The 1,128,996-nt window shown below is 43.5% G+C and overlaps 6 protein-coding genes, 2 long non-coding RNA genes, 1 other non-coding gene and 1 pseudogene across 48 annotated transcripts; 6 read left to right on the top strand and 4 right to left on the bottom strand.

Moving 5' to 3' along the window:
• Window positions 1-38,078: 38,078 nt before the first annotated feature.
• Window positions 38,079-38,151, top strand: TRNAG-UCC (transfer RNA glycine (anticodon UCC)). Its single transcript has one exon. It is a non-coding gene; the product is annotated as a tRNA-Gly (tRNA).
• Window positions 38,152-39,131: 980 nt separating this feature from the next.
• On the top strand, window positions 39,132-66,204 carry MUC13 (mucin 13, cell surface associated). The gene is made up of 12 exons (XM_070788758.1): window positions 39,132-39,201; window positions 40,969-41,949; window positions 45,896-46,018; window positions 47,274-47,380; window positions 51,153-51,208; window positions 54,766-54,929; window positions 57,505-57,630; window positions 57,944-58,073; window positions 58,721-58,758; window positions 60,380-60,464; window positions 63,051-63,246; window positions 65,283-66,204. The coding sequence occupies exons 1-11, from the start codon at window positions 39,150-39,152 to the stop codon at window positions 63,244-63,246; spliced, it is 2,058 nt and encodes a 685-aa protein (XP_070644859.1). The 5' UTR covers window positions 39,132-39,149; the 3' UTR covers window positions 65,283-66,204.
• A 17,079-nt stretch (window positions 66,205-83,283) lies between these two features.
• Window positions 83,284-198,863, top strand: ITGB5 (integrin subunit beta 5). Of its 2 annotated transcripts, XM_019956879.2 has the most exons (15): window positions 83,286-83,775; window positions 94,065-94,150; window positions 101,996-102,200; window positions 112,164-112,413; window positions 124,125-124,293; window positions 147,876-148,037; window positions 149,822-149,917; window positions 151,835-151,924; window positions 158,577-158,711; window positions 167,894-168,323; window positions 189,733-189,955; window positions 193,758-193,861; window positions 196,146-196,265; window positions 197,571-197,737; window positions 198,367-198,863. In XM_019956879.2, the coding sequence occupies exons 1-15, from the start codon at window positions 83,706-83,708 to the stop codon at window positions 198,460-198,462; spliced, it is 2,403 nt and encodes an 800-aa protein (XP_019812438.2). In that variant the 5' UTR covers window positions 83,286-83,705; the 3' UTR covers window positions 198,463-198,863. The 2 variants fall into 2 exon arrangements, with proteins under 2 accessions (XP_070644858.1, XP_019812438.2); XM_070788757.1 differs by lacking the exons at window positions 197,571-197,737; window positions 198,367-198,863 and adding an exon at window positions 196,357-197,542 and having other exon boundaries at window positions 83,284-83,775.
• A 19,026-nt stretch (window positions 198,864-217,889) lies between these two features.
• UMPS (uridine monophosphate synthetase) lies at window positions 217,890-268,093 on the bottom strand. The gene is made up of 6 exons (XM_019956859.2): window positions 267,866-268,093; window positions 249,769-249,922; window positions 247,259-247,930; window positions 245,695-245,870; window positions 243,799-243,913; window positions 217,890-218,420 (listed from the first exon to the last, which is right to left on the bottom strand). Exons 1-6 carry the CDS (start codon window positions 268,019-268,021, stop codon window positions 218,251-218,253), a joined length of 1,443 nt encoding a protein of 480 aa, XP_019812418.2. The 5' UTR covers window positions 268,022-268,093; the 3' UTR covers window positions 217,890-218,250.
• A 4-nt stretch (window positions 268,094-268,097) lies between these two features.
• LOC109555951 (uncharacterized) lies at window positions 268,098-268,745 on the top strand. The gene is made up of 2 exons (XR_002180331.2): window positions 268,098-268,498; window positions 268,654-268,745. It is a non-coding gene; the product is annotated as an uncharacterized lncRNA (long non-coding RNA).
• Window positions 268,746-269,706: 961 nt separating this feature from the next.
• Window positions 269,707-959,350, bottom strand: KALRN (kalirin RhoGEF kinase). 35 transcript variants are annotated; one of them, XM_070800327.1, is made up of 60 exons: window positions 958,935-959,347; window positions 755,671-755,745; window positions 748,578-748,692; window positions 719,410-719,602; window positions 714,889-715,401; window positions 688,066-688,188; window positions 660,452-660,643; window positions 656,754-656,885; window positions 653,429-653,659; window positions 635,846-635,968; window positions 598,710-598,901; window positions 585,867-586,075; window positions 582,381-582,555; window positions 564,778-564,973; window positions 555,144-555,310; window positions 547,204-547,323; window positions 542,169-542,387; window positions 538,810-538,959; window positions 536,363-536,477; window positions 531,821-531,936; window positions 531,205-531,327; window positions 518,210-518,392; window positions 516,857-516,975; window positions 514,009-514,075; window positions 513,336-513,445; window positions 498,849-498,918; window positions 496,204-496,293; window positions 491,728-491,820; window positions 486,164-486,275; window positions 484,159-484,349; window positions 483,628-483,729; window positions 481,892-482,034; window positions 478,800-478,902; window positions 409,748-409,994; window positions 351,446-351,729; window positions 349,930-350,034; window positions 346,531-346,626; window positions 336,910-337,040; window positions 332,161-332,227; window positions 330,130-330,233; window positions 329,884-329,953; window positions 329,477-329,563; window positions 328,529-328,621; window positions 327,718-327,768; window positions 326,787-326,864; window positions 323,677-323,862; window positions 323,139-323,310; window positions 319,330-319,568; window positions 317,317-317,570; window positions 313,631-313,754; window positions 312,491-312,550; window positions 298,299-298,326; window positions 297,503-297,674; window positions 296,063-296,184; window positions 295,270-295,401; window positions 293,598-293,762; window positions 291,453-291,531; window positions 282,839-283,039; window positions 276,964-277,102; window positions 269,707-276,420 (listed from the first exon to the last, which is right to left on the bottom strand). In XM_070800327.1, the coding sequence occupies exons 1-60, from the start codon at window positions 959,005-959,007 to the stop codon at window positions 275,875-275,877; spliced, it is 8,967 nt and encodes a 2,988-aa protein (XP_070656428.1). In that variant the 5' UTR covers window positions 959,008-959,347; the 3' UTR covers window positions 269,707-275,874. The 35 variants fall into 35 exon arrangements, with proteins under 35 accessions (XP_070656428.1, XP_070656474.1, XP_070656664.1 ...); XM_070800373.1 differs by having other exon boundaries at window positions 349,930-350,031; XM_070800563.1 differs by having other exon boundaries at window positions 542,169-542,360.
• Window positions 823,876-840,952, bottom strand: LOC139183026 (uncharacterized). Its single transcript, XR_011566501.1, has 2 exons — window positions 826,468-840,952; window positions 823,876-826,195 (listed from the first exon to the last, which is right to left on the bottom strand). It is a non-coding gene; the product is annotated as an uncharacterized lncRNA (long non-coding RNA).
• A 49,181-nt stretch (window positions 959,351-1,008,531) lies between the features above and the next one.
• Window positions 1,008,532-1,043,644, top strand: ROPN1 (rhophilin associated tail protein 1). The gene is made up of 6 exons (XM_019956762.2): window positions 1,008,532-1,008,755; window positions 1,032,584-1,032,711; window positions 1,036,472-1,036,589; window positions 1,037,857-1,038,018; window positions 1,042,734-1,042,909; window positions 1,043,436-1,043,644. Exons 2-6 carry the CDS (start codon window positions 1,032,596-1,032,598, stop codon window positions 1,043,500-1,043,502), a joined length of 639 nt encoding a protein of 212 aa, XP_019812321.2. The 5' UTR covers window positions 1,008,532-1,008,755; window positions 1,032,584-1,032,595; the 3' UTR covers window positions 1,043,503-1,043,644.
• LOC139185376 (U4 spliceosomal RNA) lies at window positions 1,032,253-1,032,332 on the bottom strand (annotated as a pseudogene).
• Window positions 1,043,645-1,060,989: 17,345 nt separating the features above from the next.
• Window positions 1,060,990-1,103,273, top strand: CCDC14 (coiled-coil domain containing 14). 5 transcript variants are annotated; one of them, XM_070788746.1, is made up of 14 exons: window positions 1,060,990-1,061,307; window positions 1,068,572-1,068,627; window positions 1,068,967-1,069,039; window positions 1,069,288-1,069,357; window positions 1,069,452-1,069,574; window positions 1,082,815-1,083,051; window positions 1,083,164-1,083,258; window positions 1,084,141-1,084,639; window positions 1,086,899-1,087,040; window positions 1,087,399-1,087,494; window positions 1,090,879-1,090,961; window positions 1,097,322-1,097,540; window positions 1,097,613-1,097,745; window positions 1,101,970-1,103,273. In XM_070788746.1, exons 1-14 carry the CDS (start codon window positions 1,061,134-1,061,136, stop codon window positions 1,102,889-1,102,891), a joined length of 2,922 nt encoding a protein of 973 aa, XP_070644847.1. In that variant the 5' UTR covers window positions 1,060,990-1,061,133; the 3' UTR covers window positions 1,102,892-1,103,273. The 5 variants fall into 5 exon arrangements, with proteins under 5 accessions (XP_070644847.1, XP_070644846.1, XP_070644843.1 ...); XM_070788745.1 differs by having other exon boundaries at window positions 1,086,902-1,087,040; window positions 1,097,322-1,097,745; XM_070788742.1 differs by having other exon boundaries at window positions 1,097,322-1,097,745.
• The last annotated feature ends 25,723 nt before the right edge of the window (window positions 1,103,274-1,128,996 follow it).

Here is a 1,128,996-nt window from a genome sequence, read left to right as displayed (position 1 = left end):
GTTATGTAACCTCTCTAAGATCCAAGTGTTTGGTCTGTAGAAACTTACCCACAGACTTGACTTCACAGAATTAAATTAAGAGAGCCAGTGGAGGTAATTTCAGCTCAGCACCAGGAAAGAGCTCCGGAAGATGATGGTTGGTGCCCTCCTCATCGAGGTCAAGTCTCATGGTCCTTCCAGGAGGTGGAAAGTGAGCTCTCGTCCCTCTGTCCATCTTCAGAATGCTTTTGGATATGTCATGCTCCTACCTTGTGAGGGAGGACCTGTTCCCAGTGGGCTGACTGCACTCATGAGCATGGGTTGGCCAACTACAGCCCTAGGCTGAAGTCAGTCAGCTGCCTGTTTTGTAGGACCCACAAGCTAAGAGGGATTTTTACATTTTTTTTTTAAACTGGAAAAAATTAAAAGAAGAATCGTATTTTGTGAAATGTAAAGATTATGTGGAATCCAAATTTCAGTGTCACAGGGTCTTATTGGAACAGAGCCACCTTCATCTGTTTGTATGTTGTCTATAGCTGCTTACATGCTATAGTTGCAGGGTCATTTACTCATAAGAGGTTATGGTGACATGACGACACTCTGATCGCTTCACACTGCTACTCAGCACACTAAACACCGTAGTGATACAGGTATAACCCAGTAGTGTTTCAGATGCCATATGTAGTAATACTATGGCATTTTGTGAAACGTAATTGATGTACAATCTTATGTTAGTTTCAGGTGTACCTCATAATGATTTGACATTTGCATTCCCCAGTGGCTCTGCAGTAAAGAATCTGCCTGCAATGCAGGAGTCACAGACAATGTGGGTTTGATCCCTGGGTTGGAAAGATCCCCTGGAGGACGGCATGGCAACCCACTTCAATATTCTTGCCGGGAGAATCCCATGGACAGAGGAACCTGGCAAGCTACAGTTCATGGGGTTGCAACCAGTCAGACACAGCTGAAATGACTTAGCTGCTGTTGTTGCTAAGTCGCTTCGATCGTGTCCGACTCTGTGCAACCCCATAGACAGCAGCCCACCAGGCCCCCCCGTCCCTGGGGTTCTCCAGGCAAGAACACTGAAGTGGGTTGCCATTTCCTCCTCCAATGCATGAAAGTGAAAAGTCAAAGTGAAGTCGCTTAGTCATGTCCGACTCTTAGTGACCCCATGGACTACAGCCTACCAGGCTCCTCTGTCCATGGGATTTTCCAGGCAAGAGTACTGGAGTGGGGTGCCATTGCCTTCTCCAATGATTTAGCTAAGTCATGGTAAAATGATAACCATAAGTCTAGCAATCATTTGTCCTCATACAAAGTTATTAATACAATGTTATTAACCATATTCCTTATGCTGTATGTTATATCCTTGTGACTTACTTATTTTGTTACTTATGTGATTGGAGTTTTGCAACTCTTAATCCCTTTTACTTGTATCCTTCATCTTCCACCCTATTCCTTTCTGTCAACCACCTATTCAGGCTCTGTGTCTATGAGTCTCTTCTCATTTTGTTTTATTTGTGTGATTGCTTTTTTCATTCCATATATAAGTGAGATGATGTGATATTTGTCTTTGTATTGCTTATTTCACTTAGCATAATTGCTAAGATCCATCCATGTTGTCACAAATGTCAACATTTCTTTTTTTATGGCTGAATAATAATACACTGTATATGTACACCACATCTTCTTTATCTATTCATATATAAATTGGACATTTAAGGTGCTTCCATATTTTCTCTATTGTAAATAATGCTGCAAACAGCATAGCATTTCCATACCCACTCACCCCTGGGCACTGTTTAGGACTAAAAGTGGTAGGACTTTCTGCTGTCCACCTACAAGCTGGCCTGAGGGCTTGTCCTACCTGAATGTTGGTCATTGCAACAACCAATGCAAGATTGGTCATTCCGAGAATCTTGAACCTCCATATCAGAACTTGATTTGCCATTAGTAAAAATCTAAAAAAATAATTTTAGATCTTTAGACTTAAAGAACTCCAACAAGACATGCTCATTTTCCAATTGTTTGAGAAGTAATGAAAGATAAGGGGCACAAGATAGAGATTACATTAGCCAGAGTCCTCCTGTCTTGGCTACTGCTCAGTCAGGACAGTTTTAAACCCTCAAAATCGAATGACACGAAGTCGCCTGATGCAGCACATATGAACTTTAGATCAGAAAGCTACAAGAGAGAGATACCAAGAGAAAGAAATGCAGGTGGATATTTATTGACCTCATAAAAACTTACAGCATTATCAGAAGGCTTAGGCTCTAACCAGCTGGTACGAGACACTCCCTCATGGTTTCCTGGCTGTTTTTCCCAGGTTGTGATGTCAGGCCTAAGAGTCTGCTCATCTCCCAGAGCCTCAGTGTCCTGACGTGATCAGGGAAGTGGGGATAATAATCCCCACTTGTGTTGCCTCCCAGAGTTGTGAGGATGAAAAGGGTAAATTCATATGAAAACACTCTGTAAACTACAAAGAAACATAACACAGGTTCTCTTCAGTAGGGCCATCCTGTCACCAGAAGAAAGACAAGCAATTACAGGATTAATGTATCACTTCAAAGCTGACTCACTAGTAACTTGGACTTGCCATCAGAGCATTGCTGTCATTTCTCCTTCACTCCTTCTCCCACCTGCTCCCCCTATCATAGAGGGGTTAATTGGCTAAACAGTGTAAGCTCTGTAAGGTATGAATTAGTGCCTGGCACCTAGTAGGCATTCACTAAACAAAGAATTGGTAAGTGGATGGATGAATCATCCAGTGGAAGAAGTATATGGAAGTTAAATTCCTGGAGACCTACCCTCTCTGGTAGCAGCAGGCTGATGACTGGCTGATGATAGAAAAATATATAGCTATGACATGTAACTGAACAGGAACTCAGCAAAGATCTCTGGTAGCAAACAAGGCTCAAGCAGGCATTTGTGGACCCCCAAAATTGAAAGATATTCTAGAAAGCCCTTCACCTGATGAATTATGGAACAACTATAAAGTGAAATATCACTCAACAAATAAAAGGAAGAAAGATAATAGATATCTGTGTATTAATTCTATATCCTGAAACTTGGTGAATTTTTTAGTTCTAATAGTTTTTTGATAACATCTTTAAGATTTTCTATGTATTATAATGTCATCTGCAAACAATGACAGTTTTACTTCTCCCTTCCAAATTGAATTCCTCTTATTTTTCTTGTCTGATTGTGTGGCTAGAATTTTCACTATTATGTTGAATAAAGATGACAAAAGTGAGTATCTTTGTATTGTTTCTGATTTAGTGGAAAGGCTTTCAGCTTTTCACCACTGAGTATGATGCTGGCTCTAGGGTATCATATACAGGATTTATTATATTGAGGTATGTTCCCTCTATACCCACTTGATTGAGAATTTTTATCATAAAAGGATGTTGAATTTTGTCAAAAAGTTTTTCTGTATCTATTGAGATGATCATATATTATTCTTCAGTTTGTTAATATAGTATATCACATTGATTGATTTAAAGATATTAAACCATCCTTGCCTCCCTGGGAAAATCCCACTTAATCATGGTATATGATTCTTTTAATGTATTATTGAATTGTTTTTGCTAATATTCCATTGAAGACTTTTGCATTGATGTTCATCAGTGATATTTGCCTGCAATTTTCTTTTTTTGTGTGGTACCTTTGTCTGATTTTATTATCAAGGCAATGCTAGCCTTGTAGAATGTTTGGAAGCATTCCTTCCATTTCAAAACTTTTAGAATAGTTTGAGAGGGATGGGTGTCAATTCTTCTCTAAATATTTCATAGAATTTACCTGTGAAGTCACCTGATATCAGACATTTGTTTGTTGGGCTTTTTAAAAAAAATTACTGATTCTGTTTTATGACTGGTAATTGATCGGTTCATATTTTCTATTTCTTCCTGTGAGAGTGTACATTTCCAGGAATTTCTCCATTTCTTCTAGGTTGTGACTTTATTGTCATAGAGTGTGCATAATCTCTGCAGTGTCAGTTGTAACTTCTTTTTCATATCAAATTTTATTGAAATGGGCCTTTTTTTGCCTCATGAGTCTGTCTAAATGTTTATCAATTTTTGTTTATATTTTCAAAGAACCAGCTCTTCATTTCAATGACCTTTTCTATTGTCTCTTTAGTATCTATTTTATTTATTTCTGTTTGATATTTATTGTTCCTTTGTTTCTATAAAACTTGAGTTTTGTTTCTTCTTTTTCTAGTTACTTTAGATGTAAGGTTAGGTTGCTTGAGATTTTTGCTTGTTTCTTGAGGTAGGTTTGTATCACTATTAACTTCCCCCTTAGAACTGGTTTCTCTGCATTCCACAACTTTTGGATCATTGTGTTTCATTTTAATTTGTCTCCAGATTTTTATTGATTTCCTCATTTCTTCAGTGACCCAGTCATTGTTTAATAGCATCTTGTTTAAGCACCGTGTGTTTATGTTCTTTTGGAGTTTTTCCCTGTAGTTGATTTCTAATCTCATACTGTTGTGGTTGGAAAAGATGTTTCTTATGATTTCAGTCTTCTTAAATTTATCAGCACTTGTTTTGAGCCTAGCAAATAACCTATCCTAGAGAATATTCTATATGCACTTGGGAAAAATGTGTTATTCTGTTCCTTTCATTTTTGTTTTTGTTGAAGTATAGTTGATTTACAATATTGAGCTAGTTTCTGTTGTACAGCAAAGTGATTCAGTTACATATTTTTTTTCTGTGTCTACTATATATATATATATTCTGATTCATAGACTTTTCCCTTATGGTTTATTACAGGATATTGAGTATAGTTCCTTGTGTTATACAGTATGTTATACTTGTTGTTTATCTATTTTATATATAGTAGTTTGCATATGCTAATCCCAAACTCCCCCACTCCTTTCCCCTTTGGTAACTATAACTTTGTTTTCTATGTCTGTGGGTCTATCTCTATTTCATAAGTAAGTTATTTTGTATTATCTTTTATATTTCACATATAAGTGATATCATATGATATTTGTCTTTCTCTTTCTGACTTAGTTCATGTAATGTGATAATTCTAGATCCATTTATGTTGTTGCAAATGTCATTATTTCATTCTTTTTTATGACTGAATACTATTCCATTGTGTACATATACCACATCTTTTTCCATTCATCTGTTGACGGACAGTTAAGTTGCATCCATGTCTTGGCAATTGTAAATAGTGCTGCTATAAACATTGGGGTGCACATATCTTTTCAAATTGGGGTTTTATCCATATATATGCCCAGGAATGGGATTCCTGGATCATATGAAACTCTCTTTTTAGTTTTTTGAGGACCCTCCATACTGTTTTCCATAGTGGCTGCACAAATTTATATTCTCATCAACAGTGTAGCAACATTTGTTATTTGTAGATTTTTTAATGATGACCAGTTTGACTGATGTGAAGTGGTACCTTATTGTAGTTCTCATTTGCATTTCTCTAATAATTAGCAATGTTGAACATCTTTTCATGTGCCTATAAGCCTTATTATTTTCTTAGTGAGCCTGGCCAGAATTTTGTCAATTTTGTTTACCCTTTCAAAGAAACAGCTCTTCATTTTATTGAATTTTTTTCTATTTTTAAAATCTCTATTTTATTTCCTTTCTGATCTTTATTATTTCCTTCCCTCTGCTGACTTTAGGCCTGTTCTTTTCTTTCTAATTCTTTTTAGCAGTAGGTTACGTTGTTTATTTGAGATTTTTTCTTGTTTTTTGAGGAAAGCCTGCATTGCTATGAACTTACCTCTAAAAATTGGTTTTGCTGCATCCTATAAATTTTGTTTGGTCATTTGTCTCAAGGTATTTTTATTTCCTTTTTGATTTTATTATTGATCCATTAGCTTTGTAATACCATGTTGTTTAGTTTCTATGTAATAATCTTTTCTTTTTCTGTGACTGATTTATAGTTTCATGCCATCAGGAAAGATGCTTGAATTTCTATCCTCTTAAATGTGTTGATGCTTGTTTTTTGTCCTGGTATGTAGTCAATCCTAGAAAATGTTCTATGTGCACTTGCAAAGAATGTGCATTCCGGGTTTTTTGGATGTAATACACTGAAAATATCAAGTCTAACTGTTGTGTTGTATTATTAGGATCTCTGTTGCCTGATTGATTTTCCCTCTGAAAGATCTGTCTATTGATGTGAGTGGGCTGTTATAGTCTCTTACTATTATTGCATTCTCATCAATTTCTCCCTTTATGTTTGTTAGTATTTTTTTGTGTATTTAGGTACTCCTATATTGGGTGCATATATGTCAATGAGTTTAATATCCTCTTCTTGTGTTGATCCTCTTATCATTATATAATGTCCTTCTTTACCTTTATTTATAGCTTTTCTTTTAAAGTCTGTTTTATCTAACATGAGTATTACTAATTATTTCTTGTCATTTCCATTTGCACGAAATATCTTTTTCCATCCCTTCACTTTCAATCTATGTGTATCTTTTGCCCTAAAGTGGGTTTCTTGTAGGCAGCTTATTGTAGGCTCTTCTTAAAATATTTAATCTGCCACTCTATTTTTTTTGATTGGAGCATTTAGTTCGTTGACGTTTAAGGTAACTGATAGATATTGATAGATATGTATTTATTGCCACTTTAAACCTTGTTTTCCAGTTGCTTTTATATTTCTTCTTTGTACTTTCCTTTTTCTTTTTTGTTTTTCCTTTTGTAGTTTGAGGTTTTTCTATTATGCTATGGTCTCTCTTTTTTGGTTTTGCGAATCTGTTGGCCACCTGATGCAAAGAACTGACTCATTCAAAAAGACCTTAGTGCTGGGAAAGATTGAAGGCAGGAGGAGAAGGGGATGACAGAGGATGAGATGGTTGGATGGCATCATCAACCTGATGGACATGAGTTTGAGTAAGCTCAAACAGGAATCCTGGTGTGCTTCCTGTCTATGAGGTCACAAAGAGTTGGACACGACTGAGTGACTGAACTGAACTGTGTGTTTTTTATTGTTTGTTACCCTGTTTTTCAAGTATGTTAAGGCATCGCCATATCTATTTGCTTTAGACTGGTAATCATATAGGCTCAAACACATTCTTTTTTAAAAATCTATATTTTCTTACTTTCCCCACAACATTTTATGATTTTTATGTCTTCTTTTACATCTTCATGTTTATCCTTTTGCTGTTCATTGTAATTATCATTGCTTTTACAAGTTTTTTAAAAATTTGTGTACTGGCTAAATTATCTACTTTCCAATTATGATATTCTCTTTCCTATAGATTCTTGCTTCTCTGTTTAGAAAAGAACTTTCAATATTTCTTTTATTTTAAAAGAATAAACTAAAAGGTTTAGTCTTCCTGTATTCTTTAGATTTTGGTTATCTGAGAAATTCTTTATCACTACTTCTTTTTTAAATGATAATCTTGCTGGGTAGATTAAGTTGCAAGCTTTTCCATTTCAGGACTTCAAATATATCTTGTTACTCCCTTCTGGCTTGCAAGGTTTTTAGAGAGTAATCAACTTATGGAGATTTCCTTGTAATTAACTTTGTTTTTCTCTTGTTGCCTTTAGAATCCTCTCTTCATCCTTAACTTTTGCCATTTTAGTTATTATATGTCTTGGTATAGATCTTCTTGGGTTCACCTTGTTGGGGACCCTCTGTTCCTCCTATACCTGGTTATCGGTTTTCTTCTTTAAGTTTGGGAAATTTTCAGCCATAATTTTTAAAAATACATTTTTGACCCCCTTTTCTCTTTCTTCTCCTTTTGGGATCCCTATTGTTCATAGATTGGGATGCTTTATATTCCCATAGGTCTCATATATTGGTTTCATTTTGTGTGTGTGTCTTTGTCCGCTCTTTTGATAGAGTGATTTCCATTATTCTACCTTCCAGCTCACTTATTCACTATTCTGCATTACCAGTTTGCTATTTACTGCCTTTAGCTCAGCATTTGTCTCAGTGGGTGATTTTTCCGCTGAGTATGAGAACATTACATGAACCGAGAACTTCCAGATGTTCAAGCTGAATTTAGAAAAGGCAGAGGAACCAAAGATCAAATTGTCAACATCCACTGTATCATCAAAAAAGCAAGAGAGTTCTACTTCTGCTTTATTGACTATGCTAAAACATTTGACTGTGTGGATCACCACAAACTGTGGAAAATTCTTCAAGAGATGGGAATACCAAACCACCTTACCTGCCTCCTGAGAAATCTGTATGCATGTCAGGAAGCAACAGGTAGAACTGGACATGGAACAACAGACCGATTCCAAATTGGGAAAGGAGTATGTCAAGGCTATATATTGTCACCATGCTTATTTAACTTTTATGCAGAGTACATCATTGGAAATGCTGGGCTGGATGAAGCACAAGTTGGAATCAAGATTGCCAGGAGAAATATCAATAACTTCAGATATGCAGATGACACCACCCTTATGGCAGAAAGTGAGGAAGAACTAAAGAGCCTCTTGATTAAAGTGAAAGAGGAGAGTGAAAAAGTTGGCTTAAAGCTCAACATTCAGAAAACTAAGATCATGGCATCTGGTTCCATCACTTCATGGCAAATAGATGGGGAAACAATGGAAACAGTGATGGACTTTATTTTCTTGGGCTCCAAAATCACTGCAGATGGTGACTGCAGCCATGAAATTAAAAGACGCCTGATCCTTGGAAGAAAAGCTATGACCAACCTGGACAGCATATTAAAAAGCAGAGACATTACTTTGCCAACAAAAGTCCATCTAGTCAAAGCTATGGTTTTTCCAGTAGTCATGTATGGATGTGAGAGTTGGACCATAATGAAAGCTGAGCGCCGAAGAATTGATGTTTTTGGTTTTTGTTTTTGTTTTTTTTTTAATTTTATTTTTAAACTTTACAAAATTGTATTAGTTTTGCCAAATATCAAAATGAATCCGCCACAGGTATACATGTGTTCCCCATCCTGAACCCTCCACCCTCCTCCCTCCCCATACCATCCCTCTGGGTCGTCCCAGTGCACTAGCCCCAAGCGTCCAGTATCGTGCATCGAATTGATGTTTTTGAACCATGGTGTTGGAGAAGACTCTTGAGAGTCCCTTGGACCTCAAGGAGATCCAACCAGTCAGTCCTAAAGAAATCAGTCATGAATATTCATTGGAAGGACTGATGCTGAAGCTGGAACTCCAATACTTTGGCCACCTGATGTGAAGAACTGACTCATTGGAAAAGACCATGATACTGGGAAAGATTGAAGACAGGAGGAGAAGGAGATGACAGAGGGTGAGATGGTTGGATGGCATTACTGACTTAATGGACATGAGTTTGAGCAAGATCTGGGGATTGGTGATGGGCAGGTAAGGCTGGCATGCTGCAGTCCACGGGGTCACAATGAGTCGAACAAGACAGAGTGAGCGACTAAAGTGAACTGAATTGTGTCCTCTTTATAATGAAGGGATGGAACCAAAGCAAAAAGAATACCCAGCTGTGGATGTGACTGGTGATAGAAGCAAGGTCCAATGCTGTAAAGAGCAATATTGCATAGGAACCTGGAATGTCAGGTCCATGAATCAAGGCAAATTGAAAGTGGTCAAACAAGAGATGGCTAGAGTGAATGTCGACATTCTAGGAATCAGAGAACTGAAATGGACTGGAATGGGTGAATTTAACTCAGATGACCATTATATCTACTACTGCAGGCAGGAATCCCTCCGAAGAAATGGAGTAGCCATCATGGTCAACAAGAGTCCGAAATGCAGTACTTGGATGCAATCTCAAAAATGAGAGAATGATCTCTGTTCATTTCCAAGGCAAACCATTCAATATCACAGTAATCCAAGTCTATGCCCCAACCAGTAATGCTAAAGAAGCTGAAGTTGAATGGTTCTATGAAGACCTACAAGACCTTTTAGAACTAACACCCAAAAAAGATGTCCTTTTCATTATAGAGGACTGGAATGCAAAAGCAGGAAGTCAAGAAACACCTGGAGTAACAGGCAAATTTAGCCTTGGAACACGGAATGAAGCAGGGCAAAGACTAATAGAGTTTTGCCAAGAAAATGCATTGGTCATAACAAACACCCTCTTCCAACAACACAAGAGAAGACTCTATACATGGACATCACCAGATGGTCAACACCGAAATCAGATTGATTATATTCTTTGCAGCCAAAGATGGAGAAGCTCTATACAGTCAGCAAAAACAAGACCAGGAGCTGACTATGGCTCAGACCATGAACTCCTTATTGCCAAATTCAGACTTAAATTGAAGAAAGTAGGGAAAACCACTAGACCATTCAGGTATGATCTAAATCAAATCCCTTATGATTATACAGTGGAAGTGAGAAATAGATTTAAGGGCCTAGATCTGATAGAGTGCCTGATGAACTATGGAATGAGGTTCGTGACATTGTACAGGAGACAGGGATCAAGACCATCCCCATGGAAAAGAAATGCAAAAAAGCAAAATGGCTGTCTGGGGAGGCCTTACAAATAGCTGTGAAGAGAAGAGAAGTGAAAAGCAAAGGAGAAAAGGAAAGATATAAACATCTGAATGCAGAATTCCAAAGAATAGCAAGAAGAGATAAGAAAGCCTTCCTCAGCGATCAATGCAAAGAAATAGAGGAAAACAACAGAATGGGAAAGACTAGAGATCTCTTCAAGAAAATTAGAGATACCAAGGGAACATTTTATGCAAAGATGGGCTTGATAAAGGACTGAAATGGTATGGACCTAACAGAAGCAGAAGATATATAAGAAGAGGTGGCAAGAATACATAGAAGAACTGTACAAAAAAGATCTTCACAACCCAGATAATCACAATGGTGTGATCACTCACCTATAGCCAGACATCCTGGAATGTGAAGTCAAGTGGGCCTTAGAAAACACCACTACGAACAAAGCTAGTGGAGGTGATGGAATTCCAGTTGAGCTATTTCAAATCCTGAAAGATGATGCTGTGAAAGTGCTGCACTCAATATGCTGGCAAATTTGGAAAACTCAGCAGTGGCCACAGGACTGGAAAAGGTCAGTTTTCATTCCAATCCCAAAGAGGGGCAATGCAAAGAATGCTCAAACTCCCACACAATTGCACTCATCTCACACACTAGTAAAGTAATGCTCAAAATTCTCCAAGCCAGGCTTCAGCAATACATGAACCGTAAACTTCCAGATGTTCAAGCTGGTTTTAGAAAAGGCAGAGGAACCAGAGATCAAATTGCCAACATCCGCTGGATCATCAAAAAAGCAAGAGAGTTTGAGAAAAACATCTATTTCTACTTTATTGACTATGCCAAAGCCTTTGACTGTGTGGATCACTACAAACTGTAGAAAATTCTGAAAGAGATGGGAATACCTGACCACCTGACCTGCCTCTTGAGAAACCTGTATGCAGGTCAGGAAGCAACAGTTAGAACTGGACATGGAACAACAGACTGGTTCCAAATATAAAAAGGAGTACATCAAGGCTGTATATTGTCACCCTGCTTATTTAATTTATTTGCAGAGTACATCATGAGAAATGCTGGACTGGAAGAAGCACAAGCTGGAATCAAGATTGCCGGGAGAAATATCAATAATCTCAGATATGCAGATGACACCACCCTTATGGCAGAAAGTGAAGAGGAACTCAAAAGCCTCTTGATGAAAGTGAAAGAGGAGAGTGAAGAAGTTGACTTAAAGCTCAACATTCAGAAAACTAAGATCATGGCATCTGGTCCCATCACTTCATGGCAGATAGATGGGGAAACAGTGAAAACAGTGTCAGCCTTTATTTTTGGTGGCTCCAAAATCACTGCAGATGGTGACTTCAGCCATGAAATTAAAAGACACTTACTCCTTGGAAGAAAAGTTATGACCTACCTAAATAGCATATTCAAAAACAGAAACATTACTTTGCCAACAAAGGTCCGTCTAGTCAAGGCTATGGTTTTTCCAGTGGTCATGTATGGATGTGAGAGTTGGACTGTGAAGAAAGCTGAGCACCAAAGAATTGATGCTTTTGAACTGTGGTCCTGGAGAAGACTCTTGAGAGTCCCTGGAACTGCAAGGAGATCCAACCAGTCCATCCTAAAGGAGATCAGTCCTGGGTGTTCATTGGAAGGACTGATGCTGAAGCTGAAACTCCAGTACTTTGGCCACCTCACGCGAAGAGTTGACTCATTGGAAAAGACTCGGATACTGGGAGGAATTGGGGGCAGGAGGAGAAGGGGACAACAGAGGATGAGATGGCTGGATGGCATCACTGACTCGAAGGACATGAGTTTGGGTAAACTCCGGGAGTTGGTGATGAACAGGGAGGCCTGGCGTGCTGCAATTCATGGGGTCGCAAAGAGTAGGACACGACTGAGTGGCTGGACTGAACTGATAGTACACTGGAGAGTTCTGTTTCATTGTTCTTTCAGGGAAGTTCTCCTGATCTTTTAATTGGGAGTGGTTCCTCTGCTTCTTCATTTTACTTATACTTCTCTGGCTTTATGAGTTTTGGAGAAACAGTTATCTACTGTGGTCCTGAAGGGTTTTTTAATGTGGGAATGTTCCTGTGTGGCGTCCATGAGTCTCATGTTTTTTGTGTGAGGGCTATTTTTAGTATGGATGCCTGCCACATCTTTCCTCAGTGTATGTTGGCCATTATCCCCCTGACAGGAGATTGTGATTGCTGTTGTGGTGACCAGAACCTGCACTGAATGTTGAATGGGACCTCCTCTGTGGTTGTCACAGCCCTATTAGGGGTGGGATCTGCTCCCCAGATGTTGGAGTAGACATCCCCCAGATCTATTTCTGAACTGCAGTGTGCAGTAGGCAGGACTGGAGCACTCCCACTGAGAGATGAGCCACTGTGGATTCCTCTGTAGAAACTACATTCTGGGAAGTGCTCTCCATGGTGTCGCCTGTCACCCATTGTGCAGGCTCACAAAATACAGTTTGGGGCACTGCCCTCAGCCCCACTTCAACCATGGAAATTCAGGCGGTTGGCCTGGGTGTCCCTTAGGCACTGAGCTCACAAAGCCATTAGCGCGGACCCACTGGTTCAGAACCGCTGAGGTCAGGCACCAGAATTGCTGTAGTCATACATCTGGACTCACCACGGGAGCTATTGAGTTAGCCCAGACCTCAGCCCTACCTCTACATGTTCCCACAGAGCCTTCAGCCGCTATTGCTGGACCCAACCTACCCACCGGAGCTCCAGTAATCTGATTGGATATCCCCCAGGCACCAAGTTTACAAAGCTGCCAGTGGCACATAAATCTGCAGATCACACAGCTGCTGGGACACAGCTCAGATTTTAGCCCTGCTTTTGAAGTCACGTGGCCCTTGAGGATCAGCTTGGATTTTAGCCCCGGCTACATGTGTGGACAACCTGCCAATGCTTGCATGCTCTCAGAGCTTGTAAAGGTGGAGCTGTACCCACCATAAGAATGAGGCTGCTATGATGGGCCCTGCCTCTCCCTTCAAGTACGCACATTAACAATGGGGCTTCAATGGCAGACACAAGCTCCTTCCAGTGTACATCCCCAGTTGCTGCTTGGACCACATTCCAGCCTTTTCAGGCTATCTCTGTATAGCCAACCCCAGTGCTCTTCCCAGGTCTGTCCTTTGAAACCCAAGTTTTAGCACCCAGCCCCTACACACAGTAGCAGATTTATTTTTTGGACTGGGGGGTGCAGGGAGGTGACCAGGATCCCCTATACTGGTCCCTGTTCGCCTACCATAAGCTGACTGCTGTGCTCTTCTCTGAGCCTCTGAAGTTCCATTTCTGTCCCAGCTGATCTCCCAGTTGAAGGAGGTTTCCAGGATGAAGGAACCTTTCCTCTTTCACAGCTCCCTCCCAGGGTTGCTGGTCTCATCCCTTTTTTTTTTTTTTTCCTTTATTTCATCCTTCTTGGTTACATGGTGATCTTTCTTGTGATTTTGGTTTCATGAGATCTTCTGCCAGCATTCAGCAGTTATTCTGTGAGAATTGTTCCCACATGCAGATGTATTTTTGATGTATTTGTGGGAGGAGGTGAGCTCCAAATCTTTCTATTCCACCATCTTGATCCAGCCCCCCTCAACTCTTTTCCTATTCTGTTTCTTTTGGATGGAAGTAACTAAACAACAACAATATATAAAATCCATCTGGTCTAATGTGCCATTTAAGGCCAGTTTCCTTAATGATTTTCTGTCTGGATGATCTGCCCGTTGATGTAAGTGGGATGTTAAAAGTTCACTATTATTACTGTGCTACTGCCAGTTTTTCCCTTTGGGTTTGCTAATATTTGTTGGATATATTTTAGGTGCTCTTTTGTTGGGTCATATATATTTATAATTATTATACCTTCTTATTGGATCGGTCCCTTTGTCTTATGTATTGTCCTTTGTCACGTGTTACAGTCTTTGTTTAAAAGCCTATTTTGACTGACATAAATATAGCTACCAGCTTTATTTTAGTTTCCATTTGCATAGAATACCTTTTCTGTCCCCTCACTCTGTTTGTCTTTTTTTTTGTTTGCGTCTCTTTATTTTTTTTTTAATTTTATTTTTAAACTTTACATAATTGTATTAGTTTTGCCAAATATCAAAATGAATCCATCACAGGTATATTTAGATCGAAGTAAATCTCTTGCAGACAACAAATAAATGGTTCTTCTTTCCCATCCTTTCAACTACTCTATGTTGTTTGGTGCATTTAGTCTATTTACATTTAAAGTAATCATTGATGGGTATGTACTTTTTACCGTTTTGTTCATTTGTTTTTTTTTATTTTTGTAGTTTTTTGTTCCTTTCTTCTTTTGCTCTTTTCCCTTGTGACTTGATGACTATCTTTAGTGTTATGTTTGGATTCCTTTCTCTTGTGTGCATGTGTATCTATTATATATTTTTGATTAGCAGTTGCCATAAGGTTATATATAACAACATATTTTTTTAAGTTGATGATCTCTTAGGTTCAAATACATTCTAACAACCCTGCATTTTCACTCCTTCCCCACAACATTGAACAGTTTGGTGTCATATTTAACATTTTTTTATTTTGTACATCCCTTTACTATGTATTGGTATATAAATGATCTTACTACTTTTGTCTTTTAATCTTCCTACTAGCTTTATGAGTGGTTGGTCTACTACCTTTACTCTATGTTTGTCTTTACCAATGAGATTTTTTCCCTTTGTACTTTTCAAATTTCTGGTTGTGGTCTTTTCTACTTAGAGAAGTCCCTTTAACTTTTCCTGCAAAGCCAGCTTAATGGCAATGAACTCTTGTAGGTTTTGCTTATCTGTAAAACTCTTTGTCTATCCTTCAAATTTGAATAATAACCCTGCCAGCTAGAATATTCTTGGTTATAGGTGTTTTCCTTTCATCACTTTAAATATACTGTGCCACTTCCTTCTGGCCTGCAAAGTTTCTGCTGAAAAGTCAAGCTTATTGTCGTAGGAGAGTTCCCTTATGCATAAGTAGTTGCTTTCCTTTTGCTGCTTTTGATATTCTATCTACATCTTTAATTTTTGCCATTTTAATTATAGTATGTGTTTCTGTAGACCAGTTTGGATTCATCTTGTTGAGGACTCTCTGTGCTTGTTAGATCTGAATTATCTTTTTCCTTTCCCAGGTTAGGGAAGTTTTCAGTTATTATTTCTTCAGATAAGTTCTCTGTCCCCTTCTGTCTCTTTTCTCCTTCTGGGACATCTACAATACAAATTTTAGTATGCTTTATGTTGTCCCAGAGATTTCTTAAACATCCCTCATTTTTAAAAAATGTTTGTTTTTCTTTTTGGCTGTGCTATGCATGGGCTTTCCTCTAGTTGCAGCAAGTGGGGGCTGCTCTCTAGTTGCGGTGCACAAGCTTCTCATTGATGTGGCTTCTCTCGTTGCAGAGCACAGGCTCTAGGGCCTTTCAGTAGTTCAGGCTCCTGGGCTCTGGAGGGTCAGTTCAGTAGTTGTGGCACTTGGGCTTAGTTGCCCCTTGGTATGTGGGATCTTCCCAGATCAGAGGTCAAACCTATGTTTCCTGCTTTGACAGGCAGATTCTTTACCACAGAGCCACCAGAGAAGTCCACACTCCTCATTTTTTAAGAATTCTTTTTTGATTTCCACTACTGTCTTCCACTGATCTGTTCCTCTGTAGCATCTAATCTACTGTTGATTCCTTCTAGTATGTTTTTTATTTTGGTTATTGTATTCTTCAGCTCTGTTTGTTTCTACTTTGTATCTTCTAACTGTTGAAATCTCACTGTGTTCATCCATTATTCTCCTGAGTTCACTGAACATCTTTATGATCATTAGATTGAATTCTTTATCAGGTAGATTGCATATCTCCTCTTAGTTCTTTTACCGAGGTTTTGTCTTGTTTTTTTTTTTTTTTTTTTTCTCATTTGCAACATATTCCTCTGTCTCCTCATTTTGCCTAATTCTCTGTTTATTTGTGTGTATTAGACTGGTCACTCCTCAGTCTTGGAGAAGTGACCTTATGTAGGAGACATCCTTTGGGGCCCAGCAAGACATTTCCCTCTGATCATTAGAGTTCTATACGCTAGGGGTGCCTTATATGTGGGCTCTTCTGTTGTAGAGAGGCCAACTGCTATGGGCACATGGTAGGCAAGCCTGGCCCTTAGCCTGGTTGGCTGCCAGGCCTTGCCTCATGCAGAGGCTGCTGGCCCATTGGTGAGTGAGACTGATTCCTCGGGCTGCTGACTACAGGGTCCAAGGAGTTCCAAGGGTGGTTCTGGCCAGCTGTTGGGCAGGGCTCGGTCTTGGGGCTGTGTCTGTCCACTGGTAGGCAGGTAAAGCTGTGATGCTAATAAGCTAGAGAAAGGACACCAATATGGCACTCACCAGCACCAGTGTCCTCCTGGTAGAAGGAGTTCCCCCAAATGGCTTCTGCCAGCATCTGTGTCCCCAGAGCATTTCCCCTTTGCTTTCTGCCTCTCTGGGAGGTACTGTAAGATCAACAAGTGTGTCTGACCCAGGTCCCTTTCAATGTATTGCCTCTGTACTGGGACTTGGAGCATGTGAGATTTTGTGTGAGACCTTTAAAAGTGGAATTTCTGTTTCTTTGAGCCCTCCAGCTCTCCTAAACATAAGCTCTGCTGGTCTTCAAAGCCAGACATTCTGGAAATTCATCTTCCCAGTGCCAGACCCCTAGGCTGGGGAACCCAGTGCAGGGCTTAGACTCCTTGCTCCTTGGGAAGAATCTTGAAGATTGTGTTTATCCTCCTGTTTGTGGGTTGTCTCTCCAGGTGAGTGAATCTTGAGTATACTGCATCCCTGCCCCTCCTACCTATCTCATTTTGGTTTCTTCTTTATATCTTTAATTATAGAAAATCATTTCTGCTGGTTTTCAAGTTATTCTAATCAAATAGTTGCTTTGCAAATAGTAATTTTGATGTGTCCATGGGAGGAAATGAGGTCAGGCTTTTCCTACTCCCCGCTGTTGGCTTCACCTAATAGCAGACTTTGTATTAGCAATGGGAAATGAGTTCTGTGTCCCCTCTGGTCCCTAAGGACATGCCAATGCTTCAACATTTTCATTTTAAAATCACCAAAGCATATTCATCATGTCAAAAAAAAAGGGGGGGGGAGAAAAGTTGACTTCAAATGCCATACTTTAAAATCCCAGTATGGATTATTTTGGAGTATGGACTATGGATTATTTTGTTATCAAATTCAATGACAAGGCATTTCTTATTATACAGTGACACTATTGGTGGGCTAAAATAACAGATTGTTTTAATTAACAGATTGTTTAAATTAACAGACTAAGGATGTATCCTAGTATTCCCAACTCACAGGAAAGCAACCATCAGGAAAAATAGAAAATTTTAAATGAATTATCTCATTATGGAAAAATTTCTTCATGAAATTAAATAATGAAAATGAGTCTGCAATCAAAGCAAGTTTTCAAGTGGCTCATGTGTTAGCCAGGCAAGGAAAACCATTTAGGGATGAGTTAATTAAGTTGTGTTTGATTGTAGCAGCCAGAGAAATGTGCTCAGATGAAATAAGCTTATTTAAGACTGTTTTAGCCGAACAGTTGTTCAGAGAGTTGAGAACATTGGGAACAGTGTCATAGTCAATTAATAAGCAAGGCAAATAATTTTGAGTGTTTTCTCTTGAATCTTGATGAGTTAGTTGATGGATGTTATCAATACTGCTCAGTTGTGGTTTATTCAAGGAGTCAGTTACAAGATGGAAATGACTGAATAATTAGCCTCTCTGAGTAGCTTCTATGGCAAAACCTGTAAGAAATAATATTTTCAAAATGAAATTATACACTTCAAATGGGTGAATTATATAATAGATGAGTTGAATCTCAATAAAGCTATTTCATAAAAAAATTTTCAAGGTAATTGTGAAAAACAGTATGAACAGAATAAGGATCTCCTCGGGTATGTTATTGCTCTTTACAGCATTGGACTTTACTTCCATCACCAGTCACATCCACAACTGGGTGGTGTTTTACTTTGGCTCTGTCTCTTCAGTCTTTCTGGAGTTATTTCTCCACTGATCTCTAGTAGCATATTGGGCACTTACCGACCTGGGGAGTTCATCTTTCAGTGTCCTATCTTTTTGCCTTTTCATACTGTTCATGGGGTTCTCAAGACAAGAATACTGAAGTGGTTTGCCATTCCCTTCTCCAGTGGACCATGTTTTGTCAAAACTCTCCACCATGACCCATCCATCTTGGGTGGCCCTACACAGTATGGCTCATAGTTTCATTGAGTTAGACAAGGCTGTGGTCCATGTTATCAGATTGGTTAGTTTTCTGTGATTGTGGTTTTCATTTTATCTGCCCTCTGATGGAGAAGGATAAGAGGCTTATGGAAACTTCCTGATGGGAGAGACTGACTGAGGGGGAAACAGGGTCTTGTTCTGATGGGCAGGGCCATGCTCAGTGAATCTTTAAACCAATTTTATGTTGATGGGTGGAGCAATAATGGATGCTGTAAAGAGCAATATTGTATAGGAACCTGGAATGTTAGGTCCATGAATCAAGGCAAATTGGAAATGGTCAGACAGGAGATGGCAAGAGTGAACAATGACATTCTAGGAATCAGCAAACTAAAATGGACTGGAATGGGTGAATTTAACTCAGATGACCATTACTTCTATGACTGTGGGCAAGAATCCCTTAGAAGCAATGGAGTAGCCATCATAGTCAACAAAAGAGTCTGAAGTGCAGTACTTGGATGTGATCTCAAAAACGACAGAATCATCTCTGTTCATTTCCAAGGCAAACCATTTAATATCAAATTAATCCAAGTCTATGCCCCAACTACTAATGCTGAAGAAGCTGAACAGTTCTATGAAGACCTACAAGACCTTCTAGAACTAACACCCAAAAAAGATGTCCTTTTCATTATAGGGGACTGGAATGCAAAAGTAGGAAGTCAAGAAACACCTGGAGTAAGAGACAAATTTGGCCTTGGAGTACAGAATGAAGCAGGGCAAAGGCTAATAGAGTTTTGCCAAGAGAATGCACTGGTCATAGCAAACACCATCTTCCAACAACACAAGAGAAGACTCTACACATGGACATCACCAGATGGTCAACACCGAAATCAGATTGATTATATTCTTTGCAGCCAAAGATGGAGAAGCTCTATATAGTGAGCAAAAACAAGACCAGAAGCTGACTGTGGCTCAGATCATGAACTCCTTATTGCCAAATTCAGACTTAAATTGAAGAAAGTAGGGAAAACCACTAGACCATTCAGGTATGACCTAAATCAAATCCCTTATGATTATACAGTGAAAGTGAGAAATAGATTTAAGGGACTAGATATGATAGACAGAGTACCTGATGAACTATGAATGGAGGTTCGTGACATTGTACAGGAGACAGGGATCAAGACCATCCCCAAGAAGAAGAAATACAAAAAGGCAAAATGGTTGTCTGAGGAGGCCTTACAAATAGCTGTGAAAATAAGAGAAGCAAAAAGCAAAGGAGAAAAGGAAGGGTATACTCAGTTGAATGCAGAGTTCCAAAAAATAGCCAGGAGAGATAAGAAAGCCTTCCTCAGTGTTCAGTGCAAAGAAATAGAGGAAAACAATAGAATGGGAAAAACTAGAGATCTCTTCAAGAAAATTAGAGACACCAAGGGAACATTTCATGCAAAGATGGGCACAATAAAGGACAGAAATTGTATGGATCTAACAGAAGCAGAAGATATTAAGAAGAGGTGGCAAGAATACACAGAAGAACTATACAAAAAAGATCTTCACAACCCAGATAATCATGATGATATAATCACTCACCTAGGGCTAGACATCCTGGAATGTGAAGTCAAATAGGCCTTAGGAAGCATCACTATGAACAAAGCTAGTGGAGGTGATGGAACTCCAGTTGAGCTATTTCAAATCCTAAAAGATGATGCTGTGAAAGTGCTGCACTCAATATGCCAATAAATTTGGAAAACTCAGCAGTGGCCACAGGACTGGAAAAGGTCAGTTTTCATCCCAATCCCAAAGAAAAGCAATGCCAAAGAATCCTCAAACTCCCGCACAATTGCACTCATCTCACATGTTAGTAAAGTAATGCTCAAAATACTTCAAGGCTTCAACAGTACATGAACTGTGAACTTCCAGATGTTCAAGCTGGATTTAGAAAAGGCAGAGGAACCAGAGATCAAATTGCCAACATCTCTTGGATCATCAGAAAAGCAAGAGATTTCCAGAAAAATATCTACTTCTAGTGTTTATTGACTATGCCAAAACTTTTGACTGTGTGGATCACAACAAACTTTGGAAAATTCTTAAAGAGATAGGAATACCAGATGACTTTACCTGCCTTTTGAGAAATCTGTATGCAGGTCAGGAAGCAACAGTTAGAATTGGGTATGGAACAACAGACTGGTTCCAAATAGGAAAAGGAGTACATCAAGGCTGTATATTGTCACCCTGCTTATTTAACTTCTGTGCAAAGTACATCATGAGAAATGCCAGGCTGGATGAAGCACAGGCTGGAATCAAGATTGCCAGGAGAAATATCAATAACCTCAGATATGCAGATGACACCACCCTTACGGCAGAGATCGAAGAAGAACTAAAGAGCCTCGTGATGAAAGTGGAAGAGGAGAGTGAAACAGTTGGCTTACTCAACATTCAGAAAACTAAGATCATGGCATCTGGTCCCATCACTTCATGGCAAATAGGTGGGGAAACAGTGGAAACAGAGACAGACTTTATTTTCTTGGGCTCCAAAATCACTGCGGATGTTGACTGCAGCCATGAAATTAAAAGACGCTTGCTCCTTGGAAGAAATGTTATGACCAACCTAGACAGCATATTAAAAAGCAGAGGCATCACTTTACCAACAAAGGTCCATCTAGTCAAAGCTATGGTTTTTCCAGTAGTCATTTATGGGTGTGAGAGTTGGACTGTGAAGAAAGCTGAGTGCCAAAGAATTGATGCTTTTGAACTGTGGTGCTGGAGAAGACTCTTGAGAGTCCCTTGGACTCCAAGGAGATCCAACCAGTCCATCCTAAAGGAAATCAGTCTTGAATATTCATTGGAAGGACTGATGCTGAAGCTGAAGCTCCAATACTTTGGCCACCTGATCCAAAGAACTGACTCATTGGAAAAGACCCTGATGCTGGGAAAGATTGAAGGCAGGAGGAGAAGGGGATGACAGAGGATGAGATGGTTGAATAGCATCACTGACTTGATGGATGCGAGTTTGAGTAATCTCCAGGAGTTGGTGACAGGGAAGCCTGGTGTGCTGCAGTCCATGGGGTTGCGAAGAGTCAAACACAACTGAATGACTGAACTGAACCGAACTGAACAGGTATGTTATAAACGAAGGTGGTAGAAATATGTGTGGAGCAGAAAAAGCTATAGTTGGATTAATTTGCAAAGCTTATGAAAATGTTGCACATTTAAAGCCTATGTCAAAGATAAGGTGTCCATAGGTGCGTGGATTTATCTCTGGGCTTTCTATTTTGTTCCATTGATCTATATTTCTGTCTTTGTGCCAGTACCATACTGTCTTGATGACTATAGCTTTGTAGTATAGTCTGAAGTCAGGCAGGTTGATTCCTCCAGTACCATTCTTCTTTCTTAAGTTTACTTTGGCTATTCGAGGTTTTTTGTATTTCCATACAAATTGTGAAATTATTTGCTTGATAGGTACTGCATTGAATTTATAGATTGCTTTGGGTAGTATACTCATTTTCACTATATTGATTCTTCCAATCCAGGAACATGGTATATTTCTCCATCTATTTGTGTCATCTTTGATTTCTTTCATCAGCGTTTTATAGTTTTCTATATATAGGTCTTTTGTTTCTTTAGGTTGATTTATTCCTAAGTATCTTATTATTTTTGTTGCAATGATGAATGGAATTGTTTCCTTAATTTCTCTTTCTGTTTTCTCATTGTTAGTGTATAGGAATGCAAGGGATTTCTGTGTGATAACTTTGTATCCTGCAACTTTACTATATTCATTGATTAGCTCTAGTAATTTTCTGGTGGAATCTTTAGGGTTTTCTATGTAGAGGATCAAGTCATCTGCAAACAGTGAGAGTTTTACTTCTTCTTTTCCAATCTGGATTCCTTTTATTTCTTTTTCTTCTCTGATTGCTGTGGCTAAAACTTCCAAATTCAAGTACTAAGTTGAGTAGTAGTGGTCAACCACTTGTAAAAGAATGAAACTAGAACACTTTCTAACACCATACACAAAAATAAACTCAAAATAGATTAAAGATCTAAATGTAAGACCAGAAACTATAAAATTCCTAGAGGAAAACATAGGCAAAACACTCTCTGACATAAATCACAGAAGGATCCTCTATGACCCACCTTCTAGAGTAATGGAAATAAAAGCAGAAATAAACAAATGGGACCTAATTAAACTTAAAAGCTTTTGCACAACAAAGGAAGCTATAAGCTATAAGGTGAAAAGACAGCCTTCAGAATGGGAGAAAATAATAGCAAATGAAGCAACTGACAAAAAATTAATCTCAAAATTATACAAGCAGCTCCTGCAGCTCAATTCCAGAAAAATAAATGACCCAATCAAAAAATCAGCCAAAGAACTAAACAGACATTTCTTCAAAGAAGACATACAGATGGTTAACAGACAAATGCTCAACATCACTCAAAGACTTGGTAATGCTTCTTAATGAATTCAACTTAACAATAACAAGGTAAAACAGCAAATTTTATACTACGGTTAAGTCATCTTAACAGCAATTTAATAGTGTTGTATAATTTACAAGTGTTGTCAAACTAGTTTCTATATGACCCATGTAGCCAAAATTTAAAATGAGAAGCAAGACCTTCCTATCTGGCCCATTACTGAAAAACTTTGCTGACCCAGATCCAAGTCACAGTCCTAACTGTGCTTCAGAGTCCTAGCTATAATATATGTATTATAATGGTAAATCTTCTTCATGATTTTGAGTAAATTAGTGTGAAGTAAATTGTGTAGAATAGTGACACATGGTAAGTGCTTTTACAGTTTAAGTTGTTGTTAATAACTATATTTCTATAGCTCTTCTGAACTATACAGAGTTGTGGTCATTATAAAAGATTATCTGTAGGCAGAGGTAGGTCTTTGGTGAATAGAAATTTCCTTTAAAAGACAGTCCTCTTTAAAATTACTGGAGGAATTTCTACCTTGTCCATCCCTTGCTTTTTTATGTTTTGGTAGCAGCTTTATTGAGATATAATTCACATACCAGATAATTCACTGATTTAAATTCAATGCATCATCACAACCAATTTTAGAACATTTACATCATCCCAGAAAGAAATCCATACTTCTTAACCATCATTCCCTAATCCTATTTGCCTATTTTGGACATTTAATATAAATGGAATTATACTGGGCTTCTCTGGTGGCTCAGATGGTAAAGAATCTGCCTGCAATCCAGGAGACCTGGGTTCGATCTCAGGGTTGGAAAGATTCCCTGGAGAAAGGAATGGCTACCCACTCCAGTATTCTTGCCTGGAAAATCCCATGGACAGAACAGTTTGGCAGGCAACAGTCCACGGGCTTGCAAAGAGTCAGACATGACTGAATGATAACACTTTCGCTTTCATATGAGATGAGGTCTTTTGTGACTGGTTTGTTTCGTTTAGCATATTATTTTCAAGTTTTAAACATATTGTACTTTATTCCTTTTTATGGAGGAATAATGTTCCATTTATGAATATACCACATTCTGTTAAACCATTCATCAGATGATGGAGTTAGGTTGTTTCTATCTTTTGGCTATTGTGAATAATGAATGAACTGTCATGTACAAATTTTTATGTGGACATTTTTTTCACTTCTCCTAGGAATGTATCTAGAAGTAAAATTGCTGCATGAAATGGGAACTTTGCATGAAACGGGACCATACTTTTGTCCAAAGTGGCTATACCATTTTACATCCCTGCCAGCAGTATATGAAGATTCCAGTTCCCCCATATCCTCACCAACACTTGAAATTACCTGTCTTCTTTATTATAACCATTTTAGTGATGATAAAGTGATATCTGGCTCACTTTTAATTCTCTGGGATGATGTATTGGGGAAAACTACTCTTCTCACCACTCCACGCTGGGTTCATGAGGGGACAACACCCTGAGGGCCCAGCCCTGCAAGAGCATCAGGATATTTCCACTAAAACTTAAGTTTTTCTCAGAGGAGAAAAGATTCCCAGAGATTGTGCTCAACTGGTAATTAGTTTCCAATTCACAGACTCACACATTCATACTGCCCTCAGAGGGGGCATTATTGAAAAATGAGGAAATATTTTTCAAGGTATGGCAAAAGAGTTACAGGGCATGTATGCTCAGTCACTTCAGTCATGTCCAACTCTTTGTGACCCTATGGACTGTAGCCCGCCAGGCTCCTCTGTCCATGGGATTCTCCAGGTGAGAATACTGGAGTGGTTGCCATGCCCTCCTCCTCCAGGGGATCTTCCTGACCCAGGGATCGAACCCAAGTCTCTTATGTCTCCTACACTGGCAGGCAGGTTCTTTACCACTAGTGCCACCTGAGAAGCCCAAGTTACAGGGCAGATGATCACAAAGCATCTTGACTCAGCAGAAGCCAGAACAAGCTCGCTTCCAGAGAGAAGTTCTATGGACATTGCTGCCCAGCCCCACCTCCTACCATCTGCTCCCCATCTCTGCAATTTCCAGAGACACCAAGGAGCCTTCTGGGGAGAAGGATCAGGGCTACTGGGAGATAGTTACCATAAAGGAAAGTGGAGTCTCCCTGAAGAGGCAGACCCTGCACCACAGCAGGACATCAGAGGGTGCCGGGGTCCAGCCCCAGCAGGATCCAGGGGTACCCTCAGGATGACGGCCTAGGCGAAAGGATTGCAAAGCAGAGAGAGAGGCTTGATCTTCCTTGATTAACACAGAAAGCCAATAAAGCTCCTGTGTTCCAAGGAGTCATCCTGAAAGAAGAACAGAGAGAGGAAAGGAGCGAAAAGGAAAAACGAATGACACGGGGAGACCAAGCTTCACTGAGCGAGGCCCATAACTTTATTTTCAAAAGGAACTTTTATACTTTGACTTGTACATAGAGGGAAATGAAAGATGCAAAGTAATACAGAGTCAGCCCAAACATTACATCTGTTTTGTCTTTATCAAAACCAGGATTTTTTCTGCACACCTTTCCCATAAACAATGTTGTGTACAATATCTTCTGGCCTTGGAGGCCTGTGGACATTTTATGACCCTTTTTTGATAAAGGCTGCTCAACCAGAAAACTTGTTTTCCCTTAAAGTGTTTCTTCTTTATTTCTCCCAGCCTCAGAAAGTACTAAACAGAGTTACATTCTCACGGAGCAAAGGTGCAGTGAGTTACAACAAAGAAAGAACCAATTAGCTCAAAGGTCTGATGTGGCTAATTCCAAGGCTGCTACTTGTTTTTCTTACATTCCAGCTATGTTAACCAATGCACTCCCAGGTGCCCAATGGATAAGGGATATGGGCACTTGGCAGCAAGCATTGGCCCAATAATGAAGCCCTTTACCAGTACTATCTATTCTAATAATTTTTCATCCCTTAAAGGACTCTATGCTCATTAGGACTTTTAGAATGTTTTGGCTTCCCGTGCCTTTCAAGGTTGGGGAGTTGTGAACAATCATGTGTGTTAATTGCAAGAGTATGGATAAACATGTCAGGCAAGCTAGAATGCCAACAGAGGGGTTTGAATTGAAACACTCCTATCATGCCCATTAACGAAAGCCCTAAGTTGATTTTTTCCAGAGAAAGGTGGTCAGGGATAGCCCCCTGTTAATGTCAGAAGAGTTGGTGAAAGGCACAAAATAGTAAGACAGACAGATTTTGGTTTTGGGGTGGATGCTTGAGCAGATTCAGGGGGTCCCTTGAGGCCTGATCCACCTTTGCCTGTCAGGTCTCTTCCACATGACCTTTGTCATGGGTGGAATCTCCTGTGGTGGCTCCCAGCAAGAGGGGAGGGTGGTTTCTGGTCCTGCCCTGTATGGCAACTGCTGCCCAGGGTGGAGAGATTTGCCCCCAGAGGAAGTCTGCCGATTGGTGGCTGTTTACTGCACGCCTGCATGCACTGGCCTCTGCTGGGTGTTGTGCTTACTGGGTGCACTTTGCAGAAAGTGTTTCAGGGTAAGGTTTCCTCTTTACGTGCTCCTGCCACCCCCCAAGTGTGTCCTGTGTAGCACTTTCACAGTTACCGCAGAAATGTAAATTTCAGTACATTGCTCTGTTCTCTAGGGTCGGAAATAACACCTGACATTTGCAGATTCTCTAAAGTATTTGCTGAATGAGGATAAAAACTGAAGTCGACACTGGCTCCTTGAACCCAAGCATAGTACCTCACTGTATATATTGTTTTGTAGTTTATTTATGCCTAGTAATCATGAGAAACGCTGGACTGGAAGAAACACAAACTGGAATCAAGATTGCCAGGAGAAATATCAATAACCTCAGATATGCAGAAGATACCACCCTTATGGCAAAAAGTGAAGAGGAACTCAAAAGCCTCTTGATGAAAGTGAAAGAGGAGAGTGAAAAAGTTGGCTTAAAGCTCAACATTCAGAAAACAAAGAACATGGCATCTGGTCCCACCACTTCATGGGAAATAGATGGGGAAACAGTGGAAACAGTGTCAGACTTTATTTTTCTCGGCTCCAAAATCACTGCAGATGGTGACTGCAGCCATGAAATTAAAAGACGCTTACTCCTTGGAAGGAAAGTTATGACCAACCTAGATAGCATATTCGAAAGCAGAGACATTACTTTGCCAACAAAGGTTCGTCTAGTCAAGGCTATGGTTTTCCCTGTGGTCATGTATGGATGTGAGAGTTGGACTGTGAAGAAGGCTGAGCGCCAAAGAATTGATGCTTTTGAACTGTGGTGTTGGAGAAGACTCTTGAGAGTCCCTTGGACTGCAAGGAGATCCAACCAGTCCATTCTGAAGGAGATCAGCCCTGGGATTTCTTTGGAAGGAATGATGCTAAAGCTGAAACTCCAATACTTTGGCCACCTCATGCGAAGACTTGACTCATTGGAAAAGACTCTGATGCTGGGAGGGATTGGGGGCAAGAGGAGAAGGGGACGACAGAGGATGAGATGGCTGGATGGCATCACTGACTCGATGGACATGAGTCTCAGTGAACTCTGGGAGTTGGTGATGGACAGGGAGGCCTGGCGTGCTGTGATTCATGGGATCGAAAAGAGTCGGACACGACTGAGCGACTGATCTGATCTGATCTGAAATATAGTATTGTTGAAAATTTCCTTTGTCCTAGCGACTATGTAGTATTCTTCTCACAAACTCCCCAAATTTGTCTTGAGCAGGCTCTAGGTTTTGGACATTTACATAGTTGAAAATTTGTAAGCATAGGCTGTAGGTGAGCAGGCTGCGGTAGTTGCAGCACATGGGCTCGGTAGTTGCTACTTGTGGGGTCTAGAACATTCAGGCTTCAGTAGTTGTGGTCTGTGGGATTGGTTGCTCTTCGGCACATGGAATCTTCCTGTACCAAGGATTGAACCCATGTCTCCCTCATTGGAAGGTGGATCCTTAACCAGGGAAGTCCCACTATTATTTTTGAGCACAAATCTCACTGTTTCTTAGGATAAATTCTTAGAATGGAATGGAACATTGCTGGGTGGAACGATAGGTCTGTTGTTAAAGTCTGCAATGCATATTGCCAAGTTTCCCTTCCCCCAAAGACTGTGTGTGAAACCTATTTCTCACACACATTGTCCTTGGCAAGCGCCGTCATTCTCTTCATCTTTTCAGTGAACTAGGCCCACAGAGTATCTCATTGATTCCTGAAGCTATGCAGCCTCTCAGGAGATTGCTTATGAATGCCTTCCCAAGTTTTATTTAAAATTTGTCGTAAAGAAAACTGTTCCCAAGAAAACCAGATCAAAGATTCCTTCTTAAAAGAGACATTTTATAGGTGACGAAGAAAAACAGCAACCAAAATGAATGTCCGGTGAAAGATCACCGGGAAAGTTGAAGGTCGAGTTCGAGCCTTGAATGTCAGGTTAAATGTCATTACATTCTCCCTAGACTGACAGTCAGCTGGGGGGCAACTTCCCTGGAACAGGTGCTTATCTGAAAATAACTCAGTTATCAGAAAGTAACTCAGAGTTCAGCTCCAATGCAGGCTTGGTGCAGTCTTCTCTTTTACTACTTTCATGTGACATTTGTCATGTTATTGATATTTGATATTTCTTTTTCAGTTCATTTACCTGTTTGCTTCCCCCACTACCCTACTTTTAAAAACCATTTTCCTCAACATGCATGCAGTGATGTGTCCTAGAGTTGTGTGGGTTCTTGACAAACCATATATCATCTCTACTTTTGTCTTCCGTAATCTGTCTTCTTGAAACTGACTTATTTTTTTCAAGACCTAAATAAATTTAGTTCTAAAATAAACTTTACATCACCTGAAATAAAAAAAACTAGTTTCGTTTTCCATGAATAGAAAGTCCCCATAAAATAAATACAATTAAAATAAAGTGTGATTGGATTCTGGGTGGGTATCTATGATTGTCAAAGGCTCTTTGAGCAATTCTCTTCCTTGTAATGGGAAACAATGCAAGAAAGAGATATGCTAGCAATGGATGAGATTTCACAATCAGAATGACTGAAATAAATTTGAGAATGCAGTTACCTCTCCCCTCTAAGTAAACCAATGTTCTCCAGTACTGTGTCCACAGATGACTTAAAATCATCTGTTTACCATGGGCACAGTGGCTGTCACACCCGAGCATGCATCAGCGTTTCCTGGAGTCTTGTTAAAACACAGACCACTGATTCATTAAGTCTGGGCTAGCACTTGAAATGTGCATTTTTAAAAAGGTCCAAGCCATGCTGGTGCTTCAGGTCCAGATCACAGACTCCAAGAAGCACAGGCCTCACTGCATCACCTCTCACTTTAGGAAAAACTGGCTGGAGAAGGCCAGCAGGTGCAAGCCTACTCCATTCATTGTGACTATTTTCCTCTTAAAGTACAACAAGCCCAGGTCCAGCTATAGCATCCAGAGAGCAGTGCTATCGTCTCTCTAGAACCACTCACTTCCTCTAGAAGGAAAACTGAATTACAATGTGTGACCAGAAGAGAGATTTATGGCCTTCATAAAACCTCCCCACAATCAAGGAGCAGAGGAGGAAGTAGGTGAGAAGCCTTCCTTGGGAAAGCCCCTCTCTATGACTTCTCCCAGAGCTGAATTTCCTGAAGACTGATAATCAAATGGAATTAAGGAGTTCACAAAATTTGACTCTCCATGATGCAAAAAAAATTTTTTTTGAGAACTGACTAAACTCAGTGAGATGAGTAGGTAAGTGATTGTGGAATTTTACAAGCCAACCTTCTAAAGTTAATGCCTCCCTCTTTTGAAGGCCAAGGTGTTTGAAACTTAGCTCCAGTGATAGAATGCCCATGTGTCAGCATTGGAACCTTCCTCTGAGCCCTTGACATCAACTGTGTGTGAGAATAGAAAATCTCGAGAGAGCTCAACCATAATACTGCCTCCCAACAATTCAAAGCACATTAATTGGTCCATGTTTCCCTCTAGGGTTGGCCCTGCTGCTGCTGCTGCTGCTAAGTCGCTTCAGTCGTGTCCAACTCTGTGCGACCCCATAGACAGCAGCCCACCAGGCTCCCTCATCCCTGCGATTCTCCAGGCAAGAACACTGGAGTTGGTTGCCATTGCCTTCTCCAGGGTTGGCTCTAGAGGGGACCATTTAAAAAAGTTTATTGAAGTACATGAAGCATAGTTAATTTACAATGTTGTGTTAATTTCTGGTGTATCACAAAGTTATTCAGTTTTATGTGTATTTATATATTTTCCATATTCTTTTCTATTACGGTTTATTATAGGATATTGAATATATTTCCCTGTGCTCTACAGCAAAACCTTGTTGTTTATCTAATTTATATACAGTAGTTTATTAATCCCAAACTTCTACTATATCCCTTTCCACCCCTTTCTCCTTTGGTAACCATAAGTTTGTTCTCTATGTCTGTGAGTCTGTTTCTATTTTGTAAATAAGTTCATTTGTGTCTCATTTTAGATTCCACATGTATGTGATATCATATTAGTCTTTCTCTGTCTGACTTATTTCACTTAGTACAATAATATCTAGGTTCATCCATGTCGCTGCAAGTTACATTATTTGACTTTATGGCTGAGTAATATTCCATTGTCTATGTATACCACATCTTCTTTATCCATTCATCTGTTGATGGACATCTAGGCTGCTTCCATGTCTTAATTATTATAAATAGTGCTGCTAATGAACTTTGGAGGTGCATGAATCTTTTGGAATCAGTGTTTTCTCCAGACATATGCCCACGAGTGGGATTAGTTGGGTCATATGGAAATTCTATTTCTGTTTTCTAAGGAACCTCCATACTCTCCATAATGGCTTGACCAATTTATATTCCCACCAACAGTGTAGGAAGGAGAACCCTGCTTTTTTTCACACACTGTCACAGTAGAAGAAATGCTCTCCTTTACTGCTATATCTAGGCTTCTCTCATGCCATGTATCATTCGCTTCATCAAGGATAGTCACCACAGTTATTGCTCTGTTCTTTGATTTATTTGACTGGAATGGGTCTTAGTTGCAGCACTCAGGATCTTTGTTGCATCCTGTGGGATCTTTCATTGGGGGCACATGGCCTGTCTAGTTACAGCTCACAGACTCTGGAGCAGGCAAACTCAGTAGTTGTGGGGTGTGGGCTTTAGTTGCTCCAAGACGTATGGGATTCCCTGACCAGGGATTGAACCGGCATCCCTGCATTGCAAAGCAGATTCTTAACCATTGGACCACTGGGAAAGTCCGTATTCCTCTGGTCTTGACTATAAAATGTTCCTTTTAATTTTTTATAATAAACATAGTAGTGCAACAAATGTATTTGCACATATAATTTTCCCTTCAGTTGAAAATATTTCCTTAGGATACATGCCTAGAAGTGGATTTCTCAGTCAAAAGCTAAGGATATTTTGAGGGCTCTTAATATTTGCTGCTAAATTGCTTTTGGGTATGGACCTAACAGAAGATATGAAGAAGAGGTGGCAAGATTACACAGAAGAACTATACAAAAAAGATCTTCACAACCCAGATAATCATGATGATATGATTACTCACCTAGAGCCATTCCTGGAATGTGAAGTCAAGTAGGCCTTAGGAAGCATCACTATGAACAAAGCTAGTGGAGGTGATGGAACTCCAGTTGACCTATTTCAAATCCTGAAAGATGATGCTGTGAAAGTGCTACACTCAATATGCCAACAAATTTGGAAAACTCAGCAGTGGCCACAGGACTGGAAAAGGTCAGTTTTCATTCCAATCCCAAAGAAAAGCAATGCCAAAGAATCCTCAAATTATTGCACTCATCTCACATGTTAGTAAAGTAATGCTCAGAATTCTCCAAGCCAGGCTTCAACAGTATATGAACTGTGAACTTCCAGATGTTCAAGCTGGATTTAGAAAAGGCAGAGGAACCAGAGATCAAATTGCCAACATCTCTTGGATCATCAGAAAAGCAAGAGATTTCCAGAAAAATATCTACTTCTGGTTTATTGACTATGCCAAAACTTTTGACTGTGTGGATCACAACAAACTTTGGAAAATTCTTAAAGAGATAGGAATACCAGATGACCTTACCTGCCTTTTGAGAAATCTGTATGCAGGTCAGGAAGCAACAGTTAGAATTGGGTATGGAACAACAGACTGGTTCCAAATAGGAAAAGGAGTACATCAAGGCTGTATATTGTCACCCTGCTTATTTAACTTCTATGCAGAGTACATCATGAGAAATGCCAGGCTGGATGAAGCACAGGCTGGAATCAAGATTGCCGGGAGAAATATCAATAACCTTAGATATGCAGATGACACCACCCTTACAGCAGAAATCGAAGAAGAACTAAAGAGCCTCGTGATGAAAGTGAAACAGTTGGCTTAAAACTCAACATTCAGAAAACTAAGATCATGCCATCCAGTCCCATCACTTCATGGGAAATAGATGGAGAAACAGTGGAAACAGTGACAGACTTTATTTTCTTGGGCTCCAAAATCACTGCAGATAGTGACTGCAGCCATGAAATTAAAAGACACTTGCTCCTTGGAAGAAAAGCTATGACAAACCATATTAGACAGCATATTAAAAAGCAGAGACATCACTTTGCCAACAAAGGTCTGTCCAGTCAAAGCTATGGTTTTTCCAGTAGTCATGTGTGGATGCGAGAGTTGGACCATAAAGAAAGCTGAGTGCTGAAGAATTGATGGTTTTGAACTGTGGTGCTGGAGAAGGCTCTTGAGAGTCTCTTGGACTGCAAGGAGATCCAACCAGTCCATCCTAAAGGAGATCAGTCGTGAATATTCATTGGAAGGACTGATACTGAAGCTGAAACTCCAATACTTTGGCCACCTGATGCGAAGAACTGACTCACTGAAAAATACCCTGATGCTGGGAAAGATTGAAGGTGGGAAGAGAAGGGGACAGCAGAGGATGAGATGGTTGAATGGCATTACTGACTCGATGGACATGAGTTTGAGTAAACTCTGGGAGTTGGTGATGGACAGGGAAGCCTGGCGTGCTGCAGTCCATGGGGTCGCAAAGAGTTGGACACGACTGAGTGACTGAACTGAACTGAATATTGGCTGCTGAATTGCCTTCGGGGGAGGGGGGATGTAGAACTGACCAGCATGTTAAATTATGTATACCCTCACCAGAAATGACTATTATCAATGTGAATATTTTAAACAGACGCATGTCATTTCATTTCTGTTCTGGTTAGCAGCATGTCTTTAAAATGAGTGTAAAGTTGAGTACTTTTCCCACATTTCTTAACTAATTTTATTTTCCCTTTCTGAATAATTTGATTATGTCAGCCAACTTTTGGAAAATAAATTATGGTGAGTCTGAAGACCCAGAACAGTATCTTATTTACTTGCTTTCTGTGCTCCCTGAACCTTCAACAAACTGGATGACATTTGTCCATTCTTTCCTTTAATCCATAAATATTTGCTGAGCACTGGCTGTATGCCAGTGTTCTGGCTGCTGGAGATGGAGGAGTGAACAAGGCAGGGAAGCTCTTGTGGACAACTAACACTCAAACCAACAGAGACAAAGTCATTTCATACATGGTGAGGACATGGAGGAAATGAACTGCAGATGGATAGTTAGGTGGCTCTCTCAGAGGAGACCACAGAGAAGCCCCCTGTCATTCACCTGTTAAAAAAAAAAAAAAAAGCCATCTCTACGGCTTCCTGTTTTGCACTTAGAATAAGATCTGCACTCCTGCAGAATCAGGCCCCAGTCTGCCTCTCTGACATCACCTCCTTCCAATCTCCTCCTAAATGACAGTGCTCCTCAAACACCAGACTTGTTCTCATTGCTCCTTCTGGCTTCAAAGTTCTTCTCCTATGTTTGAATGGCAAGCTCTTTCTTAATATCGAGTCTGAGTTCAGATATCAACTCCCATGAGAAGATTCTGCTTACTGTCCTATATAAAGAAGTACCTTCTAACCCACCAGTCACTATCCTCTTGTGTTTTATTTTCTTCATAGCATTTATCTCTCTCTGAAATTAATTGTTTGCTGCCCAGCCCTTTGCCTCTATAAACTCCAGGCATGTAGGAACCATTGCCATCTTGTCCACTGCTTCAGTGATGTGTCTGATAGATACACAGAACTGCCCCAGACATCTGATATCAATCACCTGACTTTATTCCTGTAAAGTATCCATTAGGTGAAAAGTTAATTTCAGTAGATAAGAATGCCAAGATTGGCAATGGTTTTTTTCAAAACGTCAGCAGTTAAACACTTGAGTTGGGAATATTGCTTTTCCACAAGGCATTTCTCTGGGGATGGTTTACTAAAATAGGAAAATAACTGATAACTTTATTATCCAAATAGGATATTAATAGTATTAGTGAATCTGAGAAGACTATATATCAAGGGACTAGAATTAGTGAGCAGTAGTTAAGGGCAGTTAAAATTTCTTGCAACATTTGATCCTGTAGGCAAAAAATTCAGTGGGCCAGTTATTTAATCCTGATAGAGATTTTTGGTTTCTAATGATTCCCCAAAGCCTTGGAGTATTGATGCTGTGGAATCAAAGTAGCTGAAGAGGGGCTCTTGACGAATCAGATTCAAATCCTAAATGTCTTTGACTCAGCACTCTTCTGTTTGCCCTATGTCTGAATATTCAGATATAATTTTAAATTAATGAACACGTCCTGTCCATCTCTATAGACAATAGATCATTGATAAGGCCTCTGCTGAAGTATAGTTCTGTGGTAACCAAGTAAATACAGGTAAACTTAACTCTTTTTAGCTGATTCTGTGACATCACCTACGTATCACATTGTTTTTATGGGAAAGTGGAATCTGTGTTTTTTACTTATAGGTAAATACAAAAAATATAGCTGGTGTGGTGCTAATATCACCCCTTTTCCTTGCCCAGGAAACATGTGAGAAATGAGACAGAATATGGCAAATGGAGACAAATATCACTTGCAATAGGAGCTTATTTTGGAGATTTTGATTTGGGGGCCTCCTTATTTAAAATATTTTTTTATTTATGACCGTGTTGAGTCTTGGTTGCATCAGGTGGCCTCTTCATTGCAGTGCTTGGGCTTCTCTCTAGTTGTGGCCTGCAGGCTCCAGGGCACATGAACTCTGTAGTTTGCAGCACGTGGGCTCTCTAGTTGAGGCATGTGAACTCAGTAGTTCTGGCCCATGGGCTTAGTTACTCCATAGCATGTGGGATCTCTGTTCCCTGATCAGAGATCAAACTCTGTCCCCTGCATTACAAGGCAGATTCTTAACCACTGGACCACCAGATAAGTCCCTGATTTAGGGCTAATACTGAATCCTGACCCTCCCTGTTACAACTGTCCTAAGTGGGACTCTGGGAGAGTCCAGGTGCTCTCCCAAAAGGGAAAGGCAGGATCAGAGGTTAGTATTCCTGGTTTATTCTTCTGAGATAAGTCAGTACACCTCACTTGGGACAGAGTGAATAAGGGCTCTGAGAGGCCAGGAGCATGGCACTTATTGAGCTGCTCCACATGGAAGGAAATATCAGCAATGAGCAAGAAGCATTTCCCCTCCTGAGAAGGTCTATGGATTTGTCTCTGTAGTCCTAGAGTGTTGCCAGCTGGTGTGGCCTGGGTTCAAAAAGGCCTAAGAAAGGATGACTGTGGATTCATGCTTTCAGGACTGCCTGACCTTCTTGTTGCTCATGTTTTGCCACGGAAGAGTCAGGAAGGCAGATGCCTAGCAGATCTGCATCTTTTCCTGGTCACACTTTCTTGTGTCCTCAGTAGGGAATTGGAGTAGAAAGCCACGGCAGATACTGACACTGTTGTAGTAGAGTTTCATTAGCAGACATTGGCAGTAGGACTCTGTGTACAGTACAATCTTGATGTCTTGAACCCAGGAAAAGGTAGAGCAGTGGGCTCTTCCTGTTTACGAAACAGGATTTGAGACGCAGCAGCTAATTATGTGACCTCAGGCTACTTTCTTAATTTTCTTAAAATCCTGGTTAGCCTTTTGTAAAGTGGATGTATTATGTAGAAATGCCATGTAAAAATGGTGGAAAGGGAGAACATATTTGTGAGATGTATATAAAGAACACTGACAACTCAAAAATAAGGAGACAAACTGGTCCACTAAAAATGGACAAATGATTGATTTGAAGCAAGTATTTTTAAGAGACATGAGTAGCTAATAAGCACATGATAAAAGGCTCCATATCATTTGTCATCAGGAAATGCAAATTAAAACCGAAGTGAGATACCACTACATACCCTTTAGAATGGCTAATATTATAAAAACTGGTAATAACCAAGTGTTGGCAAGGCTGGAAGCAACTGGAACTTCTATGTTACTGATGGGAATGTAAAATGGAACAAGTCTGGAAAACAATTTGATATTTATTAAAAGTTAAACACATACCTATCATATGATGTGGCCTTTCCACACCTAAGTATTTACCCAAGAGAAATGAAAGCATATGACCACACAGAAACTTGTGTATAAATACTCATAACATCTTTATTTGTAATAGTCAAAAACTGGAAACAACATAAATGTCCATCAACAGGTGAATAGATAAACCATGGTATGTCCAGCATATCTACACAATGGAATATTATTCAGAAGTAGAAAAAAAACCAAACTATGAAATATATACAATCATATGGATGAATCTCAAAATAATCATGCCAAGTCAAAGAAGCCAGATCAAAAAATAAACCCTTCCAAACCCAGTACTTTGGCTCCAATATTTTGGCCACCTGGTGCAAAGAGCTGACTCATTGGAAAAGACCCTGATGCTGGGAGGGATTGATGGCAAAAGGAGAAGGGGGCAACAGAGGATGAGATGGTTAGATAGCGTCAGTGACTCAATGGACATGAATTTGAACAAACTCCAGGAGATAGTGAAGGACAGGGGAGCCTGGTGCGTGCTGCAGTCCAGGGGGTCACAAAGAGCTGGACACAACTTGGCGGCTGAACAACAGCAACAAACCCAGTACATCTGTATGACTCCATTTGTATAAAATTCTAGAAAATACAAATTAATCTGTAGTGACAGAAAGCAGATCAGTGGTTACGTTAGACTGCAGGTATGGGAAAGGTTGAACACAAGAAAACTTTTGGGAATTATAAGAATGTTTGATATCTTGATTGTGCTGATGGTTTCATGGGTGTGTATACATGTCAAAAGGCTTCCCAGGTGGCTCTAGTGGTAAAGAACCTGGCTGCCAGTGCAGGATATGTAAGAGACATGAGTTTAGTCCCTGGGTCGGAAAGAGCCCCTGGAGGAGGTCATGGCAACCCACTCCAGTGTTCTTGCCTGGAGAAGCCCATGAATACAGGAGCCTGGCGGGCTACAGTCCACAGTGTCGCTAAGAGTTGGACACGACCGAAACAAGTTAGCATATACACGCACACATGTCTAAGCTTTAAACATGTTCCATTTACATAAAGTATACCTCAATAAAATTGTAAAAGAAAGCAAAAGAAGTAGGGAAGGAAGAAGAACTGATACACAGTAATAAGGAAGAATTTCACAGTGTGCTGAGGGTGAGAAGCCAGACACTAAAATAGCACATGTCGTATGACTCCATTTATATACAATTCCAGAAAAACCAAACTAATCTCCAGTGACAGAAAGCAGGTCTGTACTTGCCTGGGTTAGAGGGTGGAGGAAAGAATGGACTGCAAAAGGGCAAGAGGGAACTTTTGGATGTGATAGGAAGGTTCCGTATCTTGATTGTATTGGTTGCACATGAATATACATCTATCAAAGCTCATTGAGTTTTATACTTTAAATGGATTCATGTATTGGAGTAAATTATATCTACCTCAATAAAGTGAGTTTAAAAAGAATTTTAAAATGCCTTTGTTTAACTCTCGCTTCCAGGAATCATTCAAGCTGAGAATAACACAAAACATAAGGGCCTGAGAGGTATCTTTGCTTGGGAAAAATACTTAAACGGGCCTCTCTGCTATGTAAGAGTTAATCCCAAATCCTATTCCTGAATGAAGACTTTAGGGACAACAGGGAACTCACCTGCTGTGTAATAACATAAAAATTTTTGCTTTCACTAAGGTTAGAGTTAACATTCTGGCTAATATTCACGAGGTGTTACTGGCTTCATTCCTCTGCCTGGGGCCAAATTGCAAAGGGAGTTGGGGTCCTGGACTTCTAAAGAGGGAAGATTGGATTAAAAAGACCCTCATCCAGGACTTCCCTGGTGGTCCAGTGGCTAAGACTCTGTGCTTCCAATGCAGGGGGCGCAGGTTCGATCCCTGGTCAGGGAACTAGATCCCACATGCCACAACTGAGTTTGAAACCCACAACTAAAGATCCCACATGCCACATCCCAAGTGTCACAACTAAGACCTGGCACAGCCAAATATATATATATATATATATATTTTTTTTTTTTTAAGAGTTAGCAAAGTTAAAAAAAAAAAAAAAAGACTCTCATCCGAGAGATAAACTGGTTCCTGAAACGTGAGAGGTCAGGGGCTAAGGAACAAGAGGTGAGCAGGGAACCTTCGAGGCGGGACATGGCTTGTGAACAAGCAGGAGTCACGATATCAAGTAACCTTTTTTGAGTTGTTCTCTTTCTTTCCCTCCTTGACCTGTTATCCACAAGCTCTCAGTAAAGTTAAATACTACAACATTATATTAACTGCTTTTGAGAACATTAGGGGGGGCCATGTCCAGTTACAGTGATATGTGGGGAGCCAGGGAAACTTGGAGACATGAATACACAGTTGTTGGAAGTGGTCATCAAAGAGACCCACAGTAGTGATCCACAGCAAAAGGTGATAAAAGCTCAGCAACAAACAGTCTGGGGAAACACATGAGGACACCTCAGGGATTCTCAGAACTACAGTTGGAGGAAACTGGATTTCCTGCACTCCATCGCAGCACGAGGGGCCCAGACTCTATTACTGGGTGTTTAGAGAAATGTGACCTCCTAAAATGTGATAACTTGGGGATGTTTGGGATATAAAGACATTAACATTCCCCCCTCCACTCCATAATCTCCCAAGGACGTTTGGATGGACTGTCCTGAGTTGTTTTGGACTATGAGACAGAAAAAATAATCCGTAAGGTCTGGTTCACCTCTTTGATCTCAAAACCTCGAGAGAGACCTATGTTATACGACCAAACCCTAACTAGTAATTGCCTCTGTTGGGTTTGACGTCAGTTGATGACTGGACTTTGAACCCGAGACAGAGTTTAAAAGAAAGGTAGCTGGAGGCAAATCATTTCCTTCCTGGATTACCTAGCGAGAACATCCAAAATGAAAGCCTTCGCTCACCTCGCTGTTCTTGTCCTCCTTTTTCCAGCCTTAGGTAAGGAACCCTTAAAATTTTTTCATTCCTTTAATCATGTTTGTTGTCTCTGAGATAGAATCAGCAGGTTTAAGCTACTAATTCCCACCGCCCCATTAGGTGGACTGTGTTGTGGATGAAGTTTCCTAGGGGCTCAAAGACACAAGGCATTTCAGTCTGTGACGAAGGCAGATAGAACAGTAGTGAAAAGAAATTTCTGGACTAGGATTTGGGGTTCAGAGAGCCTGAGATTTGCCCTTGAAAGTCCTGAGGCCAAGTAGTTCCAAGAGCTCAGTGTCCTAGAATCTCCTTCTGTTTAATGCCCAAATGTCATTTGGGTCCTAATGCAGAGCATGGACCTGGTTTAATCCCTGAATGTGGCATCAAGAGTTTTCTGCCCCTTATACTTGGGAATTAGCGTTTATCTCTAGGCAAATCCCTTAATCCTCTGAGTATTGGTGGCACTTCTGTCAAATGTTGATGCTCATATCTGTTCCACAGACACAGTTGGGCACAGGTAAGCCCTTGATAAGTGAGGGTAGCAGCAGGAGCAGGGTAGCAGCAGTCAAAATGGCCAGAGCTGGTCAACTGTTCTCTTGTTCCTGGAAGGACACTTGCCTATGACTGACTGGTTAAACCAGGCCTTGTTCAAGGTGAAGAGCCAGATTCTACCATCCAGGGGTGTCCAAGACCCAAGGGGAAATCTGGTAGCATCTTCAGCAGTTTTCTATATCCAAAGGTTTAGGAATAGCTTCCTCACTAAAACTTTTCTTTTAATTATTTCTTTTAAACTGACCATCATTCTCAGAGCTCTTGGAGACAATTAAGTGTTCTAGAAAAGTGATTATGGGATTACTAAGAGTTTACTACTTCATGTGTCCAGGGGTTCCTAAGAGTGGAAAAAAGATGACTTTGATGATTACCATAGCCTTTAGGGCAAAGATCATCTCTGTTCATCTTACTCTTTAAAAAGTTCCTGTGTTTAGAATTAAGAATTGGGTACACATCACTAGAAAACATCTTGAAAGAAGTTTGATACATTAAATACCTTAATGGGGATATTTTTTATCATTGTTTAAACATACCCCCTTCTCTACCATCCCTCAACTAGTATGTCCTGTAATGGAAAATTAGGGTAATTGCCATGAACTGTAAGGACAAAAAGGAAGCCACTTACAGGTGGTAAACAGTGTCCCCTGGTGGCATTTTCAATTGTCCTCACTGAGAACTACTCTGAGGAATATTAAACTCAGATTGATAGTTTTGCAACTACAGACATAAATGCTATTACATCTCATAATAATATATGTTGATATTAATGTATAATTATATTTCAAATTGTAGTAATAAATTATAATTAATAGCAATTAATAAATGATATTAACTTCATATTTTTCTAACCAGCTGAGCTAACAGGCCAACTGCCGTCATCGTACTTTTCAGTAACTTTTTTTTTTTTTTTTGCCATGATGCACAGCTTGTAGGATCTCAGTTCCATGATAAGGAATGGAACCCAGGCCACGGCAGTGAAAGCCCGGAATCCTAACCACTAGGCCACCCACCAGAGAACTCCCCAGTAACATTTTTCCAGTTTTGTCTGTTCAATATTTAATTTCATTTATGTCAGGTTTTTTTAGAAGTAGTCATGTATTTTTATTTTTAATATAGTCCACTGCATTTATTTTTCAGGAAAAAATGGATTAGGTACTAATTAGTATTAAATAATAGCAACTGCCATTATATGTTCAGTGTTTTGTTTTCTGAAACTTGATATCTTTATTCTTCCAGCCACGAACCAAAACGATACCTCAGATACCCCTTCAACCACAAATACTGCAACTACTACCATCACAAGTCCAACTACCACAGATACTACCGCCTCTACTGCCACAAACACACCTGCTACCACAGATACTACAGCCTCTACTGCCACAAACACACCTGCTACCACAGATACTACAGCCTCTACTGCCACAAACACACCTGCTACCACAGATACTACAGCCTCTACTGCCACAAACACACCTGCTACCACAGAGAGTACAGCCTCTACTGCCACAAACACACCTGCTACCACAGATACTACAGCCTCTACTGCCACAAACACACCTGCTACCACAGAGAGTACAGCCTCTACTGCCACAAACACACCTGCTACCACAGATACTACAGCCTCTACTGCCACAAACACACCTGCTACCACAGAGAGTACAGCCTCTACTGCCACAAACACACCTGCTACCACAGATACTACAGCCTCTACTGCCACAAACACACCTGCTACCACAGAGAGTACAGCCTCTACTGCCACAAACACACCTGCTACCACAGATACTACAGCCTCTACTGCCACAAACACACCTGCTACCACAGAGAGTACAGCCTCTACTGCCACAAACACACCTGCTACCACAGATACTACAGCCTCTACTGCCACAAACACACCTGCTACCACAGATACTACAGCCTCTACTGCCACAAACACACCTGCTACCACAGATACTACAGCCTCTACTGCCACAAACACACCTGCTACCACAGAGAGTACAGCCTCTACTGCCACAAACACACCTGCTACCACAGAGAGTACAGCCTCTACTGCCACAAACACACCTGCTACCACAGAGAGTACAGCCTCTACTGCCACAAACACATCTGCTACCACAGAGAGTACAACTCCTAACACTGCTACGAGTACACCTACTCCCGCAGGTGGTATAGTTCCTACTCCCTCCTCGAATACGTCTACTTCTACCATACATACTCCAGGTAAGAGCAAGTTCCTCAAATCTCCTCACTAAGGAGTCACAGTATTGTGAAGGATGGTAAGTATGTGCGTTCTGCCAGAGAAGGGAAGTGTGTGTAAAGAAACCCAAGGTGTCCTTGGATATAAAACCCTGGAATTAAAAAGTCTGGGTCACACAGGCTAATAGTGATGGCAGAGATGCTAAAAGATTACCTGCAGTTCCATTCTATTCTTTCCTCAAGCTACTTGCCAGATGTGGAAAATTTTTTAAACTTGGACTTTGTGAAAGCTACTTTTGCAGCTTCCCTCTCCCTAGGAGATTTTTAGAAATAGTCTCTTTTCTCTGAGGTCAGGTGCTAATAAGCACTGATGAGATCCCCACTACTAGATCCTCGGTCTACTGAAGAAAGGAGCCAGTTCTACCCTGATTCTTCATCAAATGTTATTGAAAACATGTGACATTACCAGAGTCATGATCCAAAGGACAGATGTTTAGGGATACTGTCTAAGAGATGAAGATTGACCTCCGGCCTAAGTTATTGAGACAGGAAACACTTGCTTCTTTTCCCAAAGTTTGGTATAGAATAGAGGTCAGTAATGGAGAAGGAAATGGCAACCCACTCCAGTGTTCTTGCCTGGAGAATCCCAGGGACGGGGGAGCCTGGTGGGCTGCCGTCTCTGGGGTCGCACAGAGTCAGACATGACTGAAGCGACTTAGCAGCGGAGGTCAGTAAACTTTACCAGTGAAGGCAAACTAATAAATATTTTAGGTTTTGTGGGCCATAGTAAGATCTGTTAAACAACTACCCCACTCAGTCATATTAACATCAAAGTAGCCATGGACAATATACACATGAATGTGCTGATTGTGTACTGATAAAACTTAGTTTACAAAAACAGAGGAGGACTGGCAAGAATTGGCTTATGACATAGTTTTCCAACCCCTGGTCTAAAAGAGTTCTCAAACCTATGTTTAAAGGATCTAGATAAACCCTGTTATTCTCAGTTAGGGAGACTGAGGCTCAGTGAGGGCAGCCACTTGCCCAGGGTCAAAGAGCAAGTTGATGTCTTCCTATACATTCTTCTTTTGGCTTCCTCAGTAATCTTTGGTAGATCTAAGAAATAACTGATTAACGAAATGGAGCCAGAGGGTGCACTCCCAATCTTCTTTCATGTTTGGAACAGCTATACAATCAGTTCTCCTGTAGTCAGGAAAGGGAGCTTTTCCATGCCATTTCTGCTTCCCTAGACCCTCTGTCAGAGTAAGAAAGCCTTCTTGTGTTCTGGCCCTATACTAACTGTGAGGCATGGGCCAAACCAATTCTCTTTTGGCTTCAACATACTCACCTGTAAAAAGAGATGATTGAACTAAATAGCCACAAAATCCTTTTCCCACTGTAACATCCTGTGACTTTATTCCTGGCACACAGAAATGCTACCGAGTCTGTCCTTTATTGCCAAGGAGAAAGCCACACTGGGAGTCATCTGACCAGTATATCCAAAATGGTGCTGCACTCGACTTCTTCCCTAGGCTTTTCCAAATCATCCTTGCAATGTGGTTAGGCTTTCTTAAAAAGCCATTTACTTTACTTAGAATATTGGTTAACACCCTGTTAGAGGGCTGGCCCTTATTGTTTGTGAGACACTGCATGCATTATGCCTCCTACGTCCAGGTAGCCTGTTTTGTTTTTTTCTTTTACTCTTAAAAATATTCTTTTTAGATAGAATTTATTTTTTAGAGACGTTTTAGAGTCACAGCAAAATTGAGAGAAATGTAGAGAGATTTCCATATTTCCCTGCCCCCATACCTGCACGGCCTCCCTTATTATCAACATTCCTCATCAGAGGGTACATTTGTGACAGCTGATGAATCTACACTGACACGTCACAGTCCAGTTTACTGAGGGTTTACTCTTGGTGTTGTATATTCTATAGGTTTGGACAAATGTGGAATGATATGTATCCATCATAAAGACCATTTTCACCTTCCTAACAATCTGCTGCGCTCTGCCTATTCACCCCTCTTTCCCTGCTAACCCTTGGCAACTGCTGATCTTTTGTTGCCAGAGTTTTGCCTTTTTCAGAATGTCATGTTGTTGGAATCACACAGTATGTAGCCTTTTCAGATAGGCTGCTTTCATTTAGTAATATGCATTTAAGATTCCGCCATGTTAATTGTCAAGGCTTGAACATGAATAATATTCCATTGTCTGGCTGTACAAGTTTGTTTATTCACTTACCTACTGAAGGACATCTTGATTGCCTCCAAGTTTTGGCAATTATGAATAAAACTGCTCTAAGTATTCATTTGCAGGGTTTTGAGTGGAAAAAGGTTGGTAAATACTAAGTGAATGTTTAGCATTTATATTGGGTAAATACTAAAGCTTGCACTTGCTGGGTCATATATTTAGTTTTGTAAGAAACTGCCAACCTGTCTTCTGAAATGGCTATGCTTTATATTTATATTCCCACCAGTATGAGCATTCCTCACTAGCACTATTTTATTTTTTAGTAAAAGTGAATTAGGCCCATAGTTATAGAAAAAATAGCTTAAATGGGGTTAAAGTTTATGCTGCTGCTGCTGCTGCTAAGTCACTTCAGTCGTGTCCAACTCTGTGTGACCCCATAGACGGCAGCCCACCAGGCTCCCCGGTCCCTGGGATTCTCCAGGCAAGAACACTGGAGTGGGTTGCCATTTCCTTCTCCAATGCATGAAAGTGAAAAGTGAAAGTGAAGTCGCTCAGTCATGTCTGACTCTTAGCGACCCCATGGACTGCAGCCCACCAGGCTCCTCCGTCCATGGGAGTTTCCAGGCAAGAGTACTGGAGTGGGGTGCCATCGCCTTCTCCAAACCACCAAAGGGGAGGGGGACAAATTAGGAATATGGGATTAACAGATTCAAACTACTATGTATAAAAGAGATAAGCAACAAGGATATATTATATAGTACAGGGAATTATAGCCATTATTTTGTAATAACTTCTAATGTAGTATAATCTGCAAAAATACTGAATCACTATACTGTACACTTGAAACGAACATTGTAGATCAACTATACTTCAATAAAAAAGAGACCATGTTATATACATTGTACCTTATATGTAGTTTTTTTTTTAAGCAACGATTTCCACCTATGGAACCATAAGAATTTTAAGACAGCTCTGAAGTTTGTCAGTCATTCAACCTATTCTGAAATCAAAGCTCAGAATCATTTCATTTGACAGAGGGAAATGGCTAGCCAAGATCGCCATTTGGCTAACTGGTGATTTCTCTTCTCGGATCCCGTCAGTTTTCCAAAGATAGAAAAGATGCTGCACGCTGTCTGATCTAGGAATCCTCAGCAGTGGTGTAGAAACCATGGTAATATTCTTCTCACCATTTATTCAGTCATCCACTCGGAAAGCCAGAAAGTAGAGTGGCCCTTCATCACTTCCTCTTAGAATTTTTACTGAGTTAATCCACGTTGTTCCCTTCCCCTTCCTATACCATGTATGTTAACCAGAGTATAATATCTAGTTTTGGGTGGCAGGTAGTTTTTTGCCTGGTCCTCCCTGTAAGTCAGTCATTCATATCTTCCGAAAAAAATATGGTGCTTTCTCTAAAATGATTTTGGAGCACCCCACCTAGTATTAGAGGAGCGGACATCAAAGTTCTGGAGGATCTGTGAAATCCAAAGTATTTCCTTACTCCTTGGAATTAGAACACTGGGATCTCTTTCTGAGCAGACTGTTACTCACCAACCTCTGACCTTTACTATTGACAAGTGCTTGGCTCTAGAATTTTAGCAACAATCTTCCTAGAGACATAAGAAAATATGTGTTTGTTTCTAGCTGTTCTAAGGGTATACCATGGCGTAACAGCCAAGTAATAGAAAGTGCCCAGGAGGGAGACGTGAAGATTTAAAAGTATATTTCCAGGTGTTATTTGTTGTCACTCGTAGATTTTTAATCTCTTTCTACTGTATCTCAGGTCCCAGCACACCTTGCAAAGAGGATTCATGTAAGGATGGTTCTTTGTGTGTTAATCTGCTCAGTGATTATTTTTGCCTGTGTTCAGAAGGATATTACTATAAGTCTTCCACATGCAATAAAGGTGAGTTACAAAGGCTGAACAATGGGAATGTGCATCTCAGGCCTAAAGGGAATAGAAAACTTAAAATAATGATGAAAAGAGCTTCTGGAATATTAAAAGGAGAAGAAAATGTGCAGGCAACAAAGGCCAGCCAAGCAGAAAAAAAGTTTGCCTTTATCTCAGTGGAACCTAGTGGGAGAGGAGATGGACCAATTCAGATATGTGAACTAGTTCTAGAAGTATGGCAGGGAATGGGTCCCTTCACTTTATCTGGTTGAAGGATCAGTGCCATGGGGTCAAAATGAAAATGATAGGTGTAGAAAGGTACGTGTGTAAAATGAGAGATGTGGGTGTGTAAAACCACAAAGACTGCAGGAATACAAAGCAGTGCTGTTACATGGGGACACTGATGCAAGACGAGGTGGTTTCCTAAAGCTACAGAGTCAGACAAGCCAGGAACCTGGTCTCTGATTTTGGATTCGTTTTTTTTTTTTTTTTTTGTCATAGGATTTGCTTGTACCATAACACCAAATCTTAGTTTTGGAGACTTAAGAACTTCTCAGCTCTGGAAATGGACTTTAAGAGCAAATTGACACTACACTTTTTTGGTTAGATCAGCTGGGTGCTATAAAAGTCCAAGGCTGTTTCCTGAGCTATATGTTTTTGTCTGTTTCATGAAAAAGAAATATCCCTTCTTGCCAACTGGACTGGAAATGAATGTATTGTGTTGGCACAGGGATTAGAGATATCCCCAAGGCCAAATGGCTGTTCCTGTTGTTAGCATGAGTAATCTCATTTTGGGGATCCACTGTAAGTGAATGACCCCAAAAATAGAAAAGTTTTGTGCATTGAGATGTTTGTGCAAACTTTGTTTCCTTTTGAATAATTAAAAGCATTGAAAACAAAGAGTGACTCCATCAATGAAGGAAAGATGTGTTTCATAGAATATTATATAGCATTTAAGAGGATAATTATGAAGACTTAGTAATGATTTGGAAAAATGTTTACTATTAAGAGTCAGTAAAGAAGACTCATGATATAAACTTGCAATTATAATGATACAAACTAGACACCTACACACACACAAAAGAGCTGGGAGAAATATACCAAAATGAGAATAATTGTGATAGGTTAGGTTGGGTTTGGGGTAATGTTTTTCATATTTCCAGAATTACTGTAGCATCAAAATGTTTAGAATTTAAAAACAATCTATGCTTTAAGCAAAATGGACCTTATTTGCATTGAATATCACAGAAGGATTCTGCTTAAATTTCAGGAAAGATATTCCCTGGTACAATTAAGGTCAAAATATCATACACATCTGAACTTGAAAATAAAGCTTCTGAGGCATATCAGAATTTATACATTCAAGTTACTACATTTGTAAGTATTTTCCAAACATCCTTCCTCTATAAATATTCTTTATTCTAACACTGACTTGTATAGACTGGCGTTTGGGTGGTACAGGCTGGTACAGCTATCCCAGTGTTTCAAACAGTGAAATGTACCCTTATTGGTCTGTAAACAGTAGCTGTTCCAAATTCCCAGTGTCACTGCTTCCTTGGTGCCTGGGCTCTTCCTCTAGGACCTGGGGGCCTCCCTGTGATCCCGCAACCAGAGGTAATACGAGGCACGGCCAAGGGCCTTCAAAGCCACTTCTAGCCATGCCATACTCTTTCTTACAGAGGCTGATTAAATGGGCAGATAAATGTAATGCTCTTTTAAAATAAATTATTTCCATAGAATTGAAGAGAAAAAAATTGAAAAATTGTATTTTTTCCTTTGGCATACATAGTCTGGCTTCTTTAATGTCTGGAGGAGAAACTCCATCTGAATTAATAAACATTACTTCTTTATCCCGTTGTCAAAAAGGTCAAAGTGAACAACAATTTCATTTCATGTTGATTACTGTGAGTGAGTGTGTAGACATGGAGGAGATGGAGATCTCTATTCTGGAACCACATATGTCAGGAAGGTCTGGAAGGTCTCAGAGAGGGTGTCCAGCCAGTGTTTCTCAAAATTTAGTTTTGAAAGGAAAAATATTAGGTTGGGAATATATCTCAGAACTCTAGGTGGAGAAAGACTTTAAAAAACGAATGTCTTAATGGGGGCCCACGAAGCATGGTGGCATGAAAATGGACCACAAAGTACAGAATAACAGCATCTAGCGACAGATTAAAAATTATGTAAAGAAGATAAACACACCTCTTTTAAGTCAAAAATCAAAAGATGTCAAAGATCCTTGGAGTACGGCATGAGGATGAATGTGAGGTTTGTCAGAGTTGTGTGTTTTATTAGTAGTGTGTGCTTTTGGCATGATGCTTTAACTCTTAATCTTGTCTTCTCAGTTTTCAAATGAAATTTGATTAGATTAGAGGCTCTACAGTAGAAGCTACCGCGCTTTATGGTTTTTGTGTTTTTAAAGAAACCAATAAAGCATTTTATACAAATTTGAAAAAAAATTAACGTTTTACTCTATGACAGTGTGTTTACATTTGAAATTACGTAATTATAAAAGAGTTTTGTTATTAGAAGTTAAAACATGAAAAAATATTATCCAAATGATCTTACAGATAGTCCAGGGAGAGCACGTGCTCATGACCAAACAGCCGGTGGCTGGCACTGCTGTGATAAAAGCTGTGTCTGCTGTATCCCAGGCTTGCCTGAGCCCCTTTGCCTTACCTCTTGTGCATGAGTGGCCTGCTGGCTGTGACTTAGCTTCTTACCCTGGATCTATAGTCCAATTTCCTGTTCAGATGATATTTGGCACATTGAGGATAAGCAACACCAGTGTTTCCATTTCTAGGAAATCCTTCAGCTGTCTCATGTGGCTTTACTGAGCACTGGCCACTGTGGCCACTGCATTTCCCAACATGATTTGGGTATATGAGTGTCCAGAAGCCTTTCCTGCTACAGATCTAGGCCCCTGGTCTTCAGAGACTAGTTTAGTGACTTGTGCAGTCAGATCTTGATGGTCCCAGAGGTGCCAGGGAGGGGATAGAGCACTTTATAATATCCAAGAAACTTTTAATCTTAAAGGGATACACCAGAACTCCTTTGCAACTCCTGGAGATAGGATAAGAAAGACAGTTTACTTTCTTTAATGTCCTCTTAGCAGACCATGTAGCCGGGGCAGTGCCAGCTCAGGCCCTGAGAAGCCTCTCAGGGTCTATTTTGTCCCCAGCTAGATCCAAGTGGACAGGCTGCATAGGGATTTGAAGTTTCCCTGTTATGCTGTACCTGGCATTTTATGTATATTTCTAATTCGCAAAGTAGCCACATGGGGAAGATGGTACTATGATACTGTTTAGCAGATGAGGTAGGTAGTCAAGGATCAGGAAGGCTAAATAAACTGACCGAAGGTCACCCAGCTGATGAGTGAGGACGAGGAATTTGAACCCAGTCCTGCCTGACCCTCAGGGCTGCTGCTTCTCCCCTGCTGGCTCTGTTGTGCAGTGGGGGCCTGGCAGGCCTGTTTGCATAATTCCTGCCACCATGCCCAGCCTTTTGGCCCTTCAGATCAATAAGTGTATATCCTCAAATCCTCGAAGGATGACCTGGAAGAAGGAAAAAAGAAAAGGAAAGCCTTTTTCCTATGCCAGATGCTAATTTTGCAATCTTTTTTTTTTTTTTGAGATTTAAGAAATGTAAATGGCCAATGGTCAACAGTGGAGCTGGATAGAACCTTGGAGGTCATCCAATGAACTTGATCCTACGTAGACTCGCAGTGCTCTGATGGTTTACAGAAATACTAGCTCTTTCTGATATTTAAAAGAATTAAAAGGAATAGAGACATATTCTGGATACAAGGCTGCTCAGCCTTAACTAGAGTATCAAATTTATTTGAATTTGACTAGAATAAGAGAAATGTTTTAATATCTCTTAAAATTACACCGGTGCCATGATCTTTTAAAGTGTGGGGGAAAATAATAAAATTCTTGAATTATAAAAAGTTGCACCAACCCAGTTCAACATTCATGTAATAAATATCAAGACTGGGGTCCAAAGAGAGGAAGACATGTCCAAGGTTATGATTTCACATTTAATTTCTTCAATCATCAGTCAGCTTGTGTTTGTTGAGTGTTTCCTGGAGATGGCCCTATGCTGAGTGCTATGGGATGGAAGTTGGGGATGGGCAGGTATCGGTGGTATCATAAGAGGAAATGAACCCATTCTTGGCATCAAATAACTTACCTTCTAGCTGGGACCTCCAGCCTACCTCCACCTCACCCCTGCCAGAGGTCCCAGTTTCTTTTACAAGTATCTAAAGTTGTCTGCTCTTAGAACACAACTCAGGCCTAATAAGATCTACCAGTGCTGGAGCCCTTCCAGCTCACAAAGCTATGTATCATGTATTCCATCTCATTTTCTACACATTAGAGCCCTATTCGGTGGGAATTACTGCTGTCTCAAATTTCCCAGTGAGAAAGTGAGGTTCAAAGAAGTTAAAATTTGCAAATGCTGACAAATGGAGAAACTTGACCCTTCAGCTGTCTTCTGAGCCACACTGCTCCCAAGCATTGGTGTGAGCTATTCCTTCCTCTGTCTACTTCCTGGACCCGTGCCACCTACTGAAATGCTTTATGGCCCGTTTCCTTTATGAAGCCCTGTCTTGCGCTCTGAGACTGGAAGAGCGTTTCTTTGAACTTCCATGGAAGATTGTATTATCTCTGGCACTTAACCTCTGTCAGCTTCATGGTATAATCTGAGGTTACATGGTGTAACTTGATCATAGGCTGGGTCTGCCCATCTTGGTAATCTATGTCTCTGGCATAATGCCTTGGGAAGGTAAGCATTTAAGTCTTCCTTGGGTAAATTGATGAGTGTATGAAGTATGCATATAGAAAAGTCTAACAAAGATGCAAAACTTCACATGACTTCAAAAAGAGAAAACAAGTCAGTCACGCTATATTTAAGAGTATTGATTTGACTGAGCACTTCAGGTTTCCATCTTTTTCCTGGGTAGCTCTGACTTATAGCAGAATCACCCTATTTTAAAGCAGAAATTACTGAAAGGTGTTAGAGCACATGTAAAGAATAAATTTGCTGTGTTACATAAATGAGTTTAGAAATGGGTTTATATTAAAAATCTAGATATACTATTACTTTTCCCCCTTGCTGTAGTTGTTATTAAATCTGTTCTTCTTCTCCACAGTTTAAAGATACATTTAACAATTCTGAATACGGACAGACTGTAATTGTTAAAGTAAGGTAAGTTTGCTGTGGACAGAGTACTTTGGAAGCAGGCTGTGTTCCCTAACTTTTAGTCTCCTCTTGCATTCCCCATATGGCACTGAAGTCCTAGGGTGACCAGTCACAAGTCAAGAAGAGGTGGTCAGTCTGAGTACCACAAAGGGCCCTGACTCAGATGCATATTGACCCTGGCCTGGGTGGGCAGAGTGTAGCCTGGGGATAGCAAGATGTTCCCTGTGATTGGCTACTTAGCAACTTGCTCACATGGTCCAGGACATCACCTGAATCTGTTTGTTCTGTTTGATCCCTTGGCTACAAACCACACCTGGCCATTCCCTGGAATGTGCATCCCAGGGGGCCTGGAGGAGAATGAATGGTTCATGGCCATCTCTTCCTTCAAAGGGGGAAATGAGGCAGACAGGAAGTCCCCAGTCACACGACTGGTCACTGAAGGGCCTGTCGTGAGCTCTTTCTACAGTAAGAACAGGCATGCAATGAGCGTATCAGCATGTGGTGACCAGGGCTGTGTGCTATTTGGAAACCCAAAGAGGTAGAGGATTCTCAAGAAATTAGTGATTCCATCTTGGCCTTCTCTGAAGCATATCGATACACAAGTGCTACAGGCTGAGGAAAGAACTCTCTAAGGTAAACAGAATCGTGCAGAACAAGCAGCTCTAATGTATTTATATTTCTGTGGTTTTGTTATCACATCTATCTTCATAAACATTGTCAAATCCTTTGTGGAAAAAGATGAATTAAGAGAAGATCCCCTAAAAGTCGTGAGTTGTGATCTTGGCGATGAGCAAGGGGCACGTGTGACTGGTAGCCAGGAGGCAGTCTAACGGGAGGCACGGTACAGGCAGCAGGCAGAGAGGCTGGGCCCCAACACAGTGGCTGGAAGCTGGAGACACAGCAGACAATACTGAAGGCTATACATCATTGAAGGGTGTTAGGCTTGCTTTAGGGGACAACAGGGAGTTCATGCATCAGGATGACTGGATAAAAGCAGGAACAGTGAGGTATGACAGTAGTAGGTAGTAGGCAAACCTCTTCTTGAATCCCAGTCTTGGCACCTTATTTCTGTGTGACTGGGTGGGTGTTTTAACCTCTCTGAATTTTGTTACCTAATCTGTATATCTGGTTTACTCTGATCAACTTTCCCAGAACCCTGTGGGGAGCAAATGAGATACTGTTGGAAAGCTTCCCTGTGCAAAGTACCTGGCATGTAGTCAGTTTCAACATGTATTGGTTCCCATCTGTTTGCCTTCCAGAATAGGGGACCCTGCAAGTGTGATGGAGAGCTGGTCCCACGGAGTCATTTGGTGGGGAGTGGTTCCCTGAAACTGTGGCACTCCTTCCATTTTTAGGAAGTTACTGAAAGGGAGCCAGGGGTGTTTGGTGACAACACCTTACCTGTGAACTCAGTGTCCTGAGAGGAGCAACTCCCCCAGCTTGGGGGCAGTGGCGGGCAGATGGACCTCAGTCTCACTTCAGAGGGCATTTCTTAGGCTCCAGACCAGTGCTCTCTCCTCGTAATCCCCAAGCTCTTTATTTACTGCCCGAATGTTGGAATTGGAAGGATCCCCAGAATTCCTCCTACACTCCAATCTCTCTTTGGACAGAGGAGGACACTCAGGCTGAGGGAAGTTAGGACTGGTCTTGGGCCACAGAAGATGGTGGCTCCCCTGGGTCTAGATCTCTGGGTTCTTAACTTGGAAGCTAGCGCCCTGGTTCTGTATGCTGCTGCTGCTAAGTCGCTTCTGTCATGTCCGACTCTGTGCGACCCCATAGACGGCAGCCCACCAGGCCCCGCCATCCCTGGGATTCTCCAGGCAAGAACACTGGAGTGGGTTGCCATTTCCTTCCCCAATGCATGAAAGTGAAAAGTGAAAGTGAAGTCACTCAGTCGTATCTGACTCTTAGTGACCCCATGGACTGCAGCCCACCAGGCTCCTCTGTCCATGGGAGTTTCAAGGCAAGAGTACCGGAGTGGGGTGCCGTTGCCTTCTCCCCTGGTTCTGTATACGACAACCTTTTGTCACTTGAGTGCATGGCCACTCCATCCTTTCCTTGAACTCGTCCATGAGTAATGTCTTGCCTCCTGAGCTGTATGCTAGTAGGTTCTTCAGATGATGAATGAATTATGGATGGCATTTCTTTCCTAGCCCCACTGCAAAATTATACCATAGATCTCTGGTCATCTTTCAACTGATAAAGACGAGTTTGTACCAGGTACCCCTTTCTCACTGCCTGGTACCTCCCTTTGTTACCTCTGAGTTCTACCATGAACAAATCATGAAACTTTAAGATTCTAAAGCCCACTTTGCTTTTTGGACTCCTTTTTTTGAGGTGATCATTCCTAAAAACAGAATTTGGTTCATGTTTTGGATTTTCTGAATTGTTCCACAGAACCCATATAGCAGCAAACATTATCTAAGTAGGGTTGGCTGTGTTTTCCAACTTCTGTATTTATTCAAAAGTCAGAATGGAGTATAGAAAAACAATAGGACTGCAAAAATATATCCTGAGTCTTAAAAACACATGGACACAAATCAGAGAGGGAAGAAGTTTTTTAAAGTCTTCTTTTTTCTCTCTCAGTGGTTTTATCACTTGATTTTTTTTGGATAAATGAAAGAATTAGAACTTGGCACAGCCGATCTCAGGACCCCAACTGTAGTGTTAGTTAGAGAGAGGGAAAGACCCTTAGGATGGCTTGCAGCAAGGTGATGTGATTTGGTATTACATTCTGATGCTTTCTGGGCTTCCCAAGTGGTGCTAGTGGTAAAGAACCCACCTGGCCAATGCAGGAGACCTAAAGAGATGCTGTTTCCATCCCTGGGTTGGAAAGGTTCCCCTGGAGAAGGGAATGGCAACCCACTCCAAATTCTTGCCTGGAGAATCCCATGGACAGAGGAGCCTGGTGGGCTACGGTACACAGGATCACAAAGAGTTGGACACAACTGAAGCAACTTAGCACGCGTGCATGTCTGATGCTTCCCACGGCCCCTCCTTTCTTGAGATCAGTTCTCCTCTGGGTCAGGTGTGCCCAGGCCTAGTCACACACACACACTTTGAAGCTGCCTGCTGGCTTTCTGGGCCCTTTCTGGGCATGATCCAGACTCAATATGGTTGATTACTGCTCTCTCTGTGTGCAGAAAAGAATACATATCCCTTTGTCTCTCTCAAGGCAGAAATCTGAGATTTTGCAGCTCATCGGGAGATCTACTCTTGATTTTCTAAAGAAAATGGCAGCTTACTGTTTCACATGTCACTGATTCTACTTCTGGTTCAATCCAGGCACTTAGTAATGATTGTCCACAATTTTTCTAAGTGCCTTCCACTAGGACCTTACTATAGTCCTAGATTTCCTCTGAATGCATATTGAGTAGAGATCTCTAAGTCTATAAATGGCCATCTTATAGCAACCCCAGGCCTCCCTCTTTGAGCCTCAACTGTGGATATAAAAAAATGGGTTGGGACTAACTCTGAGAGATTTGAGAGTCTGGGAGGTCTGAAGACCAATTTGGTGATGCTTTAGTTCAATTCATCAAGTGATGGATTCATTTCATTTTTAGCGCATCCACTTCAGCAAGATCTGAAATGCGTGCTGGTAACCAGGGTGTTGACGTAGCAGTAGTAAACATTTTTACAGAAAGTACAAAGGAAAATGAGACAACCATATCAAATGCCATTATAAAGGCGATTAATGCACCCTCAAGTAACTTTTCAGGATATGACCGTAAGTATTAAATAATTTTATTCAACATTTACCTGAAGACCTATCTACATTTTCTATTATAAATAAATAGAAGTAAATTTTTTACTTTCCTTGTGAAGGGGGCCAGAAGAACTGGATAATTGAATCCACAGACATCTCTGAGTTTTCTTTGAACCATCCTTTCTTCCTCCCTCCCTTTCCCCAGTCACTTGACTTCTGCTCATTTATAACCATCCCCTAAGTCATCAAACTGACTAGTTTCTTCCTCTTCTTCGAAGGTAGCCTTGGATAAATAGCCTCTGGACTGGGAAAGATGAAGAAAGGTGGAAACAGGAGTGCTCTGTACCAAGTTACAGCTTTCCAAATGCTTAAAGAAAATTTTACTTCCACGGTTTCCCCTTTAGGCAGATGCACATGCCCGCAGGAGAGCTGTAACAGTTCACTTTTGCTGTTTTATAAACACACCAACCAGGGCTGGCCTTTTCCATGAGCCCCTGTGACATGGAAAACACACACACTCTTTATTTGCTCATTTTTTATTTTTAACCCTTTGCTCTTTGTAATTGGATTTTTGTTGTCGTTGTTTGGGGTTTTGCTTGTAACAAGCCTGAGCTCATTTGGGACTCTGGACTGTCATACTTCTAATTTTCCACCTTTGGTTTCAGGACTTTCTTTTTATATTTTGTTTATATCTCTCCTCTGAGAACTTCCTGTGCAAACCATGCCAGTTTCTTTAAATTACCTGGCCTTCTCCCACTTTTTTTTTTTTTTTAATAGCTCATTGAGGGTCATTTACAGCTACACAGTTAGGATTACATTTTCAAAGCTTCTTACTTTCCTGAACTGTTTTCATCTTCCAGAGTCTCATACCATGGAACTACACCTTAGCGTTTCTGAACATTACAACATTTACTCTCTCAAAGTCATACTCCTGTTTCTGGCTATCACTTGGTCCTTGTCTTCCAAGGAGCCAGTCACTTCTACCTGCCAATAAACTTCTCCTTGGGGGTCAGAATTTGGTCCAGAGTAGCAATTCATGTAGTCAGAATAGCTATACCCGCCTGGAAGATGAAATTGTCAGCAGGGCAAGACAAAACCTTACTATACACCCTGCTTTTGGCTAGATGAGATTTCTAGCAAGTGTGAGGAAGTTGAGAGTCCCGATCAGCTTGGGGATGGACCACTCATAATGGTCATCAAATGAATATATCCAGTGCATTCTTCAAGATAAAGTTAGGGTTCCCTTTGCAGTTCTCCCATTTGGCTGTACTTGAACTGCCTTAGCTCTGAGCCTGGCCAACTTGAAACCATTTGGCCTCAGCTCTAAGAACTGCTCTTTTTGACAACTCCTCTCAGCATCTCTCCACTCTGAGACCAGGCATGTGCTCTCAGATACATTAACAGAGTCTCAAATGATCCCAGCTGGAGATGGCCACAGGAGCACGAACTGCCCAGCATGTGGAAGGGAGAGCTCAAAACTTTTAGAGAAAAGTTGTTGCTCTCTCATTTCAGCTGCAAAGACAGGGTCTGTCTTCTATGTCAACAGTTGTAAAATCTCTTTCTCTGAGTTTTTATTTAGAGGCATTTTCAAACAGCAGGTGGTAAAGGAAGGTTAGTTACAGGCTTGGGATGTTTGGAAGAGAGTAACCACATCTCTTCTACCTGCTCCTATTCTCTCCCCCTAATCTATTTCAGATTCATCTTTTTGTCCTTAATGCCTTCCAGTCTTTTTCTAGACTAACATTCTTAAAAGGTGGTTTTCTCATGGCCATGCTTCTGCTTAGAATCTACAATGGATTCTCAGACTTGTAGGATAAAAGTCAGTGGCCTTAACCTAGCCTTCTAACCCTGCTATACCAATGAATGAACCACGGGACGATTATTTGTTGAGTCTCCTATAGTAGACACTTGCATTAGCCCCATTTCACAGGTGGAAGACACCTTGAACCCACCAAAACTCAAATGATTGAACAAAAAGCCTCCAGACAATCAACTGCAGAGCCAAGAATTCTACTTTCTTCCACCTCACCTCCCTGCCTCTCCCCTGCCCAAGTACAGTCCCATCACTCCCAGACAACAATCCTTTCCTTCTTTCCATCCCTTGTTTACTGCACTTAGACTTTGCCTCGGACTATTAAAATCTTTCCTCTCTTTCAAGACTTAGCCCAATTTCCACCTTCTCCATGTTATCTTTAGCTATCTGAGCCCCTGAATTCCCACTGTACTTAAAATCCGTGTTACAAGTTGCTGGTCGCAACTTCCTAAGGGTATAAACATGTAACTTTCCGAAGATGGGGTCCAAAACTTATGCAGCTACTGTGTCCTTCGTGGAACCCAGCAAAGAGCTAGGTACAAAAGAGAATTTGAACAGAATTCTATTGCATGGGATTGAATTAATTTTAATTGAATTATATAAGGAAATATTTACAGAAGAGACCCACTGGGGAGCTGAATTTCAGAATCTTGGATTTTCATTGGTTGAATCCCAAAATGTGTTAAAAGGCAGTGATGACCACAATGGAATGGGGTGTTTTCACAAGTTAGCTTATCCATATTGTCTTGCTAAGTATGTCTTTGAATTATTTGTGCCTCTCAGAGCAAGATCAGTGTGATTACTATGGTTGTAAAAAACCGAATGACCAAAATTATTGTGACAATGGCTTACTATGTGAGTGCAAAGACGGGCTGGTGAGACCAAAACCACAGATGCCTATGTGTGTTGGTAAGTGTTCCATCTGCTTCAAATGGTTCACCTCTTTCCCCTTTCCTTCTGCATTCTCACGAAGTACACACTTTCCTGCTCAAGCCTCCATGTGCATTTCAGTCTGAGGGATGTGAATTTTGGCTTTCATCCTACGGGCCTGGAGGGGGCCTTGAGTAAGAGCTGGTGAAGAGGTCCACGTACCACTTCACAGCCACTGAGCGCCTAGTTTCACCCAGAAAAAGCAATGTGAAAAATTGTATTCTATGATGTGTCACTTTGGGGTTGAAGAGGCTGTTTCTGAAAATTACCCAGAAATCACTCTCTTTTGAAGCTTTGGGTGCAACGTGTTCCGATACCTGCAATGCACAGAGCAAGAGGCAATGCCTAGTGAGGAGCAGCGTGAAAGCTGACTGCATATGCCTGCCAGGCTACAAGGAAGATAAGCAAGGGATTTGTCAAGAGTAAGAGAAATCACCCCCTTTTCGTCTTTTCATAGCTAAGGCTAGGTGAAAAGGACAGAGCTTGTAATGTACATATGAGTTTAGGTTTGGGAAGTTGGTTCACTGGCAGAAGGTTCAGAGCAGCAGCACCACCACCACCAATTTTTGAACGTTTATCTGTGTGCTGGGAACTACAGTAGGTAACGCTTCTCAAATAACAACTTCAGGAATGTATTCATTCCCCCATTTTCAAGTGACAAAACTAAAGCTCAGAGAATATAAATGGCAAGTCCCTGCTCACAGGGCAGCAAATAAGTAATAGAGTGAGCCATGTGGTCTCCCAGCTTGAGGGGTCCCACTAAGTGCTAGGCCTCTGGGACTCATCTTCACCCAAACCAATGAATCCTCCCAGTGCTCTGAAGATGGAGCATTCAGCTGGTAGCCAATGGAACCACACAGCATTGTATGCCCCCTCAATCTTCCCGAGAGCCATGAAAGGTACTTACCTGGAAGATCGGGGTGCATAAGGAAGAAAAGAGAAAGAGGAGACAGAACGGGGAGAAGACAATGAAAGAAGGATGCACAGAAGACATGGAGGTTGGGTAGGAACTCTGACCTGCTTTCATAAGGTTCTTTACCACAGTTTCCTTTTCCTTCTTGTATTTTAGGTGTCCATTTGGCTACAGTGGAATCAACTGTGAAGACTGTGAGTAGAAAAGTCTTCCTTTGTTATTAAGCTTCTGAGAAACAGACATTGACCACACTCAAAATTCTGTCCAGTCCCCCAAAGTCTCTGACATGAAGAGAAAGAAAATCTGCCTGGAGTTTGTCTTCTGGGTCAGGCCAGTCCATGCCCACCCTTAGGTCATAGGTAGAGCCTCTCAGCTATGGGAAACAATAGAACTCAGCCCAAGAGATGGGCTGGAACCCCTGGACTTGTCCCAGGCCAAAGAAGGTTGTCCCAACATTGTATTCATTTCCTGCATTAGATTAAATATTCATTGTCTGCTACTAGAAAGGATAAAGACCAGTATATTCCAAAAATGTTTACATTCATAGTGGAGCAAAACTGGAAACCAGACATTTAAGTACTCAAATCATCTTTTTGTTCTACTAGTGTTTTTTAACAATTTTTTCCCTTTTTCCAAGTTTGGGATATGTTGTTGTAAATTCAGTTGCTTTGTTCCCTCCCATGCCCTACCCTCACCAGACTGGGACAATACTAGCTGTATTATATTTAAAATTTTATATAATGAACTAAAGATCAATGACCCAAGGTGAAGGAAATATTTCTGTTAGTTTCCCAGCCAGCCACAAAGTTAGTGATTAGAAATGCTCTTCTTTTCTACTGTATTTTGTTGTGAACCTGGGTTTGATAAGTCATTTCTTCCTTCTGGGCTTTCAGTGTCTCTACCTATAACATGAGAAGTTTGGCTCAGATGACCTTTGAGGCTTTTTTCCAGACTTAATGATCAATGGCCCCATGCATCCTGGTTAGTTAGAGGTGGCATAAAGGGGAGTCATGGAGCAGGAAGAATCAAAGGGATCTAGAGCAGCACTGACCAATAAAAATACAACATGAACTTCAAACTTAATTTCAGATTTTAAAAATTCTACGTAAAATTTTAAAAGTAAAGAGAAATAAGTGATTTTTAATGAAATTTTATTTCACTTACTATATGGAAAATAGTATCATTCTAGCAGGCAATCAATATAAGAATTATTAGAGATATTTTACATTTTTCTTCATACCATGTGTTTGAAATCCACTGTGTACGTTACACTGACATGCCACATCAGGACGACATTTTAAGTGCTCAGGAACACTAAACAGACCAGATCTAGAGGAGACTGAGTGGGAATGAACCTCCAGACTCTTCCCTCACCAATCCCATCCAGTCTTTACCTGGCTCCTCTATTAGGGACGAATTTAACTCCAACCTAGTTCCCCTAAGTTTATCAGCAAAATCAGTTATGGCGGCAGGCAAAGGCAGCAGAGGTAAGGAGGTAGAGTGGACCTCAGGTGAGATCCCACTCCCTACAAGCCCAGGAAGGCCTGCCACCATGGCCTCCTTTGGGTTTATGGCCTTCTTTCTTCTGGCAAGTTTGTCTCTTCTGACTGAGTTCTGAAGACACAGTTGGGGGTGACGGTGGACACAGGGTTAAAGGAAGTGAGCCCCCACTCATCCTGGCCCTGGAAGGGGGGTCACAGACCACAGCCCCATTGTGTTCTTGGCCAGAAACCACTGGGAATACTGGTACCTGTGCAGTAGACAGGGGCGTCTGCTTGGGGGAAGCTGTTCCTACTCTTCTCTTTTCCCTTTCAGCATTTCAGCTGATCCTCACGATCGTGGGCACCATTGCTGGCATCGTCATTCTTGGCATGGTGATTGCACTCATCGTCTCAATGAGGTATGGGACAAAGTGTCCCTTTCTTGGGTCACAGCGCCGTCAGCACTACACTCTGGTTTCCAAACACATTCAGCCTTTCCCAGGCAACAGAAGGAAAATAAGGCGAGACCTCTCTAATACCATTGACCTTTTATCATCAGAACTTTCTTCTGATTCTATGAGCTACACATGATTCACTGAAGAAAATAGAACATGTGTAAGGGAGCAGAATAAAAAAATCACCCATAAAACCCACCACCCTGAAACAACCAACATTTTGGCATACATCCTTCTAGGTTTTTTGACTACTGTTTAAAATCAATTTTGTATCTTTTGTGCTTTTAAATTTTTTGTTGAGATTTGTTTTTGCTTAATACTATAAAGTGACATCAGTGTTAGTTGCTCAGTAGTGTCTGACTCTTTGTGACCCCATGGATTGTAGCCCGCCAGGCTCCTCTGTCCATGGGATTCTCCAGGAAAGAATAATGGAGTGGGTAGCCATTCCCTTCTCCAGGGGATCTTCCCAACCCTGGGACTGAACCCAGGTCTCCTGCATTGTAGGCAGATTCTTCACCATCTGAGCCACCAGGGAAGCCTATAAAGTGACATAGCAACCGTTTTCTGATGTCATTAAAAATGCTTTGGGTAGTTTGGGTTTTTTTGAGCATGAGCCACTCATTCTCCTTGTTTGCCCTACAATAAACCTTTATTTGCTCAAAAAAAAAAAAAATCAAACAAAAAACTATTTTGTTAGCAATATTTAACTCCATTGATATTGTCAAATATAATTTTCATCAAGTCACCCCTGCCCAGAATCTCACGGCAAATAGCCTAACATCCCTGGTGGCTCAGATGATGAAGAATATGCCTACAATGCAGGAGACCTGGGTTTGATCCCTGGGTCAGGAAGATCCCCTGGAGAAGGTCATGACAACCCACTCCAGTATTCTTGTCTGGAGAATCCTATGGACAGAGGAGCCTGGCAGGCTGCAGTCCATGGGGTCACAGAGTTGAACGTGATGGAGTGACTAACACTAGGACAAGGACACCTCAGCTGAGCCTCCTGGGTTTTAAGTAGAAACATTATCTCTGCATGGTGTTTTTCAGTTTGGTGCCTTAAGTGCCCTTTTTCAAAACTTAAGTAGGATCCATTCATTCACTCCACATTTAGATAAAGTTCCCTCCATTAACAGGGATGGAATGCTATCATCTATTCCATTCTAGATGTGCCACGTGAGGAGTCACTCTGATTAAAAAAAAATGAAAAGCTACTTTTTAAAAGCAGTATTTGGCTCATAGCTTATATTTTGGCAAATAGGTTTTCTTGCACTGTAATGTGAGAGGACAAATAGTTTTCATTCCTAAAATATTTTGTTTCTTCTTTTTTTTTTTCCTTTTCACTCCGTTTTGTTATTAACTCTTCCCCAGAGACTTGATTGCAAGGATGCCAAGCTGGGAACTGGGAACATGGCCTTCCCTTTCCCAGGGGGAGGGGGGCCAGGACATTCAGCTCCGGAGCAAGGCTGCCTCCTCCATGGTGGACTGGCTCACTGCCATGGTCTCCAGGGCCCTCAGGGGCTGCAATAGAGCTGTGTCCCGGAACAGCCTTGGTTCTCAGTTCCCTCTTCCTGCTGCAGAGCCTGGTTTTGCTCTTAGCTCAGCCTTGGATTCATTTCTCCCGAAGCCCTCCAAGAATTAGAATTTCTTGCCCACTCCCAAGGGAAGGGAGCCTCTTCTCAGCCACCATAGACAGGAGTGTTGTCACAGGGAAGAACTCTGTGCTGGCTATCGGGGTCAGCAGGTGAATGGGTCTTCCTTTACAACACCCCAGTGTCTGAGAGTCACCCTTGGACTGCCCTGTGGCCTTTATGGATGCCTCTGGCCCTACCACCCACTCTAACAGAGCAGCACTGTGGGTGACTGTGGGCCAGAAGGAAAGAAGGGTAATGATCAGAGTAACTGGCAGGGAGGCAAGTGCCTCCCTCACCTCAAATCCTTCCACTTGGCACTGAATGCTTACATTTGAGGTTCTTGAGGGCTCGCAGCAGATCCTGGGAAACTTCTATTTCTCCTTAAGACCTTCATGCCTTGAACTCATCTTATTCATTGAGGTGCTTCTATAGAATTGACTTTGCTTGAATGAAAAACTGTATCACAAATCATCCTTTTTCTTTAACATTTACTATCATTTCCATAAGTAATTCAAAGGCACACTGAAGAATACTAACATTATTAGCAAAATGTAATATGACAGGCAGAATTATTAATAGATGGTAATGTTGGATCAGGATAATGTTCTGGTTTTGATGGTTACATGGAGCTTATGCGGAGAGTCAGGGAATCTACACTGAATGAAGTACTGAAGTATTACCAGTAATGGACATCAGGTCTGTAGCTTATTCTTAAATGGTTCAGGAATGTTAACAGTTGAGGACTCTGGGTGATAGATGTATGGGAGCTTTGTGTAATTTTTTTGGGGGGTGGGGGTAACTTAGGATGTAAATTTGAAATTATTAAAAAAATTTAAATATTGAAAAAAGAATATTAACATTTGCTTCAAGGAACTTGCCACCATTGTCAGATCCTAATTTCTGTTACCAATTACAGGTTAAAGAACAAAGGCATGAATGTGGAAGAAGAGACCTTGATTGAGAAGGACTCAAGAAATCTGAGACTCAAGGAGACTGGCTTTAGCAATCTAGGAGCAGAGGGGAGCATCTTCCCTAAGATCAAGGTGAACCTGCCCAGAGACAACCAGCCAGAGAACCCCTACACAAGGCACATACCCCGACCAGACTATTAGGTGAGTATTATATGCTTTCTATTTGCCTTTGTTAAGTGAAATGCCCCAGGGCAGACTTGGGACTGGGCTACTATATCAGCAGCAGGCCTGGCTTCCCCATAGACCTTTTTTATTTTTCATCAGGAAGCTATTATAATTAGCCACCAGTTGGTCCCTAACACTGACCATCTATGTGACTTTAGTTCAGTTCAGTCGCTCAGTCGTATCCGACTCTTTGCGGCCCCATAGACTGTAGCCTACCAGTCTCCTCTGTCCGTGTGATTTTCCAGGCAATAGTACTGGAGTGGATTGCCATTTCCTTCTCCAGGGGATCTTCCCAACCCACGGCTCGAACCTGGGTCTCCCGCATTGTAGACAGATGCTTTGCCATCTGAGCCACCAGGCAAGTCCCATATGTGACTTTAGACACACCACTTAATTTCTCTTACCATCTATTTCCTCAGCTGTAAAAAGGGAAGCTTAATTCAGATACCCTTAAGGTCTCTTTATACATTTCTTGGGCTATAACTCCAGTGGTTGTGATGGTAATTCCTAGACTGCTGAAGGCCCTAGGACCCAATGTAGGTCTGGCCTGGGAAGGACTATTGGTTGTAAGCATGGAACCATGTTTACATGGGTCCTTTCCAGCCAGCCCACATAAAGGCAAATCTCTCTTCTCCTTCCCACCCAGACCACAAGGCAACCTGGTCAATTTCTAAAGTAACAAGTGAGGCTGGTAATATTTTCTTTCCCTTGGGAGGACTTTCAAGGTGAATAGCTTGTTCTCCTGAGATTTGTATTAGAGAATTGTAGCTGGCATTGCTCAGTGTGACCGAATGAAACACTGAAAGGAGAAAGCCTGCCAGAGGAGACTCCTGCAAGGAGGAGTGACAAGACAGAAGGCAAAGGAGAAGGGCCGGAGACGAGGAGGGGGAAACCCAAGAGGCAAGGAGAAAAAAGGCTTGTTTAAAAGAGGAAGAGCGCGGAGACAGAGGAAGCAGGAGGGGTGAGGCATCGCAGGAGAGAAGAAAAGTAAAGAGGCTGAGGAGAAGGAGGGCCTAGGAAGTTGGGGGAAGGGCCAGGGAAGGGGTCACAGCGTCCCCGCTTCCCAGGTTTGAGCTCAGCTTCTGTGGGTGGCCCGGGTGAATGGGCCATCCTTTGAGAGTCTTAACGCACTTTGAATATTCTGGGAAAATCTGAGTCGTTTTATTTTCAAATCTCATGGTTGATTTTCCTTTAGTCACAGACTCTAAGTGTTTCATGTGTGCATGAAGGGGTGATTTGCACAAAGTGTGCCATGTGGGGTTGGACACAGGGTCCAGTTAGCAGTAGTCGAGAATGGATGTCTCATGGACGCCTGTTGGTCCTACCTGGGGTGAACCTTCCATTGAACTCACCTCAAGCCTCCCTTTCTCACACTGGTGGAATGCTTACTTCAAGTATTGCCTCTGAAGAAAGGCCTTTAGTGGCTCAGTTTGGAGAAGGCAATGGCAACCCACTCCAGTACTCTTGCCTGGCAAATCCCATGGATGGAGGGGCCCAGTGGGCTGCAGTCCATGGGGTCGCTAGGAGTCAGACACGACTGAGCGACTTCATTTTATTTTTTCACTTTCATGCATTGGAGAAGGAAATGTCAACACACTCCAGTGTTCTTGCCTGGAGAATCCCAGGGACAGGGGAGCCTGGTGGGCTGCCGTCTATGGGGTCGCACAGAGTCAGACATGACTGAAGCGACTTAGCAGTAGCAGCACGCATGGGATTTAAAATCTGACAGACCTGGTTCACAGTCTGGCCCTTCCTGCTCTGAGCTGTGTGATCTCTGACAGGTTATTTGACTTCTCTGGGTTAGTTTACTCATCTGTGAAATGAACTAAATGAAGCCTACTTCAGAGGATAAAGATCAAATAAGCCAAAGTGCATAAAGAGCTATTTGAATAATATTATTCAAATAATATTTTAAAACAGTGTTAATCATTTATGAAACTAAATTTTTTTATGCATTTCTGTCGGGATACTTCTTTTCTAAGAGTTCCCCTCCCCTCTCTCATTTTGTCTAGAATTTTGTAAGAATTTGGATCCATCTACAGCCCCTCAACTCATATGAGCTTTTATTTTGAATGTTCAAAAGACTGATGGAGAAGGGAGCAGCCTTGAAGATCTGGCCTTTGGTACTTCTCTTCCATCCAACATCTAGCCTCTCCAAATGGAAGTTGTGACTATTTACAATGAATACAGCTTGTTTGCCAACCAAGTACCTATGAAATTAAATGCATATAGATACTGTGAGCATTTGCAAGATAGTTGATTTGCTCCAGTCAGGACAGTGGTTAGTTTTTCTTCCTGGTGGGGCAACAATAACAATTTCCTATCTAGAAGGAAGCTCCCTGGGATTATTCACTCCTGGAAGAGTCTAGAAGAATGTTGCTTGGAGTTGATACACTGCAGATAAGTGGCCTAATTTTGGAAGACTCTTACACACCAGCTATGGAGGTCCCGGCAATGGGAGGAGATACCATCCTTCAAGGTGCTCAGGTTCATCCTCTAGCAAGTTAAAACAGAGATGCTACTTCTGTTCCTCAAATATAGGGATTTCATTTCCCTGCTGGGAGTTTGTGACCTGGCCTCACACCCAGGGGACAGAAAAAGAGACATATGTCTTAGTTTTTGAGGAGCAGTTACTGGCAATGCAGGACCTTCTTAATGTCAACTAGAAGGCCTGGACTGGAAATGTCCCTCGAGCCTTGTGATACAGATTCCAGAGGTACTTCACCAAAGCATCAGCCTTCCCTCAGAGGCTCAGCAGCGGCCACCAACATACACACAGCCAAGAATGGGGGCAGTCACCTCGAGCACAGTCTTTCTTTAACGTTAACAGTATCCTTGCTTGTGTCTAATGTCCTGTCTCCGTGCAAGTTATTTTTAATTATTTTTTTTCTTGGCTGTGAAATATAAAAGATAACAAATAAAATGTCTTTAATAGATGGTGTCCTTCCTTGTGTTTGGGACTTGGGGTGATGCAAATGGTGGTTAAGTTTCACTTTTAATAGCAAACCTGACATGTGGTAAACCGAATTGATTAACATCTGGTCATTAGGTGCAGTTGGATTACCCACGGTAATTTAAAAATAAAACATTTGGCTGCCCTGGGTCTTCATTGCGGTGCGTGGGCTTCTCTTGTGGAACGCAGGCTCTAGAGCACGTGGGCTCAGTAGTTGTGGTGCGCTGGCTTAGTTTCACTGTGATATGTGGGATTCAATTCCCCAACCAGTCGAACCTTCATCCCCTGCATTGGAAGGCAGATTCTTAATCACTGAACCACCAGAGAAGTCCCTACCCAAGGTAATTTTTTTTTATCATAGAGTAGACATTTCTGGCTTCTTCCCCTGCATATCCCACTACTCTTCCATTATGAAGCAACCAAGCATTTTGAATGGGACTGATCCAACCCCCCGACCCTCAGCTTCAAATGTAGGCCTTGGTTGGCCCAAGCCTTTCAGTGGAATCCCATGCCCCCTTGCCACAGTGATTGACTTAGTGAATGTCGATTGTATGGCCTAAGTGCATAAATTGGAACAAAGCTTAAATGTTGGTAAGAGACTTGTGGGAGGAGAGAGTTCTGGAGAGGGGTGTTGAGGTATGAGGCCTTGAAATGCTTCAGTTTTGCTGAACTGACACATAGAGGGAAAAACTCAGAGAATCATGGGAAAATGGAGCTGGTGCTCTGATCAGACCATACCTGAAGGCTTTAGATTTTACTTAGAGGCCAGTTTGAGTAATTATTTCTCTTTTTGCAGGTGAAAGCAGCCTTACCGATACAGCTTGTGTTTACTCTTGTGTTCTCAAGGCTAACTGGTAAACAGAATAAAAGAACCACACTCATGTGAGCTATTAATGCCCACAGTAAAGACATCTGTTATCAATCAATGAGTTTTGACTGACCACTGTAACTTGTCAAACTACCGTACAATTGCGCTCATTTCACATACTAGCAAGGTAATGCTCAAAATCCTTTAAGCTAGGCTTCAACAGTACATGAAGAGAGAACTTCCAGATGTTCAAGCTGGATTTAGAAAAGGCAGAGGAACCAGAGATCAAATTGCCAACATCCTCTGGATCCTAGGAAAAAGCAAGAGAATTCCAGAAAAACATCTGCTTCATTGACTACACTAAAACCTTTGACTGTGTGGATCACAACAAATTGGGGAAAATTCTTAAAGAGATGGGAATACCAGACCATCTTACCTGCCTCCTGAGAAATCTGTATGCAGGTCAAGAAGCAACAGTTAGAACTGGACATGGAACAGCAGACTGGTTCAAAATTGGGAAAGGAGTACATCAAGGCTGTATATTGTCACCCTGTTTATTTCACTTATATGCAGAATACATTATGCAAAATGCCAGGCTGGATGAATCAATAGAGGGAATCAAGATTGCCGGGAGAAATATCAACAACCTCAGATATGCAGATGATACCACCCTAATGGCAGAACTCGAAAAGGAACTACAGAACCTCTTGATGAAGGTGAAAGAGAAGAGTGAAAAAGCTGGCTTAAAACTCAACATTCAACAAATGAAGATCATGGCATCCGTTCCCATCACGTCATGGTAAATAGATGGGGAAGAAATGAAAAAAGTGACAGACTTTATTTTCTTGGGGGCCAAAATTACTATGGACGGTGATTGCAGCCATGAAACTAAAAGACGCTTGCTATTTAGAAGAAAAACTATGACAAACCTAGACAGGATATTAAAAAGCAGAGACATCACTTTGCCAACAAAGGTGTGTATAGTCAAAACTATGGTTTTTCCAGTGAGAGTTGGACCATAAAGAAGGCTGAGCACCGAAGAGTTGATGTTTTTGAACTGTGGTTCTGGAGAAGACTCTTGAGAGTTCCTTGGACAGCAAGGGGATCAAACCAGTCAATTTTGAAGGAAATCAACCCTGAATATTCATTAGAAGCACTGATGTTGAAGCTGAAGCTCCGATACTTTGGCCACCCAATATGAAGAACCAACTCATTGGATATGACCCTGAAGCTGGAAAAGATTGAGGGCAAGAGGAGAAGAGGGCAACAGAGGATGAGATGGTTGGATATCATCATCGACTCAATGGACATGAGTTTGAGCAAGCTCTGGGAGATAGTGAAGGACAGGGAAGCCTACTGTGCTGCAGTCCATTGAGTTGCTGAGAATCAGACACGACTTAGTGACTGAACAACTGTAACTTGTCATCTCAGACTCTAGTTCTGACATGCATGTTACCTCCTTTACATTTGAAGAGGATTCTGGATTTAGTGCTAAAAAGTAGGCTATTTGAACTTCTTCTCTAAGAATCTCACCTGTCTCATACCCCTCTTCACTACACTATGTCAGTTTCCATCACTTCTCAAAGGTCCTGGGCCATTCAAAACTCTGGGCTTCATGGAGCAGAGTACATTCATTCTTGGGAGACTTTCATTGCTATTGTGTGAATAAAAATAATGTTCTAAATATATATAATGTTCTAAATATATATAATAAATGTATAATGTTTATGAAAATGGCTCTTACCTCCAAAGTTGCTTTTGATTCTTATATAATATGCTGTAATTCATTTGCTTCTGCTCACTGGGCCTTCTGCAAAGGTCTTCTAACTGACTGTCCTGCAACACTAGAGGGTTGTCGGAATGAACTTTCTAAGATGTGAGTCTGATCATGGCACTTCCTTGCTTAGGGCTCTCAGGGGCTCTGCACTGAGAAAATGAAGCTCAGAGAATCCAGTCAGACTCCTTGTGGCTCCTTTCATCACTCCTGCTATGGCACCAACAGCTCCAGCTTTGCCACTCCTCCCCACCCCATGCCTCTCCCCATCCCCAGCAATGTACTAACACTGGTACACCAGCTGCTCCCTAAACATGCCACCTCTTTCTGCCTCTCCTTTTGGCCTATGCTGTGTCCTACGCTTGACACACCCCTTTCCTTCAACTGCCTAACATACACCTCCATCTGTCGAGAACAGCTAAACCACCATCTCCTCTGACCAACTTTCTCTAATCCTCCTCTTCTCTACACAGCCCTCTTAAGTAGCAGTATCACCTCCCTTGTGTCAGCTGAGACCTGGAACTCGCTTCCCCAGGAAAGAGGTCCTGCACTAGGTAAGTCTGTGTTTCTTTCTCACCCAGCACAATGCCTGGCATAGAATATCAAATAGTTATGAAACGGTATAAAGCAGGAGTCTCTCAGTTCAGCCTCGAAGAGTATGCTCATTATCTTGATGGTGGTGAAGGTTGCACGGGTATTTGTTGTTGTTCAGTAGCTCAGTCATGGCCAAAGTATTGGAGCTTCAGCTTCAGTATCAGTCCTTCCAATGAATATTCAGGGTTGATTTCCTTTAGGACTGACTCATTTGATCTTCCACTCTCAAGAGTCTTCTCCAACACCACAGTTTAAAAGCATCAATTCTTCGGTGCTCAGCCTTCTTTATGGTCCAACTCTCACACCCATACATGGCTACTGGAAAAACCATAGCTTTGACTGTATGGATACACTGTCTAGGTTTGTCATAGCTTTTCTTCCAAGCAGCAAAGCTATGACAAACCTAGACAGTGTATTAAAAAGTAGTCCCATCCATACATGACTATTCATGGATATCAGTTCAGTTGGGTCACTCAGTCGCATCTGACTCTTTGCAACCCCATGAACCGCAGCACGGCAGGCCTCCCTGTCCATCACCAGCTCCTGGAGTTCCCTCAAACTCATGTCCATCAAGTCGGTGATGCCATCCAGACATCTCATCCTCTGTTGTCCCCTTCTCCTCCTGCTCCCAATCCCTCCCAGCATCAGAGTCTTTTCCAATGAGTCAAATCTTCACATGAGGTGGCCAAAGTATTGGAGTTTCAGCTTTAGCATCATTCCTTCCAAAGAGCACCCAGGACTGATCTCCTTTAGGATGGACTGATTGGATCTCCTTGCAGTCCAAGGGACTTTCAAGAGTCTTCTCCAACACCACAGTTCAAAAGCATCAATTCTTCGGCCCTCAGCTTTCTTCACAGTCCAACTCTCACATCCATACATAACCACTGGAAAAACCATAGCCTTGACTAGATGGACCTTTGTTGGCAAAGTAATGTCTCTGCTTTTGAATATACTATCTAGGTTGGTCATAACTTTCCTTCCAAGGAGTAAGCGTCTTTTAAGCAGTCAAAACCCAGATCACATCATTTTTCCATTCCTTCTCCAGAAATTCTGGAGATCAGGAGTTTTTTATGAACAAGAAATCTTCAGTGGGCTCTGAGCCTCTTTATGGAGAAGGGACTTACCATCCAGGTGGCTTCAACACCAAAACAGCTGGAAACTTAAATCTTTGGGGCAGTTTTACCCCTGAATTAATCACCACCCTCTTTCCCCTTCTTAAGTGAAAGTGAATTTGCTCAGTCGTATCCGACTCTGTGCAACTCCATGGACTGTAGCCTACCAGGCTCCTCCATCCATGGGATTCTCCAGGTGAGAGTACTGGAGTGAGTTGCCATTTCCAACCCCTGGGCAAATTACGTGGCCAGTAGGTGGTGCTGTCTCCTGTGGTTTGCAAAAAGCAACTTCGGGTGAGATAGTTCTTTTAAAAGCCTTGTTTGAAATTGCTCACTTTTAATGCAACAATTCTAAATAATTCCCCCTTGACTTTTTCTTGGTCTCTTCATTCCTTCCTCTTGTGCCAGGTAAACATGGATATTATCGGGTCACTCTTGTTACAATATTTGAGTAATTTTGACTGGATCATTAGAGATCATACATTGTTTCTAGTGGGCCTATAATACCTTGAGAATTGAAGTAATGTCAGTGTCATCTTAATGATGCATAAAATTTGCATCATTATCCAGATAATCAATGTTTTATTTAATGGCTTTCCAAAATAAAAAAAAAAAAGGAGAAAAATCCATTTCCATGGAAAAATTCATCATTTTGTGTTAAAAAAGAAATGCCACGAGAGGGAAGTTTCTGTCTTTCATCAGCTTTCATGAGGTGAACAAGGTCTGGTTGGATTCCTGGGGCACAGTATGGGAATCTTCTCTTCAACCTCCAGGTTGTAACATGTACATACTTTTATTCAAAAATGAAGCTTGGGGCAAACCATCAAAAGTTTCATTATTCATGCAGTCTCAGTTAACATCTTCTGAGCCAACAATCATAACATGTGGTCTAACAAAAGAACTCTCCTGCTTCCAGATGACAGTCAGTTTGAAAAAACAATAAAAATAGTAAATATATTAGGGAGTATTTAATATATGCCAGGCACAATTCTTAAATTCTCACAATAACTGTGAAGTCATGCTGTTATTACCCTTGTTCACTAGTTGAGGAAATAGAGGCCAGAAACATGCCCAAAGCTGTACGGGTAGTAATTAGTGCTGTGTTAGCACTGCTGTGCTGTGTGTAGTCACTCAGTTGTGTCTGACTCTTTGCAACCCCATGGACTACATGGAGCTCGCCAGGCTCCTCTGTCCATGGAGATTCTCCAGGAGAGAATACTGGAATGGGTTGCCATGCCCTCCCCCAGGGGATCTTCCCAACCGAGGGATCAAACCCAGGTCTGTGTGACTTTATGGATTGTAGCCTGCCAGGCTCTTCTGTCCATGAGGAGTCTCCAGGCAAGAGTACTGGAGTGGATTGCCATGCCCTCCTGCAGGGGATCTTCTCAACCCAGGGATCAAACCCAGGTCTCCCTCATTGCAGGTGGATTCTTTACCCCCTGAGCCACCAAGGAAACTCAAGAATACTGGAGTGGGTAGCCTATCCCTCCTCCAGCGGATCTTCCTGACCCAGGAATTGAACCAGGGTCCCCTGCATTGCAAGTGGATTCTCTACCACTTGAGTGGTGGTGAAGAATCCACTTGGTGATTCTCTACCACTTTACCTGGTGAGCTACCAGGAAAGCCCAGCTGGGTTCAAATCCCAGGTACTCTGACTCCAGAGTCTACCTTTCTGTCATTAATGCCAAAATATTAACATAGGGGCTTCCCAGGTGTAGCTGGTGGTAAAGAACCTGTCTGCCACTGCAGGAGACTTACAAGACATGGGTTCAGTTCCTGGGTCAGCAAGATCCCCTGGAGGAGGAAATGGCAACCTACTCCAGTATTCTTGCTGGGAAATTCCATGGACAGAGGAGCCTGGTGGGCTACTGTCCAGGGGGTCGCAGAATTGGACATGACTGAAGCAACTTAGCATGCATGCAATATTAACATATGTAGGCTGTTTCGGTGATTCATACACATAGTATTTGAAACTGAGAGTGTCCTATATTTACTAGGTCTGGTGCCAGATACAAACAGGACTTCCTGGAGCATATGGGTTAATGGGCCTTTATTATAAAAAATGAAAATTTTATCCTTATGCAATTGTTCAGATTTCAGAAAGTATTCTCTCCATTAAAGTAATTCATCTAAAACCACATACAAAATGCCTGCTGTGGATTACTGATGACCCCAGCTGTGGCTGTGGCCTCACACTCTGGGCACAGGGGCTCAAGTTTCTCTCCAGTGAAAACTCTGTGCACTCTCTCTGCCCAGCTGTGGTATCCTGCCCATCTGTGGTGATGGAGGAGTCTTTGAGGCGTCTTTCCTTATGCTGGAAACAATAACCTCTTGACGAGGTCCCAGCCCCCACTGGATTGACACTGAACACCGCTATCCCCACCCGCCCCTTAGTACCACCTTTATCAGCCAGTCCTTCTTTGCTCCTGAGCTTCTGGGGAAAAACCCTCTGTCTTGTTTCTCTGGTGTGTAGAAGGTCCTCAACAAAACTGACTGAGTGAAAGAATGAAGCCCCTATTTCAGTGAACTAACATCCTAGAGCAAAGAATATACTGGACTACGGAAGAAAAGAATAGAATTAGGGAAAAACATCAGGAGAAGTCTCTGGATTATAATAGGGTTGATTGTCCAAATGTCTGTTTGTAATGACACTTTCGAGGTATTTGATTTTTTTTTTTTTTAAAAAGCTTAGGCCATAACAGAAAGCCTCTCTTAACTAGCCCTAACTAACCAGCTTTACCATTTTCTTGAGAATTAACTTATACAATACCCTCTAAATGGTACATAATTCTCATTCCACAATAGAACATCTATCATTTTAAACTAATGCTTTAAATTTTTCTATTGATATTAAGTCTCATGCTTTTAAAAAAACACACCTTAAAAGGGTCAACACAAATAGACTCTTGGACCGAGAACTGCCTGATAGCCCAGAGGCATCTATTTTTGCTCCTGGGGCTCCTGTGAGCCCTCTCTACTCTCCTCTAAGCAGTGATCCAGGCTCCTTCCTGCTATGGCTCATTTTGAATACTTCTCAAGGTCACGCCATACTCATCTGCATCAATGTTCTGGAAAGGGAAAGAGTGTGAAGGATGATGCAACAGAGATTTTCATGGGTCGGGTCTGGTGTTAATACCTTTCATTTCTTCCCACATCACACTGGCTTAGAACCCAGTCACATAACTACACTCAACACACCAAGGGAGACAGAGGAACATAGCAGAGCTACACAGGCAAGAAGACGAGGAAATGGGTGCTTTGTGAACAGCTAGCCTGCCTCTGTTCCTCTCCCTCCCTTTACTGTACATTTTCTCACCCTTCAGGATTCTTCATAAATATCACCATTCCATCCTTAACCTAGAACAATATCTGGCACAAGGTATACACTCAATAAATATTTGTTAAATTAATGAGTCATTCCACAAATAATTTTTTACATTTTATTAAATTATAGTGGATTTACAGTGTTGTGTTAGTTTCTGCTGTATGGCAAAGTGATTTTCTTTTACACATTCTTTTCCATTATGGTTTAGTACAGGATATTGAATATAGTTCCCTATGCTCTTCACCTTGTTTTTTATCCCACAAATACATTTTAAGTGCCTACTCTTAATTCTCAGTTAAGGCAGAGAGTCAGTCATGCCATATGCAAAAATTTCGAATTCAACTCATCTGATGAAGCAAGGACCAAACCCTTTGAGAACATGGAGGAAAACATTCTTACAAACATCAGTTCTGGAAGGTTTGAACTGGGTATGGAAAGATGAGTCGGTTTATTAGTTGGGAAGATCAAGGATACAGCCTTCTAGGAGAAGAAGCCTGGTGTGCGAAGGTGAGAATGTGCTTATGAGGGCGAGTGTCAGGGCCAGGTTATGATGGGTCTTCTTTGTGTTGCTTAATCATCGATTCCTGGTGTGATGACCTTTCAGTTACACCAACTATGTTCCCTGCCTGCTTTTCTTGAAGAGAAGGCTGAACAGCGATACCTACTAAGGCGTTCACTCAAGTCCTTCTTGTGTGGAGACACTTACAAGCCTTCTCGTGTGGAGTCACTTACAATGCCCTCCCTGGTCCCTTGGAAGGAGGGAGCCCAGCCAGCTTGTTATAGCTCGTGGGTTTCCTGCTTTGCGTCTGGTTGGCTTTGTCTTTCAGCGGCACTTGGGAAACATGGTTTGGGTGGCCTAGTCTGGGAGACGCAGATCTCCACAGCTAACTACACTGCAGCCTCTTGACCTACGGGCAGAAGACCCTGTGCTTGCTGTTAGTTGTTGTTTGGGAATGAACCTTATTAGGGTAGTTATAAAGTATGGAGCTCCATGTAATGAAAAGTTTGCTGTGACCCTGGATGGCCACCCTGTGTAACATGACTCAGGAGACTAGTGGGTCAAAACTGTGGTCCTAAGAAATCATGTGGGGACCCAATTTAGGAAGTACAAGACAGATTCAATGAACATTTATTGAAAGCCCGCTGTGTGCCAGGTGTTTTCAGATGTATTTGCTAATTTAACCTGCATGTAAATACTTCCTGAAATGATCACAAATAAGACCAATTATGAGATAACACTGGGCTTCCATGGTGGCTCAGATAGTAAAGAATCCACCTTCAATGCAGGAGACCTGGGTTTGATCCCTGGGTTGAGAAGATCCCTTGGAAGAGGGCATGGTAACCCACTCCAGTATTCTTACCTGGAGAGTCCCCATGGACAGAGGAGCCTGGTGGGCTACAGTCTATGGAGTTGCAAAGAGTCAGACATGACTGAGTGACTAAGCACATGAAATTACATTGCACTTCAGAAAATATTAAGATATATTTCTTTTAAGCACACTCAAATTAAGACTAGGCCATCGTCATAGTGAAGATCAGAGTTTCATTCAAATGAGGCAGCTGTGATAGAATAGAAGGAACTATGGCCCTTGGAGTAAGGCGATCTTGGCTCTATCACTTATCATTACTTCTCCAAAGCCCCAGTGTCCAAATGGGGGAGAATGAGGTATGTTTTACAACATTGATTTGTTCTATAAATACCTAACTATAAATACTTGATTGGGAGCCATTCTTCAGGCCTCTCTGAATGTGGTGACTTTTTGAATTGTGCTTGTCTTTGGGAGCAACCTAGAAACTATTCTCCTGGAATTACTACAAAGTATAATGTCTTCTAAGTTGGGGAGGCACCTACATCTGTGCAACCATGCTCTTCTCTCCTGCACCCGAGATGAGTGCTATGTTAGACTGAGGGCTGAGTTCCCATGAGATGAACCCTTGATGCTGCCAGGCTGGCTAGCTCTTCCCTACATCTTCTTGACTAAAGCTACATGTGGCCTCAGAAGGCTTGTGAGTCTGAATACTGAGTTGACCCTTGGAGGAACCTCTGGTGGGTACTGCAGGCATTGTGTTTTATTGTATGGTCTCTGAAATGTTGGAGCAGATAGTGACCAATCTCTAGCGAGGCTAGGGAAGAAATTACCAAAGAAGGAACTTGGGTTACATGGCCCGAAGAATGTGCTGTGATTGATGATTAAATAACCAGAGTAGATTAGCCAGGGAGCTGGTGGGGGGCTATCCCTTAAAGAGGTAAAGTGGTCCTTTTCAGAGTGCCCTCTCAAAATAGGTCCTCACGATCTTCCCATGTAAAGAATGTGTTCAACTGGGTCCTGCATCCTGTTAAAGGGCAGTGGTTTTTCTGCAGGACAATTTTTAGTTGGTAGAACAGGTTATGTAAACCAGAGCCTGCTGCCAAGTGCCAAACACATGTGAGTTCACAAGCAGTAATTATAGAGCCAGCGCTGGCATGGATCAGATCCTTTGCTTTCCAAGTGAGCAAACTGAAGTCCAGGGAGGGGCAGGTGATCGCACAGTTGCCCAGCTAGTTGATGGCACTGAGGATTGGAACTGAATTCTTATAAGTTCAGATTTATAGTTTTGCTCCACTAGCAATTAAATATGAAGAGCTATAGTCTACCAAAGGGGCAGTAGCCCCGTACATGGTCAAAGCTGGGTCCTGGGCTGGAGGCTTCTTGCAGGGCTGCTGGCTGTTGACTTCTGCAGACCCGGTCGTTGAGTAGCAGCTCAGCCTCCACTCCCCATCATACCCCTGAACTTGGCCCCCAGAAAGGGGTAGGGGTCAAAAGTCCTACCTTTTAAAAAGTGGCTGAATTCCTAGCTCCAGCATTGCCTGAAGGACCACTGATAGAGCTAAAACAAGGCAGAAGAGAAAGGCAAGATGGAGGTGGGGGATGGCAAGGATGGGACTGTAGGAGAAAAGGAGGATTTAAAAAAAAGGTGGTCCTCTACTGGCCAAGGCAGAAAGCTGGATGGGCTTCCAAGAGCGTTCCCAAGTTCACTTGGGAACGCATTGGTGTTCACTGCCCTCTATCCTATACCCTCATTTTGTCGCATTTCTTCCCAGGCCACATCTGCATGGACCATTACCTGTTCTGTGCCCCTTCCCAATTCCTTACTCACTCCTTTTTTCCTGGCATTTATACTAGAAGTCTCTAGATATGACTAATTAAAAAGGAGTCTGTGTGCATGTGTGTGTGTGTGTGTGTGTGTGTGTGTGTATTTGTCTTTATTCATTGTAGTTTTAAGTAACTGGAAAAGCATCTGTGCCCTTTAGGTGGTGTGAGATAACTTCTAGGAAAACAGAAACAAATTGTAATGGCTTTGCTAGAGTGGAAAAGGGGCATTTATAGAAAGACTCCAGCAGTCTCCTCTGGGTCTAAGCTCTACAACAGACATGTCAAAATTCATTGAAAAATATCACAACTTTTACTGTAACTAAACTAATGGATATTGTTTTCAAATATCTCAGTTCATGAAAGCTGGAAAACATACATTCCCTCTGGAATATATAATCTTAAAAATATTTTCAAAACTAACCTTCAAAAAAATGCTCACAGAAAGATATAATAATTCATGAGCATTTTCAGAATTGATAATTCCATGAACAGAGAGGTTGAAAAAACATGACTTATGTATCTAGGGTGTGCTATATTCTCCTTAAATAAGTTTAAAAAAAGTTTCTTAACGAATTCCGACAATTTGATGTTTCTATGCCTTACAACTATATTTGTACATTAAAAGCAACAAGAAACAGAAACTTAGCTCACTGCTGAAATTTCCATCAAGACTGTTTTGTTTTCTGTCTCTCAATATGAAATTCCACCCATCTGAGCCTTGGCATAACCACAATATGTGTCCTTAACCTCAAAATAAACAAACAAAAATTACCGAGATCAACTACATGCCAATTAACATAATAGGCTATTTTCACCAAAATGGAACTTGCTGTGCGTCTCATGGCCTGTCATTTGCCCATCTCCTTTGTTCATTTTTTACGTGGACGGTGCCTTTAGGTCTGTCCTTGGCAGTCCTGTATGCGCTGCCATGGGGAGTGCTTTTGCCTAACCAGGATCGTGTCACATAGAAGTAGAAAAGTCTATAAAGAACATTTTCTTATATAAAGGAATATAATTTTATATTTTTAAAACAAAAAGTTAGGGAATTCCATGGTAATCTAGCTATTAGGATTCCGGCCTTTCACTGCCATGGCCCGGTTCAATCCCTGGTCAGGAAACTGAGATCCCACAAGCCGTGCAGCATGGACCAGAAAAAAAAAAAAAAACAGTTAATTATTAGGTTGATGCAAAGTAATTGTGGTTTTGCATTGTTGAATTTTGCTGTTTGATATTGGAATACATTCTTAAATGCGGTCATGTCATACATCATTTTAATGCACATTTCTTGTGTTTTATTTTTTTGCTAATGACTTATTACTTGCTGTTTATTTTATATTATTTTAGACTAGGGAAATAATGTTAGAAAAAAGCAAATTTAAGCAATCTTTTTATTTGAGTTCAAAATGGGTCGTAAGGCTGTGGAGACAACTTGCAATATCAACAATGCATTTGGCCCAGGAACTACTAATGCACGAAGTTTTGCAAAGGAGACAAAAAGAGCCTTGAAGATGAGGAGGACAGTGGCCGACAGAGGCCGGCCATCAGAAGTTGATAACGACCAACTGAGACCCATAGTCAAAGCTGATCCTCTTACAACTACATGAGAAGTTGGCGAAGAACTCAACATTGACCACTCTGAGGTCATTCAGCATTGGAAGCAAATTGGAAAAGTGAAAAAGCTTGATAAGTGGGTGCCTCATGAGCTGACTGCAAATTCAAAAAAATTGTTTTGAAGTTTTGTCTTCTTATTCTATAGAACAACAATGAACCATTTCTCAACTGGATTGTGGCATGCAATGAAAAAGTGGATTTTATACAGTAACCTGTGACGACCAGCTCAGGTTGGACCAAGAAGAAGCTCCAAAGCACTTCCTGAAGCCAAACTTGCACCAAAAAAAAGGGTCATGGGTCACTGTTTGGTGGTTTGCTGCTGGTCTGAGCCACTACAGTTTTCTGAATCCTGGCAAAATCATTATACCTGAGAAGTATGTTCAGCAAATTGATGAGATGCATTGAAAACTGCAATGTCTGCAGTGGTCAACAGAATGGACCCAATTCTCTCCCACAATGCCCAACTGCACATCACAATCAATGCTTCAGAAGTTGAATGAATGGGGCTATAAAGTTTTGCCTTATCTGCCATATTCACCTGACCTCTCGCCAACAAACTACTACTTCTTCAAGCATCCTGACAACTTTTTGCAGGGAAAATGCTTCCACAACCAGCAGGAAGCACAAAATACTTTCCAAGAGTTTGTCAAATCCTGAAGCATGGATTTTTATGCTACAGGTATAAACCAAACTTATTTCTCATTGGCAAAAATGTGTTGATTGTAATGGTTCCTATTTTGATTAATAAAGATATGTTTAACCCTAGTTATAATGCTTTAAAATTCATGGTCTGAAAGCACAATGACCTTTTCACCAACCTAATATTAACATTAAAGAAAATTTTATACATGTTTCATAGTCCTATCAATTGCTACAAAAGAATTTGATAACATTCTGTCATCAAGGTCATTCATTTCTAGCACTGTGACAAGCCCCAGGCATGACTATTATAAAAGCAGAGTAAATTAAGCATATTATCTAAAGTAAGGTGAAAACTGTAGGGTTGTTCTTTTCCCCCTTGGACTTCTTTTCCCTGCATATTACAATGTATCTATTTATCAGTGAAATATTTTTGACCTGGATTATAGATTGAATTACACAATAGGACAATTTACCCGTGGGAGTAAGTTAGCATGGAAATCTGAATTTCAAAATACAAAATTTTCTTTTTAATGAATTAATTTTATTTTTGACAATGCTGGGTCTTCATTGCTGTGAGGGCTTTTCTCTAGTTATGGCGAGTAGGCTTCTCATTGCAGTGGCTTCTCTTGTTGCAGAGCGTGGGCTCAACAGTTGCAGCTCCTGGGCTCACAGGCTCAATAGTCGTGGTGCACAGGCTTAGTTGCTCCATGGCCATGTGGGATTTTCCTAGACCAGAGATCAACCTTGCATCTCCTGAATTGGCAGGCAGACTCTTTCAGGGAAGCCCCAAAAGTCTTAATTGATTTCAAGTTTTTTAAAAAAAATATTATAAGATATAGATAACACAAAAGTTGTTGTTCAGTTGCTCAGTCATGTCCGACTCTTTGCGGCCATGTGGACTGTAGCACGCCAGGCTTCCCTGTCCTTCACTATCTCCTGGAGCTTGCTCAAACTTGAGTCTATTGAATTGAATTGGTGATGCCATCCAGCCATCTCCTTCTCTGTCATCCCGCCCCCTCTCCTCCTGCCTTCAATCTTTCCCAGCATCAGGGTCTTTTCTAATGAGTCAGCTCTTCCAATCAGATGGCCAAAGTATTGGAGGTTCAGCTTCAGCATTAGTCTTTCCAATGAATATTCAGGGTTGATTTCCTTTAGGATTGACTGGTTTAAGTGGACAGCTCAGTAGTAGTAAACGTTCTCATGTTGTGCAACCATCACCATGATCCATTTTCAGAACTTTCCCATCATACAAACTGAAACTCTGTACCATTAATAACTTCCCATTCACCCCTCTCTCCAGCCTCTGGTAACCTCTATTATCCTTTCTGAAGCTATGCATTTACTTATTCTAGGTCTCTTTTATTACTAGAATTCTACATTTGTCCTTTTGTGTCTTGTTTATTTCACTTACCACAATGTTTTCAAGGTTCATCTGTGTATAATGTGTCAGTATTTAATTCCTTTTTAAGACTGAATATTTCATTGTATGTAGATATATTTTATTTATCCATTCATCTCTTAACAGATATTCAAATTATCTCCACCTTCCTGCGATTGTGGATATTGCTGCTATGAATGTGGGTGTATAACTATCTGTTTGAGGCCTTGCTTTCGATTCATTTGGGAGTTGGAGTTGCTGGATAATATGGTAATTCCATTTTTAACTTTTTGAGGATTTAATCTTATTTTAAAACTAATAACAAACATAAAATTCCTCTGGGTTATCTATGTTCAAACTTTGAGACTCAAACTCAATCCAACCAGCAGCCTCCTTTGGATCCAGAAGCTCAGCAATGATTAGAAATGGGATGTTGTGGAGGCAGCCATAAGAACTATTAATATTCCAGTGGCTGGGGGAAGCACGGCCTTGTCTCCTGCCTGAGAGGGACCATCAGTGCACGCTGACTTTGTTCGTCAGAGGAAGTCAAAGCATTTGAAGGGCACTTCCACTCTCCCTGATGCCTCAGATGGTAAAGAATCTGCCCAGGTTCAACCCCTGGGTCAGGAAGATTCCCTGGAGAAGGAAATGGCAACCCACTCCAGTATTCTTGCCTGGAAAATCCCATGGACAGAAGAGCCTGGCAGGCTATAGTCCATGGGGGAGCAAAGAGTCAGACATGACTACAACTGAGAGACTAACATGTCAAGCTTTACTTGTCCACTCTAGCTAATAAAAAGAATGAAGGGTGACTGGACAAGAAAAAGCCACACAACAGAAAACAAAAGCTTGGGAGGAATTAGAAGAGGCACCTACCTCCAAACTAGTTCTGAGATAATGGAACACGGAAGAATGTTGTCAACACTTGGGATTCAGTGGTTTATGGCAGGTCTGGGCAGGTTGGAAACCACCAGGGTGGGACTGGAGGAGTGCAGATTTGGTTGCAGGTTTTTCCAGGTGCAGTCCAGGTAAACAGGGGTGTGTGTTGGGGCTGAACAGTGAAGGGCCATGTGGGGTGGGGGAGGTGGTGCACATACCAGACCCCACAGGGTATAAACTTAGAGGATGCTTGATAAATGCAAGTTTTTAATTGTACTTAACAATGCAATACTTGCTCAATTTCTGCAACTTTCCTTCCATCTAATCTATCCATCACATCCTTACCATACAAATCTTTGAAAATCACCACTTGGCATTGACACCTCTCAGTTCAAATTCTTTTACTGGCTGCCCATTAATTATAATCATTGCCTCTCAAGCTTGGATAAGAGTAGTCCCAAGGTCATTCAGCTGAGGCAGAAAGACCTAAGATAAACCTGGAGAAGCTCTGGCAGCACCAATTTTACTGGAAAAAGTTTAAGGACAAGCATGACTCTTACATCAGAATAAACACTGGGAATATTTAGAGTACAGTGATATTTACATGCAATTTATGGATGAAACCCTCTTTCAAGTGGAACTTGGAGCTTGGCCTCTATAGGCACACTGTACCACAAGAATAAATTGACTTCCTCTGGCATCAGGCCACCATCTTGGTAGCATGTGGGGTGGGAGGGCACAATTAAACTCCAAACTCCCTAATCTGGTTAGTTAGAACTGCTCCCCCTCCCCCGCCCTCCCCAGAGCCATCTGTCCGACTGGTTCCTGACCTGCAAAGGTCATATCACTTTGCTTTTTGTTTTGCTGCTTCTGCTTCTAGTCAAAGGCACTCTGAACTTTTGGACAAGGCATCCAGCTCTGTCGCTTTTGGCACGTTAATCCCTTTGCCTCAGTTTTCTCACCTGGTTAACAGTAGGGTTGTGGGAGAGGATTTCAAGAGTTAACAGGGTATTTACATTTCAGTGTCTGGCTAGCCATGGGCTCTTTCTGCTCTACGTGTTAGGCTGCTCTACTGTTATCTCCTTCTACGTGAAGACCACCTCTTCTTCTCTGGCCTACAAACCATTCCGGTCTTAACCCCCTCAACGTGGCGCAGCCCAAGCCCACCTGGTCCTTTACACATGCTGTTAGAAGCTCCCCACCCCATCCCTTACAGTCAATTTTAGAACCAGCTCTCAGATATAAAGAATAAGGTGAAAGGTTGAGCATCTGTTTTTGTTTCGCTTTATGGAAACCGCCAGCGTATCGAGATAAGAAAAACGCATAATAGCGACATATCGACCAATCTCAAATCCGCGTAAGGGGCAAAACTTTAAAGAGAGGACAGTGTGTTTCAGGTGTGCTTCCACGCCCCACGTTCCCCATGGAGCGACTCTCCTCGCGTTAACACGCACGGTGCCTTCGTCTCTCGGGCGAGCGCTGCTTTGGGAAGGTAGACCAGACTGCCGCTGCACGATTCCCCCCGCCCCCTTAAATTCAGCAATCCCAAGTAATCTCTGCTCTCGGATGGAGCGTGCCCTGCCGCCTTCCCGCAGGTCCACGCTGCTAGGAAAGCCCGGCAGACCCCACCCCGGGATTTAGACCCCCATTCCGGCCTCCAGGTGCGCCGGAAGCGACTTCCACCTGGATGCCCCCGGCCTCCCGTTTCGGGCCGGTCCCCGCGAGGGGCGGAGCTCGGCCCGCCCCGCCTTGCCGTCAGCGGACCGTGTGGCAGCCGGGCGGGGGCCGGGAAGGGGAGAGAAGGGGAGGAGTGAGGAGAGGAGGAAAGTGGAGCCCGGCGGGCCGGAGCGAGGAAAGGAAGGGAAGGGGTGGAGGCGACTGGCAAGAGTTTGCCGGCGCGCGGGGGAGCCTCCGCCCGGGACGCGTCCCGGAGCCAGAGTCGCGGCCGCAGCGCGGAGCCTGCTGTCCCGCCTCTGACCAGACCGCCCGCCGGGGCCGTCCCGAGCGGCGACACCCCGGGCGTCCTGGCCGGCGAGCCGGCGCAGCGGCGGCCCCGGGACTCGGCGGCGAGCGCTGCGGGAGGGATGGTGGCGGCGGGGCGCGGGCCAGAGCAGCCGCCCCCGCCTCCCGTCCGGCCGAGGCCCCCGGCCCTCCGCCCCCGCTCCCCGGCCGCACGCCCCCGCGGAGTCCGCCGCCCGCGCAGCCGCTGAGCCGGGCGCCCCACCATGCCGCGGGCCCCCGCGCTCCTGTTCTCCTGCCTCCTCGGGCTTTGCGCGCTCGTGCCCCGGCTCCCAGGTAAGCTACGCCGTCCGCTGTGCAGAAAGAAACTTCGTGGCCCCCCGAGCCGCCCGCTGGCGTCTTGGAGGGGCAGGGGCCAGGGCAGTTGTTTGAAGGTGGGAGGCGTCCTCGGGGACACCCCCAGGTGGCGAGCCGCCCGGAACGACCGGGTAGGGGGCTTTCAGACTGCGTGCGCCACCCCGTGCGCGGCCCGCCGCAGCCCCGCTGGGCTGTCGTCGGCCCCTGGTCCCCTCCCGGGCGAGGAGGAGCCTTCCTGTGTAAACAGCCCTGCCCGTCTGCTGACCTAGCCCGCGAGCGCCCGCTCCCAGTGCGCGGGGAGGGCCGCCGCCAGCCCCGCGTCGGGATCCGGGCTCTGCAACTCCCGGCACAAAGCGGCCCTTGTGGCCGGCCCGGGGCGGCCGGGCTGCTGGGAGGCGCCGGGTGATGCAGCCGGTGCCCCGATCGCGGGGAGCGCGGGGTAACTGGAGGCGCGTGACCCGGAGCCAAAGCGTGGGGTTCACGGCTACTTTCGAGGGCTAGACTCTTGCAAGCGTGGATGCCCAGGGTCTCCTGGCGAATCCTATAGTTTCACCCCACCTAGGCCAGCCGCCTTTCTTTAAAGATGTAAATACCCCTTCCTCCCCCAAGCTCCCGCATACCCGAGGGGAGACCCGCGTCCGAAACCACAGCCCCACCTGGGGACCAAACCCCACCTAGGATCTCGCGATCTACTTCCTTCTGCCTGGCTTTATGTCGGAGTTTACAAACACCCCGTGCAGCGTACTCCCCCTGATTCTGAAGGATTCTGGAGCAGGGGATGTGCAGTTGCACTCGCGCGATCCTGCTCTGGGCTGGCGTCTGTGTGAGGACCCTCAGTTACCTGCTTTAAGTTTTCAGAGTTGGGAGACTGCTGAGGAAGGATGCTGTGTTGCCGCTGGGGTTGCCAGGCAGAAGGAGCTACCCCCACCCCGTCCCCTCTAAAAGCAGGAAGCTCCAGACTTTCTCTTTTCCGGTAGGAGATAATTGTGTTGAGGTTCTCCGCTCACTTTCAAGCCTAAAATTCTTGATTGCTGTTCCGAACCTTGTGTCTGGCCAAGAGGGAGGGGAGGACGGTCCCCTGCAGAGTTTCATATACATGAAGGCAGTGAAGGTTGCTGTCTGAGAGAGAGGAGAGGTCTAGACAGACAAAAACTTTTTTAGGCGATATTTCAGACTTATTAGTGTAACAGGTTTCTTTCATCAGTCCAGAGCTTGGAGTGGATCACTGGTTTCCAGACACCCATCTGGCACCCAGTGCCCATTGCTCATGGGTCCCCAGGGAAGGGCAAAGAGAGGGATATAGCCTGTGTCATACACAGGAATATATTATTGCCAACAGCCCCCTGCTTCACAAGGACTGTCCTTTAATTCGAAATTCTTTTTTATTTTTAGGAAAACTTTTTTTTTAAATAATTTGTAGTGATAAATCCCATGGATGGAAGGGCCTGGAAGGCTGCAGTCCATGGGGTCGCTGAGGGACGGGATAGGACTGAGCGTCTTCACTTTCACTTTTCACTTTCATGCATTGGAGAAGGAAATGGCAACCCACTCCAGTGTTCTCGCCTGGAGAATCCCAGGGATGGGGGAGCCTGGTGGGCTGCCGTCTATGGGGTCACACAGAGTCGGACACGACTGAAGTGACTTAGCAGCAGCAGCAGCTTCAGCAGTGATAACAGGGTGGTTTTTCGTTTTGAGCAAACCAAAAAATCGGCAATCCTATATAAATTTTACCTTCTCTTTTTGTTTTCTTTTTAAATCATAATCTGTGCAATACAAAAGTTTAGGAACTGCTGAAGGAGATGTTTTTTTAGTTTCCTTACAGGTTGACATCCTGGTTCTGATAAAAACTTAAATACTTCCAGTGGCGAATAATTCTTTCAATCCATTATTTTCCATTTGCATTGTGATTTCTGCTTTTCAAAGTTCATATATTTCTTCTTAATGATCTCCATTTTGGGGGTTGGCCCAGGATAGTGAAGTGATTTGCCCACTCTCCTTGTCCATAGGCCTCATAACTTTTTGGTTTAGGGCCCTTTGTCCTGCATGACACAATTTAGGTAGGGAAAAAAGCTTTGAGCCCACAGAGGTTTATTTCCAGTGCTGTCTCTTCTTCTGCAGTTGCCTTAGAGCTCAGCCATCCCTCCATGGATCAGCAGAGCAGTGAGAGAGCAAGCCCATCACTGGCTTCCAGACCTGGCCACCTCCCTCTTAATGCCCTGGAGCTTCTCAAGGTTACCAGGGACTGATACATATCTGTGTGACTTCTCCTAGTTTGCCAGTGTTGCTGAGCCAACTGAAAGCTTTCACACTGCAAGTCTGAAACAGCTTTTCTTTTCTCTTCCTTCCCTTGTCTTCTCTTTTTCTTGAAGCACTACAGGTACTTTATCCAATTTGTGTTTTGCTACTAGGACAGAATTTGACAGAAAAACCTTCATTACCCACTAAGAGAAAAAAGTGATCTGCAGGGTCCTGCCTGCCTGGGTGTCCCTGGATCAGTGGTTAAGTTACCAGTCTATTGCTTTGCACCACTTTCGTCTGTGTGTTTAATCCAGCAGGAAACAGACTTTTAATTTAAGGGGGCTCACTTCAAACAAGTCCCCAGCAGGCTGACAATCCCCCGTCCCAGAGTTCTCTGCTCTCCTTATTAGCAAAGACCTGCAGACAGGACCTGAGGAAGGGTTTCTCTTCGGGGAGGCCCTTGCTCTCTACTAAGGAGGGAGGGGTATGGCATTGACTGGGCTGCAGAACTGGAGTCATGTTTGCCATCATAGTTTATTAAAAGGAAAAAAAAAATCAAATGTTCTTTTAGTGAATGCCCTGCACATTAGAATGCTCTAAATCCTAGGCGAGCCCTTTATCCTATTTACTGGACTCCTGTTGGCAGCACTTCCCCACCACCACGATTGCCGTGGTCTGTGATGGGGCTGTTGGAATTTGGCCTTGGGTTTGCAGCTCTCAGGTAACCAGGCAAAGGTTTAGAAATGCAAACCAGGGGGCTTGGTGGGTCGGCTGCTGTTTACCCTAGGTATTTACACTTTAGCGCCATCATCCTTGAATTAGGGGGACTTTTAATAAAGGAGATTGAGGCAAAAGAGGGCAGGGTCTAATTAGCTCTAATTAGTATTCCTCTCCTGCTTGTTCTCCATGCTTATTTAGCTACTGAGGCAACGGAGAATGAATATATCTAAGTAGTTGGCAAAAGGCCCTTTGTGCCTGCCTACCCTGGTAACTACTTTTTCTTCTCCAGCCAGCTCACGGAAATATTCTGAAGTTTTAATGTAATGTGGGGTGATTACCTAGTGCTTAGATGATAATACCCCATTCACGTGGCAGTGAGCAGCCGGGTTAATGGCGGTGGGGTCGCATCGCAGGTATTTTCAATACACTGGGACTGAGGGCTGTGGTGTGTTTCTTCTTTCAAGCTGAAATGAGATTAATGGCCTTTATGAATGTAAAGGAACACTTTATAGGCACCCATTTGTTTGTGAGGCTGCTGCTTCTATTGATTGCTGGGTTTGATTCCTGGGCCACATGGTGAAAAGTTTGCTTCCAGGGAAGGCCGGGACACCTTCTCTGTGGTCGATGCTAGTTCCCGCCCCCACCAGTTTTTCAGAAACAGTTGCTTGTCTCTTGTAGAGTTAAACTCAACTCTTACTCAGAATGATCCTGTCAAAACTCAACTTAGATTGTGTTACTCTACCTAAAGTCCTCCACTGGCTTCCAGAAGTCCTGCCAGGGTCCTGCCAGGCTCTGCATGAACACCCCCTGACCGCCCCCTCCCCCGCCCCACCTAATGCCTCTCACTGCTCCCCCTCCCCCACTTCAGTCCCATCACTGTTCTAAGGGCTGGATCACAGGCCTTCCCTCTGCCTGGAATGTTCGCCCTGCCGATCTCTGCACAGCAGGCCTCCGCAGCCTTTTCTCAGCGCGTCCTACTCAGGCAAACTGCAACCTCCTGCCTCACGTTCTTCCTATCTTCCTTGATTTTTATCCTTAGCACTTACAACCATCTAGTGTACTTGCTTATCTGGTTTATTGTTCATCTTCTCCTCTGAGCATTCAACCCCCAATCAGGACATAAGGTCCATGAAAGCAGGGAGTTTTGTTGGTTTTATTTGTCCTTGTATTCATCTGTGGTTAGAACAGTGCCTGACTAATACTTGTTGAATGAATGGATGGACACAAGTTTTGGTACTCTGTGTGTGTGTGTGTGTGTGTGTGTGTGTGTGTGTTGGAGGCAGAGTGGCCCATCCTCACTTCCTTGCCACCTTCTACAACTAGCTTTGAGGTCAGAGACTATGCATGTAGCTTGTTAGGAAGAAACAGTTGCATGCGAGAGAACTCATTTGAGTCTGTCAAGATTTTTTTGAACTGGCACCTATGATACAGCTTGTTTTTATCACCCCTGAATTGTTTGCAGGGGGATGCTAAGGCCAGGAAAAGTGACTTGTTCAAGGTCATGTAGCCAATAAGTGACAGAACAAGTTCTTGGGTCTTTCATGCCAGGGCGTCCTCTCCTTATCACATGACTCCAGCCCAAATGTTCTGTCTTCTGTGAAGCCTGGTCTGCCTCCCTTGGGTGGAGCAGAGTGGGCCCCTCCTTCCCTCCCTCTCATTGCATATTCTTTTAGAGGAGGCTGGAAGTTGGAGGGGCTCTGCCTCACCTGCTATAAGGTGAATTGCCCGGCTCTCTCAAAACAGCAGCAAAAACAACACTTACCTTTGGGTCCCTGATATGGACAGAATGATTGGTACTGGGTTGATTCCTACCCCCCTCCCCACTCCCACCATGATTTCAATGATCTTTAAAACAAACCACAAAACCCTCAACTTTTTAAATATGTAAAACAGTTTTAGACTTACGGGAAAACTGAGACTTTAGTTTGGGAGTTCTCATGTGCCCCAATTCCAGCTTTGCCTGTGGTTTGCATCTTGCATTCATATGGCGTATTTGTTACAATTCATGAACCACATCAATAAGTTGTTATTAACTAAAGCCATACTTAGATTTTCTTAGTTTAAGTCTGATGTTCTTTTTCAGTCCTAGGAGCCCTTGCAGGACACTGTATTACATTGAGTTGTCATGTTTCCATAGGCTCTTCTTGGTTGTGACAGTTTTTCTATCTTTTAATGACCTTGACATTTTTGAGGAGGTATTTTGTAGATAGTCCCTCCACTGGGATTTGTCTGGTTTTTTTTTAATGATTAGACTGGAGTTATGAATTTTTAGAGGAAGATCATATAAGTAGTCATTTGTCTTTTTAAAAATAAATTTTAAATAGGTAATAGCTTCACATACTTTTTAAAAGCATATCCAGTGTAGGGTGAGAGATTGCTCTTTCATTCTTGTTGGTGGTTAGTCTGGGACATTACCCGGACCTGCTTCCCTGCTCAGACCATCCCTGACAGTTTCTTATGGGTCCATCGTGTTTTTTATATGTTTACTACAAATCTCCCTCCCCCAGTTTTATTGAAAGGCAGCACTAAACACACTGTTCTGCACCTTGCCTTTTATGTTAACTTGGTGATAACTATCTCAGAGTGAGCATCATACCAGCATGCAGGCAACAGAGAGCATGCACATTCTTTTTTAAAGCTGCATAGTATCCTATATATGAACTGAGGTTTTTCAAACAACAAGTCGTGTCTGTAAACGTGATGTTGTTGAATGTTCTGCAGATGTCTGGTGTTCAGAAAGGCAGTAAAGATACGAATGAGACAGATCCTTTCTAGGGTGTATTTACACTTTGTGGTAACATCTTTAGACCGATGACTATTTAATTGCTAGATTCAGCACTGGAAAGACTTTGTCTATCATGTGACACATGAGTGGCTGTGGTTCAGGGCATGGATGGGGAGAAGCAGTCCAGTGCCTTACCATTTTTTCCCCCCAACAACAATGATGAGATGTTTTTATTTTCTGTTGTCTTGAAAACAATGAGTAAAATGTAATTCAGGATTGGGTTTCTCTCGCTGGCTTCTCAGTTGTATCTTGAAGGTGGTTGCACAGACATTAACGGCAGGGTCTGTTCTCGTCTGTGTGCTTTCCAGGATGAGTGCACACCCTACTTGCTCGCTGTGTGTTTCCCACTATTCCCAGTGAGTAGTGTCGTGTCTCCTCTCTCCCTGCCATTAGGGCTGCTCCATCTTGGGACTCACCTCTATTATCCCATGGAGTGTTTTAGATCAGGAAATTCCAACTGCTGGAGGTGTGCGTCGGTGGGTGCTGAGTGACCTTGGCCACGTCGGGTAGGTAGACAGAGGTTTGGAGAGGCTGAATGGAGGGAGACCAGCCAGGAGGTGACCACAGAAACCTGCGGAGGGCCTGGCTTGGGCTGTGTGGGGCTGGAGGAGGGTGCAGGCAGGAGGGTTGGATTAGGAGAAACATTTCATGCATGTTGAAGGAAAGATCGGCCTGGATAAGACTGATAACAGGGAGGGATGAGTCATTGAGTTTCGGAAGGAGAGTGTATTTTCAGATGATGGTTTGCAGTAAACCCCTGGCTTCAGAGACATTAAGGGCTGCAGGCAATTGACACTGAGCTGGGAGTAGTCACCGTGCAAACAGTAACCAAGAAAAGTTGTGGCCACTGTCTGGGCCTCTAGCACCTATTACTATGACCTAGACACAACACTCTGACATTTGTGAACTGCAGCTGTTTAAGGTTTTATTCATTACTTCCTTCCTTTCAGAGTGCTGTTGGTGCCGAATGACTCATCCGGCCAAATCCAAACTCACTGCAATATTAATAGGTGGAGGGAGGGGAGATGCCAGAGGAGTAGCACTGGCACTGGGGCACATGTCAGCACACGGTCTATGCTTTTGGTTCCCAGAGTGCCTGGGGGGACTGGCATGACCTGTCCCTGGCAGCTGTGAGCTCCCAGGGAGCACAGCCTGGGTCATTCATCTCTGTGTCTCTAGCATCCCCTAGTCCAGTACTTGGCATTTAGGACTTGCGTAGAGCAGGGTTTCTTGAATTTGAATTTGTCTCAACAGCAACCTAATTTTATTTTTATATTTTAAAATTATTTTTTATACGGTTTTTAAAGGTTACTTTCCATTTCGTTATTACAAAATATAGCAACCTGATTTTAGTGGAATCATTGTCGGTGCAGTGAGACCACTATTGCATGTGAATATGTAAGAAGTAACAGAAACGACTAAGAATGGAGTATGACAGATATTTTACAGTTGTTCAATATGTTTTCATACTGGATGCTTGTCACACCTGTGGAGCCTCTTCAGGATTTTGTCCAAGGTCTTTTAGGCTAACAAAGCAGAAGACCAGAGACCAGTGTGATATGGGTTGGAGAGGAGCCCTTAATGCTCTGAACTTGAGGTCTCTGATCCAAGGTCCCAGAGCTCACTGATGAGGCCCTGGTAATTAGAAAGTGGTGTTTGTGAATTAATGTGAGCTGGGGCAGAGACGTAAATGAGACATCCAACCTCAAATTCCTTTCTGACTGAGGGCCTGTTGAACATCTCCTTCAGAGGACCCTGGAACTCACTGGTCACATGGCCCGTGTCTGGGTGGCACAGAGACCCCATATGGGTACTTGCGTGCAGGTTCCCCTTCTGACCTCTTACTGGAAGACTGGGCTCCTTGTTATTTTTTTCAAGTTGTTGTTGTTTTCTCAGGTTTTCAGCTGTAAAATGAGATGATTTAGTGAGCTGATCCTAAAGCATTTCTAGCTCCAAGGTTCTGTACTTCCATGATTTTATAGAAATGATTTATAGGGATGATTTTATGCATCCTTTATAGAAATTATTTTCTATGTCAAAGCAGATGACATGCCACAAGAGCCTGAATGTGTATTTGATAAGGTGGAGGAGAACAGGAGAAAAGTTACTTTCAGTCTAGGTTTGATTCTGTCCCCTGCACAGCTAGAGGTTTCTGTTAGATGAGGAGTTTTTTGTTTTTTTTTTTTAATTTTAGTTGTCCACGTCTGTTTATTTTTCTAAGTTTATTTATTTTTGGCTGTGCTGGGTCTTCGTTGCTGCATACAGACTTTCTCTAGTTACAGAGAGCAGGGACCACTCTCCGATTGCCACGCGAGGGCTTCTCATTGTGGTGGCTTTTCTCGTTGCAGAGCAGGAGCTCTAGGGTGCACAACGTCAGTAGTTGTGGCTCCTGGGCTCAGTCGTCGTTGTGGCTCACGGGCTTAGTTGCTGCACAGCATGTGGGATCCTCTTGGATCCAACTCATGTCCCCTGCATTGGCAGGTGGACTCTTAACCACTGGACTGCCAAGGAAGTTCCCATATCTATTTATTTAATGTCAACTTTAAGCTAAATATTCCGGGAAATATTTTTTTTTTCAATTGTAGTATAGTTGGTTTACAGTGTTATGTTAATTTCTGCTGTACAGCAAAGTGATGCAGTTAAGGAGATTTAACCAAACAATGAAACTGACAGTTTGAAACTTTTCCTGCAATCATTTCTCTTTTCTAATAGGCTCAGGTACCTATTTGAAAGTCTCCAAGTGATTAGATTCATTTTAAAGTGAGAAAGGAGGTTGTCAGTGTAAGCAGGTGGACGGCAAGCCCAACTTCCCTGTGGGCTGAATTCTGATACCTTCTTGGTGAATGTTTGGACCTGCGAAGGACTCTTCCTCCTGAAGTGAGGCATGCAGGGTGATTGGTCCTGGCTTTGTTTCTCCTATAAAATGCATTCTGAGTCCAACGTTGTACCCAGGAGGTCCCACTGCAGGCCTGGCAGTGACACTGGGGTCCCCAGCTCTGGTGGTATGAGGTGGAGTCCCAACAGGGTGGCAGTTGGTGGAGATGAAGTGCCGAGGGTTCCACGTTGGGGTCTCTGGCTGGGGAAAGCCATCATTCTCGCCCTCTGTGGGCTCCCAGAGTCACCTCTCTTTCTTCCCAGCCCCTCAGCTCCTGCCAGTTTCTCCACTTTCATTGCCTGAAAGTGGGAATGAGCTGCCATTCTCATCCCAAATGGTTTTCCCTCTAGTGCCTCAATGCAGTGACTCAGTGCAGCCTCCTGCGTCACCCGATTTCTGTGGGTTTTTTTCTGCTAGTGACAAAGAAGAATCAAGGAGTTAAAATGACCAAATTAGAGAAATGTTATAGTTTTAAGATGTCTTACAACCAATATTGTTATGTTGTTTGGCGAAGCTGGGGAAGAGTCTCAACCTCCCCATTTTCTCCTCCACACTCTCTTGTTAATCTTATTGCCTCTGTTTTTCCCCTTTATGATCTGAGCCCTTCTTCCTAGGGCTAGTGCCCCTGGGTTTTTCTTTTTCCCATTTATCCAGTGAGCCTCTAAGCAATGACCAGAAGAGACCAGTGGGTCTGTTAGTGCTGTGAGGACCAAATAAAGTTACATCTGTTTAGAGAGAAGCCAGTAAGTATTGCTCTTGGTCAAAAGAAATCTGTCCCAGAAGGAAAAGACTTGAGTGATGATAAATTTCACCAAGGATGCCTTTGCTGTTGGGGATGGTAGTGGGAGGGGCATACAGTGGAGAAAGGAGATGGGGGAGGAGGGGGACAATGGATTTAACCTGAATACCACACTTGAGTTTGCTTCAGGAGACCCCTCCACAGATTAATGGGATGGGGACAGAGGGTGGAGAGTAAATAATTTTTACAAGGACGTTTCCTTCTAGTCTTCGTTTCTGATCTTTTTTTGAACATCAGGGATAGACTTTGAATGGGTGGTTTTTTAATGTGATCAAATACCTTTTTATTATCTCCCCAGATGGTATGTATTTTCTTGATCTATTAGTAGATATATTGAATTAATAGATACCCTGTATCTTAAGCTGGCATTGTATTCCTCGGCCACATTCTTCTTTAAGGACTTTGCTGCTGTCTTTCGGTACACCATGTATTTGGTGCGACAGTACCTGATTTAGGATTTTCTTATGTCTGAAGAAGATCAATCAGTTCTTTTTTTGATTTGCTTTTTGTGCTATTTATGATATTTTGTCTGGACTGAGCATAGAGGGGCCTTGTTCTCGATGAGCCAGGACCTGCTGTGTCAGGAAGAAGGCAGTGGGACCCCTGTAGGCACAGTGGAAGTGATGGGAGTTGCTGACGCAAGTGTGCATGCGGTGGGTGCTTCAGAAACCGACAATGTTTAGTTTCTGCCAGTGAGCAGAGGCCTGCGATCAGCACAGGGGCCTGCACCCTTCAGCTTCAGGGAGGCCCCTGTTAGAGACGAAAGTGACTCCTCCTCCCGCCCATTCAAAAGCCCATTAATGGAGGTTATGGCTGGAAGCTAATGGCTGCATCTTCATCTTTCTTTGAAGGTCTCAACATATGCACCAGTGGAAGTGCCACCTCATGTGAAGAATGCCTGCTAATCCACCCAAAATGTGCCTGGTGCTTCAAAGAGGTGCGTAGGTGGGGGAGGGGAGGAGTGCTCTGAGGGGCGGGTGGGGGAGGGGTGGGCTTCACCTCGGCATCCAGGCAGAAAAAGAGTGTGCAGGTTCTGTGAGCTGCCTCTTCCTTTCTCCCAGGGCGGAGACAAAAGAAAAGCTGCATTTTTAGGTGTTAATCCTGTTGTAGGGAAACAAGATCTTCTTTCCCTTTTGTAGGGGAACCAGTTATGATTCTTGTACAGTTTTCTGCTATGTGGTAAAAGACCTGAGCTTGTGAAGTGAGTCTTTTGCCTAACGATATAAAACATGCCTGGGTGGTTGGCCTGTTGGCGGATGCCGGTCATTGTTCAGTGGCTTATCTGAGGATGAATATTATGAATTGGCCTTTATGGAATGATTTTACTTGAAAAGAATAGCTGCTGTTTCTTTAGACTCTGTAGGAAGGGATGTAAGTTTGGGATGGTGATAGGCATATTGCTCTCGTAAAGCAATACAAATATCAGTGCTTGGTTGGCTAATCAGGAAATATTCAGTTTCTAAACCTATACTGCCTCTTCCAAGTGACTGTTCTAGATTTTTTTTTTTCCTAGTAAAGAGTAAGATTACTAAACAAGCTACTTTGAAAGAGGACTCTTCCCAACATATGAACCCCTCATTGTATTTGGGGCTTAATGGTACTGTTTTGTTATCAACTTTAAAATCTTTCACGGATTCCTTACAACCTGCATGACAAATCCAAGTTCCATGGCCCCTGCTTGCTTCCCTACCTTCATCTCTTGCTTGCCGTCAACACTTTAGCCCCAGGGGATGACCCGAGCGAGGATCCCCAAAGAGCCCTGACTGATGAACACCCTCATGGTTTTCTCATTGCTGTTTCTCCTAAAGAGCTTCCCAGATTTCCCCTCCTTCTCCTGACCAATGCCTTGTCTTCAGTTTTTAAGAGATTAGTTCAAGACTCATCTACTCCATGAAGACTTTGATGGTTTTCCCCAGACACATCTGTCTGTCCACCCAACCATGTTTCCGTCATCTATCCATCTATCTGCAATAAGAATGTCAGCTTCCCCCACCAGAAATTTAGGGCAGGGGTTTTATCTGTTTTCTTCACTGTTGAACCTCCCATACCCAGAGTAGTGCCTGGCTCATAGTATTAATAGCTGCTCAGTAAGATTGATGAAGGATTTCATTGGGTGGCTGTTTATTACACATCTGCATGTACAGCCCATGACCGACCACCTTTCTGTCTCCCTGTAGTTAGTCCTCCAGCAATAGCACTTGTAACCTCTTACTCTGTGCATTTGTTTTCATGCCTGTTTCCAATTACATCATTATTTCCTCGAGAATCTGTGTCTTCCTCATCTTCAAAATTGGCCAAGAATCCGTCAGGAATTCATATTTGATAAAAGAGGCCAGCTAAAAAGACACCTTGTTTAGAAAACCAAAGTTGAAATCTCAGTTTCACCATAATTTACTGTTTCTTGGTATGTAAAATGAAGATGACAATTCCCACCCTCCCACCCTGGAAGTACAAAACAAGGTCAATTCATGAGAGGGCTTGTGGATGGAACTGCTAATTAACTGAGCCTCCTGTACCTTATAGATATTTTCTAGTGGAATGTGAGCCATGGTTTCTGGAAGTTGGGCTGGATTGTCAACTTTAGGTCTCTTCCTTTCCCCAAGTCTGATGTCCTGATACTGGTCGTATCTGATGACACTTTTTTATGTTCTTATTTTTGGCTGAGAAGCACAACATATCTTAGTTCCCCAGCCTGTTCAAGTCCATGTCCCCTGTGTTGGAAGCGTGGAGTCAACCACTGGACCACCAGAGAAATCCCGACTGATATCTCCAGGAGTAAATCATTGTCCTGGTCCACACCTGGGTCCCCTCTGTAGCTTACTGGGCTCTGTCTGTGCTTATGGCCTTAGTCTTGGGTAATGAACCTCCTGTGATACCTGCGTGGGAATGCAGCTTCCCATCCCCTTTGGGGGTGAACTTTCTCCAGGGCCTGAGTAGTCTCAAAGCTGAGTTTGGGGCTTTCTAGACTGCCCCTTAACAGGGTGAGTGTGGCTGAGTGCCATAATCATGAATCCTGGGACATCATCAAAGAGGTGAGGTTATCTGCAGAGAGCACATGATGTGGAGGGGCTGGTACCCAGTAGGGGGCTGGGTCCCTAACCAGTGTGTTCTTGTGGATTCCGGGCTGCATACCACCGAAGATTAACCCCCAAACACATTCCATTGAGCACTTCTGCTTCAGATCCTACAATGGCTTTCTTGTTTACCTGGGGTGGGGGTGGGGATGCCTTACTCTGCATTTAACAAACTTGTAACCTAATTCCATCTCCCAGGTCCCCCTCCCATTGCTCTGTTCTCCCACAGGTGTGGCGTTTGAGTCAGCCAGTGCCCTTGCCACCCTTCCCCGCCCCCACTTCATGCTACTCTGTCTGCCTGGTTCTGCTGCTTGCCTGGCCCTGTTAACCTGGCTGGCCCTGTTAACCTGGCTCTCCTGTCTTCATCTTTCAACTGTGGCTTCATTTTCTCTGGTAGCTACAGATCTTACCCTCTGGCTCTAAGGTCAGAGTCTCCAGACTCTCCCCTACCCTAGTTGAGGATGTGGCATGGGGCAGGGAGACTGCCGGTCCTTATCACACAACTCAACCCCTGTCCCTTGCCCTTTGTCAGAGCCCGGGGCTGTTCTCCACCAGCTTGAACTCTCCCAGTGCTGTTTGTGCTGCACGGCCTAAGACATACAACAGACTGCGGTGGCTTATTACCTATTTTTCTATTTTGTCCTTCACGTTTCTGAAGTAGACATTTGCCTCTGCTCTAAGAGAGTAAGTTTCACAACCCAGCTGGCTGTGAAGGGGTGTGTGCGTGTAAGAATGTGCACGGGTGCTTTTATGGCAAGGCCTCGGGGCAGCCCACGTGATTTCCACTCACATTTTCTCATCTAAAACCAGTCACAGCACTCAGCCTAAGTGCATAGGGAGCTGGGAGACTTCATGTAGCTGTGTGACCGGGAAAAAGGGGGAAGGGGCTTTGTGGATCAGCAGCCTGTGCCGGAAGCAGGGAGGCCAGCGTACTGGACAGAGGACAGTGTTTGGGGAGAAGTGGGCGGGGCTGAAGCAGCGGTGCTCCCCCAGGACAGAAAGCAGGGTTATGGGAGCTGGAAAGGAGACAGGCAGGCTAGGCGATGGTGCTGAGGCTGTGGGGAGACGGGAGGCTGTTGGGGTGTGAAGGTGAGACACCCTCAGGAGATGTGGCTGGGAGTAGTTCAGACTGCCATGCAGCCAGAGGGAGAAGGGCCCAGGCTGCCAAGGCTACCCTGTGGATCCTGGACGGAATCCCACCGGGACAAGAACAGGGAGGCCTGGGGCACGTCTATGGTGGCTATAGGGGCAGACGTGGGAGAAGGCTGGGGCACCTGGGCTGCGGGGACCAGTCTTTCTCTTGGAGGTGGACATGGAGAGAAGGAATGAAGGGGTCAGTAGGACTGGAGGCGGGAACGTGAGGAAGGAGACAGATTAGAGGCTGGGAAACAAGACCAGCTGACTGGATCTTCTGGGAGATTACTGTGCTGGGGAAAGTAGAGCGGAGGGGTCATGACCTGTATTCTCCTTTGAGCTGGGAAGGTGTGAAACACATGAGTGTCTGCTCCAGCTCACAATGAAACACAGATCTGTGGAGAACATCTCGGTGTGGTCGTGAAAGGGAAGCGTCTCAGCCCATTGTGCATGCTCCATGAACAGCCATCCAGCGCGTTAAGTGCAGCAGCCCTGACGGGACTCGCCCGTCTCCCAGCAGCCGGGCCACGCGGCGGTGTGCTGACGGGGCACGGATTTTAGTTTGTCATCACTTACCTTCGGCCTCCCCTCCCCTCCCCCAGATCCATGAGGGCTCCAGTGGAGCCAGGGCCGCAGCCACAGAGGGCCCCAACTTCCTGCCCCTGCCCAAGTCTCTGCCAGACCCTCTCCCTGTTCACCAGTTTGCATTTGCTTCCCCCTCTTACCAGGATCAGGGTGTCTGCCCATGGTCCGTACCCCCCGACCCCGCCCTGTTCCTGCTTGGGTTCCTCTTTCCCCAGGTCTGCAGTTTCTCAGCTCTTCACCCTGCTGTTTCAGAAACAAACCAAAACACATCTTTTCACCCTGAATACCACCCACATCTTTTTTGAGTTTTGGCTTTCCGCAGCAGGCAGTGAGGCGCACAGGGGATGTGATGACCGGAGTGGTGCAGGCGGACAAGCTGAGTGCCCTGGCCGCTGTGCCCGACCGCTGAAAGCCTGCTGAGCGCTGGTCTTGGCTGCAGGAGGGAGTTTTTTGATTAACAAAATGTATGAGAATTAAGTACTATTTAGGTGAGCAGTAGACCTCATTATATCCTCCGTGTGACAGGTGACAGAGGCAGTGCAGAGGGTCAGATTGTAACAACTCTGAGCACCAGTGTTAGAACAAAGTAAAAGTCATCTAGGTTTGGTACGCCTGCTTCTTATGTTTTTCTTTCTTATGTAATTACCGTTTAGTGACTAAAAGCCATGAAAGATATTTCGAGTTCCAGTGTGCCTTCTGTTGCTTCTCTTAGTGGGTTGCCTGTCATACAGTTACCTTCCCTGAGCCCTTTGGAGGGTTGGAGACAGTGTTTCTGGAGACTGTGTGGACAGATGCTTCCTTCATGAACTGAAACTTCTTCCACCACAGAGCTGTGGCGCTAGTGGTAAAGAACCCGTCTGCCAGTGCAGGAGACTTAAGAGACACTGGTTCAATCCCTAGGTCGGGAAGATCCCCTGGAGGAGGGCATGGCCACCCACTCCAGTATTCTTGCCTGGAGAATCCCATGGACAGAAGACCCTGGCAGGCTATACAGTCCATGGGGTCGCAAAGACTCGGACATGAACTCAAGCAGCTGAGCGTGAGAGACCATTCTGAAACTAGTTTCCATTTTTCCATGTTGAGATGAAGTCTCATGCCTGTTTTTCTGCATCAAGTGGATAGTTATCCTCCAAGTTTGATAGGTGGCAGAAGAGTTCGGCACCTGGAGCAGCTAAATTCAGGGGGATGGAGTCTGGGGTCACAGAGTTAGTTTCCTGCTCTGGAATTCAGCAGTGACCTTGACCAAGAAGGGCGGCAGATGATGCAAGGAACACTGAGCTTGTGTTCACAAAGCTGAGGCTGGAGAAACTTAAACTCCTCAGGTGAACATAGGCATGAACTTAGGTGTGTGGACCTCAGACTCGTCATCTGTAGAAGCGAGGGGCTGGACCAGGTGATGCATCCGAGGTCCCGTCTCCCTGGAAATTGCTTTGTTCTGACACCTGGCAGAGGCTCTTGGCACATCAGACTTCAGGATGTCACTCATGTGAGGAGGATTTTTTAACCATGAGTCCTCCTTTCCTTCAAGAGTTTATAATTTGGGGCATCTGCATTCATTGAATTTAAAGCTTAGGAATGGAGGTATTGAGACATTGTCTTTATAACATTTGTGCCACCTGGCAAGATCATAACTCTCATAACATATGCCCTGGTCTTTGTGATTTTGGTTTCTTCTCTTTTAATGTGCATCTGCCCTTATTCAAAATTAAAATATCGAGTGAGGATCTCAGGGGAAGAGAGCAGAAGCTTGTGGAGGGTTTGTCACTCGCTGCTGGGTCTGCAGTGCTGTCTGTCCCTTTCTTGGGCAGCAGGAGCCTATGCTAGAAATCAGGCATGGCTATCTTCAGATTCCATGCCAGAGAGAACTTCAGCTATTGTGGGCATCCGTGATAGACTTCAAGAAAGCCACGTTATCCTCAAAGGGTTCTCCAGACCTGCATGCCCAGAGGTGCCTCAGCAGGTGTCATTGAGGCCCTAAAGGTCTGGAATAATGACAGGACTTGATTCTATAGATAAAGGTATCTTCAAAGGATGTCAAGCACAGGAGAGAAGCCACTGGGACTGCCCCAAATAGCAAGAAAACCAAACTCTGAAACAGGAGACGGTTGACAGACATGGTAGATTTGATGGCCCCGAGGCGAGGTCTGGGTTTGGTATGCGTGTCGTGGTAGGCTGTCCAGTGCTGCCCGTGAAGCTGGAGCTGCTGAGCGGGGCCCCCTGTACTGTCACGTTGCTGACGCGTTTGGCGCTTGTAAAGTCATCCTGCAAGTGGCAGTTTTTATGTGGTCAGTGGTGGTGCTTGTGCTGGCCGACTCCAGGAGTTCGTGGTCTTTCCTGCTGGCGCAGCAAACTTCAAGGAGGCCTTGTGCATTGGAGTGAAGGTTTGCCACAACCTTGAAGAATGTCATTAAGGAGAAATAAAGCTGTTACCAATGAAGGGAATGAAGAGGGCTTTGCTCCTAACAACCTGGAAAATAAAGAAGCCCCGAGCAGTCAGGAAAGCCAGCTACACAAACAAGGCTGTAATGGGCTGTCTGTGGCTGCCCGTCAGTTCTTCAGGTCTGGGAAGTGTGTCCTGGACCTGGAAGTCTCCTGATGAACCCAGCAGGGGAGCAGCAGGTGGCTCTGTACTTGTCCTCCCTCGGGGACTGATAGTGTCTAGCAAAAGCAGCCTTTGAGCAGATTGACTGGGCAGCTCGGACGAAGTTCATTGCTGGTGCTGGTGTCCATGCATCACAGGATGATCTTGCTGACGTAAATGGCTGAGGCTGTGGATGAGGAATCATGCAGCTGCTTCCCACTTAGGGTGAAGCAGTTTGATTCTGTGACATTGTCTGTTCCAGAATGCAGGCTGTACCAGGCCAAGGGGAGGGGTGTTGGGGTACTCATCACTCTGGGGAGACCGAAGATGCTTTCCTCACCAGCCTGGTGGTGGGGATGTGCACGGGTCTGCTCAAGACATGTGCACTTTGACAATCAGAACTGGGTGGAGGACAACCAGTTCCTTAGGATTCGAGGAGCTGGCAGCAAGGCCCAGTGTGCTGGCAAGAAGTTCAGAAATTCCTTAGCCAAGTAAGCTCTGAGCAGCCCCTGAGCCCTTTCAGCTCTGGACAGCTATTCAGTAATGCAACCTCTGCTTCCCACAGCTTAGGACAGCAGATCCATACCTGTAAGGCCCTTAGGACGGTACCTCTCCTTTCCCCTATTGCTGTGATTTTTTGTTTGTTTGTTTTTTTAACTGCTTCATCAGAATTGCTTTATCAGAGCCTAGCTTGACTGTACAGAACCCAGCTTTGGACTCTTGTAATTTCTAGAATAATCATTTTTCTCAGCTTGTTCCACAAGTGTTTTTGGAGACATTTATATGTATATTTATTGTGGCGTCCCTGAGGTTGTTGACAGGCAAGATCTCCTGTTATGTCAAGAGTTCAATATACAAAATTAAAAAAAAAAAAAAAAACAGTTACAAACAAAATCACAGAAGCTCAGAACAACACATCTGGTTTCACTTACTTAAAAATACTTCAAAGTCTCCTTGACTTCCTGGTCTTGACTCTTGCAGAGGCCCTACTGGGCACCTACTGGCCTTGGGATATTGTCTGAGTGACGGCTACTCGGCCACTTGTATCTTTCAAAATTTTTAGTTATGCAACTTTTGACCATATCAGTTGTTTTCTTCTGCTTATCAGGTAGACAGGCACATTTTTTTAAAGAAGCATTTTGACCATTAAAATAACAGTGCGGCCAAATATTTTACTGTGTGTGTTTACAACTTACAAAATGCCTCCGTGTCCAGCACGCCAGTTCATTATTTAATTCTCGTAATACTCCCGTGAGGCATTTGGGGTGGGGGTGACCATCTTGTCCACTTTTGGGAAATGGACCATAGGGGGTCCATGGTCGAGGGGTGATGATGAATCCACAGCCTGAGGTGCTCTGGAGCCATCCTGACTGCCCCCTGCCCTCTTCCCCTGTTTCCGTGCCTCCAGGACTTCGGCAGCCTGCGGTCGGTCACCTCCCGGTGTGACTTGAAGGCGAACCTGATCAGGAATGGCTGTGGTGTCGAGTTCGAGAGCCCGGCCAGCAGCACCCAGGTTCTGCGGAGCCTGCCGCTCAGCAGCAAGGGCTCCAGCCCAGCGGGGTCCGATGTCATCCAGCTGACACCACAGGAGGTCACGGTGACCCTGAGGCCCGGTGAGTGCCCTGGGGTGGGCCAGTTCAGGATGGTGGGAAGAGAAGCCTGGCAGGGGAGGGCGATGGGAGGCATGGCCGAGACCCCGGGAAGGGAGGGCCAAGGCCTTTGGGATAATAAGAGTATCTTTGCTATTTTAAAAATTGTGAAATATGCGTAATATAAAATTTGCCATTTTAACCATTTCTAAGTGTGTAGGTCAGTGCCATTAATTGTACTCCCCGTGTTGTCTAACCATCACCACTGTCCATTTCCAGAACTTTTTTCTTATCCCAGACTGAAACTCTGAACCCATTAAATGCTAACCCCTCAGTCCCTCTCCCCCTCCTCACTGCCCCCCAGTCCCTGGTAGCCACCATTCTACTTTCTGTGTTGTGAATTTGACTACTCCACATACCTCATACAAGTGGACTCCAATACATTTGTCTGTTTGTGACTGGAGCATTTCATTTAGTATAACACCCTCCAGCTTCATCCATGAGGTGGCACGTATCTATTTCCTCCATTTTCAAGCTGAATAGTCTTCCATTGGCTGTGTAGACGCAGTTGTTTATCCATCCACCCATGGATGGGCTCTTCAGTTGTTTCCACATCTTGATTGTTATGAGTAATGTTCTTATTTTCGATGGGAGGATGCTGGTATGTTTACTCCTTAGTCCATGCAAGTTTCTAAGGGAACGTGCTACCTCCGGGAGAAAGTATTTTTTCCTGTCAGCAAATTTGAATCAGCGGCATTCTGAAGTGACAGACTTGCAGAGTAGAGGTATTTTTTTCTTTATGACCTTGGAACCTCTGCCTTGGAGTTGATGGTGGCATAAGGGGACTAACAGTTTGCACACATACTATGTGCTAATTACTTGACCTACCCAAAGGTAGCAGACATAATTTTACACCCGAGGAGCTGTGTGCTCAACGGCTCGCAGGCAGAGCAGCAAGCCTCGTTCAGCGTTGGGTCTTGTGGTTGCACAGCTCACCACTTTTCTCGCCTCATATTCCACACATGAGGTCCCTTGTGATATCAAGGGAGGATGTGAACATGGCCAAATTAGAAAGTATCACTTGTTGAGAGAAGGCAGCCTTTTCCCCCCGAATCCCGTTGACTTTTAGCCTCTTGTCCTTTCTCATTGTCTAGGAAGCCACTCGCAATAACCATTTCCAGATGGTTCGTTGAGACTTCGGGGTGGCTGGGGCTGTGGGAAGATGAGGGATCTGGTTGGCTGTCCGGGCTTGGGTTCTGGCTCTGTTTCTAGCTCGGGGCCCTGGGCAAGTGGCCCCACTCCTTAGCATCTCAGGGTCTTTGTCACCTTCATTCCTCATAGCCCTATTCAGAGGCTTAAATGAGACTTTCTGTTTAAATACACTGTAAGAACTTTAAATTACTGTTTTCAGAGAGTCATGGCCAAAGATGCAGATTTTGGAGACAGCCACATCTCTATTTGGATAGAGATTCTCATATCTCAGAAACAATCTAGTGTGGCCCTGCACATCATAAGCATTCAGTCACGCTTCTTCCAGTTGTTAGAAAGGACTCTGAGTCACTGTGTGTTTGAGAATGTCTCATTTCACCTACTGACTTGTCTTGGAAATAAGAAACAAAAGAAGGTGTCAGTGGCCCTGCTGGACATAGAGCAGTGTGAACTGCTGCACAGCCCAGGGCTTAGTGCTGGGGTTAGCTCAACATACTCTTCTTACAAGTCATCTGCCTGGAAGGGACACTCGGAACCTTTAGTGAGGTTCCGAGCTGAGAGAGAGAAGGGAGCCCTTACAGAACTGTGCGAGTGGGTAGAAAAGAGGAAGCCGAGTGGGCAGATGTTTGATGGTGTCCTCTGGGGAAAGACGAACGCCTCTCCTCACGTTAATCTTTGATTCAGACTCAAGGTCAAGGGCTCTGACCTAGAAGGGGACATAGGCATCCTTGTAGATTAGTAAGTTATCAGAGCACAACGTATGATAAAAATGGTTATTGGCTAACATAAGTGGTGTATTTTCCTTTTTATCTTAAAAACTGTGTAACAGGCACTTCAAGAAAAGCCTTGAAAAATCATCCGCTTTAACACTGTTTTCATTTTTGCTAGGTTTTCTGTCTGTATTCATGTATTCGTATTGTTCATATGTTTATGATGTATATATTACTGTGTACCGTTTTCAGTAAGTTTTTGAAAACAAAGACCAAAATTAACACCTCTAAAAGAGTTTGAGGGTCATCATTGAGGGACGTTTTTATTTTGGGAACTCCTCATCAAGAATTGCTCTGAGCCTGTGCTGCTTTCTCCAAGAAATATTCTTCATGGGGGTGAATCCTTATTCTTGAGGGTAGATTTAGTTTAGGGAGAAGCTGGAGGTCACACAAAGCCAAAGATGTCGCAGTTTCAATTCCAGTTTTTAAAATGAGAATTAAGGTGTGGCTCTAAGGCAGAGAGACTGTTGTTTGGTTTGAGTTATCAATTAGCTTTTGAAGCAGCCCCCAAAGAAATGACTTGAATAAGGGGATCCTCCTTGTGCAAAGTCCTCATAACATTCAGTTTATGTGCAATGCTTATTTATGCACGAAGCTCAACATACACTCAGTTAAAGAAAGAAAGCAGTCTTGTTTGGTATAGTTACATCTCTCACTAAGCATTGTGATTCAGTTTCCAATATTGAAAATAAAAATCCCTGATTCTGTGTTTATACAATATCATGATGTGAGGACTGTGTGCAGCTCTGGTCCTACAGAAGGTGCAATAATGGAGAGCCCATTGCAGCCTATAGAGATGAAGATAGAGAATTGGAGAAGAAAATTAGTGAAAAGTGAGGAGGAGACCTGATGAAAATCTGAATTCCTAGAGGCCTAGAATCTCATGAACACGTTTCTTTCTCAAATATAGAAACATGTGATGCCAATGATGCCTCTTAAAATTTTGAAAATTTCAGTATTAATAAAGAGAAATACAGGCAAACCCCAAAAGCAAAACATTTTCAAGATTCATTGATGCTGTAGCATGTATTAGGACTTCATTCCTTTTTATGGCCAAAAAATGTTCCACTGTATATGTATAGATATACCACATTTAGTTGTTTGGGGGAAGAGAAGAATAGTGTGTTGTAATTAGCAACATTTTCAGGTTACCAGGTGCATACTTATTTCAAGGTAATGCCCCTCTGACTCTGGGGAAGGCATTCAGGTATGCAGTGATTGATTTCTCCATTGTGTATTTTCAGAAATGCTTTTGTGTCTCCTTTGCCCAGCTCCCCCAGACCTCATGATAGGTGTTTGTTGAGTGAAATGTGTAGCACTTTATTAGCTTTATGCCAGACTAGTCAAGGACAGGCTTCAGCGCTATATGTGAGGCACTTCACCTAGGCAAGGTTATTATTCCAGAATAAGCCTGGAAGAAAAAGAACAATTTTCCCTTTTTTTAAGTAGAATTTTAAAATTTTTATTTTGTTTCTTAATTGAGAGATAACTTGCATACTGTATAATTTACCATTTTAAAGTATACGATTCAGTGGTTTGTAGTGTATTTGCAAAGTGGTACAGCATCACCACTATATGAATCCAGGACGTTCTCATCACTACAAATAGAAAACCCTGTAGCCTTTAATACTCCTTATTCTCTCCCTCCCCACCACATGCACTCAGCCCTTGACAACCACTAATCTGTTTTCAATCTCTGGGGTTTTGCTTACTTTTCATTTCATTTAAATCACATAATATGTGGTCTTTTATGTCTGGCTTCTTTCACTTAAGCAAAATATTTTCAAGATTCATTGATGCTGCAGCATGTATCAGGACTTCATTCCTTTTTATGGCCAAATAATGTTCCACTGTATATGTATAGATATACCACATTTTAGTTGATGAATATTTGGGGCTGTTTTCACTTTGGGACAATTATGACTAATGCTGCTGTGAACATTTATGTACACATTTTTGTATGGACATATGTTTTCAATAATCTTGAGTGTATAGCTAGGAGTGGAATTGCTGGGTCATATGGTAATTCTGTGTTTAACTTTTTGAGGGACTGCCAAACTTCAAGCAAGATTTTGTATAAACACAAGATCATGTTTTCCATTCTGTTTCCAATCCTGGAAACTGTATGTCAGGATAACAATCTTAAAAAAACCTTAATGAAGAACATAAAATCCCTAAGAAAGAACATAAACTTTAGAATAAAGCATACTGAAATGGTGAAAAGCTAGGGGTAGAGCAATTAGAAAGGGTTTACTCAAGTCTTGATTTGCCTCAGTCCATTAGTCTCTTAAAAAATGACCTCTGATTGGCAGCTTTAAAGCATTTTTTTTTTAATGTTTTATTTTGAAGTAATTTTAGAGTCACAAGAAGTTGCAAAAATAATAGAGAGTCCCTGTGTACCCATCTCAGCTTTCCCCAAGGATAACTTGTTACGTAACTGGAGTGCATTATCAGAGCCAGGAAACTGCCCTGGGACTGTACTGTTAACTGCAGAGGATGGGTTGCTTTTGAGATGGGCTTCTTTCCATCCCTGTGTACACTGCCTCTCTCCCCTCTCTCACATTCTGATTGGAGGTGGCACGTGCCTGACTTGGATATTGCGTCTGCTCCCCAGACTGACAGTGCACACACTTAAAAACACTTGATGATGGGTGGATAGTGCTTCGCTGTGGGCTGAATGTTTGTATCTCCAACATTCATATGTTGAAATCCTAACCCTCTAATGTGATAGTATTAAGAAGTGAAGTGGGGCCTTTAAGAGATGATTGGGTAATGGGCTGGAACCCTCATGAATGAGATTCGTGGTATAAAAACAAACCCCCCAAATCCCAGAGGGTTCTTCTGCTTGCTTCGGCAGGAAGTCTGTAGTCTGAAACCCAGAAGAGGGCTCTCATCAGAACCCAGCCACACTGGCCTAGTCTTGGTCTTACACTGTTGTTAATTGTGAGAAATAATTTATGTTGTTTATAAGCCACTTGGTCCATGGTACTTGTTATAGCAGCCCAAACTAAGATTATTTTCAAGGAAACTAAAAATGCTGAGCCCTAATTGCTTGGCGTCAGGTACCGTAAAGGTTAATAACATCTTCTGATGGTTCCATCTGTCAAGTCAGAATTCTGAGGAGGGGGAGTAGCGTTTGGTGCAGCACCCAGCCTTGTTCTGGGCCAAGGAGGCAATTCTTCATTATGGGTCTGGATTTAATTCTGAGTCTTAATTGCCTTCTGCTTCAGTGAGCAGAGAGCTGGGTGATAGTCTTAGAAGTTATGTGCTGGGGCCCTAATTCCCTGTTCAGCTGTAGTCCATTTATAATGTAGCTGATTTTAACGTTTCTTTCAATTTCTAGCACAGAAGTATAATTTTAAGGAATCAAAAACTACTTGCAATGGGGATAGTGAGAGTGTTTATCTGTTAGATGCAACTTTGTCTAAAATATTTGAACACGAGTCAGTTTTAGGGAAACCAGAAGTTGTTGCTAGAATTCTCTACGTTCATTTTCTGGGAATGTTTGTCATCTGGTATATGTTCCCAGGAAAAATAACTTTTCACTTTTTGTTGGAGGGAAGACAGAAGAAAGCTTTAAAAGTACATTTCAGAGGCAATGCTGGTAGATACTTGATTATGGAGGGAGAATCTACACTGAGGAGCCAAGCAGTGGCATGAGTTCTGTGCAGAAACAGCTGAGGCTGGCTGAACTGGAAACTGGAGGAACCAGAGGGGCTGCAGGAGTAGCCGTGTCCTCACAGGTGTGAGGTGATCAGCTTTACTTTGGGGTTTGTTTTATCCTATTTCTCTGATTCTGCTGCTGGGCCCAAGGCGGGGATTTTGTGGACTGGCCCCAGAGAAGAGGGTGACAGCCACACAGGGAGAAGAACCTGTAGGGGTCTTATGGGGAGAGGGAGGAGGGGGACGTGTGGGCTGGGCTGGTGTCACCAGAGACAGGCACAGACTGAGTGCTCACAGTGGAGGTGAGCCCGGCTCTCAGCCTCCTGGACTCACAGGAGGTGGCGACTGGTTTAACGTCTCGGGTGGTGCCAAACTGGGCGGCTGGATGTATTATTGAGTGTGTCTCAGTGGCTCAGATGGTAAAGTGTCTGCTTGCAATGCGGGAGACCAGAGTTCGATCCCTGGGTTGGGAAGATCCCCTGGAGAAGGAAATGGCAACCCACTCTGGTATTCTTGCCTGAAAAATCCCAGGAACAAAGGAGCCTGGTAGGCTCCATTTCATGGGGTCGCAAAGAGCTGGACACGACTGAGTGACTTCACTTTCCCTTTCAAGTGTACTTGGTTCCAGAAGTGTACTCAAAGATGGAGAAGGTGCCCCAGACCCTCTCCTGGCAGGAGGTGCCCCTGGCCTGCAGCAGCAGTTTCACCTTCAGTCAGCTAACCCTGGGGCTCCCTCATCAGGGAGTTGGGACACTGTAGCTTAACTCCCACACTTAGCACCCACGCTGAGAACTGGTCCAGAAGTGTCAGTCCCTCCAAAATCTGCTGTTAATTGAGTCCAAGCTTATATTGCTTGCTGTGTAACAGGCCAGTAAATCAAGAGACAAGTTGTTGGGACAAGGAATAATGACTTTATTCAAAAAGCCAGCAGACCAAGGAGATGGTGGACTAGTGTCCCAGAGAAGCATCTTCTCTGAATTAGAATTCAGGCTTCGTCCCTAATGGCTCAGCTGGTAAAGAATCCGGCTGCAATGCGGGAGACCTAGGTTGGATGCCTGGGTTGGGAAGAGCCCCTGGAGAAGGGAAAGGCTATCCACTCCAGCATTCTGGCCTAGATAATTCCATGCACTGTATAGTCCATGGCGTCGCAAAGAGTTGGACACTACTGAGCGACTTTTGCTTTAACTTTTATACTAAAAGGAGAGGAGGCAAAGGCTTAGTTCCCAGCAGGCTTCAAAGGAGATGTTTTAATTTCTTCCTTCCTGCAGCCATTCACAGGTAAGCCTGGTTGGGATGTTTCTTTCGAGCAGATAAGCAATGGTACCTGGGAGGCAGGGTTCCCTGAGATGGGCCAATATGTGTAATTTAAGTTTATAGACAACATCCCTTTTAATTTGTGACAAAGGTTCTTCCTCGATTACATTGACAGAAATTCCATTATTGTCAAGGACTAGTGAGGAGTTTGTAGCATTTAAAATCCAGCATAGATAAGATAGCTGTAAACCCTTATTTTGAACATTAATGATTTAACCCTTTTTCATATATTCCTCCATTTTTGGAAAACTTGGAGAGAAATTTTTTTTTTTTTTTTTTAGCATTTGCAGCCTCCCTTTGGGGAGGGGTGTGTGTGTGTGTGTGTGTGTGTTTTAGTGATCAGCTTCTCTTAGAATTTACTGGCAATAGATTTCTTACTTCAAAATAGAGAACCTCTTGCATACAGAGAGACCTATGTATCACATCTTGTTTCTCTGTTTGCCTTCATGTCTGGAAAATTTGGAGTTAAGTATAATACCGAAGGCTGTTAGCCATTCACACTCAAGTTTTTGGCAGAATGTTCTGTCTCTCTTTTTAGCCCCACAGGAAATTGCTTTAATAATTGACTTTCAGGGGACCTGGGGTTGAAGTTTTTCTTGCATAGAAGCATTTGTACAGTGTTTATATATATGTGTGTGTATATATATAGAGAGAGAGTCTCCTCCACACACACAGTAATGAACATCTTCCCCATTTTACTGATCTAGAAACTGGGCAGCAAGTTTAAAGGAGCCTGAGGTCTGGAATCCTTGGTGACAAGGTCTGGATTCCAACCTGGCTCTTGCTCTCCAAGGCTAGTGTCTACTTCTCTCCCGTGGATGCCTCCCAGCCTCCATGAATCCAAGCTGGTTCCCTGTTTCCTGGTCCTAAAGTGCTCATCTGTTAACTGGTCATAATCCCCCCAAAGGTGGAAGCAGATTCTGGATTAAAGAAGATGTAGCTGGGAACTTGGGGGAAGGGCACAGGTCAGAAAACCAAAGAAGACCCTGCAAAGAGGTCATAGGCTTGGATGGAGGGGACATGTTCGCAGGCCGCCGCCCCTCCCCGACTGTGGTGTGGCATCCAGGGATGGGAGGGGCCGTGTGCTGAGAGCTGCTCTCTCTGCCTCATGGGAACCAGAGACAAATACTGTAGCAGTCCGGAATTCATTCTGGAAGAAATCTCGAACATTCCTCTGAGTCAGACTCCAGTGGTTTTTTAAAAATAGACTCATACCAACAGGCAGCCCAAACTACATCAATCTCCAGGTGGCTTGAGCAGCACATGCAAGGACAAGTCAGGGGAAGCAGGCTGGGCTCCGCCACTCAGGCTACAGTGGTAATTATAGTAATCATTCTGCATTTGGGCAGGCCTTCACTGCTTGCAAGACTCCTTCCCACGCGAGTGCTTCATAGACTTAATGCTGGGTGCCGTTATTGCCATTTTACAGTTAAGGAAATGGAGATTTGAGTGGCATCCCTAGTTGAGGGGCAAAGCTGGAATTTGGACTAAAATCTTTGGGTCCTTAGATTCTTCACAGTCTAATTAATGAAGTATGCCTCGTCTGGGATGGGAGGAGGGGAGGGAGAACAGACCACTGGGTCTCCCATCCTGCAAGTTCAAGAAGGCTTCAACCCACTGGTTGTCAGCTAGAGGTGAAAGATTGGTTCCTCTGAAATGTCTCTGTGGGCGTATGAGGTGTGGACCCTCATGTGGGAGCAAAGTCACCTTCGACATTGCACCTCTGAACACAAGAGAGTACATCCACATTTCAAACGTGTGTGGGCAGTTCTACGCAAAGAGTTCAAAGACATCTCTTGGTGTCTCTGGGAGGCTAATAATTTTGATGGCAGATAGAATCACCTGGTAGGATTTACTTCTTGAAATTATGTCTGAACAGTGTGTTTTTAGAGGTTATGAAATGATGAAGAATCATTGTCCTGGCATGCATTCCCCAGTTACTGCGCTGACTTGGGCCTTTCTGCACAGCCCGTGGGGCAAGCTTGCAGAGGCCACGCCTCCCAGACACTGCCTTTTTCTCTTTGTTCTTTTCCTCTGAATCAATTTCTTTTTCCTTTGTCTGTTGACTGTCTTATTATAGAACCAAAAACCGTTTTCTCTCTTATAGCTGTAGATAAATCTAATAGTTTTTTTTTTTTTCCTTTTCTTTTTGATGGTGCTAAAATTTGTAATACTCTCCTATTTATAGATAATTTATGATAATGGTTTGTGTCTGCAATGTCAAATATGCCCTAGAACTAAATACTATTGTTTGCTAAATGGCTAGAGAGGTAGAAATAGGTGACACAATGTAAGCGTAAACATTTTTGCCCTTGTGGGGGTATTTTAAGTAACCACCTTTGTTTTCCCCCTTTCTCTTGCCTTCTCCTCTCTCTTGCCACCTGAGTTCTTATATCTGTACCCTTCTTTTGTTCATTTCTTCCCTGTTTTCTGTTTCACACACACCTTTATAGTCTCCTGGCCATACTCCCACCCATGTGGTAGGTGGACTACTTCCACCCAGTTTGTGTCCATGGAATTGTCTGATTCACTATCCACCAGTTACCTAAAGTCGTTTTTGCTGAGAAAACAGAACACTGCTAAGGAGACTCATTCTTAAAGAGTTTCCTTAAAAATTGCTGAGCCCTGTGTGTGAAAAGAGTGGCTTCCCTAGTGGCTTAGATGGTAAAGCATCTGCCTACAATACGGGAGACCTGGGTTCGATGCCTGGGTGGGAAAGATCCCCTAGAGAAGGAAATGGCAATGCATTCTAGTACTCCTGCCTGGAAAATGCCATGGATGGAGGAACCTGGTAGGCTGTGGTCCGTGGGGTCACAGAGACCCCATGTGAGCAAGAGGAGAACCTAGAGCTGCATCCTTAGCACCCGTATTCCATCAGTCACTGCTTCCAGGAAAAAGATGTCTTCCAAGAGGCACACGGTCACTAAAGAAAAGTCGCAGGTGGACCGGCTTTGAAAGCAAAACCCATCCCTTCCGCCCCAGCAAACTGGATGACCTACCTCTAACACGCATGGTCTCTCGGTTGGCACAGGTGACAAGACTGCATTCCAGCTGCAGGTTCGCCAGGTGGAGGATTATCCCGTGGACTTGTACTACCTGATGGACCTCTCTCTGTCCATGAAGGATGACCTGGAAAACATCCGGAGCCTGGGCACCAAGCTAGCTGAGGAGATGAGGAAGCTCACCAGCAACTTCCGGTTGGGGTTTGGGTCTTTCGTAGACAAGAACATCTCTCCTTTCTCCTACACAGCGCCGAGGTACCAGACCAACCCATGCATTGGGTGAGTGACAACCACCCTTCAGTTGGGTATTTAAGGATGGAGAAATGGTTCAGCAGGAAGACTGACCCTAAAGAAAGGCCTAGGGAGGTCATATCTGGGTGGGGGAGGGAACCTGGCTTAGGTGTCAAATTTGCTGAAGGATGTTCTGGCTCTGTTCTCCCTCTGCTTGAGAAGAAAGAAGTTGTTACAAGGTTGTGTAACACTACAGTGATGATAGCTCATTTGTTTTCCTGCCTGCCTGACACAGCAGTGTTTTCTACATTAGTAGATTTTAGAGAGTGTTCTCAGGAAGTGATGGACACCGATAATCCGGAGCAGGCAGAATAATTTAAACTTTCCCCTTGTTTAGAGTAACTCAGGTGTTTGGAATGAGTGAATTCAGTCTGTTCCTATTGTTTATATAAATAACTATAATTACCTTGACAAAACAAAATGAAAACCCTGCCCTTTATAAGTGTGATTTTTTTTTTTTCTAACATAAGTACTTGAATTAGAAAAGATTTGACACATTATTAGAGAACAGCAGTTTCTAACTACGGCAATGAACAAATCTAAAAAATTATGTAGTGACTCAAGCTTGATGGAAGTTTATTTTTTGAACTCATCTAAGGGCAAATGGGTCTCCTGATCAGTGGGTACCTGTCCTCTAAGCAGTGACTTGGGACCCAGGCTCCATTGGTTCATGTGTGGCTTGTAAGGTCATCGTGCCTCGAGGATTGCTCCTAGGAGGATACTCTGGACCAGAAGAGAGTGGCCTCTGCTCCTACATTCGTTTCTGTAGTACTGGGTTCTACAGGGAGGCTGGGAGCTAGGTTAGCTGTGCACAGTAGAGGAGATAAATGAGTTGATGAATAGGTTTCTGCCCTGGTACATTTGTGTATTGGAGGTGGAGGATCTCTTCCAAACACAACCTCTGTGAGGTGGGTTTGTTCAGATGGCAAGACTATGTGGTGTGACAACAATGAGTGATAACCTTCAACTTTTTCTTATCTCTTCTCCATATTCAGCTTTGGTTAGGCTTTGGCATCTGAGGCCCCAAAACAGTTACTAGATAAGGAATAGGTAAGACTTAAGTTCTTACTAAGTGTCAGGCACCCACTGTACTTCATACCTTATATGGATTGTCTCATTTAAATTTCCTAGCAATCTTTTGAGGTTTCTAAAGTAGAAATGAGCTGTAGTTTTAAGATAAGGAAAGTGAGGCTTAAAAAGAATAAATAACTTACCCAAGATTATACAAATAGTAAGGGGCTTCCCTGGTGGCTCAACCAGTAAAGAATCTTCCTGCAGTGTGGGAGACCTGGGTTCAATCCCTAGGTCAGGAAGATCCCCTGGAGAAGCGAATGGCAACCCACTCCAGTATTCTTGCTGGAGAATCCCATGGACAGAGGAGCCTGGTAGGCTACAGTCCATGGGGTTGCACAGAGTCGGACATGACTGAGGGACTAGCACTATCTATCCACACTTGGAATATGAATCAAGATGAACTACTTCCAGAGTCTGTTTCCATTAATGCTTATTTTTACCCCGTCCAAATCACACCACTGCACAGTTGCTTTATTTGAGTTTCAGTAATAATACAGTGAAGATCGCTCAGTAGTGTCCGACTCTTTGCGACCCCATGGACTGTCTACCAGGCTCCTCTGTCCATGGGATTTTCCAGGCAATAGTACTGGAGTGGATTGCCATTTCCTTCTCCAGGGAACTTCCCAACCCAGGGATCGAACCTGGGTCTCCCACATTGTAGACAGACGCTTAACCGTCTGAGCCACCAGGGAAGTCCAATACCCATTCCCAAACCACCCAGCCTTCAGGGCACTTGCATAAGGGTCATGTTATCTATGCTGCAGTAATAAGCAATCAATCCCCAGATCTCAGTGGCTCAACACAATGAAAGTTTATTTCTTGCTTGTACAGAATCTCGGAAGAGCTGCTTTCTGTTGCAGCTCTTCTTCAAGGGGTGACTCAGGGATTCAGGCATCTTGTGATGTCTTTTGATTCTTTGTTTCCTTGACTTTCCCTGAAGGGAAGGGGCTGTTCTTAAGCCCCTGAGCCTGTCTGTCCTCTTGGCTCCCGTTCGGCAGCCTCAACAGTTTTCAGGTCTGGTTTGGGCTGGGTGGGGGAAGGGCCGAGGTGATAGTTATGCTGGTATTGTGTGTTCTGAAACCTTCATCCCTCTGTACATTCTTCTGGAAGTTAGCTTCCAGATCTTCTTAGATCTTCTCTGGGGATTGCAATAACACAGTGGTGGAGAAAACAAAAACAAATTTTAGATACAGATGAAATTCTGAGCGCCTTAACCATGAAGAGGTACTAGGTGTCCTCATTTGCGGGGTTTGGCTTCCTCCTGGCCACTGCTGGCTGTGGTGTTATTGTTACTTTGGTCCTCTCCCCGAGTCCCCTGCGCCACATCTTTTTGTTGGAGTTCTGTTACTTGCCAGGAGCAACAGCATCTTAATCAAAAGTTTTTTCAGTTCATCCGGAATGGTGATTCTTTCTGTTGCTTTTCCTCTCTGCCCTCTGGCTGGGCCCTGTCTCTGGACAGGCAGGGTGTGTCTGTACTTCGATTTTTCTGGGGACCATCGGCGAACTGTCAGATGCTAGATTGGAAGCTGGCAGAGGATGAAGGGCTGGCTCGGGGCCCTCAGCATTGAGTATTCAAGGTTATTACACTCTCATTCAGAGCTGCTTCTCCAAGCCCTAGAAGGCAGAACCAACTGCAGACAGTAGAAGTTTTGACAGTGAGTACAAGGCACACTGACAGGCTGCTTGGGAGACAGGAAATCCGGTGAAAGAATGGGGGTTTGAAAGGAAACATCAGATCTGAGCTATGCAGATCCCTCCTGCCTAAGCTGGGCAGCACTTGAGGGAGTTGCTCCCTGAATCAGTGAGCAGGCTGAGATAGATGTCCTGCATCCAGGCAGTGGACTCTGCTGTCGCCTGGGTGTCCTCGGAGATCTCCCGCCACCTCTCGGAGAGAACAGAGCGAGAGGATGTAGGCAGCTGTTTCTGCCCTTGATCCAGCCTGTACATGGGCTTTGTTTGCTTTCCTAAGTGTCAATGGCACTGTGAATTAGTTACCAACAGTTAAGATAAAAGATTTAACAAAGAATGGCCAGGATTTCTAGGTTTTCTCCAAAAACTAGGAGGTCTGGTAAAGCAGGCTGGTTTCACATGTTATTGGCTGCCACAGTCCCTACCTCTCCCTCTTGTCTCCCAGCTGGTCTCATTCACTGGTTCTGTTACTGGGCCCTCTCTAGATTCTTGGATAGCAATGCCATAGAAACAAATGTTGCTCCCATAAGACTCTTAGACAAGCAGAGCTTTTTATTGAAAGGATAGCTTATGCATAAGAAAGAAGGTGGAAAAGAATGTCAGTTCCCCAAAGACTGTCTGATAAGGGGTTTTAAAGGCAGTGTGAGGGAAGAGGGGCTGTGGTTTGCCTGATGAGCTTGTGCTCAGTTCTTAGATTGGTTGGCATCAGGGTGAAGTTTTGAGCATCATCACCCTCTGTGTGCCTGCAGTCAGCAGTTTTCGGCTTGTGGAGGGGGCGGGGCGGGCCTGCTTCCTGCAAAAACAACTTAGGAATGTGTGTCAAGGTTTTATCTATATCTTTTGGGGAACTGGGAGTTTGGCAATTCTGCTAGGTGGTGGTTTTATGGTTCCACTTTTGTCTTTTGGAAGCCATGTACAGACAATCTCATGTACAGAGATGGAGCTCGTCTTTTATGCCTGTGGGTCTTTAGTTGTTGTCTCAGAAGCCCAAGCTTTTAGGCGCTGTTCCTGGTCTGTGAAGCCCACTTGCTCAAGGCCTTTCGCTCAGTTCTGTTCCAGAATGGCTGTACTCTTGTCTCCCTGTCTCATCTTGAGTTCTGTGCTTGGCTCTGTAGATGCTGTCTGGGATCCTTGTCTGTTCTTTTCCTTCCACTCACGTGGAAAGAAGATCACAGTGTTCTCCCCCAGTGGTACATTCTGTAGGTTTTTCTCCCTATGATGCTGGAAGCAGCAGTAGTAGCCCCTGGGAAGTTCTGGGGAGATGGGGGTCAGGAGGAACGATCTGACCACCTGTGCAGGACATCTCAGAAGAGAACCAGTTTCTCATGGGGCTTTCCTAAGGTGTGTCCCTCCTCCTGCTCCAGATGTTTCTGCCAAAGGATGAAAATCCTAGACTTATCTTCTCCCATCTTAGAATGAACCAGAAATGCCAGAACTGAAGTCAGTAGTACTAGGGCTGCCATAAGAAGAAAAAACAAAAAATAGTTTAATCATCAGATTAAAGAACTGTTTAATTCTTTAATCAGAGTTTCTGAATTTAATCAGCAGCTCTGGGTATTAGCAATACTGTGTTCCTATACTATTCTGGGTAATAGGAATAGTGTCCTTGGGAAGAGTCACATCATATTCACTGATACAGGATTTGACGGATTAATCCAGCCTGGTATTTCTGGTTCTGAACCTTTTTCTTTTGTTAGAGGTATAGAAGCAGCTCATAGAAACAGACTATAGAGTGGCGGTTGCCAGAGGCTGGGGATTTGGGGGTGGGGGAAAGGGGGAGAAGTTGGTCAAAGGGTGCAGACTTCCAGTTATAAGGTGAATACATTCTGGAACTTTAATACACAGTGTGGTGGTGGTAGTCAACAATACTGTATTTGAAATATATAATTGTATACTTGAAAGTTGTGAAAGAGTTGTTAAATGTTCTCACGCCCACGCACAAACAGGGGAAGTACATATCTAAAAATCTTTGCAAATGAGATAAGACATTTTGTCTTTTATCGTTTATATTTTTTTCCTTAACCCTTTGTATTTCTTCCAAGAGGTCATGGTACTCCTTTACCACCTCGAAGGCATTATTTTATCATCTTCTGGAATGTTCTGTGGCTGGTGAGAAGTCTGCTGTCCATCTAATGGTTTTCCTTCTCTCTGGTAACTTTTAATATTTCCCTGTTTTTTCATGTCCTATACAGATAGGCACTCCAGTGTGACTAGGTTGGATTCAAGTACTTTTATTTGCGTTGTATAGAGCTTGCTCTGCTTGTTTAATTCTAGAGTACAGCTCTGTTCTTGAAGGTTTTCGGACATCTGATTGCCTCCTCTGATGCTCTTCGTTTTCTTTCTGACACTGCTAGATGTGTGTTGGAGCCACTCATTCTAAACATCATGTTTCTTAAGTTTTCTTCCATAATTTCTCTCTCTTTCTTTCCTTTAGCTGCATAATAGAAAATGTCTTCCAGTTTACCATTTTGTTCTTCAATTTTTTAAAAAATCTTTATTTTATATTGGAGGATAGTTGAGTACCAGTGCTGTGTTAGTTTCAGGTGTACAGAACAGTGCTTCAGTTATATCTATACATGCATCTCTTCTTTTTCAAATTCTTTCCCATTTAGGTTATTACAGAATATTGAGCAGCATTCCCTGTGCTATACAGTAGGTCCTTGTTGGTTATCTATTTTAAATATAGCGGTGTGTACATGTCAGTCCCAAACTCCCAATCTACCTTTTCCCCCTCTCCCCCCTTCCCTGGAACCATAAGCTCCTACTCTTAAGTCTGTGTGAGTCTGTTTCTGTTTTGTAAGTAAGTTCATTCATATGTTTTTTTTTTGAGATTCCACATATGTGCCATGCTGCTGCTGCATATGCAATTTGTCTTTCTCTGTCTCACTTCACTTCGTGTGATAATCTCCAGGTCCATCCATATGGCTGCAAATGGCATTATTCCATCTTTTTAATGGCTGAGTAATATTCCATTATATATATATGCACCACACATCTCTTGATGGACGTGTGGGTTGCTTCCATGTCTTGTCTATTGCAAACAGCGCTGCAGTGCACATTGGGGTGCCTTCATCCTTTCAAACCATGTTTTTCTCTGGATTATGCATAGGAGTGGGAATCCTGGGTCATAGGGCATGGCAACCCTCTCAGTATTCTTGCCTGGAGAATCCCCATAGACAGAGGATCCTGGTGGACTACAGTGCATGGGGTCGAAAAGAGCAGGATACGACTGAGTGACTAAGCACAGCACAGCACATAGTGTTTCTATTTTTAGTTTCTTAGGGAACCTCTATACCATTCTCCATAGTGGCTGTACCAGTTTGTATTCCCATCAGTAGTGTAGGGGGGTTCCCTTTTCTCCACATCCTCTCCAGCATTTATTGTTTGTAGATTTTTTGCTGATGGCCATTCTGACTTATGTGAGGTGATATCTCATTGTAGTTTTGATTTGCATTTCTCTAATAATTAATGATGTTGAGCATCTTTTCATATGCTATCTCTTGGCCATCTGTATGTCTTCTTTGGAGATATGTCTGTTTAGGTCTTCTCTCTCTCTTTTAAATTTATTGGCTATGCTGGGTCTTCGTTGCTACTTCGGCTTTTCTCTAGTTGTGGTGAGCAGGGACTACTCTCTAGTTGTGGTGTCCAGGCTTCTTTTGCCGTGGAATGTGGGCTTCAGCAGTAGTGGCACTTGGGCTTGGTAGTTTTGGTTCCCAGGCTCTAAAGCATGGGCTCAGTAGTTGTGGCATAGAGGCTTAGTTTTTCCGAGGCATGTAGGATCTTCCCAGACCAGGGATCGAACTCGAGTCTTCTGCATTGGCAGGCAGATTCTTTACCACCAAGCCACCAGGGAAGCCCCAAAGTCTTCTCATTTTTTGATTGAACTGTTTGTTGTCTTATATTGAGCCACATGAGCTGTTTGTAAATTTTGAGACTAATCCCTTGTTGGTCACATCATTTGCAAATATTTTCTCCCAATCCATGGGCTGACTTTTCATTTTATTTATGGTTTCCTTTGCTGTGCAAAAAAAGCTTTTGAGTTTAATTAGGTCCCATTTGTTTATTTTTGTTTTTATTTCCATTAATCTGGGAGACAGCTCAAAAAAGATACTGCTGCAGTTTTATGTCAAAGAGTGTTCTGCCTATGTTTTCCTGTAAGAATTTTATGGTGTCTGGTCTTATATTTAGGACTTTAATCCATTTTGAGTTTATTTTTATGTGTGGAGTTAAAGAATGTTCTAATTTCATTTTTTTACATGTTGCTGTCCGGATTTCCCAGCACCGTTTATGGAAGAGAGTGTCTTTTCTTCATTGTATAGTCTTGCCTCTTATGTTGTAGATTAATTGACCATAGGTGCATGGGCTTATTTCTGCACTTTTTATGCTGTTCCATTGATGTATATTTCTGTTTTTGTGCCAGTGCCTTGTTCTTTAGTTTTTAAATCCATGCACCGAAGTTTCATTTTTGAATTTGAGTGACAATATTTTTTCTTTTTTTCAGACTTTTGCTTTTTTATAATATTTTTTCATAACCTTCTGATTATTTTTTCTCCCTAATACTATCCCATTCTAGTCTTTGGTATTTATTCCTTCTTCTCCTCAGTGTTTTAAATATGTTTGTTTTAAAGTGCTTTAGATCATTGTGCTATCTGTTTCTTGAAGATCCTTCAGTTGGTTGCATTTGCTACATTCCTTCATGGTGGTTCATTTCTCATAGGGTCTGTAACATTTTCCTTAGCTCCTCTTTAGAAGAGGTTGTTTTCCATCAGGGGATCCTATGTCCCAGGTATGCTGGCTTCCCTGCAGGGTGGTTTTTTGTTCCCTGCTTCCAGGATCCTCCAAGTCTCACTGTGGGACTAGTTCTCCTGTTTTGTTTCTCAGCAGGGGGGTTCCTTCCTTGTACAAGTAATGAATTCTGACTTGTTCAGGCCTGGGGTTACAATCTTTGTGGGTGATTCATCCCACCCTGGCCCTGGAGTGCATCTTCCTTGCTTCTTTCCCAAGCCAGGGGCTGGAATTTTTCTGGTTTTAATTTTAGTGACAGGGCAACTCTTCGTGGCCCACAGCTTTATGCAGAGAACCCTGTTCCGATGCTTGACCCTGCGTGGCTGAAGTCCATCATCCCTGATAGAACCTGGCCCCAAGCCCCAGATTCTCATATTGAAAACATTGAGGAGAAGAAGGAAGAAATACCAAAGACTAGAATGGGATATTATTAGGGAGAAAAAACAATCAGAAGGTTATGAAAAAATATTATAAAAAAGCAACCCAGTGTAACCAACTAGGGTTCTTGGCCTCCTTAAGCAATAGAAATTAATCAAAGGCCAGACGAGAAATTCAGGCAAAGCTTTATTGAGGTCTCTGCTGCAGCAGGGGCAAGTAAGAACGATCAACAGGTTCTCTTGCTTGCTTGCTTCCCGTCCCCCCACACCACCCCCCGCCCCGTTGGAGCCGGGAGTGGTGGTGAGCTTGTTCTTATATGGGCTGAGGGTAGGGGAGCATCCAGGGGTTGGGCTGGAGGGGGCTTAGGTGGTCTGCCCATCCCTTCAGTGCTATTGCATGCAAGGGGGCATGTGCAGTACCCTGCTTTTGCTCCTGACCCTCTGCTTTTTTACTCCAGGCTCTTCAAAAGTGGCAGATGGGTTTTTTGGACTCTTATATCTTTTGTCCAGTCTGCCCCAGCTGCACATGCGCTCCGTCTTGCACAGTTTCTTTGTATTTTGTTGCTTGAGGAGAGATGTGTCCAGGTGCAAGCATTGCAGCACTACAGCAAAGGGGCCCAGGTCCCAGCCTGTCTGACAACATGCCATGGTGGGGCGGCAGAGGGCCCCTTTGCCACGAGATCCCTGCTCACTGCTTTTCCTGCTCACTACTTCCCACCTACTCTTAAGTCCATTCATTTGTGCAGTGCTTTCTTCTCAGTTCCTGGCACCTGGGATTTCCCTGCGAAGCTTCCAGTCTTGGCTACATATTAACATTTTTCAAGATTAGATTTTTATACAGCAGTTCTCTTTGTTTAGAAGAAGAGGGGAGGTCTTTCTCTGTCAGCTCCAGGGTCCACAGTATTATTGTTCTGAAGCATTAGACTGTTTTCTGGATTTGCCTAGATTTAATGTCTTCAAATGGGATTCACTTTTTATACACACATGCGCCCCCAAGCTCTTTAAGCATATATATTTTATTCATCTTCCTGGTTCATCATCCTTAATTTAGTAACAATTTAGTAGGCCCTAAATCTGGGGTCCTACAGCAGAGACACAGGTTTGGGGGGTGGGTGGGCTTCCTGACACAAGATCATCGAACACCCAGATCTTCAGGTTCCTCAGTCAGCTCTCCCAGGGGGAAAATAACTAGTCACAGGTGACATTATTTTCCAGTGACTGCAGAGACGTTCAACAGAGCCTGTGTGACAACGCTGTTTTCCTCTCTAAGAGGTGCCTCTGATTTGTTTGTAATAAAGTTCTCTGCGGTGAAGACTTCTCTCTGGTAAATGCATTCTCTAGTTCCTGATTATTAATAGTAATTCTCTGCAGTAAAAATATATCTATTTAACTGTCCTTTGCAGGAAGGGAAGGGAAAGGTGAAAAATGCTGATTTAGCTGAGCTTTTCTGGTTTTCTCATTGAACAGCAGTTGCTGTTCTGTTCTCCTCCCTTCCTCAACCAACCCCATCAGCCATAGCAGTAAATACCCGTAGTCCACAACCATGGGCCAGCACAGCACAGGGTGAAGTTGCTTCAAGGGCGAGGAAGAGTCTGTGTACATTTTTTCTCTCCTGGGTCCCTCTATTTGCCAGATCACCACAGTGGGACTCACTTCCTATTTCTCAGCTCACTTCCTATTTCCAGCTGGGAAATTTTCTGTGACCTTTCTCTTTATGGCCAGCTGAGAATGGGAATATAAAGTTTGGATGGCCTGGAGTCATGGGTTATAGACAAGCTTGATCTGTGCAAACACAAGGGGTGGGGAAAGATTTAGGTGGAAGGAAGAGGGAGTAAAACAAAGGAAAGGCAAACAGGGACAGCCTCTGATGGTTCTCATCCGGGAGGCACCACAGCCATTACAGCAGTGGGGTTGACCATCCACAGCTGGCTTGCAGCTGGTGACTGATGGAGCAGGTACTGAAGGACCTGAGAGGAATGGGGCAGCCTCTTAGAAAGCCCAGGGTTGCCTCTTGTGGAGGAGGGGAGCCTCTCAGACCTGCCCTGGCTGCCCTTCAAGGTGCAATTAGGCAGGAGCTGCTAGGTCCTGAGCCGGCTTCCCTTCCCATGCACATGGCTTGGATTGGGTTATGAAGCCATCCCCTTGTGCCTGTCTGTTAAGTTTGGTTTTCATCTTTATTCTGAAAGAGAAGCTTCCTTAGCATGGCCACAGACCTGCACAATCTGTCCAGCTGGCCGCCCAGCTGCCTCACTGCCCATCTTTGCTCTTACTCCCAGCCCTACGGTCTCGCTGGCCGCCCTCCGCCCTTGGGCTCACCTCTGCCGCAGGGCCTTGTATTTACTCTTCCCTCTCCCCCTGTATCTAGTGGACCTTCCTGGAAGCGGTGTCAAGCCTCTCACCCTATTCTGTTGGCTGTGTGCCCAACTGACACTCCTGCAGCTATGGTTGGGATCTAACTTCCTCCAGGAATGGGGCCACTTGGGATCTCTACTGTGGACTGAAGATGAGAACACCCAACACTCCGGAGAGTTGTTTTTCGTTATTGTTCAGTCACTAAGTTGTGTCTGACTCTTTGCAATCCTGTGGACTGCAGCACGCCAGGCTTCCCTGTCCTTCACCATCTCCTGGAATTGGCTCAAACTCCCTGGTGGCTCAGACGGTAAAGTGTCTGTGTACAATGCAGGAGACCTGGGTTCGATCCCTGGGTTGGGAAGATCCCCTGGAGAAGGAAATGGCAGCCCACTCCAGGACTATTGCCTGGAAAATCCCATGGACCGAGGAGCCTGGTAGGCTACAGTCCATGGGGTTGCAAAGAGTTGGACACGACTGAGCGACTTCACTTTCACTTTCATGTCCATTGAGTCAGTGATGCCATCCAGACATCTCATCCTCTGTTGCCCCTTTCTCCTTCTGCTCTCTATCTTTCCCAGCATCAGGGTCCTTTCCCACAAGAGGGCTCTTCCCATCAGGTGGCCAAAGTATTGGAGCCTCAGCATCGGTCCTTCCAATGAATATTCAGGAGAGAGATATGGCATTAGCCTTCTATTGAGATGTGATACTTCCCTCTTTCCAAATTTCCAGATAGAATATTCCATTTCAAGATGATTTGCTTCTAAATGATTTCTCTTTGCATGCATCTGGGAGAGCTGACAGTTTATCATTCCAATATTTATAAATGAATGAGGAGGCAGGAAGGGCATTTTCATTCCTGTTGCATTTAGTGTTTGCTCATGTGCCAGCGTGTCCTGGTTGTCTCTGAGTGGGTTGACAGGAGAGGTTATGTGATCTTTTATCATGTGACAGCAGCAAAGTGGATGTGAGAAGCTGGTTTTGTAAAGTCACTCTGCCATCCCTTGACACTGCCCGCCTTCGCCAGCCCCAAAACGCCCCCACCCCCTTCCTTAGGCACTGCTGAGGCTATGATGCCCGTGCTCCAGGCCCTTGCCTCTTCAAGGCGCATGTCAGGGCTCCTCTGTGGCATCTTCCTCAGACTGCAGAAGCCCATCGTTACCTCCGCTTCTTTTGACCTGTTTGTCCATTTCATGCATTTACAGCCTAATGCATGCTGTCTTTCCTGCCGATTAGGACTTGTGTTTGGGAGGTAGGAGCTGTTACTGCTCTGCTGTCCCCCGCGTATCTGTCCCAGGGACACTTGGTAGGCGGCTGAGTATTCGTTGGTGCCACTCAGGGCACTCAGTAAAGGCACAGAGTATGTTGTTGTTTAAGATTTTAAGATAATGAAGGAAACGTGACTCTTGTCCTCTTTCTCTCTAGTTACAAGCTGTTCCCAAACTGTGTCCCCTCCTTTGGGTTCCGCCACTTGCTGCCTCTCACGGACAGAGTGGACAGCTTCAATGAGGAAGTTCGGAAACAGAGGGTGTCCCGGAACCGCGATGCCCCGGAGGGTGGCTTTGACGCAGTGCTCCAGGCGGCCGTCTGCAAGGTAACCTTCCCTTCTGTCCCGTCCCCGCATGGGAAGTCAACAAAGAGGCATCAGTGTGGGTGTTGGCATTGCCTGCGTATTTTAAGCCACCCCAGCCCGTGGGCTCCCGTCCGCTGTTGCATCAGAGGGTGAGCTCAGTGGGCCCCTGGGGAAATCTGCAGCCATCAAACCAGCTGGAGTGCAGGGATAACTGGGGGCTGGTGCGTGTCTGTGTCAGGGTGTGGCTGTGTACAGTGGGAAGCCGTCTTTGCCAGCAGACAGCTGTTCTGTGTTTCTGCATTTGACTCTTTCGTCTCTTTTTTGGGGGCGGGGGGAGGGAAGGGGTGGAGTCAAGCCATACGCATAGAACCTTGTAGAGCTTTATGACCCAATTTTCGTAAAGATTGCTCTCTTGGGGAAATCCAGTGAAAAAAGAAATTGCTTGTCATCTTTGGTTTTGTTTGTTTGTTTGTCTTTCTCCTGTTTCTCTATAATATATGAATCCAGAGGGAGGACACAGACTTAGGTCAGAAATGAACTCAGGCTTTGAGAGGTTCCAATCTCAGCAAAATATATAAATGGAATGTTGGTAATAATTTATTCTTAAAATAATTTTCTACTGTCAAAACAACCCAATAACATCAACAAAAGATAAAAATAAATGTCACTCTTGAATTTTGCTATCCCAACACATACTTCAGAATTTTTTCCAGAGTGGTCATCACAGACTATGCATAATTGGTAGCACTTTCTTGAACGTTTCAGTGGGCTCAGCAGCAGGGCGGTGGTCGGGACACCCATGTCTGGGGGAGGAGGGCTGGGTAGGGAGGTTAGCATTCAGTTTGGGGAGGCCGCATAACTGATCTCAGAGAGCCTGTGTCTAGTGCTTCAGAGACTCACTTCTTCTCTCAGTCCTTTACAAAATGGTAAGAGAGCCATGGTTGTCCTTCCTGAAATATTAATAAAACCCCAAATGGTAGACAGGGGGAATAAGGGGAAAGGAAAATGTGAAGGAAGCACAGCCTTCTCAGTCTTCTTCTTGGTCCCACTGGCATTCTGCCCATCCCTGTTCCTTGGGGCCGCCCTGGAGAGGAAAGTCTCACAGTGGCCCCTGCCCAGCTGCTGGCCAGAGGTGAATGGTTTGATTCAGAGGCCCCTGATGCTTCATAGCAGCCCAAGAAAGGCAGACAGGACCCAGCTAGATTAAGCTCTGAATCTTTCAAGTAAGTCACAAAGTAGTTCATGGATTTGCCTCAGGAAGAAAAATTATGACTCTCATTCAGGTTTTGACTCTCGTTCAGATACTGACTGTATGGGGTGCCATCTTTAGAGATGTTCTGCCAAATCCACTGCTTGGCTGAAGAAAATAGTGCAGGGAGAACACAGGATCCCTCTCGTCGCCCCATCCTGGGAATATTGTGGGTTTTCTTTTTGAGGGGGAAAGTCATCTTTAAGGCTTAGGGGGAAGAATCCAGTAACAGGCCTGTACACTGTCCAGTTATATTAATTCTGTTTGATTAGATGAATCAGAGTGGCGTGATGGAATGCTGGAGGTTTGGTGGTCTGTGGGAAGCTATTTGATTTGTTCTTTGCCCAACAGTACCTTCCCTTATTGTCCCAGACCCATGACAGTATCCTTCCCTTTGAAAATGTAGTATTTTAAGACTCGGGTATTGAGTGGAGATGCTAACAGATTTCTTAAACTCATTGCCTGCACCTGGTTGTGAATTGTTGGCTAAGAGGCATTTTAGTCTGTGTTTCGGTTTCATATCTTTTGGCGTTTTTTCTTTATTCCCCACCCTGCCCTTTGCTGTGGGGAGTCTGTGGAAAGTTACTTAATTGCTTGGAACTAGGCAGCTTGATGAGACCCCAGCTTTTCTCTTCGCCATTCCTTCTCCGTTGTGCTGTGTCACTCTTTGAGTACCGATCAAGCAGTTTCTTTCTCAGTTGAAATCACCTGTTTATAACATGTCATCTTTCCTGGTTGACCACAGGCTTATTTATAGTAGCTGAATATTGGAAATAGATTACGACCTGTCTGTTGATGAAAGGCTGTAACAATCATACCCTATAAGAATATTTGAGCACTTGAATAATTCTTAAGATAAATTAAGAGAAGAAAGAAAAGCAAGTGATAAAACAGTGTAGAGGTATGACTGTATTGTGCAAACAAAAAAGAAAAATAACAGAAAAGATTGGAAATAAGTAGACCAAAGTGTTAACAGCAGTTGACTCTAGTGATAGGATTATGTGTGGCTTTTTTTCTCTGTGTTTTTTTAATTTCATATTTTACTTAAATTTTCACAATAACTAACATGTGATTTTTAAACTTTGTAATGGAACATTTCAAACATGTGAGAGTAGAGAAAATAGTGAAATAAAACCCCATGTACCCATGGTCCATTCTTAGGCAGTTACCAATCTGTAGCCAGTCTTGTTTCATTTGTATTCCTAACCACTTTATTTTCATTATTTGATGTAAATCCTAGATATCATTTGTTTCAGTGATATTTAGATTTTTAATGTTAATTAGATTTCAGTGATAATGAGGTTTTTAAAGTTCTTTTAAAAGCCCTAAGCATGCCTTATCTTGTTGACTATATTTTCTGCCTCCTCCTGATTTGCCCAGATTAAAGGCCCTTCCTTTTAATCCTACAACCCGAATGTGACAGCACCAGCAGGCCTGTGATCTCTGCAGTTGGAGAGAGGCTCCTGCAGGCTGGAGTTGACTGGGCAGCCCCAGCGCTGTCTTCCTCTGACCCCATGCCCTGGAGATGGAGCTGATAACAGGCCTACTCCCAGCCCACAGGGGCGGGTGCTTTGTTCTGATTTCATTCTCACTCTGGCTTCCCTAGGATGGACTGATAGTTACCAACTAGAGAGACTTAGGGGTGTGGAATGCTCACATGACTGGTCTTGAATCCCACCCTGACCACCGACTTTACATTTCTTGGGAAGCTGCTCTTTGCAAAAAGAAGGAAACAGTCTGTTTCTACTTAGGACTGTATTTAGGTTAAGTAGAATTCTGCTTTTATGAGTGGACATTCTGAGTTGCCATCTCTGCCCCCTGCAGGTCACATTGTTAGGAGAGGCCATGGACCAGCAGCCACAGCTAAGGAACCCCTCTGTCACCCGTGCAGGCGTGTTTCCCAAGACTCTACTGGCCTGGGCTGGACGAGGGAGGGCCACTACCCCCAATTTCTTATCTTTACCTAGAGACCTGTTATTAAACTTGTTATGCTTTTTCTTGGTCTGAATAATGGTTTCACCCTTTACTGCTTCTGTTGCTCTCTGGGGACTTCCTAGAAGTTGACTGTAAGTTGTTTATTCTGAAATTGAGTAGGTGGAAGTGTGATGAGTGGTTCAGGTTGGAACCATGGCTGCTTTCCTGCTCTCCCCAAATAGGGAGAGCTGGTGCCCCGGGGAAACAAAGGATGGAGGGGGTTGCCCAGGCGCTCTGAGTTGTCAGTCTCAGCTCTGCTGTTCTCTGTGACTCTCAAGTCAAACCAGTTCCCTGCAAAGTTATGCCTGGCTGGGTGTGTCCCAGCTATGTGGATTCTGTGGGCTGCTTTCTCCCGTCAGACAGAAAAATCAGATCTCTGCAACCCAGCCTGTTTCCCTTTGGCCTCACCTTCTAGCCCCCTAACATTTATCCATCTTACCCTTTAGACAGATTTTCTGTTCTAATCTCAATTACCTAATTTTGCATTATTTTTTTAAGCATTGTATGCCTTCTCAGAAATAGGTTAATAAGTGTGTCTCAAAGCCAACAAAGTAAGTTTGCATGTAAACAGTCTTGGTGTGGTGTGGATCCTTTATCCCTTGACTACTGAGAGAATCCTAATGTAAAGTGGGGACCACAGCCCCAGAGAGGCTGGAGGGACAGCTTCCTCTGATAAGACTTCCTGCAGGAATGCAGATTCTGTGGGTCTCTGGAAGCAAAACAGTGGCTGCCCTTGCCCCACTATCGTCCTTGCTCCAGGTGTTTAGTATACATTAGCTCAGATTCTCACAACAGCTCTGTAGTGTATTGGTGGTGTTGGTGCACAGTTTGGGGGCTCAGTGGTAAAGAATCTGCCTGCCAGTGCAGGAGATGCCAGAGGCACGAGTTCAGTCCCAGGGGCAGGAAGATCCCCTGGAGGAGGAAACGCAGCCCACTGCAGGATTCTTGCCTGGAGAATCCCCATGGACAGAGGAGCCTGGCGGGCTACAGTCCTAGGGTTGCAAAGAGTTGGACACAACTGAGCACGCATGCCGTAGTGCCCAGTTTACAGGTGAGGAAACTGAGTATCCCGAGGTTCATTATACTGACTGTTGGTGACAGGTAGAGCCAGGTTTGAACCAGTTCCAGTTCCTCCTAAAGCCCAAGCCCTGTCTATTTCCTGGTACTGGGCACTTTGGGAAGTATCGATAGTGCCATGCAGAGCAGAGAGGACTTGATTTAGAGTCCTCTTGTCCCGATTCAAGCTGTGTCTCTTCTGCTACTAATGGCTCCATGGTGGTCTGGGTGCTCGGCTGGAGGGGAGGAAGTCCAGGGTGCCCTCCAGCTGTGCTGTCAGCGCCCCTTTTCACAAAGGCCGTGTCATAGCCTTGTTTGTGCCCCTTGCCCAGAGCCTTTGATTTTGCTTTTTGTCTCTCCTGGTTCAGTTTTGAGCCCAGGCCAGGCAGTGGCTGCTGTGGATACAGCAGAGGGTGGAGAATTCCCCAGTCCTGGAGGCAGGCTCAGCTCCGAGAGGTTTTCACTCTGCCCAACCTCCCCTGGAGTTGATTTGGCTTCTTTTGACTGTTGTCTGATTTCTTTTAGACCTGAGACTTGTCATTCTTCCAAGTGCGAACTGAGAAATGTAGACAATTGCCTTTCTTTCTGAGTTATCTGTCTCAGCGTGTGTGAGCTGTTTCTGCTAGCAGATCACACAGTGGTTTCTGGGGCCTAGCTCAACCCACCCTGCTTGCTCTTCCCCTGGTCTTTGTGAAGCCCGGGAAAGTATTGGATTTCCCTGTGGTCCATGGAGGCTGTGGGGCTGTGTGGCCTGCCCCACACGGGCCCTCTGTCCATGCTTATAGGTGTTTTTGTTGGAGGTGGTACAGGTTCTCCTTGGCTTTCTGTTTTGCAGATGGTTGTGGTTTAACGTGGGGCTTCCCTGGTGGCTCATACAATAAAGAATCCACCTGCAGTGTGGGAGACCCAGGTTCGATCCCTGGGTTGAGAAGGTCTCCTGGAGGAGGGAACAGCAACCCACTCCAGTATTCTTGCATGGAGAATCCTATGGACAGAGGAACCTAGTGGGCTGCAGTCCATGGGGTCTCAAAGGCGGCGGGGCGGGGGCATGACTGAGCAACTAAGCATGCATACATGGTTTAATGTGAACTTTTGAATCACTCAACTGTCTTGGTCCCTCGAGTGATATGTCCTTGTTCTGCCTCCTGCCTGTGAGCTGTGCTGTAGGCCTCACTGTCCTGCTCACAGCTGCTGGTTCTACACGAGGGGTAAGAACAGACAGAGTTACAACTCAGAGTTATCAACAGGGCACAAGTGAAGAGTTTGTGTCTCACTTTTAAAAATAATTAATTAATTCATGGCGGCTCTGGGTCTTCATCCTTGCGTGGGCTTTTCCCTAGTTGTGGTGAGCGGGTGCTCCTCTGTAGTTGCGGCGTGTGGCACACACACTCATCGCAGTGGCTTCTCTGGCTGTGGAGCACAGGCTGTAGGCGAGTGGGCTTCAGTAGTTGTGGCTCATGGGCTTAGTTGTCCTGTAGCATGTGGGATGCCCCCAGACCCAGGGATCCCCCCAGGGATCAAGCCCATGTCCCCTGTGTTGGTAGGCGGTGTCTTTACCACTGAGCCACCAGGGAGGCCCATGTCTCAGTTGCCTGCATAGCTGTCCCCACAGCTTGGCTCCTTGGGTGACGATGGCAGGGAGGACTCAAGCTGGGAAAAGTTAGAAGGCCCCTTCAGTGAATGCCTGGTATTGTTTCAGATGACGGGCTCATTTTTGCTCTATTTGAGGAAAAGGGGGAAAGTGACAAGGGTTTATTCTTGGGCTCTCCTGACACTGCTCTTCCTAGCCTCCATCCTGGCCTCTGCATTCCAGTCACAGTGACCTTCAGTCCATTACTCTGACTCATGGGAGGCCCTTTGCACCTGCTGTTTCTTCTGCTTGGAATACTCCTCCCCTGTATTCTTGCATTTCTTTCAAAAATTAAAAACAATTAATAGACTATATTTTTTTAAGAGCAGTTCTCTGTTCATAGTGAAATTTAACAGGAAGTACACAGAGTTCCCATATACCCTCCTCCCATACGCAGCCTCCCCCAGCAGAATGACACATCACTGTCTCTCAAGGCCTGTAGTTGATGCAAGGTATTTCTTGGTGGTTCTGTGGGTTTGGACAGATATAACGACATGTGTCCCCCAGTGTCATATCATGCAGAGCATTCCAGTGCCTATGCATCCCTCCCTCCTCTGCCCACGAACCCTCTTTTAATGTTTGTTCTCTGCCTACTTGGGACCTCTGCTTGCTTGCCTTATGTCAAGGAAGCCTTCCATGATCCTCCTGGAGAGGTTGGGGTCGCTGTGCACCAGGCCCTTGGTCATGTCAACGACAGTTACTTTTATTTGAGCTACTCCTTGAGTGATGTCTGCCTCCCCTGTGAGACTGGAAGCTTTCTAAAGGCAGGGAACCATGTCTGTTTTCACACACCTGGTTCTGCAGCACCAAGCTCATTGGCTGCACACAGCAATTTCTTCTTGAACATTGGGCAAACAAGGAGATGCTTTGTCCTCACTGGTTCCTTCATGCTTCTGAAGTTTAGGATGCCCAAGTCTATGCTCCCGAGTACTCCGTGTCATTCACACATACTTCACACGTCCTCTAAAGCAGAGCCAGAAGTACTGTTACTGGACCATGCTTTCCAACTTAGGAGTGTTTATTGTGTGCCCAGTAAGTGCTCAGTGACAGGTATGGTGAAGGAAATTAAAGAAAGATGAGAAAAAGTCCTCATCCTCCGAGATTTGATCTGAGCTTGCAGATCCACTCAAAGGAAATAGAACAACCTACTTGTAAACATTAAATAGAACCATGTAAAATCATGGACATTTTACTATCAATGAAATTTGATATTTGACTATTGATAGTTTCTCCTACAAAAATTGAAAATGCATATAGTTCAGCTTCATATACTACTAGTGTTGTCTTTAGTTGAGGTTGGACTCAACATAAGAGTCTGCATTATACACGTTCCACTGTGAGTTGTTAGGGCTTGGGCTGCAGATGAATGTCTAAATCCTGAGTCATGGGCTGAGATTTCCTTTCCCTGAGGAATGAAATGAAACATTTTTACCTGTAAGTTGAACCACAGACAGATTTTTTAAAAAGATTTTTCATTGCAAAGCATGGACAGAAACAGGAGGAACAAACATCAGTAGCATCAGTAGGAATGCTACTGATGAGAGCATGTTTACTGTTACAAAGTGACAAAAGTAGGCTTAAATGTCCACATGATTGGGGAAGTGAATCAGGGAGAATCCAGCCTTGATTTTCCTCATGTGCATCGTTGGAATTGAGACTCCTTGGTCCCCAAGCTCAGCTCTGCTATGGGTTCTGCGCCTTGGCTGGTCAGGTCTGCCTTCTTCCCATCCTCATTTCCTCCCTCAAACCTATTCTCTCTCTGTGCTTGCCTGAAAGGTCAACACACAGAGTGTTTCAATTGTGACTTTGAAAATTTGTTGGGCACTTACTTGTCTGCAGGATGCCCCATTAGCTGCTGTGAGAGATACACAGATGATGAAGCCACAGCTCCCGCCCTGGGGAGCATCTTTCCAGTTGGACGACAGATGCCTATATGACAGTCTAAAGTACTGGTGGAATGCACAGACTCTGTCGAAGGTCTGGCTTAGGGGACCCAGTAGTTAACTAAGTGTTCTTTCCCTTCAAGTGATCACCTTTGTCTCTTTGCCTCCCTGTATTGTTTCTGAGGCTATGATGCTGATGATGTTATTGATTACCATTGGCTGAGAGCCAGGCTTCTATGCCACGTACTTCATGGGGCTTGTTTTACCTAATCCATTGAAAAGAAAGTGAAAGTGAAGTCCCTCAGTCGTGTCCGACTCTTTGTGATCCCTTGGACTGTAGCCTACGAGACTCCTCCATCCATGGAATTTTCCAGGCAAGAGAACTGGAGTGGGTTGCCATTTCCTTCTCCAGGGGAACTTCCCGACCCAGGGATTGAACCCGTGCCTCCCGCATTGCAAGCAGATGCTTTTATCACCTGAGCCACCAGGGAAGCTATATTATATTGTCCCATTTTGATGATCAAAACAAGCCTGGAAAGGTTGAGTAGCATTAGAAGGTCTTACAACTGGAAATGACAGAGCCAGAGATGGAACTGTTCCCACTCTCCCAGCTCCTGAGACAGAGTTCTTAACCTTGACCTTAGAGAGCCTGCGGCTTTTTGTGGCCACACAGGAGCAGAAAGGTGGGAGGGGTGTGCTTCCAAAGAGGGCGGGTCCTGGTCTCAGGAAGCATTTTGGTTTCCTGTGTGACTCAGTTCACCAGCAGAAGAGCCAGGACCAAGTCTGTCCCTGGGGAGACAGCTGCACATGCTGCTGCCCTCTGGAGCACAGAGCTTCCTGTTTACCAGAAATAGTTATAAGGAGGCTCCAGCAGCCTCTGAGTTTGCTAGGGAAACCTCAAGTACCATGCCAAGGTCCGTGTGCTGCCGGAGCCCAGCCCTTGGGGTGATGCACATCTTTGCCCTTGGCTTCCCCATCTGTGAGATGGGAACTCTGAATCCCCTTTTGCATTTATAATTTCCAGCATCTGGGAACCGTGGCTCTGCTGTTTGGCTCTCCCACATAGCGCTATGGAGATACTTTCTCAGATGGTACGTCCTTCCCAGCAGTGAGGGAGTGTGTTCCATGACAACTGAGGCCCGTGGCTGTGTCGACACCTGGCTGGAGGCCCCAGGTGTTTGAGTGACCATTGCTTTTACTTAGATAGGCTCATGTTGAGAACAGAGAACCCCATGATTAAAGCTGGTGTTTCTGTCCTTGCAGAAACTGCTAGCTACACGGCATCCTGACCTAAGGCCTCCCCTGTATTGAACTGTGTCTACCAGAGAGAGTACTGTGGGCTTGTCTCCGAACAGGGACAAGCTGAGTTGAACAAGGCAGCCTGCCTTTGGGTGGCCCAACCCATGTCCTCTAAGGCTGTTGGGTGGGGTGTCAGCTTTTCTCAGGTTCCTAGAGATCGATGTGCCAGGCCCTCCTCCACCCTCCCACAGGGCATATCTGAGACTCCCTTTCACACTTGCCATGCTCTGATGTGGTCCCTGCGTGTGAGAAGGTCATTGGGATGTGAGCATCAGGACCCACAGGCTTCCGTGAGCCAGTCAGAAGACCCAGCCACTTGCAGTCCCAGCCCCTCCTTCCTCTGCAGCCAGGCTACATCCCAGGACCTGAATGTGCCTCTGGGCCTGTGTTTAAGACAGACATTGATCCTGGAGAACAGAGAGGGTGAGTGGATGGTGCTGGGGTTGGAAACCACACCCCTGAGGAGTGGTTAAAGGTTAACTAGGAGGAGAGACACCACCGGAAGAAGTGTGTTTCCCGACCTCAGACATCACTACGGAGGAGGGCTGTTCCAGGGAACGTACCTGGGTGGCCACAGAGAAACAGGTTCGTGTTCAAGGCAGGGGAGAATTGTCTAACAAAGACCTGTGTTTGGCGTGGAACAGGCTGCCAGGTGTGACAGTGGGTCTGTATGGGGACCCCAGGCCCATATGCTTGGGGTGCCATTCAAAAGGTCCCTGCCCGGGGCAGAGCATGGTTGAGCCAACCTCTAGGGTCCTTCCAGCTCCAGGCGCTGGGTATTCCCTCTGAAGTGGCTGTTCTGCCCAGTAACCCGCCGGTGCTTCTGTTCCGTAGTGACCTCTTCTAGCCTGTTTCCTTTGGGCCTCACTGCACCCTTTTGAGCTGCATTTGTATTCAGTCACTGTGACTATGAACTCTGCCTGCACACTCGTTTTGTGTGCCAGGCACAGCTAGCCTGAAGCTAATGCCCGGAAAAGCTTTCTGCTCCCGATGGCTTCCCCATGGAGCCACCTTGCCCAGTGGGCAAAAGTCCAGGTGACGTGGGCAGCTGATCAAGGGGACCCAGGGACAGTCTGGAAGTGGACAGGGAGGATGGAAGCCTGTTCTGGGTCCTTTGAGTGACCTTTCTCCTTTGTTAGACCTCGTAGCCCCTTGCGTGTGACTTGTTCCAACCCCAGAAACCAAAGCCTCACAGGCCAGAGCTTCATGTCATCAAATAGAGAAACTACACCCTTACTCCCTAGCCCTTATTTTTCCCCCAGTCCAACCCTGGAGCCAGATGTTGGAGATGAACAAGCCTGCAAGTTTGTCTTCACTCTTGGGAGGATCCAGTTTCTATTTATTTTCTCAAAGGCTGTAAGACCGGGTATTCTGTCTCCAGTCTGCTTCCTCTTTAATGAACTGCTGCTCCCTCTTCACCATTTCAAGGTCCCAGGTCCCCCCATTCCAGGCCTGGCTGCCCGGGGCTTCCAATAACGATCCCACTGCCACCCACCCACCCTCCCCGCTCCTGCAGCTTGTACTGGGGGATCCCCTGGCCCTGCAGCCACTTTTTCTGCAATCCCCATTAGTTTTCTCGGATCCCAGTGTATAACAGGTGATTGGATGTAACATTTTTCAATTAGCCCCTTAATGCTTCCCATATTTATATGATTAAAAGAAGGTGTTTGTTGGATTCCAAAGCATATTAAATAGTTGGTGGAATAGGGAGTGACGTGAGTGAACACTTGTAGACATTGTGAGGGAGGTTTCTTGTTGCACAGCCCCGATCTTATTCATGTGTCCCCTTACGACTCATTCCTCACTGAACACAAAGTATGTGCCAGGTGCAATGCTCTTTGTTGTTTTGGGCCCCACACCCCTTTCTCTCTTCTCTCAGCTCTAGATTGCTACTGCTTTTTAAGGACAGAGCAGAGTGTTGGTAAGTTCTCTACTGAGCTTCCAACTGGTGAAGTCATCTCCAGCCCCAGCACAGAGGAGACTATTCAGTACCCAGAAAACCAGAGGGTTTGCCTCCTGGGACCTGGACAGAGTCAGAGATTCTGGGTTTGGTGACAGGTCCCCCCAGCTCGTGTGTCTGGAGTCTGTGGATTGCTGCTTTTCACATAGCATGGTCTCCTATGCACATGTGTGCCTCACCTGGAACAGCTGGAGTAAACGTGAGTCACAGAATGCATCACCTTCTGGTGGCGGGATGCAAGCTGGTGGCCTGGAGAGGGGTGGGCCTGGGACCTTGGCTGCTTACACAGAGTGGGCTTAGGAAAAGGAGGGTGAGACATGCTGCACTGCCCAGAGGTTCTGGCTCAACACAGGTCATGGGAATGGATTATAAGACAGAATGGACAGTTTGGGACTGGACAGGTGCTGTTGGGGGACCAGGAAGGTAGGATGAAAGAGACACCTTTAAGTTTTCTAGATAAGACATTTGATGGTCCCTTTGTCAGAAATGGGGAAGAAGGTGCCTCAACTTTGGAGTAGTTGAGTTTTAGGTGATGGCAGACACATCTGGCTTTTGATGAAGACCCGGGACTAAAACTCCAGAAAGAGGTCGGTGGGGGGCGGGGGTGGGGGTGGCGGGGACGTAATTGTGTGCTGTTCAAGCAGATGTACGGAACTTGGGTAAATCTCCCCAGAGGACAGTCTTACCTTTGACCTCATCCAGTGCCTGGAGAGGAAGTGGAATCTGCAAGCAGCGGAGGGGAATGGGGCACTGGACAGTGTAATGTCCAGGACACCAAGGGCAGGAGAGCTCGAGGGAGGCCCTGGTTGGCAGCAGAGAGGCGGGAGAACAAGATGAGAGGATCGCTGTGGGGCTGGCGACAGGACCTCAGCATGGGGTTCTCCACCTTGGCTGCACTGGAGTCTCACCTGGGAGCTGGAACCTGGCCTACAGACCACAGGAGAGCCGCTGGGCATTAGCATCATTAGAGTACCCTCAAGTGCAGCCAGGGCAGAGAACCACTGTGGGGAGCAGCTAGAACCATCTGTGAAAGAGGGAGTGGGGGCATGTGAGGAGACTGGGTTATACAGAATTGGGGAGAGAGTGGAGGCAACCTGTCTGCTAGTCTTAGAGACAGGTGATGAGAGATGCTGGGTCAAAAGCAGGGTATTTATTTTAAGTGGGTCATGAGCATATTTTTAGGCACGAGGAAGGAAGCAAAGGAAATTGACTAATGGAACAGTGCCCAGAGAGAGTGGAATTTGGGAGCTGCGTTTCCTAGGGGAGGGAGAGCACTCCTACCTTCAGGGCAGTCAGACCAGAAAAGAAAGCAGGAGGATGCCCCATTTATTTATGATGGAGAGACATCCTTGAGCTGTGGAGGCAGACTCTGAGTGCCTGGAGTAGACGAGCCCTGTTCCGTCTTCCCTGGATGCTCCTCCTGAGTGCGTGGGAACCGGGAGTTGGGAGGATAGAACAGACCTTATGTGGCTTTGATGCAGACTTGACCAAAGAGAAGGCAAGTGAACTGCAGTCTTGGCCAGATACTGGGTTTCTGACTTCTGAGTCCAGTGCATTTCCGTCCCGCCCACCCCTGACATTTTCATCTGAGGGCAGACCTCTATCATGTTGGAGGAGATTGGCTTTTAAAAATCTTGTTTTTACCCAGAGACTTGGAGAAAAGTTTAGCTAAACAAATAAATCTTTTTTTTTTTCCCTCTTAAAATAGTTTTGTATAAAAAACAGAATATATTCAATTTAAAAATTTAGAAAATGCAGAGAGCCAAAAGGAGATAAACATCATATCCCTACAATCCAAAACCAAGATTGTGCATTTCTGGATTTCAGTCACAGATTTTCAGCCTCATGGAAATACCAAGGACAGTCACTGTCAGTTCTTCTCTCTTTACATCATGCAAGTACTGAACTGACTGCTCCTTGTGTGTGGATTTTGTTTTAATCCTCTCAACAGCCCTATTCTATCAATACTATTATTATCTCCATCTTATAGCTGAGAAGCTGGGACTGGAAAAGATAAAGTAACTTGCCCAAGGTCACAAAGAAAAGCTGAGGGAAGGTGCGGGCATGAACCAAGATTTGCCACTCATCCATTCATTGGAGCCCACGCACTCAGCTACTTCTGTGGACACTGCCACCAGACAAAGGAATACTCATAACTGGTGTTCCAGTGCAGTACTGACGTCAAGTCTGGTCACCTAAATTTCTGTATTTGAGTGAATTTCTGAGCAAACTAAGCCCTCTTTTTCAAAAAGAAAAACTTTATTGAGGTATAATGGATGTATGGGCTTCCCACGTGGCTCATCCACCAATGCAGAAGACGCGTGAGATACGAGTTCGATCTCTGGGTCGGGAAGATCCCCTGGAGGAGGAAATGGCAACCCACTCTAGTGTTCTTGCTTGAAAAATCCCATGGACAGAGGAGCCTGGTGGGCTACAGTCCACAGGCTCAAAAGAGTTGGACACAACTGAGCTTGCACACTTAAGTTTATTATATATCCATCGGGTGTGTGCTCAGACGTGTCTGACTCTTTGCAACTTCATGGACTGTAGTCTGCCAGGCTTCTCTGTCCATGGGATTTTTCCAGGCAAGAATAATGGAGTGGGTTGCCATTTCCTCCTCCAGGGGATCTTCCTGACCCAGGGATTGAACTCATGTCTCCTGTGTCTTCTGCATTGGTAGGCGGATTCTTTACCACTGAGCCACCTGGGAAGCCCCTAGTATAATAAATTACATGTATTGAAAGTGTACAATTTGACAACTTTTGACCTTTATACGTACCCGTGAGATATATATGCACTGCAATCAAGACGACAAGCACACATCCTTCTCCCCACAACGAGTGCTTTTGCTCTTTTGTCATTTCTCCCTCCTGCATCTCCTGCCCTCTTTCCCCAGGCCCTCACTACTTTGCTTTCTATCACTACATTTGACTTTGCATTTGTTAAAACTTTATGAATCCAGTATATACTCTTTTTTTTTTGTCCTGGTTTATTTCAGAACCATTGTTTTGAGATTCATCTGTGCTGTTGAGTGTCTCTCTTCCTTCCTTTTGTTACAGAGTAGTATTCCATTGTATAGATCCACCACAGTTTGTCCATCCACCATTGATGGATATCTGGGTTGTTTGGATATTTGGTAGTTTTTGCCTATTATAAATGGAGCAGCTATAATGTAAATGTGCTCAAGTCTGTGTGGACCTATAGCCACGCTGGTGTGATCACTCACCTAGAGCCAGATATCTTGGAATGCAATGTCAAGTGGACCTTAGAAGCATCACTACGAACAAAGCTACTGGAGGTGGTGGAATTCCAGTTGAGCTATTTCAAATCCTAAAAGATGATGCTGTGAAAGTACTGCACTCAATATGCCAGCAAATTTGGAAAACTCAGCAGTGGCCACAGGACTGGAAAAGGTCAGTTTTCATTCCAATCCCAAAGAAAGGCAATGCCAAACAATGCTCAAACTACTGCACAATTGCACTCATCTCACACCCTAACCAAGTGATGCTCAAAATTCTCCAAGCCAGTCTTCAACAGTATGTGAACTGTGAACTTCCAGATGTTCAAACTGGATTTAGAAAAGGCAGAGGAAACAGAGATCAAATATCCAACATCTGTTGGATCATTGAAAAACCAAGAGAGTTCAAGAAAAACATCTACTTTTGCTTTATTGATTATGCCAAAGCCTTTGACTGTGTGGATCACAAAAAACTGTGGAAAATTCTTCGAGATGGGAATACCAGACCACATGACCTGCCTCCTGAGCAATCTGTATGCAGGTCAAGAAGCAACAGTTAGAACTGGACATGGAACAAGAGACTGGTTCCAAATAGGAAAAGGAGTACGTCAAGGCTGTATATTGTCACCCTGCTTATTTAACTTCTATGCAGAGTTGCTGCTGCTGCTGCTGCTGCTAAGTCGCTTCAGTTGTGTCCGACTCTGTGCGACCCCATAGACGGCAGCCCACCAGGCTCCCCCGTCCCTGGGATTCTCCAGGCAAGAACACTGGAGTGGGTTGCCATTTCCTTCTCCAATGTGTGAAAGTGAAAAGTGAAAGTGAAGTCACTCAGTCGTGTCTGACTCTTAGCGACCCCATGGGCTGCAGCCTACCAGGCTCCTCCGTCCATGGAATTTTCCAGGCAAGAGTACTGGAGTGGGGTGCCATTGCCTTCTCCATCATGACAAATAGATGGGGAAACAATGGAAACAGTGACAGACTTTATTTTTGGGGGCTCCAAAACCACTGCAGATGGTAACTACAGCCATAAAATTAAAAGACACTTGCTTCTTGGAAGGAAAGTTATGATCAACCTAGACAGCATATTGAAAAGCAGAGACATTACTTTGGCAACAAAGTTCTGTCTAGTCAAAGCTATGGTTTTTCCAGTAGTCATGTATGGATGTGAGAGTTAGACTATAAAGAAACCTGAGTGCCAAAGAACTGATGCTTTTGAATTGTGGTGTTGGAGACGACTCTTGAGAGTCCCTTAGATTGCAAGGAGATCCAACCAGTCCGTCCTAAAGGAGATCAGTCCTTAATATTCATTGGAAGGACTGATGCTGAAGCTGAAACTCCAATACTTTGGCCACCTGATACGAAGAGCTGACTCATTTGAAAAGACCCTGATGCTGGGAAAGACTGGGGGCAGGAGGAGAAGGGGACGACAGAGGATGAGATGGCTGGATGGCATCACTGACGTGAGTTTGAGTGAACTCCGGGAGTTGGTTTTGGACAGGGAGGCCTGGCGTGCTGCAGTCCATGGGGTCGCAAAGAGTCGGACACGACTGAGCAACTGAACTGACGCTTTTATTTCTCATGGGTCAGTCGTTTGGAGTGAAATGGCTGGGTCATATGGAAGATGTTTAACTGTTTAAGAAACTATCCAACTGTTTTCCAGAGTACATGTATCACTTTACATCCCTAGCAGCAGTGTATGTTGGTTACATTTTCTCCCTCAGCATTTGATATGGCCAGTCTTTTTAATATTTAGCCATTAGGTGTGTGGTAGGATATCAGTGGTTTTTATTAACAGGAGGCTTTTAAACTTCCTGGTTTGCAATTCTTCATTGTCCCTGTGGCAACTGTGGAGCCTCATACATTAGGTAGTAAAAGGAGAAGATGTAAAAGTTATTGCTAGTCTGAGAGTAATAACCATAGATCCTTTTTTAAGTCCATCATATGTACTAAATACTTGTTAACCTAGCAACCACCCTGCAAAATAGGATTATTTTCATTTTACAGATGGAGAAACTGAGGCTTAGAGAGACGACATGACTGACTTAGTGTCTCAGAAAGCAAAGACTTGAACTCAGCCTTGCCTCTGCCGACACTCTCATACACTGGCCCCCATGCCACACTCCATTTTGTATTATAGTTATTCCTTAAAAAAAATCCACTTTCCCAATACTGCTCTCTGTCCTAAATGTGGATACAAAGCTTAAGCCTTCAAAATAGTCCAGGCAGACAGTGGGAAAATTATTTCTATTGTAAATTCTCTTTGGAGTCAGCGCTTGTATAATCTCCCAGCCCCAAAGCCTGGGTGAATGAATAAGCACGTCATTCTCCACAGCCCAACCTCTTGGCCAAGTTTGTTAACATCACTTACACAGTGAGAGTCCACTTCAGAGAAGACAGAATTAATATTATTATGCTACACTACTCTTCATTTGTGGAACTATTTCTTTTTCAGATGCCATTTTCCAATTCAGCAAACCTTTATCTTGGACCCAGCAGTCATTAATTGAGAGCCTACCATGCACTTTGAATTATTGCAGTTATCACACGCCCTCCTGTCTCCCTATGTGAGTGGATAGTTCAGCTTTGTGTGTAGAGGCAGATCATCTGAATCTGACTTCTGTGGTCCTTACTGGTTCAGTGACCTTGGGTTGGTTTCTTAATGTCTGAACACCAGTGTCCTCATCTGCAAGATGACAATATGTTACCTCCTTCATAAAGTTTGCAGTGAAGATGGAATGGAACAGTGGACGTGATCAATAAACTTTAATAAACTATTTTCCTTCTTACTAACATGAAAAAATGTAGAGGGTTAAATAATGTGGTCAGATCTACACAGGTAATTGCTAATGGCATAAACCTCCCATGCCCACCTTCAAGCTCCCAAGTTTCACGTTATTCTCACTGCTTGTTGTCACTCTCCTGTAGGTTTCTGCATGCCACTTGAGAAGCTGGTGTGGAATAAAGGAGGCAAATGACAGAGCCAACATTGAAGTCTTTTAAAGTTGCACTTGGATATTAAAGATAGTTTGAGGGAAAAAAGGGGAAGATTATTGCCTCTAATCTCAACCCCAGTGATATTCTGGTGTATTTTGTTTCAAACTCTTCTCTTTTTAATAGAAAGTGATGCTGGTTTCTTACTTGGTTTGTTCAGTCGCTCAGTCGTGTCTGACTCTTTACAACCCGATGAATCACAGCACGCCAGGCCTCCCTGTCCATCACCAACTCCCGGAGTTCACTCAGACTCACGTCCATCGAGTCAGTGATGCCATCCAGCCATCTCATCCTCTGTCATCCCCTTCTCCTCCTGCCCCCAATCTTTCCCAGCATCAGAGTCTTTTCCAATGAGTCAGCTCTTCGCATCAGGTGGCCAAAGTATTGGAGTTTTAGCTTCAACATCAGTCCTTCCAGTGAACACCCAGGACTGATCTCCTTTTGGATGGACTGGTTGGATCTCCTTGCAGTCCAAGGGACTCTCCAGAGTCTTCTCCAACACCACACTTCAAAAGCATCAATTCTTCGGCACTCAGCCTTCTTTATAGTCTAACTCTCACATCCATACATGACCACTGGAAAAACCATAGCCTTGACTAGACGGACCTTTGTTGGCAAAGTAATGTCTCTGCTTTTTAATATGCTGTCTAAGTTGGTCATAACTTTCCTTCCAAGCAGTAAGCGTCTTTTAATTTCATGGCTTCAGTCACCATCTGCAGTGATTTTGGAGCCCAGAAAAATAAAGTCACCCACTGTTTCTACTGTTTCCCCATCTATTTCCCATGAAGTGATGGGACCAGATGCCATGATCTTAGTTTTCTGAATGTTGAGCTTTAAGTTAAGTTTTTCACTCTCCTCTTTCACTTTCATCAAGAGGCTCTTTAGTTCTTCACTTTCTGCCATAAGGGTGGTGTCATCTGCATATCGGAGGTTATTGATAGTTCTCCTGGCAATCTTGATTCCAGCTTCTGCTTCTTCCAGCCCAGCGTTTCTCATGATGTACTCTGCCTAGAAGTTAAATAAGCAGGGTGACAGAATATAGCCTTGATGTATTCCTTTTCCTATTTATAACCAGTCTTTTGTTCCATGTCCAGTTCTAACTGTTGCTTCCTAACCTGCATACAGGTTTCTCAAGAGGCAGGTCAGGTGGTCTGATATTCTCATCTCTTGCAGAATTTTCCACAGTTTATTTTGATCCACACAGTCAAAGGCTTTGGCATAGTCAATAAAGCAGAAATAGATGTTTTTCTGGAACTCTCTTGCTTTTTCAATGATCCAGTGGATGTTGCCAAAGAAGGCAATGGCAACCCACTCCAGTACTCTTGCCTGGAAAATCCCATGGATGAAGGAGCCTGGTAGGCTGCAGCCCATGGGGTTGCGAAGAGTTGGACACATAAGCGACTTCACTTTCACTTTTCACTTTCATGCATTGGAGAAGAAAATGGCAACCCACCCCAGTGTTCTTGCCTGGAGAATCCCAGGGATGGGGGAGCCTGGTGGGCTGCCGTCTATGGAGTTGCATAGAGTCTGACACAACTGAAGCGACTTAGCAGCAGCAGCAGCAGCAGCGGATGTTGGCAATTTGATCTCTGGTTCCTCTGCCTTTCCTGTAACCAGCTTGAACATCTGGAAGTTCACAGTTCACATATTGCTGAAGCCTGGCTTGGAGAATTTTGAGCGTTACTTTACTAGCGTGTGAGATGAGTGCGATTGTGCGGTAGTTTGCGCATTCTTTGCATTGCCTTTCTTTGGGATTGGAATGAAAACTGACCTTTTCCAGTCCTGTGACCACTGCTGAGTTTTCCAAATTTGTTGGCATATTGAGTGCAGCACTTTCATAACATCATCTTTCAGGATTTGAAATAGCTCAACTGGAATTCCATCACCTCCACTAGCTTTGTTAGTAGTGATGCTTTCTAAGGCCCACTTGACTTCACATTCCAGGATGTCTGGCTCTAGGTGAGTGATCACACCATCATGATTATCTTGGTCGTGAAGATCTTTTTAGTACAGTTCTTCTGTGTATTCTTGCCACCTCTTCTTAATATCTTCTCCTTCTATTAGGTCCCTACCATTTCTGTCCTTTAGTGTGCCCATCTTTGCACGAAATGTTCCCTTGGTATCTCTAAATTCTTGAAGAGCTCTCTAGTCTTTACCATTCTGTTGTTTTCCTCTATTTTTTTGCATCACGCTGAGGAAGGCTTTCTTATCTCTTCTTGCTGTTCTTTGGAACTCTGCATTCAAATGGGTATATCTTTCCTTTTCTCCTTTGCTTTTCGCTTCCCTTTTTTTCACAGCTATTTGTAAGGCCTCTTCAGACAGCCGGTTTGCTTTTTTGCATTTCTTTTTCTTGGAGATGGTCTTGATCCCTGTCTCCTGTACAATGTCACAAACCTCCGTCCATAGTTCATCAGGCACTCTATCAGATCTAGTCCCTTAAATCTATTTCTCACTTCCACTGTATAGTCATAAGGGATTTGATTTAGGTCATACCTGAATGGTCTAGTGGTTTTCTCCACTTTCTTCAATTTCAGTCTGAATTTGGCAATAAGGAGTTCATGATCTGAGTCACAGTCAGCTCCCAGTCTTGTTTTTGCTCACTGTATAGAGCTTCTCCATCTTTGGCTACAAGGAATCTAATCAGGCTGATTTCAGTGTCGACTATCTGGTGATGTCCACATGTAGATTCTTCTCTTGTGTTGTTGGAAGAGGGTGTTTGCTCTGACCAGTGCATTATCTTGGCAGAATGCCATTAGCCTTTGCCCTGCTTCATTCTGTACTCCAAGGCCAAATTTAATCACACTCTAATTACAGTACTGTATTCTTTTCCACTGTTATAAATGTTTACAATAATTTCATACTTTTTATGAACACAATTTCTAATGGCAGTGAGGAGAGATCTCAGTTGACTTAACTGTTCCCAAGTAGTAGGGTATTCACCTGTTTCCCGTTTTGTCACTATTAGTAAGAACACTGCTATGTGTGTTTCAGAATACTTCTTGCAGATAGTCTCCTGAAGGAGATAGTCATTGAGTCAAAAGATGTGTACTTCTTCAAGGGTTTTTTTCAAGTCAGGTGTACTGAGGGATAATTTACATAGAGTAAAATTCACCCTTTTATATATATAAAGTCTTAAAGCCACCCCAAGAATTAAGATATAAATGAAGAAAAAAATTGATGAAAAAAGAGATGTAGATGATTTCTTTCGCCTGAGGAAGTTTTCTGGTGGTGTCTCTTGTTGACTCCTGTCTTTGGCCTCAGCCTTTGGCCATCACTGATCTGTTTTCTATCCCTATATACTTGTCTTTCCATGAATGTCTTCTGAATGAAGTTAGGCTCAAGTTTCCCTTTGAGGGTTTTTTTTTTTAGGCTTTTTCCACTTAAATCTGGAGCTTTGGAGATTCATCTGAGTTGTGTGTATCTGCAGTTTGTCCCTTATTATTGCTGAATAGTATTCCATTTAGAGATGTATGACGGTATGTCTATGTGTTCTCCACTTGATGGACATCTGGATTGTTTCTAAATTTTGGTAATCATGAATAGCTGCTATATAAATATTTGCATAGTAGTTTTTATGTGAGCAAAAGTTTTCATTTCTCTTGGATAAATACCAAAGGGTGAGATTGCTGAGTTGATGGTCAGTGTGTATTTAACTTTATAGGAATATGCCAAACTGTTTTCCAAACTTGCCAAAACATTTTGTATTCTCACTAGCAATTTATGAGAGTTCTAGTTGTTCCACCTTCTTTCCAGCACTTGGTATCTTCAGGGCTCTTTTTTTTTTTGGCATAGCTATCCAGTGGCATTTCATTGCGAATTTAATGTGCACTTCCTTAATGACTAAGGATGTTGAGGATCCTTTTGTGTGCTTATTTCCATCCATATCTCTTCTTCGGTAAAATGTCTATTCAAGTTTCTATTTTTAAAAATTCAGTTGTTTGTGTTGTTACCAACCTACGAGAGTGCTTGGTACATTCTGAGTACAAGTCCTTTATCAGATTTTTATTTTTTGCCAAACATTTTCTCCCAATCATGCCTTGTCATTTCATTTTCTCAATGAGAAACCATTGAGAAAGAGAAGATGGTTTTAATTTTGGTGAAGTCTTGCTTATACCAAGATTACAAACCAAGATTATAAAGCTTTTTCTCCTTTCTTTCCTTTGGACATATTATAGTTTTAGGTCTATGGTCCTATTTGAGTTCATTTTTGTACATAGTGAGAGGTATGGGTTAAGCTTCATTTTTTTTCAAATAGATGTCTAATTATTCCATTAAATTGACCACATGTGTGTGGGCCTATTTCTGGTTTCTGTTGTGTCCCACTGGTCTGAGTGTCTTTCCTTTTGTCAGCAGCACGCTGTCTCAATTACTGTAGCTTTTAGTAAGTCTTGGCCTTATTGAATGAATTCCACAACTTTGTTGTTGTTTTTCAAAATTGTTTTGAGTTTTCATTGTTGAGTTCTCATATATGCCAGTTATTAGCCCTCCTAACATATTCTCAGTCTTGCCACCAAGGGGACCCACTCCTCTCCACTTCTAATCCCTTAAATTAGATTTGTCACAATTTAGGATTTCATGGCTGTAAGGGACTTTCTAGGTTTCTTCCTCAGGGTTTTGAAAATGTGCCCGGCCTCCTCATCGTGCCTTTACTGGGCTTCCTAGTGGCTCAGATGGTTAAGAATCTGCCTGCAAGGCAGGAGACCTGGGTTCGATCTCCGGGTTGGGAAGATTTCCTAGAGAAAGGAATGGCAACCCACTCCATTATTCTTGGCTGACCATTATTCCATGGACAGAGGAGATTCTGTCCTCTGTACCTGGCCTTCTTATTGAGCCTTTAGTAGTGCCTAGGATACCTCCCCATCCCCAGCTTCTGCCTTCCCCCTCATGTCTTCTTCCAGCTTCCTGGAAGGATCCTCCTGACCTTTAGCTCAGTTTATGTTTCCTCTGCCCTGGGAAGACTTTCTTGCTTCTTCCCCCAGTTTCTGTTGAGAGTGTATTTACCTTTTTTAGCACACTTAGCCTGATATGTTGAAGTTGTATTTCTGCTTGACTGCAAGCTTTTTGAAGTCCGGAACAGATGATTTCATAGACCCAGTGCCTTCCATGGAGCCTGCTCGAGGTCAGAGGTCAGTAATTGTTGGCTGAATGTTGGGCATCTGGGAAACCGATTCCCCAGAGGTAGATTCCTTGCTCACAGCTGGTATCCTGGCTTTCAGTCCTCGCTAGCTTCCTTTCAAACCACCTTTTCTTCCTTGTATTACTCTTTTTGTGACTTATTTCCATGCTGCTTTTCGAGTAAATAAGAAAATGTCATAGCTCTTAAAGGCTGTTTTGTCCATCATTTTGGTGATAAGAAAGGATGATACCCTCATCCCCTCATCTGCCATAAGGTGATAGCTTTTAACTTGTGAAGTCTATGAATCCGGTCTCCTATTTCAGTGTCAAGTGTTCGTGTGCAAATAAGTCAGCAGTGTTTAGACCCTTCCTGTGTTCGTCCTGCTACCATGTATTTTCTTTCACTACTGCTATGAAAGCACCCCAATCCCAGATTTTGTTGCCCTGTATCAGGATCTAGCTGCTCCTAACGGTAATGACTAGGAGTGCTTTGTGTAATGTCAGGGCCACAGTGGTTAAAGATTTAAAACAGAGTCCTTCCCTGACACTATAGCCTGTATTGAGCCATGCTACTGTCTGAAGCGTGGACATATTCCATACAGGGAAGCAGTTAAAGGGAGAAGAGAGGTTATCTGATTGACCTTAATCACTGGAGTAGTTCAATTAATGATTGAAGTGGTTTGCATCTACCAGAAAGATGGCAGATTTTACCAAATTCTCCAAAGACAGATCCATCTGTTGGTCATTTGGGTGCTCTGTTCTGAGTGATTTGTGTCTTAATTGGGGGACTGAAGTGGTCACTTACCGGTCGGTCACCTTAGACTGTGGCAGCCAGCCGAGTGTGTTGGAGTGTGGGGAAGTTGGGGTAGGCTAAAGGCTATTCTGTGCAAGGAATACTAGGGGAGACTCAAAGGGGAGGCCTCCAGGAGTGGCTATCAGGTAGAGAGTGGGAGCAGCGAGGGCAGGGTGGCCTGCAGCGAGGGGTTCCAGGCACAGGTGAACCCCGCGGTGGAGATTCACCTCTGCCCTTTGGCTTTCCCCATCAGCTGGCTCTCTGTGATCCCACAGTGCTTGTAGAGTGATCCCCCAGCTGTGCACGCAGAGGATCACCTGTGATCCGCACCACAACCCCTGGTTAGGGCCAGTGCCCCGTCTGATGCCCCAGGGCAGCCAGGAAGCCTTTAAACCCGTCAACTTCTGTGCCTCAGGAGAAGATCGGCTGGCGAAAGGATGCGCTGCACTTGCTGGTGTTCACCACGGACGACGTGCCCCACATCGCACTGGACGGAAAGCTGGGGGGCCTGGTGCAGCCGCACGATGGCCAGTGCCACCTGAACGAGGCCAACGAGTACACGGCGTCCAACCAGATGGTAAGGGCTGGACCCCCAGCACCGCCCTTGCGACCTTGCCTGTGGTCTGAGGCCTCACCCAGCCTTGACCACCTTCCTCCGGACTTCTCCTCACTGACTTCCCCATCCTTTCTTGGGACTGGGTTTCTATTCCATCTCCTCCAACTGGGCTTCCAGAACTCCTGCTCATCATTACCTTAGAGCATTTCTCAAGGATTTCTGTAGCTGGTTCAGCTTTCTGCTGTTGTGCACCCACATGAGAAATGTTTAGTTGAAGGAAGAGGTGGGTGAGACAGGATAGATGTCAAAGGGAAGAGGCGATTTTACACGAGAGAGAGGACTGTGTTCCGCAGAGGAAAAAAACTGGGACAGAAGTTATGAGGCAAGACCAGCAAAGATGAGACTTCCTGGTTTCTAGAAATGGGTTTCCTGAGGCCCTGCGTTCCATCAGTGTTGGGGCAGGTGGCAGGTGTCCTGTACTGGCTGAGAAGCCCCAGGGACTTGCCACTTTCAGTAGTCTGTCACTGTGGTTGTGCAGTTAAATAGAATTTATGCAGAATTTCAAACATATAATAGGCCAGTAAATGAACTTCTACCTACCTGTCACCCAGACCCAACAATTAAGATTTTTTTCACACTTGCTGTACAAAGTTTGTTTTTTCTTCCCAAATATCCTCTTCGTTCCCAGATGCGCTTTCCAGAGTGCATTTGGTAGAGTGGGTGACTATAGAGAAATTCTTTCTAAATCTTGCTGGACTAACCCATTTTCTCCAGTTTTAAGAGGTGGTCAAAAATAATGGAGTCCAGAGAAAGAACTCCTAACTATACTACCTGATAACTGTAGAACCTCACTGGAGTGGTTCTGGAGGAGTCCTGGACCCATTCAGTTCAGTTCAGTTCAGTCTCTCAGTCATGTCCAACTCTTTGCGACCCCATGAATCGCAGCACGCCAGGCCTCCCTGTCCATCACCAACTCCCGGAGTTCACTCAAACTCACTTCCATCAAGTCAGTGATGCCATCCAGCCATCTCATCCTCTGTCATCCCCTTCTCCTCCTGCCCACTTCCCTCCCAGCATCAGAGTCTTTTCCAATGAGTCAACTCTTCGCATGAGGTGGCCAAAGTACTGGAGTTTCAGCTTTAGCATCATTCCTTCCAAACTCATTATCGGCCCTTAAAATCCTTCAGGACTTTGTTAAGCTGCCTTGCAGCATCCTTCAGGGAGCATTCTCCATCCCTCCCTCCCTCCTCTGTACCCCTTCCCACACCACAGCCCAACTTGTCCAAATGTCAGCAGCCTTTTCTGCCCATTCTGAGCCGTGAGAGGACTGAGCAGAACCTGTGCAGGACATTGGCAGGCCCAGCACTGGGCATGGGAAAAGGAAAATAGGGCAAGGAGATCAGGAAGAAAGTCTTAGGGGAGAGAGGACAGATAAGCAGGTGCTGATGGCAGGATGTGGTCACTGCTGTCCTGCTGGCTTCCCCACTCTGCCGCATTCCTGCAGAAGGGATGGAAACATGGACCAAGTGTGGGAGACCTCCACTCATCACTTCTGCATTCTGGGTTGAGAGGGGCAGGAGGAGTGAGTCTGGTTTGGTGGGTTCCAGAGGGTCCTTTCCTGGAGAATCTTCCCTACATAGTTTCTCAGTAAGGAGCTGCCCAGGGGGCTTAGCTGTTAAGGGGCTGCTAGGGGAAGATGCTTATTATCTGCACAGGTGCTGAGTTACTGAGTGCATGCTAGAGCCAGGTGCTAGTGTCTCTACTTGCAAGAAATGTTACAGCCTTGACTTTTGCCTTGGCCCTAGGACTATCCATCCCTTGCCTTGCTTGGAGAGAAATTGGCAGAGAACAACATCAACCTCATCTTTGCAGTGACAAAAAACCACTATATGCTCTATAAGGTACACCTGAAAGGGAGCAAGGGAGGCTGGTGGACTGAACCTGGGGGCCCTGCTGACTCTGAGATGATTGGGAGAATGGAATGTGGGGCCATGTGAAGTGTGGGGCGGCTGCATGAGGAGTGTTAACAGCCCTGCTCTGTGTGGGCAGATATCCAAAGGAGCGTGGAGTATAGTCCTGTCTTGATCTAGTAGAAAATGATGGTATTGAGGAAGCTCTTAAGTATTCATATAGCAGAGCATACCAAGCGAGTTAAACATATGGTTTCTAATTTGATAATGAGGGAAACAGTATCAATTCCTGTTTTTCAGATGATGAAATGGAAACACCCAGGGAATAGGGAAGGAAGATATAAAAGGAAGATGTGCAGAGAGAAAACTAGGCGTACATGTAGACAGGCTGCATGCAGAGTCTGTGTGCCTTCCCGCAGAGTGTGGGAGACCAGTGGGTTAGTCTGGGGCAGGAATTTCCAAAGAAAACAGTAAGTGTCTTGAGTGCACAGAGCAGTCTGTATGAGTCTGTTACAAGACTTTCCCCAGTCATCCCACGGGCCACCGCTCTACTCTCCCCTCATGAATGTGCTTCTCCCCCACAATCATGGGCAAATCGCCTTTCACTAGAACTCTCCTGCGAGCTGCTCCCGGAGTGTTCGTGTCAGTTGGTGTGAAGCCCAGCTCACCTCTGATATCCTTTGAAATGAGAGGTCATGAGAAGTTCATCCCCACCTCCAGAACGGTCAACCCCAGTCCCCTCTCTCTGCTGCTCTTAAATATCCGCAAGAGAACCTTTGTCTGAAGGTGTGTTTCTACTGTACCTGCCTGAGATGATCATTGATAAAACGCCACTTATATCTTCTTAAGTTCTTACCTTCTTTTAGTCTGAATCAATTTTAGATGAAAACAAGAGAAAGAGATTTTTTTTTGTCTTTGTTTAGTGAAGATAGCAGGATAGGACATGGCCATTTACAGGGATCAGTTTTGGAGAGGCGGTTGCACGGGCTGTACTCCAGATGCTTCAGGAAGGAAGAGACCCACCTTGGCTTAAGCCAGCCTTGCTCAGAACCAAGTACACCTCACTCAGGGAGGAAGCATGTCCAGTCCAAGGCAGGCTGAGGGTGGTGGCTATTTCTAGATGTTTCTGTCACTTTAGTAAGTGACATACACAGGCCTTGGTACCAGTGAAAGAAGAAAGGCAGCCACGTCAAGGCAGCCTGCTTTGCCAAGGACTTCACCCAGAGATACCAGACCTCCTTGGAAGGCACCATTCCCATTCAGTTCCCTGCTAAGGAAAGAGACTGTCTTGGAGACCACTGGCAGAGTTTCCTCTTTCACTCTTCCTGGACAGGTTGAGGGCATCTTTGAACGGAAACTGGGAATACCTACGTAGTCTAGAAGAGAGGACAAGAACATTGAGAATATATTGATTCTGGTGGTGGTGGTGGTTTAATCACTAAGTCGCATCCAACTCTTGCAAACCCATGGACTGTAGCCTGCCAGGCTCTTCTGGCAGGCGAGAATCCTGCCAGAGATCAAACCTGCATCTCTTGCATTGCAGGAGGATTCTTTACCATTGAGCCACCAGGGCTCCCTATATTGACACTAGAGGATGGAATTTCAGAGCGTTTTCCAGTACATGCCAGAGAGGAGGGGTCTCCAGGAAGAAGCCTGATGTTGTACTTTAGAAACACATCTTGTCAGACCCTTCTCACTCAGACCTTGCAGAACCGAGATTCCACAGCCTACTGCAACAGCTCCATTCCCTTGTGCTTGGTGTGGCATCTCTGAGTTCTGGTGCCAGTGAGTGGCAGAAGCAGTGCGGAGGGCCCTGACCATTCTAGCTCAGTAGGGCAGTGTTCACTGTTGGACAGGATGGAAAGGCAGAGTGGGCTCATTTATTTTCTTTTGTTTTTTTCTCGCAAGAATTTTACAGCCCTGATACCTGGAACAACAGTGGAGATTTTACATGGAGACTCCAAAAATATTCTTCAACTGATTATCAATGCGTACAACGTAAGTCACCGATTTCTTCTCCCACCTTCACCCCCACCCTCTCCCCTTGGGGCTCCAGGAGCTGGTGCAGACTCGGGTTGGAAGGGCGCCATTGTGCTGGGGTGCTTGGTTCCATGTGTTGCCTCCTGCCTCTTGAGTTTAGCACCTTCCTCCTCCGTTTGGATTCGGGGTAGAGAAGGCATCCTGCCTGTGCATCGGTCCCCCCTCACCCCTGCCACACCTTGACTCACATTGTAAGCGGATCCCAGTGAAGCAGCAAATGGCTCAGTCAGTCTCTGGCTGGTGGCCCTGGGATGTGCTTGGGTTCTGACTTTGTGGTAACCCCGGTCCCCGTTAGGGCACCACGCTTGGGTGGTGGGTACTGCTCTTCATCCATCCAGGTGCCTGGGCCATCATGCCACTGTGTTCCCTGTGGCAAGAAGTGAGAAGCACGCTCACTGCTCGCCTCCCAGCAGGACTGAAATTCCCCAGGCTCCTGGAGCTCCACATTGAGCCATAGACTAAAATGGATCAGAAGAATCCAACAAGAGTCCACAATAGTTCTTTTGCCTACTTGCGTAGGCTCTAATTGTATTCAAGTCCTTTTCAAGGGAGCCTGCGGGGCTGTTAAATACTGTGCTGTTGTAGCTCCATTAGCCTGACTCTGCTGTAGTATTAAGTATGGTGCTTAAGGACATGATTTAGGGGGTCACTGCTGCATCCCAAGCCAGTCATCTGCGATTCCCAAATCTCTCTCCATCCCACCCCCTTCCCTCCATTCCTAACACCCAAAAAGTGCTTGACGCAGACCTCCTCTCCTCGGGGAAATGACGAGCCCGGATTCTTGTGCTGGCACATATGTGCCCCTCCCTGTGAAGCCTCTAGTGCCCACCCAGCCCCTCATGAGGCCTGGTGGTTCCCGAGCTGGAATTCAGAGTGCATCTGCCTATTAAAAACAAAGTTCTACATAGAGTAAGTGTAGTTTAGCTGGCTCTATTATGTAGACTAGACCCATGGGCTAACCTAGGAATACAGTCAACTGCACTGGCATCACACGCTATTAGAAAAACCGTCTTACTTTCCCATGAATGATTTACACATGCACATTTGGACCTCTGTCTTTCCAGCTGAATTTGTTTCCTACTGTGGTAGCCTTATTTGGGGTCACAGAATGCTGCTGTGCTAGACCAGGGGCTGTAGGTAATACCCTTGTTACCGAGGTCCTGGAGCATAGGGTGCCAGCCCTCTCCTGGTCCTGAAGGCGGTGAGTGGGTGGCAGTAAGGAGTTGGGGCAGGTTTTCCCGCCTGCCCGTACCTGTCCCCTGATTCTGTGCAGCTAAGGGTCCTCTTTCTCTCATACATACTCTGATCCTCATTCTTGAAACTTCCTGTTGAGAGAAACTGGATTTCCTTCTCCTTCCTAACTCACTCCTCTCACACTAACATCCTCTTTTCTGATCTCTGACCTTTAATCTTCATCATGTCCAGCACAGAGCCCAGTGAGACCAGGTCTCCAGGTTAGCTACGCTTTGTGGTTTTCAGATTCCTGCAGTGTGTGGAGGCGTAATGTAGTGAGGGAGTCTGAGCAGGGTGTGTGTGAGGGAGGGCCCAGGCCTGCCCCACGTCACCTCTGTCCTAAGGGCCCCCCTCACCGTGATACCCAGGGTCTCAAGCTCTGAATATGAACAGGAGGGTCAGAACGAGAGCCAGAGGCCTGCCCTGGACTGATTGCCCCATCCTGCTGGAGTCCTAAGGCTTGAAGACCCCTGGGTTAGCAGGGGGACTGTTGCTGACCGGCTCTCAACCGTGGAATGACCACTGCTTACCTCTTGCCAGGCCAGAGCCTTTGGGGAAGAAATGGCTGAAAGGTGACTATGTCCTGAACTCCGGCATGGGGTGCAGGTTTCTCCTGGGCTTCTGGGGAGGAGCCGTCTCCCAGCACCTCCATCCTCAGTCAGCTCCTGAGTTCTGACATCCTGGGTAGCTGGCAGCCAGCTGCTCTCCCTCTGAGGCACGGTGCAATGACCTGAGCAGGACTCACGACAGATGAATTCGCTTTCTTAATGGAAACCCAGGGGCCTGGGTTAGGCAGAGTTCTGGAGGGGAGCAGGGAGCCCTCTCTGTGGCTGAGGATTCTGGAACAGGCAGAGTAGAGAGAAGATCTATTCCAGGCAGGGGCTACATTTGGAACCCGGAGTGAGCCCCCAAGGACCTCTATGGGTCCAGTACTATAGCTGCTCCCTGAGTTAGATTGGTGTGTCTGAAAGGAAACATGTCAGGAAACCAGACTCTGTGACTCCAGAGTGAGTGTGTGAAACCCGCCCTTTAAAATGGGCATTTCTGGAATACGATCCAAAGTAGCTATTCAAATTCAGTGGAAAAAGAAAACAGCTTTCTTGAGAAGTAATTAACAAACTATAATTTATAATGCACTGTACAGATTTAAAGTGCATGCTTTGATAAGTTTTTGACAGTTGTACACACCTGTAAAATCATCACCCCAGTGAACGTGTCAGTCACCCTGAAAAGTTGGGACCCTTGGTCGCTCCCTACTTCTGCTCTTTCCTTCAGTGGAAATTTTAAAGAAATACATTAACTATAGAAATGTGAAACAGCAAGGTGTTCAGAGCCAAGTCTAGCTGGTGGGAGCTGTGTTGGGGGGCACGTTGGTGTTCCGTGTTCATTAGCACCTGATTCGTTGGCTGCGGTCCTCTCTGGTAAGGACTGGCCTCGGCCGCCCACACGTCTCCTGGATTTGAGCCTGCACGGGTCCCTGTGTATGTGTGTACTTTGGCCTGTGGTGGGGGCTCTGGTTATCCTTTCACCTGCTCCTCTGCCCGGTCAGGGTCAGGGCATGGCTCTAACTGGACTGTTTGCGTTTCTCGGCGTCACCTTCCCGCCTCCGCACTTTGTGGTGGATTTCCTATGAGTCACACAGGCATGACTAAGTGTGGTGTGGACGCCTGCCTCCCCCAGTGCTGGCACACCATCTGTGGGGACATCCTGAAGGGACTGCAGCGGAACACACGTATCGGACGAGGTGGTGTGACTCGAGGCTGGGGAGGGAGTGCAGCAGGAAGGGTGTGTCTAACGTATCGTCTCGCAGAATCGAGTCTGTTGTTCTCAGCTTTCATGGTGGGACGTCTGCACCTCTGGGCTCTGATTGCTACATTTTTTCTCGCTATGCCAGATTCTTCATTGTAAGGGATCCCCGGTGTGGAGCTTTGCGCTACAGTTCTGGGTTCCCTTCCAGAGCTCGGAGGTAGGGCACTCGGTGCACGAATGTGCGTACACACGACACCAAGCATTGTGTCACATAGACAAAGGGAGGGTCGAACTCGGGGAGAAATTCTGGGGGTCCCTTTTCAGGATGAGCAAGAACAGGGTGTGCTGGACGCCACTAGAGCTGCACGTGGAGGGTGACGTCAGAGGCCTCCTCACCCAGCACATGGTTTTCTTTTCTCTGTTGCCATACGGTCTGCTCTTCCCGCTCCACAGCTGGCCTGCCTTAAAATGATAGCAGATGTCACCTAGCCTGGGTATTTAACAGCCTTTAAACTTCTTGACGTTGTCTACTCGTTCTAGGCTGTGAGGAATAAGGAATCATATTCAGAAACAAATTTGGGAGGAGTTCATTGAATTTCAGGAGTGACAAATAATGTTTTCATACATCACAACTGCATTGGCTGTGGCTTTGAGTTTCTACTGTATCCTGTACCCCAGCCACTTCTTCCTTCCTTCATTCATTCAACAAACAGAGACAGCTTAACGTGTGGCAGGCGTCATGCTACCTCCTGGGGATAAAACTGAACAGAACACAGTGCTACCCTCCAGAAACTCATAATCTTTGAGGGGAGACTGACTCAACCAGGATACGCCCTAAGCATCCACCTCCCTGAGGTCAGAGCCAGTTTCCAGTTAAGAAGTGTATAACTGCAGAGAGCACTGCAGGGGGACCCAGAAGGCCCGGTTCTGATCCTGCCTGCCCCTGCCAGCTAAGTGGGCTCAGTTCCCACTTCATAAAATGGGAAGTTTGAACTGAATAATCTCCACAGTTCCTACCCTTGCTAACATCTTAAAGCGTTTCTCATTCCAGAGACTACATGGGGATCGAGAATAATACACACTGTGGATCTGAACACAAAGCTTAGGGGTCTTGTGGCCAGAGTAGGACATAAGATTCCGTGTCCATCTGCTACAGTTACCCATGCATCGACTAGGAGTTCAGTCCTCAGAGTCCCCTTCCTCCGCCAGATTCCCCGTTAATTCTTCCAGGCAGTAGCTTCAGGAGATCTTGATGGCAAGTACTGATGCTTCTTCCCAATGTCTTGTTTGTGAGCCATGGGGCCTTCGCATTTCATGGGACTGAGCCTAAGGAATTTAAATAGCTCCAGTCTACCTAGCCCTTTAATGATAAACTGCTTTGCCTCATCCTCACTTACTCACAATTAAAATATACAATTTTAATTTACCTCATCTTCCAAAAATTTTCTTCCGCTAAGCCTGAGCTGCCTAGCACAGCTGTTGTTAAAAATATCCATCTTTCCCTCCATCCATCCATTCAATAAAAGTTTATGTTCAGTCCTAGAGAGAAATATGCTATGGTCCTTGGAATTCACAGCTCAGTGCGGAGAACAGATTTGTAAAAAAAACTGACCACATTTAGCAGGGCTTCCCTGGTGGCTCAGCAATAAAGAATCCACGTGCAATGCAGCAGATGCAGGTTCGATCCCTGGGTTGGGGAAGATTCCCTGGAGAAGGAAATGGCAAGCCACTCCAGCATTCTTGCCTGGGAAATCCCATGGACAGAGGAGGCTGACAGGCTACAGCCCATGGGGTTGCAGAGAGCAGGACATGGCTGAGCAACTGAACAGCAACAGATTGCGTTCAGCAAAGCTGTGCGTGCTGAGTGGCACTCTCGCAGTCCTCCGCCAGTGGAGGCTGGCACTACCAAGAGAAGAGGAAGTGGATTTAAGAGAGAATATTTTTAGAGTTGTAGAAGCACTTAGACAATTTGTGGCAAAGGGAGAGACTATTTTTTGCAGAGAGTGTTTTCAATAAGCTGTTAATGTGTTGGGAAAACTGCATATTTAACTAATGCAGGTTTAACACTTCATGCTCAGCAGGAAAAAAAAAAAAAAAAAAAGATAAGCAGCCCTAGGAGAGCAGGAAGCACTTCTGCCTTCCTCTGCCCAAAGCCTTGTTGCTGGAGTGCACCCGAGGAGGGAGATAGAGGCTGAAGGGCCGTCAGCTGATCTGGGGAGGGAGATCCATGTGTCTCTTGGAATGTGTGTGCAACCTGCTATTCTGAGTGTATTTAGTGTATAAAAAATCCTTTTTGTAAGATGTACCGTAATTACAAGTTAGTTCATTTGGCCTCTGTCTTCAAAGTATATCCTCCTTAGAGATTTTCAGTGGCGATTTTTAAAACTTGGAGACGTACAGACAATTGTGTAGACTTTTCACAAACTAAATACACCCCGAGTATTGAGCCACCCAGGCCAAAATGGAATATTACTATTATTGACTCCAGAACTCCTATGTCCTCTTCTATTACTATCCCCCAGGGGATAGTATAAATAAGCAGAATCATAGATTGTATGCTGTGCACATCTGGTTTCTTTTGGACTATGTGATATTTATGAGATTCATCTGTGTGGCAACAGGCAGTCATGTTTCATTCATTCTTGTACTGTATGGTATTCTACATGAGCACACCATAATTTGGAACAAAAATTCTGTTCTATCGATAAGCATTTGGCTAGTTCCAGTTTCTAGCTGTTACAGACAGTGTTGCTGTGAGCATTGTTGTATGTGTCTGCTGGTCAGTACACATCTCTGTTGGATATGATCCTGATGTGAATTGCTTGTCTAAGGTTGACCTAAGCATTAGTAGGTACCAACTGATGTTTTTCTTGAGGGTTGTACCAGTGCACACTCCCACCAGCAGGGTTTGAGAGCCCCAGTTGCCCCAACTCCGTTCCAACATTTGGTGTTTTTAGTCTTTTATCTTTTCTATTCTGATGGATAATTTTAACTTGATTTTGGTTTCATCTATTGTCTTGAGGACATATCCACACATAAGATGTTATGTTCTCTCAGAAAGTAGTTGAGAGCTCATGAATGTGGACCTCATCTGATGGGGGATGGATGTGATGGTGAGCAGTGGAGGGTGGGTTCCAGGAGAAAGTGCCTGCTGAGCTGATGGGAAGGGATGATAAGGAGCTGGTCAGGGGAGGAGAGAGAGGAGCAGTTGAGCAAAGGACCATAACCCCAGGCATGTGCAAGGCCCATAGTCTAGGGAGCACCTGGCAAGATATGAAGAGCTCCATGTCTAAAGCTGAGGGTGGGGATGAGAGATGGCTCTGCAGAGATGAGCAGGGACAGTTCATCACCCTTGGAATCAGATGAGGTTATCGTGCGGCAGGTGGACCACTAGCCACTTCTCTGAGCTCCCAGAGGGAGACCTCAGGCCCAGCCTAGTACGATGGTGTGTGGGTGTGGAGAGGAGGAAAGGGATGAGGGAGGAGCAGCGAACCTAGCTCACTGGCTCTCACCTTGGCTTGAGACCCCAGAGTCAGAGGAAGCCATGTGGGCATCAGAGGACCAGTGTGGAGAGCATCTCAGCTGTAGCCTTGACTGAGTGGTTCCGGCTTCTTCTCTCTCTGTTCAGAGCATCCGGTCTAAAGTGGAGCTGTCTGTCTGGGATCAGCCTGAGGATCTTAATCTCTTCTTCACTGCTACCTGCCAGGACGGTGTATCCTACCCTGGTCAGAGGAAGTGCGAGGGCCTGAAGATCGGGGACACGGTAAGTTCTCACCTCCTCATATGCTTAGACTTGTTAACATTGGTCATTGTGCTTTGGCTTCTGATAACTTTTGTGACTTACTAGAGGCCTTTGGGAGTTTGTATTCTGTCTTCCAGCTCAGCCTTCTCTGTGCTGTGCCTTCAAGATGCAGGTGGACTTCTTAAAAACTCCAGTCGGTACACAGCCCTCAGTATATTGGCTTCCTCAAGTTGACATGGTACCTTTGGTGCCTTTAACTTATTATTATTACCTTTGTTTGACAAGGATTAAATTGGGTTGGGGGAGTGTAAGTGGAAACCTAAAAGCCCCTGCCTTCATTCCTCGTCTCCTGGAGCTTGCTCTGTGCCTTGGGTAGTCTGATCTTCACTTTCCCCTTCTATAAAATATGAAGAAAACCTTTCACCTCTTCTGATCTGATCAGATGGAATGGATAACTCTGTCACAATGGAGGGAGCATGGATTGCCTTGTCTGAATTTAAGTGGATATAATCAAACGGTGGGGAAGAAATATCGCATATGAAGATACATTCCAAGCTAAGGACTTGACGGGGGGAGGAAGATGTACAAGTGATGAGAACAGAGATGAAACACTGGCTCAGAGGCAGGCAGAGCGGTGATGGAGAGCCAGCCACACTTCTAGAGACTTCTGCCACCAGAAGCACCAGACAGACTGTGAGATGCATTCTTTGCTTTACTGTCACTGTCGATGCTCAGAAAATGGGAAGGCAGTGAGGGTAAGTTCTCCTCTGTAATGAAAGAATCTGATTGGAGCCGGAAAAATTAGAGGGATCTTAAAGATCCATGACTGTATCTTCTGGGCTTTCACAAGCACTAATGATGGCCAAGGTGGAGATTAGCAGACATATCCTGGACTCCAGGGAAATGGCTCAGAAAGACATGGGTGGGGTCACACAGTTGCTTACACTGCAGTCTGGTCTTTTGGAGTTTCCTCATGTTCTGTAATTGATTCTGTCCCTCCTTCACCTTCCCAACTGCTCTTCACCCACTTTATGACCCACAAGCATACATCTCACCCATTCTAAATCTTATAGGGGTGCCTTACCCCAGCAAAGGGACAGTTCAGAATGTGGTATGAAAGTTCAGAAAGTGAAGGACTCTAATAACCAGATAACAAATCTTTTTCTAACTCAGGTTTTTTTTCCAAGTGTCTTTTTGATCTTAAAAAAAGGAGAGGGGGAGATTGAGCTAATCAAGTTGTCAGATAGTAAATTATTAAAATTTAAAAATGCTTATTTATGGCTTTTAGCTCAGAAGATATTCATAGAATAAGGTGATGTTGCTGTAACAGACTCCTATTCCCATCTTCCTATTGACATGAATAAATTTTGGAGAGAGTGGTTTAGTCTATACAAATAAAATATAGGAGTAGAATTGATGCTAATCCCTGTCTTATTTAGTAATAAGTCAAATTTTTAATATACATGGACTATTTGGGTAGAGAAAGCCCCATCTCATTAAAGTTGTACACCCAATAAAATTTTAATACTTGTCATATTTTGTAATATATTTATGTTGTTTTGATCAGTTGCAGTGATTAGTCAAATCCATATGGTGTTTTTAAAAACATAAAAGCCTTACAGTCACCGAGTTTAAAGAGGCAATTATGAAATGTAGGAGGAGTCAGAACTAACCAGAAAAAATACATGTAAGTGGGTTCTGTAGATCTGTGGTGCAAGGGGTGTTTAGTGCAGCGTGTCAGGAAAGCCAACGAAGGATGCATGAGACACACCCAAGGAACCCTTTGCTTGGAGAAATAGGTGCCGTGAAACTGAGGAGGCGAGGATGTACAGCACACACCAGGTGCCTGGGTGTCAAGATGTCTCTTGACGGTTTCTAATGCCTTCCTAATCCAAAGGTAACATAGGTTGGCAATAGCGTAGCTGGGCAGACGCATAGCTGAGTGAGTCTGCTTGCTAGGAGTGTTGATGACATCAGCTGGAGGAAGGCTTGACTGAGGTTCCTACTGTCTCCTGTCTGTGTTTACTACTGGTTTGAGGTTAACTCGTGGGAGAACTGCTTATCAAAGGTGGGAAGGTCACAGAGCTGGAGAAAATAGATTACTTACAAAGCAGGAAAACCAAGATTTAAGAACATTTTTCAAAATGAAGTGGAGTTGAAATCATCAGGATTAGTATCTTGCATTTAGTTCAGAATATTAATAAAATAGAGGGAACTTGGTTTGATAGTAGCTTTTAAGTAAAGGATCTGGTAGATTCTAATTCTCAAAGGCTCCACGTGAATAACTAGTGTTGCTTTAAAAAAAATACAATGCCAACTGAGGCTGCCTTAATGGAACCCCGAGATAACGGTTTCACTTTTCTCTGTGCAGGTCAGATCGCATCTGGAGTTCTTTGTTCAGGGAAAGTTCTTCGACAATGTCAAAGCAATGTCACGATGAGGTATCTGGAAACCAGGAAGGTCAAAAGAGCTAGTTTGTTGATAATAAAGTTGAAATAGCGGATGCAAGAAACTGAAGCTAGTTTATGCTGCCATATCAAGAAAGGGAAATTTATTGTAAGAATATTGGGTTCCTGATGGTCCATGCAGGAAGGGGGCCATGCAGTTAGTCTTGGAAAGGACTGAGAAGTGACTGGACAGAGTTAGCTCCATGTTCCTCACTGGGTTCCCTGTAAGGAAGGTAGTTATTCACGTTGACAGATGAGAAAAGCTGAAGCACAGACTTCAGTCAGTTCCTCAGGTAAGCAGCCAGTAAGTAGCAGGGCAGAAGTTCAAGGCTCAGACCTTCTGGCTCTGGCACCAGTACCAGTGCTCCTCCCTACCCCCACCACCTTCCCTTGGTACTCGCTGCCCATCACTGTGTTCCATCACACCTGTCGCACCTGTCCAGAGGGCTCGCCTCAGTATGATCTCAAGGGCCAGCCTCTAGCAAGAGAGTACCTCCCCATGTGCTCTGCACACCCGCTGTGGCTCAGTGCTGCCAGGCACCCTGAGATGTGAGATCACCCACAGACGGGCAGTGGACTTGCAACACTCTCCTAACTGAGTCCCCTCACTGCTCATAGCATCCTGACCGTGGGAATAGTGACTCGAGCTACCGTTTCCTGGGAATTTATAATGCACTCCATGCTGTGCTAGGGCTTTGCTGCCGGGTCTCTGCTGCTTGCAGCACCTGGGTCAGGTGCACGTTACGTCTCCATTTTATGTGAGAAAGACTGAGACTCCGGGGTGGGGTTGTGGGGCGGCGCTGAGGGACTTGCTGGAAGTCTGACTGCTGGTGAGCACGCACTCTAAGAGACAGCTGCAGCCACTGATGCCATAGTCCAGGTTTTTCCCTTAAACCTTGTGCACTTTGGAAAGTTTCAGAGAAGCGAAAGGTGTTATCAGCACCACTTCCATGTGGTCACTCTAGTGTACAGATCTTGTTTTTGCTAGGATATGTCAGCAAGAAAAGAACATTGTCCAGAAGACAGGACAGGATTCTAAGCGGCATTTTTCTCACAAACGTGAACAATGTCAGATGTATTTGGATGGTTTCAGGAGCATTTGAAGCAGAAGAAGGAAGGGTGCTTCTCCCACACTCTCCATAGCATATCTATCACAGCAGGTGAGCTGGAGCCTCCCTTGAGCTCCGAGGGGCCTTGACCCTGTTGAGACAGCGGCCCAAAGGCAGGCCTCCCATACTGGCTCCCTGTTTCCTCTCTCTGTCCAAGAGGCTACAGCCATGTGGCCCCTGGCTCTGCTGCCAGGGCTGTTAAGTTTTGTTTTCTGTGGAAGGAGACAGGCTGGCACAGAGCAGCAGCCACTCACCCATCATAACCGGACCAAGTGGTGCTGGCCAGGCCACCAGAGGTGAGCTCCTTGAGGGCCCTGGAGGCAGCAGAGGACAGAACCCAGGGCAAAATGGAAAGGTGGGGTCCTTGTTCAGAAATAACTTCAGATAGCAGAGTATTACACCTAAGCATGGGTTGTTCTGAGTGTGGGGTCCACCATGCTGGTGTGGCATGGAAACTGGGGGCCTCCCCTCAGCCCCCTTTTTGCTGATGGAGCCCCAAGGAAGAAAGGCCCCTCATCACAGGGGCTGCTATTTCAGCTGAGGCTTAGAGTTTTCCAGACATAGAAGAAGGTTTAGAGAATTGAAAGAGACACGTGTACCCCAATGTTCATCGCAGCACTGTTTATAATAGCCAGGACATGGAAGCAACCTAGATGTCCATCAGCAGATGAATGGATAAGAAAGCTGTGGTACATATACACAATGGAGTATTACTCAGCCATTAAAAAGAATACATTTGAATCAGTTCTAATGAGGTGGATGAAACTGGAGCCTATTATACAGAGTGAAGTAAGCCAGAAAGAAAAACACCAATACAGTATACTAATGCATATATATGGAATTTAGAAAGATGGTAACAATAACCCTGTATACGAGACAGAAAAAGAGACACTGATGTATAGAACAGTCTTATGGACTCTGTGGGAGAGGGAGAGGGTGGGATGATTTGGGAGAATGGCATTGAAATACGTATAATATCATATATGGAACGAGTCACCAGTCCAGGTTCAATGCACGATACTGGATGCTTGGGGCTGGTGCACTGGGATGACCCAGAGGGATGGTATGGGGAGGAAGGAGGGAGGAGGGTTCAGGATGGGGAACACATGTATACCTGTGGCAGATTCATTTCGATATTTGGCAAAACTAATACAATATTGTAAAGTTTAAAAATAAAAAAAAATAAAGAAGGTTTAGGAGGCCCCATTAGTGGTGAGTCCATGAGGGTATTGCCCTTTTGCAGGTGGGAAGCAGCTGAGGGGAGTGGGCTGGGGACGGAGGGGAGAGTGGTAGGGCCCACGTTCCAGTACGGTGTCTGGCTGTTATTCGGTAGGTGTTTCCTATTCCTTAGCACCACAAGTTGGGAGGGCTGTGGGCAAGTCAGAAAACGGCGAGGAGGTAGGCAGGGGCACAGGGCACAGCGGAGAGGCGCTGGGTATCAACCGGAGAAGAGGAATTAGGGAGCGCAGACGGGTTATCACTACCATCAAGTGTCTCGGGGCCTGGCCTGTGGATAAGGACATGGCCCATGGGTTGTGGGGAGCCATGAGACAGCTGAGTTCAAGTGGCTTCCGTTTGGGTCTTGCCTCTGTAACCAGAATTTCCTGCAGGGGTCAGGGTGGTCAGGCAGCAGCTCCGTGGTTCCTTCCAACCAGAGGTTGTGGTTCCCTGACTGTCCTGTGTTCTCTGGGTAAGGGGTCTATTCAGAAAAGCAGGTGGTAGGGTTGTTGTTATTCAGTTGCTAAGTTGTGTCCGACTCTTTGCCACCCCATGGACTGCAGCTCACCAGGCTTCCCTGTCCTTCACTGTCTCCCGGAGTTTGCTCAAACTCATGTCCATTGATGGTGCTGTCCAACCATCTCGTCTTCTGTCGCTGCCTTCTCCTCCTGCCCCCAATCTTTCCCAGCATTGGGGTCTTTTCCAGTGAGATGGCTCTTTGCATCAGGTAGCCAAAGTATTGGAGCTTCAGCATCCGTCTTTCCAATGAATAGTCAGGGTTGATTTCCTCTAGGAGGTGTAGGGGGTAAGGGTCAAAGGTGGTCCTCAGAGAAATAATCCTTAAATGAAATCTTGAAGTCCCGAATCTAGTGATTTCCATTTTTCCTCCCAACATCAACCAAGGCTGACTGAGTGGGCCTGGCTGCTGGAAGTTGGTTTTCTCGTGAACGGGCTTTGACACATCAGTATGCAAGTGGCCTGCTGAGCGGCCAGCACTAATGCCTGGTACAAAGGACCCTGTGAGCCTGTCACAGGCTTCCCACGGCGTCCCCTCTACTGTCCCCTCCCCTGGGGCTCTCCACCTCGTGTCCGGGCCCATTGTCTCAGTGAGCTCCTAGGAGCCTTGGCATCTGCACAGCCTGGATTTGGTGGGCCTGAGTGGGGGTTGGGCAGCCCCTGGGAAAGGATGAATCAGGCCAGCAGCCCCAAGGCGGGAACCAGGAGCATCTCAATGAGGTTCAGATAACAAGGCTGGGCAGAGGAAGGGCTGCTGTGCGCGTGACCATCCTCTGGAACCTCAGAGTGGAAAGCAGAGAATCTCCAGAACTGGGGGCCTTCACTGTCAGTCCACAGTGGTCGCAGAAGAGGAGCCTCATTCCGGCCACCTGACAGGCTCGCTGGATTCTTCCTGATCCTTCTGGGAAATGGACTCTGAGGGGAGGGGTGGCAGAACAGATTGACTCTCTGTTCCCAACGTGCTTTTTATAGCATTCCTGTGCCCAGCAGGACCTGAAGCTTGGCTGAAACTGAGCCATTCTCTGGTTATCAGGTGGCCAGGCAGACATTAGGCCGCGTGGGGCCCGACAGTGAGGGCCTTGGTTGGACCAGAGCTTGGCTGGGGAAGGCCAGCGGGACCTGCTGAGAAGCCAGGCCTTCCTGCTCCTCCAGCCGGGCAGCCTGGGCAGACAGCAGGTGAGCATTTCTGAATCCTGGGTGGTTGGCTGCCAGCACTCATTGAGGGGCTTCACCTTTCCACTTCCTCCTGGTAAGTCCCAGGAGATTTAATCCCCTCTCTTGCTACTTAATTCCATGATGCAGGCAAGTTTTCCTGGGGGAAGGTTATGCTTACAGATGGACACTACCCACAGTCTTGCAATAATTAAATGCCTTGGACTCTTGGTCCAGGCTGTTTCTTTGTAACTTTTTTCATTTCTGACCCCCAGCTGCCTTTGCAGGGAGCAGAGCTTTCCTTTACTAAGTCCAGCAAAGTTGTTCCCCTGGGAAGCACTAGGCTTCTCTCTGAGCCTCAGAAGGAGGGATGTTCACCTCCACATTCTTGGTGCCCTTGGCGCCTTGGTCAGGTGCAGCCTCCTTGTCCTTCCATTAGCACTCAGCTTACCCCTAGCCCAAGGCTGGGAGATTTAAAGAAACCTCTGGTCACCCCTTGGGGGGTCCCCACCTATGGTCCCTGTGTGAGCTGGGCCTCTCCCTCTGAACCCAGCTCTGGACACCCGACGCCTGCCTCATTCTCTCCTTCTAGGAGGTCATGTGCCAAGGTGAGCACAGGCCTAGCCCCACCCCTCCCCAGCTGTGTGAGCATCACTAAGCCCCCTGGGCCCATCAACCAACCCCGCTTTCTCTCTGGTAAATGAGGATGCCTCCTCCTAGGGCGTGTAAATGAGATGCTCATGGAAATACCAAGCACGGTGCCTGGTACGTGTAGTACTCAGCAGCTGGTAAAAGTTAGGCAGATTGCAGTATCCTGGGTGGGTCCCCATCTTAATTCCTTACCTGGAGAGCCCCGCTGTACCTGAGGGCCTTGGAAGTTACTCTTGAATTTGCTTTCGTCAGTCTTTCCCTTTGCCCCTCCCACTGCCCACGTGGAAGTGGGGGTGGGCCAGTCCCAACTATCTGCAGCTGGCTTGGTCCTCCCAGCTTCCTGACCCTGGCTCGTGGCCATTGTCCTCAATTCACGTGTCCGGCAGCATGTCCTGTGACACCCCTTTCCTGGTGCTGACTCCTGCTGTCTTGTTGCCAGCAGGACCCTCTCCAGGGCCTGGGGAGCTGGGTCTCCTGCTCAGTCTCACACTCTCCCCCTCCCACCCTGGGGGGCTCCCTGGGTGTCACGGAATCTGAGGGGAGGCCTTTTAGAATTAGTAATGGTCCCAAAGTAAAAGGGATCCATAGAACGTTAAGAAAACTATATTTTGAGAGTTTTCCGAAAATATACCTAAAGAGTACGGAGTAAAGCAGGTAATTGATGACTTTTTAAAGAAATCAGTTCTTTTCCAACCCAGATAGTAGAATTAACAACAACAGTAGCTAAAAGTGGTTCCTAACTTGTTTTGAGCTTCCAGAATGTTCTGAGGAGCCTTTTGAAAAAGAAAGACATCTGGGCCAGGCAGTGGGTCAGTTTCTGGAGTGGGTCCAGGCCTCTGTCCATTTAAGGGAGAAGGACTCAGGGTATTGTCTGGCCAGGTGTGCCAGCTACCTGTCTGGAGATTTCTGCAGCGCCACGCATGGAGGGCAGTGCTAGATGGTTCTCACCACACATCTTGAGAGGGGAAGTGGTGTCATGCTTGACTTCCTGGGAGAAACACAGCGAGCAGTGTCTTTCCTTTCCTCACATCCCAGCAGTGTGGGCAGCTAACAGGCACCTTTCCTCCATTGTGATCTGCCACCAAGGTCCACCTTCCTACCTGTTTCCATGGCAACTCATAAGCAGCTCAGGAGTTGGCAACATGCTTTGCATGCTTTGTTTAATAAGAAAAGGTCTGTCCACATGTATCCCTGGTGACTCAGATGGTAAAGAATCTGCCTGCAGTGCAGGAGACCTGATTTTGATCCCTGGGTCAGAAAGATCCCCTGGAGAAAGGAATGGCTACCCACTCCAGTATTCTTGCCTGGAGAATCCCAGTGGACAGTGGAGCCTGGTGGGCTAAGTCCATGGGGTCACAAAGAGTTGGACATGACAGAGCGACTAACCCTCTCACTTTTTCTTTCACTTCTAAATACAACCTCAGGGCCGTGGGCTGATTGTGAAAGACACGGTTGTGGGCACCACGCAGAGAGAAACTGGGATGAAGGGAGGCTCAGGTGTGTGTGTGAGGAGACAGCTAAGCTGGAAGGGACCCAGGGGTCATCTGTCCCTTCTCCAGCAGGGGAGGAGGCACCTCTGCGGGAGAGTAGGCAGCTGCCAGGGCTGCTGGGCCCCAGGGCCCCGTGTGCTCAGGTGGCATGTCTAGCTTGGCCCAGACGAGGTGCCTGGTAAATTGTTGAATATTTTGTTGACTTTCAAGATGGAGATGAGGAGAGGATAGGATAGAAGTGAAAAGAAAGGGGAGAAAGAGAACCATGTAACCTTGAGTGAATCTTTCTACCTTCCTGTGGAAGCCTTTTTCCTCCAGGGTGTGAGGATTCAAAGAGATAATGAACATTAACGAACCAAGCACAATGCCTGTCAGATGCTCGTGCCTGAACACACCCTTCCTGGGTAAAGGGAAGGGCTTGCTGACTTGGGGCCTCATCCTCCTCGGGTGGCTGGAGTGGCCTCCCTGCGTGTGGGCAGGGGCCAGATTTGATCCCAGCTCTGCACTGAGGGCCTTGGAGGAACTGTGCTCAGGCCCCTGGGTGATGGGGAGGCCAGTACAGGGAGCGGGAGGCCCAGTCACGCCACGGCCACAGCATCCCCTCTCTTTCTCCTGCCCAGGCGTCCTTTGAGGTGTCGGTGGAGGCCCGGAGCTGCCCCAGCAAGCACGTGCAGCACACGTTCACCCTGCGGCCCGTGGGCTTCCGGGACAGCCTGGAGGTGGGGGTCACCTACAACTGCAGGTGCGGCTGCAGCGCGGGGCTGGAACCCGACAGCGCCAGGTGCAGCAGCAACGGGACTTACGTCTGCGGCCTGTGTGAGTGCAACCCCGGCTACCTGGGTACCAGGTGCGAGTGCCAGGAAGGCGAGAGCCAGAGCGGGTACCAGAACCTGTGCCGGGAGGCGGAGGGCAAGCCACTGTGCAGCGGGCGCGGCCAGTGCAGCTGCAACCAGTGCTCCTGCTTCGAGAGCGAGTTTGGCAAGATCTACGGGTCCTTCTGCGAGTGCGACAACTTCTCCTGCGCCAGGAACAAAGGTGTCCTCTGCTCAGGTAGGTGCCCCCGCAAGCACTGTTGCTCTGAGCCAAAGCGTGCCTTTTACTGATTGCCATGGTTCTGCTGGGAGCAAGCGAGGGCCAGCCTTGGGGTGGCACCAGCATGTTGAATACAAAAACAAGAGACAGCGCTGCTGCGTTGTCTGAGGGACTCTCAGGGTTGGCGGGGTCTGCGGTGCGTCCTTCAGGACTCACCCACACAGCATTCCTGACTTGTAGATTATCAGCCTCTTCTTGATCGCCCTGGGGACAAGGAGCTCCCCGGAGATGGTAGTGATTATTCCTTTATTAGACATCCATTCATCACCTATGGGCTTCCCTGGGCTCAGCTGGTAAAGAATCTGCCTGCAATGTGGGAGACCTGGGTTCAATCCCTGGGTTGGGAAGATCCCCTGGAGAAGGGAACAGCTACCCACTCCGGTGTTCTGGCCTGGAGAATTCCATGAACTATACAGTCCATGAGGTCAGACACGAGTGAACAACTTTAACTTATCATCTCCTATGGCTGCTCTAACAAGTTTCCATAGACTTAGTGGCTTAAAACAACCCAAGTTTATTCCATTCCTGTTCTGGATGTCAAAAGTCTGAAGTGGGTGTTATTTGGCTAAAATCCAGGTGTCTTCAGGGCTGCATTCCTTCTCAAAGTTCTAAGGGAGAATCTGTTCCTTGGCCCTCTCCAACTTCCAGAAACCCATCTGCATTCCTTGGCTTGTAGCACCTTCCTCTGTTTTCACAGCCAGCAGTGTAACATCCTCACATCTCTCTCTGACCTCTGTTTTGCTCGGATGCTCTTTGCCTCCCCCTTATAAGGAGCCCTGCAGCTGCATTGGACCCACCAGATAGTCCAGACCAGTCTCCTCATCTCAGGATCCTTGACTTAATCACATCTGCAGGGTCCCTTCTACCCTGTAAAGTAACACTGATACAAGTTCCAGGGATTAGGCTCTGCATATCTTTGAGGGCCATCCTTCTGCCTCCTACAGGTATGATTTGAAAGTTTTCTTTTATATCAAACAAAAAATTGTTTCTTAGTCACTTCCACTGGTGGGTCACATTTTAGGCTTCCCTTTTCCATATGGCAACCTGCTAAAACATCTGAGAACTTCTTTGTGTTTCTCTGTTCTCTTTTCTTTTTTAATTTTCAAAATATTACAATTTTTTGTTCTCTTTTCTTAACCCAAACTAGATACCAGGTCTCTTCCTGCTTTGAGGCTCTGTCATTTTGTTCAGCACGCTTCTCAGAATCAGGCAGGTTACTTGTCATCTGGGTAACAGGGGCTCAGCCCCAGGTTCAACTAACATTTGCTGCCTGTGACCTGAACTTTCCACTTTCATAAACACCTCCTAACAACGCTCACCTTTTCTTTTCTATTAAACAATCACATTGTACAGTTGAACTTAATTTTAACTTGACTACCAAAAGTTGAAGATTAATATTTGAATGAACTGTAGCAAAGCCAAGTTTCTGTTGTGTCACATCTGAGCACTTAAGTGTTTGAATCTAAGCAAAGGACTTTACATGGATTGCAGTTAAGTGGAAGTTTGGCAGTTCCCATTCTGGGAGTGGCACTCTGGTGAAACACTGTGTCCTTTAACATGTCTCTTAAAGGTCAGTCTGTCCAACACCATGCCACCTACAGATCGAGTGAACAGAACAGTTTTGGGCAAGATTATAGTTTCTTCTACTACCTCTTATTCTCTTATACGTTCTGTTGCTTCCAGGATCCCTTCTTTGTGAATGGTCTCCCGGTGGTGAAGTGTTGATTTAGAAGGAACATGGAGTGTGGCAGGGAAGATGAAGCACAAACATGTGAAGCGAATCAGATCATAGAAATCATCTGTCCCTGTGGGAGGAGTAACCCCCATTCTGTCCACAGGAGAAACAAGTGCAGATGGTACAACAGGGAAGGATAAGCCAGTGAGGTCTCCAGGGGCAGACCACACTGTGAGACACATACATGGGTGTGGCATGCTCAAAATTGGAAATGTTCTAGAAAGTGCAGGACGTATGGTGTTGTAGAAGAGTCAGCTAACTGATAGGGTCTGGATTTGATGTGCTGAACAGGCAACAGGGATCCGCTCTTCCTGAGGGGTTGGATGGTTCCCCTGGATCAGCAGAAAAGTGCTTAGGATCAGGCAGGCCTGGGCCTGACTCCAGCACCACCATGGGCTGCTTGTGTCCCTCTGGGCACAGGACTTTAGTGAGCAGTAAGAGAACGTGTCTAAGCACCTAGCACATTGCCTTGCTGACCACCAGCTCCTCTAAGAATCAGGGCCACACACTCCTGGGAGCTGTAGCCGCTCCCAGTGTGCGCACGGGGCCACCTTCCCCATGAGTCCTGCATGGCGGGATGGACAGACTGCCGCCACAAACACTCTAAGATACCTGACTGTGTCTGTAATTGGCTTTCAGCAGTTTTTTTTTTTTTTTTTAAACAAATTAGCAAGTATCATGGAATGCTGTCCTTTCCCCTCAAGTGCCAAAAATGCGCCGGTGGGAGACTCTCACGTGTCCCCGAGTGAGGAAACAGGAGGTTAGAGATGCTTTGGGGCTCCTGCCTGTGTGGTATGTTGAGTCACTAACTCCTCTGGGTTGCTGAGCTGGATGTCTTCTGTTCCCTCATAGGAAAATTTGAAAAATACAGGGGAGTCGATGGAAGTGTGGTCAGTCTGAGCTGTCTGTCTCCTTCTTGGTGACCACGATTAATTTGGACCATCTGGTGAAACAGACAAGAAACTTCTTTTACCCTCTGTGTCCTCAGTCAAGAGAATGATTCCAGCTAGCTGGAGGATTATTCTTAGGTCTAGAATATTCTGAAGGGAAAGAAAGAAGTTGTTCATCATTCCAGCATTCTTACTTTAAGAGGTCTCCCATCTAAATTTTTTTCTAAATGTATATGTGTATGCACTTTTGTATCTTGCTTTTTTTTTCCTTATATTATATCCTAAGAAGCACCTGAAGTTGAATTACTTGAACACAGCAATGATTAGAAGAACATTTGGCTGTCTTTCCACTGCATCTCCAATTAGCCACCTCCATCCCTTCACTTTCTGGCTCAGACAATAAAGAATCCCCCTGCAATTCAGGAGACGTGGGTTCAATCCCTGGGTCGGGAAGATCCCCTGGAGAAGGAAATGGCAACCCAGTCCAGTATTCTTGCCTGGGAAATCCCACAGACAGAAGAGCCTAGCGGGCTACAGTTTATGGGGTTGCAAGAGTTGGACCGACTTAGCAACTAAACCACCACCCCTTCACTTTGAAAGCAATAGCTAGTTGAAGCTATCCAAGTCTTTCTGGAGACAGTAGTTTGTAGGTCAGGAGTGTGGGTGATGTGAGGTCATCCAGGAAGGATGCCCAGCTCCAGGCAGGACCCATCCGCATGCATGCAACCCTGCCTGCCCATCCATGTACCGCCCAGCTCCTCGTTGCTTGTCTCACAAGCACTCCAGCTTATTCAGGAGGCGGCAGCGGGTGGGTGAGGGGTCCACCCACAGTTCTTGTTCCCGAGGTCAGCTTGGGGCTCCCGCTCTGAAATTGAGTCCTTTGGTTTCAAGCTCTCAGATCACTGTTATGTTTGGGGTTTTGTGGGGGAGAAGTCTTATTTCTCAACAGCCGTTCTGGTCTTGAAGATGCTGACTCAGAGACTCACAAGCAGCTGACTTCAGCATTCTCTCAGCCCTTCCCCCTGCAGCCAGGCCTGTGGGGGCCGTGAGGTTGTGATCCACCTTCAGACACGGCCTGAGGCAGAGCCAGGCCAGAGCCAACGGGGACGTCCTGGAGAAGTTCTTCCACTTCTCCCAGGTCTTTTCACCTGTAAGAGGCTTCTGGTCCTTACCCCCAACCAAGACACAGGACCGAGGGTCAGGCAAGAAGTTACAGGTTTGAGACGTGTTATACGTCACAGAAGTTAGTAGTGAAGGAAACTGGACTAAGGTCTGGAAGCAATTGAACATCTTGGTTATTACTTTTGTGACACACTGTCATGGGAATGTGTGTGGATCCAGGGCTGCTATTCCTCCCTCTGGTTTCTAGAGGCAAAATAACTCAGAGTGGTTCTGTCCACAGACCAATCCTGTGAGTACAGAGAGAGCCACAGGGCCATTGTGAGGGTTTCTGTTCCTTTGAGTCTCCTTAAGTGTTGACCCTTCAGAATCGCTCTGTTAATAGAACATGTGGACATGGTCTATTTAGTTGTTTTCAGTGTGATTAGAGGTTATTGTGCAAACTTTGTTATTCTTTGCTGGTTTCTGTACCCAAACAGTGCATTTCCTGGGATTTGAGTTACTCTGCTGTGGTAAGCTGTTGAAATCATCCCAACCCTAGTGCTTTCAGCAATCTCTGTTCTTAAAATGCCTGCACTGCTGAGTCGCTCAGTAGTGTCCGACTCTTTGAGATCCCATGGACTGTAGCCCGCCAGTCCATGGGATTCTGCAGGCAAGAATACTGGAATGGGTTGCCATTCCCTCCTGCAGGGGATCTTCCCAACCCAGGGATCGAACCTAGGTCTCCCACGTTGTAGATGGATTCTTTACTGTCTGAGCCACCAGGGAAGCCTGCACTGGGATATGTGGAATAATTTACTGAAAGCTTACTTCTTGGGTTTCATATACTGAGAAAATTTATATCAAATAGGATATAGAATTTTGAACAGAATGCTTTTGGTCTTGTGATTGTGAGATCATAGAAGTATATCTAAGTATTTTACTTCATATTTTACTTCATCTAATAGGTTATTTGGGCAATTAAGGCAAGTAGAGGTCAAGGGGCAATTGCATTATTCTTCCAGACATAAAAAAATGGAGAGTTGCATCATTCTGAGTGGCCAGAACCAGTGTCCAAACAGAGATTCCTGGTCTGGGCTGATGGTTTCCAGAAGGTTTCACAAGGTTGTATTAAACCCTTCCTGTTAAAAGCACCTCTGACATTATGGCCTGCTTCTAGACTTATTGATTCTTGCCAAATGAAACACCTCCCATGGCAACAGTTATCCGGATATGTTTATAAAGTGCTTCTCCCTCTGTTTATACTATTTTCTTTAGAAATATAATTTTCACACTCAGAGTAAGTGTCCTAGTGGCCATCTCTGGAGCTGTGGTCCCAGCTCTACCTTCTGTCACTGCATTGCAATTTCAATTTCCATAAATGACTTATAGGATCTTCTGGAATGTGGCTCCATGACAGAGGCCTCAAAAAGTACCTTTTGAATGAGCCCAGATTTGACATATTTAATTTCTCAAGAAGAAAGGGGCTCTTGGTGGGATTACTACCACTGCGTGCCTCAGGTGGGACAGCCTAGAAAATTCTTCACATCTTTTCATGTGTATTAGCCTCTATTCAGTTTCTTGATGGTTACCTGGATGCTTTTTGCAAATACGAGGAGGCACTATATATGAGTGTGAAAATTCCATCCTTATCTTGCTCAAGTTCATTTGAAAAAACAGCAAAATGTAGGGCTCAGTCAGTCATATAAGCAAATGATGTACCTTTCAGACTGGCCAGGTGAAGCAGATGAGCTGGACTGCTCAGCTCTGGAGTCATCCAGCATCTTGCAGCCTGAGGCTGGAGAAAGCTCTTTCAAAAACTGTCATGTAGAAGTATCCGATCTTAGTGCAGCTGCAGACACTGAGGCGGTGATCTCTCACTGAGGTCGTTTCATTTTGGGTAGAGTGCTGCATTCATCCCATTGAGGAGCTCAGTGAGCATTCCTCACGTGCCAGGTTTTTACCGGGTGCCAGGGGTACAGAGTTGGAATTGCTCACAGTACTGAATTAATTTTTAAATGTTTGTTCTCACTAGAATTTTCCACTCCTCAGAAATTTTCTGGGTTAGAGGAGTGAGGATATGAACCGCTTAAGCTTCTACCTTCACCGTCCAGACTTGTGTGAGATGTTGAAAATTAAGCATGTCGGCAGGCCGTGTGGAGAACCTGCCTTGTTCCATGCTCTGGGCTCTTGTTCCAACTCTGGGAATTGAGTTTTCTTACTGCTGTTCTCACTGCTCAGTTCGGTTCAGTCGCTCAGTCATCTCCGACTCTCTGCGACCCCATGAATCGCAGCACGCCAGGCCTCCCTGTCCATCACCAACTCCCGGAGTTCACTCAAACTCATGTCCATCGAGTCGGTGATGCCATCCAGCCATCTCATCCTCTGTCGTCCTCTTCTCCTCCTGCCCCCAATCCCTCCCAGCATCAGAGTCTTTTCCAATGAGTCAGCTCTTCGCATGAGGTGGCCAAAGTACTGGAGTTTCAGCTTCAGCATCATTCCCTCCAAAGAACACCCAGGACTGATCTCCTTCAGGATGGACTGGTTGGATCTCCTTGCAGTCCAAGGGACTCTCAAGAGTCTTCTCCAACACCACAATTCAGAAGCATTAATTCTTCGGCGCTCAGCTTTCTTCACAGTCTTAACTTTCACATCCATACATGACCACTGGAAAAACCATAGCCTTGACTAGACGGACCTTTGTTGGCAAAGTAATGTCTCTGCTTTTGAATATGCTATCTAGGTTGGTCATAACTTTCCTTCCAGGGAGTAAGCGTCTTTTAATTTCATGGCTGCAGTCACCATCTGCAGTGATTTTGGAGCCCAAAAAAATAAAGTCTGACACTGTTTCCACTGTTTCTCCATCTATTTCCCATGAAGTGATGGGACCAGATGCCATGATCTTCGTTTTCTGAATGTTGAGCTTTAAGCCAACTTTTTTACTCTCCACTTTCACTTTCGTCAAGAGGCTTTTTAGTTCCTCTGCACTTTCTGCCATAAGGGTGGTGTCATCTGCATATCTGAGGTTATTGATATTTCTCCCAGCAATCTTGATTGCAGCGTGTGCTTTATCCAGCCCAGCGTTTCTCATGATGTACTCTGCATAGAAGTTAAATAAGCAAGGTGACAATATACACCGTTGACGGACTCCTTTTCCTATTTGGAACCAGTCTGTTGTTCCATGTCCAGTTCTAACTGTTGCTTCCTGACCTGCATACAGGTTTCTCACTGCTCAGATCCCAGAAATATCTGAGGCAGCAATTTACCAGTGACTGTGAAAACTGGAGTAATCTGGACATTGGACCTCACCTTACTACCCTTGTCTCTCTACTTAGAAAGGGAAGTGTGCAGACAGGGGAGCCTGTGATGTGGACTCTGCACATGCTTTTGAACTTCAGGCCTAATCCAAGGTCATGGAATTTGGCTTGTGAAGGAAATAATGAAACTTTAAAAACAAAGGAAAAGCCTAAGAAAACCATGAAAATGCCAAAGATAAAATCTTAATCATGTATAGAATTGGGTGGCATTAACTTTTTGATATTATGGAATAACACATTAGGAAATTTTCTGTTCTTAGTTAAGTTGAAAACAATGAGAGACCTCTGGTGACTAACATAGTTATTCTTAGAGCTACTTTGGTTTCCTTTCTTCAGTGTTGAGCTGTCACTTTTGAGTTTAGTCTTGATTTGGGAAACTGTTATATAACTGATGGTAAGTCTCTGCTGCTCAGTGCTTTGGGTGGGGTGTGGCAGGATTGGATGGAGCCCTGTTTTCCTTTGGGGTAAGTGTTCTTAACTGTCAAACACTGACCTAAGAACTCCACCCAGATCCAGACTCTCCCTGCTGTCTGGAAGTTGCTCTAAGTGAGTTCAGCCTCCTGAAATTTTGTGTCTTGTTAATGAAAGGTCGACCAGGGTCTGTTAGTCTGACTTCCATCAAAGCCATTCGACTGACACTGTGTTGCGGTGAAGGAAAGCACAGTGTTTATTGCAGGTGCCAGGCAAGGAGACTAGGCAGCTCATGCTGGAAAGACCCTTAACTCCCCAAGGACCGTCACAGAAGAGTTTTTAAAGGCCACGTTAGGGGTGATGGTTGCAGGGAGCCTGACCAGCTTGTGAACATTCTTCTGATTAGGTTATGGTGAAGTAGTAGCATGAATTTTTTTTTGAATTTCAACTAGTCTGGCGTCTACCATCATCATGCAGTCAATTTTCTCTACTTGGTGGGGGCTTTAGTTTCTGCAAAACAGCTCAGGGATATGACTCAGGATGTCAGTAGCCCTTGAGAAGGAGCTAAGGGTCCTTGACTTGGTTTTATGCCTAAGCTGTTATTTTGCTTTTCTTGACTGCATTTCTTTGTTTCTGCATTTTCTCACTTCTCTGATTAAATTTCCTCTTTGGAACTTGGGGGAGGCCTCAGAGGAGGCTAAAGCTTTTCTACAAACAAGAGTCAGAGGACACAGGGCAGGAGGAAGGTCTATCCCTGGAAGGCCCCTCGGACTTGTTGTCTTCTGGACATCTTCCTGAGCCCTTGCCTATTGCCCTCTGACCCAGCGGGACGGGACCTCCTATCACCCCAGTCCACAAACCCCAGCGCCAAAGTCTTGATCAGGTGACCCATCATCCTTAAGCTAAAGGAATATACTTCTCAGGTTGCTATTTTATGTTGTTTGACATTGCAGTATTGGCCTTTAGGCAAACATTGTAACAATGCAAGGAGAATCTACTTTAACACACTTTTTAGTATCTTGAGGTGTTTTTCCTTGGAAACACACTGAGGCTAATTTGTACTCTCCATAAGCAAGCATGAAATAGTAGGATTATTTGCATCTCCTGCGTTTCCTGCCACCACCAGACACACACACACACACACACACACACACACACACACACACAGCTGCCTATTACCTGCACTGACCGTTTGCATTGTGGGAAACCGAGGCCCAGAACCTGGACTAAATCACTTTATGATTCTTGGTTATAGATTCAGACTTGGGGAACCTTGCAAGTAAATAGTTAACCTTGTTTCTAGTGAATTTTGCTCATTTTGACTAGCTTGAGACCCTTCCCAAATCTATTACCAGTTCAGCCCTTCCTGCCACCACTCAAGCATGTAGCCCACAATTTTCCAAGTCTTCCCTAATAAGTACGCTTTATTTTGGTCAAAATTTTAGGAAACATTTAGTCTCTGTTTTGCTCAGTGAGTTTTCTCTGGGTTGCATAAGGAGAGCACACACCAGGCTAAAGGACACTCGTGGACCAGGAGGCCAGCCGAGGCGCCCGGTTTTATGACTGTTACTCGAGAGGCACAGACCATTCCCCTTAGTAGCCATTGAGTGTCTGGCTATTGTTATTGATTAGACTGGACCCACTTTTCCTTAAATGAGCCTTTGTTAGCCTGTTTTAATTTATAAAATGCTCTTGATGTGAATGATCTCATTTGGTTGTTTTCCTCTACCGGGAGTTGGAGATGGCTGTTACTGATCAGGCCTGTGGGGGAGACTGTGGCCGAGAAGATTGGCATGTTGGCCATGCTCCCCACTGGTGGTGGTTGGCCCAGAGCCTTGACCTAAGAAAAGCCCACCTACCCTAACCCTCAGGGGATTCTCTTCTCTTGGCAGCTGCTTCCTGCCATCTTGTGGCTTGGCTGGGCTTCTGGCAGCCAGGCTTCAGCGTGGCCCACTCTTGTCACATGCCACACCGACTCTGTCTATCAAGAGTGCTACTCCAGGCTCTGAACAGTGGCCAGCTGAGGATGGAATATGGCACCTGTTCACCAGCCACAACAACATGACAGCTTTCCAGGTTGAAAATAGTCACCCTCTCATCCTGTCGCAGTGACCAGAGGAAAGGGGAGAGAATTCACGTCTCCCCAGATGCGGTTGGCATTTCCCCACAGTGCCTGCCAGGCAGATCGGGCAGATTAAGCCAAACTTGAGAAGTTGATCTGGGGCACCTCTGTTTCTCTTGGCCTCAGGCCTTCTGTTTTTCTTTCTGAGTCAGCATTCTTGGGGGCCTGTGAGGACTCTGGTTCATTGCATTCAGCTGATTACATACTCCTTTGAAACTGGAAAGGTGAGTTCATTAAGGAACTCGGGATTTTCCATCTTCTCTCCATGGCCTGAATCTCCCTGTAATCGATAGAGTTGGGTCAGACACCAAGGCCTTTCCTTGGTGCCCTCGTGTGAAATGCAGCAGTAATAAGAGGGACTTGGCAGCTGGGCACCAGCATGGAGAAGTCAGGTGCTAGGACCAGAAAGGCAACGATGTCCTTTGAGAGGGCTCTGCTGCCTTTGACAGTGGAGTCTTGACTTTCTAGCCAGTGAAAGTGAAAGTCGCTCAGTCATGTCTGACTCTCCGCAACCCTGTGGACTATACAGTCCATGGACTTCTCCAGGCCAGAATACTGCAGTGGGTAGCCTTTCCCTTCTCCAGGGGATCTTCCTAACCCAGGGATCAAACCCAGGTCTCCCACATTGTGAGCATGTTCTTTACCTGCTGAGCAACAAGAGGAGCCCAAGAATACTGGAGTAGGTAGCCTGTCCCTTCTCCAGAGGATCTTCCTGAGCCAGGAATCAAACCGGGGTCTCCTGCATCGCAGGCAGATTCTTTACCAATTGAGCTATCAGGGAAGCCCTGTCCAGCCTGAGCTATCCTCTTTAAGTAATCTTGAGGTTTGGGAAAGTTTAGCTTAAAGCAGCAGTGCCTTGTTTGCTTAGTAGTGGTTGCATTTCACCGCTCATATGCAGAATGCAGCATGCAGTCCAGCAGATGTGGGCAAAGGGTGAGGGGCTTATCAGGGCCTCGCCTATTGGGAAGCAGCGTCAGCTGAGCTTGTCAGGGCTGGTTAATTGACACTAAGCCAAGGACAGAGGAGCAGCCGATCCCAGGACTGAGGATGCATCATTGTTCACATCTCCGAAGAGCCTTTTGCTGGAGAAATCTGAACAATGTGCAGTCACGGTAGTGAGTGCAAAGCCTGTGACTTCTGCTTGACCACGGCCATGTGTTGCCACAGGAAAGAGTTTCTCATTTTTATTTCTCGTGTCATCCTGCAGTCTCTGTTTTTCTTGGGCATTTGTTGAGAATTTGAAATATTTTGAGAGTGATGTTTAAACATCAGTAATACTCCTTTTCCTTTTCTAATTTCCAGTATCAGATATCTTCTCCAGGGTTTCAGGCTTGTCCTGATGGCGTTCACAGCCTCCAAGAGCCAACAACATATTCTGAGCATCTACTGTGTACCTGACACCATGCTAGGCATTGGGCAAGCAAAAATAAAACACCGCCTTTGATTTTGTATGGGTTTGCAGGCTAATGAGATGCGTCACATGGGGAAACAAATGCATCTGTGTGATAAGTGATGTGTACTATACTCTCCCTGTTAACTATTCTAGTTGACTTGAGAACATGCTCAGGACTCTAAAGAAAAAAAAAAATAGAGAAAGAGAAACCCTTAACCCCTGATCCCCCTCACTGTGAGCTCCTCTCCTCCATTCTCACAGCCGTATTCCTCAGAACATTCGTCTGCACCCACCGACTACATGAACTACCTCCCAGGCAGCCCTCACCTCAGTCCAGTTCAGATTCAGCCCCACGATTCCGCCAGAGCAGGTCTTCCAGGCCCCATATGGCTGTGTCCTGCTATGTCTAAGGCTTATCAGCCCTCGTCTTGACCTGAGTGTTGAATAGCAGCTGAACGCCTTTCAGTGCTGGGATTGTCTGCGGCACGGCTTAGCCATCTGCTCCTCTAGAGTGTCCCTCGGGCATTTCGCTGTGCCCACACCTTCAGTCACCCTTAAGTTGCTCGGTTGCTCAGACCTGCTTCCAAGCTCCCTTCAGCTTTGTATGTCTTAAATGCACCTCAATCTCAGGACGTTTCAGACTGATTTTATGATCTTCCTCCCAGCCGTGGTTCTCTCCTGATTTTCCTTATCTCCCCCTTTCATCCACCTGTACAAGCCAGAAACCTGGAAATCATCCTTTTTCCTACCATCTCCTCAACTCCTGCATTCCTTCTACTATCAAGTCTTGTGCACTCCCCTCTTCTGTCTGAAATCCGTCTTCTCCCCATCTGTGCTGCCACTGTCCTAGTTTTTCTACTCCTGATACTGCGGCCAAAGTAGTTGTTTAAAAACAAATATATGCTCCAGACATATAAAAAAACAAATATATACTGCAGCCAAAGTAATTGTTTCAAAACAAAGATACGCTAAAGTTCAGCATGTTTCAGAAGCTTGGAGTGGTTTGGAATGGCCAGAACTTGGGGTGCCTGGGGGCACAGGGGCAGCTGAACAGACTCGAGAGGTAGGCCTCAAACAGCCCCGTGTGTTGGGGACAACAGTTTAAATGTGGAAGCTGTGCTTTTGGTGGTGAGGAGCTGTTGAGTTTTAAGCGAAAGGGTGTCATGACATAGTTGACAATTTAGGGAAGTGATGGAGGAGGCCACGTGGACACTGACCTGGGGAAAGGGCAGACTGTAGTGTGAGGACTCAACCAGGAGAGCGCTGCAGTGTCCAGCTGAGGCACTCAGCCTCCCTCTCGGGAAGGGAGTTTATTGTCCAGCCATCTGGGGGCTATGGGATAAATTCACGCTCCTCAGTCTAGCCCTCAGGCCCTCCTTCCTCCACAGTCGGCATCCCGCCCTCTTTCCCTTCCTTCCCTTCTGTTGGTTTCTATACACACTTGCCTGCAAACATGTACGCCTACAAACACACATGCAGACAAACAGATCCATGTCTAGCCCCTGGGTGGCCATTCTCATCCACCTCTCCTTTTCAAATACTTCCCTCCAGGCTGCCCACTCTCTCTATTCATCCTCACAAAGGAATGCATCCCATTTTTTGCACCCCAAATGCCTTCTGTCCTCTACTATTCCAAAACCTGTAGCTTAGCCTAGAGCCTGTCCCAGTCTCTCTCCCCTCTGACCTGGAATAGCAAGTGCCAGTGTGGAGGAGGGGAGAGCCCACCTAGTTACCGCCCTTACTGTTCACACAGGAAACGGAGGCCAAGAGGGATTTAATGATCAGTGATTAAAAGGACCAGCCTTGGGCATGGGTCTGTTGCACATTTTTAAGCTATAAAATACCCTGGGTCACCTTGAACATTTATCCTGTGTGTTGTTTTGTTATGACTTAGTCATGACTAAGTCACGACTGGGCTGGAGAGGCAGTACATGTAGTGGTTAAGGCTCCAGAGTTAAACAAATGTGGTTCCAATCCCAGCCCTGACTCCTACCTGCTTTGTGACTTTGGATAAATTACGTGGCTTCTCTAAGCCTCATTTTCCATACTTGCAAAAATTAGGGTAATAATTATATCAGCACATAGGGCGATTGGGACTATTAATGAGAACATTCAGATTAAGTGCTTAGAACAATGCCCGTCCTGTTGTAAGTACCCCAAAAAGTTTCTCTATTAAGAGACTTTAATGACTTGATGTCTCAGTGAAATTAGAAATTCCTTAAAGGCAGTACCTGATACAGTTCCTGTAGTGCACATTAACAGAGAATTCCCCCAGTCCTGTGAGATAGACAAGCCACTGCGCCTTTTTTATTGATGAAGAAGCTGGACCGCTGCCAGAGCCAGCAGGTGGCTGGGAGAGATTGCACGGTAGGTAGCTCCGTCCAGAAGAGGTGCCCCCAGCTGAGGGGTTCCAAGTCGAGTGGCAGGGTAGGGCCGAGTGGGTCTGAGGAGAGTCTCTGTAGAGCTGGTGTCCAGGTTGGCGTGGAGCAAGGAGCGCTGTGCTGTCTTTGGGAGGGGCAGCCCTTAGTTGGCAAGTTCTCCAGTCAGTAACTCATCCTTGGCAAGAGCAGGCTGTGTTTACAGGCTCAGGAAGCCCGTGGTGAGAAGGACACAACCCTTCAAGAGCAACTTCTCTCCTGCCCCTGGAGATTTATTTAGTTTCCGCTGAGGCGTCCGGAGCCGGGCCGAGATCGCTCTCACAGGAACTGAGGAGATGTCCTGTGCATTTCCCTGTTCTCTGTTTTTTCTAGCACCAAAAGCCAGTGCATGGAAGGGAACACTGAGACAGGGAGGGGCCCTTCCCATGGGGACCAGACTCACGACACGAGAACACTCGGCTGTTATGTAATCCTAACCTGCTCCTGGGCCAGGCGCCAGGAAGAGTGCCTCTCAGGAGGGTTTTCCCCTTCCCAGCCCCGGACACAGACACGGACCCTTTAGAAGCCTGTGTGTGTGTTTGGCCACAAGGAGGGCAGCCCAGATCCGGCTGTGGTTCACCATGGAGACTGTGTGAGTGCCAGGATGTCTGTGACCATGCCCTTCTGTCTGCTGTTGTGTCCACAGGCTCAGAGAGCGGCTCTGAACACTGGCTGATGCTAAGGAGGGCAGGGCTGTGCACTGTCTCTGCCTCAGCAGTGGCTTGGGATCCCCGAGTCACACAGACATCGGGGGACTGGAGGCACACAAAGCTCTGAGTTGGTTTTCCTGCTTTTTTTAAAGACGGCTGTTAGAGAGTTCTAGAGGCTGTGCCCCGGGTGTCACCCAGAGGTGTCCACACCGCAGACAAGGCCTGACTTCTGTGGCAGGGAAATCACCCAGATGAACAGAGGTTTTCCAGCCCACATCCCTTCTTTTTCTTTTCTCTCTTAACCACTTCCTGTTTACATGCTGCCCGTCCTGGGAAGAGTGGGAGAGAGAGGAGGAGGAGATGACGGGCAGACAGAGGGCTGTGGGAGAAGTGTTGGGGGCTGTGAGGGAGGCAGAAGCTGGAGTATATACTTGCATGAGAGAGGGATGCTGCCAGTGGGAGAGGAAGAGACGGGAGTGAGGGACGCACCCTTCCAGTCCAGGGAGCGACGCGCAGCCCTCCACTCCTCAGCCTGGAGAGGAAGGGCCGCAAGCTGATCAGTGACGGAAGCGAAGTGCGTTCCCAAGCTGGATGGAAACTATTTTTGGACCAGCTGTGGAGAGAGATGATTTGTACCTGAAGCATCTGACGTTTGTGGTGACCCTTGTTCCTGGGCTGGGCCAAGATGGGGAGAAGACACCCACTTCTGTTTCTGCCCCGTCCCAGGCTGGCTCGCTCCTTCTTCCAGCCCCAGGGCTCTCACTCAAGTTCCCTGAGGTCACCCCAGGGCCCTCTTGGGTCTCTGCAGACCATCGTCCAGCTGGGAGCCGAGGGCCACATATGCTCTGCCTCAGACGTCCTGCTCTCCCTGCTGAGGCTGGAACCCTGCCCCCCACACTCCCCTCCTCCAACACACACACAGAACAGGGCCTCCGGCACCACTGGGTGTCAGCCTCCACAGCAAAGCTCTGGGGTCCAGCGAGCGGTCCAACCAAACCCTGAGTGTTCTCTCTTTGGGCTGGATGTGGATTAAGTCACTTTCCGGGAGCTTGTAACTCTGGAAGTCTGTTTTTTTTTTTTTTTTTTCTTGGCTGTACCATGCAGCTAACCAGATCTTAGTTCCCCAACCAGAGATTGAACCTGGGTCCCGGCGGTGAAAGCGCTGAGTCCTAACCAGTGAGCCTCCAAGGAGTTCCCTAACCTTGGAAGTCTTTGATCCAAGCTCCCAGAAAGTGTTTCCTCTCCGAACTCTGAGATCATCTGCTCCAAGCTTCCCTTCCCTCACCCTCCCTCTAATGTGACAGTGACAACGATGGAGCTAGCTAGCATTAACTCAGCACTTTTGTCCTTTAGTTGCTAAGTTGTGTCTGACACTTTTGTGACCCCCATGGACTTTAGTCCACCAGGCTCCTGTCTGTGGGATTTCCCAGGCAAGAATACTGGAGTGGGTTTCCATTTCCTTCTGCAGGGGATATGCCCAACCCAGAGATCGAACCTGAGTCTCTTGCTTGGCAGGCAGCGTCTTTACCACTGAGCCACCAGGGAAGCCCACATGTCAGACACAAGTGCTTTATACAGGTTAAGTGATTGAACTCATAACAGCAAGCCTACAAGGGAGGCATCTTTATTGGCCCTATTTTATTTTTTTAAAGAGTGTTCTAGATTTTATTTGAAGTTACAGTTTATTGAATTTTTATTTTTTGGCTATGCTGCATGGCATAAATGCAGGATCTTAGTTTTCCAACCAAGGATGGAACCCATTCCCCCTGCAGTGGAAGCACGGAGTTTTAACCACCGGACTGTCAGGGAAGCCCCTATTGGCCCTCTTTTAAAGTGAAGAAACCAACATGCAGAGGGGTTAAACATCAGTCACTTCTGGCAAATAGCAGAATCAGGAGGCGACCCAGGCTCCCTGATTTCAGAAGCCCTGTGTTAGCCACCACTCTACCGCCTCAGTTTCTGAATGTTTCCTGTATCCCTGCTCTGTTGCCCATCACCCATGTTCTGTGGTGTGTTTACTCCCCTTCACCCTTTGCCTCATGCAGGAATGTCCACCCCTCCTTTTCCTGAGGACAGGGGGCCTGGCTGTCTCCTATCTGAGTCAGTCACCCCTCGCCTGGCAGATCCTTGCTTTCCACTCCCTTGAACTCCCCCCGTTTGAAGTTGTGTCCTTCCACGGCACAGTCCCATACTTTTTCTCATCCCTGTCTTCTCATCACCCCGGAACAGTGCTGTGACCACTGTCCAGAGCACTGATCCTTGCTTGCTCCGCTCCAAGGGCAGTCCTGTGTCAGCTGCTGCACTAGGGGCTTGATTTGCAGTAACATCAGTATTTCTGAAGACACTCCCATGAGGAAGGCATTGTCCTCATGGACAGATAAGGACGTGATCATCAGTCAGGTTTAGAGATTTGCCCAAGGTAACATAGCCAGTGGTGCAGGATACACTTGAACATGGTTCACACACTTGAACAAGTATGCACAGCCCCCAGCCCTTCATGCAGCTGATCAGGGTTATCCTGAGCTCCTCCGGCCACAGCCCTCACCCCAAGCTGTTCAGTCTGCCTTCGCCACCCCCCACCACTTCCTCCCCACCTCAGTCTCTTTCTGCTGTGATCTCTTTAGAGTTTGTTCTTCCCTTGATCCCTCCACTTGCCACCAGATTTTCTCTTTTCTGTATCTTTCTCTTTAATCAGAAGGATGCTTAAATATCCCCTTTTTAAAATCCCCAGCCTCCTTCCTCCCCATCTCTTCCTTTCCCTGAACAACCGGATTCCTTGTGGGAGCTGCCATGCTGTCTGTGGCCACTGCCTCACCACTTTGTCACTGGATTCCACCCTCACATCCCACTGCACTGTAGAATTTGCCCTTGTTGGCCTCTGCAGAGCACTGGTTCTGGCTGGGCTTCCTCACAGCCCCCCATCCCTCCTCTCCAGCAGCTCCTTCCTGCCGGCTTCCACGGCACCCCTGCCTCTGAATAGCCCGCATTCTACTTTATCAAGGGAGGCAGGGGGCTGCGTCTTGGCCCGTGGCCCACACAAGCACCGTTTTGCTGATGGAAAGCTGTTGAATTCTGTAGAGCTGAAATTCTGTATAAATAGACACATTTACAACTTCCTGTCCATTTAACTATCAATCATTCCAACAAAGGTACTAATAATAACTTGCACATGTAGCAATTCACAGCTTACAAAGTGCTTTCACATGCCCTTCAGTATCCCTATCTGTATGTAATGAAAATATTTTTTATGTCTGCAGAGTATTAAACAGGCATCATGAAATTCAGCACACTCTGCCAAGGTGCTGGGGAAGCATTATAAATGAGCTCTGTTATGATGAGGACTCCTTGCTTCGGCCCTCTGGGTGTTCCCGTTCCCCATGCAGCTCTCCTGGTAATAGATGGGTTATTGAGCCTGGGGACGGGACCCAAGTGGCCCTTGTCATTTTAATAACACATGGTCCTCCTAGGACATTAGGGCATTAGGAGAGGCCCTAGGGCTGACCAGAGGATGTGGAAATCTGCATGTGTGGGTCGAGGGAAAGGCAGGTTGAGGCCCAACTGCAGGGTCTGAGATGTTTGGGTTAGGATACATTGTGACCAGATTTACATGCTTGGTGACACTCTGAAGAGGTCACGCTTTCTGGAGGAGACATGGAAGCTTAGGCTGAGATGGCGCGTGGCTGTGCCTTATTGCCAGCTCCTCTGGTTGGGAGGCCGTCCTTGGAGGACGGTGTTGAGGGTGATTCTGAGGCTAATCCCAGGCTCCCTGGCAGAGACTCCCCTGATTAGACGGTAGGATCTGCGTGAGAGTGAAGGAGGGCAAGGTGCGTGCGCCCCGCGTGCACCCCTCTCTGCTGTAGCTTCTTTCCACTGTCTTGGGAGGCAGTGGATCACCTGACGGACAAACTGGGGCCATCCAGGGAGTCCCTGAGGACAGCCCTTAGGCGGATTCAGCCACTCCACCAAGCGTGGCTTCTCTCTAGTGTGACTTGCTGGGACTTTGCATTGGAACTGGCAACTGTTAGAAGCCGAAGAGCCCCATGGATGAGGACTTTCCAGTCCTGTGGCCTCTGTGCCTCCCACCTGCTGCCCCCACTAATGGCACAGCTCTTGTGTCCTCACTCACAGGCTCTTTGCACAGCGTTTCCTTCTCTCCATGTCCTCGCTGCTCAGGTGCTGGGGGCGCGGCTTCCAGGGATGGCTTACATCTCTGGCCATGAGTCCTGCCCCTCACCATGGAGCCACATTGGTGACCACTGACCCCTAGTATCTCCTGCCTGTGACTCCTAACTCTGCTCACACCCCAGATCCAGGACACATTCAACTGCTTTGACCTTGGGCTGGGTTTTGGAGCTCTTGGGTTCTCATGGGTCATATGTGCCCGAGGCAGCTGGGTTTACTTGCCAGTCAACAATCATGGGGGAAAGTACGAGCAGTTGGCAACTTTGCTATCTTCTCATTGAGCAGATCTTTTCACGTGAGATGCTCAGTCACAATGGGGAGCAAGTTCTTCTTTCAACACACACATACCCACACTTCACCACAAAAAATAATATACTACCTCTTCTCCAAACCACTGACAGTCTGGAATAGTTGTCAGGTTACATCTGGTTCATTGTACATTGCTGCCAAATACAGAGTAAGAGGGAAAACAACACTCATCCAGGTCAAACAAAGCAGTCCCTCTGGCTGAGTAGTGTCTTTGCTGCATGTAAATATGGCACCAGCCATGCCTCTTCTGATATTTTTGCTTTATGAGATGCTGCTATGTACAAGCCATTGGAGAGGCCAGAGCTAATGAAAAACCTACCCCTGAAGTGCACTCACTTTGAGATGCGTTTAAAAATATATGGATGGATGGAAGGAGGGAGGGATGTGTGATGGAGCAGGTAACACGCTGGCAGTGGGAGAGCTGGTAAACAGGCGGATGTTCACACCACAGTCTTTTCATCTTGGCTGCAGGTTTGGAATTTTCATAATAAAATGTTGGGGGGGGGGGTGGAAATTACCCTGACAGTGAACCATTTTAATCTAAAACAGGCTGCTGACCAATGTGGTCCCAAGGTCGAGAGTGAGGGAGCTAGCTATGTGGATTGGATCCATTTCATTTGGGAAGACTTCCCTGTGGAGGGTGGTTTCCTGCCTGCCACGGCTGTTCGAGGACTGGTGGAGAGGAGGGGTGTGCAGGCCTGCCTCCCTGGAGTGGCTGTGTGCTCTGCTCCCCCCCTAACCGTAACCCTTGAGCCAGGGGTGCTGCTCTCTCCTGTGGCCCACAGACCGCATGCCAGCTTCCAGGCAGTTAAACTGCATTCCGCAGCCTCCTCCTGGCTGGGCCTGGCTTTCCTCACCTCTCCCAGAGGGCTGCCATATGCCTCGACGCTGCCTGTGAAGTGGGGAGGCTGTTGCCCAGCGCAGTGTCTGCCAGGGCTCTGCGTCCCTGGGCTGTGGTCCATGTGTGGGGGGTTTGGTGGGGGAGGCTTGTTGGCTCCAGATGGCCACCCTTGCGTCCCGCAGGTCCCAGGCACTATAGTGAGGACTGGGCAGAGAGGGGGACAAGAAGGAAGTAGGGGTGAAGCGGCGCTCTGAAGTTAGGTCCTGACCTGAACTGTGGATCACACTCGCTGGGGGCCTCATAGAAGGTGCTGAGACCCAACTATCAGGACAGCTGACTCAGGAGTGGGAGTAGAATGCAAGCCCTCCCCCGACATCTGACACCATCCCCTGTCTGTCTGGTCTCCTGCTAGTGTGTCTGTGGGTTCTCAGTAAATACAAATTCTTGGTCCTTTTGGTATCAGTCTTAGAAGAATGGCATGAGAAAGGAAAGTATGCTACAGTAGTAGTGTAAGGAAGACTTTAAAAAACTGCCATTTGGAGCACTGCTTTCCACTGTATTAGCACAGAGAACAGGAGATCCATGAACAGTCAGACCCCCCTGGAAGCTGGCACTCCCCATGCGCCTCACTGCCCAGCAGGTGCACGCATGTGCCTGGTGCACACACAGTCCTCTGAGCCCAGCAGCCCCCCTTCCCTTGATGCCCGCAGAGCTTGGAGGGGATGCCCGGCCCCTCTTCCCTTGGAGGCTGTGGAGCAAACAGGTCCCTCCTGCACGGGGGAGCTGGGGGACCCTCAGCTGGTTCTCCTCATGATTAGGGCCTACTCTGTCTCCTGAGAGGCTACAGGTCCTCAAGTTCAGACTGTGGGTCCTTGAGCCATGCTCTGGGTTTGGGTCCTGGCGCTGTGGCCACCCTCAAGCTGCTCTGTCCTTCCGTGTGTCGTTTTCATCACTTGTGAGCAGGGGATGGTTGTAAGAGTTCCGTGAGCCCACGCTGTAAAGCCTGACACGTTCGTAGTGAGTTCAGTGTTAGCTGCTGGCGCCCTTGGCCCCTGCTCCTGAATCGTCCCGCTCTGGCCACAGCTCCGGAGTCAGCATCCCCCTGAGACTCGGGGACAGTGCCTGTGTGCGTTTCCATTGCGGCTGTGGCAGGTTACCACAAATTGGTGACTGAAGACGACTCCAGTGTGTTCTCTTACAGCTCTGGAGGTCAGAGTCTGCCATGGTTCTCCCTGGCTACAGTGTCGGTACCAGGAGGGCCACAGTCCCTGCCAAGGCTCCAGGGAGGGTCCTTCCCTCACCTTTTCCATCTTACAGAGCTGTGCTCCTTGTGTTCCTGGCTCCTTGAGGCCGCTGCCCATGTCTTCAGAGCTGGCAGCACAGCATCTTGCTTCTCTTGGCCGTGGCCACCACCTTCTGCAGTCAGATCTCCCTTTGCCTTACTCCTACACGGAACCTTGTGATGGCACTTAGGGTCCCAGGATAATCTGGGAGAATCTCCCCTGTCTCAAAATCCTTCACTTTACCACGTTGCAAAGTCTCCTTTGCTACAGGGGGGTCACATCCACAGGCCCTGGGGCTGTTAGTCACATAACCGGGGAGACAGGAAGAAGTCCTCTGGGGTCCTGGGTCCAGGGCACAATAGTCACATAACCGGGGAGACAGGAAGAAGTCCTCTGGGGTCCTGGGTCCAGGGCACAATAGTCACATAACCGGGGAGACAGGAAGAAGTCCTCTGGGGTCCTGGGTCCAGGGCACAACTTGGCCAAGTTCTGGACCGACTTGGAGCAGCATCCAGCCCCGGCGGACGACATGCACCGCCTGGGCGCCTGGGTGTCACCTTGTGGTGGCACCAGGCCCTCTTTGTCTGCCCGGTCAGAGTCTGAGGGCACAGTCCGTGTCTCATTGTTACATTTCCAGGGCCCAGCACGTGGCAGGCACCAGCTTGGTTGTGTGTTCGTGCAAGCAGGCTGGCACTGATGTGTGGTGTGTGTCCTTCTAGGCCATGGCGAATGTCACTGCGGAGAATGCAAGTGCCACGCAGGTTATATTGGGGACAACTGTAACTGCTCAACAGACATCAGCACATGCCAGGCCAGGGATGGCCACATCTGCAGCGACCGTGGGCACTGCGTCTGCGGGCAGTGCCAGTGCACAGAGCCAGGGGCCTTTGGGGAGACATGTGAGAAGTGCCCAACCTGCCCCGATGCCTGCAGCACAAAGAGGTAAAGCCCCCACCCCAGCTTCTCCCCCAGACCATCCTGCCCTCTGGCCAGTCAGCCTCCAGGGCCACCAGGCTCTCACTCCCCATCTCCCACACCTTGCCCATGCAACCTTGTAGGGCAATGAAACTCTTACTCGCATGAACTAGAATAGGGCCTTTGAAGCTCTGGTTCCATGGAGATTTTGTAAAAACAACACAAAAGCAAAACAGAACAACAAAAAGCAAAGACTGTTATTCAAGTTTAGAAATTACCAGATTACTAGGTTAAATGAATTGATTTTGGTACCAAAATAGCATCTTCTTGAGCCCTTACTCTGTCACTGAGTATTTCAAAAGGACATTCAGCATGCATGTTTTTTCCAAATAAATTTGACCCTCCCCATTAACATCTCCCAGTGTTTCACAGGCCACCTTCCCTGTATAGAAAATACTGCTTTAAACAAAACATCATCAGAAGGTAGATTGGACAGGAGGGCACCTGACCTAGATAAGGCATGCCAGGAACAAACTGCAGTGGCTTTTGAATTTTCTGCTCCATTTGCACAGATAATGGAGCGGGTCTCCGTGCTGCTGCTGAATGCAGAGATTGTCCAGATACAGGCTCCAGGCCTCCACTGACCCAGCCACAGGGTCGCGTTCCCCAGTTGACCTCGCAGCTCTGCCTCCACATTCTGACAGAGCACGAATGAGAGGGAATGAAGGAGAGCAGGGAGTTACGGCGTCGGGAGAGCTAGAGTGACAGCTTTCCTTGATTTTGCTAGAGAAGCAGCTGCGCCATCGTCATCCTCGTGCTGAGGGGCCAGGAGGGAGGGGCACAGATAATCAGAAACAAGTAATAATACAGACGTTGTTTCCTTTTGGCTGGGAAATGCAACTGTGCAATTTTTTTTGGCAGATATCCCTTCCAAATGCCTGGCCCAGGCTCCTAATGAGAGGAGGTCATGCTCCCCGAGTGGCTGGGGCTGCCGGTCAGTCTGAACTCAGAAACGTTCTGGGTGGCAGAGCCCCTGTCTGGACGTTTGCCACAAATAATCCAGGCGTGGGTAATTGAAAGCTGGCCGCAGATGGAGAGACAAGATAGACAGGGCCAGATTTTATTTTGTGTAATTAGAGAGAAGCCAGGCAGAGTAAGGGAAAAGAAACACAGATCCACTGTAGACCTGCTAAGAGTGGAGAAACAGCAGAAATGCAAATGGAAACATCCCAGGGGAGGAGGTTAGGATCCTGGGTCTGGAGCCCAAATAGCTGTGGCCATCTGAGCCTGGACTCTCAGCCATTATCAACATGTAATGCCTGAGGGAGGCACCCTCCCCCCAGCTCCCACCAGCACAACCCTTTGGAGTCTGTGCTCCCAGACCTTGGGGCATGTGAGGCTGTTGGGAGGTGGGGATGAAGCCAGGACAATACACGTGGAGCAATAAAAGCTGATAAGACCTGTTTCTTTGCCTTCCTCTGGAGTAGCAGGGCAATAAAGGGTTGGCTTAGGTCAGTTAAAAGGCCGCTTGGGAAGACAGCCTTAGCTTTAAATGTTTAAAGCATTCATTTCCAAGAAGACATGGATTTTTTTTTTTTTTTAATCCATTAAACAACACCAAAGGAGCAAGGAGAGCAAAGAGATGCCATCAAGGAACCTCACTATTCCTTCTTACTTGTCTCTGGGCCACACTGACACTGCCTCTTTCACAGCCTACTTGTAACTTTAAAAAAAAAACAGCAACAAAAATGAAGTCCTTTTGATAGTGCCTCATTTCAGGCTGTTTTTCTACTCACCGCTTTGCTGAGAACCACCGGACTTCCAATGCCTTATGTCCTTTTTTTCCCCCTCTGGTACTTCAGAGCAGGCAATCTCCACTTTCTAGAACTAACCAAACACACCCTTCACCTTGGGTGAGTTCATATTCAGCCTCAGCTGATTTCAATTAACAGACTCCCTGCGCAGAGTCTGTCTCAGCAGCTTGTTTGTTTAAAGGCCAGACTTATGTTAATACGTGACTATAATAAATCACAAGTTTCAACCCAGTGCGAGGAGCACGTGGGTTAAACTGATTTGCCAGTGTGGATGATGAGGGAATGTTCCCTGGAAGCAGGCCTGTCCTTTCCTGACTGCAGGGCCTGCAGGTGGAGGCCCCCGTGGTGAATCCTAGTGGAGACCAGAACCAGACACCTTTCTTTGCAGTGTGTTAATTGTGGGGAGGGGGGAGGACAGCGGAATTAGTGAGAAGGACCAGAGGAGGAGCCACCCCTTCCTGGTGCCCAGCCAAGTCTCAGTACCCGCCCACTGGGCTCTGCCTCAGGGGAAATGCAGCAATTCCGACTTGTTTAACTCGGGAATGTTTCCATGAAGTCATTCCGGGAGAGAGGAATTTGGTGGCCCATCCTGGAATGGTTGAATTCTTCAAACTATTAGAACCCTAGTAAGAAAGTCTTATCTGCTTTCTCTCCATGATCTACTCACTTGCGCAGTCCTCCTCAATGTTCAGAAAGCAGAGGAAGGACTTGGGAAGGGACTTGACGGAGTGGCGGGGGTCCTGGGTGCTAAGCCCTGCTGCCTTTGAGTCCGCATTTCCCTCGCCTGTAAAATAGAGCGACTTAATGAAACGCTCCCAGCTCCCTTCAGGCCTGGCATCTACTGCACAGGTTTTGTCCTGGAAATGTAGTAACTGGTTCCTCCATCCCAAGGAATTTAAAAATGAAAATGAGAAACCTAATGCGTGGCAGTTATATTTCCTGCCATGTTTTTCCCAGAGAGCCTTCCGGACACACAGCCCTGTTGGCCCCCATAGGCCTGTGGGGTACGGACTGCTGTTCCCTGTGTCGTTGAGGCTCTGTAAGCTTCCCCCTCACCCCTGCCACACTCTGGTGCCAGGACACAGCTGCAAGGAGGCAGTGGCCTGCCCCACATGCTTAACTCTGGAGTCCTCACCCCATTTCCTGGAGAAGCCCCTGTTTGGGGGATCTCTTTCCTCCCTGCAGGTCACCGAGCACCATAAGCTGCAAGTGGACAGTCCGCTGGCAGTTTTGTTGCAACCCACTTCTCCCTGGAGTTGAGTTCTTGCCACCCCATTTATGCACCTCCCCACAGTCCCCCAGAGGGGTTAGGGACCCTGTCTCCCCTCCACAACAATCTTAATGAACCGTTAGAGCTTGGCTCCCATGCCACGTGGGCTCTGTCTGGGAGGGAGAAGGGGAAAGGGCCGAGTCTCCAGGACAGTGGTCCTTAGCCCTCACCTTTTTGCTCAATCCCTGGAAGACCAGGCTCTAGCCCTAGAGATCCAGATTCTGTGGGTGTGGCTGGGCCCCTGCAGAGATGTCCTAAAAGCCCACCCAGAGAGGTTAAAGTGCAGGAGGGCTGAGAGCCCTGCCTGCGTGATGGTCTCCTGGTGGGGATCTTGGGAGTTGGGCCACGGGGGTGTGAGAACCCCTCCTCAAGGCCAGGAATATATTTTTTTTAATCATCAGAAGCTCCCTGTGTTGGGCAGACTCCTCAGGGAGGCATTTGACACAGCGGAGTGCAGGTGGATGTGGCTCCTGGTGTCAGAATTTGAAAGGCCTCCAGCCTGCAACTTGACATGGGGACCAGACACGTCTCTAAACTCACCTAGGCTCCTCCAAGGACCTTCAGGCTTCCCTGCATGAGGGCAACAGCGGGGACAGTAGGGCTAAGCAACTGGAGATGGCAGAAGTTAAAGCTTCAGGGGCCTAAAGGAGGGCTGGGATCTGCACTCTTGGGGCATGTACTCGGTTACATGTGTGGAGCTGATCCACAGCATTTAACACCCACATTTATCGCCTCTCTTCCAAAGAGACTGTGTCGAGTGCTTGCTGCTTCACTCAGGGAGCTCAGCTGACAACCAGACCTGCCAAAACCTGTGCAAGGACGAGGTGATCACACGGGTGGACACCATCGGTGAGTATGCCTAGTGGCCTGGGCAGCTGGCCCCTTTTGGATCCTGGCAGTAGATGTAGAGACGTAGAGACTCTATCCTGTGGGGATCTTCAGGGCTGCCTGGCAGACAGGACGCTAGTTTTAGCCTTGAGTTAGGAAGTAGCCTCAGGTCCTTGGCCAGTCCTTGCTGGCTCCCCAAGAGGACTTGGGGTACCTGGGCTAGGGCACAGGTTCCAGGCTCTCCCTGTTCATCGGTGTCTATCCTGTCCCTGGGCCCAGTCCCTTCCTAGCCACATCTTCTCCCAGGCTTCCTGAGAAGTTGGGGTATTAGAATAAGTACTGTCAGCTGCCACAACAAACAGGCCCCGAACCTCAGTGACTTAACAAAACAGAAGTTGGTTTGTCACTCACTGAAAGTGAAGATGTTCCTGGTTGACAGAGCCTCCATTGGTCCTTCATGAGCCCAGATACCCTCTCAGTTTTGGTTCCACCCTCCCCCACGCCCTCAGAAGCCTCTCCACTGAGTCTACAAATGGGGAGGACAGAGGGAAGGATTGGATGGGAGGTTTACATGGGCTGGACCTGGAAGGGTACATGTAATTTCCCCCCAGAATTCAGTCACCCGGCCACATTTACTGCAGGAATGGTGGGAAATGCCATCCAGGAAATGCAGGAAGCTGGGAAACCATGTTTGGTGACCAGCTAGCCAGTCTCTGCCCCATTTGGCCTCAGCCCAGCACAGCTCTCTTGATGCTGCTGGCATCAGACAAGGCAGAGCTTGCATTCTGTCCAGGTGAACCCAGGATAGAATTCCTGCAGGTCTCTCTGCTCCCTGTTCCTGCCTCCCTGGTCTTGATTGATGCTCTGGCCAAATCATGGCAACCAAGTCATGAATGCCATCAGCGCATAGTCACTGAGCACCTACTGTGTGCCAGGGCTTGTACTGCACCTGGGAGCCAATGGGGAGCCCCCCACCCTCCCCAGCCTGGCCTCATTATGCCAGTTTTCCTGCCCTACTTCTGTCCTGTGACTTGAGACCTGGCTCGCAGCAAGTTCTGCCTGCAGACCTGGGCCATTGCCTCATGACTGGACACCCACAGAAAGACAGGGCAATGCCTCTCCTGACCCACTGACTACTCTGTCGCTCTGGAGCAAATGTTGCTGTTCATGCACAGCTGTGACCTGAATCAGCTGCTTCACAGAGAAAGTTTCTGTTCGAATTCAGCAGTTATCCTTCCTTCCCCCAGGCTCACACACACACACACACACACACACACACACACACTTGCTCACACTCAGCCAGACTGGGCTTACGGTTGGGGTTTGAGAGGAAAAGCCCAGTTTCTATTCGAATTCAGCAGTTATCCTTCCTTCCTTCCTTCCCCCAGGCTTTCACACACATACACACACACACACACACACTTGCTCACACTCAGCCAGACTGGGCTTATGGTTGGGGTTTGAGAGGAAAAGCCCAGGCCTCTGCATCTGATAACCACTCAAAACTGTCTGGTCCCAGGTAGAGCCCCCTTTGAGCCACAGGCTTCCAGAGGGTGGAGCTGGAAGGCGTTCCATGTCACAACATAACCTGCAGTTGTTACTCAGGACCTGTGGGTCATTCTCTTATCACCGGCCTCCCTCTTACTTCACACTCTTCCGGGCTTCCTTCCCCCTAAGAAATCAGTCTAACCCCGACCCAGGGAAGCCTTGGACTGTGGATAATGCCTTGGGGGTGGGGACTGGAGGGGGTGGGGAGGGTGGCGCCTTCACCTCAGGTGACAGCCGTGTGGGGACAGCAGGTGTGAGGCAGTGTGAGGAAAGGAGCTTCTTCGCACGGGGAGCAAGGCAAGCAGTGTGCACCATGCTGGGGGCTGGGAGTCTCTCTCTCGCCTCATGGCCTGGCGTGCTCATTTCACGTCTCAGGACAGCACTGCCAACTCTCGTCCCCCTGCAGCTGGCTTTCGGCAGGGGGCTCGAGTGCGAGCTCTCACTCAGGCCTCCGCGGGCAGCCGGACAGCCTCTTCTTTCTCCAGTTCCATTGTCCTGCCCGCCTGGCCATAGTGCTTCCTTTCCTCCCACATCCCCACAGTGAGTGCTGCAGAGGTTCCCTCACGTGGAGGGGAGTTGGCATCCCTGGGGCAGTCTAACTCAGTGCTGGGCCTGCATTCTTGATATGAGAGACTCCCAGTCGGCCCCTCTGCACCCCTTTTCTTTGGGGGCAGGATTTGGCTCTTCACCCCATCCCTCGGTGGCTCCGCGTTACTCAAAGAGATACTTAGGACATCTCTGCTTGGTTTTCTTACAGTGAAAGATGACCAGGAGGCTGTGCTTTGTTTCTACAAAACAGCCAAGGATTGTGTGATGATGTTCACCTACTCAGAGCTCCCCAGTGGGAAGTCCAACCTCACGGTCCTCAGGGAGCCAGGTGGGTGAGGCCTGGCCCTGTCTGCTCCCCCGGGCCGCTTGGTTTCTGATGTGTCACCCATCCTCTCCTCACCATCCTTTCCAAACTCCAGAGAGGGGAGGGACACAGTTCCCTGTGAAGATCAGGATCCAAGGCCTCCTCTACCTGACTGCTGTAGTTCAGAAGAAAGATGAGTGTTCATCTGGGGACCATCGCTGGGGCGGAGCTGGGGGGCTGTGACTGGAGGGAATGGGAGTTATAGGAGGATAGGGCCCTGCCCTGGGGGAGTGTCTCATCTCAAAGGAAGGGGTACAGGGGTGATGGTAAGCACAAAACACAATTAACCTACATGGCCGGCGGCAGTGCAAGTGTGCAGGGCAGGGCCGGACCATCAGGGCCAGGCATCAGGGAGCTCTGGTACATGCATGGCCCTGGCTGGGCTGCCGCTTCCTGGAGTGGAGTCCAGGAAGGGCAGAGCGCTGGGTTAACATTCCCACAAGTGCTGTGCCCAGCCACTGAGGACGGCACGCTCTGACCCTACATGGACATTTCTGCCTCATGCTCCGGGCCTGGGGACCAGTAGCCCTTTTCCTTGGGATAATTAGGGTTTCTGGTATGACCCCTTTTATTCTTTGGAGGAGGTTGGAGCGGGGGTGAGGGCGCAGGAAAAGATCTGCTCTCTTGAGTTCACAGCATTGCAAACTGCTTCCACTTGAGGCCAGACCACATAACATGCCTTCCCGAGGCAGAGGCAGAGGGAAGGGTTGTGGTCTCAGCCCAGGATGCACGCCTGAAGAATGAGGCTTTGTTTCCAAGCACTGTCTTTGTGGTTCTTTGAAAATAAGCACATTTGCTCCAAAGGCTGCACACTAAGGGCTTACAAATGTTGGCTGGCCCCCAGCCCAGCCCTTGTGGAATGGCTTCATGAAACCTCCTGCCGCCTGGTCTACTCCCGAAACCATTTATGTGAAAGTTGAGACATGGTCCAGCATCCTGCGTGGGCGGCGGGGCCGGGCTGGAGCGCGGGTGCTTCGAGTTGGGGGTTGCAGCCGTGCGGAGGGTGTGTGGGGAAAAAGTGGAGCAGCCTCCAAGTTCTCCTGGACTTTGCCCTCGATTTGCTGTGTGGCCTTGGGACAGTCACCAGCCTTCTTTGAATCTTTTACTTCATGTGCATTGGAGAAACCCACCTGCCACCCACACCTCCCAGAAGCCATGTGAGGGTCTTATGAAGCACAGGAGGGCCTCTGGGGAGAGCTGGTGGGCCTGAGGTTGGAGGGGGGGGCATGGTGATGCCGGCAGCTTGCTCACCGTGCCCTGGTCCTCCAGAGTGTGGGACCGCCCCCAGTGCTATGACCATCCTCCTGGCTGTAGTCGGCAGCATCCTCCTGACTGGGTTTGCACTTCTGGTCATCTGGAAGCTGCTCGTCACCATCCACGACCGGAGAGAGTTCGCCAAGTTCCAGAGTGAGCGATCCAGGGCCCGCTACGAAATGGTACGCCAGTGGGAAGCTGGAAGTGGGAAACATGTCAAGCTTAGGGGTCTAGTTGAGTTCAGGCAGAGGCCCCCTCACACCTTTAGCATTCAGAACAAAGAAGTGAAGCCTGAGGGGTGGTGTGTACCCAGTTCTGAACACTCTGCACAGAGCCCCACACCACATCCAGGTCAGGAGGCTCACGAGCAGAGGTGCTGGGCACAGCCTGAGCAGGGGGAGTCTGGACGGTCTGGACACAGCCCAGGAGGGGATCCCCTTACCCACAGTCTATCGCAATGTCTGTGTGTGCCTTGCTTCCGAAAGCAGACTGCGAGTCACCCAAGGACAGAGCACAGTGAGTGCCCCCTGAAGTCCTAGTTAGTTTCTGTTAAAACTGGAAGGGACTTTAGAGACCATCTGATGGACAAGGTCCCTCATTTCAGAGAAGGAGAGAGAAAGTTCAGGGAAGGGCGGGGCCCTTCCAGGCCAGTGGGTTGGAGGAGCAAGTCTTGCAGCACAAGGCAGGCACCTCCACCCGCACGCTGAGCCTGCTGCCCTCCTGGTGACTGACCCTGGAAGGGCCTCCAACCCTGTGTGTTCGAATGAGTGAATGAACTAACACGTGTCCTTTTACCCTCTGTGTTCTCTAGGCTTCAAACCCTCTGTACAGAAAGCCCATCTCCACGCACACTGTGGATTTCACCTTCAACAAGTTCAACAAATCCTACAATGGCACAGTGGACTGACAGCTCCTTCCCCTCAGAGGGCTGGAGGGGGCGAGCTGTCAAGCCAGAGACTGACACGCTCTGGACAGCTGCTCGGCTTGATCGCTGCTCCCTGCTCCACCGAGCGCAGAGACCTTCCGGCAAGCCCGGGCAGGGAGCCTGTGCAGGAAGGCGCCTGGCTGTGCCGGCTGGCCACCCCTCCAAGCCTGGCCGCGGTACTCTCGGCTCTCCTCAGCACATCCAGCTTGTCGTCTCAATGAACTACTGAGACGCGGGCCACATCCTCCTTCCGGGAGGGCTGGGCCTCAGATCTGGCCCCACGAGAGGGCTCTTGGGAGTGTCAAGAGTGTGTAAAATCCAGTCTGGCTTCGCTCATGTTGATCATGTTTGTATGAAATAAAATGATCGTGCATTTATGTATAGTTCTGATTCCCGAGAATTACCTGCCTGTTGTCTCTGCCTCGCACGTGGGTGTTGGTGACGGGATCGAGATTCCTGTTGGAGGCATGTAGTTTGCAGAGGTCAGCTTTTTTCTGTCCATGTTCATCTAGTACTTTTGTAATGAAAAGGAAAGAGATTGTTTGGGATTGAAAGTAAAGATTAAAACCAAAAGATTTTGTGTCTGACACTCTTCATGACATGCACTTACCTTTCTGAAGTCCCCAGCAGGGACACCACACAAGCCAGTCCAATACTCCAGACCAGGGCTCATCACACAGAGCTCCATGCAGTACTCGGGGCATTTGGCGGGGGCAGGGAGGCACTCCAGGGAGGGCTGAGCAGATGTCTTTGGACACTCCCAGCTTTTCCTTAGGTTCTAAACTGTGATGATCACCTCTTTGGCTATTTTCCCGTGTCCCAGGTGTTAGGCTGCGAATTGTGCAGATGAAGAAGGGTCAAGATGTGGCTTCCACATAAAGTGACTTCTTACACATTATAACAAGTTTCCTGTCGGCTGTCCTTCCTGCAGGGCCCTTTAAGGCCTCTCTCTTTCCATATCTGAGTCAAATTATCTGATCCTATCCCCTGTTTATAGACAAGGAAACTGATCGCTGGAGAAGGGATGGGGCTTTCCTAGGTGTCATTAAGTGTAACTAATGACAAGCTGGTACAAAGAGCAGGCCTCACAAGCAAGGTACCTGCTCCTTTTTGTAACATCTCTTTCACTAATCACTTAGCTGCTGCTGGCATCACTTCAAGGCTATTGGGCTTTCATTCCAGATTCATCTGTTCTCAGCCTTGGACCAAATTCCCTTTACTTCATTTCAGCAAATGCTAAGACAAATGTCTATTAATAAACAGCCGTATTTATGACCTGGGGAAAATATGAACAGATTCGTGTTTCCTTTGTCCTGTGTAATTAGGATGAAACAGACCTTGCGGCTTGGTGAAACTGCCTTCAATCCTTTTTGGAATAAAGCCAAATGTAGGTAAATATACAAAATAGACACAGGATGGTCTTGTGACTTTTCCAAACTGAGAAAAATATGATTTCAGAAGAAACGTTGGATTTCTCTTTTGATTGTGGGTTTCCTGATGACATGGTTAACTTGTTCAAAGTCTAATTTTCTACCAGGTGGCTCTGTAAGGGCACAGCATTCTTGAGCCAGGGACAGAAAGGATGAATTGCTCCAGGCTTCCACCTGATGTGGAAGTTCGGGCTATTTCCTCGGTGACGCCAATGGCTGTTGCTCACAGTGCCCTGCTGCCCCCTGCTGGAGGCTCTGGGGACAGCTGTTCAGAGACCTGACGAGATTCTGACCCAGTGTGTGATCCCCTTCCTTTCTTTTGGTGATTTGGCCAGGTCCTCACTGCCTCCTGTTAACACAGATAATGGAGCAGGAGCTGAGGGTGCTCTGGACCTTTGCTCTGCCAAGCTCTCTCAAACCGAGGGCCCATTGTTGCTGGGCTGTGGAAGCACTCAGGTGAGAGTGAGCTGCAAAAGGACCTGCTGCTGTGTGGCCACTGGAGCACCTGCAAGGAGCACATGCCTGGTGGCCTCTGGAAAACTTTACTGTTATCTGTTTGGACAGGTAATTAGTAACGTGTTTGTTGGAAAGGAAGAGTGGAGGTGCTATTTACCTTTGTAATCAATCTTTGTTGACTTAATAGAGATTTCCAAATGGTACTTTATTCATTTTTAACAAGTTTTCTAATTGCAAAAGTAGCACATGGGAAAAATGAAAAAGAGATCAGAAGGAAAGTAAAAATCTTTTACAATCACAGCACACAGAGGCAACAACTCTTATCCTTTTTGTGGACGACATCTCAGTCTTTTCTCCCGTGCATGTATGTGTGATTTTAACCAAATCTGAATTACGCTGTCACTTTTCAAGAGGACTGGGGATTCTCATTCCACTTGGTTGACTAGTACTTAAATTAAAGTAACTAACAGCTGCCTCTTCTGAGGTGATATTTTTTTAAACTTGCTTAATCAGGTTCAAAGCTGGCGGTGATTATTGTGAAACTCGTGGGATGAATTTCAGGTAACAGCAAACAGATGGGGAGATCAGAAGGGCGGAGAGACGGCCCTTTTTTCTGTTCACGTGACATCTCAATTGAATAGCTCCTCCCTCTCTGGAGGGCTCTCGTCGTGTGGGGCTCCTGTTGCTTCTGAGAAGGGCAGCCTGGCGAGCTCAGCTTGCACGGGCCTTTGTGACTGGCTGGGATGGGGCAGTGGAGTGGAGGACACTCAGGAGGAGGTAAGAGCCTCTGCAGCATCCTTGTGGACGTGTGGGGCCTGTGTGAGGCTGGGTGAGGTCTCTCCTGAGCTGACTTCTGTTTGCACCCAGCTCAGGGGCTCCAGGCTTCCCAGGAAGGACGTGGTTCCATTCTGATCCTCAGAGAAGGATGTAAGTGAAGGCAGGACAATGAGGGAGACAGTTGAGCTCAGCTTGTGAGCTCCCGCTCACAAGCAAGCTCCCGCTGAGCTTGTGGCTTTAGGGATGGTCACTGCCCAGCCGGCCCCAGCTGACAGCGCCGCCTCCAGGACAGGCTGGTGATGTGTCACAGTGAGACAGATGGTCATCGCATCCAGTTTGTGTCTCTGGAGTTCAGTGCCAGGACATTCAGAGCCTCCTTTTGTCATACCATGGGAATGTATAATCTAGCTTCGGTGTCTGGAATTTTTGCTTTTGGTTGTAGTCGGTATCTTGAGCATCAAGAGGCTGGGAACTAAATGTCAGGAAATGGAACCTACCTCCAGTTACTGAAATCTCCATCTTCTCCAATGAACCCCACCCCCTCCACGACCCCCTCAATCCTTGGCTGTCTCCCCTTCCACACACGCTTTCTGATCCTTCTGATGTCCTGCTCTGTAGTACTTCGTTTTAAGTGGCCTTGAATTCTTGTTGCAAACAGGCAAGCTCTAACCTGTAGGTAACCATAGGGCTGTGTGCTGCGGTGACCTTCTAGGAGAGGAGTTCTTGGTCATATTGTGTTGGGGACACTTTTGGTGTTCTAGTGAACCTTTATTAGAATAAGGCTAATACATGTGTAAACAGGGGTCATACTAAAAAGCCTGGACCCGTTTATCAGGGCAGCTGGTTACTATTTACCAGCTTAGTTTGACTTCAGAAACCCCTTGGAATACTCATCAATTACAGCCTCATTGGTTCCACGTGCATCGCATATCAAATGCTTGCAGCGAAAAGCAGCCTCTCTCCACGTGACCCTCACAGTAGTGGCACCTGGTGTTCAGGGAAGGTATTTCCTGTCTTCCTAAGGAGCGAGTTGAGACCAGTCACTCTGGGAGAGGGTTGGCACATGAGACTCCGCCTCTAATTCGATGCTTTCTCCTCTGTGTTCACCTTCTGGGAAAGAAGGGCTGTCAGTTCTTATCTCAGAACTCTGTCGTGTGACTGGAAGGCACACATGTCTACTGAAATTAAGTGAGTGTGGATGAAGAGATTATGTCCCTTCCCCTCCCTCTTGCATCTTTTTCTCCCATCTCCATCTCATCAGCAATCTCTGGTATGTGTGTATTCACCGGAAATCGAGGTGCTTTTACTATTTAAAACTTGAGGGAAGATGACAACTGACACACGTTTCATGGTTCCTGGCACCAAAGTTCAGCAGTTTAAAGACTTTTCTGTGGAGGAGACCACAGATTGGTGCAGACGCTGGTTCAGGGCTCACCTCCCTGCTGGTTCAGCCAGCCCGATGGGAATAGACTATTTGTATGAGTGGTTGTGTGTGCTGGTTGATAGTCACATCCTCGCCTGTGTCCATACAACAGTATTTCTAAGAAGCCTACGGTGAACGGAACACACCGTCAACTGAGGGTTGTGGGTGGCACCCCATGTGAGGACCCCACGTGGGCAGCAGAGCTGGGCAGAGGTCCCAGGAGAGGCGGGGAAGCCAGGGCTGCCTGACTGCCTGCCAAATGTCCCTGAGGGCTTGTTCCTGCTCAAGTCTCGGGGATTGTAGGCTTGAGGTGGGAGACGTCCCGTATCTGACTCCCGTATCTGACGGACCCAGAGAAGAAGGCAACAGGGAGGGAGGGAGAGGGGAACACTCTGGCCCAAAAGGAAGCCACAGGGGCTTGGGGAAGTCAGGGCAGCAGGATGTTGGGGGTGAGAGTGGAAGAGGAAGTTGTAAAGGAGGAGGGAGAGCAGAGACTGATGAGGCTATTTTTCCCTGAGCTAGTTCTTTTTGTTTGTTTGTTTTTTGGCTGTACTGGGACTTCGTGGCTGTGTGGGCTTTTCTCTAGCTGCGGCGATCGGGGGCGGCTGTCTAGTGTGGCACACGGGCTTCTCCCGGCAGGGGCTTCTCTTGTTGCGGAGCACAGGCTCGCGGGCGCACAGGCTCCGGTAGTACACGTACCGGAGTACCTCCGTGAGGTACACGGTCTCAGCAGGTGTGGCTCGTAGGCTCTAGAGCGTGGGCTTAGCAGTGGTGCACGTGGGCTTCATTCCTCCGCTGCGTGTGGAGTCTTCCTGGACCAGGGGTTGAACCTGCACTGGCCCGTGGATTCTTACTGTATAACCAGGGAAGTCCCCCCTAAGCAAATTCCATGAGGTCATCATTCAAGTGTGCAAAAAACATTATTTTTTAAAAACTTATCACCTCTACTTCAAGTGTCTGTTCAAGTGATGGGAGAAAACAAAGCCACTAAGTAAAGAGAGACAGTGTCTTGTTAAGCACAGTCGTTCCAGGGTCTTCCGAGCCCCAGCCTGGAGGCTCAGTGCAGCATCATGACGTTGGAGGCAGGTCCACAGAGCTGTCTGCGCACGTGATGCCTGCTAAGAGGTCACTGGCCTCATCAGGACCACGTTCCTGCATGGCGGTGGAGAGAGCCTTCAGGTCCACCAGGCCTGTTTCTCAGTTAACTTCCAGGCCCTTTTCAGGGAAACGCGGCTTCTCCCTCACGTTATCTGGAGCCACAGGCCACCTCAGGCTCTGCCCCAGCCACACCTGGCCTCCAGGTCCACTGTCCTGCTCCGTGCCGGGGTCTCTGGCATCGCTGCTCTCCTGGGCCCCTCCTGGAAAGCGAGGCCCAGAGCTCCTCTGCTGGCTGCGTGTCGATTTCCCTCCCTCCCTCCCTCCCTGGAGTGGGATGCCTGTGCCACAGCCTCCCCCAGGATCTGACTGTGCCCACCCCTGCACCTTCTTTTCCTCTCCCCAGGTCAGAACACTCCTCCCCGCTCCCTTGGTGGGAAGGGGAGAGGCAAACGTTCTTCCAGACCAGTCCTTCTGCCAAGACCTTGAACTTTAAAAGTTAAAAAAATACTCTAATTGTTTTGTTTCTCTTTGTATTTCCATTGTGGCATTACTTTCCTGTGGCTCAGAGGCCAAGTGTGGGCTTGGAAGGGCTGTGGAGAAAACAGACTGTGGAGCAAAAAAAAAACAAAAAATCACTTGATAATTCATACAAGGCCGGATTATGAACTTTAAATGCCCTAAGCCCTAAAAAAGATATGGCACCTCATGTTCTATAATCTAAAATAAAAGCAGCATTTAACAAGACAGCAGCTACTATTAAATAAAGAACCTCAAGGAGTCCTGATTTGCACCTCCCCCCTTTTTAAAAAAATACCAGATTCCTTCAAAAAACGTGTTTCGGTATCCTTGCTCCCTGGGCCTCTTAGCCCGTGCCTCAGTCAGGTGATGGTGTGCCCCAGCGCTGATGGCAGGTATCACGTCCTCTGCTAAGGGGTGGAGGAAGCAGATGGCAGAGCCCATGGGTGACACACCGATTGATGGCGGCTTCTCTGCTGAAGCACAGCAGTCACGCGAGAGCCAAGTGGCTGTTTGTTTCGGAGAGGTCACTGACTGCAGCCGAAGGTGAAGGCTGAAGGCAGGCAGGAAGCCTGAGTCTTGGTGGAATCAAGCTTCTGTCTTCCTGGCCACCAGGGCTAGACGTGGGGGAGCTGCAGCACGCCGTTGCATGTGTTAGTCGGCTGCTGCTGCACAAGCAGCTCCGAGCCCCCAGTTCCATGGCATACAAGGATGCGCATTTACTACATGCTCACAGGCTTGCGGACCACGTGAGGCCCCTGTGCATCGGGCGTGGAAGGCTGGTTTGGGCTCTGCTCCGTTTTTATTCTCCTGGGATGTGTGGGCTACTCGGGGCGTGTTCTTCTCATGGTGGTGGCAGACATGAAGGGTGAGCGGAAATACAAGTCTAGGCTCAGAACTGGGACCCTGCCCCCTTCCCCCACATTCCACCGGTCAGAGAAGGTTACACAGCTGAGCCCTCCAGTGGGGAGTGGAAATACTCTCCACCTCAAATGGGAGGAACTGATGAGTCATAAGGGAAGGTGTGTGGATTCAGGGAGGAAGGAAGGATGGGAGTATCAGTAGCACTGTCCCTTGTCTTGGCACTTAGTGCTGAATCTTGGTAGCAGGGAAACATGAGTCTCCGAGTTGTGACTGATGGTGTTACCGACCAGGGTTGTTTGGCTTCCTTAATCAATAGAAGGTGACCAGAGGCGAGACAAGAAATTCAGGCAAGGCTTTACTGGGGGCCTCTGCTGTAGCGGAGGGGAGCAAGAACAAACAACTGGGGAGTGAGCTTGTTCCTTATATGGGATGAAGGTAGGGATGTGTCCAGGGGGTTGGGTCAGAGAGCTGTTGTTGTTCAGTCACTCAGTTGTGTGCGACTTTTTGTGACTCCATGGAATGCAGCACACCAGGCTTCCCTATCTTTCACCATCTCCTGGAGTTTACTCAAACTCATGTCCATTGAGTCAGTGATGCCATCCAATCATCTTTTCCTCTGCCACCCCCTTTTCCTCCCGCCTTTGATCTTTCCTAGCATCAGAGTCTTTTCCAATGAGTTGGCTCTTTGCATCAGGTGACCAAAGTATTAGAGGTTCAGCATCAGTCCTTCCAGTGAAATATTCAGGGTTGATTTCCTTTAGGATTGATTGGTTTGATCTCCTTGCTGTCCAAGGGACTTTCAAGAGTCTTCTCCAGCACCACATTTCAAAAGCATCAATTCTTTGGTGTTCAGCCTTCTTTATGGTACAACTCTCACACCCACATATGACTACTGGAAAAACCATACCTCTGACTAGATGGACCTTTGTTGGCAAAGTGATGTCCCTGCTTTTTAATATGCTGTCTAGGTTTGTCATAGCTTTTCTTCCAAGGAGGAAGCATCTTTTAAGAATACACAGAAAAACTGTACAAAAAAATATCTTACTGACCCAGATAACCACAATGGTGTAGTTACTCACCTAGAGCCAGACATCCTGGAGTGTGAAGTCAAGTGGGCCTTAGGAAGCATTACTATGAACAAAGCTAGTGGAAGTGGTGGAATTCCAGCTGAGCTATTTCAAGTCCTAAAAGATGATGCTGTTAAAGTGTTGCACTCAATATGCCAGCAAATTTGGGAAACTCAGCAATGGTTTTATAGGACTGGAAAAGGTCAATTTTCATTCCAGTTCCAAAAGCCCACCCCTTTAGGGGGTTATGTGCAGCAGGGCATGCATAGGACCCTGCTTTTGAATCTCTGCTTTTGCTCTAGGCTCTTCAAAAGCGGAAGTTGGTTTTTTGGAGTCTCTTTGTATCTTTTGTCCGTAATTTTGCCCCAGCTACACATTCGTTGTGCTTAGTCATTCAGTCAGATCTGACTCTCTGAGACCCCGTGGACTGGAGCCCACCAGGCTCCTCTGTCCATGGGGACTCTCCAGGCAAGAATACTGGAATGGGTTGCCATGCCCTCCTCCAGGGGATCTTCCCCACCCAGAGACTGAATCCAGGTCTCCCACGTTGCAGGCGGATTCTTTACTGTCTGAGCCACCAGGGAAGCCCCATGCATGCAGTTATTTTTAGTCCCATATGGTTTTTTTGTATTTTGTTGCTCAGGGATAAGTGTGTCCGGGTGCAAGCATTGCAGCCCTGCAGCAAAGGGTCCCAGGTCTGTCTCATTCCCGCCTGAGAGACTCCACACACTTATTCTTAGGGGCTAAGGAGCTGAAGATCTCTTCTGAAACTTCTTCCTGCTGGACAGAGGCTGCAGTCCCTAGCCTGCCCTAGAGGTGTAGAAGTCCCTCACTTAACTGTTCCAGGGACCTCTAGGGAACTGAATCGTTTTCTTCTTGTAATGGACTGAATTCCTTAAGCCATCATGATCCTTACTTCAAACTACTGGAACCTGAAAGATGCAAACTTAACCAAAAGGTTAAACAAGGGCTAAAAAGAACAACAACAATAGCTATTAAAGAGCTTAGAAAGGGAAGGAGCCAGGTGAATTTTGGACTTCCTTAGCTGTTGACCAGACAAAGCTATTAATAAAATTGCCAAAATTATGAAGCCACTCTGTCTGAGCATATATTTCCTTAACATTAACTTTCATCTGTCCTGTCCCATTGATCCAAATGCAGCAGGAAGTATTCGTTATTGTGCAAACTCTGCTTTGTTCTGCCAGAAGGCAGTCAAGGGCAGGGTGATTGTCAAGAACCACATCATCCAAGGAAACGAGAGGTCCCAAGTCCCATTAAGGCTTCAACTAGGAGCCAGCCCGCTACATCATTTTACTTGTGTGTTGTTGGTGCCTGCCTTTTGAACAGCTGTCTCAGGTCTTTCACTGGCTCACAGGTATACTGTTCTTCAGTTGTGATTCAAGGGGTTTCTGGGTGAAAAAGCTTTAGTCTGGACAAATGTGCACAGCTAGATATCCCTTGCGGAGAAGGGCATGGCAACCCACTCCAGTATTCTTTCCTACAGAATCCCATGGATGGGGGGTGCCTGATGGGCTGCTGTCCATGGCGTCGCACAGAGTCGGCCATGACTGAAGCGACTTAGCAGCAGCAGATATCCTTTGCAGTTTAACAGCAGTGGGGGTGGTTAAAAGTACTTTATAGGGACCTTCCACTTTGGCAATAGCTAATCTTCAGGAGACCCCTCTTTCTAGGTTTAAAGAACTTGGTCCCTGGGTTTATTTGTGCAGAAACTCCTCCTCCTCTGTAGTTTAGTGGGAGCTGGAAGTGTTTTGTGGGCATAGTCCTGGACTGCCTTCTGAACTTGTCCTAGGTTAGTAATATATCTCAGGGCCTGATTCACATCCTCATCCAATAGAATGGCAGTAGTAAGACAAGGTCTCAGACCACTCCTGGGGGTGACATGGACCCTGAGGAGTGCAATAGGAAGCAAGTTGGTCCAGGGTTCATGAGTTTCTTGGCAGAGGTTTGCTAAGGTTTTCTTTAAAGTACGGTTCGTTTTCTCAATTTTCCATGAGGACTAGAGATGTCAAGAGGTTTGTGGCTCAGTCTCTCCCTAGGACTGTTGTGAGCCCCTGTGTGATTTTTGCTGTAAGAGAAGACCCGCTGTCACTCTGGAGGGACTTTGGAAATCCAAACTGAGGAACTATTATCTTTTAAAAGGGACTTGCCAGGGCTTTCCCGGTGGCTCAGTGGTAAAGAATCCACCTGCCAATGCAGGAGACACAGCTTCAATCCCTGATCTGGGAAGATCCCACATGCCTTGGAGAAACTAAGCCCGTGCGCCACAACTATTGAGCCTGTGCTCTGGAGCCACAGCTGCTGAAGCCTGTGTGCCTAGAGCCTGTGCTCCGCAACGAGAAAAGCTGCCACAATGAGAAGGCTGCCCGCCACCACTGGAGTAGTCCTCGCTCTCCACAACTAAAGTCCACGCAGCAATGAAGACCCAGCACAGCCAAAAATGAATGAATAATTTTTTTTTAAAGGGACTTACTGACTTCCATAGCCTTTTCAAGTGAGGTGGGGAAGGCTTCAACCTATTCTGTGAAAGTATCAACAAACACCAGAGGATATCTGTATACAGGTTGTGGGGGCATGTGAATGAAATCTGCCAGTCTTCCCCCAGATATGTCCCTTGGCATTGAATTGCCCTGACTTACAAAGAGCAGACTGGATACGTCTGTGGGTTATTACGGGCATAAATCATAGGAAGCATTACTTGTTTTACTGTTCTTTTAAGCCCCTTCCCTTCTCTTCCCTTAAGCTTTTTGCATCAAGTTCCATAGTGCGTCCCTCCCATAGTGGCTGGCATCATGTAAGCTCTTAGTGAATTTCCATTGTTGAGTTTCAGGGATTAGAACCTTATCCTTCTTTTTATACCAACCTGTGCTTCTCTTCTCATAACCCCATTTTTTTGCCATTTTCTTTTTCCTGTGGGAAATACTAGGGAAGGCCAAGGAGTTCAGGGGGACCAATCACTAGAGCTGTAACTTGTTCAGGTTCCTGCAAATTGCCTGTTTTGCAATTTGATCACCTTTGCTGTTCCTTTGGCTCACAAAAGATCCATCCCTCTATACATCCCACTGTGGGGTTACAGAAGCTACACTGCCTCTAAAACAGCCAGATCCAAATCTTTGTGTTTCATGGAGGAATTTCTAGCAGTTAACATTCCTCTTTATTTCCAAATGGCAGCATGAATCTGTAACATGTGATAGAGTCAGTAAAAATATTTAGAGTCTGTAAAATATTTAGAGTCACATTTAGAGTCAGTAAAAATATTTAATTTATCTTTCCCCAGTGGAAAATTCCCATTAGTGCATTTAGTTCAGCCTTCTGGGCTGATTTCTAGGTTGGCAGACCCTTGGCTTCTATGACTTCATCTAGGCTAACTATGGCATACTCTTGCCTTTTGGGTTCCCATTTCTACAAAACTGCGCCCATCATTAAACAATTTGATCTCAAGGCTGTCAAGAGGCTCATCTATAAGATCAGACTTGCTGGAGTAAGTTTGTTCTAGGGTCTCCATACCAGTCTCCTCTCTTGACTGCTGGAAGCAGAGTTGCTGGGTTGGGATCTTGCACACTTTGAAGGTAATGTTGGGGGTGTCCATCAGGAAGGCCTGCTATCTTATTAACCTTCTTCCAGTCAACCAATGATGTCCTTTGACTTCCAGCCCAGATTGTACCTGATTAGGGGTTAGCACATCTGAGTGTTGTCCCAGGGTGAGTGTGGAAGCCTCATTAACCAACAGGGTTGTGGCTGCTACTACACACAAGCAGCTTGGCCAGCGCAGGGCCACTGAGTCCAGTTGTTTAGAAAAGTAAGGCAGTGGCCACTGTCTGGTCCCAGCTTTGGGGCCAGGACTCCTAGTGCCATCCCTGTCCTCTTGTGAATGTGTTGCGTCAAGGGCTTGTCCAGATTTGGAAGCCCCAGTGCTGGTGCTCTACTCAGCTCTGTCTTTAGTCTCAAAGGCCCGCTGGTGATCTTCATTCATCAAAGTTGTTTGTTTCTCCTCCTTTTAAAGCCTCATACGGGTTTTGCTCTAAGGCCATAATTTGAAATCCAGATAAAACAGCCAGCCTTCCCAAGAAAGTCTCGGAGTTGCCTCTTTGTGGTTGGAAATGGTAATGCACTAATTGCTGTTTTTTGATCAATAGCCAGGGCTCATGCTTCTGGGATCAAAACAAATCCTAAGTATTGAACCCCCTGCTGTGAGATCTGAGCCTTGGTTTGAGAGACTTTATATTCCTTTTTATACCAGAAAATTTAGGACCCTAAGAGTATTTTGACCTAAATCTTGTTTGGTCTCACTACTTATCAATAAATCTCAATAGACTGTAGCAGAGTTCCCTTGCTAATGCATTTCCAGAAACATGGGAACTGTCTCAAAAACCTTCTGGAATCACTGTCCAGTATATTGGATAGCCTCCAGGGTGTCAGGGTCCCTCCATTTAAAGGCAAAAAGGTAGTGAGAGTCTGAGTGCAGGGGAATACAGAAAAATGCATCTTTGAGGACCAAAACAGAAATACTGGGCGCTCCCTGGCACTTGGATGAGGAGGGTGAATGGGTCTGGCACCTGTGGCTCATTCAACTGCTTGTAAGTCTTGCACAAACTGATACTCCTATTAGGCTTGTAAACAGGGAGGATGGTGTTACAAGGGCAGGATGCAATGAGTCTGTGTTTTAGGAATTTGCTGAATGGCATTTGGACTCCCCTCAGGGCCTTAGGCTTTTAAAGGGCATTTTCTGTTCCAGGGGTATTTTTCCTGAGGCCCTAACCTTATTTTTATTAGGGGAACTTATCTTGCCCTTCCTGGCACCAAAGTATCCCAAACTGCAGGGTCTACTTGTTCTCTGATTTCCTGGAGAATATTTTAATACCCAATAGTAGGTCATCTGGGGTTACTAATAGATGAATTTTCAGTTCAGATACTTTACCCCTTGGACTTGACCCTGCCCTAAGAATATACTAGTTCCTAACTTATCAGCAGACCTCTCCCGAGGAGGGGCACAGGGCATTCCGGCATATACAAAAAGGCATGAGTAATAATAATGGACCCAACTCCTCAGGCAAGGAAGAGGAGATGTAAATCACCCTCCCATTGGCTGCCCGTCAGCTCCTGCCACAGTACAGTCCACGGATGGAGAAGGGGCTGGCTGGTCAAGTCAGAACAGAGCAGGCACCTCCAGTGTCTACAGGAAATTCAGTTCTTCTGCCTGCCACATCGAGGGTGACCTGAAGCTCCCCTGGGATAATTGGGTTGGATCGGGTGGAATCTGGAGCTGGTGCCACTTGGGCCCTATCAGTTGGTGTTTGAGAATCTCTCATCCAAGGGATTCACAAGGAACTGGGGCCAGTCAGGGTTGCCCCTTGGGCATCCCACAGGAGGGAGCTCAGGCCATTCTCCTTCCAGCGGCCCCCTTTCTGACAAAGATGCACAATGGTTCGGGCCCCGGCAGCTCCTTGGTGGTCTGTCCAGCCAACTCAGCCCCCCAGGGTGCTCTCGAGGTGGTGGGTGAATCAGAGCAGCCAGAAACTGTTTCATTAGCCTCTTATCCTTATTGTCCATTAAGTCTTGGTTGTTGCAGACTTTGAAGGCCTCCTCTACCAAGGCTGACAGTGGGGTTTGAGGTCCCATTGAGGCCCCTCAAGCTTCTGTAATGTTCTCCGGATACCTGGAGGAGCTCGGTGGTAAAATGCATGGCCAGTAGTGTCCTCCCTGTGGCAGACTCGGGGTCTGTGTTGGTGTATGTCCTGACTGCCTCTTTCACCTAGCTGAGGAAGACTGCCAGGCTTTCACCTTCTTCCTGTGTAACCTCTCAGACCTCATCATAGTTTACAGGCTTCGCCATGTGCCTTTTCATTCCTTCTGATAGACAAGTCATGTCTCACCCTAGCCTGGCCTTACACAGTCCTCTGGTCCCAGTGTGAGTCATGTTCTGGGATTGCACCCCCACCTGCCTGATGAGTTGGGTGGTGTGGGTTGGTGGCCAGGAGGCCATCTGTCCCCTGGCCTTTGTGTGAGTACACTCTGCTTTTCATCCCTGGTGCAACAATGGGCCAGAATAACCATGAGGTCCTGCCAGGTGAGAGAGAATGCCAACCCCAGCCTGACAAGTTCATCCCTAAACTTGTCAGGGTTCTCTGAGAACCTCGCAAACCTCTCCTTACAGATGAACCCAGTTAAGTTTAAGATCTCTCTTTGGGATGTTCAAGGGGCTACTTGAAGCACCCCAAAGTTAACTGCAAGTCAAGAGAATTTCAATTAGATTTTTTTTTTTAAATTCCACACAGTGATTTTATTTTTTATTATCTTTTAAAATAGTGCCGGTTCTTAGTTGCAGCACACGGGATCTTCAGTCTTCATTGCAACATGCAGGATCTTTAGTTGCGGCTGACCAGAGACTGAAACTGGTCCCGGCGTTGGGAGTGCAGAATCTTAGTCACTGGACCACCAGGGAAGTCCTTCAATTAGAATGTGATATTTGGGAAGTCTGTCAAAATTGTTTAAAAGTTTCAAAACACCTGATCAGGTAGGAATTAGGTTTCTGTGAAACAATACGTATTCATTGAGCTAAGGTGGGGGGAAAAACAAAAGTAAATATAGATCACTTAAAGGCACAGAAACTCAAACAATCTGTTATCAAAAGCAGCATTCCAGGACAATGCTATTCTCTTATGAGAGAAACCAAATCCAGTCTTGCGTCAGCCTACTCATAATAAAATCCATTTACCTAATTAAATTTAATCCAACCTTTGAAAATTCTGACCACATACAAAATTCTTTTCTCAATGTTCCTCTTCCACAAACCCACAACTTTCTATAGCCATACTTTGTCCCTTATTCTTTCCCCATTCAGAATAGCCAGCTCTAGGACAAAATCACCCTTTTCCCTTTCAACAAAATATATTTGCATTCCTCATACCTTCTTTTCTGAAAACACACCCTACTTTCCTAAAGCAACCATGAACTGTCCTCTATATTAGCATACATCTCACGGTGGTTGCAGCGTTAGCTTCTCTCTCTGAGGAAGACAAAGTAGGTAAATTTAGAATAGACCTGCTTAGCAATTAATGTTCCAATATTTTATCTTATTTGAAATGATCTGGATATTCAGTGAATTCCTGTCATTTATTTTTAAATTTATCAAAATAGACATAATTATTCCTGTACAGTTTTCCAAATCCAATACGTGGGACTCTCACCCACAAGTACACCAGTATATGGAAATCTGCTGCTTCAGCCCGTTCCCAGCGGACTTTTCTTGGTGGAAGGAAAATAAAGGCGAGAATATTGGGAGAATCAGACTTTGAGCCACTACACGATATGAGGTTTAAACCTCTATCACGCTCATAAATCTTTGGTCAGGGAGAGCCCGCTGGACCAAGGTCTACACGGTGTGAGGCGAGCCTCTCCCACCTCTGCTCGTCACCATCAAGGGAGCCATTACTGCAGAGAGAGCAGGTCTCACAAGCTGAGAGGAGCGATGCTGTAGCTGCCGACGTCTCAGAAGCATGGGACAGAGGGAGGAGAGGACAGAGAGGACACAGAAGTAGAGATATTTCAGGAGAGGGAAAGGGAAAAAGGACAAAGGGAGGGGGGAAGTGTTGCCTGGATGAGGGCAGGAGGCCAGACTTACCGAACATGGTGACACTGAAAGATTCAATTGGTCACTTGTCACCCATGGAGAAGCTGTGTTCAGTACTCCCAGAGGTGCCCAGATTCTCTCCCCAGAAGGGGACAAGCCCCACGTTGGGCACCACAAAGTATGTTACCAGCTAGGGTTCTTGACCTCCTGAATCAATAGAAATTAATCAGAGGCCAGACAAGAAATTCAGGCAAGGCTTTATTGAGGTCCCGGCTGCAGCAGGGGCAAGGGAGAACAATCAACAGGTTCTCTTGCTTGCTTGCTTCTGGGTGGAGTGGGGATGGGGGTTGGCTTGTTCCTTATATGGGATGAGGGTAGGCGTGTGTCCAGGGGTTGGGCTGGAGGGGTGGTTTGCCCACCCCTTAGGTGGTATTGTGTGCAGGGGCCATGCGCAGCTCCCTGCTTTTGCTTCTGACCCCCTGCTTTTTGGCTCCAGGCTTTTCAAAAGTGGCAGCTGGGTTTTTGGTCCCTTTGTATCTTTTGTCCAGAATTTGCCTCAATTGCACACGTGCTCAGCCCCATACAGTTTCTTTGTATTTTGTGGTCTGAGGAGAGATGTGTCTGGGTGCTGATATTGTAGCCCTGCAGCAAAGGGGCCCAGGTCTCAGCAGTGGAAGGAAAGACTAGCTGTGTGTCTCAGGATGGTATGGAAGTACCTTTGAACCTTTAGTAAGTTCCTTAATGACTGGGATGATGTATATCGGGTTGACTCCGTGTTCAATACATTGACGCTTTTCAACCCCATGGACTATACAGTCCATAGAATCCTCCAGATCAGAATACTGGAGTGGGTAGCCTTTCCCTTCTCCAGGGGATCTTCCCAACCCAGGGATTGAACCCAGGTCTCCGACTCTTGCCTGGAGAATCCCATGGACAGAGGAGCCTGGTGGGCTACAGTCTATGGGGTCGCTAAGAGTCGGGCACGACTGAGCGACTTCACTTTCACTTTTCACTTTCATGCATTGGAGAAGGAAATGGCAACCCACTCCAGTGTTCTTGCCTGGAGAATCCCAGGGACGGGGGAGCCTGGTGGGCTGCCCTCTATGAGGTCGCACCGAGTCGGACACGACTGAGGCGACTTAGCAGCAGCAGTAGCAGAGAGCTTTCAAACTCAAGTTTCCTAAGATTCTGGGATATATATAGTCACTGCATCAGTGGGTGACTGGTCTCAGTATTGCCAGATTCCTCCCCTGCACCCACCCACCCCACCCCCGCCCACCTGCACACTCCCAGCCTCTCCCAGTGAGCCTTTCCATGAATCGGAGCACTGAGGTGCGCCATGAATGCTCACAGCCAGGCTGCCACAGCTGGATGGATCATGTGGCTGGGCTCAGGATTCCTGGTTGTGATGGGCCTTTCTCAAGCCCAGGTGATTCCCTCCCTTTGCAAGGGATTATTCCTCGAGATGCTTATAAATTTTCCATCCTTGAAATTCAGTCATATTGACAGACGTGCCCAGGTGTACACCTTTGTCCCTAACACCCACCTAGAACTTAGTGGGCCCTTTGCTTCTGCGGACTCAAGTATTTTTTCGTGACTGTGGAAACTTTCAATTATGATTACGTTCTGTCCTTACATTGTCTTTTCCTCTTTATATGCATGAATCTGTTCTCTAAGCCTCTCATCTACTCCCTCATTATTTCCATTTCTTTGTCCCTTTGTTTTGAATTTTGGTATGTCTTCCACTTGACCTTCCCGCCCACAAATGTAGTTCTCAATATTATACCATCTTGAAATTTTTCCACCCAATTTTCACATTCAAATCATGGCAGAAATCTTCATTTCAGCGCCCGCCCCTGCCCCGTGCTGGGGCCCCCCAACACACACAAACTGCCATCCTCCTCTTGTTATCCTGCAGTGGGTCTGCTTCCTGTGGCAGCCCCCCTTCCCCAGAAGGCCCTACGCTCACTTTCATTCAGAAGCACTTGCTGGGCCTGCTCCAGTTACTGCACTGAGCAGGTGAAATCCCTGCGCTCTTAGAGCTCATACCTATCACAGGTGGTTCTCTTTGCTTTCCTCCCCTGGTTCCTGGATTTCCTCAGGTACTTTCTTTCGTCCCCTTTCACCACCCCACCCCCGACCCCCCAGCCAGCACTTGACCCTCATGTAGCAGTAGACCTATCACTGGTAGGAGGCCCACAGACTGTATCTATGGGCCAGCACTGCGGTGACCAAAACGGGCTGTCAGAAACCTCAGCTCCTCCCAAGGGCCATCCAGTTGGTGCTCTGACACCCACACACACGAGCATGCATCCTAGCCCTGAGCCTCCCCACTCTTGCTCCTGTGTCCACCCACCTCACAGGATCACGGGGGTGCTTCTGGGCCTTGCCTGCACGAACCCAGCAGCATTAGGTTCAGAAGAAGGTGAGTGCAAGCTGTATCCTCAGGCTGCCATGCGCACCCTCCGGTGCCCGTTTTCCAGAGGCTGGTGGCGGTCCACATCAGCATGGGTGAGAGTGAGCTGGGTCTGAGCCCTGGGCCTGTGTTGCTCACAAGCTGGTTGTGAACAGTGTCTGTACGCCTGTAGCTCTAAACTGAGTAGAGGACCAGGGTTGTGAGGCTCGTGCAGCACTACTCATCTGCTGCCCTTTGCTGTACTAAAGACCTGGAGTGGAGGAGAGGCCAGTGCTCGTATCGCCCACTCCCACTGCTCTCAGATGTCATTCTAGGCGCCCTGTGAGGGCTGTCCCCACATTCTTCACTACGTCAGGTGTTTTCAATACTCCTTGATCACAAAAGGGCTGAACTATCAAAAATGCCTCTAAAATAGGTCTAGGCTGAATAGCCCCCTTACAGGTCCTGGACAGCCAAATTCTTCTTTGTCTTAGTCAATTTGTGCTTCAAAGTTTCATGATTCCAGAATGTCTGAGCTGGGCTTAGTCTTGAGAAACATCAAAATCACCTGAAGTACCTGTTAACAAATGCAGATTTCCAGGCCTCATCGCCTGTCTGCTAAACCAGTCTCTGATGGTGGGGCCCAGGTGGTTCTTTGATGCTCCTGAATTCCCTTCATTACCCCTGAGAAGGGGCCTGAGTGAACCTCAGTACCAGAACTGCTTACGGCAGGAGTGGGTTTCTCAGCAGGAGGTGGAGACCCCACGACCGTCTTATTGCAGAAGAAAAATGTGACGAACCAGGGCGGTGATGCTCCAAGTGTGGTGCCTGCACCAGCATTAGCATCGCCTGAGTACTTGTTAGAAATGCAAACTTTCATGTCCTGTCCTAGAGCTACCCAGAGGCAGAAACACTGGAGCTGGGCCAGCATCTGACTGACTGAGATTCTACGTGATTCTGATGCATGCTGAAGTGCAAGAATCTCAGCACATTACTGCAAAGGTCTCTCAGCCTTGAGGTCACCAAGACTTTGAAGACAATTCCTAACTTTCAGCTCCTCCAGAGTAGCCCCAAGGTCACACCTCTTCCATTTCCTTCCAACCTTATTCTGTGATCATTTCCCTTTCCCAGAGGGGACTTCTCTGGAGCTGCAGCACTGGGACCCGAAGCTGAACTGGACTTTAGGGCAGAGGTGATTAAGTGTAGACTCTAAGATAAGCCCTAAATGGGGCCATTTCAAAATGATCATCTGAGCCCATATCCTTCACTCCCCTCTAAGATGCTTCCTGAACAGACCAATTTCTTTGGAGAACAGGCATCATCCAGAAACTGAGAATTTCTAGGAAAAAGTGCAGTTGTGGCCAGAATAAGAGGGCTGCCTAACTGCCGCATGTGTGAGGAAAGGTGGATGTGCCCAGCGCCTCCACTGTGGAAACCCAGATGGTTGTCACTACCAACTTCAACTCTGTTGCTGGGCTCCTTTCTATTTCGGAATCTGAAGGCTGACGTCTCTCTCTCTAGCAATGCCCTTTGGGACAATCATGTGGGATCCCCTGACAAACTTCCAGGTGAAACCTCAGACCTCTTGACACTGTTGTCTTTTTAAATAAATGAAAGAGCAGCTGCTCCATATGTAACAGAGAAGCCCTCTCCCTGTTGCAATGAAAGCCAGACACTTTCGGGAGCAGTGCTGGGAGCTAGCACCATGTAGACACCTGGACTATTACTTTTAGGCAGAATGGCTAATATTTAAGTATTATTAGGGTACCACATTAGAGAATAAAGGACACAGAAATGTTGTACTAGTTTTAGGCTCTTTATGACCTAAAATTTCTGTCTCACGGCAGTTAAAAGAATCAAAAGGTCTGATCTGGAGATGGTGGGGGGCACAGTCCTCCAATGTGACATTCTGACAGAACGGGGTGTGACTGCCTAACTACCATCAGTCTCAGTAAAGAAATCTTGAACGGATTACAGTGACAGTGTAGTGATCACAAGTCATTAGATATTTCCTGTAGACCACGGTAACTCCAGTTCCACAGGACCCATGGAAAAATCCAAGCAGGATTAAAGGCTGCTTATTGTTTCAAGCCAGTAGCATCTCAGGAGTCCATGTATCTAGCTCCAGGACCATCCCAAAAGCACATCCAAGAGGCTCAAACAGCAAGTCTACTCAAGTAAGCTTCCCAAGCAGCTTTTCTGTACATCTTGGCTGCTTCCAGCTGATTAGCTGATGCTATTATGCCCCGGCCCACAATGATGATATCAGAGCCTCGTTTGCCGATGACTTCTTGTGGGCTGTGGTACTGCTGGCCGAGATTATCACCTACAAACGCAAAGAAGTCTGTTTAATACAGAAAATGAAAAAAACCTGAAACGTCACCTTTCTGAGAAGTATCTAACCTGATTTAAATAAGAATATGCTCTTGTTCACCATGCCCCTTCTACACAGCAACTGAATAAAGGCAGGTGAAGAGACTCTTAAACTGGCCAGAGATCTCCACAGTGGAAACAGATGCTCACCAATTCCTTTTTGATGTCTAATTTTAGACCATTTACACTTTAACAGTATAAAAAAAAAATTTATTTTGCCCTAAAAGGTTCAATACTAAATATAATGCAATAAAAAGTACCTCACAATTCAAGACTATCTAGTACACATTTTAGAATCACTGCGCCACGCTGTTGGAAAAGTCCTCATAAGGCATCTGCCCTGACCACAACCACATGTGTGAAGCTTTCCCTGCAACTCGACCAAATGCTTCGATTATGTACAGATCCTAATTCTTAATTCTGGCTTTTTTTTTTTTAAGAATTGTTTTTTACTGAAGTGTAACTGACACATGACATTAGTTTCAGGTGTATATTATGACTCAGTATTTGGACACATTATACATTATGAATGTATTTGGAAACAGTATTTGGATACATCATCACAGTAAGTCTAGTCAACACCTGGAAAGGTCTGACAGAATGTGGTCCACTGGAGAAGGGAATGGCAAACCACTTCAGTATTCTTGCCTTGAGAACCCCATGAACAGTATGAAAAGGCAAAATGATAGGATACTGAAAGAGGAACTCCCCAGGTCGGTAGGTGCCCAATATGCTACTGGAGATCAGTGGAGAAATAACTCCAGAAAGAATGAAGGGATGGAACCAAAGCAAAAACAATACCCAGTTGTGTATGTGACTGCTGATAGAAGCAAGGTCCGATGCTGTAAAAAGCAATATTGCATAGGAACCTGGAATGTTAGGTCCATGCTGCCGCTGCTGCTAAGTCACCTCAGTCGTGTCCAACTATGTGTGACCCCATAGACGGCAGCCCACCAGGCTCCCCCGTCCCTGGGATTCTCCAGGCAAGAACACTGGAGTGGGTTGCCATTTCCTTCTCCAATGCATGAAAGTGAAAAGTGAAAGTGAAGTCGCTCAGTCGTGTCCAACTCCTAGAGACCCCATGGACTGCAGCCTACTAGGCTCCTCCGTCCATGGGATTTGCCAGGCAAGGAATCAAGGCAAATTGGAAGTGGTCAAACAGGAGATGGCAAGAGTGAACGTTGACATTCTAGGAATCAGCAAACTAAAATGGACTAGAATGGGTGAATTTAACTCAGATGACCATTATATCTCCTACTAAGGGCAGGAATCCCTTAGAAGAAATGGAGTAGCCATCATAATCAACAAGAGAGTCCGAAATGCAGTACTTGGATGCAATCTCAAAAACAACAGAATGATCTCTCTGTTTGTTCCCAAAGCAAACCATTCAACATCACAGTAATCCAAGTCTATGCCCCAACCAGTAACGCTGAAGAAGCTGAAGTTGAACGGTTCTATGAAGACCTACAAGACCTTTTAGAACTAACACCCAAAAAAGATGTCCTTTTCATTATAGGGGACTGGAATGCAAAAGTAGGAAGTCAAGAAACACCTGGAGTAACAGGCAAATTTGGCCTTGGAAGACGGAATGAAGCAGGGCAAAGGCTAATAGAATTTTGCCAAGAGAACACACTGGTCATAGCAAACACCCTTTTCCAACAACACAAGAGAAGACTCTACACATGGACATCACCAGATGGTCAACACTGAAATCAGATGGATTATATTCTTTGCAGCCAAAGATGGAGAAGCTCTATACAGTCAACAAAAACAAGACCGGGAGCTGACTGTGGCTCAGATCATGAACTCCTTATTGCCAAATTCAGACTTAAATTGAAGCAAGTAGGGAAAACCACTAGACCATTCAGGTATGACCTAAATCAAATCCCTTATGATTATACAGTGGAAGTGAGAAATAGATTTAAGGGCCTAGATCTGATAGATAGAGTGCCTGATGAACTATGGACGGAGGTTTGTGACATTGTACAGGAGACAGGGATCAAGACCATCCCCATGGAAAAGAAATGCAAAAAAGCAAAATGGCTGTCTGGGGAGGCCTTACAAATAGCTGTGAAAAGAAGAGAAGTGAAAAGCAAAGGAGAAAAGGAAAGATATAAGCATCTGAATGCAGAGTTCCAAAGAATAGCAAGAAGAGATAAGAAAGCCTTCCTCAGCGATCAATGCAAAGGAATAGAGGAAAACAACAGAATGGGAAAGACTAGAGATCTCAAGAAAATTAGAGATACCAAGGGAACATGCAAAGATGGGCTCAATAAAGGACAGAAATGGTATGGACCTAACAGAAGCAGAAGATATTAAGAGGAGGTGGCAAGAATACACAGAAGAACTGTACGAAAAAGATCTTCATGACCAAGATAATCATGATGGTGTGATCACTCACCTAGAGCCAGACATCCTGGAATGTGAAGTCAAGTGGGCCTTAGAAAGCATCACTACGAACAAAGCTAGTGGAGGTGATGGAATTCCAGTTGAGCTATTTCAAATCCTCAAAGATGATGCTGTAAAAGTGCTGCACTCAATATGCCAGCAAATTTGGAAAACTCAGCAGTGGCCACAGGACTGGAAAAGGTCAGTTTTCATTCCAATCCCAAAGAAAGGCAATGCCAAAGAATGCTCAAACTCCCACACAATTGCACTCATCTCACACACTAGTAAAGTACTGCTCAAAATTCTCCAAGCCAGGCTTCAGCAATACCTGAACCATGAACTTCATGATGTTCAAGCTGGTTTTAGAAAAGGCAGAGGAACCAGAGATCAAATTGCCAACATCCACTGAATCATGGAAAAAGCAAGAGAGTTCCAGAAAAACATCTATTTCTGCTTTATTGATTATGCCAAAGCCTTTGACTGTGTGGATCACAATAAACTGTGGAAAATTCTGAAAGAGATGGGAATACCTGACCACCTGACCTGCGTCTTGAGAAATCTGTATGCAGGTCAGGAAGCAACAGTTAGAACTGGACATGGAACAACAGACTGGTTCCAAATAGGAAAAGGAGTACGTCAATATTGTCACCCCGCTTATTTAACTTCTATGCAGAGTACATCATGAGAAACACTGGGCTGGAGGAAGCACAAGCTGGAATCAAGACTGCTGGGAGAAATTTCAATAACCTCAGATATGCAGATGACACCACCCTTATGGCAGAAAGTGAAGAGGAACTACAAAGCCTCTTCATGAGAGTGAAAGAGGAGAGTGAAAAAGTTGGCTTAAGGCTCAACATTCAGAAAAGATCATGGCATCTGGTCCCATCACTTCATGGGAAACAGTGGAAACAGTATCAGACTTTATTTTTTGGGGCTCCAAAATCACGGCAGATGGTGAGTGACTGCAGCCATGAAATTAAAAGATGCTTACTCCTTGGAAGGAAAGTTATGACCAACCTAGATGGCATATTGAAAAGCAGAGACATTAGTTTGCCAACAAAGGTCCATCTAATCAAGGCTATGGTTTTTCCAGTGGTCATGTATGGATATGAGAGTTGGGCTGTGAAGAAAGCTGAGCACCGAAGAATTGATGCTTTTGAACTGTGGTGTTGGAGAAGCCTCTTGAGAGTCCCTTGGACTGCAAAGAGATCCAACCAGTCCATTCTGAAGGAGATCAGCCCTGGGTGTTCTTTGGAAGGAATGATGCTAAATAAAGCTGAAACTCCAGTACTTTGGCCACCTCATGCAAAAAGTTGACTCATTGGAAAAGACTCTGATGCTGGGAGGGATTAGGGGCAGGAGAAGGGGACAACAGAGGATGAGATGGCTGGATGGTATCACTGACTCGATGGAAGTGAGTTTGAGTGAACTCCGGGAGTTGGTGATGGACAGGGAGGCCTGGCGTGCTGCGATTCATGGGGTCGCAAAGAGTTGGACACAACTGAGAGACTGAACTGAACTGAACTGAATGGGTCCAGGACTCCTCATCAGTGAGGTTCTACAGTTATCAGGTAGTATAGTTAGGAGTTCTTTCTCTGGACTCCATTATTCTTGACCACCTCTTAAAACTGGAGAAAACAGGTTAGTCCAGCAAGACTTAGAAAGAATTTCTCTCTAGTCACCCACTCTACCAAATGCACTCTGCAAAGTGCATCTGGGAAGGAAGAGGATATTTGGGAAGAAAAAACAAACTTTGTACAGCAAGTGTGAAAAAAATCTTAATTATTGGGTCTGGGTGACAGGTAGGTAGAAGTTCATTTACTGGCCTATTGTATGTTTGAAATTCTGCATAAATTCTATTTAACTGCACAACCACAGTGATAGACTACTGAGAGTGGCAAGTCCTTGGGGCTTCTCAGCCAGTACAGGACATGACTGAGCGACTGAACCGACTGACCTTATATAACCACAGAATTTTTTTTCTCTTGTGATAAGAACTTTTAAGATTTTCAACTTTTAAACAGCAACAAATTTGGCATCCTGTACACTACATCCTCATGACTTACTCTGTAACTTCAAGTCTCTACCGTTTGATGCCCTTCGTCCATTCCATCTATCCCATCCATCCCACCCTAAAACTCTGGGAGCAAGCAGTCTGTTTTGTCTATGAGCTTGTTCTTTTGGTTTTTAGCTTACATATATAAGCGATCATATAGTATTTGTCTTTCTCTGACTTATTTCACTTAGCATAGTACCCTCAAGGGTATCCATCCATATTGTCACAAATCCTAAGGTTTCTTTTTTTAATAGCTGAGTGATACTCCATTGTGTGCATATACTGCATCTTCTCTGTCTGCTCACCCATCAGTGGGCACTTAGCTTGTTTCTGTATCTTGGCTGTGGTAAATACTGCTGTGAACATGGGGGTGCAGATATTTCTCCGAGTTAGGGTTTTTGTTTTCTTTGGATAAATACCCAGAAGTGGAGCTGCTGGATCATATGGTAGTTCTATTTTTAATTTTTTGAGGAACCTCCATACTGTTTCCCATAGGAGCTGCACCAATTTACATTCTCACATACAGTGCACAAGAGTTCCCTTTTCTCCACATCCTCACCAACACTTGTTATTTCTTGTGATAGTGGGCATCCTTGTTTTGTTTCTGATCATAGAGAAAAAGCTTTGATAGTAGTCATTCTAACAAGTGGGAGGTGGTGTCTCATTGTGTTTGCTTTGCATTTTCCTGATTATTAGTGATGCCGAGCATCTTTTCATGCATTTTTTGGCCATTTGTATTTTTTTTGAAAACTGTCTATTCAGATCCTTTGCCAATTTAAAAAATATTTACTTAGTATTTACTTTTATTTATTTGGCTGTGTTGGGTCTTGGTTGGGGCATGTGGGATCTTTAGTTGGGACATGTGGGATCTAGTTCCCTGATCAGGGATCAAACCTGGGTCCCCTGCTTTGGGAGCATGCAGTCTTGGCCACTGGACCACCAGGGAAGTCCCCTTTGCCAATTTTTTAATCTGATTGTTCTGTTGTTCTTATTGAGCTGTATGAGTTCTTTACATTTGTACACTAACCCCTTATCAGACTTATGATTTGGAAATACGTTCTATCATTCAGCAAGTGAAAGCGTTAGTTGCTCAGTCGTATCCAACCCTTTGTGACCCAAGGACTGTAGCCTGCCAGGCTCCTCTGTCCATGGGATTCTCCAGGCAAGAATACAGAGTGGATTGCCATTTCCTTCTCCAGAGGATCTTCCCAACTAGGGATCAAACGCAGGTCTCTTGCACTGCAGGCAAACTCTTTACTGTCTGAGCCACCAAGGAAACAATCATTCAATAAGCTGCCTTTTTATTTTGCTGGTTTCCTTTGCTGTGTGGAAGCTTTTAAGTTTGACGAAGTCCCACTTGTTCATTTCTGCTTTTGTTGTTTTGGAGTCAGATTTTTAAAAAATCATTGAGAAGACTGATGTAGCAATGATTACCACATATGTTTTATTCTAGTAACTTTATGGTTTCAGATTTTACATTCATGGCTTTAATCCATTTTGAATTAAGCTTTGTGTATGGTATAAGATAGTGGTCCAGTTTCATTCTTTTGCATGTGGCTAACCAGTCTTCCCAACACCACTGTATTGAAGAGGCCGTCCTATCCCCATTGTATATTCTTGGCTCTTTTCAAAAATTAATTGACCATATGTGTGTGGGTTAATTTCTGGGCTATTTTGTTCCGTTGATCTAGGTGTCTGCTTTGAAGTTTTGTAATGTGAAAGCAGGGAGTGTGATGCCTCCAGTTTCATTCTTCTTTCTCCAGACTGCTTTGGCTATTTGATGCCTTTTGTGATTCCGAAGAAATTTTAGGACTCTGTTCCATTTCTGTGAAAAGTGCTATTAGACTGTTAGTAGGGATCACACTGAATCTATAGTTTGCTTTGGGTAATTCAGACATCTTTACAAGATTCTTTTGGTATATGAGCATGAAATATCTTTCCATTTCTTTGTGTGCTCATTGTCATTCAAAAATGATTGTCTTTATGGTTTTTAGTGTACAGGCCTTTCACCTCCTTGGTTAAATTTACTTGTAGGTATTTTTTCTGATGCAATTGTAAATGGGATTGTTTTCTTAATTTCTGATTGTTAGTGTATAAAAATGCAACAGATTTTTGACCTTGTATCTTGTAACTTAACTGAATTTGTGTATTAGTTCTAACAGTTTTTTTGAGTCTGTAGGGTTTCCTATATATAGTAATGTCTTCTACAAATAGTGACAGTTTTACAATTCAGATACTTTTATACTTTTTCTTGACTAATTTCTCTGGCTAGGATCTCCAAAACTAACTTGAATAAAAGTGGGCACTGCTGTTGTGTTTTTGATTTTAGAGGAAAACCTTTCACCTTTTTTGGTATGATGTTGGCTGTGGCCTTAATTATGTTGAGGTAAGTTCTCTCTATAGCCACTTTGTTAGGAGTCTTTCTCATAAATGGATGTTGAATTTTGTCAAATACGTTTTCTGCATCTATTGAGTCTCTCTTCTTCCTTCTGTTGTTTTCTTCCACTGCATATGAGTTTCTTTAGTGGTATGCTTAGATTCCTTTCTCTTCATCTTCTGCTTATCTGCTATAGGATTGTGCTTTCCATGTGGTTTATTATATATTCTATTTTCAGTTGATAACTTAAGTTTGACTGCATTCTAAATCTCTACATGTTCATTCCCTCCACAAAGTTTTGTTTTTGATGCCACATTTTACATCTTTTTGTCTTATATTTTAATTAATTCTGTAGTTGTAATTATTTTCACTACTTTTGCCTCAACCTTTTAAGTGGTTGATCCACTGCTGCTGCTAAGTCACTTCAGTCATGTCCGACTCTGTGCAACCCCATAGATGGCAGCCCACCAGGCTCCCCCGTCCCTGGGATTCTCCAGGCAAGAACACTGGAGTGGGTTGCCATTTCCTTCTCCAATGCGTGAAAGTGAAGTCGCTCAGTCGTGTCTGACTCTTAGCGACCCCATGGACTGCAGCCTACCAGGCTCCTCGTCCATGGGATTTTCCAGGCAAGAGTACTGGAGTGGGGTGCCATCGCTTTCTCCGGGTTGGTCCACTCACTACCTTGACTATATATTTGCTTTTTCAGTGAAACTTACTCTTTCCTAAGTTTTCTTGTTACTAATTAGCACCCTTTCTTTTCAGCCTAAAGAAGTCCTTTTAACATTTCTTGTAAAGCCAGTGTAGCAATGCTTGAACTCACTTAGACTTGCTAATCTGGAAAACTCTTCAATTCTGAATAACTCTGAATAACTCTGCTGGGTAGAGTTCTTTGTTACAAGGTTTTTTTTCTTCACACTTCCGCTATATTATGCCACTGCTTTCTGATCTGCAAAGTTTCTGCTGAAAATTCTGCTGATAGTCTCATGGGGGGTCAGTTGTATATAAGAAGTTTTTCTCTTGCTGCTTTAAGATTCTCTTCTTATCTTTAGCTTTTGGTGCTTTTAATTAAACGTGTCTTGATGTGGGTCTCTTTGGGCTCATCTCATCTGGAACACTCTGGGCTTTCTGCATCTGGATGTCCATTTCCTTCCCTTGAGTAGGGAAGTTTTCAGCCGTTATTTCATCAAGTAAGTTTCTAGCCTTTCTCCATCTTTTCTTCTTGGGACTCCTATAATGAGAATGTCAGTCTGCCTGATGCATCCCATAAGTCTTTTAAGCTATCTTTAGTTTTTTCTTTTTTTGGTTTCTGTCCCGATTGGGTAAGTTCCACTGCCTTTTCCTCAAGTTCCTTTGCTTCACCCGGTCGACTAGTGAACCACTCTACTGTATTTTCAGTTATGTTATTGTATTCCTCAGCTCTGTGACTAGTATTTTCCACCTCTCTTGAAGTTGAGTTTGGGGAGCATCTTTATGACCATTACTTTGAACTCATTATTAGGTAAATTACTTATCTCCATTTCATTAAGGTTTTTTCCCCTGAGGCTTGTATCTTATTCTTTCATTTGGAATACATGCCTCTGTTTCTTCATTCTGCTTTTCTCTGGGTTGGTTTCTATGCATTAGATGAAACAAGTGTCTCTCCCAGTTTTGAAGGAATAGCCTCATGTATGAGATGAACCTTGTCATTCAACCCTTCCCTAGCTCCTGGTTGTTTCTCAAATGTTCTGGTTGTCAAAGCAGCCTATGATATTTGTAATAGCTCCCAGTAACTGAGGGTGTGCCAAGACTTATCAGTGTCCCAGAGAGAAGGGGGTCTCAGTTAAGCACCTAGATTCACTCTCTGGTTGCCATGGCTAGGACTTTCAAATCTGTGTTGAATAAAAGTGGCAAGAGTGGACATCCTTGCCTTGTTCCTGATCTTAGAGGAAATGCTTTCAGCTTTTCACCGCTGTGATTTTGTCATATATGGCCTTTAATATGTTGAAGCAGGTTCCCTCTATGCCCACTTTCTAGAGAGTCTTCATCATAAATGGGTGTTGAATTTTGTCAAAAGCTTTTTCTGCATCGATTGAGATGATCATATGGTTTTTATTCTCAATTTGTTGATGTGTTATATTACATTGATTGATTTGTGGATACTGAAAAACCCTTGCATCCCTGGAATAAATCCCACTTGGTCGTGGTGTATGATCCTGTTAATGTATGGTTGGGTTCAGTTTGCTAGTATTTTGTTAAAGATTTTTGTGCCTATATTCATCAGGATACTGGCCTGTAATTTTATTTTTTTTGTGGTATCTTTGTCTGATTTTGGTATCAGGGTGATTGGCAGCCTCTTAGAATGAATTTGGGAGTGTTCCTTCCTCTGCAGTTTTTGGGAATAGTTTCAGAAGGACAGGTAACTTTTTCTAAATTTGCTAGAACTCAACTATGAAGCCAAGCCATCTGGTCACAGATTTTTGTTGGGAGTGTTTTTTTACTCAGTTTTAATTTTAGTACTTGTGATTGGTCTTTCATATTTTCTATTTCTTATTTGTTCAGTCCTGGGGGCTTGTATCTTTCTAAAAATTTGTCCATTTCTTCTAGAGGGTCCATTTCATTGGTGTATAATTGCTTGTAGTAGTCTCTCATGAGCCTTTGAATTTCTGTGGTGTCTGGTAACTTCTATTTTCTTTTGTATCCATTCAAGCAGTCTGTTTTCTGGTTGGAGCATTTAATCCATTACACTTAATAATTCACTTTAATTATTGATATGTATGTTCATACTGCCATTTTGTTAATTGCTTTGGATGTGTTTTTGTTCATAGACCTTCTTTTGTTCTCTTGTGATTTTACGACTATCTTTAGTGTTGTGTTTGGATTCCTTTTTCTTTTTTGTGTGTTTACTACTGTAGATTTTCAGTTTGCCATTAACATGAGGTTTTATACAGCTCACTCGCACGCACGCTCTCTCTCTATACACACACACACACACACACACACACACACACACAAATTGTTTTAAGTTGTTAGCCTCAATTTCAAATGCATTTCTAATATCTTACATTTGTACTCTTTTCATGATTTCTGGTTTTGATATCAGATTTGTATGTGGATGATTTCCTATCTTTATATATGCCTTTATTGGTGAGTTTTCCCACTCATAATATTCTTATTTCTACCTGGGGCCTTTTCTTTTCCATCTAGAGAAGTTCCTTTAGCATTTGTTGTAAAGCTGTTTTAATGGTGCTGAATAAAGCTTTTGATTTCTATAAGTGCCTTTCTGTGTAGAGTATTCTTGGTTTTAAGTTTTTAATCTTTCATAATTTTAAATGTATCATACCACTCCCTTCTGGCCTGCAGAACTTCTGCTGAAAAATCAGCTGATAATTTTATGGGGATTCCCTTTTATGCTATTTGTTGCTTTTAATATTTTCTCTTAGTTTGATTAATGTCTCTCAGTGTGTTCCTCCTTGGGTTTATCCTGTATGGGACTCTGTGCTTCCTGGACTTGAGTATCTCCTTTCCCATTTTGGGAAGGTTTTTGGACATTCTCTCTTAAAACGTTTTCTAAGGTCCTTTCTCTCTCCCTCTGGGACCACTATAAAGTGAATGCTGGTGCATTTCATGTTGTTCCAGAGGTCTCCGTCCTCATATCTTTTCATTTTTCTTTCTTCTCTTCCACAGCAATGATTTCCACTAATTTTTCAGTTTGTTCCATTTGTTCTATTGCCTCAATTTATCTGCTGCTGATTTCTATGTATTTTTTTATCTGTTCTCAAAAGCTTCTTTTTTTTTCTTTTTGGCTATACCATGCATCTTAATTCCCCAACCAGGGATCAAACCCATGACCCCTGCACTGGAAGCACAGAATGTAAATCACTGGACCACGAGGGAGTCTCCTAGCTCTTTAATAAACGTGTCTTATATCAGTTTGTGCCTCCATTCTTTTTGAGGTATTGGATCATCTTTACTTTGATACCATTACTCTTAATTCTTTTTCAAGTAGACTGCCTATCTTCACTTCACTCAGTTGTTCCTTCATCTGAAATGTATTTCTTAGCCATCTGATTTTGTCCGATTTTCCGTGTTTGTGGTCTATTTTCTTCAGACTGCAGGACTGTAGCTCTTGCTTCTGGTGTCCATACTGTGGTGGGTGAGCTTGCTCCAGGGGTCATGCAGATTTTCTCGAGGGAGGGATGGGTGCTTGCCCACTGGTGGGTCTTATGTCTGGTGAGCAGGGCTATCTCAAGAAGTACGTTTACAGGTAACTGTGGAGTCAGGAGGACTTTAAGCAGCCTGTTTGCTGAGGGCTGAGTCTGTGTCTCTACCTGCAGGCTGTTTGGCCTGAGGTGTCCCAGCACTGGAGCCTACAGGCTGTTTTTGGGGCCAGGCCTTGCCAAAATGGTGCCCTCTGGGAGAGCTCACACTGATGAATACTTCCTGGAAACTCGGCCACCAGTTAACTTGCCCCCACAGTGAGCCACAGCCAACCTGCACCTTCTCCCAGGGACCCTCCACATTGCTTTCCTCTGGGTCCAAGTGCGTGTGAAACCTTGTGTGTGCCCCCCAAGAGTGGAGTTTGTTTCCCCAGTCCTATGGAGCTGCTGCACGCAAGCCCACTGACCCCTGCAGTGGAAGTTCAGAGGTGAAACCACTGGACCACCAGGGAAGTCCTCCAGCTCTTTACTAGACATTTCTTGCATCAGTTTGCGCCTCCATTCATAGGCAAATACTCTGGGGCTCCTTGTCTAGCGTCAGGAAAAGGAGGCTGGGGAGCCTCATGCGGGGCTCAGAACTCCTATGGGAAAACCTCTGTGATATAATTATTTTCCAATCTGTGGGTCACCCACCTGGCAGGTATGAGATTTAATTATAAGGTATAAGCGCCCCTCTACCGTTTATTTGTGGCTCCTTCTTTATCTTCGGGTGTAGAATATCTTTTTTGGTAGGTTCATGTCTTTGTTGTTGACGGCTGTTCAGCAGTTGTGATTCTGGTGTTTTCATGAGAGGTGAGCTTAACTCCTTCTACTTTACCACTTTGTCTCCATCCCTGGCAAAATCTTTTGAAGTCTGCAAATACATAGTCCTGCAGGACTGCAAGCATTACGTCCTGCTGGCCCCCAGATAAGTTCTTTACTAGGTGATAAACAGCGGCAATGACGCACAAGCAGAGCACAGCGATGGTGTCCACCAGATTATGCTCTCCTGAAAACACCCTCTTTAACAAAGGCTGTGCTCCTGGGTCTGCTGCCTCCTGCTGTGCCCTGGGGGTGGTGGCTATTTAAGAACTCCCTCTCTGTTGATGATAGTTCAGTGAAACCTGCAAGTGTAACCCTCACTGGTCACAAGAACCAGCCCATGCAAATATATCCCTCAATGGAAGCTATAAAAACCAGGGTCCCAATCAGGGATGTAAGTCCCTTTTTGGGAGATAACAGTGAGCTGGAATGTGGAGAGAGACAGCACAATGATTGTGTCCACAGCCTCTTTTCCCTGAGAGGACTTCCACGGGGCCACTAGGTATCTGCCCCACAGGCCTCTTTCACACACCCTCTTTGTGGGTGCTATCTGTGCAGTGTTGGGGGATGCCAAGTACTGTCTCTACAGCTCTTATTATCATGGGACCAAACATAAGCTCTCCTGACCTTCAGAGCCCAGTAATCAAGGGGTGTTCCTTGGGCAGCAGCTGCAAATATCAGGGCACATGTAAACGCTCCTTCCAGGAGATAATGCTGTTCGTCAGCAGTTCAGCAAAGGGATAGTGTGAAGATGGTGCCCACTGGTCTCCATCCCTGGAGGGAATTCCCACAAGCTCTTCAAGGTATGTGTTAAATTAGATGCCTACCCCTTGGATCAACTCTTAAACATTAGCAATGAGCCTTTACTTCAAGTCTGAGGATGGGCTGCCTCTGAGTTGGGCCCTGAGCCAGGTGAGTCTTAGATCACTAGTCTTGTGAGTCTTGTCAACATGAGCCCAATTGGGTTTCAGAGCTAGATGTTTTTGATGTTTTCAGATGTTAGATGTTTTCAGAGCTAGATCTCTCAGGTTCAAGTTTTAAAAAAGTTGGGATGCCTGATGTGGAGTTCAAACCCTTTGCTCCTCAGAAAAAGCTCTGGGTTTTGAGTTCCACTTTGTATCTAGGTCTCCATACCAGGGGCGAAGACCCAATATCAAGATGGTTTTCTTGTTTGCTTACTGTACTGTGCTCAGCCAGCTCTTAGGTTTTATCAAGAGGAAACTGTTACACAGGTAGTTACAGACTCAGCATATCTGGGAGGAGGTTGGCTCAGGATTAGCCTACATTGCCATCTTGAACCCCATTTTTCCCTTCCTTTTAAATTCTGCTATTCCAGAAGACTTCTGATAAGTGGCATATCATTATCTTTCAAATCCAAGATGCTTTAAAAATCCCAGATCCTAACTGTACTATCTACTTGAAAACTATGGCAGCTTCCAATAAATATTACTAATTAACAAGCCGAGTACTCTATGCCAAGACATTGTGCTAAGTGCTTTGCACACATTATCTTTTAAGCCTCTCAACAACTCTGAGGTTCAGAGTTGTTATCCACATTTTACAGATCAAGAAAATGAGACCGAAACAAGGGAAGTGATTTGTCTAAAGATACTGTAAGGGCTAGGAATCCAAATCCAACCAACTCATAAAATGTTTAGCACAAGTATAGGGTTTAAAATAAAAATTGTCAAGTACTTTCTTATTTAGTTGCTAAGTTGTGTCTACCTCTTCTGCCATTGGATGGACTGCAGTCCTCCAGGCTCCTCTGTCCATGGGATTTCCCAGGCAAGAATACTGGTGCGGGTGAACATTTCCTTCTCCAGGGGAATCTTCCTGACCTAGGGGTGGAATGTGCTTGGTGGGTGGATTCTTTACCACTCACCCACCTGAGAAGTCCATCAAGCTACTAGAGCAACTCTTTAGTCACTCAGTCTTGTCCGACTCTTTGAGACCCCAGGGACTGCAGCATGCGAGGCCTCCCTGTCCATCACCAACTCTTAGAGTTTACTCACATTCTGTCCATTGAGTAAGTGATGCCATCCAACCATCTCATGGTCTGTTGTCCCCTTCTCCTCCGCCTTCAATCTTTCCCAATGAGTCAGTTCTTTGCATCAGGTGGCCAAAGTTTGGAGTTTTCCTTCAGCATCAGTCCTTCCAATGAATATTCAGGACTGATTTCCTTTAGGATGGACTGCTTGGATCTCCTTGCAGCAAAGGGACTCTCAAGAGTCCTTTCCAACACCACAGTTCAAAGCATAAATTCTTCATTGCTCAGCTTTTTTTATGGTCCAACTCTCACATCCATACATGACTACTGGAAAAGCCACAGCTTTGACTAGACAGACCTTTGCTGGCAAAGTAATGTCTCTGCTTTTTAATATGCTGTCTCGGTTGGTCATAACTTTTCTTCCAAGGAACAAGAGTCTTAATTTCATGGCTGCAGTCACTATTTGGGGGGGCTCCGAAATTACTACAGATAAAGTCTCTCACTGTTTCCCCATCTATTTGCCATGAAGTGATGGGACTGGATGCCATGATCTTAGTTTTCTGAAATGTTGAGCTTTAAGCCAACTTTTTCACTCTCCTCTTTCACTTTCATCAAGAGGCTTTTTAGTTCCTCTTCTCTTTCTGCCATAAGGGTGGTGTCATCTGCATATCTGAGGTTATTGATATTTCTCCTGGCAATCTTGATTCCAGCTTGTGCTTCTTCCAGCCCAGCATTTCTCATGATGTACTCTGCATATAAGTTAAATAAGCAGGGTGACAGTATACAGCCTTGACGTACTCCTTTTCCTCTTTGGAGCCAGTCTGTTGTTCCATGTCCAGTTCTAACTGTTGCTTCCTGACCTGCATACAGGTTTCTCAAGAGGCAGGTCAGGTGGTCTGGTATTCCCATCTCTTTCAGAATTTTCCACAGTTTATGGTGATCCACACAGTCAAAGGCTTTGGCATAGTCAATAAAGCAGAAGTAAATGTTTTTTCGATGATCCAGCGGATGTTGGCAATTTGATCTCTGGTTCCTCTGCCTTTTCTAAAACCAGCTTGAACATCAGGAAGTTCACGGTTCACATATTGCTGAAGCCTGGCTTGGAGAATTTTGAGCATCACTTTAGTAGCGTGTGAGATGAGTGCAATTGTGCGGTAGTTTGAGCATTCTTTGGCATTGCCTTTCTTTGGGATTGGAATGAAAACTGACCTTTTCCAGTCCTGTGGCCACTGCTGAGTTTTCCAAATTTGCTGGCATATTGAGTGCAGCACTTTCACAGCATCATCTTTCAGGATTTGGAATAGCTCAACTGGAATTCCATCACCTCCACTAGCTTTGTTCGTAGTGATGGCCCACTTGACTTCATATTCCAGGATGTCTGGCTCTAGGTCAGTGATCACACCATCGTGAAGATCTCTTTTGTATAGTTCTGTGTATTCTTGTCACCTCTTCTTAATATCTTCTGCTAGGTCCATACTGTTTCTGTCCTTTATTGAGCCCATCTTTGCATGAAATTTCCCTTGGTATCTCTGATTTTCTTGAAGAGATCCCTAGTCTTTCCCATTCTGTTGTTTTCCTCTATTTCTTTGCATTGATCACTGAGGAAGGCTTTCTTATCTCTCCTTGCTATTCTTTGGAACTCTGCATTCAGATGCTTCTATCTTTCCTTTTCTCCTTTCGCTTCTATTGTTTTCACAGCTATTTCCCCAGCAAGACAGTAGGCGCTGGAGTGACTTTGAGGAGATACCCCATGTCCAGGGGCAAAGGAGAACCCCCAGCAAGACGGTAGGAGGGGCGAAATCACATTTAGAATCAAACCCCATACCCGCCAGAGATGCTCAGAGGGCTCAAACATACCTTGTGCACACCAGGACCCAGAGACTGAGACAGAACTATGTTTGAGTGTCTCCTGAGGAGGTATGGGTCAGCAGTGGACTGCCACAGGGGCTTTGGGTATGGCATAAGCCCTCCTGAAGGAGGTAGCCATTCACTCCACCATAGAGCCACCAGAACTTACACAGGACTGGGAAGCAAACTCTTGGCGGGCACAAACAGAACCTTGTGCGCACCAGGAGAAGGGAGCAGTGACTCCACAAGAGACTGACCCAGGCTTGCCCGTAAGTGTCTGGGAGTCTCCAGTGGCGGCGTGGGTCGGTGGTGGCCTGTTGCCGGGTTGGGGGCACCGAATGTAGCAGTGCCATGGAACCTGTTGAAGAAGGTCACTATTATCTTCATTACCTCCACCATAATTTGGCCCTGGGTCAAATACCAGGGGGGGAACATGGCCCTGTCCATCAGAAAAAGACCCAATTTCCCCCTCAGTCAGTCTCTCCCATCAGGAAGCTTCCATAAGCCTCTTATCCTTCTCCATCAGAGGGAAGACAGACTGAAAACCACAATCACAGAAAACTAACCAATCTGATCACAGGGACCACAGCCTTGTCTAACTCAATGAAACTATGAGCCATGCTGTGTGGGGCCACCCAAGATGGACGGGTCATGGTGAAGAGTTCTGATAAAACGTGGTCCACTGGAGAAGGGAATGGCAAACCACTTCATCTTTCAGCGTTGTATCTCTCTGCCTTTTCATACTGTTCATGGGGTTCTCAAGGCAAGAATACTGAACTCCCCAGGTCTGTAGGTGCCCAGTATGCTACTGATATCAGTGGAGAAATAACTCCAGAAAGACTGAAGGAACAGAGCAAAGCAAAAACACCGCCCAGTTGTGGATGTGACTGGTGACAGAAGCAAGGTCCGATGCTGTAAAGAGCAATACTGCATAGGAACCTGGAATGTCAGGTCCATGAATCAAGGCAAATTGGAAGAGGTCAAACAGAAGCTGGCAAGAGTGAATGCTAACATTCTAGGAATCAGTGAACTCAAATGGACTGGAATGGGTGAATTTAACTCAGATGACCATTATATCTACTACTGTGGTCAAGAATCCCTTAGGAGAAATGGAATAGCCATCATAGTCAACAAGAGAGTCCAAAATGCAGTACTTGGGTACAATCTCAAAAATGACAGAATGATCTCTGTTCGTTTTCAAGGCAAATCATTCAATATCAAAGTAATCCTAGTCTATGCCCTGACCAGTAATGCTGAAGAAGCTCAAGTTGAATGGTCTTCTATAAAGACCTACAAGACCTTCTAGAACTAACACCCAAAAAAGATGTCCTTTTCATTATAGGGGACTGGAATGTAAAAGTAGGAAGTCAAGAAGTACCTGCAGTAACAGGCAAATTTGGCCTTGGAGTATAGACTGAAGCAGGGCAAAGACTAATACAGTTCTGCCAAGAGAACGCACTGGTCATAGCAAACACCCTCTTCCAACAACACAAAAGAAGACTCTACACATGGACATCACCAGATGGTCAACACTGAAATCAGACTGATTATATTCTTTGCAGCCAAAGATGGAGAAGCTCTATACAGTCAGCAAAAACAAGACCAGGAGCTGACTGTGGCTCAGATCATGAACTCCTTATTGCCAAATTCAGACTGAAATTGAAGAAAGTAGGGAAAACCACTAGACCATTCAGGTATGACCTAAATCAAGGCAGCTATTATCAAGTCTTAAATAGGTAAGTCATTCTGCTGAGGCCTACTCTGTAGTATATAAAACCTACAATGTGAAACTTGAAAAATAGCAGAGGCCTTCAATATTCTCTAGTCCCAGGGGAACATCTACTTTTTTTTGGTTAACCTGCAATGTTTTTTGTTTACTTAATTGAAAGCAAAATCCTGAAAAGGATGTCTTTCAAGTGTTATTTATAAAAATTAATTAGTTCTGTCAAGGTTAATAGGTATCCAACAGTGAAGTATTTCAGTATTTAAAAGCAACTAAGCTTTACCAAATCTATAATCTCATTATGTTCTCAATATTATCATTCCATCCACAGAAACACCAATTCTTGCATCTGCTCCTCTATACAGTGTATTATCCTTCCCTCAACACGTGTGTATTTATAGAGCATTTATGATGCACAGGGGTACTGTGCTAGAGAATATGCATTCTTCAGAAAGAGACCTCATCCTCAAGGGGTTTCTAGCCTAATAAACGTGTTCCAAATACCCTACATGTGCAAAATATATGTACAACAACGTTAAGTTTATAAAAAGTTCAAGTGTATCCACAGTGAAATGATTGAACATATTATGGCCCAATTGTAACTAGGATACACTAAGGGGTTGTAGAAAAGGTACCTCTCAATGTGGGAACATAACATAGAAGCACATACACAAGTCACTTCAGCCATGTGAGACTCTCATTTTGCCATGACTGTAGCCGCCAGGCTCCTCTGTCCACGGGATTTTCCAAGCAAGAATATGGGGAGTGGGCTGCCATTCCCTTCTCCAGAAGAACCCTCCTGACCCAGGGATTGACCCCATGCTTCTTATGCTTCCTGCACTGGCAGTGGGTTCTTCACCGCCAGCGCCACCTGGGAAGCCCCAGCTCCGCACGTGGAAACGTAAGACAGAGCACGTGCACAAACATTCTCCATCCTCCATGAAGCAGAGCTGTTTTCATCTTAAACAGTTTTTCTGAGAACCAGATGTTCATAGTTCCAATCTTAAGGAAAGAGATAGAAAGTGGAATAGAATAAACTCCCATACTTGTGATAAGCAAGGTTTCTCATACAATAACCAATTCAGGAAAAATATTTCCAGACCACCATTTCTTCCCCATTCAAAACAGAGTTATCCAGATGGAAGAATGTGAAGTTCGCCTCCTCCCACAAATACATCAAAAAATACATCTACACATGGAACAAGTCTCACAGAATACCTACAGAATGCTGGCAGAAGACATCACACTTCTGAAAGGACAAAAAGAATCTCCATATAACCAGGTAGGACCAAAAAAAAGAAAGGAATCTGGGCAGGACCTGCACCCCTTGGAGGGAACCGTGAAAGACCAAAGGCTCCCACACCCTCCTGGTGGGAAGAAGGGGGACTGAAAATATAAAGTATTTCTGAAAACTTCCCAAACTAAAGAAGGAAATATATCCAGGTATAGGAAGCGCAGAGGCTCCCAAACAGAGCTACACCAAGACATAAGTAAAATGGCACAAGTTAGCATTTTAAAGGCAGTAAGAGAAAAACAATCAGCTTATTTCTCTACAGAAACACTGCAGGCCAGAAGGGAGTAGCAAAATATATATTTGAAGTCCTGAAAGAGAAAAATCTATAACCTAGAATACTCTAGTCAACAGCATTATCATTTAGATAGAAGCAGCGATAAAGAATTTCTCAGACAAGCAAAAAGTGGAAGAATACAGTAATACTAAACCTATTATGAAAGAAATACTGCAAGGGCTTCCCTAAATAGAAAAGCTGTATTAAAAGAAAATTAGTCAAAAAGTAAATCACTTAAATAAAGCTGGTATACAGATTAAAAGAAAAAAATCCCGTGTGAACGTTACAATAACCACAATGAACAGCAAAAGGATAAATATGAAGATGTAAAAGAGGACATCAAAATCATAAAACAAAGGAGATTAAAATGTAGATTTTTTTTTCAGAATGTGTTTGAGTCTATGATTACCAGTTTAAAGTAAGTAGATATATGAAGGGGTTAACATACTTGAAAAACAGGGTAAGCACAATTCAAAAACAAAATAGATTCACAAAAGAGAACACAAGCATAAAATAAAAGGAAATCACCAAACTGCAAAAGGAAAAAGGGGAAAAAGCAAATACAGAATCAACTAGAAAGCAAGGTTTAAAATGGCAATAAATACACCTATGAATAGTGACCTTGCTTCTGTGATGATCGAGACGGGTGGGAGGGAGGCTTAAGAGGGAAGGGATATGTATACACATGGCTGATTCACACTGATGTACAGCAGAAACCAACACTGTAAAGAAGTTATACTCCAGTAAAAAAAAGTCAATGGGCTAACTGCTCTAATCAAAAGATGCAGAGTGGCAAACTGGATTAAAAAACAGCAGACAATCTGTTGCCTACGAGACCCACTTTAGGGCAAAAGACACACATAGACTGAGTAGGAAAAGATATTTCCTGAAAATGGCAATGACAAGAAAGCACAATACCTGTGTCAGACAAAACAAACTTTACACCAAAGGCTGTAAAGGAAGATAAAGGACACTATTTAATGATAAGCACTACAAGAAGAAGATATTTACTCTTGTCAACAAATATGCATGCACCTAATAATAGGAGCATCACTACGAACAAAGCTAGTGGAGGTGATGGAATTCCAGTTGAGCTATTTCAAATCCTCAAAGATGATGCTGTCAAAATGCTGCACTCAATATGCCAGCAACTTTGGAAAACTCAGCAGTGGCCACAGGACTGGGAAAGGTCAGTTTTCATTACAATCCCAAAGAAAGGCAATGCCAAAGAATGCTCAAACTACTGCACAATTGCACTCATCTCACATGCTAGCAAAGTAATGCTCAAAATTCTCCAAGCCAGGCTTCAGCAATACGTGAACCGTGAATTTCCTGATGTTCAAGCTGGTTTTAGAAAAGCCAGAGGAACCAGAGATCAAATTGTCAATATCCGCTGGATCATCAAAAAAGCAAGAGAGTTCCAGAAAAACATCTATTTCTGCTTTATTGACTATGCCAAAGCCTTTGACTGTGTGAATCACCACAAACTGTGGAAAATTCTGAAAGAGATGGGAATACCAGGGTACCTGACCTGCCTCTTGAGAAACCTGTATGCAGGTCAGGAAGCAACAGTTAGAACTGGACATGGAACAACAGACTGGCTCCAAATAGGAAAAGGAGTACGTTAAGGTTGTATAATGTCACCCTGCTTATTTAACTTATATGCAGACTATATCATGAGAAACGCTGGATTGGAAGAAACACAAGCTGGAATCAAGGTCGCCGGGAGAAATATCAATAACTTCAGATATGCAGATGACACCACCCTTATGGCAGAAAGTGAAGAGGAACTAAAGTGTCTCTTGATGAGAGTGAAAGAGGAGAGTGAAAAAGTTGGCTTAAAGCTCAACCTTCAGAAAACGAAGATCATGGCATCCAGTCCCATCACTTCATGGGAAATAGATGGGGAAACAGTGGCTGACTTTATTTTTCTGGGCTCCAAAATCACTGCAGATGGTGATTGCAGCCATGAAATTAAAAGACGCTTACTCCTTGGAAGGAAAGTTATGACCAACCTAGACAGCATATTAAAAAGTACACATTACTTTGTCAACAAAGGTCCATCTAGTCAAGGCTATGGTTTTTCCAGTAGTCATGTATGGATGTGAGAGTTGGACTATAAAGAAAGCTGAGCTCCAAAGAATTGATGCTTTTGAACTGTGGTGTTGGAGAAGACTCTTGTGAGTCCCTTGGACTGCAAGGAGATCCAACCCATCCTTCCTAAAGGAGATCAGTCCTGGGTGTTCACTGGAAGGACTGATGTTGAAGCTGAAACTCCAAAACTTTGGCCACCTCATGCGAAGATCTGGCTCATTTGAAAAGACCCTGATGCTGGGAAAGATTGAGGGTGGGAGGAGATGGGGACGACAGCGGATGAGATGGTTGGATGGGATCACCAACTCAATGGACATGAGTTTGGGAAAACTCCGGGAGTTCATGATGGACAGGGAGGCCTGGCATGCTGCAGTTCATGGGGTCACAAAGAATCGGACACGACTGAGCGACTGAACTGAACTGAATATAGGAGCACCTAAATACATAAATACTAACAGGAGACTTTAACACGAAACTCACAACAATGGACAGATCCTCTAGACAGAAAGTCAATAAGGCAACAGAGATCCTAAATGATACAATAGGCGAGTTAGCCTTAACTGACATTTTCAGAACACTGCACATTCTTTTCAAGTGCACATGCAACGTTCTCTAGGCTTGACCACATACCAGGGCACACACACACACACAAAAAAAGCCTGAACAAATTTAAGAGGTAAAGAGGATAGAAATTATTTCGAAAATCTTTCTGACTACACAGCATGAAACAAAAATCAGCCACAGAAGAAATGAGAAAAAAACAATTACATGGACTTAACAGATAATCATTCAAAATCTGTGGGATGCTGCAAAAGGGTTTTTTAGAGGGAAGTTCATAGCAATATAAGCCTTCCTCAAAAAACAAGAAAAATCTCAAACAGCAGAATCTACTACCTAGAAGAATTAGAAAAAAGAACAAAGCCTAAGTCAGCAGAAGGAAATCAAGATCTGAGAGGAAAAATATGAAATAGATTAAAAAACAATAGATAAAATCAATGAAACCAAGACTTGGTTAAACAAAATTGACAAACCTCTGGCCTGGATTATAAAGAAGGAAAGAGCCCAAATATGAAATGAAAAAGGAGAAATAACAACCCATACTGCAGAAATACAAATGCCATAGGACAATATTATAAACAACTCTATGCTAACAAATTTGCCAGCCTAGAAGAAATGAAAATATACAGCTCTTCAAAACTGAAGTAAGAAGAAACAGGTAATGTGAACAAAACTAGAAGTGAAACAAAATCTGTAATTAAAAAAAAAAAGAACAAGCTCCCGACAAAGAAAATTTAAGGACCATGTGGTTTTACAGGTGAATTCAACCAAATATATAAAGAAAAACTAACACATTTGAGGATCCTTCTCAAATTTTTCCAAAAGGTTGAAGAGGAGGGAACACTCAAAGATGTTTTATGAAGCCACCATCACACTGATACCAAAACCAGACAAGTATACCACCACAAAAGAAAATTACAGGTCAATACCTTTGATAAATATAGATGCAAAATTTCTAAACAAAGTATTAGCAGACCCAATCCAACAAACATAAAACAGATCATACACCATGACCAAGTTAGATTCACTTCAAGATCACAAGAATGGTACAATATACGAAATCAATTTAATACACCACATTAACAAAGAAAAGTCACATGATCATCATACAGAAAAAAAGCAATGGTGGCAAGCTGAAAAGCCTTCCTGCTAAAATCTGGAACAAGACAAGGACGCCAACTCTCATCACTTCTATTCAACATAGTATTGGAAATCAGACAAGAAAAAGAAAAGGTATCCAAACTGGAAGGGAAGAGGTAAAACTGTCATTTTATGCACATGCACACATGCATGCTAAGTCGCTCAGTCGTGTCTGACACTTTGCGACCCCATGGACTGTAGCCACCAGGCTCCTCTGTCCATAGGATTCTCCAGGCAAGAATGCTGGAGTGGGTTGCCATGCCCTCCTCCGGGGATCTTCCTGACCCAGGGATCGAACCTGGGTCTCTTGCCTCTCCTGCACTGGGAGGCAGCTTCTCTACAGCACTACCTGAGAGGCCCTCTGTGCAGATGACATGATACTGTGTGTAGAAAACCCTAAAGAACTGATATTTCAGCAGCGTAGTGGGATACAAGATTAACATTGAGAAGTTGGTTTCATTTCTTTAACAATATCAGAAAGGGAATAGAAAACAAAAAACTAAAAAACTTTTAAAATCACACAAAATAAACCCAAAATACTTAGAAATAAACCTGACCAAGGAGGTGAAAGACTTATAAGCTGAGAACTATAAAACGTTAATAGAGAAAACTGAAGATGATTCAAAGAAATGGAAAGATATCCCATTTTCTAGGGTCAGAAGAATTAAGATGGCCATACTACCCAAAGCAATCTTCAGATTGCACCCTCACCATACACAAAAATAAAATCAAAATGGGTTAAAGACCTAAAGACGTCACATAATAAAACTCTGAGAACACAGGCAAAACATTCTCTGACATGAATTGTACCAGTGTCTCAAAGCAATAGAAACAAAAGCAAAAATAAACAAATGGGAACTTACCAAACTTACAAGCTTTTGCACAGCAAAAAACCATGAACAAAACAAAAACACAGTCTATGGATGGGGAGACATATTTATTCGCACATGTGACTGACAAGGGCTTGATTTCCAAAATGTACAAACAGCTCATGCAGTTCAACAACAACAAAACCCAATCATGGGCAGAAGACCTAAATTCTCCAAAGAAGACATACAGATGGCCAACAGGCACGTGAAAGGGGTGTTCAATATCGCTAATCACTAGAGAAGTGCAAAGCAAAACTAACAGCGTGGTACCTGATGATAGCAAATGCTGGAGAGCGTGTGGGGAAAAGGGAACCTCCCACAATGCTGGCGGGATGTACACTGGTGTAGACTCTAAAGACCAGTAAGGAAGTTCCTCAGAAAGCTGAAAGTACAGTTGCCACATGATGCAGGAATCCATTCAAAAGACACACACGCTCCTGTGTTCACAGCAGCACTATTCACAATAGCCAAGACATGGAAACAATCTGAACGTTCAGTGAGTAAAGAAGATGGGTGACACAAACATGCTCACGTGCACGCACGCGTGCGCATACACACTGGAATACTACTCAGCCACAAAGAGAACGAAACAACGCCATCCGTCCAACATGGACGGACCTACACAGTCTCAGAAAGGAAGAAAGACAAATCCCCTCTGATACCACTGACACGTGGAATCTAAAATATGACACAAATGAACACACGGACAAGACAGAAGCAGACTCCCAAAGACAACAGACTTGTGCTCGCCAACTGGGAGGCAGACTGGGAAAGCGATGGAGTGGGAGTCTGGGGCTAGCAGACAGATTCTATTATATATAGAATGGATGAAAACAAGGTCCTATTGTATATAGCACAGGGAACTACATTTAATATTCTGTGATAAACTATCATGGAAAAGAATATTTTTTAATGTGTATATAGGACTTCCTTGGTAACGCAGTGGGTAAGAATCCACCTCACAATGCAGGAGACACGGCTTTGATCCCTGGTCGGGAAGATTCCACATGCCGCAGGGCAACGAAGCCCTGACCACAACTACTGAGCCTGTGCTCTAGAGCCCACAGGCCACAACGGGAAACTTGGGCACCACAGTGAAGAATAGCCCTGGCTCGCCCTGACAGGAGAAGGCCCACGCACTGCAACAAATAAATACACACACACACACACACACACAACTTAATCACTTTTCTGTACAGCAGAAATTAACACAACATTGTAAATCAACTATATCTCAATAAAAAGGTAACACAAAAAAGAAGGCTTATTGAGTTCCATAGGACATTAACCTAGATCATTCCTTTATTAACTCAAGACTATCAGTGGGAAAGTTCGCAGTTTTTGAGCCACTGCAATTGTATTTCTAAGACTGCTACAAGTGTTATGTGTTCAGATAAGTTTGAAAGACATGACAGAACCCTGTATGTCCACACTGAAAAGTCACAATAAACATTAGCAAAACAAAGATTCCGCAAAGTCCTAAACAAATGTCTGATTCTGTTTAGAGGATTCCTCCTTGAGCATAGAACACCTGTTTTTTGGCAATATCTTCAAAACATCAGTTGGGAAACAATTATCAGTTTCTAGGCATATTTCAATAAAAAGTAACCTTCTAGATTTTCGTCCTAAAATTAGACTGCAAGCTATTTTTGCACATCTAGGTTTTATTTTGCTGACTTGGAAAAAGCAGCATTTTAGAGGAATCATTACCAATCAATAGGCTTACCTCCTGCTTCTAACTGAACTCCTGGAGTCAAGTGAAGAAATTCTGGTTTCATGCTTACTCGGGAGCCAGAAATAAAACCAATCACAAATTCAGAATGTTCTTCAGCCATTTGCACCTGAATGGAATGTAATAAACAGATGACAAGACAGCAGTTAACCACACCAAACATAAGAAACTCTGCTGTCTTATGGATGTATTTTCTCATGTCACATTGAACTCATATCTAAACAGGTAATCTTAGATATGAATCTACATACCTGCTCCACTAAGACCCTAAAATAACTCCTATCCCCTTCTCCCATAAGCAAACACTAAAAACACTAAAAATCCTATACTATTTGCATCAAAAATCTAGATGCTCCATTATTATCTATTTTTAATAATGTTTAGGGACCTACCTACTTCCAAAAAGGATATAAATCATACCCTAGAATACATTTATAATGATATAAAGCTACACTGAAGTCTTATTGCCCATCTACACAGATATCCAAGGACAGCCACCACATAAAAACAGCTGTGCTGTAAAGAGCTAGCTGAAGAGGTGTGAAGAGGTGTGAAGCCACCTCCACAGCTTTCCCTATACTTTAACACTGCCTCCACAATTTCTCTTCCATTACCTCACATCTTTAGAAGATTCCCTAGGTCTGCCTCTTTTTCCGCCCCCTGCCTAACTTTCTAATTTGGTTCTTCCCTGAGGCCCAGACTGTTTCATTCTTGCTACTAAGTACTACCACCTACCAATAATCAATGTACTGTCCTTGAGCCAGATCCAGAATGCCAAATATTAACACTGACTCATGGACCCTCTGCTAAGTCAGCTGGGAAATCACAGACATTTATGGTCAAATCAAGGGAAGGGTTAATACCTGGCCCTAGGGCCATGAGTTTTTCACAGTTCCACAACCTTTGAAATATGAAAAATAAAGTTTTAATTTTTACATGGGAATTTATTAAAAGTTCCTACTACTTTAAAAAGTAGTCTTTAAAATATATGCAAAGGTAATCCATCTCATCTTTCTAGGTGACTATCCAACTAGGAAACTTGCCCAGAGGAGAATGTGAAGAGGGACTTTATAAGCAGATGATTATCCATCTCTTATGCTGTTCTGGTGTGCAGGGGGTGGGAGCTGGGTATGGTACATTAGAACATATATGGTGCTATAAGAACTTCCCTGGCGGCTTAGTCGGTAAAGAATTCACCCGCAATGTGGGAGACCTGGGTTTGATCCCTGGGTTGGGAAGATCCCCTGGAGAAGGGAATGGCAACCCACTCCAGTATTCTTGCCTGAGAATCCCCACGAACATAGGAACCTGGCGGACTGCAGTCCATGGAGTGGCAAAGAGTTGAACGCAACTGAGCGACTAAGCACACACATAAGAATTTTTAATAATGGGGAGTTACTAGAGGAAATAACGTGTCTGGACTCTAATTAAGAGCTCTCCTATAGAACCCCAATCAATATCAAAGACTGAAAAAGATAACCCACTTCGTGGGCTGCTGTCATGAGAACGTGTATCTTTGTGACTCAGGAAGATTCCAAGAAACTGGAAAAAAGCTCTTCAATTTCAACTCATGGGGAGATGGTAAAAACTCTATCTTAAAGGCCAGGTACATACAGACACATATGTTTATTTGACCCAATATCTGTGTTTCAATGTTTCTCTTGTAGTACCATTCAAATCTCTTTAGTGTCTGCTATAAGACATAAAAGGCTACTAACCATCAGTGCATTCTAGCCAACTAGTATTACTATACTGCCCCAGTAACAGCAGCTGATTTGTTGTTTTGGGCGGCAAGTCCACAGACCCCAGATGCAGGTATTTGCTTTCCCTGTAACATCTAGTGCCACAGTCCTGCCTTCCTTGCCCCAGTCCCTCTCCTCTGTCACTTACTGCTGCCTCAGTGTAGCTCCCAGTAGCCAAGGTGCCAGCAGAGCTCATTTCTGCAACAAGGAGGCACGCCCGGTGCAGTGGCAGGCCGACTTCTTCCAGGCCTTTCACAACTCCTGAGCCGGGCACGGCGTGAGCATTCACAAGATCTGCCCAGGAAGCTATTTTAAAGACCCCACCTCAGAAAGGGAAAAAAAGATGTTTGTCAATTTTCAAACAAAAACCTTTAACTTTTAACTCAACCAACCATCTACAATATGGAAATAATCTAGTAACATGCTAATCAAACAGTGAAGCACTTCAAGAATTTTAGTAACTATCAGTGGACCTATTTGTGAAAAATAAAATTTTCCATCTGCTTAGCTAGTTGAGAAATAACAAGGAGAAAAAAATCTTGTAAGCTCGATACTTAGTTTATTAGCAAAACTGGTAAGGGTGTTTTTCTTTGCAGGCTGATGTTTGTGGCCATCAGTAAGATTTATGCAACTGGAAAGGGACTCCAGTGAAGACAGGTGTATTGAGGTCAAAGATAGCAAACTGAAATTCCTCTGAAGATGACAGATTTTCACTCTGTAGGGATATCTCAGGAACTTACCAGCTCTTAAATCTTCTTCCTGTTCCTTAGGTTTCACTAGCTCTTCAAATTTCAATAAAGCAATTGTAATCATTTTAAAAGCAGAACAATAACTCAAGTAGATTTTTGAAAAAACTATATGCAAACTTGTAGAAAGCTTGTATAACTTTTTCAACAGTCAGTATCTTAAGCATATGAAGTCATTACAAACAAATCTATTCTTAAAGAAGTAGCTTAAGAATATGCATATATTACTTTAAGAAAAAATTATCTTAAAAGATGCTTATTAAAGAACAATGTCTGTTGTAAGGTTAAGTGAAAACAAAAAAGCATTACATAAATATGACAGAAATGTGCATAGATGAATGGGTAAAAGAAGCATTTTTACTAATGTATGCTCTACTCTGAGTTCCTATTTAACACTTTTAAAAAAGGATGTGTATCAACAGATCTTTTTCTGCTAAAAATAAATCTCACCACTTTATACTACTTTTTCCTTATTTCCTGTATCTGCGATTTTCATTCTCCAAAGATGCAGAACTGTGTTTTATTCTGCCAGGGCCAACACCTGTCATTTCTGCCCGCCTAAAACCCATGTCCCTTTCTTCTGGCATCAGCCCAGCCGTTTTCTTTAGGAGAATTAACCCTGTACTCGGGTTTCAAGAAGTTTACGTAAAGCTAATAGCCTCACATCACCAGCAGTAGGGTGTATTACCCAAGTGAGTTAATAAAGGTATGCTATACCCAGGCCTGAGTGATTGGCTTGGGGCAGGCATGAGGAATGTGCCTACCTGAGGAAGAAGAGAGAAGAAAGCAGAGCTGAGACTTGAGGAGAAAGTAAGCCCGAAAGATATCACTTGAGCTCCTAGATCCAACCACGCTTGACAGGCTGTTCTACTGCTGCGCTTGTCACGTGAGCCAATACATTTCCTTTTGTTCTTCAGCCAGTTTAGGCTGGATTTTGATTCTTGTTGGTTCCTGAATAATGCTTACCTTCATACTGCTTTTTTACTGTGTTTCCTATATCTGCAAATTTCCGGTCTTCAAAAATTAGAAACTCATGGCGTTTTGCCAGAGTGGTTAACTCCTTCATCACATCCAGAGTAAAATCATTCAAAATATCTACATGAATCTTAAGCAAGCAGATTCTGGATCCCAAAGCATCTGCTAGCTGCAGCAGCTCTCTGGACTCTGAAACATCAGCAGACAGACACAGATTGGTCTCCTTCTTTTGCATAAGCCTGAGAAGCTTCGCTGCAACCGGGTGGGTCCCAGGCAGCTCTGCACGTGCACCAAAACTTAGTTCTTTGGGTTCTTTCTTCACAGAAGGGAGAGAATCATTAGGGTTAGCTGCCACAAAAGCATTCTCCTGAATAAATCTCTTCACTCTCTCCACCGTCTCAGCATTGATTTTCTTCTGTTGCTCAAGAATACACAGCACTGTGGACAATGTGCACACTGAGTGGAGACGAATCCCACGGGCCTGCAGATTGTCCCTGCCCCCCTGCTCTCTGTCCACCAGCACTACGGCGTCAGTGACCTTCAAGCCTTCTTTCTGAAGAACCTCAGCAGTTTCCCAAACACTAGATCCGCTGGACACAACATCTTCAATGATCAAGCAGGTGTCTCCTGGATTAACAGCCCCTTCTATAAGCCGTTTAGTACCTGGGAAAGAAAAAATTATGTTGATTCCATTTTAAAATTATGTATTTCAACCAACTCAAGATGTATCTATAGTATAAATTTGGCATGTATTTATGAAAAGGTGGATAATCTAAATTATACTTTCTGATAATCCACTTTGGAAATATATTTTTTAAATTTCTGATGAATCTTCAATGTGCTATGATTTACTGTTTTGTTAAATGTCTCTATTTCCAAACTGTCAAAGTTACATATACAGAATATTTACAATAAAACTAGCAAATTATTTAACTTCGTAAAACATCACAATGTGTTTATGATCAAAATTTCAAATATGGGTTTCTTTAGGCAAGATCACCTGGACTGATGAAAGTTATTAAAGAATAGCACAATATCATCAATGAAATCATTCCTTTTTCCATTAACAATTTCTTTATTCAAGATCGGCAAAACAACTGGCCTTTGAGTATACAAATTGAGGAGGGAAAATATTCAACCACCATTTAGATGAATCACTACATCCTTATGAATTATATAATGTAATGTGACTAAATATACTGGCCCACTCCAGTGGGCCTACTACAGACTATTTTCAGATAACCTACAAATTGTAAATAATTCATGCTGTAGACTACAAAGACCTGTGTTTTCAGAGACGCATTTTTGTGTTTTTCACCACCAAATTTGCCTTATTTTGACGCAGAATATATTTAGTGGGTGTTTTGCCCACTTTTAACTTTCCCACATGTACTATCTTTGTCTTTTCCCCACTTTTCTTCCTTGAAGAACTGGCAAGTTTAACTTAGATGAGAACATAAGACTGTATTTATAGGTATATTTTAAAATGAATGATCATATTCTGAGCAATTTTTTGAAGATACATAATAAGAAAATAGAAATAATAGTTTCCTTGTGGGAGAGATTCATATAGATAAAACACTGTGCCACTAAATAGCAAAAATATTATTCTAGTTTTTATAATGTTGAATAAACTAAAACTAGACAAGAGTATAACAAATCTCCACAAATACAGCCACTTGCCACCTAATAACTCATGGGCAATCTTGTTTCAGCTATAATTCCAATCCCACCCTCCCCCCAACAATTTTTAGAAGCAAATCTCAGACATCATATGATTTCATCATAAAAATTTTTAGAACACATTGGTAAAAAAGGACTCATCAAAAAAAGCAACAAAACAGAAATAATACCAAAAAACATTAATTCTTAATGTAATAAAATATGAAGTCAGTCCCAATACTTTTAGACTGATGTAGCTTTAAAACATGTTTGAAATACCCACCTGATAACTTATTACCATGAACCCATTAAAAAAAAATAAATCTCTATTTAGAATTCTATGCAGCATTTACATTGCCTCCCCCTCCCCCGCTCTTTTTTGCCATGCTTCATGGCTTGTAGGATCTTACTTCCCCAACCAGGCCTCCTGCAGTGGAAATGCAGAGTCCTAACCACTGGGCCACCAAGGAATTCCTTTACCTCGCTTTAAGGGAATGGTTTTATTCATGTAATTTGAACATGGTACCCTGGGAAAGTATGTGCTCTAAAAGCATTCTGCTGATGAGGAAAGTCCTGGTAAAAATGTTGGGTTTCATAAATTTGGAGCACAGGGCACTTTTTTTTTTTTTTACTGCCTAATTAACATAAAGCATTTTATCCCCAGACTCTAAAGGAAAGGGGGTTGCTTTCTAACAGCAGTTAACACACTCCAAGGTTGTAACAACTTAAAGGACTTATGAGGAATATTCAAGGTGACTATCAACCTCAGTGCCTAGAAGAACAAATTCTAAAAGTGCCAGGTTACGAATCAACTTAATGCTATACTACTTTTACTTTACCATAATCCTTTTTCTCCTTCCTTCTGATAAGCATTGGAATTTCGTGGGTTGAACAGACAATTGTAGCCAATGGTAAAGCTGTATAAGGTACTCCACACACAGTGTCAAAATTGATCTCTGCATTTTCGGCAGTTTGAAATAACATTTCTGCAACCTGTTAAAGAAAAAGAACATATGAATGACCTATTATTACTGTTTTTAAAGCTGTATATAAAACATGTAACAAAGTGACAGTAAGAACCTAGCAAAGGAAAGTCTCAAACTTGGGCCAGAAAAATATAAATGCCTTGTTAAATTATTCTCTCCACAAATTCCAGTTTACAAAACAAATATAAAAACACAAGAATTAATCTACTTGGACAGACTCAGGGCTGCTTCAAGGGCAACATGGAATGTGTCAGGAAAGACTATGATATTGACCCTGAGACTGAGCATTACACTTAGGCTTCACAGTTGTTCTCAGTAATTCATTATGCTTTGAGTATCTAAACCCATCAGTTTTATTTTCCCAACACAAGTTTTCAATTAAGAAGTTTTACAAGAGAAATTAAGAAAACAATCGCATCAGGACTTGTCTGGTGAATGGGTGGCTAAGACTTGGTGCTCCCAACACAGGGGACCCAGGATCTATCCCTGGTTGGGGAAGTAGATCCCACATGCCACAACTAAAGATCCTGCATGCTGTATCTAAAGATTCCACATTCTACATTCCACATATCTAAAGATTCCATATTCTACATTCCACATATCTAAAGATTCCGCAACAAAGGTCAAAGGTCCCATGTGCCACAACTGAGACCCAGTGCAGTCAAATAAATAAATACAAATATTTAAAAAGAAAGCAGTCACATTATGAAGAATAAAACACCTGCTGCTGCTGCTGCTGCTAAGTCGCTTCAGTCGTGTCCGACTCTGTGCGACCCCATAGACGGCAGCCCACCAGGCTTCCCCGTCCCTGGGATTCCCCAGGCAAGAACACTGGAGTGGGTTTATCTTAGGCTGCTGCTGTGCTTCAGTCGTGTCTGACTCTGTGCGACCCCACAGACGGCAGCCCACCAGGCTCCTCCGTCCCTGGGATTCTCCAGGCAAGAACACTGGAGTGGGTTGCCATTTCCTTCTCCAATGCATGAAAGTGAAAAGTGAAAGTGAAGTCGCTCAGTCGTGTCCGACTCCCAGCGATCCCATGGACTGCAGCCTAGCAGGCTCCTCCCTCCGTGGGATTTTCCAGGCAAGAGCATTGGAGTGGGGTGCCATTGCCTTCTCCATAACACACCTACAAATAAATTTAACCAAGGAAGTGAAAGACTTGCACATTAAAAATATTAGATTTTAAAAAAACTGAAGGTGGCATAAGCAAACGGAAGAAGATTCCAGGCTCATGGATCAGAAGAATTAAAATGTTAAAATGTCCATGTTATCCAAAGCAATAAACAAACTGAATACAATTTCTATATAGTTACAATGGCACTTTTCACAGAAATGGAACAATCCTAAAATTTGTATGGAACTACAAAAGACCCAGGATAGCCAAAACAATCTTGAAAAAGAACAAAACTAGAGGCATCATGCTCCTTGATTTCAGACTATATTACCAATTAATAGTAATCAAAACAATATGGTATTGGCATAAAACCAGACACACAGGTCAACAGAATGGAAAGCCCAGAAATAAAGCTACACATACATGTTCAATCAATACACATTAAAGGAGCCAAGGATATAAAAAGGGAAAAGGATAGTCTCTTCAACAAACAGGTTTGGGGCAGATTAGACTACTATCTTACACCATACATAAAAATTAACTCAGAATGGATTAATGACTTGAATGTTAAGACAGGAAACCATAAAATTCCTAGAAAAAAACAAGTGATAAGTTCCTTGACATTGGTCTTCGCAATGATTTTTGGATTTGGCACCAAAAGCAAAGGCAACCAAACCAGAAATAAGCAAGTGGGAAAGTGGCTCAAGACTGCAGAGTAAGAACTCCCCTGAACTCACCTCCTCTCCTTGACACAATTCTGTAACTCACTGTCAACAATTCCCTCTAAATGAACCTGAGAGCTAGCACAACAGCTACATCACAACAAAGGATAAAAAGGCCTACTGAGATAGGTAGAGGTTAGACACAGTCCCCTCAAAACTCCATCCCCACTTCAGCAACCCATAAGCAACATGGAGCTCACAAAAACTGAACTTCCCCCTGACACCCTACATCAGTCGCCCTAACCTGCGAACCCGCACCAGACAGATAAGTACTCAAAACACTTGGCTTTGAACACCAACAGAGTTTAGATCCAGGAAAACCAGATGGATGCAGGGAATGGAGATTTGCTCTTAACTGGATTGTGAGCAGACTTACTCACCCTGTGACCCAGCTAAAGGGCAGCAGCTTGAAAAGAGCCCAGATCATATATCAAGGAAATTCATTTGGTAATCTTAAGAACTCTGCCGGAATGTCACCGCTGGAGCTCTCTCCAGGTATGGAAGCACTGCTGCTGCTGAGTCGCTTCAGTGGTGTCCGACTCTGTGCAGCCCCATAGACAGCAGCCCACCAGGCTCCCCCGTCCCTGGGATCCTCCAGGCAAGAACACTGGAGTGGGTTGCCATTTCCTTCTCCAAGGCATGAAAGGGAAAAGGGAAAATGAAGTCGCTCAGTCGTGTCCGACTCTTAGCGACCCCATGGGCTGCAGCCTACCAGACTCCACCATCCATGGATTTTCCAGGCGAGAGTACTGGCGTGGGGTGCCGTTGCCTTCTCCAGTGGAAGCACCAGCAGGCACCATTTTCACACTCTCTAACTTGCTAGTGCCTTCCCCACACACCTCTGCCCAGCACCCCCAGAGGCCGCAGGGGAATGCACCATTTCCCCATGCTTCTGCAACAGCATAACAGCATGCTCCCCATCCCTTCCAGTCCTGCAGCCACAGCAGCAGTGTGGATACGCACCAAAGCCAGCAGGCATATGCAGCCCAAACAGGGGACACTACTGGAGTGTGTACTCTGGTTGCAAAGGCGGATTTCATTTCTGGGCTCCACAGGTGTGAAACAGTAGAATACACAGTTTGAGAAATAACCAAGAACTATGGCAAGGTTAAAGGGTAAGTAAGGTTCATTTCCAACGTGGGGCCACCCCATCAAGACTGGAAGAAATAACTGTTTCACCTAACACATGGAAACACACACAGAGTCAAGCAAATTGAGGAATTGAGGAACAGAGATATATGTTCCAAAAACAGAAAAAGATAAAGCTCCTAGAAAAAATCTTAATGAAAAAGGTAAGTAATTTACCTGATAAAGCATTTAAAGTAATGGTCATAAAGATGCTCACCAAAATAGGAAAAAGAATAGATGAACTTGAAAAAAGAGAAAATGCAAAAATCAGAGAGCTGAAGAATATAATAACTTATCTGAAAAACACACTAAAGGGGTTCAAAACTAGATAAAGCAGAAAGATTGGTAATCTGGAAGACAGGGCAGGGGAACTCACCCAAACAGGGCAGCAATAAACAAAACCCCAGAATTTTAAAAAGCAGAAACAGTCTAGGAGACCAAGGGGATAATACTGAGAAGAATAATGGCTTCCAGTTTAAGATAGTGGAGTAGAAGATGTGCACTCATCTCCTGTGAGAACACCCAAATGGTAACTAGCTGTTACCATCATTGACAGGACACTGGAACCCACCAAAGAAAGATACCCCACGTCCAAAGACAAAGAAGAAGCTGCAGTAAGACAGCAGGAGAGGCACAATCACGATAAAATCAAATTCCATACCCGCCAAGTGAGTGATCCACAGGTTACAGTACAATAATGCCAAAAAGTTATCCCACTGTTATGAAGCTTCCGAACACCACTTCAGGCTTCCCAGCTTGGGGATCTGACAAAGGGACTAGAAATCCCCAGGGAATCTGGCCTCAAAGGCCAGTGGGATTTGATTACAGGACTTCCACAGGACTAGGGGAAACATGGACTCCAGTCTTCGAGGGCACAAACAAAATCTTGCATGAACAAAGACCCAGAAAAGGAGGAGTGACCCCACTGGAGACTGAACCAAACTACCTGATAGTGTTGGAAAGCCTCCTGTGGAGTCAGCAGGGGCTCACCACAGGGACAGGGGCACCAGTCTGGGAAGGTCCCCCTTGGTGGTTGCCATTAACCGTACCAGCTGAGCTATCTGAAATCCTAAAAGAAGGTGCTGTTAAAAGTGCTGCACTCAACATGCCAGCAAATTTGGAAAACTCAGCAGTGGCCACAGGACTGGAAATGGTCAGTTTTCATTCCAACCCCAAAGAAAGGCAATGACAAAGAATCTTAAACTACTGCACAATTGCACTCATCTCACATGCTAGTAAAGTAATGCTCAAAATTCTCCAAGCTAGGTTTCAATGCTACATGAACCGAGAACTTCTAGATGGTTAAGCTGGATTTAGAAAAGGCAGAGGAACCAGAGATCAAATAGCCAACATCCACTGGAACACCAAGAAAGCAAGAGAATTCCAGAAAAACATCTACTTCTCCTTCATTGACTACACTAAAGCCTTTGACCATATGGATCATGACAAACTGGGGAAAGTTCTCAAAGAGATGGGAATCCCTGCCTCCTGTGAAACCTGTACGCAGGTTAAGAAACAACAGTTAGAACTGGACATGTAACAACAGACTGGTTCCAAACTGGGAAAGGAGAATGTCAAGGCTGTATATTGTCATCCTGCTTATTTAACTTACATGCAGAGTACATCATACAAAATGCCAGGCTGGATGAAGCACAAGCTGGAATCAAGATTGCCGGGAGAAATATCAATAACCTCAGATATGCAGATAACACCAGCCTTATGGCAGAAAGCAAAGAACTAAAGAGCCTCTTGATGAAGGTGAAAGAAGAGAGTGAAAAAGTTGGCTTAAAAGCCAACATTCAAAAAACTAAGGTCATGGCATCTGGTCCCATCACTTCATGTCAAATAGATGGGGAAACAATGGAAACAGTGACAGACTTAATTTTGTTGGGCTCCAAAACCACTGCAGATGGTGACTGCAGCAATGAAATTAAAAGACACTTGCTTGTTGGAAGAAAAGCTATGAGCAACCTAGACAGCATATTAAAAAGCAGACGCTACTTTGCTGACAAAGGTTCGTATAGTTAAAGCTATGGTTTTTCCAGGAGTCATGGATGGATGTGAGAGTTGGACCATACAGAAGGCTGAGCACCGAAGAATTGATGCTTTTGGACTGTGGTGCTGGAGAAGGCTCTTGAGAGTCCCTTGGACTGCAAGGAGATCCAACCAGTCAATCCTAAAGGAGATCAGTCCTGAATATTCACTGGAAGGACTGATGCTGAAGCTGAAACTCCAATACTTTGGCCACCTAACTTGAAGAACTGACTCATTGGAAAAGACCCTGATGCTGGGAAAGATTGAAAGCAGGAGGAGAAGGGGATGACAGAGGATGAGATGGTTAGATGGCATCACTGACTCAATGGACATGAGTCTGAACAAGCTCTAAGAGATGGTGAAGGACAGGGAAGCCTGGCGTGCTGCAGTCCATGGGGTTGCAAAGAGTCAGACATGACTGAGCAACTAAACACCGGTGGGCAGACAGAAGAAGCAAGAAGCAGCACAGTCCCACAGTGGCTAAAGGAAAAAACATATTATGGAGAGTTAATCACAATGAAAAAGTAAAAAGTTATGTCCCAGATGAAGGGACAAGATAAAACCCCAGAAAAACAACTAAATGAAGTGGAGATAGGCAACCTTCCAGAAAAAGAATTCAGAATAATGATAGTGAAGATGATCCAGGATCTCCGAAAAACAATGGAGAAAATGCAAGAATACCAAAGATCTACTAGAACTAAAGAACAAACAAACAGATGAAAAATACACTAGAAGGAATCAGCAGCAGAATAAGGCAGAAGAATGAATAAATGATCTGGAGGACAGAATAGTGGAAATCACTGCTGTAGAACAGAATATAGAAAAAAGAATGAAAAGAAATGAAGACACTGTAAGAGACCTCTGGGATAACATTAAACAACCAACATTTGCAGTATAGGGGTCCTAGAAGGAGAAGAGAGAAAGGACCTAAGAAATATCTGGAGAGATAATAGCTGAAAAGTTCCCTAAATTGTGAAAGGAAATAGTCAACCAAGTCCAAGAAGTAGAGAATCCCAGGCAGGATAAACCCAGGGAGGAACACTCCAAGACACATAGTAGTCAAACTGACAAAAATTAAAGACAAAGATAAAATATTAAAAGCAACAAGGAAAAAACAACAAATAACATACAAGGGAACTCCTATCAGGCTATCAGCTGATTTTTCAACAGAAACTCTACAAGCCAGAAAGGAATGTCACAGTATATTTAAAGTGATGAAAGGAAGAACCTACAACCAAGAATATTCTACCCACCAAGTCTGATTCAGATTTGATGGAGAAATCAAAAACTTTCCAGACAAGCAAAAGTTAACAGAATTCAGGACCACCAAACCAGCTTTACAACAAATGTTAAAGGAACTTCTCTAGGCAGCAAACACAAGAGAAGGAAAAGACCTACAGAACATAAACCCAAGATAATTAAGAAAATGGTAGTATGATCATACATGTCGATTAATTACCTTAAATGTAAATAGATTAAGTGCACCGACCAAAGACACAACTGGCTGCGCTGATGAAAACAAATGCATGTGTGGACTTCCACTTACCATACCACTCTGCCGGACCCCCCAAATTGTATCTAATTATTTCATATTGCTAAGTTAATCATGTTCCCATGTAATTATCTTCTATTTTTGGTCTGGCTATTGATTATGAAAACTGATAAAACATCTTTTACTATTATGATCATGTAATTATTACTTAATATCACTGGATCACAATTGGTCAGCAGAAAAAATAATAGAATTCTATATCACCAAAACTACCATAGAGAAACCTATAATCACTTTTCAAAATCCAGATGCATATCAGAATTATCTTGAAACTTTTTGAAAAATACAAATGCCCAGGTATTGCTTTTTTTTCTCCAGAGCTCCAGGTATGTTAAAAAAAAAGTTCTGTCCCCTTTCCCAGGATATCAGCTCATTCAAGTCTCATCTTTGGTAATTAAGAGTAGGCAGGGCCTTCGCTGGCAGTCCAGTGGCTAAGACTTCACCTTCCAATGCAAAGGGTGCAGGTTCAATTCCTGGCGGGCGAGTTAATAATCCCACCACCAAAAATCCAAAAACAGAAACAATATTGTAACAAATTCAAGAGACTTTAAAAGTCCCTCTCTTACGGAGGACTTCGTGCATGAAAGTGAAACAACTGTCAACGATTAGGGGATTCTTTTATCTCTTTCTCTACACATGGAATCTACTCACATGATATTTTAAAATTCTGCTTCAGTCCCACACCCCATTATTCAGAATGCCCATCATACTAAAAAAGCTGAAAGAATTCCAAAGGACACATAACTTTAGGTGGGAAAAAACTGTAACACTTATTTTAATACCAATGATCATTTTTTAGACATCAAGACCTTCTAACAGATTCTAACTCCAAGGAGTCCCAAGCTCCCTAGAAGTCCTCCTGCCTCCTGTCTTGACTGTCTTAATTAACACAGTCCTGTCCTACCCAGAGGCTTGGATGCACAAGGATTTCCTTTTCTCCCTGCTCTCAGCCCAGGGCCTCTGCCAGGGAGTTTTCACCACTTGTGCCACAAAGGGTGAGCCCAGGTGCTTCTTGTTTAGAGCTCTTCCTTTGCCCTTCTTGGATGTGACTAAGGCAAAAAAGCAAGGGAGGAGACATCCCAGCGAGTGGATGCTTCTCATTTAGATCGAAAAAAATCTCCAACCCAATAAACAAGCCCTTCACAAACTACCAACCAGAAAAACTGCTAGCCATTGCCAAGCACATAGTAGGCACCTGTTCAATACTGAAGAAATGAATGAATGAATCTAAAGAAAAAAATACTGAGAACATTCACATTGTACACTATATATATAACTGTAAATACATATGTACCCAACATAGGAGCACCTCAATATATGACGCAAATATTAACAGCCATAAAAGGAGAAATCGACAGCTACACAATAATAGTGGGGGACTTTAACACCCCATTTACATCAACAGAGATGGTCCAGACAGAAAATCAATAAGGAAACACATGCCTTAAATGACACATTGGACCAGACTGATTTAATTGATATTTATAAGAACATCCCATCCAAAATACACATTCTCAAGTGCACATGGAACATTCTCCAGGATTTATCACATGCTGGACCACAAAGCAAGCCATGGTAAGTTTAAGAAAACTGAAATCATATCAAGTATATTTTCCCATCACAACACTATGAGATTAGAAAAGATAAGACAAAAAAACTGTAAAAAACACAAACATGTGGAAGCTAAACAATGTTACTAAACAACTCACTGAAGAAATCAAAGAATAAATGACCGGAGACAAGAGAAAACGGAAACACCGACCTCCCTGGTGTTCTAACGGTTAAGAATCCGCCTGCCAGTGCAGGGGACACGGGTTGATCCCTGGTCTGGGGGCACCCCACATACAGTGGAGCAGCTAAACCAATGTGCCACACTACTGAAGCCCGCACGCCTAGGGCCCGAGCTCCGCCAGAGAAACCGCTGCAACGAGAAGCCCGAGCAGCTCGGAGAGCAGCCCCCACTCGCCAAAACTAGAGAAAGCCCATGGACAGCAATGGAGACTTGGTGCAGCCTAAAAATATACACATTAAAAAAAAAAAGATTCAAAATCTATGGGACGCAGCAAAAGCAGTTCTAAGAGGGGAAGTTATAGCAATACCATCTTACCTCAGGAAATAAGAAAAGTCTCAATGAAATGACCTAACTTTACACATAATGCAAACTAGAGAAAGAAAAACAAACAAAACCCAGTTAGTAGAAAGAAATCATAAAGATCAGAGCAGAAATAAATGAAGTAGAGATGAAGACTACAATAGAAAAGACCAATGAAACTAAAAGCTGGTTGTTTGAAAAGGTAAACAAAAGTGATACACCTTTAGCCAGACTCGTCCAGGAAACAGGGGGAAGCGCTCAAATCAACAACATTAGAGATGAAAACGAAGTTACAGTGGACACCAAGGAAATACAAAGGATCGTGAGGGTACTATAAGTAACTGTAAGTTAATAAAATGGACCATCTAGAAGAAATGGACAATTCTTAGAAAGATTTCCCAAGACTGAATGAGGAAGATATAGAAAGCACGAACAGACCAATCACAAGTATTGAAATTGAAACTGTGAGTAAAAAACTAACGAACAAAAGTCCATGCATTTATGGTAAATTAATCTTTGAGAAAGGAGGCAAGACTATATATGTAACAGAGAAAGTACAGTCTCTTCAATAAGTGGTCCTGGGCAAAGTGGACAGCTATATGTAAAGCGATGAAACTGGCACACTCTTTAATACCATATACAAATATAAACTCAAAATGTATTAAAGACTTAAACATAAGACTGGATACTATAAAATTCTTACAGGAAAACACGTGCAATGCTCTTTGACACACATTGCAGCAGTGTCTTTTCCAATCCATTTCCTAAAGTAATGGAAATAAAACAAAAATTAAATAAATGTGACCTAATTAAACTCAGAAGTTTATGCACAACAAAGGAAATAACAAACACAATGAAAAGACAACCCACAGAACGGGAGACTGTATCTGCAAACCATGAAACTGGCAAGGAATTAATCTCCAAACACCTCATGCAACTTAGTATCAAAGAAACAAACAACTCAATCAAAAAATGGGCAGAAGACCTAAACAGACATTTCTCCCAAGAAGCCAGACTTATGGCCAAGAGGTACATAAAAAGATGCTCAACACCGCTAATTAGGGAAACGCAAATCAAAACTACAATGAGACATCACCTCACACCAGCCAGAATAGAATGGCTATCAGCAAAAAGGTTACAAACAATAAATACTAGAGAGGGCTTGGAGAAAGGGAGCCTTCCTATGCTTTTGGTGGGAATGGATATTGGTACAGCCACTGCAGAAAACAGTATGGACATTCCTTAAAAAACTAAAAATATATATAGCTATGACATTATCCAGCAATCCCACTCCTGAGCATAGATCCAGAGAAAACCATGGGTCAAAAGGATCCATGCACCCCAATATTCACCACTGTGTTATTCACAATATCCAAGAAATGGGAGTAACCTAAGTGTCCATCAACAGATAAATGGATAGAGATGGGGTACATATATACAATGCAATGTTACTCAGCAATTAAAAAGAATGAAATAATGCCATTTGCAGTAATATGGACGGACCTGGAGATTATCATATCAAGTGAATTAAGTTAGACAGAAAAAGACAATGAACATATTTACAAAACATAGACTCACAGACTACAAAACAAACATATGATTATCAAAGGGAAGATGAGGGGAGGGATAAACTGGGAGTCTGGAATATACACACACTGCCATATTTAGAACAAATAACCAGCAAGAACCTACTGCATAGCACAGGCAACTCTGCTCAATATTCTATAATAACCTACATGGGAGAAGAATCTGAAAAAGAACAGATACATGTGTACATATATAACTGAATCACTTTGCTGTACGCCTGAAACTAACAACACTGTTAATCAACTCTGCTACCGATATAAAACAAAAACGTTAAAAAAAAAAAGAAAGAATGACTGAAAGCCTTCCTAACTCGGGGATGGAAGCAGACATCCAGAATTAGGAGTGTTTGAAAGAAGATGAACCCCAAAAAACCTGAACATAATTAAAATGTCAAAGTTAAAGACAAGGGGAGAATCTTAAAGGAGCAAGAGAAAAACAACTTGTTATGCAAGAGAACAACCCCCCTACCCCATTAGGACTATCAGCAGATTTCTCAGCAAAAACGTTGCCGCCCAGAAGCAAGTGGCATGATATAGTCAAAGTGCTTAAAGGAGAACACTTCCTACCAAGAATACGCAGACCCGATGGACGACATTCCATCCCAAAGCAACAGAATACACACTCTTTACGTGTACCTGAAAGATTCTCAAGGATAGATCATATGTTAGACCACAAAACAATTCCCAAGGAATTTAAGAAGACTGAAATCATATCAAGTATCTTTCTGACCACAATGGCATGAAACTGGAACTCAGTTACATGAAGAAAACAAGAAAAATCTCAAATATATAAAGATTAAACAATATGCTATGGAACAACCAGTGGGTCAATGAAGAAATCAAAGGACAATTAAAAAAAAAAACCCTTAATTCAAATGAAAATTAAAAGAAAACATACAAAGTCTATAAGATTCAGCAAAAGCAGTTTTAAGAGCAAAGTTTATAATGATACAGGCCCACCTCAAGAAATAAGAAAAATTTCAAATAAACAACCTAACTTTATGCCTAAACAAAGCAGAAAAAGAAGAACAAATGAAGCCCAAAGGTAGCAGAAAGAAGGAAATAAAGATCACAGTGGAAATAAATGGAGACCAAAAAGACAATTTAAATAAATGAACTAATAGCTGGTTCTTTAAAAAGATAACCAAATTGATCAACCTTTAGCTAAAGTACCAGGAAAAAAAGAGAACTCAAATCAATAAAATCAGAAATCAAAGAGCATATACACCTGATACCAAAGAAATAAAAGGCTCCTAAGAGGTGACTATAAACAACTGTAAGTCAACAAATACCCTGGGAAATGGATCAATTCCTAGAAACAGTCTTCCAAGACTGAACCATAATTAGAAATAATGAACAAATAGGAGAAATAATAAGAATTAATCAATAATAAACAAACAGACAACTCACAACAAACAAAAGTTTAAGACCCTATGCTCTCATTGCTGAATTTTACTATTCAAAAAAGACTTAATTCCTATCCTCCTCCAATTCTTCCAAAACATTAAAAAGAGGAGGGAATGTCCCCAAACTCCTTTTACAAGGCCAGCATTACACTGATACCAAAACCAGACAAGGACACATACAAAAAAAGTACAGGTCAATATTGATAATGAATTTAGATGTACAAACCTTCAACAAAATATTAGCAAACCAAACTCAACAATACATAAAGAAGATAATAAGCTAGGACCAAGTGGGATTTATCTCAGGGATACAAGGATGATTCAACACTACAAATCAAGGTGATACATCACATTAACAAAATGAAGGATAAAAATCATACGGTCATCTAAATAGGTACAGAAAAAGCACTTGATAAAATTCAACCACCATTGATAAAGACTGAACAATGGGTAGAGATGGAATAATACAGGCCATATGATAGGCCCACAGCTGATCACACTCAATAGTGAAAAGCTGAAAGCTATTTCCTTAGGATCAGAAACATGACAAAGATGCTCCTTCTTGCCACTTTTTACTCAGCATGGTACTGGAAGCTCTAGTCAGAGCATTTAGGCAGGAAAAAAGAAATAAAAGGCATGCATATTGGAAAGGGAGGAGGAACCAAGTGCTGGTGGTGGCTTAGTCACTAAGTCGATTCCGACTCTTGCGATGCCATGGACTGTGGCCTGCCAGTGGATCTGTCCATGGGATTCTCCAAACAAGAATACTGCAGTGGGCTGCCATTTCCTTCTCCAAACTAAGTGGATGACATGATTTTATATTTAGAAAACCATAAAGACATCACAAAAAATTGTTAGAATAAACAAACTCAGTAAAGTTGGAAGGTACAAAATCAATATACAAAAATCTGTTGTGTTTTTACAGAATAACAACAAATTATCAGAGAAATTAAGAAGACAATGCCATATACAATTGCCTCAAAAAGAACAAAGTACCTAAGAATAAATTTAACCAAGGAGGTGAAAGCCTGTACACTAAAAAGCATAAGACACTAATGAACAAAATTGAACATGACACAAATTAAGATATTCCATGCTCATATTTGGAAGAATTAATATTCTAAAAATGTCCACATTACCCAAAACAATCTGCAGATTCAATGCCATCCCTATCAAAAATCCAATAGTACTTTTCACAGAAATAGAACAATCCTAAAATTTCTTTGGAACCATCAGTTCAGTTCAGTCGATCAGTCGCTCAGTCATGAATCTCAGCACGCCAGGCCTCCCTGTCCATCACCAATTCCCAGAGTTCACTCAGACTCACGTCCATTGAGTCAGTGATGCCATCCAGCCATCTCATCCTCTGTCGTCCCCTTCTCCTCCTGCCCCCAATCCCTCCCAGCATCAGTCTTTTCCAATGAGTCAACTCTTCGCATGAAGTGGCCAAAGTACTGGAGTTTCAGCTTCAGCATCATTCCTTCCAAAGAAATCCCAGGGCTGATCTCCTTCAGAATGGACTGGTTGGATCTCCTTGCAGTTCAAGGGACTCTCAAGAGTCTTCTCCAACACCACAGTTCAGAAGCATCAATTCTTCGGCGCTCAGCTTTCTTCACAGTCCAGCTCTCACATCCATACATGACCACAGGAAAAACCATAGCCTTGACTAGACGGACCTTTGTTGGCAAAGAAATGTCTCTGCTTTCCAATATGCTGTCTAGGTTGGTCATAACTTTCCTTCCAAGGAGTAAGCGTCTTTTAATTTCATGGCTGCAGTCACCATCTGCAGTGATTTTGGAGCCTCAAAAAATAAAGTCTGACACTGTTTTCCCATCTATTTGCCATGAAGTCATGGGACCAGATGCCATGATCTTAGTTTTCTGAATGTTGAGCTTTAAGCCAACTTTTTCACCCTCCTCTTTCACTTTCATCAAGAGGCTTTTTAGTTCCTCTTCACTTTCTGCCACCCAAATACCCAAAGCAACCTTGAGAAAGAAAGATAAAGGTGGAGACTTCACACTCCTTGATTTCAAACTATATTAATAAAGCTATCGTGGTCAAAACTAATTGGCATAAAAACAAACAACAGATCAACAGAACAGAATAGAGAGCCTAAAAATAAACCCAAGCACCTATTTCAATTAACTTATGAGAAAGGAGCCAAGAATGCACAATGGGCAAGGACAGTCTCTTTAATAACACACTGCTGGTAAAACAGGACAGCCACACACAAAAGAATGAAAGTGGACCGCTATAATCCACCATACATAAAAATTAACTCAAAATGGATTAAACCTGAATGTAACACCTGAAAACATGAAACTCCTAGAATAACACACAGCTGGTAAGCTCCCTGACATCACTCTTGGTGACATTTCTTTGGATCTCACTTCAAAGGCAAAGACAACAAAAGTAAAAATAAACAAATGGGACTATATCAAACTAAAGAGCTTCCACAGAACAAAGGGAGCCATCAGCAACACCCCCTCCCCCCAAAAAAGTACCCTTCTGAACTGCAGAAGGTATTTGCAAATTATATTCCCGAAAAGGGATTAGTATCTAAAATATATAAAGAGTTCATAGAGCTCAATAATAAAAAATGATCTGATCAAAAAAATGAGCAGAGGATCTGAATGGACATTTTTTCCAAACAAGACATACAAATAGCCCAGAAGCATATGCAAAGATGCTCAAAATCACCAATAATCAGGGAAATGCAAATCAAAACCACAATGAGATATCAAATGGCTATTACCAAAAGAACAAGAAATAATAAGTTTTGGTGAGGATGCAAAGGAAATGGAACCCTTCTGCACTTATGGTGGGAATGATAATTGGTGCAGCCACTGTGGAAAGTAATATGGAGGTTCCTCAGAAAGTTAAAAACAGAACTCCCATGTCACCCAGCAAGTCTACTTCTGGATATTTACCTAAGGGAGATGAAAACACTACCTTAAAAAGATATCTGCACCCCCACGTTCACTGGAGCATTATTTACAATAGCCAAGATGTGGAAACAACCTAAATTGCAAAACAACCATCAATGAACAAATGGATAAAGAGAATGTGGTATGTGCATACACACAGGCCACGGAATATTATTCACCCACAAAAAAGGTGATACATTGCCGCTGGCTCAACACTTAGGGCATTCAGGGACTTTAAGGGCATTATGCTAAGCGAAATGGATGGAGAAAGGCAAATACCTCATGATCTTATTTACATGTGGAGTCTTATAAACACAAAGAGAAATAGTAGATATAAAGAACTGATTGGTGGCTGCCAGAGGCAGAGTAGGGGAGAGGCAAAATGGGTGAAGGAATTCAAAAGGTACAAACTTCCAATTATAAAATAAATAAGTCATGGAAATGTATTATAACACACAGCATAGTGACCAGAGTTCATAATACTGTTTTGCATATTTGGAGGTTGCTGAGAGATCTTGAAAGTTCCCAGCACAAGAAAAAGATTGCAATTATGTTAACTACACTTACTGCGGCAATGATTATGCAAATACACAGTCATTACGTACACCTGAAACAAATTTAATGTTATCTGTCAACTGTATCTCAATTTTTAAAAAATCAACAAAAGACTATACACCAAAGTGTTTTTGAAAGTTCTCATAAATACAGAGCCACTAGTTGATAGTATCTTTTCCCACAAAAATCATCACATTGTAACACTACAATGCATATTCCCACCCAACACCATCTTATTTTAAGAAAAGCGAAGAATTACTAAGTGACCTATATCAGAGGTGTTCAAATTTTTTTGTTCCTGTATTTCTAAAGATTTGAAAAATTTATGAATATTTTTAAGTGGCAAAAAATGTAACTTCTGGAGTCCTGAAAAAATTAACATGGTATTCTAGAACTGTTACATCATTCTTTTAAGTCCAAATGCCTTATTGATTTGATATGCAACATCTGCTTTTAAAAAAAAAAAAAAGAGAGAGAGAGAGAGACTTCCCTATTGGTCCAGTGGCTAAGACTCTGCATTCCCAATGTGGGGGAAGTGGGATGGGGTTAGGAACTGGATTCCACATAAGGCAACTAAAGATCCTGGATACCACTACTAAGACTTCAGGGAGCCAGAAACAAAACAAACTGCAACATGAAAATGCTTAACTATGAAACCTGGAAAAATTTACACTTTTTTGAACTCACATTCTCATTTCATTATCTCCAGAGAATTTTATTCTAATGCAATATACATTTACGCTTGAAAAACTTCTACTGATCGTTCTATGATACTTCTCCAAAACAAAAATGTATGTAAACTGAAATTTTAAATTGTTTAAATTTAAAAAATTTTCCCATGACCATAAGTCTCTAAAGGTTAAAACTTCTATGTTATTACAATTGTTATCATCATAAAATGAATTAAAACATAATCTGCAAATTTTGATAGAAGCATAAAACATATTATTTTGAAAATGCATTGCTCAGTAACAGGAATAGTAGTACCTGATCCTGGCAATTTGGAAAAGGCAATGGCACCCCACTCCAGTACTCTTGCCTGGAAAGTCCCATGGACAGAGGAGCCTGGTAGGCTGCAGTCCATGAGATCACTAAGAGTCAGACACAACCGAGCAAGTTCACTTTCACTTTTATGCCTTGGAGAAGGAAATGGCAACCCACTCCAGTGTTCTTGCCTGGAGAATCCCAGGGACGGGGGAGTCTGGTGGGCTGCCGTCTATGGGGTCGCACAGAGTCGGACACGACTGAAGCGACTTAGCAGCAGCAGCAGCAGATCCTGGCAATTAATTTATGTATCTAGTATAACTATTACTTACTATTAGGAAGTCAGAGTTCAGTGTAAGTTCTATTGTGTCTTAGGGCGTGCAAATAATAAGAAACCCTATTTACATACATAAGCAGACATGAAAGAGTTCTGTTACAGCCAGACCTCTCAGTGTTTTGAGCTCCTTCTGAGTTAACTACCCAAAATAACACACACATAAACCTCAATATCTAGTATCAAAAGATAATTTTCAGTCATCTGTAAACTGATGACTTCTTCAAAAATAAACCAATTTTTCAAAATAAGATCCCTAATCATTCACTTTCTCAGCACTGATGAGATGCACCATAGCACGATTCTGGATGGCGAGAACATTCTAACCCACTTCAACTAGAGCTTGAGATCTTTTTGTAATAACCTCATAGAGTGGGGTTCACAAGGGGTGAACATAAACCCTTAGTGGTGGAGAAAGCTTTACACGTCTTCCAGACAGAACTTCTGTGACAATGGCAAGGTTCTGTATCTTCACTGTTTAAAAAGGTAGCCACTAGTCGCATGTGACTAAATTTAAAAATTCCGGGGACTTTTAAGTTAAGAATCCGCCTGCCAATGCACGGGACAGGAGTTCAACGCCCGGTCAGGGAAGATCATACATGCCCCGGAGCAACTAAGCCCACGTGCCACAACTACTGAGGTCAGAGTGCTTAGAGTCTGAGCTCCACAAGAGAATCCACAGCAACGAGAAGCCCAAGCAGAGTAGTCGTCTCTGGTGACCACAGCTAGACAAAGCCCATGGGCAGCAAGGAAGACCTAGCGCAATCAAAACAACAACAACAACAACCCATGATGTTGGATACACGCAAGCGGCAAGGAAACCCTATTAAACAGCACATTTAGACCCTTCTACTTACACTGTGATCTGCAGCTTGGGTCGGCAGCTTGTGAGGAAAGCATAACCTCCTATCCTGCCTCAGATGTACTCAATCAGTCGATCAGATTACCCATTTTAACAAAATTCCAGGTGATTCATATGAGTTTGAGAAGCAATGTGCTAGAAATCTCTTAACTTCTACACAGTTTTCCCCTTTTATTCACCAAAGAACTGCCTGCATGAAATGTCCACCCTCTGGCCTTAATTCTTGCTCCTGGCCACAAAGTTCAAAATCGAATCCCCTTTTCCTAGCAAGAGCCTTTCCAAGTATTTAAGAAGCTACTAAATTCTTCCCTCACCCACCTTTTCCTCCCCGTCCCATTTTCACGAAGTTGAATACGCAGAACTTCAACTACTTCTGTGACAGCCAAGGCCCCAAACTGGGTTCCTTGACTCGGCTGCAAAGCACGTGTCAAAGCCAAGCGAGTCTACGAGCAGGCTGCCCTCTAGATCCTAAAGAGCCTAACAGTTCCTGGTCTCTGGGTTTCGCAAACCAACTTCCCCAAGCCGAAGCAGGGTCGGCCCTCCTGCTTGGCTCTTTTGATCTCACCCAGAGCCCAGCTTCCGTCACTCCACTCCATTCCTCCTGGTCCCCATTCACGCCACGAAACACTCTTCTTTCCTTTCCCCGGTAGGTACCTGATTCAGAATACTCGGTCGAGATATGATGCCCCGCAGATCGATGTACACGGGGGAAGAGAGCCCACTCTTCAGCACGAAGTTCCCAAACTTAAAAGCCTGCACATCGTACAGACCCGTTACCAATGACCCCAAAAGGGCATCAGCCGCCGCCATGGTCCCGCTCTCCCAGTTCACTCCAAACTCCAAACCTCAGCTTGCCGCGGCGCCCGATGACGCCACCTGAGAAGTCCCGCCTCTTCCGCCCCCTCTTCCGGCGGCTAGGCGGGGTAGCTGGCTGCGCGCGGCTCCGGGTCCCAAGTAAAGAGGAAGATGAATTTATACTTTGGTATCAAGGTTATCCAGGAGGAATATCATGCCAGCCACTCTGAAAATCTAAGCATATTTTGTATTCACAAATCAGTTCCTTAGAGGAAATTCCCTTTATGGGTAGATGGCAATACTTTAAAGATAATTACCGTTAAAACCATAAGGCTCATACTTGTTACTCATCAAATTGATTCTGACTCATTTGAAGAACTGACTTATTGGAAAAGATCCTGATGCTGGGAAGGATTGAAGTCGGGAGGAGAAGGGGATGACAGAGGATGAGATGGTTGGATGGCATCACCGACTCGATGGACATGTGTTTGAGTAAGCTCTGGGAGTTGGTGATGGACAGGGAGGCCTGGCGTGCTGCAGTCCATGGGGTTGCAAAGAGTCGGACACGACTGAGCGACTGAACTGAACTGAAATTGATTGTTATTTCTGTTTTATTTTCTTGATGTATGTCTGTGTTTTCTGTGAAGACAAGATGACCAGCCAGCGTGAAGGAGCCCATACTTTTGACAGTTCTCGTTTCAAATAAATGCAATAAAATCTTGATGAAATAGAAACCAAACTTTAAGATATTTCTATTCTTGTTTGCAAAATAAACTAATCATAATACTTCAACCCCTAATACTTGTCAACCTAAAGAATAAAATGGCCAGTTACTGTACCAGCAAGATGAGTTTTATTTGGGAATGGCAGAGGAATTGTATTATCAGCATGGAAACTGTGGCAAACCATAAGCAATCCTGGAGAACAAAGGAGAGGAATGCTACTTTATGAAGACACCCCGGAAATTGGGAGGGTTTTCTTCGAAGGAAAGTTCTTTGGAGTAAATCAAGAGTTCAGGGTGGTGACAGTTTCTTATGGGCTGACAGTTTCTTGGTTGCTTTTCATTGGCTGCATTGTTGGTGGGCAAGGAAAAAAATCTTCCATCCTCATGCTAAGGAAGTTAAGTAAACCTCTTCCTACCCAGGGATGTAAAATAAGGTGCACAGGGTGGTATGTGCTTTTGTGTGCAACAGAGCTCCTCCTTCAGGGCTTCCTCCCTCCACTTTAAATGAGATTTTTCCTTTACAGTATAAATTTTTACACACTCTAGTTAATTGACAATATACTATGAATTAGTTTCATTTGCATTTGGGTGGCACATACAGACTCTTTCAAAGCCTGATTACGTCTGCACAGTCTAATCCAGACTCCTGGAGTCCACGATATATTGTGTAAACTTGTGAGATCCATCCCCTATGGCCTAACAATTTTCTAACTAAGTTGCCAAATGAAACACCAGAATGAAGTTAACAACACACATTGAGGCTTATTTGGCATTTTTAGATAGAGAAATGCCTTAGAGTATTTCTTCAGGCTACAAAATTGTTCTTTTCTTTCCAAAATGCTGGGCAAAATGTGTTTTAATAAAAGTGCAATATTTTCATCTTGTCAAAGGCTTTCATATATTTGGAGGAAGAACAAAAAAAATTACTCTTTTACTGGACATTTTAATTCGAAAGAAAACAGAAGACCACCAGAAATAATCTTTAATATAGTATATTTATAGGAATGCATAACTTGAGATGTACATTTTGAAGCTTCATCCATAACTTAGAACATTTACTGTAATGATAATAACAAGACAGCAAGTCATCACTTTACAACATTACACATGAGTGATTTTGACTTACAAATAAAATATTTACAACCTACCTTTACAAAACAACATTGTGTGCATACAAAATGAACAACTGCAGAAAAATTTAAAAATAATGAGAGACAACCAAAAACCCAGAAGATACACTTAAGGCAGACCAGCAAGACACTGAAATAATTAAGGCTGTGGAATTCTTCTGCACCTTGAAAATATAGAGCTATTTATCAATACTGTGGAGTGATTTTAAATCAATTGTTACAAGCCTGATGGAAGTATGTACTTATATGTATATGTGTAATGGTCCCTATGGGGAAACCTGTCCACTTATGGATAAGGCCCTTTATCTGAATGGCCAGAGAAGCCCACCCCCAAACTCTCAAACGATCTGGTGGGGAGGAATCACTCAAAACCAAGAGGTGCCAATAAAATTTGCAAACCAACTGTTAAATATTCAAATATAAAGATTCTTCTGACTCCAGGCAAACAATAACCTAAATGATGGTCCCATTATGTTTCAAGCTTTGTTCATTTGGCTTTGTAGCTTCAAAAGACAGCAAATAAATCCCCAGTGAGTAGACTCTAACTCTACCCATCAGCCCTAATGGTTTTGAATGGCCCTAAATGGTTTTCTACTAGAAAACTGATCCACCTGGGCTGTCTTCAAATGGATAGATTTCTGCATATGAGCAATAACATATACATACATATTATACACTATATACATGTACAGATGTACATATATCCAGATTTTCCAACAGTTTGCACTTTGATCACTACTGTTCTCTGACTAGGATCTCGTTCTGAAGAACATGTTTAGTTTTTTCACAGTCTTCACATTTGTCCTAACTACTAGTTTTACTCACTCACCTTCCCCATAGAGTAGGCCAAAGTTTGGCAGAAACAGAAGTAAAAGCACCGGGGTCAAAAAAATCAATCATAGAGATGACGTATATGGCTTAAGTTAGTAACAGAAGATGTATGTTTTGTTACCTTCAAATTCATAACCACAGTCTTTGAGATCATAGTAACAGTCCCCATAATACTCCAAGATGTGGCTTCATTTCTTGATGGAAGTCGGGCATTGATGTAACTCTTACACTAGCTATTCATCAGCTAGTAAATTCATTTGCACTCTTTTCCATTTCTTCAGCCATCCTCATTATCCAAAATAACAGTTATCTGAATAAGCAGTTAATCTTGTTCATCTGAATAAAAACAGAATCTGACCACAATTTAGAATCTCCCAGGAAACAGGCTAACAGGAAACACAATAGCCCATGAGTATTAATTTCAATCTTTTCATAAATGTCCCTTAAAGATGAAAATTTGTCTTAGAGTAATTGTTTTTTCCTCTCTTCTAACTTCTACATATATTGAAAATGAGGAAGAAATGTCTTTCATAGAAAATATGGCCTGTGTTCTACTATTTTTGTGTATATTTCTCACATGAATAATATTCTCTATTAAAGATATCTAATGCTATGGATAAATTTCAGCTGTTTTTAACCCTCTAGAATTAATGAAACAAAGAACTTAGAAAATGTATATTAACATAGTAGCTCCCCTTTTCTTAGTAGAGAATGGGCACATCTTACCTTTTCTAACCCCACCTTGGGTTTAGTTATTCATTTCCAAATGATCCCTAGATTTTAAATAGCTAAGAAAACTGTAATGCTAATAAACCCACTGAAAGCTCACATTCTGTGGTTGCCTAACCCAGACTCCACGGAGATGCTACACAGGAGGGCAATAAATAAGCCCCACATTTCTCAAAACTGAACAAGGATGTGGTGAGTTTGCATTTTTTTCCCTCCTCTATCAAATTTACGGGACAAAGTTTTACTTAATATACAGAAATAACCAGCATCTAGTTTATAACATATTTGCCCCTTTGTAGTCTCACAAATCTAAATGTCCATGCTCTTCCACAAGGCAAGAAAAAAGTAACAACTGACTCACCAGCACTAAATCATGGAGACTATGGAAAAACAAATATGCTACTTCCAGAACATCTAGTTATCTTAAAAAAAAGAAAAAGATCCAAAGTTTTCCCTCCAAAAACTAACAGTTCATTTCTACACCTGTGCATTTAATTTGCCTCTTATTATAGAAACCTGTGAGATTCTAAAGAAATGAGTTGTGATATCAGAAAATATTTTATTCTCATCTCTGCCCTCCCAGTGAGGAAAGTGGCTGTCTGGGCTTTTCTCTGTCAATTTTTCTAGAGCATAAAGCTTGAGAAGAGAGTCATGGTTGCTTTGGAGGGCATCTTACTCTGTGCTTCTGCCATAAGACATACTCGAGAAAACAGTTTATTGACAAACACTTCATCAGCTCTCCTAACCTTTTTCTGTAAATAAGCTTTTAAATGATCGAAATTACAGGCTAAGATCAAATAACATTCAGACAAAGAGCACCTAGTACTTCCAATTAAAATCAATTTACAGAATTTAATCTCATAAGTTTGTAAATGGTATCTAAAGACATGAATATTGAAATCTTGGAATGTTCAAAGTTACCATCAATAAAATTCTTAGCACTGGCAGTGTGTAGCACTTTTAAAAAAATCAAAGTATTTTCTAGACATCCCAACTAAGGTATTTTCCCCACATTCCTATAAGATTAATTCCTCCCTCCTTCCCCCAACTCCCATTTTCACAATGGGGATATTTGGGGCAGAAAAAAACAGACTTTCTGTAAGAAAGGACGAATCAGGAACAGCTGAGGTTGAAACTCAAGAATTCCTGGGCTCACCCTATGTTCAGATGGTTTCATTTAAAAGATATTTTAAAGAAAAAATGCTGCAATATCAGTCAGTCTAAATACAATGAACTTCTTTGTCTCCCATCCTCCCCTCTGAAAGGCACTGCTATTTATAAAGACTTGTGAACCACAAAGCGGTGCGGCCAGCTTTCCCTCTGCTTCCTCTGTTCCCCCCAAGAGTGTTTATGGCTGTGAGAGACCTGAAGGACACCTCCAACATTACAGTTTTTTTTCTTAAAAATTTTCTCACATTCAGCTGTAAGTGGATATAAATCTGTTTAATTTGAAACCAATGTAAAAGATGTAGTAAATTACTATATATACCTTTAAAAAATTATTGTGGGTTGTCCCTGATCTTTTCCTTCTTTCTGCATCCCATCTTTATACAAAAAAAACCCCAAAACCCTATACAATGGATATAAGCCAAGCAAGAAACTTGTGATTTTAACCAATATTTATTTTTCCCATTTCAACTGGAAGTTCATTCTTACTGATTCCTAGTTAAGTTTTGATTGCAAAAATTACCATAATTAGAAGGGGACTATTTTCTCATCTCTCCCCTCTTCTCTACCACAAAGTAATAAATCTCTCTGCCAAAATAGGTACAAGAAAGTGGTTCCTAATCCTTCATCCCTCACCACAGTTGCCCACAGAGCAACTAGAGTATATATCCCAGCCCATCTTCTAGGATTCCTTGTTGTTTCCAACTTGCTAAAGAGAATTCCTGAACCAGGAACACAATCGACTCATCCTCATTGGGAAGGACCAGGAGCTTTGCAGATAGGATGTCTCCCTGTTGGCTTTCTTCAGTTATCAAACCATATAAAATATATACCCTTTCTCTTGGGGCCTCTATTAAATTCATTCTATTCTAATGATTGTACTTTGGCTCCAGTTAACAAAATCATACTTGCCTTCCATCTGGACCATTCCAACTCTGATGTGAAAGCTGTTATAAATGCTTTGGCTCTAACATTCTTGCCCTCCCAACAGCACAATTTCATTAATGCTCTCCTGTGCAGTCTGGACACCATTATCCTTCTCAAGCAAAAACTCAGCTTGTCTCCTACATGGTCATAAAAACTCATAAAGATTCAGCAGGGGGCTTTTTAGTTCTCACCCACAGTGGACGGAAAATAACTTGCCAAGCCATACTGTACAGATATTCAGAATCCTCAGTGCCTGTATCTACCCCATGATGAGCCCGAGGGACCAGGCTTTCTTCTTTTATGTTATATCTTATAACAAAGACATGTTTACTAAAAGAGTTTTTAGTAAACTTGTTTTAAATTTCAAAATATTGTATCATGTAGTGTTGGTATAGAACTATGGGTTTAAGTGAAGAAAATGAAGGGGTAGAGAGCTCTGAGGAAGTAGCCTTGGTGGCCCAGGGCCATTCGAAAACTAGGAAACAAATACAGTCAGAATCAGTTTCCACTTATTTGGTTAATCCTGAAAATACATAAGTGCTATCTAGTCTTATTGCTTGTACTTTCTACTAATTTATTAGTCTATAATCTTAGATGGGATGAGGTGGAGCATGGATGAAGAAGTTGACTTTGAAGTCAATGGAAAAGAATGATGAGTATTTTTAATTCTACATTTCCACTGCAGGACTAAGTATTTTATATATTAAAGTTCAGGCTTAGTTTCCATCATTCTTCTTCATTAAGATAGGTTTATAGTTCTATTTATCCTTCATAAACTCTCTGCTTGCACTTCTGTGCTGCATGATTTTAATTTTCTCAGTCTTTTTATAAGAGAGAAGCAATGCCATTAAACCTGATTTGAACAAACACTTAAGTTATATTTTTTAAAATAGCATTTGCATAAGAGTAATTTAAAAAACACATTCTAGGAAACAAAAGATGGCTCATGTACAAAACACAAAAACAAATCTCCCAAAAACCGAGGAAAAAGAAAGAAAGAAAGAGACCATGAAATGCCCAGGTTTAATTTTTTTTCCGCCAGTGGAAAAAAAAGCAGTTCATAACCATCTTGTATGGAGAATATATACCAGAAAGCAGCGTTGGCCTCAAAATGCAATTAGTCCTTTTAGTCCAGGGAAATATTGGTGGCTGAGCAGTGATAGATATTGCAATTGCAGTTAAAACTCAATGCTCTGTTAGGATGACGTATCAGATTTTATTCCATGGCTTCAAAAAGGACTTGGGACCAGGCCTTTGAAAGGCCTGTATGGCTGCTTCCTTTTGGTAAGCACCCCTTCATTTCCATAAAGGGTTAGAAATAAAGCAGGCTAGCTTTCTGAGGACTGCATTCTACAGCTGCAGAAGACATCAGAAAGTGTGGGTACGTTCTTCACAGGAACTGCAGGAAAGGTTTCTATTTGCACTTTTGCATGAACCTGTTTTACTCGTTACCTATTTCAAATCAAGTGTAGACATAAAAAATAGCCCCACAACTCATGCTGTATTTGGATTTATTCCCTGGCAGGCTTTCCTGCCAGATGAACTCTGAGCTGCCAGTGAATCCGGGGATAGCATTTCATAAACAGAACCTAAGTTAGTCAAATACCTGTGACCGAGAGAAAAATCTTCTCACTCACAGATTGCAAAAGGGTAACATTGCTTTCTCTTAATGCACAGGTTCTGGTAAAATAGTTCTATACAAGATTTATAAAAGGCTCTAAAAAAAAAAAAACAAAACCTGTCATCTAATTGTGCTTAGTCAAAACAATGTAATGCTTCGGTACATAAGTTACTGTCTTAACTGGAGCACTCAAAGTTACTTAAGATTGATTTCATATATATCTCTATATTATAAAACTCTGAAAGTTGAATGTGATATATTTTTACTGTATGTGTACATGTATCCTATTAAGAAACTATATGTAAGTAATCTAAACCGGCACAGTTGACATACATGACATCTCTGTTAAATAGAACTTCTTGCTTAAAATTTCAGCAAAGGCAGGAACCTTTATACTTTCTTCAGTGATCTTATGTTTTGCCAAGTTAACCACTCATTTTGGAACACAGTTAAAATGTCATAACAGCTGCTATTCTTGTTATCTCCGCCTCTCTTCTGAATAATTTCCGTGACTCTACATCTGTATCTCTTCTGAACGACCTTCTGGAAAGTCCCTGGATTTAGGGTGATTTCACTGCTGCTCAGACCTTGACAAACCACTGAGGAAGTTTAAGAGGTACATCTCTCAATCCAGAGAACCACATGGAGTGAATGATGGACAGAATTATTTACAGACACATTCAGTCTTGCTTTGGTTCACACTGCACTTCCATGTGAAACCACGAGGGCTGGGAGATGGCTACGTGCCTTGGTTTAGCCGATTGACAATGTAGCTCTTGACGTTGGGAATGGGGCGCACATCATTCTGATGCTTGCGGCGCTCGATGAAGCACGCCAAGCGGGAGGTGTCCAGGGGGATCTTGGAGTAGCTGCCATTGTGGGGCTGCAGCCACGGATGCTGCAGGCAGGTGGCTGCTGTGGGCCGCCTCCGAAAGTCTTCCTGTAGGATCACATTGATGAAATCTCTGGCAGCATTGCTCACACCGCAGAAGTACTCATGGGGGAAGCTGAAGTCCACCCTGCACACATTGATACATGTCTCCTCCTTGCTCTCATCCAAGAAGGGGGAGACCCCACTCAGCATGACGTATGTCAAAACCCCGATGCTCCAGATGTCGGTGCCCAGGGATACAGGGATGCCCTGGATCACTTCTGGGGCAGCAAACTCGGGGTTCCCCAGAAGGTGGTGGATATGGAAGTGACCTGAGATCTGGACAGCATCCTCCAAGTCAATGAGCTTCACTCGAGGCACTGGAATCCGTAGGTCAATGAGCAGGTTTTCAGGCTGTGGAGATCCAAGGAGGTGGGGAGGAAAGAAGGCAAGTTCAGCTCTGTTTTGACTTTCTGTAGGACTCCAGCCACTCCAACACGGTTCTGCTATTCTTTGATAAAGTCTGTAGTGTGTGGGATGTTCCCTATGCTTCAAACTGAACTAAACTCTGAGGCTGGATGGTACTTCAGAGAAATTGGTTGACACTGAAAATCCTGTCTTTTTAACTAGCCCTTCTGCACTGAAAGAGTAAATTATTTATTTGGGGGGAACAGGGGCTTCTTTAGAAAAAGACAGCAACATTTAGTGATTCCTTCTATAAAGTTAGACAAAGTGGTTAAAGCCCACCTACATTCTCTTAGCCCAGATATTATGTGACTCTAATGTGTTCTCATTAATTCAATAATAACACACAAATTGTGTGACAACCCATTTTGTGTTTAATATTCATAGGGATTCTAATGCAAGGAAATAAAATGAGAATTTATATTCCTCAAGGGCAATGACTGGCAGGTTGAACTTAAGCACTTCTCTGCTGGGGTTGCTGTTTATTGTTACCTTTATGTCCAAATGTGCAACTCTGCAGTTATGAAGGTACTGCAGGGCTTCCATGATGTCTCGAATGTAGAAAGCTACTTTTTCTTCCATCAGCTCATCATGATTCATAAGATAGTCTAAGAGTCGGCCATCGTCCATCCTGAAAAAAGGGAGGAAAAGGACAAGGAAATATGTTTGCAAAGAAAACAAAAAAAATAGCACACATATAAATCTGTAACATTGCTAATATTTCTCCTATTTCCTATTATAAATGAAGACCAGTGTTGCAAGACATGTAAATTTTAGTTAGAGTCCAAAGTTAGTATAATGTTCAGAACTTACATTAAAAAGATAGATAAATAGATATGGAGGAGATAGAAAGAGATAGAAATAGATGGACAGATAAGAGAGAGATGCATGCTTCAGGAAATAAATCTGTATAATCTTAAGACACATTGTGAATGCCTGCTAAGTTACTTCCGTTGTGTCCAACTCTACAATGCTATGGACTATAGCCCGGCAGACTCTGTCCATTGAAATTGCTCACAAGAAAAGTCTGACATCCCTTTAAGAGAGGTTGCTGCTGCTACTGCTGCTAAGTCGCTTCAATCGCTCAATTGTGTCTGACTCTGTGCGACCCCATAGACGGCAGCCCACCAGGCTTCCCCATCCCTGGGATTCTCCAGGCAAGAACACTGGAGTGGGTTGCCATTTCCTTCTCCAATGTAGGAAAGTGAAAAGTGAGAGTGAAGTCGCTCAGTCGTGCCCGACTCTTAGCGACCCCATAGACTGCAACCTACCAGGCTCCTTCATCCATGGGATTTTCCAGGCAAGAGTACTGGAGTGGGGTGCCATTGCCTTCTCCTTTAAGAGAGGTTAGATTGCAAAATAGAGAAAGGGAGGAGACAGAGAGAGATCTTGCAACTGTCTGAATAACTGGAATCTGGTGGCTTCAAGGAGCCTCACATGTGTTTTGCAAATTGCTTTTCCTTTGTCAGCTTTTAGTTGGGGAAAAGTAGCCAGTAGGCAAAATTTGACCTTGACATTCACGATCCCTTCTTGAATCCTACTACTCCTGGGCAACTATCCAACTTTAAAAACTATGCCTGAGAGCCTGCTACGAGGAGCCAGCCAAACCTAGACTTGAATGCTGGTTCTGCCACAGACAGGCCGGGGGCTTGGAACAAGTCATTTAAACTCTCTGTGTTTTGCTTTCTTCATCTTTAAAGTGAGAGTAACAACAACAGTAACAATCCCTATTTCATCTATGAGGACTGTTGATGGATCAAGTGAGACAATGAGGCATTAAAGCATAACTGGTAGCAATAGTAAGAAAGCAACGAATGGCAACTATCTTCAGGTACCCTGTGCCCTCTTTAGCAGGGAGTGACCAGATGTCAGGCGGCTGTTCTCTAACGTGCACTGGGCCATTGAGGACCATCCCCGGAGAGGCCCAGGCAGAGGAACCTGAGCCAGAATCAGAAGCTACTTTTGAGCACAGCTGACATCCTCCCACCAAGTTCCCATTCTCTTCTCTGTTCCCATTCTCTTCTCTAGCTTGTTCCTTCCCACCAGCTTGTTTTCTTCTCCTGCTTTCCTTGACAGGCTCAGAGGCCTAAATCACAGTTGAAAGCTGTAAATGGAGGTGCTTCTCTACTGAAGACAAGTACATGTGGAGCCATACACAGTACTAGTCTCCAGTATAAATGTCTGTCTTCTCTCCAGACCCAGGGCCTCATCACACCAACCAGACAACATTTCTATGAGGGACCCATACTTCTGAAAAGACTGTCCTCTTGGGCCTCTGTAAGATTTCTCTAAACAACAGGGCATGATCTCTGTTCTTAGCTTGGGGAAGGAGTGGGAAGGATGTGACCTTATTGCTCCCTTCTAGGACCCAGTATGTAGCCCAAAGTATACAGGGATACATACTGGAATGAATGGAAGTTTTTGAAGGTCTGGAATGAGAGGAAGTCTGGAATGAGTGGAAGGTTTTGAAAGTAAGATTCTACCCTGAACGGACTTTCTTGGGGGTAGATTGGGGATGCTATAGCAGTAGATGAGAGGAGCAACCCCATGTCCAAGGAGTGGCAGCTGCACAGGTGCAGGAGGACCTAGAGGAGCTACTCCACGTTCAAGATCAGGAGGGGCAGCCCTGAGGAGATACCCCTCGTCCAAGGTAAGCAGCAGGGCTGCGCTTTGCTGGAGCAGCCGTGAAGAGATACCCCACGACCAAGGTAAGAGAAACCCAAAAAGACGGTAGATGTTGCGAGAAGGCATCAGAGGGCAGACATACTGAAACCATAATAACAGAAAACTAGCCAATCTGATCACATGGACCATAGCCTTGTCTAACTCAATGAAACTAAGCCATGCTGTGTGGGGCCACCCAGGACGGACAGGTCATGGTGGAGAGGTCTGACAGAATGTGGTCCACTGGAGAAGGGAATGGCAAACCACTTCAGTATTCTTGCCTTGAGAACCCCATGAACAGTATGAAAAGGCAAAATGATAGGATACTGAAAGAGGAACTCCCCAGGTCAGTAGGTGCCCAATATGCTACTGGAGATCAGTGGAGAAATAACTCCAGAAAGAATGAAGGGATGGAGCCAAAGCAAAAACAACACCCAGTTGTGGATGTGACTGGTGATAGAAGCAAGGTCCAATGCTGTTAAGAGCAACATTGCATAGGAACCTGGAATGTCAGGTCCATGAATCAAGGCAAATTGGAAGTGGTCAAACAGGAGATGGCAAGAGTGAACGTCAACATTCTAGGAATCAGAGAACTAAAATGGACTAGAATGGGTGAATTTAACTCAGATGACCATTATATCTACTACTGTGGGCAGGAATCCCTTAGAAGAAATGGAGTAGCCATCATGGTCAACAACAGAGTCTGAAATGCAGTACTTGGATGCAATCTCAAAAATGACAGAATGATCTCCGTTTGCTTCCAAGGCAAACCATTCAATATCATGGTAATCCAAGTCTATGCCCCAACCAGTAATACTGAAGAAGCTGAAGTTGAACAGTTCTATGAAGATGTACAAGACCTTTTAGAACTAACACCCCAAAAAGATGTCCTTTTCATTATAGAGGACTGGAATGCAAAAGTAGGAAGTCAAGAAACACCTGGAGTAACAGGAAAATTTGGCCTTGGAGTACAGAATGAAGCAGGGCAAAGGCTAATAGAGTTTTGCCAAGCGAACGCACTGCTCATAGCAAACACCCTCTTCCAACAACACAAGAGAAGACTCTACACATGGACATCACCAGATGGTCAACACTGAAATCAGATGGATTATATTCTTTGCAGCCAAAGATGGAGAAGCTCTATACAGTCAACAAAAACAAGACCGGGAGCTGACTGTGGCTCAGATCATGAGCTCCTTATTGCCAAATTCAGACTTAAATTGAAGAAAGTAGGGAAAACCACTAGACCATTCAGGTATGACCTAAATCAAATCCCTTATGATTATACAGTAGAAGTGAGAAATAGATTTAAGGGACTAGATCTGATAGATAGAGTGCCTGATGAACTATGGACGGAGGTTTGTGACATTGTACAGGAGACAGGGATCAAGACCATCCCCATGGAAAAGAAATGCAAAAAAGCACAATGGCTGTCTGGGGAGGCCTTACAAATAGCTGTGAAAAGAAGAGAAGCAAAAAGCAAAGGAGAAAAGGAAAGATATAAGCATCTGAATGCAGAGTTCCAAAGAATAGCAAGGAGAGATAAGAAAGCCTTCCTCAGTGATCAATGCAAAGAAATAGAGGAAAACAACAGAATGGGAAAGACTAGGGATCTCTTCAAGAAAATTAGAGATACCAAGGGAACATTTCATGCAAAGATGGGCTCGATAAAGGACAGAAAGGGTATGGACCTAACAGAAGCAGAAGATATTAAGAAGAGGTGGCAAGAATACACAGAAGAACTGTACAAAAAAGATCTTCATGACCCAGATAATCACGATGGTGTGATCACTCACCTAGAGCCAGACATCCTGGAATGTGAAGTCAAGTGGGCCTTAGAAAGCATCACTATGAACAAAGCTAGTGGAGGTGACAGAATTCCAGTTGAGCTATTTCAAATCCTGAAAGATGATGCTGTGAAAGTGCTGCACTCAATATGCCAGCAAATTTGGAAAACTCAGCAGTGGCCACAGGACTGGAAAAGGTCAGTTTTCATTCCAATCCCAAAGAAAGGCAATGCCAAAGAATGCTCAAACTACTGCACAATTGCACTCATCTCACACGCTAGTAAAGTAATGCTCAAAATTCTCCAAGCCAGGCTTCAAGCAATATGTGAACCGAGAACTTCCAGATGTTCAAGCTGGTTGTAGAAAAGGCAGAGGAACCAGAGATCAAATTGTCAACATCCGCTGGATCATGGAAAAAGCGAGAGAGTTCCAGAAAAACATCTATTTCTGCTTTATTGACTATGCCAAAGCCTTTGACTATGTGGATCACAATAAACTGTGGAAAATTCTGAAAGAGATGGGAATACAAGACCATCTGACCTGCCTCTTGAGAAACCTATATGCAGGTCAGGAAGCAACAGAACTCGACATGGAACAACAGACTGCTTCCAAATAGGCAAAGGAGTACGTCAAGGCTGTATACTGTCACCCTTCTTATTTAACTTCTATGCAGAGTACATCATGAGGAACACTGGGCTGGAAGAAGCACAAGCCGGAATCAAGGTTGCCGGGAGAAATATCAATAACCTCAGATATGCAGATGACACTACCCTTATGGCAGAAAGTGAAGAGGAACTAAGAACCCTCTTGATGAAAGTGAAAGAGGAGAGTGAAAAAGTTGGCTTAAAGCTCAATATTCAGAAAACTAAGATCATGGCATCTGGTCCCATCACTTCATGGGAAACAGTGGAAACAGTGTCAGACTTTATTTTTCTGGGCTCCAAAATCACTGCAGATGGTGATTGCAGCCATGAAATTAAAAGATACTTATTCCTTGGAAGGAAAGTTATGACCCACCTAGATAGCATATTCAAAGGCAGAGACATTACTTTGCCAACAAAGGTCTGTCTAGTCAAGGCTTTGGTTTTTCCAGTGGTCATGTATGGATGTGAGAGTTGGACTGTGAAGAAGGCTGAGCGCTGAAGAATTGATGCTTTTGAACTGTGGTGTTGGAGAAGACTCTTGAGAGTCCCTTGGACTGCAAGGAGATCAAACCAGTCCATTCTGAAGGAGATCAGCCCTGGGATTTCTTTGGAAGGACTGATGCTAAAGCTGAAACTCCAATACTTCGGCCACCTCATGCGAAGAGTTGACTCATTGGAAAAGACCCTGATGCTGGGAGGGATTGGAGGCAGGAGGAGAAGGGGACAACAGAGGATGAGATGGCTGGATGGCATCACTGACTCAATGGACATGAGTCTGAGTGAACTCCGGGAGTTGGTGATGGACAGGGAGGCCTGGCGTGCTGCGATTCATGGGGTCGCAAAGCGTCGGACACGACTGAGCAACTGAACTGAACTGATAGCAGTAGATAGATGCACAGACTCCTCTCTTTCAATTCATTTTCACCCCTGTCAATGAGCCCATTGCCAATAAGCTTTTCCTAAACTCCTGCCCTGCCCGAAAGCCCATAAGAGAAAGAAGATGAAAACTGGAGTGAGACAGATGTGTGTTCAAGTCCCAGCTTCTCCATTTCCTAGTTTTAAGGAGCTACTTTTAATGAACTTCCTTATCTCTGATTTTCTGATCTATAAAATGGGAATCACATTTTTATACAATGGAGGGGAGAGTGCATGTTACATACAACACTTTGTAAGCTAGAGGCATTATATGAAATGTAACTGCCATTTCCATTGTGAGCAAGAAAGAAGCCAAACAGCTGGGGACTGCGTTCAAGAGATGATACTGGTACTTACAGTTCCAAAATGAGGATGTAGGAAGTGGGGGACTCATAGGTGTCATGGAGAGTGATGTATTGGGGGTGCTGCAGGTGCTGAAGCAGGGCAGCCTCGTGGGCAGCCTGCTCTTTTTTCTTCATTTTTTTGCTAACAAATTTCACAGCGACATCTTTGCGAGTAGCTTTGTGAATGCACTTCTTTACTATGGAGAACCGGCCTCTGGAAAACAAAAGGGAGAAAGTGTTTTGCCAAGATTCCTCAATCAACTAGGTATCATTTTATTCAAGGATGCGAGAAGTTTTATCTGAAGTGGTTAGACAGTAACATTTTATTATTATAGAAATCTACCTTTTTTGCATTTTTAACTATAACATTATCATTTAGAATTGTTAACTATAATATTATCTTTCCTTTCTTAGCATTTGAGGGTTCTCCAAGTTGCAAAAAACTAAATAACATTTTTAGTCAATGAACATCAACTACAAGTTCAGTTTCCTGAACAGAGTATATTTCTATAAAATACAACAGTAAGAATATCAAATAAGGAGGAATTCTGCTCTATGATAATTTCAAAACATTTTCTAAAGAGGCAATTTTTTTTCATCTTATTTTATATTTCTTATCCTTTTGTTACAGAAAATTTCCTATATACACAAAAGTAGAGAGAAGAGTATAACAGAATTCTATGTACCCAGCAGCCGGTATCAACAATTATCAACATTTTGCCAAACTTTCATCTACCCTTTACCTATCTCCTGCCCATTTTTTTTTGTTTTGTTTTGTTTTTCTGGAGTGTTTTAAGTGTATGTTATTTCTAGAATAAATATTAAGTTTGCATCTCTAGTTTGACAAGGACATTTAAAAATATATCACCACCACTCCATTTTCACATCTAACAAAATTAACTACACCTAAATTAGACAGACTGATTCCCAGACTCACCTACAGGCCTATGGAAGGTAGTAAGAAAGTAATACAGAAGGAGAAACTGGTTGGCAGAGAAGGAGAGAGAGGGAGGGCTGAAGAGGTGACAAGGCAGCAACATTCAGAATCTGTCCATGAGGGGCCCTAACCCAAGAGTAGGGGAGTGAGAAGTCCTAGGGCAGTCCACTCATCTAGCAGAAATGAATGCATCAGATATCATGGGTACCACTAAGCTTGTCCAGTTGACTCCTTGACCTGGCTCTGTGTTCACTAAGCAACTTCCTGATAATAACTTTTTTCACTATAAATTTTCCCCAAAGAAGAGAAGGCCCTAATTAACAAAGTAAGTATTAGACAAGTATTAATTGAATGCCTATTACATGCCAGACATCAATCTTGGCATAGTGAACAAGTATTGGCCAAACTGGCAGTTCTATTTTACATTATCAAGTAAAAAGTTGCCATCCTGGGTTTTAACAGCACTCTCTCTTCTTTGTTTCCTATAGGTCACTCCTTCCAGAGGACTTTAAATGCAGGAAAACAACTGATTGCTGAAGAGAGATCTGAATTGGTGGTTATGTCACGGTATTGCTACCTTAATTTTTAAAATATATTTTGTGTTTATCAATGTTATGCATCCTTATGGTTTAAAAAGTCATTAGCCTTAGCAAAGTTTGTCATCAAAATCAGTAATGTCTCATTCTCCATTCATCACCATTTTTCTTCCCGTAGAAGCAGTTTAATGTATTTTGCTGATTTTTCAGATATTTTCTTCTATGGCAGTAAGTATAGTATGTTTTGTATGATTACTTCTTGACTTTTCAGTTTTAGTTATTATCTGTTGACATCCCGCTATGGAAGATGAGATTTTAGCCTCTTTCCTTCCTTTGTCTCTACTGCATAACCACTTTTCCCATTCCCTGTCCTTCCAAGAGAATTATATTGTAATCAATATTCAGTTTTTCCATTATTGCAACTATGTGAAGTGCGGTCACAGTTGAACCTCTAGTAAAGTAAGACAATTTTTCATGTTTGTAGTAAAATGCATTCTTTAATAATTTCTGACAAAGAGTGTATGGGAAATAAGTTGTTTGATATTTACATATCTAAAATGCTTATTCTACATTTATAATTGTTAGGTTAGCTGGGTATAATTCTAGGTTGAAAAAATTTGAAGGAATTATTCTGTTGCCTTCTAACTTCTAGTGTGAATGATGATGTTAACTGTTAATGCCCATAGCATTATTATTCCTAACCCTTTGCATATGATTCTTATAAAAATATTTAATTGTCTTTTCATTGAGATTTCTCTTACATTCTTTAGCTCAACGATCCTTTCTATAGTTCTGCTGGCCAGAAATATTGGATTCCATCAGAATTTTAGCCTCTGCATCATCATATACTTTCACATGAATACCCTTGCGGGTAAAGGAGTAAAAGAAAGAAGAAAAAGGTGAAAATAGGGATCTCATTGCTCTCTTCCTGTTTTTTGGCCATAAAGACGGGTTTCTCTCAGAGAGTTTGCTCTCTGGGGATGCGGGACAGTTCCCTGATTTGGCCCACCCTTGGGTCAAAGCTAGGAGATCAAAGAGAGAAAAAAACCTCAAAGCCCAGAAAACTCACTGCCACTGTCCATGTCTTTTTCAGGTGTTACCCTCCCTCCCCAATCTCCCTGTCGTTAACTTTTCAGGAAGCTCAGAGAGTTGCTGTTTGTGTTTCATCCAAAGATGCTAGTGTAGTCAGTGAGAGAAAAGGCCACAATGCCCTTACTCCATCTTGGCCAGCATCACCAATTGGTTCATGTTAACAACTGGGGACTAGGAAGTTGTTTGGAAGCTCTGAGTTTGTGGATGGAGTCTGTCAACTTGACTCTCACTGTATGGTGAACTGCATGGACTGTTCAGTTGGGGGAAACTTCAAAGTCAGTATCTTTAAATCTTTCCTCTTGAGTTGGTCAAATTTTGCAGAGAAAGATCCTCCAACTTTCTGGCAAGAATGTGAAGCCTTGCTTTTCCACCTCTGGAAGCCTGTTTGGTAAGGGAACAGGGGTCCTCGGTATCTAGCATTTATATATTCTCATAAGGGTCCTGTGTTGGTGATGCCATCCAACCATCTCATCCTCTGTCATCCCCTTCTCCTCCTGCCTTCAAACTTTCCCAGCATCAGGGTCTTTTCAAATGAGTCAGTTCTTCGCATCAGGTGGCCAAAGTATAGGAGTTTCAGCTTCAGCATCAGTCCTTCCAATGAATATTCAGGACTCATCTCTTTTAGGATGGACTGGTTTGATCTCCTTGCAGTCCAAGGGACTCTCAAGAGTCCTTTCCAACAGCACAGTTCAAAAGCATCAATTCTTTGGTGCTCAGCTTTCTTTATAGTCCAACTCTATGGCTATACTGCTGCCTTTTTGGATCCTGTAACCAGGTAGCATTCCCAGAGGATAACTCTTCGGCTTCTTTAAGCTGCAGTGGTGCCTGTATAGTTTATTTCTGGTTAAGTATGCTATGCTCAAGTGCTCTTTACTTCTATGAATGAGCTATAGGAGTGAAGATATTTCTTTTTTGTAATAATTACTGAAGAGCCATTTCTAACATGATAGCCATATAGACCCAGAATTCTAGGTTTATGTGTGATGGAAAAAGCTGACTCACATATATGACCCTGGCACAGTGGCACAGATATATTTTGTGTCTTATGTAAGTATCTACATGTCTTATTTCCATTCTGTTAACATAACAGCATTTTAAAGGATCTTCTAAAAATATGAAGACTATCTTGGGAGAGAGGAAAATCTTCAGGTTATTGGAGATAAAAAACGTGCCTTAGCCTATGACTATCAACAGCAAATACAGGCTTCGGGGAGGACTTAACTGGTACATCCAGGGGACTGAGCCAGTTTCATTTAGAACCAGATGGGGATTTGATCTGCTTATTATTGGGGCTCACAGTGTGGTAGTGTTTTAGTCACTAAGTCGTGTCTGACTCTTGCGATCCCATGGACTGTAGCCCACTGGGCTCCTCTGTCCATGGGATTCTCCAGGCAAGAATACTGGAGTGGGTTGCCATTTCCTTCTCCAGAGGATCTTCCCAACCCAGGGACTGAACCTGGTTCTCCTGCATTGCAGGCAGATTCTTTACTGCTGATTCACCATGAAGCCCTGGGGGGTCATATATAAGCTTCACAAAGTTCAGTATCATGGAGCAAACTAGATTTCAATTACCAAAATTTATTTTTGACAAAAATTACTGTGATGAGAAACAACATATATTAGTAAAAAAAATACAGGCTTAAAGTCAGGTACCCAAGGTTTGAATCCTGGCTGTATACTTCCTAGTTGTGGGATCTTGAAAAAGTTACTTAACCTTCTGAGCCTGAGTTTCTTTTATTGGAAATCTACTCAAACACTACCTCATGGTGTTGTAAGGATTAGATTAAATAACTTTTGTATAATATCTGCATAGTATCCAGAGGACTATATTACTCAATAAGCATCATCATCATTCATTACCATGTAGATTTCCACTGGCTCTCCCCCGTTTTTCTGTTTGGCTACCTATGTGAAGAAGATCAGGAAGTAGAGCTAAAGCTGGGTTTTGATGAAAGGAGCTGTAACAAAAGGCAGTGAATTACACTGTGACTCCTGCCTAGGAAAATAAGAATAATGAACATTTTTGCTCTCTCCACAACCTCTGCCACAACCACTTAGGAAATTTTATGCTTCCTTGAGAAATGTCAATTAGAGATGGAGATGATACCAATGGCCCATTGCTAGTGGGTGCTCTCTTATTTACACATCACAGGAGGTGGGTGACTTGCAAGACCTACTCACATTCTCTCACTTAGACCACCTGGAGACCAATATATCACAAGCATGAACCCCTTTTTTTCCTTATCATCAACTATTTTGTGAGACATGCGATACACTATTTTTCACTATTCTGTTAAAAGTCATATTTTTATCCTTTTCATTTTTGAGAACACATTTTTCTAACTAAAGGGGAGAGAGAAAAAGAGAGAGACACTTGAACCCAACAATTAGTGATTATACATTCTTCTAAGGAAGACATGGAACTTCTTATGAAAATTGACCATATACTACTCATAAAGCAAGTCCCAACAAAAATCAGGGAATCAATATCACATAGACCAAATTCTTTAACCACACGGTAATTAAATTAGAAATCAGTAGTAAGAAGATACTTTTTTAAATGGACAGATTTTTAGAAAAGTTCAATCTTCCAAGACTGAACCAGAAAGATATAGACATTATGAACAACACAATTACAAGCACTGAAATTGAAACTGTGATTAAAAATCTCCCAAAAAACAAAAGCCCAGGACCAGATGGCTTCACAAGGGAATTCCATCAAACATGTAGAGAACAGCTAATGCCTATCCTTTGAAAACTCTTTCAAAAAATTGCAGAGGAAGGAACACTTCTAAACTCATTTGATGAGGCCATCACCATGATACCAAAACCAGTCAAAACAACACAAAAAAAGAAAACTATAGGACAATATCACTAATGAATATAGATGCAAAAATCTTCAACAGAATTTTAGCAAACAGAATTCAGCAACACATCAAAAACCTCATACACATAATCAAGTTGGGTTTATTCCAGGAATGCAAGGATTTTTCAATATACACAAATCAATCAATGTGATACACCATATTAACAAACTGAAAGACAAAAATCATACAATAATCTCAATAAATGCAGAAAAAGCCTTTGACAAAATTCAGCACCCATTTATTCTTAAAACTCTTCAAAATATGGGCATAGAAGGAACCTACCTCAACATAGAAAAGGCCATATATGATAAGCCTACAGCAAACATTATTCTCAATGGTCAAAAACTGAAAGCATTCCCCCTAAGATCAGGAACAAGACAAGGGTGTCCACTTTCACCACTATTATTCAACATAGTTGTGGAAGTCCTAGCTAGAGCAATCAGAGAAAAAAAAGAAATAAAAGGAATCCAGATCGGAAAAGAAGAAGTAAAGCTCTCCCTGTTTGCAGATTGACATGGTACTGAATATAGAAAACCCTAAAGACAGTATCAGAAAATTACTAAAGCTAATCAGTGAATTTAGCAAAGTTGTAGGATACAAAATCAATACACAGAAATCACTTGCATTTATATACATTAACAATGAAAATTCAGAAAGAGAAATTAAGGAATCAGTCCCATTCACCAATGCAACAAAAAGAATTAAATATCTAGGAATAAACCTACATAAGGAGACAAAAGAACTATACACAGAAAATTATAAGACACTAATGAAAGACATAAACAGATGGAGAGATATTCCATGTTCCTGGGTAGGGAGAATCAATATTGTGAAAATGACTATACTACCAAATGCAATCTACAGATTCAATGCTATCCCTATCAAATTACCAATGGCCTTTTTCACAGAACTAAAACAAAAAGTTTCACAATTCATATGGAAACACAAAAGACCCAGAATGGCCAAAACAGTCTTGAGAAAGAAGAATGGAGCTGGAGGAATCAATCTTCCTGACTTCAGATTACACTACAAAGCTACAGACATCAAGACAGTATGATACAGGCACAAAAACAGAAATATAGACCAATGGAACAAGATAGAAAACCCAGAAACAAACCCATGCACCTATGGGGACCTTATTTTTGACATAGGAGGCAAGAATATACAGTGGGTCAAAGACAGCCTCTTCAATAAATGGTGCTGGGAAAACTGGACAGCTACATGTAAAAGAATGAAATTAGAACACTTCCTAACACCATACACAAAGACAAACTCAAAATGGATTAAAGACCTAAATGTAAGACCAGAAACTATAAAACTCTTAGAGGAAAACATAGGCAGAATACTTGATGACATAAATCAAAGCAAGATCCTCTATGACCCACCTCCTAGAGTAATGGAAATAAAAACAAAAGTAAACAAGTAGGATGTTCAGTTCAGTTCAGTTCAGTCGCTCAGTCATGTCTGACTCTTTGCAACCCCATGAATCGCAGCACGCCAGGCCTCCCTGTCCATCACCAACTCCCAGAGTTCACCCAGACTCATGTCCATCGAGTCAGTGATGCCATCCAGCCATCTCATCCTCTGTCGTCCCCTTCTCCTCCTGCCCCCAATCCCTCCCAGCATCAGAGTCTTTTCCAATGAGTCAACTCTTTGCATGAGGTGGCCAAAGTACTGGGATTTCAGCTTTAGCATCATTCTTTCCAAAGAAATCCCAGGGCTGATCTCCTAGGATGGGATTAAACTTAAAAGCTTTTGTGCAGCAAAGGAAACTATAAGCAAGTTGAAAAGACAACCCTCAGAATGGGGGGAAATAATAGCAAATGAAACAACTGACAAAGGATTAATTTCCAAAATATACAAGTAGCTGATACAACTCAATGCCAGAAAAACAAACAACCCAATCAAAAAGTGGGAAAAAGACCTCAACAGACATTTCTCCAAAGAAGACATACAGGTGGCTAACAAACACATGAAAAGATGCTCAACATCATTCATTATTAGAGAAATGCAAATCAAAACCACAATGAGATATCACCTCACACGGATCAGAATGGCCCTCATCAAACAACCTACAGACAATGCTGGAGATGTAAATTGATACAGCCACTATGGAAGACAGTATGGAGAGTCCTTAAAAAACTGGGAATAAAATCACCGTATGACCCAGAAATCCTACTCCTAGGCATATACCTTGAGGAAACCAAAAAGACACATATGTCCCATCGTACACTGCAGCACTATTTACAGTAGCTAGAACATGGAAGCAACCTAGAGGTCCATCGACAGATGAATGGATACAGAAGTAGTGGTACATACACACAGTGGAATATTACTCAGCCACAAAAAGGGATGCATTTGAGTCAGTTCTGATGAGGTGGATGAACCTAGAGCCTATTATACAGACTGAAGTGAGTCAGAAAGAGAAAGATAAATATTGTATTCTAACACATATATACCAAATCTAAAAGAATGGTACTGAAGAATTTATTTATAGGGCAGCAGTGGAGAAACAGACATAGAGAATAGACTTAGGGACATGGGGAGAGGGGAGGAGAGGGTGAGATGTGTGGAGAGAGTAACATGGAAACTTACATTACCATATGTAAAAAGATAGCCAACGGGAATTTGCTGTATGGCTCAGGAAACTCAAACAGGGGCTCTGAATCAACCTAGAGGGGTGGGTTGGGGAGGGAGATGGGAGGGAGTTTCAAAAGGGAGGGGGTATATGTATACCTATGGCTGATTCATGTTGAGGTTTGACAGAAAACAACAAAATTCTGTAAAGCAATTACCCTTCAATAAAAATAAAAAGAAAAAAGATAATAAAAAAAAATCTCACACATTTGGACATTTTAAAAACATTTCTACAGTTGGGCCAAAGAGAAGAATCATAGTTGAAGGATAAAGTACTTAGAGCTGAACAATGAAAATGCCACAATCAGAACTCTGGATGTAGCTAAATTGTACCCTGAAGAGAAGACTGAGCCTTAAATTCTTATATTAGAAAAGCAGGAAGGCTGAGAACTTCAACTTAAGTTAGAAAAAGAACCATAGAAAAGACACATAGTCTAGTTTTTTCTTAGTATGGAGAAAATGCACTTAGTGAAAGAAACAAAAAACAAGAAAAAAGTCATTTTCATGATGTGATGTTGTTGTGTTCATAAACGAAGGAACAGAAAACTGAGTCATTACCTTCCAATTTCATTCAGCTCAGTATAAGCTGAATCAAAATTTTCCTTCCAAGAAATGGTGGCACCATCGGCAGCAGCGTCTTTGGAAGAGAAAGGATCCATTTATCATATTGAGGAAGTCATACAAGAGGAACGAAAAGGTTAACAGAAAAGCTCCAACATCACCCCCAAAGCAATTCTCATGACTAAATATGGGATCTAACTCAGTGGGAAAATACCACAATTCTCTGAAATGTTATCTAAAAAAATACTAGCCAAGGGGAAACTGATATGACAGAGTCAGACTCCCCGTACTACCTCCATAAATGAAGGGAAAACTTGGAACAATCAGAAATGTAACTTCTGGATGTTTTCAAATAGAAATCTGGTAGCAAAAATTAAAAGGGAGAAAAAAAACCAAAACACTTTGAAAGGCCTGGAAAAGCCAGTGAGAATCAGGGCTGTAGGAAGGACGCAGCAGAGAGGAAAGGGGAAGAGTTATAAAGCCAAGAAGAAAAGGAACATGCACAGAGCAGGCTAAAACCTGCTCATTCTCACCCCTTTATTCTCTGCATTAATGAGCCTATCTGGTGTACTCAATGATTTAGCTTTACCCCAAATATATTAATACTCTTGGCATAATCTTTGGTGGTAGTACCTTGTTTGATACGTTAAGCAATCATTCCCTGGCAATGATTTATATACACACACGCGCGTGCACGCACACACACACACAAACATGCACAACAACATTTGTGTTGTCTGCTGGGGAGCAAGGCTCGCAACAGGAAGCAAAACAAGCAGTGGTCATCCCAGGTGGGGCTCAGGGGGCAGCTGAGAACAGCAGTCAAGCTGCAGCACGTCTCTTTTGACCCTGGTCATCTCAGTCTGCCCACAACACAGCTGGGCTGATGCTGGACTTGGCTTACCCACATAGAGTTCTGAGGAAGTAAAGAACCAGGACCAAGGTTTCCCAGTGAGTCACAGGCCCCTCGGGAGCAGAGCTGAGCCTGGCTGGCAGTGGGGAGGGCCTGGGGAGCATTTCCGGAGTTAACCGTGGGGGTGGGGGGTGCTGCAACCAGAGGGCCCTAGAGGGTCCACAGCCCCTCTGGAGACTCTGGGATGCCCTTGACCCAAAGACACAAGTTCACTGTCTTTTAATTTCAGGGACTTCCTCTCCCTACCCCATACAGTCCATTGTCCTGCACTGTCCCAAACTTCACTATTGGGAGATTTCTTACAAAATGTCCCAGGGACCAAGGTGGCTTGGTGAATTCACGAATGCTGCTGCTGCTGCTGCTAAGTTACTTCAGTCATGTCCGACTCTGTGCGACCCCATAGATGGCAGCCCACCAGGCTCCGCCGTCCCTGGGATTCTCCAGGCAAGAACACTGGAGTGGGTTGCCATTTCCTTCTCCAATGCATGAAAGGGAAAAGTGAAAGTGAAGTCGCTCAGTGAAGTTCCTCAGTTGTGTCTGACTCTTCGCGACCCCATGGACTGCAGCCTACCAGGCTCCTCCGTCCATGGGACTTTCCAGGCAAGAGTACTGGAGTGGGGTGCCATAGAGGGGCAAAAAAAGAACCAGGTTCGTAAAATACTCAAATGCAGGTAGTTAAATGCGTATCTTGGTCATTCAATGTATCTACATGAAAATGTATCCACCCTGAAAAAAGACATTCTGGGAGGGCTGGGGGTGGAGAAATGATACTCATTTTAACTGCAACCTTCGAGCAGGTGGCTTTCCTCTCCCCGTTTTAAATTGGTGAGTGGGGCTGTCACTAATTCTGTGAGGCGCACTTAGGCTGGCAGGGGTTCCCAGGGAAGAGGAGGCTTGGTGTTTCCATCACAAAAGAGGGACAAGAAGTACCCACGGGGCTCATGGCTCCTGCCTGCCCCTCTAGGTGCCTGGCAGCACACACAGATGCCCAGGACCTGGTAGGCCTCGGGCAGACACGGGTGGCCGATCTAACTTGAGCCCCATACTTTATGGAAACACTCGTCATCAGGCCTCTGAAATGCTACTTGACAGAAGCCGACGAGCAAATCCAGGTCACCTCTAGCTCAATGGTCCAGCAGGCCAGTGGGCTGCCAGGGCCAGTGAGTGTATGACACTTGGCCAGTTATCTTATATTCACCACCAGGGTGCTGGGTGTGGCTGGGACTCACCGTAATCTGGAAGTCGCACGAATTCTGAGGGCTCGCTGGGCAGGCTGATCCCCCAGGGGTTACTGGCACTGACTCTGAACTGATAAGGACTCCCAGGACTGAGGTCTTCAATGACAAGGTAGGTGTCCAAGGTCGATGCTACTGACTGCTGCCAGGCCTGGGAACCTAGGGCATAATTTTCGAGGAGTGGGAAAGACAAAAGGCCAGAGGGACATTGTTTCAAAGACCTTCAGCAAACAATGAAAGGAAAAATGACACATTCCACTCAAGGGACAGTTGTGGTCACTGCCTCGGGCCCTGAAAGCCTGTTGGCTAACTGTCGCAGGTCTGGGTTCGATTTCTTAAGAGCCTGAATACATCATGAGTGGTGGTAAAGCAGCTGGCCTGTTGAGTCTGTTCATTTCCAAATGGGCACGTGAGAGAGTGAACAACAGAGCGTGACGAATTCACAGAGGAACACACAGCACATTTTCAACAAGGCCAGAAAAATATATGGCACATTAATAACAAAGGGAGAGAAAACAGGCATTTCAAAATGGAAACAGAATGGAAATGAACATGTATGAGCACCATGTACCTGTAAGATACTGTGGAAGGAGTCTACCCGTAATCCTCTCCTTCCACGTTGTCACTTAAATCCACAGAAGCCCTGTGAGATCGGGAGTATTCGTCTCACTTTACACATAAAGTAACCGAGGCTCAGAAAGATTAGATAACTTTCCCAAGAGAACTTAGTTCATAAGATGAACTATGACCTGAAGAATGCCAAGGGAAATACAAGCTTGGAAAGACTTCTCTCAGCTCAGCATCAATGCCTTTGTGCTGAGTTGAGAGACAGAGTGAAAAGCTAAACAAAGAGGTGGACAAATATTTTTATAACTGCAGAGGTCTCTTTAAGAGAAGAGAGAAGGGTGAAAATAAGAGTAGCAGAGAGCAGAGTAAAACAAAGGATTCTGGTTCCAGGTGAAAACCGTTGCTTTCAATTCAGGTGTGTGATTCATCACCTGGTTCAGAGAGTGCTATTAACAATTAGAGCTACCTGGCAGCTTCTCATTTCAATGAATTCTTCTTGATAATAGTTGTTCCTAACTACTAAGGATATGTATGCACTCTTAGTGTGTTAATGTAACAAAGTTAAAAACGGAACAATTTAAAAAGTGATCTCTAAATTTATACAGTTATCTCTAAGTTTCTTCTGGGGTAAAGATGGGGAGGGGGGAGGTGGGGTGGAGCATTGCTTTTGCTCTCCTAGTTACTACTCTGGAAGAAAGATCACAGATTAGCAAACTATTAACAGAGAGCTGGGTTCTCATGCCAGCTCTGCCTCTTATGAACCCCAGCTTCATGCTTCTTATCTTTCTTTAAGCTTTAGCCTCCTCATCTGTAAAATGGGCCTGATTGTCCCTGTCTGTCCCTGTCCCAGGCTTGTTAAGTAGGTAAAAGCCGGTGAAGGTACTTTGCCACCTGCCATGAGTCATTATCATTTTTGCAAAAAATCATGCTCGGGGTTTGAGATCAAAGGCAGCTGAAGCCTGGCCTGAGGCCTTGGTGCTGAGTTGGAAGATATGAGAAGGGACAGCTGATGAAAGGCATGGAAGCAGACAGTGTTATGACTCCGAAGGACCTCCTTAAGAGAGAGAAGATGGAAGCGGAGGCAGGGGAGGCGGCACACCTTCCTCTCTGTACTCCACGGTGTAACCGGAAATGGTGCAGTTTCCCGTGCTGGATGGGGGCAGCCAGCGGAGGATCACGGAAGTGCAGCTTCTCTCTTGGGCAATGGGGCGGTTAGGGGCCGCTGGAACACCTGCGGGACAGAAATTAAGATCAAATGCCATTTCTGCAGAACTTGGCATTTATGCCAAGGCTGAAAGTCACCTAGGGCATGTGACCTAACCTTTACCTCATATGCTTCCTATTACCTTGCCCACCAAGTGGTACACCTTTCCTAGGCTAAGGGAGACTTGGGAGACACACCTTGCTGCCGGAATTCTTCCTTGGATTAAATGCTGCATACTGGACAGAAAGCTCAGTGAGAGAACTGTGCTGTAGGAGGCATACAGTAGGGCCTGGACAGCTCTTATCAAAGATTCATTCTGTTCCCATTTGCTGCAACCTTGTTTTGGAACTTTTACAATGCCCCTCTTCTTCCCCAGGTCTCAGGGAGCCCTTATAATGTCCAGTTAAAATGTCTGACTAACACAAACTCATAGAAAGTAGAATGGTGGTTGTCAGGGGCTGAGGGGAGTGAGGGGGAAGTGGAGATACTTTGTTTCAAGGGTGCAGAGTTTCAGCTTTATAAAGTGAAGAGAGTTCTGGAGATGGGTTACACAACAGTGTGCCTGTGCTTCACACTACTGAACAGCACACTTGAAATTGGTGACGATGGTACATTTTGTGTGTATTTTACCATAATTAAACATGAATATTAAAACACAAGAAATGTTTGACTAACAAAGAAACTGTACCTTGCACTTTAACAGTAGCAGATGTTGACGCAGTACCATGGTCGTTTGCTGCTATGCAGGTATAGATACCGCTGTCTTGGGGCATCAGATTGCAGATTTTCAGGGTGATTTCCCCAGAGTCACTAGGGACATGAAAAGGATGTCCTTCAAACACCAGTAATGAGACAATCAACTAGTAAGGGTACAAGGTGTGCTGAGCGGAATCCTTTGGACCAGCTGAGCACCTTGCCCTCTATTTCCCCAATTCCATATAGAGGAAGAAAATTCTTGGCATGCCTATCTCTCAAGTTGGTTGTAAATGAGGGATAGTAAAGGAGTAAAATGAGATAAGAATTAGAACATGGTTTGAAATAAAGTCCTACACAAATACTGATCCCCAATATTATTACTACCTAAAATATTTGGTCCTAAAATACTTTCAGTCCATAAGCAGTAACAAGTGGTACAAAAAATGGAAAGACTAAAGAATGAAAATGCACAAGTAGTTCGCATTCTACATGTGGCACCCTTGAAATAATTGAGTGACTTAAGGCAAATTCCTTCACTGAATAACTTTCCCAGTAGTTCCAGCCAGGGGTTCAAGACATTAAAGACCTACTCTGAAAAGGTTAAACCCAGCGGTCACAGTCAGTCCCACTCCCTCCTCACTGGTTGTAACATAACGTGGTAATCTTCATGACCCTTGCCACGCACTGACTCTCATCCTAAGCTCCCTGGGTCCACTGATATTTTAGGATCAGGCCATGGAGTCTCTGATAGGAATATCATTTCACACACAAAAACATTAAGCTAAAGGATGAAGTGTCTTGATCCTAGCTGTTTCTTCCATAAATGTTTTTTAAGCATCTAGGGCTTGTTACTGCTTGTCCTATGTAAGCAGCATTGTGCAAGAAAGTTCTTAATTAGCAGGGCTTCCCTGGTGACTGAGAAGTAAAGAATCTGCCTGCAATGCAGGAGAACCAGGTTCAACCCCTGAACCAGGAAGATCCCCTGGAGAAGGGAATGGCAACCCACTCCAGTATTCTTGCCTGGAAAATCCCATGGACAGAGGAGCCTGGTAGGCTACATACAGTCTATGGGGTTGCAAAGAGTTGGACACGACTGAGTGCCTAACACTTTCACTTTTGGTTCAACCAAGTTTGATTTTATAGTCTTTGCGTGGAAGCATACTTGTGGCTGGATTTTCTGTTTTCTATTGTACACTTCGGAGTAAGTCATTCTTTTTTTCCTTCTAAGACGATTGTTCTTAATGGAGGAATTGAGTATATCACTGTTTCACAGGATCCCAAGGGCCACAAAGGGTCTGTGCTAGAATAGGTTCCAGGGTAGCTCTTCTCTGAGAGGCTAAGTAACCTGCACAGGAAATGCATCCCAGACTTAGTTTCTGGGTACTGCCCGAGGTGTGGGGAGGTGCGGTGCTGATGTGGGGCTGCTGCTTACCAGGAGGAGACGGTGTATGTAGCTGAGCTGTTGTCAGTGTCAAGGATGTTCTGGTCTGGACCCTTCCAAGTGATGGTGGGCTTTGGCCGCCCACAGACTTTGCACTGCAGAGTCACTGTGTCCCCAAGCAAGCAGGTCACATCCACTAAGGGCACGAGGAATTCTGGCGCCACTGTGGTCAAATCAACATGACATACATTTGCATTATTCAGAAGAAACCGAACAAAACAATTATTTTATAATACAACCCTCTCATTCCCCACCCATGCTGTGTAATGATTCGAATAATCTTCAGCTTAACAGCGCAGAGTCACTTGTGTCCTGTGAAAAAGTATTTTTAAAGTGCCGGGCCATGTTAAGTCGCTTCAGTTGTGTCTGACTCTCTGTGTGACCCTATGGACTGTAGCCCACCAGGCTCTTCTGTCCATAGAATTCTCCAGGCAAGAATACTGGAATGGGTTTCCATTAATAAATGTTTAGTTTTAGAAAAATTAGGAAATATTGATTTAAAAAAAAGACAGTCTCCATGATGTCATCACTCAGAGGTTTCTGTGAACAGTCTGGTATATATCCTTTTAGATTTTATAGAAATATATCTTTTCTTACAAAAAGTGGATCCCATTATACACATTGCAAGTTGTGGTCTTTTTTACCCCACTGTTTATCCTAAACATTTTCCTTGTCCATAAGTACAGGACTACATGACCATTGTTTAAAGATGCTACCTCAGTGCTGGATTTGCCATAATTTATTTAGCCAATCCCTGTGCAGTCAATTCTGTCACTTTTTAACTCACCTTCTTGGATGAAATTTGGATTTAAGATCTGAAAAACACAAAGAAACAGAAAATTGCATAAATCCTAAGCTACTTAAAGAGAACGGGAGACTCATCATAGTGACCAAAATGGAAGTACAATTTGGGGCAAGAAGCCTTGAGCCCAGCCCCTATAGTTTGTGACCGTAGCACTAGGGCAGTAACAACAAGGGCACCTGATTTACCTTCCCCTCTGCTCTGTTCACACTCCCTCTGGGCAGCTGGGGCCCCAGGCAGGGGTACTGTGACTGCAGAGCTGGCCTTGCTGTCCTCCGTCACTTGCTTTCCTCCCTATTGTATGCATGCAACCCATTCTCCTCCACCTTGACATTCACTCAAGCATCATGATGGCACTGACTCTTCCCAGCATTGGGAATATTCAAAAATAGAGGAACTGACATCTATTAAAGTGGAGGGGTGCTGGACAAGAATCCAGCCATTTCCTCCCAGCAGCTAAATGCAGTTTGACTGGTTGAGGGGAAAGGAAAGTTCCACTTCTTCAGCCTGCCCTCCCAGGACTCCTCCTGTGGCCCAAGTCTCCATAGGCAGCTTGAAAACCACAGAACTGCCCTCCTGGCTGCCTAGGTGAGGAAACGGAGACTTGGGCTGCCCTAGGGACCTGTCTGGTCATACAGCTGGTTCGTGGAGGTCCTGCTGGTGCCCTTTGTACATATCAAGCTGTCTGCCATGTGACAACATGGAGCTCACAGAAGGGACAACCTTCCAGTCCACTGGCCATTTCCCCTTCTTGAGAAGATGATTGCTTGATTTTTCTCCCATCTTTTGTCTGACGTCTAACCCTATAGTCTAGGTCACAAAGCTGGGTGGGGTGAACAAAACCTGGGCTGCAGAGCAGAAGAGGCTGGGGCTCACTTCTTTTGTTTTATGTGATTTTATCCTAGTCATTTAAACCTTACTACCATTACTTTCCTTCATTATAAACTGGGGATAAATAATAACTAATACAAAGTGTTATCATGAAGATTAAATGACACCATGTATATTGCACAATGCTTGACAAGTATTTAATGACTATTTAAACAAAGATTATCTAATTCTAATCATCTCTCTTTTGCTAAGAGGCCTATTGCTGCAGTGGCTTCCAATAGTTTATCTTGCAAAATTCTTCTTTACTTCATAATGAAGGCAGGAAGCTTGTGTGCCTGGCAAACCGCCCACTGGGGCAGTCACACTTCTCTCCCTGATTTATCCAAGTCCCAGGTCAACTCGGTTTCTGTGTGGTTTTGCCTTATACAGGCATCCATCAAGCCCTTTGGAAAAAGATATTCCTCCTCTGAGTTCCTCTCTGCAAACCTTTTGCCTGCGTCTATCACTCAGGCTTTTCATGAAACAGGCTGCAGGAAACTGCTGTAATGCTGTGTCCTGGAGCTGAGTGTCTCAAGATTCTGACCACCACAGGGCTCTCTGCTAGTCTCCAAGGCTGCTCACACCACTGCCCTGCCTGCTTTTAAACCGGTGATTCTCACTCCTTGACCCAGGTGGCTTTAAAAACACAAAAACCCAATGCCTGGGCCTTACGCCTAGAAATTCTCTTTTAACTGGTTGGGATCAGCAGTTTTAAAACACAGGTGAATCAACATGCAGCCCGGTTGAGGAAGGCTGCTAAAAGTTTCCCTCAATCCAAGGAAACCAATCTCGGATAGACCAGTTTCCTGCCCCAGAGGTTTTTCTGGGTGGGATGGGGGATGCATGGGGCATATGGTAAAGGGACTGCTTTTCCCACACTTTTGAAACCCCATCTACGTGAGGAGACCCCAGACCATGGTAGGAGAAGTGTGAAGAGTTGCTCCAGTTGACAAGGCAACTAAGCCACCAGTGCCCTTGATGGGCAGCACAGCATCATGTGCAGGGGCTGCTAAGGGAGCCAGAAGTCGATCCGCCTGGCTTAGGTGGAGTGGGAGGACGACATGGAATCAGGCATTTCACAGTCAAGGAAAACTAGGAATATTTCCTAAACGTTAACAGTGGTTTTCTCAGGGTGATGAGATGGCGGGTGGCTGTCCCCCCACTCAAAAAATACTGCTTGCTTCTCTCAGTTCAGTCGCTCAGTTGTGTCCGACTCTTTGTGACCCCATAGACTGGAGCACACAGGATGGTGTAAGATTTTGTGGATACAGAGATACTAAGACATAGGCTCTGACCTCAGAATTTATAAAACATCAGAACACTGGGTAATTTTTTTTTTTTTTTCTTACACAGGCTTTCCAAATATTCTGCAGTCATTATGTTTCACTTTTGTAATAAATTTTTAAAGGAAAAAAAGGTTCGGCCAGAGGTATTAGACTGTACGTTCTTAAAAAACAGGAGCCATGTTATTCATCGTTGCACCTCAGGCCTCTAGCCCCAGTGTGCCACGTAATGGGCATTTAATACACGTTGGTTGAATGAATATTTGATCTATGTCACATTTCAATTCTCCCATGAATTTAGGACTGATTTATACATAAAATCTGGAAACAGGACCAAAAGATCTATAATATAATTACTCCTGTGTATAATCCTAATAATATTTGACTGGAGTCAGCTTTTAAACACAATAGAATGCAAACTTTTTTTTAAAAAAGATTAAAAACAATAAAATCCATGGCCTCTGAGAGAGTAGGGTCTTTAGGAATATGGGATGCATGAGGGATTGTAAACTCTAGGAGCAGACAGAGCATGTAGTATCCAGACTCTAAGCCAGACACTCTCTCTTGCCTTGAACAACATTTCCAAGCAACTGAAGCCTCAGTTTTATCTGTAAACTGGGGATCATAATGCCCACTTGGAAAGCTGTTTGACTGAAGGGCTCAACCTATTTGATGATGATTTACTGAGCTTACCATTGGTTAAGTGGTGGTGGCCAGCAGGGGGCAAGGCAGAATGCCCACTACGCTCCTTGAGCCAATGGTCTAGTGGGAAAGATGGAATTAAATGACAGGCAGTGTCGAGGACGGTGCTTGGCTGGTGTCAATAACCAGCCTTCAAGGAACACGAAGCACTGCCCTCTCCCTCCTCCTACCCCAAGTCAATCAGAAGGATTTGACTCTAGGGTCAAAAAGATTTGGGAATGCTGCCAGCTTTGTTCCATGGCCTGTATTTCCCATCTTGATGGGAATCCCCAAGGGAGCAAGACACCAAGCCCACGCCAGGAGTCTCAGAGAGCTCTCCAATGGCAGCTTCCTATGTTACAAACATTTGAGTGGGGTTTCATAAACCTACACTGTGGCAGTGCTTTATAAACATCCCCCACTGCTGCTTAGAAAGTTTACCTTATTCCCCTTTCTTGTCACAACCCCAACGGTGTTAAGTATATTATTAAACACAGCAAGCATTGTTTAAAAAGAAAATACTTCTAGCTTTGGTGTAGACCTTAGTGGGGACTTTGGAGAGAAAGGCTGCCAGTACGGCTTAACTGCAGGTTCTTTATCTGGAGGCAGCTTGTGGAAGGCATCTCTTTTCGTGCCGCTGCTCTCTGGCCGGCCCAGGTGTTGCTGATAATGGTAATACCATCACTGATTTGTTTAGCCTTTCATAGTTGGCACAAACTACTCAGACTCCTTCATTTGCTCCTCCAAAGCCCTGGGAGAAAGTGCTGAGCAGTTACTTATTCCCATTTCCAGAGGAGACAGGGAAGTTAAGTGTAACAGCACAGAGACAGTGATGGGGAAATGGCTCCCAGCGCTTTTTCCACCTCGGCGTTCAGTGCAGAGGCAAGGTCTTGGGAAAAGCATTGGGAGACTTTGTTATCAATGTCAAAGGACTGACTGCCTGCTGACCTTTGCTCCGTGTCCCATCTCTACCCAGTTCTCCTCTACAAACTTGTCCAGCAAGAACAAAGAGCCCCCCCCCCAAAAAAAAATCCATCCTAATGTTTTTCTGTGACTCTGGATTATGCCCATAGGGGATTCCTTCCTTGTTTTCTTTTATTTTGAAGCAAATCAGAGTATTGACTGGAGGAGGGTCACGACAACCTTTCATCCCGTAGCTTCCTATTTATCTGTGGTTCCCTATGGACCACCAGGCCCGTGTGGGCGAGGGCCATGTTTCATTCACTGTCATTGCCTCAGAGCCTAGCACAATACCTGACTCACAGTGTTCCATTGCTGTCTGTCAAATCAATGAAGAACTGAAATGATAGGGAGGAGAGTTGAGAAAAATGCCTTGCCGTGACCTCGGAGTGTTTTTCTATTTCCGTTTATCCGGAACATGGCTTGTTCTGAAATCTCATCAGCCAGTCACGATCTGAGATTTAGCTAACAGTGATCATCCCCTCTTCTCTGCTCTTCCAGAGGTTGGTCCCTTTGGCTCTGATCATGTGCTTCCATCTGTCATCACATCTCCCCTGCATGTTAAGAGCCCCACCAGACTTGTGAACCCTTTTGAAGCCATAACCTGTTCATGTATTTTATGTACTCTTTGTCATGTTGCTTGACATAGCAGAACAAGCAGAATTTGTTAAATTAACTGAGGTCACTCAATGAGTTTAGACTAGAACTTAGGTTTCCTTTCCATTAGACACTACCTTGTCTAATGATCACAGGTGGTGTGGGACAGGACCTGAGGTATCAGACTGGGACTCGAAGGGTTAATTATAAGGTGCACACATTTCTTGAAACCTAATGTTTTCCTTCCTCAGAAACAGTCTGGGAGCCCATGTAAAGTGGTGGCGGGGCAGGGGGTGAGATCTGGATTCCAAAATGGAAGCGGAGGTGGAGGGAAGATGACGTTGTTTATATGAAATGCACGTTTTCTCTCTGAGAGACCAAACTTCGGGAGGAGGAGGCTGGTATAGACCACGTGGGAAAGGGCAGGTTAGGAGTCCGGTTGTGGATAAACAGCAGAGGGCAGCAGGCGGTAGTGGGTCCTCCTAGAACCACCACAATCCGGTTCATCAGCAACTCAAGTTTCTTCCTTCTGGAGAGAATTCCAATTGTTTTCTTGATTTTACTTTAAAATGGGGGGAGGGGGGGTGGAGGGTGGGTAGTGAAGTAACAGGAAAGAATTACAGGTGAAATCAACCAGCAATGAATAATAAGCTGAGCTTTGAGCAAATCTGGAGTTTATTTTTCTTGCCAGTCAGTGTCCAAGGTTCTGACTCCAAGACCTGAGCATGAGGATGAAATCCCATCTGTCTAGAAGACCAGGTGTCAAACGACTGCAGAAGAAAAATACCTCTTTCTTCTAAATCCCTCATCACCTCTCACAAAACACAGTTCAAAGCTATACATCGAGAATGCCGACGGAGTCAAAATAGTCAAACAAAACTCTAACCAAAGGTCCTAAACTCAACTCAGAGCTACCTTGAGTGAAATAAAATTCCATTCTCTGCCTCCTCTTTCTCTTAATGCTTGTGTCAAGCGAGTCTGTGTTCCAACAAGGAAAGAAAGGGATTTTTAGATGATGAATAAAATGGACAGATAACAGAAAAACAATGTCTAAAAGTTGAGGTATGATTTCTGGTTTTGAGGTTTAGCCCTTCATGTTTCCAATCTGGTGAAACCAGACGCAATATTCTGTTTTTTTTTTCTTTACTAAACATTTCTCTAAATATTTAGAAAATATTCCTATTTCTTCTCTTTTCTAAGAGGACATAAGCTGAAATTTAAAAAATACATAAATGCAACACAATCCCAGACAACAGAATTCTCTTTGAACTATCCTTACCTCCCAAATATTTTCATTATCATTTGGTTCTAAGTACTTTTCCTTCAACCATGATTTTTTCCTTTGACCCAATTTTAATAGAAATGCTTTTAAATTTACAAATATATGAAATTTTAAAAAATTATCTTCTTGTTCCTGGTTTCTACAAGACTGATTCCTTGATTTTCACTGGGATTTGCTTTATGGGTAGTACATGGTTGATTTTCACAAAAAGTTCCATGTGTTCCTAAGAACATATTAAGCACTAACTACTGGGTAGAGTTATGAGTGTCTATGTGTGGAGCACGTTGTTTCATGGGGACTTCTAGTCCAAAGTGAAAGTCAAACCAGAAATCATACCTCAGTCTTGTCCTACTTTTTGTGACACCATGGACCATACAGTCCATGGAATTCTCCAGGCCAGAATACTGGAGTGGGTAGCCTTTCCCTTCTCCAGTGGATCTTCCCAACCCAGGGATCGAACCCAGGTCTCCTGCATTGCAGGTGGATTCTTTACCAGCTAAGCTACAAGGGAAGCCCAAGAATATTGGAGTGGGTAGCCTACCCCTTCTCCAGGAGATCTTCCTGACCTGGAATCGAACCAGGGTCTCCTGCATTGCAGGAGGATTCTTTACCAACTGAGCCATGAGGGAAGCCCCTTCTAGTCCAAATCCCTCTCCTATTCTTCAAGCTTTGCTTTAAGAAGATTGTGTTCTCAAAAATAAAAGGGATAAAAATATGACTTACACAGAATAATGAAAAAAGATCTATCTTCTATCTCACAAAATAGTAGAGGAGAAAGGAACTACAAGGTGGTTTATGGCGTGCACATACTGGTCTCTGGTGTTCGTGAGGATGGGGCTGGGGTTGCAGTGGTGGTGTTATCCTTTCCCTTCTGTAACTCACGTTTCCAACGTGGAATCTACAGTCTTGACTTTGAATATTCAAAATCTCTATGCATGGGTGTCCTGAGGTCTCATCCCTTAATGATTTGACCTTGATCATATCCTGATCCCCCAAACCTCTTTTACTGGGTAAACAACCTCCCAGAATCTGTGGACCCACAATATTTACGATGTGCTCTGAGGACAAGGGCCAGAGGAAGACTGACTTGTGGATTCCCACCCCGGTGCTTCTTCCCTGAGGTCCCTGAGCTGAACACACAGTTGCTGTCGTCCCTGCTTCCCCTACCAGTCATTCCCTGCCTTTCACCAGCACTCTTCCTCTCCCTGTCCTGCCCCTTAGGGTTGGGTATTTGCCACCTTCCACTTTAGTCTACTACAACAGCCCTCCAATGGGCCTGCCTATCCCCACTGTGTTCAGTTAGGTGCCAGTTACTTCCTAAAGCCCAGAATGAATTATGGGGACTCTGCCCAACAACCTTCGACTGCTCCTCACTGACTGCTCAATCAAGTCCAGGCTTCCTGGCAAATCCCCCGAAGCCTTCAGAATCTGGTTAAAACTCACCTGCCAGGCTTTATTTCCTACCACTCTTCTCACATACCTAAACCCCAGTTATCCAGATAGCGGCCTCTTTTCAATATGTGCTAGGTACTCTCAAGCCCCTTCCTCACCTTTCACACTTCTCCAAGACTCTTTACATCCTATCAGTCCCTCCAACCCAGCCCCTGACATTGTGTGAAGCCAATAACCATGCACACAGGCATCCTGGGAGACAGGTTGTGAACGCACAACCTTGGGGCAGTTACTTAACCTCTCTGCTCTCTCACCTGTAAAGCAAAAACGTTAACAGTACCTATGTCATGGTACCATGACAGGACTCAGTATGGAGCCGGATGCACAGGAAAGGCTGATAAACAGGAGCTACTGTTATTAGCCCAGCCCTGCTGCTGCTGCTAAATCGCTTCAGTCATGTCCGATTCTGTGCGACCCCACCAGGCTCCCCCATCCCTGGGATTCTCCAGGCAAGAACACTGGAGTGGGTTGCCATTTCCTTCTCCAATGCATGAAAGTGAAAAGTGAAAGCGAAGTCGCTCAGTCGTGTCCGACTCTTTGTGACCTCATGGACTGCAGCCTACCAGGCTCCTCCGTCCATAGAATTTTCCAGGCAATAGTACTGGAGTGGGTTGCCATTGCCTTCTCCTAGCCCAGCCCTGAGTGGCTGTTAAATATTCACCGAATGAGTACTTGAATGGCTCTATGACCCCAAAAGAGCAGATTTCAAAGTTCCCTATATAACAAAGGCATTTAATCAAAGCCACCTCCCTCCACGTGGCAGCACAGGGAGGAACCTAAATTACATAATTTGTTGGCCCTCTATAGTACTCACTGCAATGCCTTGTATCAACCAACTTGTGTTAAACTGAATTGACTGGGAAATCATGTTGAGCGGGCCTGTAGGTGGATCTTGACAGCACAGGGTGTGGGCAAGGGAGGTGGTGGCCTCTGCTGCTCTAATGGCTGGCTCTTAGAGCAACTTCTCCTGGGTCAATAGCACCTCATAATCTCATCAGTGTATGACACAATGAGATGGGCCAGGCTTCCAGATGAGGGTGAGGGTGTGCTGGGTGACTGTTCTGACCTGAAAAAACAATTCAGACGTTTCCAGCTCTTGAAACTAGACCTCTTTCCTGGCATTTATGGCTGGACTCCTGAGTCACTGGGAACAGGTGTGGTGAGGCCAAATAATTACCCCAACTGTCAAGGGATTTAAAAAGTTGTTGAGGAAGAAATTCTCCTCCAGCAAGCAAATGTGCAGCAGGGGACGGCCTGAAACTGACCTTCCTTAAGGAACTGAGCCTCACTTGGGGAGCAGACTTCTCTATCACATGCCAAGTCTGTCCTCTCAAAGCACCACAATTAAGACCTGCTGTTTCTATCGGTTGTGTGACCATGATCTTTCTGAACCCGTTTCTTCTAGGAGGGTAAGAATACCCCATATTCACTAAACGGTTGGAAGGAGCAGAAAGCATAGTAGACGTGACGGTGCTGTGGAAGATCTTGTAGTGAATCCTCTTGGGAGAAACACTAGCTCCAGCCAGCTAAGTGTGCTTCTCCCAGTGGCAGAATATAAATCAATCTGCATGTAGAGTTAGAGCTAAGCTAGGCAAGAGGAGTGAATCTCTGGGCCCAACCCATCAGATCTATTACAAAGAAAATATTTTGTAAAAAATAAAATGAGAGGAATGTGATGCTTCACTTTCTTTTCTCCAAAGAGTTCTTTTCATTAAAAGAAAAAAAAATTCTTTTTATAAAACGCAGAAACAGGCACCAGTGGAAATACACTGGCGATGCCGGGAGGTCAGTCACCCGACCAGGGGTGTAAAAGTTTCCTTGAATCTGTCTGGCCAGGTTATTTTGAAGCTCTGAATCTGGGACAAGGCGCCGAGGCAGCTAAGGTGGGAGCAGCAGGCTAGCTCTTTGAAGACGTGAAAGCCAGGGCTAGGGAATTGTGGGTCTGGGCGAGAAAGAAAGGTCAATTCTGGCCACTCAAACCCTTCCCAGAGCCCCAAGTGGACGCTCCAGCTGGGGCTCGGGAGGAAATGTACCCAGGCCACTCCTGCCACAGCCCCTGCAGAACAAGTCTCAGGGGCAAAACACAAACTCTCTTACTTTCTCTTCTGTTGGGGCCTCATTGTTCTCAGAGTCAGAAGTTCAGAAGAGCAAGGTCTTTCGATTCTACACCTTAGACCGGCATGAGGCTCAAAGGGTTCAACATCTCTTAGATAAACACCCGTGCTCCTGGAGCTCTGTGACCTCCCACAGAGAAACCCCTCAGGCTCAGAAAGGCTAACCTGCCTGAGGCCTTACAGTTGACAGGCCCTAGACTGGAGTCCAGGTTTCCTGGCTCCTGTGCCAGTGTTCTTTCCATATGATACTGCCTTTGTGTGATCTTTATTTAAGTCCTGCTTCAGCCTTGCAGGGCTGGGATGGGTGGAAAAGATATTCTTCTTTGTTGAGCTGGAAAACTGAATAACAAATGAACAGAGGAAAACTGGCACTGGAAGGCACGTCTTCTTGTCTGCCAGAATCTGTGTTTTAGATTAAAAACAACCTGAAGATGGGGGTGGGCAGCTCCAAGCGGAGAGCAGGATACTGTGGGTGGGGGAACAAGGGCCAGGGAAAACCAGAAACAGGCTTCAGGGCACCTGCTCATTTTGTGAACAGAAAGCCACAACTTCCTCTGCCTCGGTTTCCTCTTCTAAAAGTCTTGGAAGGGGCTGGAGAGACGGCGAGTGGAGTGGAGTTATTGTTCAGCAGGTAAAGTTTCAGTTTGGGATGATGAAACAGTTCTGGAAATGAATAATGGTGACGGCTGCACAACACTGTGAAAGCACTTAATGCCACTTAAAACAGGTAAAATGGTAAATTTTATATCATGTATGTTTCAGCACAATAAAAAACAAACAAATGAAGGGGACAGTGTTAACTAAAGGTTTCCAAGATTCCATCAACTCTGAAAGTCCATGATTCTTACCCTAGTTGGAAATTTCTTTTCAAATTAGCTTCATCTTCCCACATGCTTTCTCTCCCACAGGTTCCCAACCCAGTTCTTACACAGCAAGCACCAATACCCACCCCCTGGAGTTAAATGCCTCATGGCTGGCATTATGACTGCACGTAGCCTGTGTTGTGTCTGAGGACGGCCCTGTGTCAAATGGCTAGCTAGGGCAGAGATGTGATCTTTTTAGAATCATGACAACCTCTTACTCTGATGGACTGACCATCTCTGTTAAAAGTGGTATTGGCAGTAAAAAATATTAAGATGCATTTAATTAACTGGACTTGACATAAATGCTAGCCTGAAGACTGAGACCCAAGTCTGGGAGGTTGGGTCAGGCCTTTCTACGCCAGCATCCGCTGCAGGCAAGCGGTGATGCTGAGGTTGGAGGAGTGCCAAAGCCCAAGCATCGAGTCTTCAGACAACTTTTCAAAGGTGGCAGGGATGTGGGAACCCATGTAGCCTGGGTCCTGGGAGAAATCCAATACAGTTCAGAAAAACCCAGACTCTTCAGAGATGGGTGTGTTAGCTGAGAGGGTGGAGGCTGAGCCTCAAGTCTTCAGCCCTGCCTCCCGCCTGGGTGTCAGTGCAGATATGGGGCAGGACAGGGTGAGGAGCTGGCAGGTGGGCATGTGGTACCTAGCCCACCATCACACCTGCCTGCCTTGTCAATAAAAGACAACTGGCAGTCTAAGCTCTACTGGGAAAAATGAATTAACATTCACTTGTTCCCAAGTGAATGTTCCCAAGCCTCATGTTTGATTTTCAGCCTGATTTGACTCTTCTTCCACGTACAGACACTTCTCTCATTTATAATATCCCCCGCCATTGCCACTCCCAAAGTGTAATCAGTGCAGGATAAAGAACAAGACTAAACTATGGAGAGATCTAGTTGTTTTTAGAATGGTTCCCTCTGAGATGTGCTCATGGATCAGCAGGAGACAAGGGGGCTGTGAGCTGTGAGGGGATCGCAGAGACCAAGAGCCAATTCAGCAGGGGCTGGTGGTGTGGCTTGCGGTCCTGGGAGTGGGAGGGGAGGTTATGCTTGAGAACACTCATGAGCATGTCTCTATAGGGGAAGAAAAAGGATGTACACGTCAGAGCAGAACTGCCTCCCTTTACAAAACTGGGTGTTCTCAGAAAGCTTTGAAAATCAGATTCCTAGGATTCAAGGTGCTTTATTTTCCTCTTACTAGCTTTCAGGGATGTGCCTATATATCTCCCTAAAATTGTATGTTAGGCACATGTTAGGATATATGCCTGCCATGAGGGTAGCAATCAGCTAATGTATAAGCAGAGACCCCAGAAAACTGCCCCTTGAAGGAACCCTTCAACCCACTAATTGAGAATAAATAAAGAATGCTTTGGAAATTATATTCGTGCAGAGGCAGGAGATAAGAGCCTATACATGACTAGGCTTGGAATCAACATGCTGGCATCAGGTCAAGGGTGGGCAGAGAGCAGGGCAGGACTTAGCATTCAGAGATCTAGCATTGAGCAGTGCACAGGATGTGTGGAGTGGGTGTCAGCTGGGGGGCTCAGGCCCAGGGGATCTTAGCAGAGGTCATAGGAATTGCAGCTCAGCTCAGCGGGGCACAGGGACAAACTCCCAATGAGACCACACCTATTACAGTCATCAGGTACAAAAAGCCTGGGGCCAGACTGGGCCTGGAAATGATGCCCAAAGCTCTCAATTTAACAGCAAGAGTCCTTTATGAGGTGGACAGCCCACATATTTCTCAAACCGGGTCTTTAACATATAGCTCTTTTCAGTAGGCACCCCCAAGCCATTTTCTTCTGCAAGGGACATTGCAATAAAGTGCTACCTATACTTATCCCTTCAGAAAATTCATATTGAATAGGTTAACTTTGTATATCTTATTCGTCATCTGTGTCTGAAAACGCTAGCAGTGCCATGATGCCTGCTTTCCCTCAGCACCTGCTTCTGTGCTCAGAGTTAATTTCAACATAGCAACACAGTTTAGAAGAGCCCGATAATTCCTACAAGGATCCATATGAATGTTCAAGGGCTGCAGGCACTTCTACTACAGAAAACTAGATTAACCAAAATATTTGCAGCTTCCAACTCCTTCAAGAGTTCCAGTTCTGCCTCAACTGTTACATCTAAAAACTTTTCATACATGCATCAACACAATTTTTGGCTTTCTTTATATCAGCACTGACATCCTAACATCTTTCCTTATGCAACCACAGCACCTCCCGGTGCTCAAGCTCATGTGAAGCCTTGGATGAACAAGAACCCAAGAAATGTGTGCAATTCACAAAGCAGGGCTACAACATGCACACTTGCAAGCTTTTGTTCGTCTAAACGCAGAACAGAGAATTAATTACATCAGTCAACCTTCTCAGTGTTGACCCATGAGAAGGTCACCTTGTCCCACACCTCCCTGTGCCCAATTCTTCCTCTAAAGAGCAGCGAAGGAAAGTCATCCTTCTCCCCCTAGTCCACCAGAGCTGAGAAACGTCCCAAACTGCCTTGTAGAACGCAGATAGCTGGCTCTCCCCCCTCCCTCCAGGTATTTGCAGATGACATTTTCAGGACATGCCAGCAACGCTGAGATCTGGAGATACAGGCGCCATGAGGCATATCTCCGAGCTGACAGGTGTGGGCGTCCCAGGAGTTGGTGCTTGTCCTGTGAAATGCAAGGAAAGCAGAGCCAGAAATTTCCCCCACCTTCCTCACTCTCTAAGATACATTTAGACTACGAAGGCCATATCTGCTTCCTCCCACAGGGGAGCACCGGACTGGCCCACACCTGCCAGATTTAGCTCCGTGGCAACACCTGCAGCCACAGGGGACTATTTTCTCCTGATCTCTCACTTTCAACCACTAGTCTCTGGCTTGGTTCAAGTCAGCTGGCATCTTCCACCACCGACTTATCCCTCAGAGTCATTTGGTTTTCCTTGGCTTTTGTGCTGGTTGTCATAATATAGTGGTGGCTTTCTTTGGGATTAGGTCAAATTAGAATAATAAAGGTCCATTTAGTTAAGTGAAAATCATAGGGCTATAAAAAGGAAAAGTTTTTAAAAATACATTCTACATTTTATGCACAGAAGAACTCTCAAACTTTTATCCATTATCAGGGATGTGGGCACAGATTTGGAGAAAAACATTTCAATTTACTGGGAAAGACAAAATGGCAGGAAAGCCATTTGCTCCAATTCTCTAGGGTTTGTAAATTTATGATGCTTGTCAGTGGTGAGCCATGTGAAAGTCCTAATTCTATAATCCCAAAGAGTTCCTGGCCTAGAAGGAGTTGAAGTTGATTGGATGTCCTTGGTGGTGAAGATGTTGGTTTCTCTTCCACATTCCTGTAACCCTGTGGTATGAGAAAGGCCCCTGAGCTGGGTTTCAGCCTCCTTATCTCTAGAAAGGACTCAGCAAGGCCTACAGGAGGCAGGCTGTTCCCAGGGCTCTTTTCCTTCATGACAGGTGCAGCTACTGCCCAGGAGCCCTGGGGGCTGGGGAAGAGCGGGTTCTGGAGTTGCTGTGATCACTCCTCATTTGCTATCCACCAGCTATACCCAGTGACCAGGGGCCAGGTCATCCCACAAACCACACCTAATCCCTGATTTTACTGGTGCCTTCAGGGAGGAATTAGTCCCAGAAGAAAAAGAACATAAAGGGGAAAGGAAAAAGGGAGGAAGGAGAACTAAAAAAAATGGGTTCTTCTCTTTAATTGAGAGCCAGTCACTATTTATAATGCTATTTTCCATGAAAAAATGTTTTCCAAGTCTCCCATTATGATGCTGGAGATTTTCTACACAAAGCCAGATCGTCCAAAGAAGAAAATAATAAGCAAGCATTCAAGAGAACCAGAAGTTTTTAAAAAGGCATCTAGGAAGAGTTTTTTTTTTTTTTTTTTAAATCAAAATTAAACTGAATTCAGTTTTGTTTTGTTTTTTATAAGTTGGATGGGATACCCAGAAATGCCCTAATATCACCATGTATCCTTGACTGGCTGGTCACTTGAGCAAGGTCACTGTTACAGAACACATCAAAACAGACAATCATTGTAGTAAAGAGGACAATAGCTGCTTCTACCTCCATGCTAGTATTAGGGTCAAGATCATCACACTCTGACTCCTCGGAACTGTTCGTCTCCTTGATGGGCAGCATGAGGTGGGGGAAGAAAGAGAACACAGTTAGAACACAGGCAGCTTTGGCTAGAGAGTGGGGAGAACTTAAGAGAAGCATGAACAATGGGAAACCGGGCAGAGAGAAACCAGGTGCTGTGAGGTGCGTGCGGGCCACCTCGGGCGGCAGCATGCTCTTTCCAGGGAGAGCCGCTCATCTCCCAGGAAATAGCAATGGAAGCAGCCAAATGAAGCATGAGCGCTGTCAAATCTCAGCTGTTGTCTTCTGTGAGGCTGGACTTCCCCGGCGAGGGTGAGGGAGACACAATAATTTCTTTTCCCCAAGAAGGACATTAGAACAGGTTTTGACTGTTCCTACTTTTCTCAGAAGACTCAGGTAGATAATGCACATGATAACAATATTACACATCAGCAATCTAATTTCCATTGTCCAGAGGCAGATCTTTTCCTCTGAGGGCCCAAAACAAAGAAAACAGACCACATCATTTCAAGATGGGGCACAACAAGGATCTGCCGAAGCTTAGAATCAGGGAGTTCGTTATCATAGTTGGGTTATTACAGAGCGATAGCTTGGGTTTCATCAACATGCTTCCCTTCTCTGCCCAGGCACAGGCCTGAAGGTGATGTCTGAATTCTGGGGAAAAGAAATGAAACTTTACCAAGGACATAGTAGCCCTTACATTCCAAACCTCAGACTTCAAAGGGTTGGAGGTTTGGAAAACAGCTCTAATCTCTTTACCTTGCATGTATTTTTAAACCCAAGACACTGAATGGGTGACTTTGAGAACTTTACTATGGATCAAGCATCTTGCATTTCTAAGAGAATAAATAATACTGCAGATAATTTTGCTATAAAACATCTGCATAGTATAAGAAGGAAGGTATAAAAGAAAAAAAAAAGAGATACTTACTTATTTGAATCGAAGTTGCCAGGAGAAATAAAAAATAAAAAATAAATTGATCTCGCATGCAAAATCCTACTAAACTACTTCCCCTCTGGTCCCCATCCACCCAAGTCTCCTTGTGAGAATGCTGCAGGGTGGGGGTAGATGAGAGGTTGGACACAGTTCCGGAATACCTTACTCACTTTAACAGAGACTTTGTTGCCCAGAATATCCTTGGGTTTACGAGGCCCTGTGGCTTCATTTTTACCCGTGTTCTCCACTTCTGCCCGCTTTCTCATGCGTAGAGTATGCCATGAACATGACTTCCTGTTGTACCAAAAAATGCACCAATCAAAATGGTAGGTCAAGGCAGAGTGAGGCGGTGGGTGGGACTGCCACCCTCTGGTGAGTCAGCAAGTGAGGCACTCCAGTGAAGCCCTGGCTGCGGAGGCCCCAGACCTGCACACCAGCTCCTGTGGTGGAGGCTGAAAGTGGATCTTACTTCCAACAGGAAGTGAGTAGGATGAACTTTGACCCCTCCCAACAGACGTGCGAGGTTGGTTGCAGCATTGGAGGGAAGAATGAGAATGGAGTTATTAATACTCTACTGAGGGAAGTTTTTATATCATACTGATGAGGGCTTAGAGGACTCAGGAACTCCCTTCCTGAAGGGTATGGTGGATGGGAGACGACTAGGGGTGGGGAGTCAAATAGGAAATATAAGGGAGGTATATTCTATAGTGTGTAAGGTACTTGCCCAGGATCAGACACAAAGACCCAAAAGGATGATAATGAGGTTTCCATCTCATTATTTGTATTTGGGCTGTGGCCAGTCTCAAACGCTGTATAGTACAGATAGAAGTTCTAGGGCATTGACTTAATAGACTGGTGAGTACCACTCAGTTATCTGGAGGAGTTAGGATGAAGGGTTGGTGTTCTCCACATTATCCCATGTCTGTGAATACAGGGCTCTGTCAACCACTGAGAGGTCCTAGAATTTTCCTGTTGGGAGAAGACTCAACATGTGCTCTCAGGAGGTGAGAGTAGCAATGCCCTTTCACACTATCCTAACTTATTTCTTCTCCCTAGGGGGTTTGGAGCTATTTCTTCATAGACCTGTAAAGAGAGGCTGGTGCAGAGCTCTTGAGTTCCACATATGTCACAACTCAAAGACAAAGACATCAAAAGTCAAGCCACAAACAGCATTGGGGACCTGGGCGAGTATCGTCAGTTTCAGATGTGGTCACAGAGTTTGGATGACATTCTATCACGTCTGGAGTAAGTGAGGCTGGCTCCTCTCCAGTGTCTCCTTATCAAATTTAGGCCTATACAGACAAAGCTCAATTAACAGAGCCTTCATTAAGGGAGACAGGGGAGAGAGAGAGAGACCTATGAGATTCAGGAGGAAGGAGGATGCTCCGAAATACATAGCATCTCCTCCAGAAAACTCCACAAATGTCAGGGATTTTAGGATGTTTTGGGGAAGATATGCTCAAAATATTTATCACAAACATGGAGGTTTAGCAATCTACTTTCTGAGTAAGAAACAGTGATAATAGTCATGTCCTCATTTTTTTTTTTTTGGAAAGCAGCTCCTACAAAAGGCAAGAAAGAATCTCCTGGCCAGACCTTCTCTTGTATCTTCTAAATTGGCAGGCTCCCTGGGATCCCTTGCATACCAGCTGTTCACTCCAACAGTTGTTTCTGAGTGAGAACTGGTCACAGAAACTAACTTCAGGTAATATCATCTTAACGCCAGACTTTAATCCCCTATCTTTATCCCCAAAGCAAAGTCCCTGCTCATTCTGAGAACATCTTGAGTCAGGGAGGTCCCTGCTGAAAAAACTCCTAGAGCAGCCAGCACAGTGTGTGTGTGTGTGTGAGCACGGGGGTGCGTTCCTATGTTTATCACAACCCTGAAACTAGAAATGCTACAAGTAATGTTGAGAAGCAGACACAAAATAGTACAAGAGGCAGAACACATTTAATTTCACTATTCCTTTTCTCAGAAGAAGGCGTCATCATGGTTTGGGATCTTCCATCTCTTGGCCACAAGCCCGGGGATTGATGTGGAAACAGAGACATTTCAGTGACATTTATCCTGTAGCAATACAACCAACTTGACACTTGTGGTCACAGCAGCCCTTGGGAGGGTGCAATGAGTGTCCTTCATTGATAAATAGTGACAACCACTTTCAGTCCACTGCTCTGTTCCACTAACCCTTGTGCAAGAACTGCTGATAAGGAATCAAATGAGCAATTGGTATTTGAATCTGCTCTCTTCTGCCTGGCTTGACACCCTTCCTACCAGTCTTCCCGTGGAAGGTGTGAAACGTGAACAAAAGATGTGAAGGTGAGAAGGGAGAAGTGCTGAGTGCCTGGATAATTAGATCACAACTAACTGGCTAGCACTGTAAGTCACTGATTAATAAGAACCTGAATGCTTTGAGGGCCTTTATTTCTAAGGCTTCTGAAACCAAATATCTAAAGGATAAGATGAATGGGGTCTATTGCCCTTTAGGGGCTGCTGCTGATTTCCAGCTGGGCCTATGGTTACCTGGAAAGGCCAGGGTGGGGTCAGCAACCTGTCTCCTGAGCCAGAAAGCACCAAGGAGGTGCAGCTCTGCTGGCGTTGCTGCTCAAGTACCCTATGCGAGTTCCTCTCCCCTGGGCACCGGTGACCCTCAGTGTGCAATGCAGCAGGGGCTGCGAGCCACCCCACCGCCTTCTACACTCGCCATTGATTTACAGCAGCACCACCAGGTCACCCAGTTGGACAGCATCTGATCTGCATCATTCCTCATCTCAGAGGTTAGAGACAACCCACAGGGGCTGTTTAGAAGGGAAGGCTAGGGCTGGAGCTTTGGTGGCAAAGGCACTTTTTGTTTAGGAAAAAATTGCCAATGCATTCAACCAACTCTTAAAGGAAAAAAAAAAAAAAAAGAAGAGGAAGAAGAAGAATCATTTGTACATTTAAAAGTTCCAGAACAGTGCAATGAGGAAAAAGGGTCCACTAGTCTTTAACCTCATAAAGACATGCTCATGGTAAAAATTTATTTTACATATTTAAAATAACACATTTAAAATTATGAGTTACATTACAGGTACAATGATGAACATTGTGGCTCTCCATTATATTGCACAGCCTGACTTCATTCATACGGGTTTCTTTAAATAGTGCAAAATACTTTACACAGGAATGTGTTTGGAAGGGCCTTCGCAACCAAAATGCGGAAAAGAAATATCTTACAAATGACCATGAACATATATTAGAGAGACAGGGGAGGGGGAAAATTAGAAAAAAAAGTTACAATCTGTACACAGGAATTTCCATAGACAACCAAAAAGTTGCCTCTCTCCTGGGAGAAGCAGCAGGCCTCTGACCTATGCAGGTCTGGCATTTGTGCTAAGGTAATTTTTTGGAGTCAATCAAAAAATAATATATATATATGTGTGTGTGTGTGTGTGTGTGTGTATATATATATCAGTAACTTAATACAATATAAATAGAAGTCCAGTCCAGTGGATCCTGTGGTGGGTCAAATGGAGCAACAGGAGGCATGCCTTTTGTCACCTAGGGTTTCAGTAGGGTTCTTTTCTTAACAAGGGGCCGGTGGGGAGAAAAGAAAAAAAAACAAAACAGAAAATTATAAATGAAAAGGAAAGAAAACCACCACTGTTACCACCACCACCAAAGAAAGAACTGAACAATCCAGCCCGGATGCCCCCTGCTGCGTGCGGTCCAGCACTCAGACCTCGGCTCCGCTGGCGCTGTCGAGAATAAGCAGCAGTAACTCCCTACCATGCGTTTGCATTTTTGTGTTCTTTGTTTTGAAATTTTTTTTAGATCCACATACTCCTCTCCCGGGGACGCCAACGAGGCACTTACTTGATGCTCCCGTCACTATTTTCTGTGGCTGCCATGGCTTTGGTGAGGGGCGCCAGGATGCTGCCAGGGACCCAGCCCTCAGCGGCGGGGGAGTGGTCGCTAGCGGGCTGGTACACCAGGCACATGTTCTGCTGGTTGACGGCGAGGACCTGGACCACCTCACCTTGGCTCACACAGATTTCGTTCTCCTTCAGTGCATAATAATCTTTGATCACGGCCATGGATGAGGCCCCGTTGCAGCCTCCCAGGTCATTCTGTGAGGAGACAAAGGTGAAAGGGACACAGATACAGGAAGGCTGGTTCACACACGCTCGCTCTGCACCCTTGTGTGGTTAAAAGCCAAGCTTCCTACTAGCAAGGTAAACAGCAGGCAGAAATTATCCTGAGAAACGAAATTATATTCATAAATGGGATCTGAGAATATATTTTATGGCAATGTTTCATTAATGTTATAATTGAGGGTGTAAAGGTAGAGATACTGCTCAGCCATAGGGAAAGGTATGAACACGCCTTCGGCATGGAAATCCCTCCTTAGCACGCACCTTCCTGCCAGCATCCTCCAGCTCATGGGAGGAAGAGTGTGGCAAAGGTACAGGCATATGTAAACACCTGGGCAAAGGTCAGGTCAGTGGTCACAACCTCCCAGTGAAAAGAACACAGGCTCTTTGATACATTTTTTTTTCTTCCTTTTGAAAAAGCACTGGTCTTACTCTACATTCTGACCCTCTTTGAGACAGAAGTAACAGTGAGACATTTGCCCAGTTCAAAGGCCAGGCCATGACTTATCCTGACCCAACCACTGTGGGACAGAACTCCTCCAGACCCCCAGCTCCAGCCCCCAGCCGGTACTCATTAATATGAAGGATCCTGCCCCCATGACTTTTTCACGTGACTCTCCACCGGGAAGCTACTTCAAGACAGACCTGCAACTCCCAGGGATGCCTGGTTGCCTCACAGCATGGTGAGAGCCAGAAATTCTTCAGTAAATTAATGTGACTTCAACTTACTCACAGGGCAAGGGATTTTAAGATGAAAAAAATCACTTCCAGGTGATAAAATAGGTCAGTATAGTTACTCTAACACAGAATTGAACTTGGTCATCAATAGTTAAAAAAAAAAAAAACAATGGGAATTCCTTGGTGCTTTCACTGCCGAGGGTCTGGGTTCAATCCCTGGTTGGGATCTAAGATCCCACAAGCTGTGCAGTGTGGTTGGAAAAAAAAAAAAAAATCAGTATCACCTAATAATTTGGGTAAGAAAAATAAAACTATAAGGTAAAAACATATAGTCAAAAATGTAGACATTCCTATCCATAGACCCATTGAGTTCTAGAGGAAATGGAGGCCTGATGAGATTAAGTAACCCACTGAGGTTCTAATGCAAGACACAAAGTTCTGAGCTGCAGAATTTGGAATGGAAACCAGATGGCCTAACTCCTGATCTAGTACTTTTCCCATTCGTTCTCATTTCTACTGCTTTGTGGGGTCAAAACAGCTGTGTACATTGATGACAATCCTCATGACAATGTTTGAATTGTGGATTATCTGTGATAAATGTCTAATCCAAGGCTAGCTTCCGCAGTTACACATCAATGGGCAGCACCCCCTTGCTGCATCAGCCTATGGGTGGTGAAGAGCTGTGGGCTCGCTTCAGGAGCTCATCTTTAGAAAGGGCAATCTCTTTAAGCTGTCAAACCCTAGAGCTGCGACTTTTAGGTGATCTACCTCACAACTCCTCTATTTGCTACAAATCATAATTGCTACTACAATATTACCTACAGTGTTTCTGCAGATGGCAACAATAGCCCTTCAACACAGAGTGTCTGAACCTGGGGGAAACTGGCCTTACTCACTCAGTTTTTCAGAGAAGGAAGAGACATAATTGAGACTAGAAGGTATTTAGTGTATTCTTCCTGCTAAAACAATCAGCATAAAAAGATGCTACTTTATGAAGTAAGAACAGAGGTTGTGCCCTCAAAGAGGGTGAGGGTGGAGGTGATGGGCCATCACTTACCTTGCTGGCCTCAAACTTGTCCCCAGCCTGGTGGTAGTCAAACCCTGGACTGCCATTGGAGGTAGATATCTTCAGGGGTGGCAGAGGCGGGTTATAGCTGGAGCCCTTTGGGGGCTTCTCGGAGCCCACGGGGATGGAGGAGTAGGGCCTGGGGCTGGCTTGGGGAACCCTAGCAGGCTGGGACCTCATCACGGCTGTGCTCCTTTCTTTCCGCTGATACTCAATGGGCGACTGTAGGGCTGCAGGGAAAGAGCAGACTGTTACTCTCAGCTTTGGAAATCCCATGAGGACTTGGAGGCTCATGAGGTGAAGGCTTTGTGAGAGAGAGAGTGGGGATACTCTGTATCCCCAGTATCATGAGGAAGATGCTGCCCTGTTTTTAATGAATGTATAAGCTACTGAGAACTATTCTTAGTGTTGTCTAAATGATGAAAATGCAAAACCAAAATGGTATAAAAGGAGGGAGAGAAGGCTCTGTAGTATGTGTGTGTGTGCATGGACACAGGGGCGAGTGGGGGTGGCGACAGAGAGCTTCAGAAACTGCTGGCCCTCAGCCACCATGCAGGCTCTGCAGGGTGGGAACAAATGGGAGGTGGGTCTCGGGGACAGAATGGAGTCAGATTCCCTGGTGCACAGGGCCATGGCTCTCCATGGAGAAAAAGGAGATGAGACAGGTAAGGGAGGCTCAAGTTGCCATGGTGTAAAAGATCTAGAAAGTTAGGTGACTGAGTCTGGATTTAATTCTGAAGATCACGAAAAGTGACTGAATTCAGTGAACTTGCATGTTTTAAATGCAGGTGCTGGCACCAAAACCTTGCAGCAGGTTGGGGGAGGGATAGGCCAGGCTGATCAGGAGCCCTGAGATGGTGACAGGGCAGAGGCGGGACCTGAGCAGAGCCGTGGGAACAAGGAAGGGGTGTGGCAGGTGCTCCAGCGGGAGGCGAGGCTGACACAGCCTAGATGGGAAAAGATGGCAAGAAGCCAGGGTACCTCGAGTTTGGGAGCTGGGAGAATGGTGGTCAGCGGAACTCAGGAGACAGGGGAAAGCTGTCTTGAAGGGAAAGAGATGAACTTTGTTTTCCTGAGTTTAAGATGATAAAGTTCCAAGGTCTGAGTAGTAAAGAGGTACAGCAGGTAAAAACCACACAGGTCAAATTCTCTAACAGTGACTTCAAGGCTGGCCTGATTATGTTGTTTCTATCAGTGTTCACTGTAACAGATATTTAATTGGGTTAATGGCTGAAGCCCAGAGAACTTTCCATGATGAGGACATTTCTATAGTAATAGGTATGTACTTTAACAGGACTCAACATACAGTCCAAATTTCCTTTCCATCTAAGGCCTCAGGACGGGAAGGCTGACTCTGAAGTGCCTGCACATGCGTCTATAAGTAAAAGCCTGGCCCCAGTCCATCGTCACGTCCTTTGTCTTCTGAGTGTACAAGTGCAGCACGGGCTGCTACCAGACCTCGACCTTTCTCCTTGGAGAACAGTAAATATTTAGGCATTGAGAACTGAGTTCAGTAATAGCTTCATAACTCACTATAATTAGGGAAAAGTTTTCTTGGAACCAGGTATCAATACAAGTCTGGATAAGTGACTACGGTCAAAGAAGTACCATTCCAAATCTGAAGCAGATAGCAAGACAGCTGTGAAGCAGACTGTAGCAAACTGATTTGATGAATCAATATCTATCTCATGGAGCTGGGGTTTTACTTTGATTATATACAAGAATTATGCTAAAGTGTTTGAAAATGGTGTATCTTCTTAAATAAGCTCCACAGAGAGACTGTCTTCTTCCACCAGCCTTAATCTGCATAACTTAGGTTTTAGGATTAGGAAAGCTGTATATCTCTGGATTGGGTTTGTATCTGGCTGACAGATACAGTGTCTTATACCTGATCCTGTTTTTTTGTTTTGTTTGCTGGGGAGTTCATAGACAAATGTATGCCCTACCACTAGCAACTATACTGCAGTTTTAGGGTTAAGAACCTGATTTTAAGTTACACAGCTCTTAGTTCAAGTTCTTATTCTAGCACCTACTGGTTTTCTGACTTGGGACCAGTTTATTTACCTCTCTGAGCTTCCTCTTCCTCATTTGAAAAATACAGTGTGATAATATGTGAAATGTTCAGCACTGTCTCACACAGAGAAAGGACTCAATATATGGGTGGGAGCCATTACTGGTACTCAGTTATCTACAGTTTCAATTTATTGTCCTACCTTATTATTCTTTCGTCCTGAATTGATGAACTTAACAACTTCATTTTCAACTTAGAGTCTGTCAGAAATTCCTAACAGAATGCAATTTAATGAATGTTTTTTATATTTCACACATTTTTGCTTACGTTATCCACATAAGCATTAAATCAAAGTTGTATATTCAAAAGCTGTGAACAATATACAGCTTTCATTACTATCCCTCAGGGCTGGGCTGGTGTTTAATTTTAGATTCTTTAGAATTAGAAAGAACCCTAGAGATCACATGGTTTAGTGTTGTTGTTGTTGTTTTTTTAACCAAATTGTTCTACAGTTGGGAGACCAGAGGCATGGCCCAAACTCTCTGTATAACTGCTTTAAAGTCTCATGTTGTTGTTTTACTTGCTAAGTCATGTCCAACTCTTTGCGACCCCATGGACTGTAGTCTGTCAGGCTCCTCTGTCCATGGAATTCTCCAGGCAAGAATACCAAAGTGAGTTGCCATTTCCTTCTCCAGGGGATCTTCTGACCCAGGGATTGAACCCATATCTCCTGCGTTGCAGGAGAATTCTTTACCACTGAGCCACCTGGGAAGCCTTGAAGTCTCATGTTCTATCTTAAAAAATCAAGGCATTCTACTATATAATCTCATGTTATTTGTTTTAAAATAGATACAATGTGCTAAATCCCTTACCGTAGAGTACAATTGATACCCGATGATCTCACAGGCTCTGTGGAGTTATCTGGAGATAACAGGGGCTACACAGAGAATGATGCTATCTATGGGAGGTGTGCTGTGTTTTCCTGCTTCCAAAGCTGCAGAGTAGATCGTTCACAAAAAAAGCCAACAGAGGCCCAGCGACACGTCATGACTTGACCAAGGTTCATCACCTCTAGTCTCTCCCCACAGTATTCAGTCCATGCTAGACACCCAGCAATTGCTCTATGTGCATCATTTGAAAGAGACCAGATTCTAGACTAGAAAAAGTGATATGCCTAAGGGTTGGACGTGTATGTGTAAACAAGGGAACACATATGGCCATACAGTACTCCTGTAAGTCTATAGGGAATGTCATTCTCTGTGTAAGTGACAATTTGTTCTGGGAAGCTTCAAGGTATTCCTGAAATTTAGAGTTAGCAATCACCTCTGTTGGGAGCAAAGAGGGATTTGAGCTGATCTGCCAAACTCCCAGTTATCTCTAGATAACACTAGAGAACCTCTGAGATTACCAGCCATTAACTGCCAAATGGAAAAATATACATCACTGATAGCTGGCCCCTGAGACAAAGAGAATGCGCTCATTTCAGATTTTGGCCCCAGTTATTACCAGCTGGTAATGGTGGCCACAAGGCACAACTTCTGTGCCAAGGCTGTAAGAGATTATCTCTTCTTTTGGAAACATGGCCTTCTTTATCATGCCCTATCTGCCCACTTGTATATTTGGGTTCAGAAAAATTCTACACAAAGTGTTTCTGAAAACTACAAGGTTGGAATGCATGTAAATGTGATCGAGGCTCATAACTCACCAACAGTCCAGACTCAAAGGGGCTTAGGGGTGGGTGTGAGGTTCCCTGAAAATGGCCTGCCTAGAAGCCAGACCCAGTACCTACCATTTAAGAAGTCTCGCTGTGTTTCTAAGACTTGGTTGATGTCCTGCACCCAGGCCTGCTGGATGTCAGCATTGGCGGCTTGCAGAATGACCCTCTCTGAAGTCTCCCTGTTCAGAAGCGCAAACTTGCAGGGGTCATTGTCCACGTTCTCCTCCAGGACCAAGTAGTTCATCTGGAAGAAACCAAGGGGATCCTTTACATATCTAAGTGGCTTAAAAACATCAACAATATATTACAGTTCCTTCAAGCTTTTATTTCATATGTTTCCAAAAATGTGCCCTGGCTCTAACAGCTTAAATACTTTGGTTTCTGCTTTTGAGTGAACGACACGATCTTGGAGAACCCGCACGATCATCTTAGAGACTGGTGCCAAGCTGTCACTTTTTCTCACGATAATCGACCTTCAAGCCTGAAGGCTACACGCTTAAAAGAGCTTCACTGTTCTGGATCCTCACTCATGCCAGTGCCTTGTCTTTGGAAAGCAGCTCCCCCAGTGTGGCTCTTCCTTGCCCGTCCTCATCCTCGCCTGGATCCTCACCTTGATGCTCCTTTTGAACATGTAGCCTGGGGTGAGGGATCCCTTCCTGAGCAGTTCACTGAAGATGACGATTTGCTCAAAGAGAAACACACGCCTCTCCTTGGTCCGCGACTGCATGCCAGTGTCCAGCTCAATCACGTAGAATGTGTCCTGCTGCAGCAGCTTGCCCTGAGCAGTCAGGGTCCCCTGATGGGAAGAAAGGCTGGAATGCAGTAAGTGAAGGACAGGGAGATGACCCTAGCCCCCTGGGTAACAGAACCTCCCCTCTGGGGACATGGACAACAGACAGCAAAAGCCTCAGGTTCTAGTAAGAGACTGAATCAGGGCCCATCTAGGGTAGACTGTGGCCACCTTCCTTCTCACAGGGCCCCAGACGGAAGGGAAAGATGGCTACAGAACCACGAAGAAGCAGTTCGGGGAAAATGCCAGAAAGAAGATAAAATTATTAGCTACAAAGATGTTCAGGAATTGTCCTAGCCCTTAATTTTTTTTAAGTAAAACCAAAACACAAAGTAGGTGATGCTGGAGCTGGAAGCAGCTTTGCTGTCCTTGGAGAAAGTGTGCCACTGAGAGGTATGCCTGCCTGGCCCTTGGGAGAAGACCAGGGGGACTCTCAAAGCCATGGACCTAGAACCAGTCTAGGGCCAGGGAAATGATGGAGGCAGGACCACACACACACACCAGATGAGCTGGGCCCCTCTCTTCTATTATTTCAGGCTGGTGCAATTGAGACCTTCATCTCCTGCTACAGATCAGCAGGTACAGCTGAGGTACTATCAATAGGTACCCTTATTTTATAAGCTGATGGATATTTTTTGGGGGCCCTAGAATCCTTCTTATAATGTCTCCAGTTGCCAGATCACTTGACACCCCGTCTAGGAAGTAGAGTATATTTGGTTTACCAGTTCTAACCAGATTTTCAGAATACTGTCACATCTTTCAAGGGGATCTAGCCAAGCCAGCAAGTCTTCATAGATGCTACTGGAGAGCCTTGCTTTTTCTACCGTTCTGCAACAAGAAGATGCTGCCATCTGAGACAGTGACCAGAGCGCTGCCTCTAAACTGTATTCTCAGCTGAAAACTTTTGTCCTTTAATGCAAATGTGGGCTATTCTCTGCACATGATGCCTTTTTCCAAACATTACCTAACACATGAGCTATTTTCCTTTCATGTTCCTGAGAAATGCCTGCCCTTTGCTTGGATCATGGTCCTTACTGTCAAGGTCAGCAGCCAAACAGGCTTATCTCTACCCTGGTCCAAAGTTAATATTAAGCCAGTGACCAGCTCTAAAAGCTCTATTAATATTACATAAGAGCCTGACCCAAAAGTTATAGCCCTGCCAACACTAAAGGGAAAGCTAAAGGATGTAAAAGGGAGGGAATCTAAGTGAAGGGGTTAACTTCTCCCTGCCCCAGAGCCATGGACTTCAGAAGGAATGGTCCTTCCCAGTTAGCAGAAGGAATGCAAAGCAGATTCTCGGGGACTTGATGAAAAAAGGAGATGGTGGTGGTTGATTTAAAAAAGAAAATAATTCCACCCTCCTATATACGTCCTTCTGTGGACACATGATCAGGTACGATATGGTTCCTGTGAAGTCTGAGTGGGTCAGAAGGCACATCAGATGCTCCTCCTGTCAGAGTTCAGTTCCTCCAGAGACCAAGAGAAATTCAAGTCAGACTCTTGCTCAGAAAAACACAGGGAACATCAAGGATGAAGGGCAAAAGGAATTTCTTGGCTTGTTCAGAACAGCCTCAGACCTGGCATAATTCCAAGCAAACAAGTGTAAAATGTCATCTAGTGTGACTTAATAAACACCATGTGAAGACTTGAGATGTATTTCTGATGCACGGCCCTTCTTCTCAAATACCTCAGGTCTACTGTGGAGAACCGGAAGCTGTGAAAAACATTAAGAGCAAAAAGACCCTCCACATAGTTCCTGATCACAACAAAGCGATGAAAATCAGACAGGGAGAGCAGGATGGGCTGTAAGGGCAGAAAGGACAAAAGAATTTGGCTCAAAACCATCATGAATCAGACTCATTAACCCAAACCTGAATATAGCACTTCCTAACCTTACATATATACCAGTCTACCTTATGTCTCTTCTATTCTAGTTTAGCCAGAAAGAAAAGCCCCCTGTTTCCAAAATGAAAAATGCAATGTTACAAGATTACTGGGAAACAGGATTAGAAGATCCACATCTTTCTCTAAGGGGCTCAGCAACAACTATAAGCACTGTCAATAATTGTGTTAGTTCCAGTTTTATCATATTAGTATTTAAAATAGACTGTGTTCAGCTTAAATCAGGAAAGCCAATTTGCTCTTCTGAGATTCATTGTTTTGGGTTGAACTGAATCCCCTCTCCAAGTTGCATGTTAAAGTCTTGGAGTGGGTTGCCATTTCCTTTTCCAATGCATTTAAGTGAAAAGTGAAAATGAAGTCGCTCAGTTGTGTCTGACCTTCAGAGACCCCATGGACTGCAGCCTTCCAGGCTCCTCCGTCCACGGGATTTTCCAGGCAAGAGTACTGGAGTGGGGTGCCATTGCCTTCTTCGCCCTAGCACACTAGCATATTCAATTGAAACCCAAATCCTGGGTACATCCAGCTGTTTCTCCCAAGGCTTGACTCTTCTTGTCAAAGAATAAAAATGTGCACTGTGAGGTTTTAGAGCTTTAACATCCACTTAACCAAAAAGCCAGTCACTATGTAGACCTGTTTATGAGAACTACCCTCTCAGAAGGAAAAAAAAAGTGTTCTATTTCTCCCTAGTTCTACTCCCATCACATAGTCCTGCACTCCCTCACATTCCTAGCATTTCTTAAGTAAGAAAGAAAAGGGAAGAGGTCATTGGCAGGTCTACGGCTATAAAGAATCTTGGGTCTTTCCAACCCCCTTGGAATTCTGACTGCAACTTGGTTGACCTCCTATAACTGCTCTATTGCTGGAAATCCTAAATAGGTGCATCTTCTAGGCCCGTGAACCAGAGGGGCCCAGGCATAATGGCGTAGACAGCAAGAGAGACAGAGAGGGTGGGCACAAGGCTTCAAAGGGAAGCCTGGGCTCCTGCTGCTCCAGAGAGAGAGGGCTAAGAAGCCTTTGTGAGAGCTCACCTCAAAGCCCTGCAGGCGCCCCAGGTTCATCATGTCATTGCAGCGTTTTGGAACAAGGCACATTAACTCCACTGCTTTCTGCGGGGAAGAAAAGCAGTAGTCATAGCCAGGAGCAGCACTTGGGTGGGGGGCTCAGGACAATTCCATACTGGAAGACTGAGGCCTCCTGGTGGTTTCTTGATCCTAGGAAAGGACACTGGTCCCTACTGTCCACTTCAGAAGAGAATGGATTTCCTGTTCTAGGTTGCGGGGTGTTGGTCATCCATGCAGAGGCTCCACACGAATCAGTGACCACATCAGGAAGGAGGCTACCCAGTCCATCCTTTTTCTACCTTCCCGCTTTTGTTTATCCATTTGTTTTCCTTCTCACATTTTCTTTCTTCTCTTTGTTGCTTTCTGGCTGCCCAAGCAACAGCTTAGCCTTGCTTGTGAAACACTAGAGGTTTTAACCTAAAATAACCTGCCAGAATGGTCTGTAACCACTCTGGCTTAAAATAATCCCCATGGTGACGTTGTCTCAAAGGACTTCACTTAGAGAGTAATCCTCGGGGCCCAGGGAGGGAGTGAAAATGGAATAATTTATATGTCAGCTTCAAACAGTACCTGGATTCATGGATAAAGCTGTACACTGAAACACTCAATCTCTGCAGGATGTTAGAGAGCTCAAATGCCACCCTTTCCCCCACATGCCACTGGGAGCCACAAAGAGAACACCAGTGGAGCTAAGCTCTGCTCTGGCTCAGGTTTGGATTCCTGTGTTCTTGATAAGCCCTCAGTGTGCTCCTCAGTGCTTGGCATTCCTCATCCTGCTGGGCAGCTGTCTGTAAGGGGCTCTGCTGTCTCTATTCTCCAGAGTCAATACTTCCCCTCTAGAGGGAGACATTCAGTACTGTCCCATGAGGACCACCAGCATTACAAGCAGAAAACTCACCTCAATATCTGAACACTCCAAACCAGCCTTCTCGCTGTATCTCAGGAAGTCCTAGCAAGTGGGGAGGCAGGGAAGGGTGAGGGGAGGGTAAAACCAGTTAGGAAAATACAGCACTATTAAAAAAAAAAGGAAGCATCATAAAAACCAAGATGACACCCAGAAGACTCCTCCCCAGCAGAGATGGCAATGCTTTGTAGTAGCTGAGATATGAAGTTATGAGTCAGGTAGACACGGAGAAAACATTCAAAGATTCAAAAATATGGGTAGAGGGGAGGGGCGAAGTGGAAAGAGTGAGTGAACAGGGACAAAAGGGGAATGATGACAAGAATGAATGAGAAGGAATGGGAGACAAGACAGTTAGAGATCTCTTCCATTTGCCTTATATTTCTGTAAGACAACTCAAATTAAACAACTTTAAAAAGTAAAAAATGATCAAATTTTAGGTTTAACTCTTCTGAGATTTCTAGGTTTTTTTGCGTTTTCTTTCTCAGTGAATTCTTCTCTGATTTTATGCTCTTATAATTTTTTAGTTTTTAAAGGTACTAAGTCAGTCGGTGACTGGAACAATGTAAAAAAGTGATTTGGAACAAAGAAAATCAAATAATGACCAAACTTAAAGACAGGAACAACAGGCATGCAATTTATTTGGGGGCAAAGGTGATGCAAATAACCAGCGGGTAAGGTAAAAACCCACACAGGCCTCCCATAGGAAAAGTGTGGTGGAGACAGAACCTCGAGCTGACCTGCTCCCTAACTCAGAGCCTGACTAAGACTCTGCTCTGGCCCTGAGCAGAGCTCACAGCCCTCTTACCTTGAGGAGCAATTGATATTTTGTTATTCTCTGAATGGGCTTGATAAGGAAGTCGCTAAGCGTCAGCCTTTGATTTATCTCTTGTTTCACCTCCTGGAACACAAGGGAGCTGTATTACGCAAAAAGGAACCAAAGGATTGGGGTGCTCTGGTTACGGGTTCAAAGGAAAGGAAGGCAGGTCTTCGTGTTTGCCAGTAAAGGCTTAGAATCTCCAAGGCACACGATGGGTAGAACTGCCTACACGATGGTTCACTGGTTATTAACACATAGCACACCTCATCATCACCTTCTTATCTATCAAGCTCTGTCTCCCTGTGTCCTTACCCCTGTCCTGCGGACAAGCTGGAATGGGTGTTCCTTTCTCTCTTCCCCTTCAGGGTCAAGTCAGAAATGAAGGGATTTCCCTGGGACACAGAGGCCTAGGGGCTGGACCCTGGACTCAGATCTGCAAACAATTAGTTGCGGGCTCTTTCCTAGACAAGGTGTTGCCTCTCCTCCAGCAAAATAAACACTTCCAGGTTGGGGCAGAACAGATACTTTGAGGTGCTTGCTGGATCTCTGGGAACAGGAGCAGAGGCTATGTACAAGGTGCCTATAAGCGCCCCCGGGGAGGAGGAGGGCCCTCAGCAGTCTCCAGGGCCTGGTGATGAAGACTGGGGGCACAGTGGGCTCCGGGGCCATGGGAGGAGGACCGGAATTCTGTGGCAGTCTTCGAATTACAGAGTCGTTCTATCAGCAGGGACTCCAATCCACTCACTGGGCTGCCTCTGCTCCTCTCCAGCAAAGGGACTCATGAGAACTTAGCCAAGAAGCTAATTAATGGCTCTGAGGAGGCGGCTATCTCTGTCCTGAGGGATGGGCAGTGCTGAGTGGGGGGTTCCTAAATGGGTTGATCTTGGCCTGAGTTTCTTGCCCCAACCCTGGTTCAGCCAAAATTGAGCAGCTTACTTCAAAGTAGGCGTCGTACTCGGCAACGATGTACTCGGAGCGCGGCTTGTTCTGGCAGTACCACACATAGATGTGCAGCTTCCGCTCCTGCAAGGAGGGAAGAGGGAAAGGCGCTCAGGCACCTGAGCTGCGCAGTCAACCTGAGAGCGCTAAGCTGGTCTAAGCGTGGAGAAGAGGACACAGATCTGGTTCACGCTCTGGGGACGCACCAGGGTGGCTGAACAACAGGGACAGAAGAGTAAACACAGTGGGCAAGAGCCCATCTTCCAAACTGCCAAGGAAGGCAGGAAAGAACCCCAACAGCTCAGAAAGGGGTGAGGAGGAAGAGGAGAGAAGGGAAGGGATTGTAAAATGCATGCAATGAGCCTGCTGTGAGGGGGAGGGGTGGGGCGTGGGGCAACACTCACATATTTAATAAAGAGCTGTGCCAATCTGTCTTGCTCCTGGATACATTTTTCCAGTTCACCCAGGAAAACACTAACGGAGGATGGAGAAGAGAAGAAAGCCACATTCTTCAGAACTGTATTACTTCTCAATGAGGAGATAAATGACAGAAGACTCCCCCCAGACTCTACCCCTAAGGTCAGATGCTGGAGGCTGGAAGCGCCCCAGGTTCCAGGACACCCTGATCCTCAGGGCAATGCAGCACTTACTCCTTATGCCAATCATAAATCTGGTGAATATTTCCAAACACGATTTTATCCTTTCCTCGCATGTCCTCGGGGACACCCTTTTCTTCTATTCTCTTCATGAAACCCTGCAGGGCGGAGGCAATGGTGAGTAGAGCATTTCAGAGAATATTTCTGGACGAAGGCCCACCCAGAAGCCTGGAGGAAGCCCACCCTCTGTGTGAGGAGAAGCCCTTAAGGGCTTCTATGGTTTCTCACCACTCAACCAGGACTTCACCCTTATGCAGAGTGACAGACAGAACTTTCTGAAGTTCTGGGTCCCTTTCTTTGTCTCCAGCCCCCTTAAGAAAGTAGGGATAAAGAAGATATAGTTGGCTGTTCCTCTCCTGTCTCCCAATCCAAATTATGTCTTTGAAGGCTTAAAACTAGATGTGTCTGACCTAGAAATAAGTCTTAATATGTGAATACTTCAGCTTCTGTAACTGGAGAAGGACATGGCAACCCACTCCAGTATTCTTGCCTGGAGAATCCCATGGACAGAGGAGGCTGGCAAGCTATAGTTCATGGGGTCACAAAGAGTTGGACATGACTGAGTGACTAAGCACAGCACAGCTTCTGTAAAGTGCTAGCAAATATAATCTCATTTCAGCTTTAAGTTCCGATGTTGTTATCAGCAGCATTTGTCCCATTCAAAAGATGAGAAAGCCAATGCACGGGGGATTATGTGATATGTCCAAGTCATACCACTGATGTGACTAATTCCTGGACCTCAGGCTCCAGACTCCTAAGCCCACCACACTCCCAGGCTGGACTGCCTCTGGTAGCTGCTACACCTTTAGCTATCCCCATCTCACCCTGGAGAAGAGGATAACTTTCCTAAGTTAGAATTCAGGTCTTCTGTATGCCAGGTTAGTCTGTTTATCCAAGGTTCGGGACAGGCAAATGTGTGTGTGCATGTGTGTGCGTGTGTGTGTGTATTAGTTGCTCAGTTGTGTCTGACTCTTTGCAACCCCATGGACTGTATGAACCCCTAAATCAGCAGGCTGCCTAGGACTGGGACTTATAGACCCAATGCAAGGAAGCAGCAAGTGATTTAGATATCAGGCATTCACCTTGTTAGACTTCACATCTTTTCGTTTAAGATGATTAACCACAGGGCTCTAAGCCATCTAAATTATCCATTTACTTTCTTATACCTTCTCATCCATGTGTCTAAATCCCTCTAAAGTAAACCCCTATGGAGAGAGAATTGTTTTATTTACTATCAAGTTGACTCAACTGTGGATCTGCCAATTGCTTTATTGGTGGTTTTTAGTTTGTCTGTCGGCTTGGTAGCAATATGCTGTCCTTAAAAATCTAGGGAAACACAGAAGCCCCGAGGTCTCACTAAGAGTGACCTGCTTGACCTGCTGAGTGCTCATGGTGGCTCATAGCCACGAGGAATACATATGTCCATATATTTCTTATATATACACACACACACACAAATATGGGCTTCCCGGGTGGCGCTACTGATAAAGAACCCACCTGACAATGCAGGAGATGTAAGAGATATGGGTTCGATCCCTGGATCGGGAAGATCCTCTGGAGGAGGGCATGGCAACCCACTCCAGTATTCCTGCCTGGAGAATCCCATGGACAGAGGATCCTGGCAGGCTACAGTCCATAGGGCCACAAAGAGTTGGACACGACTAAAGTGACTTAGCACACGTGCACACATATATATAACTAATATATACGTTGGTTAAATACCAATGCAAAGCTTTGGAGACAATGGCTTGGTTACCTAAAACAAGGTGAAATGGATTCAGGTCTAACCAAGAGGCTGCAACATTTGAGGCCCTATATCCCCCTAAATCTCCTATAGTATTTCAAGGGGAAAAGGTAAAAAAAAAAAAAGTGTAAAAAAAAAATCACATATTGTATTCGATCTTCTACCATTTTTAGTTTCATCTCTGTAAACACCCAGGGAGAGGAAAATACCCTGGGGCCCAGGTAGGGTCCAATATCCCCCTGGCTGGGTGACCACAGACGTGTCCTGAGCCAGGTACTCACCTCCACCACAATTCCCAGGTCCTTGACATAGTCCTTCTCTGTTTGTACCAGTTCATTCAGGACAAACCTGAGCAAGAGATTAAGAACAATGAGGGCTCCTCTTCACTGTGAAGCAAGAAATCCTCACATCAAAGTTCACAATAAAGTCACTTTGGTGCCTCTACAACAAGACCACCCAAACCCACACTGAGCACTCTGGCGGAGGTGCTGGCTGACGCCCCCTGGATGAGAGGCCCCCACTGGTGAGAAGCTGAGGGCATCCAGGCTGAGAGGGCTTTCCCAGACGGCAGCAATGCCAGAAGAACAACACTTACAACCAAGCGTTTGTCTTCCCATTGTTTACAATTCCTCCTCCTTCACCTATAACTGAATAATTGTACAACACAAGGCAGAAGGAATACCAGCCACTTGGGCAAAACTGAGTTATGAAAGCTTTGATCAGCATGAGACTTCTTCTCCTTCAGGTCAACTCTGTTCTTTGCTTAACCAGAACAGAAAGACATTTGTTTGATAAGCAACCTTTGGGCCTCAGAGACACTCATCAAGTGAAGTGTTTGAGATACAGAAGCTACAATTATTCAGATAGGTGTCCATGGTAACTAGCCTGCAAAATCCCCAGTCAAGGCCAGAAAGACTGACTGAAGCCATTCCCTAATCACCACTTTCAGTGTGGCCACCTCCCCAGCCCCACCAGAGGTGGGATTTAACCACTACAAGGATATTTACTTTCTTGGTTTCTTTCTTGTTAATGATTTCTTTTTCTTAGAGCATTTACTTTGTGCTTATGAGAGGGTAAGTGCTGTAAGCCCTAGTTTATGCAGATGTTGAGACTGTGGCAGTATTGCCAGAAATGACAATGTGAGAGGCAGAGCTGGGATCTGAACCCAGCTGTACGCGAATTCAGAGACCATTCTTTCACTGCTGCCTGCTGCCTGGCTAAACTACTCAGACTGGCTCTCTGGAGTCCCTGAGGCATCAAAACCAAACATTTCTTTCTGTCCAGACAGTAAAGAGCTGGACATAAAGCAAGTATGGCTGTGTACAGAGGCAGGGTAGCTGTATGCAGCCTACTGGAGTCTGACTTGTATCCAAGTTTGCAAGAGTTCTGCCTAGAGCCACACAGCTGCATTTTTGGTCTGAGTGGGAGAAGGAATCAAGTTCTAGGACATCAAAGAGGGGCTGCAGCACAAGGGTGGTAGCCATTCTAAGCCGTGGAAGCAATTCATCTGAAATTTTTGTCCAATACAGCGCAGAGAAGCCACAAATCCCTGGGCCTGGAGCCCCAGGGTGATGGGGAGGAGGCAAGGGAAACACACACTTCTTTATCAGTGTGCCCAGCACTTCCAACCAGCTCCCTCTCTCTGATACACACAATTACGTGTTTCAGGCCACAGGAAGGAACTGGCAAGGCCAAATAAAAGCATTTAAATATACTGGAGCACAGACTGAGTTACCGCTTAGAAGAAAGTGGTAAAAAGAAAAACCACAGGAAAGTTAGAGTGGGAATTTGGGGCTGGAAGGGCTCTCTGGGGAGGAAGTCCGGCTCTCCGCCTCTGGATGGTATTTCTGTCCTGCTGACATTGAAGGGTATCCTAGCTTTCCAGCCTCTAGGAAAGGGGACTGGACTAGGTGCTGCTAGTGGACCTAGCATCTCCTCCCTCAAAGGGCTGATGAAACACTTGAAGAGATGGACACATAGAAAGACATCTGAAAGGGACATAAAAGATTTACGCTGCCTGCAACTCAAGGCAGTGCACAGTCAATTGCCAAATAAATTGAACTGATAATAAAACAATTTTTTCATGTTCAGTTCTTCTGATTAAAAGTTATTTATCATTTATTAATTATTATTTTTTATTTATTATTTATTTATTAGTGGGCTTCCTTTATAGCTCAGTTGGTAGAGAATCCACCTACAATGCAGGAGACCCAGTTCAATTCCTGGGTTGGGAAGATCCACTGGAGAAGGGATAGACTATCCACTTCAGTATTCTTGGGCTTCCCTGGTGGCTCAACTGGTAAAGAATCCGCCTGCAATGCAGGAGACCTGGTTTTGATCCCTGGGTTGGGAAGATCCCCTGGAAAAGGGAAAGGCTATCCACTCCAGTATTCTGGCCTGGAGTATTCTCCAGGACTATACAGTCCATGGGGTTGCAAAGAGTAATACAAAGTAAATGTTATTTTCTGGTCCAACTAACTACTTCCAGATACAGGTAAGATCCACATCTGACCCTCTATCCTTCACAGTAGTAGGGAATGGCTGGTTTTCCATAGAAAATCTCTTAGAGCCTCTGCATTGGCTGTTCCCTGTGCCGAGAATACTTTTCCGCAACGGTTCAACCTCCTTCTGGTCTTCATGCAGAACACTTCAGTCAGAACCATTTAAAGCTGCAGCATGGCCCCATCCATACTCCTGATCGCCCTTACTACTTTTTTTTTCCAGCTTCTAACATACTACATGATGTATTTTAAATTTTATTGTATGATTTCTCACATTAAAATGTGAACTTGCCACGAGAGCATGGACTTTTCTTTTGTTGTTATTGTTTGTTTTATTCACTGATATATGCCAAGCAGTTGGTACAACAGATATTCAACAAACATCTGTTGGATAAATGAGTGGCTAAAACTTGAAGACAATTACATCCATTCTTGACTTTTTTCTTCTCCTGGACAGATAACTGTCTGTTTTCATCTTTTTTCCATGGAGCTCCCATTTAATACTCTGAGGTCTTACTGGATTGAGTCTCAGTTCTCTATTCCCCTCAGCCTCCAGCCTCATGTGGGGTTTACAATTAAACACCTACACATCATCTCTTTCACTGTGGCCATAAATTATAGCAGAATAAGGGCAATATACAGCAAAAGGAATGAGTCATTCTAACAGCTGGCTTTTTGGGACAGCACGGGATGTGGAGAGATACAGAGCTAAGCGAGGGAGAGAGGGGGAAGAAGCAACAAACTTTTGCCTCTCGGATCGAAATTAGACAAAGTCACGTCTGGAAGCAAGACAATGACTGGAAGCTTAAATGACTGTTTACAGGCTCTTACGTAGAGATAGGCTTTGCCAAGGAGCACCTGTCATCTCAAAGGTCACCACCCTGATATAAGCGTTCATCTTCCTGATGAAAGTTTTGCTTTGGCTTGACAAGACTGGAACCTCAGCTTCGACCCTGCCTCATCTATGTAAAAACAACCTGGAAAGCTAAGAGAATTAGCTTTGTCCAAATCCTAAGAAATTTCCCTTTGGGGATGGTATTTCTTTACCTCTATTCTATTCTTGGGGTTCCCCTGAGCACCATAAAGTTAAGGTGGTAAATACAGAACCAGAGTGCTTACATGCCCCCTGCTCATTTCCCCTAGGTGACAGCCCTGCCCTGGCTATGATGTTTCCTAGGAAATAGTCACAAATGGTCATTTGCCTATTTCCCGGCAACAGGAGGGACCGGCCTCATTTATTTTTGCTCATCGTCAGGTCTACAACCAGGGTCAAGGAGTTATGAGTTTGAGGGATTAGGAACAGGGAGGGGCCTTTCCCAATCTCTTGGCCTGTTCTCACTGTGCTCACCATCACTCCCATGTCAGGCTACGTGCAGACTCATCAGCAGCTCTGCTGCCAACACTCAGTCAAACCCTGAACAAGAAAACTGAAGTTTCAGAGGGACTGTGGTTTTACATTAATGGTGTCGCCATCCTCTTGATCAAACCAAGGAACAGAAGAGTGCCTTCACATCAGGGAGGATAACCCAAACCTTACACAACACCTGGGTCCTTGTGAAATGGACTGCAGTGTGAACTGTATTTACCCCTAAACGTTCAAATAGCAAAGAGTTTCTCTTGGAACTCAGACCACAGTGAAATAAGTCAGACAGAGAAAGACAAATACTGTATGATATTACTTATGTGTGGAATCCAAAAAAGTAAAACAAACTATGAACATAGCAAAAAGGAAACAGACTCACAGATATACAGGACAAACTGGTTACCAGTGGGGAGAAGGAAGTGGGCAGGGGCAAGATAGGAGTAGAGGAGTAAGAAGTTGAAACTATTTTAGAAACTAGGAGTGAGAACTATAAAATAAACAAGCAAGGGTATACTGTACAGCACAAGGAAATATGCCAGCATTTTATAATAACTATAAATGGAATATAACCTGTAAAGTTGTGTGAATCACTATGCTATAAACCTGTAACTTAAGTAGTATTGCACATCAGCTATAATTCAATTTTTAAAAATTTTTTAAAATAACCAAAGAAGAAATATTACTATATAAAAATGTTTTTTAAATAGACAAAACCTTTGAGAAGCGGTGGAGCTAGACCTTAGCCCGGTAGCCCAACAGCTCCCTTTTCCTATATGTTACTTTCCTACATCTGGGGAAGCGTTTCCTCAGATAAAATTCCATCAGACTTTCTACCAAGGATTCTTTGATATGGGGTCATAGAAATGGTCCCAAACTTTCCTAATCTTTGTTTTCTTTTTATCATCACGTTTTAAATTTCTAACAGACCTTGGTTATAACCACACTTTGTCAGTAACATTTCAGCTGAAAATCCTTACAATCAGATCCAAACATCTCCTTATTGATCAACACCACACTGTATAGACCGATGGTCACCTTTACTTAGAATGAATGATATCAATGGAAACAGTGCGGGGAATCCCTAATTCTCCCTAAACTTCCCAGGACCCCTGACCCTTGCCCACTGCACACATGCGCAGGAGGCTGGAGTCTGGGGAAGTACTTACATCCTGCCTCTCAGGGCCTTGGCTTTCTGTTCTTCTTCCAGATTTCTGGGAGGTGTGGGTGGGGTCATGCCTTCATTCAGGCAGCCTGTGGGGTCTTTCAAGCTCCCTCGGTAAGAGCCTCCTTCCAGACTCTAAAAAGAGAAGAATAAACAACCCTAAAGAAGCGCACGTGATAGAGCAGTCCGGAAGTCCTCGCGTCCCCCCAGCCTGGCCACAGCCATCTTGGCAGATCGGTAACCAAGGCTGTCCGCCCTGAACCTCAGGGAAGTACCAGGAGGCCAGACTCCCATCTTCCTGCAGCAGGGCACCCAGAGCTGCCGCCTTCTCAGGCAATCAGGATGTGCTTGGCGTCAGGGGCTGCCAATTTCCCAGACATAATGCACACTGTCAAAGTGACTGATCTCTGGGTAAGAGCTCCAGAGGTAAAGCTAATTACTGCAATTCTACAAACAAGCAGCAAGGAAAGAAAGTCAGTTGTAGGACCACCGGGTGCAAGTTAACAAGGGGAGGGTGGTGATGGGAGAATCCATTCAGTAAAATCATGTTTGTTAAATCAGCTACAATTTTCTTTGAAGAGACTAATGAGATGCAGACAAGAAGAGGTAAACTGATTTAGCATTTTCTAAACACATCTTTGCTAAGGTTATTTACCAAGGGCTTTCTTTCATTTATTAATCCCTTTAATCTCTTTTAATTAAGGTGCTGAGAAATGAGTTAAAGAGCTTAATAAATATGTTACTCTAGAAAGAGCTAAGGGTAAAGGATTCTAATCCCAGATCTGCCAGTCCCTGGACAATCTTAAGACAGCTAAAATCATTCCAAATTGATTTCTTCTCAATTTCCAAATTGGGTTTCTCCTTTTTTAACAGATTTTTAAGGAACAGTCAGAGACAGTAGGCGCATAACCCCTTGAAAAATTTAAAATGCTCTAAAACAGTGAGCTTCCCCCACTACCCCCATGGAGGGAACTAACCAGGATGCTAAAAAAAAATGGGGTCAATCTTAACATTTTTATAAGCACTGTAGGAAAAACAGCACAGAATGACATGTCATTTCATTGTGCAAACTGGCAGAAACCATGTGGATAAACAGTAAGCTGGAGACCAAGGTTATGGTGGGCAACTGTAAAACAAATACGAGAGCATAATCCAGACTGTCCACACAAAACGACTGTCTAGGACAGCCACTTTGTAGGAAAGGAAAGGCTTTACTTTAGCAGTCTTTGAAAGATCAAGAAGTGCCCCTACAGGCAATAGGAACAAAAGGCTTCAGCGTCGTCTTAAACAACCTGCACCTGGAGTGTCTATCGTGACCTGGCTTAGCTGCAGTATTTCAGCACAGGCTGAACAGAGGTAGGAAAAGTCCAGGTAAATGAAACAGAAAGTGAATGAGGTGGCATTATACAAGAACAGGTGGGGGATATCAGAATTGGAGGCTAAAACACTTAAAGCTGAGAAGAGATGTCAACCTTTTTTCCCTCTATTTCACCCTTAAATCAAGAACCTGTGGCACAGCCTAACATGAATTTGTTATTAACACTAGAACTCAGCATTAAGAGGACAGGGTCTTCAAACTTGAGAGACAGAATTTCTTTTAACTTGACATGAAGGTATTTCACAGAACAAGGCTAAATATGTAGAAAGGTCAAGAAAAGTTTAGCTAAATGTGCAGATTCAGGATCTGTAACCAGTGATTAAGGAAATGAGTATCTGGTGCTGAGGCTTGACAAGCCACCAGACAGACATGCTTTCCAGTGACATGTGACATGTCCCCTGGTGCCATCACCAGAGACAGGCTCCCCAGGCAGATGAACCCAGTTGGTGATTGATCTGATTACACGCCTTTTACTTCCCCTCCCCTTGCCCACATTGTTTCATTTCAGCCTTTGTTCTGTAGCTTGTTGGCTGGCAGGATGCTGGCTGCAAGGCCTGGGAAATACGCTTACATCTCTGCTACAAGGGTCTCCCATGGACCATCCATCTTGGCGTGGTCCACTCTCAACTCTTGTTCAGAATGAAGGACATCTGAGGAGTCCAAAGTGTCACACAGGGAAATATGTTCTGTCTCTTCGTGCTTGACCTGTTATATGAGCAAAGAGCCAGGTTATCTCCGGGCAAGGACTCTCAGGCATGGAGTTGAGGAAGGCAGAGGCAGTGAGAGTGGGAGAAGAGAGAAATTTAGGGTTTGGCTCAAGTGTGTGCTGTTTCGATCTCTGGGTTGGAAAAATTCCCCGGAGAAGGAAATGGCAACCCACTCCAGTATTCTTGCTCGGAGAATCCCATGGACAGAGGAGCTTGGTGGGCTACAGTCCACGGGGTTGCAAAGAGTCGGACACGACTTAGCAACTAAAACAACAAGAGCATGCTGGGTCATCTGTCTCAAATAATGGCATTGGCTAGAAATACCGTAACTAATGCAAGAGTGATTCCCTCTGAGGATCTGGCTACCTGTGCTCGAGTTGGGATATGGGGTCCCAGCCAAGGACTATTGTAGGTGATCTTCAATTGTGTGTCTGTGCTGCTCCTTGGGGGATACGCGAAGTGATGGCTGGTTGATGAGTAGTGGACTGTGCAGCCACAGCGGGGACTTCTGCCCTGTCTTGGGCTCAGGACCACAATAGTCTCAACAAAGGAAAAGGTGTGCCAAGGAGGAAGCAACGAATGCTGCAAACGGGTGTTCTTATTGTTGGTGCCAGGTCAGGGAATAGAAATGCAAATACAATTCAAAAAAGTGGATTAAGAATGAAGGAAGACTATTGCCACAATGGAAATGAACACATTTCCTGTCAGCTTGATCTTGGACCACATATCCATAAAAAGCCCTTCCCTCAGGACTCCTATAAGCACCCTTTACATACCCTCTGAACAGTATTTATCACAGTGTTGTGACTGATTTGTTTATACTTAAGCAAATATTTATTGTACTTCTACTATGTGCTGAATATTTGCAAAGTGCTAGAGAAATGAAGACAGATAACATACGATTCCCTGCCCACCAAAATCTAAGCTACAATGGGCATTCTTCTAGATAGGAGGGTACCATGGGGAAGATGAGAAAAAAGAGCAGGCAGCTTTAAAGTGGGGTAGGGAAGGAAGGGAACGGCTCAGTGGAAGAGGCAACGCTTGAACTGAGTAACAAGAAATAGAAAAGATTTCACTGGATACACCAATGGGAGGATGATCCAGGCAGGAGGAGCACAGCGAGTAAAGGACCGACTTGAGACACCGCCTGGGGCAGCCCGGGGAGGCGAAAGCCACCTGGTGTAGGGAGGACAGTCTGTAAAGGGGGGAGAAGGGGAATTAGCAAGTAACTGTGTGTTATGTGAGTTGGGGGGAGTAAGAACTAGGGAAAGGAGAAATAGGAAGTGAAATGGACAACCCTGGAGAAGGATGCAGAGATCAGATTACAAGAAGTCTTATGTGTAGAAAAAATCCAAACCCCTATGCTGAACACCTGAAATTAATACAAGACTGTAAATCAACTATACTTCAATTTTAAAAAAGAGTACCAACTTCCATGACCAATGAGAGGAGAATTTTATGCAGGGAAGTAATGTGATTGGATTAAGTTTAAGAAAGATTTGTCTTAATACTAAGAGCTCTTCACGACTTGGGAAAATGTATCTGATGTCAGTAAAGGAAAACAGGACTTACGATTTATATACTCTTATGATTAACTACATTATTTTTTAAATATCTGAATTTCAACACTATGTTTAGATGATGATATTATGAGATATAATTGTGCTTAAAATCTTGTCGTTTTTCCAATTTTTCTTGAATGAGCATATAATGCTTTTGTTAATCAGAAAAGAACTATTAAAAGTTTTTTTAAAAGGAAAAATGAAAGAAAAGTAAGATTCCCCCCATCAGGCATGCAAAGAGACGTCAGACTGAAATTAAGGAGGAAATGATTGCAACTGCCCAGGTGGGAGAGGATTTCTGAGCATCAACCCCAGACTGTGAGCTCCATTAAGGAAGGTTCTATGCTGGCAAGACGGGCACAGAGTAGGACTCCAAGAATTTACTGAATGAAACTCTTGGGTAGAGGTCAAAGTTCATCTGAAAAAACAACAGTCAAGGGTGCTGATCCAGCATCACCCACCACAACCAACCTTTTAGCTGTCCTACCCTTTTATACAAATAAGTATGAAATATCTTGACAAAAAATATTACGATCTTAGTCACTCCCAGGCAAATTGGGGGCAGGGGTAGGGAAGCCATTTTAAAGTAGAAAAACTGAAGTCTGGATTTTCCAGGCAAATGACATTACACATTTGAGACTTCAGATTAAATTTTTTTGGTGGAAATCTAAACTATTCTATTTTAACAAGCTCAGGAATCTTTTCCACAGAAGGATGCCAGAGGAACTCAGTTCTTGAAAGCACACATTTTCACAATGGATATGATGAGGCCATTATTTCCTCCCATCTGGACTGTTAACTCTACTGTACCTTTGACAAAGCAAGCTGATTTATCTAAAGGAGAGCAAAGCATACACACAAATGCAGCCTGGACCTAGCTACGTTCTGTGACCCACAGACTGACCTAGGGAGGTGAATACTATCAAAGTAGAAGAACCAGAGGGAACGAAGTCTTGCTGAAGCAGATAGGGCCAATTCTCAGGGTGTCAGGCCACCAGGTAGACCAAACAAGAGCTCAATCCTGGCCAGCCTCCTCCCTAAAGATGGAGGATTTTCAGTCAAGGGCCCAGCAGTGCCACCATGAGCCCAGTGAACTACTGTGACGTGCCACCTGGGGACAGGAGTTCAGTGGGGAGGCTTTCCTTCTTGAGGCCTAGTCCCTGGTGGGTCAGACGGTAAAGAATCTGCCTGTAATGCGGGAGTCCCAGGTTCTATCCCTGGGTGGGGAAGATCCCCTGGAGAAGGAAATGGCAACCCACTTCAGTATTCTTGCCTGGGAAACCCTATGGACAGAGAAGTCTGGTGGGGTACAGTGCATGGCGTAGCAAACAGTCAGACACGACTGAGTGACTAACACTTCACTCTTTCATCTAAGGTAGGTGGTAGAATCCTGGGCTGTTTACAAATACAGTAGATTCCCACAAAGCCAGGAAGCCCTTGCTCCTCAAACTTGAGGCATGCTAAGTCGCTTCACTATGGACTGCAGTGTTAGTCCCCGAGTTGTGTCCGACTCTTTGCAACCCCCTGCCAGGTTCCTCTGTCCATGGGGTTCTCCAGGCAAGAATACTGGAGTGGGTTGCCGTGCCCTCCTTCAGCAGATGTTCCCAACCCAGGAATCAAGCCTGAGTCTCCTGCACTGCAGGTGGATTCTTTATTGTCTGAGCCGCCAGGGAAGACCTTCAAATTTGAGGAATAAAACCAAATCACATAGACTGCTAAGCTACTACCCTGTATGCAACATTCACCCAACCACAGATCTACTAACTGACAAATACTGTGTCCCTGTGTTCCGGGTGAAGATAAAGCATGACTGACTCCCTTTCCCTGCCCTTCACAATGCAAATAAGGTGGTTAAGAGCTAACATTTGTGGGATGCTCACCTAATCAGTTTACAAAACACATTCATACCTTACTCAGCCCTCAGTGTAACTCTCTTGAGATTAGATTCGGGTAGACAGAATCATCACTGTTGATAGGCAAGATAAAAGAGAGGCCTCCAAGTAGACTAAATAACTTGCCCAAAGCTACACAATAAGTAGCAGAGGCAAGATTAACATTATGTCTTCTGATTCCTTATGTACTTAGTAGCACCACAGCCAGTCCCTACATCTAGGAAAAACTTTATAAAAATCACACAGAAAAACAAGAGAGTCCTTAGTCCTGGCTTAAAGACCATACCTTAATACAAAACCCAGAAAAAGTATTTGAGCTCTCTTTGGGGGAAGATGTGTGGGCATGCTCTCCTGATAAACAAAATCACTGATTAAAGACCAAACTGGGGAGGTGAGACCTCAGGAGCATCCATTAATGTCCAGAGGGACTCACCAAAGGAGTTTTCAGGGTTTTATCTGCACTGCAGGTGAGTGGAACCTCTGTCCTAGCTCCCTAATGGCACCTCTCCAGCAGCAGAGATCACAACTTCTGGAGGCTGTAGCCCCGAATGTCATAGACATGTGACCATAACATACCACGGGCAGCTTTCAGACCCAGGGACATGAGGGATCTCATGGCTTTTGGGTGGACCTTGGGGCCAAATGATTTCTAACTACAGCATCTAGTACCATCTCTTGAGCAACCCAAAAAGAACGCAGAAAGAATCTAAGCCCTGGATGTAAAAGTCCAAGCATGCCAGATGCTCCTGTAGTATTTCCAGTTCTGTACATTTGGAAGGACCTTATTAGTTCTCCTTATACTGAATGAATTTCCACTCACAGGTTCTGCCCTCTGGAGCAGCCAAGAGTGAGACCAGTTCTTTCCCACAGCAGCACTCAATTACTAAACGACAGCTCTCATGTGCCTTTTCTCTCCTAACTTCTCCCCATACTTAACCTTCTGCAACTCTACTTCAAATGACACGCACTGCATGGTATTGGTACTTCCTCCAGGGCCCTTCCACTGAGTTCAAGAACATTTTAGAATGCTGCATTCAGAACCTGAGACATGACTCACACACAGCTCATGACAGGTGTGGTCTGAGGAGCTTTGAGTACAATGGGGCCATTACGCCCCTGGATCTGTACGCTGTACTTTCATTAACCCAGTCTATGACCACGCTGGTTATTTTGGCAGCTGACATACTATTGTACTTACAGTCAAATAAAAACTCCAGAACTTTTTTTTTTATAGGCTCTAGATCTTATCCTCCTCTAAGATAGGCAGCCATGAGCAACAGGCATACCAGTGTTGGAGGTGAAGATGCAACTCCATATTCTCAAATAGGGCTGAAGAAACAACCACCTACAGTGCTCCGTTGCTACCCCATGGTGGGTACATAGGATAGGAAGAAAGAGACAAGTAGAGGAATGAGAAAGGATGGAATTTTGGTTAGAAGATTCTGAGAAATCAAACCACTGCTCTTGCCTTCCTTTTCGTGACACAGGCTTGGTTTTATATGTTTGGTCAAAGAAATTGCTGTAATTCTGGGTTTACTGCAGGTCCCCAAGAAGTAGCTATTGGTAGAAGAAGAAGTTAAAGTCCTTATTATGGTAAAGTCACCACTGAAAGGCCATTCATTCAACTGCCATTTTTAGACAGTTTGTTATAGGGCTGAACAACTCTAGCATTATCCTACACTTCCCTCTACTCTGGGACATTTGCTCTAATGGGACTTCTCAATATTTGTACTCACAGGGAAAACATGTGACCCATGGACCACACAAACTAGAGGCCTGTCAAGGCTCATGACAGTAGCAGAAGGTGAACAGGATCAGTAAGAAAATGGTAATCCAAAATGTGAAAAATACAGACTTTGGAAACAAGTGTTTACTGATATAAGTATAAAAGACTAGGATGCACTAACACAAGGAGGAGGAAATAATGTCCCAAATGACTAATAATCTAGCTGTGGAGGTAAGCTGCAAATGAAAAGATGAAGATATTTTAACAAGTAACTTAAAGGGATTATTAAGAGCTGTCCCAGGGAGCATGTGGTTTGCACAGAAACTGTTCTGGGACTTCTTCTGCAAGAAGAAACCTGGCCTGCGCTGGCCAGGGAGGCCCTTGTGGAGAGATGAGATTTGAGTGGGACCTTGAGGGGCTGCTATACTTTAGATAAGCAAAAATAGGGAGAACATTCCAGAGCAGTCGGGGTGGTATGAACAGAAACTTGGGAGGAGGAAGCCAAATGCATGTTTAGGGACAGTGAAGAAAACAATTTGGTTGGAGCCAAGTTCATTGACCAGAATAACACATGATGTTGGAAAGGGAAGTTGGAGAACAGGCCACAAGACATTAGACTATTGGGTAAGTTTGGGCTTCATCTGTGGGCCAGGGATTTCCAAACTTTGATTATATACTTCAATTAGTGAACACGATTATAGTCATGCACTCCCAAAACAAGTAACTTATTTATAAATTATGTTTCTGTACTCCTGTATTACCTTTAAGTACATAATAAAACATACACAAAACCATTTTAAAAGGATGAGTTAAAGAGATTCTAATATTTTCTTTCAGTACCTCAAAAAACCATCCTGTATACCTGGAGGCACCCCCACATTAGAGACCACTGCCATGAGGGGAGAGGGAGGCAGGGAGCCCTCACCAAGTAGGGAGACAATGTGGTGGGGGGGGGTGGCTGGTGAGGGTGGGAGGCAGATGATGGGGAGGAGGATTAAGAAGGCTTCTCTGGGCATGAGGTCAGGCCCATGCTCAGGTGGTAGAAGAGAAAATGCAAAAAAAGGGGCAAAAGAGAAAAGGCAAAAAGAGGGATGATTTTTTAAGGAAAAAAAATTTAATGGTTATTTGGAGAATGAAGAGGGTCTATGGATTAGTGTAGAGAGGAGAGGAAGTGAGGAGTGGTCAGGAAGACGGGCTTTGAGAAGTCAGTGCCGTGCCCATGAGAGCTCTCAGCTCCCCTTGGCTCCCTGCCCCCACCACAGCATTGACAGAGATGGCAGGAACAGGGACAACCTTCAGCAGTTTGATACTAGCACTAAAAACACCAGCTAATCTTTTTTTTTTAATTAGTAAGGAAAATTAGAAAGAAAAGAAGGTACTATATGTTAAATTTCAATGGTCCTCTATAAGCTGGGGTATTTGAAAAGGGAGTTACTATAATCAAAATTATATTCAGGCAGCTTTTCCTAGAGAGCATCCATCCTTTTCCAAGTGGAGAAGGGTTTAAACGGTGCTGATTGACAGGACTGCTCCACAGAAGTTTGGCAGAAGCACAGACATTTATCCTAATGAGAGCTGTAGGAAAAACCAAATGAATGATGTGAATAGGAGCAAAGGAAAGAAAGATGCTTCAAGTTGTCATCCTGTAGTGATACACTCAAAGGTAAAGATATGGGAGGAGAGGAATAGCCCTATTCAAATGAGTTATCCAAAAAGGGGCTCTTTCAGTGGCATTATGCCAAAACCCTGAGCTCAGACTCATAACCCTTCCCTCTAATGGTCTGTTTAGTCTATGAGACAGTCACAAGCTAGACCAGTTTTCAGTGGTGTACATTCATGATGGGATAAGCACCATCTCCCTTAATTTCTTGTGATGAGGTGTCCACATACTTTTGCCCACTCCCCTTTATCATCAGCAACCTCCTCTTATAAGACTTTGTAAGCTAGAAGACTCTGACATCCCCAGATAAAATTACCCAGTGCTTTCCAAGACCCAATCCATGTTCTGTGTCTCAGGAGCAAAGTTAGTTTCAGGGCTACCCAGACACACACCAGTTATCAGTCGGATGCCACTTCCCTACAGGCCAGTGGACCAGACTTACAGAAGGCTACTTTGTCCTTGATACTTTTCACCTTTCATCAATGTCACAATCCCAAAAGGACCTGTTAATTGCCCAGGCTCATTCTCAAAAACAGCCAAAAGGACTTTGAGGTGCAGTTTTTAAGAAATCATCACTGGCTGGAAACAATCCTACAGGAGGAATGAAGACAGGTGCAAAGGAGAACACAGCAAACAGAAGTCAGGCCTGGGAGCCGCATGGAGGTGAAACATGCAGAACTGCCTCCAGGACCCCACTTACCAGCTTGCTTTTGACCAACTGTTCTATCGCACTGACAAGGTCTGCAGCAGTAGGTACTTCGGTGGAAGCCTGCCGGGCTGCTAGCAAAGAGGAGGACTGCAAGACATTGAGCAGCAAGGGAAAAGCAGATTAGCGAGGAATGAGGAATAGCAATTAGGAAGAAACTCAGCAAGTACAAAGCTCAAAGCAGGCAAGGGAAGCAAAGCTCTATGTTTAGAGGGAAGAGATGACACAGGGAGATAGGGGTAGAGCAGGAGTGGGGCAGGCCTGCCGGACCCCTCGTCAGGAGCTCTGGCCAGCAGCGAAGCAGGGCCAGATGAGGCTCTGTTTAGGCAGGCCTCCAGAGGAGCTGCAGGGAGGGTCACTGAGTTCCCAAGAGGCCAACAGGGAAGGGCTGCGCCCACTGACAGCAACAGGGGAGGGGGCAGACAGGACTTTGGTCACTACAGGGCTGCCCACTGCTATTCCAGGAAATGAGGGGTCAATAAACCTAGCCTCAAGTGTGTCCAAACAGAAACTGTCCTTGCTTTGCTGAGATTTAGATCTTTAGTACAGACAGTCACTTTGTGTCAAGCAGAAATGCTAGGGGCAGGGCACTTGGGAGACCAGAAACTGCCTCCCTCTCCTCTCTCTCTCTCTCTCTCTCTCTCACACACACACACACACATACTCTCTCTCCTCCACAAACACAACTGTCTCTGGAAAGGCCCAGGACTGCGTTAGCAGGCCTTGTGCCTCTCATGCTGGGGCACACACGGACGACCCTGTTCACAGTGAAAGGAGGCTCAAGCCAGGGCCTTCCTCCTCCCTTCACATTAGCAATGAGGACTGGGCCATGGGACTGTTGGTCAACGTCCCTGCTCCCCAAGGGACAGTGCTTTTGCTTTTGCTTTCTTCCTTTTCCTACTGGAGAAGAAACTGGGAGAGAAATGGTTAACCCTACATGCATGTGTAAACTTTAACCCACCCCGCACTTCCAAGAAGAGGGCAACGGTGTTCACAGGGCCCAGGACAAACGGGCATAGCGACTGTGGGAGTAGAAAGTTGAACTCCCCAGCTGGGCTCTGGATTCAAGCTTGTTCCTTAAGTTAGGGGGAAGAGTTTCAAAAGGGAAATTTTTTGTTGTCTCATCTAAGACTGACTTGAGGTTTTTGCTTCTGAGATGGGGTAATAATATCAAATGAATGTAATTAAGGGAGCAACACTCTTTTTCCTTTCCTGGAAAGCAGGAAAACAGCTTACTATTCTTTGGAAATCCAAGTTAGCTACTTCTCAATCTAGTAATCCTACCCCCCTGGGAACTGATTCCAAGGAAGGAAGTCAAAAGAAAAAATGCTGTATGTACCAAGTGATCTGCAGCAGTATTACCAAGAGCAGCAAAAATTAGAAACAACCCAGGATATCCCCAAACAGGTTGGTCAAGCGAATTATGATACATAAGTGTAATACTCCTCAACTATTAAAATTACAGTTATGAAAGTAAAATTAATAAGATTTTAGGAAATATTAAACATTGTTTATATTTAATTTTATAGGTATTAAAAATATAAAACACCGAACACATCATATGCCTATTTAGAATTATAAAAATAAAACATATATGCATATGAACAAATAGAAGGAAACAAGGAGAATTAAAGAACTGCATAATTCTAGAATGAGTGAATTTTTTAAAACTCCTTTTATACTGATTTAAAACTTATTTTAATAATTCCAATTCCATTTGCTAGAAAATTCTGAAGCTCGTCCCACTCCCAAATATTCCAGGAAAACAGAAGTTCAGAAATAAAAAACAGGACTGAGGAGGTTCACTTGTCTTAAAAGGGGCTAATGCCATCTGTTGTAATCCTGTGTCTGGGGTGAGGCTGCATTCACAGTTAAAGATTATCCAGAAACAACACAACATCCTTTCCCCAAAACAAACCGTGTTTGACGGATTTCGAGGGGGAGGGTTCATGATCCTTCCTTGTAAGTTGGCACCTCCATGTGGAGGGCAGTGTGGGATGGTAGATATGTGACCTGAGCGCCCTGCTCCCCACACACATTCTCACTGCTTCTAGAACCTTTCACAATAGGCCTCTGGGAACATAGCAGGTTAGTTTTCATTCCCATCTCAAGGCAAAGGTATTTCTGCCTCTAGGAATCCAGGATGGGTATCATGCCATGCTTCCTCTTCTCTTCCCAACAGTCCAGGGTCAGAGCATCACCTTAGGAGGGGCTGTAACTGTGTGCTTCTCATGGGTGAGTCACCGAGGGGGGCAGTACTCACACTGCAGTCACTGGCCTGTCTGTGGAAAATGTCCCTCTAGCTTAGCACTGAGGAAGAGTGCAAGTAACGTCTGGGGACAACTGATCCAAACGCAAAGCAGAGAGAATGCGAGTAAGATCTGGGATCTCACCAGGAACTCTGAAGCAACTGTACCCAGTACTTCCTGAATTGTATCCTGGGTGGCACTGTGAAGGTCAGCTCCCTGCCCATGCAACTTGGGCCCACCACCTCTGAGGGGGCTGCTGAATGCGGGACAGAGCACAAGAGAGCCAGGGAGACCCTGGGGGGATGGCTAACCACCACCAACAGTACCATAAAACAACACTGAAGTCACCACCTCTGCCTCCAGTCCTCTAGGACAGAAATGCTGAGAGAAGCAAGAGAAACGCGATGAAGTGAGAAGACTTCAGTGGTAAGGAAGGGTGGTGACAGATTACACTACGAAAGGAGGGACCTGCCTGAGCCCCAGCAAGGTACTGGGAAGCAAATCCAGCCTGAGCTCTGCTCCAGAACAGCTGGGATGATCAGCTGTGCTCAGAGACACAGGGACACACACATTCCCAACGCCAGCGAGCCTCTGCATGCCACTGAGCCAGGGGGTTTTGCAAACCAAAGAACTGGGGCAACCTGGCATATTGGGTTTGTCCATCTATGGCAAAACCTCCCCTTAGCAGCATCTCCATCCCTCACGCTGTCTGCACCACGCTTGACTGGAAGTTACTGTGATTTGGAGTTTAGAGTTAAGGATGAGAAAAACCATCAGCTAAAACATTGGTTGAACGGTTATGTACAACAGAACGATCACTACCTAGAGCCATCTCAGCTTCCTCTTTGAGACAAGTAGTTTCTTTCGGGATCTGCTGTTTCCGAAGAGAGAGACATTATCCTTCATCAGCAGGACCTGGTACTAGGCAGATTCTCACTTTGAGAATTCTCCCTTTGAGAACCCACCCCTACACTGCCCAGATTGAAGTTAGTCCCCATAACCCAATACAGACGGAATCTGCATCATCTGGGAGTCATGAGGCATAAGAGACAACAAGGGAGAGAGAGCATTACTACCCTCACCACACACACTAAACAAAATCACATTTCACACATGGCTCTTTCAAGTGTGAAAAAGATCCTACCATTTCGTCCTGCGTGGGGTCGTTGTCAAAGATCTTCATAGGCGGGGGGAGGGGTGTGTGTGACTCTTCATCTGCCTCATCTTCACCCCAACCTTTCTTGCTCTTCTAGAACAAAAGAGCAGCATTAGTCACTGTTTCCTACACTTAGAGATGTCAGTTGGTTCAGGACTTGGGATTTCTTAAAAAACAACATATGATACCCTCCTCTCTCAACACACTCCTATTTTTCCCTGTGTGGAATGGGCACCCTTGTTTATCTCAAAGGACAGTGAGGACCAAATGGGGAAAACACACACACACACATGAAAGACATCTACTTTACTGGTTAGCCAGGAAAAGAAAGGCTGAGACAGTGGTCAGAGAGAAACCAGCATTTTAAGTTTATGAACAATGATTAAACCACAGTCTAAATGTCACCAGGCTCTACTGTCATTCTCAGAGGAAGAAAAAGCAGATAGCATAAAACTACAAAAACAGTCTGGTTTCATATCAAGAAGAATTTCTTAGCCATGTCAATGACTAGAGTAGGTTAGTTTGCCAGGTAAAAGAGTTATCTCATTCTGTAACCAAATACCCTGTATGTTTTGACCACAGAATCCCAGCTTTGGAAGGGATATAAGAGATCATTGGCCAGTCTGACCATCAGGTCAACATGGGTCTCTCTGACTGTTATGTGAGGTCATATGCTCTCCCAGACCTTTCCAATATGGATGTCCATTTGTTTTCATGAAGGCCCATTTCTAGTTGAGCTTTATTAAAGGCTGAAACCTTGCCAACTGTAAACCTTCACCTGTTAAGTGTAATACTCCCCTCTGGAGCAACCAGGAGTTGTATACTCCCTTTCATATATGGCTCTGCTCAACATACTGGAAAACAGTCATAATCTCAAAAGACAGTCCTCTTGTTTTCCAAGTGAAATGACCTCCATTCTTTTATTCTTATTCTAAACAGGCCTAGCAGGAACTTGCCTGGAAGTCCAGCGGCTAAGACTCCATGCTCCCAACGTAGGGGGCCAGCATTCAGTCCATGCTCAAGGAACTAGATCCCACGTGCCACAACTAAGCGTCCATGGGTCACAACTAAAGACCTTGCCTGCGGCAACTAAGGCCCTAAGCAACCAACCAAACATTGTAAAAATCAGTAAATAGAAGTCCTAGCAGGTTTTATGTAGTCCTTAGTAGAGACTGGGGACTTGGTGACCACTGGCTCCCTGTGGGCCTAGACCGCCACATCCAGAGGGTGGGTGGAGGAGGAAGAGGGATAGACGGGGAGTTTGGGGTTGGCAGATGCAAACTATCACAGTTAGAATGGATAAACAACAAGGTCCTACTGTATAGTCAGGGAACTACATTCAAACTAGGGATCTGGAAAATAGCTAGGCCCAACAAGACCAACTATGGGGAGTTAGAATCCGGCTAGTTCACAAACCTTGGTGAAGGACACCTCTTGAGGCTCCAGGAATGAGGCATGTCAGAAGCCCCTCCTGATGGAAGGCTCCGAGGCCTCGTGTAATTACCTCATCAGCGCTGTCTCCCTGAGGGGTCGTCTCATCCCCAGGCTTGGGAGATCCCAGGTCAAAGCTCTTCCGACCATCTCGTACTTTCTTCTGCTTCTTGATGTTTCCATCTGCTTTCCCACTGTTAAGCCGGCGCACGGGACTCGTCAGCCACTTCTTCAGGGTGTTGGTGGAACGCTTGGGCCCAGGGGAGCTGTGGATGGAGTTCAGGGATGGTTGGGCCTGCAGGTTGGCCACCGACTCGGACTTGCCTCCGTTTTCACTTGAGGAATGAGAGTACGCATCTGAGGAGGAAGAACAGATAGCCATAGCTGTGTCAGGACACTTCAGGTAGGCTGCCAGCCTGGGAATAAGAGAGCTCGGCCTCAGGAAGCAGGGCACAAGGCCGAATGTCAAGGCCAGCTGCAGATCCTGGTCAAGGGAACCCCCTTATTATCAGATGGTAATAGCTAACACTCAATCCACAGGTGCTGTGGATACAGTAGTAGTAGAAAACAAAGACCCCTACTGCTGCTGCTGCTGCTAAGTCGCTTCAGTCGTGTCCGACTCTGCGACCCCATAGACGGCAGCCCACCAGGCTCCCCCGTCCCTGGGATTCTCCAGGCAAGAATACTGGAGTGGGTTGCCATTTCCTCCTGCAATGCATGAAAATGAAAGTGAAGTCGCTCAGTCGTGTCTGACCCTCAGCAACCCCATGGACTGCAGCCTTCCAGGCTCCTCCGTCCATGGGATTTTCCAGGCAAGAATACTGGAGTGGGTTGCCATTGCCTGTTCCGACAGACCTTTGCCTTCATGGAAAAAAAAATCAAGCCTCTAAGTGAGATTCATCAACTGATACCAATGTCATAAAGCACTGATGAGTATTCTAAAGTTGTATAAGACAGATTTTATTTTCAAACCCCTTATTTAGTTACATACACAGAGAGAGACAGAGAGACAGAGAGAACGAGAAAGACAAGAGCCAAAGAGCAAGACAGGACACGCAAAATAAAGATAAATGCACAAAGCACTATATGATTAATTGCCAAAGGGCTGGCATGGACTCTAGACGATAAAGAAACAGAGTTCAGAGGAGGGTCAGATCAGTGTAGGCAGCAAGACTGGTCTGAAAAGCTTTAATGGAAAAGATGTGTCTGAATAGAAGAGAAGGAATTCCAAAAGGGGGAGATGGCAGGAACAAAAGCACAGAAGCAGGAAAATGGAAAAATAAGTTAGCACAGCCCTTAAATAGATCCTTTAAATGAAATACAGATTAACAGAAGGAAAACTGGACAGAAAGAAGAGTGAAAACATTTAATAATAAACTAGAGGAGTATGAATTTTATTATGAGACTCTACTGGGAAATGGGGTGATAGAAAGGGCTTTTGTCTTTTAATTAATTTGGTAACTACATGTAACATAGCCCTGGGAAGAAGACTGAATCCAGAAGGCCACACTACGACACAGCGAGGACAAAAGAAGGAATGTGAGGCATTTCAAAGCAAGATGTGATAGGGCTAGTATCTGGATGACACACCAAAGGTGAGCAGTCTCTTTTGTGCTGCTGCTTCTCAATGGCGAAAGGTCTTGGGAGAACACCTGACCAGTTTCACCTCACCCCTGATGGGTCCTCTTACCCTGGTACCAGTTTACATGCTGGTATTTAAACAGAGTATTGCTGTGACTTTTCATACCCAGTTGTCTCAAAGACCAAATCATCTTTTCCTATAATGACTTTATCTGAGACCCAGACTAGAGGTCTAACCTGGCCTTGGAGGCCCTACAGCCTAGACCTGCCCAATACATTCAGTATAAAGCCTTAAAGTGAATCAATGTTTTTGCCAATAGAGAGCTGCCTCCAGCTGTTATACTGGTGGATCTCATAGGCACCAAGCTCAGGCTGTTGACCCTGTGGGAACTTCCTTAGCTATGGTCAGAGTTCTGTGCATACTCTGGAAAACAACGGCAGAATATCTGCATGTAGAAGCATTAAAAATTGAGCTCCTAAAGCCCCTTGGTATGAAGGAACACTCAGAGGGCTGCTCAGCTCAGGGACTATGTGGGGATCGACTGGCCTGCTTGACGTCTCTTTAAGGACAAAGTTGTAATCTTATCTCAAGAGAATTCTGTGTTGGCTGTGGTCTTGGTTGTGTTGACATTATTTCTCAAGTGTTTGGTATGGACCAAACTCTTGTTCTCAGAAGCCTGGGTGATAAACATCTCAGAAGCACTGGTAGTGGGCCTCTTATCTTTCTGTCGATAAGCTGCAGAGGCTTTCCATTCACCATACCCATGTGATACCACAAAGTTCTATTAAATCCAAGCCTTCAAAACTTAGATATCAGCATATGTTATGTCAGCAGAGCTAGAGGCCCAGCTACATTAACTGTGCCTGGTACTACTACGCAGACAGATGACTGAATACATTTTCTGTTCCATGGCAAACCATAGGCTGGCTTTGAGATTTAAGAATGCAAATTTTGACTGACCATTCTTCTTGTCTCTCTGTCATCTGGTTCTGCTTTGGTGCATTCTGCACAGATTAGTGGCAAGTGGACAGATTACAAAGTACAAATAAAAATCAAGAGTATTCTCACTTTTGTTTCAAGTTTATTCTGTGAAAAACAATTAGGGCCATTCAACCACAGCCCACATAAAAGAGAATTCAAGAATTGGAAGCAACCTCTAATTTGTCATTTACAGTTAGGGTCCTGTATTGAGGCAGGGCTGCCTCTAAATCACTTTGAATGCGAAAGAATATGACATCATTTAGTCTCAAATTTATACTTAGTTTATTGCTACTTCAAAGAATAATTGGCACGTGATGCTCATCCTGTCTTTGAAAAATGGATGCAATGAGCTGTTTGAAAATTTATTCTAGTACCTTTCCAGGCACAACAGTTAACTGACTGATTTGTAACAACTACAACAGTAATACTGTTATTTCATCAAATCTCCCCAAGCTGAGATAGGTACTATTTAGTAGGATTGTCATTTTAGGAAATAGAGTGTTCCAAGAAACCAAGGGTCAGTGTTGGTAAGTGGCAGAGAAGCAAAATTTATACCTAGATCTGACTCCACTACACATATATTTAATCTTAGTCCAACATTTGTGTTTATACCATGTATTCTTTTAGCCTCTATAATTATTGTAAAAAGGACCATCACATTGCTAGTCTATGCAACATTAATATAATATAAATATACATTTATATATAATTTATATGTTACAACATTTCAATGATGAAAACAATCTCAGTCTCACTAATTTTACAGATAAGGCAAGGAAAGCTTGTATTGCAAGGAAAGCTTGTATTTGGGAACTCCATGGTCATAGATCAGTTAGTCATAAAGCTAGGACCAGAATCCAGGCACCTCTACATCTCTCCAGGGTTCTGAACTAAGGCTTCATCTTTAGCCTTGAGGCATTAAAAACTGCCTCATAAGGTTGGTATCTGGCTTTAAGTCACTGAGAAGACAGGTAATGTGCAGGTAATAAAGTTCCTTGGTATGTCCATCCTTTCTAGATCAGGAAAAAAAATATTCTGAGGTTGATTTTACTATGAGATATTTTTAAGACAGAGAAAAATATATAGAAAAAAATTAACATTCAGGTACCTACCACCTAGGTAGGTAGACAATTTTTTTTTGCCATATTTTCTTGTTTTAAATCTTTCTTTTAATTGAACTATAATTGATTTACAAAGTTATGTTGGTTTTAGGTGTATAGCAAAGTGATTGTTATACATATGTGTGTGTACATATATACATATTTTTTCAGATTCTTCACTATTATAGGTTATTATAAGATGTTGAATATAGTTACCTGTGCTATACAGTAAATCCTTGTTTATCGAATTTATATACAGTAGTGAGTGAAAGTCGCTCAGTCATGTCCAATTCTTTGTGACCCGTGGACTGTACACTCCATGGTATTCTCCAGGCCAGAATGCTGGAGTGGGTAGCCTTTCCCTTTTCCAGGGGAATCTTCCCAATCAGGGATCGAACCCAGGTCTCCTGCATTGCAGGCGGATTCTTTACCAACTGAGACACAAGGGAAGCCCATGTAGCCCATATAGAGTAGTGTGTATATGTTAACCCCAAAGTCCTAATTTATCCTCCCCCCTCTTTCCCCTTTGGTAATCATAAACTTGTTTTCTATGTCTGGAGTCAGTTTCCATTTTGTAAATAAGTTCATTTATATCATTTAAGACTTCATATGTAAGTGATACACTATGGTATTTGGACTTCACTTAAAATGATAATCTCAAGGTCTATCCATGTTGCTGCAATGGCATTATGTCATTCTTTTTTATGGATTAGTAATATTCCATTATATGTATAATATGTGTGTGTGTATATATATATATACATACACACACTACATCTTCCTTATTGATTCATTTGTTGATGGACATTTAGGTTGCTCCCATGTCTTAGCTATTAAAAATAGTGCTGCTATAAACATTGGGGAGCAGGTATCTTTTCAAATGAGACTTTTCCTTGGATATCTGCCTAGGAATGAGATCACTGGATCATATGATAATTCTATTTTTAGTTTTTAAGGAATCTCCATATTGTTCTCCATAGGAGCTGCACCAATGCGTATTTCCAACAACAGTGTAGAGGGTTCCTTCTTCTCCACATCTTCTCTAGCACATGTGATTTCTAGACTCTTTGATGATCGCCATTCTGATCAGTGTGAAGTGATACCTCATTGTAGTTTTAATCTGCATTTCTCAAATAATTAGCAATATTGAACACCTCTTCATGTGGCTGGCTGTGGGCCATCTGTATGTCTTTGGAGAAGTGTCTATTTAGGTCTTCTGGCCATTTTTTGATTGGGTTGTTTGCTGTTTTTTTTAATATTAAGCTGTATGAGCTGTTTGTATATTTTGGAGATTAATCCCTTGTTGCTAGCATTGTTCATAAGTATTTTCTCCCAACTCATAGTTGTCTCTTCTGTTTATGGTTTCCTTTGTTGTGCCAAAGCTTTTAAGTTTAATTAGGTTCCATTTGTTTATTTTTGCTTCTGTTTCTGTTACTCTAGGGTAGAGAGACAAAAAAATATTGCTGTGATTTATGTCAAAGAGTAGTGTGCACCTACATCTTCCTCTAGGAGTTTTACAGTACTGTATTTGGTCTTATGCTTAGGTCTTTCATTCATTTTGAGTTTATTTTTGTATCTAGATAATGTTCTAATTTAATTCCCTAGCCACCTCTCTAAACTGCCCAATTTCTTCCTTAGTATCTAAGAAAAGTAGACATGATGCATGGTCACAGAACACATTCCAAAGCTTCACCGATGACTAGAGAATTCTTGACACCAACATTCATCTCTTAATGATATTTTGTTCAAGCAGATTAAAAAAGAAAACTTCTTTCAGTATAAGTGGCATAATTTCCCTGCCTTGATTATATGATTCAAGAATAATCTACTGGTGCCTACCTAATGGATGGCAACAGAGAGATGGCAGCACTGGACAGACATTCAGGCCTCTGTTTCTTCATCCATAAAATGGTCAGATTAGACACAGTGCATTCAAAGTCTTGCCCTACCACTGGGCCAATTACTTGATCTCTGTCTATCTCAGTTTTCTCATCAGTAAATGAAGATAACATTAGTATCAACCCTATAGGGCTGTTATTAGGATTAAGGAATAAATATTTGTGAAGTGCTTATAACAAATGTTATACTTCCACTGGAAGTACCATCTAAGTTACATAAAAAGTAATAAAACCATAACTATCTCCCCTAGTTCCATGTCTGTGATTCTACTCTGTATCTTCCTTCACTACATCTGTATGTTCTTCTAAAGGCTAGACTAGATAACGTAAGGCCATTTTTAACCTCAAAGTGCTATGCTTCATGAAAACAAAGAAAAACTTAGGGTTACCAGTTGCTATTCTGTGCTATTCTCCCTTCCAACATAGAATAACTTACAATCAATGCCTAAAATCTCACTGGAGTATAAGGAGTCACATCCTTGGGCTACCAGGTCATTGCTGTCCACCCTCCCACGATTAAGAAGTTTAAGCAGTACAGGTTACTCCCTGGAGATGACACATGCCTCTTTACCTACAGGGTATCCCTAGGAACAGGAGCTTCTGATGGGCTTGATGACCAGGCAACTGAATGGCTGTGAATATTTAGTTCAGTCGCTCAGTCGTGTCCAACTCTCTGCAACCCCATGAATTGTAGCACGCCAGGCCTCCCTGTCCATCACCAACTCCCAGAGTTCACCCAAACTCACGTCCATTGAGTCAGTGATGCCATCCAGCCATCTCATCCTCTGTCGTCCCCTTCTCCTCTTGCCCCCAGTCCCTCCCAGCATCAGTCGTTTCCAATGAGTCAACTCTTCGCGTGAGGTGGCCAAAGTATTGGAGCTTCAGCCTCAGCATCAGTGCTTCCAAAGAACACCCAGAACTCATCTCCCTTAGAATGGACTGGTTGGATCTCTGGAAGACTCTGGACTCTCAAGAGTCTTCTCCAACACCACAGTTCAAAAGCATCAATTCTTCGGTGCTCAGCCTTCTTCACAGTCCAACTCTCACATCCATATATGACCACTGGAAAAACCATAGCCTTGACCAGACGGACCTTTGTTGGCAAAGTAATGTCTCTGCTTTTGAATATGCTATCTATGTTGGTCATAACTTTCCTTCCAAGGAGTAAGCATCTTCATGGCTGCAATCACCATCTGCAGTGATTTTGGAGCCCAGAAAAATAAAGTCTGACACTGTTTCCACTGTTTCCCCATCTATTTCCCAAGAAGTGATGGGACCAGATGCCATGATCTTAGTTTTCTGAATGTTGAGCTTTAAGCCAACTTTTTCACTCTCCTCTTTCACGTTCATCAAGAGGTTTTTTAGTTCCTCTTCACTTTTTGCCATAAGGGTGGTGTCATCTGCATATCTGAGGTGATTGATATCAATCTTGATTCCAGCTTGTGCTTCTTCCAGCCTGGCGTTTCTCATGATGTACTCTGCATATAAGTTAAATAAGCAGGGTGACAATATACAGCCTTGATGTACTCCTTTTCCTATTTGAAACCAGTCTGTTGTTTCATGGCCAGTTCTAACTGTTGCTTCCTGACCTGCATACAGGTTTCTCAAGAGGCAGGTCAGGTTGTCTGGTATTCCCATCTCTTTCAGAATTTTCCACAGTTTATTGTGATCCACACAGTCAAAGGCTTTGGCATAGTCAATAAAGCAGAAATAGATGCTTTTCTGGAATTCTCTTGCTTTTTCGATGATCCGGCGGATGTTGGCCATTTGATCTCTGGTTCCTCTGCCTTTTCTACAACCAGCTTGAACATGGTTCAGGTATTGCTGAAGCCTGGCTTGGAGAATTTTGAGCATTACTTTACTAGCATGTGAGATGAGTGCAATTGTGTGGTAGTTTGAACATTCTTTGGCATTGCCTTTCTTTGGGATTGGAATGAAAACTGACCTTTTCCAGTCCTGTGACCACTGCTGAGTTTTCCAAATTTGCTGGCATATTGAGTGCAGCACTTTCACAGCATCATCTTTCAGGATTTGAAATAGCTCAACTGGAATTCCATCACTTCCACTAGCTTTGTTTGTAGTGATGCTTTCTAAGGCCCACTTGACTTCACATTCCAGGATGTCTGGTTCTAGGTGAGTGATCACACCATTGTGATTATCTGGGTCGTGAAGATCTTTTTTGTATAGTTCTTCTGTGTATTCTTGCCACCTCTTCTTAATATCTTCTGCTTCTATTAGGTCCATACCATTTCTGTCCTTTATTGAGCCCATCTTTGCATGAAATGTTCCCTTGCTGTGAATATTAGGGTCTCAGATAACATCATGGGGTTGGAATAAACATATCAACATTATTGGTCTAAGCCTTGAGAGAAAGGTTCCATAATTTTAGGTATTCAAGAATCATGTTTCTAAGCACCACAGGAGATGAGAGCTGTCTGCTTGACATAAAGATGAAAATTGGAATAAAGCCCATGAGAGTTTACATACTTGAACACATCCTAGTAAGTCCACTGTTTATGCTGTATATTCTTTTAGTTGCGTAACCTTTCATTATTAACCAAAATATAAGATATTTGTATACAACAGGGGTAGTGACTGAATATACTAGAAATTTTGTTCATTTATAAATTAAATTTTCTTCCTGAAATGTTTTGCCTCATATTTATTTCACTTTTAATGTTACACCTAAAAAAGAAAAGCTTCTACTTTCTTTTTGCTCTAGTGTAAATTTTGCAAAACTATTCCTAAAGAATACATTGTGTACAAGTCACCAAAGAATGCAAATTTAGGATACAGCTGCATCCACAGATCTGTCATCTGCCAGTTTTCTAATCACAAAATACAGGTTCAGCTTTCTTTTCACTGATCTCAAAGTGGGTTGAAAGTGAAGGACCACAACTCCTAGACAAAAAGAAGGCAGTTCTATTAGTTTTGTGTGTTTAGTAGTCCCACAGACCAGGAATGGTGTCCTCAGAAGGGCTGGGCTGGGATCCCAGAGTACACACATGCACAGATGGCACCCAAGGTTTTGGGGGTTACGAGTGCCCAGATGCATAACTCACTAAGCTGGCCCACCATTTTATACATTGACTCCACGGGCACAACTCAAGAAGGAAAGCTCATTTCATCCAGTCTTCTGCAGTTCAGTGACGGTATTCAATCACATCCCAAAGGCAGATGTGATTCGTAATACATAGACACAGTATGTAATTCATACACTGTATTATGTAATTGCTAAAAGATTTGGGGTTTAGCTGTTCTTTATTAGTCATACCTCATCACCCACCCTCTAGATGGACAATAGGTCTATAAAATTCTTGCTGGTATTCATCATAATATTGTTTTGGAAGTTTTGACTCCAGTAGCTGAAATCAGAAGAAATCACAAAGATTTCTATAATCATTAGATATTTATAAAAAAGTCCTTTAAACACCTGTTATTGTGTTTTGCTTCAGCTCCAATGATACAAGAATAACTGTAAACTCATTCTTATTGCTCTCAATGTCCTAAGTTATATGTAATGTGAATGCATTCAAATACATCTGCCTATAGAGATTATCTATGCCCAAACATTTGTTTTCTTTGGCTTTCTATAAATAATTTACTTAATATAAAAATCAGAAGTATCACACCCTTTTTTTTTCACACTGGAAATTGCACATCTAGAGAAGGTTGTATGATGGGAAGGAAGGTCAAGAAGGCAATTCTCTGGGTAATAAACCCACAAGTTCAATTGTTTATAAGCATGGAGAGCACAAAACCTACAGTATTAGTGTATCCTTCATGATACAACAGAAGGGCCCTGGCAGGTCTTTTCGCAGAATGTTTAGCAAAAATGGTCTCCTGGTTGCACTTGCCAATGAGGTCCTGAAGCAAGGCACCCCCAGTTCCTGGCATGGTTGACTTCCCTGAAAACCACTTGGTTGCCTGTCTTGGTGTCTGGGCCACTTGGTAGCAAAGGAAAGCTGCTACGGTGACAGCAACAGGACATGTGGGAGAATCAGCCTGGTCCAAAAACTAGGAAACTTGTTGCCCTTGCGATTGCTCCTACCACAACCTTAGACTAAAGCTGGCAAACAGCCTGGCTCAGGATATTCCCTCCCTCACCTCTTAGCCTGATTCAAGTCCCAAATGCATAGTGCAAACCCTGTTTCCTGCTTATTAAGTCATAGCTTTTACACACTTAGTTCAGGAATTTCTTCTCCAGTAAGTCCCTTGCCAACTTATCATTCTTCACCACTCTACTCAGGCTATTTTTATGCTTTTTAAAATATATTTTTAACGTTCAGATCTCTATGACTTATAATATCTGTCTTATTTTTCTCATTAAATTAAAAATATCAAATGAAGGTCCACGCTGAGCCTCAAAAGCACATGGCTTTGGGCTCTATGTTTTTACAAATTTTTTTAAATTTTATATTGGAGAATAGTTGACTGTACTAGCTTCCCAGGTGGCACTAGTGGTAAAGAACCTGCCTTCCAGGGCAGGAGACATAAGAGACTCGGGTTCGACCCTTGGGCTGGGAAGATCCTCTGAAGAAGGGAATGGCAGCCCACTTCAGTATTCTTGCCTGGAGAATCCCATGAACAGAGAAGTCTTGTGGGCTACAGTCCCTGGGGTCACAGAGTCAGAAGTGACTTAGCACACATGCTTGACTAACAACATTGTGTTAAGTTTCTGAGCTCTCTCTTATTTACTTTCTACTTATTGGTCCCCTTCTCTTCCCTGCTGGCCCTATCCTGGAGCAGGTGCAGAGATCTGAACCACAGGGACAATTCCAAATCCCAGTGGCATCCATATAGGGCAGGAATCCTTTTCATCTTCAAAGCCCACTGGGACGTTAGCTCTTCATATCGGGATCTTCTCCAACAGAAAAGCAATCTCCACAAGAGTTAAAAGTCAGCATCCCTGGCTCTAATATAGATGAATTCTTTGGAATTCTGTTCTAATTCAGTCCAGATCTCCATTGACTACTGCTGGTTGCTTCAGTGCCGTGTTCCCACAATTTCTACTTCGACTTCTGGCAGGAGGCCACTGGATGCAGAGTAAAATAAAATTTCCAACTGTTCATTGTCATGTTTCCTTGGCCTCAGTTTCACCTGTGTAATCTTCTCTCTGAGCCAGAGGCAGAGGGACGAGAGACATCAAAGAGCACTGAGTCCATCCCCTCCCCCATCCCAGACAAGCATCTGCTGCTGCTTTATTGCCTACACCAAAGCCTTGACTGTGTGGATCACAACAAACTGTGGAAAATTCTTAAAGAAATGGAATACCAGACCACCTTAACTACCTCCTGAGAAATCTGTATGCAGGTCAAGAAGCAACAGTTAGAATTGGACATGGAACAACAGACTGGTTCCAAATTGGGAAAGGAGTACATCAAGGCTGTATATTGTCACCCTGCTTGTTTAACTTCTATGCAGAATACATCATGCAAAATGCCAGGCTGGATGAAGCACAAGCTACAATCAAGATTGCCAGGAGAAATATCAATAACCTCAGAAATGCAGATGACACCACTCTTATGGCAGAAAGTAAAGAGGCACTAAAGAGCCTTTTGATGAAAGTGAAAGAGGAGAGTGAAAAAGCTGGCTAACAACTGAACATTCAAAAACTAAGATCATGGCATCTGGTCCCATCACTTCACGGAAAACAGATAAGGAAAACAATGGAAACAGTGACAGACTTTATTTTCTTGGGCTCCAAAATCACTGCAGATGGTGACTACAGCCACAAAATTAAAAGACACTTGCTCCTTGGAAGAAAAGCTATGACAAACCTAGACAGCATATTAAAAAGCAGAGACATTATTTTGCCAACAAAGGTCCATCTAGTCAAAGCTATGGTTTTTCCAGTAGTCATATATGGATGTGAGAGTTGGATCATAAAGAAAGCTGAGCACCAAAGAATTGATGCCTTTGAACTGTGGTGTTGGAGAAGACTCTTGAGAGTCCCTTGGACTGCAAGGAGATCAAACCAGTCAATCCTAAAGGAAATTAGTCCTGAATATTCATTGGAAGGACTGATGCTGAAGCTGCAGCTCCAATACTTTGGCTACCTGATGCAAAGAACTGACTCATTGGAAAAGACCCTGATGCTGGGAAAGAATGAAGGCAGGAGAAGTGGACGACAGAGGATGAGACGGTTGGATGGCACCACCGACTCAACTGGACAAGAGTTTGAGCAAGCTCCCGGAGCTGGTGATGGACAGGGAAGCCTGGCGTACTGCAGTCCATGGAGTCACAGAGAATCGGACATGAATGAGTGACTGAACTAAACTGAAACACGCTACATCATGGCTGTCACAGGCTATCACACTGGCTCATATGATAAACTATTCCCCCTAGTTGGCTCTGGAAGTTAAGGGCGAAGAATTCTGAAGCTTGACACATCAAATCAGGCAAAAGTCAGTGAACAGAGCTCTACTTCTCTTCCAAGAGCAAATATTCTAGACATTAGTTTCATCGATAGTATTTTATCTCTGAGACTTGTCCACAGCCTCTGGAGAGGAATGCACATTTTTTTTTTTTCTAAACTGTGGAATAGGAAACTCTCTGAAAAGGCTTCTGAACAGTTCAAAACATCACCACCAAAAGACTGTGGTAAAACTTCCCTAAACTGAGACTGAATAAAGGATAAAACCTAAATACAGAATTACTAGTATGAAACCTATTAGTGTTAAACTACATATTAGACTAAAACCTAAATACAGAATTTTTGTTTAAGTAATGGTTTCTAGTTGTAATAGGGCAACAAGAATCAGCATCAGTAGGAACCGAGGTCACCTGGGATCTGTTTTCTTCTATAAACATATCATGAGCACAAGGAAGTCTTCTAGTTATGACACAAGCACCTGTCAGGTCCCAAGGCTGGGGAAGGTGTCTTCTTCTGGCTTCTTGTCCTCATTGGCCACGCTTCCAAGTGCCATGCCTGGCAAGGAAGCAAAATTCTCCTGGCAGAGAAGGGCCACTCCTGAGTCCAGGATGTATCCACACCACTGCTTTCTCCTAAGCCTTCAAATAAGCTCACAGGTGGGCTTCCCTGGTGGCTCAGATGTTAAAGAATCTGTCTGCAATGCGGAGACCTGGGTTCGATCCTTGGGTTGGGAAGATCCCCTGGAGGAGGGCATGGCAACGCACTCCAGTATTCTTGCCTGGAGAATCTCCATGGACAGAGAAGCCTGGCAGGCTACAGTCCATGGGGTTGCAAAGATCGGACACAACTGAGTGACTAAGCACACAGCACACACACAGGTTAAATGTAAGCTCTCTAAAATAGCCTTACCCTATTACCTAACATGGTAACATTTCCCACTTTTCAGAACGTGTGAACATAAACAAGTTCAGCTCCAGTAATACACACAAAGCCTCAAAATGACATTATGTAAGTTACTGTATTTAACTGAAGACTCTCAGAGAATGACCAAGACTATCTTTCAGTTTTTCTGTCCTGCAAGCAGATTCTTCATTCACAAAGGTTTCTGCAAGGATATGCCTCTTCCCATTCCTGCTGTCACAGCCCTAATTCAGAGATTTTAAAGCCTCTTGTTTTAACTATGGGTTAACAACAACCTCCAAACTGGTCTCTCTGAAGCTACTCTTTTTGTCTTATCTATTCGATGTCTCTCTACTACGAGAACAATTCTATCACTTCGGTCAAGTCCCCATTTAAAACTTGACTAATAAAGTCTAACTTAGCCTGCCATTTAAGGTACTCCATGGTCAGGCCCGAGCTCACATTTCCAGCTCTCTGAGCTTCCACTCTTTGATAATCTAAGGTTCTCAAACTGTGGTCCCCAGAGCAGCAAGATAACCATCATCTGGGTACTTGTTAGAAATGCAAAATATTGGGTCCCGCTCCTGAGGTACCAGATGAGAAATTAAGAGGGTACCTCAGCACTCTTGTGTTCTAAACAAGCCCTGCAAGTAATTTTGATGTATGTTAACGTTTAGAAACAACTATCCTATATGAGCCATCTGCTTTCAGCTAATCATTCAGTTCACTGCATTTCTCTTTGCTCAAACCATTTCTGCAGCCTCTCGCTTGTCTAAAGCCTACCTAGGAGTTCTTAGGTGACTAAGCCCAGCATAATCCTCCTATTTTTCTGGGAGTATCTCTCATGCGATTCATTTGGCACTGATAAATGCTTGTTTATGTCCTTTACCTCCCTAACTCTAAGGAATGTCCTTGAGCACAGAGATGTCCTCTGTCTTTATATCCCCAGCAGAAGCCCTTTGGTTACAGAGGTGCTCATTAAATAGCTGGTGATGAATAGCTAAGGACAAAGCAAAAAAATTCATTGGAGTCTGATTATTTTCAGACCCAGAGACCTCTAAGAAAAGGTTGTTGAGACCTCTAAGACCTCTAAGAAATTTTGTTGAGGTGCTCATCTCTTAACCTTAGCAATTTAACTATCCATGTAGGCTAGTGCTTCCTGTTCTTTATGATGTTCAAAGTGTCACCCAATCAATTAAGATGGGTTAAAGAAACTACCTGTTTCCTTTCTGTAGGACTTCTAGGAAACTTTAATATGCTAATTAACATGCTCATGTAGATTACTCTTCAAAGGGAATATTTACCAAAATTCTATTAATATGTCATAGAAAGCAGGGTTGTTAGCATCCATCTTGGCTATTATTCCATCTCAGACTGGAATACAAAAGGTGAATTGGATTCCTGAGGATGGTATCCTGAAAACAGGGTTGACAGTCAAACTCAAAACCTCCTATGAACACCAAAGCAAGAGATAAGTTACAGTCCAGACCAGTTATTTTTGGCTATGTGCTATCACATCAGAGTCTACGCAGGAGCCAATGGGAAGCCTGACCTGAATTCAACTTATAATGTGCCATTCAGTAGTAACCTTAACGAAAGGTAACCATGCCAGGCTTAATTACAGAGGGGGATGGAAAGAGCTAAGCAGGGTGCTGCTGGAACATTAAGACTTTAATTATGTGCTACTTAACTGAAAATGTCACAGTGGAAATTTTCCTAGGGAACCTGAGGTGAGGCAAGATGAAAGAGGAGGGAACTACATATCTGGAGGAAGTAACAGGTGGTCAATGGTTGGGTTTGCAGGGTCCTTTTTTTGGAAACTACATTTGTGTGTGTGTGTGGGTGGGTGGGGGGAGTGTAGGAAAGAAACTGTTAAGATTTAGGGTTTCCAGGAATTAATACAACTTGAGACCCTGCAGTCTTAGCCTGGCCCTGTCTTTCCTAAGGACCTGTCCCAAGTGAGTTTTCCTCTAGGGCCTTGCTACCTGGCTTGGAAAAAAGCAGCAGGCAAATAAGACTGTTCAGTCTGGGCCTCCCAACCAAGCCCAGCTTCTCTGTCTACATTCTCCCCTCTGCTCTTCATTCAGCAGTGCCCTCATGGTCCTCCCTGGCCTCTCTGGGCCCAAAGCACAGATGTATGCTAAGGGTACACTAAGGGAATGCATCCTCAGGTTGATAAGTTCACGAATATCAACCTGGGGTTGAGTTCACGAGTATGATCCCACTGGTGTCATTTCTTTAAAAAATTACTTAAACATAATTTCAGATTTAGAGAAAAGTGCCAAGATCTTGTACAAAGTATTCTTATATCTCCTTCACCCAGATTTCCCAACTAATAACACTCTACCACTTCCTTTTTCTTTTCTTCCTGTTTCCAAACTGTTGAGAATAAGTTACAGAGAAGATTCCCCTATATCCCTAAATACTTCAGTGTTGTTAGTTGCTCAGTTGTGTCTGACTCTTTGGACGGTACTACCCATGGACTGTACCCCACCAGGCTACTCTGTCCATGGAATTCTCTAGGCAAGAATACTGGTGTGGGTTGCCATGCTCTCCTTCAGGGGACCTTCCCCATCCAGGGATCGAACCCAGGTCTCCTGTACTGCAGGCAGATTCTTTACTGTCTGAGCCACCAGGGAATATCGATACTCTATTTTGCTTAAATGTTGCCAATCATTCCTATAACATGCTTTATGGAAAAAGGTCTTATCTTTCATGACTTGGACATTTTTTATGAGTATAGGGTAGTTATTTTGTAGAATATTCCCTCAAATGGGGTTTGCCGGATGTTTCCTTAATGTTAGAGTGAGCATTTTTGCAGAACAGTCCTGAACGTGATGCATCCTTATCAGGAGGTACACAATATCTATTAAATCCAATTCTAGTGATGTTAACTCTGATCTCTTAGTTATGGTGAGATCTGTTCCTGGCACGATTTTCTAATCCATCAGGTTAAACTGCAGATATGCTTAGTCCTGGTGTTTTCAAAGTCTGGTATAAACCAACTATAAATGATATTTGAACATAATTCCTAGGTAAAATACTCAATTCCACTCATGAAACAATTTCCTGATCACAAATGTTGTTGTTGTTCAGTTGCTGAATCATGTCTGACTCTTCACAACCTGATAGACTGTTGCATGCCAGGCTCCTCTGTCCTCTATTATCTCCCAGAGTTTGCTCAAACTCCTGTTCATTGAGTCAGTGATGCTATCTAACATCTCATCCTCAAGAACCCCATGTATGTATGATGACAAGAGCCCCATGTTACATATGATGACAAATATGAGAGAATAATTTTCTGTTCCACTGAAAACAGATTGAACAATGTATAATGAAAATAGTGATTTCTGCTAAAGGCTAGAACTAGATTTTGTTAAAATTTTGTTAAGTTGTGCTTTGACATGCTATTTAAAATTGATTTTAGCCTTGTGGGTATATAAAACCAGTCAAGCTGAAGTTTCCACATGAAACTCACATTCCTAAACGGGCCCAGGAGTTCCTTTTGTGGCTGCTGCTGCTAAGTCGCTTCAGTCATGTCCGACTCTGTGCGACCCCATGGACAGCAGCTCACCAGGCTTCTCTGTCCACAGGATTCTCCAGGCAAGAATACTGGAGTGGGTTGCCATTTCCTTCTCCAGGAGTGCCTTCTATAGATCTTGAAGTTGGCCCTGAAAATGACATTGGGGGTTTTGTGAAGAGGCAAAAAAATTCTGACTATCTCTGTTGATTATTTACAATAGTTTACTAATAAGTACAGAAATATCATACAAAGAGCACTGGTTGCTCTAGTCTTGAGTGTGTGAGCTGACCAGCTGAGAAAGCCAGAAACTAAAGAATGGAAATACAATTCTAAGATACTGGTAGACAGCAAGCCATTTCTGTCTTCACAAGTCAGACTTAAAGAGTGTTAACCGGTGGGAGAAACGGCAAGTGAGTGATGAGAGAATGATCACTGAGAACCTTAGCTGGCCCCAGGGGTGCAGGTAAAGCTAGGTAGGGGCTATGTTGGGAACATACAATGGGAACCCTGGAAGGGTCACTTCCTAATTATACCACATAGATTATTTGCATAACTGGGTCAAGGAACTTTAACAGGCATTCCCTGCCTTTCGGGCAGATTAGACAAGCTGACACCTTGTCCTCTAGCCACAAGCTGGTTCTTGAGACTTACCAGTAGTATTTCAACTTCCCTTCTATCAGCAAAACCATCCAAAGTGCCCACTGGGCTGCTAGAGAACAGAGCCCTTACTCATAGAGGGCAGGGGCCAAAGCTCAGATGTCCTTGGGGATTAATAGGAAAGATAAACATGAGAAGAATTCAGATATCGGACACTCAAGAGAGGCATGGAGTGGCAACATGGAGAGTGCAAATCTGCTAGGGACATTCATATTCATGTTTTAAGAAAGAATCCAAACACTCTACTGCCAAACAACCACATACCTGGGACCAAAGGCCCAAAGGCTGCTACTCTGCCATGCCCACCCAGTGGTGACAAAGCCATCTCCTCATTACTACAGCTGGAACCCCCAGCTTCTTGATCATTAATGACTGGGGCGGGGTATCATCCAGTGCCCCCGATATCCTGGAGACAGCCTCTGCAGGAAAAATTACAATTGGACTATTTCCCTAAGAATGTCTCTTTGCTAGAAAACTACCTAGATGCTGCCCTACTACGAGGGCTCTTTTATTCCTTAAGAACCCTGGGTCCTGTAGGCTCAATTTTTATTTGAAGATAAGGTTTTATTATTCTTTCATTCAACAAATGTCTACTGAGTGCTGTCTATATGCCAAGCACAGTTCTTGATTCTGGGCAACACAAAGCCGCTGACATTAGGAAGTTGATTCTAGTTGGGGATGGCGGTGGGGTCAGAAAATAAACTAAGAAATTAATTAGAAAAATTTCCAATACTCTTGAGCAGCATTTAGAGAACTAAACTGGCTAATGGGTTGGAGAGGGCCTGCATAACTTTTTCAGAGTGAATAGCTGGTGACAGTCTGAGAAGTAAGCAGAGACCTGAATGATAAGATGGAACCAGTCATGTAAAGATGAGGAGAAGACCTTCTGTCAAGGGTGCAGCCTGCGCAGGAATTCTAAGGCAGAAAGGAGTTTGGAATGCTCAAGATACCTGCAGGAAGTTCATGTAGCTGGAACAGGGTTGGTGGGTGATCCTCATCCATGGGATTTCCCAGGCAAGTACACTGTAGAGGGTTGTCATTTCCCTTCTGCAGGAGATCTTCCTGACCCAGGGTCAAACCTGCATCTCCTGCACTGCAGACAAATTCTTTACCACTAAGCCACCTGGGAAGCCCCACTTTTAAGAGTACAAACATAGACACATGTACATGAAATTTCAAATGGTACCATAGAAGATTATAGGGTAAAATAGCCTCCATTCCTAATTCCGTTCCTACCCTCCCTTCCCCCAAGTCTACTCTTCTACGTTTTTAGCAACCATAGTGTGTATAGTGTGTATAATCTCTCAGACTAATAACCATGTATACAGACAAAAGCACAAAGTAGTTAATATTATACAGCTGACTGTTTCTATACATTTTTTAAATTGTGGGAGATCTTTCCATGTTTGTGTTTTCTTTTTTGTTTTAATGGTTGCTAAACAGTATTCCACAGTAAACTGTACCACAACCAGTCCCCTGTTGAAAACCATGCTGCTGTCCATCTTATTGTTGGTTATTAACAAAAACTGCCACTGAGCATCCTGGGACAAATGGAGAACTTTATGGTATACTCCTGTCAGTCAGTTCAGTTCAGTCGCTCAGTTGTGTCCGACTCTTTGCGACCCCATGAATCGCAGCACACCAGGCCTCCCTGTCCATCACCAACTCCTGGAGTTCACCCAGACTCATGTCCATCGAGTCGGTGATGCCATCCAGCCATCTCATCCTCTGTCGTCCCCTTCTCCTCCTGCCCCCAATCCCTCCCAGCATCAGGGTCTTTTCTAATGTGTCAACTCTTCGCATGAGGTGGCCAAAGTATTGGAGTTTCAGCTTCAACATCAGTCCTTTCAATGAACACCCAGAACTGATCTCCTTCCGAATGGACTGGTTGGATCTCCTTGCAGTCCAAGGGACTCTAAGAGTCTTTTCCAACACCACAGTTCAAAAGCATCAATTCTTCGGCACTCAGCTTTCTTCACAGTCCAACTCTCACATCCATACATGACCACTGGAAAAACCATAGCCTTGAATAGACAGACCTTTGTGGGCAAAGTAATGTCTCTGCTTTTTAATGTGCTGTCTAGGCTGGTCATAATTTTCCTTCCAAGGAGTAAGCATCTTTTAATTTCATGGCTGCAATCACCATCTGCAGTGATTTTGGAGCCCAAAAATATAAAGTCTGATAATGTTTCCACTGTTTCCCCATCTATTTCCCATGAAGTGATGGGATCAGATGCCATGATTTTCGTTTTCTGAATGTTGAGCTTTAAGCCAACGTTTTCACTCTCCTCTTTCACCTTCATCAAGAGGCTCTTTAGTTCTTCCTCACTTTCTGCCATAAGGGTGGTGTCATCTGCATATCTGAGGTTATTGAAATTTCTCCAGGCAATCTTGATTCCAGCTTGTGCTTCTTCCAGCCCAGCATTTCTCATGATGTACTCCGCATATAAGTTAAAAAAGCAGGGTGACAATATACAGCCTTGATGTACTCCTTTTCCTATTTGGAACCAGTCTGTTGTTCCATGTCCAGTTCTAACCGTTGCTTCCTGACCTGCATATAGGTTTCTCAAGAGGCAGGTCAGGTGGTCAGGTATTCCCATCTCTTTCAGAATTTTCCACAGTTTATTGTGATCCACACAGTCAAAGGCTTTGGCATAGTCAATAAAGCGGAAATAGATGTTTTTCTGGAATTCTTCTGCTTTTTCAATGATCCAGCTGATGTTGGCAATTTGATTTCTGGTTCCTCTGCCTTTTCTAAAACCAGCTTGAGCATCTGGAAGTTCATGGTTCAGGTATTGCTGAAGCCTGGCTTGGAGAATTTTGAGCATTACTTTACTAGCGTGTGAGATGAGTGCAATTGTGCAGTAGTTTGAGCATTCTTTGGCATTGCCTTTCTTTGGGATTGGAATGAAAACTGACCTTTTCCAATCCTGTGGCCACTGCTGAGTTTTCCAAATTTGCTGGCATACTCCTGTAAGTAGGTTAATAAAGACATATACATATTAAGTGTTTAAAGATGCTGTGAAATGGCTCTCTAGAAAGACTGCTGCCGCTGCTGGTAAGTCGCTTCAGTTGTGTCCAACTCTGTGCAACCCTATGGACAGCAGCCCACCAGGCTCCTCTGTCCACGGGATTCTCTAGGCAAGAATATTGGAGAGGGTTGCCATTTCCTTCTCCCCAGAAAGACTATATCAATTTATATTCCAACCAGTGTATGACTGTCTATTTCCCCCATTCTTACCATTAATTTTGTTCACCTGAAGGGTTAAAATTTCTTATTTTTATTTGTATTTCTCTTATTTCTACTGTTACTATCTTTTCCAAAACTTTACTTTTTTTTTTTTTTTTAAAGTTTACTTTTTTTAGTTCTCCTTTTTACTTTGGCCCATTTTCCTATTGGGTTGTTGCCTTTTTTCTTATTGAATCTTTTGTCTTATATGTAGATTGCAAGTATTTTCTCTCAGCCTATTGCTTAACTTCCTTTAGAGTGTCTATTAAATTCCCCTGAAATCCATCTGGAATTAATTTTTATGTAGAATGTTATTTGAAAACATAATTTACCTTACTATTAAAAAATTTTTTTTTGGCCATGCTGAGCAGCATGCAAGATCTTAGGTTCTCAACCAGAGATCAAACCAGTTCTCCATGCAATGGAGTGTGCAGTCTTAACCACTGGGTTGCTAGGAAGTCCCCTTACCTACTCTAGCATCAGGAAAAATATTTTAAACTTCAAAAGAACCAGTTTTCTATTTATCTCATAAGCTTCCATATTTTATAAATCAAAATCATAGACTTTTTTTTAGCAGATAGGACTCTGAGAAAAGATTAAGCAGCAGCCTTACCCCACATCTCACAGCCTGAGTATCTTCATGCCCCATGCATGCCCCACCCTGTGCAGGCACCAAGCTTGCCAGACTCGTGAGAAGCAAAGCTAAAGCTCTGGCTCTTGGGGCTGTTTCCATGCTCCTCTGGGTCACATGTCAACAGTAAGGTTCCCCATCAAAGAGACGATGCAGTCCAGTCTAAATATCGCAGAAGGCCCAAGTTTAAGGACCTAGGAATGCCCATATGAAGACATTACAGTCACTACTCCAAATCACAATTTCCCACATGCAAACACTCCAATAAATGTGATTTTATTTATCTGTTTTAAGTTTCAATATATTTAGGTTCAATAAGTAGTTACAACGAATGCATGAACATAATAAGTTGAATGTTTAAATTATTTGTGATGGTGATAGTATGAGTCAGCAGGGCACTGAGATAATAAAGAGGGTTAAAGTCAACAAGAAGTAGATTTTCCAGTAAAGCCTCATGAGAGATGCTGGAAGCTGTAGCAAGAATAACATGCTGAGGGGGTGTGTTTAGGGGAGGAGGGAATCCCAGTCATGTGTGATGGAGAGCTGGGGTGGAGAGTAGGGAGTGGTGGAAGTGGCCAATGCCACTCTGCTCTTGGATGTTCTGATATATCACACTGTCATGGGTGAAGCACAGAGGCTGAAAAACACCTGTGAGTGAATACGCATCTTTACTAAATATATGAACCAAAAAACCCTAAGCTACTGAAACTCTGTAACTGGAGTCAAAAACTGATGCAGCACCTGTAGTCACTGCAGCTCAATGGGGTGGGTCACAAAGAGCCATCTGCACTGTCCCATCCAACCCCCCAGTGACTGTGGCCACGCATACGGTAGACAGAGGACTAGGTTAGAGGTCAGGTAGGGCCAGGACAAGGAGACGCTGCACTTGCCACCCTGCCCCCATCAACCCCAAGAACCACAAGGGCAGGTGGAAAAGAGTCTAGGGACCTGCTTGACATAAAATCTACCATTTTAACCATATAAGTGTAGAGCAATGTTGTGCAACATCACACCATCCACCTTTACATTCTGTATGTTCTCTACTGAGATCTTACAACATGACAAACACTCTAATCGTTTTATTTCCAGTCTTGTGTAAGGCTTGCAACACTGCCCATGTATAGGTGCCATTACGATGCCCATTTGACACCAAGGATGTGGCATAGAGAGGTTAAGTCCTTTCTGGCAGGTTGCAGAGGTGCTAAGTGACAGAGCCAGTATTTAGGGTAGGTATGCAGGACTCTAAAATCTATACTCTTATGGTTTTGACCCCCATTTGGATGCAGGACCACATTATAAATGAGAGTGAAAATGTCTTAATGCACCTATTATCTGCGCACACAAAAACGAATCTTAAAATTTCTAGTTCAAATTGCAAGTGAGGAAAATCTGAACTATTTATAACCCCAAAGAATGGAAATTGCACAGTACATCATAAAAATATTTATAGGGCTTTCATAAGCTCATTTGCAAACTACATCTCCCAAACCTATTTTCTACCATTAAGCGCCTCACCTTTCAATTCTACTATCACAGGGTTGTGCAGACACAACTTCTGTGGTTCAGGACAAGCAATAGAGCCCAATAGTAGCCCCAGGAGTGGCTTACCACAGCCTAGTGGGTGACCCCCATGCCCACTCTGGAGGACACACTGTTCAAAGCACAGAGAAAGCCTGAAAAATGGAAAAGCAATCTTGATAAGACTATTTTTTCTGTCCTTACCATGAGTGTTTTGTGTTTGCCACCCATGCGTCTCTTGATTGTTTCAGAAAAGGGATCTCTTAGTAGTAGGATCCCAGTCCAGAGCACACCACCCAGAACCACACATGTGAGTTGAAGTTGTTCATCTGCCTTCTCCTGGTGATGCTGTGAGAAAGACCTGCTCAAAGACCATCGGGTCCCATCTGAGAGCAGGTTTTCCTAGCTTGGTATAATGTATTATTCCAGAGGATGGGACAGGGTTAGGAGGGGGGTGATCCATAGTTAGAAACCATGAGGGAAAAAAAAAACAAAAAAAACAAGAACAACCTTTATTTCCCTCTAACTCTCATCAAGTTCAAAGTCAAACGAGGCAACTTTTACTTTAAAGCAAAGGAATCTGACAGGCTAGCAGAGGGGAATACTGACTTTCTTTGAGATAGAATCCCACAGTCAGGATGCACATTTTCAATATCTATGCCAAGTAACAGCAGAGATGGATATTCCATTCCAAAAACTGGGTGGGTTGGGACTTTCCTGGTAGTCCAGTGGTTAAGAATCCTCCTTGCAATGTAGAGGATGTGGGTTTGATCCCTGGCCAGGGAACTATGATCCCACATACTGTGGAGTTACTGAGTCCATACACCCCAACGAAGATCCACCGTGCCACAACTAAGACCCAATGCAATCAAATTAAAAGAAAAAACTTGGCTGGGTCCACCCCACAGGTCAGACACAGGTGGGCCTGTAGGCAGCTCTCCTGTGGGGGAGGCGACCCCTGCACAGTCCAGGGCCCGTCGGCAGAGAAAGGCACGGAAGGAAGAAGGGATGATGGACATTGCAGGGAAAGCTACACTTTAAGTTACTCAGGTTAACAGGGGGCTCTGGAGGTGAAATCTAGTGGTCTCACTAGGAGAGGTCTGTGAACCCTATGGAAGAATTCAGGAGTGTCAACACAAGGGAGCAGGAAATTAATCACAGTCAATCACAGGCTGCCCTCCTACCAGGAGAAGGCAGGTGGAACACACAGGGTTCTGGGAGGGCTGTGATGACTAGAAACAGCCTCCCTGAGAGAGTTGATACTATTTTAAGAGACAAACAAGAGTGACTGTGGTTAAAGATAATCACAGTCAGATGTTGGCAAAAGTAGACAAACATTCTAGGCCTCTGCTATTTAGGGTATAACAGTGTGTGCACGTGTGCGTGTGTGTGTGTGTGTGTGTAGGCAATACTTAGGTTAAGAGCTTTGGCAGCACAGGGTTTATATATGCAAATAAAAGTAATATCCTGCAAGAAAAAGCTGCTTCTGGAACTACAAACCTATCCCATAGTTTCAGAACACAGTATGGAACTGTACCAAATTCCAGCACAGTAATAAAAAATATAGAACTTGATGCAAGGATCAGAATCAAGCTGGGCGGGCAGCAGGGTAAGTGGGAGACAGAGTAGAAAAATGAGAAGAAACCAGGACTCAATTTATTAACCACATGCTGTTGAGAAAATGGTTTCATCTGTCTGAGCCCCAGTCTTCTCAGATGTGAAATGTGTAGGCTGACTCCCCAGAGAACACCAAGGGGGAGGCTGTAGTGGCACCTGGTAAATCATTTCCAGACACTCCCTTTCATGCCCGGACCCCACCTCTTTCCCCAAGCTATTTCCTTTGCCCAGCTACCTGGATGAAGATGATCTCTCCTGACCCTTCAAGACCCACTCCCCATGTTACCTCTTCACAAGGCCTTCCCTGCACCCAACCTTACTTCTCCAGAAGAGCTGCTGGTGCTGTCCTCTGAGCACGCCCAACAGAGGAGGCAGAGGGACTTGACTTGTCCTTAAACTCACTGCACTTTCTCATTAGACCAAGGGGCCTATAGGTCAACAGAGAAGATATCTGCTAGCTGTCTCCCCAGCACCCACTTCTTTCTTTCCCCTTCACAGGAGCACCTCAGATTTCCCAGCTTTGTGAGTTGAAACCCTGTCCCTGTTCAATCTCCAGCCCCACCCACATCTCAGGGGTAGGTCCTAAAATAACTGGAATATTTTATTCTCTGGGCCATGGGGATTAAGTCAAGGACGATCACATGCCTGACTCCACATAGGCCCAAAGAAAATCAATTTTAGAGACTTTTTACTTCCTCTTTCTCACTGAACACGAAGGTCTGTGAGTTTCATTATTGGTAAAAGTAATCTAAATCTAACCAATACTATATTTATTTAATAACCAAAATGTCAAGTTTCTTTGTTTAAAAGTGATAAATGCGATTTCTGAATACAAGAAGCTCTGACTGGCTGCTGATGACAGGGAGGACATTTCTGAGCCATAAATGGAAGATCAGATATGTACCACAGCACAGCAGATAACTGCAGTAATTAAAAGAACATATCCAAGTTGATCAACTTTGGACATGAATACAGGATAATGGCACAGACTAAACAAATAAATATAAAAGTTGTTAGAGATAACCTGCTGAGAAAGTGCTTAAGAACCCAACACACTGGCCTCCAGGTGTAAGGAGGAGACCTTTATACCTCTTAAGAAAAACTGGCAGCCTGAACCAGCCCTAGGACCCACCAGTTCAGCAACTTATTTTTGAAAATGGACACTCCCATGGATCAAAAATTGGGCAAAAAGGCCATTAATTAGAGGTCTAATAAGTTTCAGGTCTGCTTTCCTGGAAAGCTTTGAAAAATGTTCACTAATCCTCCATCCCACTTAATGGTCCATCTCAAATTACTGCCCTATAAGACAGAGAAATATCTGATAATGAGAAAGAATATGATTATTCATAAGCTAGCATTTACAGAGTGCAGTCTATGCGCCAGAAAGCAAAGACTATATTAGGAGATACACTCCAGTAAATACCTGTATTTTCCCAAGTATAAAGATGAAAAAATTAGCATAAAGAAGTAACTAGACTAATGCAGTTTAGTAAATTCTAATGACAGGATGGAAACTCAGTCTGACCCCTCTAACTCACACTTCCCTTAGAGACCTGAGCTCAAAAGAGAATTGCCCTCAAAATCCTTCTTGTTTACTTACAGAAAATGACAGATGAGCACAAGATAGCTAAATGGCCCATGTTCCCTTCCGAGTCAAGTCCCTGTTTGTAAGACTAACTGGACATTGTTACAAAGTACTAGAATCACAGCTCTAGAAGTTTTGCAATCTGGTTCTCCTGGCAAGTACAAACTGGGGCGTTTCAGAAAGACACACTCCATGTAGCCTCTCCAAACCTGCCTCTGTTTGTTAGAGATCAAACAGAAAAATAAGATTGCCTATCTGAGTCACAATCTGATACCATTCTAAAAATGTCACATATGTATGTATAAATTTTATGGTGTAGGCTGCTAATCATGACTATAAACACAAATTGGTGGTGTGACTAAATTATAATAAGAAATATTTTACAAACTAAAGCAGTTTCAATCCTTTGCATTTATACATTTTTAGTATAAAAATGTGCAAAGCTATTCCAGTATTATGGACAATGTCTCTGTCCTGTCTCTGAGATATGTACATGTCGATACATAAAAAGACACAAACCCAACAAAGATACACTCCAGACAACCAAACCGGGGTGGAAATCTACATAATACAATGTGCAGATTGTATCTCATGAACCTGGGATTGCTGATTTTGGAATAAGAGGCAACAGTGAACACACAACTGTGGCATAATGCTTGGCAGGAAGCCACGGTAAGTGCAAATCCAGGTGAGTTATGTTGCTGATTCTTTGCAATGGGAGGAAACCAAGAGGGTGGAGAATTTAGCTGACTTTCTCCAGGGACCCAGCCAAGCCTGGATAAACTCCAATCGTCGCTTGGGATGACTATACTTCTCCCTACCCTGAAGTCCTCCTCTTCTCCCCACAAGGCTGCTCTGGCCTTTGGAGGAGCCTCACACACACCCTTGAGGACAGATCGGCTCTGTTTTGCTCTTGCAGCCCAAGCTTGCATATGCTGGCAGAAGGTCACAGTTAAATTTAGACCTGACCACCTCACTGGGAAGGAGCTGGGAAGCTGGCTGTTTGAGGAGATCCACAGACACTCTGGGAGAGGTGGCTGATTATATTCCAAGTGGAAGCACCATTTGGTGGTTAAGACATAAGTTAAATTGGGAAGGGGGTATAATTTTCAAACCAAAGCATAAAGAAACAGGGACTTAAAAATTAGAAAGACGGGAAAAAACTCAAAAGGTTACTGAGGTCTTCTCTGTTTTCACACAGAATCCAAGTAAATAAATAGAATTGTCTGTTTTTTAAACCCTTGTGTGGAATGGGAACTGGAAAGAGTCTCAGAAGCCATCGAGTACAATGTCCTACATGTTGTCAAGTCAAGTCTACAACACTACTGAAGACGATCACTTCGACTAGGCTGAAAACTGTCCTCACACACGAGGGAGGTGTATTCCTACAAGAAGTGGCAGCTGTGGATGGTAATGCCCCAAAGCAGAAACTAGAGCCAGGGGCAGGGGTGGGGAAACCCAAGGTGGGTGGGTACTGGTGAGTGGGAATTTAGCCCCTTTCTCTGGATCCCAGTTTCACAGTATGGAGGAATATGACAGCTCCCGAGGACTCAGGTCATGAATTAGAAAGTGAGGCCCTCACCAGTGGTCCTTTGTGGACACTGAACAGGTTCCCCAGGTACTTGTGGATCACAGAAAGGCACATAAGCTCTTGAAGCAAGCCAGTGTCAAGTAAGGGAACCTCCAAAAACTATCTAGCTTTATGCCTCTTTTACTTTACGCCCCTGTGTTTGTTTTCCCATGATAGTGAGCAAAACTTTTGCAAAAGACTCTTTTAAATGAGGCTCAGAATGCAAATGATACACACTTAGGGACCAGAAGAATGGCAGTAGCAAAACTTTTGGTACTTACGTCAGTTTCTCCTACAAGTTCCCTATTGCCCTAGTGTAAATTCTACCTCCTTCTCTCTCCCTCCAACAGATACTCTCATAGCATCCATTGAGAACACTTACAGAGATCTGTGTGTGTGAGAGATCTGCTGCCCTCTCTAAACTGTAAATTTATAAGGGCAATGCTATGTCCACTTTGTTCACTGGCTGTGATCTCCAATTATCCTCCAGTTCTGGGGGAGTCAGAGATGACCAGTCCAGGAAACTTTGAGTAAGGTCCCCAGAATACCGTGGCAGCCACAGACCTCCCTGGGTTGTCTGGGAGGGCTTCATGAGACCCTGATTAGATAGGAGCAGGCTACCCAGGCCTGGCTTTGGATCAACCTTGACCTTCCATCAAGCCTAGAAGGTAATAGGAAGGCCCCATGATATGTCTAAAGAAGGTCCCCAGTATCGCCTGGCCTCACCTAGAGACCCCAGGCCAGTGGAACAGATCCTGACTTGGTCAGGACGAGTGGAACCTAAACCTCAGCTCCAGCATCTGGGAATTCAGCTGTGACTTCATAGTTGTAAAGTTCCCCCAGGATTCCTCTAGACATTTAGAAACACCGGATGCAAATGGCCATGGCAGGCCAGATTCCAATGGGAGCAAATCTAGAGCAGGTGGCACGGACATAGTTTCAGGAACCAGAGAGTGACTTCTCATTCACTGGGACCCCTGCCCCTCTAGATTCCTTCCAAAGAGCTGGATCTCCTAGAAGACTTGATTCAGTGCTTCTACCCTCCCCATTCCCCCCAAAACAAAAGAGCAGGACTATTCTACATTTGGGCTTCCCTAGTGGCTCAGACAGTAAAGAATTCGCCTGTAATGCAGGAGATCTGGGTTTGATCCCTGCGTCAGGAAGATGCCTGAAAAAGGGAATGGCAACCAACTCCAGTATTCTTGCCTAGAGAATTTCATGGACAGAGGAGCCTGGCAGTTCAAGGGGTCGAAAAGAGTCGGATATGACTGAGCGGCTAACATTCACTTTTTCATTCTACATTTCACTGTCTTTTCTACACTTGGTCTTAGCCAAAAGGCCGAGAAGCAATTCCACTATCTTTTCTATAAAAGTATAAGCAGTATGCTACAGACAGAATGATATTATTTTACTCAATACCAGCTAAGACTTCAGGCAAGCCCTTTATCTTTTCCAAAGTGCTCTTCTCAAAGATAAAACTGAGATCTTTTGTTCTGTGATGCGGTAACATTCTAGCAATCTATGACACCATACAAACAAGGCGAGCTATATATACACTTTCCCTACACAAATAGGGAGATGGTCCCAATATCTGTACAACGCTGCACTCTGTCAAGCACTCAGTGAAGCTTTGAAAGGACAAAAATGGAATGAAAAATGATGCTCAGAATGAATCAAACATCGAACGTCATTCAGCTCAATGGCAAAATGAAACTTGCCTGAGTTCATCCAAGAGCTGACTTGGTGGGACTGACAGATTTAAAAGATTTACTTCAAAAAATGTAAAACAGTTCAGTAATCTTTTTATAGATTACATATTGAAATGACCGTGTTTTGGACATATTGGGTTAAATATGATATATGAAAATTAATTGTACCTGTTTGCTTTTACTTTTTACTGTGACTACTAGAAGATTTTAAATGATGTAAAATTTAATATCTGGGATCTCCTCTGGATCTCAGTCCCAAGTCAGAGCAGTGAGGCTACCCTCACCCTGCCACACAGCCCCATCATGTCCCTCAGACCCTCAGGACAGGCCGGCCATGCTTATGTCACGTGAGGAGGCAGGACTGGAGTGAAGTCAGTCAGCTGCGGGTTAGATGCTTATGTCACGTGAGGAGGCAGGACGGGAGTGAAGTCAGTCAGCTGCGGGTTAGAGAGTTGGGAGCTGGGAGCACATTGTCACTCTCCCTGTTCACTGTTCTTTTTAAGACTTTCCCTCATTTTGTTCCCCAAAGGTGGCTAATCTGAGCTCTCCGATGAGCACTTGGATTTCAGTCTTGTTTCCTCACAAACTATGTTGGCTCAGAAAGGAAAATGTATAACCGCTTTTCTTGAAGGTTTCAGTGGAGAAGGCCTGTGGGCATCTTCAAGCATCAGAGAGACTGCTATCCTCCTGGAATTACGGAGAGGACTGAGGGAATGGGCTGGGATTAGCCCTGGAGTGGGACGACAGTTTCTAATTTTATATCCTTTCTACTCTGGCACATCAATGTATCATGGACTATAAGATGCAGGAAAGCTCCATCCAAGGGAAATACAATGCAAGCCACAAATATGAGCCATGTATTTTATATTACACAAAAAATAAAATTGCATAATTTTACATCATTTAAAATCTTCTAGTAGTCACAGTAAAAAGTAAAAACAGATACAATTAATTTTCATATATCATATTAACCCAATATGTCCAAAACACGATCATTTCAATATGTAATCTATAAAAAGATCACTGAACTATTTTACACTTTTTGAAGTAAATCTTTTAAATCTGGCATGTAATTTACACTTCAGTACAGCTCCACTTGGACCAGGGCTCATTTCAAGTCCTCGATAGCCACATATGGCTGGTGGCTACAGAATTAGCATAGCTTGAGAAGGCGGGTCTAACCTTTCCTCTATGGTCTACTGCATTTCCCTGCTGGCTTTAAGCACACTATATACTCAGCCCTTTAAAAACCCCTGTAGGGGGCTTCCCTGGTGGTTCAGTGGAGAATCTGCCTGCCAACGCGAGAGACACAGGTTCCATTCCTGATCGGGGAAGATTCCACATGCCATGTGGCAACTAAGCCCATGTCCCACAACTGTTGAGCCTGTGCTCTAGAGCCCGGGAACTACTGGGCCCATAACTACAAAAGCTAGTGTGCCCAAGAGCCTACGCTCTGCAACAAGAGAAACCTGTGAGAAGTCCGTGAACCGTAACTAGAGAGAAGCCTGTAACAAAGACTCAGCACAGCCACAATAAATAAATAAAATGATTTTTAAAAACCTGTAAGGCCCAGAGAGAACCCTAAATCTCCTGATAAGCCCTCTCAGATCCCCAGGCCACTGTGCTCCCATCGGCCTCTGCATAATTATTTTAGTAAGAAACCAGGCAGATCCTTGAAGCATCTTTCCTCTTATTGTCTTCAGCAACTATTTTCCTTGTTTTTTTGGAGGGGTCATTATTTACTGTTTCATACTTATCAAGCACCCCCAAGTTGAACTAAAAGATCCTCAGGGGCATAGAAACATCTTAAACTCTCTATGGTTGCTAGTCTAATATCTGCCACATGGTATTCAAATATTTGGGGACTAAGCATACAAAATACGCTCAGCTCGATTTCTCATATGATTAAGGAACTGATGAAATCATTTGAAGGTGACAGCACAGTTCCACAGAGACGTCTATACACCCACTAATGCTAACAATAATCCAGCACTTACGTACCACTCCCCACGTGCCAGTTCTAGGTGACAACATATGTCAACCCATCTAAGCCTTGGAAGATCTCCATGACTAGATTTCATGATCCATCTTTCAGATCAGGAAACTGAGGCAGAGTTTATGTAACTTGCACAAAGTCACATAGGTAAATTGTAGAACTGGGATTCAAATCCATTCTGGCTCCAGAGTCCAAGCTCTTAATCATTACGATATATTGCCTCTCAATCCATTACCATCACAAAGTGTATTTTTTTACACCATACCTATCAGAACATAGCTTAAGAAACAAAGGCTCTCAGCCAGCATATCCTTATAAAAAAAGAATTAAGTTAATTCAGAAAATGTAAACAGAAGTAAACAACAGGAGAGACATGAAATTCCTGGTCCCAGAGGATGTTTCTCATTAATCCTCTTTAAACAAAGAACAGTATACTCTTGCTTGCAAAGAGTACAGAATTGGGGGTAACTGGCAACTAAGTCTTGAAATTTGGGATGTCATTTCTTTCAGGACCTCCACTTTACAGGATTTATCCTAAGGAAGTAATTATAGGTTTGTGTCAAGACTTAACTATAAGAATGGTCATTATAATATTGTTGACAATAGCAAAATTAGAAACAACCAAAAATAGGGAGGTTGACGATAAAAACAAACCTTATTTACACATGATAAAATGAGCATCTAGTGCTATACTATTAAAACACATTTCTGAATAAAACAAAAAACCTTGATTTGTGGTGTCTGGTGACCCTCTTAGTATAAATACTCCCACTATGGCTGATCTCAAGCTTAACCATCCACTCTCAAAATCCTGAATATTTAACAATCCCAATCTGAACTGAGCTGGCATATCACTGGATGCATTCACAAAAATGTCATGAAAATTGTTTAATATGTTACGTGAAAAAAGTTTATAACACTACTATATCATATTTCTGGAAAAAATACACGCATGAAAAAAGATAAAAAGGATATATTCAACATGTTAACATGGCTCTCTCTAAGTAATGGAATTTTATCATCATTTATCTGTATTTTCAAATGCTTTCCCAAGGCAGAAAAAGTAAATCAAGACTCTCTTTCCTAATAACAATCATTTTGAAATGACCTATCTCTTTGGAGGCATGTCTCAAAAAGAGAAAGAGAAAAATCTCTGGACCTGCTGGTGAAAGCAACTACACAGTTAGAAGCCTCAGGATTGAGGAGATTCCTAAACACCAAGTAAGCAAGAAAAGGCTGACTGGGTAAAATCTGCAGCTCTAGCCCTGTGCATACTGGTCTCACGGGGGGAAGGAGGTAGGTTGTACTCCTTGGAAAGGAAAGCTGCGACGAAGGGAGTGGAGATATGTAAATGCCACAAGAATCTGTCTGAACAACCTGATTCTGGAAGGATCTATTTCTTAACCCAAAGCTCTTCCTCATCCCTTCCCACCAAATTTTAGCCATTGTATTAAATCAGTCCTGACAATTGTCAAGTTCAAGTCTTGCCTATGGCAAAACTCTCTGTAGCCACTAAAGATATCCTGGAAATACATCTATTTGGGAAGACATTTCAAAGATTAAGCAAAATCTTGTTTAAAAACAGAATATATAATATGAACTCATTTATTTTAAAAGGGAGCAAAAACATAGAAAAGAATATATTAAATGGTTAAGTAGTTGTTTCTAGGTAGTTAGGATTATGTTATCAAAGTTTTATTTTTATGGCCTTTTGGTTTGCCTAACTTTTGATTTTTTTCTTAATTAAGCATAGTTACCATTAAGAGTCTGAGGGAAATGATCACAAAAGTGAAAGAGTCTTAAATGGGAAGAAGGATGCCATAACTACCCTTCCTCACCCCTGGGGCTAATGGGCTCAGAGAAGATGTGCATGAGTCTTAATGCCAACCCCTCCTCCCATCCCATCCCCCTCAAGTAACAGTGAGTGGGAAGGACCCCCCTCCCCACTTCTCAATCCCCAGGAAGCAAAATCCCTAGGAAGCAGGTCACAGATGCCCTTGCCGGAGCTGGGTGAAGGGAGGAGGAAGGTAGGAGAGGGTGGAGAGGAAAGAACAAACCAAAAATATGAAGCCCTCTGGAGAGCTTGTTAAAACGCAGACCGCTGGGTTGTGGTCAATGGAATTTGAATCAGTAGGGCCAAGAATCTGTATCTCTAATATGTTCTCCAGTGGTAACCACTGTTGGAGCTCTTCTCCTTTAAGATGAGGAGAGGAGGTGGCACCACACAGGTATGAGGCTGAGATCCAAAATCTGCACAAAGTGGCGTGTTTGTGATTCTTTTGAACAGTTAGGCTTGGTTCATTTTTGGATGGGGAAGGGTAATATCCCCTTCTCCCTGGGAGCAATAATGGATATGCTAATGGAGGAAGGGAAGAAACTGGGACTTCCTGATCAGTCCTGAGCCTGCACATACAAGGTACCCTAAGAGACCAAACACAGGCCTACAACTAATCCTGCCCCAAGGAGAGCAGGATCTTGGATACAGAGGTGTTTTATGAGGTACTGTTTCAACCAAGCAGCAGAAGGGAGTTTCCCTTCCTTTCAATTTGTCAGTTTCCTCACTGTGGTCTCCAGGAAAGTAAGAAAAATGTGAAAGGACTTGTTCCGTAACTCTGATCTTTGCTTTTTATCTGGCAAAAGTCAACCTGGCAGCCTCTTGGCTGCCTCACAGGTGTTTAACCAGGGCTCCCCTCCTTCCAGGAAGTGTAACACAGAAGGTTCTGTCAACCTCAAGAGAGGAGCTCCATTAGTCACTGAAGAGACCAAGCTACCCATGTCTCCCATCCACAAGGAATATACAAGATACTGGCCAAACCTCAGACAAATGTCTAGAACCTCAAGGGCTGTGGGGAGCAGGTCATGATTTTTACGTAGGCAAAAACAGCCTGAAGAGGACCTGCAAATCTTTGCAAATGAAGGATGTGCAACAAATGCTGGCTGGTGGGATCAGAAAAATGTTTCACTGGATTCTTAGCCAAAGTCAAGGGGCTGGCAGGACATGACATCTTTTTACTTAACATAGGTTCTCAGGACCTAAACTTCAATACTGGTGTAATTACGATCCAATTCTTACACACTGTGTTTCCCCTCAGAGAAGAATAACTCAAGGATGCTTATGGTATCTTGCCAGTACCTACTCTCAAGCGTTCTTTTATGTAACCAGTGATTATAATACTAGAAGTGTCATGTTTTTTAAAGTTTTAATTGGTTTAATTTAAAAAAGAAGGAAATCCCTATCATCCTTATAGATACTGGCCTTCTTTCCCCACAGTGGCAGCTCTACAGCAGTGAGGCACAGTTGACAACGGTTTGAACCAAGACCATGAAGTTCCCTAGGAAGGTATATTTGCAGCGTTTTCACCCAGAAGACCCCACATATTTAGCTGGGAGCCCCCTGGGTACGCGTTCTACGTCTAATATTACAATTACTGTTACCATCAGTAGCTAACCTTTTTAAAGCACTTTATATACCTGGTGGTAAGCTAAGTCCTTTACATACATTCTCTTAACTAATCCTCATAACAGCCCAATGGGGTCAGCACCATTATGATTCCCATCCATTCTCCCCCAGTATCCAGGGCAGGGCTGGCAGGCAGTCAACATGTAAACATGTGTCAAATGAATTAAAACACTGTGTGTTACATAAAAACCAGTGATGTTTAAAAATGGAATGATAGGAATGCATTTCATTGCTTCATTTTCACCCAAAAGCATACACTTCATGAAAGAAGACAAGAAAAATGCGGGGGAAAGGACCCTTGGAATTAAATTGAACCAGAGGGAAAAACATGGACAAATATTTACTAAGAACAATGTGCAGAAACTGTTCTGGGAGAGCCAGAGATGCTCAGCCTTCTTTGGTCCTGGGATGGAACAGCCGCTCAAAAGAGACCAGGCAGGTCCAGATCCCAGTGACTCCAGTCACCCTGCAGGAACCACAGATCATTCCACAGTCAACACCCAAGTTCCAGCCTGGGGTCAGCCTCTACCCTTCTCAATTGGGTAAGCCAACTGAGAAGGGTAGAGGCTGACCCCAGATGTCTTTGTCCAGAGTAAGAGAAATTGATTGCATGGGCAGGAAGAGAAAAACGCAGTTGCGGAAAGAGTGCTGGGAAAGGGCTATAGGTCTGACCTTGCTACTAAATGGCTGAATCTGTTTCTTCTTGTAGAAAAAAAAAAAAGATCTATTAAATAGCTCTGAAGTTACTTCTAATTCTAATGTCCCATGAATAGCTAGCCCCTTCCGTTTGAGAAGCCCTTCTCAGAGTTCAGATCCATGCTCTTTCAAGGGCAGGGAAAATCTGGGATTTGGTCTGAAGGAGAGGGCAGGTCACGCAGCCACTTACACTCACTGAAGAGGAGCAGCATCAAAAGGATGGGGAGTGTTTTTAGGGCAGAAGAGAAGCATCAAGATTCAAGAAGAACTTTGCTAAGTAGAAACAAAAGCACTACTCCAGAATAAGGCAGGCCTACAACACAGTTTGGACTCGGAAGTGAATCCCTCCTCCCTCACGCACACATTGCATAAAAACACAAGAGTCTGAGCTGTTATCTTATCTCAGGTTCAGTTCAGTCGCTCCGTCATGTCTGACTCTTTGCGACCCCGTGAACTGCAGCACGCCAGGCTAGGACTTACCAACTTGTGGCACATGGAACCACTGTGGTGACAGGCCTACAGCATGACCAGTGAATACTGGACTTATAGTGGTACCAAAGGAAGGATATTTGGCTTCAATTTCCGGTTTCCCCCACCCCAACCAATTCCATATATTCCTATTTCTACTAGGCTACATTATGACTGGAAAACAGGAATAATTGATATCCCTATTACTATTAACTAGTTAGAGAATCAAACATTCAGAAAACTAAGATCATGGCAACCAATCCCATCACTTCGTGGCAAATAGATGGGGAAACAATAGAAACAGCGAGAGACTTTATTTTTGGGGGCTCCAAAATCACTGCAGATGGTGACTGCAGCCACGAAATTAAAAGACGCTTGCTCCTTGGAAGAAAAGCTATGACGAACCCAGACAGCATATTAAAAAGCAGAGACATTACTTTAGCAACAAAGGTCCATCTAGGCAAAGCTATGGTGTTTCCAGTAGTCACGTATGGATGTGAGAGTTGGACTACAAAGAAAGCTGAGAGCCGAAGAATTGATGCTTTTGAACTGTGGTGTTGGAGAAGACTCTTGAGAGTCCCTTGGACTACAAGGAGATCCAACCAGTCCATCCTAAAGGAAATCAGTCCTGAATATTCATTGGAAGGACTGAAGCTGAAACTCCAATACTTTGGCCACCTGATGCAAAGAACTGACTCATTGGAAAAGACCCTGATGCTGGGAAAGACTGAAGGAGGGAGAAGGGCACGACAGAGGATGAGATGGTTGAATGGCATCACCGACGCAATGGAAATGAGTTTGAATAGGCTCCAGAAGTTGGTGATGGACAGGGCAGCCTGGCATGCTGCAGTCCATGGGGTCGCAAAGAGTAAGGCACGACTGAGCAACTGAACTGAACTGAGTCAGAGGATCAGAGATGGGAAGAGAAGCATAAGACCTAGGTTGCGGACAGTATGTATGTTGGGAAATTCTCCCCAGATTAAGGTATATTCCTGGGAGGCAGAGAAAACCAAGAGGTGTATTGGGAAAACATACATGTTAAATGGTCAATTCAGTTTTCATAGTGGTAAAGGCACTTCCTGGAACATAAAGAAAACGGTATGTATTCCTCAATGTCCTAAGTCTTCTCTGTCCTTTGGGAGGTGAACTAAAGTAAACCAAAGTGAAGGTCACTTCTGTTCCTCTCTGAGGTTACCAACACCTTTCTAAAGAAACTTGCTGTCATGGTTTCACACATTAAATTCAGTTTATAAAATGAGCCAGGGAAGGGACACTCAAGGTTTTGAATAAGGTTCCTACTCAGTTATTCTGGGAAAATGTAGGGAGGAGAAAGAAATTATAGATGAAAATGGCTTGCAAACGCCCTGTAAACCCCCATAACCTTTGCCCAGACCCACCCACCCCTGTGATGAGAGAGCCATGGGAATGTGATCCCAGCAGCTCTCCTGTGAGCTGACTCAGCCTGGGTAAGTCACCACTGCTTCCTCTTTTCACCTCTGAGACAGTCTCCTGAAGCAGTCACTGTTCACTGTCTAAATGGGGAGCCGTGTCGGCACATGGGCTTCAGCTGCAAGGACAATGATACAACAGTAAGCAAGTATGAATAAAGGCCATGAACCCTGTGGAGAAACAGAGGAGGCCAGTAGTCAGGAAACGTTTCCAAGAAGGGACAGTTGTCCATAGACCCAAGGTTAATTACAAGTTGACTAGAAAATTAAAGCCTCTAAAACTGACTGCCACCCACTCAGGTCTAAAAAATCTCCAGGCTCTGTGATCTAAGAGGTCACAATTTCCAGTCTACAGCATAGGACTTAGCAACCCTCCAGGTGACTTGAAATCCTTTTCATCACTTGGAAACAAGTTGCTTTTTAAAATCTTAAGATCATTAAAGAACAATCCAGAATGGACTCACTTCTTCAGGTGTAGAGGAAAGTGTAACTAGCCAAAGCAATCCTGAAACTTTCCACAGAGCGCGGCATCAATGATTGATCACCCTTCACACACACACACACACATACACACACACCATTATTTCATGTTTGGCTATTTTTCACTTCCAAAAAGGCAGTTATAAATGTTATTTGTTCTCCTCCTTCCTTCTCACCCATCTCTATTTCCATTCTGCCAATGATTCTCAGTTTTCCTGCTCTTTAACACTAATTTCAAGGTAGGGAAGGAACATCATCTTTCATCAAACCTCTCTGTCACACTCATACTCAACAGAAACAAAAACTGGAACAGAAGAACACCAGACAGCTGCCTTCCTCACTTTCCCAAACCCAAAGACAAGCTCCACTAACTTCGTCTATATTTTTCCCAAATATGATTTAAAGGCCACATAGGTACATCACTTGGAGAAGGCAATGGCACCCCACTCCAGTACTCTTGCCTGGAAAATCCCATGGACAGAGGAGCCTGGTAGGCTGCAGTCCATGAGGTTCCTAAGAGTCGGACACGACTGAGCGACTTCACTTTCACTTTTCACTTTCATGCATTGGAGAAGGAAATGGCAACCCACTCCAGTGTTCTTGCCTGGAGAATCCCAGGGACAGGGGAGCCTGGTGGGCTGCCATCTATGGGGTCACAAAGAGTCGGACATGACTGTAGTGACTTAGCAGCAGCAGGTACATCACTAAATCCTTAACTCTTACTCCAGTGTTAGGATTCACCACAGCAAGTCCAGGACAGCTTAGGTTTGTGTCAAAAATAACCAAAACATTCCACTTCCTCTTGGTTCCTTTTTTCCCAGACTTTAGGAGGTATCCTTTAAATGCAGGAATGGAAGCCAGTCACCATCAGCCAGGACCCCTTGACTTAGGAACCATAGTATGGGTTCTGACAGCTTCACAGTCATCTTTACAACCAGAGAAACTGGTTTAACAGAAAAGGGAGGCCAGGCAGGTCCCTGGCGATGCCATCAGACCCTCGGACACTCTCCTGAGTCCTTCTCTGTGTCTCAGCTTGGGCATAGAGTTCTGGGGCTCTGGACAATGCATTCAAGCTCAGTACAAGACCTTATATTTTCAGTCGGCTTCCAGATAGATGTCTATAGGCTGGGTGAGGACTCAGAGCTCTCTCTTCTGTTACAGCAGATGCAGAAAACCTCAAGCAGTACCCAACACCTCAGACACTGTCACCCTGCCCAGTGGCGCCAGGAGCTTTTTGAAGGCTGGCTAAAGTCATGTCCACCACCATCCTCCTCAGATTTGAGCCCCAGTTTCCCATCTTCACATCTTTTAAATTTAGGAAAGAGTAAGGGGTAAAGTCGGAGAAGGCAATGGCACCCCACACCAGTACTCTTGCCTGGAAAATCCCATGGACGGAGGAGCCTGGTGGGCTGCAGTCCATGAGGTCGCTAAGAGTCGGACACTTGACTTTCACTTTTCACTTTCATCCATCAGAGAAGGAAATGGCAACCCACTCCAGTGTTCTTGCCTGGAGAATCCCAGGGATCGGGGAGCCTGGTAGGCTGCCCTCTATGGTGTCGCACAGAGTCGGACACAACTGAAGCGACTTAGCAGTAGTAGCAGCAAGGGGTAAAGTGGGAGAAGGGGAGAGGCACCCACCTTTGTTATCCTCCTTTTCCCTTTTAAGCTGCTTTCACTGCTCGGGACTTTTGCTTCCCTCAGTCTTCAGCTGAGACAGTCTCCTCCACTCAGGCTGCAGCAACATCCCCTTCTCCAAGCCACAGAGCCTGCAGCCACTGCTTTCCCAGTCCTGCAGGCAGGAGATGACCCAGCAGGCGCCCCAAGTGAGCTCCCCGCCCCCTCCTTGCACCACAACACTGAGGGCCAGCCAGGGCAATTCACAAACAAACTGAAGGCTGAAAGACCCCTGGAGAATTACTCTGTCAGGAAGCTTGGGCTGCCACACATTTGGACTCAAGGAGGCAGCTGCAGGGCCTTTAGATAAGCACCGCCCAAGTTCCCAAATTTTGCCTTTGGACAGGAAATGGACTCCCTAGAAATCCTACTTGGAAACTCTGCACCAGGACAGCAGCCTAGCCTTCACTGAAAACCCACCCACTCAGATTCCCTTTGGCCATTTCCGGCTTTCTCTCCCTTTTAATACCCGCTTCTTGCAATTCCCAGCCACGGTTTTATATGGTTCTGAACCAGGCTTGGATTTTTGTGAGGGTCCCTGACCTCCTAAAATTCTTTCTCCCTCTGAATTTTGATTTTTAGAGTTAGCTACTACACAGTTCTAAGCTGTTTTAATTAAATGCAGAGACTGAGAGAATCTAACACTGAGAGTATGAATCTTAATGACTTGGGGAAAGGTCCTTCAGATTTAATTAGTTTTTGTGGCCTTATATCTGCTTAGGATGGAGAATTTGTCAGAGCTGTGTGTAGGGTGGGCACATAGGATGGTGGTCACTTGGATAAAGTTTATTCACCAGTAAGTCCCAGAGAGTTCCATGGGGACCTTATCAGGTTAAGATGGGCATGGAGACTGGAACATCACAAACAGGGGTGGAGGTGAGACACCATCAGGCAAAATTTTTAAAAGACCAATGTCAAGTGAGAGCCTATCTTCTCACTTCTAACTACATAGAAACAGACCCTCTGAGCTGAGGTGTTAAAGAGACATGAAATGTGTTAGGAACATCTACTAACTCTGTCTAGGAAGGGCTCCATTCTTTTTCAGGATGGGCTGCACACTGATAACCTTCCTTCTGTCATCCTTCTCACGATCTTGTTTTGCAGGCTGATTTTGGGGAAATGAGTTGCTTCCTGAGAAGCTGCTTGACAACATTAAAATTAGCATAATAATTAAATACAGTCCTAATTGGGTACATAGAGAGTTCTTGGTTAATTAATGAGCCAAGCTCTGGCCCAGAGCTGCAAACCCACGCTAGCCTGCCAAAGCCCAGGCACAGAAAAGCCGACTCCAGTCCCCAAATAAAGTTGTCACTTGGCAAAAATAGTTCCTGGTGTAGAGACAAGTGTCAAATACATTCCTATAGCTAAGAGTCATCTGTTAACCCGCGGCTGAGGTCCATATGTAAATGAGAGCAGGAAAGTGTGACTCTGCCACTACGGGGAGCACAGAGCTCCCAGTGACCTCTCCCCATTCTCCGCATCCGCGCCCCACCCCACTGCAGACTGGCGCCCAACAATCAAAGTCGCTGATAAGTAACTTGAGTTCCCAAACTGGAGCTCCGCATCCAAGTCTGAAGCTCTCTGAGACAGAGAGCGAGAGAACCGCGTAGTGCCGCAGAAACTGCAAAGAACACAACTGGGAGCAAACTGCCATGCTCCATCTGCCGTGCTTCACTCCCCAGACCCATTTTCCCCCATCCCACATCCCGCCTCCCCCCCACCCCACCCCACCCCCACCCCGCCCCAATTCAGCCGGTCCAGTCTTTGCCTAAAAAGAAGGTGCCAATGCCGACACTCACCTCTGCACGGAAAGCAACAGCAGCACTTCGCAAAGAGCCACCCCAAAGAGGGACCTCGGGTGTACGCGCGGTCGCCGCCCTTCATGCTGCCGGTGGCCCCAGCGCTCCGGCATGGCCCGGGGCACCAGCACCTGTGGGAGCGCAGCCGGCAGGGCACCTCGGCGGGCGCCGCGGCCCCGGAGGCAGCTCGCAACCTCGGCCCTCTTTCCCGGCCGTCCCGCACCGCGCGCGGCAGCCGCTGCGACTTTCTGGGAGCCGGAGCCACCTTGGGGAGGAGAGGAGGGGCCGGCGGGGAGGGCGGGGCTGGGGGCGGAGTTCCAAAGTCCAGCTGCTTGCCCTAGTCCTGCAGGCAGCGTGGCCCAGAGCCTTATGCAACGCTGCTCTGACCCAGGGCACAGAGCATGCAAGGAGACAAGTGTACACAACCCACAGCACAACACAGGTGCTTTTCCTTCAGTGTAACTTCCTCTCCTCAAAGGCCGCCACAGTCAGCTCCGGCTTAAAATATACAACCTGATGAAGCTAGAAAGAAGCAAATGTAGAAGGTTCCAGACTCCATAGTGCTTTTTCTCTAACAGGTTTCCCTCTTCCTTCTCCTCAGCCTCCGAACATGGACAGTCCCCTCTGTGTTGAAAATACCTTCACCTATCCTTTTCTTTCCTTCTTTTAAATATTTAAGGTTAAATAATAATAGTACCTCCCCTTTTTATCGGCTCCAGGGCGGCAATGTTGTTACTTGAAACCGTAAGACCGAAGTTCAAAGCTTTGTCCCCTACTAGCTGTCTGACCTTAGGCAAGTCATTTCACTTTTTTATTCTTCAGTTTCTTCATTTAAAAATCATAGGAGGGAAAAATAATCCCCATATTACAGGGTTGCTAAGAGAATTTTAAAAGACATATCCATGAAGTAGCTGTTAAGAGATTCCAGTGAGTGCCTACAGAGAAACTGCAGACACCTTACTTGTGGTGGAAGATGTCCATTCATTCCCCTAACCACACCCAGTGGGTCTATCATTCCTTTACCTAAATCTCTAGCTGTTTCCTTTTTTAAGTCTTTTCATATTTCAAGGTCAAGCTCATATCCACTATACCTCCCTGCCCCCCAGAAGCCCACATGGACCACACCAACTGGACCTTCCCATGAACCACTGAGTTTTACCACTCACAAAACATCTCTCCCATTCCTTTGTGTCCAGATTTAGGAGAAGGGATTTCTGGAAACATACAGCACGCATAAGGTAGCAATAGCCCTAGATTTTTTTTAAAAAAGGAAGCTTGTGAGAAGAAGCAGAAGCTTGATGAAACAGAAGCTTGATCACTCAATTCCTACCTGGAAGAAAGACAGCCACAGGATAAGACTTTGCCTTCTATACATTAACTCATCAATCACACCAAAAAACCTTATAAGGTAAGAGTCCTCTTTTAAATCGAAAGAAACTGAATGAATGAATGGTGATGAGGCTCTGATGATTTAACTTTAAAGAGAGACTCTAAAAATCTTCACTTCATAGGAAGAACAGAACCCAAAGTCAAAATCTACCTTCAGGGTCTACCACTGCCACCTCCCTGATGGCCTCTCCTGGCAAGTTTTTAAATAATAATCTCACTGTTAAGCAGGAAGTGTGCCCCAGGTGCTCCAGATATGAAACACAGAAATGAAAGTTCAAATTGCTCATGCAGCCCAAACCCCAGATTCCTGAAGTCGGTGATCATTCTATTGGTCAGTCTCATCGTGACCCTTCAGCCCATCTAACAATGAACTTTGTTTCCTTCTGATCCACTGCCTGGGTGCTATGATATGAATCAACATTTGGTCTACCCACCCAATACTGGGGCATTCTGATAGGAATTCAAAGACGATTCAAAATTGCTTGATGAGTAACCTCTTTTACGTTAAACCTTCCTCTGGGCCTTTGCGTTTGAAAACTGAAACTGTTAGTTGCTCAGTTGTGTCTGACTTTGTGCAACCCCACGAACTGTAGCCCACTGTCCTGGCTCCTCTGTCCATGGAATTCTCCAGGCAAGAATACTGGAGTGGGTTGCCAGCCCTTCTCCAGGAAAATCTTCCCGACTCAGGGATCAAACCTGGGTCTCCTGTATGGCAGGTGGATTCTTTACCCGTGTTCAGGTGACACTGGATTATCTTTCCATCAAAATCTTTTACAAGAGGCTAATGATGTCATCTTGTAGAAGCTGGCTTGAATTAGATGTCTGAGGAAGACTCCACCCTTGCTTCAGAAATAAAAGTACCAGAAACTAATAGGTAAAAAATAAGCTATAAGGGTATATCGTACAACACAGAGAATATAGTGAATATTTTATAACAACTATAAATACAGTATTTAAAAATGGTTAAATAGCTTTTTAAACTTATCACTACACTGTACACCTGTAACAGAATGTTGTACAGTGAAATGAAAGTGTTAGTTGCTCAGTCATGTCCAACTCTTTGCGACCCTATGGACTGTAGCCTGCTAGGCTCCTCTATGGAATCCTCCAGGCAAGAATACTAGAGTGGGTTGTCATTCCCTTCTCCAGGGGATCTTCCTAACCCAGGGATCAAACTCTATAAATATACTTCAAAAAGAATCTGAGTACAAGTAGACCCTTAAAGTAGTCTTAGTCTCCATGTAAAGGCTTCATTAGGCATGTTTCCACTGGTCCTTATTAACCAGGAATCCACTCACTATCAATTTAAAGGACATTAAAATAAAGCCATTAGGGACACCTACCCATCTTAAGTTGATATGATCAGCACATTTTGGGCCATTCTGAAGACTGGTTAGGCATCAACAACCCAAGAGTCCCATTGCCATCCTTGCGTGCCTTCCAGAATAAGACCAGTGATGTCTAAAACCCAGAAAGGAAGTCTTGAACACTACTGAAGACACTGACCAATTTCAGGCTGATTCATACTGAGTGCCTACTATGTGCCAGGCTCTGTTTAAGGCACTGGGTCTACATTCTCAAACAGAAACAATCCCAGTCGTTGTGGAATTAGCTGCTACAACAGACTCAACATGAACATGAAAGAAAAGGGAATCAATGTCAATCATTTGACCAAGTTTTGAGTTTAGGGATTTAAGAAAATAGGTGCCTGAATCCTCTAACCTACATCTAGATGTTTTAAGTGTCCTCAGGACAATTTGGAGGGATGGTAGGGCAATGGTTTTTTAAACACAGATGCTTATTAGAATCATCAGGGAAGTTTTTCTATTAATAATTCTAGGCCTTAGTATTTTTTTTAAGGTTCTCCAGGTGATTTCAGGGTGGAACTAAGTTTAAGAACCACTGATGCCTGGGTCTTCCTCCCCTATCCCTCTCAAGATTCAGATTAATTCACTTTGGGTGAGGCTGTATTAGTATTTTTTCAAAGTTCCCCAGGTGTTTTGTAAGATGCAGCATAGTTTGAGAGCCACTGCTGTAATGTGGTGGTTCTCAAACTTGAGTGTGCATCAGAATTACTTGGAGAGTAAGTTACAGCACAGATTACTGGGCCCCACTCCCCACTCTGATTCAGTAGATCTGGGGTGGGGCCTAAGGATTTCATTTCTGCAAGTTCCAGGATGATGTTCATGTTGTTGGTAGAAGGACCACACATTGAGGACCAGTTCAGTTCAGCTCAGTTCAGTCACTCAGTCGTGTCCAACTCTTTGCGACCCTATGCACTGCAGCATGCCAGGCTTCCCTGAGCTTGCCAACTCCTGGAGCTTGCTTAAACTCATGTCCATTGAGTCGGTGATGCCATCCAACCATCTCATCCTCTGTCATCCCCTTCTCCTCCTGCCTTCAATCTTTCCCAGCATGAGGGTCTTTTCCAATGAGTCAGTTCTTTGCATCAGGTGGCCGAAGTATTGGAGTTTCAGCTTCAGCATCAGTCCTTGCAATGAATATTCAGGACTGATTTCCTTTAGGATTGACTGGTTTGATCTCCTTGCAGTCCAAGGGACTCTCTAGGTAGTGAAATCTTCCTCATCTGTTTGCAATTTACACCCTCTTCTTTTTGTAACAGCACTTTGATTTTTCTTTGAGAAACCGGCTCTCCTCCATTCTTAGACCATGTTTTTGGATGTAGCTGACACCCTCTCTGTGTTCATGCTCCACTCTAAGGATAGGCCTCTGACCTGGGCTTAGCCAGCCAGCCAAGGGGACTGGTTCAGATTTAGCACATGACCCAGTTTCAGCCAATGATCATAGAGACCACAGCAAGAACTACTGTGAAAGTAGCAACCCCTTCTCAGAAGATTTCTACATTGATAGAATGTTAACCTAAAGCAGCTGGAGGCCGTCTTGCCATAAAGCCAACACAGAGGAAAGAGATGAAATGAGAGAGAGAGAGGTAGGGGGCTGTGTGTGAGAGGTTCGATGACATCACCTAAATACACTTCTTCCCCAAAGTTTTATTTATCCCTGGACCTTATCTGAGCCCCACTCCAAATAAACATCATTTTGCATAAGATAGTGGAATGTCTATAATCTCAAGGTTTTCAAACTCCACCCCACCCACTCCCAAAGTTCAGGCTAAGAACCATTGAACTATAGCAGTATCTCTGTTGCTGCTGCTGCTAAGTCGCTTCAGTTGTGTCCGACTCTGTGCGACCCCATAGACGGCAGCCCACCAGGCTCCTCTGTCCCTGGGATTCTCCAGGCAAGAACACTGGAGTGGGTTGCCATTTCCTTCTCCAGCACTATCTCTGGAGTGTTCCTAATTTCCAAACAGATGGTTGACTTTTATTCCTATTTTTGGCAGAATTTGTCTTCAGTGATGTTTCCAAGTCTATCTTGCATGAATTAGGCTATCACCTGTCTGTGTGTCCATTTTACCTCACCTCCATTTCCCACAACAGTGAACCCCAAAGAATTCCTGCTGGTCTCAGCCTGCAGAGGTACTGGGCCTAGTACACCACAACACTGGGCTTGGTACCAGCGACTAGTGACCTCTCGCCCAAAGTTAGCCACAGGCTTCAGGAACAGTGGATCATGATTTCAGGCATCTGCCCTTTTCACTGACAGGTGTGTCCCATTTTATCCTTTAGACTTAGTCTCCTCAGATCTATAGGAACAGAGTTTTTAAAAATCACAGCATTTATCCAGGCTTCTTAATGAGAGCTCAGCCTAGAGATAGAAGGAACAGCAACTGTACTATGCCCCTACTCCGGTCTAGAGATTCCTGTGAGAACTTTCTTACAGTGAAAAGCACAGTACACGCCTTCTACACAACATGCCCAGAGAGGACTGTGGCATGGTTTCCGGAGACTATGGGCAGGCCTGCCTTCCTCAGTCCCACCCCAACCAGTCACTTACCTGCCTTTTCCTCCAGCAGTAAATCTCAGCTCCAGTATGCACTCTCAGATTCTGATCCAGATTCCTATCTAGAGTTTTTTAAAGCTCTGCAGGTGATTTCAATATGAAGTCAGGGCTAAGGACCATGGGCCTTGGGACTCTGTGATTACTTCCTGCATAGTATAGAGTTTAGGAAGCACCCCAATTCAAATATTTTCACTTTCTCAAACTCTGACAGCTGGTCCTTTGACTCATTCTCCCACCACCTGCTACGCTCTCCAGCTACTAACCACATGCTCCTTAATCCCCATCTTCCTGCGTAGATTTCTGGTCTGTAAACTGCCTAATGGCTGACACCGGAATGGTTCTTAATTTCCCCAAAAGTATCCTGTCCTGGCCTCCGTTTGCAACTGTGGCTTAAAACACCAAGGTTCTTGCCAAGTACTGATCATTTATTCAACAAAGAGTTGTTTTTTTAATATCTATTATCTATGACTCACTAAGCTAACCTATATATGAGAATTTATATGGGAATCTTGTATGAGAAACACAAACTGAATATGATGTGTTCCCTGAGCAAAGACAAAGAGGAAAAAGGTGAGTTCCAGGAAAGCAGTTGGTTCAATGTTTTTGTAGCACAAAAAGGAAATTGACGGCAAACCAAGGCCAGACATAAAGTAACAGGTTCCATCTTTATGTGAAGAATAATAATTATCAGTGACCAGAAACACTTAAGATTAAAATAAAGGAGATGCAATGTGTACATTGTTTCTGCATTTAATTTGAACTCCAAACATGTCTTTCAAAATTGTATCATGTCTATGTAGATAGCTAGCCTCAGGTTATATGTGTTATTTTAATAGTAATGCCTACAGAAAAAGCATTATTGCTAGCAGTATGCATAGTAATCTCCTCTAGTTATATCTGTTTAGTGTGGTCTAACCCCTGTAACCACTGCTGGCCCCATGGGTGTCTCCATTCACCTAGCGACGGCTTCTAGACTCCAAGGACTAAACCACCGTTGAGTTTGTTCTTTCTGTTTTCAACTATGCCATGTAAATGTGTCCCCGTGTCCCTCTTTGCCTATCTAGCTGACACCTGTCTGCCGCCTTCTGGCTCAAAAAGTTAAGCTTGGCTTGCCCTGCCAACACTGCTTTTCAGGAAGGAAGGATCACTCATCACCCTCTGGTTTGAACCAAGCCCCAGGTAAGGGTAGCCAGGTGATAATGAGAAGGCCGTGGGGTTTCACAAAGGACCTAGGGGTCTCACCAGAACAGCCAGTGCCCATGCTCTTCTGGGGGACAGTGAGATAAAGCTACAGCCAGGATGGGTTCCTGGAGGTCCGAGCTCAGGAGGAGACAAGCTGTTTATCAAAGTGAGAGATGACTGCAGCTGGAGTTGCCAAAAGCAAACCACTCCAGGTTTTATCTACTTCTCAAAAGGTTCACTTCTAAGTAGGTCAAAGTGTTCCCGAAGTAGGGCAGTAAGAAGTGCCCGTCTATCACTCTGACGGAGTTCCAATTTGGGAAGGCTCACCATTACTAAGTGTCCACTATGAGGGATGGTATTTTCACTCTGCCAATGCCCACTTCCCTCCCACAGGCAGAAATAGCAGCTGCAGCAGCATGTGGATTCCTGGGTGCGATGAAGAGGTTTCTGATACATTAAATGCAGTGTGGATTTTGCCTTCATGTAACTCAAGTCAGTTTATGGAGGAGTTCATGAATAGGAGGGATATGGAAGACGCTGCCCATCCTTATATTTCTGAATTTTCAACCATTCCAGATGCATGAGAGGTAAGCTTAGCCCGTGTGTCCCAGAGGAGATTTCCCAGGAAGCCAGCTTGCAAAGATTTTCTCAGTTAGAACAGGCCTCATAATATTATTCCTACCACATCCTCAGGCCCCCCTGATAAAGTTAGCCAGTTTCCCCTGCAGTCCTCGGGGGATGGAGGACACTGAGCCTGCTCGACACAGATGAACTCTCTCAGGAGTCCCTGACACACGGTCCTTTCTTCTTCCTCCCCTCCCTCCTCTCTTCCTCTCTTCTCTTTTCTTCCCTCCTTCCTTCTCTCCCTCCCTCCGTCCTTCCTTTCCTTCCTCCCTTTCTTCCTTCCCATAAATATTTACTGAGACCTTCTTACATGTCAGCTACTGTTCAGGCTACCTGGGATAGAGTAAAGAACAAAATAAACAAAACCTCTTCACTAGTACAGGGAATCTGGGAAGCAGTTGGGGAGGGGGGATAAACAATAAACACTGGTAAACATGCCAGGTAGTGACATCATTGCTACGAGGAAAAGTAAAACAGCAAAGGGGTATCCAGGGTGATGGTAGAGGGTGGGAGTAGTCTCTCTAATTATTAGAGGGAAAGTCTCTCTAATCAGGTGATGCTTAAGCAGAGACGTGAAGGAAGTGTGGTGACAAGTCGTCTGGGTACCTGAGGACCTGGGGTGTTTCAGAAGGTGTGCGTGTTGGGAAGGAAAATGCATCACTCAGTTGTGGAAGAGTTCGGTCAGGCAGGCTAGTCAGGAGTTGGTAGGACATGGTAGGAAGAATATGCCCCTCCCTGCAAGGATGTCCACACACAATCCTTAGACACTGCAAATGCAGTACCTTACAGAGCAAAAGGGACTCTGCAGACATGATTAGGGACCTTGGGATGGGGAGCACATACTTGATTATTCAGGTTAGCACAGTGTAATCATGTGAGTCCTTAAGAGCAGAGAACCTTTCCCTCTGTGGTCACAGGGAGATGTGACTTTGGAAGAAGGACCAGAGAGATGCAACATCATTGCTCTCAAGATGGAGGAAGGGACCACAAGCCAAGGAATGCAGGTGGCCTCTAGCTAGAAGCTGGAAAAGGTGAGGAAACAATCTCTTGTCTAGGGCTTCTAGAAGGAAGGCTGTCCCGCCGATTCTTGATTTTAGTCCAATGACAATCACATTGGACTTATAACCTAAAGAACTGTAAGAGAATAAATATGGTGTTGTTTGTAGCCATTAAGTCTGTGGTAATTTGTTAGAGCAGCAGAAGGGAACTAAGAGGAGATGAAGTCAGAGAACAGGCTCTGGGGCAGGTTTTGCAGGAGCCTCCCTACAGCCACACAAGAGCCTCTTGTTATCACTGGAAGTGAGACAGGAGCCATGGACTGTTTTGAGCTGAGCCCAGCCCTCCTCCCTGTAGCCTGGAGCCCAGCATCGGTAATTATCCACATGCCCACCTGTGTACAAAGGTAGGCACCCACACCCCCTGTAGCATACAGGCCTTGTGGAGAGTAAGGCAAACGGACATAATATCAGAATTGGTGTTCCTAGCTGGGGCTGGGGGACAATGCTGGGGAAACCAGGCCTCCTAGTCCTCTCCCAAAGGTAAGGACAAGAAAAGAGGCAGGCTGGTCCGTGAGTGGATGGCCTCTCTGCTCCGGAGGATGGGGAGCTGGTATTAAACATGGCAAGACTTGCAAACTGAAAGATTCCTCACCCATGTTGTAGAGTTTGAGCTCAGACTGCAGGTTCAGTGCTACGGGGGTCCCAGACGAGGGGTGGTTGCTTTCAAAGTTTGACTGACACAGGGGAAGGCATTGAGGTGATGGGAAGAGGGTCCTCAACACTCTCTTCAGCATCAGAGTCCCACTGCTCAAAGCTCCTCAGGCCGAGGGCTGCACAGCTTGCTCCTCATGACCAACTGTTATGATCCTCTCATCTCTGGCCTTCCCTGAGCAGGTCCGGTGGGCTTCCCTCCAGCCTTTAGACCTCTGTCGCTCCTTCCCTGCCTCCCAAGCTACAATCTGTGCATGTCATTTCTATATTCCCTGCTCTTTTGTGGGGAAAGTGGTTTTAGCTGGGGTAGCTCTAGTAAAAGAAAACGGCATCATCTTCTCTTTGGGAAACATTCTGTTTTTGCTTTCTCCTCTCTATCATTTATCTCCCATTCCTTCTCAGCAAGCACACACAGTGGTAGCCTCTCCTCTCTTGGTCTGAATCTGAGGCTCTCGGTTTAGCTCTGAGCGCTACCAGCTCTGAGCTGGTTCATGAGGCTCCAAGGAGCGAAGTTGCTATTCATGTCTCACCCTCCTCCCTGGGAATAATAAGAGGCACCATTCTCATGTATATTTCACAGATTTACAGTGGGCACCAGGAGGCATGAAAATATGCTGTCGAGACAGGCGTTTGGCATAAGCTAAGTGTCAGCAGGCTGGTTACACAAAGGAGAGGGGCAGGATCTCTGCAGAGGGTCCCCAGAGGCATCAGTCCTTTCCCTGGATAATGCAGTGTCTCCTCCTGCGTCACTTCTTCTTGGAGCAGCACCACACTGGGGCGTACTGAAAGGAGGATGTGGCCTGGCCTGACATTTTTCTATTTGAGGCCTCCATTCCAAGCCCTTTGATGTCCTAAATAATATCAGACAATGGTAGCCAGTCCCAGGCAGGACATCTCACCCAGAACAAAGTAGGCTCAGGGCAAGTTCTAACTGTCTTTGCTGATCTCTTATCCTTAAAAGAAAAATAAAATAAAAAGGAGGGTAAGGTGTGAACTAGATGGCACCTACATCTCCCTCTTCCTGAAATTGTCCTGGGAGGGCTCCCATTTGGTCAGTAACTATTGAGTCATTTCTGGCCCATCCTAACACAGAGAGGAAAGTGAAAGAAATTCAGTTGAAAGTAAAATAAGGCAGTTCTTACAAAATTGGTCTTTGTCCTTCTCTTCTTTGAATTGGGGAAGGACACATTCATGCCCACCCAACAACACTCAACATCTCAGCACCACCCTCCATCACGTAGGGTCAGCCCAGCTCTAGGGTATGATTCAAATGTTACCTTCAATGACCAGAGTTAATCAGTGAAGAACAGGGCATTGAGAGGCGCAAGCCAGGGAAAAATTTGAATTTTCAGTTCAAATATATCATATATAAACTCTACCCTCTAGGTGGAGGCAAAAGAAAATGAGAAGAGACGAGCCCACCATTATTTCTTAGGAAATCAGAGTCAGCTGGATCTGCTGTTGGTAGCGCAGAAAGGGCTCAGGGTAGGCCAGGAGGGAAACTGAGGGCGGGGAGAGGGTGCAGAGTGGAGACAATGGTGGGCCTTCACAAGGCCTGCGGATGGAACTAGAAACAGCACCTTGACCCCGGGAGCAGCCCTGGGGAAGATTCATGCTGGAGACACCCTAGACACATCCCTCTAGAGGGATCAGAACTGCGACAAAGGACAGGGAAATGAACGTTAGTCGACTGCGTGGTACTCACAGGTCAGAAGTCTGACTCAAGGCAAGTGGGCACTATTGCCCATTTTATAGATTTTAAGTGTTTTGTCCAAGATCATCAACTTACCAGTGACTGGGCAAGGATTCAGACAACGCCCCCCCCCCCCCCCCCCCGCCCCCCGGATCTTTCACCTCAAGACTCTTATTCCATACCTCTTATCATGCCTTCCATGTCCTTCTACATGTCACTCTAAAACCTCATGCATAGCAGGGTCACTTATGCTTTATTCTAAGCAATCTATGCACATAACAAAGAGAACAACTTCACAGCTTAAAAGCATTTCTACTTAACTTTGCAACCTCTGAGGCTCCCAGCAACTGTGAGAGATAAGAATGTTTATCTGCTTCCCCTACAGTCACAGAAACCAAGATTCAGGGACTTTCTACTCATTTCATATTCTGTCCTCTTCCTGATCCATCTGACTCCCTGAGTACCAAGCCCTCCCCAGTTTTCTCAAAGATTTGCAAGTATGCTTCTATGAAAAAGATAGGCTGGTTATAACATATTAGATTGAACCATTTAAAATTTCTGATTTTCAACCAGTTTTGACTACAAATATGGCTATTTCATGTGGTTCAACCTAATAAATTGGACCTCAAAATGAAGATCCAGTATATGCTATGCTTGATGGATTAAACACAGGACACTTAGACTGGTATCTCTTTAGGTTGCTTACAGTACTTGCCTGATGTGGAGAGAAAAAAGCAGATGTGTTTAGAACAGGATGGGATCGTAGAGGTAAATCAGGAAGATATGGATGAAAGGTGATACAAATGCTATTTTAGAACATGTGACAATATGAATAACTTTACAGGAAAAAAAAAAAAAAGACCAGCCCATAGAGAGCCTCAGAGTGGAAGGCAGTCACTATTAAGTCCTGAGAGAGACCGGCAGTGGACTCTCCAGCCGGTAGGCAGGAGGAGACTCTAAGTGTCTGGATTTGACAGCAGAGGAGATAGTAAAGGTGCATTTTGGCTTCTGAAGCAGAAAGTGCAGGGAATTCCCATCCCACAGCGAATCTGCTAGACCAGTTGGACCAGCTCCGGCGGGTATCCGGCCCCCAGCAGAGCTGGACCCCATTTAGCCCACTAGCCAGACTGCTGCTCAGAGCCATTCTGCTCCAACCAGGCTCTTTCTAGTGGGCAAAGCACGCCCAGGACAAGTCTGTCTGCCACTACCGCCCATAGGGAAGGGAGCCCAGGAGACCAGAGGGAGAGGGAGTGGGAGGCATCATGTGTACAGGGCTGTGCTCTCTCAACCTTCACCCAGCTAGACTGGGTAAATCCAAGGGCAATGAGTCAGAGAGAAGGACAACAAAGTAAAATAGCTCTCTGCAGCACCTCCAGCCTTGGGAGGTGGTGGAGCATGGTGGGAAAGAGTGAGACTCTGGGAAATAGACCTGCGTTCAAATCTACCTTGGGAGGTGGTGGAGCATGGTGGGAAAGAGTGAGACCCTGGGAAATAGACCTGCGTTCAAATCTAGATCCACCACTAGCAAGCTATGTGACTTTGGGCAAGTTACCTGATCTAAGACCCAGTTTTCAGTCTGTCAAATGAGGAAAAAGTGAAGCATGAACACAGAATCTGGCGCTAAGTGAGGCCCAATAATTGCCAGGTACTTTTACGAGCTGATGACACACTTAATACAGGTCGGCAGGATCACGACTTGTGTGGCATCTTCAGCTGTGGTGGCACACCCCTCCAGAGCCCACTGTTCTCCGCTGCTCTGTACAGTCACACCTTCCCCAGCCTGGGTAAGCCGTTCCCGAGGCCAGCGAGGTGATAAAGGAGAACTCATCAGGAGACCCCATAAGAGAGGACTCCCTGCACCACAGGCACGGCCTCTTTCTTCCAGGACAGCAGCTCCAGGGCTCACCAGGCCCTGTTTAGTTTGGCTAAGCAAACAGGCATTTCCCTAGAGCTTCTTCGGGTGCTCAGTTGGAACCAGGGCAAAAATCATACAGGAAAAGAAAAGGAACACAGGTATCCTACAGAGCTGGGTGGAGAAGAACCTGGACTGTGCTTCTGGACCCTGTGCTTTTTTGAAAGACTGCTTTTAAGTGTACAGTTCAGCGGCAGTAAGTACATCTCCAATGTTGTTTAACCATCACCATCATCTACCTCCAGTTTTTTTTTTATCTTGCAAAAGTGAAACCCTGTACCTGTTAAACACTAACGCCATAATTCCTCTTCTTTCCCCAGTCCCTGGCAACCACCATTCCACTTTCTGTCTATGACTCTGACTGTGGTAGTTACCTCACATCGTGGAATCATACAGTATTTGTCCTCTTTTGTCTGGCTTATTTCACCTGGCACAATGTCTTCAAAGTTCATCCACGCTGTAGCATGTGTCAGAGTTTCCTTCTTTTTTTAAGTCTAAATAATATTTCATTGTATGTATATCCTACCTTCTGTTTACCCACACATCTGCTAATGGACACTTGGGGTGCTTCCATCTTTGCTATGAACTTAACTGTACAAACACCTCTTTGAGTCCCTGCTTTCAAGTCTCTCTGGGGTATACATCCAGAAGTGGAACTTCTGGATCATATAGTAATTCTATGTTTAATTTTTTGAGCATTCCCATACTGTTTTTCATAGCAATTCACCATTTAACTTTCCCACCAGCAGGGTAAAGGTTTCCAATTTTTCCACAGCCTCACAAACACCTGTTGTTTTCTATGGTTTGTGAAAAAAATAATAGCTTTCCTGATGAACCACTATGAAATGGTTTCTCATTGCAGTATTGACATGCAACTCCCTCACAATCAGTGATGTTGCCCATCTTTTTATGGCTGCTAAGTTGCTTCAGTCTTGTCTGACTCTGTGCAACCCCATAGACGGTGGCCTGCCAGGCTCCCCCATCCCTGGAATTCTCCAGGCAAGAACACTGGAGTGGGTTGCCATTTCCCTCTCCAATGCAGGAAAGGGAAAAGTGAAAGTGAAGTCGCTCAGTCGTGTCGGACCCTTAGCGACCCCATGGACTGCAGCCCACCAGGCTCCTCCATCCATGGGATTTTCCAGGCAAGAGTACTGGAGTGGGGTGCCAATGCCTTCTTCGTCTTTTTATGGACTTATGACCATTTGTATACCTTCTTTTGAGAAATGTCTATACAAGTCTTTTGTTCATTTTAAAATCGAATTGGTTCTTTGTTGTTGAGTTGTTACATAACTGCATATTAACCTCTACCAATGGACTTCTAAGTCCTTCCTATGCCTGACACTCAGGCAGCACCAAACCCCTAAAGCAGTCACTCTGGACCCATTAGAATTACCAAGGAACTTAAAAAATACTAATGCCCAGGTCCTTGGTGGCTCTGAATTAACTGGTCTGGGTTGGGGCACGAAGCATCAGTACTTTTTAGTCTCCTCCAGGTGGTTCTAAGATGCCCCAGAATTGAAACCACTACCGCAAAGTCTTTGTCCCTTGGAAGGTACTGCCTTCGCCAGTCACTGCTGAGAAAGTCAGAGGGGATTAGGAAGAGGAACGACTAGGTCCACAGGCCCCAACTCCAGGGAGAAGCTCTAGGATGTCAGGGGGGCTGTAACAGGAAAGGCAGGCCCCTCTGCTTTGTCACACAGCCCCACCAGCAGTCCTGCCACAAAGATATCAAGAGGAAACAAGCAACCACTGACTCCTAAGTAGCCTCAGGAAGGAAAGACTGGAGAAAGGCCCTGGAGCTTCTCGGAAGCCCAGCAGGCAGAGTGTGGTACAGAGGTTCAGTGAGGAGTTAGGAGCCCTGGTCTCTTCCAGCTCTGCCACCAACTCCCTCCGTGGCTTTGAGAGGTCACCCTGCTTTCCTGAGCCCAAGAGAGCCCCTACAAGAGAGGAGGCTGGCCAGTGCAGTGATTCTCAACCTTTCTGTCCCTTGGATTCACCTGAGGAGGGCTTGAAAAACACTGACGCTTAGGTCTACTCCGGGAATTCCAACACCTCTTGTTCTAGGTGGGGCCTGGATCTTGTCATTTGATAAAGCGTCCAGGTGACCCCAGGCAGCCGGAGTTGAGAGCCCTGCTCTAGTAGTTCTTCAAGCTCCCTCCTCAGCGCTGACATCCAGGGCTCTTTTGTGTCCATTTCTGGGGATGGCAGTCGTGCCTGAGTACCCACGCAGCACTCAGCACACACATGATTTTCTACCCCTTAAGATTTGTAGGAGCACTAGCCTGATGCTCTCTCAAAGGTTAAGACGACCGGTTGCCTTCTGAGCATTGACAAAGAAATGAATTCTGACCTCTGGTGACACTGGAAGATGCCCTAGCCTATTCCACAACCCCCAGAAGATCATTTCAGCCTCAGTTCCATTGGGCATAACTCAGGAGGTGGATGCCCACTGGAGACAAGTCACTTGGAGAGGAGAGAAGGCCAGGTGGCCCACAGGCAGCCTGCTGGATGGGAAAAGGAATAGCTTATCGAATTTCTGCTAAGAGGCTGAGACTCCAGACAGGTCCTAGAGAGAGACAGAGGGGCTTTTCCAAGATGAGGCGTGTGCTTGAGTGTACATACTTGCAGCTGAGGCCTCGTTAGGGCCGTGAGGATGCTCTGAGAAGAGACTTAAACCTGACTGCTGGGACTCAGGCACCTGGAGGAGGGGGGTGGATCCTGAATCCTCGGGGTGAGAAGCCAGTGAGAGCTCACAGGCTGCCATGCGAAACCCTGCCTAACTGGCTTATGCTGGGAGAGAGCAAGCAGGCTGCCAACAGGAAGAGCCAAGGAAATGGTGACAGGACTACGGGTGGTGCTCATAAGAAGTCATGATGGCAGCAGAGTTAGCTGGAAAGTTCTGTGACAGTCTCCTGGCTTTCTTGCCTCTATTTTGCATCCCCCATCCTCAGCTCCCATTTTTCAATTAACTCTCCACCAACTGTATGCCCTCTCTGGACACCTCCACCTCCCCCGTTGGGCCAGGGCAGGGAGGGGATGCAACCAGCCAGGAACCAGGGAAGCCAGGCCTAGGGCAAGAAGCCCAGGTCCTCCCTGGAAGTCAAGTCTTTTCTGACGGACCACCCCACACTGGGAGATGAGTGACCAGTTAAGTTTCCCTGCAAATGAATGGCTGTCCTGGCTTTGTCTCTGGAGATGGGAGTTTTCAGTCATTTTGCTGAATAATCTGTGGAAGTGATATAATAACTATAACTTATCCTGACAGCTAACATGTACTGAGTGCCAGGCACTGTTCTAAGTGTTTTGCACATATTACTTCATTTCACCTGCACAATTCTAACCGCTTTGTGGCCCAGGTTCCCCCGTGGTGAGATTTCAAGTAGAACCTGAGATCCCCTGCTTGGCCCTTCCCCAAAACCACCAGATTCTCTAGTGACCACTTCAGAGGACCCAGGAGCTACACCTGCAATTACAGATCCACACAACTTCCTGATACAGAGCAAAGAGGGAAACGCGGGTGATGGCTGCACTGGGGGAGGGGAGCACAGGGGTGTGTGTGCGTATGTGTGTGTGTGTGTGTGTGTGTGTGCGCGCGCGCGCGTGTGGAGTGAGGTGAATTAGCTTTTAGCAGCCATTCTCCAGATGGAAACCACCCCTACCCGCTCCAGGCCCTTAGAAGAACCAGGCAGCACCAATAATGCAGCCTGCTATCGCCACCTTGTGGACGAGAGGAGGAAGTCAGGTTTTAGAGGTGGACCCGAGGGAATTCCAGAAATGAAAACACCACTATTTCATTAGTCAGTAGGATCAACAGCTCTCCTTGGCGACCCTTACCCCTGCCTCCCGACAGAATCAGGTCCTTCCCTCTTCCCATTCCATAAATACCTAGCACAGGGTTGCAGGGAAACCCTGAGGTAGATGTCTAACCAGTGACAAAAAGAAGCTCAAGAGTTTTCTGGGCCTCAGTGTCCTCAATGTAAAACGAGTGACTTCCAGGCCCTGACGGCCTTGACTTCTGAAATCAGAGGCGCTGGTACTTGAGTGTGCGTCGGTGTCCCCAGGGACTTACTAACATGCAGACGGCGGCCCCGCGCCAGCATTTCTGGCCCGGAAGGTCTGCAGTGGGGTCTGAGAATTTGCATTCCTAAAAGTTCTCAGGAGATGAAGATGCTGCCAGTCCAGCCACACCCCTCGCCTGGAGAATCACTGTTTCCAGGGGCTCAGTCTCCCTGGTGTGAGACAGTGAATAAACAATCAAGTGGGAAGAACACAGAGCTTATACAAAACAGAAGCCAAGGCTCCAGCAATTTGTACGTCAGAGGCACATAAATGAGTGTCTCAGACCCTGGCAGGGCTGAGGGGAAGGTCAAACTCAGCTGGCTTGGGCTGTGTGTTACCCCCAGGTTTGCTCAGGCTCCTGTGAACCATGAGCGCCTGGGGAGGGGGAGGAGCCCAGGGAGCTGACAGCAGCTGTGGAGTGGGAGGGGTTAGTGGAGAAGGGAATCTAGGTACTGGGCTGTGGGTGGAAGATAACTTTTTTGGATGTCCGGTGATACAATGGGAGAGTTAGAAGAGATCTTGGTGGTTTAGTCGCTAAAAGATGTGTCTGACTCTTGCGACTCCATGGACTGTAGCCTGCCAGGCTCCTGGGTCCATGGGATTCTCCAGGCAAGAATACTGGTTGTCATTTCCTTCTCCGGGGGATTTTCCCAACCCAGAGATCGAATGTGGGTCTCCTGCATTGCAGGCGCATTGTTTACCGACTGAGCTACCATGGATCTTAAGGGTCATCTAAGTCAGCCTTCATTTTTAAGAGGAAAATGATTCAGAAAGATTAAGTGATTCTTTCCCAAAGTTACATGGTTGTTCCATAGCTCTTTCTTTTTAAGCTCCCAGTGCACTCCCTTCACAAGTGAGATTTCTCCCAGAGAAATCCCACAGGTCAAAACAGGTTCCTGAGACAAGCGAGTGCCATGATGCTCTTCTAACAAGTGGGCCACATCTCCAACGGCCTCTGGTCCTCATCCCTCCCCCTCCTTTCTCCTTACCTTTCACCAGGGGGAAGAAGCAGTCCATCTCCACGCTGCTTCGGGAGTGGGAGATGCACAGGGCGCTGCTGGGCACCAGGCCCTCCTGGGGGGGGCTCCGCTCTGTGGTTCGGACCAGACACCAGCCCGGCCGCTCGCTCGGCCGCTCTAGCAGCTCCACCGTCTGTCCCACCTGGATGCTCAGCTCGCTGCTGTGGCCTGCGTTGAAGTCCTGGAGCACCACGGTCAACTCACAGCCGCCAGAGAGCTTTTGGGGGTGAGGTGGGGGTGGAGTAAAACACGAGGGCATGGGGAAAGGAGATGGGTAGGTGGATGGGTGGGGAAGGGGACAAAGTATGCATGAGAGCAGAGGAGAGGGGGAAGGGAAATAGAAAAGATGAGATTCAGGGTGGAGAAAAGGTAGAAGATGGGAAAGGGAGTCGGGAAAAGGAAAGGAAATAAGGAAAAAGAAAACAAAAAATAAGAAATTAACACAGTGTTATTCAATTACTGTCATTCACTCTAGCTGTAGTGACAGTCTGGAGCCTACCCAGAACCAGGCTTTGCTCCTAATCCCTTCCTGTAGCATGGGAGTTAGTTCTTTTCATCATTCCTTTACAAGCTTCCAGCCAATGGTGCCCTCCAACCCTGGCCCTAGGGTGCCCCTTTTCTTCTTCCAAGGGCTCCTCTGCCCAACGCCTGGCTACACTCCTGGCCCTCCCACTCTTCTGGGGTCATTTTTAACTCACTCACTCTCACTTGATTCTAACTGATGTTGGGAATAAGGGAGACGACCTCCCTTCCTTCTCATTCCTGCCACCTTCCTCATCCCCACCCCATGCTGCAGCCATTAGCATAAAATGCAGGCACTAGAGATATAAAAGAGAACAGACCCTCAACTCCATGGCAGACACAGAAGACTGTTCGCCTGGAACAGAATCATCTTCTGCTTGCTCAGCCACTGGGGAGCAGGGGGAAGATGGGCAGAGAAGAAGAATGGGCACATCTCCCTTAGGAACCAGCCTAGTGCTCCAGCCTTCTTCTTTTTAGGCCTGCCACCATTCTTGGGGCAGAATCAGTAAAACTGGGGAGAGAGACCCCACAACAGGAACACCCTCTGCTAGTTGAATACTGAGACTTATCACTCTCACTGAGAGAAACCATTCATTATTCATTTGTCTTCTGGAACTCAGCACACAGCCTGCCTCTTAGAAGAGCTGCTGCACTTAGGGGTAGGGTAAGAAAGGGGCGAAGGGAAGGAACAGGAGACCCAGGGGCCCAGCTCAGCAGCCTGTTCTCTGAGATTCAGGGGGAAACTCCCTGTTATCTCCAGGGACCTCGCCTTCAGTCTGCACATCTTTGATTTAAGCCTCCAGGGCCTGCACTGCCAATGCCAGCAGCAGTAGCTATGAATTTTACACACATCCAGAGAGGCTTCTGCTGAATGGTAAGCACGGCATAGGTAAGCACAGTGAATAGGGAGTCAGCAGTGCCCCAGGGTCAAAAGCTTGGACTGTGAGAATTTTCTATTAAAGGAACTTGAATGTTACAGTGGGCTTGAAAAGGTTAACATGACATATGAGACTCATAGCTGCAATGTGCATCATTACCAATCACAAAGCATGGAGTCCACTCTAAACACATTTCCATGGATGGGCGTGGTTCTGCCGTCAGGGTTAGGTCAAGGAGAGAAAGTGTAGGACAAAAGGTGGGAGGTGGAAAGAGACAAGAAGAAAGAAACATGGTTTTGGTTCATTTTTTCCATTTGACTCCACAGACCCCACCACCCACTCAGCTGGTGTTATCTTCTCCAAAGTGTCATTTAGAGAAGGATGTTGTGGAATGGAAATACCTCAAGTCTGAAGAGTGCTCTTACAGTGTGTAAAGTACCTTCACATATATTATCCACTCCATTGTCATTTCTTACATCAAGAAATTTAAGCTCAGAAATGTCGAGATCAGTGGTTGGAACAGTGAGTGTGCATGGAAATCACCTAGGGAGGTTATTGAAAATGTAGATGCCCTAGCTGTTCCCTCCCTTGCTCCTGGATTAGGACCCAGAAATGCATATTTTTAACAAGGAACCTCCAGGCCTCCTCCTGAAACTCAGGGTTCTGGAAAGGGGATTCCCTGGTCTACTATTTGGGAAACACTGCTAGGTGGTTTCCCATAGTCACCCAGCTGGGCTTGAACCCAGACCTCGACTGCAAACCCCTTGCTCCTTAAACCACATCCCACAGGGCAAGTCACACATTTTCAGGCATGTTTGTGGTTGCAGAGGGTGGGAGGCACATAGGGAGATGCCCGTGGCCTGAGTTCCTGGGTCTCTCAGTGTGCCTGCCCTACACTGGGTCTCTGAAGCTTTTTGGATTGAAATTCTTGACCAGTTTATACTACATATGAATAACTGCATCATTGACACACAAATTTTACTTTGATATTCTATTTAATTTTTTCCCTGTCAGTTGCTGGTGGCATCCCACTAGGTCGATTACACTTTCTACTCTGGGCTAGGTGACCACGACGTTTCCTTAACTCTAAGAAGTTCTGTCACTGAGTTTCTATGCCTCTGTGGCGTTCTCCTCTGTGCCACCCTCAGGAACTCAGGTTCTTTCCTGGGGCCAAGGGTGCACAGGGCCTGATGTAACCTGCAACCTTTTCAGGGCTGAGTGTGGCCTCTGCAGACTGCTGAGGGAACGCAGAGGGGGCCTGAAGCTCTGGCTGCAAACAGCTCAGTAGGGCATCAGACACAAGGCCCATTGCCCCCGAGGGCGAGTTACAGCCAGACCCACCCAGCAGCAGGTAGAGGACCAGGGCTGGGTAAGAGCATGGAGCCACGCTGTGCGCTTCTACAGTTCAAAACCCAGATCCAGTAGAGAAGCCTGGAAACACCACGAGGTGGTGCTGTTTGCCCCTTCAGGCTGACAGTCCAGAAATGAGGGCAGGGAAGATGAAGGAGAGGCATTTCTGTGACACTCATGGTCTAGATCCAGCCAAACCCACTTGAGTCAAATATAGGGTTGATAACCTGGCTCCTCTCACCTCAGTGGCTTAGTCAAAGAGATTACTACACAGGGTCCCCATCCCCATGGCAATAAGGGAATTCCAAAGAGTGGCAATGGAGGGAATTAGGAGAAATGGATGAGGCAGTGGTTAGGCATGGCTGCCCCCCAAACAATCCCTTGTCCTCCTCCCAGAGCCACGGGGAAATTTTAGGGTGCACAGATTTGGGGTTCATAATTGAGAAACAGTGCTTCAGAAAACCCACAGTGGAATTAGTACTGAAAAGTTCTAAGAGCCCCTGTTGATATGGGGAGGGTCAAGGGCAGAGGGCCCAAGAGATCTCTGAGGAACCTTTGCACTTTTAAGGTGCTTCCTTGCAATTCTTAACGTAATTCATTCAGGCTTTGTGCCTTATGCTTTCTGACAATGCTTCTCACCACCATCTGAACATTAATTACACAGAGTGTGTGTGTGTGCTCCATCACTTCAATCATGTCTGACTCTTTGCAATCTTATGAACTTTAGCCCTCCAGGCTCCTCTGTCCGTGGGATTTCCCAGGCAAGGATACTGGAGTGGGTGGCCATGCCTTCCTCCAGGGGATCTTCCCAACCTAGGGATCGAACCCTTGACTCCTCCATCTCTTACACTGCAGGCACATTCTTTACCTCTGAGCCACTCGGGAAGCCCCTACACAGAGGGCTTATTAACCAATAAGCCCAAATCCCTCACAAATACTAAATTATCAGTTCCATAGAAAAGTTCATGTGTATATAAATTTCTTTCCGACCAGTTCTGGTGTCTCCTGACTCACAGAGTCCCATGACCATTATTTTCTCTTCCTCCACCTCCCATTTCCCAAGGACCAGTGGCGTGTTCCCAAAGACCAGTGGCGTGTCCCCATCCTCATGGTTTCTTATTGCCTTTGCAGCGAGTGGCACATTTGGGAAGTTCTCACCTCTCTGCCTTAGCTACATCTCCAGTCCCAGGAACGTAAATAGCTTTGTCTAACAGCTTGTTACAGAAAATGCTACAAAGAACAATTCCTGTTTTCACTTAGTTTCTTCACAGGCAATTAAGAACTTTTTAAGGTCTTCCTTTGCAAATCTTTAGATTTTTATTTTATATTTCTCAGCATGTTTGTTTTCTAACTTTCCTTTTAGGCTTGCAGATTATTTTTCCCATCTGGCTTCATTTCCAACACTCCCTTGTCAGAGATGACCCCTTTGTGCTTTCCCAACACAAAGCTGCCACATATAGCCAATCTTTCAGCTGTTCCCTGCTTGACTGACTAGCCATGGAGACATGCACAGAGCTGGAAAACCACTGCCAATTACCCTCCTTGCCTCCACTCTGGGCTTGTCTTTTGGCCTCTTGACTCCTCCTCAAGGAGGGCCATTCACAGAGAAGGCAGCTGTCTGGACACACTCTCTCTCTTCCTCAGTATCTGCATCTCCCAGAACTGACGTATTTTAAAGACGACTTTGCTTTTAATGATCAGTTCCTTGAACAACCTCTCCTTCCTAAGTATGCAAGCCTTCCACCTAAGCAGCTCTCATTCTTACTTCTCTGATGCATCTATCCCTCCCCTTGGCCCATCCTCCCATTTCATGGCTCTAGACTTGGATTACTTTCATAATTTCTTCAGCCTCCCGGGCCCTCTTTGCCTCCTTTAATTACCTGCTCTCTCCCACTGCCTGTCCATGAACACTAACCTGGGCCTCACCCTCTTATACATGCAGCTTCACTCTGAAGTTGCCCCATGGAGATCTGCCATCAGGCAGCTCACGGACTTTCCCAGCACTTCAGATGTACTACTCTCCACTGAGCTGAGCTATGCTTATCCTCAAAAAAAGTAAAGCTATGATCAGGTTCTTTCTTTAACTAGTTCCCAAGGGTAAAGCAGGCCTTGTGTTCTAGACCCTTTTTACTGATCAAAATGTAAAAACTTGACTTTTTTCTCTATTAGCGGAGTCCCTGATTTCCCTAAGATGACCATTACTCCCCCAACAGTAGCTTGTTCTTTTCATGATGTACGTTTGAGTCTCTTCTACCAGCCTGTTGCTTATTCCCTCTATGAATAACATTCCTATTTGATGGGTGTCCTTAGACCTGTCTCTAACACCACAGAAGTCACAGGTAATTTGATGGGCACCAGGAAGGGCTGTCATGTCCTGTCCAAAACTTTGAGGCTGCATTGAAGTTTTATTGCATATTTTTAAACTATCTGAAATGGTTGCTTAACTTTCAAACTATCAGTTCAATCCTACTCCAGATTCTAAGACCAGACTTATTCCTGCTAGAAAAAATGTCATGAGTCTTGACCTGATAGCACAGTCTCAGCATGAAGCTGGGGGTGGTGGAGTCTCCTCTGACCTTGCGCCCCTGTTTCTATAATCTCCCATCTTTCTCACTTCACAGTGACCCCCCTACTTAGCAGTGTGTCCCCATCTGGCCTGGGCGTGAGTCTTTGGTGAGGCCTGCTAAACCCTTTCGATGCTAATTACCACTTGTGTCTCCTCCCATTGTCCCTGAGTCATCAGCTGATTCTTTGGCTTCCTTTCCCAGTCTCTCTCCTTTTCGGGTCCAGGCTTTCTTGGTGGAGCCTGTTCCCCTCTTGCCCAGTCTCTGGGTGGACTTCACCCTCCACCCTCTGTGATGCTTCCCAGAGGGCAGAAGGAGCACCTCACTTCCCCCTGCTCCTCAGTGACAGCACACACTGTTATACACCAGGGAAGACTTCATAACCACCCCTGGCTCTTGCGCGTATTCACCAGAAACTACTGGCTTCATGCAGGTCATTTTTGCTTGGTTACTATTTGGAGATTAATGGAACCTCCTTCTTGTACAAACAGTGTGAACTAGATTACCTCTGTGAGCTTCCCCATGTTACAGAAAAAGAACATGAATATTCCCTGTGGGGTTTCCGGTAATATTCAGAAATGTAGGACTATACCCCTCCCTTCTATTGTTATTTCAGAGCCTCAGCTTCTGTGTGCTCTAATCAGATTCTCCCCAGGCCACACAGCCTAGTGGTGAGGCAGGGACTCTGGAGCCCTTTATCAGTTGTGTGACCAGGGACAAGATATTTAACATCTTGGTCTCAGTTTGCTCATCTGTAGAATGGGGATATGTCATAGTACCTACTTTGTAGGTTGTTATAAGATTAACTGAGATAACACTTGTAAGTAAGCTAATACTTTTAAATATTTTTAAAGCACTTAGTGCCTTGAAAAGAATTAGCTCTCTAAGTGTTAAAAATGAATGCCAGAGGTATTAATTTATTATTATTTAAATTTGAAGGGAAAGTTAGGAATAGAGAAAAATGGAAAAGAGAAATCAATTTGATGGTGCATTTATCTGGGAATAGATTGTGCCAGATGTATCAATATATAGGCATGTAAATGATTATATAATGATTATGCCATGAATTAATGTGTAAATGAATACTTTTTTTTTTCTTTTTAAACATCTTAATGGAGTCTTGTCCTAAACCCAGACAACTAGAAGAACTGGCCCTTGCTGTCTAGGGAATGTTATGTAGACACCTTTAAGGATTTCCCAAGTCAGCACGCCAGTTCCCTCCAATTAGCCCTGCTTGATCCTCAGAAAGCCTCAGGAACTGGAAGTACCAGGCAACAAGGAGGGCAGGAGTTCAGGTGGGGCTGAAGGGGTAAGATGGGCTGAAAGTCTGTAAAGGAAACAGGTCCCTAGTTCCCCCTCTACCCAGTGCACACTTTCCTGAAAAATTGAAATTCACTGAATATTTACACACAGAGTAAGGAGATGACCACATCCTTGTCCCTGTTGGCTCCCAGAATACTGGCAATCAAATAAACATCTGAGGCTCTTTCATTGGGGAAACCAAAAAGGTGTAGGGAAACTGACAGCTGGGAACCCCTCCCCAGAAAGCCGCAGTGCCCTGCCCGATCACCAACAGGGAATCCTTCCAGTCAATAAGCGCCTTCCTTTTACTCAGAATATGTGGTCAGGTTTCTTGGTGCCTCAAGATTCAGCTAAGAATTACCAGACTTTTCAGAAAAGTCTCCCTGACAGAGACCAAACTAGGCAAACACAGAGGACCAGGAACTCAGAGGGAACAAAACGCAGGCAGGACAAACTTCAGCAACACTATAATGTCCTCAGAGAGATAAGAGGATATTTTATCCATGGAAAAAGAACAGGCTGCTACAGAAAGAAAACTTACAGGATGAGAAAGCGCTCTTAGAAAGCAAAATTATGGTTGAAAAGAGACATTTCATATATGGGTTGGTCTCCCGCATTGCAGGCGGATTCTTTACCAGCTGAGCCACCAGGGAAGTCCATGTGGATTGGAGATATATTCAAATTTTCCAAAAAGTAGAATAAGAACACCAGTAGAGGAAAATAAGAGGAAAATAAGACAATTAAAGAATCAATCCAACAACTTTTAGCTAAAGTAGAAAGGAATAAATTGTAAAGAAAAATTCCCAGGACTGAGGGCATGAATTGCCAAATTGATACAGTGTTGTAAGTGCCTGCTGTAATTAGTGTTCTTTTTTTTTTTAAAAAAAGACCTACTCTAAAGCACAGCACTGGAACATATCAGTCAAAGGGCACCCTAAAAGCTTTCAGAGAGGAGAAAAAGTCAGGTAAAACTCCAAAAGTCAAGAATGATAACGATAGCAGATTTTAACAACATTGAACATAAAAGAAAATGGAACAATTTCTTTAAAATTCTGAGGGGGAATGACTTCCAATCTAGAATTCTACGCCCAAACCATCATTAAGACGAGGGTACACTAAAAACATATTCAGACTTTAAAGACTAAAAAGTTTGCCTCAACAAGCATTCAATGAGTATTATGATTACCATTTGTTTCTCCAATTTTCTTTAATTTCTCTTTACTTTCTTTGTTTCTCTTAATGTGATATGCCTTTGATACATACAAAATAAAATTAATTCCTTCATTCCCTTTATAAAAAAAAAATGAACTGCCTGAACCCACAAAATGGTTTTTGATTTTAGCAAAGCATTCATCAGAATCTTATGTGATAAACTTTTAGTTAAAACGGTGAAATGTAGACTGAGATGATGCTGGAACTGTTGGGTGGATTTATGCCCTGTTGGAGGTTAAAGGAATCTGGGGGCTCATCTGATCCAATCCTCTCATTTTACAGATGAGAAAAATAATTCTCCAAGAAAGAAAGGAACTTAACTAAGGAAAATAGTGTTTGGAAGACAGTAGATACTAAATAAACATTTGTTGCTTGAAAGGATACGTTAGTAAGCAAGCAAATGAGTTAAGTCAGATATTACTCAGCCTCCTTTTTTTTTTTTTTTTAGATAAATAATTAATTCATGACTGTGCTGGCTCTGGCTGTTCTGCATGGGTTTTCTCTAGCTGTGGTGAGCAGGGGCTGGTCCCTCTAGTTGTGGCGTGCAGGCTTCTCATTGCAGTGTTTTTTTCTTGCTGCAGAGCACAGGCTGTAGGGTGTGCAGGCTTCGGTAGTTGCTGCACACAGGTCTAGCTGCCCCGTGACATGTGGGATCTTCCTGGACCAGGGATCAAACCTATGTCCCCTGCACTGGCAGGTGGATTCCTAACCACTGGACCACAAGGGAAGTCCTATCCAACCCTTTTAACTCACACAGGGAAAAGCTGAGGATCTCAACCTAGTTGGTAGTTGGGCCAAGACCAGACTCGGGTTTTCAAATTTAGGCTCAATACACTTTCACCAAACTTTGCTAGATTAATGATGTCATTGCTCTAAAAGAATAACACAAGGCTCTCAGTCCACTTTCCCACCAAATGCCTCGATATATGGAGTGATGTCAGTGTGGGAGGAGGGCTTTCAGATCCACACTGCAGAGGTTGCAGAGCTGGGAGAGGCAGCTAGGATGACAGATCACAGGAGCCAAGTGCCTTCGTGGGTTTCTCTCTGGCCTCCTACTCAAGGCTGGATTCTTTTAAAGATACCTGGCTGTCTGCTTTATGATACTGTTCCCTGCTGGTGAAGAGCTGCGGTTTTAAGAACATTTTCCTTGTTTTTAATTTTCATTCATGGTTCTCAGTCTGCGTTCCAGGGGAGTACAGAGGATTTAATTCTTCCTTTTTTTAAACATTCCTTCTAATGGCTCTAGAACATGTAGTTTGCAATATTTTCTTCATATGCTTCTGGATAAACTTCAGTATGTTACTGTCCCTCCTAATAGGGTGGTCCCTATTAGGACTGAACCTATTTCTTTAGATGGAGTCTTCCAGCACAGACCAAGGCACATACTAACTTCCCGGGAGTGACCGCTATACTTCCATGTGGTTCGAGAGTCTCTTGTTAAGTCAAACTGTTGATGCCTATTAAGCAGAATCTACTGCAAACCCCAATCTGAATTGCAGGGTCTTCTCAAGCCTGCACCTGCCCTTTCTCTACTTGGGAGCTCTGAGACTTTTAACTCAGAGAATTTTCTTTTTATCTTCATTAAATGAGGGGTGACCTGTTGACCCCGTGATAGAGGGGCTTGTCTCAGCCCTTGCTGAGAATGTAAGAGACAGCCGGCCAGCTGCTGGCAAGCTGGCGGGTGGGGGGTGAATTACACATTCACATTCAGAAGAAGTACATTCTCAATGCTTTGTCTCAGAAAGCAAACACCCATAGTGACACAGGCCAAAAGAGATGCCAGGAGGCATCCTGTTAATTTCTCATTTTTGGGCTGAAAAAGATGATAATTTGCATCTGAATGGCCCTTTATAGAGTACAAAACTCTTGCACAGACATTATCTGACTCTCACGGATCCCTGATTTTACAGATGAGGAAACGAAGGCTCAACGAGCAGGGAATGACAGGCTTAGGGTCACAGACAGCAAATCACAAAGGCAGGACTCCAAGTCTTAGAATTGCAGTTATCTCATCCACACTCATTCACTTGCTCCGCAGCCAGCCACTGAGCTGGGCACAGGGCACAGAGCAGTGAGGCAGATGGTTGTGATGACCTGCCCTCACGGGCTTACTAGCTGTCCACACATCATATGAGCACCCAGGTTCGACAGGGGAAATGCAAGGTACTGGTCCAGGGATGAGGAACAATGTCCCTTACTACTGCCCCATGGGTACTGCCACGATTGTGTCTGTTACTAGCTTCGGCCCCTCCCTGGGCCGGGACAGTGGATAACAACTTCAGTCCTGCTTACCCACAAGCCAGGGGGACCCTAGAGCACCTGCCTCTCTCTGATGCCGGCCCACTCAGCTCCGTCACCACTGGGCCACCTCCAGTAGTGCAGATGCCCCCTCTGCAGATGAATGATCTGGAACAAATGCCAAGTGAAGAGAGAGTGCAGCAGCAACAGAAAGGTTCCCAGAGTCTCATCACAGCTTCCCTAAAAGTTGTGGTCTTTGCCATCAATGAATCACTGTTAGAATTTCCTCTTATCCCTGGTCCTACCCTTTTCAGTGTGAGTTTGGGTCTTGGTCTGTGACCCCATATTCCCTATTTCCCAGGCTCACCCACTACTGGGTGAGTCCTAACGGGACTTTCTGCTTCTATCTGCTGCTGTTGGCTGGTTTTGCTCTGGGACTGACTGCCAACCACGTCTCATGTCTGGTTCCTGACATTGTGTCTTCCTCACCACTGCCTCCCAGCCTGGTTACCAACTATCAGGATGCCCCTGCTGGACACTGCTTACTACCTGTCCGTGATCTGTGATTTAGTTTCATCTTCACTTTTTAACTTGCATTTTTTGTAATTTTATCAACAAGATCTTTTTTAAAAAAAAAGATGTGCCTTGGTCCATTAGGAGTTAATGTGTTCTCTGCTCCTGACTTTCAATTCAGGTCAGTGCTCCAGGAACAGAGGAGCAAAAAAAATGTTAGTCGCTCAGTTGTGTCTGACTCTTTGTGATTCCATAGACCGTAGCCCGCCAGGTTCCTCTGTCCTTGGGATTCTCCAGGCAAGAACTGGAGTGGGTAGCCATTCCCTTCTCCAGGGGATCTTCCCAGCACAGGGATTGAACCCAGGTCTCCTACATTGCAGGCAGATTCTTCACTGTCTGAGCCACCAGGGAGAACAAAAACTTTTCTTTCTTTCGTTTTTTAAAGATGTGCTTTGGTCCGTGAAACATTAACGTGTTCTCTGTTCCTGACTTTCAATTTAGATCAGGGCTCCAGTAACAGGAGAAAAAGAACAGTGCTAATGGCGCACTGTGGCCACTAGAGGGAAGCAAAAGCTAGGACTTACTAAAGGCAAGAGCCACACTTGGGTTGCTTGACTAGAAGACTGGATCCTACCCTGCTTAGGTAGGACACATGTGGGAAATATGAGACAGATGGTTGCATAGTGCCTGCACACAGTACATGCTCAATAAATGTTTGCTGGATTAAATTCCTAATTTTGGATATAAGAAAGCACAGACCAGGGCAAGTTACATGACGTGATCACAAAATCAGTCTCAGGGCCCAGTCTTCTTGGCTCTCAGGCCAGTGTGCCTTTCCATCACATGGTACACCAGTCCCCCTCCCCCTCCTTTTCTGCTCCTTTCTCTACCAGATCCAGATTTCTCGACCTGTCCATCCAGATTCCAAAACTTCCTCGGACAAAACTGTAGTCATTTTGTGGCCCTTTCCTGCATCCCTTATACCTAATCTGAAACCTGGCCCCGTCAGGCTATAGAAACCTCTTTCCTGTCTTTTGGACAGCTCCTCACTAATCCAGGCCTGCACCACCCACCTCTGAGTTTCTGTGGGTGTCTCCTCATATCTACTCTTCCACGCTCCGGCATCATCATAAATCTATTATTTTAGATACAATCAACTCTACTGTGTGTGTCCCTTCAAATTCTACCAGCTCCATCCTAGCTTCACAGCCCCTGTGATCATCCCATTCACTTGTCTACCCCAACTTCTGCCACTTGTCCAGAGATGTTCTCCGCTTGGTCTCTTCCCAGACGGGTACCGGTCATTTCTGCCTCTGGACAGCTGTTGATGGGGTGGGTGACAGTCCCACTGAAAGTTCCTTCTTCCTCTGCAGACCCTGTCTTCCCCACAGCTCTTGATTCCCTGCATCTCACGTCTCCCACATTCTTTGGCAGTCGTCTGCACATCACGCTTTCCCCTTCCTGGGACTAATGTGTCCTGACCAACGTGTTTGATACTGAAGCAGTCAGAAGGATTTACTCTGTCTCTTGCCTTTTTGGTTTAGTTACTGAATTTGTAGAGTGCCTTCTTAGTTTCATCAGTTTTCTCCTACTCTATGGCATTGCTTCAACAATGGGCCTGCCAGAGCTCTGGCTTTGGTAATAGCCAAAATGATTGTGACTGTTACAGTGTCACAGCATTTTTCCTCACAATTTTTAGCTTTTTGGTTTTTCCTACCAAGATATGTCAACATCTGTAACCCAGACACTGTGTTTCAGTTGGTAGTGGTGGCAATGGAGTGGCGGGGCAGCGGGTGAGGGAACTAGTAAGACTAAGACTTCCCTGGAGGACCGCATGGTGGTTTATAGGCTGGATTTTGAACTCAGCAGTCTGAACGTGAATCCAAGTTCTTCCACTGTGTAGCTATGTTACCTTGGAAATGGAAGATACAAGGTCTGTTTAAGTTCCTCATCAGAAATACTGAGGTACTGAAGTTAACAGAGTTGCCATTTTGGTAAAAGATAATGCATGTGAAGCACTTGATATCCAGTTAATGGCTATTATTCTTGTGATTTTTTACTATTGTCATTATTATTTGGTGTGATTAGTTGATCTATTGAGTGTAGATGCAACAGTCCCTTTTCTTTAGAGAGAGAAATCATTCATTTTATTTTAAAACGTTTAAATGCTATACATAGAGACAGTACATCTATCATCTCAGTGAATTTTCTCAAACTGAACACATCTGTGTGATCAGTACCCAGACCCCAGAAAAGAACATGAGCAGCAGCCCTTAGGCCTTACTCACACTCACTTCCTGGTACCCCCCACAACCTTTTCTGTGTGTGTGTGGTGAGAATAGTTACTGTGAAATTTGTCCTCAACACATTTTTAAGTGCACAGTGCTCAAAGCTGTACTGTTGGCTACAGGCACAATGGTGTACAGCAGAGCTCTACAATCCTCAACATTCCCTTCTATGCTGTCCTGCCGTGTGACTCTGAGCAGTGAGGGTTTAACAGAGTCAGAATATTTCAACTTCTTTCTGATAGTCGCAGAAACTGGGGTCAAATATTAAGGAAGAGTACTAAACTGCAGGTCCGGTTAGAATATCTGGGCTAGACTAAGATTTAATAGCTAATGGCAGAATGCAAAGTCAAGATCATAGACCCTCTAAGAACTGGGGTGAGATGGGAACTCTATTTGCCTTTAGATATAAATCAACTATACCAAATATGGGTTGAGAGCAGACATCCATAGTTTCAGAGGAGGCAGAGGAAAAATCAGTTTAGATATCTTTTAAAATTTTAGAATTTTTTCTTCACTGTGCTTCTTTCCTTGTGATTAGGAGTTTAGTAGTTAGAAAGGGCTGGCTTGATCTGAGATACATCCTGGACAGAATCATCAAGGAAGGGAGGGGCAGACTCGGTGAGGAAACTGATGGCCCGTAGGAGTGCACACCACCTAAGCTAAGAGTTCCTAGTGGCAGCACTTGGGTGGAGAGCAGATTTCTTTATATCCTAAGGAAAAGATGGAAATCAGTGTGGTACTTGGGCAAGTTACAGAAAACTAGGCAGTGTGCCTGTGGGAGGGCCCCTGGGCCCCAAATGTTAGCACACAGGGAGGAGAATGAGCTCTTAAGTAAAGCAATGGTTAGTAGTGTCAGCCTCAGGATGTATTTGGTATACATCAGACCAAAGAGCTTCCCTGGTGGCTCAGATGATAAAGAATCTGCCTGCAATGCAGGAGACCCAGGTTTGAACCCTGGGTCAGGAAGATCCCCTGGAGAAGGGAATGGCTGCTCACTCCAGTATTCTTGCCAGGCTAATTCCATGGACAGAGGAGCCTGGTGGGCTACAGTCCATGGGGTCACAAAGATTCAGACACGACTAACACTTTTCAGACCAAAAAAGAGAATATTCTACTAGAGCTAAACACTCTGGTATACAAGTAAGACAGCACACACATACTCAGCATCACAACAGGGGAGCCCCCCCGCCATAAACACTCCCCACTTTCCTGGGTCTTCAGCTATTGGCAATGCACTGGATTCTAATAGAGAAACAGTCACCTCTTCCCCCAAGTACAAAGAGGTACTTCTCTCTCAATGTTTTGACTTCTGGAAAGTCTTGGTCAACTTCAAACCAACTTGGTTTCTGCAGGGAAGAAACTGCTTAGATTGTCTAAGGTAGATTAAAGGTAGAAATTCTTCTCCTTTTAGGTTGACCTCAAGTTACTCATTCATTCAACACATATATATGAAGCACTCCTGCCTCTGGATTTACAGTTAGGTCAGCATGCAGTCCTCAAATGCCTGCCCCAAGCGCCCAGATACATCCTCCCAGCACACATGGTCAAGGATGTATTCCACATTCTCGCAGCTCCATCCCACTGCTAAGACCTTCCTTAACTGTTCCCACCAGTTTCCTCCACCTGCTTCCTATCTCCCCAGGAAAGCCTTCATTAGGCCTGAGACCTCCAAGGGATTCTTTGAGATGCTCCCTCCCACCTGTCAGCTGTGTCTAACATGGATCCAGACTGGGCACTTTGGGCTCTAGGACCATCCCCCATATCATGAGGATGCAAGGTTTTTTGGGGAGAAGATGTTCTGATTGTGAATTTCCCCAGAGGCACTCACCCTCCACACTCACCACCACAATAACCCTCATTTATACTGAGGTCCAGGCAAAGTCACTGCTTAAAATCACCACTGCCAGGCAACTGCGAGGCACTTTGACAAGGTAAAACTGAGTTGTCAATGAGAACAACAAGGGTGGTGTTTGCTTCTTTTGAAAATGGCTTTAGATTTTAACTATCTTAGGACTTTTTTTTTTTTTTTTTTAATGAAATTCAATTAGTGGCTGATGAGAGCTCTCTGGGTTGCGTGCCCTTTCTGATGACAAAGCACACTCTCCAGTCTTTCCGTTGCCTCTTCTGTTTGACTGAAGGAAAATCTGAGACAAAGGAGACACTTTAGGACAAAAACTCTCCCATGCTCAGTCTTTGCCTTCTCGATTGTGAAGTCAGCTGTGGGCAGGGCTGGTTCTGACCTTGGGGTGAAAGGAGACTTCACAGAGTTAAGATGGAGTTGCCTTCTTTATCTAAAACCATGTTCCTTTAGATAGGGCTGGACTATCCAGGCCTCAGAGAAGCTCTATCAGGGTGGGGTGTGGCACAGACCCCCACCTGCCTTAACAGTGGAGGCTGAACAGAGATTAATGACACATCCATGACCAGGTGGCAGTCTCCTCATGGCAGTGGTACCCAGCCTCCTGCCCCAGCCTCTGGGCAGAGGACACTGGGAACCTCGCCCTGGGGGGGCTGCTCCTTTCCTGGCAAAGTGCAGGAAACGGTGGTCCTCACCCACTGGGCTTCCAGGAACAGCTCTGTGTCTCTGTGTGAGGCTCCCACACTTCAACACAGCTGCTGCTGGCAGCTGCAAGGTGGATTTTTTTTTTTTTTTTAAATCTCAGCATATGAGGTTTTGAGAAAAGAAAGGCTCCCTACACATCAGGGAAGCTGAAAATTAGAGGAAGAAATTCATGATTCATTCTCTAGGCATAAAGCCACTGTCACATATGCCACAAATGTCACCGGATTTCCCAGGTCTAGTATGGACCTCAGACTCACTGGCAAAGGATGAGAACATAAAAGACTCCAATATACACAGAGTTTCACCCTTCATATACCAGAAAGGGAAAATGAAGAAGGAAGTGCTTGTTGCTACAGTAGAAGAGTCAGAATTATTGGTCATTACGCAGCAAGTAAAATGTCAGGTAATACAGGAAATGTATACTCTTAAATACAGCCAGACCATTGAGAAAGAGTACAGACATCACCTCTGGCCATAAAAGTGAAGCAAATCCCCTTTGTGCATGAGAAAATCCTAATCGCGTCACAACATCCTTTAGCACCCCCGTCTTCAGCCTTCCCGTCTGCCACAGCAGTCTACAATCCACAGGTCCAGCTATGGACCTGTTCATGGGTCCTGAACACCCATCTGAGGGTGTCTGTTCAGCTGTCCCCTTTGCCTGGAACACCTTGCCCCCCAGTGCTCACCTGCCACATTCTCCTGCTCCTGTGTGGTTGAGCTCAATTTCCTTATGTCCTGATTAATTATCGAATTGATTCATTCAACAAAAATGTATACTGAGTGCTTACAATGTGCCAGGTATTGCTTTAGAGACTGTATTCAGCACTGAAAAAAGAAATACTTCTGACCACATGGAGTTTGCATTCTTGTAGGGGAGGCAGGCAGTAAACAAGATAAATAAGTAAGACAAGCAGCATGTTAGAATGCTAGTGATTAAGTGCTAAAGAGCAAAAGAGAGCAAGGAAAAGGTATGGAGAGTCTGGTGCGTGGGTGTGTAGGTCTGGTGTGTGGTGTGTGTGGGGAGTCTGTGTGAGGGGGTGCAAACCCCTTGTGGTTGCATATCTTCTGCAAGAATTTCCAAAACCCCACCATCTCATAATTGCTTTTTTCTTACATGTTGCCAGTACACAGTATATGCACCTCAATATGGTATTTAACATCCTTATATTTTTATATAGGGGCTATTTATACACATGGGTCATGCTCTGCAACTGGAATCCAGGTCCCAACAGCTTTGTGTCTTGACTCCAGCCCTGGACATACTTTATGCAGTCTCTGTTCACACAGGGTTTCATGAATTAAGAGAGAACTCTGCCCATGAAGTCAGAATCTAACGTACCCTTGCTTCTGGTTTTTCCCCTCCAATGTTCTTTTTCCTATATCTTTTCCTCTTTTTCTTTCTTGCTTGCAACAGAGGGTTTCTTAATACTTTCCTGAGAAGGTATCCTCATCAATTAATCTCTCCTTCAGTAATGAATGAGACTAACCTCTCATCAAGTAACAGGGAGGCAGGGGGAATGGTAGGTAGTGGGAGCTGATCTCTTATGGAAATTCATTTGCAGAGAAACTAATATATTAAAGAAAACCTTCTGTGGTGTTTAAAAAATATGCCCACAAATTCTTTGATATTCCTCCCTTCAGTGGTTGGTGGAGCTTAGTTCCTTCCACCTGAGTGCCCACTGGACTTAGAGGCTTGCTTCTAGTGAACAGAATATGGAAGTGTTGAAGTTGACTACTGAAGCCAGGAGACAAAAAACACAGTAGTTTCCTCCTTGCTCTCTCTTGGATCACTGGCTTTGAGGGAAAGCCAGCCATCATGTCATGAGGACACTGAGAGAGAGGACCATATGGTGAGGCACTGAGGCCTCTGGCCAACAGCCATGTGAGGCAGCTCTCTTGGAAGCAGGTCTTCTAGCCCCAGTCAGACCTTTAGAGACTAAAGCTTTGCTCACATCTTGACTGCAACCGCAGGAGAAATCCTGAGCCTGAACTACCCATTTCGAAGTCACTCTTGGATTCCAGAACTGCAGAAATGCTTAGATAATGAATATTTGTTGTTTTAAGTAGCTAAGCTTTGAGGTAATTTGTTATACGGCAATAGAAATTAAGTGAGTTCTTGTTCTACAACTGACATTGAGAAAGTCAATGAACCTCTCTAAGCTTTAGTTCTTCAATTGTGGATAAAGGAGATTTGGGTCAGAAGACTAAGGGGTGCCAGGCCTCAAATCCTATGTTCTCTGAACGGAACACTCTAGGAATAATGTAGTATATGTCAGTTCAGTTCAGTTCAGTTGCTCAGTTGTGTCCGACTCTTTGTGACCTCATGGAGTGCAGAACGCTAGGCCTCCCTATCCATTGCCAACTCCCGGTACTATATGTCAGCTATGTATAAAAGGTATCAATAACAATCTTGATCTCTCTGAGCTATTTCTGCAGATTTAGATAGCAAAGGGATCATCATTTGAACCCAAAGGTGCAATTTATGTTCTGAGAAGTGATATTCATCTTAGAAAGAGATACACACAAAAAAATCCCACCAACAGGAGATTTTGTGCTTAGGAGGGGCCTAGAGGGGTAATATCCTTTACATGGGTATGGTGCTTCACAACTGACTATGTGCTTTCATGCATATTTCATTTAATCCTCACAAATCTCCATTTTATAAATGGGGTTGAGGCTCAGACAGTTTTGGTAACTTGCTTAACATCATGCAGTTATTATGTTCTAGAATTTGAAACCTGAACCACAAATTCTTTGTTACTAAATTCTACTTTCCCTTACTCTCAGCTGCTTCCCTGATGAAATGGCAACCCACTCCAGTACTCTTGCCTGGAAAATCCTATGGACAGAGGAGCTTGTTCAGCTACCATCCACAGGGTCGCAAAGAGTCGGACACGATTGAGCGACTTCACTTCACTTCACTTTATTCTATTAAGCAGATTAAGGACATTCCTAGCATGACACAACACCTTCTACAAGAAACTTCTGTGGAGAGCTGCTGATAAGGGAGGTCTTACACAGCAACATCTTCTATCACAAAACTCCATTCCATCCTGCATCCAAGTGATTGGACCAGAGTGGTCATCTGCCTGTGGACAGTGAATAGCTGACCAGGAATAAAGGACATGGCCTGGCATGAAAAGATGAACAGGGCCAACTAGATTCTATCTTTTAAAAAATGTGAGCTAGGAAATGACAAGAGAATGACACACTTACCTGAGGGCAGTACATGTAATTATGAGGAGAAGAAAGGTCAGAGGGGTTACAATGGGCCACAGGCAAGTCAAGGTTATGTGGGAACAGAAAATGGAGTAGGTAGTGCTGATAAGGTGAAGACAGATGTATAGCTCTATCTATCTGTCCATCTATCTGTCTGTGTCTGTCTGTCTACTTATCTACCTATCCACCTAGCTTTCTATCTGCTTATCTCTTGAGAAAAGAGAGACTGGGACAGAATAAGCCAGACAGGAGGAGAGGAACTTAAACTGGGACCACAAGTGAGGTCCCTATAACCATCTTGGATCTAGGACCATCCTACAGACCCAGGCTCACAAGGTCTGAGTCTACTGTGGCCACTAGGATATGGTTCCTATGAGAGTCCATCTCATTGATCCCTGGTGAAACTAACCCCCTTTGCTGAGTTCTCTTGAGAGAGCTGTTTACCTTACAACTAAACAAATGTAACTAGAGCTGGCATGGCTATTATGAAATTTAATAAACAAAACTGTGTGAGTATAAACTTCCAAGAATCATGAGGGTTTTCTAAATCAAAATATACATACACAAAGAGCTCCATGGATTCTGACAGTTAAATAACAAAACCACTTGTGATACCAAAACCGCTTGTACTTTATGATACCCAAGACATAGGACATGAACTCTACTCCTGTGATTATGAAATAACCAATGGTTTTTTAATTTTAAGAAACTGCTCCTAACTGTGCAAAAGAGTCCAGAGCAATGCAAAGACCAGCTAAGACATCTGTGTGTCCTAAGCTCTGTTGTAGGGGTGTGACTGGCAAACAGGGAAGAGCCTTGCGAAGCTCTAAAGGTCACTTGGGATGGACATAAACCAGTATCTCATCAGGGCTGAATTTTGTTAACTGGTGTAACTGAGCAGCCTCTGACCACCCAGAATATTGGCCTTGCCCCCATCCAGACTCAGTATAGGGAGTTCTGGACTAAAAATGAAAGATCCTGGAAATGACTCTCAGCTCTGTCACTTAGCAGCCATATGGGTTGGACAAGCAACTTCACCTTTCTAAGCCAGTTATCCCATTTCTACAACAAAATGCATGGACTTAATAAAAAATCATCAAGGTCCATTCCAGCTTTAAAACTGTATGAGTGTAATTCAAAGATTCTCAACTATTCGTGCACAGCTAGCTGCTCACCATACACACATGGTAACCGTATTACTGTAGTATGTCTATAAACTCCAAACACACAAAAAAACTGGACACATGATCTAGCCACGGGACAGATTCTTTAAAACTGGAATTGTTGCATAAACTGCTTAGTAGATAGACCTGGGCCCATGGCTCCCCAGTTGGTCCATATTGTTCTTCAAGAGGGGCTTGAATGGGTGACTGAAGTGGGTTGCCATTTCCTCCTCCAGGGGATCTTCCCGACCCAGGGATTGAACCTCGGTCTCCCAGATTGCAGGCAGATGCTTTACCGTCTGAGCCACCAAGAATCTTGGAAATCTAAGGTGTATCTAGCTTCTTTCTTTCAGTTGTCTTATAAAACACCAGCAGTCACACCCACTTCTTTTTTCAGACCTCACTAACCCCCCTGGGCAGAGTATTTACATCTCCTCCAATTCTGCTTTGCACTAAACCCTAAAGCATGCTGCTGGGGGATGCGGTGTAACAGGCTGTAGCTGGTCCAAGCCTCAATGAGATGGATGGGGGCTGGTGGAAAAGTGGTTGAGATGACTACATCATGCTCATCATTTAGTGGAACAAGGGTCAGTGTTTTTTAAAGCTTCCCGTCTTTCCCCTCTCCACTGGGAGAGGATTTGGAACTTTGTAGGCTATTTCCCTCGGAAGATCAATGCGTTTTAGAAAGATCTATCAGTTCCCCAAAGGCACTGAAAGCCTAAATGCAGGAGAGCAGTCTGCACTGCATTTTAATATCCCTGAAACATGGTAGTAAGTAGATTTGTTCCCTAATACCCTCTAAGACCATTTGAGGATATTTCCCGAAATCCCCATCTGAGAGCTTCCCTCAGCTCCTCTTCAACTGCTGGCCACAGATCACTCCCCCAAGCTGCGTCTTCCTCTGGGAGTGACGCACCCAGGCTTCGGGGTCTGCACAGATACACTCAGGGTGGGCTGCCCGGCCCTCCGGACACCTGTGACAGCACAGTGGAGGTGGTGCGGGAGCGCTGGGCCTCGAGACAGAGATCTGGACAGCCATCTTGTTCTGCCCCTAAGAGGACGGTGATCTTGGTCAAGTCAGTGGATCTTGCTGGGTCTGTTTACTCATCTCTAAATGAGCACTGGGTACACGAAACAGAAAAGCATCCCTGAGCTCTCCCTCTGGGTTCTGATTCACAGCTTGCCCTTCTCTGAATCTCCGGGTGGAGATGCTGAGGATTCGGAGTGCGGGCGGCTTCTCCGTCCACTCTGAGCTCTTGGCCATCTGCTGGACACACTCATCTTTGATATTTTGTTTTTTTACAGAGCCTTTCTGAAAGAGTTGAGGGGAAAGTCTGTCTCCCTCCTACTCCAGAGAAAACGCTGTTTAGTTCCTGTTTAAATTTCTCTTATTAAAAGTTCTTTTATGGAAAATTCTCTCTTCTTGTTTTACTGTTACCATGCCCTAGAATATCCAGCATTGCTTTAAGAATATTCCAAATGTCAGCCAGATTTTCTGTAACAAGAACACATAACTTATTCCTCTGACCACAAATTTCTACCCTTAACAACTCAACCAAGAGTAACGAATACCACTCCTGTCTCTGTCTCTTGCTCTGAGTCTCTCTCTCTCTCACACACATACACACACACACTCTCTTTCTCTCTCCAGCAATTCAATGTCATCTTCCTTGGATCCTGCATCAAAGGCCCTCATAATCATCCCACTGTGTTGAAAGAAGGCCTTGTTGAGAGATCTTGAAATGTTAATCCATACAGTTTAAGAAAACGCACCACAGTATACTTGTACTTGTCAAAAATCAAAATGTTACTTAACCTAACATGTTTGCCTTTTTGCTCTTGCTGTCAAAATCTGAAGACAAATTGACTCTATGGGGACTTTCAAATTGTCAAAACTCCTTGTTCATTTCTTTTTTGATTTTTCATATTATCCTCTCTTAAATCTTTTATATTCTTTTTTTTTTTTATTTTATTTTTAAACTTTACAATATTGTATTAGTTTTGCCACTTCTTTTTAAGCTAACAAACTGCTCATCAACAATAGACAGTCTTGCTCACTACTCACTGAGAAAATAGAGGTCCTAAAAGGTGAACATGTTCAATTTCCTTCTCCTGCTATTCCTCTCCAGCTTAGAGAACCAGTCCAAATCCTTGAGCACATAATTTAAGGCCTCTCAGATCCAACCTCTCAATCTTTCCAACTCATCTGCTACCAAGACGGACCCTGGGTTCCAAGTCACAGCTGTACTTGCTGATTCCTGAATGTATCCAATAATTTCCCATTTCCCTGACTTTTTATTTATGATGTTTTCTCAGTATGGAATAGTCCTACCTTCCCCTCCCAAACCACACCCCTCTCATCTTCTGGAAATCCTTTCCTATCTTCAAGCCCAGCTCAAAGGCAGCCTCATCCACAAAGCTGTCCACAAGCAGCTCCCATCCAAGCCACCACCACTAGCAGTTCTAAACAATCTCCTCCCTTCCTTTCTAGCAGAATGCTATTTGTACCTCTATTATAGCACACCTTTGCCTTGGATATTTGTTTCCACCCCTGTGTCTTTTGTTGGCTTGAAAGTGCCTTAACAGTGGAGCCTATGTAGTTTAAAATTTTTTCTTTTACAGAAAGTATTTTAGAATATTGTTGATTTAAATTTGCTGAAGTAGATGGAAAGACCTGTACCTTGCTTCATCACATTTTTAGAACTTCTACCTCTTTGCTTCCTTCATATGAACTCTCATGTTTAATTTTAAAATCTCACATTCTTTTTAGTGTTTTTAGTAAAACAAGTTTTTCTGGAAATAGGGAGGATATACGTTTTAAATGTTTTTACTGGCTTATGATTTCGGAATTTTCATTGGACCATCATCAATTTTTAGGAAATTCTTCATAATTCTTTAAAAATTAATCAATTTCAAAATATGTTTAAATATTAAGAGGGAAAAATACAACTATTCTTTATGAGATATGGAAGGACTTAGGAGTCATGAGTCTCAAGGATACTTCTGGTACACAGTAATATTCTTTGGTACAAGATAAGCACAAAATGTGGAAGAGGGAATTAGAGAGGTGTACAATGGACTGTCACTTGTCACTTTTCTGATAGTAAGAGAGAGTATGGCAAAGACTTCTAGGATCCCCCAAAAGTCCATTCTGCCCTTATTTCTTAGTAATAAAGACTCATTTTTTTTGAGAGGGAGGGTGTACATTGCTGCCCAGAAAAAGACTATACTCCCTGGGCTCCCTTGCACCTATAGTAGCCTTATTATCAAGTTTGGCCAAGGAGATGTAAGCCTGAGTGTAAGCTGCCACCAGTCTCCTTAACATGAGAGGGATGGCTCTTCTCTTTTGCCCAATATCCTCCTTGGAACACTGGCCATCTTGGAGTATGAATTAGATCAAACTCTGTAAATGGTGGAGGAATAAGCTAGAAGGAGACTGGGTACCAAATGCGTTTGTGGATCTTCTCCAGCAGTCCTAGACTGCTTACACTCAGGTGTCTATTGTGTGAGATAAACTTCACCCTGATTTAAGTCAGTCTTTGGGAGCTTTTATATGTAGCTGAATCTTCTAATCCTAACTATATAGATGACAGGATCTTATAAAGGTAGGAGGGGGAAGTTTAGAAATATATTTCTTAAATCTCCATGTTTTTCTTTTCTGATCAGGAGAGAAAAGTAAATTCAAAAGCAGGTTGGCCCAAAGAACCATATCTCTTTGACGAAAGAAGACAGAGAGTGAGGGGAATGCTGCAGGACTAATTAGGAAAGCCAGCTGACAGCAATGCCTGTGACACGGCTCCTTTGAAACCTGAGAGACCAGAACAGACCGGAAGAGGCTGCAGGGGCAAGTTTTCACAGAGGCTTTACCGCAGCATTCTTAGAAAACCCAACCACTTAGCAAAAGCAGAGCCCCCAAAATCTCTGCCTTAAAGAAAAAAGGAAAAACAAGCTGCAAGCCAGTGCAAGGAGTAAACACCAGGCGACCGAAGGTGACTGACAGTGAGGTTTCGTGAGAACATCCGTATATAAAACACGTTCAAGTTTCCTTCATTGTATGTATCTTAGTTTTCACAAGTTTAAAATTTACAAGAGTATTTACAAGTTCATAGTGTTAAAAATCTTCTTTATATGAAATCTCTCTCTACCTGCCCAATTGACTATACAATCATGTACTGATTTTTTTTTTAAGTTGCATTCCTGGGGAAATTCTTTTTGATGATTTTTCACTTAAAAGACCCATAGTCTGCTTGCAGGAGCTACAAAAATTGCAGGAAAAGTGCCAGTGATGGGATAATTAGCCTCTATAGGACTTTCCTTGAATTTCTAAACTTATTAAATAGTGATAAATATCAACCAACTCAGGTTTAACTCAAAAAAGGTAGTTTAGTACTTTTACCAGTCGTCAGCTTTACTAGCCTTTCTTTGTACAGAAGGAAACCACTTCTTTCCATGTTTCTCCAAGCCCAAAACTTCTAGATTTCTGTCCCCTAAAGTTCACAAAGCCACCAATAAAATCTTGAACCCAATGTTACTTTTATGTATTGAGTTGGCCAATAAGTTAATTTGAGTTTTTCTGTAAGTTGTTTTGGAAAAACCTGAACAAACTTTTGGTCAACCTCATACTATTATATCTAACCTCATACTATTATATCTTTGTTTTTATCAGCAAAATAAGGTTACTGTGTTGCTGTGTGATAAAGTGTAGTCATGCAGGCTATGATCCCCTGCCCACCTGTGTGAATGCAGTCCTGGAAACAGCCTCTCCTATGGATGTCTCAGTCCTCAGAGCCTCTTCTGCGTGGTACCTGTAAGTCTCAACATCCCTCCCAGCCTGATTTCATCTGACCGGCCTCACTGTTCATTCCTGCAACTCCAACCACGGGAGCCGTTTATTTCTTTGGGTTGTGCTGCTTCTGCATCTGAACCTGAGTGCAGGCCATTCTAGAGGCATGAAAAATACTTCCCCTCATTTACTCTATACAAGTTCATCCTCTCTGGACTGTCCACAGTGACTGGAGGATAACTTCCCTACTGCTGCTTTGGCTGTGAGTGCCATTTTAGAAATGATATGGTTTATAGGCATAAATTACAAAACGCTAGGACACTTGCCTTGTGGGCTAGTGATTAAGAATCCACCTGTCAGTGCAAGAGACACAGGTTAGATCCCTGCTCTGGGAAGATTCCACATGCGGTGGGGCAACTAAATCTGTGCACCACACCACTGAGCCCATGCTCCAGAGCCCGTGCTCTGCAACAAAAGAAGCCACGTCAACGAGAAGCCTGTGCACTGCAACTAGAGGGTAGCCCCCGACGCCACAACTGGAGAAAGCATGCACAGCAAGGAAGACCTGGAACAGCCAAAAATAAAAAACCTGGGGTTTGAATGGAACTTAGAGGTTATGTGTTTACATGTTTATTTATCATTTAATACTTTGCTATTTCCCAAAAAGCATCTGAAGAGGCTACATAAAATGTATATACATGAAAATATTTAAAATACAAAGAGACTATCAAGAGCTATATAGAGATGGAGAATTCATAACTCCCTTATTTATATATGGGCTTCCCTTGTGGCTCAGCTGGTAAAGAATCCACCTGCAATGAGGGAAGCCCTGGGTTTGATCTCTGCATTGGGAAGATCTCTTGGAGTATGGAAAGGCTACCCACTCCAGTATTCTGGTCTAGAGAATTCCAAGGACTGTATAGTCCATGGGGTCGCAAACAGTCAGACACAACTGAGCGACTTTCACACTATTTATATATAAGGAAACAGAGGCTCAGAGAGATGAAGTGATTTGCAAAGATTACAAAGTTGGGACTAGAAGCTCTTCCTTTATTGGTGACTTTGGTTCCAGGCTGATGGTTTTCCTTTCTACTCCAAGTTTCATCATCATGTCTGACTTCTCTCCCTGTGGGCAGTCTCTCTAGCACCCTGGCCTTGTTTCTCTGACCTCAACTCCCCTGAGCTCCTCTTTTACTTCACTTCAGCAGCCCTTCCCCAAGGTCACACCATGATCACTATTTCTGAATGCTCTGACTCCCATAATCACTGAGGTATATATCTTCCTTTCTTGAATGGCATTCTACAAATTTTGATATGTTGTATTTTTATTTTCATTCAGTTCAACTAATTTCTCTTTTGGCTTCAAATTTGATCTGTGGGCTATTTAGAAGTGTGTTATTTAGTTCCCAAATACCTGGAAAATTCCCAGAAAGGGCACCAGAGCTCATATTAACATAGGGGAAAGGCCATTTGGGGACACAGGAAGAAGGCAAAACCACAAGCTAGGAAAAGGGTCCTCACCAGAAACAGAATTTGCCCGCACCATGGTCATGAATTCTAGCCTTCAGAACTGTGAGAAAAATCAATGTGTTGTTTATGCTATAGCACTTTGTTATGTAAGCCCAAGCAGATGAAGACAGCTTATTGGCTGTAACTCTTTGTTCTGTTACTTTGGTTTCATGTTAGGATTCTGATATACATTTTTAACTGATCACAGTCTACTTTCAAGTGAAATCACAACACTTCTTGATCATATAAGAACCTTACAACAGTCATTCCATTTCCCCCTTCCTGGCCTTTATGCTATTATTGATACAGAGATTATATTTACATGTTATGGGTCACAAACACCACTGTTACTGCTTTTCTTGAAATGAGTCAATTATTTCCACTTAAAAAAATCCTGGACTCTTCATCTTAATGTGCTTATTCATTAGATATATAAGCTGACTTCCAAATTATTGTAAATGACAGTTTTCCAAATGTTTCACCACTTCACAATGTGGGTTTCCATTTTTCTAGCTTCCAATAACACTCTCTTTCAACTTCAGCTTTCTTCCAACCCAGGTCTTCTGTGTCTCCTGCAATGCAGGTGGATTCTTAACCAACTGAGTCATGGGGGAAGACTGAATTTACCATAGTATTTTAGTGTCTCTTTTACTTTTATTTTCTTTGTGTATCTAGTACTCCCTCCTGGGTTCATTTTCCTTTTTGCAAAAGAGTGAGGATTTATGAATGATAAAAGGTCTAAGTTATTGTATATTAAGAACGTGCTTATCTCACCCTTACTCTTATAGTTTTACTAGACATAGAATTCCAGGTAGCAAAGATTTTCCACTAGAACACTGATGCTTTTACCCATTTCCCTGTAGTCTCTGTCATGAGAAACTTGTTATCATGTTGAATGTCATTCCTTTTTGGGTAACTACTTTCTCTCTCACAACATTTTTTTTTTCTTTTTTTGATGTTCTCTACTTTCACTAAAATGTTTCTATATTTCCTAAGATCTGGAAAATTCTTTTACTATATGAGTGAAAAAGTTGGCTTAAAGCTCAACATTCAGAAAACGAAGATCATGGCATCCAGTCCCATGACTTCATGGGAAATAGATGGGGAAACAGTGGAAACAGTGTCAGACTTTATTTTTCTGGGCTCCAAAATCACTGCAGATGGTGACTGCAGCCATGAAATTAAAAGACGCTTACTCTTTGGAAGGAAAGTTATGACCAACCTAGATAGCATATTCAAAAGCAGAGACATTACTTTGCCAACAAAGGTTCATCTAGTCAAGGCTATGGTTTTTCCTGTGGTCATGTATGGATGTGAGAGTTGGACTGTGAAGAAGGCTGAGCGCCCAAGAATTGATGCTTTTGAAGTGTGGTGTTGGAGAAGACTCTTGAGAGTCCCTTGGACTGCAAGGAGATCCAACCAGTCCATTCTGAAGGAGATCAGCCCTGGGATTTCTTTGGAAGGAATGAGGACTTTGGCCAAACTCCAGTACTTTGGCCACCTCATGGGAAGAGGTGACTCATTGGAAAAGACTCTGATGCTGGGAGGGATTGGGGGCAGGAGGAGAAGGGGACGACAGAGGATGAGATGGCTGGATGGCATCAATGAATCGATGGACATGAGTCTGGGTGAACTCTGGGAGTTGGTGATGGACAGGGAGGCCTGGCGTGCTGCAATTCATGGGGTTGCAGCGAGTTGGACACGACTGAGCGACTGATCTGATCTGATCTGATATGTTTGAAAAATGTCTTTTGCCATCCTCCCCACTGTATTCCAGAATTATTATTAAAATTATTTGTCATCCCCTCTCTTTTATTGCTCTGTTTGTGCTCTAAGACATTCCTTCACTTCTATTTTCTAAATCAGTAATACTCTCATCAGTGTGCATTCTTATTTTGTGGTTACTTGTTTCTGTTTCATATACAGTATTCTTCCTTTACTTCACTGAGGAATTTTTAACATCCTTGTTTAAAGGCTCTTTCATACTGCTCTTTATCTATCAGTTTTTATATTAACCATGTATTTGCCATTTCTAACGCCTTTCATTTCTTTGTTCAGATTTGTTTTTCCTTGTGGTATCATTTCCTTCTACCTAAAAGACTCCCTTTAACATTTCCTATAGTGTAGATCTGCTGGTGAGGAATTTCGAATTTTTTTCCAGCTTTTATATGTCAGGGAAAAAATATTTTGCTTTCATTATTAACAGTTATCTTTACTAGATATAGAAGTCTTGGTTGATAGTTTTCCTTTTACTTTCGTTATTCCACTGTGAGGTGCCACTGTCTCTTTGCTTACCTTGTCTTCAATGAGAAATATGCTGTTGTTTTTATCTTTGTTCATCTGCATATAGCATGTATTGACTGCCTTTCAGTTCAGTTCAGTTCAGTTCAGTTCAGTCGCTCAGTCATGTCTGACTCTTTGCGACACTATGAACCACAGCACGCCAGGCCTCCCTGTCCAACACCAACTCCCGGAGCCTACCCAAACTCATGTCCATTGTGTCGGTGATGCCATCCAACCATCTCATCCTCTGTCGTCTCCTTCTCCTCCTGCCCCCAATCCCTCCCAGCATCAGGGTCTTTTCCAATGAGTCAACTCTTCACATGAGGTGGCCAAAGTTTTGGAGTTTCAGCTTTAGCATCATTCCTTCCAATGAACACCCAGGACTGATTTCCTTTAGGATGGACTGGTTGGATCTCCTTGCAGTCCAAGGGACTCTCAAGAGTCTTCTCCAACACCACAGTTCAAAGCATCAATTCTTTGGCTCTCAGCTTTCTTTATAGTCCAACTCTCACATCCATACATGACCACTGGAAAAACCATAGTCTTAACTAGACAGACCTTTGTTGACAAAGTAATGTCTCTGCTTTGTAATATGCTGTCTAAGTTGGTCATAACTTTCCTTCCAAGGAATATGCGTCTTTTAATTTCATGGTTGCAATCACCATCTGCAGTGATTTTGGAGCCCCAAAAGATAAAGTCTGACGCTGTTTCCACTGTTTCCCCATCTATTTCTCATGAAGTGATGGGACCAGATGCCATGATTTTAGTTTTCTGAATGTTGAGCTTTAAGCCAACTTTTTCACTCTCCTCTTTCACTTTCATCAAGAGGCTTTTTAGTTCCTCTTCACTTTCTGCCATAAGGGTGGTGTCATTTGTATATCTGAGGTTATTGATATTTTTCCCGGCAATCTTGATTCTAGCTTGTGCTTCCTCCAGCCCAGTGTTCCTCATGATGTACTCTGCATAGAAGTTAAATAAGCAGGGTGACAATATACAGCCTTGATGTACTCCTTTTCCTATTTGGAACTAGTCTGTTGTTCCATGTCCAGTTCTAACTGTTGCTTCCTGACCTGCATACAGGTTTCTCAAGAGGCAGGTCAGGTGGTCAGGTATTCCCATCTCTTTCAGAATTTTCCACAGTTTATTGTGATCCACACAGTCAAAGGCTTTAGCATAGTCAATAAAGCAGAAATAGATGTTTTTCTGGAACTCTTGCTTTTTTGATGATCCAGCGGATGTTGGCAATTTGATCTCTGGTTCCTCTGCCTTTTCTACAACCAGCTTGAACATCTGGAAGTTCATGGTTCACGTATTGCTGAAGCCTGGCTTGGAAAATTTTGAGAATTACTTTACTAGCGTGTGAGATGAGAGCAATTGTGCAGTAGTTTGAGCATTCTTTGGCATTGCCTTTCTTTGGGATTAGAATGAACACTGACCTTTTCCGGTTCTGTGGCCACTGCTGAGTTTTCCAAATTTGCTGGCATATTGAGTGCAGCACTTTCACAGCATTATCTTTCAGGATTTGAAATAGCTCAACTGCAATTCCATCACCTCCACTAGCTTTGTTCGTAGTGATGCTTTCTAAGGCCCACTTGACTTCACATTCCAGGCTGTCTGGCTCTATGTGAGTGATCACACCATCATGATTATCTGGGTTGTGAAGCTCTTTTTTGTACAGTTCTTCTGTGTATTCTTGCCACCTCTTCTTAATATCTTCTGCTTCTGTTAAGTCCATTCTGTGTCTGTTCTTTATTGTGCCCATCTTTGCATGAAATGTTCCCTTGGTATCTCTAATTTTCTTGAAAAGATCTCTAGTCTTTCCCATTCTATTGTTTTCCTCTATTTCTTTGCATTGATCACTGAGGAAGGCTTTCTTATCTCTCCTTGCTATTCTTTGGAACTCTGCATTCAAATGGGTATATCTTTCCTTTTACCCTTTGCTTTTCACTTCCCTTTTTTTCACAGCTATTTGTAAGGCCTTCTCAGACAGCCATTTTGCTTTTTTGCATTTCTTTTCCATGGGGATGGTCTTGATCCCTGTCTCCTGTACAATGTCACAAACCTTCGTCCACAGTCCATCAGGCACTCTGTCTATCAGATCTAGTCCCTTAAATCTATTTCTCACTTCCACTGTATAGTCATAAGGGATTTGATTTAGGTCAGACCTGAATGGTCTACTGGATTTCTCCACTGTCTTCAATTTCAGTCTGAATTTGGCAATAAGGAGTTCATGATCTGAGGCCCACTCAGCTCCCAGTCTTGTTTTTGCTCACTGTATAGAGCTTCTCCATCTTTAGCTGCAAAGAATAGAATCAATCTGATTTTGGTGTCGACCATCTGGTGATGTCCATGTGTAGAGTCTTCTCTTGTGTTGCTGGAAGAGGGTGTTTTCTACGACCAGTGCATTCTCTTGGTAGAACTCTATTAGCCTTGACTAGATGGACTTTTGTTTTTAGGGTTTTCTATTTTATCACTCATTTTGAGCAATTTAATTATGTTATGCCTTGCTTTTGTTTTCTTCTTAGTTATTGTGTGTGGGATTTACTGGGATTCTTGGATCTACCAATTTATAGCCTTTATCAAATTTGAAACCTTTTCAGCCATTATTGGGCTTCCCTGGTGGCTCAGATGGTAAAGAATTTGCCTAAAATGCAGGAGACCTGGTTTAATCCCTGGGTTGGGCCAATCCCCCGGAGAAGGGAATGGCTACCCACTCCAAGTAGTCTTGCCTGGAGAATCCCATGGACAGATAGCCTGGTGGCTACAGTCCATGGGGTTGCAAAGAATGATATGACTGAGTAATTAATACTTTCTACTTTCTTTCTCAGTCATTATTGTTTTAAATATTTTTATGCCCCCCTTTCCATTTTGGGAACTCCAATTACATGAATATTAGGATGCTTGAGGTTGTTCCATGGATCAACAATGATGATGCTTTGTACTTCTAAAAAAGTTATTATTTTTTCAATGTTTCCCTTTGTATAGTTTCTATTACGATGCTTTCAAGTATGCTTATATTTTCTCCTGGAATGTCTAATCTACTGTGAATCTTATTCAGGTATTTTTTACTTCAGACATTATAGTTTTCACCTCTAGAAGTTCAACATGGGTTTGTCCTTATGTTTCCCATATTGCTCCTTAATTTTTTGAATATATGAAACACTTAATAATAACTGTTTTTATGTCCATGTCTGCTACTGCCAACATGTGTGTCAGTGTTGGTTAAGTGTCAATGGATTTTTCTCCCTCATTATGGGTCATATTTTCCTGCTTCTTGGCATGCCCAGTAATTTTTGATTGGATACCAGATACTGTGAATTTTACCTTTTCTTGGGCGCTCAACAATTATATTCATATATTCCTATAACTACTCTTGAGCTTTTCCTGGCATGCAGTTTGAAACAGTCTTATTCTATTAAGATCTGTTAGGCAGAATCAGAGCCTAGTTCTTCTAGGGCTTATTCTAAGTATTTAACCTGATGTCCTGAGAATTTGAGGTTTCCTAGTCTGCCTGGTGGGAACAGGCATTACTGTAGGCTCTTTGGGGAACAATGAGTACCCTTCCTCTAATTAATTCAGGTGATTCTTCCCCATCCTGGGGGAGTTTCCATTTATGCATGTGCTGATCAATAATTTGATGAATACTCGCAGGAAACCCTCTGAATATCTCCAGAGTTCTCTTTCTGTGCAGCTTTCTTCTCTCTACTACTCTGTCCTATGGAATCTAGCTGCCTTGATATCACTGGATTTTCAGCTCCATATTCTCTAGTTAAATTAAGAAGATGAGACTGAAAGTCCACTGGTTTACCTCTCCCTGCACTGAAACCTGGAAACTCAGAGCAGTAAGCAAGGGTGTTCACAGGGCTCACTTTGTTTGTTTCCTGTCTCTCGGGGATCACACTGTCCTTTGTTGTCTGATGTCCAGTGTCTTGAAAATAGTTTCTTATTTTTTGTCTGGTTTTTGGTTGCTTCAAGCAGGGGAGTATATCTGGCCCTTGTTTCTCTATTTTGGTTGCACAGATAAATCTCACATCCTCTTTCCTGACCACAACTTACCCTCCTTAGTTATTCTTACTATGACCTTTCCTTAATTCCACTGGGGCCTCTAGCACGTGGAGCCCTCTACTGACTCCCATAGAAAACCTATGACAAACCTAGACAGCGTACTAAAAAGCAGAGACATTACTTTGCTGACAAAGGTCTACATAGTCAAAGCTATGCTTTTTCCAGTAGTCATGTATAGATGTGAGAGTTGGACAATACAGAAAGCCGAGTGCCGGAGAATTGATGCATTTGAACTGTGGTGTTGGAGATGACTCTTGAGAGTCCCATGGACTGTAAAGAGATCAAACCAGTTAATCCTAAAGGAAATCAACCCTGAATATTCATTGGAAGGACTGAAGCTGAAGTTGAAGCTCCCACACTTTGGCCACCTGATACAAAGAACTGACTCACCAGAAAAGACCCTGATGCTGGGAAAGATTGAGGGCAGGAGGAGAAGGGGACAACAGAGGATGAGATGGTTGGATGGCATCACTGACTCAATGGACATGAGTCTGAGCAAGTTCCAGGAGATGGTGAAGGACAGGAAAGCCTGGCTTGCTGCAGTCCATGGGGTCAGAAAGAGTCGGACACTACCGAGCAACTGAACAAAGTCTCCCAATCTTTCAAGACTCTCCCTTTGTTACTTTCCTTCCTATGCAGCTTGTATTCCATGATCCATTATTTCAGTAATGTTCTTGTCAAGGTCCTCAATTCCCATTCTACCCCTAGGCTCATTTAACCTAGCTAATTACATGGTAGAGGTTCAATATATTTTTTTAAAATAAATGAGAAATGAAATATATATGTTAATTTCTGACAAACTCTTTGCCTGTATTTCAAAACTAAGCATTAAAAAATTACTAATTTTTAATACATCTTTTTTATTAGTACAGATAATAATTATATATAAAATTAGGTTATCCTTTATATACAAATAACATTTTCCCAATTCTACATTACTTAGGATGAATGCTTGTGATTTTCCCTAGTGAAAGTCATAGACCTCGGGGGTAAAACTAAGTCAATAATAGAAAAACAGAATGTTTAAGTACGAACGAAATTTAGAGATAAGTTTCTATTACTCTTCAACTTTATAGATGTGGAAATTGAGCTATTTAGAAGACAAATGATTTGGCTAAAATGTTTTTCAAAGCTCATACAGCTGGTCAATAGCAGAATGAGGAGCAAAATCAACTTTCCTAACTCCAAACCAGGGTTCCTTCCTTCTCATTGCAGTGCTATCTTTTTTTGCCCAGGTCTACTTGTATTCAATACCCTGTGTTTGCAGAAATTTGAATGTGGTTTACAGTAGAGCTTGCTCTGGCTTCCCAGTGAAATCAGCTGCTTAATGATGGAGTAACCATCATTAAGTAACTAGCAAATGTAGTTATTCTGATGTTCACTAAACATTTTTAGCTTTTTGCCTTCTGGACACATAACTTGTTTGGTTTGCTGGTTACTTAATGATGGAGTAACTAGAAATCTAGTGATTTCTAGAACAAGGTCATGCAATCTTATAGCACTGTTTATAATAGGACTAAAGTAGCACATGGGTCTTGTTCTCATACTTAGGTAAAACATTCTTTGAACCATTAGTCACTGACTCTGCCAGGGGATTCAATAAGTTCACATTCCTATTGTGTAAAACTTACTGTGTAGAGGCTGATGCCAGATACTAATAGAGAACTTGGTGGGTTAGCATATAAATAATGTAATAAATTAAAATATGAAAGGGCTCAAGTCCCTCTATATTCATCAGGACATTGTGCCCTTAAAAAAAATGGTTCCCTAAGTCTGGAAAAAGTTTTAAGAACAAGAAGCCTTCCAATCTTTATATTCCAATTAGACATTGACACATTGACTCAATAAATTCAGAGCCTAATAGCCAGGGATGAGGCCTAGTGAATATTAGGCAGTGGGAATAACAGAAAACAATGACTCAAACATGAATAACAGTATTTCAGTGTATATGTTTGAAATTCACAAACACACACATGCACACACACGTACCTACACATACTTGTTGAGCAGATGCAATATTTGAAATCTGAGTTAGAGACAAAATGTAAATTATATGCAAATATGACGAGGTTACTGCTAATGTAGTCATTCTGATGTTCACTAAACATTTTTAGCTTTTTGCCTTCTGGACACATAACTTGTTTGGTTTGCTGGTTCCTATTGGTTTTGTAGGGCCACATGACTAGTCCTGACCATTGAAGTTGAGTCATTTCCAGGCTGGATCATTTAATTTTGGGCTAAAATCCTTTAAAATTCTCTTTCTGTCTGGGATGGTAATCAGCAACTTTACAAGATGATACATCAGCTAGGGTCCCTGATTTTCCATGACAAATAGAGCCCCATGCCAACCCATTATGAATATGTAGTGTTAGCAAGAAATAAATCTTTGCTTTTTTAGCCACCAGTATTTTTAAAGTCGTTTGTTACCAGAGCACAACCTAGCTTGTCCTAACAGATATATCTGCTTTCATTCTCTTCCCTGGATGGGGAAGATACTGTCTTAGGGATAGATACTAGTAGGACCTCAGGAATATTGGGAGACTGGTAAGAAAGATGAAGTTAAGGAAGGGAGAGATATGTAAAGGGGATATTCTAAGACAAACATAAACATATACACATTAAATGCAATTTGAGAAGACTGCTGGGCTGGAGGAAGCACAAGCTGGAATCAAGATTGCCAGGAGAAATATCAATCACCTCAGATATGCAGATGACACCACCCTTATGGCAGAAAGTGAAGAAGAACTAAAGAGCCTCTTGATGAAAGTGAAAGAGGACTGTGAAAAAGTTGGCTTAAAGCTCAACATTTAGAAAACGAAGATCATGGCATCTGGTCCCATCTCTTGATGGGAAATAGATGGGGAAACAGTGGAAAGAGTGTCAGACTTTATTTTTCTGGGCTCCAAAATCACTGCAGATGGTGATTGCAGTCATGAAATTAAAAGACACTTACTCCTTGGAAGGAAAGTTATGACTAACCTAGACAGCATATTAAAAAGCAGAGACATTACTTTGTCAACAAAGGTCCATCTAGTCAAGGCTATGGTTTTTCCAGTGGTCATGTATGGATGTGAGAGTTGGACTATAAAGAAAGCTGAGAGCTGAAGAATTGATGCTTTGAACTGTGGTGTTGGAGAAGACTCTTGAGAATCCCTTGGACTGCAAGGAGATCCAACCAGTCCATCCTAAAGGAGATCAGTCCTGGGTGTTCATTGGAAGGTCTGTGTTGAAGCTGAAACTCCAATACTTTGGCTACCTAATGCAAAGAGCTGACTCATTGGAAAAGACCCTGATGCTGGGAAAGATTGAGGGCAGGAGGAGAAGGGGAAGACAGAGGATGAGATGGTTGGATGGCATCACCGACTCAATGGACATGGGTTTGGGTAGACTCTGGGAGCTGGTGTTGGACAGGGAGGCCTGGCATGCTGCGGTTCATGGGGTCGCAAAGAGTTGGACACAACTGAGTGACTGAACTGGACTGAACTGAACTAGATTTTATTATTGTTGTTGTTACTATTACTACCATGATTATTAGTATATTTATTATTATTTTTTTAAACAATCTGAAGATTATGGCCATTACATGCTATGACTCATCCTTGGTGTTTGATAAAAAGAGGAAGGAGAAATAATTCTAGCTTTTGGAATCTCTTAGATTAATGCAACAGCTATGCTTCTGACATAGTGTGAATTTTGTTCTTTGAGTATATTTTTTTCTATCCCAGTTGGACTATACAATTCTTGCAGTTAAGGACTATATTTCATTTTCCTTGTGTGTACTTTGGAAACAGTCCTAAGGCTCACTAAAATCAAGCTGAAGGCAGCTGCACTTGTTATCAGTGAATTGGCATCACATTCCATTGTTGACCATCTCTTGGACTGACTCGAACAGATGCATCAATTCTCACATTTTCATTTCCTGGAGCTTCAGGAATATGTAATGAGAATCATGAACACGGTGATAGGACAGGGCAGTGAGGAAAAGTGCATTTGCAATCAACACTGTCTTTGGAATTGTAGTCCTTTTCACTGGCGACCAACTCAGTGAAGCATTTTTCAAATTTGACTTTTCATAGCAACTGTTTCAATTTTTTAGACATGTGTGCTTTTGGGTTTATTCTCCTTTTTATTGCTCCTGGCCCTTGGTGCTTTTCCTTTTTCAACTGTCCCATTTGCCATTCTTAATTAGAAATAATCTACAGAGCCCCAAAAGTCAAATGATACATTTAAAAACTCATGGGTGTATAATACAATAACAACTGTTGCGGGAAGAGTCAGCATTTATCAGAATCCTTTGCACTGTCAGTGTCTAAACCACACAGCATTTTCCCACACATAGCTGGCACCTGGGCTTCTGCTCGCCTATTTGATCACGGCCTTGGAGCTTCCTTGCTAACTTTCCAATTGCTTTCCTTGTTTATCAGTTCTTGTCCTTGATCTCAGGTTTTAACTCTGCCTATCACACACAAACCTGTCTTCTACTCTTGCATTACCTGGAACTCAAGCAACAGGCTCCTTGTTTTTGCCAAGAGTGACATTATTCTTCAGAACTCCTTCCTACTCCCCAGTGGTGTAATGGAAGTATTCACCATCAATACAACCAGTCGGGTTGTATTAAAGATGGGAAATATTTCTGTTTTTCTGCATATTAAAAAAATATGCAATTGCACTTACAGTGCCTACTCTGTGTCTGGCACTAACATAGGCAGTGGGGGTACTGCAGTGAAAAAAGCAGACAAGAATTGCTGCCCTCATGGGACTTATTTTATAGCAATGACAAATCCAATTACTAGTAAGATCTGACATGGATCCTATAAAGCTGTAGTGGTTCTTTATTCAGCTAATGACCTACATCTACATGTAAGGTATAATGTTTTTGCATTCTATAGTATTAGTTAAAAATTAAATTTTTATCAGGATAGGCCAAAAGATAGTTGACCCATACAAGGTATGATCAGAAGCCCCCTCCTCAGCACACACGTTGGTCCCCACTCTCACCCTGGGATCCTTTAACCCTGATTGATGCCATAGCAGAAACCCAGCAAAATCTAAAAAATCAATACAGCCAAATCTAAAAACTCCACATGATATTTGGGTGTAAGGCCCATTAAAAGGTCACCATTGCCAGGCAACAGTATCCCTGGACAGCGTAACAAGTAGAATAGCACTTCTTATTCCACTATCCCAGAAACTCAAAGGCATATACGTCGAGACCCCCTCCTCCCATCACTGCTATTTCTTCCTGTGGCTACCACCATCCATGACCAGACCCACCCACAGTGGGCCTGGCTAGACGATCAAGCCACTAGCACCCTGGATGGTCATTGGTAAGGCTCGATGCATCATCTATGCTGTGAAAACTCCCTCCCAGGCTAGAAGAGGCTTGCAGAACTGGCAGAAATAGGGTTCACAGGACAGATCCAAGAGCCAGCTGGACATCTGCCCTGAACCCCTGTGTTGAGATTCTGCTATTCACAAAACCCAACCTAAAGCAGGCTGGAGTCAGAGCCTGAGCAGCTCCTTTGAATAGAGGGAGTAAGGGCTGCTGTACCAACAGGTGACCCAACACAAACAGAAGGAAGGTATGTGAGTGGTATTCCTTGAGCTACTTGGGTCAACAGAACTACAATCTAATCCTTGTCTTCTGACTGCATTTTGGTTTTCTAAACTTGTCTTCCTTTTTGGATTATGTATTTGCAATTTATTTAACGGGCTCACAAAATTCTTATGCTGGGCTTCAGCACCTTTCCTGTGCATATGTATTTGTGACACATGTATTGTTGAATTACAGTCTGCCTTTCTTCTCATGGTGTCTCTAACACTGACCTGATTAACTGAATCCTCTGCACGCCACCTCATCTCCTCCAACCCAACTTGTTTGCTTATATGTTCAGTCCTTGGGTTGCAGTGGACATGAACTATTTGTTTTTAAGGAGTAGTCATTTTCATAGCACAGTTTGGAGTCTAAAGCTCAGGAAAAACACATTCACATAGTATCTTTCATAAATATGGAGATTCTAATCATCCAAGTTTTATAATCTTCATATTTTCAATTTACCATGGTCCACATGTGGGATAACTATGACAGATGTTAGATCCTACGCCACCTCCTTGTTACCAAGCTTTTGGGTTTCTGATGCACATATCAATGTGTGCTCAGAGCTACAGAGTAGAGTTTCTTCCTTACCCCACTCTTCTCTTCCCCAGGCATTTCTTTCCTAATGATACCTATTTTATGTTGAAGCTAAAATAACTCATTAATTAGCTTTCTTTGAGCATATAGTGAGTACAGAGAATTAAAATGGGGAGATGCTCACGTGGGTTTATTATCTACATCTAGAATACACTTCAACTTGACTATTCTATGTGATTTATAAAATGATTCTAATATATGCCATGTATTTGAGTATAGGATTATTTCTAACTCATTTTCATAGCCTGTTCAGTGGCTCTTACAGTGTCTGGTGCCGAGTAAGTGCTTATTGAATAAATGAGTGGTCCCAATGGTGGTACAGGAGGAAAATGTTAGAATATTGAAGAGTTGAGAGACAGATGAGGACCGTTTTAGAAATGAAGCTTCTAAAACCTTTGGCTCTTGGATGGTTAAAACACATATGGGAGCTGAAGAGAAACAGCTCCTTGTAACTCTTGGGTCCTTGTCTGTGAGATTCAGTGAGACCTTACTTCCTCACTGTGAGGAATCAGTGTACAACTGGAGAAAATAACAAAAAGAAAGGCAAGTACTGGAAAACAGGATTTTCTCTTTCATGTCTAAGATTTTCTTGGGTATATTTAAATACCTGGGAATGTGATTCACCAGTCATTGGATTTAACAAAATCCACCCTCATTTCCCCATATGCTTAAGTGATACAGGAAACTTTCAATTATCACAACTAATGGAATGGAAGCGAAAGTACACATAATCAAATACCATTTCTATTTGTCTTTGGAAAGTATTATGTCTGCCTTTCCCCCAGCAGGTTTGCTTTTACGATGATTAATTCTAGCTTGGGCTAATATTAAAATGAGTTTGCATTTTCTCTGTACAATACCTGGCAGTAGAAGAGAAATGTGTTTATGGCAGAGGAAACTCATGCAGGGCTTAGAATCTGTCACAGTTAATCACCCACATGGATAATCTACATGCAGCAAGTGGGATTTTGAACAGACTAAAAGGCAAAGAGCAACTACACGTCCTGGATTTTAATGGTCCGGGGTTGTCACCCCAGGGGAAAGCTATAGCTTATGTTATGAAGAGTGTGAGTAGAAAAAGAACACTGAACTAGGAGGAAGGCAACTGGTGTGCTCATCCTTGATGCCCAAGGGAGGCCATATAACCTCTTTGTGTTTCAGTTTCTTTATCTAGAAAATGTAATAAGGACATCTGTAACTGTTTACCTGACAGATTAACTGCCAAAAAAGAGTAGTGAATAAAAGTGTTTGTAAAAGTATTAAATGCTAGGAAAACACAAAGTATTGATAGACAAACAGTGAAATACTGTCACCAGCTTTTGACAACCTGTCCTTTGCCCTAACTCCTCACTTGGAGACTTGGGGTGTGGCTTCTGAAACTTAACCCAGTTTTTTTAAAAAGTCACATTTCTTAAGGATTCTGCTCTTCCAGGAATAGCTACTTTGATAATGTCCATGGATCCAAATGAATAGTTACACCCTTTATCAGGATTTTAACAGAGATCTTTCAGCTATAATAATTAATCTTGTTGTTGTTGTTTAATCATTGTGTCTGACTCTTTGTGACCCCCATGGACTGTAGCCTGTCAGACTCCACTATCCATGGGATATTCCAATAGAATACTGAAGTGGGCTGCCATTTCCTTCTCCAATAATACTTAACCTAGTGGCTCTCAAAGTGAGATCCCTGGACCACCTGCAGCAGCAGCATCTGGGCATGCAAATTCTTGGACCCACCCCAGACGGAGTGAATCACAAGCTCTGGGAGTGAAGCCCAGCAATCTGTGTTTTAACAAGTGTTCCAGATGATGCTGGTGTACACTCAAGTTTGAGAAAGTGAGTGAAGTCACTCAGTCGTGTCCGACTATTTGTGACTTCATGGACTGTAGCCTACCAGGCTCCTCCATCCCTGAGATTTTCCAAGCAAGAGTACTGGAGTGGGTTGCCATTCCTTCTCCAAGTTTGAGAACCACTGCCTTAAGTCAAAGGGAAAAAGGGAAACCCAGAAATTGGGCTCTGAGACATGCTACTGAAAGACCTTTATTTCTCTGAAGGAGGTAGGATAAGGCTTATGGGACATTTCAAATCATACTGCACAGCTGTGTGTGTGTAAGTAAAATGATGGCCAAGAACAATTTTCTCTGGGAGGTCTTTTTCCCAACCATCGCACCTAAAAATGTACCACCACCTTCCTTAGCACTCCCCACTTGCCTCTCTTGATCTACTTTTCCTTGTAGCATTTATTACCTCTTAATATGCTGTTATTTACTTATTTCAGTTATTGTCTGTCTCCCCCAGCTGGAATGTTCACTCCATAAGGGCAATCTGTTTTGTTCACTGCTGTGTCCCTAGTTCTGAGAACTGTGCATGGTTCCTAGTCAGTACTCTGAATTAACAAGTGAATGAACAACTGCTGACATTGAGAGATAAGAAAACACTGGGTCAGATCAAAACATTGAAACACCTGCAAGAACCCTTCTTACAGCACAGGAGCCTTGCCTCTCTGTTCCTGCTTTGGGCTCTGAAATAAGTCTGCAAACAAGGCTTGAGTAACTGCCATCCTCAGGGGTTTAATTCACTATGCTGTTTGATTTTCATTACAAAAAATGTGCTATCTGGTTTTTCCTAGGCTGGGGATAGTGTACTGATTGATCAATGCATTCACAGGGCTGGCTATGGGTGTGCAAGAGACCAGAGTGTGACACAATAGGGAAAAGGCCCTCTAGGAACAGAAATCTACTGAATTCTCATTCTTATGCTGCCCTAACTTGCTATATTGTCCTAACCAAACTGCTTAGCATTTCTGGGTCTTGTTTCATCTGTGGATCTCAACGATCTCCAAGGTCCCTTTCAATTATATTGATAATTACATATCCATTCAAATATTACTTGATTAATGCCTCTCTCCTCCACTAGCAAGCTCTGTGAGAACAGGGGCTGAGTCTGTATTTGCCCACCTAGTTCATAACGCCAAGCACATGGGCGCACTCAAATATTTGCTGAGTGAGCAAATTCCTGTGAAAACCAAATAGGAATCTCAGCCTCATCAGCTTGTACTCTGTACAGCTAAGTTCAAGCTATGTGGATGTAGGTTTCAAAACCCTGGCCTGGAAGAGATCGCCAATCAACAGGAAGAGCAGGATGCTGTGCCTCCCTCCACCAACCCCCAGAGCACACAGAGGTTGCAAAATTCATTCAATGTATTCATGGCAAGGTATATGGGAGAGAGCCCAGACTGAGCACTGGCCATCAGCCCTGTGGTCTGAAGAAGCAGGGGTTTGGGGATCAGAAACCTGAATCACAGATCTGTTATTCTCTAGCTTTATGACTTTGTACAAATTATTTACTTCTCTCAGCTTCAGCCTTTTTATCTGGAAAATGAAGTACTGCCTGCCTCTCAGGATGGCTCTGAAGATAAGAGGAGTTGATATGTATCAAGTGCTTTCCCAATAATCTGGTGTGAGGGGAGTGCTCAGTGTATGGAAGCCTCCTTGTCTGGTCCTGCCTTTTCTGCCCCTTACAAGGTTTCTAACAAAGCTTCCTGTTCCAAAAAACTGACCCAAGTTGGTTATGGCTAATGGGAGTGCCCTGGCCAGCCTGGCTTAAGGGAAGTAGAGATCAGAGTCAAAAGTGCTTCTCAAAATATTTACTTTGGAAATACATACTTTCTCCATTTGCTTCTAGTTTGCTTAATGACATTTTGAGATTTGAACTTGCTCTAACTTGATATCAAAAATTGCAATTTTGTAAATAAGTCTTAACTGATAATCACTTGAACGCACTCGTATCAGCGAACAGGATGAGTTAGAACTTAACTTCTCTATTTGGCTGCCTTTGTCTCTCCTGCTTTGCTCTTTGAGGGAATTATCCTCCTGGTCCTGCCTTGCCCCCTCCACCTTCCCCCACCACACTCATCCACTTCACATGACCATCTTTATCCTGGAAAACAAATTCTGCTGCTAGGCAACCAGAAAACAAAATCCACAGTGGTCGACATGATTTGCATTGTGATGGCAATTCCAGTGGTGCCACCACCAGGCCAGACGTACACCCTTTGCTTCTGTCCTCAACAGATCTTTCCAGAAAGTGGGATGAGGTGCGTTCTTAGTAGAAAATTAAGGGCCTCAGTACTCAATGGAAAGTATTTATAAATCACTGTATATCAACAGCCTGCTTTAGAATAATTTTATTAGAACACATTCAAGAAAGTGACATATGGAAAAAGACAGCAGCAATTCTTAGTCATGCAAATGCCCATGTTAAGGTTCTCCATTGGATTTAAATTCAAGTACAAAGACAGTCCTTTCCTGAGCCAGGTGCAATTCCAGAGCATGACACTTTGAGTCGAGAGCATGTTTCCTCTGCAAAGTTCAGAACACTGAACAAGTCCCACCCTCACAATAAGATTGTGAGATACATGGAAGTGTAAACTTTCAGGATTTTAAGGAACCCTTTACCCAAGCCCTCCCCCATAACCCAGCTGGGGGAAGTAAACCCAACTTTGGGACCTCTTATAAATAGATTTAGTCTATTGAAAATAAAGCAGTGGGCCTTAAAAAAAATTAGAAAATGAATATATACATACATATATATATAATGGAATGGAATCACCTTTGCCTTTTGCCTTGGTGTGGGATTTCCATGAAACTCTGTGTTAGGGTGGGGGCTCTCAAGTGTTTTGGGGGTTGGAGGACTTTTTTTATTTTTTAACTTTTTATTAAGAAAAACTGTGAACATATACAAAAGGGATAGAATGATACAACGAACACCACGTGCCCATCATCTAGTCTCAACAATTATCAACATGTGGCCAGTTTGTTTGTTTCTTCTCCCACTTCCCACCCACCCCTGCCAACAGGATAATTTGGAAGCCAAGGAAGGCTGGTAGGGTGATCTTCAAACCAGACACCTCAGCAGTGAGTAAGGTTAGGAAGGAGCTAGAAAACAGTGGCAAAACCTGGGTAGGTTGAAGATTATGGAACATTTGTTGGGAGAAGTAGTTCCTGCCAGTGTTTGGGATCAGTTGGAGTTGACCCTCACCTTCCATAAACCATAACCATAAGAGGTCCCTTTTTCCCTCTCCGTCCCATTCATGATATAGGGGAGGCAGGCTAGATTAAAATGATGGGTTTTTCCAGATTGGGGCCACTGACAAAAGAAACATTCAACCTGGAGAAAAACTCCAGGAAAACTCTAATGAATCCCCCACCAGGGCCAGTGGCCTGATGTTCAGACTGGGAGCTGGGGGAGTGTGTTGGGCCATGGGGCCTCTCACAGGTCCCTACTGCCCACCCCCCCCCCTCCCATTTTAGACTTTGGAGAGAAGCTCGGCAACCTTGAATTGCACCCAGTAGAGAAAGAAGCAAGGGGCCCCGAGGAGTGAGCCCATGGCCCGGGGGGCAGATTTTGCATGGAACATGTTGCCCTCTGAGCAAAGGCTGCACCCCACACCAGCCCTGCCAGAGCAGTCTCAAGAGAGGCGGGTGATGGGAGTCCAGGTGGGAGGTCCCAACGGCGGCACGGCTACCCCGGTGAGCTGCGTGCTAAACGTAAGTGGAGAAAGGATCTCCAGGTCCCAGGTACCACCGAGGAGCAAGGTTGCCATCCTGTTAAGAAAAGGGCCGGGGCTCTGTGATTTGCATATAACTCTGCAAAAATTTTCATGAGATCCTGTAGCCCTTTATAGAAAACAGAGTGAAACCATCAGTGTGACCTAGTGTATTTCTAGTGATCCAATGCACACAGTGCAACCTGGCAAATACACAGTCATTATTTTAGAGGAGATGGAGGAAGCAGAGTGCTGTGTAGGACAGTGCTCGGTCTGAAGGTTCAGAAGTCAGCCAGGTCTAGCATCCAGAGGAGGATCACTGAGTGGCCACTTTTAACTGTGAAATACTGTCAAGAGTGCAAACCTGCACGCTGTTTTTAGCATTAGTTCCCTGTAGAGCAATCCTGCTGTGACTTTCCAACTTCTCAGACAGACAAGGAGAGGTGGAGCCAGGAATAATATAGGGATACATTAAATAAGAGGTCCAGTGGCAGTGATCATTAGTGTTTATTTCAGACCCTCCCTGTTTTGTTTTGTTTTCTTGTTTCAATTCTTCTAGGGTCTCTGTGCCCTACCAAGGCTTACCATGACATTCAGCTAGAGAAAGAAACTGAGAAAAGGTTACCCATTTATGCAGCAGATCATTAGTAGTAACTGACTTAACACTCTTGATTTCAAGTGTTTCCAGGGTCTATAACGTGGTAGTCTGGAACTTTTCTAAGGCACAAAGCTGGTTCATGCACACTGCAAGGCCGGCTAAGAGAATGGATTACTGAGTGAGGGAGTGATGGAGCCATGCCAGAGACCCCATATTCCAGTGTGGTTCTACCATCTCTATTGGGTCACTGGAGGCAATGGAATCATCCATTCTTTAGGAACGATGGTCCCTCAAAGAGAACCAACTTCTTTTTTTTTCTTTTTTGAGAACCAACTTCTAGTGCTATTGGAAGAGTGAAATATTTCAAAAAGCAATGGCTCTTATCCAGGAGAAAAGTTTAAGAGGAATGAAAGAGTCTGACCTCCAGTTTGACTGTGGTTCAGCTCACGGTGTCAAAGGCTACCTTATGGAAATGAGAAAACCAGTATGAGACTCTTTTAGTAAGAACTCCAGCCAGGTAAAAACTGTTCATTAAGGGACAGAAAAAGCCTCAGCATGGAGTTCAAATGGCAGTTACTCTGAACTGTGGAGAAGGTCGGGGCTGCTAAGGATTCAGAAGAGAGATGAGATTCTAAAGAAAGTCTGGGACAGGATGCATGTATTTGTGAAAGGGCAAAGTACTGGTGCCCACTGAGCTCACCTTTTCCAGGGAAAAAGGGTCTCAAAAAATTTAAATCATATTTTCCTTTGCATAATGTTACATTAATGGGCTGAGGGTAGGGACGTGGCATCAACTGTCCTGATTAGCTAGTCCCCCACATCATAATTCACTGTCAGTACCAGTTTATAGATGTGCTATTACCTCTGCAGAACTTACTTTAGTGGCAGAATTTAATAGTTTTACAAGTGCTGAATTTGACATTTGGCTCTGTATACAATGGTTAAAATTATAAGGGAGGAGAACAGTTAAAAATATATTTTTAGTGTCATCATTATTAATAGCTAATTTATTTCCGTCATTTTTATTATCACTATTATTAATGGATAATATTTGTTGCATGTTTACCATGTGCCAGGCAAAGTGCTGAGTATCTGGCATGCATCATTTCACAAAATTTGGAATGGGTAATACCATTACTCCCATTTTGCAGACTGAGGCATTAAGGTCCTGCCCAGGATCATACAACTGGCAAGTGGAGGGGCTGAATCTGAACTGAGGTTGGTTTGACTCCAAAGTGGTCCTAACTGCTGTGGTAGCTTGCCTTGTGTAAAGGAGAATCCATCTGTTAAATGATATTTGTATGTGTGTATGTTTGTGGATTCCAAAGGTCTTAGAAAGCATCCCTCACATATTTTGAGGATCCATGTTATCCTTGAAGACGTAACTAGAAGTGGTTTGGGTCACTTCAGTATGTGTATTTATTAGATTTTGCACAAAAACTTTTATCTCCTTTTAAACCTCAAGATGTGATGGTCTCTGTGTACCTGCAAATCTGATGATGGTTTGTTATGTGAGACATATAAGAAATTCAGGCATGTAGGCAAACTGAACACTTGTTCTCCAAAACTGAGAAAATACATGCATGTTTACATAGGAAGTCATTATATTATACGGCCCAGTTGGTACCTTAAAAGAGTAGTTAACATCCATACATCAACATTAAAAAGCGACAGCCATTTATGATGTCATTGAGATGATTTTCTGAAAATCTAGCCTATGGCAGAGACTAGTGGGAAAAATTTAAGTGGAAATGTGCTTTAAAAAATGCCATTAAATTTCTTTGAAATGCCAATGATCTCTACTATTTAGACAATAACTCTCAGCTTAGAATTCACAGATATCCCATATCCAATCGCCCTCTACCTTTGGCATTCTGATTCAGCAGGCCAGTGAGGAGCCTGGGATGAGTTTTTTGAAATGTTTCCTTGGTAATTCTAGGGGTCACTTGGTTTAAAGTCATTAGGGCACAGGACTTGTCTATGTACCAGACAATACATGGTTGGAAAACCTGAGTTGTGCAGCATTTCAACTGCATTTTCATGTCTGCCAGTATACACTGTCCAGAAGCACCTGGGCATTTTCCATGAGGAGCAAGAATCAGTGAGACCCATTTTGATAGGAGAGCAGCTTTTATTAACCAGACCTTCCGGAATTCTTTTTTTTGGGGTGGGGGCGTATATTGAGATTCCTCCCATCTCTGCCTGTTCAGTTACGTGCATGTGCTAAGTTGCTTCAGTTGTGTCTGACTCTGTGATGCTATGGACTGTAGCCTGCCAGGCTCCTCTGTCCACGGGATTCAGCAGGCAAGAATACTGGAGTGGGTTGCCACTTTCTCCTCCAGGGGATCTTCCCAACCCAGAGACTGAACCCACGTCTCTTACATCTCCTGTACTGGCAGGCAGGTTCTTTACCACTAGCGCTACCTGGGAAGCCCAGGTATAGACTCCTTCATAGAAACACCTATTTATTAATATACTGCAGGTCTCACTCTAATATTAGACACTCATAATATGAGTTTTCTGAGTTATAAAAAGAGGTTCTACAGTCTCTGGGTAGAACATCCAGTGGTATAAAAATAGCCACAAATGGGGAACATATTTGTTATATTATAGATTCATATCCTTTCTTGTTCTACAAAGAATCTGAGGCAGCTGTTTTACAATATGTTTTTAAATGCATCTTCAGTTGACTATATGTTCTAGATGTTTCTGTCTGATGGATTTGGAAGCCACTGAGGCAGGTATGTGCCTGAGTTACTAGTTCTGTGGCAGACATAATAAACTGTCTCTTCTAAATCCCTGACTCACGTCATGTTCTGTTAGGCACAGCAGACAGTGAGCAGTGGACATGTATAATACATGGAACATGGTATGTTCCTGGTTTTTTATTTTTTCCCCTTGCCCTTGGTATTTTCAATCAGGTGCATTTCATTCAATTGATCAGGAGGGAGAAATGATAAGATTTAACAGCATCTGGAGAAGGAAATGGCAACCCACTCCAGTATTCTTGCCTGGAGAATCCCAGGGACAGGAGCCTGGTGGGCTGCCGTCTATGGGGTCGCAGAGTCGGACACGACCAACGTGACTTAACAGCAGCAACAGCATCTGGGCCAAAATGTTACTTTGTGTGTTTCTGCCTGAATCATCCAAATGTTTTGGTTCATGGACTTGGCCAGCAGAAGGCAGTGTACACAGCAGACATGAGAAAGACCTGGGTTCAAATCTCAGCTCTGCCACTTTCTGGATGTGTGACCTTGGGCAGGTTATTTAACTTCTACATTTTCCTCATCTGCAAAAATGAGGATAATGATACTTACCTTGAAGAATTGTGAGGATTGAGTAAGAAATTACATTAAAAAATGCCAGGCTCATAGTAGGCGGTCAGGAAGAAAGACACTTGTTACTCTCAGTTGTCTATGTTCTGGACGCTTCCTTATAGTAGCCTTCATGCTTTCCTTGGCCTGTTTGGTTATAGCAGGGGCTTCTAAGGGAAAGGACTGTGTGCCTCTCATTAGATGGGCAGATTTGTCCCTGGGGGGCACTTCACTGCTCTGTGTTCTTCTGTTACACACATGGAACTGCAAAGCCCATATTAATGGTTTAAAAGAGCCTTTTTCCACCTCCAATTTCAAACTAGAGCCCAGACTGGAAATATTCCTTCACCAGAATGGGAAACTGAGATACAGAATAGTACAAATGTTGAATCGTGCAGACATCATGAATTATGGTTTCAGTGTAGCTCTTTTTCAAAACTGATTTTTGTGACATTCTTAGTTTTTTCATGCTTCCTACTCTACTTTTGGCTTCTAGCCGTGTGTGTGTGCTGCTCATACTGACCCCAGGGCTCCTCATCTGGAATTCGGTGAGGAGGCAAGGAGTGGTTAGCCAAGCATCTTGGTGAAGAACAAAGAGGCTTCGGGGCGGTGCAGAGAGAGGCTCTGCTGTGTCCCCTCCTGAGTGACAGATTGAAGTCCCCACTTCCAGAACACTATCCCAAAGGAAAGAAACCAGCCTCAGCAAGGAAGAGTCACTCCCTCTGTTTTTCATCTTTCCATTTTCCCTTCTGCTTTTGGAGAGAACTGTGAGACTAGGCCAGGTGGGAGGAGCATCCTTGACAATGTTTGTTTCATGTAACTTTTTTGTTCCAAGTTCAGAAAAGTTAGAAACTTTCTCTACCGAAAATTATCAGAAACTTCGCTCTGTCCTTTAAGAGCAGGAGAGGAGGGAGGAGGAGGTAGGGGAGGGAGTGGGGGAGCTGTGTGTTGACCTGATGATGAACCTGCTGTTAGGAATCTTGCTGCCCATGCAGGGGTGACCCATCCTCCCTACCTGGGGACCCAGTGTCCCCACACTGATCACTCGGGGAACCCTTCCATCTGGAATCATAGGGGGTTAAAACCGAACTTGAGCATGCCTGCCTTTTCTCCATCCCACTGTATATCTCTTCGTGAAATCTCTTCATGAACTTGAGCGTATATTTCAAGCTTTTCCTCTCACCTTTTCTATACTTTACTAAACAGCTGAGTTTGGGGAAAAACCCTGATAAACTAACCCACTATTCACCTTCCCTATTTCCTCGCCTGAATTTTCCTCCTCTTCCCTTTCGCTATCCAAGACTCCTGACCTTCAAAAACCAAACAAAGTTGCCAGTTCCTCAACTAACAGCCTTCAGTAACCTTGGCCCATCCTGCAAATCGGCCCAAATTCACTGTCTGGTCACTTTCTCTCATCTTGAGATGTTGAGGGGAAGTTCATCCCTCTGTTACCTACTAGTTACCTGCTCATCCCTTTGTCTTTGATTCACACAGAGGTTTGATCCAGAAACCATCTAATAATCATGACCCTTCCTGTCCTTAAAAATAACATCTACTCTTTTTTTGATTAATAAAAGTAACCTGACTTATCGTGGAGAATTTGGAAAAAGCCACCATCCAGAAATAACCATTACTTACATTTTGGTGTATTTCCTTCATATATACATACATGCATACATATATGTATATATAAGTATATGTATATATGCATACAGAAGCACAAACACACACATATATACACATCCACATTCCTTTTAGTGCTTAACAGAAGAGTTAGTCTTTCATATTTAGAGGGAAAAGGAAGATCCCAGGCAGGTGGAGAAGAAAAATAACCCCAGGCTGCAGCTCAGGTAGGCTCTTCACCTGTGTCAGCTGTAGCCATGAGCTTTTGGAGCACATGGCTCATTGGTTTGTAATGTCATGGACTTGATGGCCAGGAGAAATATCCAAGCTATCCCTGCCTCCCAAATCACATGGGTGAATCCTTCTTAGAGAGCAACACGGGAAACACAGTCAGAGACACACCAAAATTCATAGATACACACAAACAGAAATTATACATGTAAAAACATATTCAAACAAGTCTCTTCTGAGGCCTCTCTGTGAATGCCCACTCTATTTCAATGCATTGCTGATAATACAGTGTACCACATGTAAGCCTTGCTTTTAATGGGTCTCAGGGTTCAGCTGCTGAGACGAAAACTAACCCATGGGAAACAATAGCAAACTGGAAGAAGATGCTTTCTCATAAAGTGCTGATGGAAGGGACTCCAGAGAGTCATTCTACTATCATTCTAATAACGATGAAGATGCATTCCAGCAACATTCTTCCTGAGATCAGAAACATCTTTTAGGACAGAGAGAGAAGTTTAGAGACACAGTGATGCAGTATGTGTTAGACATATACTAACAAAGGTGATTATGATTTGAAGGATCATTATATTTTAGTGAAAATATAATCACACATATCTACCAGAAAATGTGAGAAGAGTAATCTGCAGACAGCAAGGGAGGGGCAGGACCAAGGGGAAGGGGCCAGTTTATCAGGACGCTCTAGGTCCTAGAGAACGTTGCTGTGGTTTGGGAGACATTCTTCCTCTCTTGAAGCTCTCAGGGATAAACTTGATGTATTATATAAAAGTCTAAAGGCAGGCTGAGAAAAATGCAGCCACTGTGATGATCCTGTGGAATGTTGTTTCAGGAGGAGGACAGAGAATGAAGAGCTGAGATGGCTTAGAGACCAAGCTGTGGATGGGGATCTAGACCAGGAGCAGATCTGGGAGGTGGCATATGAGTTTAGTTTCAGTTCTGTTGAGTAGACTACAGTGAATCATTCAAGAGCAGTTATGTCATAGACAATTGAAAATATGCTGCTGGATCCTAGGGTGAAAAGTAAGGGCTAGAAACAGACATCTTTCAATTCAATGTTAAAGTGCAACTGTATGCAAAGTATAATACATATGCTTTGGCTGTTAAAGAATAACATTTGACTGTGGGAGACCAATATTGTTGGCTCAGAGGTGGTAGCAGGGCATTAATGTGGAGAAATAGTGAGCATTTCCATGAAGGAGGCATGAGTCAGTCTAGAAGTGAGTGGTGGGTAGGATGTGATTAGAAGTCAGTGGGCATTACGGGAAATGGAAGCAGCAGGAGCAGATCATGACATGAGTGGAGGCAGCTGACTGCCACTGTTTACTATGCACCAGATGCTGTAGTAGACAGTAAAGATAGAAGCATCATTAAGCCATGATCATCAGGCAACTCACAATGTAACATGGGAGAGAGACATACAGGTAACCAATTATTTGGTAAGTGCAATTAGGTTGCAACCTACAAATTGCTAATATTTGATCAACCATTTTGGATCCAATCCACAAAAATGGCAGTTTCACATGATTCAATCTAATCTAAGTGTATTTTAGTGTATATAACAGATAAGGATCGTATATAGGGAGGAAAAATTATATAAATGTCTTTGGAGATGGGACTGTACTTTATTCTAAGTGTACGCTACAGAAGGCTTTTAACAGACAAGTGAGATGCTGAAAGAAATGTTTTAGGAAGATGAATTTGGTATCAGTAGAAAAGATATAATGCAGGGCCAACATCCCAGAAAGCAGTGGGGGCCAGAATTTAGGAGGCTACTTAAAGAATTTAAATAAAGGGTAAGCAGCACCTGACCAGGGTGATATGATAGATATTTTGAGGGAATCATGAATCATCCTTAGTACTTGGCTGTGGACCGGCTGGCTATCAGGGGATATTGCCCAAAACGGATCGACAGATATATACCTGGGTGTCTGGAAAATTCTGCTTCTGCCCCATACAGGGCAGTCAAGCCAGCTTTGCTGGTTTGAGAGAAAAAAGAAAGTTTTCTGATGCCGAGACTGAAGGAAGTTGGCAGCAAACTATAAAGACTAACAGTGCCGGTGTTCACTGTGCCACCATTTGGCCTCGTGTTTGCTCGTGAGTCTCCTGGTTCCACAGGAGAACTGAGACTTCATTCGGTTGGGGACTGGCCTGTGTGGCGTCACTGCTGCATCTCCAGTCTGCAATACTGCCTTGCACATAGTAGGTGTGCAAAAATGTGCTGAGTAAATAGCGAATATGAAACTGTCATGAGGAGTAAGTCACTGCAGAGATATCATCTTGGAATTTGTCATGGACATCAGAATGGAAGCAGAAACTATTATTGAAGGTGGGGGAAGACCTGGAAAAGGAAAAATCAAAAGAAGTTCCAGTTCAGTGAGCATGAAGCAGCAAAGAGGTGTGAAATGGCAAAAGGAAAGGAGGTACCTGACAACATGAGGGAGAGAAGAGTGTTGAGTGTACCAGATGGAAGTGGGTACAAAATATGTGACTCAGAACCTGTGGACAGGTTACCCTTAGACTCACTCTGAGTTGAGAGAAAGATGAGAGCATATAGAGAGTTACACATAAAGGTGAAGATATGAGTAATTCTGTAACCATCATGCTAAAAACAACTCTCAGTATTTCTTAGGTGCTCCCAACAAAGTCCACATTCCTTTGAATGGTGTCCAGTGTCTGCTATGATTTGACCCAGCCAATCATCTCAGCCTTGTCTCCCACATCTCACCTCACAAAGTCCACACTGCATCAGGCATGTTTACTGTGCATGTTCCAAACGTATCCTATATATTCCTTTCTCCCTTTCCCTGTTCTAGCTGTTTGATCCATTTAGAATGACATTCCTCCCCACTCCCAATACCAGTCCTGCCGAGATAAACTCTACCCACTTGGTAAAGTTTAATGCTAACCTTTCCTAATCTTCCCAGACTAGGTAAGTTTGATTTTATTTTTCATTTAAAAATATTTTGCTATTTTATTTTTTAAGAAGTTTAATTATTTTTGGCTGTGCAGCACATGGGATCTTAGTTTCCCCACCCAGGATTCGAACCTATGCCTCCTGCATTGGAAGTGTAGCATTTTAACTACGGACCACCCAGGAAGTCCTCTGATTTTCTTCATAATATCTGTTTCGTATTTCTAGATCTCTTTCTTACCCATAATGCCCAACACATTACCTTGTGTTTATTGGGTCTTCATTCATTGATTTAATAAACAGTGACAGAGTCCCTTCTGTGAATCAGTATTTTGTTGGATTTGGTAATGCAATAGGGGTGATGCAGTAAGTCCATGATGCCCTCATGGACTTAACATCTGGTGGAGGAAGCAACTGAGTAACCAACAAATGCTGAGATAGTCAATAATGGTGACAGGTTCTAAGAAATAACAATACAGAAGACTGTGGGAGGTGTGACTTGGGGAGAGGAGTTAGTCAGGGGGTCAGGACGGGCTAAGAAGAGAGAGCAAACGGGGCAGACTGTGGCATGAGAGGACTAAGAATTTTCTAGGCAGAAGAAACAAAGGACCTGAGATGGCAAGAAACCTGACACATTCCTGGAAGGTCAGGAAGATCACGGGGCAGGCAACAAGAGGAAAGTGGCTGCAGTGAGGAGAAGAGGGCCAAGGTCCAGGTCATACAGCCCTCATAGGGCATACTGAGGATTTTGGTATTCATCCTAAGAGCAAACAGACACTTTCAAAGGGGTTGAAGCCATAGATGTGAAAAGCTTACACTTTAAAAAGATCACATTGGCCTCAGAATGGAGAAGAGACTACAGGAAGGTCAGAGTGAATGCCTGGGCACCAATTAGGAGGCTTCTTTCACAGGCCGTGTGTGATAGTACAGTAGTGTGGACTAGAGTGGATTATGCAGACCGTCAATAAATGCCAAAAGAGGGCAGAAGCAGTCTTTTGGAGTCAATAACTAGGATTGAGAAAAATTGAGTTTCACCTTTACAAATCTCTCCACTAATGTAAATCACAGTCAACAGCACTTCAGCTCTCCAGACCCCTTTGGGAAATGTGCCTTCAGGATAATCAAGTGTTCTCGATGACAAAAGGTAAACAGCAACACCAACTTTTTCTTCCCGTTTAAATCTTTTGATGAATAGCCTTACATCTCTGACTTCTTAAAAAGAAAAATAAACTGAACATAATCTCCCCTTCTGTTGACAGTTCCAACGGAGTAATAGTTATGGCATAGGACAAAATATGAAGGATGTGCCAGGTTATATACCTTCAGTAAATAGGACCCAACTGCTGGAGTTTTGCTTCCTCTGTCAGCTTTTGCTTTCATAGCTTTCCTGCTTCCTCTTTTGCTATCAGTAGCTCAGCTTTTGTGGCTACTAGTGTCTACATAGAAGTAACTTTCTCTTATGGGCTAAGTAACTAGATGAAAATGGTAAGAATTACATATAAAATTAGGATTTGAGAGGCTCTCCTGTGAGCATAGATGCTTAGTTTTGTTATGTAAAGGTTTCCTACCTGGGTCTTAGATCTGTTTGTCGAACAACTGAGTTTCCAAATGCAATGGACTTACCATCTTTTTTCCTAATACATTTCATTGCTTTAACTGTATTGCCTGTTACATAATATATAAAGTGCAACAGATATGTTTTAAAATGTCAAAGTCTTTGTTCTTATTCTTTTAGTAAAACAGAGGTAAACTTAGGGATTGACAAAAGCCCACATTATGTATAAAGTTTCCATATTGGTATTTTCCACTATTCTGTGGAGAATAAAATGATGAACTCTATTCTAAAGGACCAAAAGTAAGAAATGTCTCATTATATCCCATCATATAAGCCTTTAACTTACAAATGTGCTGCCTTCAAAATGTCAAATTAGATTTAGATGCTTTTTCAGACACAATAGAGTGAAAAGACTACCCACAGAATGAAAGAAGATATTTACAACATGTATAACCAACAAAGGATTCATATCTAGAATATATAAAGAAGGCCCAAAAATGCATAAGAAAGAAACAAACAGGCAGCTCACTAAAAAACTAGGCATCATGCCCCTGCGATGAACAGGGGCATTGCGAAGGAGAAAATCTAAAGGCCCACTAAGATATGGAAAGATCTGCAACTTCATTAATAATGAGGGGACTGCAGATTAAAACCATAAGCAAGTATTACTACATACCCATCAGACCTGGCTCTCTCAAGTACACATGATGATGTGGAGCAACAGAAAATCTCACATATACTTATAGGTAGGAGTGGACAGCTGGTGTCAGCAGTTAATAGTAAAGAGGAAGACACACTTACACACTATCACCTAGCAATTTCTTTCTCTTTTTGCACCTAGCAATTTCATTCCTAGCTTTATACCCTAGAGAAACTCAACTACATGTCTTCTGCAAGGATACACATACAAGAGTATTCTAGCATTGTTCCTAATAGGCCCAAACTTCCCATGTGCAAAATGGATAAATAAGTTGTGGTATATTCATACAACGGAATACTACACAACAATGAAAACGAATGAACAACTACACATGTCAGAAAGGATGAATTCCATAAAAATAAGTGTTGAGCAAGAGAGGACACACACACGGAGAATGATTCTAGCCATATAAAACTTTACAACAGTCACACTGAAATAATATTCTGTAGGTGTATATACATGATGATGATGATCAAAGTAGCTCAGTCGTGTCCGACTCTTTGCGACCCCATGGACTATATATATATAGTCCATGGAATTCTCCAGGCCAGAATACTGGAGTGGGTAGCCTTTCCCTTCTCCAGGGGATCTTCCCAACCCAGGGATCGAACCCAGGTCTGCCACATTGCAGATGGATTGTTTACCAGCTGAGCCACAAGGGAAGCCCATAGAAGGTACAATAATAGAGAAAATAAGGACATTATTATTATGAATGTCAGAAGAATGGTTACCTCTAGGGAAGAGGACAGGGCTGTGACCAGAGAGGGGCACACATGGAGTTTATGGAAATCTGGCCATGTCCTGCTCTTATGAACTGCATGGTTATTACATGTACGTTCACTCTATAATTATCTATTCAAATGTTTAGTAATTTTTATGCATTTTTAGTATACCTATTTTACATTAATAAATTTAAGAAAAGGTTTAATGTATACCAGATGTATCTGATTAGGAATGCATTTTATCCATAGTAACCGCTAATCAGACAAGTCTGTAAGTCTCATTCGGTAATAGTGTAAGTCCAATACTGCACATTTCAATAACAATAACAGAAAATAAGACAGTTGCAATATTATCAGTTAAACAAAATATATACGAGAGAAATATTGAATAAGGATTATTTTAAAGTATCTAATATCAGATTGGAAAAGATAAAAACTATTGAAGATACATTAGGTAGCAAGACTGCAGAAACTGACACACATACTCAGCTGAAGAGAGTATAGATTGGTCCAACTTCTATAAGGGGTGGTCTAACAACATCTATCAAAAATTTTAAACACATATTCTACTTCTAAGAAGTTACGCTAGTAATAAACTCATAACTCACAAGCATGAAAAACTACATTTGTATAAGGATTACAGCCCTGTTTGTAGTGGTAAAAGACTGGAACATCCCAGGCACCCATCAATAGAAGACTAGTTAAATAAATTATGGTCCTCTTAAGCAATGGAATACTGTGTAGCCATAAAAAAGAATGACCCAGCTCTACATGTCCTGCTATGAAATTACCCAGATTTGTTACAAGAAAAAAGTATAAAACAGTACTTATTGTTTGTTTACTTGTTTAGACATTTTTAAAAAATAATAAATGTGAGCTTTTATATTTTAAAATAGTATCTCAAGAAAAACACCTAAATTTTAAATCATGTGTATGTATTATTGCTTCAAAAGTTCCTTTAAAAAATTTTGAGTACATCTGCTTAAGGAAAAACAGATTTAATTAGATTATAATGCGGAAGCATAAGAAACTTTTAGAAAAAATTCTGAGGGAACTTTTTAATAGTTCCCATCAGAACTAACAGGTCATTAAAAAAAAGCCTAATTCCACATCAAAACAAAATACTTCTTTTGATACAGATGTATCAGTTGCATTGCTCTTTTACAATCCCTCATGATTAGAATAATTATTCTAGAGTTAAAACTGATACAAAAGAGGAGAAATAGAAGGAAGATAAACTTCAAGGTCAAGCTCAAATTTCACTTCTGGTGTAAAAGCCATCCTTGGTTCCTAGGCTGTTGTTCAAAGTGCCTATACTTGTTAAAAAAATGTAGCATATTGTGTGATAAGTATATATCTCAACTAACATTCATTGTCCTAGTTTCTCTGATGCTAAGCACAAAAATTGGAACCAAAGAAGTGCCAAGTACAACTGTGTCCTTCCATAAATACAAATAACATGTATATAGCCACTGTATGTGGCATCATATATAAGACACTTGTGGGTGTGAACTCAGGAAACTCTGGGACAAGGACAGAGGTTGTTCTTATATATCCTGAATCTCCATGGTAAATGGTCATCAGTGAACACTCAGTAAAATTCTGTTGAATAAAATTCAGTGTACCTAAATATTTGAAATAATTTTCCATTTTTGTCTCTAGCTAATTTCATTCTTCTCTGTTAACAGATTTTCCTGCTTGATCAGGAGTTAATGGTGGTGCCTACTTCAGTCAGTTCAGTTCAGTTGCTCAGTCGTGTCCACCTCTTTGAGACCCCATGGACTGCAGCATGCCAGGCTACTTATTTGCCTCCTTAATGCATAACCAATCCAGTGGTTTGGACTTTATATGCCCCCATTGGAAGTACTGTTTTAAATCTAATGTTAGAGAACATATGCCTAAAATATTTTTCTTTGAGTGGTTTTCAATACATTTTCATGGGTTCAATAAAGGTGCTTGCTTAATATCTTGTGTGTAATAGAAACTATGACTGTTCTTGTTTTGGGGGGTGCAGGGTGATGGGGAGATGAGTTAGACACTGTATTACAGATTTCAGATTCTACAATTTGAAATAAGTTCCTTGAATAAACTCTTCCCCATTTCTCATCCCCTCATATCCTTCCTCATTATCATCATCATCACCTGTTATTATAACAGTTTCCCCTTTTTTTAAATAACAGTTTTCCTTTGATATTCTTGTTTTATGAAATAGAAGTAATGTTTGGGCGCTATGTGACTACTTCCTGATCTATTCTCTTTGTCTGGAATTTCTACCAGCCAGGAAGGCTGCTGCTGCTGCTAAGTCGCTTCAGTTGTGTCCGACTCTCTGTGACCCCATAGACGGCAGCCCACGAGGCTCCCCCGTCCCTGGGATTCTCCAGGCAAGAACATTGGAGTGGGTTGCCATTTCCTTCTCCAATGCATGAAAGTGAAAAGTGAAAGGGAAGTCGCTCAGTCGTGTCTGACTCTTCGCGACCCCATGGACTACAGCCTACCAGGCCCTCTGTCTGTGGGATTTTCCAGGCAAGAGTACTGGAGTGGGGTGCCATTGACCTTCCCTAACTGAAACTCTACTGACTGCAACTACAGCTCAAAGGTGACAGTGGTGGAAATTCTAACATTCTGGTTTGAAATCATTATGAATCAAGAAGTTAAAAACTGGGGGACTACCTTTAAGAACTCCCACGTTATGTTTTTAAAAGATTTGCTGAATTCTTTTAAAATAAAAGCTGCAATAGTGTCAATCACAGATGCACACACAAAAAATAGATGTAAGTTGCAACGCATTCCAAATATCTCCAATTTGAGTATATTTAGGTTCACATCAACACAAAAGAGAAAGGTTTAAGCAGGCCACCTAGGTGCTTTGTCTGTTTTGTTCACTGCCATAACCTCTTTGTCTAGAATAGCACCTACCAAACAGTAGGAGCTCAATAAATGCTTGATAAGTTAATCAATGAGATTAAAAGATGGCATGCATCAAGGTAATGAGGAAAAGAAAAGGTAATGAACTTTTAACATCCTCTAGTGCTCACCAAGGCAGACTATCGTCCATGTGTAAGTGACTAACAGCAGAGTCTTGGATGAAACTTTCTAAATCCCATTCCTGCAACTGAAAGAAAACCAGCTAGCAGGAGACAGGAAAGGGACAGAAAAACACAGAGCCTGTTTTTTTTTTCTTCATAATCTTCAGAGTGGAGTACAACCCCTTGCACATGACACAGAGAGCAATGCATATGGGAGCATTCAGTAAACGCCCCATAACCAGCATCAGCAGGGGCCATGCAGATTTAGAATTGCTCTTCTGAACTTCTAATCAATGTCTATATGTTGCTGCAATTAGCAGCTTCAAGTAGAACCAATTACAGCATTAATGATGATGATGATGATAATAATAATAATAATGATTGGAGACGAACATTCTGAACTTAGAAAACTCAACTCTAAAAGGGGGAGGCTGAAAACTTGACTATCAACTCTGAATAAGGCCGTGACTACTCCAGCAAAACCAGGGCAACAGAAGATCAGAAAGACTGATTAGCAGAAGGAAGAGTCTGGGTGAAACTACAGAGTGGACACGTGGAATGGGTCTAGTCTTTATAGATCTGCATCTTCCAGCACTTTTCTCAATAGGAAGAGCTATCAGGGCAGAAGTAGGCTGCTCCTCTCAGCAGGCATTTGCTAGTTGTTGCCCTGGGCCAAAGTCCCATCCTTGGAGTTTTTTTCCTAGTGGCAAGCCACCACAGAGGACAGGCAATCTTGTTTCTCTTGACAAGGCTCTACTTTCTGGCAATAGGATCATATCTTCTCACCCCAATGCCACAGAAGCGTAGATCTTCCCATGGCCATCCTGTGTCCACTATATCCTACTTGTCATGACAGATAGGTGGGCAGTAGCCATTAGCAGTAAGGCAGTGAAGCTAAGCTTCCAGGAAGGAAAAACCCACACAAGCATTTGCAATCTACAGTCAAGATCACAAAAAAACAGTAATATTTATCCACTTATCTACCAAGACTCCCATGTTATGGGAGAAAACATGTCATGTTTGACAGCACAGCACAAATGGGGAAAGGAAGCTCAGCTAAAGCACAACCACCACCTCAAAGCCTCGTTCACCCACCCCATCCACTCTAATCTCACTACTTTGGCTCTAGATGTTCATATCTTGAAATTCCTAGGAGTTCACTTTCACCCCTACCAGGAGAGCTTGCCTTCAGATACCAGAACTCCTAGTGTCATCACCCCCTAGTCACCCAGGAGCACAACATTTAAAAAAACAATATTTCCCAAAGCCTGTTTCCCTCTTACCAGTAGCTTTAAGAAGGTAGATTCAGTCATCTTGTTCTGCACTAAAAGAACTTTTTAACTCAGAAGGAAAAAGGGCAAATGATATGCCAAGAGGTCTGTGCAGAACAGTCCAGTAAAACCCTCGCCCTGAGAGCTGCCACTTCTCTCTGCCTCCAACCTCCAAGCTGGCCCTGCCCTCGACCTGTGCCATCTCCCAGTCCTATGTCCCTTCTCCCCAGTGTGTCCGACCGGCAGTGTACTCACTTGAGGCTTGTTTGCCTTGGACTGTTGCCAGCTAATCCACTTTAACATCTTGGCTTGATCTCAAATTTTCTTTCTGCGTCCACCAAACTTTTTACAAACAGAATTTAAGTTTGTGCTGGGTGGCAGTAGGGTTGAACTTGTTCTGAAGACTCACGCTCCCACAGCGCTTGGAGGCAGGGATCGGCCTCACCACAGTGCTTTCTGCCCAAGCTCTCAGAATCCGAAAGGGAATTTGCCTAGAGTGGCTTGAAGACTCGGGCAGAATCGCACTCCCACCAAGGCCACTACATGAGTCACAAGTACTTAGTATCGAACAGTCTGTGGTAGGCATCAACACTTGATAAGTTATCTTTCTCCTTTGCAGTCTGGAGACAACTTAAAGAACCACTTTGTACTTTACTTTGGGTTGCTGTAGATTTGCTGGGACTGGGCAGGGAGGTATAGAGGCAGCTGGAAAAGAAGCCAGTACCAATAGTGTTTGTTTTTGCTACAAAGTTTTAGAAGCTGAACTATCAGTTACTACAAAAGTACTATGCTTTTGATTCCATTTAACAGGCAGGAGAGTGACTTGGGCTTCAATCTGAGGTCTGCCAGGAACTGGCTTTGTGATTCTGTGCAAATCACCTTGTTCCCTTTAAACAGGATGGAAACAGAGGGCAAGAGGCCATCTTGGGCTCCATTATTTCCTGAGTGTCTGTTTTCAAACTCCAGAGTTACCTGGAGTCATATCTGGCCTCTGGCCAGCCCTATGGCTATCACACAGAGATCTAATCTACTGACAAATCACCTTTTGCAATTTCCTTATTTCTGGATCATATATTTGCACAATACCACCACTGGAAACCAAGAAATTTGTGGGCTCAGTGCTCTGTGATCTGCCTGTGTACTGCAAACTGCTTCTCACCCGTGGTGGGTTATGAAGATTATTTGCTTTCCAGATGATTGATTGGTAACATTTATGAAGTCTAAGTTAGGTTTCAGATGTATCCACCTCAGAGGAGGAGTACAACTGTATATCTTTTAAAGGTATTTGTTTAAGAGTTAGAAAATGCTCTTTTACTAGATGGGAGGCAACACAAACCTCTCCCTCTAAAGAAACAGTTTAGGGCCCTGAGATAAAGGGCAGAGTAGCAGAAGTGGTGAGGACTCTCCTGGAGACCCATTACATTTTTTCTTTCTAGCTTTTAGCATCGTGCATTTAATAGGCTAGACCTCCAGAAGGTGGATCACCTGCTCAGGCCCCAGGGCTAAATGTCACACGTTGTCACAATCTCATTCTGGAGACTCAAACTTGGGTGGACCATCTTGATGGTTTTCGTTTCGTTTTTGTTTTGTTTCTTAATGATGATCAATAACTTTATTTTTGTATTTTTATTATTTCATACATTTATTAAGATCAAGTACTTCCTTAGGTATGCATTGAGTTGACCACTAAATTCTTTTGAATACATTTTTAGTAGACCTGTATTACACTGTCTTATTTAGATATATCTGAAAGAAAATTCAAACAAAACCAACCAACCGACCAACCAAAAAAACATATGAAACAAAAACTCTGGTCTTTCTCCAACTAGAAAATGTACCAGTGGCCTCTCTGTGTTCTCTCAAATACCAAACCATATGTTGTAATGTATTTTATAATATGTCTATTAGCTATTGCTTTGGGTTATTTACACCTTCTATATTAATGCAGATAAAGAAGTTTTAAAAAGTGTGTCTTCTCTTATAATTTTATTTAATTTAATATAACTAAAAGAGTAGCAACTCTTTTACAGGTCATTGACCCAAATATATCATAAAATTGTGTATATTATACACACACGAAAAATCTAGGGATATGGCTCATAACGCATTATTCCCTTTATAACAAGTTATATCCTGCTGGTGTAGTGCATCATCTTGATTTTTTTTTTTTTTAAGAATTTGCTAAGTGAAAAATATTACAATGTGTGAACTGATAGGATTTTTATTAGTCTTGACACTGTTGAGTCTCCACATTTCCAGATATTTGGTTTTTATCCTTAGTGGCAAAAGCCAGTGATCTGTAGGCCCTTAAAACTCAAGTCACCACAGTCATCTGGACAGTCTCCTTTGCTTTACACCCTCTTTTGTACAGGATCTTGGCTAGTCCTTCAAAATCCCAGGAAGCTGAAATCACTGCCTTCACTGTACAGACTTGGAGACGGAGGCATGGAATGATTAAGTGACCCGTTCAAGGTCCTGCCACTGTAAGCAGTCAGGGACTGAATGCGTGCCTGATTCCCCAAGCCATCTTCTCTGTGCAGCTGACACCTTCGTAGCCCACTCAGACTCTCTCCTGCTGGGGCTGCCATGCTTCAGCTCTTTGCATGTTGGCTGCTAACAGCTCACAGCTGCCACAAAAGACCAGTCCTTTGCCTCAAGGTAGGGCAGATTTTGGGTGCCATTCACACTCCAGCTCCAGGAGGGATCAGGCTGAGCTGGACTCCAGCTGAAGCCACGTGCACATTTGCCTTAGCTCCTTCTACAATGGGCCCTGTTTCCTGCCCCTTTCCCTGAAGGGGCACCAGTAAACTCCATGCACAGGAATCCCGGTCTCAGACTTTGCTTCTAGGGAACTGGAACCAGTATGCTCTCCTTCCTCCCAAGAAGCCCTATATCCAGCCTTATTCTCTGGAGAATTTTTCTACTTAGGAGCCCAAATCTTTATTTTTAAAGATATTAGTTTATTTTATTTGGCTGGGATCTTTCTTTAGTTGTGGCATGTGGGAGCTTCTTCCGCAACCAGGGATCAAACCTTGGCCCCCTCCATTTTAAGAGCACAGAATCTTAGCCACTGGGCCACCAGGGAAGTTTTCCTATGAGCCCATTTAAATGGAGAGTCTATTTTTCTCTCCCCCTATCAACAATAATCCCTACAAGGAAACTAACTTCTTACATTTAAGGCAAGTTCTTCCAATTGCAGCATTAGCCCACTTTTTCTTACAAGAAAAACCTAGGAGCCTTTTTTAGCTCTTGTTAATAGCAGAAGACTAGAATGCCATCCTTTCTCTTTCTGGTTATTTACCTTTCCTCCTTATATAGGAAAGCAAGCCAAAGGAGGGCTTGTTCATTCACTGCTGCCCTCTCAGCATGGAGAGCCGCACCTGCTATGCAGCAGAGCATGAACGGAGAGCACAGCAGAGCATAACAGAGCATGAGTGGAGAGAGATGAAATAGGCCAGTGCACGGGCGGGGCCCTCACCAATATACCAATGTGGGCGCCAGACCCTCTCTGACTACATCCCTTGCACCCAGTGGCCTGCTCTGTGCTTCCAGAGTACATGTGTCAGGATCACCAGGGTCTGATAAACCAGGTGGGGCTCTTTAGTAAAGAAGTTCTTTCCCAGAAGGCTTCTGCAGCCAGGCTGCCCTGCTCCTTGTTAGTGGTATTGTGTTACCGCAGTGAGTGACCTTGTAGGAATCCTTTGTCCCCTTAGTCTGGCCCTTGCCATCTCTAAACAGAATATTTCCTCCCAAACAGTAGAACAAAGTTTTGGTCATAACTCATTACACTGATTTGACAGTTGAGAGTTTAAACACTTCTGAGTTGTATTCTGAAATCTCCAGGCTTCTCTAGGCATTTCCCTGTCCCCCATCAGCACGTTGTCATTATCAGCCCACCTTGTAACTTAGATCACATTTGCTCGTTTTTGAAATCCCTCATTCAAGTCACAGTCAGCACTGGGATGTTTCAGCAGTATTCTTCTGTTATAATTTTTGCAGAGAATAGCACTTGCAGCTCAATTTCCTGTCTCCAGCCAGCCTGAACATGTCTAGAAATTCACAGCATATTTTGGATGGAGAGCACCCTTCCTAGGAGGGGTTTGTAATGTTCAATTCAATAAGCACTTACTGAGCACCTCTGGCATAGCTAGTCTAAACAACATATACATGCATAGAGACTGTCACTGCCTAGCTGGCTACTTCTGTACCATTAGTTGGTAATTATTTGGCAGATACCCATCTTGTTCAACGACAAGACACTTCTTCACTACTACCTTATTACTCAGCCTTGCTTGACTAGAATTCTATGATTCTGGATTTCTCTGAAATATGGTTGCAAACTTCCACCACCTAATACATGTATAAGCAAGAGGGTCTTGTAGTCATGTCCAGAGTACCATGAGCATAGTCTGGACAGAATAGGAAGGGGCTCAGACCCAGAGCTCTATGGACAAAGTAAGGACATCCATTTGCCTTCAGGGAAATGACACTTTTACACGGGACAAGGATAAAGTAGAACCTAATTATGCAGACCCATTTGAGAGCAGAACAAACAAAACTTTGGGGAAAGCTATTCATATCATTTACTGAGGCACCCATGTTAGCTTTGTCAGAATTTAATGCAGAATTAAGAATACTAGACTGATTCCTCATCAAGGGAGGACATACCACAAGCAATTCCAGCTTCTCTGTTATAGAGGAAAATGGGGGCGTTCCCTTTCCTAAAAGGAAGAGTCAGACAAGGATAGACCCAAGTTTCAAAACCTGAGTGGGAAATGAGGAAGGGCCAGGTGTTCGCCATTTGTTGGTCTTCTGTTCTCAATCTTGTCTTCATAGTCAGAATTTGGATGCAGTCACAAAAAGTATGTTTAGCCAATAATGCTGGGGAATGCATCTGATACACTGGACAGAATAACTCTGTATTCAAAACATGCTGGAATATGGATGGAATTAAACAAGAGACCATCTAATAGATATTAAATAGTCCAACACTCAGGTTACTAAGTCACCTTCCCAACTAAGAGCGGGCCACAAAAACAGGCAAGGAGATTCCATGAGTCAGCGTTGTACATCCTACTATACAGGGTAAAACATCTTAGGGAGGGAGGGCAGGCACTGTCGCTCTAGAACAATAAGCTGAATTTGCATTGGTTAGTTCACATCTAATGTACTGTATGTCACTCTGCAGGCCCCATTTTATATAGATCATTATATACTAGAGTAAATCCGAGGAAAGCAACCAGGATATGGAAAGGTCTGAAACTATATTAATAGAAAGAATAGCTGGAGAAACTGAGAACTTCTAAAAAAGAAGATTAAAAAATAGAAAAAACAAGTCAACTGTCTTCAAATATCTAAAGCTTTAGGGGTTACCACTGGCCAAAGGTGATACAATTTGAGGATTAAAATGAAATACCTGAGAATAATGGATCATAACCCATTAGATAACAAAATAAACCAAGAGCCAATGCTAACAACAAATAGCTACATTTTAGATTCTAAGGCCTAGCAAATGGAAAGTGGAGTTAAGTTGTTCTATTTATATTCAAGCAAACTGAAGCTATGTCCCTTTAGGTCTAATATAGAAAAAACTTTTTGACATTTAATGAACCATGGACCTGGAGGGCAGAACTCTATTCAAGAACTTCCAAAGATCTTTAATCTGCTAAATAATCAAGTACTCTTATTCACAGTCTCTAGCTTTCTATTTCCTTTCTAATAAGATCGAAAGTTAATCTTTACTGAGTGTCTAATAGGTAACAACTAAACATATTTTACTTAACCTTCCCAAAGACTCAGTGAGATGGGTATTATCTTTGTTTTATAGATTGGGAGATTAAGGTGCAATAACTCGTGCAACGTGACACAAAGGGCAAGTGCCAGAGCTGGTATTTGAGCCCAGGTGTGTCCACACTCCTTCTACCCTACCCCACACACAGAGGACACATAAAGTGATTGCAGAGGTGTCTTAGGGTCCCACAGGTCCCGAAGGCCATCCGTCCTGGCCCTTTGATGGTTATGTTCACCATCTATCCAGCCCACAGTTCTACTATTCTCATTCCTCTGGATTAGAAGAAAAAGACTGGGGCTTTTCTAGAAACTCACTGTTAAAATAACCCTGATCTCTATGAGGTATCTCTGCCCTGTCCCTTCCCCACAGTCATCTTGTCTGCCCTCCTGCTGAATATGACTCAGCCTACCTGAATTAACCTGTTTTCTCTTTCTCTTCTTCAGAGTCTACTCAGCTGACTCCTTGGAAACCAGTGAAGACTAGTTTCCAGGTCTTGTGGTATAGTTAGGGGGAAAATTTAACACTGTTGATAACATTTATAAATTCAAAGATACCAATAAACAGTTTCTCTGATGAAGGGCAGTGCAGGTCAAAGGGACACATGGCTGTCCCATTCTCACTGCTTAGTGTTAGAAGAGTAAGAACATTCTAATTACGGTACATGGTTGCAGACAGGCCCTCCCTTTATTTGACTGTTCCTAAGTGATTTTCCAGGTTTCCTGGCGGAACACAGAATCTCTCTTCATCTTCCAACCTACTGCTCATATTTCCCAAAGGCTGAGAAGGTAATTGGGAATTGACCAGTCTTCCAGCTGATCAAAGCTTTTTGCTTGAAGTAAGGAAACTTCCAGGTTTCTTTAGCATATTTATAAATACACTATTTGTATGTTTGGCTGCTTTCAGACCACCTGTTTCAGCTTCTTCTTCATTCTAGAGTTCCCTGCCTGCTCTGTTCATTCCCCAAGTACTTCCTGAGCATCCCTGTGTGCTATGTGCCGAGGGGACAGCCGTGAAACAGACAGACATAACCCCTGCCCTCATCAGGGCTTAAGAGCCTGGCTATAGAGACATACATGAAACGAAAATTACACAAATAAGAATTCACACTCAACAAAGAGTCCACATGTCTCTACAGTATCCAGCACAGAGCTTGGCACGTGGTGGGTGCTTTTTCACGAGTATGTGCCTGGAAGTTTTGTGGAATGTGAAGAAGGACCTACTAGCTGAGTTCATCTTAGCACTGGGAGCTCAAAGCTTTGACTTTTAGAGCGAGGAGAAAACATGACAGTGAATCAGGGAGACATGGGTTCTAGTTTCTGCTTTTCTACTCGCTGCTAGGATTTTCTTAGGTGAGTCACTCAGACTTTTTGGCATCAGTTTCCTCACTTGTGAATAACGTGTAACTATCAGGGTTCCTCATTAATAAAGAAGTGGCTGCTGTCAGAAGTGATCTACTCTAACTGCAATCACCCTGCTAGAAGACAAGGAAAGGCTGGAGTGGAGGCTTCCTAAGACAACTCTTTGGCGGAGGTGTCTAAGGGCCATACGGAAGACAAAGTAGCAGCCTGAAGGGAAGCATCCCCCGGATGACCACCATGGAACTAATAGGCTGCTAGGCTGAACATGGGAAACATGATCACTTACCACCCACTGACTGCTTAAAAAGAAACACTTTCATTCATAGGATACTCTAGGTTATACTTCTAAACAACCAATGGGAGGAGAAAGGGAGTACAGAAATAGTTTTCTTTGTATGTTTAACAAGTAGAAAAATCCAGTTTTCCATCTACTCTGATAGTCAAAAATGAAAGCAGGATGTCAAATAGAATTGATTACCCTGCATGTCCTTGAACACTAGTCTAGAGAATGATTTTGCACCATGATCTTAGGAAGTTTCCAGTAAGAAAAAAAAAAAAATTTGGAAAAATCCTAATAAATGCAGATTATCCTAAAAAAAAGTGTCCCTAATTTAGAAAACTGAAATAAAGTCAGGACACAGCATGTTGCCTGAGGCTGGAGGACTAAGGCCAAAATACTCAGTCTAGAAACTAGGATCAATTAGCCTTTGAAAACCCCTATCTTTATTAATAAAATCCCTAATATTCAGAAAAGGATCATCTCATACTCTTCTGACCTTCAGGTAAACAGATGAGAGGAGGGTCAGAGACAGAACCTTCCCCGGCTCCTGATGCACATTCAGACCACTGAACTCCTCCCGTGGCTTGAGCAAACACTCCGAGTCTCTGCTACATTCTCCTTTCTTTGGCTCCTCATCAGAGTTCCTCTTACTCACTTGCTCCAAAATGTAAGAGAGCAAGTGACCAGGTTTTCTCCTGAGACAACTACATCCCTCCACATTTTTTCAAACATCACTTCCTGGTCCTCTGTCCCTTAGGAACTGAACCCCAGTACTCTGGCCAGAGAAAGGCATCGTTTTCACCAGAGTGCCTTCAGACAGGAGGCCCCTTCCAACTGGCATCTCTGTGGCCATTTCCAAAGTCACTGGTCTTGGTATAACTTTGGGATGAGCCAGTCACAGCCACTAAGGTCTCTGGAAACTATCCCAGTCTCAGCTTCCTGAGTTCCAGTCTCCCAGAAAGCACAGCCTAATAAGTGCCACTGGGGCATCTCAGGAGAGGAAACCCAGACTCGCTCTCCACTCTACCCAGTGCTGCTAAGCTTTGATGGCATGAGAGGGCTGGCTGGCCCCTCAATCTTCTGTCCCCTCAGACAAAATCTCCACGCTGTAGCATATCTCCTCCAGTCCTCCAGCTCTTTCCCTCTGGCCGCCACAAAGGCCACTGGCTACTGAGGTCAGGTTCCACCGTGGGAGACATTCCCCCATGGGTGGCCCTCCAGGAGTGGTTAAGCCAGTAGGAAGTCTTGGGGAGGAAGGTTGGCTGTAGCATATCTCCTCCAGCCCTCCAGCTCTTTCCCCTCTGGCCGCCACAAAGACCACTGGCTACTGAGGTCAGGCTCCACCATGGGAGACATTCCTCCATGGGTGGCCTTCAGGAATGGTTCAGCCAGTAGGAAGTCTTGGGGAGGAAGGTTGGGGCACTGGCCTACCTTGTCACTGTCCGCTGTGTTCTGGGAGGTCCTAGAGGCAATGGAGATGGTGTCTGGCTGGCTGCTCCCATCCCCCTGGCTGTCAACATCCTCCACTCCATCCCTGCAGGAAGAAGAGAAAAACAGCAGGGGTGGGGGTGGGGGGAACAACTGTGGGTTTAGAGCACACAAGGATTTCCAGCTGGTCTGGCAGAGCAGAGCCTTAGCACTTTTTAGCAGGGATTTGTCTAAAATTATCCCACTAAAGGAAGCAGTCCCATGTGATTTTCAATGATGTCACTTCTTGCGCTTAGCAAATACATAATCACTATGTTGATAACTGAATACAAAATGACTCTCTATAACTCTTCTGGCCCATGGTACAGAGGGGGCAGCTATTTATTTTCACTAGGAATGGGTCTATAATAGCCAGTAGGGAGAAGCACCTGCTTCTAAGCACCTGCTTAGAACCTAGGCTTCTCTCCAACTGTCTGGGTCATCTGCAACAATCCCAGAGCTCAGGGCATTCAAATAGATTTTGTGCGTGCTGTAACAGGATGGGGGTGGTTTATAGCTGGCTTATAAAGAGAACAGAACTGAGAAGAATTTTTTTTGACCTGTGCTTCTTTTGCTTAAGAAAATTGGGTGGGATATTTTCTCCAGGGGAGATGATCCTTGGGAAGGTCCTTATGTTGGACCCTCAACTCCTGTGTCTGGAGGAAGAGTTTATTGCCTTCATTTTGGTGGGTCTTACTGATCGCATGCTTATTTATGATGACTTCTTATAACATAGAAAGCCAAGGCATCTTCTCAAAGATAAGAGGACAGTCACAGACTCCGCAGCAGCTCTGGAGCCAGCTGTGCTCCTGAGGGTCTGACAGGACAGTCTCCCAAGTGTACTCCTGGCCTTTGGACCCCTTCCTAGGCCCCTGGACCATTTCATTCACATGCTCCCTCAACTCTGCTGCTTTACAACTGGGTCCCAATCCCATACTGAACACAAAGGCTGGGCCAAGGGGCCTTAGCGGTCTGGCAACTGGTGAAAGCCAAAGGGTCCATGTCAGGAAAAACTGGAGGTGTGGGCCAGGGGTTGGATAAATCAGCACAGGAAATGACAGCACTTCCTATGGGGGGTCTATGTGAAAGTCATACCCCTGCTGCTACTTTAGAAAAATATGGCCTTAGGGGAAATGGGAACTCACTGCCCAAGAGTGTTACTCCATGGGCAACATTTATTGAAGCTGTCTCATCAAAGTCTACACAATTAAAATCTACAGTGTGGGAGAACATGGACATGTGTGTGCATGTGTGCATACATGTGATGCATATGTACATACACAGAGAGTGCTAATCATAAGAAGTTTCTCCCACTCAGAATAATTCTAAGTTGACTGTTTTCTCACCACCACTTGTGGGCTTGGGAAATGCCAACTTATTTTAATAATATAAGCCACACGTTCGTAGGAAGGAAAATCTGCTGTAAAAAAAAATTACGTGATGCGTTTCAAAACCAAAAATAAAGGACATTTAGATCATCTGTTATTTTAGATATCTGGAACACTGCTCCCCACCATTTGTAGATAGTTCCGAGCTGGCTGTACTTCCTGCTTCCTACTATTCTGGCCCATTGCAGGACCTTCTGGTCCACTCCAGATGAAGCTAGTTCTGGGGAAGGTGAGGAGCCTAGCCAGGAGGGTAGGAAGTATTCCCCAAGCCAACCCATTCCTCTGTAAACTCTGTCCCCATATATAGGGAGCCAAGCTAATGAAATAACACAACACCTGGCTGTTCTCTGCAGAGTCCACCAAGGTTTCTCACTCTCTCATCACCTGACAACGACCAAGGCAAGGCATGAGGCATTTCCAAGGTATGTCCATCCCATGTTCTAGAAATGCTCAAATTCTACTAGAGGAGAAAGGGGCTCTTTCCCTGGACAGCCTTGCCTGAATATCCTTTCCCACCAAGGTTCTGGACCTTGACTTCCTTATAACTGTTTTTCATTCTCTCTTTTATTGAAGTAAAGACTCGCTACAGAAGGATCCGTCTCTAGCACTAAACTAATTGTGCCCCTTACCCTGACACAGGTAACTGAAAATAACCCCTCCCCAGCACAGTCATAACTGTTCTTTCAGCACCTAGAAGGGGCCTTATCCTGGCCATGCATGTCCTGAGGCTCCTGCCCCTGGGGGAATCTCTCTCTACCTTAGCCACACCCTTCTTTTGACTACCATCTCTCCTGGTGGCTCCCTGGCTTGTGTATGCTGGCTGGTACCAAAGGGTCAACTAAATCTTCTGAATTTATTCCATTCATGAATAGGAGAGAAGACAGCCTGTTATCACCAACATCCATAACCTCCAGAACTCTGTTTTTACTTTTTCTTTTTCAAGTTTTCCAAAATTGACATGAAGTTTTTCTATTCTTTCTTTTAAAGTGCCCTCCAAAGAGTCATTGAAAGTGACTGTCACAAGGAGACTTGAGAAAGAAATACTTAAGCAGTCACCCACTGGTATAGGGAAAACTGGGATTCAGAAGGACCCAGAGAGATGAAGATATTTTAAAAAAAGTCATCTTCTGCCCAATCACAAGGCTTGCCTCAAATGAAAGAAGATGAGGGCTTGGCAGGGGTTGGGGTGTAGAGTAAGAGCTGCAGTGACGGCATACCCCTGCCCGTCACAGCCCTTCGCTGTCTAGCCGGTCCAGAGAGCCCTCCCCTCAGCCACCTCCCTCCCAAAGCCTTCCCCATACACTTCACTCTAGTGCCCATCACAAGTCCTCTCTCCGTGATGCCTGCAGCATTTCCCGTCCCTACCGGTGGTCCTGGCTCTTCTTGTTTAATTATCCCACGTGTGAAACATGCCTGTCAGATGGTTCTTGAGCGAATGGACTCCCTTTTATATTCCTGGGGTACCCAACACACTCAGGTGCTCACTGAAGCTCTGCTGAGTATAACTGACAGTGATGGGTGAGGTGCTTAAGAGGAGGTGACTCCTCTTAGGTAGAATTCAGTGGGGTGTCACAGAGAGGGGTGCACCACCCCCACAGAAGCAAAGGTTTGCCCAGCCCCGCTCCCTGAAGCCTGTGAGGCTGTGCTAGGGGCAGAGACCCTGGTTACCTCTTACTGTTGTTCCTCTGTTTGGCTGGTGTTTTGGGGAGCTGAATTGGCTCCTTCAAAGCTCCTTTCAGGTGAATGATCCTTTCTTGAATCACCTCTCGAATGTTCTTGATCCACTCCTGCTTGGTTTCTATGTTGGAGGCCTGCAGTGCCACAGGGAGAGACAGTAAGAACCTCATTTCCCTCAATCCACCGAAACAGTTCTCAACCCTTCTCTTGCAGGCTTAATCCATCATTGGTCAAGGATATCAAATGTTGGAGGGGTTTATTTCTCTGTTTTATTTTTAATTTTTTATTATTGTTATTATTATTATTTTTTACTTTACAATATTGTATTGGTTTTGCCATACATCAACATGCATCCGCCACAGGTATACATGTGTTCCCCATCCTGAACCCCCCTCCCACCTCCCTCCCCATACCATCCCTCTGGGTCATCCCAGTGCACCAGCCCCAAGCTTCCTGTATCCTGCATCGAACCTGGACTGGCGATTCGTTTCTTATATGATATTATACATGTTTTAGTGCCATTCTCCCAAATCATCCCCCCACCCCCGGTTTTATACTTGTGACTTCAATCCCACGGACATGCTTTTCCAACTCCTTGAACAGGGCTCTGACCTCAAGACTCAATGCAAACTTCGACAGGGTCATTTTCAAAGTATTTAATAACTTTGGAGGCACTGAACAACAGTGATATCTGCCCCTGCTGGACCAAGGATTAACACTTCAGTTACTGGATTCTGGGGAGGTCTGGAGAACACAGGAGGGGCAACAAGGGGGTGTTTGGAGGCAGCAGCCACTTACCAAGTGGATATATAGACCTGGATATACTGGTCTAACTCAGATACACTTATATCGAACCTGGATATAAGTCCAACGCCCATATGACTACATAGGCTTGTACTGACTGCGTTGGTCCCAGGTTTTTAGGCTAGTAAACCTGTTAATTGAAGGCACTGCTGTCACTCCATGAATACCCCATTTGTCTTCATGGAAGTCTGTTTAGGTACTTCTTCCTCATGCCGGGCAGCAGCCATGCTGACAACTCAGAGTGAACAAGTGTGAAGCTTGCTCAGGGCTGGCCCATGTCTTCCTTGGTGATGAGCACTTCCCTGAGAAGCACACAACTGATGGATGTGCCACGTGCAGGATCTGTCCTCGGTTTCACTAACGTGACCACAAGTGCTCACTCAGCTCCCCGTGATGTGTACTCTGGGGAGCTGAGGGGACTCCTTAGGGACCCTTCTCAACACTCCTCTCAATCGGCCTAGTTCCCATGCTCGCTCGTATGATTCACTAGAGTTTCTAGAATGTAAGGGTCTATATCTCACACACAGCCTCCACTGAGCAGAATACCTTATATGCGGAAGGTGTTCAGGAAAGAAATGTTGAATGAATGTAGAGCAAAACAAGGTGACTTTTGCCAAAGGTCAGTTGTCATCCTTGACACTTGAAGTGGCCACATGGGCAGAACATATTTAAGTGGGCCCCACTAAGGCCATTCCCTGCCTTCTTCCTTCCACACGCCAACAAGTACCTGGACTTAGAGACCAGTAGTCTGAGATTTTAGGCTACTTTCATGATAGAATTTGTGTCTGAACATCCATGTGGGGCTGCCCTCCTGAGGGAAGCCCAGAGGCCCCAGCTTTTAGGCATATCCTGCCCACATCCCTCTAAGCCCCCTTTGGTTACCCCCAACCCTGGTCTTGTGCCCAGCAGAGAGCAATACTTACTTTCAGCACTGTTTTATTGTCTGAGGATGGGGTGCGCCCAGACCACAAGGCGAATTTGCAGGGATCGCCCTCTACGTGTTCGGTCACACCCAGCTCTGAGGTCTGTAGACAGGAAATGCCTGTGAGAGGCGGGGAAGGGGAGGGCGGTGGGGAGACTTAGGGCTGGGGTGGGAAGGGAAAGGCAACAGAGAGGAGAGGACCGAGGGAGGGGCTCTGTCAATCAAACTTAAACAGACCAGATGTTCTGTTCTTCTACCCAGGATGAAAGGACCTACAGGCACGTGCCTGATGAGCAGGTAGCAGGGAGGGAGGGTGAAGAGGGAGGCGCCCACGCCAACAGGAAGAAGAAAGGTGAGCTCTAAGATGCGGAAGTGGGCTGAGGGGGCACTTTCCAACTAGGATGCCTTTCGCTTGTCCAGGATGGTGTTGGTGTGGCACCAGGGGAGAGACGAGCAGAGTGTACAAGATCCCTTCCTGCCCAAGGGAGCTAGCAAATGGGGAGACTCGTCTGACCCCACCTGCCCCACCTACCAGTAGCTTGTTCTTGTAAACATATTTTGTGTGTCCTGAAGAGTCTTTGATCTCCTTGCTGAAAACCAAGGAGATCTCAAAGAGGAATAGGTGTCGCTCCCGCCCTTTCCGGATCAGCGACTTGGGGTCCCACACTTGAAAGGCATCTTGTAAAATCAGCTCCCCCTGCACGTCCAGGTTCTCGTCGAACCCTGAAAAAAACCCGTTTCCAGTCTGTGTGATTTCTCCACCACATGTGGGCCCCTTGCTCCAGTCCCCTCTTGGAGGCAGGCTTCCTGACAGGGACCCCTCAGCTCCCACACTTTTCTCTCAGGCTGATTCCTGTGGCTCCTGCACACCTCAGAGGACAGCTCTATGGCACTGGGATCAGACCCCCTTTCTGCCCCAGGTCTCCTCTACCGAACCAATGTCAGGGGAATCTCACGCAGAGCTCCAGAGCAGTCTCCCCCAGCCTTCTGCCAGCCGGGGAGTGCCTGCAAGGGCAAACGCCATCTCTCCTTCTCCCTCCACAGCTCCCGCTGTAGCTGACCTGGAGCCCAGAATGGGGCTGACGACACACACTGCCTGCGTGCCCCCGACTCCACTCCATTTGTTGTCACTTCATTTCCTCATTTCTTATGCTCCATTCCTAGGACTTCCCTTTGATAGCTCCTGTACTATGCGGTGCACAAGCCTTCAGCAATTTATATTCGTATCATTTTAACAGAGGTTCTGAAACTTTATTGTGTACAAGAATCACCTATATTGATTATGAAAACACATAATCAATTCTTCAATCCCTAAAAGACTGGGATTCGGTAGGAGTGGGGTGGAGCCCATGAATTTGCACTTTTAAACAAGCTCTCAGGTGCTGCTGCTGTTGGTCCATAGAGCCCACCTGAAGTACCTGGATCCAGAATACAGGTCAGGGACAGGCTGGAGGAGAAGGTGCTCAGAGAGGCAGACGTGGGGGAGGGGTGGGGAGCAGGTGTGAACAGAAGAGTAGGAGGTGGAGAAGGTGAGATACTAGGAATAGATGCAGATAGTTAGTGCTCAGTCTGGAGAAGGTAATCATGGCTCCTCTGCATGAAGAAGTGGGCTTCCCGTGTTAAGAGTGGTCAGGATATACTGAAACCAGACCAAGTCTTTGGCAGTGCTGGGGTAAGGGGCACGGAAGGAAAAGTGGTCTTCAAGAGAGGAATGCCCCACAGGGTTACTATGTACTACAAAGAAGACTTGCCTCCCTTATCTCACCTGTTTGCCAGCCCAGGTTGGGATATGGAATATTAACTCATCTAACAGTTTTGACCATGGCTGCTCTGCCCTCATCTGCTGGGTTTTGTGGTGTTGGGAGTGCTTTATTGTCTCTATGCCAGGTTTCTGGGTCCCTAGAACATGGTTCCAGTGGACTGAAGGAGCTTTGACAAAGTCCCCTCAGTTTTATCTGGCTGGACTTGACTCACCTGCTACGAATGGGTGAGGGTAGTTGCACACTGACATGAATGTACTTGATGCCACTGAAGTGTACATTTAAAAATGGTTAAGATGGTAACCTTTATGTTATATGTGTTTTAAAAGAATAAAAAAGAGAGAAGGACAAGGCTAAAGACAGAGTGTGTGTGTGTGTGTGTGTGTGTGTGCGCACGCGCGCGCGTGCAGGATTTCTGCTTATTATGATGACAAGTGCGATGCAGATGCTATGCAGATGAACAGGACTGCTATGGGTCAGGGTTTTCACACCTTTACAGTAAGGATGATGATGGCTTGTCCTACTCTGGCTCTCAGGCAGCAGGTTGTCCACATATCTGATGCGACACAGGCCTGGGGCTACCTGGAGGCAGGTGATAGCTGAGCTGGCCCCTGTGGATCTCCTCTCACACTTCCCCAGGACCTATGGAACAACTTGCCATTTCTCCTCTCTTCCAGCCTGGCACTCTGCATGACTTCACACCACTTCCCCCCATGACGCCAGTTCCACAGCTTTAGGAAAGGAGAAGGCTCCCCGGGAGGCTGAGTGCACAGGTACCTTCCAGCATGCTGACGTGCATGGCATCGTTGGCTCTCTTTGGGACACTAAGCATCACCTCCAGGCCTTCCTTGAGCTCCCCTTTTCCTTCTTCACAGCAAGTTAAAAGTTCCTGTGAAAAGGTCCAGACACAGTTAGAACAGTTTCCCCCAGCTTCCCCAGCCTCCCACTACCTAACCCCTCAAGGCAATTATATACCAGTTCCTCAAGGAATTATGTGCTGTGTGCTTAGTCACTCAGTTCTGTCCATCTCCTTGCAACCCCATGGACTGTAGCCCACCAGGCTCCTCTGTCCATGGGGATTCTCCAGGCAAGGATGCTGGAGTGGGTTGTCACGCCCTCCTCCAGGGGATCTTCCCAACCCAGGGATTGAACACAGGTCTCCCACATTGCAGGTGGATTCTTTACTGTCTGAGTCACCAGGGAAGCTAGCTTCATTGTCTGTGATGGTCCCCTCTGGGAACCCCTCTGGGGTGGAGAGGTTATCACCAAAGAATTCAACCACCATGCTTTTCCCAGACTGAGTTTCCTCAGCTCAATCTAATCCAACTAACTCAACCCAACTCCCAAGTGGCTGGCACTAGAAGTGAGCAACTAGGGTATTCTCTGTCACCCAACTAACCTGAGGTCAGGGAATACCCCTGGCAAAACATACAAACAGAGGTGCAGTACTATGCGATCATAGAGGACACACAGCACTCACACATCACTGCACGCCAACCTCCAGCACCACGTTTATTGACACACCTCTACCACCTGAATGACTTCTTCCACACTGGGAACAACTAGGGATTATGGAAAGTATAGGTCTATAGCTTTTCAGAGTCCTAAAAGATTTTTAGATTATATGTATTAGATGTCGGCCCAGGGCCAACAGATAGGATCATGGACTAGTCCCTGGATTGTCAAATGAGGACACTGTGCTCAAGAGGGACATGGGTTTTGCCCAGGTTATAGAACTCATTGGAGGCCATGTAGAGGCTTGAATCCAGGTCTCTTGAATCCAAATCCAGTACTCCATCCACCAGGCCAACCTGCCTTCCCCCTGTCCTCCTGGACCATGCTCTCTCTTTAACATCTCCATTGGAGACTAGGTCTTTACCCTTTCCATAAAAGATATATAATATCTGGTTGATGGAGAAAAGATAATTTCCAACTATCCTAGTAACCATAAAGACCATTTGAAATGATTTCACTCAAACCAGAGGAATGCTGGCTTTCACTTTTCCTATCAGGGTTATCATATCTTGCTCACTTTGACTCTGGAAAGGAAGAAGTTAAGCAACAGATCTACAAACCATACTTCCCCCTTCTGGGGAGGGGGAAGACAGGGAATGGGTGGATGGGTGGGGATGCACTTCCAGGAAAGAAAGAAAGTTGACAAGACCAAACCTTATAAACACATCAATGACAGACCTCCTGACAAACTAATGGTACCTGCCAGCAGGAGACTCCTTATTTATGGTGTGCTTTTAGTAGGATCTCTCTGGCCTGTCTATGACTTCTTATGGTAGACAAACCTACAATCAATGGCTCCCTGGAAAGTATCAAATAAGTTACACAACTAAGTAAAAAGTGATTACATTTCATGATGAAATGGCTCTCTTCAGGGTAAGTGATAGGATGCAACACACATCATTTAGAAACTTTGCATGCCAATCAAGATCTCAGCATATCCTGATGTTGTAAGAAAGGTCTTGGAGCTTTTGGTGGTCCTGGACTTCTGTGTTTTATCTCTGTCTTGGATTATCTGTATCTTTGAAATTATTAGTAAAGTAAATATCTGATTAGTGATCATCTGATATGAAAATCCAGGCCTTTATGTTATCTTCCCACATGAAGAAGGGAGCTCTGAGTGTCCGAAGAAGAGATACACCGCCTAGAGCAGACGCTTGGGAGGTAGACCAGATCATTTCTCAGCTCTGTCTTTGGTTCCAGTCAGTGTAACAGCATCATTGTTCAGAAAGCTGCATTTACTTCTGCCAACCTTAAGTTCTCTTCCCTTACCTAATTTTAACCCTCCCAACCGGTTCTCATATATCATCAAAGGAATTTCTAGGCAGAAACATAAGAGGGAAATAAGAAATAGGCTACAGTTGGTAACATAAAACACCAATTACTTTAACCTCCCAAAGCAATTTGGCATGTCCACCAACCAACCAGCAAAACCAATGAGTTCTCCTCAGATCTCTGCTATAGTTTATGAAACGGAGAAAGCTCCACATTTAATTTAGACTGAAAAGGACAGCTGTAGCAGATTTACACAGAGAATATTGAACACTCTGACTTTCACTTTTATGCAACACCTAAAGGGAGGAACTCCAGAGGATACTGATAATTAAATATCCGCTTACTTGGAATAATGGAGAAGGCAATGGCACCCCACTCTTGCCTGGAAAATCCCATAGACGGAGGAGCCTGGTAGGCTGCAGTCCATGGGGTCGCTAAAAGTCGGACACGACTAAGCGACTTCACTTTCACTCTTCACTTTCATGCATTGGAGAAGGAAATGGCAACCCACTCCAGTGTTCTTGCCTGGAGAATCCCAGGGACGGGGGAGCCTGGTGGGCTGCCGTCTATGGGGTCGCACAGAGTCAGACACGACTGAAGTGACTTAGCATTACTTGGAATAAAGCTGACTTAAATGAGAAAATAAATCCCATATTATTTATTTATAGTAAAAGCTCAGTAAACTATTTTTCTTTTACTCAGCAAGCACTCGGCTACAAGCACATTTGAAAGAGGTTAAAATTATCTTACTAAGTCTCTTCTTCCCCAAATAACTTTAAAACATTTCTACAGCAAATTCCCCCTACTTTACTGTCTTCTCTCTCAGTTACCTGCATAGTCTTCTCTTTCTAAAACAGCTAATCACAGAGTTAAAGCCCAGAGCCCACCCTTCCATCTGCCTAAAGCAAAGCACAGGGCAGCCTATCTGTTGTCCACATCTCTCCCTTGCCCAAGGCACAAAATTCATCCTAGGAACTTCAGCCTTAGGGATTAACAAAGAGGGGTGAAAACTTATATTTCTCTTAGAACTGGGGCCTAATTGACTGGAGACTGTGGCAGTGTGGATGGGTGAGTCAGTTTTATTTTATTTAAAAAAAATTCACAACCCCACTAATTCCTGAAAGAGCTTTGGAAATACTTAAGTTTGAAAACCACACACACAAAAATCTTGTATAATAATAATCATTTAGAAAGGTCATACATCATGTGGGCTAGGGAAGGAGAGGATAATTATATACAGTTGTTATTGCTGCTATTTAGTTGCTAAGTCGTGTCTGACTCTTTTGTGACCCCATGGACTGTAGCCCACCAGGTTCCTCTGTCCATGGGATTTCCCAGGCAAGAATAATGGAGTGGGTTGTCATTTCTTCCTCCAGGGGATCTTCTCGACCTAGGGATCAAACCTGGGTCTCCTACATTGACAGGATTCTTTACCACTAAGCCACCAGGGAAGCCCAACAGTACAGTACTTTTCATTTAAATCTATAACCCTACTCCATCCAACTGCCCATTCATTATGCTTACTCAAATGTTTTGTCAGAATCCAGGATAGAAGATTGTTCCCCACCTCTGGGGTAAGGAGAAACTCCTGTAAGTAACCATAAAACTAGACACTATCTGACAGTCAAAGGCAAAGAAGGACCTCAAGTTCTTGTGATTAAAGAGCAGAGACATTACTTTGTCAAACAAGGTCTGTCTAGTCAAAGCTATGGTTTTTCCAGTAGTCATGTATGGATGTGTGAGTTGGCCTATAAAGAAAGCTGAGCACCAAAGAATTGATGTTTTTGAACTTTGGTGTTGGAGAAGACTCTTGAGAGTCCCTTGGACAGCAAGGAGATCCAATCAGTCCATCCTAAAGGAGATCAGTCCTGGGTGTTCATTGGAAGGACTGATGCTGAAGCTCCAATACTTTGGCCACATGATGCAAAGAACTGACTCATTGGAAAAGACCCTGATGCTGGGAAAGACTTAAGGCAGGAGGAGAAGGGGACAACTGAGGATGAGATAGTTAGATGGCATCACCGACTCATGGGCATGAGTTTGAGTAAACTCCAGGGGTTGGTGACGGACAGGGAAGCCTGGCATGATGCAGTCCATGGGGTCACAAAGAGTTGGACACGATGGAGTGACTGAACTGACTGACTGTCTGGCACACCAATTTTTCAGGAAAGAATATCCATGCCCTACGCTGAGATCTTGGGAGAATTTTTGTGAGTCTTTATATAAGAAACTTCAAAAACAGAATGGCATCTTCAAAGTTCTACCCGAACAGCTGTGATGGTCTGCACATAGTTATTTCTGACACTAGTCCTCAGTAAAGGCCAAAGGCATGGATGCCCTGTGGTGATTCTCTAAGTCATTTTCTGCAGGGTTGGCAGGCTGGAGTGCCTGGAAGTGAAGTCCTGAAGTTGAGGAAGGTGAAGGTTTGAAGGACAGGGCTGAAAAATAAGGATGACATAAGACCCAGTCCTAACCCAGAAGAGAGAAGAGAGGTTGGGGCGGGGCTCACTGCTGCCCCCACTCTTCTCATCACAGAACTACAGGTGCTAAGTCAGTAGGACGCCACAGACAGGAAAGGCGGGCGCACTTCAACATGACTAGAATCTAGATTTGGAACAAGACTGGTTTTCAGGTTTACTGAAGCAGCTAGGAAATGTGAGGTTCAGCAAGCATCTCATAGAACTGAATTTCATCAGAGTTTCTCTAGAACTATACTACTTACGACATGCTTCTCACAATCCTTTTTTTGCATTTGAGAAGTGACCAGAAATATAGTCAAACTTAGGGAAAACTCCACCCTTACACATTAAGAGTTAATGTAGATACACTTATATAACTGCCTAAGATATAGACTTCCCAGGCTTTCTTTGAGAAGTGTCACATTTTCAGACTGTTAGTGTATTCTTCTCTGAGAAGAATCAGCCCAAATCACATAGTATTTTATATAATTTGATGATTTGACTCTTAAAGAAAAGGATTGGGAGAAAAAACATATCTCCTGGTTGGCTCTAGAAGAACCCGTAACACGTAGGAGCCTACAGATACAGAGTTGTCATTGTGTCTTTGTATGTACTTTCAAACTATTTCCTCTTTAAAATCTCCTAGTCTAGACAAACAGAGATAAAGGCAATGATAGGTGCTGCCCTGGGCCTCCACTGCCCATGCTGGCACTGACCCTAAGACCTTGATCCTGGATCCTACAAAGCAAGGGCCACCAGGAGGAATCTGCCCAGAAGGGAAGGACGGGAGAGTCTCTGTGTACCCACCACTGTCTGGGGTGGCAGTCACTAGGAGATGTGCAGTGGTGGATATGAAAACAATCACAATCCATCCCTGCTTCCATTTCTCCTCTTTCCCACAAAATAAGCATGTGAGATTTCATAGGATAGAACATGCAGTCTGGAGCCAGCAATGGCAGCGTGGGCTCATTGCTGAAGTTCTGCTCTAGGCAGATGAAAGGTCTTCAGGTAGAAGCTTTCCCATACCTGGGCAAAGCTAGGATTCCTTGGACCTGGTTGGCAGTGTGGTCAGGGTGACATAGAGGGGGGAGGTACCTTCAGGAGCAGCTGGTACTTGGTAATCCTCTGGACAGGCTTAATTAGGTAGGAAGAAATGGAGTTGGCCAGACCATGCCGCTGCTGTATCTCCTACAGGGATGAAAATGGACACTGTTAGACACGGTGGGACATGTGCACATATGTGTTCTGGGAGGAGGTGGGCAGGGTTAAGGAGAGAGGAGAAAAGAAAAAGGTACAAAATGATTAGAAACTATTCTTGGAAGGGGAAAAAAGGGAAAATGTATAAACCAAAACACATAGGAAATCATCACTGTGTCTTTAGATGATAATGAGTGCCTGAGCAGTAGAGAGGCTTACACCTAGATTCTGGAACAAGTGAAAATACAGTTAGATAAGCGAGATGTACATGGGTCATTGATGGCGTAGAGCTAAAAGGATGAATTAGGGTTTGATGGTGAGTTTTTCAAGGGTCAAGTTTCGCAGATCTTATATAGAAGAAAAACATGGTGAAAACAATGTTTCAGAAAGACTCATATAAGCCTAATAGCAACACAGAGAGTAGAGATTGGGAAAGAGACACAGAGACCAGTCCAGAGATTATTGCAGAAATCTAAGTGTGTAAAAATAGAATTACCATCAATCCAACAATTCCATTCCTGGGTATATACCCAAGAGAAATCAAAACATATGTCCGCAAAAAACTGCTGCAAAATATTCATAGTAGTATTATTTTATTAAGAGTAGTGAAAAGGTGGGCATAACCCAAATGTCCATCAACTGATGAGTGAAAAAACAAAATGTATTATAGTCATACAACAGAGTATTTTTTTGGCCATAAAACAGAATGAAATACTGAGACATGCTACAACATAGATGAACCTTGAAAGCCTTATGCTAAGTGAAAGAAGTCAGTCACAAAAGAACACCTATCATTCCATTTTTAAATGAAATGTCCAGAAGAGGAAATCTATAGAGATGGAAAATAGATTGTCAGTTGCTCAGAGCTGGGGGTGTAGGGAGGATAAGGTGGAGTGTGTGGGGATGCCTTATGAGGTGATGAACACGCTCTAAACTTGACTGTGAGGATGGCTGCACATGTCTGCGAAGGTACTAAAACAAACCGTACCCTCTACATACGTCTATGTCTGCAGGTGTGTAATGTGGGGGCTTGCCATAAATGAAGGTTAGTGAGCACAAAGCATCGGGAGAATTACAAGAAACATTTTAAACCTAGATAAAGTAGGACTTGTTACGGGCCATGAAGGAAGGTGAAGCAAAGGGAATAATAATAGTCATAAATCACTCCATTTTCCTCCAGCTATCCCAGAAGGTGGCAATTTTCTCACTCATTTGCCTCTTCCCTAAACTTGTGTGTTTATATCAGGACTTGTTCAAGGAAAATGGGCAAAACAGCTGGCAGCCTGACCCTATTTGGGCAAATTAACATTTTGAGCTTATCTGGGGCTTTGGCAGGAGAGCTCAGGCAATAAGGCACTTTGACTGGCTTCCCTCTCTAACAAGATGCCGAGTTCTGGGAAGGCTTCATGTGGAGAGGAAGGAAGGGGTGGTGTCCAGTGGCTGGGTCAGCCAACCAAGCTCAGTAATCAGCAGGGTACCAGTCATCACCGCCTCACAGCTCCTACGTCTGGTGTAGAAAATGCTGGATCATGTCAATGTGTGGGCCTTTCTGGTGCTTGAATTTTCTGTGCTTTCTTTACAGTAATGGATAACAGAGCTGTCTTTATTGGGGTTTTAATCTCTGATGGAAGGAGGGCCTAAAGTAGATGGTCTCTAAGTATAGCATTTAGGGAAACTCTTCTGATGGGAGGGAAAAAGCTACAAAGATGATGCTTTCTGGAACGTTTAGGGAACCATCAGGAGAATTTGCTGCCCTCTCTCCCCACCTCTAGGCCAAGCTCCAGGAACTTCTACTGGACTGGTTTTCTGTCTTGCATTGGCCTCCCCAACTAATGTACAGGCTTATTAGGCATGATATTAGAAACGGGGGGTAGGGTGTAAAATTTGGGGTATGTCCAACTTATAAATCAAAGCCTAGAAATTGGCTAGAAACAGGAATATGAGGAATATAGGATGAGAGGAAAATGCAGATTAGCACCAGACACTGTAACATGTAAAAAATGAACCAGGCAAACCATGAGTCAACCTTCTCAGGAGCTCACAAAAGGCATAGTATGGCATTTGTAACCTTCAAAAGGCAGATGGTTACAAATGCCATAAAGAGACAAAGTATACTGCACATAAAGAGAAAGGCAAGGATTCACGTAGGAAGCAACACATGACTGTGACCGTTTAAGGATAGGAAGACTTCTAAGGGTGTCTATGTGTGCCTGTGTGCAGTGTGTGCAAAGGGCTCACGGTCTATCTTAGGCAGTGAGAATAGTGTGTGCAAAGATAAGGAGGCAGATGAGTCTACAGCCTACTCAGAGCACAGGATATGTATGTTCAGAAAAATGTGAAGTGGAAGACAGGACACAGTACATTTAAAACTTCAAAAAGACTCTTCTAGATACTATTGATAAAAAACCAGAAATATATTAAGAGAAACACATTATTAAGGAGAGAGAATAGGAGTAAAGGGCATCTAAAATGATACCCAATAACTTCTGATACCAAGTCAGAGAAGTGCTTTTCTTGAGTTTTCAGTTTAAACAAAACCTCACAAATTTCACTTTGGGACCATTTCCATAGTAATACTCCATCTTTAAAAATCATGTCTGTTTTTTCTTGTCTGGTTTTCACCCATTCAAGTATTATTCCTTCACTGAGCAACAAGACACTTGTAGAATCATTTCTGTTACAGCAGGTAAGGCTAGAAAGATGCTCAGAGAAGGATTATTTTGTAAACTTGAGTATGGGAACCATGTTTGAATGTCTGTGACCCCATGGGACCTGGCACATTATCTTGCTTACAGTAGACATTCAAATATTTAGAGAAGGAATGAGTAGGCAGAAAGTTAGACTGATGGACATTTAAAATTTTCTGAATTTCAAGTGTTTGTTACTTCTGCTATGACTGTCAGAATGGCCATCATTGCTATCACCTATCTCTCATTGAACTTCACTTTTTTATTCTCATTTCTTTCTTCTCCCTTGTTCTTTCCATGCATCCTACAGTGATCCATTTGATTCTGTTCATGTTATAGCCAGTAAGTCACTCTCTGGGGACTAGTATCATATACACATCATTTGCCAACAGGACTGTGCTCACCCAAAACCAGAGGCCCTGACAAGGTGCATCAGCTCTGAATCTCCTCTTGGCTTCCACTACAGAACAAGTGCTCGACCCTGGCTGCACGTTACTCTCACCTGGAAATGTTTAAAAATCTCAATGCCCAGGCCAAATCTAGGCTGATCATAACACAATCAGGGCTGGGACTGGAACCAGTATTTTTCATAGCTCTAAGGTGATTCCAAGGTGCAGTCAAGGTTGAAACAACTGTATTAGAGTAGTTAGTGATTCTCAAACTTGAGTGGGCATCAGAGTCACCTGAAGGGCTCCTTAAAACTCAAGATTGTTTCATTCCAGCCCTGGGGATTCTGATTCAATAGATCTGGAGCAGTGTCCAAAAATAGGCATTTCTAATAAGTTCTCAGGTGATAACGATGTAGCTGAGCTGAGACCACACTTTGAGAAGTCCTGCATTTGAGGAGCTATAGAGGTGGCTCAGATGATAAAGAATCTGCCTGCAATGTGGGAGACCTGGGTTCAATCCCCGGGATGGGAAGATCCCCTGGAGGAGGGCACGGCAACCCACTCCAGTATTCTTGTCTGGAGAATCCCATGGAGAGAGACAGGAGGGCTACTGTCCATGGGGTCACAAAGAGTTGGACATGACTGAGCGACTAAGCATTGCGCACACACACACACACACGCGCGCGGTAGAAATGGAACATCTTAATTGGCACCTGCATCCTAGTACACCTCTTCTACACATGAGATTTATGGCTAGCTAGATTTGGTGTTGTGTGCTTAGCTGCTCACTTATGTCTGACTCTTTGCAACTCCATGATGTTGAGATATGCAGGCAAATGTGCCTTATCAGAAACCACAGCACTTGAGATGGGATGAAATAAAACACAACATTGTTGTTTTGTTATTTATGAGTCGTGTCCAACTCTTTTGCAACCCCATGAACTGTAGCCCGCCAGTTTCCTCTGTCCATGGGATTTCCTAGGCAAGAATACTGGAGTGAGTTAATACTGGAGTGAGTTACCATTTTCTTCTCTAGGGGATCTTCCTGACTCAGGGAATCAAACCTGTGTCTTCTGCTTGGCACATGGGTTCTTTACTATTGAGCCACCAGGGAAACCCAAAACAAAAGATAAACAGTGGTTTTGGTTTTTTCCATGTTTTATCCATGAGAGAGAGGATTGCGGGGGGGCCAGTAAAGAAAAATGAGGAACAAAGGATAGTTAGAAACCCATAATCTCAAAGTAGAACAGCATTCCACCTGCTTGTCAGTGGCTCAAGAATGGAAGTTCACAGCTTACATCAAAGAAGGTGCCTGCATGCTCCAGGATCAGCTGGTTGGAATCAGGCTTGTTTTTACAGTAGGTGACGTACATCTGAAATTTGTCTGCCTAAAAAAACAAAGATAATAATAGATCAGCATCCATTAGTTGTTCCCTTCTGTTTACCGTGCCATCAAGTGCTGTGCAGTTAAGCCCTTAGATATTGCCTGGTACAGACAACCCTGTGGCAAATGCCCTGGGCTCTTTAGGCCTGTGCTACCCTAATAAACTTGGGGTGCTTTTTTCTTATCAGCAGGGGAAGAGAGCTCACTGAAAGAGAGTTCATTTAAAAACTAGTCTGTACTAGATAGAATTAGAAAAATCAATTTACAAATCATAATATGTCCTGAAGCTGGACAGAATTTATTGAGAGAGTATCCCGCTTCTAGTGTTACCTATAATTTGCTTCCCATCTTGAAAAATGATAGCATTTGCTTTAAAAACGAAAAGTCAAAGAATGAAAATGAAGTGTAATCTCAGCAAGAGATCTGCTTGTACTCTAAATCTCCCCATGGGGGCAGTTTCTAGGGCATGTCAAGCAACTGTGCCACCATCCCACATGTGCCAGAAGCAATGATGGGGGAAAACGAAAGCAGGGTGACCCTTGGGGGGTCCTAAGTGAATCCTAAACAGTGAATCCCAAACAGATTGCTTCTTCAAGTCAAGAATTGTATGGCTCGGTAAAAATTCATTTCTTATGTCTTTGACATCTCCTGGGTTTGTGCTTCACAGCCTTTCCACTGGGAAAGTTATGTGTACTTTGGCCACCAAGCACTTTTCCCAGCTGTGAAGTACTCCCCATCCCAAAGCCTGTATAACATTGGGGATGTCCTCTTCTAAAAAAGAAGCCTAACTAAGTGCTAATTATAGCAGGTTTCACTTATGCCAGCACTTACTTTCCCAAGTACTCTATACATACTAACTCATTTGATCCTTATGAGAACCCTATGTGATGAGTTCTTTTATTATCAACCCACTTAACAGGTATGAAAATAGTGGCATGAGGTTGGTTGCTGTTGTTTAGTCGCTAAGTCATGCTTGACTTTTGTGACCCTATGGACTCTAGCCTGCCAGGCTCCTCTATCCATGGGATTTTCCAGGCAAGAATATTGGAGTGGGTTGCCATTTCTTTTTCTCCAGGGCATCTTCCTGACCCAGGGACCAAACCTGTGTCTCCTGCATTGGCAGGCAGATTCTTTACCATTGAGCCACATGAGAAGTCCACAATGTAGGTCACTTTAAATTCAGAAAGCAGTGGAGCCCAGGCAAGTTGACTTGAGGCTTCTTGGTCATAACTCTTGCCGTTATGGCAACTCTTTCTACCCTTTACTCCTGCATTATAGTCATACATTAAGGTGATAAGACTTAAGAAATCACTTTGAGATAATTCTTGGCAAAATGAGCATATTGTATACTAAAGGTTTTCTGAAACCACTTTTATGTACTATTTAGGAGGCATTCATCATCCCTAAGAGATGCTAATAAATCATACTTATGGTTGATTGAAAGGCAAATCCACAAAATGTATGAAACAAGATACCAAAAAAAAATTCTTTCACTTAATGGTCAGTTTCATTTTTTCTATTGTTAGCAATAATGTGAACTGTGCATGGGCTCATGTATTTAGAGGTGGAAAATGTATTAGCACAAAATAAAATGGTAGTCTGAGACTTCCTTAAGAGACCAGGCCAGGAAGTAAATGTTACAGTTTCAGAAAAAGGAGGCAACTCAAGTCTAGAGTTGCAGGATAAACTGTGATATTAATTATATGTCAATGGACTATTCAACATCCCAGGTCCTCTGAGATCTTTCCATCTATAAAATATAAAACATAACCGCAGCCCTGCCTATTCCATAGGGCTGTTAAGAGCGTAAACTCTCTGAATTGTGAAGACATTGGAAAAGTAATTAGCCTGTTTTGAGTAGTAGTTCTAATTAGTTAATTGTTGAATATTTAGAACTCCTGGCCCTGGGGAAAGATTTCCGTGTTTAGTTGCACTTATTGTACTAGGTGGGCTTCCCTGGAGGTGTTGGTACACATACCACGAGCCTGAACTCAGGATAATAGGGCGTGGAGATACTAACAGAGACTAGTGTTTCCATGTATATAATTAAAACCTGGAACATTCAGCCCATTTACTTGGCCCATGACAACAGCTCCAAGAAAGAGAATGACTACGTATACATCCTGTAGGTCAGAATTGGGATGGATAACCAAGGAGTCTGTTCTCTTACTAAGGAAGAAAATGTGAACAATGGCTTGGTGGACTTCTAAAGTTCTAATTCCCTCATCCTGTTAAAAATAACTCGTGGATGGAGCTGGAACAGTTCTTCTACCAGGGGTGGTGGTCTTATTTCAATCTCCTGACATTTCAGTTTTTGAAAGTTTTTTAAGGTAGATATCAGACACAACATCTAAGGACCTTTCCCAAGGAGGGCTCTGGTGCTCAGTGATAGACTGCTTTCTTTCAGATCTACTCATGGATCTTCTCTACAGCCCCTGGTCCTGTGTTAGAATGTCAGTGACACCAATCATCAGTCAGGCACTGAACAGTGATGCCATCTGGTATCACCTGTACCCCTGGAAAACATGGGATCGTAGGAGGAGAAGGTCAGTAGGTTACCCAAGTAACAAAGCAGTGTCCCACATCCTCAGGCAGCTGCTCATACTTCTCCAGTTCTTTGAGGAAGATGCTGCAGGGAGGGAGAAAGGCTGAAATCAGACATTCTGTACTGTTGGACCCCTCCCCACCAGAGGCTCACACTGAGGCCAACCCAATCTCATCAACTCCATTATTTACATATGCCTTCTCCACTTTCTAAGTGATGTGCGGTAAGGAGCAATTTAAAATATGTTGGAACTAATTTCATTACATTTTAAATTAATTGATTAATTAGTGCTACTTAATTGTTTCCCTTAAAGGTTTACACTTCTCAGGCTGAAAATGATGGAATATGATACTTGTGTTGGGCATTTCAATGGTAACTATGACTCTATTTTTTAATACAAGTAGTCTGAGCATGTTGCAACACTTGAAAATATATAGATATAGGTATCAAAAGACCAAAATAATACTATCTATGATCCCAGAGGTAAGGTGGAAAAATTCCGAATCCTATACTGACTTCTTTCCAATTTTTCACTTTCTTCCGTCAGTACCCAGTTTGTGCTAAAAACTGAGTTAATGCTTCCTGTTGCTGACACTGTTAGGAAAGAAAATTTAATGGGGAAAATGTCATAATACATTTCAAAGCTGAATTGAATTACTACCGAATTTTCTGCCATTGTGAATATCTACGGTATGGCTCCTTTTTATGTTAATAAATAATAAAGAGCTGACCACACCAACTTCAAATTCATACATTAAACAGTTGGTTTGAGCTCAGAGAATACAAGCTCAAATAAGCCAGAATCATTAGAATGGCATTTTCTTTTTAAAAATCAGACAAAGTGTTACAAGTAATTATGAGGTTGTAGGGAAACATTCTGACAATGATGGACGATGGTATAATCTTTACAGGTCAATTTGACAATACCTATCAAAGTAAAAAAGTACTTATCTTTGCCTCCGCAATTTTAATTTTGGAAAATGTGCTATAGTTGTAGTCACACACATGCAAAATGAAGTATACATATGCATATTCACCATGGCACTCTTCATAATAGCAAAAGGCAGTGTATAGATGACAAAGTAAACCATAGTACATCCATAGAACCATATACTATATGGCTATAGGAAATGGCAAAACTTTGTAGGTTTTTACATGGAAGAGCTCCAGGGCAAGCTGTTAAGTAAAAAAGGCAAGATGTAGAAGAATGTACCTAATATTCTGCCTTTTGTCTAAGTAGGGGATATATATACTGTTATTTCCGACCCAAGAAACTAATGGTTAAAGTGTATAATTTTAGTTTTGCAAGATTAATTCTGGAGATCTACTATATAGCATAATATCAATAGCTAAGATTATTGCATCACATACTTAAAATTTGCAAAGAAGATGGACCTTTTGTTAAGTGTTGTTATACAACAATAGAAAAGAAAACTTTGGGAGGTGATAAATATGTCTATGGCCTTGATGGTGGTGATAGTTTCATGGGTATATAATTATCCCCAAATGCACCAGTGTTTTTGTGATATTAAATATGTACAAATTCTTACACCAATCGTACTTCAATAAAGTGGTTAAAAAGAAAGTCTTCCCAAAACAAAAAGTCAACCTACTGAACAGGAGAAAACACTTGCAAATGATGTAAGCAATACAAGGTTACTATCCAACATATATAAATAGCTCATACAACTGCAAATGAAGCAACTAACAAAGGATTAATTCCAAAATATATAAGCAGCTCATATAGTTCAATATCAGAAAAACTAACAATGCGATCAAACAATGGGCAGAAGATCTAAACAGACATTTCTCCAAAGACATACGGATGGCCAATAAACACATGAAAAGATACTCAACATCACTCATTATTAGAGAAATGCAAATCAAAGGTACACTGAGGTATCACCTCACACCAATCAGAATGACCAAAATACTACAAACAATAAATGCTGGAGAGGATGTGAAGAAAAGGGAACCCTACTGCACTGTTGCTGGGAATGTAAATTGCTACAGCCACTATGGAGAACATTACAGAGATTACTTAAAAAACTAGGAATAAAACTACCATATCACCCAGCAATCTAACTACTGGGCATAAACCTTGAGAAAACCACAATTCTAAAAGATACATGCACCCCAATGTTCATTGCAGCACTATTTACAATAGCCAGGACATGGAAGCAACCTAGATGTCCATCGACAGATGAATGGATAAAGAAGCTGTGGTGCATAGATACAATGGAATATTACTCAGCCATAAAAAGGAACACATTTGAGTCAGTTGTAGTGACGTGGATAAACCTAGAGCCTGTTATACCGAGTGAAGAAGTCAGAAAGAGAAAGAAATATCGTGTATTAATGCATATAAATGGGGTCCAGAAAATAGTACTGATGAACCTATTTACAGAGAAGAAATGGAGACGCAGACACTGAGAATGGTCTGGTGCACACAGTGGGGGAAGGAGAGGGTGGGACAAGCTGAGACAGCAGCACTGACACATATGCACCATTGTGTCTACAACAGACAGCTAGCAGGAAGCTGCCATGTAGCACAGGGAGCCCAGCTGCGTGCTCTGTGACAACCGAGAGGGCTGGGATGAGGAGGGGACGGAGGCTTAAGAGGGAGCAGATATATAATATGACTGATTTGCACTGATGTATGGCAGAGACCACCACAATATTGTAAAGCATTATCCTCCAATAAAAACAACAACAACAACAACAACAAAAAACAACGCGATTTAAAAATGGGCAGAAGACCTGAATGGACTTTTTCTCCCAGGAAGACATCCAGATCGCTAACAGGCACATGATAAGATGTTTCAACATCATTAATCATCATTAATCATCAGATAAATGCAAATTAAAACCACAATGAAGCATCATCTCACACTAGTCAGAATGGCTATCACCAAAAGGAACACAAATAACAAATGTTGGCAAGGATGTGGAGAAAAGGAGCCATCCTACACACACACACACACACACACACACACACACACACACCTGTTATCTGTGTTCTGTTTTCAATGACATAGAATGATTTGGTTTTGGTTTAAAGAAATATATATGTGCAATTAAAAAATGTTTGGCAAGCCATATTTGTAAGGCCAAAATGCCAATGATTTATAGAATCATGCTGCTGAGTCACTTCAGTCGTGTCCAACTCTGTGCGACCCCATAGACGGCAGCCCACCAGGCTCCCCCGTCCCTGGGATTCTTCAGGGAAGAACACTGGAGTGGGTTGCCATTTCCTTCTCCAATGCATGAAAGTGAAAAGTGAAAGTGAAGTCGCTCAGCCATGTCCGACTCTTAGCGACCCCACAGACAGCAGCCTACCAGGCTCCTCTGTCCATGGGATTTTCCAGGCAAGAGTACTGGAGTGGGGTGCCATTGCCTTCTCTGTTTATAGAATCATAGATGATATTTTTTGTCCATCTGCCATTGAAATTTTCTACTACAAATAAGTATTACTTCAGTAGTAAGTCAGTTGAAAATGTTTGAAGACTCCTAGCAGTATCCATTTAATGATAATCATCTTTCCCCTGAATTCTGGAGTATCCTGATTTGAATCACTGAACAGCAGTGATTACAATGCAATTTGGGCTTACAAAATGCAAATATGCAGTGCTCAAAAATCAATAAAGTATCATATTTACTGCTACTTTTAGAAGAACTGCAGGTGACCCACATGTATTTAATATGAATTCTAAATTAGAAATAGAAAAATATTATATAATGCTGCAAGTGAGGATCAAATTTTTTTACAAGGACAAGAAGAAAACATGTTTTTTTTTTGTTGTTGCAAAGAGAAGCAATCTGGATCATCACCACATACATAACAACATATTAAAACATTCATCTATTTTTAATATACTATAATTTTTATTTCTGGAACTAAATTCTAAAGGACATGTATTGTGTGGGTGTTTTCCATGAGAACACTAAACAACATAAGGTACAAAATCTTCACAGGTATTTTTTCAGGTGTTGAGATAGTCTTTATGGCTGTTTCTCATATTGGCCTTCAGGATAATCTCAGTGAAGACAATGGATAGAGATTCAGCTCTGAGATGTGATGGGCTGAACAGGACCTGGGAGTTAGGGCTGGAATGGCTTGGTGAGTCGGGGAAGAGCTACTCTAGGACAAGGACTGGTAAAAGGAAATGAACCGCTTTAAAGAGAAGAGGAGTAAGCACAGAAGAGCACTCGGAACAAAAGAGAAGGAGGAGAACCTGGAGCCCCAGGCGCCTAGGATAAATGCTCCTGGGTGTAGGAAACTTCCACTTGCCCACTTTTGGGCTCTCGCTCCAGTCCCCTCACTCTGACCACTATGGTATACAGGTTCTTCTCTATTAAGAGTGACCAAGGAAATGATACAATAGCCTGGATCATGACATTCCATAGAAGATATAAAATTGTATCCTTGTTTTAGAAGTTGCAAGGACTCTGACGACTCAGGGAGAGCTTCCCTCTTTCCTTAACTTATGACCAAAGGTCAGTGACTTGGTCACTTAAGGTTAACTTTAAGTAAAAAATGGTAATTATGCCCACAGAGTTGATAATTGATCTAGAGGCTGAAGAGAGTAATAGCAATTTTTGGTGACAGTAGCTGCCTATGGGAGGATACTCCAAAAATTCTCAAGAAATGAAAGCGCTTTAAAATGAATTAAGTACATAGCATATCATTTCTAGAATTAATGCCTTTCTGGAAAATGAAGGTTTTAACAGCAACTGCCACTAGCCCACTCTTCTACTAATCCAAGGCCTCACTTTCCTTTCCTCCCCAAACCAAGCTCAAATAAAAGAACCAGAGTTCACATCTAGTCACAGTTGTCAGTAGGGGGTCTTACAAAGTACCATTTTTCTCAATTTTAAACAACCTCGTGTTGCGAGGATTTAATAAACTCATGTAGATAAAAAACCCAAAGCAATACCTGGTGTACAGTAGGCACTAAATTAGTTTTTAAGGATCAGTGCCTCCCAATTTTAATAAGCTCCACTCCTGGAGACTTATCCCCAGGGAGCTTTTCCCACCCTGCCCCTGGTAAAAATCTATAGTAGATTGTCTTCTCTGAAAACCATATCCTGGGAAAAATCTTGATTGGGGTTATGTAAAAATTGGATTTCAAGGTCACATATCATTTAAGCTTGGAAATTCTGGGTTAAATTGGTTTGTTTATGAAGGGACTTTCAAAATCCTATAATATGATGAGGTACATTATATCTCTGAAATAAGTAGAGTATGCAATGCTTCCCAAACTTCTTTGCAAATGGAACACTTTTGGGGAAAGTATCAGACTTTGTCTCAGGGAACACTTAGTGATCCCTGCTCCTGCCTGTGCACTGTCCTCTGGGTTAGGATCTGATGAGCATCTGTATCATTTAGCAAAACTCCGTGGGTGATTTTAATGCATCCAGTCCATAGATCAGCTTTTGAAAGTAATTTTTTGGGGCTCCAAAATCACTGCAGATGGTGACTGCAGCCATGAAATTAAAAGATGCTTGCTACTTGGAAGAAAAGCTATGACCAACCTACACAGCATATTAAAAAGCAGAGACATTACTTTGTTAATAAATGTCCGTCTAGTCAAAGCTATGGTTTTTCCAGTAGTCATGTATGGATGTGAGAGTTGGACTATAAAGAAGGCTGAACGCTGAAGAATTGATGCTTTTGAACTGTGGTGTTGGAGAAGACTCTTGAGAGTCCCTTGGACTGCAAGGAGATCCAACCAGCTATCCTAAAGGAAATCAGTCCTGAATATTCATCAGAAGGACTGCTGCTGAAGCTGAAACTCCAACACTTTGGCCACCTGATGCGAAGAGCTGACTCATTGGAAAAGACCCTGATGCTGGGAAAGATCGAAGGCGGGAGGAGAAGGGGACGACGGAGGATGAGATGATTGGATGGCATCACCAACTCTATGGACATGCGTGTGAGTAAGCTCTGGGAGTTGGTGATGGACAGGGAGGCCTGGCATGCTGCAGTCCATGGGGTCACAAAGAGTCGGACACGGCTGAGCGACTGAACTGACTGCCCTTTCCAGTGTGCTTCCAGCTGGCAGATCCTACATCCACTCTACATGGTTTAATTTTTAAATAAAAAGGGTAGGAATTAAACAAGCTATCCTGTGATGGGCATATCGATTCATAACTTTGAGTAAGTTGTGCACTACCATCTCAAGTAATTGTTGAAGACCAGTAGCAGTATTAAACTCTATTTTGCTTTTTAATTTGAAACTTATGAAGACGACAGGTTATGTACACTTGATCAGTATAATTCTACCTACTTCAAATAGACGTGATGAGTTTAAATTAAAGCACAAGAAGTCACAACACTTTTCACAAATGATGGGACATTCCTCCTCAGCTGTTCTATAGCAACATCTTGGTCTTTACCACTTCAATAATTATGTGTAATAAATCATGGGAGAATGAGCAAAGCAAGAAGTTTAGGTGCTTGTGTGAATATCTGGGGTTCTTTCAGAAATGAGTAAAACTTTTAACGAAATGTCAAGATTCAAATACTGTATTTTTTTTTTTTTTGCAGAATTTAAAAAATACAACAGACTTATGAACATAACAAAAAAGAAGCACGCTCACAGATACAGAGAACAAACTAATGGTTACCAGTGGGGCAAGAGAAGTGGGAGGGGCAATACAGGGGTAGGGGATTAAAAGTTACAACTATCAGGTATAAAATAAAATAAGCTACAAGGATATACTGTATAACACAAGGGATACAGTCAGTATCTTAAATGGAATATAACCTTTAAAATTGTGAATTACTCTATTGTACACCTGTATTGTACATAGTGGGGCTTCCCTGGTGGCTCAAATGGTAAAGAATCCACCTGCAATGTGGGAGACCTGGGTTCAGTACCTAGGTTGGGAAGATCCCCTGGAGGAGGGCATGGAGACCCACTTCAGTATTCTTGCCTGGAGAATCCCCATGGACAGAGGAGCCTGGCGGGCTACAGTCCTTGGAGTCGCAGAATCAGACACGACTGAGTGACTAAGCACAGCACATCATACTTAGTGTACAACAACTACACTTCAATAAAAAAGAAATGTCAAGATCTAAGCAATGCTATTACTCTATCAAATTATTGTGATGCAATACATTATGCAGTTACTTTATGAGGAAAATGCTTCCCTCCGGCTTTGGATGGGATCCTGGGAAATAAAGCCACCAGCATTATTGACAGAAAAACTTTGTGAGCTTTGTCATTGCTGCTGCTGCTAAGTCACTTCAGTCGTGTCTGACTCTGTGCGACCCCATAGAGTCACACGGCAGCCCACCAGGCTCCCCTGTCCCTGGGATTCTCAAGGCAAGAAAACTGGAGTGGGTTGCCATTTCCTTCTCCCACGCATGAAAGTGAAAAGTGAAAGTGAAGTCGCTCAGTCGTGTCCGACCCTCAGAGACCCCATGGACTGCAGCCCACCAGGCTCCTCCATCCATGGGATTTTCCAGGCAAGAGTACTGGAGTGGGGTGCCATAAGCACTATGAAAACAGTACCATTCCAAAGGCACCCTGGGCCATTCTGAAACTTATTTTTGCCAAAGGTAAATTTGGTCTATAGTCTTACTGCTTCTAGAGGAGTGTGTCCTTCACTGAGGACCTTCACATCAAGGGTACAGCTTGAATTTAAAGGGGAATACATGCGATGGCCTTGTTTGTGCATGCTCTCAGGCATGGGCATATACACTTGTTGGTGAGAAGGGGAATGAAGCAGGGTCACAGTGGTAACAAGAGAAAAGTAGAACAACAAGGAGACATAAACAAATAAAGCTGGAGGCAGGCTGGGGAGAGAGGATCAGGCTTATTGCAGGCAGCCCAGGACACTGCCCCTTATGCTTCTGCATACAAGAGGAGCTAGAGATCATTTCTAAGGGACCCATTAGTGACCAGATAGACCCAGAGCCCAGCATGGAAGAGGTTCTGGACTGCAGGCCAGGACAGCTGGTTAGCACACTGAGCAGCTGTTAAACTACTGGAGGGTTGTGTGCACCCCAGGGAAGGTGCCAGATGGCTCATAGAAGTCTTTGCTCAGCACAGTTTGATCATCTGGGCTGAGCCATGACAATCACCAGGCTCTCTCTTTATTTCACAGCAGAAACTTCTGCTGAGGTTAGAGGTGGAGAGGGAAAGGTGCACACGGCTGGACTCTTACTCAGTATACCCCCCACCCTCACCTTAAACCTCAAGCAGCAGCTTACCTCACGGCAGTGCTACCTGTTGAATATGTTTTGCTAATATTTCCTAAATTTAACTTTTGTGATTAGATGAATCAAACAGTACTGCACAAACATAAGTTTAATGTTAAAGTAAAATATAAACAACTAATCTTGCATTTAATGTTATTCATAGGCCATTGACAGACAGGCTGTTTAGTAGCTAGGCATGGACACCAAGAAGTTAGTGTGTACAACTGAAATGAACATGACTTTGACACACCAAAATGAATGTTTAGACTTTGTTTGTCTTTGGGTACTCCCCCATATTTATAAAAGTAGCACTGGAAAAAAAAAACAGCAACAAAATCGCAGCTATAATTTTTTAAGGCCCTACTGATAAGTGTGTAAGGCTCACAGTTATCTCTCAGAGTATAAATTTAGGGCCCAAGAAAAAACACACTAGGATGTCCCCTTCCTCTCTGCTTGACATTTGAATATTAAGAAAATGACAGTGTGAAAATAGGGAGTCATGAAGACGTGGATTCTTTGGCTGTGTTACTCAGTTTGAGCAGGTCACGAACCTTTGTAAGTTCCAGTTTCTATGAAACAAGAGAGTAGAATAGAACAAGATTTTCCTGGTGTGGGAAAGAAGCACAGAAAGCAGAGAATACAACCAAAGTGCGTGAGTACAGGAGGGAGAAGGAGAGGCCAAGCAGGGAAAGCAGCTGCCCCCTGGCAGAGGGGCCTTTAGATGAGGCTGTGGCCTGCACACCCCTTCTCTCTCCACTTGGGGGAGCCAGTGCCTCACCTTGTAGCTACAGATCCACCCTCTGCATTCCACGGGGTTGTAGAATCAATTTAGAGGGTGGAAACCAGCATTAAAGAGGAAGGAGAACAGAACCTAATCCAAAATATCAGAGCTCATCACACATGGTGAGGGTATCATTTTGCAGGATTTAATTTTCCTATTATATATAATATATAAAGCATGTGCATATCAGGACAGGATATATAATTTTTCTTTGGCTCATAATACAAAATGTTTGAAAAACACTTAACTGACTCTCCTGCCTACCATAGGAGACAGGGAGGGCTAGCTCTTTTTCATCCATCTCTCCCCTTCCATCTCACTCTCCCCCTCTCTATACTGCCTCCTCTAGTACTGCCCACTCTCCCTTCCTCTCTCCCTTCTTCTCCCCATCTCTTCTTTCCCTTGATATCCACTGTCCTCACTTCTCCTCTATCCAGGTGTTCTATCCCACTTTCCCACTCAGTCTGTCTCTCCTCCCTTCCTCCACACTCTGGTCGCCACCACTCCTGCCTTGCACCCCCTCCACCCACCACCTTGCCCTTCTTGTGCCTCAGTCTCACAGGAGCAGACGTGACAAGACACAGTCCACTGGGAGTGTGACGGCTTCACCTTCCCCCACCCTTGACCCAGGATGGAGACTCACTCCCAGACTTCTTCATTTCAGGCCATTATTGTAAGGGTGTGTGACCTGGATGACATACCTATGGAAGAAATGGGTTGAAGTGTTCCTGAGATTTGAGGATGCACATTGAAGCTGGTTAGATATGAACCAAAGCAACCAGACTTGGCAGTGCCAGCCATGGTCTGTGGAGAGGAGAAAGGGACCGCCCCAGCCCCTGGAATCTATGCCTAATTGTTCAATGGGAAGATGTCACAAAATGTGCAAGTCACTGGGCCTTCTCTGGGTCTCAGGGCCCTTATCTGTCAGTGGAGACAATTATGCTTGATGCTCAGGAAGACCTTCTGATCCCTGACAACAGAGATTTTTAAAAAATGTTATTGCCCAGACTCACATATGGCCATATCTCCAAAAACTGAAAGGGAAAAATTAAGTTCAGATTTAACCAAAGAGGATGAGCATTTTAAACAAACTGCTGTCCTTACTGAAGCTGAAAATCAAATACAAGGCAAATCGAAAATGAATAATTTTCCCACATTGCAAGCTGTAGGCCAGTCAAAGTGGGGAGAGAGCATTAATAAAACCACCACCATTGGGGAGATCTATGTATGGCATTTATTACCTTTCCTGAGTACTCCCAGAATGCTTAACAAAATGCAAAAAATAGATCTAGGTTTTGAGTAGATAAGTGCCATGGTCTTTGGATCTAGTTCCATAGATATGAGATGCAGAATCAACATAGGGAGAGCAGAGGGTAAAAACCAAGTATCACTCCACTTAAACCTCCAATGTGTGTTAACATCACTACTTGTAACTGTTAAATTCTACATATATGAATTGTTCTTCTTTACAAAATTTTGGTACTGAATGGAACTTCTCCATTCAATACCTACAGAGACAAAGCTCAGAATTTAGGTATTGAATGGAACTTCTCCATTCAACACCTACAGAGACAAAGCTCCTACAGGAAGGTCACACACACACAAAACCAATCTTGACTGTCATTTTTCAAAGTGACATCATTTAGAAGGATCGATATTAACTAGCCGAGTCGTTTAACACATTCACCTTTGGTCTAGATGCTAATTTCCTAGCGCCTCAGCTGATGTGGTTATGCAGGCCGCGTCCATCTCAGTCCCTCTGCCTCTCAGTCTCTCTGTCTCCAGTCTTCCTCCCTCCCAATCTCTTTCCCTCACTCTCTCTCTAGAGAAGATGCACAGAACCTGAGCTATGCACTAGAAATCAGAGGAGTCTGTTTCTCTGTCAGATAGCACTTAATTATAAATTTGAAAAGATGCAAGCAACTGGGGTTAAAAAGAACCTTTTGATATGTTTAGGTTAAAAAGTGACCATTTCAGAAAAGTATTCCTAAAGAGCAAACTAGAGTTTGGACAATTGCCTGGTCTTCCCAATAAGAAGTACCCAGGAAACTCTTTCATTTAGACATGCAAATGTTTTGCTTGTCTAGAAGGTTCTGACAGTGGTGAAGAAAAATAATGATTTTCCGTATCTTGAGATTTTCATAAACAAAAGAGAGAATTATGACTTGAATGGCATTAGCCATAAGTCTGCAAATTTTAATTCTATTTTTAGCCCATCCATACATTCATCCACCCAACAAACACTCACTTAATGTTTACTGTGTGCCAAGTATTGGGGTTATGCAGTGAAAGATATGACCTCTTATGGAGTGCACAATTTCTGCATTTTCAAAGTTGGCTTAATTGCCATTTTTAATATTATTCGTTAGAGATTTTAGAGGGTTATACTTTCTACATTAGTCAAATTTTGTATGACATGAGAAGAAAGCACATATTATGAGTAGAGTAAATAAAGCCTTAAGTCTTCTAGATCCTACTGGGAATTAATAAACAGCTTGATTTTTTTGCATGTTCCCCTAAATTGTGGACTATTTAAAACATCTTTTGGTGGATAGCTTTCTAAATGCATTACAAGTTCCTTGCTTTTTCATGCAGGATATGCCAATGGTTCATTATTAGCTATTACTAATATAATAATATATTATTACGCTGTATCATAATACAGTGGTTCTGTTGGGCCCTATACTGGGTTATACTGGGACATAGGATCATCTGTACCAATGGAGAATAGGTCTTGACCACCTTGATCTTTTGGGTTCTTTTGACTCTTTTTTGAAAGTTTCTCTTTCTTTCCTGTCACGTACTGATACCAAGCTACTTGCTCAAATTCTTGATTCTTATTTGATGCTTCTAAATTGCTATGGGCCTGGAAACAATCTGACCAAGAAATAGAGAGAGTTTTATGGGAGACAAGAAGGAGTTCCTCTGGAAAGATAAGAACTTTATCTTTATGCTATTTCTTTTGGTTGGTCAGAGGCTGGTTTTTATTTTCTTCTTGTTTCTTATGATGTTAATAAATAGGTAACATTTTTGGGGTAGCTGTGTTCTTAATCACTGAATTTATTCCTCTACAAAATGCGATATTCCTATGGCTTAATTTGACTTTTTATTTTATGGAGTTCTTAGAACTCTATTTTGTAACTGTTAGGTAGATCTTCAGCTACTTTTTAAATAGACTACCAAACAGCTTGCCTTGATTTACTGGATTGATACCTTTAAACCACAATAAGGCAAGGTTATGCTAGATAGTCTGTTGTTATTTAGTTGTTAAATTGTGCCCAACTCTTTATGACCCCATGGACCATAGCCCACAAGGCTTATCTGTCCATGGGATTTCCCAGGCAAGAATGGGGAACATGGAGTGTTCCAAACATGGAGTGGGTTGCCATGTCCTTCTCCAGGGGATCTTTCCAACCCAGGGATTGAACCCATGTCTCCTGTATGGCAAGTGGATTCTTTCAACGCTGAGCCATCAGGGAAGCCCAGATATTCTGTTACAATTGGTCAATTTTGAAACGAAGAGTCTTTCCCCTTATACACTGATTTGGCAAAAACAAGGCTCACATGAAGTGCGTATAGTGATCTCTGTATTTCTATACCTTGCCAATTTGGTAAGAATGTGAGCAAAGTGAAACTTCTGACTAAATCCCAGAGATCATAAATCAGATAAGAAAAGTAACATGACTTACTGCTTTCTAGGCTGATATCTTCCCAAATATCTAGGGAGATGGGATAATACTCAACTGAGCTCAGATGATGGAATGTGGGGTCAGTGGTCAAGAATGGCTTTATTGGGATCTTATTAAATAGACATGAAGAGAAAATATTGCTGTCGCTGGAGATTTCCAGACAAAAAATATAGAGAGTATAAAAATTTGGATTAAAAAAAGACTAGAAACTTTTATCAAGTACTCCAGAGAGTCAGAAGGTATTTTCACCCTGGAGCTTACTGCTTTCATAATCGGATAGGGGAGCTACATATTTTATGTTTCCTTTAAACTAATGCCATTTGATGACTTTACAGGGGATTAATCATCAGGTGTTGATGAGAGGACTGCCTCTTCACCTGCTTTTCAGACCTTTTAGAGCTCAGCATCCTTTTATATCCAACTATTACTCGCCAGGTGGCTCAGTAAGAATCCGCCTGCAGTGCAGGAGATGCGTGTTTGATCCTTGGGCTGGGAAGATCCCCTGGAGGAGGAAATAGCAACCCACTCCAGTATTCTTGCCTGGAAAATCCCATGGACAGAGGAGCCTGGTGGGCTAGAGTCCATGGAGTTGCAAAGTGTCAGACACTGCTGAGCAACTGGACACACACACTTGCCTTTGGTCATTCTTAGCAAAGAATGAGGTCTCATTCTCTAGAGCTGGGCCGTGCCACAGAGTAGCCACTTGTCACCTACATTTATTAAACAAAGTTGAAAACGCAGCTCTCAGTTGCATAATCACACATCACGTGTTCACTAAGCACACACAGCCAGTGGCTATGGTAATGGACATCACAGACACAAAACATTACCACCTACTGACGGCTCTATGGCACAGTGCTGCTCTGGAGTCTTGGCTCAGGGGACTGCCACCCTGGTGCCCTGGCAGTTTCATCTCCAGCATGACAACTTCATTGAGTCAAAGCCTTAACTAGCCCGACCCTAGGACTTCTTCTACACTGTATCCTACAACTCTGAACCTCTACGTTAGCCCTCCTTTGCAACAGGGTCCTGAGAGAGCTCTAGGACTTTTTGTCAACATTATTTCTCAAGGTTCCCTCCATTTGTACATTGGAAACTGAGTTATTTCCATAGCTGGATATGTCATCTAACCAACCAGTGTTCTTGCTGACCCTTTGTTAACGATTGAATATGTTTAGTATGCTATGGAAAAGATGTTTAAATCAGATTGGGAGCTGGAAGAAATGAGTTGTGAAGTTTTAGGGCTCTATGATTCTACTTATTTCAACAAAACATAGAGGGTTGATTGATGTTCTCCCCTATAAACTCTCAAGAAATATATTCAATTAGATAATTTGATTAGGTATCTATCAATCTATTGTTTTGGTTGAGGGTGGGGATGATGAGGTAGTTAGGGATGAAGGGAATATTTAGGTCAAAAGAAAACATCAGTGGAACTTGAAACCTAAGGCCTGCAAAGTAGGATGGTTAACCTCAGATGAATTCTAATGTCAGGATTACCCAGAGTTTTAATAAAGAAAAGCTACTTTTACTTCCTCAAGCCTGCCTATTATTTTGATTCAGTCTGAGGATACTGGCAGTTAGGTTAGTCAGGATACTGCTGAACATTTGACCTCACTCTCCATTAGGAATTTTGGACCACTGTGGAGAAAGAGGGGTGAGTGAGAAAGAAGTCTGACAGCCATTGACTTAGAGATTTAACAGGCACTACTTTACTGGGAGAGAATTCCCAGTCAACTTTGGTCCACTTGTTGGGAAGCCGTGCTGTTGGGTATTTATGGCCCTAAGTGTACTCCACTGAAACCCTCCACCACCAACCTACTTGTTATGAAAATCGTAGATCTCCTGGATGTTGCCAAAGATGATATGCTCCTTATTAAGGATCCCAGGGGGGATCTCCTCCACACCACTGGTCATTTCCCACAGGTAGGTCTGTAAGACAGCAACAGTTCCATCATTGGCAAGCATTGCCATGTGAAATACATGCAAAATAGGCCTTAAAAACTTGTGGGGTAAGGGTCAGACTAGGGATGCATGTAGAGCTTAAAAAGTGAGATGGTAAATAAGCAGAATGAAAAGAAAGAAAACCTGAATGTTCTATTATCTTGATCTGCTGTTAAGGAAATTCATCCCAGCAACAGCACAAACTCCATACTTTTATTTATTAAACATGCTTTGAGTTTGACTGTGCATCAGCGGGGAGATGTAGCTTTTCAGACTTAAGTTCATTGACTATGTCATGTATTTTATTTTGAATTCATTTTCCTTACATGCTTTCTTTTGCTGGGTCTAGTTCCAATCTCAGAAAAGTTTGTTTTCCAAAGCACTTTTAATTCTCATGCAATTATTACTGACTTGGGGAAAGAAGTCTTCTGGCTGGTTTTTCATTCTTCAAGCTCTGGGATAAGACAGAGTACTGAGCTCCTCTCCAGTACCAGATGTGGCAAGGAAATCATTTTCTAACACAGCTGAGAACTGATGACCACAAGACTTACCTCTAAGCACTCATGTAAGTCCCTCACATAAGCCTTCTCTGTCTGGAGCAATTCTGCCATAATGAATCTAGAAGGAAACAAACAGGCTTTTAGTTGGTTAGAGAGAGAACACATCCCTTCTTTCAAACTTCACTGCCCCCACCCCAAGCATTTATCACATTCTTGAATGTCCTTTATTTCTACTTGATTAACATAAATCTCTTCCTCTGAGCCCCTCTCACTCTGAGCATTTGCGTTGTGTCCCTTCAGTACGCTTGTGCTCAGCAAGTTCCATACTTACTCCCCTCCTTTCTGCCCCAGGTCTACCATGTTGTGATTCTGTGCTGATATTTGTGTGCTCTCAGTTGCACGTGTGTGTGTGGGCACAAGCCTGCAGCACCGCTCACACTCACTCTCACCAACTAGACACCAACTCAGCTTCCTACATTTCTCTTAGTGTAGCTCCCAGAATGCTGATTCCTGCTCAGTAGAATTGCTGACTTACACCAAAATGGTTCACAGTTCCACAGGTTAAACCAGGTTTAAAAGTCAGAAAGGGTAGCAAACTGTTTTCTGTAATGAACCAGAGAGTAACCACTTGTGGGTCACTCAGTCTCTGTCACAAGCACTCAGCTCTGTTGTTGGATGTGAAAGAAGCCACAGACATACGTTAAAAAGAAATAAGTCTGGCTGTGTTCCAATAAAATTATTTATGAACAGAAAATAATTTCATCTAATTTTTATGTAACAAAATATTCTTGTTTTGATAGTTGTCATCATTTAAAAATGTAGAAAATAATTTTTAGTTTATTGCCTATTTAAAACGGGTGGTGGGCCAGGGGTGGCCTGTAGGCCATAGTATGCTGACCTCTGGCCTCCAAAGGGACTATTTTACATTGCAAACTACTGTGCCTGAGGCTGAGTGGGTGATCCCAACCACAGGACAAGCTAACAATGTTAAGTGACTGCTCTTCACTCTCCCGAAAAGAGAAGCCTATGCCACACATTTGCAAGGGCAGGGCTCCTTTCTCCCCGACTCCTAAATAACACAGTGCCCCTGGGCAGACATTAAACTTAAAGACGTGGGGCTTCACTGTGGTGTACCCACGTCTTTCACAAATTTGTATTATAAATGGTCCTTCCTAGCTGGCATGTGATGTGCAATAATATCTAATTTAGCACAAAGTCTATTTTTATACATTTATTTTAGATTTTCTACGTCACTGTTTTCATGGTACTTTATAATAAAAATTCCTATTTATAACGTGTCACATCAGATAAAAATTTAGAGATAGATTATCCACAGAGTGTTCCCTATTGGGAATTTCACAAGAAATGTCAAAATAAGAGGCATCTTCTCCTGGACCTTTATCTTCATGGTATTTTTGTTTTTTTAAAGCAATACACTGTTCTAGTAGTGGCCTTTCCATTAAAGTATAAAAATTCCCTTTTGGAGGAGTTAATAAGCCACACTCTTACTATTCTTGCTCTATTGGTAGATGGAAAGTCCGTGAGCTTTGAAGTCAGACAAACAGGAACTGAATCATGACTGCTGTTTCCTAGAGGCAGCTCTTGCTTCTCCAAGCCCCAGACTACTCAGCTGTAACACAGCTGATCACAGAGGGCCGCTGCAAGGATTAAACAAGCTCACGTGAGCACAGTTCCCAGAACACTGTCAGTGCTTGGTGAAAAAGCAAAGAAGGAAGATCAGAAGGAACGTAACCCCACGTGCTTTGAAAAGCTGTCTTTGATTTTACTGCCTTGGATTCTGGCAAGCTTCTATCTTCTCCTTTTTTCTCCTTCTACTTCCTGCAGTTTTTCCTGTTTTTCTTCATAATATAGCTCCACTACCTTCTACCCCATTTTCTTTTACTTTCCATTCACCTTTACCATCCTCTGGCGATTTGGAGACCCAGAGAGAGCCAGCAGGAAGATCTGTCCTCACACTCTCTCCTCATTTTCCTCCCTGTTATGGGTTGAATTGTGTCTCCCCTAAAATGCATATGTTGTGTCCCAACTCCCGGTACCTTAGGATGTGGCACTTATTTAGAAATAGAGTCATTGCAGATGCAGTTAGTTAAGATGAGGTCATACTGGCATAGGCTGGGCCCCCATTCCAAAATGATTAGTATCCCTAAAAGGGGGGGAAATCTGGACACAGGCCTGTGTTCAGGGAGGATGCCAAGTGCACATGAAGACAGCCATCAATGTGGCAGGAGAATGGCCTGGAGCAGAGGCTTCCCTCTCAGCCCGCAGAAGGAACCAACCCAGACAACACTGTACTTTCAGACTTCTCGCCTTCAGAACTGTGAGATGATACATTCCTATTGTTAAAAGCATCTACTTCATCATACTTTGTTACAGCAGCCCAAACAAACTACTACACTCCCAGATGAAACACAAGCTCTGACTTCACAGACCACCTTGAATTTCTTCAGCTCTAAGGGACCTGTGGTCCTAGTTTATTTTGATAAAATCAACTACAGAAGACTTCTTAATCTTAGCACACACTTTTTTCCAGCATTACCTGAAAGGACTCTGTCAAAATGCTCTTCATAAAGTGTGTGCATATCTCTGGCTGTATGTAACTGTGTAACACTGATGTAAAGGAAGCAGAGTGGCAAGACTTGGTTTGTAAAGTTGACTTGGTTCATTGTTTCTTCTCTCCAATGCCCTACAGTTCTTGGTTAGTGTGAAATGTGGGTGGAAGCATCCCGTCTGTCCATCCCAACCTCTGTAGGTGGTCATGAGGACACATCCGCTAGTCTAAAGTGATGGGTGGCAGTGAAAACCAAGCACGGCTATGAGGAACCTGCCAGTCAAGCGGAAACTGCCCCCAACCCCTGCCCACATGCACACATAAACATACTCTTTTTTCCTGGCTGATTTCCGCTTCTCTTCATTGACCTCGTGGTTGGCATCCCGGAGCTTGACCTCACGATCTGAAAGGCTTGCTGGGATGATGTCCAGCTCCAGGTCCTTGTTATCCTACACACACACAGATCACAGAGGTCACCTTGGAGATGTTCTGGGAAAGCACCTCAACAGTTAGGGGAGGCAGGGGACAGGAAAAACAGAGAAAGATGTAATGGAGAAGGATAAGAAGATGGGGAATCCCAGCAACTGCCACCCACAAGCACTCTTCTTCATAATTCTTCAAAAACGTTTTCATAATGTTTTTTCAAATAAGAAAATATAAAATGTCCAAGTCAAATGTTCAGGACTAATATCTACAACAAAGGGAAAGAATGACCACACTTGATAACTAGTGTCCTATTTCTCCAAGGACTTTGGCTCTGTTTGGATCTACACACACACACTGGTCCAAGGTTGACTATTAACCATTAAAACAGATGTGAAACAGAAATGCATAAATACAGAAGAAAACTTCCATTTGTCAAGGGAAAGTAAAAAAAGTAAATATTTTTATTTAAACAAACAACTTCTCTGGAAATAGAAAGCTAAATGATAGAACAATTACTGAATTTTCTGATTGCCCATTCCTGCTTACTTCAACCACTGTCTGGTATTTATATAGGATGAAAACCTCTAGGGAAAAAAGCTCATAGGTTAAAGCCTGGGGGAGATGTTAATTCCCCCAACTTTAGTGGTTTGACCACTTTATTCTGTTTCAGAGTATGAGCTTATTTAAAGATTTAAGAACTAGAAATCCTAGGATTAAATTGCTACCCTGTATTTAGCTCTTAATTCATAGGTTACTGACCCCTATTATAAAGAAGAGATTAAAAAGTCAGTCTTCTTTGCTTCCTGGCAAAGAGTGTCTCTTTTCAGTTGAAATGTCAAATAGACTTTATACATACTGCATCCCTTATTCTTAAAAGAGCATTATTATACATACTGAGGACTCTAATCATTTGCTGGTCAACATAATTGGGTGGAAGACAGTACTGATGAAGCCAAGATAAGGAGTTTAATCCTCAAAGTCAACAGTTAACTCTACACGTAGAAAAACTCTGTTCTGTAGCCATAGGCCCCACCCCTGACCAGCCAATTTTACAATATACACAGCACCAGTTGTGGGGAGTTGGAAGTTCCAGAAAGATCCAGCCCATCCAGGAGAAAAACCACACAAGGCAAGTGCTCTAGGCGCCAACAGCTCAGAAAGATTCCTCTGCAATCCCAGCTTCCTTCCACAGTGAGGAGCAGCAGTCCTGAGGGAGAGGGAAAGGAAGACGCCCCACCTGGGAACCCCCACACCTACCTCCGTGTTGACTCCTAGGGCCTTCTCCAGGGAGTACCGGTATTTTCCCATCCTCAGTGAGAAGTCTCTGTAATGCTTGTCCACTGTGGTCACCCATTTCCTGATCTCTGTGGCATGAATGTGACCTTTTTCCACAAAGCTATCAGCCAGCTGAATCAGAAGCTTCACCTTCTCCTTTGTTTGCTGCCCCAAAAGATGGTCATAAGTTACTAGCTGACCTTCACTCTCATAACCCATCACCCCATCCGTCTTTCCTTCTTCACAGCAGCCATAGAGACCTCAGAGCCAGACTGCTGGGATTTGTACCCCAGTGCTGTCACTTATAGGCTGGAAGTCCTGGGTAAGCTACTGAAACCCTCTGTGCCTCAGTCCCTTCATCTGCAAAATAGGGGTCATAACAGTGTTTACATCATAACATTGCTGTGAGCATTACATGAGTTGACAATGCAGGATGGGTCTGAATACAATGCTCAAAATAAGAGCTCAGTAAGCAATATATGTTAGCCAGTATGATTACTGATGTAAGAATCTCTTATGTTAATATAGTACTTTATTGGTTTACAGAGTATGCTAATATCACATCAGAGGCTTGTTTGAGTCTTAAAGCATCCCTAGAAGGCTGGTGGAGGGAGGCGGTGTAGGTCTTATTGAGTCACATATGAAAAAAGCTGAGGCTTTGAGAGGCTTAGGGCTTGTCCAAGTTCATACAACCTGTAAGTGGTTGAGTGTATTTGCCTCTTGTCTATAGTTTCTAGTTCTCTCCCTTCATTGCACTGGCTTGAAGAAGGCTTTCTAAACCTCAAGTGTGTTGGTACAGCCAGAATCTGAAGAAATCTAACTAGCAGGTTTAAGAGTAAACTCTGTCTCTTTCACCACCAGGATCTTATCTTTAGTTTTCTTTAGAGAGAGGAGTGAACAAAGCTAGTTTCCATCACAGGGCTAAGTGAGGTGGAGCCATGGCATATATTGGGTTAATTTCATTCCTAACAAAAGTGTGTTCAACACCTACTCTGACCACACCAATGTGCAGAGGGGTGTGGAAACTGACTTGGGGGGTAGACAAGAGAAGAAAAAGAGATACTCATTTCCTACCAACAGTCTTTATTCCTAGAGGGACAAGACTTTCACCCAGAGCAGTTAAACAACTCAGGGCATTGTATAACTGAATGCCAAAGTGTAAAGCATGTATAGTTAACACTGCAGTGATTTTAAAAAAGGAAAAAAAATAAAGGTGGGCTGGCCGAGGCAGGACAGGTCTCATGGGGGAGGTGGGGTCTATGTGCATTAAGATATAGAAATGGAATGGCTGTCCAAACAAGCAAACGCTTGCTCATCTTTTATCCTAAGTTTGGGTTTTGAAACTCTAAAGTCTATTAGGAAAGTCTGATAGATTTGAAGAGAAAAGAAGAGTATTTAAATACTATTCTGAAAAATAACCTTTTTCTTTCAAACAGGGGGAAAGTAAGTCCAAAATTTGGACCATGCTGCAATCCAGATAACTGAGGGAAGCAGGCAGAAAATCACTGGAGCAACAGTGGAACAGACAGAAGAGCCTTTCATTCCTTATGCCACCACCATCACCCTGGCCTCTCCAGGCTCATCTACAGCCCCTCCTCCCATGAGAGACTGATCCTTTCAAGAAATGCCCGAGGTCTGCTGGGAAAGGCAAGAAGAGAACTTGGCCACCACACAGCCAGGGCTTCCGCTCTCCAGCAACTCAGTGAACACGTCTGAGCCTCTCCTATCTCAGTGCAGTGGGCTGGTCCCTGGGGCTGGGAGACAAGCGGCCAGAAGAGCTTTAGTGTGAAGGAGATAAGGTGGGTATGAGGACAGGAGAAACACCTCTCTAACCATGAAAAGGCAAACAGCAGCAGCACTGAGAATCAGTCAATAAAAGATACCTGGTATTCCAAGAACTTTTAAAAAACTTTATTTATTTGGCTGCACTGGGTCTTAGTTGTAGCATGTGGGATCTAGTTCCCTGACCAGGGACCAGACCGTGCACTGGGAGCACAGAGTCTTAGCCACCGGACCACCAGGGAAGTTCCCCAAGGACATACATGTCATTGCACTTGGGGTTTTCCCCCTGGAAAACAATTTTTCTTAGTTTTTTTTTTTTTTAACTTTAAACATTAATTTTGTAGCTATAATCAAGAAACCTATCTTTATATAAAAGTCTTGGAAATATATATCTATTCTCTGCTATTGGTACGGAGACTTGCGTATGAGATGGGGGTTTATAGCCTATTGGTAGCAACAGTCCTACCAGAGCAGCTATAGCAGAGGAAATTATATCCTGAAACATCAAAACTGATTTCAGCGTCAATAAGGAGAATGGCATGCGAGCAAGAGCATTCCAGGTACATGTGGAACCCGGGGAAGCAAACAGACAGTGAAATGAGCAGCACAGAAAGGCCTTCCTCACGTGGCCTCACCTGCCTGTGTGACCACAGCTCTCTGTGGCTCCTAAACTCCAGCCATGTTGAGCTCCGCCTGCCCCTCCTGCAATCAGTGGCTCTTCTTCACCTCTGGCTTTATCTAAATGTCCCTCCTCCCCTCCCAACAAGCTGAGGGGGGATTGCCCTTCCCAGTCTTCACACAGTACCACACACATGCTGCTACTTCAGTGTGTATCATCCTGAGTTATTTATGTGTCTCCTTCATTAGACCATATGTTTCTAAGAGATAAATGTGATATCTTACTCATTTGTATCAGCAATGTTTAGTAGGTATAACATAATGTTGGGAAAATGGATGAGTGGGCAAATATTATGCTGAAAGGTGAGCAGAGCTAGGCCAGCAAGAGTTGAAGGCTTACATGGGAAGAATTGTTGTTCAATCAGTCGTGTCCAGCTCTTTGTGACTCCATGGACTGCAGCACCTCAGGCTTCCCTGTCCTTCACCATCTACTGGAGCTTGCTCAAACTCATGTCCACTGAGTCAGTGATGCCACTCAATCATCTTGTCCTCTATCATCCCCTTCTCCTCCTACCCTCAATCTTTCCCAGCATCAGGGTCTTTTCTAATGAGCTGGCTCTTCACATTAGGTGGCCAAAGTATAGGAGCTTCAGCTTCAGCATCAGTCCTTCCAATGAACATTCAGGATTGATTTCCTTTAGGGTTGACTGGTTTGATCTTCTTGCAGTCTAAGGGACTCTCAAGAGTCTCCTCCAACAACACAGTTCAAAAGCATCAATTCTTCAGTGCTCAGACTTCTTTATGGTCCAACTCTCACACCCACACATGACTACTGGAAAAACCATAGCTTTGATTATATGGACCTTTGTTGGTAAAGTAACGTCTCTGCTTTTTCATATGTTGTCTAGGTTTGTCATAGCTTTTCTCCCAAAGAGCAAGCGTCTTTTAATTTCACAGCTGCAGTCACAGTCTACAGTGATTTTGGAGGCCAAGAAAATAGTCTTTCACTGTTTCCATCATTTCCCCATCTATTTGCCATGAAGTGATGGGACCAGATGCCACGATCTTTGTTTTTTGAATGTTGCATTTTAAGCAAGCTTTTTCATTGTCTCTTTGACCTTCATCAAGAGGCTCTTTAGTTCCTCTTCACTTTCTGCCATAAGGGGGTGGTGTCATCTGCTTATCTGAGGTTATTGATATTTCTCCCAGCAATCTTGATTCCAGTTTGTGATTCATCCAGACCAGCATTTTGCATGATGTACTCTACATATAAATTAAATAAGCAGGGTGACAATGTACAGCCTTGATGTACTCTTTTCCCAACTTGGAACCAGTTCATTGTTCCATATGAGGTTCTAACTGCTGCTTCTTAACCTGCATACAGGTTTCTCAGAAGGCATGTAAGGTGGTCTGGTATTCCCATCTCTTTAAGAATTTTCCACAGTTTACTGTGATCCATTCAGTCAAAGGCTTTAGCATAGTCAATGAAGCAGAAACAGATGTTTTTCTGGAATTCTCTTGCTTTTTCTATGATCCAACGGATGTTGGCAATTTGATCTCTGGTTCCTCTGCCTTTTCTAAATCCAGTTTGTACGTACGTCTGGAAGTTCTTGGTTCATGTACTGTTGAAGCCGAGCTTGGTTGATTTTGAGCATGATCTTGCTAGCGTGTGAAATGAGTGCCATTGTGTGGTAGTTTGAACATTCTTTGGCATTACGTTCTTTGGGAATGGAATGAAAACTGATGAACAGATTTGAGTCATGAAACGGACCCAATCCCTCCTGAGAGCAGTCTGAACTGATTTCTAGTAGGTGACTGTGGTGGCACCATGTGACCTGCTGCATGTCTGGCCACTGCTGATGAGATCAGATGTAAAACCTGTCCCATGAGGGCAGCCCATCAGTATTCAGCCAGTGACTTCCAAGGTGTCCTGGTCTAGGAGCTCTTACTGAACAGGGACAGGGGCAACATGCTGGGTGGATTTTCTGGGAACGTGGACCATAGAGACAGGGTTCTGGGTAGCTTTTTGCAGAGCAGAAGTGAAAGCAGAGAGCAGACAGAAGGAGAGAAGGGAAGTGAGTCACAGTGATGGTGGTGTTAGCCTGTGATGAGCTGACCAGGCAACACAGCTGCTGGGACTGTCCTTGGTCTCAGGTGACATCCCAGTTTTCATCTCCAGAGGTAAGACTACGCTATATGTCTTGTTCTTCCCATGGGGTTGAGTCACTCAGCTTTTCCTGGGCTCCTGGGAAGTCTAGCTACATAGCTTCTGTCTTTATTTCCATATCCTGCCATACAATAATCTTTTCCTCTTTGTAACTTAAGCCAGTTTGAAACTCAAACCTTACCACCAAGAAGAGTAACTTATATAGACTGACAAAGTGGGGGTCAGATTGTAGAGGTGCTTGCATGTTAGGTTCAGAAGTAAAGACATGATCCTGTGGACAAAGGGAGACTTTGGGGAATATAATTTACTTGGGATTGGAAATTTGGGACTGACATCTCACTTATCTTGGGCTTCTTATGCCCCCTATTATATGTTTTGCTCTTTCATTTTGAATTCTAATTGTTATTGCTGGAAAAAACAGAAGTTAAATAAGAGTTCAGTGGTTCTATTTTTCTTTTTTCTTTCTTTCTTTCTCTTCCTTCCTTTGATCAGTTAATATTATACCATCTTCCCTAAGCACAGTGCCTTACTCTGAATATAGTTTGTTAAAAACCCCTTTGGTGTCTTTAGCACATTTGACAAGTCTTTAAAATTTAGCCTTCTTGATATATTCTTATCAACTCATTATAAACTTCCAATTGGCCTTTCATTGCTAATCTGCCTTGTACTTATTGCTACATTCTTTGTAGGTATGGAATTATCGAGTTCCCTGTATAGGAAAACAGTTTCTTGAGGTATATCTTCATATTCATTGCATGGGAGAGAGATTGTCATTAAACATGAAAAACTAAACTTTTCACAATTCATATGGAAACACAAAAGATCCCGAATAGCCAAAGCAGTCTAGAGAAAGAAGAATGGAGTGGAGGAATCAACCTTCCTGACTTCACGTTATACTACAAAGCTACAGTCATCAAGACAGTATGGTACTGGCACAAAAACAGAAATGTAGACCAATGGAACAAGATAGAAAGCCCAGAGATAAACCCTTGCACCAATGGGTACCTTATTTTTGACAAAGGAGGCAAGAATATACCATGGGGTAAAGACAGCTTCTTCAATAAATGGTGCTGGGAAAACTGGACAGCTACATGTAAAAGAATGAAATTAGACACCATACACAAAGATAAACTCAAAATGGATAAAGACCTAAATGTAAGACCAGAAACTATAAAACTCTTAGAGGAAAACATAGGCAGAACACTCGATGACATAAATTAAAGCAAGATCCTCTATGACCCACCTCCTAGATTAATGAAAATAAAAACTAAAGTAAATAAGTGGAACCTGATTAAACTTAAAAACTTTTGCACAGCAAAGGAAACTAGAAGCAAGGTGAAAAGACAACTCTCAGAATGGGAGAAAATAATAGCAAATGAAGCAACTGACAAAGGATTAATTTCCAAAATATATAAGCAGCTCAAACAACTCAATACCAGAAAAACAAACAACCCAATCAAAAAGTGGGAAAAAGACCTAAACAGACATTTATCCAAAGGAGACATACAGATGGCTAACAAACACATGAAAAGATGCTCAATATCGCTCATTATTAGAGAAATGTAAATCAAAAACTACAATGAGATATCACCTTACACCTGTCAGAATGGCCCTCATCAAAAAGCTTATAAACAATAAATGCTGGAGAGGGTGTGGAGAAAAGGGAACACTCTTGCACTGTTGTTAGGAATGTAAATTGATACAGCCACCATGGAAGACGGTATGGAGATTCCTTAAAAAACTAGGAATAAAACCACCATATGACCCAGCAATTCCACTCCTAGGCATATACCCTGAGGAAACCAAAATTGAAAGAGACACATGTATCCCACTGTTCATTGCAGCACTATTTACAATAGTTAGAACATGGAAGCAAGCAACCTAGATGTCCATCGACAGATGAATGGATAAAGACGTTGGGGTATATACGTATGTATGTATGTGTGTGTGTGTGTGTGTGCATATATATATATATATATATATATATATATATAGAATATTACTCAGCCATAAAAAGCATTTGAGTCAGTTCTGATGAGGTGGATGAACCTAGAACCTATTATACAGAGTGAAGTGAGTCAGAAAGAGAAAGATAAATACCATATTCTAACACATATATATGGAATCTAGAAAAATGGTACTGAATAATTGATTTACAGGGCAACAATGGAGAAACAGACATAGAGAATAGACTTAGGACATGTGGAGAGGGGAGGAGAGGGTGAGATGTATGGAAAGAGTAACATGGAAACTTACATTACCATATGAAAAATAGATATCAAACGGGAATTTGCTGTATGTCTCAGGAAACTCAAACGGGGCTCTGTATCAACCTAGAGGGGTGGGTTGGGGAGGGAGATGGGATGGAGTTTCAAAAAGGAGGGGATATATGTATACCTATGGTTTGATTCATGTTGAGGTTTGACAGAAAACAGCAAAATTCTGTAAAGCAATTTTATCCTTCAATAAAAAATAAATTAATTAAAAAATACTTTCTCAATATCATTACTTATTGAGAAATATAAATAAAAACCACAATGAAATGCCACTTCATACCCTCTAGTATGGCTATATAAAGAATATGGATGATAACCAGTGTTGGAGAGGATATGGAGAAGTCAGAACTCATATACACTGCTGGTGGGAATGGAAAATGGTGTTCACACTTTTGGAAACAGTTTGGCATTTCCTCAAAAAGTTAAATATAGAGTCATCATGTGACCCAGATATCTACTTTCAGGTATATACCTAAGAATTGAAAACAAATGTTCACACCAACACCCGTACACAATGGTCACAGCAACATCATTCACAGTAGTCAAAAACTGGAAACAATTCAAATGTCTATCAACTGATGAATGGATAAACAAATGTGGTATATATCCATACAATGGAGTATTATCCAGTCACAAAAATGGAGTTCCAATGAAGACCTGCTGCAAAATGGATGAATCTTGAAAATATGTTAAGTAAAAGAAGCCAGATACTAAAGACCACATATTATATGATTCCATGATTCCAAGTTGCATCACAAATTGTCTGGAACAGGCAGATTCATAGAGATAGAAAGCAGATTAGAGGTTGTCAGGGGCTTAGGGGAGGAAAAGACGCGAGTAACTATTGATGGGTATGGGGTTTATTCTGGGAGTGATGAAATATTCTGGAACTAGATGGTGGCAATCGTTGCACAACCCTGTCAATGTATGGAAAACCACTAAATTGTAAAAAATGGAAAACAGAAGAATCTAAAGAGTTTTCCTATTAGAAAAACTGAGTTCTTCCAGATGTTAAGATGATTAAGCTTTAATTATCACCATATACCTTGGCCCTTTATAAATTTTGAAATCCACAACTGGAATATATCACTTGGATTCTTCTAACTGGCTTGACTACAATATAGCACAAGAAAATTTTGTTTTCCTCTTATCCTCACACAAATTCTCTTTATCTTATTTTTATTCTCACATTGTTGTATTGCTATATAGAAAGTACGTTTTGATATGCAGTGTTTCTTCTACTTGATCTGTTTCTTTGGAATAGAGTATCTAATTTGATAGACTCAGTATATTCTATACTTCCCTGCTGGCTCAGACAGTAAAGCGTGTGTCTACAATGCAGGAGACCTGGGTTCGATCCCTGGGTTGGGAAGATCCCCTGGAGAAGGAAATGGCAATCCACTCCAGGACTATTGCCTGGAAAATCCCATGGACAGAGGAGCCTGGTAGGCTACAGTCCATGGGGTTGCAAAGAGTCGGACACGACTAGTATATTCTATTGCTCAATTCAATCCTGTGGTCCATCATACTTTCTGTCTTGTGGTTTAAGGCCAATTTGGTTTCTATTTCAAATTCACTTTACTGGTTATAAAGATTAAAACCAAAGATGGGTGGTTAAAAGAGGTTTGCTTCTGGTAAGCAGGAATAGGGTAGGGCAGGAGGCTATTGCCTTTCATCAGAAGATCCCCAGGTGGATTTGTTAACTTGTAGATATTCTCACACCGAATAGTCCTGACAGCTGGAAATGATAAATGGGAGGATGAAATCCCATTAACAGAAATAGTTAAGAGTAAGAACAGAGAGAGAGCCAAAGTAAAAAAATCATATTAAATAGAAATTTGAGGAGGAAGAGTTCTTGAAATCTACCCAGACTTTTTTTTCTCTTTTGTTCTCAAATATTTGTAGCCTCTCTTCAATGTATAAGATATAGTTCAGTTCAGTTGCTCAGTCGTGTCCAACTATTTGCGACCCCGTGAACCGCAGCATGCCAGGCCTCCTTGTCCATCACCAACTCCCAGAGTCTACCCAAACCCATGTCCATCAAGTCAGTGATGCCATCCACCATCTCATCCTCTGTTGTCCCCTTCTCCTCCTGCCCTCAATCTTTCCCAGAATCAGGGTCTTTTCCAATGAGTCAGCTCTTTGCATCAGGTGGCCAAAGTACTGGAGTTTCAGCTTCAACATCAGACCTTCCAATGAACACCCAGGACTGATCTCCTTTAGGATGGACAGGTTGGATCTCCTTGCATTCGCAGAGACTGTCAAGAGTCTTTTACAACACCATCGTTCAAAAGCATCAATTCTTCAATGCTCAGCTTTTTTCACAGTCCAACTCTCACATCCATACATGACTACTGGAAAAACCATAGCCTTGACTAGATGGAGCTTCATTGGCAAAGTAATGTCTCTGCTTTTTAATATGTTATCTAGGTTGGTCATAACTTTCCTTCCAAGGAGTAAGCATCTTTTAATTTCATGGCTGCAATCACCATCTACAGTGATTTTGGAGCCCAAAAAAATAGTCAGCCACTGTTTCCACTGTTTCCCCATCTATCTGCCATGAAGTGATGGGACCGGATGCCATGATCTTTGGTTTCTGAATGTTGAGCTTTAAGCCAACTTTTCACTCTCCTCTTTCACTTTCATCAAGAGGCTCTTTAGTTCTTCTTCACTTTCTGCCATAAGGGTGGTGTCATCTGCATATCTGAGGTGATTGATATTTCTCCCGGCAATCTTGATTCCAGCTTGTGCTTCATCCAGCCCAGTGTTTCTCTTCTTCTGCATAGAAGTTAAATAAGCAGGGTGACAATATATAGCCTTGACTACTCCTTTTCCTATTTGGAACCAGTCTGTTGTTCCATGTCCAGTTCTAACTGTTGCTTCCTGACCTGCATACAGGTTTCTCAAGAAGCAGGTCAGGTGGTCTGGTATTCCCATCTCTTGAAGAATTTTCCACAGTTTATTGTGATCCACACAGTCAAAGGCTTTGGCATAGTCAATAAAGCAGAAATAGATGTTTTTCTGGAGCTCTCTTGCTTTTTCAATGATCCAGCAGATGTTGGCAATTTGATCTCTGGTTCCTCTGCCTTTTCTAAAACCAGCTTGAACATCTGGAAGTTCATGGTTCACGTATTGTTGAAGCCTGGCTTGGAGAATTTTAAGCATTACTTTACTAGCGCGTGAAATGAGTGCAATTGTGCGGTAGTTTGAGCATTCTTTGGCATTGCCTTTCTTTGGGATTGGAATGAAAACTGACCTTTTCCAGTCCTGTGGCCACTGCTGAGTTTTCCAAATTTGCTGGCATATTGAGTGCAGCACTTTCACAGCATCATCTTTCAGGATTTGGAATAGCTCAACGGAATTCCATCACCTCCACTAGCTTTGTATGTAGTGATGCTTCCTAAGGCCCACTTGACTTCACATTCCAGGATGTCTGGCTCTAGGTCAGTTATCACACCATCGTGATTATCTGGGTCATGAAGCTCTTTTTTGTACAGTTCTTCTGTGTATTCTTGCCACCACTTCTTAATATCTTCTGCTTCTTCTAGGTCCCTACCATTTCTGTCCTTTATTGAGCTCATCTTTGCATGAAATGTTCCTTTGGTATCTCTAATTTTCTTTAAGAGATCTCTAGTCTTTCCCATTCTATTGTTTTCCTCTATTTCTTTGCATTGATCGCTGAGGAAGGCTTTCTTATCTCTCCTTGCTATTCTTTGGAACTCTGCATTCACATGGGTATATCTTTCCTTTTCTCCTTTGCTTTTCACTTCTCTTCTTTTCACAGTTATTTGTAAGGCCTCCTCAGAAGGCCATTTTTTTTTTTTTTTTTGCATTTCTTTTTCTTGGGGATCATGTTGATTCCTGTCTCCTGTACAGTGTCACGTACCTCCACCCATAGTTCATCAGGCACTTTATCAGATCTAGTCCCTTAAATCTATTTCTCACTTCCACTGTATAGTCATAAGGGATTTGATTTGTCATACCTGAATGATCTAGTGGTTTTCTCCACTTTCTTCAATTTCAGTCTGAATTTGGCAATAAGGAGTTCATGATCTGAGCCACAGTCAGCTCCTGGTCTTGTTTTTGCTCACTGTATAGCGCTTCTCCACCTTTGGCTGTAAAGAATATAATCAATCTGATTTTGGTGTGAACATCTGGTGCTGCGCGCCTGTGCCGTCGCAGCTGCTGCACTCGTGCGCCATCACAGCCGCCATAAGATACAGTTAGGAAAGTGAATAAAGCATTGTTCTTGTCCTTTTGGATCTTGCAGGCTCATATAGGAGACAACACTGCATACACATTACTGGGAGAACAGGATGGTCAAGACAGGTGCCTTAAGGGCTACACAGACAATGGCTGCGGTCCAAGGATGGGCCAGATTGTATTCTGGCAGGTAGGCAGGATCACGGAGGAGGAGGCACTGAAGTGGAAAGGTGGCATCTTTTTAAGAAGTACAAACTAGAGGGAAGAGAAGGCTAATCTAAGGAGAAAATCAGTATAGAAAAGATACAGAGGCACGAAAATAAATGATGTATTTCTTGGAGGGTAAGAAAATATATCCATTCAGCCGGAGTGTAAAATTTGCATAAATGGGTAAGTGAAGATACAGTGGGGGTTGTAAGGTGATCCAGATGTAGATGTTGTTGAGTGTTAGCCTGAAGGCACTGGAGAGTTATAAAAGCTCTCAAGCTGGTTGGCAATATGACCAAAGTAGTGTTTTAGAGAGGAACACCAATGAAGGACAGGATGGACTGGAAGGAAGGAAAGGCTGAAAGCAAAGAACCCAATTAGGGTGACAACAATGTGAACAGAAAGGAGAAAGATAGGAAGATTGTAAAAGAAGAATAAAATTAATTGACTAAATGATTCTCCACATTTCTACTTGTGTGATGGGCAGATTCTGATCCTAGGAAGTTCTGGGTATCTGCTGTGATCCATCCTATGTGAATAGGATCACCATGGATCTGATACTATTTAGACTACTAATGATTCATTGTTGACACTATCTGGAGATGGGCAGATGGATGCAAAGTGGGTAATTCAAAACTATTTTCATTTAAACTATTTCATTAAAAGAATTTAAAAGGGTTCTGTGCATCTGCCACATCCCTAGTGCTGTTTGTTCTAGCTGGTGTTGAAATGAATTTCTTATCTGATTGACAGCTTTTCATATTGAATGACAAGGCCCAAAAGCTCACAAGTGTGCAGAGGAAAACTCCCTGCTATCAAGAGTTTGGGGTGTAGGATTCACAAAGTGTAAAACCACTTCTGAAATATCTCAGGAATGAGGCTAAGAGTCTAATTTTGTTACAGTAAATTAGAAGAGATTTGACATAGTGTCAGAGGGATCTCTGGGTAAGGTAGGCATTAATATGTTCCTCTCTTGACTGCCACAAAAGCAGCTCTCATCCTGGAAGAGCATCTGCCATGCCTGGAAGTGATGCCAAAGGTGGTCCTCCATGGCACGGAGCCCAGGGTGAGGGACAAGGAAGCTACAAGAGGGAACTGAGATAGATTTCCTTCAAACCCAAGGTCCTCAGATCAAATCCTGGATAGGAAAACATGAAAACAAGATTTCCTTCTATTATAGCATTCTCCATTCAGTGTGAATGGGGGTGTGAGGATGTGGGTACATACACCAGAGTGTGTTTTGCTCCCCAGGGACCCCAGCCCAGCTCATTTCCTGGGCAAGGCCAGATGGAAATAGTTCTGGAATCTGCTTTGTGAAGCCACCCATAACCACTGGCCCTTCTCAAAAGGTGGACTTCCCAAGCCATTCAGATTTCAAGAGTATGTGGCTGATATTCATACACACAATGTGCATTTCACATGAATACATTCCTTTGCTGTATTTGGTCTAAAAGAACACAGCAGATTCCAGAACCTGGAGCACAAAGATGAGGTCCATTCAGAAGCACAGCATATAGGAGTTGAGACCCTGTGTACAGAGCTCTACCCAGCAGCTGCATCTCTTTGAATGTTCATATTTCAAAGGAGATGATTCTACCTACATGTCCCCCATTGGCTCTGTGGTCAAGCATTTCTGTACAGAGGCTGTTCTCTCACTCACAGTGTGAAAATGGCCAGAATGGGATGTGCTGGGTGGAAGGGGAGGGCTCCAGGATGCTTCCTACCTTGGCAGGCACCCTGAACTCCCCATATTCTTTCAGCAGTTCCTGAGTCTCCTCTGTGGTCTCCCCGGTGGAGGTATGTGTTGAGAGGTAATATTCACCTGTTTCTTGGATCCAGTCTAGTGCCTGTGGGAGGAAACAACCCACTAAGTTCTCCCAAAAGCCAGCTGATAGTAGGAAAATATGCCATGGTCTGATGTGAACATTTGTGGTTTGGAACAATATGATGGACCCAGGAAACCCTGGCATGATTTAATCAGTACGTAGCTTGGAAGTTGATTTATGAAAGTGCCCTTCTCTGTTATACCTGGAAAAACCCACCAGCAAAGACAGTGTCTTGTCCATTAAACCAGGGACTCTTCTAGACCAGGTCCACTATCATCCATGAGTCAGGGCGATCTGCCCCCAGCATCTCCTCCCAACTCCTGTCATCAAATTCTGAGCCGAGTGCTTGGTGAAGATCGAACTGCTGTCAGTGCAAGCATTCCTCTTCTCACCCCCATCTCCCATCTCTATTCTGTCGGTGTGATGACCCTCTTTGGAACTGCCCAAGTCTTGGTCATCTGGGCCTCTGTACAGTCCTTGTCCAAGACAACTCCAGGGAAAGCACTGAACATACCTGCTTGGCGCTTCGCTCAAACACCACGTATTGCTGACACTGGTCTAACCGCCGCTTCTTCAATGTCCAGAAGTGCAGGACACGGTTCTCCCTCTGTAAGAGCTCACTCAGGATGGCTGCAGGGCAGAGAGCAGGTGCTGGTCTCAGGAAGGCCCTGATCAAATCTGACCAGCTACTCGGGCCCCCCATCCCAGATAACTGTGCCCTTCAACTCTCCCCATAGGACTAATTCAATACCAGAAGCAAGGGGTCAAAGTTTGGTTCAGAGAGAATTTCCCAGAGGAGAGCAATATTGGGGAGACTGGGGGAGGGCTTACTGATGAAGTTGCATCAATAAAGTGGGGGAGAGGATGTCCCCAGGGTGACTTAAAAGTGACCCTGATTTTCTTCACACCAAAGCTAGTCCTTGATGATAGGAGACCTTGGGAAGTATTGGTGCTGAAAATAATAACTAATTCAACCAGATGCTTAGAGCCTGTAGAGAGTGAATGGACTTGGCAGGGATCCCAGCCACTCTTGGAGGTTCTAGGGGAGGGCCAGAGGTGAACAGGCAGGAGGATTGGGGTAACTGCATGGACAACCACGTCACTTGCCACATACTCTGCCTATACAAAGGGCTGTGCTCTTAGTACTTTAACAGCATAGCCTCAGTTTAAAAACCTCTAAATCATGGGCATAGGGAAGTTGCGTTGAAATCATGTCATCATGGAATCATGTCTCTAAGCCCAAACTCCCCTGGTGGTTGGGACCGATCATAAGAAAAGCTAAAGCTATTTTCAATCATCTCTAATGATGGTAGGTGTGAGGATGGGCATGAGGCCATGAAGCACAGCAGAGGCTGTGGGAGGCATTTGTCCATGTCAGCTCCCTCCCTCTTCCTACTTCTCCTGTTGTTCCAGAAGCAGCTGGCTATGTGGATAGATCTCCAGTGTTTAATAGTATGTTCTAAGCTTGAAGCATCAAATCTATTTTGTACTGTTTGCCTCTGACTTCCCACTAACTACATTAGATACTAATAAGATATACAAGAACGATGCTATGAAAAGTTGACACTTATTCAGTGCTCACTATATGGCAGACACGTATTTTCAGAGTACCTCATTATGCATGGACCATTTTTATCTCCACTTTACAGATGAAGAAACTGAGGTTTAGAGAGAGTAGGCAACTGGCCCAAGGTCATTCTTATGGAAAAGTGTAGAATTTTATGACTTCTTAGCCACCTTGGGCTCCCAGGTTATTGGGGCTGTAAAGCACAAGTTATGTTGCAGGGAAAAGCCAATTCTGACTGCATGTTGGAACTGTTTCTTTGACTTGCTTTTTGTTTGTTTTGTTACTATAATCCATAATGGATTATAATAATAATCCATAACCACCCATAATGGTCTGCCTCAGAGAATCCTGCCCCTCTGCCTGACTGTTAAACTAAAGTGCCTTTGCTCAGAATCCTGTCCACTTGTGGATGGCAGAAAAGAAGAAATCAACACATTCCCTGGCTGAGGCTTGCCATTATAGGAGATATTTGCAAGATTAATGGCCCTTATACTTTGTTTCTTCACCTCCTCTCATCTCTGATCTATAAAAGAACCCAGTATTAATACCCCAATAAGACTGTTATTTTGAGACATTAGTCTGCCATCTTCTAGGTCTACTGGCTCATGGGGTAAGCAGAGCAAGCCTGGACTCGGTAACAGTGTGCTCTACACAGAGGGCACAGCCCAAATTGTAGTGCTTGTTGATTTTTGTGAACTTTTAATGCACTATGGAAGTTTAACTCTTGAAGGATAGAACCTGTCTCTTCTCCCTTAGGCTGAGAACTTATATGGGTCCCTATTATTGATCTCTCTCTATATCTATGCTCTTATTATGTAGCTTTTTAGTTCCTCCCCCAAAGAGACCAAGTGTACTTCCTCACCTGTGACCTCACACTTGGTCATGTGACTTGTTTTGGCAAATGGGTTGTTGATAGGACATAAGTAGGGGCTTGGAGAGTGCTTGTGCACTCGACCTTGCCCCTTTGATCTCTGCTATTACCTCCCTAAGAAGTTCTCCTGGGTGACCACTGCCCCTTCAACAAGGTCCCAGAATTAATCCACATGGAGCAGACAAGAACCCATCCTGTAGTGAAGGGGCCAAGCCAGCCAGACCTGCAGTCTCAAGCAGGAGTGCATTGTTGAGCCCAGCCAAGGCAGCTGGTCCCCAGGCAATGCAGTCAATGAACAATAAATGCTTACAGTTGTGGGCCACTGTATTTCAGGGGTTGTTACATAGTAATAATTGTTGCTATAAGAAAAACTTAAAATAAGAGGTACTGGCTTTGGGCCCAGGCAGCAGGTGGAAAGGAAATGGATACAGAAGAGGTCATAGGTCTCTGCTCAGGTGAAAGCTACAACTGGGCAAAGACAGTGAGAACAAGTGTTATCTTTAGTCTTTTTGTCTCCAAATTAGAGCTTTGTTCACTGAGGTCCCTCCGTGGTGGCTGAGGGAATTAGCCCAGCTTAGGTGAATGTCCTAATGAGTTTCAGGTTTCATTTTTGCCCCTCTTTAAGCTTTCCTGAGGGCACACCCTGCTCTGGCCCCAACCAAGATGCGGCACATCCTGCTCTCCCTGGGAGGCTGCCACTCTTGGCACACTGGGGTGGAGGTGCAGGTGGGGCGTGCTTGCTCTCAGCAGGTAGCTGGCCTCTCTCAAGTCATATTTAGACATCAGAACACAGACCTTGAAAAATCTGCAGGAAGGGAAAGGTGACATAATGCCAGCCACCCACAGGGCCCCTCAGCTGCAAACAGATAGCACATCTGGAAAAGGAACCCTCTTCTTTCTTCTCTGTAGGGAACTTTGATTCCTAAGTTTTAATTCTTCCTGGTGAAGAATTCTTCCAAGATCAGAGGATCTTGCCACCTCCCGAGCTCCTTAAGCATAAAAGAGGCCCTTCCTAAAAGAGGTCCAAACTTCCCACTGTCCCCTTAGCAGCTTGCCAAGCCTGTATCACTTCCCTCCCTAGTGCTGGTCTCCAGGGTTGTATTGCTGTGCTGTGTCAAGATGACATTTGTTAAATTCTTCACCCACTCAAAGGCTAATTTCTGTAAGGTCCAGAGTAAGTGATTCCACCAATAATAATTTAATCTTAATGTTGGTCAGCAAATGAACAATTTTAAAGGTTACTGATTTTTGTCCATACAACGGTAGACTTTATAGAAATCAGAGAAATACTGAAGATTATCTAGACTAGTACTTATCTAAATTTTACGTGCACAAAAATCACCTGGTTCTGGTGGGATGGAGGAGCTCTTGCCAAAAAGGAGGTTCTGATTCCGTAGGTTTAAGTGGGGCATGAGATAATGTTTCTTATAAGCTCCCAAGTGTTGTCAATGCTACTGGTCTGGGGCCCATATTTTGAGCAGCAAGAATTTACACATCCTTCTTCATTTTTCAATAAGAAAACTGAAGTTTCTAAAGCTTAAGCAGTAAGTAATAAAACTAGGTGGCTCAGTGGTAAAAAAAAACAAAAAACAAAACACACACACACACAAAAAACCCCCGCCTGCCAATGCAGGTAACTCAGGAGACTTGGGTTTGATTCCTGGGTTGGAAAGATCCCCTGGAGGAGGAAATGGCAACTCACTCCAGGATTCTTACCTGGAAAATCCTAGGGACAGAGGAGCTGGTAGGCTACAGTCCATGGGGTTGCAAAGAGTCAGACACGACTGAGCATGCAGCACATTGTACATTGCAATAAAACCAGGATTAGAATGTGGTTTTATGAATCTCAGTCCATGTCTCGTTCTCAGGCTGTAAGGTAACTCAATCTTGTGCCATTCAATATGGTAGCCATGTTTGGCTATGACACTTAAAGTAATGAATAGTCAGTGCGGGTAACTAGGCACATTTCAACTGCTCAAAAGTCACATGTGACCAGTGACTATGATACTGCACAGTGTAGATATGTAGAGATTATCTGTTATTTTTCTTAGCATTGTTATAAACTCTAAGAGAGTCCCTTGGACTGCAAGGAGATCCAACCAGTCCATCCTAAAGGAGATCAGTTCTGAGTGTTCATTGGAAGGACTGATGTTGAAGCTGAAATTCCAATACTTTGGCCATCTGATGTGAAGAGCTGACTTATTTGAAAAGACCCTGATGCTGGGAAAGATTGAAGGCAGGAGGAGAAGGTGATGACAGAGGATGAGATGGTTGGATGGCATGACTGACTCAATGGACAGGAGTTTGGGTAAACTCTGGGAGTTGGTGATGGACAGGGAGGCCTGGCATGCTGCAGTCTATGGGGTCGCAAAGAGTTGGACACGACTGAACTGAACTGAAACTCTAAGATAAAACAAAATATATTTGGAGAAACTTTATAGTCATTTTTCCATTCAAAATTTTGATGCATGATGAATTGCCACTGAAATACCATCCCACATCACACTTTTTCTTATCTAAGGAGAAGAACCAGGAAATTTGAGGTCACATGAAGACCAGGTACCAAGCTCTGATCCATGTGGCTGGAGTGGCTTCAGGTTGGCAGGGCTCACACTGACCTTTCACTTGCTGTTCGGGTCCTCGGGTGTGGCTGGCAGCACTGGGCATGCTGACGTTGTTCCTATGGATGTACTTGAGAAAGACCTCAGCATTCCGCCGTGCCAGGGTGCAGGCCTGAGAGAGACAAAGTGTGAAGTCCCAGTCCAGAGGTGCACGTGATCTAAGGCACCAGAGAAGGGATGCTGGCGATGAGGCTTCTGGGTCTCTGGGTGAGCAGAGTCCTGGAGGCCAACTGGAGCAACATGGATGTTCCAGTTCTAATGGAAGAGGTTCACTTATTCTTTTAAGTGAAAAGCTTAAAAAAGAAAAGCTCCCTGTTCCTCTCTCCTTTCCATCACAAGCGAAAAAAGAAATCAGCTACTCCTTGACTACTACATGTATTGATTCAGCATGACCACCATCACCTTTCAGCCTGATTTCCCTCTGCCACATATAAGAGTGCCTCATATACGACCTTGGTGTAAGTCGCTTTAACGTTAGCTTAATTTAGACTCAAGAAAGCAAATTTAGTAATCAAACTTATTAACCACACGTTCCAAATATAAATGGAAATTACCCACATTTTAGAAACATGTTTGTCTATAAAACCCAACTCCACCTCAATAAGATTAATAAACATCCTACTGCTGGGCACAATATATCATGTAAAAGAGTAAGAGCCATTGTACCATCCCCTTAAGGCTCACAGAGCAGTGGGTGGCAGAGAGGACAGGTTTGTCCCATGCTGCTGTACCGGAAGGAGGCTGGGGCCCAGCAAGGGCAGGAGTCATGATCAAGTCAGGACTAGAATCTAGGTCTACTGATAGAGTGCTTCTAGTTTCTCTCAAGACCAGAGATTTTCTGAAATTTCTTTACAAAGCAGTATTTTTCCTGTTGGTAGAAGTAATACATGTTATTCCATTAATTTTCAGTCCACAGCTTTCAGAACTAAATTATCTCTAAACAAAATTGTTAACTTCTAAACTTTTTCCTACTTAGCATCTGATTCTACAAATTATATGGTCAAAACTAAGCTTTTTTATATTTAGCATCTGATTCTACGAATCACATGGTAAAAAATTATTTTAAATGTTGCTTTCACAATAACGGTTTCTGGGAGCTCTGGTAAGACTGTTCATGGTTCCACCACCCTAAGGCCCATGAATTTAAAGCTGGATAGTGGTCCACAACTAAAGAATCCAAAATACATCCACTGATGTGTACAGAGAGCTTGATCTTCTGTCCATTTGGCTTGTAATTTCCACAACAACAGCTTCTCAACTATGGTTTTAGGCACATGTGGAAAACCTCAGAACATTTTTTTCCCTTCTTCAAAAAAAACATTTAATTTTATGAAGAAATACCTTTATACCTCTACTTAAAAACTTTGACATGCTCTACTTAAATTGTTTCACTTTAAACTTTGTTTTATCAGAGGGAAGACTTTTAAAATCATCTTAAGCCTTATATGGAAGGATTTCTATTTAATCTTATTAGTATGAGCTGATTACTAAGGGTTCTGATCAAATGCAGGTGCAGATACTAGATAGATGGGAGGAGAGCAGCAGGAGGTCATCTTTAAAAAAGAATAAAAATAAAACTTAAAGAAGTGGTCAAGTAGAGAAAATCCCTAATGAAAGAAAAGCAGTTAATTACAGAATTGTAGAAAATCAGGGGCAACATGTTAAGGTATAAAAAGTCTCTAGTGTGCTTTCAGAAACCTGAAAGGAAGCAGAACATAAAAGCAAGGAATTTGAGAGTAAATGGATCCTTTGAAAAAGTTTTCACACTGAAGGTTCTGTCAGAGAGAAGATCAAAGGCAGAAGGAAAGAGGCTTAGGAGGTCTTCCCACACCAGCTGAAAGCTGTTCAGAGCTGGACTGTGTTTCCCCCCTGGGAAGCTAGGTATTTCTGTCTTCATACACAGAATAAACAGTGTCACATTTATTGGTAATCGGTAATTGTTAGATTGATAAATAAATGTCTAAACATATTTTTTTAAACTCTTGCTCTAAATTTTGTGTCATCCAGTTATTAAAGATGTATTTTATTAGTTTTCTATCTAGGCTTATATATTTAAATTAAAATATTTTTATAGATAAAACATAACTAAGTGAAAGTGTGTATTTTCCTCAGTAAACATCAATGGGATATCAGGATATTTATACATAGCACCAGCAGAAATGGAGCATTCTAATTACCTAATTATACAAAAAGTGTGGAGAGAAATAATGTTTGAAGTGGAACTTTTCAACCTTTCAAATGTCCTCTCTACAAATGCCTCCCTTTAGATAAGAAACTAGAAAATACAGGAGTATGGGAAGCCCATATGAAGCAGTGAGAGAGAGAGAAAGAAAGAGACAGAGACAGAAAGGAGGAGGAAGAGGAGGAGGAGACTGAGAGAGAGGGAGACGGTAGATGAAAAACAAGGCTAAAGTCCCAGAACTTGGATGACAATGTGCTCTGACCTTAAGAAAGGCTTCCTTTTGTTCCAAATGTTTACTGATGAGTGGAATGACGTGGTCGATCTCTGCTGCTGGCCCCAATTTATCTCGTCCACCACACCAGTCCTCATCTCTTCGGTATTCTTGCTCTAAGCTCTCCAGGACACTACAGACCTAATGAATCATGAATGAAAAGACTCAGTAATTGTTTAAGAAGTGTTTTATAAGGACCATTAGTTTAGAGACCCCTATTGTAAGTGACATTTTTCATTCAAAATCCAATTTGTGGCCTTAGGTGTGCAGCACCCCTGAGATGTCTAAGAAAAAGTCCAGGAGGCAGTGAGAATCCAGTGTCTGGAGCTTGAAAGACAGATTACAACTGAGGTATGGACTTCGGAATCATTTTCTGACAGCTGATGGTTGAAGGCTACAGGGATTGATGACATCGCCTAGGAATAATGTACACAGCAAGAAAGGAGGAAAGACTAGTGATTTGGGGAGTTTCCAAGTGTTTTTATATATTAAATTGCTATAATATTAGGTAGAACAGGAAAAGGAGGTTTGGGGAAGATATTTGTGTTGCCCAGCCATCTGTACTTGTCCTACAGGAAGTAGCCTCAAGTAGAGGTAAAGGAGGAAGTTGCCTATGTTGTATGATTTATGGACCATAAGTGAATGCTATCTTTCCCCTCGCTGGGAAAAATATTCCAGCAAAAATGTTTCAAGGTGCTACCATAAGGCAATGACATCTCCAGGCCTGCTATTGCAAAATGTACATTTCCTTCAGAGGAATAACAAATTCGAGTTAACTTAAAAGATAGTTAAGATGGTTTTTCAGTTCTAAAAAGTCTGGGAGGCCATGCTCTAATTGACCTTAGTGACAAATTGGGTGCACCAGTAGGAGACACAGTGCAGCCTAGTGTCAGGGATTAAGGAAGGATGCAGAAAACAGAAACCATTTCTATACTTTCCTTCAACAATCTATGGTTACTTGCCTGGCTAGGGCAGCAGGGGAAAGTGGTTCTAACTATCCTTGACCTCCTCTATCTGAGAAAGTCATCTCTTTTGGTAAACGACGTGGCATTGGATAGGATGCTTTATGAGTTATGAACTGAACTGAAAAATAAGCTGAAAGGTGTCCAAAGCAGAACACTCCCATTGCCAACATGCTTCCCATGTCATGAGAAGGCCTATCCCTGAACTCTAGCTAATTTCTTTAGCACCACACATCTCTCTTGAGACAAGGCCTCAAAACAAGCAGGAGGCTCACATATGGAGAGAAAACAGATTATACACATGCAACAACTTTAAGAAAACGAGTGCTTAACACTTGTCCCAAGGTAGTATTAGTTTTAAAACCAATCAATTTGGGAGCTAGAAGAAATGGAAAGATTACCCAGTGTAAGTCATTTAATTTAATAGGTGAAGAATCAAAAATCTAGAGAGAGAAAGTGACCTTTGGTAAGGTCAGTTCAGGGTCAAATTTCCTGACTCTTAATCTAGTGTTTTGTCCCCTTCAGCATCTTGCTGCTGCTGCTAAGTCGCTTCAGTCGTGTCCGACTCTGTGCGACCCCATAGACGGCAGCCCACCAGGCTCCCCCGTCCCTGGGATTCTCCAGGCAAGAACACTGGAGTGGGTTGCCATTTCCTTCTCCAAAGCATGAAAGTGAAAAGTGAAAGTGAAGTCGTTCAGTCGTGTCCGATTCTTCACGACCTCATGGACTGCAGCCTACCAGGCTCCTCCGCCCATGGGATTTTCCAGGCAAGAGTACTGGAGTGGGGTGCCATTGACTTCTCCTCAGCATGCTGAGCCATCTCAAATTAAAAACTATATATGATATTACAAAGGGATTAAGCCTCATTTTTTTCATATGGATAGCCAGTTATCCGGCACCATTTTTTAAAAAACTTTACTTGTTGAATTGCTTTTTCAAGAATCAATTGACTGTATATATGTGGGTCTACTTCTGCAACCTCTACTCTGTTCCACTGTGTCTGTTCTCACACCAATACCATCTTGTCTTGATCCCTACAGCTTTAGAGTCTTAAAGTCAGGTGGTATAAAGCCTCCAGTGTTCTTTGTCAAGATTGCTTTTGGCTATTCTAGGTTCTTCACATATCTGTGTAAATCTTAGAATTGGCATATTGATTTCTATTTTTAAAAAAAGCTTGCTGAGGTGTGACTGGGCTGTGCTTAATTTATAAAACAACTGGAGAAGCTCTTTATTATGTTAGTCTGCTGCTCTCACTTCTGAGGCCATGTAAGATGCCACCTCTCTGAAATGCTTGAAAGGAGGACTGAGAGAAGGTGTAAAGATGAATGCTGGCTGCAGGGCCCACTGACAGACAGGTTACATCTCATTCATGGGATTCCCGGTGTAGTACAGGAAACACGGCTCTCTGTCATCAGAGAACTGTGAGCCTAACTAGTGTTCCGGAGAAGGCAATGGCACCCCACTCCAGTACTTTTGCCTGGAAAATCCCATGGATGGAGGAGCCTGGTAGGCTGCAGTCCATGGGGTCACTAGAGTCGGACACGACTGAGCAACTTCCCTTTCACTTTTCACTTTCACACATTGGAGAAGGAAATGGCAACCCACTCCAATGTTCTTGCCTGGAGAATCCCAGGGATGGGGGAGCCTGGTGGGCTGCCGTCTATGGGGTCGCACAGAGTCGGACATGACTGAAGCGACTCAGCAGCAGCAGCAAACTGTGTTCAGGAACTCATCACTCTCTTTTCACAATCCTCACAGGAGGCACACTTCACTGATGTTGGCTTGGACACATGACTTGTTTTGGCCAAAAGGATGTTACAGCACATGACACAGGCAAACTTGAAATGCACTTGCACAGTAGATTTTGGGCTCTTGCACCCCTGCCTTTCACCATAAATGTGGCTCAAATACCTGCCAGTCAAGAAGGAAGAGAAATACAGGAACAGATCTAGTTCCAACCTGTAGCTTGGAGCCTAGTTTTACTATGCTCAGCCAAGATCAGCTGAATACTAGATACCTAAGCAAAAATAGTTGTTCATTGTTTTACACCACTGGGATTGGGGGTGATTTGTTATACAGCATTATTGTGGCCAGAGCTAACTGGTACATCACTGAAACCTAGCATTCAGCATATGCCCAACCAATTTCTACTTCAACACCTACATCTAGTGAGTTTGAGAAATTTATAAGAAACAAATCACGTGGTTCACTCCTTTAATGGAAATAATCATATGGAAGCAAACCATGGTGTTTCCACAAATCATTCTTGTGCTCTCAGGCTAGTGCTGAGAGGATTGGCTTCTTGCTAAGGTAGATCCTACAGACTTGCCATGTGTGGCAGAAAACTGCCCTCCATTGGTCTCAGGCCCACACAGCCCTCTCCCTCACCTGCTCAGAAGTTTTATAAAAGGCCACTGAGGCATTGACCAGTTTCAGTCGGTCTTCCATCTTGAGCATGAGTTGCTGCCAGTGGAGGGCCACCTTCTCAGCACATTCCCGGATGGCATCTGCATCATAGTGACCAGCCTGGAGCAGCGCCTCAGCTTTCTGCTGAACCTGCAGGGCGCTCTGGTGTGTCTTCTGCAAGGAAGTGGCATGAAAGAGGGACTGGGCACAAGGGGAGGAGAGAGAGGTCCGTGGGAACAGCCCAGGCGTGGTATGGGAAGGGGTGGAGTGAGGCGTGAGTGGAAAGATGCAGAAAAGTTAAAGAGCTTTAAATGACTGATTCAAACATGTTGTCATCACTGTTTTAAAAGCATACTTAAAAAATGAATATCAAACATTTTCATTAACTAACTGCTCAGGTCCCTAACTCCTGTCCCTACCCCTTTCTCATTTATTTGCATCACTCTTCGTTTTAAAGACATTTTAGTTTCTGTGCTAGAGAAACACAGTTGTGTATAAATCTGCTTCCTGGTTGACTCAACCATTAATTAAATCTCCTTTTCCAATCTAATCATAAAAGTATTCATCATCAGTTTTCAGAGGAGGCTATTGCTGTAGTCCCACTCTGCAGATCGAATAAACACAGTACATAAAAAAATCCCCATGTAATACAAGTCTCAACCAACAATGCAATCATTTTAAACACGAATGATCATTTTTAAAAGCGTTCTAGTAGAAGGAAGACATTTGACAGGTTAGTAAAGCAGGAGAGTAGAATCTCACACCATCTCTTAGTTGTCAAGGGAACAGAACAGTACAGAAGATAATTCAGTTTAACATATAATCCCGCATTACCACATTATTTACGTTTGCCTTTAGGATAATCTATACTGCAGAAGGTTTGTTTTCTTATTCAGGTAAGTGTGGTTTGCATCCTGAGTTCACTTTAACTGAAGGAGGTGGGGAGAATAGGTTGGAGAACTGGGTGGCAGGGAGACAGCCAAATAAACACAATTTATTAAAATAAGAGACTGATGTGGATGAGCCATATGACTTCAACCAGCTAATATTATCCCAGCTTCAGCTACTGGGATCATTTCAACCCAATGGCATAGTATGAATTTGGCCTTTGCACTTTCAGGAAAGGATAGCTTAGCTGACAGTGGGGAAGAACAGCTGGAAGCCCAGCGCCTTACTCCTGAATGATTTCTGCTCATCTTGGGCTGCAGTGCAGGGACAGTTCCCCAGAGCAAATCCATTCAAGCACTGCTTGTGTGTGAATACAACCTCCCCTCTTTTCACTTCTACCTCCTGCTTTACCTTTATTCCAAACTGCAGTCTACACAGCCTATCAACTACCTTCTGGCTGCCCTTTCCCCTCTGCTGAATCTGTCCTCAGCATGAGCTATGTTAGCATGACCTCCTACAGCACCTAGACTCCTTTATTCCCTTACTTTGCCACTGATTCAGCCTTCAGTCCTGATGAGCACATTCTTATCATGTAGCAATTTTCCTAATTGCTACATGAAGTTAGAAAAAATAAACTAACAAGTAGAAATAATCCATTACAAATCTTTGGTTTCTTTCTCTATTTTTCTTATTGGTACCATTTTCTTTTCCTGTCTCCTAAATGTAGAAGTACCCTCAGGTCCATTCTTGGTTTTGGTTCACTTCCGTAGACTTCTCATCCATTCCCTTGGACACTCAGCTCAGCTCTGACCACCTTCAGAGATCTTTCTGGATAGCCTGAGACTTACTAAAAACTACCCTCTTCTGAATGCCTATACCACTTGGCTGATTTTCCTTACTTAATGAAACTCTTAAGGCAAGGGCTGTTTTTAAAAATCTCTTTAAAAGCCATTTAGTCATGTGTATTTTCTGTGCTAGGCACTGTACTTATGAATTTTTCTAGTTCTTATGATACTTCTACAGGTGGATATTCTTATTTCCACTTTACAGATTAAGAAACTGAGGCTCAGGCTGATCAAGGTACTTGCCCCCAAACGTACATACAAGGAAGTGATGAAATCAGATTCAGGTTTGACCTATTTCCAAATTTATGTCCTTTCCACCATATCACATCACATCATTTCATATCTAGCAATTAGAATGGTATATACAGTTTCTCATTCAGAGGAAGGGCTCACTAAGTAGAATTAGTGATTCTGATAATTATCTTGTCTCTCCTCAATATATAAAACCAGCATATAATTGTCATCATAAACCTTTATTTATTACTTTTTCTCAGAGTAGAGGAGTAACTTTAATTTTCTTACAATTTATGCTATGTAACAAATCCTCTTCCTTATTTTGAAACTCATTAATATCTAATAGTCCTGGGAGCCTCTTCTTCCCTTTCATTTCCTAAATAATAAACTCTTATGCATATGACATAATCTCTGCTTCACTAAGCTTGAGTCATTATTTTGCATTTATTTCTACTATTATCTAATCTTATTAAGTGCTATGTCTTTGAGACATGGATTATCAAGGATGTTCATATTTAGTAGGGGGACATGGAAGAAAACCAAACCAAATCAACTGAATTTATTGTCCAGTTTTAACTACTGCCATAGTGCTTATGCTTAGAATGCATAAGAGGATTTCAAATAAAAATGGATTTTAAAAAGCAGGTTATAAAAACAAGGGTGCCTCTATGATGTTCACAGTTCTTGAAGACACATCAGCCACAACATTTGGATACTAACAAATACGAATCTGTAAAGCTGTATTTCTGGAGAGCTGTCTACTGCTCTGCATTCTGAATGGCTCTGGGGAAGTTTTTCTGTAACCAAGTATACTTCAGGTAAACATTCTGACCTTCTTTAAGGAGACCAAAACCTTCAGACAGATGAGGCCAATCAAGCTAGGGGGAGCAAACATCTCGGTTTTCCCATGAGAGTTCTAGTCCATGCTGATTTGTCTGGATTAGTTATTATTAGTTCCCACTTTTTCTCTTAAAAGAGTCTTAGTTCTAACAATAAATTATATAATTGTCTTACATAGAGCTATTTTATTTTCCCTTCTAGAGGCCAGGATTCTTTCTTAGGGCCCAAGAAGTCAAATTATGTTCCCTATCACTGTAAGGACCTCCAGTAACAGTATCAAAATGGGTTAAATAAAACCAGACTAGTAAAATCTCCTATCAAATTGCTCACACCCTACCTGGCATATGTTCCCCCAGTGCAGAACCTGGTCTAAATTGACATATTTAGAGAGAAGCATAATGCCACCTGGAGAAGGAGCATATGTTGAAATTCTGGCTCTGTTCTTGTCATTATTCTAGCCAAGCTGCAGACCCTGCCCACCTTCCATTCCCAAGATCTACCAGAAATCCTGTTTGTTTTGTCACGTCCTCTTGAGTCCACAGACAAACTCTACAGGCATTTATATCTCAACATATATCCTAGGAATATTTGATCAAGTTGCATCCATGAAATTTAGAGACACAGATGCTTAGTAAGCCTCTATTGTGTAAGGATGCAACATCATCTAATACAAATTTGTGTATACTGCATAAGCAAGTCAGATAGAATTTAGCTATTTCAGTAACATTATTAATGGATTTACCCACTATTTTCTACTAGCTCATTGAGACGCTCAAGTGTGTCACGACACTTGGTTTTACTAGCCCAACATCTAATTAAGGGACTGAAAATTGAATTACCTGACAGGGCAGGTAAACGTCCACATTCAAGGTAAGTAAGGAGGAGGTATGGCCAACAGCTGTCCCTTCTTCGCCTAGTGTCCCTCACAGATTCACGTCAAGCCTTGAATGTGACTGCCCGACTTTCATTTTCTTCACGGCTGCCTCTCAATGGGGCTTTGACCACTGTGGGCCTAATTTTTTATTATAATCTCAATCTTGATTTTTCCTTCACAATGAATAGATCCCAACACCCTAATATTTGGGTGTGCCAGTAAAACGCAATATTTCCTAAGAAGTTATCAAACGTCTTAGAGAAGTATGACATTCATGTTAATGCTACATTTTCACATATAAGAAAGCTTTTCGAAAATTAAATGGCTGAAATCCATCAATACTAGTTTAAAAATGGCTAGCAATCAGTTGGACCACTGTATTAAAGATAAACTTCATGACACAGACAGTTAAGATTTTATCACTGTTGTGTTTCTTTAGTAGAAGATAATACCTTTGCACTTCTTACACATTCAAAAGTGGGTTAAGTTCTATACTGAACCACAAGTGATGCAGGTCTTTGAGGTTTTCTCTCTTTATCTCTTTTCCCATTGGAACTGAACTTATTTTTAGCATAGTTCCCATGTCCTATTTCCTACTCTTTCTCCATACTGTTCTAGAGCAATCAGCTCAAGTCTCTTTGGGAAGGAAATGTTCCAGTACAAAGGATAATTAAAGATATTATTTAAAGCAAGACAAAATTCACATTAGACTATCACAAGTGGAATTTTATTTTAAAATAGCCTTGGTTGGTAAATTTCTGATTTTAGTTTATTCTTTAAATATGACTTCCACCCGCATTATTGAACAACTACTTTCAGTGAAACAAACTATCTAGTGTAGTCTGCTCCTGTGCTCACTGCTCTTGTTAAAAGGCAGATTTGACAATGAAATCTAAATGTTACATGTAAATCAAATGTTTAAAAATGGAATCCTAATTTACTACTGACTTCTATAATTGTTTATCCTCAATTCTGAGTGAGCTTCAACTGGAAGTGACTTCTAACTTTTTAGCTTTCTATTTTTCACATGATGCATAGATCATAAGGTATTAAAAGACTCAATGGACCAAGGGCCTTGAAGGTTAAAGGTACTAATAAAAAAGACCACATTTGGAGTGTGAATACTTGTCTTCTAATACCAGGCTTCCTTGGGGTGATGAAGCCTTGGATTTGCTTCTCTAATTCCTGGGTGATAAGGAAGCTACCTGGCCCATTTCACAAGAAAGAGTAATGGCTTCACCACATAAAGGAAAACCCACACCTTAAGGAATCATCCTGCCTAAGTTGCACAGCAGAGAAGGAAAGGGAGGACAGTGCAGTCAGATCTGGGTGTTACCTCGATGGCTAGTTGGAACTGCTCGTGCTCCCGCTGTAGCTGCTCTGCTTCAGACAAAGAGCTGGCGTTGACCAGGCTGGCATTGAGCATTGACTCCCCATTGCGGATCCATCCTAGGACCTAGGGAGTTGGGACAAGAGCACAGGTGAATGGCCTTCAGTCGGATAGCTCACTATTTCCTACCTGCAACCAAGAGAAGATAGGAAGGATCTGGATAAGTAAAATCTCTCCAAATTTATCTGGAACCCTGTGCCATAAGATATTTATTGTAAGTACCAATCTTATTCCCAGCTTCACATTTTCTTTCCTACCCTTATCACTCTTCAATCCCAGTCTCCTCAGCTACTTAATTTAAACATTACTTTATCTGATTTCACTGTAGGTATGTTTCTGAAGTTCCTTCTGGAACACAGTATGGTAAAAATAAATAAATTCCATATGTATGGAATATCGGTATGCTATCCTTTTCTTTTTTAAGGCCAACAACTGCTTGAAATCTTCTATATCTCATCACACCTATTAGAAACAATTTCTTCATCATCTAGCGAAACCAGACCATTCTGTGGCACTCACGGAAGTCTGCCTTATTTGGTTATTTTGACCTATGTTTCATCTCCCCTCGTTAGAATGTAAACTTCTGGGAGACTTGATTAATACATGAGTCATATCATAATCTCACCCAATGCCTAGCATAGTGCTTTTCATATGACAGGTATGCAGTAACATTTTTGAAAGAGTGAAAATATCCAAGTCACTGTGGAAAACATCCAAGTCACACCTGAAAAGTGGGTCCAACCTCCTACGGTTTGCAAAATAGCCAAGAGTAGACAAGTCTCAGCCTTGATTGGTTAAACAACCCAAAAGGAGGAAAAAGAAAACAAGCAAAATAGTATGAATCACCCATACACTGGATCATTAGAAAACAAAAGAGTATGTTATAATTGATTTATTTAGAGGTTATGGCTAGGCTGAGTAAGATTTCTAGGTGACCTTAACTTAGTACTGGGGGAAAGAAAATTCAGCTAGAGAATATTAGAATAGAAGGAGAAACAGCTGATACTGTCTAGATAGTCCTAGCTGAAATGGAACTGTGGCAATTACCCAGCTAATAGAGTCTGGTGCAAATAATCAAACTGGAAGTATTAGGCCTTGAAAATCTACCTTGTGTCTGGTCATCAGAAAATTGCCAAATATTTGCTTTATTAAAGAGTCTGAGAGTTTGCTTGGAGAGGAAATAAAAGTTCTTCTGAAATTTCAAGATCAGTAAATATCATCCATCTGTTCCCTCAAGGCAAAGCAGAAGACATCACAATCTGTTTCAGAGGTTTTGAGATTTTTTTTTTTTTTTCTTTCAACTTCTTCATGTTAAACAATTAGAAAAATACTAATCCTAGTCTCCTTTTCCATAACCCTCACTGGCATTTCTCAAATGTTCTCCTTGGGCAGACAATGACTGATGCCATATTGTGCATGGATAACATTGGGACATAAATCCCATTGAAGCTGGGCTATTTGGATTGAGATGTTAATTCACGGGCAGTCTGGCAGATTGCGGATGAGACGCCAATCTGTAAAGCAATTAGTTGCAGGAAATAACTGTTCAGAGTGTATGTGTGAAATCTCTGATGCCACTGGTGCACTGTAGTTGGCTGACTAGAGGCGCTTATGATTTCTAAAAGCTGGCTGTAAGTTTGGGTACATGCATACACAGATTGCATGCCCAAATGCTTCACTCCTTTGGAAAATAGAGCTCATAATTTATATTTCTGAACTATGTAAGTCCTTCTGCCATGATTCATCACAACTTGCTTGGTTCAAGATTCATTTGAGGGTGTCAGAGAAACATTTTCTCAATGTGCATCACAAATCAACACTTGGGGGGTGGGGCAATCTGACTCCCTCTGGGCCTCTTGAGTTCATGCTGGAATATTTTTCTCTCTATTCTGAGCCAACTGAAAGCATCAGTTATAGCTATAGTTGTGGGATCTCCATCTACCAGATTCTCCATTTAGAAATATGATAGGTTTTAGTCTCTGCATCTTACATTAAATCATGCCATATCCTTGATATCCTTGTTCATTTTTATTTCCCAAATGTTGTTTATAAAGGCATTCCAGAACTTTAAATAGGAAATTTGATTTTAGGAAGACAAAAATGCATGGCAGTTTAATCAATGGCTTGGTTCAGGGGTGGGACTGATGCCAATGATTAAACTACAAGCATTTTTAATCTTCCTAGAATCAAATCTCCCATGTTGAAGTCCTGGACTCAGTCCTAGAAGCAGAACTGAGACCATGTTGAAAGAACACAAAATCTCAAGTCAAAACACCTGGCTTTGTTTCTACTTGATAAAGCCACCCCTGAGCCACAGCTTTTTCATCTGTAAAGGTAGGATATCTTTCCTTCCTGTATCAGGGTTGATGTAGCATACTGTTAAAGGCAAAGCCTGATGATGGTGGTGATTTTTAGTTTCGAGACAAACCTAACTATGATTCTACAATTATACCTCTCACAATGAGAAGAAAAAGAGTTTTAGGAATACCAACTTATATTCTAGTATTTGCAGAGTTCATTTGTATATTCTGATGAGATATAGATACCTTAGCTGTTTTCTTATCATCAGTCTTTGCGCTCTGATCAATAACTCTTGTTGGTATAATTTTCCATTACTGTCATCCTTTATCTTCCTGGTTCATAAAATTGGTTATTTATTCTCTGTGAGCATCCAAATGAGAGAAAGGTAGTAGAAGAAATTTTGTAACATGAGAAATATTGGCCCACTAATCTTGAGCTATTTGACTTTCGAAACATCATTTAATCTCCCTGAGGCTCAGTTTTCTTATCTGTAAAATGGTAAGTCACAAGGTATAGTTGAAATGAAATAATTACTGTAAAAGTATTTTGTAAACTATAAGATGTAATCCTATAAACACACATTTTACATAGATCATTCATCTTGGATCATAGTTTACCAATAGGTTAGATGGTCTTTAAAGGTCACTTGGAGCCATAATATTCCATACTCCTTTCAAAATTCAGAGACTGTCCCTATAACCACAGGATAACAGAGAAACATAGCCCTGCAGAAATGAGGGTTGGGAAGAGTATTGCTGCTTGGGGGCTTGGGAGTTAAGTCACCAATTCAGCTCAGTCAGGCTGAGGGGGGACTGAACACAGAGATCTGCTTCGTTCAGAAGCTCAGATAACCGAGTTGGGAGAAGGGTGGATTTGGTTAACTAGATGTGAATGTCCAAAATGATGATGCCACCTACGCTGGGCAAGCTGGACCCTGTGCCCACGTAGGTTGGGGAAGTTGCTTGGCTATGACTGTGTTCTCTAGGTCACACTGACAGGAAACCTATGAGGCTCCTGCTACTGCAGATGATTTATCACAAGGCACAGTCATTTCTGAAACTCTAACCACAGGAAAATCGTCAGCCTCTCAGGTGGTTAAATGGGAGCCTGTTATATTTCTAGTATTTCTTAGTTAAAAAAATTCACAATTTATAAGTTATATATGTTTATCTTTCATGGTTTTATAGACTCTGTGTGTCTTCTTAATTATCTCCATTTTGAAACAAATGGATGATACTTGTCCCTATGGCTGCCTATCTTTCGGTACTACTCCAACTCCTTTTAATTTTGTACAGTGAACAGAATTAAATGGTATTTTCTATATGAATATGAGGATAAGGTAATATTTTCTCCTTTGTTTTAAATTCCTATCTTGATCATATGAAAATATTGGCCAGTATTTAGTCCACAGGGATAATTTAAGTCAATGTCTTTAGTAGACAAATAAGTACAATTCATTTTCCCATAGCTCAGAGCTCCAACATCCTACAAATCCATTTTGGCCTATTTTCTGCTAAATGCATTGCTCTGCAGGAATACATATGGGCATTCATTTAGTTTTATGCCCAGTAAATAGGTTTTTCAAATCTCCCTCAATTATCTAATAAGTGTAAGGTCATCCTTACCAGAGTAGCAATTTTCCTAGAAAACAATCAGAGCATTCTGTGGGGTCTGGAGAATAATCTGAACAATTTTTCTAGAAGAAAGGGGGTATCTGGGTGGTCTAGGGCCCTGGACCATGGGAATCAGGGGAGTGGTTTCCTTCAAGACTCAGCATTTCTCTGGAGATGCTGGGGCCATTTATCTTAGACACAAAATCCTAAGTAATCCCTCAGAAAGCAAATCAGTTGCACTAATCAGTTTCATTTGTTCTAAATACTTGAAAATTATTTTTAGTCAACGTCTGTGATATCACTGCTCCTCAGAGCTCCAGTTTAATATAACTGTGGTATAACTTCACATAGGTTATGAAGGCCAAATCTAAACCTTTAACCTCTGCGCTATAATGACAGAGACATAACACAGTGTTGTCCTCTCCCTTTCTGTCTCTATTAATGGCACTTCAATTAAGGTGTTTTTTTTTTTTTTTTGAGAGTACATTCCAAAGAGAAACTCTCAAGCTGGTGTCTAAATTTAGCCCACATGATCAATACTGACATCTAAATTAACTCCCTCTTTCCAAGTGTCAACAGCTTCCAAGTCAATATTTCCTGCTCCACCAACTTCCATCAAACCCCGAATGCCTTCTCTGAAACTGGATTCGATGACTCCCTAAAGAAAGAGCCCACACTGACAAGGAGAACAAGTCTGTTTAATGAGGCATAATGGCTTAACGGAACAGCAGCCCCTCGGCACCTGCAAGGGCTGATATCCGCTGCCAAGGCCTTCGTGGTTTCCTAAATGCTGATCTCAGCCATCCAGTACCATTTTGAACTACAATCCCCCATGTGTCATTCTTGCCATGGTGAAGAGAAGAAGGAATTTTCTCATTCTAGAATTTTCTCTTCTGGAATTTGAAATTCCAGAAGAACTTTTTTTTGCTCTATAATTCATGAAATACTGAATGGGAATGTATGCAATTAGTCAAGCCTGGATGATCCATATTTGGTTAATCTACTTCCCCACTTGACAAACTACCTATCATCCTTTAGCTCTCCATCCTATACAGAATGTATACTTGGAAAGTTAAAAATTCATTTCATTTCCATTTTCATCACAGTCAAGAAAAACATAATTAGAAAGTTGGCTCTACTATGAATTCTGTAACAAAAATAAATAAAAAATAAAGAATGCAAACAAAATTATATGATGTTGTTCTTTCACTAAGTCATGTCCACCTCTTTGCGTACCATGCACTGCAGCATGCCAGGCTTCCCTGTCTTTCACTCTCTCCCAGAGTTGGCTCAAATTCATGTCCATTGAGTTGGTGATTCTATCTAACCGTCTTATCCTCTGTCACCTCCTTCTCCTCTTGCTCTCAATCTTTCCCAGCAACAAGCTCTTTTCCAATTAGTTGGCTCTTCAATTCAGGTGGCCAAAATATTGGAGCTTCAGCTTCAGCATTAGTCCTTCCAATGAATATTCAGGGTTTATTTCCTTTAGGGTTGACTGGTTTGATCTCCATGAAGTCCAAGGGACTCTCTAGAGTCTATTCTAGCACCACAATTTGAAAGCATCAACTGTTCAACACTCAGCCTTCTTTATGGTCCAACTCTCACATCCATATATGACTACTGGAAAAACCATAGCTTTGACTATATGGACCTTTGCTGGCAAAGTGATGTGTCTGCTTTTTAATAGCGTCTAGGTTTGTCATAACTTTCTTTCCAAGGAGCAAGAGTCTTTTAATTTCATGGCCACAGTTACCATCCAGTGATTTTGGAGCCCAAGGAAAGAAAATCTGTCATCGTTTCCACTTTTTTCCCTGCTATTTGCCATGAAGTGATGGGACCAGATGTCATGATCTTAGTTTTTTGAATGCTGAATTTTAAGCCAGCTTTTTCACTCTCTTCTTTCACCTTCATCAAGAGGCTCTTTAGTTCCTCTTCATTTCCTGCTATTAGAGTGGTATCATTTGCATATCTGAAGTTGTTGATATTTCTCTTAGCAGTCTTGATTCCAGCTTGTGATTCATCCAGCCCAGCATTTCACATGATGTACTCTGCATAATATAAGTTAAATAAGCAAGGTGCTGATATACGGCCTTGTTGTACTCCTTTCCCAATTTTGAACCAGTCCGTTGTTCCATGTCTGGTTCTAACTGTTGCTTCTTGACCTGCATGCAGGTTTTTCAGGAGACAGGTAAGGTGGTCTGGTACTTCCATCTCAAAAATTCAATTAGGAATAATTTTCCTGTTATCCAGTTTATTGAGATGACCATGAACAAAGAGCAGAGGAGAAGTCCCAGGTCTGGATTTAGGAGGCCTGGGCTCAAGTTTCAGCTAAGCAGCCACAAGGCCCTGGGAACACTCATCTTATAGTACCTCAGTTCCTCATTTGTAAAGTAAATGTACACCACTCTCTCTCATGGACTTTTTCTCCTAAATTGAGATCACAAATGAGAAAGTACTTCTCAAAGTACTTCTCATAAGAAAGAAATTACTATCATTGCTGCCAAAAAAGATTCAGAATTTGAATACTCATCCCTATTCTGGGCCTGCTAGGATTTCTACCATGTCATCACGAGTAACATGTCTCTCCAGACAATTAGGTGTGACCCCAGGATAATTAAACTGAAAAAAACCTGGATGGCAGTGCTGTGACCTGGCTTTGCTTAGGGCTCAGTGATGTCACTGGTGCTAAAGATGAATCTTTAGCACAGAATGTGAGAACTCAGCACTGATTGGAAAAGAAGGGGAGCAGAGAAGGTAATTTTGCACATTATAATAAATACTATATAATAACTATATAAGCACAGGCATTAACAAGGACTACCCTGAATAAAAGGGACCAAGAAATAATTATAAAATATATTTTTGTTCCCTGTGCTAAATTGATAGACTTAAATCTAAAAGTTCTAGTGGTTACTGAACATGATATTTTGGGCGGGGCTCTGCCTAGAGGAAGCAGGGGGAACGGGTTGATTGGGAGAGTCTGGAGCAAAAGAAGCAAACAGTGAAGTGCTGTGGGGTCTAGCCTGCCAGGAAGTCCTCCTGGACATGGGGAAGGTGATGGCGAGTTCTTTCTTCAGTGTGACCTTTGTCTGGTGACCTTGCTAAGCTTCAGTGACTTCCTCTGAAAGGAGAGTAATGTTTGTTTCAGAGAATGGTTGTGAGGACTGATCAAGAGATAGGTATAAAAGGTCTATGACACTCAATAAGTGGAACTATAATTATATTCGGATTTCTTCAGTCCCACTTTGTCTAAATAGGAAGTCACCAATCATTATGCTGAAAATTCCCATTTAGTCTGTTTATAATATAAATATATAGTATTTTTAAAATGTATCATTGGTCATTGTGTGTATGTTCCTATAAATCCCTAGGAATGGTACAGGAATATCCTTTAGAACAATAGATAGTATCATGTCTCATACAGGTAAGAACTCTTTAAAGTTGGCTTTAACGTGGCGAGAACATTTTCTTATAAAAACCACAAACATACGGAAAAGAATAATGGGAAGTGAATGATGGCTACCACTTATTATCAAGAATATGTTAGGTCCTTACTAGACACATAGGTGCCCCCAAATTAATCAGTCTGGCTCTAAAGCCTGAATATGTCTATTGATAAAGGCTTTGCCTTTCCCATGAACTCTATGCAGGATTGAGGACAGAAAGGAAGAGAATGGATTCAGTGACTGAGGACAACTTGGAAAAGCCCTGAGAAGATGTTCTCCTTAGATTGTTATATGCCGGAGAAATCATGGGTTTGTAAGTCTGAGCCACTGGACCATTAGATCTATTTGTTAGAGTCAATAGACGGCAGACTAGCTTTCAGAAGCTAATACAACCATTCCTTAACTTACCTATTCCTAAGTTCTGGTCACACCTGAGGCTCTGTATGCCTTACCCAATACCAGGAGCAGGCCCAGACCAGACTCAGCCACTGGAAAGCCCAGGCTGAAGGTGGAGGGCCAGGCTCACCTGTTTGACCTCGGCCTGGAGGTGCCGCAGTTGGAGGCACTGCTCAAGTCGCTTGTGGGTCTGCTCTGCGTTGAGCTCCAACTCATGCTGTTTCTCATGGAGAAACTCTAATAGCTCTTGTACCTGGGCTGCCAGATCAATGTCTTTTTCACAGATTAACTCAATCCCTGATTAAAACAAAATGTAAACAATTAAAAACCAGGTAGTACAGTAAAGACTACATTTCCTTCAGCATGCATATGAAAGCTGGAATTCAGAAAGACGACACCAGTACCCTCCCAACCTCTGCATATCACTCTGTGAAAAGGGATAAATCACCATATGGGCCTTTGAGATGCTCAAAGCATACCATCTCTATTGGATTAACTGATCCTTTGCCAGGGAACAACTCTTTAACAGATGATCAGCTCCTTACCAACTGGAGTCAAAGAGGTGGCTTACTGGAGTCCATCCCCAGACAAGACCACATACAGCAGTCCTTACTGGGTGGTTTGCCAACACCCAGAATGTTCACAACCAAGCCTTTGGATTACATTGGGAAATACAAAACAAAGCCCAAAAGACGCTGTCTCAGGAACTTCTGCCAAAGGCACACTCTCTTTCAGCTGGTCAGATGCAATTCATGATTAGAAGCTAAATGCATTCTGAAGAGAATAGTTGGCCAGTGGTAATTTTATTAGTCAACTACTTAGGTTCCCTAAAAAAGCACTCTTAGAAATACCTGCTAGCTCTATTGTTTATCAAATACAGGCAAACACGCCTGATAACCATACCCCAGCAATATCACAGGGGTACTGAGTACTTGGCCTTCTCAGGTGGTTCAGCAGTAAAGAATCCACTTGCCAGTACAAGAGACATGGGTTCAATCCCTGGGTGGGGAAGATCTCCTGGAGAAGGAAATGGCAATCCACTCCAGTATTCTTGCCTGGAGAATCCCATGGAAAAAGGAGCCTGATGGGCTACAGTCTATGGGGTCGTAAAGAGTCAGACACGACCGAAGCGACTTAGCACACACTGAGTATTTATCCGTTTAGAAAAATCATCACACTAAAATTGTGCCCACAGGAGAGTTTGCTCATCCTTCTACTGATTCAAAGCATTAGTAAGCCCCACCAGTCACCAACAAGGGCTCCCAAAGTTTATTAATAAACTGCCAGTCACCTGACTTTGAGGGGAGACGAATCAACACTCACCAGGCAGAAGCTGTGGCTCCACTCCTTGTGTAAAACCCCTCACCTCCCTGTCTTATTTTTTTGGAGTACCTCTCCCAGCACACATGCATGCGTGTGCGCACATGCGCGCACACGCACACACATACACACACACACACTTTCTCTCTTCTCCAAACCAGAGCTCCTATTCACACATTATCACCAACAGGCCTAAAGTAGCCTTTCTCCAACAGATTTCTGCTTCAGCAAGGGTCACTAAGGAACTCTAAGATGGAGCAAAGGCTCTGCCTAGTTATCAAGGTCCTTCTGCCCTCTAGTGACTTGACTGTGATTCCTTACTTGCTGTGATAGAGCACACGGAATGTGTGAAGCCTGTCCCAGATCAGAATCCTGATCTTGGCAAGTTACCTAAGCTTTCAGAGACTTCACTTTCCTTATATGTACAATGGGATTTTACATAGCCACCTATCTCAGGAGCTGGTTGGGAGGATTCAATGAGATAATATATAATATATATATAAGTATCTAACATATGATAACAATAAACATGCTTTGCTCCTCAGTCCCACGGCTTTCCTGGTTCCTGACTCAAGCTTTCAACTTTCTATCTTCTGACATTCATGTCTTCTTGGCTCCTATCTTCATGCAAGTTGAAATATTTCTTGATTCTTACTGTCCAGCTATTTCTGATTCAGCCCTGCTCAGGTCCTTGGCTTTGGGAAAATCCTAACTCTGGATTGCTTGCCTCCTTCTGATCCCTGACTCCACCTGGCTCCTCAGATTCTTTTTTTTTTTTTTTTAACTTTTATTTTATTTTTAAACTTTACAATATTGTATTAGTTTTGCCAAATATTGAAATGAATCCGCCACAGGTATACCCGCGTTCCCCATCCTGAACCCTCCTCCCTCCTCCCTCCCCTACCCTCCCTCTGGGTCGTCCCAGTGCACCAGCCCCAAGCATCCAGTACCGTGCATCGAACCTGGACTGGCGACTCGTTTCATACATGATATTATACATGTTTCAATGCTATTCTCCCAAATCTCCCCACCCTCTCCCTCTCCCACAGAGTCTATAAGACTGATCTATACATCGGTGTCTCTTTTGCTGTCTCGTACACAGGGTTATTGTTACCATCTTTCTAAATTCCATATATATGTGTTAGTATACTGTATTGGTGTTTTCTTTCTGGCTTACTTCACTCTGTATAGTAGGTTCCAGTTTTATCCATCTCATTAGAACTGATTCAGATTCTTAATTTTGTCCAGATCCTTTCCCTGAGCCCATATCCTGGAATCTATGACCTGGTGCAGTTGTGGTCCTGATACTGACAAACAGAATCCCAACTACCATGAAGTTCAGGGTGCCAAAGTATAGTTACTTCCATGGAGATCACACTCAGAGAAGCCCCAAAATCTCAGTGTACAGCCACATAAAAAAATCGCCCTTTTGAGACTCCCCCCTCACTCTGACTGACAACATCAGAAATTCATCATCGCCACCACCAACACAGTGGCCTGATGCAGTGGGAATGTATAAGGAAAGTCTATACATGTGAAGGGAAATTCAGTTCTAGAGCCAAAAATAGTGTTTTATATAAGACAATATGGGAGAGTGGGAGATTTTTTTCTGGTGTTACATGTAGTAATTTCAGTATCTTTCCATGTTTATTTTTTCTGTTGGTTTCATAATTCTAAGTCCCAGGTCCTGAAAATCTGTATCTGTGGGAGACAGAGAAGGGAATGGCTTGTTCTTTTGGCAGTCAACTCCCTCCACTTACTATTTTCAATTACCAAGAGGATGTGGTAGAGCATCACTTTGACTGAAATAAAAAAAGATAAAAGGAAAATTTCTACCTTTGCATTGCTAGGCATCATGGGATGACCCTTGACTTCCATGTTTACTTCCTAAAAATGTAATATAAGATTCACCTGCAGAAGTAGATCCTTGCTTCCAGCCACAATGCAGATGTTTTTCCATTTCATTTTCATTCTGCATGCATCTCTGGTGTTTAGTATGCTGGGCTTGGGCTAAGTGTCTTTCTATGGGAAGCCCATGGCTCACATCTGCCACATCACATGCAAATGGGCTATCTAAGCCTCGTACCTCATCAAAGGGGCCAGCCACCTGCTTAGAACACCATCTAGAACCTGCCTGCCCTGAGACTCCAGTCCTTCATTTTCATTAATTTCACTTGATTTTTTTTTAATGAGATGAACAGGAAATAAAATGGGTGAAGACAATGCCTATTGCATTTCTACACTCAACAACTCATCACATGAATGAAGTGAATGGGAGGAACATGCAGAGTTACTCCAGCAATACCTAGAAGAACAGAAACTCATGCCTCTTTCCTGGTGCCCACAAGCACACTGACATGAGTCTCAGCTAATACCCATCAACTGGTAAGCAGCATCAATCAATAGCAAAGAGTATTTTCGTGTATTGACATTACTCCTTTCAATCTAATCTGAGGCCTAATTGTCTTCCTTAGGGGCTCTCCAGAGATGCAATAAGATGTTTGTCTTTTCCATCAAGTAATGAAATATATTCATACTGAAATAGTTTGTCAGCCTCTCTAGAGAAAGCTGTATTGAAATTTCTTTCTGATATACCTCCACAATGTCCTGCAAATATCCTTGTGTCAGAACACTTCCATTGAGGTCAGTTCCTTACTAACTTGTCTGTGTCCTCACAGTAATGTAGGTTCCCTGGGGCCAGGGCCATTTCTATTTCATGTATCTCAGCTTCTTTAGGACCTAGCACAGTGCTTGACACATAATACTCCCAAAATACCTGTTTAATGAACACAGGGGCCTCTTTAGGAAGAACTCGGGTAACCTGAGAGCTCTGGGGACAGAGTTAGGTTGGAATGCAGGCTCTGCAACCTATTAACAGTGAGGCTCTGGGTTCCAAATCCCCTCTGAGCCTGTGTAAGATGGGAATCTGAACATTGAGTCCTCGGGATTGTTATGAGGACTAAGAGAGATAAGGTAGATACAGGGCCTGGCATTTAGTAGGCTCAAAAACACCCATATCCCCACATTTTCCTTTCCCTTGGGGGAAATTATATTCTGTGTTGATTACTGATGGGACTATTGAATGACTTATATAAAATGTAAATAGAAAATCTTACCATCAGATGTTTATGAGCTTGTTCAAAGTATAGAAATGATGATTTGGATGCTACTAGACTAGGCTCTCAACTTTGGCTCACATAAGATTCATCTGGAGAACTTTAAAAGTCACCATGTCCTGGCCACAGCCCAGACCAATAACAGCAAAATCTCTATGGGTAGGAACCAGGCAACAGGAATTCCCACCTTAAAGTTCTCAGGGTGATTCCAACGTGCAATGAAGATTGGGATCCACTGGATAAGATGAAACAATGGTCAGCGATCCAGGGACAGAGACATTCCTCAGGGTACACTGAGTTACCAGACCGTTCAGCATAGCAATTACTTAGGGTTCAAGCCCACAGTTAGTAATAAAATGTTATTTTGTTTTCCTTTGCTGCCAGATTGAGAGTATCACTTTAATTTCCTCATGGAGAGAGGAGGCTGTGGTCTAGGGTAGAGTTAGGTATTTCTGGCTATGCTGCCCATACTTGTAACATGTTTTTCAACTGTTTGTATGTTCTTTAAATATCTGTGTCTGCCTCAGATAGAGAACATCTTCTTTTCTCCTCCCCCCACTCCTCTTTCTGTGTCACTACCTCAATTAACACCCAGTTCTGAAATTACAAAGTCCTTTAATCAGGTTTTTAGATGAGTATTTTCAACCCTGGCTATATATTAGAATCACCTGGGAAGTTTAAAAAATCTGGGCTCACTCTAGACCAATTAACTAAGAATCCCTGAGGAGCAGGATCCAGACACTGGTATTTTTAAGAAGCTCTTCAGGTGATTCCAAAATATGTAGTCAGGCTGAGAACCATCATTTTACATCAGCTTCTCTTCCCTTCCTCTCAGAGCCGCATTCCTTCACCCCAGAGTAGCTTACATTTTGGAAGAAGACAGGCCTTTTTTTTCCTTTTACAACATAAGTACAATTATTTGTGGTCCATTATTTAAGTGAACTCCGGGAGTTGGTGATGGACAGGGAGGCCTGCTGTGCTGTGATTCATAGGGTCGCAAAGAGTCGGACACGACTGAGCGACTGAACTGAACTGAACTGATTTTTATGTATATTGGTTTCTCCCAGACTGATGTTCACTTGATTAATTCAGCAAATGTCAATATAGAGAAATTGCTATGAGCGAGACATAACCACTCTGCTGGATGCTGGAAACGTAAAGAGAAGGAAGGAAATGACCCGCCCTCACACTGCTGGAGAAGCTACAGAACACAAATAACCCCAATAGAATTCAGTGTGAGCTACAGTATCAGTACAATGTACAACAGTTATCAAGCTTTACTGAACTCATACCAGGCTCATGTTTCACCCCCCTGGATGCTCACAGTGACTTCATATGGTTAGGATTCCTATAATTGCTGTTTTTAGAGGAAGGTGAGGCTTGGAGAGATTGGATAACATGCTCAGGGAACCCATGCAGTGGGAGGTATGATGCAGATTCCAACCCAGAAATCTCACCTGGCTGTACAATTAACCTCTATGTTCAAAGAGACGAGTGATCCTCACAACCTACTTTAAGAATTAATTTAAGTGCTGGGGCTGGGTTCTTCCCAAGCACAGTAAATTTTAAGCACCATTGCCACACACTCCAAAGAGTTTTCACTTAAAGACCTTCCATAAAGAGAGAACTTGATGCTTTGATTAAACCATGAAAGGAACATATGCACAAGATACACAGCTCTTGTCTTATTTCTAAGGTCACATGTAATAGTCGCATGGTCAGATAACATTAGGGAGACGAGCTGGGGCATAACCAGTGGGGTCAGTGAGGCTAAACCATGGCAAGTGAGAACTGAAAGGAAGTTTAAGAATGAAGGCCCACCTTCCACGCTAGACAGAAGAAGAAACTAAGGTCTACAGAGAAAGAATAGTGAATTCCAAAGTCAGACTGCTTGTTGGTGGTGCAGCTGGACCTTGAATTCTAAATTCTGCCAGCGTGTTTGACCCAGCATGACTCTTTCCAGAAAAACCTGCCACTTCCTAAGTTGAGGCCCAGTAGATAACCCTAAATAATGTGCTGGTAAAGAAAATGTTCCTATTTTGCCAACTATGTTTAAGGCTGATGTTGATTTAAGCAGAGGCTTTTGCTTTGGTTTGGGCTCTTAGCAAATCAGGTGGATTTAGTAGAACCTGGCTGAATGTTACAAAGTTCACACCTAAAAGTTAGTGTAAGGAAATTCCCTACTTCCATTTATTCCTATAAAAATCAAAGCATAAGCCCTTAATTAATTCAGCTTGGAAGGCTACATAGTAACCAAATTCTTCATTTTTCCAATTGTTCTTTTTCTGAGACAGCAGTTTTTTTTTTGTTTTTTTGTTTTTTTTTTTTTTTACCTCTAGTTCAAATATAATTCATTAGACATACAAGGCAAGTGCCCAACCTATTTGTTCCCTGAGTCCTGTGTCTCTGAAGTTCTGCATTCGTCAGCCACCCAGGTTCTTGGCAAGGCCCACTCTCAGTCCACCTTCAACTTCCACTCGCAGTCCCAGCTCCGGTGTGATGCTGCCCTCCCTCCAAGCCAGAGATGAGAGAGACACCTCCTCTGCAGGACAGGCACATGGCAGCAGACAGAGGAAGCTTCCCTGAGAGCCCTGGAACTACTTCACTGGAGCTCTCGTGGGCTATGCCAGGCTGAACAGCTAGCCAAGGAGGAGCAGGGAACAGCCGTCCCAGCAGAGAGGGCTGAAGAGGCCAATCAAGGCTCTTTTGACAAAGCTCATTTCTAGAACAGGATATGTGGGGGTGGGCAGCTCATCTGCCTGGGGTGTTTCACCCACTCAGCCCTCATGGTTAAGGTGGCCACCAAGCACAGTCGGTCTACAGGGACTGCTAGCTCCTGGCAGTCTTTCTGTTACCAAGGATATCTGGCTCTTGGACAGAGGTGCACTTGCCAAGGATCATACCAGCACCTTGCTCCTAAGTGCCGCAAGTTTTCAGGCAGATGAGGCTCTCCACCTGCGAGACACATCAGTACTGAGGGATGAACGGATAAGCATACCTGCAGAATTTCTCTGCACAGCCTCCTTCCTAGGAACTGTGTCTGCATTCTCTCATGTTTCCCTATCTTAGTTGGATAGCCAGCTATCTCGAGGATCATGAGGACAAGCTATAGGGTGAAACCTTGAGTCCAGACAAGGTTCTCCATCAGTTTTCCCCTTCTGTAATAAGGCCTTGAAAAGGTACAGCTGTGGCCAAGAATACCGCTTCTCAAACTTTAAAGTGCACATAATTTACTTGAAGATAAAATGAGGTTCAGATTCCTAAGTCTGGGATTCTGTCTTTCCAATCAGCTCTTGAGCAATGCTGGTGCTGCTGGCCCAGAGCCCACACTTAGAGCAGGTCCTAGATCAGCAGTCTTAGATTAGTGCATCAGAATCACTGTTGGGCCTCATGCCTGAGAGATTATGACGTGGCAGGTTCTGGGGATGGGCACCTGAATTTGCATTTCTAACAAGTACTCAGGTAATGCTGATGCTGCTGATCTGGGGACCACAATTGGAAGTTGCTGTCCTAAGGTACACCAGAGATATCAGCTGCTGTGATTTAACCTTCACGATAAAAAGCAGTGATTCTCAGCCCTGGCCGCACGGTGGCATCATCTGAGAAGGTTTTGCCAAGGCCCAAGTCCCATTCAGAGGTGCTAAATCAGAGTATCTGGGTATTGTCATTTTTAAAATAATCCCCAGATATACCACAAAGTGAATAAGGGCTCCTCCTGGAGCTGTGTGGAGCATGATCTGCACCCTGAAAACAGTGTCTCACAGACAGCTGCAGCCTGTTCACAACACAAATGAACATTCAAGGGAAGATAATGCTGATCAAAGTAAATAGAATTTACTAGATTGTCTCTCCTCCAGTTAGGAGTGAAGTTCCTTTGAATGCTTGTATGTCCCCTTTCAGGTCATTAAAAGAAGCACAGTACCCTAAAGTCAAGTTTGATTGCTAAGGTCTGTCTGACAATCTCATGATTCTGAATCAACAGAGACATGGACCAACCGTGTTTCAGAGAGTTGATGGCCTGAGCTCCTGCCTGCCTCTTCCTGGAGGACCTGGGGTGGTGGGGGTGAGGAGACCTGGGCTCTGGCAGTCCACTAGTTTTAGGCCCAGACCAATAACTTCTTCCTTCTGGACTAGGGAACCACTATGGCTCTCTCCAGCTCTGAGTTCAAAGGCTGTTCTGCTAAGTGGCAGCTGAAACTTAAGAGTCCATGCATTTGTTGGATAAACAACGAATAAATTCTAAATAGAAAAAGAAGTCTAGTCTGAGTAACAGCCATGTATTTTTTGAGAAGTTATAAAATTATATGACCTTGCCATAAATTTTGTCTGTACTTTTTACACTCACACACAGACCAGTGATAGGAAAAAAGAGGACTCTCGGAGGGCTTCACTGGTGGCTCAATTGGTAAAGAATCTGCCTGCAATGTGGGAGACCTGGGTTCAATCCCTGGGTTGGGAAGATCCCTGGAGAAGGCCATGACAACCCATTCCAGTATTCTTGCCTGGAGAACTCCATGGAGAGAGGAGCCTGGTGGGCTACAGTCCATGGGATTGCAAGGAGTTGTAACACTGAGAGGCATGGACTGGAGATGAGGAGTCAGCCCTGAGGGTGGAGGACAGGGCAGGAGAGTATGTGCAGGGGGTAGGGGTGGAACAGCAATATCTACACATCTGAATACAAGTCACAAGGATGGCTGATGGCATTTGGAGCCCCCTTGGTTTATTTCTCTAGAGCACCATGTTTGTAAATCTGTGCTAATTTCCATCATTGGTTTTTCCCATTCTCCCCACAGCACCACGGAGAAGGCAATGGCAACCCACTCCAGTACTCTTGCCTGGAAAATCCCATGGACAGAGGAGCCTGGTAGGCTGCAGTCCATGGGGTAGTGAAGAGTCGGACATGACTGAGCAACTTCACTTTCACTTTTCACTTAGATGCATTGGGGAAGGAAATGGCAACCCGCTCCAGTGTTCTTGCCTGGAGAATACCAGGGACAGGGGGAGCCTGGTGGGCTGCCGTCTATGGGGTCACACAGAGTTGGACGCAACTGAAGCGACTTAGCAGCAGCAGCCACAGCACCAGAAGAACCTGGTCCTATTCCTGTCTTTATGATAGCTAACTGGGAAACCTCAGACAAACAATTTCAGGTCTCATGCTTCAGCTTCTTTTTTTGTTTGTTTTTAAATGGTACAAAACTCTCTGTTTCTTGTACCTGTGGGAAGAGAATGAATGAGTGGAGTGGAAATGGCCCTTGGAGTTAAGCTGATTGATGTTCTTGTTTTCATCATCTCCCTGCTGGACACATAAGCACAGGACAGGTCTCCTACCTGAGGCCTGGACCTCCATGATGTACTGGTGCAGATCCTGGCCTTGCTGGATGACCTCAAAGGTCATGTTGTTCATGGCTAGCTTCCGCTCTGTGTGGCGCTGCAGCCGCTGTTCCGCCAGTGTTAGATCCTCCGTGTTGAAGTCATTCATCTGCCGAAGCAAATCCTCATTCCAAGCGTCGAGCTCTGCTGTCACCTGTAAGGGAACCACCGTCAGTGCAGCTTCACTGGTTCACAAGAGACAGCTATGTAGAAGCTCACTGATTCTGAGCCTTATTAACTAATCTAGGTCAGATCTGACTCTGCTTTGCATCTCTTTCCTGACCCCTAGACTACGTTTAAGCAATGATGCCAGGCACCCATGTATGCATGCCTTTAATAGGGTTCTCCCTGTGTTTCAATGTCTACAACAGCTACTTTGCTGCACACCTGGAACCAGCTATGCTCCAATATAAAATTAAAATGTTAAAAAAATTGTTCTCCCTGTGCTTTAGTGTCTACAGCAGCAGCAAATACTTAAATGATGACTTATGGTTTAGAAAGGTTTTGCATGCTCCATCTCACTCCACCTGCAATAACCTGAGACAGAGGCCGAGTGGAGATCTCTAGGTCCATCTCACAGAGAAAGCAGCCGATACTCACTCACACAGATGGAATGGTTTGCCCCGAGTTTACCCTACTCATGAGGGACACGACCGGAGGACATAACTCAGTTTCTCTCCTTACTGCAAACACTTAGTCCACCATACCGTAACTGTTGTTCTAAAGATCTCATCATTGGAGAAGGCCTCAGAAACTAAGTACTGAGCCTAACTTCAAGAAACAAACAGAAGGCTGGAGAAGCCCAGGCAATGACCGAAGGTCACATAATTGTTCAGAGCTGGTGTACACCAAACCCAGGGATCCTGATCTGGTTCCTGTGTTCTGGGTACAGGATTCTATTACTCACAAAGGGTGATGCCTGGTAATAGTGACTAAAGAAGGTGTAAATGTATAGCTTACCAGTAGAAATCCAAGAAGATTACACGCTATTGAAAGGCACACATGATTCTAATGAAGACTGAAGCATGGAATGAAGGGAGACTGCCCTACCATGGATTTGCTAATTGGTTATTGCTCTACAGTTTCAGTCATGTGATATGCCCTCATTTACTCAAATAAGTGCCTGCACCCGGAGACTGAATCCTACACTTCCTTAGGCTCGCTGCAATCAAACACACAGGAACAACTCAGAAGTACTTAACTGGATAATAATTCCACATGATACATAAATCAAACAAAACCTTTTCCAAAGTGGGTTTCAGGTGTGTTATCTCATGAAGTACCTGTGAATGGCACAGATAGTGTCTCTCTCTTTTCTGGGAAGAGGCAATGGAAGCCTCACCCCAGATCACACAGTGCAATTTGGTCCAGGCACCCTAAGCACACAGCCCAGAGACCAGCTTAGTGATTTTCATCATGCTGGCAGTCATCCCAGCTGACATGTGGCAAAACCTTCCCAGTTACCAAACACTGCTATCCAGGAACATCAGGAGACAAAGAGAAGGAAAGACCAGTCTGATGCAGCCTATTCACAATGGGAGATGGTGCTGTACCATGCTGTGCCAGGGCCACACAGACCCAGATGGGAAAGGCAAGCAGTCCCTCATGAGAGGCACAGGATTCCCACTCTTCGTCTAACAGTAAGACTTTCCTCCATTGAAAGTGCAATTACTGTCTTCGAAGCAGAAATGGGGCAACTAAAAATATTACCTTCACAAGTCAGACAGAGGAAGACAAATATCATATGATATTACTTATATGTGGAATCTTTAAAAAAAGGGTACAAATGAGCTTATCTACAAAACAGAAATAGAGCTACAGATGTAGAAAACAAACTCACAGTTACCAGGGGTTAAAGGAGGGGAGGCAAAATACATTGGAAGACTGAGACTGACACATACCCACGACTGTGTATAAAATAGATAACTAGTAAGAACCTACTGTACAGCACAGAGAACTCGGCTCCATACTCTGTAATGGCCTATATGGGAAACAAATCTAAAAAGTGGATATTTGTATAACTGATTCACTTTGCTGTACATCTGAAGCTAACACAACATTGTAAATCAACTATAGTACAATAAATTTTTTTTTTTTAAACCCTTCAGTGTCATGGGTTCTCACTTTATGCCCCTACCTCTTTGCAGGTCAACTAAGGGATCCACTGAGTTCAGCCCAAAACCTGGTATCAATTTATTGTGGGGAGTTCTTGGTGATTTGGGAATCAGCAGGTTGGCAGGCACACAGGTTTTTGTTATATCCTATCTTTGAAAAGCACTTCATTCTCTAACTAGAGAAGGGAGTTAAAATATAATTGTGGGCTTATAATTGTGGGCTTCCTTGATGGCTCAGTTGGTAAAGAGTCCTGCCTGCAATGCAGGAGACCCATGTTCAATCCCTGGGTGGGGAAGATCCCCTGGAGAAGGAAATGGCAACTCACTCCAGTATTCTTGCCTGGAGAATCCCATGGACAGAGGAACCTGGTGGGCTACAGTCCATGGGGCTGCAAAGAGTCAGACACAACTTAGCAACTAAACCACCACCAACTTATAATTTATAAGAGATAATTTATAGAATGAATAGAACTTTGTAGGCTAGGCCTATAACTGTTTTTCCTTCTTGTACTAAAAAAATTGAAGTAAAATTTGCATACAATAAGATACACAAATATTCAGTTCTGTGAGTTTTGACAACTTTAGATACCAGTGTAACCGCCACCAAAAACAAAATACAGGACCTTTCCATCACCCTAGGGACTCACCCCTTCCAGTCAGTTCCTGTCCACTGCCTTCAGGTACTACTTTCTGATTTCTATCATCACAGATTCTTAGATTCTGTATAAATGAAATCATACAATGTGGACTCTCATGTCTGGCTTCTTGTGTTCAACACACTGTATTTAAGATTCAGTTGTGCTGTATCTGTTCATTCCTTGCTGCTGCTGAGTACTGTTCCACGGTGTAGAGACACCATGATTTTTTTTACCAGCCCTCAAGTTGATGAACTCCTAGGTTGTTTTCAGTATTTCGCTATTATGAGTAAGGCTGATGTGAAAGACTTACACAAGTCTTTTGTGGACACGGCTTTTCATTTCTCTTGAGAGTCACTTAGGAGTGTGACTGTAGGGTCATAGGATAAGTATATGCTTAACATTCCCAAGAGGAATTTCACATTCCCTGTGAAAGTTACAGTTGTTCACCATCATTTGGTACTATCAGTCTATTTAATTTTAGCCATGCTAGTGGGTGTGAAGTGATATCTTATGACTTTAGGTTGTATTTTCCTGATGACTCATCATGGTGAGCACATTTTCATATGCTTATTGAATCTACTTTTAGAAAGTGTCAAGTTTTTTTTCTCATTTTTCAGAACCTAGGTTATCTTTTGATTATAGATTTGTTAGAGTTCTTAATACATGCTGGATATAAGTCATTTATCAGATAATATATGGGAAAGAGCCCAAACAAAATTTTTAGTCCATTTCCTTGCCTACAAACTTAAGGGAAGTAAGAATAAGACAAGCATGAAAGAAAGAGTCTTTTTCTTTACATTTCTTTTTCTTAACATTTTAGCTTTTGCTTTGTTTTCATGAAACTGAGTCAATGAAGAAGCTGTTTGTTGCAGGAAGACCCTAGAGAGGTCCCGAGCCATGAGTCTGTGGAGCGGAAAGGCAAGTGCCAAGAGTCCTGATCAGCGCAGAGCAATGATGAGGTGCTTTAGCTGTGAGAATAAAGCTCAGAGGTCTGGTATCTTGAGAATCTGAATCCAAACCAAATGTGAAATACACCCAGGATTCTATATCTGGTGTTTCTATATTCCTTCCTTCCCCTTCTCTACCTACACTACCCAACCCCATTAAGCTGAGGGGCCCACGTCTGAAATGAAGCCTGAAGAATGAGAATTTCAAGAAGCTACTCAATGCAACAGCCTGACTTCCAAGCTTTGCTCCTTGGGTCTACACATTCTTTACTATCTCTGTGGCTGACCTTTCCCAACCTCCAAGAACTGAAGCCCAGAGCCTTGAAATAGTCTGATTTATGTATTTCAAATGATGGCTAGAGTTTAATTATTTTCTTTCCTGAGTATTTTCTGTTTCCTCAAGGAATATTCTGTTATTGGCTTCCCCCTCTCGACCTTCTTTCTAGGGCACAAGGCTGGCACAGAGCAGGGGTTCATTTTTTAAGGGAAAAAAATTTGTTTTCAAACCTGAAGTTCACTTTACTGCTAATGAACAAACATAGCATTCTAGCCCCATCTCATGCTGTCCTGTTATGTGAACTAGGCATGTGGCTTACTCTCTGGTGTGAGAAGTTGCTCTGCCCTCTCCAGCCACCTTCTCTGGTCCAGCAGCCCTGAGACATCCTTGTTCCTCCTCCCAGTCTGCTCAAGTCCTCACCACCCTTCAAAGTCAACTCTGGCATAGAGTTTCATGACAACCCCCAAAACCTGATGTTGTTCTCTGGCTTATCTCATTACACGGGACAAGGGTTAATTTGCTAGTACAGAAACAAAACCACGAAAAGAAAAACCTGTCCGGTGGACTAATCCAGTGATCTAACTCCATTTGGAAAGGAAACCTGGAAGAATTTGTTCTGGGCAGAAACTAAGGCCTGAACCAAATGAGTGAAAGATGGAACATAAGGTACCCACAGGACATTCAGCTTTCAATCAACCTATTTTTCTTTCTCCTTCCACTCAATTAGCTCCATCTCAGCTCCTGGCTCACTCAGTTCCTCTCTTGGCTCTGATGGCCACTCTCTGCCTCGTTCTTCTGAATTAATTGAAGTGTTAGGATATGATGACCTCTTTGAGAGATACATTGGCAGTGTTTTCTATTCTAACAATTATCTACTCCAGAGTCACAGCCATAAGGGAAATCAGAGAAAAGAGCTAAACAGGCATTTAGATAGGATAAGAGGCAGTGGGAAATGGGAAGGCACTTCAAAAAGAAGCCCAAAGCTTTCCTGCCAGATGAGATTCACTGAATCCAGTATTCTGCAGCCCAAAATTGACTCCAGGGACTTGGTTTAGCAGTGGCCTTGGGCTCTGTTCTCAGAAAGCCCTCTTCTTTGGCTCCTCTCATTTTCTGGGTCCTTCCCAGTAGTTATGGTAGAGGATACTTTCTCCCCTCACCCCCAAGTGTCTTAAAGAAGATATTTGACCCTGAACTGTGTATTCATTATGGGATAGACAGTATTTTACCACAACCTTCCCAGGTGGCACTAGTGGTAAAGAACCCACCTGCCAATGCAGGAGATGCCCGAGACAAGGGTTTGATTCCTGGGTGGGAAAGATCCCTTGGAGGAGGGCATGGCAACCCACTCCAGTATTCTTGCCTGGAGAATGAATCCCCATGGACAGAGGAGCCTGGCAGGCTACAGTCCATAGGATCGCAAAGAGTTGGACATGACTGAAGCAACTGAAGAATCCCAGGGACAGGGGAGCCTGGTGGGCTGCCGTCTATGGGGTCGCACAGAGTCAGACACGACTGAATTGACTTAGCAGCAGCGGCAGCAGCAGAAGCGACTGAGCACGCAGTGTTAAGCATTTGATTCTCTTTTCTTTCATCCTCATAGCAGCTCCTCACAGCAACAACATGAGAAAACCAAGGCACAGAGAAGTCGCATCATTTGCCTCAGGGCCTCGGAGCTGGTGGAGGCGGGACTGAGCACTCAACTCCGAGGCCAAGAGCTCTTAACCACGGTGTCATATCCATAGAGCTGGTATAAGAACCATCTTCAGGGTGTACTTTTTAAATTTTTATCACTTCAGAGAAGTGCCTGTTTAACCTTTCCTCTGTTTTCTTCTCTAAAAAAACCTTCACAAACTCATTGTAACTCCATTTTCTTCACTTCACATGAACTTTTAAAATTAATCATGTGCTTTGAACACATCAATAAATTGTATGTTTGTGGCTTTATATAATGCCAGGAATAACTTACCCTTTCAAAAAACACACAACCTTCCCCTAGTAAGATATTTGTGTTAAAAAGTTTGGTAAATTTTAAAAATTGATTCTGAGAACTTATATACTTAAAAATATAGTTTATATATTTAAAGTATACTGAGTACTTATACTCAATATAAAGGTCATATTAATCTAACTGGAATTCTTTGGTCCCTCAGAAGCCTTTGGGGCTTCCCTGTGGCTCAGACAGTAATAAATCTGCAATGCAGGGGACCTGGGTTTGATCCCTGGGTTGGGAAGATTCTCTGGAGAAGGGCATGGCAACCCACTCCAGTATTCTAGCCTGGTGGGCTACAGTCTATGAGGTTGCAAAGAGTTGGACAGGACTGAGCAACTAACACTTTCACTTTTATTTTCAGGAGCCTTTGCCATGAACAGGATAAACATCTGCAATCTGGCATTGGGGTGTGAACACTGGGACAAAAGTTGTGGCAAAGAGAAGTGTAATCTGCCCTCTGCATAGGCACATTCTCTTTATGGCAAGAGCAAACGCCTGTCTCTCTCACAGCAGTTACATGAACACTCAGGGATCACCTAACGGATCAGATCAGATCAGTCGCTCAGTCGTGTCCAACTCTTTGTGACCCATGAATCACAGCACGCCAGGCCTCCCTGTCTATCACCAACTCCTGGAGTTCACTCAGACTCACGTCCATTGAGTCAGTGATGCCATCCAGCCATTTCATCCTCTGTCGTCCCCTTCTCCTCTTGCCCCCAATTCCTCCCAGCATCAGAGTCTTTTCCAATGAGTCAACTCTTCACATGAGGTGGCCAAAGTACTGGAGTTTCAGCTTTAGCATCAGTCCTTCCAAAGAAATCCCAGGGCTGATCTCCTTCAGAATGGACTGCTTGGATCTCCTTGCAGTCCAAGGGACTCTCAAGAGTCTTCTCCAACACCACAGTTCAAAAGCATCAATTCTTTGGTGCTCAGCCTTCTTCACAGTCCAACTCTCACATCCATACTTGACCACAGGAAAAACCATAGTCTTGACTAGACAGACCTTTGTTGGCAAAGTAATGTCTCTGCTTTTCAATATGCTATCTAGGTTGGTCATAACTTTCTTTCCAAGGAGTAAGCGTCTTTTAATTTCATGGCTGCAGTCACCATCTGTAGTGATTTTGGAGCCCAGAAAAATAAAGTCTGACACTGTTTCCACTGTTTCCCCATCTATTTCCCATGAAGTGATGGACCGGATGCCACGATCTTCGTTTTCTGAATGTTGAGCTTTAAGCCAACTTTTTCACTCTCCACTTTCATCAAGAGGTTTTTTAGTTGCTCTTCACTTTCTGCCATAAGGGTGGTGTCATCTGCATATCTGAGGTTATTGATATTTCTCCCGGCAATCTTGATTCCAGCTGTGTTTCTTCCAGTCCAGCGTTTCTCATGATGTACTCTGCATATAAGTTAAATAAACAGGGTGACAATATACAGCCTTGACGAACTACTTTTCCTATTTGGAACCAGTCTGTTGTTCCATGTCCAGTTCTAACTGTTGCTTCCTGACCTGCATACAGATTTCTCAAGAGGCAGATCAGGTGGTCTGGTATGCCCATCTCTTTCAGAATTTTCCACAGTTGATTGTGATCCACACAGTCAAAGGCTTTGGCATAGTCAATAAAGCAGAAACAGATGCTTTTCTGGAACTCTCTTGCTTTTTCCATGATCCAGCGGATGTTGGCAATTTGATCTCTGGTTCCTCTGCCTTTTCTAAAACCAGCTTGAACATCAGGAAGTTCACGGTTCACATAGGGCTGAAGCCTGGCTGGGAGAATTTTGAGCATTACTTTACTAGCATGTGAGATGAGTGCAATTATGCGGTAGTTTGAGCATTCTTTGGCATTGCCTTTCTTTGGGATTGAAATGAAAACTGACCTTTTCCAGTCCTGTGGCCACTGCTGAGTTTTCCAAATTTGCTGGCATATTGAGTGCAGCACTTTCACAGCATCATCTTTCAGGATTTGGAATAGCTCAACTGCAATTCCATCACCTCCACTAGCTTTGTTCATAGTGATGCTTTCTAAGGTCCACTTGACTTCACATTCCAGGATGTCTGGCTCTAGGTCAGTGATCACACCATCATGATTATCTGGGTCGTGAAGATCTTTTTTGTACAGTTCTTCTGTGTATTCTTGCCATCTCTTCTTAATATTTTCTGCTTCTGTTGGGTCCATACCATTTCTGTCCTTTATCAAGCCCATCTTTGCATGAAATGTTCCTTTGGTATCTCTGATTTTCTTGAAGAGATCCCTAGTCTTTCCCATTCTGTTGTTTTCCTCTATTTCTTTGCACTGAACACTGAAGAAGGCTTTCTTATCTGTTCTTGCTATTCTTTGGAACTCTGCATTCAGATGTTTATATCTTTCCTTTTCTCTTTTGCTTTTTGCTTCTCTTCTTTTCACAGCTATTTGTAAGGCCTCCCCAGACAGCCATTTTGCTTTTTTGCATTTCTATTCTATGGGGATGGTCTTGATCCCTGTCTCCTGTACAATGTCACGAACCTCATTCCATAGTTCATCAGGCACTCCATCTATCAGATCTAGGCCCTTAAATCTATTTCTCACTTCTACTGTATAATCATAAGGGATTTGGTTTAGGTCATACCTGAATGGTCTAGTGGTTTTCCTTACTTTCTTCAATTTAAGTCTGAATTTGGCAATAAGGAGTTCATGGTCTGAGCCACAGTCAGCTCCTGGTCTTGTTTTTGCTGACTGTATAGAGCTTCTCCATCTTTGGCTGCAAAGAATATAATCAGTCTGATTTCGGTGTTGACCATCTGGTGATGTCCATGTGTAGAGTCTTCTCTTGTGTTATGGGAAGAGGGTGTTTGTTATGACCAGTGCATTTTCTTGGCAAAACTCTATTAGTCTTTGCCCTGCTTCATTCCGTATTCCAAGGCCAAATTTTCCTGTTACTCCAGGTGTTTCTTGACTTCCTACTTTTGCATTCCAGTCCCCTATAATGAAAAGGACATCTTTTTTGGGTGTTAGTTCTAAAAGGTCTTGTAGGTCTTTATAGAACCGTTCAACTTCAGCTTCTTTGGCATTACTGGTTGGGGCATAGACTTGGATTACTGTGATATTGAATGGTTTGCCTTGGAAACGAACAGAGATCATTCTGTCGTTTTTGAGATTGCATCCAAGTACTGCATTTCGGACTCTTTTGTTGACCATGATGGCCACTCCATTTCTTCTGAGGGATTCCTGCCCGCAGTAGTAGATATAATGGTCATCTGAGTTAAATTCACCCATTCCAGTCCATTTCAGTTCGCTGATTCCTAGAATGTCACCTAACAGAACTGGGTAATAAATTCAGAGAGAATAAGACGGGATGTTTGCTTAAAATGTGGATGCAAATGCATATGCATATGTGTGTGTGTATATATATATATATCAAATTTGTATATATTATTTAGGTAGTTTATTAATAATAACAGTGTTAACTACAATGTATTACAGTGTTAAGTGCTAGGTACTTGAGTTCTATGTGTTAACTCATTAAATCCTTAATAACTCTATGGACTGGGAATTATTATTCTCATACCTATTTCTCAGATGAGGAAACCAAGGGAGTAACTTGCATAAAATCATACAATTAGTGAAGCTGGTGAGACAGGTTTCAAACCCAGGCCCTGTAACTCATACTGCATACTCAATGACTATACTACACTGCCATTCAGCAGAGAGTGACTGTGTGTGTGCGTGCATGTGTGTGTGTATATCTACACTACACGTTATGCACATTAAGGTCCAATCCCATTCCAACTAATAATGAGGAGGAAGGGTGTAAGGCATTTCACTATGGTAAGATGCTCTGAAATACATGAGCATGCTCTGTCAATACATGCTCTGTCAATGCAAATGAACATCTTTCTGTTCTATGATGTCATTATTTATATTAAAATGAGAAAAAGTGAAAGTGAAGTCGCTCAGTCATGTCCAACTCTTTGTGACCCCGTGGGCTGTAGCCCACCAGGCTCCTCTGTCCATGGGATTCTCCAGGCAAGAATACTGGAGTGGGTTGCCATTTCCTTCTCCATACTGGAGTGGGTTGCCATTTCCTTCTCCAGGGGATCTTCCTGACCCAGGGATTGAACCCGGGTCTCCTGCATTGCAGGCAGACGCTTTACCCTCTGAGCCACCAGGGAACTGAAAGCTAAATATTCTTCACTGACCTACAAGTGCTGGCTGGTAGGAGAAGAGCTATTGCAGCTAAATAGAATTTCATTGCTTTGGGAAGGGCTATTTCATCTACAATGGGTATGTATATTTACATGTTCTTTGGACTGAAAGAAGATCCAGTCAGTCAATCCTAAAGGAAATCACCCCTGAATATTCACTGGAAGGGCTGATGCTGAAGCTCCAATACGTAGACCACCTGATATGAAGACCCGACTCACTGGAAAAGACCCTGATACTGGGAAAGATGAAGCGAAAGGAGAAGGGGGCCTCAGAGGATGAGGTGGTTAGATAGCATCACTGACTCAATGGATATGAATCTGAGCAAAGTCTGGGAGATAGTGAAGGACAGGGGAGCCTGCTGTGCTGCAGTCCATGGGATCGCAGAGTCAGACATGACTTAGCGACTGAACAACAACATATTTATGTGTATTACCACTGTGAAACTAAACTAAATTACCATAGCCATTTGTTCTTCCTGTAGTCTAGTATTAGGCTCTTTTCTGTTAATCAATTAAAATGATAAGATTAGTGAATTCTAATACAGATTATTTTAAAGATATATCATGGAATTTCACTCTGTTTTAGAAATACATACAATCTGTCCAGAGTTAAAATACTGATGTATGTAGCTATAAGGAAACCTTTGAGGATACTGAAAGAAGCAGTATGGAAAAGCAGGACTTAGCAATAAAGAAATCCATGCAGTTATTTTTTTTATTTTTGTGATAAAAAGTAAGAACATATCATAACAGTCTAACTGATGAGTTCCAATGTTTGGTTACCTAATTTCTATTCCAACTGGATAATTTAGATACTGGAACACAGTTTTTACAACCAAGTTCATGTTCTTTTTTTCATCATCATCATAATTAAAATTGAGATCTTTTAAAATCATGACTGATACTGAGGGGATCTTGAGTCTTTATTTTGCCCATATCTTTGCCTCTTAATCAGTTTGAGACTCATAGAAATCTATTGTTTTCAAAAAATCTCCTGTCTGTTGAAGAGCTCCCATGATATATATTGGTCACCCATTCTAGAACTTATCAATGCTTGAGTTTCAGAACGGATTTTCTTCCGCAAAGGCTAAACACCCCATGCTGGAGTTTACATTATTTCCTTCTACTGAGTTACTTGCATCTTTACCAGAAAGGAGAAGTGGGCAGCATTTGAACCTTCATAATGTCACCTGACTTCAGGTCCACAGCCCCTCACCAACCCCATTACAGAATGATCTGAAAGCTTCCATTAGGGATCTTTGATAATTTAACAAAACAGGTGACATTCTAGAATACTAAAGCTATGTAAGTAATTTTTTTTTTTTTAATGGAAGATGTGAGGGGACACCGCCAATGATTCTGAAATCAATTTGACAAAAGTCTAGAAGAAACGATCAAATAAATATTTTGTGAAAATTTTGGTTTACTTTATTGCACTTATTCTGTATTTCCTTTGCAAAAGATCTGGATCCATTTAGAAAAGGATATAGGGATCCCAAGGGAGCCTACAAAGATTGATCCCAAACAAATCTTATTTTTTTTCTTGATATAGTTACTATGTTGGTGGGTTTGAGGCACATTATAACCAGGAGAACAGCAAGGCTTTGCAGAGTCTAACACTATCTATGGAGGAAAGGGCTGTGAAATCGGACTAGAAGATGATGTGGCCCTTTAAGGAATGACTGTGCGGGCTGATGGCTCTGTGTCACTGAAGGAAAACGTCCAGTAAATCACCACAGAGCCCTGCCTGACCTGGCCAATATTTCAAATTGTTGAAACACTGATACAATAATAAATAAAATATATTTTGATAGGCTGAAGAACTGTGCCAGAAAAAGGAGAATAAAATTTGAGAGGAAAAATACATAAAACACTTTCATTTAAATTTTTTACAAAGTCAGTGTACTGGAAACATGTACCCAGAAAAAACAGCCAGGGGCTTTTGGGGGAGCAGAAGCGTCAACAGGACAGGTGATAAGTCATAGAAACGTCTCTTGGGCTGAGTGTATAGAACACCAGCGTCTTGGACACACAGCTGCCCCAGGGTTGGTGGGGCCGGGGGTATAAGCCACCGTGGATAACTAGAGTCCAGCCACCAGGGGGCAATGAGGCAACAATGTGGGCCCAGAAAGTGGGGAGAACACTGGGGTTATATCCCACAGAGAAGGGCTAACAGTGAAGAGAAGTAGTTATTGAAGTTTTAGAGGGGACTGCAGAAATAACTTTCACAATCTCAACACTTTCTGGATAAAGGAAAAGAGGCCTATGATGAACATTTTCAAATATGTTAAAGCTTCCAAAAAGTGGGAACAGATTTGTTTTGTTTCTCCAGAGAGCAGAAGCAGGAGAAAAGGGCAGAAGGAGATCTTGGTTCAACACAATAATGAGATCCTGAGTTCCCTCCTCTCCTGAACTCTGCTTCTGGGCTCTGGAGATATTCTGGTAGAGGCTGGATGGCATTCTTCAGAGATGCCAAACCTTGGCCATCAATTTTTACCTGTCCTCCAGGTGTCATCTTACAGGGAAACCTTCCACGGGCAGCCTGAAAAGCTAAGCGGTCTTGCCTCAGTGTTCTCATCGATCTGTAAGCCTGTCTGTGTCATAAATTATCACTATGGGATGGTTCTGTTTCTGCGGTTCTTCCCATCTAGCTCCCTGATAGCAGGGACAGTTTCATCTTCTGTGCCCAAAATAATTTTTGAGGCATAGTAGGTGCTCACTAAATGCTTACCAAGTTGAATTTGTTAGGTAAAAGACTGACTGAACAATCTCACTCAAGTATAAAACATAAGAGGCCTCTGCATACAACCAATCACAGAGTTGATGCTACCAGTGAATAACAATCAGCTTTCTCTCCTCTAGGAAGAATTTTCCTCCTTGAAGGCCATTTTCCTCTAGCCTCAGCCTGGCCCCAGCCTATCCCAATATGAACCCCATGGATTTAGAGCTGCTATTCCGTTCCTTACTCTGATTAATTGTGCAGATTAATTTTCAGGTACATTGAAAAAAACTCTGATTGTAATTACAGAGTCAGAAATTTAAAAGAAAGATTATAGGTGTGGCCCATTTTTCATAAAGTCCTTGTTTGGGTTTATCTTTCTCGGTGTCATTCCTAGCACTCTCCAGTATGCGTATGCTCATCGCAGGGGGCACCCAAGATTGCCCATTGATAACAAATAGAAAAATTCTAAGTATATAAATAAGCATATGTATGTACATATATATTATACACACACATATTTGATCAAACTACTAAAAAAAAAAAAAGATACAACAGTTCCCTGGACTTTCATAGTATACTGACCCCAGACTCTCACTTGTACCACATGGTAGATGGTGTGTTGGGAGGGCTCCTCAGGGGACACAGGAAGTACCTCAATACTTCAGACGACGGACTTTCTGGCTCATCTGTTCAGCTGCTTTTAGCACATTTCAAATTATTGCTCTTTTCATGTGCCCAGTTAAAGGGACTTATCTAGTTTTAACTAAACTACCCTTCACAAAAGACATGTGGCTTAACAAGGTTCCTCAAAGAAACTACAGTTTGAAGATAATACTGACCGTGAAAGCTCAAGAGAACTCAGAACTCTTTGGCAGCCATGTGACGGGGTAAAGAAACAATGACAATCTAATCCGATCTGTCAAGAAGCAGAACCAAAAAATAATTGAAAATTATCAAGAATACTATTTGAAATACAGAACTGCAGCTTCTGATGAAAAAGTCAAGCTTCCTTCGCCCTAAGGGCACAGTGAATTTTGAGATTATTAGTGACAGAATACATACATAATTTATAAGCTAACACAGATGAATATGTAGAGAGCTGAAAGTTCAAAAACAGTTTATTGAGTATATATAATCAAAGGAGTTTTGAGACCACTGACCTGTTCCTGTTTCTAAAAATATTTTCTTTCCAATCATTCTAATTAATTGTATAAAAGGTGAAATGCATGGAAGCATCAAAAAGAAGAAGAAATTTTCCATATTCTTACCATCACAAGATAAAGATTATTTGCATTTGGTGAAGTGTCTTTTCTAACTGTTTCTTATAATGTGTCTTTCACAGAAGGAGGCTGAACTTACAGGGAAAAAACTTTATAGAGTATCTGTGAGTCATTGCTTCTGGTCTCCAGGGATGTGAAGAAGGCATATCAGGAATGCAGTCTTGGTTTTTTAACTTTTGCCTAATACATTTGGGATAAGTGTCACTCTTAGCTGGGGACCCTCAACACCACCCCAGGTACTTCAGGAGCCATATAATTACGTAAAAGGAGACTAGTGCAGCAACTCATGTCTTATCTTAGTTTTAAAACTATTAGCCCATGCTAGCCATCAGTGACATGGTTAACAAGTCTTAACTTAGACTCCCCAGATGTGGGGGGCAGGCCTGCACTGGTCTTCAGTAATCCCTAGGAATTCTGAGTATGCCCACCAAATGCCTTCCTTTAGGGAAGGAAACCATAGCTGTGGGTCCTGCAGTGACAGGCTCTGCCCTGGCTTATATCAGCTCCACACAGCTCTCATTACAGAAACCACCCTCAGTTTCACACTCTGAATCTTCTCTAGAAGCTTGCCTTTTACCCCCACAGTGAAACACTAGCTGGCATTTGAAATAATCTCATCACCCTCAAATATAACTCTGACAATCTGACTTAAAGCAGATATTTTCCATAGGTTTGGCAGGATTTTCATTCCTATCTGAGATGAAAAGCAACATTTCCCCAAGTTTGGGGCCACACCTGCAATGGGGAACCAGACCTCTGCTAAAACCTGGGTGCAGAACCAAATTCTTATTCCCCTCATTTGACCTATTCACTATTTTCATCTCCCTCATTTTATTAGACCCTTTACTGCTTCCTTACTTCAGCTTCGCTGCATACCAAGCTGTCCAAGTTGTCAGGGTGGGAGGGGAAACTTATACAACACAAAGGCTGAGAAATGCAAATCCTACAATTTAAATATCAAGCTCTTCTACTGCAACATTTAAATAGGATCAAATTTTAAGCTATTTGATCTATAGCCAACTTTATTTATTTATTTTTTTTTTAAAGCATATTTTTTTTCTGTAGGCTTTGGGCTGGAAATGGATTGTCCCAGAATCACTGCAGGCAAACACATCCTAATGGTGCCCGCAGCTGATGTCAATGGGTTACAGTCCAAGTGGTGAAGTGAAGCTAACCGGCCCATTGTGGAACTAAACCAGCAACCAGACCTCAAAACCACAGCCATCTCACCAAGTAAAGCTTAAACACCCAAACCCTAGGTTATTTCCTTTCCCTTAAGCATTTTTTGATGTGGACTTGGAATGATAGGAAAGTAAATAAAGAGCACAACAGCCAAATTCCCCCACCTGCTAACGTAATTCCCTCATGGATGTACTCACTCTCAGTGGGTGAAATGAAGTCAAGGAAAGATGGTGGGAGTGTCCGTGGCCAAAACTACTGCAACCAAACATCACCTCTGTTCATTTCTCACTCTCAATTATCACTGCCAAAACTACTGCAACCAAACATCACCTCTGTTCATTTCTCACTCTCAATTATCACTCTTTCATCACCTTTGTCACCCCACGTTCATGCCTTTCCACATACCGGTATCTCTAATTTTCCACTGGCATTTTCATTGTTCTTTCAATATATGTTTAAATACCATTTGCAACCTGAAATCACTATGAGTACCAGTTCAAAATAGATTATAAATAAAAAGTATAAATAAATTCACTTGAAGTTATGGAATGAGTTGGAAGGATAATCAAGACCTAGATTTAAAGACTTATCTCTTCCTTTATTTCAGACATTGTCCAGAGAGCACCTTTTAGAACATGACATCTTTAAGTAAAAACTTGCAGTGGCTTCTAGGAAGCTCGGATAGAGGTGAAGGAGAGAAAGGTCAAAAGAGAGTCAGAGATAGGAAGGATTGCTCTAGGGATTGAAGAAGAGGGCTACTACTACTAAGTCGCTTCAGTCGTGTCCGACTCTGAGCAACCCCCTAGACGGCAGCCCACCAGGCTCCCCCGTCCCTGGGATTCTCCAGGCAAGAACACTGGAGTGGGTTGCCATTTCCTTCTCCAAAGCATGAAAGTGAAAAGTGAAAGTGAAGTCGCTCAGTCGTGTCTGACTCTTAGCGACCCCATGGACTGCAGCCTACCAGGATCCTTTGTCCATGGAATTTTCCAGGCAAGAGTACTGGAGTAGGTTGCCATTGCCTTCTCTGAAGAAGAGGGCATCTGTTGTCAAAACAGCTTTCTGGCCTATAAGGGGTTGAAAATGACATTGAGACTGGAATACTGGAGCATTCAACATTTGAAGGGTTTCCCTGATGGCTCAGATGGTAAAGAATCTACCTGAATGTGGGAGACACAAGTTCAATCTCTGTGTCTGGAAGATTTCCTAGAGGAGGGAATGCCAACCCACTCTAGTATTCATACGTGAAGAATTCCTTGGACAGAGGAGCCTGGTGAGCTACAGTCCATGGGGTCACAAAGAGTCGGACACAACTGTGTGGCTAACACTTTAACACTTACATTCAAAAAAATAATAATTTTCCTTCCCAAACCAGTTCCACAGAAGTTTCTGTAGATATTGTTGGGAAGATCAATCCCAGACCCCCAGAAGCCTCAACTTGGAGGAGATGGCGGGAATGCAAAGTAAAGTTTTAATGAATGGTAGACAGAGAATTGGTTTTCCTTCACAACACACCAGCCAGGAGCAAAGAGAAGACATAGTTTTTAACCATTTGCCACCCATAGGTGTTGAATGTGTTTCGCGGCTCAGAAACCCTACTGACCTGGCTTTAGTCACTGGCTTAAAGCAGAAAATAATAAAAGGTTGGTATTGTGTGGGGCAGACATTATTAGTAGGCATCAAAAGAGGACAAAATTATACCAGAACACCAGATTCTGACCTTCCCAGGATGAGCTGAGGCGCTGATGAGATGAACCAGCAAATGACCTTTGCACACGCTTAGTTTCTTCACAAGCAGAAAGCAAACAAAAGACTGTGCCTTCCTTCCTCTGACTTCCTGGCTGCTGTGTGAGTCTATCCAACCCCTAATCTATAGTCACCTAATCTTAATACCTTCCTACTCAAGAAGCTATAGAATTTAGCAAGTCTACCTCAGTTGCCAAACGACCAACTCCGTGGTCTTCCAGGAACCAAAGTGCCAAGCAAGAGTCCAGTGAAAACCAACAAACCCTTCCCAGTGGACTAATCCCAGAGACTGAGGAGAGGGCCTCTGCTTGGCAGTGGGGTGAAAGGGACTGGAAGGAATCTAACATGATGATCATGAATTTGCTGATCTCTAAAAATGTATTGTGATACATAGTCCCATCCAGTCCCCTTAGTCTAGCTTTGGGGCAGTACCCTTGGCCGGGAAGCAGCCTGCCCTCCACCTGCCCATACCTCCTCCCCACATCTACCTCAATGGTGTACTGCTCAAAGATGCGCAGCTGCAGGAAGATGTCCAGCTTGATCTTGCGTTCGTGGAACAGCTCCTCCATTTGCACCTGGGCGTCATCCAGCTGCTGCAGCACCGACTCTATGTGGCTGATGGAGCTACTATGGGGCGTCTTGTTGTTGGACACAGCTGAGTCCCTGTGGCACAGTGGGAGAGAGAAAGGAGGGGGCTTGCCATATTAAAAGTGACAGTGGAGAGGGAGTCTTCCTTGTCTCAGCAACGGGGATGGGAATCAATAGAGTCACTCAAGCAATAGGTGTTTATCAGACTCCTATTGTGAGCCTGGCACAGTCTGCCTAATAGGTGAGCCAAAGATACATGTACCCTCTTTGGGGTTCACAGCACTGTAACTCCGAGATTAGCTGCTGTCCTATTCCTCAGACAGAACTGTGACAGGAATCAAATGAATAGCACATGCAAAGGGGCTCTATAAACATCAATGAAATGGAATGGTTCCAAACATATATGTAGTCTAATATACACATATTTCAATATACACACACAAATACACATATCATGATACATAAACGTAGACAAATTAAAAGTATATGGAAAAAATCCTTCCTAGTTTTAACTCAAAGGATCATGGTTAAAGTAAAATGAGATCATGGTTGCAAAAACTATTCATCCCCTTTATAATTCTATGCCAAAGTTATGGCTGGTATTATTTAATAGGCTTCAAGCTGTACTTAGGAAAGCTTGAAGCCTGGCTCAAATTCCTGATCTGACATACATGGGCTGGTGACCTTGGGAAATCTCCTCCCTGAGGCTCAGTTGCCTCCTGTAAAGTGGACTTAATAATCCTCACCCTGCTCATGGCATGGTTTGCTGTTAAGTAAGATGGCATGTATGACCGTACTCTGAGACCAGGAATGTGCTGTATGAATGACTGTTAATTCTGAAAGATGTGTCAGGTTCTTACTGGGCACAGGTCCAGTTGGGGAAAGTAGAATCTAGGGCACAAGAGCCTGAGCAACGAACAAAGGCTTCAAAGATGATAAGCCCTGATTTGAGTGTTAGAAGAAAAGAATGAACCAAGTAGATGGGAAGGGTGGGCTTTCTGAGCAGAGAAGGTCCATACAAAGGCAGTAAGGGGAGATGACACATCACAGAGGGAATAAAGAGATAAACATTGATCGAGATAAACATTGATCTGCTGAGACAAGCAAGGTGGTAACAGCTCCAAAGAGATCGTTACAATAGAAAAACTGGAATTCACTAAGTTAGATTCTATAGGGCCTTGAGTGAGTAAGCTAGAGCCCCTAGCCTTGAAAGAAACAGGCACATTCATTATCTCATGGCATCTTGGTTTCTGATACAATCTAAGAAATCAGAGGGGAAAGTCCTTAGTTTTGAATGCTCTCATCAGCAGCTTTTCTGAAGATCAGGTCCTTTTGGCCCATGTCTGACTCAGAAGCAATGGTATCTGAGCTCACACTGTTACTGGAGGGAGCACAAGGCCAAGAGCCTGCCCTTCTGTCATCTAGAGGACTTACAGTCCCTCTCTTCTCACCTTGGCCTATTTGGGCCCACCATGCACAGCTTCCCCAACTATGAAAATAACTCAAGAGGAGTACCGAACACTATACATCGTGCATTTGCTGAGAACAGCACTATTGAGAGGATGTGACTACTATTTCTGATGGATCCCCTCAGTCTTTCTCTATCACTCAGCTTCCAGAAGGAAAAGGATGATTTCTGGCCCCTTTGTATAGCACCTCTGTCACTGTCATATACACTAGAATCAAAGACATAATGTAAAAGCACCTTAGGTGCTTCAGTGTGAAGAGTCATGAGGCCTAGGGAAGATGTGTGTGCCGGTGTGTGTGAGGCATCTTGCCAGTGTCTACTAGGAATTGTTTACTTTTTTCTTTGACTGGTCTTGATATCAAGGAAGGGAGCCTAGATGAGTGTCAGACTAGTGGAGGAAGGAACAGTCACCAGTGGTTCTTGTCACATGTCTGTGGTCCTCTCTGAAATCCATAGAACTTAAACTTGTAGGACAGGCATCAGCCATATCATTGTCTCCACCAACACTTAGTAGCCGTCAGCCTTCAGGCATGGTGCAAGGTGGGCAGGGCATCTGCCACAGACTCAGTCCCACAGACAGGCCAGCCAAGCTTGTGGAAAGCGTTTGGAAAGAAAACACAAAAGCCATGACATAATTCTAGAGTTGACAGGCTCCTAGAGTGAACTCCTTAAATCACACAGATGAAACAGCTGAGGCCCAGAGAGTTTAAGTCACTGCTCATTATTTGGAATTTTCCTCAGAAGCAAATAACAGTGGAGTTTCCTGGGCAGGCAGACAAAACTGTCATGTATTATACATCCATGAAGATGAACCAGGGGAAGAAAGGAAAGAGGCTGTCTTGTTAGTATGCAATAGGAGGACTCAGAACATGGCCTGTGAATGTTTGGAAAAGAAATGATCAATCCAACAGAAAAACATGCCAGGGCTATCTTAAGGTAAGTTCTTATTGTTTATTTAATTGGACAACTGGTTTGAGGGTGGGGGGTGGGAGGAAGCCCTCTCCTACTGAAGTAATTCCCTCTGGCCTCAGGATTGTCCTGGGTCTTGCTGATGAGATTATTACTATCTGGAGCTGGCAGAGGTCCCAGCACTCAGTGATCTGGGGATAGGAACAAGTCCCCGCAGGCAGGCATCATTAGTGCCATCAAATCCTATTTACATATCACCTGGGCACATGGCCGGTTGCTGAGGGCTTGCTCAAGGCCTCATGACACTTCATCTGAGGAGCTGATGCCCTTGACAGGGACAGGAAACTAGATACTGATGCAAATGGAAAGGAGGCAATGGGATGGATTATTAGAAATGAATATAAGGTGTCAGACAGGATTTTCTAAGATTTATTCTTAGCTATATTTGTTTAGGGCAATAGAGAAGGAGTTTTATTTTCTGGGTACCAAGGAATGGTAGAAAGGTCATATGTGGGTAAGCAGAGAGCAGAGTAGGACACATTACACACTCTCTACATTCGCATGAGGCCAAAGGCAATCATTTGGGTCACATATTACTGACTGGAGCACTGGAATTCAGAATAGCCCAAGACCAGATGCCAAATAACACTATGTTCCATAATGGCTATTTCTTCACATGATCAAATATGCCATCATTCTTAATGAAGATGCTGTTTGTTTTCTATTGAATATTGCTAAATTTTTATTGTATTTATATTACTTATTGATCACTGAATAACATCTTCAATGATATACATAATTCTTTGAAACATAAGAGCTTTTCCACTAACTACTTCATTCTAAATTCAAGTTGGGTATGGTACAGGCCTTCTTATAGCTGACAGATGGAGAAACTGAAGCTCACACAAGACCACAAAGCTGGCTGCAGCTGAGCCAAGACCAGGACATGATGACTTATCTCGTGTCTAGTCCAAGGCATTTCCCACTGGAAAGCACCGCCCATGCTGACCTGGCCTCGCTGGGCTCCCCCAGGGAGGGAGGCGCTGACCTGAGTTGCTGGATAAGGTCTTCGCCCTCCTTGATGACATTAAGTGTGGCATCCAGAGTGGCGGTCTGCTGCTGCTGGAACTGCTTGATCAGTTCCTGGACCGCATCCACAGAGTCTGCACAGACATCCTCCAGCATTTCCTTCTGAAGGTCTTCCATCCATGTCCATAGCTGTAGGGGATAGAGAAAGCAAAGTCTACTCAGGTCACATGGGAGTGGAGGGCTGGGGTTAAGGGCAAGAGTGTGGAACTCAGGTCATCCAACCTACTCTCAACTACTCAGTCAATATCAGACTGTCCTTCTCATCAGCACCCTACGGGTCAGTTTACATCTCTGTATTTATATTCACTATCCATCTCTGCTAAGTTTACTCCATTAGTACAGGCATTCCCTAAGGACAGGAATTACCCTCTGCTTTATTTTCTAGTGATTCTGGAAAACTGGTCTTAGAGCAGGAAGCTCACTCATTTTTGAGAGAGTGGGAAGAACAGGAAACTGATGGACAAATTCTATTTCATCTTTCATAAAGGAGGACTCTGCACAGTTCCTGCAGATAGCTAGAGGCTGATTCCCAGAAATGTATCATGATTTTATAAATACACACGAAAGAATGGGATGTTCACTAAGAACCAAGTGAAGATTAATTAAGAAAATATGTGTTAGGCTAAACTATTTTTTTCTTCTCAGGACTGCTTTGTTGGTTAGAAAGTTAACTACTAAAGAGGTATAGCTTATCTTAATTTCAATATAAGACATTTCCCTCGTGATATTCAAGGTGATGAAATGCAGTCAGGATGATATTACTGGTCAGACAACTTTAAAAGAGCTAGTTGAGTTCAGTTCAGTCACTCAGTCATGTCTGACTCTTTGCGACCCCATGAATCACAGCATGCCAGGCCTCCCTGTCCATCACCAACTCCCAGAGTTCAACCAGACTCACGTCCATTGAGTCAGTGATGCCATCCAGCCATCTCATCCTCTGTCGTCCCCTTCTCCTCCTGCCCCAAATCCCTCCCAGCATCAGAGTCTTTTCCAATGAGTCAACTCTTTGCATGAGGTAGCCAAAGTACTGGAGTTTCAGCTTTAGCATCATTCCTTCCAAAGAAATCCCAGGGCTTATCTCCTTCAGAATGGACTGGTTGGATCTCCTTGCAGTCCAAGGGATTCTCAAGAGTCTTCTCCAACACCACAGTTCAAAAGCATCAATTCTTCGGTGCTCAGCTTTCTTCACAGTCCAACTCGCACATCCATACATGACTACTGGAAAAACCATAGCCTTGACTAGACGGACCTTTGTTGGCAAAGTAATGTCTCTGCTTTTGAATATGCTATCTAGGTTGGTCATAACTTTCCTTCCAAGGAGTAGGCATCTTTTAATTTCATGGCTGCAGTCACCATCTGCAGTGATTTTGGAGCCCCAAAAAATAAAGTCTGACACTGTTTCCACTGTTTCCCCATCTATCTGTCATGAAGTGATGGGACCAGATGCCATGATCTTCATTTTCTGAATGTTGAGCTTTAAGCCAACTTTTTCACTCTCCTCTTTCACTTTCATCAAGAAGCTTTTGAGTTCCTCTTCACTTTCTGCCATAAGGGTGGTGTCATCTGCATATCTGAGGTTATTGATATTTCTCCCAGCAATCTTGATTCCAGCTTGTGCTTCTTCTAGTCCAGTGTTTCTCATGATGTACTCTGCATATAAGTTAAATAAGCAGGGTGACAATATACAGCCTGACGAACTCCTTTTCCTATTTGGAACCAGTCTGTTGTTTCATGTCCAGTTCTAACTGTTGTTTCCTGACCTGCATACAGATTTCTCAAGAGGCAGATCAGGTGTTCTGGTATGCCCATCTCTTGAAGAATTTTCCACAGTTGATTGTGATCCACACAGTCAAAGGCTTTGGCACAGTCAATAAAGCAGAAATAGATGTTTTTCTGGAACTCTCTTGCTTTTTCCACGATCCAGTGGATGTTGGCAATTTGATCTCTGGTTCCTCTGCCTTTTCTAAAACCAGCTTGAACATCTGGAAGTTCACGGTTCACATATTGCTGAAGCCTGGCTGGGAGAATTTTGAGCATTACTTTACTAGCGTGTGAGATGAGTGCAATTGTGCGGTAGTTTGAGCATTCTTTGGCATTGCCTTTCTTTGGGATTGGAATGAAAACTGACCTTTTCCAGTCCTGTGGCCACTGCTGAGTTTTCCAAATTTGCTGGCATATTGAGTGCAGCATTTTCACAGCATCATCTTTCAGGATTTGGAATAGCTCAACTGGAATTCCGTCACCTCCACTAGCTTTGTTCGTAGTGATGCTTTCTAAGGCCCACTTGACTTCACATTCCAGGATGTCTGGCTCTAGGTCAGTGATCACACCATCGTGATTATCTGGGTCATGAAGATCTTTTTTGTCCAGTTCTTCTGTGTATTCTTGCCATCTCTTCTTAATATCTTCTGCTTCTGTTAGGTCCCTACCATTTCTGTCCTTTATCGAGCCCATCTTTGCATGAAATGTCCCCTTGGTATCTCTAATTTTCTTGAAGAGATCTCTAGTCTTTCCCATTCTGCTGTTTTCCTCTATTCCTTTGCATTGATCACTGAGGAAGGCTTTCTTATCTGTTCTTGCTATTCTTTGGAACTCTGCATTCAGATGCTTCTATCTTTCCTTTTCTCCCTTGCTTTTCGCTTCTCTTCTTTTCACAGCTATTTGTAAGGCCTCCCCAGACAGCCAAGTGTAGTTATTTGAATGGAATAAGTACTGGAAATGATGAGGAGTAGAACTGAATTAGTAAATTAATGGATTGATAGCTCTTCCTCATAGTGAAAACAGGTGGCCTTCCATGGTGCTCCACTTCTAAATGCTCTCAGTGAGCATTTTCATGAGTGGTGGAGGGAAAGACATGTCTGATGTTTGCTTAGAAACAAGGAATCTTCCCCTGGTTAGCAGAAAAGATAAGCTCATGACTCTACCAGGAGAAAAGCCAGTAGAGATAAAAAATTGATAGAAGGAGCCAGAAGATGCAGACTGTGACTGCTGTTCTTCCCATAACCTGTGGTGTCTCTGAGTACATCACCTGTGCTTGTCAGACTTCACGTGTAACATAGGCTGAGGAGAGCATAAAGTAAAAGTTAACTTACAGTCCTAACGTTCTGTAAGTTTTCCATGTCAAAAACATGGATAAACATCCATCTTAAGAATATTATTTCATCTTGCTAGTTCTCATTATGGTAAATCATGGTGTGGCCTTTGTAACAAGGGGTTAGAAAAGAGACAATAAAGAGAGACAAAAATAATCTTCAGACTTTTGACAAGTTATTCTTGTCCTTAAGAGAGTAAAGGCCTTACGTGTGACATAAGAGGTTGAGTTCATAAAACTAAGAAGCCCTGGAGGTAACAAATAAAGGGAGGTGTTCTTTTGGGACAGGTAAGAACTTCTCTGAGCTTCAGTTTCCTAATCTACAAAATGGAAAGAAAAAGATTTGACCTGCTCACTTCAAAGATTATGAAAAATGAATTATTTACTTATTATCAATGCTTTAAATAAACAGATAGCATTATTAATAAGCCATTGCAAATTATTATTCAGTGTTTCTGTCATTTAGCTGTTTGTGTCTGGTTTAGTTCAATTTACTTATTTATTTATTTTTTACAAATAAGCTTTCTGTTGTAAAACACAAATTTTCGAGACTATTTAAGCTGAGGCACATTTTCCTACAGATATGAATGTATCTATTTCAAATCAGTATGAAATCAGAAAGTTCAGGATATTGGTCACTATAACTTAAAGTTACTTCAGACTTTCTGGCTGCTGTTTTTCCTAGAGCAAAACCATTTTCCAACTATGCTGAAGTCCTTGTGTATGAGACAATGGAATCTCTGAAAAATTGCTATATAGAGAGGCAATATAGCATAGCAGTTAAGAACTTCTAAATCAACAATACATTAATTTAAAAAATTAAATAAAGGAAAGAAGAAAGAAAGAAAGAAAGGGAGGGAGGGAGAGAGAGAAAGAAAAAAAAAAACACAAAAGATAAGAAAGAACGAACCCCCCATTCTACCACATATTAACTCTATAACCTTGGGTAAGTAATGTAATAGTAATAGTTGTTATCCCTACAGAGTTGTAAAGATTATTAATAAAGTGATATATCTGTGTGTGTTATGTCTTTATGTATACACACACAAATAAATGAGATACATGTGTGTATGTATATATACCAGAGAAGGCAATGGCACCCCACTCCAGTACTCTTGCCTGGAAAATCCCATGGATGGAGGAGCCTGGTGGGCAGCAGTCCATGGGGTCGCTAAGAGTCGGACACGACTGAGTGACTTCACTTTCACTTTTCACTTTCATGCATTGGAGAGGGAGATGGCAACCCATTCCAGTGTTCTTGCCTGGAGAATCCCAGGGACGGGGGAGCCTGTTGGGCTGCCGTCTCTGGGGTCGCACAGAGTCGGACATGATTGAAGTGACTTAATACATACACTCTACATTTATATAAATTTTATATATAAATATATACATATGATATAATATGCATATCACTTAGAAACAGTGCTTGGCATATAGTAAGTGCTAGATATTATTATATTTAAAAGATATTTTTATGCAAGTCACCTCCAGTTCCCACTAGAAGACAGAGGAAAAGTTTGAAGTACTCCATTTTTAAATTGGTAAAAGATCGATACTGGATTTGATCTTTCAATATGCTAACATGAGTTGGGCCCCTCTTTTCTGTTTTTTGCAACTTTTTCGTGGGATATCTAAAGAAAACCTAGAGATTGAAAAGTCCAGAAATTTCCTTTTTTTTTTTTTAATTTTATTTTATTTTTAAACTTTACATAATTGTATTAGTTTTGCCAAATATCAAAATGAACTTTTTAAAAAAGCAAGAAAAGACAAGACTATGTGAAGAGAGAGAGATTAAAATTGTGGACAGGAAACAGGTCACTTAAGAAAAACAAATTTAGTGTGTCCAGGTAGAAAAGGCACTGGATGGAAGACTTCTCAGGATGAGGCTGGTATTCCTATTACCAGAATGAGAGAGCTCAGAAGCTTATAGATATCTTAAGGAATTTATTTTATTCAAGATAATTTTGTTCTCAGTACCATCCTTAAGCTATTTTAATGGCTTCATAGCTTGGAGTTTCTTTTTTTTTCTCCTCTTCAGTAAAAAACTTGAACATTTCTGGTGTAGGTCTAGGGAAGAAAGTCAGCATTATTCTGTTCTGAGGAAATCCACCATGACTCATGACACTCCCTCCACCTGATAACCATGTAGCTAAATTATAGGGACCAGTCAAAGATCAAACTTGTCAAACACGAGATGTCAGTGTAACAACAAAAAGACTAGAGAAAGATTAGGTATGTCTGAGGAAACACACCAACCTTGGGAGTCAATATCATTTTAATAAAAATGTGTCCTACTCCTGTATATTCTCTGATTAATGAGTTGAAGTTGATTTTTCACATTATCAGGTCATATATTCTACTTTATTATAAAGAAAATCTTGTCTGCTACTATTGCTGCTAAGTCGCTTCAGTCGTGTCTGACTCTATGCGACCTCAGAGATGGCAGCCCACCAGGCTCCCCCGTCCCTGGGATTCTTCAGGCAAGAACACTGGAGTGGGTTGCCATTTCCTTCTCCAAAATCTTGTCTAAGGTAGTTTAAAACCTACCACTAAGGAAAATCAACTAAGAAATCAATGATGTACAACATAGATGCCACTCAGCCCAGTGGTCAGCAGCCTGGTGAGGAAAGGAAAGGGCCCGTCTACCTTCAAGAGGATAAAATGTCAAGTAAAATTGCTATGGAATTTGACTCAGAGATAGGGAAGCACCAAAGACAAAGGGTTAGTGATAACATTTCTTCATTTTTCCTTCTGTAAAAACAAAACCAAAACAAAACCCAGAGGGAAAGAAGTTCTTGAATGGAATTGGTACATACTGGGGATAATTCTCGATCTTGCCCTTGTCCTAGCTCTATGATCATGGGAAAACTACTTCCAGTACTTCATACTTAAAGTACATGTGCATAAGTGTGTGTGTGCAGGTGGGTTCTCCAGAAGCTGACCTAAAGAAGAGAGTTGTAATCAAAATGCCTCTCTAAATTGAAAAAAACTGCAGTCACATCTTTGACACCAAGACACCCAAAGTCCAGAGAGTTTAGCACCACTTTGAAGATAATTGCACTACCAAGTTAAGATACTATTTAGTATCTGGAAGGCTTGAGTGGAGAACCACAGGAAAGCATGCACAGTCGCCCCCTGGTGTCAGCAAGCTTAAATTGCAGGCTCATAATTCTGAATAAGCACCTCTGAGGGATAAACATTAACATCAGCGTGACTAACCTATGACTAAGGGCCCATATTCCATTCCTTAGGCTGTAAGTTTTCTACTATCTGAATTTCCTGTAGGTCTCTTTCTGTCTATGTGTCCATCTGACTTATTCTTGAAGAGCATGCCTAGACTGAAAAGAGTCCAAATCAGAGAGTCACTTCTATTATTAATTTATTCATTATCAGGGAGCCAACGAGACTGAGTCAGAATGATCTTGTAGTTCAAGTTATCACAAGCCATTGCCAGAATGAGGTGAAATCATGGAGTGAGTGAGGCAGCTCAGGAGCAGCCACCACATGTTTCTTCCTGCTGTCCTCCATTTCCATTTCTCTCCCCTATGATAATCTTCCTAACCCTCTGGTTATCTACAGTCTAAAACATTAATTAGCACTGTGCCTCTGCCACCAACCCACCTACTCCCGAGAAAAAAATCTCCTGTTTCAGCCATTTCCAGATCCTCTGTTCTTGATCAAACACACCTGTGCAAAGACCATTATTTCAGGGTTCTGCTCTCTGCTTGGCAAAAATTATTTGGGCCCTGCTTCCCAGGTGGGAGCCTGGTGGGCTACCATTCATGGGTTTGCAAAGAGTCAGACGCAACTGAACATGCATGATACATACACTTAGGTCTCTTTATGTGTTCTCTCAGAGAACACATGTAATTATGGCCCCAAATACCTATATCCAAAAGAATGAACTGATTTGAGCCTCTCTGAACTTTTGTAGAGGGGGGGTTAAGGCAGCCTTTCAATGAGCTACATAAAGTTTGCTCTAAGACTGAAACCAGTGAGTTCAGGAAGGGCCAGTGCATGGACCCCATTCTGCTTACATAGAGGGGCAGCCTGAGAAAAGGGCAACTGAAAAGGGCAGGAAGGGAGAGACAGGAAGGAAGAAACTAGCAGGTCTGTAGAAATGATGAGGCTTATGGATTTGGACAGTTCTGGTAGCCATTGTGCTGATACAACTGATTGACTCCTGGAGATGCAAAAGGAACACCAATTCCATGGGATGAATCACCCTCCCTCATTCTGAAGGCATCATTTTCCTTTGGCATTGACTACCAGTTTTTATCTCTTAAATAAATACCATACCAGCCTAACAACTGACATGGAAGAAGAAGTTGTTCTGTTCTTAAGGCCAATAATCCCTTTTGAAAACTGATTTAGTTTTTGTTCTATAGTGGGCAAAGGGATATGTGTGTATGTGTGTATCTACGGCATTTGTGGTATATGTACCTATTTGAGCAGGAAATAGCATGAAAGAATGATTTCACAGGGTTATAAACAATTGGAAATGGCATTTAATTAAACATTTAACAAAGAGCTGAGGTTGATTATCTTGGATACATTCCTTAGTTAATTTGACTCTCATATTATGACTACAAAAATATCTAAAAACAGTTATTTTGAAAACCCAGCAATTGCAGCATTTCCATGGAAACACAGCAAAGAGAGAGAATTCTGCCTGGACAATCTCTGTGGAGCAGATGACACTTGCCACAAACGCCTTTTTTCTAAATGCCTTTTTTTTCCCCTGGACAAAGAAAATGAGGACTTGAGTAAATACTTCTCCCTACATTCTCCCTGAGGTTTCTAGACCAGCAAACAGCCAGCTAGCCTCTTGTCCCCAGGCAAAAGGAAGATATTTGAAAGTTCAGCACAATTTCTATTAATCGCTGAGGTTCTGGATGCATAAGAAAGTTCCAAGCACATGTTTGTCACCTCTCTTTATTATGTAGCTCTTCTCTCAAAGTAGAGATGGAAAGTTTTGTTTTTATAAAATAATATTTATTGGGATTGTTCCTTTCAATTGAAAATATTAAAGAAAACTTATAAAACAAATAAAATATTCAAAGGAAAATTAAATCATTCATAACATTCTTAACTTCTTTGGATACTTCCTTCTAGTCTTTATTCTAAGTGCGTAATCAAAATTGTGGTCGTGATAGATATACAGCTTTTTATATATTATACCACAAGCTCTTTCTCATATCATTAATGATCTTTGACACTGTGATTTATAACTGTATAATATTTCACTCTATAGATTCATTATGATTTAATGAATCACTTAACATGGAATATTTAGATGGTTTCTAATTATTCAAGGTTATTACTAACACTGCAATTAAATAATTAGAAGCCTTTAAGCCTCCGGACGCCTTTAGTCACGAAGAATTCACAAAGCCAGCAAACAGAATCAAGCAGACTCTTGAATCTGCGGAAGAAACGAGCCTGGGGGACATCTTCCTCATATCTTCCTTCTGTTTCCCCTCTGATCCTAATTAAAGTACATCTTTGATACAGCTGAGTAGAAAATTATTCTTCCATTCACTCTATTTACTGTAAGAGAGAAAACATCCATAGCAACTCAAAATTCCCTAACAGACTTGTGGACTAGTAAACTTGGCTACTAACCTTGCCATGAGTAAAAATCAGAACTTTGCCTACAGAGTAAAGAGGATGGAGTCAAGAGTTAATTGACCAGGATCAGCCAGGATCCACACTTAGCAAGGTCTGAGAGGCGGTGTGTCTTGAAAGGCATTAAACAGAATAGGGAAAGAGCAAACCACAGGTGTTCCTTCATTAGCCCATTCAAGGATCCTCACTTCTGACTACCCAACAATCCATGTCTGCCTGCTATACAGGCTGTAGAGGAAAGCTCCCACAGGCAACTCAGATTTCCCCACCTGCCTTTCTTTGTTTACACTGTCCGTAGAGTTCAAATCCAAGAACTGGAGTAGATAAATGATGCAATTGAATGGGCTTTCCCTCACCTTTTTATTTTTTCTATTTTCTTTTTTTTAGGAGAAGTGACTAGCTTCTCATTGTCAAGTAAGCCTGTTTAATATTTATTCAGCGTCACTAAGTATCAGACACAGCAGCAGAAATATTAGAATCTATGTTTACACATCTAAACCCACATGTATACTTACATATGAGTACCCCCAATTTAACGAGGGAGAGTCAATAATCTCAGTGAGATCCCAGCATTGTTGATGAGGTACAGACACAGTGCTCCTATCCTGTCTGGGTGGGAAGCTGGAAGCCCCAGGGAAGAATTTCAAGGAAAAATGATGCCTCTGAGTTGAGTTCTTTACAACCTACTTTAGAGATGATCTAAGGATAAATTTTGGAGGGAGTTTTCCACTAGGAAAAAGTGGGTATTAGAATTGTACGACTCAAATTTGTAATGGTCACCATCATAATTATCACAAAATAATAGAGACTAAGTAATTACCCCAAAGACACACAGCCGTGCCCAGTGAAGATCTGGATCTGGAAATCTGGCATCTAAGATCTTGCTGCATCTAACATGTGTGTGTATAACACATATGCATAAGTGTGTACTCACATACACAGGTCGTATTCTCTACTCTGTATAAAAGGGGCCTCAGACTAATTTGGGGGTAGGAAGGTAACTGAGAGGAAACAGGCAGATAAAAAGTCCTAAAGGATGCCCCACCATGAGGAGCCCCACTATGATAGCCACTCAAAATGATACTTTTCTTTCCCTTCTGGAAAAAAGTTAGAATGTATATGATCTGAGAGTTGTAGATCTCTTGAACAGAAAAGGCCTCACAATCACACACCCCTTTGCATCCAGGCAGGACTGCTCCTAATTTCTCTCCTATTTTGGGGTCCCAAAGATAGAGACTATGCTACTTGCCGACAGCCTCAAATAAATTCCTGGGTTTAGAAAACTCTTCCAAGTCTGTTTCCTGGCTGTTGTACGAAAGGCCAATGAGAAACAGCAGGGGCTTTAGAGTCAGAAAGATCTGGGTTCAATCCTTACATTTACCACATCCTCACTACAAGACCTTGGGCAAATTATTAATTTCTCTGATATATAAAATTAGAATTAAAAATGACAATTCTCATTGCTATTGACTAGACAGAGGAATAGTTAGGCACATAGTAGGGGAAATCCGTTTTCGTTCCCTCTCCCTTTCTCCACCTGTCCCAGTAACATCCCACTTACCTTGGTACTATTTCATACAAATGTGGTTGCATAAACTGAGCCATGGTGGGAAAACAAGTCTCAGATTCAAACAGGACCAAACTTAGCAAGGTTTGAGAGCTATCTTGGAAAACAGTGGTTAATAACTGCATCCCTGACTATTCTTTCACTTTTTTCATCTAAGAGCTACCCTGCCTCTGTCTTGGAGTTTGGAAAGGTAAAAAGATGAGTAAGGAGAAGGAAGAAGAGCAGAGGAGACGCGAGAGGGAGACAGGAGGACAGAATGCATGGTAGCAGGTAAGAACACGAGCACAGAATTTAGGAAGACAGGTCAAGACCCTGCTGCACTGAGCAGCTCTGTAACTTCAGACAGGTTCTTTTCTGGGCCTTAGCGTCTTCATTTGAAAATGTGTTGAATAAAGTCTGTATCATAAGATTCTTACGAGGATTACATGAGATGATGTATGTGTCTAGCAAGTAGTCAATATTCAATTAGAAAAAGATACTACCTAATATACACTGAGTGCTTGCAACAGACCAAATCTTAGGCTAGATAAATCACATATATCACACCAGGCTTAATTACTATTATTAATTATGATTATCGACATCAAATAAAGAAGAAGAGGAGAAAAAAAAATCTTGAAATCACATTAGAACCATAAAGGGCCTTAGGGACATTGAGTCTAACTGCGCAACTTTATAAATGCGGCAACCTAAGGCCATTGGAAAAGACTCTGATGCTGGGAGGGATGGGGGGCAGGAGGAAAAGGGGATGACAGAGGATGAGAAGGCTGGATGGCATTACCGACTTGATGGACGTGAGTTTGAGTGAACTCTGGGAGATGGTGATGGACAGGGAGGCCTGGCGTGCTGCGATTCATGGGATTGCAAAGAGTCGGACACGACTGAGCGACTGAACTGAACTGAACTGAAGGCCAGAGACACCGTGATTAGCACAAACACACAGGGTTTTATAGCAGCAGGCTCTGGACTAGAATCCCACCCTCCTTGCTCCATGTCCAGAAGGCTAAAGATGCAGCTAGAGAGCTTTCCTGGGAGCTTCAGTTACCTTTTCAGGAGCAGCACTTCCCTGGAAACTAACCTGGTCCACATCTCCTTTGGCAGCCTACAGCCCCACAGTCCTCACAAGGAACGTGGCTCTTGTTCATTCATGCTCTTTTCTCTCACCCACAGCCTCATAATTAAAAGAGAATACACATGCCTTTGGTTTCTGAGACCTTATTAAGAATCGAGTAAGCCACAGCAAGCAGACAACCAGGCAGGAAAACTTGGATTAAAGCTAATCCCCCCCACACCCCCCTTGCTTTACAGACTCTCATCAGAGGGTGGTTGTAGGTCCCATGGAGAAGAAGCAGAGCTAGCTTCACAGGGCTCCCCAGCCCTTCATCTGCCTGGGGAATCTCAGTTAGAAAACATCTTTTCATGTTTAATTCTGATAGACACTGCAATGATCTGTATTCATTCCCACAGAGAGTCAGAAAAGCCTGTGAAGGAGAAACAACCAGGCTTCTTAAGGCATTTCAAATATCAAAAATCAACTTAATTAAGTAAGGTTAATATTTCTTCCTGAGCAGCAATCCAACTTTAATTGATACTTCATAAAAAAATTAATTCCTGGGGGAGTACAAGCATGTATACACCTAATGAGTTCATCTGTCAAGGGTGTTATTACAGAAGATGTTAAATGTGCCTCCTCACCGGCCACTTAGACTGCCCCGTGTTAATCGGAGCCAAAAAGCAACCATAGGTCTGCAACTCTACTGCTCTCTGTGGGCTCTTTGATCCTGCCAACAATGTAACATGATCCATCCTCCTCTACCCTGTCTCCACTCTGTGAATGATTCAGGGGCCAGATTTAAGCCCAGCCTCCTGCATGGACGGCATCCCAGTTTCCCTCCCTTCACTGGCTTTTGCTCCACAATGAGAAAGGTTAGGACACTCTCACTTTATTAGCACACTGTGGCAGACTTCATTAGATGATTTAATCCTCTGTTTAAAAAAAATAAAATAAAAACTTTGAACAGATTTGCAAACTCTCTATATTCCCTGCTGGTAGGAAAGATGATTTAAGTTCTGCAGGACTCTGATTTCTGATGGGAAACATCAACCAAGAGAAACTGGGTGTTGCATGGGAAAGAAATCTCTGATCCTCTATTATTGCCTCTTAAGGTGACTATTTCTATACTAGGAATTCCCAAATTTCTCCAGTTGCAGACTGAATGCTCTAACAGACCCCCCCAAACCATCTGCCTCCCCAGCCCTCTCCTCACTAGAAATAACGAGGAAATTTTGCCCCATATTGGTTGAGACCTCAGTGTAAATTATCAGGAGCAAGTTGTTAATATCATCAACCTCAGGAGGCTAGTAACTTCCAGACCACCCAGGACACCAGGCAGACCTCAGGGAGCTAGGACATCGACCTGACTGTTGCCAGAAAAAAGCAGCCCAGCCCAATGCCCCTCCTTGCTAACTGCCCATACCTCTTTGGTGTGAGTATGGAAGGAGACAGACATGTCCAGCAGAAGCTTCCGCTGCTCCACCCTGCGCACGAAGTCTTGGATGCGCACCTCCAGGTGTCTAGCTGCCTTGTAGATCTCCTCCGGGTCACATTCCCCTGTCTGAGCCAGCTGCTCTGCCGCTTCTAGGAGCTTGTCCGCATTGGTGTATGTATTCTGCCAGCAACGACAGTGAGGAAAAGTCAACTTGCAGTCACGAATGGAGCGTCACGTCTTCCCCCAGCCCACCAGGGCTGCCCAGAGCTGGAGCGCAGTGCGTGGGCACTGAGCCCAGAGCTCCCTAATCTGGCACGGAAGAGCTGAGTGCCCAGCTCACCCACCACCTCCCAGCAAGCCAGCAGCCTGCCTGGCAGCTCAGCACAAGCGGGTACTAGCTCAGTGCCTCCTCTGTGCCTGGGATTTCTCCCAGGTGGGGTGTCCTGGAAAGAAGTGAGCAGACATGCTAGAATCTCCATTCCTCAGCCTCGCCTGGACCCCCTACCCTTAGGGAGATCCACCACTGCCCTCACCTCTCAGGCTGTAACTGCCAGAGTTGGAAATACCTCATCCACAAAGATCAGCTGTGTTTCTATATGAGAACACCAGAGAAATAATAACTGGGAAACTTGCATGACTTTTCCCCCAAGTCCCTTATAACTACTGGTGTTTATCTTTTGGAACAGAGCTATCTCTTTGGAGGGGAAAGGGTCAGAACTCAGGGAACTGACAGAAGGAAGCAGCCACAGCCAGAGTGAGGAGATACAGGCAATTCCCTGTGTGCCCAGTAAAGGCTTAAAGCTTGCAGGAAGGTTGGGGAGGTGTCTGGTGATTTTGTTTATCTTACGCTACTGCATGCACGCACACATGAACACACTCATTCTCACACACACACTCTCCTCCAAACCCCTGTCTATGTTCTCCAGAGCATTTTGAAAAGCAACCAACTTGTAATTATTGCTCATCAGGATGGAGTCACTGCCTCTGCAATACATGTATGTCAGTTAGTACATATATGCCATGGATACAATTTTTCCTGGGTAGGCTTCCTGTAAAAGAGAGTTCCAGACAGACCCTTAATTAGAGCTGGCGGCTCAGATGCACATTATATTTCTCAACACCCTTATAATGACACAAGGCCCAACAAAGTGATGAACAAGTGAACTGGGGATGATATGAAACTGGCGGCAGAAACAGTCAGGATCAAGTGCAAAGTGAGTGGAGAAGTGGAACGAATTTTGTAGCAATGATTGTGCGTGGTGCTTTACTTTGCCTATATCTGAGTGGTCTCCGGTCCCTGGAGAGTTCACTCACCTGAAGACCTGGGTGTTAAAGGTTGAATTGTGTCCCCTCTAAATTTGCATGTTGAAGCCCTCAGCCCCAGGACCTCAGAATGGGGCCCTTATTTGGAGACAGAGTAATGGCAGAGGTAATTAAGATCAAATCATAGTGAAGTAGGATTCCTAATTCAATATGACTGCTGTCTTTACAAAAATAACACCATGTAAAGACAGGTACCTCCCTTGTGGTCTGCGCTTAAAGATAGGTCCCATGTGTCACTCACTGTGGGTTCTTCATGCCAGACACCATGGCTGGTAGACAATAGGCACTTACTAAATGTCTACTGAACGAACAAGACTCAGAGCTTGAATGAGCATGTCATGTCTGGGTAAGTTGAGCTAACCTCACTAAAATTGGAGAGTAGAAGGAAATCATATTTATAAGGCAGGGAAGGGCCAGATAATAGATTTTACAGTGAAAGGGAGAGGAGAGCCGGTGGGAGGGCAACAGGGTCAGCACTAGAAGCAGGGCTCCCTTCTTTACCTGTTTCCCAGCCCTCCTCCCCATCATGACTGGAAAGAGCCTCTAAAATTCAGACCCAGTCATAGCTCTCTTCCACGTAAAACTGTCCAGTGGCTTTCCACTGCCTCTGGGGTAAAACCCCTCAGGGTGCCATGCAAGGCCCCTCTTCATCTGACACTTGTTTTTTCCCTTCAGCCTCAACTCCCCTAAAACAGCCTGTGAAATAAATTGCTTATACTTCTGGAAACTCATAGCACTGGGTCTTCCCCTGTGCTTCTGCCTAGGTTGTCCTTCCCCTACTTTTTTTCCCATGACCAACTCTTACTCACCCTGTAAGACCCAGCCCAGGTGTCACTTCCTCCAGGAAGTCCACCCTGAGATCCACTTCCCTCCCAAGGTTGGCCTATATGAGCCCCTCTGAGCTCTCAGAGTGATCTGTGCCAAACCTCTTCTTGGTTCCTGCCATATTCTAATGCCAGTGTTTGCCTTTCTCATCCACTTAGGGGCAGGCAGTCTTTCACTTCTTTCCCTTGGTGCCTGGTACCAAGTAAGTGCTCTATAAAAATTTAATGAATGAATTAATAAATTAAAGAATACATCAATCCCCACCAATCCTAATGTTCAATCCTTAGCCCCATCAACTACTTGGTACAAGATCTTATATGCTAGAATTTATGTTCAATGTTTAATCTCATTTGGTTTATCCTATTTCCTGGCAGAATCCTGAAATAAGAATGTGCTTATAGAATATAAATTAAAGTGTTAATGGAGCAATTCACTGATACCTGTCATTGCCCCAATTGGGCAATCCTTGTCCCACTGGGGCAAGGATCACAACTGGGGGGGCAACGGGGTCAGCACTAAAAGCTGGGCTCCCTTCTTTACCTGTTTCCCAGCCCTCCTCCCCATCATGACTAGAAAGAGCCTCTAAAATTCAGACCCAGTCACAGCTCTCTTCCACGTAAAACTGTCCAGTGGCTTTCCACTGCCTCTGGGGTAAACCTTCTCACCTTCTGACCAAGCCAACAAGAGTTTCTACCCCAGGGCCAGAATCCAACTCACTATGGGTATAGTTCCTAGGCATTCTTTGGCTCCTCAGTCTCCTATCCTCTGCCTTGGGTTTGATCCCTTGATGACATTTCCTAATTGGCATTGCAAAAATAGGTTACGAGTAGGGGGACATCAATTCCTCAGCCCCTGGGGCTTTTAGGCAGGGCCTGTGGTAACTGGAGCCCTGGGTCAGAGATTTAGGCCATATGGATGGCTGCATTTCCTGTTCTTCCCTCCCTCCATGCCTGTGTCTACCAGGTAAAAAGTTCTAGATAATTCAGCCCTTACGTTGATGGGCATAAATCTCATCTTCACCTCATTGTGCTTTGCAGATCCTGCTTTTTGTTTTACAAACTGAAGGTTTGTGGCAACCCTGTGTTAAGCAAGTCTATCAGCATTGTTTTTCCAACATCAGCTCACTTCATGTCTCTATGTCACATTTTGGTAATGCTTGCAATATTTTAAATTCTTTCATTATCATTATCTTTGTTGATTTTTGATCATTGATCTTTGATGTTACTACTAGGACTTACTGAAGGCTCAAATGATGGCTAGCATTTTCTAGCAATAAAGCATTTTTCAATATCATGGAGGGCATTTATTCATTTACATTGAAGGTCTCTTTACATCTGATCATTTCTACAGCTGTGCATACACAAATAACTCAAACATGAATCCTCCAGAAATTTAGGTTCATATTTGACTTCAAAAACACATCTCTAAAAGTCCCAAACTGAATCCTCCAGGAATTTAGGTTCATATTTGACTCTATAAACACATCTCTGACAGTACCATCAACTCCCCAAGTCAACATATCCTTCTGGAATCCTGCGCCCCTACTGGATCACATTTACTTTTCTCGATCACACTGAGCTAATAACAGAAACCAGGGGTGTGTTTTCCCTTCGTAATGTACCTATATCCTAGATTTCAGTTTCCAAGTGTCCTGAAGAAAGCTTCTGATAGAACCAACAACTAGGTAGGGTGTTACAGCATTATGTATCGGAACTCAGATGATCACACATGTCACCATCACAGTGAGGACAGGGGCTGGGCCTAACCCAAATCTTCCTGGGACATCCTAAGTCTGTAAGAATCTCCCAAAGTTCAGCCTGTAGCTGGGCAAGTCTCTCCTGATGAAGAATACCCAAAGTGCTGTAACTCTCCCGAGGGACAGGATAAAGCTCTAGACTTAAGTCAGGAAGCCTATCAGTATGATGCAGGAGACTCTCTAGGATGGCCATGGAGATGAGATTTCCACACACGCTGATGACCCTGAGCTGGGAGCAGTGGCTCAGGGCAGGCAGAATGGCCGTGAGATGGGAGTCCATGATCCCATACAGGTTTAAGTCCAGTTCTTCCAGAGAGCCTACAACTTTCTCCAGCAGAACTTGGAGGAGCTCAGGACTAAAGCTGGTCAGGATAACACCACTCAGATTCAGGCCCTTTAGCTGATAGATGTTCAGTCTCTGGGACAGATTGGTCAAGTCAGATTCTCTAGACAGGCAGTTGGTTACTGAGAGGTTGTCCAAGGCGGGTCTTCAGGCATCTGAGTATCTGGCTCAGATGGCCTTCCAAGAAAGATGGAGATTCCATTAGGAGATACTGGAGGTACTACAGCCTGAGGATCTGAGAAGTAAATTGCAGAAGATGCTGATTGTCCTGATCCTCAACAGCAGACACATGAATGGGGCAGAGAAGGAGTTTCTGAACATTGCTCATCTTGCCCAGCTGATCCTCAGCTGGCCAGAGTGGACAGCTTCTGAGTGAAACTCAAATCCACCTCCTGTACACAGTCCAGCTTCACTAAACTGAGAACTCTCTTAATATCTTCCGTAGACACTGAAATAACCTTCATCTTCTTACAGCATAGGTGTATAGAGCCTTTTCTCTGTCCCACCCACATGAAGAAGTAAGCGGGGAATTTACCCAGGCCTTTTTCTTGAGACAAAGTTCTATGACTACCTCCCAGGGAGCCAAGGGATGCTTTGTCCTTGACATGTCCTCAGCCACTGGTGCCATCGGTGAGCTTGAGGGTACATAGTCCATGTCTCCAGACCACGTCCTCCAGAAGTCCCAGCCAGTATTCCTCAAGTCCAGCACCTGAAATTTGTACTTCCTGGGGTGAACCTTCTGGGCCAGCAGGATATCAAGGCCATCCAGCACTGCTTGTAAGGTTCCCTTGTAAGGCTGCTGCATCAGGCCCCCCAGAGTCAGGTGGGCAAAGGGCCAGGCTTGCACCATGGCCTTCAGGGTCTCACTATGTCTGCCAGAGAAGGTGACCATGAATAATGGTGGGTAGAGCTCAGTAGGCAGACACTCCAAAGAGGTGATGGCTGAGGCTTCGTCTCTCATCAGGCTTACTGCTGCTAAGTTCACAAATCTGGGTGGGTTGTGAACACTCATCCTGACTCTTCTCTGAATGGAATCCAGCTCTGATCTGTTTGGTGGGTTGCTCAGACCTCAGACTTGGTGGAGAACACAGGCAGTGACTCCAGAGTGAGAAGCTTCTGCATCTCTTCTTTGATGATTGATGCTTTTATAGAACTTTTCTAACCACATCTGCCCTCCTTCCAACCACTAACTTCTAATCAGAAGGCACTTCCTGATAAGATTCCACAGTGCCCCTCAGGTTAACCCTGACTGGGTTACTGTCAATCTCCATATGAATTGATTGAGTCAGACCTTCATTAATAAAAGAGAAAGAACAGGGGGAGAGGTGGTGGCATCAAGGATTTATTCATTGATTTACCTCAAAAAATTGGATTGAGTTTTGCTAATATGGACAGTTGTATCCCTGGATGTGAGAAAGGGAAAGGATTATGGGTTTCTGACATTACACAAAAAGCTAAGTCAAAAACAATGTCTTCAACATATCATTGTTGGGAGATCTTTGGCAAAATCAAAGTTGTTAAATGTCCCAGAATTAAAACAGCTTCATAAAGGCAGTGGTATCATTTCCAAAGGAAACAAAATAAACTCCTATTTCTTTCAAGTTGTCACTTAGGTGTTATATGAGGAAGATAGCAAATTATGAGTGTATTCAGAGAGTTAAGGGATGTGCAATTGGAGATGTGGTTGGACCTCCAGATTCAAGTTCTGACTTATTTAAAGAACATCTAGTCAAAATCCTAATGAGAATTAAGGGTGGGTGATGGGCAGTGTGGTGGTGGCCATTCCTAAAGGGACCCTGTGAATGACTCAAACAGCATCATATATGTTGTTTTTTTGTTTGCTTTTCTCTTGGGAAAGAGGGACATTAAAGACTTTTCTTTGGGTGATATTTAGAAATTAAACACAAGAGGCTAAGAGGAGACAGTGTCATCTTTGAGGGTGTTTCCTCCTAGAATGTTGCGATCAGGACAGCAAATTGACATGAAAAGACTAAATCTGAGAATGTGAGCAAAGGGAGACATGACCAGCTCTGCACAGGAGGGCATTTTCATGTCTGGGAGTCAATGATGGTGGTCATTGTGGGCTCTTTGGGAACTTGGAGCAGGGGGTGAAACAAATGTGGATCAGTCCGACCTAACCTTGTGCTCAACATGGCCACTGCTACCAGTAAACACTGTCTTTCAGGTTCTTCACACAGGGGATGAGCCGAGATGGCAACTGACCGCAGGCGTATTCTAGGGACATCACCAGATGGTCAACACCAAAATCAGATTGGTTATATTCTTTGCAGCTAAAGATGGAGAAGCTCTATACAGTCAGCAAAAACAAGAACAGGAGCTGACTGTAGCTCAGATCATGAACCCCTTGTTGCAAAATTAAGACTTAAATTGAAGAAAGTAGGGAAAACCATTAGGCAATTTGGGTATGACCTAAATCAAATACCTTACGTTTATACAGTGGAAGTGACAAACAGATTCAAGGGATTAGATCTGGTAGACACAGAGCCTGAAGAACTATGGATGGAGGTTCATGACATTGTACAGGAGGCAGTGATCAAGACCATCCCCGAGAAAAAGAAATGCAAAAAGGCAAAATGCTTGTTTGAGGAGGCTTTATAAAATTGCTGAGAAAAGAAGAGAAGTGAAAGGCAAAGGAGAAAAAAAGAAAGATATACTCATTTAAATGCAGAGTTCCAAAGAACAGTAAGGAGAGATAAGAAAGTCTTTTTAAGTGAACAATGCAAAGAAATAGAGGAAAACAACAGAATAGGAAAGACTAGAGATCTCTTCAAGAAAATTAGAACTACCAAGGGAACATTTCATGTAAAGATGGGCACAATAAAGAACAGAAACGGTATGGACCTAACAGAAGCACAAGATATTAAGAGGTGGCAAGAATACAAAGAAGAACTATACAAAAAAGATCTTAATGACCCAGATAACCACAATGGTGTAGTCACTCACCTACAACCAGACATCCTGGAGTGTGAAGTTAAGTGGGCCTTAGGAAGCATCACTACAAACAAAGCTAATGGAGGTGATGGAATTCCAGCTGAGCTTTTTTCAAATCCTAAAAGATGATGCTGTTAAAGTGCTGCACTCAATATGCCAGCAAATTTGGAAAACTCAACAGTGGCCACAGGACTGGGAAAGGTCAGTTTTAATTCCAATCCCAAAGAAGGGCAATGCCAAAGAATGTCCAAACTACCACACAACTGCACTCATTTCACATGCTAGCAAGGTCATGCTCAAAATTCTCCAAGCTAGGCTTCAACAGTACATGAACTGAGAACTTCCAGATGTTCAAGCTGGATTCAGAAAAGGCAGAGGAACCAGAGATCAAATTGCCAACATCTGCTGGATCATCGAAAAAGCAAGAGAATTCCAGAAAAACATCTGCTTCATTGACTATGCTAAAGCCTTTGTGTGGATCACAACAAACTGTGGAACATTCTTCAAGAGATGGGAATACCAGACCATCTTATCTGCCTCCTGAGAAACCTGTATGCAGGTTAAGAAGCAACAGTTAGAACTGAACATGGAACAACATACTGTTTCAAAATTGGGAAAGGAGTGCATCAAAGCTGTATATTGTCACCTTGTTTATTTAACTTACATACAGAGTACATCATGTGAAATGCCAGGCTGGATGAAGTACAAGCTGGAATCAAGATTGTCAGGAGAAATATCAATAACTTAGATATGCAGATGACACCACCCTAATGGCAGATAGTGAAGAGGAACTGAAGAGCCTCTTGATGAAGGTGAAAGAGGAGAGTGAAAAAGCTAGCTTAAAACTCAACATTCAAAAACTAAGATCATGGCATCCGGTCCCATCACTTCATGGCAAATAGATGGGGAAAAAATGGAAACAGTAACAGACTTTATTTTCTCGGGCTCCAAAATCACTGCAGATGGTGACTACAACCATGAAATTAAAAGGCACTTGCTCCTTGGAAGAAAAGTCTAGATTTGTCTGACAAATCTAGATAGCATATTAAAAAGCAGACACATTACTTTGCCAACAAAGGTCCAAACAGTCAAAGCTATGGTTTGTCCAGTAGTCATGGATGCGAGAGTGGACCATAAAGAAGGGTGAGCGCTGAAGAATTGATGCTTCTGAACTGTGGTGTTGGAGAAGACTCCTGAGAGTCCCTTGGACTGCAAGATCAAACCAGTCAATCCTAAAAGAAATCAACCCTGAATACTTACTGGAAGGACTGATGCTGAAGCTGAAGCTCCAGTACTTTGTTCACCTGATGCCAAGAGCCGACTCACTGAAAAAGGTCCTGACGCAGGCAAAGATTGAAGGCAGGAGGAGAAGTGGGTGGTAGAGGATGAGATGGTTAGATAGCATCACTGACTCAATGGATATGAATTTGAGCAAACTCCGGGAGATAGTGAAGGACAAGGAAGCCTGGCGTACTGCAGCCCATGGGGTTGCAAAGAGTAGGACAGGACTGACTGACTGAACAACAATATTCTAGGGACTCTGGGAGCTGAACCATAATCCCTCACATTTGGTTATTCTCACAATATTTTAAATTCTTTCATTATCATTATCTTTGTTGATTTCTGACCAGTGATCTTTGATGTTACTACTATAACTTGCTGAAAGCTCAGATGATGGTTAGTATTTTTTTAGCATTAAAGCATTTTTTAAAAAGTCATATACATTGTTTTTTTAGACATAATGCTATGGCACACTTAACAGACAAAACTTTTATATGCACTGGGAAACCAAGATTCATGTGACTCACTTTGTTTTGGTATTTGGTTTATTGCAGTGGTCTGAAAGTGAACCCACAACAGCTCTGAGGTATGCCTTCCTTCCATTCCCCCTGCTGCAGCCTTGGCTCATGACTTTATGCCTTTCCTCAGGGAGGAAACAGAGCATTGCAGGATAACTTGTCTCTAAAAACATTGGCATCCCAGCAATCTAGCTGTGGTTTCAGCCTCCTTAGGCTGAAGCAGAAGGATGAGAAGTAGGCTTTTTAAAGACAGAGTGTGGAAGAGGCGGCGAGTGAAAACACTTGTGGAGTTAAGAGGTGACCTCCTTGATAACATGAAGTTAGCACTCTGGGCCCTGTGCTCTGGGGATGAGGACGGATGAGGATGGATAAGGCCAAAGTTCCTCTTATAATTCAAAAGAGGTAGTGTGGACCGGAGGATGTAACAACCAGAGGGCCAGTATAGAACTGTCCCCTCCTGACGATTATTTTTCCAGGCTTGGAAATGGACATTTGCCTTATCTCCTAGTGTAGCTAGTCCTAAGTTTAAGGATAAGTAGTGATCCAAAAGTTCCTTTGTAAGACTCTTATTTAGCACCAGGAGTGTATATTCCATGTAAATGGGAGTTAGATTCCCAGGACAAAATAGAGAAAATCAGTTGAGCACATAGCATTTTTTTTTTTTTTTTGGCTATGCTGCATGGCATGTGGGATTTTAGTTACTTAATCAGGGATTAAATCTGAGCCCCCTGCAGTGGAAGAGCAGAGTCTTTACCACTGGGAAGACTCCATACCATATTTAAAATATAGTACTAGCTTCTCAGGTGGCTCAGTGGTAAAGAATCCACCTGTCCATACAGAAGATACAGGAGACCCAGATTTGATCCCTGGGTTGGGAAGACCTGCTGGAGGAGGAAATGGCAACCCATTCCAGTATTCTTGCCTGAAAAAAAATCCCATGGACTGAGGAACTTGGGGGTTACAGTCCATGGGATCTCAAAGAGGCAGACATGACTGCGTACGCAAGCTCACTGATACAGCACATCAGTACAGTCAAAATGTATAACTAGGGTGATACAGGAAAATGCTTTTCGGTTTTCATTCCAGGGCATCAGGCACATATTTCTCCATCATCTGTTGGCTCTTGGAGAGGACGAAGGGATGGACTCTGATGATAGCAAAGTGGTCTTTGGTGGGAAGCAATAGGATGGAAAGGAGGAAACCACTTGGTGCCAGTGATGGGTTAACCCACCACATTACGTCTGCTGGAAGGACATCTGCCTACATATCCTGAATAAAGGAATAAACAGTAGTTGTCTCCATGAGGACAATTTGTGTGTCCAAACAAGGAGTAACTAATGACTACTCCTAATCAGATGCTCCTTCAATTGGAGACTGTCTATACAAATCTGCTACAAGTCTACTAATTGGGACTGATACCAAAAATAACTATTGCACTTGCCAATACTTCCCAACACAAATAGTGTGGGAGCTGAGAGTATCTCTGGGAACCTAAACACTGGCTTTATCACATTTACATATACAATCATCACCCTGTCCCATTCTCATACACATCTCTACTTGCTGGAAAGCATTTTCCTCTGCACGTCTAAAATGTTTCAACACCTCTTCCTATTAACAATAAGTGGTGTATTTTCAGAACTCCACATTTTTAAAGTAAAGTTTTATTTCCTATAGTCTAACTTTTATGTGTTTAAGAACACCTAGACTGAGTAATTCTGAGAAAAGAATAGCAGTTGTTCTTTGCCAGGGTGTTCTCCTTTACTGATTTTCTCTTTCCTTCTTATCCTCAGTAACCCTCTTCATTTACAGGCTATGCTTTAACCTTGATGTATTTTCTTTTAGTTGCAGGCCAGAAGCTGAGTATCTAGGTATTCTCAGGCGAAACAGCAGAAGAGATAACAAGAATTAACTATTAGCATATTACCTATTTAATATAATGATAAAAAGCAATGCTTTGTTTCTGGACCAAAAGCCAGGGTCAATCCTAGAGGCTGCCAATACTGGTTACAAAACATGATCTGTCAGAAAACATCAGGACCAGCTTGTAAGAAAGGACCAACCAGATTTCAGAAAATTTGGCCACCCCAGGGGACTGAGACACAAAGCAAGGAAGGACTTTCTCCTGGACTCTTCCCACCTACGCCTCCAGGGCAGAGAGAGCAGTGGATGGCAGAGACTGGGCCAGGTCTGATGCTCAGACTGAACAAAAGAAGACGGTATATACAGGAAGGGACCTAGAGGCCAGAGACTGGCCTAGAGCTGCAGGCTGGGACTAAAAGAAGAGTGAGGAGAGAGAGCCCTAGGGAGCTGAGCAATTAGAAGATCAAAACCAGGAGAGTGCCATGCAGACACAAAGCTCTGAAGACTGCTCCTGCTGCTGCTGCTACTAAGTCGCTTCAGTCGTGTCTGACTCTGTGTGACCCCATAGACGGCAGCCCACCAGGCTCCCCCGTACCTGGGATTCTCCAGGCAAGAATACTGGAGTGGGTTGCCATTTCCTCCTCCAATGTAGGAAAGTGAAAAGTCTAAGTGAAGTCGCTCAGTCGTGTCTGACTCAGAGGGAAGTATTTAATCCTTTTCCCACTAAGCAAGTCCCAGATGCAGCCAGCTGGCAACTATATTGCTGCTGGGAAGCAACCCACCACCCCAGCATTATGGGAATTTGATAACACAGTCTCCACCCTGGCTACCCTTCCCCTCCTTCCTCCTCGTCACTCAGCTCAAATGGGCAAAATAATGGAGGGGAACATGTAACCACAAAAGAAGAATAAGGACAAAAATGTTTTAGAAGTGAAGAAGGCAGACCTAAGTGTTCAGATATGAATTTGTGGATTGCCCAGTAGCCTGGCCCTATAAAGTTCATTCTCACGTGGAATTCTTGAAGCCAAAAAAATAGCGGTTGGTGAGACAGGATCTCCATGGAACAGAGATAAGTAGGGCCACCTGCTGCAGGGTTTGGCAATTCAAGAGATTGGGGAGGCGGGGAGCTGTACCCAAAATGCTGTTCTCTCTCAAAAGAGTAACTTTGCACTGTTGCTGTTTTTCCTGTTTTCCATATTCTATGTTTGGCTGTCAGTGGGAGGCAGTGGGCGGGAAGAGGGAGAAGGCAGGCCTTTGGAGAAAGACAGTTGGTTTGAAAATACTGCTGAAAGCCTTGGGGCTTGTGGACTTACTTTCTCTTCTGTTCTATCCTGAAAAGGGCAGACAAAAAAAGATGTGCCTGACCCAGGGAAATGGGGGTCAGGTGAAAGGGGGAATGAGCAGAGGGGCTGGTCCACACTTCTGCTTCTGCCCCAGTGAGCACAGTGCTTCTCGAGCCCTTTCACCCCCATGTGGTCACATATAGCCCTAAGTGTCCACATTCCGATCTGAAGGGAGCCCACTGCCTATGACCCTCTTTATGAATGGTGTTCCTGCTCATTTTCAACTTCATGGACCCTGGACCCCTATCTGCCCTGTTCTTATCATAGCTAACCTCCCTGGGTTTCATCCATAGACTCTACGAAACAGGGTCTCTTAACAGCAGCACTGATATCATTTTGGGCTGGATAATTCTATGTTAGGGGGCTGTTATGGGTTGAGTTCTGTTCTTCCAAAAAGGTATGTTGCAACCTTAATGGCCAGTACCTGAGAATGTGACTTTTTTTTTAAAGAAATAGTGTCAATGAAGGTAGAATTAGTTGAGGTCAGACTGGAGTTGGGTGGGCTGTAATCCACTATGACTTGTGGCCTTATAAAAAGATGAGTTCAGGAACATACAGATACAGAGAGGGCACTGTGTGACACGAAGGCCAAGGCTGGAGTGATACAAAGGAATACCAAAAACTGTCAGCAAACACCAGAAGTCCAGAGAGAGGCTCGGAACAGATTCTCCCTTACAGAAGGAACTAACCTACAAATACCTTGATTTTAGTCTTTGAGCCTCCGGAACTGTGAGACAATACACTTCTGTTGTTTTAAGCCACCCAGTCTGTGGTCCTTTGTTACAGTAGCCCTAGGAAATTAACACAGGGCTGTTCTCTGTACTGCAGGGTGTTTAGCTGCATCCCTGCCCTCGACCCACAGGATGCCAAAAGCAATGCCTTCCCCAGATGCCAACCCAGAATGTCCTCGGACATTGACAGACATGCCCTGGGTGGAGGTGGGGGATGGGCAAAAATGTCTTCCAGTGGAGAAGTTCTTTTAGATCATAAGACCATCAAGGAAGCTCCAGTGAGGGAGCCCATACAACCTCCTTAGCTTATACTGCTTTTCTGACAGTCCCTCAGATGGCAGAAGCCTTAAGAAATCTAATCCTGTGGTTCGCATAGGACAGGACTGGGCAGTAGATCAAGGAGCCTGGGGGAGAAAAGCAGTGTTCAGGTCCTACCCCAGATTACTCAAATCAGAATGGGAGCTAAGGAGGAGGTGGGGGAGGGGAGTATCCAGCAGCATATGTTTTTAAAAACTTAAACTTATATGTAGAGTACATCATTCTAAACACTAAGTTGGATGAATCACAAGCTGGAATTAAGATTGCCAGGAGAAATATCAATAATCTCATGCAGATGATACCATCCTAATGGCAGAAAGTAAAGAGGAACTGAAGAGCCTCTTGATGAAGGTGAAAGAGGAGAGTGAAAAAGCTAGCTTAAAACTCAACATTCAAAAAATGAAGATCATGGCATCTGGTACCATCACTTCATGGCAAATAGATGGGAAAAAATGGGAAAGTAATAGACTTTTTCTTGGACTCCAAAATCCGCAGACAGTGACTGCAGCCATGAAATTAAAAAATGCTTGCTCCTTGGAAGAAAAGCTATGACAAACCTAGACAGCATATTAAAAAGCAGACACATCATTTTGCGAACAAAGGTCTGTATAGTCAAAGCTATGATCTTTCCAGTAGTCATGTACAGATGTGAGAGTTGGACCATAAGGAAGGCTAAGCACTGAAGAATTGATGCTTCTGAACTGTGGTGCTGGAAAAGACTCGTGAGAGTCCCTTGGACTGCAAGGAGATCAAACCAGTCAGTCCTGAAGGAGATCAACCCTAAATATTCATTGGAAGGACTGATGCCAAAGCTGAAGCTCCAATACTTTGGCCACCTGATGGAAAGAGCCAACTCATTGGAAAAGACCCTGATGCTGAGAAAGATTGAGGGCATGAGGAGAAGGGGACAAGAGAGGATGAGATGGTTGGATGGCATCACTGACTCAATGGACATGAGTTTGAGCAAACTCTAGGAGATAGTAAAGGACAGGGAAGCCTGGTGTGCTGCAGTCCATGGGGTCCCAAAGACTCGGACATGACTGAGCAACTCAACAACAACAAAAGTGTTAGTCACTCAGTCATGTCTGACTCTTTTCGACCCCATGGACTGTAGTCCAGGCTCTGTCTGTGGAATTCTATATGCAAGAATACTGGAGTGGGTAGCCATTACCTTCTCCAGGGGATCTTCCCAACCCAGGGATCAAACCTGGGTCTCCCACATTGAAGCAGATTCTTTACCATTTGAGCCACCAGGGAAGCCTGTAAAAGCTTCCTAGGTGACTATAATTGCAGTCTCTCCTGCTGCTGCTGCTGCTGCTAAGTCGCTTCAGTCGTGTCTGACTCTGTGCGACCCCATAGATGGCAGCCCACCAGGCTCCCCCGTCCCTGGGATTCTCCAGGCAAGAACACTGAAGTGGGTTGCCATTTCCTTCTCCAATGCATGAAAGTGAAAAGTGAAAGTGAAGTCGCTCAGTCGTGTCCGACTCTTAGCGACCCCATGGACTGCAGCCTACCAGGCTCTTCCGTCCAGGGATTTTCCAGGCAAGAGTACTGGAGTGGGGTGCCATTGCCTTCTCCGATTGCAGTCTCTATCTAAGGTTAAAAGCACTCTCTAGGCGTAGGGCTCACAGCCTGGGCTGAAATTCTAAGGTGACAGGAATCTCATCTTTTGCCCCCAAAGAGCTACAGGTTTTGAATGAATGGTAATATTATTAATGACCGGAAAAACCTGGAGAATTTAGGACTATAATGAATTTAACAGTTTACCTAGTAGCTTAAATACAGTAACTATGGTTTATAACAGTAAAAAATAAACATAACCAGAATGTTCAATACTGGGGGGAGGTTACTACACTGTGGGCTTTCCTGGTGGCTCTGCCTACAATGCAGGAGACCCAGGTTCAATCCCTGGGTTGGGAAGATCCCCTGGAGAAGGAAATGGCCACCCACTCCAGTATTCTTGCCTGGAGAATCCCAGGGACAGAGGAGTCTGGCTGGACATGACTGAGACAACACTTTTAATACACTGTGGTATGACCAAACGAGGCAGTCCTCACGATTATGCTTTGAAGACTATCTAGCAATCTGAGGAAGTATCCCTGATGTAAGATCAAATGAAGAAGTCAGCATAAATCAAAGTATGGTCCTGGTCCTAACTACCTACCTATCTACTGGGAAAAACTACTACTGGTCATGATGGCTGCCAGTTTTGGACCCATCTACAAACATTACTACAGTGGAAGGTAGCAATGCTATTATGTCATGTTATAGATGAGAAAACCGAGGCTTGGAAAGGTGAAAGAATCTGAAATCTCAAATAAGCTCACATAGCTGCTGAATAGTAGATGTCAAGGTGGAATTCACACTCATTTGACTCTAAGCAAAACGTTCTTTGCATTTTGCTGTGCTGACTGGAAACTTGCCAATAAATATTAATAGTTTATATATAACTATCTCTAAGCTATATTAGGGATATGATTTTCCCCACTATTTTCTTGTTTCCAAATGTTCTATGGTCAGCATGTATTAATTTTATAGTCAAAAAAATGGGAAAATCATTTGAAGTAAAAAAATTATATGCAGGGCATTCTTTAGAAATTATTCCAAAAAATAAACCAAATTTTATGTTTACATGTGTTTGCTTCTTTTTGTCTGTGTAAGAAGAAAAACATACAAATTAACTGTGATTGCCTTGGGAGGAAGGGATTAGGAAGTGGGAATGGAGGGATAATTAGCATTTTTATTTACACATATCTTTGCAAGGTTTCGCTTGTTATTGTAACAATTAGGAATCTCTTTCAAACTTTGAAAAATACTAAATAAAAGAAATTTTAAAGGAAAACATGGGGATCTAATATATTTTTGTCAATTGTGTAACATCTAGAAATACAAATAACTTTCATTATAAATGTATTTATGTTAGAGATGGATGCATTTCCTAGTTCTGGGTTCCCAAAGACACTCATGCTTGAGCAACCAGTGTGACGTATTCAGTCATACAAAAACGCACAATCTCTCTGTAGCCCCAGTCAGTGATTTCAGCTTTCTCAGTTTGGATTTTATGACACTGCTCAGCATAGCTCAGAAGAAACATGATTTTGATATGACATATATATATGCAAAAAAGATCCAGTCAAAAATAATCACCTATGAAATCTTGGAAATTATTTCCCCTGGCACAATGCCAGCATCAACTACCCAGGACCCTGAGCTGTCTCCCACAGCAGGAAAAAAATAAGAGACATGTCAAATTTGAAAATACTTAAAAGTGAGGCTGATCCTCAGACAATACTCCCAAGAGCCTCTGTCTGGAATGCTGCTATAGGCTTTGGTTGAAAGCCTTCCTTATCACCATCACATAAATATCAAAGCCCTCATGCCGATGGCATGGAGCTGACAGCAGCACAGAGTGACAGGCAAGGGCCAGTCCTTGGGTACTTATGTGTATGAAACTGACAAGGTGATGTGATTGAAAAGCTTAGGGCCTTTTAAATAAAAGTCAGCAAAATAAAGATGGAGTGATGCAAAGATCAAAGGAATAATAGAAGAATCATTTTCTTCTTCTAGAAGAAGAAAATGATTTTCTTCAGATTCTTCTAGAGGAATCATTGTCTCTCTCCCTATCTTGCTGATGCACTCTGGGACTGTGGTTTCAGTGGCTTTAGAAGGTCCAGGTCACTTATATCTCACCTTCCCCAGGTGTGCCACTAAGATCATCATCATCATCCAAGAGAAATAGGGATTTTAGCCACAGGACTGCTCCAGGGCCCACGGGAGGTGACACATACTGCTCTAGGGTCTACATTCCCTAACCTGATCAGGTCTCCCTGAATGCAAGCCAGCCCTAGAAGGGTTCTGAAGTGTTGGGAAGGACCCTCAGTAAGGGCAAAGGAAAACCTTGGCCTCTGCAGTGGCCCTGAAGGTCTTTCTACTCATGACTGAAATTAGTGAACATGGCCATGCATCCTGAGGCATCCAAAAAAAAAAAAAAGATGAATTATGTTCAGAATGATCTATATATAAAGCATAGAAAGTTTAAACTGTATTTCAGAAAGTTTACCATCAATAAAGATGACCTTTGAAAAGTTTCAGCATGAAGTGGTTAGGATTAAATCTTGGTTCTCTATGAAATAACAGAGTAGTTCATTCTCTAACAATGAGAAGGAAATGAGGTGTGACAGTACAAAGTGATGATGTGATGCTCGGTGTACACTGGATAACAAATGACTGGGTAAATGTATAGGCCTGCAGAAGGTTTCAAAAACAGGCACGTTTTTGAGCCAACTTCAAGAAGTCTAAAATGTGAAGGATAAGAGGAGGAATCTACCAGGCAAGAGAATGGCTTGGGCAAAGGTCCAGATTGGAAAGTTGGGAAGATATGAGAGCTCTTGGCAAGGAGCTAAGAGAGGCACAGTCCTGGGTTTTCCCCCTTCAAGCCAGGGCTGGTGATGGAAAGCTTGCTGGGGGTAAAAAGAAGTGGCACTTGGTTCTTCAGAAGAACAGCCACTCTGTTCAGAGAAGCCCAGTGTAGGAGTCAGAGAGCCTAGCTCTAGTCCTCACTGTGGAATATGTCCAGAACAGTGGCTGTGTGATATGGAACAGTGGTAGGGAGTGGGCTGAAAGAGGCAAGAGAGACAGAGGAAGGAGACCTACACAAAGGATGGGGCCACCTGCACTCCCTCCTCAAAGAGGACCAGGCTCGGAGATCTGCTCTAAGACAGAAGAGACACCATATATCCACCAAGGACCGTTTACCACAAATTGTCCCCCAAAACCCAGGGCCCTCTGAAACCTCAGGATCTCCATTTTCAAAGAGTAAACAACATTTTCTTGTTTCCTTAGGTGATCAATTGAAGACACTCACCCACTGGAGCATTCCTTGGAGCAGAGATGCTGCAGGAGATCAAAGTCTCCCCACATATGGCCTCCAAGGGAAAGGGCAGAATCCAAATAGCTGGAGATCAACTATGAGATAGGGAAGGGTCATAGAGTTCGGTTTCATATCTCATCATTCACCTCATTATCTGGAGTTCTTGAAAGTTCCTAACTTTCACAGACCAAGCAGTATCTTCCATGACCAGACTATACCCATAATGCTCATCATGAGAACCTTGGCATGATCATGAGTAATTAAGTACAACTCCCCTCCCTCAATACAACAAAGGGGAAATTAAGCAATGAGGATTCTTTACTGCTGAGCCAATGGGGAAGCCCAGAGGTTATGTGAACTCAGAAGCAATAAATGGGAGAAAGCTGGCTAGGTGGTAAGGTCTGGCAGGGCATGGATACATTGACATAACCCTAAAGAAGGTAGAGGGAAGGGTCCCCAGGGCTTTCTGAAAGCTGTGAGCAAGGCTTCCTTGTTCTCTTTGGGCAGAAGGGTATGTAAGAGAAGTGGCCACCGTGCTCTGTGTACAAAGCATCACGATGTTTCCATTTCCAAAATCCACCTCTGACCCCAAACTCTCCCTGATCTATACTTACATAAACATCAGAACAAGGCTCATAAAATTACTAGCTTTAGCTTTAGAATGTGGGAAGTTTCCCGGCTAATCCCTGCTACGCATGGGAATCTGGCCCTCAAACAGTGTCAGAAGTCTGGGGCGTAAAGAGTTCACTTAAACTCAGAGACTGGTCAGCACATTCCCTCTCTTGGGAAATAGCCGGTATGGGGCAGCAGCATCAATCTTTTCTGTATCTTTAGCTCCTCTTTCCTGAGCATGTTCCAGACATGATCTCATCCACTGTCATTATATGCCCTGAGTAATAATGATAATTTACATCTGCTTTGTGCTCTAGACTTAAAGCGTTTTTAAGTACATTATCTCATTTAATACTTACTTCAGCTATGATGGAATAAACATAATCCCCACTTTGTAGATGTAGAAAGGCTGTTAGGCGACCTGTACACATAGCCAGAGTGGCTCTGGGCTTCCTACCCAGGTGTTCCAATCCCTGTGCCCTTCCTTCTCACTGGGATCTTGTTGCCTCCCACAAGGAAAAAGGGAGGAAGAATCTATAACTCTCATTTTGTTGATGATATGGTTATAGCTTTAATTATCGAAATGGCCTTTATGTGGGGCACAGGATAAGGAAAGAATCTAGGAAAATAGTGTGTCAAAGTCATCTGGTACCAAGTCATTTGACCACCTGAAGCCATGATGGGATGTAATTCCTTGGAACAAATTTCACACCTTTCTAACTTTATAAACTTGTAAAACTTTTACCAAAGCCACAGCAGGTGGGTCAGACCCAAGTTTTGCATCCAAATAACCCTCTCTTCTGTAGCTGGTCCCCCAGCCCAAGCAAATGAGACTGACCTTATTAAATCCCAAGACACTAAAGAGTCCATGACTTCCCTAGTAGCTCAGATGGTAAAGCGACCGCTTGTAATGCAAGAGACCCTGCAGAAGGAAAGATCCTTGGGTCAGGAAGATCCCCTGGAGAAGGAAATGGCAACCCAATCCAGTATTCTTGTCTGGAAAATCCTATGGATGGAGGCCCCTGGTGGGCTACAGTACATGGGGTGGCAGAGAATCAGACATGGCTGAGCGACTTTCACTTTCACCTCACTTCAAAGAGTCCATAAATTTAGAGTCCAAGAAGGCTCCTGAAGAAGAAGAAAACTGAAACATGTCTATCACATGGATTTGGAGTTCCCTTTTTAGCCTTATTCGCTGCCCCCTTCCCTCAGAGTTATTTTCAAATTCTATGCATGTGATGGACTAAAGTCCACCAGAGCTATTTCAATCCATACTTGACATTGCTGAGGCTCAGATATATTATACAAAATAGCCCAAAGTGTGAAACACCATGGGGACGTGTAATTACAGCTAAGGTTGCCCATGCTCCTAGAATATAGTAGGACAGCTGTGCTAGTCTCAGAAGATGAAACTGAGTTGCTCAGTTGTGTTTGACCCTGTGCAACCCCACGGACTGTAGCCTATCAGACTCGTCTGTCCATGGAATTCTCCAGGCAAGAATACTGGAGTGCGTTCAGTTTAGTTCAGTTCAGTCGCTCAGTCGTGTCCGAATCTTTGTGACCCCATGAACTTCAGGATGCCAGGCCTCCCTGTCCATCACTAACTCCTGGAGTTTACTCAAACTCACGTCCATCAAGTCGGTGATGCCACCCAGCCATCTCATCCTCTGTCGTCCCCTTCTCCTCCTGCCCCCAATCCCTCCCAGCATCAGAGTCTTTTCCAATGAGTCAACTCTTTGCATGAGGTGGCCAAAGTACTGGAGTTTCAGCTTTAGCATCAGTCCTTCCAAAGAACACCCCACCCAGGACTGATCTCCTTTAGGATGGATGGGTTTGATCTCCTTGCAGTCCAAGGGACTCTCAAGAGTCTTCTCCAACACCACAGTTCAAAAGCATCAATTCTTTGGTGCTCAGCCTTCTTCACAGTCCAACTCTCACATCCATACATGACCACTGGAAAAACCTCAGCCTTGACGAGACGGACCTTTGTTGGCAAAGTAATGTCTCTGCTTTTCAATATGCTATCTAGGTTGGTCATAACTTTCCTTCCAAGGAGTAAGCATCTTTTAATTTCATGGCTGCAATCACCATCTACAGTGATTTTGGAGCCCCCAAAAATAAAGTCTGACACTGTTTCCACTGTTTCCCCATCTATCTGTCATGAAGTGATGGGACCAGATGTCATGATCTTCGTTTTCTGAATGTTGAGCTTTAAGCCAACTTTTTCACTCTCCTCTTTCACTTTCATCAAGAGGCTCTTTAGTTTCTCTTCACTTTCTGCCATAAGGGTGATGTCATCTGCATATCTGAGGTGATTGATATTTCTCCCAGCAGTCTTGATTCCACCTTGTGCTTCATCCAGCCCAGAGTTTCTCATGATGTACTCTACATAGAAGTTAAATAAGCAGGGTGACAATGTACAGCCTTGACATACTCCTTTTCCTATTTGGAACCAGTCTGTTGTTCCATGTCCAATTCTAACTGTTGCTTCCTGACCTGCATATAGGTTTCTCAAGAGACAGGTCAGGTGGTCTGGTATTCCCATCTCTTGAAGAATTTTTCACAGTTTATTGTGATCCACACAGTCAAAGGCTTTGGCACAGTCAATAAAGCAGAAATAGATGTTTTTCTGGAACTCTCTTGCTTTTTCCATGATCCAGAGGATGTTGGCAATTTGATCTCTGGTTCCTCTGCCTTTTCTAAAACCAGCTTGAACATCAGGAAGTTCACGGTTCACATATTGCTGAAGCCTGGCTTGGAGAATTTTAAGCATTACTTTACTATCGTGTGAGATGAGTGCGATTGTGCGGTGGTTGGAGCATTCTTTGGCATTGCCTTTCTTTGGGATTGGAATGAAAACTGACCTTTTCCAGTCCTGTGGCCACTGCTGAGTTTTCCAAATTTGCTGGCATATTGAGTGCAGCACTTTCACAGCATCATCTTTCAGGATTTGGAATAGCTCAACTGCAATTCCATCACCTCCACTAGCATTGTTTGTAGTGATGCTTTCTAAGGCCCATTTGACTTCACATTCCAGGATGTCTGGCTCTAGGTTAGTGATCACACCATCATGATTATCTTGGTTGTGAAGATCTTTTTTGTACAGTTCTTCTGTGTATTCTTGCCACTTCTTCTTAATATCTTCTGCTTCTGTTAGGTCCCTACCATTTCTGTCCTTTATTGAGCCCATCTTTGCATGAAATGTTCCCTTGGTATCTCTAATTTTCTTGAAGAGATCCCTAGTCTTTCCCATTCTGTTGTTTTCCTCTATTTTTTTGCATTGATTGCTGAGGAAGGCTTTCTTATCTCTTATTGCTATTCTTTGGAACTCTGCATTCAGATGCTTCTATCTTTCCTTGTCTCCTTTGCTTTTCACTTCTCTTCTTTTCACAGCTATTTGTAAGGCCTCCCCAGACAGCCATTTTGATTTTTTGCATTTCTTTTCCATGGGGATGGTCTTGATCCCTGTCTCCTGTACAATGTCATGAACCTCATTCCATAGTTCATCAGGCATTCTATCTATCAGATCTAGTCCCTTAAATCTATTTCTGACTTCCACTGTATAATCATAAGGGATTTGATTTAGGTTATACCTGCATTAGCCATTCCCTTCTCTAGGGGATCCTTCCAACCCAGGGATTGAACCCGGGTATCCTGCACTGCAGGCAGATTCTTTACTGTCTGAACCACCAGGGAAGCCCATACTAGTCTCTACTGAAACCCAAGAGGTAGTGCCTTGGGCCGGCTGGGCAGCTGCCTTGCATATCCTGAGACAAATAAAGGGATCCTATCCCAATGAGGCTTGGATATCACCTGGTACCACAGGAGGCCACAGGAACTCAGCTCCCTCTGTCCCAAACCTGCTTGCCTATCCATGTGGAATAACCAGATGTAATGCTTTATGCCTGTCAGAACTTGGCAGTGGGCTTTTTTTTCCTCCTATTAAAAAATTATTCCAAACATAATTGGTTCATGAAATATCTCCAGTTGCTCAGCAGAAGAGAAAAAAAACATGTCTATTTGGTGGGCTGTTCTTGTTGGTGATGTAAGTTTAGCTTTCAGTTTTCATAATATTTAGCCTGAAACCCTTTCACCTGAAGCTCTTAGGTGCTGGTTCCTGGAACCGTTGTCCCAGAAGCACTCCAGTCACAAGTTCTCAAAAGCCTTTACCCTAGAGCCCAGAAACTCCTGATTTGCCCATCACAGCTACAGAGGACTCACGTCACACAGCTCTTAGGGGTCCTGGAAAGTACTACCACCTAAAACCACACTTGGGTCAGAACCAAGTGCTGCATCCTGGATCCTGGCTAGAACCCTGATTTCAGGAAAGGATCTCCCAAGAGGAGATGGAACAAACAAAATGGAAAAAAAGAAAATGGGAGGTACAGAAAAAGCAGAGAGGGAAGAAGGGGGAGGAGGAGAGAGGCTACAACTATGAATGTTTTGAAGGATTCCCCACCCACCCACCACCACCACCTCCACCATCACTGTCTCCACCATCATCTTAGCCAATTTTAGGGGCTCAGAATGTCCTCACATTCCTCTAATATACATGCATCTACAATGGGGAACTGGAAAGTCTTGGGAGGGCATTTGTAAGTAAGTTGCCATTCTCTGAAGCTTTCTCTTGGGAAATGATTCTGAACATTTGGCTTAAACCTAGCCCTCTGTTTTCAATGCTTATTTTGCTTCTCTTTACCAACTTATAACTGTACCTACTTTAATAGCCTATAATTATAGTTACTAGAATCTGGGAAAGAGTAAAAAGTCTCAATATAAAAGACTTCATCACCAAAAAAACAAAAACAGAACCACTGTAGATATTTATCCATTAACATGGATATATCATTAAGTGAGAAAAGCTGACAACCAACATACATATATGTATAAATAATGGAAGAATAAATATCTGAAAGAATTAACACCAAAGTATTAGCAACTAAGACAGACAACTGAGTGGGTAAAATATTTTTGTTCCTTTAGGCTTGTCTGTATTTCTATATTCATATGGGTATATTTTTCCTTTTACCCTTTGCTGTTTGCTTCCTGTCTTTTCACAGCTATTTGTAAGCCCTCCTCAGACAGCCATTTTGCTTTTTTGCCTTTCTTTTTCTTGGGGGTGTTCTTGATTCCTGTCTCCTGTACAATGTCATGAACCTCCATCCATAGTTCATCAGGCACTCTGTCTATCAGATCTAGGCCCTTAAATCTATTTCTCACTTCCACTGTATAGTCATAAGGGATTGGATTTAGGTCATACCTGAATGGTCTAGTGGTTTTCTCCACTTTCAATTTCAGTCTGAATTTGGCAATAAGGAGTTCATGATCCGAGCCACAGTCAGCTCCTGGTCTTGTTTTTGCTGATTGTATAGAGCTTCTCCATCTTTGTCTGCAAAGAATATAATCAATCTGATTTCGGTATTGACCATCTGGTGATGTCCACGTATAGAGTCTTCTCTTGTATTGTTGGAAGAGGGTGTTTGCTATGACCAGTGTGTTCTCTTGGCAGAACTCTATTAGCCTTTACCCTGCTTCATTCTGTACTCCAAGGCCAAATCTGCCTGTTCTTCCAGGTGTTTCTTGACTTCCTACTTTTGCATTCCAGTCCCCTATAATGAAAAGGACATCTTTTTGGGGTGTTAGTTATAAAAGGTCTTGTGGGTCTTCATAGAACCGTTCAACTTCAGCTTCTTTGGCGTTACTGGTTGGGGCATAGACTTGAATTACCGTGATACTGAATTGTTTGCCTTGTAAATGAACAGAGATCATTCTGTCGTTTTTGAGATTGCATCCAAGTACTGCATTTCAGACTCTTTTGATGACTATGATGGCTACTCCATTTCTTCTAAGGGATTCCTGCCCACAGTGGTAGATATAATGGTCATCTGAGTTAAATTCACCCATTCCAGTCCATCTTAGTTCACTGATTCCTAGAATGTCAATGTTCACTCTTGCCATCTCCTGTTTGACCACTTCCAATTTGCCTTGATTCATGGACCTAACATTCCAGGTTCCTATGCAATACTGCTCTTTACAGCATCAAATTTTGCTTCTATCACCAGTCCCATTCACAACTAGGTGTTGTTTTTGGTTTGGCTCCATCCCTTCATTCTTTCTGAAGTTATTTCTCCACTGATCTCCAGTAGCATCTTGGGCACCTACTGACCTGGGGAGTTCATCTTTCAGTGTCCTATCTTTTTGCCTTTTATACTATTCATGGGGTTCTCAAGGCAAGAATACTGAAGTGGTTTGCCATTCCCTTCTCCAGTGGACCACATTCTGTCAGAAATATTCAAGAAAATTAGAGATACCAAGGGAATATTTCATGTAAAGATGGGCTCAATAAAGGACAGAAGCGGTAGGGACCTAACAGAAGCAGAAGATATTAAGAAGAAGTGGCAAGAATACACAGAAGAACCGTACAAAAAAGATCCTCATGACCCAGATAATCATGATGGTGTGATCACTGACCTAGAGCCAGACATCCTGGAATGTGAAGTCAAGTGGGCCTTAGAAAGCATCACTACGAACAAAGCTAGTAGAGTTGATGGAATTGCAGTTGAGCTATTCCAAATCCTGAAAGATGATGCTGTGAAAGTGCTGCACTCAATATGCCAGCAAATTTGGAAAACTCAGCAGTGGCCACAGGACTGGAAAAGGTCAGTTTTCATTCCAATCCCAAAGAAAGGCAATGCCAAAGAATGCTCCAACCACTGCACAATCGCACTCATCTCACACGCTAGTAAAGTAATGCTTAAAATTCTCCAAGCCAGGCTTCAGCAATACATGAACTGTGAACTTCCAGATGTTCAAGCTGGTTTTAGAAAAGGCAGAGGAACCAGAGATCAAATTGCCAACATCCTCTGGATCATGGAAAAAGCAAGAGAGTTCCAGAAAAACATCTATTTCTGCTTTATTGACTATGCGAAAGCCTTTGACTGTGTGGATCACAATAAACTGTGGAAAATTCTTCAAGAGACGGGCATACCAGACCGTCTGACCTGCCTCTTGAGAAACCTATATGCAGGTCAGGAAGCAACAGTTAGAACTGGACATGGAACAACAGACTGGTTCCAAATAGGAAAAGGTGTATGTCAAGGCTGTACATTGTCACCCTGCTTATTTAACTTCTATGCAGAGTACATCATGAGAAACGCTGGGCTGGAAGAAGCACAAGCTGGAATCAAGATTGCCGGGAGATATATCAATCACCTCAGATATGCAGATGACATCACCCTTATGGCAGAAAGTGAAGAGAAACTAAAGAGCCTCTTGATGAAAGTGAAAGAGGAGAGTGAAAAAGTTGGCTTAAAGCTCAACATTCAGAAAACGAAGATCATGACATCTGGTCCCATCACTTCATGACAGATAGATGGGGAAACAGTGGAAACAGTGTCAGACTTTATTTTTGGGGGCTCCAAAATCACTGTAGATGGTGATTGCAGCCATGAAATTAAAAGATGCTTACTCCTTGGAAGGAAAGTTATGACCAACCTAGATAGCATATTGAAAAGCAGAGACATTACTTTGCCAACAAAGGTCCATCTCGTCAAGGCTGAGGTTTTTCCAGTGGTCATGTATGGATGTGAGAGTTGGATTATAAAGAAAGCTGAGTGCCGAAGAATTGATGCTTTTGAACTGTGGTGTTGGAGAAGACTCTTGAGAATCTCTTGGACTGCAACGAGATCCAACCCTTCCATCCTGAAGGAGATGAGTCCTGGGTGTTCATTGGAAGGACTGATGTTGAAGGTGAAACTCCAATACTTTGGCCACCTGATGAGAAGAGCTGACTCATTGGAGAAGACCCTGATGCTGGCAAAGATTGAGGGCAGGAGGAGAAGGGGACAACAGAGGATGAGATGGTTGGATGGCATCATTGACTTGAAGAACATGGGTTTGGTTGGACTCCTGGAGTTGGTGATGGACAGGAGGCCTGGTGTGCTGTGGTTCATGGGGTCACAAAGAGTCAGACACGATTGAGCGACTGAACTGAACTGAACTTCTATATTGAAAATGTGTGGTTTTGTAATTAGAAATTTTTAAAAAATAAAATAGAAGCTTCATTTGGAAAAAATACAAAATGAGAATTGAATAAGCTCAGTTTTTCCCATTACTCTGAATGTACATGAGCTAGAAGCATGGGCTCTGGTATCAGACTGTCTGGGTTCAAAGCTTGTCTCCAACACTTGAATGATCATCTCTAGGCCTGATTTTTTCATCTGGAAATTGAGGACAACATTAAAATCTACTGCACAGAATTGTTTCAAGGATGAAATGAGATATTTCTTATAAAGGTATGTATTCCGTAAATGGCAGTTATTTTTATTACTTATTTTTACCTGCTTATAGCACAGGTTTAAAACACTCTCAAAATGTTTTTATCCAGGAGAAATATTTTCATTGTATAATTTGCATACATTCCCCTATATGCAAATCCATCACGGTCTCCTTCTCCTTTTCAGCTACAACAATGCTGGCTTCCAGAGGCCTACCCTGTGGGCCCAGTGTCACAGAAATGAAAGAAAGGCAGAAGAGAAAGGAAGCCAGTATGGTTTGAAATCAACTGTTGGAAGACATGGTAATACATGGCTTGCTTTCAGAATCAATACCGGGCAGATGAGGAAGCTCTTCTCTGGAAGAGCTTTCCTGGTTTCCTTTCTAAACCACATCAGCACTCTCTGAGGTCAGCAACTTGATTCTTCCCACCAGTGTGTTAGTCTCACTGTGCAAGGTAAATATGTGGTCACCTTGTGGAAGTAGTGCCCACACACTGGGGTCCCTCTAAGGAAGAGCACTGAACCCTTTAGAAGGGAGAGCGCTCTCACTTGGTACCCAGACTCTCTCCCCTTCCTTCCCCTTTGCTGAGGCCCCTTGTAGGCTCAGATTCAGTCCCATGACAGAAATCAAATGGTGTCACATGTCTTACCAACAGGCTAGTCCTCCATATCAGGTCTCACTGGCAGCTAACTCAGCCTTGCCCTGGTGTTCACATTTGGTAATATGGCTTTTACCCCTATCCCTGCCTTACCTGGTGCCCTAGCAAACCTGCCTCTGATTTGCAGCACAGTAACTGAAGCCTGCTAGCTGTTAAGAGAGCTTGCTATCTGTTAAGAGTCTTCTCAATGCAAACCACCAATCTTCCTCCTCAGATTTCTGAATACACTGACTCCCAGATGCCCAATGCTTGGTACCCCCTATCAGCCCAAGGCTGAATGTACCATTACTCTATTGCTTTTCCATGATTCTGACTGGTCATATTGGATGGACCCCTCTTCCATATGCTTAATCTGAGGGCCAAGCTTAGTTCCTGTAGCTGATCTTTCCAGTCGGCACCTGACCCATCTCAAAGGACAACCTTACTTTTTCAAACATAATTAGGCAGACCAGGCAACACCTGGGGCTTCCCAGATGGCGCCAGTGGTAAAGAACCTTCCTGCCAATGCAGGAGATGCCTGAGACAAGGGTTTGATCCCTGGGTCAGGAAGATTCCCTGGAGGAAGGCATGGGAATACACTCTAGTATTCTTGCCTGTGGATAGAGGAGCCTGGCAGGCTACAGTCCATAGGGTCACAGTCAGTCAGTTCAGTCAGTTCAGTCACTCAGTCGTGTCCGACTCTTTGCGACCCCACGAATCGCAGCACGCCAGGCCTCCCTGTCCATCACCAACTCCCGGAGTTCACTCAAACTCACGTCCATCAAGTTGGTGATGCCTCCAGCCATCTCATCCTCTGCCATCCCCTTCTCCTCCTGCCCCCAATCCCTCCCAGCATCAGAGTCTTTTCCAATGAGTCAACTCTTCGCATGAGGTGGCCAAAGTACTGGAGTTTCACCTTCAGCATCATTCCTTCCAAAGAACATCCAGGACTGATCTTCTTTAGAATGGATTGGTTGGATCTCCTTGCAGTCCAAGGGATTCTCAAGAGTCTTCTCCAACACCACAGTTCAAAAGCATCAATTCTTTGGTGCTCAGCTTTCTTCACAGTCCAACTCTCACATCCATACATGACTACTGGAAAAACCATAGCCTTGACTAGACAGACCTTTGTTGGCAAAGTAATGTCTCTGCTTTTGAATATGCTATCTAAGTTGGACATAACTTTCCTTACAAGGAGTAAGTGCCTTTTAATTTCATGGCTGCAATCACCATCTGCAGTGATTTTGGAGCCCCAAAAATAAAGTCTGACACTGTTTCCACTGTTTCCCCATCTATTTGCCATGAAGTGATGGGACTGAATGCCATGATCTTCGTTTTCTGAATGTTGAGCTTTAAGCCAACTTTTTCACTCTCCTCTTTCACCTTCATCAAGAGGCTTTTTAGTTCCTCTTCATTTTCTGCCATAAGGGTGGTATCATATGCATATCTGAGATTATTGATATTTCTCCCAGCAATCTTGAGTCGGACACAATTGAAGCAACTTGGCACAGCACACACAGACCACACCAGGCTGAGTCTTGAAAGGTGACAGTACGGCACATGACAACCCTTCCTGGAGGGGAGTGAGGCTTGGAAGTATCCCATCACCACCACTACCATGGTCACCACTGCTGCTGCAGAGGCCACCATTCACCAGGCACCACCTATGAACCAAATGCTCTATTAGGCACATTCCATGTGTTATTTCTGACCCTCAGTCTTCAGGGGAGGTATCACTATCTCCATTTTAGACATGACACTGAGTCTCAGGAAAATTGATTATCACAGGGTCCAAGGCCAACAAAAGGAAAGAACAGATTGACTGCAAATGCTACACTTTTCTTTACTATATTGTAAAAATTACAACTGAGAGGGATGTCTCAAATAGGTTCATGGAGCTATCAAGGGGGATGTGGTCTGAAAACAAGGAGGTTTTGTTAATGAATGCCTGACTTCAGCATAAGGTAAAAAGGAAGAGATAAAATAATATCCTGGGCTGGGTCAAGTGTAGTCCACTTTTTGCTAGGAAATGGAAATGAAGACTCAGGCCAGATACTGGCCAAGTTAATTGTTAGATAGGCCAAGCTCCAGCAGAAAGCATAGCAAGCTATCACCAACCGTGGGTACATGTGTTTCAGATGAGGCAGAGGATAGGCAGAGAATAGTGAGAGGCAGTCATAGGATTCCACAGCTCTGGGGTCACACAAAACCTTTAGATAAGAAGATGTCATAGAGGGTCATGTAGGTGACCCTGAAATCCAAGGGAATTCTTAGACACAAGGCGGGAAAGAGTGTCACTCAGCAGTCCTGTGGCCACAGGCTAACGTGTGGCTGTCTGAGGGGTCACCCAGATCCATACACAAAAAGGACTAGGAACTGGTTCTGGGGTAGAACTGAGCATCCTGCCAGGTCTGATCCCAGAGACATCCAGAGCTTTGTGAATCAAGAGACTCTGCAGCAAAAGGGTTGAGAGCCAGGGCTTTGGAGTCAGACTACTGGGATTTGAATCCCAGTTCCACCACTTACTAGTTCTGCCAACTCGACCTATTGTTTTACTTCTTTGCCTTAGATTCCTTGTCTGTAAATGGGAATGTCAATACCTAACTCATGGGATGTTATGAGAATGAAGTGAACAGGGTCTGGCACATAGAAAGTACTCAGCGTTACTGTTATTATTATTGTTGTTGTTAGTCACTCAGTTGTGTCTGACTCTTTGTGACCCCATGAACTGTAACCCACCAGGCCCCTCTGTCCATGTTATTATCTTTAGTACTGTTGTTATTAGGATCTCCTCAAAAGGGAGAAGGAAGAGGTAAGACTTGATGAGTACTCAAAGATGAACAGAAATTGGTCAGGGTAGTTAAAGAGCCAGGAAGGATTAGAGAGGAGACTGCATTGAGACTTGGGAGCATGACCTGTTCAGTTAAAACCCTGAGACAGCAAAAGTATAGAGTGGGGTAGAGGGAGCACAGAAGGGATAAAAGGTAAAACCAGAGAGGTCAGCAGTCAGGTTCTAGTATCAAGAGCTTGAGGGACTTTCTTTGAGTCTAGATGGTAAGAATCTCCCTGTCAATGCAAGGGACATGGCTTCAATCCCTGGTCCGGGAAGACCCCACATGCTGAGAGGCAAAACTAAGCCTATGTGCCACAACTACTGAATCTGAGCTCTAGAGCCCGTACTCTGCAACAAGAGAAGCCATTGCAATGAAACGCCCATGCACTGCAACTAGAGAGTAGCCCCTACTTGCCACAACTAGAGAAATTCTGCACAGACAGAAAAATAAGAGCCAAGCTGTCCTTTATTTAAAAAAAAAAAAAAAAAGTTTGAACTTAATCCCAATGGGAAGATACCCATGAGTACCATAACAAATGGAGTAACACAATGAGATGTGCATTTTAGGAAAACCACTCTGTAGCAAGTTGTGCATGGATTTAAGGAGACCATGACTAGAGTCAGGGAAAACAGGAGAATACTGCAATAATCCAATCAAGAGATAATGAGACTCTGATCTGGGGCAGTGGTAAAGAAGATGGAAGAAAAGGGACATTAAAGATATAGTCAGTAGAATTTTGTGAAGGATTCAGGAGGAGTGAGAGTCAAGAATGACTCCCACATTTCTAGCTCAAGCAGCTGGATGGTTGGTGCTATTCACTGGCACAGGGAACACAGGGGTAAGAGTATACCTGGAAGGAGTAGAAGATGATCAAATAAATTTTGGAGACATTAGGTTGGAGAATCCTCTGAAAAATTGAAGTGGAAATGTCCAGAAAGCCAGTGGGTTTTCAAACAGGAAGCACAGGGTGAGACCAGAGACAAGACATGGATCTGGAAGCCATCAGAGCAGGGGGCCAACTGAGAGTGGGAAAGAGTATAAAATCATGCAGGCAGTGTAAAGGGAGAAGAGAAGGTCTGGGGAACAAATCCTGGGGAAAAGTAGAAGAGCCTAAGAAGGACCAGTAAGAAAGTCATGTGGAAACCATGAGATCCAGATGTCATGGAAGGCTGACAACGAGGGAATTTAAAAAGTGGCTGACAGGGTCAAATGCTGCAGGAAGACCAATATCTAAAGAGTATCCTTTGGATTTAACAAACAAAAAGAAACGTTCAGGTGGAGACTTTGGTAAGATTAACCTCTATTGAGTACAGAGAACAGAAGCCCAATGGCAGAGGTCAAAGGGCATCTAGGAGGTAAGGAAGTAAGTGCCCATGCAACTACAAACTGTTCTCTTAAGAACTTGGGCGTTCAAGGGAAGGAGAAATGGGAAGTAGGGTTTCTTTTTATTCATTTGTTTGTTTTTTTTAAGATGGGAAAAACTTGAGGATGTTTAAGGAAAAAAGAGTTGCCTCTAATGTAAAACCTCCCATGATAAGAAGCACACTGCATCACAAGACATTTCATTCTGGCTTTGGATAGTGTATAAAAAAGTAATTGTGGGTTGGAAATGATACATGAGTTAAGCTAAAATTAGCTTCACAATACCTTTCACCCTATCTCTTCTACAGGAAGATTTCAACTATCAAACCTCCACCCACCCCAACCTTCCATAAAAAAATATTTACTCAAAATAATTGAACATAATTGAACATATAATTGAACATATCCAGTTATTTCAATGTCGCTATCTTGGCAGGCTTCCAACAATCACAGCACAGTTTGTCAATAGCCTTTTGAAAATATATTTTCTAGAATTAGGCACAATATTCTTATATGATCTAAATAGTGCATAAAGAAATTCTTATTTCTCTGGTTGAGAGATTATATTTTAATTTGTATCATCACTCAAATGTCTTTAATATTCCCCTTTAAGAGAAATGTCTAAACTCTTTAATCTAAAGGTCAAGGTTCTTGAGAGTCTTTCAAGCTTTTCTAAAATGATCCTCTCTCTACATTGTATTAATAGAACACTTTGCTCTCATCAACTTATTAATGTTTTATTTACGGTGTCACAATTTACAGGAGATGCCAGGAAATTTGAGGGTTCTCATAACCACTACAGTTTTCCCTGAGCCAGAACTGAAACCATATCAGACATTCCTATATCCTCCGTCTAACAGAGGAGACTATGGTCCTCTTGAGTCACAAGCATGGCTTTCTGTTTGCTCTCCTTTAATCTCTCTTATTTCTTCATATTGTTTACTACCCTCAGGCTTGTAGATCTCATATAGATAAGAACCTTTCTAATATATCCTTAGCCCTCCTATGAAAAGAGTCTAAACAGAAAACCTTATACAATTGCCATTTTTTACTTATGCTTAATACCCTAAAGTCTCAGGAATATTTACATTTATCTTTTGTTAAAGTCTAAGTACCTTACTTATTACACATGCCTTTTGTTGATATATGGATAAGAGAGACTACAAATATTGTTTACAATCTGTATTTTTGGTATTTTTCTAACTTAAGTTGACCTACGGGCATTTCCTTCAGCAAATGCTTCTTTCTGTGTTACCTGTGGGCCTCACATATCTGGTTTTGGCTTTACTGGGGTAATTTCTCCTTCCATCTCAAAATTCACTTAAATCCTTCTAGACAGATCAACGTTTCCTACCAAAGCACATCCTTCTCAATCTTTACAAGATGCACTCTGCCCCTTGCCAGAAGTCCGTCATCCTGGCTTTGCAGGATATCGTCCAAAAGACTTTTTAAAACATCATTTACACAGGAAATCATTTGTTTCTCAGCCTCCCTTCTTTCTCATAGTCACTTCCATCATACAGAACAAGAGATAGAAACACCATTTGTGCTTCTGAATCTTTCGGTGTGCCACCCAGAACTTAGCCATTAAGAACAGACTCCCAGTTCTTCTGAGTTTGCTGTCTGTTCCACACAGGAAGCAGCAAAAGTGGTGGCGGGGGCGGTGGGCAATTCACAGTCTTGATAAGAAGTTCTTGGCAGGCTCTATATAATATCTTGGATATTGGCTCCGACCGCCTCTCAATTTTCCACATCAAGTCTATAGAACATGACCTTAAAAACCCTTGTTTGGGAATTATCCACTATATAAAATATCTTTCTTCTTCCTGACAGTGGTCACAAGACCCCTCCCATCAGCTCATGCCAGTAACTTCTCCCTAGCGAGAGAAGGAGAAAGAGGAATGTATTGAGTCCGCCCCAGTGGGAAGAGTGCCAGGCAAGCTCCAAAGGGTAAGACTGTCCTTCATTTCTCTGCTGTTTCACATTCTTCCACTTGCCCACTTCATGACATTAATTTATCAGCATTTTCCTGGCTTTCTCACCATTTTTTCCATCCTGCCTAAGAAGCTTTCATCATCTCTAATAAACTGGTGTGTGAAAAAGTATCTACTTAATCTCTCCCCGCTCTTCCTTCTGCTTGCATTTGCAGCTGCTATAATTGGTTGCCATCTCAGGAGTGACAAGAAAGATGGAACTTACTCCAAAGGTCACTACACTACCTCTAGGCAGCCATATTTTTTGGATCATCAAATGAACTAAGGCTTTATCTCGGTTTCACTAGATGTACTCCTTGAAAATTCTAAAAGAGTAAAGATTACGTCCCCTCTCTTACTGCAGGACTTCTTAAGAGGGTTAGAATACTCTGGCTGCATGTTTTTCATTAGATTGTGAGTTCTGCAAGACAGAAACTATGCATTTGTTTCATTTTCTACAGGGCACTACACAGAGACTTGATGGGACATGGAAACTGAGTGTAATTGTCCAATTCTGTGGACATAGGCTATCCATCTCTATGAATTATCCTATTCTCCTCACCCCTACTACCCTGGTAAGTTAGCTGATTATACTTTGAATATCGTTTAGGGGCAAGGTCATTAGTAGGTCCACCAAAATATTTCTCTTCCATTTTTTGCCTTTTTTTGACCCTAAGACTCAGAATGAGGTTTTTTAAAAATGTATTCAAGGTTGAAGAAAAGCAAGGATCAGCTAGAGAAATAACTAATCAGAAATTACTGAATGAAGTACCTAATTGTGACTGTGTTTTTAATATTTCTTTAACTCTTTCTTTGAATGGTCTGTTCTTTCAAAAATGTTACACTAGTGCTTAGCTACTTAAATGTGACTTGTGGCTTTGAGATTTTAAAAAATATATATTTGAATGTGAATGCTTGCTAATTTTTGACTAAACCAGCTTACAGAGAGTCTGGCATTTCAGATAATGAGGTCATACAGCAGACCATTAACAGAGTGGGCACAGCTGCTCTCTAAACCACAAGCATTTGTATACTCCCCTGAGTTATAGAAAATATCTCAGGACAAAATGGCAGCACCATTGCCCATTCTACCTCCTGAGCAGATAGGGACGCATCTGTCCCCGGACAGCTATGCTCAATTCCATTCCTATGCTTGTTTATACCGCCAGTGACATTTAACATGCAACACACACACACATTTATATATATATATATATATATATATATACACACACACACACACACACACACACACACAATACACATATATACACACATATATATAACGTGTGTGTGTGTATGTATGTAATAAGTGTTTTTAAAAAATCTGATTTACTCTATCACCTGAGTCATTTGTTAAGTTTATGGGCAACTTGAGTCAAGTATCTGTCTGGACCAGAAGGGGTCTCCTGGTCCCCAGCTCTTCTATATTTGAGCATGGACAATCTCAGCAGCTTAGACTAGAAAGGCCTGCAGAGACACCTGTTGGTGAGCCCCCTGGCCTTGACCCCTCACCATCTGTCTGTCAGGCTGTCATGACTGAGGCTCCCTTACTCACGCAGCTCGGCTTCTACATAGGCTGTTGAAAGAGTGCCATCTGCAGGATGAAGGAGGACTCATAAATACTTAATTAATTTCCTTCAAATGAATTAAAATGTATTCAAAGGTAATCAACACAAGATTTAAGTTAAAGTTTAATGACAGATAATGAATTGCAACATTCATTCTTCACAGATATAATTTCTTTCTATTTATTTTAATGACTGCCTTAAATATCTTTACCTCAAACAGTAACAAGCAGTGAGACTCAAAGGTGCATCCACTATCCCATGAGCGGAGAAGTGTTGGTTCAGGGACTTTGTGCTGCTCTAGACCTGTCCCTGGAGAAGGCAATGGCAGCCCACTCCAGTGTTCTTGCCTGGAGAATCCCAGCGACGGGGGAGCCTGGTGGGCTGCCGTCAATGGGGTCGAACAGAGTCGGACATGACTGAAGCGACTTAGCAGCAGCAGACCTGTCCCCACCGGCAGCCACTTCTCTGCTCTTCCCTGCAGAAGGGCATATTTCCAGGGACTGTGACAGATGAGACAGCTCTTTTCCTGCTTTCATTCAAGACAGTTTTTAAACTTGAATGCAGAAAATGGGAGCTCAGAATTCCCTTGTCATATCAGCCTTGGGTCAAAAGAATCATAAAATCATGAAGCTGAAAGAGGTTTCTGCACTCAGTCATGACCCTCTGTAGTGCTGCTGACCCGTGGCTCCCAGCCTCTGACTTCATACGATGTGTGATGCCCTTCGTGACTGTCTCATAACCAGCAGCCCATAACAACCAGCACAGGTTTCTAATGCTTTCACTGATTGACACTGATCTCTAACTCAGGAATTATCTAATTCTGGGTCAAATCCACTTCTCTCCTCCCAGTGGCCCTCACCTAGTTGAAAACAGAAGCAAGAAAGAGAGAGCCCTCTCCTGCCTGGATCACCTCCTTTCTCATCACTTGAGCATGATGGTCACACTGCACAGGACAAAGCAGAGCTGAGGCAGCTGGCTACTGACTGTCCGTCCACCTGCCTTCATCATGGTCACGGGTGCTTTTCCTATGGGGACTACCAATTCTAGGATGCTAGGCAGGTCCACTGCCCACTCCCTTCCCCAGGATGGGGACAGGGAACAAGACATGAACAAGGATTCATTTCCAGAATATGAGGCCATCTCCAGAGGCCTGTTTGCAGGGCAGTGATGTGGTGACTGCACCTGCATGTCCGTGTTTCCTCTGTGGCCCACACCCACTGCGCTCCCTTTCCGGAGGAAACACTCCTCCTAAAAGCAGGAGCCTTTTGGAAGGTACAACACTCTCTTCTCTCATAAAGACACAGTCTAATCAGGAAGCAGGAGCAGGGAGAGGTGGATTATATCAAGAGATTACTTGTTGGCTGGACAGGGAAAAGTAATGCCTGTGACAGAGGAAGCCTCCCCACTCTATTTTCTCTCTGACCTGTAATTTACATGAGCAAACTGGCAACGGATTTTACACCCAATTCCTCTACCTCAGTAAGGAAAGACAGCATGGGGTTAGGGTTATCATCCTGTACTGATACCCTTCCCAGCTACCTCTTCCCTGCCTTACTCTTTCTACTGCAACTGTCTGCAGTTGACAAATATTTATTTACCATTCATCTAGTGATCCAAAACAAGGATCTCCTTGCATCAGGCAGGAAGGCAGCCCAGAATGTCCCACCAAACACCAAAGCCACAGCCCTGGTCTCCCTCTCCAGGATCCAAACACATACAACCATTCACATCTCACCTGAGCCACCTCTTCAAAGTCATCGTGCCTCTTCTGCAGGGCCCGAGCTCGGTGCAGAGACTTCCCGACCCCTGTGTGCTTGCTGAGAAAGGCCTCGCCGTGGTTTTCAATCCAATCTAACACCTAGTCAGAGAAGGAAGACAGAAACAATGACTTCTTGGCAAAAGGAAAGACATGTGACAACATGTGTGACCGCTAGGCTATCAGAGTCCCATCCCAATTAGAAAGTGGCAGTCCAGGTGGAAATGTTCAATCCATGATAGGGATTTCATTACTGTCATTAGCAATATAACAATCCCATCCTTAACTAAGTTCAGCTCCTCCTCTTTGATCTCCAGAATATCCTCTCATTACTTGTTCAGTTTTTTCAGCCTTAATAAGCCCATTATTTTAAACAAGCTACATAGACCACCAGACACAGTTTAACCCTCTCACAACTTTGACTCCAACCATAAAGTCAGACACACTTGCAGGAAATTAGGCAGTAATCCCTGGGTCGGAAAGATCCCCTGGAGTAGGAAATGATAACCCACTCCAGTATTCTTGCCTGGAAAATTCCATGGATAGAGGTGCCTGCCAGACTACAGTCCATGGGGTCACAAAGAGTTGGACATGACTGAACCACTGAGCACACATACAGGCGGTATCAGGTCAGGGCAGTTCCTTCGCTCTCACTCCACCATAAAAATGCTCATGGAAGTGTCACTAAGTCATGGGGACCCTGCCTCATTGCTCTCCTAGGACTCCATCCCTAATACTGGAAGTAAAGTCCAGAGTAGTCAATCCCCAACTGGAACTGTACTAAAGATAGCCCATCACCAGGACAATTGTGGTCTCTGGTTTCTTTTCATCTTTCTCCTCCAATCAGCATCAACCAATCAACCAAATAAAGTAAGGTCTTTAGTATCGCTGATGCTCTTGGGAAGCAGTAGAAACTCCATGTTCTCCCGACTTAAGGTATAGTGATTGGCCTCAAGACATTTTCCCTGGAGTTGAGGGCAGCTGAAAAAGAGGGATGGGTGAGGGAATGCTGAGAAGGTGAGGAAATATGTTGTCCTGAGGGGCAGTAAAACCCTTGAAATATAGGCAGGATCAAAGCCTGGAGTCCCTTTTGCATTTGTCCACATCAGTTCAGTTCAGTTCAGTTCAGTCACTCAGTCATGTCCGCCTCTGCGACCCCATGAATTGCAGCATCCCAGGGAGAAGGGAAGCAGTTTATCTGGGCTCTGAGAAGTTGGCATTCAATAAATCAAATGGCCACAATTAAATCAGAATTACAGGACAGACATACCTATTGCAGATCCTGCCAAGATTCAACTAATGTGACTCTACTCCTACTACAGTAAACTTCAACTAAACATTTGATTAATGAGGTGCTAGCTTTCTCAGATTTTAGAAGGACTTTTGGGAAAATTATTTAGATGGACTAGGCCTGTTTAAAAGGATACTTTAATTTTACAGATACTTTCTTTTACAGATTGTCCTGTGGTAAGCAGAGAGACCAAATCATTGCCTGGATTGTAGGCATGGGAGTTATGGTTCTATAGAATCTACCCTTTGGCTTCACATCCTCTGACATTTGAGACAAATTAATGTCTGCAATTGTACGAAGTATGGAAACTTTCAATATCATAAAGTCATACCAAGATGGTATTAGAGAAAAGCACATATAAATATAAAAATGAGGTTTAACAAAAGTACATGGTATAAAGCCAAGTCAGGTAATTATCCATGAAAATGAAAGGGGAAAAAAGCCTTTAAAAAATAACTTTATCTAAACACTTAGTGTAAAGAGCTTAAACACTTTAGCAAAAAGAATTTATATATAACACAGGGAACTATATTCAATATCTTATAATAATCAATAATGGAAATTAATCTGAAAAAATATATGTATAAAACGGAATCACTTTGCTGTACACCTGACTCTAACACAATATTGTAAATCAACTATACTTCAATCAAAAAGATTTTAGACACTAACAAAAATCTGACAATACTTTTTAATATTCTGGAGGCATATCTGCAGAAAGAAATTGCAATAGTAAGTGAACTGAATTTTTACCTTTTGCAAACACTGAAAGGCAGCACTGAAAGGAACTTTAAATATCCCTTTCTCAGAATAAAGAAGAGCCTACTTTTCTTTTGAGTTACTTATGGTGATATTTCAGCAAAAAAAAATCAGGAGAGTGCATTTTTACTTGACTTACCACAATTTGATCCCACAGTTCTGTACAGTAAAAGGGATGATGGGTATTAGCATGCAAAGCCAAAGATAAACATTTCTAGTCACAAATTTTTCCATATATTGTGTACCATGGATGGTGTAACTTTATAATTTTTATGCATATTTAAACTTTCATTAATCCCCTTTTGAGAATGAACTGAAGCTTGGAGATAATTTTTATATACAAAAGAGCTGTCTTGTAGCTTTTCATGAGTGCTTTGGAATTTATGACGTATTTTCAGATCATAATTTTTTTTTTTTTAAATTCGTTTTGAGTAGTTAAGTGTGATCTACTTCTCTGGCACTTTTTTCATGAATTTTATTTTGTTCCTTTTCATTTTCAACCTCTAAAATTTCAATCTATTTCATTTTCAATAAATATTCTAAATAATATTCTAAAGCAAATTGGTTAGAGAGAAATGTTTGGTATGTACTAGTTCATAAATGGTTAGCTTTTATACTCCCTGGGGGTGTTTTCACAACTTTTAAACATTTTCTTTTAAAAGCAATTTGTTTACTGTTTCAGTTATTTTGGTTTCTTTAAAATGTCAATTTATTTTCCTTTTGTGACACCTAGTTTACTCAATTAGCTCAAATTTAACCACTTAAAAGTCTATTTCATATTTAAGAGGCTTTTACTTAGTTTACACATAACTTTGCTCTGTGATGTTACATTGTCTCCGTTTAGTCTAACTTCTTTCATTAGAACTGGAGCTGTGGGGAAAACAGTGCAACCTCAATGCCGATTCAGGGACTGCAGGGAAATCAACTTAACAAATATAAAAGCAAAAGATTTAGGAAGGGAATAAAATTACTTTAGTAATACATAGAGACTGAAGAAGTACCTGAGGACAGATAAACGTAATCAATGAATTGTTCAAAATGATAATTTCTGTCGATTTTGTTTCAGACAGTTCATAAGCTCTCTTGACCTTTGATTTCATGGTCCCCAACCCTGGGGATACAGGGTTCTAACACGGACTGCATAGCAGAGAAAGGTGCTTGTGAGCAGACACCAGCAGTGCCTGGCACTTAGCGACACACTGTAAATTAATGTGCAGCATCGGAAGTCTAGTGAGACCCAGAACCTGAACATCACTGGCTGAAGAATAAATTGAGTTTCTAGCCTCACCCCGGACCCTATCAAAGTGTAAGCACCAATCAAGGTACCCCTTATTTGTGCCCCTTTATTTAATTTCTCTCATCTACAAGATCTTATTTAAAATAGTCAATTATCAGTTATAGTTAGGATAGTACAGGATGATAGGTAATGATACTTCTGATGGTTTTGAATTGGTATTTAAGTGTTTCCAACAATAGGAGGTTTTCCTTTTATTTTTTGTCTGAAGGAAGGGTCTTCTGGATGCAGAGAAGCATGTGTGGGATATGGCTATTCACATACTCTAATAAATATATATTGTTCGTCTTATGGTGGCCTAGTGTCAGGCCAGAGGACAGCCCGAGGTGCAGGATTAAACAAAGCAGGGCTGGCCCTGACTCTAGGAACTCAGTCTAGGTGGGTAATGAGCACTAGATATGAAACCACACAATTCATCATTAATGGCAAGGGTGAAAAGTGCCAAAAGCCAGGGAAGCTCACTCTGAAGAAATGAGGTTTAGCTGAGACCTGAGAGACAGTAGGACTTAACCAAGTTAGCAACTGAAAAGATCAGCATGGCTTAAGCAGGCTTTAGTAGGAAATGAGCCCAGAGAAGGCAGGCACCAGATAGAGCTAAGCCTTGGTGGGCTGAGCTCCATTCCAGTGTTTGGCCTAAGAGCCCCTAAAAGGCTAACTAAAGGAGGAGAACGACACCATCAGATTTGATTTAAAAATTATTGCTCTGACTGCTTTGTGGAGAATCGATTGGATGAAGGCAGGAAAACAGGAAGTTCCTATAGAAATCCTGACAAGAGGCAATAATAGCTCAGATGAGGCCAATGGCAGTGTCTGTGAGGAGGCAGGTTTGAGTAATATTTAGGGGACAGAATGGCTAGGATTTGGTGAGTGGGCATGGGGTGATGAAGAAGCAGGTGTAAGGTTAATCCCTCCAGGAGAAAGCCTTGAAAAACTGGGTGGAAGAGGAACTTGTCACTGGTACAGAAGCAAGTGAATCACAAGGGATAGCAGATGACAGATTTTTTCATGTTTTCTTTCAATTTGCATACTCACATTCTGGTTTTGATAAATGACAGGTGTGCGTCTGAACTTGAGTGGGAAGTAGCACCCAATGATAGTTCTCAATCTGATTCTGGCAAGATGTGCCTTTAATTTCAAAGGAGTAATTTTATACACGAAGGTTTAAAAATAAATTATAAATTATTAATACAGCTGGATCCTAATGATAAAAAAATTAGGGATATGAAATCCATCTGAAGAATTATAAATTTAGGCTTACATCAAATTAACCCTTGCATTCCTGAAGGCATTTCACTGGGGTATAATTTTTGGTAGTGGTGGTTTAGTTGCTAAGTTGTGTCCAACTCTTGCTATCCCATGGACTGGAGCCCACCAGGCTCCTCTGTCCATTGGATTCTCCAGGCAAAAATACTGGAGTGGGTTGCCATTTCCTTCTCCAGGGGATCTTCCTGACCGAGGAATCGAACCCAGGTCTCCTGCATTGCAGGCAGATGATTTACCAACTGAGCTATGAGGGAAGCGTTAACATGACATGTGAAGTCCTCTGTGACCAGCCCTACCTACCCCAAACTCCACCTCCAGCGGATTCCTGTCCCACCTCTCAATATCCCCAAAACTGCTTGTTACCTTCTGAGTTTTGTTCTTGCTATTTTTCACTTCACATGAAATGTCTCTTTTTTTCTCCCTACATCTACTTCCCAGGCTCCTTCGTATTTATCCTTTAAGCACCATCTCAAAATCTCTAGTTTTGGAAAGTCTTTTCTCTTTAACAGCCCACTCAGGCTGGGGGTGGTATCACTCTGCTCTGTTCAAACTACAATTATTGCCCACAGGCTGGTCTCTTCCACTAGACTCTGACCTCTCTGTGATTCCTGTACATAGCATGGTACTTGGCAGAGGGGTTTGCTTAAGACATGCTGAAGTCAACTCAAACTCGTCCTCTCAACATATGACTCTGAATGTCTCTAGCTCCATACTCCTTAGCTAGGACCCTCCATTTCAGTACCTCTCACAGTCTGCACTCAAAGTTCTCCCTTTGTGTGTATCCTCCCTCTGCACTGCCTCACTTTGCAGGTGGTTCCTGAAGAAGTACAAGGTTTCCACCACTGTATGCTACCCTTTCATCACTTGCCTGCCCCCAGTGTCCCCACCAGCCTTGCACACGCAGGAGATACTCAATGAATATTTATAGACATGAATAGTCAGGTGCAAGCATGGCTGCCTACTGTCTCAGGGAAAGCTGTGCCAACCCATTCAGCCGGAGGCCTGTTCTTTGCCCTGTCACTGGGGACAGTAGTCCTGGTCAGCCCAGGACTCCTCACCACAACAGCAGGCAGGTAATCTTGCAAACCACTTGTAAAGTTCTTCCTCCTTTCTCACGCCCCAACTTTCCCCAACTTTTTCACCAGAATTAGTCCTTTCCCAGAACAGCCTTTTCCAAGGGAGGACACTCACATCCTGAACTGGATTCAGGAGTCAATCTAACAGCCATTATGTATAATTCCCTAATCACCCCCTTTCTTCCTCATCTAATTGTGTTTATTCCAACCAGTATACAATCAAGACTCTGTTTTTCAGGGGAGGAGACAGTTATTTCTAGCTGCTAAGGAGAACAGAAAAGTCCTTTTGAAGAGAAGTATTGATATTTTCTGAACTGTGGGCATGAATGCAACCAAGTGAATGGGAGAAAATCAAAGGTGTAGCTGCTTTCTGTCCTGGGACTCTGATTTTTTTGATTCTTCTAATATGATAGAATCTTAATTTTGGAGAAGGAGAGAGTGACTCTTTCCAGTATCGTTGCCTGGAAAATTGCATGGATGGAGGAGCCTGGCAGGCTACAGTCCATGCGGTCACAAAGAGTCAGACACAACTGAGTGACTTCACTTTCACTTAACACTGGAGAAGGACTCCAACTTAAAATGCAGGAGGACCCTGCATTTTAAGGCAACTACCTTTGAACACAGTTTTAAGTTGATGTCTAAGCTCTGTTTACATGAATGGTTTAGGTGGCTAAAGCATCACCAAAATGTGCACCATCATAAATTAAGGGCATCATAACTTAGAGGAACCTAGGTTCTTGTCCATTCTCCCTTGACTCACTGTGGTACTCTGACCGTTCTCCTGTTTTCATGAATGCACCTAGCTCATTCTGGCCCCAAGGACTGTGTAGGTTCCATTTCACATACTTGGAACCTTTTCTTAAACACATTCCATGGCTTATTCATTTAGCTCACTGGCTATCACTTAGCACCTATGACATATTTGTTTGTTTGCAGTAGTGTTTTTCTCTACTTCCTAAATATAAGCCCCACACGGGCAGGGGCTTTGTTTGGTTTACTGCTAAGTCCTCAAAGAACATCAGCTGAATAAATGAGTGAATTAACTCAACCAATCTGATGTGAGAACTTTCTGTGTGAAGAAGGGCAAAACCATGAAAAGAAATGAAGATGTTTAGCAAACAGTTGTGAAATCAGAATTCCAACTGATTCCCTCCCTGGCTCTCCCTGATCAATCATCTTATTTGAAATATGTTATTAATTTTGTGTCATAATCTGATCCCTGATAAAATAGGCAAGATGTTTTACATAAAGTGAAGAACTGCCCCACTCAGTTCTTCACGCCCCCCTACCTCCCAGCCCCACCCCTCAACTCTGTAGAAGCCATTATTCTGAGCTCAGGGAGGAGGGCTGACACGTCATCATGTGTCAACAATACATTTTGTCCTGTTAAAGGCTCCAGTACACATGATGTGTGAGAGTACCCAGGACAGTCCATCAAATCATTATTTCTGCTTCCTTACACAGCACACTGCACATTAGTTCTAAAGGGGAATGGCTCATCCTTTGCCAGCACCACCCTGCTCCCCATTGGCTGTGACTGGAGAGCATGTGGGCAACACTTGAAATGCCCAATTATCAGCAATTATCAGTTATCAGCAATTCATTTTCTGTCTCATCTTTGGAACAAGTATGATCAAAATAAATGTCTTGCTATGGCAGGGAAAGCTGTCACGTTTCCAAGAGGGCTCAGCTGAAACTCATTAGCAGGTGAACAGATTATCTTCCCCTGAGAACCATGGTCCTGTCTCCTGACACATGTGATGCCAGGTGGAAGCCAGCTAGGAGACCAGCAGTCTTCCTCCCCTGGGCCCCTCCACTCTGGCCAGCCCTACAGGCTGGGGTGACTGGAACTCATCTTTGTCCTTGGCAGCTTCCTGAGAGCATTTCCTCACTACAGTGCCTTGATTCCTGTTTATGGTATCACCACACTTTTCATCACTAAGGACTGAATCTCTCAAGTCAGAGGCTCTCAAACTTTAGAATGCTTCAGAATCACCTGGGGTTCTTTCTAAAACACAGGCACCATGTCATCCACAGATTCTGAACTAAATAGTGTGGAACAGGACCAGATAATCTGTTTTTAACAAGCCCCAACTCTGCCCAGATGATCTTAATGCCAGAGATCTGAAACCCTGGCAAGTCCCCCCCTAAACTGAGTTTTTAACTTCTCTATCCAAAACTGTATTCCTTTTATTATCCCACCCCTGTTCCTCTCAGGATTGAGGAACATCAAAGAAAGGGAGGAACTGAAACTGAGTAGGATCTCCGAGGTCCTTTCAGGTGCAAAAGCCTCTCCATGTCCCCTGTTCTTGTTTGGCCTTCCTCAGGTTTCAAAGAGGAGGCTCATGTAGTTAATGATTAGAACAACAGAGCCACAGGACTCCTAGTTCCTCCTGAAGGAATACGGATAACAATCTGGTGCGTATCTTTGAGTCGTTCTGCAGAAACTAAGATCACTCCCACCCCTATCCAGGGGAGAGTGGTGATTACATGCTGACCACAAGCAGTAGACCCCAGACTGGATGGAAATAGAAGGTTGCTAATTAGGATTCTCGAAACATCACCCTGTTACCTCACCACCAACCAATCAGAAGAATGTCCATGAACTGATCACATACCCTGTGTGTGTACCCCTAATGTTGCCTTTAAAAACCCTTCCCTGAAAACTATTAAGGAGTTCAGGTCTTTTGAGCACCAGCTTCCTGTTTTCCTTGCTAGTCACCCTGCAAAAAATACTGTACTTTCCTTCACTAGGACTTGATGTCAGTACATTGGCTTTGCTCTATGTTGGACAAGTGGACCTGAGTTGGGTTCTTTAACTGGTCCAAGAACCACACTTGGAAAAATACAGTTCCATATTCATAACTGACACTTCCTTTGCTTTCTATAACAAAATGGACAGCAATTTTCAGTGATGCTTTTTCATAAATACTCTCATATCTACCCTCGTTCCCATCACTTCAGTCAATGACTGTGATCCCACAATCTTCCCACTCCAACTCAGTCCTCTGCTGGCACAAAATTACCTCAGCCCTTCACTCTGATAACCTGTTTTCTCTGGTCAGAATCTTTTCTAGTTCTCCACTAGTTACAAAGTGTGAATCTTTTATGCTTTAGCCTGGTATTCAAAGCTCCAGACATAGCACGTTGAGGTCAAGGACACGCTGAGTACATGTTTATCAGAAATGTCCTTGGATGGTGACTGTCTGGTTGTTCAGTCACTATGTCCTATCTGACACTTCGCAATGCCGTGGACTGCAGCATGCCAGGCTTCCCTTTCTTTGCTATTTCCCAGAATTTGCTCAAATTCATGTTGAGTTGGTGATGCCATCCAGCCATCTCACCCTCTGTCACCCCCTTCTCCTTCTGCTCTCAGTCTTTCCCAGCATCAGAGACTTTTCCAATGAGTCATCTGTGCACATCAGATGACCAAAATACTGGAGCTTCAGCTTCAGCATCAGTCCTTCCACTGAATATTTAGGATTGATTTCCTTTAGGATTGTCTGGTTTTATCTCCTTGCTGTCCAAGGGGCTCTGAAGAGTACCATAATTATGGTACCTCCAGTACCATAATTTGAAAACATCAATTCTTCAGTGCTCAGCCTTCTCTTGGAGAAGGAAATGGCAATCCACTCCAGTATTCTTGCCTGGAGAGTCCCATGGACCAAGGAACCTGGCAGGCTACAGTCTGTGGGGTTGCAAGAGTCAGACACAACTTAGTGACTAAACTGCTGCTGCTGCTGCTGCTGCTGCTGCTAAGTCGCTTCAGTCATGTCCGACTCTGTGCGACCCCATAGACAGCAGCCCACCAGGCTCCGCCGTCCCTGGGATTCTCCAGGCAAGAACACTGGAGTGGGTTGCCGTTGCCTTCTCCAATGCATGAGAGTGAAAAGTGAAAGTGAAGTCGCTCAGTCGTGTCCGACTCTTAGCGACCCCATGGACTGCAGCCTACCAGGCTCCTCCGTCCATGGGATTTTCCAGGCAAGAGTACTGGAGTGGGGTGCCATTGCCTTCTCCGAGCGACTAAACTACTACTAGTAAAATTCGCATTGGAGAAGGAAATGGCAACCCACTCCAGTATTCTCTCCTGGAGAACTCCATGGACAGAGGAGCCTGGCAGGCTGCAGTCCATGGAGTCACAGAGAGTCGGACACAACTGAGTGACTAACACACACACACACACACACACACACACACACACACCTTTCTTTATGGTTCAACTCTCACACCTGTACATGACTACTGGAAAAACCATAGCATTGACTATATGGACCTTTGTCGGTAAAGTGATGTCTCTGTTTTTTAATAAGCTGTCCAGGTTTGTCATAGCTTTTCTTCCAAGGAGCAAGTGTCTTAACTTCATGGCTGCAGTTACTGCCCATCCACAGTGATTTTGGAGCCCAAGAAAATAAAATCTGCCACTGTTTCCACTTGTTCCCCACATATTTGCCATGAAGTGATAGAACTAGCTGTCATGATCTTAGTTTTTTTGAATGTTGTTTAGTCACTTGTTAACAATAAAAGAGGAACTGAGGACATTAAAGGTGTTTAAAATTACAGTGGCTCAAGAAAGCCCCGAGGCTCAGTAACTTCTGGGGAGGGACTTCTCACTGCTTCTCAGGACCCACCAGCTTCCCAAGGCTGCCAGAGGGAGGGACCCAAATCCTTCCTTGGAAGGTGCTCATCACAGAATGACCACTGTTCAGTCAGAACAGAGTCTGCAATCAGAAAATCAAAGTAAGCACCAAGGGAGAAGACCATGACAGGGAAGGGAACAGAAGGTGGAAAGCAGGGCAGAGAGGAAGGCGGGTGAGGTGTAGAGTGTGAAGGGTACTAAGGGTCCATGAAATTCCAGGCAGGAGGGTCTGAGCACATCAGAGGCAGGCCTCCAAGGCCCACTTCCCAGCCCTGCTAATTCTAGCTGGAGAGTACATGGAGAAGACTGGAACATACACTTTGGTGCCAGCCTCCTCCCACAGGGAGAGGGATAGAGTGCCCCCTCCAAGATCAGTGACACAGAAGAGTCAGATGAGAAAGCTTCCTCATCCCCACTCCAATCAGAAAGCAACCCTGACTGGCAGAGCCCTCTGTTTCTCCCCTCTCTACTTCCCCCAGTTCAGCCAAGCCCAAACCTGCTCACTTTCTGGACACCCGCCCTGCCCAAAGAATCATCAGTTGTCTACTTGAACAGATTTGAATGACTGGATTATCACCATCAAAATTTAACTGAGAGTTTTTATACTGCTAAATACTACCATGGGCAAATGGAAATTATTCAAGATACTCAAAACCACCAACAAAGAAAACACCAACAATGTTGAGGTAATGTAATTATGGTTGTGAAAAACAAGTGAGAATGGGTAGGGCTTGTTTTAGGGGCATTTTTTTTTTTTTTTTTTAGGGGCATTGTGTTAGATATAAATAACCATAGCGGGCCATTTTCTAATGATGGAGCGGGTGAAGAGCGTCTGAGTGCGAGTGTGATTGCCTGTGTGGGTCTTACTGCACAGGCAGTTTGGGAATGAATCTCATCTGTCTGCAGTTATGCAATCTTGGGCAAGTCTCAGCCTTTGGGACTAAGTAATCTATCTGGGCCCTTTGAGCAATGACATTCCAGCACTAACTTATAAACCCCTTGAGGGCAGGGGCTGTGTCTCTCTGCATCCCCATCATCCAGCATAGTGCCCAGGGCATAGCAGAGAGGCTAAGAGCATGGACTTAGAAATTCAGTGGAAGTGGGTATAAATCCTTCCTCTGCCTCTAGCTATGTGACCTTGTACAAGTTTACTTAACCTTTCTAAGCCTCAATTTCCTTATCAGTAAGATGAAGACCAAACTATCACCTGCTTTATAGTGTTGGAAGATTAAATAAGATAAGTGATTAGATATTCAATTGCTCATAAAGATGAATCATGAGCTATGAATAATAAAACGTTTATAGACACATTTAATCTCAGGAAAAAAAAAAAATCTCAGGGCTGGAATCCAATCTTACCTCTGATGTTTGAATCTCCTCCCTGACATACCCACCAGCTACCACCAGTTGGCATTTCAGATTTTTGAGAATGATTCCTACTGTGTGTGTTCCCCCATCTCCCTGGGACTATGTATGCCCTGGGTGAGATTTTCCTTCTCAGATGCTTTAATCCTTCCTTTTTATAAGAAGAGTTCATTTCTAGACCCATCATCATTCCAGTCATTTTTTTCCTAAGCATGCAATTTGTAACCTAAAGTGCTCACCTTTTATTATGCAAAGCTGTTAATTGGATTATACAATGCCCAAACTGGTTTAGTATGATTAAGGGGCTTTAGTCATTATAGCTAGTAAAAGATCCACTATCTGGAGTTTAAAAAAATTACCCTCAAATCCTTTTTACACATTGTTTGGCAGGCAAGAGCTGACACAGTAAAAGCTATAGCTTTCCATATGAGGCTTCAGTAAAAACTGAGAGAAACAGGTGAGATTCATTTGTAGTACAGAACTATGGATTTTAATATTAATGCATTCATTCAGAATGGAAAGTCACTGAGCCAGAAAATACTGTCATCATTGCCCCTCCCTAACTCACTTTTGGGCCACTTAAAAGCAAAACACATTGTTCTTAAGGGAGGGCACTGGAACCTCAAACAGGTCATGTCCTAACCCTTCCAGCCTGACCTCCTGCTATCACTGCCAAGAGCAGGCACTCAGTTAGATTTCCTCTTCCCTGTCCCCTGGCTGTAACTTAGCTCTCCACTTCCTGGCTATCCCCAGGAATACCATCCCCAGATCCTCTGCCTGAGCTCCAAGGACCAGTGCAAATGCCATTCCAACCATGGGAAATTTTCCTGCTGTGACTCCACCAGCCCATTGTTGTCTTGCTTCTCTGGCCCTAAACCCAGACAGACACCTGCCACTGACACATCCTCAGGTACATATGTCTTCTCTCAGGCCAGGGACCCCCAACTCCTAGCACAGGGCCTTGCGCACAGGTGTTTCAAAACACTTTACCAATTTATTCTTGCACCACAGGCAAGGGGAAGAAGAAAAGGAGGTAGAATAAGACAGCTTACAGAGATACTCATGACAGTTTCTCTGCCTGTGAAAAAATGGGATGGAATTTGCATCTGTCAGAAAGATCAAGACTAGCTACTCCTTGTTCTTCTCAACAAAATTAGGTCTATCTGGGCTCAGAAGGAGCCCATGATGGAAAGATAAGTTGGCTGATGTTGTTGTGAAATGCTCTTTTGGCTATTGCTTAGTAGGGAATGGCAGCCCACTCCAGCATTCTTGCCTGGGAAATCCCATGGACAGAGGATGGGGTTGCAGAGTCAGACACAACTGAGGACCAACACTTTCGTTTTCACTTTTAGTACTGTTCCACTCTAGGCTGGAAAAACAACAGCACTGAAAATTATTCCACTAGCAATACTATGGCAGGTGTGCCCTGTCCATGCATTTCTGCATCTTAATGAACCCAAGCTCCAGTTTCATCCTCAGAGACTTATTTTCACTGCCTCCAAGCCCAGAGGGGAAGAGAATGGTACAAGGACACCTGTTGGGACCCAGAGAAGAGCTAGCACAGAGGTAATGTGTCAGGCCGATTCTGGCTACATAATGTCTAAATCTTGTTTTCACTGGTGTCTATCTCGATTTCAACCTCTCTGCTTTACTCCATGCTTTGGACAAGGTAATCCTGCTTGGGAAAAGACCACCCCCAGAAATGGCAATGTGATAAGGAGTCAGGCACAGGGAGAGGTTGGCTGGCTCTCCCTCCTCTCTCCACAAGCAGGAGTCCCTGTCTCTTTCTCTTCTGTCTCTGCTCCACCTTCCTCTTTCTCTTTCTCCTCCCAGCCCATGTATGTCTGTTTCTCTGATCTCTGTTTTTAAATCTATCCCTTTCTTTCCCATCCCCCATAGTCCCTGTCTCTCCTTTCTCTCCCTGTTCCAGGGTGTGTGTATGTGCGTGTCTGTCTTTCTTCTCTCTCTGTTAGGTTGTATGTATCCCTCCTGTCTCTCTTCTGTTCTCCTTCTCTGTCTGCCAGGCTCCTTTCTCGTGTGACTTTTCTGTAGGATACCTGGACTGGGAGCCAGAAGACTTAGTTTCTGGTCCTAGAACTACCATTAACTAGCTGTGTGGTTATGACCAAGTTGCTTTACATCTCTGGGACTCAATTTCCTTGACCTATAGTAGGTGAGACTGGGTGCTCTTCCAGTCCCTAGCAGTTCTGAAATTTTTATCATTGAATGAAATGAAACTCAACAGATCCATGAAGCAGTTGCTATTGTAGAAACAAAGGAATCAGGCTGGGGGTTCCCAACAGCACAAGCATCAGGGCACACCCGAGTACTACTCAAAGAAGATGTGACTAAACCCAGGCCATACTGCTGGAGGATCTACTACATGCTAGGCAGGCACTGTGCTTACACCTCATTCAGTCCAAAAAGATAGGTATGTGATGTTTCCTATTTTAGGGGTGAGGAACTTGAAGCACCAGGAGTGAAGTCACTTGCCCAAGGTCCCATGGCCAAGACTTGTCAGGGCAGGGTTTAAACTCAGGCTCTCTGGCTCCAGAGCGCATGCTTTTTATCCACAATGCTATATTGCCCCAGCCACTGATGCTCATTCACAAGCTTCCCACTTAGGCTGTAGAGTAAACATCTCTCAACCCCAAATGTGCTCAGGAGTCTTGGATCCAGACTATATGGTTAATCAATTCTCTCCTCTTTCAGGATAACAACTCTGACTTCTTGCGCCTCGGCCTGTCCCATTAATACTTGATTGCTGTGCACCTGCCTGGCATGCTCAGGTAGCATGGAACTTTCTACTTTCAAGTGTGTATCTTTTGTTGCCTTTCTATGTAAGCAGGCATCTTGCCAGAACCTAGCGCAGTGTTGGGCTCCCCGCCCAGGCCCCGCCTTGCTGAATAGCTGATGGGCACCAAGATGCTTTGTAGCGCTAATGCTATGTCCCTGAGTCCCCTGCCCGGGGCTGTAAGTAAGCATCTGGGACCCTGCCGCCTTCCACGATTCCTGCACGCAGACCCCAGCTACTCCCTGGCAACTACTGAAGGGGCTGGGAGGGAGGGTTAGCTGGTGCTCAAGTCATAGAGGCAGAAACTGGGGTTCTCCAGGGACTATTTCAGCTCAAGTCAGCAAATACAGAAAGAACTCCAGCTTTATGCCAGACAGCTAAGAGTTGTAAGGGGCACAGAGAAGCAGCAGTCGTGCCTCCTGCTCTCAAGGAGATACTGGAACAGAAGAGATAGAAAAATGCAAAATAAAAAAATGATAAATATATAAAATTTCAATAGCACTTTGACTTTTGTGTTAAATTATTTTTTATGTATGTGGATGCATGCATGCATGTCAAGTTGCTTCAGTCATGTCTGACACTCTGGGACCCTATGGAATGTAGCCCACCAGGTTCCTCTGTCCATGGTATTCTCCAGGCAAGAATACTGGAGTGGGTTGCCATGCCCCCTCCTCCAGGGGATCTTCCTGACCCAGGGATCAAACTCAAGTCTCTTATTTTTCCTGCAGTGGCAGGTGGGTTCTTTACCACTAGTGCCACCTGGGAAGTATGTGTATATGTGTGTGTGTGTATATATATATAATTAAATATAATTATATAATTGTGGGAGCACAGAGAAAGGAAACTACTTGTCCCAATCTCATTGTGAAAACTAGGACAGGCTCCTGCATGGCTTGCAGTTGGGAGACCAAAATCCGAGTTTGTCACTGGAACCACCGAGTTCACCATGTCCAGTGACCTCTGAAGCACCAGCTCAGACACTGATCAGATGCTGATGGTTGCTGGGTGTCAGGAAGCATCTGAGACCCATCACAAATTAGTAGCCCTTGTTTATCACATTCGTCTTTGCATATCTGTCCCAGAGTCAGATATTTGGTGAGCGAGAGTGAGTGGGACAAATGGCTGAATGACATCATGTCTTCAGAAGTCACATTCACATGTCCAGAAAAGAACAATGGAATTAACCACCCTGGGGGATTCAGTCCTCATGGAAAATCCAAACCCTTTTACTTCTACCTCATAATCTTATTGCTTTTATTGAGTGCCGACAATGTGATTCACTGATAGAGGTGAACTGATAGGGTCTGTATTCCTGGAATGCTCTCGTTTCTAAGAGCATGATGTAAAACAGTCAGCGGTGTAGCTTTGTTATACTTTCCCCCAGCTGCAGTGTAGACGTCAGGGTGGCCATGGAAAAGTCTGATAACCGCTATTTCCAGAGAGTCTGTGTCTAGATGCCGCCCTCCTAACGGGGATGTCTTTCCCCACCCTCTTCACAGCCCTCTGCCCCTCTCCAGCATCGATCCTACACCATCCAACAGCCATGAAAACAGCAGGAAGGCAATGAGCACACCAAGGAAGCTGCATAATACATGGTACAGAAATCTCCAAAAGTCACTCAAAACAGTAACCTCTCCTCTGTGTGCCTCTGGAGGCTGGCACCTCTGTCTCATTCACAGACCAACTCTGTGGCCTCCTGTGCTCAGAGGTGATACACTGATCTGAACAATTCCAGACAGCAGGAGCAGACAACTAAAGCATTTGCTTCTCCATTCCCAGCAAACCCCACAAGGGTTTCAGAGCCTGGGTCAGCACATCAGCAGTTCCCACCTCTCCTGAGACTAAAGTGTCACCTCTGAAGTCTCCTCACTGCCCTAGCTGGGGGGTGGGGGCTGCAAAGGAGTTAGGGCAGCCCAAGAATATGGGACACTTCTGGAGGGCTGTCTACTCCTGGGACTGACTGCATGGCGGTAACCCAACACACAGAGGGTGTCACAGCCCCTGATAGGATGCCCTGCTCTCCCTCCAAACCTATCTCCTTCTCAGGGTACCCAGTGTAAGGTCTCCCTAACGACAGCTGTAAGGGGAACCAACATTCCAAAGATACATCCAGTTAGCTTTCCATTTTCCATGTATGTTTCGATATACTTTTTGACTACACTTGGTCAATATCACAGGAGGTGTGGAAGCAGAGTAAAATGCTATTTTATGTGTATAAATCCTGAAATTATGAGGTGGCCACAGAAAAAGTCTGAGAACATGAGTGCTCCCACCCCTGCCTCTTGCAGTGAACCAGCAGGGAAATGATACTAAAACTTAACTCTCATCTCTAGTTCCCAACCACCCCCTGCTCCAGCTATTAGTCCTCAAAGAAAAGCTCCCAGGGGTCCCCAAAGAGACAGACAAAGGAAGTATGAGGAGAAAAGAATGGGTCATTTCATCCAAAAGGGTATTTGTGGCAAGGCTATCCTTTTATAGTTAGAAAATAACCATTTCTTTACTCTTTGTGGTAAAGAATAAAAGCTATGACTATTATAATAATGCAAGAAACAGATTAAGCCAGAAGTAACCTCTAATTACAGAACATACAATTATCAACAGCCCATCTTTTAAATCTGGTTTCCGAATCAAGCTTGCCAAAGAATCCCCTAAAGGCTCTGTATGCCACCACCCCCCAGCTCCAGCAGGCCACCTGCATCCCTGGTTGAGAAGCAAGCTGGCTGGGGGTCCAGCCCTGACAGTGCTCAGATACCCACCACCCCAGACCCAGAGCTGTCCAGAAAGCTAATGCCTGGGGGACGGTCAAGCTTTCCCCAAAGAAAACAAAGTCATGATTGCAAAGAATTGTTCTTTCTCAGATTGAGCCTCCCTTCCCAACCCCAGGCCAGGTCTGTAAAGCTGCTTAAGTGAGAAGCATCAGTGAACAAGTCTGGATGGGTATAGGAGGGGGTGGGGGCTGCTGGGGGCTGGATTGCCCTCTTCCGTCCATAAATCAGGCATCCCCAGGCCTGGTCACCTCAGTGAGGGACTCAGGCATGCCTGCCTGGTCTGTGACAGATGCCGGGCGGGGGAGCAGTGTGGTACCTGCTGGACGTCCTGCTGGAAGACGCAGAGCTGCAGGCGCTGGTGGAGCCGCACCTTGCGGTGCTGCCAGATGCTCTCGAGCCGCCGCTGGTGGTGCAGCACTTCGTGCACCACGTCCAGCACCTGGTGCACCGCCTTGGAGTAGTTGGCTGTGGCTGTGAGGGACTCAGAGTTCCCGGGACTCAGGGGCCGCTGCAGCACATCCAGCAGTGCTTTGCCGTCCTGGCTGACCTGTAAGATGAGAAAGGTCAAGTTGAAGGAGAAGGGGGAGGTGGGGTGAGGCACAGAGAGGCAAGGCAAGCTGCCAGGGCCCCTGGTTGGAACAGAGATTCCCACCCAGATTCATGACAGCCGAGGAGTGTGCCACCAGAGCTGACCCAGTGTTCGGCCTGCAGCCTGGGGAGGTGCTGGTGCTGCAGCCATGGTCTTCAAGACCCTGAATCAGTGTCTGTCTTCGAATTTCAGCTTTTTCAGGGCAAGTACTCTGCCTTGTTTATCTTTCTCCATGCCTAGAACAGTGCCTGACACTCGGTACTTGATAAATATCTTGACTGACTCTCTAACTAGGTTAGGCAACAGAACTCCACTTTGGAAAAAAAAAACCTGAATATAAGCTGTCACCATAAACCCCTCTGCCTCTTCCTTCCTCACCTTCCTTTGCCTAGCTCTGAACTTCTAGGTGTGTGACTAGAGGCAAGTTACTTAACCTCTTTGGGCCTCAGCTTCCTTGTGTGTGAGGTAGGCACATACCTCAAAGAGTTGTGGTAAGGATTAAATGAATTAACACAAGCAGAGTACTTAGAACAGAACCCAGTGTGTAGTACTGGCTACCGAATTCTATCTTTATCATCATCATCATCATTTCTCTGTCTTGCCTTCTTTATTTCCTTGTCATTTTCTTTCTTTTATATTTATCCTTCTTTCACTCTCCTTTTATTCAACCCCCCCTTTTTTTTTATCCTGAAAACATGCAGAATAAGTGAGAGACCCTTAGATTGTAGACACAACATCCATGCTCCTGGGTTCCCCAAAACTCACCCTCAGTGCTAAAACCAGTGGGGGTGACATTCCCTGTCAATCCTCACCAGATTCCTGGCAATATTTCTAGAAAGTGGCATCATCTGATTGACACTTGTGGCTCTCCAGTGCTTGGCAGAGTATCCAAGGAGCATGTGTCTTTCTAATTTAAAACAGTGATGACTAGGAATTTTAAGACCCCAAATTAATCTGGTTAACAATTAAGTCAAAGTTAATGAAGAGTTAAGACAGTCTTTTCCTTCCAAAAACGTGGCAGAGGAGGTGTGCTCCCACTTCTGGCCTTATGATGATGAATAGGGAGCTATTTGCTGGGCTTGCAGCTTCCCCTCCCCTACCTGCACATCTTGATAATAGCTTGGCTGGGGGTTCAGAAATACAGAGCCTGGAGTTACTCCCCTGTTGATGGAGCCACAGAAGTGCATGGGGGACTGTCGCATGATTAAGAAAGGAGAACACATGATTAAGGTGGAGAACGCAGCTGAGACAGGAGAGAGAGCCTGGCTGGAGGAAAATGACCAATTTTGATGACCAACTCCATCCACCCCATTCTACTGTGCTGCCTCCTACGATGTATTGCCAGGAGAGGGAGAGGGGAAGTACCTCATCAATAATAGAGACATGAGTAAGATACACATTCTGTGGCCATACCCGGGAGAGCTCTCTTCAGGGAATTCTGAGCAATGCTGCCTTTGGGCACTGTACTCTGTCCAGGGCTGGGTGGTTCCAGTTGGAGGGCCAAGTCCTAAAACTCAAGTCAACCCAAGTCCCAGCCCTCAGCCTCAGCCCACATGTGCAGGACGCAGGGGCAGTCCACTGCCCTCTAAAGTGGGCTTGAAGGGAGCGTCTCCATCCCACAGTGCTAGGGCCTGAGAATTAACTGAGAGAAACGCCGTGTCTCTCTACATATATTATAATCACACTCCATGAGTGTGTGAGTATAATATTCCTCTCATTTATATGCTCTATTTTTATATTTTATAAAGAGTAAATTTAGAGATTCTTGACCCACGGGCAGAGGCACAGTTCTGTCCTGAGAGAAAGCCTTTGGCTGTGAGCATTGGAGCTGGTGAGATCAAATTTGGCTCACTAGTTCTCTTCTCTCTGCCTCTTAAAATGATGAAACCTGTTACCTTTTCAGTACTTATTACTGTCAGGCACTGGGCCAAGTGGATTATACAAATTACCTTTACAACTCTTAAAACTATAGGCATTTGTTATTACTTTCATTTCACAGAGGAAGAAAATGAGGCTTTGGGTGGTTAAGTAACTTGTTTGAGGTCACACGGGTAAGAGAAGGAACCAGGATTCAAATTTCCATTTTGACTGTGGCAAAAACTCTTATTTTCACTCAGTTGAAATTAGTTAGTTCTTTGACTTCAACAAGCACCAAACTTACTTGGGTTGATATTTATTGAAATGGAGGTTCCAGGTTCTACTTCTTGACAGTCTGATTCAGCCTGGCATGGAACCCAGGAATCTACACCTTTAACAAGCACCTCAGGTGAGTCTGAGGCAGCTGGTCCAGGGACACACTTGAGAAACAGTGCCTTAGCTGACCTTTCCCCCAAGAAAATCCATGGGCCAGATGTGAAGACTCTTCCCTCTTCTCATCCAGCTTTCCTGATCAGCCCATCTCTTCACATCCCTCAGCCGCTCCCTCAGAGTTCACATCACTTAACAAACTTATTGGGCTGGGTGTATTCACACACATGCACCTATATACTTCTTTTCTTTTACTTTAAAAGGAAATGTTTCCCTCTTAACTTATACCATGTTCCCAGTCTTTGATTTTCTAGCATAAGAGCTGTTTAGTTGGACTTTCACTTCCGCAGCAGCTTCTCACTCCTACAAACACTTATCTCCACCCCATGGTGAGTTGTCCTCTGGACCTGCCAGTGAGGAAATTAGTACTTTTTTTGATGAGCTGCTTCATAAAAGTGGTGACAAGGCTAGTGTGTACATGCCTGTTCACCATCCAGAAAGCTCCAGAGGAGCACAGTCTTGCTTTCTTACAGTCCTTCCTCTGACAGTCCAGTCTTCACACACAGGGTGAGGTGCACACACACATGTACACCAATGTGGTACCTGCTGATGGCTGCATTTTTCTGCTTCCTGGGCGGAGACCATCATTCACAGATCAAAGATCTTAAAGATGTCTCCGAAAGGAGAAAAATGGCCTCTTTTCTTCTTAGTCCAACCCAAGCTATTTCACAGCTCACAGGCTGGCGCTCTTGCCACCCACGCCCATACATAGCCAGGACCCGTGGGTGTCCTGCTTGGTTCTCACCTCTGTGTAGGCCTGGGTCACCTGCTCATACAAAGACTGGTGGTGGTGGATCGCCAGCTCCAGGTCCTGCATCTCAGAGGGCAGGCCACCTTCACTGCACATCTTGCACCAGGCATCCACTCCTGACAAGAACTGGAAGGAGATGCCAGCTAGGTCAGTGTGGGAGCACTGGGGGCGGGCAGTGACAGGCACAGACAGATACCTTTAAGAAGCATCAGGACCTCTGGAAGCTTTCAGAGACCACTGCAGAAGGTGGAGTTTTTTCTTTAATTCTATAAACACCAACCTCAGGAAACAAGTCAGACCCAAATACCTATTTAGAAAGTGTAGTTTACACAAAGAAAGATGACTACTATGAAACTGCTGGGGATGGAAGTTGTCTTCATGTTCAGTGGGCTATATCCACTATAAAATACACGTGTGAAAACAGCTCACTAAATTATATGTGTACATGAGAGATGCTTATCCTGTGCATGCTCACACATGAGAGGCAACATATAACAAAATGGGATATTTACACATACGTGCTTTGCAATGTGGATATCTAGCTGTGAAGAGGAGCAAAGAATGCCTCATAAAGGCCCATCCAGCACCCCAGGGAACTTGGAGAGACCATTCCTACAGGGGATGGAGATTAACACTCAATAAGATTCCTGCTGTTGGGTCAGAACCCCAAGGGTCTGGCAGGGGGAGGGGAGATTAAGGACAGACTGCACTATGTCTAGAGTGACTCCTGGGATGTGATATATAGATATAGATCTTGACAGAAATCAAATTATTTAAAAATTAAAATTAACAACTGTGGAAGACTATGGGTCTCCATGCACAAAGGGTAAGCTAACTGAAATCACTCAGATTTATTGGGTGGAAAATACACCTCTAAAATGCAGATAATTCTTCACCCAGTAGTCTGGAATGGTTCTGTCTATGATTCTTCTTGCCTGACTGCACAGCTCCATTTAAATTAATTGCCTAAATACCTTTTTATCTCATTGCCTAGAACAGCCCATCTGAGGACAATAAAGAGCTGCCTAAATAAATGCATTGAAAAAATAGCCTTGAATCCATTGTTTGGTGTGTGCGTGTGTGTGTATGTTTTCCAGCTAAAAATAAGCATGGTTTATGAGTTTCCCTGAAGGACTGGCAATCTTGAGAAATTGCATTAAAAAAAAATGGATACAAATAAAATTTCTTCTCATTCGAAGTAATCCAAGTCAGGAAACAGCAAATAAAAGTTGATTCCTCCAGTTACTCTCAATTCTGGTATGTGCTTCTACAACTGCTTGAGTCGTCCTCTTGGTATTATGTCAGCTTTCAGTCCTTAGCCACTTGGCTGTGGCGGTTGATTTTTCATTCTGTATGTTTATATTGCATTAAGCCACCTCCTAACAATTCTGGAAGAGTGCTGGGTATGACCCAGTATCAATCTGCACGTGTTTTCTAATACCTCAGAAGCTGCTTTGCTCCATCAACAACCATTTTACCAAGGAACCTGAAAGTAACTTGACGGTTATATGTCAATCATGGGGGTGGGACTGCTTCAAGGCCTTTGGGATTTCTTGGTAACACTCTAACCAGAATCCTATATCAGACCCCACACAATGGTCATCTCAAGGACAGAAAGAGAGGCAGAGAGGGAGGCATTGAATCTCCATTGCCAATCTGGAGAAATCTTGAACAACATTTGAAGTAATAGGGTTGAAGAGAGAATAGGAGATTAGTTGTGAGTATTTGCTACTACCACCATTATCATAAAAAATAATAATAAAACGTTAGATTCCTCTCAATGTGTAGGGCTGCTCTTAACTTATAACACAGAATTTCAGTTTCTGGGAAAGGCTCAGATAGAATCAGACACAGGGTAGAGGAAATACAAATATACCAGGCTAGTATGTTGAACATATACCCACAGTAGTAATGTTTACCATTTAATAAACACACTAAGCACCTAATGTTCCATTTCTAATTCTTATAACAGTGCTGTGAGATTTATGATCATCCCCACATTAGAGATGAGCAAACAAGCTCAGAATGTTGAGGTGACTTGCCTAAGAGTTAATGATCAGAACCTACATATGTCTGGCATCAAAACCCAGACTCTTTCAATTATTCCATGCTGACTTCCATGTTAGGTGGGTAACAGAGGAAGAGATTTAAGGAATGACCTTGTGTCTGACTCTACATTACCTATGAGCTAACCAAATGTCATACAAAGAAAGAAATTTAGAGGATAAGACCATGGCTTTAATGTTAGACACACTTGATCCCAGATACCTATGGATTGATTTTCACAATGGTGTATGAATAAACTTTTAATAACCAGCATATATATGTGTGTGTGTACACACATGGTATGTTATAAATTTTACTGCTATAAAAGATGTGTAGCACATACATAATTTACAAAGAAACTGTAAATTTAGAAGCATATAGAATGCTTATGATAAATTCCATGTAACAAATTAATTCTCACAGATGCTTCTATTTGTAAATGAAAAACTTATATAGTTACAACACAAAAGCTGGTTGGTATTTTAACTTTCGTTAAGGTATAAGACAAAAGTGAAAAACACCTGGAGACTTATGTCAGAATGTTACTCATTCATCAGTGATTTTAAGTGGCTTTTTTGCCTGAATGAAATTATATTTTTGAATATCAGAAGAATATTTCCTTAATTTTGTGTTCTATTCACAGTGTAACAGCTCTACACAGGGCACATTTTTATACTAAATCTAAATTTTAAAATATTTTTTCTTTCATTTTTTTTTTTAAAGATTCTATACAATCAATAAAACAACAAATTAAGCACTGGTTTGTAACACTTGATGATTTCCATGGTGTAAAACATCTATCTTGGTCTATTTCAGGCTACCAGTGTGACATCACCAACTGTGGAGCTGGGAGGAGGTGATCAGCAGCACACAATTGTATACTTTTTCCACCATAGACATAAATATTAGAAATAATCTCAAGAACATAGAAAATAATAAGACCTATTGAAATAATTGAAAATGATGAATTTTGAGTACTAATTACCTTTGTTTTTAATATGATATATTTAAACTTATACAGTTTGAAGTAATGGCTATGTTTAACAACCAGTTCATTTTTTAAATTTGTGAAAATTTAGCTGTTGGCTCTTCCTAAGCTGGTTAGAGTCAGCTCCTACACTGGATCTTAGGCAGGTCACTTAATCTCTCTGAGCTTCCCTGCTCCTCTCCATAAAATGGGTTAATAATGTCACTGGCCAATGCCAGTAAGAAAATGGCAACAAATAATAATTATTTCTGTCCACTGTATTATTATTATCCACAGCAAATGCTTCATGTAAAATTAGTTTTTCCCTGATAAAACTCAATGATCAGTTTAGTTTCACTCCTTGGTCTATGTTCATGGAATGCAAACTAAGCAGTCAACACACACACACCAATAAACTAGTAAGCAGAATGTAAACAGGGTCTGGGTTCCTTCCTGTTTGAATGTAAGCAAAGCCACTAAGAGTTATCAATGTCTCTCTGTGTACACAGGGGCCACGACCGTGGTAGAACATGGGTTTTGTCACAACTACCCAACAAGGTCTTCAGTGTTTCAAAAAGAGAGGAGGGGCTCTCTACACCTCAGGGTATGTCCCTCCCAACCTGCCCTGTCTCTGCCCCTCCCCACCACCAGCAGCTGCAGCAGTTCCCCTTGGCCTCACCTGCTCAGCCTTCTGATGGAACACAGCAGACATGGCGAGGATGGTGCTGCGTTCATCCAGGGCAGCTGCGAAACTCTTCCACTCCTGGTCTAGCTGCGTGGAGATCTGCTTGATTTGCTGTGAAGCATAGTGGCCAGCCTCTGAGAGGCGGGAAGCCACAGACATGATGCGGTTGATGTTGACATAGGCATTCTGGGAAGCAAGGGAGAGTGGTGCTTAGTGGGGCAGGCTGAAAGGGCACCCACAGAGCACTCTGGGGTGGGGAAGTACATAGTGAAGGAGGCCACCCAAACTGAAAAGTTTGAAAGAGGCTCTATCAGCCATATTAGCATATCCATTTTAGGCCCAAAGGAGGCCTTTGTTTACATATTAAAATTTCAGCAGATGGCAGGTACAGAAACTGAGCTTTTCCATTCTGGGGACCAACACAGTTCCTGTGGTTCAGACACTAAAGAATCTGCCTGTAGTGCAGGAGACCCAGCTTTGATCCCTGGGTTGGGAAGAGCCTCTGAGAAGGGAACGGCTACCTACTCCAGTATTCTTGCCTGGAGAATCCCATGGACAGAGGAGCCTGGCAGGCTTCAGTCCATAGGCTTGCAAAGTGTCGGACATGACTGAAGGGACTCAAAGCGGCACATGGCACATTAATACCCGTGAATACAGTCACTTTACATGGACGACCTTAATAATCCTCACAATCACCTTATGAGGTCATGCATGGGGACAACATGGTACTTCCAAGAGTTTCTCGCTAGAAGCAATGGCTCAGACCAAGGCAAAAGCAAGAGGAGGAAAAGGCACCCCTCTCAACTCAGGAGAGGGCTGTACCCAGGGCATTACTACAGTAGGGCAGCAATGCGCAGAGAGCAAAGTACACAGGTCACAGGATAGCCACACATCTTCCTACCACCAAGTGAAGACTTTACTGTCCCCCGTTCCTACCCCCACCAAGGAAGCAGGTGAATAAATAAAGATAGCATGTGCTGTGCTTAGTTGCTCAGTCGTGTCTGACTCTTTGCAATCCCACGGACTGTACCCTGCCAAGCTCCTCTGTCCATGGGGATTCTCCCGGCAAGAATACCGGAGTAGGTTGTCATGCCCTCCTCCAGGAAAGACAGCATATGAAGCCACAATATCCACACTAAAAATAAGACCCGTGGAGCCCTTTCTTATCCCTATGTGATTTAGGAACATTTCCCCACCTGACCTCAAAAAGGCACCTGTGAGGTTCTCCTGGCCCTGCTGACTCCGCTCACCCTGTGTTTTGTTTACATCCATTCTCGTCTTTGATTGCCAATTAAAAATTCATGACCATGTGTTTCATTCCTTACTAGGCCGGCAGAAAACTCTCCAGGAAGAAACAAGACAATAGAAAACCCACAGAAACAAAGACAGTAGTGAGCATGGTTATTTTTAACTGCTATCTCCTATTAATTGTCTGAGGTGTCAAAACAATCAAGCAATATTGTGGCACCTGCAAGGAGCTTTTCTGACTCACACAATGTCTGTCTGAAGAAGGACTAGGGTGGCAGGTTGCTTGCACACCTTTGTTCTTTGTTACAAATCTTCTCATATGATAATAAATATTCTTTAGCAACGGCATTTTCTCTTGTCTCTATTAGCTCAGTGGTAGTTCATCAATAGTGGGTAAGTTTAATGAAGGTTCTTTATTTTCTTTTCCCTCTTCCTTCATGGTCCCTACTCATCTTCATTGTCCCTGACCTCAAGCATTCTGTCCCAAATCTGAGACAGGTTTATAAAGTGGTTCTTCATTTAAAAGGTCTCTGTGAAGGTTTAAAGGGTTAAGTGAAGCACTTAAGCACAAATCCATCCTGATGTCTATGCGTGATTTCTTCCTTTAGACTGGCCTGAGACCTTTCTGATGTAGCATGTTTCCTTAATAGAACTAGAATATTATTAACTATTATTATTTGAAATAACTATCCTTCAAGGATTTAGGAATCATTATCGGTCCTGTTTTCTGAGTTAGGACATAGATTCTTCTTAAAATTAAACTCTATTTATAGAACTGACAAGAAAGACCAACTCTGAATTAGATGGAAAGAAATGGGGAAGATGGGCATACACTCAGTTTAATAGTTCTGTCTTCTAAGGGACTAACATCTGGATTTCCCCCAAATTTCCTGCTAGGGTTTCACCCAAAGCAGACTTTGGGTGAAACAAGGATTTGGGGCAGATTGTTTATACAGGTATGATTCCAGGAAGCACAATGAGGGAGTGGGCAAGTCAGAGGGAAGGGAGGCAAATGAAGACAGTATGTGCTCATTAATGGGTTACTGCTGTGAGCACCTGGGGGGTCCTCCTTCCTGAAAACTTTAAGAGACTGTATAGAACATACTTCCAAACCTCGCAAGGGGAGATGAGGGATCTGGAGTATTAATGCACCAAGTACCATCACTCATGGTTGAAGTTCCTCCTGGAGTTACTCCCTGGCATTTCCAGCCTGGCCTATACACAAGCCTAGTACACTCCCCAGGCCAGAGAGTGACCATGGGCAGAGAAACGTGGGAAGCTGTAATTGTATATGGGAACCAGATGTCCCTTGGGGCAGACTGAGGGGTATGAGTGGGACATTGACAGAGTCTAATAAAGCTCTCCTTCCAAACTAGGTTCAAGTCCTGCAAACCCTCCCCACCCTCATACATTTATCCAGACCTATCTAGTTTTGCTGGGTTTTCCTGTCCTGGGAAAGACCTCCACATCCTCTGGCCAGATGGGAAGCAAGAACAGCAATAAAGAGCAGAGCATGGCCAGTCCCCAGGCTCTCTTGTGTGTACAGCATGAATGCCTGGCCCTTTGTCATCAATGCCTGTTTTATGTTCTCTCCCCACAGGGACAGGGAGACATGTTCCTGCTCACTTTCAGGAAGAACTTTCTAGCTATTAGAGATGTCGAATTGTGACTACCACTGGAGGCTGTTAACACTTTGTCACTCATTCAAATGTTTATGGAGAGTGGACCAGGCTCTGTGCTGGGGGCTGTGGGACATCAAAGAGGAATGAGACAGGATTTCTGTCCTCAGGGGCTCACAGCTGAGACTTAAGGAAAGTCCTCAAATAACTGTAATTTAAAGCAAAATGAAGTAAGTGTTGCGACAGAGGTAGCAGCAACTCACAGTGGGGATGCAGAGAGAAAGAATCTGAACCACCAGCCAGGATGTTAGGAAGGGGCTTCCTGCACAGAAGGGGGTGGTGAAGCTGGCGGTCCTCCAAGGCCCCCTTCAACCCTTAAGCCTGTGATCATAAATGAAAGCTAAAGACAAACAAATAGAAAAGACCATAGCTTACATTTCACATTCTAGAGACTAGCACAGTAAATGCCTTTTTGTTTCCTTATCAGTGGGCAGGGAAATGTCTTACTTAAGCTAACAAATGATTATGCTTCACACAAGTAGAGGCAGTATTCCTCACAATAGAAGGATAAATATAATGTTGACTCATGAATTTGCTCATTGTTCTTCTCCATAGCCCCTGTGCAGAATAGCAAAACACTGCAGGCAAATCACGTGGCCCAAGCTCATCATCTTCATCTCCCTGGAGCCTAGAACCCGAGACAAGTAGGCAGATGGATTCTAAACTGGAGTCACAAACCAAATAACCAGAGATGAATGGAGGAGGTCTCCCATCACTTAAAAGGACAAAGTAAGGTTAAGAATCCAAATATATAGGGTGCTTAATCGTTAGGCCAGAGAAGGCAATGGCACCCCACTCCAGTACTCTTGCCTGGAAAATCCCATGGACAGAGGAGCCTGGTAGGCTGCAGTCCATGGGGTCGCTCGAGTCGGACATGACTGAGTGACTTCACTTTCACTTTTCACTTTCATGCATTGGAGAAGGAAATGGCAACCCACTCCAGTGTTCTTGCCTGGAGAATCCCAGGGACGGGGGAGCCTGGTGGGCTGCTGTCTGTTGGGTCGCACAGAGTCGGACACGACTGAAGCGACTTAGCAGCAGCAGCAGCAGTCGTTAGGCACAAATGTCATGGCCTTTGGTCAACCCCTCTGTGTAGTTTTTCTGTGTTACTGTTTATGCCTCTGTTAAAGAACATCTGGGACTCACATTTGTCTTGGGAATATGGCTGGCAAGAATGGGTATTTTGAATCTTTATGGCCTTTCCATTTCCTACCAGCTGCCTCCTCCACTCTCTCTGCATGACTCTGCTGTTCTTCCCTGTCAGCCTTCAATGCCCTTTCAGCTGTAGAGTTGACCAGCAGTCAAAGACATCAAAGTTGTTAGACCAGGAGCCAGGAGTTAGATGTGAGTTCTGGTCCAGCCCTGGCACTCACTTAAGATGTCATGTGCCTCCTCTGTGCCCCAGCTTCCTCATCTGTACTATCAACTGAAGATCTGACATTCCATTTCTGAGTAAGCAGTGTTGGTGCTATATAACCAGGCCTCGAGGTATTCCCTGATTCAAGGAGAGTGTCCAGATTGAAAGTAGAGAGAACCTAGGAGGTCACAGTCTTCTTCTGTCTCATCTCAGTGCCTGGGGGAATACCTGCTAAATCTAGACTCTTTTCTATGCAGGCGGTGAGGCATACATTGAAGCAACAAGAGTAACTCAAAGCTGTCAAGTATCCATGCGCAACGGGGCGGTTTTAAACAGAAGAGTAATACCTGGTTTATGCTTTCAACAAACTGCTCTGTTTGCTAAAAGGCTAGCAAGAGGATGCCTGCCTGGAGTGAGACCAAGAAGAGCAGTACAGCTCAGCCTAGGCTGTCTGCATGCCTCAGCCCCTCAGCCCAGCTCTGCTCTCTGCTCCGTCGCGTGAGATCCACGCCTGGAGCTGGGTGACCAAAGACCAGCCTCTTCACCCAAGCTGAGCTACCAAGACTAACCATATTCTCTGACCAGAAATTTAACAATAGGACTAATGATTCTGGCTTAATGAGTATCCTATTAAACCCTTATCTCAACACTGCCTTATCAATTTACCCCAGCCCCCAAGTGCTGCTATTATTATTATCATTATCAAAATATCGCACTGTCCAAGGTTTAAGCACGATCTGCCCTGCAGAAAGCAACCCACCAGCAGCCTGCTCTGCTGCACCAGTCACCCCCTGCCGTCTCCCCTCAGAGCCATTCCTCTGATCGTTTTGGTCACAAACAGAAAAAAATAACTAAATTCAGCAAAATCATGCTAACTTGAAATCCTCTCTCTATATTTACACCTTGCCCCCACTTTTGTTGCCTATAAAATTCTGTTTTCTCATTTCATTCCTGTAGTCAGTAACTGAAGATCAGAGGATGGACGACTCGTCTCTTCTCCTGAGGTCTTGTCTCCTCCTGTGATTAACTTAAATCAATGAAACAGAGTCATTCTGCTGAAATTTCTATGTGGCAGAATCTTGATGAAAGTTTTCAGCCCTGCCAAAGGCTCTCACTTTGAACCTGGCCCCTGGCTCCTCTGACTGGCTACAAAACATGCAAAGTTGCTTGCAAGATAATGATAACTTTCCACATAAAAACCCAGCTAAAATTTCTCTTTAAATGTAGTCTCTTATGTGGTATACTCTGAAAGAAATCCTGGTTCTTTTTGATGCAAGCTATCATTTTGGTAACCCTGGGGTCTGTGTCAGGGGCTGATTATAAGAACAGATTGTTTCTGAATTCATATATTATTTGAATCCCATTCATTTCACTCCTAAAATCAGGAGTAAATTTTATATTCCTGTGGTCATAGGTCCCCACCCTGAATCATAAACTCCCTGCTGTGGGCTATATGAGATAACATAAAGCATCCAGTCAGTCTGTGCCTGGCATATAACTGATAACTCAAAGAATATCGTATCTTTTCCCACATCCAAGTGCAGCAGTTTGGGGTTAACTCTCCTCTCCAAACTAAGTGCAACCCAAATCAAAGTATTAGTAAAAAGTAAGACAAAAGAAAAATCTATCAATGATTCCAACTAGAGACAAATATTCCAATAAGAAGCCAGAGTCCCACTGTACTTCACAGAGAGTTTGCCACAAAGTCCCCTACTATTCCTGAGAAAGAGCCCCTTGCACAAGAGCCTGCGACGGTAAACTTCCCTCGCTGTCTGTCAGGCCACTGCCCTGAAAACCACACTTTCAGTGTTAGCAGAAGCCCTTCCCCTAGGATTCAAGGGTCTGTGGCCCTGAATTATTCATAAGCCTTTCTTTGATTCAGAAAGATTGGAGAAATCAGAGTTGGCTAGTGACTGATTCTGTGAGCCATGCCCTTTCAACCTTAAGCTGGAAAAATAGAGGTTCTTTTCTTTGGGATAGCCTTCTTAAGGTGTCTCCACTACCTTGATATGTGTGAGCCACATCCAGAGCGCCCAGAAGTGGGAATGTCCCATGTTCATACAAGGGGATAGATCCATCTCCTTATCAATGAGCATATTGCAAAAGGTGGCCAAAGCCTCTTCCCCAGCCCAGCCAAGGGAGCCTGTCACTTTGTTGTCCAGGGGCACATTTCTCATCATCACCTCCAGAATGGCAGAGGGGATTTACTGAACTGTCTCATCTCTGCAAGGAATAGCCCTGGGCACAAGGTTTTCAATTCCATTCTGCTCAATGGGACTGCAGCTTTTAAACTATCATAGTGAAAATGGAAGTTGTGAACCGACAGGTCATCACAGAAGGTAAGGCCAGCTACCACAGAGGGGCCACTTTCCTGAAAGGGGCTCAGTCCTCTAGACAAGCCCTGCAGATCTTGTCTCTCCGAATCCAAAAGTCCAAGGAGGGAGGCCAGGCAAACGATCAGTCAAGAGCCAGGGTACTGGGCAAAATCATTCAGGTCAAATGCAAACTGAATGCTAAATCAGAATGTGAAATACAAAATATATAAACCTCAGCTGATAAAAATATTATGCAAACCAAAGAAGCACACCCAAAGGTTACTGAATGCTATTTTGTACTAGATATGCACGGTGGGTGGGGAGAAACTTTTCTTTAGGGTCTTTTTCTGATCTTATTTCTCCTGTGTATAGAGAAGTTTTTTTTTTTTTAAGTAATTTTGAGTATATATATATATATATATATATATACAGTAATTGGGGGAAAATATTCTTAAAGCTATATAGAGGAAATATATTTTTTATTTTTATATATTATATATATATTTATCCCCTAGTCCTTTCCCGCCCCAGTGAAGCTAGTATTCAAAGCATCAAATGTCTATGAGTGATGGAGCTAAGGGGGAATTTATGTTCAACCTTCTACTTTTATCAAGCTCATTCTTTTTCCTGAGACACAAAGGTTGTTTCTAGTTCAGTATCACTGAACAAAAAGTTCAGTGCTTTTTGATCCCCCTCTATAAATAATGCTGAGGGTTGCAGTACATTTTTAATTTTAATGCATTTTGTATTTTAAATATTACTTAGTTTTAAAAATTATTTTAATGTACCTTTAATTTTAATAGATTTGATCAAGTTACATTACATGACAGCTCTAATTATTCAAACGTCCTCACAACTTTTTACTTTGGTAAAGCATTTTTTTTTGCAAGTAAAGTATAATTTATTTACAAGTAATAGGCAAGTTTTAGTGACCAAATTATACTTTAAGAAGGAAAAAATATAAACACACTTTATTTAAAAAATTTTAGAAGCCAAGTTCATAAACAATCTAATTTTATAGTTAGAAAAAAATAATAAGACCCAGACATTTCTTGAATCCGCCTAGTAGGTGCTTAAAAATTTGTAAAATCAATTAAGTAGTATGTTCAAAGTCACAAAAAAAAAGAGAGGCAAATTGGGACTAGATCCAGGTCCCCTAATTCCTAGTCTGCACAACCCCTTTACTTATACTACCCTTTTCTCTTGCCCTACAGATCATTCAAAGTATTGTTTTTGTTTTTTTCACAATACTCTTAAGAGAGCCACGAGGAGATGTATTTGGATATCTTCCCAGGCAGCTTTCAGAGATTTCATGAGTAACATTCAGAATTAGTAAGAAAATAGAGATTGTGCCAAGGCAATGGAAAAAGCTGACCATCACCTCCTTTTTCCCAATTAATAATACCATATGTACTGCTTACATCTTTGCATTACCAAATCCACTTTGGGTCCTGAAACTGTTAAAGCATCAGCTTATGATTAATTACTTGAACATTACCATGTAAACCTGCTGATCCCACCTCAGAACATATGGGCATCGGGATAGTTACTTACATCTGGAGTAAGAACTCTCCATGCTTGAAACTCTACTGCAATAGCCATGAGATGTGGTGAGCTCTAAATGAAACCTCTAACTTCTGCCTCCCTCAAGCCACAGGGTGCCCTCTAGGGGGCCTAACAGGCAGCTGATGGATGACTATCTGGTCAGGTCTGGCCAAACAGTAGGTCAAACCATGTGGAAGCCATCTGTCTCTGTCGGGCAGAGAAAGGAAAGAAGCTGGAAGAGCCCTGGTGCTCAGCAAAGATAACACTGGCCCGTGAATCCCTCAGTCTCTCTTGCCTGGCTTGCTGTAGCAATGTTTCCTCCAGCAATTGCTTTACAAACCATTAAACAGCCATGAAAACAAGTGCCTGGCCATATGTCTGAGGGCCAAGGAAGCCCAGGAGCAGATTTAAGTAAAAGAGAAAATCTCTCTCTCCTCTTTTAGTTTTGAGTGAAACTTCCTTAAAAGGGTGAGTGTCTTTGCATGAGGCATTTTTTGTGGGATTGAAATGGTAGGGAGGGATGAATATAGGCTGGAATCAGATTCAAGGACACCGTAAGTAAAGAGGCTAGAAACAAAACAGCTCTTTTGAGTTGCTGCTGCTGCCAAGTCACTTCAGTCGTGTCCGACTCTGTGCGACCCCATAGACAGCAGCCCACCAGGCTCCCCCGTCCCTGGGATTCTCCAGGCAAGAACACTGAAGTGGGTTGCCATTTCCTTCTTTTTGAGTTAAGACGTAGTAATTTCAGGATTCCTTTAAGGTTGGAATCAGAGATTATGAAATGTCACAGAAACACCAGTATTTTATACCCCAGGCCTTTCTCCTATATTTTCTCTTGACTACTCAGAGCTTGGTCTGAGACACCATCACAACCCAGGAACTGGTTAGAATGCAGAATCTCAGGCCCCTTCCCAATCTTCTGAATAAGACTGCATTTTAACAAGACTGTCTCAAGTGATACGTATACACATTAAAGTTTGAGAAGCTCTGTAGACAGAACTGTGAGGAGCTGTCCTGAACAAAAGGAACTATTTCTTCTGGCACTCTCACCCTAAGAATGATAAGAGCTGAACATGTGCCAAGCATAACATCATGCCAAATGTTGTGCTTAAAATGCATGATCACATTGCATCCTTACAATGTCTGTGTTTGTCAAAGGCACTATCACTGTTCTCCATTTACAGACGAGGTAGTGAGGCTCTGAGAATAACTTGCCAATGATCTCACAATTAGGAAGGAAATACAGAGCAATGGTTAGCACCAAGTGCCCGTGCTCTTCTCCACTGTGCTGTTTTACTTTATCATACACCTGAAAGCAGTTGAGCTGGCCAAAGATGTCCCGAGAGAGAAAGAGGAGAAATGATGAAGAGAAATTGCTCCCAAAGACCCAAAAAACTCAAATTCCAGAAAATAGGTCTCCTGGAGACAGAATTCAATAAGAATTTCTACTTCTCTGAAGTCTCCCCACTGGGGCCCTTGACTTGCCCATGCAATGCCTAGAATAGCTCTGCTCCAGAATGGGCATGAGCCTGGCAGGTGGACTTTTCTTGTCCTTTCCCTCCTTGGAGGAAAAATCACAACCTGTAAATCCAAGACCAGTCACCTTGAGGAATAGGTCCCTGCCTCAACAGGACCATAGTAAAGCTCAGGATTAAGACAATTCTTTGACCCTTGATATCTTGATTTATCATTGGAGACTAAATCTGCTATCCTATTTGTTTATTCAACCATTCATCCAACAATGTAAGTGGAGAACAAGACAAGTAAAACTCCTATGTTCGTGGAGCTTACATTTTGGAAGCGCCATTATTACAATAATGTAATATCTATTATATATTACCTATTTAGGTGCTATACAAAATTCAGGTGGGGAAAAGGATAGTGTATGATGGGGCTGAGAAGTGCTACTTAAGACAGAGAAGTCAGGGGAAGCTGACCTCTGAAACTGAGGGTAAGACTGGAGCTTAGCCCTGAATGAAGTGAGAGAATGAACAGCCAGAAAGAGGCTGCAGGTAGAGGAAATAGTTGGGGCAAAGACCATGAGGAAGGAGTGACCTTGGAGCATTCAAGAAACAACAAGTCGAGGGTGGCTGGAGCAGATGAGTAAGTGATAGAGGATGAGACTGGAGGGGTAATGGGGGTCTAGGCCACAGAGAGCCTTATAAACCATGGTAAGGGACTTCAGCTTTTATCCTGAGAAGGACAAGAAGACATTAAAGCATTTTGAGCACAGGAGTGACATGATGTGAAGTACCTTACTTTTGGCAGGATCACTAGGGCTGTTATGTTGAAAGTGGATTGTAAGGAATCAAAGGTGGAAGCAGGGAGACCAGATAGGAGCTACTACAATAGTCCAGACAGGTAATGGCTATGGAGGTGGTAACAAGTGGCCAGATTCTGGATTATTTTGAGGGTAGAACCAAAAGGACTTGCTGATGGAAATCCTTTATGCTCTTCCTTATTTCTGGGCCTCTGGTTGCATCACAAAGTCTGAGTTCTGTTTTTTTAATTTTTTTAGCACTGCCCTTTTCTCATTTGCCTATTTAACCCAGACCTCTCAGTTCTCAAATATTCTGATTTGTAAACGTTTTGCTTGTATGTCCCTGATCCATCTCTGTCCCTCATCTGGTACTCCTGGTCGGCAACCAGCCATGTCCCAGAAGACATATGCAGTGCTGCTCCTGCATATTATTATTATTAATACTTCATATTTGTGTCATGCTAACAGTTAAAGCCCTTTGGTGTACATTATCTGATCTGACGTGTGAGGTTTCACAGACCATTTCACGTCTTTCGTTTGGCTCCAGGAAACCTCAGAGAAGAAGCATGAGTCAGCTTTGGCTGAATTTCAGACAAGTTAACTCCTTGGCAGCTACAGACCTGGCAGAGAGCAGGCACTGGCTGCATGTGAGTATGTCAAAGTGTGTGGGTAAACTGAGCTACAAGGCTCAGGGGGCAAACATCCAGAGGGCAGAGCAAATATCCTGAGGGCAAGGTACATGCTGACAGAGGGCCTCTGAGAGCAGTAGATTGAAGCTAGAAAAGTGGTATCAGGGGTGTTGGGCAGAGAACCAGGAGTGAGGGGGAAGAACAGGGAAAACTGGGCCCTGGAGGGGTGAATGATCAGGAGAGAAGGCTGAACTAGGCCAGTACCAGCCACAAGTCAGAAATCTGTGTGGTCAGTCAAGCCCTGCAGGTCAGCTCAGAGAAGCCTTCCAGGAAGGGACCCGTGCCAAGTATCTGGGCAGCAGGTGAGGGAAGCCAGCATTGTACACCAGAGTGACACTGAGTAATACAGGGTGGTTCTTTGCCTATGCCAAGGAGCTGCTCTCTGTTTCTGGTTAAAAAGGAGCCAGTCCTCAAAACATGGCTGATCAGTGGGTAAAGGAAAATGGGGCTCCTGGAAAGGCTAGAGTAGGGAGCAAAGACAGGAAGCAGACAGATGCTCTTTCTCCCTGGATACTCTTGAACTTGAAGAGAAGTCCTCCAACTCCACAGACTAATTAATTGATAGCTTTAGAGTCTGACCTCAGGGATAGTGTCAGCTGACTTATTTTCTTAGTCCAAAGCATATTCCTTCTCCTTTGGACAATTCTAATGTCAACAACGGCTCTAAAAGCATGGATCACAAATGGATCCTGAGCACATCAGAAAATAAATCTAATCCTTCTCCTGAGTTGGAAGGAAAGGGTAACTCCATTCACAAGGCTGTTTGTGGAAATACAAACATTGCATCCTGTTCAACTGATTAGTAAGAAAAGGTCTGGTTGGAGATACATGTATTATTTTACAAGCACAGGTTTCCTTAGAAGGCCTGCCCTAGGGACTCTCAGTGTTAACAGAAAACACTGGATTATATTCATTCTTGCCAAAGAAGGACACATTTTAATGGCTTTACTTCCATCTTTAGGATTAGAACCTCAGAAACCAAGATGCTTGAGGTCAGGTTGAACTTAAAAGATCGAGTCCAGTGCTTCCTGAACTCTATTATGTATCACGTGTGGACCCTTAGGCCTACAGGGTATTTTCTCATTTCCCTTTTTATTTTTTTCTTTGATCCATTATATACTAAAGAGAGCATTATTCAATTTCCACATATTTGATAATTCCCCAAATTCCTTCTGTTGCTGATTTTTAATTTCATTCCAGTATAGTCTGAGAACATATTTTATGTTATTTTTATCCTTTTTATTTATTAAGATTTGTTTTATGGCCAATATATAGTCTTACTTTGGACATGTTTCATGTGCTTTTGAGAAGAATATATAGTCTGCTGTTGTTGGGTGGAGTGTTCTATAGGTCAATTTGGTTTTTTTCTTCACTCAAGTCTACTATTTTCTTACTGATCTTCTGCTTAGTGTTCCAATCATTATTAAAAGTGGGGTATCAAAGTCTCTATTAATTTTAAATTGTATATCACCCATCATTTTTGTCAGTTTTTGCCTCATTTTGGGGTTACATGTTAAGCACATATGCTTTAATTGTTGTATCTTCCTGATGGAGTAATTCTTTCATCAAATGTTCTGCTTTTCCCCCAGTAACATTTTTGTTTAATTTATTTTAATTGCAGGATAACTGCTTTACAATACTGCGTTGGTTTTGCCATGTATAAACATGAATCAGCTATTAGTATACATAAGTATACACATGTCCCCTCTCTCTTGAACCTCGCTCCAACCCATCCCACCCCTCAAAGTTGTCACACCACCAGGTTGAGCTCCCTGAATCGTACAGCAAATTCTCACTGGCTCTCTATTTTACATATGGTGATGTATATGTTTCCATGCTACTCTCTCAGTTCTTCCCCTCCTCTCCTTCCCCCACTGGGTCCATAAGTCTGTTCTCTTATGTTTGTGTCTCCATTGCTGCCCTGCAAATAGGTTCATCAGTATCATCTTTCTAGATTCTATATAAACACATTAGTATACATTACTTGTTTTTTTCTTTCTGACTTACTTCACTCTGTATAATAGGCTCTGGGTTCATCCATCTCACTCAGTTCAGTTCAGTTGCTCAGTCATGTCCGACTCTTTGTGACCCGATGAACCGCAGCACGCCAGGCCTCCCTGTCCACCACCAACTCCCAGAGTCCACCCAAATTCATGTCTATTGAGTCGGTGATGCCATCCAACCATCTCATCCTCTGTCATCCCCTTCTCCTCCTGCCCTCAATCTTTCCCAGCCTCAGGGTCTTTTCCAATGAGTCGGCTCTTCGCATCAGGTGGCCAAAGTATTGGAGTTTCAGCTTCAACATCAGACCTTCCAATGAACACCCAGGATGATCTCCTTTAGAATGGACTGGTTGGATCTCCTTGTAGTTCAAGGGACTCTCAAGAGTCTTCTCTCCAACACCACAGTTCAAAAGCATCAATTCTTCGGCGCTCAGCTTTCTGTATAGTGCGACTCTCACATCCATACATGATCGCTGGAAAAACCATAGCCTTGACTAGATGGACCTTTGTTGGCAAAGTAATGTCTCTGCTTTTTAATATGCTATCTAGGTTGGTCATAATTTTCCTTCCAAGGAGTAAGTGTCTTTTAATTTCATGGCTGCAATCACCATCTGTAGTGATTTTGGAGCCCAGAAAAATAAAGTCAGCCACTGTTTCCACTGTTTCCCCATCTATCTGCCATGAAATGATGGGACCGGATGCTATGATCTTAGTTTTCTGAATGTTGAGCTTTAAGCCAACTTTTTCACTCTCCACTTTCACTTTCACCAAAAGGCTTTTTAGTTCCTCTTCACTTTCTGCCATAAGGGTGGTGTCATCTGCATATCTGAGGTTGTTGATATTTCTCCTGGCAATCTTGATTCCAGCTTGTGCTTCATCCAGCCCAGCTAAAATGCATTCCTTTTTATAGCTGAGTAATATTACATTGTATATATGTACCACAGCTTCTTTATCTATTTATCTGTCAATGGACATCTAGATTGTTTCCATGTCCTAGTTTTTGTTTTGAAGTCTATTTAAAAGTCTGTTATTAGTATAGCCACTCTGGGTTTTCTTATGATTGCTGTTTTATCATTTTTCCCATTCGTTTACTTTCAATATATTATAATCTTGAATCTTAAGTGTTTGTCCTATAAACAGTATATAGTTGGATCTCATTTTTTAAAAATCCATTCTGACAATCTCTGCCTCAGATTAGATTGTTTAACCCTTTCACAGTTAATGTCATTATTGATACAGTTGGATTTATGTCTGCCATTTAACTGTTTCTATATGTTACAAGTTTGCCTTTATAATTCTGTTCTTTCTAGAGTGCTTTATGTATTGTATTTTATAATGTAGCACTTTATTATTTTGCTAACTTTTGTTCACTACATATTTTTTGTTATTTTCTTAGCTGTTGTTCTAGGGTTTACTATGAATATCTTAACTCATGAGAATCAGCTTCAGATGTATACTAACTCAATTCCAGTGAGATATTAAAATGTCACTCCTGTGTAGGTTCATTCTCTTTCCCCAGTGTTTTGTGATGTTGTTATTATATATATTATATCTCTCAGTGTTATAAACCCAACATTAGATTTTATCACTTTTTATAATTTATGTCTTTTGAAGCTGAGACAAGAAAGTACAGTAAATATAAGTCTACAGTTCTTATTATATCAACTTCCTTATTTATCATTTCTAGATCTTCCCTTTTACCCCTGTGCCCATCCTTTATGCTGTCACTGGAAAATATGTTACATTTTTGTATGTTTTATGCTCAGTAGTACATTACACACATATTATTTTATATAATGGATTTTTAAATCAGTGAAGAGAAGAAGAAAAAATTTGCAAGTATACTGTCTTTTATAGTTATATAATTACCTTTCCCAGTGGTTTTTGTCTTTTTGTATGGATACAGATTACTGTCTGGGTTACCTGCTTTCACTGTAAAGAATTTCCTTTATTTCTCATAAAGTAAGTCTGCTAGCAAAAAATTTCCTCAGTATTTGTTTATGAGGAAATATCTTTATTTTATTTTCATTTTTGAAAGATATCTTTGCTGAATACAGGATTCTTGGTTGATAGTTTTTTTTTTTTCTTTAAGCACTTTGAATATATTATTCTATGTCTTTCTGGGCATGATTGTTTCTGATGAGAAATCATCTATTATTCTTATTGAGATTCCCTTGTGACAATTCATTTTTCTCTTGCTGCTTTCAAAATTTTTCTGTCTTTGGCTTTCAGTATTTTCACTATGATGAATCTATTTATGGATCCCCTTCCTTTATCTTACTTGGAGTTCCTTGAACTTCCTGGCTGTGTAGATTGCTTTTCAATGTTTGGGAGGACTTCCACCATGATTTTTTTTAACTGCAAAATGTTTACTTTAATTTTTTAACATTTTGTCTTATATTAGAGTATAGTTGATTAAAAATGTTGTGCTAGTTTCAAGCACACAGCAAAGCAATTCAGTTATACATACACATGGATCTGTTCTTTTTAAAATTCTTTTCCCATTTAAGTTGTTACATAATACTAAGCAGACTTCCTTGTGCTATATAATAGGTCCTTGTTGGTTATCCATTTTAAATATACCAGTGTTGTACATGTCAATCCCAAACTATCCCTTCCCCCAACTCTTTCTCTCTGGTAACTATAAGTTCATTCTCTAAGTCTGAATCTGTTTCTGTTTTGCATCATTTGTATCATTTCTTTTTAGATTCCACATATAAGCAATTTGTTGTTCAATCGCTAAGTCATGTCCAACTCTTTGTGAACCCATAAACTGCAGCACATCAGGCTACCTTGTCCTTCACTATCTCCCAGAGTTTGCTCACACTCACATCCATTGAGTAGGTGATGCCATCCAACCATCTCATCCTCTGTCTCCCCCTTCTCCTCATGCCCTCAATCTTTCCTAGTATCAGGCTATCTTCCAATGAGTCAGATTTTTGCATCTGATGGCCAGTGTATTGGAGCTTCAGCTGCAGCATCAGTCCTTCCAATGAATATTCAGGGTTGATTTCTCTTGGGATTTACAGGTTTGATCTCTTTGCTGGTCCAAGGGACTCTCAAGAGTTCTCCAGTACCATAATTCAAAGGCATCAATTCTTTGGCAATCAGCCTTCTTTATGGTTCAACTCTCACACCAGTACATGACTACAGGAAAAGCCATAGTTTTGACTATACAGACCTTTGTTGGCAAAGTGATGTCTCTACTTTTTAAAATGCTGTCTAGGTTTGTTACAGTTTTTCTTCCAAGGAGCAAGTTTATAGTCACCATCTGCAGTGATTTTGGAGCCCAAGAAAATAAAATCTGTCACTGTTTCCACTTTTCCTCCTTCTTTTGTCATGAAGAGATAGGACTGGATGTCATCATCTTAGTTTTGTGAATGCTGAGTTTCAAGCCAGCTTTTTCACTCTCCTCTTTCATCCTGATCAAGAGATTCTTTAGTTCCTCTTAACTTTCTGCCATTAGAGTGATATCATCTGCATATCTGAGGTTGTTAATATCTCTCCCGGCAATCATATGTAAGCAATATCGTACAATTTTTCTCTTTTCTGAGTTCACTCACTATGACATTCTCTACATGCATCCATGTTGCTGCAAATGGCATTATTTCATTCTTTTTAATGGCTGAGTAATATTCCATTGTACATATGTACCACACCTTCTTTTTCCATTCCTTTGTTGATGGACATTTAGGTTGCTCTCATGTCTTGGCTATTGTAAACACTGCTGCAATCAACATTGGTGTATATGAGCCCTTTCATACCATGTTTTTCTCCAGATATATGCCAAGGAGTGGGATTGCAGGATGATATAGTAGTTCCATTTCTTTTTTTTTTTTTTTTAAGGAACTTCCATCTGTTCTTCACAGGGATTCTACCAATTTACATTCCCATCAACAGTGTAGGAGGGTTCTCTTCTCTCTACACGCTATCCAGCATTTATTGTTTGTGGATTTTATGATGGTGGCCATTCTGACTGGTGTGAGGTGATATCTCATTGTAGTTTTGATTTGTACTTCTGCAAATCAAATAATTAGTGATGTCAAACATCTTTTCATGTGCCTCTTGGCCATCTGTATGTCTTCTTTGGAGAAAGGTCTATTTAGATCTTCTGTCCATATTTTGATTGGGTTGGTTGTTTTGATATTAGGTCGCATGAGCTCTTTGTATTAATAAATTTTAGAGACTAATCCCTTGTTGGTTACATCATTTGCAAATATTTTTTCCCATTCTTTGGGTTGTCTTTTCATTTTGTTTATGGTTTTCTTTGCTGTGCAACATCTTTTGAGTTTAACCATGTTCCATTTGTTTATTTTTATTTCCATTAATCTCAGAGATGGAATGAAAAACATATTGCTGCAACTTATGTCAGTGAGTGTTCTGCCTATGTTTTCCTCTAAGAGTTTTATAGTGTCCAGTCTCACATTCAGATGAGACCTAAATGGAGATTAAACAATATGTTATTAAACAACCAATGGATCACTGAAGAAGTCAGATAGGAAATTAAAAAATACCTAGAGACAAATGAAAACAAAACACAAGGATTCAAAACCTATGGGGTATAGTGAAAGCAGTTCTAAGAGGGAAATTTATAGTAATACAGTCTTACCTCAGCAAACAAGAAAAATCTCAAATAATCTAACCTTACACCTAAAGTCACTACAGAAAGAAAGAACAAAGAAGCTCAATCCCAGAAAAATAAACGACCCAATCAAAAAATGGGCCAAAGAACTAAACAGACATTTCTCCAAAGATGACATACAGATGGCTAATAAACACATGAAAAGATGCTCAATATCACTCATTATCAGAGAAATGCAGATCAAAACCACTATGAGGTACCATTTCACACCAATCAGAATGGCTGCGATCCAAAAATCTACAAGCAATAAATGCTGGAGAGGGTGTGGAGGAAAGGGAACCCTCTTACACTGTTGGTGGGAATGCAAACTAGTACAGCCACTATGGAGAACAGTGTGGAGATTCCTTAAAAAACTGGAAATAGAACTGCCTTATGATCCAGCAATCCCACTGCTGGGCATACACACTGAGGAAACCAGAATTGAAGGAGACACGTGTACCCCAATGTTCATTGCAGCACTGTTTATAATAGCCAGGACATGGAAGCAACCTAGATGTCCATCAGCAGATGAATGGATAAAAAAGCTGTGGTACATATACACAATGGAGTATTACTCAGCCATTAAAAAGAATACATTTGAATCAGTTCTAATGAGGTGGATGAAACTGGAGCCGATTATACAGAGTGAAGTAAGCCAGAAAAACACCAATACAGTATACTAATGCATATATATGGAATTTAGAAAGATGGTAACAATAACCCTATATACGAGACAGCAAAAGAGACACGGATGTATAGAACAGTCTTTTGGACTCTGTGGAAGAGGGAGAGGGTGGGATGATTTGGGAGAATGGCATTGAAACATGTATAATATCATATATGAAACGAGTCACCAGTCCAGGTTCGATGCACAATACTGGATGCTTGGGGCTGGTGCACTGGGATGACCCAGAGGGATGGTATGGGGAGGGAGGAGGGAGGAGGGTTCAGGATGGGGAGCACATGTATACCTGTGGCAGATTCATTTCTATATTTGGCAAAACCAATACAATATTGTAAAGTTAAAAAATAAAATAAAATTAAATTAAAAAAAAAAAGAAAACCCAAAGTTAATAAAAAGAAAGAAAGAAATAAAGATCAGGGCAGAAATAAAATGAAATAGAGACCAAAAAACAATAGCAAAGATTAATGAAACTAAAAGCTGGTTCTTTGAAAAAATAAAATGAATAAACCTTTAGACAAACTCATCAAGAAAAAAAAGGAGTGGGTTCAAATCAATAAAATTAGAAATTAAATAGGAGAAGTTACAATTGACACCACAGTAATATAAAGGATCATAAGAGGCTACTACAAACAATTATATGCCAATAAAGTGGACAACCTAGAAGAAATGGACAAATTCTTAGAAAGGTACAACCTTCCAAGACTGAACCTTGAAGAAATACAAAATATGAACAGATAAATTACATGTGCTAATATCAAATTTGTGATTTAAAAAACTCCCAACAGACAAAAGCCTAGGATCAGAAGGCTCCACAGGTGAATTTTCCCAAAGATTTAGAGAAGGGTTAACACTTATCATTCTGAAACTATTCTAAAAAATTGCAGATGAAGGAACATTTACAAACTCACTCTATGAGGCCACTATCACTGTGATACCACAGCCATATAAAGACACTACAAAAAAGAAAATTTCAGGCCACTATCCCTGATGAACATAGACACAAAAATCCTCAACAAAATACTAGCAAGCAGAATCCAACAAAACATTAAAAGGATCAAACACCATGACCAAGTGGGATTTATTCCAGGGAGGCAAGGATTTTTCAAACTCTACAAAGCAATAAACATGATACAGGACAATAACAAACTGAAAAATAAAAACCATATGATCATCTTAATAGATGCATAAAAATGTTTTGACAAAATTCAACACCCATTTATGATAAAAACTTTCTAGAAAGTGGGCACAGAGCGAACATATCTCAACTTAATAAAGACCATATATGACAAACTTACAGCTAACATCACACTCTACAGTGAATAGATGAAAGCATTTCCTCTAAGATAAGAACAAGACAAGGGTGTCCACTCTTGCCACTGTCATTCAACATAGTTTTGGAAGTTGTAGCTACAGCAATCAGAGGAGAAAAAGAAAAAAGAATCCAAATTGGGAAAGAATAAGTTAAACTCTCGCTGTTTGCAGATGACTTGATACTATACATAGAAAATCCTAAAGATGCTACCAGAAAACTACTAGAACTTATCAACAAATTTGGTAAAGTAAAAATTGGTTACAAAATTAATACATAGAAATCAGTTGCATTTCTATACACTAACAACAAAAGATTAGAAGGAGAAATTCAAGGAACAATCAAATTTACCATTGCATCAAAAAGAATAAGATACCTAGGAATAAACATACCCAAGGAGACAAAAGACTTGTACTCCAAAACTATAAGACACAGATGAAAAAAATCAAAGATAACATAAGCAGATAGAAAGATAAACCATGTTCTTGGATTAGAAGAATCAATATTGTTAAAATGACTATACTACGCAAAGCAAGCTATAGCTTCAACACAACTGCTACCAAATTACCAATGGCATTTCCACAGAACTTGAACAAAAAAAAATCTTAAAATTTATATAACAGAGACACAAAAGACCTTGAATGGGCAAAGCAATCTTGGGAAAGAAAAATGGAGCTGAGGAATCAGACTCCCTGATCTCAGACTATACTACAAAACTATAGTAATCAAGACAGTAGAGATATAGATCATTGAAACAAGATAGAAACCCCAGAAATTAGTCCATGCATCTATGGTTAATTAGTCTATGACAAAGGAGGCAAAACTACACTTAAAAAAAAAACATATTTATAATGGCTACTTTGAATCTTTGTTAAATTTGGTATCTGGTGACTATCGGAGGCATTTTCTGTTTCTTGCTTTTTCCAGCAAGTGCTTTTTATCTGTTTGTCCCCTCACCCACAACTTCCATTCATACATTTGTTTCTTTGCATAACTTATAATTTTTTGTTAGAATCTGGACATTTTAGATAATATATTGCAGCATCTCTGGGTACTGATTCCTCCACTTCTGGGGCTTGTTATTGTTATTTGTTTACTTATTTGTTTAGTGACTGGCCGGATTATTTTAGTGGGAAAACTCTGATGTTGTTCCTTATGGGGTACAGCACTGGGTATGCCTACAGTCACCCTGGGATGACACTGGTCTTCATAGTCATCTCTTTAACTTTCTCTTTCCCTGACCACATCAAGCTGTTAAATTTTACTAATTTCCAGATCACTATTGTATTGTTTCCCATAATGTCCTGGGGGTATCAACTGCTCCACAGATCTATCCAATCAAATCCAAGCTCCTTTGAAGGGATAGATCCTGAGGCCAGTATTTCAGATTTGTTCTGACCCCAGGAGGTCCTTTTCTCTCTGGCAAACTAACCTGCCTACTATTCATCCTGTATCTTCAATTCTCTAGCAATCTTCTCTTAGTTATCTCTCACCATAACTTCCCTAAGGGCATTTTTGAGAGTGCTACTGGCTTGAACTTCTCCACCCTCTGTTGAAAATAAAATCAGTTGCTTTGGGAAAAGATTTGGGGCTCTCTGCTTTATATTTTGCTTCTACTCCAAGGCAGTGCTATGCCCATGATATAGCAGCAGCTCCATGAGTGGGGGCTAAGCAGAAGATGCTCCACCTCTTGGCCACACTTACCTAAAACTTAACTTCAGCATTCGGTAGCTTGGAGCAGGATAGGAATTGTTTTATCCGAGAAGAGAGTCCTTCAATTGGGAACTAGGGAGAAAGGGGATCCTGTGTTCCTGGTTGCACTAGTCTCGAGCAGAATTTCCATCTCACTGAGGTGGAAATGGGGAGAAAAGAGGGTCCTCGTTCAAATACCACAGATTCACTGTTCTTAGCAAGTTTTAGTACATTTTCTTGAATAAATGTTTCTTCATTTGTTGTATGCACTTAGGAAAATTTTTAGAGACTTTTTGTTTAAAACATGTCTGCCAACCCACTGTATAGCACAGGGAACTCTACTCTGTAATGGCCTATGTGGGAAAAGAATCTTAAAAAAAAAATACTTTCACTAGAGAGTAAGTCTGCATAGCTCATCATTCTATCACACTGGACACACACTGGACACACACTGGACACACACTGGACACACACACATCATACTGGAAGTGGACTCTCGTTCAGAACACGTAATGCTACATTTTAGGGCATGACTATTTTATACATATACATGTCCACAGAATAATAGTTTGCTAACTCTAATATGTACATAAACTCACCAGTGAAACTTGTTAAAAATGGAGGTGTAGGGGTCTCACCCCCCAGAGATTAGAATTTTCTAGGATTTTCTAGTCTTCCAGGAGTAGAAGCCAAAAAGAAACCTGCACTTTTAGCAAGTGCACTAATGATTCTTTGGGGAAAAAAATTTCACTAAAAAGACTAAAGCATATCAGCAAAGATGTCTCTTCTCTTTTTCAGCAGGTTCTGTGTCTACTAAGAAACTTTGCAGCTACGGCAGGGTCAAACCCTATTAAACATTACTATAGTGCGCGTGCAAGTGTGTGTGTGTTTTCACCAAAACCTAGAAATACTGTCATTATAGGAAGTGCTGCTGCCTGTTTGCGGGTAGGGAAGTGCTTGCAGAGTCACGGTTTGGGCCTGCTGAGAATCAAAGGTGACAGAAGACCGCAGAGCTAGGCTTCTCAAATTGGGTCAGGAAACCTGCTCAGAATCTTTCCCTCTTTTGCACCAGGTTTGATTTCTCCTTGGTGTTACTATTTGTAACTTTCCCTCAAAACAAAGAGAGTGCCACAGGCTTTGTTGCAATTGGTCTGATTTGCACACCACCAACTGACAGTTAGTGCCTCTGGTGAGCAAATTAATAGCACTAAAGCAGCTATCAACATGCTGCTGCAGAAATGCTTCCTACTGCCCAGCTGCACATGGTTATCACTAACATGAGTCCTCACAGTCATAATCATAGAAAATGAATATCATTTCATATTTTAAAACTCTAGACAGAAACCATTGGCAATTTATTTTTTCCCAAAGAACCAGCTAATTAAAATTGTAAATAACACTGTTATGCTTGTATGTACTTCTGTGAGTGTCTTTTTCATGAGTGACTGGAGCATAGATGGCTACATAATGATTCTATTGCACATTACAACCCAAACTCTACTTCTATCTGCCCACACTCCCATCAGAGGAGGAGGCCACACTCAGGGCAAGGAGAATTTGTAAGAAAGGCTTTCACAACAGAAGACATATCAGGAAAAAGGAGGGCCCCAGAGAGCTCAGGAAATCTGGCTTTATGAGGCACTATAAGAAGCCAGAGAATATTTATCTACTGGGTTTAGTAGGTAGGTTATTATTGTTATTATTGGAGATGAAAAAAGTATAATAGGATTCCCCAGTTGAAATTGCAAAAAAAAAAAAAAAAATTCTTACCATAACAAAAAGGCAAAAATCAAGCATTTTTAACCATTTTCTTTCAGAGTTGCTCACGGACCGTTCTCAATGGGGCATTACTCCCACACTCTCCACGTGTTAATAACTGATAGCCTTTACTAGTACCAATTCATAGATAAAATCTAGGATATTTCTGATCTTTATCCATAATTTGCTGATATGCAATTATTTCTCAATAATGGTCATCTCAGCCGGAGTTGGGTCTTTAACTGGTATATAAAACTAGACATGAAAACAAAACTTAAAAAATACACAAATTATAACTAAATCATTTTCATTTACCAAATGATATACATAGGGCTTCCTTAAATTATAAAGAAGAATTGGTACTTTACAGAGTTAATTCATGGGTGTCCCTGGTGGTTTAGATGGTAATGAATCTGCCTCCAATGCAGAAGACCCGGGTTCAATCCCTGGATGGGGAAGATCCCCTGGAGGAGGGAATGGCAATCCACGCCAGTATTCTTGCCTGGAGAATCCCATGGACAGAGGAGCCTGATGGACTACAGTCCATAGGGTCACACAGAGTCAAGCACAACTGAAGCAAGTTAGCACAGCACAGCAGTTAATTCACAGACCAATAATTACTATCAATTAATGAACAATAAGTCAATACTAATTATTAATTGAAAATGTACCTGACCTCTCATCATTTAAATGGAGCCTCTTTTGTTATTCTCCATCATAGCAGCCCTACTCTTCCAACACAAGACTTATTGATTTATGATTATATATTTACTTATGAAATTATATAATATCATCCATCTCCCCATTGAACCTCAGTTGGAGAGACCATCTCTCTTTTATTCACCACTATATGCTCAACATCCAGCACAACGTCCGATACTTAATTATTTCTGGAATGAATGAAGAAAGAAGTCATGAGGTTCTTGGGATCTTAAATTGGGGAGGATGATCAATAGGCTTTAGAATTCCCTCAAATCCCCTGAAAATATTAATATCTTTAAAACGTTGTCTACATACATTTCTCTGCAGAGAAGACTCACAATTTTCATTAGATTTCAAAGGGGCTTGTGACTGCGCAGAAAGGTAAGGGATCACTGGCTTATTTCAGTAGTAAACCCTAAAGCCTATCAATCACCCTCCCCAATTTAAGATCCCAAGAACCTCATGACTTCTTTCTTTACTCATTCCACAAATAATTAAGGATTAGATGTGCTGGATGCTGGGCATATAGTGGTGAACAAAAGAGAGATGGTCTGTCCCCCAGAGGTTCCAGTGGAGAGACAGATGACATGATAAGGATTCAGTAGCAAACAACTCACCTGTAGCCTGAAACAAAGTATGCTACATGTACCTTTAGGTGGACAAATGTGTGGCATATGTGTAGGTCCTGTTCCAAGAACCAAAATGTAAATGTCTCAGTGAAATTACAGAACAATCCACATTCCCACTTCCCCTGAGTAACTGATCATTCCTACAGTCACTGGGCTCCATCAGTAGCTGCTTAAATTCATCTGTTTCTTGGCAGCAACATCCATCATTCAGGCCAGAGAAAAGGAGTCTGTAATACCCTTCTTTTACCTGCTTGGGATGATGACATCCATTTGGGGGAAGTTCCTTTTAATAACAAACCTGTAAACCTCCCAGTTAACAAAGGCACTGGACTCTGTCTATAATGCACTGGTTTGGGCAATTTGATCAAACAGCACTGGGGTTTCCCTTCCCCTGCCTGCAGCTGGAGAGGAAAGCCAGGATAATCAGGCTAAATGGGCCTCTGAGTGCTGCAGGCACTCATGGCAGTGGGAGACTTAGAGATGGGCTGGAACATATTAATTGGCTGTTGTATATTAAAATTCCTCTTCTTCTCTCCCAGCTCCAAAAGATGCTTCCCTTCAGTAAAATTCTTCCCTCATTTTAATTTTTTTTGTCCTGAAAATGGAAACATCAAAGGTAAATTTGTCAGAGGAAAGAGTTTTTGATGTGTCATTAACTCTCAGTTATCCATCCTAACAGAGAAGAGCAGTGGTGCAGATAATTCAAAGCCAAAGCTCTCTCTATTTAACTTTGTAGTTCATTGTTTTGAGGGGCTTGGTAGCAGACTTACCTCTCTAATTATGTTTGTCTTTGCTTCTTATTAAAATGAGTTTGTCTGCCTTAGGGCCAGGCAGTTGGGTGACATGAAGATTCTGGTACAGAATTTGTAAATTTCACCAGGGGAAATCTACAAGGCACACAGATAATCAAACCTGACTATATTTGAGTTCACATTCTTAATCACTTGTGATCAATTGCTTTGCTCCTCTGTGACTAAAGCAAACCTGAGATGAGACATAATTATAGACGACTAGTTGGAAGAGAATGAGTCTTTACATTTAGATAAGACAAGGCTGCTGTGGCCAAAACTGATAACAGTCAATATTGATGTTTTCCCTGCCTGGTCCCACAGCCTTCTATTCTGAAGCCAGAAGTACCTTCCCATGCAAATCCCCGTTTTGTACAGATGAATAAATGCTGTTCATCTGTACCTGATTATCCTGCAGTGACTCCCTCTGCTAACCATTAGGGTTATTCACAAGTACCCACTCTCTCTTCCCCAGTATGTGGAGGTAAGACCATATATCTTCACACACGAAGTTAGATGTGGCCGTGTGACTGCTGTTAGGTAGTAAAATGTGCCACTTCTAGGTGGAAGCTTTCAGAGCTAACATGTGCCTGGAGGCTTGCTTTGTCTAGTGAGGCACTGGCTGCATCTGAGACAGTGGCTGCTCCCTCAGCCTGGATCCCTGAGTGACTGTGATGAGCAGAACCCCCACCAGCCAGTGATGGGTACATGGTAGGAACAAGAAATAAACCCCTATTGCTTTACATCATTGAGACTGTAAGGTTCTTAGTCACTCAGCATCTCTTGTTGTTTAGTTGCTAAGTCACGTCCAACTCTCTTGCAACATCATGGACTGTAGCCTGCCAGGCTCCTTTGTCCATGGGATTTCCCAGGCAAGAATACTGGAGTGGATTGCCATTTCCTTCTCAGGGGATCTTCCCCACCCAGGAATCAAACCCATATCTCCTGCATTGATGGGCAGATTGTTTACCACTGAGCCACCAGGGAAGTCCATACAGCAACTCAATCACAGCACATATCAAACTGCGCCATGACTGTCTGAGTTATCTCCCTTATTAGACACTGAAAACTTGAGGCCAGAATTATTTCTTCTTCAATACATTAAGTCCAGTGTATAACATAATTAAAATAACTCCTTAGAAAATGAAATTGTCTTCCTTCCTGGCCTCTGTGATCCTCTGTGTTTATGTTTTTCTAACATTTGCCCTCCTCCTATCATCACCAGTTGAAATGATAAGGTATCTTTGACATTCAGATATATGGGGAATGGCAGAGATATTCTTTTGGACCAGCAGTACAAGTAGGAAGAGCTGGCAGAGGGGAGAGAGAGAGAGATATTGAGGCATACTTAGGCTGCAGGCATTTCAAATACAAAGGGTTTAAGAGGCAGACAAGATTTCAAAGTCTTGGGGTGACCACATGGAAAAATAAGTATCCCAAAGTGTTAGTTTCTCAAGGAATCACAGGTATTATCTAGACTAGATTCTTATATCATCAGCATCATTAATATCACAATACCAATACTTACTGATAATGGACTAAGTACCAGGCACATCTCCAGCCACCTTACAATTAATTCAGTAAATCTTCCCAACCACCGTATAAAGGAGCTGTTATTATTCTGACTTTACAGATGAAGAAATTGAAGGACAGAGAAGTAAATTTCCTCTGACCACAGCCATTATGTATCCCTCTGTGTTTGAATTCAGCATCTGCTTGAACTCTCCCCATCACGGGGGCTCTAACTTCCAATACAAGCCAACTCCTGAGCCATATCCTGCCTCCTGCTCCAACTGTGGTCCCCTGGACAGTTCTGCTTCCTAGACCAACAGGAAACAATTCCACCTCTTCTCTGCAAGGCAGCCCTTCACATGTCTGAAGGCAGCAATTGTAATGCCCTGCCAGGCTCCTCTCCTCTAGTCCAACAACCCAGTCTACTCACTGGTTTCCAGCATGCCATAGACTGAGGTCCCTCTCCATCAGCTCAGTGACTCACATGTGCCAGTCGGTGGAGTCAGTGGAGTAGAAAGGGGCACTCTCCCTTCTAGTACAGCATAGGGCTGATAGCTTCTACAACCGCAGCACATTCCTTTTACCATGTAAAGCAGGGTTCACAGGCCGAAACGGGGCCATAATCTGCTGCAGGAATAGCCGACTCACCGCATGCTCTGCACACGTCCCCATGCTAGCAAATGGAATGCTAAAAGGGGCTTCATGCTCAGAGCTTCTCCTTCCTACTCAGGTTGGAAGTCCGTTTCTACCCTCTGTATCCCAACCCCTTTCCCCCTCATCATTCTCTTGCCCCAAGAAAACAGGTCCTGCACTCACCATGGAGTTCATGGCAAAGTGATTGTGCTGTGTCTGGAGGTCTAGGGCGTGCTGGTAGCTGACTCCAATCTCTGTATGGCTCTGGAGGAATAACTCCTTGTTGTGGCTTATCCAGTCAAACATCTGGAAGGGGGAAAGAAGACACAGATAATGGTTATGAGTTCAACAGCAAGAAACTTTAAGAGCTACTGGAAGAAAACCAGCCCTTCTGCTGGTGCCCAGTGAGGACCAGACATTGTGCTCAGGGTTGGAGTGCCCACAGCCTGGCTTCCCAGAAGAGCCCTCCTTAGAAGAAGGCCCCACCATCAGCCTCGATGCTTCCTTACAAAGTCTAGAGGAAAAAGAGAAAATGAGTAAGAGGACCAGGGAGAGTTAGGAGAAAGCTGTTCACTATCAGCTGCTGCTTTTAAAAACTTTTAGAAACCTTTACTTCCCCTTTTAAAAACTTTTCAAAATCATCAAAAGAACCCCACACATGCTTTAGGGACAGGACAGGTGGGAGGTTTCATGTATCCCCTACTGCACCAGCAGGAGAGACCCTTGTCGGAAGCCACAGAGCATCCTAATATACTCCCCTCCCATTTACACTGCCTGACCACACACATCGTTGAATTGACTCTGAATGGAATCAACTTTTCTTTTGATCCCACAGCCTCACAATTCCAGGGTTTCTGCTATAAGCCATGAGGAATCAGAAGAGGAGGATTTTAAGGGTAGGGTAAATACTGCCTGGCACAGTGGGCACTGAGCCATTTTCCTTCCCCAGCTCTGTACCTGGTTTTCATTTAGGTTTCTACCTCCTTCCCAGGCAGCCCATTCACTTTTAGGGGAGCTGATCAGAATCTCAGTTCCAAGGAAAAGCCTGGTCACTCTAAGGGTTATCGCTTCTCAGGACACCAGATCTAAGCTAATCAGTGTATGACATTTCCTGACTGATGGGATTATCTTAGAAACATGTCCAACTCTTTGTGACCCCATGGACTGTATGTAGCCCGCCAGGCTTCTCTGTCCATGGAATACTCAAGGCAAGTATACTGTAGTGGGTTGCTGTTTCCTTCTCCAGGGGACCTTCCCAACCCAGGGATCAAACCTAGGTCTCGTGCATTACAGGCAGATTCTTTACTGTCTGAGCCACCAAGGAAACTGGTAAGAAATAGGAATGTTATTCAATTCAGTATAATAATACATGAAGGGAAGTTTGCTGGAAACTTCTGGGAAAACAGAACTGCAGTACTATAGATACAGCTTCTCTTCCTCTGATACTGTCATTGTGACCCTGCACCTCAAATTGCTGAATTGTCACAATTCTGGTGGTAGCTTGAGGGAGAAGTCAATGGGCAGAGAAAGGGTGTAGCCAAAATAATGGAAAGAAATAGGCAGAGTTCTGCTTGAGCCTTGCCTGATCACCACCTTCTCTCTGGACTTCCTTAGTACCTGAGCCAATAAATCCTCTTTATTATTCAAACTGGTTTAAGCTGGATTTTCTGTAATTTTCTGCCTAGAGTAGTCAACTGATATAGCCAGGAAAGATGTTAAACTTTTGGAGAAGAGGACTGCTGCACTTGGAACTCAACGCTCAGTAGCTTGGGATGAGCTAAAGACTGCGGCTCAGTTGCAGAGAAGAGCAGGGAAGAACTGAGCAGAGATGCAAGCTGAGACGCTGCAAAATTCACGCCAGCTTTCCTCGAGGCCGAACCACAGCCTCATTCCATTTTCCTCCTTTAAACAGACAAATGAATTTACTTTTTCAGTTACATTTAACCAATATTTATTGGACACTCATTATATGCCCAGCACTGTTCAAGGCAAAAATGATTAATATGTGCTTCTTGAGTTTAAGTGGCTTAAAAGCCACTGTGAACAGCAAACGTGGACTCAGATACAATGTTAGTATAACTTGGCATATGACAATTAAGATCACAATTTGAAAAGAAATCTATCAAGATAAAGGTCAAGATGGTGGATCAAGGTAGCTGCCACTCTTGGTGGTGTGGAGACAGGAAAGAGCACAGAAGGCTTCCCAGAGTTGGCGACACCTGAGTTGATCTTGACTCAGGTAGGAATTAGCCAGGGGAAGATGAATGAGAGGTAAGCTCCACACAAAGGGAAGATCAAAGGGGCAGAACTCCGGGGCAGCCCAGTGTGTGAAGGGCTCTGAAATCACCACTTTTGTGCTTCTGGACCTGATGTAAGGAGAATATGTGGCTGAGGAGGTAGATGGGACCATGAAGAGCTCTGGACACAGACTTTAGGAAACCTGGACTATATACTGTGGGCAGCAAGGCATCAGTGGAGGGCTGAGCAGTGAAATTCGATGTCAGCTTTGAGAGCAGTGTGGGATGGGAGACTGGAGGGGAGATATGGAGCAGTGAAAATGGTTAGGAGGCTGTTACAGTAATCCTGGGGAGCAAGAGAGATAACCTGGAAACCTGGGTGTAGGGAATGGCAGTGGAGTTTGAGAAGTGGGCAGAGTGAGAGCTACTAGGAGGGGACTGAGGACTCCCAACTGTTTAGGAAGTGGGGGTGAGGGAGAGACAGGGAGAATAGTCAGGCATCTGGAATAGCATCCTGGGTCCTTGTAAAAGAAGATGTCATGGCACTACCTCAAGAGGAGGGTGAGAAGCTGGGGTGAGGGAGGAGAGATCGTGGTTCCATTTTAGAAACTGAGTTTTAGACGCTTAGGAGAACTTCAAGTGAAGGTGTCCTGTGGGTAGTTAAGAGTTTTGTCTGGAGGTCAGGAGAGAGACATCAAGGCTATGACAACCCACACATAAGCATAAACAAACCACCTTCCCAAGGCAAATGGGCACGCTTTGATTTAGAGAGGATTCTCCCTTCTGAATTACCCAGATCACTCCCTGCTACCTACACAGATAAAGGGCAAAGTAGCATTCTTCACTTTCGACTGTCCATGGATGTCCCAGGCTAGGGAAGCCTGTGGAGGCTGGTTGGTATTGGTGGTGTGCAACACCCTGGTTCTGCCAGCCATAGCCAATCCCATACCAATGGCATATGGTTGGTGTGGCACATGGTTCTTAAAATTATTATTAAGGACAAGAGGGGAAGAAGACAAGCTCCCCTGGAGACTAAAGGAATTTCATTGTGTAATTTTTGTTCTTTAAAATTCTACCTCTCAACCTCATTTTAAAATAATTCTATCTCTCTTTCTTGTTGATGAAAGAATCAATAAAATTAATGAAAATCTGAAATGCTTGAAGTCCTTAGAACTTGGGATGAACTCATTCCTTATATTTTCTTGGCTATCCTAGTGGCCTGGAAGTGACCTTCCCTGTATTTTCTGCTAAATAACTATTTAGATATGCTAATAAACAGAGAGTTATGTGCTAGCATCAGAATTATTAGATTGCCTGGCGCCAGGTCCCTGCTGGACTACAGAGCAAGGAGAGCTGAGCATGGGCCAATTAGGGAGGAAAAGCAGGGACAACAGTGAGTTAAATGGCAGGTGACAATAGAAAGTGCTGGAGGAAGTACACATCTCATTGAGTGGACTTATTACATGATCAGGTCTGTGCCCAAGCCATTTTGCCCCATCTGCCTTCCATAGTGGAGCACATGAGCAGTCTCTGGGGGCTGAACTTTTTGGGGAACTGCAGCTATGCTCGGAAAAGGCAATAGCACCCCACTCCAGTACTCTTGCCTGGAAAATCCCATGGATAGAGGAGCCTGGTAGGCTGCAGTCCATGGGGTCGCAAAGAGTCGGACACAACTGAGCAACTTCACTTTCACTCTCCACTTTCATGCATTGGAGAAGGAAACGGCAACCCCCTCCAGTGTTCTTGCCTTGAGAATCCCAGGGACGGGGGAGCCTGGTGGGCTGCTGTCTATGGGGTCCCACAGAGTCAGACATGACTGAAGCGACTTAGCAATAGCAGCAGCAGCAGCAGCAGCAGCAGCTATGCTGGAGGCTAGATGCAGTGCTCCAAAGATGTGACACTCACCTCGTGAAGCGAGAAAAAGCCCTGCTCTAGAGGCCAAATAGTCTACATGATAGCAGGAACCAGGGTTTCTCCAACGTGGCTGTTTTCTAGGGACAGTCTCAAGTCTCCTCTGGGCCTGAATCTGCTAATTATATATAACCCTCACCTTTTTGAACTTGGCTGCCTGCAAGGATCATCAGCATTTCTGCTGCATTCAGTGGAACCGGCAGCAGAGAATGTGTGTGTGTGCATGCATGCTCTCAGGTGGGTGTGCACTTAAGCAGGATGAGGACAAGACTGGGTCTGGGCCTGGCTCTGTCACTAACTACCCGTGAGACTGTGGGCAAGTCTCTTCATTTCTGTGCTTCTCTTCATTTGCAAGGGATAAGTAGTACCCAGAATGGAAGTAAGCATCCTGGCTTACAACTGGCTCAATTGGGAAACTTATGCAAAGTATTTTTTTCCATTCAAAATAAAAATTAGTCTTATTGAGTCTCCTGGATCAGAATACATATTCATTGTTACAAAGTACACTTCTAACTTTTGATTACAAAGAATGTCTGTGAGAAAACTGGCATTGTTTTGACAGCCAGAGAAAGGCAGCTTCTTAGTCTTAGCCCTGGTATCTGTCTGGAGCTTTGGAGTTCAACATGTCCATTCACACACATCATCTCACTGCCTCCATCAGGCCCAATTTACAGACAGCAAACAGGTTCAGAGAAGTGAAGCCCACCCAATGGGCTTTATTCATTTCACCCAAGGCACATTCACTGAGTGTCTGCTGATCCAGGCTCGAGGGATACTGCCCTGCCTCCTTGACTACAGGACCTCCTCTGCCCAGGCTCCGCAGAGCTGTTGCCCCTCAGAAGGCAGCCACCAGGGCACTATGAGGCTCCAGCTGTGGTAGGCCACTGTCCCTCATAGGCCACGCACTGTCTAGTACCCAGCCCCCTCCTCTCTGCCTCACCTTTGCCCTCTCAGTGCCTGGAGATAGCTGATTCAAACAGCTACACTTCTCTCAATAAATACTTCAGTTCAGTTCAGTTGCTCAGTCGTGTCTGACTCTTCACGACCCCATGAATCGCAGCACACCAGGCCTCCCCGTCCATCACCAGCTCCCGGAGATCACTCAGACTCACGTCCATAGAGTCAGTGATGCCATCCAGCCATCTCATCCTCTGTCGTCCCCTTCTCCTCCTGCCCCCAATCCCTCCCAGCATCAGAGTCTTTTCCAATAAGTCAACTCTTCGCATGAGGTGGCCAAAGGTGGTTTCAGCTTCAGCAGCATTCCTTCCAAAGAAATCCCAGGGCGGATCTCCTTCAGAATGGACTGGTTGGATCTCCTTGCAGTCCAAGAAATACTTAGTGAATGAAGGTAATGCGTGAGCAAGCTGGCCATGGGTTCTGGGCTTGCTCATCTCCAGACAAGCTGACCCTTTCTAAATTCCCTTCCAACTAGGACACTGCGCTTGATTTGTTTGAACTGGCTTCTCTGGAAGACACTTCAACTAGACACTTGAAAAAAACTCTAAAGAAAAAAAAATTAAAGGAAATATTTCCACAGTGGTTTCAAACATTTTGAACTCTTTATTGTTGTTGTTGTTACTGTTGTTTATTTTTTTGAGAAGCAGCAAATGGTAGGTTCCACAAAATGTAAAAAGACAACAAAATTCCTCCAGGAGGAAAGTTCATGTCTAAATAATGAAATTTTATCTCTTTGTTTGGAAACCAACATAGTTTCATCTCATTAAGAAGATGAATGTTACATGTAAGCTACTTGAGTTTTTTTTCTTCATATTTTGCTAAGTAATTTTTTTATGCTGGCTAAAACTCAGTGAAAATATAAAAATCTAGTTTTTAATATATAATAAATGATAGAATCTATTTAAATGCAAATTAGGAAACTAAACAGAAACATTTTTATCCTTTTCTTTTAAATATGGGGGTAGCTAAAAGATTATTATTGTTCTGTTCTGTTTTTAATAAAGCATAAGCTATTTCATAGAGCAAGGATATTAAATAAGGATCCTGGACTTATTTCCTTCATTTGCCACATTTAGCAACAGAATCTGATTTAGTTTTAACTTTCAAACCAACTTACCACCTAGTGTTAGAATTTTATGCTATCTGTAATTTAAATTATATCGGTTTTAATTTGCTCATATCCAGGTTTGGTGACTTGATTGAGAGGATAGAAGACAACTAAGTGATTTTCTTTCTAAGTATGCACATTCCCGCACTACCTGTTGTCCCCTGTATCCTGCTTATATACTGCATTAACCCATCCGTGAACGCCTGTGCCCTAAAGAACACTAACAACCTCCTCGCCAGAGAAGCTTGCTACATCTGAAAACTTGCTGTGCAGTCAATTCCACAACAAAATGTTATGTGTTTTATAGCGTAAAGACGAGGTTTCAATTCAGGAGACTTGGGTTCTAGTATAGACCTGCTTTATAAACTTTGACAAGTTAGTTAATGGTCTGAACCTCAGTTTCCTTATCAGTGAAATGGGGATAACAATTTACACTATTTCAACCTTATCCTAATAGTGAGATTAAAATAAGACTATGAATTTCATGCTTCAGTAATTGCTACATACCAGATAGATTTTTAAACCTATATAGTGAGCATATACTATTGCACATATTTCCCTAATGTTTGTGTCAGAGCAGAGAACAGATGAAAGGTGTGGATTTAAAATTGCACAACCTTCACCCTACTGCAAAATCACTGTGGGCTCATGGAAATTACACCTGAAGCTCATACACAAACATCCACAGCCCACCCCTGCCGGAGACATGCTCCCAGAGCCACCACAGGGCGCTAGACAGACCAAGGACACCTGTGCGTCTTTCCTCTGCCCCAACCCTGACATACACTTGGGGTGAGAAAGAGAGGGAGGGAGAGAGAAAGAAAGAAAGAAAGAAAGCCTTTGCTTACACAGGCCTAAAAGCCCTGCATATTCTCTCAGGGTCATGCCTGAGGGCATTGTCCCCTCCTGGCCTCCCTGTGTAGCCCAAACAGTGGAATAGTGATCTAACCTTCTCCTGCCCTCCCCCTTCCCCATCCTCTCTGCCACATCCCAACCCTTCACTATTACAGACTCAATCCCTTTGACTTTTAACAGTTTTTCACCCAGGAGAGACTCCTATTAAAATGCATCATTCCTGCAACCCCTCCTGAAATTGGTTTATCCTGGACACAGAAACAGTTCATTAAGAAAGCAAGGCCCTTTGCGAGCATGACTTAGGGATGGGATCCTAAAATGGGGTGGCAGAGGAGCCCTAGACCAAAAGAGACAGGCCCTAAAGTGGGAGTGGGAGAGAACCAAGGGCAAATTTCCCCACTTTACAACTCTGCTTTCACAACTCTGCCTGACCCCGGGAAAATGTCTTCAGGCAAACAGGGACACACACAGACCCCATGTGTGTGTTCTGGCCTAGGACCCTTGTTGTTGTTATTCAACAGCCCAGTCTTATCTGACTCTTTGAGACCCCATGGACTGCAACACACCAGGCCTCCCCATCTCTTACCATCTCCCGGAGTTTGCCCAAGTTTGTGTTCATGCCGTCCACCATCTCATTCTCTGATGCCCTCTTCTCCTTCTGCCCTTGATCTTTCCCAGCATCAGGGACTTTTCCAATGAGTCATCTGTGCTCATCAGATGACCAAAATACTGGAGCTTCAGCTTTAGCATCAGTCCTTCCAGTGAATATTCAGGGCTGATCTTCCTTAAGATTGACTGGCTTGATCTCCTTGTTGTCCAAAGGACTTTTAGGAGTCTTTTCCAGCACCACAGTTCGAAAGCATCAATTCTTTGGCATTCTGCCTTCTTTACAGACCAGCCCTCACAACCATATGTGACCACTGGGAAGACCATAGCCTTGACTATACAGACCTTTGTTGGCAGAGTAACGTCTCTGCTTTTCAACACACTGTCTAGGTTTGTCATCGCTTTCCTGCCAAGAAGCAATCTTCTTCTGATTTCATGGCTGCAGTCACCGCCCACAATGATTTTTGAGCCCAAGAAGAGGAAATCTGTCACTACTTCTACCTTTTCCCCTTCTATTTGCCATGAAGTAATGGGGCCAGATGCCATGATTTTACTTTTTTTTAATATTTAGTCTTAAGCCAGCTCTTTCATTCTCCTCCTTCACCCTCATTAAGAGGCTCTTTAGTTCCTCTACACTTTCTGCCATTACAGGGGTATCATCTGCATATCTGAGGTTGTTGATGTTTCTCCCACTTATCTTGTTTCTGGCTTGTAACTCATCCAGCCTGCATTTCTCATGATGTGCTCAGTCTATAGGTTAAACAAACAGGGTGACAGCAGACAGCCCTGTCGTACTCCTTTCTCGATCTTGAACCAATCAGTTGCTCCATACAGGGCTCTAACTGTTGCTTCTTGACTCACATACAGGTTTCTCAGGGGACAGGTAGGATGGTCTGGTATGCTTTCCACAGTTTGTCATGATCCACACAGTCAAAGGCTTTAAGTGTAGTAGATGAAACAGAGATAGATATTTTTCTGGAATTCTCTTGCTTTCTCTATAATTCAGCAAATGTTGGCAATTTGATCTCTAGTTCCTCTTCCTTTTCTAAACCCAGCTTAGCCATCTGGAAGTTCTTGGTTTGCATAATGCTAAAGCCTAGCATGCAAGATTTTAAGCATGACCTTTCTAGCATGGGAGATGAGTGCAAATGTCTGATGGTTAGCACATTCTTTGGTACTGCCCTTCTTGGGAATTGGGATGAGGACTGACCTTTCTCTTGTGGCCACTGCTGGGCCTTTCAGATTTGCTGACATATGAATGCAAAATTTTGATGGCATCGTCCTTGAGGGATCCTTAAGACCCTTCAGTCTTTGTTTTCAATTATCTGCTCATCTAGGATTGAGCTTTCCTGCTTTTCCAAAGCAGGATAGAGAAAGAAAAAGTAAAGGACCCCAAGATGTGGACCTAGTTTGTAGTTCCCCAGAATTCCCTACTGAAGGGAGTTTGATACCTTGCCTCTTCTGTATCCTGCAGGCCTGCAGACCATAAGGAGCTCAAGGTTCTGGGAGATAGTCTTTACACTGGTGTCTATAGACAGGGAGGCAGTTGGGACTTGTGCCTGACAGACGTTAATAAATACCTACTGAAGGGGAGAAGGTGTTCTGGGCCCTGTCTGTTCTTCTTTAGGCTTTTGGAATGACAGCAGGCATAGCTGTATATATGGTACAAGAAAGAAGTCAATTTTATCTATCACCATAAATCCAGCTCTTCTTAGAGGATGGCTCAGCCTGGTTACCTGGGAGACCCCAGCACTGGCCTCAGGAATCAGTCAGGGCACCAAACAATATCACAGGCCAGGCTGTATCTCTGACCTGCAGACATGCTATTGCTGCTCTAGCATATTTCTTACCCACTCTGACCCGCAATTCCCTAATTCCCAGATCTCAGATCTAACATCCTAACTAACATCATGATACTCACATCTAGAACTGCCCAGTTTCTCTATAAAACAGATAAATGTCCCTGTTTGCTCCCATTGTGAGCAAGGAGTTAATAAAACCCTTTCCCCTTGAGCATGCTAATCTGACCTTCAGTTAACACCCTAGTTCTGTTTCCCTGGAAACAGATAAAGACAGTATGTGCCAACATGTTACTAAATCATGTTGCCTATGGTTAAAAAAAACAACTACTCTCCCAACTGGTAAACTGAATCTGGATTGGAAAGACTATCAATGAACTATAAATAACTGGTGGGGATAATGTTCCTTGATCTTCCCTGAAGAGGGTGACTCTTGTAACTAAGGGTGTGTCCATTGCCAGAACCCTGGAAGCTGTGTCAATAGAGTTGCTATAAGAGATACTGGCTCGTGTGAGACATGGGTTATTGAGCCGTGAGAGCTTCTGCAGCTGCCCACCATGGATCTTGTCTCCTTGCACCTGAATTGGCCCACTGCAAGGACTGTACGGCAAGAAAACCATAGCTCCCATCTTACATTGTCCTGAGTGGATCAGCACCAAAGGTGGCCCATAGCAGTCTTTGAGTGTGAATGCTCAGTGGAGTCTAAGGAGACTCCTTAGTATGTGTGGTATCCATATTGCAGAGCCAAATCCTGTGTACATAGTCTCTCTTTGTCTTCCCTTTCCCCAGGCTCCTTTCTCACTTTCAACTTCTCTCAATATCAGCAGTAATAATGGTAGCAACAAAAATAATAGCAACTAACATTTGCTAAATGCTCATCCTGGGCTTCCCTGGTGGCTCAGTCAGTAAAGAATCCGCCTGCAATGTGGGAGACCTGGGTTCGATCCCTGGGTTGGGAAGATCCCCTGGAGGAGGGCAGGGCAACCCATCCCAGTATTCTTGCCTGGAGAATGTCCCACGGACAGAGGAGTCTGGTGGGCTACAGTCCATGGGATCGCCAAGAGTCAGACATGACTAAGCGACTAAGCACAGCACAGCACCTTGTGCCAGGCACAGCTCTAAGCATTATTAACATATAACTCATTTACTTCTCTTAATAACATCCTAATTATCTCTCCAATACTAACCCCCAATATTATCATCTCCATTCTACAAATTGAGAGACTAAGGTACAGAGAGGCTAATTAACTTGCCCAAAGTCACAAAGCTAATAAGTGGCAGAGCCAAGATTCAAACTCAGGAGGCCTAGTTCCAGTGTTGATATTCTTAACCCTGTTGCTCCACCTTCCAAAATGCTCAAAGCTTCATTTCTGTCTACCCTTCTCTTTTTCACCAAACTTTCAGACATACATTTGGCCCCTTGGCTGCTTTTGTTTTCCTCCATCCACTTCCTCTTTAACCGCTTGTAATATCTTTTGCCTTTACTGCTTTCCTAAGTCTGCACTCACCATGAAAACTGACTGCCTCCTCCTTTCTGAGATCTTGACCCTATCCTTGATCTTGCATTAAAATCCAGTGCCGTCAATTCTGCCGTCCTTTCGACTGGCTCTGACCCTCTACTAGAGGCAGGCCATCTGGCTGCAGGCATGATTCGCTTTTCCCTCCTGTTTTCACAAGTCTCTGCTGCTGCTAAGTCACTTCAGTTGTGTCTGACTCTGTGCGACCCCATAGACGGCAGCCTACCAGGCTCCCCCGTCCCTGGGATTCTCCAGGCAAAAACACTGGAGTGGGTTGCCATTTCCTTCTCCAATACATTCAAGTAAAAAGTGAAAGTGAAGTCGCTCAGTCGTGTCCGACTCTTAGCGACCCCATGGACTGCAGCCTACCAGACTCCTCCATCCATGGGATTCTCCAGGCAAGAGTACTGGAGTGGGGTGCCATTGCCTTCTCCTCACAAGTCTCTACCCAACACTAATTTCTCCCGGGAGAATCAGGGCTTCACAGACTCAGGCTCTCTTGACACACCACATCTAGTCTCAGCATGACAAAAACAATAGAACACTCTAATTTCAAAAGCTCACTAATTCTTCAATCGTACACTGATTTATCTAAACTTGCCTCCTAATTCTCTGCTGCCCCTTTATGGCTGTCCTTCATGTCCTTCACATCCTCACTGGAACCATCTCAACCCTTAGCCCTCTGCCTTTTATTCATCGGCTTTGTCCATTTGAAAATCCATTCAGGCTCACATTTTCAACAACCCAAATATTATTTCCTGTTTCATGTGCCACATCCTGTGCCAACTACCTTCACAGACTTTCTTGTGTAGTCTTTATAATAAGGCAAAAATAAGGTATTGTTAATTTCGCTTTTGACATAGTGAAAACTCAGTACAAAGAGCTGAAGTAAATTGCCCAAGATTACACAGCTTGTAAGTGATGGAGATAAATCCAGAATCTAGTGTCCATCTGAACCTAATTTCCTCTGTTCCAGGGTGCTCTCTAACCTCAACTTCCCTGATAACTGACAAGAAGAAATATGTGGCTCTGCACAATGAGCTTTACACACATTATCTCAAGCCTCAAAACAGCCCTTTGAGTTAGATACCACCATCACCACCTTTCTCTAGAAGAAACTGTTTGAGAGATCAAATAATTTGGCCAAGGTTGCACAGTCTGGGTGCATATTAAAGCAAAGTCTATACGACTTCAAATTCCATGCTTTTAAACTACTATCCAATTGTCTTCCAAACGCACACAATTTTGGATTATTCCTAGTCACCTGGTGCCCATGAATTCAGTATGAATACCCCCTTGTTGTAGCATCAGCATCTCAAACTACTCTGCCTGCTCTGTGAAAACTCTTCGTTTCTCTTGATCCCCCACATCTTCACCCTGCCCCCCTGAAGTCAATGCATTGTCTTTCTTCAAATCATTCTGAAATATACCCTTCACTTTCCACTGCTACGGATACTCACTGCTCAGCCCCTCCTGCAAAGATTACTGTAATTACTCCCTTACTGGTTTCCCTGACTCTGTTTTCTTCTTTATACCAAGCAATCTGCTCCACCAGGCTCACTGCTCTGATACACTACTTTTACCCTGTCATTCCCTCAGTCCAAAAAAAAAAAAAAATCCCCAACAAAATTATTGTTGCTATCTATTATCTATAATTCAAAATCTAATCTCCTTATTCTGGCATGCAAAGTACCTCCCCCTTCCATGCCCAACTGGTCCATATCTGCCCTTCTCCCTGTTCTTTCACACCACTGTCTGCATCAAGCATCCTTTCCTGCCATATTCTATTCAGCACCAGGCAAATAAATCACACATGCTCATTGCCACCCCTACATATGTGTTCACATCTCTCCTTCCATACCCAAATATCCAATTTACTTCCACCCTTCAAAATGTACCAGAAGTCTCCTTTCCTCTCAATGATTTCTTTGACCAACTGAGCCCATACTGATTTCTCTTTCCTCCAAGTTCACTGCCCAAGTATGTACCATAATCCACAAACCTAACCTTCATTCAGAACTACCTAAAGTGTTTTCTTAAAAAAGTATAGCTTCCTAGGCCCTATCCTTGAGATTCCGATTCAGCAGGAACTCTGCAGGTAAATCTGATGCACTTGCATTTTTATCTAAACAGTTCATGTAGACTTACAGTCTGTTTTTGATGGGGTAGCTAGTAGGGAACTTAACTCTACCACATGTACACTAGTTAAAAGCATTGGTTAACAACCAACATAAACCACTGATCCTTGATGGAAGGGAAACATACAAGTAAGCCCCAGGCCCACCCTGGCTTTCTCCCTGAGTGTATTTTCCAAACTATGAAGCCAAGCAACAGGAGCTGAGCAGAGAGCAGCAGTCTTAATGGCTGTAATACAACAGAGACTAGACTTAGGGGCTGGTAGGGTGGTGGTAATTATGGTGATAGGAAATTAGAGAGGAGGGAGCTAAGAAAATGAGACCTAAAAATCTTCACCAAATTTCCTTTAGGTCCTTGGCCAAATCCTAAGCTGTGCATAGGCAAGGTGAGATTCCAGAAGGTCTAGGAGAGAATAGCTGTGGTATGTGGAAAACTGAAGAGAAATATCAGGGGCTACAGTGTTGAGGAAATGTTATGAGTTCTAAATCAAACAGTATGAAGAGACTTTGGTGAACTCTGGACACTCAACTGGAACCCCAAAAAGACAAGACTGGTAAGAGTAAGAACTGCATCCTAAGAATATGGGCTATATCCTAGAATTAAAGAAAAGATGGAAGTAGATACGTCATAGCAAAGCCTAAACCAAGGCTCAACAGGATCACAATCTGTAGTTTAACTGCATCCCAGAACTAAACTTAACAAAATTTAGAGGAGGATAACCTAATCAAGTGGAGAAGGCAATGGCAACCCACTCCAGTACTCTTGCCTGGAAAATCCCATGGGTGGAGGAGGAGCCTGGTAGGCTGCAGTCCATGGGGTCATTAAGAGTCGGACACGACTGAGCAACTTCACTTTCACTTTTCACTTTCATGCATTGGAGAAGGAAATGGCAACCCACTCCAGTGTTCTTGCCTGGAGAATCCCAGGGATGGGGGAGCCTGGTGGGCTGCCATCTATGGGGTCGCACAGAGTCGGAAACGACTGAAGTGACTTAGCAGCAACAACCTAATCAAGAGGCTGAACAATATGTCATCTATAACAACCAGTAGATTATTCAACCTATGAAGGAGAGAAAAGTGACTAAGAATAAAAAAAATTAAAGTCGATAGAAACAGAACCTGAGATGATTAGGCTATAATTTAGCAGACAAGACTTTTGAAAGAACCATGATTAACATCTTGAAGAAAATAGGAGGGAAAGGCACAAAATGAATTAAAAGGTGAACATAACAACAGAGTCCAGTCTTCTGTTTCTTGTAGCCAAAAGCATCCCAACATAAACAGTCACATGCTCAGGATGCTTAGCACACTATTTTCTTCACTTATTGAGCGCCCACTGTATTCCAGATATTGGATTAGAGACTAACGAGAAAAGATCAAGGTCAGAGTCTAGTGAGGGAGGCAAATATATTTGATAGTCTGTCACTTTTAACTGTGAAAAGTACTATGAAAAGTGTACATGCCCTGGAGAAGGAAATGGCAACCCACTCCAGTATTCTTGCCTGGTAAGTCCCATGGACACAGGATCCTGGCAGGCTACAGTCCATGGGGTTGCAAAGAGCTGAACATGACTTGGCAACTAAACAAGAACAACAAATATGTGTATGTATAACTGATTCACTGGTGCAACTAATACACCATTGTAAATCAGCTATACTTCAATAAAAATTTAAGAAATAGAAAAAAAGGCAAAGGTCAAAATGCAGAAGAAGTAGGTCTTTATTTTGTGGTGGAGAGGAACCACTGAAGGAAACTGATAAGGTTGAATTCACTTCTAACCCTAAATGGGTCTCTGCACTGAAGCCCTCAACACACAGTCATTTATCTCATTGCAAAGAAGAGTCCAAGGCAGCCACCATGATCTCACAAAAAATCAACTAACACATTACAGGTTTCTCCATGACCGAGGGCTCTCCCACACAGCCCCCTGCCTCCTTCCTTCCCCTTCTCCTTTTTCTTAAAAACCCTTCAGCATCTGAGATGAAGAAGATAAATATAAAGGAGGAGATGCAGATGACATACGAAAGGTGCCTGGCACAGTGCACTGCACACAATAGATGCTGAACACGTGCTAGTTCCTTCCCACTTTCTTCCCCTCCTTATCCTGCCAGACAGGATAAGCTGCCAGTCACAGGTAGCTGCTTTCTGACTAAAGAAACCCAGGCTACAACTCTCCACGCTCGAGTCACACACTGTCCTAGAAAATCAGCACACTCCTATTAGGCCTGAAAAGGCTACTCTCTTCAGACTTGCCCTCTCATGCTAAGTGAGGTAATGAAAAGTTTCACCAAGTCAATTATTAATATAAATATTTTCAGAATTTGAATAATGTTTTTATTCTTTGCATTTTATTTCCAGTCTGCTTGCCTGGATGGACTAAATTTCCTGCAGTCCTGGCAACACACACACTACCCCATTGTGGGAAGGAACGGTCACCCAGGAGCCAGCAAGTCAAGCAGAGGAGAAACAGGACCAACCAAGCCAGGAGTCAGCCCGGGTAGCCTTGGGATATTGACTCTGAGTGGCCAAATTCCTTCCATCTGAACCACAGATGATGATAAAATATTTTCAGGAACAGCATGAGGGAATGTTTACTCACTTCCCAAAATGTAAAATTGAAGAGGTCAAACTCAATTTAATTCAAGCTGAGAAAATAGTGCCCAACTTTATCCCAGAGCTAAATTTAGGCATAAACCGAGTTCTGGCCCTGGCGAGTTAATTTATATGAGCTAATGCTTGTTCCTGGCCTATAAGATACACTCAGTAAATGGTAACTATTATTGTTACTGCAAAAATGGAGTGTCTGTTGGATGTTCTCACCCAGTCCTCCCACACATCCTAAAATCAGCTGTCGCAATTACTTGCACATCTGGGGAAAAAATTCCACGTGGACTGAGGAGGAGGTGGCCTCCCCTTCAGGAGTCCCTCTTCCAGAAAGGGGGGCAGGTGCTATGCTGGAAGGGGTCTGGACTAGGTGGGCTTGACTCTGAGCAGAGGAAGAAAGCTAGCCCTCTCCTTTTCCCTTCTCCCCTCTTCCTATGGCAACAATGAAGCTGAGAGGTGGGAGACCACGAGGGAGCCAGGCTCAGGTACCTGCTGGAGAAGATGCTCTATCACGCTTCCAGCTTCCAGACCCCACCTAGCAGAATATACTCCATAGGAACTCAGGAAAGACTTAGGAAGGAAGAGCCCAATCTTCAAAACCCTCCATTTCCTTAACAACCTCATTCAGAGGACTAAGGTAAATTCTTGTGTTTAGATAATGCCACTGTCCCTAAGAGCAGAGCAGAAATGCACTAACCAGATAACTCCTGGTAATGTTTTCAATAACCTTCATCACCACATCTTTGACTTCTCCATGCCTTAAGAGAAACCAACATTTGAAGTAAGTCATTTATCCTCCTTCCAAAGTGCTTTTGGGCTTTCTTTTCACCACCTTAACACCCTAACATAAAAGTCTGGTGGTTCCCTTAGTCCTCCTTCCTCCTTGACCTCCAATTAATCACCATGTCCTATTTTCTTTCCCTTAGACTATCTCCAGGGCTAGCCCCTCTCCTTTCCTCTCTCCCTGTCAACTCATCTGCTCACATTTGGATTAGTATAAAAGGACAAGAATTGGTTTCCCTAACTCCAGCTCTTTCTGTCCATTGTGAGAGGAAACCTGTTAATTCCAATTTTTAAGCAATAGAATTGGAGTCACATCTCTTGAAGCCACTCAGCAGTAGGTGGTGCTCTTGTGCCAACTCAGAGCACTCACAAAAGTTTTGTTCCATCAGGCAGCTTATTGAGTGCCTCTGAGGAACGCAGTTATCTCAAACACTGGCCCTGACCTCTGGGAATGTGTAATATCACTGCATTGGAACAGGGCCAGTTTGATAGATAAAGACTATGGAAAGTTTCCCAGAGGAGAGAAAGACCACCTCCATCAGAGGAGAGTGGGGAAAGTAGCTAGGCCTTCAACTAAGATAGGGTTTCAATAGGCAGATAGGAGGGAGGTCGGTATAAACACAGGTGTGAGAGGTGGGCCTGTGCAAAGCACAAAAGAGGTTTTCCTGACATCAAGGCTGAAGGCCCAAGTCCAGTCTCATTCTCCATTCTAGGACCTTCTGGTTTGCACCTCCTCGGACACCTCGGGACAAGGGGTATCCCAGGGAAATCTTTAGAACAGGACACGTGCCTCTCTCAGGTGAGACAAGTCAGTCCACCCATTTGCATGGAAGAAACCAACATCCCTTTTTTCTCTATACCAAGAAAGGGCAAGAATGCAGCTTTCCTCCAGTCCCTGGTTACTCAGGGAGTGGTGGGACTAGATTTCTGACCCCCTGTTGTGACCCCAGGTAATCGACATGGCAAGGACACCCCTCCCTCTGCTGCCCTCCCCACCGCCTACAGCCCACATCCTCCCCATGCCGAGCCTGAGCTGCAGCCACACTGGACAGAACCTACTCTGTGCCTCTGAGGCTGCCATGCCTTTGCTCATGTTCTTCCCTGGCCTGCACCCCAACCCAGGCTGAAGGTTTCCCTCATGCTCTTCCCACAGCAGTGACAGGTTCTTTGGTCAGCTTTCCCTGTGCAGCAGCTGTTTGCCAGTGCCTCCCCACTCTAGTGTGGTAAATAAAGCCTGACTCCAGTTCATCTTCCAATGGCCTGTTCCCAGTACAGTATCTGGCATTTATTTAATTGGCTTGTCTTCAGCAACAGTGTTTTAGATCCTGCCAAACTGGGCACACACTTCTAACTTCCTTCCTCTAGCTTCCCCAGACACCAGGGCCCTACCTCACCTCTATGTTTTGCTGCCACATGCTGGCCACTGTCTGCTCCAGTACCCATGCTGTGGACGACCCTGTACTCTCTGCCCTTCTTCCCATGCCCTGAAAGAAAGCCCCCCCACCCCACAAGCCTCTTCCACTCTTGATGGCCCAGCTGCAATTGGTCTCCATAAACCTATCATCTGCTGAACACCTACTGGGCTCCTGGCATACTAGATGCTTCAGATACATTTTCCACAATCCATACAACAACCCTAAAGCATGTATTAAAAATCTACGTTTTACAGATAAAGAAACTGCTCAGAGAGGGCAAACTCGCCACAGATAGTCAATCAGCTAGCAAGTGGCTAAGCTGCAATTCAAAACCCAAGTCTCTTGTGATTGTAATGCCAGTGCTCTTTCTAGAAGCCTTGGCTGGGTCTTCTGGTGGCCTATGCATGCTGCCCTCCATGGGAGGCCTGAGCCACACAGGGAATCACCCAAGGAAGGAAGCAAGACCACAAAACAAGACCACAAAAGGGAAGTGAAACAACCAGTTCCGAGAGAATGAATGCATCCTAGAAGGCTGGGGTAACAGGCTAGAGGAGGTGTGTGGGCACCGAGAAAAGGGCCACCAACAGGAGAGGAAGCAGAAGGGGCGCTTAGGGAGGGCAGAAGGTGAAGGGGAGGGAGGACAGAAGGTGAAGGGAAGGGAGGACAGAAGGTCAAGTGAAGGGAGGAAAGTGGCTTCTTCAAAGTAAAATGCCTGAGAAGAAATCTTGGAAAACAATTTCTGTTTATATCTCTGATGAGTGTCCTTCTTTTCTGCTGCTGCTGCTACTGCTAAGTTGCTTCAGTCGTGTCCGACTCTGTGCGACCCCATAGACGGCAGCCCACCAGGCTCCCCCGTCCCTGGGATTCTCCAGGCAAGAACACTGGAGTGGGTTGCCATTTCATTCTCCAATGCATGAAAGTGAAAAGTCAAAGTGAAGTCTCTCCGTCGTGTCTGACTCTTTGCGACCCCATGGACTGCAGCCAACCAGGCTCCTCTGCAGACAGACTCAGAGTAACAACCCAGATTCTGGAAAGTACTGTTAGCATAGTGTCCCAGTTCTCAGTTCTGAAGGGTCATCTTGTGGGGTCCACATGTAATGGGAGGCCACCTATGACACATATGACAATTCAGGCTACTTCCAGCCCTCATAAGAGACCTGGGAGGGTGGGGGGAGTCAAGCCTGCTGTGCCCAGCGTTCCCGCCACTCCTTGTTCCACTCTGCTTTTCACACCCACTTCCCATGCAGGCCTGGCCACCTCAGTGCACACTGAGCACGCGGTGTCCTGAGCATGAAGCAGAGTGAAGGACAGAGCGGGAGACCGGGTTTTAAGGAGGAGAAAAACAGCTTCAGGAGAAAACACGCACACAGGCATTCTGCAAAACACTGTGACGTGGATTATTTTTGGAATCTAATGTTTCTAATGTTCAAGGGGAGGAAATGAAAAAGAGGAAGTAGAGATTCCCGGGACCAACAGGCTGGAAATAATACAGGACACGATGTCCTGTGTTGGGTGGGACACAGACACACTTCCTTGCCCTGAGCCTGAGCCCAGGCAGCGGGAGCGGGGCGGGGCAGTGGAACGGCCTCAGCAGGAGGGAGGGCAGGAGCGAGGGGCACCGGGAACCTTTCTCCAAAAACAGCAGGAAGTTACAAGCCACCCAGTAAAGACTTTATCTCAAAGGTCATAGTTCTTGGAGGCCTCTCTCCCAACACCAAGGGCTCAAGCAAAGGAATCACAGAAACTTGTCACCATGCTCCCTAGAGGCCCAACCAGTGCTTGCCCTCTTACCATAGCAGCGGTAAGGTCACAGGTCAGGTGACCACCAGCCTCCACTCCACCCCAGTCTCTCTAGCCACCTCCTAGGTTACTGGCCTATGCACTCTTTCTCCTGCAGGGCAAGGGCAAGATTGGCATTGCGGTGCGTGCGTGCGTGCGTGCGTGTGTGTGTGTGTGTGTGTGTGTGTATTGGGGAGGGGGAGGAAGCCCAGCCACAGAGCAGAGGGCCCACCTTCCCACTGCCTACCTGACACTATCCCAGGCACACCTCCCACCGTTGCCAAATCTCAGCTTTCTCAAGTAAAATGGTGCTCACATTCACACCCCCACCCTCCCCGACAGACAGGAGACCAAATGAGGAGCCACCAACTGCGTGACTCTGGGTGGGTCTCTGCTCTGGGTCAAAGTTTTCTATGTAAAAGGAAGGGCTGGACCAGAAAATCTCTAAGGTCAGGGGTGTGAGAACACTTTAAAAACCGACATTCAAAAAAAGATTTCATATAATGACAACAATAGCACTTCAGTCTGACGAATGACACTGTTGGCTCAAGGCGTGTGGGGTTGGAGAGGTGGCCAAGAGAAGAGGCAGTGAGCCAAGTGTGGGGCAGGGAGGAGGAGCACTGCGTTTCTTCCACACTGGCTCCAGTGGTCCTTGTCACCCCAGGCACAGTGAGATTTAGGGTCCTGCTTTGGGCTCTGGGGAGTGAACAGAAGTGTTTGTACCTCAGAGGGAAAGGGCAGGAAACAGCAGTGGATACTCTGTCCAGTGGGTATTAGTGTTGCCCACTGTGATGCTCTTCACCCATCTTCTCAGGGTGACTAACATGAAAGAAACATTATTTTGTTTGCATAGACCTCAGAGAATATAAGAATGCATAGACATTTCTTGGATAAACTGCAGGAAGCTCTGGCTGCAAGACTGTAAGAGAATATGACAAATATGCTCTCTGCTCTAACGCATGGCAGAAGGTGACAAGTGTCTCAGGTGTAGCTCGTGCATGGGGACGGGTGCTCTCCTGCACCTGAGGAGACTTGCTTTCCTCTGTGGCTGTTTCAAGGACAGACACTACTTTTCCAGAGACCTTTCCCTTTGGCAGCTCCCCCACCCTGACTCATCAGATATGATCCCAATTTGACCTGGTGCTTCTCTCTTTTGCTTCATCCAGGGGCACCACACAATGCAGTGATCTTGGGGGACCCTCATGAACCTATATCATAATCGCCAACTTCTCTCAAAACTCAGTTCTTAACTTCATTCCACTAGGGATCATTAAAAATTATTTGGAGCAAGTTCATTTGAAAGGTAGCATCGATCACACTCTTTGAGGTCTCAGCAGGTGCCTGATGACTAAGAAGTAAACCAGGATTGAAACAGCACAAGGAGAAGGAAGGGAAGCCAAGGTTAAGGGAGCAGTGATCTGGGCTAGGCACAGGGCTGGGGCCTCCACACATATCATCTCATTCAATTTTCCTAACAACCCTGGGGAGCTTTCTTTTTTTAATCAGGAAAAGAACTCAACAAATCATGATTCTATTTGCTGAGAAAAGCTTCTCTTTCTCATTTTCCATCATCACCAAAATGATAACCCTGAAGAGAGAAAAGTCAACTGAAGATACACAGGGGAGGATGAATAGTAAAAAGGCAAAAATTACTGTACAATTGTTGAGCTGTGAAGGGGCTTACACACCATGCAGTGTGGCAAGTCTCAAAGGAGAAGGAACATTAGCACATTTGGGTTGGGCGGAGAGGGGTCTTCACTCAACCACTCTGGGGATTGTGAAACACCCCCTTCACAAGGCTACTTTTGACCACCACTCTCACTACTGTGAACACACACATGCCCCGCCACCCTCTTTATCCCAGTGAAGGTCATTTTCACAAACAGAGAGGATTGTACATGAATAATATCATGTGGAATCAAGAGAGAAAGTCAAAAGACACTGAGATAGCCCAAATTCTTCATCTCTGTTTTGTTGGGAACATAATTGGGGGTCAGAAGTTAAAGATGTGCCTAAGATCTCCTAAGTGCTAAGTGGCACCCCAGGCCACGTCGGAGCCCCCTCTTACAAGACTCTATTTCATCACAGACATGGCACCCATGAGTGTGAATAGAATTTCACCACACAAGGATGAATATGAAGGAACGAATTTAAAATTAGGTTCTCCAAAGGGAGCTTTCCCACAGGTGGCATGGTAAAGGCAGCCATTGAGGTCAGGCTCCTCTAAGCAAATGAGAGGTCCTCATCTGGGCAGGTGCCTTGGTCATGGAGGAGGCAGGCACCTAAATATCCTCCCAAGTGTGGTGATAAATACCTTGTCTTGGGTGTGTCCCACATGAAACAAATACAACATGCAGTATAAACTGATAATAAGCACAATTCTAATACTGGAAGCCCACTGGATAGCTCTGTTCATTCTTTGGGGGATACTCTCACAGGAAGTGGAAATATATTCCTTCTTTCCAGAATGGCTTTGAACAAGATTAGAGGGCCTCCTGGATAGACATCGTATAACCTCCTTTATTCAGAAGCAAAGTAGAAAAAGGTTTCTCCATTAATTAAGTCAAGTTATGCCCTAGAGCCCTTCTAAGAGCTTCCCTTTCCCTATAAAGACTGGAAGATTGTAGGGAATCTTCCAGCAGGCATCCGGTACAGCAGCTCTGGTATTCTCTGATAGCTATGATCAGTATCAGCACATATATGGGCAGCAAGAGGTCACAATGGCAGGTGTCAAGATGACAAGGCTGGGTTTCCTATAGTGCATGGAAGGTAAACTCTTGTATCTCAAGATCTCTTCCAATTCTACCATTCTAAGATGTACCCTAGGCATCCAGGAAAAGTGGGGAGCTAAGGAAGACACTCCACTGAGCTGTAACTGTACCCACCCTTCTCTTTTCCAAGGAGGCATCTACCATGAGTCTACTTAATGACTCTTACAAACTTCCCCCTAATGGGGAAGAGGCCTCCCTTCTCTCCAGTAATGGGATGTGATTGCAGGGCAGATATCTTCATCACACAGGATCCACTGCAGCTAGTGGGGCAAATAGCTGTGAAACAGGGCTGCAAAGAGAGTCGTAATCTGTGCCTGGCTAATGAGGAGAGACTGGACCATGCTCTGTGAACACAGTGGAGGACAGGCCCATTAGTTACAGACCAGAGGGCACAGGGCCCAGGCAGTGGTGCTCATCTTCCAGCAAGATGCGTTCTGTGTTACTCGAATCACCTCTGAATTACCCAGCCCTCCCACAAATGGCTCATTAAGGCTTTCCTGTCATTTCTGAGCTGCAATATTTCCCTTTTCTAAGAACTCCTTAATCACAGAGGCTGTGCCTAGGACAGTGGGGTGCACACAGCAGACATAAGTAGTAATAAATAGGACTTGATGACAACCTGCTGCTGACAGACAGAAATTCTGGCTCACTCGTCTTTATCCAAGTGCCTTGTTTTGGGCTCATGACAGCTGCTCAGCAGACGTTTATTAAATGAATGGGTGGCCTGCCTTATGAATTATCTGTAAAACAGAGTCCCTCCTCCCTAAATGTTTAATTGGCAGAGAAAATGGCTCCTTCATGGCCACCCCCGAAATGAGGGATGCATGGGGTCATTGCAGAGGTCAGGGGAAGGTGGTGAGGGGTGGTTTCACTTCTCAAGGCCAGCTGGCAAATGGGAAGTGCTGCCATTATTGAAGGCCTGGGAAACAAGCTGTCACCCACAGGGCCAGAGAGGAGACCGCGTCCACCCCTTTATAAAAATAGAAGCTGGGTGATCACCAGACTCCTCCAATTGCCAAGAGCTTCCCAGATCTGGAGTCAGAGGCCTCCAACAAGCCTCCCACCAGAGAGGAGGCTAAGACGTGGCTCATGCAGTAACTATTTCCTCAGGCCCTTGTTTAGATGTGGATCTGCTCACATAACTCTTACCCAAACCACCATCCTCCTCACCCTCTTTCCAAAACACCAAATAAGTCAAGGGCTGAGGCACTTAGTTCTGCACAGATATTTTAAATTAATCTTGAAGCAATTTAAAAGGATTATTTTTCTCCCCTGCCCCTCACCCAGCACATTTCTGTGGCAGCTAGGTCAAGCCTGAGCAGCATTTCCACCACTGACTCAATATCAAAATATTCCTGGGCTGCCTTTTCCCTATCAGCCTTTCACTCCCTCCGTTGTTTTTTTGATATTCCTCCTTGCCTCCTCTGCACGCACGCATGCGCACACACACACAAACACACACACACACGTGCACAAATATGCAAGCAAATACACTTCTCTTTAAGGCATGAGCATGGATCCTAACAGAGTCCACATACAGAATTCAGGGATCGTAGACTTCAATAGGAAAAAAAATATGCTTTTATTTTTATCCACCGTATGCAGGTCAGGAAGCAACAGTTAGAACTGGACATGGAACAACAGACTGGTTCCAAATAGGAAAAGGAGTACTTCAAGGCTGTGTATTGTCACTCTGCTTATTTAACTTCTATGCAGAGTACATCATGAGAAACGCTGGGCTGAAAGAAACACAAGCTGGAATCAAGATTGCCGGGAGAAATATCAATAACCTCAGATATGCAGATGACACCACCCTTATGGCAGAAAGTGAAGAGGAACTCAAAAGCCTCTTGATGAAAGTGAAAGTGGAGAGTGATAAAGTTGGCTTAAAGCTCAACACTCAGAAAACGAAGATCATAGCATCTGGTCCCGTCACTTCATGGGAAATAGATGGGGAAACAGTGGAAACAGTGTCAGACTTTATTTTTCTGGGCTCCAAAATCACTGCAGATGGTGACTGCAGCCATGAAATTAAAAGACGCTTACTCCTTGGAAGGAAAGTTATGACCAACCTAGATAGCATATTGAAAAGCAGAGACATTACTTTGCCAACAAAGTCCGTCTAGTCAAGGCTATGGTTTTTCCTGTGGTCATGTATGGATGTAAGAGTTGGACTGTGAAGAAGGCTGAGCGCCAAAGAATTGATGCTTTTGAACTGTGGTGTTGGAGAAGACTCTTGAGAGTCCCTTGGACTGCAAGGAGATCCAACCAGTCCATTCTGAAGGAGATCAGCCCTGGGATTTCTTTGGAAGGAATGATGCTAAAGCTGAAACTCCAGTACTTTGGCCACCTCATGTGAAGAGTTGACTCATTGGAAAAGACTCTGATGCTGGGAGGGATTGGGGGCAGGAGGAGAAGGGGACAACAGAGGATGAGATGGCTGGATGGCATCACCAACTCAATGGATGTGAGTCTGAGTGAACTCCGGGAGTTGGTGATGGACAGGGAGGCCTGGCGTGCTGCGATTCATGGGGTCGCAAAGATTCGGACATGACTGAGCGACTGAACTGAACTGAACTGAAAGAAGTACCTAAGTTGCTATACTTTAAGAATTTTAATAACTGTACTTCAATAATTATTTTCCAACTGGCAGTGTGATCTTAGGGAAGCCACTGTACCTCTCTGAGCTTCCATTTCCTCCATATGAATTAAGAATAATAATACACCATACAATTCTGTGAGCATGAACTGTGAGGCAGCATTACTGCTTGGCTGCCTGGTACTAGGCTGACTCTAGGTCAGCCTTCTCTACCTGGGGGCTTCTGTGGTAAGGCATGTTATGCTGTTTTGTTTTGTAAATGGGCACTGTCTGGGCCCTTTTAGGCTTTCCATTTCCTGAACTTGAAGGATGCCGTGAAGTGCCTCAAACTCAAACACATCTAGGCAGACCCAAGTCCCCTACCTCCCTGAAACAGGCACCCAGGCCAGGATGCAAAGCAGATGTCCTACCTCAGAGCAGAAAAAATCTCAAGTAAAAATGAAATGCTCCAGACCTTTCCAACACTGGTCACAGAGGCCAAAACACATGGCTCTGGCTTTACAGAGTAGCTGGCTCCTGACCTGCTGTTTCTTCTCACTTGGATATGAGCAGGGGGTTCTGCAGTCCATGTGCTCCAAACCTCAGGCCCAGGCCAGGCTAGGGTCAGACTCAGGCTGCCTGGCCACTGGGTCAAGAGTCCTCAGAAAGGGCAGAGGAAACCTTGAAACTCCAAAAGTTGTGCAAGAAACTTCTATCTCTTCCAAACTCTGGATTAAATGATGTTTAAAAGTTCTGTTGTAGAAAGGGGTCATGTACTCTTTTAAAATTATATGTATTGATTTTCATCTGATTATAAATTATAAAAGATTGGAAAGCACAGAAAACTTACACAGAGAGATTAAAATTAATCATAATCCTTGCCCCTGGAAATAAAAACTATTAATGGTGAATGTTTTTCCAGCTATACCTATATTGGCACACTTACTATATAAACTAGGATCATAATTATATAGTTTTGTATCTTGATTTCATCACTTAAAATACCTAGAGACATTTTCAGTATAGGCTCTTAAAAGACACAAAACTATTATATCAGACACTGTCTGTAAGACTCACAGGTTACTGAGAGTCATGGTGTTCCTACTAGTGATATTATATATTTAAATTTTATTCCCAGAAAATTGATAAGAGAGCCCCTTTCACTCCTCTTAAAAGTATATGCAGCAGTCAACTCTCTTCTTTAGCTCAGAGAGCATCTAGAGAAGATATTTTCCATCCTTAGCAAAGAGGCACTATAGGGTATTTTCCTTTTTCACTTTTCTCTTTTTCACTGATAAGGGGAAAGCTTTGAAAATTTACTGCTGGAAAAAATATCTTGCTTGAGAAAATGTGCAGCAGTGAGGAAAAACCTCCAGAAATAAAGTGGTATGGCAGGAAGAGAGCCCTGGACTTCAAATGGAAGACAGCTAGATTCCCATGTCAAGCTACTATTGTAGCCCCAAGATCAAAGAACACCCAACATCACCCACTCAAAGGGCCAAAGGACTGTATAGACTAAATGAGACTCTGTATGCAGAAGTGCTTTGTCAATAGTCAAGTATAGTGCAGGGCAATAATCACTAAGTCATGTTGCGGTTGGTAATACCATTGTTACTTCTGTTGCTCGGCCGGCTGGACCCATTCACAGCACGCCCCAAGAGGGGCAGTGTCCAACAGTGCAAAAGTGTGGAGTCTGCAGCCACGCTGCACCTCCTAGTTTGCCCAAGATATTTAGCTTCTCAGTTTCTTCACCTGTAAAATGGGATGATGATAACATACCTACCTCGTAGGACTCCTGACAGATTAAAATGGGTTAATTTACACACGGTGCACAGAACAGTACCTGATGCATAATAAACACTACATGAGGGGAGCTTTAAAAAGCTGGACTAGCAGTATCTGTGTGTGCCCCCACCCCAGCCCCACTCAGGTCTGGCCGGCACGCCCCTACCTTTTCAGCATCCTGCTCGAAGAGCCGCAGCTGGAAGCACTGGTCTAGCTTGAGCTTGCGCACATGCCACATCTGGTGCAGGTGCTGCCGGGTGGAGTGCAGCTTGTCCAACAGGCTGGTGATCTTGGGCACCAAGCTCTGGAAGTCGGCACTGCCCGGGATGCAGTTGCGCCCTGAGAAGCCGTCACTGCAGCGGATGCACTGCAGCAGTCGCTGCCCCTCCCGGTCCAGCTCCTCCACAGGCGCCTTCAGCACCTTCTTCTTCAGCTGTGTGTGTTCATCAATTAGCCGCCTCGAGCCCTCCACATCCACGGGGAACTCCTTCCGGGCCAGCATCTCCTGCAGGTCTTCAAGGCGTGAGAGCAGGTGTACGGCGCTGTTGAAGAACTCCTCCAGGGAGAGCCGCAGCTCGATCCACTCCTCGTGGTTGTAGTCCAGGGAGCCATCGAACTCCTCCGTCAGCTGGGAGGGGTCCACCAGCTTCGTGAGGCCCTCCACGGACACCATGCTTGTCTGGGATGGGCAGACACAGAGAGGGAGACTCAGTGATGCATGGGCAAGTCTGGGGAAGACCCCCAGGGGAGCCGTGGTCAGAAAAGAGAAAGTCAAGAGGAAAGGCCAAGATACGTCTAGAAAATGACCAGACCCTGCCTGGAAAAGGGCAAGTGGGAGAATGTGCAGCCTCCTGATCAGATGTCACAATCAGCCAAGGTCAGTAGTTTCAACAGACTAGCTGACTGGTTCAAAAAGTCTCTTCACCTGCCACCATTTGCCACTGAAGGAATGACTGTCTTTATGTCCCTACTGTCCTCATTTTCCTCTCCCCAAGTCCACCACAACAGGATGCTAGAAGCTGGGAGAATAGACTGAATCCAGTCCCAGGGGCCTAGTTCTCAATAGCTTTAAAACCCAGGATCCTATCCTCATGGGTGGATTAAACAGTGAGGGTCAGTTTTGAGCTGCAAGGGTCTCAGAGTTGATCTTCCTGTATCTGTCCACGAGCAGATGCCCTTCTCTGGTGCAGAGAACAGACAGGGCTTGGGGACAGGGAGTCTGGGTCCCCCATTTTCTCTGAGCCCCCTACAAGCTCTTAGAGAGTAGAGTGCAGAAGGTTTGTCTCTGGGACGCAGAGCAGCAAGTGATGGCACAGGAAACCACTCTAATTTACCAAGAAAGATCTTTTCCTTCCTACAGGATTACCTGATTCTGTTTCCTGGAGAAGGAGAGGCAACTAGAGAATATCTAGATCCAAGGTCCAACCCTACAATTAACAATTGTGCAAATTAGGTAAACCAAGTTTGCAGAGCTTCTGTTCCTTCCACTGTATAATGGAGATAATAATGGGCTGTGTGTAAAGTGCCTAGGGCACAGAGTCAGCGCATGCTCAGACCCAGTTAGCGCTCACTGGGATAGCGCTCATCCTTTCTGAAGCCCTTAAATGCACATGCCCTTCTGTCTAGCTGATCTTTGAGCATCTCCTCCTCTTCTCCCTTTTCCCTCTATCTCCTTCCAAAGACATAGAAAGGGGCTCTGAAACTGGACTGCTCATCAGAGCCCCTTGGCAAGTTTACGAAAACACTGATGCTCAAATCCTTGTCCCTAGAAACTCTCATCTAGTTGGCCTGGACTGGAACTTGGGCATGGGTAGCTTTAAAAGCTCCTAATGTGCAACCCGGAGAAGGCAATGGCATCCCACTCCAGTACTCTTGCCTGGAAAATCCCATGGACGGAGGAGCCTGGTAGGCTGCAGTCCATGGGGTCGCTAAGAGTCGGACACGACTGAGCGACTTCACTTTCACTTTTCATTTTCATGCATTGGAGAAGGAAATGGCAACCCACTCCAATGTTCTTGCCTGGAGAATCCCAGGGATGGGGGAGCCTGGTGGGCTGCCGTCTATGGCGTTGCTAAGAGTCAGACACGACTGAGTGACTTGACTTTCACTTTTCACTTTCATGCATTGGAGAAGGAAATGGCAACCCACTCCAGTGTTCTTGCCTGGAGAGTCCCAGGGACGGGGGAGCCTGGTGGGCTGCTGTCTCTAGGGTTGCACAGAGTTAGACACAACTGAAGCGACTTAGCAGCAGCAGCAATGTGCAACCAGTGACACACCTCTGCAGATCCAAATCCCTGCTACTCACAACGCAGCCCTGGAACCAGGAGCACTAGCACCACGTGGGAGCTTGTTAGAAATCCAGGATCTCAGGCCCCACCTAAACCTGCTGGGTCAGAATCTGCATCTAAGATCCCTAGGGACTTTGTGCATTAAATCCAAGAAGGCTTCTTTTAGAGCACTTTCCCCCTTTGAATTTGGCCCCAAGTTTACCACTTCCGGGAAGTCTCCCATGATTTCATTCACCAATTTTTCTTTAAGTATCTGCCATTGAAAATGCCAGGACTCTCATCTCTTAGCACTTATTGCCTCAGTCTATACTAAGTACTGGAGAAGGCAATGGCACCCCACTCCAGTACTCTTGCCTGTCAAATCCCATGGACGGAGGAGCCTGGTAGGCTGCAGTCCATGGGGTTGCTAGGAGTCGGACCCGACTGAGCGACTTCACTTTCACTTTTCACTTTCATGCATTGGAGAAGGAAATGGCAACCCACTCCAGTGTTATTGCCTGGAGAATCCCAGGGACGGGGGAGCCTGGTGGGCTGCCGTCTCTGGGGTCGCACAGAGTTGGGCACGACTGAAGTGAATTAGCAGCAGCAGCATACTAAGTACCTCATCTGCTCTTTGTGAAACACTACTTTATAAGCATTCTTTCAAGTGGGAAGCTCCCAGCTCTCTCTCCTGTTCTTCATGGTTAAGGAGGTAAAGACCAGCTTTCTCAACTTGGGGTGAAGCGGATGCAGGGAGATGGAAAATGCTGGGCAGCTGTGCTGAAGCACAAGTTTGAAGACTTGGAAAGATTGTTTCCAGTCATTTCAACTAATAAATTTATAAGCCTGTTGTCACTGCTTCTGTATATAAACAAACCCAAAATACACAAAGCATTTATTTCCCTACAGGACTCCTAGTGCTGGGGAAGATGAGAGTTAACTGTTTTTACACCAAGTTGAATTTCTCATATTATTTACATAGAGAACTGCCTCTCAGCTGGTCTCATTGCTGTGCTCAAATTGCAGCCTACTGGGGCCACCCCCCCTCCACACACACACACACACACACACACATACACACACACACACACACAGGTGCTCCCGGCCCCTAGGGCCAAGCCTCTGGAATGGGAAGTTACTGATAGATTAAGGGCAGCTCTGCTTTCCAACATGAACACATACTGTACTCAGGGTTCATCCTCTTGCAGATGAGGGCAAAGTTCCCAGAAAGGGGGAACAGCTCGGATTTGGCTGGAACAAAGATTCCTAAATCATTGCTTTAATATGTTGTCACTAAAGGCTCTCAGGGGACTCATATGGCCTCTAGAAAAATCTAGTTAAAAAACAACATGTTTTCTGAGTGTAAAAGTAATACAAAATTCTCAAAAGAAAGTAGAAAAACATGAAAATCAAATCACTCCTCCAGCCACCTCAAATAAAGCACTGTTACCATTTTCATGTATTTCTCAGTCTTCCTCTCCATATACTATACACTTAAAACCAACGGCATTGAAACATGTATAATATCATATATGAAACGAGTCGCCAGTCCAGGTTCGATGCACAATACTGGATGCTTGGGGCTGGTGCACTGGGACGACCCAGAGGGATGGTACGGGGAGGGAGGAGGGAGGAGGGTTCAGGATGGGGAACACGTGTATACCTGTGGCGGATTTATGTTGATATATGGCAAAACCAATACAATATTGTAAAGTTAAAAAAGAAAAGAAAAAGAATTAGATTAGACTATTAGATAATTAAAAAAATAAATTATATTGCTAATACTGTCTTATAACTTGTTTTTAGAAAAACAATATATCATGCACATTTTTCAGTGACACGATTGTTCTAAATATGATTTTAATGGCCTTATAGTACTTGTGTATTAATGTAGCCATAATTAATGGATATTTAGGATACAAACTATACGTATGTTTGTATATATATGTATATGTGTAAATATGTGTGTATACATATGTATGTATATTACTGCAAAAAACAATGTGATGAATATCCCTGTAGACATTTGTTTGTTTATAATTATTAGTTATTCACCTTTTTTTTTTAATTTTTATATTAAAAACATTTTCCTAGAAGGAGAATTAAAAGATCAGTAGATATAAACTCTTTTTAAGGCATCTGACCCAAATTACAAGGTTGCCCCCAGAAACAATTCCTCTGACTTCCACTCACCAGTAGACACAGGACTGCTTAAAGACTCTGTGCCCTTGGGACAATCTCGTGGGCCTCTCCTCCCTTCTGAGAATCTCACTGGAAAGGCCACAGTGACCCAGGAATCCTGAATTATCAGCCAGTCCCTGACATGTTGGGGATTTTAGGGTGGTGGAGAAGGGCAGGTGAGAAATGGGTGGGTGGCAGAAAGGGGAGGAAACAGGAGCTAAGAGAGAGGTCGGCCTCACCTCAAAGATGAACTTGGAGCTGCCAAAGTTGGTCTTCTGTTTCTGCCAGAAGTTGTCGGGTTTGATGATGAGGGCCACATGGATCTCAGCGGGAAAGGCTTCTTGCAGCGTCTTGAGGAGGGGCTTGATGAGGTCCCACTTGGACCCCCGCATATCGATGATGACAGTGAAGCCACGTTTGCACACGTCCTCGCTGTGGGGAGGTCAGAGGGCAGGCATGGTCACTCTGGGCTGCTGCGACTTTGCAGTACACAGTCGAAAAGCATCTGGAAACCTGCATTCCTCTTAATCTGGACCAACCTTCCAACTTCACACCAGGTCTCCTGGCTGTCTTCCAATGTAACTCAAAATGTACTGCCTCAGAAAACCTTTTGCGATTAACCTCATTTGACCAAGGGCATCTGGCTTCTCCCAGCACTTAGCAAATAACTCAGCCTTCCCTGTAGTCAACTGCACTTGTTGGGACGTTTATGGTTTCAGCATTCACTATTGTGTTAGAGTTTCTTTTAATTCTTGTCTCCCTCTCTTGCTTCTGGGATGAATCATCTTTTCTCCATTTGAATGCTGTACAAGCTCTCTAAAGACAGGGATGTTGCTGCCCTTAGATCTGAAATGGAAAGTCCTCGGCATGAGTGCTATCCTTCCCCAGGCCCACATCAATGGTAGCCACTGGAATGCTTTACCACTGAACCGAACCTGGGCCAAAGAATCTTTTTCAAAAAAAGGGATCTAGGCTGATTCTATCAATTGATTAGAGATGGTACACAAGGTATTGATAACACCACTGTATTTAAGACGTATTACTTGTAGTTCAAATTGTATGTCAATTTTGACAAATTGTTGGGTAATGCCAATTACTCTTAAATGGCCAAGCGTGGGACTGATTAGAACAGTGGATGTGGTCCCATAGTCTCACACACTTCCATTACAAGAGTCGGGTATAAAAAGGCACATTTCAGGAAGTTAAGTAAGGGGAACTACTCTTGAAATTAACGCAAGATGAAATGACAGTGACCAACTTGAAAACTGAAAACTAATCAGACTAAGTGAATCAATATGATGCTACAAACTTATTTAAACAGTTGGACTTTATAACACCTAATAATTTAAAGAAAAAAGAAAGTCAAAACGGTTATAACATCTCAGTTTGGAATAAATTCTATGTTTTGGTAGTTAGGGGGCTTTTCTTGCTTTATTCAATCTATGTATTTATTTTCTAACTCAAAACAGACTTTGGTTAATTCACATGTTTGTATAAATACTGGTGTAACATTTCCTTAGGGTGCTTGTCTTAATTTTCTATTACCCAGACTGTACTCTGGAGAAGGCAATGGCAACCCACTCCAGTACTCTTGCCTGAACAATCCCATGGATGGAGGGGCCTGGTGGGCTGCAGTCTATGGGGTCACTAGGAGTCGGACACGACTGAGCGACTTCACTTTATCTTTTCACTTTCATGCATTGGAGAAGGCAATGACAACCCACTCCAGTGTTCTTGCCTGGAGAATCCCAGGGACAGGGGAGCCTGGTGGGCTGCCATCTCTGGGGTCGCACAGAGTCAGACACGACTGAAGTGACTTAGCAGCAGTAGCAGCAGCAGCAGACTGTACTCGCTTAAAGCCCTGTGCATGTTGCATGCTCCACAGTCATGTACCACCAGCTACCAATCACTTATTGCTACTGGAGGTAAGGCTACAATTGGAGGATTTAGTCTACAAATGGAAACAAAATTCTGTTTCAGGCTTCACTCTCGAATCTCAACCAGTGATAAACTTGTCAGACTTTTGAAGAGACCACAGCTCTTGCAATTGTGTGAATGTCTCAAGCATAAGGCAGCTTATTGGGCCTCCCAGTTATACAGGAAACTCCCCAGGCAGGACAGACACTCTTTCCATTTCTTCTTGTTGACACAAAGGATTAGACTCAGCAAGGAAGAAGGTTGAGCCTTCTGTTTCTCCGCAAATCCTATATCCCAAAGGAAAGCAGTTACTTCTCCTACTCTGACATTTACTGAGTCAGTAAGGGCCAGCGTAATTCTATATTATTGTATGAAGGCAATGTACCTTTTACTTAAATTGCAGAATTTCTTTCCCATTGTAAGAAAACACCTGCTAATCATAGAAAAGTTAAAATATTCAGAGATCTGTATAAGAGATACTAATGATAGGGATGTATAATACTCAGGCCTATTTCCTTCCAGCCTTTTTTGTGCATGTAATTTTCATACCCTATAGTGCTCTACCTTTCACTGCAACACAGAATTTTTCTCATGTCTCAGATTTTTTTGAAATGATTACATTTAATGGCTTCCCTGGTGGCTCAGAGGTTAAAGCGTCTGCCTGCAGTGTGGGAGACCAGGATTCGATCACTGGGTTGGAAAGATCCCCTGGAGAAGTAAATGGCAACCCACTCCAGTATCCTTGCCTGGAGAATCCCATGGATGGAGGAGCCTGATGGGCTACAGTCCATGGGGTTGCAAAGAGTTGGACATGACTGAGCGACTTCACTTCACTTGCAGCTCAGTCAGTAAAGAATCTGCCTGTAGTATAGGAGACCTGGGTTTGATCCCTGGGTTGGGAAGATCCCCTGGAGAAGGAAATGACAACCCACTCCAGTATCCTTGCCTGGAAAATCTCATGGACACAGGAGCCTGGTGGGCTGCAGTCCATGGGGTTGCAAAGAGTTGGGCACAACTGAGTGACTAATACTTACTTACTTAATGACACAAAATCCATCTTATAACTACACCATAGTTTATTTAATCATTCTCATTACAGCTTTACAAAAGGGCACATCAATTTACATGTATACCAGCAAAGCATAAGTGTACCCCCTGCCCCAACTACTGTATCCTCATCAGCACTGATTATTGAATTTTTTAAATCTTTGCCAATTTTCTAAGAAAAATATTGTATTACATTTATATTGGCATTTCTTTGCTTACTGGCTATAGCTTATTGACCTATAAGAATTTCTTCTGTGACTTACCTGATCATTTCTTTTAACTATTTTTCTATTTCAGTTTAATGGCATTTCTTATTGAGCTTAGCTTCATTTGCAAATGGAAGTCACTTGGTCTTGTCTGACTCTTTGCAACCCCATGGATTATACAGTCCATGGAATTCTCCAGGCAAGAATACTGGAGTGGGTAGAAGTTCCCTTCTCCAGGAGATCTTCCCAACCCAGGAATTGAACCGGGGTCTCCTGCATTGCAGGCAGATTCTTTACCAGCTGAGCTACCAGGGAAGCCCAAGTCTGACTCACATTTGCTGCATGCCCACTTAGGCCAGGCATTGCACAGTAATAGGGGGTCTTCCCTTCTCTTAGAGATGACTGACTTCCTTGTTTACCAGCTCCTCAGGCCCCGTCGCTGTTACCATAATTATGTAGACATGAGAAAACCCCATCCCTAACAACAAAGAGTCAGTGTTGCTACCAAGAGCTGGAGTTTGACTATCCCAGATCTCAATGTGGTCATCAGTAACAGCTCACACACTGTTAACAAATAATTTCTGACAACTAAAAGGGAAATCAGGTACTAATACTCTCTAGGAAGTTCTCACTAGCTCAGGAGATGGAGAAAGAGGCCCAGAGGCTGAATGCTGAGAGATAACCTAATTGGGTTTCCCTGGTGGCTCAGACTGAAAGGAATCTGCCTGCAATGTGGGAGACCTGGGTTCAATCCCTGGGACGGGAAGATCCCCCGGAGAAGGAAATGGCAACCCACTCCAGTATTCTTGCCTGGAGAATCCCACGGACAGAGGAGCCTGGTGGGCTACAGTTCATGGGGTCACAAAGAGTTGGACATGACTGAGCAACTAACAATTTCACTTTCAACCTAATTGGCATCTCTCTGTGAAAATAGCTAATCTACCAAAGTGCTTTCTCTGTGTGATTTGAATCAAAAAGCATAGCCAGGGGAGGGTAAGGAACTTTTTATCATGTGCTTGTTGTGCCACGGACTGTGGTTAGACACTTAACCCATGTTATTTCATTTTGTTCTCACAATGACCTATAAACTTGGCGTGGTTATCATCATATAAGAGATGATGCCACGGAGGCAGAGGATGTGCCTAAGGTTACGTGACTGGTAGGTGCCCAGCACAGAATCCAAACCAGGACCACTGACTCCAAAGCCCACACTCAGGTTACCACATCAGATCACACCTACCAGTGCACTGCGTGTGGCGCTTTTGTGACTGGGTGTGGAATGAAGGGTCAGTGATGAGGGGACCAGATTAGGAGACGGGGGAAATTAGGGCAAGGAATCCAAGTGTATGGCTTCATTCTACAGTCTTCAAAAATCACAAAAGCACAGAAGCAAAAGATCATGGCAAATTCAGAAAGTTCAAGTAATTCACTTTGGTTTAGGCACAGGGGTAAGAGACAGCGTGGTGAGACAGTGTGGTCCGAGTGCCTCAGAGAGCCCTATTCAGGCTCTGACCCTCCTTTTCCACACCCTCCCCCCAGAGAATAAGGAGACTTGCCACAGAGAGTCCAGGCTGCCCCTACCCTTTTCCAGACCAAATTCCTTGTCCCTGACATCCTAAAATTTTCAGCTCAAAGGGCCCTTAACCTACTTCCTGAGCTCATATGTGCCTCTCTCCTAGGTTCCATCCCCAGGGGGTAAAGAACACTACCAGTGTGAGCACCTTGGTCTGAGGGGTGGCAAAGAGCTGCTATTTTCAAAGATGTGGCTAAAACATGGATGTGTCAGCCAGGGCGTCCACATGCATGTAGGGGGCCCTTCCACAATCAAAGACAGACCTAGGAGGTAGGCAGAGAAGGGGGGCAGAGCATGGAACACAGAGAAGTCTAACAAATATGAATCTGAAGTTAGCCTCCTAGGTTGCTATGAAAATATTTTTGTCAAGGTGGAAGGGTAGAACACATTTTTTTCTAACAGTTCATTAACTTGCTATATTAATTTTCAATATTTAGACACAGGGTATGTAGGTTTCCATTTGTACTCCTGCCCCACCTAGCATTGCAATGTTAGAAGCAGGTCTCAAATTCAGAAGCAACTTGTACCACGGCAGGAGTGCTGCATTTATCCCTAAGGGCAATGAGGGACAGAACATGATCAGGTGATTTGGGAAGATTACCCCTCCAGGTGTGCAGAGGGAGAATAAATTGGGGTCAGCCAGACAGAGTAGGAGAGCAAAAGCAGCAGAAGCAAAGAGACCACCTCCCTAGGACTAAAATGTGTCCTAAATGAAGCCTTTTTTGGGCTACCTGATTTAAAGCTGCAGCTGTCCTCTACCACTCCCTACATCCCTTCCCTGATTTATAGTCTCCTTAGTGTTCTTGCCTGGAAAATCGCAGGGACAGGGGAGCCTGGTGGGCTGCCATCTATGGGGTCGCACAGAGTCGGACATGACTGAAGCGACTTAGCAGCAGCAGCAGTAGTACTCATTAACCAGTGATTTGGTGGCAAAGACAGTAAAGAATTTGCCTGCAGTGAGGGAGATGTGGGTTCAATCCCTGGGTCAGAAAGATCTCCTGGAGAAGGAAATGGCAACTCACTCTAATATTCTTGTCTGGAGAATTCCATGGAGAGAGGAATCTGGTTACCATCTGGAGTGTGTATTTTACTTATTCATTTTTACTGTCCATTTTCCCCTTAATGGAAAGTAACCTCAATGAGGGAAGGGCTGTTTGTGTTGACTTCACTGCTAGATTCCCTGTGCCTACAGTACCTGGGGCAGGCTAAGACTCAACATATTGAGGAAGGAGGGTAGCAGGTAAGGGTATGATAGAATCTAGAGCCAACACACCTTGGTCAAAATCCCAGCTCCATCATCTACCTGTTGAGGAAACTTAGGCAAGTACCTTTAAACCTCTACATCTCAGTTCCTTCACTATAAACTGTGAATAATAGTAACTACATTACAGAGTTATTTTAGAGATTAGGTTTGTGAAGATACATAAAGCACTTACGGTGGTGCTGGGCACATATCCCTACTATGCAAGTCTAAGCTTCTGGGGGAGACACTGTTGGTGTCCCACCCAGGGCAATTCTGTTGATCTTTGTGCCCAGTCCCCAGCCCATAAGTGTTGCGGCAATCAGCTTATGCCTGAGACCATCTCAGGAGACTTGCCTTTGACTGATGGGTGCACTTTTCCAAAAGACATGTGGCAGTTATACCCCTATCCCAATGGGGCCAGTGCTTCTCTTATACAGAGGTGCCTTTCACTCAAGGCAGGGTATCTCTGAAGTGTGACTTATACTCCAGAGCCTTCTCTCTCCCCTGAGTGTCACCACTGGACTTCATCTTTGCTCAGTCCTGCTCCTTCCTACTCTGTACCTCCAACTCCTTTACAATTTTTTCCTGAAGAGAATGCCCTTTAACAGACAATTTCTGTCTGAGTCCCTGTCTCAAGAAACAGTCACACATACATCAATTTCATAAATATATGACATTCTGAAGGCAATCTGAGGTATAGTCTTGAGATTAAAAGAGAAATATGAGTTGCAAATTTTGACTTGGGAGTCATACTATGCCTGGCACATAGTAGGTGTTCAATAACATTTGCTAAATGAATAATCCATAAACATTGGCAGCAGATATGCACAGAAGTGGGTGACATCACCCAATGAAGACAAGTAAGATGAAAAAAGGGCTCCCTGATAGTTCAGTTGGTAAAGAATCTGCCTGCAATGCAGGAGACCCTAGTTAGATTTCTGGGTTGGGAAGAGCCGCTGGAGAAGGGATAGGCTACCCACTCCAGTATTCTTAGGCTGCTGCTGCTAAGTCCCTTCAGTCGTGTCTGACTCTGTGTGACCCCATAGATGGCAGCCCACCAGGCTCCCCCGTCGCTGGGATTCTCCAGGCAAGAACACGAGTGGGTTGCCATTTCCTTCTCCAATGCATGAAAGTGAAAAGTGAAAGTGAAGTCGCTCAGTCGTGTCCGACTCGTAGCAACCCCATGGACTGCAGCCTACCAGGCTCCTCTGTCCATGGGATTTTCCAGGCAAGAGTACTGGAGTGGGGTGCCATTGCCTTCTCCGATTCTTAGGCTACCCACTCCAGTATTCTTGGGCTTCCTTTGTGGCTCAGCTGGTAAAGAATCTGCCTGCAATGTGGAAAACCTGGGTTTTATCCCTGGGTTGGGAAGATTCCCTGGAGAAGGGAAAGGCTATCCATTCCAATATTTTGGAGAATTCCATGGACTGTATAGTATAGTCCATGGGGTCGCAAAGAATTGGACACGACTGAGCAACTTTCACTTTTAAGATGAAAAAACCGGCTTCTGAGTCTAGGATAGAACTGATGTGAATATCAATTTTAAGAGATAGGAGAAGAAAGTAGCTGAAGAACAAATACAAAGAGGTAAGATAAAACTGGGAGAGCAGTGAAGTCAAGAAAATCAGGGAGGAGAGGACTTAAAGGAGGAACTACAGCATCAAGTGTTCCAGAGAGGTAGGTCTTAGCTGAGATGAGAACTACTGCATTTAGCAGCTACAAGGCCTTAGTCCAGTTGGTCAGCGCAATGTCACTGGGCACTGGGGCAGGAACTGGGTGGGGCAGGAAAGCAGCCTTCCTAATTGGTCTCTGAGATGATGGGAGAAAAGGTCAAGGTCATCAGAGACAGGATTTGGTGCACGTACTCCAGAAACCAGCCGAGTTCACACTGCTCTTTGGCTATGCCCAACCCCACAGAGGCCACCAGGCCGCCTCTTCCTCAAGCCTGCATACCCCCAGACCTCCCTTCCTCTCACTCAGTGTGCTCACATGGGGAGAGCTGCAGCAAGACAATTTACACTGGAACATAACTAGCAGGTGGTCATCCTTTTCCCTTTAGGATATTTACCTTTTCAGTGATATTTCTTAGCCCAAATTTAATCTTCAGGGGAAGAATCTGCATTGTGTATGGTGAGGATGGGAGCACAGAAGGTGAAGTTTGGAGCAGTGGGCCTTCAGATCCCACTAAGTAGGGGGAAGGAGACTGAGTGACCCTTCCCATCTCTCATACCCTCTGCTTTAGAGGTAGAGTGCAGTCACTGCCCTACTCCCCCTGCCCTGCTAATTTCCCATATGGCACTTGAGACCTGGGCCCTGTTGGCCAGCTTCTCATCCTTTGCAATAAATTACAGTTCCTTCCAACTGAGCTGTGAACTGTTTCATGGACTCTCAGGGGCTCTCAGGACATAATGTATACTGAATGACAGGATGATTGATCAGATAGTTCTTGTACTCAGTTCTACACCATTTACTCTTTTGTTCTTATGTGTCACTGGGGCTGTTTTCACTCAGCAAGCCCATGCTACCTCAAAACGGCATTTGCACCACTTTATGGCAATGCTTTTCAAACTTTACTGACTTTCATCATCACCTAAGACCCTTATTTAAAATGATGAATTCAGGAGCTTCCTTTGTGGTCCAGTGGTTAGGAGTCTGCCTTGCAATGCAGGGGACATCAATTTAATCCTTGGTCCAGGAAGATTCCACATGCCACAGGGAGCTAAGCCTGTGAACCACAACTACTGAGCCCATGTGCCACAATTACTGAAGCCAGACTGCCTAGAGTCTGTGCTCTGAAGAAGCCACTTCAATGAGAAGCCCACACACCACAACTACAGAGTAGCCCCTGCTTGCTGCAACTAGAGAAAGCCCCTATGCAGCAAGGAGACTCAGTGAAATCAAAATACAAATAATTTTTTTAATTTAAAAAAAAATAATGATTTCAGTGACCCTTTTCAGATACTTTGATGAAAATCAGTCTGGGATGAGCTCCAGGAATCTCCTAGGTGATCCAAGGACAACACCTAGACTCTCTTAGGCGTGGTTTGTGCGAGTTTAATGATGTGCACTTTGTCTACAATAGATGAGGCCTGGCGTTAATAAACAGGTGATAGAATGCAACTCCACAGTCTGAATGTTGTTTGCAGGGAGGATGGACAGCTGTGCTATACAGAAGTTGGTCAAAAATGTTAGTGAGTTCCTCTCTTCATAGCCTTATGCTCTCTTGAAGGGAGTTATTTATTGCAAGCCCAGGTATATAAGCCTTCACAATGAGAGACTAGTCATGAAGGGGCTTCATAAATAATACAGTGTCATATAACTATATTTTTCATTAATTTTTTAATCTAACAAATATTTATTGAGCACTTACTCTGTGGCTGGCCCAGTGCTAGGCACTAGGGATATAAATGTGGATAAGACAGAAACATGAAGGTTACATTCTGGGGTGAGAGATGGACACAAGACAGTGGCTAGATCAATAGAACAAAGCAAATTGTGATAAGTCTTAACAACTTATCAGGTGGCCAGAACAGGCCACTATGAGGAGCTGACATTTAAACAGTGGCCAAAACTATAAGAAGGAGATAGTTAAGGGAATGTTGTAAAAAGAATAATGTAGGCAGAGGAAACAGCCTGAGCAAAGGTCCTGAGGTGGAAAAGAGCCTGTGTGCTGGCTGATCCTTCACTATGGGGAGGAAACAGGGGAAGTGAAGTTCATAAGGAAGCGGGAGACCAGCAGCCAGAACTGGCTGTAAATATTGAGGAGCTCCAAACTCTAACCTGGAGAGAAATATAAACTGAGAGCCAAACTTGGGGCAGCTTTTTTTTTTTTTTTAATTAAAGTGGGACAGACACATAGATTGTTAATTATTATTAATCTACATGTATGTTCATGAGAATCTATGTCTGCTAAGTGTTTTAAATGCATTATCTAATTTATTCCTCACGTGAAACTCACAAGTAGCTTCTATTATTATCTCACCCTATAGTTAAAGGAACTAAGGCCCAGAGAGGCTGAGTAACTTGCTAAAGTCATCAGGAAAAAGTAAAATCATATTTGAATCTAGTCTGATTGCAGTATCTGTCGTGCTGCCTTGCCTCAGAGAGAAACAGAACACTTGAACCTGAAGAAACGTTAGTGCTTACCCTGCTGATCCTTCATTTCAGAGCTAAGGGCAGCGAATTCCAGAGGAGGGATGCGATTTGTTCAGAGTCACACAGTTGGGTGGATGTTTTGTATATTTAGCTTCCCTGGTGGCTCAGGTGATAAAAGCATCTGCTTGCAATGCAGGAGAGACGGGTTCAATCCCTGGGTCAGGAAGATCCCCTGGAGAAGGAAATGGCAACCCACTCCAGTTCTCTTGCCCGAAAAAGTCCATGGCTGGAGGAATCTCGTAGGCTATAGTCCATGGGGTCGCAAAGAGTCGGACACGACTGAGCGATTTCACTTCACTTTGTATATTTGAACCAGACATCCAGTTGTCAATCTGCCCGTTCCATGTCTTCTATTAAGCCACAAGAAGTTTGGAACGGAGACATCAAGTAATCTGGTTTGCAGGGCCAGTATATCCCATTTTGAGCATCAAAGTTCCTTCCCTGGGAATGAGGACTCTGCTGTTTATGGTTCCACTGAGCTCTGGCAGTAGAGAGATAGCCTGATCCCCTGTGCCCCAGCTTCTGTGGTGCCAACTGAGATTTACCCCATATATATGAGTGCCTGACAGATTCTCACTTGGAATAGCTACTGGAATAAATGTAACAATGACCCATCCTGGTGGCAGGTGGGGGAGCAGAGATCAGCAATGAGTACCACTCCAGTGGAATAGGTGAGGAGGCCTCAAGGGCTTCTGCTTAGTGTGTGCTGATGGGAGCTGCTCAGGTGCTGTTAATTGTGGGGTACAGGGTGTGTCTGAATCCTAGTGTGGGGACCTGGGAAGGCCCAGAGCTTGGGCTATGATGGAGCAGAAGTAGATTTCAAATCAGACCTATTTTCCAAGGAAGGAGACAAACTGAACACTGGGGTAGAGGGCTGGACTGGTCACTGAGGAGGGAGTGAGGGACAGGACGGCCAAGACAGATGGGAGGACTTCCTGTCTCACAGGGCAGCAGGGCCCTACCACAACACAGCTCTGGCCCCACAGGAGCAAGCAGGACCCGAAACACAGGATGATCTGGAGGGATGATGAAGTCTTACCACGGTGCACGGACAGTTCACAGCGAGCAACAGAAACCAGCAAAGTGTGGAATGAAGGGTAGCCCCAAGAAATCTCCCACTTCACACTTTCCTTAGAACTACACTCTACCCATGTCTCCCTGACATCATTTCAAGCTGAACTTCTCCATTCAGAATTTGAGCATCAAAAAAGGTCCTTGGAGTTCTGAGAAGAAAACCATGCCCTGACCCATTTGTGTCTGAGTTCTCAAGCCATTCCCAGGCCATGGAGAGTCCGTGGCTATGGGATCCCGATTTTGTTTCGCTCATTTTGTCTATCACGCTGATCTGTGTTAACCTGTTTTCTGCTCTTTGGTGCTATTCTAATAGCAGCTTTCTGCTGATTGCCCCAAACCACACCACACCCACTTTCTTAAACAACCAGAAATCAGCAGGTGTTAAAGAGAAGTGTTAAAGACACATTAGCACCTGCTTTAAGCTTTCTAAATGGTATAATCAGAACCAAAAAGAACATTGGAGGAGGCAGTGCCTTACAGAGCAATGAGCCACTCGAGAGAATATCCTGTAGTGAGTAGGAGATCAGTCACACAGACAGTTCTCAAACTCAACCTGCACAGCATGAAGGTTCCTGTTTGGCTGCATGTGAAAAGAAGAGGAGAAGCTCAGAGAGGTGGGAGGGCTCCCGTGCTTGTCCTGTTCCTCTTGGCAGACTCAGGGGTGTCTGTCCACTATCAGCTGGCTTTTATAAGGTGATTCATCTACCATCAAATCCTTATCAGGATCCATGTTAATCCATCCAGAGGATTTTTTTTTTTCCTTCTATGTTTGTTTCTTTAAAAAAAAAAAATTATTTATTGTTAGCTGTCCCTGGTCTTCGCTGCTGCACAGCATTTTTTTCTCTAGTTGCTGTGAATAGGGGCTACTCTCTAGTTGGTGCATGGGCTTCTCATTGTGGTGGCTTCTTTTGTTGCAGAGCACAGGCTCTAGGATGTGCAAACTTCAGCAGTTGTGGCACGTGGGCTCAGCAGTTGTGGCACGTGGGCTCAGCAGTTGTCACATGTGGGCTCAGCAGTTGTGGCACGTGGGCTCAGCAGTTGTGGCACGTGGGCTCAGCAGTTGCAGCCCCCAGGCTCTAGAGTACAGGTTCAATAATTGTGGTGCACAGGCTTAGTTGCTCCACAGCATGTGGGATCTTCCCGGATCAGGGATCCAACCTATGTCTCCTACATTGGCAGGCGGATTCTTTATGTTTTGTTTCTGTATTTTGTTTTGATTTACTGGAAGACACTCTCTGTCCACTTTTCCAGGGTATGATTATTCCAAACAACTTGTGTCTTTTCTATCCAATTACCAACACATCTTTTGCCTCTGCACCTCTGATCTGTGATGCCAGGGCTACAGGGCAAAGCTCAGAGATGATCCTTTATCCAAAACAAAGTCTCAATCCTTTCTCTGTAATGTGGGGAGACTGACTAATTGGTCTCTGGTTTCGGCTCAGCAGTGTTTAAAAGTTCCCTGGAGATGTGAACATGCAGCCATGGTTAAGTGCCCCTACAATAAACATTCTAGAGATTTTCTTGCCTGTTTCTGGGTCTAAGAGCTCCCACTTGCCAGTTCCCCACCCTTGACTACCAGAAGCCAAGCCAACTCTTGCCCAACTCAGCATCCCAGGTAGATCTCGCAATGGAGTCCAAATAAAGAAGGGTTATGTTTTCTACTGCTTTAAAGTTTGCTGTCTAATTCCACCCAAATGAAACTGTTTTTATAATAAAAAAAAAAGAAAAGAAATAAAACATTTTGACTGCAGCTGTGCCAGAGGCAGAGATGTAGCCGATTCTCTTTTCTATCCATGGACAGAGTGTGGTGAAGATTCAGGCCCCAAGATTACTCCCACATCCCCAAGTATGGCCATAAAGTAACAGGTCAATGGCCTAAAAAACACAGCAAGACCTCTGCACCCACAAACTGACTTATTCTCAATGCTGTCTTTAAAAACACTTTGTAAAAATAAAAAACCAAAAATGCTCAAAAAGAACAAGATTTTCCAGCCAAAGGAGCATGCCATCGACTGAAAGGAGCTCCCAAGAAGAGTTCCAGAAGTGGCCCAACTAACAGTAAGATCAAAGTAAAAGGATGCAGCCTTCCAAAGGAAGGTACCTGTGGGGGCCAGCCTGGTTAGAGGCATATAAACCTAGAATGTGTTAACCTACCAGGTTATATTACCTGACAGTCTCACATTCTCTGAAACACAACTTCCATTCACCAAAGAAAGACACCTGCTTTCTAAGCCAGACTGGTCTGGGGCAGGGCACTTGGAAGGAGGTACTCTCAGCTAGGAGAAAAGGATCTGGGAAACTTGGGAGAAGCACCAGAACCATTGCTCCTAAAAGTTTGAGGCTGGCTGGCTAGAGAGAGCAGGTGGCAGAGGGGCGGGTCCAGGGGTGTGGGATGGAAACTGACATTTCCATTTCCCAACCTCAGCCTCCTGTCCTATTTCCTATTCTCCTTCATAGAGTTGTTCACCCCCTCCTTCTAGGGCATTCAGAATATGAAACAGAAATGAAATGGAAACCAAGGGAAAGAAAGAATGAATGAAAGCCCAAAACAGCAACCTCTCCACACTGCCCTCCCCTGCCGCTCCCTAGACCATCCCCAAGGCCATGCTCCTCTGGCCTTCACCATCTGCGCTTTCCCATAGTCAGGCCAGGTGAAAAATCAGGCATCTTTTTTTTTAACTTAAAAAAATATGCATCATTATAAATTGCTCATACTTCTGTGAGTAGTAGGCCAAAGACTGAATCCACATTCCAAAGACTGTAATCTAACCACAGTGTCTCAGTCACCCCAACTGTCAGACACAGGGAGCTTTTCCAAAGCCGGGAGACAGAGAAGAGAGTTGACCCAGGAGAGGCTGCAGCAATGTGCCATGTGCCGCTCCACCCACACAACAGGACTTCTTGCTCACTGCAATCTCTGTTGCCATCACCACTCTTCCTCCTCCTCTCACTGCACCCCCACCTCTCTCACCCTCTCAAGGGGATCCCCTCCTCTCCAGCTGGGCTCCACTTTCCTAGCAGGGCAGGTGGAATCCTCATTAATAAACCACACACTTCCTCCAGGAAATAATCATTGGTCAAAAGTGCCTGCATATGCCTCCTCTCCTCCCTGAGTAACAATCACTTTCTTGAAAGCCCACTGCTATCTCCCTGTACATACAGACAAATGCCCAAATAACCCATTAACACAGACCCCTCAGCTGTCTTTACGGTCACTGTCAGGGCCAGGTCCACTGGACTTTGCTGAGGCAGGAGCTTCACTTGGCGCAGAGCAGGCGGCCTCACCTAGCTTCTACCTTCTGACACCAGCCAGGGTCTCTGTGATTTCCATGGTGGAAAACCTCGGTAAGGCTCAGGCACAGGTGTAAACCTGAGAGCAGTGAGGGAGGGAGTGGAGACCCAAAGGAGAAAGTCAAGGGAGTGGGACATGTCTGGAATTTAAACTAAACAGGAAGGGCTCCTGCATGCCTTTGCCCTGACCCACAGCTAGCTTAGAGACTCTGAGAGCTTGTGGGTAAGGGGATAATTCCTCCACACAAGACTCCAGGGAGGCCCTGACCCCAGTGACTGTCAGTGACAGTTCAAGGTTGTAACCACCAGCCCCAGCAACACCACTGGCCAGCTGGCTGACCCTCAGCATCTCGCCACACTCTCTGAATAGCACTCCACCCTTTTAAAGTGAAGGGGTTGGCTTGGCTGACCTCTGCAATCCCTTCCTGCCTCAAATTCCAGGATCCTAATCCATCTACTTCTTTTGAAATTCAGTTCAGATTATACATCCAATAAACTGTCTCTGATGACGTCCACTGAACTGCTATGCTTATTTAACAACTGCCTAGAAAACGTATAGTTTGTTTTCTCCAGTGGGTCCTAGGATCTCTACCAGACTGAAAGCTTTTCCAAGGCCAAGAACTAGGTGCCCTCTCAGTCTGCAAGTTCAACCTGAAAAAAACCAGAGGATTATTTGAACATCATTTCTAAGTTGTTGTGTATGTAAACTAAACAATTGTCCCAATTATTCACAGATTTAAACCTGGACTGATTTGCAGGTGTCCTAATGGAATACTTTATGCCCATCGGGGCTAGGTCAGGGGGAGGAATGGTTCTTGCCTTTCTCCAGGTCCAAAACAGGGAATTTCTTCCTTAGTAAGTAAGTTCTGAAGTCTGAGTTTCCTGCAAAGGAAAACTGCCTCCAGTCTAGAAATGAGAGGACAGTCTCTTCTGGGACAGGGCATCAGGGTGGAGAGTGTCACAGCACAGGTTCAAACCTTGCCTGGAGCACCAGGCCAAGAGGAGTTTCCGTGCAAAACCTGGCACACAAATTGCTAGCATTGTAAACATGAGATTCCAGCTCAGGACTGCATGAAACAGTCTGAGATAAGAGGGAGAAAAATGTATTGGTTTTAGAGTTTTTCAATAGTTCTCAAAACCAAAGCTGGTCCTTGTTTGACCTAGAATAAGATGGGGGGTGGGGCAGAGGAGGGAGGCCCTGAGAGAAGGTGAAAGAGGGAGCAGGACCATCAGAGTGCACACTTGGATGATGTCAGTAAGTGACTCGGAAAAGCATTCGTCCTAGCTGAGTCACGGTGGCTCTGACAAAGCGCTCGTGTCTGGGTTCCGGAAGAAAAAGGGCTGGCTGTCACACTTGCTCGATATAGAAACAGGAATACTTCTTGTTGATGAGACAGCGTCCACTCCCAGCTCCCTGGCATGCTCCTCCACATTCTGTCCTCTGATAGAAGGCTCTGCAGTGGAGCCAGTCCACCCACCCAGCCCAGGCCCCCTGGGTACAGCCCCTTACAGAGGAAAGAAGACATCCCAAAGGAGCCCTGGGTCTGACTTCAGTGACTTCATGTCTGGAAAAGAGAGGCTGGCATTGGCTCTGATGGGATGAGAGGGTGAGACACTGCCCTTTTCTCTTGGGGCTCTCCCAGTCTAAGGGAATTCAGCCAACTTGCAAGGTGCTGCTCTGTAAACTTCCAGCCAAACAAGACCCACTGACCCGCCCTCAAGCTGTTTTCCATCTATCAGGGAAAAAGCTTTGTGAATAATCAGAACTCATGGAAGACAGGGGACCCATCACCACTACCTGATGGGTTTTCCAGTTTCAAAAGTCTTCTTCAAATTTTTTTCAAAGTATTTTGTTCTGCATAGGTGATGCCAGACTTTCAAGAGAGAAATTCTTTAAAAGTTGTTTTATCTAAAGCAATCCAAGGAGAGATAAGGTGGAGTAAAACAGGTAAGGGGGAAATCTCCTTCTTATAATAAAAGCTACAGTGACAAACTGGCATAGAGATTTCCCACACTAGTAAGTATATACACCAGGATTATACTCTTTGCACCAAAAAGCCCTACATGGTGATTTTTTCTTGTTCTCATTTCCCATGTTTGGAGAGAAAAAATAGAACCTTTAAGGGGAGGTTTGAAAAGACAAATTAAGATGTCAATCTTCAGTGTTTGTGGCTAATGCAAACAGTGAGGGAGACAGTAGAAATTTCAAGAGATAAGTATGCCTGGGGCACTGCAACTTCAAGTCTACCTAAGACTGAAGACAAACCAATAGGAGTGATTTTCTTTTTAAAAAAGGATTTTATTTTATAAAAGGAAGAATTGATATAGAGATTCTACATCATTTAAGCATTTTTACCCAAAATACCATTATTATAAAATTCTCAGTTTCAACTGGAAATTATTACATATTCAAGCTAAAGATTTCTACAAACATTATTTAATATTTCAATGTGAAAGTGTAAGTTGCCCAGCCAGGTCTGACTCTTTGCAACCCCATGGACTATACAGTCCATGGAATTCTCCAGGCCAGAATACTGGAGTAGGGTAGCCTTTCCCTTCTCCAGGGGATCTTCCCAACCCAGGGACTGAACCCAGATCTCCCACATTCTTTACCAGCCCATGGACTATACAGTCCATGGAATTCTCCAGGCCAGAATACTGGAGTAGGGTAGCCTTTCCCTTCTTCAGGGGATCTTCCCAACCCAGGGACTGAACCCAGATCTCCCACATTCTTTACCAGCTGAGCCACAAGGGAAGCCCAAGAATACTGGAGTGGGTAGCCTATCCCTTCTCTAGCAGATCTTCCCAACTCAGGAATTGAACCAGGGTCTCCAGCATTGTAGGCAGATTCTTTACCAACTGAGCTATCAGGGAATTTAATATTAAACTCATCCCGTAGTTCAGGAAAAATAATTATCACTTAGTGATTACTTAAGTTTAAATGTTTCAATAAAAATTTAAAAAGTAAAGCCTAGAAAATCTAAGGTCTAAGGAGGAGAGAGCATAATATTTGGAGCCCTTGACAAAATCCACCTGTATCTTCCCTGGAGAAGGAATGGCAACCCACTCCAGTATTCTCGCCTGGAAAATCCCATGGACAGAGGAACAGCTACAGTCTATGGGGTGGCAGGGAGTCACACATGACTTAGCGTCTACACCACACAAACCATCTCCATCTTCCAGGCAGCTGAGCTAATGTACTCCACCACTTGGTGGCAGCATACCTAAACTGCCAGAGTGTGTAAAGGGTAAAGTGTTAGCAGTTCAGCTGTGTATGACTCTGCAACCCCATGGAATGTGGCTCACCAGGCTGCTCTGTCTGTGGAATTCTCCAGGCAAGATTACTGGAGTAGGTTGCCATTTTATTCATATATAAGGCTTCCCTAATGGCTCAAATAGTAAAGAATCAGTCTGCCATGCAAGAGATCCAGATTTGATCCCTGGGTCGGGAAGATCCTCTGGAGAAAGAAATGACTACCTACTAAAGTATTCTTGCCTAGAGAACTCCATGGACAGAGGAGGCTAGCAGGCTACAGTCCAAGTGGTCACAAAGAGTTGGACACGACTGAGAAACTAAGTTTCACTTTCATACGTATATAATAAAGGCAGTCTCAACAAAACTAATGGAGAAGGCAATGGCACCCCCACTCCAGTACTCTTGCCTGGAAAATCCCATGGATGGAGGAGCCTGGTAGGCTGCAGTCCATGGGGTCTCAAAGAGTCGGACACGACTGAGCGACTTCACTTTCACTTTCCACTTTCATGCATTGGAGAAGGAAATGGCAACCCACTCCAGTGTTCTTGCCTGGAGAACCCCAGGGATGGGGGAGCCTGGTAGGCTGCAGTCTATGGGGTCACACAGAGTCGGACATGACTAAAGTGACTTAGCAGCAGCAACAAAACTAAAGTGACATAACATGAAGTGTCAGCATCCAATATATTCCTCCCAAACATGCACTCATCTCACATGCTGACAAAATAATGCTCAAAATTCTCCAAGCTAGGCTTCAACAGTGTGTGAACCTAGAACTTCCTGATATACAAGCTGGATTCAGAAAAGGCAGAGGAACCAGAGACCAAATTGCCAACATCCACTGGCTCATAGAAAAAGCAAGAGAATTCCAAAAAAAAAACATCTACTTCTGCTTCCTTGAATACACTAAACCTTTTGACTGTGTGGATCACAACAAACTGTGAAAAATTCTTCAAGAGATGGGAATACCAGACCACCTTACCTGCCTCCTGAGAAATATGTATGCAGGTCAAGAAGCAACGATTAGAACTGGACTTTGAACAAAGGACTGGTTCCAAATTGGGAAAGGAGTACATCAAGGCTGTATATTGTCATCCTGTTTATTAAACTTCTACAGAGAAGGTGATGGCACCCCACTCCAGTATTCTTGCCTGGAAAATCCCATGGACGGAGGAGCCTGGTAGGCTGTAGTCCGTGGGGTTGCGAAGAGTCGGACACGACTGAGCGACTTCACTTTCACTTTTTCCTTTCATGCATTGGAGAAGGAAATGGCAACCCACTCCAGTGTTCTTGCCTGGAGAATCCCAGGGACAGGAGAGCCTGGTGGGCTGCCGTCTATGGGGTTGCACAGAGTCGGACACGACTGAAGCGACTCAGCAGCAGCAGCAGCATGCAGAGTGCATCATGCAAAATGCTGGGCTGGATGAAGCACAAGCTAGAGTCAAAATTGCTGGGAGAAATAACCTCAGATATGCAGGTGACACCACCCTTATGGCAGAAAGCGAAGAGGAACTAAAAGCCTCTTGATGAAAGTGAAAGAGGAGAGGGAAAAAGCTGGCTTAAAACTCAATATTCAAAAAACTAAGATCAAGGCATCTGGTCCCATCACTTCATGGCAAATAGATGGGGGAATAATGGAAACAGTGACAGACTTTATTTTCTTAGGCTCCAAAATCACTGCAGATGGTGACTGCAGCCATGAAATTAAAAGATGCTTGCTCCTTGGAAGAAAAGCTATGACCAACCTAGACAGCATATTAAAAAGCAGAAACCTTACTTTGCTGATAAAGGTCTGTCTAGTTGAACCTATGGTTTTTCCAGTGGTCATGTATGGATGTGAGAGTTGCACCATAAAGAAAGCTGAGCACTGAAGAATTGCTTTTGAACTGTGGTGTTGAAGAAGACTCTTGAGAGTCCCTTGGACTGCAAGGATATCCAACCAGTCCATCCTAAAGGAAGTCAGTCATGAATATTCATTGGAAGGACTGATGCTAAAGCTGAAACTCCAATACTCTGGCCACTTGATGCGAATAACTGACTCATTAGAAAGACTCAGAGGCTGGGAAAGATTAAAGGCAGGAGGAGAAGGGGACAACAGAGGATGAGATGGTTGGATGGTATCACCGACTCATGAGTTTGAGCAAGCTCTGGGAGTTGGCGATGGACAGGGAAGCCTGGCGTGCTGCAGTCCATGGGGTTGCAAAGGGTTGGACGTGACTGAGTGACTGAACAGAACTGAAACATACACAACCCCAAATACCAGTGAGGGGCATCTGATAGAACCTAACCAATGACAGGTGAAGAGAGAAATAGAAACATGTTGAAAATATTTACATAATGAGAGAGGGAATACGTATGCTTAGTTGCTCAGTCGTGTCTGACTCTTTGTGACCCCATGGACTGTAGCCTGCCAGGCTACAGAAAGCTGGGTCCCAGAATCCATAGGATTCTCCAGGCAAGAATATTGGAGTGGATTGCCATTCCCTTCTCCAGGGGATCTTACTGACTCAGGGATCGAATCTGGGTCTCCTGCAATGCATGCAGATTTTTTACCGTCTGAGCCACCAGGAAAGCCCCAAAGGGGGAGGGAGAAACAACCCCAAATCTGGAACCCACAAAGTGAAAAATACATCCTTCTTCCTCAATGCCAAGCTCTCTCTCTGGTATCCATATTTAGGGATCTCCCTCACTTACAACATTCCAGACAAATGAATTTGAATGAAATTTAAATCATCCTGATTCCCCAGCATGAATTCCTGAAAAATCTGAATACTCTGGAACTTATTTCACCTGCAACGCAGAAGTTTACCTAATCTAAGTGGAAACAGCAACATTAGCTTCCTAATCAGCCTGCTGTCGGTAAGCCATAGATCTCTGAATCCTAAGAGAGCGAGCAAATGACTGTACCTAAGCTTTAGAGGCTCGTTCAACATTGCTGCCCAGAAACAAACTCCAAGGAGACCCAACTTTCTCAGCGGAAGGCAGATGAGGACCTCAGCTCAGACGAGAGCAGAGGAGATTAACTACCACTTTATGCCAAGCCAGGAACTCAGTGCACAACCAGCCAAGGAGATGAAATATACCCAGAGGCAAAACAAAAGATTCACCAAGGGCAAAAGCAATTAAGTCATCATAGATTTCTTATCAGATTTGAACTTTAATGTATGGTCCCCCTTTCAACATTCCTATTAGTTTAGGCAAGTTAAAGGAATCCTCCCCTGGACGACCCCAAAGGGCAATTCTTTTATTCTTTCAAATCCAGGGATAGGTTTAAGTGCATAACCCTAAATTAGGGTTCTTGATGATGGTAATGACAATGTTTTCACAGGGGGTTCTGGTCAGTGAGGAGTGTAAAAACTTAAATTTGGAGAAACAAAAAGACTTGGAAGTCTATAGCAAGGCATACCGGAACTATAAATTGGGAAATTTGGAAAGAAACGTGGCAATGCAGATCACTAGCCTTAAAAAAATCCAAAATTGCCACGAAACCATTTAAACCATTTAAAATGTAGACAAAGGTTCATACACCAAGAAGTTTACTGAGAGTCATTTATAGCAATGAAGTTTTTAGAAATGACTTGGCTATCTAATGATAAGGTTAATTAGAATATGGTGTATCCAAAGATATACTATTATGCATAAAATGTTATGAAAATATTCTTAGGGTATAATAGTAAGTGGGATAAAACATGAAGCAAAATTAAATAAACAATATGATTCAATTCTGCTTTACAAAATCTCCAATAAAAAGAGATAGAAAGAAAAATGTCAATATACTAATTGTTTATATTTCTAGAGGGTAGAGTTACAAGTGACTTAAAATTTTTTTCTATTTTCTGCATTTATTTTTATAATAAATAAATAGTTTTCTAATTTTAAAATAGGCCAAGACTTCATCACACTATTAGGTGTATATATATATATATATATATATCCATTAATTCAGTATTTATTATAGTGATGATATACTCCTAGATGATACTGATCTTATTACTATTACTACTATTCCTTTTAGCTCTTATTCTAACCTTAACCATTATTGTAACATTGACTTTAAGGGACTTCCCCTAATAGCTCGGTTGGTAAAGAATCTGCCTGCAATGCAGGAGACCCTAGTTCGATTCCTGGGTCAGGAAGATCCGATGGAGAAGGGAAAGGCCACTCCAGTATTCTGGCCTGGAGAATTCCATGGACTGTATAGTCCACGGGGTCACAAAGAGTCAAACACGACAGAGCGACTTTCATGGGACAGGCCCAATTTAAGGACTTTTCTGTAGCTCAAATGGTAAAGAATCTGCCTGCAATGCAGGAAACCAGGGTTCGATTCCTGGGTTGGGAAGTTTCTCTGGAGAGTGAAGTGAAGTCTCTCAGTCATGTCCGACTCTTTGCAACCCCATGGACTGTAGCCTATCAGGCTCCTCTGTCCGTGGGATTTTCCAGGCAAGGGTGCTGGAGTGGATTGCCATTTCCTTCTCCAGGGGATCTTCCCGACCCAGGAATGGAACCCGGGTCTCCCGCATTGCAGGCAGACGTTTTACCATCTGAGCCACCAGGGAAGCCAGGGACTGGCAATCCACTCCAGTATCCTCGCCTGGAGAATTCCATGGACAGAGAAGCCTGGTGGGCTACAGTCCATGGGATCACAAAGAGTTGGACATGACTGAGCGATTAAGACACACAAACTTGACTTTGATAAAGTTGTGCTAGACACAGTGAAGGACAAATAACAAAACAAGGTCCCCACTGCCAAGCAAGAAAAGGGAAAGAAATCGGCCATCAGCCCCTGCTGTGTGCCAAGACCTTGGCTAGGTACCTTACATGTGTTCTTACGTGATCCCCACTACCTTTATGTCTGGTGATATCTGTGCCTATTTTATAGGTGAGGAAATTTGTCAGCTACATGTACATTTCTCCTCCCAGAGGGGAAGGTTCAGAGGTTCATTCTTCCTGGGCTGGAACACTCTGCATAATTTCCAAGATCAGTAATTGTCCTTGAGGCCACTCCTTCCTCCTCTACTAGTCCATAGTTCCACTCCCAACAAGTCAGTGGCAATGTCCAAAGTCCCTTCTATGGGTCACCTTGAAGATGCACGTGAAGAAAAAACAACACTCCCCTCTCCATCAGGGGTCCTTTTGTCCAGTGCTGGGTCCTTGATTCATCACCTAAAGGCGTTTACTGGAAGCATTTCTGGAATAATGAGAGCAGCTTCTCATAGTTACGTTATGACCACATGGTTTCTGACTCTGATTGTCCAGGTTATTGTTCTCCAGGGAATCACAAATGCTTGTCTCTGCATTTGAAGCATCACAGTAGGCTCTTCAGGGTTTCCACAAGCACCCCCTGGGCCCTCTGCCTCAGGAGACACCAGCATAGACACACACCTGCCAAGTCTGGCAGTGGCATGGTCAAGAAAGTGAACTAACTTCAAAATGCCTATCGGCTGACTGCTAAGTAATGCCAGAATCATGCTTCTGATATCAGAGCAATGCAAGATCACTCCAGGCAGATGACTGAGTGAAAGAAACATCTCAGACCCACGGAAACAGAACAGGATGAGCACCCTAGAATACAATGGAGACCACCCCCACCTATCCAGTTTATATGTTCAGGGTCCCTACTACAGACTTTCACTCATCTCTTTAAACAGTTTCCAAGGTCTTCAGTGCTTTAATTTTTTCACAGCATCCCTCAGTGTAATTCACACTTAAAAACCTTTGACTGTTCATCCACAGATGAGCATAAATGAATAGAACTGTGTGTCTAAAACTGAGCACACATACATGGGAGAGGAAGTTTGAGGCACCAACCCCCACCTCCATCACCCTGCACACCCACAGCCACCACGGGTGTCTTGGCCAGCAGAAACCTGAGCTTCAGACAATCACCACCTGCATTTCCCACCTGCAACAACCTTCATACTTAGAATCTAAAGAGTATCTTGGACGACACAGGTTTGATGGGACACCACTGCCCACCATAATTAGAATCATCCACCCTTCTTCTCAGAGAAGGCAATGGCACCCCACTCCAGTACTCTTGCCTGGAAAATCCCATGGACAGAGGAGCCTGGTAGGCTGCAGTCCATGGGGTCGCAAAGAGTCAGACACGACTGAGCGACTTCACTTTCACTTTTCACTTTCATGCATTGGAGAAGGAAATGGCAACCCACTCCAGTGCTGTTGCCTGGAGAATCACAGGGACGGGGGAGCCTGGTGGGCTGCTGTCTATGGGGTCGCACAGAGTCGGACATGACTGAAGTGACTTAGCAGCAGCAGCAGCATACGTAAGCAATAAAAGATATTTAAAAGGGATCTGGAAAAGGATAAGATTTAGGCAAATGTCTTCATTGGCTCTATTTTCTGAACTTTACATCACATTCTTTGCAGTCTTCTTTAATTGATGGGGCTTCCCTGATAGCTCAGCTGGTAAAGAATCTGCCTGCAGTGCTAGATACCCTGGTTCAATTCCTGGGTTGAAAAGATCTGCTGGAAAAGGGATAGGCTACCCACTCTGGTATTTGTGTGCTTGCCTGGTGGCTTAGCTGGTAAGGAATCTGACTGGAATGCAGGAAACCTGAGTTCAATCCCTGGGTTGGGAAGATCCCCTGGAGAAGGGAATAGCTACCCACTCTCATATTCTGGCCTGGAGAATTCCATGGACTGTGTAGTCCATGGGGTTGCAAAAGTCAGACACAACTGAGCAACTTTCATTTTCACTTTCACTTTCAGATCAAAGGGCAAGATACCACCGGCACATCTCAACAGGCCCTTACAACAGACACATTCAGTGATGATAGATTCCATAGCTTGGGTTCTCTCATGCTGAATACAGTGGGAGGAAATCCTTGCAGCTTTCACCCCTTCATCTTTTAACTTTCTGGCCCTCTCTATTTATTTCTATTTTCTGGTGACACTGCACAAAGACAGTGCTGGCTATAAGCCCAATTTATCTGTTGCTGAAATTGTAGAATAAGAACAAATTATCAGGTAATAAGCTGAATATTGGCACGTTGGTTTGATTGACATTACAGAATATCCCATCATTATTTCTTGTCATTTTTCCTCACCAGTGTGATACCTGTATTCCCTGCTAGAACACTCAGCATCTCAGCAGCATTGCTATTAAGTGCCAGATACATCAAGGTGCTAACAATCAGTGCCCAGAGGAGCCACAGAAAGCTGATCATGACAAAGCAGGATAACAATGAAGAAGAGGAAGAATACAATGCAATAAAAATAACCTGGGATTTCTTTACTAGATACTTAGAAATTTCTATTCCAAGCATATGGTCAACTCCCAATAATCACAGTGGGTAGACTATCCGTACTATGAGCAATGCTCGGGCAACTACTCTCAGCCTAGATTTTGTCTCTCAGTTTCTAGGGACACTCATCCACTGCTTGTTTCTGAGTATTTCTTTCCCACTCCTTTCATGTAAAAGTAATTACAAGCAGATATCAAGGCAGAAGGACTAAAAAGTCAGATAAGTATAGGATGGATGAGAGAAAAGATAACACAAGTTTACCAAGATCCCTAACTGTGCTTCAGTTTATGGTAGGCACTCAATAAATATTTGTTGAATTAAGTGAATGAAGTTATCAGAAAGTTGAATTAGGAGACTTTTAAGGCTTTTCTTCCTACCCTAATTTCATCACTCCTCAAAATAAGATAACAGAAATCTCGGAGAAGCCCCAGGAGATAGATGTTCAGACTCATCAGGAGCAAAAAAGGGAAGTTGGAAAGGACTCATCGCAGGCTGAGATGGATTCCAAAAGAGTAACTGCTGCTGTCACAGTCACACTCTAGAATCATGTTTAGCCCCACCCAGAATGCAAGGGGACTGGAAAAGAGTTCTCTTAGAATTTAAGACACACACAAGATCTGAAGCGAAATTCCAGGCCTTAAATAATTTAGGGGATTTGAGAAAGAGAGTATGTTTATGGGGTGGTAATACTGTTTTGAGGTTATAGATGTCTATAACGTGTTTTCCCCCAGTATCATAGAAACACAGAATTCAGGGCAGGGAAGTTTCTTAGAAATGATCTGATCGGCCTCCAACCCACTGTAGAAGTCTTGGACAGGAAGCTCACTTTCTCCAGGGGCAGCGGCAGCAGTGCTGGACAGCTCCCACCTGGGCAGATCGTCTCTCCACTTCAGGTCCCGACCTCTCTAACTTCTACCCGTTGATGCGACAGAGACCATGCCTGTTCCCGCCTCTTAGGGGCAGCACAGCTCTCCTGATACCTGAAGTCAGGAGTCACTTGTCTTCCATTTTCACCCCCACCAGAAAACATCCTTCAACTGCAGAAACAGTTTGTGGATCCCTTAGTATGCTGCTCTCCTGACAATATTCTAACTGGTCCACATAGCTCCTAAAAAGGAGCTGGCAAGGTTCGGTGTAGCAGACTGAATGCAGTGGCCCAGACATAACCTGTTGGGACTTTTTCTTCCCATTCATTTCATACAACCATCCTTCTTCCCAGACTCTCTTGGGTTTTTGTTCCCTTTAGCTAGCAGAAACCTTTTCCTTTTAAATCGCTTACAATCTGTTCTGTCCCACTTTTGCTTAACAGGTCAGAAATAAGTTCTTTTAATTGTTCACTTTCTGTTTAGAGTATGCAGTAGCTGCATGGATATGATAAACCTACCAGAAAGAAAATCACACCCTTCATATTTATAAAGGGCACACTGTAATAACTCATAAATTATCACAACCCTCTGTTTAATCACCTATTCTAGAACAGTGCCCAAAGTGGCCATCGAGCTGATTGGTCCCTTAGATTCTGGGATCCTCTTTCATCACTTATTGACCCTGTTTGCTTGTCTTCTCTTGCTTCATCCCTACGCTACCAGCACAGTTATATACTGTACTGTCCTTTATGGTCACTGGTTTGGCACTCAGTAGGCAAATACTTAGGTTTTTCCTAACTTTCTCAAAATGCCTGTTCCTGCTCACCATGAATCCTAAATCAGCCTGGCTTATAGAGGCTCTAAATATTTGTAAAATAAATAAATGATAAATGCTTGAATAAATGAGTGTCACCCACAGGTGATTACCCCAGTCTGAAGAGCACATTCCACCTGACAGAAGCCTAGCTTTATAGCCTCCGTGGCCATGACCCAGAAGAGTCTATTTCTTCTAGTCAGTGTCACCTGCCTAAATCTAGCTGTTCATTTTTGCAGATTCCTTTCTTTCCAAAGCCAGGGCTAAGCAGAAGAATGGCAAACACTATCTGGTGTGCTAAGTGCTTCAGTTTCCTCCCCAGACCTCACTGTCATTGGAATAACCGTGTTCAAGGTTTTGTTTCCAACAGTCATCATGTGTGAACTTGTGGCCAACAGAACTAGGAGGCGATAGGTGGGCATGACTAGTTGGTAAGCTCTTCAGCCTGCCAGGTACACACACTCCTGGTAAACATAGGCCCCTTGGGAGGGAGGCAGCAGGCATCCCTGAACAATTTTTCCCACTGAAAGTAGCAACAGCATTTTTGCCTCCCACCTGCCAGAACCTGTGAACATTTTCTGTTATCAGGAGCCTAGGATGCAATGCTTAGGACTACCCTCAGGGAAGCAAAAAGCCTGAATCTACTATGCTCTTTCCATAATAACCTATTGTTTATACTTTTTCATGACCTTCCTCCCAGCTCTTCTTGAGTTTTGTTCCCCTTTACCTAGTAGAAATCTTTTCCTTTTTAATTGCTTCCAATCCTTTTTGTCCCAGCTTTGCTTAACAGTCAGAATTAATAAAATGTTCTTCCAATTCTTTCGCTTACTATTAAAGAAAAGAAGAGTGTGCATTAGCTTCAGGGATGTGATAAACCTATCAGAAACAAAAACATACCCTTCAGGATCCCAAATTTCTTCTGACTCTGAAAGAACTAAGAGTCTGTCATGGGTCCCCATGAAAACTCTTCCTGTAAATTGCTTTAGGAAATGCTTGGTGTTATGCCTGTTAGTAGTATACTTGGGAAAGATGCCTTTAAAATTGCTTAGCCCCTCAATGGCTAAATTGCTAAATTACCTACATCAATCATGGGTTATTTAATTCATCTCCTTGCCTCCAAGACAGATGGGAATATTTCTTCTGAATAAAGACCTCCTAAGCGGGGCGGGGGTGCAGGCGGGGAACCTTCTGTTCTATTCTTTATCCAACTCTCTTATACTCATAGTTTAGAAGCTCTTCTTTGGATACAACCTAAGTCCATTTCATTGGAGCTTAAGACTTCTTACCTTTATTCTGGTTCTCTGTGGATACCATAAAGAAAAAAAAAAGCCATCATTTGACATCTATTTGTTCACAGCCTTCTGCTCAGAGCTCTTCATTCTGTTCAACATCCTTCCAAGCATTTGATGACTGCCCTTAAATCCCCTTTACCACCTGCCCACCACCATCCACCAATCCTTATACATGTGTCTCCCCCATAGCTCTTTCAAATGCAGTGATTGCCTCAATTGACATCTGTTTCAAGAACTTAATCAGCACGTTCAACAATTATCCAAGGTCTCCCTGCAAAGGCAGAGCTCCTCTGTACAATTTACTGCTTCCTCTATAAAATGCAGAGAGACAAGATGAAAGTTCTAAAAGCCCCAGGCACCACTTCTTATTTGCCACAACAAACACTTGACAGACTCCAACCCCACTAAGTCAGAGAACAGAGTTCTCACTGACCGTGAACAAGGATGGTGAGAACACCAGGGTAGGAGTCAGGAGGGCTCTGAACCAAGCTCTGCCACTGACCACCACCACCCCGTAAGCAACTCCAATCCCACACAGATGTTGTTTCCAAAGTAAAACACGACATGTATTTGCTTGGATTACTTCTCAGGGCTCTTCTGGCTCTCACATTCCATGTTCCTCTAACCATGCAAAGGCCTCTCCTCCACCTTCTTAAAAGATAAATTCCATGTCCCTAGCATGTCTACCTTGCCACCCTCTGAGCGCAGCACCACCTAGAAACACTCAGAAACCAGTGTTTCTCAATCATTTTTTAAAATCATCATCCTGCCACAAAAGAGGCTTTTTATACTTTTTTCCTTAATCAGCCCCAATGAGATTTTAATACCATGAATATATTGTATATATGTTTATGCACTATATATTTAACTGTGCTTAATACATGAAAGTTTTTTTTTGTGTGTGTGCCGTACACAAGAACCAATTCGCATCCCCCTTGGAGGCAATATTGCCCCCATTGAAAATTCATGACCTAGATCGAGCTGAAGGCTGCCTCTTGAATGATATAAGTGGAGCTATTTGCCCTAAACTCTAAAAGCCACAAACATATTCAAAAGCCAGAGGTTTTTTAGAAAAAAATCCATTACACAAGCCAGAGTGGAATCAGCCAGAATTTCCATTTCCCCAAGGCAAAGAATGGCTTCCCATCCCTGCCCCCACAGGCCACACTGTCACCTGTTCCAGGGCCTGTCCTGGTCCTCTAAGCCTGGAAACTTCACCTCTGCCCATGGTTCCAGCATCCAGCTTCCACTTTGTTCATATGAATCCCAGCAGTAACAATGGGAATGCTGGGAATGAGGTAAACAATAGGTATTGACGTAACAGAAATAATTAGAATCCATTCCAAGGGCAGACAGCTTACTTGCATCAGGCCAGCTTCCCCCTCTCTCCCCTGCAGAACTTTCACCTTACCTTGGCACGCTGGCCAGATAGGTCACCAGTTTCCGCAGGTCTTCCTGTCTTATTCTGTCATGATTGCTGCGAGCAGGGAAGGTCAGGATGGGTCCACCTCGCTTATCACGGCCCCCTGCAAGGAAGAGAAGGATGTTTAAGAAAAACCAGCTAGAAACTGCCACAGAGGAAAAAGAATTCTCCTGAGTGCTAGATAAAACAGGCAGAAAGATGGTACCCAGAGAAATCTGGTCACTGCCTTGGGCAAGGGCAAGGAGTTTAGATTCGTGACCTTGGGCAAGTCTTTTGACATCTCTGTTGCCTCATCTGCAAAATGCAGATGAAAATAATGATGACTACATTACAGGGCTGCTGCAAGACTTGATAAGATGGCACATGGCGAAGCACTTTGAGAAGTACTCTCTACAAATACGAGATGATAATGAAGGAGGTGATACTTGCTCTTACTGAGAAAACAAGCCAATCAAAGTGCTATGGTCTTTGGAAATTCAACCTCCAGTTTACTTCTCTTTGCAGACCTCTATGAGCAGAGTGCTCAGGGTTAACTGAATACCGTGGTGAGAAGCCCCTAAAGCATCCAGCTGGGACATCATTGCTAGGAGGTTTTTAGGGTCATAGAAAAGACCTAAGTGTGGTCTACACAGCCAAGGATCCACCCCTGCCTGCCTGCCTAAGTGCCACCTGTCACTCTTGCTGGAGAAGCCCATGAATCTTCATTGGAAATAGGATGCTCAAGGTCTTAATCACTGCAAATGCATATGTACACACTATGATTACAAATGTCTTCTAAACATCTGGTTTAAAAAAAAAGTGGGGAGGAGTAACTGCGACAATGATCATTGTTTGCTATCAGGATGCTGGGGTTTTACACGGTTGCTTTTTCTTTCCTCTATTTTCCAAACTTTCTACTCCTGATTTATTCTGTGATTAAAAATTTATTCATTAGTGGATGCTATGATTAGGAAGCAGGACCAAATTTCCCAAAAAGGTTAAATGAGGACAAAGCTAAGGTGCAGTAACTGTGTCCTTACAGGCACTGGCCATTTCACAAAGAAGACTCTGTCATGATCTCAGGCTGCCACCTGACAGCCCCAGAGCAGGTCTACAAAGGGATCCAGTGCAAGAGGGAGGAAAGGCTGGCAAGGCCACCACCAGTACTGGAAAGCAAGCTTAAAGGTCAGCGCCTTGAAGAAGGGCACTTTCCAAGCCTCCCAGGATCCCACTCAAGTATGAGTTCATGAATATTGTTTCCCTCTGATTGTGGGGTCCAGAAATCACAAGACAGAGGGAGTCTAAACAAACAAAGTCCAACTCATTGCAGGATACTCCTCAGGAAGAAATAAGAAGGCTGCAAGGAGAAAAAGGTCAAACAAGATCATGGCCACTGAGAGATCTGGCCCTGAAGAAAAAATATTTCACCACCACCATCCCCCCTCCCTGCAGCCCCCACCCAGCCGTATTTGTGTACACACACCGCAGAGTTGGATCCTGACCCCCAACTTCAAACCTTAAAAACCACAGGCTCTCAGCTCTGAATATGGGTGACCAATCTCATCTCATCTACCTTGGAAATGATCTCCATCTCCCAACTGCCTTCACAGGGGGAAAAGGAAGTAAAGGGATCAAGAGGAAAGTTTCCTCAAAGCTAGGAGGCTCTCCCTCACTATCAACCTTCGCCTGCAGTGTTGACCTCATTTGAAAGATTTTCACTCTTGGGTGGTTTTAACTGCAGCTATTGCCTTTCTCACAGTCTTTCTTCTGTGGATGGTTTAAGAGAAGGGAACCTGGGGAGCCAAGGTTGGTGTGATGGCAAAGACTACCTAAGAGGCTTGGAAGGATGTGGGCATTGTCCCTCCTGAGCAGAAGCCAGTTCTTACCTGGGAGTCAAGAGTTTCATAATCTTGGCTGCAGAAGGTTCCAGATGGTGGTGAGTGGTGGCGGGGGACATGGGATGGGGAGGGTGGGGGAGATGACCCAGGGGAGTGGAATCCCTTCCCTCCAGGAAAAATGAATGGATATGGAGTCCAGAGTGGGCAGCCAGACCAAGCCAGGTATTTTTCAGAAGGAAGATGAACTTGCAAGATTGTAGGAAGAAAAGGAGGAACAGGCATAAAGGAAGAGAATCTGTGCTGGAAAAAATGGAGACAAGGGATGGATAAAGGCTTCAGGACAGGTACAAGAGGGGGGGCCCTGACCTTTTGTCTGTGGTAGACTCAAACAGGAAGGAAAAAACAGACATAAGTTAGAAAGACAAAAAGTTCAGCCTGCCTAGGAGACACTTTCTCTAGGTAAAATAGTGTTGAAGGTCAGAGTAGGCTTGAGGTACTGGGGAAAGGGAGGATGGACCATCTTTGGAGAGTGTTCCTAGAGAATGGACAGCCAGACTGGGTATGATGTAGGTTTAAGGGTAGGTGCAGGTATCTGGCTTTAATGAGAGCTCTGTTGAAGGTCTGGCCATGGTGTCCGTGCTAGCCTGTAACCTGAGCAAAGGCAGAACAGAGCTCATGCATAGATTAAGTGGGGAGGACTTGGGGAGGAAGGAAAATGGCCTGCTTCTTTGTGAGTTCTCAAAAGAGAGGGAACAGCATATGTTTTATTTACCTGATATCCATACTTCCCCAACTGATAGGGGAACACCAGAAGCAGTCATGGGTAAGAAGATAAGGCTACAGACAGACATATCAAGGTCAAGGTCTTGAATGTGCGTGGCTACAGTAAGGAGGTGGAAGACTTCAGTGCCAAGGAGATTGAGGAGCCATGAAGCTGTAGGATTTGACTGATAATTAACATGAGTGCTGAGGTTCCAGAGGGCACTAAGTAGAGATAAAGAATGAGAACCCTTTGCTGAAGTCAAGGTGCATTGTGGAGTGGGCCCCAGACAGTGGAGACAAAAAAAGCAAAGTTTTTAAAAGATGATAGAGATGATGGCAGGATCTTCAGCAGCGCCATCCCCTTACTTATCCAACACCTGCTGTTTGCCAGTTAATTGAGGCTTTGGTGCTGGGAATAGAGGCTGGGAATATAGAGGATAAATAGGGAGGGAGTGGTCTGATGTGCTAGAAAAGGCACTGATCTCCTTCTGCAAAAGCAGGGCAGGACAGGCCTAGGTAGGAGGCAAGTTCAAAGGCAAGGGAAGTTAAGGCTTTGCTGATTGAGGTGGAGGAAGATGGCACTCATATTTTTCAGGGGGAACCAGGCTCCAGTGGGGACAAGTAGATTAGGGTAATTTTGGAGGAGGACAAGAAAAACACCTCTAGGGAATCATACCAAAAGTTTGGCCCATACAACTGTAGTTCTGCAAGATGCTGATGGATACACAGGGTATTTTTAAGAGAATGTGTTATTTGTATTTTGGGAAATGCTTTCATGTTTTGAATGGACAGTCTCCAAGAAGGTGGCTACAATAGGCAGCATTACCCAAGTTTACTTGAGAGTAAGCCCTTTTTTCTTTTTTGAGGATCATCTCATGTACCTGTTTTTCTATGGAACATGCTTTGAGACATGGGTCCAGAGTATAAATGGTGGTGCCACGGCAGTGTGGAGTTCCTCTGAGAACAAGGGGCATGATGTTGATGGTTGATAAGGTGGCAAAGAGGGACATCGGGAGGAGCCAGATGAGGGTGTGAGCACACACAGAGAACAGGGTGAAAAGGGTCTGCACAGGGAGGCTGGAGAGAAGGGACAATGGGTGCTGAAAGTGGGAGGCAGAAGCACATGAAGGAAGCTGGAGAGAGAGCAGAGGGAGAGCCCATGGCTGAGAACACAGAGCAGGATGGGGCAGGGCTGGAACGATGCAGGCTGCCTGAGCACAGCCACAGATTCTGTTGCACACACGTGCACTCGCCCACACACTGGTGGGCCCTGGATTATTCCAAATGCCCGTTCCCATGGCAGCACAGCTTCCCCTCGCCTTGGCCACACCAGGGCACCAGCAGGGGAGGGGGCTTAACCAGCACTTGGTTTCTCTGCTCAACACTTCCTGCAGGGCTTCTTCTCAGAGAGACATGGATCCGGTACACTGCATTACTTAATTCTGGGTTTCTTTATTTTTATTTTTGTGTTTGGTCTTCTAAAAGCTTAGGATACAAATGCCTTTTTTGGTTTGTTTTTTGTTTGGGGTTTTTTTTTTAGCTGCAGCCAGTCATCTCTCTGGCACCCTCAGTGTCCTTACCAGGCACAGAAGGACAACACTCCCTAAACCCCAAAGTTCCTAGCACCACTTGCAAATGAATAAGACTTACCTCACATAGAGAACAGACTTGTGGTTGTCGGGGGAAAGGGTGGCCCACGTGGACACGTGGGCATGAGTTGCCCACTGGCCCCCTTGGTCCCATTCTGGGAAGCAGCTACCTGCCTCTCACTTGACTGACCATCTTTCTGGCACATTGCTGCTCTGTACACCCTGAGGAAACCTCCTGACGCTTGGAAAGCTCTTTTCTAGGGCTGGCTGGACCCTGCTCCAGGGCTCTAATGGAATTCACATGGGAAAAAATAAGCCACAAACAATCAAGCTAGGGTCCCGATGCCAGACTGTAACATGTCTGCATTCATATGCCCTGAACTGCTGTCCAACAGGATGGTGCTCAGAAGGTATGCATTAAAGCCAGGATGACCTCCAGGAGGAGGCAAAGTGGGAACTGACTTGGGAAGCAGAGGAACGGCTCAAAGGCACTGCAGATAGAGGGAGCCTCAGGCATAAGAGAATGGAAGGATGAGCAGGACACCTGGGAAGAGGTAGGACACCTGGTTAAACAGGCTCAAGGCATTAAAGAAGAGGAAGAGAAACGCTCTGGCTCCCTAGAGATTGTGGCCATGTCCTGGGAGCCCAGATGATGGACAGCAGTAGAGGTCAGAGCCCTGGTGCTACTCAGCAGTCCCAAGACTTCTACACAAGGTCTTCCCAAAATGCTCAGTGAGCACTCAGATCCAAGTCTATGAAGGCTTCAGAGGCTGTCTTCTGTCTCCACCCATACTGAACTCACTGCCACCTGATCGAGTCAAGGATCCAGCCTAAGCTTCAGCTTCTTCAGTGACAGGGGCTCATTACCTAATAAGATATACCAGTGCCTAATGCTAATGGAGAAGGGGAGCTTCCCAGCCACTCTAACAGCAAAAACAGTAGCAAAACACTATATTATTATTACCACTACACTGCTGTGCTTAGTCGCTCAGTCGTGTCTGACTCTTTGCGACTTCATAGACTGTAACCTGCAGTAGCCTGCCAGGTCCCTCTGCCCAGGCAAGAATACTAGAGTGGGTTGACATGCCCTTCTCCAGAGGATCTTCCTAACCTAGGGATCAAACCCAGGTCTCCCACATTGCAGGCAGATTCCCTACCGTCTAAGCCACCAGGATACCACTACTACTGCTACTACTACTAATACTAATATAGAATGCACTTAGTACTTACAAAGGCTTGACTACTCCCATCACATACTCCGCCTTCACTTCCCATCCCTACACTCTGAGTTATCAGTCTCCCCTCCAGTCAGGTGGGAGACACCTGCTGCTTGGTTTCTCCTTCCTCAACCCCCCCGCCCCCTTTCTCCCTTCTCTCCATTTTGGCTGTCACCCATCAGTGCGCCCAGCAGTGCCTATGGAGTGAACCCCTGCACTGAAGGACTCTGCTGGCTCTTTCCCTGTGATTCCATTGTCACTCCTTGTAGATGGCCAGAATCATCCAGAAACAAAAGTTCAATCTATGAAGCCTAAGTACCTGGGTGTATTTTTTAAAAATCTGATCCCTGGCTATGCACACTGCCATTCCCTCAGCCCCTGCTAGAGACTCTGAGCCAGGAGGCCTATATTGATGGCCTAGAACTGGCACCCATAGTGATGCTGGTACACCTCATAGTTCAGTTTCAATTACATCAGCAGTTACCAGACTTTTTATTAAAGGGTCAGATGGCCTGTGGTCATCTGGTCTCTGGTAGAACTACTCAACTCTGCTATTACAGCAACAAAGCAGCCATTGGCAACACTGGTAGTAGACTGAATAATGGCCCCCAAGCATATCAAGCCCTAATCTCTGGAACCTGTAAATGTTACCTTATTTGGAAAAAGAGTTTCTATAGATAGTGATTGTTAGCGCTCTAGAGATGGAAAGATTATCCTGGGTGGTCTGAGTGGGCCCCCAAGTGAAGTCACAGGTATCCTTACTGTGGGGCAGAAGGATCTAACATAAACAGAAGAGCAGAAGGCAATACCACCAAGGAGGCAGAGACGGGAGTGGCATGGCCACAGGCCAAAGGATGCTGGCAGCCCCCGGAAGCTAAAAGAAGCAAGAATCAAATTCTCCCCCAGAACCTCTGGAAGGAGCACAGCACTGCTCACATCTTGATTTCAGTCCAGGAAACTGATTTTGGACTTGTGGCCTCCATAACTGTGAGCGAATACATGTCTATTGTTGTAAGCCACCAAGTTTGTGGCAAGAGGAAGCTAATACACTACTAAACATGGGCTATGTTCCAATAAAACTTTATTTGCAAAAACAAGTGCCTGGCCTGCAGCAAAACACAGGCTATAGTTTGCTGATCCCTGAATTAGACATTAAAAGGACTGGGTGCACAAGACATGCTATAGAGAAAAGTCAGAAATGAATATTATTCAGAAAAACAAAAAATAGATACAATTACTCACTTGAGTTCCCTTTGCTAGAAGAAGAGATAAGGAAGAGCCAGAAAAAAATTTACATCTCTTGTCCTTGACCCACTTAGAGACGAAACTAAATAAAACCTGTGGGAAGGTGTGAAGGGGACAGACCCTTGCATCTCTCAGAGGGGCCTCAGCAGCTCCCACAGGCCTGACAGGCCTGGAAGGGTAGGGCAAGGTGAGGTGGATGTGCGTGGGTGCATGATGGACCCACCTTTGGTTGTGAATGTCCTCCAGGACACCCAGTGGGGACCAAAGTGCTCCTTTCCCTTTCTGCCTACCTCTGGAGAGAGGAGCAGCTGCTTTGAACATCACCACCACCCCCACCTCTTTCTCATTAGCACACAAAGAAGTGCATGCCTGCACACATTCCCAACACACACACACACACACACACAAATTCTCTAGATCTGTAACAGAGGAAACTTGCATAGACACTCACCAGACACGAAGGCCACTTTTTCCTTTAGGATGGGAAGGACATCAGAAGCTTTCAAACCATCATTCCGAAAAGAGCCTGTCAGAGAATAAAACAGAAGGAATTAGAGTGAAAGGGGTCAAAAGACTGAATCCCTCGGTTCCCCCTTAGCTTTTCAATCCCCTCATGGGCCAGAAAATAATGCCCTCTTTGGGGCCCACAGCCTAGCCCAAGAGCAGGAGAGGCTCCACAACAGAAAGGACACTTTGACATGATGCCAGTCCACAGGGGTGACCAAGAGTATGCCCCTCTGGGTCCTTTTCAAGAAGAGGACAGTGCAACTCACCACCCCCCCAATTATACACAAAGTACCATGTCCTGGGAGCAAAACTACAGCCCCATTGCTGTGCACTTGAAGATGGGGGCTTTTTGGAAATCGTTTTTGTACTTCCAGTGCTAGCACAGTGGCTGGTACATAGTGAATGTTACACACTAGACACTCAGTAAATATCTGTTGAACAAGTCAAGTTAACATCAAGGTGGACCACAATGTCCTAAATAATTCCTTTTGCTTTTTCCTCTATGTGGCATAGCAACTGTTAGTCTTCATTTTACAGATGGAAAAAGTGAAAATTCCTGAGAAGCAAAGTCGAGCAAAACATTTTCCAGCTCTTCTCCCTTCCTTCAGTGTCACTGTCATCAGTCCACATGAACGACTGATGAGCAATGGCAATTCCACGGGAAGCAAATGCACTCCCTTCTTCAGCAGCTCACTCTCTGCCTAAATCTCATTTCTCAGGTGGAAAGTCATTTCTGGGGTCCAGCTGAGCTCCTGTTAGGAGGCTGGAGGCAGAGGCCTGGGGCTCACACAGAATAGAAAATAACAATGTGCCTGGAGAAACAGCAACCTCAGGAAGCAAAGGACAACCCAGGCTGGTGTTAGATGTGTGGGAAGGGAGGACTCAGCTTACACATGCACACATACAAACTCCAGGCCATCTCACCACCCCTTGTCATTTATCCTGAGTACCCCAGAGGACTCTCAGGGAGAGCCAGCCCACACTCAGAGCCCTGCAAGCTGTAAATGGAATTTCTGCTGTGTACCACCTTCAGGAACATGGCACAGAGGGACCCCAGAAGAAAGGCAGCCCTGTGTGGGCTCAGTGAGACAGAGCTAGAGACCACGGACACCCCTTCAATGCCTTTCTCCACTTGCTTTCTCCCTTGTGCGCCCAACCTGATAATCTACAAAGGGGAGAAACGTGTTGAGAAGGATGGTCTTGCTCAAAGCGTCTCAATTCCTAATCACTGACTATTTCAAGCATCCAAAATTGTTGGGAATTTTGGCAACACCCCAGGACTAAGATCACTGCCTAGAGAAGGGAAATAAGACAGTTGCACACTCAACCAAAGAGGAGAAGCAGGCTCAGAATGCCAGTGTCCATGGTAAGAGGTCATATGCTAGCCCAAGACAAATTTACAAAGGATCTCTGACCCTTCCATCTATTTCCTCATTTTCATTTTTCACTAAATGTAGACAGTGATGCTTTTTGCTCATCAGTTGCTTCTCTTTATAAGCTGACCCAGAGCAGCTGATGCTGAAGTAACCAGCTGCAAGGCTCACTTTGAGAAGACTGTGGGCAATAGAAGAAAAAAAATAACACCATAAAAAGAAAGTTCTAACTATAGGACTTTTTGTACTTTCTATCTTTGTTTGTACTGATCTTTATGCTCTGACTTTATCTTCCAACAAAGGAAAGCTATTAAACCTCACCAGTAGAAAGTAATTAGGATCAATGTGCTGCTGCTGCTGCCAAGTCGCTTCAGTCATGTCCAACTCTGTGCAACCCCATAGATAGCAGCCCACCAGGCTCCCCCTTCCCTGGGATTCTCCAGGCAAGAACATTGGAGTGGGTTGCCATTTCCTTCTCCAATGCATGAAAGTGAAAAGTGAAAGTGAAGTTGCTCAGTCATGTCTGACTCTTCGCAACCCTATGGACTGCAGCCTACCAGGCTCCTCCTTCCATGGGATTTTCCAGGCAAGAACACTAGAGTGGGTTGCCATTGCCTTCTCCAAGGGTCAACATAAATTATCGTAAAAAATTACAAATAGATACATAGATAATTTTTCACCAGGATGCAATAAGAATAAGCTTCAGTTTCCTGGGCAAGGAAGAGTCCTATTAGACTTTACCAGCTAGACAGAGATCATCTTTAACACATGAGTTATGTGCACAGAATGATATATCTGCATCAAAAGTTTTATTTTCATATATGGAATACATCTTTCTATACATCAGTTTTAAAACATTCTCCTTGACATCACTACATACACTATTAATTTCTAGAGAAAAAAACTTAATAAGTTAAACTTCAGTTCTGTGTCCTTCCAGATTATTTCCAAGTTCAAAAACAGCAAGACCCAAGCTAATGAAATATTACTGTATAACAACAATCCACATAACCCTCTTGTCTCCTAAACTCTTGTCCTATTTTCTTCCACTGTTGTTTCTCTCCTGCTCTACCATGTTAAAGTATACAGAAAATGAAAGTCGCTGTAGCCTTTTCCTTCTCCAAGGGATCTTTTCAACCCAGGGATCAAACCCAGGTCTCCCACATTGCAGGCAGATTCTTTACCAGCTGAGCCCCAAGGGAAGCCCAGTAAAGTATACAAGATGGCTCTAATTTCCATACAGTTCCCAGACAATTAAGGAAGAAAATGCTATAACAGAAGCAAAAGGTTACCCATCCTACCACCTCCCACCTGTAGAGAGACAGAGAGAGAGCGCTTGGAATTCCATTCTGCAGACCCCACTCATCAAGCCCCACCTCCTCCTTCTCCACTCCAGACTCCAAGGCCTGAGAGAAGAGGAGCAGCTGATCCAGGCAGCTTGCAGTTACTGCTCCAAGTATATGTCACTATCTTGGGTTGGGCTGGTCTATGATTCCTGGCAGGGATTGGGGGTCCTTTCTCTTCCCAGGCCGGAGTTTTCCCCATCCAATTCAGACCACAGCTGAGCTATTTCCTAGGTTGTGTGTCCAGCCATAAGAAAACCTAAAGGGTCCAGGTTTACAAAATCCCTAACTAAAGGATAATCATTTCCAACAGCAACAACATTTTTCACATTATAAAAGGATGTGATCCAGGGTCTCTTTAAATAAAAGTTGCCTTAGTGGTTTGAATTAGTTTCCTATTTGCCAGAAATTGAATTACAAATAACTTTTCAACAATGTATGTATTATGTAAAGCCAAGTAGAGCTAAACTAATTAGTCTAGCAGCTCAGAAGTTGGTGACCTTGCATAGAAAACCTATTTGCACTGGCTAAAGATCCTATGTATCAATAACCCCATGGCCCTTGTGAAACCAGTTGTCATACATAATCTGTAAGAAAGGAAAACTTCATTGAACACTAACTCAAACAGAACCAATGAAATAGCAACATGTTTTCACTACTAGGTACATGTCTGCACAGACTCATAGTAAATGTTCAATAAATATTTGATGACAAAATAAATATATGAATGAAATGTTAACCTTTCCTAAAGTGACTTGCACAAGGTCAGTGGCCTCATCTGTCACACCAAATGCTGGTGATCTGAGCAGATGATCTCCAGAGTACCACTCAGCTCTAGCATTCTGAGACTTTTTAAACCTTTTCCTCATATTTATTGGCCTTTGAGATCCTTAGATTATCAGATCAGTATGCTTTGAAAGAACCAATTTCCTGACATGATTCAGTATACTTCAGGAAGACAGAACAACTCTTCCTTGGACTTCCAGTCCGTTCTTCCCCAGGAATCAATTTAGAAACTGGAATACTCAGGGCACATCGCACCATTTTGCAGACAGCCAAGTTACCAAAATGAGAGACTAGTGACAGGAGAACTTCCAGGGGCATCACACTTTGAAGGAGGCAGGCCTGAATGGCAAATTCTCTCTCTGATATAAAGGTATATTTGATGGCACTAATAGACTATAAACCCTAGGTCCCTTGCTACCTCTAAAGAAAGCCTGGGAAGAAATAAAAGCCACTGTGCTCTTGCAGTTACTGCAGGAAAAGAAAGAACCAGGGGGCTCCCTCATGGACCTGACCCAACATGAATGCTGTGCTTTATCTTATGGACAAAGACACACTTCGCTGGTGCTCAGTGCTAGTCCCACCCCATTCACGTCCTGCTGCTGTCAGAATTACAAGCCTGCTGTTCTGTTAATTAGCAACGTTCAAATGCTCTACATCTATTAGGGAAGTAAAAGTTACCACTGCCATCGCCCCAGGATCTCCAGCATGGGTCTTCTCCAAGCCCCACTCTTGCCTACTCCTCACTCCAAATGGGCTATGCTCACATTGCTGCTGCCTGCTCCTCTTCACATTTTCCTAGTCACTGTTCCCATGCAAGAAGATGCCAATCACCCTCATCTGGCTCCCAGCCTCTGTGTGGCTCCCTGAGGCAGGAGCACAACTGGCCCTCTGTCACAGGCCCTGTCTGTGGTTCCGTAGCTCTGGGATAGCAGGGAGTCTCTCAGGGGAGCTGGAGCATCATCTAGGTAACCTTCTTTAGGAAGCAATCCTGATTTCAACAAAAAACAAATAAGCCACTGTTGAACATTTGGAGGTGAAAGCTGCCAGGGTACCCATGGATTGCTTTTTGTTTCCTTTTGGTTTGCAGTCACTCCCCCTTAATTTGCACTTAGAAGTTACTGTGTTAAGTATTCTAATGTTGCATCAAATGGGCCCGAACCCTGTTTAGCTACTGAGACAGCAAGTTGCCCAGTGCTCTGGTCTCCATCTCCTCTTTCCACTCCAACCCTGTGTGTCCAGGATGGAAGGCTTGATCATGGTGGCACTGAAAGACTGACTGATCTGCCACACAAAAATGATTTGGCTTAGAGCTGAGAGTTCCAAGAGCTCATTAGGCCAAACCTTAGTTTGGGCACTATTTGGACAATTTCCTATTCCCAGAGTCATTCTTTTATCAATTATTTCTTGAACCCTATTATGTGTGAGGCCTTATGTTAAGCTTTGGTTATACTTTGACAAGTAAGAAATGGATCCTGCTCTCCAGGAGGCTTCCAGGCAGAGGTAAGTAGGCATGCAGACAAGACAGTGAGCTATTGTCAGAGACAGGATAACATGAATGCAAAGGAGTCCAGAGGAAAGCCTTAAGGATGAGTCCTAACTGCTTGCTACTTAAAGTAACAAGCATCACCAAGCAGCTAGAATCTTGCTAGAAAAGCAGAATCCCAGGCCCTACCCCAGACCTACAGAAACAGAACCTGTATTTTAACAAGAAGCTCAGGTGAGGAATACACATCATGTTTAGGAAAGTGCTATACTCTAAAGTTTGTCTTTGTATTCCAGAGTTGCCTCAGAAGCGGAGATAGACAAAAGCATCCTTTAGCCCAGTCTAAACTGAACCCCTAAAATCTGATCTAGGGCTTCTGCTCACGGCCAACCCCCCGCATAGGATTCCAGAGATTCAGCCATTACTCTGTGACCCAAAACTCAAATCCAGCTCTGGAATAAAAAGGCTATCCAGGAAGGCTATCCTCCTCCAGGGCACTGAGACTAGACCATGTCATATTTTTTTATGGTAGGAACTTTTATGAATAACACTTGTTCAAACTGCTCAGAATTTTGGTAGTTTAAATCACTTTCTCATAGACCAGATGCTTTAATTTCACAACAAATCTTCCTCTACACCAGGCCTCAGACCCCTCTTGCCTTCTGGAACTGTTCTCAGTACCACAAGCACTGCCACTGATCATATTTACAGGCCAAGATGCCATCTCTGAGATAGCCCTGGAGGATAGAGCATCCAAGTGGCGTATGCCTGTTTGCCACACCTGCTCTCCCACCCACGGTACAAAGCCCTGAACACTGGGCAACACTGGATGAGAAACAGAGAAGGAGAGGGGCTGTCACCCTAGGGAGCCTCACATCTATGGAGAGCACAGTGCTCATCCCGGGCAATTTGCTCCTTAGGAGAAGAGACCCAATTTTTGCCCTCTGAGAGTTTTCTGCCTAATACCTAATGCCTATTTCCTCTGACACCAGAAAGCTACCAGACACAGTACAAAAAGATAACTTAGATTCTGAGATGCTGATAAAGATCCTCCCATCTTGCCTCCAACATGGCTGGCCCATATCCCCTCTACCCTGATTACTGCTGCCATCACCCACTGAGTTACCAAAACAGAACCTTGGAGGCGTATCCCAGACTCCCCTCCATTGCAAATATCGATTCAGTCACTTGATAATGTTGATTCTGCCTCTTCAGTCTTTCTCTAATGAATCACTCCTTCTGGGCAGTTTGTTTGACCACCCCCGTCAGGTTGAGCTGTCCCTGACTATACCTTGTACTCTGTTACTCCTAAAAGGCATTTCTGGGTTTTCATTCTGTTCCCCCATTAACTGCCCACCATACCCCAAGGGTGGGGACCATGTCTTACTTGGTGCTCTACTCTAGCACCCAGCACAGTGCCTGTCATGCAAAAGAGGCTAAAGAAATACTGAACTGAGACTGAGCACACACAGGTCCTAAGAAGACAGAGAGTAAGAGTGGTGAGTGGTCAGGATGGTTCCCCCAGGAGGTGATCTTTGAACCAGATTTTGAATAAGGGAGGGGCCAAAGAAGAATGCTCTGATGGGAAGCAGTACATGCCAAGGCAGAGAGAAAGGGGAAAGCAAACCGTGTGCTATAGATGGAGAGATTACTGGCTGAACAGAACAGCAGGGTTAGAAAGGCATGGTGGTAAGGGGTGGGCTGTGTGATCTCACTCTGAACCTGATCATTCTCAACAGGTTGGGCTCCTGAGAAGGCCTCCAGCAAAGATGTGGCTGCAAATGCCTACAGAAGCTCAGAGAGCTGGATTGTGCCACAGTAAGGACCAGAGCTGGTAGAATCTGGCTGGTCCCAAAGGAAGGCTATAGTTCCGGAATGGATTTGGATCCAGCAGGCACTGACTCCAACCTCCATGAGACATCCTGTTCTGTCTTCAGGGAGACAGGGTAGGACGGGACACAGCCCCTGCTGAGGTGGCTGGTGGGATGGGGTGTGGGGGGCACTGGAGCTTGGCCTCTTTGTATCTTCTCCCTAGGTTCCAAGACAGGCAGGAGGAATGTTTGCTTGCGAGGTACCTCCTGGGAGCCTGCCAGGCTGGGAGTTTGGGGAAGACCCCATGAAGATGCAACATGGAACGATTCATAAAGGGAAGAGACTCAAGGACATGGCTCCTTCTGTGTGGGGACTAGTTGGGGGAAAGCTCTTGGGAGAAGATGCTGTCAGTGCAGCTGGGATGAGAGGGAACCCACTGGTGCAAAGAGGTAGTGGTCTTTATTCCCCTCACTGTCCTTTCTTTCCATCCTCTTTTCCTATATTAATTCAAGACAAGGATGAGAGGGGAAAGGGTAAGAGAGATAAAGAGCTGGAAACACACACACACACACACACACACACACGCAGATGGAAGTGATTGTCTTGTCTCGTCTTTACAGACGCTAATGAGCTATTGAGGCAACTGCCTGTGGGAAACTCTTTCAGGGACTATAAATATGTTCCTTGGCACTCTCCTTAAAACACCTGCCACTGAGGCAGGAAGTGTGTGCAGAGCTGAACGGAAGGAACAAATCTGGCCAAGAAAGAGAAGGAACAGCTTTGTGCCAGCAACAGACACACAGCACAGTGTGGGGATTCATTGCCTCTGCCCAGTCTGGGGACCCATTGCCTCCAGTCAGGCTGACTCCCTGCAGTGTCCTTCACCACTGACACTTGCAAACATCAGATCAGCCAGCAGCATCCTCCCACCCCACGAGCAGCAGCCACGGAGCAGTGATAGTGCGGCAGGCTCTCACCCCCACAGCACCAGGCCATAGCACTTCTGAGAGAAGGATAGTCACAAGCCTCAGCTCACCTGATCTTAATGCAGAAAGGGAGGGGTGGGGTGGTGGTGGTGCAAAAAAACAAAAGGGCTCCTCTCTCAGTAATTACTAAAATTAAGCTTTTCCAAGCAAACTGATAGGCGTTATGCCAGAAACTGGCAAGGATGGCCAGACTGAGCCGTCTTTACATGAGGGGATGCAAGGTCTACCTTCTCCGAACTCTGGCATGCATCTGAATGTCACTCCTCACAATGACCACTTTCTGCCCTTCTTCATTGTGAAGTGTGCCTCTTCCCCACAGTACCTTCCCTAACTCCTTCCTGACCCCAGGCTGGCCCGGCTTCCCTTCTCTCTACATCACATGGCAGGCACCCCACTGCAATGAGGTCTCCACCCCTGAATTGAGATCTTTGTCTAGACTCTTAAGCTCTTGAGGGAAGGAACTGAGTGCTTTTCTCCATATCTCCAGTGCATGGCACACAGCTGGTGCTTAATGAGTGACCTAGGAACTGAATCTTATTCATCCACAGTGCCTTCTACACAAACGGTGCTTAAGAGCAGCTGTGCCTCTTCCTCTCCTGGTCCCGCTTTGTGCCTGCGTCCACCCCATCTCCATCTTTCTCTCTCTCATGCTTCACACAAACTCTAACTGTGGCCTACTTGACTGTTAACTTCCTAAAGTCAATATTAGATATAAAGGCCTGGCTAATAGGCTACTTCTGAAGAGCAGAAATGTGTAACACTTACCATTACTAAATTAGCTCCTTTAAAGATCACTAATAATTAGCACTTTAAACATATGGGTAACACCTCTCTGAGCCCAGCTAATGAGCAAACCATTTCTGTTTATTCTTCACAAGCTTTAGCATTAGCTTGAGTTGAGACCTCAGCTGCAATACAGGTTCACTCACTCTCCCTCCCTTCCCAGAAAAGTTGCCATCATTTAATGTACTCTGGACACAAGAAAATGGCCACTTCAAAAGAAATTATACCGCTCATCACTTTTTTTAACAGAGTCTTTTCTAACTGATCAGGTTATTTAAAGTGCTCATACCTTACAGATGGTGGTGATGGTGGGAGATTTATTGTCTTTTTGTTACACTGAGCATTACTCTTGGATGGGTCCTCAAAGTAACACAGAACATTAGCCAGAGATGAATATAAATAAGCTGTTGAACATTAGCAGTATATTTGCTTTTATACTATGTTTAGAGAGAGCTATACAGGTACTCAGAAGCAGAGGGTGTGTACTATGGAGGTTTTGACATATAAAAGGTTTACTCCTTGGAACCCTCACTCTCAGTGTCTTTCCTTCTTCCCCGTGTGCATATCAATAACATTTTAATTAATTTTACTTTAATCAGGATATTATGACTTTAGTTAAAAATGAAACTGTTGACTTGAAGAAAAGTCAGCTTAGGCCTCTGTCATTATAGAAGGCATTCAAGCAGGCATCCAAACATGAAATGGCCCATCGGTGGAAGCAACGCCAGAGGGACATACTGGGCACAGACTGGACGCAGGTCCACCACAGACATGGAAAACCTAGGGCCTAAGTAAAAAACAGGTTTGCAAAATTGCAAGTGCAGCCTGATAGGTGAGAAAGGCCATACCCGAAGGTCATATTGTTGAATAAACTTTAGCACACTAAAGCCCCTTCTCCCACTTTAAGGACATGCGTGCTGCTGTCCTTGGTCCTGAGTTAGATGTTCAGTTGCTACTCAGAGTAGCTGCTGTCCAGCCTGCCTTAGGATATATGAACCAAATGAGAAAGAGTCAGAGATGATAGAGACGTTAATAGGTATCAGAAAGATAAACAAATACGAAAAAGTATTGAAGGGCATAGACATGGAGACATTACTGTAGCGAATTGAAAGAGTCATTTTGGGATTGTTTTCAAATAATTGCAGCAATGAAGAAAGGTCTGTGTACATCACACGACACAGACACACACACACACACACACACACACACACACACACACACACACACACCTCCCATGGAAATGAGACAGCATGAACTCATGTCCCCCAATATTATGTGTTGGTTTCTGAATAAACTGACATAGATGGGTTGGTCATGGAAAGACTCTTAGAGTTTTAAGGAATTTTAAAATCTCTCCTTAAGTATTACCTTAAGCTATTATCTAAACACTGTACAATTCAGCTCAGTAAATATTAACTGAGCATCTATATGTGCCAGGTAAAGTCCCAGTCACTATGGGTAAAATGAAAAAAATGTAGAGTTTCTGACCTTAAGGGACTTTCAGTTTAGAGGGAGACTCAGACATGTCAACATGTAATCTTAATATCAAGTAAGGAGCATAATGGTAGAGGTACACACAAGGGACAAACATTCAGAAAATGCCAAAGGGCTAATGCAACTCAAAGTATAAGAAAGTGTCTGAAAAGTGAAGGGGCAGTAACTAGAGAAGAGGCAATAGGTTATGGGTACCTCAGCAAGGTCCAGGACTAGACTGGACAGTAGCGAGTACTGAGGTCTCTCTAGTGGGTTTCAGGGAATAGAGAAGAGTAGCTAAGACATGGTGAGTTCCCTCCTACAACCCAGACCCTCTCCACAGTATCAGAGTGATCAGTTAATGTTTGCCAGAGATAAACAACAAAGTTCCCTTACAGACTTAGCATTATGAGGAGCTAACATAAGTTAGGAAATGACCAGGATCAGGAAGGGTCTGACTCATGATGCCTGATATCTCTTTAGAAAGAAGCATAACCATGTCACCAGAGAAGGAATGGCAGCCCACTCCAGTATTCTTGCCTGGTGAATCCCATGGACAGAGGAGCCTGGCATGCTACTCTGTCCATGGAGTCTCAAGAGTCAAACACAACTTAGCAACTAAACTACTAATTACTACTAACCATGTAATGTGTCAAATTGGAAACCAAAGTAATCCAAATATCTCATGAAGCTAGAATTCTTCTCCAGAATATGGAAAACAAGGATCTTGGGGCAGGGGAGGGTATCTGCAAAGGGTTGCCTAGGTAACCTTCAACTCTGCTCACCAGAGGACATACTAAGCTGCACATTCCAGGAGCATCTGGTAGACTGAAACTGGCTTTTTAACCTTGCATCAAAATGTATGTGGTGGGAAAGGCCTTGAAACTCATGAAAATACATGCAATTTATTGAATATATGTCCATACATGTTCACTTTTCTGAGAATTGTGTAATTCCAGTTTTCATGAGATGTCCAAGGGGTCAATGGCTCCCTAAATGGTAGAGAACCACTGGTCTAAAGCAAAGTCAAATGAGAGCCTACAATCTGTCTTGAGTTCTAATCAGTAAACCCTATCACCCAGCATCTGTCTCACTCATGGCCCACTAACAGGGTTTAGCTGAGACCCAATACAGTTGTTGGGCTTTCCTGGTGGCCCAGATGGTAAAGCATCTGTCTGCAATGCAGGAGACCTGGGTTCAATCCCTGGGTTGGGAAGATCCCCTGGAGAAGAAAATGGCAGCCCACACCAGTACTCTTGCCTGGAAAATCCCATGGACAGAGGAGCCTGGTAGGCTACACAGTCCATGGGGTTGCAAAGAGTCAGACATGACTGAGCAACTTCACTTTCACTTTCACTTCAATACAGTTGTTGGGCTAGAAGAGAAAGTAACTAGAGAAGACAAATGATTTAGATTCCTTAGCTTGGATAAGAGGAATCTGAGGCAGATGGTAGGATGTGAAGGCTGAGTGCCAGATCCTGTGTTCCAAAGATAAGCTTCAGAGATGGTTTTCTCTTATTACAGAGTTACTGAAAGCCAGAATGAGTGAGGTTAAACACAAAATGAGTTGTGTAAATGTCTAGGTAGTGCCTTTGCTGGATGCCTTCTTAACTGAAGATTTCCCTGGTTTCTAGCAAAGTGATGACAACTTGACCCAAGACCACTCCTAGACCGTGAGGGGTTATGGTCAGAATTAGAGCTGACAGAGAGAGTCTGCAAACTTATTTAACATGATCCCCCGGAGGCTGCATTGTGGCAGGATGAGAAGGAGGCTCTCAGATGTTCCTAGTAAGGCAGCACACCAGAACAAGCCTGGCCACTATTTGCTCATCAAATCATCTTGTACCAGATGGTGAGCTCTCTCAGGGTAGCACATCCTGAGAGGGAGCTCACATCCCTGAGTAAAGCACAGGCTCTGGATTCAGACAGAACTAAGTCTGACTCTCAGCTCCAGCACTTATTAGCTGTGTGCCCTTGGACAGCTTACTTAACATCTCTGGGTCTGTTTCTTCATCAGAGATTTAAAATATCTACCTTACAGGCTGTGGTGATGATTAAAAGAGAAAATCTATTTGAAGGTACCAGACACATAGCTGATGGTAGGTCCCCATGATACTCCTCTCCTTCCTGTTCATCTTGGCAGTCCCAGCATGGGCCCTAGTATGTAGTAAGTGTTGACTGTGTCAATAAATGAGTTAATGAATAAGTGAATAGAGTAAATTCAGAAGACAGCAACTAAAAACTGCCTTCCCACCTTCCCACTACATACCTGTAAGCCAAGTTGCTCATACTTAACTGTGTAGTTGCTCTGAATTTTTATCATTTCTTTCCCCTACCTAATATCGGCTATTTGGCAAGCACTCCAACCATTCCTGCTCCCCAAAGCCTGGTTCCTCAGATGCAAAAGAAAAGTATCCCCAATGGGAGAGCAGCTGCTGACTGAGTGCTCACCCTGTCCTTCTACGTCCAGAGAGCTATGGTCCTGGGCACCCCTTCCACACTAATCTCTATGTGCTTGTCCCTGTACCTAGCCAGCCTTGCCTCTTCTTCCCTAGCTCCTCTTCCCCACTGCTCTGGATTCCAGACGAAGGTGTACTAATTCAGATGGCATTTCTGAGAAGTACCCCTACTGAAAACACATCCCAAAAGCAAGGCCACCATCTGAGATGAGATGGGCCTGACATCTACCTGTAGCAGAATCTTCACAGCCCTGTGAGGAGACACAACAGCTTGTGGGGAGAAACAAGAGGCCTGAGGGGAGTCCCTGTTCTGTGGATCTTTTCCCTTGTTGCCCTTGAGTTTTCAAGCCACTGAGTGGAGAATTCACAGAGGCAGAAAGGGCTAAAGAGGTCAAAGAGCTAGGTTTGGAGGCCAGGGGAGTGGCAAATACAAATCAGGGTGAGTTGAATCTTCAGTCCACCTGCTACATAGGATAAATGGCCCCAAGCTGCTAAAATTCTCTGTTCTGGGTGCTCTGAAAGTCTTTTCTCATTTATTTTCCAATACTTACAATTTTTTTTTTTGCCAGTAATCTAAGCAGAATACCTCTAGGAGGCTGGGAAACCAGACCTTCTTTGCTCTCTTCTAGCTTCTTAAAGAAAAGGAACCCTTAACCATGGCCAGGGAGCTGTGAGGCTGCCTTGTCCATGGACAAATGCACACATATACTCAGAAAACAGCTTATATGCTAAGTACTAGAATCATATTAAAGTAGGGAGTAATGACATTCATTATGGCTTCATACTATTGAAAAATCACACAAAACCTAAATGTTGAACCACAGGGGACTGGTAAAACAATCCATGGTCTAACCACTCTATGTAACCATTAAACATGACTGTACAATAATAATTAATGCCACAGGAATTGTCATGGTATAAGGTTAAGTGGGAAAGCCAGATTATAAAACAGCATGTGCAACCTTATCCTAATTGTATATACACTGGTGTAAGCGAAAGTGAAGTCACTCAGTCGTGTCCAACTCTTTTTGACCCCGTGGACTGTAGCCTACCAGGCTTCTCTGTCCATGGGATTCTCCAGGCAAGAATACTGGAGTGGGTTACCATTTCCTTCTCCATATTGTACAACCTTATCCTAATTGTATATACACTGGTGCTGCTGCTGCTGCTAAGTCGCTTCAGTCGTATCTGACTCTGTGCGACCCCATAGACGGCGGCCCACCAGGCTCCCCCGTCCCTGGGATTCTCCAGGCAAGAACACTGGAGTGGGTTGCCATTTCCTTCTCCAATGCATGAAAGTGAAAAGTGAAAGTGAACTCGCTCAGTTGTGTCCGACTCTTCGAGACCCCATGGACTGCAGCCTACCAGGCTCCTCCGGCCATGGGAGTTTCCAGGCAAGAGTACTGGAGTGGGGTGCCATTGCCATACGTGAGTATAAAAACCAGATACACATACACAGACAGTGGTTATCTCTGGAAAATGGGATTATGACTAATTTAATGGTTCTTAACTGTTTTTCACTGTCTAATTTTTCTTATCCTTAAAATAATTGAGAAGAGCAAGTTCCCTCCTTTGTATATTTATCTTTCATTTATAGGATCCTTATATAATAATATTCATGCACTTAAAACATTTAATAATTAGGTTGTGGTTATGACAGCATCTGCACCCAACATTTTAAATCAAACGTATTTAAAGTTAAGGATGGCTGTGTTATTCAGCTGTTCACTCTATGATGTGATTCCATGGCAAATTAAAAAGTGGCTACCATTCATCATAGATAAAGTTGTTCCATGACTGAAAAAATGAACTTCAAAGAAGCTGTAAAAAGAAATTTAATTTTTCATTAAATCCCATTCAAAGATTTGCCATATATCCAAATAAAGTTTATCTCAGGAAGGCAAGATATTAAAGATTCAAGTAAAATAAAATTCAAATAAAATCAACATGGTTTTAGATTAAAAACTAAACATTATATCAGTTGAATAAATTTTTTTTAACATATGCTTAATTACTTTATTGTAATAAAGTCAGGCAGACATGCTAGGGCAAGAAGGAATGAATTTCTAAGTACTTATTATGTGCCAAAGGGATTTTCAACTAGGCTTCTATTTGGAGGAATAAGTGGATAATAAGGGCTTCCAGGTGGCTCAGTGGTAAAGAATACACCTGCCAATGCAGAAGACGTGAGTTTGATCCCTGGGTTGGGAAAATCCCCTGAAGGAAGACATGGCAATCCACTCCAGTATTCTTGCCTGGAGAATCCCATGGACAGAGGAGCCTGGTGGACTACAGTCCATAGGTCGCAAAGAGTCAGACACAACTGAGCGACTGAGCATGCATGCACATGGATAAAAATAATTAAATATGTTTTTGAAAAAAGATGAATAATGGGTTGGGTTTGCCCTAGTAGATATTAAAATATATATTTTTTAAACTACAATTATTAAAAGGTGGCACAGACACAAGGATTAACATACAAATGAATGGCACCTGATTCATAGACCTAATACAGACCTGACATTTAAGAACCTAATATATGATAAGAGAAGAAACTAAAGCAAAGGAGAAAAGACAAATTATTCAATAAATGGCACTGGAAAAACAGACTAGTTGGAAAAGAAAAATCAAGTTAATTCTCATAACTTCACTCTATACACCACAATAAATTTTAGACAGATTAGAAAACCAAATCTTAAAAATGATGTATACAAAAACACCTTAGGAGAAAACATGGGTGAGTATTTAACTGACCCCTGAATGACAAAGAGCTCTCTAAACATGAAAACACTGAAAAAAATAAAAAAGGAAAATATCTATGATTTTTGTATATGGAAATTTTTAAACTATACATCAGAGTATAAACAAAACTTAGAATGCAAATGACAAGCTGGAAAACATAGTTGCAACAAAACTGACAAAGGATTAATACTATTCCCACCTGAAAAACAGGCAAAGAATATAAATACACATTTCAAAAAGAGAAACAGCAATAAACAAGAAAAAGGGTTTGTGAGGCTTATGATGATATTTCATTTTCTTCTTCATACTGTTCTATAGCTTTCAACATTTCTTCAGTGAACATGTATTATATTAAAACTTTTAAGCTGTATATTTATATTTATGTGAAGACCATATGAAGAAACATCCAAAACTCAAATCTGTAACAAACCACCTTTTTTCCCCCTTGTCTTGATTTTACAGTTCTCTGCCTCCTTGATCTCTTAATATCCATGCTACTCATCTGTATCTCTCTTTTAATTTATCTGCATGTTCCGTCATTTGTTCTTTGGGGTTAATCCCCAGAAAAAGAAGCAGGGCCCTAGAAAAGGTCTGACCTGTTCTATCAGTCCCCTTTCCTCCAGGAAGACTTCCCAGATCAGGCATGAGTATCAAGAGATTTCTAATGCCCAGAAGTGGTCCCATGTTTTCCAGTCAGCGAAGTATCACCGAAGAGGAAAGCAGGCAGCCTTCTCATTGGAAATCCTCCCAACTTGTGTCACTGCCAATCCCCTAGAGTTGGGAGTGAGGTTCCTGTCCCTGCTTCATGGTAGGATCACAAAAAAATGTAAAAGATCACCCACAGGCTTGGGGACAGGCAGGTAGCAGCTTCCCTCTGACAGCACAATGGTGAGAATGAGTCCATCACCTGTAGCCTGACATCTTGTGCTCTCTATTCTTGGCATTTTTGTATGCTAAATGATGAAGATCTTTTGATGACTTGTCCTTTCCCAGAACTTCTTGACTATGCCACTCACAGAGCTCTTAGGCCCCATGGGGTGGCAGAAAGAGCACTGGACTTGGGAGTCAGATGATCTAGGTTCAACTCGATATATCAACTTGGCCACTTTGAGGAGGTTCTTCACCCCTCTAGTGTCTCAGGTGTGAGGACATAACTCTGCTGATTGAACCCTGAACTCTAGGCAGGCACCAGTTTGCAGGGCAAACATGGGACTAGACACTGGTTAACTGTGTGGCTATGTTCCCAATCCCGTTCAGGGAACACGGTTCCCAGTGTAGGGTGAGGACTCTGTCAAAATAACCAAAGTCACATCCTTGAATTCCTACATGTGCTAGGACAAGTGGATGAGTGAAACCTGAGAGTCAGGCTCAGTTCTTCATGAAATGCCAGACCTAGTCATGTCCTGCCACCTCTTCCAACCTCTTTCTCTTCCGACAACTGAATGCATCCTTATAACCTCTAGATGCATGAAGAAATGGATCACCATCCCAGGGCCTTCACATCTTTACCAGTCTCCCAGAGTAAAGCATCACTTCGTCTTACCTCCCTCTCCCATGACCCTCATCCAGAAAGAACTCCTAAACGTGCCCAGCACCTCTACAAACAGGTCCTGGCAGTGGGTTCATCAGAGACAACAACATTCCTTCTCAGAGCCCTGGTCTGTGACAAAATGTGCCCCGTCCTAGAGCACCCCACTGGGGGGCCAGAACCAGTGGAATGACATATCTAGAAAACCCTTACAGACTGCCAGTCCTTCATTTACAAGAAAGGGAAACTGAGATCCAGTGAGAAGAAGGCACTCAAGGCCACACAATGAGTGTAGAAATCCAATTTCAGTCAAGCATTCTCTGTTCCATACCACACAGCCTGAAGAGTATCCCCACTATAGATGCTTAATAGTAGAATGCAAGGATGGGTAGGTGATAATTCAGAGCTTTGCTATTCAACCAGCTACATGAGGCTATTTAAATATCAATTGATTAAACAAAATTAAAAATTCAGTCTCTCAGTCACATTTGACGTAGCTAATGGCTGTCATATTAGAGAACATAGAGAATATCTTCATCACTGCAGAAAAGTTCTACTGACAGTGCCAATCATTTAGATGGATAGAAGATGGATAGATATCCTACAAGAAGAAAAGCTCCCTGGGGTCAAGGTCTATGTCAAGTACTCCCTTGAGAGGTACTGAGGAGTGCTCTCCATATCCTATAACCAATGACTCGATGACTGAAGGAACAGCCCATAATACAATCAATAAGGGCTCAGCCAGTGCGGATCACAAGTCCAAGAGACACAGATCGCCATCCAAGGGAGCTTCCTGGGTCTAAGCACAGGAGTCTATGGAAGAAACAAGTGGCTTCTGTCTCCTCTTTTTTCAAAAAGTATGATTATCAATTTTTGAAACTTGATCAAATTTTCCCATAGGTACCAAAGGTCTCAGTTACTAACCACCAAGCCTCATACAGATGCTTCTGAGCCTCGGTCATTTTGGGAGGCAGCTGTGCAGCAGGCAAAAAGAAGCTGAAAGGAGAAGGGAAATCCTCAGGTTCCCTAGTGGGAAAGTCTTCACTAACCTCTCATTTTCAAGAGGCAATTTGAAACCCTGCATGTGTGCTTACTTTGTAGTGTCCAATCACCCTCCATCAAGCCAACAAAAAGCTGACTGGTTATACCAGAAATCAGGCTGTCATGCTATAGAGAAAAGTCAACCTGCCCGATAGCTTTGTAAGCCCACAGTCCAACACGTGACAAGGTGAAAAGTCTCTTAAAAGACTGGGTGAATATTCTGTCAAGAAAAAAGCCCCTTTGCAAACAGGCTTGACTTGTTCTGCTCTATTCAAAATTTGGATTAAAAGCCTGATTAAGAACACTTGCCAATTAAAAAATTAGCTTTAGAAATTTCAGGATGCTCAGCCTCCAGTAAAGATATCCTTAAAAAGATTTTATTGGAAAAAAATTGCTTTGCAATATCATGCTGGTTTCTGCCCTACATCGACATGCATCAGCCAGATGACCCCTCCCTCTTGAACCTCCCTCCTATCTCCCACCCTATCCCATCCCTCTATGTTGTCACAGAGCATTGGGCTGAGTTCCCTGTGTCACAAAGAAAATTCTTACTACATAAAGTTTCAGTCATTAAAATGAGAGACATCCGCTACTTACAGAGAGCAGAAAAAGACCAGGTCCTCTGGATATTTTTTCTTTTTTTAAAATTGAAGTATACTTGATTTACCCCTGTGTATTTTCAACACCTGAAGATCCAACTATACATGAGACAAAGAAAAGATCTATTCTGAATTCTACTGGCTCAGTTAAGGCAATAAATATAGTTAATCTTTAGTTTTAATAAGATCTCAATGAACATTCAGTTTCTTTTCTATAGCCAATGAGTATATTTTTATTAGTTCACACTGTAGTGATTAATAATCTACTTTGCTATTTCAATTTTAAGACATTTTTTCTTATAACAATAGAATTCTCTTTTGCTTTGGAGTGCCCTAGCTCCATTTTTCTGGAGAAGGCAATGGCACCCCACTCCAGTACTCTTGCCTGGAAAATCCCATGGACAGAGGAGCCTGGTAGGCTGCAGTCCATGGGGTCACTAAGAGTCGGACATGACTGAGCGACTTCACTTTCACTTTTCACTTTCATGCATTGGAGAAGGAAATGGCAACCCATTCCAGTGTTCTTGCCTGGAGAATCCCAGGGACGGGGGAGCCTGATAGGCTGCTGTCTATGGGGTCGCACAGAGTCGGACACGACTGAAGCGACTTAGCAGCAGCAGCAGCAGCAGCTCCATTTTTCAGGAGGAAGATTCATCAGTATTCAACCTCAAAAAAATGTTAGTATCCCTGTGCCTCAGTTGTACCATCAGCAACATGTAAGTAGCACCACCTCACAAATGTCGTTGTGAAAATTAACTGAGATTATGTGCATGTGTTTTGACTGGTTCTAAGGAGTAAATGCTAGGTGATGGAGTGAATGAATGAATGAATGAAGTGTCTGAACTATGTGACTGATTTGTCAATGGACTCAGCTATACAAACCTGGAAGCAGACAAACTGCAGAAACGATTCACAATTTAAGACACAGTCATTCATGTACTGTTGGCTCCTAAAATTGTAGATACAATAAGTGGGAGGAAATAAGCTGCCTACAGAAAGCATGCCTTGCAAATTCAGGCTACTACAAAGGTGAGAACATTACAGTTTTCCCATGAGAAAAAATCTTCCCTTCCAATCTAAAGTTTTATGATTGTGTATTTGTGCAAATGGGAAGTTAATCTAATAAGTTTCAGCTTTGGAGTTATAGGATTAAAATCTACCCATCAAAATCCATATGTAGATTTGGATTTGGAAGTGTTCCCCATTTGACTTGGATCCAGGTATGTATAGAGTAATTGAGTCATAATTATGTTATTGTTTCATGCTATAATGTTTCTGACATGGAAGGAAACTGGACTGAGAATCTGAAGATCTGAGTTTGCTTGTGGCTTTTTCAAAGTCTCTTCCCCTTTCTGACCTTCATTTTGAACACCAGTAAAATGAACAAGCCAGGCAAGATGATCACTGAGGCCAGTCCTCCCCGAGCTGTCCTGTGCCTAATTCTGTTTGTTGTAGAAGAGATAATGGTGTGCAAGAAGATAGAGAAGCAGGCACCCCAGAGAGGAAGTGAGAACGTAAGGGTGAAAATCATGCTAGGAAAATACCATGTTTAATTAATTATAAAATGTATCATTAGTTTATATACCACTAAGAAAGAAAAGAAGCAAGGTTCGATGCTGTAAAGAGCAATACTGCATAGGAACCTGGAATGTCAGGTCCATGAATCAAGGCAAATTGGAAGTGGTCAAACAAGAGATGGCAAGAGTGAATATCGACATTCTAGGAATCAGCAAAATCAAATAGACTGGAATGGGTGAATTTAACTCAGATGACCATTATATCTACTACTGTGGGCAGGAATCCCTCAGAAGAAATGGAGTAGCCATCATGGTCAACAATAGAGTCCGAAATGCAGTACTTGGATGCAATCTCAAAAACGACAGAATGATCTCTGTTCGTTTCCAAGGCAAACCATTCAATATCACAGTAATCCAAGTCTATGCCCCAACCAGTAACACTGAAGAAGCTGAAGTTGAATGGTTCTATGAAGACCTACAAGACCTTTTAGAACTAACACCCAAGAAAGATGTCCTTTTCATTATAGGGGACTGGAATGCAAAAGTAGGAACTCAAGAAACACCTGGAGTAACAGGCAAATTTGGCCTTGGAATACAGAATGAAGCAGGGCAAAGACTAATAGAGTTTTGCCAAGAAAATGCACTGGTCATAGCAAACACCCTCTTTCAACAACATAAGAGAAGACTCTACACATGGGCATCACCAGATGGTCAACACCAAAATCAGACTGATTATGTTCTTTGCAGCCAAAGATGGAGAAGCTCTATACAGTCCACAAAAACAAGACTGGGAGCTGACTGTGGCTCAGATCATGAACTCCTTATTAACAAATTCAGACTTAAATTGAAGAAAGTAGGGAAAATCACTAGACCATTCAGGTATGACCTAAGTCAAATCCCTTATGATTATACAGTGGAAGTGAAAAATAGATTTAAGGGCCTAGATCTGATAGACAGAGTGCCTGATGAACTATGGAATGAGGTTCGTGACATTGTACAGGAGACAGGGATCAAGACCATCCCCATGGAAAAGAAATGCAGAAAAGCAAAATGGCTGTCTGGGGAGGCCTCACAAATAGCTGTGAAAAGAAGAGAAGTGAAAAGCAAAGGAGAAAAGGAAAAATATAAGCATCTGAATGCAGAGTTCCAAAGAATGGCAAGAAGAGATAGGAAAGCCTTCCTTAGTGATCAATGCAAAGAAAAAGAGGAAAACAACAGAATGGGAAAGACTAGAGATCTCTTCAAGAAAATTAGAGATACCAAGGGAACATTTCATGCAAAGATGGGCTCAATAAAGGACAGAAATGGTATGGACCTAACAGAAGCAGAAGATATTAAGAAGAGGTGGCAAGAATACACAGCAGAACTGTACAAAAAAGATCTTCACGACCCAGATAATCACGATGGTGTGATCACTGACCTAGAGCCAGACATCCTGGAATGTGAAGTCCAGTGGGCCTTAGAAAGCATCACTACGAACAAAGCTAGTGGAGGTGATGGAATTCCAGTGGAGCTATTCCAAATCCTGAAAGATGATGCTGTCAAAGTGCTGCACTCAATATGCCATCAAATTTGGAAAACTCAGCAGTGGCCACAGGACTGGAAAAGGTCAGTTTTCATTACAGTCCCAAAGAAAGGCAATGCCAAAGAATGCTCAAACTACCACACAATTGCACTCATCTCACACACTAGTAAAGTAATGCTCAAAATTCTCCAAGCCAGGCTTCAGCAATATGTGAACCGTGAACTTCCTGATGTTCAAGCTGGTTTTAGAAAAGGCAGAGGAACCAGAGATCAAATTGCCAACATCCGCTGGATCATGGAAAAAGCAAGAGAGTTCCAGAAAAACATCTATTTCTGCTTTATTGACTATACCAAAGCCTTTGACTGTGTGGATCACAATCAACTGTGGAAAATTCTGAAAGAGATGGGCATACCAGACCACCTGACCTGCCTCTTGAGAAATCTGTATGCAGGTCAGGAAGCAACAGTTAGAACTGGACATGGAACAACCGACTGGTTCCAAATAGGAAAAGAAGTACGTCAAGGCAGTACATTGTCACCCTGCTTATTTAACTTCTATGCAGAGTACATCATGAGAAACGCTGGACTGGAAGAAACACAAGCTGGAATCAAGATTGCCGGGAGAAATATCAATAACCTCAGATATGCAGATGACACCACCCTTATGGCAGAAAGTGAAGAGGAACTCAAAAGCCTCTTGATGAAAGTGAAAGTGGAGAATGAAAAAGTTGGCTTAAAGCTCAACATTCAGAAAACGAAGATCATGGCATCCGGTCCCATCACTTCATGGGAAATAGATGGGGAAACAGTGGAAACAGTGTCAGACTTTATTTTTTTGGGCTCCAAAATCACTACAGATAGTGATTGCAGCCATGAAATTAAAAGACGCTTACTCCTTGGAAGGAAAGTTATGACCAACCTAGATAGCATATTCAAAAGTAGAGACATTACTTTGCCAACAAAGGTCCATCTAGTCAAGGCTATGGTTTTTCCTGTGGTCATGTATGGATGTGAGAGTTGGACTGTAAAGAAGGCTGAGCGCTGAAGAATTGATGCTTTTGGACTGTGGTGTTGGAGAAGACTCTTGAGAGTCCCTTGGACTGCAAGGAGATCCAACCAGTCCATTCTGAAGGAGATCAGCCCTGGGATTTCTTTGGAGGGAATGATGCTGAAGCTGAAACTCCAGTACTTTGGCCACCTCATGTGAAGAGCTGACTCATTGGAAAAGACTCTGATGCTGGGAGGGATTGAGGGCAGGAGGAGAAGGGGACACCAGAGGATGAGATGGCTGGGTGGCATCACTGACTCGATGGACGTGAGTCTGAGTGAACTCCGGGAGTTGGTGATGGACACGGAGGCCTGGCGTGCTGTAATTCATGGGGTTGCAAAGATTCGGACATGACTGAGCGACTGAACTGAAGAAAGAAAAAACTATTGCAACTACCTCCTAATTTGAGAGATGGCAAAATGTGACGGGGAATCTCATAATGAAACATGGGAAAGTATTTATTACATTACTGGTTACTATTATACTCCAGGCACTAAGCTAAGTGTTTTAGATATATCTTTATTTAACTCAAAAACAACCCTACAAGATAGAAATGTAGGATCTTATATAAAAGATCAGCATTTTACAGAAGAGATAATTGAGGTACAGAGGGTTTACATTATTTGCTTAAGATCCTCTAGTCCATAAGAAAGGTGAGATATGAACCTATAACTATTTCACTCCAAACTCCATCTTTCTAACCTTTTACTCTTTGAACAAGGCTGGAGCATTTGATGCAAAGTGAAAACGAGCATCTGATGGAGACAGGGCTGAAACATTGAAACTGTCAGGATACATTAAAGGAGCTTATTAGAGTAAAATACTTAGAACTAGAATGGACCTTAAAGACAATGTATCACAAGCATATACTTTACAAAGAATCTAAAGCCCAGAGAGGGGATATGTCATTTGTGCAAGGTTATATAGCCAGTCCTAGTGGCTCAGACCATAAAGAATCTGTCTACAATGTGGGAGACCTGGATTCGATCCCTGGGTCAGGAAGATCCCTTGGAGAGAAGGGAATGGCTACCTACTCCAGTACGCTTGCCTGGAGAATTCCATGGACAGAGGAGCCTGGTGGGATTCAGTCCACGGGGTTGGCAAGGAGTCCAACACAACTGAGCAATTATCACTTTCACTTCACATACAGCCCATCAGTGTAAAAGCTAGGATTCTAGAATTTTGCCAGGTAATAAAATCAAGCTTGCTAGTCTATAACTGCCTGAATCTGGCAATTCCCATCTTTTTACATCCTAGGCATTTCCCATTCTTATGCATTGATTTCTTAGTGATTTGCCTGTGATGACATAGGCAAGTTCCTTCAGTGTTCCAGGATGCAATTTATTCAAGACTGAGATACAGAGCATTCTCAAAGCAGTGTGGGGAGGTGGACAGAGCAGGAGGGCCGGGGGTTCTAATCCCTCTAGCTCTAGAAACCCTGCAGGCTTAATTTCTCTGTCTTGTGGATTCATATGTAAAACGAGGCTAACAACACTAATCTCACACAGAGACAATGTCTACAAAGTCCCGATGGTGCATCAATGGCAAGTATTTTGGCTAAGATTGTTGCAATAGCTTGGGGTTTGTATTATGCCCTCACCTTTCTTGGCCGTCAGTTCTTACGTGGATAAACTGTTGGGCATTTTCCAATCTGAACTATACCTTCTTTGGCTGGATACAGTGGGAGCAGGATGACAGACTTGACCCTTGCCTTCTCCATTTCCCTTTAAGATGATTCAACTTTTCCAAGAAGAAAACCAAAACCCTTCTCTATACTGTTCTCAAGCTTGTCTCCTGCTAGCTTTAGTTTTGTTACCTGACTTTACTTTAAATTTTTGTATAAGGCCTTTAAACATCTAGCTCCTCGAAGAAGACCCTTTCCCTTCATAATTCATGCTGCTCATCTTAAAGTGAAGACCAACCTCTTTCCAAAGTGTGGGCAGTCCTCAAGATTTCATAGTCACTTGAAGCTCAAGGTCAAAGCAACCTACATCTAAACTTCCAACCATTGGGAATTGAGTGCCAGTACAGGAAAAACCCCTTCCTACCTTTTCAGGGATCTTTGTTCTTCTAGTTATACATGTGTGAAAAGACAATGTGTGATAATTATGTTGCAGGCTGCCAGGAGCTAGGGCGGACCCTCAAGCTGGGAAGTGGAAACTGCCAAAGAAACTGAGTAGCCAGGATGTGGGCTGACTTAACAGTCCTACTTTCTATTTTAAAGGCACCCAACTAGGGGGAAGCATGTGCCCAGCTCCACAGTCAGCCACTCTATGGAAAGCCCAGCTGGTGAAACCAGCGGGCATAACCAAGGCACCTCCACCTCTATGGTGATAGCCTACCTCACAAAATACATGCTTTGTAAATCAAGCATCACAAGAGCCCAAATTTCAGCTCCCGCTTTTGCAAGTCCTCGTGACTATTCTGTTATTGCTGCTTTTGTGGGACTTGGCAGTAAATGTTTGCTACAAGGATTAAAGGCTGCTGGAGACCTGGGTTCAATCCCTGGGTCAGGAAGATCCCCTGGAGAAGGAAATGGGAACCCACTGCAGTATTCTTGCCTAGGAAATCCCATGGACAGGGGAGCCTGGTGGGCTACAGTCCATGGGGTCACAAAAGAGTCAGACACGACTGAGTGACTAACACACCTACAGGTGGAAATCCTAAGTGCCTTTCATACCTGATGTGAAGTCTCACACCTACCCTCTGAGATATATATTATTTCTACATTTTATGGATGAAAACTAAAAGTGAGTGAAATCAAATAATTTACCCGAAGTTATAGGACTAGGGCATAGGGAACTCTATTCAATATTCTGTGAATAAAACCTATATGAGAAAGGAATCTGAAAATAATATCTGTGTATATATAATTGAATCACTTTGCTGTACACCTGAAACACAGCATTGTAAATAAACTATACTCCAATAAATTAAAAAAAAAAACTGAAAAAGCACAAAGTTATAGGGCTAGGAAAGGATGAAGTCACAATTTGAATTCAGGTCTATTCCATTCCGATAACTGTGCACAAAACCTCAAATTATATGGATCTATCTCATCTAGTTCCTGAGCACTCTGGGTCAAGGCACATTCGAAGCATCAGCAGTCTTAGACACACAGTTTGATGTGACTGGGTTGAGCCTCCAGTGCCTGAGTTTCTATAGAGTCAGAAGATAGTCAGACTGCTGAGCCTCTGCTTCGGTTTCCTGCTGAGCACGGCAATTAGTACCCTGCAGCTAGCATTGTGATCTAAAGCTCCACCTGACTGATTAGAGCCTTGCTCATCATTTGCCATGCCCCTCAACTGGAGCAGACCGGAGGGAAATGTCTTAGCCCTGTGCTCCCAAGTCACTGTCTGGGAGCCTGCCAGGAGTGGATAGATTGCCCCACAGGGTAGGACCACAGACTCCCTTGACCCTGAGGGTCTCTCACCACTTGTAGACTCCGGTGACACCCTCTCCCAGGATTACCCTTATCTTCCCCTACCTTGGATGGTGGATGGTGGTGCTGGCCTGAAAGAAACTTTCTTTTGTGATGCTCCACTGGATCCCATGTATTTCACTGCTCAGTTGTGTCCGACTCTTTGCAACCCCATGAACTATAGCCTGCCAGGATCTTCTGTCCATGGGATTTTTCCAGGCAAGAATATTGGAGTGGGTTGCCATTTCCTTAAGCATCACAAAAGAAAGTGATCCATGGTGGCAACTATTTCCACCAAGCCCTGTAAGGACAGGCCAGAGACTGGCCAGATGCTCACCAAACCCATTCCCTCTTCTTCTGGAGGACACAATTCTTATTTTTTCCACTCTCCCTTGCATTTCAGAGCAGTCATGTGACTGAGCTCTAGCCAATGAAATATGGGCAGAAATGTTATGTGCCACTTCCAGGGCTAGCCCATAAAATCATCCCACACATGTGTCCTCTACTCTCTCTCTCTCCTCTTCTGAAGGCTGAAAGCAGAATTCCACTAGAGGACTCCAAGGAATGGCAGAGTCACTAAAGAGAAATGGAACATCTGGAGTGAACTATGATGTGAGCAAGAAATAAGCTTCTATTACACTACCCCTGATACTTGTAGATTATTTTAGTAGGCAACATATGATGACCAATTAGCAGAGAACACCAACACTGTTGACATAATTTTGGGTGAAACATGGTGATGGTAAACTACGCAGGCTGAAGAAATTACTTTCTCCATTCCAAAATCTCTGTCTAGTGTTAATGTGTGAGGAGTAGACAGGTCTCATTTAAAAGCAATAAGGATATGGCAGTGATGCGGGTACCAAAACTTGTGGTAGTTTTGTGGGAGATAAATATAAAAAAAGGAATAATTTAGGGGGACTTAGAACTACTTAGGACTCAGTAGTTAGCTGGGCTCTCTATTCTCCTCTCTGAAAAAGTTGATCCATTCCCATGCCTCTGACAAACACATGTGAAAGTATCAGGTAAATTTCAAAGATAGATAGATATTAACACAAAGCACTGTGATTGTTTTTATTCCCAAATCTAAATTCTTGACCTTGTCTCTCACCCAGCCTAGCTCCAGCTGCATGGCCAACCACCAGCAGGTATTTCCATTTGGATGCAAAGTTCAAATCTTCCTCTATTCTCAACTTTGTCCCCATCCTGTCAGAGAGGGGAATCATCACTTGCTTCACACCTAACATATGCCATATCCGTACGTAATAATTATAATATATAATATTATATATACATGATTATAGTAATCACCTAATTAAATTCTCTTATATTCTTTCCTGATATAAATGTCATTATCTCATTTTGCAGATGTGGAAACTGAGATTCATAGAAGTTATAAAACGATTTGGCCAAGGTCACACAATTGGTAACTAGGAAGAACAATTTTCATTTATGTAAAACCTATAACTGATGAGAGTGCTTCCTTAAACAGCTAAATACACCTGGTGGTGTGCTACAGCCTATTGTTCTGGTGCCCAAGAGCCAGTGGTAATCATCAGAATTTTTGCCAGCTGGTTGTTAAATAGGTTGGTAGCTTGAAAACTGCCACAGACAGAAGTATTTACACGTTGGAAATTGGCAAATGCTACAAAGGCTACAATCAGGACTTTCATTCCTCCATCACTAACAACTCTTTCTATTTGGACCAGTTAGGCAGGCAACACTGTTGTTCTGTTGAGATTTCAGGAACAAGAATTAGGAGGAAAAAGCCTTATGGAAGACTTTGCAAACAAAAAACTAACAAAAGTAAAGGCAAACATTACCAAGATACAAAGCAGTGAGGAAGAAGTATGAGTCCCTCAGAATGGCTCAAGCGTCTAACAATTCCATACAAGCTCTCCCAGTAAACTGGTAAGAATGAAAAAGAACGATGCCAGTTTAGGAGGAGAAGCAGTTAAACTGTAGGGCAATGTGAAGAAATGCTATGGAAAGAAAGATCACAGAGATTTAGTTTTAGAACTAAGGGACGAGGGAGGTATTACAAGCCCCTTGGGGTCACTTCTGAACTAGGGATTATTAAAAAAAATTTTTAACCCCCAAATCTGCAGTTAGCACATTAATGCAGCAGCACGGATAATCCAAAGCAGAAGATAAAATCACATGATGCATTCCAAAGCCAAAGATAAATAACTGGAATACTTCCTTTGATCAGCTGCACATAGTTTACCTTTTGTAATCAAAGTACCTTAATTAGATGAGCATGTGTATATATACAGTATTTAGGGAAAGGAGGTTAGAAGCTTACAAAGTGGTTAGGGGCATTCAGCCTGCATTCACTTTTTTTTTTTTAAGTAAACACTCCCCCTGTGGACAATAATCCCCATGTGAAAAATAAAAAAATCGGTGTTTTTATTTGTGGCCTAGAGGAATTATTCCCAAACCTGGCTTATCATCAAATTTGGCTGAAAAAAAATTTAAACATAGACTTTGGTATCTATATTTAGATTTAGATTCAAGGAGTATAAGAAACAATATGTGTTTGCCAGAACTGAACTGAAAGACTCATAAAAGCATAACACCAAAGCAATAATTTTTGTTAAAGGATTAAAGAATCCTAAGAAGAAACCTAAACAAGGTTGACCAACCAACCCCAGTAAGGCCAGGGAGGGAAAAACACTTAGGGCAGAGGGACTGAGGGAATTCCAGTTTTTGAAGAGATTACACCAGATGAAGCTGGACTCTAGGAAGGAATACTAATTGCCACTTATTAGCTATGTTTGAAAAGCAGAGACATTACTTTGCCAACAAAGGTCCATCTACTCAAGGCTATGGTTTTTCCAGTGGTCATGTATGGATGTGAGAGTTGGACTGTGAAGAAAGCTGAGCGCCGAAGAATTGATGCTTTTGAACTGTGGTGTTGGAGAAGACTCTTGAGAGTCCCTTGGACTGCAAGGAGATCCAACCCGTCCATTCTAAAGGAGATCAGTCCTGGGTGTTCTTTGGAAGGAGTGATACTAAAGCTGAAACTCCAGTACTTTGGCCACCTCATGTGAAGAGTTGACTCATTGGAAAAGACCCTGATGCTGGGAGGGATTGGGGGCAGGAGGAGAAGGGGATGACAGAGGATGAGATGGCTGGATGGCATCACCAACTCAATGGACGTTTCAGTGAACTCCGGGAGTTGGTGATGGACAGGGAGGCCCGGTGTGCTGCGATTCATGGGGTCGCAAAGAGTCAGACATGACTGAGGGACTGAACTGAACTGACTGAGCTATGTTTGGGGAGAAGGCAATGGCACCCCACTCCAGTACTCTTGCCTGGAGAATCCCATGGACGGAGGAGCCTGGTAGGCTGCAGTCCATGGGATCGCGAAGAGTCGGACATGACTGAGTGACTTCACTTTCACTTTTCACTTTCATGCATTGGAGGAGGAAATGGCAACCCACTCCAGTGTTCTTGCCTGGAGAATCCCAGGGATGGGGGAGCCTGGTGGGCTGCCGTCTATGGGGTCGCACAGAGTCAGACATGACTGAAGCAACTTAGCAGCAGCAGCTATGTTTGGAGGGTGAATGACAATCTCACTGGGCTTCAGAATTCTTATCTATGGGATGAGGAGATTCACGCCAAAACTGAGAGGTGCTTTCCATTCTCCAACTGCCTATCACAGTTTCTAGCACAGAGGAGTTCATTGTTAGCTACTGCTCTATTATTATTTTCTCCTTTCACCCTGCTTTGGGAACATTATCCATTTCCAAAGCTATAGAAGCTGTTGCCTGGGTGCTGCCAACCTCCCTCTCCTGCAGCACCCTACAGCAGGCTCAGAGTACAGGATGACAGAGAACGTTCATCACTGCACCAGGCCAAAAATCAAAAGAGCCCCTTTCACATGGCTCTGCTTTCAACTCTGCATGACCTTGAACAAGCTTGCTTCCCTTGGTCTCAGTTTCTAGTCCTGAAATGGGCACAATAAAAAAGAACCTGTCCTGGCCAGAAAGCTCTAATGAAGAGCCCAGGAGAATGGGTTAATATTAAGCTCCAGACAGCTCAGGGATAACAAGACAGTTGTCACTGTCCCTGGGAAGCTCTCCCTCCCTCCTGTGTCAGGGAGATGGTTGGTACTCCCAACCTGCTGCACTGAGCTTCTGCTCATTGGAGACTTGATGACAGATTGCACCAAGTTTCTGGGAGACAAAATGATCTCTCCAGTCTCAGAGCTCTGCAGTGAGGAGGAGGGAGGATAGGAAGCTTCCCCTGAGTACTGCAACCAAGGTTCCTGAGAGCAGCACATAAAACATTCATGGAACTCGAGCCACCACTAGAACATGTCCGGGGGTATAGGAAACAAGCAAAGCTAAGAGTGGAGAATGCTTCTGGCCTACCCTGCCAGCTGCCAAAACCCAATGGGAACCCGCTGGGGCCAGCCAGGAGCAGCAGGACAGTCATAGAGGGCCACAGCAGCTTGAAAGCACCAGAGACTCGGGAAGAGTCTCAGGAATTAAGGGAAGGGTACTTTGTTCCCTACCAGAGAGGAAAACAGGCATGTCTTGAAAAAAAAAAAAAGGTGGTGACGCAAAATTAGGAGGGAAGGACCCTAGTTTGTACCTGTTGTAAGAGATCATCACAGGAGAGATGAACAAAGGCCACATGTTGGAGAAGGAAGACTTGGGAAGAGGGAAAGGCTGATGAGTTTGTGAGAATGCAACCTGAATAAAAGTGAAGGAGAGAGACAAAGAGGAGGAGAGAGGGTTCCAAAAAATTAGGATACCCAAACTTAATTAAAAGAGTAGGGTGGAGTGGCTGCTACTTATCAACACGGGAAAGAAAATTCTAGATCTTTATGCTGACTTCTTTCTAATTTAAATTTTCTAAGTCACTTCCATGTAAATGAAGTACACCAAACACATGGGATTTCACACTTCCAACTTGAGTTAGCTCTGAAGTCACCATATTTTCTCTCCATCCACCCCATCCCCTCATCAAGTGAAGGGAGGTAGGAGGTAGGGAGGGGTGACAGGGTGAGGAGTGACAGAAAATGCCCAGATGGCCCTAGCCTGCTGACTGGGTCATCCTCATTTCCAGCAGCTCTTGCTCATAGCTCCAAAGCCCAAGTCTAACTAGAGATGAGGAGATAGCCCAGGTAAAAGCCACTTCTTCCTAAGATGGAAGCCACATCATTGGAGTAACTCCCATGGCTACGTTTATGGACTTAATTCATATCAAATTGATTTCAGTTCAGTTCAGTTCAGTCACTCAGTCGTGTCCGACTCTTTGCGACCCCATGAATTGCAGCACGCCAGGCCTCCCTGTCCATCACCAACTCCCGGAGTTCACTCAAACTCATGTCCATCGAGTCGGTGATGCCATCCAGCCATCTCATCCTCTGTCATCCCCTTCTCCTCCTGCCCCCAATCCCTCCCAGCATCACAGTTTTTTCCAATGAGTCAACTCTTCAAATGAGGTGGCCCAAGTATTGGAGTTTCGGCTTTAGCATCAGTCCTTCCAAAGAACACCCAGGACTGATCTCCTTTAGAATGGACTGGTTGGATCTCCTTGCAGTTCAAGGGACTCTCAAGAGTCTTCTCCAACACCACTCCTTTTCCTATTTGGAACCAGTCTGTCGTTCCATGTCCAGTTCTAAATGTTGCTTCCTGACCTGCATACAGGTTTCTCAAGAGGCAGGTCAGGTGGTCTGGTATTCCCATCTCTTTCAGAATTTTCCATAGTTTATTGTGATCCACACAGTCAAAGGCTTTGGCATAGTCAAATTAATTTACATATCCTTAAAAGTTAAACATTCTCCAAAAGTAAACATTCCCATCTTCTACTTCTTTATGTTTAATGTTCTCCATCAGATCTGGAGTTCCCAATGGCAGCTCTAGACTTCTCCCTTCCCACCAGGAGCTTTGGGAGAACAGAAATCATACCCATCAAACTGTACAGACCCCAGCAGAGCCATAAACAGGACTTCGTGAATACTTTTTGATGAGGATGGCATTTTAAATCCTTGTTATTCCCTAAGGATTCTCCTCCAGGAAGAGAAAAGTTCTGAGAACTAGCAATGCCTGTTAAAAAGGAAAACACACAAGGTTCCAGTCTTCCGTGGGGAGTGCCAAGGCCTGGAGTGACCAGGAGCTCAGCCAGCCGGAGTCAAGGAAAGCCATTGTTCTTCCCGCTATGAAGGACGACTTGCACCATGCAATGTCTCCACCACCCTCTGAGCCCCAAATTCAGCTGGGACTTCCCAGACCTCACAATCCTGCATTGGTTAGGATTGTGTTTGGCCGAGAATAATGGAAAACCCCACTTATACAAGTAAGGTGCTTATATGTCTCAAGAAACAAGAAGTCTGGAGCTGGCAATCTGGAGCTACTTCAATGGTGACTATATTCTTGATCCACCATCTTTGCACATGGCTTTTGTCTCTTGGTCACAAGATGGCCGCAACACCTCCTGGCATCTTGGTCCCATTCCAGGAAGGAAGAAGGGTGAAAAGCAAACAGCTTTCTCTTTGGGTGTTTTTATCTTTACTTGAGAAGAGAAGGCCTTCCCATTGACTTGTGCCTACATATCAAAAGAATCATGTCACATGGTCTCTCCTAGTGGCAAAGGAAGCTGGAAATGTAAGTATTTCACTCTCCACCCTTCATAATAAACGAAGAAAAGGGAGAAGGTCTTTGGAATAGATGCAAGGTGTACCAGCTGCAGTATTTGTGCCATTCATACAGATTCACAAATCAAAAGGACACACCCTCCTAAAAGGGATGATGTGGGGTGCCTCTTGATTGTCTGTTCTCTTAAATGGGGAAGGCTGTGAAAAAATGTACCCAAGGCTCAGAAAAGACTCCTGGGCTCCCAAATGTGCCCCCTTCCACTGAACGTGCTGAGTCACTTTTACATGTATTGCTCACCACAATTCCCCAGGGCACGGATAACCTATCCCACTTTTAAAGATAAAGAAGGAAAGGCTAATACCAAATGTCCATGGCTTACAAGAGGGAGAAACAGATTCTGAACCCAGATTTCTAGTCTCAAATCAGTGCTCTTTTCTTTACACCATTGGTCATTCTTATACTGCAGCCTATTCCTGCTGTAATCCCTGAACCCTTCCTGTTTATGACAATCCTTTCCCCTTTTAAAATGGAGATTAATGCAAAAGGAGAAGACAGGGCATAGGGAATCTGGAAAATACCATAAAAGGTTGGAAAAGATCAGGAACCTCTCACTCTTGCCAACAGAATGCACTCTCCCAAAACTCACCCAAAAGAGGTTTTAAAAAACCAAATTCATGAATAGAAGATGTCTTCCAGGGGTCCTCTGCTCCATGGCCCTCACTCCACCCACCTCAAACTGCAGAGACAGATCTTGGAGTTCCCTGGCATGTCTGCGACTACCCCCCAATGCAGGTTGCTGCACAGGCTCGGCATTGCTCAGGCTAGCCACGTACTCCTCCAGCAGAGCACTTCTATCCCTGCATGGCAATTGCCTGGCCACTGTTTTGACTTCCATACAAGACCCTTCACTTGTCAAGAAAAAAGGACTAATTCAATATCCTATCTGCAGCATCTAGCATGATGCCTGGTACATGGTAAGGTCTTAATAAAATATATTCAAATAAATAATGCAAAACATCAATTCTTATTGTAGTATCTGTGTATTTCTTTTTGTCCTCTCCAGAGTAGAAACAGAAAGCAGCTGGTCACTCTGGTAGGAGCTCAAATAGACTCCACAGACTCCAAGGATAGTAGAATTCGAGCCATTCAGCACAAATTTCTTAGGATGTAAGATCCAAGGAGGCTGAAATCTACAGCATTGGAAATGATGTTTCTGTATTTTGGGGTGGGTTGAGGGTGTGAGAAGGAGAAGGAAATGAGCTCTGAACTTCTAACTCTTAGTGGGACTCTTGGTGCAAGAAAAACAGAGAAGAAGGGAAATGGGAAGAAGCGCAGCCTGGAAGCAACAAGAGTGAATGCCAGACGCTACGTGAGCTTCCCATTCAGCGAATCGGTGCTTCGCCACACAGGCAGCCTGGACTCGACTTCAAAGTCCCCCTGCCTCTGGCTTCTCAGGCTCTTTTTTTAGCTTAAGTCCATCCTACTGCTTTGCCCTGACCCCTGGTACCCTGCCCCTGACTCTCTCCTAGCACTGATCCATCATGCTTTCATAGATTCCCTGAGTCTAGCTGAGGCCCCAAGATCCATTCCTGCTCTGCCCACTGCAGCATGATGGAGGAGGAGGATGAAGAAGCGAAAGGCACCTCTTAAGTAGCGGTTCCTAGCCTCCCTGGAGTCAATGACCCCTTTAAGAATCTGAGAAAAGCCACAGGCTTTGCCCCTGCTACAATTGCACATATGCATACAACCACAAAATTTTCATGTGATTATAGGAGCTTGAACAGGCTTCCCAGGTGGCTTAGTGGTAAAGAATCCAAGGAGCCTGGTGGGCTACAGTCCACAGGGCTGCAAACAGTCAGACATGACTGAGCATGCACGCACATAGGAGCTGGGCAGACCTCCAACAAAGCCTACTCATGAACCCAGAATAAGAACTCCGGGTCCAAGGGCAGGCACAACTTTTGTCTTAGGGCTGTTGCACTCCCTGGGAGAAGCTCTCAATGGCCTGGGCAGGCCACTCCCAGCTTGTCTTTCCCACATGGAAGCTTTTGGAACAGTGAGAACACAAATTGTCTCTTTGATCCCTCCCACCTGAGAATCCTTTAATGAAAACACTAAGTGTTTACTGTGTGGCAAGCTGTGGGAAGTCAAAGGAGTGACACACATCTTCTGGAAATCTAATCTTCACAATGAACTTGTGGAGCAGATATTCTCCCTTTCAGATGAGGAAATCAGGCTTAAAGAAGTTAAGGAATCAGGTGGTCACACAAATGCATAGTGGGTTATGGAATACAGAATCAGACCCAGGCTTATCAGGGGTCCATGGCTGCTCTTGTGTGCACCACATTCGAAACAGTTCCCAAGCCTAGATTACCGTTGGAAGTAAGCAAAAGAAAGCTCCCCTGGCCACCCAAAATCTAACCCCTCCCTCCTTGCCCACAAAAGCCTACAATTCCACAATCGGAAATCTAGCCAAAGAGAGAACTAATGCCTCATGGTTATGAAGCCATTTCTCTGGTTCTATATCAGTGTGGTTTTGCTGTTTGGACAGCTCATGGAACTGTCACCTGAGTCACTGAGTGTAGACCAGAAGACAGGGTAGGGAGCACTCCAGCAGGAAGTAGTGAAAGCAGCTGAAGGTGGGTTGGAGGACATGCTAGAGAGCATCTTCGAAGATGCAATGAAGAAAACTAGCTGGCAGATGGAAGGAACATTCCCCGATAAACTGTAAAGCAAGAAAAAATAATAAGACAACACCTGAAAAAGTCCTTCCTATGAACAACACTGTAGGAGCTTGAGGTCAAAGCAAAGGACAAGTCCTACCTTGTTAGGTAGCTGTTGGAGGGTTTGGGGCTGGAAATGGCCTTTAGAATGGACTATTTTCACATGCTGAGACTAAGCTGGTGATCAAGCCCAACAGAGATCATTCAGGAAAGATGTCACCCATAGCTGGAAGAATGTCACAGCTTGGGAGGAGTGGGGTGGGGACTAAGTCAGCCTATGATTTGACCGAGTCTGGAATCCAGGAGACAGTGAAAGCAATTTGGGAGCAAATAAGGGGAGAGGAAAAGACCTCATTCTGGGTGTCTGTTTATAACCAGCACCTAGGGCTTACTTTTAGAGGCCAGAGGCAAGGGCTTGATAAGCAAGAGGGCTGGTCTTGACTAAAGCACCTGAAGAAGGTTGGGCCCCTTCCCCCAGCATCATGGAAATTCAGGAAATCAAATTAAAAAATTATAACATAGAATGAAAATTAAAAGTTTAACATGCTATAAGTCTGCAGAATAGCATATTCTCCAAACATATTAGAATTGATATAAGGCAAAGCTAGTCAACAATACCATTATGTATGTATGTAAAGATTAAAAAAGTGTTTATAATTTTTTGTTAAAATAATCCCAAATGGTCAACAATAAGAGTGTAGTTAAATAAATCACAGCATAATTGTTAGGTATGTAGGGTCTGAAATCAGAATGCTTAAAGTCCTGGCTTTGTCAGTCAAGAATTATGTGCCCTTTTGAAAATTTAGTTCCTTAAGCCTCCATTTCCTCACCTGTAAATGGGTATAATTATAGTAATTGCCTTCTAGTATTATTATTTGGCACAGTGCTTGATATATTCCTAGATAACTATATAGCAAGAAATTATTCCAGAAAATGTTAGCTGGCAGTTTTGTTGTCATTTTAGAAAGCAGGGAAAATCACCAGGCCATTCAGGTATGACCTAAATCAAATCCCTTGTGATTATACAGTGGAGGTGATGAATAGATTCAAGGGATTAGATCTGGTAGACAGAGTGCCTGAAGAACTGGGCAGAGGTTTGTTAACACTGCAGAGGAGGCAGTGACCAAAAACACTCCAAAGAAATGCAAGGAGGCAAAGTGGTTGTCTGAGGAGGCCTTTCAAATAACTGAGGAAAGAAGAGAAGTGAAAAGCAAGGGAAAAAGGGAAAGATATACCCAATGAATGCAGAGTTCCAGAGAATAGCAAGGAGAGATAAGAATGTCTTCTTCAAGATAGAACACTATTGAGCCATTAAAAATAATTTATAGAAATATAATATTGGAAGATGTTTACAAATAACTTGTTTGGGGTCTTAAGAAGGAAATTATAAAAGCATGCATGCTTTATTTTTGTTATTCCTACATTTATATAGTTCTGTATCTATGTTTTATACATGTATTTTTTTCAATTTAAATATAGTTGATTTACAACATTGTGTTAGTTTCAACGTGTATGTATTTATGTGATTAAAAAGATGAGAAAAAGATTCAGAAAAGACTAGCCAAGGAGAAAAAGAAAGCACTTTTGCACTCAGAAATGAAGACAAGAAAGACCAACTTCAATACAGCCAGAAAAAGCTCTAACGGAGTATGATGCTGAGGAATTTCTTTGATGTGAGCTTATAGAAAATTCCTGGCTGTCACTGCTGCCCCTGCCTTCACCCTGCCCTTCTTTTCACTTGTCCTCAGTCCATGAATCAGGATTTGAATCTCTTCAATTGCAGGAGGGTGGAGAAGAGCTACTCCACGTTCAAGGTCAGGAGGGCTGGCCGTGAGGAGATATCCCTCTTCCAAGGTAAGGAGCAGCAGCTGCGCCTTGCTAGAGCAGCTGTGAAGAGATATTCCACATCCAAGGTAAGAGAAACCCAAGTAAGATGGTAGGTGTTGCGAGAGGCATCAGAGGGCAGACACACTGAAACCATACTCACAGAAAACTAGTGAATCTGAACACACGGACCACAGCCTTGTCTAACTCAATGAAACTAAGCCATGCCGTGTGGGGCCACCAAAGATGGGCGGGTCATGGTGGAGAGGTCTAACAGAATGTGGTCCACTGGAGAAGGGAATGGCAAACCACTTCAGTATTCTTGCCTTGAGAACCCCATGAACAGTATGAAAAGGCAAAATGATAGGATACTGAAAGAGGAACTCCCCAGGTCAGTAGGTGCCCAATATGCTACTGGAGATCAGTGGAGAAATAACTCCAGAAAGAATGAAGGGATGGAGCCAAAGCAAAAACAATACCCAGTTGTGGATGTGACTGGTGATAGAAGCAAGGTCTGATGTTGTAAAGAGCAATATTGCATAGGAACCTGGAATCTTAGGTCCATGAATCAGGGCAAATTGGAAGTGGTCAAACAGGAGATGGCAAGAGTGAACGTCGACATTCTAGGAATCAGCAAACTGAAATGGACTGGAATGGGTGAATTTAACTCAGATGACCATTATATCTACTACTGTGGGCAGGAATCCCTTAGAAGAAATGGAGTAGCCATTATGGTCAACAAAAGAGTCTGAAATGCAGTACTTGGATGCAATCTCAAAAATGACAGAATGATCTCTGTTCGTTTCCAAGGCAAATCATTCAATATCATGGTAATCCAAGCCTATGCTCCAACCAGTAATGCTGAGGACCTGAAGTTAAACGGTTCTATGAAGACTAACAGACCTTTTAAAACTAACAAACACCCAAAAAAGATGTCCTTTTCATTATAGGGGACTGGAATGCAAAAGTAGAAAGTCAAGAAACACCTGGAATAACAGGAAAATCTGGCCTTGGAATACAGAATGAAGCAGGGCAAAGGTTAATAGAGTTTTGCCAAGAGAACGCACTGGTCATACCAAACACCTTCTTCCAACAACACAAGAGAAGACCCTACACATGGACATCACCAGATGGTCAACACCAAAATCAGACTGATTATATTCTTTGCATCCAAAGATGGAGAAGCTCTATACAGTCCACAAAAACAAGACCAGGAGCTGACTGTGGCTCAGATCATGAACTCCCTATTGCCAAATTCAGACTGAAGTTGAAGAAAGTAGGGAAAACCACTAGACCATTCAGGTATGACCTAAATCAAATCCCTTACGATTATACAGTGGAAGTGAGAAATAGATTTAAGGGCCTAGATCTGATAGATAGAGTGCCTGATGAACTATGGAATGAGGTTCGTGACATTGTACAGGAGACAGGGATCAAGACCATCCCCATGGAAAAGAAATGCAGAAAAGCAAAATGGCTGTCTGGGGAAGCCTTACAAATAGCTGTGAAAAGAAGAGAAGCAAAAAGCAAAGGAGAAAAGGAAAGATAGAAGCATCTGAATGCAGAGTTCCAAAGAATAGCAAGGAGAGATAAGAAAGCCTTCCTCGGCGATCAATGCAAAGAAATAGAGGAAAACAACAGAATGGGAAAGACTAGAGATCTCTTCAAGAAAATTAGAGATACCAAGGGAACATTTCATGCAAAGGTGGGCTCAATAAAGGACAGAAATGGTATGGACCTAACAGAAGCAAAAGATATTAAGAAGAGGTGGCAAGAATACACAGCAGAACTGTACAAAAAAGATCTTCACAACCCAGATAATCACAATGATGTGATCACTGACGTAGAGCCAGACATCCTGGAATATGAAGTCAAGTGGGCCTGAGATAGCATCACGATGAACAAAGCTAGTGGAGGTGATGGAATTCCAGTGGAGCTATTTCAAATCCTGAAAGATGATGCTGTGTAAGTGCTGCACTCAATATGCCAGCAAATTTGGAAAACTCAGCAGTGGCCACAGGACTGGAAAAGGTCAGTTTTCATTCCAATCCCAAAGAAAGGGAATGCCAAAGAATGCTCAAACTACCGCACAATTGCACTCATCTCACATGCTAGTAAAGTAATGCTCAAAATTCTCCAAGCCAGGCTTCAGCAATATGTGAACCATGAACTTCCTGATGTTCAAGCTGGTTTTAGAAAAAGCAGAGGAACCAGAGATCAAATTGCCAACATCCGCTGGATTATGGAAAAAGCAAGAGAGTTCCAGAAAAACATCTATTTCTGCTTTATTGACTATGCTAAAGCCTTTGACTGTGTGGATCACAATCAACTGTGGAAAATCCTGAAAGAGATGGGCATACCAGACCACCTGACCTGCCTCTTGAGAAACCTGTATGCAGGTCAGGAAGCAACAGTTAGAACTGGACATGGAACAACAGACTGGTTCCAAATAGGAAAAGGAGTACATCAAGGCTGTATATTGTCACCCTGGTTATTTAACTTATATGCAGACTATATCATGAGAACGCTGGGCTGGAAGAAGCACAAGCTGGAATCAAGATTGCCGGGAGAAATATCAATAACTTCACATATGCAGATGACACCACCCTTATGGCAGAAAGTGAAGAGGAACTAAAAAGCCTCTGGGTGAAAGTGAAAGAGGAGAGTGAAAAAGTTGGCTTAAAGCTCAACATTCCTAAAATGAAGATCATGGCATCTGGTCCCATCACTTCATGGGAAATAGATGGGGAAACAGTGGAAACACTGTCAGACTTTATTTTTTGGGGCTCCAAAATCACTGCAGATGGTGACTGCAGCCATAAAATTAAAAGACGCTTACTCCTTGGAAGGAAAGTTATGACCAATCTAGATAGCATATTGAAAAGCAGAGACATTACTTTGCCAACAATGGTCCGTCTACTCAAGGCTATGGTTTTTCCAGTAGTCATGTATGGATGTGAGAGTTGGACTGTGAAGAAAGCTGAGGGCCAAAGAATTGATGTTTTTGAACTGTGGTGTTGGAGAAGACTCTTGAGAGTCCCTTGGACTACAAGGAGATCCAACCAGTCCATTTTAAAGGAGATCAGTCCTGGGTGTTCTTTGGAAGGAATGATGCTAAAGCTGAAACCCCAGTACTTTGGCCACCTCATGAGAAGAGTTGACTCATTGGAAAAGACTCTGAAGCTGGGGGGGATTGATGGCAGGAGGAGAAGGGGACGACAGTGGATGAGATGGCTGGATGGAATCACCAACTCAATGTACATGAGTTTGAGTGAACTCCAGGAGTTGTTGATGGACAGGGGGGCCTGGCGTGCTGCAATTCATGGGGTCGCAAAGATCGGACACAACTGAGCGACTGAACTGAAGTGAATCTCAGAAACAGGAAACAGAGGCCTCCATTATTATCAGTATGACTGATGATAACAGTAATACCTCTCATGGGAGGAGCACTTCATCTTTTCTATGAGTGCTTCACACACCCAACCAGTCTTTAAAACAACCTTTACCTGAGCATTGACCAAGAGTAGGACCCCATCTGCAGCTCATCCCAGTCTGAAATGCACAACCTCCCCCGGGCCAGGAATTAAATGAGTAAATCAGGGATGCTCGCTCAGGCCACACAAATCAGGAGAGGACCATGTACATCATGCAGATGTCACCGAAGGGCAGTTCTGAGGGTTTTTGGCTAAGACTGTTACCAAAACTCAAGTCCCTGTGCCTGCCACACAGTGAGCCAAATAATACCAAAACGTCTGAGTTTGGAGCGAGAAAGATTTACTGCAGGGCCCCACAAGGATTGAGTGGATTATGCCTTAAAACCCCCAAACCCCTCAAAAGTTTTCAGCAAAGCCCTTTTCTAGGAAGGTGAGAGAAGGGCATGGTTAGTTGTTGCAAATTTCTTGGTGTCTGCTCTTGATGTCAGTCATGGCCAGGTAACGATGTTCCTATAAATCTCTACCAAACAAATGTTATTGTGTTTTTACAAGAAAGGACAAGGTCCCAAGGGTCAACTTTCACCCTCCAAGGTCCAGGTCCTGGCTAAGAGGAGACAGATCTCAGCTGGCTGCTCCTTCAAGGCCATGTCCCCAAACCCTGCTCAGCTGTCATTGCTGAGGGAGTCAGGTGCCCAGGACCCAGTTGGCCCTCAGACTTCTCATGCAGCCTGTATAGTGGGTGCTAGGTCCCAAGGCAGCCTGCCAGCACTATTAGGCTGCAAGGCAGGGATGGAGAGAGGTTCAGCCCTGCCTCAAGGCCTGGGCCCATGTGCAGCCTTGGCAAGGGCTCTGGAGCCCTGCACGACATAGCCCCCCAGCCTGTTCCCCGCCCACCCCGCCCCCAGCCCACCCACTGGCCTGAGGCTTACCTCTTACCTCACTCTCTGCCTAATGACCATCATTCCAGCAACAGTTGGCTGAACAGCCCCATTAACGGTAGATCATTGACAGTTGGTTGCTTGGGGGAGGGGCCCACTGTAGTGGTGACCAATGGCTGAACAGAACCACTAACGGTCACACATGGACAGTTGGTTGCTTGGGGGAAGGGCCCACTGCAGTGCAGACCAATGGCTGAGCAGGACAACTAACGGTCACACATGGACAGTTGGTTGCTTGGGGGAGGGGCCCACTGCAGTGGTGACCAATGGCTGAGCAGGACAACTAACGGTCACACATGGACAGTTGGTTGCTCGGGGTAGGGATCCTTTGCAGTGCTGAACAATGGCTGAGTGACCATTAATGGTCTCATAGTAACCATTGCTTGGTAACAGGGTGAGAGATAACAAGCTGAAGGGGAGCTATAAATAATGATGAATCATATTATGCAATAGAGGAGGGCAATATGCAACCCTTAGCATGCAGCAGTTGCTGGGCACCATTACGGTGCAAGCCACTATGGTTATAGTTACTGCAAGATCACTACCATGGGATGGTTAGAGTGGCAGCAGTTAGGGCTCCCCTCTCAGTATAAGCAGCCTGAGGAGCCTGAGGGCCAGTAGGGTCCTGGATGCTTGGCTCCTTCAGTGATTACAGATGAGCAGGACCTGGGGACCTGGCTGAGATCTGTCTCTTCAGAAGCACCTAGGTACTGGTGGGAGGACTCAGACTGAGTGCTGGACCCAGGCAGGGTAACCAGCCAGAGCAAGGACCCCCTCCTCTTAGCCAGGGCCTGGACCTTGGAGGGTGAAAGCTGAACCTTGGAAACTTGCCGTTTCTTGTCAGAACAGAGAATAATATTTGTTTGGTGGAGATTTACAGGAACATCGTTACCCGACAGTGGTTTGCCTCAAGAACAAAGGATTTAGCACCAAGAAATCTGCAACAACTAACCACGCCTCTCCCTCACCTTTCCTAGAAAAGGTCTTGCTAAAAGCTTTTAGGGAGTTTGGTCTTTTTAAGGCATGATCCACCCATCTCCTTGTGGGGCCTGCAGTAAACCTTTTTCTGTTGCAAACTCCAACATGTTGGTAATGTTTGGCCTCAGTGTGTGTCAGGTACATAGACTAGCATTTCGGTAACAAGATCAGTGGAGGCATGGAAAACACTCTACCCCATTTCCCATTTATTCCCAGTATTCAGAGTGGGTAGCTGGGGAAGAATTCCATGCCCTGAGGACAAAGCTGGCAATGAAAGAAATGTCCCCAGTTCTCTTCCTCTGGGCTCTGGGGAGCTCTGCCTCCTCCCAATGCAAAAGAGCAATTTTGTTGAGAATCAAAACAATTATATGTGTGCATGAGTGCAGATGAGTTTGATGCAAGTGTCTGAAATTAGGGTCCTGGCAGGTAGGCAGGCTTTTGCAGGCTTCGGCAGCTGTCCTTTTGTGCAGAAGCACGGATAAAGCACCCCATGCTCACTGCTAAACTCGGCTCCTCATTGTTATCCAAACAATGGAGTCAAGAGGTAGATGAGAGTGGAGGCAAAGAGAGGGGCATTGTGGAGCCAATTCCGTGCCCAGGAATAAGCATCCAAGGGCAGTGATTCATTGAGGCTTTATATTTTAAGACCTCCTTTCAGGGCAGGTTGGATAAGCCAGGTGGCTCTGTAAGGGCCTTGGGGAGGAGAAAGAAAAGACCGATTCCATCTTCCCACCTTGCCCACACAGGGAGACTCACAAGGAGGTTCTGGAAATGACAACATTCTATTAGGACTCTTAGAAGGTCAGGGTCCACTCGCAAGGAGCTCCCTCTCCATCCTCAACAAAGCACTTCAACGTGCACCATCAGTTTGATCCTTACAACAGGGGAATGGACAACCTATCGGTTTATAGCAGGCAGCATCCCAAGGACCACGTCACATAGGAGGTCTTGAGGAAAGTGAGGGACTCTGTGGGGAAGAATGAGGCCCTGTGAGGTCTGGTAAGCAAGGTTTCAGCAGCTTGGCTAAGCTCCAGGAGAGAAGGTAATTAACACAGGGCTGCAGGAAAAGTTCTTTCCACCTTCTGAATGTGTGGATGTGGTTTCTTCTAAGTCTTAACCTTCTCACTAATTCTTCCCACATCTCTTCTAGTAGTAATAACCAGTCAACTTTGCAAACAGACTCTAAAGTATTTGTGGTCCACAGACATTTACCCCAATGTGCAGTATTTGCAACAACTACATACACATGTTCTCATTCTGGTGATTCCCCCAACCTTTCACCTAACCCCCTACCATCGAGATTCGCTTCTCTTCCTAACATTCAGGTCTACCAGCTCAGGGTCCTCGAACACACGGCCTTAGAAAACACACTTTCCCTGATATTCAGCCCTCTTCTTGTGAAGCCATAGATAAGGGCCCATCCAGGAAGGGAAAAAGACCAGGCTGAAATCTGAGAAACCACACTGATCCAGAGGCCCTGGCGGTGCCTAGTGTACAAGGAGCACTGGGCAAAGGCTCGGTGCCCTTTGGGTTCAGCTTCATCAGGAAATATATCTCCCAACTCAACTCAGATACTATTGATACTTTGTCCTGCTCTTGTAGGGCAAACCATTTATGCTTTAGTAACATGGAGATGCAGGTTTAACGACAGGTGACAGCCAACAGCAGGTCTTACATGAAGATTATTCACTTCCATGTTCACCTGGAGGTAATGTTCATCCTGGTGGGAATAAGGTTGTCACTCTTTTTGAATACTGCATTTCATTCTAAGAAGTAGGTACTAGTATCATGACCACCAAGAAGCTGGAACCTAGGGAGGCACCTAACTTGCCTATCATCACACATATAATAGAGATAAGGGAGCCAGGATTAGAATTGGATCTCTCTGAGTCCAACGCCCCAAATCTGCACCCTCCTTGCCCTGGAACTCCTTCCCTCTCCTCCAGACCTATCTGAATCCTGCCATGTGACTCTATACTAATGGCATCACTAGAAGAGACCTGGGGGGATAGTCCCACTCATATTGATCTCTCCTCCCTCTGCTCTTTTATTACACTCACAGTCTGAGGTACTCCACCTAGCATTTGATTTTTTTTTTCACTCTCCTATTTCTCTCTGATTGCTTCATATGTGACCTCTTGGCTCCAAATCAGTCCTTGATCCTGGATCATTTTCTCTCACTTCTCCCACTATGCCGTGGGCACTGTAAGCACTAGTGAACAATTAGTTTGAGAGACACAGATTCACACTCTAGTTGGCACCCTCTTTCTGGGGTACAGAATTTCAAAAGTCAGAATTTTTCCTAATTCTACCTTTTTGGCTCCTTTTACAAATTAACAGTTGTGTTTATGAAGAATTCTAAAGAAATGGGAAAATGCTTATGATAAAATGTCAAGCTAAAAGAGAAAGGATGCAAAAATAAATATACCTGTCTGAGTTCAACTATGTAAAAAATACATTAAAAGGTTGGAGAAAATATATTAAAGAAAAAAGAAAATAAAGACTGGAAGGAAATATACCAAAGGTTAAAGAGGGGTTATCTCTGGTAGGACTATTAAAGATTGCTATTTTTCCATTTAGTTTTCAGTCTCTCTTTTGGAAATGTCAGAAACTGCACTTAAATTCCAGAATGAAAGTCAAATTGGATTCTATCTGTAGAGGAGTCGGTGAGAGTGAACTTGGTGGTGAAAAAGAGTTACGTTAGGGAAAAAAAATTCTAAAAATATTTCATTCAGGGTCCAAACAGACAAACAAAAATCACTCTAGGAACTAAAAATGGAGGAAAATTGACTACCCAAACAACAGAAAAGCTAAGACGCCAAATAGGATGGCGTCAGAGTCACCCATGGAAACTTCCCATTTCCAGGACAGGTGGGCCTAACTTCCTTCGCCCAGAAAATGGAGCCATCAGAGAGAGAAGAGAATAATGCCCCATCTCCTTTTTTCCTCCACCCTTCAGTTTCCTGCCAGTGTCTTCCATTAGTCAAATTCAGTTAGAGGCCAGATCTCACGGGGCCTGGGAAACACAGTCTGCAGGGGCTGGCAACCTGCAAAACCCAACAGGGCAGGACAAGCTGGGAGAGGAGGGGATCCGAAGGGAAACTCTCTCAGGACCAGCACGAAGGGGGCTAAATTAGATCAAATATCAAATTCTAGGTCAGGTCAATACAGAATAAAAGGACACATGTTGACAATTTTCAGGAGTATGTAAGTTTTGCACACATGCAATTAGTTCAAGGCAAACACATTCTATTTTAACAGCCATCTAAATATCAGTATTTCCCAAACTTTCCTGATAGTAAGAGTCCCCTGGAGTTATTTGTTAAACACACAGGTTCCCAGGCCCCTACCTGAAGATATGAATTTTGATCTGCCCAGACCTTCTGTGGTAGATTAAAAGACGGCAACAAATTGTTTGCTGCTGCTGCTATTGCTAAGTCGCTTCAGTCGTGTCCAACTCTGTGCAACCCCATAGATGGCAGCCCACCAGGCTCCCCCGTCCCTGGGATTCTCCGTTGCCATTTCCTTCTCCAATGCATGAAAGTGAAAAGTTAAAGTGAAATCGCTCAGTCCTGTCCAACTCTTAGTGACCCCATGGACTGCAGCCTACCAGGGTCCTCCATCCATGGGATTTTCCAGGCAAGAGTACTGGAAGTGGGGTGCCATTGTCTTCTCCAAATTGTTTGCTAGTCCTCCCATTAAGAGACAGAGTCCACTCCCCTTCCTTTGCATCTGGAATGGTTTTAGTGACTTGCTTGACCAATAGAATGAAATGGAAGGAGCCGTCTAAGGCCTTGGAGCATCTGCCAAGTACCCTTGAAATACTCACAATGAGAAAGCCAGCCACGACATAGGAAATCTAACTACCCTGAGACCCCCATCCTATCAGAAAACCCCAGAGAGCCTTGTGGAAGAACCACACAAAGAGAGGGAAATGGCTGGCCAGCTCAGCTGTTCCCCTTAGCATCAGACATGGTATGAAGAGCTGTCCTAGACATCCCAGCCTCTGCACACACAATGTGAGAGTGTGTGTGTGTGTGTGTGTGTGTGTGTGTGTGTGTGTGTGTTGGGGAAGCAAAAGACGGTAGGGAAAGAATCTAGCTACAGCCAATATGGAAGCCTCAAACATAGCAGTAGTGTACCTGTCCCAGCCATCTCTAACCATAAGAGCCACCCCTGAGGCCTCAAATGTTATGAAGTAGAGATAAGCCACCCCCACTGTGCCCTGCCTGAATTCTTGACCCACAAAATCATGAGCATAATAAAATGGCTTTTGTTTCAGGCTGTTATGTCTTGGGTCAGCAACAGATAAAAGGAACACCTTGCCAGGGATTTGAGAGTCTTCAGAAGTGATCTGGTACACCCCCAGCCTCCTCAGGTAGGACTGTGTTCCAAGTAACTGACAGATGGATGTCAGTGTTGGTGATGGAGGGAAGGGGACTCGTTAGAGTTTTGAAGATAAATGACAGCACTCAGACACATAAACCCTGGGGGGAAAGTCAGAGGCCCTGGAAGGATTCAGAGAAGAACTGCTCCCTGGTTTTTGTTTTTGTTTTTTCCAGCTTTGGGGCTTGAAAACAAATTCTTTTCCTCTCCAAATGCTTTCTGCTCCTCAGGTCCTATCTATTCTTTATCCTGTCCCTTCATCACCTTCCAACTCTGTTCAAAGTTGCTTCCTAGAGTAAGTAAGACCTGACCTGGTTCTAGTTTCATTTTCTACATTTCCTCAATGGCCATGCACAGAAATTGAGGAAAATAATTGTGGAGTAAAATAAGGTAGTTTGGGAAAGTAGTTATGGACTGTAAAGCACTGTATAAATAAATATTTCCCTCGTATGTTTCTTTTTATACAATCTTGTATGTAAGACTTCTCCAAAGACAAGAACTGGGTGGTCACAGGGAGAAGCATTTCTATTTCCTGCTTCCTGTGCCTCTTTCAAAACTCCTGGAATCCCATGCATGCTCTGAGGGTATGTGCTGATATCACATACAGTATCAACACTTGAACAAATATAAGACTTGAAGCCTTATGAGTACTTGGATTACTGTCTCAGGACACATTCCACTCCATCTCCATTCCAAGGTAAACCTGTGTGCTCAGTCTTGCCTATGTGACATATAGTGAGAAGACCAGAACAGTCTTCAGTTCAGTCGCTCAGTCGTGTCCAACTCTTTACAACCCCATGGGCTGCAGCATGCCAGGCTTCCCTGTCCATCACCAACTCCCAGAGCTTGCTCAAACTCATGTCCATCGAGTCAGTGATGCCATCCAACCATCTCATCCTAAGTCCCCTTCTCCTCCACCTTTTTTCCCAGCATCAGGGTCTTTTCCAATGAGTCAGTTGTTCCCATTAGGTGGCCAAAGTATTGGAGCTTCATCTTCAGCATCAGTCCTTCCAATGAATATTCTGGACTGACTTCCTTCAGTATTGACTGGTTTGATCTCCTTGCAGTCCAAGGGACTCTCAAGAGTCTTCTCCAACACCACAGTTCAAAAGCATCAGTTCTTTGGTGCTCAGTTTTCTTTATAGTCCAACTCTCACATCCATACATGACTACTGGAAAAACCATAGCTTTGATTAGATGGACCTTTGTTGGCAACGTGATGTCTGCTTTTCAATATGCTGTCTAGATTGGTCATAGCTTTTCTTCCAAGGAGCAAGCATCTTTTAATTTCATGGCTGCAGTTACCATCTTCAGTGATTTTGGAGCCCCCCAAAATAAAGCCTGTCACTGTTTCCATTTTTTCCCCATCTATTTGCCATGAAGTGATGGGACCAGATGCCATGATCTTCGTTTTCTGAACGTTGAGCTCTTTCAAATTCCTCTTTCACTTTCATCAAGAGGCTCTTTGGTTCTTTTAGTCTCTTTAGTTCTTTAGGTATCGCACTAGGAGGACAGTCTTAGTGCAATACCTACTCACTGGGAGACTTGAGGTGTCAGGTATTAGACAGTTCTCCATGGTGCCCTGCAATTATGAGCAGATGCCCTGATAACTTGTGTTTCACACCACCTTTTCCCTCTGAGGCAAAGAGCAGATTTGTTTGCTGGTCAGTGTAATAAAGATATCTCCTTCTGGGACAAAGGCTAGGCAGATTTGCCTTACCTGTTCATGTGCAGCATCTGTCAGGCCTCCTCTGCATGGCTGCTGTGGGTAAGGGGTAGCCACACAAATATGCTAAAGCTCATGCTACTGGTTTTGCCATGAGTAATGAAGTCCTTTGTCTCTGACCCAGGCTAACTTGTTAGCTTGCAAACAGGTAATAACTCAGGCCCTTCTGAGTTGGAGTTTTTGGCCACTGGGTACTAGAGTACACACTCCCCCCTCCCCTAAACACCTGCTCCAGTTTCTCCTGTTTTTCCTGTCCAAAGTACTTCCTTCTGTCAAATCCTTGATGACAAACCCACTGCCTGTGCTAGCACAAGACAAGAAAAGCTGAAGGTAAATGTAATTAAGGGACTAATTCAAGCACTAGACACCAATTTCTGTCAGAACCAGCCTTGCTGAGGGGATAATGATACTAAGTAAGGCAGCTTTTGCTCTGAAGAAAAATCTATTCAGAAATTTCATTTTTCCTACACAGCTTTTCTCCTCAACAATCCCAGTCCACTCAGGACTGTTTCTCACTGTCCTGAAAGTCCACATCCTCCACTCCATTGCTGCACTGCAGAATCAGTTTATTTAGACACCTTGTGAAAACTGCAGATCCCTGTTTCACCCCCAACCTACTGAGTCAGAGTCTTTAGAGGTGGGGTCCTGGAACTTGCATTTGAAACAAGTGCCCAGGTGATTGTAAGTATGCCTAAATCTGCTTTAAACACTGTGGGCTCAATCCTGGCTTAACATGAAAATATGATGCCCAGGTTCCAGGCCAGAAAATCTCATTAATTTCTCTGGTGTGGGGCTTTGGTGCAGTTTTTTTTTTCCTAATGCTTTCTTAGAAGAGTCCATTTGCAGTCAGGATTCAAAACCCCCAGTCTATTTACCCTAATTGGAAATGCATATATTTGGAGTTTTCTCTAATATTCTTCTGCTCCAACATCCCACTGCCCTTCAACAAATGTGTTTAGTTCTTCTCCCTTCGAATATAAATCTTAAGACTTTCCTCCACGTGTAACTCTTTAATAAATCACTTACAATAGAAATCTACCCTCACAATGTACAGTTAATTGGCCCATTACCTTTCTTTCACTCCACCTTGGGGCTCCAGTTAATCCATTTATAATTCATGTATCCATTAACCCCCATGAGCCTTGCTAAAGGTATCTCAGCAACCACTGGGTTTCTCCTGGCTTATGACTCTGCCATTCAGAGTCAATTCTCCCTGCCTCCCTCCCTATCCCTTCTCCTCAGCACCCAAATCTTTAGGGGAACAGAAGCCCGGGAAGACACCCTTCATACCTGCAGGTCTGGGAACATTTGCTAATAAAGTGGAGTCCAAATGGTTGCTAAAGATCATAGCTTGTCATCCCCCACACACTCCCTCTGTCTGGATGGGTGACCAGGGTGCCACAGAAGCCTCTATTCAGATACTAAGTTCAGCAGGTCTGACGTAGAAGGCCTGCTTTCTTCTCACTGTGCTCTCGAGGGTACCACTTAACAGGAGGGTTACTTAGGTACCTCTAAACATAAGACATTGACTTTTTGTTTTTTGGAAATACTTCCCATTCCATCAACCATATCAATATATTTATATCATAAATTTCAAATGCTCAGTATTGTGTTTGATTTTAAAAATTGTTTTTATTTTTTTATTGGAGGATAACTGCTTTACTGTTTATGGGGTTCTCAAGGCAAGAATGCTAAAGTGGTTTGCCATTCCCTTCTTCAGTGAACCACGTTTTGTCAGAAGTCTGCACCATGACCCATACGTCTTGGGTGGCCTACATGGCATAGCTCATAGTTTCATTGAGCTAGGCAAGGTTGTAGTCCAACTCAACATTCAAAAAACAAAGACCATGGCATCTGGTCCCATCACTTCATGGCAAATAGATGGGGAAACAATGGAAACAGTGACAGACTACTTTCTTGGGCTCCAAAATCACTGTGGATGGTGACCGCAGCTATGAAATTAAAAGATGCTTGCTCCTTGGAAGAAAAGCTATGACAAACCTAAACAGTATATTAAAAAGCAGAGACATTACCTTGCCTACAAAGGTCCATATAATCAAAGCTATGTTTTTTCCACAAGTCATGTATTGATGTGAGAGGTGGACTATAAAAAAGGCTAAACACCAAAGAATTTGATGCCTTCGAATTGTGGTGCTAGAGAAGACTCTTGAGAGTTTCTTGGACTGCAAGGAGATCAAACCAGTCAATCCTAAAGGAAATCAATCCTGAATATTCATTGGAAGGACTGATGCTGAAGCTGAAGCTCCAACACTTTGGCCACCTGGTGTGAAGAGCCAACACATTAGAAAAGACCCTGATGCTGGGAAAGACTGAAGGCAGGAGGAGAAGGGAATGACAGAGGATGAGATGGTTGGATGGCATCATTGACTCAATGGACATGAGTCTGAGCAAACTCTAGGTGATGGTGAAGGACAGGGAAGCCTGGTGTGCTGCAGTCCATGGGGTCACAAAGAGTTAGAAATGACTGAGTGACTAAACAACAATTACTTTACAATATTGTGTCAGTTTCTGCCATGCAACAACTCAAATCAACTGTAACTATATGTATGTATGTATATACATACATACATACATATGTGTGTGCTCCATGTCTGCCCCACTTGCTGTGCTTTTTAGGAGGCTCTCCCATACCCCTACCAAGGTGAGCTCTGGATAGCACTGCCAAGTCATCAAGATCATTGATATATTAAATCACTAGCCATTTCTGCCAGTATCATTCCCCTCTTCTGCCATACTCCCCTTCCAGAAGAATAACTAGCCCCACACTCTCACCACAGTCACCTCTGTCAAAACTCCCACTGAGTAGGACTCTGATAAACTCAGGCCTGGAGTGCTGATAAGATATGGCCAGGGAAACATCTTATGTCAAAAGAATGAGTCACTTTAATTGTCAAAATGTGGACTGGGTTGAGCTGGAGAGAGAGATTTTCTAAGGGGAAAGCGAGAAGGTTTTTATTCCTAGGATAAAGTAACAAGTTCATTAGCCTCAGCCTCTGCCTAATGAAAATATAAACTGGGGGAAGTAATCAGAGATCTTAGCATTTCATTCAGTAAACAAATGGGCACCTATTTGCAACAGGTTCTGATTGGGCACTGTGTGGATTTAGTAATGGATGAGATATGTCCTTTTCTACCATAAAAAGCAATCACACATGAAGAAGATACTTGGATAAGAATGGTCAATAAACCACAAAAAAATGTTCAATATACTAATCATTGCTGCTGCTGCTGCGGCTAAGTCGCTTCAGTAGTATCCAACTCTGTGTGACCCCATAGACAGCAGCCCACCAGGCACCCCCATCCCTGAGATTTTCCAGGCAAGAATACTGGAATGGGTTGCTGTTTCCTTCTCCAATGCATGAAAGTGAAAAGTGAAAGTGAAGTCGCTCAGTCGTGTCCGACTCTTCGCAACCCCATGGACTGCAGCCTACCAGGCTCCTCTGTCCGTGGGATTTTCCAGGCAAGAATACTTTTGAGTACTTTTTTGAGTGGGGTGCCATTGCCTTCTCCCACTAATCATTACGGAAACACAAATCAAAACTACCAAAGAGATACCACCTCACACTCATTAGGATGACTACTATAAAAAACAAAACAAAAACAAAATAATGCTGGCAAGGATATGGAGAAATTGAACCCTTGTGCACTGTTGGTGAGAATGTAAAATGGTGTAGCTGCTGTAGTAAATAGTATGGCAATTTTAAAGACAGAATTACCAAATGGTGCAGCAATTCCACTCCTTGGTATATTAAAAAAAAAAAAAAAAAAAACACCTAAAAGCAGGTCTTAATGAGATATTGGTACACCTATGCTCATAACAGCTTTACTGACAGTAGCTAAAATATGGAAGCAACTCAAGTGTCCATTGACAGATAAATGAATAAACAAAATATGGTATGTATATACTAGTATATTGTCTGGCCCTAAAAAGAAAAGAACTTCTGACACATGCTACAACAAGGATGAACCTTGAGGACCTTATGCTAAGTGAAATAAGTCAGCCACAAAGACAGATACGGTACCTTAGACTGGGCAAAATCATGGAGAAAAAGGTAGAATGGTGGTTGCTAGGGGAGGGGACAATGAAGAGTTATCATTGAATGGGTACCTGGATGACACTTTGATTGCAGCCTCATGAGGGGCCATGAGGCAGCAGACCCAGTAAGTTGTGTCTACACTCCTGACCCACAGAAACTGTAAGATGAAAACTGTGTGTTACTGTAAGCCATTAAGTTTCAGAGTAATTTGTTACACAGAAATAGATAACTAACACACTACCTTCAAGTCCTCTCTCTAGCCCCCAAAATGTGCCAGCCTATGGTTTCGATTTCTGACCAATTAATATCTTCCAATATCCACATCTGGGCTTAATTTCCTTAGGATAATTTTATATTATATATAATTTTCATCAGATTGATATTTCCTATGGCAGAAGGATACAGTCACTATAAAGGCATTCTGGGCTCAGAACAGTCAATGTGGAAACATTCAAACTGAGATTGGTAACAAGATTCTCATTCTTGATCTGCACAAGGTCTCTGTACCCTGTTTCTAAAACACGAGGGCACTCACTCTCCCACCTGACTTGGTTTCACCCTTTTCTACTGCCTCCTTTCTTTCTTTCCCACCAAAGAGATGCTGTTCTCCTATATTCCTCAGAGGAATCACTTTCCACTATAAACTGTATTTTCACAGAACATCCTAGGCCTGTCTCTTTTCTTTATTTCCAATTCTCTCCAAACTACCTCAGGAAAAGATCTCCTTCTCCCTCCCTTCTACTTTCTCCTCCCTGCTTTGTTCCATTTTGAGCCAAAAACTAATCCTACTCATGACTGAAGTGCAAGATCAGTACCAGGAATTTACACCTGTATCAGGAAAAAGGCAGAACCACACATTTTGAAGTAAATGAGAGCTAATAGCCAAAGCTAACAACGCGAAAGCCCTTGGCAGCACCCCAAATCAACATCCGAGCCTCTACAAAAACTTCAACACCCACCTCCTCATCATCTAACTTAACCTGCTTCTGATCATAAGCAGCTTGCCAGAAAAAAATAAATAGGACTTTCCTTTGCTGAGGTCTTCGCTATCCATACAATTAAAACAATGCATTCTCTATTTTTTTAAATTGCAAATGCATGATATGTGGCGAGTTATTTTGTATTTAGCCTGAGAGCTAAATACACATTACACATAAATGTGTTTTTTAGAAAACTATAAGGCTAGTTCTGCCATCTGACCTCTCAATGAATTTTGAGACAGAGCCCACTTGTAAGTTGGGTCAGAGAACCTGCAGAGTGTGAATGGTGTTGTTCATTAAGGAAGTGAGGTGAGAGACAGGCAGATGTATAATTACAGGCAAGGGGGTGGAATAGAGTTGAGAGGAAGGAGACCAGGGAATGAAGTGAGTTCTGTGGGAAAGAGGACCAGGGGAGGGGAGTGGAAGGAAGATGCTATTCTCTGAATAACTCACGCGTGAGGGACACTTAGTAAACTGAATCCTCACTTCCACCCTGTGAGGCAGGGCATCTTCTTCTGCCACTTTTCAGATGAGGAGCCTGGTTCTTAGAACATTTATATGATCTGCTGAAGGTCATGTAGCTCATAAGCGTTGAGGTCAAGATTTCAACTGGGATCTTTTTGAATAGTCAGCAAGGTCCTTCTGGCACTTCTCTGTGCATCCACCCACTCCCTTCTTTATCTGGGCTCCTAACAGCCAATGTGGAAACATCTAAACTTTATCTAGGTGGAAAAAAAGGAGGAGGTGGATTGTCCCACTTTTCTTGATGAAAGTTGGGGCAAGGAAATGCATAAGAGGAAAGTAGCAGATAGAGTCTGTGAACCAGAGAGTTTCCATTTCCTAAATCATGGAAAACTGTTTGGCTTTTAAGGTAGGAGCTGGAGGACTGGTGGGCTGGGTCTTGACTACTCAGAAGGAATGAGAAGAAAAGGCCAGGGGACCCCTTCTCAAAGCCACCACAGTCTCCCTGGGCAGGTGAGAAACAGCAGCCCCAGCAGAACAGGGCCAAGGCAAGGAGAGCAGCCAAGAAGGGCCACAGCAATGAAACCAAGAGCAGCTAATACCAGTTACCCAGGCACAAACTTGGTCTCGTCTTGATCAAAGTATATGCATATGATTATGGTTGGGGGAAAACTGAGGGAGGGGAAGCTACAGCTTAATGAAGAAGATACAGCAATGTATCCTGGGCATTTGTTTCATTAAAATGTTTGCTCTGAAAGAATTATCTTCCTTTTGCTTGCTTGCTTTGTGCTATTTAAACATCACCCTTTTAATAATAAGGTATGCTGTGAATCCAATAAGAGGGATATAGAAACTGTGTCCAGCTTTTATCTCAAGCAAACATTTGGATGCCACTGCTTGGACTTACACTTCCAGGCAGAGCCCAGGTCTTGCCTTGGGAAAGATCCCCCCAGGGGATGCAGATGCAAGTGGTCCAAACCCACTTTAGGAAACTGGCTCAGACCAAGTGGCTATAGAAAAATCCATCTTTGGCAAGGATACACTGATTAGACTGGGACCGCTCTTTAAGATATAGGGCTTAGGAAACTGAGGGGAAACTGTTGCAGGATAAGAAAAACTGGGCTACTGGCCACTAAAATACAATGACCACCAGCATACTCCACCTGCACTCCTCATTGACACTTCACAACTTCTCACTGACTCCTTATAACCCTCCCATCCCTAATATTGCTCCCAGTTAACTGCCGATCCTGATGTTTTTACTAGACCACAGGCTGAGGTCAAGGTTGCCAGGATACTTATTGTGTTTAAAATGCTGCAGGAAGAGAATAGAGGGGTTTGCCTGAGTCCACACTTGTCCAAGCAACGGCCTTGTCCTGAACACATGGGAGGTGACTGGCTTTCCCCTAGGGAGGCCTCCCCTAGGTCTCCATCTGCACAGGGCAGAGCCCCCAGACTCCTAGGTCCTATGGAAGGCAGGGGGAGAGCAGAGGAAGCCAGTTGGCACACCTGCCCCCATGGTGGTGCCCACCTGGGCATCTGTCCACCTCTAACAGCAGAGACCACCTCTGCCTCTTCTCAGGGAAGGTCAGTGATCTTTACTAAGTGCTCTGAGACCTTGGGATGTGAGGGGCCTCCCTGCCCCAGGAGTCTGACAGGAAATCAATCTGCTGTCTCCTTTGCTTTCTGAATATTATGAATGTCCATCAGGTAGGAGTCTGACTCAGATGATCTCCAAGGTCCCGCCTAACACCAACACTCCATAATTCCTTTTAGCCTTTAGGTCTGAGGATGGCTTTTTGGCTTGAGGCAAGGATAAAACTGACATAAAGTTAGCAAATGCAGTCACCTCCCAAATTGCCTTGAAATCAGAGGAGAGTTGTGGCATGAATAATCCAGAATTAGACCTTCTCTTGCATTGGAAGAAACTGAGACCAGATTGGAGGAACTAGTTAAAGATGAGGTGATATGGCTGACTGTTGAAGTTGGACTGGGGCCAGGACTCCTGACTTCTAGTGCTTGCCCCTCTCCATCGCTCAGGTCTGCTACGTTTGGCTTGAGAGTATATGCCCTGACTTTTGGAACCAGCAGCTGCTTTCTGCTCATAGGGATATTTGGTTCCAGCTAACATCCCTAAGAGTGAAAATCTTGAGCACATACTGGTCAGATGATGAGGACAGGTGCCATGGCCATGTTTGAGGGGCAGACAGAAGCCATCCCAGGTTTTGCAAGTCATCATAAATGTATCACAATGTGGGTGATTCACATAGAGACTGCTGAGTAATAAAAATGATCACTTCACCAAATACTATTAAGGGGTTCCCTCAGGATGGATTGCCTGGTAACTCCAACCATCCCACTTGATGTTTTTATAGATGATTCTGATATGATCCTAAGTGAAGTCTCTGCTAGGAGGTGGAGAGCAACTGAACATATTTACTGTTTCAGGAAGACTGACCCAGGTGACCTACCAAGGAGAAAGGCAGGATGAGACAGGCTGGTCAGGAGGCTTTTGAAGCAGCTAGGCATGAGGTTAAAAATGGGGATGAGAGGGAAAAAATGGAATGCAGGCAAGAGGTTATAAACAGCTACTGGATCTGAAGACTAAGATGAGGCGGCCATTGGAGAAAAGAAATCAAGAAGAAACTCAAGGCTTTAAGTCCTGAAAAAGAAAAACCATGTATGTTGGGAAAAGAGGCTGAATTTCACTTTGGACATCTTGAAAAGGGTATTCACACAGAGTTCATACAGAGCAGAGAGAAAGGAGAACCTGAAATCTAAAAGGTATGTGCATGCACATCCATGGTGATCCAAAGAACAGGCCTGGATGCTCAGCAGGGCACATGCCATGCTGGGCGCTCAGGGCCTCCAGATGTGTGTGTGTGTGTGTCTTACATTCCTAACATTCTGTAAGCATCTTGAGGACGGAGAACTCGGCATGTTGTTATTCCACATTCACCACCATACCCAGTACAGGGCACACGAAGCACAGAACTGAGAAGTCTCCTCTGGCAGCACACATGGGGCCCCATCAGTGGTCTCCCCTGCATGTTAGCCTTCATGTCAACAGAAGTCATGCTGGCCCAGGGCCATAGGGGCCTGCCAGCTGCCCCCTTCTCTTAGAGGACAACACAAGGTCCCCACACAGACTGAAAGGCAGAAAAGGAAGCCCCTCTCTGGATTAAACCCTGCTGTTATTTCCTCAGTTCTAAAGATGATGACCAGCTCATAAAACTCGAGTCATTCTCCAAATATCTTTCCTGCCAAGGATTATAACACTGAAATCAAGAAAGGAAAAAGAGCCCTGACCAATGAGGGAAGTCAAGACTCTCCAGGCTCCAGGTCTTGTGGATGAGTTCCCAGCCACAAACCCTTCTACCTGCAGCTGAGGCCACATGCACAGGACCCTCCTGGGCCAAAGCCCACCTCCAGTTCCTGACTACATAGCCTTCCTGTCCCTCCCTGGACCCTGGGGCAAAGGTCCACTAGCCACCATTCCACATCTGCCCTGTGATGAGAAGAGCAGGGTTGGGACCTTTTTCCCCAAGGCACCTGGTGAAGGCTAAACAGACAAGCTGATAGCTACATGTGGATACATTCCTCAAACAAACTGGTGCATCCAATCTCTACAGATTTACTGTCACTGAGGAACATATTAAAGATAAGGCCTCCCTCTTTCCCTTTTGTCTGAGGCAGAAGCCAGAAAAGATGATTAGGAGTGGAGAATGCCCAAGAAACATAGTGGCCTGCATTTGCCAGAGGTACCATAAAGCTCCACATCATCAGGGGAGATGGGGGCTCTGATGTGGCTCACCCCACACCTTTTGCGTGTGATCAGGGAGCAGAAGCTGAGAGCCCAAGCTCTGCAACAAAGTCCTGAATTCACATCCAAGATTCTGTCTCCAGAGCACACCTCCAGCATGTCTGCAGGCTGCTTACTGGAAAGCCCTCTTACTGGAAAGCCCTCTTCTGGCTATGCTCTGCCAGCTCAGGCCTGGTCAGTCAGAGCTACTCTAGGGGCTGGGGGTTGGGGGGTTAGGTGGAGCTGGTGGAGACCCAGCACCAAGCCACATGCACAAGGGCCCAAAGGGAGCCCTGCACTTGTGCCCTGCTCCAGAAAGAAAGCCGTGATTTCAGACCTCTGGGCACTGTGCCCAACAGCCTGACATCCTAGGAAGGCAGGCGAGGCCCTGCTGGCTCCAAGAAAGGAGCCTGCCATGGAAGTAACTGGTGGAGGGGCTCCATGCAGACAACCCAAATCTGAGGGGTGACTGGCAGCGATGAATGAGCAAGGAAGCCTTGTGCCTAAAAGGTGCAAAGTTCCCACCTCACTGCTGCAGAAAATCTGCTGGAACATCAAGGATGCCTAGGCAGTGATGAATGGCAGGGCATTCTCTGCTTCACAGTGTCAACAACAAGCTTTATATATATATTTCCCCACAGTTCCTGGAGAATCTTCAGCTCTGCCCAGCTGGGCACTTCGAAGGCTTTGTCCCAGCTTCTCCAGTTGGCCCTGAGATAGGGCCACTGAAAATAACAGCAAACCTTGATTCTTTCCCCAGTTATCACAGGGCCTGGAGGCCAAGGCAAAGATGAAGGAGGTAAAGGAAACTTCAGCACAATGGTTTGTGGACCCTACCTCCTCCTCATCTACCTGCCAAATCTTCAAATCAACCTAAGCACTGCTTCATCCACAAAGCATAACAGAGGGCTAATGTCTACTCCCAGTTGCGTCTGCCCTTTGCTAACTGCATGCCCTTCCATCCAGTCTGGGACCACCATGTCCACAATCCAAACAGCAGTTCAGTTCCACTCACTCAGTGGTGTCCGACTCTTTGCGACTCCATGGACTGCAGCATGCCAGGCTTCTCTGTCCTTCACCATCTCCCAGAGCTTGCTCGAACTCACGTCCATTGAGTCAGTGATGTCACCCAACCACCTCATCCTCTGTTGTCCCCTTCTCCTGCCTGCAATCTTTCCCAGCACCAAGGTCTTTTCTAATGAGTCTGAACATAGGCCACAACTAAGGCTCTGTCCTCCCACGTTTCTCTTTTCAAATTTCTTTTTTCTCTTTATCAAATTTACTCTAGCTATTATAAAAGCACTACATGTTAATAACCCTGGCAAGTTATTTCCTTAATCTCACGAAGCCAGATTTCTGGGCTGGCATGGCTATAGGGGTGGAAGCTGACCGTGGCAGCTCTGACCATTCCTATTACGTCTGCTTTCCAATAAATGCTTTCTCTGAGATCAATGATCAGACCCATCAATTAAAAAACAGTTCAATTAATACAACTTCATGTGACACACAGCTTTTTTGAAATGCGGCTATCGTATCCCAGGAGGTAGATCATTTAAAGTGTGGAATCATCACTTCCTGTAGATAGCACAGGCCCAGCACGCAGGCAATAGTGAGGTACAGTGTTGACAGAGTCAAGAAGAATCACAAAGCTATCACTTACTGTGCACCTACTACATTCTAGGAACTCTGCTAGGCTCTGGGCAAATGTTTTTCTCTTATTCTCAACAAACTTGCAGAACAAATTCAGATCCCCAGATAAGGGAAGCTAGGCTAAAAGACTTACCCAACACCTCAGATCTGGAAGCCCTGGAGTCCAGTCTTCTGCATCCAAATCCACTCTGTTGTCCTAAGCAGAGACCTGATTCCCTGTGGATCATTTTTGGCTGTTCCCTGCAGTACTCAAGTAGAATTTCTTGCCATCGAGAGCAAGAAATTTCTTTCTGGCTTTCTCAGACTTCCTCCTCTAACTTTCTACAAGGGACTGAGAGGAGTTAAGTGGAGCCATTGTGACCTTCCCAGCCCACAGCAATCAAGACAGAATAAAGCAGGAAGATCTGTGGGAACTCAAGACCTTCTGGCCATTATGCCATGGTAAGGTAAAGGAGGATGTGCAGGGGCGGGGGGGCGGTGGGGGGGGAACCAACATGATTCAGGAGCTCTGAATGAGGAACTTGAATTCGTTCTCCCCTTAAAATAGAATCTAATGATTCCTGGAACACCATCACCCTCTGTTGAATGATTTACATCTTATATGAATCACACAAAATAAATACAGTCATATTATGGATGAGGAAAATAAGATTCAGAAAAGTCAACTAATCTACTGAGAGCCACACAGCCAGTCAGTGCAAAGGTGAGCTGGCTAAACCCAGGTCTGTCCAACTCCAAACTCATGCTTTTCCACCCCGCCAAGCTGCCCTCCTTACTAAGCATCCAAAACATATTTTGGTAGTGCCAGGTTTAGGGAGCAGACGCTTAGGACACCCATCAGAACTTTTCTCATATTATGAACCCCCAGGAAGATGATTTTATTTAGGGACCTTGATGGTAACTGCTCACAGCTATTAAGCCATCTGCCTGAGAATCCAAATTCTAATTTCTGCTACAGGCAGGAATTCCTCAGGGAACATGTAGTTCAAACTTCAGGAAGAGTTAGAAAAACATAGTCCTTCTGTGGTAGATTGTTTACAAAGCTGGTCACATTGGGTCCTCCCATCCACATGTACATGCTCCTCTGCAATGTGACTGTCCCTCTGTCCATCATGAGGTGGCATCTATCTCCTTACCCCTCCCCACCCCAAACCTAGACTAGTCTGAGACTTGGTTGAGCCAGCATGTAGCAGAAGAGACACTGTGTGACTTCTGGGTTTTGACTTCAGGAGGTCTTGTATCTTCTGGTCTCATCTTCTTGAATACTTCTGCCATTACGTAAAGAAACTCAGTCCTGTCTTCTGGTGGACGTGAAGCCATCAGATGAACAGAGAAAGACACCCACTGACAGCCAGCACCACTGCCAGAAGTGAAGCCATCTGAGACCATCCAGCCCCAGTCAAACTGTCAAATGACTGCAGCTACGTAACTGACCCCAGCTGACCCCAACCCAGATCGCTGACCAACAGAACTGTGAGCAAATCAGCAGTGTTTTAAGCCACTAAGGTATGAGCATTTTGTTACACAGCAACAGGTAACTGATACAACTTGCTTTTTGCCTCTGGGAACACTTCCCTCACCTACACCTCTCAGCAATACCCACCCACCTATCTAGTGAGGAATCTCTTTTGGTTCTAGGCAACTCCTGCATAGGACTTCTCTCAGAAGTTTCTTGCTGATAATCACTTTCATTCGGCACATTTGATGCAGTGTACCCTACAAGGCCAGCACTGTGCTGGCAGACACAGGATATTCAGGATATTTTCCTCAATCAACTCATGGCATTACCGATGTCAGTAACCCAAGCCCCCAAACAGCACCAACATAGATAGAAATGTGGGCTGCAGAGCTGAGCTACCAGGTCACCAGAGTATGTGCCTGTGGTGGGCAGAAGTGTAAATATATGAACAATATCGAGAAAAGTCATTTGGGGTCCAATTTCCCAGATCACCTTACAGAAGATTACTCCAGTGCACACATCCATGACTTCTGAGAGCATAAAGGAAGTGGGAACTGAGGAAGACCATAAAGTATATGTCAGGCAAGGCACTGACATGGCTCATGGCCTGAGACTCCACAGGCTCCAAGAAGCCCTGAGACTGGAACCAGAGAGCACATATAGTCTCGACTGCATAAAGAACTGAGCCCAAGGGTTTCACAAGGGCTCATAAAAATGGAAGAGGTTTAGAGACTGCTTTTATTGATGCACAACTCCTCCGTGTGTACTCAAGAGGAAAATGTCTTCTCTCATATATCAAGCTGTTGGTCACAGTCAACAACTCCCTGCTGTCTTCTGAAGAATTCCAAACTTCTAATCTGACATGCGGGGCTCTCCATGAGCTGTTGCTAAAGTCGGTTCTGGGATTTGATTCCCAGAACTAACACTACTCACCAGCTGTGTGGCCCTGGACAGGACACTTCACACTTCTGAGTCTCCGTGTCTTAATCTGAAAAACTGGGATTTTACATGCATAGGTAAAAGGCATGCCATGAAAACTAAAATAACATAACAAAGTGCCCAATATTGTCCCTGGCAATGGGTATTGACTGAGTGTACAGTTCCTTCCCAGAATTCAACATTTTCCATCACAGAGAACAGTTAGTTAGATGCCAGGAAAGAGGTCAGGATTCCTTGGAATAAAGGCTAGAAGCTTGATGTGGTTGGTAAAGGACCAGAGTGATGCACTATGTCTCTGTGTAATTGGTTTTGTTTCTTACTGCTCATCCCAGCTACATCTACACAGCAATCAGGTTTTTTGGCAAGGCTTTGGCAAGGGATCTCTTGAGACAGGCACTCTGAAATGCTCTTGCTTGCACCTTATCCAAACCAGCTTCCTCTTGCCTTATACCTCATATCCAACAGTGGGCAATAACCTCTTGTACTCAGAACACTGGTCCCATTTGAGGACTGTTCTCACTCCATATCTGGTTTTATGAGTGGAAAAAAGTGGTTCAGATGGTAAAGAATCTGCCTGCAATGCAGAGACCCAGGTTCAATCCCTGGGTCAAGAAGATCCCCTGGAGAAGGGAACAGCTACCCACTCCAGTATTTTTGCCTAGAGAATCTCAAGGACAGAGGAGCCTGGTGGGCTACAGTCCATGGGGCTGCAAAGAGTCAGACACGACTGAGCGACTAACACTTTCAATTTCAATTTCCTTAGTTCCATCTCAGCAAGGCACCACTCCCATATCCAGGCAGACTGAGAGTCCCAGAGAGACTCACCCCCAGCTCTTCCCCTTCTGACAGGAAAGTCAGTCCATTGTTGATCATAACTCCTTCCTGCCTCTCTCACACAATGCACACTGATATTCTATAGTAAAATGGGAAACGGAACTAAGAGAAATAAATCTTCATCAGAGACCAATCAATACCATTGACTGGGGCAGCTTTTCACTGAACATGAGGCGCCAGGGAGCTATGGAGATCCTCCCCTCCTTCTCCTAAAACTAAATGTACCACCCCTCTACCAATCCCTGGGATTTCACTGCAGGGTAGTCGTATTGCCCACAAGTATTAACCTCTGCCCAACTAGAGCCTAAGGCTGAGCAAAAGCTACATCTACTAAAATGTCAACCATTGGCTCAGGACAAAAGAGAAATAGGTTCCTTCACACCTGTGAGCCTTTGTCCTGTGGAAGGGCCTCCCTTCCACAGGAAGGGAGTAACCCACACACACCTCTACCCTGTCATTCAGACAGCCCATAGAGCACACACATTTAGTAAAATGGAGTGGTTCCCAGTCCAAGCATCAATTCCCACGCTCCACCAATCCCATCCAAATCACAGCACTGACCCCTCATAAGAGAATAGAAATAATTTAAGTGACTCAATGTGCCAAGCCTTCTGGTCAGTCCTTTATACAAGTCATTATCATTCATTTCTACTACATCCCTCTAAGTAAAGCATTATTATTTCCATTTTACATATGAGTAAACTGAAGCTAATAGAGCCTAAAAACATAGTCCATGCATGCGTGCAAGTCACTTCAGTCGTGTCCAACTCTTGTGACCTTATGGACTATAGCCTGCCAGGCTCCTCTGTCCATGGGATTCTCCAGGCAAGACTACTGGAATGGGTTGCCATGTCCTCCTCCAAGGGCTCTTCTTGACTCAGGGATCAAACACACATCTCTTATCTCCTGCACTGGCAGGTGGGTTATTTACCACTAGTGGGAAGCCCACCTGGGACTATCTACGTAGTCCATATAGGATTAGAACCAAGGCCCATGTAGCTATAAGTCCATGACTTTCCAACCAGGAGTCCACTTGTAGAGTTTCTCTCTTGGTATGTATTCTGAAAACATCTGCCTATGTCTGAGTGTCTACATGGAACAGTGTGTGCTTCAGTCACTGGTTTTCGATAGCTTCCAATACAGTGTCATATTTGAAGGTAGAATTGACAATGGTGACAGATGGGGTTGTCTTCCAAGTCATTCCCAGAGTCCTCCCTGTCAGAGGCCCAGAGACCTAACTCAAACCAGAGGGCATGTAAATGTAGTTGCCAACAGTCATCAAAAATGACATATTTCTTCCAATACTTAGCATACTATGTTGTTATGGCAGGAATTTAGACCATGATGAAAAGACATGAAAAGAAGGAGAGAGATGTGCGGAGAGGGTAGACAGAGTCAGTCACCTTTTCCATGAGCTCACTCTGCACCCGGGGAAGAGGGTGGCACGTCGAAGCCTCTTCCCAGGGAGCTCCCTCTAGTTTTCAAACCTAGCTGAGCCCCTGACCAGGCACAACTTAGGACTCACCACCACTCCAGGAGCTCCCTCAAAGTTGAGGCAAACAACTCTCTCTGCAGAAGCCAGCTCTCCTTGCTCTCCCCTGAACCACCCCCCATCCTCTCTAACCCAGGTTCCCAGAGCTTAGACCAGGTAGAGAGCCAGTTGCCAATGGCAACCAAACCAGACTGCTTCAATTCCAACTCCACTTTGATTGGTCTGAAGGGATGGAAGTCAAGGAGGGGCCAGGACCGAGTTGCCTTGTGTCTAATGCATTCACTTAACAATCATCATGCCTTGCACTCATGCAACTCTTCAACTTTTCTAAGGGCTTTCCAGTATCATCTCATCATCTCTTAATCTTGCTGCAATCCTTGAGGTGAATAACAATATCCTCAGGCAGACAGGCACTCCTTGCAGTTGCTTTGTCCCTCCCCACCAGGCTTAGCACCTTTGGAGACTTAAAAAAGACTTTCAGCAGAGGAAGAGCAGGAATCTGATCCTCTCAGTACAAAGCCACAGATTCATTCAGCCTTGAGGTGGATGGAGTCTTAGCAGCTCTTCAACTAAACATGTCTCATCCCTAGCAGGGGTGCCCTCCTAATCAGCACCCTCCAATAGAACTTCTTGTGATGCTGGAAATACACATATCTGTTCTGCACTACTGTCCACGGGGGCCACATGGGACTATTGACCACTTCAAATGTAGCAATTTGATGGAGAAGCTGAATTTTTCATTTTATTGTAATTGAAAATAATTTTAATAGCCACATGTGCTAGTGGCTACTGCATAAGACAATAGTGTCCCAATCAGACCTCACTGCGATGGTAACTTACTGCCTCCGTTTACTGCTGTCCCACAGAACAAAAGGTGTCATGGAATTCGACACTGAGGATACTCAACGTATGTGCCAAAAGAATCACTTGGTGCAAAGGTCAGCTGGATCACTTTTGCCTACAGTTTGGATGTTGAGTGCTTCAATTACAAAATGCTCACAAATGCCTGCAGACTGAGAAGTCTGGAAACAGAAGGCACGGAAGGGCATTGAGCCCAACCCCTTCAGAAAACAGACTAGCTACCCTTTTCTCCTCAGATCACACCTGACAGATTCATGTTCCCTAGGAAATTCTCTGTTGGTCCAACTTTCTCCCAAAGTTGCTGACTACCTTCCCAATGATTCTCTACCTGCAGGTATCCCAGGGCGAGAGCCAAGCTAGGGAGAAGTTACATCTGTCACCTTGCTTCACCTCCTCAAAAATTCCACAAGGGCCCACAGGTCAGCAGTATCCCTCAGGAAGAGAGCTGTGGGCGTGCTGGGCCCAGGCTGCTAGTACAAGGTCCTCAGGTTCTCTCTAGTTCCTGCCCATCTCCATCTTCACTCATCAGTCACCTATTCGGAAATCTCCAAATTTAGATGTTCAGAAAACCATATTTTCCTCTCAGATTAGCTCAGAGCAGTGGTCACAGTTTAAATTTGGGGCTTCTAGGCAAAATTGCTTCCCAGAGGAACCTCATTCCCTTTGTTACTTTCTGAATGGATCTCTAGAGAGAGGGAGTGCCCACTGGTGTACGCCCTAGAAATGAAGATTTTGAAGTTGTGGAGAGATGGAATCTAATTTTCTTGTAAGAAGAAAAATATCTGTGGGGAGCCAGATCAAGATGGCAGAATACATCAAAAATACATCTCCATGTGAAATAATTCTCACAAAATATCTGCTGGCAGAAAATCTCATACAACCAAAACTACAAGACAAATATTTACTTTTCCTGTTTTTTAAACTAGAAATTAAGAAGAATGAATATGTAGGACTGTCTAGTGTTTATTAGTATTATTTAGAGATTTCCAGTCACACTGTTGTACCTACAACTCTTCACCCATCCACCATGTATTGAACATGGTTCATACTCTTTCCAGTCACTATGCTGGCCATAGCATTATCTTATAGAGGAAACAAAGAATACCCAGCCACTCAATATTTATTGAGCCCCTACTAGACAGAGTTCTTATCTTCACAGAACTTATATTCCAGTAATGGAAGGCTTTCAATACTCTGTGTACAAAATAAAAATATCATTTCTGATAGTGTAAGTCCTAAAAGAACATAAAGCAGTAGGACTGGGGAGTGATGGGTAGAGTGGGGGATGTGCAGTTTTAGTTCTAGTGGTCAGGAAAGACCACTTTAAGGAGGTGACATGAGCTAAGGCCTGATCCTTGGGAAGGAAGCAAATGAGGAGGCAAGGGAAGATGCCCCATGGAGCGGGAAGAACATGCGCAAAGGCCCTGAGAGGAGAACAAGCTTGGCAGGTTTTAGGAATAGCAGACTGGCTGCAGTGAAGTGAACATGTGGGAAGTAGGAGAAGAGGTCTGAGAAAGAGGCAGGCTCACATTATGGAGCTTCTGACAGGCCTCAGTGAGAGGAAGGCACTGGGGGCAGGGGGTTTTGGCATGAGAGAGACAGGATCAGATTTATGAATACTGGAGTGGGTTGCCATTTCCTTTCTTCAGGGGATCTTCCCGACCCAGGGATTAAACCCACATCTCCTGCATTGCAGGCAGATTCTTTACCATCTGAGCCATCAAGGAAGCCCCATGAGTAAAATACATTATTATAAAATATAGGACAGGAAGAGTACTGTAAATCATGCCATTACAAAGTATTATAGGAACTATGCTAATAAAGAAACCTACACTGCAGGGAAGAAGCAAAAAAACCACTAGGCTTCTCAGGATGCTGGCATTCCAGGCCATAACGACAGCTGCCAAGGTGTGGAAGTGTGAGACAACACATGTAGACATGATGGCACATTGGAGGGACATAGGTAGTCAGCATGGAGGGCAAGTGGGTGCATGCACGGGAGGTCTTATATACCAGCCTCAGGAATTGAATTGATTTTGCATGTCACTGGTTCTTAAATTGGCTCTTAAAAATACTGGTACCCAGCCCCACACTGGACTGATTCCATCAGAACTTCTGAGGTGGGAAGACAGGCACCAGTACATTTAAAAGCTCTCTAGGTAATGCTAGTGCACAGCCAGGGTTGACAGCCACCACTGTAGGTGATGACTGAGGAGCCTTGAAGGGTTTGAAAGGAGCAGTAACAATTATTTATTTTCCATAACAGATTTGTTTGTCTAAAGATTATATTTTAGAATACAGTATTTTTAAAGTATAATATATTCAGGCAATGAAGACAAATTATTAATAATTACCTACATTTGCATTTTAAAGTTTTGAACATTATTGCAAATGGAGTCACGAGTTTCCATCCCTACTGAACTCTGGCTCTTCTGACAGTTTATGAGAAATCTAGCAACATCTAAACAGAAGAAACCATCAGCAGTTCACAGTTGATGGACTTTAGAACCAGAAGGATTTCCCCTGAGAGCCTCTTTATTTTACAGATTTGGGAAAAAATAAAAATAAAAAGAGGCCCAGGAGGTGCTATGACAAGGCTAAGGTTATCCGGGATTAGCAGCAAAGGTATAATTGGAACCCAAGCTCTCCACCACACCACGCTGCTGCTTGTTTATTAGAAAAGCCATCCAATGGCAATGAAACATGTAAAATATCATGTAGGAAACGAGTTGCCAGTCCAGGTTCGATGCATGATGCTGGATGCTTGGGGCTGGTGCACTGGGACGGCCCAGAGGGATGGTATGGGGAGGGAGGAGGGAGGAGGGTTCGGGATGGGGAACACATGTATACCTGTGGTGGATTCATTTTGATATTGGCAAAACTAATACAATTATGTAAAGTTTAAAAATAAAATAAAATTGGAAGAATAAAAAAAAAAAAAAGAAAAGCCATCCCAATGTCTGGACTCTGCATTTTTCACAATACTAAGTAGATCTTGAAAGTGCACTTAATTTTATAAGAGAAATATGAGAGGAAAAGGACAGAAAATAAAAATCCAAACTAATCAAAGGCAGTTTGGGTCACATAGAACTTTATTTTTCACATTAACTCCTTGGTTTATGACCTTCTGATGCTTTACTTTGATATTTTTGATAGTTTTCTGTAAACAGAATTTGTTTAAAGGAAGACAGGTTTTCTACAGATCAGTAGTTCTTATTCAAGGTGCATATTTCAAGATGTAGACCCACATCTTTTTCCAGAAGATGGAAGAATTTGAAGTGAGTGTCACAGAAGACTGGTCCTCTCCCTGGGCTCCAGGATGCATTTGCAGGACAGAACCCCTGGCTCTATATTAGAATCAAACACCTTAGGATTTTTGAGCCTATACTTGGTAATACCATTCCAACACTGAAGGCTAAAATATGCTGCATATTTTATAGGTGTGCCAGACAAATGCAGCAGCAGTGCCACCTGCATTTTTACTGCCACCTTTGAGCACAAGATCCAAGATTCAAGTGGCAGCAGCAGCCAACCATGTGGTTCTTCTCCAACTCTTGATGAAGTCTTTTACTTTACTTTCATCTGGACAGGTTGGAGGAAGCACACAGACATTTTATTTGCCAGCTGAGTTTATCTGAAACAGAGGTAAGGGATGGTTCAGCCAAGGTCACTGTTTAATCCGGATGCAGTGACAGCTATAGAAACTGATTTTGTCCATTTAAGTATGTGAGAAAGACACTGCTTCTTACTCAGAATGACCACAGAAGAGATTGGGTTCAGGCTGGACCGTGTGTAGGCTATGAAAGCTTTGACCATCCCCAGCAGGAACAGATGTTGCAACTGAATCAACAGAAAAACAGTGGCTTGGCCAGGTAAGGCTTGGTCATGCAGAGGAAGCAAATCCTCAGGAATTAAAAAAAAAAAAAAAAAAATCAGTCAGGTGGCCCAGGAGAAGACTGTGTGCAGGGAAGCTCAGAAGGAGGAGCACAAGCTTAGAAGCTGGCTCAGAGCAAGCCAGCAGGTGAAAAACAGGACCATGGTCAAGGGCCACCCAGCCCAGGGGTGGCCACTTCTGATGTTAAAGGGACAAAGCTCATCAGGACAGTCATCAGTACGTTCTTCAGCCGGAAATCCTCTGAAATTATCTCAGGATCTTCCTAGAGTAGACCAGAACATTACTACTGTCTGGAATAGAGACAAGGGTTTCCAGAACTGGGTTATCTTTCTAAGCTATGAAACTACAACTTATAGTCCTTTAAGATCTTCAGATATTACTTTACTGAATAACTTATTCTTAAACTCCCAAGAGGACATCAATCCTCCACATTATCTAGTGTTTTTCTACAGCTTCTCAGTGTCTTTTATAAAATTATCCAATTTTTTTTCCAACCCTTGAGTAACAGTCCCCAAATTCAATGTCCTGTTGTAATATTTATACATCTCTTCTATCTTTCTATCATTTCCTTTTCCTTCTTGCGTACCCTCAACTCTCAAACCTATTTCTCTATGCATCTTAGAACCTATTTTCCTCCCCTACCTATTTTCTCGAATGCATCCGGCTTATAAAAATCTACAAAGAACACCGACAAAAAATATTTTTTAATGTCAACAGGTTTAGGCTACGGGATGCACACTCTGATGCAACATCAGATGGGGACATTTTTCTCCAAACTGCTTCCACATCACTTGCAAGGTGATTTGTCAAAACAAATTACCGCTCTTCTCTGGAGGATTTCATCTACTCCATACATGGTGGTCGCCTTCCATTTTTAATGATTCTGAAAACACAAAAGATGTTTCAAGTGTCCTATGACAGAATCTGAGGTTCCCTCTCTCTGTGCAAATGATCGACCCTCCACTGCAGGAGCTGCTGGCTCTCATGGGTGCTTTCATTGCCCATGTGTTCACAGCCTCACTCTGAAGAGGTTTGCTAACCTGTCCTCTGAACTTGGGGCTAGTGAGCACCTGAAACATCTAGCTAAGGTCCACTTTCAGGCATTCAAACCAGCATGCCAGAAGAACCCACGCTCTTTTTCTTTCAATCCTTCTCATCTTCAGACATCATCTTACTCATGATGTGTTTTGAATACGGCGAGGAGGACAGTGAGTGGTTCGCATTTGCTCCCCGTGTGGCCCTGGTAAGGACACTGAGGTTTCCCACATGGCAGCAGCAGGGAGGGACTGCAGTGCTAGGAGGAGGGGCCGGCATTTTCTTCATCTTGCACATTCACTTATGAAGAAATTTTTATGCAGCAGACACATCCCACACATGAAGATATATTCACTTCCTTTAGACACACTTATTTCCTTGGGTGGTTTTGGAGGTCAGCTTCTTTCCTTTGGAATAACCTGCAGTTAGAAGGGCTTCGTGTGCAGGAAGGAAGTTGCATTTTGCTGAGGAGAAAAAGGACAAAACTGCAGTTAGTGCCTCTCTCGTTTCTAGATAATTTTCTGTAACGTATAAACTCTGATAACAGCCTCTTCAGAGGGTACTAAACAGTATTCCAGCTCTGAAAGCCCCACCTCAGGAGTAAGATAAGGTATTTGACTTTGCCTCTAAGCATGGCTCCATAAGAATTCAAATATAATTTATACACATTATGGAAATATGCCACTGCAGCTAAAACAGACTGTGATGTTCAGTTTAGATAAATTTAAACTCTTACCTTTCTGTGAGGAGACATCTCTCTTTCCTTTGTGAATCTCAAAGTGAAGGGCCTCCAGGAGCTGGTCTCCAACTTCCTGCCAACTCCTGCACCTTCAGCTGGCTCTGCCCCTGCCTCTCCTGACTGAATGAGGCAGGGTGCTCCTTGTCTCGCAACCTCCAAGGCTCCAGCGAGCGTCTGGGCCATGTAGACTCTAAAGGCCTAGTTAGGAGGACTGGGACTTGTGCTCCAACCTGTGGAGCAAAATTCAGCAACAGGAGGCCCACCAGGAAGGCACTGATTTTTCCTATCCCAAGCCCCTCTTAGTACATTGGCTGCCGGCCCTGAAGACAGAAACACATGCGACCATTTCATCTGAGAGCCATACCCGGCTCTGTGCGTGACTCAAACCACCTGGCACCATGGGCAGTTATCCACCATACAGTGCTCTGTGTCGTTATCAGAGATGATGTGGAGGAGGCACAAGACAGGTCTGAATACAAAACTTTAAACATTTGATTTTATGCTAAAATGAAACAATTTCTCAATCCAAAAAATGTCCATCTTTCCGAGTTATTTTCTGGGCCTTCAGCCTGTGGGGGTTCCTGAGAAACAGAGAGGCCATTAGGCAGTGCCTGTGGTTCTGATCTTCAGAAGCAGCTCGGGAAAGAAGAAAATTGCTATGAGGCTTTGATGTGGATGCCCACAGGCCTGGAGAATGAAATGTTTTGGGAGGTGTGCAAATAGTTCTCACTTTTCAGAGCGAAGTCGGAGCCAGAATACCCGGGTCCGTGATAGTACAGGACATTTTTGATGAAGTGTGTGAGGCCACATGACACTCACATATTTCTGTGCTGTAGATGCAGACCTGTGTCCACTCAGTGGAAGAAGGTGAGTGTGGGATGATCTGAGAGAATAGCATTGAAACATGTACATCATCACATGTAAAACAGATGACCAGTACAAGTTCAATACACGAAGCAGAGAATCCAAAGCCGGTGCTCTGGCACAACCCAGAGGGATAGGATGCGGAGAGAGGTGGGAGGGGGGTTCAAGATGGGGGGACATATGTATACCTGTGGCCGATTCATGTTGATATATGGCAAAAACCATCACAATATTGTTAAGTAATTATCCTCCAATTAAAAATTAAAAAAAAACTGTGTCCACCCTAACCTCCTGGAATAAAGAGTACATTGTGAATCAAAGGGAAGGAAGAAAGAGGAAAGCATAGAGTTGGAGAGGGAGCATAACCTTGGGGGCAGAGGCAGAACCGGCGAGATGATCTCAGATCATCTGTTATTAAGCACGGCCATACAGTTCATTTCAATCCCCCTCCCAAGGGAACTTACAGAGCCATCCAAAATAAATAATATATTGTGTTAATTTAGTCCCAGTTAACAGGGCCAAGGGCTTCCCTGGTAGCTCAGTGGTAAAGAATCGGCCTGATGAGCAGGAAACTTGGGTTCGATCCTTTGGTGGGACGATCCCCTAAAGAAGGAAATGGCAGCCCGCTCTAGTATTCTTGCCTGGAAAATCCCATGTGCAGAGGAGCCTGGTGGGCTACAGTCCATGGGGTCACAAAATGTTAGACACGACTGAGCGGCTAAACAGCAGCAGCAGCAAACAGGGCTTACCCTTCCCAATGATTGTAAATGGTGAGCATTTACCACAAAGTGCAATAATCAGGGTGTCAAATTTACCTGAATATCAGCTTAGTCCAGTATCTGTATTATTTTGTTTTGGGGGAAAATGCTTGTGCTTTTTGTTCATGGGAAAATATACATAACATACAATTGTAGCCATTTTTAAGTGTACAGCTTAGTGGCATTATATATCCACGTTGTTGTACAGCCAACACCTTTCAAATGGCATTAAGTATACTCACCTTGTATAGCCATCACCACCATCCACCTCCAGAACTTTTTCATCATCCCCAGTTGAAATCCGCATTACTTTTCACACAGTCTATGAGCCACCCCGGAACTTCAAAGGATGAAGCCCCTAACTACTATTCTATGCAGTCCTGGGGAGGACTCTAAGATACAGTATTATCTAGCATTTTAAGCTTCACAAAGTTCTTCCCCAATGCCCACACCAACCTCATTTGGCTCCTGTAAAAGGGAGGAGGCCAAGGCTCTGCGAGGGAGACAGACTTGCTCCAACAGACACCGACAACAGTGGAACCAGCTCGGCTTCCAGTGCACATCTCATGACACCTCATCACATCCAACGCTGAGAAGGAGGACGCGAGAAGGCCCTGCACTGGTGCCCAAGACTATCCTCCAAGGGCTGACCTATCCCTTGTCCCACCCTCTGCTTTGTGGGATTCTCACTGCTTTGGGCAGAGCGCCAGAGTTGCCTGGTAGCCCAGAAAAAGACGGCAGCTCTCTCACACAGCACTCACTGCAAAACAAACTTAGTTGCTGGCACTTTCTTTTTCCTTTCCATTTTCATTTCCATGAAAACAAACCCACTTCCCATCCGCTTCTTCACAAAATCGCCATAACATACTCCCTACCACGCTTCCCTCGGTGTTCTTCCCAGCAGACAGGAATAGAGGAGGTCTCTATTCCTAATCAAGATCACTGGTTTAGCCAGATTTCATCTGCATAAAAATAGGAGTGCCCAGGAGATCCTGCCTGGTGAGAGTTCTCCTTCCTGTACCTTGTAGGGGTGGCTCTGCCCATGACTTCCCATCAAGCTCAAGATGCCCCCAGTGCTTCTCAGGTCACCTCTGTTCAGGTGACCAGGAGCTTTCAAGAGGAGATTTGCCATTGTGTAGTTCTGGGCAGAATTGCATCACAAATGATAAGTACAGACTTCTTACCACAAACAGAACCACAACACCACAACATTGTCACAGTATTACACACATACACTAGCACCCAAGAATTTGATCCCCTGAATTTCTGCTGCATACACCCCAAGTGCATGCTGAACCCCACTGAATTCCTTTCTTAGGGCTGCCACGACAAATCACCACAAACCAGATGGCTTAACACAACAGAAATTTATGCTCTCAGAGTTCAACCCCAAAGTCCAAAATCAAGGTGGCAATGCCCGAAGGCTCCAGCCTTGGCTCTTCCTGGCTTCTAATGGCTCCTGAGAATGCTTGTCATTTCGGGGCTTGTTGCTCCACCACTCATCTCTGTTCCTCCTTCACATGGCCCTCTTCTCCATGAATCCTCTGCTCTCCTTACAAGAACACTGAACATGGGATTTAGGATTCACCCTAATCCAGTATAACCCCATTTTACCTGAACTAATTATTATCTGCATAAGTCCTATTTCCAAATAAGCTCACATTCTGAGATTTTGGGTAGACATGAATTGTTAGACAGTGCTTATTCAACCCATGATACTCACCTCTAAGATATGTTCAATCCAGTGTCTCACTTTGTTTTCTTTGTTTTTGCCTTCTCCGTTTCAATCCTACTTGTGACCGACCACTGCCTTGTTGGAATCGTTTCCAAGACATCTGCTTCCATCCTCAAAACCCTATTCAAATCTCCAGACGGCACTTTAAATGGGTGCAGACCTCACCAGGTCAAGGAGGAGATGATACTAAGTTGCCCACAGAGGGTTCAATACTTCAAATATCCGTCTCTCCCCATTCACGCAAGAAGTTGTGTGCACTCAACTCACATTCAGCATTGCACTGGAGGTTACAGGTTTCCTGCCCTCAGGGAACTTAGTGCACAATACAAAAATGGGCAACTGCATGACCAGATGAGCAAAGCAAGCAAAAGGGTGAGGCAGTGAAGGAGGAAGAGGATATAAGCCATGCAGGAGCAAGGACACAGAGACAACCTGGGAAGAGGCAGGAAGACACCAACAAGTCCAGAATTTTCAGATCTCTTCAAGAGACTTAGAGATACCACGGGAAATTTTCATGCAAAGATGGGTACAATAAAGAACAGAAACCGTGTGGACCTAACAGAAGCAGAAGAGATTAAGAAGAGGTGGCAAGAATACACAGAAGAACTATACAAAAAAGATCTTAATGACCCAGATAACCATGGTGTGATCACTCACCTAGAGCCAGATATCCTGGAATGTGAAGTCAAGTGGGCCTTAGAAAGCATCACTACGAACAAAGCTAGAGGAGATGATGGAATTCCAGTTGAGCTATTTCAAATCCTAAAAGATGATGCTGTGAAAGTGCTGCACTCAATATGCCAGCAAATTTGGAAAACTCAGCAGTGGCCACAGGACTGGAAAAGGTCAGTTTTCATTCCAGTCCCAAAGAAAGGCAATGTCAAAGAATATTCAAACTACCTCACAATTGCACTCATCTCACACGCTAGTAAAGTAATGCTCAAAATTCTCCAAGCCAGGCTTCAACAATACATGAACTGTGAACTTCCAGATGTTCAAGCTGGTTTTAGAAAAGGCAGAGGAAACAGAGATCAAATTGCCAACATCTGTTGGATCATAGAAAAAGCAAGAAAATTCCAGAAAAACATCTACTTCTGCTTTATTGACTATGCCAAAGCCTTTGACTGTGTGAATCACAACAAACTATGGAAAATTCTGAAAGAGATGGGCATACCAGACCACCTGACCTGCCTCTTGAGAAATCTCTTTGCAGGTCAAGAAGCAACAGAACCGGACATGGAACAACAAACTGGTTCCAAATTGGGAAAGGAGTATGGAGCTATTCCAAATCCTGAAAGATGATGCTGTCAAAGTGCTGCACTCAATATGCCAGCAAATTTGGAAAACTCAGCAGTGGCCACAGGACTGGAAAAGGTCAGTTTTCATTTCAATCCCAAAGAAAGGCAATGTCAAAGAATGCTCAAACTACCACACAATTGCACTCATCTCACACACACGCTAGTAAAGTAATGCTCAAAATTCTCCAAGCCAGGCTTCAGCAATATGTGAACTGTGAACTTCCTGATGGTCAAGCTGGTTTTAGAAAAGGCAGAGGAACCAGAGATCAAATTGCCAACATCCACTGGATCATAGAAAAAGCAAGAGAGTTCCAGAAAAACATCTATTTCTGCTTTATTGACTCTGCCAAAGCCTTTGACTGTGTGGATCACAATCAACTGTGGAAAATTCTGAAAGATGGGAATACCAGACCACCTGACCTGCCTCTTGAGAAATTTGTATGCAGGTCAGGAAGCAACAGTTAGAACTGGACATGGAACAACAGACTGGTTCCAAATAGGAAAAGGAGTTCATCAAGGCTATATATTGTTACCCTGTTTATTTAACTTATATGCAGAGTACATCATGAGAAACGCTGGACTGGAAGAAACACAAGCTGGAATCAAGAATGCCAGGAGAAATATCAATAACCTCAGATATGCAGATGACACCATCCTTATGGCAGAAAGTGAAGAGGAACTCAAAAGCCTCTTGATGAAAGTGAAAGTGGAGAGTGAAAAAGTTGGCTTAAAGCTCAACATTCAGAAAACGAAGATCATGGCATCCAGTCCCATCACTTCATGGGAAATAGATGGGGAAACAGTGGAAACAGTGTCAGGCTTTATTTTTCTGGGCTCCAAAATCACTGCAGATGGTGACTGCAGCCATGAAATTAAAAGACGCTTACTCCTTGGAAGGAAAGTTATGACCAATCTAGATAGCATGTTCAAAAGCAGAGACATTACTTTGCCAACAAAGGCTCGTCTAGTCAAGGCTATGGTTTTTCCTGTGGTCATGTATGGATGTGAGAGTTGGACTGTGAAGAAGGCTGAGCGCTGAAGAATTGATGCTTTTGAACTGTGGTGTTGGAGAAGACTCTTGAGAGTCCCTTGGACTGCAAGGAGATCCAACCAGTCCATTCTGAAGGAGATCAGCCCTGGGATTTCTTTGGAAGGAATGATGCTAAAGCTGAAACTCCAGTACTTTGGCCACCTCATGCGAAGAGTTGACTCACTGGAAAAGACTCTGATGCTGGGAGGGATTGGGGCAGGAGGAGAAGGGGACGACAGAGGATGAGATGGCTGGATGGCATCACTGACTCGATGGACGTGAGTCTGAGTGAACTCCGGGAGTTGGTGATGGACAGGGAGACCTGGTGTGCTGTGATTCATGGGGTCGCAAAGAGTCGGACACGACTGAGCAACTGATCTGATCTGATCTGATGTCAAGGCTGTATATTGTCACCCTGCTTATTTAACTTATATGTAGAGTACATCATGCAAAATGCCAGGCTGGATGAAGCACAAGCTGGAATCAAGATTGCAGGGAGAAATATCATAACCTCAGATACACAGATGACACCATCCTTATGGCAAAAAATGAAGAGGAACTAAAAAGCCTCTTGATGAAAGTGAGAGAGGAAAGGGAAAAAGCTGGCTTAAAACTCAACATTCAAAAAACAAAGATCATAGCATCCGGTCCCATCACCTAATGACAAATAAATGGGGAAACAATGGAAAGTGACAAACTTTATATTCCTGTGCTCCAAAATCACTGCAGATGGTGACTGCAGTCACAAAATTAAAAGACGCTTGCCCTTTGGAAGAAAAGCTGTGACCAACCTAGGCAGCTTATTAAAAAGCAGAGACATTACTTTGCCAACAAAAGTCCCTCTAATCAGAGCTATGGTTTTTCCAGCAGTCATGTATGGATGTGAGAGTTGGACTATAAAGAAAGCTGAGCACCGAAGAATTGATGCTTTTGAACTGTGGTGTTGGAGAAGACTCTTGAGAGTCTCTTGGACTGCAAGGAGATCAAACCAGTCCATCCTAAAGGAAATCAACCCTGAATATTCATTGGAAGAACTGATGCTGAAGCTGAAGCTCCAATACTTTGGCCACCTGATGCGAAGAACTGACTCATTGGAAAAGACCCTGATGCTGGGAAAGATTGAAGGCAGGAGGAGAAGGGGACAACAGAGGATAACATGGTTGGATGGCATCACCGATTCAATGGACATGAGTTTGAGCAAGCTCTGGAAGTTGATGATGGACAGGGAAGCCTGTTGTGCTACAGTCCATAGGGCTGCAAAGAGTTGGACACGACTGAGCGACTGAACTGAACTCAGAATTTTCAGGGGGCTGTAAGCAGATCCCATCTAGATGGGGTCTAGATGATGGCTCTGCTGAAAAGTGTAGGGTCATCAGTGTTAAGGTTGTAAACATATCTGTTTGTAGATGTGTACCTGATCCTGCAGGGCCTTGAGTCCAGGCCAAGAGGACCCATTAAGTTTTTCTAAGCAATTGGGAGGGCTGACTAAGTCATGTTCAGGGAAGCCAGATCTAGTTGGGTGTGCATGACAGACTAGGGGGGAGTCACGAGCTGGCAAGGAAACACTGGCTGGGAGCCCAGTTAAGAAGACAGGCTTGAGGGCCAGAGCTTTATTCCTCTGCTATCAGTGAAGACCCATTCACAGCCGAACCTTCCATTAGACTCTGCAGTCAATACAACCATCTGGACATGGTTGGGGGTGACGTGGGCATCCTGGCTGCCCTCCAGCCCTCCCTTCCCATTATTGTGATGAGTTACAGAGGGCACGTCAGGGAGAGTATTCAATGAATTCCGGGAATGGAGATCCCCTTTGGACAAAATTCCCCAAAGAGGAGCTCAGGAGTACTTTGCAAATCAACACACGAATGCCTCTTATGGACAAGAGACTGTCCTGAGAGGAGAGCACCACAGTCTCAGTTCAGATCCAGCTTCTTCCCACTGCTGCATTTCCCGAGGACTGGCACTGGCGTCCAGGAGGTAATGAAGCAACGCCCAGCTCAGGCACCGCTTCCCACAAGAGGCAACCAGATGGGTGATTATCATCTCCTCCACGAGACTGGAAACTCCCCACCTCCCATAAGGCTCCATCTGGGTCCCTCTGGTCACGAGACATGAAGCCCAGGGGAGGCTATAAATACAACCCCCTCCCCCGCCCCACCTTCTCTATCCTCTTCATCTGTCCACAAATTTTACTTGGGACCTTAAGGGCCAGAGGGTGGTGTGGAGGTGACATGGATGGAGCAGGAGCAAGCCCAGAATGTAGGGGGACAGAACAGTCTCTGAAGTTCTCAAGGCACATCTCTGAGCTCGTCTTCTTGCCTAAGCCTTCCTGGAGAAATGCAGGCAGAAGGGAGCTCAAAGGAGCAGCAGGATGGCTCATCCCTTCGGTTTCCTTTCTCCTTAAGAAAAGTTTTGTGTACCATCACAGGAAGCCTTCACAGGCCCCACAGTCACAGCCACCCTTGCCCGGCTGGAAACCAGCCTGGAGCAAAAGGCCTCAGGAGAGAGCCCGGGGCAGGCACACCCACCACGGAAAAGGGGTGGGTGTGGAATTTCCTGAGTGCAGCTTAGGCAGAGGAGAGAAAAGGCACACTCTCCATGTCCACCTCCATTGGCCTGGAGGCTCAAGCTCCGCTAGTAGATGGGGCACAGGAAAGCTGTCCACGAGGAAAAGGACCCTCCTACAGCTTGTTTTCACTTTTTCAGCAATCAATCTAACTTCAAAGACATAACTTCCACCCCCTTTATTTCTGAAGGGAGATGCAAACGGGTGATCTGTTTGGACTAAAATTAAACTCCCTCTGTGTAGCTTCTCAATGGTATTCATTTATTGAATCTGACTCACACTTTTGATGTGGAAAGGTTTTATTAATATAACTACTTATCCCAGCCCATTCCCACTGGGATTCATGGCTCTTGCCCAACATACATTTTGGCTAGTTCTGTTACCTTAAATTCTACCATGGGTTAATGTTTCATGACAAGCACATCCACAGATTTTGTGAGAAATTCCTCGCTGTCTTTGGGTAACAATTATGAAGCAAAATTGGAAATGGGAAGCAGCCTTGTCTACCCTGGCAAAGACTCCCAGATTAGGGGTCTGGAGGCTCAGGGTCTTATCCTACAACTATCCATGAGATCCAGCCACTGCCTCTTCAGAGTCTTGGGTTTTTCATCTGTAGAATGAGACCGCTGGCCTCACACAGTTCTCAGTTCTCTTCCAGCTCTGACTTCCTGTGATTGTAAAAGACATTTTAAAATATCTCCAGGGAGAGAAATCTCACAATATTATTTAGTCATGAGAAGATTGGACTAATGATATCTAATATCTCTGAGTTCTGAAAGTCTGTTATTCAATTATATACAATGGTTTTTAGATGTGCATAGTAAAACAAAAAACCAAAAGTTTAACAAACAGAACAGTCTTCTTTAAATGCCCATTTTAAAAGAACAGAAGTTAAAGAGCCTAAAATAAAATCTCTAGCCATTCTGTATACACACAGAGAAAAAAAGTGGATGAGATTAAAGCTATATAATATCTGGGGCAGCAAGACTTTGGTGACCATGACACTTGGCTGACTGAAATAAGACATAACAATTACCAAAGGGAAGTTATACCATAGTCCTAACTCCACGTCACCACTACATCTTTTGCCATTAGACACAAGTGGAATCCAGAATCCCAAAGTATGGACAGCACTATGCAAAAAAGATTAATTCTCTCTTAGCAAGGGCACTGCTCTCTCCCTCACTCCATGGCAGACCCTAGGGCAGTAGAACAGCGTCTCAAGATACTCAAGAACATGGGTAGGACAACTAGAGCTCCAGCAGGTACCAGTCTGGACATTACTATGAAAAATCTGACATCAGGTTGAAGTTACAGTCATCCTGGTTAACAGGCCATAGATGAGCTCAGGTCACAATAGAGGTACAAAGAGGGGGTACAATACAGGACAGACGAGTGGCACTCATTACCAAACACTTAGCTACGTCTGGTTACAGCAGGAACAGTAACAGGCAAGAGTTTTGGTCAAGTGATCAAGGATCAGTAAGGTTTTGTTGCTGCTGCTGCTGCTAAGTCGCTTCAGTCGTGTCCGACTCTGTGTGACCCCACAGATGGCAGCCTACCAGGCTCTGCCGTCCCTGGGATTCTCCAGGCAAGAACACTGGAGTGGGTTGCCATTTCCTTCTCCAGTGCATGAAAGTGAAAAGTGAAAGTGAAGTTGCTCAGTCGTGTCCAACTCAGCGACCCCATGGACTGAAGCCTACCAGGCTCCTCCATCCATGGGATTGTCCAGGCAAGAGTACTGGAGTGGGCTGCCATTGCCTTCTTCGAAGGTTTTGTTAGGCCCTAAGTTTAGCCAAAAACTATCATTTAACACAGTCAGAAGTCATCTAAGCCCTCAAGGGCTAGGAATAGATTTTGAGTGCTGGCATATAGAAGATTCTCAACTGTATTTCTTGATCAAATGGAAACTTACGAAGAAGCTATTGCTCCACTGTTTGCTGAGCAATGTTTCCCATTGATGGCAGCTCAGGCTTCTCAGTCACCCAGGAGAGGAGAACAGGACTGAGGAGTAAGCTTAAAGATGCTTGGACCAGGTCCAAGATCCCTCGGAAGTAGAATTTCACTTCATCGACCAGCCTGTGTGTCACTTATGGAAAGGAGCTGTATTATCGGGATGCACTGATGATCTGACGGTGACTGATATCCTCCATAGATTGAGTTGGGTTGGGCTTTTGGAAAAGGGGTGCTCACTCACCTGAGGAAACACCCCTCAGCAGCACCTGAGACCCAGATGCCCCAAGATCTGAGAAAACTTGAAAGATTTCTGGTTACTTGAGGTAGTCAGACCCTCCACAGAGTCATCAAAATAAACAAGCAATTAGAGGCTTTGGGTACCTAATGCCTCAGCAGGACAATCGGACAGATGGGATGAACCTCAAGAATAAGAACCAGTTAAACCTATTTTGAGTGAAAGTATTCCCTTATTAAGAGAAGAACTGACAGATAAAGTAAGGAACATTGTCAGTTGAATATTGTGAGAAATTGTATTTAACTTGAAAATAAATATTGCATTCCTATCAAATCCATTTCTTATGGTGTATCTATCTTCTAACACAGAGGAAAATTAACTAATAAAATTGATTTTATTAGAATTATTTTATTTGGAGAAGTATATCTAAGTACAGTCTGTGAGTCAATGGGTTTTATATCTGGGAACTTTCTAGACCTCTGATCTTGTCCTGGCCTCTCTTAGCCATCCATACCTGTGCCAATAATCTCACTAGCCACTTATCCAATAAAATCAAGCTCAAAGTAGTATCAATTACTTGATGGCACCTCCAAATTTTAATGCATGGAAACAGACCCACAAATATATATGTATCCCGTGATTCATGACAAAGGTAACACTACAGAGCTGTAGGGAAAGAACACTCTTTTCAACAAAAGACTAAGTCAACTGGATGGTAAAACAGGAAGAGAAAAAAGAATCTTTCCCTCACTAGACACAAAGAGCACTTCCTTTCTGTGTAAGCACTTCAACTTTTGTGAAAACACTTCCTTTTACATCTAAATGTGAAAAGTAAAATAATAAAGCTTTCAGTAAAAAAAAAAAATTGGGGTAGACAAAGATTTCTTAAACAGGACACAAAGAGCATTAACATTAAAAGAAAAAACTTGGACTACATTAAAATACATATTTTATCAAAATACACCATAAAGAGCATGAAGAGCCAAGCTATAGACTGGAAGAAGATATTCACAATGCATATATTCCACAAAGAACTCATATCCAGAACATACAAAGAACTCCTACAACTCAATAAGAAAAAGGAGATCATTCCATAGCAAAGGCTAAGCAAAACAAGTGAAGATTCACTTTACAAAAGAGGGCATCCAAATGGCCAATAAACATATACAAACGTTCTTGACCTCATTCATTATCAGGGAAACACAAAGTCAAACAAAAAGCAAAGCCACAATGAGGCACTATCACATACCTACCAGAAGAACTTAAACAGAAAAGACAAATAACACCGAGTATTAGCCAAGATGTTGAGTGACTGCAAGTCTCCTACCTCCTGATGGAGATGTGAATTGTTATAACTCTTTAGGAAACTATTTGGCAGTACTTACTACAGCTAAACATAATCATCTTCTAGAGCTTAGTAACTACTCTCCCTGGTATATACTCCACAGTACTGGGAACATACACTCTTCAACAACAGCTTTATTCATCATAGACCCAAACTGGAAACAACTCATATTCCTTATACAGTAAAATAAACAATTTTTGGTGCTTATAGACTATTATATCACAATGAAAGTGACATACTTGCTACACACAGCATGAATTAATCTCTCACATATAATGTTGAGCAAAAGAGGACATATACAAAATAGTACATACTTTAAGATTTCATTTATATAAAGTGTCAAAACAGACAAACTAATCTATGGTGCTAGAAGTTACCCTGGATAGTGCCCTTGAGAGGAGAGACTAGTGAAGGAAAGGGGATACTTGGGGGCCAGTGTTCTGGGTGCTTGTAATGTTCGGATTCTTGATCTGTACCCTGCTTTCTCAGGTATGCTCACTGGGAAAAATTCATTGAGCTGTATGCTTAGGATTTGTACACGTTTTCTTTTATATTTCAATAAAAAGTTAATAATGAGAAAACACAAACACAAAATAAATTTAAGGCATAAAGTCTATGGGGGGGGGGGGACATAAAAATCTACCTTCCAATCCAAACCTATTAAATGACAGCAAAATTGACAGCTTCTGTTTAGATTATTCTGTTCTCAAATGAAAATTTGACTTTATTTAAGATATAGGCCCCACTTTTCAAAAAAAATTGGAAACCACCATCTTATTGAACGAACACACATTAGAGAGTTTTCAGTCTTCATCAGAAACTTTTAGGACATCAAAATTGTTAAACTTTGCTTGGTTTACTTTTACTTTTTTTCCTATGTTTATATTGTTGTTGTTTAGTCGCTAAGTCATGTCCAGCTCTTTTGCAACCCCGGGATTGTAAGCCCAGCAGGCAAGAATACTGGAGTGAGTTGCCATTTTCTTCTCCACACCATCTCCCCAACCCAGAGATTTAACCCATATCTCCTGCCTAGCAGGCAGATTCTTTACTACTGAGCCACCAGGGAAGTTCTCCATGTTAATATGTGGGTTTTTAAAAATATAATTTCTCTTGGGTAATATTTTCTAATGAAGATTAGCCACCCTAGTACTCATTATAGCCAGCAAGCAAATTAACCTGAACAGAGCACAATCTACCCAATCCGAATCTGGGGAAGGTCAGCCAGTGATCATTATTCATATCTAACAGCTTCACACTCATTGGACAGGGAAGACTGGGAGCAATTATCTCAATAATCCAAGGCAGGAAACACAACCACACTATTCAGGAAAAAGAGTGGGCCACAGGGATCAAAGTTGCTCCAGTGAAATGGAGCCTGGCTAGCCAGAAAGAGCTCATGTTTCCCAAGCGCAGGCTTCCACCCTTTCTGGAGGAAAGCTTTTCCAGGAGATGGGAACATTCTCTTCCACCCCTTAGACCAACATTTGTACAATGCCTATGGTTTACAAAGTTGCCCAGATACTACTATCATCTGAGTCTTATGCTCACCCTAAAGTAAGATTATTACTACCTCCTTTTTGCTGATGAAAGAACTGAGGCTCAGCAAGCTAAAAAAAAAAAAAAAAAAAAGAAAGTCGCTAAGTCATGTCTGACTCTTTGAGACCCCATGGACTGTAGCCTACCAGGCTCCTCCATCCATGGGATTTTTCAGGCAAGAGTACTGAAGTGGGTTGCCATAAGGTCCTCCTTAAAGCTGCAGGACTAGAAAGTCACACAGCAAGGACAAGGCACATTCAAGCACAATGCGGTCTCCTCTACCATGAGGTCTTCTGACTTCTCTCCAATCTTGCTTGTGAGAATGAGAACATAATTCCAAGACTTGAAAAAAAATAAATCTAGGGCTCTTAGACATCAGGCAGCAGGCAAGCTGGAAACTGTGCCCCAGCCCAAGGATGGTGTTCATACCTTCACGATCATACTTCCTGGAGGCACTGGGAAGTGGGGGAGAGGACTGGGGCAATTTGCTGTCGAGTGTAGCAATGGTCTGAATGCCCTAGTCCAACTCCACTGCAGAAAGATCATCAGCAACAACGAAACATGCTTCATGAAACATCAGGTAGGTCTTCTTGCAGATGGAACTGACACATGGCTTTGAAATACATACCATATAGTTCTGAAATCCATTCACAAACATGGTAAGGTTGATTTCGCTAGAGATGACATGTCCCCAGTACTAAACAGCATAAAGAGCACTGGCTTTGGAGTCCAACAGACCTGGCTTTGAATCCCAACTCTACTTTGTGAAGACACATCTAGTGAACAAGTTACTCTTCTCAGCTTCAGTTTCCTTGGCCATAAGAAAACAATAATATCTGTTCAGAATCACTGTGAAAATTGATGAAACAACATATGTAAAGTTCCTTTCCCTGATTCCTACTTTAAAAAATCTTTTCCTGCTTCCTACTTTAAAAAATAAATAGATGGTAATAAGATTAGTTTTCTTTGTGTGAGTTTTTAAAACATATGATAAGTTTGCGTCTTCCTTGGCAGCTAAAATGAAATAAAAACATAAATCATTTATTTTTTAAATTAAATTTATTTATTTTAATTAGAGGCTAATTACTTTACAGTATTGTATTGGTTTTGCCATACATCAACATGAATCCGCCACGGGTGTACACGTGTTCCCAATCCTGAACCCCCCTCCCACCTCCCTCCCCAAACTATCCCTCTGGGTCATCCCAGTGCACCAGCCCCAAGCATCCTGTATCCTGCATCAAACCTGGACTGGCGATTCGTTTCTTATATGATATTATACATGTTTCAATGCCATTCTTCCAAATCATCCCCCGCCCCTCCCTCTCCCACAGAGTCCAAAAGACTGTTCTATACATCTGTGTCTCTTTTGCTGTCTCCCATACAGGGTTATCGTTACCATCTTTCTAAATTCCATATATATGCGTTAGTATACTGTATTGGTGTTTTTCTTTCTGGCTTACTTTACTCTGTATAATCGGCTCCAGTTTCATCCACCTCATTAGAACTGATTCAAATGTATTCTTTTTAATGGCTGAGTAATATTCCATTGTGTATATGCACCACAGCTTTCTTATCCATTCATCTGCTGATGGACATCTAGGCTGCTTCCATGTCCTGGCTATTATAAACAGTGCTGCGATGAACACTGGGGTACATGTGTCTCTTTCAATTCTGGTTTCCTCAGTGTGTATGCCCAGCAGTGGGATTGCTAGGTCATATGGCAGTTCTATTTCCAGGAAATAAAAACATAAATCATTTAAAATATACCTTATAGGATAATCATATATGAATATATAATCACCTTCTCAGATGGCCTAATTTAAGAACCTTGACTTATTTTTTTTTTCCACCTGGAAGTAATCTGATTAACTCAGTGCCTGCTTCATTTCCTGGAATAGAAATTGCAATAATCTTCTCCTTAATTTCAACAAATGATTAACATGACCAAAACATGTGAGCTGTAGTCAGAATCCAGCTCCTACAATTTCATCTAGAACTGGAGTTACCAAATGCTGCCTGAAAGAAAGATGAATATCTGATTGTCTGGTTAACTCCAGATGTTGTCTTAGGCATATTCCACAGGTTACCCAAAGAAGCAGAAATAAAGGGTCTTATATTTAGCTGCCTATGACTTTCCTCTTAAAAAGAAAAAAAAAAAACAAAATCTATAGGTGTTCTTCCATGAGAATGTTTTGCTTTCACCTCAACCCCCATGAATACCCTCAACCCATAAACTGGTCTGCCTTCTCAACTGTTCTATTTCTGCCCATGCCTGCACATTCTTAAAACCTTAGAAACAAGGAACTAGAAAGATTTCCGTTAAAGCCATTCAGCCTAATATCAAAAAAACGCAGGAATCATTTCTTCTGCATCCCTGACAATCTGCTATTAGCAAAGTACTTCCAGTGTAGGGGAGACAGCTACATACTTCTCTGCTGCACCGTTTCCATTCTTGGTTAAATTCTTCTATAAATCCAGCTGGGATGTTTCCCCTTTAGTTCTTCCCCCATTCACTAGTCCTAGCTCTGCTCTCACAAACAATGGGGGACATAGATAAATCTCACCAGTCCTCCTTATCAGAGGCTCAGCAATATGGAAGGCAGTCATTATGTTTATATATACATTTTCTGCTCTGAATCAAACACTCAATTCAAATAACACTTGTTGAGGGTCAACTACGTGCCTTATATTGCTTTAGGGGCTAAGGCAGGAGAGCTACATAACACATGGCACCTATACGTAAGACGCTGACACCAGTCCCTAGGAACAATCTGGATGTGACCTGTGCTTCCAGACCACCCACCCTCTCCAGGTACACTGTGGCTTGGTGATGCCTCTCTGAAAGCATGGTACTTTGGGGTATTTACCCAAAGAAGTTGAAAAGTTATGTCCACACAAAAACCTGTATACAGATGTTTATAGCAGGTTTATTCTTAACTGCCAAAACTTGGAAGCAACCAAGATGTCCTTCAATAGGTCAATGGATAAACTGTGGTGTATCCAGACAATGGAATATTATTATTCAGGGCTAAAAACAAATGAGCTATCAAGCCACGAAAAGACATGGAGGAACCTTAAATGCCCTTTACTAAGTGAAAGAAGCCAACCTGAAAGGCTATATACCGTATGGTTCCTACTACATGACATTCTGGCAAAACTATGGAGACAGTATAAAGATCAGTGGATGCCAAGGGGGAGAAGAAGGGAGGGATGTATAGGCAGAGCACATGGGATTTTTAGGGCAGTAAAACTTCCTATGTATGCACCTATAATAGTAGACACATTATATTTTGTCTTAACCCATAGAATATACAACACCAAGAGTGAACCTTCATGTAAAATGTGGACTTTGGGTGATTATGACACGTCAGTGTGGGTTCATCAATTGTCACAAATGTACCGCTCTACTGGGGGATGCTGACAATGGGGGAGGGTAAGCATGTCTGGGGGCAGGGTGTAAAAGTGGGAAATCTCTGTATCTTCCTCTCAATTTTTCTGTGAACTGAAATTGCTCTTAAAAAACAAGTCTTTTTAATGGAGAAGGAAACAGCAATCCACTCGTCTTCTTGTCTGGAGAATGCCATAGACAGAGGAGCCTGGCGAGCTACAATACATGGGGTCGCAAAGAGTCAGACACAACTGAGCGACTAACACTTTCACTTTAACAATGGGCACCTAAACCTCTCCAAGCCTCAATCTCTTCATCCTTAAAAAAAGTTAATAGAAAATAGATGGGTAGGTCTGTATGGCAAGGTCGATTTCCTGGTTTTGATATGGTACTATAGCTGTGTGAGATGTTGACGGTAGGGGGTGCTGGGTGGAGGGTACAAGGACCTCCCTGTATGTTTCTTTGCAACTTCCTGTGAATCTACAATTATTTCAAAATTAAAAGTTTAAAAATAAATGGGTAGATGGGATGACACTGGCAAAAGCTGCTGATAAGACAGTTCAGTTCAGTCAGTCACTCAGTCGTGTCCGACTCTTTAAGACAGTTCAGAGTCTAATAAAAAGTCCAAACCAGGGTGGGTCCATCTACTGAAATATCTCTGGAAGTGAGCACCAAGGACTGTCAGATCAGCATCCACACCCTGCTCTCACTAGGAGGTAAGGCATCTTTCTGGAATGGCAACCCTGAGCCCTGTGTTCTGAAACTACAGGGCCTTCTCCTCATTCCTATTCTGGAACAACTGGATGGGCAGAGTCTGCGTCCTGTGCTCTGTGTCACCTGGACGGACTCCGTGAAGAAGGGGAGGGGGTCATGAGCCATCAGGTCCCAGAGTCCAACATGCTTTAACAGGCAGGCCTGCCACTCACCAGCTATGGTGGCCTCTTCCAGACTCCACAAGATAGGGATGGAGACAAGCATGTTATCACACAGGTTGTGAGAGGAGTCAATGAAAGAATTCACACCAAGCACATATAAAGCTCCAGTAGCTACTAGAAACTCAATAAATGTTCATGGTCTTAAGAGCCTCCTGCATGAGTAAGGTCTAGGTTTTCAGGACACACTCTTACTCCCTTTTCAACATCAGACAGAACACGGGTCCTTCCCCACTTGGTACCTTTCAGCTTGCCATGACGTCTCAGATTTCCCACTACTCTAACCAGAGCTTAAACCATCTGCAGTAAAGGACCAGTTTAGCTTGTTTGGCTCATTTTTTTTAATCCAATCTGTCATAGACTGGTACTTTGATAAAATACAGTGAAAATGAATTACTCGAGAAAGGCAAATTAAAAACAAAATATAAGGCCTCGGTCTTTTTTTTCTTTAAATTTTTACATTCAACAGACAAAATTGCCCTGGCAAATTGCTATACAAGTTTCTAAATGCTTCCTTTCGATTTCTGTACTTCTCATTACTGACTGCTAACAGCTGGCAGAGCTGAGCCGTGGCTTGCACTTTCAGTCATGCCTCTTTTGTACCTTTTCCTCCAAGTTCCTAATAATCTTATAGTCATAAAATACAACTGGGTAGTTTAAAATCTCTATTTTTTATATTAATATTAATTTTCCCAAGACAGCATATTTTTTTTTAGTGCCACAGTCACATCCATGGTGCCTAGCATGGGGCAGGTGCCTCATAGGGGCTCAAATCCTTGCTAATACTCCAAATATTAAACCGGCATATTACTTTTACTTTTTCACAAAGTGTGTTTGTGAAAACCTGCCCAATGAACACATCCTATCTTTGTAGCATCCCTATTATTTGCCTGCCTTCCATCTATTTGTGTTTGTCTTTTTCACCACCTGCTTCATCTCCATTTAACTGAAACACACCAGATATAGTCACTGTTTCTCTTCCACTGAGGGACAAGACAGGACAAATCACTGAAAATCCCATTCATCAGAAAAGCTGGCTCTGGTTCACCAGATAAACATTCAAGGAAATGGAGTGCTTATATTAACACACTTCCAGGAGATACTGTTATTCCGTCTACTGCTGGGCCTGTGATAGCCGCTCGATAAACTTTTATGTGAACTAGCCATGGAGCACTGGCTACATCTCAGGGACTACAACACACATCTTTATCTTGGGTAGAGAGACCAACAGTGGTGATGAGTGCTGTTACAGGAAGGAGCCTCAGGCCATTTAGACCAGTGCTTTTCTACCCTGGCCACATAACAGAATCACCTGTGGAACTCTCCAAAATCATACTCATGCCCGTCCCACAGACCCAGAGATTTTTTAAGGTAATTATTCTTGGATAAAATGTGGACATCAGTATTCTTCAGGTTCCATCACTAATTCCAGTGTGCAGCTAAGATGAAAAGCCACTAATTTGGCATACCCTCCCACCCATACTGGTACTTAGCAGGTGTTCCTTAGATGTTTGTTGAGTGGATGAATGACCCATTCAATGAGTGTGGCAAATGTGGAGATGGTCTTGACTCCTGTCTCCTCACACCCTTCACTTTCAGTGTGCATCTCCTCTCAAGGTCCAGCCTTAAACTCTAGCCAGAAACACCCCCTTTCCATCCTCTTCCTGGTGGCAGGAGGGCTTGTTTCTCCCAGGGATTACTGTCCCTAAAAAAGCACTAACTTAGCTCATCCTCACCTTTGTCAAGCAGGAAAGTCCAGGACTTTCTACACATCCAGAAGGCCCCCACAAACAGCTCTGGCCCCACTCACACAGGATAGGAACATGTTATCTCATATATCTTGTGTTTATTTAATGCTTGTTCCCTGACTGTTTTTCTGGCGGTCCATGGGACCATGATGCTATCTCAGACTCCAGACCCCAGAGGACAGAGGCCTGAGAACACTTAGTACCAAGTGACTGATTCGTGAAAGTCTAGTAAATGGACACTGTTGTGCTCCTGAGGCAGGGCCAGAAGGCAGGAAATAGGCAGTGTGAGAGGTGAAGAGGGGCGGGGAGTGAGGCAACATGTTGGCCTGGAGGGGAGATGAGATGCTGGTGCCCGCTGTGGGCAGGCATGGGGACACATGGATCAGGAAGTGTCTGCAAACCCATCCAAGGGCCAGGGAAGAGCTTCACTGAGTTCTGAGTCCTCTGCTGAGAAGTGTGCCTGCAGCTGCCCTGGCTTCTGACCTCAGGCTGTTCCCCTGGCAGCTGCTGCTGCTATTCTTAGTCCAACAACAGCCCCACCCCAGCCTCCTCTTCAAACCTCTTTCCATGACCCCAAAGGAGCCGCTGAACTTTCAATCTCCCTCTGGACCCTGAACCTTCCTGTCCTTGACTATGGGGACGTTTGGAAGGAGATGAACACAGGGTAGCTAAAAGACAGTTGTGAAATCCAATACATATTTTTTAATATAGAAAGGAAGAAAACAAAAGAAATACATTAGGTCCTTCCTCTTACCCCCCACCAAAACAGACATTCCCTGGGTCTCCCCTTCCTTGCCCATCCACATATTGATGACATCTCACTACTAGTAATGGGCATTTTCTGGTATGTTTCTATCTCCCCACTAAACAGGGAAAAGGTAACTCACACTATTTGGGCACCCCTGTTTCCTGGCACTCTGCTGGCCTTTCCAGGTAGTGCTAGTGGTAAAGAACCCACCTTGCCAATGCAGGAGACATGAGACGTGGGTTTGATCCCTGGGTCAGGAAGATTCCCCTGGAGGAGGGCATAGCAACCCACTCCCATATTCTTGCCTGGAGAATCCCATGGACAGAGGAGCCTGGTGGGCTGCAGTCCATAGGGTCGCAACGAGTCAGACACCACTGAAGCGATTTAGCACACATGCTGGTCTCTGCTTTTTCTCATACAATTCTTCTAATCCATGAGCTATGTTAAGAGACCCACCAAGGGTCACAGAGTTTGCAGTTGGCACAGCTGGGATTCAAACCTGGTACTTTGTGACTTCAAAGCTGACAGAGCATCATCTTCTCCTGAATGCAAGTACCATACTTCTGTCACCAAAAAGAATAATCTTCCCTCAGCCCTAACGCAGCTTCTCAAGGCAAGAATCATGAAGCCCCATTAGACTGGTTCCTCCCACTGGGCTCTATAAACCCTGTGGGCTGACTGAACCATCCGCTTCCAGAAAACACAGAGAGGAAAACATATTTGCCATCCACATGCCAGTGAGAAACGAAGAGATATGTGGCTTCTCTTGTTACATCAGATTTTTAGGAGGCTGAAGAAAGGGAGGAGGGAAGCACCCAGCCAACAGAGAGGAATCATTGACCACCCCAGGATCCATAATAACATTTCTGAGTCCCAGAAACCTCATAACTGTAGGGATTATGAGAAAGTGATTCATTTATTCACCATCCAGTAGATACTTCCTGAGCACCTACTATGTGCCAACATTGTACTAGGTGCTGGGAGAAGAGGTGAAAAAGCCATCAGCCTCTGTCCTCATAAAGCTAGCAGCTATTGGAGGACATTTGTGGGGTAATGGCATCTCCTGACACACTACCATAAATTTAGAGCTGAGGCACTTTTAAGGGAGTAGGAGGAGGAGGAGGAGTTAAGGAACCCAAACTCGTTGCTATGCAACAGTGATGATTATTCTTAGCCAGGGCAGGCAGCACAGCAGCACCGCTCAGGGCGTGGGTGGGGGAGATGGGAGCGGGGAGGGCGGGGGGTGTGGCGGGGAAGCTGAAAGAGTGGGAGTGGGCCCTCTCCAAGGGCACAAGTGGACACTGAACAGAATCACACTCGCCAGAGGCAGACAGAATATGGTGGGGACAGCCCCCGAAACCACAGAGAGGACCTCCTGCCCGGCTACGAAAATCCTTGTTCTTGGGCCTGAAATTAACCTTCTGTTACTATAATCACATCTGTACTGAATACCAAAAAGGGACAAAGAACAGCACAAATGCTGGCATGTTTCTTGCCCGGGGGAACACGCAGTCCACCAGGGCAGTGAGATCCATAGGCACAGAAACAGTCCATCCACAAGTATTTATTAAGCTTCTCCTCCATGTGCATTCTGCACTGCACAGGATGCTGTGGGGGCGGAGGCAGCCCGGGGGCTGAGGGAGGGCACAGATCGTGTTGGCTGCACAGAGGCCAGCACCATGCTGACCGACACTGCTGGGTCATGGCTCTGAGTGCTAGACCTGGCTCAGTCGCCATGGGCTCCAGGCAGCCTGGGGCTAGTTGTTAGACGTCTCTGAGCCTCAGTCTCCTGATCTTTAAAACAAGACTTACACTAAGCAATCCTTCCAGTTCTGACAAGTCTTTGCCATTATAAACACTACAGGATTTCAGGGGAAGCACAACGGGGTACGTAATAAAATACTCAGGAGCTACGTGGAAGAGGGAAGATTTGAAGATGGGGTGGAGAGGTGGGAGACCGATGTTTACTGAGGGCCTATTATGTACCTTTACCTAAGGATGAAGGATTTTCAGAGTTGAAAAAGCCAAGCCTCAGGAAGGTTGAGTAACATGCTCAAAGCTACATAGCCAGTAAGTAGCAGATCCAAGATTCAAACCCAGATCCACCTGGTTCCACAGCCAGTACACTTGCCACGGGTTCCCACTGCTTCTCTAAGACGGTAGGACACGGATAGGAATGGGGGTGTGGGTAAGCAGCATGGACAAAGACACTGGCAGCTCGAAAGGCTCCAGGATTAACAAGGGAAGACTCCTGGGGGCTGTGTGGGGAAGGAGGGTGTGGTGAGCAGAAAGAATGAGAACTGGGCAGTTCTCACTCACAACACTGTGCTTTGTTGTGCTTAGTCGCTCAGTCGTGTCCAACTCTTTGCGACCCCATGGACTGCAGCCTGCCAGACTCCTCTATCCATGAGGATTCTCTAGGCAAGAATACTGGAGTGGGTTGCTATGCCCTCCTCCAGGGGATCTTCCCAACCCAGGGATAGAACCCAGGTCTCCCACACTGCAGGTTAATTAATTCTTTACTGTCTAAGCCCTAGCATTGTGCTAAATCCGAATAAAAAGAAAATGTTATATAAAACAGTCTTTACCCTAAATTGGGACTTCCCTGGTAGCTCAGACAGTGAAGAATCTGCCTGCAATGCAGGAGACTCAGGTTCGATCCCTGGGTTGGGAAGGTCCCCTGGAGAAGGAAATGGCAACCCACTCCAGTATTCTTGCCTGGAGAATTCCAAAGACAGAGGAGCCTGGCAGGTTGTATAGGGTCAGACACAACTGAGCAACTAATACTTTCACTTGCACTTTTCGTCCTAAATTAATGTGCAACCAAGGAGATAAAATGTGAAAACCAACAATTAGAGAAATACTCCAAAAAAAGTCCCAAAGAAGGTGTTCAAAAGTACAGTATATCATAGCACAGTGTAAGTGGGGGGGACTGCTGCTTCTGATTTGGGTGACCATAGATCTGTGGAGGAAGGGGAGTGGATATGAGCCTTAGAGGATTCCATGGGGCACGGCTGGGGGAAGGGGAGAGAGGTAAGGACATTTGGGACAGGAAAAATCTCATCCTGGGGAGAAAAGTGCAGAAATATGCTCTCTCTGCTTAGAAGACAGAGCTGGTAGGAAACAGCTGGCTTGAGAGAGACTAGAGCACTTTGGCTGATGGAGTGAAGAGTCTGATCCTTAACTAGAAGGCTGTGAGAAGTCACTGAGCACACTTGAACAGGGGAAAGACAGGCTGCAGAGGGATTGATGTAAAAGGCAACCAGCAGCACTTAGAGAGCCAGGCTGGGCTGAGCAGGGTCTGAACAAGGGGGTCACCTAGGGATTGGCAGGGAGGACAATGTCCTCAGTGTTTCAAGATGAATAGGAAAGTCCTGGTGAATGGGGTGCAGGAGACGCTGGGAATGAGAGTCAACCTGAGCTTCAAGAAAATGATAGGGTCATGTTCAAAATCAGAAGCCTAGCAAAAAGTAAAATTTGGGGGGAGGATGGTGATGAAGTTGATTAGTTTCATTTTAGACATTCTGTCTAAGGTTCCTTTGGGATATCCAAAATCATGAATCAAAACTCAGGGAAAGAAAAGCTTAGGCTGGGGGAGGGAAGGTGGGCTCATCCATTGTCCAGGGTGAGAGGAGACCACCCTTGCTCCTGAAGCCCCCAGGAAAGGCAGGACAGCTGCTCTGTGAGTTAGAACTATATGTCCTGATAAGAGAAATCACAGGAGAACGGAAACAAAATCTCTGAGCCAACCCATAATTATTCCCATCAATAGACATAGTGAGGCTCTCTGTCAGGGTCAGGCCCAGAAGAATGGAATCCGCTTCCCTCTTCAAGCTGTAATCCCTTCTGGGCTCTTGGGAGAGACTGTCAGCATTTGTCAGGGACAGGGACTACAGAGGACCACACCCAGCATCTCAGTATGGATACAAGGAATAAGATTTTGGAGTAAAGAGTTCTGGGTAAGAATCACGACAGCTCTATCTTGAGTGTGGGCAAGTTCCCCAACTTCTGTGAAGAATATAAAAGACAAGCTTCAAGTACCTGACATAGTGCAGGACGTACATACAGTGTCAGTTAAATGTTAGCTCCCTCCAACCCCACCGCAGAGCAGGCCTTTCTGTTACTGATCAGTTCTTATTGATTCAGTTTTTTTCATTAATATCTACTCAGAAGACCTAGTTATACTCTCTGGGATAACACACAAAAAAGTCAGTTTCCCCTTCGACCTGTCAAATGATATGTTTCCTCTGAAGCTGGATTTGACACATCTTGAACTGAATTTCATCCTCAGGATAAGGTCTGACAGATACAGAGCAGACAGAGGGTATAACTGTTCTATAAATGCAGCCCAAAGGCCCCAAAATATCATCTCTGCCTGACTGTTAAGGACATATGAAATTCTACCATTAGATTTATTTCTTTAGCCTAACTTTCTTCTTTTAAATAACAAATTCTCCCATGAGGAATACATTGAATTGTTGTTGTTTAGTTAAGTCCTGTCCAACTCTTTCTGACCCCATAGATTGTATAGCATGCCAGGTTCCCCTGTCCTTTACTATCTCCGAGTTTGCTCAAATTCGTATCCATTGAGTTGGTGATGCTGTCTGGCCATCTCATCCTCTGTCGTCCCCTTCTCCTTTTGCCTTCAATCTGTCCCAGCATCAGAGTGTTTTCCAATGAGACAGCTCTTCACATTAGGTGGCCAAAGTATTGGACCTTCAGCTTCCGCATCAGTCCTTCCAATATTCAGGGTTAATTTCTTTTAGGATTGACTGGTTTAATCTCTTTGCTGTCCAAGGGGCTCTCAAGAGTCTTCTCTGGCACCACAATTCAAAAGCATCAATTCTTCAGCACTCAGCCTTCTTTATGATCCAACTCACGTCTATACCTGACTACTGGAAAAACCACAGCTTCGACTATACGGACCTGAATGAATATTGAAATCTGAGCAATCAATGAACTAAAATGGATAGGAATGAGTGAATTTAATGCAGATCATCATTATATCTATTACTGTGGGCAAGAATCCCTTAGAAGCAATGGAGTAGCCCTCATGGACAACAAAAGAGTCTGAAATGCAGTACTGGGGTACAATCTCTGACACTGTAGTCAGAGCCACGAGGCACTTCCAAGCAATGCAGAAATTCTCCTTTGTCACCCAGCTAGGCTTTCCTTTGCCCACCACTCTCTGAAACTGTACCTTCAATAATGACCTATGATATCCTATTTTCCAAATTCCAGGGTTCCACCTCACTCCTTAGCAGACTGGAGGCCAGCATCCACATCTTCCTTGAAACCCACGTGTGAATATGCCCAAGGTATCTCAGAGTTACCACTCTCACGAGCCGTTTCACCTGGCCCAGGGCTCTGCCCTTCTCCTCTGCACCAGCCCATCCCCAACAAGGCAGAGAGCCTTTCCCCATCCTGCAGGTCTCTGCAGAGAGGGAAGGGTGGTTCCGAAGAGTGGTTCTGAAGTCTCTTCCACAGTGGGCCAAGCACACAGCCAGTGCATAATAAATTGCACACAAAGCAAAGGGAGCCATCATATTCAGATGCTGGCCAGAGTGTGGCTCAAGAGGATGGTGCCCCAAGAAGTGAGCCACAGAAGGAAAGGACTTTGCTGTGTCTCCAAGGGAGTTTCCGTTGCTCAACATATGCAACCTGATCCACAAGCACCTGTTCAGCGTGTTTTCTCCAGAGAACAACGTAAAGGGAGTGCCCCAGGGCCCTTTGCCTCCTTGCTACTCTGGTCTCCGTGTCCAAGGAAACGTTCTCACAAAGGACCACATCTCCGTAGAAAAAGGTTCCAGCAATGGAACCCTGAGAGGAGAACCCTCCTTGGCCAAAAGGGGCTTTTCTCCTCCAGCCAGCTTCCCCAGTCCCCTGCTGCAGGCCTCCAACATCCTCCCGGGCCCCCACCCTTGCCTGAGCTGCACCAACTTTCTTGGGATGCAGTCTTTCTGTCACCTCACTTCTTCATTATTTGTCCCATGATACACACAAAGATAAACAATATCCGAGATCACCACACTTCCAACCACTAGGCTCCCTCACACCAAGGTCTTTCCTCTCCTCCCAGCAGAAGTGCCATGGAGGGGAAGACCATGCTCTCCCGTGACAAGTGTGGAGCTCTCTGAGGACCACAGCCATGACCAAGAGTCACATGTCATCCCCAACTGTTCCTCCCTCTGGACCCACTGCTTTTCCTTCAACTACCAGCAGAATTCTGCCCATACAGGCCACCCCCAGTTCATGCTGGTGACTCAGAGTACACAAGGAAAAACAAGAGGCCCCAGGATAGACAGGGAGATACAGATATGCAAGGAAAGGTGGAAGGAGAGAAGGCAGGAGAGGGTAGGACTGGAGTGAACCCTTTGTGAGCTCAGCCGTTTCTTACACCTTATCTTAGTCACCCTTGTCATCTTTGGCCCTGGTCCTGATGCCTGAGATTCACCCTTTGATCTGCTCCTCCGTCTCTGCTCATTGCGTGTGAAACCCTGAAATTTGTCAGATATTCTGAGCTCCAGACCCATGAAGAGAGTTGCCAAGGCAACAGAATACTCCTCTTTGGTTATAATTATTCGTGGGTGATGCCACTGGTGGAGTTAGAGCTCAGCTGTCTACCCCACTCCCCCTCCTTAGGCAGGTCTGGCTGGTTTCAGTTGAGGTAGACATTAATGGCTTTGACAGGGGGATTGGAATGGAAAAGAGTGGGTCCCTCCAAAGACCGGCTAAGATGCTACCTAATGGGCCACCCAGTAGGGAGACAGGATTTTGCAGTGTTGATTAAATGCTCTGCTCCTACTGGGATGGGGTAGGAGGGGGATAGAGAGAAGACTGTCAGAGGGTGCAGCGGCATGAGCTGTGGGAGAGGACTCCCGCAACCACGGTGCCAGGCCATGGCACTCAGGACAGGGGCTCGAGATAATACCAGCCTGCTCGGGCTAGGGGGAGGTGTCTGGGGCCTTATGTCCTGTCTAGGTTTGTTCTGACCTCCCTTGTTCTCCACACTTTCTCCCCAGACCTTCAGAGACACAGACTGCATAGAACACACTTAGGCTCAAGTGCCCAGGCCCCGGTGCTACTCAGGGAAGACTGCTCAGCAGATATTGTTCCATTCAGAGGGCTAGCTCAACCATTTCCTGCGTCCAACCCACATCTGAGCCCCATTTCTAGCCCCTACCCTTCCCTGGATCTCAGTCTTACCATCTCTAAAAGGGAAGGGCTTTCCTCTCCTCCTTCTATCACTAACATTTCTGGAAAAGGTAAAAATACTATGAACTTTTACCTGTGAGGGCTCCTCGGAGAAACTCTTTAAAGAAGCAATCAGTACCAGCAGCCCCACCACCAAGAGGCAGGGGTCCTCAGGGGTCCTCAGAGACCCAGGCTCTCTTGTTTTGAGGGAGACAGGGCACAATAGTCCAGAACAAGGTCTCTTACACTCAGCCTCCCTCTTCCTCCATATCTTCACCATCATTACCCACATGCACCCACTGCCCTCAGACTGAGCTGTTCACTCAAGGGGTGCTTCCTCCCCCTACCCTGCTCACACCATGATCACTACACATCTCACACTCACTCCTCCCACCAGGACCAGCAGACTCACCTCCCCAAAGCCTCCACAGCCACACAGCCCACAGGACTCTTCTCCCCACTCCTAAGACTTTCCACCTGCACCAATCATTTGACACATCCCTCTCTTGTGTTTTTATCAGTCTTGTCTTGAAGGCCTCACAGAGCCTCTAGACAGTGCTGTGCACATAGTAGGCACTTAAGTTTGTTTGAGGGTGGATTTTTAAAAATTATTCCTTGTTCAGCAAAACCAGGTGACTCAAGCCTCCAGGTGTCTGAGCACGTCCTTCCGGAGAACGGGAGCTCCTCACATCCTGCTATACTTCCCAGCATAGTTCTCCTCCTCCTCCCCTAAATACACCGTTTCCAGCTGCGCAAACTCTCACAGCTGTTCCACCCCATCCACCTTGTCCCCTACTTGTCTGGATGGCTTGGGACCTCACTCCCCTCTGACCTCACTGAGCCATGTTTCCCTCACTAGAGGCCCCTGAATTTCCTGTGGAGCACAAGCTAGGCGTGTAGCTTTAAAGCAATATCACCAGCTTGGTCACAAACACCCTGGGACAATGCACATCCATGACTGTCTTTTCCCAGGTCACACCCAGCACCAGGAGTCTGTGTCCAGGCTTGGAATTCCAGGATCTCTTTGCTGCCTTGAACCTCTACCCAGAATTTCTGGGCCTCCAACACCTCTGGGTTTCCTGGCAGGAAACTGGTATTGTCTCTCCCTGTGAGGAGACTATAAAGACCAACAAACTCTACGCTCTTCCTGGAGCCTAAGCAGATGTCAGGCCCACCCTACATGCTCCCATGGGCTCCCCGAGAGTAGGCTCAGTGTCATGATGAGAGGGTGAGCTTTGCTACCAGGCAGCCCAGGGTTCAAATCTTTGGGTGATTTGATAATATACCCAAGTCAGCCATCATCTATTGATGGGCTGCTCTTGTTCCAAGGGGTCAGGTGCTCTCAGAGTATGGTCCTCACACAGGCAGCATGAGTAGGATCTGGGGACTTGTTAGATATGCTATTTTTTCCTGATTTGTGGGCTCAGGAACTGCTCGTTTTAAAATTTTTATTGGGGTATAGTTGATCTACAACATTGTGTTAGTTTCAAGTTTTCAGTAAAGTGAGTCTGTTATACATATATCCATTCTTTTTTAGATCCTTTTCCCATATAGGCCACTACAGAGTATTGAGTAGAGTTTCCTGTGCTATACAGTAGGTCCTTATTAGTTATCTACTTTAAACATAACAGTGTGTATGTGTCAATCCCAATCTTCCTTATCCCTTCCCCCTCACCGCCCCCCATAACCATAAGTTTATTTTCTACATCTGCAACCCTAAGAAATGCAAATTCTTGGGCCCACCCCAGACCTGCTAGATCAGAAACTTCAGCAACCTGTGTTTTAACAAACTCTCCAACTGATTCTGGTGCACATTCAAATTTGAGGACCACTGACTTAGGTCTTGCATGCATGACTCTTTGTGACCCTATGGACTATAGCCTGCCAGGCTCCTCTATCCATAGGATTCTCCAGGCAAGAATACTGGAGTGGGTTGCCATGCCCTCCTCCAGGGGATCTTCCTGACTGAGGGATCAAATATGAGTCTCCTGGGGTTCTTGTATTGCAGGTGGAGTCTTTACCCATGATATACAAAAATGAAAAACCTATAATCTAAACCAGCAGTTCTCAGCCCTAGCCACACATTAAAATCAGAGGGGGAGCTTTTAAAATGACACCAAAGCCCGGCTCCATCCCAGAGTAATTCCATTAGAATTTCTAGGAATGGGTAAATAATCATAATGCAATGTGCTGAGAGCAAAGACTAAACAAGCGTGCAGGCAACTGAGCAGAGAGAAGGCGGTGAGATCAGGGCAAGTGGGTTCACTACCTGTGCCTCTGTTTTCTTATCTGTAATATGGGGATTGCAACATTCACCCTACATGAAATGATGTACCTAGATGCCTGCTATACAGCAGATGCTAAGTGTGGGCATCAATTCCTCTGTTCCCCAGACCTGGCTCTTATCCAACTCTGAGCTCAGTAGCTGGACTGATGTATTTAGTATGCCCCACATTAGCTCTTTGCCAAGGATCCCGCCCCACCAAGGAGAGACCTCCTGGCTAGCCGTAACTTTGGACAAGATCTCTTCGGCAGCCATTTCAACATTTCTAAAGTCTTTGGTCACCATCCTGAAAAACAGCCTGAGTCCTTGAGAACCAGACTATTCCCAGAGAGCTGCTCACAGCCCAGACCCCAGCTCTCACATCCCCAGTTCGTTCAAAGGCCAGCCCTCTAAAACAGTGGACAAAGGCCTCCTGAGTTACACAAGGGACACATACATGGTCCTACACCTGCCCCTTCTCAAGCTTTTGCCTGTGGCTCCAGGCAGGTCCACGGGCCCAGGGGAAGCTCTCTCCTATCAGGCAGATGCCCTGGTACTGAACCATTCTTATTCCATCTCCCTCCTCAGCAACATCTGAATGCGGGCCTACTGGGGACTTGGCAAAAGTACCAAGCTCATTTCCCCTCCCTCCTCACAAGGCACAGGAGTGGGTGTGCTGTCACAGACAGCACGCTGGGCCTCCCCCACAATGCTGCCAACCCCCAGACCCACAGGCAACCCCATGGCTCCCAAACAGAGCAGAGGGCTGCCCTTGTGGCTGCCTCCTTGGGCTCTGTGCTTATCCCAGCAAATGTAAAAACATTTTTGGCCGCTTGAGAACAATCTTCTCTGTCATTTAAAATGTTTTAAAAAGCGAATTGCGTCATCACTTCATAGGCAAACCTAGCTTTTTTTTTTTTTAAACTAAAAATGTAATCACTCAGCTTGCCCAGACTTGGTTTCCTCTCCCCTGGATTTCATCAAATGAAGCTGGGCTGTTTCCTAAAATCAAATTAGCATTCAAAGAATAAAGTTTTGTCACCACAAAGAATGTGCTGTGCTATGCTTAGTCGTTCAGTCTTTGCAACCTCATGGACTATAACCCACCAGGCTCCTTTGTCTGTAGGGATTCTCCAGGCAAGAATATTGAAGTGGGTTTCCTTGCTCTCCTCCAGGGGATCTTCCCAACCCAGGGATCAAACCCAGGTCTCCTGCATTGCAGGCGGATTCTTTACTGTCTAAGCCACCAGGGAAGCCCATGAAGAATAGTTTAAAACAAACAAACAAGAAAAGCTCTGCACCTCCAGATTGGGAAACAGTCTCCAGAATGCAGACCCCACAAAGTTGAACACAGGTGGCAGCCCTGGCCTCAGTTCCCCTGGAGGAGGTGCCTTGAAAGCAGCAGCCCCTCAGTAGGAAGTGGTCAGTAAAGCATCACTCATGCCATTATCTATAAGACACCTAGAAACCAAGCCCCCACCCCAAATAAGGGAGTGGGAGAGGGACACACAAACAAGGAGGGATCTGACTTCAGAGAAAAGGGGCTAGACGACCATTTCTCCAGGAAAAACCAGGCCTATCCTCCTAAGAGGCGGGGGCTGCCAGGAAGAAACAGTGTCTTTGGAAGCCAAGGCCTGGCCTCGTTCCCTGCCCCTGACCCACAGAGTCCCCACAGAAGAATTTGGAACATGAGACAAGAAGAGAAATCCCTGCACAAACAGTCTTGGAGGAAGAGGAAAAATAAAGCAGCCACACAGCTTTCCCCCAGCTCTCTGAGTGGTAATGCTAGGGCCGGATTCCTTCCCAGACACCACAAAGTCATCCTCTCCTGGCCCCATCACCCCTCCTCCTTCCCCGAGTCCTGCCACGTGCAAAATAAGACCTCAGCCCAGGCTGGCCAGAGGAGAATGAGATATTTTCTCCTTGGCTCTGCATTTTCATTCAGCCTTAAAAAGCCCAAGCTGGGCAAGAAGCCTGCAAGCGTGTTGTGCTGCGCCTCAATGCTCCCTCCCCAGGGCTGGCTGAAAATCCCTGCGTTTCTCCTTCTTGCTCTGGCGTTCTCACTGGCTGGGGTGCCAGTCCCTGGGATCTGGAAGTACTAATGGAATGGCCCTTACAATGCTTAGAAAAGTGTGACCCCAAACTGAGCATTAGCAATGCACAGTTCTGTCCACCAAGACAAGCCAAGGTGGGGCTCCGACAGGTAGAGGGCAGGGAAAGGGTGCGCTATTGGTGGTATGCAGTCATTGGCACTAATGGTGGAAAGAGACACTGGGTAGCCAAAATGATGGACAGTTGATACTCCAGAATCAGGGGAACTGTTTCTTAGGAGACAGCATGTTTTTTCACAGCAGAGTTGCAAAGAATCTACTTGTTTAAAAATGAATTTCCATTTCCTGAATACAAAATACTGGGAAGGACTGGGAAACACATGAAGAGAGGAAGCCAGTTCAAGCTTTAAAACTGACCCTATAATAGACATCTAGAAATAAGCAAGAACTGGCTGTATGGGCAAGATGCATAGGAAGTTAGAGTTGAGAGGGACCTGAGACCACATTTAACCCCTGCTTTGCAGATTAGAGGGGCCTAGAGGTGGTGGCTCTGGAGAAGGAAATGGCAACCCACTCCAGTATTCTTGTCTAGAGAATCCCGTGGACAGAGGGGCCTGGTGGGCTGCTGTCCATAGGGTCACACAGAGTTGGACGTGACTGAAGCAACTTAGCATGCATGCATGCATGCATGCATTGGAGAAGGAAATGGCAACCCACTCCAGTATTCTTGCCTGGAGAATCCCAGGGACAGAAGAGCCTGGTGGGCTGCCGTCTATGGGGTTGCACAGAGTTGGGCATGACTGAAAGGACTTAGCAGCAGCAGCAGAGGTGGTGCCTCAGATGATAAAGAATCTGCCTGTGGTGCAAGAGACCTAGGTTCAACCCCTGGGTTGGGAAGATCCCCTGGAGAAGGGAATGGCAACCCACTCCAGTATTCTTGCCCGGGGAAGTCCCATGGACAGCAGAGCCTGGTGGGCTACACTCCACGGGGTCACAGAGAGTCGGATATGACTGGGCAACTAACACAGATTAGAAAGCTAAGGCCTGGGGAAGTGAAGTGATTGCCTCATATTACAAGGCCCCTGGGCAGAAGAACCACAACTAGAGCTGGATGGTCTAAGTAGAGCCCTGTTCACTTGGCTACATTGGTCCAAGAGCTTCCCCTTGAAAAGATCCATCATCCCAACCACCTGATACCAGCCAGTGTGCCGCCAGGACCCTGCAAGGCTCTTGGCAGTGGCTGTTTCTGTGATTACCATGTTTCCCTACACAGAAGTCAGCCTCATGTGCTACTGACTACACTAAATCAACCACCAAAATGATTAATAAATTACTGCCCAATCATTCAAAATCACAGCATGGACTTTGATAGCAGCACCTTATCTGATTCAAACCAGTGTGCTGTGCTCAGTAATGTCCAACTCTTTGTGACCCCATGGACTGTAGCCCACCAGGCCCTTCTGTCCATGTAATTTTCCAGGCAAGAATACTGGAGTGAGTTGCCATTTCCTACTCCAGAGATCTTCCCCACCTAGGGACTGAATTCAAGTCTCTTGCGTCTCCAGCATTAGCAGCAGATTCTTTACCATTACCGCCACCTGGGCAGAGCCCGATTCAAACCAGGAGCTGATATCAATTTCATCAAGTTCTTGTATAATAATATTCTCAGTATTTGGGTGGCCCTTTTGAGTTTTTCCAAAATTCTTTGATATCTTATGTTTAACATTCTGTTCATCAAACCCCAGGGATTAAAGGTAGAGAAGGGGCTGACACACCTGTTTCACAGACTTTTCCAATGATTATCCATCAGTAAACAGCTGGTGAGTGAGGCCAAGAGACCAGCTGCTGCTGCTGCTGCTGCTGCGTCAATTTAGTCATGTCCGACTCTGTGCGACCCCATAGACGGCAGCCCACCAGGCTCCCCCGTCCCTGGGATTCTCCAGGCAAGAACACTGGAGTGGGTTGCCATTTCCTTCTTCAATGCATGAAAGTGAAAAGTGAAAGGGAAGTCACTCAGTCGTGTCCGACTCTAGCGATCCCATGGACTGCAGCCTACCAGGCTCCTCCATCCATGGGATTTTCTAGGCAAGAGTACTGGAGTGGGGTGCCATTGCCTTCTCTGAAGAGAGACCAGCAAAGGCCTCTTATTCCCAGAGCCAAGCTCTTTCCTGAGCAAGTTGGGAATAGGAATAAGAAGCTAAACTTTACAAGAAGTTTCAGAAGGAAGAGCCATAAGGATATTGTCTGTTAACCTGCAGGCAAACAGAAGATACAGGAGCCTGGGGGCTAACTACTGAGAATCATACTTCAGTCATACTTCCTTTTTCTTTTTTTTTTAATTAAAGTATTAATTGTACACAGTAAAGTGTACAAATCTTAAGGGAAGAGCTAGGTAAATTTTTGCATGTTTATACACTAACGTAACCATCCAGACCTCAGAACGTTTACAGCTACCCAGAAGGCCTCCTCATCCCTCTTCTAATTAAGAATAACCACTATTCTGACCTCTATCTCATACAATAGGTTCTTCTTGTTCTTGAACGTCATATAAATAAGAGAATATAATATGTATTCTTTTTTATGCCTGGCTTCTTTTACTCAACGTTCTGCTTGTAAGACTCTCCTATGCTGTCCATAAGCCAATGGTGTGATTCTTCTCATTGCTGTGTAACATTCTGTCGCATCAATATACAACAATGCATTTATATACATATACATGTATATGTATACATGTATACATTATATACATATAATGTATATATGTATACATGTATACATTATATACATATATATGCAATATACAACAATGCAATGATAGAAGCACTTTGGTTGCTTCCAGTCTGGGGCTGTCATGAATAAAGGTTTATGAACAGTCGTATAAACGTTTTGATGAATAAAAAACCCTCTTGTCAGTTGGGAATATCCAGGAGCAGAATTGGAGCATCATGGGTATATACAGAAATATACTACTGAAAATTTTTCAAAGTGACTGCATCCATCAGCAAAGAGAGTTCCTGGAGCGCCACACTTGGTATTATTGGTAAAGACTTCTTTTTACCAAGTAACCCGGGAAAGGCACAGCCCATACTTTGCAAGTATATCAGACAAAGCAAAGCCTTTATCAAAGGCCTATAATAAATCTTTATTTAACCTTTGTGATATCAGCTAATGAGAGAATAATCTGAAAAGTTTAACAGATTTAAGATGTTATCATCTGAGACCAGGTCAGACAAGGATGCGATGGATAATGAGAACTTTGGAACCTGGGAGGAGAGGACTTTGCTCAAGACCAGAGCACACTGACTAAACTCATCATTCGTTCTACAGTGAGAAGGACTAGAAATTGATTTCAGAGCTTCTTTTATATGCTTAATGATTCTTGGAATAATTTATTTTTCCCATTGCTGTATATTGTTTTCTCCTTCCATTGTGTAGATTCAATCAATAAATCCTTTTTATCTTAGTCCCCCCCCCCCAAAAAAAAAGACTTCTTTTTAAAGTATCACTGTGAAACAAGGTACCCCAGTTAGGTTTTTAGATAACCGATTTAATCTATAAGCAACTTTTTAATTCTAATTTTTAATTCTAACAATTCTACTTCTTGAACAGAGTTAACCACCTAACCCTTGCAGCCCACACAGAGGTGGGCAGAGAGATGTCTACTCACATATTCAATATCTAGCAATTTCACTGTCTCTTCTTTCATGGGTAGTCATCACTAAAGTGTCAGAAGGTCATACACCTTCTAATCACTCTTCTAGGAAATGTTGAAGATGGCCAAATCAAGAACTTAATTTCCACATAATCGTTAAGCCCATAAGTTCTAGTCTCATTGTGCATGGACATCTTTGCTGCTTTAAGGCTATTTCTATGTCCAGAATACTGAAGGTTGCCCTGTAAGTGGGCAAGTGAGTTATTACTCATTTCATTTGTTTTCATGCGGCTTGGCAAATGTTACTCAGTTATCAAATAATCAACACATATTTACAAAGCACATATTTTATGTTACTGAGCTAGACATTCTGGAAGCCACAAAGAAAATCAACATTTCTCTTGAGGAGGCAGGGCCCTAGGGTAAATCATGTGGAATGTTGTCATCTACCTTCCTCTTCTCATTTTAATACAAACTCTTTCATAGATGAAATGGAGTTAAAACAAACATCAGTGATGGCCTTGACCTTGGAGAGCAAAGCATGTCTTAAGAGAATGAAAATGGAAGAGGGGAGAACAAGCCTGCCCATAGGGCCATGGTGATGGGGTTAGCAGGCGTTTGGTTCTATCCAAAATGTCCATAAGGCACTTGGTCCCATAAGACATCTGGTCCATGTCGAAAGGTCCTTGAAATTTGGTCCTATCTAAATCATCCATGAATATATTTGGTCCATGCCAAATGGTCTTGGACAGGACCAAATATTAAGTATCTTTTGGCATGGACCAAACAAACTGCAATATGATAGAGTAATTGGATGATAGAAGGTGATGACTAACCTATAGTCTTCTCTTAGAACAAGATCAAATTCTACCTTATCCCTTCCTCCCCTGATATCTGCCCACCACCACCTTTTTTGTCCCCAGCAACTCTAAGTGTTATTGCCCATACCTCACCACTGGGGAATATGTGCCCAAGACAAGATATATTCCCTGACCTTACCGAACATACCAACCTTAAAGAAAATACCTATGGAGACCACCAAATGCAGAGTTGACTCTAAAGAGGAGGCATATACAGGCAAAGAGTAGAAGGGCCTTGAGCTGGTCCTCAACGAAGGTCAGACAAGGCAGAGCAGTGGAGCAACGGTCGTAAGTGCTCTGCCCTCTAGCAGAGCAAGGAAAAGAGCAAGCATAAACATGGAGCCCTTAGAGTCTGTTAACAGACTGGACAAGCTTTCCACATACTATATCACTATGATGCTAGGGTAGGATTCGGCTACAGCTCCTGAGTACAGCCTGGCTTCTTCACTCAAACAAAAGCTGCCTGAAAACCATGACTGAGAATTTTAGGAACTTTCTTAGAAACATCCTCAGATAAGCAGGTGGAGGTAGCTCTGTACAGTTTTGCTCATTAGCATGCTACAGCCCTCAATTTCTCAATTCAGAGTTTCTGACTTGGATCTCTAGACAAATGTAAATGACTAAGAACAACGCCGTGGCTTTTCTGGACTGGAAAGCTGCTTCTGCTCCTATGCAGAGACATAACCAAATTGATTTGGCAGCTAGAGGAGGGCATGGCAACCCACTCCAGTATTCTTGCCTGAAGGATCCTATGAACAGAAGAGTCTGGCGGGTTACAGTCCATAGGGTCGCACAGAGTTGGACACAACTAAAGCAACGTAGGCATGTATGACATGGCAGCAAACACTGAGGAGTGGGGGAGGGGACAGGGAGCAGGCACGGGAGGGTCAAAGCCATGCTGCTACTGCTGCTGCTGCTAAGTCGCTTCAGTCGTGTCTGACTCTGTGCGACCCTATAGATGGCAGCCCACCAGGCTCTGCCGTCCCATCCCTGGGATTCTGCAGGCAAGAACACTGGAGTGGGTTGCCATTTCCTTCTCCAATGCATGAAAGTGAAAAGTGAAAGGGAAGTCACTCAGTCGTTTCCGACTCTTAGCGACCCCATGGACTGCAGCCCACCAGGCTCCTCCGTCCATGGGATTTTCCAGGCAAGAGTACTGGAGTGGGGTGCCATTGCCTTCTCTGGTCAGACCCATGAGGTGGCTCTAAACCCCAGAACCCTTCAGGACCAGGTGAAGAAGGCAGAAACAGCATCTGAGTAAGGGCAGAAGGAAAACCTGGCACTACGTCAAAGCCACCCACACGAAGACATGGCTGTTAGATCACAACGCTCCCCTCCATCGAGCTCACATCTTCTCCAGGTATCTTTTTGAGACAATTCACATTTTGGGTTTTGGCTGTTTGCTTTGTGTTATTCCCAGGAATCTGTAGTCTTATTCTATCTTGAGGGACCATTTACTTCTTACCACTTGGTTTAAACTTTCATTTGGTATTCCTGCTTCCCGACACTGTCAACTCACAGGAAACACCTCCCCTCTGTCTGGGGCAAGAGTAAAACTACCACTTTTTAAAATTTTATTTTTAATTGTAAGATAATCGCTGTACAATGTTGTGTTGGCTTCTGCCGCATAACAGTGAATCAGCACCAAGTACACAATGTCCCCTCCCTCAAACCCCCCTCCCATCCCCCCACATCCCCCTCCCCAGGTTGTCACAGCACCAGGCTGAGCTCCCCGTGTTACACAGCAGCTTCCACCCATCACCGGTTTTACATATGGTAATATATGTTTCACCGCTACTCTCTCAGTGCGTGCCACCCTCTCCTTCACTGTGCCCACAAGTCTGTTCTCTATGTCTGCATCTCCATTGCTGCCCTGCAAATAACTTCATCGGTACCATTTTTCTAGATTCCATATGTATGCGTTAATATACAATATTTGTAAAACTACCACTTCTGAATGCCCAAACAGTAAAGAGGGATGGGGCTGAGACCTCCATCCTCAACCCCAAATTTTATTTCATCTCAGGCTTCTGTCTTCATCACTGTTTGTTATCTAAATAACCTTCACAGGAAATATATCTTTTTTCAGGGACAAATGTCTCTTAATATACAAAAAGTAACAGCCATCAGTTAAACAAACATTAGTTGGTAGCATCTATGTCTCAGCACTCCAGGGTTCCATTTTCTCTGATGGCTGATCTGATTCCACTGATAAATTTGATATAGGAATAATAAACAGCTAGAAAAAGTCAGAGCGTGCATATCAGTAAGTGCTTCTTGAGGGCAAGGAGCTGGCCTTATTCGTTGCTGTCTTCCTAACACTTAGCCTAGACAAGCACAAAAGTACTGAATAAATGTTAATTGAGGGAACACATGAATGAAGGAAATAATACAGTAACTTAAAACATACTGTCCACATCAAAGGCATAAATTCTAAAGGGACACATAATTACGGAGAAGTTTAGCCTGTAAGACTGTGGAGTAATAAAGTAAATGCAGCCTAAGAGAAAGAAAACAAAAATGAAAGAGACACAAGGATCAACCAAAAGTCTAAAGCATTGCCAAATAAACTGTGGTAATAATAACTGCTGTCCTCAATTATCTGAAGGATTTCAAGTAAAAATGAAATTATATAGCTCTGAGTTCTATAGAGGGCTGAACTCAGATCAATGTGCCTAAATTAGACAAAGTCAGATTTCAATTACATCAAATAGTTGACTAGCAGTTAGCTCTGTCCAACACTAAAGTGGGTTGTCACGTGGCATCATTAGAAACTTGTCACCGAACCTATAGATCATCACTGCTCAGATATCGTCCAGAGGCAATTTCTGCCTCAAGTGGAAGTTAGATTCAGTGGACTCTAAGGTCTCATCCATAACTAAGACTCTGTGAATCTATAACTCCGTGATCAAAAGTGAATAGAGTCAAACAAAGCCAACTTCCTGGAAGAGGACAGTTTGAAGTCAAACTGGAAAGGAGATAACAAGGAATTGGCAAATTAGTCTAGTTGCTTCAGTCAGCATTGGAGTATAGGACCCAGAAACCTTACTAAAGCGGGGAGGATTAGAAAATTTACCCTGTATAATTGTATAAGGGAAACTTCAAGGTCCATTGTCTTATTCACAGAACCATCTATTTAAAGTAAATTGATCCCTTCCAAAATTGTCAGATAATCCTAATCTAATGAAGTTGAAATGGGGAAATCTTATCAGATATTTAACGAGTTGATGCACAATGGAAAGACCATAGAGCTGGAAATTAAAGGAGGCCAACAAGGCAAGTCTAGTACACAAATCTGTAACCAATTTGAAACTTGTGAATGGTGGTCTCTGAGTGCCACCACAAAAGTGCCTATCCTGGCAACCTTGGACTCTTGTCATTATCAAATCAGGGGTCATTATTTTATGAATCTTATTCTGTAGCTGAGCCAGACGTACAACAGTACCTTCTTTCATTTCACTTGGATGATGGCCAGACACAAGTCATTTTACTATGACTTAAAGAGTACTGTGCCCATCTGTTCACAATTGATGGGAATAATTGAGGGGTAGAATGTGCCAGGCACTCTTGGACAATCCTGTAGAAGTGGGTCAGGAGCTTTCTTGGCCATTCGCCATGTGACAACACTTCCTTCATCTGTGAACATATGGACTTGATGAAACTATCACTTGGAGAGCATGGTGCAACAGGGCTGGGGCCATTCTATTTCCACAAGAAAATTCACCTAAGTTACAGCAAGGGAATAGCTTTTACATTCTATTACGCCTTGAGAAATTCTTGCAAGCATGCGTCCTTGTGTTGTACCCTCAAGTTAGAAAGGGAAAGTTGTGATTGAATGTCATCCCTGTCCACTGTCTTGAGTTTAAGATAGGGATATAAATCACCAGAAAGATAAGTGGCCAGATGAAGTCCTGAGACCACAAATTTCTGTTGTCCGTCTCCACTAAGTTGAAGCAGTGGTGGGGAGCAAGAAAGTGTTCTCAAATATTTGCCCAGGCTTTTGAAATAGTTCAACAGCTGAAGGAGAGAAAACTCACCATTAGTGGCTGGGAAAATAGTTTACAAAACACTGAATTATTTGTAAATGTAATTTTGAGTGAAAAAAAAAAAAGAGAGAGAACTGGCTGAAAAATCTTCCTCATGTCTGTCCGTTCAAGTTCAGAAACTCACTCATGACTTATTTTAAAAAGAGAGAAACAAAGAAAGAAAGAACAGAATCATTAATTTGAGGCAACGAAGTCTCTCCTTATTCTTGGCCAGGAATTCCCAAAACCATGATCCTCTTTAATTCAACTTTTCTACAGTGAACATCAAGGTAAACTATGGAAGCAGAAGAGATGTCCCTTTAGGGCATCCCAGAGGAGGATCTATGTATACCAGGCACTGTGCTAGGTTGTTCTGGCATAAAACAATATAAACAGTCAAAATCTCTGCCTAGTGGTCCCATCTTCTAATCTGTTAATGGAAGCAGTGTTTATAACCCCTGCATCAAATACAGTATTTCACAGAAAACCTATCACTCTCCACTTTACAACATAATTATGCTGTGCTATGTGCTAGAGGTGGAAAAGGCAATGGCACCCCACTCCAGTACTCTCGCCTGGAAAATCTCAAGGATGGAGGAGCCTGGTAGGCTGTAGTCCATGGGGTCACTAAGAGTCAGACACGACTGAGTGACTTCACTTTCATGCATTGGAGAAGGAAATGGAAACCCACTCCAGTGTTCTTGCCTGGAGAATCCCAGGGATGGCGGAGCCTGGTGGGCTGCTGTCTATGGGGTCACACAGAGGCGGACACGACTGAAGTGACTTAGCAGCAGCAGCATGTGCTAGAGGAGGGAAGGAGTATTAATAGGTGAGCTGTTGAATTCTGGTTATAAGCTGGTAGAGTTAACTTCCGGAGAAGGCAATGGCACCCCACTCCAGTACTCTTGCCTGGAAAATCCCATGGACGGAGGAGCCTGGTAGGCTGAAGTCCATGGGGTCGCTAAGAGTCGGACACGACTGAGCGACTTCCCTTTCACTTTTCACTTTCATGCATTGGAGAAGGAAATGGCAAACCACTCCAGTGTTCTTGCCTGGAGAATCCCAGGGACAGAGGAGCCCAGTGGGCTGCCGTCTATGGGGTCGCACAGAGTGGGACACGACTAAAGCGACTTAGCAGCAGCAGCAGCAGCAGAGTCAACTTCTTTTCCCCAAACCAAGATGGAGCCTCTAACTCATGAAGCCACCATTGCTCAAGTGGAAACACCTGATTGGTGGAGCCCAAGCCAAATCAACCCGAGGGGCTGATGGCCTAATTGTGTATTATCCAGGTTCTTGACATTACCTCCTCAGTCCTTCCAAGCATTTTCCTGCTTACAGGGGAACCAAGGACGAGGAGTGGAAGAAATTCATTCCAAGGTATTTTGCTGTTTGTGGGCAGTGTGTTGAAAGCATTTCTAGGAAAAGCAGATTATGATGTACATTAAAAAGAGTGTTTGTATTTCCTCTGATTTTAATTATTCAGGCCCTCAGTGTCCTTGACTCCCCCCAGTCTCCCTGGCATGCCCAAGAAAAAAGAAGAGTGGGCCTAAACAAGGATATCTGCCAGCAGTGCCAGGAGCACCACATGCAGCCCTCTGCCCACCATAACCATGGCTTCCTGTCCTTTGCATGACAGCACAAAGTCACCTGCTCCTGGAACTCTTGCTTACGCACCACGCCACCTTGTCCCTTCCTCTTTACAATATTAACATTTTGAGTCAGGTCATGCATATTTTTTGTTCTCATGATTTGGAACTGTCAGTGTGAAAGAACAAAGCAAGAAGCATGTCATCTGAGGCCCTGGCTTCAAGGCATGGCTCCTCCTTGCTAGCTGGGTCACCTTAGGTAACTCTCTTCACCTGTATAAACTACAATCTCCCCATCTAGAAAAAGGTGATATATGTGAAGGGCTTCCCTAGTGGCTCAGATGGTAAAGAACCCACCTGCAAAGTGTGAGACTCAAGTTCAAATCCCTGAGTAGGGAAGATCCCCTGGAGAAGATAATGGCTACCTACTCAGTATTCTTGCCTGGAGAATTCCATGGACAGAGGAGCCTGGCAGGCTACAGTCCATGGGGTCACAAAGAGTCAGACACGACTGAGCCACTAACACTCACTTTCACTTTTCAGTCCATGTGAACCTTTTTGGAAATTGTAAAGCAGCCTGTTTCTATTGGGGGTGATGCATAAACCATGTGTCTTCTTTATACTCCAGAGTCTGAACTAGGGTTATACTCCCCCTCTGCAGGCTCTGCACAGATTTGGCTGAAATGTCACTGAATGCCCCTCTTGTTGCTACAGTGCTAACATGGACTCTGTACATTCAGAAGCCACACATATCATTATAAAGATGCCTACTGAGAAGGATCTTGTAAGCCCACCCTGTGTACCCCAGACAGGAGACAGGAGAGTAGAGCTAGCCCTCAGAGCCTGCTGAAGGACACAATGGCTATAGCCAGCTGGTGCCAAGACTTCTCCAGCACTGCAGGCCATGCAGGTACATCCAGCCCCATGGCCCAGGAGACAATAATCCTCAACTCCCAGGAACTTGATCTCCTCTTTAGCACCACCACCTGCAGAATGACCTTCACCACCACTGCAGCCAAACTCCCTGGCACCACTCACCTCACCATTTGGCAAGCTAATAGCCAGAATTCTCTCACTGGAACTCTTTTTTTTTTTTTTTAGAGCCATAACTAAAATCTCTGATTGTCCAACAAAAATACCCAGGAGACCAAAGGGAGCAAGATGTTGTGTGACCCCCAAAGCCACTACTTGCCCTTCAGTGGTGCACTGCAGTGTCCTGTCTTCTTCCTGAGTGTCTGCTAAGAGGCCTACCCGTGATCAGAGGCATTTAGAGTGATACTGACTCACTCTGCATCTTCAATAGCTGACACCAATAAGCAGCTGCTTTGTTTTACAACAAAGCGAATTCAATAATTAATAGTCTTATGGAGAATTTCAATCCACAGCCTTGTTCAATAGAAATGCAAAGGCATCCCCAAACTGTACAAATGCTTCAAGTAGAAATAAATCGCTTTCTTGCACTTCATTGTACAACCAGGTATCACGGGCCCCAGATTCAACCCTTCCCTAATGGTCTGATAAAGGAGGTAAGATGTGGCTGAGTGCTCGTGAATGACTTAAACAATAATTTATAAACATGAAAGAAATCCACATTAGAGTGCTTCAGAGGTAACAAGGATTTTCCCTGAAAAACTTGAAATGTCCTCCCTAGTGCTACCCAAGTTCTATCATGTGAAAAATATCAAGTTGAACTTCTTCCATGAGACTTTCTCTGATCTCTCCAGCCTAGAAAAAGTTCATTCATTCATTCAATATTTATTTATTGGCTATCTATGTATACCAGGCACTGTTCTAGGTTGTTTTGGCATAAAACAACAGTAAACAGTAAAATATAAACAGTAAAAATCTCTGTCTAGTGGTTCCACCTTCTGATCTATTAATAGAAGCAGTGTTTATACCCCCTGCATCAAAAATGTCTTTCACAGAAAATCTATCAGTCTCCACTTTACAATATAATTATTTTCCCAAACTCATATTACCCTCCACTTTACAATATAATTATGCTGTGCTATGCGCTAAGTTGCTTCAGTCGTGTCCGACTCTTTGCAACCCCATGGACTGTAGCCCACCAGGCTCCTCTGTCCATGGGATTCTCCAGGCAAGAATACTGGAGTGGGTTGCCATGCCTTCTCCAGGGGATCTTCCCAACCCAGGGATCAAGCCCGTGTCTCTTATGTCTCCTGCATTTCCAAGCAGGTTCTTTACCACTAGCACTACCTGGGAAGTCCCATATAATTATGAACATATCTTTTTAAGCAGCATGGGATCAAAAGCACTTCTGATTATTTTTTTGGTGTGGTAAGAGAAGGTGCTGGGGCTTCCCTGGTGGCTCAGCAGTATTAAGAATCTGCCTGCCAAGAAAGAGACTCGAGTTTGATCCCTGGGTCAGGAAGATGCCCTGGAGAAGGAAATGGCAACCCTCTCCAGTATTTTTGGCTGGGATATCCCACAGAGAGAGAAGCCTGGCGGGCTACAGTCCATGTGGTGGTAGGTGTCAGACACAACTTAGCAAGTAAACCACCACCACCACCAATAGAAGGTGCTAAGTAAATATATGTTGAATGAATAGTTAGCTAATTGTGTGAAATAAACATGTTTTAATTTTCTTCAAATTAATTTTCTTCAATTAGCTTCTCCAAAGACAAGAATTTCTCTGTTAACATTTCTGTATCTTCTACAGCATCCAACCTGGTACCCAGTACCAGGACTGGGTACATGGCTCGTTCCAAATACATTCTTAGTTGAATTTAGTAATTCTCCTTGCAGTGGGGATTTCTCTTCCATGCCAATTCTGTTAATCATACTGTAGGTTTAGAAAATGGGAAGCCTAAGACCAAGGAAAACAATATAATCAATACTAAGTGACCTACAATCCCCCGACATGCTGACTAAACTATCTCTCAAAGCAGAGCACTGTGTCTGTGAGAGGGGAATAAAGTCATCATTCATCCATGAGGACTGACATAAGCCACCTGTGCATTGCAAGAAGAAAACCAGAATGAAACTGGAGCAGCAAGCCTGACTTTGGACAGGACCACTCATGAAAACATCCATCATGTGACCTACATAGGGTCTGCCTACCAAAAGACGGTGAACCCAGGAGTCAAGGACACCTCCCCATCAGGCGTACAGCTGCAGCCAAAACCAGTCCAGAGAGGCCAGAGACCCTGGACATGTACCCTTGCTTTCAGTCTTTTGAGTCTATCTCTTGAAATCCATGGAACAGCTAGCCTTGTCCTTATAATCCTTAAGGGATGCCTCAGATAAAGAAGTCAATGGTTGGAGCTGACCTCTGTGAGGAGATGAACTGATATCCTTTACTACCCTAGCTGAGATCAGGTGAACTGATGATGCTTTCCCAACCCCCATGGGCATTCGTGAGTCCTGTCACCTAGACCACCAATGAGTATATCATTAGTGTTGGCAGCCTGAGAATGGCATAGGCATCTGTGTGTGACCTATACGGGCTTTAAAGTTCCAAGTTTTGGACATGTTCATAGGATATCACATGATTTACCATCTGAAAATTCAACTCACTTAGAAGCCTATCCTCCCCATTTCCAAAATGAGCAAGTACCCCAGGACCTTCAAAATCAATACTAAATGACCCAAAATTACTTTCCCCTTTCTATCACAGACAAGGCCAGACTTGGTTTCAGCCTTCCCAGATGTGAGCAGTCTGATCCCTGCTCACATTGTGTCAGCCTGAAAGTATTCCTGCCTCCTTCCCCATCCTTTTGATCCAGCAAGGATCCTGAAGCTGCTCTTGGAAGCTAGCAATGGCATTTAGTCATGCAAAGCAGGGAGTTGACTTCATTTTGCTCAATAAATATTTCATTGAGATTTAGAGAAATAAGAGAAACCTTATTCATGAGACGTATGTTTATCTTAATGATTCACAGCATAATTTGTTCCAATTAAATATTTATTTTAGTATCTTCTTAGGTCTGAAAACTTCTACCCATTCATCAGTGAGTCTTCATATCATCACCTCACAGATGTGAAGGTGCAGGGTAGAGCCTCATTATCCTCCAAACTGGAAGCTTTTCCTTTCCAGCTCCCTCCTGGTGGGAGCCTGGGTCATGCTTTTGCTGTCTCTGACACCTGCCCCAGAGCCCTCCAGTCCATCTCCATTCCCTGCTCCTTCTCATCTTGTATTTCTCAGCCCTATATACAATCTTAAAGCTTATCTGGCTCAGATACCTCTCCCAGGCACAGAATCCCGAGAAATTGTATAGAACGGGGGTGAGGCATGTGCTGGGAGTTATGATATGGTCAAAAAGAGACTGGACTTGCAATAAAGACCTCTGAGTTCATGTTCCAGTGTCACAACTTCTGGCAACTTCCCACTTGTATAATAGGGAAATACATATTGTTGGAAGAATCAAGTGAGATAATGGAGGTGCTTCATAAACTATAAAGAATTATAGCTCCCTCCCAGGGGTGTGACAACTAAATAAGAAGATATTTTTCCAGTGTTTAGGACAAACCTGGTATGTAATAAATATTCAAATAAGCCATAGTTATTATAAAAATATAGGGCTTCCCAGGTGGCACTAGTGGAAAAGAACCCCCCTACAAATGCAGCAGACCTAAGAGACACAAGTTCGATCCCTGGGTCAGGAAGATCCCCTTGAGGAGGACATAGCAATGCACTCCAGTATTCTTACCTGGAGAATCCCCTGGACAGAAGAGCCTGCCAGGCTACAGTTCATAGGGTCACAAAGCATCAGATATGACTGAAGCGACTTCAGTTCAGTTCAGTTCAGGTCAGTCACTCAGTCGTGTCCGACTCTTTGCGACCCCATGAATCGCAGCACGCCAGGCCTCCCTGTCCATCACCAACTCCTGGAGTTCACTCAGACTCACGTCCATCGAGACGGTGATGCCATCCAACCATCTCATCCTCTGTCATTCCCTTCCCCTCCTGCCCCTAATCCCTTTACACACTATAAAAATGTTGGGGGTGTGGGGAGAATGAGTAGACTTCCAAGGCAACTTGAAACCAAAGGAATTTTACCTTTTGCATTAACTAAATGTCATTTCTAAAATTTTTAAATCCTTGGCACCATGAGAAAGATTTACTATGCCAAAGCAAAAGGGACTTCTAAAAAGTAATTATAAAGGCTTATATGTTAATAATGGCTTTGTACCTTATATTACTAGAGCTAATTTCATTATCTGAGAAACTAAAAACTGACGTTCAGTAACCTGGTGAATGCTCCAATGCACAGCTCCTAAAAGAGCTTTGCCACCACAGCATGTTAAGAATCACTTTTTTAAGAAGCCATCCCAAAATATCTCCCACCATGTCTGAGTCATTCTATCCACTCTAGACACCACCCACCCCACTCCACACACACATACACATAGCCTTCATGTTCCTCTACTTCCGGAGCCAAAGAATCTTAAATTAACACCAGAGTGCATTATTTTCCCACTCATAAAAGGATTAGCTGAGTGACATTAGCCCAAAAGAATGAACCACTGGTACCAAGGCACTGCCAGGGTCAAAGAGGTTTTGAGCTGGGAGTACCTACTGAGCTCCCTTCAAATGACATCAATTCTGCCTTCCCTAGAGATAACTCTTAACAAATGTTTTAGTTATTTAAATATCAGACAATTTTCTATTTTCTTTACCCCATATGCTCAAGGGGAAAACCCCATATTTTTCTCTTTCATAAATGAAATTCCCAATAGGATCCCCTGTTCGGGGCAGCAGGTCAACAGCATACACTCATCCACTCACGCAGCCAGTACCCCCTCCTCTCCCTCAGAGCTGCCGCAGATCAGAATGAAACCTGTAGTGTCTGAAATCTGATCTTGTATCTGCACATGATCTTCCATCTGTCACTTTTCCAATTCAGCAGAGGGCTGGGAGCTAAAAGATAGAGCAAAAGAGGTCTCCAGGAGTCCACTTGGCAATGAGCAGATGTTAACCAAATGGGAGAGATGTAACCCTCCTTCAAAGAAAGAAGAGGCCCAAAATCATGGCCCAGTACACCTTGGTGGCCAGAGGAGATTCCAAGATGTCACTTAATGGTACAACATCTAACTACCCCCAGCTGTCTAGGCTATGGGTATTCTCATCAGTTTTCAGATGGAGAAGTGGAAAAGAATATGAGGTGTAGAATAAGAAAACTTAGGTGAGAATCCTGACTCATCATTATATGAGCTGGATGACTTGGGCAAGTCACATACTTCTTTGAGCTTCAGTATCCTCATCTGTAAAATAGGGACAATACTATTGTGAGGTTTGAGATAAGCACCTAGGACAGTTCCTGGCAAATTAGGAAGTATTTAATCAATATCCCAAAACACTAACTTACAACACAAATACTATCAACAGGCCATATTCTCTGGATTCCTTTTCCAGTAGAAGGTCTAGATCTCTGTTAACTGTCTATACTATTTTTGCTGGCTCTTGCATGACTAAGAAAAAGCTACTGAGAGACTACCAGCTGGAATGGAAGATGTAGTCTCCAACCACAACCAGAGAGAAATTATCTAACAGATAATTTAGCCACAGAGTTCTCCTCATGAATGTAGTGTTGGGGCCAACAATGTCAACAACACCAGCAGGACATTTTAAAACATCACTATTTCTGGAAGATAAATCTGCACTATCCCCTTCATTTGGATACAGAAGAGAAGTGTTAAGCCATCAAATTTGCTTCTTTGTAGACCATGTCCTAACTTCAATACTTTGGCCACCTGATGTAAAGAAATGACTCATTGGAAAAGACCCTGATGCTGGGAAAGATTGAAGGCAGGAGAAGGAGACAACAGAGGATGAGATGGTTGGATGGCATCGCCAGCTCAATGGACATGAGTTTGAGCAAGCTCCGGGAGTTGGTGATGGACAGGGAAGCCTGGCGTGCTGCAGTCCATGGGGTCGCAAAGAGTCAGACACGACTGAGCGACTGAACTGAACTGAGACCATGTCCTGGTCAGTAGATCTTATCTTTAAAAATGCATCCCCATCTTTGTTGACAATTTTGTCTTCTATACTGAGAAATGTTCCTGGAACCAGGGTCTCTTTATGGAAACCAATTTAAATTTATGAAGCTGCTTGTATTTATGGTAAAATGAAAGTAAATCTGGCTGAAGCAAAGATCTACATTCCCAAGATGACTGACTGTTCATTTATTAGTTACCTCCCCTAGCTAACACGCAAGCCACAGGCTGCCCCTTGCACAGCCTTCCTACAGGAACCTGGTTCATTCAGGAGCACCGGGAAGGAGCTGAAAAAGTAGGGGAAACAAACAGCATTAAATCAAGGGACACACCCTCTACAGCCAAGGTCAACACCCAGGAGGGCAGCAGGGCTTGGACAGTGGCAGAAGGACTCCACCCACACAGCACTTTGAACAGAAGCTCTCTTCCAACTGGAGGCAAAGAGCTGCTAATCTGACGCACGCCCTAAACAGAGACGTGGGTAAAAATAAAATGACGACTGCTCCCCTGTGAGAAAGCCAGGAAGAGAACATATTGAAGCAATCACGGCCTGAAGCCCTGCCCAACACAGTGCTACTACCAAGTGACCTCAGTCAGGGACAGGAAAGGATTGATCAAGTTATTTTCCTTGCTCAAAATCTCCCAATGGCTACCCATGAACTATTGAATAAAATCTGAAATCTCCACAGTGTGGAACATAAAGCAACCTTTCCAGCTTTCTCTCTCATTATCCCAAATCCCTTACACACATACTCACAATGAGCATACACACTGGACTCCAAGTGAAGACTATCTCCCCAACTCCAAAACTTACCCCCAGCACCTCTCCTTTCTTGCCCTTCTCTATCTCCACAAGTTCAGCTTTTACGCATCCTTCAAGGCCTATCAAGGCCAAGTCCACAGCTGAGATTCTTCTCTCTCTCTTCACTGCTCCCATGGCACTTTCCAAATAAACAATCTTTTTACTTCACTGCAATTTCCATGAAGAAAAAGATAGCTTGCCTTGTTCATTCTCATAATAGTATCTTTGCAGATATTCAATACATATTTGTCAATTTAAGAAGTCTCTCAGTGCCAAGATGTTTGTTCTGTAACTTGAACCTTCTAGTCCTCACCAGACAAGAAAATTCAAATTCCACTGGCTTTGCCCGTTTCCTTTCTCATGTGGCGCGTCAGCTTCTGAAAATCTCATCGCACTGTGTCCAGGAGGCCCTTTCACATCTCCCCTGTGCTCCCCGGGTGACCCACCTGCATGTCCCTCTCTCCTGCTCTGGCTGCCAGCTGCTGCTGGAGGAGGTCTGAGGTGACCTCTCTGAGGAATCCAGCATCTGACCCAGGGTACTGACTCCAGGGCTCTCCAATCCCCAACGCTCCAAAGACCAAACAGCCTGAGTTCCCTGGAGTCCCCCTGGCCCCTGGCTCTAATCTCCAGTGGAAGCTTAGTCTCCTTCCCCACTCTGTCCAGGAGATCGGCATCATCTCTCCCCAAGCTTCACACAGAACCCTCCTGAGAGCTGCTCCTCCCATTCTGAGCAGCACACACCCCCCTCCTCAGGGCTCATACCCCAGCCCATGGAATTGGCTAGAGATGGATATCTGGGAAAGAGAGTGTGTGGTCTCTCCAAAACCCATCTTCCTCTTCCTCCCATTCAAACCCCTCGCACAAACCAGGACCACTGGGCTGCTTGCCTCTCTGATGAAGTGGCCAGGACGTGTCCAAGTGGCCACAGTGTGCACTAAGTTACACTTGTCTCCCCCAATCAGCTGCCTCAGGCCTCATCCCTCATCCCCCTGAAGGAGAAGCACTGACTACAACCACCTTTCCTATTCAAAAGACAAGAAACCCTTCCTCTGACTTCTCCTTTCAGCACCTCTGCCCAGGGCAGACTCTACCTGTCCTGCACCTCCCAGGACGCCCCTGCCTCAGGCCCCTTCCTTTCTTCCTCCAATGGGCCTTCACCACTGCACACAGGTCCTTCTGTCCAGAAGTGATCGATAAGATTGGATTTCAGCAGATACTGCCCAGGGCCTGAAGCTTTATCAGTGCTGAAGCTTTCTATGCCTGCCAATTAGTGTGTCCATTATTCTGGGCTGGGTCATCCAAACCCTTAATCTACTTAATGGAGAAGGAACTCCAGGGAGGCAGGAAGCACCTTGAGCTGAAAGGCTGAACCTGCACAGCAAGCTACAGGGGGCAAGGAAGTGCCCTCAGGGGCAGCCCAGCTTGGCCGCCTGGCAAGTCGCCTCAAGGAAAGGAGGCAGGGTCTTCGAAGGAGTCACTGATGGATGACTCCACGCCTGCAGGAGACAACAAGGTGAGGCAGAAGTTTTTCCCCAGGGCCTCCCGCCAAACTTCAAGGCCAGAGGAGGTTGCTCTGCAATTCCATCCCTGACAACAGACCTGACTGCCCTCCCACAGGGCCCGGTATCCAGACTGGCAGCACAGGGTCTCCCTCACCCTTTTAAAACCTGCCCATCAAGCTGTGAGGCCCCAGATCCCCTCCTGACCATTCCACCACGCTTTTCTCATCCAAAAGGTAAACTGTAGGCAATATGGGTTAAGAATTAACAGCTAACATCACTTCATCCACACAGTAACCCTACAAGATAACGACTGCTATTGTGAGCATCTTATAAATGAGGAAATGAAGGCCTAGAGCAGCCAAGTGACATAGCAAATACTACGCAGTGGTGAGTGGCAGAGTTGAACCACTTTTGGTTCACACTGAACCATTCAGCATACTGCCTTAAAGGCAAGTCCATCACCGAACTAAGCCGAGCCACTGGGCTGGATGCTTCCAAACTTTATTAAGCTTTAGGTTTTTCTTTGTTTTTTAAAGGAGTCTGGTCGTGCAAATCAATAGCTTTAACCAGCAGAGTTTAAGGATGACAAAAGGGGACAGAACCTACTTCCGACTTTCACCCCACTTGAAAGCACCGACCCCAAACTCAGCTGTCCTCATCTGCCCATGACCAAAATATGCACACATTCAAGCTGCTTGACGCACCTTTTTTGGGTATCTTCTTTGAGGCCCATTGGAGGAAGAAAGGAAGGGGCCTGAGGTAGGGGGTCCTGGGAGGTGCAGGACAGGTAGAGTGCAGGACACACGAGCTAGCAACCTGGAGCAAGTAATGTACTGATAAAGGGAACTTCTAAGATGCAGTCAAGCCATGGACACGGGTCATGGAAAAGAGAGGGAGGGAGATGGATTCTGAGCCTGTGGGAGGCACTGGGTCAGGAACTGGACCTCCTTTCCTCAAGTGGAAACTACAGAGGGGCCAGACAGGGCAGGGCAGGAGGGTAAATGTCCCTCCTTATGGGTCCTCTTGTCCCAAAGAGAGGACATGGAGTCCATCTGATTTCCCAAAGGCAGGGAGCAAGGGGCCTGCCGGAAAGGCTGTCTTTGGAGGCCTCAGACCTCACTTCTGTGCTCCAACCCTGCTCCTAGGGAATGAGGGCAGGTGTCTTAGAGCAAGGACAGCCTTCTAGGGAAGTGACGCTCGCAGAAGCCCTGCTGGGGAAGTGACGCCCTTGTCCCCAAGGTCTGTGAGTATTCTTAGATCTTAATATGGTCCTTCTTCTGCAAGCTGCACCCCATTTCTGCCAGAAACACCTGGATGGACCCAGCTCACCCACTGGACCCATATAACATGCATTAGATTTTATACAGTACGAATTTATAAAGGTAATTTGTAGTGTGATTAAATTTTGTGAATAAATTTCCTATAAGGTCATTCTTTCTACCATAGAACTTTGGTTTTGAATATTTTCATTAAACAAAATAATTCTATTGTGATAGCAGGCTATATAAAATTTTTACAGTTTTTAGGTTCCAAAGTGAGTTTTCAAGGAACATGTCCTCAACATTTCTGAATCCTTTCCATTAGGGTGTGGCTTTACATTTTTCTGCAATCATTCCAAGCATGTAGTTCCCCAAATAGGCAAGAAACATGGCTACACTTAATCTTTTTCTCTAGCTGAGCAGAGATTGTGATAGATATAGTTGTTTTCCTGCTCAGTAGCCACTTACCCACTTCTTCCTGGCTTAGAGGACCCAGACTTCATTCAGGAATCAAGTATCTGTGTGCTTCATGGGAAGCAGAGACACTTTCAGCCCCACAGGGTAAATGCTACTTCTGTTACACTAATCGCGGAACTGGCATCCACTTTCTGGCCACTTGTCTGGGAATACATGAATGAAAAACAGTTTCTTTGAGTTGCTGCGCATTGCTCATGAGGCATATGAAACGGTGGCACCCATCCTGGACAGTAAGGAAGAGGACAGTGCGAAGAAACACAGTCCTGGGCCTTCATTTCTTGCAGTGGCTGGTTGGGCAATTAGGACTGACCCTCCCGCTGAAGAACATCTCTGGGGTTTTCTCTTAACTTTCTTAAAAGCATTAAAGAGCTAAGTAACTAGGCCAAAGCCTCGAAGAAAGTAAGAATCCAAAGAAGTTGCCTTAAAACACAAAGCTACTTTTTGCCCTGAAAGTATCTGGCAACCTGTAAGAAACAGTGGCAAAAGGAAGCTGTGCTTTTGGCAGCCAGGAAGAGAAAAGGGAACAGAAATCAAACTTCAGAGCCAGCCCAATGAAGGAACTCTGATATATAATACCCCACACTAAGCTGGGTTTTCTCCAGAGGGAGGGTTTCGCTCTCAAGGTAAAGTCAGTCTAGAAGAAATAAGCCAGCTCTTCTGAAAACTTGAAACACAGCTGCCTGTAATCTGGGTCCAAGGAACCTTGAGCATTCAACTTGGGTTAAGGTAGAGTTGGACTAGTGGTACCCCTTGGAGTCTGGCAAAAGAAAATGATTGCTGCAAGAGGAAGTCACCATTCTAGGCTTCAAATTATTCTCATACAATCTTTTTCAAAAATAATGACCAAAGAGAACACAAGGAAAAAGATACTTTGAGTAAGAATCATCAGAAACAGCAGACTACAGGAACAGACCCACAAAGACTTCAGATATTGGAATTATAAAATAGAGACTATGAAGCAAATATATCTATTGTGGTCAAAGAAATAAAGGACAAGCTTAAAAGATTTTCTTAAATTAAACTAAAAGCTTTTTTTAAGTGATTTGAAAGAGAATTAAGTAAGGATTCTAGCACTGAAATATCTAACACTTGAAATTAAGTCAATGAACAAGTTTAATTGCAGATTAGATATAGCTGAATAGAGAATCAAACTAGAAGATAAACAAATATCATATGACACTTCTTATATGTGGAATCTAAAAAAAAGTTATGCCAATGAACTTATTTACAAAACAGAAATAGACTCACAGACATAGAAAACAAACTTATGGTTACCAAAGGGGAAGGACGGGGGGAGAGACAAATTATGAGTTTGGAATTAAAATATACACACTGTCTATGGAGTGGACAACCAACAAGGACTTCCTGCACAGGGAACTGTGCTCAACACCTTAAAATAAACTATAATGGGACAGAACCACTTGGCTGTGTACCTAAAACGAACACGTCATTGTAAACCAACTGTGTTTCAATAACATTTATTTAAGAAAAAAGAAAAAATTAACTGGAAGAGAAACATCTAGGATGTATTACAGAAAGATAAAATTGTGCAAATACAGAATGATAAGAAATATAGAAGATACAGTGAGAAATTTCAACTTCAATCACTTTCAAAATGAATTCAACTTCAAGGAATTTCCATTTTAATCAACTATATCCCAAAAGTGAGAGAAGGGAGCAGGGCGGCGGCAGTGGGGGGTGGGGGGGGAATGGCAGAGAATTTTCCAAAACTGATGAGTTGCAACCTGTAGACATCAGAAATCTAATGAACCCAAGTAGACTAAATAAGAGAGAATCTGGTTATGATATTGAGCCTCTGATTTAATGGTCTAATTTATGAACTTCTTGTTAAGCACTAAAAAAGGTAGGAAAAGAGGAGAATTATTTATGTCATTTTGAGTTTAGGTTGAGTTACCTGTAGCCATATCCTAAATGATATTCATAGTGAGAATGAAGTATCCACCATTTTTAAATGCCTGCTATGTGGCATGCACAACATATATATTTCAATTTTTCATAATTCCCCACAAGCCTTATAAGGTAATACATATTAGTTAATACAGGCTTGGTATACAGAAAAAATAGATTATTTCTTGTTCATATTATATCTTCAAAATGGTTCAGCAGAGGGCTATGTTCATAGTCACTCAGAGTCCCATGCTGATGGAGGCTTTAAAATCCAACAGAGATCCTGTAATTGATGAAACAGTGGGAGAATAAAGTAAATCATATTTTATTTTTAAAGCTTCCATATGGAAATGAAACACCTAATTCTGCTTACAATTCACTGGCCAAAGTAACTCACACAGCCAAGGATGTAGAAAAGTGGAATCTTACTGTGTGCCTGAAAGATGTAGAGCTGGAAATATTCAGCGATGACCTCTTATGACGACCACAGAGAGACATGACCCTAATTCTTCACATGAGGAAGCTGAGGCTCGGAGAGGTATTTAACACATGTTAGATGAATGGAGAATGTACTCACATTAATATGTCTTCTAAGGTAATATTATGAACATGACTACTTGCCCTTTGGTGAGGGAGGTCATGAGAAGACAAATGGAGCTGTGGTGTGATCTATAAGGAGACAAGCAAAGTACCAGCTGGGTCTCACTATGCTCTGTCCCAGAATCACCACTGTCAGGGGCAAAGCATGGGTCCAAGGCCAGCAGGGGGCAAACACCCTAGTCCTTCCTTTGGTCCTTGTGCTAACCAGAGCCCTTCCTACATGGATAAGATGGGACAAAAATTGGCCAGAGAGAGTTTGCATACATGAACCAAGGGTTCTCACTATCTTACATATTCCAGGTGTTCAAGATGTGGTTAAGAGGGAAAAAAAAATCCCACATAATTGAATCGGCCATGCCAAGTTTCTTAACTTTGATCTATGTAGATTCAGAGAGCTGGCCAAGGCAAAGGAGACGCAGAGTGTTCTCAACCCATCATGTTCAAACACAGGAGAAGGGGCCACCTTGTTCTCTTAGATCCTCAAGACCTTCCTATGAGGTGGATTTTCCAACCTGTAATGTGCACAATATTCCCCACCCCTCACATACCTATTGATGACACAGGCACCACCTCCTCCCAGGACCCACACCTACTGGCAGGCTCCCTCAGCTGCCATGTGTGTGTCTGCCTCTGCCAGCCCTGTCCAGCCTACTGCAACACAGCAGTATCTGCCTGAGATTCTCTCCCTGTGGCTGAGAAGGACCTGTGGGGTTCTTATTTATTTATGTGTTGGTTTATTCCGTCGCAGGGATGAGGCAGCGGTTAAGAGGAAGCGGAGGGAGGAAGAGGATGGGGTGGAGGTGGGGGTGGGGAGGGGGTAAGGGGGTAAGGCCCAGAAAAGAAGCTGTGGTGAGCCAGAGATTGGCGGAAGAAATGTCTTTATAATTTCAACTGCTTTTGAACCACACTGTCTCTAGCTGAGCCCCCTGGGGTGAAAGGTAGGTGTATTACTGGGAATAGGAGTCTGTAACCTTAATTATGCCTCAAAGCATTTGGCTGTGTTCTTCCTGAAACTTCCAGAAGGGGAAAAAAAAAAAAAATGTGGTTTCCATTACAGTGTCACTGAGGGACTTGTACTGGGGTTGGGATCATTAAAATAAAAACACTGATGAGTAAGCCATGGCATTTTTTCCTCCAAGTCTTACGTCCTTCCTCCACCCCTAGTCCTGTACTTTATTTTGAGACAAGCTTAAAATAGTCTATAAAATATGGAGCTCATTATATCCCATCTAGCAGATTTCATTTGGCATGAATGTAGATTAAAAGCCCCATGCCAGTTCTTCCTCCTAGCCTGAGTTTATAGGGAAGACACTCCTCTGCTTTTGCTCAGGGCTGAGTTCTTTAGAGCGTGATTCTGCAATAGATCAGGAGAGCCAGGAGGTGCCACTTCCAACTCCACTCAACTTATTTTTCATGATAATAACAAGGGAGGATAGAGAAAAAAATACAATTCTGCTTTTGGGGCTTTTTAGAACTTTTCCCAGAGCCTTGAAAAGCTTAATTCAAACTAGGCGCCCTTCAAACCCATGAATTCCTCCAGTCTTCCACATAACAATGACTATCTGGGCTGCTGAGCGCATTAAAAGGGGCAGAACTGAACTGAAACTGCAGGGGAATACAATGAAGAGAGGCCTCAACTAGGAGCTTTTGCATCCTTGCTTCAAAGGTAGGCTCAGCCAACAACTAACTGTATGGCTTTGAGAAGTGAAATCACCTCTTTGGGCTCAGTTTCCTCATCTCTAAAATGAGAGGTCTCTTCCAACTCTGTCTCTTTTTTTCTTTTGCTGAGGGTACAATTATGGAGGCAAAAGGATGAGAAATGAAACCTTCCTCTTACCACTCATCTTACTTGACCCAATACCATCTCTTGAACTAGTAAATTCCCTTTCTATCTGATAAAGCCCCAGTCTTCTCTGATTATACCTTCCCTCTGAATCACTAGAAAAGGCCCTGCATTTTCTCTTACCTGAATACCCTTTTTCCTTGCTCTACCTACATCCTTAAAAATCCAAATACAAGGACAGTGTGCTTCATAGTAAGTACATGCTGAGGGCTTGATCTATCAGTTTCTAACACAGTTCTTGCACAGGTATCATCTTCTCCCCAAGGGTCTCCCCCAAGGGTGCAGTATAGGGTTTTGTCTCTGAGGAGGGAGTAGGACTCAGTCAACGCTTGATGGCAGCGGAAGGCTCCACTCATTAGCAGTCCGCTCTGAGCTACCCAATGGCTGAGTACCAAGGTGACAGACCTACTCCTCCCCCCATACTCTCTGGCTGTGGGTCCCTCTGAGTCTCCTCAGCTACCTCACCTATGCAATGAGAATAACACCCCCTACACAGCCCTGCTGGCAGCTTGAATGAAACAGGTGAGCCTACGCAAAGTCTTGAACTACCTACCTCTTCAGTCACAGCCCATAACAGTGCCTACTCTTTTGCTAAGCGTATTAAGCCCATCCGAACTGCATTTCCTCATTTCTCCTTTTTCCTACTTAAAAATAGCTCTCTAAGCACCCCCTTCTTCCTTCCTTCCAGCAGAGGAAGCATTCTCCCTCCTCCAGTCTTCCACTTCCATCTGCACTCTTCAGTCAACCCAATCCTACCTCCTCCAGGTTGTTGCTGCACTTTACAGTACTTATCACAAGCTTTTTTCAACTGTCGCTTGGATCATGGATCATCTGCCTCACTCATTAGAATGTAAACTTCATGAAGATTTCATGCCTTATTCATACTGTATCCCCAGCAAATAGCTCGGTGCCTGGAACACTGTCAGTGCTCGATGAATATTTCTTGAATGGATTAATTGATCCATTTCTGTTCATCATTTTCAAACTTCGCTCATCACTGGCTCCCGCCCCCAGCCTCAAACACATTCAAGCCTCCCTTCTTTAACAGAACCATTGCTTGACCCTAATGTCCCATCAACCACCATTCTATTTTTACCTTGCATTTTCTGACATATTTCTCAAACAAACAATATGTGCTTGCTGCTGCCTCATCTTCACCACCTCCTCCCACTGCAATCTGGTTTCTCTTCATCAGGGCTGCTGAAACAATGCTATGAATCGTCATCAATGCCTTCTGTCACCGAACTCCTCACACTGCCCCACTTCCCTGCAGAGGGGGACCCCTAACTGTCCCTTCTTCTCTACCCTCAAGAATATATTGTATCCTGGCTTCTTCCTATCCCTTTGACACTGTCTCCTCACATCCACACTTTCCAAAACCAATCTATGCCAGTCACCTCTTCCCCTATACTGTCTTTCCTGAGCTAGTGTCAACTTCACTATCATTTTGGGGCAAATGACTCAAAACCATGCATCCCCCATCCTAACTCTCTAGAAAGACAGACATACTTCCATTGAATGAAGGAAGTGGGCATTTTGTTATGCTATGTTATACTTCTGTGTATTCTCAGCACCTCGTCTACTGCCTGGTAAATGAAAATTGTTCATTTCATTTTTAAAAAATGAAATGCTCTTGCTCTGCTATTATCTGTCTTTAACCTGATATGGAAACAAGACTCTTCACAGGATGATCCCAACCTACCTTTCCAAACTGAACTCTTACCACACAGAGACGTTCCAGGCAATCTATACTCTCCAACTTCCCTCCTTGCCATTAAGTACTACTAAAGCTTAAGTCAGTTCTCTCCTCTTTAATTTACCTGCCATTGTATTATTTACCATGGTATTTGTTAGTGTGTATCTCCCTTGCTAAATCCTAAAGCTTCATGAAGACAAGAACACTATCTTCTTCAGCACTGTTTTCTAGGCTCTTGAATAGGGCACATATAGTAGGTGCTCAGAAGATACCTGCTGAAGCAGTAATACTGCCTCTGTCCTTCCTCCCCCTTGTGAACGCATAGCACTTGTTTAGCAATTCAACATGAGATACCTTGTGGGATCACACAGATATATTGTAGTCACTGTGGATGCATTATCTACAGGTAATACACGTATTCTCCAGTATTCTTGCCTGGAGAATTGCATGAGCAGAGGAGCCTGGCAGGCTACAGTTCATGGGATTGTGAGAGTTGGACACAACTTAGCACCATCTTTTTATTACAGGTATTATCCACATAGAACCTTGGAACATTAAAGCTGGAAGGGATCCTTTTCATAAGATCCATCACTTGATAGAAGGGCCGACAGGGACTCAGAGATTACCACTGGTTCTAGATCTTTCAGGAATTTGAACTTTAAGTTCCTGAGGACAGGAATCCTACCTCCTACTCCTAAACACTCCCTGCTATACCTGGGGCTTAGTAGGTAGTATTACTACTGCCACTAACAATACTCTTTATTGTTTTGACAGTTTCTTTGGTAACATAGCACCCTCCATCCACAAGGTGAAGAGCAAACCCATCACCAACACTGGGAATCCACAGCTGGCTGTCTGACCATCCAGGGACACAGCTGTCCCACTTCTCCTCAGTTATCATTGAAAATGCCACAACAGAAGAACAAGCACTGTGAGGCCATGTGGATGCTCAGTCGCTCAGTTGTGTCTGACTCTGTGACCCAATAAGACTGTAGCCCACCAGCCTCCTCTGTCCATGGAATTTTCCCGGCAAGAATACTGGGATGGGTTGCCATTTTCTCCTCCAGGGGATCTTTCCAACCCAGCAATCATGCCCACGTCTCTTGCACCTCCTGCAGTGGCAGGTGGGTTCTGTACCACTGTGCCACCTGGGAAGCCCCATGCCACACTCAGAAAGTGCTATTTTACTGTTCTCACATCGCAGTCACCTCCTCCTCACCAGGCAGAAACACCACACCAGGACCACACAGCACAGCTATCAGTGTCCTTCCCCTAGGACCTGGCCTAGATATATCTTGTCTAGTGATCTCACACCACAGAAAAAACATCCCAGTGATACACTCTACTCTCCACTGACAGGGGCAATGGGCACCCCAGTTTAACACGTTTTCCAGAGAGAGAGAAAGATGGGGTCCCCCCACCTGTACAAGAACAGGTAGAAGAGAGAACTCATCCCAGGTGAGAGCTGGGGGTCCTGGATCTTGATTCTTCTCTTAGCATCTCTGTGACTAGAGCAGAGTCTTTTAACATTATAAGCTGATTTCCTATGTGTGAAAGTGGAACTAAATTAACTGCTCTCAGAGAGACATAGTGAGAACCAAGGGGTATAAGATACTGGAACTGTCAAGTCATTACAGTTCTCTACCCACAACCAACAATTCCATGACAATCGCCTCTGAGTTCCCTGGAGAGTTTGCATACTCTGTTAGCCTCTTTATTTGGGTTTCTTGATAAGATACAGTTTTAAAGAATCCATCTGCCAATGAAGGAGATGCAGGCTCGATCCCTGGGTCAAGAAGATTCCCTGGAGTAGGAAATGGAAACCGACTCCAGTATTCTTACCTGGAAAATTTCATGGACAGAGGAGCCTGGTGGGCTCCAGTCCATGGGGTCGCAAAGAGTCAGACACGACTGTGCGAGCACACTTGCGTGGCAGGATACAACGTTGAACTCGCTGTCCAGGTGAGAACACTAAGGGATGGGGAGACAAGGACCTGCCCTTGGGGACACTACTCACAATGGAAGAGACGGACCCCCGGAAGCAACTAAGCCCCTAAAACAATAGCAGTCTGGGAGTACAGCATGTCTTACTGAGCACTTATTCATACCAGGCCCTGGCCACACATACTAATGCCTTCAAGGCTCACGACCAGCCCACCAGGTGTGTCCTCCTACCACCCACAGGAGTCCATCGTGAATCACAGAACACTGGCCTTGCACCTAAATGCCCACGTGTCTTTGAACAGAACCAGTATGATTAACTGGGGGAACATTTTCTGGAGGACAAGGGGGCTATGTGGTTTGGAAGGGGAAGGATGTGGATTAATTGTGAGACGGGGAAGCTTCAGGTATTTCAAGTGGAAGCACTTGAATCATGAAGGGAAAATATGAAGGTTGCTGGAGTGTGGGGCAATGGGGAATTGTGCTGAGGGGAGTGTTTCAAGGGGTGCTGAAATCAAACTTTTTACTGAACAATAGGTCCCTTTAAGAAAGTGGTTTTGTGCCAAAAGCCAACTGAATAAGAGATATCTATTAGTGACTTAAAAACTAAGTTAAAGTAACTTCTTTGTGTAGTGTATGAACATTCAACTTCAATGGGAAGCTGATTACAACCTAACCTCCTCTAATTAGAAAATTCCCAGGAAAGAAAAACCAGCCTACTTGCTTTTCATACACAAGCTGTGATTTCCTTTTCCCCACCAGCCATAGAAAGGAAAGAACAAGTCATAAAGGTTGGCACAAAGAAGCTACATGCCATGCTGGGCACATATACGCAACAGGACAAGCCAAACCAAGGTGGGTCTCCGGCATTCAAGGCAGGCTAGGAACGGGCTAAGCAAGACAGCTTATGGTTACCAGGGAGGAAGGGTGGGAGGCCGGGACAGATTGGGAGTTTGGGATTGACACGCACACACTGCTATATTTAAAACAGATAATCAGTAAGGACCTGCTGTATAGCATAGGGAACTCTGCTCAATCTTCTGTAATAACCTGAATGGAAAAAGAATTTGAAAAAGAATAGATACTTATACACGTATAACTGAATCACTCTGCTGTATACCTGAAACTAACACATTGTTAATCAACTATGCTTCAACTTAAAAACTACAAAGAAAAGTTAAAAATTTTTTAAAAAAGGTTTAGTCAGTGATAGAAAATGACTGTAGTTGAAATTTCTGAAGAAACTTGCATGAATTATATCCAAAGGATTGTGTTCTTTTAAATGTTGTTCCTTAGCGCATTCCTTTGTTTACCACTCCCATATAGTGACTGATTTCCTCATTTATTTTGCTGAAAATTCCATTTTACCTATATTCTCTGGCATCTATGTGAAAGCCCCACAATGAGCAGTTCTCAACTGTGGCTGTCATTAGAATCACTGGCAGAGTTCCTTAAACATGCTGGTGTCCAACCCTCCTCCCAAGGACTCTCATTTAGCTGGCTGTGGCGGTGGGGGGAGGTCAGGGGGTGGGAAGGGAGGAGCTAGATGTCATGCTTTCTAAGAGCTCCCAGATGATTCCAGCATATATCCAGGAACGAGAACCAGCTGGTTTCTGGCCCAGAATCCAAAGCACTTTGTGGTAGCTACAGGAATGTACATGAAGCACCAAGAAGAAATTGGCGGCCTAAAGCTTATGATGTAAATTCAACATCTCACTTAAGTTTTCCACACACCAGTCATTTCTGTACCTCTGTCATCATTTCACCATATCCACATACCTCCTATAGTTATTTCCTTGATATCATTCTAAATCAACTCCATCTCTTAAATTTGTTTTTAAAAGAAACTCATAGACTGGGGATAATGGCAAAGTGACATAAAAAGGCAGGAGCAAGAGAAAACAAAACGTGGCTCTTGAGAGGAAAAAACACCCAGAAATGAGGGAAGGGCTTCCGTGGTAGCTTAGGTGGTAAAGAATCTGCCTGCCATGTGGGAGACCTGGGTTTGATCCCTGGGTCAGGAAGATTTCCTGGAGGACAGCATGGCAACCCACTCCAATATTCTTGCCTGGAGAATTCCCATGAACAGAGAAGCCTGGCAGGCTACAATCCACAGGGTCACAAAGAATTGGACACCACTAAGCACAGAAGGGCGGGTCCAGGGCAGGAGACCCAGGATCCATGGGGTCAAGTTGGTCCAGGCACAGCAGTGAGAAGGGATGAAGTCTTGGCTCTGGTTAGAGAATACTAGAGAATGCCACGGAATAGGGTTACATGTGGCCTGGAGTTGTGCCTTTAAAGGGGCCCTAGGGACAGAGAGAGAAGACTGAGGGAACACAGGGGCTAGAGGAGGCAGATATCTGGGGCAGAGAGGAAGGCAGGGCAGAGTGTGAGGCCTAGGGAAAGCTGGTGGGAAGGTAAAAGGGAGACTAGGGGCAGGAATGAGGGGAGATCTGAGAGACGGGTGGGGCTAAGGCAGGCCTCGCTGGATAGGGTGAGAGCAGGGGCTGGACAGCACAGCAGAAGCAGACAATGGACCAAACAGGATGTCCTCCAGACACTGCCAAGCAGTGACCAGCAAGAAAGCACACAGGGACACCTGTAAACTGCCTGCAATCATCCCATGAGCTACCAGAGGTGGTCACTCCCACACACGGAGAAACACTGCCTAATGCGCTACCAATAAAGAGCAGCTGCCTTTTCACTCTTCCCTTTTATGACCAAAAAAAATTTAAGAAAGGTAAACCCCCATCTCATTTGTCAGGTCCCCATGGATACACTAAAACTCAACAACAAAATGCAATGTTACTTCTCTTATACACACACTCATGTTTTAGATCTGTATGAACACCCTTCTTTTGATGGACAGATCCCACCATACAAACCATCTCCTTAGTCACCATCTGAAAGCACAGAACATGATCAACAGAGTTGACACATGCCCAGTAACAAACACTGTAAAAACAGCGTCTGATATTAATGAAAGAAATCATCAAAATAATCATGTCTGAGCAACCTGGCAGTTCATTATCTTATAAATCCTCACATATAGTCAAGTCCTAGAAAACAACCCCTTTTATTTTCTTAAATCCTTACCCTTAATGAACAATGATGAGGGAGATAAAAGATTCATTTGCAATCACCAAGTATATGCATTGCCATTACTTCGTAAAGTTTATTTCCGCTCCATGATGTGTTCCAGTATTTTTCTCCCTTTTCCTAGGTGTGTCAAATCACAGATTCATTTATCCCCCAGTCACAGCCAAGAGAATGACTCAGGCTGGCACACAGCTTGTCGATTATTTCATTTTCCTGGGCTAAACTTATCATTTCCCACTTCTTCTTATTGCTTACTTACTCCCTCTTCACTTTCTTGAGGTCTGTTACTTTCAAAATGATATGAGGCATGACAATGATAAGGGTGAAACAACAAAATCCTAAAAAGATGATGAACGGAGCTAAATTCGGTTACACTAAAGACAGATCCCTGGGAATTTTGTTCACTGCCCAGAAGGACAGGTTCATCACTCATCCATTCATTCAACAAATATTTATTGAGCATTTCCCATGAGCCAGCTCAGCCTAGCACACCATATTATAGCATGCTGCAGTCTACACAAAGTTAGCTAACGTTAGTTACTAGAGGAAAGTTGCTACATCTTAAAACTCTGCTTGACCATGGCTGAAGGCATCACACATGTACATGTATAATACTGTGATACTCATTAATCAGAACTGGGTCACATAATCAACACTCACCACCCCCCAAAACCTGGAAATAAGTTTCCCTACACAGTCAGAAGCTGCTAAAGACTCACATTAAATAAAACCCTGGAGATATTGTTTATGAAAGACCATCAACTTTCCAAATATAGCCACACATGTTGATGAAACATTCATGGAAGAACACATCTGGCAAACAATGTTTTGGGGAGAGTTTAATTAGTTAATTCATAAATTCACTAACCTGACATTTCTAACAATGCCTGACACTTTTACATGCACTAACACAAAAAATTTCCCCCAAATTCTATAATATAACTATTATTATTAACATTTACCATTTTCCAAATTAGTAAACCAAGGGTCAGTTTGAGGGTAAATCATTTAATCAAGGGCACTTAGAAAGTAATGAAGCCAAAACTTGAACCTAAGTTTGCAACTCATGGATTCAAGCACTTTCTACAAAATAAAACCAAATTATTATTAATATAGCTTGTATATTAACATCTAGCTTTTTATAATTAGCATCATGTTAGTTTGAATCTTGTTTTAATTTACATAAGTATAAATTATCTCTATGCCTCTAACAACTCTTAATTGGACTTTTCTCAACTCCTGGTTATTAGATGCCACATATTCCTGTCTTTCCTAACACGTCTGTAAGACAGTGAGAATCAACAGCATTGGTAAAGAAAACTAACACTCAAGGGGCACTTTGCTTCCTGCCAGGCACTGGAATAAGTATTTCACTTGTAGTTTTTCCCTGCAGCAACCCTCTGAGTTGGTGCTGTCCTCATTACCATTTTCTTTTACAATGAAGGAGGCACAGAGAGGTTAAGAACTTGCCTAAGGCCACACGGATAAGGAGGATTCCCACCTGTGGCCTCTCCTTCCTCTGGTCTCTGATCTTCACCAGTAACAAATTCTGGCTCTCTTACTAACATTCTCATCTCAAGTCTGGGCTCCCACTGGCCTATTCTCAGTGCTAGTGAGAGGCTGCTTTTCAGATGTGCTGGTTTGGCTTCCTCCATCTTTGATTTCTCCCCGATAAGAGCCCTGGTTCACCTGCTGTGTGCAGCTCTCTGCTCCCACCTGGTACCGGCCTCCTGGCACCCCTAAGACAATCCCCAGTACAGATGACCACACCCTGGGCTGGGCAGCAGAGCCTCCCCTAGGCCACTTTTTCCACCAGGATTTCATCTCAATCCTGCCAAAATTCTCTTAAAGGAGCCAACACTTTTAAAAATAACACTCAACATTGTTAAAAAAAAAAAAAAATCAATTACTCAACCAAATTAACAGTGGCTTTTCCCTACAACAGAATGTCTGGATTTGCATCACATTAACAGGAGATTTAAATAACATGACTATTTGATGGTAAAATGTATTAAGGTCAGATTAACCTGAGGAATAAAATGGACTTTCCCTTCCGTTTCCACTAACTGCAAATTCTGTATGGCTCACCAATAACCCACAAAGGCAGCTGTCCTCCAGACAGATGCCAAGCTCCACGATGCTGAGGGGCCTCGTAAGGAGGAAATGAACACTTACAGAGCACCTACTATGCACCAGACATTATGTCATGTGTTTTATAGGTATGAATGAACTAAGAATTCTGCAACAACCCCAGCAGATAGGTCTCACCACGCCCATTTTACAGATGGGAAAACAAGCTCATAAAGGTCTCATAAATCAGCCTCAGGTCACAGAACTGGTGGTGGCAGAGCTGAGACGTGAGCCTGCATGTGTTTGCCCCCAGCTTCTTGCTCAGGGACTATTCTTCTTGCTGCACTGCTCAGGGTTCCATCTAGAGTCCTGCAAGATGGAGCTTACCTTTGACTACAGTTCTGAGTTTGCCGATCAACCCAACAAGAAATGAGGTCCCAATATACACGTGCTTCCCAAATGGCCCTGGGCTCCTGATTCCCAGCTGGGTCACAAACATCCCCAGAAAAACAACTACTTTTTTTTTTTTTACTTTCTATGGGCTGGCTACTCATCTGTTTCATTCCCTCTTCTCTCTCCGTGCTCTCTGCTCCCTCCTCTACTGTGTCTTCCTGTGTGTGTGTGTCTGTCTGTCTGTGTCAGAAAGCTGTGTGTATATGCATGCCTTCTGCTTCTGTCTCTTATACACACACACGCATGCACACACATTCTCATGTCCATTCTCGCCACCCCCCATCCCAGGAATACCTCGATCCAGCAGCCGGAGCAAGCGGAGATACCAAAGATACCACTGTTCCCAGAAGCGGTCCGTCATCCCCCCCTGAACTCATCCTTCACAGTCAGTCCCCTCAGCAGAGCCTCGTCCCACCACCGCCAACTTGAGGAGGCCGGAATTTCTTGACGCTAGGCTTGCGCGCAGCCTGCTCGAAGCAAATGCCTGCCTGCGAAGACAGCCACCAATCCTCCCACACAGAGGCTGACTGTGCCGGGAGCCTGTTTCACAGCAACAAAGGAACAAGTGCGGAACACTGCCGCCTGGTGCAGACCGAGCCTGCAGGGGCCCAAAGGGAGGTCAAGAGACGCTGGGGAGGGCACCAGGGAGCACCTTCACAAAGAAGGGAGCAGAGAAGTGGTCTTGGGAATGAAACTGCACAGTCAAGGTCATATTTTAGATGTCATTCCAGGATCTCCTGCCATCCTGGCTTCCCCTGCCTCCAATGCCAAAGGCCAGTGGCTCTCCTAACAGGAGACAGGGATAGGAAGCCAGGAACTCAGCCATCCTGGACTCTGAGGCCAGCCTACAAGAGCCAGAGCCTCACTGCCTTATTCCGTGGAAACCACAGGCACCCCAGGCCCAAGGCTGCTGGACCCATGTGGTCAGAAAAAGGCCACAGACTCCATCTCCCTTTGTGGATCCTCTGTTAGAGTAGAGAGAGCATGGACTCCAGTCACATGGATATGGGCTCAAATCCTGCTACCACTTAACAGTTGCCTGGCCTTGATCACTTTACTCCAACCCAGCTTCCTCCTCTGGGAACTAGAAAGAAGAGTATTTGCTTCACTGAGCTGTTGTGAGGTTCCCAAGAAGGGAAGGACCTAAAATCTCTGGTCCAGCACGTGGTGAATGGTGGTGCTCAAGGGCTCCTTCCCCCTTCTGCTCCAACCCCTCTTCCTCTAGCCAGATCCTCAGCTCCCATAGCCCTTACATCCCATGCTTTCCCACCTCTGTGTGAATGGCTCCTGGTCTTCCTGTCCAGAGCATGGCCATCCTACGGCCAAGTATTCACTGTGGCCAAGTCTTCCTGGTTTTACCAACACATAGCCACAGAGTCAGGCGGCCTTCCCTGGTCCTCCTTCCCATCTCCTGACTCAGCCACAAACTCCATGAAGACAGGATCTGCTCTGTGATCATCACTGAACCTTGAAGAGTCTTGAACTTTGCAAGTGCCTAAGTATTTACTAACTGAATGAGTGAAGAGGCAAATGTCTGTGCACGCCACATGGTTTTGTTTTTTAAGTTAGGAAAAGGAGTGGACTACAAAGGCCTCAGTCCCTGGGCACCACCTAAAGCCTGTGGAAGAATGACAGGCACCCTGGCCTTGTATTGCTGGGAACCCGTTTTACAGGATGCTGGCTGCTGACCCAGTGAGGCTGTGCTCCCAGGTGACCAGAAGTCCTGTTTGCATAAGTGAAGTCAAGAGGACCCCAGGTCCAGAACCACTTTGGACTCCAAGCCTAAAAACTACCCAGCAGCCATGTGCACATGCATCGCTGCTTTCGCCCAGCCCAGGCCATGCCAGCAATGTCTTCTCACTGTTCCAGTAGAAATGCTGGCCTCCCAGGCCTCCTGGTCTCCATCTGGAAGCCAGCAGGAGCAGGCCTCCTCAGCGTCAGCTCTTCCTGGAGGCTCAGGCTTCCAAGATGACACAGGCTGCAGATTCTGACAGAATTCAGACCGAGGAGGAGGCCTGGCCTAGGGCAGGAGCTAGGAGGGAGAGGGAGAAGGCAGCAGAGCCACGTCTCCTCCAGGCTGGCCCTGCCCCTGCTCCACCACGGCATCGTGGCTCCTTCATGAAGAGCAGCACTGGGACCGAGCACACCCCGCCACCCAGAAGCTACCTCACCGGCTCTCCTAGAGTTATTTTACTATTACCTTAAATGGACAAGACTCCAGCCTGTAGTTAACACAAGAATGCACACCCCTCCTCCTCTCTCTCCAGAGAGAAGTGCACTGACCCTTAGCCTCCCCCTCCTTCACGAATAGCAGGCTCCATCATTCAGGTGTGGCCAGTACTTTTCAAGCTCACAAAGAACTTTCACATCCATCTTCTCCCTCGGGCCTCTGAGCCACCCTGTGAGGTCTGTAGGATGGGACTCACTTTCCCCAGTGTACATAAGGGAAAACCCACATGCCAAGAGGTTAAATAACTGACTTATGGTCAAATACCTAGTTGGTGGCTGGGCTGAAGAAGTGTGTGCCATCTATCTCTCCCAAAGTGTTTCTGTGGCTCTGGATTGTTCTCTGGGGAAGTGTGATGTTTTTCATAAAGAGGTGGAGGCCCTCACAGTAGGGCAGGACCCTAGGGCAGTGCCGACAGGCCATAAGCACAGGCTCAGGAGGGGGCCTGCGTGTGGCCTCTTACTGAGTGACAGCCTTTCATCTTTTTCTTTGGCTCCGGGCTTCTGGCTGCCGAGGAAGAGCAGTCTCCAAATAAGAATGCCAAAAATGGCTCTGTCCAACCCTACTGGGGAGAAATCCGAGATGGGAAGCATGCACACATGGCTCCCACCTGGGTCTGAGGAGACCCAGACAGAGATAGGCTTTGAAAAGAGCACCTGCCTGTGAGGCAGAAAGTCCCAGTGACCGTGTGGGAGCTGTGTGAACTAGAATACTCTGACGGGGTTAATGCTACTCTACCACGTCCCATTCTCGGGCCTGGAGAAGGCAGCTGGCCCTGTTCCCCTCCTTCCAGTAATCAAGTGCCAAACATTCCACACAGCTTCGTTTTCAAAGACAGAGGGGAAATAAAGATGTTAACAACATGGGTGCAAGCGCTGCCCCCACAAACTGTAAACATAAGAACATAAGCGTCACCTGTGGGGTCAGGCCCAGGAGGAACCCATCCAGCCAGCAATTTCACTAAAGATTGGCTTCAGCCCATCACGCTGGGCTCCCGGGAGCTCCTCGGTCCACCACTGCTCATTTCTCCAACTCCCACAGAGCCTCATAAGCCTGCTTCAATGCAGCCCCTTCAGAAGATGAATACAATGTTCCAAGAGGCTGTCACAGTTGCCATTTAGCTGCAGTGCAATTAGAATGGACGGGATATTGGCCAGGAAGGGGCCTTATTAGGTTTTGTTGTTGTTGTTGCTTTGTCTTAAACAATACTCCTGTGGCCGATCCTTCTTTCATCACGGTCGGAGCAAGCATGGTCATTCCTGTTGGCATGGTTCCTGCAACCCACCTGGCTGGTGCTACGGGGACCCATTCTCAGAAGCAAGGAGCATCTCCAGGCCAGCAACAACCCATCCATCCCAGAGGGCTGATGCCTGTCTGGACGATCACCAGAACATGGATGTGTTCCCTTCTCTTCCCTGTTCCTTCTTCCTACGTGGCACTGTTCTTTCTCCTGCTATCCGCCCGCCCCAACATGGAAACACTGTGTTCCCAATCAGATAGAGCCAGCACAAGTGTATGGAGCAGAAGGCAAGCAGCACGGAGGGAGGGGAGAAGCAGTCATGTCCCAGAGCTTTCCCACCCATCTCCTGGGATGATGACCACTGTTCCCACAGTGGCACTGGCTGGCTTGTGGGACACACGGGCTAGCTCACCAGGGAAGGTGGTAGTGTTGCTAGTCTGCATAGCAGAGCGAAGACTATCTCTGCCCGAGGAAGTGGGCTCCACCAGGCTGCCATTTTGCCCTGCAAGCTGTACTTCAGTTGCAACATGTATCACACACTCCAGCAGACACCATCCTCAGCCACCTCCCACACCACTTCTGTCCCCTTGGCAATGAGCACCCAAATGGAGAAGTAAAGCCCTGTGACAACACATTCTCAGCAATGCTGTCCATGGATGGGACGGACACCGGCCCGTCTCTCCTGTGAGAGCTGAGTGTCCCCAGGTGAACAGGTTTCCTAGGTCCACACCTGAGGCCAGCACCTAAGACAGGTTATCACCTGTCACACTGAAATTCAAGCCCACTTCTCCCAAGAGGCCTTTTCCAGCTAACCTCGTTCATTCTCTATCTCTGAGGTTCTCAAAGTTTAATGGGCAGCAGAATCACCTTAGAGGGTTGGTTATCCAGGCAGGTAACTCGGTCTCACTCCCCAAGGCCTGCATTTTTAACCAGCTCCTCAGATGAGTCTGAAATGGGGATCTGTCTGCTTCCATCCCTGCTCTCCTCTCTTACTTCACTGAGCTATTCCAGTTAAATTCTAGAGCGTACCCTGTTTCCCAACACACCCTCGGAGTGCGGAGTTAGAAGAGTCTCCTGGAAGGTAAGGGGCCTTCAAGGCCCAGTAGAGGGTCCCAGACTGCAGGGCTGAGGAGCTGCCAGCCAGGAGGCTGAGAATCAGGCTCCTCTCTCCACAGGCTCCAGAGAGCATTCATCTGTACAATGGCTTTAAATGTCACCTCAAATATCAGGCCGGGTGGCAGGAGCTAAAGGCGGAAGCTCATTAGCCTGCCTTGCCCTGCTTTTGTGTGGCTTTCATCCGTGTTCACCTCCGACCTCCTCTGGGATCATTAACGCTCCCTCGACTGGGGGAGCCTCAGCTCTTGGAAACGTCACACAGCCCTTCCCCACACTGGGCTCTACACCAAATCGCTAAGTCAGGGAAATGTAGTCCCTTCTGGACACCTCCCCAGAGCACTTATTCCTCCCCCACCAATCGCCAGAACCCGTGTGGCCCTGACTCTCCTTCCATAGCATGCCACCCCTGGCCCCAAAAACCAAGCCGTGCCCTCATGCCTTTTCAAAGCTCACCCATCCTGGGCCTGTAAAAAGTATTACGATAAATAATCTCAACCCCTCTAAGGTCTGCACAAGGAGAGCTTAGTATTCAGACCCTGTGGGAGTATTTACATTTTGGCAAAAGATAATGCCCTAGATCAAAGGAGAGAAAACAAAGAACAAAAACAAACAAGCTTATAAATAGAACAGACTGATAGTTTGCCAGAGGTGGGCAACGGAGAGTGGGGCAAGCGGGTCAAAAGGCACAAACACCCAGCTATAGTAAATACACAAGTCATGGGGGTGCAACGCACAGCGTGGTAAGGCTGCAGGTAAGAACACTGTGCTGTATACACGAAAGGTGCTGAGAAAGTAGGTCTTAAAAGTTCTCATCTAAGGAAAAAAATCTGTAACTATGTGTGGTGATAGATGCTAACTAGAATTACTGTGGTGATCATTTCACAGCATATACAAATCATTATGTTGCACACCTGAAACTAATATAATGCACTGTTGTATGTCAACTATAATATCAACTTTTTAAAAAGGGAATTGGGAAAAAATAGTATATTTCTACCATCACTGGGAATGCTAAATTTTTTTTTTTTGAGGATTTGTGTGTGTGTGTGTGTGTATAGTCTTCCCTGATAGCTCAGTTGGTAAAGAATCCACCTGCAATGCAGGAGACCCTGGTTCGATTCCTGGGTTGGGAATATCTGCTGGAGAAAGGATAGGCTACCCACTCCAGTATTCTTGGCCTTCCCCTGTGGCTCAGCAGGTAAAGAATCTGCCTGCAATTTGGGAGACTTGGGTTCGATGGATGGGTTGGGAAGATCCCCTGGAGAAGGGAAAGGCTTCCCACTCCAGTACTCTAGCCTGGAGAATTCCATAGACTGTATAGCCCATGGGATTGCAAAGAGTCGGTATACATATATATATACATAAAGTCAAAAAGCTTAGTTTGTACAAATTATGATCCAGAATGACAAGTAAATTTATTCAATATTTAAAAAAAAAAGGAAGGGGAGTGGAAGTCCAGGCCTTGGATAAGCAGCAGGGGTGGGGTGTGTTGGGGGCAAGGAGGAGGGTCCATGACTCTCTTCCCTAGCTCCATGGGCACGTGCTATTGGGTGACCTGATGAAGGCAACTCAAGGAACCCGGTGCCTCCTTTGCCTACCTCATTCATCCCGTAATCCCCCACCTTCCTACCCAGAAAGAACATAGTTGACTGCTCTCTCCAAACCCCTAAATTATAAAGTAGTTCTTCTTGAGGAAAACAATAAAACAATAAATAGAATGGACACCTCAGAACCTGATCCCAGAAGCCCAGAAATCCAAGAGTTTATTATTGCCTCCTCTGTTTCCCTCACACCTGGCAGGGGTGCCTCTCTATTCCCTCTACTAACAGCAGCTTCTTCACCCATCAATCAAGGTGGTGTGACTCAGTGACCTAAGGGTCCTTAGGTTTGGGGGCCTTTTGCCCCCCCAACATTTGGTTTCTCTTAACTCTTCCTCCCTCCTCTCAATTGCCACAGTTTATTGATTTAGAAAAACTTAAAGATGTCAGTCACCACAGCTGAAATCTCATGCCTCACTCAACCTGTGGGGAGCCCTTAGTGTCGAGAATCCTCTCCCTTCTCTCTTCATCCCACGCCTTCTCCATCCACTGAGAGCTTTTCCAAACAGACCCCTCAGCATATCCGCCCAGGAAAGTCAGATACAAATACACCAGACTACGACAACTGCGGTTGATAATCTTGAATATGAAGTTCAACAGGATCAAAAAGAGCCCACTGTATCATCAAACAAATACTAAATTTTGACTAGCATATATCTAGAACTAAACTTTTTTTTATATAATTGTTGGGTTTTTATTTTTTGGAAAATGTATAATTCGTGTTTGTTCCATAATGCAATCCACTATTACATCTGAATATTTGACTCACTGGAATGCCCTGACACCCACCCCAAAAGACACACACACACACACACACACACACATACACACACACAAGCACACTAGCCAATTTGAATTCTCTCTTCCTTGACTCTTATTTTTAAAAAGAAAGAATCAATTGCCATGATCACTTTACTTTTCATGAAATAAATTCTGCTTATGGTTCTTAAAAATAACCAATTCCCATAAATTCTAGAACTAATCCCTGTATGATCTGTTTATCCAGTTAATATGAAGCCTGCTAAAGTTAGGAAAGGGCCTGAGCTGAATCAGACCAACTGAGTTCAAATCACAAGTCTTTTTCTAACTGACTAGTAACTTGAGGCCAGAGAAGGCAATGGCAACCCACTCCAGTACTCTTGCCTGGAAAATCCCATGGACGGAGGGGCCTGGTGGGGTGCAGTCTATGGGGTCACTAAGAGTCGGACACGACTGAGCGACTTCACTTTCACTTTTCACTTTCATGCATTGGAGAAGGAAATGGCAACCCACTCCAGTGTTCTTGCCTGGAGAATCCCAGGGACGGGGGAGCCTGGTGGGCTGCCGTCTATGGGGTCGCACAGAGTCGGACACGACTGAAGCGACTTAGCAGCAGCAGCAGCAGCAGCTTGAGGCAAATCACTTAACTTCCCTAAATCTCAGTTTCTTCATCTTTTGGATGAAGATAAAGCTGACCTTACAAAATCTGAACAACCTGCACGAGGGAAAAACAAAGTAACATGTATGAAATATTAAGTACTGTACCTAACACAGCAGGTGCATTCTCCTACAATAGGCAACAAGCTTATGCCAGTTGAACTTAGCAATCCATGGGATCCAAATGGACAAATACACCAGCTTATAACAAAAAGGACAATGTTAGTTTTGCCTCTGAGGATAGCTGTAAGCCAAGTGGACCTTGTGAAGTGCTGAGTTAGGGACAAGTTAGGACTCCAAATCCCCCAGCTCTCCACCGGCCCTTCAAGGAGGGGCAGATTCCTACATCTTACTTGCCCAAATGCCCCAGCTCATCTGGCTTCTTCCCTCTGCCCTAACACAGGTTGCAAAGATCAAAGAGAGAGTCAATTAGAAAAAGTCCTTTGACTATGTCCACATGAAATATGTGGATGACTCTCAGTACTGAGGAGGTGGAAAATTTTTTGGAGTTCCTTGATATAGTTTCCGTGTAGTAAATGCCAATGATTTGGCTTCCCTAAAAGTCCATCAAGCCTGACCTCACAGCATGCATACAGGAAAGCCTAAAGATATCCATGTCAAAAAACAACTACTATAAAACTCCAAGAAGAAAAATGGACAGTCTTAGGGTAGGAAGTTTTTCCTAGGCAAGACACAAAGCTCAACACACATATATGCATTTTTTAATCTCTGAAGGAATATACAAGTCACCTAAGGAGAACAGGGGATGGAGAACAGTATTGAAAGGAATACTTCTCACTGAATATCATTTTAAACCTTTTGAATTTTGACCCTTGAACTGTACCTAACTTTTTAAAGAACATTTTAAGATAATGGAGTCAAGAATAAATGCAACTGTTCTTGGAGTCTAGCTGCCATGCTGAGAGAAGACCAAGCCACATGGGAAGACCACATGAAGGAGAACCTAGGACCCAGGCTGAGAAGCCCAGCTAGTCAGTCTCAGCCCCACCCATGCCAGCTGCCATCCACGAGTGAGGTCACTTTAGAGCTTCCTGCCTTTCCAGAACCATGACAGACACACGTAAAGCAGAACTGCCTACTCGGTCCTCACGATCAGGGAAATGGTAAATTGTTGGTGTAAGTCACTAAGACTGCGGGTGGTTTGTCACAGTGTAAAGATAAATGAAGGTGGGGGTCATTGGTGATTGGAGACAAGTTAAAGCCACAAGACTGGCTGAGATCACAAGGAAGTATTGAAAAGGACTGTACCTTATTTCATCTTGAAGATAAAAGCACGTCTAGTCTCAGGACCATACCTGTCTGTCTACCTATCTACCTATCTTAGAATTTGAATTCTGAAGGCAGAATTGTCATAGGGATGTCTAATTAACTTGCTTGCTTGCATTTAAAAAAAAAAAGAGACAGATTTTCTCTACAGGAAGTAAATATATCTGATTTGGCTACTTGTTTTGACAATGAGAGATACCTTTTCCAATTCACTAAATTTGCAGCTCCCAGATTTTTAAGAAAACATATTTAAAGCCTGTTTATAATCTACAATGTGCTAGAAAACATTTTATTTGCAACCACTTAAACTTATGGTTTAAAAAAATGTTTAATGTCAACTTAGATGTATGAGGGGAATATATAGTTTTCAATATTCTTTTAGGGCATACATAAGCAAAAAAAGTCTAAAGCCCACTGAGGTGTATATCTCGGCAATTGTTAAAAATGATAGTTTTCCACAAATAGATACGAAAATATCTTCTAAACATACTATTGGGCTAAAAATGCAAGGTATAGAACAACGAAGCTAGTATTAACCCAATTTCGATAATAAAATGGTATAATAAGTACAGATTCAGATTTGCCTATATTTTCAAAAAGGAGCACTGGAAGGATTCACAAGAAATAACACTGATAGTTACCTATGGAAGGAGTGGATTAGGTAGATAGGCATAAGGTCATATTTGATCCTGTACTGATTTTTGAGCAATATGAATGTATTATATTCACAGATTTTTTAAGTCTTCAGGAGGAGAAAGGAATATATAAAATTATAAAAACATGAACAACATTAAAAGATAATCTAGGAGACAAATATATGCTGCATTGCAACAAAACATTACATAAAAGATTAAGATCTCAAATTTACAAAGAGCTCTCAAAAAAACAGAAAGAAAAAGGTAAACCTACTATAAAAATGAGTCAAGAACATGAACAGGAAATTTACAAAAGAAGAAACACAAATGATCGATAAAAAGTAAAAAGATGCTAACTTCTACTACTAATGATCAGGGAAATGCAAATAAAAGCATAAAAGCAGGCCATATTTCACCTATCAGATTGGAAAATATATATACATAACATGGCAGAAGAGTATATTGATACAGTGGTTTTAGAAATTAATTTGGCAGTACCTATCAACATTTATAAAGTGCACAACCTTCAATTCCAGCAATTCTACTTATAAAACTCTCACAATTACAAAAATGCTTCAGTATATTCTGTAAAAACTAGCAAGAAAAAACTGGAGATAACCTAGAAATCCAACAATAAGGAATTAGTAAAATAAACTGATATAATTATTGATACAATCTACATTACACTTTGAAACCAGTATAAAGGACAAGGAGTTTTATGCTGCTGCTGCTGCTGCTGCTAAGTCGCTCCAGTCATGTCCGACTCTGTGCGACCCCATAGATGTCAGTCCACCAGGCTCCCCCGTCCCTGGGATTCTCCAGGCAAGAACACTGGAGTGGGTTGCCATTTCCTTCTCCAATGCATGAAAGTGAAAAGTGAAAGTGAAGTCGCTCAGTCGTGTCCGACTCTTAGCGACCTCATGAACTGCAGCCTACCAGGCTCCTCTGTCCATGGGATTTTCCAGGCAAGAGTACTGGAGTGGGGTGCCATTGCCTTCTCCAAGGAGTTTTATATATAGTGACAATTTAAGGATGTCCATGATATATTGTATGTGTGGGAGAAAAAATTTGCAAGATAATTTGAAATAATTTGTACTAGTCCATTTTTTTGTGAGAAAAGATAGAATATAAATACACACATAGACACTATGAGTATGTGCATAGAAAAGGAGTTCCGGTAGGACATTTACCAAACTGCTAACAGTGATTATCCCTAGGAGATGGGAGTAAGTGGTTAGAGAATTATATTTTACGCAGTTTTATATCCTTATAACTTTTTACCATAAGCGTTCATTACTTTGGTAATTTTGAAAGCATTTAGGCTGACTGAAGTAGCAGCTCAGGCTTTTTATGAAAAATGAGAGCTCCCTCAGGGCCAGGACAGCAAGTTCCTTCACTTCTCACTCACAGGGTCCTGAATGTGAGATGATCCACAGAGAACCCACAGGCCATCGGAACCGAGTCCCTGGACTCATGCACCCATTCCCTGACTGGCAAAGGCAGTTCATCCCACACTTCGCACCACTCCTTGTTCACCACAGGGATGGGCTAGGTGCTTTGTGACCTCAGCGAGCACTCAGTACAACCCACCTCTTCTCAGCCCACTCAGTCATCAGCCACTTAGACACCTTGTGGGACTTTGGTCAGAGATGGCAACTATGTTTCATATCAAGTTCCAGCTCTGGTCAGAGGCAGTAATTGTCCAGAGCTTGTGTTAAACAGCTACTATCTTCCCCTTGTATCAATACATATCTTTGAGACTATGTAGTTAAAAAACAAACACCACTGAGGCCACAGACAGGATGGATGTGGAAAGAGCGGCACTGCCAATTAGTGATGCTGCCAAGATGAGGCTGGAAGAGCCGTGGCAGGCAGACGGGCAAGTCTGCCATCCTTGCCCTTGAACAGTGGGCTCTGACTCACCGACACGGATACTCTCAAACCACTGTCTCTACTGGGAGTGTTGTCACTTAGGGGGTGAGGACGGAAGGGAGGCTGAGGGTGAAGGGAGGTGACAGCTGACTGTGGCTGTGTCTATCAGAAGACAGGGTGAAAGCAAGGAGAGCCTGAGGAAGGGGAAGGAGTCCCAAACAGCTGCAGATAGAAGGCTCCAAACATCCAGGTACAGTGCCAGCCCAGAGACTGAGTTCCATCTGTCAGGTCTTACCGAGTTCCTTGACCCGAGGACACGCAGCTGTGTCCACATAAGAAGATGCCTTCACAATTGTGAACAGTCCAAGTGCCCTGTTTGTTGGGAATTCACTCATCTTCTCTATCCCCACAACCAAAACCAGAAAAACCCAAAGCCAAAAAAATCTCAGAACTTCACGTGTTGTAACTAAAAACACTCAATAAACAAAGCCAGTCTTTGGGCTCCCTCGGGGAGTAATTGTCTAAGAATGCTTCTTTGCTTTTCAGCTGGTGAGAGAGAGACAGACGTGCTAAGGCTGTATGGAGCTCATCTTGAAAGCATTAATTTTTCCAAGCACCAACGTGCAGTTCCTGCACTTTTCCTGAGCAAGTGGCAGCAGGCTGTGAGGAGGCTGCAAGGACAACCCTCTGAGCAGGGTCTGCCTGAGTGAGTTTGGAGGAAGGGTCACAATCTGCCACAGGGAGGGGCTGCATAAGGCCTGTGGGGCACTCAGCTTTGGGGTGGATCACTCAATTCCAAAACGGGAAGAAAGCAAGCAGAAGCAATACCTCCACCTCTTTTCAGGCCCATTCTCTAGGGGCCTAATGGTGACCAATTAAAATCTTCTTCCTCACCCATCCCTCACCACCTGTAGCCCTGACAGCCACATCCAGTGGCCAAGCACCGGGAGAGGGTATCCAGCTTGTGGGTAGAGGTCTTTATACCAGTTCTCCTTCTTCTCTCCCCCTCTCCCTCACTAGGGATGGGAGTCCACCGTGGAGGCTGCGATCTGGCCATACACAGTTTATTCTTTGTTGGCCCAGGCCCATTCTCCCTAGGAAGTTGAGGACCCTCTGCTCTTCAGTCTGTTCACAGAGGACAAGACACAATGAACCATCTACAGCAACAAAGGGAAGTCTCATTGTCTGCCTGATGGAGGCAGACGTGAGAATTAGGATGTACCAGAAGTCCTGACCATCTTCACTAGACATTCTCCAAGCACAGTGCTATCACAGGGGCTTGTCCATATCCAGCAGCATGCCTGGATTCCCAGTGGGAAGCAGTGACCAACCCCTACCCAAGCTTAAATGCTGTATTACCATTAAGACTTCATACACCAGCCTACCACTGACTAGCTGTGCGAGGTTGCTCAAGGTACTGCACCTCCAGTACATCTGTTTTCTTATCAGTAGAATGAGGATGATGATAGCATTTAAATAAGTTAACAAATACAAAAGCATTAAAGGAGTACCTGGCACACCGTGAGTAATATATACATGTTCATGATTAATATTATTCTTATGAACTTCCAGCTTCCGCACTCCATCTCAGATAGCTATTTCAGTCCATTGCATGTGCTCTTCCAAGCTTTGGAGTATTCTCTCCTATCTGTCATTATCTAAGCTATCTGTGCAATTCTCTAGTCTCTAGAAGGCCTTCCCTGCCCCGTCCAGCTGAGCTGAGTACTCTGTTCTTCCTCAGTGTCATATTAAATCCATTTTACATCAGACTGTAATTCCAGTTGTCTGTATGTCTCCTCAGCCAGGTCCGTTCATTTCTGTATCCCTTAGTGCCTGTCACAGAGAAGGCAATTGATAAACATATGTTCAGCAAATGAATGAATGAGGAATAGAAGAAGGGAAGCTTTCATTTATTCAACAAGCATTAAGTAGGTGCCCACTCTATGTCATATCCTGGACTATGCCTGGAAATATAGGAAGGAGCAGGATACCCAAGGGGCTCCCCAAGAACTCATAGTATGAAAAGCAGAATTTCTACCTTCTAGCAGTAACTCAAGAAAAAAACAAGGGGTATGTGCAGCCCTGCCCAAGGCAGGAGATCACTAGGTCCCAGAGGGAAGAAGTGGTTCTTGAAGGGAAATACGGTTTGCCCAGAGTGGGTCTGTTTAACTTGAAGCAAACAATGGAAGCCCTGAACATAAGATTCTATTTATTTTCCCTGTATTGGAAGGATAAATGTAGCTTTGCAAGACCTATGAAAAACAAAAGGTAGATTCTTCTTTATGAGGGTGGTTTATTTACCCAGGTACTATTCATCAAAATCTTCCTAGAGCAACACTGGTCATATCATTGCACCCATGCTGTCTGCAGACTATCTTCACCAGACTGTAGACTCCTATGGGCAGAGACCATAGCTGGTGCATTTTTGTATTTCACCCGACTCCCACCTGCCATTAGCAGCTATGCCAGCACAGTGCTGTGTCCAGGGTAAAGGAACACTGCAGCATGCAAATGAGGAACAGCTCACTCATTTTGTATCATTTCTTCCCTTCTGCACTTCTCACTATGTTTTTACCTTTGTTTTGTTTATCACTTAAGGGAAAAGAAACATCAAGAGTAAAAGGAGTGTTTGTTGTTCCTTCTATTTTTCTTTTCTGAACCAGAATTGACACCACCACCATCCCATCCCACAAATAAAGATGGCTGTGGGATTTTGGAGATCTACTTGGCTGTAACTCTACCAGAAGCCTCTGACAGCTCAGGCCCACTGACAAAGAAAAGGAAATAGAATTTCTACTTATAGTAAGAAAAAGCCAAAGCAACTTTTTCCTTGGAGATTACATCATAGATACTTGAGGTTATGTTTTCCATACTGGATGCCCTAAAAATGAGCTTCTTTTCCTGAATGAAAATTCAAAGCCTAGCCACCACCAAAAGGGCAACAGAGCTCCCAAACCCCAGCCTGGGGAACAGGGAGCCCCCAAGGACCACCGCCCTGTGGTTGCAGCAATGTGACTGCACATCAGAGTTGCAGGCTTCATCACTCGCTCCAGGACTCTGGTCCCACCATCCCTCTTCTCTTGAGGACTGTCTGTGGGCATATCATAAACACAAATTTCCAAGCCAGGTAAAAGTGAGTTGGAAATTACCTGCCTCATCATTTCCATCATTCTTACGAATAAGGTAGATTAAGATAAAAAGGCCTGTGACTCAGACAAGGTCCTTTTACAAGAACTGAACAGAGAAAACACGTGTCCACGGTTGTGTGTCAAGTCCATGCACCTGCACCTGTGGATGTGTCCATGTGATTACATCTCTGTATATCTCCGAACAAGACTGGAAATATAACCCAAGGCACTGAGCCGATCACTAAGGCTGCTATGTCTCTGCCACCAGACACAGTCTCCCTGGGAGACCAAAACTGGTTTGGGAACATATATGGAAGAAGGGTAATTTGATAACAGATAGTTTATGTTTTCCTAGTATGTCTGAGATGGAAAGTACTCTTCCACAGAGGTACACACAAGCACTGCCCATTAAAGTGTTTCCCGCACGTACTTTAAACAACTCTCATCTTGAGCAATGCGTATCATCTTCATCTCCCTCCATGACAGGCCTGTGACGGTGGGTGGGCAGGAGAACAGCATAAAGTATGTGCCTGGATCTCTGCTAAACCTTTGGCAAATGTCCTCCACAGCAGTCTTACAGATAAGATGGTGAAAAATGAACAGGATAAGAGTAGAGCTGGGTGGGATTACTGCAGATAAATTGCAGAACCCTAAGAGTGTTTATTAGGACAATACAGTGAGCTTTGGGTAGGATACAGGTCTCTGGTGGTAGCCACAAAGCTCTTCCCTTGACTGCTGCATTTTGACTTAAAAAGAAAATAGTTTCTAAGATGACAAGATGAAAGATATGCCTGATGGTATGGACAGATGACACAAAACTGGTATAGTGAGGTTAATACTGTAAGAGATGACCAAAATCAATAAATAAATTTATCTCAGTAGATTTGAACACTAGGCCAAAATTAACAAGGGCAAGCTTTATGCATGAAATCTACATTTTAAAATTAAAAAATGTACCTATTACTCAGCTTAGCAATTCCAATCCTTTGTATCTACCCTAGAGAAATAATTGCCTATGTGCATGCTTGTTCATGAATGTTCACTGCAGCACTGTTTATAATGGTAAAAAATTTAAAAAAGAAACAATAGAAGAATTGCTAAAACAGCTATGGAATATCCACCATGAGAAATACTATCTGGAAGATTTTCAAGACATGTCATTGCATGGAAAAAAAAAAAAAAGTTGCAAAATGATATAAAAGCCCTATATGTTAACCTCAGCCATATATACACAGAGAGATATTTACAAATTTCCACAGATAGACAGACATATATGTAAATACATGGAAAGGTCTGGAAAGTCCCTGATGTCTGCTACCAGGATCTACCTCCAGGGAGAAATTAAGTTGGTATGAAGTAAAAAGGGCCTTTGACTTTACTTGTAACATCCAAAATTGAGAATGTATTGTGTTAAACTATGTGACTCAGCTTTCATTTTACAGTCAAGTCTTGCTTTTAGCTTTTAAAAAAAAGTTCAAAAATATGGGGAAGGACACAAATTCTTGGGTTTTCCATCACCACAAATGTAAGAGGGGTCAGCACTGTCAGACTGCAGAAAGCTACTTCATACTACCCAGAATGCATCTGAAGCCTGGTGCCCAGGCAGCCTGCAAGGACCAGGGATCACTCAGCTGATCAAGTCTGCAGCGCTGTGCTGGATCGAAGCCTGGCAGCACAATTAGGCAGGGACACTGACAAAGTAGAAAGCAGCTAAAGGAAAGAAATGCCTATAGGGAGCCTGAAAAGCATGACTTCAGAATAAAGACTGAAGGAACTACAACTGTTTAACCTCAAAACAAGATCACGGGGAGCCAGACAGGCTGCTTCCAATATTTGAAGGGTTATAATGCAGATGACAAAGCAAACTTATTTTGGGTTTTTCCAGAGGTAAAAACTAGGATAAATAAAAACAGGTAATTCTACCTATGAAACATGAATAAAAAGAAGAAATACTCTGATAGAATAGAATGAATGACAACAGAACAGTCTGTCGAGCAAGATCATGAGCTTCCTGTTACTGGAGGCATTCAAGTAAGAGAGTCTATGTGAAAAGATATTGGATTTCATTAGAAGCAAAACTACGTGATCTATAAGATCCCTAACGACTCTAATACTTTACGATTCTATATTTTGGCTGCAGAATCAGTTTTCAATCAATGTGTACCCCCCGTCAACTTCAAATCCCACAGGTGGTGTATTCTGCCACCAGGTGGCAGTAGATGCCTTTGGCTCTGGGTCCTAAATGTTAGCTGCGGTGGAAAAAAAAGCAGTTTTATGAAATGTTTTTAAATAAAAATTTAAAAAGAACAGATGCAAGCATGAAGTCCCAATGTAGCCCACTTCAAAGGAACATTAAGTGTAATTTATAATTTTTCCGATTATTCTATCACAAGGATTCTTAATCACCTGCTTTCCTCTTGAACATTTCCTTTGTACAGGGTCTACAAAGAGAGCCTTATCTTCTTCTGTGGTCTCCTCTCTCTGGTGTCAGGTTTCCTGACTTGCACCCAGTTCCAGATCTCTGCATCTCCTCAATGCAAAAATCTCTGCCTCCTCTGCAGCTGCAGACTGTGTCTACTACTACAGTCTTTCTTCCCGACCCAAGCAGAAGACCCAACACGAGGGTCAGAGAAATACCCCAGCCATTTCCTGCTTCTAGCTGTCCTGCCTCTGTATCCACAAAACAAGCAAGCAACAAACAAAAACAGAATAGACCGAGTCGCTGAATCTCCACACTCTGACAGCGTGAAAGTCTATGATTATCTTTTCCCAATTAGAAGAGAATCATCTCCCACCCGGCTCTTAAAGAAAGGAGAAACTTTGTTCTCCAACACAGCTGTCAGCTTGGGTGTTGCTTAAAATTTGAATACAATCAACAACCCTTGTCCCAGTCCCTAGCAACCTAAAATGATAACATTGCCTTGGTTACAAATCACTTCAGAAAACCTGGTTCTCAAAAAGTTATCTCTGTAAGAGCTTGTGAATGAATGAAAACAAAGCAAGGTTTTCTTAAAACTGAGACTTAGAGCCGCTTTATCACAATAAACCATGTACCTGAGTCAAGGTGTCAGTCATCCTTCTGCATCTCAGGTGAAACGCCTCTTCTTCCAGGAAGCCCTCAGGAGACCAGGGCTGAGTTGGCTGCCCCATGCTGGGTGCACCAGTAGCATCCTGTGCCTGCCTTGTCACAGCCGGCCTTACCCTGTCACTGTCCTTACCACACTCACTTCAGTGGCCTCTGCACTGGCCCATTTCCTGGTTACACTGCAGGATTCAGGAAGACCCAGACTATATTTGTTTCTTTTACAACTGAATCCCCTGAACACTGCTGCTGCTGCTGCTAAGTCGCTTCAGTCATGTCCGACTCTGTGCGACCCCATAGATGGCCTCCTACCAGGCTCCTCTGTCCCTGGGATTCTCCAGGCAAGAACACTGGAGTGGGTTGCCATTTCCTTCTCCAATGCATGAAAGTGAAAAGTGAAAGCGAAGTCGCTCGGTCGTGTCCGACTCTTAGCAACCTCATGGACTGCAGCCTACCAGGCTCCTCCGTCCATGGGATTTTCCAGGCAAGAGTACTGGAGTGGGGTGCCATTGCCTTCTCCGTCCCTGAACACAGTAGGACTCAATAAATATTCATGAAACTATCATAAATACATACATTATCAATTAACTAACTGATGTGGAGCCCAAGTGTAGGCAGCTGCTCCACTGAGGATATTATTTATCCATTTCACAAACATTTCCTGAGCATCTCTCGTGCCACTGTGGTACAGGATGTGTCAAATGCAGGCTCTGCCCTCAAAGAGCATGCAGTGGGGGAAGGAAGTCAATGACACGAATACCTATGCTGTGAAGTAGACACACAGTAAAACCAAAACAGGATGGATATTAGAGAACGAGAAAACAACCAAGGCACTGGGGTCACCGAGCAGTTCAAAGCGGCTGGAGCTGAGGCTGTGGGACAGGTAATACTGGAACCAGAGTCTGGAGGCCCTTGAATAAAAATTTCAATTAAATAGTCAACATGTGGCAGGGTAAGAGCTTTATATATATGATTTCACTTATTTCTTGAAACAGTTCTATGTAAAACCATCCTATTACAGAGAAGGAAAAGTCTCAGAGGAGTCAAGAAAACTGCCTAAGATGACACAGCCAGTAAATGCCAGAGCTGGGTCCACACCTAGGCCAGACTAATGACAACGACAGGGCTGTAGGGCTTTGGAGACTGAGATGCCAAGTTAAGGAGCTGTTACTTTATCCAGTGGGATGCAGGGCCACTTTGAGTAGGAAAATGCCCCAAAGACTGAAGATTTATCAGACAGTAATGGAGAATGCATTAGGAGCAGTCAGGCTTGAAGCCTACTGCAATGGTCCCAACACTATATCACGAAACTCCTGAACAGGGAGAGCAGCAACAGACTGGAAAGGTGGTCCCAAGCTGAGGAATCCAGGAAGAGTGGGGACAGTCTAGTATAATCCCAAGGTATAAACCTGAGTGATAGAGGGCAAGGCTTCGAAAGTGGCATATGCCTGCTTCTCTAGTGCCTCAGCATGTGTGCACGTGTGCCTGGGGGAAAGAAAAGGACAGACTGCAGCCAAGGATACAGCTCCAAAACAGGGGGCAGCCTAAATACCCAGCCCCACACCTTACTATGCACTGCTGCTACCTGCAAAATTACCGGAACTATGAATTCCTGGAACCATCCTCCGCACTTGGAGCACGTGAGCTCCAGTGACTCACAAAAGCAATAATTTGGCATGAGGCATCCATAGTGTCTTCCCAGGTCTGGTCTCCTCCAACCGGCCTGCCCCAACATAGAGAACGCCTGGCCCCAAATCAGCACCAAGAAGCAGAAGAGTGCTAGAGAGACTTACACACCCCAGGCAGTCATCCTGACTCCCTGTAATCTTGGGCCAAAAGCTTAACCTCTCTGGATCTGCTTCCTCATCTGTAAGATAAGCAGTTTGGATCACAATCAGACATTGTACACTGGAGGCCCACAGCCTGAACTCATCCTGCTAATGGACTTTGTTTGACTAACACAAAGTCTTTTAGTTGAATTAGTTTCAACATTTTAAAACAAGGCTATTTCACAAAGAAAATTCATATTTAAATCCTCTCTGAAACAAGATCTGGCAACAAGGAGCTCACATTCCCACATGGCATCAATCAGCTGGAGCTGAGTGGCTGCAGCTCCCCTGATATGAGGGACCACTCTCCAGTCTGCCAGAGTCACCACCACTCCCTACTGCTTCCTTACAGACTCCACTCACCATCTACAATAGGCCTGCTTCAAAAGTCTCAGGTTACTGGTCTGGCTCCTGGGGGCACTTGAGTTCACGATTCCTAAGATGATGATGATCTAAAATACCATCATTGTAAGGCTTAGGAACTGCGGACAATAAACAGGAGCACAGAGAAGTTGGCAGTGAACTCCCCACAATGGCGGATACAGGTCTCTCAGAGAGGCAGGGATTTGCTGCAGCTGAAGACGGTTTATTAGAACGCGTGTCAGACCTGCCCGCCATACCCACCCCCCCAACCAGGAGGAACTCACAGATGACATCAGCTTTGGACATAGTCAGAGAAACCCCATCATGAAGCAATTTACTTCCCCAGTCTCTTTAATTTAACAATTAGCTTAACAACCCTGATCAGGCACTTGCTGCTGGAGCATAGAAGTGATCCTGACCAGCAGCAGCTTCAGCCTAGAATCTTCACAAGGTCCTTTCCCTCAGTGCCCTTGCTTCAGCTGGGTTGGCCTCTCGGGTCACACAGACAGACATTCTCAATATTTTCAAAGAGGTTCCACCTCCTCCTTGAGCCTCCCACTTGAGCTCCTTAGAAATTCTCCCCTGTGTCCAAAATCAATTTCTCCTACTGCAATTTTAGCCCCTTCTCTGTTAGTCTGTCCTGCAGAGATGCTGGCCTCATCACAGGAAGCATGCAGGCAAGAATGCTTTAGCCAATCACTTCTCTGGCTCTTCGGGAGCTGGGGTGTGGAAGGGAAGTCTGAAGACAGTCCATGCTGCAGGAGAGAGGGTACGGTCCCAAGGCTGGAAGCTTTGTACACCCTGGGCACAGATCCTGACTCAGAGAATGAGTCTCAGGAACTGGGCTTGCCCTGACCTGGACAGCAAGCTCAGTTCTCCATCTGCACTGCCAAAGGGCCTCTCAGTACAATGCACAGTGCCTCCCTTGCCCAGCTCATCCTGCTCCTGCCTCCAAGGCCTTTCTCAAGGGGTACCTTAAACCCCAAAGGCCATATGCCAGAGAGAGATGCACACACATTGGTAAGGGGAGACTCAAGAGGGGAGCTTATAAAGTCACAAGTCCACAGATACCTGCAGGATATTTTGAAAATACAGTATTAGAATTCCCAGGATAGAAGGGGTGAGACTGGGGACCACAATAGCAGACCTCAAAGAGGAAAGCATCACTGTGTGACTAGGGAGAAATTTCAAAGAGGCCATGGAAGGAGAAAAGGCCAGGAACTAAATGACCCAGGAACTTAAATCAAGCCAAAAATAAAACTGAGGAATGCCAGTGTCAAAGCTAATCACAGAGATTATTCTGTTTCACCAAAGAGACACAATGAGATGAAGAATCAGGGGACCTGTTGGTGGTGCTCCTGGTACAAGAAGTATCCTCAAGAAAGGAAGTTCTTCCCAAGTTGCCCTCCTCCATTGCCAGGACTGAGGTCAGGGTTGAAAATGCAGTTAAGTGCTCAGGAACCTGACTGACAAACGAGGTGTAAATAAATCACCAGGACCATATGGCGTCCACCTGGCAGTCCTGAAGGAATTCAAGGGTGAAATTGTAGAGCTGCTAACCAAAATGTGTAACCTCTTATTTCAAAGTCACTTGTGCCCTAGAACTGCCAGAGTACTCATGTAGCCTCCATTCATAAGAAAAGACCCAGGGAGAATTCTCATTTTTCAAGCCAGGAAAGCCAGCAAAATATATGTGAACAGGACTACTAAGCATGTAAGCAAGCATGACCTATCAGAAGAAAAAAACAGAACAGTTCTGATAACAGCAAAGCATAAGACTTTTTAGAGTAAACATTAATGTGAATTAAAGAGAATCTGTGGGTGTAACTTACACAAATTTCCAAGAAATTATTAGCAAGGGATTATAGTAAAAACACTTTTTTTCTTTTTTTCCTATTTTATTTTTAAACTTTACATAATTGTATTAGTTTTGCCAAATATCAAAATGAATCCGCCACAGGTATACATGTGTTCCCCATCCTGAACCCTCCTCCCTCCTCCCTCCCCATACCATCCCTCTGGGTCGTCCCAGTGCACTAGCCCCAAGCATCCAGTATCGTGCATCGAACCTGGACTGGCAACTTGTTTCTTACATGATATTTTACATGTTTTAATGCCATTCTCCCAAATCTTCCCACCCTCTCCCTCTCCCACAGAGTCCATAAGACTGTTCTATACATCAGTGTCTCTTTTGCTGTCTCGTACACCGGGTTATTGTTACCATCTTTCTAAATTCCATATATATGCGTTAGTATACTGTATTTATGTTTTTCCTTCTGGCTTACTTCACTCTGTATAATAGGCTCCAGTTTCATCCACCTCATTAGAACTGATTCAAATGTATTCTTTTTAATGGCTGAGTAATACTCCATTGTGTATATGTACCACTGCTTTCTTATCCATTCATCTGCTGATGGACATCTAGGTTGCTTCCATGTCCTGGCTATTATAAACAGTGCTGCGATGAACATTGGGGTACACGTGTCTCTTTCCCTTCTGGTTTCCTCAGTGTGTATGCCCAGCAGTGGGATTGCTGGATCATAAGGCAGTTCTATTTCCAGTTTTTTAAGGAATCTCCACACTGTTCTCCATAGTGGCTGTACTAGTTTGCATTCCCACCAACAGTGTAAGAGGGTTCCCTTTTCTCCACACCCTCTCCAGCATTTATTATTTGTAGACTTTTGGATCGCAGCCATTCTGACTGGTGTGAAATGGTACCTCATAGTGGTTTTGATTTGCATTTCTCTGATAATGAGTGATGTTGAGCATCTTTTCATGTGTTTGTTAGCCATCTGTACGTCTTCTTTGGAGAAATGTCTATTTAGTTCTTTGGCCCATTTTTTGATTGGGTCGTTTATTTTTCTGGAGTTGAGCTGTAGGAGTTGCTTGTATATTTTTGAGATTAGTTGTTTGTCAGTTGCTTCATTTGCTATTATTTTCTCCCATTTTGAAGGCTGTCTTTTCACCTTGCTAATAGTTTCCTTTGATGTGCAGAAGCTTTTAAGGTTAATTAGGTCCCATTTGTTTATTTTTGCTTTTATTTCCAATATTCTGGGAGGTGGGTCATAGAGGATCCTGCTGTGATGTATGTCGGAGAGTGAAAAACACTTTTTTTAACTGACTAATGATGCGACAGGGAAACACTTTTTCAGTATGCTGACTCAGAGACCAGAAACAAGTAAAAAATTAATAAATTTACCATATTCAAATTAAGAAATAAAAAAGTGGAGTTCTTAAGGCATGAACAGTAGAACTGGTCTTATATAATATTCTTATAAATAATCTGTTGGAGGTATCGGAGAGCTACTCCACAGGTCTACACTCTTCCAGGCAAGAAAAAGAACTACTGATCCAAAGAAATGATAGGAAAGTCTTTTCAGCTTCTAAGAGTTGATGTGAGACAGAAGGCTGAGTTTCAATGTGATGGGATCTATCTGCCCTGTGACAATTCCTTAGTCTCCTCTCCCTTGATAAAACAAATTCTGGACTCCATTCTCTGAACCTTATGGACGTGGGCCCCAAAACCTACATATGCTTAAAAAATAGGAACAGATACAGATATAACTCACAGAAGATGATTCTGAATAGACTAACAGAGAGACTGTTCACCACATCTGGTTAAACTCTGACCAGTCAGGTTCACCATGGGCTGGCCCTTCTTCCCTCACCTGCAGTGCCCACTCAATACATAGAACTTCAAACTCATAAACCAAAGGCAGACATCCATAGAAAAACCAGTCTGAAGCTATGAACCAAATATTCTAAAACAAACAAGAGTATGACTGGATTGAATTACTCCCTTGAATTAATTTCTGTTAACACATCTTAGGTCAGGCTAATAGCTGGGAGCTAACCAGAGAAATGCAAACCTGAGTGGTTCAGCATCTCTTCCTTGTGATCCACATCTGTCCATCCCACTTCTCTGACTGCTTATAACATGAGTGGCTGCCACATGGTCAGAGGCTGTGTACCACTTTCTCAGCACCATCTCTGCTTATCCAAGTCCATTCATTCCTTCAAAACGAGAAGCAAAACAACTCCTCACCATTAGCATCATGGGAATTTAAAACTTACTCTTTCATTTTGGGGCTTGAAGTTAGTGTTTTGTTGGAAAATGCAGGAAAAAAAAAAAAAGAGTTCTATATTGTGTCACCTGCTAAAACTTGTTCTTATGTAATATAGTGGCTACATCAGTTCAGTTCAGTTCAGTCACTCAGTTGTGTCCAACTCTTTGTGTCCCCATGAATTGCAGCACACCAGGCCTCCCTGTCCATCACCAACTCCTGGAGTTCACTCAAACTCACATCCATCGAGTTGGTGATGCCATCCAGCCATCTCATCCTCTGTCATCCCCTTCTCCTCCTGTCCCCAATCCCTCCTAGCATCAGAGTCTTTTCCAATGAGTCAACTCTTCGCATGAGGTGGCCAAAGTACTGGAGTTTCAGCTTCAGCATCATTCCCTCCAAAGAACACCCAGGACTGATCTCCTTTAGGATGGACTGGTTGGATCTCTTTGCAGTCCAAGGAACTCTCAAGAGTCTTCTCCAACACCACAGTTCAAAAGCATCAATTCTTCGGGGCTCAGCTTTCTTCACAGTCCAACTCTCACATCCATACATGACCACTGGAACATACATAGGTTCAAATCGTGGCGCTGCTAGTCACCAGGTGAGTAAACACAGAGCCCAACACCCTCACTTGTCAAATGGATGGTATAACATTCACCTACTTCAAAGGGCAGTTCTGGGAATCATTTTAGGTCATGTTTAGAGCTTGGTACAGTAGCTAGTGCATAATAAACACTCAACAAAATTCAGCTGGTACTAATAAAGTCTCCTTACCTCTAGATCTAACAAAGTAATTCCTTTTTTGACTTTCTCCTCAAATCTAACTGTAGCTTTTAAGAATTTTTCAAGAGGTAACTGATTATAGCTGCCTCTGATCTACAACCCTTCAGGGCTCAGCTGTTCTTTTACGTCTTCTCGAGCAGTATTTGCTTAGATCTGTCTGTATGTCATTTCATAAACTGTGAAGTCCCTTCCGTGTGCCAGTGTCACCACTGCCTGTTCTTGGGTAAAGTTTGCACGCAAACTGGCAGCAAGCCTAATTTTACCAGTAATGGGCCACTAACTGCTTCCAAGAGAGTCAGCATATGAAACTGTTTTTGATGAATCTGTCGAGGTAAAGGGGGTGCACTGTGACACTAGACTCTGTCATCACTTTGAGAGCAGATCTATTGTTGGCGATGTCTCACTAACCAAGCTCACAATGCTGATGCAAGAGTCAGAAGCTCCATTTACAGGATACCAAAATCAACAGCAAAATACAACTGTTACAGGACCCAGAGAGCTCAGGTCAGCATGGTCGGTGGAGGTTGATGGACTGGGGAAACCAAACCATCACCCAGATGTTGCTTAGAGAGCATATAAAAGCAAGGCTAGAAGAGTCTGCAGAATAATTCATGGCCCAAGGGCAGCGGACCGCAATGGGCTGGTGTATATACCCCAAGATTTGAGCTAGACCTTCCAGAGAACCAAAGTTTCCTTGTTTGCAGTCAGAGCCTGAATGGGTACTACCAGCTTCTGCCTCTTTAATAACCTGCCCTTCAGAAGTGTCTCCGCTGACCAGCAACTTCTGTACACAGTCTTTCCCCAGGCTGTACTCAGTACAATTAATTAGGCTTTGGATTATGAAATTACAGTCACATTTCAGCCCAGCATCCCTGAGATTACTCCCAGCTCATGCTAATGGAGTCTTTCCTCTTCTTGTACACATTTGCAGAACATCTCCTGGTTCACAGCTGTAGAGGATGGATCACATCCATGTAGGATGGACGGATGGATGGACCTAATTTAACCCTCAGAGGAAGCTTCACTTCTATTATTTCCAGGTTCCTAGGAGACTTCACTGTTACCTCTATGAAACCTCCATGGGCCAAAACTCCTCCAGACCAGAATCCTCATCTTTTATTTGATTTCATGGTTCTTTAGAGAGTAGAACAAGAATTCATTAGCAGTAGGCACCTCATCAATGGCATTGATTGACCTATTAAGTAATGCTGTAGATATTTGCTTTCATTAACAGGAAGAGACCACTTTTCAAGCACTGGTGAGAGAGAGCAGATTTAGGAAGCAGATTGGAACAGAACAAGACCAGGAAGAGGGTACACTGAGCTGCTGTCTGTACAAGAACTTGAAGAAGGAGGTATAACGTGTCCCTGGGTTGTATTTAGAAAATTGATACCCACTACTTAGAAAGAAACAGCTAGTCTTCCATCACATGATCCTGGCCAACATCCTCTTTTCCTTCCCTGGTGTCTTGACAGTCCGTGGAAGAACATTCAGCTTTAGTCCTCAGAAGAAAGAAACTTGGAGCCTGGGACATAAATATGTCTTATTCTACAAATCACTGACTTCTTATGCTGGGCAAGATCATCAAGAGGTCTTTGAAGAATCCATCTGGTTCAAGGACTGGTGTGCCAGCAGGAAATTCTAACAGAGGAGACACCTTGCCAGTTGAGGGATTCCTGCCTTCCTACGTGGTTGTGGCATGGACATCTGCTCTCTTCTTCTTGGTTTGAGTTGCAAGGCAATGTTGATGAAAAGAGTCCTTGTTTGAAGCCAGGCATCCTTGGGTGAGACCCTGGTTTTGACAATTTCTGACAAATCACTTAACCTCTCTGAGCCTGTTCTTTCAAAGTACAGGAGATATACTACCTTTTTGAGTCTGGGGAGGACTAGAGATGACATGTGAAATGTGCCTATTCAATGGTTATCTTAGGATGGGGGCTTTTTGGCTAGCTTGGCACTTGCAAAGACATCACCATTACAGAAGTCACCACCAAGTAACACCTGACTGGCTCAGAGCACTAGCATCCAAGCACACCTAAACAGGTGGGAACCCCTCGCCCCCACACCCCCCAACCAGGTGCAAGGATGCCTCCCTCCCCTTCCTGGTCATCCTTCATATGGACATGCTGCCTTCCTGAGTCCAGAGTTCTAACCATGAATAGAAACCCTTCAGTGACAGACATCAGCATATAGCATACAAAGGTAGTGTGGAGAGAGCAAGAAAGAGCAGAAAACAACCCTAACTAAGACAATTCCAATCACACAATTCTATATGTAGAAGGGACCCTGGTAATCATTCAGTACAATCCTCTCATTTTACAGGTGGGACAACTGAGACCTTGAAAGGATAAGGGACAGATCCATATCAATGATAGATCAATATCTAAGTCAACAATAGGTCAGTCCTAGAACCAAGACCTCATGACAGGGTAAGGGCTTTATTCACTATGCTGCACTGCACTGCAGAGACCCACGGAAGTTGACACACCAGGCAAGGTGCCAGAAGAAGAGAATGTCAAACGTGCTTATTTAGCTTCTACTGCATAAACAACACTGGGATAGGCACTAAGACTTTCAAAAAAGTTCTCAGCTGTCCTCCAGGAGCTTAACATCTGTCAAGCTGGGGAGAAAACCCCTGACGTGTGCAATAGCAATAATGAAAGAAGGATTGTGATGACAGGTCCTGGAATGTGTTCAAGGAGATCAGAGATGGGAACAGAGTGATGTCACAGAGATTTCTTCCCCACCTGGAGTGGAACAACGCTGGAGCCTTACAAAATGAATGGACAATGAATAGACCACTGCTAGGATGGAAAGAACCCTCAAGCAAAGTTTCCAGCAGAAGCAGTCTTGGAGTCTAGCCTGACTATGGTGTGTTCTCAAGCCAGTAAAGACAGAGCCTCTGGCAACTTCTCCAAGAACCTGGAAACTATTACCTGGCTGCTTCCTTACCTTCTCTTACTATCTCTTACCATAGAGCATGGAGCTTGATGCTCAGAGCAGAGACCCTTGAGGATTTCAAACTTCTCAGAAATCACCGTAGCACTGAGGTCTCTCTCACACAGACAAACACACACGCCTGCACACAGGCAGGCATGCACTGGGATGGTGATGGAGTCGGCTGCTCAGATTTCTCTCTTCCTACACACCCCATGGCCCACTCTCATCTGGGTTCCACCAGGCTCTGACCACTCCATCACTGAAGCAGCCTTCATCTCTGCTCCCCACAAAGGCTCGTCTAGGAATCCTCGGTGCTGCCCAAAGGACTGCGGTGTGTGTGTTGCTACTGTCTCTTCAGTCTCCTCCTTTGCTCCATACAGGCTGTCTTTCAGAGCAGTCTCTGTCTGTGAGCTTTTGAGAGGATGTCCCCAGAAAATTGGGGAAAGGTCCAGCTACCTGTGCTAACCTCCTCCTAACGCTGCCTTCCTTTCACTTTGTTTTCCTTAATTTTCCTTCTGCCATTCTTTCATCACCTCTTTATCCTTTTGTAGGGCATACTTTTTATAAGCTGCTATAACTCCTTTTTCAAGCAAAGTGGTATCTAAATGTGTGTCTGCTGGTCCAGCCCATTTGCACAGCAGCCTGACAAGAGAAGCTCTCCAGTCTTTCCTCCAGCGAAACCTTGGCATCACCATCACGGATTTTCCAAATCCATCCTTCCAGGCCTAAACTGATGTTACCTTTCCTGCAAACCATTCCCTAGCTTCTTCTGGTAAAGCTCACCTCCTTCCTCTGAGCTCAACCACATGAGGGATCTACCTCTTTATAAAACTACCCTATTCCACCTTGTAATCCATTCTAAACACGGGTAAAATAGCAACAACAACAATAATAATTTTCTTAAAGAAAAGCAGCTCTATGATGTCATTCCCTCACTCAAAAATACTCAGTGGCTCCCTGCAATGAAGGACTCCCTCACTTTACCAGCAGCATACCTCTAGTTTGATTTCCTATTTTCATCCTACATACCTGCTGATCCCAACTGCCTACTGTTCCTTGAGTACACCCTGTTCTTTGCTACAAGTAAGAGAGGAGCAGGAGATTCTGTGTACTTCTCTCCAGCCCTGTCCCTGGGCTGCACAAAAGATACAGGAACACACACATAGATTCAGTTCTGGGAGATTCCCAGTCTCTTAGACAGTCTTTTTAACTTTGTTCCTCGGTATTTCTTTCTCTTCTTCTTTCTCCTAGGTCTCCATGAATTTATTTTCTTCCAGGGTAGTACAAGAGAAAGAACACAGATTATGAAAGTAGACATACAGACTATTTTTTGGCTTGAATCCTAGCTCTGCCACTTAACAGCTGTGTGATTTCAGGCAAGTCCCTAGCTTCTCTGAGGCTCCATTTCCTTATCTTTAAAATGGGAACCACAAAGGTTATTTACTTTTTCATATTCCTTTCTATTATGGTTAATTACAAAGTACTATCAGTCTCCGGTCTCAACAGAGGCACTACTTGGGACTGAGGTCTTTTTCACATCACAAATGGCATTGCTTCCTCGTACATTGAGTAGAAAACACAACATTGCCCCTTCCTCAGGCCACCAGGCAGTGAAAGCTCCTCCCCAGCCCTTACCAACTCCTCTAAGTGCCATAATGTTTTCTTCTTATTGTAGAAATAAGTTTCAAATACCTCTATCAATAAGCATTATTCAACCGTTGGCGGGGAGAAGGTCTATATCAATACATACGTAAAATCCACCAGGCTCTCTATCATCTCCAGATGCTGCAGGGCAGAGGGTGGGGTTCTGATGTTCAAATGCAAAATGAACTGATGGCTGTGATGGAGGTAGCCAGGGAATGGGGCTTACTCTAGCTGCCTCATGTCTGTGTCTCTGGATGTCAAGTGTACTTGGTAGGAACAGGGGACAGTACTAGATGGACTCTAACAGCTAAACCTCACTCCATAGCACAGGCAGCAAAAGAGCCTTCCAGGGACTCACGGTGCAATTTGGGGGTGTCACTGAGCCAACTAAACTTTCTGATTTTCGTCCTAATTTCACAGAGTGATCTGGATACTTCAGAGCTGTGACCTGGCATGATGTCATTAGGCTGCCACCTGTGGAAAGGCAGGTTACACCAGGTGAGGCTGACCAAGGCCCACGCAAGTGCCCTTGAGTTCCACAGATGGAGATAAGTGATTTCCTTCCTGAAGGAAGACCATGCTCCTTCCCCGACTTCTAGTTGATCCCGGAGTGAGATCTGGTTGAGTTATCCAAACTTTGTCATCCTGCCCCCTTGGTGAAGGGACTGTCAGAACAGTGGCCCACCCAGGGTTAGAGGAGGCCACTGCTTATGAGCGGGAAGCCATGCTTTTCTCCATGCAACACTAGCAGGGCCCTATCATTATCAGACTTGTCGCTTGCCTCCTCAAGGCCACGGTCAAGCAGCTGAGCTAACAGAGCAGGTCCAGAGAAGATACGTGCGAGACATGAAAAGAGTGGTAAGGAGACCATGGGAGGAGCCTCCTGACTGTGTCTTCACATGTCATCATTAGCTGGAGATAAAGATCCAATCTGTGCTTTCCCGGTGGCAGCAGTAAAGAATCCGCCTGTCAATGCAGGAGACGCAGGTTCAATCTCTGGGTCAGAAAGCCCTGGAGAAGGAAATGGCAACCCACCCTAGTACTCTTGCTTGGGAAATCCCATGGACAGAGGAACCTGGCAGGCTACAGTCCATGGGGTCATAACGAATCAGACACAACTTAGTGGCTAAACACCACCACCACAATGACCCATTCTGGTATCTATGAGGTTGGGCAATCAGGGGTAATTTCAGTGAAGAAACATTCAACTGAGGGCCCTCTTGCTCTTTTTACCTTTGGAAATTACAGACATGACCTCAGATGCCTTTTTTTTTTTTTTTTTTAGTCTCCAAAGCCTAGACACTAAGGTACAAAATATAAACATTGCCTAAATCTATGGAGAGTGTAATGTGTATTTGCTCTGCTATTTAAGAATGTTCAATTATACTCTACAGGGAACAAGAGAAACAAACAAAATGAAGATAGATAAAATTAAGCACAAACGATAAAGAAGCAAGTAGCTCATGAGGCATGTTAGCCATAGATAAATAAGAGCATGCATGTGTTGAGGAGAAGCTAGGAAGAAGGAAAGGATCAACCAGACACCTAACATTCATGCTGGACACCGACTGCTCTTTTGTGACACCCATTCAGGTCCCCTAAGTCCTCTGCCCACACAAGATCCAGAGCTGTTATCAGAACTGCTCTAGTCAGGCTTACCACCCTAGCGTTTCTCAAAAAAAGTATGTGTTGGCCACAGGCACCTTCTGCCTCCTGTCCCCTCTCATTCACCTCTCAGTTCTGGTTTCCATAACCACATCATCAGCGGGAAAGGGTGACCTGGCAGAGACAGACAGGACCTCTGACCCCGTACAACACAGAAGCCAGGGATGTGGTCTTTACACTCAATTGTACCCTATCCTGAGTGTGTAAATTCATCCCATATCTTTGGCTGAGTTTTCAGTTCCGTGACCTCAGGACAGTGTGTGCCAACTATGTGTATAGAGGTCACCATTGCATCAAGGTTATTTCCTATTGCAAGAGGGCCTGTTGGGGGTGACCTTGAAGACTCAAGGTCAGGGAATGTAGAAAGAGAGGAAAGGGGCCAATTTCAGGTCTGAGGTCAGAGTAGAATTAGGAACTTGAGGATAGATCATTTCACTGAGCACCAGGATATAAATGTCCTCTCTCCGGTTCTGCCACTAAGAAGCTGTGGACAAATCACTTTGCCTCTCAGAAACCTGGGTTTTTTACCTGTCTGGAATTAGGCAGTTAGGCTGCCATTGTTGTTCAGTCACTAAATTGCATCTCTTTGCGACCCAGTGGAATGAAGCACACCAGGCTTCCCTGTCCTTCACTATCTCCCAGAGTTTGCTTAAACTCATGTCCATTGAGTCAGTGATGCTATCCAACCATCTCATCCTCTGTCGTCCCCTTCTCCTCCTGCCTTTAATCTTTCCCACCATCATGGTCTTTGCCAATGAGTTGGTTCTTCGTATCATCAGGTGACCAAAGTATTGGAGTTTCAGCTTCAGCATCAATTCTTCCAATGAATATTCAGGGGTGATTTCCTTCAAGATTGACTGTTCTGATCTCCTTGCTGTCCCAGGGACTCTCAAGAGTCTTCTCCAGCACCACAATTAGAAAGCATCAATTCTTTGGTGCTTAGCCTTCTGTATGTTCCAGCTCTCACACCTGTACATGACTACTGGAAAAACAACAGCTTTGACTAGATGGACCTTTGTTGGCAAAGTGATATCTTTGCTTTTTAATATGCTGTCTTGGTTTGTCATCATATTCTTTGGCATCCTTTTCTTCCAAGGAGCAAGCATCTTTTAATTTCATGGCTGCAGTCACTGTCCACAGTGATTTTGGAGTTAGACTAAATTGCCAACATCCGCTGGATCATAGAAAAAGCAAGAGAGTTCCAGAAAAACATTTATTTCTGCTTTATTGACTATGCCAAAGCCTTTGACTGTGTGGATCACAATAAGCTGTGGAAAATTCTGAAAGAGATGGGAATACCAGACCACCTGATCTGCCTCTTGAGAAATCTGTATGCAGGTCAGGAAGCAACAGTTAGAACTGGACACGGAACAACAGACTGGTTCCAAACAGGAAAAGGAGTTCGTCGAGGCTGTATATTGTCACCCTGTTTATTTAACTTATATGCAGAGTACATCATGAGAAACGCTGGACTGGAAGAAACACAAACTGGAATCAAGATTGCTGGGAGAAATATCAATAACCTCAGATATGCAGATGACACCACCCTTACGGCAGAAAGTGAAGAGGAACTCAAAAGCCTCTTGATGAAAGTGAAAGTGGAGAGTGAAAAAGTTGGCTTAAAGCTCAACATTCAGAAAACGAAGATCATGGCATCCGGTCCCATCACTTCATGGGAAATAGATGGGGAAACAGTGGAAACAGTGTCAGACTTTATTTTTCTGGGCTCCAAAATCACTGCAGATGGTGACTGCAGCCATGAAATTAAAAGACGCTTACTCCTTGGAAGGAAAGTTATGACCAACCTAGATAGCACATTCAAAAGCAGAGGCATTACTTTGCCGACAAAACTTCGTCTAGTCAAGGCTATGGTTTTTCCTGTGGTCATGTATGGATGTGAGAGTTGGACTGTGAAGAAGGCTGAGCGCCGAAGAATTGATGCTTTTGAAGTGTGGTGTTGGAGAAGACTCTTGAGAGTCCCTTGGACTGCAAGGAGATCCAACCAGTCCATTCTGAAGGAGATCAGCCCTGGGATTTCTTTGGAGGGAATGATGCTGAAGCTGAAACTCCAGTACTTTGGCCACCTCATGCAAAGAGTTGACTCATTGGAAAAGACTCTGATGCTGGGAGGGATTGGGGGCAGGAGGAGAAGGGGACAACAGAGGATGAGATGGCTGGATGGCATCTCTGACTCAATGGACGTGAGTCTGAGTGAACTCCGGGAGTTGGTGATGGACAGGGAGGCCTGGCATGCTGCGATTCATGGGGTCGCAAAGAGTCGGACACGACTGAGCAAATGATCTGATCTGATCTCTAATATTCCTTCTGGAGCTCCCATTTAGGTATTTAAAGTCTGCTTCCAGCCTGCACACCACAGCCAAAGTGCACCCTTGGAAACTGGTGTTTACATAAAGTTCTTGGTGCTTACACAGTAGAGTACAAGAGATCACCTGGCTCCTCTGCATACTATCAATGAGGAAGTAACTAAGAGTGAGGTTGGAAAAATAAAGTCTTTTCCTTGAAGTCTCATATTCTCCTAGTGGGTCAGATGAAGATGTCCAGATCCACCCTCCCCCACTCTGTACCCTGTTCCAGGTCGGCCTTCCTGGTTCTCCAGCCAGCTCTGGGCCTGGGAGGCTGACCTGAGTGTACCACAGCAAGGCTCTCTCACTCTCCTTCATCCTGCTGAGTTCAGCCACTGGAAAGCCCCTAACAGAAGATGAAGAGGAGCACAGAGAGTGAGGCCTAGATATCTGCTACCTCTCCACAGCTTCTCTTGAGGTTCTGATGGGCTGCCTGTGTTCCTTAACTGAAAGTCCCAGCTCCTTCCCAGGTGGCCCTCAACACAAACTCTCTGTCCCCAAGTTCCGGGACAACTTCTTCCTCATTCTGTTAGGTCTAGGGACGCTAACCTCATTACTAGTCCCTGCCCACACTTATGTAAAGAGCCCCTTCGCTTCCTCAAATGACCCACCAAGGCTGGGCCATCTGTTTCCTGCTGGATTCCTGACTGGTATTCCTAATGAACCCATTTTCTCTCTATCTCCATCTTTGAATGACTGATTCACCCTGAAAATCTCTGCACTATGCAACACACATTCCAGACTTTCTCTGGCACAGCTGAATTCCCAGACAGGGGCTGAGGTGCCTCTTTTCTCTGTAGCCCTCTACAAGCCTACCTGCAAAATATCCTGTTCCTCTTGAAAAAACATATCACAATGACTAAAAGAACCTTAGTTCTGTGCATGAATGAGCAGCACAACAATCAGCTCACTGTCCACTGAGCTCTTCCACCCAACTTGGTGACTCAACATCTCTCCTTGGAGATGGCCTTATTGCCCCTCATGTCAATGTTTTCCTATTTATAAGCCTAACCCTGACAACACGCAGCCCACCCTGCCAGAGGAAACAGTGTCATCAGGGCTGCCGGAGCCCCATCAGACCCAACTCCAACTCTGCCCCCTTGGACTCACCACAAACTGAAGGCGACCCAAACTGAATGCTTTTGTCTGGCCTCTAGAGAATTTTTTTTTTTTTAATTTCAGCTATATTGACGTATAACTGACATACAAAATTGTAAGATACTTAAAGCGTACATCATGGTGATTTGTTATACATATACATGGTGAAAGGATTCCCCCCATCTAGTGAACAGACCCATCACTTCACATATTTATCTGTTTTTATGAGAACATTTAAGTTCTACTCTCTTAGCAAATTTCAATTATACAATACAGCATTGTTAACAACAGGTACCATGACATACATTGATCCTCAGACTTTATTCACTGTACAACTGAATCGGTACCAAGATCTCCTCCAGCCCCTGGTAACCACTTTCTACTCTTTATTTCTATGAGTTTAACTTTTTTTGTTGTTGTTTTTAAGATTCCACATATAAGCAATACCACGCAGTATTTGTCTTTCTCTAGTTGACTGATTTCACTTAGCCCAATGCCCTCAAGGTTCATTCACGTTGTTACAAGGGGTGGGATTTCCTTTGGCCTCCGGAGAACTTATGTTCTTTCTCAGTTCCAGTCTAAGTTTAACATCTCTACTTGTTGAAATGGTTTCTTTTTAATAATAATAGTAATAATAACGATGAAACAGTGATTGAGCACTTGTGGACCAGACACCAATCCAAGCATTTTGTGTGTTACACAATTCAGTCTCTACAGCTCTATGCAGCCCCACCCCACTTTATGAAAGAAAAGATGGCATAGAGGTCAAGCCACATGCTGAAACTCAGGCCCCTGAAGTCTGGCACCAGAGCCTTTACACTTTTTCTTAATGTTTTCTTATGAAATGCTTTAATCATCTCAGAGAATAGAAAGAATAGTAGAACTCATCCCGATATACTCACAACCTAAATTTACCAATTACTAACTTGTTGCCGTATTTGCCTCATAGTTTTTATACAATTATCTCGAAGTGATTTGCAACATCATAACATTTCATCTATAAATATAATATAGATTTTCTCATCCATAATACCACTAATCACATGTAACAAAATTAACAGTAATTCCTTAATATTATCTAATAACCAAATTTAGATATATTCAAATTTCCCCAACTGTCCCCACAAAATGCAGAACTCTTCATGAGTTCGCCTGTTGGCCTCACATATGGCCAGTCAGATCGCATCTGAATTATTCCAATTTTAGTTCACATGCTGCACCCACCCCCAGCACCAATATGCTATCTGCTCCTTGCTGTACTTTTCCTACTTATATAGTCTTTTTAAATGAAAAATCTCTCTCACTCTAGTTCTCCTTCTACTCAGTCCTTGTATAAATCTAGTGCAAACCAGTCTTTCCTGGTGGAAAAGACCAATCTCCCCAATTTAGCTACAGCTGCACTGCAGCCACGGCTGTGTCAGAGCAGACAGCACGCACAGGACTCAGCACTGTTTACGTCACTGGGGGCAACTCAAGGAAAAGGATTAAGGTGGGGAGGTTCCTGAAGAGATGGTCGGGGGTCTCTCGGGGGGGAAAGTTCTTGCCAAGAGGAAGGAAACTGGCAAGTTTTGCTCCAGGTCTTTGCCTCTGTCACTCTTGTCCTGAAAACAATGTGTGCGCACCTCAAGTGGTGTCAGGTGGAAAGGGGAGGCCGGGCTGGGTCACTCCAGGCACCGATGGCCACTTCTGAGAGTCCAGATGCCAACCAAAGGCAGTCCTGATAACATACCCCCGTTCTCTTCCTCAGGGCCCAGCCAATCAGCTCCTAATCAGATGCCCGCTCTGGGCACCCTCTCAAAAACCTTTAGGTCTTCTCCCACCCAAGGTGGGCAGTGTGTGTGGAGGGAGGGTTGACAAGGAGAACAGGTCACCATTACTGTTCCTTTTTGTCCTACTTCCAACCTCTCTGATGAAGGAGAAAGATGAGGAAGAGAGAAACAGAAGAAGAAGAGTTCAGAGAAGAGGGCATCAGCTAAGTCTGGCTGCATACTACTCAGGAGCCGAAGTCCTTAACTCACCTCTAAACACCAAAATGTATATCCTGCCTGTAAAGGGCTGCCAGGGGAATCACAGCTTTTTTCACACACTGATATTTTTTAAAAAGTCTCTTGCTATCTCTCAGCAGTTTAAACTCCTTCTTGTCCTTTAAGGCTTAATCAAAATCACCCCCTGAGTTTGACACCCTCATCTATGCTTCCTTAGCATCCTGTGATGACCTGACTGCAGGATGTATCATGATGAGCTGTAATTATCTGTTTCCTTGGTTGTCTCCTCTGCTAGACTTCAAGCTCCTGAGGCTAAAACCATGTCTTGTTTATCTCTGTATCCTCAATCCTTAACACAAAGCCTGTCACATATCAGTAAGTGTTGGTCAAATGAATTCTAGCACTTCTCCCCAAACCGCCTTCTGTGTATTGCTAACGGCATGAGAGTGTTTTTCTTTATTTTTCTTTACTTAAAAAAAATCCCCAGTTGCATCTCAGTAGCTCACCTGATAATCAAAGTAACTGGAAAACACCATGCATCCTGAAAACTGAGTCTGTGTATATAGAGAAGTGAGCCTGCCCCTTCTGAGTGTTCTGTATGCCAATTCTTTTATACCATGACTCCTGAAGGTTTGGCCCAGCTTTTTTCGATCCCTGCTACACCAAAGTCAGTGCTTTACATATGGTACACCTCAAGAAACGCGTGTTGAAATAACCTGATGGTGTCCATGACTCAAGCTCCCTAGAGAAGTTGACCATCTGCCAAATATAGCTACAGTGTGTTTGAATTATGTTAAATAGTCAACAAAGTTCGGGCAAGGAAGAAAATTGCCAATCCCTCCTGGAAGTGAGCAGAGAGAAGGACTTTCTTGCTTTCAAAATGTCCAAACATCTTGTTCTAAATACTGACATCTGTTTGCCTCCAGCTTGCTGCTCCCAATGTTTGCCAACTGGCCGAGAATATCTGTGTTTTTACCAACCATTTCCCCCTATCGCATCACTTCCTTCAGGAGCTGGCAATTTCACAGGCACTAGGGTGGAGCACTATGTGGGCACCAAGGGCAGATATTCACCCCCAACGCGGAGGTGATACTACTGCCTCTGCACCCTGAACAAACCCGCTATCAAAGCGTCCCAGTGGCTCGTCCCTCTAGGAAGGCGCCGGCAGTGCCATCACCCCAACACAGTCCCCGCTGCCCTCCCCTCCTCTGCTTCTCTTCCCACTGCCCTCTTCAATCATGTACCATCTGGCTGCCAATGACACCTTTAAAGACATTAAACCCTCATTTCAAACACGAGTCCTCCTGGAGGCAGACTGACCGGCCTCCAGTGTTTGGCGACCATGTCCATGCTCTTCGTTCCTGGGGTTCTGCCCTTGAGCTCTCCTGGCTCTCCTTCTGCCTCTCCTACTCTCTGTGGCTGTTTTATGGGCTCCTCAGTCCCTTCCACCTTCTAAATCTGAGCTGTCCTAAAGTCGTCCTTTTAGTTCTTTCCTTGTACAGCCAGGGACTCCAACTCCTGGGAAGGCTCCCTGCCTTGTGCAGAAACAGCTCCTCACACTGAAATGCATGGCAGCCTTTCTCCTTCACATCCCTCAGAATCCCAGTCCTGCATCAGGCACTCCCAGATGCAAAGCTCAACCCTCTTTCTACACATTTAGCCCCACACACCCAATGTGTTCCAGACAACTGCTTCTAACCACCTACTGTCTCCACACCTTCGACATCACCCCTCTCCTAATCAGCACCCTTACCAAACAGCCTCCTTTCTTCCACTGTGCCTCCATTTTCCTAAGGCACCAAGGAAGTGTAATGTCAAAAAAAAAAAAAAGAGAGAGAGAGAGAAAATAATGACCAGCAGTAGAGATTTATCCTTAGAAAGTAATAGGGGAGTATTAGCACCTACACTGGACACAGAGGTTAAAGATATGGATTACTAGGATCCACTCCCAGATTCCACTTCAGGAAGTCTGGGGCCCAGGAATCTGCATTTTTTTTTAATTTTGGTTTTTTCATTTTTGGCTGCACTGGGTCTTATTGTGCGAGGGCTTTCTAGAGCACAGGCTCTAGAGCTTGGGCTTCAACAATGTCCCCAAGTGATTCTGATACAAATAATCATAAGTCACACTCTGGAAAAAAACTGGGTCTCAGCAGCTGGGTACAGGATAAAGATGACAGGGCTAAAAATGTGTAAATGCCCAAAGGTGACTTTAAATAGAAGCAATAAACGGTTACAAGGTTCTGTTGCATAGGGATTTCTACTAAAACCATAGAACCGGGATACACTGCAGAAATTATCCGGTCTCACCCCTCCATTTAACAAAGAAAAACTGAAGCTCAGAGGAGGTTAATTACCTACCCAAGGCCACACCAGTCTAAGGCAGAATGCTTAACATGACAAAGGCTGTCTTTTCTCCACAGAAGTAAACAAAATAAATATGCCCATGTATGCACACACACACAAGCTTAAAATGGTACTCTCCAAATTTTAACCTGCAAATGAATTACATGAGGCTTTTTTTAATATGCAGAGTCTGATTCAGCAACTCGGAGCGGCAGGGTGGGCGGGGCAGGTAGCTTGACACCTTGTATTTCTAACCCCAGGTGATGCTGATGCTGCTGGTTCACAATCCACCCTTTGAGTAGCAAGGTCTTAGAAAGTGAAATGACTTCCCTTCTGTTCTAAATAAATGGTCTATTTCTCTACAGTGAGCACTTGTGCCACAGAAAGCTGAGCACCTCTGATTTCCTCGGCCACACTGTGTGAAGGGAATGGACTTGCTACATCACTGCTTCCGGATCCAGGCCACTAATCACCTGTTGACAGCCAGCAGGGGTGGAACTCAGACCAAAGCGGGACTCATGAGCCTCCAACTGCAGCCCTGTTACCAAAACATTCATGGTGAAAAATGTGATGAGATGACAAAAAAATTTTAAGGACTTTAAAAGATTTAGCCGTGCACTTTTCTTGAAATAATAGTTAGAAAATTAAGAGATTATTTCATTTTGAAGAAAACTTCCCAATTAAAAATGAACGTCCTTGTCTGGAAATACACATAGAACCAAACAAATGGTTTTGTCTAAATCAGGAAATAAATGCACTTGGGCACCATTACTATGAACAAAACTGAATGACACCCAGAAGAATGGCCTCCTAGCTCAGAGGTGCTGGGTGCTCCTAGCACCACAATGTCTGACCTCACCTCCGGGCTCCATCACTTACACGCCACAGGATGCTGAGCAAGTCACTTAAGCTCAGTCTCCTCATCTGTAAAATGGGATTATGATGAGCATTTCATGAGTTCCTACAGGAAAGTAGGAAAGAAAGGACAAGAAAGCACTTAGCATGATGCCTGAAACGTGATGAGCACTCAGTACAAACTGGCTGTAAATATTTCCAGAGGCGTGAGCACAGCCAAGGAACCACCATTTAGTGAATTCCTCAATCACCGAGGAATTCAGCTTCATCAGTCACAAGGCAGAACTGTCTACTATACCTGCCTCCCCCAGGCTTAGAGGCTGTCTCTGGAGAAAGAGACATACACAAAATTTACTGACTCAGTCTTTTCCATCTATCTTGGGACATCCCAAGTGCAGGCGGCATGCCCTGTGACAGGGGCAAGTGTCATCAGTGGCTGTGTCTGGGTACCCATTATGCACGTAGGAATCCTACCGTCGGCAAAGCCACCTTGGGGGTATGTAGTCACACAGGATCCCACACTGAGAAGGCCATGTGCTTGGGATTTAATGTTCTGTGGTCACTGTCTCAAAATTCTTAATAATTCAATCTTAGAGTATGTGTTTTGTAAGGGAAAGCTGATGGGAAAAGGGAGAACCCGCCAAGGGGCTGAGGCCCAGGCTTACTCACAGTCTACTTAAGCCACCTTCCAGAGGTGGGTTCTCAGGGTCCCATTCCCCCACCCTCCAGGGCTCCAGGTCTTGTCTGGCCACCCCATCCCTGTCCCACGGCAGAAACCTGGACACAAATAGGCTGGGGGGTGAGGGTCAGGCACACCCCCCCCCAGCATCTCAAGGCAGAACATGGCAGCCATTCCTCCCCTGAACTGGCCACACCACAGCAAGCTCAGAGGGCGACTGGAAGGAGCAAGCCTCTCTTCTAGCTGCAGTCCAGGTAGCCAGCATGCCCCTGTGCTTTCACTACTCTTGGTGGTGGCCCGTCTACTCTGGGTTGAAGCAGTGGGCCCATGGGAAGGGGAGACGCCTGGCTCAACTTCTCTGCCCCTGGCCAAGGGTCAGTCCCGCAGCTGGCAGAAGGGGGAGCCCAGCAGTCCAGAGGCCACATGCACCAAGTTACAGCAGAGGGGGCCCGGCACCAGTAAGGGTCTGTACGGCCCCCTGAGTATCCTGTGCTAAGGGAGCACATCATTAAATAGAAATTTAAAACATCATGACAGGTGAAGAGAGACACCATGGGAGAAAGGAAAGGCTTTATATTTTAACAACTACAATAGCACTTTTTCCGTTTTTGAACAAGAGACTTCAAATTTTCATTTTGCACCTTGCTTTGCAAATTATGTACCTGGTCCTGGCCATCAGCCTCCAGCCCCACCCCAACTCACCTGCTTGGTGCTATTTTCACCTCACCCTCAGCTCACACTGAGGGAGCAAGACCCAGCCCTTCTTGTGAAAGGAATCCCTGATAGGATAGGTACCAATCAGCCTCAAGAATGGTCAGCAATGCTAAGGGAGAATGGAAAAGAAGAGGCCCTGAGAACCAAGGCCACCTAGAAGCAAAGGAATTCCCAGGAGATGATATCTGGCAACCTAGAGAATGACAACGAGGTTGAGGAAATAAAAGGATTAACATCACCCCCAGAAAAGATTTCCCAACATTTATACCATCACCCCCATGGCTCCCAAACTGTGTATCCAAGATACCTTGGGGCACCATAGCAAATTCATAGGGACTCCATGGGATATTTAATTTTTTGAAGGAAATACATCACTGCTTGACACCCGTCAGATACCACATGAGCCACTAGCACAAGACTGTCCTCAATCACAGCATTAAGTTACACTTCATTCCTTTTGATGACATCGTATCTTTGCAAAACTAGATGTGGGGCAGTTGCTATGAAAAAACCAAGCGCAGTACAAAAATAAATACAGAACAGGAAATGAAGAAAGTAATATCCAAACTGATTCCAAGTTCTGAGTTGTGCAGTGCCCAAAAGGGACATCCACCTCAGTAATGAGTAACCATGGCTATTTAAGAATGAAATAAAAAAATACTTTCTTTTCCATTTATGTGTATTACTTTTTCAAATGGCTACTACATTGTTAGGACACATACTTATTAAGTTTTTTGGACCTAAATATTTAATAAACAGATCTGTGAAGTCCTTGCTTGGCCTAGGGGTGCCATGAAAAAATTAGTGAGATGTTACAGAAGCATGAGCCGAGAAAGTTTGGGAGACTCTGCACTATACAACCCCTTTCTTTCACATAGTGAAAGTCTCTGAAAGGAGAGGACAAGGGTGAGGATTATGAGGTGCACATACCCAGTGAAACCAGAGCTAGACTCAGCCAGGTATACACCAACAACTGACCCAGGGACATTTCTCTCATTATGTTTGAAGAGGCTACTCCCAAAGTTCAAAAAAATTGTTTAATATTTATTTATTGGTCATGCTGCACAGGATGTGGGATCTTAGTTCCATGACCAGTGATTGAACCTGAGCCCCCTGCAGTGGAAGCACAGTCAACCACTGGACCACCAAGGAATTCCCCCAAAGTTCAAAATTAAATGTGGATGCTAAAAAATAAAACATAGTCAATCTAGACCCTTTCATCTTCAGCCTGGAGGATGGATAGTCCAATGTGGAAAAGGTTGAAGGAGATGTTAAATCCACAGGTGAAGGATGCAAAGACAGATACCAGAGGAAAGCTCATTGATTTCATTGGGCTGGAACAGTTCCAGTAAGAAATCCCAGAGAAACCCAACTGCAGGTCAAGGTTATGAAGCCTGCAGTGCTGAGCCAGGCCACAGATAAGGCTGAAGCTCTCTGGCACCACAGGGAGATGGGTAACTTCAAAACGTTCAAGCTTGAGAGGGAAGGGAAAAAAAAAAAAACTGAGAGAAGAGTCTGGATCAAAAAGCAATCAAGGACTTCTATATTGGCAGAATAAAAGCTTGAAGATAAATGGGACTCTTCAGGTCACAACCTGTTTTATTTGTGGCCAGAAAGAATATCTGGCCCACCTATCGAAATGAGTTAACCTCACCCAAGACTTCAGGAACACAAAGATGTGGCAGCAGCCAAAGAGACAGAAGACATACAGGTAGCTCTGTTACCATGAAATGAAGGAGGAATTTACATATAGAAGACCCTCCAGGGCTAAAGGATAATGTTTTGTGGGGAATTTGGATGCCTTGTGTCTCACTTTCTTAATACTGTAAGATGGCTTGAATCACATAACCCCAGGCTTAGGGAATAAGCCTGGGCACCAGCAGGCTCATTCAATAAAGAGGACATGTGTGAGCACACACACAAACAGCAGAACCTCCTGGGCTGACCTGATGCAGAAAGAGGTATGGGATGGGAACTGATGACATCGAGAAGTATGTCCCAGCCAAGTGCTCTCAGTGGGCTCCTCCTGCTTGAGAGCTGGTGCCTGCACATCCAGGGGCCAGGGCCAGAGCCCTCAATCAATGAGGACCGCTGCAGTGAGAACGTACATACTCTCTCCTCCGTCCGGCTGCCCCTTCAGCTCCTGCAGGTGCCCTGGAGACTGGTGGGTCTTTCCCTACTCTCCTTGACTAACCTTATTCCATTTCACCTACTTGGCTGTTCCCTACCTTCCTTGTCCCCGGCCCTTTGCTGTCCTTGGGGGTGCATTCCAACCTGACCACCCTCTCTTGTCAGTCTATAAACTTTGAGAATTTCTTGACCTTTAATCTTAGTGGTTATTTCCCAGTTTCTCATCCTCAGCCCAGTTTCCAGAATACCCATACCATCTGAAGACAGAGGGGCAGAATAGGGAGTGCAATGGGGGCAGCTCTAAGAAAAAGAACGGGATACAGGGCTTCCCCAGTGGCTCAGCTGGTAAAGAACCACCTGCCTATGCAAGAGAGGCAAGAGATGTGAATTCAGTCTGAGTTGGGAAGATCTTCTGGAGGAGGAAATGGTAACCTGCTCCAGTATTCTTGCCTGGAAAATTCCACAGACAGAGGAACCTGGCGGGCTACAGTCCATTGGGCCCCAAAGTGTTGGACACGACTGATCTTGCACACACTCATGGTCCTGGAGGCTTGATCTCCGGAGCAAGAAGCACTCTGAGGATGACCTCCCAGCCAACTCTTCACCAAGCCACATGTGATAAAGGATAAATCAGTGGAAGTTACAGAGTTCCCTCTACTAGGGAGGGAAAGGATCTGGCAGGGCCAGCCAAGACACAACTCTCTGGGGAAGAAGATTTGCCAAATATTTAATTTAAAGAAGTTGGAGGCTTTGAAAAAATTCAAAAAATTTTTTTCTTCTTTCAAAAATCCTCTTTACACACTAGGAGAGGAAACAAATCATGTTTTAAGAGTAGTTGTTATATATAGATTATTGGTATCCCAAAATTGTTGACTGCACTTTCTTGGGAGTGTATAAATATTTGGCAGGTCTCATAAAAGTATGAGCTAAGGATACTATAACTGGCTCAGAATTTATCATGTACAGTTTACCCAGAGATTGGCAAGATTGGGAGTTTGTTGTTGCTAAACGTCTAATGGCTGGGGACAGATATCAGCCAATGACAATTTATTCTGAATCTTTTGTGTCACATGTGAAAAAGGGATTTTCTCCCTACTCCACCCTCCCAAGGCAATCTTTAAAGGACTGGCATTTTCTTAGAGCTAAGATAAGCAGAGGAGAAACCTCCCTTAAAGAACATTCTCAAAGAGACCTTCAGTTCAGTTCAGTCGCTCAGTCGTGTCCGACTCTTTGCGACCCCATGAATCGCAGCACGCCAGGCATCCCTGTCCATCACAAACTCCCGGAGTTCACTCAGACTCAAGTCCATCAAGTCAGTGATGCCATCCAGCCATCTCATCCTCTGGCGTCCCCTTCTCCTCCTGTCCTCAATCCCTCCCAGCATCAGAGTCTTTTCCAATGAGTGAGCTCTTCACATGAGGTGGCCAAAGTACTGGAGTTTCAGCTTTAGCATCATTCCCTAGACTTTCAAAATGACAATCATCCATTCCAGCACCTTCAGTCTCCAGTGAAGAAACTCAAGCTCAGAGAGGTCAGTGTCCTGCCCAAGATCACAGTGCAGGCCAGCAACACGCAGCTCTCCCAATCCCAAACAGGGACATGCCTCTCTGTACCACAGTGCAGTCATCACTGTGCCATAAGCCAGCCGGAAGGCTTGTGAAGATTCCTACTGACACCCAAAGCTAGGCCAACTTCCACTGAGCCACAGTTTGGGGGAGTCCTCCTACCCCTCCCCCCCAAAAAAAAGATGTGTGTGTCTGCTCAGTCATATCTGACTCTTTGTGACCCCATGGACTCTAGCCCACCAGGCTCCTCTGTCCACGGAATTTTCCAGGAAAGAATACTGGAACCGATTGCTATTTCCTACTTCAGGAGATCTTCCCAACCCAGGGTCTGAATCTGCGTCTCTTGTATCTCCTGTATTGGCAGGCAGATTCTTTACCAACTGTGCCACCTGGGAAACCAGATAATCATATATAGTTTCATTTCAAGGACTGAGCAGTGCCTGGAAACCACACAACACTCATGACATGCAAGGCAAGGGGCTGCAGAAGGTCAAAAGACCCTGAAGTAGAGGATGAAAAACAGAAGGTTAAAAGTCCTGACACTTAAAGAGATAAATTGCCTCCTTTGTTCTTAACCTCCACAAAGGCTCTCCAGGAATTCACAAGGCTCTCCCATTTAAGCTGATGTATGGGGAGATCAAACTGAATTCAACAACCCAGAAATGGAAAAGTCCCAGAGAACAAAGCCTCAGTAGTGCATACATTGAGGGTCCAGGAAGGGATGAATAGAGTGTGTTCCTGGATGCAGAACCATTTAAGTGTAGAAGAACTGAAAAGTCTTAGCGTGGAAAAAAAGTGATACCCACCAGAGTGCTTGACCGAGTCCTAAAAGGATTGGCCTTCCGCTCTACCGTAAAGAGGTTTAGAGTAGGATTTGATGCCGCCACCCTTGCTGTCAGATCCTGCCAAATCTAGAGTTCTAGGACCCAGGACACCTGAGTTAGCACATGATCACACACTTGGCTTTGGGTCTGTCAGAAAGGACTGTAGCTGGGAATCTGCCTTGGTCTTTGTTATGAGGACAGTTAAAACCTAAGGAGAAATCACAAACATGCTTATTCAATACCTACTGTGGTGCTAGATGGACTAGTTAGGGAGGTCTGAAAATTATCTCTATGCATAATAAGTTAAATTAAGTCTTCTAAAAAAACTAGGTAGAACTAAACTAACTAGGTAGAACAATTGAATGGCTGTAAGAGCTTAGTAACTGAGCCAAAGCAAAGGGAATAACTTAGATGATCTCCTCTTGGATTCAAGAGACATACTGAGTGGCATCAGGAAAAGGGCAGAGGAAGGTTTTAGCTAACAGCAGCAGGCTTCAGTGAACACCGCACCCTTCAGTAGCCCAGTGGTCCTGGCTCAAAAATCAGACATTACAGTCACATTCTATGAGAATTTTTGTTTTTGTTTAGTCACTCAGTCATGTCTGACTCTTTTGCAACCCCATGGACTGTAGCCCACCAGGCTCCTCTGTCCATGGGATTCCCCAGGCAAGAATACTGGAGTGGGTTGCCATCTTCTTCTCCAGGGAATCTTCCCAACCCAAGGACTGAACCCGCCTCTCCTGTACTGCAGACAGATTCTTTACCACTGAACCACCTTGGAAGCCCATTCAATGAGAATTATAGAGCACTCAATTGTATAACCGAGTCTGGAGTGTGCCTTTGCTAGAAGTGAAGCACTGTGGAGTCTGTCAGGAATTGCTAAAACTCATTTCTGTTACCAATTTATACAAAAGCTTTTGGCAAATAAAGTTCACATCCCACCACCCTCCCCCAAAAATAATCGTAATACCAAATAATATAGAAATTTAGCACTTTTACCCTGGGATGAGGAATTCATTAGCCTTCTTCTTAAAGTTCCAAAGGTCCTGAGGTTAATGGTTAACTGAATGAGCTAAGATATTTGCCATAACCCCACTAATTAAAGAGCTACATTCAACTAGACTACAGACAATAGACTCCTAGAGAAACTTTGGCTAGACCTACTGATAATCATAACCCACGAGGTTTATCTTAAAGTTAGTAAGTGCTAAGCAGGACATCCAGAATTCCATATTATAGGAAAAGAATACACATCTATTTTTAGGGAGACTTTATCACATACTCACAAAGCTCATACTGACAAGAAACTAATTAGTTCATCGGTGGACAGTACATTCTAAACCAGCCTGCTGTTCACAGGTCAGTAAATCAACGGTTCCAACTGTGGGAAAGATAATCTGGAAGTCCCTGGTCTGGTGTCTGGACTCAGTCAGGCACAGTGTGGAAGGCCAGCTCTCTGGCACCATGAATCTAGGGGCCACATGTTAGGAAAGTCCTGAGGGGTATTCTGAGGGTTCTCCAAAGATTGCAGGGAAGCACCAGGACTGGGGCAGAAAAGAAAACCACCCCAGAGGTTTCTGATGCTTGCACACACTCGTGCAGAGAATGATAGCAAATTCTCCATTTGCTTCCAGAGGCTTCTACAACCTTTTAAATAAAGCAGTAACAGGAAGATGGAGCATAGAAGAGGAAATGCTACCATGGCAGACGCTGAAAAGACTCAAACCTCTCATAGGCAGCCATCTCTACCTAGTCTCGTTTTCTTGTTGCCTAGGAAATGCTGGGAAGGGTAGCTTAAGCATCCAGGTGCAGGCTCTGTGGGTTCCCTAGACCAATTCTTGACCCAAACCCAACTTCATTCGTCTATCTGAGCTTGCATTTGGCTAGAGGCCTGGGGATTTCTCCGTTTTGCACATGGCAGACACTCTCCCTAGGAAGGAAAAAAATTAATTTGACACAAGCAATCAATCCCACTGGAATGTTTGCTCACACTGAGCCAAGCAGAAATGGATCCTAAAGGGAGTACTTCTGGGAGGTGATGGGAATTTTAATGCTGAAAAATGATACTGTGTCAAGAACCAAGTATGACGGAGGAAGCACACACATTTGTATCCAAAGCATGAGCAACACACACACATGCACGTGGCACATATGTACACAGAGGCAAGTGCACGCACCATCCCTATGGGGAAAGGCATCTGGGTGTATAATTGTCCAGGCTTCCATCACTCTGTTTATTTTTTGTATTCAAAATGTTTTAAGAGATTGAAGAATACAGCAGTGTTAAACCCCTTTAAAGTAGAAAGCTAGAGAAGCTTGTGAAATGTTCCTATGATTCCAGTGTGATTCGTGAGATGGCAGGCTTGGTGAAAGCACCCACCACCTCTAATTCCCCATGATCCCACAAAACCCTCTACCTTTGCCAGGAATTCCCTCCCTACCCTGTCAACTCTGGATAATGAGAGCATCTTCCAAATGCATTCAAGCATCTCCTACTCTATGACCACCACCACATCTCTCAAAATAGGCTTCACCACGCTCTTGTTTATGTCCCTGAATTCCACTAGTGTAGTCATATCATATACTTGGGATGTTTCAATGTACTTAAAAAAAAAAAAAAAAAAAAACACCTCTAATGTTTCCCTCTATCAAAATGTGAGTTATCTGAAGGTCTAAAGAATGTGAGGAAAAGAAGATGGAGTTCTGGGAAGAAGAAAATGTAGAAGAAAGCCAAGACAGTAGTTCAATTACCCAGTGCCTCCTCTTGAGATGATGTGGTTGGGCTGGGTTTGCACATGCCCCGGGGAAATGAAAACTTTGGATTGCTTTCACCGTCTTCTCTAGGTGACTCAAAGGAAAAGTTCAAGGACATGAGCTGGCAGGAATATCATTAAGTCAGTCCTCCTCGTGCCCTGAGAGAGCTGGCAGAGCAGCTCTGAGGGATCCCTGGTAAGGGCATTCTCGAGGGTGCTCATACGCATCCCTAATGACAGACTTGAGGTCCAAAGGAACAGACTGAGAAGTGTAGGCTTTTCAACACAGACCCAGAAGTCCCAGAAACAGGGCTCCTCTTTCAAAAGGTTCTAAAGACCAAAACAGTTTTAAGGTACTGCTGACCATCAGTTGATTCTCAGGGGAATTAAAGCCCTTGATCACCAAGCAAGGATGTGGGGTCACCTGTGAGCTCTGGCATCAGGGGTCTGACCAAGCAGTCTAGAGATGCTCAGACAAAAAGCCTCAGAAGGATGGAAAGCTTTCAGGGAGCCAGGGTATAAAGGTCCTGAGACTACTTACCTCCTGGTTTCCATCCCTGCTGGCTTTACTATGGTCTAGTTAGCTCAGAATGTTAAAGATGGAAGATGCTTTTGAGACTACCTCACTCACCTCCCACATCAGTCTCAGAAAGGGAAAGGAATTTACCACTCTCATCAATCACAACGCTGGGCTCTGGATGCCCAGCCCATCTCTCTTTCCACTTAAACCTAAACACCTGACACCACCATTTGCCTGTTTTGTTAGTTTTTCCTGAACTGTCTTGTTTACCATTCTCCCAGTTTCTGCCACCTTTACCGGGAATAGAGTTCTCATTCACTCTGGTCAAATGAGAAATGATGCTCATAGCTACTAGGGCTACTCAAGCCCCAGAGCCCTGGAGCCAAGAACAGTACATAAAACACTGAAGTCTTCCTGTGTTAAAAGAAGCAGAAGAGTTTTGGTTAAAGAAAACAGCCAATAAACAACTCCATGGCAAAAGACTCAGAGCAACAGTCCCAATCTGGACCTCATTTTTCTACCTATTTATGATGTATTTCAGTTCATCTTATTTCTATAAAACACACATTCATGAAAACCTAGGGTGATGTAAAGGAATTAGCTTTATTTGGAAAAAGCAAAACTGACTGCAACTTGTCATTTTAGGAGGCTGAAGAGACTCAGAAAGCAGATCCTAGCAAGGTAAGAGGGAATCCAGACCCATTAGAGGCCCCCTAATTCAAATGTTAGTCATACACACCAGACAGAAATGCAGGCATCAGCAGAGCAGCTCTGTGAGCAATCCATCACCCTCCTAAAGCTGGGAGCCCCTTGAAGATAGAGACTGTGCGATACTCCCCTCTGGACCACAGCGCATGGGATGTAAGAAGTGCTTGCTAACTGCTTGCTGGGAGAATCAACAATGCCTCGTTCACATGCTTATGGGCACATACACACATACATGGATGTAGACAGAATCCCAGTGAAGACAGTCTTAGCATTAAGCCCCATTTCTAAACCTTTTTCCCCCAAAACTATTATTTTAACTAGGGTAACACTGTTCAAAATACAATGTATTTTTCTCTTTTGCATGTCCTTATGTATATTTAACCTCCTCCTTACTCTATCAGAAGCATCTACTTGCCTCAGGGAAGTTCAGGACAGTTGTAGCAGTGGGCAAAGAGAAAGTGTTCACGTTTAGCTGTTGATATCCTGGGTAGGACTTTTTTTAGTGTTCAGCTTGAATTCTCGACACATTCTTGTGGGAATCAACACATCAAGATCCAAAATGGGTGGACCTGACCATGGAGATCACTTTAAAACAGAGGTAAATAGTACTCAAGATGTCACATTAGGGAGATCCTTGCTACAAGAGAAGGAGAGGAAGCCCTTTTCCTCAAGTATCAGGGGAATGTGGCAAAAATCCAGTCTAGGAGATCAGACACCAGGGTCTCAGCTTCCTCCCATATGCCACCTCAAGGCCCAACCAGAGTTTGGGGGTGAAGGAGGCAGCTTTAGAATATAACACCTCAACAGGTGTGAAGGCACCTGAGAACCCTCAGGCCACTCCTGAAGTGGCTGCAGGCCTCTAGGATAACAGCTGTCATTCAGTCCCATACCCTGATCCACATGGTGTGATGGGAAGAAACAGCACTGGCCTAGTGGGTATATAGTTAGACAAGCCAGGCATAGAGGTTCTGACTTTTCACAGCTGGCACTGAGTGAGCTGGGGATCTGCATATTTCTTCATTCCCTGATGATGGAACTCAGAGATGCTCAGAGAGCCAGTGACCTGAGCAGGCAGAGCCCTGGGGTCGGGACTAGGAGGCTGCCATGCACAGGGACTTTGACCCCACAGACAAACAGTCAGGACATGATTGCTACTTCTTGGTAGCAATATCAGACAATATCCCAGCAAGAAAACACAAGTACAGGGATCAGATCAGACCAGTCCCGCCCCTATGAGGCAAAGACCAGGGGAATCCAACCATCGTACCATGACTCCAAGTACCCCTCTCCCCCTACCACTATCACCACAAGTTCACAGGGGCACCTCTACAGACCCAGATCAAGAGAAGTGGGAGAATAGGAGAAAATCCAAGTGAATGGGAAATTTACCTGTAAGAAACAGTCGTCTAAAAACACATGACATACTACAAACTAGCCAAGTTGAGGTGGGGGGAGATCAGCTCCACATTAGGAAAATTTTAAAGCTACATTTTCTTTGCACATTTGGGTGATAAGGAATGTGCAACTGAGCTGCAGTGTCACCCATCAGAGAAAAGCCCAGTCATTCCGGGCAGTTAGATGAGCCACTCTTCCACTCAGACACATGTCTCTTTTCCAAAAGCAAATGGAACATATCATGAAACGTTTCACTCCAGCCCTGGTGCAGCCAATTCCCTACCAGACATGAAAAAATGTACAGTCCTCAAAGGAGGTACAGCTGTCACTGCCATCCAAGTCCCCTGGCTCAGCTTTCAACCACACTCAAAACCAAGGGAGACCCCAGAGAAAGGCAGCAGAAAAAAATCCCTTTTCATTGACTCAGCAATTTCATTTGTCCAGAGTATTTTACTTCTACTATCTCGCTTTATCTCATATTGCTCCTATGATGTATGGCAGGGCAAGTATGTTTACCTCTCTCTTCAGATGAGGAAAGACAGGTCCCATCTGTAAAAACAGACATTTTAACTGGCTTGGCGAAGTCACAGGGATAATTAGTTGCGGGTAGAATTGGAAACCGAGGTCTCCTGAATCACATCCTTGGATTCTTCTAGCCAAACACAAACTATGGCTTTTGCACACACAACCTAAAGCACTTCCATACCTGTGGTATTGGAATTAACTTTCACTCAAACCCACAAAACACATGTGGCTTTTTTTTTTTTTGGCTAATTGTGACTGCAAATCTGGCTCCTAAGTCACTTAAAGGCATACAGCAAAAGAAGCCAAGAATGGCCTCTACCATTTATTTAAATGTCATTAATAAAAGCGTCAGTGAACACTGCACAGAAAGTTAGCCTCCAGAGAACAGGACTGGCTGCTCTCCCTCCTTCCTGAGAATAAAAGCAGACGAAGCATCCTGATTCTGTGGTTGTCCTGCCGTCACCTCTGAAAGAGATTAAATAATGGGTGATGCTCTTGCTACTCTTTGGACCAAATAATGTTCCAGAACAAACACTCGTCCTCAGAAAAGATGGGTTATAAATGTCCACCATTAAGAGAATGGTTAAACAAAATGGGGCATATCCACACAACAGAATGTGACACAACTCTCCAAACAAATGAGGTAGAACATATGCACTGACATGGAAAAATGTCCACAATTACAAAGTGATAAAAAACAAATTGCAGAATAAAAGGGATAGCATAATTCTCTTTTTTGTCAAAATATGAAATAAAGCTACGCATTTGTGATAAATACTTACTTGCATATGTAACAGGTACCTATGTCAGTCGAATTTATCTTATCATCAGGGGAAAAGAGGGAGAAAGAGCATTCACTTTTAAACATCCTGAAACCATCCTGTACTTTCCTTTTGTATGACTATTTCTTACAACAGTATCAATGCCTTTACTCCTCCAGACAAGGGACACATCCTCTGTCTTCTTTCATTACCCCATATAAAGAGTATTAGCTTATGAATGTCTCACTTTGCTCAATAGATACATGTATACTGATATATCAGACATTTAAACTAACAGGGAAATGGCTTCATTTAGGAAAAAGTCTAAATGTCTAAATAAATGCTCTATGAAAGTATATCTGAAACCAAATCTCTCTAAACAAAACCTTGTTTACCACCTACTTAAATTATCTTTTAACTTATAGACAATAAACATGTATGAAATGAATCAACAAATGAGTGAAATTCCCTTTCTGATTGATTTCCAATGAGCCATTTTTCCCTGTATCAATCTTCTCCTAACCCCAAAAGACTATAAACTCTTCAGGGACAAAGACTATTTGTTACCCACTTTTAGTAACTCCTTTAGTACCTGGCATAATACTGGGCACATCGTAGACACTCAGTCAATATTGTTTAGTTGATCCATTTGAATGTTTGAACTTCCCTATGTGGATATGAAATTAAAAGAGGCTTACTCCTTGGAAGAAAAGCTATGATCAACTTAGACAGCATTTTAAAAAGCAGAGATGCTACTTTGCTGACAAAGGTCCATAAGTCAAAGCTACGGTTTTTCCAGTAGTCACGTATGGATATGAGTTGGACCATAAAGAAGGCTGAGCTTTTGAACTGTGGTGTTGGAGAAGACTCTTGAGAATCCCTTGGACTGCAAGGAGATCAAACCAGTCAATCCTAAAGGAAATCAACCCTGAATGTTCATTGGAAAGACTGATACTGAAGCTCCAATACTTTGGCTACCTGATATGAAGAGCTGCCTCACTAGAAAAGACCCTGATGCTGGGAAAGATTGAGGGCAGGAGGAGAAGGGGACAACAGAGGATGAGATGGTTGGATGGCATCACTGAGTCAATGGATATGAATTTGAGCAAGCTCCAGGAGATGGTGAAGGACAGGGAAGCCTGGGGTGCTGCAGTCCATGGAGTCACAAAGAGCTGGACATGACTGAGCAACTGAACGACAACAACAGTGTGTATTTTTGCAAAAGAAGGGTGCTTCATTAGTTTTCCAGTGCCTATGGGATATTTGTAAGCAAGCAATAAAAGATCCCCTCTAATTAATCCAGGATAAACAACATATGTTTGCTATATTTTACAATAAATATTGATTTCATAGGTCTTTTTGTTTAAGGTAGAATTGCCTGTCTACACAAAACAGATTCATTTCCTTAGCACAATGTTTCATTATAAAACTCCCAAATGACCTGCACACCAATAAATAGCTCTTATAAAAAGAAAAAAATTCAAGCCAACAAATACTAATCAAGCAAGTATATGCAAGGCACTATGTTAATGGTGAGAAGAAGACAGACAAGTCCAAAGCAAAAGGTAGAGCCTACTTGGGGAAACCAGACATGACCATTTTCCAAGGTGGGGCTTCCAAAACATCTTGGAGTCATCGATGTTGAGTAAAGTTCTGGAAAGAAACTAATGTCCAAACAAGTCTAGTGTACAGCTCACCTCCACCTTGGACATCTCATCCAAGTCACCAAATAAGGACTTAAGAATCCCCTGTTTTCACCTCTACTCTAGAGGCTCCAGGGCTGAGCGAGATGCAGAAGTCTGCACACCTAGCTCACTCTGAATTCAACTGGACAGATCATTCTTTAAAGCAATTCTCACCCGTTCTCCAGAGAATGGATCCAATCCATCTCCTCTCTTTACGGGATCTCAGCACCCTGCAGTCCTTCAGAGGATCTTGGATTCCATTCACAGAGAACAATGAAGTCAGTCTTCTTAATAGCTTAATAAGGACTTTATCATCTGACCTATACATCTGACCTGAAAACCTCCTGGTCTTTTCCCCACAGCCACAGAGGAAGAGGTGTCCCTCCATCCCGGAGATAACCTCTTTGCCTGGGAACCTCATCCTTTCCTGACTTCTGAAGAAGGTAGTGCCCACTCTGATACCCTATCCACACACATACCACTTTCTATCACCTTCAGTGTCTACCACTATTTCCTCCGGTGATTTTCTCTCAAACACTGAAAGATTTTTCTCTCTCTTTAAAGCAAACAAACAAAATTTCACTGGACCTGATAACTTTTTAAAAAATTTACTGAAGTACAATTTGCATGCATAAAATTCCATATATAAGTCTACAACTCACTGAAAGCTCACAAACAGATCACACCATACCTATGACCAAGAAACAAGACAAACAGTACTCCCTAAATGCCCCTTCAGTTACCATTGCATTATTTTCCTTACTTTTACTAGCAAACCTCTTCAACAGTGTTCTATCTTCATTTTTACCATCTCCTCAGCTATTTCAGAATAAGCATCCTCTGTTCCATGAATCCTCCCCACAGCCATGCAGATGAGGCTGTTGATCCTTCCTCTCTGTTCTCAGTGTACAGCATGCGATCCTTTGTTTATGTGTCAGGCAACTCCACCAGACAGTCACCCTCCTTGTCAGAAAGATGATTTCTAACTTGCTGGTATGGCCTCAGCCTGGCACTTAATTAGGTTCATAGCTGGTGTTTGACACTTGAATATGAATGAATGCAAGAATGAATGAAAAGATCCACTCACTGAAATCTAGTGTTTGCTGAAACTGATCAGTCTCCATCCAGTTCTCATCAAAAGTAATCATGATATTTAGCTGTCAAAATGCAATGGCTAGGATCATGAAGAATGACTAGAAAATTATATCGTTCCAATCATTGCTTAAGCATTCTCTTTATATCCAAATATTTGAGCCCATTATATGCCAATGGCCTGGGGTACAGAGACAACATTTTGCACCCACGCTACAAATGAAAGCTGTGACATCACTCCCAATGGCACTCTGTCTTTCCATGGCCGTAGAACCAACAAGGAGTCCTGCCAATCTTTCCCCTTAACTGCTCCTGAAGATACTCCCCCCTCTTCCCACAATCTCCTTTCCAGGAGAGTAACAAGTCAGAGACAGGAATCCCCCAGGAGCACCAGACCCCTCCCCCTAGCCCCCTTTTGTCACATCCAATTAACCATCTGCCATTCTCCTGGGTCTCTCTCTAGGCCCACTGTCCAGCTGCCAACTGAACACTGCGCTTCCCCACCCCCATACCCCATAGATGCCCATTGTCCCTAGGCTGCAGGGCAAGAGTATAGCCACATTCCCAGTCCCTGCCTGCCATGCCCTGGAATAACTAACTGCAAGCTTAAAAATCACGTCCCTACCTATGTGGAAAGAAGGAAGGAAAGAAGAGAGGGAGGGAAGGGGAGAAGGAGACAGGAAAGGAGGGAGGAAAGATGGGAGGGTATCACAGGGGAGGGGAGGGGAGAGGAGGAAGCGACTGCAGCATAATTTGGAAATTCTAACCAGTAATATGATATTATATGCAATATAGTCTTACTAGTAATATATATGGTCATATTCTATTATATATAGTCATATTCTATTACCAGAAGTATGATCCCATTTCTATTACTAATCACAATATGAATATAACTATCACAATCTATAGCTACCAAATCAAGTGATCCTGATAGGTAAGGTTTGTTTATTTTTTACCGATTTTACACATAAGGAAACTGAATCTCAGGAAGGCTGTACCTTGTACAAGACACACAGTAAGTTCCTGTTCTAAGACTCTGATTCTAAAACCGAGCCACACCTAAGGAAATTTCCGCCTCCTCCTACTCCAGGGAATAGAAACCCAGTCCCCCAGAGCCCACCTTTTGGTAATAGGATCCAAAGGATCCCCTGGATTCCTACTCCATCCCCTAGAGGGCCATATAACACGCCTCTCTAAACGACAGTTCTTGGGTCTGCCCCCGAAATAAGAGCTGAAGGGAGGGCTTTGGGGCCAAAGGAATGGGTGTGCTCACTGGCATCGTCCTCTGGTGTGAAGCGTTCCTCTTCATGGAGAATGGGCAAGAAGCTCCTCCATGACCCCTGTCTGCTTCCTCTTTGTTTGAGAGCCTGAGAAGGCAATGGCGACCCACTCCAGTACTCTTGCCTGGAAAATCCCATGGGCGGAGGAGCCTGGTAGGCTGCAGTCCATGGGGTCGCTGAGTCGGACACGACTGAGCGACTTCACTTTCACTTTTCACTTTCATGCACTGGAGAAGGAAATGGCAACAATCCTAGAGACGGGGGAGCCTGGTGGGCTGCCGTCTATGGGGTCGTGCAGAGTCGGACACAACTGAAGCAACTCAGCAGCAGAGGCATTAAGGAAATGGAAAATTCAGAACAGGTCAGTCCCTGACAGAGAGGGCACCCGATGGCCAGGCATGAGCCCTCCTCAGGAAGCTGCCCCAATAACTTCTTGCCTGAATCCTCCTCTTCTGTCCTCTCCTCATTCATTCTCCACCGCCATCCCCCCAACCCCCCCCCCGCCCCCCCCACCCCACCCCCACCCCCGCTCCCCCGACAACTTCCCTTTCTGACTCACACTGTAGGAAGTGATTCAACAGACCCCTCTAGAGCCTGGAGCAGATCCCACCTCAACCTGCAGAAGAAAGCCACAAGTACTTCTAAAAGGATTGTATTTTGGGACCTCCTTTCTAACTTCTCTGCCCAAGGAACCTTTTAGAGCCGCGCCAACCCAGCTCACCCACTTCACAGCTGCCCTCAGCTTGCACTATCCACCCCAAGCACAGGACCACAAGCCCCTGATCCCCCAAGCCAGGCAATGCTCTCTCTGTTGGGGTTATTGACCAAGCACATGGTGCCCTCATCTGAGCTGCTGGCCAGCTAGCTGCTTTACTGAGGTCCACCTTCCCCCACTCTCCTCCTCTGGCCCGAGGCTCACCCCCAGCTACCCTGGAGATCCACCCCAACGTGCTCATCCAGGATCTTCTTCCTTCAACTGCTCCTCTTTTCCAAATATTCATTCCCTTCCCCAAGCCTGCCTTCTCCCTCCTCCCCACTCCTAGGTATTCACAGATCTTCTCTACCTAAAAAAAGCCTCCCCTCAACTCTGCTACCCATCTCCAACTACTTTATTATTTTTAACCTTCCCTTCACAGCCAAACTTTTCCAAAGAGTCATCTATATGCACTCCCACCACTTCCTCCCCATCCACTCAACTCCCTATTCCCCTTGAAATTTGAATTCCACCTCCCATACACAAGTGAATGTTATTTCAAAGGTTACCAGTGATCTCCCAGTTTCCAGAACTCAGAAGGTTTGTTCAGTTCCCCTCTCCCTCAGCCTCTCTGCAGCACTAGATCCTGTCCATGGCCGGACTGTTTCCAAGCCCTGCTCTTTCCTGGTTCTCCTCCAGCCCTTCACTCGGGTCTACAGCTCTGTCCTTGGCCCTCTGCCCTTAAGTCTGTATACACTTTTCATTTATTATCTCGTCTATTCTGATAGCTCCAGCCACAACTTCTTACGGATATCTCCCAAATCTATATTTCCGTCTCTGGCCTCCCTCCAAAGCTCCAGACTCCCTCCGCTATCCGCCTACTGAATCAACACCTCCCTAAGCTATTTCACTGACACCTGAAAAGCAACATGTCCTAAAGAAAGTTCCCAAATCCTCCCTCTCCTCTGCCTCCCCACAGCTGCTCCTCCTCTTCCTGAACTCCTGATTTTCATTTAGGGTACTTCCATCCTCCCCGTTACCCAACTAAGCTTTGAAGTCATCTTTGAGACCTGCATCTTCCTTAACACCTCTTCATCCAAGTTACCAAGTCCTATAGACATTACCTCTATAAGTTTCCTCACAGCCACCCTGCCTCCCCATTTCAACTCTGCCATCTCAAGTTCAGACCCTCCTAACCTTTCACAGTGGTCTCCCAGTCCAGCTCTGGCTACCAGTTCCTCCCCTGTTGCAACTGACCCTCTGCAGGGCAGCCAGATTTATCTTCCTGATGACATCAGCACCCCAGTCAGAAACTTGCAGTGGCTCCTGAAAGCAAACTGAAGAAAGACCATACTCTTTGGCCTGTCACTCAAAGCCCGTGGTTATCTAAGAGTCCAGTAAATGTTTAATAAATGAAGCAATCAATCAACTTGGTCCCCATCCCCTTCTGACTTTGCTCTCCCACTGATCCTCCACCTGAATCCTCTGAGTCATATAAACTAGACCACTGACTGTCCCCAAATATGCCATGGATGGTCGCACCTTTTTTAACACTGTTTGAACACTGTCTTCTCCATCTAAAGTCTACCCATCTTTCAAGTCTCAAGAAGTAACTACTTCCTTGAGGACACAGTTCATTTGCCACTTTTCCTTCTACTTGTTTATCCCTCATATCTGTGTTTTCTAGCTAATATCCAGCTCTCTTCTAATAAAGCCATGGGACAGAAGGGGAGGAGATGAAGCTAATTCTCCAGCAGTTTCTTCTTTACTTCTTTGTAATAATTCCTCTGTCCTCCCAGCTAATTCTCTCTGTTCCCTCACTCAACAGCAGACACAATTTCAAGCAGCTCTATTGATCCAACAGCCCTGTGGCTGTCAATCATTTCCTAGTTATTCTGCTGCCAGTCATTCACACTCAAAGGAGTGGCAGGAGGAGTCTGAACAGCATGCAGACAGAGCAGGAGCAGGAACAGACTGATTCACTGCACCCACCTGAGGCTCAGTGGAAGCAAGACCCCCATTCTTGCTGGGCTTCTCTAGATGGTATGGGGCCATGTGGCCCAGGGCCTGAGGGACTGGCATTTTTATACTTTGGTGGAGGAGAAGAAGTGCCTTGATTTGTTGCAAGGAGGGTGCCCCATCCAGTTCCCATGGGAAACCAAACTGAGAAGGATTGGAAAAGGTCCCGTGGAGGTCAAATTTAATAAAAGAATACTTGCCAGAAGAGGTACTTAGGGTAATACAATGTTCGATTTGGAAAGAACTACCTACATAAATTTGGAGAGAATTGTACAACTTATAAAGACCTTTCACATACAGTGTCTTATTTGAGTCTTTCAACAGCCCTATAAGGGAACTGGAGTGGGGGCAGGCATCATCCTCATCTTACACTCTAGGTGCTACTCCCTCGCCCAAGTCATCCAGATAAGTAGAGAGCAATGGGGAGGGTTCACCTCCTTCTCTCTTACCTGACCTTCTCAGCCTCTTTCACAGCCTTTTTCTCCCTTTCCCATCCCTTAACTTCAAGTGCTCCCTGAGGGGGGTATTATAATTATATCCATTTTCCTTCCTGCTCTATATTCTTTCTTGCAATGATTTTATACACTCCCAGAGCACAGCACATGGCTGCACTAGGCACTCGATAAATATTTGTCAAACAAATGACGAAATGAATGAAAGAAAAAGAGCCAAGGCCCAGACTCTAGCCTTCTGATTCCACCCAGGCTCCTGCACACCACTGTGATGCCTCTCCAGCACCCCTTCACTTCATGTCAAAGGCCCTGCGTGGTCCCCCTTCAGGAGAGTCCCTCAGCCTCTGTGCCATCACATTCACTTAATAATGAAAACAACTGCTAAGGACAGCTAGGATTTCTTGTGTTCCTAATGTGGGTCAGAAACCACCAGATGTTATTTACATGTTTTTCCTATTTTATTCTCTCAACCTGTGAAATAAGCATTCTTGGTCCCATTTTGCAGAAGACTGAGGATGACATAGATTATTTAATTCATTCAATATTCCACCCCTGATTAGTGCTGAGCCTCTCTGATCCAAAACCCATGATCATCCAGCTTCTTGGCCTTAGCACCACTGACAATTGGAAGCTGGAGAATTTTTTATTGTCCTGTGCATTATAAGATGTTCAGCAGTATTCTAGACTTCTACCCAAAAATTCCAGTTGCCACCCCCTCCCTGAGTTATGGCAACCAAAAAACGTCTCCAGACACCGCCAAATATTTCTTGGAGGACAAAACTGCCTCCATTTGAGAACCACTAAACTAAACCCTACTGCCTACCTCCAAAAGTGAATTACCAAGTTCCAGAACCAGAAAGAACTGGAAAAGTAAAAGCGTTCATTCTTCAACAGCTAAAAAGGACCTCTAGTTCACCTATTCTGGTGTTTTACTGACATTGACAGTCAGGAAGATTTGTTTCACTTTTCAACTAATTTCTTTCTACAGCTTCAGTTTATTCCAACATTTCTTCCATACCCCAAGGGATTATCAAATACAACTGGATAGAATGTACCAATAATTGAGTTATTGATGATTGCTGGCACAAGGATAAAGCAAAGCCTCCCAAATCTTATGGAAGTGTGAATAGATGTTATATGTCCTAAAATATATTAAACTAGAAATAACCAATATAAATACAATATTAAAAATATTAACTACATTTCCTTTTCAGAGCAACAAAGTCCTCTCCCAATACTCCATCAGAAGTTCTTGAGAAATGGCATGATCAAAACCCAAATCATGATGGGTGGAAGTGAAGGAGAATCAAGAAGGAATGGTAAATATTAAATTAAGCATCATGTTTACATTCTGCAGCAAACACAACATCAAAAAGAGATGTTTTTCTTTGCTGCAGAAGAGCACTCAGAAGCCACCCCTCACGGGTGCCTGACTATGCACAGACAGGATGACGATATTTACCCAAAAAACTGCACACCAACATAGGATGTTATTCCAAAATGTCCCTTGTCTATGATCTGGACCTTACAATGTCCAGTTCTCTAGGTGGCATGGGGTTTTTATTTGAGAGAAAAACTGAAAGGGTAGTCAGTGAACACCAATATATCACCACCTTAGATTCAGCAACTGCTTATATTTTGCTGTGTTTGCTTTACCTATATCAGAGGGAGATGGCTTGTTTTGGTTTGGTTTTGGTGACTCATAAACTTTTTAAAAGATCTTTTAAAGAACAAATCATTTAATTACGTGAAAAGGCTAAAAACAATATAATACCTCTGATGAAGTGAGAAAATGAGTATAGACAAGTGAGTGTTGTAGGAATTCCGGAGGGAGAGTTGCTCTTGTGGGCTGTGAAAGCTTCCAGAAGAATGTGGTGCTCAAGTTTTGAAGAATGAGTTGCATTTGTAGAGCAGGGGTGAGGAAACATGAGTCAAACTGCCCTTGGACAGTGAGAAGAGCAGCCTGGCTAAAGCTGAGGTATGAAAGACAAACTTGACCCTAAAGACAGTAGAGGGTCACTGTAGGTTCATAAACCAGGTGTGATGAAAGTACTGCAACCTACTTTAGGAAGTGCAATCTGTCGCAGACGCCAATTTGGAGTGGGGGTGAGAGAGCCAATTCCAATGGGCAAGAATAAAGGCTACTGAAAGAGTCCATGGCACCATAATGGGTCTCCTGGCATAGGGCAGAAGCCCTGAGAATGAAGAGCATGGGCTCACTATGAAAGATAATTCAACAGAGATAGTTAGAAGAGAGACTCCTCAGAGACAATACCAAGGTGTTAAATATCAACCCTAGGAAAGAGAAAATACCAGTAATAGGAATAAAGAAGACAAGAGGAGAAGCTAGTTTAGGGACTTGGAAAGACAGAGTTGAGTGTGAGGTTGACCAAAGTCCAAGTAATAGCAAACAATCCAATTAAAAATGTCTTGACTCACAAGACCAAAGCTCAACAGATATTTCCACATCAATTTCATTAAATTTATCCTCTGATTTTTTTTCCTTTGAGTCTTAAAGAAAGACGTTTCTCCTCAGTTCACCAAAGCCAAGATTTTACTTTTACTAGGGAACCTCCTCTGTCTCATCTCTTCAGATATCTAACTCAATCAATCTAGCATCTTCAGTTCTTCCTGCCCAGAAGCTCCCTCCCTTCCACATCTAACGCTGTTCTGACTCTCGAACAAAAAAAATGAAAACTCTTTTTCTTGATGCTAATATCCTGTCTGACTAGCACCCAAATTCTTTTTGCTTTCACCAGTAAACTCCTACCCACCCCAAATGCCTACCCCGGAATGCCTCTTCTAATACTGTGCTCTCAAGAGCTCACAGTGGCCTTCTTTTTATCACATCCAGTGACACTTACCTGGCATTCCTCTTGTTCAACCTGTCTGCAGCCTGTCATCACATCAGAACCCACGCTGACTCCCTGGGGTCTCTAGGATCAAGTCTCCTTTGCTGCCACTTTCTAAACAAGGGTTTCTCCCCCAAATTCTAACTTTAGCCCTCTCCTCTTCCCTCCACCCCCTCCCTCTGAGAGCTGATGCATTCACAAGCCTCAGCTGCAGCAAGCCTCGATGCAGAAGGCTTCCAAGACCAGCCCTAATCTCCTGCCTGTGCCCCTGTCTGGAGTCCCATTTCTCCCACAAACCAATTCCACCTGTATGCTCCTCAATCAACCTGAATTTTCCACACCCAAAGCGAACAACATTATCTGCCCGGCAAAACCCAGCTCCTGTCCTCAACCAGAGTGCATCAATCAAGACAATGTTGGTCCTCTATGCTTTCAACCCAGTTACTCCCATTTTCTTGTGGACTTAATTTTCTTTCCCTCCTACAACAAGTTTGTCAATAAATTCCCATATTTATGCCTTTGACAATGCCTTTCTCTCCGAGTGGTCCCTGAGTCCCCATTCTTTCTGCCACTAACCCAGCCAAGCCCCTCTCCCTCAGTTCTGGGTCACTTTTGCATTTGGATTCTTTCTCTCTTTTATCAACTCCATCTATCATATGACCCCCCAGATAAACCTTTCCAAATATCACCTTCTTCAGGATGTGCCCTTGATCAAGAACCTAAAATGACTCCCTACCAATCTGGAATCAAATCCAATCTCCTCTCTCTTGGGCTTCCAAGACTCTCCCTATCTGGTCTTGTCCTATTAACAAACTCTGTTTCCCATTCCTCCCTTCCCTACACTTTCTGCTCCATCTTCCCAGCATCCTCAATGTCAATGCCTCAACCTCCCTGAGATTTTGTCCATGATTCTCCTCCTACCCTCCATCTCTCCTTCATAGGGTACCCTCAGTCCCTCTCCTCGGTAGTTCTGCCAACTTTTTATCTTAGAGCACCATAATGTTCAGCAGTTAATTAATCTCTAATTGAAGAGTAATTGTAATCTTCTTTTAAAAGCTCTTGGAGGAGAGAGACCACGTTGAATGTTTCTATCCCACAGCACCCTGGACAGCAGAAGGTTCCTTAGTAGGAGCTGAAAAGTCCTTGTTGGTTTTCTGTTCCCAATTCTGAGTTTCTATATTTCCCCTCCTCTGCCTCATAACCATGATCAATAAAATTATTGTGACACACTTTCCCAGGCTTGGATCAAAGAGTTCCCAGAAAGACAGTACAGAATACACCAGTCTGTAAGACTGGGGTGTGGGGTGTGTGTGCTTCTCTCTGTGTGTCTATCTATCCATGTACACGTATGGATATAGGATTTAGAAAATGGAGCTTAATCCATGATCAAAAGAACTTAAGTACCAAAATAATCAGAAGAGGACAAGGAACCAAAATGACAGAATTAGCTGAAACATGTCTAATTAGAGGCAGAGTATGCCAGAGTTTTGACAAAGCAATTGCCAGTCTGGTCTTTGTGTGAGCAAAATTTTCCACCAGTAAGTAGAGGGTAACCCTGGCCCCAGGGACTTTGAAAATGTGCTTGAAGCTTTCTCAGTGCTTCGACTAAATAACTTTATAATCTGTCCAACCTACCAGGTGTAGAGCACTATATTCCATAAAGATTAGGGGATCAGAAAGGAGACAGTTAAGAAATATGGTCTTTTCCAGGTTTAAGAATCCCCAGGCTAGAGATTGGAAGGGAGTAAGATCAGAAAGCAGAGCACAGAGGGCCACTCAGATGGGTGGTGGTCCTAGACCCTACCACAGATAGCCTGCTTCCCCTCTTACAACTTGTTACACATTGTCAGTCATTTTCAGCCTTATCTGTTGTAGATTTCACCCTTCTCTGATTTGAAGAGCACATCAAACCTAGCCACCGCCCCGCCCCCCACCTCCAATAAGGCTGCCCAAGGAGGAAAGAGAATACCCCCGGCAGGATTCCACAGGAGACAGTCCCCAGTCAGTTATTTACTCTGTGATTTTAGCCAGAGCTAGACAATGTAAGCCCCATGTTGTATTTTGAAAGGCCCTGGGAAAAGTAACACATTGGACCATTATAGGTCATTAACACCATTAACACTGTGTGAATTCATTTGTCAGAAATTAGCAAGCCTCCAGAAACTGAGATCTGCTCCAAGTGCCTGGGACAGAGAATGGACAGGAACTAGTGTTTGGATGGTAGAAAAAGGGAAGGAGGAATGGGTGCCAAAAGATACAAGTAGGTCCAGAAAGGGAAGGTAGGAAAACTCATACTTCAAGAGTTTTCCCCACAACTAACGAAAGGCAGACTTCTGTGCCAGACGAGAGGCAGGAGTGGGGCAAGGTGGGGGAGTCAGGGAAGACATCCTGGTGAATGTTTCCAGATATGACTTAACCTCTCTCCTAGACTATAAACTAAGGTTATAAACTCAGGTCAGGCACGTTTTTAGAATGTGAGTGTAAGGGGGCTGGGGGAGGCGCTGCGGGGCGGTGTATATTAGAAACCACGACTGGGTAAAAGGACAGGGAGACAAGGCTGAGCCTTGAGAAGCAGGGTAGGATAACAGGGGCTCTTTCTGTTTTCTCCAGGCTCTGGCATCAGCTCCTGTCCTCCATCTCTTTACTCTTCAGACCAACTAGAAAATGAACATATGGGTCGACCAACTCTTGACTTCTAAAGCCACAAGTCTCCGCAACAAAGCACCCCACCCCTTCCCCTCAGATGACCTCCAGGGCAGGGCAATGAGGTTAGGAAACAGACGGGTGTGCAGGGAGCCTCCAGAGCCAACCTGCTCCTTGACCCTACCAGTTCATGCGCTTTAATCCAATTTCCAGAAAGAGGGGGTCCCCATAACTTACTGGACTCTTTGGGACAAAGATTCCAGACAAAATGGTTCCAGATATGGAAGATGGGGAGCTCTACCTACCGAGTTGGTGGAAGCCGCAGGTAAAGAGGAGATGGAGAAACCCTGGTTATCAGAGAAACAGGGCCACAGGTGGTGGGAGAGGAGAGTGGTCGGCCTCTGCTCTGGGAAAGGGGCTGTGCAGCCAAGGAACCTGCGACTCAGACCCAGGACTGGGTGGTGGCGGGGGCAAAGAACAACCGTGAAAGCAGGTCTGGCGGGGGAGCTCTACATACCACAGGCAAGCAAAGATTCAGTGGGTGTGTATGAGGGGGACGCTAACTCACATGTCCAGAATGAGTGATTTTTATGAAAAGCTCCTGCGTTCCCATCACTGGAGAAGAGGAGGACAAGGACGAGGTCCCAGGCGCCCACCGCCCTCCCAGCCGAGTCCGCCTCTGAAGTCTGAGACGCCCGGCTCCTCACACTCATCAGGCTCCGCGGTCCACCGTCCGCCCCGCTCCTGACTGTCAGGCTGCAGCCTGCGCGACTCCCGGTCCCTCTTTGCATATCAGGGCCCGGGGCCCCTGGCCCGGAGCAGGGGTGCGGGCGCGGGGCGGCCAGAGCCAGGCTGACAGGCGCTAGGGGGAGGGGGGAGTGAGGGAGGGGCGGGGGGAGCCGGGAGCGAGAGCGGCGCGCTGCAAAGTGATCCAACCTCGCCCCATCCCCGCGCTCCGGGAGAAGGCGGCCCACCGGGACCGCCTCCCGCCTCCCCACACAGACTCCCGCAAGTGGGGTGAACGCCGAGGGGCGCCAAGCTCCCAGCCCCCACCCCTCTCCAAAACGCAACCAGCACTGCCATAACAACAAGAATCTCGGCAACTCCAGGCCGGACGACTAGGGGGACAGCACCCCCAACACGCCCGCCCCAGCAACAGTCTCGTTCCCCAAACTTGTCCGAGAAGCCGCGTCCAGGGCAGCAGCCCCCCACCCGCCCCACCCCCTCAAGCTCCCCGCGCCCTGCCCAGCTTACCTGTCCGGAAAAAGGCGTCCACGTCCGAGTCGGCGGCTCCTCCTTCCTCCGCTGCCCCCTCCGGGGGGTTCATGACTGGGGGAGGGCGTCCACGGGTAGCCGGGGGGCGGCCAAGCCCGGGGCCGAGGGCTGCTCTGTGGGCGGAGGGCGCTGGGCTGTGGACACCGGGCTTCGAGGGCGGCCGGCCGGGGCGGCTGGGCTGGGGCAGAGGACGCCGAGGCTCCCTCAGGCGGAGGCGCACGGCGGGCTGGGGGCGCCTGCCGCGGGCTCCCCCATGGTCCCCCTTCCCCGGGGGGCGCTGGCCGCCTGCGGTCTGCCCGGGCCGGGGTCCGAGCTGCTTGGGCGCCCGCTCTCCCTCAGCAGCGGCAGCTGGCTCTCCTTCTCGCCCGTCTGCCTGTCTCTATTGTTCAGCCCTGCTCCGCTCTCCTCTTTATTTTTCCTCCTCCCTCCCACCCTCCCTGTCTCTCTACCTCCTCCCTCCCTCGCTCTATCGCCCGCACGCTCTCAGCCTCCCTCCCTCGCTCGCTCTCTGGCTCCCCCTCTGGCTCCCTCCGCCGCCGCCGCCGCCGCCTCGCAGCTCCTCCCCCGGCTCCCGCTCCTCAGTCCCGGCCAACAATGCCCAGGGCAGCGCCGAGCTCAACTGAAGCTTCGGCCCGGGCCGGGGTCGCCGCGGGCCCCCGGCGGCGCGGACGCCTCCCTCCCCCCCGCCTCCCCGCGCCGGCCTCTCCTAGGAGCCAAGCCCGGGCCCCGAGCTATTGTTTGCGGCTGTGCTAGGCCGGCTTCCTGAGCCCCGCAGGAAAAGCCCCGGCGAAGAAGGCGGCCGGGGAGGGGGCGGGGCCGCCGGGCGAGTCCGGGGCCGCCGGGCGCACGCCGGGCTTGCCGAGGGAGCTCGGACGCCTGAGCCCCGCGTGCTCAGCCTCGCCCCTATCGCTGTTCCTACTCCCGCCCGGCGGCGGTCGCCTCCTCCACCCCACCCCGTTTCTCAGGTGTATGAGCCGCGACCCCCCTCAAGCTGCCTGTCCCCCAAGATGGGCTCATCTGTCTCTAGAGGATGGACCTTTCCCCTCTCCTTCTCGACAAGCTCCCTTCTGTCTCCTTGACCTCCTGAGCCTTTCGCATTTTCCTCACCAACTCTTAGTTCCTCTCTCTCTCTCTCTTTTTTTTTAAAGCTTTTCTCTTCCTTTCTCCCCTTTTCAGCGCCCCTTAAACATCTCTGCCTGTCTCAGTGACTCTTTGTCCAGTTCATTTTTCTTGCGATGTGCCCCTGCCTATCGTTCCCTCCGTGACTCTCTTCTGTCTCTCATTTGTCTCTGTCCTGCCTCGGTACTTGGCCAGTGTCTCAACGCCCCTCTTGGACAGCTGTCAAACTCCCTAATCCCCGGGGCCTTCTCTGTTTTGTTCTTCTCCCTCGTGTGAATGGAGAGATCCAGTTGGCCAGGAGAAAGGAGGTGTTACAGCAAGCTGAATTTCAATTAAAGTGGGGAGAGGGACAGGAGAGGAATGGGGAAGACCTCAAAAAAGAAAGCAGATGCTGTATGGGGTAATTAATGCAGTGATTGTATTGTGCCAATTGGTTTTTAAGCAATAATTAAACAATAATTAGCCAGTATTCTGTTTATAGTCCTAGTGACTGCAAAGCTTACAAAACAGAGGCTCTTTAGACCTGAGTACTTAATGTGGTGTGTTGGAGGCTGTTGTTGCTACCTCATCCAGACAGATGGAGAGGCTGTGGCCTGACCTAATGTGTTAAAAACACACCTAATAGGAAAGTCAGATAGTGTAGTGTAAAACTGATGGACTGCTACCCACCAGCCAGAATCTCCCAGATCTGTCATCACTGGTAACCTACTTGGTTCCATCTCTCTCCAGGTAAAGCACCTGGAAACTCTCCAGATCTACAACCAGCTAACTCTTAACAGCAAATAGATTTAAATGCGTTTTTAGTGAACCCTTTCTGGTTCCCTGTACTCCTTACTTTCCTTACTGAATGTCACAATTATTTTTCAACCATTGAAAAAAAATAAGTACAGTTGCCTGTCTTCAATGTTGGGTACATCTATCAGGCCCCATTTCTTAAAAATTATTAATAGAGACTCTGACATCACAAGTTCATTGCCATGAGATCTAATTCATCTGGTCCAAATAGCTTGAATTGCCTTAAAGCAACCAGATGCCCCTTTACTTACCACCTGCCCTGACAATAAAAGGACTTCTCCTTTGTCTTTTCTAAGTTTTACCTTCCCTTTTACCCTAAGCTGACACTCTGGCCTGCACTCCCACACATACACATGATGGCAGAGCTGCTGTGAACTGGCACCATTGTGCAGACAGAGAACCAGAGGCCTGGCAAGAGCATTGCGTGTGTGCTAAGTCATTTCAGTCGAGTCCAACTCTCTGTGACCCTATGGACTGTAGCCTGCCAGGCTCCTCTGTCCATGGGATTTTCCTGGCAAGAATACTGGAGTGGGTTGCCCTGCCCTCCTCCAGGGGATCTTCCCAATCCAGGGATCGAAGCTGTGTATCTTATGTCCCCTGCATTGGCAGGTGGGTTCTTTACCACTAGCACCACCTGGGAAGCCAGGCAAGAGCATTACCTCATCCCAAATTCAAAGGAAATATGTTTAGAGAAAAGTTCATGTCAAATTTTCAATAGATGTGGACCAGAATGGGGGGAAAACTTATGAAATGACACATTTAAAAAAAAAAAAATTTGGCAATTTCTATTAAGGTTTTAAATGTTCATGGCTATATTAATATCACACAAAGATTTCCTAGCAAAAGCTGTTACTAGGGATAAAAAGGGACATTTCAGTTAATCGACTGCACACACAATCCTAAAATGTTTTGCATCTAAGAAAATTTCAAAATATATGAAGCAAAATTGATAGGACAAAACAGAAACAGACAAATTCACAATTATAGTCAGAAATTTTAACCTCTATCTCGCTCAATAATTGATAAGGAAATAGATCATCAATAAGGATGTGAAGGACTTGATCAATGCTATCAACCAACATTCTATAAACTGACATTTATAGAATACTCCACTCAATAACAGCAAATATACATTTTTCTTCAAGTACACAGGTATTAAGTACACAAGATAAACTCTATGCTAAGCCATAAAACAAGTTTTGAAAAATGTAAGAAGATTAACATCATGCAGATTATACCTGTTGTTTTTTTTTAAAAAGCATGTAATATTCTCTGAACACAATTAAGCTAAAAATTAATAACAAATATATGAAAAAAACCCATATATATGAAAACTAAATAAATACTTCTAAGTAACCCATGATCAACTAAGAACTCAGTGGAGATATTAGAAAGAATTTTTAACTGAATAAAGATGAAAAAACATCATATAAAAATCTATGAAACAGAGCTAAAACAGTACACAGAGGGAAATTTGTAGTACTAAAATTCCTATTTTGTAAAGTCTCAAATCATTGATCTCCTGTTCTGCCTTAAGAGCAAAAGAAATCCAAAGCAGAAGAATAGAAAGTTTAAAAGATTAGAGCATTAAAAAATTAAATATATAACAGAAAAACAAGGAGAAAAATCAGTGAAACTAAAAGAAAATTCTTTGAGAATATCAATAAAATTGATAAACCTCTAGCCAGACTGCAATAAGGAAACAGATAATACTCAAATTAGTATTAGCAAACAAGAGAAGTGATATCACTATAGATTATAGATAGGTAAAAAGAACAATAAGGGAATATTATGCACAATTTTATGCCAACAAATTTGACAACTTAAAATGGATAAATTCCTTGGAAGACATGAACAAAATTTCATTTATGAATAAGTCAGTTCAGTTCAGTCGCTCAGTCATGTCCAACTCTTTGCAACCCCATGAATCGCAGCACACCAAGCCTCCCTGTCCATCACCAACTCCTAGAGTTCACTCAGACTCATGTCCATCGAGTCAGTGATGCCATCCAGCCATCTCATCCTCTGTCATCCCTTTCTCCTCCTGCCCCTAATCCCTCCTAGCATCAAAGTCTTTTCCAATGAGTCAGCTCTTCGCACGAGGTGGCCAAAGTACTGGAGTTTCAGCTTCAGCATCATTCCTTCCAAAGAAATCCCAGGGCTGATCTCCTTCAGAATGGACTGGTTGGATCTTCTTGCAGTCCAAGGGACTCTCAAGAGTCTTCTCCAACACCACAGTTCAAAAGCATCAATTCTTCAGCGACCTTTTAGAACTAACACCCAAAAAAGATGTCCTTTTCATTATAGGGGACTGGAATGCAAAAGTAGGAAGTCAAGAAACACCTGGAGTAACAGGCAAATTTGGCCTTGGAATACGGAATGAAGCAGGGCAAAGACTAATAGAGTTTTGCCAAGAAAATGCACTGGTCGTAGCAAACACCCTCTTCCAACAACACAAGAGAAGACTCTACACATGGACATCACCAGATGGTCAACACTGAAATCAGATTGATTATATTCTTTGCAGCCAAAGATGGAGAAGCTCTATACAGTCACCAAAAACAAGACCAGGAGCTGACTGTGGCTCAGATCATGAACTCCTTATGAATAAGTAGATAACTTAAATAGACTTATATCAAAGAAATTAAATTTGTAGCTTAAAAGCATCCCACAAAGAAAACTCAAGACCCGTATAGCTTGAATGTTGAATTCTATGAAACATTAAAGAAATAATACCAAGTCCATACACACTTCTCCAGAAAAATTTGAAAAAAAGAGACTATTTCCCAACCAATTCTATCAGACCAGCATTACTGTGATGCCAAAATCAAACAAGGACCATATAAGGGAAAAACAAAACTATAGTTTGCTATCCTGCATGAACACTGATGCAAAATTCTTAATAAAATTTTAGCAAGTCAAATAAAAAATGTTAGTAAATATATAAAAAGAATAATACAACAGGACCAAGAGGGTCAGTTTATACCAAGGAAGCAAGATTTATTTAATATTTGAAAATCTATCAATGTAATTTGCCACATGTTATGGATTGAATTGTGTCCCCTGCACCAAAAAAAAGATATGTTGAAGTGAGAGTGGATACCTAATCTGAGGTATCTGTGAATGTGACCTTATTTTGAAATAAATTCCTTGTAGATGTGATCAGTTTGGATAAGTTCATTAAGGTGGACTCTTATCCATTATGACTGGTATCCTTATAAGAAGAGACAACCTATGTGAAGACAGGAAAAACACCATGTGACAACAGAAGCAGAGACTGGAATGATGCAGCCACAAGCCAAGGAGCATCGAGAATTGACAGCCACCACCAGAAGGTAGACAGAGGCGAGGAAGGGTTCAGGATTCTACCCAGAATCTCAGAGGGAGCGTGGCCCTGCTGACACCTTGATTTCAGACTTCTGGCCTGCAGAAGTGGGACAAAAGAAACTTCTGTTCTTTTAAGCTACCCAAATTTTGGTACTTTGTTATGGCAGCACTAGAAAATTCATATACTGGATCTAAAAAGAAAAGCCATATGATAATTTGAATAGATACAGGAAAGGCATTTGACAGAAAACAACATCTATTTCTGATCAAAACTCGCAGCAAACTAGGAATTGAAAGAACTTCCTCAACTTAATAAATGGCATCTACAAAAAAACCTACAGAAACATTATACTAAATGGCACAAGACTAAATGCTTCCTCCAAAGATCAGAACAAAATAAGCAAGAATATCCACTCTCACTCCTATTCAACATTGTACTAGATGTTCTAACCAGGACAGAAAGTAAGAAAAAGAAATTAAAGGCATCCAAATTGAAGAGGTAAAACTGTCTTTATTCATAGACAACATAATTGCCTATTTAGAAATCCATGAAATCCATCAAAATGCCACTAGAACTAATAATGTGTTTAGCAAGATTCCAGGATGTAAGACCAATATTTAAAAATAAATTGTATTTGTATACACTAGCAATGAGGGTTGTGAACAGAAGTTTAAAAGCATCATTATTTATATTAGCTTGGAAAAATATGAAATATGAAGGCTACATCTGATAAAAAAGATATGTAAGACCCATGTGGTGTAAACTACAATATATTCTGAAAGAAACCAAAGAAGACTTAAGTAATAGGAGAGATATACTGTGTCATGATCAGAAGACTCAAAATGCTTAAGACATCAATTTTCTCCAGATTGATGATCAGATTCGATGCAACCCCAATCAAGTTTCTGTAAGGTTTTTTTGTAGATATTGACAAGCCAATTCAATGTGAAGAAAATAAAAAATCCAAAACAACTAAGAAAAAGAGGGAAAAAATTGGAGGACTTACACTCCCCAATTTGAAGACATTATAAAGTTACAGGAATTAAGACAATGTAGCACTGGTGTAAAGACAGACAAATAGATCAATGGAAGAGAGCACAGAAACAGACCCACACATGGACTGTCGATTGCTTTGCAACAAAGATCGAAGGGAATTCAGTGTAAAAAGGATAGTCTTCACAAACGGTGCTTGAAAAACTGAAAATATGTTAGTTTTCTATGACTGCTATAACCAATTGCCACAAACTTAGTGGCTTAAAACAATACAAATTCTATTATCTTACAGTTTTGGAAGTCAAAAGTCTAATATGGGTCTCACTGTGCTAAAATCAAGGTGTTAGTGGGATTGTGTTCTTCCTGGAGGCTCTGGGAGAGAATCTGCCTCCTTGCTTTTTTTCAGCTTCCAGAAGCCAGCTGCATTTTTGGCTTTTGTCCTCCTTCTTCATCTTCAAATCCACCTGCGGGCCTTTCACATTGCCATCTCTCTGGTTCTCTCTTTAGCCTCCCCCTTGCACTTTTAAGGGCCCTTGTGATTATACTGGGCCCACTCAGAATAATCCAAGATAATCTCCCTACTTTAAGGTTGCTCCCTACTTTTAGAAACCACAATTTCATCTGAAACCTTAACTCCCATGTAATTTGCTATGTAACAATAACATAATCACAGGTTCTGAGCCTGGGAGGTAGACATCATTGGGGGAAGTGCCTGATTCTATCACAATATCCATATACCAAAAAAAAAAAAAAAAGATAATTTGGATCAATATTTCAAACTATATACAAAAACTAACTCAAGATGGATCATAGACCTTAAAGTGTACCTAAAACTATAAAATTTCTAGTAGACATTGAAGAAAATCTCTGTGATTTTGGTAGTCAGTTTCTTAGCTATGATGCCAAAAGCATAATCCTTAAGAGGAAAAAAATTATAAACTTGACATCATCAAAATTAAGAGGTTCTACTCTGCAAAAGACATTGTTAAGAAAATGAAAAGACAAGCCGTCAGGAGAAAATCTTTGAGAGCCACATGTCCGATGAAGGGCTGTATCCAGATTATGTAAAGAATTCTCAAACTCTCAAAACAAGAAAATAAGCAACCCAATTTTGAAAAAATGGGCAGATTTGAATAAACACTCACCTTAGCAGATATATAGATGGCAAATAAGCACTTGAGAAGATATTCAACATCTTTAGTTATTAGGGAAATTAAAATCACAATGAGACACTACAATCTATGAGAATATCTAAAATAAAAAGATCTTCATATCAAGTGTTGCTAAAGATATGAACAAACTGGAACTCCCCTTCACTTCTGGTGGGACTGTTAAACAGTACAACCACTCCAAAAAACAGTTTGGCAGTTCCTTAAATAAACATGCCCCTGTGATATGGCCCGGTTATTCGTGGTATTTACACAAGAGAAATAAAAGCATACATCTATATATTATACAGTGGAAGTGAGAAATAGATTTAAGGGACTAGATCTGATAGATAGAGTGCCTGATGAACTATGGAATGAGGTTCGTGACATTGTACAGGAGACAGGGATCAAGACCATTCCCATGGAAAAGAAATGCAGAAAAGCAAAATGACTGTCTGGGGAGGCCTTACAAATAGCTGTGAAAAGAAGAGAAGTGAAAAGCAAAGGAGGAAAAGAAAGATATAAGCATCTGAATGCAGAGTTCCAAAGAATAGCAAGAAGAGATAAGAAAGCCTTCCTCAGTGATCAATGCAAAGAAATAGAGGAAAACAACAGAATGGGAAAGACTAGAGATCTCTTCAAGAAAATTAGAGATACCAAGGGAACATTTCATGCAAAGATGGGCTCGATAAAGGACAGAAACAGTATGGACCTAACAGAAGCAGAAGATATCAAGAAGAGGTGGCAAGAATACACAGAAGAACTGTACAAAAAAGATCTTTAGGACCCAGATAATCATGATGGTGTGATCACTGACCTAGAGCCAGACATCCAGGAATGTGAAGTCAAGTGGGCCTTAGAAAGCATCACTACGAACAAAGCTAGTGGAGGTGATGGAATTCCAGTTGAGCTATTTCAAATCCTGAAAGATGATGCTGTGAAAGTGCTGCACTCAATATGCCAGCAAATTTGGAAAACTCAGCAGTGGCCACAGGACTGGAAAAGGTCAGTTTTCATTCCAATCCCAAAGAAAGGCAATGCCAAAGAATGCTCAAACTGCCGCACAATTGCACTGTCTCACACGCTAGTAAAGTAATGCTCAAAATTCTCCAAGCCAGGCTTCAACAATATGTGAACCGTGAACTTCCAGTTGTTCAAGCTGGTTTTAGAAAAGGCAGAGGAACCAGAGACCAAATTGCCAACATCCGCAGGATCATGGAAAAAGCAAGAGAGTTCCAGAAAAACATCTATTTCTGCTTTATTGACTATACCAAAGCCTTTGACTGTGTGGATCACAAGAAACTGTGGAAAATTCTGAAAGAGATGGGAATACCAGACCACCTGACCTGCCTCTTGAGAAACCTATATGCAGGTCAGGAAGCAACAGTTAGAACTGGACATGGAACAACAGACTGGTTCCAAATAGGAAAAGGAGTACATCAAGGCTGTATATTGTCACCCTGCTTATTTAACTTATATGCAGAGTACAGCATGAGAAACGCTGGGCTGGAAGAAGCACAAGGTGGAATCAAGATTGCCAGGAGAAATATCAATAACCTCAGATATGCAAATGACACCACCCTTATGGCAGAAAGTGAAGAGGAACTAAAAAGCCTCTTGATGAAGGTGAAAGAGGAGAGTGAAAAAGTTGGCTTAAAGCTCAACATTCAGAAAACGAAGATCATGGCATCTGGTCCCATCACTTCATGGGAAATAGATGGGGGGACAGTGGAAACAGTGTCAGACTTTATTTTCAGGGGCTCTAAAATCACTGCAGATGGTGACTGAAGTCATGAAATTAAAAGACACTTGCTCCTTGGAAGAAAAGCTATGACCAACCTAGACAGCATATTAAAAAGCAGAGACATTACTTTGCCAATAAAGGTCCGTTTAGTCAAACCTATGGTTTTTTACAGTAGTCATGTATGGATGTAAGAGTTGCACCATAAAGAAAGCTGAGCACCAAAGAATTGATGCTTTTGAACTGTGGTGTTGGAGAAGACTCTTGAGAGACCTTGGACTGCAAGGAGATCTAACAGGTCCATCCCAAAGGAAGTCAGTCCTGAATATTCATTGAAAGGACTGATGCCAAAGCTGAAACGCCAATACTCTGGCCACCTGATGAGAAGAACTGACTCGTTGGAAAAGACCCTGATGCTGGCAAAGATTGAAGGTGAGAGGGAAGGGGACAATAGAGGATGAGATGGCTGGATGGCATCACCGACTCAATGGACATGAGTTTGAATAAGCTCCGGGAGTTGGTGATGAACAGGGAAGCCTGGCGTACTGCAGTCCATGGGGTCATAAAGAGTTGGACACAACTGAGCGACTGAACTGAACTGATAAAATATACATATTTAAAGTTTCATAATGTTGATTCTTTACAATGAGAAAAGAGAGAGAATCATGACTTGGGGGGAATTTTTTCACACAGTGCGTAAGAATTCAGGGTGGAAGAAGGAGGAGAAATGTTCAGGTCCAAGTATTTAGAAAAAACTCTCAAATAACTTGACAGACAGCCCCTTCTCTTCACCCCACTTTGAAGATTTAAGGAGGAAGGGGACAGAATGATACAGAAGAACAGATGGAAGAATGGCAAAGAAGTGTAATGTGCCCAGAAGACTCCAGAGTATTACTGACCTGGGTTCTTGGAGTCTTTAATCAACAGAAATTGACAATAGGCCAGCTGAGGAATTCAGGCAAGGCTTTTATTGGGACTCTCCTACAGCACGAGGGAGCAAATACAAGCAACAGGTACCCTCGCTTGTTCTCTGCGGGAAAGGCGAGCTGGTTGTGGGGTGAGGGTAGGGGTAGTTCAGTGGGTTTAGCAGGAGGGGTGGCTTAGGTGGTCTGCCCACCCCTTGGTGATACTGTATGCAGGCGCCATGTGCAGTCCCTGTTCCTGACACCTCAGAAATGGAAGTTGGGTTTTGGCTTTTCTGTATATTATTGTTCATAATTTGCCCCAACTGCGCATGTTTGCAATTAATTTTAGTCCCTTATAGCTTCTGTGTATTTTATCGCTCAAGGAGACATTTATTCAGGTGCAGGCACTGTAGCAAAGGATCCCAGGCCCCAGGAACCAAGAGAGGTTCAAGTTCAAGAGGTTCAAGGTTCAAGCCTGTCTCAAGAGAGGTTCAGAGTTCATAGAAATAATTGGGGAGGGAGGCAGTAAGCACCTCCAGGAGGGTGTGGCTGTGGGAAGGAAACAAATCTGTGAAAGTCAACGAGGAGGAAATGCAGCAGCATGTGTTGATGGTTTATATGTGAAGTGGAGCAGGTGTGGGCAGGAAAAAGAGACTGGTAGTGAGCTGAAGTTCAAGACTCAGCTGGACACTAGATAACAGAGAATGGTGGCATCACTCACTGAAGAAAAAGTCTAGAGGAGAAACCAATCCAGGGAAAGATGGAAAAGTGAGTTAGTAGGATATTACTTCATCTAACCCTTCACTTCGTCATTGAGAAAATTAGAAAGTAAAATGACTTGTCCAAAGTCACACAGCAGACCCTATAAATCATGCCTTCTAGGCCAGTTTTCCAGGCTACTTCCCTGTAACACATTTCCTCCCACCTGGGGATCTGAAGTGATGATGGGCGTCTGGGTGGTCATGTCCAACCAGCAATTAGAACTGTCAGCACAGAGCCCGGGAGGGCTGGGAGCTGGAAATATTGATTAAGGAGCTAGGAGCAGGAGCAAACGAGATAAAAGGTTTTCTATCCATTTCCATTAACTTTCCTCTTTAGACGTATCATCAACTTGTATGTCCTGCTTCCCACTCAAATCAAATTTGCCTTAGGACCTGCACCTCTTCCTGACTTTCCTGACATAGTTATTCCATTCTCAGAGACTAGAAGCTGGGACACTTTCTTGTCTCCTCCACCTCTCCTACTTCCAGCATCCATGGTGTCATTTAGCCAAAGTTTTCCTTTGAAATGTCATCAGTTGCCCCCTTTTCCCTCCAATGCCATCCTAGTCCAGTCTGCAGCTCTGTAATCTTGATTTTCCACAACAGCTTGTCAGCTGGCTTCCCCAGGCAAGGTGGGGGGAAGTAAAGCCAATGCCTGAAAGAAAAGATAAGCCAGAGAGGCAGAGAAGTCACAGAAACCGGCTGACTGTGGAGACAGGAGACGAGAGTGTTTCAGGAGGTAGTTCAGTTCAGTTCAGTTCAGTCTGTCAGTTGTGTCTGAGACTTTGTGACCCCATGAACTGCAGCACGCCAGGCCTCCCTGTCCATCACCAACTCCCAGAGTTCACTCAAACCCATGTCCACCGAGTCGGTGATGCCTTCCAACCATCTCATCCTCTGTTGTCCCCTTCTTCTCCTGCCCTCAATCTCTCCCAGCATCAGGGTCTTTTCAAGTGAGTCAGCTCTTTGCATCAGGTGGCCAAAGTATTGGAGTTTCCGCTTCAACATCAGTCCTTCCAATGAACACCCAGGACTGATCTCCTTCAGGATGGACTGGTTGGATCTCCTTGCAGTCCAAGGGACTCTCAAGAGTCTTCTCCAACACCACAGTTCAAAAGCATCAATTCTTCAGCGTTCAGCTTTCTTCACAGCCCAACTCTCACATCCATACATGACCACTGGAAAAACCATAGCCTTGACTAGATGGACCTTTATTGGCAAAGTAACGTCTCTGCTTTTCAATATCCTGTCTAGGTTGGTCATAACTTTCCTTCCAAGGAGTAAGCATCTTTTAATTTCATGGCTGCAATCACCATCTGCAGTGATTGTGGAGCCCAGAAAAATAAAGTCTGACACTGTTTCCACTGTTTCCCCATCTATTTCCCATGAAGTGATGGGACCGGATGCCATGATCTTAGTTTTCTGAATGTTGAGCTTTAAGCCAACTTTTTCACTCTCCTCTTTCACTTCCATCAAGAAGCTTTTTAGTTCCTCTTCACTTTCTACCATAAGGGTGGTATCATCTGCATATCTGAGGTTATTGATATTTCTCCCAGCAATCTTGATTCCACCTTGTGCTTCTTCCAGCCCAGCGTTTCTCATGCGGTACTCTGCATATAAGTTAAATAAGCAGGGTGACAATATACAGCCTTGATGTACTCCTTTTCCTATTTGGAACCAGTCTGTTGTTCCATTTCCAGTTCTAACTGTTGCTTCCTGACCTGCATACAGGTTTCTCAAGAGGCAGGTCAGGTGGTCTGGTATTCCCATCTCTTTCAGAATTTTCCACAGTTTATTGTGATCCATACAGTCAAAGGCTTTGGTATAGTCAATAAAGCAGAAGTAGATGTTTTTCTGGAACTCTCTTGCTTTTTCGAGGTAGACAGGAGGTCAAAAATGGCAGATGCCTCAGATGAGTGAGGGACAACCAAGACTGGATTTGGGTAAGTGGTAGATTTCAGTGCACTTTTGAGAGAGAAAGAGGAGGCTAGAACTAAATTGCAGGAGAAAGTATGTGATGAGGGAGCAAAGTGAAGGGTAGAACCCAACTGTAGACAGGAAGGGAGCCAGCATGTGGAGAGAAAATGGGAGAAACAGAGCCGAATCATCTGTTCATGCAGTTTGGACAGTGACAAAAAGAAAATAAAACCACAGTTAGACAGCTTGATCAAGTGTCCAAACATTCATTTCATTTTGCTTTTCAAAACAGAGATAGCTGTGCAGAGTTGAAGGACACAGCTGAGGAAAGAAAGTGAAAGTGTTGGTCATTCAGTCTTGTCCAACTCTTGCAACTCTGTGGACTCCTCTGTCCATGGGATTCTCCAGGCAAGAATACTGGAGTGGGTTGCCATTTTCCTCTCCAAGGGATCTTCCCAACCCAGGGATCGAACCCGGGTCTCCTGCACTGAGACCAAATTCTCTACCATCTGAGCCACCTGGGAAGCCCACAGAGAAAGAAGAGAGGGATCAAAAATTCGGAGGCTGGAAAACTATGAGCAGCATCACAGAAACTGGAAGGGAGGACAGCCTTCTGTCTTATAGGGGTCAGCCACCATCCTGAGAGTTGGTCTGCATAGAGGAAGCTGGTGGGAGATATTTGGGCCTCAAATCTTGATTGCCAGCTCTCTGTCCATACTGCACAGGAAATTTCTAACACAAAGCTGTTTCCTTTGTCACACCATTTTCTGTTTAGAGTGAACGTAGGAAGTAATTTGTCCTGTTCTTTTGACAATTCCAAGGGAACGTCAGCACATCCCCTGGTCCTTGCCTTGCTTGATATACAGTTGTAACAGAACCAAAGTTCATCCTGATCTCTACTCTTAAATCTTTCCTGCTGCAACTGAAACTCATTCCCTCTCATCCTGTCTTTGGGGAAAGCATACGGTGGCCGAAAAGCCTGCTTGCGTGAGCAAAGCTGCAACAGGTAAGGTGATACAGATTTTCCCCAGGCCCTAAGGAAGTTGCCCTCATAGACACCACACACATATTCCTGTCAGCTTTGCCTCTCCTGCATAAAGCGGAGAACTCAAAAAGACAAAAGCACATTCAAATATCCCTCAGGTTCCACTGACATTTTAAGAGAAAGACCCCTTTAGACAGTTCAGAGATTCAAGTCCAAAGGAAGCTGCTGCTGCTACTGCTGCTAAGTCACTTCAGTCATGTCCGACTCTGTGCGACCCCATAGACGGAAGCCCACCAGGCTCCCCCGTCCCTGGGATTCTCCAGGCAAGAACACTGGAGTGGGTTGCCATTGCCTTCTCCGCCAAAGGAAGCTAGAAGAAATTAAAGAGCTAATAAACTAAAGCATATCTAAAGCCACACAGGAAGAGTTACACGGTGCTTAAGAAGCAACCAGACACATAACCCAGTCAGCCCAGGAGCCTCTCTGTGTCACTAAGTGGACTCAGGGGAGAGTAAAGTCTCCTCTCTGATGCCATCTCAGAGGCTAGGAGGACCTGCTAAACATCCCTGGGGATATGTCTTGCAGCAAGTGACAAGAAATGAATCAAGATGAAAAAAAGTAAGTGAGAAACAGAAAGATCAGGATGGAAATGGGATAAAGACAGAGGTGGAAGAAAGATGATGGTAAGAAGACAACAATATAGGAGAGAGAGTGCAAGAGAGGTGAGAAGAGATATAGAGAAAGGGATATAACGTTTTCCTGCTGTTCACTTAGAGCAAGGTTTTGTAAATAAAGTTTTATTGGAATGCAGCCTTGCCATTCTTTTACTTAGTGTCTATGTCTGCTTTTGTGGTATAAGAGCAGAACTAAGTCGTTGTGACAGAGACCCATGGCCCACAAAGTCAAAAATATTTACTATTTGGCTTTTACAAGAAAAAGATTTGCTGACTCCTGAATAATCTCATAACTTCCTCTAACACTAGTAACGTTTTCCTGATTCTTCAATTATTCTTGATGCTTAAAGTTATCTTCAGAAACTATCATCCTGAAAGAAACCAAGGCTACAGCCAAGAAATGGGAAAATTATTCAGAACTGTAACTTAGAGAGTGACCAAAGCAAGACTGTACCAAGATACAAAAGAAATCTCAAAGCTGAAGGACAAATCTTTCAAAAAGATGGTTATACATGGAAAAATATGTGTATCTCATGTGAAGAGTTGACTCATTGGAAAAGACTCTGATGCTGGGAGGGATTTGGGGCAGGAGGAGAAGGGGACGACAGAGGATGAGATGGCTGGATGGCATCACTGACTCGATGGACGTGAGTCTGAGTGAACTCCGGGAGTTGGTGATGGACAGGGAGGCCTGGTGTGCTGCAATTCATGGGGTCGCAAAGAGTCGGACACAGCTGAGCGACTGAACTGAACTGAGCTGATATATATGTGTGTGTGAAATACAAATTTAGTATTGTTAAATGCTAATCAGAAATTATTACAGAAATACATATTTCTGATAAGCATTATGTTTCTATATATTTTTTTTTCCTGATTAATATTTTAACAATGCTAAAATCACATTTTGTATATTACTAAAATCACAATTGTTTCATGGTGAAAAGGTTGATACATTTTGGTGCTCAAGGGAATTAAAGGAATTGATCCATATAATATATGAATAACAATATAAAATTGAAGTATGGATAACGGGAATTTAGGGGAAGAAAATGGTTTAAATATTTTCATTATCTTCTTCTGATATTAACATGAGGGTACAAGTTTGAAAGTGGTATTTTTCAATATCTCTAGCCAAGGCACTTGATAACATGAGTCTGGAGAGGAAAAAGGCCAGGAGTAAAGGGTGAATTCTATTCCCATGAAACCTGAAACATTTACACTCTTCTGGAGATTCTGCAAACAAATGAAAGAGTCAGGCAAAAGTAACATGGCTCCTGCATTTTGGCACATATTTTTCCAATCTTATCTTCTTCAGATTCAGTTCAGTTCAATTCAGTCGTTCAGTCGTACCCGACTCTTTGCGACCCTATGAATTGCAGCACGCCAGGCCTCCCTGTCCATCACTAACTCTCGGAGTTCACCCAAACTCATGTCCATCACGGTGATGCCATCCAGCCATCTCATCCTCTGTCATCCTTCTCCTCCTGCCCCCAATCCCTCCCAGCATCAGGGTCTTTTCCAATGAGTCAACTCTTCGCATGAGGTGGCCAAAGTATTGGAGTTTCAGCCTCAGCATCAGTCCTTCCAATGAACACCCAGGACTGATCTCCTTTAGGATGGACTGGTTGGATCCCCTTGCAGTCCAAGGGACTCATAAGAGTCTTCTCCAACACCACAGTTCAAAATCATCAATTTTTCAGCCATCAGCTTTCTTCACAGTCCAACTATCACACCCATACATGACCACTGGAAAAACCATAGCCTTGACTAGACGGACCTTTGTTGGCAGAGTAATGTCTCTGCTTTTTAATATGCTATCTAGGTTGGTCATAACTTTCCTTCCAAGGAGTGTCTTTTAGTTTCAGATTACTCCTCCCCAAACTCCATGAAACCAACCCACTCCATTTTGTTCCTTGTGTATGCAGGCACACACACACACTTACACACACACACACACACACACACACACATGATTCCAGGCACAAGGTTCTATTCTTCATCCTCTCAATTATCTAGCAGTCCCTGCCCTGTCTCCATTTCCAGGTTCCTGTTCAAAGGCACAAACACTGCTGATTACCTACCTCAAATCCATTCTCTATACTAAGACAATTGCAATATTATCCAGGAGGGCAGTGTGTCCAGCTAAAATGTGCAGTGTCCCCAACCCCTTTGCAGCTAGGGGTGGCCATGAAACCCATTTCTTGTCTTGAGACACAACTCAGAGAAAATCTGCCAGGGAGTTGAGGAAAGTGTTTGCCCTTGTCACACAGGCCCTCCTTTCTCTCCCACATGCCTTTCTCCTTTGTCCATTTTCCTTTCCTTCCTTCTTTTTCCTGCCTGGCCCACAAATAGAAGGCTTGGGATAGAATAGCCATCTTGGAAGCATGCGACAGCAAAGCCCCAGGCTAAAGATAGGAAGGTTAAAGATGGGAAGGCTAAGGAGCTTAAGACCCTCATGACACCTCGGAGCTGCTTCATCTGCCTTGGACTTCTTGTTAAGTGAGAATAACATGCTGTCATTTATTAATAGGTGAGATCCTATAGGCAGGCTTCCCAGGCGGTGCTAGTGGTAAAGAATCTGCCTGCCAGTGCAGGAGACACAAGAGAGGCTGGTTTGATCCCTGAAGTAGGAAATGGCACCTCCACTCCAGTATTCTTCAACAGAGGAACCTGGTGGGCTACAGTGCATAAGAGTGCAAAGAGTTGGACACGACTAAGCAACAAAGCAACAACGAGCAGGTTTAGGTAATGAGTCTTCATGCATGGTAAGTTGCTTCAGTTGTGTTCGACTCTTTGTGACCCTATGGACCGTAGTCCACCAGGCTCCTCTGTCCATGGGATTCTCCAGGCAAGAAAACTGGAGTGGATTTCCATGCCCTCTTCCAGGGGATCTTCCCACCCCAGGGATCGAATCCTCATCTCTATGCCTCCTGTGTTAGCAGGCATGTTCTTTACTACCTGGGAAGCCCAGGTAATGAGTAGCCCAATGCAAGTAATACCCTCCTTTCTACCTGGAGAGTAGCCAAGTTTTGAAGACCTATACTTCCTTCAAAACCCACCTTAAATCCCACCTCCTTGAGAAGGCATTTCATAACATCTCAAGGTTAATCTCCTTCTCTCCCTAATAGGTGACTGGGGCACAATTAAAATCATTGAAGTTGTATGCATATATCAAGCATGCCTCACATGATAAATAATTACAAGTGTTTATTCCCACATACCATCCCATTCCCACATTGAGAGCTGCTAAAGGCAAGAATCTTCTTAACTCATTTTGAATGCCCTGCGGCACCCAGCACCTTGCCCAGAGCAGTCACTCAATGAAGGACTGTTGACTTACTCTGATTGGAGAACTGCTCCTCCCTTCCCACATGTATATTATGGATCATGTTAAAACACCTGGCCTCTGTGTATATAGGGTGGAAAAGTTACCAAATGGAAAAATGAATTTAGAAATCCTAGCCATGTTTTGACCATAGTTGAAAGTTTTGAAACTGTACGGCCTGTTGCTGACTAATGGCCCAGAAGTATAGACTAAAGTCAAAGAAGGAACAAAAATGAGATGGTATTTAAAACCCAAGACTGGGCCTATATACCATCAAAATACTGTGCTGGTTTTAACAAACTCAAACTCAGAGGAGTGTCTGTTGAAGGTAGACCCCTATCTATAGCAGTTAATCCAGCTTTTAAATTTCTATTGCTTATTTATTTCCTTTGTTAAAAATTTTTAAGTACCTGCTATATGTATAGGTTTCCCTGATAGCTCAGCTGGTAAAGAATCTGCCTGCAATGAGGGAGACTTGGGTTCAGTCTCTGGATAGGGAATTTTCCCTGAAGGAGGAAATGGCTAGTATTCTAGCCTGTATAGTCCACGGGGTTGCAAAGAGTCGACACAACTGAGCTACTTTCACTCACTATATGTATAGCCTAGCATGACCAATCATTCCAGTTTGCCTGTGACTGAGGGGCTTTTGAGATGCAGAACGTTTAGTGCTAAAACCAGAAAGCCCCAGGCAAACCAAGATGATTAGTTACCCAAGAAACTCTGTGCTTGATACTGGATATAAAGCAGTAAAATAGACAAATGTGGCTGCTACTCATATGGAACCCTACAATACAGTCGGCTTTTGGGGGGGCTCCTAGTAATTACAAGTAGATTTGCATCCTTTAACTGTATTTTCAAGTCTTTCAAGTTAGATTTTATTACACAGGAATCAAGTCCTTCCAACACTTCCAGGTGCTAACACCACAAATCTCTCCACACAGCTGGCTGTCCATGTGGAGGGAAGATGAAGGACTTTGGAATAGGAGAGTAAGCAGAAGTTCAGTTCATGAATGTGGTCATTGTTCTGCCGGCTGTGAGTTCCAACCGGTTTTAATCACAGCCTGAGCCAGCTGTCTGTTGTTCTTGGATCAGCAGGCAGACTCTATGTTCAGGTTCTCAGCCATCTTCATGACACAGATTTTGACCTACTGGGTGGAACAGTGCCGTCTTTGGAAAGGGCCAGGAGATGTCAACCTTCCCTGGGGGAGTACAGAGGTAATCTGACTCTGGCATTGCTGATGTGGCCATCGCAGCTAGTGGGGATGTGACTTTTTATCAATCAATGTTCCATATGCATTCCTCCTATGGCTGGATACCAGATTAAAGAGAAAAGCACTCTTGGGTCAAAGGTATATGATGGCTTATTTTCTCTCTCACAGTGTCAACTCTTCTCCCAGGCAGATACAGCTGGCCCTCTATATCCACAGGAAATTCAAGGACAATGTCTATTTTTCAATTTTTAAGGAAATTTTTTAAAAAAGAGCTTACATGACACAAAAGGAGGCAGAGTGGAGTATCTCACAAACACCCCTGTAACAAGGTGTGTCAATATTCTAAGTAAAAGAAATGGTTTTTGTTTTTTTTTTTTAAAGCCTCAGTCACATTGCAAGGAAATATTTCTTTATACAGCAGCTCCTCTTTATTGGCAGTTTCTGCATCCGTGAACTCATGGATGGACCAAAATATGCAGAAAAGATTTTAGAAAAAAATTCCAAAAAGCAACTTGAGTTTGCCACATGCTGGGAACTACTTGCATCACATTTACATTGTATTCACAGTTATTTACATCGTATTTACATTGTGTTAGATATCAGAAATGCTCTGCGTGCATGTGTATTCAAAGTGATTTCTGTGGTGTCCAACTATTTGTGACCCCATGGACTGTAGCCTGCCAGGCTCCTCTGTCCATAGGATTCTCCAGGCAAGAATACCGGAGGGGGTTGCCATGCCCTCCTTCAGGGGATCTTCCCAACCCAGGGATCCAACCTCCTTCTTCTGTGGCTCCTGCAATGCAGGTGGCTTCTTTATCGTTGAGCCACCGAGGAAGCCCCAGTAATACTCTAGAGACGGCTTAAAATATACAGGAGGATGTGCATAGGTTACATGCAGATACTATACCATTTTATATAAAGGATTTGAACATTCCCATATTTTGGGGTTTGTGAAGGTCCTGGAAACAATAGCCCACAAATACCAATGACAGCTGTAATATGTTCTACTGAGCTTAGTGGTCTGAAGGTCCTTTGGTAGTTATCAATGCAACAAAGGCGGAAGGTCCTGGTTCCTCCATTTTGAGAATTGGTGGAAAACTTCTCAGCCTATGGTGGACTTTTTCTATCTCCAGAGTTCATTTCTGAAGATAGAAACTCCAGGAGTTTCTATCTGGAAATAGAAACCACTCAAGTGGTTAGACTTGAGTAAACACCAACTGGGTTTTTATGATTGGCTAGACACTGTGCTAGGTATTTTTTATATCCATTATCTTATTTAACTGCACAACTCAAAGTAGATATTGTTATTCCCATTTCCAGATGAATCCAAGGCACAGAAAGGTTAGGGAACTTTCCCTGTGTCATATATTATCACAGAGCATAATTTGAATCCCTCTCTCAGACCTTTCTGAGAGTTGGTTTGATGCACTGAAAGAGAACAGATCTTGTGCACTTAATGATGAGTGTGAGAAGGACTTCGACAAGAGAAGAAATTTTCTGTCTGTGTACTCCTAAATTTTGCTTGGGGAGAGGGTGGTGGGGCCGGGGGGGACTCGGAACACTGCAAATCAGGGAGAAAGACTGGACAAAAGCCTTGGTCTATTTCCCTGCACTAGATCAAATGTTAGCTTCATTTGTAACTATATGTGAGTTTGTGCTTTGAAGCAATAAGGAATTAATTTAAAAACTATCTTAGAGGGTTTTAAGAGCATTTTTTTGACAAACAAAACTAAAATGCTTAATTTTATTTCCATGGAACTTTTCATGGCAAAGATGCTTTAAGTGGCGTAGAATTACCTTCTGCAAAGATACAGACCAGAGAAGCTAGGGACCCCTCCCTTTGTTGTTCCTCCTGGGCAGCTTTATCTCTGAGGCACAGCATCGTGGTCTTCAGAGCTTGACCACATCACTGCCCGTGCCATCCGTCAGTACAGTGGTAGGACGCTGCAGTGACCCCAGAACAGCATTTACAAATGAGGCAAGCAAAGCCTAGAGCCATGTATCCCCAGGGTCTTGCCAACAGCCTGATTTGTAGTCAGTACTCAAAAATTTTATTGAATAAATAAATAAGTGAGCAAATAAAGTGATTTTTTTAAAGAAGGTCACACAGCAGGGACAAAAATCCAGTGTCCTAAATCTTAATTCCATTCTCAATCTAGTTACATCATCCTTTGGGTTAGCCTAGCCAACTTTAAAATGGATATTTGGATGTCAGAATGAATAGGGCTCTGTGCCTGACCTAAGCAATATCAAAAATTTAATTAGAGATGTGGAAAAGATGGAGTTGGTGAAGACCTCCTGTTATCCAGATGCCAAGACCATTCGGTGTGGTTGGTTTGATTTCTAATGAGCATCTGCTTCAATTCACCAAACCCTTTACACTTTCATACAATGCACAGCTCATATTATGAAGTCAAAAATTCTTTATCATCTGCGTGGTCATTCACTCTTTTGTTTTCCTCTCCCTGTAATTGTTTAATCTGGCTTCCCCTACCACATTTCTTGGCTGCTTGCTCTCTCCTGCCTCTGTCAGTCAGGTTGTATTCAGGGAAGGTAAAGACACAAAGAATATTCCATAGTCAATTATAACTCATTAGGTGTTTATCTATTGCTTTGGATTAGCCCCATGCCCTGTATGAATACACAGCTTTGGCTGGTTGAACAACCATCCGTGGATGGGGGAGGATTCTAAGATTTATTCTCAGCTTTCCATTGTCTGTGCTAAGAGAGGAGGCAAGGTGTGTGAATGCACAGCAGATACATTTTAAAAAATCAAGGTATAATTTACACCCTAAAAAGTCCACATTTTAATGAGTTTTTACAACATTATATACCTGGGCAACCATCACCGTAATTGAAACAAAGCACATTTCCAACATCACAATACTTCTCTCGTGCCCCATCTCCATCAGCCTTCCCTTACTTTGGCCTCGGGCAACCACCAACCTTCTTCCTGTCACTATAGATTAGATTTGTCCTTTCTAAGGTTTCGTGTAAGTGGAATCAGAGAGTAGGTACTAAACAAAAGTTATTTTTACTTGACTTTGGAATAGCTTCTCTGATTTCCTTCCCAGCAGTGTCTGGTTCAGGCTGTTAAAATGAGTTCATCTTTCCAGCACCCACACTGATTTGACAGGGTGGGCATAGCTAGGACTTGGAGGAAACCTGAGAGGTAAGAAGCAGAGGCTGATGAAAATAATTACCGGCAATGAGAAGAATGTTGGCTCTTCCCAGAACTGGTAGACTATGACCAAGAGTGTGTGCCCACTTTGTGCCCTGAACCTATTTTCAGTGTCGCTCAATACAGCTTCTCCAAAACCTAACTGCCTGGGAATTTTGCCTGCTTTGCCTTGAATGGGCATTTTATTTGGAAACTTCAGGCTCCAGCCAGCCCCTCTCAGCCACGGAGTCATTGCACCCTCTGGTGTAAACACAGGGATCTGTCACCCCTGTGGCATGAGGCATTCCCACCCCCGCAGCCATCTATTATCCACCATAGCCCTGCCCTGGAGGGTCATCTCCCTCCAGCTGCTGTTAGGTTCATGGGTCAGAGCTGAGCTTGTGAATACATGAACACAGAGGGGTCCCAAGAGTTTAAGCGCTTAAGAGAAGACAGGACCAGAGAAAAGGGAAACCCCAGAGAAGACAGAGCAAGCTGGATGTGAAAGATGAAGAGAAGGGCAGAGGCACAGTCCCCCAAAACAAAGCTGGAAGCCATAGAGGGATGGACTTTTTTTCCATCTGAGAGAAATCCTAAAAATTCACTCCTCTGCCCAAATAAATAGATTCAGACCCAGGCTATGACAGTCCTTGAAAAGTGGTTTTTAACATAGAAATGCTGATAAATCTTTTCGACCACCTCTATACCTCCAGGTGCCACTGGATCTGCTTAATCCCTTTAAACCTCCAATAACTTCAACTACAGTGTTTAAAGTCTCATAAATCTGTACTAGCTTAAAATAGGGAAATATAAATCATGTTCAGGAGCTTAGGGGTAGGGACAGAAGATGGGCATTCCCATGCCATTGAAAACCACAGCACAGGCTTTTCATCAAATTATTCCAAGAAAAGTTGAAATGGGAAGTGCTCAGATTTCTGAGCTATGGTTCCATTCGTTCTCAATTTGTTCTTTTTCAGGGGGCGAGACGGAGTGTTAGGGAGTATCAACGGGATATTCAGTTAGAGAGGAAAAACATCACAAAGACCTATCACAGTTAGTCCGATTTTTACACAAAATAAAACCAAAATGAAACAATAATAATTAAAAAAAATCTACTGCCAGAAGTCATTAGAAACAGCTCTGTTTTCAGTAAGCTAACAACATAAATGATGTTTTCTTTTTGTTAAAATATTAATTCATGCTAAAATGTAAATTATGGCTACTATGCTACTAATAATAGTTAACTTTTTTTTTTATCATTTCTGCTACATGCTAGATACTTCCCCTGTGAAGAACTTTAGGTACATTAGTTAATTTCACCCTCACAGGAGCCCCATGAGAATTATTATTCTGTTTTACAGATAATAAAATTAGGTTCAGATTGTTAAGTAACTCACCCAAAGTCACACAGCTGGTAAATGATAGAGCCAAAATCCAAACCCAGTGTTTGTTTTGAAAACCCTGATCTTATCTACTTCTGGGCTGTGATGGAACCAGCCCACAGACCACCTGGAGGAAACCCATATATCATGCTCTGAGAATTGATGTGTTTTCCTCTTACTCTTTCTTGGCCTGATCCAATGAACTTTTCCCTAACCCCAAAGTCTTAGAAACTGTATTAGTTGAATTTTTATTCAAACTTCAGACAAGGTAGAGAAAGTAAGAGTCCTTCGCTTATGCTGTTTGCTTCAAAGTGCAGTTTTCCTGCAAAGATGTACCACCAAGCGGTCCTGAGGAAACCGCTGAACTTTAGTTTCCTCACCTATTAAATAAGGATGCATATGACCCACCTTTGGGGTTGTTATGAGGATTAATGTGTGGGAAAGCAGTCTGGAGACTGCAAAGACCAAGCAATTAATTGCTGAGTCTTATAATGATTCAGATCAGATCAGATCAGTCGCTCAGTCATGTCCGACTCTTTTCGACCCCATGAATCGCAGCACGCCAGGACTCCCTGTCCATTACCAACTCCCGGAGTTCACTCAGACTCACGTCCATTGAGTCAGTGATGCCATCCAGCCATCTCATCCTCTGTCGTCCCCTTCTCCTCCTGCCCCCAATCCCTCCCAGCATCATGATGTGGCCAAAGTACTGGAGTTTCAGCTTTAGCATCATTCCTTCCAAAGAAATCCCAGGGCTGATCTCCTTCAGAATGGACTGGTTGGATCTCCTTGCAGTCCAAGGGACTCTCAAGAGTCTTCTCCAACACCACACTTCAAAAGCATCAATTCTTCAGCGCTCAGCCTTCTTCACAGTCCAACTCTCACATCCATACATGACCACAGGAAAAACCATAGCCTTGACTAGATGAACCTTTGTTGGCAAAGTAATGTCTCTGCTTTTGAATATGCTATCTAGGTTGGTCATAACTTGCCTTCCAAGGAGTAAGCGTCTTTTAATTTCATGGCTGCAGTCACCATCTGCAGTGATTTTGGAGCCCCCAAAAATAAAGTCTGACACTGTTCCCACTGTTTCCTCATCTATTTCCCATGAAGTGATGGGACCAGATGCCATGATCTTCGTTTTCTGAATGTTGAGCTTTAAGCCAACTTTTTCACTCTCCACTTTCACTTTCATCAAGAGGCTTTTGAGTTCCTCTTCACTTTCTGCCATAAGGGTGATGTCATCTGCATATCTAAGGTTATTGATATTTCTCCCGGCAATCTTGATTCCAGCTTGTGTTTCTTCCAGTCCAGCGTTTCTCATGATGTACTCTGCATATAAGTTAAATAAACAGGGTGACAATATACAGCCTTGAAGTACTCCTTTTCCTATTTGGAACCAGTCTGTTGTTCCATGTCCAGTTCTAACTGTTGCTTCCTGACCTGCATACAGATTTCTCAAGAGGCAGATCAGGTGGTCTGGTATTCCCATCTCTTTCAGAATTTTCCACAGTTTCTTGTGATCCACACAGTCAAAGGCTTTGGCATAGTCAATAAAGCAGAAATAGATGTTTTTCTGGAACTCTCTTGCTTTTTCCATGATCCAGCGGATGTTGGCAATTTGATCTCTGGTTCCTCTGCCTTTTCTAAATCCAGCTTGAACATCAGGAAGTTCACGGTTCACATATTGCTGAAGCCTGGCTTGGAGAATTTTGAGCATTACTTTACTAGCATGTGAGACAAGTGCAATTGTGTGGCAGTTTGAGCATTCTTTGGCATTGCCTTTCTTTGGGATTGGAATGAAAACTGACCTTTTCCAGTCCTGTGGCCACTGCTGAGTTTTCCAAATTTGCTGGCATATTGAGTGCAGCATTTTCACAGCATCATCTTTCAGGATTTGGAATAGCTCAACTGGAATTCCATCACCTCCACTAGCTTTGTTCGTAGTGATGCTTTCTAAGGCCCACTTGACTTCACATTCCTGGATGTCTGGCTCTAGGTCAGTGATCACACCATCATGATTATCTGGGTCATGAAGCTCTTTTTTGTACAGTTCTTCTGCGTATTCTTGCCATCTCTTCTTAATATCTTCTGCTTCTGTTAGGTCCATACCATTTCTGTCCTTTATCGAGCCCATCTTTGCATGAAATGTTCCTTTGGTATCTCTGATTTTCTTGAAGAGATCTCTAGTCTTTCCCATTCTGTTGTTTTCCTCTATTTCTTTGCATTGATCACTGAGGAAGGCTTTCTTATCTCTTCTTGCTATTCTTTGAAACTCTGCATTCAGATGTTTATATCTTTCCTTTTCTCCTTTGCTTTTCACTTCTCTTCTTTTCACAGCTATTTGTGAGGCCTCCCCAGACAGCCATTTTGCTTTTTTGCATTTCATTTCCATGGGAATGGTCTTGATCCCTGTCTCCTGTACAATGTCACGAACCTCAGTCCATAGTTCATCAGGCACTCTATCTATCAGATCTAGGCCCTTAAATCTATTTCTCACTTCCACTGTATAATCATAAGGGATTTGATTTAGGTCATACCTAAATGGTCTAGTGGTTTTCCCTACTTTCTTCAATTTCAGTCTGAATTTGGCAATAAGGAGTTCATGGTCTGAGCCACAGTCAGCTCCTGGTCTTGTTTTTGCTGACTGTAGAGAGCTTCTCCATCTTTGGTTGCAAAGAATATAATCAATCTGATTTCGGTGTTGACCATCTGGTGATGTCCATGTGTAGAGTCTTCTCTTGTGTTGTTGGAAGAGGGTGTTTGCTATGACCAGTGCACTTTCTTGGCAAAACTCTATTAGTCTTTGCCCTGCTTCATTCCGTCTTCCAAGGCCAAATTTGCCTGTTACTCCAGGTGTTTCTTGACTTCCTACTTTTGCATTCCAGTCCCCTATAATGAAAAGGACATCTTTTTTGGGTGTTAGTTCTAAAAGGTCTTGTAGGTCTTCATAGAACCGTTCAACTTCTGCTTCTTCAGTGTTACTGGTTGGGGCATAGACTTGGATTACTGTGATATTGAATGGTTTGCCTTGGAAACTAACAGAGATCATTCTGTCATTTTTAAGATTGCACCCAAGTACTGCATTTCGGACTCTTTTGTTGACCACGATGGCTACTCCATTTCTTCTGAGGGATTCCTGCCCGCAGTAGTAGATATAATGGTCATCTGAGTTAAATTCACCCATTCCAGTCCATTTCAGTTCACTGATTCCTAGAATGTCAACATTCACTCTCGCCATCTCTTGTTTGACCACTTCCAATTTGCCTTGATTCATGGACCTGACATTCCAGGTTCCTATGCAATATTGCTCTTTACAGCATCGGACCTTGCTTCTATCACCAGTCACATCCACAGCTGGGTATTCTTTTTGCTTTGGCTCCATCCCTTCGTTCTTTCTGGAGTTATTTCTCCACTGATCTCCAGTAGCATATTGGGCACCTACTGACCTGGGGAGTTTCTCTTTCAGTATTCTATCATTTTGCCTTTTCATACTGTTCACGGGGTTCTCAAGGCAAGAATACTGAAGTGGTTTGCCATTCCCTTCTCCAGTGGACCACATTCTGTCAGATCTCTCCACCATGACCCGCCCATCTTGGGTTGCCCCACGGGCATGGCTTAGTTTCACTGAGTTAGACAAGGCTATGGTCCTAGTGTGATTAGATTGACTAGTTTTCAGTGAGTATGGTTTCAGTGTGTTTTCCCTCTGATGCATTCTTGCAACACCTACCGTCTTACTCGGGTTTCTCTTACCTTGGGCATGGGGTATCTCTTTACGGCTGCTCCAGCAAAGCACAGCCATTGCTCCTTACCTTGGACAAGGGGTATCTTATAATGATTATGGCACCTTAAATATAATATGGAGGAACAGCCCCTCTTCAACCCCTAGCTTCACAGACAACAGAAAACAGACATTTCAGTCACTCAGATGGAGGCCAGAATTCATTTCAAAGCACTCATGATTGAAAGGCGCGAGAGAGGGAAAATACGTATCTCTCTATCATCACTTTCCCATCTATCTTCAATGGGGTATTGACATTGAAGACAGTTTGGGAAAATAGTTTGGTTCTTCTAAAAGTCTATGGCCAGAGAGATTTGGAAAACACCATATACATAATACTTCCCTCAGGAAATCACAATGTACTTTGTCTTAAAGATCCTAAGAAGTCTTACCATAACACAGCCTCTGCTTGATCCAGCAGTTTCCGAGTATTTGACCAAAGGAACTTTATTTTGGGGTTTCCATTTATTAAACATCTCCCAGAACACCAGGGAACACAGTGTAGGGGGTACCACTCTTGAAAACCATAGCTTCTCTCACTCACCATCAGCCCAGCTTCTGACCACTCTCTTTCCACTGTGACCCATGTTCCTTCATCAAACATTCACACACAGTTAGGAGACCCCCAATGTCTGTAAACATGTTGTTACAACACCAGGCTGCTCATAGGGGAGGCTCCATATAGCACACCTCACAAATCTCTGGGTTCAAGCCCCAATGCCTCAGATAAAAACAGAGGAATAAGAGGAGGGGGTGTCTCTCTCATTTAGTGGCTTTTCAGTAATGTATGTATAATGATGCTAACTTACACTAGAAAATCCTCTTTGTTTGGGGTCCCTCAGAAATCAACCTTGAAATAAGTATTTGAGAGCAAGTAGTTTATTTGGGAATTGATCCAAGGAAATACCAGCAAGAGAGTGAGGAAGTGAGTCAGGAAGGGGAAGACAGCCAATAAAAAGTGAATTATTAAGCCAACTACACAGTGGACAGCTATAGCTTAAGCCTACAGGGAAACAGTGTAAAACACACACTTCAGAATTATCCCACCCAAGGCATGAGGTTACTGGGATATTTACACATAATCTCCCATCATTCATTGGTTGAAGGAAGCTCGGGGCTGTGGGACAGGGTGGTTAAATTTCTAGAACTGCTGAGCTGCCATGTTATCTTGGACCTAGTGAGCTTCCAGAGCTTCAGATAAAGTCTTCAAGCACCAGCTTGTAGATAATGGCAGTTGGAAGATGTGTGGAGCCCACTGAAAATGATAAAACCTGAGAGATATGGGTATGCCTCACTGTGTCTCATACTTGCTTTGTATTTTCAGATGGGAAAATCAAGTTGGAAGAAAGTTAAATGTACCCCTACTTCCTGAACAGCTGTTTTGGGTATTTTTGAGGTGCGAGGTGGGCTGAACATGACCTTAAGTGTATAGCCAGAGGCCAAGAAGATAACTGAGACAAAGAAGCAGGTGACCAGCTCTCCTCTTCTTCCTGAGACAGTGGCTATTGGACTTCTTTCTGGCTCCACATCAGTAATAGTTCTCATCACAAGCAGTGATTCTCAACAGCTGAAGGTAAGGAGAAGCCACATTCCCCTAGAGTTGTGTGTAGGAATCCAGGGGGACAGAGTCTATTAAAGTACCTGTTTACAACTGCCTCACTCTCACCAATGCTAGGTCTCTGTGATAGTGGTGATAGGAACATAGGATGAGCTAATGCCTGATCCGATGAAGCCAGCCAATGTACCTCTGAAACCAGCAACTATTTCAGCTAAAGCCTTCATGTTTTTCTAACATTTAAGAGAAGTTTCAGTACGGCAGCAGAGGGAGAAGTTTGCACTGTGAGCCAAGGATGTTTGAGTGTTTCAGGAAGTGGGCGAAAGACCAGAGTTTAGGAGAATTTGCAAGCAAAGTTGTCTGTGACTCAGCTTATGATGGTTCAACTCAAGACCATCATTCAACATCCAGTTAAGTTGAAAGTCAGAGGTTCCCTGTTCTGTTTCAAGGGATTATTACCCTCTGTTCCCTTTTCCCCAAATCTTATCTGCCTACCTTATTCCTTCCCCGAGTTCATCCTTATTAAAAACATTTACATATGTGGCTAAATTGGGAGCAATGTCAGTAATTTGTACCAAAGAGAACTCGGTTACTTTGTCTTCACAGTATTCCAGATTATAAAACCTGACTATATCTATGGTTTGAACCTCTATTTTGTCAGGTTATGGAGCATAAGTTAAAGAGAAGTAAAGGTAGCATTTTAGGACGGACAAGGTAGAGATTCTGCCACAAAAGTTGTACTTCCTTTACTAACATTACATCGTATGATTCCTTGACCCTTAATAAAAGTAATCCTTGGCGCCTATAATTTTCACTCAAGTTCCTAAGCATTTTAGCTCTACGTGCCTCCTCTCCTGGCTCAAGTCTTTGTTGCTGGATACAGCTTTCAGGGGAAGCAATGAAAATACCGCCTTGCCTTATTCTGACCTCTCCAAGCTGGAACTTCTTTTCACAACTTCTCTGAAAACAGTGGCCTATACACCATTCATGATACAGGATGGAAGAGTGGCTTTCAGATACAGACCAAGAACCTCCACCCATCTATCCTTTACCCCTGAGAAGAGAAGGAACTCAAGCTATTTTTACTTCTCCCATGCCCCTCACCTCTATAGCTCAAGAAGAAATCATGCCAGTGTGACGGAGAAATCTTAGCACGCTGAGTGGGAGCAGCCTAGTAGAAGACGGCGGCTGCTCTCTGCTACTTCAGGTCTCCTCTTCCCTTTGTGTTGCTAAAAAGTTCATGTGGCTTGCAGTTGTCTTCTCCCACACCTGCTGCAGTATATTCATCTATTTGGGGTTTTGTCCCATGAAGAGGATCTCCAGACTAGGGTTTGTGCTTAGGAGAAGGAGCGGCATAGGTCAGCATCTGGCCTCTGTCTTGTGCTCTGGGCCTCCTAACAGAGAGAGGAGAATTTAGCTTTCAGACACAAGCTCCCTTGTCACTGCTACCAGTGAGCATATTGTCCTGAAGAACTTTATGGAGAAGAGAAAGAAGACTACATGCCTTGTTTGGGTAACAGGATTTGGCCATTTCCTGAGGGTTCCTGGCCACCTTCCCCCTCCACCTCCGTGTTTACCGGGAATGTTTTCAAATGTACAGGAAAAATTATCAGAATAAAACAGTGAGTACCGGGCCCATATATATTCCTCCTAACTCACCAACCGGAGAAGGCAACGGGCACCCCACTTCAGTACTCTTGCCTGGACGGAGGGACGGAAGGCACTTCATGCCTTCCCATGGACGGAGGAGCCTGGTAGGCTGCAGTCCATAGGGTCGCGAAGAGTTGGACGTGACTGAGTGATTGAACTGAACTGAGCTGAAACTGTCAGTTTATTGCCTGAGCAATAAATTTGTGTTTTGTCAACCTATAATGGTATTTAGTCCGGGAAGGCAATGGCACCCCACTCCAGTACTCTTGCCTGGAGAATCCCAGGGACGGGGGGAGCCTGGTGGGTTGCTGTCTATGGGGTCACACAGGGTTGGACACGACTGAAGTGACTTAGCAGCAGCAGCAGCAGCAGCAGCAACTCACCAACTGTTAAAGTTTTGCCACATTTGCTTTATCTATATGTAAGGTATGCTGCTGCTGCTGCTGCTAAGTCGCTTCAGTCGTGTCTGTTTTTTTTTTTTTTCTTGTTTTGAACCATTTGAAAATAAGTCATAGGTATCATGAAACTTTATCCTCCACATATGTCAGAATTCATCTCCTAAGAATATGGACATTGTCCTATATAACCATCAGTATACCTAAGAAAATTAATAATAATTCCATAATATCAAATAGCCCAATTGTTGCAAGAATGTCATCTGTTGTATTGTTATTGTGGCAAAACATCCATCAGAGTTACCATTTTAATACTGTTAATTGTACCTTTCAGTGGCATTAAGCACCTTTACATTTTTGTGCAACTATCACCACCATCCATCTTCCCAAAGCAGAACTGTTCCCTTTGGGCAACAACCCTTCATTCCTCCTCTCCTGAGCTCCTGGCAACCATCATTCTGCTCTGTCTCTACACACTTTGACTATTCTAGGTACCATATGTAGGTGGAACCATACAATATTTGTCCTTTTGTGTCCGGTTTATTTCACTTACCATAATGTCTTCAAGGTCCATCCACAATGTAGCACATGTAAGAATTTCCTTCCTTTTCAAAGATGAATAAAATTCCATTTAACATATATATCACATTTTGTTTATTCATTCATCCATTGATGTCCACTTGAGTTTCTTTTACCTTTTGACAGCAGTATATTAACTACTGCTGCTATGAATATTGAATACACAAAAAGTGTTCAAGTCCCTGCTTTCAATTCTTTGGGGTATATATCCAGATGTGAAAGTGCTGGATCCTATGGTAATTCTATTTATTTTTTGTGGATTTACCATATTGTTTTCTACAGAGGTTGCACCATTTACATTCTCATCAGCAATAGTTTCAATTTCAATAGTTTCAACTTCTACACATCCTTACCAACACTTTTTATTTCCCATTTTTTAAAATAATAGTCATTGCAATCAGTATGATCTCATTCAAGTTGTTTTTTTTTTTTAAACACCAAAAACATTTTGTACTGGGGTCATTGAAGTCTTGATATGCATTTCCCTAATGATTAGTGGTGTATCCATCAGTGACTATCAATCAGTTGTGTATCTTTTTTGAAAAATATATTTTCAAGTTCTTTGTCCACTTTTAGTCTAGTTATATTTTTGTTGTTTTTGAGTTGTAGTTCTTTATATATTCTGTATATCAACCCCTTATCAGATATATGATTTGCAAATATTTTCTCCAATCCTGTGGTTGCCTTTTCATTCTGTTGGTTGTATCCTTTGATACATATACGTTTTAATTAGGCTATAGTCCAATTTATTTTTTTTTTTATTTTGTTGCCTGTTGGTGGCTACTAGAAAAGTTAAAACTACGTGTGACTCATATTATACTTCTGTTGAATAGTGCTGGCCTGAAAGTTTGATTAGATTCACTTTGGGCAAGAATACATTATATATTCTTGATTATATCATCAGCTATATGGGCTCATGGCCACACAAGCATACAGAAGAAAATTTAGAAATTTCACTGAGTGGTTCTCTCCTACTTAGCTACTGTAATGTATAATATGACTAGCTGTCCCATCTGGAGCCTAAATGAATTTCACATTCCTCTGAAGAAAAGTGGGCAGGAGTGCCAGGAGCTGATTTGGCTAAAGGAAGAGGGAAGGTGTTTTTCCTCAGGCACCTGGAGAAACAGGGAGATCAGAAGAAAGCAAGGTGTCTATCCTGGATATTTATGATGATCCTAGTTCTAGAGACTGAAGCAGAAACTGAAGGATATGATTTCACAATCAATGCTGTGAGGCAGAGGAACACAAACAGAGGTGCTACCTTGGCATCCAGGGAAAAGTGCCCTACCCACATGGTCTTCTCCACTTTACATAGCAGTCCTCACCAGCAGGACTTTAACCTGGGAAGACTGGAAGCATGGGGCATCTTTGGCACCATGTAAGTTTGTAGGTCTGGGAGCCCTGAGACAGTGGCATAGACCAGTGTGGTCACAGAAAGAAAGAAGTGGCGACAGAGATGAAAACAAAAGAGAGAGGTTCTCGAGTGTATGAGAGACTCCCCTGTGAAGTCTCCAAAACACTGGAGTAAAGGGTTATTGCCAGTAACAAGATGGGAAAGGAGAGCTGGGTAAGCTTTAGGGACAGTTACAATGGAAACGACTGGCTCATTTGAGAACTACAGGTTATTTAAACGGCCATGAGGAAGGAGGACAGGGAAGGTAAAGCATGGAGTGCTTTCTTCCTGTTGCAGACATGAAGAGGTCAAGGGCTAAAATGGCCAAGAGTTAGCTGAACTGCCCTCCCTAGGAGAGTTATGGATTCAAGATTTGACTCTTTGATGATTATCCTTACTGTTTATCTGTAGATGTTGGTTTCTCTAAGAGGGCTAAGAAGGTTTAATGATAATTTTAAAAGTATTCTGGTGACTTCCCTGGTGGCCCAGTAGTTAAGACTCCACATTCCCATTGCAGAGCCATGGGTTGGATCCCTGGTTGGGAAGCTAAGATCCCACATGCTGCATGAAGCAACCAAAACAAAAAAAAGGGAAAAGAAATGAAAAAGTATACTGGTAAATAGTATCATCTCACAAATTATTTGTAGCTGCAAATGAAAAACATATATCTGAAAGTTACCATTTTAACCACATGATCAAATTTAGCATCACCACTAGTCAAATAATCTGATATTATATATCTCCTGCTGAGATACATTATGAAGTACACAGCATCATATATAATGGACTCCAGCTAGGTCCTTTTCATTATATATTAGATTCACTTTGGGCAAGAATACATTATATATAAAGGATGCCAGCTAGGTCTTCAGGTTTATTCCCCTTACAGATACAAAGAGATGCTACTGACCCTTCCAGGAAAGAGCCATGGACCCAAGGATCTGAGAGATCAGAGGAGGAAGATTATGCACAAAGATATAAAATCCTAAACCATACAATTTCTAAAAGAAAACACAGGAGAAAAACTTTGCAATTTCAGGGTATGAAAAGATTTCTTAGTATACACAAAAGATAAAATTAAAAGTTAATAGATTGGGGTTAACTAAGAATTTTATATGCTGCTCTTTGAGCTGTCTCTAAACTGTTTTTAAACTGATACTGTTTTTAAAAATGAAAAGTTATGCCACAGAATGGGAAAAATACTTGTAGCACACATATATAGCAAATGACTTATACTCAGAATATATAAACATGTACAAATCAATAATAAAAATACAAAGAATGAAATTTTAAAATGGTCAAAAACTGAAGCAGCATTTCATGAGAGAAGGTTATGAATGGCCAATAAGCACATAAAAATGCTCCACATCATTAATTGTTGGTAATTAAAATCATGGTATACCATTACACACCCTTTAGAATAGGAACAAATTTAAAAAGACTGACCATATCAACCATTGACAAGGATATGGATTAACTGGAACTCTTCTATAATACTACTGGGGATATAAAATAGTACAGTCACTTTGAAAAAGAATGTAGCAATTTTTTAAAATGTTAAACATACACCTGTCATTTAGTCAAATCATTGAACTCCTATTTATCCAAGAGAATTAAAGCAAACATGGAAATTTGTACATGAATATTCATAGCAGCTTTAATCATAATAGCCCCAAAGAGAAAGCAACTTAAATGTCTCTCAACAAGGAAACAGATAAAATGTCATGTACTCATACAATGGAATACTATTCAGCAATTTAAAAAGTAAAAATTTTGATATGCCAATAAGATGGATGAATCTCAAAATAAATAATCATAATGAAAAAAGCCAGACACTAAAGAGAATATATTATAAAACTCTATTTATACAGAATTTTGGAAAACGTAAACTTCCCTACAGTGACAGAAAAGAGATCAGTGGTTCCGTGGGGCTAGGACAGAGGGAATGATGTTCTGCAGATACGTCTAAGGAAACTTTTAGGGGAGCCTGGACATGTCCTGGGCTTCCCAGATGGTGCTAGTGGTAAAGAACCTGCCTGCCACTGCAGGAGACACAAGAGACACGGGTTTGACCCCTGGATCAGGAAGATCCGCTGGAGGAAGGCATGGCAAGCCACTCCAGTATTCTTGCTTGGGAAATCCCATGGACAGAGGAGCCTGGTGGGCTACAGTCCATGGGGTCCCAAAAAGAGTCAGACAGGACTGAAGCGACTTAGCATGCACGCATGCAAGCACGGACATGTGCTATAGTTTGATTGTGCACATGGTTTCCCAAGGGTATGCATCTGTCAAAATTCATTAAACTGTATAAATTTCCAAAGTAGCAAAGAGAGAGTTAAGGAAGAGAGGGGAGTTGGAAGCTGAGAGTCTGTCATATCCCCAGGGAAATTCAGAGATCTTTTTCCTTGGGTGGGAAGGGGATGGACTGAGTGCCAGATAACTATAGTCAGAGGAAGAGAGATCATCTCTGCCCTTAAGGATCACTCAACAGTGACCAGTCCGAACCCCTGTGAGCCCTGCACACATCTTTCCTGCCTGGAAGGCTTTTCTCTTTCCAGCCATGTTGATCTCTTCTTCTAAGACTCTCTTCCTCCAAGAATTATTTTCTATATATTCCCAAACATTCTTCATTCATAGCATGATTTCCACTAAATCATCTCTACTTCCTTTCACAGTTAGCTGTTGCCCATAGCTGTATATATGTTTTGAGTCAGATATTACTAAGCATTGGCAAGGAGGTGGGGAAATCAGACCCTCATCCACAGCTGGTATAGCCATTCTGAAGTAGAACTGAGTACTTTAAAATCTACCAAGGGAGAAGGCAATGGCACCCCACTCCAGTACTCTTACCTGGAGAATCCCATGGATGGAGGAGCCTGGTAGGCTGCAGTCCATGGAGTTGCTAAGAGTCAGACACGACTGAGCGACTTCACTTTCACTTTTCACTTTCATGCATTGGAGAAGGAAATGGCAACCCACTCCAGTGTTCTTGCCTGGAGAATCCCAGGGATGGGGGAGCCTGGTGGGCTGCCGTCTATGGGGCCGCAGAGTCGGACACGACTGAAGTGACTTAGCAGCAGCTTAGCAGCAAAATCTACCAAGCCCACTAGTGTGTATACCTGGAGGGAAATTCCTCCTAGGGAACACAAGGAGATGTGTCTAAGGAAGTTCATTGCCTCAGTGTTGGGACCACCTAGATGTCCATCTCTAATGCATGGACAAGTAAAAGTGGTGTATGCATACAGAAGCATAATGAACCAGATATACAGAAACCTGGATTGATCTCGAGAACAGAGTTGAGAGAAAAAAATAAAAATAAGATTTATAGCCCAATTCATTTATGTATTACACACCCACATAAAACAGCCTTGTGTATTTTTGTTAAAGTTGCTCATATATCTAAATAAACATGTGTCAGATGTATTGGAAGGACTATATTAAATATATTAGAGTAGATGCCAATGGGAGGAGGTCAGGGAGATTGGGAATGGTGGGTGAAGGGAAAACACATTAAAATTGATTTTTTTCTTGAAAAGAAAGAGGGCCATTCCATGGATAGATGATGATATTCCATGAACTGAGGATGGGATCAACTCAAGCATGTACACTTGAACCCCAAAGGATATAAGAAAGAAAAAAATAGAGATAGATAGATAGATAATAGGTAGATGGATGATAGACAGACAGGTAGGTAGATAGATAGATGGATAGATTTTGCCATTCACATTAAAAATGAATGAACTAACTGTTCCCTGGTATGGTGTATTCGTTTCCTATTGATGCTGTACGTTGCACAATTTTAGTGGCTTAAAACAACATGAATTATTGTTGCACAGCTCTGTAGGTAAGAAGTCAACCACAGGTCTCACTGGGCAAAAATCAGTGTCGTCAGGGCTGCCTTCCTTTCTGGAGGCTCTAAGGAAAACTCGTTCACTTGACTTTTCCAGTGTGTAGGAATCACCCCCATTCCTTGACTCATGGCCCTCTTCCTCCACCTCCAGTAGGGGCAGGCCTAGTTTTTCTTACATGTCCTTCTCCAACCCTGACCTCTTCTGCCAGCCTCTTTCACTTTTCAGAATCATTGTGATTACATGAAGTCCACCTGGATACTCCAGAAATATCTGCCTGTCTTAAAGTTGTGTGACCAATCCCTCAATACCACGTAAGTTAACACATTCACAGGTTTTAGGGATTCACGGGCTCCGTGTGGACATTTTGGGATCCATTATTCTGCCTACTACACCTGAGCATATAGCAAATCCTGATACCCATACAACTACATATCCTTTGTTATTGTAAGTCAGTTACTCAGCTAAACAGTAAAAAAGCAAAACAAAAGTGTGTTGAGTCCTACTATATGCCAGATCCCTGTGGTAGAGCTGAGGCTGGAATAGGGGTCAAGGATTGGAAATTTGATGATTTCTTCCTCCCTTTCAAACAAAATTCCCATCTGGCTTATGTTAGCAAAGAGATAAATAAGAAGTAATTTGATTAAACCATTCTCATTATATGGTAAATGACTGGCCTATGGTAACCTGCTAGAAGAGACGTTTGTATTCTTTTTTAAAGGAGAACCCTAACCCAGGGCTTCTTAACCTCTAATGAGCATACAGATCACATGGGAATCTTGTCAAATGCAGTTATGATCCAGTAGGTCTGGCATGAGGCCTGAGACTCTGCTTTTTGACAAGCTCCTTCTCAGGCAGTGCTGATGCTGCCTGTCCAGGTTGGCAGTTGAAGGAGCATAGCCCTAACTCAGATAAAGCTCAGGTTGACTTTGCCACCAGTCTATCCCTATGCAGGGTTTGCCGTAAGGCAAGAGGTTGTGGTAGCCATTCAATTTGCTAAAACATCACACTTTGTCAATGACAAAACACTTATGGCAGAGGGGACACTGTGCCTATTGGTAACAGCCTTGGTTTCCCACCCAGGTTTCTGACCAAGACTCACATTTATCCCCAAATATGGAACATACTATTTACAACTCTTGATATAAGAGTGAGTTACTTGTCTCCTAGACCAGGACTTCCAATACCCAAGGCTGACATGCCACCCTCCATTCCAGACAGTGACCTAGTGACCCAGTACCTGAATTCATACCTATTGTCAGAATTTTAAGATATTTGAGCTATTTAAAGATTCCCTAGACAAGGGAATAAAGGCTGATTAAGAATCAAAGTTATCCATTGAATAGGATTGAGCTTTTGCATATTACCTCCTTTGGGGCCATGGGAAGAGATGGGCAGGAAGCAACAGAATCTCTACAGATAACTTAGATCATCTTGATAGGGACCTCTGACTAGTGACAGTGAAACAGTGAAACAGTTCAGGGACCAGTGAGAGGACATATGATGGCATCAAGGGAATTGATACTGTAATTTGTTAGGTGAAAGAATACAGCATGTTCCTATATGTACCACATGGCTACTCCTGATTTCTGAGCTTGGCAATAGGACTTTAGGGAACACTTCTCAACATTGATGCACTTGGATGTCCTCTGACCTACAATTTTTCCAAATCTTTTTTTTTTTTTTTGACCTCAGAAAGAGATCACTTTGGGGAAAAGAAGCAGATCCATACCTGCAGTTCCATTCCTTCCGTTCGCAAGATAGCTGGGTCCATCTCATCCTCTTGGCAGAGTGCTGTTGTTTCTCCCAGGCCTCCTTGAGGAGCCTTCATTGTATCTTCTCTCTAGGCCCGCTTCTCACCTTACTCTGGGTGGGTAATTGCTAAAGACTCTCTTGTGATCCACCCTCAGCATTTGTCCAAATATTAAAATACAGAATTTTACCCTTGGCAGCAGCTTCTAAGACATAGTATAATATCTGTATGGATAAAGAAAAGGAAGTCTGCCAAAGGGAAATAAATAGATCAAGACTGGAGAGGCAGTTCATGACAGAGTCTATATCCAAACCTAGTCACAGAGGTCTGGTGACCTGTTTGAGGTCATATGGCCAGTTGATGACAATGCTGGAATGAGAACCCAACTCCAAGAATTTTTTCCACTACCGCATCCTTCAACACAGCTAGAACACCCTTGCCCATTCCTGATGGGAGGACACCACATTATTGATTCACTAATGCTTTTAAAGATATTCACCTTGAGGGCTGAGTGTCAAGGTGGGCTTTAGGAAAAAGGGTAAATTGTGCTACCAGGGAATGCTAGTGACCAAATCTGGTTTTTTATATCATACCAGCCTTTCCACCTAAATCCACTTTTATGGCTTAAGCTTTTTGATTGTTTTCCTACCCAATCCCCCTTTCTGGCCATGTGTGATTATCTTGCTATTTCAAGTTTCTCTCCAGCTGGGTAAGTCTTCACATAGGTTTTTTTCTTTGATTTCATCTCATCTGCCTGGGGGAGGAGGAGAGGAGGGAGCAGCTTACCTTCCCACTGCTCTGTTCACCTCTCACTCATTTCTTCCCAGCTCTCCACTTTTCACCAATTTCTACTTCCCATTCCCTCTCTCCCTTCCATTTCTGTTAAAATAATGGCCCCTGAATTTCTTGCCCCCACCAAAATAGATGGCTTCCCTCCCTCTGCTCAAGGGGTGGGGGCGCACCGTGAAAACCCTAAATGCCATCTTTCATCTTTCTTATTTCCTATTTTCAGCACATATCCTATATTTAACTCTGCCTCCTTCTTAGCAGATTGACACAGCACTCTGCTTGGTTCCCAGAATAAATGCAATTCAAGAATGAGCGGCAAGTCCAGCCTCCCAGAATCCTCTGTAGGCAGGCATTTGCTAGGACTGTTGCTGCCAGCCCTGGAGAAGTATCTCTACTGGCATCTGTGTGTCTCAGAGCCCCATCTTTTGCTCTCCTGGAAACTCCTTCCATACAGGATTTTCTTCCTAGCAGATTCCCCTTCTTGATCATGTAAGCACCAAGCTTACATTAAAGATGTTTTTATTCCCCTAGCATACACTGGCTACACTATAAAAGATACTTAAGAAATACTTGTTGAGTGAATGAATGCTGGCACATTAATAACAGATGATCACTGAGTTTATAGGAAGTCAATTTGGAATTATATGATCCACAAGGTGAACAATACATATTAGAATTCACATTTTAAAAATAAAAACCAATTTCATATTACATCCAATATTGCTGATGTCTCCAAATCATTATAAACCTGAATGAAGGAGCAACATTTACAGAGCAACTTCCACTATCAGGACCTGTACCTTGCTTAAATGATTTCTTTTATTCTACAACCTCTGAAATAGGTACTATTATCCCCATTTGGGGGTAATAAAACCAAGACTCAAGTAGGTGAGCAACTTGGTCTTGATAACAGAAAGAGTAAGTGGATTCAACCCAAGTCTAACTGCCTTCAAAACTCACTTTAAAAACTGAGAGAGGACTTGGAGTCTTTGAACACAACATCTGAGGTAGCACGTGCTAATACCTTCTGGTTCAGCCCATGTCCCCTTGTCTATTTCTCTCATGCTTGGCACAAAGTAGGTGCTTGAACAAATTATCTGTTGAATTACATTATTGAATGTACCATTCAGACCCAGTTTCCTAACCTGGTATCATTCTAATTTTCTGGGCTTGACATAGACACTTTAGAAGAAACTCAGCATCAAGCTCTGGAGGGTTATCAGATGGGGACGCACAAGCCAATGTTTTCTGTCTTCATAAAGGAAAATGGGTATGGGATGAAAACCTAGCAGGCAGGATTCAGATTAGAACTAAAGGAAACGCTGAAAGACACTGGACCAGACCGTGAAGAAGACAAAATATTTTGTCTGCAGAACCCCATCTCTCTGGGATGCGTCAGACTCCTGCCTACGGGGAAGGCTCTATTTCTGAGGGTCTACAGAGGCACCAGAAGTTGCTTTTGTGCAAGTGTGGCAACAGTAGGAAGAGCCTGCCACTGAAACTGCCCTCATTCGATGGCACCCTGTTCACAGCAATATGGTGTTGTCAGTTCCCTTGATTGCTCTCTGATGCATAGCTTTAATTGTATCCTTGCTTTTATGTAGAGAATAGAATCATGTTCCCAAGAGGATAGCCGGGAAAATCCACTGCCAGACTCGAATACAAATGGGAGCCTGCAGAAATTGCTGCTTCATGGGTGGGCATGGGAGAAAGGAGAAGAGGGAGGACACATATCCCTGAAGATTTGGGGTTTATGCAGGAAGGGTCACTGCCCCCCTCTACCTCTCCTAGGAGTACAAACAGCAGAATGTTATTCATAGGAAACTGCCTGGAAATCACATAGGAAACATCCTATGCATAGGAAATTGCCTGTGGAGGAGGGTTTATGTGTGCTGAAAAGCTGCCATCCTCCCAAAAAGCTGCCCCTCATCCACACTAGAGCTTCTGTGGCCTAATATCACTGTTGACATAATTATCTATTGCCTCCCTCAATGTCATGCGTGTTGCTATGCAATTGAGATCATACCGTATATACAGTTTGCAATCTGCTTTTTTCATTTAATATTGTAGATAATAAGCCTTGGAGGGTGGGAAAGTTTGGTAAAATCCAGCCATTTTATAGTTGGCAGTGATAACAGGCAAAAACAGCAACAACAACCAGCTCTGCGGTTCAGGTCCTGGGAGCTGGACTAGTCCTGTCCCATCAGTGGAAGGGTTCAGCTGTTTATACAACTTCATGAGGCAGTGGGCAGTGGTTGGCTCTAGGAGTTGGAATTAAAGGAGTTTTGTTTTGTTTTAATCTGCTTTTAACTTATTTTCCCCCCAAATTTCATAATAAACCAGTATCATTTTTATAGTCAGAAAAAATTATTTTAAGTGTTTCTTCATTGTGCTGCCAAGAAAGCAGCAAGACACTAGAATCTGAATCAGCTACAGAAGAGCAAGCCACCCAGGCTCATGTCACCATGCCTTAGGCTGTTTATCTACAAAGTAGGACAATCACCCTAGACCCTCTCACAGTAGAGACTGTAACACCATTACTCTCATACAGAAAAGGTATACGGGACAAGGTAAAGAGATTAGCAGCCTGGGTCTGGGAGGTGGCCGAGCCTTGTGGTCCACAGGTGCCCAAGCCTCCACACCCCTTCTCCAACAAGCCTCTCAGAAGAACATTCACTCACCTTACTTAGGCTCATAACCTCCCGATGTAGGCATCACTGAGAACAGACTGGAACTCAGTATCTTTAGACCCTGAAATAAGGCATCAAGCTCCTTTCTTGTCCCACTGCTCACTCACAGAGCTGACTAGTTCTTTAGGCCCAGGAGACAAGAACCTAGGGACCAAAAAATGTTTAGGGGTCCACAAAAATATTTTAATATATTACTGTATCTGTCATATACCAACAGAGTTGTAAACATACTTTTTTTTTTTTTTTTAATGGTGGAAGAGGGCCCACAGAAGAAAATTTACCTGAGATTCACGAAAGCCATAATGTGATCCTGCTCAGCCTATATCAGCTTCATTTTTTCTGGGCCCTACTATGAAATTATCAAGGTGGATTGTGGATTAGATTTCTGACCAGTCCTCTCTATTCATCTTCTTTATCTTTCTGGTACAAAGGAAACAATACTTGGGTGTGGATATTTCACATAACAAGTAACTAGAATGATGAGGTTAGACCGAGAATCCCACAGCAGAATTAGGCAGATGGAGACATATTTAGCAGAGAGCAGAAGAAATAGGGCTTTTAATTGCCCACACAAACAACCATTACAACACAGGAAGAAAAAGAAACCATAACTCTAGGAAATGACTTGGCATTTTCCCTTTTTTTTAAGAATGATTATCCCTTATTCCTTAGGATAAGGTTTCTGCAAAATGTGAACATACCCTTTAATAACTCTGGTTCTTCTTTTCAAATTAGAGTTATAAATAAATAAGCACACTTTGCGAACCATTTGATTACGTCCCTGTACTTTCCCAAGATTCCCTAAGGAGGCACTTACACCAATTTTTGCATCATTAATATTTAAATAAAAATTCGAGTTGAATTGTGGGACAAAAAGGCATTTACAAAGCACATGTTTGGGCACAATGCAGCATGAGTTTTAGACTTAGGGAGCCAGTGGAACATTTGGTCCCTGCAGAGCAGCAACAGAATAATGCAGCAAAGAATTTTGAAAGGAGAGAATACTGGTTTCAAGGGAGGAAGCCAGGGCAAAACTCCCAGTTTTACTTGGAGGCTCTTATTCAGCAGCCACAAATACACGGACCACGATAAGGAACCAGGAAGTAAGCAAAACAGGGCAGTTGAGCAGGCAACATCAAGTCACAAAGCCCAAGTCCTTCTTAAAACATCAAAGAAAAGTTACTGTGCTTGAGACTTTGCTGGTGGTCCATCGGCTAAGACTCCATGCTCTCAATGAATGAGGTCCAGGTTTGATCCTTGATCAGGGAACTAGATCTCACATGCTGCAACTAAGACCCTATGCAGCCAAATAAAATAAAAATTTTTAAAAAGTTACTGAACTCAAATCACCCCAAATACCTGTGATACAAAAAAAAAAAAAAAAAATTAATTCCAAACGCCTTGTTTAAAAAATGAGGTGACTTTTCAGTACATCTTGTTGAAAATTTCATTTTGTAATTTTGTTGTAATTTTCATTGGTAAACATTTATAGAGCTCGGCACTATGCCAAGAAGGTGTATACGACTGTTCAATAAGTCAGCCCCCAGGGGATTGTAATGTGTTTGGGAAACATGAGAAATACTAGATGTAAATGCATCACAGCAGTATGGGGCATACCTGCTGAATGACACTGGAATGGCCCTGCCTCTAAGTTCTGTGCCAAGAGAAAGGCGAATCCTCAAGTGACTAACATGTCATTGAGGATCCAGTGGAAAGCAGATGGCACGCTCAAAGGATTTCACTGAAAGTTTAAGAAAATAATGATTGGAGTGTGGGCAGAGTTAAGCCAACTAATCACAGTGGCAAACAGGGCCAGCAGCAGGGAATGCTGGTGCCACTCTTGGCCTGTAGGGGAAAGCAAGGAGTGAGCCCCATTGAGCAAGTGCTGGTGCCTGGAAAATGGGAAGCTCCACAGGAGCTGAGAACAGAAGCTCAGGATGGGGGTTGGGGAATAAATCCCTAGCCTGCTGGTGCCATCCACAAGCTCAACCAGAAACTGGAGGACAAGGGAGCTAGGAGATGCAGTCATGGGGCACAGATTGGGAGAGACAAAAGTGGAGAATGGACATGGTGACAAATGAAGACTAACCCAGTGCACAGGCTGGACACCTTACTATGGGCTTTGAGACAGAGAGAGTTCTTGGCATAGTAATGGAAAGGGAAAGGCATCTTGGGCAGAGGAAGACATGCCCATCCAGGAAATGGGAAACAATTTATCTTTCAGCCAAGAAATGTGTGCAAAGTGCATTTTCTTGAGAACAGGCAGGCTGCAACATTCAGGAAGCTTGGAGGTAAAGATATACAGAACTCAATCTCGGCACTATGACGTCTGAGGTGGATTATTCTTTGTGCCTCGTAGGATGTTTAGCAGCATCCTTGGCCTCAGCAGCATTTCACTCTGAGTTGAGATACCCAGAAGTCTTCAGACATGGCCAAATGTCCTCTGCACCCATGCTAAGTCCCTTCAGTCGTGTCAGACTCTTTGTGACCCTATGGACTGTAGCCCACCACGCTCCTCTATCCATGGGATTCTCTAGGCAAGAATACTGGAATGGGTAGCCATGCCCCCCTCCAGGGAATCTTCCTGACTCGGGCATCAAACCCCCATTTCCTGTGGCTCCTGCATTGGCAGCAGATTCCTTATCGCTGAGCCACTGAGGAAACCCAAATGTCCTCTAAGCAAATTTCCCCCCAATTGAGAACCACTGGGAAAAGAAAGGAAAGAGACTATAACCAGAAATCTGTTGAAACATGGGATAGACAGGAGATTCTAAAGGCTTAGATCAATACAGAACAGTAAGACAGACAAGAGAAGGACAAATGACACAGACCCTGAAAAAGAGGAGCAGGTAGGCTGTGAGGACAAGGGTGGGTGGTCGTGGGTAGCTTCCAGGCGTGCAGATTGGACAGCAGGTAGGATGACGTCTCCACTGACAGAACTGGGAAGGCCTGAGGATCATCTTACGGAACAAGATGTGTCTTCTGTGAACTTACTTGAAAGGAACCATTGTTTAGATACGGCACTGAGTGGAGAGCGGAGACTAGGACAAGAGGCATAACTTTGAGTCATCCACACAGAGACAGACTTCTACTCTCCTATGGACAGAAGGAAAAGTAGAGAAAACCAAGGTTCTCTTTTCTTTTTGCGGGGGGAGAGATGTTGGGGTGGGAAGGCATGGTGTGCCTATTTAGAAGAAACACGTGGGATAGAAACAGAAGGTTCCGCAGACAAGAAAACCAGGCCGTTTTCTGAGGTGGAAAATAGGCTGAAGTCCAGCTCCCGCCCCACTTGTCAGTTCCTTTGTCCGAGGACTCTGCCTGACACAAGCCCGACACACCTTTTTCTAATGTACAGAGATGCCATGTAGGCTGGGGGTGGTACTGAGGAGACTCAAAGCTCCCACAACAGTCATGAGTGTCAAGAAGGGAAGTGCCTTGTTGGCCTCACCTCCCCAGTGATGAATGGTCCTCTTTTATTTTTTCTTTTAATCATTCAAATCTGTAAAGAAGTAGAATTTCCTAGGTGATAAGAATGACCATGGTGACTTTTGTTATGTTAATGAAGTGACTTTTGAAAGTCACCAAAGGATGGAGGCTGTTTACCAGAAGAACTAGACATGTCATTAGAGAATTGGAAATTTCAGTCCCACTCCCCAGACCCCTGAGGAGGGGAAAGGGGCTAGGGGTTGAATCACTCACCTGTGATGGGTAATAATTTTATCAAACATGCCTATGTAATGAACCCTTCATAAAATCCCCAAAGGAGAGAGTTCAGAGAGCTTCCAGGCTGATGAACCAAAATGCATCCACGTGCCATGGAGCTGGGCACCAGACTGCACAGGGACAGAAGCCCCTTTCTTCTGGGCCTCACTCTATGCATCTCTCATCTGACTGTTGATCTATATCCTTTAATAACCTTTGTAATGATCCTGATTAAGTGAGTAAACTGGTTTCTTGAGTTCTGTGAGCTGCTCTAGCAAATTAATTGAACCCAAGGGGAGGGTTGTGGGTCCTGTGATTTATAGACAGTTGGTCAGAAGCACAGGTGACAACCTGAATTTGAGACAAACATCCCAAAGAAAGGCAATGCCAAAGAATGCTCAAACTACCGCACAATTGCATTCAGCTCACACGCTAGTAAAGTAATGCTCAAAATTCTCCAAGCCAGGCTTCAGCAATATGTGAACCGTGAACTTCCAGATTTTCAAGCTGGTTTTAGAAAAGGCAGAGGAACCAGAGATCAAATTGCCAACATCTGCTGGATCATCGAAAAAGCAAGAGAGTTCCAGAAAAACATCTATTTCTGCTTTATTGACTATGCCAAAGCCTTTGACTGTGTGGATCACAAGATACTGTGGAAAATTCTGAAAGAGATGGGAATACCAGACCACCTGACCTGCCTCTTGAGAAACCTGTATGCAGGTCAGGAAGCAACAGTTAGAACTGGACATGGAACAACAGACTGGTTCCAAATAGGAAAAGGAGTACGCCAAGGCTGTATATTGTCACCTGGCTTATTTAACTTATATGCAGAGTACAGCATGAGAAATGCTGGGCTGGAGGAAACACAAGCTGGAATCAAGATTGCCAGGAGAAATATCAATAACCTCAGATATGCAGATGATACCACCCTTATGGCAGAAAGTGAAGAGGAACTAAAAAGCCTCTTGATGAAGGTGAAAGAGGAGAGTGAAAAAGTTGGCTTAAAACTCAACATTCAGAAAATGAAGATCATGGCATTCAGTCCCATCAATTCATGGGAAATAGATGGGAAAACAGTGGAAACAGTGTCAGACTTTATTTTTTTGGGCTCCAAAATCACTGCAGATGGTGACTTCAGCCATGAAATTAAAAGACGTTTACTCCTTGGAAGAAAAGTTGTGACCAACCTGGATAGCATATTGAAAGGCAGAGACATTACTTTGCCAACCAAGGTCCATCTAGTCAAGGCTATGGTTTTTCCAATGGTCATGTATGGATGTGAGAGTTGGACTGTCAAGAAAGCTGAGCACCAAAGAATTGATGCTTTTGAACTGTGGCGTTGGAGAAGACTCTTGAGAGTCCCTTGGACTGCAAGGAGATCCAACCAGTCCATTCTAAAGGAGATCAGCCCTGGGATTTCTTTGGAAGGAATGATGCTAAAGCTGAAACTCCAGTACTTTGGCCACCTCATGTGAAGAGTTGACTCATTGGAAAAGACTCTGATGCTGGGAGGGATTGGGGGCAGGAGGAGAAGGGGACGACAGAGGATGAGATGGCTGGATGGCATCACTGACTCGATGGACGTGAGTCTGAGTGAACTCTGGGAGTTGGTGATGGACAGGGATGCCTGGCATGCTGCAATTCATGGGGTTGCAAAGAGTTGGACTCGACTGAGCGACTGAACTGACTGACTTGCTCAGTCAAGTTGCACAGGACTGAGCCCTTACCTGTGCAACCTGATGCTATCTCTGGGTAGACAGCCTCAGAATTGAGTGAAACTGTAGAACACCCTACAGATGTAGATGGTGTCAGAGAACTGCTTGGTGGTGTGGAGGGGAAAACTGCACATATTGGAACTGGATGCAGAATGTTAGGCTACTATAACAATATACCATAGACTGGGTGGCCTAAAAAACAGAAATTTATTTATCCTGTGGGGAGAGTGTGTAATTTCCTCAGTTCAGTCTCACTGCAACAAAGATTTGAAACAATGGGCAAGTGTTACAGCTTGGTTACAGCTTAGAGTTTTATTCAGTAAACAGAGGATGATGGAATAGCATCACTGCCTCAATAGAAATGAGTGAGCAAGTTCCGGGAGATGGTGAAGGACAGGGAAGCCTGGAGTGCTGCAGTCCGTGGGGTCACAGAATCAGACACGACTGAGCGAGTGACTGAACAACAACAACAAACAAAGCATAGAACACTCTCAAGGCTTGAGTATAGGCTCGTTGATAGGAAGGGCGAGTGTTTGTTTCACCTGAGGTTCTCACTCTGGTCTGCGGACTTTTCCTTTGTTTCTTTTTCATGGGCTTCCTCCCTTTGTCTGTTTTTTTAGCCACTGCCAGTTTGAACTCCTTTTTCCTATTCTAACTACCTAACACTCCCAGTTCTGGAGGCTGAGAAGTCTAAGATCAAAGGTCTGGCCGACTCAGTCCCTGTGAGAGCCCAAATCAAGGCTTACACACTGCAACCTTCTTGTTTGCCCTCATACGGCAAAGAGTCAAATTCTTTTCTGTATCATTTACCCTGCATGAAAGCAGGAAAGACACATCACACCTTCTCTTGTGCACACACAGAATGGACCCCAGTGACCACAGCATTTTTTTTCTCCTGAAAGATGCACCTACAGCCCTCAAATCCCCAGCCTCCCTGTCCAAGCCCAAGGCATACACTGCTTAGCAGATGCCTTCACCAGAATCTGGTGGTCCCTCCGCAGAGGGAGCAGGAAAGCGGGTGATGGCCAGTGATTCTGTATCCTTTATCTCCTATTCTTTCCTGTGGACAAGTGGCCATCCTGAAGTCATCTAGAATTCTCCAGGTGTGCAAGGACCTGTAAGACCCTGACAAATGCCAACAGACTGGACCCTTCACAAATGGATGACAGCAGGCTCTGAAAGCCCTCTGCTTTCAGAGGCTCCAGCTCCCCCACTTGCTCATCCATGCTTGAAATTGCTTTAAGGAGAGACAACAGTTTTCACTCACAATTGCAGAAAGCTTTGAACTAACTAAATGAACTAACTCATTGATTTAAACCAGTACACTGGTCTGAAAGATTAGATGACACAATGGGCACCTGAAAAATGGGTATGAAATGACAGACAAGGGTTATAGTAGAGAGCAAAAAGGCTTTTCTTGCTTCCTTGGGCACCTAAAAAAGAAAAATCTTAAAATCACAAGACCTGAAGTCAAATTTGGTCTCATGGCCAGTGGTCTGACCATAGGCAAGTTACTCAACGTTTTAAATCTGTCTCTTATTCCTAAAATGAAGGTGAATACCTACTTCCAGAGTCACTGTGAGACTTTGAGGCCATTCTAAGCCTGAATATTTTCCTTCTTGCCCTGTTACCTTCAGCACCTCGAGCTCTGTTTCTATCCACACCAGCTCCATCCCCCTCTCTGATCATTACAGAGGTTAAAAGGGAGAAGTCTGGAACACTGAATCTAAGTACAAACCCTAACCCTATCACCTGCTGTGATCTTGGGCAAGTTACTTGACTGCTCTGTGCTGTTTTCTCTGTAAAATGAAGATAATAAGGGTGTTTGCCTCATGGAGTGACTGTAAGGATTGAGCGAGTTAAGACGTTTGAAAACGGCGGGGGGAGGGGGTGGGGGGGGTGGGGGGGGGGTCACTGCAAGAAGCGTTTCTGACAATCGTTCCCCAGGGCTTCTCCTCACTTGCTCTCTTTCCACAAGCCAAAGACAGCACTGAAAACTCCTCCACTTCCGCTAACATAAAAAAGCCTGTAAAGTGCTACACATTCCCCAAGGTTTCTCAAAGCCCCCAGCCTCATCCTTAAACCGCTAGGCCGTCTGTTCCTAAGCAGATCTAGGTCCCCCAGCCTGGCCCCGGCGAAACCTGAGGAACCCAGACTCCTCAGGGGCAGCGGCAGAGGGGGCGGGGCGGGGGCCACGCGGGAGCGGGCGGGGGCAGGGGAGGCTCTGTGAGGTGGTGCCAGCACCCCGCCCCGCGGTTGCCAGGCAGCGCAGCGGGCGTCGGCGTAGCCAGGCGAAGGCGAAGCGCTAACAAAGCCAGGCCCCACCGCTCCTCTCCTGTGCTCCTGGCTGAGGCAGGTGCCGCCCTACCCCGCTCACATTCGGCTGCTTTCCGCCCGCCGGCACGCCGAAGGTGCAAGGCGGTGGATCTCTCTCCACACCTCCCGCCTGAAGCCAGGCGCCAGGTGTCGCCCGGTGCCGGATAGCCCACTTGGGAGCAAGCCTCAGGTAGCCACCCCCAGGGGAAGTGGAGGGAGGGGAGCACCCTGAACACCCCAACGGTGGCTCAGGTCTGAGGGAAGAGTCCTGCCCGATGGGCCCACCTGGATTCTGAACCCTTCCTGTTCACAGAGCCAAAAGAGGGGACTGCGATCTTTAGGAGAAGGTAACCATGGGTGATTATTGCTCTCTACCCAAACTATATGTATATTTTGTACCCAGACTACCATTTTATGATTTCTTACACGGGGGCAGTGATTTGGAAACACAAAATCTGGAATCAGATCCTCCCATTGACTATCCAAACCCCGGCTTTTTCTTCTCTAACATGGATATAACAATACCTATGGAGGGAGTAAAACTGTGTCCAAAACAGGTCTGTATAGTCAAAGCTGTGGTTGTTCCAGTAGTTATGTACAGATGTGAGAGTTGGACCATAAAGAAGGCTGGAGGCCAAAGAATTGATGCCTTCGAATTGTGGTGCTGGAGAAGACTCTTGAGAGTCCCTTGGACTGCAAGGTGATCAAACCAGTCCATCCTAAAGGAAGTCAACCCTGAATATTCATTGGAAGGGTTGCTGAAGCTGAAGCTCCAATTCTTTGGCCACCTGATGCAAAGAGTTTACTGGAAAAGACCCTGAGGCTGGAAAGATTAAGGGCAGAAGAAGAAGAGGGCAACAGAGGATGAGATGGTTGGATGGCATCACCAACTCAATGGACATGGATTTGAACAAACCCTGCGAGATAATGGAGGAGAGGCAAGCCTGGAGTGCTGTGGTCTATGGGGTCGCAAAGAGTCAGATATGACTTAGCAACTGAACAACAAAAATGAAGGAGTTGCCATGAGGACCAAAGGACATGACTAATACTTTATATAAACTGCTATCATTCATTCATGCTATCATTCATTCATTTTCCTCATATATATTGAGTAATGTCTGTATTCCAGGCACCAGGTTTGGCAGCAGGGATTCTATTGTGAACAGAAAGTGCCTGCCCTCCAGTTTACAGTCTATTGGGAATAGCAGTTGTTCATAAAAAAAAAAAAATGACACAAATAATGTAAAATTAGTCAAGTGTTGCCAAGGAGAAGTGAGTAAGGGGTGCTCTGAGAAGGTATAAGGTAACAGAGAGAGGTCAGGAAAAACCGAACTCAGACCTGAAGAACCTATGAAATGATGAGAAGTGTGTCCAGGCAAGGGTAACCATGTGTCCAAAACCCATCATCTATTCCAAACCCAAACAAATACATACAGTTCCTGGTCCTTGGTTCTAAAAGTTGTTCATAGACCCTCCTCCTGAGATTCTGGTGTCTGAAGCCTTTCATTCAGGTAATTGCGGGCTTTTGTTTAAATTTTTGAGGCCCTGTTTAGCCCACGCCAATAAAACCAAATGGGAAATTGCAAAAACAAATGTATATTTCATATTCAGTAAGACCTATGTTCTTTAGCATGTATGTGTTGGCCTGCCATTTCACATTGAGAGGTATAAGAGGAAATCTGTTGAATTTTAAGATTTGAGGAGGCAGGGCTGGGATGGATGGATAATTTAGGAAGGCCTTGCATAATGAGAGCTTTAAGAATGGAAAAGAACTTCACAAAGCACTGGAATAATGGAATGTTAAGATAGAATGGATCTTTCCCCATTATTTTTTATCAGATATGAATAAATAATCCACAGTGCCCAAAAGAAAACATTGGTCTTCAGACTCCTTTCCACCCTAAGGAGCTATGATCCTAAGTCTCTGTGACTCAAAAGTGCATGGAAGTCCTGAGAGTCCGATGGGGACGTGGGAGAGGACTTTGACCTGTCCTTCCTTCAATGTTCACTATTTCTACTGTGGTGTCACCATCTACCCAGTCATCAATGCTTGAAGGGAGTCACCCTAAACTTTTCTCTCTTCTCATCCATCTCTCCCAGTGGTTACCAAGTCCTGTATCTCCTGTCTCTCATGTCCCTCCCAGTTGCAATTGTTTTTCAAGGCAAGGATGCTCTCCAGAGTTTTTCCCAAAGTGCTGCCATGGTCTCCTAACCAGGCTCCTTGTGTAAGACTTCACTCCACTCTCTTCAGTGCATCTCAGCAGCTTTCAGTCAATGTGTGTTTCAGAGTCCAGCAAAGAGAAAGAAATCATACAACAATTTAACAAAGTTCAATGTAACAAATTTTTAACTATAATCGATTGGGGTAATGGAAGATTGGTTAGCAGGACATAAAGATCCAAAGAGTACAGGAATCACAGATTTAAGAAGCGGTCACTACCTTTGAGATGGATCACCTAAGAAAGAGATGACCTCCTAAGAGTGTGTTACAGAGGGTGTGGACACAGCTCATTAGATGGCAGAGAAGTGGAGGTGCCAGGCAGCCAGAAATCCACTGTCTGGGAGGCCAAAGAAGCCACGAAAAGGTGACAGTACACTGGCTGTTCAGTTCAGTTCAGTTCAGTCGCTCAGTCGTGTTGGACTCTTTGCGACCCCTGCTGCTGCTGCTAATTTGCTTCAGTCATAGCCGACTCTGTGCGACCCCATAGACGGCAGCCCAACAGGCTCCCCCATCCCTGGGATTCTCCAGGCAAGAACACTGGAATGGGTTGCCATTTCCTTCTCCAATGCATGAAAGTGAAAAGTGAAAGTGAAGTCGCTCAGTCGTGTCTGACTCTTAGCGACCCCATGGATTGTAGCCCACCAGGCTCCTCCGTCCATGGGATTTTCCAGGCAAGAGTACTGGAGTGGGGTGCCATTGCCTTCTCCGACTCTGCTGCAAACCTCCCAAGAGAGGTGCCAGGAGAAGCAGCCAGCCACTGGGCGCTGCTGACTGCTGTGCACTACAGCCATTGGGCATTTAAGAGATTGTATGCTGCAGATGCTGGAGAAGCTGTGCACTGCGGATCCTTGCACTGGGGAAACTGCCCATTCCTGGAGCCTAGTGGGAAGAACTTGTGGAACCCAGGAGAGAAGTCCCTTCCTCCTCGAGTATCCCTCCAGCGCCCTCTACTGATAAAGCTTAACATTATGCCAGGCAGCGAAGGAGACCGATCTAAAAGACAAGTTTTTGATGAGGAGGCAGTGCGGGTGAATTTGGAGCAGAGAGGCAATCAATTGATAACTGGAGCATAATGCGAACACCAAAATCTGTTTGAGTGACTCCAGCGCTTAAATCTTCTAGTAGCTCCCTACTGCCTTCAAGATAAAGTTCGAAAGCCTTGCCATGGCAAACCAGGCCTCTTATATTCTGGTGTTGGGCTGTATTTTCAGCCTTAGGCCCAACCATTCCCCCTTTTGCCACTTGGCTAGTCCTCCATAATTACATTTCCCTGAACTCTCTCTGTTTTTTGACACCTCTATACTTTTGTCTAGTCCTAGCCACAGAGAATTCTCTCCTTGCTCTTATCAGGAACCTATTCTGTACCTGGCACTGTTCTGGGACTGGGAATGACAGCAGTAAACAAACCAGGCTTATCCAAGTCTCTGTTCAAATATCATCACTATTTTGGAAGTATTTTCTGACCACCTTATCTAGCCTCCAGATTAGTAAGATGCCTCATCAAGGAGATTTTGTTCTTTTATATCTGCATCTTGACACTTATTGTACCCTATTTTAATCACTGATTTTCCTATTAGTCTCTTCCTTTGGCCTATGAGTGCTCTGAGGGCAGGGTGTGTGACTCATTTATTTCTGTATGCCAGTATTTATTTAGTGCTACTCCTGACACATAAGCTGTTATTGGATTAATTGTTTGCCCAGGATCACATAATTAGTCAAAGATAGGCCCAGGACCAGAGTCCTGGTCTCCTGTTTCATGGTCAGAAGGCCTCTTCATTCGAGTTTGATCTGCCCTGTGGGGTCTCTGAAGGACAGCAGCCCTGTATTTTGTGTTGGAAAAGCCGAATACAGTGTTAAATATCATCAGGAATGGTAGTGGAAAGAGAGAAATGTAGCCCTGACCTTTTGTTGAAAACTATGGTGCATTCACCCCTCATAACCTTTGCTTACTTTGAGTCCCTGGATCATAGGGATGCTATGATGAAAATCAGAAGAGGGAGAACAGGTAAAAGGATGGAAATGATGTGGATGTGGGAAACAGTCTTCACTCAAGGAAATGGAGACTCTCATACACTTATGAAAGGCCCCAGGTTTGTCTGACAGGTCCCCAAATCAGGGTGGAGGGTGTGTGTTCCTAGAGGAGGAAGGGACTTCTCTTGTGAGTTTCATAAGCTCCATAGCTGTGATTAGGGATCACAGTTAACACACAAGTCTATAAATGGTATCCCTGGGCTTGTGGACCATGATATGAACATGGAAAGATTCTTTGAAATATGAACATGGCTAAGTTAAGACGCATTGAAAGAGGTAACTATTCACTTGTTAGATAATTGTGGCTCAGCTGGTAAAAGAATCCGCCTGCAATGCGGGAGACCTGGGTTCAATCCCTGGTTTGGGAAAATCCCCTGGAGAAGGGAAAGGCTACCCACTTCAGTATCCTGGCATGGAGACTGTATAGTCCACGGGGTTGAAAAGAGTTGGACACGACTGAGCAACTTTCACTTCGCTTCATGTGGAGCTTTTAACTTTCAAAATGTACTAGCATGATATATAAGCAATTTTGAGAAATCTGCTAATAACAGAGCCAAGAACCACTATTCAAAAAAAAGGGACAAGGTCAAATAGGACTGCCCTTAGCAATATTGCTGCTGGCATCCAAATGCTGGGTTGACTTGATCCAGGGGTTGGCCCAGGGTAGAAAAAGATCCAGACTTCTGTGAAATAAAGTTGGAGAGGCAAGCTAATAAGAATAAGACAAATCATGGAGGGCTTGAAAGTCAGACAGGGCATCATTTTGATGAGAAAAGAAATGAAGATCCAATAAAAGCTTTAGAGAGTGATGTGATGACATGAGTGGTTAAGGCATTTTATCTGAAAAAACTAAATCTTAATTTCCTGGCGTTGGAAAATGATTATAATATTAGAACCTACCTACTCATAGATTGCTGTAAGGATTAAATGAGATAAGGAAACTTCATTGACTTTAAAGAAAGTGAAAATGTTGATCACTCCGTTGTGTCTGACTGTTTTCGACCCCATGGACTGTAGCTCACCAGGTTCCTCTGTCCATGGAGTTCTCCAGGCAAGAATATTGGATTGGGTAGCCATTCCCTTCTCTAGGGGATCTTCCCTACCCAGGGATCAAACTCAGGTATCCTGGATTGCAGGTGGATTCTTTACCATCTGAGCCATCATCTGAAAGCCAAAGGGCTTTCAAAGGGAAGCCCATTGAAAACATTGACTTTCAAGCCCCTCTTAATGCTGGGAACGCTTCCATTATTTGCAACTGTGCAGAATATGGCTAATGAGACAATAATCATATTTTCAGGACAAAAAATTAGGACATACTCTGACAAGTAAAAGTTTTGTTCCACTGAAAATGTACTTTTCATGATGCAAATGGGAATATCCATGATATTTCAGTGATTTATGGAAAGAGTCAAACATAATTTCTGAAACTAGGATTGTCCTAGAGAAAATCCATGATGTTTAAATGGCCTTATTCTGAGAGAGGTAGTGTGGTGTAGTGTGGGAAAAGCAATGAAGGAGACCTGAATTTTTGATTCAGCTTCAACAGAAACTGTGAGCTTGTGCCAACCACTTCACCTCTTTGTGCATCAATTAGTGCTAAGGCGTGTCCAACTCTTTGCAACCCCAGGCAAGAATGATGGAGTGGGTTGCCATTTCCTCTTCCAGGGAATCTTCCTGACCCAGGGATCAAACCTACATCTCTTATGTCTCCTGCATTGGCAGGCAGGCAAATTCATTACCACTGTGCCACATGGGAAGCCCCATATTGGACTATAAGTCAGATTAAGTCCCTTCCTATTTTTGGAAAAGATGTTCCTTTTTATTTTCTAGACAGATTTTTTTTTTAAGTTCACCAGGACTAAAGTGGGGAATGAAAGAGAAGGATAAATAAAAACTGGCCATGATGTATCCGACTAATACAATTGAGGGAGTAAAAGAAGTTCATTTTGGATGCTTTTATGGGAAAGAAGAACTCTACAGTAGGAAGCTGGTGGATATGACTGTTGCATGGTTGAGAGTTTACAACTGGGGATTTGGCAGTCATCAGCACAGAAAAAGTATCCACTTCCAGTTAGAATATAGTAGATTGCAGCAGCTCAAGCCACCCACTGCAACAAATATAAAAATCTAGAAAAATTATTTTTAAAAATATTGTAAATACATCAGAGAGCTTTCGAAGCAATGGGTACTAGATTAATTCAAATTCCAGAAGGAATCTGAATTTGCCAAACCCTTCCAAAGTGAACTCATGGTAAGTCATTTTCTTCCCAGTGGACCTTTGCCAACTTTGGATGTAGACTCAGGACTGCCGGCAAGCCTTGGTAGTCAAACAGCTCTGGCATGACAGATTAGAAATTTAAGTCACCCCAAACCCTTTCGTTTTTACATAAGGTCTGACATAAAATAAAAAAAAAATACAAAGAAGCATGAAAATGTGTCTAGTAATCAAGAAGAAAAATAGACATCAAAGAGGATATCCACAGGGAAATTCAGCCACTGGAGTTATCAGAACTTGTTGACTGTAAAATAACTCTAAATAATACGTTCAGGAAAATAAAGGAAAAGATGTATAAATGGCTGAAAGTGGAGAATTCCAACACAGAAATTGTGTGTATAAAAATAACAGATATTCTAGAAATCAAAATGCAATATTTGAAATAAAGAATTTATTAAGTGGATTTATCAGCATCCTGGATAGCAGAAGACATGCTTCCTGATGGAAGAAAAGGTGCCAGGTAAGTGGAAAGAAGAAACTTTTCTAAAGAATGGAGAGGGTCAAACGCTGGTTCCTCAGGTCTTGGACAAGACAAGAACTAAGAGCTCAAGCAGCAGAGGAAAGACTATGAGGTCAAAGATATAGGCTGAGTTGGCAGCGAACGGCAGTGTGACTTCTTTCTGACATCCTTGATCTCAAGTAGGAAATTGCTTCATCTACTGGGAGTGAGGAAAACAGTTGAGTGGGACTCAGGCTTGAGGGGAGAGTCATTACCTGGAGATTAAATAAGAACTAGAAGTGTGTTCTTGGGGGCATGGCAAAGATCAACACAGAAGCAGGCGTGAAGGATCTAGAGAGTAGAGGTGGTACAAGAATGGAGTGTGCTGCCCTGAATGATCTTGCAACTGAACGATTAGTTTTGTGATGTTATTGTTTTATTAAAATAAAAACGGAGTGAGGCTTAAAGATCAGCCTAGGTCCAAATGTGATTGCCTGTGAGATTAAGTCTAACTTGATATGAGCCTACTTTTCTGGTTCTTTCAAACTCACTCAGTTTACTTAAATCTTAGAATCACATGACCATCTTTAAATATATGTTCATGCTTTGGTGTTTTATGAAAGGGTTAGTCATTCGGTCATGTCCAACTGTTTGTGACCCCATGGACTGTAGCCCTCCAGGCTCCTCTGTCCATGGAATTTTCCAGGCAAGAATACTGCAGTGGGTTGCCATTCCCTCCTCCAGGGGATCTTCCCATCCCAGGGATTGAAGCCGGGTCTCCTACATCATAGGCAAATTCTTTACAGAAATCTTAAAGATCCCCTCCCTCTTCTAGCTTCAGAAAACAACTTCAATTCTCCTAAGGGCATCCCAGCTCCTGTTCATAAACTAATGCAGAGTTACCCTGCCTTATCCTGCCTCCTCAGGAAAGGAGTTGCTGCCAATGATAGATGCTGCTCTTTCTTTCCCTTGGCTCTTACTTTCTTTCAGTTCAGTTCCGTCACTCAGTCATATCTGACTCTTTGTAACCCCATGAACCACAGCATGCCAGGCCTCCCTGTCCATCACCAACTCCCGGAGTCCACCCAAACCCATGTGCACCAAGTCGGTGATGCTATCCAACCATCTCATCCTCTGTCATCCCCTTCTCCTCCTGCCCTCAATCTTTCCCAGCATCAGGGTCTTTTCAAATGAGTCAGCTCTTCGCATCAGGTGGCCAAAGTATTGGAGTTTCAGCTTCAACATTAGTCCTACCAATGAACACCCAGGACTGATCTCCTTTAGGATGGACTGGTTGGATCTCCTTGCAGTCCAAGGGACTCTCAAGAGTGTTCTCCAACACCACAGTTCAAAAGCATCAATTCTGTGCTCAGCTTTCTTCACAGTCTGACTCTCACATCCATACATGACCACAGGAAAAACCATAGCCTTGACTAGATGGACCTTTGTTGACAAAGTAATGTCTCTTGTTTTTAATATGCTGTCTAGGTTGGTCATAACTTTCCTTCCAAGGAGTAAGCATCTTTTAATTTCATGGCTGCAGTCACCATCTGCAGTGATTTTGGAGCCCAGAAAAATAAAGTCTGACACTGTTTCCACTGTTTCCCCATCTATTCCCCATGAAGTGATGGGACCAGATGCCATGATCTTCGTTTTCTGAATGTTGAGCTTTAAGCCAACTTTTTCACTCTCCTATTTCACCTTCATCAAGAGGCTTTTTGGTTCCTCTTCACTTTCTGCCATAAGGATGGTGTCATCTGCATATCTGAGGTTATTGATATTTCTCCTGGCAATCTTGATTCCAGCTTGTGCTTCCTCCAGCCCAGCATTTCTCATGCTGTACTCTGCATATAAGTTAAATAAGTAAGGTGACAATATACAGCCTTGACGTACTCCTTTTCCTATTTGGAATCAGTTCCATGTCCAATTCTAACTGTTGCTTCCTGACCTGCATACAGGTTTCTCAAGAGGCAGGTCAGGTGGTCTGGTATTCCCATCTCTTTCAGAATTTTCCACAGTTTCTTGTGATCCACACAGTCAAAGGCTTTGGCATAGTCAATAAAGCAGAAATAGATGTTTTTCTGGAACTCTCTTGCTTTTTCAATGATCCAGCAGATGTTGGCAATTTGATCTCTGGTTCCTCTGCCTTTTCTAAAACCAGCTTGAACATCTGGAAGTTCATGGTTCATGTATTGCTGAAGCCTGACTTGGAGAATTTTGAGCATTAGTACTAGATGTTTTCGGCCTTTGTGACACTCTGAGGACACTATTTCTCTGTGATTAAAAGAAGTTTATCTGTTTTGCTAATTTATCTCAAACTTTTTTGATGGCTTCTAATCAATACTTCAGCTGAGTAATTTAACTTGGAAGTGAATTGTTCCGTTAACAACCAGTATTTTTATAGTTCCCTTTCTAATTACATTCTTTTAAAATTGTATAAGTTATATATATAAATTATGTATATGTATACATTGACTTACCTGGTGGCTCAGATGGTAAACTGAGCAACTAACACTTTCACTTTCTCTCTCTCTAAATATATGGGGCTTCCCTAGTGGCACAATTGGTAAAGAATCTGCCTGCAATCCAGGAGACCCGGGTTTGATCCCTGGGTCAGGAAGATCCGCTGGAGGAGGAAATGGCAACCCATTCCAGTGTTTTTGCATGGAGAATGCCATGGACAGAGGAGGCTGGTGGGCTACAGTATCTGGGGTTGCAGAATTAGACATGATTGAGTGACACACACACACATACATATACGTAATATAAATCTCAGCTTTTACCAGAAATTGATTTTAATAATCATCAGCATCTCTTCCATAACACATAATCTTAAAACAACGAAACAAACGGTTTTTAAACAAAAGTTTTTTAACCAAAGTACTTGAAACCAGATTTTACATCAGAGCTTCCCAACCTTTTTCAATATCATGGCATACAGAAATCTTCGTAAAGCACACTGGGGTACACTGTAGGGTTTTGGCAGGTCTATATGGAGCTTAAGAAAAATCCAATATAGTTTTATCATATAATTTCAAGAATAAGTTACACAGTGAGAGTGAAGATATTGAATGTTTACTCTCAATAAAACTTTAAATAAAATAGATTTTAAAACTTTTTAAAGAGAAATAAAGCTCATTTTCTAATCATGATTTTGCTTTATACCAAATTTTGTGTTGAAATAACTACATGCAGAAAATTTTTAATTTTCTTTTCAAATTCTTTTTTCTTTTTTTTTAAATTAATTGATTTAATTGGAGGCTAATTACTTTACAATATTGTGGTGGTTTTTGCCATACATTGACATGAATCAGCCACAGGTGTACATGTGTCCTCCATCCCAAACCCCGCTCCCACCCCCCACCCATCCCAGCCCTCTGGTTTGTCCCAGTGCACCAGCTTTGAGTGCCCTGCTTCATGCATCAAACTTGGACTGGTCATCTATTTCACATATGGTAATATACATGTTTCAATGCTATTCTCTCAGATCATCCCTCCCTCACCTTCTCCCACAGAGTCCAAAAGTCTGTTCTTTATATCTGTTCTTTTGCTGTCTTGCATTTGGGTCATCGTTACCATCTTTCTAAATTCCATATATATGCGTTAATATACTGTATTGGTATTTTTCTTTCTGACTTACTTCACTCTGTAAAATAGGGTGAAGTAAGTTTCATTCACCTCATTAGAACTGACTCAAATGCATTCTTTTTAATAACTGAGTAATATTCCATTGTGTATTTCTCTTCAAATTCTTATAGTCACCATCAGTGAGGAAGTTTGCCCCACAGATGGTTGTTACTTAGCAAATGTTAAAAAGGTTGATTTTTCTCCGACTTACAGAAAACTCCTTTCTATTAACCAAAATTTGAATACTTTGATTTCTTCTGTCTTTGGTTGAAATTTTTAGGATAATGTGAATTGATTTCTAATTCACTTAATTTTTTTTATGTCAAGTATCTACAAGTAACATGACACCTAACAGATGTTTTGCTACTAGTCTTATTTAGGGTTAAAGTTAGAAATATTACTTAAACTCCCCACTGAACTACTTCTAACATCATGTTTCCCTTGAATCTATGAGCACTGTTGGTATACTTTTATATTTTCAAACATTCATTGTGATTTTTATTAAATTTATTCTGGTGCTTGAAAATGTCAAATAAGCCAATTTTCTGAAAAAAAAAAATCTCTCCCCAACAATTCTGCAATAAGAATCATTGACATTTTCAATTCCTCTTTTAGTTCCTAGCCTCCAGGAAAAAAAAAAAAAGAAAGAAAAAATTTTCCTTTGATAGGTAACTTAGTAGCAAACAGCAGACTGTTTCTTCACAAGAGCTGAAAGCAGACAAAACCATAGCAGCCTGGATTTATTAGTTGCTGCTGCTGCTGCTAAGTCGCTTCAGTCATGTCCAACTCTGTGCGACCCCATAGACGGCAGCCCACCAGGCTCCCCTATCCCTGGGATTCTCCAGGCAAGAATACTGGAATGGGTTGCCATTTCCTTCTCCAATGCATGAAAGTGAAAAGGGAAAATGAAGTTGCTCAGTCGTGTCCGACTCTGTGCGACCCCATTGACAGCAGCCCAACAGGCTCCTCCATCCATGGAATTTTCCAGGCAAAAGTACTGGAGTGGGGTGCCATTGCCTTCTCCGGGGTTTATTAGTAACATCCTTTAATATGGAATTCACATCTACAGGCAAATATATAGACTAGACCTCTGTAAACAAAGCATGTCTTACTTGCATCTCAAGTGATCAGAACATGGAGAAGAGATATGAGGTAAAGCCCTCGCACCTTCCTGTCATCACAGCTTTCCCACTAGTACAGAAACTGTTGTTCTGCATAATCTAGAAAGTCTTATTTCTTTTAAAGTATTTAGTTACTACTCATCCTGAGTACTTTGTTTTGTTCAGTTCAGTTCCGTTCAGTCGCTCAGTCGTGTCCAACTCTTTGCGACCCCATGAATCACAGCACACCAGGCCTCCCTGTCCATCACCAACTCCCAGAGTTCACTCAAACTCATTTCCATCGAGTCGGTGATACCATCCAGCCATCTCATCCTCTGTCCTTCTCCTCCTGCCCCCAGTCATGAGTCAACTCTTCGCATGAGGTGGCCAAAGTACTGGAGTTTCAGCTTTAGCATCATTCCTTACAAAAAACACCCAGGGCTGATCTCCTTTAGGATGGACTGGTTGGATCTCCTTGCAGTCCAAGGGACTCTCAAGAGTCTTCTCCAGCACCACAGTTCAAAAGCATCAATTCTTCAGCACTCAGCTTTCTTCACAGTCCAACTCTCACATCCATACATGACCACAGGAAAAACCATAGCCTTGACTAGATGGACCTTTGTTGGCTAAGTAATGTCTCTGCTTTTCAATATGCTACATAACTTTCCTTCCAAGGAGTAAGCGTCTTTTAATTTCATGGCTGCAATCACCATCTGCAGTGATTTTGGAGCCCAGAAAAATAAAGTCTGACACTGTTTCCACTGTTTCCCCATCTATTTCCCATGAAGTGATGGGACCAGATACTATGATCTTCGTTTTCTGAATGTTGATCTTTAAGCCAACTTTTTCACTCTCCTCTTTCACCTTCATCAAGAGGCTTTTTAGTTCCTCTTCACTTTCTGCCATAAGGATGGTGTCATCTGCATATCTGAGGTTATTGATATTTCTCCTGGCAATCTTGATTCCAGCTTGTGCTTCTTCTAGCCCAGCGTTTCTCATGATATGCTCTGCATGTAAGTTAAACAAGCAGGGTGACAATATACAGCCTTGACATACTCCTTTTCCTATTTGGAACTAGTCTGTTGCTCCATGTCCAGTTCTAACTGTTGCTTCCTGACCTGCATACAGATTTCTCAAGAGGCAGGTCAGGTGGTCTGGTATTCCCTTCTCTTTCAGAATTTTCCACAGCTTATTGTGATCCACACAGTCAAAGGCTATGGCATAGTCAATAAAGCAGAAATAGATGTTTTTCTGGAACTCTCTTGCTTTTTTGATGATCCAGTAGATGTTGGCAATTTGATCTCTGGTTCCTCTGCCTTTTCTAAAACCAGCTTGAACATCAGGAAGTTCATGGTTCACGTATTGCTGAAGCTGGCTTGGAGAATTTTGAGCATTACTTTACTAGCATGTGAGATGAGTACAATTGTGCAGTAGTTTGAGCATTCTTTGGCATTGCCTTTCTTTGGGACTGGAATGAAAACTGACCTTTTCCAGTCCTGTGGCCACTGCTGAATTTTCCAAATTTGTTGGCATATTGAATGCAGTACTTTCACAGCATCATCTTTCAGGATTTGAAATAGCTCAACTGGAATTCATCGCCTCCATTAGCTTTATTCGTAGTGATGCTTTCTTTTTTTTTTTTTCAGTGTTACAGCTCTATTTTATTTAGAAGATAGCAGGAGAATCCAAGACTTGAAGAGAAGAGAGTGGAGGAGTGCGTGGGGAGGGAGGGAGAGAGAGTGAGAGAGAGAGAGTGATAGAGAGAAAGAGAGAGAGAGCGCATGCATGTGGGAGAGAGAGTCCGAGAGAAAGCACTTTGGCTCCTCCTTTTATATGTTTTTTCCTCCACCTGGGCCTGCCCTATGCAAATTGGGCTTAGCCAGGAGTGCTGTTTGTTCTGCCTGAAGTTTTCACTCTGGTCCTTGGACCTTCCTTTGACCTTCCTTGTCTTTTAGCCACCTCCATTTTGGACTCCTTTTCCCTATTCTACCTACCTAACATTCCCCCCTCAAGAGATGGGAGGCCCAATTCTTTGGGAATAGGGGTGTCGAGGTCTTTCTGGCTACTTCCTGCTGAGCTGGGGTGGCGAGGGGTATTGGGCCTCCCCCTCTTGCTAGTCTCAATCCTCAGAGTCCTTATAGCGGTGTCCAAGGGTGTGTAATATTTTCCGTGGTCAGCTGTAGTTTTATACCTTTGTTGAACTGGCACTGCATGTTGTAGCTGGTTGACCTGGGCAGAGACAAAACAGGTTAGACAATTGACAGTACATGGAATAATCATAGACATCATCAATATAGCATAACAAGGACTAGTAGGGACATTGGTCAATTTTAAATTCACATGGCCAGGATGGCTCAAGTCCCTCCTTGTTCAGGGATCAGAAGATCTATCTCCTGTCTGTTTTGGAGTACAGTCTCTGTCAAGCTGTGTTGGCTCCTTAGAGTTATCCTGAGAAATCTTATCCCCAGAAATCAGATTTTGGGGGTGTTCATTAGAATGGCACTCATTGGTAGTTCTGAATAGGTATCTGAGATCTCCCAGGGGCTCACAGGTGTATTGAGTGTCCTCTTCTGTTTTCTTCTATGGCTTGACTCGTGAGCAGTGAATCCAGGAGTCATGTCCTGGTACCTTGACTGCTGTGGGGGTAGAAAGTACTACAGGGTAGGGGCCCTTCCATGTGGGCTGGAGTTGAGCCTTTGGGAACCCATCTTTCCAGACTTTAATTAGGACTTGAGTTCCTGGAGCATATAGTGGTGACTCTTTAGAATCTTTTGGGTCCTGGTTCATACCCCACAAGCGTATATTCTGTTGGAATTGCCCAATGGCCATGGTATAAGACTGGAGGGTCTGAACCTCTGGATCTAGGAAGAGGTCATTGACATAAACAAAAGGTCTCCCACATAGCATCTCATAAGGACTAAGACCAACCTGTTCCTTAGGGGAATGCGGGTGTGGAGGAGAGCTATTGGTAAAGCCTCCTTCCATCCCAGGGAGGTCTCCTGGGTTATCTTTTTTATCGCTGATTTTAAGAATTGATTGGCTCTTTCTACTTTTCCTGAAGATTGACGCCTCCAGGCACAATGGAGATAATAAGTAATGCCCAATGCTTTCGAGATTCCTTGGGTGACCTTAGAAGTAAATGATGTCCCATTGTCACTTTGTAATGACCTGGGCAGACCAAATCTTGGAATGATTTCATGGAGCAGTTTTTTTACCACCTCCTTAGCCTTCTCAGTCCGGGTGGGAAAGCCTTCAATCCATCCTGTGAATGTATCTATCATGACTAATAGGTATTTATACCCATGAGAAACTGGCATCTGGGTGAAGTCCATCTGCCAGTCCTCTCCTGGGTAGGCCCCACGTCATTGGATGGGCTGGGCCAGCTGGGGTCTTCGAGCTCCTTGGGGGTTATTTGGCAAATGGGACAAGAGGAGACCACCTGTCTTATAGTTGTTTGGAGGCCTGTTCCTCTGAAGGACCTTTCTAGTAATATTTGGAGGGCCTTTTCTCCTAAATGAGTAGTGGCATGTAAGGAGTTAACCAACTTCCATTGGAGGTTTCCAGGCAGAAAAAGGAGTCTCTCCTTTTGGAACCACCCCATATGATCTTCTTGAAAGCCCTCGCTCTTAGCTTTAAGAGTTTCACCTTCAGTATATGAAGGAGTTTCTGGCAAATTAGTCTGTGGAACTAAGGTGGCAATCCCTATTAGGTCATGGTTCTGTAATGCTGCTCTCCTAGCTGCCTGATCAGCTGCTTGGTTCCCTTGTACCACTTCAGTGTTCCCTTTTTGGTGTCCTTTACAGTGGGAGACTGAAACCTCAGTGGGCAGATGGACTGCCTCCAAGAGTCGAAGAATCTGATCACCATATTTGATTGGGGACCCTCGGGTGGTCAAGTGGCCCCTTCCTTTCCAAACAGCTGCATGTGCATGTAGCACCAGAAAGGCATACTTGGAGTCAGTGTAAATGGCTATTCTTTTTCCTTTTCCCAGCTCTAAAGCTCGAGTCAGGGCTATGAGCTCAGCTAATTGGGCTGAAGTACCTGGTGGCAGAGGCTTAGCCTCTATGGTCTCAAAATTGGAGACTACTGCATACCCAGCTCTTCTTTTTCCATCCAAGACAAAGCTGCTTCCGTCAGTGTACCAGATTTCCTCAGGATTGGTCAGAGGATCTTCTGAAAATCCCTCTCGGGGTTTTGTCCAGTGGTCCAAGGTTTCTTAACCGGAGGTCTTCTGGAATCTGAGACTGGGCCGTGTGAGCTTTCTGCTGAGTTCGTTTTTCGCTGTCCCGGTTTCCAGCACGATGGGTCTTTCCCTGCACTGGGTTTCTTCGCCTTCTGCTTCTCGTGTGGGAGCTTCGCTGAGTTGGGCTCCTGTTGTGCTTGGCCTCTTCCACGCAGAGGTTGTTTCAGCCAGGTTAAACCCGAGTCACGGCACCATAGATGTCACGCGAGTGTATGTTCCTCGGTTCTTTGTCTCGTCACAACAAAGATTTGGAGCGACGGACATTAAAGCCCTCGGCGCATCACAGCTCTTGGGTCTTGGACAAACTGTGCTACAGCTCTTAGGCAAATCAGTGTTACAGCTCTATTTTATTTAGAAGATAGCAGGAGAATCCAAGACTTGAAGAGAAGAGAGTGGAGGAGTGCGTGGGGAGGGAGGGAGAGAGACTGAGAGAGAGAGAGTGAGAGAGAGAGAGACAGAGAGAGAGAGAGAGTGCATGCACGCAGGAGAGAGAGTCCTGTAGTGATGCTTTCTAAGGTCCACTTGACTTCACATTCCAGGATGTCTGGCTCTAGGTGAGTGATCACACCATCGTGATTTCATGAAGCTCTTTTTGTACAGTTCTTTGTATTCTTGCCACCTCTTCTTAATATCTTCTGTTTCTGTTAGGTCCATACCATTTCTGTCCTTTATTGAGCCCATCTTTGCATGAAATGTTCCCTTGGTATCTCTAATTTTCTTGAAGAGATCCCTAGTCTTTCCCATTCTGTTGCTTTCCTCTATTTCTTTGCATTGATCTCTGAGGAAGGCTTTCTTATCTCTCCTTGCTATTCTTTGTAACTCTGCATTCGGATGCTTATATCTTTCCTTTTCTCCTTTGCTTTTCACTTCCCTTCTTTTCACAGCTATTTTTAAGGCCTCCCCAGACAGCCATTTTGCTTTTTTGTATTTCTTTTCCATGGGGATGGTCTTGATCCCTGTCTCCTGTACAATGTCACGAACTTCTGTCCATAGTTCATCAAGCACTCTATCAGATCTAGTCCCTTAAATCTATTTCTCACTTCTACTGTATAGTCATAAGGGATTTGATTTAGGTCATACCTGAATGGTCTAGTGGTTTTCCCTACATTCTTCAATTTAAGTCTGAATTTGGCAATAAGGAGTTCATGATCTGAGCCACAGTCACTGTACAGAGCTTCTCCATCTTTGGCTGCAAAGAATATAATCAATCTGATTTCAGTGTTGACCATCTGGTGATATCCATGTGTAGAGTCTTCTCTTGTGTTGTTGGAAGAGAGTGTTGGCTATGACCAGTGCGTTCTCTTGGCAAAACTCTATTAGTCTTTGCCCTGCTTCATTCCGTGTTCCAAGGCCAAATTTGCCTGTTACTCCAGGTGTTTCTTAACTTCCTACTTTTGCATTCCAGTCCCCTATAATGAAAAGGACATCTTTTTTGGATGTTAGTTCTAAAAGGTCTTGTAGGTCTTCATAGAACCGTTCAACTTCAGCTTCTTCAGTGTTACTGGTTGGGGCATAGATTTGGATTACTGTGATATTGAATGGTTTGCCTTGGAAACGAACAGAGATCACTCTGTCGTTTTTGAGATTGCATCCAAGTACTGCATTTCAGACTCTTGTTGACCATGATGGCTACACCATTTCTTCTAAGGGATTCCTGCCCACAGTAGTAGATATAATGGTCATCTGAGTGAAATTCACCCATTCCAGTCCATTTGAGTTTGCTGATTCCTAGAATGTTGTTTACTCTTGCCACCTCCTGTTTGACCACTTCCAATTTGCCTTGATTCATGGACCTAACATTCCAGGTTCCTATGCAATATTGCTCTTTACAGCATTGGACTTTGCTTCCACCACCAATCACATCCACAGCTAGGTATTGTTTTTGCTTTGGCTCCATCCCTTCATTCGTTTTGGAGTTATTTCTCCACTGATCTCCAGTAGCATATTGGGCACCTACTAACCTGGGAAGTTCCCCTTTCAGTGTCCTATCTTTTTGCCTTTTCATACTGTTCATGGGGTTCTCAAGGCACTTTCTGGCAAATCAGTATTCTTCCAAGCCTTCCCCTTGAGGGATGCTAACTAGTGCTGTTAACTGTACACTCTTACTAACATCTGTAGATTCATCACCCTGCAAGGAAACACTTTGATTTGGTCATGTGGAGACTGCATGTATGCATCTTCTAATAGTAATGTTCCATTTTTATATTTCCTTTGCTTCATTTGGTTCCGAATGTGATCATATCTCAGGCAGGTGGGTAAAATGATTCTGTAATTGTGGGAGACATTTTGGTCTTACTTCTTAATTATGTGACCTTTTAATTAGCTTCCTGAACCCAACCTGATATAAACTACCATGTAGTTGTAAACACCTTTGTAAAACGTTTCATAAAGCAGTGGTTTTCAAAGTGTGGTTTCAGGGACTTCTGAGGATCCTTGAGATTTTAGGGGGTAGGAATCCATGAAGATAAAGCTATTTTTGTAATAATATCAAGACACTGTAGGTCTTTCTCATGCTTCTTCTTAAGAGCATACACTGGAGTTTCCCAGAAGCTACACGATGTGTGATTGAATTCAGTCAAATGGATTGAATGCAAAAAGCAGATATGATAATCTAGCTGGTTCTATTAAGCCAGACAATAGAAGACTTTCAGAAAATATAATGCCACACTTCTCACTAAGAATTTTTGTTGGTTTGTTTTCTAGAAACTATAGTTATTTTTTATAAGATATGAAGGAGCTATTTTTATTTTAAAATAAATATTTTAAAATTCCTAAAATGACAAATATTGCATGATATAACCCATATTAACAAAAGACTTTTTGGATCCTCAATAACTTTTCAGAATGTAAGGGGTGCTGAGATCAAAGACTTTGAGAATTAATCTCTTAAAAGACTATCTGTATAATATAGATATTTTCTGTTAAGGCTCTGGCATAATTTACCTGGCACCATTTTTTTCACTCGATAACTTTTCCATTAAAATGAGATATTTAGGCAGATATCTGGGTAAAGAAAAAAATTATCAGAGCAAACAAATCCAAATTTCAAATAGTCCTCACTATGTTGCCTAATAAGTGATTTTAATTTATATTTTGGACTATATGTATAATGTCTGTGAATCTGCACAAGTATTAAATTATAATTAGATATTAATTCAAAATTATATTTTATAGTAGGAAAATCGGAGAAGGCAATGGCACCCCACTCCACCACTCTTGCCTGGAAAATCCCATGGACGGAGGAGCCTGGTGGGCGGCAGTCCAAGGGTTCGCAAAGAGTCGGACACAACTGAGCGACTTCCCTTTCCCTTTTCACTTTCATACATTGGAGAAGGAAATGGCAACCCAATCCAGTGTTCTTGCCTGGAGAATCCCAGGGACGGTGGAGCCTGGTTGGCTGCCATCTATGGGATTGCACAGACGGACACGACTGAAGCGACTTAGCAGCAGCAGCAGCAGCAGCAGTAGGAAAATAAATCATATATTTAAAATACTTGAGACTATAGGCCTTTTTTACTGTAACAAATCAGTTTTCAGATAGAAGAAAATTGTTCATTTTCTGTAGAGTAGTTTCATAACACTTTTGAAAAGGGGAATTTTAAGAAATGCTACCATTTAATTTAGCAGTTAAAATGCTAAACTGTCCACAAAATTTAAATATTACTCATACTCAAGTATAGTTGAAGTATTTTGGGAAATATTTTTATAAGGTAATAAAGGCCCACAGTCTCTTACTGAATCAATTAAATTATTTTACACTATTATTTGCTTTTAGAAGAGAGCTTAATTTTTTAATTTCCACAAACAACATCATTATAGAATTTCATACTGAATCAAATTTTGGATATTTAACATCACAAACCAAGGATAAATAAATATATAAATCAAGACACAATTTTTTTAAATTAACAAAATCAATTATGTTTTATTAGAGAGAAGTAATAATGATGATTAAAACATATACCTTCTTTTGGGGGAGTAAATTTTAAAAATAACAGAAAATTAAAGGAAGACCTAAGTACTGGAAACATATATGCACAAAACTTTGGCACTGACAGTAAATACATGGCAGTTACCACAGTGATCAAACTTACAGAGGTGGTTTTAACATGGTGGTTAAAGGGGGAAATTCTATAAAAGCATCTCTGCTGGCATGTGCTCTGCCTAAAACCTTAAGCACCAAAACAATAATCACAGAAATCTGGAAGTTTACTGACTGAGTGAAACAATATCCAAATATAATTTCAACTGTTACAAATTTGTGTATAGTTGTAAAATGGTTGTAAATTTTGTATCACTATGAAAAGTATACAATCACTAATCAATCACTGCACACCTGTAACCCATTCTGCCATGACCACTTGTGGGAAGCTCCGCTTTAGAGATCTATAAAGGCAGAATAGGATGAGATGGTAAAATGTGTACTACAAAGAATATGTGATGATACTCAAGGTTTGTAGGAAGGCTCGTGGCATAGCACAGACTCAAGATGAACCTTGGCGAGGATGTGCAGGATTTTAACAGATGGGAAGAAAGAGGGAGGACCCCTCAACTAAGCCAGGCTGAATTAGTAACATACTGAGGGAAAGAGGAAAGCTGGATGGAGTATTACTAACAGTGGGAAAGTGCTAAGCTTTGAATTCATAATTTTTTTGGAAAGTGGCCAGAGTAAACCATGTGTTAGAAATTTATGTTGATAAATACTAGTAAAAATTTATACTGTAAAATTCTATATAAATTTATTTAATGGAGAGCCTTGAAAGTCAGGATTGGATTATCATTTTGTCAGCTGGACTTTCTGACCTATTAACAGCAGTGTAGAAGGTAGATCAGGACATACCAGTCAGGAGAGACCAGAGAGTAACCCAAGACAGGGTAGCCCATTAGGAGGTGAAGGACTGAACCAGAGTAAATGAGGTGAAAATAAAGAGGAAGGGATGAGTAGGAGACACATGTCAAACGAAACATCAATGAGATTTAGTGACAGATTCAACAGACTAAAGAGAATAGAGGCTCCAGGGCTTGGAGGCCGAACGACCAAGGAATGGTGGCATTGTATTCAGAAACAAATCTAGAGAGGGGACTTGGGAGATGGAGAATGAGTGACTGAACAACAACAAAAAGATTTGTTTTATATATATTATATACCTATGTATATATAAATATATTTTACATATATGTATTTGGTGGTAAAATATACATAAAACTGACCACATTAACCATTTTTAAGTGTACAGTTCAGTGGCATTCAATACCTTCACATTTTTGTGACATCATCACTCCCATCCATCTGCACAACTTTCTCATCTTTCTAAACTGAAACCGTACCTGTTACCTAACAGTCATGTCCAACTCTTAGTGACCTCATGGAGTGCAGCAGGCCAGGCTTCCCTGTCCTTCACTATCTCACGGAGTTTGCTCAGACTCATGTCCTTTGAGTTGGTGATGCCATCCAACCATCCTATCCTCTGTCGCCCATTCTTTTCCTGCCCTCAATCTTTCCCAGTATCAGGGTCTTTTCCAATGAGTCGGCTCTTCACATAGGTGGCCAAAGTATTGGAGCTTCAGCATGAATCCTTCCAGTGAGTATTCATGGTTGATTTCCTTTAGGATTGACTTGTTTCATAAATACAGTTGACCACTTTAACCAGATATATATGTATGGTTATGAGCAGACAATATGAGCAAACTAAGTTACTGCCCCTTGCTAGATAAAATGAATTGAAAAGTTATCAGAAACAATCAACTTGTAATAATAACTGTTAAAATTATGAACTGTTTCATACATACAAATAAAATACATAACTAAATTTAAACATAAAAATGATGAAACATACATGTAAGCTTAAAACATAGAACATTCCTAATAGTGTTGGGACTCCTGTTGCATCTCCCTCCCTGATGGTATCTCTCTCCCTCCCCTATCAAGGACAATACCATTCTGAATTTGTGTTTATCATCCTTTGCTCTTTCTTATAATACTATATGCATAATAATTTATAATTTAATTTCTTATAATGCTATTCTTATTATATATGTGACCCTAACTAATATACGGCTTGTTCCACCCAGCATCATGAGATTCACCCTGGTGAGGACTTGTGCTATCTTCCCAATGAATTGAAGCTTTTATATTATGTAGTGACCCTCTTTATTCTTACATGCTTTGTGCCTTAAAGTCTCTTTCATCTGGTTTTGACTCATCTACCTCAACTTTCCTTTGGTTATTATTTGCCTATTTATCCATACATCCTTTTACCTTCAGCCTTTCTGTGTACTTGAGTCTTTTCAGGTGTGCCTGCAACTAGACATTTAAAAAATCCAGTCTGACAATTTCTGTATTTTAATTGACACATTTAAGACCTTTCCTTTTTACTGATTACTGATATATGTGACTTCTCTTCTATCATGTCATTTATCCACTTTTCCTATGCTTCCCCCAGCCCCTCTTTTCTTGCCTTCTTTTGGATCAATCAAGTTGCGTTGTTATTACTCTTAATTCCTTTTCTTATTTCTGATTGGTGGTTATATTACTTTTATGGTAATTACCCTTGAATTTTTGTATGCAAAATTGATGTCTTTAGACCCTTCTTCCTCTGAACAATAGTACACAAAATGGAAGATAACAGAGTACCACCAACCTGATACCACTTTAATTTCTTGTCTTGAGATTTCCCAACCAGGCTGGTAGTATAAATTTAAAACTTAGACCTAGCTTGTGGCTTCATATTTGTGGGAGACTATTTCTCCCCCAATAAGAAGCAGCAACCCTGGAGTAGGAAATGGCAACCCTCTCTAGTGTTCTTGCCTGGGAAATGCTATGGACTGTAGGGCTACAGTCCATGGCCTACAGTCCATGGGGTCACAAAGAGTTGGACATGACTTAGCTACTGACCAACCACAAAAGAAGCAGCAAGGGAGAAAGATTTCTGTGCCACTTGCCCTTTGCCAGTAGGCAGGTATTCAGTCCCATCCTTTCACACTAAGTGTGTGAACCCTAAAGGGTTTCAGGTTTAGGGGAATAAGAGAGTCTTCCTTTCAGCTGTTTACTTTTTCACTCCTTGCCTGGCCTTTTATCTCAAAGCCTCAGTTCCTGGCATCTACATTTGCCCCAAGCCAGCCCTAACCTCTTCATTTGCTTTCCACTCTCATTTCTGCCTTACTTATGTGGCACATGAGGATTCCCCTCACTTTCTTGCAAGCTCAGCAAAGCAATTTGAAAGGTGTGTTTGCTGGGATTTGTCTCATATCCAGGTGTTTCGAAGAGACAGGGCTTTTCAGAACATTTATACTCTATTTTAAAGCAAACAAAGTCTTTTCATCTGTTGTTCATTTGCACATGGTGTTGTATACTATCTATGGATTTTCATGTTTTGTTTCAATTTACCCTGGAACTTTTTGAATGAAACATACAAGTTTCTCTTTACAATTAAAGTAGATGAGTATACCTGCAAAGGTATAGAGAGCTGTTCATCAAATGGCTCTTTAGTGACTATTTTTATTTGGAAATATGTAATACAATGTCAAGTAATGGAGGATTCACAGAGTAAATTTTGCTACAACTCTTATGGGACCAATAAGACTTGTGTGATATGGAAGATGGTAGTAATCTGATGTTGAGCAAATTATTTTGCATGAACCCATTTTTATTTATACAAATATGTATTTACACTGGAAAAATTCTGAATGGAGAGATTCAGTATCTTGGGGGTGCTATCATTAGAGGTCTTTCTGTTTACTTCTTATTGATCTCTATGTTTTTTTTGTAAATTAGCAATAATCCTACCTCGGATAAACCTCATTGGCCAGGAAACCGCCACTGTGCAAAGCTAACCTCTACTTTTTTAATGAACAAATAATATTGTGTGTTTTTTAAGTAAATGAAAGAATTAATTATAACAATAGAAAGCGGGGATTAGTGAAGGCCTTCTAACTTCGGGGTCGTGTAACAATAGGTCTGTCTTGTGGGGTAGTGAACCCCCAATATTGAGAGTGTCTCACAGAGGCTGGGTGACCTCCTGTCGAAGATTCCTGTCATCTTATGATTCAAAGATTCTCATTTTCTTTTTCCTCTGACAATAGGTCAATCAATCAATGCCTCAGACAGATAAGCAAATATGCATTCCTCCAGAGCTGCCGGAATTGCTGAAGCAATTCACCAAAGCCGCCATTCGGTCCCAGCCGCAGGATCTCATCCAGTGGGCTGCAGAGTACGTACTCCTTTCTCACCTCCAGCCCCGGTTCCCCTTGGAGGTGGAGGTGGAGGTGGCGGGTGGAGGAGGGAAGGTTTGCAAAACTGAGAGGAGGTTGTCATGGCTGCAGCCTGGGAGTCGGGACTGATTAGCATAATCTTTGTGATGTTCAGCTGTCACGTTGCTTTGATACTTTAAATCCATACAGAAATCCCGCAAACTGAGAGGATGGAGGCCCTTCGCCAAGTAAACCAGACTGAGCGACTGGACGCCAGGGCTATAGTCAAAGTCCTAGGGCAATCAGCAAGAGTTAGATTACCACATCACATCACTCAAGCACATTCCACTGGGTCCCTGCTCCCACCCCCGCCCCTCCCCCACTCCCTGTCCCAGTGGAAAGAAAGGCCCAGAGTCCCTCGGAGCTTTAGCCTGCCTTTCCCTGATGTAAACCAGAGCCTCATTCTCAGATTTCACCACCAGATGGCAGCAGTGCACATGTGGGGGAGCTATGCGATGAGCCCGCGGGGCGGACTGTGTGGGATCAGTCCAAGTGGGTTCTCTCCTGAGTTAAAGCCTGTAATGAGATCCCTTCCTCTACTACTGTTAAAACTCATTCTTGAGCCTAGCCACAGACACTTTGTATCTCATCTTTGGGGAAATCGCTATTTTCTTGACTTTGAACCAATGTATTCCTTCAGCATAAGGATTCCACACTGCACTAGTGATGGGGGCAGGCGGAGCAGCGGCCTGGCTTCATTGTGCCTCAAACACAGGTGTCCTCTTTCAGGAGACACCTCCAGAGGCTGCCCAGTGGAAGGAGCTCACTCAGTAACTGCTAGCCGGGACTGAAACTTTACAGAGAAAGGCTCCCAGCTACGAAATTGCTCCTTAGACAAAAGTGCCTGCATGAATCCGGGAACTGAGGCTTGGGGCAGAGTTAGGAGTGGACCAATCCTCCCAGGGACCACTTTCAGGCTAGTTTTACTGTTTGGTGATGGCCTCCTTAGTAGGGCTTCACTGGGAGAGGGGTTACGGAGTCACAGGCTGCAGACCAGAGCTGGTAGGTTGGGGGAGGAGAGAGCACCTTCCTCCTGAGGTTGAGGAGGTCCATTGAGCAGGTGGTGAGGAGGAAGCACTGATACCTCTGAGAAGGCTCAAGATGTACCAAAAGGACCCTCACGGAGTCTCCCTGGCCAGTGTGCTCCTGCTCCTGGGCTGGGCTAGTATGAAGTTTCTACAAATGGAAGGAAAATGAGCCAGTAGCGCTCATAAAAACAAGACACAAGTGGGGTTGCTTTGCCTGGTAATGAAACCTGTTTAGTTTTCCATTCTCAACTTTATATATAACGTCTAGGATCGAACTTTAAGCATCAGAAGACTAATTTCCTTTGGCACACCCAGACAGACTTTTATACTACACGATAGTTTAAAACCTCATTTTATTGTTCTTGCACTGCTGCTTTATAGCAAGAAAAATGACATTTCTTGGTAGTGTCCCTGACATTTATGGGAGAAAACATTCCACTGTTGTAGTTTGCTTGCTTCCATATCGTATCGTGTGCTGTAAGTGTTGTAGATATCCGTGAAGAATCAGTTTGTAGTTTAACTACAGTGAAAAAGGAGAACATGACCTAAGAGCACTTTCCATCTATTCAGACACAGAAAGCACTTGTCAGATGGTTTTATGCGGCTTAGAAACCTGCAGCATTTTAGAGATAAAACTCTATGAAGTGTTTTCATGACAAAATGTCTATTTACCACGAGCCAAAGTTTCCCTGCATATATACTATCCATGAAGAAACCACCTCCCAGACGTCAGCAGGACACAAACTCTTTTGTCTTGTGTTGGGTATGTGTGACCACACAAATGTGAAGAACCATGGAAATGCTCACTACAAACGAAGCCAGATAACCCACAGAGGATTACACTCATGACTACAGGCTCAGTTCCACACACTCTAACCAACGCTGCTACAAGGCCCAAAGATGCTGCTGAGCCTCACTCACCCCACACTGACCTGGTCTGCAGAGACCACTCAGGTACATTAGTAGGGTGACCTGGAAGTATTTCTTCTGTCCTCCCTGTGGATGACCTCCAAGGGGTGCCTGGAAGATGTTTTGGTCTTGGAAGCTGTTGCTCTGCGTTGTGTGATGACACAACTTAGACACGGCTAAGAGACAGGCCATGGTTTACCCCATCACTGTAAGTTGTTCAATCTCTCAGTTGTGTCTAACTCTTTATGACACCATGGACTGCAGCACGCCAGGCCTCCCTGTCCCTCACTATCTCCTGGAGTTTACCCAAGTTCATGTGCATTGAATCAGTGATGCTATCCAACCATCTCATCATTGTATAATTTCACCCTAAAATGGGCTTTTATAAAATTTCATCTGAATTCTTTGTATATTACCTGGAGCTGGAGAAATTCATAAAACGTAAGAGAGGGACAGAGGCTGTGATCCATGGGTAGTCAATAACGAGGCTTCTAATGGAGACAGGCCTTTCCACATAGCATCAGTGCCCTGTGGATCAACTGCTCATGTCTGTTCCCTGCTGCAGGCAGCCAGTTTCCTTCATAGGTCAGTCCCAGAACAGAACTCATTGTTTTTCCCACTGCACCAAAACAAAGTGCGTTCCACAAAGCGCTGATGTTCAGGCAGTACTGAAATTTTGAGGGAAGATGAAGATTTTAGGGCTTCCCAGGTGGCTCCGTGGTAAAGAAACTGCCTGCCAATGTAGGAGACTCCCACTAGTTAATGGGGACTTCCCAGGTGGAGCTAGTGGTAAAGAGCCCACCTGCCAATGTGGGAGACGTAAGAGATGCAGGTTCAGTTCCTGGGTCGGGAAGATCCTCTGGACAAAGGCATGGCAACCCACTCCAGTAATCTTGCCTGGAGAATCCTGTGGACAGAGGAGCCTGGCAGGCTATGGTTCATAGGATCACAAGGAGTTGAACATGACAAAGTGACTTAGCACCACTGCCTAATACCAACTTTAAGTAAGTAGATAGCCATCATACCAAGCATAAAGATTTTTATGTTTGAAAAAAGGTCCTTCGGGTACTAGGATTCTTCCTTCATAAAAAAGAGTAGGGGATTTAAAACAACAATAATTTTCTTTCCTTTTATACGCATACATATATATAGACATGTGTATGTACATATACTATATATATTATTATATCTCAACACACATATGTCTGTATATGTGTGTATGTCTCTTTTTGTGCATGTACACACATAAATGGAAAACATTTAGAAGGGAATGACAAAAAAATACCCAGACCCACTATACTTCAGGGAATTTCATATCAAACTTTTGTTGGTTATCCCACATCCTTAGAGAAAAACAAATCTACTTATTCCCTAAGCCATCTCTAGACCTTAAATGTGAAGTAACATTCAGGCTTTTCCTGTACATAAATGAACTAAAAACAACATCTGGCATATTTGTCGTCGTTTAGTTGCAACCCCATGGACTGTAGTTTGCCAGGCTCATCTGTCCATGGGATTTTCCAGGCAAGAATACTGGAGTGGGTTGCCAGTTCCTTCTCCAGGGGATTTTCCTAACCCAAGGATCAAACCTACATCTCCTGCTTGGCAGGAAAATTTTTTTTTTACCACTGAGCCACCTGGGAAGTCCATCTAGCATACAGAAGCCACTTAATAAATGTTCTTTCCTCCACCCCTACCCTCAAAAAAAGGGGAGAAGGGATTCCCAAAGCAGCCAGAGGCCACTAAAGTACAGGCTGGTCCCCCACCCCTTTTTTTCTTGTAGATATTTTGGGGCTATGTCCCGTGGAGAGATTCCTCCAGTAAGAGAGCAGTCTGAGCGAGTGGCTTTGTCTAACTGGGCTGAGCTGACACCGGAGCTGTTAAAGATCCTGCATTCCCGGGTAAGCGCCAACAGGCAGTGCAGATAAGGAATGTGGGGGTGATACTGAGTTTGGATGGGTGCAGACCAAAGTCCCCTTCTTGCTCATCAGCTGGCCACTCAGCACTGTCTTAAAATTCACTAAAGCGTGCACTGAGAGTAAATCTTCCCTTGTGAAAATAGGAATGATGCTGAAATAGGCTGTAAGCTGACTTGTCACTTGGGTCATTCCGCATTGTCCTGAAGCTGCCAGAACAGTCAGGGGCTCAGTGCAATTTGAATTCCTTCTCTCTAGAAAATGCAGGTCCACATCCCCTGACAGTGTCTTCCTTACTGATCAAGTCCAGATATGATGCCAATCAGAGTTTGGGGAGGGGCATATTATAGTTCCCCAGTTATCTCAGGTGCCAACATAGCCTTGCTTTTAGGCTCTCTGCACAGCCATATCATCCTGGGAGCTGTCCTGGGAATGGTTGAGAAGGGTCTGTCCTAAGAAAACTTGCAGCTTGGCCAACTCCCAAGAAATATGATTTACACTACCATACCTCATTTTAGGATACAGGTTTGAGGTGATTCAGGATTGACTTAGCCAAACGAGTTGGTCCCAGAGGCTTAGCATTTCACTGGAATCAGAGGACCAGGGAAGGCATAGTAGGACTTCACTGGGGCATCTGCACCCTTATTGTATTGTTGGCCAACAACTAGCCACTTGTGCCCTTCTCCTCTTGACTGCCAAGCACTTTGTGCAGTGGACATGGCAGAGAGCCGAGGTGCCTCGGAACGAGCAACATCAGCCATCCATACCATAGACCCCGTATTAAAGCAATGCATTTAGAGTCTAGTACAAAGAACTCAGTGGGGTCTAGAAGCAAGGGATTTAACATCTAGTTCTAGTTTCACCACTAATTAGTGTTTCCAGACAAGTTCTCTACTCCTTGGTTTCATTTTCAGGCTGCCCTCTCTGCCTTATAGGGACAACCTAGGGATGAAACAGCAAATTATAAAAGACCTAGAAAAAAATTAAAGTGTGATATACGTGTATGTTTTCCCCATAACTCTGATACCTGAAGTTCAAGTGATTAAATTATATATCAGAACGTTCTTCACTGGGCTGAACGTTTCTCTACCCTTGCAAAGAGAACTGCCAGAGTCCCTGCTGACCCCTGACACCTTCCCCCACCCCTTGCTGTATGCTGGGAGAACAGGGCCCTTGCCCTGGCAGGTGTCCTCAGGGCCTTCTCTCCTCCCACCCCTCATTCCTTGTCTCATGTCGGTCCCCCGCCCCGCAGGTTGGTGGCAGACTGATTGTCCATGCAGATGAGCTGGCCCAGATGTGGAAGGTGCTGAATCTCCCAACTGACCTGTTTAACAGTGTGATGAATGTGGGCCGCTTCACGGAGGAAATTGAGTGGCTGAAGTTTCTAGCCCTTGCCTGTAGCTCTCTCGGAGTTGTAAGTTAGCTTTAATGTTTTTTGTTCCTTAAGGGAAAATCTTTTGTGGGGCTGGACAGTCTCCAGGAAGGGGGGGGGGGGGGGCGCGGTGTAGTACACACAGTCAACTCTCCAGGGTTGATAAGGAGCCTACCCCTTCTTTTCTACTCCCCCTCCTCTCTGAATTAAGGTTATTTCTCTGCTTGTTAGCCAGAAGCAGGGATGGGGAGGAGAGCAGGGAAAGCTGTCATCTGGTTCTGGGGAGAAGTTGACTAAAATGCAGTTTTTGGATTATTTATTAATTTCACTTAGGTTTATTACCACTCCACTCCCTCCATTCATGTTCCTAAAGATAAGCAAAAGCCAGCTGTAGACGAAGATTGGCTTACATTTGGGTTTCAGACACCTAGAAGATATAATAATAGAGATTTTAAAAAAGAAATCAGCCTTATAGAAAACTACTGTATGATAAGCATAACTGGATACAAAAATCAGAGATAAGAGAGCAGGAAAGAAGATATGAGGCTGTTTCCAGATTCATAGTCATGACATCACCATGGATGCAGGATGTTCATACAAATTCATGCCTTTTCCAAATTTGACTTGAATTTACAATTGGAAAAGCCATTTTCCCATTTCAAAGAAACCATTTCATATACATACTTAAAAGCTTTAGGTATCATATTATATGTGGACTCACTCTTGTTAAACACTATTATAATAGCAAATGAAAATGAGTCAGAAAAATGATTTTTTAAAAATCCCCTAAATACATACAAACTTAAAAATTAATGAGAAAATTATTGCTTCTGCCAAAACCAAATGGTACAAAAAAGGTAGTTTGAATCATTCAGTATATCTAAATACAACCTTGTTCTTCCTTCTCAAATGTCCTGAGTATGTGTATTTGACACTTGTGCTTGTAAGAAAATTATCAGAAATACTGTAGTCCAACTTTTCCTGTGATTCTGCTCAACTTTCAGCATAATTATTTCTTTAGAGAGGAAGAGAGAAGAGGTCATTCTTGGGTTTTTTCCTTTTTCACGGCCTTCCCTAGCACTCTTATGCAATGAATAAACTATTCCCAGCAACAGAGGCAAATGAGTTGCCAATGAGCACTGCCACACTTCTGTGGAAATAGCCCCATGGATTGGGGGAAAATCACAGAGGAAAAATGAAAAATTGATACATTTTATTAAATTCTCGTAAGGTCACAAGCTTACTCACGCCATATTCACAGATGCTCATGGAGTGGGGAAATGTACTTTCTCTGTAATTAATCCTGCTTTTCCCCACCTACCCTACCCATGAAGAGTGGATTAAGAAAAGAATAGATTCAACCCAACCCAGGAGTTTTTCATCTGCTGCAGTAACTAAAAACAGCTTTCAGGTGAATTACTCAGTTTCTCAGATTTCTCCTCACAGCTCCTCTCTGCAAGGTGGCAGTTGAGTGTTCAAGGAAAGGCGTGATGCTGGGATCTCAGAGCACCCAGTAGGAGGGTTCGCACCTCCCTTGGTCCTCTCCAGCATCTCTGATCTCCATGGAAATACTCACCTGTGTGGTGCTAGCTGTGCAGCTGAAGTCTTTGGTCTTTTCTCTCTCACAGCACAATAATCCTCCAACCAGCAAACCTCCATTCTCCCTGGTGTTCAGGGCCTCCTTAAGTCACTTCCAGAGTGCCCTCATCTGCTCCACGTCACAGCCGCCCACCACCTTGGAGGTGTCTGAGTCCTCTCATCCACACGCCTCACAGTAACCTAGAATGACTTGGGAAAACCAAATTCCAACCCTCCTTCTGCAGCAGCTAGGTTTACTCTGATATGGCTGCCTCCCACACCAGGGAAAAAAAACCCATGAGGTGATGTTTCTACTTCCCTGCTAAAACGAGGAGGTTTGCGTAAATGTTCCATGAGGTTCTTTGGCCTCTATCATCCTGTGATTCTGTTCCACCTTCTCGGCTTCCACTGAGACACCCTCAAGCCTGGCCCAGGATAGCAGTGGCCCCACCAATTCTGAGCGGTGACGGGGGTCTGACTTTGTGTCCTGTATCCGTAAGTCAAGGGCTCCCAGTGCTGAAGTCCGCCTGCAGGACCCTCAAGCCTGGCCCAGGATAGCAGTGGCCCCACCAATTCTGAGCGGTGACGGGGGTCTGACTTTGTGTCCTGTATCCATAAGTCAAGGGCGCCCAGTGCTGAAGTCCGCCTGCAGGTCCAGTCCATAAATAAAGGATGCCCTGTGAATCCAGGAGCCCGTCCCGTTTTACCCATTTGTTTCATGTTGGACTGCTGCTGGGAACTTAAACGTGGGAGAGGTCGGGGTGTCACCATCTGGAGGAGGGGTGCGTTCTTGCTAATCTATACATCCTTCAAGGCAAGCCCAGAAATTCCTTTCTTGCTTTGCCAACTCATAGTCAGCCATGATATCCGTGCCATTTAGGAAATCAAGTCCCTTCCTTACAGAAAATCTAATGGCAGGAATTTTAGAAAGCAGGTACATTTACTCCAGTCTTGAGCTCCCTGAATCTACACGTGGTTCAAAGTGCCGCAGATACACTTCCCTTTGAGCATGCGTTCCTCTTCCCTTAGAGCATTTCTTCCTCTAGAAAACCTCTCAACCTCCTGTTCCATGGAGACCAATTATATACAAGAGGAGGTTGTGTGATGTGTTCACTAGAAGGAAGGGCATGTTTTGTCAGCAAATAATTCACTTTCTGAGGCTTTCACCTCTGAGTTTTAAAAAGAGGCTTGCAAGATGCTTAAAGGTTATCTTTATGGAGTGGACCCCCATCTGACCAAAAAAACTTGTGCAACAGAATGCAGACTTCTGTTTTTATTGTTGTTTAGTAGCTAGGTCATGTCCGACTCTTTGTTACCCTAGGGACTGTAGCCTTCCAGGCTCCTCTATCTATGCAATTTCCCAGGCAAGAATACTGGAATGGATTATCATTTCCTTCTCCAGGGGATCCTAACCCAGGGGTCAAACCTCTGTCTCCTGCATTGGCAGGGAGATTTTTTTGTTACCACTGAGCCATCTGGGAAGCCCAGATCTCTGTTTACTTTAGGCTTATTTAAGTTTACCAAAAAGCTCCAGTCCAAAGAGTTCTTATCCATTCATCTATTTATTAAATATTTGAAAATCTTAAGAAGGCAATAGAATTTGAAGGTTTGTTGCTTGAATAATCAATAAAAGATGTTTGGGGCAGAAAGCAAGGGCTGCCATAACAGTGTACCACAGACTAGGTGGCTTAAACAACAGCAATATTTTTTGGAAGCTGGAAGTCTGAGATCAAGATTGTAAATGGAACCACCTTGGCTTGTGAATGGAAGTTGTCTCCCTCTTCCTCATGTGGTCGTCCGTCTCTGCACTCATGAGTCTGGTCTCTCTCTCTCTCTCTCTGCATTGTAACCTCTTCTTGTAAGGACACCAGACCTACTGGATTAGAGTCCACTCTAATGACTTCCTTTTAACGTAATTAGCTCTTTAAAGGCTCCATCTCCAAATACAATCACATTCTGAGGTCCTAAGGGTTAGGGTTTCAACATATGGATTTTGGGCAGACATAACACAGCCCATAATAGCACCCCAATTTGGATGAGGCTGTAGGAAGAGGACTACAGAACAAAAGTGTGTTTTTTTTCAAAAAACACACACAGAGGATGAGCTATAGATGGGAATTGTGACATTCATGCACACATGCTCGTAAATCTACCTAAAACCACTGTCACGCTGACCTCAAGTCGTGCACACACCCTCCCATCCTCTGACAACCTCTTACCAGCCTCCTGTGTGCCCACCCCCAGCCCTCCTCTATGGAAGCGCCTGGCACACTGCCTCACACACGGCTTCACAACAGCTTCCAGGAGAGAACTCCCAAGGGCAGGAGACAGAGAGTAAATGGAAGTGGCCTGGCCCCCCGCTGTGGCACGGCTCCAAGTATCTCTCTGGAGTAGATAAGCTGTCCTAATCACTGCAGCCCTTTAGAACTAAGACCGGAGAGAAGTCAGAAGAAATTATTCTAATTTTGTAGGATGCAAAATCAAATTCCCCTCCTTAAGTGAGGTTATTCTCATTAAGATAATAAATGTCTTAAAGCATTCAACAGTCTATAAACTTAATTCCTTGAAAGTATTCCTCCCACCAAGAAAGGAAAGGAAATATTATAGAAAGATACCCAGTAGAGACAGAGGCGAGTATATTTTCAAAATGAGAAGCAAGTGATTTAAGAAAATCATACAGGGAGAAGAAAGGTAATAAAGGAAATAAAATAGTAACACAGTCCAAAGATTCTCCATTTACTTCTAACATTTACTCTTGGAGGACTTTAGTGATTCACACCATTTGTTTGGACATTCAGGTAACTAATCTTTATTATTAATATAAGTGTATTCATTTGACCTAAGTTTGATTTTACCTTTCTGATAAGAGGGTTTGCTGTTTATATATTCTAATCATTATCTTCCATAGAGATGGTAGCTGTGGTTTCTTTAAAGTACTTATTTTGTGAATAGATAGGGTTGCCACGACAACAACAAAAGAAAGACACCCAGTAGATACTCAATATTTTGAGATTGAGTTCACTGACATTCGGCATAAAAAATTCAAGCTTTCCAGAATATTGCATCATCCCCACTTAATTTTATGAGAGCAAGGTTTTTGTTTTGTTATAGCTAAACTGATCTTAGGAATTTAGCATGGAGTAGTGAGCTTCTCCTCACTTAACCTTCTGGTTTTATAGACCATTGCCAAAACTCTCAAGATAGTGTGTGAAGTGTTATCATCGGACCATGACAGTGGCCCTCCCCGGATCCCATTCAGCACCTTCCAGTTTCTCTACACGTATATCGCTGAAGTGGATGGGGAGATCTCAGCATCACACGTCAGTCGAATGCTGAACTACATTGAACAGGAAGTGTAAGCAAACATTTAGCAATTGGAGGGGAAAGAGTATATGGAAAGCAAATCCAGCAGACCAAGGCATAGTGAGGTTACTGTATTATGCAGCTCTGGGAACAGAGGAATGTTGTGAAGAACAGTAAATAGGGATCAGAAAGAGAAGGGGAAATGGAAGAGAGAGAATGGTATAGGACAGTGACTCTTAGAGTGCCACACAGACCAGCAGCAGCAGCACCTGGGAACGTGTTAGAAATGCAATTTTTCAGGCTGTACCCTAAGCCCATCAAATCAGAAACTCTGGGGGTGAGACCAGGTACCTGTGCTTCAGCAAGCCCTCCAAGTGACTCTGGCTCACATTCAGGTTTGACCAGTAGTGGAGGTGGGGTGGAGGAGGAACAGACAGACAAGAGGTCAGAGAAAGAGAGGGTGATGAGGGCAGGAGCCACAGCAGAATTAAGTTGGAGGGAGAGAGTTGTTCATATATTGTCTTTCTTAAGATTACATATTAAATAAGCTAACACCCCAATTTTTTTTTCCCAAACAGTATTGGTCCTGATGGTTTAATCAAGGTGAATGACTTTACCCAAAACCCCAGGGTTCGGCTGGAATAAAAGCACACTTTTGGCAATTTTAAAGGAAGATACAGATGATAGTGCTTCAGAATGACTGAACCTCATGTACCATCCAAAGCCAATTTTCTTGTGTAACTGGTACACACTAATAAACAATTAGGCAAACATATGAAATTAGAAATGTGTGGAATTAAGATGTAAAGTTGTTGAGACATTATACTTCAATTAACAGAAGATTAGTATTCTTCCCCCATGGACACTCTGTAAAGTCACTGATGAAGCATGGATAGAAAATACATCTCGAGTGAAAGCCAGGCTGTCGGATTTTCAGAGGTGGAATGTTATCCAGACACAGTTTTCATGTTTTGTGACTGTTAGGCATAATTTACATGAGCATCTTTTACATGATCAATCCACATTTTGACCAGTTTATTTCTCCATTTGTTGTTTTGATGCTAGTTCATTCATTCATTCATTCACTTACCAATGTTTATTGAGGCTAGCTGTATGCCAGGGATAAGACTGCCAGGTAAAATACAGAACACTCAGTTGGACAAATTATATATATATATATATATATATATATATATGTATGTATTTTTTAAAGTAATTTCTGTTTTATTCTTTTGCTATACCTGGCAACCCTAGCCAGGAACTATGCTGGCTTCTGGGCATATACAAATAAATTATATGTGAATTCTGCCTTCAAGGAGCTCACAGTCTAATGTGAAGATAAAACATGAACTTAAAACCACTTTAATGTAAGCACCCTGCTGCTGCTACTGCTGCTAAGTCGCTTCAGTTGTGTCTGACTCTGTGCGACCCCATAGACGGCAGCCAACGAGGCTCCCCCGTCTCTGGGATTCTCCGGGCAAGAACACTGGAGTGAGTTGCCACTTCCTTCTCCAATGCATGAAAGTGAAAAGTGAAAGTGAAAAGTGAAAGTGAAGTCGCTCAGTTGTGTCAGACCCTTAGCGACCCCGTGGACTGCAGCCCACCAGGCTCCTCCATCCATGGGATTTTCCAGGCAAGAGTACTGGAATGGGTTGCCATTGCCTTCTGCGTAAGCACCCTAAGAGGCATTAAAAAGCATTTCAGAGATGATTATTGAAGTTTCCACATTAAGGTGCTGACACCATATCCCGATATAATGAGACCCTCTTAGGAAAATCTCCCTGCATGAGCTTAAGACCTTCTGACAAGGTTACCAGATTTTTCTTTCTCCCAGGAAGCCACAAATTTAACAGGCTGTGTGGTTATTGTTCTTAAGGCCAGGTGTGCCCAGGTTGCCTTTCTATCTGTAACACCATCCCCTCTTGAAAGTTGTTTTTGTATAAAAACCATGTTGCCTTTTTCATAATACATGCGCCTCTCTACTGAATTGGGGAAATTTTTGTCCATTAGTATCTAAATAAGTAAAAGAAGATTGTGATGGGATGTCACCACAGGCCCTAGAGTGAAACAATAAAAAGGGCTGAAACGAATTTTACCCCTGTGGTCATCTGGCCACACCTGCAGGGGGTCAGTTCAGTTCAGTCGCTCAGTCATGTCCGACTCTGCGACCCCATGAATTGCAGCATGCCAGGCCTCCCTGTCCATCACCAACTCCCAGAGTTTACTCAGACTCACGTCTATCGAGTCAGTGATGCCGTCCGGCCATCTCATCCTCTGTCGTCCCCTTTTCCTCCTACCCCCAGTCCCTCCCAGCATCAGAGTCTTTTCCAATGAGTCAACTCTTCACAAGAGGTAGCCAAAGTACTGGAGTTTCAGCTTTAGCATCATTCCTTCCAAAGAAATCCCAGGGCTGATCTCCTTCACAATGGGCTGGTTGGATCTCCTTGCAGTCCAAGGGACTCTCAAGAGTCTTCTCCAACACCACAGTTCAAAAGCATCAATTCTTCTGTGCTCAGCTTTCTTCACAGTCCAACTCTCACATCGATACATGACCACTGGAAAAAACATAGCCTTGACTAGATGGACCTTTGTTGGCAAAGTAATGTCTCTGCTTTTCAATATGCTATCTAGGTTGGTCATATCTTTTCTTCCAAGGAATAAGTGTTTTTTAATTTCATGGCTGCAGTCACCATCTGCAGTGATTTTGGAGCCCAAAAAAATAAAGTCTGACACTGTTTCCACTGTTCTCCCATCTATTTCCCATGAAGTGATGGGACCAGGTGCCATGATCTTTGTTTTCTGAAGGTTGAGTTTTAAGCCAACTTTTTCACTCTCCTCTTTCACCTTCATCAAGAGGTTTTTCAGTTCCTCTTCACTTTCTGCCATAAGGGTGGTGTCACAGCCTTGTCTAACTCAATGAAACTAAGCCATGCCCATGGGGCCACCCAAGACGGGCGGGGTCATGGTGGAGAGGTCTGACAGAATGTGGTCCACTGGAGAAGGGAATGGCAAACCACTTCAGTATTCTTGCCTTGAGAACCCCATGAACAGTATGAAAAGGCAAAAAGATAGGACACTGAAAGAGAAACTCCCCAGGTCAGTACGTGCCCAATATGCTACTGGAGATCAGTGGAGAAATAACTCCAGAAAGAATGAAGGGATGGAGCCAAAGCAAAAAGAATACCTAGCTGTGGATGTGACTGGTGATAGAAGCAAGGTCTGATGCTGTAAAGAGCAATACTGCATAGGAACCTGGAATGTCAGGTCCATGAATCAAGGCAAATTGGAAGTGGTCAAACAGGAGATGGCAAGAGTAAACAACATTCTAGGAATCAGCAAACTAAAATGGACTGGAATGGGTGAATTTCCCTCAGATGACCATTATATCTACTACTGTGGGTGAGAATCCCTTAGAAGAAATGGAGTAGCCATCCTGGTCAACAAAAGAGTTTGAAGTGCAGTACTTGGATGCAATCTCAAAAATGACAGAATGATCCCTGTTCATTTCCAAGGCAAACCATTCAATATCACAGTAATCCAAGTCTATGCCCCAACCAGTAATGCTGAAGAAGCTGAAGTTGAACGGTTCTATGAAGACCTATAAGACCTTTTAGAACTAACACCCAAAAAAGATGTCCTTTTCATTATAGGGGACTGGAATGCAAAAGTAGGAAGTCAAGAAACACCTGGAATAACAGGCAGATTTGGCCTTGAAATATGGAATGAAGCAGGGCAAAGGCTAATAGAGTTTTGCCAAGAAAATGCAGTGCAGGGGGTAGGGAACAACTAATTCTCCGTGCTGTTTGCCATCAGCCAGAGTGACCCATCAGTTATAGCCACTCTAGAGCCTTTGGTTGTTTGAAAGGCTGAAGCACTGCAGGTGAAACCGTGCACTGTAATTAATCAGGGTTAGAGAGTGCCTATTTTTGGGGGGCTCCAAAATCACTGCAGATGGTGACTGCAGCCATAAAATTAAAAGACGCTTACTCCTTGGAAGGAAAGTTATAACCAACCTAGTTAGCATATTGAAAAGCAGAGACATTACTTTGCCAACAAAGGTCCGTCTAGTCAAGGCTATGTTTTTTCCAGTGGTCATGTATGCATGTGAGAGTTGAACTGTGAAGAAAGCTGAGCACAGAAGAATTGATGCTTTTGAAGTGTGGTGTTGAAGAAGACTCTTGAGAGTCCCTTGGACTGCAAGGAGATCCAACCAGTCCGTCCTAAAGGAGATCATTCCTGGGTGTTCATTGGAAGGACGGATGCTGAAGCTGAAACTCCAATACTTTGGCCACCTCATGCGAAGAGTTGATTTATTGGAAAAGACCCTGATGTTGGGAGGGATTGGGGGCAGGAGGAGAAGGGGATGACAGAGGATGAGACAGCTGGATGGCATCACTGACTCGATGGACATGAGTTTGGGTAAACTCCAGGAGTTGGTGATGGACAGGGAAGCCTGGTGTGCTAAGATTCATGGGGTCGCAAAGAGCCGGACACGACTGAGTGACTGAACTGAACTGACTGAGAGAGTGACTGACATCTTTTAACCTGCCTCAGTCTATTTCTCTTTCACTGTGATCAAAGAATTTTAAATATGATCTTGCCTGGCAGTGAGGAGTGAAGGGGAGCTGAGGGAACAGCCCCAGTTTGAAAGACCCTAAGACAACAAGGTCATAGAATAATAAAAGTTAAAAGATCTTTTGTACATTTGAGATAACAGATTGAAATTAGAAACTAAACCTCAGTAGTCCTGAGCATAATCCCTAAAGAGTGAGGCTAATGAAACCTCAGCCATCAAAGTGAATCCTGAACACAGACATGAAATCATCGGTAGTACTAGAGCCGTCAGTTGAGACTCAGCCCTACTGGCAATACCAGTGGGGCAGACTCCATCGCTCGTCTTCCAAGCCACCACTTAGTGCCTGCTGTTTTCCTCCTCTCCAGCTCCCAGCAGTGATGCTTCCTCCAAGGCACTGATATTACTAAACCGTAGACATTCATCAGGGACACAGCACATCTGCACAGCACATCTCATCTACAGCACATCTCCCGAATTAACCTGCAGCAGCAGTCACCCCGACGGTGAAAAACAGCCTTTCCGTCTACCTGTGCTGTACTGTGTTAACAATATTATGAATACCACATTAATGTAACAGCCAGCATTTATCAAGCACTTCCTATGTGCAAGGCACTGTGCACAACATTTTACAGACATTCTCAATTTTTTCTTTATGACCTGACCTTACAAAGTCAGTACTATTATCCCCATTTTATAGATGAAAAACCGGTTTTAGGGGAATTAAGTTATTCATTGTCACTGGTAAGAAGGAATTTGAGTTCAGGTCTGTTTGGTTCCACACTTGTGCTGCCCTGCATGCACCGTGACTATCTTAGTATGGAGTTTCCCCCCAGAAACAGCCTCTGAGACAAGAATTTAAATGTATGTAGTTTGTTTGGGAGGCAATCCCAGGAATAGTGGAAGGGGAGTAGAGACCGTAAGATGGTAAAAGGAAGAAAGCCAATAGAGATGTGTTATCAAGCCAGTTATCCCTGGAGGACTCTGGAGGCAGTGTAGATCATGCCTCACGGTTACCCAACCTGAGGGCTGAGGAAACTCTCCATCCATCATCAGCTAAGAGGCATTCACTTTCTGGCGTTAACAGCTTGACCAGCTCATGGCCTGAGCTTGCTCCTTTTACTCCAGAAAAATAAAAAGCTCTTATGTAGGAAGTTACAGATGTACACAATAAGCAACCTTTGAAAGCATACGGATGAGGTGCCACCCGCCTCTGCACAATGCCTTACAGAGACTTTAACAATTTTTAGCATTTTGATCACTATTGTTTCTCTCCTAGGGTGAGGGCCAATCCATAGGGGCTGTAGGCAATGAGTGACTGACACTGTGCTGTTGTAAAATCACAACCTTGACCTTCAAACTGACACACTGTCCCAGACCAACTACTTTGTGTAACTTCCCTAGTGGAGATCGTTCCAGAGGGGCCCACTTGGTCATTGCTGCCAATAGACCCTTTTCAGATCCATCCCACTGCCCTTCCTATCGTGACCAGAAATATCTGAATCCTAGCATGACCTCAGTTAAGCTATCTAACTTAGACCCTTGTAACATATGGTTTGTATGTCTCCTTTAAAAAGAACAACATTCAGGAAGCAATAAAACCAGGATTTTTTGGAACAAAAAAAAGTGGGCTCTTTCTTTCCTAAATTAAGCTATTTTGATTAAAGTGAAGACTGCAGATATATTTAAAGCTTCAGTAGGAAATGCAAAGATTATGGCTCAATTCCACTTTCTCTGTGCTCCATGCCCCCTCTCTCCTGGATGCTGTTCAATCAGGCACCTCTCTAGCCCCAGTTAACCAAAAACTTCCAAGATCCCCAGGGCCCCAAAACAGAAGCTGCTGGACACTCAAGTGTGGAAAGCTGAGTTTGAATCATGTAAGAATGGGATTCTTAACCTGAAATTTTTGGAGAGGCTCCTGAATGCCTCTGATAATGTTGTATAAGAATGTTTCATACATGTGCACATTTGCATTTTTCTGAGGAAAAATTTAAAAGCTTCTAGAAAATTCTCAAAATTGTATAGGAGCTCAAAAAGTTAAGAACCCTTGTGTCAGAAATAATTACAGAAGTCATCAAATGACTTGAGGAAAAGCAATACAGCAGTCTCAGATCTTTCCAAGCAGAACTGAGCTCATGTTTCTAAGCTTTAATTTATTATTCAGTTCACAGCCGATACTTGTTTCCTGGCTACAAATCTTAACTGTGTTTTTAGTTTAGATTTTCATATACTTTGCAACTTTGATGGTTTCCTATAAACTGAAACATGGTTAAACATGGACAAATACTTTCACACTTCAGAGGTGAGACAACTGGAAAAAGTCATTGGTCCAAGGTACTAAATTACAAAATATGGCCTAGACCAAGCTGAGTCATTAACCATGATACTACAGGGACCTAAACTTCCCTATTAGGCTTAAAGGACTGAGTCCTGAATAATTTTGAGTCTTGGGATTCCCTGGTGGTCCAGTGGTTACGACTCTGCCTTGCAGTACAAAGGTGTCAATTTGATCCCTGATCTGGGAAGATTCTAGGCTTCCCTTGTGACTCAACTGGGAAAGAATCAGCCAGCAATGCTGGAGACCTGGGTTTGATCCCTGGGTTGGGAAGATCTCCTGCAGAAGGAATTCTCCAGTATTCTCGCCTGGAGAATTCCATGGACTGTATAGTCCATGGAGTCACTAAGAGTCGGACATGACTGAGCAACTTTCACTTTCACTGGGAAGATTCCACATGCTTTGGAGTAAGTAAGTCCTGGGTTACAACTACTGAAGCCCTTCTACCTAGAGCCTGGGCTCCACAGGAGAAGCCACCACAGTGAGAAGCCTGTGCACTGCAACTAGAGAGTAGCCCCTGCTCACTGCTTCTAGAGAAAGCCCACCTGCAGCAATGAAGACCCAGCACAGCCAAACATAAAAATAAAGGAAAAAAATAATAATCCTGAGTTTCAGAACATGCAAATAGCAGTCAGCCCCAGTGCAACAAAGGAGTCCAAACACTGGTTGGTTCATTTGTTTACTTAACCATTAAAAAATTCCTACTATGGACACCCCTGGTGGTCCAGTGGCTAAGAATCTGCCTGCCAGTGCAGGGGATTTGGGTTCAATCCCTGGTCTCAGATTCCACATGCCATGGGCAACTAAGCTTGTGCACCACAACTGCTAAAGCCTGTGTGCCCTAGAGCCTGTACATCACAACTAGAGGAAGCCTGAGCACAGCGCAGACCCAGTACTGCTGCTGCTGCTGCTAAGTCGCCTCAGTCATGTCCGACTCTGTGCGACCCCATAGACGGCAGCTCACCAGGCCCCACCATCCCTGGGATTCTCCAGGCAAGAACACTGGAGTGGGTTGCCATTTCCTCCTCCAATGCATGAAAGTGAAAAGTGAAAGTGAAATCGCTCAGTCGTGTCCGACTCCTAGCAACCCCATGGACTGCAGCCTACCAGGCTCCTCCGTCCATGGGATTTGACAGGCAAGAGTACTGGAGTGGGTTGCCATTGCCTTCTCCGAGACCCAGTACAGCCATAAATAAATAAATAAAATTTATCCCACTCTGCACAAGACATGTGCTAGGTATTAGGGATGCTACACTGAATAAGATAAGTTTCTTGCTTTCGTAGAAATGAAATTCTACTTGGGAAGACATCAAGTAACTAATCATGTAAAATAGCTCAGTTGGTAAAGAATCCGCCTGCAATGCAGGAGACCCGGGTTCAATCCCCAGGTTGGGAAGATCCCCTGGAAAAGGGAGAGGCTACCCACTCCAGTATTCTGGCCTGGAGAATCCCATGAACTACCATGGGGTCACAAAGAGTCACACAACTGAGTGACTTTCACTTTCAGGTGAAAAGTGGTGCTATAACAGCAAAGTAAAGGGGCACACTAATTAGGCTGCAGGAGTGGAGCAGAAGGAAAGACTTTCTTGAGAAACTAACGGGAGAGAGAACTCAGAAGACCATGGCTTCAGTTACTGCAGATGATTGAGAAATGGTTTCTGTAGCCTATACCTCCCTGCCAACCTCCAGATTCAAATATCTAGTAGCCTACTTGATATTATTTCTTGTATGATTCCAATGAACTCCCAATCTACATGCCCCCAAATGAGTTCCTCAGTTCAGTTCAGTCACTCAGTCGTGTCCAACTCTTTGCGACCCCATGAATCACAGCACGCCAGGCCTCCCTGTCCATCACCAACTCCCAGAGTTCACTCAGACTCACGTCCATCGAGTCAGTGATGCCATCCAGCCATCTCATCCTCTGTCGTCCCCTTCTCCTCCTGCCCCCAATCCCTGCCAGCATCACAGTCTTTTCCAATGAGTCAACTCTTGGCATGAGGTGGCCAAAGTACTGGAGTTTCAGCTTTAGCATCATTCCTTCCAAAGAAATCCCAGGGCTGATCTCCTTCAGAATGGACTGGTTGGATCTCCTTGCAGTCCAAGGGACTCTCAAGAGTCTTCTCCAACACCACAGTTCAAAACCATCGATTCTTCGGCGCTCAGCCTTCTTCACAGTCCAACTCTCACATCCATACATGACCACAGGAAAAACCATAGCCTTGACTAGACGAACCTTTGTTGGCAAAGTAATGTCTCTGCTTTTGAATATGCTGTCTAGGTTGGTCATAACTTTCCTTCCAAGGAGTAAGCGTCTTTTAATTTCATGGCTGCAGTCACCATCTGCAGTGATTTTGGAGCCCCCCCAAAATAAAGTCTGACACTGTTTCCACTGTTTCCCCATCTATTTCCCATGAAGTGATGGGATCGGATGCCATGATCTTCGTTTTCTGAAGGTTGAGCTTTAAGCCAATCTTTTCACTCTCCACTTTCACTTTCAAGAGGCTTTTTTTTTTTTAATTTAATTTTATTTTTAAACTTTACATAATTGTATTAGTTTTGCCAAATATCAAAATGAATCCACCACAGGTATACATGTGTTCCCCATCCTGAACCCTCCTCCCTCCTCCCTCCCCATACCATCCCTCTGGGTCGTCCCAGTGCACTAGCCCCAAGCATCCAGTATCGTGCATCGAACCTGGACTGGCATCTCGTTTCATACATGATATTTTACATGTTTCAATGCCATTCTCCCAAATCTTCCCACCCTCTCCCTCTCCCACAGAGTCCTCTTCACTTTCTGCCATAAGGGTGGTGTCATCTGCATATCTGAGGTTATTGATATTTCTCCCGGCAGTCTTGATTCCAGCTTGTGTTTCTTCCAGTCCAGCGTTTCTCATGATGTACTCTGCATAGAAGTTAAATAAGCAGGGTGATAATATACAGCCTTGACGTACTCCTTTTCCTATTTGGAACCAGTCTGCTGTGCCATGTCCAGTTCTAACTGTTGCTTCCTGACCTGCATACAGATTTCTCAAGAGGCAGGTCAGGTGGTCTGGTATTCCCTTCTCTTTCAGAATTTTCCACAGTTTCTTGTGATCCACACAGTCAAAGGCTTTGGCATAGTCAATAAAGCAGAAATAGATGTTTTTCTGGAACTCTCTTGCTTTTTCCATGATCCAGTGGATGCTGGCAATTTGATCTCTGGTTCCTCTGCCTTTTCTAAAACCAGCTTGAACATCAGGAAGTTCACGGTTCACGTATTGCTGAAGCCTGGCTTAGAGAATTTCGAGCTTTACTTTACTAGCATGTGCTGCTGCTGCTAAGTCGCTTCAGTCGTGTCCGACTCTGTGCGACCCCATAGACGGCAGCCCACCAGGCCCTGCCGTCCCTGGGATTCTCCAGACAAGAACACTGGAGTGGGTTGCCATTTCCTCCTCCAATGCATGAAAGTGAAAAGTAAAAGTGAAGTCGCTCAATCGTGTCCGACTCTTAGCGACCCCATGGACTGCAGCCTATGAGGCTTCTCCGTCCATGGGATTTTCCTGGCAAGAGTACTGGAGTGGGGTGCCATTGCCTTCTCCCACTAGCATGTGAGATGAGTGCAATTGTGCGGTAGTGTGAGCATTCTTTGGCATTGCCTTTCTTTGGGATTGTAATGAAAACTGACCTTTTCCAGTCCTGTGGCCACTGCTGAATTTTCCAAATTTGCTGGCATATTGAGTGCAGCACTTTCACAGCATCATCTTTCAGGATTTGAAATAGCTCCACTGGAATTCCATCACCTCCACTAGTTTTGTTCATAGTGATGCTTTCTAATGAGTTCTTAGTTTGTATTTTTTCATAATAAAATGTTAGGGGGAAATGAGTTCATACACTTAGCTCCTAAATGTGGATCTCTCCCACCACTCATCCAGATACAAAACCTAGAAACCAAAGCAATGTAAAAAACCCCCCCTTTACCTTACTTCCCAAATTTATCACTAAGTCCTGTTCATTTACTTCCTATGCTTCTCTTGCATCTGTCCTCTTCATCTCCTGTCACACCTCCCTCTGTTCTAGCTACAAATGTATTTCCTCTGAACACTACGGTGGCTTTCTTTAAGTCTGATCATGGTAGCAAACAGAAAACACTCTGAACTAAGATTTTAATGATAATTAAAAAGCTTTACAGAGTTGTGGATAAGGAAACCAACGAGGAGTGTTGAGATGCCCAGACACTCCCAAACACTAGCAAAGAGAGGGAAATGTTTTATTGCAGCCTGCAGAGAACTGGAGCCCAGTGGCTCCTCCGAGTTGTAGTCTCAGAGAGCCAAGGCATCAGCCGGAATGTGCTAGGAGGGGAGGAATATTCCAGTTTCTCTCCTCTTTTCCTCCTATCTTCTGCCAGGTGATGCCTATTGATTAAACAAAACCTAAAGTGGAAACCCAATTCTGAGTGATGCTATCCTTAAGAGTGAGTACCCAGGGCATGGAGAAGGGCAGAGAATGGATAGGCAGAAAATGGGGAGATCTATCTATACTGATGATTTCCTTTTCTAAAAACATCCTTTATACTAGGGGCTGGCACTCTTTCTATAAAGGATAAGGTTGTAAATATTTTAGGCTTTGCAGGCTATAGAGTCTATATTGCAATTACTCAAATTTGCAGCTTTAAGACAGAAGCAACCATAAATAATATGTAAACAATGAGTGTGACAGTGTCCCAACAACATTTTATTCATGACACTGAAGTATAATTTTCCTATAATTTCACGTCATGAAATATTATTCTTTTGATTTTTAAAAAACAATTTAAAATGTAAAAACTGCTGACAACTGTACAAAAAAAGGTGGCAGATTGGATGTGGCCAGGGGCTATGGATTGTGGATTCTTGCTCTATGCTGCAGTCAGTAATATTTGTTAAACACCATTCATTTCACTCCATTTTACACTTTGACACATTCCTATTGCCCTTAGTACAATCCAAATCCTTAATGTGGCCTATGAGAACTGCATAGTCTGACCCCCATATATGTGTTTATCCCTGCTGTCAGCACTTGAGCAACAAGTCTCTCTTACTCATCATCATACTGTCTCCACAAGTTTAGAATATCTTTCTCTCTCCTATCTAGTTTATTCTTCAGATCTCAACACACTGTAGCAGTACTTGAAATAGCAGAGCAGGGAAGAGGGAGGAGAATTCTGGAAATACTGTGGAATAGGAATCACCAGAATCTCTCTCCCCACCTAGACAACAGTTACACTTGGAGAATCTGTTTGATGTAATTATTTTGGAACTCTGGAGTCAATTGAAATGTTGAAATTTTTAGGGGGATGGCTAGTATGGTAAATTGAAGCTAATTTCAATTTTAGCTCTTAGTACAGTAGCAGCAACCCATGCTTCACTCCCAGTCCAATTCCAGGCAGCCACACATAGGTTCCAGGAGCAGCTTGCACACAGCTTGTGGGAGCCAGGATGGGCAAAAAGCTCCTCGTCCTACAAATGTTGGGTATCTGTGCTCTGATCATTGTTGCTTCTGATCATAGAGGTTCAGACTAAGAGGTGGGTAGCCTTTGTTGTACTTGCCTCCATTGTTGGAAGCCCCTCCCCCTCTGGTTGAAGTGACTCACTGGATTTAAAGGACTGGTATCCTTTCTTTTGGAGAAGGCAATGGTAACCCACTCCAGTCTTCTTACCTGGAGAACCCTATGGGCAGAGGAGCCTGGCGGGCTACAGTCCACAGGATCACAAAGAGTCGGACACGACTGAGTGGCTAAACCAAACCATCCTTTCTTCCTCCTTTCATTTTTCTCTTTTTCCTATTTTGAGAGTCAGACAGTAAAGACTGGGATATTCAAAAGCAACAGTATACATAGGGAAAATTAGAACATGACCATACATGCCCAGGGAAACATGTAGGTTCAGAAAAGCACTGAGAAGACCTTACATTCTGCCAGAGATGGAAAACCTCATCCTGAAATTCAATGGGAATCTCAAAGTACTCTGAATAGACAACAGAACCTTGAAAGAGAGGAACAAAGTTGGAAGAGTCACACTTTCTGATTTCAAACTTACTACAAAGCTTCCATCATAAAAACAGTTCAGTGTTGGCATAAAGGCAGATAAATAAAACAATGGAATAGATAGCCCAGAAATAAACCATTACATACACAGTCAAATATTTTTGGGCTGCCAGGACCATTCAATGGAAAAAGGACAGTCCTTTCAAAAAATGATACTAGGAAAATTGGATATCCACACTCAAAAGGATGCATTTAGACCCTTATCTAATATAAGAATGAAATAAAAATGGATCAAAGACCTAGATAAATGTAAGACTTAAAATATAGAAATGTTAGAAGAAAACACAGGGCAAATCTTCATGACATGGATATGCCAATGATTTCTTGGATGTGACAGCAAAAACACAGGTAAGGAAAGAAAAAAAAGGGAAAAATTGGAAATTTCATGAAAATAAAAAATTTTGTATATCAAGAGACAGTATCAACAGAATAAAAAGACAAATCACAGAATGAAAGAAAATATTTGCAAATCATATATATGACAAGAGATTAATATCCAAAATTTGCACAGAACTCCTAAAAATCAACAACAAAAATACAACTCAACTTTTAAAAAGGCAAAGGCCTTGAACAGACATTTCTCCAAAGAAAATATGTGGATGGCCAATAAGCATATGAAAAGATGCTCAACAATATTAATCATTCAGTTCAGTTCAGTCACTCAATTGTGTCCAAATCTTTGTGACCCCATGGACTTCAGCATGCCAGGCTTCCCTGTCCACTGCCAGCCCCTGGAACTTGCTCAAACTCATGTCCATTGAGTCGGTGATGCCATCCAACCATCTGATCCTCTGTTGTCCCCTTCTGCTCCCACCTTCAATCTTTCTCAGCATCAGGGTCTTTCCCAATGAGTCAGTTCTTTGCATCAGGTGGGGAAAGTATTGGAATGTCAGCTTCAGCATCAGTCCTTCCAATGAATATTCAGAACTGATTTCCTTTAGGATGGACTGATTAATTCTCCTTGCAGACTCCTCAAGAGTCTTCTCCAACACCACCGTTCAAAAGCATCAATTCTTCGGCGGTCAGCTTTCATTATAGTCCAACTCTCATATCCATACATGACAACTGGAAAAACAGCTTTGAATAGACAAAACTTTGTTGGTAAAGTGATGTCTCTGCTTTTTAATATGCTGTCTAGGTTGGTCATAGCTTTTCTTCCAAGGAGCAAATGTCTTTTAATTTCATGGCTGCAGTTGCCATCTGCAGTGATTTTGGAGCCCCCCCAAAATAAAGTCTCTCACTGTTTTCATTGTTTCCCCATCTATTTGAAGTGGGGGGAATGAAGTGATGGGACTGGATGCCATGATCTTAGCTTTTTGAATGCTGAGTTTTAAGCGAACTTTTTCACTCTCCTCTTTCACCTTCATCAAGAGGCTCTTTAGTTCTTCTTCACTTTCTGCCATAAGGGTAGTGTCATCGGCATATCTGAAGTTTATTGATATTTCTCCCTGCAGTCTTGATTCCAGCTTGTGCTTCATCCAGCTCAGCATTTCACATGATGTACTCTGCATATAAGTTAAATAAGCAGGGTGACAATATATAGCCTTGACATACTCCTTTCCCAATTTGGAACCAGTCTGTTGTTCCACGTCCGGTTCTAACTGTTGCTTCTTGACTTACATACAGATTTCTCAGGAGGCAGGTAAGGTGGTCTGGTATTCCCCTCTCTTGAAGAATTTTCTAGAGTTTGTTGTGATCCACACAGTCAAAGGCTTTGGCATAGTCAATAAAGCAGAAATAGATGTTTTTCTGGAATTCTCTTGCTTTTTTGATGATCCATTGGATGTTGGCAATTTGATCTCTGGTTCCTCTGCCTTTCTAAATCCAGCTTGAACATCTGGAAGTTCACAGTTCACATACTGTTGAAGTCTGGCTTGGAGAATTTTGAGCATTACTTTGCTAGCGTGAGATGAGTGCAATTGTGCGGCAGTTTGAGTATTCTTTGGCATTGCCTTTCTTTGGGATTGGAATGAAAACTGACCTTTTCCAGTCCTGTGGCCACTGCTGAGTTTTCCAAATTTGCTGGCATATTGAGTGCAGCACTTTCACAGCATCATCTTTTAGGACTTGAAATAGCTCAACTGAAATTCCATCACCTCCACTAGCTTTGTTCGTAGTGATGCTTCCGAAGGCCCACTTGACTTCCCATTCCAGGATGTCTGGCTCTAGGTGAGTGATCACACCATCATGATTATCTGGGTCATAAAGATCTTTTTTGTATAGTTCTTCTGTGTATTCTTGTCACCTCTTCTTAATATCTTCAGTTTCTGTTAAGGTCCATACCATTTCTGTCCTTTATTGTGCCCATCTTTGCATGAAAACTTCCCTTGGTATCTCTAATTTTCTTGAAGGGATCTCTAGTCTTTCCCATTCTATTGTTTTCCTCTATGTCTTTGCATTGTTCACTGAGGAAGGCTTTCTTATCTCTCCTTGATAGTCTTTGGAAATTTGCATTCAAACAGTATGCCTTTCCTTTTCTCCTTGCCTTTACTTCTCTTCTTTCCTCAGCTACTTATAAAGCCTCCTCTATTAATCATTAGGGAAATTCAAATCAAAATTACAGTGAAATACCACCTCCCACCAATTAGGATGGTCTTGTAGCTCAGTTGGTAAAGAATCTGCCTGCAATGCAGGATACCCGGATTCGATCCCTGGGTCAGGAATATCCCCTGGAGAAGGAAATGGCAACCCACTCCAGTATTCTTGCCTGGAGAATCCCATGGACAGAGGAGCCTAGCAGGCTACAGTCCATGGGGTCGCTAGAGTCAGACACGACTTAGCAACTAAACCACCACCACTACCATCAAAAAAAACAAAGAAAAGAAAATAACAAGTGTTGGGGAGAACGTGGAGAAATTGGAACCCTTGTGCACTGTTGATGGGAATGTAAAATGGTGCAGCCGTTGTGGAAAAGAGTATGGTGGTTTGTCAAAAAGTTTAATAGTAGAACTATCATATGATCCAGTAGTTCTGGGTATATACCCAAAAGAATTGAAAGCAGAGTCTGGAAAAGATACTAGTACACCCATGTTTATAGAAACAATATTCATCACGATAGCTAAAATTTTGAAGCAACCCAAGTCCATCAAGAGATAGATGGATAGATAAATGTGGCATATACATACAATGGAATATTATTTAGCTTCAAAAAGAAAGGAAATTTTGATACATGCTACAACATTGATAGACCTTGAAGACAAGTAAAGTATGCCAGTCTTGAAATAATATTCCATTGTATGTAATGCCACATTTATCTGTCCATCAGGGACTGGAGGATGGGTGAATGGGGATTCATTGTTTGATGGCTACAGTATTTTAGTTTTACAAGATGAAGAGTTCTGGAGATGTATGGTGGTGATGGGTGCACAATATTGCAATGTATTTACAACTGCTGAATTGTACACTTAATATTGGTTCAGAGGGCAAATTTTATGATTTGTCTATTTTTCCACAATAAAAAAATTTTAATTAAAAAAAAAGCATCAGGAACTATTATATTAAAAACTTATAAAGAGGTAAAAACCCCAATGAAACAAACAAACAATACTGGACGGGAGAAGCATAAAATTCCAAAGATTAGGGAAATGACTATCAGGTAGCCATTTTGTAATTGTAGGTTAATAAACAACTTTGATGAGATATTAAAACACTCATTTTCAGTAATACGTATCCTATTGTATTGTAACTGTAGTATATTTGTATGTTATTCACTTGCTCCTTGGTTACCATAGGATTGTTGTTGTTGGTTGTTTAGTCGGTAAGTCCTATCTAACATCTTTGAGACCCCATGGACTGTAGCCCATCAGCCTCCTCTGTCCACGGGAATTCCCAGGCAAGAATACCTGAGTGGGTTGCCATTTCCTCCTCCAGGGGATCCTCCTCACCCAGGGATTAAACTGGATTTCTCCTGCATTGCAGGCAGATTCTTCACTGCTGAGCCACCGGGGAAGCCCATAGCTTAGCCTAGCCTACATTAAACATGCTCAAACACAGTGCACTGTCCTCACGCTGTGGTTGGCTGGGAACTGAGGCTCCCTAAGATGCCCAGCGTCATGAGAGAGTATCTTACCTCATATCACTAGGCTGGGAAAGATCAAAATCCAAAATTAAAAGTACAGTTTCTACTGAACACATATTGTTTTCAAACCATCATAAAGCTGAAAAATCCTAGCTGGACCATCATAAATGGGGACTGTCTGTATGTAGTTGGAAAAAGTCTAGAAGGGAATGTATCAATCTAGTGGGAACATGAGTTTTATTTCTTTATCTGCTTCCTAAAATATGCCTGTATTAATTAGGAAAAATCAGTATAAGTTTTGAAAAATCAACTAAGAAAAAACTGAAAACAGTCGAATATGTTAAACACTTTATAGGATAGATGAAGAGGGAAGAGAGAGTTCTCCTCAGTATAATCTAATTCAAAGCTAAATTTATCAAATATCTAGTTTCGCCAAATCACTCAGTACAAGTGTGCAATATATTGGTACATAGATTTCAGCTTTTGGATTATTTTAATGGTAATTAGGACTTGCAAGACGTAGATCTTTTTCTTTCTTACTTTAAAATGAAATAAGTTGGGTTAATTTCTCTCCAGCTCGATTTAAAACAGTAACCCCAAACTCAGTACTTTAAAAACAAAGACAGTCCATTAAAATTCGTGCAGCACGCCAATGGTAAGAATACTGTGCTATTCTTTGTTAACAGTGATTACCTCCACTGAAGAAACAACTATGCCTGAAAGTAAAACTAAAATCGCAGCTAATGAGCACGATTATTAGGCCACAGAATAAAAAATATTAAATTGCTATCAGAATCACACAAAGAAAACAGGGCGTAGGATTGATGTTTATTGATTACCAAGAACAAAAACATTCAAAATGGTATACAAAACACCAACTAAAAATACAGGGTCAAAATCCAGAGACAGTGCAATGCCTTCTGAAACCTATTCGCGTTCTACCGTAGTCCCTTCCTCTGTCGTGGCGGGTCCCCGTTGCCACTTCCCCTAGCAGATGCAGGACAACGGCTCTCCCTCCAGTGGAAGCCCTCGCAGCAGCAAACTCAGGTCTCCCAGGTGATCACGGACTCTGGTCAGCCCAATGCTCCCGCTCCTCATCCCGCCCTCCTCCGCCCCGCCCCTCTCGGCCCCGCCCCGCCCCAGTCCCGCAGCGTTCGCCGGCGTTCTGTGGACTTCTCTCACCCTGCAGCCGAGTGTGACGAGCCGGGGCCGGGAGGGGTCTATTGCGCAAACCCAAGGCGCCGTGCGGTGGGTCGAAGAGAGGTTCTGGTTGCGCGCCCGGGACTATGAAGCGCAGCATTCGGCGGGCTCCTTCCCGGAAGCGGAAGCTCGAGGGGCGGGCCAAGGGCGGCCGAGAGTCGGCGGCGGTTAATTCCTTTTATCTTGCGGCTTTGCTTCATTCCGCTTGGACTTTTCTGAAGCTGCGAGAGATGGTCAGGTCTGGATCTCGACCGGGCCAGGTGAGGTCTGCGGACCTGAGGCGTCCACTGTGGGGGTGGAGAGGGACGGAGGTAGTCCTCGGGCCTGGAGACGTGGAAAGCCCCCTTTGAAAAAAATAAAAACAGTGCTGCCGCGTTAAAAAATGCTGCGACAGGAGACGAGGCGGAGGGTGGGTGTGCGTACCTAATCTTAACGCCCTAACACAGTTGTTCTGCCTGTAGATGTAGATTCTGTTTTAATCGTTGTGGTCCAACTGAGCGCTGGCTTTGGTGTGGTCCCCGGGTTCGAGTCCAGCCTCAGCCGCTGGATGCGTGACTTAATATCTCGGAGCCTCACGACGTTGTTGCATCAACTCCAGGTTCCCAGCTTTTCCAACAAGTGCTGCTATTAGCTGGTTTTCTGTCACAGTTGCTGGTATTTTACTACTAGTTTTTTTTTTTAAAAGTCTCCCAAGGAGTGTCCCTGCATTTAGCCTCATCCTTCTCAAATGCACACCCCTCATCAATTCTCTGCTAAAAATCCAACTCTGGAACATTTTTTTCCCCCCAACATAAACATCCCAGTTCTTTGACCTGTCAGCACAGCCATTTTTCGACGTGGCCAGTGCGTTCCCTACCAGCCCCCACCTCCATCCCAGGAATATCCAACGCTTTTCAGCTATTTGTTCCACAGTGCCCTGAGTGCCCCTGTTCTTTCAGGCTTCTGTGCCTTTGCCTTTTGTTCTGCCGAGAATGATGTCCTCTCCCCCTGAAATCTCCACTTTTCATCAACTGTCCCTTCAGCTCAAGTACCGCTTCTAGAAGCCTTGTCGGGCCCTGTCAACATTTACATTGTTTGGGTGCCCTCAGCTCCCGTTTTGTGCCTTTACTAAAATCCAGGCTAGAGACATTGCTCATCTTCCTATGCTACTAAGCAGTTTATCTCTGTCTTTTCAGGTAATCAGTCAGTCAACCAATAGCAATCAATCAAGCCTTATGCAGACCCTCTACTTAGAGTGGTGATCTTATGCCTCCTTAAGTGTAACCATACCACCCTTCTTTCCCCTTTCATTTTTGCTCTTCCTTTATTTATCAACTCACTTTTAATGCTGTCTCCCCTATTAATGTGAATCTTATACTTTTCCCCAAGGCTTGGCTCAAGACTTTCTTCATGAATGCTTCCAGACCAGTCCCACCCTTATAGTTCTTTCTTTTGTGTTGAATGAACTCAGACTTGGTGCAGTCAGCAAGGGGGGAAAACATGGTTTTTGTAGTCATGGTCACCTACCAATTCAGATTCCAGTTCTGCCACTACTGTCATAGTGATAGTAAGCAAAGTACTTTTTACTTCTCTGAGATTTCTTTTTCTTTTCTACAAAGTAGGTGTAATATCCTGCCTTAAAGAATTGAGGAGATTAAATGAGAGAACCTGGTAAAACATCTATTTCACACTTGGCATAAATTGTGCAACACAACCTAGTCCCCTTAAAAACAGTTTATTACTGTCAATAATCACAGCTAAATTTGGGTAGCACTTATGTGACAGGTATTATTCTATGTGCTTTTACATATGCTGCTGCTGCTGCTAAGTCGCTTCAGTTGTGTCCGACTCTGTGCGACCCCATAGACGGCAGCCCACCAGGCTCCTCCCTCCCTGGGATTCTCCAGACAAGAATACTGGAGTGGGTTGCTATTTCCTTCTCCAGTGCATGAAAGTGAAGTTACTCAGTCATGTCCGACTCTTCGTGACCTAATGGACTGCAGCCTACCAAGCTCCTGTTTCCATGGGATTTTCCAGGCAAGAGTACTGGAGTGGGTTGGCCATTTATTCTCATTTAATCTTCACAGTAGGCTTAGGAAGTAGATAATAATCCTCATTTTATAGATGAGGAAGTTGAGGGATGCAGAGTTCAGAGAACTTCTCTAGTTATACAGCTGGTTAGCAGTGGAGACAGGCTTTAGACCTGTCTAAAGCCTGACATAGTTGGTGCTGGAGTCCATTTAAACATCTGTTCTTAGGTGTATGACTCTGAACAAGCCACCTTTCTGAAATGTAGGTTCCTACCTCACAGAAATAATAACTAACAGGGTGTTGATTAAGTGGAAATGAAAGTCTTTGAAGACTAAATTATTCCACAAATATAATTTTATCTTGCACTTGTTGGTAGGAGATACAGCTCCTAAGAGGTACTTATGTTTTTCTCAAATAAGTAAAAGTTTCTTGCTAATACTTAGTGGAAGTAAATGTGGGATAAAACAAACATTCTCTTATGTATTGCCATTTGGGGCACTTGTTTTGAAAAGTGGTTTTGCAGTTTGTATCTAGGGGCACTAAAGGCATTAAACAATGAATAACTTATCAAATAATTAAGCTTTCAGTCCTGAATATGAAAAGGTATTTCCAGTATATGAAACGATTTATTTCAGATTTGTATTTTAACTGAAAAATATGAAGCACTCCAAGGGCACATTACTTCCATTTATGAAAATAGTATACAACTGTTAAAATTTTTTGAACTTTTTTAATATGGAAAAAGATTTGAAAGTAAAAACACAACACTCAAAATTGCAACTGTCTGGTCATGATGACTAAATAATCCATATGAAGCCTCAGTAGCAAAGAGTACAGCTAGTGCCTAGATCTTGGTTTCTATTAATAAATACTGTTGTCCACGGGAAGGAATCACTACTTTTTGGGGAAATGGTCAACTCTAGGGTTGGGGCCTGGATATATCAAAGTAAAAAGCTGCACAGCTTCTCACAACACTGAAAAGTCAACTTATGGAATGAGGAAAAATATTTAAAACTACATATCTGATAAAAGGTTCATAATCATAATATACAAGGAACTCCTACATTTCAGTAGCATTCATAGGCAAGGTACTTGAATAGGCTTTTCTCCAAAGAAGACATATAGATGGTCAGCAAGTATATGGAAAGATGCTCAATATCACTGATCAGGGGAATGCAAATCGAAGCCACAGCGAGATATCACCTCACACCTGTTGGGATGGCTATCATAAAAACAAAACCAACCCAGAAGATAACAAGTGTTGATGAGGATATGGAGAAATTTGAACCCTTGTACACCATTCATGGGAATGTCAGGGTGCAACTGTTATGAAAAATCATGAAATTTCCTCCAAAATTAAAAGTAGAATTGTTATGTGATCCAGCATTCTCACTTTGGTTGTTTATCCAGGAGAGTTAAACATAGAATCTTAAGAGATATTTTCACTCACATGTTCATTATAACATTCACAATAGCTAAGATGTGATAACAACCTAAATGTCCATTTATGGATTAGTGGATCCACAATGGAATATTATTCAGCCTTTAAAAAGGAAGGAAATCATGCTATATGCAACATAAATGTATCTTGAGGATACTTTGCTAAGTGAAATAAGCCAGTTCAGTTCAGTTCAGTCATTCAGTCATGTCCACCTCTTTGTGACCCCATGAACTGCAGCACACCAGGCCTCCCTGTCCATCACCAATTGCCGAAGTCTACCCAAACCCATGTCCACTGAGTCGGTGATGCCGTCTAACTATCTCATCCTCTGTCATCCCTTCTCAATCTTTCCCAGCATCAGGGTCTTTTCAAATGAGTCAGCTCTTTGCATCAGGTGGCCAACATATTGGAGTTTCAGCTTCAGCACCAGTCCGTCCAATGAACACCCAGGACTGATCTTTAGGATGGACTGGTTGGATCTCCTTGCAGTCCAAGGGACTCTCAAGAGTCTTCTCCAACACCACACTTCAAAAGCATCAATTCTTCAGCTCTCAGCTTTCTTTATAGTCCAACTCTCACATCCATACAAGACTACTGGAAAAACCATAGTCCGACTAGACGGACCTTTGTTGGCAAAGTAATGTCTCTGCTTTTTAAAATGCTGTCTAGGTTGGTCATAACTTTCCTTTCAAGGAGTAAGTGTCTTTTAATTTCATGGCTTCAGTCACCATCTGCAGTGATTTGGGAGCCAAGAAAAATAAAGTCAGCCACTGTTTCCCCATCTATTTGCCATGAAGTGATGGGACCAGATGTCATGATCTTAGTTTTCTGAATGTTGAGCTTTAAGCCAACTTTTTCACTCTCTTTAACTTTCATCAAGAGGCTCTTTAGTTCTTTACTTTCTGCCATAAGGGTGGTGTCATCTGCATCATTCTGTTTATATGAGGTATCTAAAATAGCTAGACTCATAGAAACAGTAAGTAGGGTGGTTGTTGCCAGGGGCTGGAGGGAGAGAAATGGAGAGATGCTATTCAGTGGGCATAAAGTTTTAGTTATGTACAATGAATAAGCTCTGTTAGATTTATGAGATATATCTAAGAGATCTGCTGTAAACATGTGGAATTGAAGTGAAAGTGAAGTCACTCAGTCATGTCTGACTCTTCAACCCCATGGTATGTAACCTGCCAGGCTCCTCCATCCTTGGAATTTTCCAGGCAAGAATACTAGACAGGGTTGCCATTTCCTTCTCCAGGCAATCTTAATCCAGGGATGGAACCTGGGTCTCCCACACTGAGGGCAGACTCTTTACCGTCTGAGCCACCAGGGAATCCCATAAACATCATACTACAGTTAACAATTGATGTACACTTAAAATTTGTTGAGGGTAGATTTCATGTTACCACAATGGGGAGAAAAAAAAAGCCGGGGGGTTGGGGGGTGGGGTGGGACCTGGAGATCTTTATTGTAAGGAATGGCTCAAAAATAATGGTGATGTGTTGAAATGATACAGGGACTGGTTTGAAAAGACTCCTATTGGCAGAATCTGGGACAGTTTGAGCATTAATATAAATAATGATAATCATCAGAACCCATTAAATAAACTAGGAATCAATGAGTCCATACTAGCGAACAAAGAAGTACTTCAATGAAGTACTTCACTAAGGTTGAATGCCAGCTAATAAATCTAGAATGAATGATGTAAGTTAGAAAAATCACTATTTGACAAATGATTAAGGCAGGAATCCTCAATGAATGCTACTCGATGAAAGTTTGATGAATAGGATGTCTGCATAATCTTCAAGTATCTCCCCACAAAATGCTTAATATTTACAAAGGAAAAAATAGTAACCTGGTGAAAAATCTGGCAGGCACCACCTTAAATAATCAAACTTTACATCCCTAGTAATGGGACAAACTAATATATGCCTGCTCATACGGTATTGAGATAAATACAACATCCCTTTTGTGATATTCCTGCCAAAAAAGCACAACCTGAATCTAATCAAGGGGAAGCAGACAAGTCTAAATGCTTACCAGAGGGACATTCTACCAAAGTAACTGCTCATATTCTTTGAATATGTCAAGGCTGTAAAAGACAATGAATGACACCTCTAGGAACTGTTCCCGAGTAAAGGAGACAAAAGAGAAATGACAGCTTAAAATGCTTCGTATGATCCTGGATTTATGGGATAAGGGCCATAATTTTTTTTTTTAATATAAAGGACAGTATTTTGATAATTGGCAAAATGTGAATAAGATCTGTAGATTAGATTATAGTATGGTTTCACTGTTAATTTCCTGATTTTGATAATTTGGTTTTATGAGAGAGTGACCTTGTCCTTAGGAAATATTTAGGAGTAAATAAATATAAAGGAGTATCATGTCTGTAACATAATCTGAAATGGTTCAGACAAAAAGTAATACTATACATTTTTGAAAGGGAGAAGATGGCAGATGTAGTAAAATGTCAGCAGTTGTGGAATCTTGGTAGCATTATACTGTTCTTTGTACTATTATTTCAAAATAAAGAATACAAAATAAATTTGAAGGGAATCTTCCAGTATCACACTGTTGCAGGGTGCTTTATTCTGGTTAATTTTCTTTACCTGATTTTGTAATATGACCTAATGTGTGTGTGTATGTGTTTTGGTGAAATGCTGAATATAATCTTTCAATTATGCCATCATGCCATATATTTATCTCAACAGTATACTTTTTAAATTCTGAAAGATAATTATTGTGGTAGTTGTTTTTAGACTTAGCATGATGGTTTGGTTTTTTATTATGGTCCTGGACAGGACACCAACATAGATAGTGTGAAAGGAAAGCCCCTTGGGTCTAGTAGAGTTGTGTTACATGGCATCTTATTTCCGCCAATGTTGGTTCTCGCTGCTGCTTTTTGACTCCCTCATATTCTAAGTTATCTTAAGGAGAAGTGAAACTTTATAATTCCAGAAAGTTTAATAGTAATTGCTCAAAGGTATCTTGAGATGAAATACGTAAACATGCCAAGAAAAATCCTAAGTGTAACTGCCAACAGTGACTACACCTAAAGGGTAAAATGAGGGAGTGAGTAGGAAATTTAACCATGTCTTTCAAAAATTATATTTTGAATAGACATTATATTTAAATAATGTGAAGTTATTAAGATATAAAAACGTATACCATGGAAAGTCTCCCTTGTTCTGTCCCCCAGATTCTGAGTTTCCCTCCCCAGAGGCAAGCACAGTTGCCTTGCTTCTTGTGTGACTCCCAGCATATTGGATGTGTGTAGAAGCAAATGAGTAGAGTTTTCACGTGCTGGTCTTGTCAGGCATTCTAAAGAATGTGGAAAAATAGAATCAGAGTTATGAACTCTGCCCTGTGTCTTGAGTTAATGTATTTTGAAGACCTAGGGGAAGTAGAATATTTTGAGGGATTGAGTATAGTCCAGACTTACTATAGTAGATACTTCTGGTTAAAGTAAAAATTCAACTTCAGTCTTCAACTTACATAAGACTTAAGGAACAAAGGTATGTGTTGCTTGCTTGACAGTTAATATAGAAAAAAAAATTTATGAGTTCAGTTGTAATAGTGGATTTTATTAAAGTTAATAACATGGTACATATATAAAATGGAGTATTATTCAGCCTTAACAAGAAGGAAATTTTGCACATGCTGCAACATGTATACTATGAAGATACTGTGCTAAGCAAAGTAAGCCAGTCACAAAAGGACAAATACTATCTGGTTCCATTTATATGAGATTCCTAGAACAGTGAGACCAAAAGTAGAAGGGTGGTTACACCAGGTACTTAGGAGAGGATTAGAGATGAATGATTAATGGGTACAGAATTTCAGTTTGGGAAGATGACAGAGTTCTGGAGATGGGCTGTAGTGATGGTTGCACAACTGTGAATGTGTTTAATGCCACAGAGCTGTATACTTTAGAATGGTTTATTTTATGTTATGTATGTTTTACCAAGTGAAACAAAAGGAAACAATAACATTTTAGGTTTTGTCAAAACAGTATACTGAGAATATGATAGAAAAATATTTGTATATCTCCTATAATATAATGCATCATGTCATAGGTAATACCTTCGGGAAAGCACACTGGACCTGCTAAATTAACAAATGGAAAGAAAGGGTAAGTACTTAAGAAAGTGTCCAACTTCAGGAATTCTCAAGAGATTTTCAAGTCTATGGGATGGACTAAATTTTTCCTACCCCAGAGATCTAAGTGAGGGTCTCTACTTTCACAAAACTCTGGGGAGAAACCTTTCATATCTCTACCCATGTTGATCATTTTAGTCTTTACAACCTTCATAAAGTCCTGCATAAATCCATCTTTTGCATGGTTGAACAAGCTTTCTTATCCAACCTTTGGTGGAAAGAAAGTGTCTTTTTAGAATGTATTTTGGGAAAATATATTATTTGTAACTATATTTGTGTTATATGTAAATGTATTAACAAACTTGTTTTCTAGGACCAATTTGAGAAAGATACCCCGTTTTAATGCAGATTCTGGCTATCCCACTCACTCTGATTCAGAAAGTCAGGTAAGAGTAAACTGAATAGATACAGTGTATACTGTTTAATTAGTTTTCAGGTAAAAGTTAAGAAGTGGAAATAAAAATTCAAAGGTGAAGTATTAATTGTCCTAGCAAAGAATGAAGACTTTTTTGCTTTAAAACATGTCTTCTACCAATAATAAATTGCTTCTAAATAAGGAAATTTTAAAATTACAGAATTTTTTTTCTGCAGTAAAATTTTATGTACAAATTTCTATGTGACTTTCTCCTTACAGACTGAAACCGTACAGGGGCTTGATGGCTGTGCGTCTTTGCTGCGGGACATTTTGAGAAATGAAGATTCAGGTTTTTTTTTTTTTTAATGCTTCTTTGCTGATCACCTTTTCTCAATTAAGTAATTCTCTTAATGCTAATGAATTTTTGTTTTAATCATTAATAGGTTCAGAAATAACATATTCAGAAAATAGATGTAACCCCAGACCTGTAGAAACCAAAAGATATAGATCCAAAAAGAAAGGACATGAAAAACATACTGTGCCTTCTGTAGTCCGGAAGGAAATTTGTAAGTATTTTTTTATCTTATTTATTTAAATATGATACTTAATTATGGGAGTTTTGATAGATTACTGGGGTTATGCAGTTGGGCTTACATTTTAATAATACTGGTTATACAGGTGTGTATGTGTGCTTGTGATTTTTTTTTCCTCTATTCAGTTTCTAATTGCTGAATGCTTTGCCAAGAAGAAAAGTAGAAAAAAAAATGGTTAGGTTTTATAGGAGAATAGTTCAAACTCAGAATGATATTCACAGATTGATTGGGTTTCATATTTCATTGGGTGTTTCATATTTCAATGTATATTTCATATACACTGGGTGTATATTTATTGTTTTAAAAATACTATATGTGTATACATATATTCTAAGTGGGATCCATAGCTCAATTTTTCAGCTGCACAGTTAGAAGATATGGTAACAGGAAGGTAAAATTCCAAGTTGGATAGTTATGTAAGGAAAAAAACTCTGCCGCTGATTGACAGTGACTGTAGCCAAGGATGGTTTACGCTCACAGTTAACTTGCTGACCTAAGTGGAATGATTCAGTAAGCAGTTTAGAATAAGCAAGTTTTGATTGTGTTGTTCCACAGAGGCCTATGGAACATGGTAGCCCAAAATAGAGATGAAAAAGTCCGTAATGGGATTTCAGAGCATCAAGAATGGAACCAGCTAGTTCACAGTTCAGGTGGGCCAAAAATGTTAGTACAGCAGAGTACAGTAAGATTTAGCTTAGGTAAGGGGTTTGAGTCATGTACAGCACTAGTTCTGGGTATTAGAGATCAGGATTCAGGCAAAGAGGCTGAAATTCAGATGGTCTTGAGTCAGAACCAAGGCTGAGAAAACAACTTCCTAACCTATCTTGGAGGCCAGTTGCGTTTAGCCTTGTATTGTCTTGACCTGTGCCACTTAAGGTGGCAGTCTCAAAACACATGTGACTGCGGAGCATTCCAAGTATGGCTAGTACAACTAAGGAACTCAATTGTAAATGTTATTTAATTTTAATTAATTTAAATTTGAAAGCTGATACTTGACCTAGTTATTAGAAAACTTTTAAAGTATGTTTGAAATAACTTGGTAAATGAATCTACTTTTTTCAACTGTAAAGTTTATTAAACCTAAATACAGATCAAGGATTTCTGATAAAAATTTACCATCCGGATTGAGATGTGCTTTATAGTAAAAATACACAGTATGCTTAGAATATTTAATGCAAAAAAATAAAATATCTCAGTGATTAATGTTAATCACATATTGTAATGTTAATATTTTGGCTGTATTGATTTGAATAAAACATTATAGTAGTTAATGTTACCTATTTTAATTTTTTAATGTAGTTCTTGGAAAATTTTAAATTGCTTATATGATTTACATTATATTTCAGTGGGACAGTATTGGTCTAATCCAGGGTGAGCATACTACAGCCAGTTTTGTTTTATTGTAATATTTAGTTATTTTGTAAATGAAGCTTTATCAGAGCACAGTCATGCTAATTCATTTTCATTTATGTATTTTCTATGGTTACTTTCGTGTTGTAGGAGGAGACTTGAGTAGTTGTGGAAGAGACCATCTGGCCTGTTTAAAGCATAATATGTTTATTCTCTAGCCTTTTAAGAACAAGTGTGCTCACCCCTGGTCTAACTCTTAAAGTAGAAACCTATTTTGGAGGACTGATGGACAAAGAAAGGAGTGGTAGTACATGGTCAGCGATGGTGCCATGGTAGCAACTTGTTGGATCCTAACTTAACTATTTGTTCAGAGTTCCCACAGAGTTCAGTCGATAAGTCATGTCCAACTCTGCGACCCCATGGACTTCCAGACTTGTCCTTCCTTCACTATCTCCCAGAGTTTACTCAAACTCATGTCCATTGAGTCAGTGACGCTATCCAACCATCTCATCCTCTGTCACCCTCTTCTTCTGCCCTCAATCTTTCCCGGCATCAGTGTCTTTTCCAGTAAGTCGGCTCTTTGCATTAGGTGGCCAAAGTATTGGAGCTTCAGCATCAGCCCCTCCAATGAATATTCAGGGTTGATTTCCTTTAGAATTGACTGGCAAGAAAGAGTAGATAGGAACACCCAAATTAAGATAGGGGTTTTATTTATGAAGAAACTCATTACAAACTCATTAGAGTATAAGGGAACCACAAGGGATTCTGCTAGCCGAGTGCTAGCAGCATGAACAGAACTGTTATTATCCCTAGGTCTTAAGGGATGAGGTGAGGAAGAGGTTACTGGGATTCAGCTAGAGATATTGTTCTGTTAGAATAGGCCACCTTGAGAGGAGAAGTGAGCTTTAAGGGACAAAGCCAGCCCAAGGTGGCCTCATAGAGAGGGAGTTTGAAATATCTTGAATGCATGCTTTTTCCTCTCTTTGATAATGCCACAATTCCCATTGGATTGGACCCAACCGGAACCCTGTTGATGTATATCTAGTCAGGGATCTGATTTTCATTCTTACAAGCTAATGAATTATCCTTACTATGTCGTGCATGTTGACAGGAGACACAAGACTCTTGGGTCAGAGACAAAGGTGCTGTGCTCGTAGCACAGCTAGCAGCATGCACATTAGCATGTTTGTGTCGGTTCTGCCTCACTGCCAACTGCCGGTGGGGTGGTGCGATGGACCCACGGGGAAACTGCACATGCTGAAGAACACTGAGCTTGGGGAATTCATTGCTTTGGTGGTAAGCAGTTAGAACGCCTATACTTGACTGAGGGAAAAACATCACCTTATCCCTCAACGTTGCTAAGTATAAACACAGCCCTGAAAAATGTCCCAGGTACAGAGCTTAGCTCAAAGCCTTACTTTTTCTTTGGTAAACCCAGCAAGACATGTAGGAGCACAAGAGACCCATAAAGGAATGTCTCTTAATAATGTAATCCATACAGAGTAGCATCCCAGAGAGAGCAGAGCAGAGTGGAGATGGATAGAAGGTGGGTTTGCTGAAGCAAATGAGAGAGATCTGGCATTCTTAGTCCCTAGCATTAAATTCTTATTTGGATTAGAGTCAGACCAGCAGTTCTGGCCTGTTATCAGTATATAATATTCTTATTGTCCTTTGCCCTACACTGTCATCATCAGAAGTTAGGACCTACTTGCCAAAGGACAGTCTCCATTAGGGTTATAGTATAAGAAGTGGTTCCCATTGACCAAGGTTTATTCTTTGGATGCAGAAACCTCTTTCCCTTTGGTTAAATTACTTCATTTTTCTTTGATTTATCACTGTAGCACTATCTAGAAAGGATCTTTTTTTTTTCTTTTTTTGTAGTTAACAGCTGTTAGCCAGTACAAGGTTTTTGCTCTGTTAATCACAGTGCCTAGAATACACAAAAGCTGGGACTTCCCTGGTGGTCCAGTGGTTAAGACTCTACACTTCCACTGCAGAGGGCACAGTTTGATGCCTGGTCGGAGAACTAAGATCCCACATGCCACCGGATATGGCCAAAAGATTTTTTTTTTAATAAAATAAATAAAAATGTCCTTTATCTAAAAAGCACAGTTTCTGACAACTCACCAATTTAACATTAAAAAAAAAATAGGCAAAACTGCATTTCCTTCCTTTTTCATCTCTCCACAAGTGAGATAGTCATAATTAGAATTTTAGGAATTTATTATAGCATGTTAACTAGTATCTACATATCATTTTAACTTTAACATATGTTATCTTACTATTTTGTGTTACTGTCTTCTGGGGCTTGGGCTCCTTATGTATTTTCTGTCTGGGACCTGCCAGATCACTGGGTGTCTATGGAGTCACACCCACCCACCCTGTTGCTTACTTAGAGGAATGAGGCAGAAAGGCAGTTCCAAAAATGCATTGAGAGCTTACCCAAGACTGCACCTGACATTTAAAAGAAAAAACAAACAAACCATTTTTTAATAAGCAGCTACTTACGTTTTGATAACTGTATTGAATGCTGTGGTCACATGCTCCTACCTTCAGTATCATATACATATTTCTGCCCTCATCTTGGAGAAATAAACCACTACAGGCAGAATATTTTTAGCATTGATTGCCCCCATCAAGGCCAAGTGTTCTCCGTATTTAAAATTATAATAGGCATCCAGCAATGCCTACCTGCAGTAGGTTTTTATTCCATATTTGGGTGGCAGGAATTATCTAAAAATTGTACATCCACTTAATGGTTTTTAACTTGTCTTGGATAAATTGTTTTAAGATTTTTGTGTCTTAAATACAGATGTACAACATTATCAGTAGAGTTTCACATAGATTGAGTTAATGGAGGAGTTAAGTAAGACATGTTAATTCTAAAGCTTTGAATTTTAAGAAGTATTTGAAGGTTATTAATTTATGTTGGGTGGTGGCATCTGCTGGCAAAGGCAAAATATCATAGCTTAACTAAATCAGAGATTAAGACAGAATGTGGTCCACTGGAGAAGGGAATGGCAAACCACTTCAGTATTCTTGCCTTGAGAACCCCATGAACAGTATGAAAAGGCAAAATGATAGGATACTGAAAGGGGAACTCCCCGGGTCGGTAGGTGCCCAATATGCTACAAGAGATCAGTGGAGAAATAACTCCAAAAAGAATGAAAGGATGGAGCAAAAGCAAAAACAATACCCAATTGTGGATGTGACTGGTGATAGAAGCAAGGTCTGATGCTGTAAAGAGCAATATTGCATAGGAACCTGGAATGTCAGGTCCATGAATCAAGGCAAATTGGAAGTGGTTAAACAGGAGATGGCAAGAGTGAACATCGACATTCTAGGAATCAGCAAACTAAAACGGAATGGAATGGGTGAATTTCACTCAGATGACCATTATATCTACTACTGTGGGCAGGAATCCCTCAGAAGAAATGGAGTAGCCATCCTGGTCAACAAAAGAGTCCAAAATGCAGTACTTGGATGCAATCTCAAAAACGACAAAATGATCTCTATTCATTTCCAAGGCAAACCATTCAATATCATGGTAATCCAAGCCTATGTCCCAACCAGTAACACTAAAGAAGCTGAAGTTGAATGGTTCTATGAAGACCTACAAGACCTTTTAGAACTGACATCCAAAAAAAGATGTCCTTTTCATTATAGGGGACTGGAATGCAAAAGTAGGAAGTCAAGAAACAGCTGGAGTAACAGGCAAATTTGGCCTTGGAGTACAGAATGAAGCAAGGCAAAGGCTAATAGAGTTTTGCCAAGAGAATGTACTGGTCATAGCAAACACCCTCTTCTAACAACACAAGAGAAGACTCTACACATGGACATCACCAGAGGGTCAACACCGAAATCAGATTGATTATATTGTTTGCAGCCAAAAATGGAGAAGCTCTATACAGTCAGCAAAAACACGACCAGGAGCTGACTGTGGCTCAGATCATGAACTCTTTATTGCCAAATTCAGACTTAAATTGAAGAAAGTAGGGAAAACCACTAGACCATTCAGGTATGACCTAAATCAAATCCTTTATGACTATACAGTGGAAGTGAGAAATAGATTTAAGGGACTAGATCTGATAGACAGAGTGCCTGATGAACTATGGAATGAGGTTCGTGACATTGTACAGGAGACAGGGATCAAGACCATTCCCATGGAAAAGAAATGCAGAAAAAGCAAAATGGCTGTCTGGGGAGGCCTTACAAATAGCTGTGAAAAGAAGAGAAGTGAAAAGCAAAGGAGAAAAGGAAAGATATAAGCATCTGAATGCAGAGTTCCAAAGAATAGCAAGAAGAGATAAGAAAGCCTTCCTCAGTGATCAATGCAAAGAAATAGAGGAAAACAACAGAATGGGAAAGACTAGAGATCTCTTCAAGAAAATTAGAGATACCAAGGGAACATTTCATGCAAAGATGAGCTCGATAAAGGACAGAAATGGTATGGACCTAACAGAAGCAGAAGATATTAAGAAGAGGTGGCAAGAATACACAGAAGAATTGTACAAAAAAGATCTTCATGACCCAGATAATCACGATGGTGTGATCACTCACCTAGAGCCAGACATCCTGGAATGGGAAGTCAAGTGGGACTTAGAAAGCATCACTACGAACAAAGCTAGTGGAGGTGATGGAATTCCAGTTGAGCTATTTCAAATCCTGAAAGATGATGCTGTGAAAGTGCTGCACTCAATATGCCAGCAAATTTGGAAAACTCAGCAGTGGCCACAGGACTGGAAAAGGGCAGTTTTCATTCCAATCCCAAAGAAAGGCAATGCCAAAGAATGCTCAAACTACCACACAATTGCACTCATCTCACATGCTAGTAAAGTAATGCTCAAAATTCTCCAAGCCAGGCTTCAGCAATATGTGAACCGTGAACTTCCAGATGTTCAAGCTGGTTTTGGAAAAGGCAGAGGAACCAGAGATCAAATTGCCAACATCCACTGGATCATCGAAAAAGCAAGAGAGTTCCAGAAAAACATCTATTTCTGCTTTATTGACTATGCCAAAGCCTTTCACTGTGTGGATCACAATAAGCTGTGGAAAATTCTGAAAGAGATGGAAATACCAGACCACCTGACCAGCCTCTTGAGAAACCTGTATGCAGGTCAGTAAGCAACAGTTAGAACTGGACATGGAACAACAGACTGGTTCCAAATAGGAAAAGGAGTACGTCAAGGCTGTATATTGTCACCCTTTTTATTTAACTTCTGTGCAGAGTATATCATGAGAAACACTGGACTGGAAGAAACAAGCTGGAATCAAGATTGCCGGGAGAAATATCAATAACCTCAGATATGCAGATGACACTACCCTTATGGCAGAAAGTGAAGAGGAACTAAAAAGCCTCTTGATGAAAGTGAAAGAGGAGAGTGAAAAAGTTGGCTTAAAACTCAACATTCAGAAAACGAAGATCATGGCATTTGGTCCCATCACTTCAGAGGAAATAGATGGGGAAACACTGGAAACAGTATCAGACTTTATTTTTGGGGGCTCCAAAATCACTGCAGATGGTGATTGCAGCCATGAAATTAAAAGACACTTACTCCTTGGAAGGAAAGTTATGACCAACCTAGACAGCATATTCAAAAGCAGAGATATTACTTTGCCACCAAAGGTCCGTCTAGTTAAGGCTATGGTTTTTCCACTGGTCATGTGTGGATGTGAGAGTCGAACTGTGAAGAAAGCTGAGCACCGAAGAATTGATACTTTTGAACTATGGTGTTGGAGAAGACTCTTGAGAGTCCCTTGGACTGCAAGGAGATCCAACCAGTACATCCTAAGGGAGATCAGTCCTGGGAAGGCTGATGCTGAAGTGGAAACTCCAATACTTTGGCCACCTCATGTGAAGAGTTGACTCATTGGAAAAGACCTTGCTGCTGGGAGGGATTGAGGGTGGAGAAGAAGGGGATGACAGAGGATGAGATGCCTGGATGGCATCACCCACTCGATGGACGTGAGTTTGAGTGAACTCTGGGAGTTGGTGATGGACAGGGAGGCCTGACGTTCTGTGATTCATGGGGTGGCAAAGAGTTGGACACGACTGAGCGACTGAACTGAACTGAATCAGAGATTGTGAAAGCCATCTCCTGAAAAGAAAGTGAATGAGTGCCAATGCTTGGGACTATGAGTATAAAATCTGAGAACTCCTCAAACCAGACATATATTATGGAGCCAAAAGAAATCCAAGAGCAGAAGAGAGACCTAGGAATTAGGAGGAAAGGAAGAACAATATTCTGGATGGCCATGGGCTGCGTGGGATCTCAGCTTTCATCATTTTAGATTTTGAAGTTAAAACTATTTTAGGAGGATACTTTTCCTTTTTATTAATTATAAATTGTATTTCCACTAAGGATTTCCTTGGTGGTCCAGTGGCTAATACTCTACACTCCCAGTGCAGCAGGACCCAGGTTCTGTCCCTGGTCAGGGAACTAGATCCCACATACGACAACTGAAAAGATCTCACTTTCTAACGGCAGAAAGTAAAGAGGGGCTAAAGTGCCTCTTGATAAGAGTGAAAGAGGAGAGTGAAAAAGCTGGCTTGAAACTTAACATAGAAAAAACTAAGGTCATGGTATCTGGTCCCATCATTTCATGGCAAGTAGAAGGGGGAAATGTGGAAGTAGTAACAGATTTTATTTTCTTGAGCTCCAAAATCACTGCGGACAATGACTGCAGCCATGAAATTAAAGACACTTGCTTCTTGGAAGGAAAGCTATGACAAACTTAGACAGCCTATTAAAAAGCAGAGATCACTTTGATGACAAAGATCTGTATAGTCAAAGCTAGGCCTTTCCAGTAGTCATGTACAGATGTGAGAGTTGGACCATAATGAAGGCTGAGTGCTAAAAAATTGATGCTTTTGTACCGTGGTACTGGAGAAGACTCTTGAGAGTCCTTTGGACTGCAAGTAGATCAAACCAGTGAATCCTAAAGGAAATCAACCCTGAATATTCATTGAAAGGACTGACCCTGAAGCTCCAATAATTTGGCCGCCTGATGTGAAGAGCTGACTCATTGGAAATGAGTCAGCTGATGCTGGAAAAGATTGAAGGGAAAAGGAGGAGTCAGGAGAGGATGAGATAGTTAGACGACTCAATGGATATGAATTTGAGCAAACTGGGAAATAGTGGAGAAAAGAGGAGTGCGGTGTGCTGCAATCCAGGAGGTTGCAAATAGTTGGACACGATTAGTGACTCAACAACATTTCCCCTTTTTTTTTTTAAACAAATGTTTATTAACCAGTTTGTTTTAGTTCATATATTCAGAGAATGAAGAATAACTTATTGCATGTCACCTTAGAAGGGAAATGGTTAGAGATTTATTATTGATACAGTTGGGAAGATCTATGAATATAAAATATTTATTTGGCCCTATTAAGACTTTTGATCTCTGGTTCCTCTGCCTTTTCTAAAACCAGCTTGAACATCTGGAAGTTCATGGTTCACATATTGCTGAAGCCTGGCTTGGAGAATTTTGAGCATTACTTTACTAGCGTGTGAGATGAGTGCAATTGTGCGGTAGTTTGAGCATTCTTCGGCATTGCCTTTCTTTGGGATTGGAATGAAAACTGCCCTTTTCCAGTCCTGTGGCCACTGCTGAGTTTTCCAAATTTGCTGGCATATTGAGTGCAGCACTTTCACAGCATCATCTTTCAGGATTTGAAATAGCTCAACTAGAATTCTATCACCTCCACTAGCTTTGTTCGTAGTGATGCTTTCTAAGTCCCACTTGACTTCCCATTCCAGGATGTCTGGCTCTAGGTGAGTGATCACACCATCATGATTATCTGGGTCGTGAAGATCTTTTTTTGTACAGTTCTTCTGTGTATTCTTGCCACCTCTTCTTAATATCTTCTGCTTCTGTTAGGTCCATACCATTTCTGTCCTTTATCGAGCCCATCCTTGCATGAAATGTTCCTTTGGTATCTCTTATTTTCTTGAAGAGATCCCTAGTCTTTCCCATTCTGTTGTTTTCCTCTATTTCTTTGCATTGATCGCTGAAGAAGGCTTTTTTATCTCTTCATACTATTGTTTGGAACTCTGCATTCAGATGTTTATATCTTTCCTTTTCTCCTTTGCTTTTCACTTCTCTTCTTTTCACAGCTATTTGTAAGGCCTCCCCAGACAGCCATTTTGCCTTTTTGCATTTCTTTTCCATGGGAATGGTCTTGATCCCTGTCTCCTGTACAATGTCACGAACCCCATTCCATAGTTCATCAGGTACTCTATCAGATCTAGTCCCTTAAATCTATTTCTCACTTCCACTGTATAATCATAAGGGATTTGATTTAGGTCATACCTGAATGGTCTAGTGGTTTTCCCTACTTTCTTCAATTTCAGTCTGAATTTGGCAATAAGGAGTTCATGGTCTGAGCCAAGTCAGCTCCTGGTCTTGTTTTTGCTGACTGTATAGAGCTTCTCCATCTTTGGCTGCAAAGAATATAATCAATCTGATTTTGGTGTTGACTATCTGGTGATGTCCATGTATAGAAAAGGCAGAGGAACCAGAGATCAAATTGCCAACATCCGTTGGATCATGGAAAAAGCAAGAGAGTTCCAGAAAAACATCTATTTCTGCTTTATTGACTATGCCAAAGCCTTTGACTGTGTGGATCACAATAAACTGTGGAAAATTCTGAAAAAGATGGGAATACCAGACCACCTGATCTGCCTCTTGAGAAATTTGTATGCAGGTCAGGAAGCAACAGTTAGAACTGGACATGGAACAACAGACTGGTTCCAAATAGGAAAAGGAGTTCGTCAAGGCTGTATATTGTCACCCTGCTTATTTAACTTCTATGCAGAGTACATCATGAGAAACACTGGACTGGAAGAAACACAAGCTGGAATGAAGATTGCCAGGAGAAATATCAATAACCTCAGATATGCAGATGACACCACCCTTATGGCAGAAAGTGAAGAGGAACTAAAAAGCCTCTTGATGAAAGTGAAAGAGGAGAGTGAAAAAGTTAGCTTAAAGCTCAACATTCAGAAAACGAAGATCATGGCATCCAGTCCCATCACTTCATGGGAAATAGATGGGGAAACAGTGGAAACAGTGTCAGACTTTATTTTTGGGGGCTCCAAAATCACTACAGATGGTGACTGCAGCCATGAAATTAAAAGACGCTTACTCCCTGGAAGGCAAGTTATGACCAACCTAGATAGCAGATTCAAAAGCAGAGACATTACTTTGCCAACAAAGGTCCGTCTAGTTAAGGCTATGGTTTTTCCTGTGGTCATGTATGGATGTGAGAGTTGGACTGTGAAGAAGGCTGAGCACCGAAGAATTGATGCTTTTGAAGTGTGGTGTTGGAGAAGACTCTTGAGAGTCCCTTGGACTGCAAGGAGATCCAACCAGTCCATTCTGAAGGAGATCAGCCCTGGGATTTCTTTGTAAGGAATTATGCTGAAGCTGAAACTCCAGTACTTTGGCCACCTCATGCAAAGAGTTGACTCATTGGAAAAGACTCTGATGCTGGGAGGGATTGGGGGCAAGAGGAGAAGGGGATGACAGAGGATGAGATGGCTGGATGGCATCACTGACTCGATGGACGTGAGTCTGAGTGAACTCTGGGAGTTGGTGATGGACAGGGATGCCTGGCGTGCTGCAATTCATGGGGTCGCAAAGAGTTGGACACAACTGAGCGACTGATCTGATCTGATCTGATCTGATTAAGACTTTGGAGCCATTTGGTAATGGCTGTAACATATATTGAGTTCTTACTATGTGCTAGATACTAATAGTTTACATGTGCTATTTAATTTTCATAACAGTGTTATAAAACAGGTAATGCTCGTATTATCATCATTTTTTTGATGAGGAAGAAGAGTCCAAGAGAGGTTAAATAATTTGCCAAAAGTTATTCAGCTAGTAGTTGTTAGAGCTCATATGCAGGCCAGGGAAGTATGTTCACAGCAATAGGTTATCACAAAGGAAAGAATAACTCAAGTCAAAATAGATGCATCCAGTATCTCCAACCATTTTCATAGTCCATTAATAATTTAGTAGTAGTTTTCTGTGTTTATTGGTTATAATATTTCATTTGCCTTTAACGTTTTGCTTTTACTTGTAGGTTTTATGCTTTTAGCAGTGTTTTTATTTTCAATAAATTGTGTATGTATTTAGGGAATTCCATACCATTTAAAAATTTTTAACTTTTCACTGTTTAAGGATTAACTTTAATAAAGCAAGTGTATAAATCTCAATAAATATTTGCATATGTGTACGTCCATGTAGTTGACCACCCAGTTGAAAATAAAGAACGATTTCAGTACCCTACCAGGCTCCTATCCATCAGTATTCTCATTATTACCTGTCTCCTCATCCTTGAATAAACACTTTTCTGACTTCTTTCTTGATTGGATAGTTTTACTATTTTTGAACTTCATGTACACTGTGAAAATGCAGCTCTACACTGTAGTCTTGTGTCTGACTCTCACATAGCATCATATCTGTTAACTTCATATAGGCAGTCAGAGTATATCAGTACTTTGTTCTTTTCCATTGCTATATAGTATTCCATCATATGGCTACACCACAATTCATCCACTTCTACTATTCATGACTGTTTGGGTTTTCAGTTTGGGGCCACTGCTAATACAAGCTGTTGCAAACATTCTCGTACACATTTTAGTAGATGTAATACTCATTTCTGCCAGGTATATTCCCCGAAATATAATTGCTATATCATAAAATATGTTTAGCTTTGGTAAGCTTTTGCCAAAAAGTGTGGTTTTCTAAGTTTGTTTTGTACTCTGATATAGCCCTGCCTAAAGAAGCTTATAGTTTAGTCAAACAGACAAGAGAGTGAAAGATAAGCAATATAGTACAGTATCCAAGTGATACATGATTTGTATAGACTATGTACTCTTTCATGGTGAAGAGCAGTCACTAGACTGAAATGACTGGAGAAGGCTTCAGATGAGCTTTGGTGAGTTAGGTAGAATTGAATTGAAAGGTATGGTTCATCATGAGTAATATTATAGGAAAGTGAGAAAAGCATGTAGGTGTCTAAATTGGTCTGACTGGATTGAAAGATTTCTTAGTTGAGGGTGATGGAAAGATGGTTGGAAAATTATGTTGTGGTTAGGCTTTTGAGACTTTAAATGTCAGGTTAAGGTCTTATTTGAGAGCTCAATGTGTAGATTAAATTCACTTTCTCACTCTAAAAGCTCTGATTTATTTATTGTTGCTGTTATTATCATCATTATCATCAAAGCATCATAATTGTACAAGGTATTCTATCTTTCTGTTCCATTCACCCTCTCAAGAGCATTCCATTTAGTTCAGTCACTTAATCGTGTCTGACTTTGTGCGAGCCCATGGACTGTAGCACGCCAGGCTTCCCTGTCCATCACCAACTCCCAGAGCTTTCCTCAAACTCATGTGCATCGAGTCAGTGATGCCATCCAACCATCTCATCCTCTATCCTGCCTTCTCCTGCTGCCTCCTGCCTTCTCCTCCTGCCTTCAACTTTCCCAGCATCAGGGTCTTTTCCAATGAGTCAGTTCTTCCAGTGAGTCAGTTCTTATCAGCTGGCCAAAGTATTGGGAGTTTCAGCTTCAGCATCAGTCCTTCCAGTGACTCCTTTCCCAACTCAAGTGCATTATGAGTAGCATTTAATAGAGATTTTAAAGACATAGTATAAGTTAATTTTGAGGAGAACCTGATTCATTACTTCCCTTTAAAAAAAGAATTTGAGGTGATTTTCTTTAGGGGTGATCACACTCTGTAAAGTATGTGATGAATCGAGTTACTTCTGAGAGCCCTTTTTTCCTCTAATACCTTTGGTAAAGGTTTTTGAAAAGAACCATATTTCAGAAATTTTTTCCCCCTTTTTCCATATTAGTATCTTCAGATAAGAAGAAGCAGATACCTAATGATGCTTCTGTTGGAAGTGAAAGAGACTCATCAGATATACTGCAAAATTGGTCACTACAAGACCACTGTGGAATGTATTCACCCTTAATATACCAAGCTCTTTGCGAACATGTGCAGACTCAAATGTCACTGATGAATAACTTGGCTTCAAAGAACAACCCTAATGGAATTCCTGCTGCACCTTGCCACACTGTGTCTGGTTCTGGTTAGTATGAATGACGTTTTAAAAAGCATGAATATAAGCTCTAATTAAGTTGCCTGGTAATTGTATAAGCAGTCTGAGATGTGAATGACTTTTTCTCCCTTTTACTTTTTAGAATCTCAGACGTCTTCACCTTCTAGTTATGGTTTACCCACCTCTATCCCAGTCCGGGTACCTCGGCAGCCACCCTGCCCTCCGATGGTTCATTCTGTGAGTGCAGTTTATATACTATATAAGTAATGATTTGCTTTTAGAAATTGTCATCTTGAGAGAAAATTTCATTTGCTGATTGTATCTTAATGCTCTAGGCTGTAAAGACCAATTATTTTTTGAGTTATTTTTTATTAGAAAAGTTTGCCTATTAATTAAGGACAGTGGTGGGCAGGGCGAAGGAAAAAGATTACTAGGGAAAAAAAAAATCACCCATACCTACCAGCAAAGCACAATTGCTGTTAACACATTGATAGAGCATGTTCCAGTCATTTAATTCTTTGTGTAGGTTTCATTTTCTGGTTTTAATTTGTTAAGTAAACTTTCTTTTAATAATATCATCATAATTAAATTTTATATAGTTTTACATGCTGCTTTTTTCCACTTAACATTTAATTGTGATTTACCTTTTGTAAATTTTTACTAAGTTCTTACTACTCTAGTGGATATACCATGGTCTGTGTAACTCCTCACCTATGGTTAGACATTTAAATAAATTTTTTACTACTGTAACATTTCTCTAAATATGTTTATGCAGAAGCCTTTTCAGCTTATTTTCTACACTGTGATTTCCCAAAGTGGAAGTTTATTTTAGTCCCAAAGTAGACTAATTTTTGATGCCTTTAAACCATTTATGATATATGTAAACAATCTATTTTGGTCGTGGCTTTATAATGTTCCCATATTACTGAGTGAACTAATTAAGCTTTAAAAATGCAGAATAATGAGCTAAGGGGAAATTGACTTATTCACTGGTAATCTGTAACTCCATCCTGCAAATGTCATCTTCTAACATTTTTCATTTGAGTTTATTGTAGTTAATGCCCACAAGTCAGTGCTCATTATTTTTGAAGTCTTAGCTTGTTTTTTTCTTTTCTTTAGGAAGTTCAGACTGATGGTGACAGTCAGTTTGCATCACAAGGAAGAACAACTTCTGTGAACTGTACTGATGATGTTGTAAGGAATTCCTTCAATACCTGTCTTGGAGTTTCATGTAACCTGCCCCAAACTGGCAAACCAGCTACTCCAACATTTCAGCAACTGGGTCTTGCTAACGGGGTTCTGCCGAAAAGACTTTCTGAGGAACCGGACTTACTGAAGTGTTTCCAGACATACATGAAACTATTGCGTTCTCATCCTGACAGTCCCACTCGCCGCAGCCCCACCCTATTACAGCCAGCTTTCTTGGCTACTCATGAAGAAAAATGTACTAACAAACACATTGGTGAGGTCAGAAGTGAAGGAAAGGATTTAAACATACCTCTGGGAGATTCAAGAATAAAGGATGTGCAGAAGGCAAAAAACGTGAACCAGAGTGCTGAAAAAGTTAGAACTATCAAGTATTTGTTGGGAGAGCTCAAGGCCCTGGTAGCAGAACAAGGTAGATAAGTACTTTCTTTATAATTTTCTGTGGCATGTCATCATTTAAATTCAGAATAATCAACATGAAGTTTGTGATATTTTCCATAGAAGTATGTCTTATGCTAATGAAGAGATGAGTTTTGTCTGTTTTATTCTTATTTTGTGGGTTTTTGCTCCCTGTTGTTTCCTGTGGATTTGAAACGTGCTAGGGAATATCATTCTTTTACCTGTAAGTGTGTGTTCATTCTACTTGATTCAAAGGGACCTTGAAAAGATTCAACCAAAGAAAATTCATAGAGATAAATTTTAAGGGGTTGGAGGACATGGTTAACTCCCTAGAACAGAGTGATAATGTTTCCTACTTTAAAAAGATGTCAAAGTTTTCCTCTCATCATTTATTTAATAACTGTTACAATGTTTAACAAATCTCACTTGGAGAAGGAACATAAATCTTCTGATGCTCTTTTCAGTTCACTCTTAAGATATTTTAATTAATCAAAAAAAATATCTTGGGTGGAGTTATGAGCCAGGTTGTATTCATTTTCATTATGTATATTCTGAATAATGACTTTCACTTGGAGTTAGTTACACATTTGTCATCTAGAAAACACAGTAATTGATTATGGAAGTTCTAATTGAGTACCTCATATTTGCAGTCTGACAAAAAAGTTACCAAATCTTAAAATTTATCTGTATTAGGATGTAGCACTATTAATCCTGTGGTTCAGTATATTAAAATCTCCTGTATTTTCGGACTGTTAATTCATTATTATTCTCTTAAGTGAATACTTAATCATTGGTAATAATTATAATAGTAGTAATATTAGCTATCACTTATTGAGCACCTAGCATGTGCCCAGCACTGTGCTAAGTGTTTTATATGCATTATTTCATTTAATCCTCACAGCAACACTATGAGGTACTATTATTGTCCCCATTTTACAGACGAGGAAACTGAGGCTTGGAGAACAGTATTTCATTTAATCCTCTCAGCAACCCCATGAGGTACTGTTGTTATCCATTTAACCATGAAGAAACCTAGGCTTCAAGAATTAAGTAATTTGACTAAGGTACATTGCAGGAAAATGGTGGAGCCCAGGTCTCTGCTTCTAATGCTTTCATGCAAAACCGCTCTACAGAGCATTCTGCTCTGTAATTGGGCACAATTGTTTACTGTATGCATGTAAACTTTCCATTAAGGTGTTAAAATACTTGTGGAATTGATTAACTTTTTGTAGCTGAATACTTTATCTCTTTTGGATATCAGACAGTTAATATTATATTTATTAAATGTTTTCATTTCCCATAAATTTTTGTTTAATTGAAGTATAGCTGCTTTACAATGTTGTATGAGTTTCTCCCGTAAAGCAAAGTGCATCAGTTGTATGTATACATATATCCACTCTTTAAAAATTTTCTTCCTGTTTAGGTCACCATAGATCAAGTAGGATTCCCTGTGCTGTACCATAGGTTCTCATTAGTGATCTGTTTTTTACACAGTACTATACGTATATCAACCCTCATCTCCCAGTTCATCCCACCTTCTCCCTCTTTGCTGGACATAAGCTTTTTTGCTACATTTGTGACTCTATTTCTGCTTTGCAAATAAATTCATCTGTACCATTTCTCTAGCAGTTTACAGAAAATCTGAATAAAAATGAACAAAAATAAAAGGACAAGAGATCTAAAATCTACCTTCTACCTGTATCTTTTTGCCACCTCCCAAATCATCCACTCCCCACAGTCAATGACAAAAATGATACTGCTTTTGATGCTGCATCAAATGAAGTGTAGCCGGTTGTGTTAAATTTACTTTATAAAATTAGATAATAAAACCTTATCTTAGTAGACCCTCCCTCAATATATTTCCAAAATGAATCACCAGAAGTGAATTATTTGCTTATGCCAGGATCAAAGGTTGTGTTGTTAATACTATAATCAATTATAAGAAACCCTTTAGTAATTATAGGAACATGTGGACTAGGAGATATATATAACCATCTTCCTACTAGACACTTTAACTGAAAAAAAAATCACTGATATAATAATTCTGTGACTTAACATAAATCTTTAGAATTCTTCTCAATAAGGAAGTGCAGCCTGCAGGAAAAAGGAAAATAGGATTTGTAGAATAAATTCATAAATAACTGAGTTGAGTTTGTTTATAGTACATATGTATGTATGTGAAATGTTTTCTTTTTTGGTAATACATATGAATAATCTTATCAAAACAGCAATTTATAATACTGTGTTTACTCATTTCTTCTGTTTTTTATAGAAGATTCAGAAATCCAGAGGGTGATTACAGAACTGGAGATGTGTATATCTCTGCTTCCAGCCGTAAGTGCAAACACAAATATTCAGGTTGAAATAGCACTGGCCATGCAGCCACTAAGAAGTGAAAACGCTCATTTACGCAGGTAAGAATTGCTCTTTGACTTTTTTGTCTCCATGCAAAGATGTCCTATGGCCAGAACAAAAATGCCTAATGAGATATCTAGGGCTTTGTAAGGAAAATAGACATAGTCTTACTGTATTTATACTCTTAATCCCCTGTTTTCCAAATACTGACAGCAGTCTCTAACTCTTCCATTATTTCTGCCCACTAGTATGTATTTTTTCACAACTTTTTCACATCTGTTGTCGCTTGGTTGGTAACAAATAGAGAGCAAAGTGAACTACATCTGGATATTTATTAGGCTAGTCTAGGCTATGCATATCGTCCATGGGGTCGCAAAGAGTCGGACACGACTGAGTGACCTTCACTTTCATTTTCAGGCTATGCAGTGCTTGTGCTCAGTTGCTTCAGTCATGTTCGACTGCAACCCCATGGACTGTAGCCTGCCAGGTTCCTCTGTCCACGGGATTTCCCAGGTGAGAATACTGGAGTGAGTTGCCATTTCCTTCTCCAGGGCATCTTCCTGACCCCAGGGATCGCATCTGGGTCTCCTACATTGCAGGGGAATTCTTTACTGCTGAGTCACCTGGGAAGCCCAGAACTTAGTCTCTGCGTATTATTTATCTTGATATTGTGACCGTAGGAAATATCAATAGTTGTTATTTGTTTCTATTTCTTAGAACACTTTTCTTTGATTGATTGATTTTTATTTTTGGCTGCACTGGGTGTTCGTTGCTTTCGTGGACTTTCTCTAGTTGCAGCAAGCAGGGCTGCTCTTTGTTGTGGTGTGTGGACTTCTCTTGCGGTGGCTTCTCTTAGGGCAGAGCACAGGCTCTCGGTGCTCAGGCTTCAGTAGTTGCAGCCTGCAGGCTCGGCAGTTGTGGTGCACAGGCTTAGTTTCTCAGTGGCATGTGGAGTCTTCCCAAACCAGGGGTTGAACCTGTGTCCCCTGCACTGGCAGGCGAATTCTTGTACACTGTGACACTGGGTAAGTCGCAGAACATTTTAAAATTGCTTTAGGAGCTAATTTATAAGCCACTTTAGAAAATAAAACTTACTTTATTGGTCACTGCTTGTGTTTAATTTTTTTAAAAGGTATTAGTTTTATGTCTAACGTAATTCTTCGGACTTGGCACCAACATTTCTTGGCTGTGTCCTTAGAGGACAAAGATTATATATCATGCTACTGCCACCGTTTACCTGACCTTCCAAAAATGAAATTATTGAAAAATGAAGAATTTGTCAGATATGCTTTTTTTTTTTTTTAGCAGAATGAGATTTCCAGCAGAAGTAGGAATTTTTGTGTCTCTTTGTTAATCTTTGTTTGGAAAGAATCATCCATAATCTCTGTTATAAATAACAATTGGAATGCATAGGCTCATTCAAAAGTGTTTTTCAGCATTTTCAATCAAAAACGGGTTTTTTTTTTTCTTGTTTGGACATTTTGAAACTTCCTGTTCCTTTTTAGCCAGAAAACTGATCTTTCAGGACTTTCTTGGTGTTTATTGCCATCTTGTGGCATTAAAAAAAATGGCTAGCTGCGTTGTTTGTTTGGCGTTTGGGTCTGGACAGTGTTTATGTGAGACTCCTGACACAGGTCCCTACCCGTAAAATATCTGTAGTGACCCATTCATTGTGACCTTGTGGCACATTCCAGAATTTCCTGGATGAAGGCTGTGGGGGGTTCCAGTTAAGCTAGTGAGTGCCGTAATATTTAAAGGGCAAGTTAGAACTCATGACCATTTCCTGATTTTAAACTAAAATACAAGACCATTATGTACCCACGAGGAACAAAGAAATGAAATGGAACTGGGGAGGAACTGGGGTGTGGCATTCAGGCTTTGGCCTGATAATTTGACACATGATAACATAATCCTCCCAGATGGAAGTTACTAGAGGAAGAATAGATTGTTATTTCATTTTATTTTTTAGTTAGAAAATGTAGTGGGAGAACTAGTGAGTTAAGATTTAGACCCTCTGGAGACATGTATGGTATGAGTGGAACCCACAAACAAGATTCAGGATAGAAATGTAAGCTTGGGAGTTATTCACTGACCACATTTTTATTGAGCATTTGCTACAGATCTGGCCCTGTGTAGGTACTGGAGACAATAATGATTAAAAGCAAGTGGTTTGGTATCAGCGTGTAAGTGTTCAATTCACTAAGAACGTACAGAGTGTAAACACAACCAAGGGTGCATTGCTGGGGAATAACAGCTTCTTAAGCAGAGAACACAGAAGGAGAAGCCTGTGAAAGAAACCTGAGAAGGAGCAAGTAGGGACTCCTACCAAATGAGATATTTCATTTCCTTATCCTGTCACCAACAAAAAGTGTTATTTCCTTTGAGAATGAAGTAGCAACCTACCCCAGTATTCTTGCCTGGGAAATCCCATAGACAAGAAGCTTGGCAGGCTACTGTCCATGGGGTCACAAAAGAGTCAGAGAGAGACACACACACACACAACTAAGTCCATGGGATCACAAAGAGTCAGAGAGAGACACACACACACAACTAAGTCCATGGGATCACAAAGAGTCAGAGAGACACACACACACACAACTAAAGATCCTGCAACTAAGACCTGGTGCAGCCAAATAAATATATATGTATATATTTTACAGTGTTGTTTCCTTTTATTTTTGTGAATCCTATGGTCATAAAATATCTCCTGTTTTATATTTGTATTTCTTCATACTAGTGTGGCTGAGAATTTTTCATATGCTTATCAGCCTCTTCTGTTTCTTTTGTGAATTGCCCATTCTTATCATTGGTCATGTTTTCTTTCCCTACTTACTGATTTGTAGGAGCTCTTCAATGTTACAGCCCCTTTGTCTGTTATTTGTGTAGCAGATATTTTCTTCCAGACTGCTAATTCTAGAACAAGTTTCAGTTTTGATGTGGTTAAATCCTTTACTTTTTTCCTTGATGATTGCTAGATTTTGAGTATTGCTTAGGAATGCCTTTCCCACTTAAGATTATGTAGATTGCCACCTAAAACTTGTTAAGTTTTGTTTGTTTGTTGTTGTATTTTATGTTTAGCTCTTTAATCCAACCTGAATGAATATATACAAATGATGTGAGGTAGGATCTATCGTTTTAGATTTCATAACAGTGATACTTTAGCACAGAATATTTCCAGATAATAATTCTCAAAAGGTATTAGAGATTTTTTTTTTTAATGTTAACTTCTTAGAAGTAAACACTTGCAGTTCCTTTTGTATGTTCCTATTTGCGAAGCAGCTATATATTATGAAGTTCATTGTGAGGTAGAGGTGGTGCTTATTGGCATTCTCTTTACTTAAATAAAGCCATTAACCTTTAAATCTATTAAAGAAATTAGTAGCAGCATAAGTTTTTGTTTCCCAGTTTTTACACTGCGTGACAAACCAAGCAGTTAGTTGTCTGATAGCAGCTGGTCCTTGTAGGAATTCTGGTTCATAATTACAACAGATCTTTTAAAAGTAGATAATCACTACAGTAATGAAAATACTTCCGGAGAAGGAAGACAGAAGAAAATAGTAAGAGGAGATAGAAATGAAAGAAATAGAAAAACAAGGAAATCACTGAAGAGATAAGAGAACAAAAAAGGGAAGAGGAAAAATAAGTTAACCTTTTTCTGTTGAAGGGGGGTTTTATGCCATCCTGGGCAATCTTTTAAAAATTATCTCAGGTCTTAAAATAATAGCAGTAGTGTGGTTTTGTTTGTTTGGTTTTTGTCTTATGTTTAGGGACAAGATGGACTTCTGCTCTCCTAGTAGGTGCCACTGTTTATGTTCTCTATTTTAATAGGCTGTCACATGTACACTCTAAAATAAGCTTGGGATTCTTGCATTCATGTTTCTTCATTATTTCATTTAGGCAATTGAGAATTTTGAACCAGCAACTTAGAGAACGAGAAAAAACTCAAAAGGCATCTGGTTCTCTGGAATGCAGCCTTGAATGTAGGTAAAAGAATTGTGAGGACTGATTGTGAACTCTTTATGGCTCTGAAAATGTTGATAAAGAATTGAACTTTCTTAATTACTTTGTCTTAAGTGGACTATTTGTCAAAAAAGTAGGAATGATACTCATTAAAATTTAAAATAGTATAGAAACACAAAAATAAAAGATTTGTGCTATTCCCGATAATTCAATCCTATTTTTTTTTAAAAGTCTGTATTTCCTTTCACATATCTCCTGTTCATTTATAATTGATTTATTTCATAAATGCTTACTGAATATCTACTATTAACAGATGAGTCCTAGTAGAACTACATATGTATTTTTCTTTTGTAAAAATGAGATTGCACACTCCTGCAGCTTGCATTTATTCACTTATTATGTAGTGGATATTTTTCTCTATCAAAATACATAAATATTATTTTTTCTTATTAAAACTAAGTATATATTCTGTTTATGTAGTTCTGTTGTAATATCTATCTGCTGATAGATATCTAGATACTTTCCCTGTTTTCCTAGTACAGATAATCCTCCAGTGAAAACCCTTGTACATGTCTTTGTGCCCATGTGTGACTGTTTTTGTAGATTATAGCCATAGAATTGCTGAGTCAGAGTATTACTGTTTCAGTTTTGACTGATGTTGCCAGATTGTCCTTATGGCTCATAGAGCTTCAAGTAATAGAAAAGAAAAAAAAAAAAAAAAACAGTAACTAGAGGAAAAGACAGGGATTTCTTTTTGTATTCTTGGGAACTTTTCCTAAGCCCAACAAAAACTCACATGCTACAAAGGAAAGATTGGTAAAGCATGTCCCAGAAATCTTTTTCATTTCATGTACAGCAGAATTATAAATAACATTTTATCTTTATTATTATTTTTACACCCTCTCCAGCATTTGTTTGTAGATTTTTTGGCAATGGCCATTCTGACTGGTGTGAGGTGATATTTCATTGTAGTTTTGATTTGCATTTCTCTAATAATGAGCGATATTGAGCATCTTTTCATGTGTTTGTTAGCCATCTGTATATCTTCTTTGGAGAAATGTCTGTTTAGGTCTTTTCCCCACTTTTTGATTGGGTTGTTTGTTTTTCTGGCACTCAGTTGTATGAGCTGCTTGTATATTTTGGAAATTAATCCTTTGTCAGTTGTTTCATTTGCTATTATTTTCTCCCATTGTGAGGATTGTCTTTTCCCCTTGCTTATAGTTTCCTTTGCTGTGCAAAAGCTTTTAAGTTTAATCAGGTCACACTTGTTTTCTTTTGTTTTTATTTCCATTACTCTAGGAGGTGGGTCATAGAGGATCTTGCTTTGATTTATGTCATCATATGTTCTGCTTGTGTTTTCCTCTAAGAATTTTATAAGTCTCTGGTCTTAATTTAGGTCTTTAATCCATTTTGAGTTTGTCTTTGTGTATGGTCTTTGTCTTTGTGTTAGGAAGTGTTCTAATTTCATTCTTTTACATGTAGCTGGCCAGTTTTCCCAGCACCATTTATTGAAGAGGCTGTCTTTGCCCCATTGTATATTCTTGTCTCCTTTGTCAAAAATAAGGTCCCCATAGGTGCATGGGTTTATTTCTGGGCTTTCTATCTTGTTCCATTGGTCTATATTTCTGTTTTGTGCCAGTACCATACTGTCTTGATGACTGTAGCTTTGTAGTTTAATTTTGAAGTCAGGAAGGTTGATTCCTCCAGCTCCACTCTTCTTTCTCAACACTTCTTTGGCCATTCAGGGTCTTTTGTGTTTCCATATGAATTGTGAAATTTTGTGTTCTAGTTTCATGAAAAATGCCGTTGGTAATTTGTTGCTGCTGCTGCTAAGTTGCTTCAGTCGTGTCCGACTCTGTGTAACCCCATAGACTGCAGCCCACCAGGCTCCCCCGTCCCTGGAATTTTCCAGGCAAGAGTACTAGAGTGGGTTGCCATTGCCTTCTCTGGGTTATTTGTTAGGGATCACATTGAATCTGTAGATTGCATTTGGGAGTATAGTCATTTTCACAGTATTGATTCTTCCTACCCAGGAACATGGGTAATATATCCATCTGTTTATACTGTCTTTATTTCATCAGTCTTATAATTTTCTGTGTACAGTTCTTTTGTCTCCTTAGGTAAGTTTATTCCTAGATATTTAATTCTGTTGCAGTGGTGAATGGGATTGATTTCTTAATTTCTATTTCTGAATTTTCATTGTTAGTATATGGAAATGCAAGTGATTTCTGTGTATTGATTTTGTATCCTGCAACTTTGCTAAATTCACCAATTAGCTCTAATAATTTTTTGATACTGTCTTTGTGGTTTTCTATGTACAGTATCATGTCATCTGCAAACAGTGAGAGCTTTACTTCTTCTTTTCCAATTTGGATTCCTTACTTCTTCTTTTCTGATCTGGATTCCTTTTATTTCTTTTTCTTCTCTGATTGCTGTAGACTTCCAGAACTATGTTGAATAATAGTGGTGAAAGTGGACACCCTTGTCTTGTTCCTGATCTTAGGGGGAATGCTTTCAGTTTTTCACCATTGAGAATGATGTTTGCTGTAGGCTTATCATATATGGCCTTTCCTATGTTGAGGTAGGTTCCTTCTATGCCCATTTTTTGAAGAATTTTAATTGTAAATGGGTACTGAATTTTGTCAAATTTGTCAAAAGCAAAAATAGATGCTTTTTCTGTATCTATTGAGATTATCATATGGTTTTTATCTTTCAGTTTGTTAATATGGTGTATCACATTAATTGATTTGCATATATTGAAGAATCCTTGCATTCCTGGAATAAACCCAACTTGATGATGGTGTATGAGCTTCTTGATGTGTTGCTGAATTTTGTTTGCTAAGATTTTGTTGAGGATTTTTGCATCTATGTTCATCAGTGATATTGGCCTGTAGTTTTCTTTTTTTGTGTTGTCTTTGTCTGGTTTTAGTATCAGGGTGATGGTGGCCTCGGCAAATAAATTTGAAAGTGTTCTTTCCTCTGCAATTTTTTGAAAGAGTTTTAGAAGGATAGGCATTAGCTCTTCTCTCAATGTTTGATGGAATTCTCCTGTGAAGCCATCTGGTCCTGGGCTTTTGTTTTTTGGGAGTTTTTTTTATCACAGCTTCAATTTCACTGCTTGTATTTGGGTCATTCATAATTTCTATATCTTCCCTTGGAAGATTGAACTTTTCTAAGAATCTGTCCGTTTCTTCCAGTTTACTCATTTTATTGCCATATAGTTGTTCATAATCGTCTCTTATGCTGCTGCTAAGTCGCTTCAGTTGTGTCTGACTCTGTGCGACCCCATAGACGGCAGCCCGCCAGGCTCCCCCGTCCCTGGGATTCTCCAGGCAAGAACACTGGAGTGAGTTGTCATTTCCTTCTCCAATGCATGAAAGTGAAAAGTGAAAGTGAAGTCGCTGAGTCTTGTCCAACTCTTAGCGACCCCATGGACTTCGGCCCACCAGGCTCCTCCGTCCGTGGGATTTTCCAGGCAAGAGTGCTGGAGTGGGGTGCCATTGCCTTCTCTGAATAGTCTCTTATAATCCTTTGTATTTCTGCATTGTCTGATGTAATCTCTCCTTTTTCATTTCTAATTTTGTTGATTTGATTCTTCTCTCTTTTTTTCTTGGTAAGTCTGGCTAAAGATTTGTCGATTTTGTTTATCTTCTCAAAAGAACCAGCTTTTAGTTTTATTAATCTTTACTATTGTTTCTTTCATTTCTTTTTCATTTATTTCTGCTCGAATCTTTACGATTTTTTTCCTTCTACTAATTTTGGGGGTTTTTTGTTCTTCTTTTCCAGTTGTTTTAGGTGTAAAGTTAGGTTGTCTATTTGATGTTAATTCTTGTTTCTTGAGGTAGGATTGTATTGCTATAATCTTTCCTCTTAGGACTGCTTTTGCTGCATCCCATAGGTTTTGACTTGTTGTTTTCACTGTCATTTGTTTCTAGAAATTTTTTGATTTCCCTTTTGCTTTCTTCAGTAACCTGTTGATTATTTAGAAACATGTTCTTTAATCTCCATGTGTTTGTGTTTCTTACAGTTTTTTTTCTTGTAATTGATATCTACTCTCATAGCATTGTGATCAGAGAAGATGCTTGATACAATTTCAATTTTCTTAAATTTACTGAGGTTTGATTTGTGACCCAAGATGTGGTCTACCATGGAGAATGTTCCATGTGCACTTGAGAAGAACGTACATTCTTCTGCACTTGGATGGAATGTCCTGAAGATATCAATGAGATCCATCTCATCTAATGTATCATTTAAGACTTGTGTTTCCTTATTAATTTTCTGTTTTGATGATCTGTCCATTGGTGTGAGTGGAGTGTTAAAGTCTCCTACTGTTATTGTGTTACTGTTAATTTCTCATTTTATGTCTGTTAGTGTTTGTCTTATGTATTGAGGTGCTCCTATGTTGGGTGCATAGATATTTACAATTGTTAAGTCTTCCTCTTGGATTGATCCCTTGATCATTATGTAATCTTGTATCATGTAATCATTATCTCTTGTAATCTTCTTTATTTTAAGGTCTATTTTGTCTGATATGAGGATTGCTACTCCAGCTTTCTTTTGCTTCCTGTTTGCATAGAATATATTTTTCCCTCCTCTTACTTTCAGTCTGTATGTGTCTTTAGATATGAAGTGGGTTTCTTGAAGACAGCATATATATGGGTCTTGTTTTTGTATCCATTCAGCCAGTCTGTGTCTTTTGGTTGGAGCATTTAATCCATTTACATTTAAAGTAATTATTGATATATATATTCCTGTTGCCATTTTCTTAATTGTTTGGGGTTGATTTTGTAGATCTTTTTCTTCTCTTGTATTTCTTGACTATATAAGTCAGTTTAACATTTGTTGTAAAGCTGGTTTGGTGGTACTAAATTCTTACTTTTGCTTGTCTGAAAAGCTTTTTATTTCTCCATCAATTTTGAATGAGATCCTTGCAGGGTACAATAAATTGGTTGTAGATTTTTCCCATTCAGTACTTTAACTCTGTCCTGCCATTCCCTTCTGACTTGCAGAGTTTCTGCTGAAAGATCAGCTGTTAAGTGTGTGGGGTTTCCTTTGTCTGTTACTTGTTGCTTCTCCCTTGCTGCTTTTAATATTCTTTCTTTGTGTTTAGTCTTTGTTAGTTTGATTAGTATGTGTCTTGGTGTGTTTCTCCTTGGGTTTATCCTGTACGGGACCCTTTGTGCCTCTTGGACTTAATTGACTATTTCCTTTACCATGTTGGGGAAATTTTCAACTATAATCTCTTCAAAAATTTTCTCATACACTTTCTTTTTGTCTTCTTCTGGGACCCCTGTAATTTGAATGTTGGTGCATTTGATATGGTCCCAGAGGTCTCTGAGACTGTCCTCAGTTCTTTCCATTCTTTTTGCTTTATTCTGCTCTTCAGAAGTTATTTCCACCATTTTATCTTCTAGCTCACTGATTTGTTCTTCTGCTTCAGATATTCTGCTATTGATTCCTTCTAGAGTATTTTTAATTTCAGTAATTGTGTTGTTTGTCTCTGTATGTTTATTCTTTAATTCTTCTAGGTCTTTGTTAATCGATTCTTCCATTTTCTCCATTTTGTTTTCAAGGTTTTTTATCATCTTTACTATCATTATTCTGAATTCTTTTTCAGGTAGTTTGCCTGTTTCCTCTTCATTTATTTGGACTTCTGTGTTTCTAGTTTGTCCCTTTATTTATGTAGTATTCCTCTGCCTTTTCATTTTTTTTTTTAACTTATTGTGTTTGAGGTCTCCTTTTCTCAGGCTTTAAGGTTGAATTCTTTCTTCCTTTTTGTTTCTACCCTCCTAAAGTTGGTCCAGTGGTTTGTGTAAGCTTCGTATAGGGTGGGATTTGTGCTGAGTTTTTGTTTGTTTGTTTGTTTGTTTGTTTTTCCTCTCATGGGCAAGGGTGAGTGAGGTGGTAATCCTGTTTGCTGATGATTGGGTTTGTATTTTTGCTTTGTTTGTTGTTTAGAGATGTCCTGCACAGGGTGCTACTGGTGGTTGGGTGATGCCGGGTCTTGTATTCAAGTGGTCTCCTTTGTGTGAGTTCTCACTATTTGATACCCCTTAGGGTTAGTTCTCTGGTAGTCTGCGGTCTTGGAGTCAGTCCTCCCACTCCAGAGGCTCAGGGCTTGATCTAGTCGGTCACCAGCGCATCTGCCTCCTCCCCCACGGGGTGCACCTCCAGCCACAGAGACTTTGGATTGGGGAATGAGAGCGGCCCTGTGGTAAAGAACTGCTCCTGGGTGACGAAGCAGAGCTGCACGCAGTAGTTCAGTTTAAATTTTGAGTTGCATCTTCCAGCAGAAGCTTCCTCACCTGACAGGACACCTCGCCCCCAGGTTTGTACTTTTTAATTGAGGTAATAATTATTTGATCAATTTTGTCTTACAGTGTCTTCTCTTCAATCATTGAACAAGTCACTGCAAAATCAATTACAGGAGTCATTAAAGAGCCAGGAATTACTGCAGAGTAAAAATGAAGAGCTCTTAAAAGTGATAGAAAATCAGAAAGATGAAAACAAAAAATTTGCTGGTATATTTAAAGAGAAAGATCAAACTTTACTTGAAAATAAACAGCAATTTGACATTGAGACAACAAGAATGAAAATTGGTATGTGTTTGAACTGTAGTCACAGTCACTTTTTAAAAGGTAATACTGAAACTGAAACTTTTGTTGTTTTAGAATTGGAGGAAGCCTTAGTCAATATGAAAAGCTCCCGGTTTAAGTTAGAAGCTGCTGAAAAGGAAAATCAGATATTGGGAATAACATTACGCCAGCGTGATGCTGAGGTGACTCGACTGAGAGAATTAACCAGGTGATGTTGACATTATTTGAATAACTTATGCCTTTTGTTAGATATATTTATAAACTTCAAAATAATTTCAGACCTGCCTTCTTAACCTTATCCTTTTCTCAGTGTTTTTGCTAATTTCTAAGGATATTTTTCTTCTGTTCCAGTTAAATTTCAAACGTGGCTAAATTCCTTTTTAAACCATGTGATTCCTGGCAAAGGAGTCTGATGAGGAACTGAAGACTTGTTTAGCAAATGGTTAAGAACTCTCTGAAGCCAGAGACACCTGAGTGGAATTCCAGCTCTATCATTTATTAGCTGTATGACTTTGAGCAAGATAGTTAACCTTTCTAAACCTTAGTTATAAAGTGGGGGCATGATTAGGGTTGATAAGAGGGCTAAGAAATCATTCATGAAAAGCACTTAGCACAGTAAGCCCTCATTCATAGGATCTTGGGTAAGTTATTTAGCCTCTTTGAACCTTATTCATTGCATTAGTAAAATGAGGGATTTGATAATAATTTCTAAGATTCCTTTGTTCCTTAACATGTCTTAAATAAATAGAACCACCTCACTCAATTTTTATATGATATTCTTTTATAAAGTTCAGTTTTCTCTTGAGGTGGTTGACAAAAATTGGATTTTCAACTGATTTTTTTCAGTCCTAGAGAAGTCAGTTATTTTAGGCCTGAATTATATATCATCAGATCTGACCATGCTTTTGACTGATCCTGGAAAGTCATAGTTCTAAATATAAAGCAATCCTGAATATAAAACAATCTTCTTTGTATTTCAAATGAAAAGACCTGTTTTGAATTATACACTTTTTCCCCACTTTGAGTTATAATTTTTAGAGAATAAATGATATATAGATACATGGTGGTGGTTTAGTCACTAAACTGTATCTGACTCTTGCAGTCCTGGCAGGACTGTAGCCTGCCAGGCTTCTCTATCCTTGGGATTTCCCAGGCAAGAATACTGGAATGGGTAGTATTTCCTTCTCCAGGGGATCTATCTGACCCAGAGATCAAACCCACATCTCCTACATTACAGATGGATTCTTTTACTGCTGAGCTGCCAGGGAAGCCTATATATATATAAAGAATATTTATTAGTTTTGTAAATACATTTGAAATGACTTTATATAAGCTATGTTAATATAGAAATATTGCTTCCCCCCACATTCATATTTCACAGAATAATTTCACTCAAACTTTTTTTGAACAGTGAGAAAAGCAAAATGTACTTCTTGTATCCATGTAGTGTTAGTGTTAATTAGGCTCTAGTCAGAGTTTCTGGAATATTGGGTTATACCACTCTTTTTCCAAGTTAATTATGAGGATGCCCCTTCTTATGAAAGTCTTTATAAGGCCTCTAAAGAAAAGCATCTTCTCTTTTCTGAAGAGTAATTTAGGGTAAAAACTTTGTTATCTTTAAGTATTTATGGTAAAAGAAGTTAATCACAAAAAACCACATATTTTATGATTTTATTTCTAAGAAATGTCCAGAAAAATGCTAAGATTTACTCAGACCAGATTGCCTTTTAAATTTAAGAGCAAAACAGACAAAGAATACTCTTTGAGCTTAGTTGTCAAAATTCACCCACATTGGTGACTTGTAATGTGTTTGGTGTTACTCTAGGCAATTCAGTTAATTAGGAATATCCCTAGTACTATAGGTGGGCTACTGTGACAATTTACATTTTACTTCTGACATTAGAGCATAAGTCAACAACACTTGACAATACAGATAAATCTTCATGTTCGCCTTCTCCATCTCTTTTTCCTATAGCCATGTAACCTCAGTCAAATATGTGTGTGTGTATTTTTTTTTTTTTTTTTGCATGTGTTAAATAGTCTCAGAGATTTGACAAAAATTTTAAATGCCTTTCTCAGACTACTGGGGAGGGATAATGGAGCTAGAAGTTTCACATACAAGTGCTAAACAAATTTCCTAAACCATTTCTTCTCCAACTTTGAATAGTTTTGAAATACATCTTTATTATTATTTTTAGATTTTACTAGAATGCATGTTATAATACCATTAAAATGTGAGGAAAATTAATATATTTTTCAGTAAATAAGTAGTAAATATTCTTCTGATAGTTTCTAAGAGCACTCATACAAGTGCTGATATTTATTTAAATTAGTATAGGTTTATAAATAGCCAAGAAAGGACTTTACATTTTTATGAAAATACACCAGTTTTCCAAGCATTAAAAATCATTGTGTTTAGCTGAGTCTCATGTAATAGAAACACAGATATATCTACTTGGTAGCTATTTAGGTGCTTGTATTGCTTCCTTTAAAATTTTGGCATAGTTTTATCTCTTTATTTACAGAGATTTTTCTTTTAATTTCAAAGACAGTTGTAAGTCACATTTGTTTACACATGAGAAACTTAATGATTGCATTTAATTTCCAGAGATTAAACTCTTATTGCATGTCCCTTTTTGTATTGTGAATTTTGTACAGAGCAAAGATAATATTTCTAATTAAGTCTGAAAAGGAACTTCAACATAAGGATTTCTTTTCTAAAAATAAATGAAAATAAAAATGTCAGTATGCTGTCTGGTTGAATTAACTAGTGGTCATGACTCATTACAGCACTTCTTCAAAGATGGTTTCTATAGCATGCTTTTTATCTTTTAATAGTAGCTCGTTAGCTTCTTGAAAGAGGTACGAAAAAAGTGGCTGGAGCCATTGCCATTTAAAGGGCAATCAGAACTCAAGACATAGCATATTTAAGATGACAGTGTATGCCAGGTTGGGAAAGAATGTTTTTTTCCTTTTGTAGGAAAAGAATCACTCATTCTATATCCAAAGATATTAATATAATCACTGCTAACTGTTTGATACAGAGATTTCCCTTTATTATTTTATTTGGACATGTATAACTTTTTCCAAAAATAGTATTGTTACTGTGTTGCGTATGGCCTACTCTTTTAAATTTAACCTTGTATAATGAACATTTTCCTATCAATAAATATTCTTTACAAATGACTATAAAAAATGGCTATGATGTAGTAAGACTGTAATATACCTGAATCAGTCCACAGTATTTGAAGATAAAGATATTAAGTTCATCAATTTTCTGTTATAAATTACATCTTTGTAAATATATCTTTGGGTGCAGCCTATTGGTGAATATCAGTAGGTTAAATTCCTAGAAGTGCAACTTGGTGGGTCTAAAGGTGTGGGATATAAAAATATTAAGATTTCTGATATAATGCTATTTTGCTAGGGGAGTGTACACTCCCACTTTGCCTCTCCAAGCCTTTTTAACAATGGATATTCTTATTTTCCTATGTTAGCTTGATAGGCCAAAAAAAATCGTATTTAAAAAATTTTAATTTCTCTGATAAAAGTCAAACTTTAAAACATACTTACTGACTCATTGTAATCTTTTAAAATTACCTGTTAATGTTCTTTGTATCTTTTTTTTAAATTGGTGTGTTTCTTTTTCTTATCTATATTTAAGAATATATATGATTCCATTCAAATAGACTAAGGTCTTGGTATAAAATGGTTTTAAGAGGACTACTAATAAAAGCTGTCACCAGATGGAAACTGTGCTAAGCACTTTACCCTTATGTTTTATTATTTTATCTTATTTAATGTTCATTCTAAATGTGAAGTAGTTATCTTCATTTTGCAGTTGAGGAACTTGAGATTCAGAAAGGTTGAACAGCTTGCTCAAGATCACAGCTAGCAATAGTGCTAGGATATGAATCAATTTCTGTCTGACTTCAGACCCTGTGTGGTTTTCCTTATATCGCACTTTCCCTGGAGTCTAGCTGTCAGTTATACCTAATTATACTGGATAATTAAATTATGTCTAACTATCCTTTTTTTCGCCAGTATTGTTCCAATATCCTTTCCATATATGTTTTGAATGTAGAGTAATAGTTACTAACACAATCCACTAACAAATGGGTAGTATATTTACCATTTTGCAGTGTTGCTCAAGAATAAAGCATCTCTACCTTAAGAGAAAATTTTTTCTAAGCCTCCATTTTTAGATATAATAGTATTAGATTTGATGCAGACTAAGATCTTTTATCAATTGTTACTTTAATTTACTCTTTGCAGAGCATATTCTGTGATTTTGTGCTTTTAGTTGCTTTTTTCCATATTAAGAACCAGGTGCTTGCCTGAGATACTTTCTTTTAAAGATGAGAGGAATATGTAAGTAAATGAAACAAATGGGTAAAAAGAAATAATTAGTGTACTAAATTCTTCTTAACAGAACTTTACAGAGCAGTATGGCAAAGCTTCTCTCAGATCTTAGTATGGACACTGCTCGCTACAAGCCTGGGAATAATCTTACCAAATCACTTCTGAACATTTATGAAAAGCAACATCAACATGACCCAATCTCTGCTCACACTTCCATAATGAGCTACCTAAGTAAGTTAGAACCAGATCACACTCTTATTACACATCCAGAGCCTGTTTCTACAATTGACAGTGAGGAAAACATGGTGCCAGATAGACCGTATGAAAATGTTCTGCCCTCCAATGGCCCTCAGCATAGTAATACCAGGAGCATGGAGGAGGTATCAGCCCCTGGAATTGTTCCTGCCCTTTCAAAACGGGAGTCTGATGAGGAAAGTGAAATTACAACCTTAGTAGAAGATGAGCATAATTTGGATAAAACAATTTACATTCCATTTGCTAGAAGCACTCCTAAAAAGAAATCACCCCTGTCTAAGAGATTATCCCCCCAGGCCCAGATCAGTGTAGCTCCACCACAACCGGTCAGTGGACTTGTTGCTGAAAAAGAAAAGAAACTGTGTGCACCTGGAGTTTGTTCCTCTTGCCAAAAGGAAGATGCACCTGACAAACTTTGCAGAACAGCTGATCTGGAGGACAAGCAGCTCCTCAAGAAAATAAAGGAAGCCATTTGCAAGATCCCTCCTGCCCCTGAGGAGGAATCGGCGGCCTGTCGCGGCCCCTCCGCTTGTCAGAACAGCAACGTTCAGGTGAAAAGCAGTGCAGTCTCTGACGGTAGCTTTTTAAACTCTGAGTTAACTTCTGACTGGAGCATCTCTTCTCTCTCCACGTTCACGTCTCGTGATGAGCAAGACTTCCGGAACGGCCTTGCAGCACTGGATGCCAACATTGCCAGACTCCAGAAGTCCTTAAGGACTGGTCTTCTGCAGAAGTAAGCTCAGAAGAAAGGAAAAGTTGTTTTTAAGAATAGAACTTGGCTACATTGAATGTATATTTTAAATTTCTTTAGAGAAAAGTTTTATATTATGTGTGAAATAAATTGTATGAATAATACATTTATCATTGGAATATATTGACACTAGAGCTTATAAAAACAAGTCATCTTAAGAAACTGACATATGTTAAGAGAAGAAAGGTTGTGTGTTACTAGAAAAATGCTGTATTATAAATAAAATTTAGTATTATTAGAGTTTATTCTTACTCTGCTGGGCTAAGAATACAGGTTGGAAGGAATTTCTGGTTGTTGTAAAGGATAATGGGAAGGGAGTCTCCGGGTACAATTTACTATATTAAAACTAGAGTTTTTTTTTTCTCTTTCAGGATTCCTGTTTGTTTTTTAATGGCATTGTGTTTTAATGTGTGATGTTCTGTGCTACAGGCTGGTGTTGTTGGTGAGACATATACACATTTATTTTAAGAGAAAAAGTGCCAGTATCTCCATTTTAAAAAAAACAAACATTGATTGGTCTTAAAAAATACAGATAACATCCTAAGTTAGCATATGGTTTCTTAACACTTTAGCACTTTTATTTATTTTTGTCACAGATACATTGAAGATCATTAAAAGGTAAAGTCAGACTAATAAAAAAAATGCTAAGATAGGTTTTGGTTTTGTAAATTTGTTTTTTTAAATAAATAAGTGTTTATTTGCTTTTTGTCATTATATTTGAACATGATGGATTTTATAAATCTTGTACTGATTGTACTTCTGCCTTTCTGGGCCGATTTTTTTCCCCCCAGCACTTTAGCTGAGAGCATTCTCTATTCTGTAAATGGTATGGGTTAGGTTGATCTCTGCTTCTCTAAACTAGCACTTTCTAACTATTTGGTGTCATCTCCTTCCATGTAAATAGCACAGTTTAACTCTCAGAAAGCTGCATATTGTGCTGTGACTGATACTTCATACAAGTCGCCTGCCTGGTGTCATTTTATTTGGTGCTTGGGCAGGCTTTAGCATAGAGTGTTCTGCTGGTCCCAGAACCACCTCCTGCTGTTTTTAAGTGTTGGGGCTACAACTTCTAGAGACCGAGACAGAGTCTCTTTAACATGTTCAGATTTTATAGAAAGAGATTTCTTAGGCCTAAATATTAAATGAATTTTAAGCTGTTTTCGCAGAATTGTCTATTGTTTATAATTTCTTCTTCTGCTGCTGCTGCTGCTGCTGCTAAGTCGAGTCAGTCATGTCCGACTCTGTGTGACCCCATAGAGGGCAACCCACCAGGCTTCTCCGTCCCTGGGATTCTCCAGGCAAGATCACTGAAGTGGGTTGCCATTTCCTTCTCAATTTCTTCTAGTATTCATAAATTAATTCCTTAGTTTATGTGGAGGTAGTAGGTCACAAGCCTTGAACACATAAGTTGAGAAATACAGTTCAGAAATACAAAATAGTAAAGCAAGGAAGGAAATTGTATCATATGTCTACACCTAAATATTCAGTTGTTATGTATACGCAGAAGTAAATTCTTGAAATTATCATGGGACTTTCAAGAAGATTGTCCTCTTTTACCCTTAATATAAGATTGCTATCTTTACATGCAAAGAAAACTTTTTAATATTTATGGGTTCAGTTAACTAAGATTAATAATTTGATTGGATAACAAATGAGACTGGAATGTCCCCAAGGGACCTTTACGAGGCGCTTACTGTTTATTTGGTAAAAGATACATACATGTCACAAAAACATGAAAGAATTTGGTTAAACTTTAAGATGGAATATGATCCTAGCAAAACTGAGGGAATAGACAATGACTTTCATAGAAATTTAAAGTAGAAAGAAGCCCCAGTATGGTAGCAAGCAAGCATGAGCTATGCTCAGTCATGTCTAACTCTTTGCAACCCCGTGGACTATAGCCTGCCAGGCTCCTCTGTCCATGGGATTTTCCCAGAAAGAATACAGGAGTGGGTTGCCATCTCTTCCTCTAAGGAATCTTCCTGACACAGGGATCAAACCCATGTCTCCTGCATTGTAGGTGGATTCTACCACTGAGCCACTTAGTTCAGTTCAGTTACTCAGTCATGTCCTACTCTTTGGGACCCCATGAACTGCAGCACGCCAAGCCTCCCTGTCCATCACCAACTCCTGGAGTCCACCCAAACCCATGTGCATTGAGTCGGTGATGCCATCCAACCATCTCCTCCTCTGTCGTCCCCTTCTCCTCCTCCCCCCAATCCCTCCCAGCATCAGGGTCTTTTCCACTGAGTTAGTTCTTCACATCAGATGGCCAAAGTATTGGAGTTTTGCTTCAACATCAGTCCTTCCAATGAACACCCAGGACTGATCTTTAGGATGGACTGGTTGAATCTCCTTGCAGTTCAAGGAACTCAAGAGTCTTCATCAACACCACAGTTTAAAGCATCAGTTCTTTGGCACTCAGCTTTCTTTATAGTCCAACTCAACATCCATACATGACCACTGGAAAAAGACTAAACGGACCTTTGTTGACAAAGTAAAGTCTCTGCTTTTTAATATGCTGTCTCAGTTGGTCATAACTTTCCTTCCAAGGAGTGTCTTTAATTTCATGGCTGCAATCACCATCTGCAGTGATTTTGGAGCCCCCCCAAAATAAAGTCTGACACTGTTTCCCCATCTATTTGCCAAGAAGTGATGGGATCGGATGCATTGATCTTAGTTTTCTGAAATGATGAGCATTAAGCCAACTTTTTCACTCTCCTCTTTCACTTTCATCAAGAGGCTCTTTAGTTCTTCACTTTCTGCCATAAGGGTGGTGTCATCTGCATATCTGAGGTTATTGATATTTCTCCCAGCAATCTTGATTCCAGCTTGTGTTTCTTCCAGCCCAGCATTTCCCATGATGTACTCTGCATATAAGTTAAATAAGCAGGATGACAATATACAGCCTTGACGTACTCCTTTTCCTATTTGGAACCAGTCTGTTGTTCCATGTCCAGTTCTAACTTGCTTCCTGACCTGCATACAGGTTTCTCAAGAGGCAGGTCAGGTGGTTTGGTATTTCCATCTCTTTCAGAATTTTCCACAGTTTATTGTGATCCACACAGTGAAAGGCTTTGGCATAGTCAATAAAGCAGAAATAGATGTTTTTCTGGAACTATCTTGCTTTTTGGATGATCCAGCGGATGTTGGCAAATTGATCTCTGGTTCCTCTGCCTTTTCTAAAACCAGCTTGAACATCTGGAAGTTTACGGCTTGGAGAATTTTGAGCATTACTTTACTAGCGTGTGAGATGAATGCAATTGTGTGGCAGTTTGAGCATTCTTTGGCATTGCCTTTCTTTGGGATTAGAATGAAAACTGACCTTTTCCAGTCCTGTGGCCACTGCTGAGTTTTCCAAATTTGCTGGCATATTGAGTGAAGCACTTTCACAGCATCATCTTTTAGGACTTTAAATAGCTCAACTGGAATTTCATCACCTCCACTAGGTTTGTTCATTGTGATGCTTCCTAAGGCCCACTTGACTTCCCATTCCAGGATGTCTGGCTCTAGGTCAGTGATCACACCATCGTGATTATCTGGGTTGTGATGTTTTTTGTACAGTTCTGTGTATTCTTGCCACCTCTTCTTAATATCTTCTGCTTTTGTTAGGTCCATACCATTTCTGTCCTTTATTGAGCCCATCTTTGCATGAAATGTTCCCTTGGTATCTAATTTTCTTGAAGAGATCTCTAGTCTTTCCCATTCTCTTGTTTTCCTCTGTTTGCACTGATTGCTGAGGAACACTTTCTTATCTGTCCTTGTTATTCTTTGTAACTCTGCATTCAGATGCTTATATCTTTCCTTTTCTCCCTTGCTTTTTGCTTCTCTTCTTTTCACAGCTATTTGTAAGGCCTTCTCAGACAGCCATTTTTCTTTTTTGCATTTCTTTTTCTTGGGGATGGTCTTGATCCCTGTTTTCTGTACAATGTCATGAACCTCCATCCTTAGTTCATCAGGCACTCTTGTCTATTAGATCTAGTCCGTTGAATCTATTTGTCACTTCCACTGTATACTCATAAGGGATTTGATTTAGGTCAGACCTGAATGGTCTAGTGGTTTTTCCACTTTGTTCAATTTAAGTCTGAATTTGGCAATAAGGAGTTCATGATCTGAGCCACATCAGCTCCCAGTCTTGTTGTTGCTGACTGTATAGCGCTTCTCCATCTTTGGCTACAAACAATACAATCAATCTGATTTCGGTGTTGGCCATCTAGTGATGTTGGCCATATAGTACAGTCTTGTGTTGTTGCAAAAGGGTGTTTGCTATGATCAGTGTGTTCTCTTGGCAAAACTCTATTAGCCTTTGCCATGCTTCATTCTGTACTCCAAGGCCAAATTTGCCTATTACTTCAGGTGTTTCTTGACTTCCTACTTTTGCATTCCAGTTCCCTATAATGTAAAGGGTATCTTTTTTGGGTGTTAGTTCTAAAAGGTCTTGGAGATCTTCATAGAACCATTCAGCTTCTTCAGCATTACTGGTCGGGGCATAAACTTGGATTACGGTGATATTGAATGGTTTGCCTTGGAAATGAACAGAGATCGTTCTGTCGTTTTTGAGATTGCATCCAAGTATTGCATTTTGGACTCTTGTTGGCTTTGATGGCTACTCCATTTCTTCTAAGGGATTCCTGCCCACAGTAGTAGATATAATGGTTATCTGAGTTAAATTCACCCATTCCAGTCAATTTTATTTCACTGATTCCTAGAATGTCAATGCTCACTCTTTCCATCTCCTGCTTGACCACTTCCAATTTGCCTTGATTCATGGACCTGACATTCCAGGTTCCTATGCAATATTGCTCTTTACAGCATTGGACCTTGCTTCTATCACCAGTCACATCCACAACTGGGTGTTGTTTTTTCTTTGGCTCCATCCCTTCATTCTTTCTGGAGTTATTTCTCCACTAATCTCCAGTAGCATATTGGGCACCTACTGACCTGAGGAGTTCATCTTTCAGTATCCTATCTTTTTGCCTTTTCATATGTTCATGGGGTTCTTGAGGCAAGAATACTGAAGTGGTTTGCCATTCCCTTCTCCAGTGGACCACATTCTGTCAGACCCTTCCACCATGACCTGTCTGTCTTGGGTGGACCCACATGGCATGGCTTAGTTTCATTGAGTTAGAGAAGGCTGTGGTCCATGTGATCAGATTGGCTAGTTTTCTGTTGTTGTGGTTTCAGTCTCTGCGCCCTCTAATGGCCTCTGTCAGTGCCTACCATCTTTCTTGGGTTTCTCTTACCTTGGATGTGGGGTATCTCTTCATGGCTGCTCCAGCAAACATAGTTGCTGCTCCTGAGCCACTGGGGAAGCCCAAAGCCAGAATGGTAGAGAAAGACCTAAAAGAGAAGAAACTTCCTTTGGATCTTAAATAATGCATAGGATTTGAATAATTCTATAAATATCCTCACAATGTTAATCCCATGTAAAGTCAGTATTACCAAAATTTGAGGGTTGAGTGGTATATTAAGAGGTTGTTAGATACACCAATCTGGTTAAAAAAGAGGAGCTGAAGTTGCTAAATGATAATGGTAGTACTAGATGATGGTAACACAACTTAGAAGTGCTGGGGTCAAATTGTAGAATTTCCTGAGCTCCAGACTGAGGAATGACCATTACACATTATGAAATCATTGGGTGTGACGGTTATCTTGGGGGTGTTTTTTGTTTTTGTTTTTAAATTGAGGGTCACCAGATGAATGTTCTTAAAACCGCATAGAGTGATGGTAAATAAGGATTAGAGAAGAGAGAGGCTAGGGGCCATTTAGTAAGCTGCTGCAGTAGTCCAGACATAAGTTGATAAGCCTTTAGCAGTAAGATTGAAAAAGGAGAGAAAATTTGAAAATTTTTCAGTAGGCTTGATGACTTAATTGGAAATGAAGGAGAAATCAAAGATGACACCAAAGTTTTTAATTTGGTCAGTTTGGGTCACACCACTGTCTAAAATGAAAAATCAAGTTCTTGGTTAAGTTCAAAGTTAACAAATTCTAATGTAGGTCTTGCTAAACGGTACTGATTGGAGAGTAGGCTAAAAAGAGTGGGAGTGCCCATTTTCAGTAGTTCTGATCTTTACACTAGGAATTATTATAGCTGCCTCATCATCATCTTATTCTAGTCCCAAGTCCCAGTGCTTTCACAAAACCTTTTCTGATAACCCAGAAAATGTGAAAAGCACTTGGTGTGTCTCCTAATTTCTGGAAGGATGAATTCAGTGTCTCCTGATAGATAGGGGCTCTTGAATAGGAAGGAACTAACTATCTTGTCGCTATCCTATGGTCCTTTCTTGGATCAGGGCTAAGGATGCCAAAGTACTTGGTGCATGTTCTTCTCTTGCCACCCTTGGAGTTTAGTGAATCGTCCAGAAATCTTTACTTTTTACTAATGGTGGCATTTATGTCAAGTGTCTTAAAAGTTACAAAGGCCTGCTTCAACTACATGGAAAGTAGGGTAGAATTGCAAATTCTAGTTATATAGAAAACGTATGGGACCAAATCATAATGAAGTATATATCTACTGCTTATACTGTGGGGCAGTCCCATCAGCTAGAGAGTCACTCATTTAATGAATAAATGAAATGGAGCTCTAATGTATGTCTGATGCTATTCTGGGCTCTGGGAAAACAATGAGCAAGACAGGTATTCTCCACTTCCAAGGAGTTTATGTTGAGACAAAATGTAAGTGCTGTGAAGAAAAAACATGATGTAAGGGCATAAAGTAGGAAGTCAAGAAACACCTGGAGTAACAGGCAAATTTGGCCTTGGAATACAGAATGAAGCAGGGAAAAAGAGTTTTGCCAAGAAATGCACTGGTCATAACAAACACCCTCTTCCAACAACACAAGAGAAGACTCTACACATGGACATTACCAGATGGTCAACACCAAAATCAGATTGATTATATTCTTTGCAGCCAAAGATGGAGAAGCTCTATACAGTCAGCAAAAACAAGACCAGGAGCTGACTGTGGCTCAGACCATGAACTCATTGCCAAATTCAGACTGAAATTGAAGAAAGTAGGGAAAACCACTAGACCATTCAGGTATGACCTAAATCAAATCCCTTATGATTAGACAGTGAAAGTGAGAAATAGATTTAAGGGCCTAGATCTGATAGACAGAGTGCCTGATGAACTATGGGATGAGGTTCGTGACATTGTACAGGAGACAGGGATCAAGACCATTCCCATGGAAAAGAAATGCCAAAAGGCAAAATGGCTGTCTGGGGAGGCCTTACAAATAGCTGTGAAAAGAAGAGAAGTGAAAAGCAAAGGAGAAAAGGAAAGATGTAAACATCTGAACGCAGAGTTCCAAAGAATAGCAAGAAGAGATAAGAAAGCCTTCTTCAGCGATCAATGCAAAGAAATAGAGGAAAACAACAGAATGGGAAAGACTAGGGATCTCTTCAAGAAAATAAGAGATACCAAAGGAACATTTCATGCAAAGATGAGCTCGATAAAGGACAGAAATGGTATGGACCTAACAGAAGCAGAAGATATCAAGAAGAGATGGCAAGAATACACAGAAGAACTACACAAAAAAGATCTTCATGACCCAGATAATCACGATGGTGTGATCACTGACCTAGAGCCAGACATTCTGGAATGTGAAGTCAAGTGGGACTTAGAAAGCATCACTACGAACAAAGCTAGTGGAGGTGATGGAATTCCAGTGGAGCTATTTCAAATCCTGAAAGATGATGCTGTGAAAGTGCTGCACTCAATATGCCAGCAAATTTGGAAGATTCAGCAGTGGCCACAGGACTGGAAAAGGGCAGTTTTCATTCCAATCCCAAAGAAAGGCAATGCCAAAGAATGCTCAAACTACCGCACAATTGCACTCATCTCACATGCTAGTAAAGTAATGCTCAAAATTCTCCAAGCCAGGCTTCAGCAATACGTGAACCGTGAACTTCCTGATGTTCAAGCTGGTTTTAGAAAAGGCAGAGGAACCAGAGATCAAATTGGCAACATCTGCTGGATCATGGAAAAAGCAAGAGAGTTCCAGAAAAACATTTATTTCTGCTTTATTGACTATGCCAAAGCCTTTGACTTTATTGTGTGGATCACAATAAACTGTGGAGAATTCTGAAAGAGATGGGAATACCAGAACACCTGATCTGCCTCTTGAGAAATTTGTATGCAGGTCAGGAAGCAACAGTTAGAACTGGACCTGGAACAACAGAGTGGTTCCAAATAGGAAAAGGAGTACGTCAAGGCTGTATATTGTCACCCTGTTTATTTAACTTATATGCAGAGTACAGCATGAGAAATGCTGGGCTGGAAGAAACACAAGCTGGAATCAAGATTGCCGGGAGAAATATCAATAACCTCAGATATGCAGATGACACCACCCTTATGTTAGAAAGTGAAGAGGAACTAAAGAGCCTCTTGATGAAAGTGAAAGAGGAGAGTGAAAAAGTTGGCTTAAAGCTCAACATTCAGAAAACGAAGATCATGGCATCTGGTCCCACCACTTCATGGGAAATAGATGGGGAAACAGTGGAAACAGTGTCAGACTTTATTTTTCTGGGCTCCAAATCACTACAGATGGTGACTGCAGCCATGAAATTAAAAGACGCTTACTCCTTGGAAGGAAAGTTATGACCAACCTAGGTAGCAGATTCAAAAGCAGAGACATTACTTTGCCAACAAAGGTCCATCTAGTCAGGGCTATGGTTTTTACTGTGGTCATGTATGGATGTGAGAGTTGCACTGTGAAGAAGGCTGAGCGCTGAAGAATTGATGGTTTTGAAGTGTGGTGTTGGAGAAGACTCTTGAGAGTCCCTTGGACTGCAAGGAGATCCAACCAGTCCATTCTGAAGGAGATCAGCCCTGGGATTTCTTTGGAAAGAATGATGCTAAAGCTGAAACTCCAGTACTTTGGCCACCTCATGCGAAGAGTTGACTCATTAGAAAAGACTGTGATGCTGGGAGGGATTGGGGGCAGGAGGAGAAGGGGACGACAGAGGATGAGATGGCTGGATGGCATCACTGACTCGATGGACGTGAGTCTGAGTGAACTTCGGGAGTTGGTGATGGACAGGGATGCCTGGCGTGCTGCAATTCATGGGGTCGCAAAGAGTCGAACACGACTAAGAGACTGATTTGATCTGATCTGATCTGAAGGGCATAAAAAATGACAGAATTGGCTAAAGTGTTAATTATTAGAGGCTGTTTCTCAAAAATTATTTTAAGAAGGCTCAAATTTAAGCATACCACTAGTTGAATTATTTGCAGGCTAACACTCCCTTAACCATTTTCAAATCTGTTAATTCTTGATTTCTTTCTGCTCAGAATTGCTTTTTAAAAAGAGTTCTATGTATCAGTTATATTTTGATGTTTTGGTTGATTGTGTGTAGAGAACTGGTCTGTTTTATATAAAGCAGTTGGCCTGAGTAGAACCTCCCAGAGAATTACCAGATATCATAAGATCTGAGGGACATCTGAAGGGCTTAAAATCAGTTTTTGAAAAGGCTTCTATCTATGAAAGTCTTCTATCTCACTCTCATGCCCGGAGAGGGAATCATAGTGATGCCAGCTACTGGGAAAGCACCAGGCGCACCTTCTGTCTGGCCTGCCCTTTTGCCCGGCTCCTGACACACTTGGACTCGTTCTTCAAGCCCGCAGCACCACCACTGTGCCTTGTGTGTTCCTCTGTTAATGCATGTGTCAGCTTACATTTCAGCCTCTCTGGTGTGTTCTCTGTCACCAGTACAAGGGTAATCTGTCCTACCAGCCTACCTCACTGATTCACAGGAGGAATAAAGGTAGTTGCACTTTGAATACTGGAAGATGGTGTACACCGTCTGTGACTTACGAAGTTTAAAGAGCTCTCACCAAGTGGAAAAAAGAGAACCTTCCTATACTGTTGGTGGGAATATAAAGTGGTGTAGCAACTATGGAAAACAGTATGGAAATTCCTTAAAACTAAAAAGAGCATTACCATATGATCCAGCCATCCAACTTCTGCACAGATACCTGGAAAAGATGAAAACTAATTTAAAAAGATTGCACCCTAATGTTCATAGCAGCACTGAAGAGCCGAAATACGGAAACAACCCAAGTGCCCTTCAACAGATGATTGACTTAAGATGTGGTGTATATACACAATGGAATATCGCATGCATGCTAAGTCACTAAGTCATGTCTGACTTCTTGCAATTCCATGGATAGCCCACCAGCCTCCTTTGTCCATAGGGTTTCCCAAGCAAGAATACTGGAGTGGGTTGCCATTTCCTTCAAGGGATCTTCCTGACCCAGGGATGGATCCTGCATCTTCTACATTGGCAGTCGTGTTCTTTACCAATGAGCCACCAAGGAAATCCATAATGGAATATTACTCAGCCATAAAAACAATTAAATATTGCCATTTGCAGCAACATGAATGGACCTAGAGAATATTATATTAAGGGAAGTAAGAAAGACAAATGTATGATATTGCTTATACATGAGATATAAAAAATAATACAGACAAATCTATACGCAAAACAGAAATAGACTCACAGACATAGGAAACAAACTTCTGATTCACAAAGGGGAAAAGGGGGACAGGAGAGGTAAATTAGGAGATAAAAATTAGTATACACAAAAATAGATAAGCAACAAGGATTTACTGTATAGCACAGGGAACTATATTCAGTATCTTGTAGTAATGGAAAATAATCTGAAAAGTATATAAAACTGAATCACTGCTGATACCTGAAACTAGCACAATATTGTAAATTAACTACTCTTCAGTTTAAATAAAAAATAAGGAGCCCTCGCTGTCCTGCTTGCACACTTCTGATGTTCTCCAGTTTGTCAATTTCTTTTAGTGTAGGTCCATCAGTGAGCAGTGAACTCCAGATGTGATCTGATCAAGCAGAATACAGTTAGATTATCATTTCTTACAATCTTGTTAATGAGTGAAGTGAAGTCGCTCAGTCGTGTCCGACTCTTTGTGACTGTAGCCCACCAGCCTCCTTCATCCATGAGCTTCTCCAGGCAGGAGCACTGGAGTGGGTTGCCATTTGTTTAAAATGGACTTAGACTGAGTAGGCTGTCTTTAGCCATCACAGTATACTATATGACATATTAGGACTGTAGTTAGTTTCCAGACAATATTCTCATGGTCATTCTCTGTGTTTTGTGTGGCATTATGTTAGCACGGCCTGGGGAGCCAGGTCCTGTCCGCTAGAAATGAGCAGTTCCTTAAAGACAGTTTTGTGCCAAAAACAAGTGGCCTCCACTGCCCCTAAAGGAAGAGCTCACATTTGCCACAACTTGAAGTGCTTGTTCTACTTGAAGCCAGGTCTGCCCCTGGAGGCCATAAAGCATGGTGAAGAGAGCTAGACTGGAAATCGGGAGTCTTGAGTTTGGGTTCAGTTGCTGTTTTTTTTACTGTGTGAACCATTTTTCCCAGTTACAAAACGTGCGAATTTGATGAACAATTCTCTTTTGTCACTCCATGATTCAACAATCATCTATTTAATAATATAGTTCTAGCATTTTGACCAGACATATCTTTCAGTTAGTCAGCCACAAAGGGTTTGCTCAGAGTTTTAGGGCTTTATGTGAAACTTTTGTTTAGAACTTTATGTGAAGTAGACAGGTCATTCTCCCAATCAATAGGATGGCCCTGCCAACTCTGAAGAAGATTTGTAGAAAGAAGCGGGGAGGGGGTTGTGTGTGATTATTTGTCTCATATAATTCAAAAAGCTCTGATATTCCTGGTATCTCTTAATAATTCCATCTATTTTTAGGATTAAGTTTTGAACATCAGCATTCCCTACTAAGAAGTTTTAAATATGCCTGGTATAAAAATATTGTAAATAAATTTTGCTTTATGTTTTATAGCCACCAATTTTTATGGATTAAAAGATTGGACTGGGAAGCCACCATCATCTAAGGCTTCCCAGATGGCTCAGTGGTAAAGCATCCACCTGCCAAGCAGGATACACAGGTTTAACCCTGGGTTGGAAAGATCCCCTGGAGAAGGAATAAACAGCAACCAACACCAGTGTTCTTGCCTGGGAAATCCCATGGACCAAGAGCCTGGCAGGTTACAGTCTAGGGTGTCACAAGAGTCAGATATGACTTAAGCGACTAAACGACAGCAACAACGTGATCTTCTAGTCCAATTTCATTTTTAGAAATATAGAAATTGAAACCAAAAATATTAAAGACATTTGCTCAAAGCCCCACAGCTAACACCTTGAATCAGGTATCGTGATTCGCCGTTTACTTTCTGCACTATGCTGTCTTCTTGATACCAGTTGAATGTCATGACCACTTGAACCCCTAGGGCCTCAAATCTCTCATTCACTCTGTATGCCATTCTCTCTCTACTGGCATGGTCCAAAAATAAGGAATTCCTTCTGTAATTTATCATGAAGACTGAGTAAGATAAGTGAAAATGCTTTGCAAACTATTGACACTATAATAGTTGGTAATGATCACATTACATGTAGTCGGTGTACATGTATATATGTGTGCATACTATACTAGACATTTAAGATTCATTTTTGCTTTATGAAAGACACAATGTTCTTAAAGTCTGCTTAACACGCAGCATAATGCTAGTAAAACAATTTTCCCACCTATCACTTGGCCATTTCCATCAAAGGTCATTATTTAAACTTGTTTTTAAAGTAGATGGAAGAAGTTTCATTGGGTTTTCTCTCAACAGCACTGGCATTCACAGTGAGTTTGGACATTATCAGGACCCCAGCACTATCTTCTTCTCAGCTGAAGAGAAAGAGAGCTCATTTTCCATGGAGATCTCAAGGAGACATGTAGAAGTATCACAAGCTATCAAGGAGGAAAACATGGTCCCCTTTTAAGCCAGAGACTTACACAATTGTTCAAATCTAAAATAGAAATGCTGTCCACTGCTCAGTAGGGAGCACACGGCCAAGGTACATATTTTCATCCCACCATCCTTTCCAGATTATTCTTTACTTGGCTGTGAGCTGAGCTCCAGGCCCAAAATGGGGTTGGAGATCAGAACCAAGTATTTTAAAAGTTGGCAGTTCCAAAACAAGCGGAACAGACCTTTTTGGAGGGTAGTAGTTTGTGGTTTGGCAAGAAGAAAGGAGTAAATGAAAAATAAAATTTTCAATCCAGAGCCTCAATGGATGGAGAGAAAATTAATCTTTTTTTTTTTTAGGTCAGTACTATCAGACTTGTTGTTTTAGAATAGGGAGATAGATTGATGGAAGATGAGACACAAAGTAGAACAAGCCAGTAAATATTTGAGTGAGTAGGTCCTCACCATTTAGAACAGTGACCTATATGCCACCACTCCACCCTTCCCCTGCCACAAAGCTAATGATCACTTTTTTCACTGGAGGCTTAGAGCACTTGTTATCGCCTCTCCCCACCCCCCCACCCCCCCCCCACCCCTCCCCCCCACCAACCCTTGCCTCCACTCCTTTCCCAACTGGTCTAAAAGCCCATGTGGTTAGATTTCTGTATTAGTGGAAGACTAACACATAAAGCATCTCCTCTTGTCCCCTAACTTATGCAGAAAGAGCCTGAGAATTTAAATTGTAGTTTTGTGTTCTTGGCTAAAGTTTGAGAAAAGGTCATGCTTTCTCATTGATGAATATAAGACACTGGAACAGGCAGTGTTCTATGGGATATGTTCAATGTTCAAAGGTCTATGGGATAGTTCATTTTAATGATGGTGCATTAGAAGAGAATGAGCCCTGGATTGGGAGTCAGGTGATGAAGTGAGTCTGTCTTCATGGTCTATGTGACCTTCAACCAGTAATATATTAGCTCTCTGGTGTGTGCCACACTGAGCATTTAAAGACAAGATAAAGTGTGCCTCTGAAGACCTAGAGCCCCAGGACCTGCCGAATGAGGAGATATGATCTCAGAGACTCTTTCCAACTCAAAATGCCATGGCTTCCAAGGAGGAGGTTTGCAACACCAAGAGAACTAGACACACAGCCCTGATGGACATTCACCCCATGTTGGGGTCACACAGAATTTTAGTGTGGGATTACTGTTCTTTCTCTTTTCCTCTAATACTCATCTCTGAGTACCCTCTATATACACTTTCTTCTAGATGAGAACACTTTCAGAGAGCATTTTTGTGTTGTGACTCTCTGAGGACGTGAATATTTTTATTTCACCCTCACATTTAAACAATAGTTTCCATTGGATTTTGATGTGAGGATGGAAATATAAGGTTGTCTTTTCCCTCTTTGTAGAAATCAAAACTGACAAAAGGAGTACAAATGCCATTCGTGGGGAAAACTAGGAGATAGAAGTTTTGACTAAATATTTGACCATGAACTTTTAAAACTGATTTTAACAACTATTTATTCAAATCAAGAGCATTGAACAGGGAAGCAAATACTTAGGGACAAGGTGATGAGGCAGCAGAAGGAAGTGAAGCAGGAGCTGGGAGAGTTTAGGCAAGAGATGGAAGGAAAACATTAGGCCACCTCAGAAATGAAAGCAAAATTGAAAGTAAGGGAAAATCAAATTTTTTTAATCAATTTTTGAGGGAAAATCAAATTTAAAACATAGCAGTTTTGATATAATATCCTAGATTTGAACTTGCTTTCCTGCAGTGCTTTGCACAGTACACCATTGCCTTCTGGCTCCCAGAGGCTATGAAGAAGACTATCATGGAGCAGGTCCTTGTTACTTTCAAGGTGATAATAGTTTTCTCCCTGGAATCCTTTAGAATTTTCTCTGGCTTTGATCTTAAATTTCACTCTAATGAATATTACAGTGTTTTGTTTCTGTTCTTAATGTCTCCTGTTAGTGCTCTATGAGCTCTTTAAATCAGTGATCTTACATCTTTTTTTCTAATTCTGGAAAATTATCAGTCATTATTTCTTCAAAGTTTTCCTTGTAATTTGTTTTTCTCTCTACTTTGATTCATTTTAAGCTTTTACTCCAAAGTTACCTGTCACTTAACTTTTTTCTTACTTTGAACATTTCTGCCTACTCTTAACTCTCCCGGGGAAGGTTTCTTGACTTGATATTACCATTTGTTTCTCGGTTATCCCCTTCTCCTGATAAACTGGACTTCCCTGGTGGCTCAGTTTTAAAGAATCTGCCTGCCAATGCAGGAGACAGGAGACATAGGTTCAATTCCTGGGTTGGGAAGATCCTCTGGAGGAGGGCATGGCAACCCACTCCAATGTCCCTGCCTGGAGAATCCCATGGACAGAGGAGCCTGGTGAGCTTTAGTCTACAGGGTCACAAAGAGATGGACACAACTGAAGTGACTGAGCACACATGCACACTAATAAATTAATTTATTAGATTCTTAATGAACTGTTACATTAGTAACATAGTTCTTTTATATAATTGTTTATCTCTGCTTCATATTTCCAAAACTCTTATCTTGTTAATCATATTTATTATGCATATTTTACATTCTTGTCTGTCTGGCCCATTGGTTATTTCCTTTAGCATGGACTGTTAAGCATATGTACCTTGTTTGTATCATTCTTTCCCCCTGAAAGCCCATATTACCTTGGGAATATTAGCTACCAGACAGGTCATGTATATCTGGCTGAGGTGACTAAAGTCCAGCCTTAGACTCTCATTAGTTCACAGATGATGTCTGGTGTCATAGAGTGGTATAGCAGTAGGAAATATTCCCTGCACTGATGACTTCCGTTGTTTTAGTCTGGACTTGATCACTCCCTACTTACCTACCCACGTTAGCTGACTTTTTCTGTATTTCCTCTCTCAGCTCTGCTCTTTTACAAAAGCTTCCTCATTGGGATTAGAATAAGAATTAGGGCTGCTCAGAGTTACGACACTGATCTGCACCTGTTAGCTGCTCCCCAGAAGCCAGATTCCAGCTCTGCCATATGTTGTATGTATATCCAATGGCACTGTGCCGGCGTTACTCTTCCTCTCCCCACCGAAGTGATGAGGTGAGCAGTGACTTGCCCAGAACAGTGTGTGTGTGTGTGGGGTGGGCAAGAATGTATAATGAGACTATACTGCTACACCCCATCCTCCACCTGCCAGCTTCTATTCTAGACTACCAGTTCCCATATGCATTTGAAACACAGCCACTTCCTGTCTTCCTCAATGTTTCTTGTTTTTATATTATATTATGTTATTCGTTGACCTACCAGTGATTTCTGTAGCAGTTCTAGGGTGGATTCCGAAAGGAGGCCAGAAACTGTTTGGCTGCTATCTTGTCCTCCCCACTAATGTATAACGTCACCTCTGTCACTCACCAGTTCCACAATATATGTGGGTGAATTGCTTCTGTCTCTAGTCTATTTCATTTATGTATTATCTGCCTCTGTGCAATACCACACTGTTTTAATTATTGAAAATTCTTAACATCTTTTAAGAGATGTTATTGGAATATAGTCGATTTACCATAACGTCTTGATATCTGATGTGGGGATCCTTTCTTCTTATTCATTCTGTAAATTGTCTTGGCTATTCCAGGACTTTTTACTCTCCTATGTGAACTCAAGGATCAGTTTATCAAGTTCTATGAAAAATCCTCTTGAGTTTTAGGTGAATTGTTCTGAATTTTTAGGTTGGTTTAGGGAATTGCCATTGTTATTATATTGAGATCTCTAATACATTAGTATTGTATAAAGCTCCATTTATTTTCTCCCTAAAGATCTTGTTAAACTTTTGTGGGATTAAGTCCTAGGTGCCTTATAGCTTTTGTTACTACTGTAAGTCATTTTTTCTTTTGCTTTTTTCTACAATGAAAATACCTTTTTTTTTTTCTGATCATATAAAAAGTGCTCATTGGAAACATTTGATTATTATATAAAGAAGAAAGTAAATCCCACCCATCATACTGAGGTTACATTGCTGGTTATCCTTTCAAGCATTCTTTATGTATGCAATATACATACCCCAATAAATTTACATACATAGGATCCTGTCATGCTTGCTTTTTTTTGAACATTTATTCTCTACCTCCTCTCCCCATATTAACCCCTTTTTTATTCCCTAGCCACACACCTGTTACCTATATTCATAACCAATATTTGCTCCATGCTTGTGAAATCCTACATAGATCCTTGTATTGATATTTATAGAGATTTCAGGGAGTTGATCATTGTTTTGAAAAAAATGGGTCATATTATACTCATTTGTACTTTCATTTTCTCACACTTAGAAGTACCTTTGAAAATCTATGTGCTACTACTATAGATTCTACTACGTCATTTATATGGATCCATGATCTGGAGATGCAATACTATAATTTATTCAATAATATGGATCAGTTGTATCTAGCAGGAACTAATTATTTTGAATAGAAAGTGATTTAATACAGGTAATTTGGGACTTAACCAAATCCTTGTGAAAGTGTTAGTCACTCAGTCGTGTCCATCTCTTTATGACTCTAAGGACTGTAGTGCTCCAGGCTCCTCTGTCCATCCGATTCTCCAGGCAAGAATACTGGAACGGGTAGCCATTCCATTCTCCAGGGAATCTTCCTGACCCAGGGATTGAACTCGGGTCTCTGGCACTGCAGATGGATTCTTTACTGTTTGAGCCACTGTGGAAGCCCAAATCCTTCAGTTCAGTTCAGTTCAGTTGCTCAGTCGTGTCTGACTCTTTGTGACCCCATGAATCGCAGCACACCAGGCCTCCCTGTCCATCACCAACCCCCGGAGTTCACTCAAACTCATGTCCATTGAGCCGGTGATGCCATCCAGCCATCTCATCCTCCGTTGTCCCCTTCTCCTCCTGCCCCCAATCCCTCCCAGCATCAGGGTCTTTTCCAATGAGTCAACTCTTTGCATGAGGTGGCCAAACTATTGGAGTTTCAGCTTTAGCATCAGTCCTTCCAATGAACACCCAGGACTGATCTCCTTTAAGATAGACTGGTTGGATCTCCTTGCAGTCCAAGGGACTCTCAAGAGTCTTCTCCAACACCATACTTCAAAAGCATCAATTCTTCAGCGCTCAGCTTTCTTCATAGTCCAACTCTCACATCCATACATGACCACTGGAAAAACCATAGCATTGACTAGATGGACCTTTGTTGACAAAGTAATGTCTCTGCTTTTGAATATGCTATCTAGGTTGGTCATAACTTTCCTTCCAAGGAGCAAGCGTCTTTTAATTTCATGGTTGCAGTCACCATCTGCAGTGATTTTGGAGCCCAAAAAACAAAGTCTGACACTGTTTCCACTGTTTCCCCATCAGATGCCATGATCTTAGTTTTCTGAATGTTGAGCTTTAAGCCAACCCTTTCACTCTTCTCTTTCACTTTCATCAAGAGGCTTTTTAGTTCCTCTTCACTTTCTGCCATAAGGGTGGTGTCATCTGCATATCTGAGGTTATTGATATTTCTCCCAGCAATCTTGATTCCAGCTTGTGTTTCTTCCAGTCCAGCGTTTCTCATGATGTACTCTGCATATAAGTTAAATAAGCCAGGTGACAATATACAGCCTTGACGTACTCCTTTTCCTATTTGGAACCAGTCCATTGTTCCATGTCCAGTTCTAACTGTTGCTTCCTGACCTGCATACAGGTTTCTCAAGAGGCAGGTCAGGTGGTCTGATATTCCCATCTCTTTCAGAATTTTCCACAGTTTATTGTGATCCACACAGTGAAAAGCTTTGGCATAGTCAATAAAGCAGAAATAGATGTTTTTCTGGAACTCTCTTGCTTTTTCCATGATCCAGTGGATGTTGGCAATTTGATCTCTGGTTCCTCTGCCTTTTCTAAAACCAGCTTGAACATCTGGAAGTTCACGGTTCACGTATTGCTGAAGCCTGGCTTGGAGAATTTTGAGCATTACTTTACTAGCATGTGAGATGAGTGCAATTGTGCGGTAGTTTGAGCATTCTTTGGCATTGCCTTTCTTTGTGATTGGAATGAAAACTGACCTTTTCCAGTCCTGTGGCCACTGCTGAGTTTTCCAAATTTGCTGGCATATTGAGTGCAGCACTTTCACAGCTTCATCTTCCAGGATTTGAATTAGCTCAACTGGAATTCCATCACCTCCACTAGCCTTGTTTGTACTGATGCTTCCTAAGGCCCACTTGACTTCACATTCCAGGATGTCTGGCTCTAGGTCAGTGATCACACCATCAGGATTATCTGGGTCATGAAGCTCTTTTTGTACAGTTCTTCTGTGTATTCTTGCCACCTCTTCTTAATATATTCTGCTTCTGTTAGGTCCATACCATTTCTGTCCTTTATCAAGCCTATCTTTGCATGAAATGTTCCCTTGGTATCTCTAATTTTCTTGAAGAGATCCCTAGTCTTTCCCATTCTGTTGTTTTCCTCTATTTCTTTGCATTGATCTCTGAGGAAGGCTTTCTTATCTCTCCTTGCTATTCTTTGGAACTCTGCATTCGGATGCTTATATCTTTCCTTTTCTCCTTTGCTTTTCACTTCTCTTCTTTTCACAGCTCTTTGTAAGGCCTCCCCAGACAGCCATTTTGCTTTTTTGCATTTCTTTTCCTTGGGGATGGTCTTGATCCCTGTCTCCTGTACAGTGTCACAAACTTCCATCCATAGTTCATCAGGCACTCTATCTATCAGATCTAGTCCAAATCCTTAGAGGGACCCAAGTACCAGATTCTAGGCTGGGCCTCCAGTGATGACTCCCACAACAGTTCCATGGAACCTGCCACCCAAGAGAAGTGCAACATCCATCACAGTCAGGAAGTTGATGTCCCAGCTGCTGGTTCCAGAGTCATGCCACCCTAGCTACAACCTGGGGATTCAGGAAGCTACTATTAGAACTGTTGACTCGAGACCCATATCATGTCTGTCAGAGCTACACTTGTACATCTGACTGGTGAAATTAAATCACAGTCTAGAACACTAGCTTCAAGGGCGTCTGGGAATTATGTCTTTAATTTTTCAGACTCTGCAAGTAGACACACAAGAAAAAGGTTAACTAGAGGGAGAGTGGACCAGTCTACCCAATGTGCTGTATACTGTACGTTGCTGCAGATTGGGTTCCCCTACAAACAGTTTCACAGTAAACATATCTGTAATGTGGCCTCATGGGTTCCTACTTATATTCCTAAGGAATAGGGTCCCAGGAGTAGAATTTCTGGAACAAAGTATATATGTATTTTAAAAAATAGACCTTGCTAATTTGCCTTCTGAAAAAATTGTAACACTTTACATTTCTGCCGGCAATGTGTGAGAATTACCTTCATTCATACCACACAATCAGCAATAGGAATGATGGTTTGGTGTTTGGTGTGTGTCTGTCTGTTTGCTTATTGTGGAGAATTTCAAACATGCACAAAAGTAGGCAGAGTGTGTAATGAATTGCCATGTTCCTATCTGGAAGCCTCAACCACCATCCATGCATGTCTGACTCCGTCACATCTACTTCCCATGTTTTATATTATTTTAGAAGAAATTTCAGATACTGTATTATTTCATTTATAAAGATAAGTGTATTTCTAAAAGATAAAAACAATATTATTACAATATCTAAAATATTAACAATAATTATTCATGAACTAGTCAGCCAGTGCTTCCATTTTATTTGAGTAAAGATTCAAATGGGCTTCCCAGGTGGTGCTAGTGGTAAAGAACCCACCTGCCAATGCAGGAGACTTGGTAGATGCAGGTTTGATCTCTGGGTTGGGAAGATCCCCTAGAGCTGGAAATGGCAACCCAGGAGAATCCCATGGACAGAGGAGCCTGGCAGGCTACAGTCTATACAGTCACACAGAGTTGGACACAATTGAAGCGACTTAGCATGCATGCAAGATTCAAACAAGGCCCACAAATTGCAACAAATTAAAGTGTTTTGTGTCTTTTAACTTACAGCCTCTCCCTCCATTTTTTTAATTCCTCACAATTTATTTGTTAAAAGAACCAGGCTAACGATGCCATGAAGTTCCTTGCAGTCTGAGTTTTCCAGATCGCATCCCTTTGTTGTAGTGGAATGTTGTCCTAGTTATTTCCTGTGAATTGGGAGTGGAATCCAGAGGCTTGGTCAGACCCGAGTTTGACTTTTATGACAACAATAATGCAGATGGTGTCTGTTTCTCCACTGGGACTCACATAATATCTGGTTCTCTCTCCCTTGTGATGTTAGCAATCACTCGTGGTCAGTGTCCAGATCCACTAGGATTACAGCACCAGCTATCCTTTTTCATCTGTGACATAGAACACATCTATAAAGAAAAATGTCCTCCACTCTGCTGTTTGATTACCCGAGTTCATTTACATAAGAAAAATGCTTGATTGTTTCCAGTTTTTTGCCAGTTTTCAAAATAATGAATTGGTTCCCTAGCATCCTCAGTGGTGACTTGTTTTTTTAGCATCACTGTGAACTCATGGGTTAAATTTACTTGATGGGTTTCAATCCACTGTAGTTGTGACTCTCACAGATACTTTTAAATTGTTCCACCTTTGATCAGTGGAAGCTTTGCTATGATTGTGTTTGTTCTTGCCAGTGTGATAGGTGTCAAACAATTTTACATTACTTTCATTTTTATTTCCCTGATCTCTAGTGAATTTGACCATGTTCTTATGTTTTTTGGGCCTTTTGGCTTTACTCACTAGAGAATTATTTGTATCTTTTGCACAATTTTCTATTCCCATTGTTGGTTTTGTCTTATCAGTTTTAAAGGGTGCTTTGTATAGAAAGTAATCCTTGGTGAGACTATAGTAGCACAGACATTTTCCCATACATATTGATTGCTATTAACTTTGTCTTAGTTCAGTTCAGTTCAGTTCAGTTGCTCAGTCGTGTCTGACTCTTTGTGACCCCATGAATCGCAGCACACCAGGCCTCCCTGTCCATCACCAACTCCCGAAGTTCACTCAGACTCACGTCCATTGAGTCAGTGATGCCATCCAGCCATCTCATCCTCTGTCGTCCCCTTCTCCTCCTGCCCCCAATCCCTCCCAGCATCAGAGTCTTTTCCAATGAGTCAACTCTTCGCATGAGGTGGCCAAAGTACTGGAGTTTCAGCTTTAGCATCATTCCTTCCAAAGAAATCCCAGGGCTGATCTCCTTCAGAATGGACTGGTTGGATCTCCTTGGAGTCCAAGGGACTCTCAAGAGTCTTCTCCAACACCACACTTCAAAAGCATCAATTCTTTGGCGCTCAGCCTTCTTCACAGTCCAACTCTTACATCCATACATGACCACAGGAAAAACCATAGCCTTGACTAGATGGACCTTTGTTGGCAAAGTAATGTCTCTGCTTTTGAATCTGCTATCTAGGTTTGTCATAATTTTCCTACCAAGGAGTAAGCGTCTTTTAATTTCATGGCTGCAGTCACCATATAGTTTCTTAATTCTTGGTAAGGAAAGTCTTCCCAAATCATTGATTGTGTATATAATCTCACAGACAGTTTTCTTCAAGTTTAAAAATTATTTTTCTTTTATACTGAAATACTTAATTTGCTTGCAATTTACTTTTGATTTTAGTGTAAGATAGTAGTCCATTTTAATTTTCTTTCATATTGGTAACCAGTTATGCCTGCAATTTTTTAGTAAAGAGGGTTCATCTTTTTCCCACTGAACTACCATTTTGGCACATAAACATTTCTATTAGTCACTGTAATAATGATCAATTATTTATTCTATTCCACAAATGCATTTTTATATACCCTTACTAATGGCATATTGATTTGAATACATAAACTTTACGGTACAGCTGATATCTTAGTAAGTTCTGTATATACCCACTCTTCATTTTCTTTTATTTTATAGTTGTATTAGCTATTCTTTGGCATTCTTTTGCTACTGAATTTTAGAATCATCTTATCTAATTCCAAGAAAAACCTTGTTGGAATTCTAATCAGAACTACATTAAATTTATATATTAAAATTCCTGGAATTAACAGTTTTTTATTGTCTTTCCTTTTAGGATTTCAATTTATTAAAATCCTATTTTGTGTCTTTTAATAGTTTTTTTCCCCTTAGTTTGTTTCAATATAAATCCTAAGTCTGTCTTGTTAAATTTATTTATAAGTATTTAGCATTTTTGTCACTAACATGATTTGACTGGATTTTTATTAACAACATGAAGATTTTATAGGCATAAGAACCTTTTAGACAAACTGTTCAGTCACTGGAACTTGTAATTGAAGTGAAAGCTCCTCCTTATATTATCAGGAAGAAAGGGTAGATACACATCTCTGTAAGACGGTTAAGCATCTGTCTACAATGCGGGAGACCTGGGTTCGATTCCTGGGTTGGGAAGGTCCCTGGGAGAAGGAAATGACAATCCACTCCAGTACTGTTGCCTGGAAAATCCCATGGACATAGGAGCCTGGTAGGCTACAGTCCATGGGGTCGCAAAGAGTCGGACACGACTGAGCGACTTCACTTAACTCACTTAAGACTATTTAGGTAAGGTCTTGCTGAGAGGTTGGGGCAGGGACCAGATGAGCCCTGCAAGACCTACAAAGAAGAGGAGTCTACAACGTTGCTGTTTTAGCCAGCCTCCTAATATCAGCCCTCATGTGAGGGCTCTTGACTTAGCCAGTTTTACCAGTGGATACATGGACATGTAGAAGACCATTATAAAACATGCTGGGATAATCTAGACTAATTTAATTCTAAATTTAGGACAATCTAAAAATTTCCCAAAAAAGTTTTTCTTCTGTTTTCTTTTTTTTTTTCAAAATTCCATTTTGCTGTTATGATATAGTTTGTTTTGTTTTTGCAATGAATACCTTTTGGTTGTTGATTTCCCCAGGTAAACAATTACAATAAATGTACTCATTCATTCACTTTGTGTATACAAAAATAATAGAAAGAATTTTAGCCCACTGGAGTCCAGAGTTAATATGCTTTGCAGTACATCTTCTCATTCCATTTTCAAAACATCACCATGAAGTAGACTGAGTTTATTTCGTTTGTATCTCGTTTTTAACAACTAGGAACTTAAGGCCCAGAAGAATGTGTTACTTGTCCAAGGTCACACAACTAGTTAATGACATAGCTTCCATGCCAACCAAGTGGCTGACTCAGAAGATCTTATCATTATAGTATTGTCCTTTCACAGAAGAATTTGAGGTAGAAATGTATGACTTAGAACCTCCATTTCTACTTCTACAAAACAAAGGATTTTTAATAGATGGTATCTGGTTGTAGATTCTTATGCAGAAAATTGAGTTTACTGAATTTGTAAATCAAGGGTTTTACATATGCTGCTGCTGCTAAGTCGCTTCAGTCGTGTCCAACTCTGTGCGACCCCACAGACAGCAGGCCACCAGGCTCCCCCGTGCCTGGGATTCTCCAGGCAAGAACAATGGAGTGGGTTGCCATTTCCTTCTCCAATGCAGGAAAGTGAAAAGTGAAAGTGAAGTTGCTCAGTCGTGTCCAACCCTCAGTGACCCCACGGACTGCAGCCTACCAGGCTCCTCCATCCATGGGATTTTCCAGGCAAGAGTACTGGAGTGGGGTGCCATTGCCGTCTCCGTCTGGTTCCTATGAAGCTGCCTTAAAACTTTCAACAAACCACCAAACCTCCCTGACTCTCAGATTTCTTATAACAAAATAATTTAGATGCCCCTAAGGCCCTTTGTGATCTGAAATTCTATGATTTATATATTGTACCACGTGTTCCCTATTTCCCATGTCTAATTCATTGAAAACACACCTCAGTCCTAGCTCCTTGTAAGTGCCCAATAAGGAGAGATTATTTGTTCAAGTCTGTGAATTTTCCAAGTTTTAATCTCTTGTATCACTAAAGTAATGTTCTGCTTTTATATAAGGTAGATTTTGAGTGTTGATTTGATCCATTTTACTAATGTTAATTGAGCACTTTACCACAAGCCAGGTACGGTTTTAGTTGCTCAGAATGGGAAGTGTTTAAGGAGAGCTGTATCAGCCTCTGAGGACTGGAGTATTTGGGATCCACAAGTCAGGCTGGGAGGTGGGCTGGTGGTTGTATGCCTGGGTCTTTGTCTCTAATTTGCCCTGACCTCTGGGCTTTCTTTTCCTCATCTATAAATAAAGAGCTTGGACCGATGACTCTGAAGCCTCTTCCTGCTCTAAAATTCCATGATTCCATGACATAAAATTTAAACAAGATTTTGGAGTAGAGACCTAGTGGCTTTATCGGTGTGCAGGCTATATGAGACTGCAGCCTACCAGGCTTCTCCATCCATGGGATTTTCCAGGCAAGAGTACTGGAGTGGGTTGCCATAAACACCTCAAAATTTTCTTTCCAGTATATAGTGTTCTCAGCTGTGATTTTCATGTGTTCATTTTCTCCTTAAAGGTGGTCTTTGCTTTACTGGCTTTTTATAGTGTTTCCCTCTATGGTTTCTAAGATAACCTCTACAGTGTGTTTGTGGAGGAGGGGGAGCAAATAGAGACCCTATAGGTTATTAGTAGTAGAATATGAGGAAGAATGATAGAATGTGAAATAACAGAATGTGATCACTTGAGTTCTTATTTGTCTATTCATTAAAAGAGTTGTTGCAATTCTTTCAGACTATATAAAACTGGAACCTGACCCCAGTCCCCTCTGCGTTCCCCTGTCACCTCCTTGGAATCTGGGGATTTTGCAGCTTTAAATCATTGGTTTATATCTTAAAATTGATTCTAACATTATAATAACCATAAGAACTTTAAAATAACATTTTGAACTAAATTTTAGAATTATTATTATAATAAGTGATATGATAAAATAGCCCTTTCCTAAAAGATGCCCAAGAAATTCTCAATAGAGGATACTTGTGGGATTGCAGGGTGCAACTGTGGGGGAGATGACAGGTACTTTTTATTTTCTACCTTCTGTAGGGTTCTTTTCTTCCTTTCTTTATTTTTTATTTTTTAGCTATTATAATATGTAACTTTAATGATTAAATTTTGATTTAAACATTTTTTTCTTGAATTTGAAATGATATCTTCACTGATGGCTTTGTAGTCAAATGTTTTCCCCCAAATATAAGATTTTTCAATGATAAAATGACAGTGCATGACAAAATAGGTTTTAAAGTACAGAAAAGCAATTTATAGTAAATATTTACAGGAACAAACACATTCTGGAGTTTAGTATGTCTGTATTTTCATATGGCAATGACTCTGGACAAGGCACTTGTTTTTAAAGAAATCATTAGCCAAACAAAAGCACCGTTGGTTAATTTCTAAAGTGATCTTTCTGCTGTGGGTTTTATCTTAGCTATAAGCAGTTCTC

Source organism: Bos indicus, chromosome 1 (genome assembly GCF_029378745.1).
Source record: "Bos indicus isolate NIAB-ARS_2022 breed Sahiwal x Tharparkar chromosome 1, NIAB-ARS_B.indTharparkar_mat_pri_1.0, whole genome shotgun sequence".
In the NCBI taxonomy this organism is placed as follows: domain Eukaryota; kingdom Metazoa; phylum Chordata; class Mammalia; order Artiodactyla; family Bovidae; genus Bos; species Bos indicus.
The sequence above is the reverse complement of the archived record's forward strand: the minus strand, read 5'-3'. Positions and strand labels throughout refer to the sequence as shown.

Coding starts and splice junctions, on each gene's coding strand:
- MUC13 (XM_070788758.1), top strand. CDS start 39,150: ATGAAAGCCTTCGCTCACCTCGCTGTTCTTGTCCTCCTTTTTCCAGCC. Junction 39,202..40,968: donor CCTCCTTTTTCCAGCCTTAG/GTAAGGAACCCT, acceptor TTATTCTTCCAG/CCACGAACCAAAACGATACC. Junction 41,950..45,895: donor TTCTACCATACATACTCCAG/GTAAGAGCAAGT, acceptor ACTGTATCTCAG/GTCCCAGCACACCTTGCAAA.
- ITGB5 (XM_019956879.2), top strand. CDS start 83,706: ATGCCGCGGGCCCCCGCGCTCCTGTTCTCCTGCCTCCTCGGGCTTTGC. Junction 112,414..124,124: donor CAGACCAACCCATGCATTGG/GTGAGTGACAAC, acceptor CTTTCTCTCTAG/TTACAAGCTGTTCCCAAACT. Junction 149,918..151,834: donor ACCACTATATGCTCTATAAG/GTACACCTGAAA, acceptor TTTTCTCGCAAG/AATTTTACAGCCCTGATACC.
- UMPS (XM_019956859.2), bottom strand. CDS start 268,021: ATGGCGGCGGCTGATGCCCTTTTGGGGTCATTGGTAACGGGTCTGTAC. Junction 249,923..267,865: donor GACCGAGTATTCTGAATCAG/GTACCTACCGGG, acceptor TTTCTTTAACAG/GTTGCAGAAATGTTATTTCA. Junction 245,871..247,258: donor AGTAAAAAAGCAGTATGAAG/GTAAGCATTATT, acceptor TCCCTTTCTGAG/GTGGGGTCTTTAAAATAGCT.
- KALRN (XM_070800221.1), bottom strand. CDS start 771,650: ATGGGACCACTTCTGGGCATTAGAAATCTCTTGATACTCATGCCTGAT. Junction 547,324..555,143: donor TCCAGGCCGAGGTCAAACAG/GTGAGCCTGGCC, acceptor CCAACTCCCTAG/GTCCTAGGATGGATCCGCAA. Junction 491,821..496,203: donor ATGCAGGCACCTTCTTTGAT/GTAAGCTGTGAA, acceptor TCATCCCTGTAG/GAGATACAGCAGCGGCATGG.
- ROPN1 (XM_019956762.2), top strand. CDS start 1,032,596: ATGCCTCAGACAGATAAGCAAATATGCATTCCTCCAGAGCTGCCGGAA. Junction 1,032,712..1,036,471: donor CTCATCCAGTGGGCTGCAGA/GTACGTACTCCT, acceptor TTTTTCTTGTAG/ATATTTTGGGGCTATGTCCC. Junction 1,042,910..1,043,435: donor AACTACATTGAACAGGAAGT/GTAAGCAAACAT, acceptor TTTCCCAAACAG/TATTGGTCCTGATGGTTTAA.
- CCDC14 (XM_070788742.1), top strand. CDS start 1,061,134: ATGAAGCGCAGCATTCGGCGGGCTCCTTCCCGGAAGCGGAAGCTCGAG. Junction 1,069,358..1,069,451: donor TTTGAGAAATGAAGATTCAG/GTTTTTTTTTTT, acceptor AATCATTAATAG/GTTCAGAAATAACATATTCA. Junction 1,087,495..1,090,878: donor CTGTCCACGGGATTTCCCAG/GTGAGAATACTG, acceptor TATTTCATTTAG/GCAATTGAGAATTTTGAACC.